Consider the following 1,153,433-nt stretch of genomic DNA (forward strand, 5'->3'; position numbering starts at 1 on the left):
ACTGCCAACGACGAGTGAGGAGAAGCTCCATCCTAACTGAACCACATCCTTATACGGTGCAATAAGCGATCCTCCAATAACAACGGGAGGTATTCACGTAGAAACCTAAGATAGTGCCGTGCCGTGAGGTTTCCTTCGAAGAAATATGGTCCAATTATCTTGTCACTTATTATACCACACCACGGGTTGACGCCCCAAGGAATTTGAAATCGAGCTCCCGTTATCCCGTGAGGATTTACAACTCTTCAGTAATGGAGGTTGTGACGATTAACAGTTCCGTTTTTGTGAAATCTGGATTCCTCACTAAAGGGAATGCCCAGCAAGAAATCCGTATCAGTTTCAACTCTTTGCAATATCCATTGCGAAAATTCTATCCGTTTTTGAAAGTCATCTCCACGAATTTCCTGGTGTAGTTGTTGATGGTAGGGGCGGAGTATGATGGTGGTGCAATACGCGCAGTACAGGCACATGACTGATGTTCAGTTCATTTCCAATGGCCCGTGAGCCTGTAGGCGGGTTGTACGCAATTCCATTTTGAACAGCTTCTTCCTTATTTCCAGACATCACTAGAGCATCCCGAATGGGGGATAATGTATGAAATGAACCCGTTGCACGCAAACGTAATTCAACACTTCGAAATGTATTTGCAGTTGGCAGCCTTCGTCCAGGAAATTGTTCTTGATACAAGCGTCTGGCTTTCCGTAAGTGATAAATAAATAAACTTCAGAAAAGTCAAGTCTTCGTAAAGGATGCCTGGGCGAGTACGAAATGAAAATTCAAGAAAGGCATGACTTATAAAGGGTTTGAAAACTTACTGTTCCAAGTAGCCTCATAAGGTATATCTTCTTCCTCTTCTTCTTCTTAATCTGTTTACCCTCCAGGGTTGGTTTCTCCCTCGGACTTAACGAGGGGTCCCAATTATACCGCCTCAGGGGCAGTGTCCTGGAGCGTGAGACTTTGGGTCGGGGGATACAACTGGGGAGGGTGACCAGAACCTCGCCCAGGCAGCCTCACCTGCTATGCTGAACAGGGGCCTTGTGCGGGGGAAGGGTGTTGAGAAGATCGGAATGGATAGACAAAGAAGAGGGAAGGAAGCGGCCGAAGCCTTAAGTTAGGTACCATCCCGTCATTTGCCTGGAGGAGAAGTGGGAATCCGCGGGAAACCACTTCGAGGATGGCTGTTGTGGGAATCGAACCCCAGTCTACTCAGTTGAAAACCCGAAGCTGAGTGGACCCTGTTCCTGCCCTAGTACCACTCTTTCAAATTTCGTGTAGAGCCGGGAATCGAACGCGGGCCTCCGGGGGTGGCAGCTAATCACACTAACCACTACAGCTAATCTATTCGTACCAATAAGGCCAAAAAGCGTGTAGTTTTACGTTTCAGCTAATCTCGAGATCATAGCCACAGGACCTCCAGTTTTCCGTGGAATCCCAGCCACAAGGACATGACTTCATTTCAAAAATCCCGCATGCATTGGCCGGGGTTCGAACCTCCGCCAACTTGGTGAAAAACCAGTGACTGCGCCACTTCGATATCTTTTTTTTTTTTTTTTTTTTTTTTTTTTTTTGCTAGTTGCTTTACGTCGCACCGACACAGATAGGTCTTATGGCGACGATGGAACAGGAAAGGGCTAGGAGTGGGAAGGAAGCGGCCGTGGCCTTAATTAAGGTACAGCACAGCATTTGCCTGGTGTGAAAATGGGAAACCACGGAAAACCATTTTCAGGGCTGCCGACATTGGGGACTTCGATATCACCTCGCTATCCACATACGTACGTTCGACTGCTGAAGTGCTGACTAGCTATTTCACCAGGAGAGTTGGCCATGCGATTAGGGGCGCGCAGCTGTGTGTACGGTTGCCAGATACCTGAAATCAAAATACGGGACAGATGTGCGATCGAGGAAGTCAACGGGCTCGTATTCTACAAGTTATAAACTTCGTTTTAAAATGATACGATTATTATTATGTCTACATCATAGTGCAGTTTATTAATTCATGCCTTAACATTTGCACACAGACTGCGAGCAAATTAGCCGCACGGTTTGGGTCATGTAGCTATGAGCTTGTATTCGGGAGATGATGGGTTCGAACCCCACTGTCGGCAGCCCTAAAGATGGTTTTCTGTGATTTCCCATTTTACACCAGGCAAATGCTGGGGCTGTAGCCTGTCTTCAGGCCACGTTCGATTCCAATCCTAGCTCTCTTCCATCCCATCGTAAAAGAAATAGGAAAACACTTAGTTTATTTCATTATTCATACCAGTTCTTTCAGTTTCAATATATTTTCATTTCTTTTAAGTGCTGTTAACAATTTTTGCCATTCTTAGCAATTTCATAAAAATCTCTGCAGGACATTGAAAAAAAATTACAGAAATGAACAGCTCAGACCTAATCAAGTCAACAGAACATAATATTTCTCACAGCTGACAATTTCACACGAACATGCTGTGTACTCGGACTACCTCAGATAGCTGTCCGCTATTACGTGTCCTATTCACCATGATGGACAACCCGATAACTTGGAAGCAATAAAAAACAAATTTAAAAATCTACCAAGTCACACTAGATAAAGAAACCAGGGAGTGAAGAAATCTAACCTCTTTGAAAGAAAGAAGAAAAGCTATTGGTACTTATCAGAGGTGGAAACACTGGCATATTTCTCTCGAGGTTCAAACTACGGGACAATTGCCGTCCCAGATAGAAGCTGTCTGGGACGCGGGACATTTAACAAAAATACGGTACTGTCCCGTAAAATCCGGAACGTCTGGCAACCCTGGCTGTGGTGAGCTTGCACGCGGCTGCACTATTAAAGTTAGGGGAATATCTATTATTACGTGTATATACAATAATAGTTTCATTTGGATTGAGGTATAACTATATTTGGGTCGCGAATAGTTAATGGGCTCGAACCCCACTGTCGGCAGCCCTGAAGGTGGTTTTCTGCGATTTCCCGTTGTCACGCCAGGAAAATGCAAAACCTGAATTAACGCCACGGCCGCTTCTTTCGCGCTCCTAGGCCTTTACCATCCCATCGTCGCCATAAGATTTGTGACGTAAAGCAAATTCTAAAAAAAGGAAAGAAGAAAAGAAAAGTGATTTCAAGCTCGTAGTATCAATTAAAAACAAATTGTAATAAATTACGGCTTAATATTCTATGAGATTTCATTAGCAAGTTCTGATCAAATGTACAGTGAAATTGTTAGCGCTAATATACAGTTTCTATTTGATGTTGAGTGGAACGCATATCTTCTGGGTTTTTTTTTGCTAGTTGCTTTACGTCGCACCGACACAGATAGGTCTTATGGCGACGATGGGACAGGGAAGGGCTAGGAGTGGGAAGGAAGCGGCCGTGGCCTTAATTAAGGTACAGCCCCAGCATTTGCCTGGTGTGAAAATGGGAAACCACGGAAAACCATTTTCAGGGCTGCCGACAGTGGGGTTCGAACCTACTATCTCCCGAATACTGGATACTGACCACACTTAAGCGACTGTAGCTATCGAGCTCGGTTATCTTCTGTTTGTATGACGAGTTAAATAGACTCATTGTTCTATTGTTGACGGTAATACCTGTTAATACCTGTACCTTGCACTGCATAGCACTAACATCTAAGTTATGTGACTAATGGCTTGTACCTGTGGGGATAGGGAAGGAAGTTTAGTTGTACGTCATTCAGAACACCATGGGGTCAAGAAAACTGGAACACATTTAGAGATGACAGAGCCATGCAGTCCACAGAAAAAGTGATTCCATTGTGACATACATGTATTCTTCTAGATTTCAGGAACAATAAAACACAATACTTAAAAAATATTAGAGCTAACATATAATTAGGCCATCTTACACTTTCAAATGCACCTATTGTTGTTCAGCTGATGCACGGCAAAGATATTCCCTCTCCTGAGACGTGAGCTGAAAAAATCGTGAACTATATGATCATAACGCAACGTCAGCTGGTCAAAGGGGCTACAATATACTGTATATCAGCCATATCTGGTGCCAGCCAGTTTATTACCATGGCCAGGGAGACAGCAGCTTTCTTGGGACTGACAGGCCTAATAAATTTATTTTACTATTTATTTTAGATGCCTTTGCTGGCAGGACCTAGTGTTTACAGTGCACTATGTCTTCTGGTATAGGCTAGAGCAATTTTGTTACTTTCATTGACCTGTCTCAGTCTTATCCTTGGTTTTGACAATATGAAAGTGACTGAGGTATGAGCGATGCTAGTAATGCCAATCCTTATGCAGCCAGTCCCTGCTATGAATGGTGTGAAAATGTTGCTCATAGGGTCGGTTGGTGTATGCATTTCAGTAGGCTTTGCAGACTGATATGTAATAGCAACTCTGGCTCGGTGAGAAAAGCAACGGGAAACTACCTCACTGCTCATTACCCTAGTACGCCTCTTCAGTGATGCCTAGGCCAACTATGACAGCTGATGGCAGAGGTGTTGAGGATCCCACCAGCGTTAGCGCTGAAGGACTGGACATACAATTTGTTTTACGTCACACATTGACAGACAGTTCTTACGGCGAAGATGGGATAGAAGACGGCTAAAACCGGGAAGCAAGTGACCATAGCCTTAGTTAAGGTACAGCCCCAGCAATTACCTGGTGTGAAAATAGGAAACCATAGAAAACCATCTTCAAGCCTGCCGACATTGGGGTTCGAACCCACTATTTCCCGAATGCAAGCTGACAACTATGTGTCTAAAACTGCGTATCCATTCGCTCGCTCGGTAGTGATAGTATTAACGGCAACTCTGACATAGCCGGGCTGAGTGGCTCAGATGGTAGAGTGTTGGCTTTTTGACCCCAACTTGGCAGGTTCGACCCTGGGTCAGTCCGGTGGTATTTGAAGGCGCTCAAGTACGTCAGCCTCATGTCGGTAGATTTACAGGCACCTAAGGGAACTCCTGCGGAACAAAATTCGGGCTCCGCGGAGTCTCCGAAAACCGTAAAAGTAGTTAGTGTGACGTAAAGCAAATAACATTAAATATTATTATTAAACTCAGAGGCAACAGTCCTGTTATGGATTTCAAACATGGACAGAACAATTAGCAAGACGTACATGCGGACATGCGACAAAGGTCTTGAAATTACTACTATCCCGCCAAAATTCGGACTATATCCCTGGATATATATACCAGTTCGAAGCGACCCCGAATGTATTCCAAAGAGGCTAATACACTGAAAGAAATGCCAATCTTGTGGTGCTGGAATTGTACAAAACAATCTTCAGCGTTTCTAGTGAGACTCACTGGGTTACCCTCCACGCCGCAAGGACACGTTATCGTGCGATTTTGAATTTTAAAATAATCATTGCGTGTTTTCTAGCGAGAAGGAATCCACCCACTTCGAGATCGGGAAAACAGAATGTTGATGTCTAAGTAGGTTGGGCTTCTCGTAAGTCATTGAGAGTTCGTGTCTCAAAGCGACAAGTACCCTAAACGTTATGGAGTGATAGGAAACGAAATATTTTGAAGAAAGACAACTATTCAGAAATTAGTGAAACAGAGCAGCAGCTTATTGTTTTAAGGTCTCAATAGGGCAGGTTGTAAGGGAAGCGAAAGCGAATCAAAGTTCAGGGAGAAGATATCAACCGAGCGAGTTGACTGTGAGGTTAGGGGCGCGCAGGTATGAGCTTGCATTTGGGAGATAGTGGGTACCCCACCGTCGGCAGTCCTGAAGAGAGTTTTTCGTGGTTTCTCATTTTCACATCCCATCGTCACCATAGGACCTATTTGTGTCGGTGCACCGAAAAGCAAATTGTAAAAAAGGAAGAAAGAAGATATCAACTCAGTACGATATGTCGATGACTTTTTCATTTTATTGGAGTCTGTTGAGGATCTGGGGAAATTGTTGAATGGTAATAATAGAAGTTAAATTAAGGGACGCAGTCGTAATGAAGTCGATGCATATTATTAGCCTATATTGGTAGCAAGATAAACAGTGATGTGAAAGCAAAGAGAGCATAAAATACAGACTGTCCCAAGTAGGGAAGGTTTTTCTTAGGAAACTAAATTCGCTCACCTCAAAGGTATACATGCACAGTTACTGAAGACTCCTGTGGAATGTGAAATTGTACGGATGAGACATATAGACAGTAACTGGAGATAACGAAAGAAAGAAAGAAAGAAAGAAAGAAAGAAAGAAAGAAAGAAAGAAAGAAAGAAAGAAGTAAAGAAACAAAGAAGAATAGAAACATTTGAAATGTGGTGTTGAAGAATATGGAAGGTTAGATAGATTAGATCACAAAAGAAGATTTGATCAAGCAAGAAGGATTTGGCAAAAATTATATAGAATTTGCTCTACGTCGCACCAACACAGATAGGTCTTATGACGACAATGTGACAGGAAAGGCCTAGGAATGGTCAGGAAGTGGCCATGGCCTTAATGAAGGTACAACCCCAGCATTTTCTTGGTGTGAAAATTGGAAACCTAGGAAAACCGTATTCAGCGCTACCGACAGTGGGGTTCGACCCCCCCCCCTCAAATACAAGCTCGCAGCTGTGCACCCCTAACCGTTCGGCCGAATCGTTCGGTACACTCAGTACTCGTTCAGTTCGCTTTTAAGGGAAATACAGTGGCTAAGAATGATGGAGGGAGACCAAGACTTAAATATGGCTAACAGATTACAGTAGTTTCGTAGAGGTAAAGCGATTGGCACAGGGTAGGGTAGCATAACTACATTAAACCAATGTATGGACTGATGACCCAAAACAAAAACAACAATACTTACTTCTAGGCTACCTCTACTACTAATAATGTTATTGATTTTACGTCCCACTGCATTTACTGTTTCACAGACGTCGAGGTGCCGGAATTTTGTTCCACCGGAGTTTTCTACAATTCAATATATCTATTGGCGTGAGACGGCTGGACTAAGCCGGAATCGAACCTGCCATCCCGAACTCAGAAGGCCAGTGCTCTATCGTCTGTGCTTCTCAGCCTGGTACTAGCCTACTTCCACTACTACTACTACTACTACTACTACTACGACTACGACTACTACTACTACTACTATTACTGCAAAAAATAGTCACAGCTAATACCGTCTCTGAGGTGAAACTACGAAGCTCGTGAGATTTCCGTGATAGATGGACCACGTACAGATCGCTTGAGGTGGGAGCAGAAAGAACCCCGCCACCCTGATAGAAGTATACTCCGACCCAGAAATATTGACCGAGGACCTTTTGTCTTAAGTTAGCTGGAATCATCAATCAGATCGCCTTCATCCAGGTCTGGATAAAGCATAAGGCACTTGTACAGCCCGCATTCTAAATAAGTACATGGTCCATACTCACCATTTACCCTTCCATTACTGGACCTTGATGACCTGAGTGTTTTAGGTGTTGCACTTCTGTTCACAAGATAATGGATTTGATCCTGGCTGAGTATGTACGAATATGATAACTCCATGCCGTTTCTTGCCACCACTTGTGGAACAAAATTCTGAAACCTTGGTATCCCTCTGTGAAGGGAAATTAAAAACATTCTCCTTATTATTATTATTATTATTATTATTATTATTATTATTATTATTATTATTATTGTGTCCGTGTATTCACCATGTGAGGGTGCAGATGAGGATGAAGTTGACAAGTTTTATGAAGCATTGAGTGACATCGTGGTCAGGGTCAACAGCAAGGATAGAATAGTGCTAATGGGCGATTTCAATGCGAGAGTTGGGAATAGAACTGAAGGATACGAAAGGGTGATTGGTAAATGTGGGGAAGATATGGAAGCTAATGGGAATGGGAAGCGTTTGCTGGACTTCTGTGCTAGTATGGGTTTAGCTGTTACAAATACATTCTTCAAGCATAAGGCTATTCACCGCTACACATGGGAGGCTAGGGGTACCAGATCCATAATAGACTATATCTTAACAGACTTTGAATTCAGGAAATCTTTTAGGAATGTACGAGTTTTTCGGGGATTTTTCGATGATACAGACCATTATCTGATCTGTAGTGAACTAAGTATCTCTAGGCCTAGGGTAGAGAAAGTGAAATCTGTCTGCAAACGAATAAGGGTAGAAAATCTCCAGGATGAGGAAATTAGACAGAAGTACATGGATATGATTAGTGAGAAGTTTCGAACAGTAGACAGTAAGCAGGTTCAGGATATAGAAAGTGAATGGGTGGCATACAGGGATGCTGTAGTAGAAACAGCAAGGGAATGCCTAGGAACAACTGTGTGTAAAGATGGGAAAAGGCGAACATCTTGGTGGAATGAAGAAGTGAGAGCAGCCTGTAAACGTAAAAAGAAGGCTTATCAGAAATGGCTCCAAACAAGGGCCGAGGCAGACAGGGATTTGTACGTAGATGAAAGAAACAGAGCGAAACAAATAGTTGTTGAATCCAAAAAGAAGTCATGGGAAGATTTTGGTAATAACCTGGAAAGGCTAGGTCAAGCAGCAGGGAAACCATTCTGGACAGTAATAAAGAATCTTAGGAAGGGAGGGAAAAAGGAAATGAACAGTGTTTTGAGTAATTCAGGTGAACTCATAACAGATCCCAGGGAATCACTGGAGAGGTGGAGGGAATATTTTGAACATCTTCTCAATGTAAAAGGAAATCATCATGGTGGTGTTGCAAACAGTCAAGGTCATGGGGAGGAGGAAAATGATGTTGGTGAAATTATGCTTGAGGAAGTGGAAAGGATAGTAAATAAACTCCATTGTCATAAGGCAGCAGGAATAGATGAAATTAGACCTGAAATGGTGAAGTATAGTGGGAAGGCAGGGATGAAATGGCTTCATAGAGTAGTCAAATTAGCGTGGAGTGTGGGTAAGGTACCTTCAGATTGGACAAAAGCAGTAATTGCACCTATCTATAAGCAAGGGAACAGGAAGGATTGCAACAACTATCGAGGTATTTCATTGATTAGTATACCAGGCAAAGTATTCACAGGCATCTTGGAAGGGAGGGTGCGATCAGTAGTTGAGAGGAAGTTGGATGAAAACCAGTGTGGTTTCAGACCACAGAGAGGCTGTCAGGATCAGATTTTCAGTATGCGCCAGGTAATTGAAAAATGCTACGAGAGGAATAGGCAGTTGTGTTTATGTTTCGTAGATCTAGAGAAAGCATATGACAGGGTACCGAGGGAAAAGATGTTCGCTATACTGGGGGACTATGGAATTAAAGGTAGATTATTAAAATCAATCAAAGGCATTTATGTTGACAATTGGGCTTCAGTGAGAATTGATGGTAGAATGAGTTCTTGGTTCAGGGTACTCACAGGAGTTAGACAAGGCTGTAATCTTTCACCTTTGCTGTTCGTAGTTTACATGGATCATATGCTGAAAGGTATAAAATGGCAGGGAGGGATTCAGTTAGGTGGAAATGTAGTAAGCAGCCTGGCCTATGCTGACGACTTGGTCTTAATGGCAGACTGTGCCGAAAGCCTGCAGTCTAACATCTTAGAACTTGAAAATAGGTGCAATGAGTATGGTATGAAAATTAGCCTCTCGAAGACTAAATTGATGTCAGTAGGTAAGAAATCCAACAGAATTGAATGTCAGATTGGTGATACAAAGCTAGAACAGGTCGATAATTTCAAGTATTTAGGTTGTGTGTTTTCCCAGGATGGTAATGTAGTAAGTGAGATTGAATCAAGGTGTAGTAAAGCTAATGCAGTGAGCTCGCAGTTGCGATCAGCAGTATTCTGTAAGAAGGAAGTCAGCTCCCAGACGAAACTATCTTTACATCGGTCTGTTTTCAGACCAACTTTGCTTTATGGGAGCGAAAGCTGGGTGGACTCAGGATATCTTATTCATAAGTTAGAAGTAACAGACATGAAAGTAGCAAGAATGATTGCTGGTACAAACAGGTGGGAACAATGGAAGGAGGGAACTCGGAATGAGGAGATAAAGGCTAATTTAGGAATGAACTCGATGGATGAAGCTGTACGCATAAACCGGCTTCGGTGGTGGGGTCATGTGAGGCGAATGGAGGAGGATAGGTTACCTAGGAGAATAATGGACTCTGTTATGGAGGGTAAGAGAAGTAGAGGTAGACCAAGACGACGATGGTTAGACTCGGTTTCTAACGATTTAAAGATAAGAGATATAGAACTAAATGAGGCCACAACACTAGTTGCAAATCGAGGATTGTGGCGACGTTTAGTAAATTCTCAGAGGCTTGCAGACTGAACGCTGAAAGGCATAACAGTCTATAATGATAATGTATGTAATGTATGTATGTATTATTATTCCGCTGCTCTCCCCATGCCGTGATGGGGTCAAGGATGCGATCCGTGTTACACATATGGCTTTGCCCTTCTTGACGTCAACTATGTGTGGATGGATGTATTCAACTGTTGTGTGTTTTTTGTGTTGTGTAAATGAACAGCTGTGTATTAAGATAAACACCCTGTACTCGAGCAATAGAAACTAACCAGACACGGCTAAAATCCCCAGGCCGTTCGTGGATCAAACCCAGGACTCTCTGATCCGAAGGCTACTAATCTGACCTTTCAGCGAATTCGGGTATTATTATTATTATTATTATTATTATTATTATTATTATTATTATTATTATTATTATTATTATTATTCGTTCGTTCGTTCGTTCGTTCGCTCGCTCGCTCGCTCGTTCTGGCTTACTGAGGACTACAGGGCTCATCTTAACTCTTGACAAGGGCCTTCTGCTTCTTCTTGGCCCAGAACACTTTCCTTTTCTGGTTGTGTGCTTGATTTTCCTCCTCTGTCAACTTGGGTCTGGCGGTCCCTGTGCTGTTCTTGTTGACGAGAGACAGTGGGAAAACGCCCTGGTGGATGATTTGTGGTCATTGGGAACAGTCCTATATGGTCTCAAACGAAATCTTCAATTGTTCCAGGCCTGATTTGGCTGAGGAGATCCACTTGTTCTAGGAGGCCTTCCCTCTGCCTGTCGCAATGCGGATCCTGCTGGTAAGTCTGCAGGGGTTCATGGGGGTCAAGTGTTCGTAGAAGTCTAGCGGCCTTTTCTTTATGGATGTGACTATGTCTTCCTGGTGCTCGTAGAGCTGTTATGCCTGATCCTGCATATTCTATCCTCTTCTCCCACCGGTCCCAGTATCCTCCTGAGGATTATCATTTTTCTTGAGTTCCAGTTCATCAAGAGGCATTCAGTGGCGTAGAGTACAGAAGGTTCTATTGCTTGAGCATGAGGTATTTGAAGGTGTAAATGCTCCTGCAGGAGTGGTAGATTAGTGGCCGTACAATGGCTATGGAGCCAAGAATAATTTTCCGTGGTTTCCAATTTTCGTTTACAGGCAAACGCCGGGTTAATTCCTATACATAGGCCACAGGCGATTCCTTCTACATCCTTACCCTATTTCATTCACCATCATTCATTTCATCTTCATTAGCTGAGGTTAGCGTCAGGAAGGGCATCCAACTGTAGAAACATGCCATATAAATTAATCTCGTCTCATCCCCGATCCCGTATCAGAAAACTGTACTAAAGGGTAGACATACATAGGCTACATTAGATTGTGCTTCCGTTTACTTGTTGTTTTTTTAAACAGTCCAGGTATTGCATTTATTCGTGAAGATCTATTTTGTTAAAATTTGCTCTCATAAGAAGCAATAAGTTCACCTCTGCGGGGTAATGGTTAGTGTGACTAGCTGCCACCCCGAAGACCCGGGTTCGATTCCCGGGTCTGCCAAGAAATTTGAAACGTGGTGCGAGGACTAGAACAGGGTCCACTCAGCCTTGGAAGTTCAACTGAGTAGAGGGGTTCTATTCCCACCTCAGCCATACTCGAAGAGGTTTTCCGTGGTTTCCCAATTCTCCTCCAGGCAAATGCCGGAATAGTACCTAACTTAAGGCCACGGCCACTTCCTTCCCTCTTCGTTCTCTATCCTTTCCAATCTTTCCATCCCCTCACAAGGTCCCTGTTCGGCATAGCAGGTGAGGCCCCCTGGGCGAGGTACTGGTTTTCCTCCCCAGTTGTAACCCCGACCCAAACTCTCACGCTTCTGGACACTGCCCTTCAGGCGGTAGAGATGGGATCCCTCGCTGAGTCCGAGGGAAAACCAACCCTGGAGGGTAAACGGGTTAATAAAGAAAGAAAGAAAGAAAGAAAGAAAGAATAAACAAGTAGAAATGAAGATAATCCATGATATGAAAACAAATTTGACTGCCTAAAAATCACACAGACTGATGACAAAACTGTTTTGTGGTAGTTGTCGTTGTTGATCCATATATTTGGTCATTAACGGAGCGTAGGTATTATCTCATCGAACCAAGGCTGAAGATGAGCTAAGCCAGGCTGAGTTGCTCAGATAGTAGAAGCGCTGAGTCCAAGTTTGTAAGTTCAATCTGGGCTCAGTCCAGTTGTATTCGAAGGTGGTTCAGTACGCTAGCCTCGAGTCGGTAGATTTGACGGTACGTAAGACAACTCCTGTGGAAAGTTCCGGCACCTCGGCGTCTCTGAGTACCGTAGAAAGTAGTTAGTGGGACGTAAAACCAATACTACCAATGAGTAGACCATGTGGTCAGAATGTATCGTAGTTAGTTCCTGTTTGGCAATCCCAGCGAACAGAGAAAGTAAGGGCAGCCAAAAGTGAGATGGTCAGAGGGTGTAGAGACGGTCGTGAAACAGACAGAAGTGAAGAACTGGAGAATGGCTGTCCAAAATACACGAATGGAGACGGATTATGAAGAGACTGCACTAAAGAGTGTAAAACGAACGAAGAAGAAGAAGAAGACGAAGTCTTAAGGTGTCGATGTGGGATCAATATTCATGGGTCTCTGATATGTGTATATCTTGCAGGATTTTGAATACGGTACTACCCCGGAATATTTCTGAAATAAATGTGGTAAAATCAAAGGGAAAACTAGACGTAAGATAGCCACCGTCAGCGACGAAATTCAAACCTTGATCCTTCGACGGGTGCAGCTTCCCTGTTACTGTACAGCAGATGTAATCGCTCGGCTACAATGTGGGTGAAAGTGAAGTATGAAAGAGCAGTCGGTCCTGGTGCGCGATATTGCACAACTCCTGTGTTCAGCTGACAGGTCGTGGCAACCAAGCGCTGTTTAAAGAATTGCGATATATCAGAATATTGTGAAACTACACGCATATTATTTTCGAGCTGTAATAGCATGCCGAGGATTTATACCCACTTAAAATTTTAATAGGAATACATTTAGTATTAAATTGCTTGAATTCTGAGGGAATTAACCAAATTCCAGCCAGTTTAACAACATTTCTGTAAAGTGTGATTATAGTACTGACCTTGCTGCTGGCTTTTTTACTCGAACAGCTGAAGTTCGATGTCCATCGTTTGTAGGAGAAGCGGTGGAACTGTCATTGTACTGCAACTTTACGTTTAAATAATCTCCAGAATAATGACGAAGACTACACACACTACTAAATATTCATTGAGTCCCTCAAAGTCAAAGTTCGAATCTACAATTTGCTTTACGTCGCACTGACACAGATATGTCTTATGACGACGATGGGATAAGGAAGGCCTGCCTCTTACCCGGAGGCCCCGGGTTCGATTCCCGGCCAGGTCAAGGATTTTTACCTGCATCTGAGGGCTGGTTCGAGGTTCACTCAGCTTACGTGATTACAGTTGAGGAGCCATCTGGCGGTGAGATAGCGGCCCCAGTCTAGAAAGCCAAGAATAACGGCTGAGGGGATCCGTCGTGCTGACCACACGACACCTCGCAATCTGTAGGCCTTCGGGCTGAGCAGCGGTCGCTTGGTGGGCCATGCCCCTTCGGGGCTGTTGCGCCATGGGGTTTGGTTTTTGTCCTAATCTATATAAGTGTTCCTTGCGGATGGTTAAGGAACACTTCAGGTCGCTGATTGCAACGTCCTTTCTTAGGTTCTTACATTATTTAGGCCAAGCTGTTGGCACAATGGGTAATGGTTCCTCCAGACCCTACCATGAGGCCAGTTAGTGAGGTATCTGACAGATGGTAAATTTTTGTGTAGTAGGGACTGTAGCTTTGTAGATGCTACACTTACTATTGTGGACTGCAGCTAGCTTGTTGTGCGTAGGTCTTCGTTCCTACTGTAGGGTTGATTATCTGAACCCTTGAACTTACCATTCCATCGTTGGTCGGCCACGGCTGCTACAGTAGAACAATTTAGAACTCTTAAATCTTGGGTCGTTGCGGGAATAAATTCGGTCACGATCTTAACCAAACGATGGGGTTCAGAAGAAAGCCTAACTACTTGAAATGAGGAGCAAAAATGTGCTTACTAACTTTTATTAAACTGAAAGAGCACGATAACATCGTTAATTTAATATGCATTCTTGCCACAAAAATATAAAAAAATTTAATTATTGATTTTTGAAAAGTTCCAAACACAGTCACATTACATAACGTCACTTCGTTTCTTCCAATGTCGAAGAGTTGCTTCGGAGAAGCTAATATGTTAGTGGACAGCGAAACTGAAAAAACTGAAAAAGGGAAGACCTGAAAAACGGGCGCCTATTATTCCAAACGAGAACTGAGAGTTAATCCACACGATCCGTGGAAAATCTGACTTTCAACAAGTAGAACGCCTGATTTTCTCTTAATTAAGGTTATCCACCAGTCAAATACCCTTCACGGATACGGAACATCCGCCGAATGGACCCTTAATCGAACCAAACTGACTATCAGTTGCTTTGGATAGGTTGCGAAATATTATAGGAAAGCATGGTGTTCACTACAAGTTAATGGCATCATTCACAATTGAAATAAAATTCCACCATGTATTTGTCAGTCATGACACCCTTAAGTGATAAGGTAGTCCCGATGCTAAACGTGCATCACCCCAAACGGCTGTTCGGAAGGAACCAACAACAACATGATCCGGGAGGATCTTACGTTAAGTCGTTCTAAAGGAACAAAACTGCGAAATGCAGGAAACACTTACTAATCATGCATTTAGAAGAAATGCCAAACACTGAAGTTAATCCAAAAAGTGAAAAGTCACTTGAAAATATTATTATTGAACCGATTTTCAGGTTAGAAATGGGTTTATTATGCTTAATAAATTTACCAGTCCACGCTAAAATTTACTACAATTTTAAGGAATTCTTTCCCTTGAAAAACAATGCTACCAGTACAGATCTCTCTATTTACTGTCTGTCCCAACACACTACTGGTAAAGTGATTACTTACTTACTCTAACTATGAATAAGAATGAAAATACGACAAGGTGAAAATAATATAAATTACTGGCTGACGAATCGAAACCGCATTCGCAACTCAAGTCTCATTCTAAAACACTGAGTGTCAATAATGCACACTATCAACGGAAACGGACGTCAAGACGAGGAAACAATAAAGTCCGTAAAAATAAATCAACATCTCGAAGTCATACAGCTTAACACGCACGAAGAAACACAGTAAAAATATTTAATCTAGATCGGGTCGATGTCCCACACTTGGACAGCCCTCGACTCGTCTGATAGCAGTCCCGTTATCTCGATGAGAGCTTCGCATAGACCCTCTACAATAAATCATATCGCACTGTAATGGCTACCTTCAACCAGGCCACTTCCACAAAAGAACAAACAAAAGGAACATCTTAACCGAGACTTGAGTGTGTACAGCTACCATCCCAGACCTATCGTCGGGCTCACTTGAAATCTGTACAACCTAAACCTAATCATTATGTACATGATGCCTTCCAAATCCTATCGTCGGGCGTGAACTAGGACGTCTCATCATCAGTGACTCCAAGAATAGCATCTGACGTCCTAATCCTATCGTCGGGCGTCAAAGTGGGTCGTACTACGTCTCCCTTAACATATCAGGCGAAATGCAATTCTCAAACAACTCCAACAATATCACTGAATCTGGTCAGACAAAATACGCACGACGGAACCAACGTCTCTATTATCAACTGAATGCAAGTCGAAATACAGCAAGTGTCTACCTCTCGAAAAGTACAGTAAGTGTCTACATCATTATAATATGTGAACTCAAAAAATAAATAGACGTGACGAACGGTTCTCCACCTCGAACGCAATCTCAGCCTGTGCACTGACGTGTTAGGGAAGCAAATGAAAATTCCCAACACACGGGTACCCTTTTAGTGGACGCCTTCAAAATAATAATCATCACCATCGCATTCGGAATTCTCAGATCGCCTATCATCAACTCCAACCATCTTATCCATGACCTCTCCAATGAACAAATTAAATATAACCCAACCGTGTGTCCAAAGTGCTCTGTGATCCTGGAGATCGTTCATTATCTTATCATCCATGCGGGCTTTTCGTAACAAAAATCACTGGATGTTTACTACCCAGACTTAACATTTACCAGAGTCGTTTTCACTTGGAATCTTTCTATAAATTCACACCATAGTCGTCTCAAATTCGGATTGATTGCGGAAAACAATACAGCCTGTTTCACACAGCCTGTTTCTAAATACTTCCTCTACAAAAATACAACTTGTCTCAACACACTTTCTCCTCGCTTTATTTCAGCGGTACTACTTCTCTCTCATCTCCACGTACATATCAATCCATCGCTCTCAATCCCCTTTCCTTCACGACCCTTTTTCATACTTCGATCCCCTGGTGAAAACGACAACCATCATTAAACACATCTCTTACCTTACTATTATTAAGACTTTCGGACCTCAAGAATCCAAGAGCACACATCGACCTTTCGCAATTCAAGTATACACGATGTCTCACAATTTCCTTCCCATTAACGACTGCGACTCTAACAAATTTTATTGACATTATCTAAATATGCTTACGATCCTTGTAAAAATAACTGGTTAAATGTAATTTAACAGAGAGGAATTTCCTTATCCCGTGGTAAACATTATCATTATTATTATTATTATTATTATTATTATTATTATTGACCAACATTTCTGAATGCAACTGACACCTGAAATTACAATATTCGCCACGACAAATTTACACTTATAACGTTCACAAATCCGCACTTTGAATGATATCTCATCTCAACACAAAATTTTAAGCGTCGCATTTTACCGTTCTTGACATGAAATTTACACACTGAAATTTTCACACGCTGACCAAAATTTACAACGCCTTTCGCCTGATAATCACGCATATCACCCGACAATCATCTGGAAATTTTGGTTAGGACAGACAGTAACTAACTAACTAACTACAACATAATATAAATTAGACAGACCTGCACATTGGTGACATTCTCAGCATTCTGATTACATCATCTCCAGCAACCTCGCACTTAGCCACTCATTTTCACAGATAACATTTTCATTTTCAAAATTTCACTCATCCAAACACTACCCTTCACACACACGAGATTAAAATTACCATAAATAATGCACTTTCTTTGTAACTTGCACCACGAACTTCCCTCGTTCTGCAGTCGACTCTAACTGTCTGATGCGCTTCCCAGAGTGGTTTCTCTCCCCGTTGTTTCAATAAGAACAGGTGTTCGGCCGATAAGGGAGTAGAACTATTTTGAATCGCTTCCCCCAGACCTTCTTCACTTACAAGAGTACAGGAAATGATAAAAATAAAATCTGCTGTGTAATTTTCAACCAGCCTACACCTTCCCAGTTCGTCTGCAAACGTTCACAGCTTCTCCAATCACTTTTCTTCTTAACTACATATATGGACTTTAGCCACGAACATGTATTGAATTATTGTCGGTCAATCTGGCGCGAATTTCTAATGACGACGGGCACAAGCTCCCGCGGCTTCAAGTTCCAGATCGACACTGCAAAATCTACGGTGGGGGGTTTCTTTTATAATTTCCGGAAGGACGCTATCCCCTCTATGAGGCTTGGTTGTGAAATCTGCAAAATTTGCTTCTAATAGACCAATTTTGATAAGACTTGTCCCAGAACTCCGGACAGACTTGCACTTATGTTCGATGTTAATTTTATAATTTTCCTACACTCACAACACGAGAAATAAATTGTTTCTGCCCGTGCGTTTCGCGCGTTTTCTTCCTTCCATGACCTTGGCACGTGTAGCTAGTTCGCTGGTCTCACGCTACCATGTACTTGGGCTTAAATGCACTTAAAAATTTCCCTGATGGCCCTGTCTTCACAGAGGGTGTATGAATAATTTTGCTTCTTTATTTCATTATTTACTACATTGTCAAAATCCCTCGTTGTGCAGAATTCCATGGATTTAGAGAATTGTCGGGCACTCGAGCCCCGCCGAGGTGTCCCGGCAATCCACGAGCTCGCCGGGAAGGAAGAACCTCCCCACGCAACATCGGGCTCTTGGGAGCGCAAAATGGCTGCCCTCAAACATACAGTAGTTTCAGAATACCAAATAAATATTTGTGAAAAATAAAAATTTTTCTCACCGTAGAATTATGGGTTCATATCCATATATGCTGTTGTCTCGGAACTGAACTGCAAAACATGTGAAATATTCCAAACACGTACACTACAAACTAGCACAATGCATTTCTTAATTTGCAGGCCGTAGGACAACGTATACCTTAAAACTACAAGTATTAACCTATATTTTCCTTTCCAGGATGGTAACAATTTTACAAGTCGCAAAAGCCTCTATAGGGTACATGTATCTATTTCTTAGGTGATTTTATTATGGTTTGAAGTGATTTCAGGAATCTGAAGATAGTTAGTTGATGGACGAAATATCATTTTGTATTGCATAAAGTTCTTTTTTCATATCTTATATCTAAATTTTCGCATTCTTGCTGTTAAGATTTTGATACTGAAAGGCAAGGCTTCTACCAGTCAGACTGCTGTAGTACTGTTAAGAAACACGTGGTTTATTTTCATATTCTAATGAACAAAATACGGTACGCACCCTTTTCTACTAACCGTACAAAAATTAACTTCAGAATAATATAAAAAAATTAAAATGACGTCGTCGCAGACATGCTTTTTACGAAACTAACAGAGAAGAATTACTCTAACACACTATATAATACGTATAAGGTCATATTAAACTTTCTTACAACTGAATGTTCTTAAGCCCTTCGCTCTTCTCACATTCTCTGTTAATTATACATTTTTTCTGACAGATGGACATGTAGGTGGGGAAGGTCTCTGCTTCCTTCTGCAGACTTAAAGCATTCCGCGCCACATAAAGTATACGCACCTCACTACTGATCCAAGGTTAGCTAGCGGCGCTCCGTTATACAGTAGATTCAAGCTCGGAGGAGACTTGCTCCGAACGAGCAGATCGCTATGGTGCAACTCTGCATTCGGAATGCAGTGGGCTGCTCCTCTCTAAATGATGCCATGCTGTACGGCTTTGCTGTTCAGTAGACTATAGAGATGGTCGATAAATCACAGCCTGCAACTTTGTCACCGATATTTTTCTGTCACCGATATATCAGATACGCCGTGACGGAAGAATCTGTGACAAAATATCGTTTAAGATGTGTACTTGGATCACGTTCACAGGGCTATGTTATCTGCTGTAGCTCAAGGTCTATACCCGTTTTTCGTTTACCAATTACCTACGGCGATATTAAAGGTTCTAAATCATACATTTTATCATAGTGTATTTATGAGTACAGTAGAGAGGATGCCTATGTAGCAACTCTAGTTAGCTCATGTTTCATACGTAACGCAAATCGAACAGATCAATCCTCAGCTGGCAAATGAGACATACTTTTTTTCGAGAAGTACTTGTCCGATTTTCAAAATAATCGCGGTGCTGAATGTGTAATGTTTGTATATTTAAGGCTATGTGTGCAAAATTTGTAGTACCGTTTAAAAAAGCGAAGTTAGTACCATGATCTCAAAAATATCAACGTCATCACACAGTACTTTAAGTCCGATTATTAGCCCTTTGGTACTAATATCTTAAACCGGTCACGTATTATCTGAGGTGGATACCTTTGCTGAATAACCCTGTATATGGGAGGAATCTTTGTATTAAGTTCATAATTTTTTAAAACCTACATTAGGTACCGGTACTGTAAATAATTGGTATCCCGGAGACACGGCACGGGTATTCACATTCCGTTCGTTAATTTATTGCGCATCTTGTTAACAACCTTTTCCCTACGCATTATTAAAACTTCAAATTATGAATGTGAATATTATTTTTCCCACTTCTAACGTCCCGAATATTCCGAAAAATACAACCCGACAGTGTCATCATATCAACTATATTTCCATTTCCAGTATTTCCGTACTGGCCGTCCCGCGACCAAAGGGTGACCGTGACGATAATCATATGCTTATATTTCCTGTGACTGATAAGTCAGATATTTTTGTACCACAGATACGCCGGTCACAGACATTCTGAAATATAGGTTAAGCTCATCTCTAGTAGACTAGGGCGAAATATCCGTTGATTCAAGCCGCAGCAGTGACGGCCGTGAGGTGTCCGAATTCCGGATGACATTTTCTTGTCAACTTCGCGTAGCGTGACGCGTTGGGTTGCGATAACTTGTATCGTTATTACTAGTGCTCGGAATTTGAATACCCATAAATTGCCTAAAATGGACCTCTAAAAGAACCTGAAATATCCAAGAAAAGACCTAAAAACTGGCAAAAAAAGACGTAAAAATGCTATCCAAATTCATTCATAATTTCAGTTTTGATTGCATATTTAATGAAGGAATATAATGTTATAAAACACAAAATTCTGATTGTATGCAACATTCTTCTTATTCTTTATCTGTTTACCCTCCAGGGTCGGTTCTTCCCTCGGACTCAGTGAGGGATCCCGCCTGTACCACCTCAAGGGCAGTGTCCTGGTGCTTCAGACTCTGGGTCGAGGGACACAACTGGGGAGGATGACCAGTACCGAGCCCAGACTGCCTCACCTGCTATGCTGAACAGGGGCCTTGCGGGGGATGGGAAGAATGGAAGGGATAGACAAGGAAGGGGGAAGGAAACGGCCGTAGGTACCATCCCGGCATTTGCCCGGAGGAGAAGTGGGAAACCACGGAAAACCACTTCCAGGATGGCTGAGGTGGGAATCGAACCAACCTCTACTCAGTTGACCTCCCGAGGCTGAGTGGACCCCGTTCCAGCCCTCGTACCACATTTCAAATTTCGTGGCAGAGCCGGAAATCGAACGCGGGTCTCCCGGAGTTGCCGCTAATCACACTAACCACTACACTACAGAGGCGGACGGAATGAAACATACAGTGCAAAGATATACGAGTGAAATACTTCTTCTTTCAGTTGTTATATATTTTTAGATTAACATAACTGAAAAAAGGAATTTCATGTTTGTTAAATGAAGTACTTGCAGAATTTAGAATGAAATATCGTTTCCACCTAGAATGAATTCAGCGAACCCGCAATGGAGATCCTGGAGAAAGAAACAGCTGGAATCATATTTGGGTTAACCACACAAGGGTTACAGAAATCACAATTCGGATACCTCACCTCAGCTGGTTTTGCAGTGTATTACAATGGTCATCTTAAGGTTCATAGGTGTAACGGATCGTCGGTTTTCAGACAGCACGTTGTCAAACATCGAGAAACTTCTCTCTGCATGAACGGATGTTAATTTTTCATACTTGAAGCAAGTGAGATCTTCCTCTTCAAAAACACTCGCATCAGAGTTCCATCCTTGCACATAATTTGATACCCCTGGTTTTTTCAAGCATTAGTTTCCTTTTTCAATTCATTTCATTTTCTCTCTTACTACGAAAAAGATGTTTAAGAGGTGATGGATTAATTAATGATGATTTGAACTGACAATGGGCAGTACAAATGTAATCGAAAGAAGCTGAAGTTGCAACAAAAGCCGTTAAGGGGCTTACAATGACCCAGAATAAATATACATGGTTATTCACCTACGATGTAACACGGAAATAACGTCCAAACCATTAAAGATATCGGTATTCTGTTTCCATATTCGTAAATGATACCCAGGGGCTTGTGAAATAACGTGCTACCCATTCCCATGGGGCGATTAATAGCCGAGATATTAATACTAACTCCCTGCGTCTAAAAGGGGCGACGAAGGGATGATTGTCTTGGAACCATGAAACCACTTGTGATTAGTACCACCATGCGGAGAACACCATGGGTCGCTTTTACTTTTAGTACCACTAGATTAGGTACCAAATAGGTTTGTGATTAGTAGCACACAGGGGCACCGTGCGGTCGGCTTTTGCAGTACTTGTGATTAGTACCACCGTATGAGTAGGACCATGGGATGGTAGCTACCATGGTTCTGCCTTGCCTATGATTAGTACCCACTATACGAGGAACACCACGGGATAGTGCAGGTCCCTGTGGTTAGTACTCTTATGTGATGAACGCCATAGGGTTGCGTTGCCTGTAAATGGCGCCGCAATGTGAGAAAAACCATAGGTCTCTATTATATGTCGAATTTCATTACCTGTGAGTAGTACCATAATGTGTGGAATGCCGCGAGTCTCTGCTACTTTTGATTAGTACCGCAACATGACAAATACCATGGTTCTACTTTCCTAGCGATAAGTACCATTATGAGGGGCCGATAACTTGTATTTTGGAACCTCTTTAGACTGCAAGCATCATCGGTTCAGTGTTATGCTATAGCAGCAGTCCCTTGGTCAGTAATCCTATTGTTTTCCGTCAGTTTCTGTGAATGTAAGGCATGGCGGGTCGCATCCACTGATTGTTTTAAAATTCATATCCATCCATTCATTCTTAGTCCTCACGTTTTGAATTCTGGTCAGTGGAGAATTTTGGACTTTTAATTTGTTATTCCATTTCGTCTCATTTCGTACCATTAGGGGGCCGAGGACCTCGATGTTACGCCCCTTTAAACAACAAGCATCACCATCGTCATTAATACTAACTCCATTTTAAAAGGAAAGGCATAAATACATACAGCTGCTCTAAAAGATCAACTGTGTACAAGTTCAAATATGTAAGTATTTTCAAAATCGGACATTTACTTCTTGATATATCAATAAAAACCATATTTGGGCTTTTGCGTGCCGCATCAGACAGCGTACGTTCGGCCAAGGACGTATTGGCACGTAAGCTGTTTCCTGCCATTGATTCCAGCCACTGAACGCATACCAGGCATGTAGTGAAAACTATCGTACACAAAATGTGATGTACCGTAACATACCCTGGGTGTGCAACGTTATTGTATAACTGATGAAGGCACAACGGGGAAGGAGGATTAAAGTTCTTTTTTTTCTTTTCGTTTTGTTGAAATCCATGTGTAACAGGTTGCGCTCAGTTTGGCGTCTTTCCCCACGGATGGGAATAGGAAGGATTTGGAAAGGACGTCGGCCGTGGCCTATCTCAAAGGTACCAAGTCGAAGTAATTATTTCATTCCTTTTAAAAACATTAACCCTCCCTGTCCTGGCATGAGTGCGCCTGTCATACACACTTTGTAAACCCATCACATGTGTACGATATGCTTACATGCCTGGTATCCAGTCTGTGGCTGGAATCATACCCAGGAAACTACTTCCGTGTCAATGTATCCTTGCCCGACTGCACGCCGTCTAATGCGGCATGCAAAACCGCGCATGTTGTTCTTATTGATACCTCAGAAAGGAACTGTTCGATTTTGAAAATACTTAGATATTTGAACTTGTACGCAGTTGAGCTTTTAGGCCAGCTCACGAATTTGTGTTACTGCATTTAAAAATATGGAATTAGTATTAATATATCGGTTATTAATCACCCTATGAGAATACGTAGCACATTATTTTACAAGTCCCTGGGTATCATTTACGATTATGAAAACAGAATACCGATATCTTTAATGGTTTAGAAGTTATTTCCGTGTAACACCCTAGGTGAATAACCCTGTGTATTACGTTTGGCCCGTCTTCGGACACTCGAGAAAAAGGACTTTTCCACAACTTCTCAGCCATAGTTATTACATATCGACGGACTGAGCTCGATAGCTGCAGTCGCTTAAGTACGGCCAGTATCCAGTATTCGGGAGATAGTAGGTTCGAACCCCACTGTCGGCAGCCCTGAAGATACTTTTCCGTGGTTTCCCATTTTCACACCAGGCAAATGCTGGGACTGTACCTTAAATAAGGCCACGGCCGCTTCCTTCCCACTCCTAGCCCTTTCCTGTCCCATCGTCGTCATAAGACCTATCTTTGTCGGTGCGACTTAAAGCGACTAGCAAAAAAAAAAAATCATATCGACGTTGTGCCTAGAAAAACCGCCTATGTGATAACATTTCAGCCTAGAACTCTGACCAGAAAGGTTCTGTCATCTAAGGTTCAGTATTGCTTGAACTACCGAGCTCGATAGCTGCAGTCGCTTAAGTGCGGTTAGTATCCAGCATTCGGGAGATAGTGGGTCCGAACCCCACTGTCGGCAGCCCTGAAGATGGTTTTTCGTGGTTTTCCATTTCCACACCAAGCAAATGCTGGAGCTGCACCTTAATTAAGGCCACGGACGCTTCCTTCCCACTTCTAGCCCTTTCCTGTCCCATCGTCGTCATAAGACATATATCTGTGTCGGTGCGACGTAAAGCACCTTTCAAAAAAAAATTGCTCGAACTTCTCTGTGTTACGTGCGCTGTGGGTCAGTATTTCTCCCCTCAACGTTGTCACATAACGATATTATTTCGCGGCGCAACGACGATATTTAACTGGCGCAATACAAGTGATATGAGTACTAGGGAACTCACAGCTCACAACATGCACCTCAATTGATCAAACTATAAAATAAAATATGAAGTGAGCAGCAAACTTGAAACAACTCGGTTGGTTCGATCCTGGCTCAGTCCACTGCTATTTGAAGGTGCTCAAATACGCCAGAGTCGTGTCGGTAGATTTACTGGTACGTTAATAAATTCCTGTGGGACAAACTTTCTGCACCTCGGCGTCTCCGAAAACCGGAGAAGTAGTTAGTGGGACTTAAAACCAATAACATTATTATTATATTTCTTCGTCTTCTAGTTGCCTTTACATACCTACATACCTTCATCTTTACATACAACTGCGAAACGTAAGACTTCACTCTAGTTTCTAATACATACAGTATATGCCGGGTGGTAGAGTTGCGCCTATATCTTCGAATATATGCAACCTGCTAGAATTTAAATTTCTCGTAGTCGTATCTTATCGACATGTTACAGCATTTTTATGTACACATAACCCGATATAGAAATCCCCGCACAACGCAAAAACCATACAATAGGCAGTAAGTGAGGCCATCTCACGAACACTGTACACTTTTATGTAGAACGGAGTCCAATTCTCTAATCATTTCTACGAAATGTTATTGTACTGTACAAACAATATCTAGCCCTACACCTACCGTTAGAGAAATGCGCACCTGATTGCTCCAAGAAGCCATTTTCTTTAGATAGAAGAGGGCTGTCGTGGCGTCATAGAAGACGTACTTAAAGTTTAGGACCAATTACATACATGTCAATTCACCGCAGTTTCGTACAGTCTCACCACATCGAAATTGATAGAAACGTGTTTCTCGCATTGTCCTATAATCTATGGCACGTAAATTCGCTACAGCAGATGTGATATTTTACGCCATATAATTACTACCGTTAGAGCGTACAAAAAAAGGCTTAAAGCCGATTCATATTAATGCTAAAACTTGCACTTTTGAAGTAGCTGCGTGGAATTTTACACCATAGAATTTTTTTCTTAAAGGTTTCAACGTCGCACTGACACATCGAAGGTTGTCGGTACCGTAATGATGGGAAAGGGCTAGGATTGGGAAGGTAGCGGCCGTGGCCCTGATAAAGGAAGAGCTTTAGGGCTGCCGACGGTGGGATTGGAACCCACCGTCCCCCGAATACAAGTTTACAGCTACGCGACCCTAACCGCACGGCCAATTCGCTCGGTACATTGGATATGCCTGGCTACTAGGGCAGGCATCCTTTACGAAGGTTAGACTTTCCTGAAGTTCCGGATATAAATAAAGTAGACAGAATAAATATCGCTAAGTAAGCACCGACTACGGACAAACGCTATGTGATTACTACTCCCAACATTATGCTGGACTCATTCAAGCAAATAATAGGTGCATACTCCACACGTAGGAAATGGCTGAAGCTCTCTTGGCTTAAAAGAAACACGATTCTTCATCACACTATGGTGTTTGCAGTAAGGCAAACCTGTCTGCAAATTCCAGTTCAGAATTTGTAACATAGAGTACAATATCAGTTTCAAAGCGTCAACCGAAATCATTCCGTAAGTAAGAATTACGAGATCTGCTCCTTGTCGCTACGAGTGGTTATGTGGTAGTGGTGGGGTCGGATCGAGTAGAACTGTAGAGTAACTTGGTTTTTGAGGTTGCTGACGTCAGAGCGGAGTACCAATTCAACTCGAATACTCCATGCAGCGCTCCGTGCGTTTCAGTTACCTTCCGGGTAGGCTACACGCGCAGCAGCATTGTTTACAGGGCTAAGTTTTGCGGACGGATGCCCTTCCCTCCTCCTTATCGGACCTAGTTTTACGGCTAGATGCCCGTCCCTCCTCACAGACGCCATTTTGCAGGCACATCCAATGAGAATGAGACGACAGTAGTGGAGGAATGTATGTTTTAAAACAATGGAGGCTACGTCAGCATTTTCCCACGAGAACGTTGACCCTAGTAGTCCTTTTTTTTTTTGCTAGGGGCTTTACGTCGCACCGACACAGGTAGGTCTTATGGCGACGATGGGATAGGAAAGGCCTAGGAGTTGGAAGGAAGCGGCTGTGGCCTTAATTAAGGTACAGCCCCAGCATTTGCCTGGTGTGAAAATGGGAAACCACGGAAAACCATTTTCAGGGCTGCCGATAGTGGGATTCGAACCTACTATCTCCCGGATGCAAGCTCACAGCCGCGCGCCTCTACGCGCACGGCCAACTCGCCCGGTCCCTAGTAGTCTACCAAGGGTGTTCTGACCCTAGGTCATTGACCTCTAGCTGAGTAGTAGGGCAATGGGTATTCGCGGATTTTGCGTACGAGAGCAAGCCTAACCTCACAGTCGCCGTCTTGGAGGGGCCTAACATTACAGGGCCTAGTTTTACAGCCAGATACCCTCCCCGGCGCCATCTTGGAGGGGCATAACCTCATAGGGTTTAGTTTTACGGTCAGATGCCCTTCCTTCCTCACAGCCGCCATTTCGGAAGGCCTAACTATACAGTCGCCATCTTGGGCCCAGTTTTATGGTCAGGTACCCTTCCCTCGTAACAGAAGCTATTTTGGATTGAACTAACCATTCAGTCACCAATTTGGGGGCCCAGTTTTACGGTCAGATACCCTTCCCATCGCAATTACGGAGGGGGCTAACTACATAGTCGCCATATTGGGCCCAGTTTTACGGTCAGATGCCCTTCCCTCCTCACAGCCGCCGTTTTGGAAGGGCCTAACTAAACATTCGCTACTTTGGGGCCCAGTTTTATGGTCAGATGCCCTTCCTGTTGCCATTGTGGAGGGGCCTTACTACACAGTCGCCATCTTGGGGCCCAGTTCTACGGTCAGTTTCCCTTCCCTCCACACATGCGCCATTTTGGAGGGGCCTAACCACATAGTCGCCATACTCGGGGTCAAGTTTTACGGTCAGATGCCTTCCCGTCACCATTTTGGAGGGGCCTATCTACGCATTCACCACCTTGGGCCCAGTTTTACGGTAAGATGCCCTTCCCTGCTCACAAGTGCCATTTTCTAGGGGCTAAACACACAGTCAACATCTTGGGGCCCAGTTTTACGGTCAGATGCCCTTTCGCCCTCACTGACGCTATTTTGGAGTGGCCTAAGTACACAGTCGCCATCTTTGGACCTAGTTTTACGGTCAGATGCCCTTCCCGTCGCCATTTTGGATGGGCCTAACCACACAGTCGCCATCTTGTGGCCCAGATTTACGGTCAGATGCCCTTTCCGTTGCAATTTTGGAGGGGCCAAACCACACAGTCGCCATCTTGGGCCCAGTTTTACGGTCAGATGCCCCTTCCCTCCTCACAGACGTCATCTTGATGGGCCCTACCCTTACAAGGCCTAGTTTTACGGACAGATGCCCTTCCCTTATCTGGCCTAGTTTTACGGACAGATACCCTCCTCCTTATCGGACTTAGTTTTACGGCTAGATGTCCCTCCCTCCTCACAGACGCCATTTTGCTCACAGGGGCCTAGTTTTACTGTCAGATGCACTTTCATCCTACTCATCGGATCTAGTTTTACAGCTCGATGCCTTTCCCCCATACAGATACCATTTTGCCCACAGGGCATAGTTTTACGGTTAGATGCCCATCCCTCCGCCTCATCGGACTTAGTTTTATGTCTAGATGCCCCTCCCTCCTCACAGACCCCATTTTTCACACAAGGCCCAGTTTTACGATATCCTAGTTGTGTCTTCCTCCTGATCTAACCCAGTTTTCCCCTTCTCATTTAGCACAAGATGTCCCTTCCTGTCACTTTGGAGGAGCCGAATCAAAAAATAATTTTTATTAATCAAACACAATCATAATTAGCATTACAATCGAAGAGCTATCTGATGGTGTGATCCGACCCCGGTCTAGAAAGCAATGAATAACGGCTGAGAGGTTATGTTATACTGGCCACCTGCCGCCGAAAACCGGAAAACGGATGTTTGAGTCAGCACACTTGCACGTGCAGGCTTACGTACAGTACAGCTAGAAGAGAATTATAATAAAATAATTAACAGACACGATTTACAATGCTGGGCGGCGGTGTAGGGGTTGCGTTCCTGCCTCTTACCTTGAGGCCTTGGGTTCGATTACTAGCAAGGTCAGGGATTTTTACCACTATCCAAGGGCTGTATCACGTAGCTCGGTAACTATTATTGCTACGCACATAGCACAGACTTTTTATATTGTCATTGCCAAGAATCGAACACAGGGAACCCCTCCTTAATGGTGTTATTCAAACCTCATCTCAGTATTAAATGTTATGGGCACAGATCGTCAAACGAAGCCCAGCCAGAGGGGCTGGCTAGCCAGCTATCACAAAGCAAATGCTGGGGCTGCTGTATCACACTGCTCGACAATTATTATTATTGCTAAGCACATACCACAGTCATTTTATATTGCAACTAGCAATTACCCGCGGCTTAGCTAGCGTGGGTTTCGTAATTTGATCAAAGTAATCGTTCCCCGGTATTGTACTAAGACATTATCTGAAAATTCCTAAAGTAGAAAAACTTACCCAAAAATTGAGTTTCATTTACCCCAGAAATTCTTTGTAAACCATGTTTGTGGTATTACCTTTTGGGACGAAGACGACTATGCGACATAGAACTGTATATTTGAGTAACAGTCATCTCTCAAGTCGAAAAAATAAATACATGTTTCTTTATTTTTAAAGGAGATTCAAAATAACTATTCTCACATCTGTAACCTATTCAGTTTTTGAGATATACATAAGTATCCCCATAAAAAGAATTCAACCCCTTGATCAGTCCTTACCCCACCCCCATCTAAGTGTATCTTCCGAAAACTAAAATACATGTTCCTTTATTATCAAAGGATATTCCAAACACCAATCTTCACGTCTGTAACATCTTCAGTTTTTAAGATATAAGTATCCTCATAAAAGGCTATTTTTCACTTCTTTTCACCCCCTGTTAAGTGCTTTCACCGAAAACAAAAACGTACATGATCCAGTATTATTTTTTGCTAGTTGCTTTACGTCACACCGACACAAATAGGTCTTATGGCGACGATGGGAGAGGAAAGGGCTAGGACTGGGAAGGAAGCGGCCGTGGCCTTAATTAAGGTACAGTCCCAGCATTTGCCTGGTGTGAAAATGGGAAACCACGGAAAACCATTTTCAGCGCTGCCGACAGTGGGGTTCGAACCTACTATCTCCAGAATACTGGATACTGGCCGCACTTAAGCAACTGCAGCTATCGAGCTCGGTAGAGTATTTTTAAGAACTTTCCAAATACCATATTTATTGTCTCTAACATGTTAAATTTTTGACACATGATGTAGATATACCGGTACTCATTTTAAAAATTCGCCCGCTTTTCCAATTCTTTTCAGCCCCTTAACTGGATTTTCCGAAAACAGAAAAATATATGTTTCATTATTTTTAAAGGAGATTCCAAATACCAGTTTTCATGTCCGTATGTCTGTAACACCTTCAGCTTTTGAGATAAATATATACTCATAAAAATTATTCAACATCTTCTTCTTCACTTCTTTCCACCCCTGCCCCAACTTAGGTGGACTTTTTGAAAGCAAAATATACGTGTTTCTTTATTTTGAAAGGAAATTCAAAGTACCAACTTTCATGTGTGAAACAGCTTCAGTTTTTAAAATAAAGCATCCTCATAAACATATTTCAACTCCTTTTTTACCTACTTATTTTCAACCCCACGCCCCTCACGTCGATTTTACGAATAAACAAATGGGTGTTTCTTTATTCTTAAATGAGATTCCAAATACTAATTTTCACGTCTGTAACATCTTCAGTTTTTGAGATATAGGTATCCTCATACAAAGAATTCAACTAATTTTCAATTAATTCACCCCCCTTATGTGGATTTTCCAAACACTGCGTGTTTCCTTACTTTAAAAGAAAATTCCAAATGCAAATTTTCATGTCTGTAACATCTTCAGTTTTTGAGATATGAGTATCCTCATGAAAAGAATTCAACTCATTTTTCACTCCAGCCCCGCCCGTTAAGTTGGTTTCCCCCACCCAAAAATGCGTGCTTCTTTATTTTGAAAGGAGATTCCTTATACCAATTTCCATGTCTGTAACTTTCAATTTTGAGATATAAGTTTTTTCCTAAAAAGAATTAAATTTTTCATTTCCTTTCACACTCCCCGCTCAAGGGAATTTTCCAAAAACAAACAGTACCCACTTCTCTAAAAGAGCTTCCAAATACCAGTTATGTCGACTATAACATCTTCAGTTTTTCAGATATATATGTATCCTTGTAAAAGGAATTCAATTCCGTTTTCATCCCTCCTACCAAGTTGATACCCCCGAAATGCGTGTTTCTTTATTTTTAAATGAGATTCCAAATACCAGTTTCCACGTTTATAATATGTTTAAATTTTTTTGGTATATACACATATATATGCTGTATATTCTCATACAACAAATAATTCAACTAAGTTATCAATTCTTTCTCCCCCCCCCCCCCCGGTTAAGTGTTCTATAAGAAAACAAAAGAAAATTTGTTTCCTTATTTTCAAAGGAAATTCCAAATACCAATTTTCACGTCTGCAACATGTTAATTTTTTGAGATATACTATAGATATGCTAATTTTTAATTCACCCACTTTTTCAGTTCCCCTTAGTTGGATTTAGCAACAAAAGATATTTATGTTTCTTTACTTTTACATGATATTCCAAATAACAGTTTTCAAAATCTGTAATATGTTACGTGTCTGAGATAATTTGCCGATATAGCCTTTTTAAAAATTCACCCCGTTTGTCAATTCTGTTCACCCCCTATTCATCGGATTATCAGAAACACAAAAATACGTGTTTCTTTATTTTCAAAAGAGATTCCAAATACCAATTTTCATGTCTGTACATCTTCAGTTTTTGAGATATAAGTCTCCTCATAAAAGGTATTCAACCACTTTTCCCCATTTTTCACCCCCCCCCCTTAATGCGATTTTCCGAAAACAAAAATACATGTTTCTTTATTTTTCAAGGAGATTCTAAGTACTAATTTTTACGTCTGTAAACTTTTAGGTTTTTGAGATATAGATATCCTCATTTTAAAAATTCACCCCTCTTTTCACCCCTTTAGCGAAGGAATATCCAAAAATTCTCCCTTAGTGAGCACCTACACCCTAATATAAATGTATCCCCAGAATTTCATTTGTTTATGTCCAGTAGTTTTGGCTCGGCGATGATGAATCAGTCAGTCAGTGAGGACATGTTATTTTATATATATACTAGCAAGATACCCGTGCTTTGCTACGGTATTATACTGAAATGTATAATTGAAAGCTGAACGTTTTATATATAATCCGCCGAAATTCGCGATCTGACTCGTTTTCTGAGAGTATCCGCCGAAATTCGTGATCTGACTCGTTTTCGGAGAGACAACGCAAAGTTTCTCACATTTTTCAATCTTTCTTTCTAGCAATCGATTTCGTACTTCCCGAGCTAGGTCCAGGTATTCCACCCGGTCAGTTGGGTCCCTAAATCTTGCCATCTTTTCCTATAAGCATACTTAATATGGATCAAATCCCTGAGGAGATCCGGTGTGGTGTCGTCTTGGTTGCCTTGGCGGTACTGAACCTGCGGTCGGATGCATTCGTAGTCATTACCCGGCCAAGACCCGCTTCCAGCGTGGTCTGCACATTTTGACGACGGGCCAGAATATTATTATTATTATTATAATTATTATTATTGTTATTATTCTTATTATTATTATTGTTGATGTTCTGGACCCCACAGCAAGATGAAAAACCGCTACTTGGCGGTAAATTATATCTGCTGCCATTATCATTGCTGACAATGTGACCAGCACCATTGTAGCGCGTAAGCTAGTGCGAGGAATTTCTGCCGATACGAATGATATACTTCCGTGCATTATTGACCTTATTATAGAGGTGAACAATTGCACGGCCAATTTCATTCCTATCGTTTATATTAAATGTCTTTAAATTGTTATTTATATTCCAGGAGAAACTACTGTAATCTAACTTCAAATTCTCCAAAAGAAAATATGGCTCTTCGAAACGAACCCAGCAAAGATTAAAAATGATCGGTTTATGATCAGAATAATTACATTATGAACAGCAAAGTTATTGATCTCAACTCCTTTTTCACCCCAATGCCGTTAAGTTGATTTACCCCCCCCCCCTCCCAAATAGGAAGGCGTATTTCTTTATGTTTAAAGGAGATTCCAAATACCAATGTTCACGTCTGTTACCTTCAGTTTTTAGATATGAGTATCCCCATAAAAATAATTAACTTTTTTCACTTCCCTTCACACTCCCCCTCCTTAAGAGAATTTTCCGGCAAACTCAGACTCCCTGTTATAGTAATTAACTAATAATATTTAAAATCTCCGACCCCGCCGGGAGTCGAACCAGGGACCTTAGACCAAAAGCTAGGCATAGTGCCGGAAATAATAATAATCATCATTTAACGTCGCACTATCACATCGAAGGCTTTCGGAGACGCAAGGATGGGAACGGGCTATAATTAGGAACGTAGCGGCTGTGACCTTAATTAAGATATCGCTCCAATATTTGCCTGGTGGAAAATAAGAAAACACGAAAAAACCGCGTTCAGCGTCACCGACGATGGGATTCGAACTCACATCCCGAATGCAAGCTCACAGCTACGCGCCACTAACCGTATGGTCAATTCACTCGGTACAATAATATATTATCAGTGTCCACCTCTGTAGTGTTGTGGTTAGCGTGATTAGTTGCTACACACCCCGAAGGCTCGGGTTCGATTCCCGGCTCTGCTACGAAATCTGAAAAGTGGTACGGGGTTCACTCAGCTACGGGTGGTCGACTGAGTAGAGGTTGGTACGTTTCCCCCACCTCAGCTATCCTCGAAGTGGTTCTCCGTGGTTACCTACTTCTCCTCCAGTCAAATGCCGAGATAGTACCTGCAGCCACCCTCGATGTTGTTTTCTGTGGTTTCCCAATTCTCCTCCAGGCAAATGCCGGGATTGTACCTATTTTATGGTCACGGTTGCTTCCCCGGTTGCGATTATTCATGTGGGATATTTTCTTGGTGTGTGCAGTCCCTTTTCGATGTGGTACACCCCTGCCTACATTTCCATTGTACAGGGAGCGGGCTTATCAGCGTGGCAGGCAGTAGCCAGTCAGTTTCGTCTGTACTGCCGTGTGTGCGCGCGTGTGCGTTATTTAGCAATTCAATGATTATTTTCTTCTAAAAATTATCATTTACGATGTTCGACAACAGCAGAAAACAAACATAATATCTGTCTAAAACTCCCACATCCGGTGTGCACAACGACGTTTTAAAAATAATGATGACGATAGATTGAACTTTGATCAGTGCGGATATACAGTATATAACAGCATGCGATCGATACTCCCTTCCCTCTATCATCAAGCGGAGCTCGCTCGCTTACATCAAGTTCAGCGTTCCTCAAGGTAAGCACGTGTATGCGAAAGAATATATATATTGATATTAAAAGGAAAATGAAATATAATATTTAATTTTTATGATTTTTCTTTTTCAGAAACTCATTATTATCATCAACATCATCATCATCATCATCATCATCATCATCATCAACAACAACAACAACAACAACAACAGTGAAGTTATCTGACGACCAATCTCATCTGCAAATATTGTGACTTGATTTCTGCATTTATATCAAAAGTAAGATAAACATAAATTGTGTATAACCTGAACACAGGCGTCGGTGCACACATCTTTAATAACATTTAAAGGTATGTAATAATCTTTTTAAAAAGCACATATTGTTGTTATTTCAATTGGTTAATAATAGTAAATGATTTTAGAATGGAGACAATTAACAATCTCGGTCGATTCGCAGGAAAACCGACAAGAAGACTTTCCGAGCTACCTGTCTGTCAACAATTTAGTGTTATTTCATTTCAAGGATTATCTACATGATTTGGTAAGAGAATTTAAAATCGAGCGAATATTTTGAAGTCTTTTAACCAAATATATTTAACACACTTTCCGATTCCGAACTTGAAAAATATAAACCAACGAACAATTTCACTGACATATCATGGTTTAGAAAATAATGCATGTATTGTTAGTTTTAACGATATGCAATTGATTAATATAACGCGTAAACTACATCACACACACATGGCATGATTTGATTATGAATTAATTACAATAGACAAGATACTGTATAGGCTTTTGGGCTTATGCCGTGTCAAGAAAATAAGGCGAAATTCCTTACGTTTCGCAGAGAACTGTGTTCTGCGTCCTCAGAAGAAATCTCGACTGTCCATGATAAGGGCTTCTCAAACAATGACACTTTAAAATTTAGACGTTACAATAGAAATTCATTCGCCACCAGATGGTTCCGAGGACGTGGCAAAACGCTATCGTTTGAAGCGGAAGCTGACCGAACCATTAGAAACAGTTTAAGAGGTTAACGTAACGTGTGTACGTAACATATGACATAGACACGAGCCTGGAATGAAACATCTGGCGACGAGGAACGTACGAATTTGGAAAACACCGAGATGAAATAATAATAGTGTAAGGACAGGGAAGGGAACTACCTACGTAAATTCTTAATGGCTGGCAACCAGGTATTAGTTAATTGATAGCCGGTGTCTCTGTTGAAATTGTTAGGATTTCTACGTATTTCCGCAGCTTCCCGTATAATCCTGGACCTGTAGAGTCTAGTGTGGGTAAGAGCTCGAGCATCTTGGAACATGACATCATGACCCGACGATAGAGCGTGCTCACCTATTGACGATTTGTCTGGTTGGTTGAGACGAATATTATGTTCATTTTCTTTGATATGGGTACCAATGGACCGGCATGTTTGGCCGCTGTATACCTTACGGCAAGTACAGGAAATTTCGTATAACCCAGGATGTTAAAGTGGGGACAATTTGTCCTTGGATTTACCCAGACTGTGAGCAATTTTAGTGGCGGTTTTTATATTGTGTTTGCGGAAGACCTTGGCTATTCGATCTGTGGTGTTGTTAATGTAAGGCAACTAGGCAGTTCCATTCACTTCTTCCTTCTGTGAAATTTGCTTGGTCGTTTCTTTGGGATACAGGGCTCTATGAATCTGTAAATCGCTGTAACCGTTACCCATGAACGAGAATTTGAGCGTGTCCATCTCCACCTGTATATGTGATGGCTCACAAATTCGTCTCGCCCTCTTGGCAAGTGCCGTGAGAATTCCTTGTTTTGTGCTGGATAGTGGTGATAATTTGCATGAAGTTAGCGATTTGTGTGGGTAGGCTTACGATAGACGGTATGTCCTAAGCAGCCGGCTACTGCATATTTTTTATTTTTGTAACTGTTTGTTAAGGAAAATTTTTTAATTTAAAATAGTCGGAATACACAAAGTTATTGTAGTTTTACAATGTTACAAAATCACAAATAGTAATGATAATATATCACCAATTTCTTATATTTGTTTGCAATAAACAAGAAATCACTAATAATGATGACGATGAGAAAATAATTAGAATACAAAAAGTTATTTTAGTTTTACAATGTTACAAAATTACAAATAGTAAAGATAATATTTCACCAGATAATTTTTCTGTATTTGTTGGCAATATGAAAAAATTACTATTGATGATGACGATGATGATGAATAATACAAAAAAGAAAAAGCTCTATTTAATTATTTTAGTAAAATAGTTTAATATTAGACTTCCTTTCCTCTTCCTTTATCCTTCTAATTATATTTTAATATTATACGATAAACAAAGATAATGTTCCTGATATCATTGACGGAAGAAAAGAGATATGTAACAATGCAGAACCAAAAAAAATCGTGCTAAAATATAAAGGGTTGTAGTGAGGTAGAATCAGGGAAACGGGCTGGCCTAGGGAGCGGTGATAATTGTATAGGGAACAGGACGTCAAGTAGGGATAACATAAACATGTTAGTGATCAAATGGAGAAGTAGGAATAAAATTAAGTAATTTAATAGATATATACTTACCAGATATTGATATAGGAGTTGAATCATGGCTGAGAGATGATATAATCGATGCAGAAATATTCTCACGGAATTGGAGTGTGTATCGTAGAGATAGGGTAGGAATGGTAGCAGGGGGAGTATTCATTCTAGCGAAAGAAGAATTTGTAAGCTACGAAAAAGTTAATGATGAAACATGAAATTCTAGGTGAAAGGCTCATCTCAAAAGGTAATAGGCAACATGATTTCATTGGAGTGTACAGACCGGGAAAGAGTAGAGCTGACGCTGATTCAGAATTATTTGATAAGATAAACAGCTATGTGGGAAACGATATCGAAAGGTACGTGATAGTAAATGGTGATCTCAATTTAGCAAATATCAATTGGGAAGGTAATGCGAACGACAGGAAGCATGAGCAACAAATGGCAAATAAGTTAATACGGGAAGGGCAGCTGATTCAGAAAGTGATGGAACCAACTAGACGGAATAATATGGTGGACGTGGTGCTGGTAAATCCAGACGACCTCTATAGAGAAACCGAAGTAATTAATGGCATTAGTGATCAATGATCACGAAGCTGTTTCTGTTGTAGTTAAAAATAAATGTGAAAGAAAGAAAGGTATTAATATTAGGAATATTAGGGAGTACCATATGACTGATAAAAACAGGCATAAGGGAGTTTTATAAAAGTAACTATGATCGGTGGAAAACGGCAAATAAAAATGTAAACAGTCTCGGGGTTGGGTATAAAACAATTGTTGAGGAATGTGAAAATAGATTTGTACCTTAAAAGTGGTAAGGAATGGTAAAGATCCACTACATTATAACAGAGACGTAATGAAGCTAAGAAGGAGATGCAGATTGGAAAGGCATAGTTCGAAATGGCTTTGAAGTAAGGAAAAGTTGAAGGAACTTACTAGGAAATTGAATCTAGCAAGGAAATCAGCTAAGGATAATATGATGGCAAGCACAATGGGCGGTCATACAAATTTTAATGAAATATGGAAGAGTATGTATAGTTACTATAAGGCAGAAACAGGTTCCAAGAAGGAAATTCCAGGAATCATTAATGAACAAGGAGAGTGTGTATGTGAGGATCCTAAAAAAGCAGAAGTACTCAGTCAGTGGTATGTAAAGATTGTAACTTGTAGGAATCCAGGAAGGTATGGCAGATAACCTGGATTCAGGAGGTCAAATGGACTGTTTTCTTTGCTTCTTAGACCGGGGTCCGGTCACACAATCAGATAGCTCTTCAGTGGTAATGTTAAATTTCATTTTGTTTGATTAATAATAATTTCTTTTTGATTCGGCTCCTCCAAAGTGACAGGAAGGGGCATCTGGTGCTAAATGAGAAGGAGGGAAGGGATTGTATTGCGACTGACCTGTCTAAGGCATTTGATAGCTTAGATCATGGGAGACTACTGGCAAAAATGAGTGGTATTGGACTAGACAAAATAATGACTGAGTGGGTGGCTATATTTCTAAAAAAAAATAGAACACAGAGAATTAGAGTAGGCGAAGCTTTATCTGTCCCTGTAATAATTAAGAGGGGAATCCTCAATGCAGTATTATTGGACATTTATATTTTCTTATATATATCAATGACATGCGTAAAGAAGTGGAATCAGAGATAAGGCTTTTTTCAGATGATGTTATTCTTTACAGAGTAATAAATTAGTTGCAAGATAGTGAACAACTGAAAAATGACCTCGATAAGGTTGTTAGATGGACAGTAGGCAATGGTATGATGATAAACGTGGTTAAAAGACAGGTTGTGAGTTTCACAAATAGGAAACGTCCTCTCAGTTTTAATTATTGCGTTGATGGGGTGAAAGTTCCCTTTGGTGATCATTGTAAGTACCTAGGTCTTAATATAAGGAACGATCTTCATTAGGGTAAACACATAAATATTTTTGTAAATATTGGGTACAGATCTCCGCACATGGTTATGGGTGTGTTTAAGGGTTGTAGTAAAGATGTAAAGGAGAGGGCATATAAGTCTTTGGTAAGACCCCAATTAGAGTATGGTTCCAGTGTATGGGACAGTCACCAGGATTACTTGATTCAAGAACTAGAAAAAAATAGAAAGAAAGGCAGCTCGATTTGTTCTGGGTGATTTCCGACAAAAGAGTAGCGTTACAAAAATGTTGCAAAGTTTGGGCTGGGAAGACTTGGGAGAAAGGAGACGAGCTGATCGACTAAATGGTATGTTCCAATCTGTCAGTGGAGGGATGGCGTGGAATCACATCAATAGACGAAACATTTTGAGTGGTGTCTTTAAAAGTAGGGATGATCAAAATATGAAGATAAAGCTAAAATGCAACAGGACAATTCGGGGCATATATTCGTTTATAATAAAGGGATTTAGGGATTGGAATAACTTTCCAAGTGAGATGTTTAATAAATTTCCAATTTCTTTGAAATGATTTAAGAAAAGGCTAGGAAAAACAGATAGGAAATCTGCCATCTGGGCGACTGCCCTACATGCAGATCAGTAGTGATTGATAAAATCCACCTCCTCCTCCTCCTTACCGCGTCCTCCTGATTCATCCTCCACACCCCCTCCCCTCTTCTTTCACCTCGCAAGAGGGTAAAATGAAGAAGGTAAGTAAAAATTTTGAACTCAAGGCTCACGTCTTATCAGAAAACAAAATAATCGTGATACAGATATAAAATCCATCTCCTCCTCATTACCGTACCCTCCTCATTCATCCATCTTCTTTTACCTCGCAAAAGGGTAAAATGAAAAATAAGGTAAGTGAAAATACTTAACTCAAGACACACGTCTTATCAGAAAGTAAAAAAGGACCAAAGGCCTCCTCTAGACCGTGCTCACCAGGTTGATGATATTTCAGTAATAGTCATGAAAAAATACTGCAATTGCTTTTTATGCATGTGTTTAATGATTATTTCTTGTACACATCACCTAATTCTGCTGCTAAACAGGATGGAAGGTGGCAAGGAAGAAGGGTAAACATGTAAAAAAAATCCAAACCAAACCCCATGGCACTACAGCCCTTGAAGGGCCTTGGCCTACCAAGCGACTGCTGCTCAGCCCGAAGACCTGCAGATTACGAGGTGCCGTGTGGTCAACACGACGAATCCTCTCGGCCGTTATTCTTGGCTTTCTAGACCGGGGGCGCTATCTCACCGTCAGATAGCTCCTCAATTCTAATCACGTAGGCTGAGTGGACCTCGAACCAGCCCTCAGGTCCTGAGAAAAATCCCTGACCTGGTCGGGAATCAAACCCGGGGCCTCCGGGTAAGAGGCAGGCACGCTACCCCTACACCACGGGGCCGGCAGGGATAACATGTAATGATAATTAATCAATTATTCAGCCCGAAGGCCTGCAGATTATGTAGTGTCGTGTGGCCAGCATGACAGATCATCTCAGTCGTTATTCTTTCCTTCTTAGACCTGGGTCCGGTCACACCATCAGATAGCTCTTCAATTGTAATGTTAAATATGACTGCGTTTGATTAATAATAATTTCTTTTTGATTCGGCTCCTCCAAAGTGACAGGAAGGGGCATCTTGTGCTAAATGAGAAGGAGGGAAGGGGCATCTGACCGTCAAACTAGTTTTGATCAGGAGAAAGATACAAGTAGGATACCGTAAAACTAGGCCCTGTGTGCAAAATGGCGTCTATGATGAGGGAGGAGCATTTAGACATACAGTAAAATCAGATCCGATGAGGACGAGGCATGGGTATATGCCCTGTAAGCAAAATGGTATATCTAAAGGGGTAGGGCATCAAGCCGTAAAACTAGGTCCGATGAGTAGGAGGGAAGTTCATCTGACCGTTAAACAAGGCCCGGTGAGTAAAATGGCGTCTATGAGGAGGGAGAGACATCTAGCGTAAAACTAGGTCCGATGAGGAGGAGGGAAGGGCATCTGTCCCTAAAACTGAGCCCTATAAAAGAAATGGCGTATGTGAGGGGGAAGGCAATCTAGCCGTAAAACTAGGCCAGATAAGGGAAGGGCATCTGTCCGCAAAACTAGGCGTGTACGGATAAGCCCATTAAGATGGCCTCTGTGAGGTGGGAAGCGACATCTGACAGTGAAATTGGGCCAAAGGTTGCGACTGGGTAGTTGGGCCCCCTCCAAAAAGGCGTCGGGAAGGGCATCTGGTCCTAAAACTTGGCCCGCAAGATGACGACTGTGTGGTTAGGCCCCTCAAAAATGGTGACGTTGAGGGCATATAACCGTAAAACTGGGCCCCAAAATGGCGACTGTATAATTAGGCAAATCCAAAATAGTGCATGTGAGGAGGGAAGAGCATCTGACCGTAAAAGTGGCCCCAAGATTGCGACTGTGTAGTTTAGCCCCTCCAAAGTGGCGCCTGTGAGGAAGGAAGGGCATCTGACAGTAAAACTGGGCCCAAGGTAGCGACTATGTAGTTAGGCCCCTCCAAAATGGTGACGGGAATGGCATCTGACCGTTTAACTGGGCCCCCAATATGGCGACTGTGTGGTTAGGCCCATCAAAAATGGCGAGGGGTAAGGCATATGACCATAAAACTGAGCCCCAAGATGGCGACTGTGTGGTAAGCCCTCCAAAGTAGCGCATGTGAGGAGGGAAGGCATCTGACCGTAAAACTGTGCCCCAAGATGACGACTGTGTAGTTAGACCCCTCCAAACCGGCGATGGCTAGGGCATTTGGCCGTGAAACTGGGCCCAAGATGGCAATTGTATAGTTAGGCCCCTCCAAAATGGCGGCTGTGAGGAGAGAAGGTAATCTTACCGTAAAATTGGACCCAAGATAGCGACTGTGTAGTTTGGCCCTCCAAAATTGTGCCTATGAAGAGGGAAGGGCATCTGACCGTAAAATGGGGCTCACGATGGCGACTGTGTGTAGTTAGGCCCCTCTAGAATAATGCCTGTGAGGAGAGAATGGCATCTGACCTTAAAACTGTGCCCAAGATGGCGACTGTGTAGTTAGGCCCCTCTAAAATGACGCCTGTGAGGAGGAAAGGCATCTAACCGTAAAACTGAGCCCAATATGGCGTCTGTGTAGTTAGGCCCTCCCAAATGGCGATGGGAATGACATCTGACCGTAAACCTTGGCCCCAAGACGGCGACTGTGTAATTAGGCACCTCAAAATGGCGGCGGGAAGGGCTTCTGGCCATAAAACTGGGCCCCACGATGCCGACTGTGTACTTAGGCCCCTCCGAAATGGCCGCTGTGAGGAGGGAATTGCATCTGACTGTAAAAATGGGCCCAACATGGTGACTGTGTAGCTGGGCCGCTCTAAAATGGCGCTTGTGAATAGGGAAACTCATCTGACCGTAAAACTGGGCCCAAAGTTGCGACTGTGTAGTTAGGCACCACCAAAGTGTCGACGGGAAGAGCATATGTCCGTAAAACTACGCCCTTTGAGGTTAGGTCCCTCCAAGATGGCCCCAGGAAGAACATTTGGCCGTAAAACTAGGCCATGTGAGGTTAGGTCCCTCCAAGATGGTGACTGTGAAGTTTGGCTTGCTTCCGTACGCAAAATCCGCGAATCCCCATTGCTCTGTTACTGAACTAGGGGTCAGTGACCTCGGGTCAGAACCCCCTAGGTACACTACTAGGGTTCAGTAACCTCGTGGGAAAATGCTGACGTAGGACCCATTGCTTTAGAACATACATTGCTCCACTACTGACGACTGTCCTATTTACCTTTTTTCTTATATATACCAGGTGGCTCCCGAACGCCGTACATTCTACTTACAAATGTCCCGGATGCACAAATGTTGAATGGGATATTTACCAACTCATTTTCACAGGGGCACTACTGCTAGCGGGTATGTTACGTCAGAATATGAAGAGATAATAACCAGCCTGACGGTCGCGGCATGTTACTCAGCGCTACAGGTCTAATGCACCCCTTGCAATAGTAAACATCGTTTTCCACCGCATATTTCTAGGCTGGTGTATGGTACGGCCGCACTATATTTGCTGTCAGCATATCGGCAATGGATAGTGTGTTCAGCAGCGACAAATACACAAACATTATGTTAATCTGGACCACCTGGTAGGAATGCAGCCGAAGCTCCAAACAGACGTAGGCCTATGCCTTCTAAACACGTATTTCGCCGAACAGTATTAGTTTTTGTTTCATACAAGCAACTCTATTATCGAGTGGAATGTATTACGTGTATAGGTTAATAAATTATTAAATTTACTTTTCTGCATCTTTGTCGTGTTTACAAACAGTAGCGGTGATTAGCAGGTGGGGCGAGGAGGGACAGTCGCACCCTCCCCGCATTTTTTGGAGTGAAATGAAAATGAAAACCTACAACCTGTTTTCCAGTCATTGACCGGGTCAGGGATGGAATGAATGAAGCTGATATAGGCTATTAGTACAATGGGGCCGCCACTCCCAAAGTGATTTATCAATGACTGATAGATGCTATGAAATGAGAATGGAGAGTGTTGCTGGAATGAAAGATGACAGGGAAAACCGGAGTACCCGGAGAAAAACCTGTCCTGCCTCCGCTTTGTCCAGCACAAATCTCACATGGAGTGACCGGGATTTGAACCACGGTATCCAGCGGTGAGAGGCCGACGCACTGCCGCCTGAGCCACGGAGACTTTACTTTTTGGAGTAAGCATTACATTTTTATTCCACTTTAGCCAGACGGAACTAGGAATTATTTAAAAAAAGCTGTTTGTACGAGCCTTGTTGTCTTCTCTGCTAATTCTTTCCTTTATTTTTTTTTTAATTATTAACATAATTATTGGTGGAAATACGCACAAAATGCAGTTCGTCGCGGCTAAAGATTTGTATAGCGCTACGGCAAGTAGTGGAGACTTGTGCTGTGCTGTGCTGTGCATGTGCTGTGAGGAAGGGTAGTAGGGGTACATATTTTTTTTGACAAGGTCGTGGACACTGAGTTATAATTCACCCGCTTGCCGCACGCATCCGTCAGTCTGGCAGTCTCTTTTAGTGCCTATTGGTTTCTTAGTGTGTATTCACATACTAAATGGTTTGTAATTGAATAATCATGCCGTTCTTCTATTTAATTGCACGGGGCGAGCTGGCCGTGAGGTTAGGGGCGCGTAGCTGTGAGCTTGCACCCGGGAGATAGTGGTTTCGAACCCCACTGTCGGCAGCCCTGAAAATGGCTTTCCGTGGTTTCCTATTTTCACACCAGGCAAGTGCTGGGGCTGTACCTTAATTATGGCCACGGCCTCTTCCTTTCCACGCGTAGCCCTTTCCTGTCTTATCGTCGCCACAAGTCGTATCTGTGTCGGTACGACGTAAAGCCACGCCAAAGATGCAGAAAAGGAAATTTAATAACTTATTAATTTATACACGTGTAGACATTCCGCTCGATAGTAAAGTTGCTTGTATGAAACAAAAACTAATACTGTTCTGCGAAATACGTGTGTAGAAGGCATACGTCTGTTTGGAACTTTGGCTGCATTTCGACCAGGTTGTCCAGATTCAAACTATGTCTGTGTATTCGTCGCTGCTGAACGCACTAGCCATTGGCGATATGCTGACAGCAAATATAGTGCGGCCGTACCATACACCAGTCTAGAACTACAGTATGTGATGGAAAACGATGTTTACTATGATCAACCCCGTTATGGTTTACGCATCATACGTCTTGAACAAGTCGATTGGAATGTTAGTTTTATGTTGGCATTTAATTAAGCATTAAAACACTATCTATACAAATGTGGTTGTGTAGTATTTTAACGGCTGTTAAAAAAGAAATACCTAAATGTATAATTCCTAACAATTTCATTGACTCATTTTTGTGTTTTATTGAATAAAATAATTTTGTCTCACTAGATTGCAAAACTAGATCCCATGGGCGCCATTCTTGTGATGCAGGATTTTCACGATCCTGTACAATCATTGATACGGTATCATTAATGGTAATATGGTTGACTCAAAATTATAGAAAGTGTAATAGGACAAGGCAATATTATGAGTAGGTAGGGTTAATATTTTTTACAATTTATTTTACGTCGCACCGACACAGATAGGTTTTATGGCGACGACAGGATAGGAAAAGCCTAGGAGTGGGAGAGAAGCGGCCGTGGCCTTAACTAAGGTACATCCCCAGCATTTGCCTGGTGTGAAAATGGGAACCACGAAAACCTTCTTCAGGGCTGCCGACAGTGGGGCTCGAACCCACTATCTCCCGGATGAAAGCACACGGCTGCGCGATCCTAACCGCACGGCCAACTCGCCCGGTAGGTTAATACTTTTAGGTCAGGCTATAATCTGCGGGTTTGCACAAAACTGGGTGAAGAGGCACAGCTGTATCACCCGGTATTCAGCGCCCAGCTGCGAGAGTTCGATCAAGATCCTAAGCGGTAACTTTTTCTTTTTAATATTTGCTTTACGTCGCATCGACACACATGGGTCTTATGACGACGATTGGATAAGAAATACCTAGGAATGGAAAGAAAGCGGCGGTGGTCTTAATTAAGGTACAGCCCTATCATTTTCTTGGTGTCAAAATAGCAAACCACGGAAAACCACCTTCAGACCTACCGACAGTGGGGTTCGAACCCACTATCCCCGGATGCAAGCTCATACATAATTGCATGACCCTAACCGTACGGCCAACTTGCCCGGTAGAGGTAACTTCAAGTACTTTCTTGTTTGAAGAATTTCGTCTTTGAAGATTGCAGTACCTCGGCTTATTTTTTAAATTCTGCCTGTGCACATTTCGTTGCACATGCCGAGATACAACAATAGTTTTCCAGTGATTTTTCGTTATCTGTATAAAATCTATGATAACCGATCATGCCGATACGGAAAGGGAATATATGTTATAGTACACTGCATTCGAAATACGCAATATACACCCGCGAAAGTTATGCAATGGGACGCGATTGGCAGTGACAACTTTGAACATCTGTTTCATTGAAGCTACTATTTTAACTGGCAGCGGCAAAGAAGAAAATAATGGTCTTCTATCGAGAACCCCTACGCTTCCTTCAGATTTGGCTTTTGTTTTCAAACGAGTCCAGTTCCAAGTAGAGTCTGCTTTGACATGACAATAAACAAAGCACAGGACCATACGCATAGCGTGCCTGGATTTGATCTCGGTGGATCTCATGGACAGCTTTACGTGTCCCCTTCGCGTGTTACATCAGAACGAAATCTTTCTGTGTTCACCGAATGAAATGAATGAAAACCTACAACCTGTTTTCCAGTCATTGACCGGGTCAGGAATGTAATGAATGAAGCATATATATAGGCCATTAGTACGATGGGGTCGCCACTCCCAAAGTGATTTATTAATGACTGATAGATGCCATGAAATGAGAATGGAGAGTGTTGCTGGAATGAAAGATGACAGGGAAAACCGGAGTACCCGGAGAAAAGCCTGTCCCGCCTCCGCTTTGTCCAGCACAAATCTCACTTGGAGTGACCGGGATTTGAACCACTTCTGTGTTCACTACTGGAGGAAAAACGAATAATGTCCTATACAAGGAAATCTTGTAAGTCCTTGAATCCTTAAATTCATAGCTGGTCCGCGCGAAGCCGAGGTGGGTAGCTAGCACATGAATAAATCAAAATGAAACACAGGGATTCGTAAGTAGAAAACACCAAATCCTGAAAACTACTTCCAATTGCAAGATACCTCAGCGTCACCGTAATCGTTCTTCAGCTGATATATAAGTCCACATATTTGTACTCTGCCACGATTCAAAGGGCCTCAATACTGAGCAAGTGGCTGTGCGGTTTGGGTCAAGCAGCTATCAGCTTGCATTCGGGAGATAGTAGGTTCGAACCCCTCTGTTGGCAGCCTTGCACATGGTTTTCCGTGGTTTACCATTTTCACACCAGGCAAATGCTGAGGTTGTATCTTAATTGAGGTCACGGTCGCTTCCTCCCCATTCCTAGCTCTTTCTCATCCCATCGTCGTCATAAGACCTTACTGTGTAGGTGCGACGTAAAACAAATTGTAAAAAAGGAAGAAGAAGCCTCATCATGTCCAGTAACTCATCGCACTGAAAATCGTATTTCAGCCAACAGATTCAGATGGCTACATATTTCTCGCTCTTTGAACAACTTTTTTAAACATCTTTTATGATTTTGCTATTGTTTTCACGTCTCACGAACGGAGATATATAATTTGGCGACGATAGGACAAGAATGGCTGCGAATGTGGCCTTAATGAAGGTTCAGCCTCAGAATTGTGTTGCTGTGAAAATGGGAAACCACGGACAACCACCTTCAGGGCTGCCGACAATGGGGTTCGAACCCACCACCTCCCGAATGCATGTTAACAGCTACATAGCCCGAACCAAGCAGCTCCCTCAGCCTTTTATGTTTAACACATGGTTTTTAAGACTGGTAGTGTATTAACTATGGCTAGACATGTTTTTGATCTCTCTGAACCCATTTTAAATTGTGTCCAAGAGACACCAACATAATGAACTGAAGTAGGCCGACTGACAAAAATATTGATTGTGCAGGGTTCCTATAAATCAGATGCGTACTCTCAGTAAAAGTGACTCAGTGTTATTGGTCGTATAGGTTCTGACAAAGTGGTTCGTCAATATACCGTTGAGTAAGTGTATCTCAAGCATGCACGATAGTGTTAAGATCAGGAGAACTTACTGGTCAGCTTAAATGGGTGATATTCCCTGATACCATGTAGTCACCCACCAGTACAGCCGAGCATGAACAGAGCTGGTTATCTAAAAACAGGAACTGCGTTCCATTTTAAGCCTTAAATGTCTAAACATTTTTTTTTTTTTTTTTGCTACTTGCTTTACGTCGCACAGGCACAGATAGGTCTATTGGCGACGATGGGATAGGAAAGGCCTAGGAGTTGGAAGGAAGCGGCCGTGGCCTTAATTAAGGTACAGCCCCAGCATTTGCCTGGTGCGAAAATAGGAAACCACGGAAAACCATCTTCAGGGCTGCCGACAGTGGGATTCGAACCCACTATCTCCCGAATGCAAGCTCACAGCCACGTGCCCCTGACCGCACGGCCAACTCGCCCGGTTAATGTCTAATCTACTGTTGTAGGGAGCGTGACATACCCAATCAACCACAGCGCCAAGACCAAACACATGGAGGACTACAACTGAGGTGCAGCATGATGCCAGCCCAGACGAAGAAACGTCGGCCGTCACTTCCACGATGCTAGCTGAATTCTACTCCCCAATTGTCATGTGTAAACACTCGTAGAATCACTTTGAAGACTCAACCTGAAGTAATTCACAACCAATACACTTCTCTACTGTTCCCTGATTCAGAGCAACGCTATACGGGCAGTTTTTCTTGGGGTAACGATCAATAAGCTGTACTTCGCAGCTCCCACCTGACGTAGGGCCAGTATACAATAAACCCGATAATATTAACCCATGTTCATTCATATCCTAAAGGCAAGGCCTTGTCGCTGCAACCACATTTGTCTCTCCTCTGCTGAGCGTTTCAGGTCAACATATTTTTTTCAAATTCAGCCAGTCCATCTCGGAATCCAGATACTTCTTCCTCAGTCTTCCTCTTCCCTTCTTACCCAGAACTTTTCCTTCCAGCATAGTCGTGAGGAATGTGTTATGTCGAAGTGTGTGGCCAAGGAATTTGGTTTTCCTCTTTTCTACAGTATTGATCAATTCCCTTGTTTCATCCAGTTCCTTAAGGACCCTATTGTCTGACTTTTTCTCTGTCCAACTAATTTTCAGCATCCTCATCCATATACACATTTCCACTGCTTCCAGGCCTTTTATATCCTGTTTTGCTAAGATCCTTGTTTCGCAACCATACAACAAAACACTCCACACAAACATGTTGCAAAATTCTTTCCTAATTTTAATGTTCCTACTTGTCAGAAGCTGTTTCTTGTTACTGAGGGCTTGTTTAGCTAGATCAATCCTCCTGATTTCTGTGGTGTTCCTGTTGTCGTGAGTGATAATGCTTCCGAAGTAGGAAAATTGACTTACTTGTTGTACAGTTTTTGGTATCTCCTCAGTTGATTTCTTGACAGCTAACACTTTTGTTTTCGAAGTGTTCATTTTCAATTTTGATTCTTGTAATGTTAATGTTAAAACTCGTAGTGTTTTACTTGTTTCCCTCTCTGAATCTGCAATTAATGCAATGTCATCGGCAAACCTTATACAGTGAATTTCTTGCCCGTTAATTTTCATTACTTTGGTTCTATGCTTAAGTTTTGATATGGCCTCCTCAATGAACATGTTGAACAAAAATGGAGATGGCGCACAACTTTGTCACACTCCCCTTCTAATGGATGCTGTCTTAACATTACCATTGATTTCTATTGTTTTGCTTTCATTTTTTTACAGGAGTAACATGAGTAGTGACCCTCCGTGGCTCAGACGGCAGCGCGACGGCCTCTCACCGCTGGATACCGTGGTTCAAATCCCGGTCACTCCATGTGAGATTTGTGCTGGACAAAGCGGAGGCGGGACAGGTTTTTCTCCGGGTACTCCGGTTTTCCCTGTCATCTTTCATTCCAGCAACAATCTCCATTCTCATTTCATAGCATCTATCATTCATTAATAAATCACTTTGGGAGTGGCGACCCATCGTACTAACAGCCTATATCTGCTTCATTCATTACATCCCTGACCCGGTCAATGACTGGAAAATAGGTTGTAGGTTTTCATTTTCAGTAACATGAGTCTTCTGTCCCTCCAGTCCAATCCTACATTCTTCATATTCCGAAAGAGTTGTTTCCGATTTACTTTGTCAAAGGCTTTATCTATATCCACAAATGCAATGTATGTTTTCCTGTTAACGCTCAGTCTTCTTTCTAGAATAGTTCTTAATGCCAGAAGAGCTTCTCTTGTTCCCTTCCCTGTTGCAAAACCAAACTGATCCTGCGATACCTTACCGGGCGAGTTGGCCGTGCGCGTAGAGGCGTGCGGCTGTGAGCTTGCATCCGGGAGATAGTAGGTTCGAGTCCCACTATCGGCAGCCCTGAAGATGGTTTTCCGTGGTTTCCCATTTTCACACCAGGCAAATGCTGGGGCTGTACCTTAATTAAGGCCACGGCCGCTTCCTTCCAACTCCTAGGCCTTTCCTATCCCATCGTCGCCATAAGACCTATCTGTGTTGGTGCGACGTAAAGCCCCTAGCAAAAAAAAAATGATCCTGCGATATATTGTTCAATTTCCCTTTTAATTCTATTTCTAATTATATTAAGCAGTATTTTGGGTGCGTGCGGTAGCAGTGTTAGTGTTCTATAGTTGGGACAGTCAGTAGCATTTCCTTTCTTGGGTAAGGTAACTGTCATACTTTTAGTGAAGTCTCTAGAAATTTCGCCATTGTAATAGCATCTTGCAATGATATTATACAGTTGTTTAATTATTTTTCCTATTTCCTTGAGAAGTTCTGATGGTATGTCGTCCGGTCCAGTTGCTTTCTTGTCCTTTAATTATTTTAGTGCTAGGTCAAATTCTTCCCATGTGATTATTTGGCCTATATTGTCTTCTTCCACCATCTGTTCAGGTTCGAGATAGTCTGGAATTGCCATTACTTCTTCATCCCAGTACAGGCCTTCAAGATATTCCTTCCAGCGTTCTGCGATATCTTCATTTTCAATAAGTAGATGCCCATTCTTATCCTTTATAACTGAACTTCATTTTTTGGGTTTATATTGGAGTGATTTGATCATGCCATATGCTCTATCTGTTCTTCCTACTATTATGTCAGTCTCTATAGACTACGTAATTCCCTTCATCCATACTTCTTTTGCCTCCCTACATTTTGTCACAATGAGATTCCTTGTCTTTCTGTACTTATCTTGGCTTAATGCTGTGTTTATCTTCTTATACTGGTTTCGTATCTGAATGAGGTCTAATCAGTAATCCATGGTTTTCTTGGCTCTAGTTGTTTATTCCCTAAAGTTCTATGTGCTATCTCAGAGATTTCTTGTTTCATCATTTCGCAGTCCATTTCACTAGATTCCAAGAGTGCATTTGTATCCTCTGCACATTTCTGTTTAATTTGTTCGTTTTGCAATCTCTTTAAATCTCATCTGACTTTCTTCCTTCTGATTATCTTTTTTTATCTGAAATTGCACTTTGACATCACAAGAATGTGATCACTGTCCACTTCAGCGCCAGGGTAGCTGTGGCTTGATTTGATTTGATTTGATCCCTCGTATCATAATTCATTGTAACACAAATTCTTCTATGGAATAGTGCAAGTAGACTGGAAACTAAAAGAAAAACGGCATTATGTTTCCCAGTTTCATACCTAATGCCATGTTTATCCTTTTTGGCTATTTTTTTTAAACTTTAGTTCCTTTCTAAGTATTTCTTTTATATTTTGCTGCTTTTCTAAGTGCCCATTTATTTATTTATTTATTTATTTATTTATTTATTTATTTATTTATTTATTTATTTATTTATTTATTTATTTTCGCTTGCATTTTAAATATACTTTTAGTGCCTGTAAGTTCGTGCCGTACTGATGACGCTATTATTCAAATGTACTGTACTCTCAGGCGGTGTACAACATTGCAACATGCCTTGACGAATGATATCTCACGGCGGCGTTGTACAATAGTTCTTTACCTGGTCGCTAAACGTTAGAACCCAACTTTAATTCGTGCTATATTACTCGCAGTAGACTCGTTGGCCTCGAGGTGTGTTCATCGGGTTTCTAATCCCTGCGGCGGGAGGATTGAATAGTCCATGGTAATGCGCTAAGGCACCGGCTGCCATCACCGCACATTAAAAACACTCACCCAATACTCGTAGTTTTCGACACTACCCTTCGAAATTTCCGGTTATTGTATTAGCATTTCGAATTCTCCTCTTTCGACCCAGTGACAAAATCAATTATGTGTAGTGGGTAAAGATGTACAAACTCGAAATGTTAGATGAACATTTTAGTTCCCAAAGTCCAGTATTAGAAACAAACAGAGAGTAAGTGACAGTTTATATCGTGATTATGGTCACGGGAACTTCAGTTTTATGTGGAATCCGAACTACAGGATCAGGACCTTACATTGCATCAATTTGATATTCATGGCCAGGATTCCACCTGCGGCCGGTTTGGTGAGAAGTTACTTTGGATATTTGGGACCTGAGTTCGATCCAAATTCTAGGCAGATAATAAAGAGAAATAATCTTGCTAATCAGATCCCGAAGGAAGAGGGAATATGGACAGGGTACTCAAATTCACAACAAGGCTGCAGCATCCAGTACGCGTATAGGCCTACTGCTATATGGCTACATTTCAGCAAATATTTCTAGTTACAAGATGGGACTCTTCGGTGAAATAAATCGCTTTACCTATCATTATCTACTTCCTCGATTAATTATTCCGATCCCTTACTCATCGTCCTGAAAATGAAAACCTACAACTTGTTTTCCAGTTATTGACCGGGTCAGGAATGAAATGTATGAATCATATATAGGCTATTAGTGCGATGGGACCGCCACTCCCAAAGTGATTTTATTAATGACTGGTAGATGCTATGAAATGAGAATGGAGATTGTTGCTGGAATGAAAGATGACAGGGAAAACCGTATTACCCGGAGAAAAACCTGTCCTGCCTCTGCTTTGTCCAGCACAAATCTCACATGGTGTGACCGGGATTTAAACCACGATATCCAGCGGTGAGAGTCCGACGCGCTGCCGTCTGAGCCACGGAGGCTCACCCATCGTGCTATAAATGAATATTTACCCTAGTTCGGGTTCACTAGCTCATTCCCACATCGAGTACCGCGAAAACCAGGTACGGAACTGGCGAGCCGGATATGCCTTCGGACTCCCGGAACTAAAAGCCATACGGTAAAACAAAGAAAGAAAAGCTAAGAAGTACTTATTTGATTACTGTTTGCATGAAGGAACTATACCAAATGAATGGAGAGTTGCTATAGTAGTCCCTGTATATAAAGGGAAGGGTGATAAACATCAAGCCGATAATTACAGGCCAGGCAGTTTGACACGTGTTATATGTAAACTTTGGGAAAGCATTATTTCTTATTATATTAGACATGTTTGTGAAATTAAATTAATAACTGGTTCGATAGAAGGCAGTTCGGGTTTAGGAAAGGTTATTCCGCTGAAGCTCAACTTGTAGGATTCTAGGTAGGTGTAGCGGATATCCTAGATTCGGGAGGTCAAATGGACTAAGTCCCTATTGACCTATCCAAGGCATTTGAAAGGGTAGATGATGGGAGACTACTGGCAAAAATTAGTACAACTGGACTAGACAAAAGAGTGACTGAATAGGTGGCTATATCAAATACTTTAATCTATATATATGTACAGTATATAAAATAACATGTCCTGACTGACTGACTGACAGATTCTTTATCGCCGAGCCAAAACTACTGGACATAAAGAAATGAAATTTTCGGGATACATTTATATTAGGGTGTAGGTGCACACTAAGGGAGGATTTTTGGATATTTCGTCGCTAAGGGGTGAAAAGGGGGGTGAATTTTTAAAATGAGGATAGCTATATCTCAAAAACTTAAAAGTGTACAGACTTAAAATTGGTATTAGGAATCTCGTTCTAAAAGAAACACGTATTTTTTGTTTTCGGAAAATCCCATTGGGGAGTATGAAAAAAGGGGGGAAAATGGGTTGAACACCTATTATGAGAAGACTTATATCTCAAAAACTGAATATGTTACAGACATGAAATTGGTATTTGGAATCTCCCTTGAAAATAAAGAAACACGTATTTTTGTGTTTTTGGATAATCCGATGAAGATGGGACGAACAGGAGTGACAAACGGGGTGAATTCTTAAAAAGACCATATCTGCAAATTATCTCAGATAGGTAAGATATTACAGATTTCAAAACTCCTATTTGGAATCTCCTTTAAAAATAAACAAACACGTGTTTTTGTTTTCGGAGAATACACTTTGGTGGGGGTGGGGGTGGGGGAAGGACATATCAAAGGGTTGAATTCTTTTTATGGGGATACTTATGCATATCTCGAAAACTGAAGATGTTACAGATGTGGGAATAGGTATTTGGAATCTCCTTTTAAAATAAAAAAAAAGTATTTATTTTTTTCGACTTGAGGGAAGACTGTTTCTCACATGTACAGTTCTATGTCGCATGGTCATCTTAGTCCCAAATGGTAATACCACAAACATGGTTTACAAAGAATTTCTGGGGTAAATGAAACTCAGTTTTTAGGAATTTTCAGATAATGTCTTAGTACAATGCCGAGGAATGATTACTTTGATCAAATTACGAAATCCACGCGTGCGAAGCCGCGGGTAATTGCTAGTATGACAATACATTACAAGTTTCAGTTTTCAGCGAGAAAGTCGATAGTGCTGCTACTTACATGGCTTGGTGTGACCAACTCTTCAATAACACATTGCCACGTGTCCCATGTTTCTTGACGCAGTGGCGTGTTGTTTATAATGCATGAGTGTTTGTCACTAAATAATCTTACATTGCAGTTATATTCCAAGAAAAGTGTTATGCGCTGAACAAATTAATCAGCAAGATAATGGCATGGGAACTGAAAAGGACCGCAAGTATTAAAAAAAGTAATGACCTCGCATCTGTGTTGAAGCTGCATTCTATCCACCTTATATTAAGAAATCAATCAAATACTCCACTGAAACCAATAACATAAACAAATATGGAACTGTAGTACACTCAGACTTGAGGGTCCCATATGGTTAAATAGTACGATAAATTTCACAATTGAAATTGAAAATTGAAAGCCATGAGTTTCGAATCCAGTCAGCATTTTTGTATGAAATAATAATAATAATAATAATAATAATAATAATAATAATAATAATAATAATAATAATAATAATAATAATAATAATAACGTCCCACTAACTACTTTTAAGGTTTTCGGAGACGCCGAAGTGCCGGAATTTAGTCCCGCAGTAATTTATTTACGTGTCACTAAATCCACCTACACGACGCTGACGTACTTGAGCACCTTCAAATATCACCGGACTGAGCCAGGATCGAACCTGCCAAATTCGGATCAGAAGGCCAGCGCATCAACCGTCTGAGCCACTCAGTCCGGCGTAAGAAAATTATTTCATTGTGTTATTGGCATAGGCTTGAGCACCAGTCCAAGTAATTTAATACGTATGTACCGGTATCCATCGAGTTCGTTCCTAATATCTCCTTTATCAGCCCATTGCGAGTATCCTGCCATTGTTCCCGCCTGTTTGTACCAACAGTCATTCTCGCTACTCTCACGTCTCTTGCTCCTAACTTGAGAATCATAATATTAATAATACCACTAATAATAATAATAATAATAATAATAATAATAATAATAATAATAATAATAATAATAATAATAATAATACATCGGATGGCCTCAGATACCTTGTGCAGGTATTTTAATTCGATGCCATCTAGACTGCCTCGGCGTCAATTTAAACTGGATCTCTCTTGGTCATGTCTTGAATTTTAATTTATTTTGTTGGGTAAACACTAAATGTGTCACTAGAAATTTTTACATGCCGCCGTCATGCGATGTGGAGTGTCGAATGGCCTTTCTTCCGGCCGTCAAAAATCCTACTACCGCTGCCAGGTTTGGACCCGAGGTCTTGGGATCCCTTGGCCGACACTATACCACTTAGAAATAAGATATCGTATGGTAATTCTTCATGCATAAATTTGTGGAAGAGACTTTAGGAAATTCTGAACACTTCTTTCCTGTCAGGAACATCGTGGTTCACTCACGTAACCCCAATATGTATGATGATATATTTCTGTCTTCACAGGTAAAACAGTCCGACTCGTTGGTAAGCGTACTTGCCTTAGGTTCAGAGGGTCCCGGGTTCGATTCTCTGCCGGCTCGGGGATTTTAACCTTCATTGGTTAATTCCAATGGCTCGGGGGCTGGGTGTTCGTGCTTTCCCCAACGTCCCTGCAACTCACACACCACACATAATACTATCCTCCACCACAATAATACGCAGTTACCTACTCATGGCAGAGACGCCCACTCTCATCGGAGGGTCTGCCTTACAAGGGCTGCACTCGGCTTGAAATAGCCACATGAATTTATAATTTTTTTACAGGTAAAACAGAAAATTTCAAGTACAGCAAAAACGAGATAGCAGCGTGAGGTGAGTTACCCTGTAGCGTTCAGGAAGATCGGCCGTACAGAAGAAGAGGAAGAAGAAGACGAAGGAGAAGAAGAAGAAGAAGAAGAAGAAGAAGAAGAAGAAGAAGTCAGAATAATGGACCAAACCTCCTGTTCTTTAATTAGAGCTTCATGCTGTTAAGTTATCTGCCCCATCTGGCGGTTCGGCTGAATGGTTAGAGCTTCGTGGCCCTTCTCTTCCTTTTGATGATACCTTCATTCTTTGGAGTGTTGGACCTCTCCATTTCCCTTCTGATTAGTGTCAATAGAGTTTGGTTGGCCAGTTGCACTTCCTCTTCAAACAATAATCACCACCACGGAATGTTCAGCGTACTGGCCTTCGCTTCAGAGGGCCCTGGTATGATTCCCGACTGGGTCGAAGATTTTAATTGCGTCTGTTAATTCCTGTAGATCGAGGGCTACGGGTTTGTGTTCCTATTCATACGCATCTTCAAATATATACAACACATTACACGAAAAACAACCACAGAAACACGCAATGGTGAATATATATCCCTCCACATATGACTGGTGTTAGGAAGGGCATCCGGCCGCAAAACTAGGCTAAATCCATACAAAGTGCTGCGCCAGATAATTGGGAAAAGGCTAGAAAGAAGAGGAGAGAGTAGATGTTAAATATTCCTCCCAGAGGCTGGGTGGATGCTCAAACAGATTCTGCTTTTAATTCTTAAAACATAGGGAAAGGCACGGCTAACATAATGCTCGTTTGGAGGTTTATGAAGGAGGCATTTCATATTTTAAAAATTCATTCTCAATTATTATGATTGTTAAAATATTTTAACAAAAACATTTCCAATGAGCGTAGATGAATTCCTCTCAACTGTATCATAGACAAGTATGCACTTCACACCAACACGCTAGATGTCACAACCGTCGCTATTCGCACTCCACTCAATACTGTTGAGATAGAGCTGTCCGGTATTGGTGGCTATATTTCTAGATAGTTGAACTCAAAGAATTAGAGTAGGTGAAGCATTATTTGATCCTGTAACCAATAAGTGGGGATTTCCTTAAGGAAGTATATATATACGTGATATGAATAAAAAAACAATCAGAGATAAGGTTTCTGCAGATGATGTTATACTGTATAGAGTAATAAATAAGTAACAAGATTGTGAGCAACTGCAAAAGGATATCGACAATGTTTTTTGATGGACAGCAGGCAATGGTATGATGATAAACGGGGTTAAAAGTCGGGTTGTGAGTTTCACAAATAGGAAAAGTCCTCTCAATTTTAATTACCGCGTTCATGGGGTGGAAGTTCCTTATGAGGATCACCTTAAGTGCATAGGTGTTATGCAAGGAAATATCTTCATTCGGGTAATCACATAAATGGTATTGAAATAAAGGATACAGATCTCTGCACATGGTTATGAGAGTATTAAGGGGTTGTAGTAAGGATGTAAAGGAGAGTGCATATAAGTCTCTAGTAAGGCCCCAAATAGAGTATGGTTCCAGTGCATGGGACCCTCACCAGGATTACTTAATTCGAGAACTGGAAAAATCCAAAGTAAAGCAACTCGATTTGTTCTGGGTGATTTCCGAAAAAAAGAGTAGCTTTGTGAAAATGTTGTAAAGTTTGGCCTGGGAAGACTTGGGAGAAAGGAGACGAGCTGCTCGACTAAGGGGTATGTTCCGAGCTGTTAGTGAAGAGATGGCGTGGAATGGCATTAGTAGACGAATAAGTTTAATGCCTGTTGCTCACGGTAAAATTTTCTGTCAAATTGATTGTACAATAATTTAATTTTATAAAATTTCTGTTGCTCACGGTCAAATTCAAGTTTTATAAAACATTTGATAAAACTTTTCATAAAATAGGACATGTTCTATTCCGTAAAATTAATTTTATGAAACGAACCAATCAGCGAAGCTGACATCACGATGATGTTGGCGCTACGTCGTGAGAATATTATGAAGCTCGATTGTAAACAAAATGGCAGGATCCGGGTGGACTAAGGAAGCTGTTAGTGTTTTACTGACGAATGCCAGAAATTTCCTTGTTTGTACGAAGTTAAAACACCACTTTACCACAACAGAAATGCAAGAAGAGAGGCAGAAAACACAATCGCCGAATCCCTATATGAATGCTGGTCTTCTAACCTCAACTAATTGTCGACCAAGGACAGCAATCCTCTACCTTCTTCTCTTCTTTTGATCCAATCCCGAGTCCAGCATTACTGGCATTTCTTTTCTTCCTTTTTACCACTGTACAGCATATAAGTGCAGCTAAAGCAGCAAGTTTTGCTTTGTTTGTTGGAGCCATACTCTCAAACACAGGAAAGCAGGAAAGATCACAATATGAAGATAAAGTTGGAATTCAAGAGTACAAATTGGGGCAAATATTATTTTATAGGAAGAGGAGCTAGGGATTAGAATAAAGTACCAAGGGAGATGTTCGATAAATTTCCAAATTCCTTGCAATTATTTAAGAAAAGACTAGATAAACAACAGATAGGGAATCTGCCACCTGGGCGACTGCCCTAAATACAGATCATTAGTGATTGATTGATTGATTGATTGATTGATTGATTGATTGATTGATTGATTGATTGATTGATTGATTGATTGATTGATTGATTGATTGATTGATTGATTGATTGATTGATTGATTGATTGATTGATTGATTGATTGATTGATTGATTGATTGATTGATTGATTGTACTTGCCAGCCAGATGGAGATAGTAAAATAGAAGTTCTGTTTCCATTCTGTCATTCATGCTTATTTTGACTGATTTTATGTACATGTACATGTCTCTGCCCAGGTTCATATTAGGTACGGTGTAGTGCTACCAGTGCATTTTGCCTTCTGGTATGGGTAAGATCCAGTTTGTTACTTCCTTAGGCCCGTCTCAGTCTCATCCTTGGCTTTCACATTACGGAAGTGACTGAGATTCGAGCAATGTTAGGAACGCCATTCCTTCTGCAGTCGGTCCTTGTGACAAGGGGAGCGAAAGTGTTTCTCATGGGGTCGGTTTGTGTATGCAGTTCGGTGGACAAGGCAGGCTGGTTCAGTGAGGAAGTCTACGGAAAACTACCTTCTTTCTTCTTTCTTTCTTTCTTTCTTTCTTTCTTTCTTTCTTTCTTTCTTTCTTTCTTTCTTTCTTACCCCCTTGGACTCAGCGAGGGATCCCACATCTATCGACTCAAGGATAGTGTTCTGGAGCGTGAGACTTTGGGTTGGAGGGGTACAACTCGGGAGAAGGACCAGTACCTCACCCAGGCGGCCTTGCCTTGCTATGCTGAACCAGGGACAGGCAAGGAAGAGGGAAGGAAGCGGCCGTGTTCTTCAGTTAGGTACCATCCCGGCATTTGCCTGGAGGAGAACTGGAAAACCACGGAAACCATTTCGAGGATGGCTGAGGTGTGAATCGAACCCAATTCTACACGGTTGAACTCCCGAGGCTGAGTGGACCCCGTTCCAGCTCTTGTACCACTTTCCAAATTTCGTGGCAGGAATCGAACCCGGTCCTCCTGGTGTGGCAGCTAATCACACTAACCACTGTTACTACTCTTCACGCTGAAGGTTGATCTATTGAGTATCCAACCAACATTCGGGCTGAGGATCGAACATACCATCTGCTAAGTTTCTGCGTAATGTCGACAGATTAAATGCATTTAGTGTGCTCGTCTGCGGGTATGATCCTTGTACGAGAATGCCTCACTAATCAGGTATACATCAAATTACGTGGCATACGGTATGAGAGAGACAAAGAACGCAATAAAATGCATGTGCCAGAATAGGCGATCACACCATGCACCAACTATGATTGGTATTGAATTATCGCTGCTACAAGTGATGAAAGTTTCCTGTATACAGTATAACAACTCGTGTAATATAGCCTACTTGGAATTCATGAATAAGACTATTACTACTCCCACACATGCATTCTAAAAGGTAAATCCTGCACGGGACCTGGGAAGAGAGTGAGTTAGAGGTAGAAGATTATAAAATAATCCTGACGTGTTGGAAGGGCGGTGTGTCGAGTGGGATGGTTCATTTGAGAAATCACAGCATACAACATACTGTAGTTTCTGATAAACATGTACATAAACGAATAATATGTGTATATTTGAAAGCTACATGAATAGGGCTAAGATCGTATCAGTGTATTCGTGGTGTGAAGGAGGAGAATAGGAAGTTGACAACTTTCTTGATTCTCTTACTGATCTAGCAGTCAGTGGTAAGGAGGGTATACTGGTAATGAGTGATTTTAATTCAAGAATTTGAAATAAACCTGAAGTGTGCTTGGAGGTAATGAGTAAATGAGGAGAAGATGTTGAAGCTAACGGTAATGGGAAACGTTTTACGGACTTCTGTGATAGTGTAGGAATAGAAGTTGCGAAGTCATTCAAGCATTGGGCTATTCAGTGCCATGCATGGGGGCCAGGGGTACCAAATCCATACCAAGGGACTCTAACATAACATACTATACTTTCATTAGAGGAAATCTTTTGAGGAATATCCTTTCGCGCCAACTTCAGACACATATAGCTCAACAAGCTGGGTGGCCTAAAATACCAGGGCCTGCGGAATAGTAGGCTATCAGATCAAACTCCCTAAGTCTGCAATGCCTCTAGTTTATCTGGGACCGAGCTCGATAGCTGCAGTCGCCTAATTGCGGCCTGTATCCAGTATTCGAGAGATCGTGGGTTCGAACCCCACTGTCGGCAGCCCTGAAGATGGTTTTCCGTGGTTTCCCATATTCACATGGGGCAAATTCTGGGGCTGTACCTTAATTAAGGCCACGGCCGCTTTCTTCCCACTCCTAGCCCCTTCCTGTCTCATCGTCGCCATAATACCTGTCTGTGCCGGTGCGACGTAAAGCAAATAACAAAAAAACGAAGTTTATCTGGGCAGTGGAACGGGACGTATATTTATATATTTCTTTTCTTTTTACAATTTGCCTTACATCGCACCGGCACAGATAGGTCTTATAGGGACGATGGGATAGGAAAGGGCTAGGAGTAGGAAGGAAGCGTCCGTGGCTTTAATTAATGGGAAAACACGGACAACCATCTTCAGGGCTGCCGTCAGTGGGGTTCGAAGCCACTATCGCTCGGATGCAAGCTCACGGCTAAGCGGCCCTAACCACAAAATCAACTCGCCCGGTCGTACGTTCATAGGGACGCATTGTGTTATCTTGGGGTGTACAATCCGCGCCTCGATTACTTCCGAGATATTTGGGAACACTCTGAATACATAAGGTAACAACAGATATATACTCGTCCCTCTTGTTCTCTCGCACTTCCCCACAAATCCCGTCACCTTAGTCAGCACTAATTTTTACCTGTGCTCGTATAGGTGTAGAGCAGCTACACAAGCTACACACATTTCACAAACACCAGGCAACCACAGAAAACCTCTTACATTAAGACGCAGCAGCAAATTTAACAACTACAACAACTATTAAGAATCGAAGCCCTCTCTACTCAGTTGACTTCCCGAGGCTGAGTGGACCCCGTTCCAGCCCGAAATCGAACCTGGGCCTCAGGGGGTGGCAGTTAACCATACTAACCACTACACCACAGAGATGGACTAATTTTGACAACACAGTCAGATTTTCTCGCCCTATAACCCTATTTTACTAAAACTTAGGCCTACAATATGTGAATACGTATATATATTGATATATTAGGGTACAGCCCCAGCATTTGACTGATGTGAAAACGGGAAAACCATCTTCAGAGCTGCCGACAGTGGGATTCAAACCACCATCTCCCGAATGCAACCTCACTGCTGCGCGACCCTAACAGCATGGCCAACTCGCTCTTGATTTTATGTTTTAATGGAGGCTAAAATATTATGTAGTATGAAATCTAGGTCGTCTATATACAAATGTGCATGCTGCTAATATAATATTTTTCATTAGCACAAACGAGGAAATTGCTGGTTCCTGTTCAGAATCACTCATTTTTTGATGCTGTAGACACCCTATGTAACAAAGAAAGGCGTGCAGCGATGTTCTGATGCCTTAATTGATTACCGTCTGGCACCATGGCTAAATGGTTATCATGCTGACCTTTAGTCCAAGGGGTCTCGGATTTGATTGCCGATCGGGTCGGATTCTGATGACTCGAGGTATGGGTGTGTGTGTGTGTGTGTCTGTGCCGTCTGCAGCATTAGCATTGATCATAGGTAGGGCACCATCCTCACAGATGCGCAGGTCGCCTAGAAGATGCCAACACGTAAGACCTGCACCAGATCTCTCCGGAGGACACACGCCATTAATTATTGAACTAATCGCCCTGTTAGTTTTATTGCAATCGTTACCTTCGGTACGTCTCGTTCCATTTAAAGTTGCAGCAAAAATCAACATATTTTTAAGTATATAAATACTATTTTATGGCAAAATGACTATCATAATTTATTTTATGACTTTTCTGTTGTTCATCTTGCCAAGTTTCACTGCAATCAAACTGGCCCAACCCTAACTGTTCCCTTGGTATCACTCTAGCGCCGTGCGGCTCGGTGCGGTGCGGAGAACGGCGCACAGTTGGGCCGAGGCGGAAGAAAATATAAACAAACAAAAAAAGAAATATAATGAAAGTGACAATTTGGCCGATTCTCTATACGTTTCAAACAATAAACGAGCCGTAGAATCCGACTATGATAATGGTCTTGCGGCTAAAATTTGTTTGTAATGGATAAAATGCACTTAAAAAGAAAAGAAAAGAAAAGAAATGAAAAGAAAAGATGAATTTCGTGGAGTTTACTGCGATTTATTGTAAGATAAGGTGCCATTTTTCATTGTTCAAAACGTCAGAACCGGGCGAGTGGGCTGTGCGGTTAGGAGCGCGCAGCTGTGAGCTTGCATCCGGGAGATAGTGGGTTTGAATCCCACTGTCGGCAGCCCTGAAGATGGTTTTCCGTGGTTTCCCATTTTCACACCAGGTAAATGCTGGGGCTGTAGCCTAATTAAGGCCACAGCCGCTTCCTTCCAACTCCTAGCCCTTTCCTATCCCATCGTCGCCATAAGACCTACCTGTGTCGGTGCGACGTAAAGCCAATAGCCAAAAAAAAGGCAGACACTAATATGTCTAGTGTGAATACATTAAGCATGCAATAAAATTTTTGTTAGTAATACATTTCTAGGAGGGATAATTTGAGCGAAACAGTGTGAAATTTTCGTGGTCACATTTCTAGGCCTATAAATAAGATCTGCTGAGTAATTAAAACATTTTCGTTAAACTACTTAATTACCTGTAATTATCGCCGTAATATACCAAAAAAATTAGCCACAGTACCGTTTTAAGAAAGCTGGTAAGTCAGTTGGTACATGAGGACGAAATTATACAAGCGTCAGCTCTGCCGATCGGGTTACATTAAGGGGAAGCGCAAAAAAAAAAAAAAAAAAAGTTATTACAGGCTTCACTACACGAAAAAATATTCCCGTACGGCCACGAATGAAGATGTGTTCTTCAACATCCCCGAACTACCAGAAACACACATCACTTTCCTGAGGACATGGCCAAAGAAGAAACACTTCTTCTTCTTTATCTGTTTACCCTCCGGGGTCGGTTTTTCCCTCGGACTCATCGAGGGATCCCACATCTACCGCCTCAAGTGCAGTGTCCTGGAGCTTCAGACTCTGGGTCCGGGATACAACTGCGGAGGATGACCAGTACATCGCCTAGGCGGCCTCACCTGCTATGCTGAACAGGGGCCTTGTGGGGAGGGGGGGGAAGATTGGAAGGGATAGACAAGGAAGAGGGAAGGAAGCGGCCGTGGCCTTAAGTTAGGTGCCATCCCGGCATTTGCCTAGAGGAGAAGTGCGAAACCACGGAAAACCACTTCCAGGATGGCTGAGGTGGGAATCGAACCCTCCTCTACTCAGTTGACCTCCCGGGGCTGAGTTCACCCCATTACAGCCTTCGTACCACTTTTTCAAATTTCGTGGCAGAGCCGGGAATCGAACCCGGGCCTGCGGGGGTGGCAGCTAATCACACTAACCACTACACCACAGAGGCGGACAAGAAGAAACACCTGACTCTAAATAAAGCCTTGAACTATTTAGTTTTAGTTTTCAGAAAAAAGAGAATTTCAGTTCCTAATTAAGGGAGCGTGTCATAAATAGAAGAATAATGTATTTTCAGTTTGTAAATAGAACTTTAGAAAACTTTGTTAATAGAATGGATATTCTTTTTTTCCACTCGAAAATGAAATTTATCAGCTCAATTTATAAATAGAAGAAGAATATATTTATTTTTAAACTTTCTTCATAGAATGAACATTATTTTTCACCCTCTTACGTTTCCCTTCAATAAATGAATCATGTGTGTATGCATATATTATCGCTATTTAGTTTACATTTTAAAACAAAATAACAAAACATTGTGTTTTTCATTCATTTCAGTTTCATTTTATTTTTCTACTTATTCTAATATGCAGAGTCAGATTCTCAAAAATTCTAATTTTGGATCATTCCCGGCTTTCGTTGAATGCATTGTATGTTCACAGTGTTAAATTTAACGATTTGTTTATGTATATACCTCGTAATATCTTGAATGTAGGCCTATTCGTCATGGCGTTCCGGGAATGCTTGCATTTGATTCAGCGTCAAGCAAATACAAAGGAGCGCACTATAGTCTGCTTCTTCTACGCTATTGTAGAGAATTTTTCCGCAGAACGGGTGTTTGGGTCAATTGTGCGGCGTTTCTCTTTCTCACTTCTTCATGCCTTTCGAGGATGTGGCGGAAAATGTGTCTTTAAGGAAAGGATAAATAGCCCAGTGAGCAAGTCGTGTAATAGTGGGGGATTACCTAACAAAAGGTCATGTACTTTTGGATTGTGGATATATTGTTAGTACCTAGGCCCGTATAAAAAATCGAAGTTTTCTAATTTGGCACACCTGTGCTCACGTCAATACGATCACTTTTGTCTCAATGTTTTTCGGTTTGTGCTCGATAACTCTTTACTAGTGCGTTCTACAAAAAAATTACTCTGGTCATTTTTTATAGAGCACAATATTTGCTACAATTTACTCCTATAACATGTTTTTCTAAACCTCATAGTTACCGAAATACAGAGCTTCAAGGCACAGAATGTTTTCAAAAGTTAAGGAAAACTACCATCAAAACAGAGCGTCGATCATCCTAATGACTTATTGATTCAATTCAAAGATAAAATGAGTGACATTTCAAATCAATCAATCAATACTGATCTGCATTTAGGGCAGTCGCCCAGGTGGCAGATTCCCTATCTGTTGTTTTCCTAGCCTTTTCCTAAATGATTTCAAAGAAATTGGAATTTTTTTTTTTTTTGCTATTTTGCTTTACGTCGCACCGACACAGATAGGTCTTGGGCGACGATGGGAGAGGAAAGGCCTAGGAAGTGGAAGGAAGCGGCCGTGACTTTGATTAAGGTACAGCCCCGGCATTTGCCTGGTGTGAAAATGGGAAACCACGGAAAACCATCTTCAGGGCTGCCGACAGCGGGGCGGAAATTTATTGAACGTCTCCATTGATAAGTTGTTCCAATCCCTAACTCCCCTTCCTATAACTGAATATTTGTCCCAGTTTGTCCTCTTGAATTCCAACTTTATCTTTATATTGTGATCATTCCTACTTTTATAAACGCCACTCAAACTTATTCGTCTACTAATGTCATTCCACGCCATCTCTCCGCTGACAGCTCGGAACATACCACTTTAGTCGAGCAGGTCGTCTTCTTTAGTCGAGCAGGTCGTCTTCTTTTTACCAAGTCTTCCCAGCCCAAACTTTGCAACATTTTTGTAACCCTACTCTTTTGTCGGAAATCACCCAGAGCAAATCGAGCTGTTTTTCTTTGGATGTTTTCCAGTTCTTGAATCAGGTAATCCTGGTGAGGGTCCCATGCACTGGAACAATATTCTAGTTGGGGTCTTGCCAAAGACTTATATGCCCTCTCCTTTACATCCTTACTACAACCCCTTAATACTCTCATAACCATGAGCAGAGATCTATACCCTTTATTTACAATCCCATTTATGTGATTTCCCCAATGAAGATCTTTCCTTATATTAACACCCAGATACTTACAATGATCTCCAAAAAGGAACTTTCACTCCATCAACGCAGTAATTAAAACTGAGAGGACTTTTCCTATTTGTGAAACTCACAACCTGACTTTTAACCCCGTTTATCATCATACCATTGCCTGCTGTCCATCTCACAACATTTTCGAGGTCATGTTGCAGTTGCTCACAATCTTGTAACTTATTTATTACTCTATAGAGAATAACATTATCTGCAAAAAGCCTTACCTCCGATTCCACTCCTTTACTCATATCATTTATACATATAAGAAAACATAAAGGTCCGATAATACTGCCTTGAGGAATTCCCCTCTTAATTATTACAGGGTCAGATAAAGCTTCGCCTAATCTGCACTTTGCTAGATATGTGTTCAAAAAGTTACAAATAGCATGGAACAATACTGGAACATGCACTTACAAACTATCAAATAAATTTTGCCGTATTTCCACGCTGCTGGCCACTTCAACTATGAAAGGAGCGCATATCTCTAATATCAAGATATGGTGAATTTAGAAGACGAAATGGATCCCGAAGATTTCATCAAATTTACCACCAAAAGATATTTCACCATCCGATGCTCTGGTATCCGGTCCGGTATGACGATCGAGCAGACCTTAATGAGATCAATGAAGTGTTCAGGAGGGCTGACTCGTGGTCATTGTTTTACAGATAGTGTGCTTTCCCAATGGATCCTGGGGATGCTTCACCTTCTTAACATCTGGGAACAAGTTAAGTTCACTGACCTAACCTCTACAACGTCTGAACAACATGTGGATTCAAGGCCTACTGGAGTAACAAGAGACAATCAGGACATTGAATAGCCACTGCCTTCGTAATGTAGAGGCCGTACTGTAGCGAGCGGTGGAAAGAAATCAGCTGATCGTTAGAATGGAAGTTTAGCACGTGAGTTAGTTGAGTTACATGTGAATTCTTCGCTGCTTTATGAAGAAAACTTAGTGTGAGCGTGTATTCATGTGCGGCTATAGTGCACCCATATCCCGAATTGATATGAAATAGATGATTATTTTAATGAAAATCTGATCGCTAATACAGCCAGCATAGCGAAGTTTCACTCGGGTGGCATGGCATCTCGAAGAAATAATCAATGAAAGTTTTAATGGAAAAAGTGGAGTTTGTGTTGGAAGTAGAAGAGTAGAATGTATAAGATGTGCAGATAATATGCTTGTGATGGGAGAAAGCGAACGTGAAATGACACAAATGTTAGATAAACTCAACATGGCATGTCTAAATGTCCCTGAGATTACAAAAGACGATGACATCGAGGAAGAAGCGGTTTCAATAATTGATCGAATGATCTTCCAAGAAAATGAAGACAATGAATATTTTACATTTGTTAGAGAAGGTGATGAAAGTGTGACACTACAGACAGAACCTAAAGATCAACATATAATTTTTTGCAGGTATGTATGTATGTATGTATGTATGTATGTATGTATGTATGTATGTATGTATGTATGTATGTATGTATGTATGTATGTATGTATGTATGTATGTATGTATGTATGTATGTATGTATTATTATTATTATTATTATTATTATTATTATTATTATTATTATTATTATTATCATCATCATCATCATCATCATCATCATCTGTTTACCCTCCAGGGTCGGCTTTTCCCTCGGACACAGCGAGGGATCCCACCTCTACCGCCTCAAGGGCAGTGTCCTGGAGCTTCAGGCCCTTGGTCGGGGATACAACTGGGGAGAATGACCAGTACCTCGCCCAGGCGGCCTCACCTGCTATGCTGAACAGGGGCCTTGTGGAGGGATGGGAATATTGGAAAGGATAGGCAAGGAAGAGGGAAGGAGGCGGCCGTGGCCTTATGTTAGGTACCATTCCGGCATTCGCCTGGAGGAGAAGTGGGAAACCACGGAAAACCACTTCCAGGATGGCTGAGGTGGGAATCGAACCCTCCTCTACTCAGTTGACCTCCCGAGGCTGAGTGGACCCCGTTCCAGCCCTCGTACCACTTTTCAAATTTTCGTGGCAGAGCCGGGAATCGAAACCGGACCTCCTCCCTCCACAAGGCCCCTGTTCAGCATAGCAGGTGAGGCCGCCTGGGCGAGGTACTGGTCATTCTCCCCAGTTGTATCCCCGACCAAGAGTCTGAAGCTCCAGGACACTGCCCTTGAGGCGGTAGAGGTGGGATCCCTCGCTGTGTCCGAGGGAAAAGCCGACCCTGGAGGGTAAACAGATGATGATGATGATGATGATTATGATGATGATGATGAATAATGAACGAAGTGAACTGTGTAAGTTCTGCACAGGTAGGGCCTGCACTTTTCTGAGAGACAACTGAACCTATTTAGATATATTGTTTGTTGTATCTACAGGGTTTGTACCTACAGGAATATGGGGTATGTATTATATGTCGATATAATTGCATTTTCTTGTTAACAAATGAGAGGATGCAGTAATTGTTCTGAATGACTATACGTTCTTTGTTAAGGGGTACTGTATGATATAAATCAATTTTTGTGTATGTAGGTTACGATTTTTAGGGCGCCTACATTCATGGACTTAAGATTGAAATTACAGCCCACTACGTCCTTACACTCGGAGCTGCTGCTGAGAATAGGAGGCGGCCCTCCGGTTAACTTCCGGAGCTCCGTAACTGGTTTGCCTCCGTCGGTAGTACCGGAGATCACCGGAGGAGCGCTGTAATCGTATTATCCGATTCAATCAACAGGAGATCCGCCTCCTCTTCACAGCGCTATTTGCGAGTGAGAGCGTCACAATATGGGAGTCAACAGGCAGGAGCAACGATCGTATATTAAAATAGCAGTTATCTGCAGCAAAAATGCACGCCAATGACATGCAGAGCTGCGGGAATCATTAGGTGTGCATGCCATGCCCTATAGAACAGTGGCGAGGTGGTGGAGACGTTCAAACAGGGTAGAGTATCAACTGTCGATTTGACTCACTCAGGTCGTCCAGTGCCCATGGACAAAGATGTACGGAGTAGATTATTTTGAAGGTCTGTAAGCAGTGGAGACCTGTCCTTTGTACGTAGTCTTGTGTATTTGCTGTCTATACCATAATAATTAATGTTTACCAATTCTCCTGAAGTTAGAATTTGTCTTCAGGCACTATGCATAAGTACATGCCCTATACTTCCAAATGCATATCTTAGATTTTCCGGGTTGTCTCCTGTTCGCGAGAAAAAAGAAAAGTTGTCATGGCTTATGACTCGACCCTCGTATATATCCCACATGTATTGTGGTGTTATTTATAAATTTTTATGCACATATCTAACACACGGCTACAAAGTGTCACTCATTTTGTCTTTAAATTGAACCAATAAATCATTGGGGTGATAGACACAGCGATTTACTGTAGTGGTAGTTTTCCTTAACTTTTGAAAAAATGTTGTGGTTTGAAGCTCTGTATTTCGATAACTATGACGTTTAGAAAACATGTTATGGGAGTTAATTGTAGTAAATTTTGAGCTATATAATAAATGATAAGGGTAACTTTGTAGGACGCACTAGTAAATAGTTACCGACCGAGATCAGTAGCTGCAGTCGCTTAAATGCGGCCAGTATCCAGTAATCGGGAGATAGTGGGTTCGAGCCCCACTGTCGGCAGCCCTGAAGATGGTTTTCAGTGGTTTCCCATTTTCACACCAGGCAAATGCTGGGGATGTATCTTAATTAAGGCCATAGCCGCTTCCTTCCACTTCCTAGGCCTTTCCTATCCCATCGTCGCCATAAGACATATCTGTGTCGGTGCGATGTAAAGCAAATAGCAAAAAAAAAAAAAAAATTACCGATCTAAAACCGAAAAAAAGTGACACAAAAGTGGTCGTATCGACGCGAGCACAGGTGTGTCAAATTAGAAAAGTTGATTTTAATAAGGGCCTAGGTACTAACAACATAGTAAAAATCCGAAAGTGCAAGACCTTTTGTTAAGAAAAATATGCTTGTTATTCTCTTAATCTGCTTACCCTCCAGGGTTGGTTTTACCCTCGGACTCAACGAGGGATCCCACCTCTACCTCCTCAAGGGCCGTGTCCTGGAGCATGAGACATTGGGTCGGGGATAAAACTGGGGAGGATGACCAGCACCTCGCCCAGGCGGCGTCTCCTGCTATTCTGAATAGGGTGGGGGATGGGAAGATTGGATGGGATAGACAAGGAAGAGGGAAGGAAGCGGCCCTGGCCTTAATTTAGGTACCATCCCGACATTTGCCTGGAGGAGAAGTGGGAAAACACGGAAAACTACTTCAAGGATGGCTGAGGTGGGAATCGGACCCACCTCTACTCAACTGACCTCCCGAGGCTGAGTGGACCCCGTTCCAGCCCTCATACCACTTTTCAAATTTCTTGGCAGAGCCGGGAATCGAACCCGGGCCTCCGGGGGTGACAGCTAATCGCAATAACCATTACACCACAGAGGAGGACCATGTAACTGTTCACTGGGTGGAAATAACAGAACAAGTCAAGTACATGTGTTATATCACCTTAATACACAGATATATTTAAAAGCTGTACAATGAAAACTACAACAGATAATAAAGCATGGCTTTAAGCCGTACGTTTTCAGAGACGTGCAGTCCAAGAGCAGCTTACGGCAATTAATGAGAACTGAAAATACTTTGGCACGGAATATTACTCACAGGCTACGGCAACACACATGGCCGACGCGACGTTGCAAACAGTTGTCAGCTCTGAATTGGGTAGCGCTCAGTAGACATATTCAATGACTAACAGCTTCACATTTGGAAACTAAACTTTTGGGTGTAATAATCGATAGCAAAGGAAAGGTTGTTAAACAATTTATTATTATTATTATTATTATTATTATTATTATTATTATTATTATTATTATTATTATTATTATTATTATTATTATTATTATTATTATTATTATTATTATTATGTCCGACTCGCTGGCTGAACGGTCAGCGTACTGGCCTTCGGTTCAGAGGGTCCCGGGTTCGATTCCCGGTCGGGTCGGGGATTTTAACCTTAATTGGTTAATTCCAATGGCTCGGGGGCTGGGTGTTTGTGCTGTCCCCAACATCCCTGCAACTCACACACCACACATAACACTATCCTCCACCACACTAACACGCAGTTACCTACACATGGCAGATGCCGCCCACCCTCATCGGAGGGTCTGCCTTACAAGGGCTGCACCCGGCTAGAAATAGCCACACGAAATTATTATTATTATTATTATTATTATTATTATTATTATTATTATTACCGAGTTTGTGTGGACCAGAGAGGTGTAAGAAGGTGCGGGCATGAATGGGTGGACGGAGAAAATATCAAATCGTAATTTAAAACTCTAAAATTTGAAATTGTATTTCTTTCCTTGTTTTTTCCTCTTTTTAAATTTTAAACTTTGTTAAACAATAACAAATAACAGTTAGATAGACAGAAGGGGAGTTCTTCAGCTCTTATAACAATAGTTACTTGGAACCTAAGAACGATCAGCTACAATAGACATAATGATTTTTAGGAGATGAGTTAGGTAGCTCAATGTTACACTATTATCAAGGGCACTACTGCTCCAATCAATTACAAGTAAGGAGACTGGGCTCCATAAATGATTTTTGCTAGGGGCTTTACGTCGCACCGACACAGATAGGTCTTACGGCGACGATGGGATAGGAAAGGCCTAGGAGTTGGAAGGAAGCGGCCGTGGCCTTAATTAAGGCATTTGCCTGGTGTGAAAATGGGAAACCACGGAAAACCATCTTCAGGGCTGCCGATAGTGGGATTCGAACCTACTATCTCCCGGATGCAAGCTCACAGCCGCACGCCTCTACGCGCACGGCCAACTCGCCCGGTGGCTCCATAATTAACAGTATTTTAACGAGTGTCTTTGCTCCACACAATTAACTCTCTAGGAGACTGCTCTCCAAAACATACTGCATTCCAATCTAGTCTCTCCAAGGCACAATCACAATTAGCTCAAACACAAAGAGTTTTCACTATCTTACTCGCTCGAAAGTTACATAGAAATAGTTAAATTTTAACAGAGGTAATAAGTGCCCATTCTACATGGCCTTAGTGGTCAAAAGAAAGGTTTCAGTTATCGGCCGTAAAAAAAAAATGAAGTGCTAGGAGGCGAACACTTGCCCTCCTTCGAAATACACTTGAAAATTCCTGAAAACCCTATGTGGAATTATGGCCCGAAGTTACAGAGGCTAAGCCTGTACTACAGAGTTAAGAAGAAGGAGAAAAATATTAAGTCCAAAAGAACAGATTTTTTTTTGCTAGTGCCTTTACGTCGCACCGACACAGATAGGTCTTATGGCGACGATGGGACAGGAAAGGCGTACGAGTTGGAAGGAAGCGGCCGTGGCCTTAATACGGTACAGCCCCAGCATTTGCCTGGTGTGAAAATGGGAACATTTAACAAAGGATAATTTCGTTAAGTGGGCTTGATTTGAGACAGGTGAGCGCGTAACCGGAGTGAGCAAATGTACAATAGTACAAGGGGCCACGGAATCTACGAGCAAACTTACCAGTCGCCACACAATTTTGAACAAACGCCTTGTCTCCAAAAACCAAGTTAGTGGGTCGGTGTCCACGATCGTACCCCTCTTTTACTCTCCTATGAGGAGCCCTGAGATTATTCCTACCGTTTTTTCCACAAATCACGGATATCATCCGGATCTATTGTCTCTGGTAACAGATCGTTATTAGATCACAAGCTGAAAAGTGGTGAGTTAGGAACGAAACCATACATCAGTAACTTTCCGCGATTCGTGCACTACACAGTTAGATGCGAAAGAAAGCCAATGCAAGGATGTGTCCAAGCGGGTATGGTCATCTTGATAAAAAACGATGAGGGCCGATCTGAGATTGCGCTTAACTCGCTCAGCATATGAGGGCTGGAAGTAATAGGTTGTAGTCGTAACTCGGAATATGGAAATATCATACCAAACTTACGAAATGAGTTTGAAATAAAGGCTTTCGCATTATCTGATACAAGGTATTGACAGAGTCGAAGAGAGGAGAAAATGTAGTTGCAGCAAATTATATTAGATTGAACTTTAGTCAGCTTTGTAGTAAATATCTAAGTGAAACGGGTGAACCCGTCCACGCTTACAAGCGCGAACTAATCGCCATTTCCATTTAACCTTGGAATACCCCTGCAGTCGCTGTACAAACGCTGCATAGGGCAGGTGGCTTGATAAGAAATCTAACGTAAGTGTTCATGGGAAGCTTGCTAACCGTACAAGTTTTACAGGCTTTGACCAATTCTCTTATTTCGCCGTCCGTAGAATTTAACATGAAAAGCTCTCAAATCTTTTCCCGGGTCTTGAATAATTCTAGATGACCTCTTATATGAGTCTCATGATAAAACTTAAAAATCATGGGTACCAAGACAGCGCGGATGACCATTTTGAGCTTTCGGTCTTGACGAGACGGACAACAAAGAATTTAAAAAATATATATATGGTGTGTCAGTCTTGCCTGAAGAGAGATCACTTATGATCGGTCCAGACACCAGGTCTTCCCTTTGATGTTTATAAATATCACGATGTAACAGCGAGGCATCAGAAAGGATGGCATTAATGAATGAAGAAACAGAAAATGAAGGATTAGGTTGATCAGAAGTGGCTAGATTACAATTATTAGAAGGATCATCGGAAAACATCTTGATTAAACCATCAGCGAAGACATTCTCTAGCGTGGCTGGTATGCAAGAGAGTGCGCAGTGGTATGGTAACACAGTGAGATAGTTTAAATCCACTATCCTGTCTTATACACTATAGTATTCACAGACATAGCACTCCTATTCGTTGGTGCTAGTCCTGGACTCAAAAAAAAAAAGAAACAAAAGACGGCACGAGCAGCGGAATGAAACATAAGGGAGAAAACAGTATTGCTCTTATGACAACAGGGTTGCCATATCGTACGGTTCTGCTCAACACCATCATGGAAAAACGGCGGCACATAAATGTGTGAAATTCAGTATTTAAATTCAAGATAAAAAGCGGAAGACCGGGCGAGTTGGCCGTACGGTTAGGGCGCGCGGCTGTTAGCTTGCATACGGGAGATAGTGGGTTCGAACCCCACTGTTGGCAGCCCTGAAGATGGTTTTCCGTGGTTTCCCATTTTCACACCAGGCGAATGGTGGGGCTGTACCTTAATGAAGGCCACGGCTGCTTCCTTCCCATTCTTAGGCCTTTCCTATCCCATCGTCGCCATAAGACCTCTCTGTGTCGGTGCGACGTAAAGCAAATAGCAAAAAAAGCGGAAGAAACTAAGCTGCAAATTACTTTTATGAACTAAAGGGGACGGGGTGTTTACAGGGGCTATGTTTGGTTTGTACAGAATATTTTTTTCTAGTGGGGGGAAAACAGAAAAATATTTTTTTATGGGCTCGAGGGATGAGCGATGCATTTAATTAATTTTCCCAGGCAACGAAGGATACTACTGTGCTGTCGTATCGCTCACAAAAACAATAGTAAAAATTAGATGCGGTCGTAAAAAGTGGTAAAATTAAAATGCGCTTAAGAAGAAAGAACAGCTAAATAACAAAACCAAGCACAAATAATACACACGGCAATTCTTTTTATCAATACATGTTATGCCACGATGTATCCCTGCACACCACAACACCAAAATTTTCGTTAACAACTTAATAGAATACACATAAATAATATGCATTATACAACCAACACTCACTCAACACAAGACAAGTACGCACTGATTTAAAGGCTAAAAAGACACACGCAACAAATAAATACTGTAGATGACTTCACTGCTGAAGTGAGCTGCCAGCGATTTACAGAGTGAGCGACTACTCGATGCTTGTACCAGGGCAATACAGAAGAAAGAAATTGAAGGAAGGCAACGAAACGGTGGATGTTCCTGCCATTGTGCGTCGTCCCTATGAATATATTTATGAAAAAGAAAATGTAATGTAGTTATTTTAATAACTCACGAGCAAAAATGCCTCATCCTTTTTATCTGTCTTTCATTGGACATTACAAAGTATAGTATAATATCCCTTAATCACAAGGAAGTGTGGCTGTCTCAGAGGGGGTGTGTTCACTCCTTGTAGGTCCATAAGAGTAATACTGTTTTCTTAACGTGGAATGGGTTATAGGGCTAGTACTGCGTGTAGTACGGTCCGAGGGGTAGTAGCAATCTTAGGGTGACCAGACGTCCTCTTCTATCCCGACATGCCTTCATTTTTAGATCATTGTCCAGGATCCGGGTGGATTATTAAAAAAAACGAAATGTCCTTCACTTTTAATGAATCTGATAATTTTGGGATAATCTGTTTTACTTCTTCGTTATTACAAGTATTCTTAATTACACAACGGTATCATAGATATCGTATCGTTATATTGGACCCGATAGTCTAAAGCGTGGGTCACACTAGGCTGGTTGCCAGCCGCTGGTGATCATTGAGAGAAATAACTTGTAGACATATGGTTATGCACAGGATTATCAGAGTGCAAGTAAACATGACTTTTGTTTAAAAATATGTTGCACACTCTAGTTTGAATGCCTAACAGTAGGTCTGCAAAGAAATTCATAATACTGTTCGTTGAATATCCTTGGGGTTTATTTTAATAATTAATTTCAGATTTGTATTCAGTTATTAATAGATATAAATAACAATAAGTCCCCCTACCCAATTAATGTAATAACATGTGTATGTTAATGACAGTAAAATAAAACTCTAATAATATTAACATGTTGGAATCATAATTTATCTACTTACCATATTAGAAGAAGATTCTCTGCCACTGACAGCTCCATGCCAGAATACCTCTGCTGCGGAAAACCACACAAGCTTTGGCTTGGAAACTTCGATTGCACCAGCACCGCTTTATCTAGATTTATTTATCTTCGCAAGTTCTCTTCTATAGGTGTCCCGTAAACTTTTAATCTTCTTCTTAACTGAGTCAAGAGTAGCAGGCATCCCAGCATCCTTCAGGTTTTGTAACAGCTTATTGTAAGCTTCTTCTTTCATATTCCTATTAAGATATTCCTTTGAGGAAACGTCCCACAAGCACGGATAATTTTGAAATAAATTTTAAAAAATTAATAATCTCCTTCCCTGACCACTTCAAATCAGCCATTTGTACCGTATAAATTGAAACCAGGTGTTCAATCAATCAATACTGATCTGCATTTAGGGCAGTCGCCCAGGTGGCATATTCCCTGTCTGTTGTATTCCTAGCCTTTTCCTAAATGATTTCAAAGAAATTGGAAATTTACTGAACATCTCCCTTGATAAGTTATTCCAATCCCTAACTCCCCTTCCTATAGATGAATATTTGCCCCAATTTGGCCTCTTGAATTCCAACTTTATCTTCATATTGTGATCTTTCCTACTTTTATAAACGCCACTCAAACTTATTCGTCTACTGATGTCATCCCACGCCATCTCTCCGCTGACAGCTCGGAACATACCACTTAGTCGAGTAGCTCTCCTTCTTTCTCTCAATTCTTCCCAGCCCAAACTTTGCAACATATTTATAACGCTACTCTTTTGTCGGAAATCACCCAGAACAAATCGAGCTGCTCTTCTTTGGATTTTTTCCAGTTCTTGAATCAGGTAATCCTGGTGAGGGTCTCATACACTGGAACCATACTCTAGTAGGGGTCTTACCAGAGACTTATATGCCCTCTCATTTACATCCTTACTACAACCGGCTGGTGAGCAACTGGGGTGGTCAGACTGGGCTGCTAGCTGGCGCCAGCGGATGTGAATTGAATCACGTGACCTTCCAGAAGCCGCTACCTGCTACCAAAGTCGAACATGTCCGACTTCGCCAGCCGCTGACAAATACTCGCCAGCTGTGAGTTCTATGGTCACATCACGCTGATAGTAGCAGCTTCCTTAACTCGCGGCTGGCAACCAGCCTAGTGTGACCCACGCTTTAGTGTGTCTTCAGAATTATTAAAATCTGCATAGTTGAAGGGAGATTAAGGTGCTAATGATGTATAGAAAGAATCAGCTTTGTCCTGCGACAACCGATATTCCAACATTTCAGGAAGCAACAGTTATTTGGTGTTTTAAGAAGGCGATAAGCTGGTGAGGAGGTCCCCCAACGCCAGCTGTGCCCAGATGCTAGCATGTCATTTCCTAATACGGAATGTACAAGAGAAGAGAGAGAGAGAGAGAGAGAGAGAGAGAGAGAGAGAGAGAGAGAGAGAGCGAAGATCCCGGGAAAAGAGAAGAGTGCAGTTTGAACATCCCTTAGCCGAGGGTATCACTCGACTTCCACCAATGAGAAATTAACGCTGCGTATTTGTTCTAGGCGGCAAACGGATAATTTAAAGCTATCTCCCAGGATTTCCATCATTTAACTAATATGATTAGTTCAGGTCATGTATTAAAAAGTAACTAAATTTTCAAGCTATGATACTGCAGTAACATTGAGTTGAATAAGTTAGCAGGCAGGATTGAAGCTCGTTATTCCGTCGCATATAGCAGCTCGTTTAAGACGTAATAGAACTGCTTGTCACACGTTCACCCACCAGCAAATAGTTCCCGCACACGCCGAGCTGAAATATCGTATAAGCGAAGACCGGAGTCAAATCAATTCTCTTCTGGTACACTTTTAGAATATTAGGATCATTTGAGTGAGAACAAGTTTGAATTAAGAGAGTAATATTCAAGTAGCTGCGAGAAGATACAGCATGCCATCTGGGAGTCCCCTGAGTGTATATTATCAGACCGCACGTCCCAAGAGAGGGGGTAGAAGGAATACGATATTTCCCGCCCCAATACGCAGCGTCTTATTCTTCAGTTGTTTATCTGATGGTACGTATCGCCTTGTCAGTCGGTCCGTGTCGGGTCGTGTCAAACTTTGAACTTTGGAACAAAGCAAGTGAGTAATTTATTTATGAACATTCAGCCTAGTGTGTAAAGCAACTGAAAGTCAATTTAGGGCGCACATGGTATGTTGAACTGGCACGGGGTTACGCAATTCAGTAAAATTTCGTGTCCGAACATTGTGAATATGAGGGCAAATAACGCTTCTAAATGGGAGTGTATAGCATCCTGTACCTGAAGCCGTATTCAAACTGACATCCCCAGGGATTAATGTAAATTGCAAATTGTATGAAGAAATGAAGTAGTGTCTCCAGAGAGCATATATTAACAGGAGTAAGAGTATTAAGCGTGCTTTGGGGGCCCTACATGTGTGTACTGTGAATTTCTTGGAAATTATTCAGCCTTCAGAAAAGCAGGTTATTGATACGAGCTCTAAACTGAACAGATGGGAACGGTCTTGCAAGCGGTAGGAAGAAGCAAAGACCTCCGTTGTCGCCGAAGTGCACTACTGTCCTAGTAACTGAGTGATATGCAACCGTTAGGGGAGCCAACCAGTCAGCTGTTTTTACTTTCACTTTCACTGAGAAGCTTCACGAGCTACTGCCCAGTGTTATTGTGTGAGAGACGGGAATATGTAAAATTCCAGGTTTTTTCGATCTTGTGTCAGTGTGATATGTAAAATAAGAATCAATATTATTGTAAGTGAAGTGTACGGTGCATTTGGAAAATATCATAGCACCAAAATGGATTAGCTGTGATGCAGTTTTAAACCCAGTAATGGAGGGGGTCTTACGAGCTGTGGAGACGTTAACCAACGTTCCTCAGTGGCACGTGATCTTGTCAAACATGCCTTTACGTAAATAATTAGTGTATGTACGGTCTCAATCTCAGCTGTTAGTGTAAATATTTGCTTACAGTATTTTTATATGTAGGTTGTAGAAGGGGCCAATTTCCCGGCAAGTGGATTCTCCTAAGTCATGGGATTTTTCAAAGTCAGGGGATATTTAGCTTGATTTACGTATGAGTGATAGATCCAATATGGACAACTCAGCTTAAAATTATAATTAATAATATAAACGGCGGACATGTTTGTTCTTAGTAGAAATCGACGCGATTGTTTGATTTCAAAATTTAACATGTTAAGGATTTAATGTTGTTAAATGAGTGACTTGGATATGAAAATACTGGTGATAATGTTTTAGAACAAATACAGACAAAAACAAATGTTGATAATAATAATAATAATAATAATAATAATAATAATAATAATAATAATAATAATAACAACCACTTAAGTTCAGGTGTCCAAAGCTGAGAAATCAGTGTTGTGTTCATTTGAAATAATCCAGTGAGATAATAATGTTCGGATGATTTGACAATAATTAAAATAGGATTAAAAGTTTAAGAACTAATGTTGACTGACGTTAGGAGTAGGCTTAACCAATTGGGTGTCATGAGTTATACACTGACTGACAGAGCAAATGCAACACCAAGAAGGAGTGGTTCGAAAGGGATGAAAGTTGGGGAAAAAACAGAGACGGCACGGACGAATAATTGATGTTTATTTCAAACCGATATGCAGGTTACACAATGCGCACGGCATCGACTCAGTAGGATGTAGGACCACCGCGAGCGGCGATGCACGCAGAAACACGTCGAGGTACAGAGTCAATAAGAGTGCGGATGGTGTCCTGAGGGATGGTTCTCCATTCTCTGTCAACCATTTGCCACAGTTGGTCGTCCGTACGAGGCTGGGGCAGAGTTTGCAAACGGCGTCCAATGAGATCCCACACGTGTTCGATTGGTGAGAGATCCGGAGAGTACGCTGGCCACGGAAGCATCTGTACACCTCGTAGAGCCTGTTGGGAGATGCGAGCAGTGTGTGGGCGGGCATTATCCTGCTGAAACAGAGCATTGGGCAGCCCCTGAAGGTACGGGAGTGCCACCGGCCGCAGCACATGCTGCACGTAGCGGTGGGCATTTAACGTGCCTTGAATACGCACTAGAGGTGACGTGGAATCATACGCAATAGCGCCCCAAACCATGATGCCGCGTTGTCTAGTGGTAGGGCGCTCCACAATTACTGCCGGATTTGACCTTTCTCCACGCCGACGCCACACTCGTCTGCGGTGACTATCACTGACAGAACAGAAGCGTGACTCATCGGAGAACACGACGTTCCGCCATTCCCTCATCCAAGTCGCTCTAGCCCGGCACCATGCCAGGCGTGCACGTCTATGCTGTGGAGTCAATTGTAGTCTTCTGAGCGGACGCCGGGAGTGCAGGCCTCCTTCAACCAATCGACGGGAAATTGTTCTGGTCGATATTGGAACAGCCAGGGTGTCTTGCACATGCTGAAGAATGGCGGTTGACGTGGCGTGCGGGGCTGCCACCGCTTGGCGGCGGATGCGGCGGATGCGGCGGATGCGGCGGATGCGCCGATCCTCGCGTGCTGACGTCACTCGGGCTGCGCCTGGACCCCTCGCACGTGCCACATGTCCCTGCGCCAACCATCTTCGCCAAAGGCGCTGCACCGTGGACACATCCCTATGGGTATCGGCTGCGATTTGACGAAGCGACCAACCTGCCCTTCTCAGCCCGATCACCATACCCCTCGTAAAGTCGTCTGTCTGCTGGAAATGCCTCCGTTGACGGTGGCCTGGCATTCTTAGCTATACACGTGTCCTGTGGCACACGACAACACGTTCTACAATGACTGTCGGCTGAGAAATCACGGTACGAAGTGGGCCATTCGCCAACGCCGTGTCCCATTTATCGTTCGCTACGTGCGCAGCACAGCGGGGCATTTCACATCATGAGCATACCTCAGTGACGTCAGTCTACCCTGCAATTGACATAAAGTTCTGACCACTCCTTCTTGGTGTTGCATTTGCTCTGTCAGTCAGTGTAATTTTGAGGGAGAAAATATAGAATCTAAAGAGATCATTTGAGCAGGAAAAATATGTGTTAACGAGAAAAATTGTGTGCCCCATATGAGATTAGATGGAGATGAAAGATTTTCAGTGTTAGCTCCAGATTTGAGCCTATTTCCGCCATGTGCCCGATGATTATGTTGGCGTAACCACTTGGGTATCGTGAGTTATAATTTTGAGGGAGAAAATACAGAATCTAAAGAGAACATTTGAGCAGGAAAAATATGTGGTAACGAGAAAAACTATGTGTTCCATATGAGATTAGTTGGGGTTAAAAATATTCAGTGTTAGCTCCAGACGTGAACTAATTTCCGCCATGTCTGCGATGATTATACATTTATGCGATGAGTGATTATGCTACGAGTAAGTAATAAAGTACCTCCGATTAGTGAGAGAAATCTGTGCGACGAATATGAAGTACTTCCGATTAGAAAGAGGAAATTTGTGAGAGATAATCTCGTATAAAATGGTGTAAAGGGACGAATGAGAATGAATATATTTCTATTTAAACCCTTGCCACAAATTCGGTATCATGAGTTACCATGACGTCTCTTGATGCGTGGATTCGAATATCCTAAACTCCATAATAATGATGAATAATAACAGTAAATTTCGGCCTATTTTGAGAAAGTAGGATTATTCTTAGAATAACAGTAAATTTCGGCCTATTTTGAGATAGTAGGATGATTCTTAGAAGATAACATTTCACTGCAGTGAATCCATAGTATGAATACTTGAGTGAATCCTGTGTTGAAATAATAATTTTAAAAAGTTGGTTAGATCATTAAACTGGTAAGAGCACGGTAGAAGTAATTTTTAAACGGCTCCATGTAAACGTGAATGACAGATTATTTTTAGCTGATATGTAAATGTAATTGTCACTAGTGTTGCAGTGAGTGCCTATAAGTGAATAGAGTCCACATTAAGGATAAATCGTATAAGTTGTAACGAAAAATGAAAATTTAAATGTGCCTTGTTATGAAATCACGCCTACGTGAAAATAATTCATTTAGTCACCAGGCATTTTTTGAAAGAGAAAAATATGTTAATTAATTAAAACCATCTGACTTTTGACGGAATAATAACGTACACAGTTCAAAAAAATTAGGGGAATATATTTTTGAATGTATGCCAAGCTTCGCAAAACAATACCTCACACCCAGGTATATTACCAACTAAACCTTTACTCTTTACCGTTGAAGTATACAGAAGAACATCGATGGATTCGCGTTCATTTTCACAACACAAACGGAAATGTCCAAATAGGGGCGAAAAAAGTTGTAACAGTCCTCCAGGGTGGATTTTTATCACATTCGGAGCTTCAGTAAAGTGTATGTCCTCCAGGAGCATTTATCAGAGCTTGGCACCTACGTGGCATGCTCCGTATAAGTCGATGGAGGTCACATTGGCGGTATCAGGTCCTACTCTTCATTAAGAGTCTGTTCGAGGTCTTGGAGAGTCCTTGGTGGAACAGGACGCCCACGAACACTTCTGTCAAGCCTATCCCACACATGCGCGATGGGATTAAGGTCGGGACTCACTGATGGCCATTCCATCTCTTGAATGTCCACTTCTCGCAAGACAGCTTTGGTGATGCGCGCTACATGAGCCCTGGCATTGTCGTGCATGAGTACGAATTCAGGGCCAACACCGTATGCAGCAACCAACACATGCTATAGCAGTATCTGCTCGATGTATCCCGCAACGGTAAGATTACCACGGGCGAGATCCGTACGGCCATCAATGCTGATGCCACCCCACACCATCACAGAACTTTGTCCGAATCGGTCACCTTCCTGGACAACATTTGGCATGTACTGCTCACCACGACGTCTCCATACACGTTGAGGTCCATCACACTGTGTCAGGGGAAATCTGGATACGTCTGCGAACAACACAGGTCTCCATTGGCGAAGTTGCCAGTTGACGTGGGTACGGGCAAACAGAAGGGATGTTCTGGTTGACGTACAACGTGCTCAAATGACCGCAGTAGTCTGTGTACCTCACAACGACACACGGGCACACGCTATTCACCTTGCTTTGAGGGGTCACCTGACAGTTTAATGCATGGCTAGGCCTACCGATGGATTATAACTTCGATTTGCCATTCCCTGAGTAGCTGAAGTCTCAAAATATGCTGTACGACCATTGGAACCCCATCTACCAAATTAACGTTCAAATACCAGACGTTACAAAACATAATCCCCTGATGTTTTCGAATTGTGTAGTTAGGAAACAAGGAACTCGGCACCAATGGCCCCCGCTGAAGAGTATTTCTATGTCTTTCTTTTACAGGTTTTTGGAAGTGTTTGGTCATTTAAAATCCACAGTTATTAGGTCTGCGTGTACAGTTTATGTGGTTTTTTATTATTTTATCTTTGGTCAAGGGGAGCATGTACAGATGGCTTAGTGTAGAATTTTTATTAGTGTTAGGATTAACAGCTGAGAAATTGAGGACCTTACTTTTGACAGGAGTGTTTGATTTTTTTAATATGTGACTGTGACAACAGAGATTTGGAAGTCGGCCACTGGATATCCAATGAATAATAAGAATATCGAATACCTAATATCCTAGCTGATTTTGCATTACTAAAAAATGGAACATGTACAGATTGATAATATTTCATCACAAAAGGTCGCTGATGGTAATAAGTTACCGCGTAGGTAACAAAGAGGAAGAGCATTAACTGGCATGTGAATGTTAGATGAGGATAATTGATCAAGCGGCCAGATTCCATTTTTAATAAGTTAAATTACGAGGCGTATTTCGAGCCTCTAGTAGTGTCATGAGAGATTGCTACAGGATTTACTTAAATTTTGGGGATCCTATTTTCCATCTCAAGTGGTGATAAATTTATTCACTGAAATAAGCTTCCTAGAAGGAAACCATGATTTCATCGATTTCAAATGTTAAAAACATTTAATCTCTTTAAGACTTTGGCCTTTTTCAATCTTGAAATAACAAGCGTCTCGCCCCAGTGTAGCAGTAGGCTCATAAGTTGGAATGCTACACTTTTCCAAGACGTTGGCGCTAGTGTGCCGTTGAGACACCACTACAAGCCTCCTATGTAGGACAATGCAGTGACGGTGCACTAAAGGAAGCATGTGCCTCCAATTGCACAAATGCCTGCCTTTGGCCTATATCAAAATAAGCTTCCTAGAAGGAGGCCATAATTTTAAAAATGTATTAATTTTTTCTCTTTGAGGATTTGCTGTATGTTGTAGTTAAATTTGAGGATCCGACTCAAGTACAGGTGATAATTTCAGTCACTGTTTTTTTTTTTGTGAATTGCAAACAGTCTTACATCGTTAAGGCAGGTGGTTGTGTCATGTGGAAGTGTAGACACTGGTTCACAGCCCGTTCACATTCACGAATATGTAATTACTAGCAAAATACACGTGCTTCGCTACGGTATTATACTGAAATTTATAATTGAATGTTTATTGTTTTATATATAATCAGCCGAAATTCGCGATCTGCGGGATTTCTGAGAGAATCCGCCAAATTTCGCGATCTGACTCGTTTTCTAATAGATTACGGCAAGTTTCCTCCCATTTTTCAATCTTTCTTTCCAGGAATCGATTTCGTACTTCCCGGGATAGGTCCAGGTATTCCACCCGGTCAGTTGGGTCCCTAAATCTTTGCCATCTTTTCCTATAAGCATTTTTAATATGGATCAAATCATTGAGGAGATCCGGCGTGGTTTCGTCTTGGGTGCCTTGGCGGTACTGAACCCGCGGCCGGACTGCATTCTTAGTCATTACCCGTCCAGGACCCGTTTCCAGCGCGGTCCGCACATTTGGCGACGGTCCAGAACATTATTATTATTATTATTATTATTATTATTATTATTATTATTATTATTATTATTATTATTATTATTATTATTATTATTATAGATGTTCTGGACCTCATAGCAAGATGCAAGACCGCTACTTGGCGGTAAATTACATCTGCTGCCATTGTCATTGTTGACATTGTGACCAGCACCATTATCGCGCGTAGGCAAGTGTGCGGGATTTCTGGCGATACGAATGACATACTTCTGTGTATTATTGACCTTATTATAGAGGTGAACAATTGGACGGTCAACCTCATTCCTATCGTTTATTTCAAAGGTGTTTAAATTTTTATTTATACGCCAGGAGAATCTACTGTAATCTAAGAACGTTCTCCGAAGGAAAAGATGGCTCTTGAAAACGAACCCAGGAAAGATTTATAATGATCGTTTTATGATCAGAATAAGTACATCGAAAATCTACAGCCTGTTTCCAGTCACTCGACAGGGTCAGGAATGGAATGAATAAAGCCCCCATCTAGCGGCGACAATTGGAATTGTGCCGGCTGCCGAAGCCTGTCGCACTCCTCTGGGGCAATGGATAATGAATGACAAATGAAATGAAATGATATTGGACAGTGTGCTGGAATGAATGATGACAGGAAAAACAGGAGTATCCGGAGAAAATCTGTCTCGCCTCCGTTTTGTACAGCACGAATGTCACGTGGAGTGACCGGGATTTGAACCACGGAACCGAGCTGTGAGAGGCCAGCGCGCTGCCACCTGAGCAACGGAGGCTCCTTATAAGTACATTATGAACAGTAAAATCAACTGGACTCACCTCCTTTTACACCCCACCGCCGTCAAGTTTATTTACCCCCCACCACAAAAAATTAAAAGAAGGCATGTTTCTTTATGTTTAAAGGAGATTCCAAACACCAATGTTCACGTCTATTACCTTCAGCTTTGGGATATAAGTATCCCCATAAAAAATAATTTACTTTCTTTCACTCCTTTTCACACTCCCCCCCCCCACCCACCCCGCAAATGAATTTTCCGGCAAAAAACTTGTTTCTTTAATAGTAAAATTTCTTCTAAATACCAATTATCACGACTCTAACTTCTTCAGTTTTTGATTTCTGTGTCCTCATGAAAGGAATTCAACTCCATTTTACTCCCGCCCCCAAGATGTTTCCCCCCCCCCCAAAACGCGTTTTTTTGTTTTTAAAGGAGATACAAATACCAATTTTCACGTCTGTAACAACTTTAGTTTTTATTAGATGAAAGTATTCTTATACAATTAAGTCAATTAATTTTTCAATTCTTTAACCCCCCCCCCCCCACTTCGTTGGATTTTCCGAGAATACGTGTTTCTTTACTTTTAAAGCAGATTCCAAATACTAAATTTCACGTCTGTAACATCTTCATTCTTGAGATATCAGTAGCCTAATTAAAATAATTCAACACCATTTTCAGACACTTTTAACCCCCCCCCCCTTCCACCCAAGTGGTATTTCGGAAAACTAAAAATACACGTTTCTTGATTTTAATAGAGATAAAAAAATACCATTTTTCACTTCTGTAACATGTTAAGTTTTTTGAGATATACTGTACAAATTCTCATTTTAAAATTTCACCCTCTTTTCAGTTCCCCTTAAGTGGAGTTTCCAAAAACAAATCACCTATGTTTCTTTACATTTACAGGAGATTCCAAATACCACTTCGTCTGTAACTTTTTACGTTTCTCAGGTATTCTGTAGATATAATCTTTCAAAAAATTCACCCCAATTTGTCACTCCTGTTTAACCGCCACAATTGGATTTTCCGAAAACAAAAAACACGTGTTTCTTTATTTTTAAAGATGATCTCATATACAAATTTTCAGTTCTGTAATATATTCAGTTTCTGAGATATATGTATCCTCATTAAAGGCATTCAACCCATTATTCACCCTTTTACACCCCTCCTATTGGGATTTACAGAACACAAAAAAATACGTGTTCCTTTATTTTTAAAGGAGATTCTAAATATCAATTTTTACATGTGCAGACTTTTAAAGTTTTAAGATATAGATACAGACATTTTAAAATTTCACCCCCTTTTCACCCCCATTAATTGGATTTTCCAAAAACAAAAAATACGTATTTCTTTATTTTTAAAGGAGATCCCAAACACCAATTTTCAGGTCTGTAATCTCTTCAGTTTCTGAGATATATGTATCCTCATTAAAGGCATTCAACCCGTTTTTCACCCCTTTTCATCCCTCCTATTGGGATTTTCCGAAAACAAAAGAATACTTTCCTTATTTTGAATGAAGATACTAAATACCAATGTTTACATCTGTAAACTTTGGAAGAATGATCTAAACACACCGATTCCTTGAACACTAATTTGAAACATACCTTAATACATGTATTTATTTGTAAATACGATGATTTATCAGTAATCTATTACTTCTATATTAGAAGAAAACATACTACACTCCCGAATTCTGGGGCCAACTTTGAGTGGTCGCCTAACGAATTAATAAAAACCATATAATGCAAATACATATGGACACGGCACAACAGACAACACAAAATAAACAGATGTTGGGTCCGGCCTACGAACCACATCATGCAGAACAAAGAGAATCATACAAACGGGCAGAACCCTCTTTCGAAGTCTGGCACACACGCACACAAGAATCAAATAACTATTAAAGAACATCGTACAATAAAACATATATATTGTACAGGAAAGAAACGTATTTAGCCGCAGATACTAGCTTGAAGGACATGAAATATTTCTATAGGGGTGATACGGCATTGTAGTTGGTACAGAGAGGGTATTAGTTCAATGAATTTATATTCTTTTGAAAATCTTGTTTTATTGTTCATTTGAAACAAATTCATATCACCTTTTACACAAGTTGAGTTGATGCCTTGTAGCAGGCTGGGACCTCCGGACTCCGGGATGATTACTGGGCTCGGTCTGGATAGGGACCACGGCCGCCCTTCTTGCGAAGTTCTCGACGTTCTAGAATTCCTCGAATTTTCTGGAGGATCTAGAACTCGAATTTCTAGGTGCGTACGTGGCGGGATTCGATCTCGCAAGTGAATACTGAGAGGTGAGGAGTGACGAGCCACAAGTCCCCCGTATGGTATTCAACTCACTTGTATCACTGTCGAATAAATTAAGTTTTGCTTTAAATACGGCATTGATTCATTATAAGTGGAATACGTCAAATGTTAATGAAATTGACACTTGAATCTTTGAGTCAAACACCTCGTTGAATCACAAAGTTTCATAAAATTGACACTTGAAAAGAAAACAATTGAACTGAGTAACTGATCACACGTTACATATCAACCGAACTGATACTTGGGAAAATTATGTACAAATTTACAAGGTCAAGTTCACGACGTAAGTGCGCTGATATTGGCACGACAGTCTGAAATATTCTATTAAATCCCTAACTTGTATTATCACTGTTCCTAAATGACTGACTTCGTCAATTTTACGATTGGGACACGACGATGAACGTAATATTTTAAGTTCGTGCAAGGTCTAGACATATTAGCATGTTTGTTACAAATTAAACAAGTTTAATGGCACTACACTGTCTGTAAATAATTAGTGTACTCAAAGACTGTTCAACACTGTCTATAAATCATTATTAAAGTTTAACTGCACTTGAAGAATGTTTAACACTCTCTGTGAATAATTATTACGAAGTAGAATCTATAAGTTTAAATGTGGCACTGAAAAATTATATGTTCTCTCGGAACTTCACGAGAAGAAGACACAAGTTCAAATATGGCATTACTATTCTACGTTCCCACAATTTGTTACGAAAACACAAGTTGAAATATGACACTTGGAGATATTCTATGTTCCCACAGTTCGTTTCGAAAACACAAGTTCAATATGACACTTAGAAAAATTACAGCACTTGAAGAAATTGTCACACTTGGAAAAAATTCTATGTTCCTTTGGAACGCCACTGTTTGTAAATAAAACATAAGTCCTAATATGGCACTTGAAAAAAAACGACTATGTTCCACTTCCACTGGAACCGAGCACTAGAGAGTCAGAATATCGTCCCACCGAAATACAGAGCCCCGACTGGACATAGGTTCGGTCTGCCGCACTTGTAGAGCTCGCAGAGCTCTATCGCAGAGACGGTGGAATATTACTCCCTCTCTGTGGCCAAGATCGCCTTGCTTTTATACCTGGAGGCGATGAAGCATCTCGAAACGTGGATATTATCCACCTCTATAACTCTATAACTCTATAACTCCTAAAGTACATGCCCTGAAGATGGTTTTCCGTGGTTTCCCATTTTCACACCAGGCAAATGCTGGGGCTGTACCTTAATTAAGGCCACGGCCGCTTCCTTCCAACTCCTAAGCCGTTCCTATCCCACCGTCGCCATAAGACCTATCTGTGTCGGTGCGACGTAAAGCCCCTAGCAAAAAAAAAAAAAAAAAAAAATTGATAGTTCGCAGCTGTTATTATGGCCTCGATGCTGGCAGTGCAAAAATAATTGAATCTTAACTCCAAAGAGACTTTACAGATGGATCGGGACAACACCATATAATATGGTCATGCTCGCTGTGTGAAGCCGGCCCGAGGCGGCCACGTCACTACTGTGTACGTCATCTGAGTTCGGCGGGCTTGCCTATCCTTCACCTCACGCAAAGTTTAACTCTCGTACTTCGATCTTGCTTTCACATAGCGGTGTTTTCAGTACAATATACAACACACAACTCCTCTGGTAACAAAAATAATGTGATTGGCTGTATTTCGTGGGAAAACTGTGTGTGACGAAAATCCTGAGTTTGCTTTGGGACTCGATCTTATGCACTTATGCACTACACCAGGGTTGGGTCACTGAAATCCCTATCTATTCATGTTATAGAAGAAGAAGCAAATATCTTTTAATCTGGCGTTCCAATAAGTCATATTCCCATACCGAATCGAACATAATAGAATTGGGAAAATGCAAATACAAAACTTATTCTGTTAACGACGGGCTTCTTTACTTTCCGAAGTAAGGTTTAACATATCTATTCCTCTCCGAAGGATTTGTCTTAACACGACAAGGGTAAAGAGGTCCCCCTCCTTCATGCATAAATCACCTGTCACTGATCTCCACACATCTTGAAAGGCTAGGCACCCATCTCTTTAAAAACTGTAACACAAAACCCTCTTTAAAAGCGCAGCATACAAAGCCTCTTAAAAACTTCGGAGCAGTCTTTATTTCAAGCACAATTTATACAATTATTCTGGCGTACTCTACACATTCGCCTACTTTATATCAAGTCAAACCTTCCTTCATCCCTACAATCCACAGAATTTAATTGCAAAGGACCCGAGTTCAAAACTTACTGAACACAGAGAAAATAAACACACGGTTTTCTTCTAACCTATACACAATACATCATTAAGATTATTAACGTGGCCATTATTTTCAGTCTATTTAGAGGTTATCCTCTTAAATAAACATTCCCTATCTAAGTTGGGAGGACATGTATTCGAGCCCCAGGCATGTCACACAGTACACATACAGCCAATTATACTTTTCTACGAACATGCAAAATTTCATTAAAATCAGAGCGCATTGCTATCCCATCGATTAACACATCAGTGAAGGCATATAGATGACCCTATCGTCATGCATTGAGGACATGAAATTAATGCCCCAAACATAGAGAAAAGGAAAAAATAAACCGTTTGAAATCCTAACCCTTTCGGCCCTGGCGTACTAAAAAAAGTACATCATATTGTATATTTATTATCTCTGCATGCAAGATTCTGAGATGCTTGAGCCCTGGTGTTCTGAATATAGTATCATTTCCTCTTCACTTTCCGATTTAGTCATCAGCTGCCATCCAGCGCTTATCCTGAAAACTACATTTGAAAACAAGATGGCAGAAGGAACCGATGCTGTTCCTGATAAGCTTACATTATTTATTTTACTTCTCAACAAATGTACATTTAGTGACATTCTTGTTGTGTATAACTTAACTAGAGATAACTTGTAATATAACTGGTGCAATAAGTATTTCAGAAAAGTAGTGTAGATACATATAATATGCGCAACAACTTGATGTACTAAATGTAGTACAACAGGTCTCCGGCGTTATAGTTAGTGCATGTGTACTCTACACTGTATTTGATAAATTAATTTTGTATAGGACTGTATTTGAAGTTAATGTGTATATATATTGATATTTAGCCCGATATTTTAAAGTTAAATATATATACACCATTTTCCACCGATATACCAAAGGAAAATAATGGAAGGCATGTTTTGTTTCCAAGTGGATAGCACCAAAGGGGTTACTGCTCTACCATCATTTCCCAAGTATTATGGGAACTAGTGCTTACACTTTCATATTCCTTATTGTGCCTTCTTTCGTGTAGGCTGTTCGAGAGATCCCGTGGTTGGTAAAAGAAGACGTCCTGACAAAAATACGCCATTATCGGAAGGTGAACTGGAAGACCTACTAGATAGAATGCAGAATGGTGAGATATCTGATCTGGATTGTATATCTGACGGAGAAGAAGAAGATGAAGAAAGACAGTTTTAATCAATAAGATCTGTCATTTGTGAAGGTGTTGGGGCTGATGGTAATACCGTTCATGGAACTACCGCTGATCCTATAGAAAATGCTAGGAGTGACAGTGACAGTTCTGATGACAAATTTTCACAACCGAGTAAACAGACGAAGCGTGTACCTGTTTCTGAGAAGTGGAAAGTAAAGAAATTCGAAAACCCAGACGATAATACGTGGCGTGGAACACCATTCCGAGATGATGGGGAAGATGTACGTACACCGTATGAATACTTTAGACGGTATATCCCAGAAGATCTATATGAAACCATAGCTTTCCACACCCACAACTACTATATTAGAAACACGGGCAGCAGCAACTTTTCCACTGACCCTATAGAGATTCGAAAGCTAATTGTAATGCACATTGTGATAGGTGTTCTGAATTTCCCCAGGCTGAGATTGTTTTGGAACCCATTGACACGTATTCCTTTGATTGCTGATCTGATGTCGCGCAACCGTTTTGAAAAATTACGGAACAATTTACATTTAGCAACTGACAAACCAGACAGTAGTAATGACTAGAGACGGGAATTTTCCTATTTGCCTATTTTATTCCTGTGTTCAGAAACGTAGGTTTTTGAGATATAAATCCGTTTTAGGGTCTTTTTAGCTATATTTCGTTGGTTTTATTGTGCCTATAAATGCCTATTTCAGGGGTTTGTGCCTATTTGGAGTATAATTGCCTATTTGATGCCTTTTGAGTGTATTTTAAAAAAGCCGATTTTCTTCCAGTGCCTTATATTGTACCTAGTGTGCTCGACAGAATTATCTTCTCTTTTCTCAATATCTGTTTACCCCACGAACAAAAATGGGAATTCTCAGAAGTCACCAGAAATAGTTCTAGGGAAATTTCCATCAGGAGAAACAAGGAACAATTACACCTCGAAGCCTTCAACCCCTCCAACCTCCTAAGACATATGCGAGAACCAGTCAACGTCGAACTATGTTGCACAAACCATATGCCCTTTACCATCCTCTCGATGCGAACTGTTGTACGCGTACGGTTTATATTCAGAACGTGTTCTGATTTATTGTGAAATGGAAGAAGAAGAAGAAGAAGAAGAAGAAGAAGTGTTTGCGGCAATACCCAAAGAAAAATCGTTGAAGTTCTACTGGCTGAAGCAGTGGATCACAGGGGATCCCAATATCACTACGGATGGAAGGGTAGTCTGTCAAGCTTGCTTTGATCTTTATTTGTGATTGAGACTTATGATCGTATTTTATTGTAGCATAGGCCTATATAAGACTAATAATTTATGTATCGTGGGAAGTTGTTTTGTTGCAATGCTGTATTAGTCGTGAACTGTCAATAATTTATATTGCTAAAATGTAAATAATCATTAAATCACTGAACGAGGAGTTAGAACGCCGGTGGTCTCTTGTCACAGAATGGATGGGAATTGAATCGGTATTTTGAACTGTGATTCATTTCCTATGAAAATAGAGATTTACAACTGAAATGCAATTTTTAAAACTACTCCCTTTAAAAAATCGTGAATTCTATTACACTCCCGTCAAGCTTTCGCGAAACACACGTTACAGATCCAATGAAGTCCGGCTAGGACGATGCCACAGCTTATTTTACAAGGCTGCCAAGACTATCTCTATAAGACCAGGCCAGCGAAAAGACCTTTGGTCTGGATTGGTGAGGTCCGGTTAGTAAACGTTATGCTTGTTGGAGGGGGGGGGGGGGCAAAGAGAGTCTGAGGGGAGTAAGTTCCCAAGTTAACACTTTTTTTTGTTATTTCCTTTACGTCGCACCGACACAGATAGGCCTCATGGCGACGATGGGACAGGAAAGACCTAGGAATGGGAAGGAAGCGACCATGGCCTTAATTAAGGTACAGCCCACAATTTGCCTGGTGTGAAAATGGGGAACCACGGAAAGCCGTCCTCAGGGCTGCCGACAGTGGGGTTCGAACCCACTATCTCTCGGATGGGAGCTTACAGCCGCGTGCTGCTAACTGCACGGCCAACTCGCCCGGTTCAAGGTTAACAAGCCCCTTAGCCCCTTAGCAACCCAAATTGTGACAAAAATAAGGTTATGCGCGCATGTGAGGACAATTTCAAATTATGCAGTTTTTAATTTTCAACAAGGGTGGTGGCCTTGTGGGCACACATGATGCAGGATCTATTGCAGGCAACATAAAATAGTATTCATGACAGCTGACCCAGCTGACCAAAGCCGGCGAATAGAAACAAATAAAATGTTCACAAATCTGAGATTTATAGTGCCTCCGTTTTCATTCTTCTATATAAGTAAGAATACTATAAGGGCCAGCTTGGTGGGTCGTTGGCAAGCATAAAGGATACATCTTTCCTCTACGCTACTCCTGTATCGTTTCACGCATTTTTATTATATTTTTCATCCGGTGAACTCGACACAATACTGCCAAACTATAACTGAAAATTCTTGAGGACATATTTCCATGTAAATTACTAATTACTAATTCCCTTTAAAGTTTTGTACTTCTGGAAACATCATATCTAATAGTCTTTTGTTTATGAAACAAATGCATGATATATGCTAAGCGTTATTGCCACTTAGCCCAACTGCAGACATTTAAGATATAGGGACAATGTAATTTATGTCAATTTTATAATTTTTCAGATCAAATGTGAGAAAAATACCACAAAAGATCAACTTAAGAATACTGCGATGCATATGATACGAGTACAGAAATCTGTATCAACGCAGCCTTTCTACCAGTCCACTTTGGGCAGCGACCAACAACCATTTTCTTCAGACCTATGCACTGCAATGTTGGGAGCTAACATGTCCCTGCATAAACCGGAGCATCTTCAAATTTCAACAAGCTGCCGGGAGCAATCGCCAAGTTCGAGAAGAGTGGCATGCCCCTGATGGAGTCATTTAGGATTGTGGAAGAAGTCACGGGAAGTTTTGAACGAACCTTTGGGAAGGCAGCCACTGTCAGCGAAATAAAACCTGATGAAGTGATTTCATTGAAGTTTTGTCCAATCACTTCATGTGATGTTGGGATATCTTTTTCTCAGTACAAAAACATTATGCACGAGAGGAGAACAAGATTGTGACTGGAAAACATTGAAACATTGCTTGTAAATTCCTTTTATAGTAATTGAGTGTGTCATTAAATTATAAGTATTTTTCATGCCTATTTTGATGCCTATTTTGCACGTTAGTGCCTATTTAAATTGCCTATTTTGGCTAATTTAAGAGCCTATATGCCTGCCTATTTTAACTGTTTTTAGTGCCTGTAATTCTCGTCTTTAGTAATGACAGACTATGGAAGGTTAGACCGATCATTGACAGTGTAAAATCAAGATGCCATGATCTCCATCTTGAAGAGAATATGTGTATTGATGAGCAATTTCAGAGGCTCTTTGAATATCAAGCAATACGTAAAAGGTAAACCATATCCTTGGGGGGTGAAAGCTTACCTTCTGTGTGGTGAGAGTGGATTGGTTTATGATTACATTGTGTACCAAGGCAAGGTAACACCTCTTAAACCTGAACTTACTGAAGAGTTTGGTATAACTGGAGCAGTAGTGGCGCAGTTGTGTGAACGAATACCACCTAATGAAAACTATAAAGTGTATGTCGATAATTACATTACATCCATCCAAATTATCCGACATCTTCTGGAAAAAGGTATCTTTTACTCCGGGACAATTCGAAAAAATCGAATGAAAAAATGTCCAGTTGCCCCAAAAAATAGTGAACGTGGTATCATACATGAAACTGTAAGTGGCGATGACAAAATAGTCGTTACTCAGTGGAATGACAACAAGACAGTAATTATGGCATCGAGTTTAGTGGGGAAGGGACAGCCAGACAGTGTTCAACGATGGAGCAAAACTGAGAAGGTGTATAAACAAGTGATCCGGCCTCAAGTGATAAGATGCTTCAACTCCTTAATGGGCGGGGTAGATAAAACTGACTTCTTGGTTCAACTCTACAGGATCTTCATTCGGTCATGCAAATGGACTTAGAGAGTTATATTCCACTTTATAAATCTTGCGATCACTAACAGTTGGCTAGAATATAAGCGAGATGCAGAGGTGAAATGTGTTTCCAAAAGGGAACAGAAGGATCTGCTAGAATTTTCCTTTGATATCGCCGAAGCTTTAGCTAAAGCTGGTGTTCCTGCATTGAATCCCAAGAGGGGAAGACCGAGCAATGAGTCTCCTGTCACTGTTTCTTACAAGAAGAAACTGAGGAAGGAGGTAAGACCAGTTGATGACATTAGATATGACAGTGTGAGTCATTGGTCAACAATAGCCGACAATCAAGGAAGATACAAGAAAGAAATGTGTACTCAACGGTCAAAAACGAAGTGTGAGAAATGTGATGTTCACTTATGTTTGACAAAACATAGCAACTGTTTCAAGGCTTTCCACAATCGTTAGTTACCCAACTGATTAATAAAACTAGTTTGCAAGGTAATTAAATTTACAACAAAGAGTTTCTTCTGTGTAAACTGTGATAAAAAGAACAGAAGATACAAGGGAAACTGTGCTTACGTATGTGAATGTATACTATGTTTGAAACCTAATGTACTATTTATAGTACATCCTGTAATTGAAAAACCATGCGTGTAAATTAATTTTTTGTATTTCCCTGATTAAATAAAAGCTTTTAAATTTACAATACCAAGTTTTAAATTTTTTGTGTGAAATAACATTTTTACTCTTATTACCAAAAGCACTCTAAAGCTTTAGGATTTTCTTTATATTTAACGCATGCTCATGCATTACTATCAATTGGAATTACATATACATGAAATTAATATCATGCTCCATAGTTTCTTCTCTCATTTAAATTATTTCTACACAAGAAATACGATGACCGAATCAAACTTGCTCCATAGTTTCGAAAATCCATATTTATCTATTAGAATCCTATCGTACGTTATTTACATATATACAAGAAATTAAATCCCGCATTTACAACACTACATAATACTTCAAATCAGTGTACTTATCGTAATATTAGGATATCCGTAGTTCGAGCCTCAGAGAGGTCCCTGGTGGATGTTAAAGCCTGCATATTACTGACACGGATCACTGGTTCGAAGTTTCCTCTTCCGACCTCCGTCTGCAACTCCATGGTCTTGAGTTGGGATCCGCCGGAACTAGCTAGTACAAACAATGTTCCATTAACCACGTCTTCCTCCGACACTGAACATGTAATATTGAATTTATAGGGGAATCTACTTATTTCTTTTATCCGAAACGGGCACATTTAATTTTGAAGTTATTTCTCCTATGCTGCTTATTACACTCCACTTATTTCTCCGACAGTGTATATAAAATCTAACTTCTCCTCCAGCACTGTTTATAGAGAACTAGCAATCTCGCGTTTTAACATCGCGATGCACAGCGTCCACGGTACTACTGTAATACAATCGTTCTACAATATGACCGCTTGATTTAACACACTGTTTCCACATCACCGGGATTTCCACACTCTTTGTTCGTAAATAATGTGCACACAATATACAGCGTGATTCAGCCACCCCTTCCGATGTAGTTTTATGCAACCCACAATATTAATTCCGTCCTGAAAACATCTGCCCTGCCGGTATGCTCAGACTACACAACGGGATATCTTGGTATTTACCGCCTCACCATGATAGGACGCCGTAATATTATACTCGTATTATACATGGGAAGAAATGCGTGTGCCTTCTACACTCATGCTCATAAATTAAGGATAATTGCCTAGTGTGGTGCCACACAACGTGGCACTACACAAAACTGGCGCTAATAGCATAGGCACATAGTGAACACAAACGAAACATATCTATAAGTCCATGGTATTGGTGATAAGTTGAGAAAACCGTCCCAAAACACATGTGCTAAAAAACGCCACTGTTTTCTGCGCATGTACCCCGACTTCAGTGTGGGATATGATCACCATGCACACGTACACGGGCCGCACAACGGGTTGTCATACTCTGGATCAGGTGGTCGAGCAGCTGCTGGGGTATAGCCTCCCATTCTTGCACCAGTGACTGTCGGAGCTCCTGAAGTGTCCTAGGGGTTTGAAGACGTCCAGCGATACGTCGACCGAGAGCATCCCAGACGTGCTCGATAGGGTTTAGGTCTGGAGAACAGGCAGGCCACTCCATTCGCCGGATATCCTCTGTTTCACGGTACTCCTCCACGATGGCAGCTCGGTGGGGCCGTGCGTTATCATCCATCAGGAGGAAGGTGGGCCCCACTACACCCCTGAAAAGGCGGACAAACTGGTGAAAAATGACGCGCCGATACACCTGACCTGTTACAGTTCCTCTGTCAAAGACATGCAGGGGTGTACGTGCACCAGTCATAATCCCACCCCACACCATCAAACCACTACCTCCATACAGGTCCCTTTCAAGGACATTACGGGGTTGGTATCTGGTTTCTGGTTCACGCCAGATGAGAACCCGGTGAGAATCACTCGTCCGTGAACATAATCTGGGACCACTGTTCCAATGACCATGTACTGTGTTCTTGACACCAGGCTTTACGGGCTCTCCTGTGAACAGGGAATGCACCTTGCAGGTCTCCGGGCGAATAAACCATGTCTGTTCAGTCGGCTGTAGACTGTGTGTCTGGAGACAAGTGTTCCAGTGGCTGTGGCAAGGTCCCGAGCAAGGCTACCTGCAGTACTCCGTGTCCGTCTGCGGACACTGATGGTGAGTTATCGGTCTTCTTATGGTGTTGTACACTGCGGACGCCCCGTACTGTAGCGCCTGGACATGTTTCCTGTCTGCTGGAATCGTTGCCATAATCTTGAGATCACACTTTGTGGAACAAAGAAGGTCCGTGCTACGACCTGCTGTGTTTGACCAGCCTCCAGCCGCCCTATTATTTTACCCCTCATAACGTCATCAGTATGTGTTCGTGAGCCATTTTCACCACACAGTCACCATTAACACGTCTGAACACACCTGCACACTTACTCGCTGCACCGTAATCTGACATGTACCAACAAACCTCTGCGTATTTGGACTGCTGCCAGCGCCACCGTGCGACGACCACAGGTCAAATGCACCACATGGTCATACCCCGAGGTTATTTAAAACCGCAAACCGCCCACCATAGCGTTGTTTCACCATGTATCAGCATTATCCTTAATTTCTGAGCATGAGTGTAGATCATATGAGCTTTATACGCCGACGAGACCCTAAATTGGTATTGTAACCGCCGTAAAGCTAATACTTGCTATAGACTGCCCACGGTGCCGCAAGTAACCGTAGTGTAGTTGGTAAGGGCTTGGCGGAGTGGGCTTGCATGGCAGGTGGGAAGTTCGAGTCCGGGGCGAAGATTAAACATTTTTGAAATATTTATTTAATACGTACCGCACGCAATGTAAGTTCAATACCCACTTTCATGAAAATTGTGTGTGAATGAATGTGTTGTGGCCCTAAGAATTGCTGATTATTTAGCAGGCGGGACACATACAGACCGGAAATAATAGGAGCACAACTGGCCTGAAAATGTTTTATCACAGCAAATGCTCGACGTGATGACCGTTTTCGTTTATGCACATTTGGGCCCGGTCTCCAATAGATCGCCTTGCGCGCTGAAGCATTCCAGGTGTAATTGCTCGGCAGGAGTCCGTGTTGAGTTGCCGGAGCTAGTTAGAGGTTTCGGGCGCTTGAGTGTAAATGGCGTTCTTCAAATGTCCCCACAAGAAAAAGTTTAAGGGCGTTAAATCCGGTGATCTGGCAGGCCAAGAAACAGGGTCTCTTCCTCCTGTCCATTTCCCTGGCAGTTTCTCGTTCAGATGGTTACGATCGGGCAAAGTCGAATGTGGTGGAGCTCCATCCTGTTGCAAGCACGTCGTCAAACGATCGTGCAAGGGCGCATCTCCAGCAGCAGTGGGAGTTCCTGACGCAGAATGTGCAGGTAGCGTGGGCTAGACCAATGGCCCTCAAAGAAATAAGGTTGAATCAGGCGATCCCCGAAGTTTCCACACCAAACATTCACTCCCTAACGTAGTTGATGGAACGCCTGTCGCACCCAGTGAGGGTTGTCTGGGCTCCAATAGTGCATGTTGTGGCGATTGACGTTCCCATTATTGAGGAAGCGCGATTCGTCCGAGAACAAGATATGCGTTACGATGCTGCATCATTGTCCAGCCTGCCTAATAGCCACCGACAGAACACCATTCGAGCTTCGAAATCCTGCCCATGGAGCTCTTGGTGTTAGCTCAAGATGGTATGGGTGAATTTATGTTCATGCAGTATTCGCCAGACCGACGGCGGGCTGGTGTTCACCTGTCGTGCAATCGCCTTTGTACTTATGTGTGAATAATTACGAGCTGCCCCCAGCAGGGCCTTTTCTGTTTCAACCGTTGTAACGGGCCTATCGTGGACTGGTGGCTGGTTGGAAATCACGCCTGTTGTAATTAGGCGTCTTTCAACACGGTGGAATGTCGTAGCAGCCAGGTGTCGCCTGTCGGGATACCGTTCCTGGTACAGACATAGTTCCTCGCACGCCTTGTCTTGCTTACCCATAAATGAGGATCATGTCTGTGGAAAACATGCCGAATGTCAGCAGAGATTACTTACATTCAAGCCTCTTCTGTGATTTCCCTTTCTGAGTCTGGGTCCAGAGTTAGCTTGGCCACTCATCTGACGCTTACCTTATCTTCTGCGGCGCACTTTGAACAATGCTGAATTTTTATAATCCTTTATAATTTTGCCGGAGGTCTAAAATACACACATATGACTTGCCGATCTTTCACATAGTAAGTAATGCAACCATCTTGAATATCCAGTGTCAAACCAAGTTAGCAAGTTGGCACTATCTTATTTCGGTCATTTTTAGTGGGCGGTGAGATTAGAATGTTGTCTTCCCTCTTTGTTCTTTCCTTAGCTATCTTTCTCTCGCCAGGGATTTTTCAAGCCAGAAAGTATTTGAGACAGCGCCACCAAGTCGGGGTTCTTGCGCAATCGGGTGGAACACAACTTCCATACGGACAAAGAAGGCTAGAAAACGCCTTAATTCCCTCAGTCAGTTACCGGTACCATTACATTTATTACCGATAAATGCAAAAAGACTATTTTCATTGATCTCAGCAAAATGGACTGTTAACAGGAACGGTTTCAAAGTAGAATATATATAAAAATCCTCTTAATCATCAATCACTACTGATCTGCATATACGGCAGTCGCCCAGGTGGCAGATTCCATATCTGTTGTTTTCTTAGCCTTTTCTTAAATGATTGTAAAGAAATTGGAAATTTATTGAACATCTTCCTTGGTAAGTTATTCCAATCCCTAACTCCCCTTCCTATAAATGAATATTTGCCCAAATTTGTCTCCTTGAATTCCAACTTTATCTTCATATTGTGATATTTTCTACTTTTAAAGACACCACGCAAACTTATTCGTCTACTGATGTCGTTCCACGCCATCTCTCCACGGACAGCTCGAAACATACCACTTAGTCGAGCAGCTCATCTCCTTTCTCCCAAGTCTTCCCAGCCCAAACTTTGCAAAAAAAATTAACGCTACTCTTTTGTCGGAAATCACCCAGAACAAATCGAGCTGCTTTTCTTTGGATTTTTTTCAGTTCTTGAATCAATTAATCCTGGTGAGGGTCCCTTAGAGTGGACCCATACTCTAGTTGGTGTCTTACCAGAGACTTACATGCCATCTCCTTTACATCCTTACTACAACCCTTAAATACCCTCATAACCATGTGCAGATATCTGTACCCATTATTTACAATCATATTTATGTGATTACCCCAATGAAGATCTTTCCTTATATTAAGACGTACGTTTTCACAATGATCCCCAAAGGGAACTTTCACCCCATCAACGCAGTAATTAAAACTGAGAGGACTTTTCCTATTTGTGAAACTCACAACCTGACTTTTAACCCCGTTTATCATCATACTATTGCCTGTTGTCCATCTCACAATATTATCGAGGTCATTTTGCAGTTGCTTACTATCTTGTAACTTATTTATTACTCTGTACAGAATAACATCATCTGCAAAATGCCTTATCTCTGATTTCACTTCTTTACACATATCATTGATATATATATATAAGAAAATATAAAGGTCCAATAATACTGCCTTGAGGAATTCCCCTCTTAATTATTACAGGGACAGATAAAGCTTCGCCTACTCTAATTCTCTGAGTTCTGTTTTCTAGAAACATAGCAACCCATTCAGTCACTCTTTTGTCAAGTCCACTTGCACTGAGTTTTGCCAGTAGTCTCCCAAGATCTACCCTATCAAATGTCTTAGACAGGTCAATCGCGATACAGTCCATTTCACCTCCAGAATCCAAAATATCTGCTATACCTTGCCGGAATCCCTCAAGTTGAGCTTCAGTGGAATAGCTTTCCTAAAACCGAATTGCCTTTTATCGAACCAGTTATTAATTTCGCAAACATGTCTAATATAATCAGAACGAATGCTTTCCCAAAGCTTACATGCAACGCATGTCAAACTTACTGGCCTGTAATTTTCAGCTTTATGTCTATCACCCTTTCCTTTATACACAGGGGCTACTATAGCAACTCTCTATTCATTTGGTATAGCTCCTTCAACCAAACAATAATCAAATAAGTACTTCAGATATGGTACTATATCCCAACCCATTGTCTTTAGTATATCCCTCGAAACCCTATCAATTCCAGGTGCTTTTCTAGTTTTCAACTTTTGTAGCTTACTGTAAATGTCATTGTTGTCATAGGTAAATGTTAATACTTCTTTAGCATTAGTCACCTCCTCTATCTGGACATTATCCTTGTATACTGCTGACTGAATGCTTCTGCCTTTTGGAGATCCTCGCATACACACTCCCCTTGTTCATTAATTATTCCTGGAATATCCTTCTTGGAACCTGTTTCTGCCTTAAAGTACCTATACATACACTTCCATTTTTCACTAAAATTTGTATGGCCGCCAATTATGCTTGCCATCATGTTATCTTCGACATATTGTGTGTTAGATAACGTCGTGATTGTTGCCCGCCGGCTTCACGATGGCGTCTTGATTTATAACAGTTGAACGGAAGCAAGGGAAGCTGCGTGTGCAAAGCTATGTCATCAACGTGATCAATATAATCAATATAATCTAAAGCAATATACATGTGTATCTTTTTATAAGTAGGCTATAAAACTCCTAAAGGCAACTGAATTCTCAGGAAAGTAACTGCAAAGTGTGTAAAGTAGTTTCATTGTTTAAATTTGGTACCGGTAATAATTTACTGCATAATACGTAAATGGATAAATTTGGTTTTATATGTGAAAATTAGAATATATGTCTAAATTCATGCCCTCAATGGAGGATTTTGTGTCCTCTCTTTTCCGTCATTGTCCTGCGTTGCAAATAGTTTTGTCCTCTTTTACATCTGTTTTCGTCCGGTCATCTTACGCAATCTTTGTCGATAGGAAGGTAGCCAATACGCCAGATACTAGCCTGATGTAAACCAACCTTGGCAAGTCTTAAACTGTTAGGAACCGTTGTCTTGTTGGACTAATCTAACGTTTCAGGCTGAACATAGGTTCTCTATAGTTGGAAGACTTGTTTACGTCCCCATTATCGACTGCGACAAGGTCATGTGTTTCCGACTGTCTGTTGCTCTTCGTTCTCGGGCCAGTCCTCACATGTTTGAAAACAAGTAGTTGGCAGCGGTTCCTGAACGATTACTAAGTTCAAGTCAAGTTATGTATTCCATTACATTGTCCTTGGTCTTGTATGGTATCTTCTTATAAATAAAATTGTAGGTGGTCCGCTGTCATTTATTTCGCCAAATTTTGATATAGGCCTATTTATCCGTTTTAGGTCAACCCTAGACCAATCAGTAGTTTTTAGCTTTCGTGTCTGTTTGTTTGTCTGTTTCTCTGTTTGTTCCACCATCACGGATAAAAGGCTGAATAGATGTCAACCAAACTTCATATTTAGAGTCTATTCATCCAGGGGCAGGTTTCGATATGCACATTATTTAAAAATCACTGAAGAGACTGGAGGTTTCTAGGAAAATTAGAAGATTTTTCAATTTTTTCCTATACTATTGATTATGTATCGACCAAACTTCATATTTAGTGTATAATCATTTAGGAGCATGTTTCAATATGCATATCTTTTAAAAATCACCTAACAGACTGGGGCTTTTTAAGAATTTTCTTTTACACTATTGATTTTATCTCCGGCCCTGCGGTGTAGGGGTAGAGTGCCTGCCTCTTACCGGAGGACCCGGGTTCGATTCCCGGCCAGGTCAGGGATTTTTACCTGGATCTGAGGGCTGGTTCGAGGTACTCTCAGCCCACGTGTTTATAATTGAGGAGCTATCTGATGGTGAGATGGCGGCCTCGGTCTAGAAAGCCTAGAATAACGGTGGAGAGGATTCGTCGTGCTGACCACACGACAGCAGGCCTCCGGGCTGAACAGCGGTCGCTTGGTAGGCGATGGCCCTTCGGGGCTGTTACACCATGGAGTTTGGTTTGGAAAAGTGAACTGAGAAGGAAGCGACACCCCTGCAGGCCTCTTTAGCTTCCAGCTAGTTCTTCTGTCCGGCCTCGTGCATTTAGGACAGTTGGAAAACGTACCCTTAATAAATGCTCCTCATAAAATCATTGTAAAAATACTAACTGCATCTATTTACAACAATAATCACAAACGCTTCCTTTCCATGTGGCTCAGTTGGTTGAGTCGCTGTCATTCTGAGTCCAAGTTTGCAGGTTCAAATCCCGGCTTGGGTCGGTGGCCCTTAAAACGGTGTTGAAATTGCAACAGCTTCATGTCGTTGGTTTCTGGTACGTTAATAAAGATTATAGTTACGAATATTAGCGTCATTAAACTGTAACTTTATACTACGGTGCTTTTGCTTTACGTCGCACCGACGCAGATAAGTCTTATGGCGACTGTGGGATAGGAAAGGCCTAGGAGTGGGAAGGAAGCGGCCGTGGCCTTAATAATTAAGATACAGCCCCAGAATTTGCTTGGTGTGAAAATGGAAAACCACGGGAGACCATTTTCAGGGCTGCCGTCAGTGGGGTTCGAATTCACTATCTCCCGGATGCAAGCTCACAACTGTGTGGCCCTAACCGCGAAGGAAACTAATAGAACAAGGTAAACTCTACCTAGCATATGTTGTGACGTGTATTTTTCTTTACCAACTAACAAAATACGTATCTATATGCATACGCTCCATTCTATATTTATGTATGTATTTATTTGTTTGTTTATTTATTTATTAGTGCCTTCTGTACAGTGGCGAAGTTAGGGCTCCAGACCCCCTCGAACACTTAACCACATACTAATCGGAAAACTAAAATACTGAGATACTTAAAATAGTTAAAACTACATAAATTAATTGAATTGAACGTAAATTTAAATAAATTACCAACTCAATTAATATTAAAACTAATTAATACTAAAAACTCTTAAAATGACTAATCCTCAGGCATGCACACGTTCATACTTCAACCATTCAGTCAGCTGTCCTCAGCAGGTAGTCTCGGCAGGTGACCTTAAATCGTGATTAAAAAGAAGTTACTTTCTCTGATAATCAAGAATAGGGAGAATGAGTGTCTCTATTAGTTTGGCCTGTGGCTCAAATGGAAATACATCCCTTTGCCGTTTAAGAGGGTGAAGAACTCCAAAAATCTTGTTACGTATTTCTTTCGTGTGATCAGACCAATTAACTGTTCCATTCATCATTACGCCGAGATTTGTAACCGTTTTATTGTAGGGAATAATGTTACCATTCAGTAGGATAGGCGGGATTGCGACATTTTTTGAGCAACACAGTAATTTTCGTGATCCAATTAAGATTGCCTGATATTTTGTGCAGTTTAGTATAAAAGAGTTTCGTTGTGCATATACACTAAGTCGTCGGAGGCGATTGCTAATATCTTGTCTTGCAGTGTCGATATATTTGAAGATAGTCAGCATAGGGGTCGTGTGTGTTATTTCGTGTCACAGATGGTGTGTCATACATATAAATACAAAAAAATTAGGGGCCCTGGAATACTACCCTGTGGGGTAACACTAAGTTTCATTTTCCATTTAGAGGCTTTGTCGTTTACTGTTACACGCTGTTGACGGTTACTCAAATAAGAACTAAAAACCTTAAGCGCGGCCAGGTCGAAATTTAGCAGTTCCATTTTCTTTATCATAGTCGAAATAACTATAGTGTCAAAGACGCTACTGAAGTCAAGAAGGATAAGTATAGTGAGCAGTTGTTTCTACATAGCGTTTTTAACATCTAGGGGCTGCCTGGCCGAGACGGTAAAGGCGTGCTCGGCTCGCCCGGAAGGACGTGGGTTCGAATCCCCGTCAGAAAGTCGTAAAATTTAAGAAATGAGACTTCCACTTCTGGAGGTGCATATGGCCCCGAGGTTCACTCAGCCTACACCAAAAATGAGTAACAGGTTAATTCCTGGGGGCAAAGGCGGCCGAGCGTAGAGCTAACCACTCTACCCCATCAAGTGCCGAGGTTACGGACAGTGGAAGCCTTTACCTTCCACCCCTCCAAGGGCCTTCATGGCCTGTACGGAGATGACTTTGCTTTGTTTCTAAATCTTCAGTAACCTTCAAAAGTGCTGTCGCGGTACAGTGACCCTTCTTAAATCCAGATTGCAAAGGGTCCAAAAGAGCATTTTTATATAGGTATTCCAGAACTTGCTCGTATACTAAACGTTCAAAGGCTTTAGAAAGCGCAGGGAGTATGGACATAGGACGATAGTCAGAGGGTGATTGTGGGTCTAAACTCTTAGGTACCGGTATAACATTGGCTGTTTTCCAGACAGGAGGGAAAGTTCCGTTTAGTAAACAGTAGTTCAGTATGTGCGTCAGTATAGGCAGGGCAGCACCCATAATGTTATGAATAAAAGTAGTCTTTGATTCAATCGAGTACAAAGCCTTTTTAACCTGATTTTCTCTGACACTGTGAAATGTGAATGGCGGATTGGCTGGAAGGGAGGGCGGATAGTCGGTGCAGTTAATTGGGGTAGGTAGTGTAATTGTTCAGTTCGTCAAGTAGAATGTCAGGAGTTGTCTGTCTCTGTTGATGTTTTCGTATTCCCAGAGCTCTAAGTTGGTCCCATGCGCGATTAAAATGTAAGTTGTTAGCTAAATTCCGGAGATATATACATTTTTTATTTCTGATTAACTGCTTAGTGCGATTTCTTAAGATGCGGTAAGATTCGAAGTGTCCGCCTCTGTTGTGTAGTGGTTAGCGTGATTAGCTGCCACCCCCGGAGGACCAGGTTCGATTCCCGGCTCTGCCACGAAATTTGAAAAGTGGTACGAGGGCTGGAACGTGGTCCACTCAGCCTCGGGAGGTCAACTGAGTAGAGGTGGGTTCGATTCCCACCTCAGCCATCCTGGAAGTGGTTTTCCGTGGTTTCCCACTTCTCCTCCAGGCGAATGCCGGGGTGGTACCTAACTTAAGGCCACGGCCGCTTCCTTCCCTCTCCCTTGCCTATCCCTTCCAATCTTCCCATCCCTCCACAAGGCCCCTGTTCAGCATAGCAGGTGCGGCCGCCTGGGCGAGGTACTGGTCATACTCCCCAGTTGTATCCCCGACCAAGAGTCTGAAGCTCCAGGACACTGCCCTTGAGGCGGTAGAGGTGGGATCCCTCGCTAAGTCCGAGGGAAAAACCGAACCTGGAGGGTAAACAGATGATGATGATGATGAAGATTCGAAGTCTGTGTCATCTAGGGTTTGTTTATAATGTTGAAATAACGAGTCATGGTGGGCCATCATTCTCTTGGCTTCATCATCTAGCCATGGACAAGAAGGGCGAGAAACCTGTAATCGACGCGCTCGCGTGTGTGTTTTTTTCTTTGCCGTATTATTTGTATAAAATGTCACTTCTTTATTGCTTATCACATGACCATTATTATAATAACATTACCGCATTTATTCTAAGCCAGAATATTGCATGTTTATTCAAACTGTTTTTTCTTGCATTCGTTTCACTTGTACTCGGAATATATGAAATGCTGCTGTTATGTTGGATGGGTGTAACAGTGGTACCCTGGGGGGGGGGGGTGTCGTCCAAGGAGTCCAGACACCCCAGGAGTTTTAACGAATGTACTTTTATTAAGCATTTTATATATAATGTACCGGTATGTTAATATTAGCTTCCGGAGTCCAACTCATTGGCTGAATGATCAGTGTTGAGGCCTTCGGTTCAGAGGGTCCCGGGTTCGATTCCCGGCCGGGTAGGGGATTTTAATCGCGTTTGATTAATTCTTCTGGCTCGGGGACTGGGTGTTTTTCCCAACACTTTCCTCTTCATATTCAGTCAACATACTACTCTACCAACCACCAAAGAAAGACACAACAGTGATTACATCTTTCCATATAGGGTTGGCGTCGGGAAGGACATCCGGCCGTAAAACAGGACCAAATCCACATGTGCGACACAGTTCGTACCCACGACACCACAGGTGTGGGAAAATCGGGGAAGAAGAAGAAGAAGATTACAATTAGCTTCCGGAATCCGCACGAATCCGCCACTCTTACTGGATCCAAGGACACTCATTTCCTTTTTAGTTATTCTACACCACCTAAATTCTGGAAGTTTGGACACCTATCAAAAAAAAAATCTGGATGAATGCCCCCCCCCCCCCCAAACTGAAATCCTGGCTACGCTACTGGCCCTGGAGCTCTGAAATATTTGTTCGAAGATGTAACTGGGGATGACCAGCTCCTCGCCCAGGCGGCCTCACCTGCTATGCTGAACAGGGTAGGGGATGGGAAGATTGGAATGGATAGGCAATGGAGAGGGAAGGAAGCGGCCGTGTGCTTAAGTTAGATCCCATCCCGACATTTGCCAGGAGGAAAAGTGAGAAAACATGGAGGTGGGAATCAAGTTCCCCTCTACTCAGTTGACCCCCCGAGGCTGAGTGGACCCCGTTCCAGTCCTCGTAACACTTTAAAAATGTCGTGGCTCAGCCTGGAACCGAATCCGGGCCTCAGGGGAGTGGTAGCTAATCACACTAACGACTAGATCACGGAGCCGGGCATTCATACAATAATTAGAGAAAATATAAATTTCAGTCATTTATATCGCATACATTTGTACCGTGAGAGCATAAATAATGGGGATAGGAATATGGATTTGTATTGCCAAGTCCATCAACTACGAGCATCGCCGACATGGGAATATAGTTCAGTCGTCATAGCAATGGACCGACTGGTGATGGTAGTGGATGTTGTCGTGATTGTTTTTATAAGCTGAAAACCACGCGATCTTTACTCGTATTCTTCAGGATGATGATGGAAAGGACTACGAACATGAGAAGAAGCAAGTGATCGCCAAGCCAGAAGAAAACATTATCAACCGTAACATCTCTGACTATAATTGTTGATTGTTGAGAGTCTGCTGCCACTCATCTTCGTTAGATAGCAGTAGTGCTGCAATTATAAAACCTAACACGTCAACAAAGGGTGCACAACAGCTAATTCAAAATTTTCAAAAAACTTCTTCAGCTCATCCCAGATATTTCCACGGTCGCTGTGGCCACCTAACTAATTTTGGTTTTTGGCTGGGGATTTAAGACTGGACCCCGGGGATTAGCCAAGAACCGAACCTTGGCCGTCAGGGTCGAAAGCCAGCATCTAAGTCACTGTGTAAATCACACCACCCCCCTCCATGGTTATTCAATTCGTCAATTACAACTTTTATACATTTTTTTGCTTTTCTGTCATTATTATAGATTAGGGCTGAAGGTTTAGATCCTGGAACGTAAAGCACGGAATCATTCTAACATTCGAGTGACGTACGCTCACAGTTTCAGCCGGGTTGAGTCCCAGAATTTTTTCCCTCAGGAGTTCTTTTACGAGCCAATAAATCCAACGACACAAGGCTGACGTATTTGAGCACATTAAATACCATCGGACTGAGCGAGAATGGAACCTGCAAAGTTAGGGTCAGAAGACCAATTCTTCAACCGTCTGAATCACTCAGCCCGGCTATCATTATTAGTAGTAGCAGTAGTAGTTGTAGTAGCAGTAGTAGTAGTAGTGAGAGCTGCGCGGAAGGTACCTATGACATTACCTTATCTCAATCAATCAATCAATCAATCAATCAATCAATCAATCAATCAATCAATCAATCAATCAATCAATCAATCACTACTGATCTGCATTTAGGGCAGTCGCCCAGATGGCAGATTCCCTATCTGTTGTTTTCCTAGCGTTTTCTTAAATGATCGCAAAGAAAGTGGAAAATTATTGAACATTTCCCTTGGTAAGTTATTCCAATCCCTAACTCCCCTTCCTATAAACTAATATTTGCCCCAATTTGTCCTCTTGAATTCCAACTTTATCTTCATATTGTGATCATTCCTACTTTTAAAGACACCACTCAAACTTGTTCGGCTACTGATGTCCTCCCACGCCATCTCTCATCTGACAGCTGGGAACATACCATTTAATCAAGCAGCTCGTCTCCTTTCTCCCAAATCTTCCCAGCCCAAACTTTGCAACATTTTTGTAACGCTACTCTTTTGTCGGAAATCACCCAGAACAAATCAAGCTGCTTTTCTCTGGATTTTTTCCAGTTCTTGAATCAAGTAATCCTAGTGACGGTCCCATACACTGGAACCATACTCTAGTTGGGGTCTTACCAGAGACGTATAAGCCCTCTCCTTTACATCCTTACTACAACCCCTAAACACCCTCATAACCATGTGCAGAGATCTGTATCCTGTATTTACAATCCCATTTATGTGATTACCCCAAAGAAAATCTTTCCTTATATTAACATCCAGATACTTACAATCATCCCCAAAAGAAACTTTCACCCCCTCAATGCAGCAATTAAAACTCAGAGGACTTTTCCTATTTGTGAAACTCACAACCTGACTTTTAACCCAGTATATCAACATATCATTGCTTGCTGTCCATCTCACAACATTTTCGAGGTAATTTTGCAGTTGCTCACAATCCTGTAACTTACTTAGTACTCTATACAGAATAATATAATCCAAAAGACTACCTCTGATTCCACTCCTTTACTCATATCATTTATATATATAAGAAAACATAAAGGTCCAATAATACTGCCCTGAGGAATTCCCCTCTTAATTATTACAGTGTCAGATAAAGCTTCGCCTACTCTAATTCTCTGAGATCTATTTTCTAGAAATAAAGCCACCCATTCAGTCACTCTTTTGTCTAGTCCAATTGCACTTATTTTTGCCAGTAGTCTTCCGTGATCCACCCTATGAAATGCTTTAGACAGGTCAATCGCGTTACAGTCCATTTGACCTCCAGAATCCAAAATATCTGCTATATCATGCTGGAATCCTACAAGTTGAGCTTGAATGGAATAGCCTTTCCTAAAACCGAATTGCCTTCTATCGTACCAGTTATTAATTTCGCAAACATGTCTAATATAATCAGAAAGAATGCCTTCCCAAAGCTTACATGCAATGCATGTCAAACTTACAGGCGTGTAATTTTCAGCTTTATGTCTATCACCCTTTCCTTTATACACAGGGGCTACTATAGCATCTTCATTTGGTATAGCCCCTTCAACCAAACAATAATCAAATAAGTACTTCAGATGTGGTACGATATCCCAATCCATTGTCTTTAGTATATCCACAGAAATCTTATCAATTCCAGCCGCTTTTCTAGTTTTCAACTTTTGTATCTTATTGTAAATATCATTGTTATCATATGTAAATTTTAATACTTCTTCAGCATTAGTCACCTCCTCTATCTGGACATTTTCCTTGCAACCAACAATTTTTACATACTGTTGGTTGAATACTTGTCTTTTGAAGATCCTCATATACACACTCTCCTTGTTAATTAATTATTCCTGGAATGTCCTTCTTGGAACCTGTTTCTGTCTTAAAGTACCTATACATTCCCTTCCATTTTTCACTAAATTTTGTATGACTGCCAATTATGCTTGCCATCATGTTATCCTTAGCCGCCTTCTTTGCTTGATTCAATTTCCTAGTAAGTTCCTTCAATTTCTCCTTGCTTCCACAGCCATTTTTATTTCTTTCCAATCTGCACCTCCTTCTTAGTCTCTTTATTTCACTATTATAATAAGGCGGGTCTTTGTCATTCCTTACCACCTTTAAAGGTACAAACCTGTTTTCACATTCCTCAACAATTTCTTTAAACCCATCCCAGAGTCTGTTTACATTCTTATTTACCGTTTTCCACCGATCATAGTTACTTTTTAAAAAGTGCCTCATGCCTGCTTTATCAGCCATATGGTACTGCCTAATAGTCCTACTTTTAAAACCTTCCTTTCTATCACATTTATTTTTAACTACGACGAAAACAGCTTCGTGATCACTAGTACCATCTATTACCTCGGTTTCTCTATAGAGCTCATCTGGTTTTATCAGCACCACGTCCAGGATATTTTTCCCTCTAGTACCTTAGCTGGTACGGCTATGAACACTGTTGCTTTAATCAGAATCTGCTTTCTTAATTTCTAAGGGAGATCTTCGTTTTACCATTCTTTCATACTGTGTATCGCAACAAATAAGAATAATATTCTTATCTCTGATAAAAATGATAATATAAGAGGATATTTTCATTTTTTAAATATTTGCTAGTGTTGTCGAATGGATTAAAACTCTATTTTAATTTGGGATGCTTTCCTCATTTGAACCGATATGTATATAAATAAATAAATAAATAAATAAATAAATAAATAAATAAATAAATAAATAAATAAATAAATAAATAAATAAATAAATAAATAAATCATGTAAATAAATAAATAAATAAATAAATAAATAATGGTTAGATGGCCATGATATTTTCAACTATAAACAATAAATACATAGAAATGTAACGTCAAGAATATTTTTCGCACTTTAGTCCGGCCTTTCCTTATCTTGCCTTGCTCTCGACATTCACTGTTGGTGACGTTAGAGCACCTACATCCTAAAATAACATGCTTAGGAGCGTCGAAGTTTGGAAAGAAGAATCCATCACTTTTAATAATTAATATTTCCGTCACACATTTCTTCTTCTTTTTCTCTTCTTCTTATCCTTCTTGGCAATTTCTCCAACTGATTAAATTCGCCATTGTGTGGGATTGGGCCCAGTTTTACGGCCAGGTGCCCTTCCTGATGCCCACCCTATGTGGAGGGATATATTCACTATTGCGGCGTGGTTCTGTGGTGGCTGGTAGTGTGTCGTGGTGTGTGTGGATGTAGAGAAGTGTATTATGACGGACCCAAACACCTAGTCCTCGGGCATTTCACCACACATAATGGAGATTTTTCTGAGCTAGTATGACACCTGAGTGGCATAGTCACCTATACTGCCGTGGTTTGAATCCCGGCCAATGGATGTTGATTTCTTGAAATGAGAAGTCATAAACTCCGGTTCGGATTCCACGTAAAACTGGAAGGTGATCACTATATCAACAGTCACGTAAAACTACAAGATAGCTTTTGAGATGTTTCTGGGGTAAAAATCTGATTCATTTGAGATAATCATTCCTTGCTCTCCCAGAGAAAGAGGACGTTATATTAATGAACGCTGCAGTCGTGTCACTTCTTTGGGCACCTCCTCTTTAAGTGTCAGATAAAGCACGTATCGTTTGTCTCTCATCAAAGAGTAATCATCTTGACAATGTGTATACAGCTACAAAATCATGCACGATGGTACCCTCTGCACTTGCTGTCCAGCCCTTCCAATATGAACTTCTTACATACAGTGATAGATGTGAAATCATATTTAAGGAAACTGCGTAGTGTCATGTTTTTGCTCTTAACCAAGTGACGCAGAGGAATGTTTCTTAAACAACAGAGAAAACCCCTCTGGGGGCAGGACCGTTTTAAGATAACGGCCACCGGCGGCCTCGCTTTTTATGGGAACCCCATCTATATATATATATATAAAATAAGAGTTTTGTCTGTATATTGCTCAGAATTTGAAAAGAATTGTATTTCTGTATCAGTCACGTCCACTGTAACCAGGAAATGCACTTTTTACTTTTCCGTAATTTCTGTCCGTCCGTCCGTATGTACACGCATCACGAGATAACGGCTGAAGAGAATTTAATGAAAATCGGTATGTAAAGTCGGGATATGAACCACTAAAATCTAGGCTATAAATCATTTTATTAAATCTGTGCGTAATGGTAGTTTAGGGGAGGGCCTAAAATTTAATTCTCAAATATTTATATTATTAGTGGTCCTATTGATAAATAATACATAACTAAAGTTATATAGAATTAAATTTCCGATCATTTATGTTTTATACCTTTTTATCGTACCGGCTATGATAACATAGATATTCATGAATTTGTATTTTTGTTGCTAAGTCCATATCAACGCCGAACCACGAGAGAATGGGTTAACAGAATTGAATGAAAATCGGTATAGGCCTATAGAGTCGGGGAATAAGAAACTACAGTCTAGGCTATAAACAACTTTATCCATTCTGGATGAAATTGTAGTTTAGGGGAAGGCGCCTAAAATTTATTTTTTAAATACCTATGTTATTGGTCATATCCAAAATTACTACATAACAAATGTTATAGAGAATACACTTTCCGATCATTTGTATTTTATTCTGTTTTACCGTACTGACTATGAAAAGAGTGGTATTTCAGAGTAAGAAGAAAACTAAATATGAAGGCCTACAATATCGAAAGCTCATAAAATTTATCAACAATAATATTACATTGACCATTGTTTGTTGTGATGTTCTTTGTCTCTTATACTTCCACTCATCTCCGATAGATGGGATTATTGCTGTGTGCCAAGTATAACAGCCTGACTGAAAATTGGCAGGAAATGGCTGGGGAGTTAGATAACTTTCTTCTTTAGCATGTCATTCCTCTGGTTCATACATTTTCTTTTTTTACTCCTGGTACGTAACATACTGGTTCATCATAGTATTCCAGCTATTCGATCCCTACTCTGACGCGCTGTTTTGAATGAGCAGTGTGCCCACTTAAGGCAGAGGCTCACTTAGTAGCAATAGTAGTAGTAGTAGTGGTGGTAGTATGACCTGGTCTAGAATTGCAATTTAGACCTATTCCAAATTATAGCACCACAATTCACTAAATAACTCAAAATTCAACCCGGAAAAGATCCGTTTCTTAAGAAAAGCTTCTTCCTCTTCACTTTTATTAAATTCTATATTCATTTTATTCCAAATTAGCAGTGAGGAGGAGAAATTTGCCTCCAATTCAGATAGATTTTTCCGCCGCCATTGTACTGAATTGGAATTGTCTGGCTCATCGGGTACTCCTAGGAAACAGATTAGTAAAAATACATCGTTTTTGCCCTGGGACTCTGCACTATTCGACTCCCCCCGCCGAAAAAAGACGAAGTGTGTTCACGGATCACGGCTGTCTGCGGCTTGGTCATTCCAGCTCTGGAACTTTGGACTGTCGGATCGGCAGCATTCGTTAAAAGTGAGAAAATGTGTGGTTTTTCATTTGATTGACTGTTTCATATGAAAGCATTGCTTTTAATCGCGCCGTTCCTACTGATATCATTGTAATGGACCTATGTTCATTTCAGCTGGGAAAACCACTAAGACAGTCTTTCTGATGATATAAAAAGGCAGATGGAGTATGAGTGTCTGACATTATAATGAAAACTCCCTAGCCTGATTGTGACTGGTGGTAGGCAAGTGGGCCTACATTTACAATGAAAATGCCCTAACCCAGTTTTCATATGAGAAAAGACGTTTGGTGAATTCCCCGTCGCGTTTCTAGGGTAACGGTAAGAGCTATGCAATTTAATACAATCTTGCTCACAACGTGTACACTACCTAACTTAGAATTCTGTACACAAGGTAGAATTCCGTAGCGAAGCACGGGTACATCAGCTAGTTATTTTATATTTTTAAGTAGACACCAAACAAATTGTTAGTGTGCAATAGGGCCGGTTGAAATATTACATAGTCCTAAAGTATTTGTGAACTTGCTACGAGGAAATAACTCAGACTAAGACTAATAATAAATTTGTGTGGCTCTATTGCTAGCCTGGTGCAGTCCTCGTAAGGCAGAACCTCCGACAAGAGTGGACGACATCTGCCTTGTATGACAAACTGCGTGTTTTGTGTGTAGTGTGTAAGTTGCAGGGGTGTTGGGTAGCAGAAATGTCCATTGTCCTAACCAAGGGAATTAACCATTTAAGATTAGTATTCTCGACCGGGCCGAGAATCGAACCTGAGGGCTTATGAACCGAAGATCACTACGCTGACCATTCAGTCAAGAAGCTGGAAAAGTTTTGTCTATTACACTTTTAAAATTCCGGTGAAACTGCTATCAAACTTTGTTTTGTTCGGCGTTAAAATATCAGTTACTCACTATCATGAAATTTATATTAACGTTCCTTGGTTCATCTTTCGTGTATGGTCACGAGTGTCCGAGCAATGCGTTGTTGAAATAATGCTCATGTACAAATGTTTTGTGCGCCGAAGGGGATATAAGATAAATCGAACCTTAGAAAGTATAATGGTATTTCTAAATTTCTACACTCATGTTCATTAAAACATAACACCCTGAAAGACTAGAGAGAGGAAGTTCATATTCACAGGACATATACATTAGTATGTCCTGAAGAAAAGACTAGCATTTGAACCATGTCGGCCCTCAGATTCAAGGTCCACACCGATATCTCGACACAAAAACCACCGACTGGTAAAATGTGCCTGCGGCTCTCGTTGTCGCTGTAAACCGAAAGTAATGGTTCAGTGTGACTTGAGCAGACGTGCAGGTTGCCTCGCAGAGGTATGTGAGAACCGTACTGTCGAATGAGTGAGTTTTAAGGAGGGCGCATTATTGGCATGAGAAAACGTGATGCATCCATCCGGGAAATTGCTGCTCGTGTGGGACGAGGTGTGTCGGCAGTGCAACGGGTGCGTACAGAATGGTACACAGAAGGCCGTAGAACACAACGAGATGGGTTTGGTCGCACCGAGCAGACCACCCCCCGAGAAGATCGAAACCTCACCCGAATGGCATTGCAGGGCAGATCTGCGTCCTCCTCGGCTCTGGCGAAAGAGTGGATCAGTGTAACACATCGTACACTATCAGGAGTGACAGTCCGTTGCCGTTTATTACGGTCTGGGTTACCGGCACGTCGTCCACTTCACTGCCTGCCTTTCACTAATGTGCATGAACATGCTAGACTGCAATGGTGTATGGAACGACGTCACTGGGGACAGGAGTGGCAGCAGATAGTGTTTTCTAACGAATCCAGGTTCTGTTTTTTTGAAAATGATTGCCGTATTTTGGTTCGCCGCAGACAGGAGGAGAGGCATCACATCGATTGCATTCGCACAAGTCATACAGCGCCAAATCAAGGCCTTATGGTGTGGGGTGATATTAGGTTCAACAACAAATCACAGTTGATGCGTGTCCAGGGCACTGTGACTAGTGACTTCCTGCGACCCGCAGCCATACGCTTTCTGCACCACACCCCAGACGCCATATTTCAGCAGAACAACGCGCGATCACATGATGCTGCACGAAAACGTCCATTCTTGTTGTCACAAGATGTCAGACTGTTGCCCTGGCCCGCCCGAACACCGGACTTGTCGCCAATCGAAAATGTGTGGGATATGGTGAAACGACGGGTGCGGCGCTGTAATGCAATGCCAACCACCAAAGATGCTAGTTGCTTTACTTCGCACCGACTCAGATTAGTCTTATGGCGACGATGCGACAGGAAAGGCCTGGGAATGGGAGGGAAGCGGCCGTGGCCTTAATTAAAGTACAGCCCCAGCATTTGCCTGGTGTAAAAATGGAATACAATCTTCAAAGCTGCCGACAGTGGGGTTGGAGCCCACTATCTCCCAAATGCGAGCTCACAGCTGCGCGCTCCTAACCGCAGGGGAACTCGCCCGGTACCACCAAAGATGAACTGTGGAACCAGGTGAATGCAGCATGTATTCCTATATCCCATGGTGCCATTCGCGCCTTATACGTGTCGGTGCCATCACGCATGGAACAAGTTATTAGTGCCCATGGAGGATCCAGTGACTACTAGGCAACAGGACACATGCTGAACCTAGGTGACTGACGTGCTAATCGTTTCTGCATAATATACTAATGAACATGTCCTGTGAATATGAATTTCCTATCTCTAGTCTGTCAAGGTTTTCAATTTTTTTTTATGAGCATGAGTGTGCTTCAAGTACTGTGAATTATTTTACATAAATGAACATACACATTGTAAATTCTCTAGCAACTTGCAATAGCAAATATAAAATATGCCTTACGGTTGGGCGCCATTTGTAATTTAAATAATTATATAAAATCTCTCGTAATGCTGGGCGTCATTTTTAATACAAATAAAATTAAATGTAAATTCTTCTTCTTTATCTGTTTACCCTCCAGAGTTGGTTTTTCCCACGGACTCAGCGAGGGATCCCACCTCTACCGCCTCACGGGCAGTGTCCTCGAGCTTCAGACTCTGGGTCGGGTGATACAACTGGGAGAATGACCAGTACCTCGCCCAGGCTGCCTCATCTGCTATGCTAAACAGGGGCCTTGCGGGGGGATGGGAAGATTGGAAGGGATAGACAAGGAAGAGGAAAGAAAGCGGCCGTGGCCTTAAGTTAGGTACCAACCCGGCATTTGCCTGAAGGAGAAGTAGGAAACCACGGAAAACCACTTCCAGGATGGTTGAGGTGGGAATTGAACCCACCTCCACTCAGTTGACCTCCCGACGCTGAGTAGACCCCGTTCCAGCCCTCGCACCATTTTTCCAATTTCGTGGCAGAGCCGGAAATCGAACCCGGTCCTCCGGGGGTGGCAGCTAATCACACTAACCACTACACCACAGAGGTGGACTTTGTAACATGTACCAAGTTAAACGCACGGTAATTCAAGTTTATTTTATATCATTTCGGGCTGAGCAGCGCTCCCTTGGTAGGCCAAGGCCCTTCGGGTCTGTTGCGCTATGGGATATTTTTAGTGTATGTGAGAAAATATCGAGGCAATTATTGTTATTCTTATTCTTATTCTTATTCTTCTTCTTCTTATTATTACTATTATCATCATCATTATTGTTATTATCATTATTATGCCATCATTAATTTCTAGTATCACAATGTAAATTCCTGGGTTAGAAGGTATTTCCTGTATTTATATGTCAAAACTATGGATATACGCCGTAAGAAACAGTCATTTTCTATGATATTTCAACACAGCCTACTGTGTACAAAAAGAGGGACTGTAAACTTGGGCAAAACCATGGTCAGAAATATCCTGGGAAATACATTCAACTGCGTGTGCACTGAGATGAAAAGTAGTTAGGAAAACGTGAAAACGGTGCTGTGTTGATTGCGGACAGTGTCAATCAATCAATCAATCAATCAATCAATCAATCAATCAATCAATCAATCAATCAATCAATCAATCAATCAATCAATCAATCAATCAATCAATCAATCAATCAATCAATCAATCAATCACTACTGATCTGCATTTAGGGCAGTCGCCCAGGTGGCAGATTCCCTATCTGTTGTTTTCGTAGCCTTTTCTTAAATGATTGTAAAGAAATTGGAAATTTATTGAACATCTCCCTTGGTGAGTTATTCCAATCCCCTTCCTATAAACGAATATTTGCCCCAGTTTGTCCTCTTGAATTCCAACTTTATCTTCATATTGTGATCTTTCCTACTTTTAATGACACCATCCAAACTTATTCGTCTATTGATGTCCTCCCATGCCATCTCTCCACTGACAGCTCGGAACATACCACTTAGTCGAGCAGCTCGTCTCCTTTCTCCCAAGTCTTTCCAGCTCAAACTTCGCAACATTTTTGTAACGCTACTCTTTTGTCGGAAATCGCCCAGAACAAATCGAGCAACTTTTCTTTGGATTTTTTCCAGTTCCTGAATCAAGTAATCCTGGTGAGGGACCCATACACTGGAACCATACTCTAGTTGGGGTCTTACCACAGACAAATATGCTCTCTCCTTTACATCCTTACTATAACCCCTAAATACTCCCATAACCATGTGCAGAGATCTGTACCCTTTATTTACAATCATATGTATGTGATTACCCCAATGAAGATCTTTCCTTATATTGATACCTAGGTACTAACAATGATCCCCAAAAGGAACTTTCACCCCATCAAGGCAATAATTAAAACTGAGAGGACTTTTCCTCTTTGTGAAACTCACAACCTGACTTTTAACCCCGTTTATCACCATACCATGTCCGACTCGTTGGCTGAACAGTCAGCGTACTGGCATGCGGTTCAGAGGGTCCCGGGTTCGATTCCCGGTCGGGTCGGAGATTTTAACCTTAATTGGTTAATTCCAATGGCACAGGGACTGGGTGTATGTGTTGTCTTCATCATCATTTCATCCTCATCGCGACGCGCAGGTCACCTAAGGGTGTCAAATGGAAAGACCTGCACCTGGCGAGCCGAACCCTTCCTGGGATATTCCGGCACTAAAAGCCATACGACATTTCATTTCATCACCATACCATTGCCGGCTGTCAATCTCACAACATTATCGAGGTCATTTTGCAGTTGCTCACAAACTTGTAACTTATTTATTACTCTGTACAGAATAGCAGCATCTGCGAAAAGCCTTATCTCTGATTCCACTTCTTTACACATATCATTGATCTAGATAATAAAACATAAATTCTTAATTTTTACAGGGACAGATAAAGCTTCACCTACTCTAATTCTCTGAGTTCTATTTTCTAGAAACAGAGCCACCCATTCAGTCACTCTTTTGTCAAGTCCAACTGCACTCATTTTTGACAGTAGTCTTCCATGATCTACCCTATCAAATGCCTTAGATAAGTCAATCGCGATACAGTCCAATTGACCTCCTGAATCCAGGATATCTGCTATACCTTGCTGGAATCCTACAAGTTGGGCTTCAGTGGAATAACCTTTCCTAAACCCAAACTGCCTTCTATCGAACCAGTTATTAATTTTGCAAACATGTCTTATATAATCGGAAAGAATGCTTTCCCAAAGCTTACATACAATGCATGTCAAACTGACTGGCCTGTAATTTTCAGCTTTGTCAATTGCGGACACCTCACTAAAAGTCTCGATTGCGGACACAAAATGTTTGGGATGAGTGCCATCTCATTAAAGGGTTTTCCACTTTTTTTTTACGTCGCACTGACACAGGTAGGTCTTGTGGAGACGATGAGATAAAACGGGCTGGGAGTGGGAAGGAAGCGACTGTGGCCTTAATTAAGGTTCAAACCCAGCATTTGCCTGCTGTGAAAATGGGCAAATGTTACCAATCCAGTTCTGCTCTAGTTGTCATACAGCTCTACCACTGTGTTGAGTCTTTAGACCGTTTGCTTGTTTATGTTCATTAATCGTTGTGCTAGTATGGGATTTATTGAGACGGAGAAAGTAAGCCATGTGTCTTACAGCATGACTATAGTTACAGACAGTTTAGAATTAGTAAAAATGGTGTTACCACATGGATTTGTTTGAAGGAGAAAACGAAGAAGTGCAAAGGAAAATTATTTACTAAAGGTGTGTAACGGATCGTCCGGCTCTGTGGTCTAGTGGTTAGTGTGATTAGCTGCCACCCCCGGAGGCCCGGGTTCGATTCCCGGCTCTGCCACGACATTTGAAAAGTGGTACGAGGGCTGGAGCGGGGTCCACTCAGCCTCGGCAGGTCAACTGAATAGGGGTAGGTTCGATTCCCACCTCAGCCATCCTGGAAGTGGTTTTCCGTTGTTTCCCACTTCTCCTCCAGGCAAAAGCCGGGATGGTACCTAACTGAAGGCCACGGCCGCTTCCTTCCCTCTTCTTTGTCTATCCCTTCCAATCTTCCCATCCCCCCGCAAGGTCACTGTTCAGCATAGCAGGTGAAGCTGCATGGGCGAGGTACTGGTCATCCTCCGCAGTTGTATCCACCGACCCAGAATCTGAAGCTCCAGGACACTGCCCTTGAGTCCGGCTCCATGGCTAAACGGTTAGCGTGCTGGCCTTTGGTCACAGGGGTTCCGGGTTCGATTCCTGGCAGGGTCGGGAATTTTAACCATTATTGGTTAATTTCGCTTGCACGACGACTGGCTGTATGTGTCGTCTTCATCATCATTTCATCCTCATCATGACGCGCAGGTCGCCTACGGGGGGTCAAATCAAAAGACCTGCACCTGGCCAGCCGAACATGTCCTCGGACACTCCCGGCACTGAAAGTCATACGACATTTCATTTCACTGCCCTTGAGGCGGTAGAGGTGGGATCCCTCGCTGAGTCCGAGGGAAAAACCAACCCTGGAATGTAAACAGATTAAGAAAGAAATGTAACAGATCTTAACACATTTTAATATGTATACCTCTCTATTTAGTTTCAACTGTTATTCGTTTAAACTTTAGTTGGGAATATATTAAAATACATTATATTTACTATTTGTGATCCAATTTCATTTTTTCAACAAACTTAAAGTCTCTCTGCACGTGTCATGGAGCGTGTAGACATTTTTTAACTTAATTTGGTTGTATTTATTAGAAACCAAAGTAATTGTATTTTCTTTCTTTCTTTCTTTCTTAACCTGTTTACCCTCCAGGGTTGGTTGTTCCCTCGGACTTAGCGAGGGATCCCACCTCTACCGCCTCAAGGGCAGTGTCCTGAAGCGTGAAATTGTATTTTATTATTAAATAATTGTTATTCTTATTTTTATTATGATTTAATTACTAATTGTTATTCATTTGCTTATTTATTTTAGGTAATGAAATCATGATAATTGTTAATCATGATTGCGTATATGATGAGACTCAACTCGATGTAAAACAAACAATATTTCGTGCAAGGAAATGGACTAGAGAGGAGCCTAGTTCTCCTATACCTCAGATTTATTCAGAAGAATTTCAAAATTTGCATAATAAAGGGTTTGATCTTGTAACACACATTCCTCAGTTTATAAATATTAAACATTCAATGTACTATGGGAGGAATAAGGATCATGGAGTGCAGAAAGAACTGAAGTTAGCGTCAGAAATAATCCTCAGTGAAGTATTGTTGAAAATGTTTGACGGAAAGAGCTTTCTCCTTTCAGATGACAGCACAGATGACAGAATGTTAATATTCGCCAGTTCTTTAGCTAACGAAATGTTGCGAGAAGGAACGTTGTTTTTCGTTGACGGTACATTTAAGAGTGTAAACAGCCAGTTCGCCCTACTACACACGATACATGTTGACCTGGGAAGTAGTGAAAGTGAAACTAACGTTACTCCTGTTATATTTGCACCTCTTCCTGACAAGATAAAGGGAACATATATTCGGATGCTCGAAAACATTGTGCAAGCTGTTCCAGAATGGGAACCAGAGAAATTCACAGTAGACTTTGAGACTGGTGCTATTTTTGCTCTAAGAAAAACATTTCCACATTCACAGACTTTCTTTTTTTCGATTTCACGCAGTGTCTGTGGAGGAAAGCTCAGGGGATAGGAATGACGACTCTTTACAAGGAAAACGAAGAAATCAGTCGAAATGTAAGAAAATGCGCTGCACTTGCTTTTCTGAAACCTGAAGATGTAAAGAGTAGATGGATTCTAATTCACAGTCAAGCTGCACCGGATGTGAAATTAACAGAATTCTTCGACTATTTTGTTAAGCAATGGCTGCTGAATGAGTCTGTCCCGCTGGAAATGTGGAACTGTTTTAACGTTAGGCACAGAACAAACAATAACACTGAAGAATGGAATTTCAAAATCAATAGTAAAATTGGAAGGCCTCACCCAAGAATGAGAGATCTCATCACTTGTCTAAAGCTGGAAGCAGAGAATTCAGACCATTCAGTTATGCGGATGGACTTAAATTTGAAAGGAGCTAAAAGAAAAAGGAAGTCCGGTAAACTGGACAACTGCTCGAAGCACGAGGAAGTACAAGGAGGATAACAACTTGGAAAGGTTTTTGGACGTAATGTCATTTGTACTCAGAATGGAGTAAGCGTAAGTGTCGTTCATTCAAGAAACGTAAGTTGTAAGTAAGAGTGTATTATTAAACGTATGTATGTAAAATTATGACGAATCTTTCAGATGAGAAATAATTATAAGAATAAATAAATAAATAAATAAATAAATAAATAAATGGTAGTAAAAACGGCGAACTTAAAAAGTGCAAACAGTTATTCTGACAAAGCAAAAAAAGAGCAGCTAATTATGGGACTAGGTCTTCATTATTTTAAAGGCCGAGTAGGTTAACCATGCGGGTTCATGGCGTCCGTGGGTCTTCCGACCCCCTGCCGTTAACTTCATGTGCGGAGCTACACGGCAGGCCTACCTCGAAAATAAGCGAGGTGCTCTAAAAAAAGGCACGCAGTCCCGGTTAGCGCTAACAATGAACCTTTACGCACTTGCACTAGTAATAAAAATACAATATAGATACTTTACTTCACGAAGGCATATCTGTAGGAAATAGGCACATCGAGACTACTAATGGTGTGTCCGCAATCGAGACTGTCCACAATAAAGACGCAACTGAAAGGGGAAAACCCTGGAACGAGCTGGCACTCTTCCCAAATATTTTGTATCCACAATCGCGACGATACCGTGAAAACTAGAGATGGAAAGTCGGGAGCCCGGGTTAATCTAACCAACTGATTAGTAAAACGTGAATTTACACGAAACGGAACATAATCTATATTGAATGTATGTCAAAAAGACGAAAAACAGAAAATATGCTATGATGAATAGACCTAGGGAGTGTAATTCATTTTGGAAGGATTATTTGCTCATTTTACAGTGGGCCATGACTGTTATCAGTGTCTCATGCTGTCAATCATATATTTGAGAAGTTTGTGTGATTATGTTTCATTGTGCCAGTAGCTACGAACTGTTATGAGACAGTGAGGTTGCTAGTGTTATTTAGAATTTTCTTTACGTTGTACCGACATAGATAGGTCTTGTGGCGACGTTGGGATAGGAAAGGACTAGGACTGGGAAGGAAGCGACCGTGGCCTTACGTGCGATCCCTCGATGAGTCGGAGGGAAAAACCGATCCTGGAGGGTATACAGATAAGGAAGAAGAAGAATAAAAATATTGATTTTCGTACCACAAATGAATATAATTATCACTTGGCGACTTCAAATGAAATACATTTTTAAGTGAAACATTAAATGACGATAATAATAACAATTTATAGTTTGCCCTAAAATGCAAGTAATAATAATAACGATAATAATAACCATTTATAATTTGCCTAAAATGCAAGTAAATGGGCACCAGATGTCACCATAGGATCCTTCAATTTGCCTGGTGTTAAAATTGAAAACCATGGAAAACTATCTTCAGGGATGCCGACAGTGAGGTTCGAGCCCACTCCCGAATGCAAGCTGACAGCTGCGTGATTCAAACCCACGGCCACTTGCTCGGCGAGTGTTATTTATTCAGGGAATAAGTGATGGATGGTCTGTGGACTTTGTTACAATTAGATCACAGTATTAGAAATATCGCACACGGACTACTGTTGGCTGTACTGTTGGCCGTCAAAATTGTAATATACCACCAACCATTGTACCACTGTTGGGTGGCAATTGTATGCTACTTACATACCTTTTCTCACGCTTGGGCATTAACTGTAACATTAAAATAATTATCATCATCATCATCATCATCTGTTTACCCTCCAGGTTCGGCTTTTCCCGCGGACTGAGCGAGGGATCCCACCTCTACCGCCTCAAGGGCAGTGTCCTGGAGCTTCAGACTCTTGGTCGGGGGATACAACTGGGGAGTATGACCAGTACCTCGCCCAGGCGGCCTCACCTGCTATAGTGAACAGGGGCCTAGTAGGGGGATGGGAAGATTGGAAGGGATAGGCAAGGATGAGGGAAGGAAGCGGCCGTGGCCTTAAGATAGGTACCATCCCGGCATTTGCCTGGAGGTGAAGTGGGAAACCACGGAAAACCACTTCGAGGATGGCTGAGGTGGGAATCGAACCCGCCTCTACTCAGTTGACCTCCCGAGGCTGAGTGGACCCCGTTCCAGCCCTCGTACCACTTTTCAAATTTCGTGGCAGAGCCGGGAATCGAACCCGAACCTCCGGGGGTGGCAGCTAATCACGCTAACCACTACACCACAGAGGCGGTAAAATAATTATATTAATAAAAATATGTCCGCCTCTGTGATGTAGTGGTTAGTGTGATTAGCTGCCACCCCCGGAGGCCCTTGTTCGATTCCCGGCTCTGCCACGAAATTTGGAAAGTGGTACGAGGGATGGAACGGGCTCCACTCAGACTCGGGAGGTCAACTGAGTAGAGGGGGGTTCGAATCCCTCCTCATCCATCCTCGAAGTAGTTTTTCCGTGGCTTCCCACTTCTCCTCCAGGCGAATGCCGGGATGGTACCTAACTTAAGGCCACGGCCACTTTCTTTCCTCTTCCTTGTCTATCCCTTCCAATCGTCCCATCCCATGACATGGCCCCTGTCCGACTAGTTGGCTGAACGGTCAGCGTACTGGCCTTCGGTACAGAGGGTCCCGGGTTCGATTCCCGGCCGGGCCGGGGATTTTAACCTTAATTGGTTAATTCCAATGGCACGGGGGCTGGGTGTATGCGTTGTCTTCATCATAATTTCATCCTCATCACGACGCGCAGGTCGCCTACGGGAGTCAAATAGAAAGACCTGCACCTGGCGAGCCGAACCCATCCTGGGATATCCCGGCACTAAAAGCCATACGACATTTCATTACAAGGCCCCTGTTCAGCATTGCAGGTGAGGCCGCCTGGGCGAGGTACTGGCCATCCTCCCCAGTTGTATCATCCGACCCAGAGTCTGAAGCTCCAGGACACTGCCCTTGAGGCAGTGAAGGTGGGATCCCTCGATGAGTCGGAGGGAAAAACCGACCCTGGATGGTAAACAGATAAAGAAGAAGAAGAAGAAGAAGAAGAAGAAAATATATTAATTTTCGCACCACAATGGAATATAATATTCACTTGGCGACTTCCAACGAAATAAAATTTTAAGTAAGTGAAACAATAAAATAATTTATAATTTGCCTAAAATGCAAGTAAATGGGCACCAGATGTCACCATAGGATCCTTCAATTCAGAATATTATGAATGAAAATCCACAGCCTGTTTCCAGTCATTCGACTGGGTCAGGAATGGAATGAATGCAGTCCCCATCTAGCGGCGAGGATAGGAATTGTGCCGGCTGCCGAAGCCTATCGCACTCCTCTGGGGCAATGCTTAATGAATGACAGATGAAATCAAATGATATTGGAGAGTGTTGCTGGAATGAAAAATGACAGGGAAAGCCGGAGTATCCGGAGAAATACCTGTCACGCCTCCGCTTTGTCCAGCACAAGTCTCACATGGAGTGACCGGGATTTGAACCACGGAACTCAGCGGTGAGAGACCGGCGCGCTGCTGCCTGAGCCACGGAGGCTCTTTAGAATACTACTACTACTACTACTACTACTACTACTACTACTACTAATAATAATAATAATAATAATAATAATAATAATAATAATAATAATAATAATAATAATAACGAATGGTAGAGCATAAAATATTCTACTCGGGTCGTGTTCATAGAGATGCAAAACTGGTGCTCTGCTGACTGGGTCTTGCCTACTACCCCCTGCGAACGTTAGAAAATGATAGGAGCATGCTTTTTTTTCAACTCGCTTTACGTCGCACCGACACAGGTAGGTCTTATGGCGATGATGGGAAAGGAAAAGGCTAGGAGTGGGAAGGAAGCGGCCGTTGCCTTAATTAAAATAGGCTACAGCCCCAGCATTTACCTGGTGTTAATATGGGAAACCACGGAAGAACGTCTTCAGGTTCTTCAGGTTCAGGTTCGAACCCACTGTCTCCCGAATACTGGATACTGACCGCACTGAAGCGACTGCAGCTATCGAACTCGGTAGGAGCATGTTTACAAGGCTACCATAAATAAATGCAATTACTATATGAGTAACATATCTATATATTCAAAACAAACTTGATCATGAACAATTTTACAAATTAATATTTACAATGTTTGTCAAATATCAGAACAACCCTATTCGCATATATTATTCTCCAGGCAAATGCTGGGGCTACCAAATTTTCCTCTCTTTATTCATCACATGCACGTGGCTTTTTTTATTTATTCATCACATGCACGTGGTTTTTTTACCTTGATATTCTTGCCCATGGTTTTACTCAAGATAACACACGTAGGCTAAGTGGAAATGTCCCAGAAAAGGCTGTCTGATTCTTCTTTTGCTACCGCTTTTTCCCTACACCTGTGGGGTCACGGGTGCTAACTGTATAGCACATGTGGATTTGGCCCTGTTTTACGGCCGGATGCCCTTCCCAATGCAACCCTATATTAAGGGATGTAATCACTACTGCTTGTTTCTGTGGTGATTGGTGGTGTGATATGTTGGCTGGATATGATGAGGAGAGTGTTGGGACAGACACAGACACATACACATACACCCAATCCCGAGCCAGAAGAATTAATCAGAACCGATTAAAATCTCCGTCCCGGCCAGGAATCGAACCCTGGACCCTCTGAACCGAAGGTCAGTGTGCTGACCATTCAGCCAACGAATCGGACAAAAGGCTGTCTGATTCACACCACTAATATTATATATATAGAGAGAGAGACCTTATTGAAGTGCTCATTTAATTAATCAGTCATTTATTCAAATTTACAGAGAATATTTCATTTTATTAAGTACTAGTAACTGGCAGGAAACATCTACATTCAACAGCACATGTCGCAATTTCTGCAGGGAGCTTGGAACTCGGGTTTGTTTGCTCGCCAGCTAAGTTTGGAAGGTGGAATTTCGACATGACGCACACAAAGCCGAACAAGGGAACAATAGAACTCCAACGGACAACATTTCGGATGCCCGGGCGAGAGGCTAGGGTCGCTTATAAGAGATGTTTGAAGTAAGCGCCAGGAACGCGATGTGTTGAGCCAATGAAACGATAGAGCCACCGTCGACATGGCGAGACATTGGTCTAGGGAAGAGGTGGCCCCAATCGAGGATACGACGGCGTCTTCGAGGACGAGTTAATAAAAACGATGACCGCGTCAGTTAGTTACCCTATTATTCGGTGAGATTCTGTGCAGGTAACATCGTAAGAAGAAGTTTTTATTTGCGCGAGTGATCGTGTGGGGACTCGTAAGATTTTGTTGGAAGACGCTCAGTCTGTATTTGATATACTCAAGTTTTCTAATACTGGGAGAATGGCATTTATCTTACGATTACCAAAGGGAGAGAACAGTCCCATTTAGTCATTTCAAAATGCATAGTAGCCTGCCTGTGTAAATAGTTTTCCGAGGGCATAAACTTTTCAATTTCCAGTCCAGCCGTTTATAAAAGGGGAAATATTTGATCTAGTTACGAGAGTAGAGAAGAGAAGCGGTTCCGCTTCTGAATGGGAACTGGTTTCACGGTCGGTGGAATTTACCCCCGACTGTCGTATTCTAGTAACCGGCCGGTTGATCTTGACCTAGTTTCTATATCGTGAACGAGGGGATGTTTTAGACGACATCCAGAAGCAGAAGCCGCAACGGAAGATACGACATCACCTTTCTACCCCTCGATGGAGACAAAAAGACTGATCCAAGTCTTTTCTGAAGGCAGCATCATCATTGATATGGCTGGCTAAAAACAAAATGGGGTCGGCTGTCTCCTGAAGACGAGCGGGCATAAGTCAACAAAACAGATGAGTGCAGAGTTTTAATGTAATTATGTGAGTGTGAACGTGTTTAATGTTGCAAAAGGGGATAGGTTAGATTGATATTTAATTTCTGTAGATCTAGCATTGTTTGGAAGGATTACGTCCCATTTAAAGTAAATGATAGGAAGCTTGTTAATGTAAATAAAAATTGTAACATAAATGTGGACCTTTTGCATTAGGTCGCAGCTTGTTTTCTTACCTTTTATTCTGATTTATTTAGCTGAGTGGTTAGCGTCATTTCTTTACGAGTCAGTTTCTTATTTTAGCCTGATATTATATTTTGATTTGTTTGCTTTGATGTTTGAGACGCAGTGTACGTCTCGGGGCTTAATTGTAATTGTAAATAAGGATTCAAATTAAAGTAGGGAAGGACTAGATAAATGTATTATTAATGGGAGCTCAAAGTGTACGGAAACATGCCGTCACGTATTCTGGGATTTATTCCATGATGTGTGAATGAGAGTGTGTAAGACGGTGGAGTGTGGATACACGAAGTTGTTAGCGTCATCTTCACGACTATTTGTATATATAGGTGGTAAATTAGTAATTGGTTCACGAGTTTCACGAACGCTGTTTCGTATTTCGAGTTTCGAATATTAGAATAAAATTTCTGTAAAATTTATTTTTATTATTATTATGATTACCGTGGTTTGGTGGATCAGCAGAGGTGAAAGAAGGTGCTGGGATGCATAGGTCTCAATCTACGAAATTAAAGTTAATTTAAAATTTAACAAGGTTATATTTTCTTTTTAAGATCAAGAAATAACAAATATAACAGGTACTTAATAGCCTAGCAACAAATCGAGAATGTACAATTACAGTGGTTACAGGATTTGGGCTCCGAGAGCCAGACACACAATTCTTGAGCTATAAGCCCAACTTTACCCATATACAAGATTCAACAAAGGGGCAGAACACCCCAATCATGCCCAGGAGCTCTTGCTCCCAATTACACAGTAAAGCCTCCTCGAGGTACGCAGAAACAATTTTTTTTTGAAGAGCAACCCGCTCTCAAAGTTCCAGCCTATCAAAGGCCACACCAAATTCCACCTTCAAGCTGTCCTCCAAGGACATAGACACAGGGGTAAAAATACCCAACCTACTGAGGCCTATTCACCAAAGAAACAGGACAATTACATGGCCCCAAAATACAAACTTGAGTGGAGGCGTAACTTGCACTCCGAATATACTTTATTAAAACCTATTTGGCTCTAAGCCGCTTATGCAAGGGCTAATCCCATACTACAGAGGTGACTTATATAAATTTTTTATATTACATTAGGAAGAGAAGAAACGGTTGTGGAAATAATTTCACCTCAAAGCAATAGGAGTGGGAGCTCGAGAGGGTTAAGCACTCTCTATCCCAATATGTAGTTTAAAGAGATAGAATTTTTACCAAGTGTCTTTTACATGTTAGAGGAAAGTTACCTGGTAAAGGCTTCGAACCTGCCCCGAGAGTTAGACTGCTGAGCTAGCAAGAAAAGAAGTTATTAAAAGGCCATTACCTTATTGAAGAACTGCTGCCCGACGAAAGAGGCGCTTCCCGCCCCCTGCTACATAATTTACACAATGATAGATGTTACTGAAGTGGCTCGGAGACCCGAAAACCAGCAGTTTATATACCCTCGTGGAACATTCGAGACCTTTCAAGAATAAGAACACCCGCCCACAAGCTTTTTATTGGACGGCCAAAAGATTACATGTCGAAACTGAAGAAGAAAACCAGGATTGGTGGGAAATTAATTACAGAAATTTGCGATTGGCCTATTTCAAAACTGGCGGAAAGAAAGGGTTAACATTGCCAACTTAAACCATGGCAGAAAGAAATTTAATAAGGAACCAACTTATAAATACTAAATTTCTTCAAAAAAAGGTTCCTACACTTCGCACTAGAGTGCACAATTGTAGTTCTTAAGAGGTGCCATCTAGAAGAGAATGTTCACACTTCTTGCTACAGGGAAAACAAAAATACATCGAAAACGACACAGTTCAGAACACTTCAAAATTTACAAGTAGGGACATCTTCTGAGAAACTTGAGAATCAACACGGTAGTTAAAGTTCAGGCTTCCTCCAGTAGAGGAGTTTCAACTGGCGCAATATTTGAATTAGCGGAGCGGAGGTGTACTGCCTGGTACAGACCTCCCCCCCCCCAAAAGCCCCTCCAAGGGGTAACACAGAAGAACATAAACTTTTGTTTTAGAACAGGGTCCAAGTTATGCTGTTGAAATAGAAATTATTTGCAGAAGGATTTACAAACAAGTTTTCTTAAAATGATTGGATCCAGTTTCAAAATTCTTTGTAGTAACTTTTGAAGGAATGTCTTTATGTTTGTAGAAGTTGAATTCAGAAGGAAAAACTTTTAATACTTGAAAGTGAAGAAAAGTTTTCTAAGTCCACCAAATCTTGCAGTTGAATTCAAAAATGTAGTAATTGTTGATATTAAATGTCCATGTAGCTGATTAGGTACATTCAATGTTGATTAAGTTTGACGGCCAGACCAGCCGCCGCTGCTTGTGTCCAGAGGAGGCCGCTCGGACCCTTCAAGTACCCTGAGATATCGCTCGCCCGCACTATGAGAGGAGTAGTGGAGTTGAAGCACGCCGCGCCCGCGGCGAACATACAGGTCGCGGGCAAGTTGCAGGTTGTGCGCCGCACATCAGCCTTGGCCGGGAGGAGGACTCCGGCTCTCCGTACACTGGTTGGCCTCACTGGAGAGGTGTGGGCCCATACCCCACCTCAGTGGCGGTACGGCGCCGCTCTGCTGCGGGGGCACTGAAACATTGAGATCTCGGCGGCAGAATTTGTTGGAGCATAATGATTTTAGGGTACAGGCTTTGTAGTAGAACTGAGGGCCCAGCGGCGTGGAAATATTTATTTCATTCCAATTAGCCACAGTTTTATGTGAGCAGGAGACGGGAGCATGGTAATGGCCATGGCAAGGACAGGATGGCAGTTTAACTGGTCGGGGAAGGTGTACAATTAATGCTTAAATACAAAGAACCTGACTCCAAGGGCAGAAGGCCTCAAAATGCAACAAAAAATATAACCTTCCGAATTCTTTCAAAAATGTTAAAGCAAATATAAAATCAGCTACGTTAGCGGGGAAGCTACACAGGTTTCACCTGCGACAGGTGAACCCAAAATATCCTCTTGGTTGCTGGATTGCTTAGCAATAAGGTAACGGGTGTAAGGAAATCGAGAATAATACACGGCCCATGAAATCTGGGGGCAAGCTTGCCCGCGGGAACAAAATTTTTGACCATCACCTGGTCACCTACCTTCAAATTGGTGGGTCTCCGTCCACGATCATATCTTTCCCTAACCTTTTCATGAGACACTTTAAGATTGGCTTTAGCCTTCTTCCAAAGATCTTTAATATTATCAGGATCTATTGTCTCGGGTAGAATGTCACTCAGAGACCAAAGGTTAGAGAGCGGCATGTTGGGAACAAACTTGAACATCAAAGAAGCTGGAGTAAACTTATGAGATTCATGAACCGCCGAATTCAAAGCAAAAGCTAACCAATGCAGGGACGTGTCCCACCTGGAATGGTCTTCATGATGATAAACAATAAGAGCCGACCTGAGATTACGATTGACTCTTTCAGCAAGAGATGGTTGGGGATAATAAGCAGAAGTAGTCATATGAGATATGGACAGATCAAAACAGAATTTACGAAAGAGATTGGACGTGAATGCTTTAGCATTGTCGGACACGATATATTGACACGGACCAAAAGAAGCAAAGATTGAATTTAAACAAGTAATGGTGGACTGAGCGGTAGCCAGCTTAGTCGGGAATAACCAAGAAAATCTTGTAAAACCATCTACACATACAAGGATGAACTTGTTGGCATTCCCCTTTGACTGGGGGAAGGGACCTACGTAATCAATATACAGGCGTTCCATTGGGCGCGACGCTTGATGAGAGGACAAAATGCCTATCTTGGTAGACATGGTGGGTTTACTAAGCAAGCAAGATTTACAAGCCTTTACTAGTTCACGAATTTCACCGTCCATACCCTTCCAGATAAACATTTCACGGATCATTTCACGGGTTTTAAAGATGCCTAAATGCCCCCCTAATGGGGTCTCATGATAGTACTTGAAGATCATTGGTACAAGAACAGTTGGAACTACAACTTTCATCATCTTATCATGCCTCGAAGGGCAACATAAAACACCATTCCTCAGTACATAAAGGACAACATGTTCCCCAGAAGAAAGGGTTTTCATGATCGGAGCCAGCGTTGGATCTTCACATTGATATTTCTCAATATCCCTAAAGAGCATGGGAGCATCTGTTAAGATGGCATTAACCTCAGATATTATGGACTCGGGAGGTGACTAACTATCAGCCGATTCATGGGCCGCGACGTCATTGGAAAACATACGGCTGAGTCCGTCTGCGACAACATTTTCAGTACCTCTGATATGCCTAACGTCAAACTGGAAGGCAGAAATTCGGATGGCCCAACGGGCTATACGACCAGTACGACGCGGCCTACCTAAGACCCAGCTTAGGGCTTGATTATCAGTCTCCAAGTCGAATTTGACATGTTCCAAATAGAGACGGAACTTTTCTAAGGCAAATAAAACTGCCAAACCTTCAAGCTCATAGATGGAATACTTGGCTTCTTGAGCCGATAGAGTCCTAGAGGCATAGGCGATGGGTCGCCTCCCTAGTTCAGTCTCTTGAAGAAGGACTGCAGCTACCGCCGACGACGACGCGTCCGTTTGGACGATGAATTTCTTCAAGAAATCTGGCAAAGCAAGGACAGGGGCATTACAAAGAGCTAATTTCAGGTCTTCAAAAGCGGCTTGTTGAGAAGGCCCCCACTCGAATTTGATGCCTTTCCTACGAAGACTAGGGCGCCGCTCTATTAGCGAAGTTAGGAATAAATTTCCTGAAGAAATTCACCATACCAATGAACCTGGCAATACCTTTGATGTCCTTGGGAGGTTTAAAATCACGGATGGCCTGCGTTCTAGAGTGATCGACTGCAACACCATCGGGCGACACAATATGCCCTAGGAATGACATGGAACGCTTAGCGAAAGCTACCTTGGACAACTTCACAGTTAGCCCCGCCTTACGAAGGCGAATGAGAACTTCCTTTAGATGATCTAGATGTTCTTCAAAAGTCTCCGAAAATACGACGACATCATCAAGATAGTGGTACAAGTACTCAAATTTGATGTCGGAGAAGACCCTATCTAGTAGCCTCGTAAGCACAGCTACTCCGGTGGGGAGCCCGAAAGGCACGCGGTTGTATTCATACAAATTCCAATCCGTGGCAAACGCTGTAAGATGTTTGGATTCTTCAGCCAGAGGAATTTGATTATTGGCCTGATTTAGATCCAAGATAGTAAAGAACTTAGCTTTACGAAACCATGAAAAACAAGAATGAAGGTCAGGAAGGGGCACAGATTGTAACACCACCTTTCGATTGAGAGCCCTATAATCAATGACAGGCCTGAAGCCACCTTGGGGTTTCGGGAGTAGAAAAATAGGCGAAGAATACGCCGACTTAGAGGGCCTAATAATACCATCCTTTAACATTTGATCGATGATTTCTTTCAATGCCTTCATTTTAGGTGGAGATAGCCTATAAGGTGGAAAACGGACAGGAATCGAATCCGTGACCTCAATTTTGTATTCAATAAGGTCAGTAACACCAAGAGTATCAGAGAACACCTCTGGAAACGACTGACACAACTTACGAATACTGTCAGCCTGCTCCTCAGGTAGATGTCTAAGGTCTAACAATATCTCATCCTGGGTAGGCGAAATAGATGAACACGATACAGAATTACACTTCAACAACGGGATTTTACAATTAGAAGCAAATTTGAAAGTGCACGACCTACTCTGAAGATCGAGCACAAGACCAGTATGGGACATGAAGTCGGCTCCCAATATAATGGGGCAAGACAAATGCTTAGCCACAAACAATTTAACTTTCCAAGTAAATTTAGAAATACGAATTTTGACATTTAAGGAACCTAAAATTTCTAATGGAGAAGAATTAGCCGAAACATATTGAACAGAAGATGAGCAATAGTCAGGAAGTTTACAAATAGATTTCAATTTCGAATACCATTCAGCCGAAATAATAGAACAAACACTGCCAGAGTCTAATAGAGCTGTTACCGGTTCATTATTCACCTCAATTTTAAGAAAAGGTACAGGTGCGGGGGAATCCGCCGCAATCCTAAGACATTCCTTAGGGCCTTCAAAATATAAATTTGAAGCGAGAGTTTTCCCTGCAATTTTGGTGTGTTTACTTAGGGCTGAGCCTCGGGAAGGTGGGTTCGCCGACTCAGCCGAAGCCACTAGTCACTTATTATTATTGGCATTGGTGGAAGTTGCACCAGAAGTTGAGCAGGAGGGGGTGCTATTCGAATTTGGGCAATTCTTGGCGATATGGGAAAACACGCCGCATTTGAAACAACCTCGAGATGAACTGGCTCCATTGTTTGTCCTACTTGATCTGATCAATGGACATTTGTTGCAAAGATGGTCAGGCGACCCGCAAGCGTAACATTTACGGAGTGTGATGGGTCGGCGAGGTGGAGGCCGAAAACTACTAGAGGTTGGAGGGGGTTCTTTCGCGACACGCAATGTATCGGCGTATCTAACTCCTTCCGCTGAGACGGCCATAGCCTCAAGCTCGGCGAAGGTTTGCGGACGCGACGCAAAACACAAGTATGATCTGTAGGGTGGTGAAATACCTTCTACAATAGCCTGAACAATTTGATCTTCAGGAAAATGAAGAGCAAACACCCTGGTATAAAATTTGATGTCCTGGATGAAGTCGGCAAGACTTTCGTCCAGACGCTGTACCCGATAGTAGTGTTTTTGAATAAGCGATGACCTTACTCGAGCCGGAATGAAGTTTGCGAGAAGGTGTGCATGAAAGTCTTCAATAGATGACTGTTCAGCAATTGCCCTGACTATTTTGTCTGAGAGAACACCAATTGCATAGGGATAAATGATCTGCAAAATCTGACACGGAGAAATAGAAAAAACAAGGGCATGATCCTGAAATTCAACTAAAAACCTTAAGAATGAAATAACTTCACTGGTAGAGTTAACCGAAAACTTAGAAATACCTCTGAGCAACATTGCTAATGGATGAGGCAAGCTGCTGAACCCGGGTGACATATTAGGTAAAGGTTTAAGTGGCAAAGAAGCTAATTCAGAACGTACATTATTCAATGAGGTACGTCGTTCAGATTCATGGTCTAATGGGGCAGAGGTTTGTTGAACTCCTATCGATTTAGTACTTTCTTCCCCGGTGGGAGAACGGTCCTCGCTGGCTACGTTTACCGTAGCGGGTTGGTCGGTTTTGGGAGGAACTTCCCCAGTTAACAATTGGGTAACCTTACTGGACAATTCAACAAGGTTTTCAAGAACCACACTAGCTAGCTTCCTTCCTCTGAATGTCATTCAACTTCAGAGACAACAGATCGTTAACTCTATTAGAAAAATGAAATAGCCTGGCTTGCACACGTTTAATTTGATTAGGAGAAGGGTCATTCTCTTCAAAAAACTAACTACAGATGCTAGCTCAGTAGTATTGTCAGTGATCGTGGAAAGAGAGTCGTCAATTTCTTTCTCTCCCAAAGTGGGGATGGAAATGGGCAAATCAAGGGACTCTCTAAGCTTATTTGCGTCTACCTCAACCGTGCCTCCAGATTGTACATTTCTAATTGTTAATTCATAGATCAACTCCTCCTTGCGCAAATAGTTGAAATGGAGGACATCGCGAGGGCCGGGCATGATGACAAAACAATTTTGAAAAAAAAGGAAAAATCAAAAAATTCCAGCAACTGAGAAAATCGTTAGAGTTCGAAAACAAAGCAATGTTTAGCCGTCAAAAGGGGCTAAATTGAGACCCATTCAACCACGCTCTGCTACCACTTGTTACCGTGGTTTGGTGGATCAGCAGAGGTGAAAGAAGGTGCTGGGATGCATAGGTCTCAATCTACGAAATTAAAGTTAATTTAAAATTTAACAAGGTTATATTTTCTTTTTAAGATCAAGAAATAACAAATATAACAGGTACTTAGTAGCCTAGCAACAAATCGAGAATGTACAATTACGGTGGTTACAGGATTTGGGCTCCGAGAGCCAGACACACAATTCTTGAGCTATAAGGCCAACTTTACCCATATACAAGATTCAACAAAGGGGCAGAACACCCCAATCATGCCCAGGAGCTCTTGCTCCCAATTACACAGTAAAGCCTCCTCGAGGCACGCAGAAACAAATTTTTTGGGAAGAGCAACCCGCTCTCAAAGTTCCAGCCTATCAAAGGCCACACCAAATTCCACCTTCAAGCTGTCCTCCAAGGACATAGACACAGGGGTAAAAATACCCAACCTACTGAGGCCTATTCACCAAAGAAACAGGACAATTACATGGCCCCAAAATACAAACTTGAGTGGAGGCGTAACTTGCACTCCGAATATACTTTATTAAAACCTATTTGGCTCTAAGCCGCTTATGCAAGGGCTAATCCCATACTACAGAGGTGACTTATATAAAAATTTTATATTACATTAGGAAGGGAAGAAACGGTTGTGAAAATAAGTTCACCTCAAAGCAATAGGAGTGGGAGCTCGAGATGGTTAAGCACTCTCTATCCCAATATGTAGTTTAAAGAGATAGAATTTTTACCAAGTGTCTTTTACATGTTAGAGGAAAGTTACCTGGTAAAGGCTTCGAACCTGCCCCGAGAGTTAGACTGCTGAGCTAGCAAGAAAAGAAGTTATTAAAAGGCCATTACCTTATTGAAGAACTGCTGCCCGACGAAAGAGGCGCTTCCCGCCCCCTGCTACATAATTTACACAATGATAGATGTTACTGAAGTGGCTCGGAGACCCGAAAACCAGCAGTTTATATACCCTCGTGGAACATTCGAGACCTTTCAAGAATAAGAACACCCGCCCACAAGCTTTTTATTGGACGGCCAAAAGATTACATGTCGAAACTGAAGAAGAAAACCAGGATTGGTGGGAAATTAATTACAGAAATTTGCGATTGGCCTATTTCAAAACTGGCGGAAAGAAAGGGTTAACATTGCCAACTTAAACCATGGCAGAAAGAAATTTAATAAGGAATCAACTTATAAATACTAAATTTCTTCAAAAAAAGGTTCCTACACTTCGCACTAGAGTGCACAATTGTAGTTGTTAAGAGGTGCCATCTAGAAGAGAATGTTCACACTTCTTGCTACAGGGAAAACAAAAATACATCGAAAACGACACAGTTCAGAACACTTCAAAATTTACAAGTAGGGACATCTTCTGAGAAACTTGAGAATCAACACGGTAGTTAAAGTTCAGGCTTCCTCCAGTAGAGGAGTTTCAACTGGCGCAATGTTTGAATTAGCGGAGCGGAGGTGTACCGCCTGGTACAATTATTATTATTATTATTATGATTATTATTATTATTATTATTATTATTATTATTATTATTATTATTATCAATACGAGTTTCTCGCGATGTAGGATTGAGATACTTCAGTAACTTTCCGATGTTCAGACATGACCGATTGTCAATGTGGCAATTTCTTAGTTTCAGTTTACCATATTTATCACAGAGTTCATGTTTACTTTGTGCGCGAGGGCTTTGATTTTTTATGACCAGCGCGGTTGTGTTTCTTTCATGCGAGCGAATGTTAGACGACGTCTTTAATTTTCTTCAGTTTTACGGAACTTTAGGACATGAGATGTTATTTGTGTAATTTTGAGTAAGAGGACGCGTTCCTCATCTGTAAGGCCTGCATTTTCTTGATTGTGTAACTTGCCTCGGGTAGACTGTTGAGCAGCTTGTATGAAGGGTTGGACCCTGCGGTTTTGATGTTTGCTGCATTATTTTGGGAGACGTTGATCTCCACTTTGAGTCATTCTGCCGTGTGTTGGCGAGGGTGATATGTTTGTCTACCGAGGAGAGTTTTATTTTAGCGGCCTATTACTTCGTGATTTTATTGTTTCTGTCCATGTCTCCACGGTTGTTGTAGTTGACGAGAGTTTTATATCGCGCTGTATGTTCGGATTTTCTTTTATGACATAACCGCGCTGAGGAATATTTGTGTCATGTCATCTCTTCCAGGTTACAATGTTGAAATAGGTGTTGAAAGGTAAAGCCTTCTCTGTCATTTTTTTATTGATTTTGTATCATGTAATGATTTTTCAGGAACCTGTGTTGAATAGGAAGTGTTGCTTAACGTGTAATTATGTTTCCTTTTATTTTCGTTGAGGCTTTGAGTGGATGCGAGTTGCGTGAATGCCGCATGCTTTCCTTGGTGAACCCTGGAAAATATGATATCATGTTTTTGTTCCCTTGAATGTATATATTGCCATTTACATGTTTTTTATTTGTGTGGTTCCGATTCACGTTGTTTGTTGTGCTCATGAGATTGCTCATGACTCGAGATGTATATTTTGTGCGTAGGATGTTTTACCACTCAGCGTGTTATATATTGTACAGTTAGGTTAGTTTTGTCCCCCCCCCCCCCACCATTTGCGCATTAGATCACGTCTTTCTTGAGGTTAGGAACCCCACTGCAATGTGAAGTGTGCAGAAATGGGGAACGTACTCATCTACAGTTAAAAGTGTTAACAAAAAGTAAAGGCAGGAGCGTGGTGCGAGCACGCAAGCCCATGTGTTAAAATTAATGAAGCTTCAAGATTTGATTTGATATGTTAAGTATGTGTGTCGGCATACACTGAAAATTTGTAATATTTTTTGATTCTCAAGATGGGCTTTATCCAGTTGGAAGGAATAAAAACCAATCTGAGTCATGTAATATCTGGATCATTTGATACCTTGCTATTTTTTTAAATATTTATCTTTTTTATTTTTAATAAACAGATTTTCCTCCAAAACTGACGTCATGCTTCGCCTTGCTTTATTTGTAGTTCTAAATTGACCTCACCGTGTCCGTATTTAGTTATATGTTCCCATCAAGATCCAGGGTGTATATATATTTAGGGCATTATTTTTATCATAACTCGGACTGAGCACGCCTGGGATCGGCTGACTAGTCTGGGACAAATCACCTTGACGGTAGAAATGGGGACAATATATACACATATATTTTTAACAAATACATACTTGAAATGCCTAACTTAGTTATTACAACTCAGATATGTACGATACAATATTAGCAATTAATTTTGGCATGATAATAACATGATTGCCTCCATATTTACTTACATAATAAGCTATTGTACATTAATAATACACAACAATCTAGACAGTCGTGCCCGTAACATGGTACATGTTACAGTTAGTAAATACCGGTAATAATAATAATAATAATAATAATAATAATAATAATAATAATAATAATAATAATAATAATAATAATAATAATAATAACGTGGTTTGCTTTGTGTCCCACTAACTACTTTTACGGTTTTTGGAGATGCCGAGGTACCGGAATTTAGTCCTGCAGGAGTTCTTTTACGTGCAGTAAATCTTCTGACACGAGGCTGACGTAGTTTAGCACCTTCAAATACCACCGGACTGAGCCAGGATAGAACCTGCCAAGTTGGGGTCAGAAGGCCAGCGCCTCAACCGTCTGAGCCACTCGGCCCGGCAGTTGTGTTAATAACTTGACAAGGATCATCAAGTGTGTCAGGTTAGACGACATTTACTATCAGGGGCGTAACGCAAGTTTTTTTTACGTCGCACCGACACAGATAGGTCTTATGGCGACGATGGGACAGGAAAGGACTGGGAGTGGGAAGGAAGCGGCCGTGGCCTTAATTGAGGTACAGCCCCAGCATTCGCCTGGTGTGAAAATGGGAAACCACGGAAAACCATCTTCAGGGCTGCCGATAGTGGGGTTCGAACCTAATATCTCCCGAATACTGGATACTGGCCGCACTTAAGCGACTGCAGCTATCGAGCTCGGTGGGGCGTAACGAATGTGATTCGGTCCTACCTGCCAAAATAAAAAATCGAGCCCCCTCGAATAAATTGTAAAAAATACTGTATGAATAACTAATATAAATTTAATTACAACAAGTAAAAATAATGTAGTCCGCCTCTGCGGTGTAGTGGTTAGTGTGATTAGCTGCCACCCCCGGAGATCCCGGTTCTATTCCCGGTTCTGCCATGAAATGTGAAAAGTGGTACGAGGGTTGAAACGGCGTCCACTCAGCCTCGCGAGGTCAACTGAGTAGAGGGGGATTCGATTCCTCTTCTCAGCCATCCTCAAAGTGTCTTTCCGTGATTTCCCACTTCTCCTACAAGCAAATGCCGGGATGGTACCTAACTTAAGGCCACGGCTGCTTCCTTCCCTCTTCCTTGTCTATCCCTTCCAATCTCTCCATCCCCTGGCCAGGCCCCTGTTCAGCATAGAAGGTGAGGTCACCTGGGCGAGGTACTGGTCATAGTCCCCAGTTTCATCCCCCGACCCAGAGTCTGATGCTCCAGAACAATGTCCTTGAGGTGGTGGACGTGGGATCCCTTGCTGAATTCGAGGGAAAAACAAACCCTGGAGGGTAAACAGATAAAGAAGAGGAAGAAGAAAAAGAAGGAGAAATAAATCCTATTTCGATCGATTCTCCAAAACCGCCCTGGCCATTTCCGTGCAGGGACATTATCCTAGCTGGGACTGTACCTTAATTAAGGCCACGGCTGCTTCCTTCCAGCTCCTAGCTCTTTCCTATTCTATCGTCGCTATAAGACCTATCTGTGTCGGTGCGACGTAAACCCAACAGTAAAAAAGGTACATTCGACCCCTTAAAGGCCCGCGTCCACCTGGAATTCAGGCCCTGCAGACCCTTATGTTACGCCTCTGGTTAGGGGAAAGTCGGGAGGTATCGGACAGTTTAACTTTTCTGCCATAATTTGTTTATGGAATAGGAAAAAATTAATGTAATGCATTTTATAAGCATCTATATTCTTGTATCAACGTACTCACTAGAATATATTTAATCACAATTAAAAACACGGAAAATATTAACAAATTAAGGAGGTCATTACACTTTCGTAGGTTTGAAAAATGGAGGGTGGTATCGGACGGTCAATCTTTTTTAACAAAAATTTATTTTTTCACATTCAAAATAAAACAAATTAACGTTTAGCCATTCTGCAAATATCACACTAATTAGCGTTGAAGATTCGTGATGGTTAAACAAATATTTAGTCACAAGATCATTTAATTTATCAAAAATATGTCCACTTGCTCCTTGTTGAAGCCTACTGCTCGCTGCAAGCTGATAGACTCAGCCGTCCTCAAACGGAGGTCTTAATGCCTCTTCATAAAATCATAAAAAGGGTCTTTCCTGCCATCATTTTAGTTTTATTAAACCTATGTTCAGCTCTCGATTCCTCAGCAAATTGATGCACAAGTTTTAAAAATTATGTTTTGATGAGTGGCATGAGCTGGCTGTCGGGGCCTTGATATGCATGTACAGGTCATTCTCTTCTTCATCTGAGAATGTTCTTTGAAAATTCTCACTGTTCGCCGTACACGCTTTTATTGGAATCTCTTTACCAGCTTCAAGAGCTTTAATTCTATCATCTAACGTGCTTTTGTGGAACAGAGGAACATTGACTGGCCTTTCTAATACTCATTCTATTGTCCCTGACACTATTCACGGCTAATATTATATTGCTTTCTTCCCATTATCCTCGTATCTTCCCCATGATTACCTAAAACAAAGGATAGTACTATCAGTAACCCGGACGGAACTGCAACCTATGTGTCCGATACCGCACGCCAGTTTTGTGTCCGATACCGCCCGATTGACTCCCTTAAGAAGCAACTGGAACTGAACGAGAACGTTCGAAAAGAAACTGATTCTAACCCACGATATTACAGAGTAAGGAATACTGCTCCTGCTAATGTACTTAAAGTTCAATGCAACTTATCCGCGTTGCTGCTACTTCTTGGTAAAAATAAATCCGTGCCGGCCGAAAATCACACAAAGGACAAAAATACACCACCACTCATAAACGACCCTGCCTTTCGACTGAATAGGATGTACCCACCCGTCAAACATGCAGGCGGACCTGTGAGTAGCTAAACAGGTTCTGCCACATGCTGCTAACAAAGACATCTGTGAATTGTCCGATACCAGCCGCCGTCCGATACCTCCCGACCTTCCCCTACTATGCTTATCAGGCAGGAAAAGGTGGGAGGTATTAAGTATGAAAGAAAAGAAGAAGAGAAGATATGAAGATGTGTATGACGAATGAAAGTTACTTAACTGAGCTGTATGAAGCTGTATAATAGAACGTAGAAGTACGTCTGATCGTACTGGTGTAAATGATACCGCTGCATGCTGAAGCTCGTCTGTGCTTTTCTACGTATACAAGATAGACATGTAAAAAGAAAATAGAATAAGTAATGACTAACAGGAGCGAGAGCATAGAGGAGTTCTAGGAAAGTCAGTTAGAACAACTAGAGCGTTGTGACCGAGTAAGTTCATGCGCGGTTTGGGTCAAGTAGCTATCAGTTTACATTCAAGAGATAGTGGGTTCGACCCCCACTATTGGCAGCCCTGAAGATGGTTTTCGTGGTTTACCATTTTCACATCAGACAAATGCTGGGGATGTACCTTAATTAAGACCTTGGTCACCTCCTTCCCACTCCTTGCCCTCTTCTATCCCATCGTCACCGTAAGATCTATATGTGTCGGTGCGACGTAAAGCAAAATGAAAAAAAAAAGTTTTGTCACCAGAATGATTCTGAAAATGTGGAAAGTATTAAGAACAAAAGATAGAATATAGGTATAAAAGAAAAGAAGATATGTACGACGAATACATATTATTAGTTCAATGAACAGAATAAAGATTTCTGATGGAACGCTGAAGCATGTGTGATCGTATAGCTGTAAACAAGCTTCATTAATAACAAGAAAGAAAAGAGTTCCCAGTTTTCAAGGTCTACGATCCTTTACATAATATAATAAACTGTATGGAACTGGCAATGCCCTTTTATTCTTCGGGAAAGCCAACAACAACGCACACAAGGACGGGAAGAATCCTCATCTAATCAGAAGCTAAGCTCATACTACAAATATAGGCCAGGAACAAATTAAAAAAATTTAAATCAGAAAGTTTTGGAAGAGAGCGGATGCTGAAAATCATCAAGGGATCTCATGACATAGCAAAAGAATAAAACCTAATGGGGCACAAGAGCCAGTGAAACAGAGGATAACCCCATAGTACCTTGTGACTAGGAGGAAGGAAAATTAACGGCCGAAAAATGAAATATATTATTAAATGTAGAAAAGCCTAGTCAGAATAGGCAAAGTTGAGAAAAGGGGAAACGAGGGTCCACACTCGTGCTTCCTTTTAAGAATCTATGCCCCTTAGGACAGTTACATACGCTGCTTGAAAGCCTTAGAAAATACCTACATGATAGAAAAATAAGCTAAGTTAATAAAACTCCTACAGTAAAACTGAAGTATGGCACGACTTTAAACTTAACATTCTAGGGAAATGTTATCTTCCCTGAGTCCACTAGAACATTCTAGAATCACAAGTTAAGGATGAGAAGCCTAACTCACTTATTGCCCCAGCATGCCAGCTGCCTTCAACGAGGTGAGAACTCCGTCCGTTGACCACACAGTCAAGATAACCTTTAGCAGACAACTGGACCTTCCTTTTATAGTGACAGTCTGGGCTATGCTTGGTTGAATAAAGTTCATTAGGAGGAACCATACGAAGTAAACAAAGGGTAAGAGTTGCGAACCCCTAACAATTATATTTCCTACTAAATGAAAGTAAATGTAAGTTCCAACACAGGTTCCTAGGTGGCACCCTCAAACTGGAGAGAGATATTTATAGTTCGGCTTCAGAACTTCATATTAATATAGAGTTCAGCGTATCTCCACAAGATGTTACAATAGGTCAGTGTTAAAAAGTGATGCCTGGCTAAAAGAAGAGACCCTCTTCATGTTTCAGGGAAACTGTGTGCTATTGTAGTGGAGAATAGTGGTATTTGTGATTTGTGAGTTGCACATTTTGGGGACAGTACGAACACCCAGTCTACGAGCCACGGGAATTAACAATTTCAGATGAAAATCTATAATTTGGCCGGAAATAGAACCCAAGGTCCTCTGAACCGAAGAGCACTAAGCCGACCATTCAACCAAGGAGCCGGATTTTTAATGTGTACATGTCTCATCATTATTTTTTCTGTTATGGCTTCGAAACAGGCCAAGTAAAACTGCGTCCCAATTTTAGATTGAGAGTTCACTAATTTATTGTTTGATAACTTTATCGATTGTCTGGTTTAAAGTGTTTTTTACACTTACTATCGTTCTGGAAGAGCTAATTACTTTCGGTGGGAATTCTGGAGTACAAACTGTATGGTTGCGTTTTCTTTCCATATGACGCACTCTTAAAGGATATACAAAAGACCGTAAATCGTAGCTAGTAATAAATGTAATATATATCTTGATATTTTAAGATGTTATTGATGCATGCAAGGGGCTTCAGACATCTTCGACAACAGCCCCGTGAACTTAATTTAAATATCTCTTCACAGTCTTGTATAGATCACATCTTCCTCGATCAGTACCAATTGAATTAACCAGGAGAGTTAAATGGAATAATTTCACCAGCGCGAGTTGTATTTATAATACTATCCCACGTTTTATACATATACTGAATATATTACACTGGCAGTAACCGCAGCTCCGAACGCATTGAAGTCAAACTTAGAAGTCACATTTGAACACTGCTGGTAACAACAGCCCAATAAAACTTATCTGTGATCACACACACCTCAGGCACTTTTCCTCTCTGTCTTCAGCCTCTTCATTATCAGCGTGTCATTTCCCGTTGCCAAGCGTCATTTACTAGTACTTCTGACAGATTTTGCAATGTATTCATTTTTAAGGATCCTAGATATACATTTCCTCTGCTCTACTCCATATTCCTTTCCTTTATCCCAACCTTCCACCTTCTCTGACAGACAGTAAAAGCATAACGATTGTGGACGTGTGCCAATAAAGGATATCGGTACTGATAATACTAATAACTAGGGTTTGGATGTTCAGGAAATATCACATACCTGTTCCTGTTTCCGTTTGGCTATTTGTCGAAATTAATCGTGAATTGGACGTTTCTCAGTATATTTAGCCTCATTTTGTTAAGACTATATACAGTGGACGCCGTTTACTGTAATCACGGATAATGATATCAACCGTATTATATAATCACTTTTTATGAAGTACGGTACGGATAAATACTAAATCATTGAAAACTTCCGTTTATTGTGATCATGAATTCGGTTTATGTTATCATATTTGTTTTCAAGGATTTCGTTCTCAAGTATGCGAGTATTATCGCGTCTTGCCTGAACACACTTACTTCTTCAAATATAAAAGTGCTGAAGGCTGTAAAACCTCCAAGGAACGAATAAGAGTTTTACGTTGTGCGAGTATGTCTGGTGAAAAGAAAAGACTGTTAGTGATCGGGAAAAGTAAGAACCCACGTTGCTTTAAAGGCATCAATAAGTTTCCAGTGGACTATCATTCCAACACTAATGCATGGATGACTGCCCTGGTGTTCCAAGAATGGCTACTGATGTGGGATAATGACTGGGCCGTAAAATAGTTTTGCTGGTTGACAACTGTACAGCACACATTGTGAATTCTGAGCTTAAGAACATCAATGTGGTTTCCTTACCGGCGAATACGACTTCATTAATTCAACCATGCGATCAAGGAATCAATCGCACCAAGAAAGCGCATTATCGCCATGAAATGCCCACAAGAATCATAGAAAACATAGAGGACTCGCATAAAACTAGTGCCAATGCCCTTGCCAAAACAACCAGCCTTCTCGATGCCCTGCATATTCTAGCCATGTCATGGGATAATGTCTCAGCTCATACAATAAGGAACTGTTTCCGGTATGGGGGATTTTTAAGAGAGTTTTTGTGTATTAGTCATATTGAACCCTTGACTTACTATTCCATCGTTGGTCGGCCACAGCTGCTGCCGTAGAGCAATATTGAACTCTTAAGTCTAGGGGTCGTTGCGGGAATAATTCGGTCACGATCTTAACCAAACGATGGACTTCAGAAGAGAGCCTAACTACTTGAAATGAGGAGCAAATATGTGCTTACTAACTTTAATTGAATCAATTAATTGCACAAAAAATATATAAATCATTCATCAAACAATTTATTAAATGTTTCAAACGCAGTCACATTGCATAGCGTTCTTTTATTAATTATAATATCGAAGAATTTTCTTCGGAGAAAGTAGGAATCTCATAAATTAGTGGACAGCGAAACTGAAAAAGTGAAAAGAAAGCCTGAAAAATCGGGCACCTATTAATCCAAACGATAACTGAAAATTAATCCACACGATCCGTGGAAAATCTGACCTTCAACAAGTAGAACGCCTGATTTCCTCTTAATTAAGGTTATCCACCAGTCAAATACCCTTTCGCATACGGAAACACCCGCCGAATAGACCCTTAGTTGAACCAAATTGACTATCAGTTGCTTTGGATAGGTTGCGAAATATTATTGGAAAGCATGGTGTTCACTACAAGTTAACAGCAGCATTCACAATTGAAAAACAAAATTCCTCCATGTATTGTCATTTCATGACACCCTTAAGTTATAAAATAATCCCAAAGCTAAACGTGCATCACCCAAACAGCTGTTCAGAAGGAACCAACAACAACACGATCCGAGAGGATCTTACGTTACGTCGTTCTGTAGCAACAAAACTGCGAAATGCAGGAAACACTTATTCATCACGCATTTAGAAGAAATGCCAAACACTGAAGTTAAACAAAAAGTGGTAAATCACTTGAAAAATATTATTATAAAACCAACTTTCAGGTTATACATGGTTACGTAACGCTTAATACAATTACAAGTCCACATGGTAAAATAAAATAAAATACAGAATTATTTCCTTTTTAACAATGGCTACCATCACAGATCCATCTACTTATTGTTTGTCCCAACACACTACCTACAAGTTATCAATTGACCACACTCAACTACGTATAAAAATGAAAGCACGAAAAAAAAATTGAATATAAAATATATTACCGGCTGACGAATCGAACCCTCATTCGTAACTCAAGCCTCACACAAATACGCTGAGTGTCAACACGCATCCTGCCAAAGAAAAACGGACGTCAGAACGACAAAACAAATAAGTCCGTAAAATAAAATAAAATACTGAAGTTCATTGAACTCAAACACGCATGGCGAACTGCAGTAAATATTCAATCACCCTTAACTCAGTACCCAATATTGGACAACCCTCATATGCCGTTAGTGGTTCCATAATCTTAGGTAAACACCTTACAGCTGGTAAAGGGCTACGCGCAAACCTTGGCGTCAACTCTAACACTCTTCGCATTATACACACTACTGCAGACACTACCGTCGCTCAAGTCACCTCGCAAAAACATCTAATCTAAGACTTGAGTATGTACAGCTGACATCCCAGACCTATCGTCGGGCTTACCTAATGTCTGCAAACCCTAACACTAACCTCTATGTACACATACACCTTCCTAACGCTATCGTTGAGCGTGAACTAGGACGTCTCATCATCAGTATACTCCTCGGATAACATGTGACGTCCTAAATCTATTGTCGAGCGGAAATTGGGTCGTTTACACTTCCTCTAGCATATCAGGCGAAATCATAACTTCAAACACACTCTTAGAAATTTTAGCTGTAAACCTTATCGAAAATAATAGCACACAATGAAACGAATCTAGCCACAGAATGATCGCAAGTCGGGAAATGCAACTAAGTCTCTATCTTGTTACTAAAACGTGAAATTGAAAATAAATAACCCGTGATGAGCAATCCACAACTCAAAACACGATCTCAGCATGCACAATGAAGTTTGGAAAAATAATAATAACTTCCAACACACGTCTAACTCTATTTGACTATCGCCAAACAATAATCATCACCACCGCAAAAATCCACACTGTAATTTTAGGGTGAAGTCCTCAAATCGCCTACCGTCATTTTCCAAATATTCATATCCATGACTATCCAGTGAAACGAAACCCAATGAATCTACACAGCCAAACATATTGCTTTAAAACGTCCAAAATCTCATCCCACAATGTTTCCGATTTAATGACAAATTATCGTCTCGTTATTTATGAAATTTACTGATTGGAAACTTGTCATTACAGTCAAATAACACCAACCATGTATTCAGAATGCTCTTCTAATCTTGAGGTCATATTACTATAATATTCATTATATTGACATTACGTAACTAGTCACTTGATTTTTACTACTACCAAGAGTTACAATCTTCACCAGAAATCGTTTTTCAATTGGGATCTTAACTTGAAATTTGACTGTGCCTCACACAATAATCATCTCGAACCAATCTTCTCCAGGTCTCAGTTTTCGGATTGTTAGCGGAATATACTACAGCCTGCCACATAAATATCACATTTAATATACAGCCTGTCTCAAAAATTCTTCGCCATCAGCAAATATAGCCTGTCTCAAAAATTCATTCCCTTCGCCTTCTCACGGCGGCATTACATAAAATCCAGGCTCCCTTTGCCTTCAACATCTATACAACTCTTATCTCAACATATATAAATTCTTCGCCCTCAATCCATTTTCTTATATTTCAAGACTTTTCAAACCTCAATCCTCTCGTGACAAACAACTTTTATAAAAATACAAAGTCCTGACGCTCAACGCATACCCACGCAGTGTCCTTTGATCTCAAAACTTGGCCCACCCTGGTAATAATGAGGGTTGTCAGTCTGCCCGCCCTAGTGATAATGAGGGTTGTCAGTCGGTTTCTTTCCCCCTGGACACAAGGGGCGCGTGTCGTTTAAAAGGCAAGTGAGCGCTGTCAAAAGCAAGGTTGTCATATTTTGCGTCGATTATTTAAACATGTTAACAGTTAATTTATTCTAAAGTCAAAATATAAATATAAAAACTTGATTATGAACCACAGCACAAACCGATATCGCAGAATAATTTGTTTCGTGGTTAACACGTGCGGTGGTCGCAGATGTTGAAAGAAAGAAAGAAAGAAAGAAAGAAGGAAAGAAGAGGAAGAAGGAATTGGCAAATAAAATCGACAAAGACTAAACTTAAATTGATACCAAAGTAGGCCTATTGAAATATTCATTTTATGCTGCTAATATCAGTGTCTCGCTTTCAGTAAAGAAAGGAAAAGTATAACAAATATTTACAATTTGTTTTATGTCGCGCCGTCACTGGTAAGTGTTATGGCGACGATGGGCTAGGAAAGGCCTTGGAGTGGGAAGGAAGTGCCCGTAGCCTTAATTAAGGTACTTCCCCAGCATTTGCCTGGTGTAAAAATGGGAAACCACGGAGAAACATCTTCAGAGCTGCCGACGGTGGGGCTTGAACCCATTATCTCCCCGACGCAAGCTCACAGCTGCGCGCCCGTAACCGCACGGCCAACTCGCCCGGCAAAGGAAAAGTAAAATCACGAACTAGGGACTGGGATAATAATAATAGTAATAATAATAATAATAATAATAATAATAATAATAATAATAATAATAATAATAATAATAATAATAATTGTCCGCCTCTATAGTGTAGTGGTTAGTGTGATTAGCTGTCATCCTCGGAGGCCCGCATTCGATTCCCGGCTCTGCCACGAAATTTGAAAAGTGGTACGAGGGCTGGAACGGAGTCCACTCAGCCTCGGGAGGTCAACTGAGTAGAGATGGGTTCGATTCCCACCTCAGCCATCCTGGAAGTAGTTTTCTGTGTTTTCCCTCTTCTCCTCCAGGCAAATGCAGGGATGGTACCTAACTTAGGGCCACGGCCGCTTCCTTCCCGCTTCCCTGCCTATCCGTTCCAATCTTCCAATCCCCCACCAAGGCCCCTGCTCAGCATAGCATGTGAGGCCGCCTGGGCGAGGTACTGGTCATTCTCCCCGGTTGTATAATTTCCAGGTGTGATTCCCATGGTCTCCACATCACTGCATGAAGTGAAATGAAAAGAACACACTTCACAAATATTAATTAACGAAGCAAAGAAATAATCCAAAACTTTCAAACAGCGAACAAAGCAAGTGTGAATTGTCTGAGCTGAAAAAAAGAGACTGAAGTCTTTTTAACAAGAGGTGCATTGGCAACAGAGTTGTGAGGATTTCTGAAGGGGAATGCGAACTTCCGTTTTAAAGCCCTCTGCCGTCATAAATCACCCCCTGCTAGGCAAGTGAGTGGCCAGGGAGATCAAACGTTTGCCGAACTCTTTGAATGCCGCTGGGTACGTGTTGCCCGTCTCAGCTATACCTTTTTATTTTATTTTTTACCACAACTTTCGGACCTCAAGAATACAACACCACACCGTGATTTTCCATATCATCGACATACACGATGTCACAAAATTTTACCTACCATGAATAAATCATAACTTTATCGGATTTCTCTGGAATTTTCTAGACACCCGCAAACCTTGTAGAACATACCTGTTAAATCCACTTTTAACATAGAAAAATTTTATCCCGCGGTAAACATTATTATTATTATTTTTTATTATTATTATTATTATTATTATTATTATTATTATTATTATTATTATTATTATTATTATTATTATTATTTCGACAAAAAATCTGAATTCAAACGATATTCAAAATTAAGACATTCACCACGACTACGTTATCGTTATCACCTTCCTAATTTCACTCAATTTGGACAATATCGCAAAGAATATTAACACAATATTTAAACTTCCCATCTTATAGTTTTTCGACGTGAATTTTACAGCACTGAAGAGTTTCACACGATGATCAGAAATATAATACATCCGCCTGATCATTATTAAATATCAACCCGACATACGCAATGAAAATTGGTTGGGACAAACAATATTCTAACTACAACATTGATACAAAATATTCACAGACCTGTAATCGTAGTCACCATCGTGGATTCTGGCTGCTCTAGCCAGCAGACCTCGCGTCTAGCCTTCCATGGCTACATTTACCATAACCTTCTCATACATAACTTAAATTACGCAATAATTTACACTCAGGGTCGATATTCCCGCGAACAACGCACTTTCAACACGTTTGCCCTGGTGACGAGGTCGCTCCTCAAATGGCGACTGACACAATTTTCTCAAGAGTTTGCTCCCGTTCACCCTACTAAGGGCCAGGTGTTCCAAACAGATAAGAAACCAGACCCCGCGACCAACTCCCAGATTTTTCTATGACAAATATTAGACGCACACACAGAATACAGAGAGAAACTCAATTACTTATTCACCCACATATCTAAACCTTCAAAGTTCCCATTAGCGGCAGCTCAGATAATTTCTATCATTTTCTACTTTAACAGTATATTTGAACCATAGACACGAACATGTAATAAGTTACTTGGAGAACAAATTTCCGCACCTTCCTGCTGACGAGTGACGTGGGCTTCGCCGTTCCAACAACCAGTGAGAGAGTGTGAAATATACGGGGGGAGATTCTTTTTATACTCTATGGGAGGACGCTACCCACACCATGAAACTTGGTTGTGTAATATGCTAATTCCGAATCCAATAGACCAATTTTTCTGAAATTTGTTCCATAACTTCGGACAGACTTACGATTTATTACGGTGTTAATTTCATATTTTCCCATACTCGCAACAAGCGAAATGGGTTATTTCTGCCCGGGCGTTTTGCGGGTTTTTCTTCATCCATCGGCCTTGGCACGTGTCGGTAGTTCGGGAGCCGGACGCAAATTCTTCTCTAGGCTTAACTGCATTTATTTTTACCCTGGGGGTTCTTTCTTCACATAGGGTTTAATAATAATTTAGATTCTTTATTCCATGTCGCCAAATTCTCTCGTTATGAAGAATCTCTTAAATTTGAAAAATTGTTCAATATTCGAAGTCCACCGAAGTGTCCCAGCACTTCACGAGCTTGCGGCTTGCTTGACACGGGGAGCTCGTTCCCACGAAACAGAGAGGCTCTTGAAATACAAACATGGCTGCTGTCAAAAAAGTAGTTTGTAGCTGAAATAAATATTGGGAATAAAAAAATAATTTTCTCATCGTAGAATTATGGGTTCAATATGTCGGTCATTTTAACTGTTTAAGGTCATATTTAGCACGGAGAAACGTATTGTAGGCCTACTTTGAATGTGGTATCGGTTGCTGGCTGATTAAATGGGTTTGTGCCAGTGTGGCGAAAATTGAAGTTCGGACCGCAAAACTGAGTAGTTGACGCTTATTGTGTCTCGTCTGAATTTACATCAATAGTTATTTTTCAGGGGTTCTGCTACCACCACCACCACCACCAGCAGCAACCGGCCCCTGGAAGAGGCATGATCCGGTGAGTGACGTCACAGAGAGGTGCGGGCTCACAGCTACGAGCGCGCTCGTAACTCACATGACCTTACGCCGACTACGTGTCCTTACTGACCTCGGGTTCGACCACAGGACTAAGAGCGTAAACCGTACAACCTTAGTTTGAAACCTTAACCTAAGAGACTCAAAGTTCAACACCAGGCTAAACGTATAAGAGTGCTAGCATAAACAAGCAGATTTCAAGTTCGATACCCGGGCTAACTGCAGGCCTAACGTTACGCTGACCACGCGTTAACCTAACTTAACCTCCCAGGACTTAGAGATGAACTTGGAACAACATGACGGCTGTAGGGATTAATACATATGCTCTTATTTATAGGGGCGTAACATAGAAAGAGAAGGCTGACGCAGGGGCTAATGCGCAAGAGGGCCGCTATAAAAGGGCTCCTATTGGACTAACTAGGAGCAATTGCACCTACACCCCATATCAAGGTATCAGTGGACGCAGGAGGCTCGATTTCATCAGATATATATATATATATCAACACGTTGCCCATATGAATCATAACGGCAAGGCTATCAGCCATCAAAAATATTATTAAGTTCGATGTCCAAGCTATCTGAATAAAAGTGCAGACATAACCTTACGGGCTTGAATTCGAACTCAGGATTATCCTGACTCTCGTACTATGTAAGATGGCAGCTATACATTACTCTTAAAGGGCTAACTCCGGAGATCTACCACAGGGGCTCACAACGTTCAACTTAGGACCTATAGGTCTTATCAGACTAATACTCGGGAGCCTTCGCAAGGGTTTCTAGGCAATATGGCTGCTATACATTAGGTTTATGAAGCTAGATCTGCAGAGCTACCTCAGGGGCTCACAACTTGTAACTTAGGACCTATTGCTGTTATCGAAGTAATTCTGGGGTGCTGAAGCAAGAGCTGTGGTTCAAGGCGGCTGCTATACAGTACTCTTATTTGTCTATCTCTGGGGAGCTACCTCAGGGGCTCACAACTACTACCTTAGGACATACTGGTCTTACCAGACTAACTTTGGGGGAGTTGATAAAAATGGCTGCTATACATTAATCCTATGGAGGACTACCTCAAATCCTCAGAGCTGACGAAGTGCTACAGTTGTCTTTCGGTCACTACGGGACCTCTTTTCGGTGCCACGGGACATTAGGAGCTCATTGCATGCTACGAGGCACCTTCATGACACTACAGTATGTGGCATGTTTTGTTTACATCTATTTGGCGCTATGGAGCCCCTTTCGCTGTTATGGGGCATCTTTTGGGTGCAATGAGGCCCTTTCCGGGTGCTATAATTCCTCCCTTGGGCGCTATATATCTTCGTTTGGGTGCTATAGGACCTCTTTTGGGTTCTGTGGGGTTTCTATTGGACACTACGGGGCTTCGTTCGGGCGCTATAGATCCTCTTATGAGTTCATTTTTTTCTTTGCTATTTGGTTTACGTCGCACCGACACACATAGGTCTTATGGTGATGATGGGAGAGGAAAGGCCTAGGAATGCGAAGGAATTGGCCGTAGCCTTAATTAAGGTAAAGCCCCAGCATTTGTCTGATGTGAAAATGGGAAACCACGGAAAACCATCTTCAGAACTGCCGATAGTGACACTATCTCCCGGATGCGTGCTCACAGCTGCGCGCTCCTAACTGCACGTCCAACTCGCCCTGTATTATAAGTTCTACGAAGCTTCTTTCGAGTGATATTGGGGCTCTTCTGAGCAGTAGGGTTTTTGTTCTGGTCACTGTGTAGCCTCTTTTGAGAACTTTGGGTTGAATTCCAACCGTCAACCTCCCCGAGCCATAGGAATTAAATATATTCTCCGGCCCGACTGAGAATTGAATCCAGTAGAGGCGAAGGCAGAGGTGGAGGTAGAGGTGGAGGTGGTGGAGACATAGAAGGCAGAAGAGGAAGTCATATGTGTTAAAGCTACTAGGTCCATGAGGAGGAGTAGGTGGCGGAGCAGGAAGATAGAGACAATTGTGAGGAGGGTGAGGTCGTACGCTACCATATCTATGATGATGAGGAGGAGGTCATAAGACACTAGGCCTATGAGAAAGAGGTGGAGGAGAAGGTCATAAGACACTAGGTTTATGAGAAAGAGGTGGAGGAGGAGGTCATACGCTATTAGGCCTACGAAGAGGAGATGGAGGGGCACGTCATAACCTTTTCGGTCAATGTGGTGGTGGGGGAGGAGGGAGTCGTACATTACTAGGCCAATGGCGAAGAGGCGGGAGTGGAATTAGAGGGGGTTGGTGGTGGAGGAGGAAGCGGCGGTGGAGGAGACGGGCGCTGATGATGAGACGGAGGTGGAGGTGGAGGCGGGAGTTGTGGCAGAGGTAGAGGAGTTGGCTGTGAAGCGTATGGGGGTGAAGGTGGAGTTGGAAGCGGAAGTGGAGGGGCAAGTCGAGGTGGAGGCTCAGCTGCTGGTATAGATCACCTGAAACTGCGGAAGGAATAGTCATTTATTGTAATCCAAACTGTGTTTTGATACATGCATTCTTAAAGTTAAGCTTACCGGGCGAGATGGCCGTGCGCGTAGAGGCGCGCGGCTGTGAGCTTGCATCCGGTAGATAGTAGGTTCAAATCCCACTATCGGCAGCCCTGAAAATGGTTTTCCGTGGTTTCCCATTTTCACAGCAGGAAAATGCTGGGGCTGTACCTTAATTAAGGCCACGGCCGCTTCCTTCCAACTCCTAGGCCTTTCCTATCCCATCGTCGCCATAAGACCTCTCTGTGTCGGCGCGACGTAAAGCCCCTAGCAAAAAAAAAGTTAAGCTTATTAACTACTTCAATCCCTACTTCAATCCAGTTTCTAAATTGTAGGTTTTGTCTTTAAAGTGTATTTATTTATTTTGTCCTAGATGTTAACTGAGTTATATAGACTAGGACAAACATGTATCTTATCCTCCCTAAGTTATATTAGTGCCTACTTTTGTGTCATCAGTCTTTATAGAGTTATTCAGAATTAAGAAGTACATTTTGAATGAATGAATGAATGAATGAATGAATGAATGAATGAGAGCCCATATGAATTGGTGAGTGAATGATTTCGTGGTTGAATTGTGTTCATACAGTCACAGATAGCCACCAACTGGGGAGAGAGCATTCATGATTGAGTGGAAGAATGAACTGTATAAAAAAATTAAGAAGTCCTGTCTCCCAGTCACGGTAACCACCAACTTGGTGGAGAATTACTTGAATGAATGGATGAAATGAAATGTCGTATGGCTTTCAGTGCCGGGATATCCCAGGACGGGTTCGGCTCGCCAGGTGCAGGTCTTTCTATTTGACTCCTGTAGGCGACCTGCGCGTCGTGAAATGAATGGATGAATTTAATTTAATGAATGAGTGAATGAATGAATTGAATCGAAGAAATGATTTCATGTTTGAATCGTGTTTATGCATAAATGAATTAATAAACCCTCTTCTCATTCAGTCACGAATAACCACCATCTTTGGAGAGAGTTTCATGAATGAACGAATGAATGAATGAATGAATGAATGAATGAATGGATGAATGAATGAATGAATGTTATTCAATTCGCGGGAAAAGAATAACAACACTACAGTACAATAATTAATCTATTCCTACATTTAATATTATATTTAAACCTACTAGTAATTATATTCGTTTCCCCTGTTGTCCCCCATTTTTCTTCGTGCACTAGATGTAATACAGTGTTACATATCCTCGGTTAAATATGTCTCTCATCCTTCCATATTTTCGTTAATGCCTGTTTTACCTTTTATTATTTTCTTTTGCCCCATACCATTCAGAATACAAAAAAACTGCAGTTCTTCCCGTAGCGAACCATTCCTTGCTCAATAATTTAACGATTGTGTAGAATTCTTCCTCTCTTTCTCGTTTTCCTTTATATTATCTTCCTAGATATTTTCCCCTAATTGCCTCCGTCTCCCCACACTCTCAATAGATGCACCTCTTCCATTATTTTCGCACAAAGTAAACAGCTGTTCTCGTCAAGTTTCTCTCTCTGATCCTTATTATTATATAGTTCCATTAGCCACCACACCATAATTTTTACTTTATTGTTCGGAAGCCTTTCTTTCTAAATTGACTTTTTTGATTAATTTCACAGAGTACGGACAACGTCCTTTGCTGGCGAGACCTAGTGTTTATAGTGCGCTATGTCTTCTGGTATGGGCTAGAGTAATTTTGTTGCTTTCATTGATCTTATCCTTGGCTGTGGCAATATGAAAGTGACTGAGTGACTTTGATTTTAGCTCGCCTTATTTGTTGATTCCACATTCCAGTTGATGTTATTATAATACCCATATATTCTATTTTTCCGACGCCTTCTAACCAGTTGGTGGTATAGGTGGAAGAGTTGGCTAAGGTGTATGTGGAGGCGGAGGGGAAGAAGGTGGAGTTGGAGGTGAAGATGGAGGTGGAGGAATAATATTATTATTATTATTATTATTATTATTATTATTATTATTAATTGTACCGGGCGGTACACCTCCACGCCGCTAATTCAAACTTTGCGCCAGTTGAAAATCCTCTGCTGGAGGAAGTCCGAACTTTATCTAATGAATTAATTTTCTAGTTACCCAGAAGATGTCACTACTTGGAAATTTTGAAGTTTCTGAACTGGGTCGTTTTCGACGTATTTTTGTTTTGCTTGTAGTAAGAAGTGTGAACTTTCTCTTCTAGAGGACACTACTGAAGAACTACAATAGTGCACCCTAGTGCAAGGTGAAAGAACTGTTTTTTGGAGAAATTTTTATTTCAAAAGTTTGTTTCTTGTTAAATTTCTTTCTGGTATTGTTTAAGTTGGCTGTATTCCCCTTTCTTTCCCCTTGTTTTGAATTTAGCCAATCCCGAATTTCTTTAATTAATTTACGACCAATAAGGTGTTTCTTCTTCAAATTGGATATGCTGCTTAACCCTAACCAATAAATGATTGTGGGCGGGTGTTTTCTTTCCTGAAACGCCTCGAACTTTCCGCGAGAGTATATAAACTGCTGATTTTAGGGTCTCTGCGCCACTTCAGTACCATCTTTCAGTGTGTAAAGTACATAGCAGGGGGCGGGAAGCGCCTCTTTCTTCGGACAGCAGTTCAACAACCAGGTAATGGCCGTATAATAACTTCTTTTCTTGCTAGCTCAGCAGTTTAACTCTCGGGGCGGGTCCAAAGCTTTTCCACCATGTAACTTTTCCCTAAAATGTAAAGACTCTTAGTATCTATTCTCTTTTAAGCTACATATTGGGATAGAGAGTGCTTAACCCTCTCGAGCTCCCACTCATATTGTTTTGAGGTGAACTTACTTTTTCACAACCTATTCTTCTTTAACGTAATGTAAATTGTTTTTTTTTTCTAAAGTCACCTCTTTAGTATGGGATTAGCCCTTGCATTTGTGGCCTAGAGCCAGATTAGGTTTTAAAACAAAATGTATTAGGAGTGCAGTTCGCCTCCTCTCACATTGGTATTTTAGAGGCCATGTAATTATCCTTTTCTCGCTTAATAGGCCTCAGTAGGTTGGGTATTTTACCCCTGTGTTTACGTCCTTAGAGGACAGCTTGAAGGTCGAGTTAGGTGTGGCCTTTTGATAGGCTTAAAATTTTGAGAGCGGATCGCTCTTTTGAAATTTGTTTCTGCGTGCCTCTAGGAGGTCTTACTGTGTAATTTGGAGCAAGTGCTCCTGGGCGTGATTTTGGGTTTTCTGCCCCTTTGTTAAACCTTATGTGCATGTAAGCTTGGGCTAACTGCTCAAGAATTGTGAGTTCGGGGCTCGAAGCCCAAAGCCTGTAAATACTGTTGTTGCTCTTTTGTTGCCTTGCTACTCTGTACCTTCCATGCTTGTTATTTCTTGATTTTGAAAAGAGAATATAACCTTGTTAAATTTTACATTAACTTTAATTTCGTAGTTTGAGACCCGTTCACCCCCGCACCTTCTTTCACCTCTACCTACCACAAAAATACGGTAACAATAATAATAATAATAATAATAATAATAATAATAATAATAATAATAATAATAATAATAATAATAATGCCGGGTGGTACAACTCTACGCCGCACATTCGAATTTTCCGCCTTAAAGTACTCCTCTACTGGAGAAACTGTTAACTTAAAACCGGACTTACTTAAACTTTTGCTCTGAAGATGTCACTGTGTGAATTTCGACTTGTTTTTGTTCTCTATTTATCAAGAAGTTTGGACATCCTCTCATAGATGTCTCTACTAAAAAAAACTATGATCATGCACCCTGGTGCGAAGTGAGGGAACTTTCTTGAAGAAATTTTGTACTCATAAGTTTTTTCTTACTAAATTTCGTCCTTTCATTTGTGGGTTGGCAATATTAACCTTTTCTTTCCGCCAGTTTTGAAGTTAGCCAATCAATTATTTTTGTAATTAATTTTCAGCAAATCCCGTATGTCTTCTTCGATTTTGTGTGTGACTGTGTACTGTAGCCAATAAAAGCCTGTGGGTGTGTCTTAATTATTCACGAAAGGTCTCGAATCTTCCCCGAGGGTATAAAAACTGCTGATTTTCTTTTCTGTCGGCCACTTCATCAACATCTAACTTAGTGTATGGACGTGTAGCAGGAGGCGGGAAGCGCCTCTTCCATCTGGCAGCAGTTCTTCAGTAAGGTAATGGCCGCTTAACATCTTTATTTCTTGCTAGCTCAGCAGTTTAACCCGCGGGAAAGGTCCGAAATTTTACAATGTAACCTACCTTTCTAAAAATGTAAACGTGTGCCGGCTTATGTAAAAACTGCACATATCTGTAACTGTAAATCGGGGATAGAGAGTGCTTTACCCTCTCGAGCTCCCCTTCATTTTGATTTGGAGTGACTACGTTTTGGTAACTGATTTTCTACTCTTCCTTAATGTGTTCAATTTATTCATTATACGAGTCACCTCCATAGTTTAGGAATAGCCCCTGTTTCATCGGCCTAATGCCTCTTAGGTTTTAAGAAGTTTCATGTAAGAGTGCAAATTCACGCCTCCATTCATTTTTGCATTTTGGGCCATTTACTTAACCTATTCTTTTTCTACTAAGGCCCAGTAGGTTGGGTACAAGATACCCCCGTTTCATTTTGTGTAAGTTGTGCCTTGATGGCAATTTAGTGTAAAGCCTGGTATTGCCTTGGAATACTGAGAGCGGGTCAGCTCTTTTCAGTATTGGATATGTGCCTCTAGGAGGCTTGACATTGCTAGGTGGGATTTCTGCCCTTTGGTAAATATGTGTTTGTGAGCTAAAAGCTCAGAAATTGTAAAACTTGGGGCTTGAAGCCCATATTGTTATATTGTCTCTAAATTTTGGATTTTCTTGTTTTGGTTAAAGCCTTGTCATTTTACCTAACGTTTCATTGTCATAAAATTTGCTAAAGTTGAATTTAAAAAAAAAGGAAATATAACCTTCAGTTTAAGTTTTAAATTTTTCTTCTCTTGGCATTTGTAGTTAGACCCATTCACCCCTGCACCTTCTTTCACCTCTGCTGTTCCACAGATACCTCGGAACAATAATAATAATGGTAATAATAATAATAATAATAATAATAATAATAATAATAATAATAATAATACACGGCAGTAGCGTAGCCAGGATTTCAGTTTGGGGGGCCCATTTATTTTGATAGGTGACCAAACTTCCAGAGTTTAGGTGGTATAGAATACCTAAAAACGAAATGAGTGTCCTTGGATCCAAGTAAGAGTGGTAGATTCGTGCGGATTCCGGAAGCTAATAGTAATCATCATCATCATCATCATCATCATCATCATCATCATTATTATTATCTTCTTCTTCTTCTTCTTCTTCTTCTTCCATTTTTCCTACATCTGTGGGGTCAAGGGCGCGAACTGTGGCGCACATGTTAATTTGGCCCTGTTTTACGGCCAGATGCTCTTCCCGACGCCAACCCTATATGGAGCGATGTAATCACTGTTGTGTGTTTCTTTGGTGCTTGGTAGTGTAGTATGCTGTCTGAATATGAAGAGGAAAATGTTGGGACAAATACCAAGTCCCCAAGCCAGAATATAAATACGGTAATTTTATTATAATAATGGTCATGTGATAAGCTATAAAGAAGTGACATTTTATACGATTAATGCGGCAAAGAAACACACACATACACGTCGAATGAAGATTTCTCGCCCTTCTCCATGGCTAGATGTTGAAACCAAGAGAATGATGGCACACCGTGACTCGTTATTTCGACATTATAAACAAACCTTAGATGACACAGACTTCGAATCTTACCGCATCTTAAGAAATCGCACAAAGCAGTTAATCAGAAATTAAAAATATGCATATTTCCGGAATTTAGCTAACAACATTAATTCCAGTCGGGCATGGGACCAATTTAGAGCTCTGGGAATAGGAAAACATCAACAGAGCCAGACAACTCCTGACATTCTATTTGACGAACTGAACGATTACTCTAGTAGAATAAATATTCAACCTACCCCAATCAACTGCACCGAATCACCGCCCTCCCCTCCAGCCAATCCACCATTCACATTTCACAGTGTCACAGAAAATCAGGTTAAAAAGGCTTTGTACTCGATTAAATCAAAGTCCTAGCGTGTATATGATAATCCTATTACTTTTATACGTAAAATTTTTGGCGCTGTCTTGCCTATACTGACGCACATACGGAACTACTGTTTACTAAACGGAATTTTCCCTACTGTCTGGAAAACAGACAATATTGAATATTATACTGGTACCTAAGAGTTTAGACCCACAATCTCTCTGACATTCGTCATGTGTTCATACTCCCTGCGCTTTCTAAAGCCTTTGAACGTTTAGTATATGAGCAAGTTCTGGAATACCTAAATAAAAATGCTCCTTTGGACCCTTTGCAATCTGGATTTAAGAAGGGTCACAGTACCGCGACAGCACTTTTGAAGGTAAGAAGAAACTCTATAGACAAACGACTGCTCACTAAACTTATCATTCTTGACTTCAGTAGCACCTTTGACACTATAGAAATTCCGACTATGATAAAGTAAATGGAAATGCTAAATTTCGACCTGGCTGCGCTTAAGTTTCTTAGTTATTATTTGAGTAACCATCAACAGCGTGTAACAGTAAACGACAAGGCCTCTAAATGGAAAATGAAACTTAGTGGTGCCCTGGAGGGCAGTATTCTAGGTCCCTTACTTTTCAGTATTTATATCAATGACATACCATCCGTGACAGGAAATAACATATCGACACTGCAAGACAAGATATTAACAATGACCTCTGATGACTCAGTATATATGCACAACGAAATTCTCTTATACTACACTCCACAAAATTTCAGGCAATCATAATTGGACCACGAAAATTACTGAGCTGCTCAAACAATGTCGCAATCCCGCCTATCCTACTGAATGGGAACATTATTCCCCACAGTAAACCGGTTAAAAATCTTGGCTTAATTATGAATGAAACACTTGATTGTTCTGGTCACACGAAAGAAATACGTAAAAAAGACTTTTGGAGTGCTTCACCCTCTTAAACGGCAGAGGGATATATTTCCATTTGAGCTAAAGGCAAAACTAATAAAGACACTCATTCTCCCTATTCTTGATTACTGCTACGTTGTATTAGTTGATATGACGAGAGAAGAAACACTTAAACTTCAACGAGCACTGAATTCCTGCCTGAGATTTATTTACAACATCGGGTACGATGTTCATACCACCCCATACTATCAGGCTGTCTCATGGCTGAAGCGTGATAAACGTCGGCAGCTACACACTTTAACGATGGTCTTTAGGAGTGTTAGCTGAAAGTCAGCCACTGTATATTTCTTCTAAATTCACCTTTTTATCATCATTTCACAACTTAAATACACGTTCTAGATCCTATCATTCTATTCCACTGCACCGCACAAATACAATTAATGGATTATTTGTGGGGATCGGCGTCACATTATGGAATTCCCTGTCAGCTCAAGTCAGAGAAACTAGCTCTTTATTAAGATTTAAGGTCACCTGCCGAGACGTCCGACTCGTTGGCTGAATGGTCAGCGTACTGGCCTTCGGTTCAGAGGGTCCCGGGTTCGGTTCCCGGCCGGGTCGGGGATTTTAACCTTCATTGGTTAATTCCAATGGCCCGGGGGCTGGGTATTTGTGCTGTCCCCAACATCCCTGCAACTCATACACCACACATAACACTATCCTCCACCACAATAACACGCAGTTACCTACACATGGCAGATGCCGCCCACCCTCATCGGAGGGTCTGCCTTACAAGGGCTGCACTCGGCTAGAAATAGACACACGAAATTAAATTAAACCTGCCGAGACTACCTGCTGAGGACATGTGAATGTGTGCGTGCCTGAGGATGTCATTTTTAAGATTTTTTAATATTGAAATGAAATGGCATATGGCTTTTAGTGCCAGGAGTGTCCGAGGACATGTTAGGCTCGCCAGGTGCAGGTATTTTTATTTGACACCTGTAGGTGACCTGCGCGTCGGAATGAGAATGTAATGATGATGAAGACGACACATACACCCAGCCCCCGTGCCAGCGAAATTAACCAATGATGGTTAAAATTCCAGACCCTGCTGGGAATCGAATCCAGAACCCCTGTGACCAAAGGCCAACTCGCTAACCATTTAGCCATGCAGCCGCACTTTTCAATATTAATTAGTTTTAATATTAATTTAGTTAGTAATGTATTTAAATTTATTTTTAAAACTATTAATTTATGTAGTTTTAACTGTTTTACGTATCTCAGTATTTTATTTAAGATTTTGATTAGTATGTGGTTAAGTATACGAGAGGGCCTCGAGCCCTAACTTCGCCACTGTAAAAAAGGCACTAATAAATAAATAAGTAAATATACAATTTAAGGGGTATAGGTATAGATATTTTGTTAGTTGGTAAAGAAAAATATATGTCACAACATATGCTAGGGAGTTTTTACCTTATCCTATTAGTTTCCCTAGCGGTTAGGGCAGCGCAGTTGTGAGCTTGCATCCGGGAGTCAGTGGATTCGAACCCTTCTGTCGGCAGCCCTGAAAATGGTTTCCCGTGGTTTCCCATTTTCACACCAGGCTGTACGTTAATTAAGGCCACGCCCGCTTCATTCCCACTCCTACGCCTTGCCTATCCCACCGTCACCATAAGGCCTATCAGTGTCGTTGCGACGTAAAGCAAATTGTAAATTCGTTTCCCTCGCAAGCCTGGGGTGCGGAATATAGTAGCATTAAGTTACAGTTTTATGACGCTAATATTCGTATGTATAAGTTTTATTAACGTGCCAGAAACCATTGCCATTTCAACACCGTTTTGAGGGCCACCGACCAAAGTCGGGATTTGAACCTGCGAACTCGGACTCAGAAGGACAGCGACTCAACCAACTGAACCACATGAAAAGGAGGCGTTTGTGATTATTGTTATAAATAGATTCAGTTAGTATGTTTACACAGGTTTTATGAAGAGCATTTATTAAGGCGTACGTTTTCCAACTGTCCTAAATGCACGAGACCGGACGGAAGAACTAGCTGGAAGCTAAAGAGCCTTGCAGGGGTGTCGCTTCCTTCTCTGTACACTTTTCCAAACCAAACTCCATGGCGAAACAGCCCTGAAGGGCCATCGCCTACCAAGCGACCGCTGTTCAGCCCGAAATCCTGCAAATTACGAGGTGTCCTGTGGTCAGCACGACGAATCTCCGCCGTTATTCTAGGCTTTCTACACCGGGGCCGTTATCTCACCGTCAGATAGCTCCTCAATTATAAGCTCGTGGGTTGAGTGTACCTCGAACCAGTCCTCAGATCCAGGTAAAAACCCTGACCTGGCCGGGAATCGAACCCGGAGCCTCCGGTAAGAGGCAGGCAAACTACCCCTACACCGCGGGGTCGGCTTGTTACTTTTAGGTCGCCTTATTTTAGAATTATACTTCAGGCATCCTGCATTCGATGCCTGCCACTGACAGAGTTAAGAAAGGCATGGGATCGGGAAGATACAGCCTTGTTTGTGGGTGCAATAGAGTTGGCCATGAGTCTCCCGTGATCGAAATATCTACGACCTGGCAGGTAGTCACCTTCACGGGGCGTAGTACCAAAGTGTTTTTTTAAGAAAAAAGTTAAATGAAGATTCTACTTCCTCACAAACGAAGAACGATATTATCAATTTTACGAACAGTTTCAATAATGCAGCCGGTTTAGAGTACAGAAGCTATGATTTCGATTGTTGGATATAATTACATGGTAACAAACAAAACCATCAATATCTACAGAAGATCCGTCACCGCACTCGGTAGGATCGGCTTTCTTTTCATATCCACCGGGCGAGTTGGCCGTGCGGTTAAGGGCACACAGCTGTGTGCTTGCATCCGCTTCGAACCCCACTGTCGGCAGCCCTAAAGATGGTTTTCGGTGGTTTCCCATTTTCACACCTTAATGACAGCTGATGGCGAAGCTGTTGAGGATCCAACCAGCCTTAGGGCTGAAGACTGAACATACAACATACAATTAAGGCTACGGCCGCTTCCTTCCCACTCCTAACCCTTTACTTTCCCATCGTTGCCATAAGACCTACGGTGCGACGTAAAGCAAATTCTAAATACAAAATAAAACATCTTTTCACAACCCCTTCCATGGAAAAGTTGTATCCACGCTACTGGCCTAGACTTGGCCACTGATATTATTTCGTGGGTACGCCACTGCATCCACTCACCATTTAAGGTACAAGGTAAGCCCGAAGAATGGTTGATACTCAAAGTACACCATCATAAATGATGCGGTTATTACTCAAAAGTACTAAAGAAAGGTAAGGCACGCTACCTAGTGTTTTAAGCAGAATCTGTATCAATAGAACGTGACTTCCCATTTTAAAAATGTTTCATGCATCGACTGCGACTCAAGCCTCGGCCGTCTTGATGAGAAGATAGAACCATTGGAACTGAGTTATCGCGTCCGCTAATTACAAGATAGTTACATGCACTTTTGATGGTGCCATTTGAAGTTTCAATCAGTCCCCGGGCATTTGACAAAATATATGGACCTACCTATAGAACTAAGGTACGCATCTGCGATCTGTCTTGCTATTAGAATTTAAAAAAAACATAACTTACCGAGAATGCAGATTATTTTGCCCTTAGTGACAAATAAAGTTATTATATGGCACAAAATGAGAAACTAACGTGCAGATCACAATCCTGTCAGTCTTCCGAACGCTGCAACTTAAACACAGCACATCTTTCAACCACGGTACAACCCCAGTTTCCTGGAACTGATCTGCAAAAGCTGACACGATGTTGTTCAACTGTTTCTGGCTGTGGACCCCGTTATCTCGGTGGTCACGTTCCGGCCCCCTACTGAGTAATCCCTGGCTAATTGCCCCTTTCCTCATCTTTTGGCATTTGTCAATACATTCCCAATACTGAGGCCTCTACAGTGAAATATCCCCGCGCATCACAATCCTAAGTGACTTCCTTTCATTCAAGCAGTACAAATATGGAGAATTATGAATTGCCGTATTGAGCCCTGTTAGTAGATTCTTTGTCGCTACGTTAATTCGTCATTTCGGCGTAAGTTTTAAGTTGTTCGTATCGTACGTAAAACAACGGCTGATCCTCGCTCTAGTTTCAGGAAACATTTTGGTGGGGGGGGGGCAGGCCCCAGTGGGCCCCCCCCCTTGGCTACGCCAGTGATACACGGTAGTCACGTGTGTTAATTCAACACGACTCTGGGGCCAAGTTCTGCATCCAGGAAAGGCATGGTTTGGAACCCCATTTACTGCCGATAGTCCTGAAGATAGTTTTCACACCAGGCAAATGCTGGAGTTGTACAGATCACAGTTGTTTCCCTCTTCTTTCCTATCCTAATCATCATCCTAAGACCTCGATGCAACGTAAAGGAAATTGAAATCATTATTACTTCTTCTCTGTTATGCCCGACTAAGGGATAAAATTAAGCTCATTTAGCTGATGTCATTGACTTTTTCTTCTCCCAAAATCTCTTCATCTTCTCGCTGTGGCTTTTCTTGCCATCTTCTGACCAGGTTTTCTTGGTAATAGTGCTTGAATGGTCTGCAAGGTGGTGATTCTCGTCTAATTTTATGAACTTAGATCTGTTTAATACAATGTCATCTGTGAGGCCTATTTCCTGAGGATTTTCTCTAACTTCAAGCAGCCAGTTTTTTCCTACCTTCATTGATAGGGTAAGGTTCAGAACACTTATGGTCAATCTCTGATTACTCATTCTGAGAATACGTCCGTGAAATTTCTCTCGTGGAGGGAGCCAAGTTAAGTTTCGCTTGAGAAGTGAAATATTTATTTTGTTTTGGCAAGAACTTGTAATTCTCGTTTGTCAGTTTCAGCTTACACTAAACTTACGTGGAAGAGGAAGACAGATCAAGGATCAAGGATCAAGGATGACTGTACCAGCCTCAAGAATGACATCTTTAATTCCAAGAGGACCACTTCAATCAGCGTGGAATTTATCGCCAACTACAAACATGTTGCGCTAAACAGGTAAGTGCTGCCCGCATCAAAAGGAAGGACATGGAGTAGCAACGAACTTAGCAGACCACAGACGGGGATCGAGTTTCATCATCAAATATGAGTACACTTTTATGAATATTATCTGAGGCATAAAGGGTTCCAAAAATGTATACATTTACCCAGTCTTCTGAATGATAAATTGATTTTGGAATATATCATCGTTGTAATGCCAGAGGAAGATTCAATTAAGTGATAATTCATGTTCAATCGCAAGTCATACGTCAGTTGCTGGAAGTACAAAATTTAATAGGTTATCAGTCGATGCAATCCAAACTTCTTTCCCCCTTAAGATTCAGGACTAAAAAGAAAGCCTACGATTCGAATATAACCTTGTAAATAAATTTCGGGTACCATGAGTGCATGAAATGAATGTGTTTGAAGTTAGACATATTTCTCAGTGTCATTTATTTGGAATGTGGTTCCTAATCTGACTTTCGTGTTCAGCACGGTGTGTCAAATTATTCCGGCGTTGTCAGTGTTTTGTTCTTTTACTTAGGATTGTTTGTTTATTTCTTAAGGCAAAGATTAGTGACAGGATTAATCCATTTATTAAGTGAATTGGTTTGAACTGAATAAGATCGATCAATTTTCTAAAAATGAACAGGTACCAGCAAAGGAAATTACGATAAAGTAAACGCTCATGAACGTTTAGTAAGGCTTATTTAAAGTCATAGTCAACTCAAATATTCATATATTTTAAGGATGTTTATGACTCAAATATTAATTCGAGTTCCTTAATCAAAAACTTGAGTCAGTTGAGCGACTACATTCATTTAAGGAACATTCATTACGATGCTTAGATGATGATGTCAAATATGCCTGGAAAATCGTCGACAAACATAGACGTGTTTTTCTCTGTAATATAGTGTACAAATCAAGTTTATGGATGGCATGGTCATCGACCACTTGTAGAATGTTGGACATGTAATTCTTTTGCGAATTAATGCAGCTGGTATTATGTTTAAAGACGTTGAAATGGCTATTTATGGGATAATTGATTAAGATAGATCAGTTATCCAGGGATAGGAAGGAGGTTCTTCCTATTATTTAATTTTGTGCAGCCATAATATATGGCTATTTATTTTTGCAGAATATTTCTGATACATCATCGTCATCAAAAATCCAGCAATCTGATTATGTAAGAACATACAGTACATATTTTTCTTGAACTTGCAAATTCGCGAGTCATTCACGTAACGTCTAGCAAGAGACGATTTTTGTTAAAATCATGGTTTTAGTGTCGTGCAGATCTTAAAATAAATGTCATGACTGTTATAAATTGTTTTCTTTTGTGTTGTCGACAATTGTCCTCTAAATGACTCTGAAAGTGGGACAGCTAGCAAACGAACGGTCCACACTGGGATCTCTCGCATGCTCGCTGATTTAGACCGGGTAAATAAGGGGCAGTATCATATAATAGAATCCCTCACGGCTGATGCATATACCGAGCTCGATAGATGCAGTCCCTTAAGTGCGGCCAGTATCCAGTATTCGGGAGATAGTGGGTTCGAATCCCATTGTCGGCAGTCCTGGAGATGGTTTTCTGTGGTTTCCCATTTTCACACCGGGCAAATGCAGGGGCTGTACCTTACTTAAGGCCACGGCCGCTTCCTTCCCACTCCTAGCACTTTCCTGTCCCATCGTCGCCTTAAGATCTATCTGTGTCGGTGCGACGTAAAGCAAATTGTAAAAAAAAAATGGTTGATGCACATTATAGCCCTCTGACGATCGAGACAAGTTGTTCTGATATGGATGTAGCCGTTGTTACCTCTTATTCCAGGGAAATTACCCCAAGAAATTAAAATACATCGGTTGCCAAGAATTGTAGTCAGGTCGACAGTTACCGGAATGTCCTGCGTCAGGCTCAAAAACAAGTCCGTTATATTTTCTCTTGAAAAGCGAAATCATACTTAAAACTGTACCTCCCCGAATATTTCAATTGAATTGCTGCGATATCGCAGCAGACGACCTACAGGAGGCCGAAATCATTTTAACGTAGTAATACTGTACACATTATATGATTATGGTACATAACCTCTGATTGGGATTCATTCTTAAAATTTGAGTTAAAACAGCGTTCTCGGCAGTTTTTAAATATGGTCTCTTAAATATCCCTCTTAGACAGCGTATAAGTGATAAATAACCTCTTTAAAATGCGGCAGCGATACTTAGACATTGTTTAACCTTAAACATGCTCTAAATACTGTTTATGTGATCTTCCCCAGTTCCCTTGAAAGTATTTTGTAAGTAATAGGGAAATACCTCTGTAGTTATTTATGCCAGGTTTATCCCCCTTTTTTAATAATGGGTGAGTTATTACGTACACTCAGTATTCAGGATTCGCTTCACTAGTCCAGATATCTGTAAGAATTTTATAGATTTTCTAAGCGAGATTTCTGCAACCCACTTTTCACATTTTGGTAATTATACCAACTTCCCCTGGAGATTTGCTATTCTTGACGCGTGGTATTATTTGTTCAACATCTTATGTTGAGGGAGGTTCTGAATCTGGATTTGTATTTGATGCTTGAAAAGTGGGTGGGTCGGTAGGGTTTCACAGTTCAGAAGGACTTTGAAATGACCCGCCAAACGTTTACAGTTTTCTTGATTATTTGTTTCCATTCCAACCGTTAAAACAGATAGTGGGCGACTTACAACGCATTAGTTCCTTAAACGTCCTGTAAAAATTCCTAGTATTGTTTTTCATGAACTCTTGTTTGATTTCTGCCAGTCTGATCTATTCATGGTGACATGTTTGGAATCCTATGAACTTTGATGTCCCCTTCTGGATTTGAATGAAGGCATGCCACTTCTCTGTGGTTTTCTGCGAATTCCAACCTTGCTTTGCTTCCATGCGGAATTCTAACGTCTTATCACAGGTATCGTCCCACCACTTATGTTTATGTTTCCCCGGTCGCACTTCAGTGCACTTGGCTGCTTTTACAAGTTCGTCTTTAAGTTCTGACCAGGTTCTACCATCTTGCTCGCAGATATTGACGAATAAACTGCCTGAGTGTTGCTTTAGAATCTCTGGGTTTATTCGTGGATTTCGCCGTTATCTGCATTTGGGTCTGTCAGGTAGAAACTTCGCTTTAATTAGAGATAGCTGGTGATCAGAGTCGATGATACACATCTTGACTTTACATTCATGATCTCCTTTCAGTTTCTCTTTGTAATAGCCACATGGCCTACCTGAAATTCCGATAAATTAATATTCGGGGACCTCCAAGTTGTTTTCTTCTGTGGGCATGCTAGAAAATGAGTTGACATTAGTTTCAGATCAAAAGGTTTCACAGAAGTAGATTCACATTTCTCCATTGTTATTGGTTCTGTTATGGGCAGTGTAGAGTCCTACGGTGGCTTTGTATTTCCTTTCTTTGCCTAGTTGGGCATTGAAATCCCCCATCAAAATTTTGACATGATGTTTGGAATTTGGACTGACCTTTTCTTCTACTAAGTCCCAGAATGTTTCTACCTTTTCTGGACCGTTTTGGTGGTAATTATTTGTAGGTGAATGAGCATTGATTAGTGTATAGGATTTGTTTCCTGGTTTGATTGCTACCACTGAATTTTTCACAGAAGGAGACATGTAACTCTGAAGTGAGTTTATGATAATCTTTTCTACTGCAAACCCGGTGCCAAATTGCCATGGTGCATTAAGGACTGGACTTGTTGGTTTGCCTTTGTATATTCTCTACTTTCTTGACTCAAAGTTATTTTCATCTGTATATTTGGTTTCCTGGAGCCTCCGTGGCTCAGGCGGCAGCGCGCAAGCCTCTCACCGCTGGATACTGTGGTTCAAATCCCGGTCACTCTATGTGATATTTGTGCCGGACAAAGCGGGGGCGGGACAGGTTTTTCTCCGGGTACTCCGGTTTTCCATGTCATCTTTCATTCCAGCAACACTCCAGTAACATTTCATTTAATCTGTCATTTATTTTTGCCCCAGAGGAGTGCGAGAGGCTTCGGCAGCCGGCACAATTCCTATCCTCGCCGCTAGATCGGGGCTTCATTCATTCCATTCCTGACACGGTCAAATGACTGGACACAGGCTGTGGATTTTCATTTCATCTGGTTTCCTGAAGAGCTAAAATTTTTATATTTATTCTGTCCAACATGTCCATTAATTACTTTAATTTGCCAGTTTTGAGAAGCGTATTAATTTGATGGTGCCAATGAAATGCTTGCATTTGGGACGAAAGATTTGGCAAGCTCCCATATACTCCCGTATGATGCTACCCAGAATCCGATGACTGAGACAACCTAGTACACTCACTAGGGCCTGGGGCTCGAAACCAGTGCGCTTCTCGAATGCACAGCTTGGCTCCATAACTCTAGCGCGTTCATATATTCGATTATTATTATTATTATTATTATTATTATTATTATTATTATTATTATTATTATTATTATTATTATTATTATTATTATTATTATTATTATTATTATTATTATTATATATATAATTCGCCGGGGCCATCAAGGACCAAGTTAAGTCTTGTTGCATTTGACACTGAACTTGGCGTTCTTTAGAGCCCAAATTTCCCTCATTCTTTGTGAGTGGGCCTGCTTACGCTCCTCTGTCCAAGGGGCACCGTGTCTTCTCTTCGGTTGCTCGTCTCGGTTTAGCCCGTTCGTCAATATTTTCTTGCGGAAGAGATCTCTGTTAAGGGCGTCTTCAGCTGAGATATGTAGCATTTGCAGGTCTTCTTTGGTATTTCTAAACCAGGGAATTGTTGTTTTGGGGTTTGAATCAAAAAAGTGAAAGATTTCTTTAGTTATCTTACTTCCGTCCATTCTTTTCAGATGACCGTAAAATCGTGCCCGTCCTTTTCTGATTGTGTCGGTAATTTTTTCTATTTTGCTGTAGACTTCCTTGTTGGATCTCATTTGATGGATTCCATTTCTGTACTCTGATCCCAAGATTCCTCTCACAATTTTGCGTTTTTTTTTTTCTCCAATTCTTCAAGGAGTCCTTTGTTGGCATTTAGAGACAGGGTTTCGGCTGTATATAGAACTACTGGCTTCAGAACTGTTTCATAGTGACGTATCTTGGTGTTTTGGGAAAGGCATTTTTTGTTGTAGATTGTGCGGGATGTTTGGTAGGCTATTTCCAGTTTGTGTACTCGCTCCTTCAGTGCTTCTTTGTCCAGTCCATTTTTCATGATGATCTCACCCAGGTATTTGAATTTGTGTACTCGGGTGATGTCCCCGTATTTTGTATGGAGTTTTGGTGGAGCCTCTTTGATGTTAGTCATTACTTCTGTTTTCTCAAACGATATCTGCAAACCAGTTTGTTCGGCAATTTCCTTTAAAATTTCAACTTGAGCTCTAGCGGTTTCTATGTCGTTTGAGAGAACAGCAATATCATCGGCAAATGCTAAGCAGTCTGTTGCAATCCCCTTGGATTTGGTTCCTATTCTCAATGGACTGTAGTTGGTTTCCTATAATCTCACCCGCCAGGTTCTGATGATCTTTTCAAGAACACAGTTGAAGAGTATAGGGGATAGCCCATCACCTTTTCGGACTCCTGTTTTGATGTCAAAGGAATGCGAGAGACATCCGTGGAACTTCACCTTGGATATTGTATTGGTCAGGGTGGCTCTAATTAAAGCCAGCAGTTTCAAATCAACTCCAAATTCATTTAAGATGTTTAGCAGGACTTCCCGGTCAATGGAGTTGTACGCTTTCTTAAAGTCCACAATGACAGACACATACTGCTTGGACCTTAGTGTACAATATCTGATGATCGTTTTGAGATTTTGGATCTGTTCGGCTGTTGAGCGACCTTTTCTGAACCCTCCATGGTATTCACCTATTTGATGTTCGACTTGTGCTTCCAAACGCTCCAGGATGGCAAGTGATAGAATTTTGTAAGTCACGGGGAGCAAAGGTATTCCTCTGTAGTTGTTGATGTTCTTCATGCTGCCTTTTTTGTGTAATGGATGGATCAAAGCTATTTTCCAATCTTCGGGTACGGTCTCCTTGTTCAAAATTTCTTCTATTTGCTTTTGCAAGATATCAAGTGATTCCTCTGGGGCATATTTCCATAGTTCTGCTACTACTGAGTCTTCCCCCGGCGCTTTGTTATTTTTGAGACGGGCAATGTGGCGCTTGATTTCATCTCTGTCGGGTGGTCTGGAATCTGGGTACCTGAGTAAGGGTTCCTTGGTCTCAATGGGGCTTTGCGGTTTAGAGAAATTAAGTAAATTCTTGAAGTAGTCTAACAGAATGCTGCAATTTTCTTCATTTGACGTCGCCAGTGTGCCGTCCGTTCGCTCAAAGCATAGAGATGGTGGTTTATACCCAGTGAGTTTGCGTTTGAAGGCTCTGTAGTACTCTCTGCTTTCATTCTTCCTAAAGTTTTGTTCTATGTTTTCAATGAGAGATTTTTCGTATTTACGTTTCTCAGTTCTGAACACCCTAGCTGCTTGGGCACGTTGGGTTTTGTAGGTTTCCCAATCATTTTCTGATTTCGTAGAGTAGTACTGTTTCCACGCATTGAGTCTTTCTTGGAGGACTGATTCGCAGGTACCATTCCACCAGGCATGCTTTTTGCTTCTCTTGATTTCTGCAACGTCTTTGGCGGCCTCAGCAAGGAGACTTTTGGCGTTGTTAAAGTCACAGTCATTTGGTCTAACCTTCTCCTGGAACTCCTCGACCCTTTGCCGAAGTTTATCATTGTCGAAGCGTGTGATCTGTTTAGTTGTCTTCCTTGTGTTTGCGGGAATTGGTTTGAATTTGATAAGAGACATATAATGATCTGAGGCCACATTGATGCCCTTCTTTACCTTGACATTCATAATCTCAGGGCTGTTTCTCCTGGAGATTGCAACATGATCAATTTGGAACTCTCCGAGAGTTTGGACGGGAGAACGCCAAGTCATTTGCTTTCTGGGTAGATGGCGAAAGTGGGTCAACATGACCTGCAGGTTGTGATTTTCGCAAATGGACACCAGTCTTTTGCCATTGGGATTGGTTCTTTTGTGAGCAGGGTAATTTCCAATAACTTTCTTGTACTTCTGTTCACGACCTAGTTGGGCATTGAAGTCACCCAAAAGAAGCTTGACATGGTGTTTGGGGATTTCGTTTAATTTTTCATCCAGTAGGTCCCAGAAATTATCAACTTCGTCTGGATCAGACTTGTTCTTATCGTTTGTAGGAGCATGTGCGTTAACTAGGGCGTAGGTCTTGTTCGCGCATTTAATTGTGAGTATAGACAATCTGTCATTCACAGGTTCGAAATTTGCAACCGATTTAAGGATCTTGGTTCTAACAGCAAAGGCGGTTCCAAGTATCACAGCTCCATTGAGGATTCTTCTTTGCGCTTTGCTCTTGAAAAATCGGTAACCTGGATTCAAAAATCTCTTCATCTGGGTACCTTGCTTCCTGTAGGGCAATTATGGATACCTGATTTTCGTGAAGAGCTTTGATGAGGGTTTTCAGCTTGCCAGTTTGTGTAAGTGAATTTATGTTGAAAGTTGCTAGAAAGGTTTTAGATTTTGGCCTGAGTTTTTGACTCTTCAGGGTACACCGAGACGCTCCGACTCGTCTCTTGCATGATGTCGAGTCTCTCCCAGAATCCGAACGAGACTCGTGCGCCGTGGCGTTCACGACGATGGCTTTATCCGAAGATTTACCCCCTGGGGTATGTTTCTTGAAATGTTGTGCCATCATGCTTTTTGACTTGACTTTGCTTTGGACGGGTACCCATCTTTTTACAACTAGGGTTGTTAGCCCTAGAGCTTGCCACAAGATGTTTTCTGGCTTCTGGTCATTTACCAGTCTTCGCCGTAACCCTGGCAAGGGACCAGTTTTTTTTTCACGGTGGTATTATATTTCCCTACTACCCTCTGACTCTGCTGGCGGCAGAGCCAGCGAGCTTCCCCAATTCCAATGGGACGCCCCCGATGGAGGTAACTGGTAAATCCCCACACGGGTATTATTATTTTTCTTCTTCTTCTCGTTATTATTATTATTATTATTATTATTATTATTATTATTATTATTATTATTATTATTATTATTATTATTATTATTATTATTATTATTATTATTATTATTGTACCGGGCGGTACACCTCCACGCCGCTAATTTAAAATGTGCGCCTGTTGAAACTCCTCTGCTGGAGGAGGGCTGAACTTTATCTACGCTGTTAATTCTTTACCTTCTCAGAAGATGTCACCACGTGGAAAATTTTGAGTTTTTGAACTGTGTCATTTTTGATGTGTTTTTGTTTCGCCTGAAGTAAGAAGTGTAAACTTTCTCTCCTAGAGGACACTACTGAAGATCAACAATAGTGCACCCTAGTGCGGAGTCAAAGAACTATTTTGTTGGAGAAATTTTTATTTCAAATGTTTGTTTCTTGTTAAATTTCTTTCTGTTATTGTTTAAGTTGGCTGTATACCCCTCTTTTTCCCCTTGTTTTAGATTTATCCAATCCCGAATTTCTTTTAGTAATTTCCGACCAATCCGATGTATTTCCCCCCAACTTGGATATGTTTCTGTAACCTAGCCAATAAAATAATTGTGGGCGGGTGTTTTCATTCCCCTAACGCCTAGAACCTTCCACGAGAGGATATAAACTGCTGATTTTTGGGTCTCTGCGCCACTTCTGTTCCATCTTTCAGTGTGTTAAGTACATAGCAGGGGGCGGGAAGCGCCTCTTTCTTCGGCAGCGGTCAACAACAAGGTAATGGCCGATTAATAACTTCTTTCTTTGTTAGCTCAGCAGTTTAACTTTCGGGGCGGGTTCTAAGCGTTCAACCATGTAACCTTTTCCTAAAATGTAACTACTCTTTTCATATATTCTCTTTTAAAACGACATATCGGGATAGAGAGTGCTTAACCCTCTCGAGCTCCCACTCACATCGTCTTGAGGTGAACTTATTTTTCTCAACCTATTCTTCCGTAATGTAATGTAAATTGCTATTAAGTCACCTCTGTAGTATGGGATTAGCCCTTGTATTAACGGCCTAGTGCCAAGTAGGTCTTAAGCAAAGTGTATTAGGAGTGCAAGTTCGCCTCCTCTCAAATTGTATTTTAGAGGTCATGTATTAACCTTCTTGTCATTTAACAGACCTCAGTAGGTTGGGTATTTTACCCCTGTGTATATGTCCTTTGAGGACAGCTTAAAGGTGGAGTTCGGAGTGACCTATGATAGGCTTGTATTTTAGGGGGAAGTTGCCCTTTCTTGAAAATTGTGTTTCTGCCTCAAGGAGGCTTTTGGGTGTAATTGGAAGCAAATGTTTCTGGCATGTTTGGGGGTTTTCGGCCCCTTTGTTGTATGGTGTTCATTGTAAGGTTGGGCTCATTGCTCAAGAATTATGTTTCTGACTTTTGAAGCCCCAAATGGGATACCTATGTAAATGTATTTTTCAATCGTGTTTCGGCTACTAAGTACCTGTTCTATTTGTTGTTACCTAATTTTGAAAAGAAAATATAACCTTGTTAAATTTTAAAATTAATTTCACTTTAGTAGCTTGAGACCTATTCACTACCCAGCACCTTCTTTCATGCATAACTACCTCAAAAACACGGTAACAATTATTATTATTATTATTATTATTATTATATATAATTCGCTGGGGCCATCAAGGACCACGTTAAGTCTTGTTGCATTTGACACTGAACTTGGCGTTCTTTAGAGCCCAAATTTCCCTCATTTTTTGTGAGTGGGCCTGCTTACGCTCCTCTGTCCAAGGGGCACCGTGTCTTCTCTTCGGTTGCTCGTCTCGATTTAGCCCGTTCGTCAATATTTTCTTGCGGAAGAGATCTCTATTGAGGGCGTCTTCAGCTGAGATATGTAGCACCTGAAGGTCTTCTTTGGTATTTCTAAACCAGGGAATTGTGGTTTTGGGGTTTGAATCAAAAAAGTGAAAGATTTATTTAGTTAACTTTCTTCCGTCCATTCTTTTCAGATGACCTTAAAATCGTGCCCGTCTTTTTCTGATTGTGTCGGTAATTTTCTCTATTTTGCTGTAGACTTCCTTGTTGGATCTCTTTTGATGGATTCCATTTCTGTACTTTGATCCCAAGATTCCTCTCACAATTTTGCGTTCTCTTTTCTCCAGTTCTTCAAGGAGTCCTTTGTTGGCATTTAGAGAGAGGGTTTCGACTGCATATAGAACTACTGGCTTCAGAACTGTTTCATAGTGACGTATCTTGGTGTTTCGGGAAAGGCATTTTTGTTGTAGATTGTGCGGGATGTTTGGTAGGCTATTTCCAGTTTGTGTACTCGCTCCTTCAGTGCTTCTTTGTCCAGTCCATTTTTCATGATGATCTCACCCAGGTATTTGAATTTGTGTACTCGGGTGATGTCCCCGTATTTTGTATGGAGTTTTGGTGGAGCCTCTTTGATGTTAGTCATTACTTCTGTTTTCTCAAACGATATCTGCAAACCAGTTTGTTCGGCAATTTCCTTTAAAATTTCAACTTGAGCTCTAGCGGTTTCTATGTCGTTTGAGAGAACAGCAATATCATCGGCAAATGCTAAGCAGTCTGTTGCGATCCCCTTGGATTTGGTTCCTATTCTCAATGGACTGTAGTTGGTTTCCTGTCATCTCACCCGCCAGGTTCTGATGATCTTTTCAAGAACACAGTTGAAGAGTATCGGGGATAGCCCATCACCTTGTCGGACTCCTGTTTTGATGTCAAAGGAATGCGAGAGACATCCGTGGAACTTCACCTTGGATTTTGTATCGGTCAGGGTGGCTCTAATTAACGCCAGCAGTTTGAAATCAACTCCAAATTCATTTAAGATGTTTAGCAGGACTTCCCGGTCAATGGAATTGTACGCTTTCTTAAAGTCCAAAAAGACAGACACATACTGCTTGGACCTTAGTGTACAATATCTGATGATCGTTTTGAGATTTTGAATCTGTTCAGCTGTTGAACGACCTTTTCTGAACCCTCCATGGTATTCACCTATTTGATGTTCGACTTGTGCTTCCAAACGCTCCAGGATGGCAAGTGATAGAATTTTGTAAGTCACGGGTAGCAAAGATATTCCTCTGTAGTTGTTGATGTTTTCATGCTGCCTTTTTTGTGTAATGGATGGATCAAAGCTATTTTCCAATCTTCGGATAGGGTCTCCTTATTCAAAATTTCTTCTATTTGCTTTTGCAAGATATCAAGTGATTCCTCTGGGGCATATTTCCATAGTTCTGCTACTACTGAGTCTTCCCCCGGCGCTTTGTTATTTTTGAGACGGGCAATGTGGCGCTTGATTTCATCTCTGTCGGGTGGTCTGGAATCTGGGTACCTGAGTAAGGGTTCCTTGGTCTCAATGGCGCTTTGCGGTTGAGAGAAATTAAGTAAATTCTTGAAGTAATCTGCCAGAATGCTGCAATTTTCTTCATTTGACGTCGCCAGTGTGCCGTCCTTTCGCTCAAAGCATAGAGATGGTGGTTTATAGCCAGTGAGTTTGCGTTTGAAGGCTCTGTAGTACTCTCTGCTCTCATTCTTTCTAAAGTTTTGTTCCATCTTTTCAATGAGAAATTTTTCGTATTTACGTTTCTCAGTTCTGAACACCCTAGCTGCTTGGGCACGTTGGATTTTGTAGGTTTCCCAATCATTTTCTGATTTCGTAGAGTAGTACTGTTTCCACGCATTGAGTCTTTCTTGGAGGACTGATTCGCAGGTATTATTCCACCAGGCATGCTTTTTGCTTCTCTTGATTTCTGCAACGTCTTTGGCGGCCTCAACAAGGAGACTTTTGGCGTTGTTAAAGTCACAGTCATTTGGTCTAACCTTCTCCTGGAACTCCTCGACCCTTTGCCGAAGTTTGTCTTTGTCGAAGCGTGTGATCTGTTTAGTTGTCTTCCTTGTGTTTGCGGGAATTGGTTTGAATTTGATAAGAGACATATAATGATCTGAGGCCACATTGATGCCTTTCTTTACCTTGACATTCATAATCTCAGGGCTGTTTCTCCTGGAGATTGCAACATGATCAATTTGGAACTCTCCGAGAGCTTGGACGGAAGAACGCCAAGTCATTTGCTTTCTGGGTAGATGGCGATAGTGGGTCGACATGACCTGCAGGTTGTGATTTTCGCAAATGAACACCAGTCTTTTGCCATTGGGATTGGTTCTTTTGTGAGCAGGGTAATTTCCTATAACTTTCTTGTACTTCTGTTCACGACCTAGTTGGGCATTGAAGTCACCCAAAAGAAGCTTGACATGGTGTTTGGGAATTTTGTTTAATTTTTCATCCAGTAGTTCGCAGAAATTATCAACTTCGTCTGGATCAGACTTGTTCTTATCGTTTGTAGGAGCATGTGCGTTAACTAGGGCGTAGGTTTTGTTCGCGCATTTAATTGTGAGTATAGACAATCTGTCATTCACAGGTTCGAAATTTGCAACCGATTTAAGGATCTTGGTTCTAACAGCAAAGGCGGTTCCAAGCATCACAGCTCCATTGAGGATTCTTCTTTGCGCTTTGCTCTTGAAAAATCGGTAGCCTTCGGATTCAAAAATCTCTTCATCTGGGTACCTTGTTTCCTGTAGGGCCATTATGGATATATGATTTTCGTGAAAAGCTTTGATGAGGGTTTTCAGCTTGCCAGTTTGTGTAAGTGAATTTATGTTGAAAGTTGCTAGAAAGGTTTTAGATTTTGGCCTGAATTTTTGACTCTTCGGGGTACACTGAGACGCTCCCACTCGTCTCTTGCATGATGTCGAGTCTCCCCCAGAATCCGAACGAGACTCGTGCGCCGTGGCATTCACGACGAGGGATTTATCCGAAGATTTACCCCCCTGGGGTATGTTTCTTGAAATGTTGTGCCATCATGCTTTTTGACTTGACTTTGCTTTGGACGGGTACCCATCCTTTTACAACTAGGGTTGTTAGCCCTAGAGGTTGCCTCAAGATGTTTTCTGGCTTCTGGTCATTTACCAGTCTTCGCCGTAACCCTGGCAAGGGACCAGTTTTTTTTCACGGTGGTATTTTATATCCCTACTACCCTCTGACTCTGCTGGCGGCAGAGCCAGCGAGCTTCCCCAATTCCAATGGGACGCGCCCGATGGAGGGAACCGGTAAATCTCCACACGGGTATTATTATTATTATTATTATTATTATTATTATTATTATTATTATCATCCCGGACTGCAACAGTGCTGGGGTTAGAACGAAGAGCTTGACTCCATAGCCTTAGTGCGTTCTCACACGTGACTATTCTGTATTATTATTGTTCATCGAAAGGGAGTAGCAGCCTTTCGGAATTTGCAAGGGTGGAAGTCCGTGTGATTGACTAATAAGGCCACATAATTATACTTAACATGGCTTAGTTGTGTTGATACTCTTACACAGCTGAAACCATTATTAAACTACACCCGTAACTAAACTTTCCTACCTGGTGAAATACTCCGGTGGAAAAATATTCCCCCATTCGGATCTCCGGGTGAGGACTACACAGGAGTGGACAAGGAAGATGAAATATGGACATTCTGTAAGTCCGAGCGTGAAATGTTAGGAGTTTGAATCGTTGTGGTAGGTTAGGGAAGCTGAAGAAGGAAATGGATAGACTAAAATTAGATGTAGATGGTATAAATGAAGTGTGTTGGCAAGAAGAGCAGGATTGTTGGGCAGGCAACCTAGAATTATTAATACAAAATCAAACATGGGAAATACAGGAGTCGGTTTAATAAGGAATAAGAAAATAGGGCAGCGAATAAGTTGCTACGACCAGCATAGTGAAAGGATTATTGTTATCCAGGTAGATACCAAGCAAACGTCCATTAAAATAGTGCAGGTCAATATGACCAATAGTTCAGCTGATAAAGAAAAAATCGAAACAATATATGAATATATAGAAGATTTAATACAATATATAAAAAGTGACGTGAATCTAATTGTGATGGGAGAGTGGAATGCAGTGGTAGTCCAACGAAGAGAAGGTAATGCCGTAGGGGAATTCGGACTGGGACGAAGAAATGAAATAGGAAGTTGACTAGTAGAATACTGCACTGATCATGATTTAGTCATTGATAATACTTGGGTTCAAACACTGCAAATGACGCGACGATTGCACACGTGGATAAGACCAGGAGACACGAGATGGTATAAAATAGACTTCATTATGATTAGGCAGATTCAGAAACCGGGTGTTGGATTGCAACACATTCCCAGGAGCAGACGTGGACTATGACCACAACGTGGTGGTCACGAAATGTCATCTAAAGTTGAAGAAATTGAAGAAAGGAAAGAATGGAAGAAGATGGGACCTACATAAGCTGAAAGAACGGAGTGTGAGGGATTGTTTCAGGGAATATGTTGGACAAGGAATAAGTGAAAATGCTGAAGGAAACGCAATAGATGACAAGTGGACAGTGAAGAAGAATGAGAGCAGTAGTGCTGCTAAAGAAAAGTTAGGAAGATCAGATCAAGTAAGAATTAGGGGATAACTCGGGAGATATTAGACCTGAGTGATGAACGGCGAAAATACAAGAATGCAAAAGATGAGGAGGGAAAGAAAGAAAAATCATTCGATAGAACGATGAAATTAAATGGCGTATGGCTTTTAGTGCCGGGAGTGTCCGAGGACAAGTTCGGCTCGCCAGATGCAGGTCCTTTGATTTGACACCCCTAGGTGACCTGCGCGTCGTGATGAGGATGAAATAATGATGAAGACGACACATACACCTACCCCCCGAACCAGCGGAATTAACCAATTATGGTTAGAATTCCCGACCCTGCCGGGAATCGAACTCGGGAACCCTGTGACCAAAGGGCAGCACGCTAACCATTCAGCCATGGAGACGGACGATAGCGCGATTAAAGAATGCAGCAGATCGAAATTGCAGGTCAGCTAAGGAAGAATGGCTGAAAGGGAAGTGCACGAATATTGAAGGTATTAGGAAAGAGAAGATGCTGCATGCAGGAAAATCAAAGAAATATTTGGAGAAAGGAAAACTAGGCGTATGGATATTAAGAGCTGAAATTGAAAAACACTTCTAGGGAAAGAAGACAATGCAGAAAGATGGCAGGAATTACTGACCACCTTAGGAGAAATCAGCGTGGGGAGTTTATACCATTCAGCGTGTAAGATATATAATACAGGAGAAGTGCCATCCGATTTTATATAGAATGCTGTTATACGAATTCCAGAGAAGTCAGATGATAACAAATGTGAAAACTTCGGCGACATTAGTTTAGTATCTCACGTTAGCAAAATTTTAACACGTATTACTTACAGAAAAATGGAAAGACAAGTTGAAGCTGGGTTGGGACAAGATCAGTTTGGCTCTAGAAGAAATGTAGGAACTCGCGAAGCAATCCTAACTTTACGTCTGATCTTAGAGAATCGAATTAAGAAAGACACACGTAAATGGCACTCGTAGACCTAGAAAAGGTATTCGATAATTTTGATTGGACCAAGCTATTTGATATTCTGAAGGTAATAGGTGATAGAACTTTCAACATCTGTAAAAAATAAAATCAGCCTGCAGTGATAGGAATTGAAGGCTACGAAAAAGCATCAGCAATTCTGAACGGAGTGAGGCAAGACTGCAATTTGTAACGTCTCCTTTTCAGTATTTACATAGAACTGACGAGAAAGGAAATCAAAGAGGAATTTGGAAAAGGAATCATAATCCAAGGAGAGCAAATCAATACTATGAGGTTTGCCGATAATATTGTTATTTTTATCTGAGTCTGCAGACGATCTGGAGAAACTGCTGAATGGTACTGTACCAGGAACGCCGATAAGGCAAATATTACTTTAACATTACGAAGTATTTCAGGGTACAGTTATGCAAAGCTCTCCATCACTACTGATCTGTAATGCGTGACGTAAGCTCCGCCACTAGCTGCCAAGGCTAGGCCACGTCACTGCATACCTCCTGATCTCTTTCCGATTTCCAAAAATCCTAACCTAATGAAGATACAGATGAATGAATAGAGCCACCATGTGCGTCGTCTGATGAAGCTCAACATATTCAAATCTCAATGAAACCCCTTCATGGAAACAAAATATTTCACCTTAATGTCAACTGAGATAATCGTGTGACGTAGCACGTCTAGCTTTATATAAAGGAGCCGGAACTCACGCAAGGAACCCAGCAGTGGCAAGACAGCTGATCCCCTATAAAAATGAACATTGCAGGAAAATGGACATGACTTGTGCATGATATAATTTCCTCACTGACATAACCTGCAATCTTCCTGCCAACATCCTTGCATGTGTTAACTACAAAATGTCAGGTTTTACATATAGGCATCTTTCTGTTTTGGTCTATGTGGTTTTGTCCTCACCCTTATTACCCGATTACACTGCTATATCTACCCGGGTAACATGCTGAGCATGAGGACAGGCAAATACTCCTCGAGTATCACTCCCAATACTTCCTGCTATGTCTTTCTTCTTAGAACTAATAGCATATCGGAGGCGATGTAGATTACATTCGATTGGCACGTGGGGAGGCAGCGGGCTTCGCCCCCACCCCTCCCCCGGATAAATCACCCATCAGCTTACTGTGGGTACCCAGGTGTTAATATAAGGAAAGATCGTCAATGGGGTATCACATAAATGGGATTGTAAATAAAGGGAACAGATATCTGTATATGGTTCAATCAAATCAGTCAATACTGATCTGCATTTAGGGCAGTCGCCCACGTGGCTGATTCCCTATCTGCTGTTTTCCTAGCCTTTTCTTAACTGATTGCAAAGAAATTGGCAATTTATTGAACATCTCCCTTGGTAAGTTATGCCAATCATTGACTCCCCTTCCTATAAATGAAAATTGTGATCTTTCCTTCTTTTAAGGACGCCACTCAAACTTATTCGTACACTAATGCCATTGCACGCCATCTCTCCGCTGACAGCTCGGAACATACCACTTAGTCGAGCAGCTCGTCTTCTTTCTCCCAAGTCTTCCCGGCCCAAACTTTGCAATATTTTTGTAACGCTGCTCTTTTGTCGGAAATCACCTAGAACAAATTCATTTGGATTTTCTCCAATTCTTGAATCAGGTAATACTAGTGAGGGTCCCACACTGGAACCATACTCTAGTTGGGGTCTTACCAGAGACTTATATGCACTCTCTTTACATCCTTACTACAACCCCACAACACCCAGATAACCTTGTGCAGAGATCTGTACCCTTTATTTAAAATCCCATTTATGTGATTACCCTATGAAGGTCTTTCCTTATATTAACACCTAGATACTTACAATGATCCCCAAAAGGAACTTTCACCCCATAAAGGCAGTAATTAAAACTGAGAGGACTTATCCTATTGGTGAAAATAACAACCTGACTTTTAACCCCGTTTATCAACATACCATTGCCTGCTGTCCATCTCACAACATTATCGAGGTCATTTTGCAGTTGCTCACAATCCTGTAACTTATTTAGTACTCTATAGATAATAACATCATCCGCAAAAAGCCTTACCTCTGATTCCACTTGTTTACTCATATCATTTATGTATATAAGGAAACATAAAGATACAATAATACTGCCTTGAGGAATTCCCCTCTTAATTATTACAGGGTCAGATAAAGCTTCGCCTACTCTAATTCTCTGAGATCTATTTTCTAGAAATACAGGAAGCCATTCAGTCACTCTTTTGTCTAGTCCAATTGCACTCATTTTTGCCAGTAATCTCCCATGATCCACGCTATCAAATGCCTTAGACAGGTTAATCGCAATACAGTCCATTTGACCTCCTGAATCCAAGATATCTACTATACCTTGATGGAATCCTACAAGTTGAGCTTCAGTGGAATAACCTTTCCTAAAACCGAACTGACTGCTATCGAACCAGTTATTAATTTCGCAAACATGTCTAATATAATCAGAAAGAAAGCATTCTCAAAGCTTACATGCAACGCATGTCAAACTGACTGGCCTGTAATTTTCAGCTTGATTTCTATCACCCTTTCCTTTATACACAGGGGCTACTATAGCAACCTTCAATTCATTTGGTATAGCTCCTTCAACCAAACAATAATGAAATAAGTACTTCAGATATGGTACTATATCCCAACCCATTGTCTTTAGTATATCCCAAGAAATCTTATCAATTCTTGCTGCTTTTCTAGTTTTCAACTTGTGTATCTTATTGTAAATGTCATTGTTATCATATGTAAATTTTAATACTTCTTTAGCATTAGTTTCCTCCTCTATCTGGACATTATCATTGTAAACAACAATATTTACGTACTGTTGTCTGAACACTTCTGCCTTTTGAAGATCCTCACATACACACTCTTCCCTTGTTCATTAATTATTCATGGAATGTCCTTCTTGGAACCCGTTTCTGCCTTAAATACCTATACATACCCTTCCATTTTTCACTAAAATGTGTATGACTGCCAATTATGCTTGTCATCATGTTATCCTTAGCTGCCTTCTTTGCTAGATTCAATTTTCTAGTAAGTTCCTTCAATTTCTCCTTACTTCAACAGCCATTTCTAACTCTATTTCTTTCCAGTCTGCACCTCCTTCTTAGTCTCTTTATTTCTCTATTATAATAAGGTGGGTCTTTACCATTCATTACCACCTTTAAAGGTACAAACCTGTTTTCACATTCCTCAGCAATTGCTTTAAACCCATCCCAGAGTCTGTTTACATTTTTTTTACCGTTTTCCACCGATCATAGTTACTTTTTAGAAACTACCTCATGCCTGCTTTATCAGCCATATGGTACTGCCTAACAGTCCTACTTTTAACACCTTCCTTTCTATCGCATTTATTTTTAACTACCACAAAAACAGCTTCATGATCACTAATACCATCTATTACTTCGGTTTCTCTATAGAGCACATCTGGTTTTACCACCACCACATCCAGGATATTTTTCCCTCTGGTTGGTTCCATCACTTTCTGAAACAGCTGTCCTTACCAAATTAATTTATTTGCCATTTATTGCTCATGCTTCCTGCCGTTAGCATTTCCTTCCCAATGGACATTTTGTAAATTCACATATTCCGCTTCAATCACATTTCTTTCCATGTCGTTTCTCACATCGTTGATTATCTTATCAAATAATTCTGAATCCGTGTCAGTGCTAGCCTTTCCCGGTCTGTACACTGCAAAGGTATCAAGTTGCCTATTATCTTTAAAAATGAGCCTTACACCTAGAATTTCATGTTTTTCGTCTTTAACTTTTTCATAGCTTACAAATTCTTCTTTCACCTGATTGAATACTCCCACTCCCACCATTCCTATCATATCTCTACGATACACACTCCAGTTCCGTGAGAAAATTTCTGCATCCGTTATAACATTTCTCAGCCATGATTCAACTCCCGTTACAATATTTGGTGAATATACATCTATTATATTACTTAATTCCTTTCTTTACAATACTTCTACAGTTGAGCACTAACATTTTTATGTCATCCCTACTTGATTTCTAGTTCCCTCTTCCCTTATCACCGCTCCCTAGGCCATGAGGGTGTTTAGGGGTTGTAGTATGGATATAAAGGAAAGGGCATATAAGTCTCTGGTAAGACCCCAACTAGAGTATGTGTCCAGTGTATGGGACCCTCACCAGGATTACTTTATTCAAGAACTGGAAAATCCAAAGAAAAGTAGATCGATTTGCTCTGTGTTATATCCGACAAAAGAGTAGCGTTACCAAACCAAATATTCATTTATAGGAAGGGGAGTTAAGGATTGGAATAACTTACCAACGGAGAAGTTCAATAAATTTCCAATTCCTTTGAAATCATTTAAGAAATGGCTAAGGAAAACAACTGATAGGGAATCTGTCACCTGGGCGACTGCCCTAAATGCAGATCAGTAGTGATTGAAACCTTTGCAAAGTTTGGGCTGGGAAGATTTGAGAGAAAGAAGACGAGTTGCTCGACTAAGTGGTATGTCCCGAGCTGTCAGTGGAGAAATGGCGTGGAATGACATTAGTAGACGAATAAATTTGAGTGGTGTCTTTAAAAGTAGGAAAGATCACAATATGAAGATAAAGTTGGAATTCAAGAGGAAAAATTAGGGGCAATATTCGTTTGCAAGAAGGGAAGTTAGGGGATAGGAATAACTTACCAAGGGAGGTATTCAATAATTTTCCAATTTTTTTGAAATCATTTAAGAAAAGGCTAGGAAAACAACAGATAGGGAATCTGCCACCTGAGCGATTGCCGTAAATGGAGATCCGGATTGATTGATTGATTGATTGATTGATTGATTGATTGATTGATTGATTGATTGATTGATTGATTGATTGATTGATTGATTGATTGATTGATTGATTGATTGATTGATTGATTGATTACTCGCCATCGACAGCTCTGCCTAGCAGGGTCGCTATTGAACGCTGCGAGAACACTCACTCTTAGGACGAAGTTATACACCGCTACGAATTTAGAATTCCACGGGTGTGTAGTGGGGCTTAAACTCTTCGAGAACTTACAATTTCGGGAGTGTGAAGTGGGCTTTGAACTCTTCGAGAACTTAGAATTTCTCTTGGTAAGTTGAACTTATATTTCTAACATTCGTGTGAACGAACTTCACATATTTCTCACTGAACTGACTTCGACATAGAACTTTGAATATTTCACCTGAGATTAAATTTAACTTCATTCATTTCGTTGATGCCAAGAACTTTGAACATTACTCGTGAGAAAGAACTTGATTTCATTCTTGAAATGCTGAGTTTTAGTACAGTAAAACTCTTTCCATTTAACACGTGAACATTTGCAGTCGTAAGGGAACATTTATAAAGACTCCCACTACAGCGAGTGAAATTGTAGACTGTTAATAATAGAAACAGCGCCACTTATTCATTAGGGCACTCAACCCAAGTGTCCATGTGTATTAAAACTTTGTTGTAGAACATCGTGTGATGTAAGATTTGCATCTTTAGCGTTATCTAGCAGTGTTTGCTCCTAGGAATAAACTCTTTCATTCCACCCATTAAATTAGTTAAATTTGCTTTCTGTGAGGCAAGTAATCACATGTTCGATTTAAGTAAGATTCGAACATAGTTCAATTTCTTTTCTGTGTGGCAAGCAACCACGAGTTCGATTGTGATATATATTCAAACAAATCTTATATTTCTACGTGTCCTACGTTATTAGTAATTACGCGTTCGATTCTAGCTGACATTAGGACCTAACTCAACCTAGTATTCACATTATCATTGAAAGTCAACGACTTCCGTTAAACAAGTGCCGAAGATATACGAGTGATACAGAACACCCTGACTCTGGTGGAATTCGTGGCACTTTTTAATTGTGGACACTCGAGCAAAGTAACCAACGAGTGTAGTGAATACCGCAACGAGACCACGTAGAACTTCCATCGAGAGAACCTGGTTCCATGGTGCCGACAGTAACTGTATTCGCACAAGACATACAGCGCCAACTCAAGGCCTTATGGTGTGGGGTGCTATAGGGTACAACCACAAATCACAGTTGTTGCGTGTCCAGGGCACTGTGGCCAGTGACATCCTGCGACCCGTAGCCATACCCTTTCTGCACGTCACCACAGACGCCATATTTCTGCAGGACAATGCGCGACCACATGTTGCTGCACGAACACGTGACTTCTTGTTGTCACAGGATGTCAGACTGTTGCCCTGGCCCACCCGATCACCGGACGTGTCGCCAATCGGAAGTGTGTGGGATATGGTGAAACGACGGGTGGGGCGCTGTGACCCAGTGCCAACGACCAAAGATGGACTGTTGAACCAGGTGTATGCAGCATGTATGGCTATACCCCAGGGAGCCATTCGCTCCTTATACGCGTCGATGCCATCACGCACGGAACAAGTTATCAGTGCCCATGGAGGACACAGTGCCTACTAGGCAATATAAAACATGCTGAACCAAGGTGACTGAAATGCTAATCATTTCTGCAGAATATGCTAATGAACATGTCCTGTGAACGTGAACTTCCTATTTCTAGTCTTTCAAGGTGTTCTGTTTTTATGAACATGGTTGTAGCATGAAAACCACATTCCTAAATATACAAGGAAATAAGGATGGAAGGAAGGAAGGAAGGAAGGAAGGAAGGAAGGAAGGAAAGAAGGAAGGAAGGAAGGAAGGAAGGAAGGAAGGAAGGAAGGAAGGAAGGAAGGAAGGAAAGGATAAGTGTTTTTTATTGCCAGCCAAAAGCAAGGAGGCTTGGACGGTAACGATATTCATCCGGCTAGGAATAGGCGGAAGATTTGACTCGATTTTTGCATGACGTTTCGAGGAGTGATCTAAGAGAAGTTTTGTGGTGATTCTCCACTTCTTCACATTATGCTGGGGACTGTGATCGAGTCTCCCATTTCTTGTATAAATGAATCATTGAACTATATTCTTCAGTAGTGATACCATTTCCGTATCAACTGATTAGGTAGTGTCTCGCATACAAAAGCCTGACGGACGTCAGAACCATGTACAAATACGTATCGAGGAATTTCATACAAAATCTACGCTATAAGGAGTGAAAAGTCCATATCAGTTTGCCTCTTATGTTTTCGCTTAATATTAAAGGATAAATTACCAGCGGCTAAAGTATAGACAGAAGTACTGTATATCTACGGCCTTTGCATGTTTTTTTCCTCGAAGAGAGTAGCACAATTGCAATTCCCCGCAGCTGTCTTAAAGAAGCAACAGGCAAGAATGATTATGATAATGAATATATCTTGAAACTGTTGAAGGATTTAACTTAAAATATAATCATGACAGCACAATGTGTTCTTGCAACGTAAAGTACCAAACTCTGGGTTAACAGTTAATGAGTTGCAGGTTCCCGTAGACCAGATACTAGTAAAATAATCACTTGGAAATAATCGAGAACAGCAATAAGTATAACATGTCAACACCTTGAAATAATTTTTCCACATTTTAGATCGTGTAATTCACAAACTACAGTGCCGGGAAAAACATGCAAGGACAAGGTCAATTTATTCACATGCGATATGACAGGTAGTTCCTCATCGCAGGAGTATATGATTACAAATTCAGACCAAATGAAACACAAATCTCACACTAAAAGGTGCCGAAACCGTCGCATCAGTACACAGTATGCCTCCCTCTGGCGGCAACGCAAGAGTGTGTTTGTGCATGCAATGCATGCAAACGATAAAATGGTGCCGAATGGCCTCCTGCGATAGACTGTCCCAAGCATCTTGCACATTTTGATGCAATTCGGCAATGGTCTTGTTGGCTCTGGAGAACGTGTAAAATCCCACTTAATCATGTCCCATACGTGTTCAATTGGCGACTGGTACGTTGATCTTGTTGGCCAGGGCAGTTGCTGTATACCACGTAGAACACGTTGCGTCACAGCAGCTGCATGTGGACGTGCATTGTTCTGCTGAAGAAGCGCATAACCTTCATGCCAAATAAATGGCTGTAGCACGGGGATAACAACCTGTGCAATGTAGCGGGCACTGGATACGTTACCCTGCAGAAACACCAACGGTGACTGCAAGTTGTAAATGAAGACCCCCAACACCATGAAGCCCGGGATGGGATCTGAGTGTCATGGGTGAATGCACTGTGGAATATGCCGCTCACCTACTCTGCGCCGTACACTTGTACGTCCATCACTTGCATACAGACAGAATCTACTATTGTCACTGAAGACAATAGAGCGCTTTTCCCTTCTCTGGTAGACTCTTTCATAATACCAGAGTAGCCATGCTTGGGGGTGTCATGGTGTCAGTGGCAGCCTGCAAGCAGACAGGACCAAATGGTTATTGGTGACGCAACAGGTGCAACATATGACCACATTCCGTTCCTGGATGATGTTTAGTCGACCACCGCTTCTCGCACAATGCGCCGATCTTCACGTGCTTCTGTATTACGCGAACGTCCGGATTTGGTCTTTGGGACTGGGAATTTTTCATGGATAACTGCTGAAAGCAGAAACATACCACCGATACACTGTGGCCAACATACGTAGCAGTCCGTAGATACGTCCATCCAGCTTCCAGTAGGCACACAATGCGACCCCATTCAAATAGATGCAGTTGTTCAACAGGACCACGAACTCGTTGTTGGAGCATGGTTGTACCCTAGAATGAATGTTGCAAACACTGTTAACCTCTAACCTCAGCACAATTACTGCCTGTAGGGCCAAAACAGAATGAGCACGGACACGCCTCCTGAGCGCCATCTGATAGCCGTTACAAATGATTCACTAACACAGCAACCCCTCAGTGTGAACATATCACACACTGGTGCCAATGAACACAGCCCTTGAGGATGTTGCATGATTTTTACGGCTGTGTTTGCACGTAGGTGGCGCATGAAAATACCTACAGTGGCAGTAGGGTGCCAAGAATCCAACCAGGGACCTTGTGGTTTCCTTCCTAATGCTGAATTACTGGCGGCGTTCTGCGGATTTAGCTCTCTTCTCTTTTCAAGAAAGCTTTCTCTTAAGGACTGCTGTTACATGTTAGCTGATGGGTGGAACACTTTAACACCACAGAATCTTCGAAATGCATAGAATAAATTAATGAAGATAAGATGAAGAAACCTTTAAGACCACTGACACTGTTGATGAAAATTTGATGAAGTGACAGATGAAGTATTTCCCTAAATTACTCGATTTTCTGACTATGTTACAAAAGACGCACACGCTTGGTCGGAAAGTGACAGTGAACAAGGTTTTAAAATCTTACAGGAAGAAATTGTTTCTCTTGTGCAAGAAGTAAGTGGGGATGACGAAAAGGATAAAAGCAAGACGAGGAAGGTAAAGAAGGACCAAGTCATGTGGAAGCGTTTACTGCATTAGAAACTGCGCTATTGTGGCATGAAAAACAGGAAGAAAGTAGCTCGACTCAGCTTCTTTTATTAAAGAGAACGAGTGATTTAGCTGCTAAGGAAAGACGAGGAAATCTTGTACAAAACAAATTTCAGATTATTTTATCAGTACTTTACAGTAGACCTTTCATGTATTTACAGTACCATAATTTGTTGTTGTACTTATTCATTCAATACATTCAATAAATAAGAATTCAAAATGTACACTACAATAAATTGTCTGGATTGGCGGCAAATGGAAGCACCAGATGAATAAATATCATTGCCTTTAAACCAGAAAACAAGAACGGAATGATCATTGACCCAACGGAACGATCTGAATCGCATTCTGGTCAACCGGAAGAAGTGGATTTAGAGAAGAAGAGCATTTATGACCTTAAACTCTCGTATTATAAAGAAAAATATGGACAACAAAATATATCAGTCACATACTTTATGGTGGGAGCCCGAGGAACAATACCTAATTTCATACAGCAGTTTTGGATTTCATTATGTTTAGAAGAAACATCTGTTGACAAATATAGCGGTAGCTGCCATCCGTGGTTCAATATTAATTTTAAGAACTCAATTATATAGGCAATAGCATCGTGTGCGTATTTTATTGATACTGTACAGTACCTTTTGTACTGTATGTGAACGTCATTTCATATTCCATGCTCATATGATTAATTACATAGTATTTTCTTTTATAACCTACTAGCAAGATACCCGTGCTTCGCTACGGTATTATACTGAAATTTATAATTGAATGCTTATTGTTTTAGATATATAATCCGCCGAAATTCGCGATCTGATTCCTTTTCTGCGAGAATCTGCCAAAATTCGCGATCTGTCTCGTTTTCTAATAGGTTACGGCAAGTTTTCTCCCATTTTTCAATCTTTCCTTCCAGCAATCGATTTCGTACTTCCCGGGCTAGGTCCAGGTATTCCACCCAGTTAGTTGGGTCCCTAAATCTTTGTCATCTTTTCCTATAAGCATTTTTAATATGGATCAAATCCTTCAGGGGATCTGTCGTGGCGTCGTCTTGAGTGCCTTGGCGGTAGCCTAGTGAACCCGCGGCCGGACTGCATTCTCAGTCATTAGCCGTCCAGGACCCGTTTCCAGCGTGGGCGGCACATGTGACGACGGTCCAGATTATTATTATTGTTATTATTATTATTATTATTATTATTATTATTATTATTATTATTATTATTATTATTATTATTATATGTTCTGGACCCCACAGCAATATGCAAGACCGCTACTTGGCGGTAAATTACATCTGCTGCCATTGCCATTTTTGACAATGTGACCAGCACCATTGTCCGCGTAGGCAAGTGTGCGGGATTTCTGGCGATACGAATGACATACCTCCGTGTATTATTGACCTTATTATAGAGGTGAACAAATTTGACGGCCAATGTCATTCCTACCGTTTATTTCAAATGTGTTTAAATTTTTATTTATATGCCAGGAGAATCTACTGTAATCTGAGAACATTCTCCAAAGGAAAAGATGGCTGTTGAAAAAGAATCCAAGAAAGATTAAAAATGATCGGTTTATGATCAGAATAAGTACATCGAAAGTCTACAGCTTGTTTCCTATCATTCGACAGGATCAGAGATGGAATGAATAAAGCCCAATCTAGCGGCGACAATAGGAATTGTGCCGGCTGCCGAAGCTCCCCTCTGGGGCAATGATCGATGAGTGACAAATGAAATGAAATATTGTACAGTGTTGCTGGAATGAATGATGACAGGGAAAGCCGGAGTATCCGGAGAAAAACCTGTCCCGCCTCCATTTTGTCCAACACGAATGTCACATGGAGTGACCGGGATTTGAAACACGGAACCCAGCTGTGAGAGGCTGGCGCGCTGCCGCCTGAGCAACGGAGGCTCCTTATAAGTACATTATGAACAGTGAAATCAATTGGTCTCACCTTCTTTTACACCCCACCGCCGTTAAGTTTATTTACCCCCCCTCCAAAAAAAACTAAAAGAAGGCGTGTTTCTTTATGTTTAATGGAGATTCCAAATACCAATCTTCACGTTTATTACCTTCCGTTTTGAGATATAAGTATCCCCTTAAAAATAATTCACTTTTTTAACTTCCTTTCACACTACCCCCCCCCCCTCACAAAGTGATATTAAGGCAAAAAATACTTGTTCCTTTAATAGGATAGGATCTTCTAAATACCAGTTATCACCACTCTAACCTCTTCAGTTTTTGATTTATGTGTCCTCATGAAAGGAATTCAACTCCTTTTCACTCCCGCCCCCCCCCACGAGTGTTTCCCTCCAAAAGCGCGCTTTTCTTTGTTTTTAAAGAAGATCAAAATACCAATTTTCACGCCTGTAACAACTTTAGTTTTTATTAGATGTATGTATTCTCATACAATTAAGTCAATTAACTTTTTCAATCCTTTAACCCCCCAAACCCCCTTCATTGGATTTTCCGAGAATACGTGTTTGTTTACTTTTAAAGCAGATTCCAGAAATAAAATTTCACGTGTGTAACATCTTCATTTTTGAGATATCAGTAGCCTAATTAAAATAATTCGACACCATTTTCAGCCACTTTTATCCCCCCCCCACTACCCAAGTGGTATTTTCGGAAACTAAAAATACACGTTTCTTTATTTTAATAGAATAAGAAAATTAACATTTTTCACTTGTGTAACATGTTAAGTTTTTTGAGATATACTGTAGAAATTCTCATTTTAAAATTTCACCCCTTTTTAGTTCCCCTTAAGTGGAGTTTCCAAAGACAAATCACCTATGTTTCTTTACACTTACAGGAGATTTCAAATACCCACTTTTTACGTCTGTAACATTTTACGCTTCTCAGATATTCTGTAGATATAGTCTTTCAAAAAATTCACCCCAATTTGCCACTCCTGTTTAACCGCCATTAATTGAATTTTCCAAAAGCAAAAATATACGTGTTTCTTTATTTTTAAAGGAGATCCCATTTACAAATTTTCAGTTCTGTAATATCTTCAGTTTCTGAGATATATGTATCCTCATTAAAGGCATTCAACCCATTATTCACCCTTTTACACCCCTCCTATTGGGATTTAGAGAAAACAAAGAAATACGCGTTCCTTTATTTTTAAGGGAGATTCTAAACACCAATTTTTACATCTGTAAACGTTTAAAGTTTTAAGATGTAGACACACTCATTTTAAAAATTCACCCGCCCCCCATTTTCACCCCCGATTATTTGGATTCTCCAAAAACGAAAAAATACCAGTTTCTTTATTTTTAGATTAGATCCCAAATACCAATTTTCAGGTCTGTAATATCTTCAGGTTCTGAAATATAAGTAGCCTCATTAAAGGCATTCAACCTCTTTTTCACCCTTTTCCACCCTTCCTATTAGGATTTTCTGAAAACAAAAAAATACGTGTTTCTTTATTTTTAAAGGAGATTCTAAATACCAAATTTTACATCTATAAACTTTAAAAGTTTTGAGATATAGATACACTCATTTTTAAAATTTCATCCCCCCTTTTCACCCCCATTATTTGGATTTTCCCAAAACGAAAAATACCTGTTTCTTTACTTTGAAAATAGATCCCAAATACCAATTTTCAGGTCTGTAATATATTCATTTTCTAAGATATAAGTATTCTCTTTAAAGGCATTCGACCCATTTTTCACCACTTTTCACCCCACCTATTGGGATTTTCCGAAAACAAAAAATACGTGTTCCTTTATTTTTAATGAAGATTCTAAATACCAATTTTTACATCTCTGAACTTTAAAACTTTTGAGATATAGATGCACTTAAATTAAAAATTCACCCCCCTTTTCGCCCTCGCATTAATTGGATTTTCCAAAAACAAAAAATATGTGTTTCTTTATTTTTGAAAGCGATCAAAAGCACCAGTTATGAGGTCTGTAATATCTTCGGTTTCTGATATATAAGTATTCTCTTTAAAGGCATTCAACCCATTTTTCACCCCTTTTCATCCCTCCTATTGGGATTTTCCGAAAACAAAAAAATACGTATTTCTTTATTTTTAATGAAGATTCTAAATACCAATTTTTACATCTGTAAACTTTAGAAGTTTTGAGATATAGATGCTCTCATTTTAAAAATTCACCCCTCTTTTCACCCTCCCATTAATTGGATTTTCCAAAAACAAAAAAATACGTTTTTCTTTATTTGTAAAAGAGATCAAAAGTATCGGTTTTCAGGTCTGTAATATCATCAGTTTCTGAGATATGAGTACCGGTATCCTGATTAAATGCATTCAACCACTTTTTCACCCTTTTTTACCCCTCCTATTGTGATTTTATCAAAAGAAAAAAATACGTGTTTCCTTATTTATAAAGAAGATTCTAAATACCAAGTTTTACATCTGTAAACTCTCAAAGTTTCGAGATATAGACAAGTTCATTTTTAAATTTCATCCCCCTTTTCACCCCCTTAGCGACGGAATATCCAAAAATCCTCTCTTAGCGAGCACCTACATCGTAATATGAATCTATGCCCAAAATTTCACTCATTTATGTCCAGCGGTTTTGGCTCGGCGATGGTGAATCAGTCAGTCAGTCAGTCAGTCAGTCAGTCAGTCAGGACAAGTTATTTTATATATATAGATTAAAGAGTGATCGTAGGTTTAGTATAGAAAAAGTGAAGTAAACTTTATCCTAGAGGAATCCTATGATTAGGGAAGTTATCACGTACAATAAATATGTATCACGGTAATATAATGTACTGCTCTGTACACGTTTTTTCCTATGACATATACTCATGTTCAATTATCCGGAGAATTCGTTTTCAGGAACACTTTCGGACCCAATCAGCCCGGATAAACGACATCCTACTGTTATAGTAAAAACTAATTGTAGAGGCTGTTTTATATACCATAGTCTTATATTATGTTACAGTAACATGCGCAATCACATATAGAAGGTTATAGAATTAAGATTCAGTAAGCAACAATATTATCTTTATAGTAATGGCCATGTTGTTAACAAAGAACAAAAGTAGAAATATCTCTCATAAGAGCTCTGTTATATAAATGAAATTAAATAAATGTACAATAGCGACATTCATATTTTATACTCTAAACAGTTCCTTGCTCAAAACAAGAAAATTTGAAAATGTAAAATCAAAATCAATAACTATGCCCTTTAATATAAAATTATTAACTGCTCTTCACATTCTCTGCAGTGGGGAATTTTTATGGTAGAGAGTTTTGCTTGGATTATAATAGAGAAATTGCCTTAAACGTAAGTTAGGTGTTTTCACATTAAAAATAAACTGTTCAAGCAAAACACTGTTGTCCAATATGCCATTTACACATTTGTATAGGAAAACCAACTGCGATATTTCTCTTCGATTCTTTAAGGAAACAAAATTAAAATCACGTACGAGGTTACTATGTGATATTATATCCATATAAAAAGAACGATTAAATCCTTTTTAGTTTCGGGAACTTAAATGTTTGTTTTGTATTCTTTACAGTTTGTCAACATGCGATTTGTAATATGGCATCCAAACTACAGAGGCATATTTCAGATGACTTCTTAACCCTTTGGCATTGAAGCTCTCAGCTGATAGATGTATGAAAACTGTCAGCCATATTTTCCAAACTATGCACGTGGCACATCAATAAAGATATCAACATGAAAGTTTGTAAACTTGTGGAGTATATATTATTATCACTGGAAATGAGTCATGTCTCTAAACTAAAAGGGTTCAATTAAAAAATAACTAATTTGGAAACAAAGTTACAAGTATCAGATGTCCAAACTTTGAAGTAACTCTGGGAAACGATGTTCACTGCACATGTTTGTGACTGGTGTTAGTAGAAATGGTATAGTATTGTTTACTAGCATTGTAAATATAAAAATCATATGTGCATTAGATCCAAGGATAGATTACATTGTGTAAAGTGATTTACCACTGAAAAATGTCAGCCATTCTTGCATAAAATACACATGTTCCTACTTAAGTGCTGGATTATCATCACAGACAGTAACACTTTCTGATTGGGACAAAGAAACATCATCACTAGAATAATGTACAAGATATTCCGTGATATAATCGTGAGCTAAATGACCTCTCTACTGAACGTCTCACGCGATAAATAACTAAGCATAACCTAACTCAACTATTTCCGACTATGTCCATTTAAGGTTTCGGTAATAATATGCACTTAATTATCTAAGAAAACTATTCAAATAATGAACTACCAAGTAAACTAAATATAATGCCTATTATACTGCTTCAGCTCACTAAATAATCATTATAATCAACAAAAACAGAGAGAAATGCTCGCCTGCTTACCGTCAAACAGAACGTAAACAAGACACTGCAGTCCAGTGAGCACACATTTCAAAATCTAATAATAATATTAATAAATACGGTTAGTCGGCAGTTCTCGCGGATTGTAACACGGGTTAAAACTGTGCTCTTCTTGTTCCAGCAAAATGCTGCTGTCTGGCTTGCAAATAACGAAATAATAACAATAAATGCCAGTAACGAGGGATCATTACCATGACAGTTTTCGCAGGATCCTTGGGTACCGATAGATCGTAACCTTGAAAGCATAAATGTTAATAAATAATGAAAGAGTGTTGAAACTCAGTTCGCGTTTTGTGAATCTCTGTTATTTCTTATAATAAATCCTAGCAGTTTAAACGTATCGCTACAAATTTTGTCAATATGCAAATTAAACAACATATTTCATGTTAAAGTTAATACCTAGATCTCTCAAGGCATTTATCCTTTCTAATGTTTCATTATTCAGATTATATATTAAGTAAATCTCATTGCCGATTGTATAAAAGGAAATTATAGAGCATTTTTGATATTAAAAGGAAGTTTTTCTGTACCCCAATTCTTGAGGCGTCTCAAATCTACATGTAACTGAAGTGCATGATTACAGTTATTAATTTGACAAATCATTTATAAATATCAGAAAAAACTGTGGACCCAAAATGGTACCTTGAGCCACACCAGAACTGACATTGAAAACATAGGACATAGTCTGATTAAAAGAAAAAATGTTTTTTGCAAGAAGGATATGAGGTGGACAGTTTTCAGATTTCTGGAGAGAAGCACAATGCTGAAAATTTACAAAGAAGTATACCATGATCCAATTTATGAAACGCCTTGGAAAAGTCCAACTTGCTCATGTCTGTCCATTAAATTAAGAACACTCTGAACAACTTTAATCAGGTTTGTAGGAGTTGGTCGGTGTGGTAAAATCCATGCTGGCATTCTTATATATATATACGAAAATATAAAATTTATTCAAAAAAATGTTCAGGAACTAAAATAATAAAAAATAATCATTTTCAAAAATGTAATATCACCTGATTCAAAAATGGATCAAATTCGGCTCAATTTCAACAAATCTGGAAATATCTGAGTTGTTACTATTCAATTATATACGAGACATAAAGAAAATATAAGCAGATTGGCACAACCTGTCAACATATACGGATGTATTACATCAGGACCAGTTTACTTTCCTGGCTTTAAATTATTTATTGCTCTTTCGTACCCAACTTCATCGATAAAATCAGTTGATAACAGTCGAGATGTTTATAAGATTCTTCCACCACCACTCAATATGAAGGTACATTAGCACTATACCCACTTGTACAATGAGATGCAAAAGAGTCAGCAATACTCTTAGCACTAGTTAAAGGATTACAATTGAACGACATCTGTTGAGCGGATGTTCTATTATTCGTTTCGCTATCAATAATATTCGAAAAATATTTGGTATTGTTAAATGTATTTATTTCAGATTCACGTACGCATAACTTTCCATACATTTTGACTTCCTATGCAGATCGCGATACAAATTCAATCAGAATTCTGAGTGCTTAGCACGTTTTCTATATTACCCCATGAGTTTTAAAATCTCTATTATATATTTGGGGAACTAACATGGATACCGTTTTCTTTTAATACATGTTTTCTTAGGCACGGTTTGATATACGGCAAGTCAATAAGTGTCTGACATCAACTTTTATAATCCATTACAAAAAAGTACACGCTTTTTATTGACATCATGTTTCAACATAATCACCCTGCATTTTCAATGCACATGGTCCACCGTTTCACAGGCTTCCGTACACCCTCTGAAAAAGGGTTTTTGGTTTCGCAACAAGCCACGTATGCACCGCTTCCTTCACCTGATGATAGGGGTTGAATCGGCGGCCTATTAGAGTATTTTTAAGTGGACCAAGCAGAGGGTAATCCGACGGGGCGAGATATGTACTGTACGCAGGATACTCCAACACCTCGAAACGCAGCATCTGAAGAGTTTGAGTGGTGTGGGCGGCGGTATGTGGACAGGCATTGTCATGCAACAGAAGAACTCTTTCCGGCAATCGACCTCTGCGTTTATTGAAAATTGCAGGTTTCCGCTTGTTTACCAGCATATCACTGTAAGTTCACTCTTTACTTTTTCCCCCTTTCCCTGGTAATGTTCCAGGATTGTCCCTTGAGAGTCCCAAGACTCTGTGAGCATCATTTTTTCTGCAGAAGGTTGACTCTTGAACTTCTTTTTGACTGGGGATCCGGGATGATTCCATTCCATGCTCTGGCGTTTTCTCTCTCCAGTGATGATCCCCTTCAGAAACGTTTCACGTTCGTTAAGCATGACGGTCCAGTAAGTGCTGACAGATTTTCACACGATTGCGCTTCTGCACTTCATTGAGTTGTTTTGGAACCCATCTTGAACAGACTTTGTGAAAGTTCAGCCTGTTATACATGATTTCATATTCAGAATCATGGCTAATGTGCATGTTGTTTGCCACGTTATTAAAAGTCACTCTTCTGCTATTCAGGATCATATCACGCACTTGTTCAATATTGACATCTGTTACGGCTGCAGATGGACGCCCGGATCTTTCCTCATCCGTCACACTCGTGCGACGCTTTTTGAACTGTTCAATCCACTGGTAAACACTTCGCTGTGGAAAACATTGTCCCAATATTGTGCTGAAAGTCTTCTATGAATTACCTCTCCTGGTACACCGTGAGGCCACAAAAACGGATAAGGGAACACTGTTCTTCCTTGATGCAAACAGCGAGAGGCGCGGCCACCTTTACGTCGCAACAACGCAAGCTGTACTGAACTGATAACGCTGAAACCTACCAAAGTTGTAGACAACGGTGCCGTCTAGCGGCTGGTTAGCACACAACGCCATAGAGCCAAGCTAAAGACAATTAGAGCAATATTACATATACTTTTTTACATCCCTATGTACACAATATAAAAGAATCAATGGCTTTGTTTCGGTAAGTAATTTCTTTGAAATAATTTCAATTCACATTCTGTAAACGCATATAAAGCTCATAAAAATTTTGCTTTTGCAAAATTATAGACTAATCACGGAGTAGTTTCGTATTGTTTATATTTTACGTTAGATAATAATTCCAAAGCTAATGCTAGGTGATACCGATCTTCTCGTATTTTTTGCTACCCTTAAATTGACATTTTCATTAATTAATAGAAGATCCAATGTTCTCCGAATTCATTTTGAACAGAATTAGAGTACTTAAGTGTAAAATGTACAAAAACATAAAATTTGCATGTGCGCATGTATTAGAGCTAAAATCATATTATCATAATATAGCAATATTACTTTTATTCCTCACCAGGGGTGATGTCGCGGCCAGACAGATTTAGGATAGATTTAGTATATATTAATGTAGTAAAGTAGTTAGTTTAGTTAGGTGGTGTGTTGCATGTGGAGCTGGCGATCCGCCCATGTGCAAGATGCTACAAAGTAGATTTAGAAGTAGTTAAGTAGTAAGTAGTTAGTGCCTAGCTATAAATAGTCTGTGAGTGTTTATTTTGAATTGCATATTGGAACATTGTAACTGGGCGAAAGCCTGTTATGTTCAGTTCAATATTGCTTTTAAATCCACTTTCAAATGCACCATTTTCAATGTAAGATCCAGTAAATTTGTTATTGTAATCCATCTCTTACTTGGTTATAAGCTGCACCTTGACCTGACATATACTCTAATAAGAGTTATAGAAAATTACCCCTCTAAAAATAATCTTACGGCGGCGGTATACAAACTGATAACAAAACCAAGTCGAATATAACGTCTATTATTGATTATAGGGCAGATTCCTCTGAAAAGACTAGTGCCTCCTTGCAGCAGATCATAGCCAGGATCGTTCATTGATAAATTAAAATCTCCAACAATAATTATATTGTTGTCAAGAAGTCCTGCTGAGAAATGAGTAGCATAAAGGCACATAGTGTGATTGTTGAAATCTGAAGTGTTTAGGCTGTACAATGACATACAACTACCACATTATTTAAAAAATCACGTGTATGATTGACATTGTATATAAGATCTCCCGGTCCATCCTCCTTAAACAAATAGATTTAGGTCAAGAAATCCAATTAATAAATTTTATTCTAACTTATATTTTACTCCGGTGATCTGTTAGTATTCGTGTTTAATTCTTCAGTTGCTGCTTTTGGATGTAATGTGGAGTCATGCCTTTATTTTGCTATGTACAGAGGGAAACTCATGTGTTTTCCATCATTCAGCATTATTCTTTTGTATAAAGATAATGTTTGCTTCTTTTAAGTGCCGAGTTTTCCGTATATAAATCAAAATTACTTTATTTGCAAATGAGGTGTCTACGTCGGTGGCAAATGGTACACAAAAATACATTATTATGAAACACTAAGTTTTAAATTAACAAGAGAACACATTTTCCTAGAATACAGTATTATACTATTTAAACTAACTATTCTTCTATTAAGCACACAGCTCATCCTTAATAAATGTTTATTACAAAATTTTACTTATAGTATCTTCTGTACTTACAAATATAGGCAACCGGGGAGGGGGAGAAGATCCGCCCACCGCAACCAGTGCACTCACATGCAACCAGAATTATTAATAACGGTAAATCATACATATTTAACTCCACATGATCGATGGAAACAAGGAACGGATATCCCCCTACCCCAGTCACGGATAACCACCAACATGAGGGGAGAGACTGTCCGATCCTGGCATCCATCGCTATCATACGAAGCTTATTTTTACCACATACGAGCGAACAAAAACCGCGAACAGACCGGCCCCCACCCCAGTCTCGGATAACCCCCAACTGGGGAGAGAAAGAATATCCGCCCACCGCAACCATTGCACTCACCCGCAACCAGAATTATTGTTAACGGGAAATCAAACATATTCAATTACACATGACCGATGAAAGCAAAGGACAGACATCTCCCTCCCTCAGTCACGGATTGCCACTAACATGGGAGAGAGACCGTCCAATCATCGCATCCATCGCCATCACATGCCACTGGTTCTGTTCGATTTCGAAAAGCAACACACTTTGTCATTGATACCTCATTCAATTACAGTTTATACCACAGACATATTCTTTAATAGTTACTTAAGGTATATCTTTGAAATACAACCGTATACTTATGAGGTATTTCCTGAATTTCAACCAAGTTCTACAGTCCAGGATACCTCTTCAATAACTACGTGTAATTATCTCTGCTTTCTTTACGTTTCTTTCCCCAAATACCCCTGATAATATTAAATAATGTTACTATTTTTCCAGGTTTTTCTGTTCTCTGTTTAATAGCTTAGCAAGTGTGCAAAGTTCATGATTATTTAGGATTTTATCCAAACCTTTCCCATCTATATATTTCTTTCCAATATTTTTCGTTTCTTTACAGTTCTTAATAAGATATGTCACTTCCACATGTGAAATACATAACATACATTTATTTTGGTCATTTTTCCTCTTAAAGCTTTATTTATATAAAATCCCATCAATCACCAGACGATTCCTCTCATTTCCCTTTTTGTTAATATTTGTGCCCTTTTAGTCATATTTTCACTTATTTTACAAAATTCGATTAGTGTTCCCTCGCTGTTGCATTCTGACCTTAATATTGTCTTTCAATATATTTCACTCTTTGAACGACCTTCTTATACAATCTCCTGTCATCACTTCATGCATTGCCTTCCCAGTAAGATCCCATTCCTATGAATTCTAGAAGCTACTTCACCCCATCCACCCAGTAGCTTTCATTTAGATGTTTCATTTGGTGCTGATAAGCTATGCCTAAAATGTCACCACCTCCCCCCCCCCCGTTTTCAATCTCAGCCAATACTTGACTATTCGTTTAGTAATATCAGCCCGTATACTCACCCCTTCACACATCATTCTTACTCCAATATTTGCAGTACAGTTTGGCAAAACCATAATTATTTTGGAAAATTTACTAAAGATTTCCTCTAAAGCTCAAATTGCATGATCTATTCCCCAAATTTATGATCCATACAATACCTTAGCTTTCTGAACATCTTTTTACCCAATATTTTTATGCTAGCCAAAGCACTTATTCCCTTCACTTTTGGTCTTTCGATTTGATCTGACCATCTACCATTGTTGCTTATAATCGTCCCTAAGTATTCGATTTTGTAACCACTTCTAACTTTGTCTAACCCACCCACCACTGTTCACTTTTAGAAAGCTTGACACCCCTTTTACAGATCGTTACTCTGGTTTTCTGTAGTTTAACATTTAAATTCCACTGTTTAAAGTAGTTTTCTATCTCATTAATACTATTTTCCACCTTGGTGGGTGTTAATGCGAGTAGAATGATATCGTCCGCAAAGATTAGGCGTGGAATATCTTGATACTCAAGACGCGGAGAAGCTCCATTCTCAAATTCTTTCGACTGGAAAATATCATTAATAAACAATAAAAATAATATAGAAGACAGTTTACACCCTTGTTTAAGACCCAATTTTGAAGTTATCTCCCCCAGTACTACACCATCTTTAATTTTGACAGTACATTTAAATTCCGAATACATGTTATCAATTGCTCTTTTAAAATGTTTCGCTGATACTCCGATCTGCCCCAACTTGTGGACGACAAGTCTTCTAATCACCGAATCGAGCGCTTTCCCTAAATCGATTACAGTAATGTACAACTTGTCTCTTTTCTTCTTAATATATTTATCTATTATTGTTTTAACTACCATTATATTGTAACTTGTTCTCACTCCCTTTCTAAATCCTGCTTGAAATCTCGGCAGGATCGAGCACTCCTCCGCCCAATTCATTAACCTTTTTGCCAATATCCCTGTGTATATATTGCTTAAAGGATCTAACAACGTTATCCCTCTATAATTACCTGGGTTAGATCTTTCTCCACGTTTCTTATATACAGGACCGATGATTCGTTCTTGCCATGATTCAGGGAATCTTGCTCCCTCAAAAATCCTGTTAAATATTTTGGCTATACAAACACTTGCAAGGATAAAGCTGTTTTTGCCTGCTTCCTTCCAGAATTCATTGTTTATACCTGAAATTGCCCCTTATTTCCCGTTCCTCCCTTTCTCTAATAATTCCTTTACTTCATCAGCTCAAATTTCCTTATCTAAATTAGGCAGGGTGCACTCCAATCCCCTCGAGTCTCCCATCTTCTCTACATCCTGTTTCCAACGATCCTCACCACTTAACAATTTACTAAAGTATTCTATGCATTCTCCACGACTTATATTTACCTGTGTTTTATTTTTTGTTTCTACAAATTTGATTTATTCTGTACCATACTTTCTTAACATCGTTATTCTTAGCATCTCTATTTAAGTATTTAAGTTATCAGTTTGTTTCTTCTGCCACAAATCTTTAGTTATTACCAATAATTATATGTGCTCTTTTATTTTGCTACAGAATGCAGTTCTTGATTCATGCCCACCTAATGTTCTGAATGTGCCTAGTGCTTTCATTAATTCGGCCTTTTTCCTTCTGCATTCTTCATTGTACCACACACTATTTCTTTGTATTCTATATTCCTGAGCCCGCATCTTTCTTTTTTTTTGCTAGGGGCTTTACGTCGCGCCGACACAGATAGGTCTTATGGCGACGATGGGATAGGAAAGGCCTAGGATTTGGAAGGAAGCGGCCGTGGCCTTAATTAAGGTACAGCCCCAGCATTTGCCTGGTGTGAAAATGGGAAACCACGGAAAACCATTTTCAGGGCTGCCGATAGTGGGATTCGAACCTACTATCTCCCGGATGCAAGCTCACAGCCGCGCGCCTCTACGCGCACGGCAGCCCGCATCTTATGTCCTGCCATCAGTACTGTGTTTTCTATTACTTTTATTGCCTCATCTATTTTGTTTTCTTCAATCACGATCTTCATTCCTGTCTTAATAATTTCAAAAGACCTCCCTCAAAATATTCCCTGAATTCTGTGTTAAGGTCTTCTCTCCATATAAACGTGGACACTAATTTCTCTTTAATATTCCTTTGATAATACCTCCACTATTCACTTCCGTACTTACCACATTTATAATTATGGGTAAGTGGTGCGATTCTCCCAAAATTTTAACATTTATCCTCTTAATAAGTGGTAATTCCTCCTTAGAACATAATACTAGATCAATAGCACGTCCACCCGTTTCTGTTATAAACGTTAAATTAACACATTCATTTCCTGGCCACCACCCATTTAAAATTACAGTTCTTCCGCTCCACATAGTCCTAATAATTTTTCGCCATAGTTATTATAAACTTTATCTTGACCAGTCATTTTTCCAATTATTATTTCCTCAGCCTCTTTATATTAAACTGGTTTTAAGACTGCAATCCTCCCATTGAAGTCCCCCATTATTACAATACCTATATTCTCATGTATATTCTTTAATCTATTTGTTTCTGATGCTAACTCTGTGAAAAATTCCTTGTTTGCAAAAGTAGAGACCTCGGGAAGATTGTATACAAAACCAAGACATAGATTAATATCCCTCTTCTGTTTTAACCTTGTTTTTACCCAAAGAATTTCTTCTATATCTGATTCTATTATTTCAATTTTCTCCTTTATTTCTTTCCTTATGAAGGTTAGTATACCACCGGGATATCTACCTTTACGAGCATTCCTGCCCCTTGACTTGCTATACATTTCAAAACCTTCAATATGTACTTCATATCCCGGTGCTATCCAACTTTCAACAAAGGTATGCATTTCTGCCATTAATAATTTCATACGTTCATTTCCTAACATGTTCAAAAAACCTTCTATATTGACCGTACCAGTACTCAATTCTAGCTATTTCTTACTCTTACCCTCAGACAAACTACTTGTCTTACTTCTACTCACTCTATTTTTCTCCAGTTCTAAAATACTGCCCTCTGGAGAACTAATAATTTAATTGTGTTTTTTTTGCTAGTTGCTTTACGTCGCACCGACACAGATAGGTCTTATGGCGACGATGGGACAGGGAAGGGCTGGGAGTGAGAAAGAAGCGGCCGTGGCCTTAATTAAGGTACAGCCCCAGCATTTGCCTGGCGTGAAAATGGGAAACCACGGAAAACCATCTTCAGCGCTGCCGACAGTGGGGTTCGAACCCACTGTCTCCCGAATACTGGATACTGGCCGCACTTAAGCGACTGCAGCTATCGAGCTCGGTGAATTTCTTTGTTTATATTGTCTTTGTGCCCTTTGCCTTTCATAGCCCAGAAGCCAATTAAACTCGAGGATTTACCTCTCCATGCCAACGTCTTGCTTCTCTCATCAGATGGTCCGCTGCTCCCTGGATTCTTGTCGACTCGATAGTCAGCTGGTTGTCCATCCCCCTCCACTGTATGTTCGTCACTCTGCTGTCTTCTGTTCTTCTGTAGTGTATGAAGGTCGCTATTGTCATCAGATTGTACGTTGTCAGCCACCGTACAGGCAGCTGACTGGCAAATTCCTTACTCTACAGACAGTTGCACTTCCTGAGGCGATGATCTCAGCTGCATATCCATTTCCCGCGGCTGTGTCCCGTCAGAGGAGGAGGCCATAAGAGTCTGTGTAGAGCTACCATCTCGTGCAGTAGCCCCTGGGCTAGCTTTCTCCATAAGAGCCTATATATAGCCGCCATCTTTCACAGTCACCCTTAGGCCGTCAAGGTCGTAGGCTAGCATAATCTCATTAAAGGGCCCGGTAGCACAAGGAAAATGGATGTATTCGCCATCTTGCGCAGTAGAGTCTAGGCTAGCTTTCTCCATAAGAGCCTGTGTATAGCCGCCGTCTTGCGCAAGCGTCCTTAGGCTGTCACATAAGAGCATATGTATATCCGCCATCTTGCGCAGTAGGCCCCTTGGCCAGTTTTCTCCATAAGAGCCTTAGGCCGTCTCATAAGAGCCTATGTATAGCTGCTATCTTGCACAGTAGGCCCCTGGGCGGACTCATAACAGACTATGTATATCCGCCATCTTGCTTTCTTGCCAGTTGCTTTACGTCGCACCGACACAGATAGGTCTTATGGCGGCGATGGGACAGGAAAGGCCTAGGAATGGGAAGGAAGCGGCCGTGGCCTTAATTAAGGTACAGCCCCAGCATTTGCCTGGTGTGAAAATGGGAAACCACGGAAAACCATCTTCAGGGCTGCCGACATTGGGGTACGAACCCTCTATCTCCCGGATGCGAGCTTACAGCTGCGCGCTTCTAACCGCATGGCCAACTCGCCCGGTCGCCATCTTGCGCAAGCGCCCCTAGGCCACCTCATAAGAGCCTGTGTATAGTCGCTATCTTAAGCAAGCGCCCCTGGACCGTCTCATAAGAGTTTATGTATAGCCGCTCTCTTGCGCCAGCGCCCTTAGGCCGCCTTATAAGAGCCTATGTATAGCCGCCATTTTACGCAAGCGCCTGTGGGTCGTCTTATAAGAGTATGTATAGCCGCGATCTTGCGCAAGCGTCCCTGGGTAGTCTTATAAAAGCCTGTGAATAGCTGCCATCTAGCGCAAACACCCCTAGGCCGTCTCATAAGAGCAGCCGACATCTTGCGCAAGAGCACCTAGGCCGTCTTATAAGAGCCTATGTATAGCCGCCATCTTGTGCAGTTCACATCAGGAAGGGCATCGGGGCGTAAAACTAAGGTTTCGCCCCTACAAGATAGCGACTGTCCACGTCAGGAAGGGCATCTCGCCTTAAAACAAAGGTTAAGCCCTCCAAGGTAGCTGTTTTAAGGTTAGGCTCGCTATCTTAGGCGTCAGGAAGGGCATCTAGCCTTAAAACTGAGGTTAAGCTCCGCTAAGGTAGTGTCTGTGAGGTTAGCGTTGCTCTCTTATGCAAATCCGCAAAATCGGCATTGCACATCTACTATACTAGGGGTCAATGACCTAGGGTCAGAACCCCCATAGCTACACTACTTTTTTGCAAGTTGCTTTACGTCGCACAGACAGAGAGGTCTTATGGCGACTATGGGACAGGAAAGGGTTAGAAATGGAAAGGAAGCGGCCGTGGCCTTACTGAAGGTACAGCCGCAGCATTTGCCTGGTGTCAAAATGGGAAACCACGGAAAACCATCTTCAGGGCTGCCGATAATGGGGCTCGAACCCACTATCTCCCAAATACTGGATACTGGCCGCACTTAAGCGACTGCAGCTATCGAGCTCGGTAGTTACTCTACTAGACCTCGGGTGCTGACACAGCAAAGAAATGCTGACAAAGTGATTTAGAACTGTCTCTACCCTAATACTAAATATATATGACATACTGTACCCGGGTGGCATAGCACATGAATTAATCATTATTTGATATCAGAATGAGGATAGTTACACATATTGAAATGGAAAAATCAGTGAATAAAATTCAGGTCGAAGGAAGTGTAGATGTGTACAAATCGGCTGAGCGACCCAATGGAGCCAGAGGGATTATTCTGTCACAACGGCAAGGCTAGTCGAATACCAGTAGGGGGGCCATTAACGGACCGACAGGAAGATTTGGATAACCCAGTGGACCTCGCACTAGAAGAGAAAGGACAGCAAAAAGACAAAGGCCTAGTTACAACATGAGGGTTGCGGCGATATATTTTTGGCCAGGCAAACTTTCCACTACGTCAGAAATTGTCGAAAGCTGTATGCCGGAGATTCCAGCGCCTCAGGGCAGAAGTGTCGTTAGGTTGCCACGGAGAAAGATTCGAATTAACGGCCTGTCATCGCCCAATCACAAAAATCATACGGCCACCCAGGGATACCAGCTTGACAGAAATGAACTGAAACATCAATTATTTCCGAAATCAATTATTAATTAAATATTGCAATTACCTAAATTAAATCAAGGAATTGTTTACATGTCGTGCATAAAAGAATCAGCTGTAAGTTTAATAAATTGAAGAATAAAATTCTCGGAACTGGGTCATCTCGAACGCTATTGTCCGGGAAAGTACCACGCTATGATGGACGCGGTTTAGCCCGCGAAATGTGCAGGAGCAATGTCCGCTAATATCTCTGAGGTCTACGATCGCTATTAGATCATATTAAACCATATGTATGTTCCATGCGAATGGATTAATTGGTATCAATTACAACCTTCTAATCGGATCGCAAGTACCAATTTAGGAAAATTAACACCTCTCTCCAAGGCGTGACGTCAGTTGACACGTCGGTGGGACCTTCCATCCATAAATACGAATGAAAGGAGCAAACCATACTCTCAATCGTATTCTGATCTCGGGCGAAGTGACGTCTCATTATTATTCGGAAGAAAGTAATCGTGTCCCAGCCACCTCGCGTCCGAGTGAACTTTAAATCCAGCCAGATCTTCTTACGATCTGTGCTGACTGTTATTTAAACTGCGAATTCAGGCAGACGGGTAGCTATCATAGAGTGCTAAACAGCATTTATTTAACTAACGTTGAGTGCAGAAATAGCAAGCAGTGCGATGAACAGTCAGTACAAGCTGTAGTAAACGTTATTAGTCAGTGATTTGAGCCTGTATAGTAGGACTGTGATATGAGGCACAATAAGCGCCGAAACAACGAACGCATCAAGAGCGGAATGAACTACACGGCTTGATATCACTTTGGACGCGCCGTATCGGTATGCGTGATACGCGCCGGGCGATATATTCGACACTGCGTCGTACGTGACCCAGTCTTTTGTGCGGGAAAAGACGAAGAATAACCAGTGTAATTAAAATTTGTATCTTAGGCGCCTCAGTGTAATTATGTGTTAAGAGAGTTTTTCATATATGAGTGTTAAATATTAGACCAGTGTTTATAATGGTTGAACGCCTCAATGTAACGATGTGTTAAGAGAATTTTCCATGTATAGGTGTTAAATATTAGACCAGTGTTTATAATGGCTGAACGTCTCAGTGTAAAGTATATTTGTGACCTGAAACCAGCTATCATGCAAGAGTAGACGGATGAGGGCCGAAATGGGCCTCTCATTCGTAAAATGCCGCCCAGGATCCAACTAAATAGATGAGTACTAATCTGTGGATTATTTGGGAATGTAACCGTGATTAGAAGGGAAACAGTGTCATTTAGATAGAGTCCATTATTAACTTAGGATAGATGGACGGAGTTAAAATTTGTAACGTAAATAATGGGTCAGATTTCAGTAGTATATTTATTTGTTGTAAACAGTCTACATTCGTTTAGGGGTTAGTATTTTAGTTCATGCATATTTTATAGTGTTAATTGATTCGAGCTCTTCTCAATATAGAAGCAGATGTGTAGTTGTTTGTACTAACTCATAGTTTGCTTATTTTCTATCAGTCACTTGATGACAAGTGGGGTGAAATTTGATCATGTTCTATGGGAAATCCAGTCACACGAAATGCCAGTGTTTTTTGTTTCGTTTTATTTATTATTATGTATTTGTTGGGAAGGTCATGATATCATAAGAAATCATGATGCTTGATTTTGCTGGTGATTATAAAGGGATTCATTTGTCGGGATGTAAAATACGATGTTCAAATGTAAACAGTGTTAAACTTTGAATTTTAAATGGATAAAATGCTAGGATGAATGGGAATCGCTAATGACATACTAACATTTCGAACTGGGTTCCAAATGTTGTGTTATTTAAATGCGGGTAGTTATGTGTAAGAATTCTGCCGCCGGTTATAATAAATGCTAAATAGTGGTATAAACGTATTGTTTAAATCGCGGTTCTAATGAATTATATAATGGTCAAAGGTTTATTGTGCAATTATTATTTTGGAACCACGTAGGCCTAATAATTGCATACTCACGATTGTCAAAAATTATGAGAATATAAAGTATGGAGGCTAACCTCAGGAACAGATCCAGTGTGAAGGGGGAAGTTAGGAAGAACATGCAGTTAATGAATAAATAGATCTTACTATGTCGTCGATGGAATATAAATCAGTCATTGACTCTGTGAATAATAATTGAATAATATTACTCTGAAGTATGAGGAAGAAGAAATTCCGCATTAGGGATATTTATAATGAAGCTACGTTGAAATATATGCGATACAACGCTGTTGAGATATATAAAGAAGTTTACAATAAACACAGAGAGTGTTAGTGTCCGGGTACTGGAAAATGGAATTATCAGCCCGTGGGATGTAGGCAGAGTAAGACTGAGTTACGGAGAGTGCAGGGATCGCACCCCGTTATAGTACGTGCGAGATGGATGGGTTGCATACGTAGTTATTTGAAGTACTACAGCCCCAGAGATTAAAGAGGTTAATAGTCCGCATAAATGACCGTAAGGTGTAATGATTAATCATGACAGATTAAACGAATGTAAATGGGGCCAATAATAATAATAATAATAATAATAATAATAATAATAATAATAATAATAATAATAATAATAATAATAATAATAATAATAATAATAATAATAATATCGGACTGAAGCAAATTAATTTACGCGGACATTCACTTGGGTGCTCTAATTTACGGTCAACTGATAATATCCAGAACAGATAATAATACTAATAATAACGATTAAAATTAACAATGATAACCATAGGTTCAAGATCGGTAGCAAATATAATAATCATACATCTAATGGAAGGGGAGATTTAGACTCGTAACGAGACGAATAGTCGTGCCAGGTTTACCGTGAGACCCGTGTTTTGTATTTGCACGAGGGCAGGGAGCGGATGGCAGTAAGGTATTTCCAGCCAAATCCCATGTTATGTAAGTGATGCGTGTGACCTTCCCAAATCAGGTGTTCGAGCCAGACAATATTAAATATATTGAGGTAATCTGTGAAATGACGAGTTCGGTATGGCATAACATGAACTGGACGAATCATAGGGTCCGTCCGTATAGTAATTCCTGCCTAATCATAGTAACATTATCCAAACCAAGGTGCCGGCTTTGGCAATGTACATATTTGCCGGAGGTACTTCGTCGAACGGACCGAGAAGCCGACAGTAAAATTTATTTTACTCTCGGGCTCTCGTATCCGAAAGGGTCGCCCATTGGAACATCCACTCATAGGAACGCTGGTTCGATCCCCAGAGATCAGATGATGAAGCCAACTCCAGCAGTTCACACCAAGTAAGGTGGAACAAACCCCACATGTTTTGTTGTTTTTATTACAGGATTGGTATTGTAAAATTTATCCAAACCACTTGTGGTGGAGCAAGAATCTTGTATTTCATCTCCGGTCAAATCAATGTATTGGTAAACTGTGTGTGACTTAATTGCACCAAATGTTGCAATAAACAGCTCCTTATGGCATTTTTTCAAAGGAAACCATTCCCAAACTCTTTTTATTGTAGTTAGCTATGTTGCCCATGATAATTTTAAAAGTGTCACTTCCCAGTCCTATCGCGGAGTCCTTTAATTTGTGTTTTTGATTGAGCCTTCCCCTACCTTAACCTGCATGCCCCGTTCATCCCTGTGTTTATTTGTGCGCCTATATCTAGTTTAGTATCTATTTATATGTTAAAAATAAACCGGACACCCCTGAGATTAATGCTAGCCAGGGTACTCGGAGGGTGAGCGGATGCAATACCGCAGGAAGGATTGGGTTATCCTCATGAACTAGTGTTAGACAAACGTTCAGCTTTAAGTACGGGGCACGCTGGAAGCACATGATCATACACCACCCCAAGGTTGTAAACAATATGTTGCTTGCGACTGTTTCCTTTAACAATTCATTTCATGTCTTTTTGATCCCTAAAATGTTATGATTATTGTTATAAATTGTTTTGGGGTAAAATGGCGTCAGCGAAGGATGTAACTGAAGATAGCTCCCGGTTCTCTTGCGAAATAATCGGGAATAAGTGTGGTGTAAACAAGAAGCGAGTGAAGAATGGTATCCAGTGTGAAAAGTGTTTAATTTGGTACCATTTTGAGTGTATATGTAGTGCTGATTTTGCTGAAAATGAAGATACTTGGACTTGTGTTAGCTGTGGCGAGAGCAATTTGAATAGCGGTAACAAACCTAGGCCTACAACGGTCAACGAATCGCTGGCGTCTCGTTCCTTGGAGGATGGAGGTAATGATAATGTACTTGTAATTCTCTCTTTATTGCAACAGGATTTACAAGCATTAAAAGCGGAGAATGAGATTTTAAAGGAGAAGGTACGTTTACTGGAATAGAAAGTACCGGTACCAGTAAACACTCAGAACACAGGTGGCTCCGTGAATTCTAGCGCGTGGTGTCAAGTTGCTTCAGATTCTAGGAGGAAAAGTGTACAGTTTAATAAGGACAACTTTGTAATTGACACCAAAAATAGATTTTCATCCCTGACGGAAGTAAGCGATACGCAAGGTATCTGTATAGGAAGCAGTCAAACGTATAGCGCAAAATCCGTTACGAGAAGCGGCAAAGTTAGGCCTAAAATCCCACACACTGCACCGGCGAAAGTGTCGAACATTCTTATATTTGGTGATAGCCAGGCGAGGGGAATTGCGGAGAAAATGGTCAATGAAGATATTGCAGCATCGGCAGTCATCTATCCTGGGGCCCCAATGAAGAAGGTATTGGAAAACACAGAGCAGGCGGCAAGAAATCTCGGAAGTCGTGATGCAGTAGTGATCATCGGCGGGACGAACGACGTAGCTCACAACGACGCTAAGAATGTTATTTCTGAACTTAAATGTACACTAGGTAAGCTGACTCACACTAAAATCTTTGTAGTGAACGTGCCCCACAGGCATGATTTGATGAGAGACTCGTGTGTGAACATTGACGTGGACAAATTTAATACAGATATGGTTAAAATTTGTAAACATTTTCGTAATACACAGGTAATTGATAGCAGCAGTTTCGAGAGACACTGTTACACAAAGCATGGCCTTCATCTAAACAATTCAGGTAAACGAAAGATAGCAAATATTGTTCTAGATGTAATTAATCATCATGAGATATGTACTGTAAAAAAGGCAACTCCCTTGAATTATAAAACTGACCAGGAAAACTAGTAGAAAGAGCCAGCTGTACTTCAAGCTGGCTCAGCCAACTAGAAAATGAAACTCAGGAAAGTAAGGAATTTCAAGTTACCCAATTGCAACAGTCAAGTTTTAGGGAGGAAGGGGGTCTGAGATGGCTCTTGGTAAACTGTCAGAGTGTAGTAAATAAACAAATAAAATTCGGTACATTGATGGAATCTTACGAGACTGATGTGGTGATAGGAGTGGAATCGTGGTTGAGAGAAGGGGTGGGTAATAGAGAAGTATTTCCAGAAGGGTACACAGTCTATCGTAGAGACCGAGGAGATAAAAATGGAGGGGGTGTTTATTCTGGTGAAGGAAACTTATTGTTCACATGAATGGTTTACCGATGAAAGGGATGAAATATAAGGGATAAAATTAGTTTGTCATAATATGAAGGAGGTGGGAATTATAGGAACATACAGGCCTGGAAGAGAGGAAAGAGACATGGAAATATTTGAGAAAATAATAGATTATACTCATAAAAACAATAATAATGATATGGTAATGATTGGGGGAGATCTAAACTTGCATGAAGTTGAATGGAATGGAGCTGCAAGTGAAGCGCATGAACAGAAACTGGCAAATAAGTTAATTTGGAAGGGAGGATTTACACAAGTAGTACAAGAACCGACTCGTCTCAATAACTTACTAGATGTATTCTTGCTTAAACCATGGGAAATTGTTGATAAAACTGAGGTAATTGAAGGAATAGGTGACCATAAGGCTGTAATAATGGATGTAGGACTGGTACCAAAAAGGCTTAATAAGAGGGTCACACAAGACAAGAAATTGTACAGAAAAACTAAAGTTGATGAATTTGGGACTTACCTTAAATCACAATTCAGTTGTTGGATAAATGAAGGGAGTAATGTGGATACACTTTGGGCTAAATTCAAAGGAATCATTTGGGAAGGAGAGAAGAGATTTGTACCTGTTATGAAGAGTAAAATGACCTCAGACCCTGTTTATTATACAAGGGAAATAAGAAAATTAAAAAGAAAATGTAGAATAGTAAACAGGAAAATCAAAGAAGGTAGGGAGAGTAGAGAAAGTAGAAAACAGCTAATGAGGGAACTGAATAGCGTGAAAAAGGAAGCAAAAGAGAATTATATGAATGGCATTCTTCAAGAGCGTAATGACCACAAAGCGAAATGGAAAAAGCTGTATTCATATATCAGGAATCAAAAAGGAAAAGGAATTCAAATTCCTACAATGGTGGGAGAAGGGGGTGAACACTATTTAACAGATACTGAGAAAGCAAACCTCTTTAGTAAGGAATTCAGAGATTCAGTAGATGATTGTCAGGAGTTGGAAACCGAAACAGAAGATACAGAGGGAGAGACACAGAAGGAAACAAGAAGTTTCTCGTTCACAAATGAAGAGCAGCAGGAAGTGATCAAATTACTGGGGAGGTGATAAAGAAAATGGGGTGGTACATAGTGCCTTATTTAAAATTTCTCTTTGACTATGTCATAAATAATAGTGTAATACCAAAGGAATGGAAGGAATCTATAATAATACCAATTTATAAAGGAAAGGGTGATAAAAGGAAACCAGAGAACTACAGACCAATCAGCCTGACCAGTATAGTTTGTAAAATACTGGAGAGTTTAATACCAAAGTACATCAGAGGGATATGTGATGATAAAAATTGGTTCATGAGGAGCCAGTATGGATTTAGAAAGAAATTTTCTTGTGAGGCACAACTGGTGGGATTTCAACAGGACATATCAGATCAATTGGATTCGGGAGGCCAGTTAGATTGCATAGCCATAGATCTTTCCAAAGCCTTTGATAGAGTGGAACATGGAATATTATTAAAGAAATTGGAGGGAATAGGATTGGACGTAAGGGTTACACGTTGGGTAAAAACATTTCTAAATTCAAGGGTTCAGAAAGTCAAAGAAGGAATTAACATATCGCAGGAAGAGAAAGTTTGTAAGGGAATTGCACAGGGTAGTATAATCGGTCCGTTACTTTTCTTAATATACGTAAATGATTTAGGGAACAATATAACATCAAAAATAAGATTGTACGCAGATGACATAATTGTTTATAGGGAAATAAATACCATTGAGGATTGTTCAGAATTACAAAGGGACCTTCAGAGTATCCAACAATGGGTCGAAGAGAATAACATGAAGGTTAATGGAGGCAAATCAACTGTTACAACATTTACAAACAGGAGTTTTAAAACTGAATTTGAATATACTTTGGATGGGGTTGTTATCCCAAAAGGTGGCAAGTGCAAATACTTAGGTGTAAGATTTGAAAGTAATTTGCACTGGAAGGGTCATGTGGATGACATTGTTGGGAAAGCATACAGATCGCTACATGTCATAATGAGGCTACTTAAAGGATGCAACAAAGAATTAAAAGAGAAAAGTTACTTAAGTATGGTTCGTCCATTATTGGAATATGCAAACAGTGTTTGGGATCCTCACCAAGAATACCTAATAAAAGAAATAGATAGTGTGCAGAGGAAAGCAGCAAGATTTGTAACAGGGGATTTCAGGAGAAAGAGTAGTGTATCAGAAATGTTAAAGGAACTAGGGTGGGAAACTTTAAGTAAGAGAAGGGAGAAAACTAGACTTATAGGATTATATAGAGCCTATACAGGAGAAGAAGCATGGGGAGATATCCGTGAGAGGCTTCAGTTGGAAAATAATTTTATCGGCAGGACTGACCACAAATATAAAATTAGAAGGAATTGTAGCAGAAGCGATTGGGGTAAATTTTAATTCATTGGGAAGGGTGTGAAAGAGTGGAACAGTTTACCAGGGGGTAGTGTTTGATCCTTTTCCAGAATCTGTACAGATATTCAAAACGAGAATAAACAACAACAGAGAAAATAAATGAAATGTTAGAGGGCATTCAACCAGTGCAGATTAATGTAAATAAAGAATGTGTGTGAATAAATTAATTCCATCCCCTGGTCTAAGGAGTTTGGACAGCCAAAGTAGGGGACTGCCTGTAGGGGTGAAGTACAGTGGGGACTTCGAGGGTCCTGGGACCCCTACGGTAGCTGTGAAGGCCCTTCAGTAACTCTGAAAAGTGGTGGTAAAAGGGGCTCTGGTTAAGACGCAGCAGATCGTTATGCTACTTAGGTTCCAGAATGGGTAAAGAAAAGAAAAAATAAATGCAATGTAAATTTTAATCTTATACCAGTTGTACAGTATAATTTGAAGTAATTCCCCATACCGTATATGAGATGACTATATTTGTAAGTTGTACAGGAGATATTATAAGTAGAATTTTGTAAACAATGTAAATTTATTAAGGATGAACTGTGTGTTTAATAGAAAAAATTGTTAGCGTAAATGATATAATATTGTATTATAGGAAAATTTTATTCTCTTGTAAATTTAATATTTAGTGCTTGACAATAATGTATTTTAGTGTACCATTTGCCACCGAGGTAGACACCTCATTTGCAAATAAAGAGATTTTGATTTGATTTTGAAATGTGTTTCGCAAATGCAGAATATTTGTTACACTTTATTGCTTTGAAATGTTCTTGACATCTTTGATTTAAGGCTCAGCCAGTCCTTCCTAAGTTGTTACAAGTGAGCCTATATACTCCCGAATTGGTGTAGACATCATTTCCGTTGATACCATGTGCATCGTACATATGTTCTGATATTTTATTTCTGGTTTTAAATGCTGTTTGAGTTGAAATTTCTTGAATATATTAGCGATTTTAAAAACTTGATTTCCAATACGCCTAAATGTTACGAATTGACTACAATCAGAGATTTCCTAACTTCTCGCATGTTTTTCTTTTTTCTCAATTTTCCTATTTACGTATAATTTTTATATAATTTCTGAGTTGTAGCCATTTGCTTTGGCAACAATAATAATAACTGTTTATAAGATGGCTTTGATATTTTACAATGATTATAATTCATCATTCATTGGTCGAGAAACATCCAAAGCCTTTAAATTTAGGAACACAACATAAAAAATATTAACCATCAACGAGTTATTAAGGTTAACTAAGAACGCTTAAAACATAATCTAATTCCTAACTATGTTAATTTGAAAACAACAACATGTCAGTTTCCTGTTAATGTGCCGTAAATAGCATGGACAACATGGCTAAAATGTGAAATCAACAGCCTACATGCAAAAAAGGATCAGTTAAACGAAGAAGCCTTTCCCCTTCAGCTAAAATTTATGAACACATACAATAAAGTGAAATGGACCTGTCTTACAACATACAGTCACGAATAAATAATAATTAGACTTGAGAAAAAACGAAAAAGAATTCAAAAGAAATTACGTAAACTTAAGAAAAAAGACATATGTAATAGCTTTGATGACTTAGTTGAACACAAATTTTGTGAACTTGTTGTCAATATGTCGGACACTTCTTTAACCCAATATGAAACTAACCTATTAAAACAAGGTCACAATCTTAAACGAAACCTTAGTAATGCCACACTATTATTTTATTATTATTATTATTATCATTATTGAATATTCAAAGCAGTTTGGAACCCTATTTTTCATAGTATTCTAGGGTTATAGTTAAAATGCATATTCAATTTTACAATAAAAATGAATTCATGTATCTAATCGGTGGAAAATGAATATGTGTATCAGCATGGCTTATAAACAAGCAAATGATACAGGGGATCTGATAATTCAATGTTGTAATAATTTAAATGAGAGTTCAAGTCATGCCTTCTTCTTTCAATACAGCACATTCAAACAGTAGGTGGTCCACTGTTTGTGAGGAGCTACAGACACACATGTAGCCATCAGGACGATTGATTCCAAATCGATGAAAATAATAACAGAATTTGCCATGAGCAGTCAAAAACTGAGTTATGTCAAAACTTGGCATCAACACGTTACTTTGCAGGCGGTTGAAAACCCCACGAAAGAATATTTCTCTGGTGACTTGGCCTCTAGTGGAAGAAGTACAAATGTTGTTTAATTGATACATTACTTGCTTTTTATGATGTTTTTAGCGTAGCTAGGTGATGTTTTGTCATAAGTAATTTCCAAATTAGATGTAGCCACTGCTTTTGCCAGAAGATCAGCTTTCTCGTTTCCAGATATTCCACAATGACCGCGAAAACGGTCGAAACAGATGTGCGAACTTTGTTGAGCTGTGGTTCTAATAGCTACGCTATTGGATTCATATTATATTTGTTATTTATCGCATTCAACGCAGCTTGCGAGTCACTTAATAACCGAGATACTTTGTTCTTAGATTTCCACCATTCGATCGCAGATTTGATCGCCCACAGTTACGTCTGGAAAATAGAGCAAGTGAAAGAGAGTTTGTACTTGGGTGGAAACAAATCAGAATCGTTTTTATCAACAACGAAGGCGCATCCAGCTTTGTCCTGTCCATCTGTGCTTGGTATGCGAGATCATTCTGTGCAAATAAAGCAGTCATGGGTAATTGAACAATTTTCATAAATGAAGATTTTGAAGAGACTTGGGTTGTCAGACCGTAGAAAATGACAAGGTTGCTCTAGAGTGGTATTCAGAATGGGCATTGGTGATACTTTGTTTTTCTTCAAAAAAGTGAGTTCACCTTTTGCTATCGCCGTAAGAAATAGTGGCTCAATGCCTGCAATAAGAAGAGTTGCGTCATTAGAGGTAGTGCGTTAAGCACGGGAAACACGAAGAGCAAATTCTCTTTGAATTTGCATCAGTTTATGCTGAGTCCGTTTCTTCTCTAGTGTCATTCTGAAAGGAGGAGTATAATACAATATCAGAGGTACAAACGCAGTATCATAAATAATTCTTAACACCTCTGAATTTAGTCCCCATGTATGTCTGCAGGCAATAGCTAAACCTTGCATAAACTTACTGCCTTTCTGTTGTAGTTTGTTGAAATGGGCCCTGAAGGTTAACTTCTTGTCAAAAACAATTTCCAGATAAAGAATGTGATTTTCAATAGTGATATTTTGTCCATTCATTGTAATCTTAGGCGTTCTCAGATTCCTTCTCCTTGTAACAAGCACGGCCTTCGCTTATTATCACAACCCCAAGTAATGTGTCAAGAGTCAAATTTGCTCATACTCTCAGATCCTGCACATTACCTGCTTTAATTAAAAGAAGGGCGCTTTCAGCGTAGGCCACAACTGTACAACCAACATGAAAACGTAAATTTTCAAGGTCATCGTATAGAATGTTCCAGAAACTAGGACTACAACTAGATCCTTGTGGGTAACCCCTATTCAGGAGCTTTGAATAGACTGCTTATCCGAACTGAAGTTTGAATTTCTGATTTTGGAAATAAGATTGTATTACTTTATAAAAAATTTTGGAACAGACATTCTTCTTCAACTGAGTCAGACCTTTTGGCCACCACGCACTATCGAATGCACTGGAGATATCCAGTGATATTAACATAGCTACTTCATGCATGGAGAAAGCAGTCTCAGTGTATTCTACAACACTAAGAACAGTATCTTCTGTCGATTTTTGTAGAGTAAATCCGTACTGGCATTGACTGAAATGATTGTTGCTATATAAGCGGTACATGACCCGATCGATTATTAACTTCTCAAAAATCTTCCCCAGAACTGGAAGAAGGCAATAATGCCTTTAGAGATTATTTTAACAATAACAATTTTCCAAGATCTAGGGAATAAGCTGAACCCCAAGCCCTTATTAAGAGGGTGACAAACAGGGAAGGAAAACACAAGTGGATATTTTTGATAATGGTTTCTGATAGTCCATCTCAATCTGGAGCTTTCATGTCATTATGTGAGAGTATTATTCATTCAACTTCTTGGCGGGTGAAAAGCACATCACCTGCAGTATTAGGAGGTAGAGTGGAAAATAAGCTAATGACCTTTTGCGTTTCTGTGTCATCATCTTCTTCGGAGAAGAAAGAGTTGATAAGAACATTAGCAGTGTCGGAGAAAGATATTGTAAACCAGTGCCTGATTCAATTGAGCAAGCAAATAGTATTATTCATGTTTTCAGGTTAACTTGTTAATTTATAAACAACACCCCAATGAATACATTTTGTACGGAATTAGCAGAATTCTTTCCATTTTTCTGATTTCCTTCTTATTATCAAATTCTTGTACTATTACTTAACTGCCAGATATATTTCTTCGCATCGTTGTCGGAGAAGACGACAACGACTTCGTTTGCAACGTCTGTGACAAGCAATAACGCGTTTCAGCATGACTGTTAGTTCTTCGTTCCACCAACACTTTTATGGAGGTTTATGAGATATTTTTGGTAGGTTTGCTTCAGGAATTTTGATTATGGCATCAGTTACTCCGTCTATAGCTTTTTCTAGAGTTTCCGCAGTATTGCAGAATTCTATTTCTTCTGATATTCTAAGTATACTTCTTTTAGTACCCTGTTGAAAGTGAGCCCAATTGATGTTTTTCGTCCTGTATTTTCTGGTTATATAATGAGAGGCGTTCACTACAGGCGAACTGGCCGTAGACTTAATACTCATTATAATTAGAGAATAGTCGGAGAAAGTTGGCAGGTCGCTTACTTTCCAACCGCATATAGAAGAAAGGAGTGAGGAGTTACACACCCTAATGTCTAAAAAGCTTTGATAATTTCTCCGCATATATGCAGGTATATCACCTGTATTTACCAAAATGAAGTTCCCGGCACAGCAGAAATCATGGAATAGTTTGCCTCGAGCGTCATCGAAAATACTGCACCAGGACCCGTGTTTGGCATTAATATCTCCTATTATAAATAATTGCTTCCCTTTTAGCTCGTCGTGTATTAGTTGGAGAGCATCCATATCCAAAGAAATATCGCGTTTAGAGTCAAAGTAAACATTACATATGTAAAGATCCCGTTGGCCAATGGTTGTACATGCAACCACTCTATCAGCTGAGTAGTACTGTGACAACAACAAGACATTCTGAGATTTGGTAACAATTGCCGCCCGGATTGTTACCGAAGGTGTAGTGTTCCTTGATATATGAATAAGAAAGCCTTGCCCAAATCCCGCAACTTCATTGTACCTGACGTTTGGCTCCTGTATGCATAAGATTGTTCTGTCATTTAGCTCGAAATTGGATATATAAGTTCCTGTGTTGGAACGAAAAACTTGTCCAGATATTGTTGGCATATTATACGTTCAGCCATAATTAATTTTAGATTTTATTATATTAAATACGACACCCTACAGATTTTGCTGGATATTGAATGTTAAGACATTCACACTGACGTCATGTACGGTTTCCCTCGTTTTGAGACTTGCTATTTATGTATCGGGTATTCATTTTTGAACATTCATGGGCATTATGTGCCTCAGAACAGTGCAAAGTTATGTGCGGTTTATCACAATTCGAGAAAAAATGACCAAATTCTAAGCATTTATAGCAACGAATGACGAAGATGTATTCATTAAAGCTACACCTAGTGTATCCTACATACAACTTGCCACAGTTCTGTAAAGGCCGAAAAATGGCGGGACTAACTTATATAACTGCGTACGTTGTGCTTCAGTCTCGAGATATCTTCACGAAGCGCTTTTGTATTTCAATACTCGCACCTGTCAAAGCTAGTTTCACAGCTGGATTCTGCTCTATGATTGATTCTACCAACTCATTCGCTGGAAAACTAACCTCTATTCCAGGAATGCCACACTAAAACACCTAATAAGAGAGACTGAGTCCCTGACAACAAAAAAGAAAATGTGAGACACTTAGTAGCACAGGAATTGAGAATGTGAAAAGAAACCATTAAAAGAAAACAAAGAAAAACTAACCTAAAATCTAAAATCAAAAGTAATAACTTAATTGTAACTAACGCAGACAAGGGAAACGTCACAGTTATCCTAAATAAAGACGACTACGTCCAAAAACTATTGAATTCATAAACAAACAATATAAAGAAATAAAGAAGCACCCCACCAGGAATTTAAACACAAAAATAAAAGAAAACTTAAGTACACAGTCCATAATAAACGAAAATAAAAATAAAAATTAGTCCTGATGAACCCAAGATGCCCAACTTTCATGTCTCTCACAAAAATCCACAAAGAGAATTACCCCGTTAGACCCGTAATAAATGTTCGAAACAGTCCCACATTTCAACTATCTAAATTTTTACTTATACATCTACAAAAACACATCAAATTAGAAAACAATAAATCAATATCGAACACTTTGGAAGCCATTCCCAAAATACAATCAGCGGAAATATGCGAGGAAACCATATTGGTATCATATAATGTGACGAAGATGTATTCCAAAATTCCTATTAAAGATACCACAGATTTAATAGAAGAAAATTTAAAGAACCAAGATAGACTAAAATACATAGAAATACATGAAACGATAAAATTATTCAGTCTAATATTAGACAATAATTACTTCACGTTCAATGTGAAGTACTACCAGCAAAACACAGGTTTACCAATGGGGCCTGCCATCAGGTTCCTTAGCCAACATTTTTAAATAACCTTGAGCGTACCATCCTGGATATGCATCAGAAGGAAATAAAATTATGGGTCCGTTATGTTGACGACACGGTAATATTTTAAAATGGAGACCTCATTACTGCCGAAACACTGGGTTGTTTAAATTTGCTTGACAGCAACATCAAATTCACAATGGAAAATTAAAACGATATAAATTATATTTCTTGGACCTCACATTAACAAAAATCAACAGTAGGATAGATTCCAATATTTTAGAAAACCCACACAGTCTATGACCACCATCAACAAAAACTCCAACCACCCAGGAACTTATAAACAAGCAGTTTACAACAGTTATATTAATGGAGTATTAAAAATTCCCATGAGTAATGAAAACAAACTGAAATAAATTAGAACAATAAAACAAATTGCCAAAGCAAATGGCTACAACCCACAAATGATAGAAAAAATTATACGTAAATAGGAAAATGGAGAAAAACAAAAACCATGAGAAAAGAAAGGAAATCTCCGAACGTAGCCTATTTGTAACATTAACGCATTTTGGAAATCAAATTTTTAAAATCTCTAATGCATTCAAGAAATTTAAACTCAAGACAAAATATCAGAATATATATATATATAATGCACGTAGTATCAACAAAATATATCTTCAATAATTCGGGAGTATATAGGCTCACTTGTAACGACTGCAAAATGTTATACATAGGAAGGAATGGCCGAGCCTTGCATCGAAGAATATTTCCAGGCAATAAAGTACAACAAATATTCGGCTTTTAGGAACATATTACTAACAATAATCATGACCTTTTAGGGATCAGAAAGGACATGAAATTAATTGACAAATCTAATTATGGATTTGAACTAAATACCCACGAAAACATTGAAATATTCCTGGCGCAGATAACGGAACCTGATAAAATTTTAAATGAAACAGTCGCAAGTACATACTGTTTACAACCTTGAGGTGACGTATGATCATTTACTTCCTGCGTGCCCCGTACATAAAGCTGAACGTTTATATAATACTAGTTCACGAGGATAATCCAACCCTTCCTATGGTATGTCATATATAATTGTTACATCATCATTACGTTTTACTTGTGTTATGTGCATACTGTTACACGTTTTCGTTTTCTTATTTTACAGTTACCTCAACAGGGCTCCATTTAAACTCAATGTGACAATACACTAATGTAAAATGAAGTGTATTAATCATATTTCAACAGTGATGATGGAATTTAGGGTCCGAAAACCGGTTCTGAAATAAAATTTAGTGTGTTGATACGACTGTATGCCGTTTTACTAATTAGAATAATAAGTATAACCATCAGCACTGTTAAAAAGATGGCTTTTATAACAGGAAGTTACTACCATTCCTAAATAAACAGTTCTGAACATGATTAGTTCGATTACCTCCACTTCTGGCCGCATGGTGTAAACTCACGAAATTTGTATTTTCCTATAACTTGCAAATTTTTCTCTTCTGGCTACACAAGGATAAAGTGTTAATTGCAATTATTACTTCTACAGAAACTCCAGGGAGTCCAGGTACAGTACACAGAGTGTTCGGAAACAACGTGAAACGGGTATATGTACGTTACAAGTTTGGTCATACAGACAAGTAATTTGAAGAAATAATTCAGTATCTCGCGCCATCGTCAGTTTACCTGCTGCTTCAAGCTTAATTTCAACGGGAATCCATTAATAAAAAGAGAAGGAAAGATTTGAAGTTAAGGCAGGAAAATCTGTGACAAGAAGTGAAGTAGGCTACAGTTATGGATTCATTGACGAATTTTTATTTATTTATTTATTTATTTATTTATTTATTTATTTATTTATTTATTTATATATTTATTTATTTATTTATTTATTTGCGAATGAGGAGGTACACAGGCCTGAGCTCAATTACGTTCCTTCTTGATACACCAAATTAAAACTCTACTTTAAATGCATCAAAAAAACTAATACCGGTAAACTAATTATGATTGTAAGAAGGAGAGAAATCGAAGAATAAGAATAAGAACAGACTTGAAAATTAAATATACTGAAACAGGAACGCCCGTACTTCAGCTTTGCGGAGAGCATGGGTTAACGTCAAGGCGTGTATGGTTCATGCTTTATAGAGTACGAGAGAAGGGTAATGAAATGAGTTCATTTTTGAAGTGGAACTTGCAGTTTATTAAAAAATGCATGGAAATTATATCACCTTTTACAGACGAATAGTTTGAATGTCCTCAAAGATGTAGAGAAGGCGTCATCCTGCGGCGTCGGCGTCGTCCCATGGCGGTTGTTAGCCCTTGATGTTGAAGGAGACTGGAACCTGGGGCGGTCGTCTAATGATAGTTTAGCGTGGAATTGTTCTTGAGTTTTGTATTCCACTAAGTCCCATGAAAGGAGCAGAGAAATGTAAAACATTCGCACAGAATGTCAATAGAATCTGATACGACACTTCTCTACCACACTGCACTGCAAATTATGGCGAGACACTGTTTACTGGCCGAATAAGTTCCACTATAAATGGTGTTGGACGCACATTTTATAAATGAGATGAATTCAAAATCACAGTTCTGTGAGAATGGTTAATATTGTTCGTGCAATAGTCACTGTCGAACTTGAAGTGATAGGCAATGAAAATAATCTGGAACTTTCTGAGATAAGATGGTTTACCACTTCACTTAATCTCAGTGCAAAAGAAAATAAGTTAAGTCCTTCGGACACAGTCTCTGCACTGTTTGTAATGAGTACATGCAATGTTATAGCACACACACACACACACACACACACACACACGTAGAAATAAATTAAAGTTTCTGTGAAGACAAAAAGAAATCGTTTATGACATGGTCTCGCGAAAAAGAACCAAGTTCTCTTATGACTCAGCCTTAACAAAAATCACGTAAATTCTCAGAGGTTAATTTTCCACTGAGGCACAATATTACACGTAAATGTAGACACAATCTTTATGAGGGGAATTAATATAGTCCCTTGAAAAGAAATAAAGGCACCGTACTTCACGAATCAGCACAGTTTTTGAAAAGAAATATCGGCACAGTTTTATGAAAGTAAATGTTAGCACAGTTCTGTGAAATGGATTGACACAGTCTTTTGAAAATGAAGGTTGGCACAGTCTTATGAAAGAAAATTTCGACACTGATTTTTCACGGGGTGAATTGACACAGCCTTTAAAAGGAAGGTTGGCATCGTCCTTTATGAAACAAATTGACATTGTCCATAAAAGGAATTGTACTTTTACTTGGGCACAATTTTACGAAATAGCCTAACATAGTCTCTTGTAGAGGAAACAACTAAAGCACAGTCTTTACGCCCTAAGTCCTTTAAGCACAGTTTCAAAATATCAAGTGATTACTTTACAGTCTCTTCAATTACACAATTCACAAAACGAAATAATGTTACTCTGCTCGACAGACCGATATTATCAGAGAATAAGCTTTCGCTTACACGCGAAGTTAGAGTCCGCAGAGAAGGCTTTCAACACTCATATTACGTACTTTCAAATCCCGGTCCTTAGCCGGACAGAGTAATGAACTGTATCACATCAGCGAGGCGACTGGTTCATGACGCAGTACTGTGACACACACTGTGACACATTAACACACTGAGACAGTCTGATCTTCTCGATTTTTTTTTTTACGGGGGGCCCCCGTAGCCCGCTCCCCCGCCGTGACCATCGACTCAATCTACATGGCCTCCGACATGCTATTAATTTCTAAGTAGAAAAGAGATAGCTGGGTAGAGTGGGAAGTGATACAAGGAGTATCTGCCTGTTTCCATGTCAGACACGTTACCAGGCGAGATTGTGTTAGGTATATGGTGTTGAAGTATGGTATTGAAGGGTCAGGGAAAAACCGCATAGGCAGAAAGAAGAAAGAGCCTACATGTAAAACCTGACATCTTTTGATAGCACATGCAAGGATGTGGGCTGGAAAAAGACCAGAGGTTGTGTTAGTTAGGAATATGTGTCATGCAATCATAACCATTTACCTAGCTTTTGTCAATTATTATGGGGGATCAGTCCTACTTGTCACTGCCTGGTGCGGCTCGGGTCCGCTGGCGTCTGGGCTTTGGGCCACAGGTTAGTCCCTTGGTCCAGCAGCCAGCAGTCCCTGGTGCCAAGTCTCCTTTTAAGGAGAAGGGGATTAGTGCCAAGCCTTACTTGTTGTAAGGGGCATCTTCTTTCCCGCCTGATGACGTCCCTTCTTTGCGGTGTTGGTGTCACACACTTGTCTCTGTAAATATATACACAAATATACACACATCCTATTATATATACATTATTACTTTTCTTCTTTAGAGTGCGGGCCGCATTTCCTCTCTCGTGTCCTGTAGAACAAGTACAAGTACAATTAGTAGATTAATAGTTAATGATATTAGCAGGCGTGGGGTTTTTTTTGTCCACTCCTTTGTCGTTGGTGGGAGCGGGTTGGATTGGATCGTCTCTTTCTTGGCTGTGTTGCCTTCGTCGTGTTGTATTACTTCTCTCAATCCTCGCTCGCTTGGCCAAATCTGTAACATAGTAATAACATAACACAGTCTAGGGAAAGGATGTATGTTGTAAACAAGCATGCACATATATACAGGTGTTGCGGTGTGTGTGCATAGTGTTAAGTGGTGCGGTATTGTGAGTTGGTGTCAGTTTAAGAGCGAGGGCGGTTTTGGGCCCCCGGCCTCCTGGCCCTGTGCCTGAACAGAATGTGTTTCGGTGTGGGGTATTTGGTGTATAGATCGACGTCATAGCGTCCTATTCCACTGACTAGTGGGTTGACCTTACAACCCCATGACTTCTTGTACATTCGGAGTGTTTGTTTTCGTATGTGTTGCCTTATCGAGCTGACTTTCGCAATTGCGCGTAGGTGGCGTATTGGTGTGTCATACGGGAGTCTAGCCGCTGCTCGAATGCATTTGTTTTGTATTAGTTCCAGCTTATCCAGGTTTGTCATAGCAGTGTAGCCCCAGGCGGGAGCTGCGTACGTTATTATCGGCCTAATTAGGGCCTTGTACATGTTTATTGCTACTCGCTTGTTAATACTGGATCTTTTATTCAGTATCGGATAGAGCTGTGCCAGTCGTGCGTTTGTTTTCCGCTGGATGTCTTTAATGTGATATAGCATGGTTAGTTTTCTATCTAGGACTACTCCTAGATATTTGACCTTGTCGTGCCATGCTATATCTCGATTAAATAGTTTGAGCGGTTTTATGTTAGCTGGCATACGTGTGCGTCTGTTCTTCCTAGTGAACATCACAGCTTGGCATTTGTCAACGTTGACCTTGATACGCCATTTGGTTAGCCAGGGCTCGAGAGTTCGCAGTGCTACTTGTAGTCTCTTTCGGGCGCATGCTAGCTGAAAGTGTTGTACTGTGATAGCAGTGTCATCCGCGTAGAGGTGCGTGGTAGTGAGTTCCGCTGTCGGCATGTCATTCGTAAATAGAATGAACAGGATTGGCCCTATAAGTGACCCCTGGGCTACGCCAGCCCTGATTGGTCGCGTGCTTGACAGCGTGTTATGAACATCTACTTGGAACTCTCGGCCTTCCAGGTATGATTTAATTAATCTTATGTACCCTGGGTGGAATTCGAGGTCTATTAATTTCGCTAATAGGCCTTCGTGCCAGACTTTATCGAATGCCTTCTGGATATCAAGGAATACCGTGCCTGTGTCCCTCCGCTTGTTTAGTCCGATGGTCGCTTGTTCTAGGACCCGGGTAAGCAGTTGCGGGGCGGAGTGGCCGTTTCTAAAACCGAATTGTTCGTTTCGAATGATTCCTCTTTCCTTGATATGTGCTATGAGCCTTTTCAGCAGTATTTTCTCAAATACTTTGCTGAGGGCGTCCAGGAGACTGATGGGCCTATAATTATTAGGGTTAGATTTGTCCTTGCCTGGTTTGCCGAATACAAGAATTCTTGCCTTTTTCCACTGTTCCGGATAATACTGCAATTGGAACATTGCATTGTATATTTTAGTGAGTAGTGCGAGGGCTTTCGGTGTTAGCTTTTTGATTATTATATTTTGAATCTCATCTGGGCCGGGTGCCTTCTTCGGGTTAAGGTGATCTATTATCCACTTAATTTCGTGGATATTAGTCTTCTTAACCTCGGGCTTAGGTGCGTTTGCTAGGAATTCCGCTACCTTGGCCTCTGTTTGCCTAATGAAGGCGGGGTCCGACGGTTCGTCATTGGGCTTAAAGGCCTCCTCGAGTGAGTCGGCTATCACCTCTGCTTTGTCTTGATTTTCGTATACTGGTCCGTTGGGTTCCTTAATTGTTGGGATCACGTGTGGTTCTCGCGTGAAATATCTCGCTAAGTTCCACACCGGTCTGGTATTTGTGTCGAATGTACTCAGTTTGTTATTCCAGATCCGTGACCTATACTCCATTATTTCGGTTTCGATTTCGACCCTGAGTTCGTTTTTACGTATCCGGTCTTCATCGCGGTGGTGTCGGGCCCAGTTGCGCTTGTGTCTGTTGCGCTGGCGTATTAGATCTTTAATGTGGGCCGGTATTTCAATGTTAGTGTTTTGTCTAGGTTTGTGTACCGGAATGCTCGCAGTTGTGGCTGCCTGGATCGCATTTACGAGTGTTCTTAGTGATTCATCCGTTTGGGCTGGGTTTACTATTTGTATGTCCTCAGTCCCCTGCAGGAGTGAATCTAATTTTCTTTCGAATTTACCCCAATTGGCTGCTTTATAGTTGAGTCGGCGCTTGGGGTTATTCTCATATTCCTCCGGGTTCGCTTCCAGTGTAAATATTACTGGTTGATGCCTCGACCCTAGGTCGTTAATGACCTTTATGGTGTGTCTTTGAGGAATATTTCGCAGTAGGGCGATGTCCAATATGTCGTCGACCTGTTCGTTTGGTGCTAGGAACGTGGGTTCACTGGGGGCTGTTACCACATAGTCCTGGGATAGCATGTGGTTGTACAGCCTTTCGCCGTCTGCGTTAGGTTTCAGGCACCCCCAGCTGGCGTGTTTCGAATTTAGGTCGCCTCCTAGGATCGTGTTTCGATTTTGCCTTAATACCGATTCTATATCTTGTGTGTTAAGGTGTTTAGGTCTGGAGTATGCCGATATTACATTGACGAGTGTTCCTCGCACTGGCATGGCAATTCCGCACGCTTCCAGCTCGACCAGTTCTGGTAAGTCTATTTCCATATGGTTGATGTCCTTCCTTACCAGAACTGCCACTCCTCCGACTCTATTAGCCTTATCGCTTCTGTGTATTTTGTAGCCTCTTATAGTGAACTTCTTCCCCGGTGGGAGGAAGGTTTCAGTTAGGAGAGCTACGTGTATAGTGTTCGCGGCTAGGAAGGCTTCGAGTTCGTATTTCCTAGACCTGACGCCCTGGCAGTTCCATATTAGAACTCGAAGCTCCTGCGTGTTATTATTGTTATTATTATTATTGTTATTATTATCGTCCTCGTTTGGTTGTTCAGCCATCTAGGGTCAGGAAGTCAGCAATGGCATTAATCAGGTCCTTCAGCCAGGGGAATGGTAGCATGTTGGCCATCATAACCCCAGTGGTTATGGCTGCCGTCAGGTTCAGGTTCGGGAAGAAGGTTTTCAGGATTTCTTCGATCCTTTCCCTGAACGCCTTTACTACCATTTTCCCTTCTGGCTTCTGTGCCTGTTCTTGTGTAGGTGTTGTGACGGGCGTTGGGGGCGGTGGTGCGAATGCCGGTTTACTATTGGCAGGTTCACTGCGGGGGGTGGAGCTGGCCTGGGGGGGGCCCTGTGGCTGCTCGGGATGAGCTTGCGTGGGCTTAGCCTGCCTTTGATTTCTTGCTTGGGTCTGGGCCTTCTTTTTGTCTAGATTGGAGTTCTTGGTTTGAACGGTGGTGGGGGCTGGTTGGGCTGAGGGCCCGGGGTTGTGTTCACCCACCGTCCTTAGGGGTTTAAAATTTAATATTCTTATGCCTGAAGGGCGCTGTGTGCCTGAAGGGCCTTGTTCTTGGCCCTTTGTGTCTGAGGGACCTGCAGGACCTGAAGGGTCCTTTTTGCCTGACTGGCCTGGTTTATTTTTGCGTGATGCGCCTTTGCCTGAAGGGCCTGCTTGGGCTTTAGGGTTGCCACGCTTATTACCCTTTGGCCCTTTGCCTTGATTGACGGCTTCGAGTGTCCTGCGGCTGGGACAGTTTCTGAAATTAGCCGCGTGTTTTTCCCCGTAGTTTGCGCACTTGGAGTACGCAGGGTCGTTGCCATGGGGGCAGTCGCGAGACAAGTGGGAGGCGGCGCATCTGCGGCACCTGGGCTCCAGTCGGCACCCCGCCCCTGGATGGCCATGCCTCTGACACACTCCACATTGGGGGCCAGTGGCTGGGGGGCGGTACGGCTCGACTGACACCAGCATGTTAGCGAGCATCCTCATTTTCCGCATGTTGTCCGCTCCTGGGGTATCCGCCACGGCAACTAGGAAAAGGTTGCCCTTGGCAGGCCTATTTCCTGGTCTCATTCGCACCACGAGGAATGCGGGGATATCCTGCGCCTTCAGGGCAAGTTGGATTTCATCCGCATTACTTCCGTTAATGGGAGTCCTGTAGTGCTGTTGGGCAATATTCTTACAAAGTTAATATTCAGCCGTTTCAGCACCTCGATAGCGATTTCATAGCTCTCAAAGCTAGTCATATGCAGCCGGATTGCTTCGTGCGCATCTACTCTCGGCCTAGAGAAGTAGTAGTTTCTCTGATCATGCGCTAGCTTTTTGAGGAGCTCCTCTTCTAGTGACTTGGTGTTCTTGGTGTACACCGTAAGGGGTGGGTGGGTTGCCACCTTACGGGTGTTTTGTTGCGTTCGTGGTGGTGGTGGTTGAGGTGGGCTCAGCCGAGCCTGCCTCGTGTTGGTGGCGTGTTGAGGCTGGGTTGGGCCGATAGATGTTTCTGTGTTACTATCGGCTTGGGTACTTGGTTTACTTACCCCGCCTTTCTGAGCCTTGCGGCTCAGGGGCTGGGCTACTTTGCCTTTCCCCTTCCCCCTCTTCCTCCCTTTTGCCTCCCTGAAGCCGTCGCCCTGGTTTCCCGGCCGGGTGGCTGGGACCTCGGGTTCGGTCGCCACGCGCTCGCACGGTTCCTCTCCCTCCGAGCCTGCAGAGTCGGCATCCTGGGATGTGCTTGATGCATCTATCACCAGTTGTTCCTCATCTGAGTCGGAGTCCGATTTGCCAGCTTGCTTGTGGTGGGGTTGAACTTTACATTGGGCCTTTCGCCCAGTTCGTTTATTCTTGCCCTCTCTCCTTACCTTGGGCGCCGCCTCATCACACAGGTTGGCGGGACTGGGTCCCGCTTTCCCGGCGTCCGGCTGGCTTGCCGCTGGGTTGGGTTTGGGGGCAAGATTTGTGTTAGGGGGAGAGGTGGCCTCCTGTTTATGTTCAGGTATCTCCCCAGTCACTTTCCCATGTGCGAGTTCCGGCACTTCAGGGTCGAACCCCGGTTCCCGCTGACTCGCACATAGCGTCAGGCCTCCTGGTTCGCTTTCCCCGCGCTGCGCGCTCCTTTCTCGGGGCTCAGCTCGAGTAGAGCCAGCCGGCCGAGTGGGCAGCAGATGCACAGGTATGTGCTTGCCAGTGGCTACTGACGGGGTGGCTATGGGAGTTGTCCTTGTAGTGGTGGTGGTTGTTGTGTTCGTGGTGGTGGTGAGCGCAAAGTACTGCATGGCGCACCCCGTTGCGTGAGTTTCGTGCGTCAGGTTTACTTGCACAGAATCAGGGGTGACTGTTCTGTGCTCCTCTGGCGCATTTCGCTCACTGCTCACGGGGGGCACGCAGTGGTGGGTCGCCACCAGTCCCCGCTCGGCCGGGTCCGTGGCCGTAGCGGGGGCCGTTAGCGCTGAGCTGCGCGCTTGTGGACACCCATCCAAACACTGACCAAGGCCTATGTTGCTTAACTGCGGTGACAGCACCGTAGAGCACAACATGGTAAGGCCGTTGGCGGCCTGGGTAGGGCTACCTGAAGGCAGGAAATGGAGGTAGTCCTTAAAAGTGCCCTTGTGTAGTGATATGGGGCTGGACAGCCCCACCGTACTGTGGGTGGTTGGCGGGGGGTTGCGCTGTGAGAACAGCGCTGTACCCTCCGCTGATGGACTGACGGCCGTAGAGTGGGTAGGGAGCCGTGATAACGGCATCTCCTCACTCTCCGTCAATTCTTGAAGTTCGTCGCATATGTCTGTAGTGGCTCCAGACTCGCTGACAAATTGCTCTTTCCTAAGTGCATGACAAATGCCCTTTTGGAGATTACGAGTCTGTTGCCGTGTGTTTTTGTGTGGGGACATTCTAAAGCGAGCTAGTAGACGCGGGATGATCCGTTGTTAAGCGGGTCCCTGGCCTACAGATTCCCTATCTAACCCTAGGTACCGAGAAGCGGTAACCGATTGGGACAGGTAGTGTAGTCTCTCGTAGTCTTGAAGGTCTCGGTGAGAGGAGAGAGACAGCGGAGCGACAGGCACGTACGACCTCTCGCTACGACAGTCAGCTGCTCCTTTGATCTTCTCGATTTTTTTTTCGGGGGGGCCCCCGAAGCCCGCTCCCCCCGCGTGACCATCGACTCAATCTACATGGCCTCCGACATGCTATTATTTCTAAGAAGAAGAAAGAGATAGCAGGGAGGAGTGGGAGGTGATACAAGGAGTATCTGCCGGTTTCCGAGTCAGACTCGCTACCACGGCAAAGTTTGTATTGGTTGGATAGTGTTAAGGTATGGTATTGAAGGGTCAGGGAAAAACCACATAGGCAGAAAGAAGAAAGAGCCTACATGTAAAACCTGATCTTCTCGAGGCTGGCGACCCCCTTATATTGCTCAAGGTCGGACGGCGAGACTGGAAATATGAGCTTCTAAAGAAATTCATATCTCGGCCATCCTTCCGCCGATTTTAATGAAATTTTGGGTAGTAGCTTTTGTTGGCCAGGCCTACAAGATGACGTTCTCAAAAAGCGATCTGACCTTCCTTTCGTGATTTTATTTATATCGTGTCAGAAGCATACGTAAGTTTAAAATTAAAGATAAGGAAGAACATAAAACATAATATAAATACTCCAATGGCGAAGAGCCACATTAAACTATGTGAGCCCAAAACCTTGCAACATCAAGTGCATTTGGCTTCGCTTTAACCAGGTCTTCTGTTGTGCAGCTGAATGGACATGAACTGCATTGCAGCAAATGGGCTGTGGTCTGCTCTTCTCCACATACACACAAGGTAATGTCCACTTCGAAACCCCATTTCTTCTGGTTTACCCTGCACCGCGTAACACCAGAGCGCAGTCTGTTCAGTGCTCTCCAATTCACCCAATCTGTGACATGGCCAGGAGGGAGTTCCTCTTTTGGGGTCATCCATTGACTGATCCTCGTATGTTGACTCCTGACGCGCCATTCTTGAATTCTTGCTTGCTGCGCTGTTCCTGCAAGTGTTTCGGTTACTCTCAAGAAGCTTTTCCTAGACTTAAGCCGCTGGCGTGGTGGCTCATATCCAAACAAAGGGTGGGCTTCCGATGTCAACACCTTTCTCTTTTCTTTCTTGGCTGCCACTTCACGGCGAATATCGGGAGGTGCTATCCCTGCAAGGCAATACACTTTTTCCAAAGGTGTAGGTCTCAAACATCCAGTAATAATGCGGCAGGTTTCGTTGAGTGCTACATCAACTGCTTTGGTATGGCAAGATTTGTACCACACCGGGCATGCGTATTCAGCTGCGGAATAGCAGAGCGAAAGGGCAGATGTCCTCACTGTGTCTGGTTGTGCTCCCCAAGATGTTCCAGTTAGCTTCCGCACAATATTGTTTCTAGCAGCCACTTTCTGCTTGATGTTCAAACAATGTTTTCTGTAGGTTAAGGCACGATCCAAAGTGACTCCGAGGTACTTTGGGGTAGGATTGTGTTGTAATGCTATGCCTTGCCAATTGACCTTCAGAGTTCGGGAAGCTTCTCTGTTGTTTAGATGAAAAACACAGGTTTGCGTCTTAGTTGGGTTTGGTGTTAGTTGATTCTTCTTGTAATAGCCAGCAAGAGTGTCTAGAGCTGTGGACAACGTTTGTTCAATCGCCTCGAAGTTATCCCCCTGAGATGTGATGACACAATCATCAGCATAGATGAAACTATTCGTCCCGGCAGGAAGAGGCTGATCATTTGTGTAAATATTGAAAAGCATTGGTGCCAACACGCTTCCCTGAGGTAGTCCGTTCTTCTGTATCCTCCACCTGCTTCTTTTTCCCTGGAACTCAACGAAGAAACTTCGATTTTGAAGTAGGTTTCTAATGGCACAAGTCAGATGGAAGTCCTTTGTCATGTTGTATACCTTTCCAAGGAGAATTCGGTGATTAACAGTATCATATGCTGCCGAGAGATCTATAAATGCAGCTCCTGTGATTTTCCGGCTTTCAAAGCCATCTTCTATGTGTTGACTTAATTTCAACACCTGCGATGTGCAGCTTTTCCCTCTCCTGAATCCAGCTTGCTGTGGAATCAGAAGTGGCTCAATTTTATCAGTCAACCTATTGAGGATTAGTCTCTCCAGAATCTTAAAAAGATGGCATAATAAGGAGATTGGCCTGTAGCTCCTAGGGTCATTTTTATCTTTGCCTGGTTTTAAAATGGCTATGACCCTAGCCTTCCTCCATATTTTAGGTATCATGGAAGACTGAATGCAGTTATTCATGAGTTCTACCAACCAGCACTTCGCAGTAGGACCAAAGTTCTTAATTTGTTCCATTCGAAGGTCATCGAGTCCTGCTGACTTCCCAATCTTACACTTACTGAGAGCTAATTCCAGTTCAGTTAGTGTGAAATGCTTAGATAACTCATTGCTCTCGTCTGGTTGTCTGACTATAGGATTCTTCCCTACTTTCATGGAAAGCTTTGGTTTTCCATTAAGCAAAAGTTGGTGTGCTATTTGATCTGCACTCACATTGACATGTGTGTTACCTTGCGTAGGATCATTGCTCAAGTGTTTTAAAAGTCTCCAAGCTTCTTGACTGCTCCTACCCATATCGACTTCAGACATCAACTTCATCCATGTCTCCTTCTTTGCCTGGGAGATAGAGGAAAGAACACTTTGTGCTGCTTGAATCGTTTGCTCACTAAATGGGTCTTCTTCGTGAAGCCTGTAGTAATCATGCAGCAGAGCAGTTGTTTCACGAGTTATACCTCTGGGAATTGATGCCCGTGAACAGAACTTCACGATATCAATGAATTTGTCATAATCTTGGGGTATAGGAGAGACAGTTTTTATCCTCTCATCCAACATACTGGAAAACCTTTTCCAGTCAGCCTTTCGAAAGTTATATCTCCGTCTGAACCGAACTTCGTGTGGTCTTATGGGTGAAGAGAGGTGACATATTAGTGGCCGGTGTTGTGTTCTTGGGATTGGTGAACCCATTTCTTTAGAACATTGCTGCACAAAGCAGTTGCTCACAAAGAGAAGATCTGGGTTATACCCTCGGTGCCATCTTCCACTGTTGAAGGAGGAGGGAAGCTTACTGTCATGAATAAGGGAAAGCTCCTGAGTTTCAGCCCATGCAATGACGATCTCTCCATTCTCATCTTCTTGAGCATATCCCCAGACGTGACTACGGCTGTTAAAGTCACCGATTACTATTGACTTTGTTTGATTACCAAAATTTGCAGGTGGTAAGAAAGAGAACTTTTCATTTGGAGGCTTGTACACAGATGTAATGGTCATGTTGCTTAACTCCACGGTGATTATTTCGATGTCGTTATCTTCAGTATGATGAGTACTGATGATCTGGATGTCTGGCTTTACAAATACAGCACTACCATATTTCGCATGAGGCCTTTCTGCAACTAAAATCATTCCTGAAATCTTTGGACGTTTCTGATGTTCATCCCTATGCGTTTCCTGAATGCACAAGACGTCACATTTCTGATCTTGGCATAGTTTTTTCAAGAGTTCCTCTTTGGCAGCTGACAGGCCTTCAATATTTATGGATATTATTGTCATGGATGGCTCTGAAAAGAGCCGTTTCTTAAAATACATTTTAAGATTGATTAGTTCTGCTTCTGGTGTGAGAGAATCAGCCGTCTAGGAAGAGTCCTAGTCCGTTGCCCAGGAGACACCCGGATGTATAACAATATCACATGCAAATACACCCTACTGGGAGGTTTCTCTCGTGTCCCCCTCCTTTCGTGATGATAAACATAGAATCTCTTATAACGTTCGGTGTGACGTCACTTGGCCTTGGCTGGCACTCTGTAGCAGCACTTGCTTGCATGCTGTCCCCCATGATGACCGCGCGCTCGGCGCTCGTTTTGAATCCATACAGTTGGGTGCTAGTGCGTTCTTCTCAAGAAATACATGAACGCGAATGCTCGCAGGGCATTCCCGTTTCAATATAAACGAAAAATTAATAATATATACTGGCTACAGGTGAGCCACAGAAAATCACCAAACAAATTAGAAAAACAACAAAAACTTTAGGAGTACGCTGTATTTCAGAAAAAATAAATTCAGTAAATAATTATTAAAAGTCCGTTATTTTCTTATTGAATAAGATACTGCTAGGGAATAAATAAACTTGAGCAACAATTGCATTATAAACCGATAATATGTTAATTAATGGTGAATTAGAACGATGCACTCTTCTAGATAATGGGACTGAAATAGTATCTGTTGCCGTGATTTTATTTGTGGTACGTGAAAATGAATGAAGTTAATGAATTCCTTACAGTAAACGTTTCCTTTTATCATTTTCGTCTATATTTTGTAACGAAATTAAGGTTCTTCTGTATTTCAAAGACATGAAATTGATCAAGTTCCTTAAAAACTGGGTTGGAATATCAAATAGACAAACTACAAATAACTTAGAAAATTATTTTGTAGGTACAGACTCAATACGACGAATTTGGTCCCTATAAAATGGTTCTCAGATCACCAAAGAATATTCTAATTTGCTTCGTACTAAAATTATCTTAACATATACGTCCGGTTCAGTAAATAATTTTGAGTTCCTAATAATAAAACCAAGCATCTCGCTAGACAGACTCCTTACTTGTGCGATATGGCAATTAAAGTTAATATGCTGTCGAAAATAATTCCTAAATCATTAATAGGCGGTACAATGTCAGACGTTATTTCACCAATATAATATGTTGATTTATATATTCCTTTTTCCTGTTAAATAGTAGAAGATCACTTTTCCTAACATCTAGAAATAAACAAATTCTCTCACGCCATAATATAATATTACAAATAGCCTGTCTGTTGCAAATCATTATCATCATTGCATTTATAAATGGCCGTATATAACTTTACATATTCAGCCAACAACAAACAATCAGAGTAACGGAGTATATGAGGCAAATCTTTAACCAAAATGAGAATAGGACAGGCCCAAATTTGGACACTTGTGACACACGACAAGAACTACCAAAATGATGCGAAACTTAACTTTTGAAACCAACATATTGCTGTCTGCATTTTAAATAAAAACGTAGTAATTGAAGTAGTGGTTTAGAAACTCCAAACTGATGCAGCTTTGTCAAAATAATTTTGTGGTCAACCTTATCAAAGGCATTATCTGATTCCCTGTATATTACATCGGTTCTACTATTTGTGTCTAATGCGTTTGAAATCTTTTGAGTAAAAGCCTGCAAGTTTGCAATGCTACATTGAGAGAGCTCTGCCTTAATATGGTCGTAAATCCTAGAATACAGAATGTGTCCATATACATTTGCTGCAGAATTAATTATTGAAACAGTGCGATTGTATGCTATCATCTCTGAGTCCACTCCCTTTAGAATTGGAGTAACATTGCCATTTTATACTTTTCCGGGAAGGAGGACGTCTTTAAAGAAAGGCGGAGACTGAAGGATTACTGAGTAACCAGTATGTCAACACAGCCCTTGATTATGTATGGTGGAATGCCATCAGGTCCACTGGCTTTCTGAGGTTTCAATTACTTATTAATAAATGTTCTTACTTCGTACACTGTCATGTGAATGATGTTCAACTTATCGACACTGGGCAGAACGGAAACTTCATTCAAAAAAGATGTTCCACGTTATAAGTAAAATCCGTCTTCGCATACACCAATGATAAATACTCCGTAAAACCGTCTGCAATATTCCCAGTCGTATAACAATTTTCGTTCAGTTGAAATTAATTGTAACATGAATGTGCTTTCACCATACGCCCAAAACTGGCCAATATTATTCTTAACTCCATTTTTAAAATCAGGAATATAAACAGCATAAACCACGTGCAATTTTATTGTCGGTTCCCATCGAAGTTGACTAAATTTCTTAAAGTGAAAATCCACAGCCTGTTTCCAGTCATTTGACCGGGTCAGGAATGGAATGAATGCAGCCCCATCTAGCGGCGAGGGTAGGAATTGTGCCGGCTGCCGAGGCCTTTCGCACTCCTCTGGGGCAATGATTAATGAATGAAAAATGAAATGAAATGATATTAGAGAACGTATCTGGAATGAAATATGACAGGGAAAACCGGAGTACCCGGAGAAAAACCTGTCCAGCCTCCGCTTTGTCCAGTACAAATCTCACATGGATTGACCGGGATTTGAACCACGCCACCCAGCTGTGAGAGGCCGGTGCGCTGCCGCCTGAGCCAAGGAGGCTACTCTTAAAGTAATATTTCGAAAAATTTATAGCACATTTCTTCTGAAGTCTTATGGATTTAATAATATCACGTATAAATCAGACTGGATATCTGGATTTTAGAATTACTTTCTGCTTTATGCATACGTAAAATGTATACATAAGTTTACCGTTCTCTAGAACAGTATCCGGCTCCTTATCTCTAGGCATGGTCAACAGTCCAACCAACTCCTCTTTTCTTTCCTGCTCGACCAAAAGATAACGAAGTATTCCCTTTCTGCTCAATTGTAAGTTATAGAGCCAACAACAATCAGAACACCTTCTTTCAAATCTAACGAGACTGTATTTTCCTCCGTGGGCAGTTATCTGCTGAGAAAGTCAGCCATCACATTATATTTACCTTTAATATGACGTATCATAAAATCATATTCACTTATGGCTAAAATTCAGCGAGTCATACGATTACTAGTTAGTTAGTACGTATTTAAGAACAGCAGAGCCTGATGGTCAGTCTATGTCTTGAATGTATTGCCCAAGACATACATTTTGAACTTACTTAATGAATACATGATTGCAAGAAATTCAATCTCTGTAATTGGGTTTCGCTTTTCTTCCAAACTGAGCCCACGCCTCGCCAAGGAAACGATGCCTAAATAGCCGTTATAACCTCTCTGACATAAATATCCACCAACTCCCTCCTCGAAACCATCATTCATGAGGAAAAATTCACGATCTGTCACAGATAATCTCAACATAACCGCTTTATTAATCCCGTCCTTCAACTTCTGAAGAGCCTCATCATGTTCTTTTTCCACTTCGTTTCGCGCCTCCTTTCAATAGCTATCGAAAAGGCTCTAACAGCTTGTTGGATGCACTTGTAAATGATCGCCTATTGAGAGCGCTCTTGCATTATTTCAATGATAAAATTGTTAAGACATATTGAATTTTTTTAATTTTGTGTGTGTGTGTTTGTTAGTGTGTGTGTGTGTGTGTGTGTGTGTGTGTGTGTGTGTGTGTGTGTGTGTGTGTGTGTGATCCATTTAGTGCTATTTACATATTGCTGCTTAATGCTTGTTGGTAGTAATTGGGATAGAGATATTTATTTGAATTTTATAACAAGTAGGTCAGTTGGTGTTCAGTAGATTACGTTTTCTAGGTTAAGCAGGCTAGCTAGGTGTACCTTGCTCCGATTTTAGGTTTAGGAAATACTTTAGGTAATCATATTAAGTTAAAAATATTTTTAAATACCTGAAGTTCGTTGGTATAACACTTACAAATGCAAATTATCATAAGGAACTGTAACTTCCGCCACTTTCCCGATATTCCGTATAAATATCCGTTCAAACTATCACGAAGGTAATAATGTATACAATTAAATAACACGACACGCATGTAAACTTCGATTTAGAAGGAATTTAAAGAGAATACACGGCACTTCACTGGATAAATACGGCACTCTACCGTCCTTGATTTGTTGACGATTGTTGCTGCATTCCGACGAGATCAGAATGCATGCACATGGTAGCTGTGTAAACAAATACAGTAATCAGTACTCTGCATCATTGTTTATTCATCGAGTAAAAGTTAATGATAAAATTCCTATATCCCATTGCCTTTCAAGCCCCCGGCGTAGTTTTGACAGAAAATATTGTAGACAACCTATTATTTTCAGCATTTAAGGACACTTTTGTTCTCCGTTCCGCGTATAGGGAAAGTAATAGTAATCCACCAGCTATAAAAATCGCATAACCACATTTCAGTTGATAATTGTAGTGTAGATACGGTATATTTAGATAGTACCTTATCTTGCCTGCTATAGGCCCTACTCGTATGTATATTTGTGTGTGTATCTATTAGAGCATAGTAAGAACAAATAGTACTATTAATAATCTGTATAATAATTTAACATTGTGGGTAATTTTTGAGCAGTTCTTGCGAATTTCAAACATGCCATTTTCATTTCTGTTTGTGCTTAATAGTAACATACGGTATTGTAATTAGGATACGTCTGAACGTAGTTTAAAATTATATCACCGTAGTGTACTCTTGTATACGAGTATTATCTACTAGAAATTAGCGGGCTTATTATATCATTGTAAAATATTTATGTAGTAGGCCTAAAGTAGAAGCATCCGTAGAAACTCTCTTATTAGAGTTCTGTTGATGTAATTAGGATAGGCTTAACTGCAGTTTAGGATTGTGAAATTCTTGTGTATGCTTTCGGTATTCAGTAATTAACGGCTGTTTTTATCCTCTTAGGGTGTTGCAGGAAAAACTAGAGTACAATTAAGTAGTAGTTTATTAAACACCTTATAGTCGTGTGATATTTGTGTCTATCCTAGACAATATTTCTTTCCTTTCATTTCTTTGAACATAATCATTATTTTCTGTTTTATTTTCATTTCACTTTTCCGTAAACAATGGCTAAGGAGTGCAAGTGTAGGAACTGTGGGTGTGGCCAGGCATTAAGGAGTATGAGGGAGGAGTTGGAGAGTTTGAGGAAGAAAATTGGGATTCTATCAGAAGACAGGAAGGAAGGTGGGCCTCCATCAAACAATGTAGAGGATGCAGTAGGTGTAAAAGGGGAGGTGGAAGGAAAGAAGGGAATTGTAGAAGACAGGAAGTCTAATGTTCTAAGGGGAAGGATATTGCAGGCTATGGGCTCTATTCCGGATCAGAATTCAGGACAGGTGTCTGTGAGATATCGGTACGAGTCACTAGAGGTGGAAAAACAGAGGGAAGATTAGGAACAGGGAACTGTTGCTGAGAAGTGTGGAAGTAGGGATGACATGCTCCAGGCCGCGACCTACCTCACCGTAATAAGACCTTGCTAATTCACCCCTTTCCCACACATAACCCGCTGAGCCTCCTGCCCTCATTCCCCATTTCTTCTTACTTGCTACCTAGAAACCCAACATCGACAACACAAGATATTTAATCATACAAAACCACTGTTCCAAATTCCTACATACACTGTCCTACCTATTTAATTTCATGTCCAATTGTCTCATTAGCATTCTCAAACGACCACTTATTTTAATTTCTTTACACATATTTTTTTTCATTGCACTTAAGTACCAATTTAAAATACAGACCCTATTCCAATCTTTCATCACCCACCCAACAATTTTCTATTCATTACTCTGTTTTAATAGTTCTTGCTGACTTACACAATATTTTCACTCTCACTTTTTCTGTTTCTTTACATCTTCCTAGCAAATGCAGGTCTTCTTTCACTTCTCCACACAATAAACATAATGAATTACCATTCTTTCTAATCCAACCAAAATCCACCACTGTAAACCCCTTCTCACAACTCTATTCGCGTTACCAATACTTACCCTTGATATTTACTTATCCTATTAAATATACTTACAGACGCTCTCTTCCTACATTCCTCCATCTGTCGTTGCAGTTGGATATCCTTTACCCTCATTAAAGTCATTCTCCTACTTCTACTAACCATTTTATCCCAAATCACATGCCACATGTATCAGATTCCCATCCTTTCCACGTACATTTTGATCTTCGCCAGCCTACTCCCAGCATACATACTTTTCATCTGTTGCTCATAAGCAGGTTGTAGAACTATACCCCTCCCCTCTATTTTATCTCATCCAATAATTAAGTACCCTCTTCACAAGTTCAACTTCTATATACTCCCCACAAACTACTGTCGCCCCCGCATTAGCTGTATTCTGCGGGAGTCGCATCAACGCCTTACTAAATTTACAAGTAATCTGGATTAGCATATCTCTTCCTTCCTCTAAACCCCATAGCTCAGCTCCATAAGTACTCTGTTCGACACTAACGTCTTGAACGCCATCCTTTGTATACTATGATTTATTCCCGGGTACTTGGTCTCCAAAATCTTAACAACTGAGAGAGCCGCCAACTCCTCCATTTCGCTCTCTTAATATGATCTTCCCATCCCCTGTTTTATTTATAAGCACCCCTAAATATTCCAACTTTTATACCTCCTCCATAATCTCACCCTGCACCACCCATTTCCTCTTCTTCTTTCTCGACCTGTTCTTTCGAACTACCAACACCTTCGACTAATTAAAGTTAATTTTCAGGGACCACTTACTTGCATATTCGGAAACTGCTTAAGCTTCTCAGTAAACCCTACCGGGTTAAGGTCCCTATTATCATGTCATCAGCAAAAATGCAACCTGGGGTCTTTATATCGTTTACAGCCTGAGATGCCCAGTTATTCTCTTCGTGACCTTGCAGAATGTCATTTATAAATAATAAAAATAAAATCGGCGATAGTTCACTGCCCTATTTCAATCCCATCTTACATTCAATCCGATCGCTTACTAAATCTTCTTCCAGTTTAATACAACAATAGACTTTATCGTATATAGCCTCAATCGCTCGGATAATCTTTCCTGAAAGCCCCGCCCTTCCTAATTTTTCTACTAACGCGCTTCTACTCACTGCATCGGAAGCTTTTTCAAAATCAATGAGAGCTGGTATACTTTACATCCTTCCTTATTCAGATATTTCTCCAGGATCGTCTTGATTGTCATTATATTATCAGTCGTCCTTCTATCCTTTCTAAAACCACCCTGAAAACTGACAGTATCGACTGCTCTTCCGCCCAGTCTTTCAGTCTATTCGCTATATACCTGTATAAATCTTATTCAAGGAGTCCAGTAAAGTTACTCCTGTATAGTTACTCGGGAGATTTCTCTCACCTTTACTTTGGTAAATTGGGCATATGTTTCCAGTTTGCCACTCTTTTGGAAAGCTACCATCCTCGAAAATCTTATTGAATAATTTTACTATGCCCTCTATCATCTGACTATATTTCCCTATTTCTTTCCAAAATAAGATATTGATAACATATCTTCCTCCAGCCAACTACCTTTCAGTTTTCCTATCATCCCTATTACCTCCTCCTTTGATATTTCTTTATCAAGCTCATATATCTGTATATCCACTCCCCTCTGTACGACCTTCTCCCCCCTGTATCTTTCCACATATCCTTCCCTCCTAATAATTTTCAGATGTAGTCCAGCCATGAATCATAGTCAATATTCAGTTTGTCAACACTCTTCCCCCTTATTAATGTTATTTACTCTGTCCCACACCCTTTCAGTTTGCTTCATCCTACACTCCCTGTTTATTGTCTCTGCTTGTTCTCTCAGCCATAATTTCTTCCTCTCAGCAATTTTTAGCCTGTATTATTTTCTTAATTTACAAAAATCTTCTATTTTTGCACTCCCTTCGTGCTTTCTACATTCTACTTTCCTCCTTTCCTTACACTCTTCATTATACCACCCGTCTTCCCCTCCCATCTTTCTTGTCTTACTTCTTGCTATCTGATCTACACTCTTAATTGTACATTCAATTACTTCCAGCGCTCTGTCAACATAGTCTTCCCTCAACGCTACCTCACACCCACACTTAATTAATTGCAATTCATTTTCTATAAGAGCATCAAAATCCCACTTTAAGTTTTCCGGCCACTTATATTTAATATATCTTCTACCGTTCTCAACACTCCTCTTTTCTCTCCTTCCTCTTCATCTCTCTCACTTCTTTCCAGCTTCACATTAACCCGGGCATGTTGGAATTCAACCCATTCCCATATTTCTATCCTCTTAATTACCTCCAACATGTCTTCCGAACTAATTACTAAATCTATAACACTTCAACCCTGCGATGTAATATACACCAGCTTCCCTTTCCTATCCCCTTCCACCAGCCGTTCATAACATAGAATTTTGCCGAACACATAATTCGAAGTGTTTTAACCCATAACTTCCTTTCTTTATCTTCGCTACGTCTTATTCCCCACATCATCAACTTTTACTCTTTGCTGTCTGTTGGACAAGGGTCACCTATCCTAGCTTTCCACTCACCGAATAACAACAACCCATCGTCTTCATATTTCTCCCCAATGACAATTATCTCCAATAATAAATCCTCAAAAAATTCATTAGCGTACGTGGAGCCGTTTGGCTGACAGTATAGGAAGACCAAGCACACCTTCTCTCCCTTTCTCACTCCCCATATTGAACATGATCCAGACCACCTGTTCCATCTCATACTCAATGTCTTCAAATAATTCACTAATTCATTCCTTTATTAAATCAACTATACCCCTGGCGTCATGTCCGTGGCCTGCCCTTTCCTTTTTTCTACTTGACCACATACTCCCTCCACGATAACACCTTCCCTACTTCTAACCACATCTCTAAAAGCTCCATTATATCGAAGCATTCTACTAATGTTATTACTTCTTCATTACCCATCTTACTTAACAATCCTTGAATATTTACAAATCCTATCTTCCTATCGAGTTATAACATATCCTTCCCTACATCACCACTTCTCCCCTTATTTTTACTCCCCTCTGCCACATTACTTGATTTACTTCTTGTTATTATGGCCCTCCCGCTTTCCGCTTCCATTCCATCTATTTTGGACATTTTGTGACGATCTTTGTCCGCCTTTACCTGCAAACCTTTAGTTTTCTTTCCCCAAGGTCCCTTAAACTAAGATTACTCTCTTTGCCAAAGGATACTCTTCTTTTTGTTTCTTCTCGCGCACCTTCACCTATTCCATACACGTGTACACTGTCGACGGTACTTTCAGATTCTTCAATTTCTCCCTCCACCAACACCTGCTGACATCTCGTTTCCGTTCCTGAGCTGGACTGGACTCTGACATCTACCATACGCCCGTCTCTCGCCTCGACATGTACCTCCGTTCGCTCAACGACCTTTCATTCACCTTGACTCGTCACCATGCACTCTTCCTCTTTAAACTCTCCATCCATTTCCTGAAGCTTAACAACTGACCAAGTCTCACCCATTCACCACGTGCCACAACCAGCTGTTGGCCCCTGATGTATGCTCTCAGTCGCTGGTGCCTTGCTTTCACTAGATGTTTCCTTAAAATATTAAAGCTCTTATTACATTCACTCTCTTCAGTCTCTTTTCACCCATAATTTCTCCCCGTGTAAATTTCCAGCGTTTCTCACCCCATTATCGGCCATCAAGGTAGATTACAACGTGACCTTAACTGGCCTGTAGCCTCTCACTTTGCCTACCTTTTCTACATCGACAATGCCCACTTTACTGAATTTAATCCTCATTTTTTTGATCACCTCCACTACTTTGTATACTATGTCCTCATTATTCTCCTTCGCCCCCTCTTAGACACCATAGATAAATATACATCTCCTCATACGTTCCTGGCTACTGATTGCCTCCCCTTTCTTCAAATTAACCACCTCATCATCCAGATCTTTTACCTTCTTCCTCAATAGCACTATTTCTTCCTCATTACTTCCCACCTTGGACGTTGTCTCACCCATTTTTTTCTTGAATCCTCTCCTCTTCATGACATCAAAGTCTTTCGATTGATCCCGTATCATTTCCTTGATTTAGTCCATTTGACACGCCTCTTTATCGACCTCCTTAAACACCTCCTTCATGGCTTCGATAACATCACAACTGACGTTTGTGGTAGTACATATATCACACCCCCGAATTATATGTAGAAGTTACATATATTATCGTCAGTATTTGATTTATTATTATTATTATTATTATTATTATTATTATTATTATTATTACCAGTATTTCATTTGTATATTTTGCCATTAATCTTTGTAAGCTGGAAGGTATCCTATAGGTAGTATGAGTAATTTGTTTTGCACGAGGGGAATTATTGTATGACCATATGTTTTGTGTTCAGGGAGATTTTGAGAATAGGGGGCATGATGAAAGTAAGAATGTGTCGGATGTCTTACTTTGTGCTAGTGGTTATGGTAATAGCGGTGTTGCGATCGATAATCTTGTGGAAGTTTCTGAAATTGAAAGTGAAGTTTTTGTGAAGTTGATGAAGGTTGTTTTATGAGTGAAAAGTGTTTACGGAGTATACATCATGACGATGTTTTTGTTGATTTAAGTGTATGTGAGGAGAGTAAAGTTAGGTCCATTATGTGTGAAAATGGTGACTTTGAGATTAATGAAACTTCTGATAAGAGAGTCGATAGTAGCAGTGTTGTTGGCATGAAAGTGGTGCAAGTGGGAGCTGATATGGAAGGTGGTGAAGATGGATTAATTGTTGGGTCATTAAGTAGTAATGACAACAATTTCGAAGTGTATTATGGTAAGAATTTCAGTGATAGAGTGAGCGTGTGTGAGAATGGAAGTGTGCGTGAGATGAAAGAAAGTCTATCCAAGCGAGTGTGAAATGTTTTATTTAATTCTGAAACTTGTGTGAACGATTTGAATGACGTGCTGTGTGATATTGATGTGGAATGTGTGAAAAAGTATACGATCTGTTTGCTTGCATTAATTATGGTTTTGTGGGAGAGTAAATGTGGTGAGTTTCCCGCGCATTTCATGAAGAGGGATTTCCTTTTTATGAATGTTCCGAATGAAAGTTTGTATGATTCTTGTGTGACTGGATGGTATGAATGCTTGCGTGTGAGATAGAATGTATTCTAGACGTAGTTAGTTTTTATTACGGTACGCATTCCTCGCTTATCGATGCCAATGTTAAGTTTATGTATAGTTTTTTTCATTTATATCAGGGTCCGTATACTGTGGACAGTAGAATAGGCAAGTGTGCTTATCAGCTTCTAACTTCTGACGACTAGGTCCTTGGGACATTTAATATCTATAGCCTTCGCAGATATAAGAGATAGGATCTGCACCTTGGATGTATATATTATCAATTATGAGTTATGTGTACAGTAGTAAGAAGGGATTGTATTCTATGATATATGAAACAATCAGTGTTGCTTGTACATAGCCATATTATTATTAGTATTATTATTGTTTGGACAAATTGTATTCCGCGTGTGCGAATACAGTGCAGGAGACGCAATGTATACATCATTATTACAGTAATTTGAGTGTTCAGTTATATCATTTATGAAGTTCTGTTTTATGGTGAATCATAATATGTGATATCATCGATTCACCAAGGGGGCATTATGTGATAGTACATATATCACACCCCAGAATTATATGTACAAGTTACAAATATTATCGACAGTATTTGATTTTTATTATTATTATTATTATTATTATTATTATGTCATTTGTATATTTTGTCATTAATCTTTGTAAGCTGGAAGGTATCCTATAGGTAGTATGAGTAATTTGTTTTGCACGAGTCGGAAAACATTGCTTTAATAACTCTGGTAATTTGGATGAGTCATGTGGCTACCCCAGTGTTTGTTGTGATGTATTTGTTGTTGTCTTCGGGAAATTATATGAGTCATGTAAATATCCCAGTCTGATGAGAGGAGCTTGTTGTGGTATTAGGAAAGTTAGTTGACTCACGTAATAAACCCGAGCGTTTGTTATTGTGATTGTGTTAGGAGCAAGAAGAAGTTCAGGGCATGGTATTGACCAGCAGTGCATCACTCGTCATTGGCTGGCAAGGACCAATCAAGACGTATCATCTGAGAGGAGGGGGATGTTGATGTCTATAAAGGTTGATCATACGGCGGCAACCAGGGACATTGTAAAGGAACGAGAAGGAAGACAACTACAACCAGTGACACTGTACAAGAGAACCACTCGGTACGGACAAGTAGGACAACTGACGCACTGTACGAGTAGGAAGTAGTGCTGGATATACGGTATTCAAGTGACACGGCTGCAATGGACTGGACTTCAAACGTTCATGGAACGTAGTCTTGTTATGTTCGTGGAAAGTGGCTGATCAACAAATTGTGGAGGGCGTATGCATTAAGTATTGTAGTACTTGTGGAGGTCTGGCATTATATGTTGGTGAAAGCTATCTCAGACTTCCCATAATTTATGTTGAGGATCGACAGACGTGTGTATATATATTTACAACAAGTGTTAAAATATGTGACCACAGTATTACAAGGTACAGTATCTGTGTGATGTGATAACTGCCGATTATGAGAATCGGTAAGTCGAATTGATGTAGAGACAGCGAAGGGTATTTATCTTCATACATGTACATTGTTCATCGGACTATCTACAAATGGTAGTTTAGTTCTCGCTTTCGTTTTCCCACTTTTTTCATTGTTGTTGTTGTTGTAAATATGGAGTCTTCCAGCAATATTTTATGTGCGTATTATATGTATAATTTTATGTGTTGATGAGGTGCTCATGCACGGATTTTGTTAAGAATATAGTTAGCTATTTTAGAATCAGTGGAGTTATTGATGAACCTAGGTGCAGTTCCTACCTATTTGGTCGTTTTCAGGAGGTTAGGTAAGGCCTGCAGCAGATGTACCAGTACGCAGCATTATGTACACACCCTGTGATATAAAGTTGATCATGCTCTATCAAAATTCGAGGGATCCGTTCTGGTGAACTCTGGCGCCCATACTACGGATATTTCGATACATTATTTTGAGTAATATTAATTTATTTCATGTATTTTATGAAGTTTTTGAATATTTTCATTTATGTTAATTATTTATATTTTATTTTATTATTATTATCTATTTCGTAGTCATCAAAAGGTTACACGTTACCACTTGTATTCGGGCCGGGATTCAATTCCACGCCCCCAATAACTAGTAAAACTGCCACCACAGCTGCCACGAATACCACCTCTCTCAGACTTCCCAAATCACCCTTGCACTTCATTCTCCTTGTTGCTTTTCTCTTCAAGCTCCTCTGCCATCTTCCAATTGCGGCTCGATGTTGCTCCACTGAAATCATGTCTCGGCACTAACCACTCAGCACATTCGCTTTCTCTGCTTGCTTAAGCTAGACTGCGAATTAATATTAATTACATTCACAGAATTACTCTTTAAATTAGTTGAGCTGCAGTCACTGTTGTAAGCGACAAGTTCGGAGAGCATACTTCTTATATTTATTAAACCGGGTCAGAAGCCCAAGTACATGTACTAGATTAGTACCGTAGCACAAGATTTTTATACCTTTTAACAAGTAAACTACGTGACTGCTGCGCTCGGCAGAAATGAATAATACACTCGTTAATGACCAGAGCAAAAAGACATAGTGGATAATATTCGAAGAAAACTCCTCTCTAATTTGTAGCAGGGTAAAAAGTCCAAGAATCGCATCCTACAGAAGTGTTAGTAGCCTTTTACCTCCCCACTCCTTTTCGATATCTCCAACCAAGTGCCTGCCTGCCTGTCTGTCCAGCCATGATGGAGAGATATCCGCGCTATGGTAAAACGTGGCTGTAATCCAGCAACGCTCGCCATAACTGACTTCTGGATATGCATGTGTCAGGCTTGGACACTCCGTGTGACTCACTGAGATTCCTTAGATGTTTTTCCAGGCCTGAATATAGCTGTGTGTTCCACAACTGACTGTACAAAAAAATTACTAATATCTAACATGTAGACATTCTTATTTCAAATATACTTGTATTAATATACCAATGAAATAATAATTTTAATAACAATGGCAATAACAATATCCAATGATAAATCCAGTGTGGGAGTGTGATATGTACTAACACAAAGTTATGTACTTGATTGTGTTGCATCCTGAACGAATAGTATTAAGCGAGTGCAATTTCATGCAATTACCCTTAGTAAAATTTTAGGTCATGGATTACTTACAATGGAGCAAGCAACTATCATACATAGGGGCTTTATAGTACAATAAGTGTAGAAGAAGTTTAAGTGTGAATTGAGGCGCTTGGGGCTAGATAATGTAAGCAACATACTGAGCAATATTGAGATTTGTACGCTTTTCATATCTGCTAGAGGATGGCAATCCATCGGTGGAGTTGTGTTTGAAGAAACCAAGACATGAAAGCAGTGGCGTAACCAAGAAATGACAAACCTCACTGGAAAAATAATAGTTTGTGTCCCCTTCCTCAAATTCTGACATAGCGTGAGAATGATGTTTCCTACATTAATCGATGCATACTTACATACTAGAGATATATTATAATGAACTGAAACTCACCAAAAGTTGCATCCATCATACATTTCCGAAGCGTCATTGTTTCGTTGACTGAAGCTCGCCAAACGCACTTTCCAGATTAATAGTGCTGGTTTCATTATTTTCGATGGAGAGTAAAGCCAATGAATGTAACCTTCCCTGTGACATGGTACCATGCAGGTAAGTTTTTTTATAAGTTTTAATTTGCTGTCCGATCGCTTGGCGGGTACTCTTGTGACTGGTAGAGTGAGATAAGTTTGCAGCACTATACGCAAATACAATATTCTACTAACAATGACTGAGATTTTTACCATGAGAAGTTTGGCCAGTACTTTTACAGTTGAATGGTCACGACATTTTGCTAACACTATACATCGGAAATGTATAATCTGTCTACAAATGGTAGGATTAGAACCAGGTGGATATATTCCCAAAGTTTATTAGCTTTTTCCATTATTTTCCTGTTTTCTAATCTGATAGCGAAAATTTCGCTGATATATCTTTCATGCTTTCGTGTGGTACTGAAAGTTGCTGGTTTATTATTACCAGGCAACCGTTAAACACTAATATTAGGTTTTTTCCATCATGGTGTCATCTGCAAACATAGTTAATTGCAGTCCTTGCTAATTACCACTACCCAAAATTTGGACCACATCATTTGTAACTACCAAAACTAATAACGGTCCTGAAAGCAACCCTTGTGAAACTCCATGATATATAGTTCTGACACAGGACTTGTTTTTCTTCCAGTGCTCGTAAGTTAAACAATATGAGAGACAAATCATCGGTTTCATGTATCTCTACCTTTTTTGACAACCCCTGCCAATTTTTAATTGTACCATTGAACCACGTATTATAAAATGTTGTTGCTCCCTTCGGTAGAAAGCTAAAAATATGACAATATACTCCGTGTAATATTGTTTAGTAAAATAACCAGTATCTACGTATGGTTTGCCTTGCCTTTGTTTTAATGTTATAATGTTCAGTGTTGAATGATTTATTTGTCACTGGGTCTCTCGGAAAAGGATCCTTTGGCTGATGAGGTTAGGAATTAATAATTTATATTTTCAAATCTTTATCTAAATCACCGCTGTACGGCTCACGACCGGTGACAATTATATTTTTCCCACTAACAGTTTCATACTCACTCTGTGCTGAAATATTTTGCATTGTTTTGCTGCATTCTCGCTTAAAGCTTCAACGGATTTATCACAAGAGTAACACTATTGCTACTGGAACCTGCCAAGCAAAACTCACCTACACTTTTAAAGAAACAATCAGTTTTGTGTAAATTTTTAATCAATCCTTCCTTTCACGTTCTCTCTTACGTTTTTGCAAACCGCTTAAATACATGAATTTGCCGGTACTTGAACTCATAATAATGTTTAAACTTGTGCAGACGTCACCAAGTCACCAACTGAAGTTATCACAACCGACTGTGAATCATTAGCCTAATCTGATTCTAAATAGTACCTTTATTATTCTCCCGATCCATACAAGATTCTCCCAATTAGATAATTTAGCTGAAGAAAATATAAAAACAAAACAAGCAAGGTATATGGAGTTAATCTACGTCTTACGGCACGTGTGCCTGCATGGGTGAACTACCCCTCCCTCTCGCCGCGGATAAACAGCAATCTGGGGGTGGAGCCCCTCTTACAAGCCACCAATCTGCTGTCCAACAATCACTCTCGTCTTCCCTCTCACCTCCTCTCTACGGTATCCAGTATCAAAGGAGGCCATCATAAAGAAGTGCTTGCTTAATGTTACCTGTACCTACCGCAACACTTGGTGCTCTTCAGCCTTACGGATATCCACCAAGAGCCAGTTTACGTCCAACCTCACTTCGTCCCCTGGTATCTACAATCCTTCCAAAATCTTTCGGATAGATAACTCAGTTCTCTAGTATCACCCATGCAGACACACCCTCCGACTTCCCCAGCTCAGATAGCCGTTAGCTGGAGGAGCGCACTCCCAAACGTCTTTTCTCTAGCTGAATTAACGCACAAATAACATTTACATTTAACACATTGTCTTTCAGTTAAGGCAGCTAACTGGCACACGCAGTCCTTTCTAACTAAATCTAAAATCTACTTCATGCCATTTAACAAAATCTCTCGACACATCCTCTTAGTAACTGGAGTATTATAATACGATACTGTTCCTTACACACTTGAGCACTTGACTTTTAGGAACTGGAGTTTTCCTAACACGCTATTGACACTCACTCATGATGTTTTCTTTTTTACTTTAACACATAACTTCTAGTAACGGGCTCTTTCCTTACACACTATACACAGATGAAGTTACCTTTCTTCCTATCTACTCACAACTCTTACCTCAACTTTTCCTCTACACTCATAACACAGTTCTTCCTCGCTACATCTAAAATTCTACTTATATTAGTCGTATTTTTTCATTCTTTAACCAACGACCCTATGATTTTATGGTCGTTAACTTCCTGTTTTAAGACAAAGAACTCAATCTCATTCATGAATTTTCTTCTAATAACTAGAGAACCCGTACAAGCCAGTAACAAGAGAAAATCATCTTGTTTTTCACCACACAACATACATATCGTGTTGTCCTTTACCAATGACCACCCTTTACTCATGAATATACCCAACAACCAACATATCAGACCTCTTCTTGCCGTTCTGTTAACGTTCCCTATCTGCATGCTAATCTCTAGGCTTATTCTATTAAACATTCTGATGGACGCTCTACTCCTTTATTCAGCCTCCTGCTCTTGCTTTTGAATGTTTTTCATTCTTCATACAATATTATGCCTATTTGTTCATTTATTCTTTATCCAGCCTCTTTCCCAGTAATGTCCCAAACCCAGATTCTCCAAATTACTTTTCACCTTACCTACCCAATATTCTCCACATCTGCTTCTAATCTGATGCCGGTATGCTATCCGCAGGAGTTGACCTCCATCCCCTCTTTTTAACCTTAACCAGTAACTTATCACTATCTTTAAGATATCTACATTTAAGCGTGCATTGCACATTGACATTGCTTCCGCGCCGGCCACACAGTACGGGAGACCCATTAAAATTATACTAAATCAATCAATCAATCAATCAATCAATCAATCAATCAATCAATCAATCAAACAATCAATCAATCAATCAATCAAACAATCAGTCAATCAGTACTGATCTGCATTTAGGACAGTCCCCACAGTGGCAGATTCCCTACCTGTTGTCTTCCTAAACTTTTCTTAATGATTGCAAAGAAATTGGAAATTTATTGAACATCTTCCTTGGTAAATTATTCCAATCCCTAACTCCCCTTCCTATAAGCGAATATTTGCCCCGATTTCTCCTCCTCAATTCCAGCTGTACCTTCATATTGCGATCTTTATTACTTTTAAAGACACCACTCAAACTTATTCGTCTTTTGATGTCATTCCCACGCCACCTCTCCACTGACAGTTCGGAACATACCACTTAGTCGAGCAGCTCGCCTCCTTTCTCCCAAGTCTTCCCAACCGAAACTATGCAACATTTTTTGTAACGCCACTCTTTTGTCGGAAATCACCCGGAACAAATCGAGCTGCTTTTCTTTGGATTTTTACCAGTTCATGAGTCAAGTAATCCTGGTGAGGGTCCCATACACCGGAACCATACTCCTGTTGGGGTCTTACCAGGGATTTATATGCCCTCTCTTTCACATCCTTACTACAACCCCTAAATACCCTCATAACCATGTGCAGAGATCTGTACCCTTTATTTACAATCATTTATGTGATTAATCCAATGAAGATCTTTCCTTATATTAACACCTAGGTACTTAGAATGACCCCCAAAAGGAACTTTCACCCCAACAAGGCAGTAATTGAAACTGAGATGACTTTTCCTATTTGTGAAACACACAACCTGACTTTTAACCCCGTTTATCATCATACCATTGCCTACTGTCCATCTCACAACATTATGGAGGTCATTTTGAAGTTGCTCACAATCTTGTAACTTATTTATCACTCTATAGAAAATAACATCATACGCAAAAAGCCTTACCTCTGATTCCACCACTTTACTCAAATCATTTATATACCAGGTGGCTCTCAAACGCCGCACTGTCTACTTATAAATGTCCCGCATGCACAAATGATAAAGGGGATGTCTACCAACTGATTTTCACACGGGAACTACTGCCAGCGGGCAGGTTACGTCAGAATATGAAGAGATAAGAAACACAGCATCGCTGGCAGAATGTTACCGGTCTAATGCACCCCTTACATTAGTAAACATCGTTTTCGACCGCATAGTTCACGGCTGGTGTATGGTACAGCCGCTCTATATTTGCTGTCTGCAAATCAGCAATGACTAGTGTGATCATCAGCGACGAATACACAGACATTATTTTAATCCGGATAATCTGGTCGGAATGCAACAGAAGCTCCAAATAGACGTATGCCTTCTAAACACGTACTTCATCGAAAAATATTAGTTTTGTTTAATACAAGCAACTCTTCCATAGAGTGGAATGTCTACACGTGTATAAATTTATAAGTTATTAGATTTCCTTTTCTGCATCTTTGGCGTGTGTACAAACAGTAGCGGCAATTAGGGAGTGGGGCGAGGAAGGACAGTCGCACCCTTTCCCCTCCACTTTGTGGAGTAAACATCACATTTCTATTCCACTTTAGCCAGCTGGAACCAGGAATTATTTTAAAAAAGCTGTTTGTACAAACCTTGTTATCTTATGTGCTAATTCCTTCCTTTATTTTTTTAATTATTAACATAATTATTGACAGAAATAAGCAAAAAATGCTAACCAATTTGTATAGCACTACGGCATATGCTGTGAGGAAGGGTAGTAGGAGTACATATTTTTTTGCCAAGGTCGCGGCCACTGAATTGTAAATCACGCACTTGCCACGCCCATTCATCAGTCTGGCAGCCTCTTTAGTGTCTGTTAGTTTCTTAGTGAGTATTCAAATACTAAATGATTTTAATTGCATAAACATTCCGTACTTGTCTTTAATTGTATCAGACGAGCTGGCCGTGGGGTTACGGGCGTGCAGCTGTGAGCTTGCACTCTGGAGATAGTGGTTTCGAATCCCACTGTCAGCAGCCCTGAAGTTGGTTTTCCGTGGTTTCCCATCTTCAAACCAGGCAAGTACTGGGGCTGTACCTTATTTAAGGCCACGGTTGCTTCCTTTCCACTCTTAGACCTTTCCTGTCTCACCGTCGCAATAAATCCTATCTATGTCGGTGCGACGTAAAGCCAATTGTAAAAAAAGAATGTTCACTTGTAATCGTATTTCAACGGGAGAGAATACCGACGTTCCTTTCACTAGGCTAAATTATTTCTTTGTGTTATGTTGTTTTTTAATTAAATGAAATTAACCTGCCCCGAAGTATATTTGTGAGACCCGGTGAAAATGTTATTATACAGCATTGAATCAAAATCTAAAAAATATTATTACGAATAATCCACGGGGAAGGTTAATTACATTTACATATAAAATATCACAATACAGACTAAGGAATTTAGTCCGGTGAAAGTAAAGTTGGTATTCTCTCGTGATGAAATTACATATACAATTAAATATATCTTTTTTTACAATTGACTTTACGTCACACCGACACAGATAGAACTTATGGGTGGGAAGCGGCCGTGGCCTTAATTAAGGTACAGCCTCAACATTTGCCTGGTATGAAAATGGGAAACCACGGAAAACCATCTTCAGGCCTACCGACAGTGGGATTCAAAACCACTATCTCCCGAGTGCAAGCTCACAGCTGCGCGCCCGTAACCCCACGGCCAGCACGCCCGGTACAATTACATAGATGTACGGCATGATTATGCAATTAAAATCATTTAGTATTTGAATATACACTAAGAAACTATCAGACAATGAAGAGACTGCCAGACTGACGAATGCGCCCGGCAAGCGGGTGAATTATAACTCAGTGACCACGAACTCGCCAAAAAAGTATGTACCCCTACAACCCTTCCTCACAGCACATGCAAAGTCTCCACTACTTGCCGTAGCGCTATACAAATCGGTTAGCCGCGACAAACCGCTTTCGTGCGTATTTTCGCCAATAATTAAGTTAAGTAAAGAAAATAAAGGAAATGTTTAGCATATAAGACAACAAGGCTTGTACAAATAGCTTTTTTAAAATAATTCCTAGTTCCAGCTGGCTAAAGTGGAATAAAATGTAATGTTTACTCTACAAAGTGGGAGTGGGAGCGACTGTCCCTCCTCGCCCCACCCCCTAAACGCCGCTACTGTTTGTAGACACGAAAAAAATGCAGTAAATGAAATCTAATAAATTAATTCATACACGCGTAGACATTCCACTCGATGGAAGAGTTGCTTGTATGAGACAAAAACTAATACTGTTCGGTGAAGTACGAGTGTAGAAGGCATACATCTGTTTGGAGCTTCTGTTGCATTCCGACCAGATTATCGAGATTAAAATAATGTCTGTGTATTCGTCTCTGCTGATCACACTAGCCATTGCCGATATGCAGGCAGCAAATATAGTGCGGCTGTATCATACACCAGCCTAGAACCATGCGGCCGAAAACAATGTTTACTAATGCAAGGGGCGCATTAGACCGGTAACATGCTGCCAGCGACACTCTATTCCTTATCTCTTCATATTCTGACGTAACCTGGCCGCTGGCAGTAGTTCCCGTTTGAAAATCAGTTTGTAGACATCCCATTTATCATTTGTGCATGCGGGGCATTTATAAGTATAAAGTACGGCGTTCGAGCGCCACCTGGTATATAAGAAAATATAAAGGTCCAATAATATTGCCTTGAGGAATTTCCCTCTTATTTTTTGCAGGGTCAGATAAAGCTTCGCCTACTCTAATTCTCTGAGATCTATTTTCTAGAAATATAGCAACCCATTCAGTCACCTAGTACAATTGCACTCATTTTTGCCAGTAGTCTCCCATGATCCACCCATCTCCCATGCTCCCATATCCCAGTTCCGGAACGCTTGGAACTGGGGAGAGAGCATTCCTTTATTTCAATTCATTAAATTCGATACATGACTTACGTTTCCCTCTCACAATTTTTGACTATAACTATATTAAATATAATTTATTTTGTCCTAGACGTTAACAATATATATGGTCTAGGACAACATGTATCTTCCCCTTCCTACCTTATTTAATACAACAATTTCTATATTACTATATTTAATATTAATTAAACCTACTAGTGGTGCTAATCTCTTTTCATCTCCTACTGCCACATTCTACTTTTGATTTATATTCATCACCAAAATATTTAGTTCTCAGTACATCAGTTCCCCTACATACTAATACTAACAGTACTTTAAGTTAGTGCTAATCTCTTTTCATTTCTTTCTGCCACATGCTTCTTAAATTACAAAAAAATTAGGTATTCTTCCTGGGGTGCTCCATTCTTTATTTAACAATTTAGCTACGATATTGTATAAAATTCCTTCTCTCTTTCAACATTTAATTTATATTCTTCCCCCAAAATATTTAGTTCTCAGTGCATTACTTCCCTTACATGTTCTCAATAGATGAGCCTCTTCCACCATTTCTCCACAGAATAAACAATGATTATCATTATGGTTTTCTCTCAATCCCTTATTTTTATATAACTCCATTAGCCACCACACCACAACGCTTAGTTCTCAATTTGGGAGCCTTTCTTTTCCTACTGATATATTTTGAATAATTCCGCAAAATTATTCTAATGTTCTTTTAGTGTCACATTCTGCCCTAATCATCTGTTTCTCTGTGTCCCTCAATCTGATCGTTAATTTTTATGAATCTCTTCTCTTTACTGTTCATCTCTTTGTCCCAGTATTCCCCCATTCCTATTCTGTCTAGCATACTTTTCACTTTCGACACCCAATGATCATCATCTAGATGTTTCATCTGGTGTTGGTATGCTAGGTTCAATATTTCCCTCCCCTCAACCCATCTTAATCTTAACCAATATTTTACCACATTCCTGCTTATATCTGCTTAGATGCTGATATTTTCACATAAACTTCTAGCTCTCCTGTTTGCTGTGCATTCTGGTAGACCCATTATTATTTTACAGAATTTATTGCTTATTACATCTAATTCTTTTTTGTCTACTTCGATACCCGATATTTCTTGATATCACAAGAGCATTAAAAACATTTTTGTGTAGCTTGTATTCCATGTTTGGCATCTTCCTCTCTAAAGACCTTATACTTGATAGGGCGCCCAGTCCTTTCATTTTGGCACGTCTTATTTGTTCCTTCCACATCCCGTTCGATGTTATTATGATTCCTAGATATTCTGATTTATTTACAACTTCTAATTCTACACCTTCTAACCACCAGCACCTTTCGTTTCTCTTTAATTCATTTCCTCTTTACAAACCATTACTTTTGTTTTCTTGATATACATTTTCAAATTCCATGTATTGCAGTATTCGGCCGTTTTGTTGAGACTATTTTGCATACCGACTGTCGTTAGGGAGAGCAGAAGGATGTCGTCTGCGAAGACTATTCCAGGAATTTTTTTGTTGTTTAAGCAAGGGCTTATCCTATATTCCTTCCCCTGACAGCCCATTACATCATTAATAAAAAGTAAAAACAAAATTGGAGATAGTTTGCACCCCTGCTTAAGTCCAATATTCGAGTGTATCCTGCCTACCATTAGATCGTCCTTAACTTTAATCGAGCATATCACTTCTGCATATAATTCTTCTATGGCTTTAATTATTTTATTTGACATCCCTATTCCAACCAGCTTCGCAACGACAGCCCGTCTGCTAACCGAATCAAAAGCTTTTTGCAGGTCTATTTCTGCAATATATAATCTACCTCTTTCCCCCTTATGTATTTATCTATTATTGTTTTAAGTATAAATATATTGTCTGTAATTCTCATTTCTTTCCTAACTCCTGACTGGTACACTGAGAGTATAGAGTAATCTTCCGCCAATTTCATAATTCTTTTTGCTAAAATACCGGTGTAAATCTTACTGAGTGTATCCAACAAGGCAATACCCTTATATTTATTTGTGTTCGATATTTTCCCCTTTCTTTTATATATCGGGCAAATTACTTCTTCTTGCCAACAGCTTGGAATTTTTCTACCATCAAAGATTTTGTTAAATATTTTAGTTATTATTTCCAGCATCTGGCTGTTATTCTCTATCCCTTTCCACAATTCATACGTAATTCCATTGGCAGCACCTGATTTTCATCCCTTCCCTTTTTTCAATGTATCATGTACCTCATCGTCTAGTACAGGCAGAGTAAATTCCAGATGTCTCAGTATACCAGTCTCATTTTTCTTCCTTTCCCATGTGTCTTTACCCCCTAATAACTCCTTAAAATAAGTTATCCACTCCTCATTGCATATGCTTACTTGATAACAGCGTTTTTCATGTTGTACTAATTCTTTTCCATACTTTCTTAGTTTCATTTTCTTTACAGTACTTATGTAATAATTTTGCCTCTTTGGCCTGCCAGTTCCTTTTGTTTTCGCTCATTAAATCTTTGTATTCCTTCCTCTTTTTACAAAAATCTAGTCGTAAATCCTGAGATCCCTCATTTCGGTATATTTTCAATGCTTTCATCACTTGATTTTTCTTTTCTTTACACTCATCAGTATACCATACATTTTGTTTATATTGCCTTCTCTTACAAGTATGAAGGATGTGTTCTCCACCTAATCAATACTTTATTTTACATAGTGTCAAAGATTTACATAAAAACAGTACCGGTTTCGACCAGTAAATAGGTCATCTTCAGCTGTCAGAGATTCACCAGTGATTCCTGATCAACTCCAAGAACTGTATTCGATTCCAGCCTCAATATATATAATATTTGAAAACAACACCCTTAACCCCAAAACTGTACCATATGTATATATGTAAATATTAAGTAATTTTAGAATAGTGGCATCATGTTTATGTAATGGCATTCTTGTTTAGCTTTAATTTTAGTACTGTTTATCCTGTACAGTCGCTATTAAGTAAGTTCTCTAACAGCTGAACATGACATATTTACGGGTCGAAACCGGTACTGTTTTTATGTAAATCATTGACACTATGTAAAATAAAGTATTGATTAGGTGGAGAACTCATCCTTCACACTTGTACTTGAACTATCAATACGAACCATGAAACTAATAGATTATAGTTGCCTTCTCTTACTCACAACCATTTTTTTACCAGCTGCTTCTATTGCTCTTTCAAGCATTCTTATTGCTTCATCTATGTTATTATCCTCTATCATATACTCAATACCTATCTTCAATATTTCAAAAGTTTTACCGTTATAGTAGTCCCTAAATTCGTCTCACTGTTCCTCACTCCACCTGTATTTTACTCATTTTCTCTGTTCATAGTTAAAATATTGTTTTCCTTCTTGCTTACCTTCGTCTCTCGGTAATCGAATATCAACTGGGAAATGATGAGACGCTATCCAATTTCTTATCTGGATGTCCTTAACATAAATTAAAGCCTCCCTAGATGCCATCACCAAGTCTATAACACTCCCTCCTGACTCGACTATGTATGTTAAGTTACCTGATTCGTCCCCCAACCAGCCCCCATTCAAAATGTACAATTCCTCTATCGCACACATTTACAGTAATTTCTCCCCATTTTTGTTACACACTTTGTCTTTGCTTCTTCTTCTTTCTATTAATATTTCCTCAATTTCTTTATTGTATTATGGATTATTTACGCCAACCCTTGCGGTGAAATCGCCCATTACAATTATTTCCGCTCCTTCGCTTCCTAATTTAATCTGGTTTACAACATCAATAAGCTCTTCAAAGAAGTTTTTCTTCTCAAACGGGGACCCGTTCGATGGTTTTAACCAAAACCAATGAAAATTTCTCTCCCACTCTGATTTTCCTTCCTTACCTTTGTAACCGTCCAGGCTTCCCCAGCCCTTCTAATTTAATATAATATCATTTTACGCGATATCATTTGATATCAAGTTTATCCGCCATCGGCAATTATTTGTAATAACATATTTATTCAACGTCAATCATTTATAATCAAGGCTTTTTGGAATCATATTGTATATATAATAACATCGTTTTAGTATTTAAATTAGTATATTATGTAGGATAAGAATTCATTATGTTGTAAATACGGTCAATATGTTGAGACATAGTTGTTTTCATTTCATCTCATGTTTGTGTATACGGAGGGTTATCCTTGAAGCTTGGGATTTTGCGTGCGTCATGGGTTTATCTTATGACCAAGGCTAGTAAACAGCGACCCGCACTCGAGGCTTGCAAGCTGGTCAGCTATATCATCGCCACGCCTTCTGGACTTGTCGAGGAAGAAGAGAAAGGGAGTTGATGCTTCGATCTATCGAATCAGATACTTCGATGTATATGAGTTTTGAGATTGAACTGTTACCAAGAGTGGGGGTGAGCCCGGATATATACTGATTCTCAACACGAGAACGAGACCTAACAACTTTACGACGTGTACTCCATCACTACTACTTCTACTGTGAACATCTACTTTGAACGACGTGATTTGATATTTGAAACAGAGTGTGGTCGCTCCGCGACATAGTTATTTTTGTACAATGTGTTGTCATTTCGATACAGTACTTAGTTTCGGTTATGTTATCGGATCTACGAGAAACGAAACAAGCTTATGGCTTGTGTGATATTCAGTAAATATTGTGGACGTAGAACTATGTTTAGTTCAAGTCTACGTAATTTTGGTACAAGTCTGTACCGTATAAATAGTATAGCTCAGTTGGTTTGAGATTTCTACTAATATGGAAAAATTCATATCTCTGAATTTTCTCCTCTTAAGCAAAGCTGATCAGTTTTTACAAGTATAGGGCCAATGTCTAATTTAAAGACTAGGCATGTAGGGAGTGTTAGTCCAGATAGCCCGTACCATATCAGAGAAGGAAGGAAGGATGTCCATGGAGCAAAGTCTACATCGAGAGAAAGAGAACGAGTAACCACGGAAACCAGATGACGTCAACGAAAGCTGCAATTGGTGAGCTTCAATTAGATAAAGCAAGCAATGGTAAATTCAGTAAATTATAAATTCCTCCACGCTTTAAGGAAACTTTTCCGATTCATCTCATTTTTTTTGTATAATAAATTCATTTGTATTTTATATTGCGTTAATTTTCTTTCTTAAGCGATACTTAATGGTTAATTATTTAAAATCCTACCCCTGTGATTTAAGTATAAGTCTCTATGCCAGTAAATATAAATTTTGGTTTACAGTTTTTTAAAACTGTAACCATGGCGCCCAAACATTACATAGAGAAATGGGGAACCATGGAATGTTAATTGCTTCTGTTTGCGTGGCAATTTGCGGGCAAGCCACAAATAGTTTATTTAATATTCATGTGTCCCAAGATAATAACTTTCATCTCCTCAAGTGTTTTGACGAGGTTGAGCAGTTACATTTGTCGCACCAACGTGGAGCTCGAAAACCATTAAGTATTCGTGGAAAGAAGGCAGTAAAGTAGAGTCTGTGTTTGTGGGGGTTAAGTGAGTGTCCATATAATTTGTATGTGTGATTTTGGGGGAATCATGGCTGCACAAGGTGAAAAAGACATGAAATTACGTAGCGGAAACTTAGTAAAGGGAGGCGAGACGCTGATTTCTATAAATGTTGTAGATGAAAGTATTGAAGTAGATAAATCGGTAGAGAGTGGTGGGAACATGGAAAATAGTACAGAATCTGATGTAGCTAGGATGGAGGGCGAGAAAGAAAGTAATACGAATAGTGATAAGAATATTCAACAACTGTTTGTGATGATGCAGGGGATGTTAGAGCAAACGAACGGGATAGATGAAATTAAGAAAAAATAGAACAGACTAAAACCGAAATTTGCAAAGAATGAGAGAAAACACAGACAGAGATTTAAAAAAATAGAAAGGAGATAGAACAGACGAAAACCGAAATTAGTAGAGAAGTGAATGCTAGGATGGATGCTTTAGATCATAGATTAGATGAAGCACAAGAACAGCAGAAACGTTTTGAGAATCAGTTAGCGGAACAGGAGATGAGACGCAGCCAACATGAGAAAATGGTAGAAAGAAAGTTAACCGAACATAAAACCAAAGTCATAGAGTTGGTAGAGAAAGAAAATAGTAAAGTTAGAGAGAGCACAACAACAATACGATGATCTGTGTGGTAAGGTAGAGATTAATGACAAAATATGTAATGAAAAGTTTAAGAAAGCAGAGGAATATGCTATTGAAATTAAAGCCACCAAGGAAAGACAGGAACACAATGCAAATGACGTAGAAACTAGAGAGAAAAGAATTAATGAACGTATTGAGAGGTCGGAGGCACTAATACGTAAAGAAATCAGAGAAAAGCAAGGTAATATAGGAAGTCAGTGCCATGGTACAAATTTCATATATGAAACTGATATACCTAAATTCAACGGGAGGCAGACAAACCCTTTAGATTTTTAAACACTATTAAGAAACGGTTTGAAAAGCGACTAGAAGAAGGAATCATTGAATGAGAAGAAGCGTTAGAGATAATTGGTAAAGCTTTTATTGGGGAAACGAAATCATGGTTTGCGGTGTATAATAATAATAATAATGCTATTTGCTTTACGTCCCACTAACTACTTTTACGGTCTTCGGAGTGCGGTGTATAAGAGCAGCATGAACAGTATGGTGGAATTCCAGAAATATTTCACGGAAAAATTTTGGAGTGAAGCTATACAAAGCAGGGAAAGAGAACGCATTGTCTTTGGGAAATTTAGGCCACACGAGGGAGTTTCTATGACCGAATATTTTCTGGCCCACTTTATGATTTGTAAAAACGTAGATGGATGTCAGCGGAGAGAGATATTGTTAAGTTATTACTCAGACATTTTCCGAACAAAATCCGCGAAGCTAGCTGTATGCAACAGATAGTCTATTCAGGGAATGGAAAGATTGCTAGCAAGTTTCGATTCGTTAGGAAATAGTAATAGTACACGAGAGCACACAAACTATCAGACACCACCCAGAAGGCAAGAACACAATCACCGTGGTCAGTTTCAACCGAGACAACAACCTGTAGGTAATCAGTCACACCAACAAAATAGGAATGTTCAGAGGGAACGTAATGTAGAGAAAGGTACAAGCCGAAATCAGGATACAAGGAGACACAGTAATTTAAACTGATAGTAGACGGTAATGAGAGATCAGATTATCAGTCTTCAGAACATGTTGCGAGAAATTGTGTAATGTCGCACATGAATTATGATTTCGATGTTAGAGATGAGTTATTAACGGAGATGGAGTCCGACTCGTTGGCTGAACGGTCAGCGTACTGGCCTTCGGTTCAGAGGGTCCTGGGTTCGATTCCCGGCCGGGTTGGGGATTTTAACCTTAATTGGTTAATTCCTACTGCACGGGGGCTGGGTGTATGTGTTGTCTTCGTCATCATTTCATCCTCATCACGATGCGCAGGTCACCTAAGGGTGTCAAATAGAAAGACCTGCATCTGGCGAGCCAAATCCGTCCTGGGATATCCCGGCACTAAAAGCCATACGACATTTCAACGGAGATGGAAATGGATCAAGTCGAAGTTGGTAGTAAAAGTGATAACCCCGTTGTTACGATCGATGTATGGAGGGCGCAGTATCAGGCTTTATTGGATTCAGGCAGTCAAAGATCATGTGTAAGTTTGAAATGGTATGAGGTAGGATGGAGATTGAAGAAATGCCTGTGAAATCCACATATATCGTCACTGCTGTAGGTAAACGATCCAAGCAAATATGTAAACAAGTTGCCATACCTATTTGTATTAACGGGAAGTCGAAAATTCAGATCTGTCTTGTTATTCCGAATCTTATATTTGATGTTATCTTGGGATCTGACTGGCTAAGTTTATACTCAGCTCGGCTAGATTACAATGATGCGATAGTATATTTAAGGTGGGATAATGAGGATGTTAAAGTCACGTGGGATGCCGAAGTTCAGACGAAAGTGGAGGTTTGTAACATGTGGTGTGTTAATGAGGTTTCAAAAGAAGAGAGAGCGGATTTTAAGTTGTGTGAAGTGTGGTTAGAGGAGAACCACGATGATGCATTGAGAGAAGTGGTAGATTGTAGCAATTTGGAAGAAGGTCAGAGGGACCGATTGTTGTATGTGTTGAGAGAACACAAGGAAGTATTTTCATCGAAACCTGGCAAAACACATGTGTTTGAACACTCATTTTCAGTGCTGGATCAAAGTATATTCGCTGGACCGAGATATCCGATACCACATAAGTATGCTAAAGCGATAGACAATCAAATTGAAGCTATGTTAGAGGATGGTATTATTGAAGTTTCGAGTAGTCAGTGTGTCAATCTTTTATCGATCGTGCCTAAAGCGATAGGTCTTAGTTGTAGTAAGATTATTAGTGACAAGTATATTCAGGAATTAGGTACGCCTAGGAGGTTATTATCTGATAGCGGATCTCAATTTACTTCGAAGAAGTGGAAGGCTGTGATGACAGAGTTAGGTATCACACATGTTTTTTCCTCAATTAGGAATCCGCAAGGGAATATGTGTGAACGCATGATGAAGGAATTAGGCAGGATGTTTCGATCTGTAGTTCATGACAAGCACACTCCGTGGGTTGGTTCTTTAGCGTTGATTGAGAAATGGATTAATATGTTTCAGCATGATAGTACGAAATTCACCCAATTAGAGGTTCATTTTGGCAGCAATCCAAGGAATGAGCTGACAAAAGTACTAGGTATTACACAGGAACCTCAGCGGGACTCTATGATATATGTCAGGTTAACGAGAGAGAATTTGATTAAAGCGGTTGAGAAGCGTAGCAGACAGCAGAAACGTCAGGTGTTAGACGAATTTCAGGTAGGAGATTCTGTTCTGTTACGTGTTCCCATGCTCTCGTCCAGTGAAGAGAAAGTGACGAAGAAATTCTTTTTGTTGTATCAGGGTCCATTCCAGATTCATTGTCGGGTTGGTCCTTGTGCATACAGATTGAAAGATGGTAATCGTGTCATGTTGGGCACTTATAATATTCGCTCTCTGAGACGATATATTTCTGCGAATTAAGTGTAACGTCTCCCCGATGTTGTTTTGACAACATTAAATGTACTTGAGTTGGAAAACGTGAATTCATGTATAGGTTGTGAACTTAGACCTGACACCATTGTAGAAGCCATGAGTAACTTGGGATTTTCTTTTGAAACTGCAGAAGGAAATTAAAGCAATAATTTTCTAAGTAATATTTTTTGCAATGAAAACAAGAAATTGCTTGCGGTCATCTAAGAGAAGTAATCCACGTGTGATTACGTGAGTGTGTGGTGTATATATGATTATAACCTGGAACTGCCGAACACTTTGATGGTGAAGTGCAAAGATAGAGTTATTTACCTGTTGTTGTAAATATTATGAGTGTCGCTGACAAACTTTCGCAAGAAAATTGGCAGGAGTTATTACTAAAGTTATCTGGTATCGTTGAAACAGACACTCTACAGTGAGATACAAGATTTGGTTATGTATGTTTTTTATTAAGTGTTTGTAAGATGTGATGATGTGTATATCAGCCATTTTGTGGTAGTGTGTTATTTTCATATATGTTATATCTGTAAATAACAGGAGGGCGTATGTAACCGTCCAGGCTTCCCCAGCCCTACTAATTTAATATAATATCATTTTACGCGATATCATTTGATATCAAGTTTATCCGCCATCGGCAATTATTTGTAATAACATATTTATTCAACGTCAATCATTTGTAATCAAGGCTTTTTGGAATCATATTGTATATATAATAACATCGTTTTAGTATTTAAATTAGTATATTATGTAGGATAAGAATTCATTATGTTGTAAATACGGTCAATATGTTGAGACATAGTTGTTTTCATTTCATCTCATGTGTGTGTATACGGAGGGTTATCCTTGAAGCTTGGGATTTTGCGTGCGTCATGGGTTTATCTTATGACCAAGGCTAGTAAACAGCGACCCGCACTCGAGGCTTGCAAGCTGGTCAGCTATATCATCGCCACGCCTTCTGGACTTGTCGAGGAAGAAGAGAAAGGGAGTTGATGCTTCGATCTATCGAATCAGATACTTCGTTGTATATGAGTTTTGAGATTGAACTGTTACCAAGAGTGGGGGTGAGCCCGGATATATACTGATTCTCAACACGAGAACGAGACCTAACAACCTTACGACCTTACAGCCTAACTACGTGTACTCCATCACTACTACTTCTACTGTGAACATCTAATTTGAACGACGTGATTTGATATTTGAAACAGAGTGTGGTCGCTCCGCGACATAGTTATTTTTGTACAATGTGTTGTGGTTTCGATACAGTACTTAGTTTCGGTTACGTTATCGGATCTACGAGAAACGAAACAAGCTTATGGCTTGTGTGATATTCAGTAAATATTGTGGACGTAGAACTATGTTTAGTTCAAGTCTACGTAATTTTGGTACAAGTCTGTACCGTATAAATAGTATAGCTCAGTTGGTTTGAGATTTCTACTAATATGGAAAAATTCATATCTCTGAATTTTCTCCTCTTAAGCAAAGCTGATCAGTTTTTACAAGTATAGGGCCAATGTCTAATTTAAAGACTAGGCATGTAGGGAGTGTTAGTCCAGATAGCCCGTACCATATCAGAGAAGGAAGGAAGGATGTCCATGGAGCAAAGTCTACATCGAGAAGAAGAGAACGAGTAACCACGGAAACCAGATGACGTCAACGAAAGCTGCAATTGGTGAGCTTCAATTAGATAAAGCAAGCAATGGTAAATTCAGTAAATTATAAATTCCTCCACGCTTTAAGGAAACTTTTCCGATTCATCTCATTTTTTTTGTATAATAAATTCATTTGTATTTTATATTGCGTTAATTTTCTTTCTTAAGCGATACTTAATGGTTAATTATTTAAAATCCTACCCCTGTGATTTAAGTATAAGTCTCTATGCCAGTAAATATAAATTTTGGTTTACAGTTTTTTAAAACTGTAACCATGGCGCCCAAACATTACATAGAGGAATGGGGAACCATGGAATGTTAATTGTTTCTATTTGCGTGGCAATTTGCTGGCAAGCCACAAATAGTTTATTTAATATTCATGTGTCCCAAGATAATAACTTTCATCTCCTCAAGTGTTTTGGCGAGAGGAAACAGTTACACCTTTACACAACTCATTGCTTGCTAAACTAGCGTCATTCGGCTGCGTGGAATGAGCATGAGCATTACGCCTGTTTGTGTCTTGTTGGTGTAATCAGTGTAACCTATCTCACATGCAAAGGTGTACTAAAACTGTGTGTGGTGTAAATAAATCTTATTATCCATGAGGGCTGGTTTATTTATGGACGATGTGGAGCCGCCTACAACCAAGACTCCATAAATGGTGACCCCGAGTATGGAGAACACGCTCATACCATAACCTATCTTGGACCACGTGCTTCACCACCGATCACGGTATGTTACCACACTTTATTTCAGAGAGGCATTAGACTGCTTACTTCATTGGAACTACCACGTCTTCCGAGTATGAAACCAATTTGACAAACGACAAAAACAGTCGCCAGAATCCTAACGGTCGTCGGTGATACTCATCGCTTCAGTTCGCACGCGGCAACTTTACGCCACTTCTCTTTGTTACGCCGCATCTGCTACTCTTCAAGAACGCAACATATCATCTAAAAACTTGTATGTATAGAACCTACGTTTTACTTGTTCCGGAATATTGCAAATTATTCACAACATAAATTCGTTGTGAAGTTGTACGAACATCACAAAGAAATGTATAGGCCTACAATGGACAGTACCTAGTTTTCTAACCATAGTTACAATCTTGGTGTTAAAGTGATGTACGTAATCCAGCAATCTTCTGTGCAATTTTCCTGTTCCCTTTTTGCGAGTTGAGGCCTAAGATACAGACTACTCCATAATAGAGGCCTACTTTATTTGCTGTTCAAACAAGTAAAATTAATTAAAATTAACCTACTTCTCATGCATTACAACGGCTTGAATTGTTGTACTATATATATATAAATCGTAATCGTGCCTTTTAATGGTTTCTAAGTTGTTACATTACAGGTATAACACACAGTTGCATTTTATGGACATTCCTCAAGACTTAAAATGGACATTGGAACGCATGGTTTATGCTTAATATTTTCATATATAACCAAAATTAGTGTGTAACATCTGCAAGATTATTTTGTTAACTTATAGTTTATATGTTTGTGAATCTCTTATAATATGCTAGGCCTACCTGCATAATATTTCGTTTCCAGCTAACCTATAAGATTGTTTCAAACCATTTGTAAATTTGTGCTTGTGTTGCTCATCCTCACATCTTCATTCAATTACACACACAACTACACATCGTACCTCTAACTACTTCTTTGTCATCTTGTCCGGTATTTTCAGAATTCTTTTTCTCCTTGCCCTTGTGTTGTGTACCCATCTTGATTATGGCGGAGGATCGATTAAAAGCTTTGGAGGAACAAAATAACAACTTGCAGAACCAACTCCAACAACTTATTGCTTTGACGAAGCCTTTGCAAGAGCAGAACGAAGCATTACTAGCCCGGCTCCAGGAGCATGAGTCTACTGGTACCGATGCTACATCTAGCAGTGTTGGCCAAGTTGCCAAAATCTCTGCAAAGCTACCACCGTTTTGGTATGACAGACCAACTGTTTGGTTCGCCCAGGTTGAGACTCAATTCAGGCTCGCAGGCATCACGGCCGACCAGACTAAATTTGATAATGTAATTTCACAGCTTGACACCAAGGTCATAGCCGAGGTAGAAGACATTGTCATTAACCCCACTACCACAGGACGTTACGAAAAACTAAAATCTGAACTAGTCCGTCGTCTTTCCGTATCCGAAGAGCAACGAGTTCGCCAACTTCTTGGTGACGAAGAACTCGGTGATAGGAAACCATCACAATTTTTACGTCACTTAAATTCATTAGCCGGTAGCTTACTTCTTGACGAAAGTATATTAAAACAACTTTTCATGCGTCGACTACCCCAGCACTTGCAGGCTATATTAGCGGCCCAGTTAATGCCTCTAGCTGATATAGCAGAGCTTGCAGACAAGATCTTGGAAATTTCACCTACTGTCACACCGCCATATAGCCACTTGACCGTACATGCTACAGCTGTGCCGAACACTTTAGCTGCCCAGATGGAGGAATTGACACGTAAAGTCGATGCCCTGGCCCGTAACCAGCCCCGAGGCAGGAGTCACAGTAAAAGGAGATCTAAAAGCCGTGACCGTTCCCTTACGCCACAGAGCCGGCTTTGTTGGTACCACAAAAAGTTTCAAGATAAAGCTGTAAAATGTACTAGTCCCTGTTCCTGGCAGGCGGAAAACGGAACGAACAGCCAGTGAAGACGGCAACTGTCTGTTCTACATCGGGCCGCCGTCTATTTATTTTTGATCAGAATACCAAAGCAAAATTTCTGATTGACACCGGATCTGACCTTTGCTGTTTCCCGCGTAAGCTTCTGGGAAGCACTTGCAAAGCTTCTAGGTATGAGCTGAGAGCTGCAAACGGTAGTACAATCAGGACATATGGTAGCCTTCCCATGAACCTCAACCTTGGTTTACGTCGTGACTTTCGCTGGCAATTTGTCATTGCTGATGTTAGCACAGCCATCATTGGTTCTGATTTTCTGGCTTACTATAACTTACTCCCTGACTGCCGTAACAGATGCCTCCTCAACGGCACCACCGGCCTACACGTTAAGGCATCTGTAGCCTCTATCGAACAGGCCAGCGTAAAGACTGCTGCAGTATCCACCGACTCACCTTTCAGCATGTTGCTCGCTGAGTTTCAGTGCATTACTCGCCCACCTGGGATCCAACGTGATATTAAACACAATACTGTACATCACATTAGGACAACCGAAGGCCCACCGGTCTCTTGTCGACTTCGTCGTCTAGGCCCCAAAAATTGCAGATAGCGAAGAAAGAATTCGTGGACATGGTAAGGTGTGGTACAGCGAGACCTTCTAATAGTCCCTCGTCCTCACCCTTGCACCTTGCACCTAAGCGGAAAAACTCATGGCGTCCATGTGGCGATTACCGGGCATTGAATGCAAGAACAATACCCGACCGCTACCCGGTACGACACATAGGAGATTTTTGCCATAACATTGCTGGGTCAACCATTTTCAGTACATTTGACCTTATCAAGGCCTACCAACAGATTCCAATTCACCCCAGTGACATTTTCAAAACAGCCATAACAACCCCTTTTGGGCTGTTTGAATTTCCCTATATGTCGTTTGGGCTACGAAATGCTGGACAAACCTTCCAGCGTTTTATGGATGAGGTCATTAGAGATTTAAACTTCTGTTTCCCGTATATCGACGATATCCTGGTGTTCTCACGGGATACTGAAGAGCATATGCACCATCTCCGCATACTTTTCCAGAGATTAGCTGATTACGGTGTAGTCATAAATCCATCCAAGTGCGTATCAGGTGCAAGTGAGGTAACCTTCTTGGGCTATCGGCTCTCAAAGGACGGTACAAAACCCCCACCAGAGAGAATCCAGTCTCTCTTGGAATACCCTCTACCGAAGACTGTCCAGGGCCTCCGCCGGTTCCCGGGCATGGTCAACTTCTACAGACGTTTCCTACCACATGCGGCTGAATTGCAGGCGCCGTTGGTGAACGTCCTAGCCAATTCTAAGCTTAAGGATTCTAAACCTGTCCCCTGGACTCCAGAATTGCAACGTGCTTTCCACGAATGCAAAGAAAGCCTAGCGCAAACCACTCAACTCGCTCACCCATTGCCAGATGCGCCTCTAGGTCTCTTTACCGATGCATCAAATACTCAAGTTGGAGCGTGTTTGCAACAGAAAGTTGGACACCATTGGCAGCCCCTAGCATTTTTCAGTAAGAAGCTTTCAGCGCGTCAAACAACGTGTCCGGCCTATTACAGGGAACTGTTAGCTGTGTACGAGGCTGTCCAGCATTTCCGCTATGTACTGGAAGCACAACACTGCACCATATATACGGACCACAAGCCTCTGCTTTATGCATTTTCTCAACGCAGAGAAAAACTACCCCCAGCCCAACTAAATCAGCTGTCCTTCATATACCAGTTCACAACTGATATTCAGCATATAAAGGGAGCAGATAACGTTGTCGCCGATACAATGTCTCGTGTTGAAGCCATCTCACTAGAAGATGACTACGCTGCGCTGGCTCGATCCCAAGCGGACGATGACGAACTCAAAGCCTTATTGCATGGTGGTACGTCGCTGACATTAGAAAAAGTAACCCTTCCGGGCACCACGACTACCATTGTATGCGATACATCAACAGGAAAACCTCGTCCGTTCATGACACTTCCTTTTCGACGCAAGTTCTTTGACAAGCTCCATAACTTAAGCCACCCAGGTATTCGAGCCACCACTCGTCTAGTCTCAGATAGATTTGTTGGCCATCTATTCAGAAAGACACTCGTGCCTGGACTTGTGCTTGTTTGTCGTGTCAACGCAATAAAGTGACGAGGCATAATATATCTCCTTTGGGGAATTTCGGAGCACCCACAGGCCGTTTCAGCCACATTCACTTGGATATTGTTGGTCCACTGCCTGTCTGTGAAGGCTATAATTATATCCTCACTGCTGTTGACAGATTTACTCGCTGGCCAGAGACATGGCCGATGCGCAGCATCACTGCCGAAGAAACAGCCGATACGCTAATAAGTGGTTGGATCTCCCGATTTGGTCTCCCAACTCGTATAACTACTGACCAAGGAAGACAATTCGAGTCTACACTCTTTCGCAGACTTATGACACAATTTGGTACAACAAAAATCCGTACAACCAGCTACCACCCGTCCGCTAACGGTATGGTGGAGCGTCTTCATAGACAGCTAAAAGCTTCGCTGGTGTGTCATAGTGCAACGTGGATAAAAGCCTTACCCCTAGTGTTACTTGGCATGCGTGCGGTTCTAAAGGAAGATCTGAAAGCTTCCCCCGCCGAACTAGTTTCTGGGGAGCCTCTACGCCTCCCTGGAGAAATGGTTACTTCTTCGCCCAGTTCTCCTACTCCACTTGACCTTTCTGATTTTGTAAATCACCTAAGGAAGGTAATGGCCGAACTGAGACCTGTTCCTGCCTCCCGCCATAGTCAAGAGAAAATATTCGTCTTCAAAGACTTGGCAACTGCCCCCATGTTTTCCTGAGAGTTGATCATGTGAAGCCTCCCTTGCAACCCCCATACTCTGGTCCTTACCCTGTAGTCAGCCGTAATGAGAAGACTTTGACGCTAATGATCGGAAACAAGGAAGTAGTAGTGAGTACAGACCGTGTGAAACCTGCATACATAGAAACAAACCTTGCTGTTCCTACCCGCACCAACACACCTGACACATCTGCTACCACCATTTCATCCAGTCAACCAAGCACTTCTTTTACACCTGACTTACCCGATGCGTCATCACCACTCAGAAAGTACACAACACGATCGGGACGAAGAGTTCGCTTTGCCCGTCCATTCGATTTGTGAACTTTCCTTCTCCGTGGGTGGGTGATGTGGCGGCATCGGGAAGAATGAACTCGCCCCATATACAGAACGCACCCTTTTGCACGATGCAACATTGCATCAGGGTATAGCTTGCTAAACTAGCGTCATTCGGCTGCGTGGAGTGAGCATGAGCATCACGCCTGTTTGTGTCTTGTTGGTGTAATCAGTGTAACCTATCTCACATGCAAAGGTGTACTAAAACTGTGTGTGGTGTAAATAAATCTTATTATCCATGAGGGCTGGTTTATTTATGAACGATGTGGAGCCGCCTACAACCAAGACTCCATATTTTCCTTTCCTTCTGGATGATGATTGCAAGGTAGAGGTAACAGTAGAAAATCTCTTACTAGAATTCTGTTGTTGTAATTAGGATAGGCTTAACGGCAGTTTATAATTGTGTAATTCTCGTGAATTCCTTTCGGTTTTCAGTAATTAACAGCAGTTTTTATGCTCTTATGGTGTTGTAGGATGAAAATAGAGTACGACTAAGTAGTATTGTAGTGTAGTAGTAGATTAATTGCCTTATTGTTGTGTTATTTTTAGTACTATCCTGGACAATATTTCTTTCCGTTCATTTTTATGCACATTAGATATTTTAATTTTCCTTTTTTCATTTTTCCGTTAAGAATAACTAAGGAGTGCAAGTGTAGGTACTGTGAGTATGGCGATGCATTGAGGGGTATGAGAGAGGAGTTGGAGAGTTTGAGGAAGATCATTAGGATTCTCACAGAAGACAGGACGGAAGGTAGGCCTCCCTCAAACAATGTAAAGGTTACAGTAGGTGTAAAAGAGGGATTGGAAAGAAAGGGGGGAATTGTAGAAGACAGGTGGTCCAATGTTCTAAGGGGAAGACTATTTCAGGTTAAGGGCTCTATTCAGGATCAGAATTCAGGACAGGTGTCTGTGAGAAATCGGTACGAGTCACTCCAGGTAGAACAACAGAGGGAAGATGAGGAACAGGGAACTGTTGCTGAGATTTGTGGAAGTAAGAGGAAGGGAAAAGATAGGAAAGGGAAATGTAGAGTAGACGATGGGAAAAGACAGGTAGAACAGGTTCATGGGAGGGAGAAAATGGAGGAGGAAGTAGCTTCTGCAGCTATCAGGAAAGATAGGGCTGTCTAGAAGTGGAGGGGATCAAATGGGGTGGGTAGGTTTGAGGCTCTGGTCTTGGGGGATTCCATAGTTAGACATGTGGGGAAAGTGTGTGGAGGAAAGGGAACCAGGGTAGAGTGTTATCCAGGAATTAGGTTGAGGACGATGTAGAAGAGAAGGAAGAGGGGAAGGAGAAGGTGGTAGTGTTTCACGTTGGTACCAACAACACAAGGCAAGCTGGTATAAGTACCAACATAGTTGAGGATGTGTGGGATCTGGTAAATGCCGCACGGGTAATGCTTAAGGAAGCGGAGATTGTTATCAGTGGAATACTGTGTAGGAGGAATACTGACTTGAGGGTGATTGGGGATTTAAATGAGACTATGGAGTGGGTATGTGGGAAACTGGGAGTGAGATTTCTAGATCCTAATGGTTGGGTAAGAGATAGGGATTTGCACTCAGATGCCCTTCACTTAAGCCGCAGTGGTACGTATAAGTTAGGAAATTTGTTTGGAAGGGTAATAGGGAGATATATTCAGGGAAACGGGGTGGTCTAGGGAGCGGTGATAAGGGTACAGGGATCTGGAAGTCAAGTAGGGATGGCATAAAAATGTTAGTATTGAGCTGTAGAAGTGTTGTAAAGAAAGGAATATAGTTAAGTAATTTAATAGATATATACTTACCAGACATTGTAATTGGAGTTAAATCGTGGCTGAGAAATGATATAATGGAAGCAGACATTTTCTCACGGAACAGGTTTTTGTATCGTAGAGATAGGATAGGAACGGTGGGAGGAGGAGTATTCACTCTGGTGAAAGAAAAATTTGTATGCTACGAAAAAATTAAAGATGACAAACGTGAAATTTTAGGTGTAAGGCTCACTTCTAAAGATAATAGGCAACTTGAAGTCTTTGTAGTGCACAGGCCGGGAAAGGATATCGCTGACACGGATTTAGAATTATTTGATAAAATAATCAGCTATGTGGGAAACGACATGGAAAGGAATGTGATGGTAGCGAGAGATCTGAATTTTCCAAATGTCAATTGGGAAGGAAATGCGAACGACAGGAAGTATGACCAACAAATGACAAATAAGCTAATATAGGAAGGACAGCTGATTCAGAAAATGATGGAACCAACTAGAGGGAAAAATATCCTGGATGTAGTGCTGGTAAAACAAGATGAGCTCTATAGAGAAATCGAAGTAATATATAGTATTAGTGATCATGAAGCTGTTTTTTGTCGTAGTTAAAAATAAATGTGATAGAAAGGAAGGTATTAAAAGCAGGACTACTAGGCAGTACCACATGGCTGATAAAGCAGACATGAGGCAGCTTTTAAAAAGTAAATATGAACGTTAGAAAACGGTAAATAAAAATGTAAACCGACTCTGGACTGGGTTTGAAGCAATTGTTGAGGAATGTGAAAACAGGATTGTACCTTTAAAGGCGGTAAGGAATGGTAAAATCCCATCTTATTATAATAGAGAAATAAAGAGACTAAGAAGGAGGTGCAGATTGGAACGAAATAGAGTTAGAAATGGCCGTGGTTGCAAGGAGATATTGAAGGAAGTAACTAGGAAATCGAATCTAGCAAAGAAGGCAGCCAAGGACAACATGATGGCAAGCATAATTCGCAGTCATACAAATTTTAGTGAAAATGGAACGTTATGTATAGGTACTTTAAGGCAGAAACAGGTTCCAAGAAGGACATGCAGGAATCATTAAAGAACAAGGGGAGTGTGTATGTGAGGATCTTCAAAAGGCAGAAGTATTCAGTCAGCAGTGTGTAAGGATTGTTTGTTACAGCGATAATGTCCAGATAGAGGAGGTGACTAATGCTAAAGTAGTATTAAAATGTACCTATGATAACAATGACATTTCCAATAAGATACAATCGTTGAAATCTAGAAAAGCGGTTGGAATTGATAAGATTTCTGGGGATATTCTAAAGACAATGGTTTGGGATATAATACCATATCTGAAGTACTTATTTGATTATGTTTGGTTGAAGGAGCTATACCAAATGAATGGATAGTTGCTATAGTAGCCCCTCAGTATAAAGGTAAGTGTGATAGACATAGAGCTGAAAATTACAGGCCAGTAAGTTTGACATGCATTGCATGTAAGCTTTGGGAATGCATTCTTTCTTATTATATTAGGCATGTTTGCGAAATGAATAAATGTTTCGATGAAAGGCAGTTCGGATTTAGGAAATGTTATTCCACTGAAGCTCAACTTGTAAGATTTCAGCAAGAAATAGCAGATATCTTGGATTCAGGAGGTCAAATGGACTGTATCGCGATTGACCTGTCTATAGCATTTGACAGGGTGGACCATGGGAGACTACTGGCTAAAATGAGTGCAACTGGACTAGACAAAAGAGTGACTGAAAGGGTTGGTATATTTCTATAAAATAGATCTCAGAAAATTAGAGTAAGGAAAGCTTTATCTCACCCTGTAATAATTAAGAGGGGAATTCGTCAAGGCAGTATTATTGGGCCGGCCCCGTCGTGAAAGGGTAGCGTGCCTGCCTCTCGTCCGCAAGCCCCGGACAGGTGAGGGATTTTTCTCTCGACCTGAGGGCTGGTTCGATGTCTACTCAGCCTACGTTATTAGAACTGAGGAGCTATCTGACGGTAAGATGGCGGCCCCTGTCTAGAAGCCCAGAATTACGGCCGAGAGGATGCGTCGTTCTGACCACACTGCCCCTCGAAATCTGCAGGCCTTTGGACTGAGCAGCGGTCGCTGGGTAGGCCAAAACCCTTTCGGAGCCTTAAGTGCCGTTGGTTTTTGTTTGGTTTGGCAGTATTGTTGGACCTATATGTCTTCTTATTATGTAAATGATACAGTATGAATAAAGATGTGGAATCAGAGGTAAGGCTTTTGCGGATGATGTTATTCTGTATAGAGTAATAAATAAGTTACAAGGTTGTGAGCAACTGCAACATGACCTCGGTAATGTTGTGAGATGGTCAGTACACAATGGTGTCATGATAAACGGGATTAAATGTCAGGTTGTGAGTTTCACAAGTATGAAAAGTCCTCTCAGTTTTAATTACTGCGTTGATGGGGTGAATGTTACTTTTGGTGATCATTGTAAGTATCTAGGTGTTAATATAAGGAAATATCTTCATTGGGATAATCACATAAATGGGACTGTAAATAAAGGATACAGATTTCTGCACATGTTATGAGGGTGTTTAGGGGTTGTAGTAAGGATGTAAAGGAGAGGGCATATATATTTAAGTGTTCGATCAGTTATTCGCAATTCTTGTGTATATTGGTTTAATGTTCAGCCATATAGCTCATTAGTGTGGCATAACAGTGTTGGGTTCTCCATGAAGCCGTTGTGAGCCATTGTTGATGTGAACAGAGTGAACAATCGATAGTGACGGTTACAGCTGGAAATCACGGCTTATTAGATAACAAAAAATTAGAACTGAAGAAGATATTTTGACAGTGATAAGCAGTGTAAACATGCGTTGAGAAGAAGTAGCAAGCCGTACCTTTTTACCTTTCTGCCTGAAAATTTGGAAATTGTGTCATTGGTTGGTTGATTGCGAATGAATATGCAATGTTTTTAGAATTAGGAGTGTGCACGCGACTGTCATGAGTGACGCTGATTTTACCGACGGATTAATGGATAATTTTGTTTGACAAATCAGTTGCATAATTTATCGCATATGGTTGGAACTTTGTTGATAGTCACGTAATTTTTCATCGGAGCTAGTTTTATTTTTTACCAACTCATTGTTGTCTTGACGGGTCTTGGACGGAAGGGTCAATTTGGTCGAATATACTGAGTGATTTACGTGGTTGTTATGTTTTTGCAAGAGTGAAAAAGAGGAAAGTGTAGGTGCAGTTTGTTAAAGGAGAGCATCGACATTTTCGCTAGGTGAATTCAGGAAGGCATAAGGAAGAAAGATCGATATGTATCTCGTTGTTAGCGGAATTTTGAGCGTAAAGTGATAATTGATAATAGCGTGTAGTGCCAACTTTATACTCTACATAACTTCAAATTACACGCCCGGTGAATCGTTACGAGGTGGTCACTTTCATCATGTCAGAGAAGTGTACAGCCTCAGCAGAAACAGATCGGTGCGACATCTGCAAAAATCAAGTCGCCGGTGGAGACGAAGCTGTCGAATGCGAGATTTATATTAGATGGCGGCACTTCGGTTGTACGGAAATGACTTAAGGGGAATTTGATATAATAAAAAGAAGACACTGCATGCTAACTTGACTATGCAGTAAATGCAAATCAAAAATAAAGGCAATAAATATAGAAAAGGAACTCCTAGATAAACTATCGACACGGATTCAAACTATTATAGAGTCCGTGAAGAATAGCTTAGAGCAACAAGTAAGGGAAGAAGTGCACAACGTTGCGGAAGGAATTCGAAACTCGCAGATCTTCAGTAATTAAGTGTAAGGCTCGGATTCCTCCAGAAATACAAGGGGAAGGATCACCTTCGAATATCGGACCACCGAACCCGCATTCAGCAATGATTATAGATACTCTAACCCCACATCAACGAGGAAAGATGGGACGTAAGGCATGTGTGGCAAATGATGGACCCGCAATGGAGCCACAGCACAAAAAACAGGAAATGAGCTCCAAATCTTCGAAAAAAGAGAGGGAAGAAAAGAAGGAAGGAAACTAACTCAGGAAGGGAAGGGAAAGCCAAAGAAGACAGGGATCCCCACGAAACTACATACAAGAGAAAACACCGTATTGAAAACGACCGTGAAAGGGACATAATTGATCTGGAGGAAAACGACAAACCGGAGGAAAGTACTGGTAACGTTTATGAAAAAATAACGAAAAGGAAAGCAGACCAACAAAGAGAAACAATTCGCAGGAACTTAGAAGATACCAGAGGAATAAGAACGCAAGAAACCCTTGAACACAAGAAACACCCACGGAAGGAACCAGTACGAGGTACGAGAGAAGGAGTTACGAAACTGAAAGTTTATACCTAGGAGGACTAGATCCAGACACCACCTAGGCCGATATTGTAGATTACCTAAGAGAAAACGAAGTGAAGGGTAGAATTTACTGTAATATAGTCAGTGAGAAACCCGGTTCAAGAGCATTCAAAATAGTGATTCCAATGATTGATCTTGAGAGAGTCCATAAAAGTTCCTTCTGGCTTTCTAGCGTGTTCTGCCGGCCCTTTCGGCAACCCTGGAAGTTTAGAGGCTTGCAGCAACGCTATTAACATCATGAACTGGAATATTCAAGGATTAAGAGGTGCCCTGAATGTACTGATGAAGAACATATTAGTGAAGTACGATATCTGCGTATTGACAGAAACATTCATCATAGAACAAAATGGCATCACTATATCAGGATTTTACCACTACGAGGTAACAGAAAAAATGCCCGGAGGAAGAGGAAGACCATCAGGAGGAGTATCAGTATTGGTTAAACTCCATCTCACCCCCTGTAAACAGCTAATGGGAGAAGATGGCATGCTCGTCGTACGAACTAAGAATGGTGTAATTTTGGCAGCGTATTTCAACCCCGAATGCTCCGCAATGGATATTGTTGACAATTTTGGCATAGCGTTGAAACAGATAAAAAAAGATGAGATAATTATATTAGCAGGTGATCAAAACTGTGCCATATATAAGCAAAAAGGGAAAACCGAAGAAGTTATGGAGTTCCTTCAATCACAAGGTCTAAAGCTGCTTAACCGACAATCCGACTGGACGTATGTCTGCCCAAACGGAGGGAGTACATTATATCTCATCCTTACTAAGGGATTCAAGATAGTTGCCCCGGCTAAAAGAGTTTGCTCAGAAGAATCCGTGGTGAGAAAACACATCCCGGTCAGCGCAAAGATCATAAGCGAGACTAAAGAAGAAAAGAAAGCCAACACACTTGGCAAGAAAACTGACATTGGGAAAATAAAGGCCGAGGCTACTCTAAAACGATATATCGAGAACTTGATAGAGAAGGAAAATTTAGATGAAGCAGCTCTCTCTCTCTAGAAAGACTCCTTAAGGCAGCGGTATTGCCGCGAACCTAATGGAAAGGAAAACACTGGTTTGACAAAGAGTGTTATTTACAAAGAAAACAAACGATAGAGTCTCTCCATAAGGCTAAGAATATAAACACTACAGAAGAACTCGAGTAATACAGAGCCAAAATAACGGTGTACAAAAAGCTCTTGAAAAAGAAAATAAGTGACAACATCGAAAGAGAAAAACAGAAAATTATAGAGGAAGCTAAGAGTGATCCATATAAAGCACTACGCCCCAACGAAAGAAGATTCCAGCCAAACATACCGATGGAAACTTGGGAGGAGCATCTGCGCAAGGTCATCTGCTCGAAGGAAACCAGGCCTCAGTTCAGACAGCCAGAGGTCTGTCATGAGCCCCAGCCTTTGACAACAGAAGTAAGTAAAGCTAAGCAAAACAGGGCCCCAGGTAGAGATGGTATTTGGAATGAGCATATTCAAAAGACAGCGACAGAAACTACACTGACTGACAGAGCAAATGCAACACCAAGAAGGAGTGGTCAGAACTTTATGCCAATTGCAGGGTAGACTGACGTCACTGAGGTATGCTCATGATGTGAAATGCGCCGCTGTGCTGTGCACGTAGCGAACGATAAATGGGACACGGCGTTGGCGAATGGCCCACTTCGTACCGTGATTTCTCAGCCGACAGTCATTGTAGAACGTGTTGTCGTGTGCCACAGGACACGTGTATAGCTAAGAATGCCAGGCCGCCGTCAACGGAGGCATTTCCAGCAGACAGACGACTTTACGAGGGGTATGATGATCGGGCTGAGAAGGGCAGGTTGGTTGCTTCGTCAAATCGCAGCCGATACCCATAGGGATGTGTCCACGGTGCAGCGCCTGTGGCGAAGATGGTTGGCGCAGGGACATGTGGCACGTGCGAGGGGTCCAGGCGCAGCCCGAGTGACGTCAGCACGCGAGGATCGGCGCATCCGCCGCCAAGCGGTGGCAGCCCCGCACGCCACGCCAACCGCCATTCTTCAGCATGTGCAAGACACCCTGGCTGTTCCAATATCGACCAGAACAATTTCCCGGCGATTGGTTGAAGGAGGCCTGCACTCCCGTCGTCCGCTCAGAAGACTACCATTGACTCCACAGCATAGACGTGCACGCCTGGCATGGTGCCGGGCTAGAGAGACTTGGATGAGGAAATGGCGGAACGTCGTGTTCTCCGATGAGTCACGCTTCTGTTCTGTCAGTGATAGTCACCGCAGACGAGTGTGGCGTCGGCGTGGAGAAAGGTCGAAAGGTCAAATCCGGCAGTAACTGTGGAGCGCCCTACCGCTAGACAACGCGGCATCATGGTTTGGGGCGCTATTGCGTATGATTCCACGTCACCTCTAGTGCGTATTCAAGGCACGTTAAATGCCCACCGCTACGTGCAGCATGTGCTGCGGCCGGTGGCACTCCCGTACCTTCAGGGGCTGCCCAATGCTCTGTTTCAGCAGGATAATGCCCGCCCACACACTGCTCGCATCTCCCAACAGGCTCTACGAGGTGTACAGATGCTTCCGTGGCCAGCGTACTCTCCGGATCTCTCACCAATCGAACACGTGTGGGATCTCATTGGACGCCGTTTGCAAACTCTGCCCCAGCCTCGTACGGACGACCAACTGTGGCAAATGGTTGACAGAGAATGGAGAACCATCCCTCAGGACACCATCCGCACTCTTATTGACTCTGTACCTCGACGTGTTTCTGCGTGCATCGCCGCTCGCGGTGGTCCTACATCCTACTGAGTCGATGCCATGCGCATTGTGTAACCTGCATATCGGTTTGAAATAAACATCAATTATTCGTCCGTGCCGTCTCTGTTTTTTCCCCAACTTTCATCCCTTTCGAACCACTCCTTCTTGGTGTTGCATTTGCTCTGTCAGTCAGTGTATATCTATATGGATTGTTCTGCTTAATAAATGTCTATAACTAGGCAGAATACCAACACAATGGAAGAAATCCACAATAAAGCCTTTATACAAAGGTAAAGAAGACACAGACGATCCTAATTCCTACAGAGGAGTAGCCTTAGAGTCGACAGGCCTAAAATTGCTTTCAAGAGTCCTTACCAAGCGAATAGAGGGAATGATAGATCCATTGCTATCCGAGGAACAGTTCGTGTTTAGAAAAGGAACATCCATGTTCAAGGCTATGGAAAATCTGCTAGGACACATCAAATCTACGTTGGAAACACCAGGAGGAAAATTCTACGTGATATGTGTAGATTACTCGAAGGCTTTCGATTTAGTGAACAGGGAGATCCTAGTCAAGAAGCTGGAGAAATTGACCGGAAGATCTAACGTGACAATGCTTATATCAAATATATTAGCGGAAAATTATGTACAAACGGATGATGGGATAGACGTATCAGAGTGGATACCACAGAAAATAGCGGTCCTCCAAGGAGATCCACTGAGCCCAATCTTGTTTAACGCCTTCACATGCGATGTAGGGGTAAAGATAAAAGATAGTACAAATGCGAAAATGTATATCTACGCGGATGACATGGCGATTGCTTCAGAGAACATCGATGAACTGCAACGAGCTATGGACTTACTCGTGGAATGGGCAGAAGAAAATGAAATCTGCATAAATGAGGACAAAACAGAAATTATGATTTTCATGAAGGGTGGTAAATTAGCGGGGGCTGACAAAATAATGTGTAGAGGATCGCGTCTAAGAAGAGTAAACCATTTCAAATATCTGGGACTAACTCTGCAAACAAGTGGGCATTGCTTCCGAATACACATCAGATCCAGGATGGTTGCTGCGATCAGAGTAATGAACGACATAGGGAATATTACCCTTATTGCAATAGAGACAGCTATGCAGCTATTTAAGGCAAAGGTAATACCAGTGCTGACATATGGTCTTGAACTCATAGGAGAGTACCTTACTTATAAGCAGCTGGAGGATCTGGAGAAAATTAAGGCTCGATACCTCAAAAGTGTCCTGGGAGTATCAAAGACAACCCGATCGCGTTTGGTATATAAGCTAACGAGGGAAACGTACCTGATAGAGGACCTTTGGAATGAGCAGATACTGCCAGTTAATGCGGCATACGAGAAGATTCCACAAGATCTGAAAGCCAAGAAAATGGAAATTTGGGATTTCTTCTACACTACCGAGGCCATGATGGACAGAAGGTGGATGGGTACTGGCGGTCCATGGTTTCCATTTTAAGTTGTGCTCAGAGAAGAAATTCCACGACCCAAATGATCAGTGCGTGTGCAAGCTTTGTGGTCAAATAGTGAATTTGTGAAAGACTGATAGTGATCTCCGCGTTAACTAAGCAGGTGTGGATGTATATATGTCATTGTATTCTTGTTTTATGTGTTATGGCTATTGGCTGCATTAAAACATTATTATTATTATATATATCTCTGGTAAGGCCCATATTAGAGTAGGTTCCAGTGTATGGGACACTCACTAGGATTACTTGTTTCAAGAACTGGAAAAAATCCAAAGAAAAAGCAGCTCGATTTGTTCTGAGTGATTTCCGACAAAATAGTAGCGTTACAAAAATGTTGCAAAGTTTGGGCTGGGAAGAAATGGGAGAAAGAAGACGTGCTGCTCGACTAAGTGGTATGTTCCGAGCTGTCAGCGGAGAGATGGCGTGGAATGACGTTTGTCGACGAATAAGTTTGAGTGGCGTTTTTAAAGGCAGGAAAGATCAAAATATGAAGATAAAGTTGGAAATCAAGAGGACGAATGGCGGCAAATATTCATTTATAAGGAGGGGAGTTAGGGATTGGAATAACTTACCAAGGGAGATGTTCAATAAATTTCCAATTTATTTGCAGTCATTTAATAAAAGACTAGGAAAACCACAGATAGGGGATCTGTCATCTGGGCGACTGCCCTAAACGCAGATCAGTATTGACTGAAATATCATTCCACTGCTGAGATGGCTGCGTTGCTTAATTAAAGTTAGAAAATCATTAAAGGGGATGGTAATATTAATTACGGCTTCCGTACCTGAAGCCGCTTCCTTCGCCAACTGGTCTGCTTTTGTATTGACTAAAATACCGGTATGACCAGGTTTCCAAACTAGGGTAATATAATGATATTTCTCTTCTAACTCTTATAATAATTTTTTGACATTATAAACATACTAATTTATGGGTGTGTTTATAGAAGTTATCGACTCCAGTGCCCTTAGCGAGTGAGTGTAGGTAGTGACCTTTTATGATGGGCATCTTTAATATATAAAAGTGCCAGCCGAATGGAGAAAATTCCTGCCGTAAAAATTAACTATGACGAGGGTAATGGAAACTTATGTGAAATGCTGAGTTTGGGAATGTAGAAGGCCGAAAAACTTAAACTTCATGAATTAACTAGGCATATTCCATTAACAACATAGAGGAACAAATGACGATCGATAAGCGCATACCGTGTACCACTCGTGAGACATCTGTCGGTAGTGTTTCATTACATCCCTACTACGGTACTGTTGTATGCATAGAGTTAGTAAATAATACACCAGAGGTAGCATTGGCGCTGCAGTCGCGTGCGAAGTTGAACGAGCGCGCTGTTTGGCAAAAGCTGGATTGTTTGGCACTGTCACTAGTGGATCTTCCCGATAAACGGAAGTATATAATTCTCTGAAGGAAAATGTCGGTCACCTGTGCAGCTTATGGCTGCATAGATAGGTTCATAAAGGGCAATGGCGTATAATGTCACATGTATTTTCCTTGAAATTAATTTCCTTGCGCATAAAATAATACTTTGCGTGACACTTATTGTCATGTAAATTGGCCTACTTGGGCTGACTTTGCGACTGATTCGCCTGTCGGCGTGAATGAGATTCTTTCGGTCTTACCTTGAAGACTGAAATTAATGTTTTTAGGAAATATAAGGGATGATATGTTCCTTTCACTGAATGACCATGTGCATGATACCCAGCGAGTAGCTGCAGGCTTCAGGTCACGTAGCTGTCAGCTTGCATTCGAGAGAGAGTGGGTTTGAACCCACTGTCGGCAGCCCTGAAGATGGTTTCGAAATTTAACACCAGGAAAAATCTTGGTCTGTACCTTAATTAAGGCCACAGTCGTTTCCTTCCCACTCCGAGCCCTTTCCTGTCCCATCGTCGCAGTAAGATCCATCTATGTCGGTGCGACGTAAAACAAATTGGTACAAGAAAGAAAATACGGTAAGAAAAGGTGTGCATGATAGCCTGGAATTATGTTCCGTTTTTCACTTTTTGGGTGTACTTATAGCATTAACAGCTATTGAATATATTTTTGTATATACAGTTTGTTGCTTTCCCTTCGTACAATACGTGTAGCAGTCCACATTTATACCCCAGCAGATTGGCAATTTAGAGACAATTTAGACACCGTGTGAGCATATGAGTCCTCTACTTTCGTCAATATTATTACTCCTGTAAATGTCATATAGGACTATATACAAGCTTAATACAGTATTGACCAAGCGAGTTGGCCGTGCGGTTAGGGCCACGCAACTGTAAGCTTACTTTCGGGAAATAGTGGGTGTTGGAACACTACTGGGCAGCCGAACGGAACCACACCCCGGCTATCGGCAGGGGAGCGAGATTGTGAAAAGGCACAGCAGAATGCGACCCTCCAGTTTAGTTTTGTTTTCTTCTCTAAGCTGAGGCACTACCTTTTTTGCTGTCTCTGCCTTAAATGAAGGCTACGGGAGACTGCTGGACTTGTCTCGGCAACATGGGTCGAGGGTAGATTCCACTTGAGCTATTATGTTTCACCTGTAACAGTTAGCAATGATCGTGGCGCGCTGTTGTATGTCTGAAGTCTTTGATGTAAATATGGTTAATAAATTATTATTGATTGTCCTTCGTATATGTTTTTCAAAATGAGCTAGGAGAGAGATTTGGTTACACCAGCAAACAAACAGTGGGTTCAAACCACACTGTCGGCAGCCCCGAAGATAGTTTTTCATGGTTCCCCATTTTCACACCAGGCAAATGCTGGGACTGTACGTTAATTAAGCCCACAGGTGCTTTTTCCCACTCCTAGTACTTTCCTATCCCATCATCGCCATAAGGTCTAACTGTGTCGGTGCGATTTAAAGCAAATTGTAAAATATGTAAGTATTTTTTCAATTCTCTTCAATCATAATTTACCACTCTCCCTTTCCATTAACAGAAATCATTTTAAAAGTTAAAATCTTAAAGCAAATCATACATTTCAGGAAAAGCTAAATAAAAACTCCATAATAGGCTGAAACCACAACCGATTGTCATATTTGCACTTGTAATCACGTTTAGAAAACATCCATAATAATAATAATAATAATAATAATAATAATAATAATAATAATAATAATAATAATAATAATAATAATAATAATAATAATAATAATAATAATGGCCTTACGTCCCACTACGTACTTGCACGGTTTTCGGAGACGCTGAGGTGTCGGAATTTTCTTCCCATGGAAATTCGTTCATGTGCCGGTAAATCTATCTACAAGAGGCTGACATATTTGAGACCTTCAAGTACTACCGGACTGTGCCAGGCTCGAACCTGTCAACTTGGGCTCAGAAAGCTATGGTCTAAGCCGGCGATGAAAATATTTTGTCTACTTTACCCCGAAATCTCGCCTACGTGTTTAGGCCTAAAATTTCGCTCAACCGTTTCGTACGAGAGAGGGCATTTTCGGTCGTTGGGCAGAATTATACCAAATTCCTGGACATTCACACAAAAATAGCGAACTATACGTGCCTTCCTTCTAAACGTTTGTTGTTTGAAGACTTAGTATGAACAGTAAACTGATTTTGTGTAACTTGACTGCACCTGAGCACCGTCCTCTTTTATCACGTATTTATGCCCGTATTCGTGCTGTTTGGGCTTTCTGTTTTACTGGAGAGAAGCATCGCAAGTATACTGTAGTATCTGAGAATATTCACATGCAAGAATTTTAAACCTTACCTATATCCACACAGTTTTAAAAGTTCCCTGTTTATATTGATGAGTACAGCGGAGTGACCTTTTTTTCCAAACAGCTACGATTTCAACATGCTCCGCTCGCTACAGTGATCCTCTCGTAGACGGTGACGCCAATGCTACCTCTAGTGCATCATTTACTAACTCTATGGTTGTATGTGCGTTCTGTCCGTCTCTGCTTACTCTCAGTTTCTACTCATTCGACAGTTGCTCACCAAAGGAAAGCGTTCGCTGCTGCGCTCCCGTGACAGAAGAGGTAGCAGTCAGTTTTAACCTGACGTCACTTTAATATGTAAGATGGAAGACCAGGCGATGGATCCAGACGACCCTCGGAGGTTTGCGGGCCAGCCCTGGGAGGTTTGGGCGAAACATCTCGGCCGGTGGGGACCTATACGTAAGTTTACACGTCCTAAATTTCAAGTTTTAAGTTGAATGCCATGTGAAGGTCGTATGCGTTTAAAATATGTGTCGACATACGAATGGTTGTGTGAGTGATGGGTTATGGCTAAGTACTTCTGATGTTTACAGTGATTGACACATTCTGTTTTTTCTTTTTTCAGCCGATCCGCCCGTAGAAAAAAGAGAACGCGGCGTTACTTTGCTTCCGAGGGAAGGTAAATGTGCGATATATATGTATCATGTATTGATGAAGTGGAGGTTGTGTCAAAAGGTGTTGAGTGGTGTTGGTTTTACTCAGGTGGACACAATTGTTGGATGTCATCCGGTGGTTAAGTGTATAGAGTGAAAATATTGCTGAGTATAAGTTACTTCTATAGTTTTGATGGCTCGCAGCACCGTTTTAATGGCTACATTTTGAGATGTGTTTGAACCAACTGTCAAGTTGATGGAATAGTCACTATATTTTTTAAAAAATTAAGGTTTATGTTGTTTATGATCATTCGTATGATCATACCGATTCTGTGACCACACTGTAAACGATTCTATATTGATTGTCAGTGCCCCCCATCCTCTGTATTTTAGAGGATTAATAGCGATGAAAATAAGAATAATAAGGGAATAATAGTGTGTTAGGTTTAAGGATGTGGGCGCCTTAATGAATCTATCATTATTTTCTTGGAAGCTTTCCTTATATTTTGGAAATCTGTGTATCACATGGAAGTGCATCAGTAGGCACAACATGATAGTTGTGTTACATGTATACTGAAGTAAGTGTGTGGCGATTCCATTGCAGTTGTGTACATTTCTATATGGTTTGCCGATGAGCATATTTTCATACAGTGATACTTCCTAGTTTATATTCATTTCTGCTGGTAATTGTGTGGATAACTAGTTACAGGGTTATACTGTAAACTATTTTATTTAGTGAAACTGTGCTACTATATAACCGAAAGTATCTTTAATATCATTGTTGCGCATTATATTACCGCTGTGTGACTGACCCGCAGCACATTTATCTCGGAACGGAAATTCGTTGGTACAGTTCATGTAGTACTAATAGTAATAACTTTATTGCAGCCAAATGGCCATATATAAAGTACATTAAACTATTATATGTAAGCATCACATCCCTAACATTAATTTATGTTTTACAGTAGTTCATAAGGGATTTTCCTTGTTTAGTGCATTTGTTGAAATCGTAGCGTTCGCAATGGCCTTCACACAACTTACAAACGCACTGCTCAGACGGGTTATGATAGCCCTTCCGAGTACATAGCTTATGGTGTAAACCATGTATTGCCAACCTATTTAGAGCACTCCGCATATCATTGTTTGGTCCAGACCAGCTACGGATGAGCATGGCATCGGTCGAGTAAAATTCCAGGTCGATGTCGTCTAGCTGCTTCTGTGTAATTTGAAGCTCTTGTTCCTGTTTTGTAGATGGAAGCTGCATCATGATTCGTAAATCTTCCAGTAAAAATGTCTCGGAGGCTAGTATGTATGCCAATCTTGAGGGTGACATCTTGGAGATCCCCAGTGTTCTTTTCAGAAATCTACTGAACGTTAGATGACAGAACCTTTCTGGTCAGAGTTGTATACTGAAGACGTCCAAGTTGTAGTTATCACATAGCTATTTTTCTAGGCGCAACGACGAAAAATTTTAGCCCTACTGAGTCATTCAAAATTTGCTGTGCCATGATGTATATATTAATGCTTTGATAACAGGAAAATTTGAAGTATTGGTGAGAAGTTGGGTTATGTACTGTCACAAACTTGGGATTGTGTATATACTGTAAGTTTGCTGCAAGAAAATTATGTATGTTGAGAACTTGAGTAGTGCACTTGACTCAAACATTTGTTATACCATTCTACTTACATTCAAATAGTTAGGTCATTAATTAGGTCATCACGGTTTCATGTTTAGAAAATTAGATTCTCTGGTTTTTTAATTAATAATGAAGAACAAACTTACCTTTCTAGAGATAGTAAAGTGAATTGTCATTAAAAATGCGATGTTAGTTTACTTAGTTGCATGACATTGATAATGTTCGTAATTTATAAAATTTCTTCAGGTACAGATTATTCAAAGCAGTATGCAGGCTGACCCAAGCTTTTAGCCATCAAGTTATGACACAGAAAATTTTTATCTGTAATATTTCTTTATTTTAAGGTTATATTTATCTTTATTTGGTTTAAGACTAATACTTGGGCACAAATTTCATTGACAGCGGAGGACCAACTGTGCATTGTCATACGTTTGACTGCATGTTACCGCCATAATTTGCACTGTTCCCCAATGGTGTTTCGTCGCCCTACTACAGTAGGCTCTCGTTAATCGGCCATGTCTTACACCATTAAGTTGTCCGATTACTGGAAGTGTCCGACTATTAATGGACCATTTCTATTTGTATTATTGGAAGTAATCCAAAATATCAGTGTCTGGCATTTAAAAACACACGATTTGATTAGGCTATAGAGTTTATTATAAAGTAGGGTACATTTATTGAAAAACTATACTTTTAAAATTAAGTAAAATAATAATATATATTATTTGTGTGTACTGTTCTCACATGTTTTAATTTTACTGTAAGTGAAAAAATTTATCTATTGTAGATTGTTTCTTCTCTTTTATACATTTTTACAAGTACATCACTCTTCAACTTTCATAATGCAGTAAAAGTGCTGGTTGCGGCGGAGTTTTCTTCTTCCCATTTGCTACGGATTTCGATGACAGAGAGCACGTCTTCAGTTTTTACAGTTGTGTTCTGTAACATCTCGAATGAGTCTTCAGCTTCTTCTCGGTTTGACGAATCTAGCTCTGTTATAATTTCGTCATCAGTTATTGCTTCTTGAAAGTCGACTCCTTGAAGCTCGGTGTCTTGGGCCTGCTTTACTGCTGACTCTATCAGGTCTGCTCATGGCATTAAATCTTCTTCAGCGGAGGCAGTGAAGACCGTAACTTCTTCCACGATTGCTGATTGAGGTACAGGCTGCTGCAACCATGAATACAGCGTCTTTCAAGTTTGATTTCAAAGTCACAGTGATGTCATCATTACGGCTAACAGCCTCAAGCAAAATTTTTGTACCTCTTTTTCCCATTTCAGTTATGTTTTGGTCCATTGGTTGTAACAGGGGAGTGCAGTTTAAAGGCATGAAAAGAGCCTTAATGCATCCATTTTTTTGACATTAACAAGTCATTAAGTCCATGTCCTGGTGCATTATCGAGAACGAGTAGCTCCTTTTCAGGTAAATTTCTTTTTTTGAGAAACGAGCGTACTTGGGGTACAAAATCAGTATGGAACCATTCGTGGAAGATTTCTTTTGTCATCCTTGCCTTATTTTGACCTTTATGAGTGACAAGCAAATTTACATTTTTAAATGATTGCAGATTCTTAGCCTTACCAAGAACCAAAAGTTTCAATTTGTGTGTTCCAGTGGCATTTGAGCAGGGTAAAGTGGTTATTCTGTCTTTTGGCACTTTGAAACCAGGTGCACAAGCTTCATTTTGATGAACATAACTTTTTTGTGGCAATAATTTCCAAAATAATCCACTTTCATCTGCATTGTACACCTGGTCACCTGTAAGACCTAGTTCATCTACATGCTCTAGAAAAAGTTTAATAAACTGCTCTACAGCTGCATCGTCACTAGACAACTTTTCTCCGGTCACAGTCAACAGGTGAATACCATACGGCACTTTAAATTTTGCAAACCAACCCTCACTTGCTTTAAAATAATCTTTTCCATATATTTTGTTATAAAAAATTAAAGATTTTCCTTTTAACAATTCAGCAATAATTGGGGTGTGCTGAGTATGTTCTTTTATAAACCAAGAGTAAAGTACTTCTTCCATCTTAGAAAATTCACCTGCTTTCACAGTTTGCCGTAAAGAACCACCACCTTCAGCATCTTTTACAAACTTTTCAATGTTCTCTCTGCTACTGTTGATTGAGTAGATGGTAGTGCGTGGAATATTATGTGTTCGAGCTATGTTAGCAGCCTTCTCTCCCTTGTCTAACTTTCTTAAAATCAACCAATTTAACACTCGGTGTTAGTCTCATGTTTCCATTTGACCGTTGACATTTCACAAAAATCTACTTTAAGTGTACATTATATTGTATTTTTATTTACATAAACTCCTGTTAATATTAAACACACTGAACTAAACTGTAACACTTACAATCACTTAATAGTTAAGTACACGCGTTAAGGTTATGATGCTACACTTCACTGAGGCTGACTGACACTGCCTAATAATAACCTATCTGTAGTGGCGCCAAGCAACAGGAGTAGTAGGGGTGGAGTGCAATGAACTGGCTTTCGTCCGATTACCGAGCAGTCGCCCATCAAAACCGTCCGACTAGAGAGCTGACAATTCCCACACGAAAACTGTTCGAAACGTCGGATTACTGGAAATGTCGGACTATTGAACGTCCGATTAGCGAGCACCTACTGTATCTGATTTCCTTACAAAGTAAAAAAAAAATTATTTTTTTTTCAAATTTTGCAGTAAATTACATGGATTCATAAATTTTCTGTAAGTTAATTTTACCGTAAATGAAAGAAACAGAGTGAATAAATAATTGTTGAATCCAAGAAGTGGGAAGATTTCAGTAATAACCTAGAAAGGCTAGGTCAAGCAGCAGGGAAACCTTTCGGGACTAATAAGGAATCTGAGGAAGGGAGGGGAAAAAGGAAAGGAATAGTGTTTGGGTGAATCGGGTGAACTTGTAAATCCTAGGGATTCACTGGACAGGTGGAAGGAATATTTTGAAACTATTCTCAACCTAAAAGGAAGTCTTTCTGGTGATGTCATGAACAACCAAGCTCATGGGAATGAGGCCATCGATGATGGTGAAATTATGCTTGTTAGGCCCCTTAAAACAACAAGCATCAATCAGAAATTATGCTTGAGGAAGTAGAAGGGATGGTAAATAAATTCGATTCTCATAAAGCAGCAGGAATAGATGAAGTTAGACCTCAAATTGTGAAATATTGGGAAGACAGGAATGAAATGGCTTCATAGAGTAATAACATTAGTATGGAATGTTATTAAGGTACATTCTGATTGGACAAAAGCAGTAATTGCACAATCTACAAGCAAGGGAACAGGAAGGATTGCAATAACTATCAAGGTATTACATTGATCAGCATACCTGGCAAGGTGTTCACTGACATTTTGGAAGGGAGGGTGTGATCACTGGTTGAGAGTAAGTTGGAGGTTTCAAACAACAGAAGGGCTGTCAGGATCAGATTTTCAGCATGCATCAGGTAATTGAAAAATGCGACGAGAGGAATAAAGAGTTACATTTGTGTGTGTGTATAATAACGTCCTGACTGACTAATTCATCGTCACCGAGCCAAAACTACTGGACATAAAGAAATGAAATTTTGGGAATACATTTATATTACAATGTAGGTGCTCACTAAGGGAGGATTTTTGGATATTCCTTCGCTAAGGGGGTGAATTTTTAAAACGAGTATTATCTATATCTCAAAAACTGAACAGGTTAGATGTGAAAATTGGTATTTGGAAGCTCTTAAAAATATATGCACATATATAATTCTTGGAAAATCCTCTTAAGGGGGTTAAATGAAGTTAAAATTGGGTAAATTTTTAAAATGAGTAGGTTCTCAAAAACTTAACATGTTACTGATGTAAAAATTGGTATTTGAAATCTCCTTTAAAAACATAGGCCTATTCTTTTTTTTCTCTCAGAAAATATACTTAATTGGGCGAAATGCGTATTGGTTCAGTATACTTACAGGTATTAGACAAAGTTGTAATCTTTTGCCTTTGTTGGTCTTAGTTTACATGGATCACCTACTAAAAGGTATAATGTGGCAGGGGGAAATTCATTTAGGTGGAAATGTAGTGAGCAGTTTGGCCTATGCAGGTGACTTGGTCTTAATGGCAGATTTTGCTGAAAGCCTGCAATCTAATATCTTGGAACTTGAAAATAGGTACAATGAGTATCATATGAAAATTAACATTTCCAGGACTAAAGTGATGTCAGTAGGTAAAAAATCTGAAAGAATTGGATGTCAGGTTGGGAATAGAAAGCTGGGGCAGGTAGAATATTGCACATATTTAGCATGTGTGTTCTCCCAGATTGAATCAAGGTGCAGCAAAGTTAAATGCAGTGAGCTCACAAACGGTATTCTGCAAGGAGGAAGTTACAAAACTATCTTTACACTGGTCTGTTTTCAGACCAACTTTACGGAAGTGAAAGGTGGCTGGACTCAGGATATTTTATGAATAATTTGGAAGTAACAGACATGAAAATAATGAAGATGATCGCTGGTACAAACAGATGGGAACAATAGCAAGAGGGTACTTGGAATGAGGAGATAAAAGCCAAGATGGGAATGAACTTGACTGATGAAGTTGAACACATAAATGGGCCTCGGTGGTGGGGTCATGTGAGGCGAATGGAAGAAGCTAGATTACGTAGGAGAATAATGGACTCAGTCATGGAGGTTAAGAGAAGTAGAGGGCGAACAAGTCAATGATGGTTTTTCTTTTTTTCTTCTACTGGCTTTACGTCACACTGACAGATAGGTCTTATGGCAACGATGGGATAGGAAAGGCCTAGGAGTTGGAAGTGGCAATGGCCTTAATTAAGGTACAGCCCCAGCATTTGTCTGGTGTGAAAATGGGGAACCACGGAAAACCGTCTTCAGGGCTGCCGAAAGTGGGATTCGAACCCACTATCTCCCGGATGTAAGCTCACAGCTGCACAGCCAACTTGCCCTGTAGTCAATGATGGTTACACTCAGTTTCTAATGATTTAAAGATGAGAGGTTTAGAATTAAATGAGGCCACAGTGCTAGTTACAAATAGGATTGTGGCTGAGTTAGTAAAGTCACAGAGGCTTGCTGGCTGAATGCTGTAGGGTAGGGCCTATTACAGTCTAGGGTATAATGAAGATGTGTGTTCATTTACAGTTTTGATGTCCTCCATGCAAAAGCATCTCCTTTCTGGCTTATTATAGATTTGTTTTCTATGAACTTTGAGGCTTTATTTCTTTATTTCTCAAAATGTTTGATTACCAAATTGGGGTACGGCATGCATACTGCAAGATGTTAATTGGTATTTAGTGAATACATGGTGTTATGGAAAGTTATACCCAAGTTTACTACATGGTACAGTTGTTTGTCTTGTTATGTTGTGATGGACAAATACGAATGTTTTCAGTTTTGCTTTTTTGTTGCACGTTTGGTGAGTGTAAACACATTTGTATTCACTGCACACAAGTGACAGTCTAACCACCATGGCACTGGTGTCTGTGTCTAATACATACAAAGTGTTTGCTAACATAAGGTTACATACACTGGATGTCGAATTTCTCACAGACATGGACACTTGACGTCGCCCAAGGTATTATAGTAGGTTTTCATCAGTCCGTCACAGACATGTTTCACAGTGACTAATCCATTGTGCCTGAACACGTGCAAACACTTGCAGGTCCGCCTCTATGGCATGTACTATAGCAAAATGGTGGAGCTTATCTTCTGTTCTACTTCACTTGCATATATCAGACTTTTGATGTGGCCCCGTAGGTAAAAATCCAAGGGATTTAAATCAGGAATTGGGCACCTAATTTGTCCATTGCGCCCTATCTTAAAAAAAAAAACCATGGCACTACAGCCCTTGAAGGACCTTGGCCTGCCAAGCGACCGCTGCTCAGCCCGAAGGCCTGCAGATTGCGAGGTGTCATGTGGTCAGCACGACTAATCCTCTCTGCCGTTATTCTTGCCTTTCTAGACTGGGGCCTCTATCTCACCAACAGATAGCTCCTCAATTCTAATCACGTAGGCTGAGTGGACCTCGAACCAGCCCTCAGGTCCAGGTAAAAATCCCAGACCTGGCCGGGAATCGAACCTGGGGCCTCCAGGTAAGAGGCAGGCACGCTACCCCTACCTTGCAGTGTGGAAATGTATGGTTGAGGTATTCCCGTACAATGCGGCTCACATTAGGTGGTACATATTCATACACATTTGCAATGGTATGTGCTCAAGGCACTCTGGTAGCTCATCTCTGAACGTTTGGTTATTTGCACATGTCAGACTTGTGGGTAATACTACTGCTTCTTCCTGGTCTTTATTCCAATTTCTTGGGGCCAGTGCTTGTGTTTATTTGACTTTGTTTTACAGTTAGAACCGGGCAAGTTGGTTGTGCGGTTAGGGATGCGCAGCTGTGAGTTTGCATCTGGGAGGTAGTATGTTCGAATCCCACTTTCGGCAGCCCTGAAGATGGTTTTCCATGGTTTCCAATTTTCACACCAGGCGAATGTGGGGGCTGTCCCTTAGTTAAGACTATGGCCATTTCTTCCCGGTCTTAGGCCTTGACTATCCCATTGTCGCCATAAGATCTATCTGTGTTGGTGCAACGTAAAGCAAATTGAAAAAAAAAAGTTCACAACCAGATGCCGTTCCAGACACCAACTCTTGTGAAAGGATGTAATCACAATTGCAAGTTTCTGTGGTGGTTAGTGGTGTGATATTTTGTATGTAGATAGAGACGTGTATTGAGACAAACACCAACACCCAGTCCCCAAACCAGAGGAATTGACCATAGATAGTTAAAATCTCCAACCTGGCCTGGAATTGAATTCGGAAGCCTTTGAACTGAAGACCACTACACTGCCCATTTTGTCAAGGAGCTGGAAATACTTGGGGTCCAATTAGGTAATCACCAATGATACCGGCCCACACATTCCCTGTAAATCACTACTGAAAATGTCCCTGCTGAAGTGTACTTTGGTTAAGGACAGCTGATGTATGGGTATTATAGAAATTAAACACCCCATTCTTCATGAAACAAGTTTTGTCTGTGCACAGCTGTTGGAAGGGGAACAGTTGCTGTTGTTCCGTTTTGTTTAGAAACCCCATACAGAATTTTTGCCTTTATGGAAAATCCTCATCTTGCAGGTACTGTCAACTTTGCACGTAATAGGGTCTCCTAATGAATTAATTTATTCTTGTAAGTGGAATAATTTATTTCTTCATCCCTTTCAATACTGAACAAGCTTAAGGTGATGAATTGCTTAGAGGATGTTTTAATCATATGTGACCTCTTCCAGCTACAGATGTTTACATAAAACACTAAGGTTATGGGAGTCAAACTGTAATGAGTCAATAAATCATGGTATTGTCATAGAAACACATCGTCGTTCCACCTTGAAATACCGTTATGTGGCAATTTTATCGGAGGAATACTGACCTGTAGTACACGTATCACTTGAAACGAAAATTCGTTGATATTGTTCATGCAGTACTGAACCTTAGATGAAAAAAGAAGTGAAAATCCACAGCCTCTTTCCAGTCATTCCACCGGGTCAGGAATGGAATTAATGAAGCCCCCATCTAGCGGTGAGGATAGGAATTGTGCCGGCTGCCGAAGCCTGTTTCACTCCTCTGTGGCACTGATAAATGAATAACAAATGAAATGATATTGGAGTGTGTTGCTGGAATGAAATATGACGGGGAAAACCAGAGTACCCAGAGAAAAGCCTGTCCTGCCTCCGCTTTGTCCAGCACAAATGTCACGTGGAGTGACCAGGATTTGAATCACAGAACCCAGCGGTGAGAGGCCAGCACGCTGCCGCCCGAGCCACAGAGGTGATTGAACCTTAGATGACAGAACCTTTCTGATCAGAGTTGACCTGGATTATATCACTTAGTGGTTTTTCTAGGTGCAGCAATGATATATACATGTACTAAGAAAACTGTTTGGTAATATTAATAAATTTATACATTCTTTGAATAATGAAAAAAATAGTCTCAACCATTTATAACAATTCCAAAGGGACTGCCATTTAACGGTCATTATAGATGATAGTCGCGGTCCTTTTTTTCCTTCATAAAAATGTCCTGTAAGTTCTAGGCTGCACACTTACATCAATAATTAACAGAATAAAGTTAAAACTTCAAAAAATTTAGGTGAAATAAGTAGTATTTGCAATACAGTACGTGTGGAGTGGGACTGAGATGCATTTTTCTTTTAATGTTTGCATAGTACATACAGCAATAATATGTGATGAAACAAGTAGCAACAGTCTAACTTGACCAATTATGCTGCACACAGTCTTGGCTAATAAGTGAGTGTTCTCTCTATCCCTTCAAATTGTAGAAATCATTGAGTGTGATACATCCACTTTCTTTGTGCTGCTGGCATTTATTTGAATATTTTATATTCACCGAATTATGTGCGACTTTTCTTCAGCATTAAACATTTTCCCTTTCTATTGTGGCATCTTCACAGCAATGCTTGCCTTGACTATTTAATAGGCAGACAGATTTGAAATCTACAATCTACTGCAAACAAGATTTTGAAAATAAGCTTTAGATTGTTTTCAGCTATCCCCAAACACATTTAAAACAAAAATCAACATTAAGCGTTATAGTCGTTATATTTCCCCGAAAATGTGATAAAAATACAGTGTAATACAATATGTTGTAATAAGCGATGTCATACTAGGGGATGTTTTAAATACAGTGTTTATATAGGATCTAGACAGGACCATTAGATTTTACCATTTCATCCAATACATTGTTAGAAGTGATGTCACAATAATCTGTTTCAAGTGTATATGAATACATTAATTCCAAAGAGATGTTCATGTGATATCCCTTGGAAAGGAAATATGCCTTTCGTATGGCCTTTTTGAAGGTTTATGGAACTGAAGGACTGCTAAGCAAGTGTGTTGCTAGATAATGGAGAAGTATTTTATTCTTTGTTTAACAATATGCTTTTTTACAGGTATGTTATAGGGCTGTACTTGTTATATTTAGTGTTTGACAGATTTCAGAACTTGGTTACATTACTGAGTTGACACTGGAAAGTATGGCTTCATTGTTAACAAATCATAACATTTTAACCCTCATAATCTTAGTGTTTTATATAAGCATTTGTAGCTGAAGGTCACGAATGACCAATACATGTCCTGCTTTTTTGAATTCATCACATATTAAACTTGTTAAGTAATGAAAGATGGAAGAATAAATTATTTCATTTATAGGAATAAATTATCATTCAAAATCAGTACAGAACCCACACTCGTTCTCACAGGACCTGATGCGCAGTCCACTAGAACACACCAACATTGCACACAACACTTTGTATGCTTCTCTCCGGATGAGTTCAGAATGTCGGCTTATACTGATAACACTTGCCGTGATCTGTGCTGACCACAGTCTCAGTAGGACGGTAAAACACGACCAGGATTGCGTACTCGCTGGTACGCAGCATTGAATGTTTGTCTGTTGGATGTGAGGAATCAGGAAATTGTTCTCTTTACAGTCTGATGGCAGTTTCTGAATGACAGTGTGCTTCGCTGTAAATAAGATGCATATTCTCCATCTCGTATGTATAAAACTCAATTTTTTTCCAGCAAGAACAGACTGCACTTTTACTATGCTTGTAGTCCACAGAAGGACTACATCTGTTATCTGTTATCAGTCCAGCAATAACCAGTTTGTGTGCTTGTTGTGATTCGCTCTACTAGTCAGACCTTTGTCCGGGTTTGTTGTGTTTGTCACAATATGTTGCTTGCTTGACTTTGTAACTGGATTGACTCGCGGCATACAGAAGCAAACCACTGTACTGCTGTGCGTGTTCTTACCTATTGTATTACCTTGTATAAAATATTGTTTTTTACAATGTCATATCTATACCATCACGGTACCTGCAGTATGTCCGAAAAATAGAAATGGTTTTCACGCATGCCTTTGCAAATATAATTCTCTGCTGTCGCGAATGATTGGAGTACAACATTCCCTTTCTCTCTGTATTTTATCTTTGTGTGTGGTATTGAAGACTACTATATTTAATCAAGAACTTGTTTTTTTCATGATAAGTTTCTCTATTTTACGAAGTAACATTCTGTAAAAATAATAGAGATCAAGTGGTCCAATGGTTTAGATGTTGGCATCCCGTCAAGATCGTCGTGGAGCGACTTCTAATAGAAATCTTAAGACTTCTTCATAAATATGAATCTCATCCTATGAAGTCAGATCTTGCAGAATACTGTGGGTTTTGACAACTTCCTCTCCATTATTTAACTGTTCAGGTAGGTAGTATTTTAATTACCGTAATATGATTGCTATTTTAAGGGGCCTAACTTCAAGTTCATATAACCCAGGTAATATTTTCATTTACAACCAAGGCAAAAGGAAAAGGAGAGGGACTCTGATGCAAGGACACAATAAAAAATTATTAACCTTGTGGAGTATGATGTCCCAGAAATATGTAAATACTCCAGAATTCAGCCTACCATACTAAATATTTAATGTTGAAGCATTGTGCTCTGGAATGCATGCTGTGTCCTTGCTTCAGTAAATCGCTCTTTCTTGCCATTTTCCTCCATGTCAAGTTATTCTTTCTTGAGGAAGGTGATAATTTTGAATGTGTCTCTACTTGGTCAGGGACATTTGTAAAACAAAATCAGTTTAGTGATTTATTAGAATGTTTGAATTATAGCACAGCACAGTTGACTAAATCAAAGAGTTTGGTTCTACAATAAGATAATTCATGTGAAACTAATATACTAGTTCCGGATCAAAAGACTTTGCGATTTTGGTTGGCAGATAAGAGGTTAAGAAATTATTATGTTAATAAAAACCAACTTTCCAATACTCAATGTCCTTTATATTTAGGATAAAACCATTTAATTACAAGTAGGACATGTTTCGCTCAATCATAGTGAGCATCATCAGCTATAGATAACATAAACCATGGTGGGTCAGGGCCCTGATCCTGGTATATATAACGAAAAAATGTCTAATATACATTGATAAAATATGAATTTTAACAATTTAAAAATAATCAATAAGATTATATTATGTCTATTAAAACAAATTGATCATTAAAATTGCTTAAAATGTAAACTGGAATGAATGACTTAAAATGTTATTATAGTACGTAGTGATTAGATGTTCGTATAAATCGTTGACCATTATATCCTTGCTCAATTGCATTAGACTGTTTATGGTAAAAACAGATATTCACATAAGGGTGAGCTCTTGTAATAAACTATGATGTTGTTTTTTAAAAATAAACATGATGAAGAATACTAAAATCGCATATAATGGTTGAAAAACGAACTTCACTGATGATAAAACATCGTCTGGATCGGCGTAAATTAACCTTTATGGGACTTCCTCGCATTGTGTTTCAAACATTATTTTGTGTAGTAATGTGTTAATATTGGTCTCGGGGTGACCATCAAACCTCAGTAAACAACCAAGAGACTAATCTCCTATCAATCGCACACGGGATACACCTGATACACCTTCTCCATTAGGAGACCAATATTAACACATTACTACACAAAATAATGTTTGAAACACAACGCGAGGAAGTCCCATAAAGGTTAATTTACGCCGATCCAGACGACGTTTTATCATGAGTGAAGTTCGTTTTTCAACGATTATATGCGATTTTAGTATTCTTCATCATGTTTATTTTTAAAAAACATCATAGTTTATTACAAGAGCTCATCCTTATGTGAATAACTGTTTTTACCATAAACAGTCTAATGCAATTGAGCAAAGATATAATGGTCAACAATTTATACGAACATCTAATCACAACGTACTATAATAACATTTTAAGTCATTCATTCCAATTTACATTTTAAGCAATTTTAATGATCAATCTGTTTTAATAGACATAATATAATCTTATTGATTATTTTTAAATGGTTGAAATTCATATTTTATCAATGTATATTAGACATTTTTTCGTTATATACACCAGGATCAGGGCCCTGACCCACCATGGTTTGTTATCTATAGCTGATGATGCTCACTATGATTGAGCGAAACATGTCCTACTTGTAATTAAATGGTTTTATCCTAAATATAAAGGACATTGAGTATTGGAAAGTTGGTTTTTATTAACATAATTTCTTATTCTGAAATCCAATACGGTTGTAAAATGAGATTTATAACTTGTAAAGATAAGAGGTTCATGTTAGAAGTAATAATTTTGTACATTTCATGTGTGTCTTAGGGTCATAGTAATAATTAATCTCCCTTTGTGTAACCTCCTTTTTAATTGGAGTGAGGCAATAAGAAGAATTCAATCCTTTATGTATTAGAGAAGCCGTATGCTTTGATGTGCCCATTGTATTAGTTCTGCCTGATACAACATTTCTTTATTATTTTAAAATTAATAATGCAGAGGTGAAATTCACTGCAATACGAGAATATTATGCATTGTAGTAGTAGAAATGTTTGTAGCAAATATGAAGACTAGATGAAGTTGAACAGCTAATTTGTCACCAGTTAATAGAAGAGGATTATAAATTCAAAGCAGATTGTTCATTTAATACATGTAGGAATAAGTTATGTTACCCATTGAAAGTAAAGTAGATGAACCAGAAAATTGAACTAAGGAAGGTGGTGACATTCAGTAAAAGGTCACAGCTCCTGACTTTTTTAATTTGAAACACAATTGCCGGAGGGTTAGAGTTTGGCCTGAAAGAGACAGGAAGTAGTGAAGTTGAAGGAAATGCTCTTATCACTTGGAGAAGCAGAGCCTGCTCTTTTCACCAGGGAAGTGTCACATTTTGCTGAAGGGACCTTTAAGTTTTTCAGTCTGTTAGACATAAGATACAAATTTATAAAACACTAGTATATACGAATGAGCAGTTGAATTAGAGATTGCCTGCATGGTTTTGGAAATGGCTTTTCGCTCGGCCTAGCAAATGCTATACAAGGTGTCATGTAACAGCAAGGACAACAGACCTTGTATGTTCCAGTTGACTGGAGGATTAAGACCTGAGAATTAAGCGCATTTGATCGAAGCCATATCGCTGACGCCAGACATTTGGACCACCCCATCTCTGAAGTAGTGCAGGCAATGGTCTTTCAGAGGGCCACCGTATCAAGAGTGTACCATGAATGCGTTGATGACAGAGGTCCCCCTTGGCTAGTTCATATCGTAAGAATGGATAGGCAGGCCACAGTGTAGCAGATCACTTGTCAGTTGAATGCCACACAACGAGGTGTGAGCAGCCATACCAGCCAGACTCATCTCCTTGCCATGGCGTACAAAATTGAGCAACTCTGCTCAACACCAATTGAAAGGCTCAACTACTGACAAGGTCAAAGGAACACTACCATTGGATGCTTGAAGCAAGGTATGAGGTTGCCTGGACAGACGAGTTGGTACACGCTGATGGTCTGCTACGAGTTATCGTCAACCACATGAGGCAATGGATCCCTCTTGCCAGCGGTGTACAGTTCAATGTGATGGTGGTAACCTCGTATGGGGAGTGTTCGCATCAGATGAAATGGGATCCCTGGTACATCCTTCGCCGGCAAATGTTACAGGAACATCCTGGCGGATAATTTTCACCCCTTTGTTTGCCTCTAGCACCCTGCAGGCAACCACTCCATGCAGCAAAGTGTGCTCCCGAGTTTTGGCCAACTGGTTTGATGAGCACTGCATAGATGTGAAGATGGTTACCTGGCTCCCAACGAACCGCAATCTCAATCTGATTGAACCCATTGGATTGCTGTCGAGAGGGCTGTGTGTGTCCTGGTCACTGCTCCGACCCATCTTTATGGGTGATGAGAGGCTGTGCATGTGCAACGATCATGGGACAGTATGGCTCCCCAACGATTCCAGTGTCTTTCTTGTAGAGTCCATGCTGTGCTGCATTGTTGCCATCATCAAGGCGAAAGGGGGTGCTACTCACTACTAGCCAGGTATCGCTAATTCAGTTACTCATGAGTGTATACCTCGAGAAAATGCAGTTTATTAACAGTAGAATTACGTTTCATTCTGTAAGAACATACTCGGATTCTTTCAAATTACTTATTCGCATGTTTATATATTTACAAGCTTGTTTATGTTGTGTGAACTTGTCACGATGTCTCTCTCTACTGAAAATCATCTAGGAAATCATCGCTTATTTGTTGTTTTCTCTGATTTAAAAAATGCCTGCACCACCACGTTCATATTCAAACATACTCTCTACCTTACAGTACTGAAAATTCCAAGATACCTTCATGTATGTATGTTTGTCTGTTTTTTGAATCCTCAGTGTACAGGCTGGTTGAATACCCAACAGCTCCATCAAGCTGTTTTAGATGGCTTAAGCAACACTGAGATGGTGTACTAAAGAAATGAAAGTGGGGTAATCTCTCGGTGTGTTCTTCACTGAGGCAGATATGACGTCCATCGAAATGCATACAGCATCATCTTCACAAAATTCATATCGGGGACTAGCTGCATAGAGAATGACATTCCTAACTTTGCTCATATTGTTGTTAAAGCCAAGGCTAGGAAAGAGAGAGGGGGGGGGGGTCCATGGAAGTACCGTAAAGTGGGGTAACTTCGGCCACTGACGAATAGCAACACGTATTTTCAGAAAATTAGAGGGAATATTTCACATTTTATTTTTAAAAATATACGAAAAAGTGGCCGAAGTTACCCCGTTTTACGGTAACAAATTTGTTCCAGCACAAATGAGGAAACCTATTGCATTGTAAACATTATATCTCACTAGAAATTGATTTGTCAGATTTCTGGTGTTCAGTAATTCCTTTCGAAGCACAACCAGTGCCTCTTGAGTGTTATGAAAGGTGTTGCTCATAGGATTAGTCGTGCAACGGTAGGACTGTCTGGCCCATTGTGGAAATAAAAACAAACTACCTCACTCTTCATCTTTCCTAGTATGCCTCATTTTGGTTCTGGATTTCCTATAACTGCATAGCCTATGGTCATTTTGGTTTTGGCTGGAGTTTTAAGTCCAGATGTCCTTCCTGATGCCATGTGAATTTTGAGATGAAAACATCGACCAGGTTTCAAACCTGTCTTTTTTTTTTTTTTTTTGCTAGGGGCTTTACGTCGCACCGACACAGATAGGTCTTATGGCGACGATGGGATAGGAAAGGCCTAGGAGTTGGAAGGAAGCGGCCGTGGCCTTAATTAAGGTACAGCCCCAGCATTTGCCTGGTGTGAAAATGGGAAACCACGGAAAACCATCTTCAGGGCTGCCGATAGTGGGATTCGAACCTACTATCTCCCGGATGCAAGCTCACAGCCGCGCGCCTCTACGCGCACGGCCAACTCGCCCGGTAAACCTGTCTTTTAGGTGGGAAGCCAGCAGCTAAACCACTGAGCTAATCACGCCGCCACCCTCCCCCCCCACTCCAGTGACGTATCTACAGACTTCTCGGTCCCTGGTAAATTTTTAAGGTGGGGCCTCCTTTTAATTTCTCTGATGTACATTATTATTATTATTATTATTATTATTATTATTATTAATATTTATTTTCTAACATGGTTCATGGTGTAGGTTACTATAGTCACATCCTAGTTTGCGAACCATGGGCAATGCCAGAGTGGCCTAGTAAGTGGTCCTGAGAATCGGGATACCAGTTGCTATGGAATGGATGTGAGCATGTCGGACATATTCTGTGTCATGGCCCTCCTTGTGCTCAGGTGGCTAGGACTACACAATCCACCGTGGTCCCTAACCCATTAGAGGAGAGATTCTCACTTGGACTATGTGTAAGGAGGGTAGCATCCTGCTTCATGAATTTGAGCTCAGAACATTTTAAGCAAGCCTCGGACTTATGGGAGTAACGGAGTCCCACTCTCATTAGACAGGCGAGGGACTCCTTGGAAACAACTTTGCGAGCAAAATGGAATTCGATGGGGGGGAGATGTCAGTATTAATGGGGCTTATGGAGGAAAGAAAGTAGAACTGGCTGTCAGCAAAGAGAATGCATGTGGATGTACTAGGAGTAAGTGATATTCGGGTAAGGGGAGATAACGAGGAAGAGATTATAAAGTGTACTTGACGGGTGTTAAAAAGGGGAGGGCAGAGTATGGGGTAGAGCTGTTTATCAGGAATACCATTGCATGTAAGATAGTTTCTGTTAGGCACATAAATGAGCGAATGATGTGGGTAGATTTGTCGGTTGGAGGAATTAGGATGAGAATTGTCTCAGTGTATTCACCATGTAAAGGTGCAGATGAGGATGAAGTTGACAAGCTTTATGAAGCATTGAGTGACATTGTAGTCAGTCAACAGCGAGGATAGGATAGTGCTAATGGGCGATTTCAATGCGAGAGTTGGAATTAGAACTGAAGGATACGAAAGGATTATTGGTAAATGTGGGGAAGATATGGAACCTAATAGGAATGGGAAGTGTTTGCTGGACTTCCGTGCTAGTATGGGTTCAGCAGCTACATACATTCTTCAAGCACAAGGCTATTCACTGCTACACATGGGAGGCTAATGGTACAAGATCCATAATAGACTATATCTTAACAGACTTCGAATTCAGGAAGTCTGTTAGGAATGTACAGGTTTATCAGGGATTTTTCGATGATACAGACCACTGTCTGGTAGCGAATTAAGTAGGTCTAGGACAGAGAAAGTGAAATCTGCCTGCAAACAAATACAGGTAGAAAATCTCCAGGACGAGGAAATTAAGACAGAAGTACCTGGATATGATTACTGAGAAGTTTCAAGCAGTGGACACTAAACAGGTTCAGGATATAGAAAGAGAATGGGTGGCATACAGGGATGCTGTAGAAGAAACAGCAAGGGAATGCTTAGGAACGACTGTGTGTAAAGGTGGGAAAAAGTTATCATCTTGGTGGAATGATAAAGTGAGAGCAGCATGTAAACGTAAAAAGAAGGCTCATCAGAAATGGCTCCAAACAAGGGCCGATGCAGAGAGGGAATTGTACGTAGATAAATGAAACAGAGCAAAACAAATAGTTCATGAATCCAAAAAGAAGTAAGATTTTGCTAATAACCTGGAAAGGTTAGGTCGAGCAGCAGAGAAACCTTTCTGGACAGTAATAAAGAATCTTAGGGAGGGAAAAAGGAAATGAACAGTGTTTTGGGTAATTCAGGTGAACTCATAATAGATCCCAGGGAATCACTGGACAGGTGGAGGGAATATTTTGAAAATCTTTTCAACGTAAAAGGAAATCTTCCTGGTGGTGTCGCAAACAATGAAATTCATGGGGAGGAAAAAAGTGATGTTGGTGAAATTACACTTGAGGAAGTGGAAAGGATGGTAAATAAACTCTATTTTCATAAAGCAGCATGAATAGATGAAATGAGACCTGAAATGGTGAAGTATCTTCTTTTCTTCATGGGGTCTCAAAGTATTAGTTCCTAATTAGCATTAACCTCTAAGATCTTTTGCTACCATGTTTTTCCTTCATTCCCGCCTAGATATACCTGCTCCCTTCACAAAGCTGCAGGTTGTTCTTATTGGGTTGTCTTGGATTTTTTCTCTCTTCACCTGGTGGTCCTAGAGTGGAGAGTTTGATTCTACCCAGCGCCTCACATTCAAAAAGTACGTGTTCAGCTGATTCCTCTACTTCATTGCATTTCCTACATATATTGTCTCGTATTACTCCATTTCTATGTAGGTGTTTTTCAGATGGCGGTATCCTGTAAACAGTCCTATACCCATCTTATATTTTCTCTACTCAAGTTCAACAGTTCTTTAGTATGCTTCTTGTTTGGTCCTTTTATCAGTTCCTTTGCAAGCCTGCATTCTGGAGTATTTTTCCAGTTCTCCATTTGTTTCTTTTGTACCCATTTTTTTACGTAGTGTCGGGCTTGTCCATAGGAAATCCCGCATACAGGTTCTGGGTCTACAAAATGTGTTTCTGCCCCTTTCCTGGCCAGTTTATCTGCCTTTTCATTTCCTTATATGCCTGCATGCCCTGGTACCCATATTATTTTGACAATGTTGTACTTTGAGAGCTTCAAGAGAAGTGAATGGCAATACCAGACAATTCTGGATATTATCTGGACTGCTTCTAGTGCCTTAATGGCCACTTGGCTGTCCGTAAAAATGAAAATGTTCTTATTCCTATAGTTCATTTTCAGATTTTCTTCAAGACATGTTGCGATAGCTATCACGTCCGCTTGAAAGACTGTAGTGCATTTGCTCAGGCTCATCTGGATTGATCTCTCAGGTCTTCCCCCGTTGATCCCTTCTCTTGTGCCATCCCCAGTCTTTGAGCCATCAGTCTACCACACTATATCTTCTTTTTCAGTATTCTATTTGTTGATATCCCAGTCTTCTTATTTTGTTATCTGGGTCTCAAACTGTTTTTCAAAGTTGTACTTTGGTATCATATGATCAGAAGGCATGTGTAGAACTTCCTCTGTTATTACTCTGTTAATTTTACAGTGTCCTAGATTGGGTCTTTGTGCATTCCAGCACTCTGATTGTGCCAGTCTATATGAACTCATTCTAGCCTGTCCTTTTATGAAATTGCATAGTGATGGGAGGTCTAGTAAATTATTCTAGGCTTCTGTCGGCATAGTTCTTGTAGCCCCAGTTATGGTTATGCATGCCATTCTCTGTAGGCTATCCAATCTACTGTCTGACTTTTCCTTGACTTACTTTCTGCCACCAAATGGTTACAGCATAGGTCATCAACGGTCTAATGATCATTGTATATATCCACGTTACATTGATGGTTTTAGGCCCCACGTCTTCCCGATGGCTCGTTTACATGCATACAGCAAGTTCTTTGCCCGGTTTATTTTCCTTTCTATATGTGGATTCCAGGTTAGATTTTTATCTAACACTACACCTTGCTGCAGTGCCTGTTCTTCCATATATATATATATCTTGCCCAAAGAGCTTCAATGATCTCTTTCCCTCTAATTTCCTCTTCCTTGTAAAAGGGACCAGAGTTACCTTGTTCGGGTTGACTGATAGGTGTTCTTCCTGACACCAGTTCTCCACAAGGTTAAGTGATCTTTGCATGAGGTCCTGGATAACACTCATCACCTTACCTCGTACCACAATCACTAGGTTATCTGCGTATCCTTGTGTATAAAAACCTTGTTCCTTGAGCACAGCTATGATTTTGTTCACTACAAGGTTCCATAGCAGAAGAGAGAGCTCTTCTCTGAGCACAGCCTCGGGTGGCCCTAACCGTCAGCATTTCTTCAAACAGGGTTGCTTTTATCTTCCTTCCGTCTAACATGGATTTAATCCATTTGATGACGGTTCTGCTCACCTTGCTCTTTTCCGATGCTTTGATCATAGTCATAGGTTGTATTGCTGAAGGCTCCTTTGATATCTAGAAATGCTGCCAGTGCAGTTTCTTTATATTCTAGGCTTTCCTCTAGTTTACAAACCAACTGTTGGAATGGATCTGCCAGGTCTATATGCAAACTGATTTTCATGTAACGTTGAGTTCAGTTGCACCGTTCTTCTGATATGTTTATCCAGAATTTTCTCCATTGCTTTCAGCATGAAGGAGGTTAAACATAATGGTCTGTATGCTTTGGTTTGGGCATAATTTTCTCTTCCAGGCTTAGGTATGAATACTGCTTTAGCTTCAGACCATGATATCGGCACGTACCCTAGAGCTACAGTAGCTCTGAAAAGGTCCGTCAGGGCATTGACAAGTATCTCCTGTCCTTCCTCTAGGAGTATCGGAAGTATCTCATCTGGCATCAGAGCCTTTATAGGATGAAACGTGTCAATTGCCCATTTTACATGGTTATATTTTATTCTGTTGGCACAGTTCCAATCTGCTCTTCGTCCGATTCGTTGGCTGAATGGTCAGCATACTAGCCTTCGGTTCAGAGGGTCCCGGGTTCGATTCCCCGCTGGGTCGGGGATTTTAACCTTCATTGGTTAATTCCAGTAGCCCGGGGGCTGGGTGTTTGTGCTGTCCCCAACATCCCTGCAACTCACACACCACACACAACACTATCCTCCACCACAATAACACGCAGTTCCCTACATATGGCAGATGCCACCCACCCTCATCGGAGGGTCTGCCTTACAGGGGCTGCACTCGACTAGAAATAGCCACACGGAATTATTATAAATCTGCTCTTCAAGCTCTGGTCACTGTTCCAACCGTTTCTTCTTCTGTCAACTTCTCAGCCCCAGAAAAGTGACACGCCGTTAGTATCTCCAGCGTGTCCCTCCCCGTCTGAGTAGATGACCCATCTGGTTTCTCCAGTGTCCCCACTTGATTTATATGGGTTGCTTTCAGAACCTTCTGGAGCCTTGCTGTTTCAGTGTGTGATTCCACTTTCTCACAGAACAGTATCCAAGATTTTCTTTTTGCATTCCGTATCTCGAGGTTATACTCGGTGAGTTTCCTGTGATATACTTCCCATATACCATTTCTAGATGATATTCTATACAACATCCTAACCTCTTTTATCATTTTGGCTAGTTTGTTGTTCCACCACCTTACTTTTTTGGTGTTTTTCTTTTCTTTGAGAGGACAGTTTTCATGGAATGAGTCTATAATGGCCTCTTCTAATAGTTCCACTGCCTCATCCAATTCTTTCTGTCCTCTCGCGTTAGTTGGAATTTTTTGTACAGCCTTCCCTAGAATTTCTTTGTATCTGTCCCAGTTCTTTTTGGGTCTTTGTACATCTCAGTCCCACATAGTCTCGCATCTATTGCAAATTGGATGTGCTGGTGGTCTGCCAATGATGGTTCCTCCACCACCTTCCAACCTTTAATGAAGTTTGCAATATGCGTAGTGCTTAGTGTAATGTCTGTTACCTCCCTACGGTTTTTATTTATAAATGTAGGCTTGTTTCCTAGGTTTATTATCGTCAACTCAGTTCCAATAATAAACTCTACTAAAGACTCACTCTTGGATTGCAGTTCGTGCTGGCCCATGCCGTGTGGTGTGAATTTGCATCTGCTCCAAGGGCTAGGTGTTCACCATTCCTCTTTGCGTTGCAAATTAGGTTCTCAACTTATTCTGATGGCGGCAGATTAGTCATATGGGAGGTATGCAGAGCCTATGGTTATTTCTCTGGGTCCCTCCTAATTTCCAAGTTTAATCTTGGCCATGGTTAAGTCCCGTGAACAGTGTTCCTGCAACATAAGGCATTTTAATTTGCTGTTCACAAGAAGACATGTTCTGGGTATTTCCGATGTATTGTACATCAGCTTACCTCCAGATTCCGCCAGTCCTGCTACTCTGCCCTTGACTACCCATGGCTTTTTAATAATGGCTACGTCAATAGCCTTGGACTTGAACTTCCTGGTGAAATTGGCCACAGCTGCTTTTTAATGCTGAAGATTGGCCTGAAGGACCTTCAGTTCCATCTTTATCAACATTGGGTTTCGTTTTTCCCCTGATGACTTGAAACTTGAACTGTTGAAGTCCCGAGCTTAGCCTTAAAGCTTCTCTTTTGAGCTCTTCAAAGTCTCTTTCACCAAGGGCTAAAATGACTGTCCTTCCTGTCTTATTGATTGAAGTGGCATTCAGCACTCTCCACTCTTGTGTTAGAAGTTTGGTATCGTGCTGATTGATTCTGACAGTAGCCTACTTTACTGGAGCTTCTGTTGCCATTTCTTGTTTTGAGTTGGTGACAGCCTGTCCAATTGGGACTTCTGTCTCCATTTTTTCATCTTGGGCCTGGTCCCGGTTCTGCTCTACTGGAGCTTCCTTGGCTTCCCTTGATGTTGATATTTTTGAAATTAATTCTTTATAAGCATCCATATTTCAGTCAGTCATAGGGTTTTTGCCCCTTATAGGGTCCTGAGCGTCATTCTCATGAACCGTGGTGAGGCATACAGCCAGATATTGTCCTCCCGCAACTCAGGCTCTCCGTAGCAGAGACCACGCCCCTCAGTCCATCCAGAGGTCCGTCCCTGGCCCAAAGCTAGCCAGGTTTATTCCCTCTTCAGTAGGTCTACTCATGTGGTCTTCACTTGGCATTTTCTTGACTGCGTTCACAGCCATGACTTTCCCCTTAGGTTGGGATCGCCCCTTTCCCAACCCACGACTCGTCCAGGCTACGTAGAGCAAAGTGATGTGTTGGTTCCAGCACCCCGCAGTGAGCCTTCACCTCAGTCACCAGCCCCACTTCTACTGAAACACCGTATTACCCATGTGGAGGAACCACCTCTCTAGCATACCCCCCCATGGGTGGGGGATGCAGGCGAAGAATACACTCACGGTATCCCCTGCCTTTTTTAAGGGGCGACAGAGGGATGATCGAATTAGAACCAGAGACTACTTGTAATTAGTACCACCATGCGGGGAACACTATGGGTTGCTCCTACTTGCGCGTAGTACCACTATGTTATGTACAAAATAGGTTTGTGATTAGTAGCAACAGAGTGCGCTTCTGGCTTTTAGAGTACCTGTGATTAGAACCACTATATGAGCGATACTGTGGGTGGACAACACCATGGTTCTGGCTTGCCTATGATTACTGTAGTAACCACTCTGAGAAACACCACGGGATAGTACGAGTCCCTGTGGATTACATTTGTCTCATGTCTTACCATTAGGGGCCGATGACCTAGATGTTAAACCCCTTTAAACACCAAACATCATCACCCCTCTAGAATGTGTGGGCGAGGCCTTCACTTCCGAGCCTTGATTTGGGCTAATAACAAATGGTGAATTATAGTGGGAAGGCAGGGATGAAATGGCTTCATAGAGTAGTAAGTTTAGCATGGAGTGTTGTTAAGGTACCTTCAAATTCGTCAAAAGCAGCAATTACACCTACCTGTAAGCAAGGGAACAGGAAGGATTGCAACAACTATAGAGGTATCTCGTTGATTAGTATACCAGGCAAGTATTACTGGCATCATTAAAGGGAGGATGCGGTCAGTGATTGAGAGGAAGTTGGATGAAAACCAGTGTGGTTTCAGACCACAGAGGGGCTGTCAGGATCAGATTTTCAGTATGTGCCAGGTAATCGAAAAATGCTACGAGGGGAATAGATGGTTGTTTTTTTCATAGATCTAGAGAAGGCAAATGACAGGGTACCAAGGGAATAGATGTTCACCATACTGGGGGACTATGGGATTAAGGGTAGATAATTAAATTCAAAGGCATTTATGTTGACAATTGGGCTGCAGGGTTAGACAAGGCTGATCTTTCACCTTTGTTGTTTGTAGTTTACATGGGTCATCTGCTGAAAGGTATAAAGTGGCAGGGAGGGATTCATTTTGGTGGAAATGTAGTAAGCAGCCTGGCTTATGCTGACGACTTGGTCTTAATGGCAGATTGTGCCAAAACCCTGCAGTCTAATATCTTGAATCTTTAAAATAAGTGCAGTGAGTATGGTATGAAATTTAGCTTTTTGAAGACTAAATTGATGCAGTAGGTATTCAATTCTGCAGAATTTCTTGTCCGATTGGTGATACAAAGCTGGAACAGGTAGATAATTTCATGTATTTAGAATGTGTGTTCTCCCAGGATGGTGATATAGTAGGCTAAGAGATTGAATCAAGGTGCAGTAAAGCTAATGCAGTGAGCTTGCAGTTGCGATCAACAGTATTCTGTGAGAAGGAAGTCAGCTCTCGGACGAAATTATCTTTACATCTGTCAGTTTTCAGACCAACTTTGCTTTATGGCAGCGTAAGTTGGATGGACTCAGGATATCTTATTCATAAGTTAGAAGTAAGACTTGAAAGTAGCGAGAATGATTGCTGGTACAAATAGGCGGAAACAATGGCAGGAGCGTACTCGCAGTGAGGAGATAAAGGCTAAGTTAGGAATGATCTCGATGGATGAAGCTGTACGCATAAACCGGCTTCGGTAGTGGGGTCATGTGAGGCAAATGGAGGAAGACAGGTTACCTAGGAGAATAATGGACTCTGTTATAGAGGGTAAAAGTAGTAGGAGACCAAGACGACGATGGTTAGACTCGGTTTCTAACGATTTAAAGATAAGAGGTATAGAACTAAATGAGGCCACAACTCTATTTGCAAATAGAGGCTTGTGGCGATGGTTAGTAAATTCAGAGGCTTGCAGACTGAACGCTGAAAGGCATAACGGTCTATAATGTTGATGGATGGATGGATGGATGTTTGTATGTATGCATTGTCTAAGACCAGTAATTTAAAAAACTACCCTAAATTAAAAGAATATTGCTAATATTTTAAAAACTGATATAACTGGTACAGCAACAATACATTTACATCTAAACAAAGGAGACTTGAAACTGGCTTGTAAACAGTCAGCTACACATCACTTAAGTCAACAATTATACGGATGAACAAGCAGAGACTATTGAGTTGCGAAGCTTTGACATCACAACACTTGTCCCGGCTACTGTCATCAGGCTGTGCAAGCAGAGACAGGGTTGCAGTACGAAGCTTTGATGCATTCACACCCGCTGCACGATGTATAAAAACTAGTTATTTCGTTGCTACTTTCCTGAAATCGGAAATGCGATCCAGTTTTAAAACCACACTGACACATTATAGAGGTGAATACAGGAACATGATTATTCTATAAAATTTTAAGAACGGCTTTGAACAAAAGAGACAGAGATAATCTCTATATCGAGTGGGCCTCTTTAGGAGGTGGGCTCATGGACTTTTGTCACTGTAGCCACCCTTTAGTTACACCACTCCCCGTTCTACACATGATTTATAGTACATTTCATGGACAGCTCAGTTCATCCAGAGATTCAAAAGTACAGTATAGGGTATGTCAACAGCATTTGAGCACCATATCAGTAATTGTCATCAATCGGTCAATACTGATCTGCATTTTGGGCAGTCTTCCAGGTGGCAGATTCCCTATATGTTGTTTTCCTAGCCTTTTCTTAAATGTTTTCAAAGAAATTTAAAATTTATTGAACATCTCCCTTGGTAAGTTATTCAAATCCCTAACTCCCTCCCCTTCCCGGAAATGAATACTTGCCCCAATTTGTTGTCATTCCAACTTTGTCTTCATATTGTTGTGATCTTTCCTACTTTAAAAGACGCCACTCAAACTTATTTGTCTATTGATGTCATTCCACGCCATCTCTTCTCTGACAGTTCGGAACATACCACTTATTTGCAAGTTACAAAATTCATTGTTTTTTATATCCGTATTGAAAGTAACTTCTTTTGAATATATAAAATTTTATTGTGCATTTTTTTTTTTCACCTATTCAATACAATCTATCATAAGATTAATGTTCTTTCCTCATTAAACTATGAACATGGGACATGTTTTGCCCCTTTTGAAGGGTATCATCAACCTTATCGCCTCAATACCAAAACAGGTAGGCCTACCTGTTTAGCTATGACAAAATCTAAAATTCTTATAATTTAAAACATTAACATGATGTATAGTTGTTATTTAAGGAACTTGCTTAGACATGAGAATCATTACCATGCTAAAGGCTAATGCCTTGGTCAAGAGTAAATTTTTTTTTTTTTTTTTTTTTGCTATGGGCTTTACGTCGCACCGACACAGATAGGTCTTATGGCGACGATGGGATAGGAAAGGCCTAGGAGTTGGAAGGAAGCGGCCGTGGCCTTAATTAAGGTACAGCCCCAGCATTTGCCTGGCGTGAAAATGGGAAACCACGGAAAACCATTTTCAGGGCTGCTGATAGTGGGATTCGAACCTACTATCTCCCGGATGCAAGCTCACAGCCGCGCGCCTCTACGCGCACGGCCAACTCGCCCGGTGGTCAAGAGTAAAAATTGATCAATTAACCTATATGGTACAATAGACATTGGTAAAATTGAAGTAAGTTAAAACATTTTTTAAAAAGATTTAAAAAGGAAATACATTCCAACACATGAAGTTTTGACATATTGCTTAAGTATATGCTCAGATCTAGTGATTAGTTCTCATTCAAAAGTTGATAAAATTCAGTGTTAACCCCTGTGGGTGGAGGACGCAGAGGAATACACCCACGGTAGTGGGTGGAGGTCGCAGAGGAAGAATACACCCACGGTATCCCCTGCCTGTTGTAAGAGGCAACTAAAAGGGGCGACCAAGGGATGATAAAATTAGAACCATGATACTACTTGTAATTAGTACCACCATGCAGGGAACACCGTGGGTCGCTTATACTTGCGTGCAGTACCACTATGTTAGGTACACAATAGGTTTGTGATTAGTAGCAATAGAGTGCGTTGGCGGCTTTTACAGTACCTGTGATTCGTACCCCTATATGAGCAACATCATGGGATTGGCAACACCATGGTTCTGTCTTGCCTATGCTTAGTACCCACTCTGTGGGGAACACCACGGGATAGTGCAGTTCCCTGTGTTTAGTCAACTTATGTGAAGAACACCATAAGTTTGTGTTGCCTATAAGTAGCGCCGCAGTGTGCGAAACACCCTAGGTCTGTGTTTCATGTGCGAATTTCATTACCTATGCATAATACCATACTGTGTGTAATACCGCGAGTCTACGCTACTTTTGATTAGTACCGTAACAGGACGCTTAGCATGGCTCTATTTTCCTAGCAATAAGTACCATCATGAGGGGCCGATGACCTGGATTTTGGACCCCTTTTGACTGCAAGCATCATCGAGTCAGTATTGTGCTTTAGAAGCTGTCCCTTGGTCAGTAATACTATAGTTTAACGCTAAGTTTCTGGGAATGTGGGCCATTGCGAGTCGGATCCACTGATTGTTTTAATTTCATATCCATCCATTCATTCTTCGTCCTCACGTTTTTGAATTCTGGTCAGTGGAGTATTATGGATTTTTAAATTGTCCTACCATTTCGTACCATTAGGGGCCGATGACCTAGATGTTGGGCCCCTTTAAACAACAATCATCATCATCATCAAAATTCAGTGTTTGCAACTTCAAATGTAAAAGTTATTTTATTGTTGTATTCTTAATTGAAGGCTTATTACTGAGTACTGTATTTGGTGGTACATTAAAATTGTAATAGTGTCATTAACATCATCTTTTGTATACACTAATATTGTGGTGTTGGCATACTGCATCTATGTTGTGGCATTCTAATGTTAGCTTGTTGATCAAAAAGAGAACAGACTGTGGGACAGTTGTGATGTCATGCTGTCAGGTGTATGTAAACCTTGTAAAGGGAGAAGTTAGAATTAACCAGATTAAAAATATAAGAAGCATAATGGGAGAGGGTAACCGAAAAAATTATAAGTATTCTGTGTTGACGCTTACCTTGTGCCCACTTGAATGTTACCTTGATGTGTGAGTAGTGGTGGTCGCCGATGTTCTGCTACGTGTATTGTAACCATGTCGTCTTGGTGGAGGGGAGTGGTCTTGCGAAGGCGGGGCTATTGGCTTAAGGGTTGCTCTTGAGGGGGAGCGCTTGCGTCTAGTGGGGAAGATTAACTCATGGAATAGGATTGGTAATTGTTCATAAAGAGTACTTTTAATGTCTATTGGATTGTTGAAGTTTTGATTTAAGTTATATTTCTGATCTAAAAAAATATAAAGTTTCTCAAATTCGGTCCTTTATAGATTTTTTCTTATAATCTTGATATCGCCTTCGATTGTAGTAAAGCTATGGCCTTGATCTCTCATCAATAAGGTGAAATTGAAGTTAGCCGCTAATCTTTCTCTAATAAAAACTAAAAAATCAAAATATGCAACCTACACTTATACCGACCCAACCATGCGTCAAATAACCAATCCCATAAAAAAGCAAGAAATCAAAATTGCTTTCAAGACTTCGAACTCAAATCGAAATTTGTTTTTCAATCATAACACAATCAATTCTGTAAACAACAAATATTCTGGTTCGAGTATGTATAGGCTTAAATGTACTGAGTGCAATTTTTCTTATGTGGGGCAAACTGGGAGAAGTTTTTTAACTAGATACACTGAGCATTTCAACGCTCAAAAACAAATTCTCGGCTATGAGTAATGATATGAGAGTTAAATCTTCAAGATATTTTATGTAAGGTTTTAAAAACAAAAACAATAAACATTCCCATCAGGCTGGTAAACTCAACTCCCCCTCACGCGCAAGCCAATAGCCCCGCCTTCTCAAGACCACGCCCCTCCACCAAGACGAGACACATTAGATTGCGCGTAGCAGAACATCGGCAACCACCAGTACTCGCACATCAAGGTAACAGTCAAGTGGGCACAAGGTAAACGTCAACACAGCAATACTTATAATTTTTTCGGTTGCCCTCTCCCATTATGTTTTACATTTTTAATCTGGCTAATTCCAACTTCTCCTTTTACAGAGCTTATATGCACCCAACAGCGTGATATCACAGTTGTCCCACAGCCTGTTCTCTTTTTGATCAACAAGCTAACATTAGAATGCCACAACATAGATGCAGCACGCCAACACCACAATATTAGTGTATACAAAAGATGATGTTAATGACACTATTACAATTTTATTGCACCACAAAATACAGTACTCAATAATAAGCCTTCAATTAAGAATACAACAATAAAATAACTTCTACCTACGAAGTTGAAAACACCGAATTTTATCAACCTTTGAATGAGAACTAATCACTAGATCTGAGCATATAGTTAAATATGTCAAAATTTTACGTGTTGGAATGTATTTCAAGTCTCTTTTAAAAATGTTTTAACTTACTTCAATTTTACTAATGTCTATTGCACCATATAGGTTAATTAATCACTTTTTACTATTGACCAAGGCATTAGGCCTTTGGCGTATTAATGATTCTAATGTCTAATCAAGTTCCTTAAATAACGACTATAGATCATGTTAATGTTTTAAATTATAAGAATTTTAGATTATGTCATAGCTAAACGGGTACCTGTTTTGGTATTGAGGTGATAAGGTTGATGATGCCCTTCAGAAGGGTCGAAACATGTCCCATGATCATAGTTTAATTAGGATAGAACATTAATCTTATGATAGACTAGCAGGTACACGTGACTTCGCTCGCTTGGATTTCATGATTTGATAAAAGTAATCGTTCCTCGGCACTGTACTAAGACATTATCTGAAAATCCCTAAAGTATAAAAACCCGCCGAAAAATGGAGTTTCATTTACCCCAGAAACTCTTTGTAAACCACGTTTGTGGTATCGTCTTTTGAGGCTAAGACCATGCGACATAGAACTGTACATGTGAGAAACAGTCTTGTTTCAAGTCGAAAAAACCCACATTTATTTATTTTTGGTGGAGATTCCAAATACCAATTTTCACGTCTGTAACCTTCAGTTTTTGAGATATAATTTTCTCCAGGAAATATTTCAATTTTTTTCACTTCCTTTCACCCTCCCTCTTAAGTGAATTTTCCGAAAACAAAAAAATTGGTGCTCCTTTATTTATAAAGGTGTTTCCAAATACCAAATATCATGGCTTTAACATCTTCAGTTTTTGAGATATATCCTGATAAAAATAAGTAAACTCATTTATCACCCTACCCCCACCCCAGTTGGTTTCTCCCCCCAAAATACGTATTTCTTTATTTTTATAGTAGATGCCAAATACCAGATTTCATGTCTGACATCTTTAGTTTTTGAGATATAAGTATCCTCATAAAAAGAATTCAACTCCTTTTTCACCTCACCCCCTGCCCATTAAGTTGATACACTCGCCCTCCAAAAAAAATGCGTGTTTATTTTTTAAGGAGATTCCAAATACCAATTTCCATGTCTGTAACCTTCAGTTTTTGAGATAAGTTTCTCCATAAAAAAGAATTAAACTTATTTCACTTCCTTTCACACTTCCCTCTTAAGTGAATTTTCCAAAAAAAAAAAAAAGATACCTATATATTTATAAAAGAGCTTCCAGATACCAATTTTCATGTCTGTAACAACTTCAGGTTTTGAGATAAATGTATCCTCAAAAATAATTCAACTCCTCCCCCACCACACCCCAAGTTGTTTTTCCCCCAAAAATGTGTGTTTCTTTTTTAAAAGATATTTCAAATGCAAAGTTTCATGTCTGTAACATCTTTGGATTTTTTAGACATAAGTACCCTCATACAAATAATTCCATTAATTTTTCAATTCTTTTGCTCCCTTAAGTGGATTTTCCAAAAACAAAAGAATACACGTTTCTTCATTTTTAAAGGAGATCCAAATACCGAGATATAAGCATCTTCATACGAAGAATTAAACTAATTTTTTAAGTCTTTCACACACACACACCCTGGGGGATATTTCCGAAAACAAAGAAACGTGGATTTCTTTATTTTTAAAGGAGACTCCAAATATAAATTTTCACGTCTGTAACATCTTCAGGTTTGAGATATCACTATCCTAATAAAAATAATTCAACCCCCTTTTCAGTCTTGTCCCCCCCCCCACCTTAAGTGGTTTCTTCCAAAAGCAAAAAATACGTGTTTATTTTCAATAGAGATTAAAAATGCCAATTTTCACATCTGTAACATGTTGAGTTTTTGAGATGTTCAAGTGCTCATTTTAAAAATTCACCCCTTTTTCAGTTTCCCTTAAATGAATTTTCCGAAAACAAATTATCTATGTTCTTTTACTTTTCAGGAGATTCCAAATACCAGTTTTCAAGTCTGTAACATGTTACGTGTCTGAGATGTATTGTAGGCCTACATATATACTTTTTAAAATTCACCCCGTTTGTCACTCCCATTCACCCCAAACACCATTGTTCATGTCTGTAATATCTTCAGTTTTTTAGCTATAAGTATCGTCGTAAAAGGTATTCAACCTCTTTTCCCCCCTTTTTTCATCCCTCTTAATGGGATTTTCCGAAAACAAAGAAATACGTGTTTCTTTATTTTCAAAGGAAATTGCAGATACTATTTTTTTGTCCGTAAACTTCTAAGTTTTTGAGATATAGATACCCTCATTTAAAATTTCACCCCTTCGCGACGGAATATCTGAAAATCCTCCCTTAGTGAGCGCTTACACCCTAATATAAATGTATCCCCAAAATTTCATTTATCTCCAATAGTGATGCAAATTCCAGTGCCTCTGCTGGCGCTGGTGTGCACAGTGCTAGTGCCAAACGCGTCACCGTGCCAAAACACCGGTGCCGCGGTACTGTCACTGCTACAATGACTTCTTATTCATTGGACTCGTATAAGAATGTTTTTGATTCATGTATTGTCAAAAAAAGGGAACTACACATATAAATACTGTAACTTATATTAATATTTACATGCAAATTACTACGAAATAACCCTCAAATAATTTTCCATTCACATTCAAGAACAGTATTTTTTTCACGTGATTAGCAGACAGTCTGTTTCGTCTGCTGGTCAAAATTTGACCAGCTTTCGAGAACACCCGTTCGGCAGGGACAGATGTTGCTATAACACACAACTTCGGGACAGCTAAATAGTAAAGGTTGGGACACGGAAGCTTTCTTCCCACCCATCATTTTAACAGATCTGCCTGCCTAGCTTTTAAGGTTTCTTCCAGGTATCTGTAATAATTAGATAAATATGAACATTATTTCTCTAATCTGAATGTTCAATAACTGAGTTTGTGTGTTAGTAGAATGTCCTCTGAATATTTTAAAGTGATTGAAATAATAGCAGCTATAAAAATATACGTAGTTTGCTTACCTGTTTCATCAGGAACTGTGTCTGTAGCAAGAGGATCTCCAGTTCCCCGCGAACACTCTTCCGGGTGGGATCTTAAAATTAGGTCTGGATGCTGGATTAGTAAGAGGATTCAAGCTGGAAGTTGTTTCTATCAGTGTAAGAAACACGTTTTTTGACAAAGATGTGCCATTGGAAGCAAAGTATGTACAAGATGTATTACGTACCCATAACAACTTACTGAGCAAAAACGTGGACAATGACAAAGAATGATGAGAGTCTAATAGTCAGCTGAGATGAAGTTCTTGAGGAGTATGGTACAGAAGAGTAGAAGAGACAAAATAAGAAATGAGAAAATCCAGGAAGAAATTGGAGTGGAAAAAATGAATGATAGAATAGAGAAGAGCCGACTAAGATGGTTTGAGCACTTAAAGTGAATGAGTAACGAAAGAATGCCAAAAAAATTACGGAAATGCAAGGAAGGAGTTGCCGTGGACGACCACGATTGAGATGGAAGGATACAATCCAATGCAGTATTATAGAAGGAAACCTGGACTGGGACACAGTGTTGGAGGAGGTGTGGTGGATAGACCGAAGAGAGTGGAAAGGAACCATATTTGCCCCAACCCGGCTACAGCTGGATAAAGGGAAATGATGATGATTATTATGAATACTGCCCTGGGACCCCCCCCTCTTAATCATTACAAGATCAGGTAACTCTTCACCTACTCTAATTCTGAGTTCTATTTTCTGGTAACGTAGCTACCCATTCAACCACTCTTTTTTTCTAGTCCAATTGCCCTCATTTTTGTTGGCAGTCTCCCATGATTTACGCTATCAAAAGCCTTGCATAGGCCAATAGCGATACAGTCCATTTGACCTGAATCGAAAATATCTGTTATATCTTGTTGGAATCCTACTCTATAAGTTGAGCTTCAGTGGAATAATCCTTCCTAAACCTGAACTGCCTTCTATCAAACCAGTTCATAATTTCACAAACTTGTCTAGTGTAATCAGAAAGAATGCTTTCGCAGAGTTTACAAACTACAGATGTCAAACTGACTGGCCTGTGATTTTCTGCTATATGTTTGTCACCTTTTCCCTTTTACTCTGGGATTACTACTGCAACTCTCCATTCATTTGGTATAGTTCCTTCATGCAAACAGTAATCAAATAGGTTTTTCAGGTATTTCACTATATCCCAGCCCATAGCCTTTAATATATCCCCAAAAATCTTGTCAACCCCAGCTGCCTTTCTAGATTTCAACTTTTGTATCTTTTGATAAATGTCTTTATCATGGGTAAATTTCAGTATTTCGCCATTATTAGTCGCCTCCTCTATCAGGACATTATCTTTATATCCAACTACCTTTACATATTGCTGACTGAATACTTCTGCAAGTCCTCGCACATACACACCCCTTCTTCATTAATGACCCCAGGAATGTCCTTCTGGGAACCTGTTTCTGCATTAAAATATCTATACAAGTCCTTCCATTGCTCCCTAAAATTCCTGTGGCTCCCAGTTATGTTTGCCATCGTGTTATCCTCAGCTGATTTTTTTCGCTTAACTCCCGCAACCATTCCTAACTCTTCTTTCTAATCCTTTTTAATCTCTTTATTTCCCCGTTATAATATAATGGGCCCTTACTATCTCTTACCACTTTTAAAGGTACATATCTTTACCGAACAATTGCTTTAAACCCATCCCATAGATGGTGTACATTTCTATTTACCATTTTCCTTACATCATAATTGCTTTACAAAATGTCCCCATTCCACTTTTATCAGCCATATGGTATTGCCTAATAGTCTTACTTTTACAACATTCCTTTCTAACACATTTATTTTTAACTCTGACAAAGCTTCATGAACAGTTATACCATCCATCACTTTAGTTTCCCTATAGAGCTTACGTGGTTTTATCAGAACCACATCTAGACAGGACGTCTAGACCTTAGACCAGGTATATTAAAAGAACTCTCTGTATCTCAAAGATTGTCCCAACCGGACTTATATTCCAGCTGGGAGAAACTATATCTTTCATAGAGGACCTGATGACCACTCACAACTTAATGCCTACCCCAACAAGTTAAAAGTCCCTAGAAGAGAGACTACAGAAAAGAGCAGAAGTAGATCCATTGTTTTTCTGCATCCCAGCCATGGTCAACAAGGAATGGAAAACAGCCAACTACGAGTTGAGACCCCTCTACACGCGAGGAGCAATAAATGGTTTTCACCATTGCATCTGTATTAGAAAATTGTCCAGGAAATGATGTGCAGTATCTGCAGACTGTGCAGCTCATTATACCAGCTGTTCAAATACACACTAAGAATCCTGCCAATCTCCCATTATGCTGAAGACAATTAACTGGGAATAGCAGTCTAACAATTTTCAGTCACTCTGTATGCATTTTGTGTAATAAATCTACTATAATAAGAAAGCAGTCCATTTGACCTCTTTAATTTAAATTATCTGCTATAATTTGCTGGAGTTCTAAAAGTTGAGCCTCACTGGAATAACATTTCCTAAACCCGAACTACTTTATATAAAACCAGTTAGTAATATTGCAAATGTGACTAATATAATGAGAAAGAATGCTTTCCCAAGAGGTTTCATTACAACACATGCCAAGCTGAATGGCCTGTAATTATCCCCCTTTATGTTTGTCACCCTTTCCTTTGTATAGTCCAGCTCCATAGCTTAATAGTTAGCATGATAGGTTTCGGTCACAGGGGTCTTGGTTTCGATTCACGACAGGGTTGGGAATTTTAACCATAATTGGTTAATTTCGCTGGCACGAGGGCTGGGTGTATGTGTTGTTTTCATAATTTCATCCTCATCATTATGCACAGGTCGCCTATGGGCATCAAATCAAAAGATCTGCATCTGGCGAGCTGAACTTTTTCTCAGACACTTGCGGCACTAAAAGCCATACGCCATTTCCATTTTTTTCCCTTTGTACACAGGTGGCTACTATAACCACTGTCCTGGGGTGACTCCTTCATGCAAACAGTAATCAGATACCTAATACTGGTGTGGTACTATGTCCCAACTCATTGCCATTAGTATATCCCAAGAAATCTTAACAATCCCAGCTGTATTTCTAGCTTTCAACTTTTTTATCATTTAGTAATGTGTCTATTATCATTGCTAAATTTTAGTAATTAGCCAGTTTTAGTTGTTACTTCTATCTGGACATTATCCTTATATCAAACTACATTTACATACTGCTGACTGAATAAATTTGCCTTCTGTAAGTCCTTGCATATACACTCCTCTGTTCATTAATGATCCCTGGAATATCCTTCCTGAAACCTGTTTCTGCCTTAAAGTATTTATACTGTACCAGTAAAAGAGCCAGACTTTAAGATTTATTTTCAACGCAAGCATGGAATAGTTCTCAGGGCTAAACTGGATTAATAGTAGCTAGGGCTTGGTACAGGAGGCAGGGTCCTATCTACAAGAAAAATTTGAATCTGATTCGATAAGAGTTTATTCATGTAATGCATGTAAAATTGCACATCACCTCATAGTAGATAGGGGTTGTCTTCCACATTGTCCTTTAAATGGCCCGGGTCTCCAGCTCACCAGGTCGCACCGGCTGGAACACATTCCAGAAAATGCCCAAGTACTCCATCAAGATGCGGGCGGACCATCCAGGTCGGCTGCACGGAATACGCCTCAAGTTCACGATGCTCGTGATGACCTCCGCTGGTTCCTGACGATGTTGAGGGTAATCACATTACCCAAGTACAATGAGGTTGGTAGAATCAATGCAAACTCCGTAAATGTGCTCTTCGTCACTCGCAGAATAAATCAAAGTTCATGAAAACCTTGAGTAATGAGTTTTCTCACCACTAGTAAAATCACGAGACAAAGTTCATAAAGACTTTCAAGAATCCACTCTTTAACACTCATAAAAATGACGAGTCTGTGGTCATGAAGACTTTCAATAATGTTATAGTTCATCAATGAAAATAATTACAGGTCTTTAAGTAATCACTGGCAAAGATAGCAAGTCTATGCTCATGGAAACTTCGAATAAATTTAGAGTTCATCACTCGTGAATATTACAAGTCTTTGAATAATCACTGGCAAAAAGTTAAAGTCCAACACTGTTAAATATGACAAGTCTTATTTATAAAGACTTAGAAAAATTCAGAGTTCCTCAACGTTCGTAAATATTGCAAGTCCCATTTATAAAGACTTAGAGAAATTCAGAGTTCCTCAACACTCGGAAACATTGCAAGTCCCATATATAAAGATTAAGAAAATTCAGAGTTCCTCAACACTCGTAAATATTGCAAGTCCCATCTATAAAGACTTAGAAGAATTCAGAGTTCCTCAGTGAGACTATAACCACACGAAGATAGCTTCCGACGATAATGGCAGAGAGTAGGGCCACATTAACTACTCGACTGTCACTGATAGACTGAGATATCAGGCTATATTGAGCCCTCCTTATATTTGGTTTGGGGACATTACGTCACATATGCCGTGAAGCTGGTTATCTCCTGAATCCCTCGCGATGGATTTTCTTGAAATTCAAGCATTGCAACGTTTATGTAATTCCCTTTAAGATGACATGTTGATCAAGTCGCTACCCCCAATTATTATAGGAGTTTTAAATTTTTTTTCCATCGAATGTTCCGGAAGGTGTGACGCTTGAATCTGGAACATACGAGTTCAGGCTAGCTGCACGTGGCATGACAGGCGGGTGATCTAACTAGCCCCTGCGGCTACGTCACGCATACAGCTGTTCTCAGCTTGCTTGCTCGTCCTGCTGAATGTAAACAAACCAGGCTAGCACGGAGTAATACGCGTGGTGATAAAATACGATCAACTCTCAAAAAAAAATGCATGTACAGGCTGTAACCGGTACATATCCCTCCTTCTCAGGGAAAAAGAAAATACTATGAGGATTTTCTTTTGGTCTCTTTTCACTCAAAGTATTTTTTGAGATTGGAAGCATTGTAGATGCCTTCAAGCCTGCCATCTAGTTTTGTGATCTTATAGGCACCGTTGTCCAAAGATTCAGAAACTCTGAAAGGGCCAAAATACAAGGGACAGAATTTTGCGTAGATCCTCAATTCCGGACGAGACATCGCAGGTTTTCGAATCAACACCTTGTCTCCCACTCGTAAGGGTGGTCTAAACTTACGATTCCTATTCCTTCGTTGTCTGATGTCTGCAGCATGCCTCAATTTCCCTAAGGCTTTAGCGATTCTCGCTTCTTGATCGATTGCTGCATCTGGGGAAGCAGGGAGAATAGCATCCCACGGACGATGGGGAATATGCCCATGATGCACCAACATTGGAATATCTCCAGTAGATTCGTGGACAGTGGAGTTGACTATCTTCTGCATAACTGGAAGCACATCAATCCATTTCCAGTGTTCTTCCTGGCAGTACACCCGACAGAATCTGGCGATCTCCCTCATTAATCGCTCAGCAGGGTTGGCTTCTGGATGACTAATGGAATTCATGATGTGGTGAATCTCCAACTCTTCTATAGCCGCCTGGAACTCTGCGGACGTGAACTGGCTTCCATGATCTGTCAGCAGGAATGTAGGCTTCCCCATCTCAGGAAAGACATTCCTGCGAAGTCTCCTTAAAATATTCCCGGTTTTTGCCTTCTGAATAGGCAACAACATGGTGAATTTCGAGAAGTTGTCGACGATGACTAAGACGTGCTTGTTACCTCTGGTTGCCTTTGGAAGTGGGCCATACAGATCAAGCGCCATCACTTCCTGTGGCTTCTCTGGGATGATAGGTCTTGGATATTCCCTCATTAGGTAATTGTTCGGTTTAATCCGTTGGCATATGTCACAGATTCTTATGGTCCTTCTAACATCATTCCAGAAGTACTCCCAGATGAATCTTTCCTTAATTACACTGACCACTTTATCCACTCCAGCATGTCCTGTGATGAAGTGGCAATGCCAGATGATGGCTTCCCGAAATTTAGCCGGGGCATAAATCCGTTTAGTGGTCTTGGTTGCGTCAACGTATTTATAGAGTAGATTGTTGTCCCATGAAAAAGATTGGGCTGCCTGCTTAATCCAGGCGTAGTCTGGATCGTGCTGTGGAATCGCTCCTTCACAGAAACAAATGATTTCTCTTAGCCTAGGATCTCTCCGCTGGGCTTGGGCTAGATACCGAAGTCTTCTCAAAAACTCTTCGTCATCCCGACCAGTAACTGAAGTCGGACAGGCTATGGCTGCATCTGTGGGATTCTGGCTGAGGGCGTCGGCTAGTACATTCTTCTTTCCAGACCGATGCACAATGGAAACATTGAATTGCTGTATAAATAGTGCCCATCTGGTGACCCGTTCATTTGTGAGGTCAGAAGATAGGATGAAAGTTAGTGCCTTGTGGTCTGTATAAATGGTGATTGGAAACCCAAAGAGAACCTTTTTCCAATATAAAAGCAAATATACAATAGCCAGGGCTTCTAGCTCTGTAATGGTGTATGATTTTTCATGTGTCCTTAGCTTCTGACTTACAAACGCAATGAACAGCTTAACATCGGGCTTATCAGGATCGACTTAGTAGAGAACGGCTCCGATCCCTATCTTACTGGCATCACATTCAATATGGAAAAGCCATTCATAATTAGGATAATAGAGCTGCATGTTATTTCTGAGCATCCTTTTAGTGGCAATAAAGGATTGCTCACATTCTGCGGTCCATTTCCATCGATTATTTTTCCTCAATAATTCCTGGAGAGGCGCTACAGTCTGTGTGTACTACTGAGGACAATGTTGCGAAAAGAATTGGCAGAGTCTAAGGAATTGCCGAACTTGCTTAATCCTGCAAGGCCTAGGAAAATCCACAATGCACTGAATTTTGGCAGGATTTGGGCGGATGCCCTCCCCGCTAATGACATGCCCAAGAAAAAGAACTTCTGTCTTGAAAAATTGGCTTTTTTTCAAATTAATTTTAAAGTTCTTTTCTCTCAATTCTTTGAGTACAGTGTCTACATCTTCTAAGTGCTGCTCCCAGGTATCGGATGCTACCAAGATATCGTCGACGTAAATGGTGGCAATGGCCTTTACTTCACCAGATAATTGGCTCTCCAACACACTTATCAAGACGGCTCCCGAGTTCTTGATGCCAAAGGGCAATCGATTGAAGACATATGTGATATTATCAAAGATAAATTCCGCGAAGAGCCGGCTGTGTTCGTCTAGTAAGATATGGAAGTAAGATGATGTCATGTCCATGCCTGAAAAATATTTTTTTCCAAAAAATCGCTTAATGACATCTTTAAGCGGAGGAGGGTGGTCATACTCAAGGACCAGTTGGTCATTCAAGGCACGAGCGTCCAAACATAAACAAAGATTACCATCGGGTTTCCTTACTATGGTGAGTGGATTAATATAGGGCGTAACGCACTTTGAGATAATTACGTCAGCCTCCATCTGACTAATTAGTGTCCTGGTTTCATCCATGTGCTTCTCAGGCACCGGATATGGCTTGCGTTTAGAGGCCGAAGTATCCTTGACGTTGAAGTGGTGTTTAAAATTCTTAATCTCTCCAGGCTTCTCATCGAACAGGTCCGGATAAGTCTGATATGTCTCTTCCTCCGCCGCTGCTATGTTAGGGTGGTAATCTGGGGCTTCAGTTACACTGGAGATGTAGGTGAGAAAATCAGGCCCTTTGTCACTCAAAATTTCATCGATGGGTCCCTCCTCATTGGGATCGAGATCTGCCATTGATACGGGTCCCTCTTCATCTTCGGGATCACCCTCTTCTTTCAGTACCTGGTCGACTGGGGCGGCATCGCCAATCACACCATCGACTTGTGTACGGGGTAAATCAATCCCTTGAAGTCTAAAATCTTGACCGTCAACCAGCTGTAACTCTACAGATCTGATCCTACATAGATGAATAGTGTTGGCAGAATAGTCAGTGGTAGCCTTATATTTAGACAGAAAGTCTGAACCCAAGATAAGGTTAAACTTCATAGGAGAGACTATCAGGACAATATGTTCACACACTTCTTCGTTGATAGCAAACTCAAGGAAGACTTGCTGCTTACATTTGATATTCCTGTCAGGAATAATGCCCTTAATCCTAACTTGTGCTACCGGCAAAATGAGAAGGTTACATCGATCCTTGATCAATGTTATCAACTTGTCAGAGATTAGGGAAACTTGCACTCCCGAGTCCACTAGCGATGATACTTGTAATTCCCCAATGGTAATATTGATGATGGGTAAACTTCGTTGAACATGTTGACAAATGGGTAATTCGTCTTCAAATACTAAGTCGTCGTCAATGTGCCAATAATTTATTATGTCTACATGAAATGACCCGACCTCCTCACTTTCAGGCAATCTTATTTCTGAAAAATTTAAGTTTTTTTTGGCAGCAGCACCTGTGGACTCTGGATTTTGACCAAAGGTGTTGTTTCTTTTATGGTATTCTTGGTATTCAAGAGAAGTCGCTCCAGGTTGATGACCCTCTTGTTTCTTTTGATGGAGGTAGTCCTGCGTTTCCTTCCATCGTTGGTGCAAGTCAGAATTGTTTAAGTCTCTACTCTCTTGTTTTTTCTCTTGTTTTAACCAAGTAGGCTTGGTTTGGTAGGGCGTCTGGCCACGGTATGGGCGTTTTCTAAACCCTCTATACCGCGGAGGTGAAGATTGAGTATCTCTCTCTTCCCTTCTATCCGCTCTTTCGGGACTTTGTCGCGGTTGTTCAGAAGTATTAACCTGAACTGGATGGGCGGCTACGTCCTTACTTTTGCTCGGCTTCAAAGTATCCTGCGCATGAGCAGTATCAAGACGTCGCAATACGGCATGTAATTGATCCAAGTTCTGAATGTTCGCTGCTACTAAGATCTCTTGAACGTGAGAAGGATACTGTAACGTAATGACCTGTATGAGTTCCTTCTCAGGCAAAGGAGGGTCTAAGTACTGCATCTTCTTCAACTGAGATAATAAAAAATCTGCGTATCGAGAGGTGTTAATGGAGGTGTTACAACTTCTCGAATATAGTTGAAGTTTGATAAGGTGTTGAGTTTCTGCGTTCCAAAAACATTCAATTAAAGCTTTCTCAAAGTCAGAGTATGTCTTAAAATTAGATTTGAACACGGAATACCAGGAAAGAGCCTTGCCTTCTAATAATCGGGCAACTGTTCTTAGCTTTCTATCTTCACTAATCTTGTGCTCTTGAAAATATTCCGCTACATTGATCAGAAACTCTTTAGCCGTGTAATCTTCTTTACCGGAGAATTTAGGAGGTTTTTCCTCTTGAATTTTAACGATAGTTGTCTGGTATGTCTCTCAGACTCCTATCGTACTATGAATAGGTCTGGACGTATCTCGAGATTCAAGATTAACGACCTTAGTGGCTAGATGTTCGAGATTACTCTTGACATCCCCCAACTGGAGTTGGACTGCTCTTTCGACTTGTTTGACATCGTTCTTTAATTCAGTTTTAAGTTCACCAACATCTTTACAAATACGACTAATTTGTGTGGTCGTATTATCGGCTTGCTGAGTGAACAGTTTGTTAAACTCGCCCTGCTTAGCTTTTAATAAAGCAACTTCGTTTCAAACTCTGGAAATGTCATTCTTAACCGTGTCCCTAAGAGTATCTTGGACAGAAACAATTTTAGCCTGCATTTGCGAGAGCTGACGATGTGACTCCTGAAATTCGGCCTTAAAATCCTCAATATCCTGCGAAAGCTGTTGGACTGAAGGAAGAACCTTCTTCAAATCCTCCTTAACAATTTCTATGACTTGGTCTTTAACAGTATTTTTCATTTCTTCGACATTACGAGCTAGCTGAGAGTTGATTTTAGTGAATCGATCATCAATTTTCTTATGGGACTCTGTGAATCTTTCTTCTATCCTAACACTTGCTTGATTGAAACGCGATTCTAAGTTCGCATTCATTTCAGTAAAGCGCTTATCTAACCTGGCGTCAGCTTCAGCTAACCGCCTGTCTAGATTCCGCTATGTTGTTTAAACGCTCATCTAAGTTGGCATTAGAGTCATTTGCTTGGGCTAAGTTATTTAAACGTTGGTCTACATTGGCAAGATTAGCATTAGTTTGAACATTAGCCTCAGCTAAGCTAGAAAGATTGGTATTATTTTCACTTTACAATGGCGAAAAATGAAAGTATCCTCCTATTTAATACATCATATATTCCGTCATTAGACGGAGTAAACAAGTTCAGACATGTTTCGGCTCATTTGAGCCATCTTCAGTGGAAAAAATTAGGGGGGTTGGAATAATTTACATAATATGAGTTGAAAAAATGCTAAAAAACATAACGAAAGCGCAAATGAAAAAACAAACAAAAGAGAGCCTAGACGGAAACAAAATTAACACAAATATACAATATTTACATCAATATGCAGAGCAAAAAACAACTTATTGTGACAAAATTCAGTGAAACAGGTGTTAATTTGAAATAATAATTGATACTAAAAACTGCGTTAACCTAAGAAACAAGGGAATGAGAAAACAAATGATGCAGATGGAAATGAATAATAGTAGCACATGGTGAGGTTGTGGACCTCATAGTTTACAAATTATTAGTTTATAAAAACGACGAAACAGTTTGAAATCGCTGTCAAAATCCTAGTGGAAACCCATCACAACAAATTGGTCAGGAGGAGAGCGGGAGCAAACATTTTGAGAGAAACCAAGCCTGAATTAACCTGCAGGCGAAAAGCCTGTGATAAGGAGAAAAAACACCTTAAATTTAAAGTGTTTTTTCTCCTTATCACAGGTTAATTCAGGCTTGGTTTCTCTCAAAATGTTTGCTCCCACTCTCCTCCTGACCAATTTGTTGTGATGGGTTTCCACTAGGATTTTGACAGCGATTTCAAACTGTTTCGTCGTTTTTATAAACTAATAATTTGTAAACTATGAGGTCCACAACCTCACCATGTGCTACTATTATTCATTTCCATCTGCATCATTTGTTTTCTCATTCCCTTGTTTCTTAGGTTAACACAGTTTTTAGTATCAATTATTATTTCAAATTAACACCTGTTTCACTGAATTTTGTCACAATAAGTTGTTTTTTGCTCTGCATATTGATGTAAATATTGTATATTTGTGTTAATTTTGTTTCCGTCTAGGCTCTCTTTTGTTTGTTTTTTCATTTGCGCTTTCATTATGTTTTTTAGCATTTTTTCAACTCATATTATGTAAATTATTCCAACCCCCCTAATTTTTTCCACTGAAGATGGCTCAAACGAGCCGAAACATGTCTGAACTTGTTTACTCCGTCTAATGACGGAATATATGATGTATTGAATAGGAGGATACTTTCATTTTTCGCCATTGTAAAGTGAAAACCGTCAATATGGAATGATTCTAATATCTTGTAATAGCTATTATTTTCAGCGAGGCGTCGCTCTAAGTTAACATTAGCCTCAGCTATGCTAGAAAGATTAGTATCAGTTTCTGTAATACGTCTCTTTAAGCTAGCACATGTCGCAGTAAGCCTAGTCTCTAAATTGGCGTTAACCTCATTCATATTAAGCCTAAGGGCTTCAATTGCTGCGAGTATATTATCCATTTTTATGGCAATTTTAATACCTCAGAATATGACACTTAGAAATTTTCAATCATAAATTGAAATACCTGTGACTTTAAAAGTTAAAAAGCACTCAGTTCAGCATATATCAACACATAGAAAATCAACCATATGACAAGAACACACAAAACACAAATTATTTGCCACGTCCAGGGCATAAGTTTCCCTTTGTAAAAAGAAACACCACGTCCAGGGTGTTGTGATTGTCTATTACTTGATAGCACTGTTAACCTAGCTATCGTGCCCCAACGTGTTGGGTGCCACGTATATTACCCTCCTCTCTGTACCACTAAAAGATTTATTTTCAACGCAAGCATGGAATAGTTCTCAGGGCTAAACTGGATTAATAGTAGCTAGGGCTTGGTACAGGAGGCAGGGTCCTATCTACAAGAAAAATTTGAATCTGATTCGATAAGAGTTTATTCATGTAATGCATGTAAAATTGCACATCACCTCATAGTAGATAGGGGTTGTCTTCCACATTGTCCTTTAAATGGCCCGGGTCTCCAGCTCACCAGGCCACACCGGCTGGAACACATTCCAGAAAATGCCCAAGTACTCCATCAAGATGCAGACGGACCATCCAGGTCGGCTGCACGGAATATGCCTCAAGTTCACGATGCTCGTGATGACCTCCGCTGGTTCCTGACGATGTTGAGGGTAATCACATTACCCAAGTACAATGAGGTTGGTAGAATCAATGCAAACTCCGTAAATGTGCTCTTCTTCACTCGCAGAATAAATCAAAGTTCATGAAAACCTTGAGTAATGAGTTTTCTCACCACTGGTAAAATCACGAGACAAAGTTCATAAAGACTTTCAAGAATCCACTCTTTAACACTCATGAAAATGACGAGTCTGTGGTCATGAAGACTTTCAATAATGTTATAGTTCATCAATGAAAATAATTACAAGTCTTTAAGTAATCACTGGCAAAGATCGCAAGTCTATGCTCATGGAAACTTCGAATAAATTTAGAGTTCATCACTCGTGAATATTACAAGTCTTTGAATAATCACTGGCAAAAAGTTAAAGTCCAACACTGTTAAATATGACAAGTCTTATTTATAAAGACTTAGAAGAATTCAGAGTTCCTCAGTGAGACTATAACCACACGAAGATATCTTCCGAAGATAATGGCAGCGAGTAGGGCCACGTTAACTACTCGACTGTCACTGATAGACTGAGATATCAGGCTATATTGAGCCCTCCTTATATTTGGTTTGGGGACATTACGTCACATATGCCGTGAAGCTGGTTATCTCCTGAATCCCTCGACGGATTTTCTTGAAATTCAAGCATTGCGACGTTTATGTAATTACATGTGATAAATCTCATAATTAGACCGTATTGAAGATAATGTATTAAAGTTAAAAACTTTTATTTTATAACCACCTATTCAATACAAAGATAATGCACTCAATTATTTATAAAATATTCATGAGGTACATTGGTTAATAGGACATGTTTCATTCGTCTTTGCGAACATCATCAGCTATAAATAACAAAGCCTAAGGTCAGGGCCCTGGGTTTATTTCAATGGTTAAAAATGTCGTTATATTAAAAGAATGGTAAAATTGTGATAAACGTAGTTGTATAGTATTAAAATTAGACTGTAACATAGTATAACGATTAGCATCAAGAATTTTTCATAAAGTACAATGAATATTGATAATCTGAAAAGTAAAAACAATCATAAGGGTTATCAAATTAGAAAAGATGTAATAGTAGACATTAAAAAGACTTCGATGTTGAAGCGTGGATTAATTGTAGAGTTGTTGGGTATAAACTTGAAGTTTGAAATCTGAAAAGAAAGAAAAATGGAAGAGTGAAGTAGTGTTTAAAACGAGAATAAAAAGGGGGATGGAAATAGTAAAAGGGGAAAGCTTACCCAATAGACCGGTGAAGATATTTGCTAGCGGTAACAGCGTGAATAGGACAAGGCAGGCCACTTGTTATTGCCTCTAGTGAATTGTGTTGGCTTGAGACAGATAATATTGTAGGCACTAAAATATGTCCATATGTGACGCGTGGATAATGTTGAAAGCATGAACTTTAAATTATTTAAATCTTAAAAGAAGAAAAAAGGAGGAATTGAGGCCATGTTAAGACGAAAATTAAAAGGGGAAGAAAGAGAAAATAAAAAAAGGAAGCTTACCTGCTGTGATAGAAAGGGAGTGTCCGCTGACGTTAGCTGCGTGAGGCAAACTGGCAAGCGGCTTTGTTATTGCTTCTCGTGTTATATGTGTGTATACGTAGAGGCGGGGAGTGAGTCATGTGAGGAGGTGAAGTAGCTGATTCTTTAGACACGCTAGATGTTCGTGGCGGGGGTGTCAGATGGGCCCCCCCCCCCCCATCGTGTGTTATGGGTGTGATGGAGTAGTAACTGTTGTTACTGAGGAAATGCTCTTAGCGGTTGGATAATTAAAAATGTTCATAAAGTTGTTGTTATTTATATTAAAAAAAGATAGTAATTCTGGGATTCTCTCAATTAATGGGCTTTTGATTTCTGAAATTTCGTTTAAGTTTTGATTTCCATTGAAATGTTGGTCCAAGGATATGTAAATGTTCTCGAACTCTGTCATTAGTTTGCTTTTACTGACGTATTTTAGGATTTGAAGGTCTTTTTCAATCGTCGTAAAACTGTGGCCGGTTTCTTCCATGTGAATACTCATGGCGGAATATTTTTTGTGTTTTGAGGCGTTGTAATGTTCAAGATACTTAGTCAATAAACTGCGTCCGGTTTGTCCGATGTATGAAAAATCACAATGAGTACATTTAAGTCTATAGACACCAGAGTTCGAGAATTTAGTGTGATTACTGTTAACTATGTTTGAATTGAGAAAAATATTACGGTTCGTGTATCGTGTGTTATGGGCGATATTGATGTCGTATTTCTTTAGGGGGTTGGTGATTTGAAATAGGCCTGGGTTTGTGTAGGTGAAAGCGGCATATTTCGATTTTTTAGGTTTGTCCGGAATTAACTTAGTCGCAGTTTTTAATTTTACCTTATTGATGATTTTGTTAATCATCAAGGGGTTATAGGCGTTAATTCTGGCCAAATCTTTGATGTAATTTAATTCTTTTTTACGATTTACGGTTGTGAGCGGGATTTTTAATGCTCTATAAACGAGACTGAAAAATGCAGCCTGTTTATGAGATTGCGGGTGTAAAGAATCGTTTCTTATAGTGACGGGGGCCGCAGGAAGGCTTTCTATATATTTGGAAATTAAACTTGTTATTCTCTCTTGAGATGTTTAAGTGCAGGAAGTTTAAGGAACCGTTAATTTCATCCTCTTTAGTGAATTTGACATCGTTGTCAAGTTCATTAAGGGAAGTTAAAATACTATTACTATCATTTTTTTGAGTATCAATAATAGCAAAAGTGTCATCAACATATCTTAGCCATAATTGGAGGCCGTTGATGTTATTAATTATTTTGTTGTTTTCCAAATCATCCATGAAAATATTGGCTAGAATGCCCGAGATCGGATCTCCCATTGCTAAACCCTTTTGGTGATATATTTTATTATTAAAAGTGAAATAATTGTTATTAAGAACAAATTTTGATAGACTAATGACATTTTCTGTTTCACATTTGCTCAAGTTGCTGTGTTTTAAAAGGTTTGTTTCAATAATTTTAACTGTTTTATTTACAGGAATGTTTGAGTACATGTTAGTAATGTCATAGGAAACCATTATGTGGTTGTTCTCAAGGTTGAATTTCGTCAATTTATCACAGAACTCGACAGAATTTTTTTTTATACAGGCCGTGTTGTTGAACTTTATGTAATTCCCTTTAAGATGACATGTTGATCAAGTCGCTACCCCAATTATTATAGGAGTTTTAATTTTTTTTTCCATCGAATGTTCCGGAAGGTGTGACGCTTGAATCTGGAACATACGAGTTCAGGCTAGCTGCACGTGGCATGACAGGCGGGTGATCTAACTAGCCCCTGCGGCTACGTCACGCATACAGCTGTTCACAGCTTGCTTGCTCATCCTGCTGAACGTAAACAAACCAGGCTTGCACGGAGTAATACACGTGGTGATAAAATACGATCAACTTTCAAAAAACTATGCATGTACAGGTTGTAACCAGTACAATACATATCCTTCCATTGCCCCCCCAAAAATTCATATGGCTGCCAGTTATGTTTGCCATGTTATCCTTAGCTGACTTCTTTTGCTAGTGAGTTCCTTCAATCTCTCCTTACTCCTGCAGCCATTCCTAAATCTGTTTCTTTCTAACCTGCACCTCCTTTATATTTTTTATTTCCTTGTTATAATGGGTCCTTATCATTCCTTACCACATTTAAAGGTCCATACCTGTTTTCACACTTCTCAACTTCTTCTTCTACTGCTTGTCCCATATCTGTGAGATTGTGGGTGCGAACACTGTCGCACATATGGATTTGGCCCGGTTTTACGGTCGGATGCCTTTGCTCATGCCAAATCGAGGGACTATTGCATGTTCCTGTGGTGGTTGGTAGTGTAGTGTGTTGTCTGAATATGAAGATGAAAGTGTTGGGACAAACACGAAATGCCAGTTCCCGAGCCAGAAGAATTAGACGTGATTAAAATCCCTGACCCAGCTAGGAATCGAACCTGGGACCCTCTGAACCGAAGACATCAATGCTGACCATCCTGCCAATGAATCAGACTTTCACACTCTTAAGAGGATTGAATTAAGGACAAGGACAGATGTGGAGCGAGTATTGCATTGCATGTTAATATATTTCTTTGGAAGCTAAACTGACCTCCTCTCATCTCGGCCTCAACTTGTCACTCTATTCTTCTGTAAAAAAGTGTCAACATTTTTGTAAGAATGAGATACAAAATTAATGGTGCGGTAATTTTCAGGTTGTCTGCAATTCTGTACTTAATGTTTGCTGAAGAAAAATATTTTTTTCGTCTCTAAATTGGAGCTAAATGTAATACAGGGCATTTCATATCTTGTAAACATTTACAATTGTTGTTATATTGTAACTTCCCTCTGAAAGCTAGTGTAATCTTAAAACTTAATGTAATGATCTCGATGTGTTTGGGAGAATCTGTATTGGTACTGTTACCGTTTATTGTTGACTGTTATGATATTGTTGGTTATTATTAATTAGTTTGCAATCTCTAGTTTTTACAGTCATAATACGAACAAGCAGCACTCTTTTCAGCAGTGGGTTTTTATTGTGAAAATATATTGGAAGACTAATTTCTTGATTGAAACATAATGAGCATTTCAAAGAGAATTCAGTCTGCACAATGTTCCAATCAGGCCAAGAAAGCTGGAGACAAATGGCTCTCTCCTCAGTGAGAGTGGAAAACAAAGACTTGGAATAATTCAATATCTTGTAGATATTCAAGGATGCTTTACGGAACTTTCCAAGTAAATCATAGACCAGTTAAGACAAGCTACTCATTATATTGTGTTGGAGAACTGCAAAGGAATCGGGCTAATTATTATACGGACTGCATGCAGTGCCAGAAATTTAAAGAACGAAAAGTTGTGGAAGACATCTTCGACATTTACTCAGGAATGTCCCACAGTTATGCTGTAATTGAAAACAGATTGTGCATGTTTGCTATTACTGATTCAAAAGTTGTCATTAAAATTGTAAAGATATATATGGATCGTCCTGCATATTACTTGTTCATGTTATGACTGCAAAAACTAGAGATTGCAAACTAATTAATAATAACCAACAATATCATAACAGTCAACAGTGAATGGTAACAGTATCAATACAGATTCTCCCAAACACATAGATATCATTACATTAAATTTTAAGATTACACTAGCTTCCAGAGGAAAGTTGTAATCATTTCATACAATATATATTGATTAGTTCAATTAAGCTCCCTTCAGTTCAACTTCATGTATAATAGAAAGGTTTTTTTTTTTTTCACATCTTCACTGTTCACAAGTCTACCTGTACTAAAAAGCATAGCTGTTACCAAGTTATACCTTATTAATATAATGTAGTATGTGTCTGTAAATTTGTTTTTTGTTAAGATTTCAGAATTGATAATATATATGATGTGGAGATGATATCCATAATTTTTAAAGGTTTTCTGTCATACTGTGTAACTGTTCAACCCTAAGCTTCTCACTAGAGGAGACGAAAGTTATTACCTTAGGACACATGAATATCAAATAAACTATGTGGCTTGCCCGCAAATAGAAACTATTAACATTCCATGGTTCCCCATTTCTCTATGTGATGTTTGGGCGCCAACAATACATTTTTTAAATAAATCTGTAAAGCAAAATTTATATTTACTAGCATAGAGACTTATACCTAAATCACAGGAGTAGGATTTTAAATAATTAACCATTAAGTATCGTTTGAGAAAGACAATTAACGCAATATAAAATACAAATGAATTTATTATACAAAAATAATGAGATGAATCGGAAAAGTTCCTTAAAGCGTGGAGAGATTTAGAATTTACGTTACTCAAATTACTATTGCTTGCTTTATCTAATTGAAGCTCACCAATTGCAGTTTCCGTTGAAGTCATCTGGTTTCCGTGCTTACTCGTTCTCTTCTTCTCGATGTAGAATTGGCTCCATGGACATCCTTCCTTCTCTGATGTGGTACGAGCTATCTGGACTAGCACTCCCTAATTGCCTAGTCTTTAAATTAGACATTGGCCCTATAAAAACTGATCAGCGTTGATCGTATGAGGAGAAAATTCAGAGATATGAATTTTTCCATGTTAGTAGAAATCTCAATCCAACTGAGCTACACTATTTATACGGTACAGACTTGTACCAAATTCCATGGACTTGAACTAAACATAGTTCTTCGTCCAATATTTACTGAATATCACACAAGCCATAAGCTTGTTTCGTCTCATGCAGATCCGATAACATGACCGCAGCTAAGTACTGTATCGAAGCGACAACACACTGTACAAAAATAACTATGTCTCGGAGAAACCACACACTGTCTCAAAACCAATAACGTCGTTCAAAGTAGATGTTCACAGTAGAAGTTCTAATAGTAGTTATGTTCTCAGCAGAAGTAGCGATATGAGTGAGTAACATCACTCCGTAAGTCTGTACCTCCGTATTGTATTGCAAGTAATGAAAATCATTTTATTTTCCGTATTGAAAGAATCTCAATAATAATAATAATAATATAAAAGAATTTATTGGACTCCAACCTATTCAATACATTACTGGATGTTAACATTTTTAGTTAAACATCGTTAAAATGGAGACATGTTTCGCCCTCCATGTGGGGCATCATCAGTCATATCAAAGCACCTCAAAATTAAACCAGACGTCTGGTTGGAAATTATGAACAAAATATGTAAGAAAGAATACATTAAAAACACGTACAAAGTCCTATCCTATCCTATCCATTTATTTCGTTTAGGATAGGACTTTGTACGTGTTTTTAATGTATTCTTTCTTACATATTTTGTTCATAATTTCCAACCAGACGTCTGGTTTAATTTTGAGGTGCTTTGATATGACTGATGATGCCCCACATGGAGGGCGAAACATGTCTCCATTTTAACGATGTTTAACTAAAAATGTTAACATCCAGTAATGTATTGAATAGGTTGGAGTCCAATAAATTCTTTTATATTATTATTATTATCCGTATTGTATCTCGAGGGTTGCTCCGCACTACATAATATATCACCGGGCTCTCCCCACTCTTGATAATAGCTCAATATCAATTCTCTATATAAGGAAGCATCTGATTCGTAGATCGCATTACCATCTCCCTCTCTTCTTTCTTGTCGAGTCCAGTAGGCGTGGCGATGATGTAGTCTGCTGGTATGCAAGCCTCGCGCGCGGGTCGCTGTTTACTGCCTTGGCTCATGAGTTTAACCCAATGACTCGTGTAATTTTCCCCCGCTATAAGAATAACCTTTTCCGTATACACAACTATGAGATGAAATGACAACTATGTCTCAACATATTGACCATATTTACAGTACATAAGAATTCCTATCCTACCTAATATAATAATTTAATTAATAAATGATGTTATAACTATATAATATGATTCCTTGTTTACAAATGATTGACGTAGCATAAATATGTTATTACGAATAATTGCCGATGGCGGATAAACTTGATATCAAATTATATCGCGTAAAATGATAGTATATTAAATTAGTCTGGCTGGAGAAGCCTAGACGGTTACATACGCCCTCCTGTTATTTACAAATATAACATATATGAAAATAACACACTACACCAATACGGCTGTTATATACATCATTACATCTTACAAACACTTACTAAAAAACATACTTAATCAAAACTTGTATCTCACTGTAGAGTGTCTGTTTCAATGATACCATATTACATAATTCCTGCCGATTTTCTTCCGAAAGTTTGTCAGCAACACTCATAATATTTACAACATAACAACAGGTAAATAACTCTATCTTTGCACTTCACCATCAAAGTGTTCGGCAGTTTCAGGTTATCATAATATATACACCACACACACACTTAATCACACGTGGCTTACCCCTCTTAGATGGCCGCAAGCAATTTCTTGTTTTCATTGCAAAAAATATTACTACTTAGAAAATTATTGCATTAATTTCCTTCTGCAGTTTCAAAAAAAAAAATCCCAAGTTACTCATGGCTTCTACAATAGTGTCAGGTTTAGGTTCACAACCTATACATGAATTCACGTTTTCTAACTCAAGTACATCTAATGTTATCAAAACAAAACAACACCTGGGAGACATTACACTTAATTCGCAGAAATATATCGTCTCAGAGAACGAATATTATAAGTGCCCAACATGACACGATTACCATCTTTCAATCTGTATGCACAAGGACCAACCCGACAATGAATCTGGAATGGACCCTGATGCAACAGAAAGAATTTCTTCGTCACCTTCTCTTCACTGGACGAGAGCATGGGAACACGTAACAGAACAGAATCTCCTACCTGAAATTCGTCTAACACCTGACGTTTCTGCTGTTTGCTATGCTTCTCAGCCGCTTTAATCACATTCTCTCTCGCTAATCTGATGTATATCTGAGAGTCCCGCTGAGGTTCCTGTGTAATAACCAGAACTTTTGTCAGCTCATTCCTAGGATTGCTGCCAAAATGAACCTCTAATGGAGTGAATTTTGTACTATCATGCTGAACCATGTTAATCCATTTCTTAATCAACGCTAAAGAACCAACCCACGCAGTGTGCTTGTCATGAACTAAAGATCTAAACATCCTACCTAATTCCTTCATCGTGCGTTCACACATATTCCCTTGCAGATTCCTAATTGAGGAAAAAACATGTGTGATACCTAACTCTGTCATCACAGCCTTCCACTTCTTCGAGGTAAATTGAGATCCGCTATCCGATAATAACCTCCTAGGCGTACCTAATTCCAGAACATACTTGTCACTAATAATCTTACTACAACTAAGACCCGTCGCTTTAGGCACGATCAATAAAAGATTGACACACTGACTACTCGAAACTTCAATAATGCCATCCTCTAACATGACTTCTATTTGATTGTCTACTGCTTTAGCATACTTATATGGTATCGGATATCTCAGTCCAGCAAATATACTTTGATACAGCACTGAAAATGAGTGTTCATACACATGTGTTTTACCAGGTTTCAATGAAAATACTTCCTTGTGTTTTCTCAACACATATAACAATTGGTCCCTCTGACCTCCTTCCAAATTGCTACTATCTACCGCTTCTCTCAAAGCCTCATCTTGGTTCTCCTCTAACCACACTTCACACAACTTAAAATCCGCTCTCTCTTCTTTTGAAACCTCATTAACACACTACATGTTACAAACCTCCACTTTCGTCTGAACTTCGGCATCCCACGTGACTGTAACATCCTCATTATCCCACCTTAAATATACTATCACCTCATTGTAATCTAACCGAGCTGAGTATAAACTTAGCCAGTCAGATCCCAAGATAACATCAAATATAAGATTCGGAATAACAAGGCATATCTGAATTTTCGACTTCCCGTTAATACAAATAGGTATGGCAACTTGTTTACATATTTGCTTGGATCGTTTACCTACAGCAGTGACGATATATGTGGATTTCACAGGCATTTCTTCAATCTCCATCCTACCTCATACTACTTCAAACTTACACATGAACTTTGACTGCCTGAATCCAATAAAGCCTGATACTGCGCCCTCCATATAACGATCGTAACAATGGGGTTATCACTTTTACTAGCAACTACGACTTGATCCATTTCCACCTCCCTTAATAACTCATCTCTGACATCGAGATCATAATTCATGTGCGTCATTACACAATTTCTCGCAACATGTACTGAAGACTGTTAATCTGATATCTCATTACCGTCTACTATCAGTTTAAATTACTTTGTCTCCTTGTATCCTGATTTCGGCTAGTGGCTTCTTCAACATTACGTTCTCTCTGAACATTCCTATTTTGCTGGTGTGACTGATTACCTATAGGTTGTTGTCTCGGTTGAAACTGACCACGGTGATTGTGTTCTTGTCTTCTGGGTGGTGTTTGATAGTTTGTGTGCTCTCGTGTACTATTACTATTTCCTAACGCATCGAAACTTGCTAGGAATCTTTCCATTCCCTGAATAGACTTTATCTGTTGCATACAGCTGGCTTCACGGATTTTGTTGGGAAAATGTCTGAGTAATAACTTCACAATATCTCTCTCCGCTGACATCCCATCTACGTTTTTACAAATCATAACGTGGGCCAAAAAATATTCAGTCATAGAAACTCCTTCGTGTGGCCTAAATTTCCCAAAGATAATGCGTTCTCTTTCCCTGCTTTGTATAGCTTCACTCCAAAATTTCTCCGTGAAATATTTCTGGAATTCCACCATACTGGTCATGCTGCTCTTATACACCGCAAACCATGATTTTGTTTCCCAATAAAAGCTTTACCAATTATTTCTAACGCTTCTTCCCTTTCAATGATTCCTTCTTCTATTCGCTTTTCAAACCGTTTCTTAACAGTGTTTAAAAAATCTAAAGGGTTTGTCTGCCTCCCATTGAATTTAGGTAGTTCTGTTTCACGTATGAAAAATGTACCATGGGACTGACTTCCTATATTACCTTGCTTTTCTCTGATTTCTTTACGTATTTGTGCCTCCGACCTATCAATACATTAATTTATCCTTTTCACTTTAGTTTCTACGTCATTCGCAAACTTTTCATTACATATTTTGGCATTAATCTCTACCTCACCACGCAGATCATTGTATTGTTGTTGTACTTGTTCTCTAACTTTACTAACTTCTCCTACTTGTTCCTGAATTTTACAATTAATTCCTGTGATCTGCTGGTCTACTTTGCTCCTAACTTGACAATTTTCTTTCTCTGTCAGTTCCAAGACTTCGCTTCTATGTTCAGTTAACTTTCTTTCTACCACTTTCTCATGTTGGCTACGTCTCATCTGTTCCGCTAACTGATTCTCAAAAAGTTTCTGCTGCTCTAGTGCTTCATCTAATCTATGATTTAAAGCATCCATCCTAGTATTAACTTCTCTGCTAATTTTGGTTTTCGTGTGTTCTATTTCTCTGCTAATTTCGGTTTTCGTTCTCTGTACCTCCTTCCTAATTTCATCTATCCCTTTCATTTCCTTCCTAATTTCATCTATCCCTTTCGTTTGCTAAAATATCTCTTGCATCATCACAAAAAGTTGTTGAATATTCATTTCACTGTTCGTATTACTTTCTTTCTTGCCCTCCATCCTAGCTACATCAGATTCTGTGCAATTTTCCATGCTCCCACCACTCTCTACAGTTTTATCTACTTCAATGCTTTCATCTACAACATTCCTAGAATTCAGCGTCTCGCCTCCCTTTACTAAGTTTCCGCTATGTAATTTTATGTCCTTTTCACCTTGTGCAGCCATGATTCCCCCAAAATCACACATAAATTATACGGACACTCACTTAACCCGCACAAACACAGACTCTACTTTACTGCTTTCTTTCCACGAATACTTAATGGTTTTCGAGCTCCACGTTGGTGTGACAAATGTAACTGTTCGACCCTAAGCTTCTCACTAGAGGAGACGAAAGTTATTACCTTGGGACACATGAATATCCAATAAACTATATGTGGCTTGCCTGCAAATTGCCACGCAAATAGAAACTATTAACATTCCATGATTCCCCATTTCTCTATGTGATGTTTGGGCACCAGCGATACAGTTTTAAATAAAACTGTAAAGCAAAATTTATATTTACTAGCACAGAGACTTATACTTAAATCACAGGAGTAGGATTTTAAATAATTAACCATTAAGTATCGTTTGAGAAAGAAAATTAACGCAATATAAAATACAAATGAATTTATTATACAAAAATAATGAGATGAATCGGAAAAGTTCCTTAAAGCGTGGAGGGATTTAGAATTTACGTTACTCAAATTACTATTGCTTGCTTTATCTAATTGAAGCTCACCAATTGCAATTACAGACTTGTACCAAATTCCATGGACTTGAACTAAACATAGTTCGTCCAGAAGATTTACTGAATATAACACAAGCCATAAGCTTGTTTCGTCTCACGCAGATCCGATAACATGACCGCAGCTAAGTACTGTATCGAAGTGACAACACACTGTACAAAAATAACTATGTCTCGGAGAGACCACACACTGTCTCAAAATCAATAACGTCGTTCAAAGTAGATGTTCACAGTAGAAGTTCTAATAGTAGTTATGTTCTCAGCAGAAGTAGCGATGTGATTGAGTATCGTCACTTCGTAAATCCGTAACTCCGTATTGTATCTCGAGGGTTGCTCCGCACTACATAATATATCACCGGGCTGTCCCCACTCTTGATAATAGCTCAATATCAATTCTCTATATAAGGAAGCATCTGATTCGTAGATCGCATTATCATCTCCCTCTCTTCTTTCTTGACGAGTCCAGTAGGCGTTGCGATGATGTAATCTGCTGGTATGCAAGCCTCGCGCGCTGGTCGCTGTTTACTGCCTTGGCTCAGGAGTTTAACCCAATGACTCTTGTAATTTTCCCCCGCTATAAGAATAACCTTTTCCGTATACACAAGTATGAGATGAAATGACAACAACTATGTCTCAACATATTGACCATATTTACAGTACATAATGAATTCCTATCCTACCTAATGTAATAATTTAAATAATAAATGATGTTATAATTATATAATATGATTCCTTGTTTATAAATGATTGACGTAGAATAAATATGTTATTACGAATAATTGCCGATGGCGGATAAACTTGATATCAAATTATATCGCGTAAAATGATAGTATATTAAATTAGTCTGGTTGGAGAAGCCTGGATGGTTACTACTGTTCAAATAAACTTAAAACCTGCTAATCCATTTTTTCATTGAACTTGCGAATTTTAAAATACAGACATTCAGAATATTGCTACACTTGGTTTTATCTCATTCTCTTGAGTGGAAGCTGAGAAATAACATTCTTAACCTCGAGAATACACCTCTCAACCAGAGAAAAGTGAACAACTACCCGCATGGGTCACTGGTACCACGCCTAGGTCCAATGTTCGTTTCTTGCTAACAATAGCATTTGTGTTTGGTACGTAGCCTTCTACTAGCTGCATAGAATATAAAGCCATTTAAACTAAATTCTATAATGTCCTTCACGTTTGCAGTGGCTGCAAGATTTTGTCATCTTTGATCATTGCTTCACTAATATCATTGTATTTAATATCTTTACACTTGTAAGTTACCTTCAATAACTCTAGACCCTCGCATGTTTTTGTTGAGATGTGAGTTGTAGTGTTGTACTTGTCGGATGTGCCAGTACTACTGTTACTTGCCAATCGTGTGTTATATTCAGACTTTCCTCGGGTTGATTTTGTTTCATGTAAATACGAAATCACAGTGATAGTTTTGTTTACAATTTAACTTATGTATGTTCACCCCGTAGTCCCATTTCTTGATGCTGGGTCAGGGTTGAGGCAGAATTAATTATATGGCATATTTTTATAGCTGGATGCCCTTGCTGATCCCAACCTCATTTGAGGAGCTAATGAGGATGAAGTGAATGAAATTTGGCAAAGTGGTGGAAGGAATCTGCTGTGGCCTATAAATAAGAACTGTCCTGGCATTTGCCTGGAAGTGAAAGTGAGAAACCGCCAAAAAAAACATCTTTAGAACAGCCGATAGTGCTGTTCAAACCCACGCATCTCCCAAATGCAGAGCTTGGATCCATAGCCGCAGTGCGTTGGCATGGCGGCTACTTCGCTCGTTGCATTTCAACTTCTAACCAATGAAAAATTTAAGTTTACACTGATATGACAGATCCTGATATATGTACTCTCGGTTCTCTCATTTGATTTTATTTGGTTTTTTTTACGTAGTTCGTATCAATTAATAGGCAGTCTCAAGCATTTCCAGTCATTAATCTACAGAAAATTTATGTTACAAGCAATTTGCTTGAATGTATTGGTATATACCTTCTGTTAGCATTTTTCTTTGATTTGGTTTGTTTGTATTGGTCTTTCCAGTATTCATCAGTTCTATAAATGACCACAAAACCCATTTCCACACGTGCAAAGCCATGGTTGAAAGCTAGTTAGAGATATAGATATAACTTTTTGAGTTACGTTAGCCATTGTGATCAGTTTTGCTGGTTCTCCCTTTCTTCCTTCCATTTCACCTGCATTTCTTTCATTCTTAATTTTTCCCTCTTCATTTGCCATTCCAAATGGCACTGCCCTTCTTCTTGGGTGATATTGAATTCTCCAATGCCCTTTTCAGTTTCCATTTTCCAAGGTAGTTGTAAAATCTTTCAGTATTCTGTTGAGATTCATTCTTCAAAAGGTATTCTTAAAAAGCAATTCTTCTTTTCCTAATTGTGCATGTAATTTTTTTCAGTATACATATTCCTTTTTGTGACATTTGTATTGTTCTCCATTTTTAGTCGTCAATATTTTCCTTAATACCTACTGGTACCCTTCTTTCAAGGACTTCCAGTTCTTTCATTATCATATTCTTGTTTTTCAGATATTCCAGTCTATGAAGTGCTTTTAAGTTGATTGTTATTGAGTTATGCTCAAGTTTAGCATTAAGAGAGATTGATTTCATGTTGTAGATGTTCCTGTTTAATGGTAGGCTATTCTCATCTTGTTAAGTTTTCATTGAATGTTTTTTTTTTTTGGAGATGTTTTATTCAATTACTTCTCCTAGAGCTCAGCAACTCTACTGAAGCCATGCAAATAATGTGAAATTTGGAAAAATCCCTCCTGCTCTTCTGGCCCTAGTCACACAATGCTGTTGCCATTCAGATATGGCACCATTCACCAAACATTTTAGACATACCATGTTTAGACATATACATACATACATACATACATAAATACATTTTAACACGTTCATCCCGATGTACGCCACCGGTAGTACACGATTAGGAAATTTTACCTCTCAAAAATTTTCGTATTTAGCATTACCTTTTTTAAGAGGATATTGGATTTTTATACAATGAATGTTTTTCACATGAAACCCCTTGATCAATGGTCAGTTTGCATGTTATAACACTTTTAGAGACATTTTACATACTTCATTTCGTGTGCCCCCGACGGCATTTGGTAATCACACTGCAGTCTCATGCCATCGTGTGCCACCGATGGTACATGCATTTTCATGGTCATTGAAGTAGATTTTGGAGATTTTTAATCCGGTACTGAAAGTGATAGTGACCTCATAAGTGTGCTAGAAGAAAGTAAGGAAGAAAGGAGTGACAGTGATCCAGTACTAACGGTAGTAAGTGCTATTCATAATGATCACGTAAACAATGTTTTGGAGTGGACTGACTTGAAAGCCTCATGTGGAGATTTTCTTTTTCTGGTCAGCCAGTGCTGCAGTATAATATAGATGTAACAGAACATAGTATATAACCCATTTTAGATGATAAAATCTTAGATGTTATTGTTTTAGAAGCCGACAGATATTGCACAGCAATACGCTGCCTCTAGAAGGGTAAAAAGACTCCCACCAATAGCTAAATGGAAGGAATACACAAAAGAAGAAATGATTAAGTTTTCTTCAGTTCTTATGATCATGGGCATTTGTCGTCTTCCCCAAAGGAAAATGTACTGGTCTAACAATCCTATGTATGGGAATGAGGTTATAAAGAAAACTATGGCACCAATCTGCCACCCTGCTGAAATGCTTGTATTTCCATGGTGAGGAACCAAACATTGTTGAACCAGGCCTAGAAAAAATCAAAACCTGTGTTCTTACACTATGAAGGCCAGCTTGCATTGGAATAACTGAATTTTTTAATGTTACAACTTGTTTAAATAGATAAAATGCTACGTTTTTTAATTAAAGGAGGTTACTGAATAACAATTATGTACAACCTTTTTGTGCACCAGTTATGCCATGTACCACCAGTGGTACACAATGTATACAATCCTAATAAAGCAGATGCATTACTCTATTTCCTTGCACAAAACACAGACTGCAGTATAAAGCAACATGTATCACGAACCACTTTGTGCGCCACCAGTGGCACGCATCTGAATTTTGGGAACTCAATGGTCGTTCACTGTCGGGCACAAGCTTCTGTGACCTCGTTTAGTTTCACACCTCTTATCATTCATTAAAATCAGGTCAGAACCTAGTCACCTTCATCTCCTACTTTTCTTACCCTCCCTTATTCTCCTTAAACTATCCTCCTTTGTTTGCTTCACATGACCCCACACCAAAACTGATTTATCAATCCAGTTCATTTCCAGTTTAACCTTTTTCTCATTTCGAGCTTCCTCCTGCCATTGTTCATACCAGTTTGTACCTGCAATCATTGTTGCTATTTTGAGTCCGCCCAGCTCACTACAGTGCAATAAATGCAGTCTGAAAACAAATCTATGGAAAGTTTTTTTATTTTATTTAACATGCGGCTTTTAGTGCAGGGGGGGGGGGGCTGTTGCAAGGACATTATTGGCTCACCTCCTGCAGCTTTCTATTTGACGCCCATGTGCGACCTGCGTGTCTGTGTGTTAGAAGATGATGGTAATGTTACTTTTGTCCGGTAGTTCTTTCTTACAAAATACTGTTGATCATAACTACTGTACAAGCTCACTGCATCAGCTTTGCTGCACCTTCATTTTCGCTGAATATACTAACATCTTGGGAGAATACACACATTAAATTCACTGATCAGCAACTGAATTAGAGATAGCTGCCTTTTTGGCAAAATGGTAGTGTCTTTGGCCCGATGAATAAAATTGTACGATATGGCACATGACTGCAACGTCTTCAGGCATTGTATTGGGCATATGAATAACAGTTGAGCGCAAGATGGGCAAGACATGAGATCTCGGCTTATTTGATCGTGGCCAGATCGTTGGTGTCAGAGTATGGACCCTTTTTCGATGAAGTTGCTGGGCCTTCCACAGGCCAGTGTTGTTGATGGCATGGGTCGTCATCGACTAGCTTGGATGGTAAGAGTATAGATGTGCAGCTGTTCACACTCCAATTTAATGCTGGAGAACAACCGTACAGAACCCTCCCTTGACAATGGGGTAGAGAAGCATCTATCCCACTGGGGTAACTCTGCTCAACATGTCAGAAGGCACAAAGTGTAACACATGTAAAGGAACTGCCATCGGACTCTCAAAGCATGGCAGAAAGTTAACTTGTTGGACAAGTCCAGTTACTGATTGGTACAAATGGATGACAGGGTACAAATGCACCAAGCATGTGCGGTAATGAATCCCTCTTACCAGCAGGGTACAGCTCAGACCAGTGGTGATGGTTTCCTTACATGGGTGCTAACCATGTGGGATGAAATGGGACCCTGGCAAATCTGCCAAGGTTTCTCACCGGAGAACAATACAGGAGCCTGGTGTTGTACTGTGTCCACCCATCAGTTAGCCTCCAGCACCCTGCAGGAGACCTGCACCTCAGCAAGACAATGCACCAGCCCATAGCTACTGAATTGTGATAGACTACAGTATTTCGATGGACACTCCATGGACGTGATCCTTGCCAGGCTGCCAAGGTCACCCTACCTTAGTCCTATTGAACATATCTGGGATGCTGTTGAAGAAGATGTGCATGCCCCCTGCTCCGACCAATCTTCATGCATTACGCAAGGTTGCACAGTGGTTATAAATCAGTATAATCAGCATAAATCAGTATGGCTCCCAATCACTTCCAGTGTCTTGTGAAGTCTTATACGTTATAGTCACAGACATCAGGATGAATGAGTATGCTGCACACTACTAGCCAGTTCTCTCTAATTCAGTTGCTCATCAGTGTACTTTCAATGCTTCACCTGTTCCAGTTTCATATTTCTTACCTTGCATTCAGTCTTCTTAAGTTTCTTCCCTACTGACATCACTTTTGTCTTGAAAATATTAATTTTCCTATGCGACTTACTGCACCTCCTTTAGATAATGAAGACATTACATTGCAGTCTTTCAAGCCAGTCTGCCATTAAGATCAACTTATTGGGATAGGCCAGACTGCTTACTTCATTTCCACTCAGCACAGTCCCTCCCTGTTATCTTATACTATGACCTCACATTGGGCAGCGGAAATGTTTGACCATTCATGGATAGTTCGAATAATATAATGGGTATGCCACAGCTGGTGTCAATGGAGATCCATGAAAATCCACTCGCGGGTGTGTAAGTTTGTTGAATGCCGGTCACATGTTACAACGTTTACTATCAGGCTCTTATCGCCATCACAAGAATACGTATCTTATAACTTATAACTATTTGAGACTATCCTAATTCTTAATATATAAATAAGAATATCTAGAATTTATTTGGTTTGGAAGGATATTCTGATTTAATTAAACCATCTTCTAATGAAACATAATTAACTATAATTATTGAAAGTAACAACATGATTGGATAATAAAGAAAATTGAATATGACAATCAATGCAGTTGAATAAATGTCTGTTTGCTTTCGTTGGTTATGTTCTTCGCACATAAGGCATTATAATAACGTACAAATAAACATGTTGTTGATCAATTTAACGTTAAATTAATATCTCAAACAATTCATCAAATCCAACTTGACACTCTGCTGAAGGCTTAGAATATCTGATTATTAATTTAATTATTTACATCATTCATTTCAGTCTGCTGACAAGAATAAGATAGGAAAACATAACTGTAATTTGTTGGCCAAAATCTTGACCTCCAGTATTCTATTAATATATCGTAAAAATCATCACGCAAATGAGCGTAAACCTAATTAACAACTTGAGTGTTCGTCAATAACCTGCATTCAATGTCGTGAAACCTAATAACGACATGATCATGGACATCAAAATGAAACTCGTAGCTCATCCCCAATAAATAATAACACAAATTGCAGAACAGGAACAGCATACTCAAAGAATCCTAGAAATTGCTGTATGTAAATAAATCAAATATCTAGCTACATATCATCAAAGATTATCATGATTAGGAGTTATCATGGTCCCACAGCATCTGGAATAGTCCGTAAATTTTCCTGTAAAGATTTGAAGTTCTAATACTGACAACAAGACATGCGTACTACATCAACTACTACTCAATGGGAAGTACTAAGTTATGTATTACATCATACGACACTATTATTATTTCCAGTTATACAATATTTCGCATTTCTCATTGGTATTACTTGGTGTTAAGATCTTCCAACCGCAGTTATCTACACAAATGCATGAAATTGGTTTAATTACTGTATCACGGGTTAATATTCTGATGATCATTAACACGTTCAGTATGCTAGTATCCTTCAGGAAATATTATTTTGAAAATACAACCATCAACCTTTAAATGCTTGTCCATTTATCAATATCAGTCAATATATTTGCATGATGAACACCTATTTCATTTCCCTCAACATTAACCTCATTGGGATTCTCGAAGACTACGTTACATTGCTTGTAATGCTTGTTTCCCAATGAACTATTATACCATAATCATCGCTCATATTATCATTTCATTATATTGACTATCCTATCATTCAGTACTTCCTATCATTTTGCATATACATCATGCTTACTCTTAGGCCTTCATTCAAAACACACAAGCACATTATCACCGAAGAAGACTATCTTATTCCCAAATACGTGTGAAACTCACCATTATGTCATCGCGGTCCAATTCAAATATTTCTCTTACGAAGACTTCCATGCATAACATAAACATTACTTTATAGGAAGATTTCCAATCTCAACACATACCAGTTGCTTTATGATTGCTCCAATAAGGATTAACTATGCAATAACTGGCATGTTAAAAAAATCCATTATGAAGATGGTACCTCACGAGTTGATGAATCCTTAGTTAAATCCCTATATAAAACTTTATAGTGGGCCGATGACCTTCGATGTTAGGCCCCTTTAAACAACAAGCATCATCAAACTTTATAGTTGCATGCTCGAAATCAGCTGAATAGTGCATGGAAAACTATGACTCCAATTACGCCATTGTTTAGAAGATCAGCGACACTCCACAGATGTCATGAAGTGCCTAGCGACGATCATATCATATCACTCGAGTTGTATCCTATGAACACGTCACATTCTAATAACGTGAAAGAAAATCTACACCACTGTAATGCATCTACGTAATAGAATAAAGGAAAGGACAATCTTTTGGGTACTTATCGCGTTGACGGATTCTTGCAGACACAGCTCCATTTTGGCTGTTGTAGCATCATGGTTTTAATTGTCTCAACATATTTAAAGACCTGCCAGGATTCAATCCTGGCTTAGGCCTGCATGTTCATGCTGGTTGATGGCTCACAATAACAATCCTTCATATAGGTAGACATCATGATACCTGAAACTTGTACAACAGGATTAGTATGATATTACACACCAAAAATAAATATATTAGCATTTCTTTGGGACACTCTCCTTATTATCCTTATATTAAATGCTATACCTTGTAATTTTATAATTTACTTCTTGTATTATTATACGAGAGCCACCGTGGCTCAGGCGGCAGCTTGCCGGCCTCTCGCCACTGGGTTCCGTGGTTCTAATCCTGGTCATTCCATGTGAAATTTATGCTGGACGAAGCAGAGGCGGGACAGATTTTTCCCAGTCATGTTTCATTGCAGCAACGTATTCCAATATCATTTCATTTCATCTGTCATTCATTTAATCATTGCCCCAGAGGAGTGCGACAGGCTTCGACAGCCAGCACAATTCTTATCCTCGCCACTAAATAGGGCTTCATTCATTCCATTCCTGACCCAAGCGATTGACTAGAAAGAGGCTCTGGATTTCATAATTGGGAGTTCAGATAAAGGAAAACGCTTAACAATCCGTGTCGTCTTCTTCAACTATGTACTAATCGATTGCTTCATAACCAACTTGTTGCTTACTCGAAAATATCCGTAACGGCTATATAATGCATAACCAGTGCAGATGAAATCGAACTTGACATGTATCATTCAATTCATTCCATGGCCTCCGTCGTATATATCGTTACTGGAACTAAATGTCACGCATCGAGAATTATTTTATTCTTCCGTCGAAATAAAACATTTTCATTTAACAGTATTTGCTTGTACTTAAATATTATATTCCTAGACACAAATTATTTGAATACCATGGGGTTCTGAGCTTATGAATTTGTATATACATCCAATTTCCATTAAACTTATTATTCAGCTGAGCGAGTTCTCTCGAATTATTAATGTGTCTGGATGTAAAACGACTGGTCACGTACCTTCACATGATTTCTGTTACGGTACTTTCTTTATTATCATAAACTTCAATAGTTCCTTTTATCTTCGATCTGGAATCCATTGGAAGGTTATAATACCTTTAAGTAAATGATCTATGAATACTACGAGCATCAAAGGTAAAAGGCTTTGTCTAACCGCTGTAACTACTTTTGAACCAAGAAGTCATCCTACTGTCAATTCTCACTGCAGCCCAATTGTCAACAAAAAATGTCTTTGATTGCCTGTAATAACCTGCCCGTAATACCCCAGTGTGGCTAACGTTTATTACCTTGGTGCATTGCATATGCTTTCTCTAGATACAGTTACAGGTTTCCACCTGTTCAATATAATAAAATAGTGAAATTATTAGAATATCACATATTTATGATCTGTCATTTTGGGACCGGTTTCAGCACCTTCCTGTGCCATCATCAGCCTAGGAAATCGTTGCAAGGCTTTTTTAAATAGCTACATAAAATACTTGTACCAATATAAGAACATGAACAGAGCCTTCTATGCCAGGTTGTAAATTTTACAGTTACGTATGTGACTTAAAATGTATGTAATTAAAATACAGAGACTATATTAATCCTTGTGGGATAATAGACACGTCATAAAACATTTATATACATTTTTAAAGCTCTTTGCATTATCGGTTTGCTGTAACTATTATAAAACTAATTGTAACACCCAGTTTTGATAAAATCTTTCTTGTAGAGCAAAACTCATACAGCTGTAAAGTATGTACGACTAGCCTTAAAGAGCAATAAGAGCATTCTTTAAAAAAAAAAGTCATTAGGCACTTTCTAAAATGCTAAATTAACAGCTGATTTCTAGAATAGTTCCTCACTAACTCTACGCTTGTCAACTTGGTGCTCGAGTTCAAAAACACGTCTCTACTTTTAGGTCTGTGTTGGTTCGAGGTCGTTCTAAACTCATTCAAATCCACCTGAAAATTGAAATTTTCAAGATATCTCGTCAATCAACGCACGGCTTCAGCCCCACATTAATCTTGGATCAACATTGAAATACAGAGCTAATACTTATAGCACTTCATCAAATTAAGCTGTTTTAGAGCAACTGTACAATGACTGTGACATTAGATCTTCCATTCTAACAGAAGAGACACTGTATTATAGATGGTTCATAGATTACATATTATGAGGAACTGTTTCATATTAAAAAATGGACTATAAGAAGTTATTTTACCCACATCAAGAGAACACTATTCCTGGTTCTTTGTGACACATTGTAGTATATTTACCATCATTTCCACTTGATAATTTCACTGCCATTATTGTTCTCCTCCATATGAACTTCATTGTTTGCTACTCCAATGCAATGATTTCCTTTTATGTTGAGAAGATTTTCAAAGTATTCCTTCCATCTGTCCAGTGATTCTCAGATTCCAGGAAGGTTTCCTTGCTGCTTGGCCAAGCCTTTCCAGATTATTACCAAGAGCTGACTATGAATTCCTCTTGGTACTCTACAGTGATTTGTTTCACTCAGTTTCTTTCATCTACGTTACATTTACTTGCTGCCTTAATTTCATAATTCCACCAAGATGTTCACTTTTTCCCATCTTTACACACAGTTGTTCTTAGGCATTCCTTTGCTGATTTTACTACAGCATCCCTGTATGCCACCCATTCTCATTCTAAATCCTGATTCTACTGACTGTCTCCTCTTTGGAACATTTCACTAATCATATCCAGGTATGGTTACTTCTATCTAATTTCCTCAATCTTAAAAATTTCGACTGCTGGCGTTGTGACTTAGGGGCACTGTGCATGCCTCTCAGCTGGAGGCCCCGGGTTTTATTAGTGGTTGGGTGAGGATGTTTTACCTGCATCTGAAGGCTGGTTCGTGGTCCACTAGGCGTATGTGAGTACAGTTGAGGGGGTAACTTCTTGGTGATCCTGGTCTAGAAAGCTAAGAATGACAGCAGAAAGGATTTGTCGCTCTGGCCATACATCCTCATAATCTGCAGGCCTTCAGGCTGAGCAGCAGTCGCTTGGTAGGCCAGGGTCCATCAGAGGTGTAGGACCATGGGGTTTGTTGTTTGAAGATTTTCAACCCTCATCCATCTGAAAGACTGACTTCACTTTCTTTGTCTTTGTCCTAGTGAGATTTAATTCTCTTCAGATCTGATAGTGGTATGTATCATTGAAAAATCCTGTAAATGCTTTTACATTTCTAATGCCTGTTGTACACCAACAAATTTTTTCTTTCAATTTGATACTTCACAAGAAATGTTGTCAAAGATTGCAAACAGCAATTGTGGTTTTTGGACTAGCAGTGGGATGCATTCTTAAAAAGAAGGGAAACACACAATAAACCCTCATTTACATGGGGAAAATATTAATGAGATTATCTTCACCACAGTTTTTGCAGTGTGTTTACTGCCATTCATTTGCAGACGTTATATTGCATTTACTCACATTAATAGTACAGTACCATTCTCGTGTTGCATAAGATAGTCTGTGTGTATGCAGTGACCAGGAGGATTACGAGCTCAGAGTTTCGTATTTCAAAGCTGATCTGTGTTCAGTTAGGAAGGTTAATAAATACAGTAGGACCGCGATAATCCAGCACTCGATATTCTAGTAGACCCGATAGTCCGGCACGCATCAGAAATTTATTTTTTCCCTTATTTTGAGGTATTTAGTGCTTGGCACGGTTTGCAGTACAGTCAGACTTGTTCAGGAGATATCGGAACCTTTCAGTATTTCATCAGTCACTATTGTCTGCCTTACAGTGCAAATATACTCTCGCTGGGATCGGCCAGCTGCCATCTTGGCTTCGTGCTAGTATCACTACGAGTGTTTATTCACGTAGATCTATACTTACATCAGTGCGGTGCGTCTTTCTTATACACTGAAAAAAATTAATTGTACTGTATCAATGATTAGCTATGTGTACGACTGTCAAATAGACTACAGCACAGTGAAAAGTTCATACATATAGTGAATAACTTTTCTAAACCAAATACGTCATGGTCTGAGGCTTTGCAAGCCTTAAACACCTTTGTGAAATTCGCAGAGAGGATCCAGCAATACAACGTTGCTGAAGTTATGAATCTCCATGTTATACAAATTTTCTGTCAAGTAGGAGCTCAATCCAAGAAACAATATTTCAGAGGGCTTATTCAAGCTATCCCATCAGTGGTGGATACCAGTCCGACACCTTCCATCCTCTCGACATCATCAGAGAGCAGACAGTGAATTAGATTGAACTGTTCCAAATGTTTCTGGTATTTAACAATTTTTATTTGATTACAATTTTGTTGTTCTCGCTTTTTATTTTCAAGGCCATGGGGCTTCTTTGTCATAATAATCCTATAAAAATTATTTATATTGAACTTTGTTATGTTAAAACTTCTAGCCTTAAACTGAGTTAACTGTGCAGTAGAGTATTTGATTTTTAATTCAATTGTGTTTTTATATTACATTACTACATACCTACTTCTATTTTTTGTACTGTAATATCTTCTGTTGTATTTAATAAATTACAATTATTTGGTTTTTTTAATGTTAAAACTGTAGTTTTTATTTATTTCCCTTTGTTTAAACAAGATTTTAAAATGACTTTGATAATCTGGCATTGGCAAATCCCCGAGCATACCGGATTATCACTGTCCTACTGTCCAGCTCCATAGCTAAATCGTTAACGTGCTGGTCTTTGGTCCAGAGGGTCCCGGGTTCGATTCCCGTCCGGGTCTGGGATTTTAACCATAATTGTTTAATTCCAGTGGCTCGGGGGTTGGGTGTGTGTGACGTATTCAGCATTAGAAATCATCCTAGGTAGGGCCCTCATCTTCAGACATGCAGGTCGCCTAATAAGCCATCTACGAGAAAAAGACCCACACCAGGCCTCTCCGGTGGCCATACGCCTTTATTACTGTCCTACTGTTGTTATTGGTTTTACATCTCACTAACTACTTTTACGGTTTTTGGAAATGCTGAGGTGCTGGAAATTCATCCCTCAAGAGTTCTTAGCGTGCCAGTAAATCTACCGACACTGGGCTGACGTATTTCACAACATTCAAATACCACTGGGCTGAGCCATGAACAAACCACTGCTCTTGAGCTCAGAAGGCCATCGCTCTTATTCTGAGCTACTGAGCCTGGCAGCTAGGAAAGAAGCCTTGTACATAATTCAGTTGGTTAGTATCATTGCGGCATGTGCTGCAATACCGAGGGAAACTTTTTGGCCTGTGACAGCTCTCGACAAAGGACTTCAAATGTGCATTGTCGTTGATGGTCAACATTTTGAGCACGTAATAAAAATAAAATGTTAGTTTAATGATCACTAATTGAGGAGTTCCTTTTCAAACATGTTGTAATACATTTGTATCCATTATTTTTGTCATAATTCTTCCTGTGGTCAACCAGTCATTGACCGGAAGCAGAGAATCAGCGTACTGGTATAAAGAAAGAAAGAAAGAAAGAACTTGTTGCCTAGAACGACTCCGAATGCAAAACTCCTGTTAGTGTCACAACAGTTAAACAGACGATAACTGTATTATATTCCCGTGCTCAATCCACTTCCATCATTACCAGTGAAGTATAGCTTGGGCATTATTCATTTGATTTTCGAAAGGGAGCTGTTCCGTTTTGCTGTCATTTTCATTTTTCAGTTCATACGTACTTTTTTAGGTGAATATACAGTAGAGTCTCGTTAATCCGAACTAATTGGGACCGGAGTCTGTTTGGAGTACGAAATTTTCGGATTAACCGGAGAAAAATTTTCTAATAATGTTATTGTTTTTACGTCCCGCTAACTACTTTTACGGTTTCCGGAGACGCCTACGTGCCAGGATTTTCTCCCACGGGAGTTAGTTCTTTTACATGCCAGTAAATCTGCTTACACGATGGAACCTGCCAAGTTGGGGCCAGAACGCCAGCGCCTCAACCGTCTGAGCAAAAGTTTCTACAACACAGTAAAGTACATACCGTAGTTTGAAATGTCCATTCTTTAGGAGTTACATTAATTAAATACAGTATAAAATAACAGTATGTTAGTTAAGAAAGAGGAGAAAATAACTAAAACTAGATTAAAACTTGTCTCCTAAAACTGCTGCAATAGGTACGGGTTACACTTTTACATTGTGCCCGGGATGCGAAGAGCTACTTGTGATGTTTATTTAATAGTTCTGTCGCTCTCTCAGTGGTAGCGCTGAAGAACGTGAGGGTGTCAGTGAGCAGTTCATGAGGAATACGTGGTAGAAAAATTGTGGCAGTCTCGCATTCATCGAGAGTCCACCGGAAGTGTCTGCAAAATAATGTCAATCTCCTTGAAATCGTTCAAAAACTTCCTGGGTGTGAGGAAGCCATTGGAAATGACATTAGCGAGTGGATGGAAGCTGACTGTCAGCAATTACAAACAGACCAAGAAATTATTGCTATGGTGGAGAAAGAATCTGGAGTTGACTGCTACGCCCCCTGATGTGATGATTATGAGACGCTGGTTTAACACTGCATCTTCGAGTAGGTTTCAATCACTGCGGCAAAAGAAACTAACAGACTTTGTAAAGATAAACGACCAGTGATTGATGGTTTATGATGTGTAATTATGTTTACATTAAGTTATTTTAGTAAAATATGACTAATAAAATGCAAGTAAATCTTCATTAATAAAATATGTTCTTTCATTTAAATAAGGAGAATTAAAAAAAAAAAATGAATATTTCAGGTTGGATTAACGGGGTTCGGATTAGCGGGACTCTAGTGTATTTAAACAAATACAGTATTTAACTGTTATTTTCATTGATTCACATTGAATACAACTTGTGTTCACAATTCTGATTTTTAATTATCACTGCGTTTAAAAAATGAATAAATTGATGTCTGCTTCTTTTTAACGCTCTTTAACAATTTTGTTTTCCAGACCCTTAATGTGAATTGAAAATTATATTGATACGTTCAGTATTTCCATATTCTTTCAGTGACATCTATTTTTTAATATATTTTATATAACTGATAAACATTATTGCCCCAGAGGAGTGAGACAGGCTTTAGCAGCTGGCACAGTTCCTATCTTTGCCGCTAGATGGCGGCTTCATTCATCCCATTCCTGATCTGGTCGAATGACTGGAAACAGGCTATGGATTTTCATTCATTCATTCATAAACATTATTAATAACGGGAGTTATTGGCAAGAATGATGGTCATCTAGTACTTCCATATCTTCCCTGCACTTACTCTTATCCTTTAGTTCTATTTTTAGTTCTTATTTTGATACTGCTTCCTTTTGATCCTAACTTTTACATAATTTTGTTGCATTCCAACACCATTATTTTATTTATTATAAATAAATAAACCTGTCTGTCATAAACATGTTGTAAACACAAGGGGTACATTACATTGTATACAGATGGAAGCAAAAGTGAGGCTGGAGTTGGATCTGGAATAATTCTGCACAGTTACCATGAACCTCCTCAACATTATCAATTCATATTACACAATACCTGTTCCAGTAATCAAGCATATCAATACTCAATATTGAAGGCACTGGAGAAATGACAAGACATCAACCACGTAAATAGGAAAGCGAGAGCAGCAATTATTTAGATAGATAGATAAAGCCTTTATTTACTGAGGCGAAGTTAGGGGTCTTGGCCCTTTCTTACACTTAACCACACACATATTGTTATTATTCCATAATCATATTAAACCAATATTTAATTTATTGTGCAATAATATATCATTTTCACACACAATCACTCGTTCCACTCATACAGGTACTGTACCTTGCTGGAAGCACTTAACGAGGAACTGCTGGTAGGAGGTTTTAAATATACTTTTTGATACAGCATCCTTGATGTCTTTGGGAAGAGCATTCCACCATCCCGAAGCGGTGATAGTAAATGATCGATGGTATGTGGTTGTTCGGTGGATAGGTATTTCTGGGAGGGACACTGAGCGAGTATCATGAGGATGTAAAGAACCAAGGTGACGAAAATTGCTGAGAGATAAGCAGGGATGTCTTCCAAAAGTACCTGGTACACAAGAGTATTTGCATGTAGTTTACGCCTGTCATCTAGTCGTAACCAAGATAATTGTTTATAGTAGGGAGAAACTCGAGCGTCATACCGTAAATCCATAGCATATCTAAGACAAGCATTTTGAGTGCGTTGTAGTTTCAAGCTTAATTCTTTTGTTATATCCATAAGAATTATATCACAGTAGTCATAAATGGGAAATAATAATGACCGAACAAGTTGAATTTTCAGTGATCGAGGGAATACATTTCTGAAACGTTTTAAGGGGTGCAAGCCACAATAAACCTTTTTGCAGATATTCTTAACTTGTGCTGTCCAGTTTAGAGTTTCCGTTATAATAACACCAAGGTTAGAAACTGATTCACAATAAGGTATAACAGTATTATTTAAAGTTACGGGAGGAATGCAATTTTGTTTTAAAATGTGAAGATTCTTTGATGTACCGATGATAATGGCTTGCGTTTTATGGGGGTTTAATTTAAGGTTGTTTTTAATTGCATAGCTATTAATTTGTTCAAGGTCAGCGTTTACATATTGCTTGTTGTATATTATTAGTTCTAGTGTGGTAATAAATTTGCAGATAATCAGCATAAAGATGGTACTTGCAGTGCTTAATTGATCTGGTGATATCATTTATATATAAAGTGAATAGGAGAGGGCCTAGGACTGACCCTTGTGGAACACCAATATTTTTTGTTCGCCACGTTGATTTATTATTATTTGCAACCACACACTGCCGGCGGTTTATGAGGTAAGAATAGAAAAATTCCAGCACTTTCTGGCTAAAGTTTAAGGACTGTAATTTGGAAAGAAGCAACCTAGGATCGACAGTATCAAATGCGCTACTGAAATCTAAAAGAGTAAGTATTGTCACTTGTTTGTTGTCCATTGCATATCTAATGTCATCTGTCACTTTCAGCAGAGCTGTCATGGTACTATGTTTTTTCTTAAAGCCTGATTGGTAAGAGTCGAGTAAAGCATATTTATGTACCTAAGTACGTTAGGATTTGTTCATGTACCAGGCGTTCCAGCACTTTGGACAAGGGTGGTAGGATAGAAACTGGTCGGTAATCTGAAGGAATACTGGGTCCATCCTTTTTTGGGATTGGGATGACGAGGGCATCCTTCCATGCCGTAGGGAAAATTCCTTGGGTTAAACAGTAGTTAATGTGTGTTACGATCGGCAGAATGGCGGCAATGATGTATTTATAGAAAGACAGAGGTATGCCATCATGTCCAGCAGCATTTGATCTAAGAGAATACATAACTCGTTTTACGTCATTTATACCAACCTCTTTAAACACAAATGTATCTTGAATTGGCATAAAATGAATATTATTATTATTATTATTATTATTATTATTATTATTATTATTATTATTATTACTGTTATAAAAATTATTATTATTACTTGTACAGTTACGAAAATTATTATTATTATTATTATTATTATTATTATTATTATTATTATTATTATTATTATTATTATTATTATTATTATTATTTGCTCTTACAGTGGATTCAGCCGACGTGAAGTGTAAATTTAAGTCCTCAAGGGATACATTCGGCGCCTGCCTTAGTAACTTTCGACCTATTCCCATCGTTCGTAATTGTTTCCATATTTCTGTCGAGTTCTGGCACTGCAAGCTGTCAGTGATTTAAAACTTTCTGAGTATTGTTAGTTATGATCAAGTCAATCAAAGTATGAGTCGTCCGGTTTACTGTATGTAGATGGTTGGTAGCATTTAGAGGTAGGATGTTCAGGTCTAAGCTAAAGAACATATTTTGTAAATGCAATGAGTCGTTTGTCGCAGTCAGCAGATTTGTATTAAAATCTCCAAGTATAATTATATTTTCGTACAGTGGAATTAACTTGGCTAAGCAAATTTCAAGGTCCGATATATGTCTTACGTCTGGGGGTTTATAAACCACTCCGATCAGTACTTTTTGATTGTTAGCCAAAACTTCTATAAACATACTCAGGTCGACTGGGAATTGTCTGGTCTGAAGTAGCCGCTATTTTACTTTTGAGGTCTTTACGACAGTATATAGCACACCCTCCCCCTATATGTTTTCTTCGGTCTAGACGGTGTAAAGTCATGTTATTTAATTCAACTAGGCCTGAGTTTAGTGAGGGTTGTAACCAAGTCTCAGTTACACATATGCAGTGCAAGGTATTACTATCATGAAAGAGGGATTGTATTTCTTCAATGTGAGCCATTAACGATTGCGCGTTAATATGACAACACTGTAGGGCTCGCCGATATCTTGAAAGACTTTCCCTGAGAATGTTTCCCACTGACGCTGTTGAAGGGTAGGGTGAAGGGGGCGACTGGGGAGGGGGTGGGAGCGGGTCACTGACATCAAGGTCACTACAATCGGTAGAAATAGCACTTGTATTGTGACTAGCCATTATCTCGAAAAGACTTCTGCTTACTCACCTTGTTTTCACCGCAAGTACTTCCAGGGGCACAATCACATTCACTCACACACATACACGCACATTTACTTAAAACTACAACATTGTCCATTAATGCCATCTCGGTAATGAGTCCGTATCAATGCTCACTCGTGTTTTACATTAAACTAACAAGTTGTACCATTGTAGTAATTAACACCTTTCGTCCATTGTCACATAGCACAACAATGTGACCGTCCTGGCTCCAGACACGATTTAAGCCAAAGTGATCTCGTGCACGATTTAAAATGTTTTTCCTGGTACCCGTGAGCGATTCCGTCAGGAGAAGGTGCGTGCCTTTTAGCCGACGTTTAGCTCTCCAAATGCGGTCACAATCCTGGTACCGCAGGAACTTAATAATCAGTGGGCGTTTACCCGTGGCAACCACATCAGCCGTTGTTCACTTCGGAACACCTAGGCGATGGCAGCGGTCAATGTCTGACATATTAAGCTCGATATCCAGTTTTTCTTTAATAGTTGATAATACTTTAGCGTACACGTTTTCACCTGGTGTTTCCGGGACGCCATGCAAAATTAGACAGTTTCGGCGGCTGTATTGTTCCGCTTCGTCCATCCGTTCTCTTTGCTCGTCCAGCTTTTCCTCTATTTTTAAAATATTGTTTTTTATGTCTTTCAGTTCACCAGACACTTTCTCTTGAAACGCACAGAACTCCTCCTCCAGCCGCTGTAGTTTCTCCTCCCGGTTGGCGCTGCTGGTCGCCTCCTTGAGTTGGGCGCGAAAATGCTGCATCGCATCTTCAATTGCCGATACCTTTTGAACTACATCCCGTAGCGTCATGATTTTTGTCAGTATTGGACGGTGATTATTAAAACTATGGAGATTAGGTCGCGAATGGCACTTAGTTGCTGTTTATCTTGCAGATTTACGAGTTAGCCTTGACACACACTTTACACTATGACTGAGCTCTCCGCCATCTTACACTGATAGTAAAAAAAAAAAACCTGGACCTACTAAGAAACAATGGAAAAAGCAACAATCTCGTAGAAGAGATCAGAAGGAAGATGAGAGGCTTGCAACTACAAAACTGGGAAATACACTTCTCATGGGTTAAGGCTCATGTCGGCACAGAGAGCAACAAAACTGCTGATCAACTGGCGAAACAAGCAGCCTGCAGGACAGACCTAGATGTGACTTTCGATCAAATTCCTGATGGTGCAGTAAAAAAGGTATTGCATGAGAGAAGTTTACATTTGTGGGAAGAAGAGTGCAGAGAAACTTCCAATGGATCAATAACAAAACCTTTTTTTCTGAGTGGTAAAGCAAGCCTTGACTTTAATATTCTCTTACGCCACAATATGACTGTCATGATGTCAGGGCATGGAAAAATAGGGACCTATCTGCATAGATTTAAAATCCAAGAGCATGTGACGTGTCAGTGTGGTGAAGAAACGCAAAGTGTGGACCACATCCTCTGAGTGTGAATTAGTAAAACACGAAAGGATAAACCTGAAGACAAATGTAATCAACTCAGGAGGCTGCTGGCCTACAGGCAAGAATGAACTTTAAGTATTTATCTATAAGTTCTTTAAACTATTTTGAAGTGCATCAATTTTGATAATCTGATGTAGGGCATAGTTATGTCAAGAAAGAACATTATCACTGAAAAAACTGTAACATGATGTATCTAGGCTAGACATACTAAAATCAAACACGTAGGTATAGGTAACATAACGAAAAGAAAAATGTAATCACAACTACAAAAAGAACACTAATACATGTAGTATTACTTAAATTGTAATGGAGCATGCAATTTATCATGCTTGTACGTGCTGTAGAATACCAGTTGTATGGTTGAGTTCATAACTAGGAAACAGCTTGTGCCTGTGAATGCTGTTTGATGTGGCAAGACAAATGTCCACTCTAAGGAACTAGAACCACAAGGTGAAGGATTATTGATGTTTCTAAAAGCAATTGACTGATGTATGCATTAATTACTTGTTTAAAGTTGTAATACTGCAAACTTTTCTGCTTGTGTCAGAAATTACTATAGTTCCATTCCTGACCCAGCCGAATGACTGGAAACAGGCTGTGGATTTTCATTTTCATCATTGTGTATGTTCAGTCTTCAGCACTAAGGCTGGCTGGATCCTCAACAGCTCAGCCATCAGCTGTCATAGATGGCCTAGGCATCACTGAAGAGGTGTGCAAGGGAAATGGGGAGTGAGGTAGTTTCCCGTTGCTTTCCTCATCAAAATCTTCTCAGAAATGCACATAACATTATAAAATATTTGGGTTAAGGTGAAATTTGGCAGTTAGGGATTGAAATCACTTATTCAATAAGCGTCAATTCAAAAAACAGCTGTAAAGGGTGAGACAAGAATTGCACAAGCGTGAGTTTAGGCTCGATAAATGCAAAAAACACATGAAACACACTCGAAAATGTAGGTTCGTGATGGATTTGGCACAAAAGGTCTGCGTTCAATCATTCATTGAATGGCACCGGTGCGAGTGTAGTTCAAATGTGGGTTAGGATTTAACAGCCTCTTAGAATTGCACGTGACATCTGAACTTATGTTGCGAGATGAACTTGGCAGTTATGTGCTTTTTTTAGAAGATTGTGTTTATTGAAATATAACGTACGTTTTGTACTACACTCGCGGCAGGCAACATTCAATGGAAGAGTGTCTGAAATAATTTGAATCTCCAATGCCAATCATCTCGTACTTCCACATGGTTTTGTTACAGTTTATATGTTTATATGTTTTATTGTTTAAGTGATTATGTTATCTCATGTTTATACAATTTTGACTCACCCTTCATGACCACTTTGAAACTGACATTGTACTTCGCGTCTTCATGTTCTCTCATTTAATCACACTAATGTAACACCTTGTAATATAAATGTCTACATGCTAGCCTATTTCCCACATTTTGGCTGAAGATGACACCAAACAGCGTCAAAACTAGTTCCAAGTGTAAATATATGTTGTAAATAAACTATAACATTTATTTGTATTGAAAAGGTGGACCCTTTTAAGTTTCCTATCTTCCATTCTCAGTTCAATACGGACAAAAATGAAATTCTTAGATTTAAAACAAGCGCTTCATGCGGCGCTAACGGGTACTACTTTCCGGATGGCCCTCATAAATGAATGGTCACGTCCCTGTGGTTTGGGGTCTGCATAACACTGGGGAACCCATGCCATGATCACTATATCAAATCACATAAAATTAAAAAGTTGCTTTGTACGTTATGGTGTTAAATTATTAACATCTGTCTTGTCAGAAATTCATCACTATCACCATCATTTCCCAACTCCAGTTTCCCAGGTGTGGTGTACAAGCGCTCGCCATCTCCTTCTGTTCCAGTACATCTTCCCATCTGTGTCCTCTCTTCTCCACATCTGATCTTACAGTCTCTATCCAGTATTTCCTTGGTCTTCCTTGTGGTCTTCTTTCTATGAGATTAAGGTCAAAATATTTTCCGACAGGTCTTTCCCTGTTCATTCTCAATATGTGCCTGTACCACTGAAGCCTGCATTTCTTTATGACACTGGTAATAGGAACCTCGATACCAGCTACTTTCCTATTCACTTCATTTCTGATCTTGTCCTTTCGGGTAGTTTGGTTCATGGTTCTAATGAACCTCATTTCAGTTGCTTGGATTCTACTGAAGTCTTGGTTTAATAGGGTACATGCCTCTAAACCGTACGTGAGGATGGGTACAAAGTAAGTGTGGTACATGATTGTTTTTGCTTTTTGTGGTATTTTGTAGTCCCAGAGAAGATTCCTGACTTGACTGTAGAAGTTTGATGCTTTATGTGTTCTGCTGAGTATTTCCTACCTAAATCACCACTGCCTTTTTTTTTTTTTTTTTTTTTTTTTTTTTTTTTTTTTTTTTTTTTTTTTTTTTTTTTTTTAGCTTCATTGTTGACAGTCTCGAGTATGAATTTGTCATATCGTTGGAGTATTACATATTTTGACTTCCGCAGCAAACCATGTGACCTTCCCGTGGTGTGGGTCTTATGTGCCCCAATTAAGCAGATAGCCGAGCCGCCGGTGCAACCATATGGGATGGTTATTTGTCAAGACACCAGACTAACGAATGATTCATCAAAAGGGGGGGCAGCAGCCTTTCAGAATTTGCAAGGGCAGCAGTATATGTGATTGACTGATACGGCCTTGTAATAATACTCAACATGGCTTACCTGTTTTGATACCGCTACATGGCTGAAAGCAACGGAAACTACAGCCGTAACTAACTCCTGAGGACATGCAGCTCTCTCCGCATGAATGATGTACTGATGATGGCTTCCTCCTGGGTAAAATATTCCAGATGTTAAATAGTCCCCCATTCGGATCTCCCGGTTGGAAATACGAAAGAGGAGGCAATTGTCAGGAAGATGATACTGACATTCTGCAAGTTGGAGTGTGGAATGTTAGAAGTTTGTATCGTTGTGGTAGGTTAGAGAATCTGAGAAGGGAGATGGATAGACTAAAGTTAGAGGTAGTTGGTGTAAGTGAAGTACGTTGGCAGGAAGAGCAGGATTTTTGGTCAGGTGGCTACAGAATTATCAACACAAAATCAAACATGGGAAATGCAGGAGTTGGTTTAATAACGAATAAGAAAATAGAGCAGCGGATAAGCTGCTATGAACAGCAGAGTGAAAGGATTATTGTCAAGGTAGACACCAAACCAATGCCCACCACAATAGTGCAGGTCTATATGCCTCCTAGTTCAGCAGATGATGAAGAAATTGAAAGAACATGTGAAGAGATAGAAGATTTAATACAGTATGTAAAAGGTGATTAGAACTTAATTGTGATGGGAGACTGGAATGCAGTGGTAGGCCAAGGAAGAGAAGATAATACAGTAAGAGAATTTGGATTGGTACAAAGGAATGAAAGAGGAAGTCATCTGGTTGAATTCTGCACCGATCATGATTTAGTCCGTGCAATCCTTGGTTCAAACACCACAAGCAACGGCTGTATACGTGGATGAGACCTGGAGACTCTGGAAAGTATTAAATAGACTTCATTATAATTAGGCAGAGATTCAGAAACCAAATGTTGGATTGCAAAACTTTCCCAGGAGCAGACGTGGACTCTGACTGCAACTTGTTGGGTCATGAAATGCCATTTGAAGTTGAAGAAATTGAAGAAAGGAAGGAATGCAAGGAGATGGAATTAGACTTGGTGAAAGAAGAGTGTGAGGGATTGTTTCAAGGAACATGTTGCACATGGACTAAGTGAAAAGGCTGAAGGAAACACAATAGAGGAATAATGGACAGTTGTGATGAATGAGGTCTCTAGGGCACCTGAAGAAATGCTAGGAAGAAAGGAAAGATCAACTAAGAATCAATGGATAACTCAGGAGATACTGGACCTGATTGATGAACGATGAAAGTACAAGAATGCAAAAAATGAAGAGGGCAGAAAGGAATACAAATGATTAAAGAATGAAGTAGATACAAAGTGCAGGACAGTTAATGAAGAATGGCTGAAAAAATGTAAGGGTGCTGAAAGTTGTAAGGTTGTAGGAAAGGCAGATGCTGCATACAGGAAAATCAAGGAAACCTTTGGAGAAAGAAAAACTAGGTGTATGAATATTAAGAGCTCAGATGGAAAATAACTTCCAGAGAAAGAAGACATGGCAGGAACATATCCAATAGTTGTATCAAGGTAAAGAAGTAGATGATAACATTCTGGAACAAGAAGACACATGAAGCAATCCTGACTTTACATCTCATCTTAGAGCATTTGAATAAAGGAGGACAAGCCCACATGCATGGCATTTGTAGATCTAGAAAAGGCATTCGATAATGTTGATTGGTCCAAGCTGTTTGAGATTCTGAAGTTAATCGGGATCAGATACCGAGAACAAAGTATTATCTACAATGTGTATAAAAATCAGTCAGCAGTGATGAGAATTGAGGGCTTTAAAGAGGAAGGAGTGAGGCAGGGTTGCAGATTGTACCTCCTTCTTTTCAATTCAGTGTTTAGATGAAGGAAATCAAAGAGGAATTTAGGAAGGGAATCACAATCCAAGGAGAGGAAATCAAAATCCTGAGATTTGCTGATGTTATTTTATGTGAGACTGCAGAAGATCTGGAGAAATTGCTGAATGGTATGGACAGGACCTTGGGTAAGGAGTACAAGATGAAATTAAGTAAGTCCAAAACTAAAGTAATGTAGTGCAGTCGAACAAAATCGGGTGATGCAGGAAATATTAGATTAGGAATTGAAGTTTTAAAGTAGATGAATATTGTTACCTAGGTAGTAAAATAACTAGCGATGACAGAAGTAAGGTGGACACAAAATGCAGACTAGCACAAGCAATGAAGGGGTTTCTTAAGAAAAGAAATTTGCTCACTTGGAACATTGATATAAGGATTAGAAAGATATTTTTGAAGAACTTCTTCTGGAGTGTGGCATTGTATGGATGTGAAAAATGGATGATAACTAGCTCAGAAAGAAAGAGAAGAGAAGCTTTTGAAATGCGGTGTTACAGGAGAATGCTGAAGATGAGATGGATAGATTGAATCACAAATGAAGAGATACTGAATTGAATTGGTGAGAGATCAAGTTGGCTAAATTTGACCAGAAGAAGAAATAGAATGATAGGACACATCTTAAGACACCCAGGACTTGTACAGTTGATTTTTTTTTTTTTTTTTGATACTTGCTTTACGTCGCACTGACACAGATATGTCTTACGGCGACGATGGGATAGGAAAGACCTAGGAATTGGAAGGAAGCGGCCGAGGCCTTAAGGTACAGCCCCAGCATTTGCCTGGTGTGAAAATGGGAAACCACGGAAAACCGTCTTCAGGGCTGCCGACAGTGGGGCTCGAACCCACTATATCCCGATTACTGGATACTGGCCGCACTTAAACGACTACAGCTATCGAGCTCGGTGCAGTTGAATTTTGAGGGAAGTGTAGGCAGTAAGAATGGTAGGGGTAGATCAAGGTATGAATATGACAAGCAGATTAGAGCAGATGTGGGATGCAGCAGTTATGTAGAAATGAAAAGTTTAGCACAGGATAGACTTGCATGGAGAGCTGCATCAAACCGTTATATGGACTGATGACGCACACACATTTTTTATTTCATTGTATCTTTCAGGCGAAGTACTACTCATTCATTAACTTAGTATGTCACAGATATACACTGTCTAAATTTTAACAGTAATTAAGATATGAGAAAATATTTTATTAATGAAGTCCCAAAGTGTCGAAACATAATTGTTGAAACTTGAATGGAGTATGGTATACAATAGATTAGAATATAAAAAATTAACAGTTGATTCTTTGTGAAGACTTGTATGCGAGAAATAGCAAAATTTGAAGATCACTTCCTAAGCAGAAAAAAGTTAATACGGGATGTGGTTATCCTTAACAACCATGTGCACCTCACAGTGATGTGCATGCACACCTCACATTGAAGTGACTTGCTCTATGCAACATGATTTGAGATCTATATGCAGCTAGTTCCATTCCTCACAAAGAACAGTGCAGAACTCTGGCAGTATTATTAGAGGCTGATAAGCTGCAACTTATCTCCTTAATGAGTCCCAGGCATGCTCTGTAGCATTCATGTCTGGAGGACTGATTGACCAGTCAATGTGGTGGATATCTTCACCTTCAAGAAATTTGCCCTTCAGGTTGGTTTAATTCTAACATGAAGTCTGGGCCGATTGCACCTCTTGTTGGATTAACAGGACCTCCAGCGAAGATGAGCAGTTCTGTTTGTTCATTCACTGTGATGCCTTTCCACGCCATTATTCCACCTCCAAACCGATCTCATTCCCTGAGGTTCCTGCTATTAAATAATGTTCCAGGTTTTTTCCTGACAAATGGGAAACGGGAATTATTTGGACTCATTTGTGAATAGCACATTTCTCCATCTATTGAGGGTCCAATGTTGGTCTTTACTAACTCCATTGTCAACTGGCCCTTCTGAAACAGGTTCCGATGGGACATCTATTACTGGATGTGTGGCACAGAGACCAGCTGTCCTGAGTCACAGATACACAGTTTGCTTTGAAATTCGAACTCCTGAGGTGGTTCCAAGCTCTTGAGGTCAGTCACTTTGCAGGCATTGTCTGGTTTTGTCATACAGGTAAGACTGTAATGGAGTTTTCTCCGGAAGGACCTTGTACCAACTATGATGAAAATCTCGTGTGTCTCAGAATGAATGACATTGGCACATTCAGGGCTGCTTTGATTTTGGTTTGTGTCCGACCTCTCTCCAGGTGTCCACGGCTAGCTGATGCCTTTTCGCTGTGTTCTTACCGTACACTGAGCATATTACCATGAGATTGCCCTCAGATTACCATGAGAAAGTGATACTGAATGAGACAGTGTTGGTTTGATAAACATTGTTTTCTTTACCTTTTGATCGCAAGCCTGTTTGGTGCTGTCAGTACTGTTGCTTTTGCTGGTAAAATGACTTGCTCTCCTCAGTAAATATTAACAATGATCGTGCAACTTTCTCCCCCTATTGTTTTACTACTTTTCTTATATTACTTAACTTTTTGACTCTGGTGTATCTCACCCTTTATTTCTTTTAATATGATACTTTTATTCCTAGACTAGCATGAAAAAAGTACGGATATTCCTTCAAGTTTTGAATGCAGAAGTTTTACATTTGAGTGCGTTAGGTCATCTGAATAGATTTACATGTAGATGCAGTGCGTTGATGGGTTACAGTTCGTGTAATTCAGTCATAATCATTGTAAAAAATAAAAGCTATTGTAGACAGTGCTGATAGCTTGACACACTTCTTAAAGACAGTCTATATCAGCACCAATTACAAATGGCATATGGCTTTTAGTGCCGGGAGATCCCAGGACGGGTTCGGCTCGCCAAGTGCAGGTCTTTTGACTTGACACCCGTAGGCGACCTGCGCGTCGTGATGAGGATGAAATGAGGATGGAGACAACACACACACCCAGCCCCCATGCCAGGGAAATTAACCAATGATGGTTAAAATTCCCGACCCTGCCGGGAATCGAACCCGGGACCCCTGTGACCAAAGGCCAGCACGCTAACCGTTTAGCCATGGAGGAGATATTTTAATTCAAAACCGGTTTTTGGAAGCTTAGTTCCATCGTCAGTATGGAATGGCGTATGGCTTTTACTGCCGGGAGTGTCCGAGGACAAATTCGGCTCGCCAGATGCAGGTCTTTTGATTTGACCACCGTAGGCGACCTGCGCGTCGTGATACGGATGATATGATGATGAAGACGACACATACACCCAGCCCCCGTGCCAGCGAAATGAACCAATTATGGTTAAAATTCCCGACCCTCCCGGGAATCGACCCCGGAGCCCCTGTGACCAAAGGCCTGCACACTAACAATTTAGCCATGGATCTGTACTCCATCATCAGTGAATATTGAGAATGAAAATATTAAAATCCACATAATTGCAAAGTCTTGATTTTAAAACTGAGAGAACATTTGTGATTGTCGGCATTATCGGTCATTCCTATCATTCCTTTAATTGAATTCAATACTGTGCGGCGGATAAACATTGGTGTCATTTTCAAGTTTTTTACTACGGACTTATTTTAATGTGTTCTCTTCCCTTTTCGATGTTTTTGTTTGTTTGTGTATTTCATTGTTTTATTGTGCCAATTTTTAAAGACCTATCTGTAGCCGATGTTGGCCCAAGTTGATAGAAACTAGTACTAGAATATTAATTTTGTAATGATATAACTTGGACTAGTACGAAAATAGTCATATTCATCACTTGTCTTTGTATTGAATAGGTAGACCCATTTCACCATATCAAGTATATGCCTATGCACTGTTCAGATATAATTAAATTTTCAGAGATATTTGGATGTTTGTGAAAGGTTTGCCATGCTGGTGGTTGTGGTGAATGGAGAAAATAAATCTGGTGTGCGCATTTTTGTTTTTCAGTCTGCCTTCAATCAGCCTACTCTTAATGCAGGATATTTCTGAGATTTATAACTCTTAATTTTTAATTTGCCTTTTGTACGCTTTGTCCTTTTATTGGCAGCCCGCACATAAGGGAAGTTGATGGTTTTAATAAATCATATTTCTCTCTACAACACGACCATATTTTCAGAACATGTATGAACCGAATGGCATGCTACCATCTGTCGGAGATGAGTGGCATCATAAGAGACAAAGCATATGACAACGAACAGTAATCGGTGTAATGTTATTGTTGATCAGTTTCCTTAGCTTTCAATATTGTAGGCCTTCACATTGTTCTCTTCAGATTCTGTGATATCAGGACACCCATTGTAAATAAAGTGCCTCTTTTTCCTGTCATGACTCCCTCCTGTCTTATTCTCAAGCGATCGTTACTTCACGATTGTTTCTCATTTTCATGGTGACTCATTTTTTCTTGTCTACATGGGCCGATGACCATGTGGTTTTTCACCTTACGGCAATCGCCACAAACCCCACCATCGTTAGTTAACACTACTGAACAATATTTCCATGTCACCGATGCTTGATATTGATGCGGACTAAGCAACAAAAGACTAAATTCATGAATATCTCTGATATAATAGCCAGTACGGTAAAACTGTTATAAACCGGGCGAGTTGGCCATGCGCGTAGAGGCGCGCGGCTGTAAGCTTGCATCCGGGAGATAGTAGGTTCGAATCCCACTATCGTAGGCGATTACAGCTTTTACTTTTCACTTAAAACTAATCATCATCTTAAACGATTTGATACCGGAAGAGAATCTATCTAAAGACTGCTGCAGGTAATTTATTCCAATTTATTCCAATCCCTTATGGTCCTGTTCACGAAGGAAAACTTGCCCACATCAGTATGCTGGTTATTATTACACTAGGTACTGAAAGTGACCGCTGCCACCGGGATATTTCCCATTTGCGATATATTTGTTAATTATAATAATAACAATAATAGTACTAATTAGGTACTTCGGTATAAGATAGTGCAATGTGTAATTGTGTCTAGTTGTACGGGACAACTTGAAGACGATGTCCGAAATGCAACGTAAGTCGTGGATGTCAGTTATTTTGAAGAGATGCCACATAGCACAGTCCGCTGTGTTGTTTATTCAAAATAAGTAAAATACGTCGGCAGAAATACTTCTGGGATGATCCGACACTTACAAGCACATCATATAAAGGAAGAGGAATAGTCACAGAACACCTCCGGCCCGGTCTGAATCACAAGAGGCTACCCTGCCGACAACGATTGTGAGGCATCCAGGTAGGTTTACATCATAATTATTAACAAATCGACGGACACTGAATTTGTGATTTTATGCTGGATTTAGAATGTTAAAGTAGTAGTATTTCTTATAATATTTTCGTAGGCCTCCAGGTAGTCGGAGCTGAATGTTATTTGTGCCGAGTATAGTGTTGCCAGATGTACGGTTTTGCCCGGAACAATACGGTTTTCCCTCATTTTGTTCCACGTACGGTGTACCCTTTAAACCGTACGCCCAATGTTCCGTTTTTTAAATATCGCGGTTTAAACAATAGTATAGTATCGAAAAAGTGCGCGGTTATGATCAAAATATTCTGTATTCTGACCAATGATCAGTCATCACAGTTGAGAACAGCGTCTTTGTCAGTGTGCTAGCGGTACTAGTGGGCATATACCGAAAGGTTATTTTGGGTGTTTTCAGTAATGACAATAAAATGGAGAGATGACAGAAACAGATGCTCAGTAAAGTTAATAAAAATGAAATTCTTGTGTACTTCAACTATGATGAGAATTGTGCGGAATTTCCCAAGAATTTTTTGTTGAATAAAAAACTGTTACAAACTGCATCTTCAGATGACTCGTACTTGTGAAATGTTCATTTCAATGTAAAGACTAACGCATTATTAGTTTGTAATACATTAAGTACCTACATATTTCACGCTGACGCTGTTATATTATTACCGGTACCGGCATTTATTTGTTAATATAACCCTGGTCTCTTCTCTTAATCATGGTTATGGTGCCTTCATTTAACGCTATATGGCAAGGAAATGGAAGTGTTCCTTATTTGCCATCTGGAATCGAGCGAGTGTTCCTTATTTGTCATCCGGAAATCTGGCAACCCTAGCCGAGTATGCGAATAGCCAACCACAGCCTTCTGCATTTCGTAAATACATGTCAACAAGCAACTAGGGCATTCATTTCTAGAGAGGTCTATTTTGACGCAGTATAACAATTATAAAGGATACGCATTCTGGCGTTGTATGCACTGGCCAGTGCCTGCGCTAGTCTCGAGAAATCTCGAGAAATCTCGAGACCTAGTCTAAGACTACCCATCACTAGCAGAAACATCTTAACGAGGTTTCACTGAATGAACTAACCTCTGAAATCGGTCATCCACTCTGCGCTGTATTTTTTTTTTTTTTTTTGCTAGGGGCTTTACGTCGCACCGACACAGATAGGTCTTATGGCGACGATGGGATAGGAAAGGCCTAGGAGTTGGAAGGAAGCGGCCGTGGCCTTAATTAAGGTACAGCCCCAGCATTTGCCTGGTGTGAAAATGGGAAACCACGGAAAACCATCTTCAGGGCTGCCGATAGTGGGATTCGAACCTACTATCTCCCGGATGCAAGCTCAAAGCCGCGCGCCTCTACGCGCACGGCCAACTCGCCCGGTACGTTGTATTTTGAGGTGTATCCATATCCTTACTTAATTTCAGTACATAGCATTAAAATTAAGCTATCGTTTACTTCAACCTATATTTTTGACTAGTTAACTACGGCTATCGGTCACGTTATTTACGCATGTATTACGGAAACACTTTCTCTTACATTTCGAGTTGAGACGACGGGTATTACTAATAGACGAAGCGGTGTGGACAGGACGGCTGTGATCGCCGCCAATCTTGCGGTTAACATTTGTCTTCAGCTATGTAATTGGTGAAAGGGGCGTGTCTTTGAACAGATGTTTTCTAGCCGTGCGCTTATAAAACTCACCGTGGTAAAGGCGTGTCATCGCATATTTCCTTGCTTTATACAACAAAATGGGTCTAACATATGCACGTTAATCAAAATTCATAAAAATCGTGTTCTGAACACTTGATTGTGCAAAATATATTGTTTATACCTTCTTTTAAATTCGGGCACGTATTTTGTGTGAGTGGAGGAGATTAGGATAAATGGGATACAACTGATATTACTTTCTTTGTGCCAACAGAGTGGTTAATAATATTAATTGAAATCGGCATATTGTACAGAAAAACGTCAGTATAGGCTATATGTAAAGTATCAGTATTTAATAACATTCATTAAAATAAGAACGCTGTACAGAAGCACGTCCATGTAGGCTAGATGTACAGTATTTCTATTTAATAATACCATTCATTGAAATAAATAAATGGCGTGTGGCCTCGGGTAAGCCTAGTGCAGGTCTTGCGATTTGACGCCTGACCTGCGCGTCTGTGAGAATGGAGCCTTACCTATCCTGAATTCTAATGCTCAAGATGGCACCGACACGTGGACCTCAAACCATCGGAATTAACTAATGACAGTTAAAACCCTCAAGCCGACCGGGAATCGAACCCGGGACCCCTTACAAAGGGCAGCATGCTAACCATTTAACCATGCAGCCGAACATTCAGTGAAATCAGCACACTGCACAGAAACACGTCAATTTAAGCTAGCTGTACAGTGTTTAGCCTAATGACACTCATTGAAATAATTACACTGCAGAAAAATACCCCCCTGTGGCTAGGGTGGTATAATAACATCCACGCTATCTCCTGCCCGTCGGATGAGGCCACAAAAATGGGCGCCAGTGGCTCTTAGCTTGGGAGTCTGGGTTTGCGACCACGGGCCCCTAAACCGAATCCTGCCATTGCTTCCACCCACTTGTGCCAAGGTCCTTACTTTGATCTATCGTATATTCTTTTTTTAATTTTTTTATTTTTTTATTTTTTACAAGTTGCTTTACGTCGCACCGACGCAGATATGTCTTACGGCGACGATGAGATAGGAACGGGCTAGGAGTGGGAAGGAAGCGGCCGTGGCCTTAACGTATAGCCTCAACATTTGCCTGGTGTGAAAATGGGAAACCACAGTAAACCATCTTCAGGCTGCCGACAGCAGGATTCGATCCTACTATTTCCCGAATACTGGATATTAGCCGCACTAAAGCGACTGCAGCTGCCGAGCTCGGACTCTGTCGTATCTAACCTCCCTTAGTCAACTCTTGTTCTTTTCCAACCCTGACTGTATTATTTTCGCGAAGCCTAGGCACGCCCTTCGCGACCCTTGTCTTTCTTTGACCGATACCTTCATTTTAAAGTGTCGGATCCCTTCCATGTTTTCCCTCTGATTAGTGTTGATAGAGGGTTGTTGCCTAGTTGTACTTCCTCTTAAAACAATAATCGCAACCACCACCTGTGCAGAGAAATGCCAATGTAGGCTATATGAACAGTATTGAATAACATTTATTGAAATCAATACATTCATTGAAATCACCACACTGTACAAGAAATTGTCAGTGTAGTCTATCACAAGAGGAAGCAGTAAAGAATTTGGCTAAGGGCCCGTGGTCGCAAACCCAGACTCCCAAGTTAAGAGCCACTAGCGCCCCTTTTAGTGGCCTCTTACGACAGGCGGGTTATACCGTGGGTGTCATTCTACCGCCCTACCCACGTGGGGTATTTTTCTGCACAGTGTGATTATTTCAATGAATGTTAAACATTCTGATTTCATTGAATGTCTGGCTCCATAGCCAAATGTTTAGCGTGCTGGTCTTTGGTCCAAGGGGTCCCGGGTTCGATTCCCGGTCGGTTTGAGGATTTTAACCTTCATTGGTTCATTCTGATGGTTTGGGATCCAGGTGTGTGTATGCCGTCCTGAGCATTAAAATTCAGGATAGGTAAGGCTCCATTCTCACAGACGCACCGGTCGCTTATCAGGCATTAAATCGAAAAACCTGCCCCTGTCCTCTCCGGAGGCCACACGCTATTTATTTATTTATTTATTTATTTATTTATTTATTTATTTATTTATTTATTTATTTATTTATTTATTTCAATGAATATTATTATTAAATACTGTAAATCTAGCTTACATGGGCATGTTTCTGTGCAATGTTCTTACTTTAATGAATGTTATTAAATACCGGTACTCTACAAATAGCCTATATTGACGTTTTTCTGTACAATATACTGATTACAATTGTGTTATTAAATACACTATTGGTACAAAGAAAGTAATATTAGTTGTATCCCATTTATCCTAATCCTCTCCCCTCACACATAATACGTGCACTCATTAAAAAGAAGATACAAACAATATATATTCGTACTATTAAATTTTCCGAACACGATTTTTATAAAATTTGTTTAACGCACATAATTTGGACCAATTCTGTTGTATAATATAAGGAAATATGTCTTGACACGTCTTTATCACGGTGCGTTTTATAAGTACACTGTTAGAGAACAGCTGTTCAAAGACATGCCGTTTCCGCCATTACGCACCAGAAGCCAAAAAAAGTTCACCGCAAGATGTCAGGGTGATTGCAGCCATCCTGTCCACTCCGCTTCGTTACTAATAGACTCGGACATCGTCTTCGAGTAAGATTGTCGACGAGAGAGCACGCTAGTGCACATAGCGAGAAAACTATATGGAAGATGATTGATCGCATTCAATATCATATCTGGAGTGCACAAATATCGATAACGGAAATATAACGCACGCGAATCGCTCTTAATAACGGATGCATCAGTGATTCGGTTCTTGGAATAACCGAAGGATAGTACACAGTTTAATATAGAAATTTTCAATTGACAGAAAAGAATGGTTGTTACAACGGAGTTCTTGCTATATGCCGTACTCGCTATAGCGGATTTGTACTGTGTATATTGATAGGACAACTAGTAACATAGATATTTGAGAATTACGTTTAAGGTATTCCCCTAAATGATCATTTCATCCAGCGTGATTAAAATTATGTATGCCCTAGATTGAAGCATCTTATTCCCTGACAACGTACCAATTTTTTACATTAAATTCTGTTGAGCGAATTTCTTAAGCACGTACATACATACAAATTATCAAAAATTAAAAATTGCATTTCCTTCTTACCGTGGACATGAATTATACAGAAATACCATTCTTCTTTAATTCTGAGCAATGTACAGACAAAACTCTTATTTTATATATGTAGATGTTGATGTTGAGATTAAAAATAACATAGGTCTTCAAGTATATATACTTTTCACTACTAATCAAGCCAGTCAGATGTCCTCCATTTGTGATGTCTGTCCTTCCCAAATTTGAGAGTCTAGCAGGACGCTCAAATGTCCTCCTTTGCAGATTGTAAGCTTCAAATGTCTCTCTTTATCGTGACATGGCAAAAGAGTGGAACCCATATATATATATATATATATCCCTCCCCCCCTCCCAGTCTCTACATATGCTTTTGGAGAAATCATGTTATGTATGTAATCTTTGGTCGTAAGAACTATGCATTTTCAAAAACTCAGATTGGCAACACTTCAGTACGTTTTGAATTGCTTGTTTTTGTTTCTGACTTTCGTTAAGGTTAGTCTGATCAGCTACCTACCATAGCATCCTCAGTAAATGCTATCTGTGTTTATCAGCAGTAGTAATGTGTTTTTTATGCTAAACAAGAAACACTGCCTATGTGGAAAATTACTTGTAACTGTGACTTGCAGGGAAAACATTAATTTATCAAAAAAGACTAATTTGGCCAGTGATATCTTGTGTGAAACATGTAGGGGTTCTTTCATTTTCGCATATTGTGGTGCTTGCAGAATTTAAACAATCATTAGCGTCCGTACGCTGTAAGTCTGCTGAAATAAGTGCAAGTGAGGACCCAGTTCTTAAAAAAAATACTGCACCAACATTCACAGAGCTTGAAATCGCTGCATGTGAAGAAGTTTGGGCCTATCGTACGATTAAATAAAGTCAGTGTTTCTGTGTAAATGACTGCTTCTCGAAACTAATTGAAGCATGTTTTAGGTCAAAATTTTCATATGCCCACATTGAATGTGAGGCCATTGTTGTTTGATTATTGACCATGCAGTGCTTTGGAAATTAAACTGTTGGATCTGGAATTACAGCCAGGGGAAACTCACACATTGTGGTTAAAAGTGCTGGTTGAAAATTTTCTCGTAAGTAAGGTTATTGCTTTCTGTGGTGACACAACAATTTTGGTGGATGTGAAAGAAAAGAGAAAAACAACATATTCAGAAAACTAAGCACATTTCTGGGAGGGAATTGCTAGGCAGCAGTACTTACAAGCTTTTGTCTTTGCGAACAGTGTAGTAATCTGGGCTGAAAACAAAAAGGATGCTGAGGAATGGCTACAGAGATGGAGTTGAGAGTTTGATTTGATTTGTTTATTTATTATATCAACAGAGTTATTAATTCTCCAATTACAGATGATATAACACATTAAAACAACAATATCAACAGCACTTCTACTACTACTACTACTACTACTACTACTACTACTACTACTACTGCTACTACTACCCCCCATGGCACTACAGCCCTTGAAGGGCCTGGGCCTACCAAGCAACCGCTGCTCAGCCTTGAAGGCCTGCAGATTACGAGGTGTCGTGTGGTCAGCTCGACGAGTCCTTATGGCCGTTATTCTTGGCTTTCTAGACCAGGTCCGCTAACTCACTGTCAGATAGCTCCTCAATTCTAATCGCATAGGCTGAGTGGACCTCGAACCAGCCCTAAGGTCCAGGTAAAAATCCCTGACCTGGCCGAGAATCGAACCCGGGGCCTCCGGGTAAGAGGCAGGCACGCTACCCCTACACCACGGGGCCAGCTGCTGCTGCTGCTGCTGCTACTACTACTACTACTACTACTACTACTACTAATTATAACTAAGCAATATATAATATATACATATTTATAAAACACATAAGGAAGAAATGAAAACAGAAAAGTGTTTATACATTTGAAATATCGAAGGAATGAAGTATAACTTTCAGTTGCCAAATGCACAGAACAAGAGACAAGGAACACACTGTCTATGAAGCGTCCATAAGATGTCTGCCAATTTCACTAGCTGACGAGTGAAATATATCCACCATCCCGCTAATTTTGTTCAGGGATCTTAGGGCCTGCATAAACGAAGAGTTCCTGTGTGATTCCGTTCTGCACCTGGGTAAGTGAAAGGTGACAGCCTGTCAGGTGTTGGGGGAAGGAACGTGAATTGGTAGCAAGTGGAGTAAATTGGGACAGTCAAGGAAATTGCCGATACATTTGTGTATGAAACGTGCGTTGACATACCTGCGCCTAGTTGTAATAGACTTGATACACATGTTTGTACAAAACAAATGATAATCTATCGGTAACAACTTGATACCCAAACACTTTTTACTGATCCATTTTGAGAATATGATCTGTACTCGCTCTAAGGCAGAGACATGATTTAGAGATCAGCAAGGCTAAGACTGTGGTAATAAAGATACAGAGGGGAGATGTTGAACTGTATATCTAAATGACACCAAACTGGACATTGTTCCTAAGGTTATGTAATTAGGTAGTATATTATCAAGGTAACTGTATAAAATATGAGGTGAGCAAGTGAATTAGCAAGACAACACAATTTTACCTCCAAGTAAGACAACTGATGTGGGGTAAATAAGTACTGCTGAAAGCTAAGATGGCACTATATAAATCCTACTATACACCTATCCTCATGTTTAGTTTGGAAACTATGTTTACATACAATTTACAAAATATTCGTTTAATGTTAACCTAGTCACTACTTACAGTACCACATTTTGTGGTTAAGTAATTATAAAAAATAGAAAGATCGTGAACATGTTTCGTCCTTCTTAATGGGCATCATCAGCACAATGCATAACCTTAAAACAAATAATTACAATTAACTGTTTACAATTATTGGTCATATAAAATTGGAATGAGATGTTGTGATTTTAAGTTATTTTCAATATCATGGTTAAAAAGTTTGACGTGAATGTTACAAACACAAGTTAAAACTATTGTAGTACAATTTTACAATATTGTCTAAAAAATATATATTTATATTGGTGAGAGGTTTTTTAAGCGGCATTCGTCTGGAATTGAAATGGATCCTCTTCTTTTAACTTTTTGGTGAAAGTCAATATTATTGTCATGTTAACCACCAAGTAGATTTGAAGAATAAAATATGTATAAAACATATGTTCCTATTTTAGAAAATTAGATCAGGAATGAACATTTGGTGGTTCTTCTTGAGTTAAATTGGTTAAAACACATTCAGGTGAGAATACGTTAAAATGGAATATACGTTGAAAATTTTTCCGATGTACTAGTTGGAATATTTATCACTACAACAGTAGTCTTCCCATTTGTTGTGTAAATCTCAATAGTTAACTATCATGTTAACGAGGCAAGAAAACTTAAAACTCCTAGCTGCAGAAATGAAGTTCCTATGCACCATGATCCAGAAGACCCAGAAAGACAAGATCAGGAACAAAAATCCTGAGAGGTGGTGGGAACCAGAGACACACTACTACAAAAGATCCAGAAGGCAAGACTGATGTGCTAAGAAGGGTGAGTGGCAGCAAGACTGCAAGAAGGGAATATGAAAGAGAAGTAAATGGAGAAATGACCAGTGGGCAGACCCATAGAAAAATGTACCGATCTAGTGAAGAAAGATGTCGTGGAGAGAGAACAAGATTGGAAGAATGTCACGAGAGAAGAGTGGTTCATGGACAAAGATGGAGGAGGCTCGTATACCACACCCAGGTCACTGGAATTGGTCGATGATTGTTATGATGAATTGCTAGACATAGGATGAGGTGCACATATTCTTAGCAATGTAATATATTCAGCCAGTCATTGCTTGCCCATTGAAATGGGGATTGTGATAAAATTTACTTGTTCTTTCATGTATATACACAACTACATATCGAGGGTGAAAGTACTAAAAATAATTGTTTGCCATTGTGGGTGTTAAACATAACCAAGTCCTAGAGTACAGTAGAACAAGATGATTGTCTCTCTTGTCTGCAGTAAACAGAATCATGGATGTATATCCCAGCCTAAAATCCAATTTTCTCAGTCAAAAAGAAAACAATAGCCTTCATAACTGAGAACATTTTTTAAAGATCCTGTCTCTGAATTGTGGCTACACTTCATTTATACACAAGATGTCACATTGCGTAATGCTGTATTGAAGGGGTAGGGTGGCAGAATATCAGCAATTGAATTGATGTATGTAGTGAGTGGCTTAAGGAGAAATATTCTTGAAAGAAAATCACATCTGTTTATTCCTAGTCAAGTGAGAGTACTCTGAACTTCACTGGAAGAAGAAGGTTTGGTTAGAAAACAAAGTGTAGAGGAAAATGTTATGGTCAAAACTGTTGCTGTTTGGGTTATCAGTCTATAGACTGGTTTGATGCAGCTCACCATGCCACCCTCTCCTGTGTTAACTTTTTCATTTCCACGCAGCTGTTACATCCTACATTTACTGTAATCTGTTTGTTATATTCATATCTTGGTGTGTCTCTCCAGTTTTTATTGCCTACACTTCCCTCAAAATCTAACTAAATAATTCCTGGATGTTAGTAACAAATTAATGTAAATGTTTGTCAATGCGGATCATGAGGAAGCTTATAACATATGAAGTCCTGGATATCTTAAGATGTGTCCTGTCATTCTATCTCTTCTGGTCAGATTTTGCCAAATCATTCTCTTACCAAATTAGTTCAATATGTCTTCATTCGTGGTTCCATCTACCCATTCCCTTCAACGTTCTTCTATAACACCACATTTCAAAAGAATCTATTCTCTTTCTTTCCAAGTTAGTTATCTGTGTTTTACTTCAGTACAATGCCACACACCAGGCAAAAGTCTTCAAAAACATCTCTCTAATTCCTCTATCACTGTTTGAAGTGAACAGATTTCTTTTCTTAAGAAAGGCCTTCCTTGCTTGTGCTAGTCTGCATTTTATGTCCTTACTTCTGCCATCAATAATTATCCTACTATGCAAGTAACTATATTCATGTACTTCAAGATTTCATTTCCTAATCTAATATTTCCTGCATCACCAGACTTCATTTGATTCCACTCCAATAATTTTGTTTTGGATTGATTTGTACTTCTCCGCCAATACTATGACCATGTCATTCAGTAATTTCTACAGATCTTCTGCAGACTCAGATAAAATATCATCAGCAAATCTCAGTTTTAATTTCCTCTCTTGGATAGTGATTCCTTTTCCAAATTCCTCTTCGATTTCTTCATAAACATTGAAAATAAACGAGACAAATTGCAGTCTTACCTCGTTCCGTTTTGGATTGCAGCTTCTTTTTCATATCCTTTGATTCGTATCACTGTAGACTGATTTTTGTACAGATTGTAGATAATTCTCTTTTCCTGGCATCTGATCCCGATCACCTTCAGAATCTCAAATAGCTTGGTCCAATCAACATCATTGAATGCCTTTTCTAGATCTACGAATGCAATGTACGTGGGCTTGTGTTCCTTAATTTGATCCTCTTAAGATCTGACGTAAAGTCAGGATTGCTTTGTGTATTCCTAAATTTCATCTGAAGCCAAACTGATCATCTCCCAACTCAGCTTCAACCTGTCTTTCCATTGTTCAGTAAATAATACACGTAAATATTTTGCAAGTGTGCAATACTAAACTAATGGCGCCGTTGTTTTCACAATTGTCAGCACTTGATCTCTTACGAATAGGTATAACGATATTATCTAAAATTGGATGGCACTTCTCTTTTATCATATATCTTACACACCAAATGGAATAACCTCACCATGCTGGTATCTCCTAAGGTGGATAGTAATTCTGAAAGTATTTTATCAATTCCAGGTGCCTTGTTTGTATTTAGGTCTCTTAAAGCTCTGTCTAATTCTGACCTCAAAATTGGGTCTCCCATTTCATCAGCATCAACAGCCTCTTCTTGTCCCTGAACCTTATAATCTACTTCTTTCCCTTGAACAATTGTTTAATATGTTGCTGCCATTTTTCTGGCTTGTCTTTCCTTACAAGTGGTTTTCAATTTGAGCTCTCAAAGGTCTCCTGCATGCAGAATCTACATTTCCTATAAGCATACAACCTTCAACATCCTTGCACTTCTCTTTCAACCATTCTTCCTTAGCTGACCTGCACTTTCTATCTACTTCATTCCTTAATCGCCTGTATCCTTTATTTTCTTTCCTGATCTTTTGCATTAGTGTATTTTTGCCATCCATCAATCAGGTCTAATATTCTCAAGTTATCCACTGATCTTACCTTTCTTTCTCACCTTTCTTCGGCAGCCCTACTCATCTCATTCTTCACATCTGTCCATCCTTCATCTCTTGTTTCCTTCAGCCTTTTCATTTAGTCCTTGTGACCTTGTGCAACATGTACCTTGAAACAATCCCTCCCACACTTTCCCTTCTACTCATCTGTATCCCATTTTCTTGCATTCCTTCTTTTTTTCAATTTGTTTAACTAGAAATGACATTTCATTTGTTCCTGAACCTTATAATCTACTTCTTTCCCTTGCATCCGGGAGATAGTGGGTTTGAGCCCCACTGTTGGCAGCCCTGAAGATGGTTTTCCGTGGTTTCCCATTTTCACACCAGGCAAATGCTTGGGCTGTACCTTAATGCCACGGCTGCTTCCTTCCCACTCCTAAGCCTATCCTATCGTCGCCATAAGACCTATCTGTGTCGGTGCAACATAAAACAAATTGTAAAGACATTTCATTGTCACCAGGTTGTGGTCAGAGTCAGTGTCTGCTCTTGAGAATGTCTTGCAATCCAATACCTGGTTTCTGAATCTGCCTAATCATAATGAAGTCTATTTGAGACCTTCCTGTGTCTCCAGGTCTCACCCACGCATACAGCCATCATTTGTGGTGTTTGAACCAAGTATTAGCAAGGACTTAATTATGATCCGTGAGGAATTAAACTAGCTGATTTCCTCTTTCATTCCTTCTTCCCAGTCCGAATACTCTTATGGCATTACTTTCTCTTCCTTGGCCTACCACTGCATTCCAGTCTCCCATCACAAACTATGTTGAAATATTTACATCTGCTTCAAGGACTTAGAAATTTTCCAGTGGGCTGCATTGAAGCATGTTCCTATGTGGTCTGAGGTTGAAAAGAGTAGAAATCATAGCTGGGCAAGGGATTTTTTGGTATGGATAAGGATACTGAATTATTCAATGATTTTTCATGCGTAACATGGTATGTAACACTGGAAAGAAAAATCTGCAGAATAGCTTAGAAGATTATGTAGATGTAGATAAACGGCTGACAGAGATTATTGTTCACCTTAAGGACGATAATATCAGGAACCGTCATCTTTCATCAATCAGTTAGTACATCCTTTTCCTTCCAGGTAAAAATGCATATGCGCAAAGGCTGTTTTCCAAGTAAAGAGAATTCGGGCAACAGAAAAATCTTGTTTAAAAGCAAGAGCTCTAAAGGCTGTTATGACGACCAAGTATAATTTCCAGCAAACTTGTAATGAGTTCTTGAATTTAAAAAAATATGATTTCCTCCCCTATTAAGGGAAATAGCAGATTCTGAAAAATATAATAAATTGTTACATATTTTTGTCCTGTTTTAACTCATTGGGCCCGAGCCATGGAACTGTTCCATGCTTCGTCTTGGTGGACCAAATGCTGGACCACAGAACTGTTCCGTCGTCTCACTCTACTACGTAATTCAACTTTTCCTCAAGAGATGGTAGAGTGAGTTGCATTTGTGATTTATGTAGAGACTCTTTCTTTGCAGTGTTATGTGCTCTTCGCTAATATATATCGATAGTGTGCTCGGTAATATTAGTTTGAAGTGGGCTATCTCTAGACTTTGAGATTCACTTGTAAACAAGATGGGCTGCCAGTAAAGAACTGAAATTTACCAACCAATATATAACCCCTTTTAGAAAGTTATGGTGATCAGGAATGTAATTTTTTTCAGTGAAATTAGTAGTAATATTAGTAATAGTGTGGGCAATGCTCCTGGAGAATAGATGCGGAAATCGAAGAGGAAGTGCAAGGAGAATACTGTATTACAGTTAAGCAGGCGGACTTAGTACGGACCCGTAATGCTAAAAAATAAAATCTTTTTAATGTATTCCTTGTTCTGCAGTTTGTGGTATGAAAGCTGTTTATTTTCATGTATATTTAAATCTTTAATAGTCTCGTAAGAAAGAAATTTCTCATGATATAAAGCGACACTATATTTCCTCCAAAATAATACCAGCTCCAATGCAGTTTCAATCCAACAAATATACAGGGCTCAATGGGTTAAGAGTGTGAATAACTTATCGACAGTGTCACTGCAATACCTCATGTCTATAAAATCCTCATTTTACAGGAGAAGCAAATAACTATTCTGTTCCTTATTGTTTGGTTTGTATACCAGTATCTTTCATATTCTGTTCAGAGACATTAAAATGCAGGTTCCAATTTACACCTCTGGTAAAATGGCAAATTTCTTAAATTAAAATCAGTGTAGATACAAGGTGTTGCCTCATTTCATTTTTGCAGATACGAGATATTTGCTTATGATACAGATGTCCATTCCCATAGGGAACCTGAAATATTGATCCCAAATGAGTAAATTTATAATACAAATATAAATTGTCCGTTGTTGGACTCAACTTAGCACACTGGGGTGAAACACTGTGACGTACCCACTCTGCTCACAGATGTTTGACAAAATTGTGACGTGTCGGGTCACCTTAATGTTAATATAAATAAGTAATTTATCATTGTTTCTCCATAAACAATATCCCATGGGTGCCAGCCTTCAAGTTTATGGCTTGAAAACGATAGTTGGTAATTAATAATAATAATAATAATAATAATAATAATAATAATACGTAATGAGACTCAAAAAACTCCCAGGGGTGGGGTGACGGCACACAAACCATTAAGTACACTAACTTGGAATATAAGGATCATTAATAATAATTTCAGAAAATATAAATTAAAACAGCTATTTATTAGGATGAAAAACGTGACGTAACGGCGTTTAAACGAAATCTGAACTTACAAAAAGAAAAGAAAAATTGAATGAAATAAACTGTAAGAAAATCAACTGTTGCGCGAAGACTTGTAGGAATTTATGCCATTAGCTCACCATTTGTAGTCTCTGTTATGTAGAAGCTGATGATTGATGGATCTCTCGTACAGGCGGCATCATCTCTTGTGGATTCCAGTCCTACTTCTGCTTTGTGCATAGCTGTATTATGCCTCTCCTGCCTTTAACACTTCCTACTGTACTCCTTACATAAATTCATAATGAGTCCTAATTTTAAAAGCAAAACCACCATGGGTTATGTTCATGGAGAGAATACACTTGTATTCTTCCGTATTATGGAACAGTAGCGTAACTAAATTCATAACAAAAGCTCTCCTGCCCTATACTAGTCAAAACCGGTCTCCCATTGACTTTACCTCTTGTCACTGAGATAACAGGTCCCAATGAGAGTAACTTTTGAGTAGTATACTACTCAGATGCGAAGTGAACTAAGTTATGATCTTCTTCGATGTGCAGACGTAGAATTGTCGTAAGAGTCTTCCAAGAGTACGAGTGTGAGTGAGAATGTGAATGTGAGTCTCCTCTCCAGCTCTTGTCGTCGAGTATATAGCCTTCAAAATCTCCCACCATCAACCATATCACATGGTCCAGTAAGATTTGGGGTCTTATCCCTTCTCCTATTTATTGCTGTGAATCCATCATGTTGCTTCATTACGTCCATTCACATAGGTTGAACTCTCCCGCGGAAACGAAGCGTCAGGTACCGAACTTTGAAAAGTAGGCGTTAATAATGTTGTAACTGTCTCCTCAGATTATGGAAGGGGTACAGTCTCTCATAAGCTTGATGATGTACATTTCCTGGTAATAGGCTGAAATTAGCCTGCTGTCTCCGGTCACCTCACTATGGCTATTGGAAAATTTACTGCAAGCTATTAATACGAATGATGTTGAAATACTTTACACAATAATTTGTTCGTTCAAAATACGTTATAGCCGCGATACAAAGAAATGAAATGCGAAATATATGATTAAAACCCTATATATATACATAATAATTTAAAAATGACCTACCTGTGATAAAATGTATACATCATATCAATTAATTATACAGTTCAATAATTTAATCCATGTTGTGATGTTCCAAACATCATAACACTGGCAACCGGGAATGAGTTAGCTGGAAAATTTATAATTTCCAATAACGGACCATTTGTATTGGTGTTACTGTATATATTTGCATATGTAATAACAAGGGTCTAATGAAGAAACTTTTATATTTCATTGAAGGAAAGACATTTACAAGTGTACAGAAAGGGAAATATTGTTTAGCTATTAAAACATGAATTGTAAAAAACACGAAAGAGAAACTCCATTCCTTATGAAGTGAATCTTACGAAAGGAATGTTTCCGCAGAACTGTCAGCTTGCACTGGGAAGTACTTGCTTCATGTGCTGGAGATGATTATAATTTTTCTTTCTAATCTTTAATCTCTCTCTCTATGCAATTCATGTTCTACATCACCCAGGGTTCCTTTTGGTCTTGTGGGAAGATTCTGCAATTCCGAATCAAAGTCTGTGGCATATTTGATAGTACCATCAGAATCATAATACAAAACTCACAGATCTGTTACTATTGAATCACTTATATGATTTCTAGGAAGAATACAGGTATAATACATTTGTCTGGCTTCAGAGTAATTCTTGGAGGAGGTGTTTCTTACATCCTTGACGTCATAAGCAAATGGCTGTTTGAGTCTCCTCTGTGGCTTTACAACATATCAGAAGGTAGATAAGTCTTCCCATTACTCTATGTTTGTGTGGGACCATCAGTCTCATTTAGATGGCATTTGAAGTAGTCTACAATGAAACTAGCGAAGGTTGAAGCTGACAGGTCCCCTTGAGTTTCACCAAAGCAATGACATGCAACCTATTTAGTGACTAGATTGTAAACAGTGAAATTATGCATGGCGAGTCTTATTTCGTAAAACGGTGCGCTAGCATTCAAACAGCTTGGAGGTCCATAGTAAGAAGATATTTACCCTCAAAGGCAAGGTCTTCGTCTAGATTTTGCATGTCTTGCTCAGGCCTTTCTTCCACAGTACTTTCTCCATATTAACTCCCCAATATTTCCAGCTTCATATGAACAGCACGTTTCATATGCATCCTTCTGAGGGTGAAATGACACTACATTCTTTGAATTGAATGCAGAAATTAAAATGTTCCTTGACAACGGTGGTTTATTTTCGTCTGTACACTTCTGAAGGTAGGTGTTGTACAGATCAGACAGAAGAAAGAAAGAAAGAAAGAAAGAAAATTGTTATTCCAGGTATTCTTTCTTTGTTTCCTTCCGGCAATAGTGCATTCACAGTTTATTGAGAGATTCCAGAAAATGTTTCAAAAAGAGAATAATATTTCTTATGAGGTGCTGACTTCTTGCAGGTTTTATTTTCCTCAATTGACACTCGTGCATTCCTTGTGCAGATGTTGCAAACCAGTTTGCTAGAGATCTTTCTCGTAGTGCAAGAGTATTCAAGAAAAATTTCTAACAAACTGGTACACAGTTCCTTTCAGAATGATTTAGGTGGTAGTGAAAGCTGTTCTGATATTTCGTGGGGAAAGGTAAAACTTTAGTTTTTCTGTGTGTCAGATAAACTAAATTGGCAACATTAGATTTCTTTGATTCTATGTCATGTCTTACCCTCCATAACAGAGTCCATTGTTCTCCTAGGTAACCTATCCTCCTCCATTCATTTCACGTGATCCCACTACCGAAGCTGGTTTATGCATACAGCTTCATCCATCAAGTTCATTCCTAACTTAGCCTTTATCTCCTCATTCCGAGTACCCTTCTGTCATTGTTCCCACCTGTTTGTACCAGCAATCATTCTCGCTACTTCCATGTCTGTTACTTCTAAGTTACAAGATATCATGAGTCCAGCCAGCTTTCGCTCCCGTAAAGCAAAGTTGGTCTGAAAACAGACCGATGTAAAGATACACAGTTCAAAAAATTAGGGGAACTTCATTGTGAACGAATGCCATGCTCCACAAAACAATACCTTACACCTAGGTATAGTACCAACTAAACCTTTATTCCTTACCGTTGAAGTATACAAAAGAACACTGATGGATTCGCGTTCATCTTAAGAACACAAACGGAAATGTTCAAATAGGGGCAAAAACAAACTGATAACAGTCCTCCAGGGTGGATTTTTATCACAGTTGGAGAGCTTCATTATGGTGTATGTCCTCTACGAGCATTTATCATAGCTTGGCACCTACGTGACGTGCTCCGTATAAGTCGACAGAGGTCACGTTGCGGTATCAGGTCCCATTCTTCAATGTGAGCCTGTTCGAGGTCCTGGAGAGTCAGTGGTGGAACAGAACACTTCTGCCAAACCTATCCCATACATGCTCGATGGGATTAAGGTCGGGACTCACTGCTGGCCATTCCATCTCTTCAATGTCCAGTTATCGCAAGGCAGCTCTGGTGATGCGTGCTACATAAGCCCTGGCATTGTTGTGCAAGAGTACGAATTCAGGGCTAACACCGTATGCAGCAACCAACACATGCTGTAGCAGTATCTTCGATGTTCTCCGCAGCGGTAAGAATACCACGGACAACGACAAGATCCGCGTGGCCATCAATACTGAGCCCACCCCACACATCACAGAACCTTGTCCGAATCGGTCGCCTTCCTGGACATTTGGCATGTACTGCTCACTACGGCATCTCCATTCACATTGATGTCCATCACGCTGTGTCAGGGGGAAATCTGGACTCTTCTGTGAACAACACAGGTCTCCATTGGCGAAGTTTGCCTGTTGATGTGGCTACTGAGCCCTTATTGAAGTGCTCATTTAATTATTCAGTCATTTATTCGAATTCAACAGTGCAAACCAACACTGCTTATTCACGAGTAACATAGCCGGTTGGTATACATTTGGTTAGCATTTACTGATAGATGAAAATAATCCCTACTCATTTGAAAGGGAATTGCATGAGCTTTTATTCATCTATATCCAATTCCGCTGCTTACACAGAGTTATGATATAACTACAGCACCTCTGATAATGCAAAATGTGTCATTCAATTTGTTCTTTTCAAATGTATAAAAATGCAAATTTTGGTAATAAAATGGTGCCCTTCTAGCTTCTAGAACGTGTTTTAATGATAAGGTAAATAAAATTACCCTTAGTACTGCTTGTCACTTTCCTAACATAAATAGAAAAATTGTTGTTTTTGTTCTTTGGTTCATCAGATCAGAGACAAGTGTCATGCAGCACTCCATACCACCCTTTCTTGAGCTAACCTTTTGATTTCTACATACAGTAACTACTACATCCAACATCATTTTTGATCTATTAGTCATGTTAATGCCCAGGTCTCACCCCCTCCATTCTTACACCCTACACTTCGCTCAGAAACTAGCCAAACTAGTCCTGTGTGTCTCTGACTCTCAGGATGCGTCAGATCCGATTTCACCAAATCTTTCTCCTCTCACCAGCTCAATTCACTATGATTCCATCTGTAATCCAGTCTCTCCATCTCACTTTCCTTATTTTTCTGTAAAACTACATTTCAAAGGCTTGTATTCACTTTCTTTCAGAGCTAGTTATTGTCCATATTTCACTTCCATATAATTTCATGTTCCAGATTAGTCTTCAAAAACATACTTCTAATTTGTATATCAATGCCTGAAGTGAGCAAACTTATTTTCTTAAGTAAGGCCTTCTTTACCTGTACTAGTCTGTATTTTATGACCTGATTACTTCTGCCATCATTAGATTTTCTACTAAAGTAACAATATCCATCTACGTCCTTTAAGACTTAATTTCCTAATCTAATATTTCCTGTATTACCTGAGTTTGACTGCATTTCATTATTTTTGTTTAAGGTTAATTTATATTTACCATGTACTTCTTCACTAAGACAGTGTCCATGCTGTTCATCATTTCCTCTAGATCTTTTGCAGACACAGATAATAAGAATATCATCAACAAATTTCAGAGTTTTGATTTGCTCTCCCTGAATTGTTTGCGATTCTTTTTCCAAATTCCTCTTTGATTTCCTTGATTGCCTGTTCTGTAAAAACATTGAAAAGGAGGTAGGACAAAGTGAAGCCTTGTCTCACTCCTATTTATGTAGTACTGTATAAATGTCTCCCTCTCTGGAGAGACCACGTCTCGAAAAGACCTCTTTATCATCATTTTCTTGTTGTACCACCAGTGATTGTCTAACGTATATTTCACTGTAATTACAACTGGTTTAGTGATTTGATTTCATAGGTGATAGTATCCTGTACCCATGTTTGAGGGACTGAATCCATACAGTCCAGTGGGAAAGGGTGCTTAAATGTGAGAGGCTAAGTAGTAGATTTATTTGCACATTAAAAAACCATTCTATAGGACAAATTCTTGCATCCCACTGCCTCTCAGATTGAAAGTAGTCTACAAGACAAGAACTGCATCCAAGCTTAAAAAAGTCAATTTTTCCTTGTAGAATTTAAGCATCCTTACTTTGGAAATCATCTTAGATAAGATATGCAAGTATTCATTAGATATCAGATGCATAAATTATTCCAATCCCTAGTACCAAGAGTAACTTGAGAATTCAGGCAAGCATGGGGATGAGATTTGGAAGATATTCCAGCTACGGAAATGACAGTGATAGCTGTATATACTCGTAGATGCCATCTGCTCCTTAAAACTGGGTTTAGACGATGATGCATTGCACAGTTAGAAACTATTGGTACAGCACTAATTATCACTAATTTCTTGTGGATGTGTGGGACATATCGTAGCCGAGTAGCATTGCCACAGGCTTTTGATTGAGGTTCAAATCTAGCCAGTGCTTGTGCGATTTCTGGAATGAAAAGTTGTTTTTCTGATGTTTGAATTCCATGTGAAACTGAAGCTTTTCTTTTCACCAATTTTCATTGATTTTAACATTTTAAAGTTTTTAGTTTAATTTAACACATGGCTTTTAGTGCTTGGACATGGCCTACTCCTGTCTGGTAACACCAAGGGGGTATGTTCATGACTTAATGACCTGATGCGATGCATGAATCACCATCAAATGTGTCATATGCCCTCACTTCATATGAGCCCTTCGCAGAAGTTTGAAATTAAGTTAGTTCTGTACATTGCTGTTAGTGTAAATTCTTTTTGATAAGAATATTTGTCTTTCGAACTATTATATATAGAAGAAAGAACTCTCTCCTCAAAAATAAAATTTTAAAAATGTATAGTTGAAAACTGATTATAGCTCATCAAAACAATAAATTCATTAATGCATGTCTCAGTGCTGCAAATATCAAAAAAGAAGGGGATGTATGTAAAGTTTGTCTGTCTCTAAACCTCTCTGGTTTTTAAGGGTGCGACCAAGTTTCGGTAATAAATTAAACACATGCGAACTTCTGTTGTTTGGGAACATTCTCTTCATCTCGATTACATTTAGAAACTCTATAGTTCTAAGATTTTGCATCAGTCTGTTCATACAGTTTAATGCATAGCCTACAGCAGTTGTGAACACATGAAGTAGAATTTAAATATTGCAGAATTTTGTAATTTGTGGCAATTTGAGTGTGTTAACATCAGGATGAATGTAAATGGTGTCTCGGTATCCTGATGGATCCCTTCAGTGCTATGAGGATGACAGCATTGACTTACATGACTTATTTCCTTTAATTCCAGGTGGAACATAGGGCCTTGACAAAATTTCTCCAGCTTGTTCCATAAAATCCGGCCGGCATAAATTTCGTCTGGTTTCTGTAATGAGTTTAATTCAGGTGTGAGAGTTATTAGCCCTCAGCACCCTAAGTCCAGTGGAAGGGCTGCTTCCTGTCTGTGCTAGACCGCAGGATTTTTCTGTAGGGGTTATCTCCCTTGGCCTTAAAAGATCCCTCTTTACCACAAGAGAGTGCTTTCTTCTTTGTTTATCCCCGAGGAGGAGGACTGCCTCCTCCGCCAGCTTTGCCGCACCAAAGGACTCCTCCTCTGCCGTTGCTGCCGTTGAGGTCTTCACCAGAGCCCCTTTAGCCGTCACTTTTCAGGGTTCCTGTAGGGCCTTCACAGCTACCGTAGCGGTCATGGAGCACACACAGTCCCCACTGTACATCACCCCTACAGGCAATTCCCTACTTCATGCCGTTGCCCACCTCCCACGACGTGGATGAGGGGTTGGCCTTGTGGGAGGCGGATAACAGCATGGGTGACACCTTTGCCGATTCTGAGTCTGTTCCGGAAATAGACAAAGGAAGATGTAGTTCTGTCTCTGGTTCAGACTGTAAGTCTCACAATTTCAAGGTTCATGAGGTGATATGTAATAAGATAGTGGGGCATACACAGGTGATATCTACTCTTTTTTTTCTCTTCGTCAACTTCTACTAACTGTGCCACATCAGTATCAAATCTGATTGTTGTATCAATGATATATCTGCTTTTTGCTTCTTCGTCGAAGGCGATGATATCTATTCAACAAAAGCTTCCAGCATTGGAGATGCCATGACTCTTTTTCCTGATCAACGATGCCTGAATCTTTCAAGTTCTTGACCAGGATGGAACAAATGCAGTGATGTCTGGTATAAGAGTTTCATTGTGCATTTGCTCAAAAGGGGAATGAGTGTTTGGGGTATTGTATAAGTTCCTCGCAGGCACACTTTTCTCAGGAACTTCTGAACCTACAGATATGTATGTTCTGGGTACCAACAGGGTTTGTATCAACATGGGAGGAGAATTATATTTTAATAATTAAAACCTCTCATTCTTGTTTTGAGTAACTATACATGCAGTGACTTACGTTGAACACTTGCTCTTTATACTCAATTTTCATTGACATACAATAGTTGTACTCCCATGTTTTGAGTACCTCCCTAGCAGTATTGTCTGGCCCTCTTGACTTATTGCGATGTAACTTTTAAATTTGTTAGTGGCTTACTTTGAAGGGGATAATAAGTGCTATTGTTGAAAGGTATTATAAAGATGTTATCCGATCTCCCTATCTTAATTTCCTGTTATAGGGGTATCATTAAGTCTTAACTAATTCAGTCACATCCTAGTTGCTGACTTACAAAATTCTATTCTCTCCTGCCATAAATATGAATGATGTGCTGCAAGCTTTTGCCAAGTTGATACCAATAAGTCCCTGGTCTATCAAATGGATACAATCCACTGTCAAGGGCCCAAGGCATTTTAGCATTCTTCATTGAAAGTCTTTGTATTAAAGTTTCTTCTTACACCACATGGTCCTAGTTACCGGAACAGGCCAGGGATCGTCAGCGGATTGGGTAATCCTAACCATCTGAATACAAAGATGGCTATGATATATTTGAGATGGTTACCATTCTTTTACAGCAACTGAAATCCTTTGTCTCGTGACCTGCCCTTCCGTAATGTTCAGGACCTTGCCTGTTGTTGTTTGAGTCATCAGTCTATAGACTGGTTTGATGCAGCCCTCCATGCCACCCTATCCTGTGCTAACCTTTTCATTTCTACATAACTATTGCATCCTACAACTGCTCTAATCTGCTTGTCATATATCTTGGTCTACCCCTACCGTTCTTACCACCCACACTTCCTTCAAAAACCAACTGAACAAGTCCTGGGTGTCTTAAGATGTGTCCTATAATTCTATCTCTTCTTCTCGTCAAATTTAGCCAAATCGATCTCCTCTCACCAATTCGATTCAGTATCTCTTCATTCCTGATTCAATCTATCCATCTCACCTTCAGCATTCTTCTGTAACACCACATTTCAAAAGCTTCTATTCTCTTTCTTTCTGAGCTAGTTATCGTCCATGTTTCACATCCATACAATGCCACGCTCCACACAAAAGTCTTCAAAAACATTTTTACCAAGCTCGATAGCTGCAGTCGCTTAAGTGCGGCCAGTATTCAGTATTCGGTAGATAGTGGGTTCGAACCCTACTGTCGGCAGCCCTGAAAATGGTTTTCCGTGGTTTCCCATTTTCACACCAGGCAAATGCTGGGGCTGTACCTTAATTAAGGCCATGGCCACTTCCTTTCCACTCCTAGCCCCCTCCTGTCCCATCGTCGCCATAAGACCTATCTGTGTTGGTGCGACGTAAAGCAACTTGTAAAGAAGAAAAGAAAAAAAAAAACATATTTCTAATTCCTATATCAATGTTTGAAGTGAGCAAATTTCTTTTCTTAAGAAAGCGCTTCCTTGCTTGTGGTAGTCTGCATCTTATGTCCTTACTTCTGCCATTGTTAGTTATTTTACTATCCAAGTAACAATATTCATCTAGTTCCTTTAAGACTTCATTTCCTAATCTAATATTTCCTGCATCACCTGCCTTTGTTCGACTGCACTCCATTACTTTTGTTTTGGACTTATTTATTTTCATCTTGTACTCCTTACCCAAGACTTCGTCCATACCATTCAGCAGCTTCTCGAGATCTTCTGCAGTCTCAGATAAAATAACATCATCGGTAAATCTCAAGGTTTTGATTTCCTCTCGTTGGATTGTGATTCCCTTTCCAAATTCCTCTTTCCTTTACTGCCTGTTCTATGTAAACATTGAAAAGGAGGGGGGACAATCTGCAGCCTTGCCTCACTCCTTTCTAGATTGCTGCTTCTTTTTCAAAGCCGTCGATTCTTCACTGCAGACTGATTTTTATACAGATTGTAGATAATTCTTCGTTCTCGGTATCTGATCCCAATCGCCTTCAGAATCTTAAATAGCTTGGTCCAATGAACATTATCGAATGCTTTTTCTAGATCTACGAATGCCATGTACATGGGCTTGTCCTTCTTGTTTCGATCCTCTAAGATCAGACATAAAGTCAGGATTGCTTCACTTGTTCCCACATTTCTTCTGAAGCCAAATTGATCTTCTCCCAACTCAGCTTCAACTTGTTTTTCCATTCTTCTGTAAATAATACGTGTTAATATTTTGCAAGCATGAGATACTAAACTAATGGTGCGGTAGTTTTCACACCTGTCAGCACCGGCTTTCTTGGGAATAGGTATAACAACATTCTGCCGAAAATCGGATGGGACTTCTCCTGTCTCGTACATCTTGCACACTAAATGGAATAACCTTGCCATGCTGCTTTCTCCTAAGGCAGTCAGTAATTCAGAGGGAATGTCATCAATTCCAGGTGCCTTGTTCCTATTTAGGTCACTCACGGCTCTGTCAAACTCTGGACTCAAAATTGGGTCTCCCATTTCATCAGCATCAACAGCCTCTTCCTGTTCCAGAACCAAATTATCTACAACTTTACCTTGATACAACTGTTGGGCATGTTCCTGCCATCTTTCTGATTTGTCTTCTTTCCCTAGAAGTGGCTTTCCATCTGAGCTCTTAATATTCATACACCTAGATTTCCTTTCTCCAAAGGTTTCCTTGATTTTACTGTATGCAGCATCTACCCCTCCCTGGACCATACAACCTTCGACATCCTTGCACTTCTCCTTCAGCCATTCTTCCTTAGCTACCTTGCACTTTCTATCCACTTGATTCTTTAATCGCCTGTATTCCTTTCTGCCCTCTTCATTTCTTGCATTCTTGTATTTTCGTCGTTCATCAATCAGGTCTAGTATCTCCTGAGTTTTCCACTGATTCTTAGTTGATCTTTCTTCCTTCCTAACATTTCTTCAGCAGCCCTACTTCATTTTTTATTACTATCCACTCTTCCTCTTTTGTGTTTCCTTCAGCCTTTTCATTTAGTCCTTGTGCAACATGTTCCTTGAAACGATCCATCACACTCTTTTCTTTCAACCTGTCTAGATCCCATCTTTTTGCATTCTTTCCTTTCTTCAATTTCTTCAGCTTCAGATGGCATTTCATGACCAACAAGTTGTGGTCCGAGTCCACGTCTGCTCCTGGGAAGGGTTTGCAATCTAACACCTGTTTTCTGAATGTCTGCCTAATCATAATGAAGTCTATTTGGTACCTTCCAGTGTCTCCAGGTCTCGTCCACGTATACAGCCATCGTTTTTGGTGTTTGAACCAAATATTGGCAAGGACTAAATTATGATCAGTGCAGAATTCAACCAGCCGACTTCCTCTTTCGTTCCTTTGTCCCAATCTAAATTATCCTACTGTATTACCTTCTCTTTCTTGGCCTACCACTGCATTCCAGTTTCCCATCACAATTAGATACTCGTCACCTTTTACATGTTGTATTAAATCTTCTATCTCTTCATATATTCTTTCGATTTCCTCATCATCCGCTGTACTAGTAGGCATATAGACCTGCACTATTGTGGTAGGCATTGGTTTGGTGTCTATCTTGACGACAATAATTCTTTCACTATGCTGGTCGTAGTAGCTTACCTGCTGTCCTATTTTCTTATTCATTATTAAACCAACTCCTGCATTACCCCTGTTTGATTTTGTGTTGATAATTCGGTAGTCGCCTGACCAAAAATCCTGTTCTTCCTGCCAACGTACTTCACTTATACCAACTACATCTAACTTTAGTCTATCCATCTCTCTTTTAAGATTCTCTAACCTACCACAACGATTCAAACTTCTAACATTCCACGCTCTGACTCACAGAATGTCAGTATGGACCTTCCTACAGACGAAGATCATTGCATAAAATAAGACCGTTAGCAGTTAAGGGGAAAATAATTCATATCCCCTCTTCCTCCATGTCCATTTGCATTTCCACTGCCTCGATTCAGACATCATTATCTATACATAGGGTATTAGGTTGTTGAGATTTCTACAAATTAGCTGTTTTTGTTCATCTTTCTGAAGATTATCCAAATAGTTGTGCATTTCATGATCAGCTTTGATGTAGCCAATAACTGTTACAAAATCCATGTTATCCTATGTATGACCATGTAAATTCATGTACTTGGAAGGTGATGTGTAAATGTTTACCTATTAGATGTCTTTTATAAGTTGCTGTATTACTTGATTATAATTCAACCTTTCTTCAGTTTTTCCATGATTGTTCTTATCCATGTGAACAAGTTGTTATTTTCCCTTTATATGAATGTCTTTCTTTTCAGATATGGGGCTGTATGGGTTTTGTCCGGAGTGGGACCCGTTTTACACTGTTGTGTGCGAACAGTGCCAGAAAGTTGTAAAGCCCCAGGGCTTATCACGACACTATGGTGAGTTTATGATTTGTCTGCTTTTCCTTTTCTAAATGTAATGAGTTAAGTTTGTTTACACAAATGCAGTGTTACATTGAATGGTGTGAAAAAGTATAATCTGTATGTATGTATTTCTTTTTGATTCATGAAAATTTGATCTATAACTGAAATAGAAAACAAACTATCTCAAGCACAAAATGTTGAACTTCATAGATACGAACAAAGGAAAATGTTTGGCACATTGAAAAGGCAAACATGTCTGCATTGAAAAGGTACTGATCTAATCGGAGTAAATTTATAATTGATAGTGAGTACCTGTCAAGTTGGCCGTGCGGTTAGAGGTTTGCAGCAGTGAGCATGCTTTCAGGAGATGCTACGTTAACACTTTTAATTCTTTCGTTTGTGTGATTTCCATTTTATTGTAAGAACATATTTAAGAACATTGTAAGTAAAAATGAGCCAAACCGTTGTTTATAAAGAAAGTACATATCTCGGGAAGATGCGAACATGTACGAGGTGTGTTTTTTAAGTAAGGGCCGTTTGAAAATAACTATACAACGAAAGGCTATTTTCAAACACCACATTTATTTGCAGATTCTACATACTTCACTCTACTTTTCAACATAACCACCAAGTTTGTTTAAACACTTATCATACCTTACAACTAAGTTTCGAATATCCTCTTCATAGAAACTTGCCGCTTGCTCCGATGACCAAGAGTTCATGGCCATTTTCACTTTGTCTTCATCGTTGCAGTGGTTGCCGCTGAGGTGATGTTGGAGGTGGCGGAACAGATGGTAATCACTCTGCGCAAGGTCAGGGCTGTAGGGTGGGTGGTCTAAAACTCCCCAGCCAAAAGTGCCAAATAAACCTCGGGTCTGAGCTGCAGTGTGAGGACTTGCATTGTCATGGAGAAGGACAATTCCCTTTGTCAGTTTGCCGTATCTTTTATTTTGGATCTCTCTGCGTAGCTTTCTTAACGTTTGGGAGTAGGCTTCCACATTGATAGTGGTTCCTCATTGCATGAAGTCGACCAACAAAATACCATGCCTGTCCCAAAACACGGGCGCCATGATCATGTGCTGGGACAGTCTGTTTGGCCTTAACTTTTACAGGCTCCATTCCATACTCTGTTCCTTCAATTCGGGTGTGAGAACCCGTGTTTCGCATCCCGTTACAATCTGACTCAAGCACGTTGTCACCTTCTTCAGCATAACTAGACAAAAACATCAAACACTCAAATCTTTTGTTTTTGTGGTTCTCCATTAGGAGTTTAGGGACCCAACAGGAGCACAGTTTCCTAAAGTTTAGGTTTTCAGAAACAATTTTGTAAAGCACTGACCTAGACACATCAGGAAAGGTGTTTGAGAGGGCTGTTATTGTGAAGTGTCTGTCATCACAAATCTTTGCTACAACTAAGGCACCAAATAGTCTGTGATCAGAGATGGGCGACCGGAGCAGGTCTCATCATGGACGTTGTCACGGCCATCTTTGAAGTTTCGCACCCACTTACCCACTTTGCCTTCACTCATAGCATTAGTACTGTACACTTCGCAAATCTGTCGGTGAATGTCTGCAGCAGACAGGTTCCTTGCCGACAAAAACTGTATCACTGACCGAACCTCGCACAGGGCGAGCAAGTCGATAATCTCGAGCAAGCATAGAACAGAACCGTACAGGTTAGCAACAGAGCTGCAACTGAGCACCATTGTTCCTGAGGCATGCCGGTACACGACGCACATGCACATTGCGACGCGTGCACGAACTACTAGTGTCTACAACAAAACGGCTCTTCCTTAAAAAACATCCCTTGTATTTATACAGTTGTTCCTAATTTCCACCTCTAACATTTAGATATTTCTACTTTGCGACAAGTCTACTAATTCCATTTTCATGAAAGTCCCTTGATAGCTGAATGAGAATTTTTCTGACAGCGTCTTGTACATCCACATCTAAAACAAGTCTGTGACCATTCATCCACTTCTTTCATGTACCAAGCACATGAAAATCACACAACAAAATGCCTAGGCTATTACAAGGGTGCCGCAGTGTTAATCACCTGACCTTCACTGGATTCTCCACTCACGTTAGCTTTATGAAGCCTAGCATTTTTCTGCAACAGAATTACCCCCTGTGAGAATGCACTGTAGCTTGTTCATGATTGTGTGCTGCAAACATTGCAGCATTCCATAAGTGATCTGCATTGATAGCTTGTCTGACTTTTCATTTCTTCGTTCAGGTGTTTTTGAATGATCGTGTGCACTGAGCAATGACTAATGTTCACTCATATGGACACACCATATGTATTAGAACATTGATCTTATATCACTTCATTAACCTATGGAATTTTCTGTAATCAGTGTTGCCAATCATAAGGCAGTTGCAGAATACGGCAAACATTTAAGCAACAATAATTTCATTGCAACTGCAGCTGCATCATGCTCGTGCACTCTCTTCTCTTTGTTTTCATAGTAGATGCTTCACCTAGCACCTCCCAAACCTATACTTACCACAGTACACACACAAAATATTAAAAAATATAAAATAAATGTGATGTGTGGAAGTCTTAAGTCAAGAAATTACAAGAGACCATTACTAATAAGAAAAGTTTATGAAAATAAAAGTGGAAGTGTGGTGTTCGATGCAGTTAACAATTACAAGGAAGGACTGAACATAGCTTAGCTAAAAATTAAGTTAACATAATTTGTGGTCCAGTGCCTCTCAGAACAAATTACATATTACACAAAGGTTACATCATTAAAGTAAAAAAGAAAAAAAGAAGGAAGATTTCTCTAGAGCAACAGTCAAGAGACCACTTAAAGGTGAAGAATTTTTCCAAGACTCACCAAAAAGGAACAGTCTCTCCCACCATTGTCTGGCATGCTTCACTGCCGGTACCAAAATACCAAGTGTACAATTCCCCAGCAAGACTCACGTGCCCAAGCGTGGGAGGGGAATCGCCTTGCTAATCTGAAATCAAGTTTGCTCTAATGAAATAGGTTAAATGTCTGCAACAACAATGAATGTTAGAGAACCCGCTAATGCGTTGTCATAGGAGAAGGAATTTCTGCTGAGCTCGTGAAATATTAGACAATCCATAACTTGACTTCTTCCCTGAAGTGGTTCGCGTGTAAAAACCCATGCAGTTACAGGGATCCCTGCAATTGATGCACACAGGCACACATGTGAAATTTATAATTTAACAAACAGCACAATATAAGCAACAACAAGTTCACTGCAACTGTTGCATCTTGCTCGTGCACTATACTCTCTTTATTTTCATAGAGCATGCTTGACATCACCCTCTCCAAACCTGTACTAACAATAATCCATGTGCACGACTAGAGTTCTCTATCTCGTGTTAACCCACGAGTCAGTGTTGCCGCAATAAAATGCCCCTTTAATATTTATTTTTCCAAGTGCGATAGAATTTTGATTCCAAACAAACTGAATTATTTTGGCTGAAGTTGTTCAATTTACATAAAAATATAGTTTATTGTAAAATTACATACATAACCATGAGATTTCATGAATGACGTACAATGTTTCAAATTTGTAACGGTTGTCAGCTTAGTTTATTTGTGCAATTGATTGAGTGCATCTGTTTTACATAATGAGAGATTATTTCTTTTCCTCTTGAGTTTGTATAGTGTTAACAGTAATTATGATATGGCTTCTGCACCAAAGAAAAGAAGGCAAATATTTAGAGCAGAGGTGCTCAGATGGGCACCCATTGAGGCTAGCCCAGTGTGGCTGGGCTGGCATGATGTAAATGCGGGCAGCTTACGTAACAAGCATATGTCACAGTAAAGCGAGAGAGCGAACACACTTTGCAGGAAAGCGAGGGACCATTGACGTTCGATTTTGATTACGAAGCTCTCCTCCACTACTCACCGAAGTGCTGACTGGGATACATTTAAAATGAAATGAAAATGAAAATCCACAGCCTGTTTCCAGTCATTCAACCGAGTCAGGAATGGAATGAATGAAGCCCCCATCTAGCGGCGAGGATAGGAATTGTGCCTTCTGCCAAAGCCTGTCTCACTCCTCTGGGGCAATGATTAATGAATGGCAGATGAAATGAAATGATATTGGAGATTCTTGCTGGAATGAAATATGACAGGGAAAACTGGAGTACCAGGAGAAAAACCTGTCCCGCCTCTGCTTTGTCCAGCACAAATCTCGCATGGAGTGACCGGGATTTGAACCACGGAACCCAGTGGTGAGAGGCCGGCGTGCTGCTGCCTGAGCCATTATTTAAAATAAAACACTATAATCACAACGAAAATACCCTGACCTTTTAAAGATATTCCGGTTTGATTTATACTGCGCTCGATATAAACAGTCAGTTTTATTTTCTTATATAAACTGACACATTATAAGGTTTGTGTTACCATCTACAAAGGTACAGGGTTTAAGCGCGTACAAGCTATGATTTAGAATTCCTTGGATGGGAATGAGTTTCCATTTTTTAAAAAAATGTAAAACTCCTGTTATTCATTAAGCAAAAATTAATATAATTACATAATGCAACAATTATTTTGCACAGTGTTCTAGTGTTGTGTGACTTTCCCTGTTCACTGGATTTCTGAAAATATTATTTAAAATTTAACAGGTGTCCTCTAAATGGCGAGAGGGATTTTCATCACGAGTGAGGACATGGATATTTACTATCCAAGATTAAAGTACAACAACGTAAATATATCTACAAGGTAGATGCCCTCAAATAACCTCATTGATGTTTATTCTTGGTAAGCATGATTGGATTGTTGGTGAGTTTATCAGACGATTTAAACCCAAACAACCACAAGCAACAGCTTATCCACCTAATTCTGTATTATATTAAAACTGTTCGTGAAGCACCTCTTAGAATGTAATAGTGAAAATTGTAACTCGTTACGTACATTATAGAAATATTTGAGGCTGTACGCCTAACTCTTTATTGTATCCAGTCAGAATACATAAACTGCAATGAAAATGAATATCTTTTTTCTTTTAATGTAAATTGAAAAAGATGTGGATTTCTGCCCTCTTTCTTTCATTATTTTCTGCCTTCATTTCAAACTCGGGTATAGCAGCAGTGATAGAGAGTGAGTGACTGGGAGAATTTCGCCCATCCTTCACGGCCTGTGACGTAGCCACATCACTGTGGTTGGATAGCATACGCTGCGCTCATCGCCTGCCAGCCCACCTACAGTGCTGGGCGCCTGCGGGACGGAATGTCCAGCGTGAGCACCTCTGATGTGGAGAATTAGACAAGTGTGGAAATGAAAAACAATCCCGTAAACAAATGAAGGGATGCGTGGCTTCAAGAAAAGGAGTTTGAAGGCTGGTTAGTGTCTGTAACTAGTGATCCCTATTGTTTACATTGCAAAATGTGCGATGCCAATTTATTTGCAGGAAGAAGTGAGCGTCTAAATCACACGAATCGAAAACGCCACAGAAGTCGAGCACATCAGCTTATGAAACAATCATCACTCCGTCATGTGTTAGGGAACCTTAACAAAACACCAGCTGGAATACGAAAATGATCGAAATCGGATTAATAACTGTTGGCAGAACATTCTCTTTTGATAACAATAGATCATTTAGGACAAGTGATGAAACAGGTATTTAAAGATTCGGATATGGCAAAACATGTGACAGTACACTGTACAAAGTGTAATAGCTTGATTAAAAATGTTGTTGGCAAAGTTGAAACAGCCTTAGTAGTATTTTTCAAAATTATATATTTTCTGTGTTTGTTGATGAAAGCAAGAAGTTATAATGTTTGATGCATTGAGCTGTACTGAAGACATTTTTGCAACTGTAGTTTTAGATTGTTTACAGGTTAAAATATTGTGGCATGTAACATAATTACAGCAGGAACTCCAGCAGTCCAGTGGTTATAAAGACTCCTTAACACAGGATGACAGGAAAACACTATCCCAGAAGACTGGAAGAAGCGTATAATCATATCTCTTTTCAAGAAGGAGAGTAGACGGAAATGCATCAACTACCGTGGAAATACTCTCCACTCTCATAGTCTAAAACTTCTGGAAAAAATCATAGAGAGTAGATTAAGAGAAATTGTAGAACCTTTATTCGAAGAGGAACAATATGGTTTTAGGCCTGGAAGAACAACTACAGACCTTATCTTAGCTGTCAGGATGTTAATGGAAAAGCACTGGGGAAAAGGGGAAACCACTTTTTCTATTACTCCTAGACATCGAAAGGGCTTATGATTGTATACCAAGGAAGCATATTTGGAAATGCCTAAAAGAGCTGGGAGTGCATGACAGTCTTATTGCAAAAGTGAAAATGCTGTATGATAAAACCAGAAGTTGTGTGCAAGTGGGTTGTGGGTTGTCTAAATGGTTTGAAACGAAGAGAGGAGTGCAGCAAGACAGTGCTTTGTCACTCCTCTTATTGATCACTGTTATGGATGCCATAATAAAGGCTCTAAAAAGGAATGATCAGCAAAACTTGCAAGTTTTCATCTTTGCAGATGACGTGGTGATCTGGAGTGAAACCGAAAATGATGTGGAGATACAGCTGCAGAAATGGAGTTAAGAGTTTGAGGTATGAAAAGTTACATATGGGCGATGACAAACCACAGATCAGAATAAATGACACCAAACTATTGGCTTTACGTTGCACTGACACAGATAGGTCTTATGGCGACGATGGGATAGGAAAGGGTTAGGACTGGGAAGGAAGCGGCCGTGGTCTTAATTAAGGTACAGCCCCAGCATTTGCCTGGTGTGAAAATGGGAAACCACGGAAAACCATCTTCAGGGCTGCCAACAGTGGGATTCGAACCCACTATCTCCCGAATACTGGATACTGGCCACACTTAAGCGACTGCAGCTATCGAGCTCGGTGTTCTAACATTTAAGTACTTGGGTAGTATAGTATCAAAAGACAACCTTGCAAAGTATGAGATGGACAGTTGAATTAGCAAGGCAACTCAATTTTATCACCAAGTAAGACAACTGCTGTGGGATAAACAAGTACTGTCGGCAGCCCTGAAGATGGTAAGACATATCTGTGTCGGTGCGACGTAAAGCAAATAGCAAAAAAAAAAAAAAAAAGCAAAGATCACAGTGTATAAATCATATAGGGCAGAAACACATTTTGTAGGCCCAGAACCTGTATGTGGGATTTCCTATGGACAAGCCCGACACTACATAGGAAACTGGGTACAAAAGAAACAAATGGAAAACTGGAAAAATACTCCAGGATGCAGGCTTGCAAAGGAACTGATAAAAGGACCAAACAAGAAGCATACTAAAGAACTGTTGAAACTCAGCAGAAAAATGTAAGATGGGTAGTAGGACTGTTAACAGGACACTGCCATCTGAAAAAACACCTACATAGAATTGGAGTAATGAGACAACATATGTAGGAAATGCAATGAAGCAGAGGAATCAGCTGAACACATACTTTTCGAATGTTAGGCACTGGGTAGAATCAGACTCTCCACTCTAGACTACCAGGTGAAGAGAGAGAGAGAGAGAGAGAGAGAGAGAGAGAGAGAGAGAATCCAAGAAGACCCAATAACAACAACCTGCAGCTTTGTGAAGGGAGCAGGTACTGTATATCCAGGAGGGAATGAAGGAAAAACATGGTAGCAAAAGATCATAGAGGTTGACGCTAATTAGGAACTAATATTTAAAGCCCATGAAGAAGAAGAATAAGAAGAAGAAGATATAAATCATATTATACATCCATCCTCGCATATAGCTTTGAAACTACCACATTAACAAGACAAGACCACTCAAAAGTCCAAGCTGCAGAAATGAAGTTCCTATGCATCACGATACAGAAGACCTGGAAGGACAAATTCAGCAATGAAAAAGTCTGAGAGGAGGTGGGAATAGGAGACTCCCTACTACAGAGGATTCAGAAAGCAAGACTGAAGTGGTTTGGCCATGTAAGAAGGATGAGTGCAAGCAGGACTGCAAGAAGAGAATGTGAAAGAGAAGTGAAAGGAAAAAGACCAGTGGGCAGACCCAGAGGTAAATGGACAGATCTGGTGAAGAAAGATGTCGAGGAGAGAAGACAGGATTGGGAGGAGATTATGAGCGAACAGTGGTTCATGGACAGACAAAGATGGAGGGGGCTTGTACACCACACCCGGTTAACTGGAGATGGTCAGCGATGATGATGATGATGATGATGATGATGTAACATAATTACCATGACATCTGACATCTCTGTAATGGTAGGAGAAATATGTTCTCTAATGACAAAGCTAAAAGATGGTACTCGCAGATCGTTTGTTGTTATTACGTACATGTGTCATTCACCACATGTTGCAGTGAGCAAACGTGCAATGTTCATGACATCGTAAGAAATATAGCATCATACTTCAGTCACACCAAGCGGAGTGACTGCACATATTAATATGCTATGGCTGTGGAGCCAATCTCTGCTTTCAGGAGACAAGTGGGTTCGAACTAGACTGTCAGCTGTCCTGAGAATGGTTTTCTGTGGTTTCCAATTTTCACTTGCAGGCAAATGCTGGAACAATTGATGTTCATAAGGTGTTAGGGAATAAAACACGACACACCTTCAATACGTTTGTTTCTCCTCTCCACTCGATACAGAAATGTCGGAATCGATACAGATATATTGATACATGAATAGTACTTAAACTCCCCGGTAGATGGCGGGGCACTGTCTATTTACAATCCTCAACATCCTCCCCACCCTGGTCAATCTCGAGAGGTATGACCAGTTGTATGGGCCTGCAGATAGTGGTCCCGTCAACTGTCCGTAAGATGAGTGTCTGCACCTTCCCGTCTCGTCCGGGTCTTCTCTCTGTGATGCAAGCTCTCTGCCACATATGCCTTAGTCTCATGTCGTCTTGAAGAAGGACGTCTCCTACTCTGCACTCAGTCAATCTTCCTTTCTGGCTCTGGACTTCATGGTAGTTACTGAGTTCGAGAAGATATTCCTTCTTCCATCTCTTCAGAAAGTCCTCATGCAGCTTTTGTCTGAGTCTCACTTCTCTTCTGAGGTCTTTGAGGATACTGGGCTCTGGACCAGTGGGCAACGTCTTCAATTTTTCACTATTTAAAAAATGGCTTGGTGTCAGTGTCTTGGCGCCATCTTGAATAATAGGTCGAGAGTTTAGGGCGGCTTCTATTTCCACCAATAAGGTTGTAAGGTCTCTTCGTAAACCTGTGACCGTCCCAACACTTTTCGCAGGCACAGTTTGGTCGTTCCGACCATCCTTTCCCACCAGCCTCCCCACCAAGCCGCCCGCAGAGCAATGAACTTCCAAGAGACCTGAAGGTGAGCGAAGTGCTGGCTCGTGAGTGGACTGGTGAACAGTTGGGTGAGAATGTCCAGTTCCTTATTAGCTGCCCGGAACGTCTTCGCATTGTCAGAGAAGATAGTATGTGGTACTCCTCTTATACCACAGAACTGTCTAAACACCATTAGAAAATTCTCTGTGTTCATATCCGATGCTAGTTCAAGGTGCAGAGCTCTTGTTATAGCGCACGTGAAGAGGACGATGTAAGATTTCTGTGGCCGGCTCCCCACCTTGATGTAAAGTGGGCCGGCGAAATCGACACCCGTGACGGCGATTGGTTGCGCGAGTTGCACACGAGCAGCTGGCAAAGGAGCTTCAATTTCACATCCTCGGACGTTCTTGGTAGTATTGCATGGTAAACATCTGTGAATGACCTTCTTGATCGACTGTCTTGCCTTGAGAATCCAAAGTTCCTTGCGTAGCTCCGATAACACAATCCTAACTCCCAAATGACGTAGGCGTATATGGGTCTGTTTTATCAGCAGTTTCACAAATAGATGGAAACCATTGACAAGAAGAGGGTGTTTTTCCTGTTGAGTCAATTCTGCATATTGGAGGCGTTCTCCTAGTCATTTGAGGCCATCCAATAGGAAGGGATTGAAGCGTCCAATTTTGGATCTTCCTGGGAGTTCTCTTTTGTTATTCAAGGCGTTGTACTCGGCGGTAAAGCTCTGTTGCTGGGACATTCCGATCCAACACAGTCTTGCAGCTTCCAATTCGCGTGCGATCAGATGGCCGGTGAGTTTCTCAGAGTGCCTTGCATTATGGATGAAACGTAGAATCCACGCCATCATGTGTAACATCTTCCAGTAAGAACTGTATTTTGAGGCGTTGATGGGAGGTTCCCAGGTACTCATCGTTAGCACCTGATGGTGCGTCTTTAGGATTTCTGGAAGTGAATCCTCTGGGAGTACATTGGGAGGCCAAGGAGCCATGGTGGTCCCTGCCACCACATCAGGGAAGACTGTTTCTTGCGGTGACATTTTACGTGACACAAGATCTGCTGGATTACTATCCGTGGGACAATGTCGCCATTGAGCTGGAGTCGGATGTTGTGGAATTTCCGTGACACGGTTACACACAAACGTCTTCCACCGATAGGGGTCATTGCGTATCCAACCCAGTGCTACCATAGAGTCGCTCCACATCGTTGCATTCATGATGTCATATCCAGTTGACTTACAGAAATATTTTAATAAGTGTGAGCCCATCAAGGCAGCCAGTAACTCCAGTCTTGGCAGCGTCACTTTCTTTACTGGTGTTTTTGCTGCATGCCAGACGAACCGTAATATTGTCGTCGAGTTGTGTTCTCACGTACAACATAGCTCCGTAAGCCCTCTCGGATGCGTCGCAGAAAACATGAACCTGGAAAGCCTCTTGTGTTCGACTAGACATCCCTTGCCAACGAGGGACCGTTATGACTGACAAGTGGAATAGACTTGAAATCCAAATTTGCCATCTTGCTGCGAAGTCTGAGGAAAGAATATTGTCCCATTTTATGCCCCTACACCACGTGTCTTGGAAAAGTATTTTCCCTCACGATGGATACTGGAGACGGGATGCCAAGAGGGTCGTAAAATCTGGATATAATGTGAAGCACCTGTCTCTTGGTAGCGGGTTCGTCCTGCAGCCTGTCAGTGACATCGCGATGGTCGAAGAGCAGCGAGTCAGATAATGGTGTACCAGCTGACGCCCAGAACTGTAGTTTCCTGTTTGATTTCCTACCCTTCTGCCTTCCATATATCTTTGAGTGGCGCAGAGTTCATAGCCCACTTTGCCATTGGTAGGCGTATTTGCCGCAACAGTGCTATCATCTCGTAGTACAAGGTTATAGCCCCGTTGTCTTCGGAACTGGCGGCGAAGTCGTCCATGAACGTACTCTTGTCAAGCAGTTTCGCAGCTGTGGGGAGTTGATCTGAACATGGTAGCCAGTTCACGCAGGGTAGCAGAGAGGAGGAAGGGACTTCACGGGGACCCGAATGGTAAACGAGTGAATTTGTACGTGATTACGTCATCTGTCGTACACAGAGTTCCCTTTTCGTCCCTCTCGGCGCAAAACCAGAAGAACCTGGTTAAGTTCCTGTCACACTTGTCCAAAGACAATTGCAAAAAATGCTTGAGTTCCGTCCCCGATGATCGCTCGCTGAAACATTCGGAAACGGATCAATGTCGACAGTATTTCTGGCAGGAGATATTAGGTCCTGCCTCCAGACAATCATTGAGGGATGGTGAATCCTTGCCGTGGAATGAAGCATTGAAGACAATCCTCCATTTGGTTGTTCTGTGGGTCTCTTTGTTCACTGCATGATGAGGAAGGTAGATGATGTCGTCCGTGGTGTTCTGAGTGTCGATCATCTCGACGTGTCCTCTCTTAGAGACTGGTACATTTCGCGGAACTCGGAATTGCCATTAAGTTTTCTTTGAAATGTTTGGAAACACTTTTCTGCGTTGCAGCAGTTTGAAGACGGGCATGCGTCTTCCTTTCTAATCAAAGAAACCACTCTCCGTCCGTCTTCTGGTAGGTGTCGTGAAAATCTTGTAGAATGGCAGCGTCTTTCGTCGTTAGTGGTTGCTCCCGCTGTTCCTTAATTCCCAAGGTCTCCAGATCCCAGAAGCGATGAATTTCGTGGTCCAATGCCGTAGGTTCGTCGTTGAAGTGCACGTGATTCACAGCGTAATGGTTTACAGTGATACCGGATTTCTTGCCACTTAAAACTCAACCAAATATCGATGGAAGGAGCACTGCGGAATTTGAAAGGCGAATCAGTTCATCATCTTTCATCACCTTCCAATACTGATCTCCACCTATTACGATTTCAATAGGATGGTCATGTCCGTCATCATTGGGATCCGCAAGCTGCAGCTTTCTAATTCGTGGTAAGGCTTGAATGTCGTGTAGGACAGCTGGATGTGGGTGAGTACGTGTTTTCGCTTTCAAACGCTGAGAGGTTTACTATAGCGTTTGTCCAAACTGTTTGTCCAAACTCCGGTAATGCTGAACTGGATGAGACGACGATTTCTGGATGTAGAGTGAGGTGATTCGAAACCTGTTACGGTTATAGCCTTGTGTCCCACAACGCGTAGCTTCAATTGATGTACCAGTTCCATGCTGATGAAGCTGGATTGGCTTCCTGCGTCGAATAGGCAACGTGTACGTTTCCGTAACCCAGTCGGGCCCGTGATCCAAATACTGGCAGTCTGGAGAGGCGTGAAGTGGGGCAATTCTACGTCGATCTTTCCTACTGAAACTTCCTGTTCTTTGTTGCAGAATGTCACATGATGAGATTTCTTGAATTTTGAACAAGCTACCTAGCTTCGTTTGCTGCAGTCTTTTGTATTGTGTCCTCGCTTGAGACACACGAAGCATCGATGAGCAGCTCGTAGCTTATCAGTTTGTTCCTTAATGTTGGACACCTTGGAACAGTCTTGTGCGCAGTGGTCTCGTGACTCGCAGAATACGCAGAATGCCGATGGTCCCTTCTTCGTTCTTCTGTCCACCGTTTTCAATTTCGCATTCACGTGAAGCATAGCAGCTTTGGGTGTAAACGTGTCTGAAAAGGTACAGTTTCCTCTAATTTTGTGCGAGGTCATGGCACCTTCCACCTTGTCATTCAAGAATTCCATAAGTTTCGTTATGACTTTCTGTGATCTTTTCTCTCTTAGAATGTATGATCCACCGGCGGACTGTATCCTCCGGAAACGCGCGTAGCATCTTGGGAGCTAGCATCCGTCCATAGTCGTCAACCCTTTCCCCTAATGCTCGTAATGCCTGTATGCATCTGATACATTCAATGTAAGTGCTATTTAAGGCATCGGGAGAAGCGTGTGATATGGGTTTCAGAGCTTCGAGATAATCGAGATGAGCTTGGATTATACGATTCTTGTCTCCATATCGTGAAACTAGGATCCGTTTTGTTTCCTCGTATGCGTCGCTGGTTATTGGTATTCCATCAACCATATCCTTAGGTTCGTCCTCTAGGTACCCGCGGAGGAAGACATGTATTTCGATATTAGAGATTGAAGGGTTGCTGTCTACTGATGACTGAAACTGCTCCCAGAAGCGGGACCACTTCTCTACGTCTCCGGAGAACGGTTCGAGCCTGATCGTTGGTAATTTCACTCCTTGAATATCCGTGGGATGAATGTCCGAACAGGGTGTAGAAGACACGCTAGTTTGTTCTTTCTTTTTCCAAGAAGGCTATTAGCCTTCTGAATAGCGCGCTTCGAGGTATCTATGTGTTCTTCACAAGTGCATGCGTTTGCTTCATAATCTTCATCTTGTAACAGGTCATGTATAGAGTCATCTAAGGCTATTAACTGTTGCAATGTATCTTGAAGATGATCATGGATGTGTTGAATCTCAGTGAGGTCTGTAGAGTCATTACAGCCTTTTAAAAACGTGGAGAAGCATATAGCATTATTACGCTGAGTGTTCGCTTCCTTTTAAGCTTCTTAAGCTGCTGTTCATTGTCAGTCATTGTGGGTGGAAAGTGCCGGTCAGTTAGAAGTGAGGTAATTTATTGCTCTTCAAGGTAGGTATGTGACTGAGGGGTGAGTCAGTTCTAAGGCGATGTAATATGGCGAAGTTGTAAAGATAGCACATTATACACTGTTCTGACTCCATTAGGTGCTGACAGATGGCAGCACTAGTCACGTACTTAATCATGGAGACGCCTAGAAGGTGGCAGATGGCGTTCCTATAGCTATTCAAAATGGCTACCCATGCACAATGAGACAATCATGCGTGCATGCCCCAGTAATTTCGACTCAGTCCATGCAGTAGTTGCGAATTCCTTTGCTAGCATGCTCTTGTTAAACAAACAATTCTTAATATATTTCACAGAATGAATAAATTTGTACTCATCAAGTTTGTGTCCGATATTACTGGCTGGCATCTCATGTCGTGAAGTCTCGTGTCTTATTTAATGTAATCTAAACTTCACTTCACTTCACTTTCCACTTCGTATCTTCGTCCAAGAATGTTCAAAGAACGTCGTCTCGTGATACAGTGATACGTAATTTGAACCGTGAGCGAATTTTTGGCACCAGTATGTTAGGGAATAAAACGTGACACACCTTCAATACATTTATTTGTTATTCTCTCCACTCAATACAGAAATGTTGGAATCGATACAGATAAGTCGATACATGAATAGTACCTAAACTCCCCGGTAAATGGCAGGGCACTGCTATTTACAATCCTGAACATAAGGCACAGCTGATTCCTTCCTTCCTTCCTTCCTTCCTTCCTTCCTTCCTTCCTTCCTTCCTTCCTTCCTTCCTTCCTTCCTTCCTTCCTTCCTCACACAATTTCATTGACCATCATACATTTCATATTCATTCGCTCTTCAGCTGAGGTTGGTGTCAGAAACGGCATCCAGCTGTAGAAAAAAAAAAAAGAAAGGCCATAAAAATTCATCCCACTTCATCCCCAAGCCCCTATCAGGAAATGGGATTAAGGAGCAGACAGATATACTTAAGTCACAGCGGCAAGAGGCAGGCAATATTATCAGAACTACAAGACTTCCTCAGTACCGAAAAAACACTGAATATTGAGGCCTGTTGACACGTTTGGCATTACATTTTATTTTGAGAATGTTGGAACAATGGGAAACTCTGAAATTATTTTTCTACAAGCCCAAGTGGAAGACAGGGTTATCACAGCTGAAATTATATGTCATGAATAGACATCTGATTTGTATGCAAATGGATATTTGGTTTGCCAATATGTAGACCTTCAGAAGTGACAAGGAAGTGTTTGAAGGTGAAATTGGGCAAATTATTAAGTTTAATAGTGCATATATTGCACCCGTCATGCCGGGCTCAGCTCGGCCGGTGAGCGAAGATCTGCAGGGTGTAGACCGTTCGCTTATCGGCTGTGCGAAAATTTTAAAGTGCAGGGATAGATGATGAACTAGTGGCAAATGAGAGAAAACTAAATAGGTTTTAGACATTTATTACAACTACTGCTCTTCATAAATTATACAATAATTAACAAAATCTAGGTATTTTGTTTATATGATTGTCTTCTTTTATGTCGTAGTCACATAGATACTTCATCGGTAAACGAAACAAGAAATGCCTGTATCTGCAAATATAATATTCATATTTTTAGTGAAAAATTAATTAAATAATTAATAATAATTAATTTGAGATGATCTCTCTCTTTGATAACTTAATAATTTGAAAATAAACTTCCTTCCTTCATGGATTTGATTTTAAACAAATTTGAAAATGATCATTTTCATTTCTCTTTGAAAATTAAATAAAATTTTTCTCTTATAAAATTATAGTTAAATCGTCTTCCTTGACCTTTAAATTAATTAATAAACTCAACTTTATAATTATTTAGTAGTTGCTTCACACATAATAGCTCGGAACTTGACCTCATGTCAATTTACATTTATCCGTTACTCGAAACAATTAATTAAATTATTCCTACAATTTTCGACTTTGTGAGTTCAATCCACTGACATGGCCTATACTTATTCATGTGTATTCGTTAAATAAGATCCTATTCCTCCTTAAAAACGAATAAAATTTACTAAAGGTTTGAATTCATTCAAATGGTGAACCACTAAAGTTGGCGTAAATTAGGCCGAAAATTCCACAAAATAATGAAGAGCATCATCACAAATATGGATTATAAACTTACATTAAGCAAAACACAGTCAAATCATACATACTACACTCACACAAGGATACACGGAAATATTATATACATATTTACACGAACGCTAGCCCTTGATTATTAATTTTTATGTTTAGACAAAGTTAGGAAAATTATTCTCACGATGACACTATCGTGGTGACCCCCTCTCATCAACTGGGAAATGTGACAGAGCAAGGATTATCACTTAATTATAGAACACAGTTATACGACAACGTTTAGAGAAAATTTACGAACGCAAAATCATCCAAAAAATCATCGATAAACCGCTTAAACATAGGCCAGAACAAACATTCCGCGCACGCGGTTCATGAGCTACGACATTTATTTTTACTTCTCCACTATAATTGTGATTCTCGATTAATCTGCACTCATAACGAAGACATTACATCAAGTAACATATTTATTCCGTCATTGACTCATTAATGGATGCACAGCTCGACTGCTGAATTCAATAATATCCATCAATCAATCAACTAATCATCACAGCACAGCAAATATATAACAAATTGTATCGGTCAGATACTGCCATTTCCCAGGCCTAAATTACAATAATGAGCGCACATCAACCATTTTCAATAATAACTAATATTATGCTCATGACCTTAGGTGTTCTTTTACGCGGTAATTTAGTTGAATTATTTTTAATATTATTATTATTATTACTGGCCGCGCAAGATCATACGTGCGGAAGCTACTACACAATAATATTTCAGATGACTCTATTGCACACAAAACTCAACCATATGTCGCATAATTGAAGAATGAACTCTGACATGATAGAATCCACGGAATTTCTGTCCCATTTGATCTCATTAAAAGTCAAAAATATTCAAATAGTCCAAGTTTAACGTTGGGGTCAATCTACACTTATTTCTCCTACCACAACGAACTCGGGACAGTTGAAACACTTCTCGAAGACATCCACTCAAAACAAACTAATAGGTTCAAATACTCACTCATCCTCAATCTACCATCACCAAGAAAGAAGAGATGGAAAAATTCTAACTAATAGAAAATGTCTAAACAAATAAGTAGAGGCTATGTCATTACAATTACTTTACAAAAGGAAAGAAAGAATAACAAAGTTTAAATATTACTTGGTGGTGACTGTCGGTTGTAGAACTCGGGCTGATGACCTAGTGCATTATCACCTTACGCACCATCGATCCTCGTCACGCCCGTCTGGACTGCCTTACATTTTACTCGTGCATTGGAGACATGCTGGCGCGCTGGAAATCACACCGTTCACGAAGAAAGAGGACTGACATCCTGACTCGGACTCGAACCGGTGACCTCTTCAGTGGAAATCTTGTGAAGCTGAAACTAAAAATCACGTCTAAGACAAGGTCCAAAACTCACACCGATGTCTGATAAGATGACAAGGAAACTTAACTTTTAAAATCTGCTGAATTATAGGTGGAATCCGCAAACATCTGAACTGCAGTTGTAACCAGTTGTAGGCTCTGAATGACGAAGTTCCCTGGCAAGCGAAGTGCGTCTTCTTCTGCCCGTAGTCGAAGCTAGAGTAATTCTTCTCAGTAAGCGAAATACGTCTTCTTCCGTCCGTTGTTGAAGCTAGAGTAATCCTCCACAAGACGTGTTCAGAGGTAGAAATTTCTGTGTAAATTTTCCCTAGGAAAATCCATTATTCACTGTCTTAAGACAGGGGTGCGTCTTTTCCTCATAAGCGATTGGTTAATTTATTAACTTAGCACCAAATTAATCGCTTGATTGGCTGCCATAGTCAGACGTCATGCACCTTCACAATTATCGATCGAGCACTTGACACACATTCAGCCTGGTCACGTGTCATTCACGGCTGATTCCAAGGTTCTTTGGCTAGCTGTCTCTGCGTTCTCCCCTCGCCTGGCCTTGAGTGGAATTCCCAGCCACCTGGCGTATCTCGCTCAGTCAACTCGACGTGATAAAACTCCCTTCCTGGTTCATAAAATAATATTTTAACACACAGTAGAAATAAATGCTTTCCAATAAATGATTTTGCCAATTTTGAAGGGGACAATATATATGCTTATTTGAAATAAGTGCATACATTTCAAATTTTGGATTTATTGTGGATATTTTTTGACATTTATTATGCATATTTTAACATATTTTACAGTCTTCAACAAAATGTTAAGTAATTAATATCATGAACACTTTCGGCAATGAAACGGTTCAGTGGGAACTGGCACTTATCAAGACACACTTCCAAATAATACCAGAATAAACCAAGAAGCTGCAAAACAGTGGATTGTGTCTTGGTGATTCTTTGGACAGTATGGAGAACGTGAAGCGGAAGGTATCCCAGGAAATCTCGGACTATGTCTGCAAACGAAACATTGTGATATTCTTAAACAAGATCCGGGCTACATTATGATAGCTATAAACAAATACTCTATTTGGCTGGTACTGATAATATGGATCTACCAAATTGTTTAACACCTACACTCGTTCCCGAATTCAAGTACTGTCCTACCATATCCACAAATGTAGAGAGATCATTCTCCACATTGAAGCTAATTTTAACAGACAAATGCCACAGATTTAAACCAGAAAACTTGGAGAAGGCTGTTGTAGTGTACTGCAGAGCAAATTACGGACAGCAAAAGAATGGTATGCAGTGTAAAATTAAAGAGGAATGTGTTTTTAAGTGTTTCTTTACATTTGTGTTTTTTACACGGTTTTAGTAAAAACCTTACTCATTGATTTATGATGTATATTAACAGACCATGTCTTATCTAGGAGAAGTATGCATATTGGTTTAACAGTGACAGCCCTGAACACGTTGTTTGCAAGACATACTTTTGTGTGCTTGTGTTAACGCCTTTATTTTGTTGGCAATATACGCAATATCACATGGGGTGAAATAACAGCCAATTTTAATTTGAACCCATTTTATTAGAACCACATAATTTTATAAGGAGTTTTAGTCTCGGACTCATTAATTTTAGAATTACCATAGACAATGCTTCAATAAGATGTTTTTTATTAATGTATCAATGTATTATTCACATTAAGTGTACCAATTTTTAGTAATTAGTCTAAAAGGCTAATATTTTAGCTTCTCTCTTAATATTATGTATAACTTTTTAAGGTTGCATTTTAGGCTGAAGATGCCCTAAATTAAGGGCGAAACATATCCCGAAAATATTAAGTATTAATATATTTATGTAACCACTTATAAGTGGATGTAAAGTATTGAGCAGGTGGTTTAATAAATATCTTCATTGTTTTTGAACTACATACCACTTAGTCGAGCAACTCGTCTTCTTTCTCCCAGTTCTTCCCAGCCCAAAATTTTCAACATTTTGTAACGATACTCTTTTGTCGGAAATCGCCCAGAACAAATCAAGCTGCTTTTCCTTGGATTTTTTCCAGTTCTTGAATCAAGTAATCCTGGTAAATAAATGGCGTATGGCTTTTAGTGCCGGGATGTATCCGAGGACTTCAGCTCGCCAGGTGCAGGTCTTTTGATTTGACGCCCGTAGGCGACCTGCATGTCGTGATGTGGATGAAATGATAATGAAGATGACACTGCCAGGAGAAGTAACCAATTATGGTTAAAATTCCCGACCCTGCCGGGAATCGAACCCGGGACCCCTGTGACCAAAGGCCAGCACGCTAACCATTTAGCCATAGAGCAGTAATCCTGGTGAGGGTCCCACATACTGGAACAATACTCTAGTTGGGGTCTTACCAGAGACTTACATGCCCTCTCCTTTACATCCTTTCTACAACCCCTAAATACCCTCATAACCATATGCAGAGATCAGTACCCTTTATTTACAATCCCATTTATGTGATTACCCCAATGAAGATCTTTCCTTATATTAACACCTAGATACTTACAATGATTCCCAAAAGGAACTTTCACTCCATGAATGCAGTAATTAAAACTGAGAGGACTTTTCCTATTTGTGAAACTCACAACCTAGACTTTTAACCCCGTTTACCATCATACATTGCCTGCTGTCCATCTCACAACATTATCGAGCTCATGTTGCAGTTGCTGACAATCTTGTAACTTATTTATTACTCTGTTGTTGAATACAACTCCAAGGTCATTTACCTGCTCAGCATGCCATAGCTCATGTAATCCTATCTAGTAAGGGTAATGAACATTATGTTTGTGGTGAATGATATGTTACACTTCAGTATATTAAATTTGAGGCAATTTTTGTAACTCCAATACTGTATGTGTATTCTAATTTTTTTTTGTACAAGAGTAGCAATCTTGAACTGTAAAAATTTGCCTATACATGTTAAAGTGTGTTTTACGTAATTCAGCGAGAGATCATTGATATGAATGAGGAACATACGGGGTCCTAGGTTTGAGCCCTGTGGAATTCCAAATTTGACAGTGTGGTCTCTGGAGGACATTTTATTGCACTGAACAAATTACTTTCTTTCACTTAAAGAGCTGATAATTTTTTTTGTAAGAAGGGCAGAAAATCCAGCTAAATGACATTTTTTTAAGAAGTTCACTACTTTTGTTATGTTACACCACCAAGCATAGAACATGTTGATGTTCTGATGTGTTCATTTTTTTGCAAGTTGGTCTACGTCGCACCGACAGAGATAAGTCTTATGGCGACGATAGGAGAAAAAAGGGCTAGGAGTGGGAAGGAAGCGTCCATGGCCTTAATTAAGGTACAGCCCCAGCATTTGCTTGGTGTGAAAATGGGAAACCATGGAAAAACATCTTCAGGTCTGCCGACAGTGGGGTTCAAACCCACTATCTCCCGAATACTGGGTACTGGCCACACTTAAGCAACTGCAGCTATCGAGCTCGGTTATGTTCATTTTAACGTGCATGTATGCTCTGTTATAAAGGATACACTTGAAATTGTCAATTTTGGTCCTACTGTTCAGAAAAATGCAATTTGTGATGCCATCCGTGGCTCTAAGTTATGAAAGCAGAAGCTTGATCTTCCAGTGTCAAAATTTTACCATTTACTTCCAAATTCTAAAGCATTGCAACACAGGAGATCTCTGCCAAGCTGTTGTGATTAACCCTCAAAAAGTCGCATCGGGTGTTGGCGTACATTTGTTAAGCTGTATCTTGGGATTGAGTTCATTTAGCCTGCTGTGATCTGTTATACCTCCCAAAGTGACCTTGACCTTGAAGTGTAAAACAAGTGCTTATAATTAGAATTGCTGTGACAGCCATAAGTGCTCTTTATTCACACGTGGGGTGTCGTTATAACCCCGCACGACCACTATTGGAATGTTTCCGGCTCAGTGCTTATTTCTTGATTGAGAGGTAAATGTCTCATTTTATATGAAAGTGTATAGCTATGAAAGACAGGGATGAGTTAACAGGTTCTAGTCTCGTTTTATTGCTCTTTTTAGTTCTGGCGTCACTTGCTTAGAAAAAATTTGCTGCTTCTGCATTTGAATGAGGAAGAATAAGAACCAGTTTTGCAAGCATGGAGAGATTTTCAAAGCCAAGATTAAACTAAATTTTTTGTTTTTAATAATTTACCACAATGCATGAGGAGCAAATTTTCTAAGTATTTCTTTTTCTTTTTAACCCTCCCAAAGTTACTCACTCACTCACTCACTCACTCATTTGTAATGTTAGTAGTTGCGCAGGGTGTTGACAGCATCCCAACACTCATTTCACAGTAATACCTACATGAAGATTAACTTTTCCCAAAAAATTATTGCATTGTGTGTAATATAAATTTACAAAGGAGATTAGCATATCAGAATCATGAAATGTGTAATATAGATCTACAAAAGAACCAAGCATAATAAAATAATTAAATCATTTCTCAGTTTCTGCGTTTCGGTACAAAATGAATCAATTTTTGAACTTTTGAATTTCACCAATGTTTCTGTTATAAAATTGAAGTAAAGTGTAACAATGCACTCAATATTACATAATGTCGGAAACTTAGGCTGTGTCACTTTGTAGTACACTTGAAATTTGATAATGTTTTTCACACACATGTCTCATTTGTTTGAGACACATCACTCAACAAGAGCGATCACAGTATGATTTAGTCTTTATAGAAACAAGTTTTTCACAGTGTTTTATAATCTATGGCACGCAAATACTGTACAGCAGATGTGATAGCTTACGCCATGTAATTACTACCGTTAGAGCGTTCAATAAATTCATAAAACTGGACCATAAGGCTGTAACACATCAGTGACTTTACGAAGTGAGAACTTTCGCTCTCCTCGTGAATACCGAGTTATAAGAGCTAGACGTTCATGCACGAAGTAGCTGCGCGAAATTAGGCATGCTAGTTGTACGTGGATAAGCTACATGGAGTAGTGAGGGTTTGATAACTTACTGAGTCATGCCCTTTTTAAATTCATTTTGTACTCATCTAGGCATCCTTTACGAAGACTTGACTTTTCTGAAGTCTCAGATGTTCTTCTAAGGAAGTTACAATGAACAGGCATAATAATTACCGCCACGTAAGCATGGACTGCGGACAAATTCATTGTGAATACCACGCGAAACATAAAACTGATCTCATGTAGCCAAGCAATGGGTACATACTCTACTTGTAGGGAATGGTTGCAACTATCTGGGCTTGAGAGAGACATTAGTCCACCTCTGTGGTGTAGTGATTACTGTTTGCCTGGTTTTGATTCCCGGCTCTGCCACGAAATTTGAAAAGTGGTACGAGGGCTGTAACGTGGTCTACTCGGCCTCGGAAGATCAACTGAGTAGAGGTGGGTTTGATTCCCACCTCAGCCATTGTGGAAATGGTTTTCCGTGGTTTCCCACTTCTCCTCCAGGCCAATACCGGGATGGTACCTAACTTAAGGCCACGCTTCCTTCCCTTTTCCTTGTCTATCCCTTCCACTTCCCCTCCCCTACAAGGCCCCTGTTCAGCATAGCAGGCGAGGCCGCCTGGGCAAGGTTCTGGTCCCCCTCCCCAGTTATATCCCTGACCCAATGTCTTACGCTTCAGGACACTGCCCTTGAGGCAGTAGAGGTGGAATCCCTTCCTGAGTCAGAGGGGGAAAAACAAACCCTGGAGGGTAAACAGATTAACCCTTTCAGACCTGAAAGAAAACTGGAGGTGTGAATTTTTGTTTGTATGTCAAAAACTTACTAAAATGCTCCTCAATACACATATTGATAGTTTATTTTACAAAATAAAAACTAACATTCGAAAAGCAGGACCCACACAGTTGTGCGTATCAAAATTCAAAACCTCATATCACATACGATGATGTATCTGCAAAATTTACGTTCACTAACCAATGTACACACTTCATTGAATATATTCCGGTATTCAGTAAAGCTTCTAGATTAATATACATGCAATAAATAAATACTTAATTTTGGCACTACTGCTTCCCGTCATCTCGCCGATCAACTGTGCTTTTTAAACTCTTCTTCCTTCACCCTGGCGGTCAAGCGCATACTAAAAGCAATTGAAATACACGCCACGAGTCCCGCACAATCACTGCAGTCCGGTCTAGCGCCGAAAAAACATCAACTACGGCCAGGGATAACTAAAATACGAACCCGCACAATTGTGCGTACTCGGTCTGAAAGGGTTAAGAAAGGAAGAAGAAAGGAAGAAAGAGACATGATTCTTTAGCATACTGTGATCAATCAATACTGATCTGCATTTAGGGCAGTCGCCCAGGTGGCAGATTCCCTATCTGTTGCTTTCCTAGCCTTTTCCGAAATGATTTCAAAGAAATTGGAAATTTATTGAACATCACCCTTGGTAAGTTATTCCAATCCCTAACTCCCCTTCCTATAAATGAATATTTGCCCCAGTTTGTCCTCTTGAATTCCAACTTTATCTTCATATTGTGATCTTTCCTACTTTTATAAACGCCATTCGAACTTTTTCGTCTACTAATGTCATTCCACGCCATCTCTCCGCTGACAGCTCGGAACATACCACTTAGTCGAGCAGCTCTCCTTCTTTCTCTCAATTCTTCCCAACCCAGACATTGCAACATTTTTGTAACGCTACTCTTTTGTTGGAAATCATTCAGAACAAATCGAGCTGCTTTTCTTTGGATTTTTTCCAGTTCTTGAATCAGGTAATCCTGGTGAGGGTCCCATACACTGGAACCATACTCTAGTTGGGGTCTTACCAGAGACTTATATGCCCTCTCCTTTACATCCTTACTACAACCCCTAAAAACCCTCATAACCATGTGCAGAGATCGGTACCCTTTATTTACAATCCCATTTATGTGATTACCCCAATGAAGATCTTTCCTTATATTAACACCTAGATACTTACAATGATCCCCAAAAGGAACTTTCACCCCATCAATGCAGTAATTAAAACTGAGAGGACTTTTCCTATTTGTGAAACTCACAACCTGACTTTTAACCCCGTTTATCAACATACTATTGCCTGCTGTCCATCTCACAACATTTTCGAGGTCATGTTGCAGTTGCTCACAATCTTGTAACTTATTTATCACTCTATAGAGAATAACATCATCCGCAAAAAGCCTTACCTCAGATTCCACTCCTTTACTCATATTCTTATATATATAAGAAAACATAAAGGTCCGATAACACTGCCCTGAGGAACTCCCCTCTCAACTATTACAGGGTCAGACAAAACTTCACCTACTCTAACTCTCTGAGATCTATTTTCTAGAAATATAGCAACCCATTCAGTCACTCTTTTGTCTAGTCCAATTGCACTCATTTTTGCCAGTAGTCTCCCATGATCCACCCTACCAAATGCTTTAGACAGGTCAATCGCGATACAGTCCATTTGACCTCCAGAATCAAAGATATCTGCTATATCTTGCTGGAATCCTACAAGTTGAGCTTCAGTGGAATAATCTTTCCTAAAACCGAATTGCCTTCTATCGAACCAGTTATTAATTTCACAAACATGTCTAATATAATCAGAAAGAATGCTTTCCCAAAGCTTACATACAATGCATGTCAAACTTACTGGCCTGTAATTTTCAGCTTTATGTCTATCACCCTTTCCTTTATACACTGGGGCTACTATAGCAACTCTCCATTCATCTGGTATAGCTCCTCCGACCAAACAATAATCAAATAAGTACTTCAGATATGGTACTATATCCCAACCCATTGTCTTTAGTATATCCCCAGAAATCTGATCAATTCCAGCCGCTTTTCTAGTTTTCAACTTTTGTATCTTATTGTAAATGTCATTGTTATCATATGTAAATTTTATTACTTCTTTGGCCTTAGTCTCCTCCTCTATCTCGACATTATCCTTGAAACCAACAATCTTTACATACTGCTGACTGAATACTTCTGCCTTTTGAAGATCTTCACATACACACTCCCTTGTTCATTAATTATTCCTGGAATGTCCTTCTTGGAACCTGTTTCTGCCTTAAAATACCTATACATACCCTTCCATTTTTCACTAAAATTTGTATGACTGCCAATTATGCTTGCCATCATGTTATCCTTAGCTGCCTTCTTTGCTAGATTCAATTTTCTAGTAAGTTCCTTCAATTTCTCCTTACTTCCACAGACATTTCTAACTCTATTTCTTTCCAGTCTGCACCTCCTTCTTAGTCTCTTTATTTCTCTATTATAATAAGGTGGGTCTTTACCATTCCTTACCACCCTTAAAGGTACAAACCTGTTTTTGCATTCCTCAACAATTTCTTTAAACCCATCCCAGAGTCTGTTTACATTTTTATTTACCGTTTTCCACCGATCATAGTTACTTTTTAGAAACTTCCTCATGCCTGCTTTATCAGCCATATGGTACTGGCTAACAGTCCTACTTTTAAGACCTTCCTTTCTATCACATTTATTTTTAACTACCACAAAAACAGCTTCATGATCACTAATACCATCTATTACTTCAGTTTCCCTATAGAGCTCATCTGGTTTTATCAGCACCACATCCAGGATATTTTTCCCTCTGGTTGGTTCCATCACTTTCTGAATCAGCTGTCATTCCCATATTAACTTATTTGCCATTTGTTGGTCATGCTTCCTGTCGTTCGCATTTCCTTCCCAATTTACATCTGGCAAATTCAGATCTCCCGCTACAATCACATTTCTTTTCATGTCGTTTCCCACATAGCTGACTATCCTATCAAATAATTCCGAATCCGCGTCAGTGCTACCCTTTTCCGATCTGTACACTCCAAATATATCAAGTTGCCTATTATATTTAGATATGAGCCTTACACCTTGAATTTCATGTGTTTCATCTTTAACTTTTTCGTAGCTTACAAATTCTTCTTTCACCAGAATGAACACTCCCCCTCCCACCATTCCTATCCTATCTCTACGATACACACTCCAGTGCCGTGAGAAAATTTCTGCATCCATTATATCATTTCTCAGCCATGATTCAACTCCTATTACAATATCTGGTAAATATATATCTATTAAATTACTTAATTCTATTCCTTTCTTTACAATACTTTGCAGCAAGGTAAACATGTCTGCACATTCAAGTTCAGAACATGTAACATACAAGATCAGTTTCAAAGCGGTAGCATAGATTATTCCATTAGTACAGAGATGCGAGACCTAGTCTTTGTCACCTAGAGTGGCTACATGGTACTAATTGCAGCCAGCATGTGATTTTGTGACAGAGATTTCAAATCTAGATACAAGCTTTTTATTTTTAAGGTTTAACTTTTGAAGGTTTAACTTCCTTAAGTCTCAAGTCACTTTTCACCTTTTTAAAGAAAGCATACGTCAGAAAGGAATAACAACATGCGTCTTTTACGTGACAGACGGCTACAACGAATGAAGCGCACTGCACTTATTGTCAGCATTGTGACACGCGTTCAACTAAGCAACTGCGCACATTCAACTCGAACGACTGGACTTCATACGTAGGGCATATGAAACAGCACATAGTAATATTTACAGCAAAGTGCAGGCAGGTTCCACCACATACGTTGCAGCAAGCAAAAATGACTCACCTCTACCGTACTCAGATATGCATTAACGAAGGAGATGGTCATTATGAACATTTCCTTCATTAATTGAATGGCCATGCACAAGCCTATTGCACCTCTGTCAGAAATAGTTTATTTGCTGCAAACAGCTCTTTTAAGAGCTACTTTGAAATAAACATAACAGAGTACCTGCAACATGAGAACTGATCATGATTTCGATTTGTCTTCAACAACGCAACTCACGCGAACATTCAACAACGAAATAAAAATTGTCCTACATCAGACTCGAACCTCCAACTAACCAGCACTGCTTTCCTCCTCTAACTTTAAGCACGCTCAGCTATCACGAGCTGTTCTTTTGTCAGCGTTATATCAGTGCTACTTTTAGTCTTTCAGCCATCATATTCTCTGTACATGAAGTTTCTGTGATACAGAATGTTCACGATTCTTACAATCATTTGGTAATTTATCGTTAATGCTGATTTCGTTGACACGAATAACCGAATTATAGAAAGCATAGTAAGACCAGACATCGCTGTGAGTAGTCAAAGTGAATGTTAGTAGGTTAGGCTATAATATGTGGGTTGCATAAAACTGAGTGAATAGGGGCAGCTGTACAACTCGGTATATCTACCAAATTACTTCATAGTATTCCTTTCTTTACTATACTTGTACAGTTTAATACCAACAACTTTATTGCGACCGCCCCTTCCGCGGCATTGCCCCATAGATTAGCATTGGGAGCACTCTACACCCAGGGTCTTGACGGGTTCTTCTTATTGTTGTGGGGCTATTTCATAGGGTCGCAGGACTTTGTATGTGCCTCAGCTAGCCAATATGTTCCGGCGAATAAAAATCACATCTATGGTGGAAAATTGGATTCGGAATCCTATCGAGCGGCTTATTATCAAATTTCTATATTAAGGTTTTTAAGTCAATCGCTGTTATGTTTGCATCACCTATTTTCATAATTTATGACATGCTTGTAACAATCGAGACCTTGTCTTGAATTAAAATTGATTATACCAAATATGATCGTGAAATTTGAATTAATTTCATAAGTAAGGCCATGTATATCTATTTTATAATGAAAAGATGGAGATATTCTTGATTGTATTATATTTATTAATTTAAATGATCCTACTAGTTAAGACGAAACCAAAGTATAACCCAGATTTTAAATATTATTGAAAAACAAATTGGTAATGACATAAAACGGCTGTCGCAATTTAATTAATTTATACCCATTTCAACATAATGCAGTGATATCAAATTGATCAATCCTCATTTTATAAGAGCTATTTGAAATTCCGAACCTACGTCTATATTTATTCATTAACGTACCTAAACCTGCAAAATTACCATTATGACCGTACTCTTTCTTTTATTCCACTAGTTTTGGGTACTCTTATTCCTTCAGTTTTGATTTGATATCTGATTTACAATAGGAGAATCTCGTTCATGTCAAATTCAGCTGATAATAATGTCTTTTTATATGTGATACCTAACCTAATTGAAATAAATAGTCATCACCACATTAACTAACTCATACGTCCTGATGAGGTTCGCCTTAACGCGACAATAATTACACGTCCATCCTCGCACATACCTTCGAGGATCATGTTACTTTAATGCTACTGCATAAAATAAATAATCAAAAATAATATACATAAGGACAAGAATATATACACTCAAATATTAATAAAACCACATATGATATCTCTACTACATCTACTAAACTACCATGTCCATGAAGTAAACATCTAACTTATTAATATCATGTCATATATCCTCGAAGCTGTACGCGTGGTAAGCCTTATGCACGCCTCAAACATGTCGCCGTCATACCGGTTAAAAACCCTAATGATTGACATAAATTTTGAATATGACATCCGAAACGTAACGATAATCGATAGGACAATTGTGGCCGACATCTCATCGCAATTAATAATTATCTGCCTTACCATCTTAGCCTACACTTACATATCAACATTACGATCTCAGCATTCAATCATGTAAGAGTATTATAACCTTAACATCATCTTATACTTGGGCATTACAATTTCAGCATTAGCTTATATACGAGTATTATACCTCCATTTGCTTTATCTAACTTCACACTAGCATAACGCAATTAAATAATACGTTCTATGTAGCGACATCAAGATAAATTTTCATTGTCACCTCCCATCTTATTAAATAATCCTCACAGCACAGTACTTTTCATTATTTCAACCACTAAATTTTATGTAAGCTAACCCACACATCACTGGCATGTCACGATATCATCCCCATGTTTTATTATTCATCATCACAATAACTATTACCATCACAAGCACTTAATACACTTGAATTATTCATCAACACAATGACCACCATCATCGCAGGTACTTAATATATTTGACACTCACACCATCATCATCATTATTATTATTATCTCTCGTTGATTCACACTAGTATCATTACTCATAACATTTCTACATTTGTATCACTTACCTGCATTATCAATGTTAGCTTCACGATAAATATGCTGATTCTATATTAATGTATGTTACATATATATACGTAGGCTCGTGTCTTCCAGTAATTACGGCACTACAACATAATATAAGCGATGTCGAAGTCATCCACTAACATAACCATTCATTCACTCGCATGGTATCGTAGCATTTCGAATGCCGAGTCGCCAAACGCATATATGAATTCCTATATACCAAATAACATAATGTCACGCCGCTCGATGTGTAATTACTATTACGTCTTGGCGAACTACTTCAGGACATGCACTACATATACATTACTACCTACATTAAAGAAACTAGTAACTAAAATAAAATACAGATATATGTTGCATCAAATAAAATGCACACAATAAAAAGACATCATTATAATGGAAAGCAGTTACTGACTTGAATGGCCAGGGTTATGGGAATCACTAGCCTAAGTTATCCATTCCGGTAACCACTCCATCATCTCAGCTGGACATGCTCGTACATGATTTAGCACTCCATATTCTCCTGTGAATTAGTACTTCTAGAATACATTTCTGACAACATCATTTTAGACTCATGCAGATCACACCTGAAAAAGGTTAATATTAGTTCATTGACAACACACAGAGCCACTAGTAAATCAATTATGCATACACCTCTGATTATATGAAGTTATTTACGATACGGACAATCTCTATTATATATCGTGCTGCTCCTTCTATAATGGCTTGGCTTTTATACAATCATAAGCATATCACCGTTATTTCAGGCTATTTGCATTCGCTTAACTGCATATACATATCCCTTAATAACTTCCTTTTGCATACAATTTCTAATTTTTACGTATCATTTCCATACTACCATCACATTGACATTAACAATGAACAAGATGATTTTTTTTAAAAAATAATATTTTAACGTTTTACACAAGACATAGAATAACAAAATTAGGTACTAGATGTGGAAATCTATCTTAGGTATTTACTTACATCTACTAACACCTAGATGTCACTACCATTCTTATTAACAAATATTGATATTTTATACTCCGTAACATTACCCTATGTGTTCAATCTTTGGTTTCGTCTTGTTTTCATACATTCTACATTCTACATTTGATTTAATTCTAACAATATTTACACATATATACACATTTTCTCCGCTTAGAGATGAAAGTAAAGTCCTTTCTTCACAATCACTTCATTGCGTATCCAACATTTATAAACCAGTCCTCGCCTAAACTGCTCCGGGGCCATGTTTCCGGACCTCGTGCTAGTTGGTTTTGTTCGCTCTGTAGCATATGTCACATATGAAAACGGCACATTATGTCACCCTTACATGACCTCCTGCTTCCTATCAATACTGTCAACATCACTCCTTACTCCACCCCATTTCCCTGAATGTACCTCCCTATAACTCTTGTAAAGAAACCCTCTAACTTATATGTACTGTTGCATTTCAAGTGAAGGTCATCTGAATGTAGTTTCCTATCTCCTACCCACTCATTATTATCTGCACATCTCACTCTCAATTTCCCACATACTTATCCCATTGTCTCATTTAAATCCCCAATCACCCTCCAGTCAGTTTCCCTACTACACAGTATCCCACTGTTAGGATCTCTGCTTCCTTAAACTTTTCCTTTCGAACCCCACTGTCGGCAGCCCTGAAGATGGTTTTCTGTGGTTTCCCATTTTCATAGTAGGCAATTGCTTGGGCTGTACATTAATTAGGGCCACGTCCACTTCCTTCCCACTCCTACCACTTTCCTATCCCATCGTCGCCATAAGAGCTATCTGTATCGGTGCAACGTAAAGAAAGTTAAAAAAAAAAAAAACACCTTCCATGCTGCTGTAACCAGATTCCACACTTACCCAAGTATGTTAGTACCTATTTCTGCTTGCCTTATGTTATTGGTACCAACGTGGAAAATTACCACCTTCTTACCCACCTCCCTTCCTTCTATTTTCCTCAAAATCTGTGGTATCCTAATTCCTGGATAACACTCTACCCTGGTTCCTTTTCTTTCACACACATTCTCCATATGCCTAACAGTTGAATCACCCACGACCAGAGCCTCGACCACACCCTCGTCATTTGATCCCTCCCTCTCCTGGTCTCCCTTAACTTCCCTGATTCCTGCAGAACCTACTTCCTCCTCTCTTCTCCCCCTCTCACTACCCTGTTCCATCTCCCTCTTCCTATCCTGTACTCAGTTTCCCTTTCCTACCATTCCCTTTCCTCTGGCCTGCCCATCCTCTGTACAGTTGTTCATGTCTAAATACAAGGGTGTTATTCAGAAAAGATCATGGTTTATATTTCTTAGATTTGAGGAGCTGCCCTCATGCAGTCCAGTAAGAAAACCATGTTATAAATAAAATTCTAGGGGCTTCATTGTCAGTAATGTCATTTATTTCGCCAAAATTTTATATACTTATCCGTTTTAGGTCAATTCAAGATCATATCAGTAGTTTTTAGCTTTCGTGTCTGTTCCACCATCACAGGTTAACGGCTTAACAGATCTCGATCAGACTTCATATTTAGTCTATATTCATCCAGCAGCAGGTTTTGACATGCATATCATTTGAAAATCACAGATTAGATAGGAAGACCAGAAGAGTTTTTTTCAATTTTGTCTTAAAGAATTGATTACATGTAAAATCTGTAGACTATATGTGAAACGTCCCTTCATCTTATAAATAAACTTCTAGGGGATCCGTTGTCTGTAATGTAATTTATTTATCCAAAATTTGGTATATTTATCCGTTTTGGGTCAACTGAAGATTGTATCAGTGGTTCTTAGCTTTCGTGTAAACGAATAAATAGATCTCAACGAAACTTCATATTTAGAATCGACTCATCCGGAAGCTGGTTTCGATATGCATATCATATAAAAATCACTCAATAGAACAGAAGAGATTTGTTTCCATTTTCTTACACTATTGATTATATCTCCACTAGACTTCATATTTAAAGTCTACTCATTCAGGAACAGGTTTCAATATGCATATCATTTTAAAATCACTAAATAGACTGGGGGTTTACAGGAAGACCAGAAGAGTTACACTATTGGTTATATCTCGGCCAAACTTCATACCTATAGTCTACTCATGAAAGAGCAGGTTTCGATATGCGTATCATTTAAAAATCTCTGAACCGACTGGAAGTTCATAGAAAGACCAGAAATTTTTTTTCAGTTGTCTGTAACACTATTGATTAGACGTATAATCTGTAGACTATATGTGAAACCCCCCTTCATTTCAAATATTTTTGTTATGTACATAATTTTGCTTGCTCTTCAAATGACGGAGAAAATTACTATTTTCTACGGGCATCATGCTCTGCAGCCAGTGGCAAATACCCTCGCAGACCTACAGTTATTTGAAGTATCCATAACAGGAAAAAAATCAGAGGATTCATCATATTTCTCTCAGCTTTAAAATTACCCCCAACCTAATGTATCTGAACACCAAGGTAACATGAGGTAGAATTTTCCCTTTGGTGTCAGTGTGTCTATCTGTCTGTCTGGTTATCTATCTATTTGTATATTCCTAAAAGTGGAAAACTGCTTATTTCAACCAAACTACATGTGGGGTTCTACTCACTCAGGACTGTGCTATGAGATGCAAATGATATCATGGTAATCACACTGAGTTGGTATTTATAGGAAGATAATTCTCAGATATTTTCGTTAAAATTAGCTCTATTATACAACAAATGTTCAAGAATATATCATTTCAGTTTTTTATGCCATGTACGTATTTATTGTACGACGGATAATAACGCACATGATTACGAAAATTTGGATTTTTAATCCAACTCCCGTGGGACATGTCATGCATGTCACTTCAAGGTGGGCAACGGTTAAAACTAAAGAGTCATTTTACTCTTTTCGATAGGATAGATATTAAGGGAGGTATCATCAATGTCAAAGCGCCACTACAGTGGCCAGAGATACAATATACCGCGAGGACCCTGGGGAATTTCGCACAACTTCAGTGGGTAGGGTCTGACACATCCCACTCTGAAGAGTCTAGTGTCAGACCTAAGACGAAACGCTGGTTAATAGAGCAAACGCCGGAAAAGCCATCCATCTAATTTTTGATCTGACTTCGAACTAGGAAGTACCGTACAATAAATTTGGAAATCATCGTCATTCTCTCTCTAAGCATTGTTCAGCTTCATGAAATTTTACGTTACTGCCACGCGCTTTCGTACAAAAATGTAATTTTAACATGTTGCATTAAATGAGTGAATACAGCCATGTTACTTTGCATAAATTCCTGAAGGAAACATGTAATCCACTGCAAATTCCCGTGGACGGGTACAAATGCTAGTCCTAAATACAATCCACTCAGAGGCCAAAACAGGTCCAACCTTCTTTTTCAGTTGCTTTAATATCTTCTCCAGTTCATCCTCCACTGTTCAAAATTCCATGAACATATTCTGGTTCCTTTTTTTAGTAAACTTATTTTTTTTTAAATGCTATTTATTCGGGGTGCCAACCTAAGATCTTTTGCCCCTAATTTTCACCATATGTTGTGAATCTGCGTGTATTTGGGAATGGCGGAAGTGTAAAGTGTGGAATGCGAGGAAAGGAACATTAAGGACGACACAAACACCCAGTCCCCAGGCCAGGGATATTAATCATTTACAATTAAAAACCCCTGACCCGGCCGGGAATTGAACCCGGGGCTACCGGGTGATAGGCGGACGTGTCGCCTCCTACACCGCGGGGCCGGACTAGTCCATTTACAGTTTTGCTGTGTTTCCCCACCATTTCATCCCTCAGAATTCTCTTTGCCAGTAGTTTCCTACCCCTCTATTCTTGTTCAAGGTTTGCTCATTGTTTCAACATACTTTGCTTTTCAATAGCCTTGTTTTTCTTTGCTACATTTTTTATCTTTAATAGCCTCATTTCCTGTTTCATTTCATCGGCTAGTTTTCTTCTCCTTTTGTATTCCATTTTACCACAAATTTCTACTACACAGTTAACTAAGTTTGTTCAAAAGAGTGCCATGGCGCATTAGCACTTTCTTTCATTTCTGGGTAATTTCTGTCTTCTTTATGAAATAATACAAACTGTTACCAGTCACAGTTTACTAAATGATATTTTTCACAATACATTTCTTTTTTTTTTTTAACAGGTTGCTTTCCGTTGCAATGACACTGATAGGTCTTAGGCGATGATGGGATATGAAAGGGCTAGGAGTGGGAAAGAAGTGGCTGTGGCCTTAATTAAGGTACTGCCCCAGCAATTGTGTGGTGTGAAACCATGGAAGACCATCCAGGGCTGCCGACAATGAGGTTTGAACCCTCTATCTCCCAAATGCAAGCTCACACACATTTCTGAGACAGCTCTATCATCAGGTGGTAAAAATGGTGACATACAGTAGTAGTAGTAATAGTAGTTACGTATACCAAGCGAGTTGGCCGTGCGGTTAGGGATGCATAGGTGTGAGCTTGCATTCAGGAGATGGTGAGTTCGAATCCCACCATCAGCAGCCCTGGAGATCGTTTTCTGTGGTTTCCCAATTTCTCACCAGGCAAAATATGGGGCTGTACCTTAATTATGGCCTTGGCGTCTACCATCCCCATCCTAACACTTCCGCATCCTTGTATCGCCGAAAACTTTTGATGTGTTAGTGCGTCGTTAAACCACTATCAAAAAAAGTAAATAAAATAAATTGTAATGTATTACTTTTGTATTACCAGGTTTTGAAAAGCCGCCTTCTTTTAGTTTCCACTCCTTTGTTTTAGATATTTTCTTTGTATTTGATTTACATGCTGCCTAGTAATTCAGGTCAATTACTAGGAGGCTGTGGTCACTGTCTAGACACTAGCTTGTGATAACCTTCCCCCCCCCCCCCCCCCTCTCTCTCTCTCTCTCTCCCTCCATCAGTAACTGTTTTAAATCTTCCATTCAAGTTGTATCTTATTATCTTAGCTAGATCTATCTGTTCTAACCTGAGCATTCATATCCCCAGTTAATATGTGATATCTTCCTTCTTGTTGTCATTGCATCCTTGCTGTGGGGTGTATACTTCATTTATTGTGAAACTTACTTTTCTGAGATTTACTTTAGCTATGATGATCCTTTCATTTACAAAGAAGCCATCTGTGATCACCTCGGCAACTTTATGCTCCACTCCATAAATTGCCTCCTTGCAGTTACCATTTATGAGTAATTTTTAACTTCTTTTCAACTTCTTTGAGTTTGCCCCCTTTCATTTTTTTGGTCCATCGTATCGCTCGTGTTTGTCAGCACAATCACATATACGGTTCCCACCTTCCTTCTGTTTTTATAGTTACGTGCATTCTGAGTGCTCTGTCTTCCATAGGTAAATCTTGCTTTCCCAAGATCATCAGTTTCTGAAAAATCACCTTTATTCCGGGACACAAGAAGTGGGATCCACGTTTGGTTTAGTGTTCATTTAAGGCTGGTTCTTACTTTGAAAAGAATGAAACATTTCTCCTAACTAAAGGAGGAACCTTGGAAGATGCCTCTTTTTCACAAGGCTGTGGTTTCTTAATTTTCTCCAACAGACAGGTTGCATCATTCACTAATTGTCGTGCTGGAGGTCTCCTCCTCCAGAGCTGCAGGTAAGGTCTGTGCCGTAATTCTGGCAAGGGTCCCTCACGAGGTACTACCAGCTGGGCCAAGGTTTCTTTAAAAAGGTGTTACTCCTCAGTCATTAACCCTTTGTGCTGGTTTGTGACGAAGTTTGGCCTTTCAGCATTAGATCCAGGTTGGTAGGGTTATACATGCATATATACAAAGTGCATAATTTATGTACCAACATTTTTTTCAAAAAGCACAATATGATTTTTTAAATTTTCTTTTCTTTTGGTTATACACACCTTACACTACTACTCCACCTAGTCATCACAATTGAGGTAATTGTCAGAACTGAGCACACTTTCTGTATGTCATATTGGGGCACCAATTTTTTTTATACCTTCGTCATAGAATGACACCGTTTGTGATTAAAACCATGTTTCTACTCTTTCATTGAGATTATCATCAGCACCAAATGCTTGCCACCAAGGAAATTCGTCTGGTGAAGGAAAAGATTAAAATTGCTTGACGCCAAATCAGGACTGCATTTGGGCAATTTCGGCTGCCATGGTTCCTAACCAAATGACATGAGGTTCTGGATTTGATTGGTTATGTGTGGTCTGGCATTGCCATGAAGCAAGATGATTGCATGAGAAAGTATTCCATGTCTTTTGTTCTGAGTTGCATCTTGCAGTTTTTGTAGTGTTGCACAGCAGCCATTTTTGATGATTGTTGCATTCCGAGGTCAAATTTTGACGAGCATTATGCCTTGTGTTGTACCAGAAAACTGGGCACATAATCTTTCAGAATTATCTGTCTGAATTTTTCCTTCACTGGTGATGTTGAATGCCTTCACTCTAAGGATTGCTGCTTTGATTCAGGAGTGATGTGGGATAGCCATGCCTCATCTCCTGTAACCATGTGGTTTAGCGCATCACCACCATTGTCAACATATCCTATGAGAAAGGCCAATGCACTACCTGTTTTTTAAAATCTTGTGTTCTTCAGTGAAGTCGTTTGGAACCCATCTTGCACATAATTTCTTAAATCCTATGTGATCTGTCACAATGTAGTAGAGAACAGATCTTGAACGTTATGAGAAAAGCAGAGTGAGTACTGTCTGTCCTCACAAACTTCTGTTTCAACCCCATACACCAAATAGTCTGTGATGACAGACAGTCAGCCGCTCATTGGGATGTCATGCAAGTGTTGAAAACCTTTACTGAAGTAGTCACAACACTGAAGAATCAGAGGTGATATTATGTTTCCACCTTGCCATTGCTAATAAAGAAACTACTTAGTACGTATCGATTAATCTGTCGTCGTACATGTTTCGATAAGACTATTACATTCTCTTCATCAGCGACTAAAGGTTCACAAAGTATTCTGCAGACCTGATCAAACTACATATTACCCGTATTCTATCATATACGTTACAAATAAAAATACAAGAATAGTCAGTTGAAAATAAAATCTTTAACATACATACATACATACATACATACATACATACATACAATATCATTATAGACTGTTATGCCTTTCAGCATTCAGTCTGCAAGCCTCTGAGAATTTACTATACGTCGCCACAATCCTCGATTTGCAACTAGTGTGTGGCCTCATTTAGTTCTATACCTCTCATCTTTAAATTGTTAGAAACCAAGTCTAACCATCGTCATCTTGGTCTCCCTCTACTTCTCTTACCCTCCGTAGCAGAGTCCATTATTTTCCTAGGTAACCTATCCTCCTCCATTCGTCTCACATGACCCCACCACCGAAGCCGGTTTATGCGTACAGCTTCATCCATCGAGTTCATTCCTAAATTAGTCTTTATCTCCTCATTCCGAGTACCCTCCAGCCATTGTTCCCACCTGTGTGTACCAACAATCATTCTTGCTACTTTTATGTCTGTTACTTCTAACTTATAAATAAGATATCCCGAGTCCAATCAGCTTTCGCTCCCGTAAAGCAAAGTTGGTCTGAAAACAGACCAATGTAAAGATAGTTTCGTATGGGAGCTGACTTCCTTCTTACAGAATACTGCTGATCGCAACTGCGAGCTCACTGCATTAGCTTTACTACGCCTTGATTCAATCTCACTTACTATATTACCATCCTGGAACACACAACCTAAATACTTGAAATTATCGACCTGTTCTAGCTTTGTATCACCAATCTGACATTCAATTCTGTGGAATTTCTTACCTACTGATATCAATTTAGTCTTTGAGAGGCTAATTTTCATACCATACTCATTGCACCTATTTTCAAGTTCCAAGATATTAGACTGCAGGCTTTCGGCACAGTCTGCTATTAAGACCAAGTAGTCAGCATAGGCCAAACTGCTTACTACATTTCCACCTAACTGAATCCCTCCCTGCCATTTTATACTTTTCATCAGATGATCCATGTAAACTACGAACAGCAAAGGTGAAAGATTACAGCCTTGTCTAACCCCTGTAAGTACCCTGAACCAAGAACTCATTCTACCATCAATTCTCACTGAAGCCCAATTGCCAACTTTAAAATTATATAAATTATATAAAAACATTTCTCCTTAAATTATTCTGGATATTGTATAAAATGTCTTAAAAAACATGTGTGTCAAAAATTTAAGAATTACATTTCTAATAAATAGTTTTTTTTTTAAATTAGTATTGTCCAGGCAGTCACAAGAAGCAGCCATTTCTCTTCCCTTCCTGCCCCTCTTCTGTTTTCTACTAGTATACTAGCTGCCAATCAACATACAACAGGTCTGCCAGCAGGCTTTGCCTTACATTTCAAGTGTCAAATTGATTTGAGGCAGTTATAAAACACATACTACAGTAATGAACAATAACACACAAACCATAAATGCTGTATTGTACATTTAAAGTTGTACAAAATTTGAGTTGCAGAATGTTGGTTTTTTTTTTGCTTCTAGGGAGGAAACATTTGCTTTGCGAAAATGATAAATTTGTGTAACCATATTTCAGGTAATAGATAGATAAATACATATGAATAATAGAACACATGGCTGGAAAATTGAAGTTACTTTGAGGTTTTGAAAATTCAGCTAATGGACCAACGGACGTTTGACACTACTGTCGGATTTTTTATTATGGACACTCGAGTTTAGGCTTTAATTACAAACCAACCAATAGTCCTAATGCAATGCGAGTTATACCAATATTTTCCTTGTTTAATTCTGCGTTAGCGTATATAAGACACATTGTTTTCGACATTCATGAAATATTTTTTATTTGTGGTTGTAATAAATATTGCCCGGGTTTTTGGCTTCTTCTCTAGGAAGCGCTCACTTAGGAATATATACAAGGAAAACTACTTGTCTGATGGTAATGCAATTTTTATATTTTATAACCACATGTATTTGTAGTGTAATACTCAAGTAACAATTTTTTTCAACCATCCCGAAAAAAGTTCTTATCATTTTTCTAAAGCAACTCTTTCTCAGCCCAGGATAAACGTACAACAGCAAACTTGGGCTTGTTTTGAAGCACTCAGTCATGGTTATCAGAAACTACAACAACTGTAACCGTACAGTATGGTGCCGAATTTATGAAGAGTAACATTGAAAGGAGGTTTAGTGTACGCCGGACCGTGCGATTAACAGCAGGCCGAGTGGTGAAAACGGGCGCAGTGTTGCCGCGTTCAGTAGTAATCACGGCGCACCGAACACAGTACACTCGCCCCGGGCAGTTGTGCAACGGAATGCCCATGACCTTCGTTTATCCGCAAGCTACTTTCAGTTGTCCTATGTTCTTCATGTTGGCCACGTCACTTCAAGATGCCTCCGAGACCGCCGTTATCAGAGGGTGAACTTGCAATGATTTTGAGTGCTATTTGTTTCTTTCAATGTGAGGGGAAGAAAGTAGGGGACAAGAGGTTCCCTATGTACAAGAAGGTGGCAGATTGTCTTCGATTATCGCTGTCGTTAGTGAAGAGAGTAGGAGCCACTTCAAAGGAGAATGATGGAAATACGTCGTCCAGGATAAGAAAGAAGCAGTGTGTGAGACCGGGGCGTCCGAAAATCCATATCGATGATTTTACTTTGGGCACAATTCGAAGAAATATGCACGATTTTTATATGAATAAGATATTTCCCACAATTAAAAGCCTCTGCATGAAACTGTTAGAAAATATGCCGGATTTTCCTGATATGTCAATTTCTACGCTTTTGAAAGTAGTTCGAAGCTTGGGATTCCGATTCAAAAAACTAAACAGGAAACCAGTGCTAATGGAATCTGTGACAGTTGCTGCATCCCGACATACCTACCTTAGATGAATTAGAGACTAAAGAGCACTGGGCTACAAGATCTTCTTTACAGACGAGACCTGGTGCGGACAGAACCATACTGTGAAATATGGGTGGCAGGAAAACGTGGTTGAAGCTTTAGAAAACAACTTTGACAACTATAATCTGTACAGAGGGTACATTCAGCAAATTTATGGATGGCGTGGAGGGTTCAAAATACCGCCTGGAGCTGGGAAACGCATCATAACTTTACACATCGGAAGTGAAGAAGGATTTCTTGACGGTGCAGAACTTTGTTTTATTGGCAAGAAAGGCAGTGGTGATTACCACAATGAGATGAACTCGACTCATTATGAAGAATGGTTCACGAAAGTCCTGAGTTTATTGCCTCAAAGGTCGGCTGTCGTTATAGATCAAGCTCCATATCATACGATGGTCGACCCTTCATCTAAAGACCCGAACATGTCATTGCTGAAACCTGAAATTATATCCTGGATAACATCAAAGAATATTTCACTACCACCTGGAGTTGACGATTATAACAAATTAACGAAATCAGAGCTGATTGTCCTTGCCAGGCCTTATTTTCAAACACCGGTAAAGAAGCTGGAACAACTGACTAAACGACTTTCACCAGATGTACAGCTTGTTTGGTTACCAGTGGCCCATTGCGAGCTTAATCCAATCGAGCCCATTTGGGCTTACGTAAAAGGGAAAATAGCAAAAACAAATATGGCTAACACATTAGAAAATGGTAGAAGTATGGAAGCAATTAACGCTTTATGCCAAGAAGCCTTACGTACCGTCACCCCTGAACTCTGGAAACAATGCATTAAACACGCTAAGAAAATTGAAGACTACTACTGGGAAAATAATTAACTGTCTGAAAACGTCCCTCATTTCGAGCTAGTCATAATCAACATGAATGACAGCAAAACCGATTCATCGGAACACAGTGATTTTTCAGACGAAGAAAATTGATAGCATTAAATATTGTAAATATATGTAAATAATAATGCAAATAACTCTTGTAAAAATTGTACAGTGTGATATTTCTAAATCAGGAAGTCAACTATTTTTAAACCTGCCTTTAAGGGCCCAAAGCCCTTATGAGAAAAGGTGATGGAAAGTGGAATTCATAAGAGGTAATAAAATTGAAGGTTGAAAGTAAACGAAAAGCTGTGTTCGTTGCGCGCGTGATTACTACTGAACGCGGCAACACTGCGCCCGTTTTCATCACCCGGGCTGCTGTTAATCGCATGGTCCGGCGTACACTAAACCTCCTTTCAATATTACTCTTCATAAATTCGGTACCATACTGTACGGTTACAGTTGTTGTAGTTTCTGATAACCATGACTGAGTGCTTCGAAACAAGCCCAAGTTTGCTGTTGTACGTTTATCCTGGGCTGAGAAAGAGTTGCTTTAGAAAAATAAGAACTTTTTTCGGGGTAGTTGAAAATAATTGCAACTTGAGTATTACACTACAAATACATGTGGTTATAACATATCAAAATTGCATTACCATCAGACAAGTAGTTTTCCTTGTATATATTCCTAAGTGAGCGCTTCCTAGAGAAGAAGCCAAAAACCCGGGCAATATTTATTATAACCACAAATAAAAATTATTTAATGAATGTCGAAAACAATGTGTCTTATATACGCTAATGTAGAATTAAACAAGGAAAATATTGGTATAACTCGCATTGCAATAGGCCTATTGGTTCGTTTGTAATTAAAGCCTAAACTCGAGTGTCCATAATAAAATATCCGACAGTAGACATACATGTCATGATCACAGGTACTAAAAAGCCTAGTTCCAAAACCTGAAAAGCATGGATTCTATTTAAAAAAAGTTATATCGAAGATATACAGTAATGGGAACTGGTAAAAGGACTTAGATTGATGTGCGTTCAGTGTACAATGGCCAAGAAAAGCCTGTTTAACTGTAATACATTCTTGAACAGAAAGAGCAGGGGGTAGAAGTGTTCATGTAGGTGGAGATCTAATTATTTGTTATTTCTTAAACCAGAAGCAACATACAAGAGAGGTAGGGTACCAGCAACACCTTAAAACATGTTGCATTCATCAATCTCAAGGCAGCTTTTGTTACTGTATGGAGTGAGGTACTCAGGGTGATTTTTTTGCATGACTGTAGCGTGCCTCATTAATAACAGGTTGAGGAAGGCTCTTGGTAGAGTAGATAACGGGAGATTACCGACGAAAATGAGGGCTATTGGACTAGACAAAAGTGTGGTTGAATGGCTGGCTACATTTCTAGAAAGTGGAACTCAGAGAACTAGAGTAGTGGGCGTTACCTGATCCTGTATTAAGAGGAGAAAGTTGGGGTGGGGGGGGTCCCGCAGGGCAGTATTATTGGACCTTTATGCTTTATATATAAATGATTCGATCACAGCTAAGGCTATTAGCACATGATGTTATACTGTACAGAGTAGTAAATGAGATACAGGATTGTGAGAGACTTCAGGGGGACTTAAACAATGTTGTGGGATGGACACAGGCAATAATATGAATGTAAATGGGATAAAATATCAAGTTTCATAAAGAGGAGAAGTCCTTTCACTTTCAGTTATTGTGTTGATATGATGATACTATTTCATGGGGAATGCTGTAATGTAAGTACCTAGATGGTAATATAAGGAATGATCATCATTGTGCAGTCACATTAACGATGTTAAGGAAGGTTACAAATCTCTTCATATGGTTATGAGAGTATTTAGGGGTTGTACTAAGGATGTAAAGGAGAGGGCGTATCAGTCTCTGGTAACTCGACGTTAGCCCCTGACGGGACGTACTCGGGCTCCACCTGGATACCACGGCCGAACCCTTACGGAACACGCCGAAGATTTCCGAACGGCGCACTGGCTTTGAGTTGACAATGCAAAAGAACGAACTGTAGGAGATCTGCTGAACGAACGAACGAACTATTGTAGTGTTTATGAGGTAGCCTACACTACGAATACATACGAAGAGAACCGGGCAGTGACGATTGACAGCAGGAAAGTGTATTTATTGTACGAGTGGTTTGAGAAGAAAATTAAGTGTGTATATTTTCGAATATCTACTTGTGCATAGTGTTCGTTACTGTACCCGTGGGATTAATGTATTTCGTTTGGTGTGTCCAGCTATAGTGTGTATTTAGTTACGGTACGTGTCGCGTGTTTATTTAGTTTTTCTTCAGTTTAGGTAGGCCTACTTACCGTACATAGCGTTATAATGAGCAACGTTAAGCAATACTCGTGTTCTGAATGTGATGTTTCTTAGGAAACATGTTTTTAAGGCCCATCCAGAGAAACTAGATGAAATTGCGCCTTGTTTAAAGGGCGAGACATCTCTTCCGCACCAGTGTAAATTTTGTGATAAACAGTTCACGCACAGTTATAATTTAAAACGGCATGAGCGCCAGTGCCACACAAACTTAATTGGAGAACCTGAGACAGAGGATAAAAAAATACCTTCTTTCTGAAGCTTCCTATGTGGAAACAGCACATTGAAAGCGAAATGTATTCACAGTATGTAAAGAAAAGGGGTTCTTACACTGCAACAGATAACACGAAGAGACATTACTGTGTGTGTCATCGATCAGGCTTTTTTGTGTCTGAAAGTAAAGGCATCAGGCACTTGAAGCTTCAGGGAAGCAACAAAGTTGATGAGATCTGTCCAGCAAGTATTCGACTAATTGAACATGAAAATGGAATGTGTGAAGTAAAATATGTTCCCACTCACAGAGGTCATCAAAATGATCTAAGCCATCTTGCCCTCACAGATGTAGAGAGGAAAACATTAGCAACAGATATTGCCAACCAGATTCCCTTTCAAGCTATTCTGGACAAAATTTGCGAATCTGTGACAGACTCAAAGCTTGAAAGAATTCATTTAATCACAAGACAGGATTTGTATAATATTGAGCGTAGTTTTAAGTTGAGCTCTAAATCTGTCAGACATCAGGAGGATGGTACAAGTGTTGAGGCCTGGGTCAATGAAGTAAATTCAGGTGACAGTCCCTGTGTATTATTCTATAAACCTCAGGGGACCACCAGTGAAAAGCATCCAAACCTCAGAAGTGATGACTTTATTTTAATTATTATGAACAGTACTCAGAGTGAAATATTAAAGAAATATGGTAGTGACTGTATATGCACTGATGGAACACATGGGCTTAATAGCTACGGGTTTGAGTTAATAACGCTTTTAGTTCTGGATGACTTGAGACAGGGCTTTCCTTGTGCATTTCTGATTTCCAATAGAAGTGACCAGGAAATATTGTCTGTATTTTTCACCTACATTAAGAATGAGGTTGGTTGTGTATCCCCAAAGGTCTTCATGTCCGATTTGGCAGAAGCCTTCTACAATGCTTGGAATGCAGTCATGGGACCTGCAACCATGAGATTATAATGCTCATGGCATGTTGACAGAGCATGGAGGAAAAATATTCAGACCAAAGTAAATGGGAAGGAAAAACAAGGAAATGTTTATAAAATTCTGAGAACATTAATGCAACAATATTTAGATTTTTGTGAATTAAATAGGGGTGGTCTTGCACACCTAGTAGCTATGTCAGTGAGTGTATAGCATCATGCAACATTTGATTTAAAGTGACTATGAACATTATGCTTTGAGTGTTTCAGATCAAAAGCAGTTGTTATTTCAGTTAGTAATGAGTAGTTTGGAATGTTGTGATATGATGATGATGATGATGCTTGTTTTAAGGGCCTTAACATCTAGGTCATCGGCCCCAAATGTTGTGATATCAGTGTTAGATGAGATATGTGTTTGTGGCCTATTGTAAAGAAAAGGGTTTAGAATGTTTTGAAATATATAGTCAGTATGTAGGTAAATAATACACAGAATTAAGCAATCACTGTTTTCAGGATTTTAATGCAAAAAGTAGGAAGTTCTGAGCATCACTGTAAAACTCTTGTTTGTAACATTGATAATTAATCCTATATGGACTACACACACACAAAAAGAAAAGAAAGGAAAAAAAAAGGAACATGTGATACAGATTTGAGGTCCTTTATTTAATCATGAATAAACACATTTAGGCATATACAAACTACTATTTATTTCTTCCTGAATTGAAATCCTCAGAAGTACTGTTCATGGTGGGTATAATTATTTTTAACTTACTTGCTTTATGGTTGACCTTTCATAGGGCAGAAGGTTGAGAGTTGAAAACGAGGTAAAGCTTTTTGTGAGATCTACTTAAGAGAGGGCATACATAAGATATTACATTTGAAAATTTAATGTGATTGGACCTTTTACAATAGACTCGTGGGCTGTACAACTGTCTGTTTAGAGCAAGAGATTATCTTCAGGGTGCTGTAGTACAGTACTGTACCACCTTCCGCTACCAAAGTCTTTCTCATAGAAATCAGCTGCAATATATCCTATTATGAATACCGGTACCTAAGTAATTTAGAATAGGTATGCTAGTTAAGAAAAATATAAGTGATGTTTACATTTGTTGAAAGAATCATACAAGGAACAGTATCAAAGTCATGATGGAGGAAATTCAGGAGACAGAACACTTAATAAACAACAGCAGTCATACTTGGCAGAGGAAGGAAAAACTTATCAGCAGCTCACTGTCGGACCCGTGTCTGGGAGTGGGTGAATAATCTGTACAAAACTCAAGGCTGCCACTCAGTATTGATATACTAATTTTTTTCTAAAATAAAACAAAAAGAAACACATTGCATATCTTCTTCACAAAACAATCTTCACATCACCTCTTACAGCAATCTTTCATTTGCCCTTAATTTCTAATTTTTATCAGAATACTACCATAATACAATAAAAAAGAAGTACTTTAATATGAATATTAGATCAATAACTAAAAAGGTTTACTATGAACCATTAAATTGCTATTTTTTCTGGAAAATGTTTGTTATAAAATTAGACATCCATCTAAGTTCTTCTGCATGCATTCTACTTCTTTATATACAAGCTTTCTCTTGTTTTAAAGTTATTATTCCATGAAACTCATTCCCTGAGTAACCTTTATATTGCCAAGACCATTTATTACACAGCTTTCTTTAACTTCAATTTTACTTCTTCAAAAAGCTTGTCACTAGTTGCCATTTCTTCACTTTTATTTCTTAAGTTTCTTGAAATCTTCAAATTCTTCAGTATTTAAGTTGCATTTCTTATTTACTTCTCCAATTTTGATGCACTTTTCTTCCTCTCCATCAAGTTCATTTGGTGCTCATTCTGTCCTTTCTGGATGAGCAGTGTAGCAAGAGTGAGCAGATCTTGTCATTGTCGGTTGCTTCGTTGTGACCAGATCAATTATGGTTTGTTTTACTGCAGTAATTTTTAAAAGCATCCTGAATATTTATTCTTGTATTTAATATTCCTGGTGACATGGGCGATGCTTTGTCATTGGTCAAATCTTGGCTCATCTGAGAGAAAGCTCTCTACATCTGCACTCCTACAGGATAGAGTGAAACATATCTTAATTGCATCTGCTACTTCCGGATATTTCCCTTTCCCACATGGAAGTTTTAGATTGATATGAGGTTTCTGGTTCTTTTAACTTACAGATTTTTAATTTGCCTTAACTTTCTCAAACTTAAATATCTTCCATTCATCTTGAAGCATAATACTATCCATGGAGGAAGACTGTAGGATTGACTTAATTGGAGACGGCGAACAAATTCGTTATCTTGGAACTACCTTCAGGGATACTCTAGTGTTCAACGAGACTGCTGTAATGAAAAACCTTTACAGTAAGCTCCAACTTCTAACATCGTCGCCACTGCTTAAGGAAAACCAAAAACTCATAGTACTGAATTCCTCAATCTGTCCCACCCTGATGTGACATGCAGGTCCAAGTAAATCGCACTGAAATTCTTATCCGATAGCGATAAAATGATTAAAAGTGCAACAAAGGAGATATTGCAGTTATCGACGGATACTCCAGATGGCATGCTGTACACCGAAAAGAAATACAAAGGACTCGCTCTTTTTAAAACCTCGTGGGAAGTTTACCTTCAATGTATTAATGCCTGTAACATCTTGCTTTAGACTAAACACCCACTCTGCGTCGCTTCAAGGGATTCTCATGCGGCGAGTCGGGAATGCGTAGAACGCCTAAAACTAACAAACGCTGATATCCAGAAAATAAGCGCCCAGAGCAGCTTGTACGATACTAAGAAGATCCGGCAAGAGCTACGAGGATGTGAATTCACCTCCTGGTGTTCACTGCCGCAAAAAGGACTGAGTACAACTGTACAACGAGTACACACCAGCAAATTCTTGGTGCGAGACCATACCAGACTGTCTTGTAACGAGTGGAGAGAGGCTATAAAGATGACTGCTAATGTTTCTGCGGTGCGCTCGGTGCCAGGTAGATCCTTGGACAACAATCTCTGTCGGCATTGCCACGGAGAGAAAGAAACTCTTGGTTATGTCCTGGGATTCTGCACACGCGGGGAACTCCTAAGAAACACGCTGCACCACCAGATCAGATCCCTCATTGCCGAAGAACTAAGAAAGAAGGGATTCAATGTACATGAGGAGATACACGGACTGGCCATAAACAGTAGTTCGCAGAGAATTGGTATCATAGCCTTTAAAGACAGCAGCTCTCAAGGATTCATATTAGATCCAACTGTCAGATTCGAGCACCATAGCGGTCAGCCAGAGGAGGTTAATCTTGAAAAGATTAACAAATACAAATCCACTATCCCTTACTACAAATCTAAATACCACCTTCAGGAAATAGATATAATGGTCGAGTTCGCAGTACCGTACCTCGTCATTTCATCACCACATGGAAGCGCTTCCAACTTCCAATGAAGCTCATCCCTGAAATTGCGACCCTCATCCTCAGAGGCTCCATCAAAATCCTGAGACACCACCTCTACAGCTACGGCTCTGGAATGCCACACTAATTATACTGTTCCTTTATAATTTAGAGTTTTCTTCAATTAATAGATCTGTACAGAAATTTGATATGTTTTACCTTGTCCTTAGTGGCAGCCTGTAAATACAGGACGTTGTTCCTAAATAAATGGAAATGGAAATATTATTATTGTGAAGAATATAAGTCGAAATATCAATGGGAAGAACCTTTGCAACCTTTACCATATCTACACAGCAGTGATGTGAATTTTTCTCCTTAGGTTGTAAAAAATAGGTATGTATTAGAAAATATGCAGAAGTAGATTCTCCTCCACAAGATGTTTGCAACTGGTGATATAGTGTTCCTGTACACTTTTCAGAAGAAAAAAGGGCTTCTTTTTCTGGCAAGTCTTTCACAAAGTAGTAACCAATACTACTTAGCATTAAAGAAGGTTGCATAACTGAAATATCTCCTCCTTAATCCATGTTGTATTCAGCCTTCATAATACATCAGTCTTGCAAACCTACAAATGATATAGTAGCCAAGATTATTCAGCTCATACAGAAACTTGAATAAACATTCTCTCTTTTTTGGAAAGTCTCAGAGAGTAATCTAAACACCAAGCTTGATACCTGCAGTCGCTTAAGTGCGGCCAGTATTCAGGAGATATTGGGTTCGAACCCCCACTGTCGGCAGCCCTGAAGATGGTTTTCCGTGGTTTCCCATTTTCATACCAGGCAAATACTGGGGCTGTACCGTAATTAAGGCCACAGCCACTTCATTCCCATTCCTAATCCTTTCCCGTCCCATCATCGCTGTAAGACCTATCTGTGTCGGTGCAGCGTAAAGCAACTTGTAAAAAAAAAAAAAAAAAAACTAAACAAAGCTGCACTGGGCATAAAACTCAATTCACCCTTGTATGTTACATTTTTAAAAAAGAAAGTATCGATTAATTTGTAGTTTTCCAGTTGATGTTATGGATCTACAAACTGTACTGGTATGTTTGTGGTAAAACTCACAAAATATTTCTGAAGAGCGAGACTTAGTTCTGTCTGTTAGAACATGGTAGAAATTATTCAGTTCTCATGATGCTGTATGCATTTTTTATAATTTTTGAGTCGGTAGTTATCAAAGTTCAAAAGCAAAATAATTTTCAGAGAATTTCAGCACTTCCCATTGTATGTGGCTGTTGACAATCCCAGCAAAAACTTACCTTATTTAAAGTCCACCTTTAATGGTACCACATTCAAGTGAAAAATATGTGGCTTAATTAATGGGAGGTTTGTGTATGTACAGGAGAGTACAGTCTACACTGGAGGTCTGCTAAATGGGTTTGCTTAAATTATCAGCAGCAGCAAAAACTGTTGTTTCATCTTTAGTGCCTCTTTATTTATTTCACTTTTTTTTGGTATCTGTCTCTTGGCACAGGCCAGTGCAAAGTGTAGCTTCTAACGAAGTCCCAATCTCATCCATGGCTGTGACAGTATGGAAGCTGCTGGGGTATGGGTCGTGCTGAGTAATGACATTTGGAGCACAACTAGTGTTTGAGTGTTATGAAAGGTGTTGCTCATAGGATCAGTCATGCTACAGTAGCACCTTCTGGTCCAGTGAGGAAAGCAATGGCAAACTACCTCACTCCTCATCTTGCCTAGTATGCCTCATTTGGGCTCTGCCATTATTTTTTACAGTTTCCATATAACTGCATAGCCTTTGGTGGTCCTAATTGAGGATCCAATCAGCCTCTGGGCTGATGACCTAACAGACAGAAGCAAACTTTATCCCTTACTCCTGTAAATATCACAGGTAAGGACCAACATCCTACGCAAGTGAAGCCTGTTGTAACATGAGGGCTTAGAATTTGTGTGATAATAGCAGACAATAACAGAGTGAACCATGTAATGTTTAAGGACTTGTCAATATCTGCAAGTTATGAGTGTCATCTCTCAAACAATTTCAAAACTTTCATTTTTGACAATGTGTATATTTTAAAAATTATCATAATCAGCTGAGCTTAACCAAACACACTGCAAAAAGCTTTAATATTTCCATCATTTTATTACCATGAAAAATTAACAGCTGCCAAGTTCTCAGATATCAGAAGCGTGTACCAAAAGAAAGTGGTTGTTAGCTGAGAATGGCTCCCAAACCAAACTTCAGAATAGTTTTTCCACATAGGTACTCTTGAACAACAACTCTTGTGCAGTTAATTGTATGAAACTACATTTCCTGTGATCAAACAAGAGTGTAGAACGGAGTAATTAATTGCACATTTTCTGCAAACTGTGTCTCGGTAATGGAAAATAATGAATATTTAAAAAAGTTATTGCATTTCCCTCTGGGAAAATCAAATGGGCATAAATGCCTTTCAATAAAATGTGTGATGCTATGTTGCCTAGCAACCATGCAGGCTGTGATCTGAAGTATTGATGGAGAATGGACCATGACATTAAGATCCATGGTTTGTGCAGCTATCAAGGTAATGTCGCCAGCTAACATAATGTCACACATTTTGTTACATAACAGTATTACATTACACAAATGTTTGAATAACCCTCAACTGTTAAGTCCAAATGTGTGGTTTATGGTGAGTGTTACTGTAGATATATCCTAGTGTGTGAACCATGGGCAACGGCTGAGTGGCAAAGTTAATTGTCCTCAGAGTTGGGATACCCATTGCTATGGAATTAGGGTGGACATTTTTGACATGTTCCAAGCCAGGACCCTCCTGTTGTTCTGGCAGCTAGAACTATACAATCAACCAGTGGTCCCTGCCTCCTATAGGAGAGATTCTCACTGTGACTATGTGTAAGTAAGGCAGCATCCTGCTTCTCAGAATGTACCAAGCTCAGAATATTTTAAACACGCCTTGAACCTATGAGAGTAACTCAGTCCCACTTTTATTTGACAGGAGAGGGACTCCTTTTAAACTTACGTACTTAGTTATGTCCTTTTACTCTTTTGGAGAGCATGGGGCTTTGACAATGGAGCACCAAAGTATCCTATTTTGAGCTAGGGTCTTCAGTTCTCCAAAGGTCTTCCCTTCTTGTTTTGCCTCCTCCATCAGACTGTCTCTCCATGACTTTCTGGGTCTACCTCTCTTCCGTTATCCTTGGGGGTTCCAAAACAGAGCCTCTCTCTCCACTGCATCCTGCTGCTTCTGCAGTGTGTGGCCGAACCATTTCAATTTCCTCCGCTTTATTTGTATGCCAATGGGCTCTTCTTCTGTTTGTTTCCAGAGATCTTCCTTTGAAATTACTTTTGGCCAAAAATGCATTTAATTCTCCTTTAGCATCTATTTATAAATGCCTGTAGTTAATGAGTGATCTCTGAGGTAACTTTCCCGGTTTCACAACCACGTAACAGTATTGTTTTTACATTTGTTTGAAAAATGCGAAGTTTGGTTTTCATTGAGATTTCTCTGGCCCTCCATATCAGATAGAGTTGTATGAATGCCACATTTGCTTTGTGGATTCTCATTTTGACATCAGCAGCTGCTCCTCCATCCTGCGTAACCATACTGCCAAGATATGGAAACTCTTCGACTTCTTGAATGTCTTCATCACTGACAATAAATTTCTGTTTGCTCTTCACGTTGATATTCATTGCTTTTGTTTTCTGGGCATTTACCTTGGAAACTACTTGGCAAATAAAATGGAATCCAATGCGGATCCATCAATATCAATGAGGCTTATGCAAGAAAGAAAGTAGAACTGGCAGATCAGCAAAGAGTGTGCATCCGGGTGTGCTAGGAGTTGAAGATATTCAGGTAAGAGGAGATAATGAGGAAGAGATAGATCAGAAAGTGTTCTTAACAGGTGTTAAAATGGGAAGGACTGTTAATCAGGAGTTCTATTGCACACAACATAATTTTGGTTAGGCTCGTAAATGAGATGACTTGGGTAGATTTAGCCGTTGGAGAAATTAGGATGAGAACTGTCTGCGTGAACCGTGGCAGCTAATCACACTAACCACTACACCACAGAGGTGGTCGATTCAATACTATACCATACAATAAAACTTTCACCAAAGGAACAATATTACGCATTTAGTACAATTAAATAAAGTACCGTGTGATTGTACAATTAAAATCATTTAGTATTTGACTACACACTAAGAAACTAACAGATACTAAAGAGACTGCCAGACTGAAGAATGCACGCAGCAAGCGGGTGAACCATACCTCAGTGCCCATGACCTTGGCATAAAATATACCCTTCCTCATAGCACATGCAGTGTCCACTACTTGCTGTGGTGTTATACAAATGTGTTATCCGGGACAAACAACATTCTGTGCATATTTTTTCTAATAATTTTGTTAATAATTAAATAAGATGAGGGAAAAATTAGCTGATAAGTCAACAGGGCTTGTACAAATTGCTTTGTTTAAAAATAATTTCTATAATTCCTAGTTTCAGCTGGCTAAAATGGAATAAAAAAGTAATCTTTTATCCACAAAGTGAGGGGCCAACTGTCCTCCCCCCACAATCGCCGCTACTGCCCTGTATAAAAAGGAAGACGGGGACAAATGCAGAAATTATAGGGGCATCACTCAACTTTCTCAATCAAACTTTTGGAGAAGATCATTTGAAAATGAATTAGGAATATAGTTGAACCGTTATTGGAGGAGGAACGCGGGTTCAGGAACAACTGAAGCACTACAAACCTGATATTTGCCATCAGAATGATAACGGGGAAGCACTGGGAATAGGCTATGTTAAGAACTTAGTGATGGTTTTTATGGACATCGAAAAGGCCTACGATAGTGTGCCTAGAGAGATAATCCGGGAATACCTAGAAGGTATAGGTCTGCCAGACATCCTGATTAATAAAGTAAAGATGCTCTATCAAAAGTGCTTAACCTGTGTCCAAATATTGGATGGAAGATCAGATTGGTTTGAGACCAAAAGAGAAGTCCAGAAGGGAAGTGCCTTGTCACCACTCCTGTTCATCATTGACATGGATTGGATCATAAAATCATAAAATAGTAAAATCCATTCAACAGATATGAAATTCACCAGAACAATGAACCAAAAGACCAGGAAAGACAAGATTTGAAATGAAGCAAATAGAAAGGAGGCTGGCATTAAAATGCCTGTTACCGAGTTTTTAGAAAGAGGCAGGCTACAATGGTTTGGACATGTTATGACAATGGACAGAACGAGAAGAGCAAGGAATCATTTTGACAGAGAAGTGAAAGGGAGAGGCCAAGGAATTTATGGATAGAGGCAGTGAAATCGGAGGTCAGCAAGAGGAATGCCAAGTGGGAAGATATAGAGATGTAGAGGAACAGAAGTAGCAAGCGCTTGTACTCCACACCTGGGAAACTGGAGCTTGAAGATGATGATGTATGGTTGTAAGAAATTTGTAAAATTTACTTTGCACAGGAATCCTCTGGATGCAAATTTCAGTTATGCAAATGACACCTCACTTTTCTTTCAAATTTCTGATCATGGCTTAACAGTTGCAGAATTCTTAATTTGAGCCACTAATGACTGAGTCTTTCAGCAGTACTACCATGTACCAACAGGGAAGCTGCAAATCAACAATCTTGAGAGCAGATTTAGCTGTTACCTGCAGCTTTCAGGAAGGTAATTATATATCAGTCACACAGTTCACGGAGTGTGATAAAAAAAAAATCATACCATAGTACATCATGCTTGAAAATTTCATGTGATTTGACCTTTTTCTACAATAGAAACAGGAGTGTACCACAGACCCTTTAGGATGAGATTATCTTTAGTGCTGTCGCCCAGGTGGCGGATTATACTTTCACTAGAAATACTGTTATAAGTCTCAATTAATACAGTATATGGTATTGATAACATTAACCAAAAGATTAATTAATTATAATACAAGGCAGTGGAGCTGAGGCTGTACTTGTATTTTGGTATTGTTGGTCTTGAAGGATAGCCTATATCCATTACGGTAGTGGTTGGCAAATTTGCTTGAATCTTATTATCTCATGCTTGGCAGAAAAAAAAGAATACCCTTCAATATCAGCTCACTGTCAGTTCTGCCTATGGAATTACATAACCTCTTCTATAACCTAGAGGTACTGAGTTGATGGGATTATATTCAACCTTCTCATTGTCACTTCCTTCTGACTTTCTGGTATAGATTCAAGCAAATTCACCAACCACTGATGGATATACCCATCAAGATCAGCAATACTGGAATAAAAGTACAGCCTTAGTTTCACTACCTTGTACTATAATTAATTATCTTTTGGCTAATTTTATCAATCCCGTAGGTCTATACTGTATTAGTTGAGACTTAAAGTGAAAGTACAATCTGCCACCTGGGCAACAGCACCTAATGCAGATCACTGATTATTAGTGCAATTCTTATTGATTAATCAAATTGTATATCGGTATCTGAGGTAAAGTAGGTAAAATAGGGCATTCATTCCAATATATGAGGTTATAATACTCGATGCAATATTGAACTGAAATATACAATATAAACGTCAAATATAATATTAAAAATACACAAAAAAAATTTCACACATTTATTTAAATAAAGCCTGTACATTTTAAAAGACTGGGCTTGCTTTAAACGGGTTGTAGATCACATGTACCACTCGGAGATATAACAACAGTGACAATCATTGAGCTCCAGAGACCGAAAGCACTATCCAATATCTTCTCACAAGCAACGGGCAGTAGATTACATGTACCACTCGGAGATATAACAACAAACAGTAAAAATCATTGAGCTCCAGAGACGGAAAGCACTATCCAATATCTTCTCACAAGACATTCTCAACACATGAGTCACGTTTATATACACATATGCTAATACTCTGAGCATAAAATAATAGAAATAGTGCTGACCATGTGAAGCTACAGTAGGTGAAAATAAACATACAGCAATGTTCTTCAGAATAGTTCAGTTCAGATCAGTTAGTTATCTGAACTACTCGATTCATGATGGCGGCGTACGCCATTCGGAAAGCTTCGGCTTGCTCCGTAAGGTTTCGGTAAAGCTTCAGAGTGGAGCCGTAGTACGTCCCGTCAGGGGCTAACGTCGAGTTCTCTGGTATGACTGCAGTTATAGTATGGTTCCAGTTTATGGGACCCTCACCAGACTACTTGATACAAGAACTGGGAAAAATTTGAAGGAAAGTAAGACTATTTGTTGTGGATGGTTTTCGACAAAGGAGTACTGTGATCTTTTTTTTTACTGTGATCTACTAGCAGTAACAAAACTTATAGTCCATCTTATCAATACTTATTACAGTATTTTACTAGCTAAACTTCCTTGGGACTATGATCTTAACTGTGTGTGGTTACATCTAGTAACACACACACATCATCTGTGGATCCTTCCAGCAGCAAGCAAACAAAGACCTAGACGCAGTGTAAGATACACTTTTAAATAGCAACTGTGAGAGCCACAGGGATCAAAATACAAGGTTTACGTTCAACTGGCTTGTATGATTCCAAGAGTTACCATCAGAATTCAAGGTCAAATAGAGATATACATAGGAGACAATGGCATACTAAAGTCAATAAAGTTTGTAAAAGTCCTCAAAGCGATGGACTAGAGGAATGTTCAAAAGGAGGAGTTGCAGATACTAACATTGTTACTTTATTCGGACTGAATATTGGAATACTAGGCTATATAATAATGTCCAATAATGTACCAACTATATTGGTATTCATATAATAACTTCCAATAATTTTTAAGTTGATATATAATAATTTTATTTCTTAGACTTAGTTTATGATATTTTATTTAGAATGACAAATAATTTGTAATTTATTTATAAGGCTGTAACAAGTCCTGGGAACATTTGGTAGATTACAGTGCCCTGCAATGGTTTCATTGCTGCCATCCTGTATAGTTTTTTAGGATGGCTTTTGCATTCTGAAACAGGATCTGGTGTTATGTTTCCCACATCACATAACATTTCTTTCAAAATCCTATATTATTCCTTTAAAAATTCAATATTCTTTTTTTATGAACATACACCTATGCATATGTTACTTAGGAGAAATGTTGCTATGAATAAGTTTACTGAATTTATTTATTTATTTATTCAAACTCTGCAGCCGTCAGGCAATCCGACATAATTACACTCGCAGCTTAGAGTTTATAACACTGTACAGCACAGCAGGTTTTGCTGATTAGCGCCATTCTGTTGCAGTGCTTTCTGCGCTTGTCTGGATTGTACTTCACTTGCTAATGAGAATACATAGTGTACCGTATGTGAGTGACATACTGTGTTAATCTTTGTATTGAACTTGTATTAACATGTTATGTCATGGCTGCATGGACAGTCCAGATATATCCTGTTATGTGTGTGGAAATTTAATTCCGATAAAACAGTGGTGCATTACAACAGAGTTCGTCGGAAAGTCTTACTGTGCGTACTTGGGCATCAAACTGGGGGACCAAGACAAGCTGTGGGCACCTCATAAAGTTTGTAGGACCTGTGTAGAGCAGTTATGACAGTGGGTGAACGGTGACCGAACAACGCTGCCGTTTGGAATACCAGTGGTATGGCAACAGCCTACAAACCACAGTTCTCATTGCTACTTCTGTTCGGTGAATATGAAGGGTTTTAACAGCAGGAACTAAAGTAAGATTGTGTATTCAAGCAGTATTTCATCCACAATTCTGCCCGTTCTTCCTGGCCCTGAATTACCAGTACCACAGTGTCCAGAATAATAGATTGCTCCCCTTCTGATGATCAATCATTCACTGCTGATCTGGATTTAGGGCAGTCGCCCAGGTGGCAGATTCCCTATCTCAAACTGAGGCAGAAATGGTCAGTGCTGCCTTTAACTGCGATTTTTCACCAGAAGCTGCTGGGAAAGAACCCAAACATTTTGAGCAAAGTGCGTTAAATGACTTGGTTCGAGATCTGGGTCTAAACTGCGTGAAAGGAACATGTTTAGAATTGATTATTTTCACAGGTAGCAGCGAGCCTAACAAGGTCATTGACAGCAGAGAGCAGAACACGTTTGTTTATTCAAACTAGTACAAGAATACTTCGGTCAAGGTTAAATTTTGGCAACCAGTCGAGCTGAAGAGTTTGACGGTTAAAAAGCGACCAGCATGGTCATCGCGTGACCAGTAGCAGAGTAGCAGATTGACAACAAGGAAGGAGGAGGACGTATTGTTTGGGTTCAGACCAATATCACATCATTTTAATTTTTGGGTAAATTAGATGGAATGAAGAATTGGACGAGATTAAGAGAAGATATTCTGATATGAGAGGTCTAGAAAATTATAGCAGACTTTAAGAAGAAAGAAGAGGGCAGAAACATTTTAAAGGATAACTAATTTTATAGATGTTATTTATTTATTTTATGAATTGATATTCATTATTTATGATTTACGATTTTAGGATAAAGACTATTTATAGATGTTATCTATTATTTTACAAATTGATTTATTTAAGGATTTCCACTAAATGACAAGTAAATGTTAAATTTAGAAAAGAAGAAATAATTATTCTTTCAGATGTAAATAAGGACATAAATTAACATATAGAGATTAATTTAATAGATTACATTAGTTAGGAAATTTCCAGTAAAATCTGCAACAAATGACATAGTAAATAGGAAAGGTGAAACTAAGAGAAATTGTTGTAACAATTTTCAAAATTCATAGATACTTGTTATATTATACCATGGTACCATAGTCCAAGGATCAGTTAATGTTGGCACCGCTGAAGAAGAGAGCGGTGGCTCTCGAAACATGTACATGTACGGTAATTAAATAAAATTAAATAAAATGTATAAGTATTGACAAGGCAGTGAAAATATTTTACAGAAAAAAGGAACATGTTGGCGCCAGGGACAATGTACTATTGGCACAGACAACACGAAGAAGAATTTCTGCCCTGCATTTCTGACGAGGGAACTAAGGTTTACTGCAACAACTTTTCGGAGGTTATGCTGAAACTAGCAGTACCATATGCCCCCTTTATGCCGGGCTCAGCTCGCCGGAGAGCGAGGGTCTCAGTGGTGGACCGTTCGCTATCGGCTGCGCAGAAAATTTTAAAGGCAGGGATAGATGAAGGACTAGCGACAAATGAAAGGAGACTAAATTAGGTTTACACATTTATTAAACTATCACTCTTTTAAAGAAAACAATTAAATTAACAAAATCTGGGTTGGATTCTTGAAAAACATCTTCTCCTCGTGCTTTCATTCGTGAGGGATCTCGCTCAAATAAATTTTCAATGAGTGTTCTTTTCTGCAATAATAAATATAGAAACCATTAACTTACTGAAAATTGATTGGAAAACAAAATAATATCTAATATCCTTCTCTTATGATGATAATCCAATTATTAAAATTAAAATCTTTCCTCCTGGGTTTCAATTATTTTCCAAGAAAATGACTATTTTCTCCTCCTTATTTAAATTATTGAGAATTATTTAATTCATTAATTTATGATTAGCAAGTCTTCCCTAGACTTTCCTTTCAACAATTACTTCGTTTATATAATTATTGATTGAATAAACTTCTTCTAATAACTTTTACTTGAACTTATATCACCTTAACTTTTGCTCAATTTTATGCAGAAAGTGACTGTACAACATCTAACAATTAAATCTCGTGACATCAGTCCACGGACGTTGCCTTCTCTTATTCATTTTGAGTTAGTAAATTAGGCCCTAATCAACCTTAAATTACGATAAAATCTTCTAAAGGTTCAAAATCGATCCAATTACGGACACGCGAAATAATACAAGTCGGTCAAAACTTTGACGCACATAATGAAAATTACCTTCACAAAATCGTACATGAAATATTCCAAAAACACAGAATAGGATCAAATCTCACATCACACATTCACACAGGGGTACACGGCATTATTATAACATTATTTACACGAACACTAACCCATTATTATTAATTTTAGGATTTTACTGCGAATTAGGGAAATCATTCTCCAGATGACACTATCACACACACCCCAGGTATCAATTCAGAGTGTGATAGAATTAAGGTTATCACTTATACAAAGAAATTAACTATACAACGATGTTCAAGGAGTATTTTAAACAGAAATCATCCTAATTTAGCGAATAGAATAATTGTAACACAGGTCAAAATAATAGAATACGCGCTAACGGTACATGAGTTGCGGCATTTATTTTTATTCATCATAATGTCGTGGCTCTCAATTATTCTGCACTGAAGCTCGAAGAAATCATGTCCAGTGACACATCTCTTCCCAAAATTGACTCTAATGGGTGCATAAATTATTACTCAAAATATAATGCCCATCTGCAAGTCATACTCAAATTCATAGCGCAAAAATATACCTATAATTCGTCGATACTCCGTCCGGAGAATTTGCCATGTTCCAGGCTTACTTTACATAAAGTGAGCACACGATAATACTTTCCAAAAATAACTAACATTAAACTCATGACCTTATTAAATCATTTTAGCCCGTAATTAGCTTTAATTATTTTTACTCTTTATTATTATTATTATTATTATTATTATATTCCTGACCGTGCATAATCTCATTCGTAAAGTTGTCGTGTGAAGTTATTCGGATGACTTTAAATAAATTCGAACCCATAAACATGTCGTACAATCATAGAATGAAATTCTACACGAAGAAAAACACTAGAACACTGTCCTAATTTGTTTTAAATAACTTTCAAATTATTTCAAAACTAAGCAAGATTAACGCGGGGTTCATTTAATTTTTATCTCACCTGTCTTCTAAATTCTTAGGACAGTTAAGGTCTCTCTCGATGACTCACATTCATTTCTAACTAATAGAGCAAACACACACTCATTCCAAGGGTTCTAACTACCTCTCACCAAAGAAAGAAGAATGAAAAATCAAACTACTGCAAAACTAATAGAAATCCAAAGGAATAAGTAAGGCTACGTTTACAGATATTTACAAAGATAGAAAGCAATTGAATTCTTAAAGAATACTCATGTGACTGGTGTGAACTGGATTGCGGCTGATGACCTAGCACGTGGTCACATCACCTTCCATCGAACGAAGTCTCGCCCATGTCCGATGCCTTACATGTTTAGTGACTCATGGAGGCGTTGACGATGTACAGGAACTTGCAGTATTCTTCGTGGAGCTGGATAACCATCTTGCCGTAAACTCGAACTCAGGACCTTTCTTCTTCCAAGTTCTTGTAGAAAGCTGAAACTAACAAAAGGTCTTAGAAATAGCCCAGGATTCACTCTCGATGCTTTATAATCTGGCTGAAGACACTTATCTTAGAACAACCCTAAATTAATCGTAGTGAAATTTTTCGAGTGTCTGAATTGCTGTTTATATAGTCCTCGATGCCTTCTCCAATGTAAAGTCTTCCGATGAAGCAAACGACGTCCAGTCTCTTCGGTTGCTGCAGTCAGAGTAATGCTCAAATTTAGCGTTCAGAAGTATAAAACCCTCTACCAAATTTTCCTCTGGAATTACCATTAATTTCCTGTCGTAAGACATAGGTGTGTCTCTTAATTACATCTAATTGGTGGATTTGTTGAATTCCAGTGAAGGTTGTCACTTTTATTGGCTGCTCCAGTTTTACGTCACTTGACTTTCCATTTATTGATCGATTGAGATCTGCCTGCTCGCCGTGTCACGTGGTACGCACACATGTGTCTGAAGGCCACATAACAGGAATTCCAGCCTGCTCCCTCGTGCTCTCTGTAGGTCGGGAAAACCGGTTCGCGAAGTGACTAGCTCGTACTGGCACGAAATACGGAATCTCACCCTCTTGCCGATTAAAATAATGTCCCAACACACTGATGAAATAAATCATTTTCTTTCTAATAAAATATTACCACTTTTGAAGGGGACACATATTACGAGTATGACTCCACTACTGGAGACGTTTTCTTGATGCCTCGAAGCATAGTAGGAAATGTGTTCTTCACAATGAAAACGAACTTGCATCGGTTCCCTTTCCTCATTCAGTTAATGTGCGAGTAACATAAAAAAATCTTTAAAGGTTGTGTAAAATACAGTATCAGGAATACAAGTGGCAAGTGTGTGGTGACTTTAAATTGATAGGTGTTCTGACAGGACTACGAACAGGTTCCACAAAACAACCCTGTTTTCTGTGTGAGTGGGACAGTCGAGTAAGTCCACAGTACTTAATTCAAAAGGAATGGCTGCCATGTAGACAGTGGTTTGTTGATTTGAAAAACATAAAACAAGAAAGTCTTGTTTACAGGTCCAACGTACTGTTACCTCCGCTTCATATTAAACTAGGACTTACGAAGCAATTTAAGACCATAAACAACAAAGGTAGGTGCTTCCACTATCTGTGTCATCGATTCCCAGGCATCAGTAATGCCAAAATCAAAGACTGTGTCTTCCACAGGTCCATATATCAGAAAGTTTGTTTCTGATACTGATATTGAAGACTTTGTGTGTAGCAAAACATTCGGCTTGAAAACCTTTCTGGAATATAGCCAAAAACTTTTGCGGCAATACAAAGGATCTGGACTACAAACTATGGGTGGACAGATTGTTTCTTGCCAAGATTTAGGCTGTAATATGAGCTTAAAGGTGCATATGTTACATTCATATCTGGACTATTTCCCTGAGAACCTAGGAGTGCTGAGCGAAGAGCAAGGAGAAAGATTCCACTAGGATCTAAAGAAAATTGAATTCAGATATCAAGGGGAATGGAACCAAAATATGCTGGCAGATTATTGCAAAGAGAGAAACTATATCTCACAAAAGAAAAGCAGTAAAACAAAGTTTGTTAAAATAAGTCAAGATATACAATTGAACCTGTGGACTTGCAATTCTACAACATGTTACCAGGCTTTACTGTTTAGATATATGACGTTTACTAATGTTGCACATTGTTACACTGCAACGAACTGCATATCCAGAAAGAGAATGTCATACATAAGATATGGTCCAGCTGAATATACATCACGTTCTGAAGAACCTATATGACAGTATGAAGCATTGCATATTAAGACATTCATGAATAAGCCGTATTATACTCGTAGTATGGAGAATCCTCTACCATCACAAACATCACATGTACCATGCTACAGAGTTGCACTTAGAATTGAGGTTAATGAACTTTAGAGCTCTGTATCACCAGTCAATGGCTGTTGGACAATGTAAATGAAAATTCTGATTTACCAAAATACAGGCTCTTTTCAGATGAGGTGAAATTTTAAAATGACGGGAATGTGAACAACAGAAATCTTCACTAGTGGAATGTCTACAATTCACATCAGGTTAGGGCAGTCACATTTCAGGTGGCAGGGGGTGTTAATGGGTGGGGCGACATCCTTGGGGATTACATGTGATCTTGGGGATATCGCAAAAAAAAAATGTTCATATTTCTGTAAAAAGGAAGTGAAAGGAGCTTGATCCCCAGGTCTCCTCTGAAACTAGCAACCGCAGTTCCTGGTAGATATTCCATTATTTGAACAGAACAAATATGGCTACTGTTTTACAACGCACCACCTCACGAGAAGAAAGAACTAAGCGAATAGATGAACAGCAAAGTGTTGTAACACTGTATCCCCATGCTGTTCCACACAGTACATGAATGATATTATGTGACCTGAGCTTTGCAGCTATCTTCATCAGGTGTTATTTGAAAGACTGGGTTCTATTCAAGGTGACACCCAAATGTTTGGGAGGTCAACTGTCCATCAATCAATCAATCAATCAATCAATCAATCAATCAATCAATCAATCAATCAATCAATCAATGATCTGCATTTGGGGCGTTTCCCCATGTGGCAGATTCCCTATCAATCGTTTACGTAACTTTTTTAAAAACATTTTCAAAGAACTTAGAAATGTATCGAACATTTCAATTGATAATTTATTCCAATCTCTTACTCCTCGCCCTATGAATGAATATTTGCCCCAATTTGTCCTCTTGAATTCCAATTTTATATTCATATTATGATCTTTCCTACTTTTAAGAGCTCCGCTCAGGCTTATTCGTCTACTTATGTCATGCCACGCCAACTCTCCACTGACAGCTTAAACATACCATATGGTCTAGCATCTCGTCTCCTTACTCCCAAGTCTTCCCAGTCCAAAGTTTGCAACATTTTTGTAACACTATTCCTTTATTATTTTAAAGATAACGGTTTGATTTATTTTGATCCTTATTGACTCCAAACTGATCTATCAGCGATAACTTAAAAGTTGTAATCCACCTAGTCAATACTTACTACAATCTCTTATTAGCTAAATGCCGGACATGTTTCGAGAACTTATATGTTCTCTTCAGTGGCTTATAACACTAGCTTGCAATTTTAAACTTTCTGATCATTGCATAATGTTCAAATACCTGTAGTGATCTTTCATACTTCAGGCATGCTGAATCTGGAACTGAAGTCAATCTTCCTATCACATCAGGTTTCTTTGCAAAATCAAAATGAAAATACAAGAGACTCGTGCATGACAATTGTATACATAGCACCAAATGGTCCAGAATTATGAATGATGAATTCAATCTATCAACATTGATCTGTATTTAGGGCAGTCGCCCAGGTGGCAGACTCCCCATCTGCCGCTTCCCCAGCCTTTTCTTAAATGATTGCAAAGAATTTGGAAAGGATGCTACAGTATTCCTATATTTAAAAAAATATGGTCTAATACAGTAAAATTATTGGCAGATATTGATACTAGACCCCTGTGATAATCAAATAAAAAAAGCTACTCACCATTAATGTCTTCATGTGACTACAATGAACAAGGTCTAATGACTACAATGAGAAAGGTCTACTTATTAACCAGTAACACTATTCATGCTTATTCATTGCTCCCCAAAGAACTCACTATGTGCGCTCAACTTGTAATAACAAACTAAATTAGTGAGAAGTGCTGTGAAGAAAGAATCTGTTTCTTCTTTTCCTACCTGGTGAGTTGGCCGTGCAGTTATTCTGTTATCCCAAGACAGGCTCCAGCCATGCTTAATTAGACTTGGCATAGTTTATTGAAATCTGAGAACTGCAGAGTTTCTGTTGAAATAGAGATTTAGTGAATAGACGTGCTTTGCAGGATGCGTTAATTTTACATGCATGTTTGAAGGAGAGGTTGGACTATTTTTATAATGGTTATTAATGTCTTACAATATGGTGTAGTGCCATGGCACGGCATTATTGCTGCTGAAGCAGCAACTGTTCAAACTGATAACTCTTAAGGTTTTTGAGAGTTTAAAACGTGCTCCTCAAAGACCTGCTTGGGGATTTGTAACGTCTTCTCCATTGAAAAATACGTTCTTCCACTTCTTTGATAAATTTATGGACAAGGAGAACATTGTTCAGTTTTATTAGAAACTAGAAAACAGCTCAATTGGCGATGCAGTATGAAACGCTTTAGCGGGATAGCATGGCTCATGCCTTGATCTTGTTCGGACATTTCATTTGTTCCATATCCCAATTTTTTTTTCCCTTCTAAATCACAGTCTTCCGTGTATATTTGCAGGTCTATAAGGTGTAAATTGCGGGAAATTCAAACTTTCATTAACATAATAACATGGGCTGGATTGCATTGTGATCATATCTAAACTGATGAGAACGAGATAATATGTTGTAAATTGTGGGAAGACGTAAATTCTGGGAATGTAAAAGTGGGGTTGTACTGTAAGATGATTTTCTGTATCCTGCATCACAAACTATCCTCCAGCACTCTGTAACACAACTAGATTACTCAACACATAGGCTATAGAAAACAATAAACTACAGTATTTGAAACACACTGGAAACTGTTCAGAAAGAATTGTAATATTAACAATGCAATCCTTCCTCATCCATCTTACACGGTGTTATTTATGATAATTATGACCATTCCCTGCAGTGTGTAAAGTATAATTCTTTATTAATCAGCAGGGACTGCTGAAATCTATAACACAATGTTGGTGTTCATTTTTATCAATATAACTAAACATAGTAGAGATAAATCTTGTGAGAGCATTGAAGTGTTCACACCATGAAATAAATTGTATATAGCTATAAAACAAGTTTGTCACTATTCATTTGGCTTGCCTTTTTATTTTCCCTAGTACTTTATCTTCTTATTTTCATGATATTGATTTCTACCATTTGCTGTATGTTGTACTATGAAGATATGTATGAAGTCTGTTTTGTTTCCCCTTGTCTCCAGATCTATGGCATCCAGACTTTAAGATCAGAAAAGAAGTAACTCTGCATGTACCATCAGCTGAAGAACCTACTAATCCACCTGAAAATAAGTCTGAAGTGGTAGTTGAACCCACAATAATGATAGTGGAAAATAAGGTTGAAAAATGGTCTCCGCTGCCATCAACTTCATCATCATCTTCGGCTTGCCATGCAAACGAGACCTCCTATGTTATTCCTGAACAACAAAGTGACTCTCAGGAAACTAATCATGCATCAGAAGGTGTTGATGAAGAGGATGATTGTATTATATTGGACTCACCGAAAACCTCTCCAGTGACATCTCCTAAGGAGTTGAGTGTAATGGAACCATTTGTAGTAATGACAAGACTACCCTCCCCCTCCAAATTGCCGAATTATGTTGCAAAATTTGCAGCTCAATCAAAATCTACTCATCGTGCGAGTGCTCAGTCATCTAAGAAACGGTTTAAAACCGAAAAAAGAAGTTTACCTGTGAAAGAGAGGCAATATGATCCGGACAGGCATTGTGGCGTCTGGATTGAGGAGCATAAGAGAGCCTGCACTCGTTCCCTGACCTGCAAATCGCATGCTCTCTCTCTGCGACGTGCTGTAATAGGCCGGAGCATGAGCTTCGATAAGCTGCTAGCCAAGCATAGAGCTGCAAAGGAGAGCAAGTTATCAAAGCAACCTCAGCAGGTACTGGTGTTAAGCTTTACTTTTTCTTTTCATTGCTGGTTCAATCATTGTGAGAGGGCTTGGAATGTGGAAAGGAGGACACTATAAAATTCAGCTTGGTTGTGAACTTGCAGCAGTTTTCTTTCTTTCTTTCTTTCTTTCTTTCTTTCTTTCTTTCTTTCTTTCTTTTAATATTATCTTTGTGTTAAAACCTTGCTTTCCACATCGTAAATCCCTTACAATGTTTCATGCAACATTATACATTTTCTTTGATAAATTACTGCATGCCTCTTAATAAGTTGTGTTGCTGTGTGTGGACATTGTGCACGTTTGTGAGAAGTACAGTAGGAGGGTACTGTATCTACTGGAATATAATATGCACACCAGATTTTTACTGTAAAATGTGGAGAAAAGGAATGGTGAATATAAAACATTATAATAATAATAATAATAATAATAATAATAATAATAATAATAATAATAATAATAATAATAATAATAATAGACATGATAATATGCTTTTGGGTTTTTGCCATGTTGAAAAACAAGGTGAAATTCTTAACGTTTTGCAGAGAACATTGCTGCGTGTCATCAGAAGAAAATCTTGTCTGTTCACAAGCAAGACTTATAGCTAAGATGGTGTCTTCACCTCCCACACAGAAGGCTAACACACAGTGAGCCATCTAGTGACAAATGACAGTACTACTTAAGTTGCTGTAGACCAACAGTAAAGGATTTGCAAATTTAAACCTTCATTATTAGAGAATTATGAAGTGAGAGCAGCTTGTAAACATAAAAAGGAGGCATATCAGAAATGGTCCCAAACAAGGACTGATGCAGAGTGGGAATTGTACACAGGTGAAAGAAACAGAGCAAAACAAATAGTTGTTGAATCCAAAATGAAGTCTTGCGAATATTTTGGTGATAACCTGGAAAGGCTAGGTCAAGCAGCTGGGAAACCTTTCTGGATACTAATAAAGAATCTTAGGATGAAGGGGGGGAAAAGGAAATGAATATGGACAGGAGGACAATGATATTGGTGAAATTATGCTTGATGAAGTGGAAAGGATGTTAAATAAACTCTGTTGTCATAAAGCAGCACGAATAGATGAAATTAGACCTGAAATGGTAAAATACAGTGGGAAGGCAGGCAGGAAATGGCTTCATAGAGTAATACAGTTGGAATGGAATGTTAGTAAGATTCCTTCTGATCAGACAGAAGCAGTAAACGCACCTATCTATGAGCAAGGGAAAAGGAATGGTTGCAACAACTATCGAGGTATCTCATTGATCAGTATACCAAGCAAAGTGTTCAATGGAATCTTGGAATGGAGGGTGTGATCAATGGTTGAGAGGAAGTTGGATGAAAACCAATGTGGTTTCAGACCTGAGAGGGGCTGTCAGGATCAGATTTTCTGTATGCACAAGGTAATTGAAGAACGTTTTGTAGATCTAGAGAAGACATGAGAGAGTACCGAGGGAAAATATGTTTGCCGTGCTGGGGGACTATGGGATTAAGGATAGATTATTAAAATCAGTCAGAGGTGTTTATATTGACAACTGAGCTGCAGTGAAAATTGATGGTAGAATGAGTAATTGTTTCAAGGTACTTACAAGGGTTAGGCAAGGCCATAATCTTTCACCTTTGTTGTTCATAGTTTATATGGATCATCTGCTGAATGGTATAAAGTGACAGGGAGGGATTCAGTTGAGTAGAAAAGTAGTAAGCAGTCCGGTCTTTGCTGATGACTTGGTCTTCATGGCAGATTATGCCGAAAGCTTATAGTCTAATATCTTGGAAGATGAAAATGGGTGCAATGAGTATAGTACAAAAATTAGCCTTTCCAATACTAAATTGATGTCAGTCAGTAAAAAATCCAAGAGAATTGAATGTCAGATTGGTGATACGTAGGTGGAACAGGCTGATAATTTCAAGTATTTAGGATGAGTGTTCTTCCAGGATGGTATGATAGTGAGATTGAATCAAGGTGCAGTAAAGCTAATGCAGTAAGCTTGCAATTGCGATCAGCAGTATTCTATGAGAAGGAAGTTAGCTCCTGGACAAAACTATCTTTACATCAGTCTGTTTTCAGACCAACTTTGCTCTACGGGGATGAAAGCTGGGTGGACTCGTGTCTTATTCATAAGCTAGAAGTAACAAGCATGAAAGTAGCAATAATGTTTGCTGGTACAAACAGGTGGGAGCAATGGTAGGAGGTACTAGGAATGAGGATGATAAAGCCTAAGTTATGTATGAACCCGATGAATGGAACTGTACATATAAACTGGCTTTGGTTGTGGGTTCATAGGAGTTGAATGGTGTAGGATAGGTCACTTAAGAGAATAATGGACTCTGTTATGGAAGGTAAGAGACGTAGAGGGAAATGGAGTCGACTATGGTCAGACTCTGTTTCTATTGAACTAAAGTTAAGAGGTATAGAACTAAATGAGGCCATAGAAGGAGTATTGTGGCTGCATTTTGTAAATTCACAGGTGCTTGCAGACTGAACACTGAAAGGCATAGCAGTCCATAATGAAGATGTAATAATAATAATAATAATAATAATAATAATAATAATAATAATAATAATAATAATAACAACAGAATTGATACTAGGCTAATGTTAAAGTTTTTAATATGTATAAAACTTTAATACTAAAAACAATAATAATAACAACAACAACAATGGTGATAGTTTTTAAAATACCTTCAGGATAAATCCAACGTTGAACTTGATGCAAGCGTAATGGACTGGTATAACTTTGAAACAATTCTCTAACCCATGGGTAAATAATGGAAATATCGAGCTTGATTATTATTATTATGACTTGAGGTGTGGCTTTGAAGTTGCTTACATCTATCAGTACCATTATTGTTATTTACGTAGCTATCTACAGACTTTATTTGGTATAAGTCATGATCATATTATTTGTGAGGTTTTGTCATGAAACATCTGCTATATATATATATTAATAAGAGTTTATTTAATGTAAGAATACATTATAAATATATAATTTATTATTATCTGTATATATGATGTATAAATCCAGTGCAATATTTTGCAACACACGGCAACAGTCCAGAACGACGTATCTTTGGAACTAGAGAGTTACAGAAAATTCCATTCATTGTAAATAGGTTATTGGAGACTCTCAAAATTACGAGAAAACATGTTGTCATATTCTTGTAGAAGCCTGACCAGGCAGTGTATATAAAGAGGCAGTCTTGGGACTTGAGTTGTTTAACGAGATTTGTGAGTGCGAGTCATTAATTGAGTATGTGAAATTTGTTGTGTTGGTAGTTGGTTGACATGCAAGTGTTACAGTCTCCTCCTCCTTCTTCTTCTTCTTCTTCTTCTTCTTCTTCGTAGCAGTCAAGTGTTTAAAATGGTGGTTTATGGGTGTGTGTGTGTGTAATGTGTATATAATTTGTAAATAAAATTGCACACAATTGACAGCATTTAGTGTCTGCGTCTTTGTGGTAACAACATTGGCGACCGTGACAAAGACATGAAAATAATATTCGGCAGTGAATACAAGTGTAAGTGTATCAGAACAAAATGCAAGTGATACTGGAAAATATGTCCGTACAACAACTTAACGACAAACTCGCAAAGAGAAATCTTCTGACGGACGGTAATAGGAAATCATTGAAGACATGGTTACGAGAAGATCTCGTAAAAAAACGGTGAAGATCCCCAAAAGTTTTTTATCGAGATTGACGAACATCTGGCCTAGTCATCAGAAAAGGAGGTAAATATGACTACAGTGTGTTCCAACTTAATGAGCATGATACACTAACAGAACAAATTTCGAAAGTAAATGACAAACTTTCAAACAAAATTTCATATGTCAGTTGCGGCCTAACAGAACAGATTGCAGAACAAATTTTGAAAGTAGATAACAAGATTTCTGAAGCTGAAATAGTTTTGACTAGACAAATATCACGAGTGTACACGCAGCTTTACAAAGTAGAACAGTGCGTAGAATTGGAAATTTCAACCGTAGATGAAAAAATTTCATCCCAAATTAGCGACTTCACCAATCAGTTAACACAGCAGATATCGGACATCAGGTCAAAACTGGGACAGGTTAAGCAGATCAATAGTAGGATAAGCCAGCTGGAAGGAGACATCTCGAAACTCAGGGAGGAAGTGGAAATCCAGGTTTCCAGGGGGGAGGGGAGAATTTCTACCATCGAGGGAAATTTCCGGAGCCATATTTCTGTTGTTTAAGGAAGGTTAGAAAACCGGATCTCGACCGTCAAGGTAGATATGCTGAATATGAGAGCAAGCATCTTTCATGCGGTAGAAGATAGATTAACTCAAACAGGACCTATCACCACACCTTCAACCACCTCAAACCTAACCGGCAACACAGGACACCTAGACCCAAAGGTGATTATAGAGTGCCTTCCGAAATTCCACGGCATCTGGAAGAGAACCCGACCAGCTTCATCAAGGGATCAGTCAGTCTACTAGGAAGGACTAATCTACTGGAGGACATCTTCGTTCAACTCATAACACCGCGGTTAAAGGGGCAAGCCGCTATTTAGTGGAATAACTTGTTTAAACTGGACTGATTTCAAGAGGGAATTCCTTGCTAGGTTTAATTCCGAAGGGGTGATGAGCTCTGTGAACGGGAAGCTACCAACTGATGCAAAACCCAACGGCATGAGAGCTAGCGAATTCGTTCTCAAGAAGTACCTCCTCTTCAAACGGCTGCATCCACAAGGTAGCGAGAACGAGATCTTACCAGACTTCGTAGAGCTACTCCACGATAAGATTAGACTCCTAGTGAAGGTAAAACAACAGAGATCCTTTGATGATCTGCATAAAATCATCACCCAGTTGGAAGAAGAACACAAGAGCAAAGCCATGGAAGAGACCAGCTCGGTTAGGAAATGCTACCAGTGTGGAAGAACGGGACACCTGAAGAACAAATGCCCAACCTTGTCGTTGGAAAACTGGGTCTGGCCCATTCTGGATTGAGGGAGGGGGGGTGAGACTGGGAACAAGATTACGCCTCAAGACCCGACCGACAAGCAACCCTGGTCAATGAGGAGAGGGACTGGTCAGATTGTGAGCAGAACAGGCCAACCTCGCCCAGCTATCATCTTGAGGATAGGCAACAAAAAATTTTCAGCCATACTCGACAGCCAAGCAACCCATTAATTTGCGAATGAGACTGTTGCCAGATTGAAGTTTCACCATCTCGGAAGGGTAGTGGGAGCAGCGGACGGGGTAACCTATTCCATCCAAGGACAGACTAACCTAACTGCTAAATGCATAGACCTGCCTATTGTAATTTATGTTACAGTAATTCAGAACCTAACACCTGACATCATATTAGGTCATGACTTTCTGGTAGAATACAAGCTGATCCTAGATTATGCAGCTCATGAAGTCTTTTTGGGAAAAGACATACGTCTGAGGGTTGCCTGGCACGATGGAAATCTTCGGACTTGCAAGGATGCGGAAGTCGACATAGACCTGGAAGATTTCCAGTTAACTCATCTTCAACCAAGTGAAGAAGAGTAGCTGAGACATGCCTTAAAGAACTTTCCAGAAGTCATCACCAGTAAAATAGTACCGACTACCACTGTAATGGACACCATTGAATGCAGCACTTCCTCACCCATCAAGCAACGCCCATATCCAATCAACCCGGATAAGCGCAACTTCATCATTCAGAAGATTCAAGAAATGGAAGTGCAAGGTCTCATCGAACCCTCTACAATTTCAATCCCTAATTGCCAAATTTCACCTCAACCCAAATATTTTATAATGTTATGTGCATTTCTGAGAAGATTGTGTTTATTGAAATATAACCTATGTTTTGTACTACACTCGCGGCAGGCAACATTCAATGGAAGAGTGTCTGAACTAATTTGAATCTCCAATGCCAATCATCTTGTACTTCCACATGGTTTTGTTACAATTTATATGTTTATATGTTTTATTGTTCAAGTGATTATGTTATCTCATGTTTATACAAGTTCGACTCACCCTTCAGGACCACTTTGAAACTAACATTGTACTTCGCGTCTTCATGTTCTCTCATTTAATCACACTAATGTAACACCTTGTAATATAAATGTCTACATGCTAGCCTATTTCCCACATTTTGGCTGAAGATGACGCCAAACAGCGTCGAAACTAGTTCCAAGTGTAAATATATGTTGTAAATAAACTATAACATTTATTTGTATTGAAAAGGTGGACCCTTTTAAGTTTCCTATCTTCCCTCTACATCCTGTTAAGAATGGGGAATATGAACTGTGTGTGGATTTCCGCAAGTTGAACAAGAAGACTGTTAGTGACGCTTACCCCTGCCTGACCTGAAAGACTCGGCTAAAACACCTAAGTGGGTCTAGGATTTTCAGCACACTGGATCTCAACTCCGAATATTGGCAAGTGGAGGTGGAGGAAAGTTCTAGACCACTGACCGCCTTCATGACACGGGGAGGATTGTAACCAGTTTACAGTAATGCCTTTTAGACTGAAGAATGCTCGTGCAACCTTCATGCATCTGATGAATAAGATATTGTCAGGATATGTTGGAGATTTCTGCCAAGTGTGTCTCGACGACATTTTAATCCACAGCAAGAATTTTCAAGAACACATTGTACACCTCTGGAAAGTGCTGGAATGACTGAAGATTCATGGACTGACTTGCCACTGGAGAAGTGCCACTTCGCTCAGTCCTGCGTAGAATATCTTGGCCATGTCCAAGCATCTGAGGGCTTAGAAAGGCAACCGGAGAAGAATCGAACTATAGAGGAAGCTGAACGCCCGTGGACCAAGCTACAAGTACGTCAGTTCCTCGGCTTGTGTGGATGGTATAGCAGCTTCGTGCCACACTCTGAAGAGAAGGTAATACCACTCGCCGATCTACTCCATAACAACTGCACGTTCTGATGGACTAGCAAGGAAGAGGCAGCATTCCAAGGCATTAAGGCTGCGATATGCAACGCTCCCGGTTTACCCCATCCCGACCCTCAATGCAGGATGTGCCTGCAGACAGATGCCAGCGGTGCCGGCCTATGAGCAGTGTTATTCCAGGAGAGGAGTGACGGCGGAAGGGACATCGAGTATGCCAGCACAAAGCTATCTCCCACCGAACAACGCTACTGCACTGCCAAGAAGGAAGCCTTAGCCTTGGTGTGGGCCATGGGCAAATTCAGAGGCTACTTGGAGGGAAGGAAGTTCCACCTCTACACCAATAACTCAGATCTCAAATGGTTGAACTGTCTCTGGCTCAAAATCTAAACTGATGCGATGGACTCTGTTAATCACAGAATTTGACTTTGATGTGCTCACGTCCCAGGACCGACGAACATAGGAGCAGACAGTTTATCTAGGCACCCAGCGATGGAACCTGAAGTTAGGAGCACCATTGTCGAGAGGGAGTCTCCACAAAATCACCAGGGCGAACCCAATGAGCCTGTCCTTATGATCATCAAGAAGGAATTTGATCTAGGAGTAATCAAGCAATGGCAAGAACAAGACAAGCCCTGTAGGCAAGCAATGGCAAGAACAAGACAAGCCCTGTAGGACCACGATGCAGTGGATTAGGAGACAGAACACTGATAGTCAACTCGTCACTGACACGGCCCCTCTTTCACAACTGATATTAAAATGGTATCCGGCTAGTGACACCCTGGGGTAAGCGTATCATGACAAGGAAGCAAAAAATCGAAATGTACCCAAAACACCAAAATAAAATTAAAATAAATGTGGAAGAGTGAATATTTAGCACAAGGGACCCATTTCCCAAGGAACAAAGGGCGGGATCAACGAGGGGAACCAGAACAAGCATCTACAAGAAATTTTGTACACCCATTTCAAAAACATACTATAATTAATTCAAACATTACTACAACCTAATACATGTTTAGTAGAAAATAACTGGATGAAAAGAAATAATTTTGTTTAGTTAAAAAAATATCTTAAGTTTCAAGTGAATGAAAATAAATACATAGGGCTAAGTCATATCTACAATTCTTTTTCTTTTAAATAATTTTGGTAAATTTTTGCTTTGTAAATAAGAAAAATATAATTTTTCTATACTAAGGTGAGGTTCTTAACAATAAATATATTATCTCTGAATATGAATAAATACGGAAATAAATAATTTAAGTAAATAGTACCAAATCTATGAAAACATGAAATATACTAGAATGAAATACTAACCCAAGCGACCTAACAGATAAAGGAGCTCCTTAAATAAACCTAAAATATATCATTTTACCTGATATCTACATTAAAAATAAATTAATTTTCTGAGGACCATTATTAGTGGAAGGTTCACAACACCGAACGCATAGTAGATAATGCAAAATGCGTCGCCCGAATCAATCGCAAGGACATCCCTGACGAAAAATCTCAGTCACATAGCATATCCCAGAAATAGAACAAAATAACATAGTAAAATTTAGCATCACCAATATAAAACCACAAACCGAAGAAAACGAAAGTCATCGTTCATATGCCGTACACTTCAAGAGAGAACCGGTCAGGTAATACAAATATTAGTAATCACATACTCAAATACATTTTCCACAGTCATTTTACAAATACCACACACTCGTGAGAGAGCAATAACAATAGGTCCAAACACAACGGCATTCAGAAGCAGACTCTCATGGCGATAAGATAGTAATAATAATAATAATAATAACAATAATACAACGGTTACGCAACGACCAGACAAAGATGAGTACAGATAACCAACAATGACAACAGACACGGATTGAGGAGATAAGGCGACACAACAAAGCAAGAATGATGAACAAATAAAACCTTCCATTAACAATGTCCTTACATACTGTAGCAACTCTACTCGTAAAATGAATAATAAGGAAATTGGTGTCACCAAAAGCCCAAAATATACTCATCTACCTTAACTTACACTATAATAATAATAATAATAATAATAATCATAATAATAATAATTAGGGAAAATTAGTGGCAATAGCGCTTGCTCGGTACACAATTCAAAATATTCCCTTACAGAGGAGAAACGAACCCGTAATAACACAATGAAAATAAATAGAACAAGAAGTCACAATAAAACATAACGTCGCATACCGGCCGAATATACAAGCACAGGCAGCACTAATGCGAATGAAAACACTAGCATGAAGGGAACGTCACTAAAATTACACAAAAGTAGGCAAAAATAAAATAAATATGAAAAATAAAATGGAAAAGACCAAAACACACCCAGGGTTTAACGGACGTCACAAGGTACATACGACGGCTCCAAAATACAAGTGCACAAGACGAAAATGAATGGATCAAAATTACGCCTCGGAAAAATAAGTACGACCAACTACGAGGCGCCTACCAAACTTAGCAAAACATATCCACAAAATAAAGAGAGGAGGTACTTGCATAAATGAAGAAACATACATACCAAATAATCCATAATGAATTGAGCAACCGAACAAACACTATCAACCACCAGACAGCACTACACTTTAAAACGAATACCTCACCATATTCATCTTATACACTAATTCTATATACATTATTTACAATTTCCCCATACCTGAAAGGGATACAGAATGTTTTTCACCCAATGCCCGAACTAGTCATGTTCAATACACCAACGGGCCTGATAGACCCAGCTCTTCGCGTCATGCTCTTGCGAGTTCGAAATGCAGACAGACGTTTCCAAGCGCCCAGCACACACCACCGTTTAGCGAGTCACGCGCTATCTGTCTAACAGCGTTCAAACTCATCACAAGTTCTACTGTACACTTCAGGCAGTTGAATGCACTATGTTACCAAACTAGGAATGTCAAATGTGCCGTGCCAGTGGTCCAACAACACATACGAACAGTCCAAATATATTATACAGGAATACGAAGACGTACACCGACAGATTTCAAGTTTATTTATTAATTGTAACGCCACATCGCGAGGGAATTCAAGATGTGCTACAAGAAATTGCGGGTTGACAGAGGACCATAGATGTACAGATCTCGCCTCTCCGACACACCTGCAATAGTGCTGATCCCTAGACAGCACACGACTGACATCCTCAAAGTTCCACAACAGCACTGAACCTGGACATCCAACAGGTGAGGGAGACATATCAGTCTATCGAACGAAGATTCGTCTTTGTCAACATGCGGAAAGACATCCTGGACTATGTGAAGGGGTGCTACATCTGCACCTGCACTAAGGCAAGTAATAGGAAGACAGATTCCAGTCAGCGAGGAAGATGGCCACAATGCCCTTGGGAGGTCATAGTTCTGGACTTGATGGGTCCTTACCCTAGAACACCAAGGGGTAAAACATGATTCCTAGTAAACACCGACCTCTTTACAAGATTGAAGCCTTTCCGATACCAGAAGCCACGACGGGACGTATCTCCAGTCTTCTACAGGATGAGGTATTCACCTGCTACGGTTATCCATGGTGCGTTCTGTCATACAATGGGAGTCAGTTCAAGTCAAGGAAGTGGCAGCAAATGATGACTGAATGGGGTGTGGAGCACTGGACCACCCCTGTCTACATGACTGAATGGGGTGTGGAGCACTGGACCACCCCTGTCTACGAGCTAAAAAGGATGCCTCGGGTCCACCTAATAGAAAAGGAACATTGACTGTGGGACTGTCATATTCCACAGTCACTCTTTGCCCTGCAACGACGCACCAACTGTGTCACGGGCTATTCCCCAGCGGAGCTGTTCCTTGATCGACAGCTATACGGCACTGTGGATTGGGAGATTCATCCACCACCCACTTCTGGTCAAGATGATGCAGCTGCTACCCTAGCAGAGTGGCAGCATAAGCAGCAGCAGGACATCAAGGAAAAGCAAGCTTTGGCCAAGAAGAGATCCCTTACCCAAGCCAAGGCTCAAGATGTCGAAGAGACCCAGATCTTCCTTCCAGGCCAACAAGTACTGTGACGTAACCACCCAGTCAGTAATAAGCTCAGAGTTTTTCACGCAGGTCTGGCACCGAAGTGGGTTGGCCCTTTCGAGGTCGATAAGCAGCTGGGCCATGGTGTTAACTTACTAAAGACCAACCCTTCTGTCAAGGTCCACACATCTGAATTGGGGCAAGTCACCCAACCTCTGCGTATACAGAGTAAGCCTGGTACTGCCACGGGTCCACCTGAAGGAGAGGCTACTAATGACACCGCACAGTCTGGTCATGAGGAGGAGAACGCATCGACTACCACCAAGGAGGAGGCTGGCAGCAATGTGACACTGACCCCCGACATTGCATGATCCGGTCGAGGAGGTGAGCACATCCAGCGACATTGAGGAAGAGAGAAGATATAATCTACGACCAAGGCAAAGTCGATGAGTGTGATAGAATGTTGAAATTGTTTCAAGTTATAAGGGGGATATTGATACAAGTGTAATGGACTAGTATAATTTGGAAATAATTCTCTAATCCAGAGTAAATAAAGGAAATATCGAGCTCGATTATTATTACGATTATTATGACTTATGAGGTGTGGCTATGAAGTTGTTTACATCTATTATTATTATTATTATTATTATTATTATTATTATTATTATTATTATTATTATTATTTAAGTAGTTATGTATAGACTTTATTTGGTATAAATTGTGATCATATTATTTGTGTTTTTATGTCATAAAACATCTGCTGTATGTATATTAATATGAGTTTATTTAATGTAAGAACACATGATTAACAGTATATAATTTATTAATACCTGCATATATGATGTATAAATCCAATGCAAAGTTTTGCAACATACGGTAATAGTCCAGAACAAAGTATCTTTCGAACTAGAGAGTTAGAGAATTATATTCATTGTAAATAGGTTATTGGAGAATCTCAAAATTACAAGAAAGCCTGTTGTGTCATATTCTTCTAGAAGCCTGGCCAGGCAATGTATATAGAGGCAGTCTTGGGAGTTGAGTTGATTTGTTTGAGAGTTGTAAGCGCAAGTCGTTAACACTTCTGTCAAGCCTATCCCACACACGCTCGATGGGATTAAGGTCAAGACTCACTGCTGGCCATTCCATCTCGTGAATGTCCAGTTCTCGCAAGACAGCTCTGGTGATGCGCCCTACATGAGCCCTGGCATTGTCGTGCATGAGTACAAATTCAGGGCAACACCGTATGCAGCAACCAGCACATGCTGTAGCAGTATCTGTTCGATGTACCCTGCAGCAGTAAGATTACCACGGACAACGACAAGATCCATATGGCCATCAATACTGATTCCACCCCACACCATCACAGAGCCTTTTCCGAATCGGTCGACTTCCTGGACAACATTTGGCATGTTGTACTGCTCACCACGGCATCTCCGAACACTTTGACGTCCATCATGCTGTGTCAGCTGTGTCAGGGGAAATCTGGACTCGTCTGTGAACAACACAGATCTCCATTGACAAAGTTATCAGTTGACGTGGGTATGGGCAAACAGAAGGCGAGCTGCGTTATGTTGCTGCGTTAAACGGGGCACTCGGAACAGGACGTTTGGGTCGTAAGGACACTTCTCTTAACCTGTTCCTTACTGTCTGGTCAGACACGATGACTCCAGTGACCCTCCTGAGGTCTTGTTGCAGTTTTCTGGCAGTTGCTGAACGACACTGCAACGCACAGATGGTCAGATGTTGGGCATCCTGTGGGGTTGTCATGCGCCCACGACCATGTCCAACCCTCCTTATGAACTGGCCTGTCTCATTGTAGCGATTCAACAAGCGGTGAATAACTGATGGAGAGACATTGAGATTGTTTTGAGGGGTCACCTCACAGTTTAATGCATGGCTACACCTACAGATGGAATGCAACTTCGATTTGACAAACCCTGAGTAGCTAAGGTCTCAAGGTATGCTGTGCAACCATTGCAACCCCATCTAAAAAATTAAACGTTCACATAGCAGACGTTAAAAAACATGTTCCCCTAATTTGTTTGAACTGTGTACTTCAAGCTCATAACTATGATACTTTTCCTCTTGTGGTGGTGTTTTTATGCTCTTGTAATATAAGGATATAATTGACAGTCCCCAGGTGATCTCTGCATCAGCACAGCTCTATATCCACACTCACTTGCATCAGTATGAAGAATTAGAGATGTGTAAAACAGGACTTCTTGATATAGCTTCCTTCAACTTTTCAAAGGAAATCCTCTGTTCTGTAGAAAATTGAAATTCATTGTCTTTCTTCAGCAGTTTTCTTAATGGTCATGCAATAGCAGAGTATTCTGACATGGACTTCCCATAGTATCCAGTTAAACCAAGGGAAGACTGCACTTTCACTTTTCATGGTTCTGGAAATTTCATTACAGCATTAGTTTTCTCTGGCGACTGATAGTCGTCCATCTTCCTCTACATTTCCCAAGAACTCATCCTTCCTCTTCATTTGGTGGCATTTCCCTTTGTTCAGTTCAGTGCCATAGTCCTTAGCTACATCCAGCACAATCTTTAAGCAGTGTAATGTTTGTTTCATCTTTAGCTCGAATTATGAAACACATCCATCTAAATGAGTACTATGCCCTGATGCCCCAAACTACTAATGGTCGGAAGATGCAGTTAATGAATCGTTGGAATACTATCGGTGAGTTGCACAGAACAACTGGCGCTGTTTGGAACTGAAACTGACATGAATTAGTGACGAAAGCAGTGTATTTTCTACTTTGAGACTCCACTAGCACATGAATCCATTTTTTAAGTCAAGTGTACTGAATACTCTCACTCTTTGCAATTTATCCAAGATATCTTTTATGAGCGGCAACAGGTGTCAATCCTTTAGGATGATCTTGTTTATCTTACGATAGTCGAAACACAAGCAAGGAGAGCCATCGTTCTTCCACACTACCGCATAAGGGCTGGCATATTCAGAAGAGCTTGGCTTGATGATGCCTACCTGTAGCCATTTCTTCACCTGCTCATCAACAGCTTCCTTTCTTGCGGGTGCAAGATGCCGTGGTCTGCTGAATACCAGTTGTTCGGCCTTCAGCGTAATGGTCAGTTTCACTTCTGAACTTTTCGTTTTGGCAGGTTCATAGGAGGAAGTCAGTTCTTCACTCTTGTAGTCATCATTTGTAGGCTCACCTACATCCAGTTGCTGCTCTTCGTCAACGTTAATCTGCATGAGAAATATGTCTGGTTTTGGCTTGGATATTCAAACATCATTCTGATTTATCACTACTTCTCCTTGCTGTAGAATATCACTCCCAGTTTTTGCAGGCTTCTTCTTTGTATCGCTAGTCAGAACAGAAACATCAGCCTGAAATGCTTCATCATCAATGGAGACCTTAGTATGGAAGTAGCCTTTAGGTACGACATGCCTCTTTCCAAAAACTTGTCAGGATAAGATCAGTTCTGCTCAAAGGAGGAGCTCCTAAATCTGCATAAATGTCTTCATGGATCAAAGTAATACTGCTTCCTGTATCTAGTAAGGCATTCATTATGGTACTAGCAAATTTGTATTCAGTGGTAAGAAAGCGAGCTACAGTTTATGTGAAAGAGTTAACTGTGTTGCCACTATCTGCCGTACTATCCGTTGTCTTGCACTCCACCAGTTTGTGACCAAATTCATTACATCTGAAACATTTCAGACCCTCGTCTTTGTGATGACAACTCGAGGATTTATGGCCTACTTCGCCACAGTTAAAGCATCTCTGCGTTCTATGTTTTTCTCTTGAAGTAGATTTCTGTGTTCCATCCTTCTTCAAATCTTTTGAGTTCCTTCTCTCAACAATGCATTCATATCACGTAGCTTTTCTGTAAACTTTTTAAAGTTCCTGGTCCCGTAAAAAAAATCAATTTGCTGCTGGACTCATCTTCTATACCATCAGTAATATACTGTATCAGGGAATCATCATTAATCTCACCTCGATGTGCAATCTCCTACATTACAATCGGGTACTCTTCGAACGTTTCCTCTTTCCTCTTCTTCCGTCTACTAAGCGGTCTGTGGATTTCTGCACTACTCATCTTGACATCAAACTCTTCTGTCAAAGCTTTCTTTAATTTCTTCCATGTTGATAAACCAGTTTCACTTTAGATAAATAGTTTTGCCAAGCCAGACAGTGATTTCTTAGCAAATGCTTATTTTCTGCATGTTGTCCCATCCCATCAGAACAGCTGTTTCTTCAAATTTTGTAATCCACTTTCTGACTGGATAATCTCCTTTACAATCAAAGGTGCATATTGAATCTTTGACATCTCAAAAAGTCATTGCGAATCTGCGACCTGAATTTTGCCGTTTTCTTGATGAGCTATGGTCTAGAAGCAAGTCATCTTCACTTTCTTCTGTAGATGCTTCTGATTTGTAGGTTACTTTCTTCTTAATTTGACCGTGTTCTCTTTAATTTCTTGTTAGCCTTAAAGCGCGCCCTGCATTGTACAGCGTATTCATCCTTTTCTTTGTCACTGTCTTTGTCTTCAATGTCGTCCTCAAGTTTTCACAGCAATTCTAAATTTATGAAGTGTCATAAAATGCGCCTCTTTAACTCATCTTTATCTCCCTCAAATCCCAAGCACAACAGATTGCATACTGTAATCAAGTCACGTTCAATGAAATTGTCAATGACTTTCTTATCGTCATACTCGGCGGAACCTTCTGAAAACTGAAATCTTGTAGACTCTCATAATCTCTTATGGTTCTGTCTGTCATCTTCTTTACTATATATAAATTTATGCAGGGTTTTAATAGCATATACAGATGCAGTAGAAATATTCCACCGGGCGAGTTGGCTGTGCGGTTAGAGGCAGGCAGCTGTGAGCTTGCATGCGGGAGATAGTGGGTTCGAATCCCACTGTCGGCAGCCCTGAAAATGGTTTTCCGTGGGTTCCCATTTTCACACCAGGTAAATGCTGGGGCTGTACCTTAATTAAGGCCACAATTGCTTCCTTCCAACTCCTAGGCCTTTCCTATCCCATCGCCGCCATAAGACCTATCTGAGTCAATGGGACGTAAAGCCACTGACAAAAAAAAAAATCCTGTTTATTCTCTGAATGCCTCCTAGCATTTTTGTTCTGGATTACTACTGGTGTATTTACTCGAATATCGCGTTGTTAACGTGCATGTAACAGTCAATTTCCATTCTAGTTCAGTAATGTCATCGATTTGAACACTGTACATCTTCATTTTTCTTTAATGTCATTTCACTTTGATTATAATTCACCAAAAGCAATAATTTCAAGTCTACTTGCATTGGCTTGCGTCCGCTGGTTTTATTACGCCTTATAGTCATATCATTATTTTGAAAAGTTCTTGATCCTTCCTCATCCCGGACGAGCCCCCAGAGATTTGAGAGAGATTTATTACACAACTAATATTACTTGAACATAGAAACTCAATGATTAACAAACAAGCAGGAGATGAACGCAACACACACGTCTTAGCTGAACTGTGAGAATATCAACACATGCCAGTTGACTGTCTGTCCCTTTTTCCCAGAGTTCCCTTTACACATACCAACTGTCCTCTTTGACACTGCCCATATGATTCACTCTCCCACAGTATTATATGTTGGTCACACATATAATCCATCAACATAATTTTAATTGATTTTAATTATTGTCATGTTTAATAATGTTTTCTACTGAAGATGGCCCAGATTAGGGCTGAAACATGTATAGATTTTAAATCTTCAGTGTCAAAGACACTTCTACTGTATTGAATAGGAGAAAAACTGTATAATGAATTGTTAAACAACTAAGCATTATTTCTTCCAGTATAAGTTGATGCCAGTGAAATTACGCTAAGTGGAAAAGAAGATAAATAATCTACATTGTCATAAAGCAGCATGAATAAAGGAAATTAAACCTGAAATGTTGAAATATAGCCTAACACTGGGATGAAATGGTTTCAGAGAGTAATAGAATTAATGTGGAATGTGAGACAAGTATCTTCTAATTAGACAAAGGCAATATTGCACCTATCTACATATGTTGAATTTTCTAATGGTGGCAACAATTCTGTAACACCATCGTGAAACGGAACCAGGCAATGTCGTTTATACCACATACTCTGGCTTTGCGACACCCTTCACCCTCCATGCATATGCGTTGTGATAACAGGAACAGAACAGTTGTGAATGAGCAGTCACAAGATCCAGTTGCAATGGTTTTGAAGCAACAGCAGATGAGATCGATAAAAATTGATTGTGCGTGAGGCTGCACACTGGTGGCTACATCGAAGGCCTGTAAGACCAAGAACCTTGTATGCATGCTATGTTTCTAGAAAATAAATCGTTTGATTTTGTTTCAGTACTAGCAACTATATGCCAGGGAACTGGAAGGATTTCAACAAATATTGAATTATTTCATTGATCCATATACAAGGCAAAGTGCTCTCAGGCATTTTGGAAAGGAGGGTTTGATCAGTGGTGGAGAGTAAGTCGGGTAGAAATCAGTGTGGTTTCAAACTGCAGAGGCGCTGTGAGTACCAAATTTTCCGTATATCTCAAATATTTGGAAAATGCAACGAGAGGAGTACAAAGTATATTACTTTTGTAGATCTACAGAAACATATGACAGAGTACCAAAAACAAGGTACAAGATGTTTAGGCATACTGAGGGATTATGGGAAAGTTATTACTGGCAACCAAAGACATTTATGTTGACAATCGGGCTGCAGTGAGAATTCATGGTAGATAGAGTTCTTGGTTCAAAATATTTATAGGAGTTAGACAAAGGTCTAGTCTTTCACCTTTGTTGTTCATTGTATGCATGGTTTACGTACTGATAGGTATAAATTGGCAGGGAGGGATTCAGCTGGGTGGAATTGCAGTAAACAGTTTGATGTATATTGAAGATGTGTTAGGAGTTAAGGATGTTCGGGTAAGGGTAGGTAGCGAGTAAGATGTTCTTAACTGGCGTGACTGTACTCCAGAAATACCATAGCATGCAACATAGGTTTCGTTAGGCACATAAATGAGCAAATGGTATGGATGTATTTAGTAGTTAGAGGAATTAGGATGAGAATTGTCGTAGTGTATTCACTATTTGAGGGAGCAGATGAGTTAGTAGAAAATTTTGTGTAGCACTGAGCGACATCGTAGACGTGATCAGTGGCAATAATAGGATACTTCTAATAGGTGATTTCAGTGCGAGACTTGCAAATAGGACTGAAGGATATGAGATGGGTAAATGTGAGGAAGATATGGAAGCTAATAAGAATGGGAAGAGTTTACTGACTTAAGTGCTAGTATGGGATTAGCAGTTGCAAATTCATTCTTCAAGGATAAGGTTGATCACTGCTACACATCGGAGGTTAGGGGCACCATATCCATAATGGACTATATCATAATCAACTTTGAATTCAGGAGATCTGTTAGGAATGTATGGAAATTTCAGGGATTTCTCGATGATACAGTCCACTACCCTACCTAGTCTAAGTATCACTAGGCGTAGGATAGAGAAAGTTAAGTCGGTCCGCAGATGGATAATGGCAGAAAATCTGACCAAGGAAATTAGACAGAAGTACATTGATATGATTAGTGAAAAGGTCCAAAGAATAAACAGTTTGCAGGTTCAGTATATGGGAAGTGAATGGGTAGCGTACGGGTATGCTGTAATATAAATGGCAAGGGAACGCTTAGGAATAATTTCGTAAAGATGGGGCTAAAAGAGTATCTTCGTAGAAAATCTTGTAAACGCAAAAAGGAGGCTTACCAAAAATGCTGCAAACAAGAATTGTGTAGATAGAGTTGTACGTAGATGAAAGAAATGGAGCGAAACAAATCGTTCTAGAATCCAAGAACAAATCATAGACCGAGCGAGTTGGCCATTCAGTTAGCGCACTCAGTTGTAAGCTTGCATTCGGGAGATAGTGGGTTTGAACCCCAAGTTGGCAATCCTGAGGACAGTTTTCCGTGTTTTCCCACTTTCACACCAGTCAAATGCTGGGGCTGTACCTTAAGGCAACAGCCGCTTCCGTTCCACTCCTAGCCCTTTCCTATCTCATCGTTGCCATAAGACCTATCTGTCGGTGCAGTGTAAAGCCAATTTTATAGAAAGACTCTGTGGTGAACAGTACATGCCAAATGTTTTCTAGGAAGGCAACTGATTCGGACAAGGTTCTTTGATGGTGTGGGGTTGCATCAGAATTGATGGCTGTATGGATCTTGTCGTCGTCCATGGTAATCTTATCGCTGGGGGTACATCGAGCAGATACTGCTACAGCATGTTTTGGTTGCTGCATACGGTGTTGGCCCTGAATCCGTACTTGTGCACGACATTGCCAGGGCTCATGTAGAGCGCATCACCAGAGCTGTCTTGCGAGAACTGGACATTCAAGAGATGGAATGGCCAGCAGTAAGTCCCGACCTTAGTCTCATCAAGCATGTGTGGGATAGGCTTGACAGAAGTGTTCGTGGGCGTCCTGTTCCACCACAGACTCTCCAAGACCTCGAACAGGCTCTTATTGAAGAATGGGACCTGATACCGCGTGATCTCCGTCAACTTATACAGAGCATGCCACGTAGGTGCCAAGCTGTGATAAATGCTCATGGAGGACATACACCATATTGAAGCTCTCCAGCTGTTATAAAAATCCACCCTGGAGGACTGTTATCACTTTGTTTTCGCCCCTATTTGGACATTTCTGTTTGTGTTGTGAAAATGAACACGAGTCCATTGATGTTCCCCTTAGTTTTTTGAACTGTGTGGTAATTGTACCTGTCCATGAGCAAGAGATAAGAAAGCCTGTTGAGGTATTTCATTAATCAATATACCAGAAATATAAATGTATTTAAAGTAAATTACAATTAGTACCAATGTCCCTTTGGCTGGAACTAACTGAAACTGTAACTTAAATGCATCACTTAATATACAAATTCTAATAAGAATACATAAGAGCGTAAGATACATGTTCATACTGAGGATAGATAAAGATTAAAAACTAAACATCTAGGAGATTATAATATTACTTTTACTATTTCAGAAACATTCATATTGCTAACAAGGAATGGACCGGGCGAGTTGGCCGTGCGCGTAGAGGCGCGCGGCTGTGAGCTTGCATCCGGGAGATAGTAGGTTCGAATCCCACTATCGGCAGCCCTGAAGATGGTTTTCCGTGGTTTCCCATTTTCACACCAGGCAAATGCTGGGGCTGTAACTTAATTAAGGCCACGGCCGCTTCCTTCCAACTCCTAGGTCTTTCCTATCCCATCGTCGCCATAAGACCTATCTGTGTCGGCGCGACGTAAAGCCCCTAACAAAAAAAAAAAAAAAAAAAAAAAAAAAACAAGGAATGGAACACATAAGAGAAACCTAAGATTCCTTTTAATGCCGCAGATGAGTTAAGAATAAAGCTAAAACATCAAAAAGTAAGGGTGTACCAGGAGGAATGGTCTATATTCAGGTATATGATAGGAATGATCATTTGAAGCAAAAAACTTCATATGGACATGCCTTATTCCGAATGGTTTCAGTGATAGAATTCATTTCATGTACATTTGTTTTTGGCCTAGTGGCGCGCACGTATGTATCTTACCCACCCAACCTCAGTGACGTTTTATTCTAGCCCAACCTACTTTCTGGCTTGGGATATCCTGTCATTAAATTAACCCATTGAAGGTGCAGTTGTCCATCATGTGTTGTAAGTGAAGTATGCAAGGGATTGAGAGCGTATCGGAAAGATCGGTTAACTGTGTTTGCACTACACACGCTGGCTAAAACGCCTCACTTCTACTCTTGCGAATAATATGCAGATATGGTGTATGTTTACAGTTTTTGTGATGGTAGTGTTCCTGCTGCTGTCAAGGAATACCGTCGGTGCTTTCTGAGATGTCGAATTCCTGATTGTGGAGTGTTTACCAGAGTTTTCAGTACATTGCGTGAAACGGGTATTCTTCCAAGTTCGCATTTTTCTTTTGAACGTGTAGTTCAACAACCTGCGCAGGAAGAGCAACACATTGTTGAAATAGTGCAGCGTAGTCCTACTACCAGCACACGGTGACTTTCTTCATGTATAAGTGTCCCACAAACACATGTATGGCAAACATTACATGCAGAAAACTTGTACCCATTTCAAAACGTCAAAGAGGTTGGGTGCGTAAAAGACATACATTGCACGCCACCAGCTCCAAAACAAATGTACATTAAATTTCTATCTCAAAAACCATTCGGAATAGGGCATATGTCCATATGAAGTTTTTTGCTTTAAATGATCGTTCCTGTCATATCCCTGAATATTGACCATTCTCCCTGGGACACTCTGTATATCTAAGAGATTACATTTCCTAATATTAATTTGGTGAAAATACACTTACATGGCTTAATAAGCATTTAAGACATTTTTTCTGAGTTTTGACACTACTTCGCTGTATTTCATATAGTTTAAGGTCATTGTATAATTGAGAGGAAGTGACAATAAATGACTTACTGCACTCTACCGTATGATACTGCGGAAGCTGAAGGCTGTTTGTTAGCTCTAAACCTATTGTGTCGATCGTGCACTTGTCTTATCTGAACAGTGGACTTGACCAAATATGAGAGAGCATTGAATTTTTAAATTCTTAGCACTAAAGCATGCAACTGAGTATGATAGTCTATCCCTGAGTTTCAATACACTGCAGTTTTGTAGTAAAATGTTACATGACAATCGTTACAAATATTGAAGACTAAACGCACACAGGCATTCTGAACAGCGCTGTAATCTAAAATAGGAAATACCATAGTTTGGATCAACATCTTTCTCACCGTAGAAGGAAGATACGGCAAGTTATACCAGACACTTTCTTGAGCAAATAATTAGAATAATTTTGTGTGGCTATTTCTAGCCGGGTGCAGCCCTTGTAACGCAGACCCTCCGATGAGGGTGGGTGGCATCTGCCATGTGTAGGTAACTGCGTGTTATTGTGGTGGAGGATAGTGTTACGTGTGGTGGGTGAGTTGCAGGGATGTTGGGGACAGCACAAACACCCAGCCCCCGAGCCATTGGAATTAACCAATGAAGGTTAAAATCCCCGACCCGGCCGGGAATCGAACCCGGGACCCTCTGAACTGAAGGCCAGTACGCTGACCATTCAGCCAACAAGTCGGACTCTTGAGCAAATGTTTGGCATGGAAGGACCAGGAGAGAGAGTATTATGCATAAGAATACCTAGATTCTTAACACATTCCCGAGGGACGCCAGAATGTACACTTAGAACATTTAGAGAAATTTTGTTTGTCAAATACTACACACTGAGACCTCCCTTTCAAGAACGCTTCAAACCAAGGTGGAGCTGGAAGAGATATGCCCATTGTGTGTAATTTAGTCAGAAAAAGTTTGTGATAGACTCCTATCAAACGCCTTGCTTAAATCAAATAGTACCAGGAGTTTTAGTTCCTTTCTATCCATTGCAAATATGATATCATTGGTGACTTTGAAAAATACCATCATAGTGCTATGGGCTGTTTGAAAACCATACTGAAATGTTTTAAGAATAAAATGATTATTTAAATACGAAACGAGTTGTTGGTAAATAAACTTTTCCCCATACATTGGCATATGGCCTCTGATCAACCCTTATTGGTGATCCCATAGACCATGGCAATAGGCAAAAAATTAGTGTAAAATAATAATAACAATAATAATAATAATAATAATAATAATAATAATAATAATAATAATAATAATAGAATGGCATAGTCGGCACTTTGAGGTTTACAGGCCTCTACATTCCCTTCCGGCTGAATCCGCGTAACTGGCACATTCCATGACTTCTATTTTCCATTCTCATTGACCTAGTCCAGTACGCTGATTCAGCCATAACATAACACCGCGGTCCCGTTTGTGTGTCATTTCCTCACTCCACACACATTATCTTAATTACATAATCAAACAGCAAGCCTCATCCTTTCGTCACACCGTATTTACAATTGCTCTCTTGCCATGATCCACTCATCATATAGTAATTAAATCTACTTATGATATTCATATGCTCACAATATACCCTCACCTTTTACCATCAACCGTCTACCACATAATCACTACATCACATATCCTTCAGACTTATAAACTCAGATCCCTCTATGATCAACCCTCGTACCACGCCAATCATCCTCTTATAAATACAACACATTTGTTCCAAAACAATTGATCCAACAATGACTTAGCCACCATCACCCCCATCACATCGTCTTCATATGACACTACCTCTCTTTTCATCTATCTCTCTTTCCTTCCAACCTTCACTTGTTAACTCTTAGCCATCATTATCTCTTTTATCAGCGCTAATATCCTTCATATCATACGTTTAAACAATCAAGACACCACTCCACCCACTTCATGGCACTACCTCACTTGTCATCTACCCCTCTATCCTTCCATCCTTCACTTGCTTACTCTTAGCCATCATATCTCACTTATCCTCGCTCATACCTTTCATATCACAAGTTTAACAACCAAGATACTGCTCCACCATTCACGTACATTTCACTAATAATTACCCACACTTCATTCTCTATCAATACAGCTCTCTTACCATCATAACACACTTTACCAATATATTCAATACACTAATTCCACCTCAATACATTTTCCTAATAATTACCCACACTTCAGTATCTATCAATACAACTCTCTTGCCATAAATACAGCTGCAGAACACCTTCAACCAATAATTTCATCATACCAACATGCTATCAATAAAAAAAAAGCAACATCATTGGTTTATATCTGCCTCAAAGAACACTTACCGTCATAACACACTTAAACCACACATTTTTACACAACTAATAACACTTCTAACTCATCATCTACAGATTTTACAATACATCTTGACCATGATTACATCAATTCCACCTCCTCAATGATACATTTACTATTAATATCATTACACCACTCACTATACATTTCAATATAACAAGTGTGATAGCTAGAGACATTGCATTTCATAAATCACATACTTATACATACATACATACATACATACATACATACATACATACATACATACATACATTATCATTATAGACTGTTATGCATTTCAGCGTTCAGTCTGCAAGCCTCTGAGAATTTACTAAACGTCGCCACAATCCTCGATTTGCAACTAGTGTTGTGGCCTCGTTTAGTTCTATACCTCTTGTATTTAAATCGTTAGAAACCGAGTCTAACCGTCGTCGTCTTGGTCTCCCTCTACTTCTCTTACCCTCCATACCAGAGTCCATTATTCTCCTAGGTAACCTATCCTCCTCCATTCGCCTCACATGGCCCCACCACCGAAGCCGGTTTATGCGTACAGCTTCATCCATCGAGTTCATTCCTAAATTAGCCTTTATCTCCTCATTCCGAGTATCCTCCTGCCATTGTTCCCACCTGTTTGTACCAGCAATCATTCTTGCTACTGTCATGTCTGTTACTTCTAACTTATGAATAAGATATCCTGAGTCCACCCAGCTTTCGCTCCCGTAAAGCAAAGTTGGTCTGAAAACAGACCGATGCAAAGATAGTTTCATATGGGAGCTGACTTCCTTCTTACAGAATACTGCTGATCGCAACTGCGAGCTCACTGCATTAGCTTTACTACACCTTGATTCAATCTCACTTACTATATTACCATCCTGGGAGAACACACCTAAATACTTGAAATTATCGACCTGTTCTAGCTTTGTATCACCAATCTGACATTCATTTCGGTTGAATTTCTTACCTACTGACATTAATTTAGTCTTTGAGAGGCTAATTTTCATACCATACTCATTGCACCTATTTTCAAGTTCCAAGATATTAGACTACAGGCTTTCAGCACAATCTGCCATTAAGACCAATTCGTCGGCATAGGCCAGACTACATTTCCACCTAATTGAATCCCTTCCTGCTATTTTATACCTTTCAGCAGATGATCCATGTAAACTACGAACAGCAAAGGTGAAAGATTACAGCCTTGTCTAACCCCTGTAAGTACCCTGAACCAAGAACTCATTCTACCATCAATTCTCACTGAAGCCCAATTGTCAACATAAATGTCTTTGATTGATTTTAATAATCTACCTTTAATTCCATAGTCCCCCAGTATAGTGAACATCTTTTCCCTCGATACCCTGTCGTATGCTTTCTCTAGATCTAACATAAACACAACTGCCTATTCTTCTCGTAGCATTTTTCAGTTACCTGGCGCGTACTGAAAATCTGATCCTGACAGCCTCTCTGTGGTCTGAAACCACACTGGTTTTCATCCAACTTCCTCTCAACGACTGATCGCACCCTCCCTTCCAAGATGCCAGTGAATACTTTACCTGGTATACTAATCAATGAGATACCTCGATAGTTGTTGCAATCCTTCCTGTTCCCTTGCTTATAGATAGCTGCAATTACTGCTTTTGTCCAATCTGAAGGTACCTTACCAACATTCCACGCTAATTTTACTACTCTATGAAGCCATTTCATCCCTGCCTTCCCACTATACTTCACCATTTCAGGTCTAATTTCATCTATTCCTGCTGCCTTATGACAATGGAGTTTATTTACCATCCTTTCCACTTCCTCAAGCATAATTTCACCATCATTTTCCTCCTCCCCATGAGCTTGGCTGTTTGCAACACCACCAGGATGATTTCCTTTTACATTGAGATGTTCAAAATATTCCCTCCACCTCTCCAGTGATTCCCTGGGATCTATTATGAGTTCACCTGAATTACTCAAAACACTGTTCATTTCCTTTTCCCTCCCTTCCTAAGATTCTTTATTACTGTCCAGAAAGGTTTCCCTGCTCCTTGACCTAGCCTTTCCAGGTCATTACCAAAATCTTCCCATGACTTCTTTTTGGATTCAACAACTATTTGTTTTGCTCTGTTTCTTTCATTTACGTACAAATCCCTGTCTGCCTCGGCCCTTGATTGTAGCCATTTCTGATAAGCCTTCTTTTTACATTTACAGGCTGCTCTCACTTCATCATTCCACCAAGATGTTCGCCTTTTCCCATCTTTACACACAGTTGTTCCTAGGCATTCCCTTGCTGTTTTTACTACAGCATCCCTGTATGCTACCCATTCACTTTCTATATCCTGAACCTGCTTACTCTCTATTGTTCGAAACCTCTCACTAATCATATCCATGTACTTCTGTCTAATTTCCTCGCCCTGGAGATTTTCTACCCTTATTGGTTTGCAGACAGATTTCACTTTCTCTACCCTAGGCGTAGAAATACTTAGTTCATTACAGATCAGATAGTGGTCTGTATCGTCGAAAAATCCGGGAAAAACTCTTACATTCCTAACAGATTTCCTGAATTCAAAGTCTGCTAAGATATAGTTTGTTATGGATCTCGTACCCCTAGCCTCCCATGTGTAGCGGTGAATAGCCTCATGCTTTAAGAATGTATTCGTAACAGCTAAACCCATACTAGCACAGAAGTCCAGCAAACGCTTCCCATTCACATTAGCTTCCATATCTTCCCCACATTTACCAATCACCCTTTTGTATCCTACAGTTCTATTCCCAGCTCTCGCATTGAAATCGCCCATTAGCACTATTCTATCCTTGCTGTTGACCCTGGCCACGATGTCACTCAATGCTTCATAAAACTTGTCAAGTTCATCCTCATCTGCACCCTCACATGGTGAATACACGGACACAATTCTTGTCCTAATTCCTCCAGCTGACAAATCCACCCACATCATTCGCTCATTTACGTGCCTAACAGAAACTATGTTACGTGCAATGGTATTCCTGACAAAGAGCCCTACCCCAGACTCTGCCCTTCCCTTTCTAACACCCGTCAGGTACACTTTATAATCTCCTATCTCTTCCTCATTATCTCCCCTTACCCGAATATCACTTACTCCTAGCACATCCAGATGCATCCTCTTTGCTGACTCAGCCAGTTCTACCTTCTTTCTTCCATAAGCCCCATTAATATTGATAGCTCCCCATCGAATTCCATTTCGTTCGCCAAGTTGTTTCCAATTGAGTCCCTCGCCTGTCAAATGGGAGTGGGACTCCATTACTCCCATAGGTCCGAGGCTTGCTTAAAATTTTCTGAGCTCAGTAAATTCATGAAGCAGGATGATACCCTACTTGAACATAGTCCAAGTGATGATCTCTCCTCTAACGGGTTATGGACCACTGGTGAATTGTATAGTCCTAGCCGCCTGAGTACAAGGAAGGCCACGACTCAGAATATGTCAGAGATGCCCACTCCCATTCCATAGCAACTGGTATCCCGACTCTCAGGACCACTTACTAGGCCACTCAGCTGTTGCCCATGGTTCACGAACTAGGACGCGACTACAGTAACCCACAAACATGAACAATGTAACTAACTTAAAAGCACCTCTCTCACTTTAAGCTTCCACCCTGTTTTCACACTATTCCCTTATTTATCACTAGTTTTTTAAACGTGTTTACTTCGTGTTACGGTACCCTCGTCCTTGCCTATCATTCCCCACATATCTCTTAAACTCTTGCTCCTCCCTCTGGACATATTCTGCTCTAGCGTCTTACGGGCCGTGTCTTCCAGTTCTCTTTTACTCTGTGTATCCATTTCTTCCCTATATTCACTTCTCTGGCTTTCCTCTTCTCTGACTATCTCAATAGCTGCACCTCTGGTCCTTCTTAATCTCGCCCCCTTATCCACTACTCCTTCCTTATCACTGTTTATGATCCCACTTTCACTTTGCACCTCTCCCTGCCTTTCCCCATTCATCGTACCATTTCCCTTTGATTTTTCCTTATCACCTTCTCAGTCTTCTGTAACAATGCTGTCTTCAACTTGTCTTACTTCCAAGCTATTGACCATACTCCTCTCCGATACTTCCTCTTGTTTCAACTTCTCTTCTAGATCCAATAATTTATACACAGTCCAAATTCTACTCCAGAAGCTGTTTGTCACTACTAGCTCCTGTCCCCTTATGAATGCTCTCAATCCTTGCAGTCTGGCTCATATCATATGTTTTTTTAGGATTTTTTCTTTCCTTATCCCTTCACTTCCCCTATCTCTCTTGATCCATATTTTCACCCTCTGAATGTTACCCACATTTCCAACCACAATATCGGTCATCAGCGTGAAAAACAGTTGAACCTTAATAGGCCTGTTGCCTTTAACTTTCCCTATTCTCTCCACATCGTCTATGTCAACTTCGCTGAAATTAATTTTCATTTTCCCTTGAATTAAGTCCACCACTTTGTAAATTGTAAGCACTTTGTCCTCTCTCTTCTCCTCAGGCACACCATATATAAACAGACATTTCCTTCTCCTATATTGTGTACTGGCTTCCAATTCTGCTGTAAGTTTCAGCATTTCCTCTTCTAATCGCCCTATCTTTATTTTCAGTTGTGCAACTTCTTCAGCATTGTTCCTCACTTGGGATGTTGTGTCTTCAGCCTTTTCTCGAAACCATTTCTTCATTCTGTCAAACTCCCTCGTTTGCTCCTGTATCATATTCTTGAGTTGCTCGAATGGGCAGACTTCTTCAGCCACCTCTCTAACTACCCTCTTGATCACTTCAATGTCTTCCCAACTCATGTTTCCACTGCCAGTTGGACCGGGGTTCAGTTCAGCTCCCCCTATCCATAGCATTACAGTAATCACCGTCGCTGCCAGCATCATCTCTCCCTTCTTTCCCATTTCGGTTTTACATCCTCCTAATTTGACTAATTCTTGCTTCCTTCTTCCCTGCCATCTTCCTGTTATGGCCCTGTATCGCTCCGCTCCAATCATCTTCTAAACACACTTCACTACTTCCCTGCACTCCACTCCTGCGCTCCCCTCTCCTTCTACCGGGACCGTCCACTCAACACGACTGCTCTAGTCGGACGCTTAGGTTATACTGAAATAAAATTTTCCAATCCTTTACCTAAGACAGACAGTACCAGTGTACTGATTGGTCTGAAATCATCAAATTTTTGATGAGAAGGGACTTACGAAGAGATCGAATATTGGTCATTTTCCAGACGGCTGGAAAGACTTCTGAATGTAAACAGAAATTATAGAGGTGAGTTATGACCGGAGTGATTATTTTCAAACAGTTCATTATAAAGGAATATGAGATACCATCTGGTCCAACAGCCTTAGTATTCATGCCCTTAAATACTTTGATTACCTCCTCAGAGTAAATTTATGAAAAGTTAGAGAGAGATCACTTTGAAGTTTGTTTGTGTTCATGTAACTATAAATATTTTCAGATAATTTGTGATAATTGTTCACTGGTGAAATTTTTAGGAAATATTCATTTTGCATTTTTGCAAATACGAAAGAGGAGGCAAGTTGAAAACTATTTTGGCAATACCTAGGGATTTTATTGTTCCTAATAAAGCAAACCGAGTTGATCTCTTACTGAACAAAGAGAGCGTATGTTTAACTGTGGCATTTTGTATTGCAAGTTTGGTTTTATTATCCAAGATGTGATATGTTTCAAAGTCTTTGGGTTTCCTGGTTTGATTTGTCTTCTCTTTGCCTTGTCCATACAGAGATTAATTACTTAATTACAGACGTTTTCCACGGGTTAGGTGGGTATTTGGCTCGCATTACTTTTGATGAGGCATGCTTATCGTTGAACACATAAAATAAATTATTAAATTTGATGACTTTATAATTGACTAGCTGATGTACCCGTGCTTTGCTACGGGATTCTCAGAAAGATGCTTGTTGTTTAAAGGGGCCTAACAATGAAGGTCATCGGCCCGATTCTCAGAAAGACTGACTTTCTGGTTTTCCTAACTGAAGTAAACAAAGGCCATTACAAAAACATCAATAGGTACTGTAAGTAGCGATTAAAAGCAATGTTATCATATAAAATACTCGATCAAATAAAAACCCGAACATATTCTCACTTTTAACGAACAGTATTACGGTTAAAAGGAGAACAATAACTCTTTGATTTCCACCTATTCAATGCGGAAAAAATGAAGATAGTCTGTTGCAGTACTATGGTGCCGATCTAAAAGTCCAAAGTTCCAGAGCTGGAATGACAAGACCGCAGACAGCCGTGAACACTCCTTTGCCATAATTCACTTAAATATGCACACTGATCATTCCAATCAGTGCCTCAGAGTAGGGATTGAATAGCTCGAATGCTATGATATACCAGTGTGTTACGTACCAGTAGTATGAGAAAATTTATGAACCAGAGGAATGGCATGCTAAAGAAGAAAGTTATCTAAATCCCCAACTACTTCCCGCCAATATTCAAGCAGGCTGTTACACTCGCCACAACCGGGCGAGTTGGCCATGTGGTTAGGGGCGCGCAGCTGTGAGCTTGCATCCGGTGGATTCAAACCCCACTGTCGGCAGACCTGAAAATGATATTCTGTGGTTTTCCATTTTCACATCAGGCAAATTCTGGGACTGCAATTAAGGCCAAGCCTTTTCCTATCCCATCGTCGCCATAAGACCTATCTGTGTCGGTGCGACGTAAGGTAAATTTTTAAAAAAAGTACTCGGTACACAGCAGTAATCCCATATATCGTAGGTGAGTGGCGACAGAAGACACAAGTCCACCACAACAAACAGTGGTCAATGTAATGTTATTGTTGATTAGTTTTATGAGCTGTATTGTAGGCCTTAACCTTTAGTTTTGTTTCAACTCTGTGATATTAGGGTGACTCATAAAATTATTTATAGCGTAGACTGTAGTTCCTTATTCTCAGACTTCACATACTGATTATCATTAAATTCTGTTTACCCATGTTCTCTTGACTTGGCGCTGATATGGACTTAGTAACAAAAACCCAAATTCATGAATATCTCTATGATCATAGCCGGTACGCTAACAATGCATAAGATACAAATTATCGGATATATAAAACGGTATAACTTTAGTTATGTAGGCCTAGTATTTATCGATACGACCACCAATAACATAAATATTTGAGAATTACATTTTAGGCCTTCCCCTAAGCTACCATTTCAGTCAGCGTGAATGAAATTATTTATGGTCTAGATTGTAGCGACATATTATCCGACTTCGTATACCGATTTTCATTAAATTCTCTTCAGCCGTTTTCTCGTGATGTGTGTACATACATACAGACAGACAGATAGACAGACAGAAATTACGGAAAAGTAAAACGTGCATTTCCTTGTTACTCTGGACACGACTGATCCAGAAATACCATTCTTTTTAAATTCTGAGCAATGTACAGACAAAACTCTTATTTTATATATATAGATTACACTTCAGGCCTTCCCCTAAACTACCATTTCACTCAGTGCGAATAACATTATTGATAGCCTAGATTATAGCGACCTATTCCCCGACTTATCATACCAATTTTCGTGAAGATACGACCACTAATAACAGAAATATTTGAGAATTAAATTTCAGGCCTTCCCCTAAACTACCATTTCACTCAGCGTGATTAAAATAATTTGTAGCCTAGATTGTAGCGGTTCATCACCCGACTTTAGATTCCCATTTTCATTAAATTCTCTTCAGCCGTTTTCTCGTGATGCATGTACATACATACATACAGACACAGACAGACAGACAGACAGACAGAAATAACGGAAAAGTAAAAAATGCATTTTCTTGTTACTGTGGACATGACCGATACAGAAATACAATTATTTTCAAATTCTGAGCAATGTACAGACAAAACTCTTATTTTATATATATAGATGTTGCACTGAGAGGGTACTTCATACCAAGGAGATGAAATTGTCTTTTCAACAAGTATCAGAATTAAAACTGTGGACATCTCTAAATGTTACCCATTTCTTTTCATATCTTGGTGTTGATATCGAGAAGACAGCATATAGCATATCATTTCCAAAGAATCCACTCTATTGAGGTATGTCCACATTTCAGTAGGGTATCATTACAATTTGAAGCTATGGTATTGAGATAAGAATGACAATATGCAGTGTTGTCATTAAACGATATTCCTGTCAGATTTCACGAGTCAAATGCATCATCAGTGTCTACAGTTTCCGAGGACCCTGATCCAAAATGTTCATTTGTATCGCCCGCAAGTATAACCTATTTATATTTTCAGTATGTACCACGTAATTGAAAAATTCTATGGGAGGAATGGACCCTTTTGTTTGTTTCATAGATCTAGAGAAGACATATGACAGAGTACCAAGGGAAAATATATTAGCCATGCTGTGGGTTATGGAAATAGGGGTGGCATATTACAGGCAAACAAAGCCATTTGTGTTGAAAGTCAGGTTGCATTGAGAATGGATGGTAGAATGGGTTTTGCATTCTGCATAATGGGTTCAAATCACCCTGTTGGCAGCCGTGAAGTTGGTTTTCCGTGGTTTCCCATTTTCACACCAGGTAAATGTTGGACTGTACCTTAATTAAGGCCATGGCCACTTCCTCCTTTCGCATCCTTGCATCACTGGAAACCTTTGATGTGTTAGTGTGACACTAAACCATTAGCAAAAAAAAAAAAAAAAGTTCAAAGTAATTACAGGGGTTAGACAAGGCTGTAATTTTTCATATTTGCTGTTCATAGGAGACATGAATCATGTAGTGAAAGGTATAAAATGGCATGGTAGGTTTCATCTGGAATGGAAATGTAGTACTGTAAGCATTTTGACCTATACGTTTGACTTGGTCTTAATGGCAGACTGTGCTGAAAGCCTGCAACCTAATACCTTGGAGCCTGAAAAGAGGTGCAGCGAAAACTGTGAAGAGAAATCTAAGAGGACTGAATGTTAGGTAGAGAATATGAAACTAGGTTAGGTGGATCATTTCCAAGTATTTACAATGTGTACGCATTCTCCCAGGATGGCAATATACTAAGTAAAATTAAATCAAAATGTTACAAAGCTAATACGAGCTCACAGTTTTGTCAGTGGTATTATGTAAGAAAGGAATAAACTCCAGGGTATAATAATTTCGTGTGGCTATTTCTAGCCAGGTGCAGCCCTTGTAAGGCAGACCCTCCGATGATGGTGGATGGTGTTATTGTGGTGGAGGATAGTGTTATGTATGGTGTGTGAGTTGCAGGGATGTTGGGGACAGCACAAACACCCAGCTCCCGAACCACTGGAATTAACCAATGAAGGTTAAAATCCCCTACCCAGCCGGGAATCGAACCCGGGACCCTCTGAATCGAAGGCCAGTACGCTGTCCATTCAGCCAACGAGTCGGACAACTCAACTATGGGAGGTGAATGGAGGAGGATAGGTTTTCTAGAAAAATAATGAACTCTTTGTGGAGAGTAAGAGAAATAGAGGGAGGCCAAGAATATGATGGTTAGACTCTGTTTTCATTAGTTTCATGATTAGAGGTGTGGATCTAAATGAGGCACAGAGCTAGGTGTTGCTTATTGAGGATAGTGGAAATTCTTAGTTAATTTACAGTAAGTAAACTCGTGTCCTCATCCCGAGGTAGTGCAGCTCTTTTCAGGCACACCCCCATTGGAGGTGAGCTGCATGTACCATTTCAATCACATACCAGCCCTCCTGCCATTCTTAAATTTCTGGCTGTACCGGGAATCGAACCCGGGCCCCCGAGGACGGCAGCTAATCACACTAACCGTTACGCTACAGAGGCGGACACTGTCTGTAATGAAAAAGTATGTGTTTATATGCAGGACTCGATGTGTAGTTGCTCAAAAATTAGTATGTCCTCATGTTATTTTATGTTCCTTGCATTTAATATTTTATCAGACTGTATTTTAATTTCTATCAAAACATAGTTCACCTGCCATGTAGATACCAACCCTGTGGGCACCCACAACAAACAAATCTGTAGGTTGTTTCTGAGAAGTATACTTCGTTCAATACCATGTGCTTTTTTTAAAAAAGGACTGTACCTATGAAGGCTTAAGAAAAGTGTATAAAGCGTATAGCATACATATTGGGTTGGGCGTGGGCAATTGGCCCATTTGCTTTGAAACCAGACCTCCTGAAGTAATGCAGGTACAATGACAAATGAAAGTAACTTTACTGACTTTCATAGGATGCCATTCGTTATGTTATCCTCAAGTTCCTCAATAGTATGGGGCTTCTCCTTGTACAGGTTTCCCTTCAGATAGATGTGACATGTTGCCCAATCCTTCAGCAAGAAGCAGTAATTGTGCTGCTCTCTTCTGTTAGTTGAGGGGTAAAATTCATCCAGGGAGGCCAAGTAGACACTTGTGTTGACTGTGGATTTAAACATTGGATTAACATTGGTTTCACAGTCGTAGCACACCATATGATATTTTTGTTGTGTAGGGGTTGTTCATGCTCTGGATTAGGATTTTCTATCATTCAATACCTCCTATTTTGGGATTTCATTGCACATATTCTGATAGACGAAACCAAGCCTTGTCAGTCATGACAAGCATTAACAGGTTCAAATGACCATGTGTAACCACATTCAGCAATCTGAAGGGGGGGGGGGGAAAGCCCCGTATTTATCCTTCCAGGCACCTTCAGTTGCACAACTGTCACTCAGTATGGTTTGAATTTCAAAGCATTCAGCACTCATGTGCAATTTCTCCTACTTATGTGATGTGGTTTTGTTGAGCCAGTCTCATAGTGGATATCTGAGGAATCTTGTCATTATTTCGTTAACCTGTGCCGTAAGTACAGGTGTCCAGACAGAAGGTGCTCTGTTCCATTGTTTATTTGCTAGTAGTCAAGTTGTACGTCATTTTGTCTCCAAATCTTGAATGCTGCATTTTGTGCATGTTGGGCAAAGCAGAAATTTATTCCTGAGCAATTCCAATGTTTCCTTGATAGAGTTGGTACATATATGTGCTTCTACTATGAATACTCACTCTGGTATTGAATGTCTTTCTTTTTCACAACACAACTGTTATCATAACATTACAAACAAACAGTTTACTATTAAAAGCAAGAGAACAAAAGTTTCGGAAGGAATTCTAGCAGGATGAGAAGGGGAGGGCTATTTATTTATCTGCAGCCCTGTATGATGAGATGTGCTACTATGACCAGGCCAATGACTAAGAAAACACTGACGTACAGCCCACGTTGGGCCTTGAGAAGCCAAGAAGTTTTTTGCCTAACAAGATGGCATGCAGATATTGGAGTGCCTGGTGATAAGTGTGACGACTTTCTCAGTCGTATTGTTTGGCATTCATAACAGGTCCGATGGTTATCTCATCAGACTGGTCCTCAGAGTATCTTGTGAAGCTGAGTGAACATCATTCCAACCATCAGTCTAGAACTAGAATTCCTGGTTTGGCTGAGAATTAAACCTAGGTCTGAGGGTTAGAGGTAGGCATTTTACCATAAATGTCAGATTTGTGTTGTTGAAATGATATTTCTGAGAGATGTTGGAGAAGAGAGAGATTGAGTGGAGGTGACTGAAGATGTATGGGATTAAAGGATTAAGTTATAAAGCTGTTATTTTCTGCCCTTAATGTTACTAAATGTTGGAGTAAACTGAATGTTTTCTTCATTCTGTGGACATGGGATGCAGCTTAACAGTATTGTATCATCGCTGGTTTAACATCTTAGGAATCCTAACCAATTCACATGGGATTTAAAAAATGATATGTCACATCTCTGTGGTTTGCATTCCATGTAAAACTGAAGGTTTTGTGATGGTAATCACGATGATCAACTGTCATGTAAAACTGCTAGCTTTCATACTGCTTTTGGCATTGACTTCTACTTCTTATATCAGTTTTCAGTACTGACACTGATTTTCCTTTGCATGCTCCATATTTCTAATAGTACTTCTGTAAACGTTTTTCTTTCCTTAAAGTGTGAGAAAGTATTAATGCATGACAAGGAAGAAGCCGTCATAGCACTAGAAGGTACTCGTCAAAATACGGTATTATGTTACTGAATGGAGGTATAAGAAAAGTGTTGCTGTACACCAGAAATAGAATAGGGAATTTTTAGAACAGTGGTCTTTACACTGCCTTACTTGCCTCCTTGGCATAAGCACTGCAAACCTTTCTGCCTATTAAGGTATGGTTGGTGGATTTGAATTATTCAGGTACCACGTGGGTGGGAGATGTAGACAGAGAATACATCCACGGTATCCCCTGCCTATCGTAACAGGCGACTAAAAGGGGCGACCAAGGGATGATTGAGTTAAAGCCATGAAACTACTTGTGTTTAGTACCATCACACGGGGAACACCATGGGTTGCTTTTACTTGCAAGTAGTACCACTGTCTTAGGTACGCAATTTAGGTTTGTGATAAGTAGCAGCATAAAGTGATTCACTGTGGGTTTACAGCACCTGTGATTAGTACCACTGTATGTGGAACACTATGGGCTTACGTTGCCCGTGATTAGTACCATTGTGTGAGAAACGCACAGGTCTGGGCATTGGTTCTGTTTAGTACCCCTATGAGTGACATTGTGGGTCTACGTTGCCTGTGATTAGTACCCACTATGTGAGGAACACAACGGGAATACTGGCGCCCATGATTAGTGCACCTATGTGAGGAAAACCATGGGTTTGCATTGCCTATGAGTGGCGCCATTATGTGTGAAACACCATAGGTCTGCGTTACCTGTGCAACGTACAATACTTGAGAGTAGTACCATAATGTGTGGAACACAGTGAGTCTACGCTACTTTTCATTAGTACCGCAACATGAGAAATACCATGGTTCTACTTTACTAGCAGTAAGTACCATTATGAGGGGCCCGTTGATCTGGATTTTGGATCCCTTTAGACAACAAGCATCATTGATTCAGGATTATGTTTTGGAAGCAATTCCTTGCTCAGTAATACTACTGTTTTAAGATAGTTTCTGGAAAGGTGGGGCATTGCGGGTCAGATCTACTGATTGTTTTAAATTCATAATCATTGTTCGTCGTCTTTTTGAATTCTAATTGGAATTATTTTTAACTTTCAGTATTGCGAGTAGAATTTGCTGATTATTTTCAATTTGTATTCATCCATTCATTCTTCTTCATTACGTTTTCCATGAACCTACTACGCTGGCGTAGCAGAGGGAGAGGTGATACTCCCACGTGGCGTGTCCCAGGTGGCAGATAGGGGGGTCCTAACCGGCTTGCTGGCGGATTTGAGGGAAATAAAATACCTCTTGTGGACCAAACACACAACCCCCTGTGGGTGGGGGACACAGACGAAGAATACACCCATGGTATATCCTGCCTGTCGTAAGAGGCAACTAAAAGGGGCAACTAAGGGACAATTGTATTAGAACCATGAAACTACTTGTGATCAGTACCACCACACGGGGAACACCATGGGTCACTTTTACTTGCGCATAGTACCACTGTTTGGTGCAAAATAGGTTTGTGATTAGTAGTGATAGTGTGTGGCTCAGAATGCGTTTTCCAGTACCTGTGATTCGTACCCCTATATGAGCGACACCATGGGATGAGTGCCACCATGGCTCTGCCTTGCCTATGCTTAGTACCCACTATGTGAGGAACACCACGGGATAGTGCGGGTCACTGTGGTTAGTCCACTTATGTGAGGAAAGCCATAGGTTTGCGTTGCCTGTAAATAGCACCGCAATGTGCGAAACACCATAGGTCCATGTTACATGTGAGCATTACATTACCTGTGAATAGTACCATAATGCGTGAAGTCTACGCTACTTTTGATTAGTACCACAACATGACAAATACCATGGTTCTACTTTCCTAGCAATAAGTACCATTATCAGGGGACGATGACCTGGATTTTGGACCCATTTCGACTACAAATATCATCGATTCAGTATTGTGCTTTAGAAGCAGTTCCTTGGTCAGTAATACTATTGTTTAATGCTAGTTTCTGGGAACGTGGAGCATTGTGGGTCGGTTCCACTGATTATTTTAACTTCATATCCATCCTTTCATTCTTCCTCATGTTTTCAAATTCTGGTCAGTGGAGGATTATGAATTTTTAAATTGTCATAACCTTTAGTCTCAATTCGTACCATTAGGAGCTGATGACCTAGATGTTAGGCCCTTTTAAACAAGCATCATCATCATAATCATGTTTTGAATTCTGGTCAGTGGATGAATATTGGACTTTTAAATTGTCATTATGTTTCGTTTTATTTCGTACCATTGGGGGCCGATGACCTAGATGTTAGGCCCCTTTAAACAACAAACAGCATCATCATCATCAATTATTCAGGTCTGATTATTTTATAAATCAACTGATTGTCATTTTGCATGTTCATGGTGAATATAATTTTTCACAATTTAATGTACAATGAAGTGAATCAACTACTCAACAAAAGAAACTTGCAATATAAATCCGATAAGGCTAAACTGTGACAGATCTTTTCACTATGAAAGTACAAACTTGTTTCTCACTTGAGTTAATTTATTTTTGTGTTGACTAGTATGCTATTGATACACATATATACATTTATTGTATTCACAGATGCATGCCCAGTATTTTATGACTTGGATGCAAACAGATTCTTAATGATTTTTATATAAATTTCTTGTTAATTATGATTAGCACTAATATTAGTGGTTTAGCTTAAGACTTGCTTTGTATAATGAAATGTTATAATTTTTGGAAGGTCCCTTATTTGTTCTTTGTTTTCTTCTAGGCACGTGCTGCTGAGGTGGGAACTAATTCTTTGGGTAGGACATCCCAAGTCCAAATGAAGGCTGTTAGTGATGAGACATCAGGTGTCGACAATGGAGCAATGCGGTTAACCAGTTTCTCACCTTGCGATCCATCGCCAGTTTTACAAACCACAGCTGCAAAATCTGCAGTTCGGCGACCAGTACCTTCGTTGCCAGATCTTACAATAGATACATTTGACAAGCCTATTCCATCTGGACATTCGTTGCTGACAACAGTAGTTGCTAGGTTCACACCCGAACAGAATCACTCTCCTCGACCTCCTGAAGAAAATATCCTGCGTGTTAGTGCGAAATTGGATGATCTCACTTTCCAGAAAATTCACCCAAAACCTCAGGTTGTAAGTTCCTTGTATTGTCTTTCTAAATTTACTGAAATATTTTATATTTTATGATGTGAGTTTGCTTGCTTTATTGCTATGTCATGAATGGCTTTCAGCATATTTAACTATTTTTGGGTTGAAATACCTTCACTAGATACTTCGCATTTATATGCATGGCATGTCAATTGCACCTCTGCTAAAATTGCACATAATTGGGTTGCATATCTTTTATATTTGGATAATTGGTCTCTTATCATTACACTTGGTGTGATTTGATGAAATAGCATATGTGAATTGCGTAGCACTCCTTCCTTCCTTCAGTCTTTTCTTTTCTTTTCTTTTCTTTTCTTTTCTTTTCTGTTATCTAATGGTCAGTATATAGAATGCTTGAAAAATGAAACAAGACCAATATCTTATGAATTTCTTCGCTGTATCTGTTAGTGTGCTAAGCGATTGTCTTTTATGTTACCTTCTTAATCCATTTCATTTGCAGAGTGTTTTGTGATGAGTTTTGAATGGATTAATCAATTACAAAAGTAAACAACAAAAGCACAGTCACATTTAGCCCTGCATTTACTACCTCACAACATTCCAGCCCTTAGTTACAGTTTGTGGATATGCTGGGTAATGAATGCAAGGCCTCTAGGTAAGAGGCAGAGATGCTATCTCTACACCCACATGAGATGGAAATGTTACTTGCGTGCACTTACAAATTCATATTCAATTGTCCACATGGTTCAGGTTATTAGTTGTGAGCTTGCATTAAAGTTGCAGCTGCTTCCTTCCCAATCCTAGCCCTTTCCTATCCTTGCATTGCCGAAAACTGTTAATTTGTTCGTTCGACAATAAACCACTAGCTGAAAAAATTATATTCAAATGTATAAAGTTTAGGAATTTCACTAGTCTGTTTCAGTTCTCTGTGTACTCTTATCCAGCAGCAATGAAGACTGTAGCTGTTGTATAGTAGATGTGACTAATTCATCCTGGGGAATGAAGTTCCTAGCACATTCAGCCTGATGTTGCAGTATTATTATACTACAGTCAAAAACATACAAATGTACAGTTAACATACAAGTCATTTTGAAGTACACAAAACATAACATGTGAGATCATATTACACATGCCCAGTATTTTGCAGTGTCCAGTGTACTCTGAGTGACTTATAGGGGATCATCCTTTATGCAAGATGTTGGGCACATAGGGCACTGAAGTATGTGGTTTGTGGTTTGTTCTTATCCACATTCACATCGTGTATCACATGTGCTGAACCCCCATTTCTTCAAGTTATCCCTGGATCTTCCCACTCCTGATCACAGCTTGTTCAGGGACTTTAACACCAGCCTGCTCAGCAGCTGGCATCCATCCACGAAGGTGAAGGGTCCTCTTCTTCCACGGCTCCAGCCTTGCCTTCTCTGGTGATACACTAAGCACCTCAGATGATCTCAGGAAGGTCTTCCGGGATCTTAGCCGTTACAAGTAACAACTCTCATTATTGTTCCGTATTGAAGATGACGTTAGGCATAGATATAAAGGATAATTTAATAAAAAACCACCTATTCAATACTTTCCACGTTTAATGTGGTTATTATCTACATGATTTTATGTAGACTTATTTGGTCAGGTGCATGTTTCACCCATTATTTTGGGCATCTTCAGCCTGTAAACAACCTTTAGGTCAAGGTTTGGGATCTTTTTAACCAATATAAACATACCAAAATATACAGTATATACATTATATACAATATATACAAACATAAGTTAATACAGTTAAGTTTTTTGGTCCTAATCTATCTAATATGAAAAATGTCCAAAACTAAAATGGATCTTCTTTTCGGTAAAGAGAATTGCATATCAGGGTTTATGTGATCCCTATATCATATTAAGTTCTTGATGTACCGTGTCTGGTGACAGGATGTGTCGTCAACAATAAGTGGAGATTTGAACTGATTGTTGCTTGTAGGTTGGTCAAGATTGAAAATATAAATTTAAATTAAATGTGTTTTAACTTGGCAGTTCTATTCTGGTTAACTTAAAATGTTCAAAAATAAAAATAAAATGAAACGGATCTTCTTTTTTAAAATCATAAGTCTTGAGAAAGGGTGATATTAAAACTGGGGCTTATTTGACCCACGATTTTCATTTTGATGTTCTTGACGTAACTAATATTTAAATGTGTTGTCATGCACAAGTGGAGATTTAAAAGCCGATTGTTGTAGGTAGACTGGTCAAGAACGTTGTGAATGAAACTGTTAGTGTCTTGACTTTGGGTCTCATGTAACGTCAAGGAATAGACAAGAGTACAATATTAAGCTGTTTCATAGTTTTAGGCTGCTGCTTAATTGAGAAGAAACTCCTAGACACTTGATACAGTCTTGTGTGAAAATTGTTCCCAAAGACCAAGCAACACATCAACGGGAACAATTTTCACACAAGACTGTATCAAGTGTCTAGGAGTTTCTTCTCAATTAAGCAGCAGCCTAAAACTATGAAACAGCTTAATATTGCACTCTTATAAATTCCTGGACGTTACATGAGACCCAAAGTCAAGACACTAACAGTTTCATTCACAACGTTCTTGACCAGTCTACCTACAACAATCGGCTTTTAAATCTCCACTTGTGCATGACGACACATTTAAATATTAGTTACGTCAAGAACATGAAAATCGTGGGTCAAATAAGCCCCAGTTTTAATATCACCCTTTCTCAAGACTTATGATTTTAAAAAAGATGATCTGTTTCATTTTATTTTTAATTTTTGAACATTTTAAGTTAACCAGAATAGAACTGCCAAGTTAAAACACATTTAATTTAAATTTATATTTTCAGTCTTGACCAACCTACAAGCAACAGTCAGTTCAAATCTCCACTTATTGTTGACGACACATCCTGTCACCAGACACGGTACGTCAAGAACTTAATATGATATAGGGATCACATAAACCCTGATATGCAATCCTCTTTACCGAAAAGAAGATCCATTTTAGTTTTGGACATTTTTCATATTAGATAGATTAGGACCAAAAAACTTAACTGTATTAACTTACGTTTGTATATATTGTATATAATGTATATATTGTATATATTGGTTAAAAAGGTCCCAAACCTTGACCTAAAGGTTGTTTACAGGCTGAAGATGCCCAAAATAATGGGTGAAACATGTACCTGACCAAATAAGTCTACATAAAATCATGTAGATAATAACCACATTAAATGTGGAAAGTATTGAATAGATGGTTTTTTATTAAATTATCCTTGATATCTATGCCTATCTTAGCCGTTGCCGAGGAGGACTATGTCCGTGCAGCGGGTGAGTGCTGTTCTGTTTCACTTTAAGCCTCTCCCTGTTGCCAGCTACTTCTCTAAGTACACAGGGTGGCGCTATTCCAGGCAAGTAATAGAGTTTATCTGTCGGAGTAGGCTTTAAGTAACCTGTAATCAACCTACAGGTTTTATTGAGAGCCGTATCTACCTGTCTGGCATGAGAGGAACAGTACCAGACTGGGAAAGCATATTCAGCAGCAGAAAAATGCAGTACCACTGCTGAAGTTTGGGTTGTTTGAGGATGAGAATCCTATTGTGACCCTGCTAATTTGCAAATAAAATTGTTTCGTGTTGAGATTTTCATCTTATTACTCTTACAATGGGTTTCGAATGCAAGAGCTCTATCAGGGGTCACTCCTGGTTATTTTGGAGTGTGACAGTGCTGCAGTTGGATACCTGACCATTCTAGATGTAACTCGCGATGAGCTTCCCTATTTCTTAAATGAAAGGCACATACTTGTGTCGGTTCGTAAAAGGATTTTTTCGGTGTTGGTTCTGATTGTAGTACCCTGACAGATTACTAAGGGCAGTTGGCAGATTTCTCTCCATGGATTGAAATCTTGAGCCTTGTTGTGCACTAAAGGATAGATCTGCATATAAGAAGCTCCTTGTGTTTGGGGTAAACGACTGGTCTTTGATATAGATGTTGAAGAAAACTGGAGTCAAGACGCTCCCCTGAGGTAGGCCATTTTTCTGTGCTCCCCAAGGACTGCGCTGACCATGGAAGTAAACAAAAAACCTGCGATTTTGAAGGAGAGTGCTGATAAGTCTAGTTATATTGAAGTCCTTGATTAAGTTGAACAACTTTACATGGAGTAACCGATGATTGACAGTGTCATACACTGCTGTTAGAACCACCAAAACCACCCTTATCACATGGTGAGTTTCAGACCCATCCTCTATGAACTGAGTGAGATTCAAGAGTTGGCCTGTGCAGCTTTTCTTAGGCTGAAATCCTGCTTGCTTGGTTATGAGTAGATGATCAATTATAGGCATTACTGTATTCAGAATCATACGGTCTAACAGTTTATAGAGGTGACTAAAAAGACTAATGGGCCTGTAGTTCTTGGGATGGTTTGCTTCCTTGCAAGGTTTCAGAAGAGCTATCACTCTACTCTTTTGCCAGATCTTCGGTATTTGGCACTTGCTTGTGCAGATATTGAAAAGCTGCATATCTATTCTTTTGTTGATGGACCAAAATTCTTAATTTGCTCCATTCTTATGTTTTCCAAACTGGCTGCTTTCCCAGTTTCGCTCTCTTTGATAGTCTTGTTAGTTCTGTTAACTTGAGTGGGTTAGTAAGTTCACTCCTCTTGGCTTGGAACTCATGATGAATTTTGGGTACTTCAACTTTGTGACTAACTTCCCATTCATGAGCAGCTCGTGAGCTATCTGGTCTGCAGTGATGTTGGAATATGATGTGGTTGTGTCGCTATCGAGATGCCTCAGTAGTCTCCACGCTTTGTGGCTGTTTCTAGTTAGATCAAGTTCTTCTATAGTTTTAACCCAGCAATCCCTTTTTGATGCTCTTAGCGATGTCTTTCCAGTTGCCAGTGTTGCCTCACCCAGTGGATCTTCTTCAAATAGCAATCTTATACTCTGTAAATTTAGTAGCAAGCTCTGAAGTAAGACCAAGGATGTATGATGTATGACAACCACGAGGTATGGTCCTTCTGGAACATTTCTTCACTACCTTAACAAAAGCATCATACGATTGAGGTGTGGGTTCTATGGTGGAAACTGCAGCATCCAGCCTGGCCGTAAACCTTGGCTAGTCGGCTTTCCTGAAATTGAAACATCTTCGAAACAGAACTCTCTGTGGCCTAACTGCTGCATATATTTCACACATGATAGGTCTGTGTTCCATATTTGGAATGGGGTTACAGACTGCTTTTATGCACTGTTGAGAGATATTTTCACTGCTGAGTATCAAATCTGGGTTGTAGCTGTGTTTCCATCTGCCACTTATTAACGATGCAGATTGCTTAGGGTCATCAATAAGGCTCAGATGATTGCCTTCTGCCCATTCATGCAATGCTGTTCCATTCTCATCATCATGGTCATATCCCCACATGGTGCTGTGGCAGTTAGTCACCGATTACTATTTGTGTGTGTTGATTGTAAAAGCTAGTAGGTACCTTGGCTTTGAATTCAGTATCCTGTGGCTTGCATATGGATGTGATTGTACAGACTTTGATTTCCAGAGTTAAAACTTCAAGATCATTTTCATCAGTGAAGGCTGTTGATATAACCTGTATATACAATTGGAGAAGTATTGTATTTGTGATGGGGTCTTTCAATAGCCAGTCGCATTCCATTTATTCTCGGTCTGTGCATTTCATAGCTTCTGTGAGTCTCCTGTATGCACAGTACATCCAAGTGGTTTTCTTGCACAGATATTGGGCCAGATGACATCCAGTCCAGTCCCACTCATGCTCAATGCAGAACAGGTCTGGTGATTGTAGTGGCGAGGGTATCGGACCAACACTCTGAACAGTATGTTGGATTCCACGAGTGCTGTGTGACGGGGCTGTGTCCTGTTCGAATTTATCTCCATTTTGTTGCACAATTGATAGCAGAAAGGGTTGCCTGGTGATCTGAATGTACTTCGCACCATTGAATGTTCCCTGTACATTTGCCAAAGGTGAACTGACATTGTAACCTATGATTCCTCACACCACCATCCAAGCATAGATCTTGTGTGTCGATGCCATATACACTGCAGAATGTGTCACTTTCTTGGTTGATCCTGCACATACAAATGAACATATTTAAGACCAAGAAATTGTCTGCTTTTGTCACTGAGCTTGTATTTGCGTGATGGTTGGTTCGAATTCCACAGTCAGCATCCCTGAAGATGATTTTCCATGGTTTCTCATTTTCACACCAGGCAAATGCTGGGGCTGTACGTATTTTAATTAAGGCCATGGCCACTACTTGCCCATTCCTAGCCCTTTCCCATACTTGCGTCGCTGGAAACTTTTGATGTGTTAGTGCGACTTTAAACCGCTAGCTTTTGTCACTGATTGCAATGCTTCACCCTTCTTCCTTACAGGAGCTTGATTCTTAATACAACTGAAGACAGGCTGCATGATTATGGAGCATGAAAGGAAGTCTGCCTAGTGACACCTGTGATTTTGAACCAGCTTCAAGGAAAAAATTACTGATGGTCATAGCTGATCCTTCTAGTGTGATTCTATCCCAGTCTCTTTTATAGGAGCTGTGTCTCCTGGCTTGGCCAGTTGTACAATACAACAGTCTTGCAGAGAATTGCATGATAAAAAACACAAGTACTCTTCATACAGCACACAACGAATATGCACATTGTTTTTCGGTTTTCCTTACTTGTTTAAAGGCAATATTTCGCAGGCATGTTGAACTCGTGAAGTCCCTCCATTGTGCAGTTGGTTGTGAACCACAAATATTCAGTCATGCCCTTGTCTTTGGAGAATAGGAAGAAGGTTTCTTAGGGGATTGGGGATACATTCATATTGCAATGTAAGTGCTCATTAAGGAAGGATTTTTGGATATTCCATCACTAACGGGGTGAAAATCGCTCTGTAGCTGCTCCCACAAATTTCTTTGTGTCTTTATCTTTTTCTTCTTCTTCTTGCCGATACTTACAGGATACAGATTTCGTGATTCTTGTACTGTTGAATCTGTACTATTTCTCGAAGCAACTTGACCAACCAATAAATACGCTGAAATTGCGCTGTCCCTTTGAAAAGACCCACAGTCGCAGGTCTTCATAAAAATAAAAATATTCCACTTCATCCTGCAAAGCAAGAATTTTTTTTAATACGTAAGTTTCCTGTTTTCAAGGAGACTTGCTGACATAGGTTCTAATTGGTTCTTCCAAATGTACAGTTGTCGTAGTGATGCCACCATCTTCATCATCTTCATTTCCCGTTTCCAGCTTCCCGGGTCGGGTTGTGAATCAAGGACCTCAATCGCTGCCTGTCTCTCCACCATTCTTCTCCTTTTTTATGTACATCTTCTGGTTTTCCTCCCCTCTTCTCTATGCACTCCCACACTGAATCTGTCCACCTCTTTCAGGGTCTTCCTCGTGGTCTCATTCCTGTTAACTTCTCTGAAAACGCTTTTTTGGCACTCTCTCTTCTCCCATTCTCATCATATGTCCATACCACTTTAGCTTTGTCTTCTCAGTGTCATCACTATGTCTTTTCCAAATTCCCATCTTTTCTCCATCATATGTCTTAATGTAAAGATCAGGTCAAGCGTTGATCTGTCTTTCCTAAAACCATACTGTTCTTCCTCCATTTCTCCTTCTAGCTTCCTCCTCAGTCTTCCTTCCAATACTCTCTCAAATATCTTAGCTACATGGGCAATAAGGGTGGTCCCTCTGTAGTACTGCATTCCTTTTTTTAAATATCGGAATAATTAAACCCTTTCTCCACTCCTCTGGGATCTCTTTCTTCCTCCAGATTATTCTAAATAATCTATACAGCCACTGTAGCCCTATTGGTCCTGCTGCTTTTATCATTTCCGTATTTACCTCATCCACTCCTGCTGCTTTACCGCTCTTCATCTTTTGTATGGCTTCCTCTATTTCTAACATTGATATCTCCTTTTCTTGTTCTTCTTCTTTCCCCATTGTTTCTTCTTGTTCCTTCTCTCTCACCTACCAGTTCACTATATTTAATGTTTGGCAATTCTGAGAAATATTATTCCCATCTTTTTAGTATGTCACCTCTTTGCATCAATATCTGCCCTGTTTTTTTTTTTTTTTTTTTTTTTTTTTTTCTCCCCTTCAAATTTTGTATCTTCCCTATTTCGTAAAGTATTCTTCACCAAACCATACAAAACCTTTTTACATCCCTTCATATCCTCCTGTAAAGTTTCTGTCAAACTTTCCCGGTGCCGGGCCAAGTCGCTCAGACGGTTGAGGCGCTGGCCTTCTGACCTCAACTTGGCAGGTTCGATCCTGGCTCAGTCCGGCGGTATTTGAAGGTGCTCAGATACATCAGCCTCGTGTTGGTAGATTTACTGGCATGTTAAAGAACTCCTGCAGGACTAAATTCCGGCACCTCGGTGTCTCCGAAAACCGTAAAAGTAGTTAGGGGGACGTAAAGCAAAATATTATTGTTAACTTTCCCAGCTCTTCCATTTCTCTTCTTGTAGTATTTTCTTACATACCTTTTTGGCTTCTTTATATTTCTGCCAATTCTCTGTACTATTGCTGCCTATCCACTTCCTTCAAGCCATTGGTTTCTCTTTAACTGCCTCCTTTACCCTGCTGTTCCACCTAGGAGTCTCCTTTTCCTTTTTTCCTCCCTGATAATCTTCCACAGGTGTTTACTGCACACTTCACAAATCCATTTTTGGAACATGCCCATTCCTCTTCCACACTGTTCAAGTCATCTATGGGATGTCACCATATGACAATTTAAACCCTATTTAACCATCAGTGTACAACTTTCCTCTTGTATGCAAGATCTACACCATATTTCACTTTCTTCTGTGGGCTGGAAGCGAAGTGTGAACTGGTAGATTTGTCAGATGACTGTGATGTTTCTTCACTTAATTGACGGAAATCAGACTCGGGGCTCAAACTCCGATCCGTAAAATCTCTCGTACTGGGCTTTGGTGTGCTGCCGTCTCTTACAGGTAATGCAGATGAGGTGTTGCTGCTTCCACTATCACATTTGCTACCACTATTTCTCCCCAGACAAAACTCCCAGACAAGACTCCCAGACAATATTGGCACACATGGGAGGATTTTCAACTAGTTTGATCACATGTCAGCCCATTTCCCTTTCCTCCGAAGTTACTTCATGTGAAGAAGGGAAACCTTTTTCATGGAAATAACTGAATGATAGAACATTAGCCAGTTTCATAACTGTTCTCTCAAAGAAACTTGTTGAAATTGAAATAGCGTATGGCTTTTTGTGCCGGGAGTGTCCGAGGACAAGTTCGGCTCGCCGGATGCAGGTCTTTTCATTTGACATCCATAGGGGATCTGCGCGTTGTGATGAGGGTGAAATGATGATGAAGACGACACATACACCCAGCCCCCGTGCCAGAGGAATTAACCAATTATGGTTAAAATTCCTGACCCTGCCAGGAATCGAACCCGAAACCCCTGTGACCAAAGGCCAGCACGCTAACCATTTAGCCATGGAGCCGGACAAGAAACATGTTAACTGCCTCACACAGAAAGCTCAAGGAAATGCGCTTGCTTAAGCTGGTCACCAAGGCTGTCCACGTCTAGTAATATGCTCACATGGGCAATCTTACTGTACATTTTCATATCGATTTCATTACCTAACAGCTCGAAATGGCAACTAAATTCTTGTAAATTGCTTCCTTAAGGTCCCCTCTTTCTCTGCGAAATTTCATTGTCAGCTTTGATATGACCATATCGAAAGTTCCTTTGTGAGAAGCTATCTTTTTATTTATTTTAAGTAACTTTATCTACGTATCTGTCTATATGTCTATCTACGTACTCTTTAATCATTTTTCTTAACTTGTTCTAATTTAAGCCAGGGTCTCCTTATGACGTCTACATATACTGCTGGAAAAAGAAAAACATGCAACATCCTAAGGACAAGGTCATTTTGTTCACAAGCAGTGTGACAGCTAGTTCATCAATGCAGGAGTTCATCATTGCAGGATTACAAATTCAGACCAAATGAAACACATGTCACAGAAAAGGGGTGCCCGAACATTCACATCAGTACACAGTGTACCCTCTACAGCGGCAATGCAAGCGTGTATTTGCGTATGAGTACGATCATAATAAGTTGCCGAATGGCATCCTGCAATAGATTGTCCCATGTATCTTGCATCTTTTGATGCAATTCGACAATAGTTCTTGCAGGCTCTGGAGAACCCAAGTTCGCGCTTCAGCATGTCATATATGTGTACAGTTGGCGAGAGATCCAGTGGTGACCTTGCTGGCGAGGGCATTTGTATACAATGTAGAGCACGTTGCGTCACAGCTGTATGTAGACGTGTATTGTCCTGCTGAAGAAGAACATCACCTTCATGTCAGAGTTAACTGGTTGAGACCGATGATCTTTCAAGAGGAAGAAAAGAAGAAGAAGAATGATGATTCAGTTACCTTCTAATCAAGCTGTAGTGTTCGATACTTCAACTTAATATACATTCCAAGATTGGAGCTCAGCAAGAGATATCCTTGCAAACTTTTGCAACGGGATGGTGACATCAGAAAATCAAAATAAACTGAAGTTGTTAATAAGGTCAGGCTTAATCAAATACGCTATCTCTGGCTACGTAGTTTAAACTCTCACATTTTCAACCGGCAGTCTCTTGCCTGCATACAGCACATTACCATCGTGAATGCTGAGCAGAAGGCAGAGAACTGACTCTTGTTAATACAAAGGATCATGAATGATAATATGGAAGTAACAATGATTTTATATGTATTGTGTGTGTGTGTGTGTGTGTGTGTGTGTGTGTGTGTGTGTGTGTGTGTGTGCGTGCGTGCGTGCGTGCGTGCGTGCGTGCGTGCGCGATTTTTGTGTAGGTGCACAAAAAACTATCGGAAGTTAAATATAGAAAGTTATTTTTAACAGTTGAATCTTAAGATTTATTTAAATAGAATATTAACCCTTGTCTAGTTGTGCAAAAATTATTACGTTACTAGTCGCGCACAGAGGTAACCTCCGGAGTTAAATATGAGCGTCATTTTCGTCCTTTCAGCTGCTGTTTTGGCATGTTCATTTGCAGTATTCTTCGGTATAATTAAAAGAAACCCTTTTAAGTACTTGTAGGTTATTTTTACACAGTGTGTTTGATCTAAAAGCAGAATACTGTAGACCTTAACTATGTCGAATGAACTTATAATATTAAATTCGTGAGACTCGCCATTACCTACGACGATCACATTGTATGGAATATGAAATATTTTTCTAAAATAAGTTTAGAAGATCAGAACAACAAGGTCATCAACCTCCAAAATAAAAATTATGCACTAAAATATAACGTAATTTACTTAATCGCACACGGAGGAAACTTTCAGTCAATGTCACTCGTCACAACAATGATCCCACACTCGCACACAGGGTGCACGATCGCCCCGAAATGCTGACATGACGAGTCCAAATGAACAAGGAGAAAGGTATAGGGGTGGGGAGACCCACAGTTCAACTGGAAAGTTCAGTACCGTGCAAAATGTAATCGGCCCGGAGGAAATCTCTGTGAGCGACTAATTAAAGGTTAACGATGTTAGTTTAAAAAATATTTCATAGCAGTTCATCGCAGTTTTTTTAATCTTTTTAATTGTTTCTTCTTAACTCTACAAGTAAACTTCAGATTTGTTTATTATCTAAGGGAGGAAACATTCAGAAATGTGGGAATGAGAAGACAGAGTTCTTTTTATATAGGTTTCAGCTCTAAAGAATATTAATATCCAAAAATAGAAAAGGTAATGAAAATCTTTACTCCCGACTCTGTCTGGTGGTTTTGAAGGTTCTCAAATATGCCAATATTGTGGCACTTAGGCATCTATAAAAATTGCAAAATTAGTTGCTGGGACTTGGCCTGAACTGTCTTTTCATGCCTGAAATGAACTGAGAGGAGACAAAGCTTTTAACTATTTTCACTTGCCAGTTGAAAATTTTCCTAGGTTATCTTCTTAATTACACAATTTTTAAAATGAACTTTTCTACGACATTATGGTTTTTCCTCCATTTTGTTTTTGAAATGAAAGGTGCAGTACTGTACTTGTGGTAAAGTATACATTGGCGAAACATGCCAGTCCATTGGTACTCATATCAAGGAACATGAACAAAATATTTGTCTCAACCAGCCAGACAAATGAGCAATAGCTGAGCACGCTCTATCGTCGGGTCATGATGTCATGTTCCAAGATGCTCACGCTCTTATCCACACTAGACACTACGGGTCCAGGATTATACGAGAAGGATTTACGTAGGTAGTTCCCTTCCCTGTCCCTTCACTATTGTTATTTCGTTTCGGTGTTTTCTAAATTCATACGTTCCTCATCGCCAGATGTTTCATTCCAGGCTTGTGTCAGTGTCATACTTTCATATGTGTGCACACCTGTTACATTATGTGACCCCCTCAGACTGATCCTGATGGTTCCGTCAGCTTCCGCTTCGAATGCTAGCGCTTTACTGCATCCAGTGAGTCATCTGGTGATGAATGAATGTACCACTTCCACTTCTATTGTAACGTTTAAATTCAAACCTCATTGTTTGAGAAGCCTTTGTTGTGAAATGTCAATATTTTCTTCTGAAGACGCAGAGCAAAGTTCTCTGCAAAACATAAAGTATTTCACTCTATTTTCTTGACACAGCATAAGCCCAAAAGCCTATATCATGTCTATAAGTATAGGCCGTGAAAGCATCAATGGCAACAGTGAAGTAACTTTTCTAATATGGTGTTAATTATACGTGAGCAAGATTCAAAGGATTCTGAATGACAGGAGAGAACAACAATACTCTGGGAAAAAATGTGCATTTCCCATATAATGTGCCTAAGATATCCTCCCTGAATAAGCAATCTATCTGCCAAATATTTTCTCAGTTGAGTTACTGGATCACTACAGACTTTTCTTTTAAGCCATATAATCTTCAGTTTTGTCTGCAAATGCAAATGATGGTTGGAAAAATTACAAAAAGAATAGAGAAAATTTCCTTGTTTAAGTTTTAAATAATATTGTAGGGCAGGGTAGTGAAGATAGGTAGCATTATGTAATCTTTCTTGCACCAAGTAAAATCAAATGCACAGCTCTCTATGAAATACATGTTGCATATCCATTGTAGAAACTAGTAATACCCACATGGTGAATGGTGCATGGTTTATTTGGGTGTTTTGCTTTAGTTTTCTAATCACATTATTAATTGTAAGAAGCTATATTTTCATCATAGGGTTGGTACTGAGTTGGGATGGAGTTTTAATCTGTTAGTTTATATAATTTTTTATTCCTATTTTCCAGGTTGTCTTACATTTTTGTGAAATTCCATTTGTCTGGTTGTGGAGTGGCCTTTGTTATTTTCAGGTTTATTTTACATAAAATCTTTGGTTTTGGTTTGATCCAGCTCTTCCTTTGTCTGTCCATTTCTTTCTTTTTTTGTTCTTTGCTAATGATGGGTTTCTTCCGCTTCACTTTTATCTTCTGGCCATAGTTTTTGCTGTTTGAACTAACTTTGATATTTTTGCACTCCTTTTTATTGCTGACCACAAAAATGTCATCTCACAAGCTTACCTGGCACGGCTTTTCCCTTACAATTAATTCTGCATGTTTGGTTATTCTGCAACACTGAGGCTGTAAGAAGTAGCCTGATGATTGTATTTATATTTGTTATAGATATATGCTTCCTACTTCATTTGAAACATGTCACTGACTATAATTAATAAATATTTAAAAAATCTTATTCTGGATTGCTGCAGTATGCTGTCATTCTTTTTGTGGTACTTGCTGTGTTTTCATTGGTGTTAACCTCTTATATAATCCTATTTTTGTTTTTTGTTTTTTGTCAGTTGTTTCTGTTCTAATTTCTGTTTTGTCATGTGGTCCTTTCATCTTCAAAATTTTACCCATATTTCCTTTTTGTGGCAATTTATATTAGATATATTAGGGGATTGGTTGCCACAGAAGGGAAATGTTGAAAATAATTTTTCATCCGAACTACATATTGTTTCTTTTTTTATGTTCATTGTGCTAGTCATCAATTTAATTAAACTGGTTTTTTGATCTGGATAACTTTCCTTCAATTGCCCAGATGGCTTTAGCTTCTGAGAGGCCAATGACTTAATGTGAGCCCGCTTAAAACAATAATCATCATCCTGTACTTCCTGAAATCTCTACCTACATTAAGCACTTGCTTTACATCCTGCACACACCTTTTTGTCGGTGGGTTGTTTATTCACTCATTCATATTTCTTTTAGGTTCCTGGACTGATTGCACGGAAATGTGGGGGAATTTCATGGAGTGGTCGGAGAATTGGGCTTTTTCGCCATGGACTTCAAACTGCTTTAACTCAAGGATATATACGGATTCCATTGTCAAATGACTATTATGGGGTTCCATTGCAGTATCCTACAAATCATGCCACCTCTACTATGAAGACTGTTCTTACTAATATTAGCACAAAGGGAAATATGTTAAGTGTATCAAACAAACTTCTTGGTCCCAATTGTACTTCAAAATCTTTACAAGTTACAACAAACTCCTCCCGTAAATTGAATCAAATTCACTCTCCCCTCTCGGCGACAATAATGAACTCTGGCAGTCTTAAGACTGTACTTCCAAAACCATCGGTACTGGCTACAAAATCTGTAAATAATTCTACCAATACAACTGAACTCTCTGTTAAAAATGGCCAATTTCATGTACCAAATATACTAAGTGCAAGCCTGAAGAGGCCTTTAGAAACAGTTAAATCTAATGCTGGTGTCTGTGTTAAACGTAACAAGAGAAAGAACTGTGTTAATCCAAATGAAGTTCTTAGTAGCTTATTGGCTAGGAAAAATCATATTAGTAGTCCTTCTAATAACGTTCCACTAGTTACAATGGCCTTGTCTAATGGGGTTACAGTTGGAAATTCAGGTTCGAGTCAAGTTGAGGGAAGTGAAACAAAAACTATTTTTACTTCTCAAAGTGTTGTTGTTCCTGAAGGTTTACTTTCTGAACTACCAAAAGCCATAACTTCTAACAGTGTGGCAACCCTGCCAGAATCTGCATCTGGCAACACGGCTGTGAAAGGTGAGTTTGATGTGCATGGCTCTTCAGATAAAAAAATATGTGGTAAGACATCGCCAGTTATATTTGCACTGGCTCTAGTCCTCATGTGAAAATTATTTTTAAAAAGCGCTGTTGCTTTTGGCTGTTAGAAGTTAGGATGAGGTATATGCTAGACTTGTGCAAAAGCAATATACATAAATGTCCGTTACGTTGTTAATTGAAATTTGTAAAGTCCTATACAGTTGATGTTCATACTCTAGCTATCTGCCAAATGGTTATGTATAGTGCTGGTTAAAGGGTTTTCAGGTTAATGGATTCTGTTGTATAACCTGGAAATATAGCTTTGCTATTAATTGAGCACACTCGCTCCTCACCATTCCTTACGAGCAGTGTACAGGGGACTTGAACCAGTGCAGTGTTGGTAGTTCTCAATACTTATTGTCCCATTCTGTATGACATGTTGATACAAATGTCTGAATATGTTTGTCAGAATCTTTCTTTTACATATTTTCATTGATCAGCTGGAATATGTGCTCCTTGTATTATCAGGAAGCACAGACTACCCTTTATTAGCCACCTAACTTACAGGCTTGGTTGCAGCAGAAGCAAGATCAGTTTAGGCCAAGTGATTGACAGAATGAGTTATAAGACTGTTGCTCAGGAATACAAAGTCTGTTTTTCTTGAAGCACACTTCGTTCACTTAATCAAATTATTTGAGTTCAATGTACAAGTTTTCTAGCCTTATAGGTTGTGGTCCAGAAGGTATGTGGTTTCTTGACACTACACTGAAAAGGGCCTGCTCTCTCTGAAGGTCAGCAGTGAACCGCCAATGCAGTCTTTGGTAAAACATCAAGAGACCACATCCTTTCTGGACCATGGCCTATAAGCCTGGAAAACTTATATGTAGAATTGAATGCTAGCTGTGAAAGTAATTTTCCGTGTTTACGTGTTTCTGTGTGTCACTTGTGCAGTTGGTTGCACAAATCCTTGTGCCACTGACTCTTGGCATACCTATATATCTATATCTGCAACTTCAAGAGAAGTTTTAGGGAAACCATTGACCTTTTCCTATTCCAGTGTAGGCTTGTGCTGTGTCTCAATTTGAGTAATTTACAGCCTTGAGAAATTTACAAGTAGGTCAGAGTTATATATTATTATGTATAATTCTACAACTAAGAGAACAGTTCAACATAACTGTTCTTGTCTTTTTGTTGCATTATATAAGAAAATTTTATTTCAAGAAGGAAACAAATACCTTTGTTCATTTTTCATTTTAATAATGTTTCTAGCTATTAGTACTCACAGCTTAATTAAAATATATCCCGTGGCTATTTCCCCTGATGATGAATAACTCAGCTTGGCTATGATGGTAAGTTTGCCTAGCTAGCTATTTGTGTTTGTGTAGGTTTTGTATAGTATCTGAACTATTATATTACTTAGGACACTTACAGCAAGCTCAAATGACACCATACGAGTGCACCATTAAAGTTCAAGCAAGTTAATGCAAAAACAGCAGGTTCAGTGAGTAGAGACAAAGCATGGGGGTGGTTGTTGTAAGAACATTGATGTCACGTCATCTTCCCTCTCATTTTCTTCCTACACCACTTTCCTCTGCACAACGCAGATGGACAATGGTTTTATATGGCTGCCAGTATAACAAATGCATAGTGCACTAATTGGGGTGTGGCAAACATTACTGTTAGTCATAGTGTCTTCAGGGGGGCATAGGAACCCCAATAATAATAATAATAATAATAATAATAATAATAATAATAATAATAATATTTACAAATTTGCACATTTTGTGGTACACATTTTGTTATTATAGGAGTTTTTCAGCAAATACACAATTTAAAAAAAAAGTGCAGCCAGTATCCAGTAATCGGGAGATAGTGGAGTATCCAGTAATCGGGAGATAGTGGGTTCTAGCCCCACTGTCGGCAGCCCTGAAGATGGTTTTCCGTTGTTTCCCATTTTCACACCAGGCAAATGCCGGGGCTGTTCCTTAATTAAGGCCACGGCCTACTTCCTTCCACTTCCTAGGCTTTTCCTGACCCATCATCGCTATAAGACCTATCTGTGTCGGTGCGACGTATAGCAAATAGCAAAAAAAAAAAAAAAAAACTTCAGTTATTGCACATAAAAAATTTCATATCATTTGTTCATTACATTAAAACAAATGATCACTAGAAAATTATCTTGGACTATATAATCCGAATAAATTATTTAGTTGAATGAAACTAAAACAGTGTACATTAATTAGTGTCCACTAAAAACTGTTGAGATTCATTGGATGGACATTACCTTATTATTCTCTTGTATTAAAGGCTAATCAGAAACTTCTCAAATCTTTGGTTTAAATTTAAAATGTAGATACTTTATGCCAACACGGACAAATGTGAACATTATATAGGTAAAACTGTGCTCATAAAAGAAATACAAAAGAAGCAAAAACTGTAGGTCAGTTGCTCCATGTTATTATGTGGATCTGTGTACTATTAACCTGATCATTTTTACAATGTAATAGAGCTGCAAGACTACCAAAACATATAATTTGCCTGTATTGGACTGTGGAGGGAGGGACAGAAGCAGGAAACTGTATGAGATGTGATGTAATTTGTTTCTTAAAAGTTTCATATAACATCTCAGAGTATATTGGTTTGCTCCGATATTTCATTGAAATTGAAATTAAGGTTATGCCTTTGTTCCAAGTGAATAAATGTATTTTCATAAATACTGAGCAAATTGCCGTTCTCCACTCTATACATTCTATGCAAGATTACTGAATCCTTGTCAATAGATGTAAACCGGGAGAGTTGGCCGTTTGGTTAGAGCCGTGCACCTATGCGTTTGCATCAGAGAGATAATGGGTTTGAACCCCACTGTTGGCAGCCCTGAAAATGGTTTTCCATGGTTTCCCTTTTTTTTTTTTTGCTAGTTGTTTTACGTCGCACTGACACAGATAGGTCTTATGGCGACGATGGGACAGGAAAGGGCTAGGAGTGGGAAGGAAGCGGCCGTGGCCTTAATTAAGGTACAGCCCCAGCATTTGCCTGGTGTGAAAATGGGAAACCACGGAAAACCATCTTCAGAGCTGCCGACAGTGGGGTTCGAATCTACTATCTCCCGAATACTGGATACTGGCCGCACTTAAGCGACTGCAGCTATCGAGCTCGGTTTTCCCATTTTCACACCAGGCAAATGCTGGGGCTGTACCTTAAGGCCACAACCGCTTTCTTCCCACTCATAGGCCTTTCCTGTCCTATCGTCGCCATAAGATCTATCTTCTGTGTCGGTGCAATGTAAACAAAAAAGTAAACATGATGCTTAAAATCTATCATGAGCTCGCACATAGCTGAAAACCTGTTACACTTTTTTGCATTGACATGCTCTTGATATTTAAAAATGCCTGCCTGTTTTACCATTCTAACTTGAATAACAATTATTCCACTGCAGCTTATAAACACTTGAATTGGAGAGTTTAATAGTATGTGCATTATAAAAAAATCTTAGAATTTGTGTTGTTAGTTCTAAATAGTATGTTGACATTTTGAAAATAATACTATTGTACGTGAAATTGAGATATTTCTTTCTTGTTTTTGAATTTCTGATGAGAGTTGTACGGGGTTTCTTTTTCAATTTATTCATTATTTTATCAACAAAATTCTCAGCTGACAAAAAATTAATCACCCCTGGAGAAATCATTATAAGTATTATTTAATATCATTTAACTCCAGTTCTGGACTTGATAACCACCCGGATTCAGTTAGGAAGCGAGTCCACAAGGCTGTGCAGGTACATCACATCCAAGTTAAGCCACTTGCTGAGGATTTGATCGTGGAATTCCACCAAATTGCAGGGATGCTGATGGCGGTGTTTTACCCGTTGTTCCAACATGTCACACAGATTTTCAATGGGGTTCAAATCAGGTGATTTTGCAGGCCAATCAAGATGTAATAGGGTGGGGGAGTGGTCATATAATGAGCATCCGGCCCGATGAACTTTGCTGTTGTCTTGAAAAATCGGGGTATCAATAGCGTAGGTCTACTCAGCATGCCGATGTTGACTGAAAGGCAACACCTGATCATCCAGAATGTTTAAATGAATACGCTGGTTAATTTTAGTGGTCACCTCAGTGAACGGACCCAATCCATAATACAAAAAACACCCCCAAAACATCACCGACCCACCTCCGGCTTGATCCTGACCTTGCACATTTCCAGGATGAAATGCTTCATTTGGCCTTCGATACATTCAACAACGTGTGTCATTGGAATACAGGCAAAAACATGTTTCGTCAGACCACATTACATTCCACCTGTCAGTTACTGTCCACGCTCGATGATTTCTAGCCCATTGAAGGCGCACAACTTTATGTGCATGTGTGAGCAATGGCCTCTTGAGAGGTGAGAGACTCCAAATGTTCATTTGCATGCAGTTCCCGTCACAATGTTCTCTTGCTAACAGGTTGTGATGGACCTTCATTAATTGACTGCAGCAATTCCTGTTGGATTAGGAAGCAATTTTGATTCACAAGCCGTAAAACGCGTCTCTGGCCTCTCGCAGTTGGGATCATTTTTCAGAACCCAATTCTGACGTCATGTTTCATGGCAACATGTAGTACACTACTGCTTGTAGACACGTTGAGCAGTCGCTGCGAAACACCAGCAAATCCAGTAACTTCACACACGATATGGCCATGGGCATAGCCAAACACAATTGCCCATATTTGCCACTCTGTCACATCCTTATGTGGGAGAGTAAATCATTTGGGCAGTGTTAAAGAGGACAGTTGGTGTGGCAAGGAAACTTTGAAAAAATTACAGGTAGTTAATTGTCATGTTGACATTCTTATAGCTCACCTAAGACTTGTGTGTTGTTTTCATCTCCTCCTTGTCTTCAATTCAATTGAGCATTTGAATGTTCAAGGAATATTAGTTTTGTAATAAATCTCCCTTAAATCCTACAACTTTAGGGGCTCATCTGGGATTAGGAAAGATCGAGAACTTGCTGAAATAATGATACAACTGTAAGATGCAATAAGAACAGTGGATGCCGGCTAATGTAAGTAGACTTTAAATTATTGCCTTTGGTGCATAAATTGAAGTGAAGTGACATTATAGAAGAATGAAGACATGCAGTGTTGAAATCAATGACTATATTGAATTACAATAAAATTTAACTGTTACGTGTAAGTTAATGATGCAAGATTTGAGTAAATACACCAGCAGCAATCCAGAACGAAAATACTAGGGAGACATTCAGAGAATAAACAAGAATATTTCTACTGCATCTCTGTCTGCTATTAAAACCCTGCATAAAATTATATATAGTTCGTAAGGAAGGTGATCGACGGAATCATAAGAGCTTATGAGAGTTTACAGGATTTCAGTTTTCGGAAGATTCCACCGAGTATGATGATAAGGTTAAGTTCATCATTGACAATTTTGCTGAACGTAACTTGATTCCGGTATGCAATGTGTTGTGCTTGGAATTTTAGGGAGATAAAGACAAGCTAACAAGGCACATTTTACGGCACCTCATCAATTTAGAATTGTTGTCAAAACTTGAGGATGACGGTGAAGACAAAGACCATGATGAATATGCTCTATCAGTCGCCAGAGGAAACTAAATATGTAACGAAATTTTTAGGACCAAGCAATGTGAAACGCATGCTGTCTTCCTTTGGTTTAACCTGATACTTTAGAAAGTTCATGCCAGAATACTCTGTTGTTGCAAGACCGTTATGCGACGTGCTAAAGAAGGACAATGAATTTCAATTTTCTAATGAACAGAGGATTTACTTTGAAGTATTGAAGTAAGCTTTAACAAGAAATCCTGTTTTACACATCTATAATTCTTCATGCGAGACTGAACTTCATACTGATGCAAGTACGTTTCGATATGGAGCTGTGCTGATACAGAGATCACCTAAGGACAGCTGTGTGTATTATATGAGCAAAAAGACGACACCATAAAAGGAAAAGTATCACAGTTATGAGCTTGAAGTATTAACCATCATTGTTGCATTGAAGTTTTGAGTATATTTGCTGGGAATAGACTTCAGAATTATCACAGATTTTGCTGCCTTTCAAAAGACAATGTGCAAGAAAGATCTGACACCAAAGGTTAGAAGATGGGCCCTGATGTTGGGAGAGTACCGATATACCATCGAACACATAAGTGGAATGAGGATGAGTCATGTCGATGTTCTAAGTCGCCATCCCTGTATTGTATGCAATTCCTGACTCTCAGGTTGCCCGAGTGAGGGAAGCACAACAAGAAGATGGTCATAGCACCATCAAGAAATTATGCCAGGAGCAGTCGTACAAGGACTTTGATTTGTGATGACATACTCTTCAAATTGTGAGAAGGTCAGGAAGTTATAGTTGTACCAAAAGTCATGCAATTTGAAATTATCAAAAGTGTTCATGAGAGAGGTAATTTCTCTGTCAAGAGAACTGAACAACTCGTCAAACGGTAATATTATATTCATGTAAAAGTTTCAAACAAATTTATTTAAAAACCACCATTCCAATATTTTACAATCTTTAAGTTTAAGATACAAATCTATATATATAAAATAGCTTGTCCTGACTGACTGACTGACTGACTGACTGACTGACTGACTGACTGACTGACTGACTGACTGACTGATTCATCATCGCCGAGCCAAAACTACTGGACATAAAGAAATGAAATTTTGGGGATATATTCACATTATGATGTAGGTGCTCGCTAAGAGAGGATTTTTGGATATTCCTTCGGTAAGGGGTGAAAAGAGGGGGGTGAAATTTTAAAATGAGTGTATCTATATCTCAAAACTTTAAACGTTTATAGATGTGAAAATTGGTATTTAGAAACTTCTTTAAAAATAAGGAAACACGTATTTTTTTGTTTTCAGAAAATCCCAATAGGAGGGGTGAAAAAGGGTGAAAATGGGGGAAAATGTGTTGAATGCCTTTAATCAGGATACCGGTACTTATATATCAGAAACTGAAGATATTACAGACCTCAAAATTGGTACTTTTGATCTCTTTTAAAAATAAAGAAACACGTATTTTTTTGTTTTTGGAAAATCCAATTAATGGGAGGGTGAAAAGAGGGTGAATTTTTAAAATGAGTGAATCTATATCTCGAAACTTTAAAAGTTTGCTGATGTAAAAATTGGTATTTAGAATCTTCATTAAAAATAAAGAAACACGTATTTTTTTGTTTTCAAAAAATCGCAATAGGAGGAGTGAAAAGGGGTGAAAATGGGTTGAATGCCTTTAATGAGACTACTTATAATCTCAGAAACTGAAGATATTACAGACCTGAAAATTGGTGTTTGGGATCTCCTTTAAAAATAAAGGAGCACTTATTTTTTTGTTTCTGGAAAACCCAATTAAGGGGGGGGTGAAAAAGGGGGTAATATTTTAAGATGAGTGTATCTGTATCTCAAAACTTTTAAAGGTTATAGATGTAAAAATTGGTATTTAGAATCTCCTTTAAAAATAAAGAAACACGTATTCTTTTGTTTTCGGAAAATCCGAATAGGAAGGGTGTAAAAGGGTGAAAAATGGGTTGAATGCCTTTAATGAGGCTACTTATATTTCAGAACCTGAAGATATTACAGACCTGAAAATTGGTATTTTGGATCTACTTTAAAAGTAAAGAAACACGTATTTTTTCGTTTTTGGAAAATCCAAACATTGGGGGTGAAAAAGGGGGGTGAATTTTTTAAATGAGTGCGTCTACATCTTAAAACTTTAAAATTTACAGATGTAAAAATTGGTAGTTAGAATCTCCTCTAAAAATAAAGGAACACGTATTTTTTTGTTTCCTGTAAATCCTAATAGGAGGGGTGTAAAAGGGGTGAAAAATCGGTTGAATGCCTTTAATGGGGATACATATATCTCAGAAACGAAAGATTTTTCAGAACTGAAAATGTGTATATGGGATCTCCTTTAAAAATAAAGAAACACGTAATTCTTAGTTTTTGGGAAATCCAATTAATGGCGGTTAAACAGGAGTGACAAATTGGGGTGAATTTTTTGAAAGACTATGTCTACAGAATATCTTGGAAACGTAAAATGTTACAGACGAAAAAAGTGGGTGTTTGGAATCTCCTGTAAATAAACATATGTGATTTGTTTTTGGAAACTCCACTTAAGGGGAACTCAAAAGGGGTGAAATTTTAAAATGAGAATTTTTACAGTATATCTAAAAAAAACTTAACATGTTACAGAAGTGAAGATATTTTTTATTTCTATTAAACATAAAGAAACGTGTGTTTTTAGTTTTCGGAAATACCACTTGGGTGGAGGGGGGTGGTAAATGCGACTGAAAATGGTGTTGAATTCTTTTAATTAGGCTACTGATATCACAAAAATGAAGACGTTACAGACGTGAAATTTGATATTTGCAATCTGCTTTAAAAGTAAAGAAACGCGTATTCTCGGAAAATCCAATGAAGCGTGGGGGGAGGGGAAGAATTGAAAAATTAATTGGCTTAATTGTATGAGAATACATACATCTAATAAAAACTAAAGTTGTTACAGACGTGAAAATTCGTATTTGGATCTCCTTTAAAAACAAAGAAAAGCGCGTTTTGGTGGGGAAACCATCTTGGAGGGCGGGAGTGTAAAGGAGTTGAATTCCTTTCATGAGGACACATAAATCAAAAACTGAAGAAGTTAGAATCGTGATCATTGGTATTTAAGAAGATCCTTTACTATTAAAGAAACAAGTATTTTTTGCGGCAAAATTCACTTGAGGGGGGGGAGGGGAGTATTGTCATATGAAGTGCAGAAAGTAAATTGTTTTTATTGGGATACTTATATCTCAAAACTGAAGGTAATAGACGTGAACATTGGTGTTTGGAATCTCCCTTAAACATGAAGAAACAAGCATTCTTTTAATTTTTTTTGGGGGGGGGGGGCGGTAAATAAACTTAACGGCGGTGCGGTGTAGAAGTAGGTGAAACCAATTGATTTTAGCTGTTCTTAATGTACTTATAAGGATCCTCCGTTGCTCAGACAGCAGCGCGCCGGCCTCTCACAGCTGGGTTCCGTGTTTCAAATCCCGGTCACTCCATGTGACATTCGTGCTGGACAAAACGGTGGCGGGACAGGTTTTTCTCCGGATACTCCGGTTTTCCCTGTTATCAGCCATTCCAGCAACACATAATAGTAATAATAATAATAATAATAATAATAATAATAATAATAATAATATTCCGGACCGTCGTCAAATGTGCGGACCGCGCTGGAAACGGCTCCTGGACGGGTAATGACTAAGAATGCAGTCCGGCCGCGGGTTCAGTGCCGCCTAGGCACCCAATATGACACCACGCCGGATCTCCTGAAGGATTTTATCCATATTAAAAATGATTATAGGAAAAGATGGAAAAGATTTACGGACCCATCTGACCGGGAGGAATACCTGAGCCTAGCCCGGGAAGTACGAAATCGATTGCTGGAAAGGAAGATTGAAAAATGGGAGGAAACGTGCGTAATCTAATAGAAAACCAGTCAGATCGGGAATTTTGGTGGATTCTCGCAGAAAACGAGTCAGATCGCGAATTTCGTCGGATTATATATCTAAAACAATAAGCATTCAATTATAAATTTCAGTATAATACCGTAGCGAAGCACGGGTATCTTGCTAGTATTACATATATGTTAAAATGGGACATGTTTCGCTTAGGCTTTGTAAGCATCTTCAGCCATACTTAATCTAAAGCTAAGTCAGGGTCCTGAACTGGGTTTCTCATTAAAGTATAATACATGCTTTAATACAAGATAAAACCGTCATAAAATCTAGTTTGTGGGAAAAGCGATGCTTAAATGCAAATAAAATTCAATAATGAACTTGTCATAGTATTGTATGTACATGGAATGAATACTAGTGTTCGTCTAAAAAAAGTACACGTTAGTTATTTGTAGAACGAGAGATAGTCATAATGATCTGACATACATTTGGATTGTACAGATTGTTCGATATTAATGAAGCGTGGATTAATTGACATATCAAAAAATAAATCTTCGAGTGTTGTTGATTGAGAATCAGATACGTAGAATTACAGTTGAGTTGACTCCATGTGGTTGCGCGATAAGGCCAAAAGGCGCTTGGAGCATCAGTATAAAAGTGTTGTCTCCTTCTAGAATAATCTTTGTAATAGATTGTAGTCGTGAGCTGTCTAGCGTAGATTCAACAAATAAGATGTTCAATAAAGCCTTTGATATGGGAGAATTCGCAATGTAGAGCGTGTTGAAAACCCTAGTGTTGACAGAGAGGTGACTAGCCTTGTCGGTTGTTTGAGAAAATAGTCTTTCAAACGACATCGCTGCTTTGCTAGATAGAATCAGCTGGGAGACCTCGTTGCAATAAAGTGTACCCGGACAGGACCAGGGCTCAAAATTAGGAAGGGTTACTGAAGTGAAACCCCAGGATACTTCCGACATGTTATAATTATACAATGGGGATAATTTCACCTAACAAATGCGTGTTACAAGTACAATATATTACATACATACATACATTACATACATTATCATTATAGACTGTTTTGCCTTTCAGCGTTCATTCTGCAAGCCTCTGCGAGTACAATATATTTACATTAAAAAATACACCATCTGCAGAACTGGTTTTGATCTACAATTGAGCATTCTCAGCTGCTTGAGAACTTATGAAAAATAACATATACAAATCATTGAACAACAGTTAATCTAAGAATGTAGTTAAGAAACATAGTAAACAACATTGATAACAGGTTAAAATCAGTAAAATTTTATTGTCATGTCCATTGATCGCTTGTAAGGTTCATTACACTTTTGTGTTAGAGTTCTATATCTTCTTCATGATCAAACTGTTTTTGAAATGTCCTGGTATGTTACTAATGGAACACTTCTTACCTTGTGTAATGCTTATGCCGGTGAAATACAAACGTGTCGAATATGGTAATGAGGTACGTTACATTTAGTGCTAGCAGGGCTGTCCTGAAGCCAAAATTGATTAAATTGGTGTTGTTTACCATTCTAAATTGGCACCCATTTGTTTGTGGAGATTGGTTGTCGTGTTTTATTAATGTAAGTTTTCTTGCTGTTTATTATGCAGTTGAAATAGGTGGAATCATCCTGTGGAATAATTTAATAGTCTTCATTTACAGGTCTTAGGTAGTTATGGAATTCGGTTGGTGAGGCTGGATGCTTGTTGGCCTGCTGGAAGCACGTTGTGCATTGCTTCTCCTCATGTTCTCATGCAGCTGAGGTTGGTTGATTGTAGATCGAAATCGGTCTTGCAGATGGTGTATTTCTAAATGTAAATACATTGTACTTATAAAAAGTAGTATTGCTTAAGAGGAATTATCCCCATTATATAATTGTGAGATTCATCAATACGACATGAAAAAAATAAACTATAATAAAACTTTCTGACGTGTGTGGTGAAGATGAATACGAGGGTCCCAGACAAACTACAAGCTGTGCTGAGTATACGAAGCCATGGCTGATGGTTATTTGTTATCCGGGACAAATGACCAGTAGGATCGCTGAATGTGGAGAGTGACCGGGCAAGTTGGCCATGCGGTTAATTACTCATACACGTTAATAACATAATTCGTGTACACGTTAAATAAGACTTATAATTTTATTATCGTCACTAGCTCTTGTGACCTAAATCACGGCAATTGAACTTCAGTTTAACAAAAACTTCACAAAGAAATGTCTTGTTGGCTCACGAATTACGACAGGCCAGACTTGGCGTGAGTATGAGATAAAGACGGCCCTTTCTTTTTCACCGCAGATTTTATAGCCTCTAGAGGACGCTAGCTTTGAGGGTAACTTTCGGAAAGCATTCCCTTCTCCTTTGTAAGAGCTAGCCAGATGTTAACGGCCACTCCCATAAATACGCATATATCTCAGTTTAGCACAAGTAAATAATATTATCAGCTTCTGTTACTCGATAATTCTAATCTTAATTATGTGTGGTGTCAGATCTATGGAATTTGGCATAGTGGCAGATTAATTGATTGAAATTCAGATGAAAGGGCCTGGTAAAGGGAAGTTTGTCAACCTGTGACAATTGTTCGGTACATCCCCTCGTTTAAATCTCACCCCTTCCAAGTTTGCTGCACTTGGGGATGCCAATATATAGGATACGGGGTTCTCACAGCCTATGGCACGGCCATTCAGGGTTCCTTCCTTCACTCCCCACAACTATATTGAGCACTTAAATAATATGCCACAGTGTTATAATAAATAAATTGAAGCATATTACGATATGGTTCATCCTCCTATCAACCAGGAAAGAAAAAAATATGAACATGTTTTGTTCTTTTTTATCTATGGAGAACTTGAACTTCTCAACACTGGGGCTCATTTCGCTTGTTTTCTCTTCTATCGATCCTCAGTCACTGCACATCTTCCAATAGGCATTCATTATTTTTCCTTGCTTGGTAATATATATTTAGCAATGCCTGGAACTTCCTCTGGTTGCCTTCACATTCAGAGCATGTGTCTTCACTAGGCTTGACTGGATCTTCAGCATCTACCATGTTCACGTCTTCTGAAGCTTCCTCCTCTTCTTCTTCCTCTGGGATCACAGGCTCCTGTTCTGGGTCTTCCTCATTCTCTATGTCATCTTCTTCTGCACCATCCTCATTTCCGTCATCCATCTCTTTTCCATCTTGTAATCATAGATTATAATCTGACTTGGTGGGCAATAAGGCTTTAGGTTTGCTGCATTGAAAGTTTTCTCTGTTGAACCTTCCATGCTCCTAATTTTGTATGGATTATTGTCATAAACATGAAGCATTCAATATGGACTAATGTATAACTGCAAATTTGTGGTAAAAACGAGCAGGGGCATCTGATGTAGTAGGTCTCTTTACCAACACTAGTTCATTGATCCGTAACGGGTGATGGAAACGCTTGTTTCTCGTCCTGTGTAACCGTTGTGGCACTTGTAGTTCTAATCGTACTGCCATGTTTCTAATACACATTTATGGAGACGGTCTAGGGTCACTCGGACAAGGTATCACTCCACGCCATGACCCTGTCTGATATTTGTTGCATTGTACCACCAAGGGTATCTGTCCGGTTGATTCGTGACAAGTAGAATTAATGCTTTCAGTGATTATTGGGATGACGTCTAACCACTTCCAGTGTTCCCTGGGGATGAAAATCCGGCAATACTTAGCCACTTCTTGCATTATGCGTTAACTAGGGTTTGATTCTGGGTGACGGACAGAACTCGAAACATGTTTTATTTCTAACTTCACAAGCTCGGCGCTTGAATGTAGGTGAGGTGAATTGTGGTCCATGGTCGTTCAGCGTACTTCCTGATTTACACATCCTAGGAATGATTTTGCTTTTAATTTGATTCAGCGCCAATCTGCTGTTAGCTTTCTCTACTGGACATAGGGTTACGAATTTGGAGAAGACATTCATACAGACAGGAATGAATTTTACCCCACGGCGGCTGGCGGGAAGTCCACCATAGTAGTCTATTGCAAATAGCTCTCTAGGCTTGCTAGGCAATAATGCATTGGGTGCTTCCTTAAGTAGAATGGTATTTGGTTTAATACGCTAGTATTGCACATCCTAATTACTTGTACAATTCTTCTCGTACGAGGCCAAATGAACGTTTCCTGCAATGCGGCAGTCACTTTGTCAATGCCAGCCTGACCAGTCGTGTGGTGTCCTAACCATATTAAATCAATCTGGAGCACCGGTGGGACAACAATTTGAAATTTAGTGTGATCTTCATCAATGAACTTACAAGGTGTACAACTTTGCTTCCGCCGTTTTGTCCCCAACATTGGAGGCTTTAATTAAACAGATTACTTACACATGTATCATTCAAAGTAGTGTCTATCGCTGGCCACGACTTTCTCCCATCTTTCGGGCAGTGTTCGAATCCCGTGTCGAAAAAATTGTTCATATTTTGAAGCGATCCACGAATCAATCCAATTTGTGACTTCTTCATGAGATCGGAAGTGTCAGTCAGCCAGGCCATGCGCCAGTGCCGACAGGGAGCAATGTCTGGAGAATACAGCAGGTGGGGTAGGACGTCCCATTTTAACATTCCCAGGTATGTTTTGACCTCTTTTGCAACGTGGGGTTAAGCGTTGTCGTGTTGCAAAATCACTTTATCGTGCCTCTCGCTGTACTGCAGCCGTTCGTCTTTCAGTGCTCTGCTCAAATGCATCAGTTGCGTTCGATAACAAGCATCTGTGATTCTTTCGCCGAGTTGTAACACCTCATAGTACACGACGCCGAGCTGGTCCCACCAAATGCAGAGCATGGTCTTGAAGCCATGAATATTCGGTTTTGCCGTTGACGTTGAAGCATGGCCGGGATATCCCTATGATGTTTCGCGTTTAGGGTTATCGTAATGAACCCATTTTTCGTCCCCGTTCAATGTCTCTTGGTTTCAACTCATACGGGACCGAAGTTCCTTCTTTCTGAATCATGCCCATGGTCTTGAGACATTTTTGAAATGGCTTGCTGTGTCACTCCCACTGATCGTGCCAATTCTTCTTGAGTTTGAAGCGAGTCTTCACTCAGCAATGTCTCCAGTTCTGCATCTTCGAAACCTTTCTCTCTTTCACCACTATGCCGGTCTTCGACGTTAAAATCACCTTTCCTGAAGCGTTGAAACCACTCACGACACGTTCTTCCACTAATAGCGTCCTCACCATACGTACGTGAGAGCATTCGATGAGGCTCAGCCGCTGATTTCTTCATATTGAAACAAAACAGTAACACCTCCCGCAAATGCCGTGAATTTGGCTCGTACACTGCCATGCTCAATCAAGAACAACTTTATGATGCAGGCACACATCGATTAAGTTTGAATGGGGTTATGTTGACTGAGGTCCAAGCTAACTGCCTGACGTCTGCGATCTGTTTCGTTCGACCGCTACGTACCGTTGTCGCCATCCATCGGCAAACGTCGGAAGCAAAGTTGTACACCTTGTATGTAGTAGGTTATTGAAGTAATGAAACAATGTGGCCTCCTTCTGTGCCGCAGTGAATCTTAGAGTTCCTGGTTCGAGTTCCTTCTTGAAGTAATCTATCAGGAGACAAGTAGATGGGTAGTTAGCCTGTTCTTGACTAATATCTTGTAGTCTCTTAATGATGTTTTGGTCTTCATCACGTTGTAGCACTAGGTTAATAGTAGCTTCTTCTGGGTTAGGGTTTCTTCTAAGAGCATCTGCTACAATGTTTAACTTTCCAGGACAGTGCTCTAGAGTTAGATCGAACTGCTGTACAAATAGTGACCAGCAGCAAATATAATCGCTCCCTAGATTGGATTTCTGTATGAAGAACAGTGCCTTATGGTCCGTCCTTATGGTAATAGTAAAGCCATAAATATAATACCTTCCTTGACTTAATGCCACTACAGTACATAGCATTTCCAGCTCCGTGGTTGTCAATTTCAGCTCATGAGACCTCAATTTTCTACTCAGGAAAGCCACATATGTAATCTTATTTTCACACTCGGGTGTTTCTTGGAAAAAACGGCCCCAATTCCAACAGTAGAGGCATCCGTTTGGATGATAAATCTCCTGTCGTAAGACGGGTATCCCAGTTTAACTGAATTTGCCAACATCTCCTTGTCTTCTTAATTGCCTCCTCATGAACATCGGTCAATCGCAATCTATTATTTGCTTTCAAGAGCTCTTGTAAATGGGGCTAAAGTCTCTGTATAAGCAATGCAATGATCTGCTTGGATGAGCGCATAGCTAGAGTTCATCTAACTGAACAAAAGTATTTGAGAAACGTAGGTCTGGTTATCGAACATGAACCCTGTGAGCAGACTTGACTCTGCATATAATGGTATATGATGAAATGATGAGGAAAAGTCCACAGTTCCAATGAATTCCATGCATCCAAATTTCTTTAATATGTCCTTAATGGCAGGCACTTGGTCATACTCTGGTACTAGTTGTTTATTAATGGCTCTTGCATCTAGGCATACGCTGATAGATCCATTTGGTTTATGCACAGCTAAAATAGGATTTACGAGTGGTGTAGGTGACTTGACAATTTTGTTCAGCTCCAACTCCTCAGTAATTTATTTGACCTAGGGAAATAGTTTTTCAGGTATCCCGCATGGATTCTGTTTGAAAGGTTCCCAATTGTTCACCACAAGTTTGTACTCGTAGTTGGGATCTTTCCTGGTTTTGGTCCAAAGACTGACTGATGTTTCTCTAAAATTTTCCTTAATTTTTTTACGAGTTTCATAGTTCACTGGGGCTTCAGCAATCTTTTCGGGCAGTAATCTTCTAAATTTCTCCTCTTCATTCTCTTCATCTAGATTTGCTATCACGGTCTCAAAAATCTTCACAAAATTCAGTGCAGTTTTCTGTCCAGCCGGTCGGAAAATCGATAGAATCCTTTTCCCCTTCCTCTGCTGTAGCTGTCCAAATCGTTTCTTCACCGAGCTCATCATCTGCCTGATCTAATTTCATCTCCTCTCGGGTATTTTCAGCCCGAAATATCACGCTGTTAGTTCCCATGTTAATCAGTGCCCCAGAAAATCTGCCCCTAATATCAAAATTATATTCCATGTTCTGTAAAATTACGCATGGATGTGACATAACTGAGCTTCCGATTTTGATGTCAAACAAGGCTTGTTCCTTACATACAGCTGTTCTGTCAGGAATTATTCCTCTCACTTTTCAGTCTAGCGATGGTGGGAATAATTGGAATATGAATTTGAGACTTTAGTTCATTTATTAATATCTTTGAAAACTTGCTAATTGTTGCACCTGTGTCAGTCAAAGTACAAATTGGAAGGTTCTCAATTTTTAAGTAGATAATGGGCAATCGTTTAACTGAATTGGGATTTAATTGAATATTTTCATCAATCAAGTCTTCTGGTTGTGTAATCCAGCTATCCACCGATACCATGATCCGTCTTCTATCTCGTCCCCTGCCAAATTAACTCTTATCTCCTTTTCGGAACTTTTTTGTATGCGCCCCTTCTGGCGTCCAAATATGGAACATTTGGGTTCAATCCCTGTCCTTGGTGTAACTGCCGATAACTTTGGTACTGGTTGCTCTCTGCACTGTGACATTTATCATCTGTCTGACCCTGAATAGAGTCTTTCCACCTAGCCTCTTCTTGGTGTTTATCTCGCAGTTCATTTTCATATCTGTGCGAATCTCTATCTCTCTATTCAAAATCAGGATGGTAGTTGCTTCTATTATAGCCATTTCTATTTTCTCTTTCATTCCACTGGTAATACGGCCTTCTCCGTCCTGCGATGTTGCCATATTGATATCGGTACGTCCTTCCGGTATGTCCAGTCGGGTAATTTCTCCCTCTTGGATCTCCTCTGTTCCAGCTGTAGACATTACCTCTCCTGTCATCCATCCAATCATTTGGTCTCCAGGTTCCATTCTGTTGTTCTCTCTCTTCACTTCAAACTTCTCGAGGTACGGTCCGAGTCCCTGAATTTTGCCTCTGTGTGTTTTTCCGGACCTTCGGTGGTGGGCTACGGTCTCCAGTCAAATTTACCGTGTGAATCGCCTCAGTGTGACAGATCCTAGGATGACTTTGGCTAGACGTTTGATCCAGCTGTCGGAGTGTCATTTCAGCTTCCACTACGGTTTTGACGTTTGGCATAATTAATGTTCTTTGGACTTCGATTGGTAGTTGCCTAGATATTGCAGCTATGATCTCGCTCTCTGACTGTGGAACATCTAAATCACGGAATTTGATGATTTGTGATATGAATAACTGTGAGTATTTAGTAGGTAAAGTGGCAGGATATTTTCGCGAATATAACTCCCATTCTCAACCCTTGCTGAACAGTGACTTCCCAAAATTTCTTCAGAAACACAGTCTTGAATTTCTCATACGTGCTGAAGGTATATCTGAATGCCATCATCCATACCAGTACAGATTACCCTAGGAATTTTTCTGTAGTCCTAAGTCTCCTCTCTGTCAGTATCCTACAATCTTGAATGTAATCATCCATCTCCCTCAAAAACGCTCATGGCGTACTGCCATCCATACCGGTGAATTTTCGTGGTTTATCCTTGGCTCTACAAACAATGTTGTACACCGGGATCCCTCATATATTGGGAGTTGAAGTACGCTCCTCTGGTCGCGGCAAGTTCAACGGTTCACTCAGTATGGTGGGCTCGCTATTCTGGCTATTTTCCACGTTCAGTATGAGGTCTCCTTCTCCTATACTTTGGTGTTGGATAGAGCATTTAATTTTGCTAAATTCCTTATTTGTTCACAAGTCCAAGAGTTCCATTTTATCTCTCGTGTGCTCTAATTCCTTCTCAAATACTGTTAATTTCGTCTTATTCTTCTCACTCGCTTCCACCCATACCTGTATACTCTTCTTCATTTCCTGGTTGTTAGCCTTAGCAGTTTCAATATCTGACAATAATTTTCTGGATTTCTCGTCCCATCTGCTATTTCTTCTGCTACTTCCTGCCTTATCTGTCCTTTCATTTCCTTCATCTTTTCCTGTGTTTCCTGTTGTATTTCCCTCATCTCGCTCTCTATTTTCTCTTCCGTCTTTTGCTGAGTGCTGGCTATGCGGTTGCTTACCTCGATTGACGTGGCATTAAATCACCATTCTGTATCCTGGCTGAGTTTATCAATCTCATTATGATTCTTCCCAATTTCAGTTTGTACATCGTCGAGATTGAAGTTTATTTCACCTAATTGCCTATCTGTGCTTCCTGCACTTACCGCCACCTGGCTTTTCAATTCCTCAACAGATCCTAGGAGCGTTTCTATTTGTATGTGTGCCCTATTTTCTACTTCTTCTAACTGCTTCTCTAGCTGACCCATTCCTTACAACACTGTTGTACGGTATCAATTTTTAGTGCTAAGTCCCTGAGCTTATCCTTTGTGAACTTAGATAATTCCTCACGGTTTTCCTCTGTGGCCTAATTCACGCATTCACTCGACTTTTCAGTTTTCTCTGCAGACGGCTTGAATTGTGCATTCATCCCACTTATTAGTTCATTCATACATTCCTGCTCCCGTCGTGCAGCTTCTTCCACAGTTCTGTCTATCCTCGCTAACAACCTCCAAAGTTATAGACATACTACTTCGTAAAAATGTGACGGCGCGGCTGCTCATCACCACCAATGCATTAATTTGATGTAAATTCCATGTCTCTTACAATTTACGTTAATTTCCCAGTTCGTATCATTCTACATTAACCAGATCAAACAAATTTGGCTCAAAAAACTTGCCATTTAGAAGCTGCCTAACAATTTCATTCAGTTCTTTTATGTAATCATGATAATATTATAACCGCTCTTATCCGTTAATTTGGAAAATTTTTAAGTATTTTAGCCCCAAATATGTTATCAAAATGGCTAGGATTCCTGATTTTGGGTTCAATGCTGTGTGTTAGATATAAACACTTAACCATATATACATCTATATCTCTGACTTGAGGTTAATATATTCCAAACAATGGTTTATAAGCCCCTAACCTTCAATATCGACGCAATTATCGCTACATAATTTCACTTGAGACTGAGGTAATCTCGTGCACCTAATTTACTATAAACAGTCAATAATCTGAACTAACTGGCTATGCAGACTTGATGTGCAAAACAAATCCTAGGCTGTGTCTGTGTCGATTTATATCTGATGGATATAACATCGTATACTTTTACCTCATACGTGAGAAGTAATTTTATTGTTCTCAAACTCAAATTGATTTGCTCCATTTTAATATGACACGCCTGATTATTCGGCTCAGTGGTTCTCATTCACTTCCTATCTTACACTATGTGTTGTGTAACTTATTTTCCGATTTACACCCAACGTGACTGCATGTATTTAAGATTTACTTATCTCTTCTAAACACTTTATTTTAATAGAAACCTTGTCCTTTTATATTCGCATACCAAACACACGTGGTATCGAACTCAGGACTACCAGACATACAATTTTGTCTAACACGTTAGGTTGCCAGATTTTATGACTCTGTCTGGGCATTGAACATGAGACCAGACTTCACCATTTCTAATGCGCCAGGTTCGAAGTTACCTATCCTGCTTCAAAAATGCGTGACATATTACCAACAAACAACTGCAGATGCCAGACACACTGGGTACCACCTATGGTCACTCCCAGGCTTTGAACCAATAATACTAAACGGTGGGTGTCAATTTTATATAGTCCAACATGGATATAAAATTTGCCCACAAATAACAATAATGCCACGCAATATTGGGCGCCATGTTTATATCCACCGACGTAGGTATAATGTTGCCCACAAATAACAATACAGCCCTATGTATCGGTGCCAAGTTTATACGTACCGTAGCCTGTCTTAATTTCGGCCTAGCTCAGGGTAGAAGCGCGTGGTGCATCTGGATTTGGGCAATAAAATCTCTAATTAATAAAATACACCTAAGCAGAAAGACAGGAAATACGTACATATAAATCTAGTGAATGAGAACGCAGGTAATTGGGTAGATTAAATTTACTAAACTACAAACATAAATTAAAATTATACTAAAAAAAATAGAACGAAACGAATAGCCGACCATTGGTTAATCAAAGAAAAGTGACACGCACATATTGGCACATATAAATAAAAATGTGTAATGAACCAGATAAATTAGAAAGATATAGTTTCCATGGAATATGTCTGAATTACATTTTATTTCATTATGTTGCCTGCCTAATTAATTAAGTCCCTAGTCCTTCGCCCAAAGGCTCGATATTTAACCCTTCATGAGACGAGATAGTAATATCCGATACACTAGTAATTGGTCTAATTTACATATATACATTCCGATCTCTTGGACACAAATATGAAAAACACTTGTTCAGGACTGCTTCTAAATTATCCATCCAAAATAAATACAGATTCTAATCGTAAGGGTCCGTACCCATAAGCACGGATTAGGTCAGAACCTTTCTTCCCAAAATTAGCCGTCGGGCTAAGTCTGCCCGTTAATCAACAAAGACAACATCACAACACAGAAATAAATACACTGGACACAACAGTACATTTCATATCACAAAAATAAATCAATCACACCTGTAAACAATACACAGAGAAATATTTACACTGAAGTTGATAGACATGTCGGGCCTCGAACCCAACACATCCAGGCAGCGGGCATTGCATATCTCACACATGGACACTAGATATCAGCATTATTTGACACGACAGGGAAGATCATCTCATTAGCAACGTAACATCAAAATAACTGGGCTTTGTTGTCCAGCATTTCACGCAGGTAACTGGATCGTGCGTAAATTAATTTCACTTTGGTCTCTGCCCTCAGCCTACAGCTGACTCAAGGGCTTTCTACCTGGGTGAGAACAATATCACTTTGAGGCCTGGCCGACATTCTAAGTGTTTCAGAATGGCGCACAATTCTCACTGGCAAAACATGGCTCACAGCCTTACATATTCTTGCATATAACAGGCTGGCTTACCAACTCTCATATATAATAGCTCCAGATATAACAACATAGCATTCATTGCCTAACTCTCATCATCTCAGCCTTGTAAATATCTCTCGGCAATTCTCTAGCCACAACACAAATATTCCTTGGTTCGATGACTGCTGCATTAATGAATTTGCCTGCCACCACACTCGGAGACACTATTCTACTCTGTGTTGAAAGATCTCCAGTTTCATCTCCAAACAGCTGAAAATCATGCGTCATGCAAAGAAACATCGTAACATATGCTGTCTCTAGTCTAATCCTCTTTAATATTGCGATGCTGATTGCATACAGCCCATTAGGCATTTATGAATAATCTGCCCATACAACTCTATCTAAAATCAACTCATACAGGAGTAAAATGCTAATAACTATAATGCACACCTATATCTAACCTGTTCTATCCCTTATTCCCATCTAAATTGTAATCAACACTTAGCTTGGGAACTTGGCATGCATACAGCCCTCATCGTATTTAACTTAACTTAAAATGAGCAGAACAAATTTCACTCTGGCTTATATTTAAAGATTGATTTACTTGTTCAAGTATATCCTAACTAGTGCAACTAGATATCACTTCACATGCGTATAGAACGAAAGGACTTAACTTGGCTGCAACTTCTCCATCAGCGACGAATCACATGACCGCTATGTTATGCGTGCTTAGCCCATGACGAAAATACACAGCACTGGGATGAAGGTGCTATTCTCGACTCCTGGATACTTCATGGTTGCTGCCTCCTTAATGTTGGTCGTATCTGGAACTGTTGAGTTACGTTATGAACATCTACTTCACCGCTTAGCATGTTCAAACACACGACTACAACCTTAGTATTGGTTACTATTTATTACAGCCACCGCGCAGGTATGAGTTCAATCTGGGCGGCACTAAATTAAGGTAACTGGCCCAGTTGCAATCAGTCCGTAACAGCGGTTATATTTTAAATGATTAACACACTTTAATAACACAATTTGCGTACATGTTAAATAAGACTTACAATTTTATATCGTCACTAGCTCTTGTGAGCTAAATCACGGCGATTGAACTTTAGTTTAACAAGAACATCGCAAAGAAATACATCTTGTTGGCTCACGAATTACAACACGTTGTTCTTGGCATGAGTGAGTATGGGACAAAGAGGGCCCTTCCTTTCTCACCGCAGTTTTTATAGCCTCTAGAGGACGCTAGCTTCGAGTTTAACTCCCGGCAAACGTTCCTTTCTCCTTTGTAAGAGCAAGCCAGGTGTTAACAGCCGCTCCTGTAAATACGCATATACCTCAGTTTATCACAAGTAAAGAATATTATCGGCTCCTGTTACTTGATAATTTTAATCTTAATTATGTGTGGAATTTAGCATAGTGGCTGATTAATTGATTGTAATTCAGATGATTCCAGCCCTGGAAAAGGGATGTTTGTCAACCTGTGACAATTGTTCGATAAATACCCTTGTTTAAATATCACCCCCTCCTAGTTTGCTGCGCTTGGGAATGCCGATATATGGGGGTCTCCATGATTCAAATCGCGGCTTGCTGCTCTAGTCCAACTAGAGAAAATCGTTCCTACTGGAATGATAAGGGTTCTCACAGCATATGGCACGGCCATCCAGGGTTCCTTCCTTCACTCCCCACGACTATATTGAGCGCTTAAATTAAATTATGCCACAGTGTTATAATAAATAAATTGAAGCATGTTGAGATATGGTTCAGTGTGGTACAAATTATATCAATACAGTGTAATAAGCGAGAAACATGCCTTCACAAGATAAAAATGTACAATACTCAACACGGAAAGGGTCACAGTGACAGATTTCCATATTTTATATAATTATTGCATTTTTATGTAGCCAGGAAGAACTTGACTGGATTCCTTGAGAAGGCTGTTAGTGAACAATCTTGGATAATGTGGTGAACAGTTTTTAAGAACAAAGGATTTTCACAAGGAAATTCTGTTCAAATAAATATCCAGCTGTTCAATACTGTACAACTATTTAGTGTTAAAAATAGTCAATTTAATCTTAAATTAGGGAATTTAATCAAAAATAAAACACACAGATATATTTAAAAACATCCCATAAAATTGCTATTTTGCATCTGAAAGGAATAAAAAAACAACCAATTCCTTTGGTGTTCTTTGAAAAGAGGACAGTCGTTATCCGGCTCCATGGCTAAATGGTTAGCGTTCTGGCCTTTGGTCACAGGGTTCCCGGGTTCGACTCCCGGCAAGGTCGGGAATTTTAACCATCATTGGCTAAGTTCGCTGGCACGGGGGCTGGGTGTATTTGTCGTCTTCATCATTTCATCCTCATCGTTACGTGCGGTCGCCTACGGACATCAAACCAAAGACTTGCACCTGGCGAGCCGAACATGTCCTCGGACACTTCCGGCACTAAAATCCATACGCCATTCCATTCCAGGACAGCTGTCATCACCATCATCATCGATTTTCCGCTCCAGCAAGCCAGGTGCGGGTGTTCACGAGCCTCTTAGAGTTCGTCCTGTCCATCCACAGCTATGTTCTACCTTTTGCTGCCAATTTACATCACGTTTGGCTAGGTCTTTGAAAGTTTGCTTTTCCCAACTATGATAAATACATTGATTCCCATAGGGAGCCTGAATATTTGTTCCGAATGAGTAAATTTATAATACCAATATAGTTGGCCCATTATTGGACATTATAAATTTTCCAAGCTAACTCAGTCCTGGTTGCCAGTGTTTTGCCCCAGTGTGCTAAGTTGGGCTCATTAGTTGGTAAATAACACACCTACCAAGACGCATATCCATGGAGGCCACTGCATGAGCTACTTGGAGCCACTGGCAGTGCCAGTGCACTATGGGAGACTTTCCCATTTTCAAAAATTGATGCCTGCCTGGCCATCACATGATAAAAATGTGTAATCCCATAGGGAACCTGAAATATTTTTTACGAATGAGTAAATTTATAATACCAGTATAGTTGGTCCGTTATTAGACGTTATAAATTTTCCAGCTAGCTCAACTCTCGTTGCCAGCGTTTCGCCCCAGTGTGCTAAGTTGGGCTCACGGTATGCACTAGCCATGCATCTAGGTGTACTATTTACCAACTGATGAGCCCAACTTAGCACACTGGGGCGTAACGCTGGAACCAATATTGAGTTAGCTGGAAAATTAATAATGTCCAATAACGGACCAACTATATTGATATTTCCCAACTATCACGAGGCCTCAATCTGAACCTCTTACAACATCATTCCTTTCATAGTATGCTCTTGGGGTCCTATTTGGAGCCAGCCTTCTCATATGTCCATACCGGCATAATCTGCTTAATTCTAAGGTTTCTAACAGGCTCCTGTCCAATCCAAGTTGTTGCCGAATACTTTCATTCCTTATTTTCTCTCTCTCCTTGTCTTTTGCAGACATGACCGAAGGAACTTCATTTCAGTGGCCTGTAGGCGACTTTGTACAGATCTAGTAAATATTGCTGCTTCCAATACAAGATTTGTTTTGTACAGCGTGAGCTTGCGAGCTTGGAGAATTAAGTCACCCCAAAGTAATTGACAAACGGAGTGGTAGAATTTTGATACAGCTTATATTCTATTGCCTATTTCTTAGTATGTGGTATTGTCAGAAGAAAAGAAGCTCCCTAAGTATTTGAAGTTATTGATAATGTCTACTTCTTCATTTTGCACTCGCAGGTGGACTGCTTCAGGATTTTGACTCATCACCAAACCGACAGTTTTAGTTCGGTTTATGATCATTCCCATTCTTTCAAATTCTTCTTACCAAAGGTCTACTTTAGCTTGAACTTCTGCTTCTATCGCACCCCATAATATAACATCGTCAGCAAATACAAGTGCATTTGTTGTCTGATCCTTCATTTTTACTGCTTTTACAACCTCATTCATTATAGTAATGAAGAGAAGTGGTGATAGACAACTTCCTTGTTGGACTCCGCTCTTGGTTTCAAAACAGTTTGACTTGCCTCCCTGAATTTGTACACAGCTTTGTCTCTCGATATAGTTGTTTTACTCGAACTATAATCTCAACTAGCACTTCTTTATGTCCGAGACATTCCCATATGTGCTTACGTGGTACATGATCATATGCCTTCTCTATATCCAAGAATACAACTATAACTGTTCTATTCATATCCCAGTATTTTTCATAGAGCATTCTTGTCGAAAAAATTAGGTCTAGCGTCGATCTGTTCGCTCTAAATCCATATTGTTTTTCCTCAAGTTCAGGTTCAACAAATTCTCTGATTTTTCTTTCCAGGATGGTAGAGATTGAAGGGTTACATTTCTATAGTTGTTACACTTCTTTCGGTCACCTTTCTTAAATAGTGGAATAATCACTCCTTGCCTCCAGTCACTGGGGATTTCATTTTCTTCCCAAATTTTATTTAGTACTCTGTACAACCATTGTACTGTATTCCAGGTTCTCCAAGTGCTTTGATCATGTCTGGACTGAACTCATCCAATCCTGCAGACTTGTTGGTTTTTATTTTACATATTGCTATCTCCACTTCCAGCCAGGTCAAACATTCTACATTATAATTTGTAGGGTTTAGAGGGTCATCTTGTGTGTTGTCAGTTGTATTACAGTTCAATAAATGATCGAAATATCTACTGAACTCCTGTAATATTTCATTTTCATTTCTATTTACCTTTCCATTTGGAAGCTCTACTGTGTTGATAGTACTATTATCATTTCTTTTGTTTTTAACAATGCTATACAGGAGCTTCTTGTGTTTGTCGTGCACTATTGTATTGGAATGATCTTCTTTCCATGTCTGTTTCTCAATGTCAACTATTCTTTTGACCTGTAATCTTTCTTCTCTGTAAAATGATACTTTATCCTCGATTTCACTTGGATTTCCTTGCGCTCTGATATGGTACGAAGCTCTTCTTGCACCATTTCTAGCTTTGATAGCAGCTTTTACATCCTCATTCCACCATGCTGTTTCTTTGGATTTTCTTATTTTCTCTGCCATTTAGATGATGTTCGCCCTCTGTCGTCCTATTCCCCATTCCATGAGGACCCAGGGAGGATTCATAGCCCAGTCTGTCTGATCCAGCCTGAGCATTAAAATCTCCCATTACTTCCAAATTTTCACAATCCATATGTTCTTCCAAGTTGGCCAGGAAGGCTTCTTTTTCTTAATTTGAACATCGTGATTGTGGAGCATAGACCTGGGTTCTATGATATTTGTCTCCATTTCAATTTACTGGCACTTGTAATTATTCTATCACTGACAAATTGAATCTGGCTACAAACATCAATATCTTCATGAAGTATAAAGTCCACTCCATTACTTGGCTCCAGGTTATTTCCAGACCAGTATAGTTTATAGTCTAGGCCAGGGCCTCTCAGAGTGCATGCGCCTGGTGCATGCACTGTGCACGGTGCAAAAGACGACTTCGCTTGGTTGAGCAGAGTGCAGACCCCCACTCCTCGATTTGGAGCAATAGCGCTTACTCTCTCTTTCCTCACACCTATCTCACTCGCTCCCCCTGTCTCCCTCTTCCACACTTGCTACGTAGCGCTCCAAATCCGAGCTGAGTTGCGCCGAGTAGAGGCGAGCTTAGCCGAGTAGCCTAGAGACGAAGCGTTGGTCCAAGTCGAGCCGAGAGGAAACGATGCACAGTGGGAGCTCTTGCGCCTCGATTTGCACGCGTGAGATTTTGGGCGTTTGAGAGGCCCTGGTCTAGGCAGAGGTGTCCTATTCCTGTTGCCTTCATTTGGTTTCACTCATCCCCATGATAAGAATTTTCCTCCTGTCCATCATATCAATTATTTCTTCAGTTTTATTTGTTAGCATTAGAATATTCAAGGTTCCAATCCAGCAACTGGGTCTTGATTTGGGTTTCGTAGCTGGTGAAGCTTCAGGCTGTAAGCCGTCATACGCTCCTAGCTATTGTAGTTGTCTTGAGTTCTTCAATCCGAGGCTCGCATTTTTCTTGAAAGCGACAGTAAAATTAAAAATTAAACACATGGACATATGTTCCAAACCTGTCCATGTGTTTAATTTTTAATTGTCTTTGTATTTTGTTTATTATACTTTTCAAAGAAAACCAAAGGAATTAGTTGTTTTTTTGTCCTTTTAAGATGTTGAAACAGCAATTATTTTATGAGATGTTTTCAAATTTATCTGTCAGTTTTATTTTTTTATTGTACTCTTTTAATTTTATCTTGTATTGTTGATGTTAGCTGAAGATGGTCTATACTAGGACTGGAACGTCCTAATTTGAGATGAAATTGGCTATTATGATAAGTAAATAGTTGTATAGTATTGAACAGGTGGGTATTTATTAAAACAAAATTTCCTTATGAAAATTCTTCGTTCTTAAAATTATAATTCAATACAGAATAAGAACAAAATCAATTTGCTGTAAGGTGAACAGTTTGTCATTCAGCATCGCAGTTGCATCCAGGAGAAGAAACTTTCTTCCATTTGTAAAGGTAATCTGCACATCGGCAACATTTCATTCTGATTCTGTTTAAAGTAGATGAGGTCTTTCTGGGGAGCTCAAAACCTGGCGACTTAGTTGTAATACATGGTATAGTTTGCTGTTCTGGTGTAGCAAAGATCGTCCACAATTGCTTCCAGCTATTAGTCATGTTGAGTTCGCTTTCAAGTAGCCTCCTTGCATTATTCAGGGGAGGATGACTAGAGCGAAGTGTGTTCTTGTTAATATCAGAGAGATCATGATGCAGAGGGAGAGAACAATTATTGCATACAGTACGGTACACTATAATAAGTCTGTTTTCTCGCCTCACAGATGGAGGTGCTATAAGGCTTAATGCTGGCATCCAGAATGTTTGAGTGCATCTGATTGTCCCTGAAATGAAACACATGGTTTGGTTGAGTTGAGTATCAATGAGCATGGCACAATATTCAGCCACTGGGTAGACCAGTCGAAGGGCAGAAATCCTAAGTGTAGAAGCTGATGAACCCCACGTTGTACCACAGTTTCTGCAGGATATTGTTCTGGTTCTAATCTTAGCAGCTGCCTTAGTAAGGTGTTCTTTGAAACATAGGGTCCTATCTAAAGTAACTTTCAGATATTTGGGGTATTTATTATATGAAAGTAGTCTACTGTATTTTCAAATTTACATGACCATTTTGTTGTTAAGATGGAAAGAGGATACTTCTGTCTTGCCAGCACTAAGCTGTAACCTCCAGTTATGAAAATATTTGCTCATAGTTGATAGGTCCTTGGTTAGTGTGTACGCTGTAGCTTGTAAAACTCTACAACTGACAGTAAGGGCTCAGTCTTCCGAATATCCAAACGTTCTGGTTATGTCTTCCGGCATATCTGCTATATGTAGATTAAACAAGATGGGACCCAGAACAGAACCTTGTGGAAGTCGGTTATTAAGCTTCCTCTGTGAGCTCATCTGGTTACTCATTAGAACGTGGAAGCTTCTATTTCCGACCATATTATGTATAAAATTCCCAGTTCTTAAGCAAGGAGTAATCCGGAGCAGTTTGAGCATCAATCCTTGTCTCCGTAAATGTTAAATCGATGATGGCTATTGAAGTTTTTCGATGTTTCTGTAAATTAGCCTAAGTGAATATTGTCAGAGAATGGACCTGATCTGTACAGTTACGGTGTGGACGAAAACCTGCTTGTTTAGCAGATAAGTTATCAAATATTGTATGGCTAATTTGGTTGTAAATCAGTCTTTCCAGAAGCTTGTACATCATACTAAGCAAACAGTATGTCTATAGCTTCGAAGTTTGTTGTGCTTGGTTTTCCTTTTTTTAAGGATTTCAATAATGTTTGTTCTTTTTTAACTCGTGGTATATTACCTGATTTGAGAATGTCTGTATAAATCTCAGCCAGCCATTTTTAAAATGTATTTTCCATAGTTGAGAAGGAATTTGGGATATATACCATCAAAACCTGGCGCCAATCCAGAACAAGAAATTGATACATGATTAAGAAAATTTTTTAACTTGTTTAAGATTGTCACCCCTAGTGGGGTGACGGACGCTCATACAAAATATCGTATGTCACCCCTCACAGTACAGTGTCCAGGTCTCTTAACTTCCATACATTGATTAGAAAGGGATATTATCTCGAGGAAGCTCGGTGGTTGTAAGCTGCCCCATGGAACAACTGAAGCTGACACACCCAATCAAATAGCATCCAATATACTTTCTATTTCAAGAGCCCCACTAAATAAACAACATATAATCATTTCCCTCTTCCTTTCACAGATCATATTCTTCTTCATCTTCACCTTTGAAAACATTTTTTACAAAAAAGTTGTTTTGATGGTTTGGTATTTTAAAAGAACTTGATGGTTAAAATGGCTTGCATGGTCGTATGAGATTGAGAGGAGAAATTTCCATTTATATGAAAGGTATTAGAACATTAGCACTGGGCGAATTGGCCGTGCGGCTAGGGACGCGCAGCTTTGAGCTTGCATCCGAGATGTAGTGGGTTTGAACCCCGCTGTCGGCAGCCCTGAAGATGGTTTTCTGTGGTTTCCCATTTTCAGACCAGGCAAATGCTGAGCCTGTACCTTTATTAAGGCCATGGACAATTCCCTTTCCACTCCTAGGACTTTCCTATCCCATTGCCACCATAAGACCTATCTGTGTCAGTGCGACGTAAAACAAATTGGAAAAAAAATTAGTAATTCAGTTGACAATTTTTGGAATAAAGTACACAAATAAGATAGTTAAACTACAGGTTAAGACATTTAAATATAATGTTTTACATTTTTGTGTGTAAATAATGATTTAAGAAATAAGTTTTCAAGAACAGAGCAGACAGTCTTTCAAATTTTAATATATAGTGACTAATTTAATAGGTTTTTATTCATTTTGTGATTTGAAATTTTTAAAAAGTTTTTACTAAGTGAACATGTTTTAACGATTTCAAGATTTTATTTATCAGTAGAGTCTCGTTAATCCAAACTAATTGGGACCAGAGTCTGTTCGGGTTAGGAAATTTTTGGATTAACTGGAAACTACTTTTACGATTTCTGGAGACGTCTAGGTGCCGGTATTTTCTCCCGTAGGAGTTCTTTTATGTGCCAGTAAATCTACTTACACGAGGCTGACGTATTTGAGCACCTGTGGATGGAAGCTGAATGTCATTCACTACACACAAACCAAGAAATTGTAGCTATGGTGGAGAAAGAATCAGGAGTTGATGTGGAACAGTGACGACAGAAACGACCACAATGAAGAACTAGTGTCACATTCAGATGCCGCGGCCACCTTAGAACTTGCCGTACACTACGTTGAGCAACACTCCGCTGCTACGCCCACTGATGTGATGTTTATGAGACGCTGGTTTAACATTGCATCTTCGAGTAGATTCCAATCACTACGACAAAAGAAACTAACGGACTTTGTAAAGATAAACGACCAGTGATTGATGGTTTATTTTGTGTAATTATGTTTACATTAACTTATTCTAGTAAAATATGACTAATAAAATGCAAGTTAATCTTCATTCTATAATATGTTCCTTCATTTCAATAAGGAGATTTTTAAAAATTGAATATTTCAGTTCGGAATAACCAGACTTCCGGATTAACGGGATTCAGATTAACGGGACTCTAGTGTAATTTGTTTTATTGATAACTGTATTGTACAAGTGTGTCAAGTCCAAGGATTTTTGTCCGTTTTGCACTGCTGAGGAAGGGAGGAGTTGTGCTCTCGAAACATGTATGGGAGGTAATATAATAAAATATGAAGTATTGGCGAGGCGGAAAAGAGTTTTCATAGATTGATTGTGTTGTATTGCGAGTCTGTATATTGAATATTAGTTCTTTCAGTTTAGATGGAAGATGTTCAGCAGTTAGTGTTAGATTTAGGTGCTGATGTTTAATGTTGTTGAAAGCTTTTGATATGTCTAAAAAGATCGCGGTAACATCGTGCTTTTGTGTCTTCGCTGTGTTGAGGAGTCCTCTGAGAATGGAAGTATTTATAAGGCATCCTGGCTGGACGTTAAAGCCTCTTTGGTGTTCGTTGAAAGTTTTGAACGCAAATGCTGATCTGATACCCTTTCAGTAATACGTCTAATTACACTGTCCTGCAATGGTTTCATTGCTGCCATCCTGTATTGCTTTTTAGGATGACTTCTGCATCCTGAATCAGGATCTGATGTTAACATGGTACTATGGCAAATGTATTATTTACGTTGCATACTTCATTTTCTGTATTATCAATTTACAACTATGTTTTGCAATATACATAACATCATAATCTATTAGCTTCATGTCCCATATTGATAATTCCAATGATCACAAGTATAAGGATTGGACTTTCCACCTAATCAGTACTATATATTATAAGGTACTTAAAACATTTTACAGTACCTTATAATAAATAGCCAACGGCCGTAGCCGTGTTGAAACACCGGATCCCGTGAGATCTCCAAAGTTAAGCAACATTGGGCGTGGTCAGTAGTTGGATGGGTTGCCACGCGCTGTTGGTGGGGGGTAAGGGAATGGAGGAGCAGAAAGGAACTGGCCACCCTACCGCACGTGAACTCCAGCTCAGGAACACCTCTGCGGAGGTTCGGACCTGCCTTCGGGCAGAATAACCCTTACCTATCTATAATAAATAATAGTATTGATTAGGTGGAAAGTCCAGTTTTTATACTTCTGATTATATACATACCACGGCATCCTCCTTGATATTTAGTACACACAGTTCCAATCTTTTCCTAACTCCTTCTGTCTTTACTGCATGGCAAACATGATTTTTTTTTTTTCCTGGGAGTTTAGCAAGTTCTATAAAGCCTCAAAAATCATCATTTCAAGGCCTAACAGATGCTGATTGTTTTCTTCTCCTGGAACCATTCCTCAGACACATCAGTAATACAGACAAGAAACTGGTACCTTGGCATGACTCTGAAACCATGTTTAGTACAGTTTTCTTTATATAAGATGTACGCATTCAATGTCATTCCAGAAAATATATTGAATGCCACTTTCTTACAATATTTTATTGTACACTGTGCATTGAGATAACTATACAGCATCATATCATTCGTCTCAGTCCCTCCCATAAACGTATTACAGTCACAGATCATTCTTGGTTTCACTGTCACAGTTTCTTGCTCATGCTTGATCGTTTATTTCCACATTTGTAGACAGTAAAATTGCAGGTAATTTCTGGGATTTCTTCTCCCTGTAAGCCAGACTGACAATGTTACCTTTCCTCATGAATATCTTCTATCCTACATCTAGGTATTTTTGTCAGTTCTCCTGGAATACCTTTCCTATTATGCCTCAGAATGCTGATAAAAAATGTACCCTCACTTTAAAGATACACAGCAAGAGGAACACTTGAAAAAAAAAAAAAAAAATGTCCACGAATACGTGGTAACCCTTGTTTAGAAGGCTGCACAAATTTAACAACTTCACTACCACAGTGTAACCTAAGCCTTTTTCTTTAACTTCTCGATTTTGCTCCTTTATAACAATGGAAATTCATACAGTAGTTTGAAACTGAATCGCAGAGGACCCAAAGTTTGCACCCACTTGCGGTGGTGTTTATTTGGAATATAATGCAACTGTCGAGTATGACTTATGCTACCTGTCAAGCTTTCGTCAACTGATATTTGCTGGTGAGGTGTGTGAAGGTATTGGAAAAGATTGTTCACATGATTTACTAAAGGTAAATGGATTATAATTCCGTTCATTGTTCTTGGCTGACTTACTATTTTCACCTAAATGGAAGAAGCTAAATATCGATTCAAATCTAGTGCTAGTGAAAATTTGCTGAAACCAGGGAGAACTTTGTGAAGAATTGGCACACTAGTATGACTTGATTGACGGTTTCCTGTTCAAGCCCATATTCAACAGAACGATAACAAAGGCCCTCATCTCTTGTCATTGTCACAGGTATCCAGGAGTGAAGTCTGCTTGATGGAGAAAGATTGTTTTTTTGGGATGCAGTATAGTCCTTTGCATACATATTTGCTTCTGTAACCATAAGTCGAAAGAGGGTAGCTGGAAAAAGTAAATTAAAATAATCCACTGGTTTGGAATCTGGTGAAGGGCAGTGTTTAGGTCCTGGGGATTCCATGAAGGAAAAACTGTGAGAGAACTGTGGTTTATTATCTTCAGATATCTTCGTCCAGTTAGCATGGTCATCACTTTCATCTGAACTTGAACTGTCTGAGTCACTCAGCACACGTCTGTTAGCGTTATTAGTCATGCAAGATCTACCTTCAGCACTACTATCACTGTCTTGGTACTCACAGCGAGCAACATTCTTTTGATGTAATACGGATGTGGAAGGCTGATTTGGATTGAAACACATGTCTAAATCACTGCCATCATCAGAGAAATCTGATAAATCTAACAAGTCATCAGAGTTCTTGTCAAGTTCTGCCTCCAATTCGCTACTTGTCATACGTTTACGAGAAACACTCATTGTCAACAAAGGCGATGGCTGTATCACTCGAAATGGAGATCAACACTCAAAATTATTAACCACTCTGAAAGGAAATAACGTAAATAAGCGAACAAACAAAGGAACGATAAAACTGAAGAGTGCACTAGGTTTCTTGCCACCACACGTGGTATGTTGGAACAGCAACAGCAGACTGCACAGCTTGGTGGTAAGTTTAACACGGGCTGGCACTCTGCATTAGATGTTCTGCCCTTTGCTTGTTGGTGTTTATTTCGTGCTTTGACTCTCATACTCAATCAAACTTTAATCTAACAGTCCAAAAAGATTCTAAAGACACTTAATATAGCAGCATATTAGTCATGTGTTAAAATATTTCACCTACAGATATCCTTTTATTCTATTGACAAAATATCACCAGTTGGTCTTTTTAGCCAGTGTGACCATTGACAATGTATCGCCAGTTGGTCTTTCTTGCAAGGATTGTCACTGATGACATATTGTCAGCTGGTCCTGTAAAGGTTAAACCAGGGTGACCACACGTGGTGTAATTTTGGCTGAAGCAGCTTCTGTAGCATGGAGTGCAAACAATGTGCGATCGGTCTGGGCTTATAAGAGAGACCGTGTAGTATGGATGGTCTGCTTTGGGTATGACAGCTTTTCAGGTACAGTGGGGCATGAACGTATGGTGTGGCATCGTGCTTGATCTTCTCATTGGTAGCTGCCTCTGTGGATCAGTGGTAGAGTCTGTATAATAGACCTGTATATTTGTATAGTAGGAATGTAGATATCATAGGGTTTTTTTATATCTGTAAGTAAGGTTGATACTTCTGACGCGAATAAAGAAAAAAGAGTGGTAGAGTGTCGACCCCCGAATCCCAAGATAGCGGGTTCAAACCCTACATAGGTAGTCGGATTTTTGAAGGGCGGAAAAAAGTTCATTTGACACTCCATGCCGTATGATGTCTGCATGTAAAAGATCTCTGGTAACACATTTGGTGTTTACCCGACAAAATTAATTAAATCTCAGCCATAGACGCCCAAGAGAGTTTCGGTTTACTCGGTCTGCCATTTAGTAGGCCTAGAGAAAAACAGAACGTTGAAATTGACGAGCAGACGGCCAAATGGTATAACACTGAAATGTCTGCCCATGGTAGCTTAGGCCATATGATGATGATGCTGATGATGATTTAGTATTAGTATATCATTGGTCCCCATTTCTTTAGGGGATCTCTGACGGGAGAACACTACCTGCGGTTTCTCTGAGATGACCTACCACCATTCTCGAAACATGTGCCACTCTTTGACTGCTGCAGGATGTGGTTTGAACATCACAGAGCTCCACTGCACGCGGCGGTGGTTGTCCGGAACCATCTGTATGCGGCGTATCCTGATAAAAGTATAGGAACAGAAGGACCTGTCCCTTGGCCAGTCAGATCCCCCGGGCGCCGCAGTGTGCGAAACACCATAGATCTATATTACATGTGCGAATTTCATTACCTGAGAGTAGTACCATAATGTGTGGAATACCATGAGTCTATGCTGCTTTTGATTAGTACTGCACCATGACAAATACCATGGTTCTACTTTTCAAACGATAAGTACCATTATGAGGGGCCAATGACTTGGATTTCGGACCCCTTTAGTCTGCAATCATCAATGATTCAGTATTGTGCTTTAGAAGCAATCCCTTGATCAGTAATACTATTGTTTTATGTCAGTATCTGTAAATGCGAGGCACTGCGGGTAGGATCCACTGATTGTTTTAAATTCATATCCATCCATTCATTCTTCGTCCTGACGTTTTGAATTCTGGTCAGCACAGGATTTTGGTCTTTTAAGTTGTCATTACATTTCGTCTCATTTCGTACCATTAGGGGCCGAAGACGTAGATGTTAGGCCCCTTTAAACAACAAGCATCATCATCAACCATAGGAGCCGAGTTGGCCTGGTCACCTTACACAGCTCATCGCCGAGGCATGCCAATGTGTTTCGCCGGAGATGTTACGACATGGTCCCTACAACATCGTGCACACCTCTGTATCAACCATGGAGGTTGTCAGTTCGAGCAGGTGCTTTGTTAAAAGGTGTAGGTTACTGAAATCCTGTTGCATGTTTCCTAGCCTCGTCCAACCCAGCTCCATACCATATGCCACCATACCAGTGGCCCTTTTCAGGACCAAAAAAGTAAATCAGTCTGTGGAAGCTATTAAGTATGCAACCTTGCCACATCCCAGTCAACTGGCTGTAAAAATAAAAAAATAAAAAGAATAAACTTGTGTGAGATTCGAACCTTTGAGCACCGTCCACTATCACAATTCCCACTGCGCCCTTGTCAATTGAGCTGATTCGGTGCTTGACATGCAATGCACAGTTTCCAGCCTATACAATACCAGTTCCTGGTCCTGTTGTAAGGTACATATTCTTCATATCCCTTTCAGACCTGAAAGAAAACTGGAGGTGTGAATTTTTGTTTGTATGTCAAAAACTTACTAAAATGCTCCTCAATACACATATTGATAGTTTATATTACAAAATAAAATCTAACATCCGAAAAGCAGGACCCACACAATTGTGCGTATCAAAATTCAAAACCTCATTGTATCACATACGATGATGTATCTGCAAAATTTACGTTCACTAACCAATGTACACACTTCATTGAATATATTCCGGTATTCAGTAAAGCTTCTAGATTAATATACATGCAATAAATAAATACTTAATTTTGGCACTACTGCTTCCAGTCATCTTGCCGATCAACTGTGCTTTTTAAACTCTTCTTCCTTCGCCCTGGCGGTCAAGCGCATACTAAAAGCAATTGAAATACACGCCACGAGTCCCGCACAATCACTGCAGTCCGGTCTAGCGCCGAAAAAACATCAAATACGGCCAGGGATAACTAAAATACGAACCCGCACAATTGTGCGTACTCGGTCTGAAAGGGATATATGTGCTCATTTTGAGTTCATTCGGGGTACTCGCCAATGAATTAATAGTGGTGCTCAAGATTCCTGCTGGTTTTTAGCCCGTAACCAAACATCTCATATTACCACGGTTTAGGAAGAGGGACTGCTGTAATTCAGAATTGTAAATGCTGCAGGATGCATAAAACTAAATCGCAAGGGGCTGGTGAACCACCCAGTATGATATTAGTATCAATACAAAACAGCGAAAATGAGATCAATCAACTGCACAGGAATATTATGTTGTTACCTCCCTATATAATTACAGATTATTATTATTTTTATTATTATTTTTATTATTATTTTTATTATTATTATTATTATTATTATTATTATTATTATTATTATTATTATTATTATTATTATTATTATTATTGAGCCTCCGTGGCTCAGGCGGCAGCACGCCGGCCTCTCACCTCTGGGTTCCATGGTTCAAATCCCGGTCACTCCATGTGAGATTTGTGGTGGACAAAGCGGATATGGGACAGGTTTTTCTCCGGGTACTCCGGTTTTCTGTCGTCTTTCATTCCAGCAACACTCTCCAATATGATTTCGTTTCATTTGTCAGTCTTGTCTTGTATTGAGGAAGTGTTCAAAAACTGTTCATGTTATGGCACAAAAGGCAGATTGGCCTTCTATTTGAGCAGTCTTATATGTCTTCCTTTCCTTTCTAAATTGAAATCATGTTACTGGTCTGCCAGCCAGTCTTCTTCAGTGGTCCTGTTGAAGTTAGTTGGCCATGCTACATGTTGCTTTTCAAGAAGCTTACATGCATTGGCTGGGTTGTCATCTTGATCAGTTTCTTTTCAACATTTATTTAGTTGTTGCAGTGGATATTTGCTTCGATAGTGATAGAGGATACTGGGCTATGACTGGGATCATCACGTACGGTGGTGGAGGAGGAAAATCCTTATTGCAGGCGTCCTCAAAATACGCCTTTGAACAGCAGGGTATGTCCTTTGGCTTTTGCAGCAGCAGTCCATTTTAGTCTTTGTTCTTCATTACATGCCCTAAATCTTGTTTGGCACAATAGCAGGTGTGGATAGGTTTGTGGATTTTATTTGTGTCATTACGCATATCTAGCTAGTCATAGATGCTCTGATAATGTGTATTGCTGCAGCAGCTGCTACAGCTCATTTTTAAGTGGGCCTAGAGATCCCAGAATTTTTATAAATCCTCTGGGCTGCATGTTTACTGTCTTGTCCTGCACGTAGCCTTCTTTGCCGTAATTGCCTTCTATAAAATTCATTTCGCCGCCACATCTCGTCAGCAAGTTGCCAGTTCAATTTGGTGACAGCATGGTTATAGCATATGCCTTGATGGATTTAGACAGTGTGCTTCAGGTAACTTATGGTGACATAGAGCTGAATATCAATGATCCAAATACTGCTTAAGGCTGTCTCAATGTTCTGCTAATCGTCACCATTTAATAGCTACAGTTTTTGTGTTCACTCACATCCAGGCATAGTCTAAATAGACTGCAGAATGCTGTCACATGGGATCACCTTCATATCGGTTCCATTACAAGATCTCTTCTTCCCACCAAATTGGGGACATTAAGCCTCCCTCCACTACAATAGGTTATCGGGTGTGAAATTCACTTTTTCTTTAAGGTGTTGGTAACAGCCAGATCCATGGTATCAGCGTGGTCTAGGATCTTAGTGCCGTCATTATTATTTTAGCTACCATGGACATGACGTCCATGTTTTCACTGAAAGCCATTGTTTTTTTTTTGTTTTTTTGTTTTGTTTTGCTTTTTATCCCCTAGTGGTTTAATATCGCACTAATACATAGGTGTTCGGGGGATGCAAGGATGGCAAGATAGTGGCCATGGCCTTAATTAAGGTACAGCTGCAGAATTTGCCTGGTGTGAAAATGGGGAAACCACAGAAAACCATCTTCAGGGCTGTTGACGCTGGGATTAGAATTCAGCACCTACCGAATGCAAGCTTACAGCTACATGGCCCTAACTGCATGGCCATTTTCTTGGTAAAGTCATCTTCTGCATGAACATGTCCATTGATATCTCTGGCAGTGAAAATAATTTTGTTGTTACCAATAGCATGAAAGTGTGATTTAAGGTCATTCAAAAAAATGTCATCATTTGTGTACTAGGAATGAAGTTTCAATTTATAAACAGCTGTCAAAACACAATCGGTATCTGAATGCAAAATATGATTATTCAGACATACTTTAAGATCGTGAGAACTATAATTTCATAAAATTTTAAAAAAGTCAGTCAGAAGAATCATAGTCATAATCCATCTGAACTGTCTTGCCCAAACAAACGTTATACTGAATTATTTGTTGACTGTTGCTCTTGCAAATGTTGTTGAAATCATTGCACCTGATACCTGTTTTGGCATTTTTGTGGGATCTCCAAGGTAACAAATATCTGGGCTTGTTTTGATTGGTTCTTTCTCTTCATTCCCTCGATAGCTTGCTAAAAAGCAAAAAGTTTCTTTGGACAAATTCTTTAGTTGTACTCAAGCTTGAAAGTGGTCAACTGTAGAGCCAGATTCATAAGAAATTCCCCCTTCTTCCAGGTTTTTTCCTTTTTCTGACGAAAAACACAACATTTTGAACAATTATATCTGACAAGTGAGACATAAAGTTCCTGTCTTACTATTCTGGCAGTTGAAAAAGTAAAACACATTCAATCAACAGAATCCACTCCTCCCATTGTTCCATTATAATCAAGATCAATGTCCGATTTTCATGTATCAGGATCTATTTTGTCATTTTGTGCATCATTGACAGTAGTTTCTCCTTCCTTTACTTAGCTACCAAAGACAACATTGCAAAATTTTCTTTGTAATCAAACAGACATCCCTGACTTGAACTGGATCTTCCATATAAATATTCAGGACAAATGTGTCTTTTGTTTGCTTTCATTGTCCTTTGCAATGCCAGACCCTTCGATGGAAAGTATTCAGACAACTTGTAACTTGTATAATAATTATTAGCAGTTATTTCCTCTTTGACTTCTGTATTGATTCCATTAACCAATTTGCGATGTCCATTGGCTTGTTGGAAATTTTGGGACGGCCCTCTTTCTGGAATGAATCTCCACATTTAAAGTGTGCAATGATTCATTGTCATATCATGTACACTTTTACCCTGTACTTTGTGGGCTTGCTGGACATAAACTATACAGGCTTGCAGCAACTGTGACACAATCAGCATATCACAGATTGTGATGAATTCCCCCAGACTATACTTCTTTTTGCAGTTGCTGATGAAACTTCAATGGAATTCACGGATTGCATTGTGTTTATAATGTTTTTGCTGTTTCAGTGTTTCTGTGTCATCAAAATGAATTAAGCCTAGTAAGAAGAGAAATCTGTTGCAACTCATCTGTAACTGCTTACGGGGTAATACGGCTACAAGTAATAATAATAATAATATCTGCTACCAACTGTGCAATCACATTGTTACACACCAACTCAAATTAATGCAAAGAGATATGATAATAACAACATGCATGAAATTAAAAACCATACGCACATTAAGCACAGAAAACAATAACGAGCAGGTTAACCAACATGACGGCTAAGGAAGGATTACTGGGGAGCGGCTAGGAACCATATCCAGGTGGTGAAAGGTATTGGCAATGCTGAAGAAGTGAAATCAAAGGTGATTCCAATTCAGTAAGTTTACTTAACAATTTTGATGCAAATTAGAGCGCAAATAATCAACGAAATACACCTTTAAAATTGAAAATGATTTCTAAAAATAATTACAATTTACCCCGAGGGTAGAATTTCAGTAATTCAACCTTAGGCCGGAACATTTCACACAATGTTACACTGTTCATGGTGAAACATTTAAATCACATAATACTGACGGAAAGAAAAAGGAAGGTAACATTATACATTCATAAGGACATATATGTAAGAAAGGAGAACAACATTTAAAATATTTATCCTAGTGCAGGGCACCTTTAGGAGGCAGCCCCCTCAAAAACACTTCTGAGAAAGGTTGCCCGTGCTAAATGTGAATACTCCAAGATGAAGCAGGATAAATGAGACAGCCCCAAGTGGAAATTTACACTTTACGATTACATCGAGAGGCGTTGAATATCTAATTTACAAAATCAAAGAAATGGGAACTGTCTCTTAACACAAATCTGATGTGACTTTCCGGAAGGCTAAGTCATTTTAAGAAAAATTTGGCGACTGAAGGAAAAAACGGGTAAGCTCCGGCAAAAGAAATTAAGTGGAACAGTACGTTTGAAGATAACTACCTGAAAGATGAAAAACAACTGAGTGCTTGCCTGTTCGAGGGGCCAAGAAGACCCGTCACCTGGAAAAGGCAACCTTTCCTTTCACGGTCAAAACAGAAAGACGGCTCAGCAGAGCTTGGCATTACCCACGAGCTCCTCTCCGGAAATTAGGAAATTGTAAAACAACCAATGAGCGTCTGTATTTTCCTTCGTCTGCCAATCACAACTAATTTTATAGTGACCAATAGGGGCCCAGGAATAAAATCTGATAATGAACATTGAGTAGCATCCAGAAACTTCGAAAGTGATGCAATATGATGGAACCGGAAACTCCAGGAAGCATCCCATCCTGATCTAGCGCGTGTACTATAGTGTGTTTAATAATCATTACATCTACTTCAATTTTTTACGACAACCAAACAAACTTGAAGCCATGTGAAAAAAAAATCAAATAATTCCCAAAATTCATACACAGAAAATATAAACCATAAATACACGATATAAAATTCTCCAGTCTTTTAATTTCAAATAATCACTCCATCATCAGTGCTCGAAGTAGAATTCTACGTGTGCCATCAGTAGCCTACAATTCGCTGACATTGGCATGTCAAGAGATTCTCTCGTGGAAATCGGGAGAAGGCATCCTACCAATGCTAAAGTTTCATCCCTGCAATAAACTTATAATCCCATGGTACACTGTACACCTCAGCATAGGTTTTCTTTATCTCAGTGACTTGTTAGTTTAATCAACAATCTTTTATCAGTAACATCAAGTGAAATGAATTTGGGGGAAGTATCTTTTTCAATCAGTAAATCAAGGTGTTGTAAAGCTAATGCAGTGAGCTCGCAGTTGCGATCGACAGTATTCTGTAAGAAGGAAGTCAGCCCCCAGGTGAAACTATCTTTAGATTGGTCTGTTTTCAGACCAACTTTGCTTTACAGGAGCGAAAGCTGGGTGGACTCAGGATATCGTATAAGTTAGAAGTAACAGACATGAAAGTAGCAAGAATGATTGTTGGTACAAACAGGTGGGAACTATGGCAGGATGGTACTCGGAATGAGGAAATAAAGGCTAATTTAGGAATGAACTCTATGGATGAAGCTGTACGCATAAACCGGCTTCGGTGGTGCGGTCATGTGAGGCGAATGGAGGAGGATAGGTTACCTAGGAGAATAATGGATTATGTTATGGAGGGTAAGAGAAGTAGAGGTAGACCAAGACAACGGTGGTTAGACTCGGTTTCTAATGATTTAAAGATAAGAGGTATAGAACTAAATGAGGCCACAACACTAGTTGCAAATCGAGGATTGTGGCGACGTATAGTAAATTCACAGAGGCAGACTTAACGCTGGAAGGCATAACAGTCTATAATGATTATGTATGTATATGTATGTTTTCAAATTTTAAGGAATGCTTCTATGTTTTTTTTATCGGCATCTCTGTAAACAGTCATAAAGTAGTTAGATGTGAAGACAATAACAATAATTATTTTTGTTTTTAATGACTGAGTTAGTGGATTATTATTAATCCATATTGTTTCATGCTCCTTACTGATGAACATGGTGACTTCAGTGGCATCCTGAAGAGCTGAACATTCTCCTTCGATGAGGGATTGTTGATAATCACTATCAATTATTTTCCTCCTTCACTTTCTCTACACCAGTGATTCTCAAAGTGTGATCCTTGAACCCCCAGAGGTCCCGAAGCTCTTTCTGGGGGTCCGCAGATTAATATTCTAGATAGGGAAGTTCTTTTTTTTTTTCCTTCAGAAGGATATTTATGTGGCAATAATATGGGCCACTGTAGTACTAATAAATTTGCTTGATTGTTGTTGGTACAACTTATCTATTTTTAACAGTCCTTGTTAATTATCAGAGTAAGACTGTCCGGCTCCATGGCAAAATGGTTAGCCTGCCGGTCTCTTGTCCAATGGGCCCTGGTTTCAATCCCCAGCCAGGTTGATGATTTTAACTTTTACTGGTTAATTTCTCTTGTTCGGGGGTTGCGTGTTTGTGCAGTCTTCAACATTTGAATAATCAATCTTAGGTAGGGTTCCTTCCTCTCTGATACACAGGTCGCCTATAGGGCGTCAACTTGAAAAACCTGCACCATGCATCTCTGGAGGTCTTACGTCATTATTATATAGAGTAAGACGCTATATTTTGAATCTGTAATCACAAATATTGTATAAGTTTTGTTTTAATAATGGTTGGCTGAAATTTCATTGTACAGATGAGATGTGTGTTTTGTGTTTGAGTCATCAGTCCATAGGCTGGTTTGATGCAGCCCTCCATGCCACCCTATCCTGTGCTAACCTTTTAATTTCTACATAACTATTGCAACCTACATCTGCTCTAATCTGCTTGTCATATTCATACCTTGGTCTACCCCTACTGTTCTTACCACCTACACTTCCTTCAAAAACCAACTGAACAAGTCCTGGGTGTCTCAAGATGTGTCCTATCATTCTATCTCTTCTTCTCGTCAAATTTAGCCAAATCGATCTCCTCTCACCAATTCGATTCAGTATCTCTTCATTTGTGATTCGATCTATCCATCTCACCTTCAGCATTCTTCTGTAACGCCACATTTCAAAAGCTTCTATTCTCTTTCTTTCTGAGCTAGTTATCGTCCATGTTTCACTTCCATACAATGCCACGCTCCACACAAAAGTCTTCAAAAACACCTTTCTAATTCCTATATCAATGTTTGAAGTGAGTAAATTTCTTTTCTTAAGAAAGCTCTTCCTTGCTTGTGCTAGTCTGCATTTTATGTCCTCCTTACTTCTGCCATCGTTAGTTATTTTACTACCCGAGTAACAATATTCATCTACTTCCTTTAAGACTTCATTTCCTAATCTAATATTTCCTACATCACCTGCCTTCGTTTGACTGCACTCCATTACTTTTGTTTTGGACTTATTTATTTTCATCTTGTACTCTTTACCTAAGACTTCATCCATACCATTCAGCAACTTCTCGAGATCTTCTGCAGTCTCAGATGAAATAACAATATCATCGGCAAATCTCAAGGTTTTGATTTCCTCTCCCTGGACTGTGATTCCCTTTCCAAATTTCTCTTTGATTTCCTGTACTGCCTGTTTTATGTAAACTTTGAAAAGGAGAGGTGACAAACTGCAACCTTGCCTCACTCCTTTCTGGATTGCTGCTTCTTTTTCAAAGCCCTCAATTCTTATCACTGCAGACTGATTTTTATACAGATTGTAGATGATTCTTCGTTTTCGGTATCTGATCCCTATCATCTTCAGAATCATAAATAGCTTGGTCCAATCAACATTATCGAATGCCTTTTCTAGATCTACGAATGCCATGTACGTGGGCTTGTCCTTCTTGATTCGATCCTCTAAGATCAGTATGCCAATATTAATAATCTGGTGGGATGTGCACCTTCTAATTCAGTTGCTTCTCTAGGTGTACCAGTAATATAGAAATCAAAGAAATACTTTGATTAATAAGCTCACCAGACAAAAAATTTGTCGCCCTAGTGCGTACGCACAGATGGATCGTTCATGCCTGTACAGAGTGCGCAGCGAATGAGTCCCGTGCTCAGCTGTATGCATACTGCCTCTGTGTGAGCATAAGACAGTAGCGATCAGTGAGACATTGATGTTTCAAGCAGACAGTGTACGTCACATGGGTAGATGTTAGGATGTGACAGAATGGCAAGAAGGGGCAATCGTCTTTCTTCGTGCCCATGGCCATTATGCTGCGTAAAGTTGATGGATTTGTTGGTGTTTTCGCAGCGGACTGTTCAATGCTTCTACAAGCAGTGGTGTACTCCACGTGGCCATGAAACACGTCAGAATTGTGGTCGGGGAAAAGATCCTGACTGAGAGAGACCAGAGACGCGTTTCTGAGCTTGTGAATAAAAATCGCTTCCAAACCCGACAGATTGCTGCAGTCAGTGAATGAAGGCCCATCCCAACCTGTTAGCGAGACAGCATTGCAGCGGGAACTGCGTACAATGAACATTTGGAGTCGGTCACCTCGCAAGAAGCCATTGCTCACACAGGCACATAAATCCGCACATCTTCATTGGGCTAGAAATCATCAAACTTAGACAGTAGGTGACTGGTGGAACGTAATGTGGTCTGACAAATCAAATTTTTTGCATATATTCCAATGACGCATGTAATCGAGGGCACGGAAGGCCAAATGAAGCATTTCTTCCTGGATGTGTGAAAGGTCAGGTTCAAGCTGGAGATGGGTATGTAATGTTTTGGGGGTATTGTTCATATCGTGGATTGGGCCTGCTCCTCTGAGGTGACCACTAACATGAACCAGCATGTTTATTTATATTTAAACATTCTGGATGATCAGGTGTTTCCTTTCAGTCAACATCTGCGTGATGAGTATGCTATTGATACCCCAATTTTTGAAGGTGCCAACAGCAAAGTTCATCAGGTTGGATGCATATGTGACTGGTTTTATGAACACTGCCCCGCCCTGTTACATCTTGATTGGCCTGTAAAATCACCAGACTTGAACCCCATTGAAAATCCGTGGGACATATTAGAATAGCAGGTAAAATGCCAACATCAGCATCCCTGCAATTTGTTAGAATTCCACAATCAAATCCTCAGCGATTGGCTTAACCTGGATATGACGTACGTGCACAACGTTACGGACTTGCCTCCTAACCGAATCCAGGCGATTGTCAAGTCCAGAGGCTGAGTTAGACAGTATTAAATTATGCTTGTAATGATTTCTCCAAGGGTGGCTAATTTTTTTGTCTGGTGAGCTTACTTACAGTATAGATTTGTCTCCTCGACAACCAACAACAGCAACTTCAGTGAATTTAATTATGTTCTAATGTTCTCCCGAGCGAATGTACAAAACCCGCTGAACTTGGTAAGACATCTTGATAGATGCATTCAGATCATTCTTGTTTCGTTAAGGGACTAATTCACCTAACCAGTATTAACCACAAAGATAGGAAATACTATTTATTGCACAACGACACTAACGTACATACACATGGCTACTGCCATTACACATCACTCTTTTGTCTCCACTGTCCCATCAGGCATCACACACCACACAGTCCAAGTAAAACATTGATATCCTGCCAGTGTCCACCATTTTTGAGGCCAAGAGCAAATAAACTTAACCCAATTTTCATAACATCCTCCCACCTTTTAATCATATGATTAAAACCACTCAACTCACAACCAAAACAAAACAAAAGCAAAGAAAAAATCTACAAATTGAGACAAGAGGGAATTCGTATCTTCCTCCCACATCTTGTAGTAACCACTCGTGGAGCAGTTCTGCCAGAGACAGGCACAGCAGGGCTCTTCTCCTGGACCTCTTCTTCATTCCGCCACTCAGTAATGGGAGTTGCTTCCAGTGGATAGATGTTCTCCACAAGCCGGTCCAACTCGCCACCAGCAGTCTTCACCTTGACCACCCTGACGACATTGTCTTTCCCAGGATATAAACAAACCACTCTTCCTAAAGGCCAGTCCATTCTACGTGCTCCGTCACTTCCAAGGATCACTACTTCCCCCAACCTTTAACTCTCGATGAGAATTTGCCTGACCTTTCCCTGATTTAAGTCGTCCTAAGTACTCAATCCTGAATCTTTTGTGTAATTCTGTCCTCAAATGCTGCATATATCTGAATCTCTTTCCGTGGCTTATCTGATCAATGTGATCAATATCGGGCACTCCCACCATAGGAATATCCTGAAGAAACATTGCTGGAGTCAATGCTAGTAAATCATCAATGTCTTCAGATAAGTAAGTCAACGGTCGGGAATTAATAACTGCTTCTGTGTCCATTAGTACTGTCAACAGTTCCTTGTAATCCAAAGAGGCACGACCTAAGATTTGTCGCAACAACATCTTTAACATCTGAACAATACATTCCCAAAAGTCTCCCCACCATGCAGCAGTGGGAGGATTGAATTTCCAAGCAATTCTCAAATAACCAGCCTCTACACTCACCTTTGTCCAGTCAAGATCACAGAATGCATTTTCAGCTCCCACAAAATTCCTTCCATTATCACTGTAAATAACATTTGGTCTCCCCTCCGAGCAATGAATCTTCGTAGCGCCTGAAGGAACCCTGGAGCAGACAGTCCTGATGAGCTCAAAGTGTACAGCTCTGAAAACAGCACATGCGAATATCACTAGCCACGCTTTTTCACCCCCTCGGAGATGTAATAGGCCAGCCAAATCCACCCCTACAATCTCAAAAACAGAAGCGTCTCGAATTCGATTCTCTGGCAAAGATGCGACCTCTGTAGTAATTCCTTTCCCTTGGTATCTTCTACACTTCACACAACCAGAAATCACCTTTCTTATTGTTCTTTTACCATTGACGATCCAAAACCGCTCTCGCAAAGTAGAGAACAGAACTTGTACTCCAGCATGAGACAATTCCAGATGTTTCTTCATGATCATCATGTGAACTAGCTTATGATTCACAGGTATCAGAATGGGAGTTAGGAATAATTCTTTATCCTTTCTCCTTATTAACCTCATCTTAACTCAAAGTAACCCACTTTCATCTTCAAACTCATTGAGAGATTTGAGGGACGACTGCTCCTTTTCTCCAGGCATCTTTTGCGTCACAATCTTCCATAGCCTCCTTTCAGCCATTTGCAATTCTTCCACTTCAAGTTCCTTTGAAGTGTGTCGTGCTCTCCTTCCTGCCATGTTGTGGATGAATTGCAAAATCCAAGCTGACATCCTGACAACTTTCGTATACTTTGAAAAATATTGAAGATACCATTTTTCTTCTGGTTTTGCAAAAACTAAAACAGTAGAAAGTCCTTTCTTTATCTCTTCATTGACCTTTTCTTCATCATGCATGACATCGTCAACAGGCCACTCAGAACTAGGGCATCTCAGCCACTGAGGGCCCTCCCACCATTTTGACATCAGGAGTTTGGTAGCGGAGCAGCCTCTGGAGGGTAGGTCAGCCGGATTATTCACTCCATGCACGATTCCAACTATCAGGGCCTCGACAACTGTTTAATTTCCTTCACCCGATTGGCCATGAAAGTTCCCCAGCCTTCTTTCCTCTTAATCCAGCAGAGCGCTGTTGTCGAATCCGTCTAATAGTAAGTTGAAAGATCTCCAATTCCTAAACTTGCCTTTATGGAGGAAGCAAGGCGGGCTCCAGTTGAACAAGCTAAGAGTTCCAACCGAGAAATAGTAGTTTCCTTCAGAGGTGCTACACGAGATTTCACCTGTATAATTGTTATATTTGAGTTTTGACCATCGTGTGATCGAAGAAATACAACTGCGGCATATGCTACGCCGTTCGCATCGCAAAATGCGTGGAGGCTCCAAGATCGTGTGTTTTACAAGGTGCTATTTGTCTAAGAATTTTAATATCAGACAATACGTTCAGTTCTTGAAGCCAATTTTCAAACTTTTTCCTCATTTCTTCCTCCATTTCTTCATATCAGCTCATTTTCTTCTGCCAACTTTCCTGTAGCAGCAACTTGGGTACTAGAGAGACAGGACAGGTGAAACCTATAGGGTCAAAGATGCTCTGGGCAGCAGCCAGTACATTTCTTCTAGTGATCTTCTCACCAATCTTTGATATATCAATTTGTTCACAAGAAAGAACATCTTTTGCTTTATTCCATCGAAGACCTAACATCAAAGTTACCTCAGAAGCAGATGAATCTTTCAGAAGAATTTAGCCATGTGTACTCCCAGTTACTAAGATCGAACCATGCTCTGCCCAGCAGTGCAGTAGATTCTTCCATAAACATACATAATTCTTCCTCATTGTCCACAGAAGTGATACCTTTATCAACATAAAAGGAGTTTCTCAACTTTTCAGGCGTCTCTTGGAAGTCTGTACTGTGTTTCAAGTGTAGATCTAATACAGCTTCTAGCAGAAATGGGCTGCAGTTCAGTCCAAATACTATTCAGCAGTGACGAAATGCCTTTAATTTTTTTCTCTCTAAATCCTTCCACCATAAGAAGCGTAACCAATCACGGTCAGTTTTTTGGACAGATATCTGAAGAAAAGCCTTTCTACTAACCGAGATCACACCTATCCTATTCTTCCGAAACATCAAAAGAAGCCTGAGGTTTTGTAGTAGTAAATTAGGTCCTTTCTCGAGGTGCTCGTTCAATGAAGGCTTAATGAATGACTTAAAGGAACCATCAAAAACTGGTCTCACCTTAGTGGTAGAGTTGTCTTTAAATATTCCTCGGTGTGGTAAATAACAACACTGATCTTTGTTTTTTACCTCTGGAACCTTTTCATTGATGTCCTCATTTATCCACTCTTGAAACACCTTTCCGTATTCCTAAAACTTTCCTTCCTTGCTCAGCCTATTCGAAACAGAGATCAATCTCTTTTCCGCTATCTCCTTGTTGTTACGTAGATACTGACAGCTCTCCAGCCAAGGTAACACAACTTATATCGGCCATCGCCATTAACTTTTACTGTATTTTGAAAGTATTTATAGGCGGCTTCTTCCATTTCTTCTCTTGATTTGTTCTCCGCTGGATCAGATATGCCTATGGTATCCAAGTTCCAAAGTCGGCTATCGAGGCAGATTGAATGAACAGTGAGGTTGTATATAGAGCTAGAGTGTCATTCTCCCCTTCCTTCAGTCTGCCTGTCACAGTCCAACCAAGGGCAGTCTTAACGTCTACCAATCCTGATACAAGCTTACGCATTTCATTCATAAAAATACTTCTAGCAACATCAGCTTCTAGAAGAACTTCCACGTCAGCTGGATCGGTTCCCACATCTGAGAGCCATATCTTGCTCTCCCTTCTCTCTTTCATCCAGGGCCCTAACTTCAACTTTGGAATTTCCCACAAATTACGTTCTGGTCAATTAACTGCAACATTGTACTATATGAACCATCACAGCTGCTCACCTCTACATTGTACACATGGTGGTCTTCTTCACAGGTCTCTGCGCCTCCAAACAACTTATGAATCGTCATCTCTGTTTTCAAATGTTTGTATCCCATTTCCTCAGCCGTCTTTTGCAAGATGTAGGATCTCTTGGATTCACTGTCTGTCAATGCTCGGACCTTCTTCTGCTTCCCCTTATGCATCAGCTTGATACATAATGTTTGAAGAAACGCCTCTTTTGTGGCACTCTGAATGTTCATGGAGATATTGCTCTGGTTTTCCCTGCCATCCCGAGTTCTAGGTTCAGGTTTCTCTTCAGCCCTTTACACATTTAGTTTATGGCACATAACATGAGGGTTAGTGCACAAGGGGCATTGAATGTGTGCCTTGAAATTCTTGGCTCTGTGCCCTAACTTCACACATGCAAAACAACAGTTTTCTTTGGCTAGCTTGTTACGCTTTTCTTCCAAGCTCACTTGTTAAGCGAGGTGACATTCCTTTCTCATGTGGTTTGCTGCAAAACACACACATTCGCTTCTTGCCATCAAATTTCGCAGAGAACAATGAACTCTCAGTTGGTAGCGATGTGTCTTCAGAAATTTTCCCCCTTCCCTTCTCTTGATTTTTCCTATTGGCTAAACAGAAACCTGCCTGCGCAAAGGTAATCCTTTCTTCTCCCTCCACTTCACGTTTGAGGAAATTACGAAGAGTCTCCAGTTTATCTTTATGTGGACTGATAAAATCTTCATTCGCTGATGATTGATTTCTGAGCCATACCCTTAAAACATCTTCAGGTAAGCACAATTCTACGAGGGGGAGCAACATTGACCCATATTTATCCCTGGTTACACGTATGGATTCTAATGAACTTGCTCTCTAGTGTATCGTACAAGGCGGCTATCCCTGATTTATCTTCCTTATGGGAAACATTCTGGATGACTAACCCAATAAGCTCCCTAATGTAATACTCGGTCAAAAGATCTTCATGTCCAAACCGTTCCGTCATACACTCTATAACCTTTGGATAGTTTTTGGCAGTGCAGGGAAGCTATTTACCAGTTCTCTGGCTCGACTGTCATGTTTGGTGCACTGAATCAGATACTGAAATTTATCTTCAGATTCTATATCACAATCGTCATAGATTCTTTCAAACATGCTCCAGAATCCAAGCCAATCCTTCATTTCCCCCCCAAACTTGGCTAGTTCCAACTTCGGTAGTTTTAAATTCTTTTTAGCTGTAGATAAAATATCCGAGCTGTGATCTCTAACTATGCCTACATTTTTGGTACATAAATTCATCATCTTTAACTTAACTTTGTCCAAATTGTCTATATATGTTGCAATTGCCTCATACTCACGGTTATGAACATCGTCCTCTTGTTCCAATGTTAGTTCTAATATTGTTTTATCTAGGCCTAGTGGGGAAAGGTCAGCACTTAACCTCTCCAATTTCATCAGCATCTTCTGTGCCGATTCCAGCTCAACTGCTTCACTAGTTAAACTTCGCATTAGTTTGTTATACACCTTTTTTTCCTCTCTCTCCAAAGGGCCCGTCAGCTAAGCTCCGGATGTACTGTAGCCTTGAGGCATATTGTACTGCCCTATGTAATTAACACCAGTCCATAATCCCTGTGCCTTTGATTATATAATACAGTCCCATAATGGATTCTGTATGAATTTCTTTTGGTTCAATTGTCAGTCTCCCTAAAAGATTAAATCTTCTGCGATCTAAAGCTTTGCAAGAGCAGATTATATGATGGGCTGTCTCTGTTTCCTTCCCGAATAATCTGCAGTCTAGGTTTCCTTCGATTATACCCACTTTATTTTGGTGCTTTTTCACGAGAGCATGGCCCATGAGAAAAGCCACTATGTATCTTGCCTGAATTTTGTTACACTTAAGTAACTTTTCAGCTGTTTCCTTACATATGGTTTGTTGATAAAAATGTTCCCATGTTTAATACTAGGGTTGGTCTTCCATCTTTTCCTGTGTTCCATTTTGATCCAGTCTTTAATAGCTTCTTGGATACTCCTAAAGCCGGCTCTGGTCCAGGAAAGTTTGATGCCGATCCCTTGCGAGCAAGTTCATCAGCTTTTTGGTTTCCTTCAATGCCCTTGTGTCCTGGGACCCATATCAGTTTAACTTTGTGATGTTTTCCCAGTTTAGTTAGGGCATTGAGACATTCTTCCACCAGTCTTGAGTTTACTTTAGAGCTTATTAGAGCCTTCAGTGCTGCCTGGTTGTCTGAATATATAAGAATCTTCTTATTGGTATAGGATCTTCTTATGTTTTCATATATGCATTGTAATATTGCATGAACTTCTGCCTGGAATACCGTAGGATATCTTCCCAGCGGAAAGCTGATCTCTTTCCTGGTCTCATTGTACACTGACTGACAGAGCAAATGCAACACCAAGAAGGAGTGGTTCGAAAGGGATGAAAGTTGGGGAAAAAACAGAGGCGGCACGGACGAATAATTGATGTTTATTTCAAATCGATATGCAGGTTACACAATGCGCATGGCATTGACTCAGTAGGATGTAGGACCACCGCGAGCGGCGATGCACGCAGAAACACGTCAAGGTACAGAGTCAATAAGAGTGCGGATGGTGTCCTGAGGGATGGTTCTCCATTCTCTGTCAACCATTTGCCACAGTTGGTCGTCCGCACGAGGCTGGGGCAGAGTTTGCAAACGGCGTCCAATGAGATCCCACACGTGTTCGATTGGTGAGAGATCCGGAGAGTACGCTGGCCACGGAAGCATCTGTACACCTCGTAGAGCCTGTTGGGAGATGCGAGCAGTGTGTGGGCGGGCATTATCCTGCTGAAACAGAGAATTGGGCAGCCCCTGAAGGTACGGGAGTGCCACCGGCCGCAGCACATGCTGCACGTAGCGGTGGGCATTTAACGTGCCTTGAATACGCACTAGAGGTGACGTGGAATCATACGCAATAGCGCCCCAAACCATGATGCCGCGTTGTCTAGCGGTAGGGCGCTCCACAGTTACTGCCGGATTTGACCTTTCTCCACGCCGACGCCACACTCGTCTGCGGTGACTATCACTGACAGAACAGAAGCGTGACTCATCGGAGAACACGACGTTCCGCCATTCCCTCATCCAAGTCGCTCTAGCCCGGCACCATGCCAGGCGTGCACGTCTATGCTGTGGAGTCAATGGTAGTCTTCTGAGCGGACGCCGGGAGTGCAGGCCTCCTTCAACCAATCGACGGGAAATTTTTCTGGTCGATATTGGAACAGCCAGGGTGTCTTGCACATGCTGAAGAATGGCGGTTGACGTGGCGTGCGGGGCTGCCACCGCTTGGCGGCGGATGTGCCGATCCTCGCGTGCTGACGTCACTCGGGCTGCGCCTGGACCCCTCGCACGTGCCACATGTGCCTGCGCCAACCATCTTCACCACAGGCGCCGCACCGTGGACACATCCCTATGGGTATCGGCTGCAATTTGACGAAGTGACCAACCTGCCCTTCTCAGCCCGATCACCATACCCCTCGTAAAGTCGTCTGTCTGCTGGAAATGCCTCCGTTGACAGCGGCCTGGCATTCTTAGCTATACACGTGTCCTGTGGCACACGACAACACGTTCTACAATGACTGTCGGCTGAGAAATCACGGTACGAAGTGGGCCATTCGCCAACGCCGTGTCCCATTTATCGTTCTCTACGTGCGCAGCACAGAGGTGCATTTCACATCATGAGCATACCTCAGTGACGTCAGTCTACTCTGCAATTGGCATAAAGTTCTGACCACTCCTTCTTGGTGTTGCATTTGCTCTGTCAGTCAGTGTATATACCCTTGAGCCTATCTCTGAGTCACCTTTTGATCCATCTGTAAACCAGATCAGAGCGTCCTCAGGATGCTCAGGTTATTTCTTCCAGGAGTCTGTTTCAATTATTACCTTGAATGTTTTAATGAAGTTATGCTTTGTGGAAGTGTAGTCTGACCGCATATCAAGTATAGAGTCTTCTACAGTTTTTATTGATGATATTCCTGATTGTGAGTCTGGAATATTTCCAATTTTACCTTGTTTTAGCCTATGGAACGCCATCCTCGCTTCACCCCTTGATTAAAATGTCGAGCACCGAGCAAGTGGCCGTGCGGTGAGTGTCGCGCAGCTGTGAGCTTGCATTCAGGAGATAGTGGGTTCAAACCCCACTGTCGGCAGCCCTGAAGATGGTTTTCCGTGGTTTCCCATTTTCACACCAGGCAAATGCTGGGCCTGTACCTTAATGAAGGCTACGGCCGCTACCTTCCCAATCTCCCACCCTTCCATTGCCGAAAACTTTTGAAGTGTTAGTGCGACGTTAAACAAATAGCCAAAAAAAAGGTCAAGCAGCACCAGGTCTAATAAGGCCTCCGTAGCCACTGTAGGGGTTGTTTTGAATGCTCCAGTAATTGCTAGGCAGGCTAATCTTTGAATTCCACCTAGTTGTACCAGAGATGTTTTATTCTGCACTTTAGTCCACCATACCAGTGCACCATATATTGTTGAGGGTCTGTGTACCTTAGTATACAGCCAGTGTATCATACTAAGTCTTAGTCCCCATGTATTTCCATACATCCTCCTTACAATCATGAAGGAGATTACAAATTTGTTATATATTTTGCTCAAATGCTGGTTCTAGGGTAACTAGGAGTCAAGGATTACTCCCAAGTATTTAACCTCTCCCTGCAGTTTAATTTCTTCACCTCTCAGTAGCAGGGGGATTAGTCCCTTTAAATCTCTTCTTCTGGTGAATGGAACAATGGCTGTTATGAGGACTTATTTCAAGTCCCTCATTTTCTGCCCAGTTGTATACAACGTTAAGTGCCATTTACATTCGTTCCTTAACGGTGTTCACAAATTTTCCTTGGACTATAATGACAATATCGTCAGCATAGCCAACGATATTAAAGTCCAAATTGCGTATTACGTTAAGCAGTCCATCCACCACGAGTTTCCACAGCAGAGGGGATAAAACCCCTCCCTGCAGACATCCCCCCATGACCCTTGCAGACAGGCTGCTTTCCATACATGTTGTATGTATCACTCTGCTTTTGAGCATGGTTTCAATCCACCTACAAGAGGTTCCATCTAGTCCTCTCTCTCGGACAGCTGTGATCATTGATTTAAAGGAGGTATTGTTGAACGCTCCCTCAATATCCAGAAAGGCTCCCAGCGCTACCTCCTTTTGTTCCAGAGGTTTTTTTTCCAGTCTTTGTACTACCATGAAAAGGGCTGTCCCTTTTGCCATTCCGGCTCGATAGGTGTACTGGTTCTGGTGCACAGAGGCCATAAGACCTATCTGTGTCGGTGTGATGTAAAGCAACTAGCAAGAAAGTTATTGCTTCCCCATGCCAGGTTGTGCGAGTTGGCGTCACATCCTAAAATTAGGTGTTCTCTGTCCTTGTAACACCTTGCAACCAAGTCCATTACTTCCTTGGTAGGTGGTAACTGCTCATCATCATAAGGAAGGTATGCAGATCCAAGGATAATTCTCCTTGACCCTGCCTGTGATGATGTCTGGATTGCCACTGTCGTGAGGTCTCTGGAACAGAAATCCATCAGCGGCAGTAACTTTATTCCTTTTTTGGCAAGTATACAGGTTCTGGGAGTCTGGTTGGTCCGACTGTATATCAGTTCGCCTCCAACCCCTCCCAATTCTTGTATTTTGCCTTTTGCAACCCAAGGTTCTTGAATGAGAGCCAGGTCACAGTCTCTCATCACCATACACATTGTTGCTGAGGCAGCCATACTGTGTTCTGGATTTATCTGGACTGTCATTCACACTCTTGGGTCTGGGTTTACCCTTTAGTGGTTTAAAGATTGCTTGATTTAGGCCACAGAAGATATTAAATTGTTTTGCTTCTAGCTTCTTATAAGAGTCAGGGTCCACCGAGAATGCCAGAGTTTGGCCTTTCTCGGTCACCTTCTGGCTCATAAGTTGCCAGTCACTTACCTGAAGTCCTTGGTTCTGTGCCTTCAGTCTTTTTTTGATGGTTTCCTCATCGTTTGTAGCTGGGACCCAGATTAGGACCCTTGGCCTCCTTGGGAGAACTTTGGAGTCTACAACTTGCAACTCCGTTCCTTCCCAAGGGCTGCCAAGTCTGTCTATAGCTCTGGATAACCAGTGTTTAGTTTCTTCATTCTCACAGATCATCCAGAGGATACTCTGTGAGAATTTATTATCCAGAAATTGTGGTGACACCTGTTGAGGGTTATCATCCAGCAATTCTAGAATTTTCCCTTTCACCAGGTCTGCTTGTTCCTGGTTAAGTTTTTGGTTTTTACCCATTATGGCTACCTTGATGCCTTTTACAGCATCCCTGTAGTTCGAAGGTTGCATTGATTCGCTTCTTCAATGCTTTGGTACTCGCTGTTTAGGAGTGCTTGATTCTGAGCGAGGTCTTTTGGAAGTTGTGCTCTTTCCACTCCTAGGCGGTTTGTTTTCCATCCAGATCCCTTCCCTCATCTTCCTCTCCCTCTTTAGTTTTTTCCTTTGTGCTCCAGAGAATTATTTAGGTTTGATCCCAGTTTCTGATGTTTCTGGTTCTGTAACCTTTCCTGGAGTTATTTCAGTCACCTCCATTTTAGAGTCTTCTTATAAGTCTGTGGATAAATCCACTCCTTATATAGTTGAGTTTGTGCTTTCACTTAAGGTTTGTTCTAGGGTCTCCGTTTTAGTCCTACGAGCACTGGAGAAATAAATGGTCCACTCAGACAGAGCTCCGTTTATCTGAGTAAGGTCACTTACTCAGGGAGGTCACCCAGTTTCCCTGAGGCTCCGTTAGTGACACATTAAGGCTGCACCTTTCCAAGACGCTGGCGCCAGTATGCCGTTGAGGCACTGCTGCAAGCCTCCTATGTAGGACAATGCAGTGACGGTGCACTAGGGGAAGCATGTGCCTCCACTTGTATAAATGCCTGCCTTTGGCCTATATCAAATAATAAGATTCCAAGAAGGAAACCATAATTTAATTTCATCGATTGCAAAAGTTAAAACATTCAAGCTCTAAGTCTTTAGGCATTCATGTTTGTTAACAATAGTCATGGAAAAGTAGGAGAAAAAAAAGTTATGCGGTGGCGGATGGGGCTATCCTGCTTTCAGTATGACATTATATACAGGCCTGTGAAGTCCAACATTGCTGCCAATGCCTTTTTAAGAATTTGTGCTACTGTCTATAATCCTATTGAAAAGCTTGCTGAAGTATACGTCTCACTCTGTCATCCTAGAGTAAAGCATCTATATCACTGGGTTTGCAGCAAGAATCTCCCATACATTATGGAAGAAATAAGTCGTGTGACTGCGTCATGCAGTGTTTGTGCCGCAGTCAAACCCAGATTAGTCCGGCCCCGCGGTGTAGGGCCCAACGCGTCTGCCTGTCACCCGGCAGCCCTGGGTTCGATTCCCGGCTGGGTCAGGGGTTTTAAATTGTAAGTGATTAATATCCCTGGCCTGGGGACTAGGTGTTTGTGTCGTCCTTAACGCTCCTTTCCTCACATTCAACACTTTACACTTCCGCCATTTAAAAGATACACGCAGGTTCCTCATATATGGTGCAAGCAGGGGCAAAAGATCTTTCTAGGTCGACACCTCGAACAAATAGCATCCTCTCCATTCGGATAACTTAATGCAGACTTTAAAGGTCTCCTACCTTCTATAACATGGAACCAATACTTCCTAGTTATCATCAATGAGTACTCAAAATTTCCTTTTGCTTTTCTTTCCCAGGGTATGTCTACTGTTATATCAAAGTTGAAACAACTCTTAGCACTATTTGGAACTCTGGCATATGTTCACTCAGATAGAGGAGCCTGCTTTATGTCGCAGGAATTGAAGGAATTTCTCAATTCTCTAGATATGGCTTGCAGTAGAACCACTGCCTACAATCCTGCCAGAAAAGGGCAGGTGTTGTGGTATAATAGCATATCATGGAAGACAATTGAGTTAGCTTTGAAATCTCTCATATTGGAAATCACTTACTGGGCATCTGTCTTCTCCATTCAGTGTAGTCTCCGTTATGTAGAGCAACAAGCTCGACTCCTCACCAACGCATGTTTTCTCATCCTCGCAGGTCAGGAAATGGACTTGCAGATTCTTTCTGGCTTTTTATTTGTCGACCTCTTTTCATGAAAAGGCATGTTAGAGCTTCTAAATATCAACCTTTAGTAGAACAGATTACTCTTTTTTTCATGGGAATGCTGAATATGTGCATGTTCGTCTGCCTGATGGAAGGGAGACAACTGTTTCCCCACGTCACTTAGCTTTGGCCAAAGTGCCCCTCTTGAGAGAAGTAATATTTTGGACCTGATGCCAGCCTTCAGAGAGCTCCGGAAGAAATATCTCCTACTGAGGGAGATGATAAAACTCCTCATTTTTCCTTCCATAATTGACAAAAAGGAGGAAGGACTAAAATTCCTGACACCTCCGAGTCCTACAAGAAACAAACTAGCCCGTAATCATCTTGAGGATTACGTCCCCAATAAATGATGGAGGGAAGAATGTGGTGGTATACTACCAATTCACACTGCATGATTTTGGATTTTCGATAATCAATTATTTTTTCATTAGTCTCATTGTCTTCTCTGTGAACAGTAGGCTACTTCTTTAGAGGAACAAGAACATCAGTAGGTATCCTGAAGTTTCATTTATCAATATACATATTCCATCTAAAAAGCATCAAATTAACAAACTGTCTGTCCCATAATTTCGTGACTAAGGAAATCCCATTCAACAACAGTGTGCCAGTGGTTTCCCGATTATATCATAATTCAGGCATTCCCTTTCATTGATTCCTACCTCCATGTAGTTCACTACCAGTCATTCACAATTTGAATTAGCAATGAGACGGATCATAGTGTTCTTGTACATATCACTGTGTCTACAAGTACAGTGTGCTCGGTTGTATATTGATGTTCATTGAAGACACAATATGCGTAAAGTAGCACAGTCAACCAGTTTAAAGTTAAAAAGTTACACATCAGAATTTAAAGATAATGGTTTGTCAACTGACAGTAAGATATTATTTTGTAATTTTGTAATGTGTGCCATTGTACAGTGACATCTACTCAAAGGTTCCTAGTGCAATAACACATTTCAACCAGTAAACATCAGAGTTCAACACCGATCTCTGCCATGCTCTTATATCTACTGACACCCCCCTCTTCAAACTGAATAATCAATGTTTCAGGGAATACCTCGAGAAATATACTAAACAAACTATCTCGGATGAGTCAACGTTCAGAAAAAACCTAGAGTATCCAGTAATCGGGAGATCGTGGGTTCAAGCCCCACTGTCGGCAGCTCTGAAGATGGTTTTCCGTGGTTTCCCATTTTCACACCAGGCAAATGCCGGGGCTGTACCTTAATTAAGGCCACGGCTGCTTCCTTCCACTTCCTAGGCCTTTCCTATTCCATCGTCGCCATAAGACATATCTGTGTCGGCGCGACGTAAAACAAATAGCAAAAAAAAATCTATTGTTCAGCTATATACAATGAAACTGTTCAGAATATAAGACAAGAAATTAAAGATGGTCCAATTTGGTTTCCCAGTGATGAGTCCGCAGACAAAGAAGTCCGGCTACATAGCAACCTAATCATTGGTTTGTTAACCCCTTCAATGGTGGGTTCTGGCAGACCTCCTGTGCCAGAAAGGTGAGGTTTTTTGGAGGAAATGATTTATTTTTAGGAAGCAAGGAATGAGTAACAATTATTAAGAGAACACATTCATATATTATTCAAGGTTTATAAAAGCTTACTTTACACTCAATTTACACTTTTTTTTTTTTTTCAGTAGGCCTGTCTACACCTTTTGTTTGGTATGGTAGACATGAAGGCAACCTTTAGGGTGCAAAGGGATACTGCCACAACTCTTGCATTTCCACCTTATTTCTTTCCTACCAGGACAAATTCTACACACTCTAGTTGGGTATTTCCTCTTTTCGTTTGGGAGACCGAGCTCGATAGCTGCAGTCGCTTAAGTGCGGCCAGTATCCAGTATTCGGGAGATAGTAGATTCGAACCCCACTGTCGGCAGCCCTGAAAATGGTTTTCTGTGGTTTCCCATTTTCACACCAGGCAAATGCTGGGGCTGTACCTTAATTAAGACCACGGCCGCTTCCTTCCCACTCCTAGCCCTTTCCAGTCCTATCATCGCCATAAGACCTATCTGCGTCGGTGCAGCGTAAAGCAACTAGCAAAAAAAAAAAAAAAAAAATCAGTTGGGAGAATATGTGTCAGAAAGTGCCTTTCTACTAGGCGACTTGGGGACTTAGTTTTTGAAGGCTGTCCTTCTCACAAGATCATTCTCTCTGCTGCATACTTCTACTTTCCAGCATTGAAGTAATCACTTCATGTCTGAATTGAAGCAATGTTTTAGAGTCATTATTCTTCTGGAACAGAATAAACGCATTGAGCACCATAATGCCACGCAAGTGAAAGAAAAGCTTATTATACCACCTAATGCTTTTCCGCAAACACTCGTATGGCTTTATTTGTTGGTCCAACTTATCAACGCCCCCCATACTTTTGTTGTAGTCTATGACAGAGCTAGGTTTCATCACCGCTTGGTCCCGTATTCCTGTGTACCTACCTGTTACAACCTGGGAATTATCATTTACCTTTGTAAGCATGTAAATATCCTGTCCATTATTAACTTCACCCTTAAATCTCTACACACCATTGTAGCAACCTTCCCCATTTCTTCATATCCAGGGCTCTTTGAAAGTACAGTGTTCATCTTCAGTTTTGCTACATTTGCAACTTTACCTCTATGATGATCCAGTTGTTCTGCAGTATTAATCACAAATTTGAGACTTTCAGAAAGTGAGAGATGCAAGTTTTGAAACCTTTTGAGTGCTGTTGTGATGCACGAAAAATTACGCTGAATGCAACTTAAGTCATTCCTCGCACTTGTGGCACAGAGAACTGTTTTCGCAGCTTCAGTTGAGGCTGGGTCCATAGGATGCAGAACATTTTAAATAACATCTATATATTCAGAATAATATTCAACCGCTTGCAGCCACATACCCCACCTAGAGTTAGAATTGGTTAAGGTGGCAACAGAATTTCTGGTCACATTCCTTTTAAAATATGAAGTCGTCTGTGGGCTGTGAGAAAAACTTTTTGGGGTAACTACCTCTTACCACTTCTGCCAGACGACGAAAGGCATGTGCTACACAAGTTAAATGAATCATCTTAGGATATATAACAGATAATGCTTCTCCAGCTTTTATCATACAAGGTGCGGCATTGCTAATAGAAAGTAACACTTCATTATTCTTAACACCCAGTGGCCCCAAGATGCTCACAGCTTCATTGAACAGTTTTGCAATAGTTTTGTTATTACACTTTTCTAGAATATCACACCATATAGAAGAATCCATTTACAATAACCTTCATTTAACCTCTTCAGTGGCACGCCCAAGAAATTCCCGGTTGGCGCACGTTTGCCGATAACGTCATCACCCAAGAAATTATTGTTTAGCTGCAGTGTTCATTTTGCGATCACCCAGTAATTTGTCAGGTACTGTAATCTCTTTGGAAAATGTTTTCCACCATTCTCAACAGATGGCGGGAGAGTTTCCAGCTGTATTCATGAAGTCTCTGGCCTAAAATATGCCTTATCTTCTCTACTTTACATATACATATACGAGCTGCTCGATTCCACTCTGATGAGTCTAGTGTCAGACCTAAGACGAAATGCTGGTTAATAGAGCAAACGCCTGACCACTCTGATGAGTCTAGTGTCAGACCTAAGACAAAACGCTGGTTAATAGAGCAAACGTTTGAAAAGCCTTACATCTGATATGTTTTTGACATTTTTGACATGCTCTATTGGTGAAAAATATGTAATTCCCTCCATGGGGATTTTAGAATTTTCCATTAAGTGGTATATTCCGAGGTGTCAGCGGAGAGATGGCGTGGAATGATATTAGTAGACAATAAGTTTGAGTGGCGTCTTTAAAAGTAGGAAGAATAAGTTGGAATTCAAGAGGACAAATTGGAGCAAATACTCATTTATAGGAAGCGGAGTGAGGGATTTTAATAACTTACCAAGGGAGATGTTCCAGTTTCTTTGAACTCATTTAAGGAAAGGCTGGGAAAACAACAGATAGGGAATTGCCACCTGGGCGACTGCCCTAAATGCAGATCAGTATTGATTGATATTGATATACAATCTCTGGTCAGCTGACGAGTTAAACAGAAATGGCGAGCGCGTAATGGAAGAGATGTTCGAAGACAAAATATGCAACTACATCGAAGATGACATTCAATCAATCAATCAATCAATCAATCAATCAATCAATCAATACATCAATCAGTCAATGTCACTACTGATCTGCATTTAGGGCAGTTGCCCAGGTGGCAGATTCCCTATCTGTTGTTTTCCTAGCCTTTTCTTAAATTATTGCAAAAAAAATGGAAATTTATTGAACATCTACCTTGGTAAGTTATTGCAATCCCTAACTCCCCTTCATATAAACGAATATTCGCACCAATTTGTCCTCTTGCAATATCACTAAGAATAAGTAAAAATATCTTACATGAAACACAAATATAACCATACATGTGTATCTTCCACAATGTGTAGTTATTTGATTCGTCTTCCAGGTTGAACCATGTTATTGTGTGTGATAGTACATATATCACACCCTCGCTCTGTATTCACAAGTAAGATATGTTGTTGTTATTATTATTATTATTATTATTATTATTATTATTATTATTATTATTATTTCATTTTTATATTTATTCTTAATGTTTTAAGCTCTAAGGACTCCATATGTGATATGAGTAATTTGTTTTGTACAAACACATGGGAAAACAGTGCTATTTACAACTCGGAAAGTTACAGTGAGTCATGTGGAACATCCCAGAGTCCAATGACGTGGCCTTGTTGTTCTTGTCTTGGGACCCGGAAGAGATTCGGGGCATGGTATTGGAGTGGCAAGAGGATCTTCCACTCGTGATTGGATGACAATAAAGACCAATCTACACATACCATGAGAGAGTAGGAGGAAGCTGAGGTCTATATAGGCATGTTAGAAAACAGCAGAAGACTTGACTTAAAACTTTTGTGAAACGTGGTTGACTGGAAATTTTTGGTGGAATTTGAAGTGTGGTACTGGCCTACAAACTGTGAAGTGCTTAGGCACTTCGTATTATATCACTTGTGGCAGCTTGGTGTCTTACATGTTCGTGAAAGCTATGGGGTACTGTATCTCAGACTTTCCATAATTTATGATCTGGAACACCAAGTGTATGTTGCTCAAGTGAGCCTAGTGTTAGAATTAGTGAACACAGAATTATAAAGGTATAGTATCAATGTGACAAAACAAGTGCCAATAATGAGAATCTGCTAGTTGTGTTGATTCACAGACACAGTGAACGGTATGTATCCATATACTGTATGTTTTGTAATTAGTGCTCATCGGGCGAATTACAAATGGTAGCTTGGTCCTCGCTTTTGGTTTATCACTGTTTTTTGTTGTTGTTATTGTTAGATAGTTGTGTAAATGTGGAGTCTTACAGCAGTATTTTGTGAGCGTATTCTTTGTATATTTTGGTGTGTTGATGAGGTGCGCATGCAGATATATTTTTCAGAATATAGATAAATTATTTAGAATCACTGGAGTTCTTGATGAACCTGGGTGCAGTTCCTACCTGTTGAATCATTTTCAGAAGGTTGGGTAAGGCCTGAAGCAGATGTACAAGTACGTGGCTTTATGTACACTCCCTGGGAGAGGGAATTATCATGTTCTATTAAAATTCGAAGGATCCATTTAGGTGAACTATGGTGCCCATATTACGGACATTTCAATTAATTATTTTATTAAGTTACTTGAGTTATTTTATTTATTCAGATGCCTTGTGTATATTATAAATGACGCCCAACGTGAGGCGATTATGTATATTATTTTATTCATATTTTATTATACACATACATAATCATTATAGACTCTTATGCCTTTCAGCGTTCAGTCTGCAAGCCTCTGAGAATTTACTAAACGACGCCACAATCCTCGATTTGCAACTAGTGTTGTGGCCTCATTTAGTTCTATACCTCTTATCTTTAAATCGTTAGAAACCGAGTGTAACCATCGTCGTCTTGGTCTCCCTCTACTTCTCTTACCCTCCATAAGAGTCCATTATTCTCCTAGGTAACCTATCCTCCTCCATTTGCCTCACATGACCGCACCACCGAAGTCGGTTTATGCGTACAGCTTCATCCATCGAGTTCATTCCTAAATTAGCCTTTATCTCCTCATTCCGGGTACCCTCCTGCCATTGTTCCCACCTGTTTGTACCAACAATCATTCTTGCTACTTTCATGTCTGTTACTTCTAACTTATGAATAAGAAATCCTGAGTCCACCCAGCTTTCGCTCCCGTAAAGCAAAGTTGGTCTGAAAACAGACCGATGTAAAGATAGTTTCGTCTGGGAGCTGACTTCCTTCTTACAGAATACTGCTGATCGCAACTGCGAGCTCACTGCATTAGCTTTACTACACCTTGATTCAATCTCACTTACTATATTACCATCCTTGGAGAACACACAACCTAAATACTTGAAATTATCGATCTGTTCTAGCTTTGTATCACCAATCTGACATTCAATTCTGTGCAATTTCTTACCTACTGACGTCAATTTAGTCTTTGAGAGGCTAATTTTCATACCATACTCATTGCACCTATTTTCAAGTTCCTAGATATTAGACTGCAGGCTTTCGGCACAATCTGCCATTAAGACCAAGTCGTCAGCATAGGCCAAACTGCTTACTACATTTCCACCTAACTGAATCCCTCCCTGCCATTTTATACCTTTCTGCAGATGATCCATATAAACTACGAACATCAAAGGTGAAAGATTACAGCCTTGTCTAACTCCTGTAAGTACCCTGAACCAAGAACTCATTCTACCATCAATTCTTACTGAAGTCCAATTGTCAACATAAATGCCTTTGATTGATTTTAATAATCTACCTTTAATTCCATAGTCCCCCAGTATGGCAAACATCTTTTCCCTCGGTACCCTGTCATATGCTTTCTCTAGATCTATGAAACATAAACACAACTGCCTATTCCTCTCGTAGCATTTTTCAATTACCTGGCGCATACTGAAAATCTGATCCTGACAGCCTATCTGTGGTCTGAAACCACACTGGTTTTCATCCAACTTCCTCTCCACGTCTGATCGCACCCTCCCTTCCAAGATGCCAGTGAATACTTTGCCTGGTATACTAATCAATGAGATACCTCGATAGTTGTTGTAATCCTTCGTGTTCCCTTGCTTATAGATAGGTGCAATTACTGCTTTTGTCCAATCTGAAGGTACCTTACCAACACTCCACACTAATTTTACTACTCTATGAAGCCATTTCATCCCTGCCTTCCCACTATACTTCACCATTTCAGGTCTAATTTCATTTATTCCTGCTGCCTTATGACAATGGAATTTATTTACTATCCTTTCCACTTCCTCAAGCATAATTTCACCAACATTCTTTTCCTCCTCCCCCTGAGCTTGGTTGTTTGCAACACCACCATGATGATTTCCTTTTACATTGAGAAGATGTTCAAAATATTCCCTCCACCTCTCCAGTGATTCCCTGGGATCTATTATGAGTTCACCTGAATTACTCAAAACACTGTTCATTTCCTTTTTCCCTCCCTTCCTTAAGATTCTTTATTACTGTCCAGAAAGGTTTCCCTGCTGCTTGACCTAGCCTTTCCAGGTTATTACCAAAATCTTCCCATGACTTCTTTTTGGATTCAACAACTATTTGTTTCGCTCTGTTTCTTTCATATGAATAGTAACACAGTAAGGTTTCCACCTATTCAGTACTAATATGTATTTACAATGTTATAAATAACATGGAACTAGTTTCGACCCGCCTAGGGGTCATCATCAGCCATATTAAAGCATACATAAGTATTTTGTCGAATCCTAAAAACATGTTATTTTTAACTGTAATAATCATATGGATTTTATAATTTATAAAGTGAAGTTTGGTAATGAGATGAGAAATGTTAGTATGGTACAGGTGAGTAGTAAATAATAATATATGTACAAACAAGTTTGGAACAAAGTACTAGTGGGGTGCTTAGAGTTGTAAAATATAACCTCGTGGATGTCAGTAGTCCTCGTACTAAAGAAACAATGTAAAATGACACATATAAACATATATACAAGTATGTACAAAGTCTGGAGAGTAAAGAGTGATACTCTTTTAATGTTGAGTTGGCTTGACACTGATCACTTAAGCGGAGAAATTAGGTATTTGGTGTATTAAAGCTGTGTTGGTCAGTTGCGTTGTTGGTTGTTGGACGTGAAGTTGTTTTTGAATTTCTGGTTGAGAAAAAGGTGGAAACTGCGCGTGGATATATTGATTCTCAGTTCTTAGCGGAAACCAAATTGGACCTGTTTAAATGGAGAAAGTCAGTAAAAACAAAAATGGAGATAGGAAAAGGTTAACATAAAGTGAAAGGACGCTTACCTCGCGCTGCGGTGTGTGTAGTATAGCTGATGGTGTGCGATTGGTGGCGGGGAGAGAAGTGTGGGCAGAGAGGAGGGCAGGCGCGTGCGGGTTAGGAGGGGGTTAGGAAGAGTGGGGGTGGCTTGGGGTGAGGTGGGGGTGGGGAGCTTTTAAGGCGGGGCTGAAGGGTGCGGGAAAAAGGGTAATTGTCTTGGAAAAGTACCTTTGATTAGACTTAGGATTGAGTTTTGGTTGGCTGCATTATTGTTTCTGAGGAAAGTGATGAATAGATCGAAGAGTATGTTGGGTTTCTCTGAAATTTCATTGAGATTGTGACTGGCGTTGAAGTATTGGTCTAGGTGTATGTAGTAATTTTCCATTATGTTGAGTAAAGGGCCCTTGTTTGCTAATTCGAGGATGTCCATGTCCTGTTCGATATTGGTGAAATTATGGTTATAATCATGCATGTGTTGGCCGATGGCTGAAAACCTGTTGTATTTTATTGCATTAGTGTGTTCGTGGTATCTGGTATTGAAGTTTCTACCGGTTTGTCCGATGTAGGATTTTTCACAGGTGTTGCATTTGATCCTGTAAACTCCTGATTTTACAAAACTGCTGGTCTTGTTGATGTGTGAAGTATTGTGTAAGACGTTCGTGTTCTTATTGTTGGTTTTGAAGGCTATTTTAACGCCTTGTTTCTTGAAGGTATTGGTTAACTTGTAGATATCATTGTTGAACGTGAAGGTGGAGAATGTTAGAGGTTTAGTCGCTTCTTTTTTGAGGGTAGTTTTAGGGCGATGTTTTTGTTTATTGATTATCCTTTCTATAAAATGATTGCTGAAGCCGTTGTATTTTGCAATTCCGCGAATTGTGTTAAGTTCGTTCTTTAGATCTTTCTTGGACATAGGTATGCTGAAGGCTCGGTGAACTAGGTTGTTGTATGTGGCTCGTTTGTGGGACTGGGGGTGCACTGAATCTTGGCGAATGGTGGAGGCTGTTTGAGTAGGTTTTCTGAATATTTTTCTGAGTTTCTAGTGATAGTTAAATCTAGGAAGTTGATTTTTTGATTTGATTCGGATTCTAGTGTGAATTTGATATGAGAATCAATAGTGTTGAGTTTTAAGAGGGTGGTGGAGGCATTAATTGATTGCTCATTCATGATTACGAAGACATCGTCAACATATCTGGCCCAAAAGAGAATGTTTTCAAATTCATTGTCAATTTTGGTGTGTTCGAGGAAGTCCAGGTATATTTCTGCTAAGATGCCTGAGGCCGGTGATCCCATTGCCAAACCATCTTGTTGATATATAACATTGTCGAAAGTGAAGAAGTTGTTGTTGATGATTAGTTTTAATACTGTGATAAAGTCTTGTGTCTCTAGTTTGCTTAAGTGGCTGTTTTTGTTTAAATTGTTTTTAATTATTGGAATTAATTTTGATACTTGTATGCTTGGGTACATGTTTACAATATCGAAAGAGTGGATGGAGTAATCCGGTTGCAAATTGAAATGGTTAAGTTTTTCTACTAGCTCTGATGTGTTTTTAATGGACTTTTTGGATAAAAATTGATAATTTTTTCTTAGGAAACGTTGGATGAATTGTGATAATTTGTATAAGGGGCTTGGTCTATAGTTGATAATTGGGCGGATGGGAACTCCAGCTTTGTGTATCTTGGGGAGAGCTTTAGCGGTGGGGAGTCCTGGGTTCATATGTATGAGTTTGGATTTTTCCTGTTCAGTGAATAAAAATGAAGTGTTTTTTAGAGTTTGTTTAAGTAGTCTTTGAATTTTTTGGGTGGGGTCCTTTTTGATTATAGAAAATGAGCTGTCTGTGAAAAAGTTTTTTGTTTTTTCAATATATGCTTTTTTATCCATGATAACTGTTGCATTGCCTTTGTCAGCTTTGGTTACGATGAGTTCGTTGTCTTTGATTTTCTTTTTGAGGGCGTATATGCGTTTTTGTTCAGCTATTTTGTCTCTATTATTGAGCTTATTTGCGGGGTTTTTTAGGTTGGAGAGGATATTGTTCAGTTTCCTTTTAACATCGGTTCTAACCTCATTTTGCGTATCTTCCGGCATTTTGCTAATGGCTAGCTCCGATTCTGTGATCATAGTAGCGGCTATGTTGAGGCTGTTCAAATTGGGCCAGTTGTGTTTCGGTCCTTTGGATAAAGTTGAGTGTTCAATATCACTTAAGGGCGTGTTTGATAGATCATCATCTACGCACCAATCCCTGTCTGCCTCGGCCCTTGTTTGGAGCCATTTCTGATAAGCCTTCTTTTTACGTTTACAGGCTGCTCTCACTTCATCATTCCACCAAGATGTTCACCTTTTCCCATCTTTACACACAGTTGTTCCTAGGCATTCCCTTGCTGTTTCTACTACAGCATCCCTGTATGCCACCCATTCACTTTCTATATCCTGAACCTGCTTACTGTCTACTGTTCGAAACTTTTCACTAATCATATCCATGTACTCCTGTCTAATTTCCTCGACCTGGAGATTTTCTACCCTTATTCGTTTGCAGACAGATTTCACTTTCTCTACCCTATGCCTAGAGATACTTAGTTCACTACAGATCAGATAGTGGTCTGTATCATCGAAAAATCCCCGAAAAACTCGTACATTCCTAAAAGATTTCCTGAATTCAAAGTCTGTTAAGATATAGTCTATTATGGATCTGGTACCCCTAGCCTCCCATGTGTAGCGGTGAATAGCCTTATGCTTGAAGAATGTATTCGTAACAGTTAAACCCATACTAGCACAAAAGTCCAGCAAACGCTTCCCATTCCCATTAGCTTCCATATCTTCCCCACATTTACCAATCACCCTTTCGTATCCTTCAGTTCTATTCCTAGCTCTCGCATTGAAATCGCCCATTAGCACTATTCTATCCTTGCTGTTGACCCTGACCACGATGTCACTCAATGCTTCATAAAACTTGTCAACTTCATCCTCATCTGCACCCTCACATGGTGAATACACGGACACAATTCTTGTCCTAATTCCTCCCACTGACAAATCTACCCACATCATTCGCTCATTTACGTACCTAACCAAAAGTATGTTGCGTGCAATGGTATTCCTGATAAAGAGCCCTACCCCAGACTCTGCCCTTCCCTTTCTAACACCCGTCAAGTACACTTTATAATCTCCTATCTCTTCCTCATTATCTCCCCTTACCCGAATATCACTTACTCCTAGCACATCCAGATGCATCCTCTTTGCTGATTCAGCCAGTTCTACCTTCTTTTTTCCATAAGCCCCATTAATATTGATAGCTCCCCATTGAACTCCATTTCGTTCGGCGAGTTGTTTCCAAGGAGTCCCTCGCTTGTCAATTGGGAGTGGGACTCCATTACTCCCATAGGTCCGAGGCTTGCTTACAGTGTTCTGAGCTCGGTAAATTCATGAAGCAGGACGCTGCCCTACTTGCACATAGTCCAAGTGAGGATCTCTCCTCTAATGGGTTATGGACCACCAGTGAATTGTATAGTCCTAGCCCCCTGAGCACAAGGAGGGCCACGACTCAGAATATGTCCGAGATGCCCACTCCCATTCCATAGCAACAGGTATCCCGACTCTCAGGACCACTTACTAGGCCACTCAGCCGTTGCCCATGGTTCACGAACTAGGACGTGACTACAGTAACCCACAAACATATACATGAAATTGCTATAGAAAATGAAAAGACTGAAAATGCTACCTGGATGCAAAGGGTAAGATTCGGGTTATGTATCTTATCAATCTTATGAAATACCGGTAATTCCTACAACGCTATATAATTTTTTTGTGTAATACTAATTATGTGGATGCGTATAACTGCGAAGGTAAAGTTTATGTTCGTAACCAATGTCACCGTATGCAGTGGAGGGTCATTAATTGTATTATTATAAATATTATCAAATTTATTATTGCTAACTTAATAAGTAGTTACTTTATTTTTCCAAGACAATGGTAGAATAGTAACTGACAAGCATTTACCTCACTTTAGTGTAAATAATTCTTAGCAAGTTTATATGAAGTCAAAGAAATATTACCTCCTCAATGTCATTCATCGGATCAGTCACCATGAACATTGTTTTATACCCTTACTCCGCACGAGCACGGAGAGATATGAAATAAAACCCAAACTTTTGGCACTACTCTAGTGATTAGGAAAGGTGTACTCTCACCTCTAGTACCCTGCCGACTAACATTTAGAAGTTAAAGCAATGATGACATAACTACTATGGCTACGTAGAAGGCTTGTAGTTGTAGTGGTTGCGTACAAGTCATATAGAGTGGCAATAACTTGCTAGCTTTGGGAAGTCTTAAAAATTCTGTGACCAGGCGAGTTGGCTGTGCGGTTAGAGACGCGTGGCTGTGAGCTTGCATCCGGGAGGTAGTGGGTTCCATTCCCACTGTTGGCAGCCTGAAGATGGTTTTTCGTGGATTCCCATTTTCACACCAGGCAAATGCTGGGGCTGTACCTTAATTAAGGCCACGGCTGCTTCCTTCCAACTCCTAGGCCTTTCCTATCCCATCGTCGCCGTAAGACCTATCTGTGTCGGTATGACGTAAAGCCACTAGCAAAAATGAAAAATTCTCTGATAGCTGGACAGAAAGCATGGTATATTTCGTAAATACATACATAGATTGCATTATAAGAACTTATTTTTCGTATAGCATCATGCAGATGTAGATTCATCAAGATGTGCAGCCATCTTGATTCTTACACCAGCATCCCCGATAGGAGCAAAGTCCCAGATAAGGGTGTTAACTGCCCCTTGAACTTCAGCATAGCTAAACTAGAGAATATTATCCCAGATTGCACATAAAAAAAAGTCGTAGTACATGTTTTCAACTGAATTTCCAGTTAAATGTGCAAACTGCCACATAAAATTAAAACGTACTTTTATCTGGCTGTCGTAGTACTGGCCCTTAATATTTTCTGTCGTGTAACAGAAGTTGCACTTGTGGTATGTTGAAGACTCCCTTCTTTACAGTTACTGCAATGTGGCATAGGTAGACTCCGGACTATCTCTCAGCAGTGCCGTCAAGTTCTTTACAAGACCCAGTTTAACGTGCCATGGCAGCAGCATTATCTTATTAGGACCTACAAGAAATAGTGTTTAAAACACTTAGTTATAAATGAAAGATGTAGAAGCCAGGTTTTTTTTTTACAATTGACTTTGTTATTCGTAGTGTACATGGATCATCTGCTGAGAGGTGTAAAGTGGCAGGAACGGATTCTAGTAAGCAGTCTTGCCTATGCTGACGACTTGGTCTTAATGGCAGATTGTGCCGAAAGCCTGCAGTCTAATATCTTGGAACTTTAAAATAGGTGCATTGACTATGGTATGAAAATTAGTCTATTAAAGACTAAATTGATGTAGTTGGTAAGAAATTCAACAGAATTGAATGTCAGATTGGTGATGCAAAGCTGGGACAGGTAGATAATTTCAAGTATTTAGGATGTGTGTTTTCCCAGGATGATAATATAGTAAGTTGGATTGAATCAAGGTGCAGCAAAACGAATGCAGTGAGCTCACAGTTGCAATCAAGAGTATTCTGTAAGAAGGAAGTCAGCTCCCGGACGAAACTATCTTTACATCGGTCTGTTTTCAGATCAACTTTGCTTTATAGGAGTGAAAGCTGGGTGGACTCAGGATATCTTATTCATAAGTTAGAAGTAACAGTAACAGTAGCAAGAATGATTGTTGGTACAAACAGGTGGGAACAATGACAGGAGGGTACTCAGAATGAGAAGATAAAGGCTAAGTTAGGAATGAACTTGATGGATGAAGCTGTACGCATAAACTGGCTTCAGTTGGGGGGTCATGTGAGGTGAATGGAGGAGGATAGGTTACTTAGGAGAATAATGGAATCCATTATAGAGGGTAAGAGAAGTAGAGGGAAACCAAGATGACGATGGTTAGACTCAGTTTCTAACGATTTAAAGATAAGAGGTATAAAACCAAATGAGGCCACAGCATTAGTTGCAAATAGAGGGTTGTGGGGACGCTTAGTAAATTCACAGAGGCTTGCAAACTGAACGCTGAAAGGCATAATGGTCTATAATAATAATAATAATAATAATAATAATGTTTGTATGTATGTTGACTTTGTCACACCGACACAGGTAGATCTTATGGTGGCGATGCGATATGAAAGGGCTAGGAGTGGGAAGGAAGCATCTGTGGCCTTAATTCAGGTACACAAAAAGCTTGTTAGCTGCAGTCGCTACGGCCATTTTCCAATATTCGGGGGATAGTGGGTTTGAACCTCACTGTCAGCAGCCCTGAAGATGGTTTTTCGTGGTTTCCCATTTTCACATTACGAAAATGCTGAGGCCATAAGACCTGTGCGCGTGCGCGACGTATAGCAATGTACACTGAGTAGCCATAAGTCATGGGAAGACACTGAATGTGATGTTAACGAGTTGCTCCTCCAAGAGCCCTCAAAATGCCAGCAATACAGTGAGGCCTCGACTCTACAAGGTGCTGGAATCGTTATGGAGGGATCTGGACCCACACTTCTAGCACTGCTACCCACAATTGGTCTTGTGTAGTTGGTGTGGGCTTTATGCATTGTACACCGGCATCAACAGCATCCCATAAATGCTCAATTGGATTAAGATCAGGAGATCTGGAGGGCCAATCCATGATTGTAACTTCACTGGAGTGCTCCTCCAACTATCTGCATGCCACCATAGAGCAGTGACATGGTGCATTGTCCTGTTGAAACATGGCATCTCCATCAGGGAATTCTAAGGCCAGAAAGGAATGCAGATGGTCTGAAAGAATGTCCACATAACGTGCACCTGTCAGCGCTCCCTGCAACTAGATAACGGCACCTAATTGGGACCATGAAAACACCGCCCAGACCAGAACTGAGCCACCTCCCACCTGAACATAACCTTGTTGACACGCAGGATCCATAGCTTCATGGAGCATACACCACACTCTCATGCGCCCGTCAGATCGATACAACTGGAACTGTGATTCATTGGACCATACCACATGCCGCCACTGTTCCATCATCCATTGCCGATGTTCACAGGCCTATGCACATCACTGAGCTCTGCGTGGAGGTGTCAGCAAATGGACAAGAGTTGGTCGTCGGCAGGTGATGCCTATGCAGTGCAGTTGTGTCTTTACAGTCCTAGTAGAAATGGATTCCTAACTCCCAACATTAAACTGGGTGGTGATCTGACTCAGAGTAGCCCATCGGGCGCCCAGTATGGTACTGCGGAGGTGACAAGATGTTCGTTCGTTAAACACCTGTAGGTGGTAACATTCTCTCGGCGATATTGAAGTTCCACCCTCGACACACTCTACCTCGGAAATCTAAATTCGCGTGTAATCTCCGCAATGCTTTGACCGTGCACCATGCGCCGATGATCATCCCACGTTCAGAGTAGGTTAACTCGTGACGTGTGGCCATCTTCACAACTGGTGTCTGTGGCAGACTGCTCAGCTACGCCGCAGCTAGCTGCAACGCTCAAGGGTCATACACAGCCCATTGTACACCCCTTCCCGTGACTTTTGACCACTTATTTGAAGCACACGTATATCATTTATTCTTCACAGTTGTGTTTTCCCTCAGTTTAATTTATCAGGGAGCTTTTCTCACTGAAAATCCTTTCGCATTACATTTTTCCTTGTCTCCAGATCCAAACACGCTCTTCCCTCCTACTCGTATTTACTGGGCGATTGAAATGCTATGGTATTTTTGCCTCAACAATCAGCACATGAAAGTCTCATCCTTGTCAAGTTTAACTGAACTACCTCACCTCGACCTTACCAGCGACAATCTGAGTTATCAATAGAATGATCCAAGATATGCTTGAAAATCCCTTGGTACCTAGTGAGTAAACAGTCACTGGTAGCATTGCCAGGGAGCTAGTAATCTCAGCATGTACACCAATTAGAACACAAGAAGACCCTAACAAAAGGTTTGGAAAGAGCGCTATAGAGAACAATTAGCTTCACGGCTTCTTCAGTATTTATTTATTTATTTATTTATTTATTTATTTATTTATTTATTTATTTATTTATTTATTTATTTATTTATTTATTTATTTATTTAATCAATCAATCAATTAAACCGCTGGTGCGAGGAAATTCACATTAGTTATTTAAGGGAATCATGAGGGTGCTCACAATGCTGAAAGGATGAACAATATAAAGTACCTAATATGATAGGAGTGATTATCCTGAATTGGGAGCCAGCCGACCTGGTATTACGATATACCACTGTCGCTTGGCTCTGATAGAACATGACCTTGTGCTGAGTGTGCAGACCTTTTTTTCTGCTGAAGCTGGTCTGTCTTCTTAACCATTTAAATTCCGATCTGTTTGGTCACTTACATCATCACTATTTACAACTATGCAATATTCCGAATTCACTTTCTTTTCACAGATTCCTCACGGCACTTAAATATTAATTATTTTTGCTGCTCCACTATTTAACTATCCAAGCAATAACTCTTGGATTATCCTTTTGCCTACACAACACTATATGTTTCTCACTTAAAAACTTCTTTCTCAAGTTCTCAGTTTTCTCACATTCCCCAGTCACATATAGATTGTCCATCTTCTTTTCACATAAAATACATACTGAAGTATCTTCTCTCTTAATCCATCCCTTATTCTTGTGCAGCCCCATTATCCACCAAATCAATTCCCCTTCCTCTTTATAGGATATTCAGTTAGGTCCAACGCTCTATCTGTATTATTCTCATCTAATGCTACTTCCCACCCACATTTTATTAACTGCATCTCTTGCTTCAAAAAGTCCTCTATTTCTCTATGTGCCGTCTCGGTCCATGTATACTTAAAATATCTTTCGCCCCTCTCTTCCACACTAATTTTAAGTCCTGACTTTTCTTCCCCTATATTCCTTTCTATCCACACCCGCAGTAGCGGCGATTGGGAATTAGAAGTGGAGGGGCAAAAAATACACAGACAACAGAAAGTAGCCGGGTTGAGGGATATGAACAAAAAAGCTACAAAATTGTAAGATTTTGATGCTCTTTGAGCGAATTTCGACAGAGAAGTAAAGGTTGACAGTTTGCTAACTTAAGTGCGGCATTAATAGTTCTTTGAGATTTTGATTCAATACTATACAATAAAACTTTCACCAAAGAAATCATATTGCACACATATTACAATTAAATAGAAGTACGGCGTGATCATGAAATTTAAAAAAATCATTTAGTATTTGACTACACTCTAAGAAACTAACAGACAATATTAGAGATTGCTAGACTGACGAATGCACGCGGCAAGCAGGTGAATCATACCTCAGTGTCCACGACCTTGGCAAAAAATATACCACTGTTACCCTTTCTCATAGCATTTGCAAAGTCTCCACTGCTTGCTGTGGCGCTATACAAATCGGTTAGCCGCGACAAATGACATTTTGTGCACATTTTCAATAATAATTTTGTTAATAATTTAAAATGTGCACATTTTTTAAAAATAATTCCTAGTTTCAGCCGGCTAAAATGGAATAAAAATGTAATGTTTTCTCTACAAAGTGGGGGGTGGGCAACTGCCCCCCTTCGCCTCCCCTAGTCGCCGCTACTGCACACCCCTATTGGTGCATGGTGTGTGTCTATCCAATCTGAAATTTCTATCCTAATTTTCCTTATATCTCCTGAACACAACACTAAGTCAATCACACTTCCCTCTTTAGCTGCTGTATATGTCAATTTCCCTTCTTTGTCCCCCTCCCAGAAGCCATTTAAAACATAGAATTTCCCTGCCTCACAGAACTCCAACAGCAACCCTCCATGACTGTTTCTTTCCTTGTCTTTGCTTCTTCTTTCTACCTCTAAGCCTAATTCATTTTCTTTGCAAAACATTGGATATAGTTCCCCTATCCTGGTGTTCCAGTCCCCAAGTAGTAATACTCAATCTTCTTCGAACTTCCCCCTGATCATAATGGTTTCCGAGAGTAGCTCCTCCAAGAGCGTACAGGGCTTCTTCAGTATTCCTATGTACATTTCTTTCTGTTTTCCTTGCACACAAAATAGTACAAACATTGAAAAGGAATTCTTGGATGTTTTCAGAATAATTTTGGGAGAAAGAATAATACAGCCCTATGTATAGAAACTGTCCTGGAATGTGTAAATTGTCCGGGTGACAAGTGGATGATACCTAATGGCGATGTCTGCTGTCCGGAATTCGAGGTGTCTGCTTAAATGAGGCTTATTTAACAAGTGTCTTCTGTAAAATAAAATTGGTTCCATGAAAAATGTCTGCATAGGGAAATGTCCGCTGAATAAATAAAGGTGTCTATTAGGTCAGGTTCAACTGTATCAGGACCAAACGAATAAGGATGTCTTGTCATAGGTACGACATCCTAACAGATGTAAAACCTTCAATTATTAAGTTTATATTAGAATTATATTTTATTACCGGGCGAGTTGGTCGTACGATCAGGGGCACGCGGCTGTGAGCTTGCATCCGGGAGATAGCGAGTTCGAATCCCACTGTTGGCAGCTCTCAAGATGGTTTTCCTTGGTTTCCCATTTTCACACCAGGCAAATGTTGGGTGTACCTTAATTAAGGCCACGGCCGCTTCCTTCCGACTCCTAGGCCTTTCCTATTCCATTGTCACCATAAGACCTATCTGTGTTGGTGTGATGTAAAGCTACTAGCAAAAAAAATTATATTTTATTAAGAGCTAAATTATCTTTTATTAAATGTTAAATATGACTAATACATGGTTTCCCTGTAAATATGTATTATAAATTTGTATAACCTCAAATACGTATCGTGTATAAGTTTAACCTCAAAATCTATATAGTCAGAAGCTGTAGAAAACTCTCTAATATTTGTATATAGGTATATTCTGCTATAATGTGGTACATACGAAGGGTTCTGGAAACTTACTCTAAGGTTTATTATCCTGATACATGTAGAGACATTACGAATGTTGGAGAGAATTCCAAGTGTATTGGTAAACAATAATTGAAAGTTTGAGCTGAATCCATTATGGAGTACTCCATTTGACTAGCTGGTCGATCGATGTTTCGAGTGTGTTCCATTTAGTGTGTTGTAAGAACCCTTCCAGGAATCGATAATTCTCAACGGTTGATCGAACAATATAATTATATTTATTGTATTGATTAGGTGGACAAATTAATAAATTAACTTATTGTTATTATTTCAAACAATATATATATATTGAGCTGTCAGTTCAAGAGTGTGTGTGTTACAGTGAGCGAGTCAGTGTTGTTGATATCTGTACTTGTTAGAATCGTCTTCAGGATACTCTGCTATTAAGTGTTATGGTGTCACTTGCTATGGTGTTTGTGTGTTGTGACTTTCAGTGACAATATAGTAGTTCACACAAGGAAGTGAATGTGTTCTCGTGTGATATTTATTTACATCAAATAAAATCACATTTGAGAGCAAAAATCTGGCAGAAGGTACATCTAGGTGCACCACTATACCCTCTTTCTTTGTAACACAGTATATCTTTTCAGGATAGGTAGAACCAAACAGAAATAGTTGGTGTCGTCGTGGTCAGTAGGTTCCTAGGAACCATTGGTACTCTTCATTTTTGGTGCCCTTTTGACTAAGGGGTGATAAACGTGTGGTGTAGTTTACACACAAGGCCTTAACTTTGATCGTGGTCTCCTGATTTGCTTTTGAAAGTTTGCTTCTGGCAACAGGTTTTCTTGACTTGAACGTTACCTTCACGCATATGAAATAAAATTAATGTAATTCTTTCTAAACTCTGCTATGTAACAAAGCATGATTTTCAGCTTTCCTTTCATTTTAAATTTGGCACTTAGACCCTTTTTTATAGTATTCAGTATGTACAAACAGGAAGCCTATGAGCTTCGACTTCATATTATTTTTCCTGTTGACGACAAGTGATTACATTTTTGTGCGACAGTGTTGGATAACAAAATATGAACTTGAGTTACGCAGGAGCTTATGAAGATGTACATTTTAAATCTATTAAATTTCTTTAAATTATTAAGGAAGCATTCTAAAAGGTTTTGGTTGTTTGTGACAGGACACACAACACATTATGAACACACAGAACTGTGTCTGTTAGGACAGTATCAGTTCCAGAGTTGACATCAGGAAAATAATTAAAATCTACTAAACCTCCAATTTATGCAGCTGATCTGATGTAGAATAGTTGTTTGATCCAAATTACTGCTTCTGCTGCAACTTTTCCTCCGGACATTTTCAGTTATCATGTATACATGTATATTGGTTTTGTTTTCCCAACCCCATGACTTACTACAGAAAAAATAGGTATGGTATAATATTTAGCACTGAATTGAAATGAGACTTCTTCATAATGGTCAGTAATATAAGGGTTATTTGTCTATTATAATGGGGATGATGGGCTGAACATTTTCTTAATTGAAGTGAATAGCAGTTAAACACACAGAAGAGTGAAATTAATATAATTAACCAATATTAAAACTACAAAGTTGCAGATAAGAAGAAGGAACTTACAGCAAGTGTCCTGTTGGTATGAATTGTTGGAAATTTAATTTTTGAGGATGCTTTTAACTTGCTTTTCCTTGCTTTTATTTGTTATATAAGTAGTAAGAAATCTTTTTATTTTAAAACATCTAGATATGGTCCTAACCATGACTGGCAATCAAGAAATGAGCAAATACCAGTCTGTTAAACATCCATATGTCAACCCTACATGCATACAATAACAACAAAAAATGATACGTTTCTCTTTATTGAGGTGAGTCTTGGTGATGTGTTGTGTGGGTTTCACTTACATGTGTTTTATCTAATACCAATCTAGTGAAAGTTCACTTATGAGTGACTGGATAAGGAGTGCTGGAAATTGAGAAACATTGATTTGTACTAATGGTCATTTGTGTAGATTTTTCAATTTCTGTCTCATTTCTAATGCATGGCCATCAAAGTTTGTCATGGAGGTAACTCTGTGTGTTGTATCATACCTTTAGTCTTGTAAGATAGAAATTAATACAGATGGAAAAATGTATCCATATTTTATTAGGAAAGACTGCTTCAAGTAAATATCGTACTTCAAATAATTTCTGGATCTGATGATTTCGGTATCAGGATAAGGTGTAAAAGACCTTACAGTGAAACAATCGCAAACCTTCGCTTGATAACCACAATGTAGGTGGTGTAATGCTTTCTTTGTGATTTGAGTATTGCGTCTTGCGTTAGATTTTATGATTCTGCAAGGAAAAATATAGTTTAGATAAAGAAATTTGGTACCTTCTTTCTTGTCATACTATTTTGTTAACCTGAAGGAAGAGAAAATTTATTGTGATTTATCTTACTTCACTTATGGGAAATGCAGTTCCATCTGTATTTTTTCTCAGGTGTACCTCTCAAAATTTGTGTTCTATGTTTAGCAAACTATAGAATGAAATCTATACTTCATCAAAACATAGAGCAGATTATTTGACTCGGTATGGGTGATAGTGTGGTTGCTTCTTATACTGTAAATGTGACTCATAAAAAAATTTACTTTTTCATACCCTTCCTAGAAATACCTTTCAGCAAATGAGTTGAAGTAATATTTGGAAGTCACACTTTAGTGCTTGCTGTGTGAAATCAGTAATGTTCTTTTTCTATGTCATGGGTGCTGTAGATTTCTTCATATTCCTGGACAAAGAAGCTTACAGTACTGCTGTACTCTTTTTAGTGTAGGAGCTCTTTCAGCTGTACTATCATGCCAAGGTGTTTATTTTTTATGATTTTCTGTGACTGTAATGTTGTCACATGAAAAACATTTTGTATTTCTTTAGGATTGGAGGATAATTAGTTCTGCATTGCTATGGTGAAAATGGTGGGCGGATTTCTGGAATCTTGTATTAACCCTAGACTGGGCGCACTGGTTGTTTTTGTCAACCAGTGCCCTATTTTATGCCATAATTCCTAGAACAAGTTTGCTGCTTGATTTTGCACGATGTTCTTGTGTTGTTTGAATTTCCCTGTTCACTGAATTTGAAAATAATGTTTAAAACTTATCAGGCTCCCAATGATAACAGCTAGCGAGGTAGTTTCATATCGAGTAATATGTAATTATATGAAGACGTATAATTATAAATGTGGTCGGGTCTTTCACCACCTCGCAACTAATACCTTTGCTCTCACTCTTGACATTCAGTTCAGTCGAGTTTCGACAACAGTGGAAGCGATACGCGTGTAATTATTTCGAGCGAACTCTTGGAACCCTAAGCTGGTTGACAAAGTCAACCACGTGCCTGGCCATGTAAGTAAAATTTATTTCTTTAAAATTTCCTTTCCTCTGTACTTTTCGGTTAATTAGGCAAAGTCAGGTGTAATTACATGTAGTATATTTCTAATTTAGGTCTCGTTTTGTCAATGATGAAGACATACCTGACATTTTGAGCCAACTGTCCGATGAAATAGAGGACTCTGCCTCGGATTTTTCGGATGGGGAGGAGGAAATTATAAACGTATCGGATCAGGATCATAACAGTGATACAGAGCAGGAGGCCGTTTCAGACAGTGAGATCTATGAAGACGATAACGAAAGGGAATTTATCTTCGAGAGAGATGGAGGAGCAATGTGGTCCACAACGGACTTTTCAAAACTTACTTCGAGGGTAAAAGCAAGGAATATTGTAAAAATACTGCCAGGACCAGAAGGGGAGTTAAGGAAGGTAGCAACAGAAATTGACTGTTTCATGCAGTTGATAAACGATGAACTATTATACTGGATTAATTTGTTTTCTAGGAAGCGGGAGGAAGTGAATTACAGCCATGAGCGCGATGCTAAATTTGTGAACCGCAGTGAAATTATGGCATTGCTCGGGGGATAAGGTGTAAAAGATTTCTTGGACATGGCAACAAAGTTTATTTTTCATCCAATCATTCTTTTGCTATTATATCTGATAATTTCATTGTATAATTGTGCAAATATAAAAATATGACCATTATTTTAATTTAATTATGTATCTACTGCTTAACTCATTTTAAATAGGCGCATTATTCATATCCCTATCAGAATTAGTTCACATGTTCATGATTATCCATTTTAAGTACATTCATATTAATCACGAATGCAAGTTTTTAATTTTATTTGGAGAATAACATTGAAACAAAAGATAAAACACCATTCAATAAAATGTTTATGAGATTGGAAGCCTGTAAACGATTGAAAACGTAACTGCTTGAAAAAGTCAACCGTGCGCCCGGTAGTATGACAGAGATTGGCGCGCCCGGTCTGGGACGCAAAATACACTTGATAGTCATTATCATGCCAAATACACAATTTGTAAAATGTGACTAGCTTTAGGTATGTGAATATGTGTTTGAATTGTATACACTGCCAGAAAAAAAAAAAAAAAAAAAAATCATCATTCTCAAGGACTGTGTTCAGTGGCACCAGGGTATAATATGTGCATACTGAGGGGTTATTGTGTTAGTGTTTCATTTGTAACTGACATCGGCGATCAGTTGGCGCTCAGGAGGCCTGTCCATGCGCACTCTGTTTTGACCGCACTTGCAGCATATTTCTTTAAGGCGGTGACAGGTTTATTTTTCACCTTGATTATTTTAATCACGTAGTTTTTGTTATAGCTGTTTTTAAAGCTATTTTATGGATAGTATTAATTTGTTTCTTATAATAATACTTAGAAAGCTTAATAGACGTATGCGTGTACGGCGTAGACCTGGTGAGCGGCCTATTCCAGAGTGCATTCGCCCATAACACCCAGGTCCCACCCCAGGCTTCATGGTGTGGGGGGCCATCAGTTATAACTCATGGTCACAGTAGGTGTTTCTGCAGGGTAACATAACCAGTGCCTGCTACATCGCACAGTTGAAAAAACTAGTATACTAGTTCCACCTAGTCAATACATAAAAGTTTATTTACAATTCAGAATTGTATAAACATCATATTAAAACAACAGTACATGTTTCAGCCTAATTAGACTAGTTTCGGCTGCCTAAAAGTAAGTTTACCTTAAAATTAATGTATTGGAAATTGCAAAACACGAGTAAAATTTACATCCATACAAAATAGGTGTATGCTAAAACATCATCAGATGAAAGGTCTCTCTTGATGTAGTATGATAAAGTCAGAGGGAGTCTGAGATTAAACAGTTTTACTATATGTAATAAATGACGATGATAATGTAATTCAGTGTTTCTTCTGTTCCCTAAAATTTGTTTCACATAAAAATATTGACACCTAATTCATTAAAATTGTTGTTCCACTTCATATAAAAACTTCTAGAACGTTAGTTTACAAATGTAGATTAAATTAATTTTAATGCCAGTCAGAGAGTTAAGTGAACATGAACTGCCATCAGGTCATATTGCGAGATATGAAATCTAGAAGGAAATGAAAAAATACTAAGAGGAATATAAAAATGAGGGAAGCAAGGAGTAGGGAAAGAAGAACCATATTGACTAAAATATAGAAAAACAGGCATAAACTCACTTTCAACAGCTCTGTGTTTGTGTCATATCATGTCTTTGCACTGGCAGCATCTTTCTTTAAGGCAGTGACAGGTTTATTTTTCACCTTGATTATTTTTTCATGTAGTTTTTATTATAGCTGTTTTTAAAACATATTATTAATTTCTTTCTTATAATTATACTTAGAAAGCGGAATATTCAATGCTCTATGTATCAAACTGCAAAAGGAAGTTTTATTATGAGAATTAGGGTGAAAAATGTCCTGTTTTATTATATTAATTATCTGCGTATGAAAGATACTGCTGATATTAAAGGAAGTACATTACATTCACATACAACAGTAACGAAATTTTTTCAACTTGCTAATCATTTTAAGAAACATAATCGTGAAGTTTCTTTTATGACCGGTAATACCAAAATGCTATATATTATTCTACAATACAAATCTCATTATTAATAATAATAATACATTTCTAAATTTGGGTGTCTACGGAATGAAATGCAATCGATGCCAGGTGAGTTGTATCAAATCAAATCAAAATCTCTTTATTTGCAAATGAGGTGTCTACAATATACAATACAATACAATACAATATTATAGAATTTACACTAACAATGTTTTCTATCAAAACACACAGCTCATCCTTAATAAATTTATATTGTTTACAAAATTCTACTTATAATATCTCCTGTACTACTTACAAATATAGTCAACTGATATACAGTATGTGGAATTACTTCAAATGATACTATACAACTGGTATAAGATTAATATTTACATTGCATTTATTTACTTATTTACTTTTTTTTTTTTTAATCTGTTCTGGAACCTAAGTAGCATAACGACCTGCTGCGTCTTAACCAGAGCCCCTTTTGCCACCACATTTCAGAGTTCCTGAAGGGCCTTCACAGCTACCGTAGCGGTCCCAGGGCCCTCGAAGTCCCCACTGTACTTCACCCCTACAGGCAGTCCCCTACTTTGGCTGTCCAAAGTCCTTAGACCAGGGGACGGAATTAATTTATTATTTATTTATTTTTTAGACAGCATTGATAGAATATACGTTTTGTTTTTTACGTCCCACTAACTACTTTTATTGTTTTTGGATACACCGAGGTGCTGGAAGTTAATCCCGCAGGAGTTCTTTTACGTGCCAGTAAATGTACTGGCAATAGGCTAACGTATTTGAGCTTTTTCAAATACCACTTACTGAACCAGGATTGAACCTGCCAAGTTGGGGTTAGAAGGCCAGCACCTCAACCGCCTGAGCCATTCAGCCCACCAGCATTCAGAGAGATGTGATGGTTTTATTTTTAGAGCCTGCTTGCCTCGCAGCCTATTTCCAATCATGTTGGAGCTACTACCACCAGGGATGTAGGCCCGTCCTAACATGAAGCACAGACACGTCTTGGTAGCCACTTCACACACTGAGTAAACTGTTAATATTTTCACCATAACACTAACCTTGGACCCTCCATACAGTATTATCCTGCTTTTACATTACCGCATTTTAAGTTTTCCCATTGTTCACAACATTTTTTGTTGGTCCCCTCAGATTCCCTATGCTTACAACGTATTAAAATCCTCAAATTTACGTCTGCAAATATATATATATATTTTTTTTTTCTTCCCGCTATTTACGCCAAGTGGGGTTGTTCGAGATGGGGGAAAATCTAAGCAAAATGGCGTTTCAACTAACCTGTAATGCAGAGGTGCTCATCTGGGCGCCCGTTGAGGCTAGCCCAGTACAGCCGGCTTGGCGCGACATTAATGCGGGCAGCTTACATAGCAAGCATACGTCACAGTGAAGCGAGGGAGTGAACACACTTGAGAGGGAAGTAGAGCGGTGATGTTCGATTGTGGCTACAAGGCTCTCCTCCACTACTTAGCGAAATGTTGATTGCAGTACTTTTTTAAAAAGCAAAGATGACACTCCAATGGCAAGAAACCAACCTTTTCAAGGTATTCCAGTTTGATTTATACTGCGCTTGATATAAAAAGTCAGTTTTATTTTCTTATATTTATACATTCAAAGAAAACTGATACGTTACAATTTTTGGGTTACAGTTTACATAGATATAAGCATATAAACTACGGTTTACAATTCCTTGGATGGGAATAACTGTGTTTCCATTACGAAAAGTAAAATTCCTGTTATTTATTCAGCAAAACATTATATATTTACATAATTCAACAATTTTAATACTCGATTTTACACAGTTGCAGTGTTATGTGACTTTCCCTGTTCACTGAATTTCTGAAAATATAGTAGTAATTAAAACTTACTTAAAACTTCTATATGGTGAGTGAGTTCATGATGAGTGAGGACACAAATATTTACTACCAAGGATTAGTACAACAGTGTAAATGCATCTACCAAATAGACACACAGTATGACTTAAAATAAATAACCTACCTGATTCTGTTCCCGGTAAGTATGATTGGATTGTTAATGAGTTTATCAGAATTTCAACCTAAACAAACGCAAGGCACAGCTTATCACCGTAACTCGGTATTATATTAGAAGTGTTTCTAAAGCACGCCTTACTGGGCGAGTTGGCCGTGCGGATAGAGGCACGCGGCTGTGAGCTTACATCTGGGAGATAGTAGGTTTGAATCCCACTGTCGGCAGCCCTGAAGAGGGTTTTTCATGGTTTCCCATTTTCACACCAGTCAAATGCTGGGGCTGTACCTTAATTAAGGCCACGGCCACTTCCAACTCCTAGGCCTTTCTTATCCCATCGTCGCCATAAGACCTATCTGTGTCGATGCGTCGTAAAGCCGCTAGGAAAAAAAAAAAACACATCTTAAAATATAAAACTGAAAATTGTAATCCATTCTGTACAGTACAAAAATATTTGAAGTTGTAACACTTCATTGTATCTGGTCAAAATACACAAACTGCAATAAAATTGAAAATGTGGATTTTTGTCCACTGGATATAAAATAAAATCAGCACTTCGAACATTAATACTTGAATGAACATTTACTGTCCTTCAATTCTGCATGCCTGTCACCCCCCGTTTCTCTTAATGTAGTTTCCAAATTTCCCCTCCCGATTCAAAATGAAATGTATCTATTGTTTCTTTAAATCTTCAACCTTTTTAATTTGCTCATCCCATTCAACAGTCTCATGCCAATGAGCATGTTTCATTTTGTAGTGGCGTTCTGCATTATACCCTTTTGATATAACAGACTGCCCACACAGTAGGCATTTTGCATGGTCTCGTGCTTGCAAAAAAAGGAAAAGGATAAAGTTCTTCCCACTGGCTCTCTGCCGTAAGGTTCAGCGAGGCTTGCTTTCATTATTTTCTGCCTCCATTTCAAACTCTTGTGGTATAGCCACAGTGATCGAGAGTGACTGGCAGAACTTCTCCCATAACGTAACTGCAACGTTACTGTGGCTGAATAATAGCATATGCCGTCTGCCCGCCTGCCTGCTTACAGTGCTGTGCGCCTGCATGACGAAATGCCCAGCGTGAGCACCTCTGCTATAACGCTTCGAGTAACCACAGCATGGTGATCAAACTTTACAACACACGGGCAAAATTAGCCGATTATGAATATCAGGGAAAGCTACACAAACTGCACGATTACTCTGACGAGCGGGTGGCCTACTCGACAAATTGATGCATGACAATTCTGACCAGTGGTTTGCCTTCCTTTCAAATTTATTTTTTAATATATTATTAACAGAGGAAGAAAATATATGGCATGTTAGATAATACTATAGCCATTCTAAGAAAGATAACCAGAAAAGAATACTATACTGTATTACACAATATTTTAAGTACTTACTGGTACCCTTCTTGTGGTCAGTGCATGGGCAGAGTTATAAAGGCAGTGTAGTGTCAACAGTTAATTTACAGTGGACCTTTATTTGAGGTAAGTACTGTAATAAGATTGAGATTAAATACTCGTTACCGGGTGAGTTGTCCATGCGGTTAGAGGAGCACAGCTGTGAGCTTCCATCCAGGAGATAGTAGATTCGAACCCCACAGTTAGCAGCCCTGAAGATGGTTTTCCATGGTTTCCCTTTTTCACACCAAGCAAATGCAGGGACTCTACCTTAATTAAGGCCATGGCCGCTTCCTTCCCATTCCTAGGCCCTTCCCATCCCATCGTCGCCATAAGACCTATATGTGTCGGTGCGACATAAAGCAAATAGCAAAAAAATAAAAACTCGATAAATTAATAATATGCATTTGTACAATGTTTGCATCCTTTTCCAGTGTGTTTTTTCATATATGTTGTTTCTTGTGTTTTACACTATCCCCCGTTTACACCAGTATTCCTTGAGTCCCTTGAAAAGGGTAAAAGAAGGATAATACTGTATTTACGGTACTAGGAGAAAGGGAGTCCCAGCATTATCCCCACCCATGAGTTTGTCTGCACAGCACTGTAACACTGGTGTTTAGAAAACAGAAATATAACAGACTTACTGACCCTTGCAGTACTGCAACTCAGTCTATCTGCCACATCTTTGAACAATAATGTAGTATTGCAAGAACTGTATCATTTATATCTCTCTTAAATAATAGCAATGAACTAGTAGCCCATCAACAGTCCACCAGTAGTAATCGGGAGATAGTGGGTTCAAGCCCCACTGTCAGCAGCCCTGAAGATGGTTTTCCGTGGTTTCCCATTTTCACACCAGGCAAATGCTGGGGCTGTACCTTAATTAAGGCCATGGCTGCTTCCTTCCACTTCCTAGGCCTTTCCTATCCCATCGTCGCCATAAGACATATCTGTGTCGGTGCGACGTAAAACAAATAGGAAAAAAAAAGAAAAGAAAAAAAAAACAGTCCACCAGTTAGACTACACTTAAAATGATAGCAGTAAAGTATTAACACACCAGCTGTCCATCAGTTACCATTAAATAACAACAGTAAACAAGTAGCACATCAACTATCCATTAGTTGCACTACACTTGTGAACAGTAACAATGTAATAGCATGTAATATGATGAGCAAAATATATTTGCAAGAAATGACAATGAAGATTGGAAATACAGAAATATAACTTCCATTGTAGCAAATATAATATAATTTTGTGTGGCTATTTCTAGCCGAGTGCAGCCCTTGTAAGGCAGACCCTCCAATGAGGGTGGGCGGCATCTGCCATGTGTAGGTAACTGCGTGTTATTGTGGTGGAGGATAGTGTTATGTGTGGTGTGTGAGTTGCAGGGATGTTGGGGACAGCACAAACACCCAGCCCCCGGGCCATTGGAATTAACCAATGAAGGTTAAAATCCCCGACCCGGCCGGGAATCGAACCCGGGACCCTCTGAACCGAAGGCCAGTACGCTGACCATTCGGCCAACGAGTCGGACATTGTAGCAAATGAGAAAGGTTAAATTTCAAATATGCATGGGGTGAGTCACCTCAAATAACCCACAAACTGTTAAAGATATTGAAAATGTATTTTCACTTTTAGTAGTTTTACTAAAGGGTGATAATCAAACTTGCAGTACTTTTTCCACTGTAATTACCTGACTGTACTAAGCTTACTGTTTTCTACATCCAGATTTAGAGTTGTGGACATTGTAAATTCAGAGGTATGATTATTTTCAAAATCCAACAAGTAATTCTCTAGAAAATACAATATCTCCAGACGTGCTTTGTTTGCCAGCCGCGGATCTCCCTATTCGAATTAATCACCGATAGGCAATCGAGGCACATGCTACGTATGAATCCTGAGTCTGCTGATATACAGTGATCCTTCACCTTCTTCTGACAGGTAGGTATTCACTGTAATGTGCACGTAAATACACAACGGTAACATTGTATGATTCAAAACCTTCAGTATTGTCATAGGTAACAGGTAAAAGAAACATGGATGTGCGGCAGCGTCTAGAGGATAGCATTAGTTTCCTGACATGTAATGTTAAATGTTGCCCCCGTGTTATGTACCTTTAGCCTTTTTCAGTTTATGCTTGTTATTGTATTAGCAATTAAATTAAACCTTGCTTTTCAAAATTTCAGTGACAGTAGTGAAATGTCACGTTTTATGTCATACAGTGTTATCATTAGGGCCTGGATGTTTATGACATGTCGTATTTTATTTCTTTTATTATTTCCATGCAAAATACAAGTTAAGCATGGTTTTTATATATGGTGACTGAAATGATGCAATTTTCACAGGTCATATTCAAAGTCATATTTTGGCTCTTCAGTGTTTTTTTGTCGTGTTCCGGCAATTTTTCATATTATGCTCATATAACCGTGAATTTTTGTGTTTTTGTCATTTTTAATCTTTTTATTCCATCTTCACATATTTACTTGCAGTCTCCCAAAGATGGATTTTTCACATCTCCTTATTGTTGTCCATAATTTCTTACAATTATCTTTCTAAGAAGTATATATTTGTCAATTAGGAGGGTAAGCTGTATAGAAAGAGACAAATGCGTATGAAGCTACAGGATAGTGAGCCTCAATTGAAATCTATAGTGATATGACTTATTTCAAATATAGCCTGATAACATCATGTGCCTCCTCTGCGAACCATGTGACCTTGCCGCGGTGGGGAGGCTTGCGTGTCCCAATGATGCAGATAGCCGAGCCGCAGGTGCAACCATATTGGATGGGTATCTGTTGAGAGACCAGACTAACGAATGGTTCATCGAAAGGGGGGTAGCAGCCTTTCGGTAGTTGCAAGGGCGGCAGTCTAGATGATTGACTGATACGGCCTTGTAATAATACTCAACATGGCTTAGCTGTGTTGATACTGCTACACGGCTGAAAGCAACGGGAAACTACAGCCGTAACCACCTCCCGAGGACATGCAGCTCTCTCTGTATGAAAGATGTACTGATGATGGCTTCCTCCCGGGTAAAATATTCTGGAGGTAAACTAGTCCCCCATTCGGATCTCCGGGTGGGGACTACACGAGAGGGGGCGATCATCAGGAAGATGGATACTGACATTCTGCGAGTCGGAGCGTGGAATGTTAGAAGTTTGAATCGTTGTGGTAGGTTAGAGAATCTGAAAAGGGAGATGGATAGGCTAAAGTTAGATGTAGTTGGTATAAGTGAAGTACGTTGGCAGGAAGAACAAGATTTTTGGTCAGGCGACTACCAAATTATCAACACAAAATCAAACCGGGGAAATGCAGGAGTTGGTTTAATAATGAATAAGAAAATAGGGCAGCGGGTAAGCTACTATGACCAGCATAGTGAAAGAATTATTGTCGTCAAGATAGACACCAAACCAATGCCCACCACAATAGTGCAGGTCTATATGCCTGCTAGTTCAGCGGATGATGAAGAAATTGAAAGAATATATGAGGAGATAGAAGATTTAATACAATATGTCAAAGGTGACGAGAATCTAATTGTGATGGGAGACTGGAACGCAGTGGTAGGCCAAGGAAGAGAAGGTAGCACAGTAGGAGAATTTGGATTGGGACAAAGGAACGAAAGAGGAAGTCGGCTGGTTGAATTCTGCACTGACCATAATTTAGTCCTCGCCAATACTTGGTTCAAACACCACAAACGACGGCTGTATACGTGGACGAGACCTGGAGACACTGGAAGGTATCAAATAGACTTCATTATGATTAGGCAGAGATTCAGAAACCAGGTGTTGGATTGCAAAACTTTCCCAGGAGCAGACGTGGACTCTGACCACAACTTGTTGGTCATGAAATGCCATCTGAAGTTGAAGAAATTGAAGAAAGGAAAGAATGCAAAAAGATGGGATCTAGACAAGTTGAAAGAAAAGAGTGTGATGGATCGTTTCAAGGAACATGTTGCACAAGGACTAAATGAAAAGGCCGAAGGAAACACAGTAGAGGAAGAGTGGAGAGTAATGAAAAATGAAGTCAGTAGGGCTGCTGAAGAAATGTTAGGAAGGAAGAAAAGATCAACTAAGAATCAGTGGATAACTCAGGAGATACTAGACCTGATTGATGAATGATGAAAATACAAGAATGCTAGAAATGAAGAGGGCAGAAAAGAATACAGGCGATTAAAGAATGAAGTGGATAGAAAGTGCAAGGTAGCTAAGGAAGAATGGCTGAAGGAGAAGTGCAAGGATGTCAAAGGCTGTATGGTCCTGGGAAAGGTAGATGCTGCATACAGGAAAATCAAGGAAACCTTTGGAGAAAGGAAATCTAGGTGCATGAATATTAAGAGCTCAGATGGAAAGCCACTTCTAGGGAAAGAAGACAAAGCAGAAAAATGGCAGGAGCATATCCAACAGTTGTATCAAGGTAACAATGTAGATAATTTCGTTCTGGAACATGAAGAGGCTGTTGATGCTGATGAGATGGGAGACCCAATTTTGAGGTCAGAGTTTGACAGAGCTGTGAGTGACCTAAATAGGAACAAGGCACCTGGAATTGATGATATTCCCTCTGAATTACTGACTGCCTTAGGAGAAACCAGCATGGTAAGGTTATTTCATTTAGTGTGCAAGAGGTATGAGACAGGAGAAGTCCCATCCGATTTTCGGCAGAATGTTGTTATACCTATTCCCAAGAAAGCCGGTGCTGACAGGTGTGAAAACTACCGCATTATTAGTTTAGTATCTCATGCCTGCAAAATTTTAACACGTATTATTTACAGAAGAATGGAAAAACAAGTTGAAGCTGAGTTGGGGGAAGATCAATTTGGCTTCAGAAGAAATGTAGGAACACGTGAAGCAATCCTGACTTTACGTCTGATCTTAGAGGATCGAATCAAGAAGGACAAGCCCACGTACATGGCATTCGTAGATCTAGAAAAGGCATTCGATAATGTCGATTGGACCAGGCTATTTATGATTCTGAAGATGATAGGGATCAGATACCGAGAACGAAGAATTATCTACAACCTGTATAAAAATCAGTTTGCAGTGATAAGAATCGAGGGCTTTGAAAAAGAAGCAGCAATCCAGAAAGGAGTTTGGCAAGGCTGCAGTTTGTCCCCTCTCCTTTTCAATGTTTACATAGAACAGGCAGTAAAGGAAATCAAAGAGAAATTTGGAAAGGGAATCACTGTCCAAGGAGAGGAAATCAAAACCTTGAGATTTGCCGATGATATTGTTATTTTATCTGAGACTGCAGAAGATCTCGAAGTTGCTGAATGGTATGGATGAAATCTTAGGTAAGGAGTACAAGATGAAAATAAATAAGTCCAAAACAAAAGTAATGGAGTGCAGTCGAACGAAGGCAGGTGATGAAGGAAATATTAGATTAGGAAACGAAGTCTTAAAGGAAGTAGATGAATATTGTTACTTGGGTAGTAAAATAACCAACGATGGCAGAAGTAAGGAGGACATAAAATGCAGACTAGCACAAGCAAGGAAGAGCTTTCTTAAGAAAAGAAATTTGCTCACTTCAAACATTGATATCGGAATTAGAAAGATGTTTTTGAAGACTTTTGTGTGGAGCGTGGCATTGTATGGAAGTGAAACATGGACGATAACTAGCTCAGAAAGAAAGAGAATAGAAGCTTTTGAAATGTGGTGGTACAGAAGAATGCTGAAGGTGAGATGGATAGATCGAATCACGAATGAAGAGATACTGAATCGAATTGGTGAGAGGAGATCGATTTGGCTAAATTTGACGAGAAGAAGAGATAGAATGATAGGACACATCTTAAGACACCCAGGACTTGTTCAGTTGGTTTTTGAAGGAAGTGTAGGTGGCAAGAACGGTAGGGGTAGACCAAGGTATGAATATGACAAACAGATTAGAGCAGATGTAGGATGCAATAGTTACGTAGAAATGAAAAGGTTAGCACAGGATAGGGTGGCATGGAGAGCTTCATCAAACCAGTCTATGGACTGATGACTCAAACAACAACAACATCATGTGAAGTTGAGCGGTCTTCTTCCCGTTACAAGTCAGTGTTGTGTGAAAATAGATGATCGTTCCTATTTGAAAACTTTAAAATATATGTAATTTGCTATTGCAATTTTTTCTGATCACCCATCAGAATGTGACATCTATTTCATTCTGTATAGAGTCGAGAATTACCTTTGGAATAAGTAATTAAATAAATTCAAGATATAATAATAAAATTAATGTTATTACTCATTATTATTGAACGTTATAGATTTTCAAAGTATATTTTCAAAATAATGTTAATTTAAGCAGCGACAAGATTTTGAAGATTACAAAAACGTGACCAGAAAACTTTTAAGTCATATTTTAATACATTTTTAGCTCATAAATGCTTACATATTTCTAACATTTTTAGGCCATAAACATCCAGGCCCTAGTTATAGTATATTTTTGTTCACATTAGAATGCATACGTACATATCGAGAGGGTGGAAGGTTCACTGTATGTCAGCAGGCTCAGGATTCATATGAAGTCCATGCTTTGGCTGCCTGGTTAGTGATTCATTCAAATCTGGCAACCCATGGCTGGCAAATACAGCATTTTTGAAGGCATTCCATTGTCTCGAACTGCTTGTCTGATTTTGAAAATAGTCATACTCTTGAATTTACTATGTTCAAGACTCTAATGCTTAATGAAGAAAACAATGTAGTTTCATTTAAGAAACAAAGTTTTTATTGTTGGCAGATATTGACAATCTGGAAAAGTACTGTAAGATTAGTTTTGAGTCCAATGGTAACATTACCGAATGTGAAAATAGATTTTCGATACCTTGAATGGTTCAGGAGTTCTTTAAGGATAACAACTTAGCTGACTCGCTCTGTGTGTGTGCCTATATACACCGGGTGGTTCACCCGCCCTGTGCAATCTAGTTTTATGCAACCTGCCACATTTACTACAATTATGAAATACTTTGGTCCCTCTCCCTAAAGCAGGGTAGTATGAGATGTGCGCTTACGGGCAGGCTAGAAAAGAGCAGGAATCATGAGTACCATCATTAATTCATTACAAGTACCCCAGATGAACTCATAAAACTAGGACAGATACAAAGAATGTGTACCTTACAATAGGAAGTGCATACACAGACCAGAAACAGGTATTGCATAGGCTGGAAACTGCCCGCTGCATGTCAAGCCTCTCAATAGCTCGCTTGGCAGGGGCGCTATCAGAGATCTGAAAGTGAACTGTGCTTGAGGGTTAGGAGGTTCCAATACCATGCAAGTATTCTTTTCTTTTCTGTTTACACTCAATTGCCTGGGATGTGGCAAGGTTGCAGTTAAGTTTTCACAGAGTGATTTGTTTATTCAATCCTAAAAAGGACTGTTGTTGCACACAATCAATCAATCAATCAATCAATCAATACTGATCTGCATTTAGGGCAGTCGCCCAGGTGGCAGATTGCCTATCTGTTGCTTTCCTAGCCTTTTCCGAAATGATTTCAAAGAAATTGGAAATTTATTGAACGTCCCCTTGGTAAGTTATTCCAATCCCTAACTCCCCTTCCTATAAATGAATATTTGCCCCAGTTTGTCCTCTTGAATTCCAACTTTATCTTCATATCGTGATCTTTCCTACTTTTATAAACGCCATTCAAACCTATTCGTCTACTAATGTCATTCCACGCCATCTCTCCGCTAACAGCTCGGAACATACCACTTAGTCTAGCAGCTCTTCTTCTTTCTCTCAATTCTTCCCAACCCAAACATTGCAACATTTTTGTAACGCTACTCTTTTGTCGGAAATCACTCAGAACAAATCGAGCTGCTTTTCTTTGGATTTTTTTCAGTTCTTGAATCAGGTAATCCTGGTGAGGGTCCCATACACTGGAACCATACTCTAGTTGGGGTCTTACCAGAGACTTATATGCACTCTCCTTTACATCCTTACTACAACCCCTAAACACCCTCATAACCATGTGTAGAGATCGGTACCCTTTATTTACAATCCCATTTATGTGATTACCCCAGTGAAGATCTTTCCTTATATTAACACCTAGATACTTACAATGATCCCCAAAAGGAACTTTCACCCCATCAACGCAGTAATTAAAACTGAGAGGACTTTTCCTATTTGTGAAACTCACAACCTGACTTTTAGCCCCGTTTATCAACATACCATTGCCTGCTGTCCATCTCACAACATTTTCGAGGTCACGTTGCAGTTGCTCACAATCTTGTAACTTATTTATCACTCTATAGAGAATAACATCATCCGCAAAAAGCCTTACCTCCGATTCCACTCCTTTACTCATATCATTTATATATATATAAGAAAACATAAAGGTCCGATAACACTGCCCTGAGGAACTCCCCTCTCAACTATTACAGGGTCAGACAAAGCTTCACCTACTCTAACTCTCTGAGACCTATTTTCTAGAAATATAGCAACCCATTCAGTCACTCTTTTGTCTAGTCCAATTGCACTCATTTTTGCCAGTAGTCTCCCATGATCCACCCTATCAAATGCTTTAGACATGTCAATCGCGATACAGTCCATTTGACCTCCAGAATCCAAGATATCTGCTATATCTTGCTGGAATCCTACAAGTTGAGCTTCAGTGGAATAACCTTTCCTAAAACCGAATTGCCTTCTATCGAACCAGTTATTAATTTCACAAACATGTCTAATATAATCAGAAAGAATGCCTTCCCAAAGCTTACATACAATGCATGTCAAACTTACTGGCCTGTAATTTTCAGCTTTATGTCTATCACCCTTTCCTTTATACACAGGGGCTACTATAGCAACTCTCCATTCATCTGGTATAGCTCCTTCGACCAAACAATAATCAAATAAGTACTTCAGATATGGTACTACATTCCAACCCATTGTCTTTAGTATATCCCCAGAAATCTGATCAATTCCAGCCGCTTTTGTAGTTTTCAACTTTTGTATCTTATTGTAAATGTCATTGTTATCATATGGTATGGTGGCATATGGTATAGAGCTGGGTGTGAAGAGGCTACGAAACATGTGACAGGATTTGTTACCTACGTCATTTAACACAGCACCTGCTTGAACTGATGACCTTGGTGTTCGATACAGAGCTGTATGCGATGTTGTAAGGACCATCTGGCACATTGCAACACGTCCAGCGAAATGGATCAGCATGTCTCGGTGTCTAAGCGGACCAGGATTGCCCAGCCCATGTGCATACACCAGTTGTTTCACGTGGCCCCACAGAAAAACATCCAGGGTCGTAAGTTGAGGCAATCTGACAGGCCAGGTACAGGTCCTCTGCTTCCTATCCATTTATCAGGATACGTTGTATGGAGATGGTTCTGGACAACCATCGCTGCGCACAGTGGAGCTCCATTATATTGAACATAGTTGGGGATGTGTGGGATCTGGTAAATGCAGCAAGGGTGAAGTTTTAAGGAAGCAGAGATAATCAGTTGAATACTGTGTAGGAGGGACAATGACTGGAAGGTGATTGGAGGTTTAAATGAGATTATGGAGTGGCTATGTGGGAAAACTGGGAGTGAAATTTCTAGATCCTAATGGGTGGGTAGGGGATTGGGATCTGCGCTCAGATGGTCTTCACTTAAACTGCAGTGGTAAGCATAAGTTAGGAAATTTGCTTAGAAGGGTTATAATGAGGTACATATAGGGAAACGGGGTGGTCTAGGGAAGAGTGATAAGGGTATAGGGATCTGGAAGCCATGTGGGGATGACATAAAAATCTTAGTTTGGAACTGGACAAGTATTGTGAAGAAAGGAATAGAATTAAGTAATTTAATAGATGTATAATTTTCTAAATGAATTTTTATTTTTCGAGTCCACCTCTACAATACAACATGTTTTTTATTAATTTACATATATATATTTTTACATTATTATGTCATAAGCAGGACATGTTTCACCTACTTTTAGGCATCTTTAGCCACTGTTCCTACTACCTAAGATCAAAATAGCCAGGATCCTGGATTTTGCTTAATAATAAAGTACTTAAAATTGTTAGGCTGAAATGAATTGTTGTAACTAAAACTATATTTGTGTGTATTATGTGTTCTGTAGAAACATCCGGTTGATGTGGATAGTTATGACTAGTGAATTGTGTTAATATGTACCATATATAAAAACATTTTGCTTGTATACAATTGGTCTGTCTAAAAAGGATGAGTTAATAATTATTATACATTTGATAAAAACATAATGATATGCTTTAAAAAACTTGTGATGACATTGGTTGGTTTAGGTTATTTAGTCTGTAATATCCAATGTGCGTGCTCTCACTGGAATCTTCATGGACATGAGTGTCACCTTGGGAATAAAATTTGGTAGCATTTCCATAACATATTGCGTGATCCGTTACCTGAATGTTGCTTTATGGTGATTAAATTATGTAAAATCCTGATGCCTGTCGCTGTGTGGGTTTGAAGAGGGGACTTCTCAAGGTGGTTGTGTCATTTGTTGTGGTCTTGTTGCATCTTTTAAAGGTTGATATTGGTGGATTGAGAGTCTGTAACGGAAAAAAATGTCATAGTTGTGAAGTTTGTGTGAACTGAAGTATAAAATGAGAGGTACTCACTCCCTAAAAAGTCTAAATTTGCCACATTTACTTATAATCCCAATATATATCAATTTTCTAACCCCTTAAAATGTTGTTTAAAACACAAAATACTAACCAAAGCATATTCCTAAATCAGAATCGCGTCAACTCCAACGAAGACCAACACTTAGGATCCAGGATTTATAAACTCACCTGTACCCAATGTTTTGTTTTATGTATAGGACAAACAGGACAAAGTTTCTCAACGAGATATTTAGAACACAATAATGTACACAAAGATCATAAATTCTTGGCAATGAGCATACATATAAAAGAAACTGGACATGCCTACACAACTGTAGAACAAGTATACTAAAGAGAATTAAAAAAAGGCAAATTGATGAACGAATACGAAAATATCTATATTTTAATAGACCCGTTCTTTAACAAAATCCAGGATTTAAATTACATTATAGAGACTAAATACCCTTTATACGATCAAATCCCACAATTATTAAAAATGTTGAAAATAAAATATGTTCCAAAACATCAATAAATTTCCGCACATAAAAGCTCCGCCCACAGAAAAACCCTCCTCTGAGAACAGCCAATATCTCAACCGCCCACCCCTCCCCAACCCATATCTCTCCGCGTAACATACATACAACAGGAGGCGCACGGAATTAGCCATCGCCAGTTGAACAGCAGGTGTCACAAGAGCAAGCCAGCCGCAAGATAGGCGAGGAGGTGTGTAAGAGTCCGCTTAACGTCCCCAATTTATATCAGTTCACACAAACTTCACAACTATGACATATTTTTTTTCCGTTACAGACTCTCAATCCTCCAATATCAACCTTTAAAAGATGCAACAAAACCACAACAAATGACACAACCACCTTGAGAAGTCTGCTCTTCAAACCCACACAGTGACAGGCAGCAGGATTTTACATAATTTAATCACCATAAAGCAACATTCAGACAATGGATCATATAATATGTTAAGGAAACGCTACCCGATTTTATTCCCAAGGTGACACACACTCATGTCCACAAAGATTCCAGTGAGAGCACGCACATTGGATATTACGGGCTAACTAACCTAAACCAACCAAGCACATCAGTATGTTTTTATCAAATGTATAATAATTGTAAACTCACCCTTTTTAGACAGAGCAATTGTATACAAGCTAAATGTTTTAATATAAGGTACATGTTAACATAATTCACTAGTCATAACTAGAGCCCGGATTTCCATGCACTATCAAATCTCAAAATATGCATGCATTCATGCACTATCATATAGCAAAACATGCACGATAAACTGGAAATATGCAGAATCAAAATTCACTTCCTTTTGAAAAAAATTTGTACAACTAATTTCTCCAAATTGCCTTGATTTAAGCTCGTCCGTTTATCTGTCAGCACATCCTTAAGCACAGAAGTTCTACGTCACAAGAATTGACAGTGCATAGTTAATTGAAGACATTTGGGACAAAGTGAGGTGAAATTGTACGTCTTTTGCATTTTCACTACAATACCTCTTATATAAGCTTCACAAATCAAAATCAGGATTTGAACGGACCACTTTTTTCAACTTATATCTAGCTGCCGCAGCTATACTTCTCCGTGCGCTGATGGCAGACACATTTGAATCTCCTCAATTGCCTGCTGCGATAACAAAGTGACGAGTGAGAGTTCCCGGTAGGAAAATCCAGGATAACAGCGGAAGAGGGTTCAGTGCAAAACCAGCTGCTAGCTCAGTAACGCGGCGTCACAGAAATGCAGTACAAGTTTTATTTTGTTCGTCTAACATAGACGAAAAAATGAGCTGTCATTGAGTAATGCACAATTTATGGTTCGATTTATAACAATGTATAACTGGGACAATTTAATCCCAAGAATTACACAGATCAGCGTGGGGCCTTCCGGCTTAGGTCAATGTTTACTCAAGCAGCAGATAAGTGTTTGGTTAATTGGATTATGTACTCATTTTGGTTGTCATGTAGGATGCCAGGAATACATTCTCTCAGTTTCTCAGTAATAGACATTCTGTATAATGTGGAAAAAAGGCCTCAAATTTTGCAAACCAACATTCCTAAAAGGCACTATCATGCAAGTTAGCATTATATATGCGCCAAAGTCTCAAGAAAAGTCATTTTATGCAATATTAAATGTCCAAATATTCGCTATTAAATCCAAAATCTTCAAAATATGCATTATGCATGAATTTTGTCCTTAAAAGGCCAAAACATGCAAACATGCACGGAAAAAGAACGGTTATTTGGAATCGTTAAGCCATAAAACGAATATTTGCAAAGTTTAAGAATTGTAACCAGCTTATTTAAAAACATGCATTTGCATGGAAATCCGGGCTCTAGTCATAACTATCCACATCAACCGGATGTTTCTACAGAACACATAATACACACAAAAATAGTTTTAGTTACAACAATTCATTTCAGCCTAACAATTTTAAGTACTTTATTACTAAGCAAAATCCAGGATCCTGGCTATTTTGATATTGGGTAGTAGGAATAGCGGCTGAAGATGCCTGAAAAATAGGCGAAACATTTCCTGCCTATGACATTACAATGTAAAAATATTTATGTAAAACAATAAAAAACATATTGTATTGAAAAGGTGGACTTAAAAAGTATAAACTCTCTTTGAAAGGTATACGCTGCTCAACACAGGCCGAACAAAGAGATTTATAACTTGTAAGATATATACTTACCGGATATTGTAATATGAGTTGAGTCATGGCTGAGAAATGGTATAATGGATGCAGAAATTTTCTCACAGAACTGGAGTGTTTATCATAGGATAGGAATGCTAGGAGGGGGAGTACTCATTCTGGTGAAAGAAGAATATGTAAGCTGCAAAAAAGTTAAAGATGACAAACATGAAATTCTAGGTGTAAGGCTCATATCTAAAGATAAGTCTTTGGAGTGTACAGATCGGGAAAGGGTAGCGCTGACGCTGATTCAGAATTATTTGATAAGATGTGGGAAACGATACGGAATGTGATCGTAGCGGGTAACCTCAATTTACCAAATATCAATTGGGAAAGTAATGCGAATGACAGGAAGCATACCAGCAAATCGCAAATTAGTTAATATGGGAACGACAGCTGATTCAGAAAGTGATGGAACCAACTAGAGGGGAGGATATTCTGGACATGGTGCTACTGAAACCAGATGAACTCTATAGAGAAACCAAAGTAATAGATGATATTAATGATCTCAAAGCTCTTTCTGTTGTACTTAAAAATAAATGTGATAGGGAGGAAGGACTTAAAAAGTAGGGCTATTAGGCAGTACCATATAGCTGATAAAACAGGCATGGGGGAGTTTAAGAAAAAATAACTATGATCGGTGGAAAACGGTAAATAAAAATGTAAACAGACTCTGGGATGGGTTTAAAGCAGTTGTTGGGGAATGTCAAATAGGTTTGTACCTTTAAAGGTGGTAAGGAATGGCCAAGACCCACTGAATAATAACAGAGAATTAAAGAGATTAAGAATGAGGTGCAGGTTGGAAAGAAAGAGAGTTAGAAATGGCTGTGAAATTAAGGAGAAATTGAAGAAACTTACTAGGAAATTGAATCTATCAAAGAAGTCAGTGAAGAATAAAATGACGGCAAGCATAATTAGCAGTCATACAAATTTTAGTAAAAAATGGAAGAGTATGTATAGATACTTCAAGGCAGAAGCAGGTTCCAAAATGGGCATTCCAGGAATCATTGATGAACAAAGGGAGTGAATATGTGAGGATCTTCAAAAGGCAGAAGTATTCAGGCTTCAGCAGTATTTAAAGATTGTTGGTTACAACGAAAATGTCCAGATAGTGGAAGTGACTAATACTAAAGAAGTACTAAAATTTACCTATGATCACGCATTTACAATAGGATACAAGAGTTGGAAACTAGAAAAGCAGCTGGAATTAATAAAATTTCAGGGGATATGCTAATGACAATGGGTTTTGATATAGTATCGTATCTGAAGTACGTATTTGATTGTCAATCATTCACTACTGATCTGCATTTAGGGCAGTCGCCCAGGTGGCAGATTCCCTATCTGTTGTTTTCCTAGCCTTTTCTTAAATGATTGCAAAGAAATTGGAAATTTATTGAACATCTCCCTTGGTTAGTTATTCCAATCCCTGACTCCCCTTCTTATAAACAAATATTTGCCCCAATTTGTCCTCTTGAAATCCAGCTTTATCTTCATATTGTGATCTTTGCTCATTTTAAAGACACCACTCAAACATATTCGTCTACTGATGTCATTCCACGCCATCTCTTTACTGACAGCTCAAAGCCCAACTAAGCACACTGGGGCGAAACGCTGGCAAGCAGGAATGAGTTAGCTGGAAAATTTATAATGTCCAATAACATGCCACTTAGTTGAGCAGCTTGTCTCCTTTCTCCCATGTCTTCCCAGCCCAGATTATGCAACATTTTTGCAACACTGCTCTTTTGTCGGAAATCACGCAGAACAAATAGAGTTGCTTTTCTTTGGATTTTTTCCCCGTTCTTGAATCAAGTAATCCTGGTGAGGGTCCTATGTACTGGAATAATACTCTAGTTGGGGTCTTACCAGAGACTTATATGCCCTCCCCTTTAAATCCTTATTACAACCCCTAAATACCCTCATAACCATGTGCAGAGATCTGTACCCTTTATTTACAATCCAGAGGTGCCAACTATTACGGATTGTCCGTAATTATTACAGATTTCACCTCATGATTATGGAATTACTGTCAAAAGGGAAATTATTACGGAAAAGCTGACATTATCACAATAAGTTAATTTTTTACGGAAAAAATAAAAGAAGGAAAAATGATCAATCCTTTCGTGCCTTTCTCCTAAATTGTCCTAGTTTCAATGCTTGTGAGTTGGCAACGATACTTATTCGATCATGACTTCCTTTTGCTACCCATAAGCATTCTGAAATTCATTGTGAATGAAGGAGCTCAGGTGCTGCTCTTCTCCACTATAAATCCTTCAGTAATGTTGTATGTGCTGTGTTAAGTGTGCCTGACAGTTGTCAGAAGATTGAAAAAGAATTGGGGCCTACATTAAGTACATCTGCACAGGATTCGCTTATGGTTCAGAAGACTCGCAGCGGGAAGGATGCTTCAAGAAAAACTACACTGAAAAGCAGCTGCTGCGTGAGAAACAAGCTACAAGGAATGTTTTATCACAGAACTAACAGGTTGGGTGCAAATGTTATTCTGTAATATGATATGCTTTCGTAGAGTTCATGACATTTTACTCTGGCATGGCTGCCATCTCTTTCCCCTCCCCATTCGGTCCAGTTTTCGCTGACCAACACCACAATACTTTTAGATTAATAATAATAATAATAATAATAATAATAATAATAATCCGATGACACTGGTTGAATAGAAATCTGCTTGCACTACAACATTAACTAACTAACTACACTACACTACAATGGCATTTATGCACACACATTGACAGGCTAACAGCTAATGCAATCCCCACTATTATGGCACTGCACAGAGTCCTGCAGCCAGACCCACCGCGCAGCACTTCAAACCCACGGGCTCCGGCAGCCCAGCCCGTTCAGTGCTGTTCTCTTCTGACGCGGCAGCGTACTGGCCCACAGCACTGGGCTCATACAGCCCACCGCACTGGGCGGGCTCAGTAGAATAACCTTGAGCACTTCTCCACAATAACTTGTGCGCCGTGCACAACGAAATGTTCACGTCACACTACTATTCGGATCGTGCACTCTACAAATTCCCGTACGCTAATAACATATTTTAAAGTAGGCTAATCACATTTGGAAATTAAACGGTAGAGATTTCTCCTGCACTGTAATAATAATAATAATAATAATAATAATAATAATAATAATAATTGAAAACAAACAGAAACTTTATTATAAAATAATATTCATTTGCAATTGACACCAAGTTAACTGAAAATTAATCTAAATAACACGAAGCATATTCATAGGACTTCATTCGAGTTTACCTCAAAATAAAATACAAACGGAAATGACGTGCAATATGCTAACAACAAAAACAAACCTGAACATAGCTTTTACTTAGTGTGCATAGATTATTAGTCATTGTTAATGGTGGTGGAATGGAATTACTGTGAATGAAAACAAGAGCATCAGCAATAATTGTCTGGTTGTAGAAGACAATGACGCCCGCTGAACTGAAATTTCTCTCTGAAGCTGAACTTGATGCTTGCATACATATTACTTTCTTAGCGATCTGGTGAAATTTTGAATAGTTTTGTCCATTTGTTCTCCAATAGGACGCTATATCCATCTTCTTCCATTCCACAATTTTGCTTTAAATATCTTTCCAGCTCATCTGTTGGAATAGGAGCATCATGAACGTCAGTCCACGAAGAAAACTTCATTAGTTTGGCAGGTTGTGGCATAGTCGTGGAGTCTGATGACATGGAAACATTAGAATGCTCGTCATTCAAGCACACCTCGTTTATCGTAAGTTTTTTATCTAATCATAAAAAGACAAAATCAGTCGGACTCCTTTAATCTATACTAATATAATAAAGAGAGAGCACAAATTTTGTTAGTTTGTGTATATCTGGAGAGTAATCTCAGAAACTACAGGACCGATTGTAAAATCCTTTTACTTATGTAAATATACATTATCCCTGAGGGACATGGGCTGTATTTTATTTTCAAAACAATTTGAGGTGGGAGATATAAAATAATAGGCTAATGTAGGCGAAATATCAAATTTGTCATACAAGGACGAGACTAAGCTCATTTTAAGCCCCTTGACCCAATGAACAAATCTTGGTAAGCCCTATGGGCCCGAAAACCATATTTTAAGGCCCTAAAACTGACCGTTATGGAGATATTGGTGCCACACTACCCCTGCTCTTGGAATCGGATAAGGAAATGAACTGCCGTAACCATGGCCAACACCAGCTCCAGAATTCTACAGCAGCGAGATTATGTGTGTACGTTTGGGCATAGCTGCTAACCAAAATTTGTACACATAATCCCTGAGCATATATACAATATATCTCAGACTTAACATGTTACAGACGTGAAGTGGTATTTGTAATCTCTTTTAAAAATAAAGAAATATGTATTATTTTGTTTTTGGAAAAGACACTTGGTGGGGGGGGAAGGGACTAAAATGTGGGCTGGCGTGAATTGTTAAGATGAGCATATCTACAGAATATCTCAAACACTTAACATGTTACAGATGTGAAAATTGATAGTTTTAATATTTTAAAAATTAAAAAACAGGTATTATTTTGTTTTTTGAAAAACCACTTAACGTGGGAGGGGGTGTAAAAGGGACTGAAAAGGGGGTTGAATTAATTTTATTAGGGTACTAATATCTCAAAAACTGAAGTTGTTACAGACGTGAAAATTGGTATTTAGAGTGTCCTTTAAGAAAGAAATACGTATTCTTTTGGTTTTGGAAAATCCACTTAACGGGGGATGAAAGGACTGAAATATTAGTTGAGTTATTTGTATGAGGATACTTATATCTAAAAAACCTAAAGATGTTGCGGACGTGAAAATGGGTATTCGAAATACCTTTAAAAATAAAAAAACACTCATTTTTGGGGGTAAAATTAACTTCAGAGGGGGGGCATTGAAATAGGTGCTCAATTCTTTTCATGAGGATACAAATATCTCTAGAACTGAAGATGTTACAGTCGTGATGATTGGTATTTGGCAGCTCTTTTATCAATAAACACGTATTTTTTTTGTTTTTGGAAAAACCCCTTAAGTTACTGAAAAGAATTGAAAAGGTAGGTGAATTTTTAAAATGAGTACCGGTATATCTACAGTGTATGTCAAAAACTTTACACATTACAGACATGGAACTGGGTACTTGGAATGTCCTTTAAAAATAAATAGCCTAAACATTTGTTTTCAGAAAATCCACTTAGGTGGGGGTGGAGGAAGGGCTGATAAAGGGGTTGAATTCTTTTTATGCGGATACTTATATCTCAAAACCTGAAGATGTTACAGATGTGGAAATATGTATTTGTAATCTCCTTTAAAAATAAACTTTTTTTTTTAAACTTGAGAGAAGACGTTCTCACGTGTACAGTTCTATGTTGCATGGTCATCTCAGCCCCAAAAGGCAATACCACACAGTTGGTTTACAAAGAGTTTGTGGGGTAAATTAAACTCAATTTTTCAGTGATCTTTTATACTTCAGGGATTTTCAGATAATGTCTTAGTACAGTACCAAGGAACGATTACTGTTATCAAATTACGAAATCCACGCGAGAAGCCGCGGGTAACTGCTAGTGTGTACATAAAGTTCACTGCAGATCGTACAGCACACAAAATTAACTTCTTGCCCATCACCGTCAACTGCAGGCTTGAATACCAACCAAATACAACTTAAGTTTAGGATCCGGGTCAGAAGTCTTGTATTGTGCGGTTTTTAGTTTGTTTGTTCCTTCTTTCTTATTTCACGATTTTTTGCCATGGTTTCCTTTCCTTTGGAACTACAGTCCACGTTCGTTTCCGATAACAGGATAGAGGAAGAAGTCAAACTGAAAACCACAGCAAGTTTGATCGTCTCCACTCGACCGTAATGCAACGCACTCCGCTGATACCCAGTACACTGTACACATTGAAGCAGTCATCCCATAGAACTGCCACAGCGCTGTCCTTGGCTCACCGCGTACGAATGACAGAGCGCTGCCCAGACCGACCCGTGCGATGACGTCTTATGTTCGAGCCTTTTAAAGCCCATTGCAGCCTACTGCCGAAGCAGCTCATGGGCTGGGCCTTTCTGCAGGACTCTGGCACTGCACTGTTTCACCGATCGCAATTACAATTGATAATAATCACATTTGTGAAAACAAATGAACAGTCAACTCCCGAATTTCTATCTCCTTGCTCAGATTTCAAAGCATGACAACCTACTTTACGATTTGACCACCCTACAAATAGTGCCGTCACGTTACGGTTACATTTTGAATCTTTATTTTAGCTTCATTATAGAACTGAATTGTTTACATAGTCAGTATAATGGAATTCATTGTTTTGTAAAATGTTTTGGAATTAATCTGTAACAACAATTGATATACAACATGGGGGGAAAATCCTACGTACGTTTTAAATTGGTTGGCAATGTTGCTAAGGGCTCCGCCGTTCAGCACACGTCTGCACTGTTCTTACCCCTCACAAGCCCATATCATTCTTCTGGGCTCCTCCCGCACCCCTCACACTTGCAAGATCTTGGGACCTACTGACGGCTCTGCCGGATAGATCATACCAGCCTGCACTCTTCCTTCTCCTGACAAGCCCACATTGTCCTTCCAGACTCCTCCCGCACCACGCACACTAGCAAAGTCTGGGGACGTACTCAGGGCTCTGCTGCCGCAGCCCAAGCTCCTCATGACTAAAGAGAAAACATCGCGCTTGCTGGACAGCAGTCGCGGTCTCGAAGCCTTTGCCGTTTTCTTGAAAATAGAAAAGCAAAATGTTTACAGCTGAAATAATAAAGATAACATTGTAAACTGAATATCACACCACATGTTCATATTCACTACATTTGTATATCTCTTTATGTAATCATTTACAGAGCGAAATAACGTTAAATGCTTTTGAAAAGGCGGCAGGGTAGCGACCAAAAGCCCTTCATTCACGAACCACCATTGATTGCTAGAGGGAAGGGAAAAAGGGGTGTCATGATCGAGAAGGAAGGAGCGTTCATTGGACTCGACTCGAAATTTTTCTCGGCAGCAGAGGGCAGTTACTCATAATCCACTTCAAACATTGGCACCTCTGACAGTCATATTTTTGTGATTTTCCCAACGAAGATCTTTCCTTATATTAACACGTAGGTACTTAAAATGATCCCCAAAAGGAACTTTCACCCCATCATCGCAGTAATTAAAACTGAGAGGACTTTTCCCTCTTGTGAAACTCAACCTGACTTTTAACCCCGTTTATCAACGTACCATTGCCTACTGTCCATCTCACAACATTGAGGTCATTTTGCAGTTGCTCACAATCTTTTAACTTATATATTACTCTGTACAGAATAACATCATCTGCAAAAAGCCTTATCTCTGATTCCACTTAATTACACATATCATTGATCTGTATATAAGAAAACATAAGGGTCCAATAATACTGCCTTAATTATTACAAGGATAGATAAAGCTTCACTTACTCTAATCCTCTGAGTTCTATTTTCTAGAAATATAGCCACCCATTCAGTCACTCTTTTGTCTAGTCCAATTGCACTAATTTTTGCCAGTAGTCTCCCATGATCTACCCTATCAAATGCCTTAGATAGGTCAATCGCGATACAGTCAATTTGACCTCCTGAATCCAGGATATCTGCTATATCTTGCTGGAATCCTGCAAGTTGAGCTTCAGTAGAATAACCTTACCTAAACCCAAACTGCCTTCTATTGAACAAGTTATTAATTTTGCAAACATCTATCTATATATATAAAATAACTTGTCCTGTCTGACTGACTGACTGACTGGCTGACTGATTCATCATCACCGAGCCAAAACTACTGGACATAAAGAAATTAAATTTTGGGAATACATTTATATTAGATTGTAGGTGCTCACTAAGGGAGGATTTTTTAATAATCCAAAGCTAAGGGGGTGAAAAGGGCGGTGAATTTTTAAAATGAGGATATCTATATCTCTAAAACTGAAAAGTTTACAGACATAAAAATTGGTATTTGGTATCTCCTTTGAAAATAAAAAAAACAATTTTTGTGTTTTTGCATAATCCGATGAATAGGGGGTGAACAGGAGTGACAAACAGGGTGAATTTTTAAAAAGATTATATCTGAATATTATCTCAGAAATATTACAGATTTGAAAACTGGTATGTGGAATTTGCTGTAAAAGTAAAAAAAAACATAAGTATTCTTAAAATCCACTTAAGGGGAACCGAAAAAGGGGCTGAATTTTAAAATTAGAATATCTATAGTATATCTCAAAAACTTAACATGATGCAGACGTGAAAATAAGGAAACGCGTATTCTTTGGTTTGCAGGGGAAAAAACTTGTAAAAGTTTCAAACAAATTTATTTAAGAACCACCATTCCAATACTTGAAAATCTCCAAGTCTAAGATACAAATACTACATACATGTTAAAATGGGACATTTTTCGCTTAGGCTTTGTAAGCATCTTCAGCCATACTTAATCTAAAGCTAAGTCAGGACCCTGAACTGCGTTTCTCATTAAAGTATAATAATACAAGATAAAACAGTCATAAAATCTAGTTATGGAAAAAGCAATACTTAAATGCAAATAAAATTCAATAATGAACTTGTCATAGTATTATATGTACATGGAATGAATACTAGTGTTCATCTAAAAAAGTACACATTAGTATTTGTAGAACGAGACAGTCATAATGATCCGACATACATTTGGATTGTACAGATTGCTTGACATTAATGAAGCGTGGATTAATTAAAAATGTCGAAAAATAAAACTTTGAGCGTTGTTGACAGAGAATCAGGTACGTAGAATACAGTAGAGTTGTTGACTCCAAGTGGTTGCGTAATAAGGTCAAAAGGCACTTGAAGCATCAGTATAGAAGTGTTGTCTCCTTCTAGAATAATATTTGTAATAGATTGTAGTCGCGAGCTGTCTAGCGTAGATTCAATAAATAGGGTGTTCAATAAAGCCTTAGATGTGGGAGAATTCGCAAAGTAGCGCGTGTTGAAAACTGAAATATGTAAGAAAATAAATGTAAGTTTTGAAGCATAGAGAACATTCTATTAATGAGTGGAAGTTTAATAACGCTTACCCCTAGTGTTGACAGAGAGGTGACTAGTCTTGTTGGTTGTCTGAGACGATCTGGCAGTTGTTATTCTTCTGTTACGTGTATTGTAGGGGTGTGTCTGTGAAGGCGGAGAATGAGTCAGGAGAGGGGAGGTAGGCGGAGCATTGAGGACATTAGGAGTAGGTGGAGGGGGTGTGGCGTGAATCGGTAACTTGGGAGTGGCTACTATTGCGTTATGGAAATTGCTGATGTGTTTATAATGTTTTCATGAAGTTTTTTTGTATTTATGTTGAAGACTGCGAGTAATTTAGGGATTTGTTCAATTAATGGGCTATTTGTGTCAAGAACATCGTTTAGATTACTATTAATGTTATAATGCTGATCTAGAAAAATGTAAGAGTTTTCAAACTCGGCCATCAGTTTACTCTTGTTGACTTGTTTTATAATATGAAGGTCCTGTTCAATCATGGTAAAGTTATGGCGGAATATTTTCTATGTTTTGAAGCATTGTAATGTTCCAAATATCTAGTTTTGAAACTGCATCCGGTTTGCCCTATGTACGTAAAGTTACATTGGGCGCATTTGAGTGTATAAATTCCGGAATTCGAAAATTTATTGTGAATTGAATTTATGGTATTGGAGTTAAAAAATATATTACGATTCGTGTTATGAGTTTTATACGCCATTTTGACGTCTTATTTCTTTAGCAGATTGGTTATACGGTATATAGCCGGGTCAGTAAAGGTAAAAGCAGTAAATTCGTTGTTTTGGGTTTTTCGGGAGTTAATTTTGAAGCGTCTTTTAGTTTGATTTTACCTATAATTTTATTGACCATATCTGGTTTGTAGCCGTTGAGTTCAGCTAGATCTTTAATGTAACCAAATTCTTTCTTTCTGTTAGCGTTAGACAGTGGGATTTTTAGAGCCCTGTGAATTAAACTGTAAAAAGTCGCCTGCTTATGAGAATGTGGATGCAAAGAATCATTCTTTATAGTCAACTCAGCAGACAAAGGTTTCCTGTAAATTTGGAACATAAATTTATCCTTAGCCCTTGTTAATCCAAGAAATTCAGAGAATTATAGGATTCGTCTTTCTTACTGAATTTGATATTATTGTCAAGGTCATTGAGGTACTTTAATATATTATCACTGTTATTTTGAATGTTTGTCAATGATAGCGAATGTGTCGTCTACAAATCTCAGCCACAATTGAAGACCATTGATTCTGTTAATTATTTTATTCTTTTCTAGGTTGTCCATGAAAATATTGGCAAGAATACCCGAAATTGGGTCGCCCATTGCGAGGCCCTTTTGATGGTAGATTTTGTCGTTAAATGTGAAAAAGTTATTGTTTAGAGATTGGGCCAGCTAGGAAGACATCCGGTGAGGGGAAGTGTGCGAGTGAGAAAGCAGAGCCGTGGGAGCAAGAACGCTGACTTCCCCTCCTCGCTCAGTGCTGTGGCGACGTACAGTTGACCCGAAGTATTTGTTACAACTGACATGTAACACTCCGCAGATTTTCAGTTAGTGGAATTACCTTCTACCTGTAAATTACAGACATACCTAGCCAAAATGAATATATTTAGAAGTGTAACAGGTGATAGATAGATTTAAGGAGTTAGATCATAATTTAATTTCTTATTATAGTAGCTGTCAATATCGTTTTCGTGTATCAATTTGCGTAGTCCTTATTTTAAGTTATAATTTGATGTAAAATTAACTTTACGACGCTGTAGATGTACAGTGTAGAATATGGATTGCTATAACACCAGGCTTTATAACCTGAGCCGTCATGTAAAATAATACTAATAATAATAATATAATATACATCAAGGATGAGACACACTACAAGAAAATTGAAAACTCTCAGATACGATGCGAAGGAGGAGGATAATATTTTACGGTCATTCATGTCATCGTGGTAGTCGCCACTCTTGCTGCTAGACTTCCAGATTAGCAGACAGTTCTCGATGAAACCCACTTACCCGCCAGCATTTACAACTATAAGTCTTTTTCCTTTTGACATGGGCGCTGATATACCGGATATTGAATTATCAGACCAGCCTTTGCTTGTATTGGGACGTATGCATAGCGGTTTCATCCGTGTACACTATAGGCCTATCCTCCGCCGATACTGGGCTTTTTCTTAAATAAACAAACGTTGTATTTTATGTCATGTTTTTCCATTAGGATGGGCTTGTTAGTGTAAGTTATTTTCCAATGACATCCTATTGATCGAAGGATTAGCTTGACGCTAGTATTGGATCGTTTGAACTTTACGTCTTTATCTAACTTTGCACGAATTTTTGAAACTGTAGATAAACATTTTTCATCTAAATAAATTTGTTAACAATACGACGTAATGCACCTTCGTCAAAGTCGTCCAGTCCAGCAATAATCTTTGTACGCATTCTGTTTTTGTTTAGTGTTTCAAACACACTATCCATAGGTGTTCCTAATTCTATCGCTTTTCGTTTTTCGCTCTTAATTCGTGCCGCAGAACTTCCTGACACTCCAACAGCTGCTGCTACTCTTTCCTGAATTTTCTTACAATCTATCACGAACTTTTCTTCCATTGCCTCCCTTTCCATAAAGTTCAAGATTGCTGCACGAGTCTGGCTCTTTAGCACTTACGGTGCAGGCTACTTTTAACGCCTTCCATACTGTCACAGATAGGCCTAACGTACATCACCACTAACCACAATTACTACACAACGAGAAATTAGAAAGCAGCGCTGGACAGCTGAGTGTAAACTTACGCACTGAACTGTCCTTGTAGCAGGAGCTCTGTTAGGAGGGGATGCACTACGCGGGAAAGTGCAAAGTACGCATGCGCTCCCAGACGTCTTCCTAGCTGGCCCGATCTCTAGAACATATTTCAGTAGATTGATGAATTCTTCTATTTCAAATTTACTTAAGTTACTCTGTTTTGAAAGATTAGTTTTAATGATGTTGATAGTTTCGTTTATAGGTATATTCGAATACATATTGACAATGTCATATGAAACCATTATATGATTGTGTTGTAATTTAAATTTAGAGAGTTTTTCGCAAAAATCGATGGAATTTTTGACGTAGGCGAGGTTATTAAATTTGAAGTGTTTACTTAAGAAACTGTGTAAGGATTTAGAGACATTGTAGGTGGGGCTGTTTCTGCAGTTTATGATAGGGCGTACGGGTACTTCGTTTTTATGAATTTTTGGTAAGGCTTTGGGCGTTGGTAGTTTGGGATTCATTAAAATAAGCTTGTGACATTCGTGTTCTTGTAAAAGAAAGGACGAATTTTTCAATAAATTCTTTAAATCTCGTTGGGTCTTAGGGATTGGGTCTTTATTTATTATGGTATATGTGTTAGCAGAAAAGAAGTCTTCAGTTTTTTTGATGTAGTCATCTTTATTAAGCAACACGGTTGTGGAACCTTTGTCTGCTTTCGTAACGATTATATCCTTCTTCTTAATTTTACTCTTTATCTCGCGTATCTGTTTCTCGAGAATGGGATCGGACTTGGATCTTAGTTCATTTCGTATTTGATGTCATTTTGTTTATAAACGGGAAGTTTTGAAATATTGGACTCAATTTCGGCAATTGTAGTGATTAAATCGTCCATATTATTAGGATTAGGCCAATTGAATTTCAACCCTTTATTTAGGAGAGCCATTTCACTGTCCGAAATACCAGTGTTAGAACTCATTAATAGAATGTTCTCTATGTTTCAAAACTTACATTTATTTTCTCACACATTTCAGTTTTCAACACGCGCTACATTGCGAATTCTCCCACATCTAAGGCTTTATTGAACACCCTATTTGTTGAATCTACGCTAGACAGCTCGCGACTACAATCTATTACAAAGATTATTCTAGAAGGAGAGACAACACTTCTATACTGATACTTCAAGCGCCTTTCGACCTTATTACGCAACCACTTGGAGTCAACAACTCTACTGTATTCTACGTGCCTGATTTTCTGTCAACAACGCTCCAAGTTTTATTTTTCGACATTTTTAATTAATCCACGCTTCTCGGTTGTAATACTGCAGTTATTTGGCGCTTCAAGGTCATTTGTATTTGTTTTCCCTGTTTTTTTCTGTTGGATAAACTGTAAACAGTGCTAATGTATTGCATTATGCTATGTTTAATATATAACAAAGGTTGGTATAGTTCGTATGAGACCGGGCGAGTTGGCCGTGCGCGTAGTGGCGCGCGGCTGTGAGCTTGCATCCGGGAGATAGTAAGTTCGAATCCCACTATCGGCAGCCCTGAAAATGGTTTTCCGTGGTTTCCCATTTTCACACCAGGCAAATGCTGGGGCTGTACCATAATTAAGGCCACGGCCGCTTCCTTCCAACTCCTAGGCCTCTCCTATCCCATCGTCGCCATAAGACCTATCTGTGTCGGTGCGACGTAAAGCCCCTAGCAAAAAAAAAAAAAGTTCGTATGAGAGATTTATTCCCAACCCCCAAATTTTTTTCGGTGTTATTGGAGAAAGGAACTAAGTCAAAAAAGTTCAAATGGTCATAACATTTATAAATTTTTCTTGAACATTTTCCTGTTACCTCTGTTACATATCTATCACTGATCTAAATATTATATAAAATAATGGGAACTACTCATTGAAGCATGTTGAAGAAAATCAGTTTATTTGCTCTCCTGAAAAGTAGCAAAATCGGACTTAGTTCCTTACTCGACTGCACGATTCAATTCAACTAAACTTTCAATTCTTTCACCCCCTCGCCCCCGTTAAGTTTTTTGGCCTGGAGAACCATCAGAGAAAACGTGTAACTGATCAACATTTTCTGACACAAATTCGTCTATATAATCTTCCAGGAAAGAAGCAACTTCATTTGCACCCTTCTTTTCTTTGCCTTCATGATACGTATACACAACACACTTGTCCGTTGCAAGATCATGAATACAAAACACATTCACCCACAACTGTCTCGTGTAAAACACTTCTTGCACTGGTATGTGTGGGAGGGGCAGATTTTGCATCAAGTCAGAGGCAAGGCCTGTCACTTTGTCATTTGTTCTGCATAGTGTTGCAAACTCTTTCAAAGACCTGTAGAATTTCCTGCTTCTTCTTTTATGAACATCATATTCAGCCTGAGCAGCACGCTTTGCTGGTTCACAAATATGTGGACTCCCTAAGTTTAGCTGTGAACTCCTCACACTTGCTGCAGACATCAATCTGTGGTCATCCGAATCGGTAGTTATAATTCTCAACAAAATAAGTTCTGTAGAAGCTGTACTTGACTTCACACTCCGGGTATTTTGTGACAAACATGTTGTGCATTTCTTTAATAGTTAAGCGGGCATCTAAGTAATGCACTTCTTTCCCTCCGTAAAGAGTCCGTTTCAGAGGGAATGATTGAATATGATCGGATATCAGTTTAGTGACATCTTCTGGGATCTTTCTGGTATTTGGATTGGTTCCTCTCTTGTCCCTGGGAATTTCTCCATGAAGAAGAAGCATTGTGATACGGAATACTCTTTTCTGAGTGACAGCATGCATACTCATAAAAGCTGAATGACATACCTTCTTTCTATTGTTGCCATCCACAACAAAGTAAGTGAAACTTGCTGTTCGCTGCATTGAATTTTCATTCCTTGGTCTTCTGGTCTTAATTTCATTCCTCTCGATGAGGCGCTGCAAGTGTAAATCTTGTGCATCCTTACTGGGAAGTTGAACAAACTTGGAAAGAATGGACTTGCGAGCCTCTTCGTTGATAATCTCAAAGCACTTCTTTCTGCATCTAGAAGAATAACAGATTATTAATACTAAGTATAAATCTGTACCATAGGTATTGTTATCTAAAACAAGATTAGAAAGTTTGATTGTATGTTAGAATATTATTTACTAAACAATCCCTAGTAATACTTCTCAAGCTCCTTACTTACCTGCAGTCAGAACCGGTTTCTTTTCCTTCCACAACTCTCCCACCTTTATTCACATATGCCAGTCCTCTGAATCTTGTGTGTTTCAAAACACTATGTTTATGGCCCTCAGGCTGTGCCTTCCTTTTTGGAGTCATATTCTCAAACGTAATACAAAGATAACTGTCATCCACCGAGATACAAACTTAAATACTGTACACTACAACCCACCATGTACCGTACAATTTCTGTTTCCCTCCAGTATGTTGTCCATTATGTTGTACCAACGCTGTAATTTGAAATATTCCCTGTTACACCTACATCGCATGCAACATGCGGCCAAGAATGGAACTAAGTCATGAATTGCAAGTGGTGAGGAAACGCACTAAGTCATCGACTGTTTCTCCCACAAGGAGAAGGCTGACTTATTTCTTTCCTTTACCAAACGATAGGGCTTGGTTATGTGAGGTAAATGAGGCAATGAAATGAAAATGGCCAATTTTGACTTTGTTCCTTACTCGACTGCATGATTCAATTATTTGTATGGTAATGTATGTATATATACCAAAATAATCTAAAGATGTTACAAACGTAAAAACTTGTATTTGGAATCTCCATAAAGAAACGCGCATTGGGGGAATCAACTTGGTAGGGGGGATGAAAACGGAGATGAATTCCTTTTACAAGGATACATATATCTCAAAAACTGAAGATGTTACGGTCATGATAATTGGTATTTGGAAGCTTTTTAAAGAAATGGGTAATGTTTGTTTTCAGAAAATTCACTTGAGTGCGGAGTGTCAAAGGAAGTAAAAAATTGAATTCATTTTCTGGAGAAACTTATATCTCAAACCTGAAGGTTATAGATGTGGAAATTGATATTTGGAATCTCCTTAAAAAATTAAGGAACAGGCATTTTTTGGTGGGGGGAAACCAACTTAACGGGCGGAGGTGGAGTGAAAAATGAGTTGAATTCTTCTCATGAGGATACATATATCTCAAAAACTGAAGATGTTACAGACATGAAAATTTGTATTTGGAATTTTCCTTCAAAGTAAAGAAAAACGTAATAATATGTGTTTGAAAAATTGACTTTAAAGGAGTGAATTAATTGAAAAATTTATTGAATTCCTTGTATGAGGAGACTTATATCTCAAAAACTGAAGGTGTTACAGACGTACAGACATGAAAACTGGTATTTGGAATCTCCTTTAAAAATAATGAAACACTTTTTTTTCTCTTTAAATCCAGTTATGGGGCTGAAAAGAATTGGAAAAGTAGGTGAATTTTTAAAATGTGTACTGGTATATCAACATTATGTGTCAGAAACTTAACATGTTAGACAAACCTGCTATTTGAAAAGTCCATTAAAAATACAGGAACCTGTACCTTTCTGTTTTCAAGAAAGTACTTAACGGGGGGTGAAAAGTAGTTGAATTATTTTTTATGAGGATACTTATATCTTAAGAATGAAAGATGTTACAGACATGAAAATTGGTATTTGGAATCTTCTTTAAAAATAAAAATACATGTATTTATTTTTTCAACTTCAGAGATGACTGTTTCTCACATGTACAGTTCTATGTAACATGGTGGTCATAGCCCCAAAAGTAATAGTTACCACAAACATGGTTTACAAAGAATTTCTGGGGTAAATGAAACTCAATTTTTGGGTGAGTTTTTATACTTTAGGAATTTTCAGATAATGTCTTAGTACAATGCCGAGGAAAGATTACTTTGATCAAATTACAAAATCCACGCAAGCAAAGCCGCGGGTAATTGCTAGTGTCTAATATAATCAGAAAGAATGCTTTCCCTAAGCTTACATGCAATGCATGTCAAACTGACTGGCCTGTCATACAAACAATAATCAAATAAGTACTTCAGATATGGTACCATATCTCAACCTATTCTCTTTAGTATATCCCCACAAATCTTAGCAATTCCAGCTTCTTTTCTAGTTTTCAACATTTGTATCTTACTGTAAATGCCATTGTTATTATAGGTAAATTTTAATACTTCTTTAGTATTAGTCACATCTTCTATCTGGATATTATCCTTCTAACCAACAATCTTTAAAAACTGCTAACTGAATACTTCTGCCTTTTCAAGATCCTTGTATACACACTCCCCTTGTGCATTAATGATTCCTGGAATATCCTTCTTGGAACCTGTTTCTGCCTTAAAGTAACTATTCATACTCTTCCATTTTTCACTAAAATTTTTATGACTGCCAATTACGCTTGCCATCTTGTTATCCTTAGCTGCCTTCTTTGCTAGATTCAATTTCCTAGTAAGTTCCTTCAATTTATCCTTACCTCCACAGCCATTTCTAACTCTATTTCTTTCCAGCCTGCACATCCTTCTTAGTCTCTTTACCTCTCTGTTATAATATATTGGATCTTTACAATTCCTGACCACCTTTAAAGGTACAAACCTATTTTGACATTCCTCAACAATTGCTTTAAACCCATCCCAGAGTCTGTTTACATTTTTATTTACCGTTTTACACCGATCATTGTTAATTTTTAAAAACTCTCTCACACCTGTTTTATCAGCAATATGGTACTGCCTAATAGTCCTACTTTTTAAGTCCTTCCTTCCTATCACATTTATTTTTAACGACAACAAAAACAGCTTCGTGCTCACTAATACCATCTATTACTTCGGTTTCCCTGTAGAGCTCATCTATTTTTACCAGCACCACATCCAGAATATTCTTCCCTCTAGTTGGTCCCATCACTTTCTGAATCAGCTGCCCTTCCCACATTAACTTACTTGCCATTTGTTGGTCATTCTTCTTGTCGTTCACATTACCTTCTCAATTGACATTTGGTAAATTGAGATCACCCGCTACTATCATGTTCCTTTCCATATCCTTTCCCACATAGCTGATTATCTTATCAAATAATTCTGAATCGGCGTCAGGGCAACTCTTTCCTGGTCTGTACACTCCAAAGACATCAATTTGTCTATTATGTTTAGAGATAAGCCTTACACCTAGAATTTCATGTTTGTCATCTTTAACTTTCTCGTAGCTCACAAATTCCTCTTTCACCAGAATGAATACTTGCCATCCTACCATTCCTGTCCTATCTCTACGATACACACTCCAGTTCCATGAGAATATTTCTGCATCAATTTTATCATTTCTCAGCCATGATTCAACTCCTATTACAATATCTGGTACCTAAGTATGTATCTATTAAATTACTTAATTCTATTCCTTTCTTTACAATACTTCTACAATTGAGCACTAACATTTTTATGTCATTCCTACTTGTCTTCCAGTTACCTGTAGCTTGAAGGAGCTATACCTAGTGAATGCAGCATTGCTATAGTAGCCCCTGTGTATAAAGGAAAGGGTGATAGCCATAAAGCTGAAAATTATAGGCCAGTCAGTTTGACATGCAATGCATGTAAGCTTTGGGAAAGCATTCTTTCTAATTATTTTAGACATGTTTGTGAAATTAATAACTGGTTCGATAGAAAACAGTTTGGGTTTAGGAAAGGTTATTCCACTGAAGCTCAACTTGTAGGATTCCAGCTAGGCATTGCAGATATCTTGGATTCAGGAAATGAAATGGACTCTATCACAATTGACCTATCTTAGGCATTTGATAGGTTAGATCTTGGGAGACTACTGGCAAAAATAAGTGCAATTGGACTAGGCAAAAGAGTGGGATTGCACATGTTTAGGAGGGTATTTATGGGTTGTAGTAAGGATGTAAAGGTGAGGCATATAAATCTCTGATAAGACCCAACTCAGAGCATGGTTCCAGTGTACGGGTCCCTCAATCAGATTACTAGATTCAAGAACTAGAAATAATCCGAAGAAAAGTAGGTCAGTTTGTTCTGGGATATTTTCGACAAAAGAGTAGCATTACAAATATGTTGCAAAGTTTGGGCTGAAAAGACTTGGGAGAAGGGAGACGAGCTGCTCGACTAAGTTGTATGTTACTAGTAAATATTCTAGGTGCTGTATTGAATAGGTGAACTTACAGATAAACACTTGTATGTTAACATTTATAAGTTGTATGTTCCGAGCTGTCAGTAGTGAGGAGATGTAGAATGACACTAGTAGACGAATAAGTTTGAGTGGTGCTTTTGAAAGTAGGAAAGATCACAATATGAAGATAAATTTTGAATTCAAGAGGAAAAATTGGGGAAAATATTTATTTGTAGGAAGGGGGATTGTGCATTGGAATAACCTACCAAGGGAGATGTTCAATAAATTTCCAATTTCTTTGCAATCATTAAAGAAATGACTAGGATACCAACAGATAGTCAGTCTGCTACCTGGATGACTGCCCTAAATGCAGATCAGTAGTGATTGCTTGATTGATTGATTGATTGATTGATTGATTGATTGATTGATTGATTGATTGATTGATTGATTGATTGAAACCACATCCTTCAGCTGTCAAGAAGTGGCACGTTCCAAAAATGGTGATATTTCATCTTTGAGGAACCGCAGACAGCGTTCTCCCGTTCGCCCTTATAAGAGGCACAGTCTGATAACTGTATACGGGAGATAAATCTCCACAATGGAATTATTGCCCGGCTTCTGATAAGTTCACTTGCATACACCCCAGCATCAGTGGGTAGGGTCTGACACATCCCACTCTGATTAGTCTAGTGTCAGACCTAAGACGAAACGCTGGTTAATAGAGCAAACGCCTGAGAAGCCTTACATCTTATCTGTACCAGTATGTTAGGTACACAATAGGTTTGTGGTTAGTAGCGACGCTGTGAATCAGGGTCGGTTTTACAGTATTGTGGTTAGTACCACTATATAAGCGACACCATGGGTGACCTTGCCTATGATTAGTACCCACTATGTTAGGAACACTGCGGGATAGTATGATTTCCTGTGATAAGTACACCTATGTGAGGTACACCATAGATTTGCGTTGCCTCTAAATGGTGCCGCAATGTGAGAAACATCATAGTTCTGTGTTTCGTGTGCACATAACATTACCTGTGAGTAGTACCATAATGTGTGGAATACCGCAGGTCTGCGCTACTTTTGATTAGTACCGCTACATGACAAATACCATGGGTCTACTTTCCTAGCTATAAGTACCATTATGAGGGGCTGATGACCTGGATTTTGGACCCCTTTAGACTACAAGCATCATCGATTCAATATTGTGCTTTTTTTGCTAGTTGCTTTACTTCACACCGACACAGATAGGTCTTATGGCGACTATGGGACAGGAAAGGCATAGGAATGGGAAGGAAGCGGCCGTGGCCTTAATTAAGGTACAGCCCCAGCATTTGCCTGGTGTGAAAATGGGAAACCACGGAAAACCATTTTCAGGGCTGCCGACAGTGGGGTTCGAACCCACTATCTCCCGGATGCGAGCTCACAGCTGTGCTCTCCTAACCGCACGGCCAACTCGCCTGGTATATTGTGCTTTTGAAGCAGTCCCTTGGTCAGTACTACTATTGTTTGATGCTAGTTTCTTGGAATGTGGGGTATGCATGTCAGATCCTCTGATTGTCTTAAATTCATATCCATCCATTCATTCTTCGTCATCACGTTCTGAATTCTGGTCAGTGGATGATTTTGTACTTTTAAATTGTCATTACATTTAGTCTCATTTCGTACCATTAGGGGCAATGACCTAGATGTTAGGCCCCTTTAAACAACAAGCCATCCCCTGTGGGTGGGGGACGCAGATGAAGAATATACCCACGGTATCCCCTGCCTGCCGTAAGGGGCGACCAAGGGATGCTTGAATTAGAACCATGAAACTGCGTGTGATTAGTACCATCACACAAGGAAAGCCATGGGTCGCCTTTACTTGCGAGTAGTACCACTATGTTATGTACACAATAGGTTTATGATTAGTAGCAGCAGAGAGTGGTTCACTGTGGGTTTCCATTACCTGTGATTAGTACCACTATATGTGGAACATAACGGGCTTACATTGCCTGTGATTTGTACCATTAAGTGAGAAACACCACAGGTTTGGGCGTTGCCTGTGATTAGTACCACTATATGAGCGACACTGTTGGTCTTCATTGCCTGTGATTTGTACCCACTATGTGTGGAACACCATGGGATAGTAAGAGTCCCTGTGATTAGTGCACCTATGTGAGGTGCACCATGGGTTTGCATTGCCTGCGAGTGGTGCTATTATGGGAGAAATACCATAGGTCTGAGTTACCTGTACGATGTATTTTGTAAGTACCATATTGTTTGGAACCCCGTGAGTTTATGCTACCTTTGATTAGTACCGCAACTTGAGAAATACCATGATTCTACTTCACTAGCGATAAGTGCCATTATGAGGGATTGTTGACCTGGATTTTGGACCCCTTTAGACTACAAATATCATTGATTCAGTATTGTACTATAGAAGCTGTCCCTTTGTCAGTCATATAGTTTCTGGGAAGGTGAGGCATTGTGGGTCGGATCCACTGTTTGTTTTAAATTCATATTCATCCATTAATTCTCCATCATCACGTTTTTTGAATTTTGGTCAGCAGACGAATTTTGTACTTTTAAATTGTCATTGCATTTTGTCTCATTTCGTGTCATTAAGAGCCGATGACCTATATGTTGGGCCCCCTTAAACAACAAGCATCATCATCAACATTGTGGAAAATCGTTTTATCCATCTGGAACAGTTTTTCAACACTAACTTCAATCTAAATGAAATTACTGAGAAATCAAATACTTTATTTGACCTTTTAATTCCTATCTTTATTAATCATGTCTCATATAAAAATAATTCTTTCTTTCATAAACCCTTTAAATTCCCCTCTCAGCAGCAGTCTTTTTTCTGCATCCTTCAGCTCCACCCCTTCTTTCCTTCTCACTTGCCTCCCCCTCCCTTCCCACCCTCCCACCTTCCATTCCCTTCTTTACCCCCTTCCCTCCTCTCCCTATCTACTCCTTTGTTTACATTGATGGCTTCCTACAAGAAGTCAGGGCTTGTTCCCTACCCACACCTTTGTTTACATGGCCTGCCTATTACGTCCAGCATGTCATTGCTTGTTCCATATCCAACATTACATTACATTTCACCAGTAGCTGACCCTCTCTCACGACCAACTGTCCCCGAGCTGCCTCCTACCCCAGCTTTTATAAGTTCAGGGTAGATCGCGTGTAAAGAAGACAGCACGGGTGTTAGCTGCGAGAGAGGCAGCAAAGGGGGACCTGATCGGTTCCCCCCTCAGTGCTGTTTATTTAAAAAATTTATAAATATACATACAAGTAATGCATTAGTCAGGGTAAACCTGTTACAGCCTTATTTAAAACACAAGATACTTTTGAACAAGAACTGTATAGACAACCCATAATTCTTTGCAAGCAAAGATACATACATGAATTAAACAAACAAAGTTACATGTCATCAGGGAGTCCTGTAACTGACGTACTCAACACTGGAAGTGTAGTCTGGCGCAGAAGCCGGCGGGGAGAGGTCCGCCGTTGCCCTGCAGCCAGTCGCAGCCTCACATTTTGGATGCTGTTGCTTTGTTCCCCGCCCCGCGACGTCTGCGTCCTCTTCCTGGCCGACTGGAGCTGGCCCCACGGGTGGCCGCAGGCTGGCGGAGAGTCGGAGTGTAGGAAAATCCCTCCGGAAGAACGGTGACTTGATTTCCTGTTGCCCGGTCTACTTGAAATGCCACGTCCCACCTCTGGCTAGGGCAAGGTATAACAGGTTTGCCCTGTTGAAGAAATACTTCTGCTGCGCTTGGTCCAGGCGAGGCCAAGCTGACAGTGCCCAGAGGGTGGTTGCTGCGTCGTGGTGATCGCTTGTGTAGCACGAGTCTGATGAGTAACTGGAGTAACGTTCGTTGATTTTTATTGCATTTTAGCTGACTGAAACTAGGAATTATTTTTTAAAAGCAATTTTTACAACCCCTATTATCTTACCAATTAATTATTTCCTTTAAGTATTAACAGAATTATTAGTGGAAACATGCACAAAATATCGTTCATCTGGACTAACAAATTTGTATAGCTCCACGGCATGTAGTAGCATGTCATGTGCTGTGAGAAAGGGTGGCAGGGGTATATATTTTTGCCAAGGTCAGACACTGAGGTATGATTGGCCCACTTGCCATGCACATTCGTCAGTCTAGCATTCTCTTTAGTGTCTGTTAGTTTCTTAATGCATAGTCAAACACTAAATGGTTTTTAATTGTATAATCACGCTGTACTTCTATTTAATTGCAACACATGTGTAATATTGTTCCTTTGGTGAAAGTTTTATTGTTACAAGATATTAGAATCATTCCGTATTGACAGTTTTCACTTTACAAAGGTAAATCTTTCTGTTGAAATCTCAAGCAACTGAGTTCATCGAGAGGAGAACAATGATGGCCGTGAAATTATGCTCACGAAAGTCAAAAGCATGTTAAATACAGTAAATTGTCATGGAGCAGTGGGAATGTATGAAATTTGACCTGAATAGGTGAAATACTGTGGGAAGGCAGGAATGAAATGGATTTGTAGAGTAATAGGATTAGCATGGAATGTTATTAAGGTACCTTGTGATTGGACCAAAGTTACAGTTGCACCAATCTGTAAGCAGGGGAACAGGAAGGATTGCAACAGCTATCAAGGTATTTCATTGATCATTATACGAGGCCAGGAGTTCACTGCATTTTGGAAAGGAGGGTGTGATCATTGGTTGAGAGTAGGGTGGATGAAAACCAGAGTGGTTTCAGACCACAGAGGAGTCAGTTAGGACCAGTTTTTCAGTAATTGGAACATGCTACGAGAGGAACAGACAGTTATGTTTTAGTTTCTTAAATCTGGAGAAGTTGTATGACAGAGGACTAAGGGAAAAAAATGTTCGGTGTACTGGGGGATTATGAGATTAATGGTAGGTTATTAAATGCAGTCAAGGGAATGTAAGTTAGCAGTTGGGCTACAGTGAGAATTGGTAGTAGAATGAGTTTCTAGTTCAAGGTAATTACAAGGCTACAAGTAGAAAAGACTATAATCTTTCACCTTTCTTGTTCTTAGTTAACAAAGATCAATGACTGGAGGCTATAATAAAATGACATGGAGGGATTGTTAGATGAAAATGTAGTAACCAGTTTAGCCTATGCTGATGAAATGGTCTTAATGACAGACTGTGCTGAAACCATGCAATCTAATGTCTTGGAACCTGGAAATAGGTCTAGTGAGTATAATATCAAAATGAGTATTTCCAAAACTAAAGGGATGTCAGTAGGGAAGAAACCTAAGAGAATTGATTGTCAGGTTGGGATTAAGTTACTAAATTGGAACAGGCAGATTTTTTCAAGTATTTGGAATATACAGTATATTCTCCCAGTGTGCTAATACCCTATAGCAGGGTATCCAAACTTTTTTTGTCTGGGGCCCTCTTAGCATATTGCATGCATGTCCAAGGACCCCCTGGCCACAGAACATAATAGTGAATTCAGTAAACAAAAAAAACAGAATTTTGTAGTGTTGCCATGTTTGTTTTCATAATTTAAGACTAAGATTTCTTTCCTTTTTAAAGTTTAATTTAACATCGTTTACGTACAGATACAGCTGGGCTGAGCGGCTCAGGCAGTTGAGGCTCTAGCCTTCTGACCGCAGCTTGGCAGATTCGATCCTGGCTCAGTCTGGTTTTATTTGAATGTACTCAAATACATCAGCCTCATATCGGTAGATTTTCTGACACGTGAAAGAACTCCTGCGGAACCAAATTCTGGCACATTGGCGTCTCCAAGAACTGAAAAAGTAGTTAGTGGGTTGTAAAGCCAGTATCATCATCATCATCATCATCATCATCATCATCATCATCATCATCATCATAAAGATACATAGAAATTATAAAACACTGTGACACTTGACTAATAATTACAACAGTCTGGATCTGGAAACTCACTTGAGAAAATTCACTTGGTGCACTTGTTGGATCAGTGGGATGGAACTGTTTTCCTAAGACCAAGTGTTTTACAAGCATAGTTGCTCGAACTGAAGATCAACTTCTACACGAGTTCTGTTTCAACTTCATTTTCATTTTCATTACTCAGGGTATGTTGTCATGAAAGGCATTAAATGCACAATTTACTTTCTAGAAATCTTAAGGTATAGGCGATGTCATGTATCCAAAAGTCTACCAGAGACACGGAGTTATGACATGGTCTTCAAAGGAGATTCACAAGATTATTTGGCTAGTTGATCTTCCTCAAGGGAGGGCAATTCATGTTCAGTTTCCAAAAAAGGGGTTTCAGATACATGAGTTCTTCTCAACGAGAGACGGAAAATATTGTCTGAGTGTGGTTGCTAGCAATTTCAAGTGTCTCGCCATTACATCACTTACACTGCCTTATAGTATTTCTTCATTTTCAGACAGGAGATCATAAAGTGCTGAGAAAGAATCATATTCGGCTCTGCTGATTTGGCATGCCCATATACTCATTTTCTTTATTGTTCTATCTATTTTGTTTTGGACTGTGAAGATTCTGACTTGTGTTCCTCAATTAAATTAAATTAAATTCATTTAAGTGACTGAATATATCTGCTAAATAAACAAGTCTCGCAAACCATGAGAAATCATTGAAGAATTCTTTGAAATTGCATATCCCCTCGAGAAGAAATACCCTAAATCCATGACTCAATTCAGACAAGTGGGTCAAAATTTTGCATCTTGACAACTACCTAACCTCTGTATGCTATAGCAAATGTTCATTGCCACACTCTGTATCCTTTCATAGTTCAAAAATAACATACAATTTAGAGGCCTGGCTCTGATGAAATTAACAAATTTCAGAGCTTCTCTCAGCACATCGTCCAGTTCTGTGGGCATGTTGAGACTCATGTATGCAATTATATTTTCCTATCGAACTGAAGTTAATAATTTTGCAGTGTTAGAAATATCGGTACTTCAGTCAACTCCAGCATGTAGCAGTTACCAGTTTTCACTTGTTCCAACAATGTATCTCGCATGTTTGTTGCCATTTCTTCTATTCTTCGTTTGATAGTGTTATCAGAAAATGATATAGCACCAAATTGTTTTGAGAACTTTTCACAAACTAAAATATTTACCATCTGTATTGTTGCAGGTAGTACTAACTCCAATGGTATGTGGTTGGCTGTGTTTTGCCATTAATAAGGAAACTTGATATATGCAAAAACATCATTTTCCTTTCCTCCTGTAACTGTCCATGAGTACTTTTTTTTTTTTTTTCTTTCATGAAGTTCAAGAGTTTATTGTGAGGGTGGTCAATTTGGCTTATCAGCTGCACAGCCATGCATGGTTTGGAGGTGTCATTTGAATTTCGATGGTTTCATGCACTTCTTAGATAAAATGTCACCACACAGTAAACACTGGGGCTTCTGATCATATCCAACATTCAGCACAGTAAATCTCAGCAGAGGTATTTATAGTCATATTTACGTATTTGCACTTGTTGAACAGTTTTTTACTGGCGGATCAGACTTTCAAAAACATTTTGTTAACCTTTCTTCAACCAGCAGTCCATATTATCATCTGCAAGTACTGTTACACTTCATTACATGGAAGAGCAAAGATGGAGTCTTTGTATCAGTATAAAATGATGGCATCAGGGGCACACTTGACAGTGCTGGCGCAACTGGCTGTGTACCAAATCAAACTAACAATGAATTACTCCATGACATCTTTAGACCACTTTTAGATTTACTAACAGTCCATTGTTAATTTGTACTATCTATCGGTCAAGTTAAGAGTAACATATGCTATATATAAGTTATACAACATTGAAGGCAAAGTTCCTAAATTTAGATCAACAACTGGGCGATTTGGCCATGCGATTAGGGGCGCGCAGCTGTGAGCTCGCATCCAGGTGATAGTGGTTTGGAACCCCACTGTCTGCAACCCTCAAGATGGCTTTTCGTGGTTTCCCATTTTCACACCAGGCAAATGTTGGGGCTGTACCTTAATTAAGGCCACGGCCGCTTCCGTCCCATTCCTAGGCCTTTCCTGTCCCATCATCGCCATAAGACCTATCTGTGTTGGTGCAACGTAAAGCAAATAGCAAAAAAAAAAAAAAATGAATAACGATCCCTAAATTGTATGTGTAGATAAAAATTTTGCTCTTTAAATACTTACAACTTACTTTATTATTATTGTGGACCCCTTGGATTATTGTCGCGGCCCCGCCAATGCTCCACAGCCCACAGTTTGGAAATGCCTGCCCTATAGTAAGTGAAATTTAATCAAGATGTAATGAAGCTATTCCAGTGAGCTTGCAGATGCTATCAGTGGTATCCTGTAAGAGAGAGATCAGCTCCCAGACAAAGCTATCTTTACACCGGTCTGTTTTCAAACCGACCTATCTGTATGGGAGTGAAAGATGGGTTGACTTAGGATATCTTATCCATAAGTTAGAAGTAAAGGTCGATTTACACGTCTGTTCTCACACTTCAGTCCCGTGCAGTTATAAGTCGGCAATGAATATTCCATGATGAGTTTTTTTAGTGATGATGAACTGTTAATGATGGCTATAGTCTTGGATGAAGAGGAGAAAGAGAGGAAGAAACAGTGGGTTGATCCTATATGCAAACGCAGGGGTAAGGAAGGAGAGTTTTCCACTGTATATAAGTGCTTGAAGGATGACGAAGTAAAATGTCATGGATATTTCAGAATGAGCGGATTGATATCATAATACTAGCAATTTCTGTGCTACACAGTTTCATTAGAACGTATGACGACACGCTTATACATGAAACAAGTGATTCCACAAACCAAGAGTTTGTCAATCCACAGCTCCAAAATTTGTCCCCTCGTGGTGGGAATTCGACCAGAGAGGCTTTCTGCATAAGGGATAAGTTAAAAGATTATTTCTGCTCAGAAGCTGGTTCAGTACCATGGCCAGAACACACATGAAAGATGTCGATAACGTCACTTAGTGATTGGCTGAAGACCTTCCTTATATGCTATTATATCAAGTTCTACGAATGTCAATTTTTAGTAACATAATTAGCATGTTATGACTATTATATTATTTTATACAGGCCTACTGTATATGATTATACTCATATAATTGTTATAACAATTGTTTATAACTTCATTAAATTTGGATTGATATTCACATTGTCGCAGGTACATAGGTTAAACATTTGGGGGGGGGGGGAGTTGTGCAATAAAGTGAGATATTAGTAAATGATTTACTACAACTACTACAGAAGAAGGTATTAATGATATTAGTACACTACATTTGCTTTTAAATACTTGAAAAATTAAAATGAAATTGTTGAATAATTTTTAATGCCCCTGACTTTGTAGGTTGGGGGCAGAAAGTTGGTGCCTATGTACAGACAGATTGATTTTCTTAATCTTAAAAGCTTCCATTTTCTCCCCAATTTTGTTCCATACACGCTTCTTCAAACCACTATCCATATATTTCGAATCAGCTAAATGATATAGAAAAGAATGTGCCTTCACTAATTCAATCAGCAGTTCGTCCTTCATTTTGGGAGGTAAAGAACAGTTCAGACGTACACAGATAACCTCAGTACTTGAAGAAAGCAGAGAAGCAGGAAGGTGGGAAGAAAGAAATCACGTCCGTGAAAACAAGAAAATATCATTGGCGAGCTAATATGTATTGCCAGCACGGATCACGGAGAAGCACTGAAAGTCATGGCGAATGACGTCAACGGAAGTGTTGGAACTCATCCCTTCGTTTACATGGTGACGATATTTTATTTTCACGGAAGATGCCGTCACGTCACGGAAAGCGCCGTCACGTCACGGAGATGTGTGAATCGACCTTAACAGACATGAAAGTAGTGAGGGTAATTGTACTGAGCAGTGGGAACAATGGTAGGATGTCACTTGGAATGAGGAGAGAGAGGCTAAGTTAGGAATGAACTTGATGGATGAAGCTGTACGCATAAGCCAGCTTTGTGTGGGATCATGTGAGACGAATGGAGTTGGACAGTTTACTTCAGAAAATAACGGTCTCGCTCATGGTGAATAAGAGAAGCAGAGGGAGACCCAAGGTGACTATGGTTAGACTTTGTTTCTGATGATAAAAGATCAGAAGTATGGAACTAAACGAAGCCACAGACCTAATTGCAAATAGAATTGTGGAGACATTTAGTTAATTTTGTGTGGCTCTCAGAATGAACGCTGAATGTCTGATGAAGAGAGGGGTGTGTGCGTGTCATGAAGTTCGTTATTTTTTTGTTTGTAGTCTTCTCCCAATGATATCTTCCATATTTTGTTCTGCATTTGTGATGTCTTGCTCATTTTCCCCTAAAAAATTGTATCATCGCCACACCAGAGCACATCTATTTTCTCCTCATGAAGAAAGACTCCAGTGTCAATTTTCTGTCGCACATCTCCTCTGTGTAGGCATTAAAAAGAACTGGAAACGGAGCACATTCTTGCCCAACACCTTGCTTTATTTGGTCTCCTGATATTCTCCACTCACGGTTTCATTAACGTTTAGTTTCCATATTGTTCATTGATCTTTATACTTGATCCCTGTTTTTAAGGACTTTGAAAAGGGTATTCTATTTAACATTGTTGAATGCTTTCTCTACATCCACAATGCCAGGTAGGTTTTCAGGACCTTTGTCATTCGTCATTCATGGGTCAGAGAGAGAGTGTGTGTGTGTGTCCAATAATGTTACAGTGTTCTTTATTGTTATTTTAGTAAAATCACTACTTCTTTTATGGTAAGTATTGTATTTAAAACAAAATTGAGTGTTGTATATAATATAGAGATTTATTTTGCTATATTGTAAGATGGCAAAAATGAAAGATTAAAATGAAGAAAATGTTGTTCATGGTAAGTTTCAGCCAAAAATGTATTGGAAAAGGAAGGGGTGTCTGCTATGGGTACATGTAATAGTATAAGAAATACAGTACCAGCTCTTGTTTATTCTTTATTACAATCAATCAATCAATCAATCAATACTGATCTGCATTTAGGGCAGTCGCCCAGGTGGCAGATTCCCTACGTGTTGCTTTCCTAGCCTTTTCCTAAATGATTTCAAAGAAATTGGAAATTTATTGAACGTCTCCCTTGGTAAGTTATTCCAATCCCTAACTCCCCTTCCTATAAATGAATATTTGCCCCAGTTTATCCTCTTGAATTCCAACTTGATCTTCATATTGTGATCTTTCCTACTTTTATAAACGCCATTCAAGCTTATTCGTATACTAATGTCATTCCACGCCAACTCTCCGCTGACAGCTCGGAACATACCACTTAGTCGAGCAGCTCTTCTTCTTTCTCTCAATTCTTCCCAACCCAAACATTGCAATATTTTTGTAACGCTACTCTTTTGTCGGAAATCACCCAGAACAAATCGAGCTGCTTTTCTTTGGATTTTTTCCAGTTCTTGAATCAGGTAATCCTGGTGAGGGTCCCATACACTGGAACCATACTCTAGTTGGGGTCTTACCAGAGACTTATATGCCCTCTCCTTTACATCCTTACTACAACCCCTAAACACCCTCATAACCATGTGCAGAGATCTGTACCCTTTATTTACAATCCCATTTATGTGATTACCCCAATGAAGATCTAAGAAATAATAATGCTTCATGGTGTGGGTTACTGTAGTCATGTCCTAGTTCATGAACCATGGGCAACGGCTGAGTGACCTAGTAAGTGGTCCCGAGAGTCGGGATGCCAGTTGTTTTGGAGTGGGAGTGGGCATCTTGGATATATTCTGAGTCATGGCCCTCCTTGTGCTCAGGCGGCTAGGACTATACAATCCACCAGTGGTCCCCAACCTGTTAAGCAGGGAGCACACTGCTTCCGTTCCGTTCAGTTCAGTTGACCTTGGATATTTGGTTCACGTGCAATCAAATGTCCAGCCGCCTACTGCTTCAGTTCCGCACGCTCAGCATTTCTCCCCCACCATCCGTTCAGTCGAGCTTGCCCTCACAAGCAAAGTTGATGGAAGGTAGACCCCACCTTGCGAGCCTCTGGCGAAGTGTTTTATTTGAGTTCAATGAGTGTGATCAATGAAGAACTGCTGACTGAAGTTGTAAAAGACATCCTGATATCATGATATGCAAGGAGAAGATAAAGTCAATCGGCAAGAAGTGATAATGATGCAGCAACTCTGTCCTCTGTGGCCAAGGAGTTGGACAATTTTTTAAATGACAAATATGCAAAAGTGGATAGAAAGCCCGCGGATTGGCGACAAAAAGTTCTATGAAACCATGCAATAAACAGCTATTTTAGTCCTCTGCTACAAATTGAATTTAAATCTAAAATAACTACTCTAGTGACGGAATATGACAGACTGTACACTGACTTGTAGTATTACACAATTCTAATTACTTTGACCAAGTAGTATTGTTAAATAAAATATGAAAGGGAATCAATAGTTACTTCATTGTTACTGCTAGTCACTCAAAAGGTGAAAATGGTTTTCTGAAATTTGATGTTTTTAAAGGTAGAACGCTTAGCAACTTAAAAACTTGAGAGAGTAATATTCTGAAATATTTAAAGAAGTTGTGCTCATCAAGTAGCAAGTCCGGAAAGTGAAGGTAATATTTCATTTATACAAAATCTTCTCTTTTCTCTCTTCTTCTTCTTCTCCTTCGTCGTCTTCTTCTTCTTCTTCTTCTTCGCCGTCTATAATTTCTCTCGGACAAAGAGCTCGACATTACTACAGGTGCTATTCCAAGCCAGGTTCACTGACAGATTCCGAAAGAGACGGAAGGCATGTGCGGCAGACAAACTGATGCGAACTGATATGCGGGAAACTGAACTGAACTGAACCGAGCGGGACGGATGCTATGTGCTCCCTGCTTAAGGGGAGAGATCGTCACTTGGACTATGTCTAAGTAGGGAGCTCAGAACATTTTAAGCAAACCTCGGACGTATGGGAGTAACGGAGTCCCACTCCCATTTGACACGCAAGGGACTCCTTGGAAACAGCTTGGTGAACGAAATGGAATTCGATGGGGGGAGATGTCAATATTAATGGGGCTTATGGGCGAAAGAAAGTAGAACTGGCTCAGTCAACAAAGGAGATGCATATGGATATGCTAGGATTAAGGGATATTCGGGTAAGGGGAGATAACGAGGAAGAGATAGGAGATTATAAAGTGTACATGACAGGTGTTAAAAAGGGAAAGGGTAGGACTATTCATCAGAGATACTATTGCACGCAGCATAGTTTTTGTTAGGCATGTAAATGAGTGATTGATGTGTGGGTAGATTTGGCAGTTGGAGGAATTAAGACGAGAATTGTCTCAGTGTATTCACCATGTGAGGGTGCAGAGGGGAATGAAGTTGACAAGTTTTATGAATCATTGAGTGACATCATAGTCAGGGTGAACAGCAAGGAAAAGATAGGAGAGTGCTAATGGGCGATTTCAATGCCAGAGTTGGAAATAGAACTGAAGGATACAAAAGGGTGATTGGTAAATGTGGGGAAGATATGGAATGTAACAGGATGATGATACAGAAGTTCATTCCCATAGTGAACTTGAAATATTTGTCCTGAATGAGTAAATTTATAATACCAATATAGTTGGTCTGTTATTGGACATTATAAATTTTCCAGCTAACTCATTCCTGGTTGCCAGCGTTTCACTCCAGTGTGCTAAGATGGGTCTCATTGGTTGGTAAATAGCACACCTACCAAGATGCATACTAGCCATGGTGGAAGTTGGGGCGAAACGCTGACAATCAGGAATGAGTTAGCTGGAAAATATATAATGTCCAATAACGGGCCAACTATATTGGTATTAGGTAATAGGAATGCGAAGTATTTGCTAGACTCCTGTGCTAGTATGGGTTTAGCAGTTATAAATATTTTCTTAACCCGTTAACGCCGGAATTTTTTTTTTAAATTTTTATTTGCCTGTTATACATGTTGCTTCTGATTGTGTCTAGAGTATGTATACGAAGTTTTACGCATTTCCGCCCAGTAGTTTCCCCGCGAGGGATCGTGTCCATATGATCACACTAGGCGGGAGTGGGAGCATTTCATTTTATCATTAATATCTTTGTAAATGTATTACTATTTTAATAGGCGACAAGTACTTTCTCCAAATTCAACATATAATGTACAAAAACACTTGTGTAAAATATATGGGTACAACAAACCATGAAATGAAAAAAGTGAGAGAGCTATAAGAAAAAGCATTTGTTCATCACTCTATCACCGTTTACCGATTTGGTTGTCTTTTCTTAGCGTTATTCAACTGTATGGTAAGGAACAAAGCAAGGAATGCAGAGTCCAACGTTGCATTTCAAGTACTGGGTATGTACAGTGCTGAAACAGTTAATTCCAGCACATCTGCGACAATTATCAGATGCTACTAGATGATTTCTGCCATCTAAGCGAATATCATTGGGGGTGCGACCTTGATGAACCGTTCCAATGGGATGTCCTGCCCCAGATGGTGGATTCCTGTATGCCTTGAGATATGTCTGTACGATGTGGCGGTGAAAGTCAAGCTGAGGGATGTCAGCAGCTGATCTTCTCATAAGCTTCCAGGCATTATGTGCTGTAACATCGAGCATCCACGTAAATAGGGACCACCACCACTTCTTCCCCCGTATGCCTATGCGGTAGTAGGAGACATTCTCATCCATTTTGTCCGTACCTCCCATGTGCTTATTGTATGCCCCGAAAACAGCGGGATGTCTCACACGTACTCTCTTCTTCTCTGTTTGAGAGTAACATGAAACAGAAGATGCAGGATCTGCGCCGTAGCACGTGGATGCAATGGTTACGACGGAATTGTCAACCCATCTTACAATTCCAATCCCATCTTCCACATGCATGGCGACCTCAAATGTTCCACGGGGCTTCTTCTTCATTTCCGTTACTGTGGGAGGAGGACATTCTTTGGGAACACGATTCTCTCTGATAGTCCCAGTCCCTCCGTAGCCACGGCGCTTCAGCTCTTGAAGAAGTGTCATGTTTGTGAACAGGTTATCAAAGTAAAGGCGGAACGGCAGTACTTTGATGTCCTCTGGCAGTTCATCAGCATCATGGGAGCTGCACATTTACCGTAGGCCTTTTCGTATTCAGAGTTTTCTTTTGGATTCCTTCCTTGATAAATATCAAAATTGATAAGGTATCCAGAGGATGTATTAAAAAACACCAGACTTTGTAACCGAAACGTATCGGTTTCCCCCTTATGAATTGCTTGCAGCCATGCCCGCCAAAGTATTTTACCATGCACTCGTCGAAATCGAGATTGTGCTCAGGCCTGAACATGGAAACGAATCGCTTTTTCAGAAGATCCATAAGGGGGCGTAATTTCCACATCTTGTCATTGGGAACTGGCTGGGTGCTATCTGCACAATGAATAAATTTACACATATCTAAGAACCTGTCTCTGCGCATAGCATTGACAACTAGTTCATTGCGCAAGTCCTCACTTGCTTCCCAGTACGAACGTTTACTGGGAACAGGGTTGTAACCAGACAGCAACAGAATAGCAATAAATACTTTCATTTCCTCTGGCGAGAAATTAGGATCAGGGGAATTTTTAAAAAGTGCGTACTTCCTTGATTCTTGCAACAGCAGTTCAATAACTTCACCATCAAAGAATGTTTCAAAACACTGCACAGGGGATTTATTACGAAACAACGTGTAGTCGGGTTCTGGTAAAACACTTTCTTGATTTAGTATGTTACACTTATTCCACGAGTAAATGTTTGTTTTCTTCTTCTTGGCAGAAGTGTCTGCTTGTTCAGTATCATCTGTTGCACATCATCCCAAACGTACATTATTTGTATACACAATTTCCGCCTTGCTGGATAGTTGACGGCCAGTGAGATTGTCAACTAAACCACCACCATCTTCGTCACCTGAATCTTCATCAGATGGTACGTTCACTTCAGGCGGTTTGATGAATATTCCCTTCACCGTTTCCTCTTCACTGTCATCAGCCTCCAAAATATCGAGGACTTCCTTTAGAGTTATGTTCCTGCAAAAAATCAGGACATGTGTAAAGAAAGCAGGCTATTTACAGTCTAAACGTACTTTTACCTATATTATGGACTAATAGAAATGTCTGATACATTCGCAACTACCGTAGGTATGTTTTCGAGCACCGTTATTGAGATGTAGAAGCGAAGGTTAGGGCACAGATATGCCGTAAAACAACATATAATAGCAGTGGGAGTAGGAGAAATAACTTTTAAAATGTTAAAACAGAGACCCCTGATAATATTCTCCTAAAATCCTAGCTCATTACATGTGTGATATTTTATGAAATCGAAAGCCACCACTAGAGCCTAGCGTGTTCGTACGGTCACGCTAAAAATTCATGGCATATAATATAGTAGTAAGAACATTTTTCCTCTTGGAAATTATCCAGCATTCAATATGATTTATATAAAATATATCGGTGCAGTTTTCATGGGCTAATATGTGTGAACAGGACTAGAAAACAATTACTTACTTGAAGCACGCATCCATTGTTGATCCTCACAGAGGCACACTCCAACTCACAATGCAATAATGCCACCAATTGAGAACTATAACATAATATATCGATCAGGCCGAGTTGCCAGATGTATGTCAAAGAGAATAAAACAATAATTAGTAGATTAAACCCGAAGGATTTGAAAATATACAGTATTATTTAAGGCATTGCGATGCGTGATCATGCACACACGGCGTTAATGGGTTAAAGCATAAGGCTATTCACTGCTACACATGGGAGGATAGGGGTACCAGATCCATAATAGACTATATATATCTTAACAGACTTTGAATTCAGGAAATCTGTTAGGAATGTAGGTGTTTTTCGGGGATTTTTCGATGATACAGACCATTATCTGATCTGTACCAAATGAAGTATCTGTAGGCCTAGGATAGAGAAGAAAGTGCAATCTGTCTGCAAACGAATAAGGGTAGAAAATCTCCAGGATGAGGAAATTAGACAGAAGTACATGGATATGATTAGTGAGAAGTTTCGAAGAGTAGACAGTAAGCAGGTTCAGGATATAGAAAGTGAATGGGTGGCATACAGGGATGCTGTAGTAGAAACAGCAAGGGAATGCCTAGGAACAACTGTGTGTAAAGATGGGAAAAGGCGAACATCTTGGTGGAATGATGAAGTGAGAGCAGCCTGTAAATGTAAAAAGAAGGCTTATCAGAAATGGCTCCAAACAAGGGCTGAGGCAGACAGGGATTGGTACGTAGATGAAAGAAACAGAGCAAAACAAATAGTTGTTGAATCCAAAAAGAAGTCATGGGAAGATTTTGGTAATAACCTGGAAAGGCTAGGTCAAGCAGCAGGGAAACCTTTCTGGACAGTAATAAAGAATCTTAGGAAGGGAGGGAAAAAGGAAATGAACAATGTTTTGAGTAATTCAGGTGAACTCATAATAGATCCCAGGGAATCACTGGAGAGGTGGAGGGAATATTTTGAACATCTTCTCAATGTAAAAGGAAATCATCCTGGTGGTGTTGCGAACAGCCAAGCTCATGGGGAGGAGGAAAATGATGTTGGTGAAATTATGCTTGAGGAAGTGGAAAGGATGGTAAATAAACTCCATTGTCATAAAGCAGCAGGAATAGATGAAATTAGACCTGAAATAGTGAAGTATAGTGGGAAGGCAGGGATGAAATGGCTTCATAGAGTAGTAAAATTAGCATGGAGTGTTGGTAAGGTACCTTCAGATTGGACAAAAGCAGTAATTGCACCTATCTATAAGCAAGGGACCAGGAAGGATTGCAACAACTATCGAGGTATCTCATTGATTAGTATACCAGGCAAAGTATTCACTGGCATCTTGGAAAGGAGGGTGCGATCAGTCGTTGAGAGGAAGTTGGATGAAAACCAGTGTGGTTTCAGACCACAGAGAGGCTATCAGGATCAGATTTTCAGAATGCGCCAGGTAATTGAAAAATGCTACGAGAGGAATAGGCAGTTGTGTTTATGTTTCGTAGATATAGAGAAAGCATATGACAGGGTACCGAGGGAAAAAATATTCGCCATACTGGGGGACTATGGAATTAAAGGTAGATTATTAAAATCAATCAAAGGCATTTATGTTGACAATTGGGCTTCAGTGAGAATTGATGGTAGAATGAGTTCTTGGTTCAGGGTACTTACAGGGTTTAGACAAGGCTGTAATCTTTCACCTTTGCTGTTCGTAGTTTACATGGATCATCTGCTGAAAGGTATAAAATGGCAGGAAGGGATTCAATTAGGTGGAAATATAGTCTGGCCTATGCTGACGAATTGGTCTTAATGGCAGAATGTGCTGAAAGCGTGCAGTCTAGTATCTTGGAACTATAAAATAGGTGGAATAAATATAGTATGAAAATTAGCCTTTTTTATGACTAAACTAATGTCAGTAGATAAGAAACTCAACAGAATTGAATGTCAGATTGGTGATGCAAAACTGGAACAGGTAGATAATTTCAAGTATTTAGGATGTGTGTTCTCCCAGGATGGTAATATAGTAAGTGAGATTGAATCAAGGTGCAATGAAGCTAATGCAGTGAGCTCGCAGTTGTGTTAAACAGTATCCTGTAAGAAGGAAGTCAGCTCCCAAACAGAACTATCTTTACATCGGTCTGTTTTCAGACCAACTTCACTTTACGGGAGCGAAAGCTGGGTGGACTCAGGGTATCTCATTCATAAGTTGGAAGTAACAGACATGAAAGTAGCGAGAATGATTGCTGGTAAAAACAGGAGGGAACAACGGCAGGAGGGTACTCATAATGAGGAGATAAAGACTAAGTTAGGAATGAACTCGATGGATGAAGCTGTACGCATAAACTGCCTTTGGTTGTGTGGTTATGTGAGGCAAATGGAGGAAGATAGGTTACTTAGAAGAATAATGGACTCTGTTATGGAGGGTAGGAGAAGTAGAGGGAGACCAAGACGACAATGGTTGGACTCGGTTTCTAGCGATTTAAAAATAAGAGGTATAGAACTAAATGAGGCCACAGCACCAGTTGCAAAGAGAGGATTGTGGCAACATTCGATAAATTCACAGAGGCTTGCAGACTTAACGCTGAAAGCCATAACTGTCTATAATGATGTATGTATGTATGTACAAGAAATAATGACTGCTTGAATTCCAGTTGCATTATATTATGTGCCTACGTAATGTAATAAATATATAATGTAATAATAGTAAATCAAAACCCTTCTTATTAACTTACCATCTCAGTCATCAGTAAAAGTGTAAAAGTTTATGCCTTAAATACAAATTCTAATTCCCTCCAATGTATAAAATATAAATAAAAATAAAAATAAAAATTTCTAATTCCAGATATAGACTATAGTTAGAACTGACCAATGCTTTTCTGTAATTTAATTTGCTGTATACTGTATAATTATTTTTTGTATTCCATGTGTCCAATTAGGTCAAACGGCGTCCCAGACGACGCAAGTGCCCAATCTGCGTATTGCTGCCGGCAGAGGCACACTGCAACTGGCATCCCCGCAATTCACCTACCTAACAACAGGACCAGTTACCTTCCAACAAATTCCGGTTCTAAGTTCCCAGGTGAGTTATAATTACGGTTTGTGAATATGATTATTTTTTCCTGTATGAATGTTTCTAATTTTTAGCATTTACTATTCTAAATAGGAAATTAGTATTGTTGTTCCTTTCTAACAAACAAAAACTATCTCCAAAAATAATTTAATCTCTTAATAAAATGGACTGAACAAAACAAGCAGGGTATCAACCAAGGGGGGAAAAAATCCAGGCAGGGAAAGACAGAGGAAGACACAATCCACTTGGGAACACCCCTGAAAATGGTCAGCGCTTTTTAGCATCTGGGGATAGTGCTTCAACTAACAACAAAATTATATAGATACATATTAAAGAAGGTGCCACCGCTGGAACCAAGGACATACTCGACAATCAGAATCATGAGCCAGAGTTTTGTACCAATCACCCAGCCACGTAATAACAGGACTAAACATTGCATGGTTACCATCACAAAATATTCTGACAGAGGTGTTTCATGGACCCAAATGAGAAGGTGTGTGTAAACTGTGCAATGATACTGTTACAGATATTGTGTAGGTAGTTGTGCAAAAAGAATGGACTCTGTTGGCCACTTTGTGGCACACTTCAATAGTCCAAGTGAAGTTTTTACAATAATGGCCACCTGAGTCTGTACTATCATTATAGTCATTTTCTAGTCTCAAACCATCTTCCATTCTGATAGAACCTGACCGATAATTTATAATATTGTTTAAAATATGATTTACAGGTTTGTAATTGTTATAATATTTAACAAGGGAACATAGCTTGTTTGTTGAGGAATAGTTATTCTCTTTTTATGCCATTTAATATAGATCTCTATGACTAATTATCTGACCAATGTGAGTTTGGAAATAAGGTGATTATCCACCATCTGTTGAGCAAAGTATGAGTTGACTGCTGAAGACAGCACTTAGATGTAAATTTGGATATATTACAACTTTTTCCTTGACATAACACACCAGCACAATCCCAAACAAATCATTCCAATGATGAATGGCCGGTACTTCACTCAGTAAAATACAATCGTCTGTTACAGCATTCAAGACATGGTGCATCTCTCACTTAGTCACATCCACCAAGGGAATTATTTGAGATTTCAAAATCTGTCCTTCTTCTTCTTCTTCTTCTTCTTCTCCTCCCCCTCCTTCTTATTCTTCTTCTTCTTCTTCTCCTCCTTCTTATTCTTCGTCTTCTTCTCCTTCTTCTTCTTCTTCTTCCACAAAGAAATCTCTTGTCTACAAAGATTTGACCGCCAGCGACCCATTGTGTTAAAAGGCGCTGGGTGGATGCATGTCAGCGGAGAAGTATCTTTAAACAAGAATGCTGCTTCTGTAGGCACAAAATAGGTGTTCAAGGAAGGTCTCTAGAACTTTTAGCATAAGTAATAACATGGACATTAGCTTGCAAGTAAAAATCAAATTTATTTTGAACCGATTGCTAGGTGTAAAAATGAGAAGCCATGGAACCATTTTGTGGGCTTCTGACAGTGAAGTTCAAACCCACAATCTCCCAAATGCAAGCTAACAGCCTCATGGGCCAAACCATGCAGCAGCTTGCTCAGTTTAACCATACCGTGTTTTAAAAGCATACTCAAAGGAATATTATATGCTTGACATATAGTTAAGACCCCCTTTAGATTATAGTGGGTAAATACTAAAGGGTTATGCAACTTTATTTGTATAAAATGGATTGTGTATTGTCAATCAGTCACTACTGATCTGTATTTAGGACAGTTGCCCAGGTGGCAGATTCCCTATCTTTTGTTTTCCTAGCCTTTTCTTAAATGATTTCAAAGAAATTGGAAATTTATTGAACACCTCCTTTGGTAAGTTATTCCAATCCCTACCTCCCCTTCCTATTAACAAATATTTATTCATCCCAATTTGTTAACCACTAACTGTTACTGAGATGAGTTACTTGTATTTTGCTCATTTTTAAATAACATCCACATATAGTCAAAAATGGAGGCTGTATAAGTGGTCAAATGCTTCCATATAATGTAGATTACGTGGTGGCACTCATGGGCATGTATGAATGCTCTTCTCTCCCAGTCATGTATGACCACCAACTGAGGGGAGAGTATTCGTTTATTGTAATCAAAACTATTACATCAGTTTTTGATAGTACTACAAAATACCAAAGATATCCCAGTTAGCAAAATGTTACATAAATGTTTGAATTATATGATACATACCCAATAAATATTATTTATACTTAAAAGTTATATGACCTTAGCCTTCTAGCCTAGACTTTAACCATGTTACAGAGTCTAGGATACCTCCTCCTGTATATTTTTTAATTTTTTATTATTTATTTATTGTTAGTAGTGGCCAAGTTAGGACTCATGCTCTTCTCTTACACTTAACCACTTGATTGTACAGAAAAATTGTGGAGAATATTTAATTTTTAAAAGAAACTAATGTGTAATATAACTTCAAAATAAATGCAACATAATAATTATACCAATATGTACATATCATTTGTCAAATTACTAAATGAAATTTAATTTAATGAAAATTAACTAACTTACACGCGCGCGCACGCGCACACACACACACACACACACACACACACACACACACACTCATCATCATTATTATCATCATTCACTCATTAAGTTTCATACCGTTGGTTTATACATCTAAGAGGTACTTTCTGTAGGAAGACTTGAAAGACTCTAATGAGTTACTGCTGTGGGTGTTATTTGGAGCCGTGTTCCATAATCAAGTTCCCGTCGCAATAAATGAGCGATTATAGGCAGCTGACCTGCTAAAGAGAATGGCAAGTATAGTAACAGAGCATGTATTATGCTGTGGAAAAGAGGAAAGGTATGTAAAGTTTGATGACAGGTACTGGGGAGTTCCCTCAGTGATCTGAACACCAACACGGCTACATGAAGATTTCTGAGTTCTACAAATTTCAGAAGGGAAAGTTGCCTGTAATAAGGTGTGACATGTGAGTCATAGTGTAAGGAAAATATAAATATGATGCAGGAATTCATGGTCTTTAGTATATTTCTGATTTGCTTTTTCATTGCATGTATGAATACAGTATCACAGTAATGGAAATATAGGGAGAACTAATGTTTTTATAAGTCTTATTTTTGTATTTAATGGTAAAATGCTTTGGTAGTATTTCAGAGGATGGAATGTGGCATATGCTCTTTTACAGATACGAGTGATATGTTCATTCCAGTTTAGGTTTTCATTTATAACACCTAGATTATTTACTGAACTTTCACACAGAATTTTGGTAGCAGATAGAGTGAGCGAAGGGATGTCTAAATTCTTTGTCATGTTTATTAATTTTGATTGTCCAACTATAATGGCTTTTGTCTTGGAGGGATTTATTAATATAGAGTTTTCACAAGCATTTGATGATATATTTTGTAAGTCAGCATTCATTCTATCAGTTGCTATACAAATATCTCCAACTATAATGGCTTTTGTCTTGGAGGGATTTATTAATATAGAGTTTTCACAAGCATTTGATGATATATTTTGTAAGTCAGCATTCATTCTATCAGTTGCTATACAAATATCTCTCGGTATTGTGTGATTAATTTAATTGGAGGTCATCAGCATATATATGATAATTGCAATATTTCAGTCAAGGTGTACAAAATAAAAAGCAATGGTTCAAGTACAAAACGTTGGGATACTCTGACACAAGTGTGATAACAGATATAACTTGAAAACAATATTCTTTCACCCATGGGTAACTAATGCAGATATCGAGCTTGAATTATTATTATTATTATTATTATTATTATTATTATTATTATTATTATTATTACTTGTATGTATGACTATGAAGTGATGTACATTCATTTAGTATTATTATTGTTATTATTTATGTAGTTGAATGATCATATTGTGTGCGAGATGTCATTAAAGTATTAGTATTATTATTTACATAGTCGAATGATTGTATTGTGTGTGAGGTTATGTCATGAAACGTGTTGTACATAGACATTGATATCAGTTCTGTTAACGTAAATACCTTTAAATTAATATTATAATTTATTCTTACCTGTATATATAACTTGTAATCCATAATTGTGAAACACACTGTAACTTCCAGAATGATATAGGCATGAGAACGATTGAAAATATTCCATCCATTGTAAACTGTGTATTACACTCTAGAATTTTCACGAAGGCATTTCTTGTAACGTATCTTTCTGGAAGCCTGGCCAGGATATATATAAAGAGACGATCTCGACGGTGACAAGTCAGTTACTGCTGAGTTATTGATTGGAAGTTATTCTCGTGTTGACATGCCATAGTTGCAGTTTCCATATTGAAGTAACATGCTTATATGCAGTAATCTGTTTTCAACTGTGTTCCAAAGTTTTAATCTCCATGTGCAGAGATTGGTAGTTGTTTTTAATAATGGTGATTTTGTTGATATCCTCGAACTGAAGTGTTTTGATACTGTGAATAAGATTGTGTATGTTAATTTGGGAATATATGTAAATATAATTAATTGTACAAACTGACAGCATCTCGTGTGCGTCTGTGCGGATATGTTAACTCCTGTCTGTTTCATTGCCCATTGAGGAGTAGTATTCTTTATAATGACTCGCTGTCTGTGGTTTGTGAGCTAAGAGCTAAAGAGGTGTAAAGCAGTTTGATTAGATAAAGGTATTTTAATTTGGCCAGCAATATGTCCATGTTTACAGTGTCAAATGCACTACTAAAATAAGAAGAGTAAATAATGTGACCTTCTGTTCACCCATTGCATATCTAATGTATTCTGTAACCTTCAATACAGCAGTGGTGTCCCTTTTTAAAGTCTCACGGTGAAAGGGTCAAACAAGGAATATTTGTTAAGATTCTTGGTTAGTTGCCGATGGATTATCCATTCAAAGGGTTTGGAGAGAGATGAAAGTATACACGATAGTCTGATAGGGAGATAGCTGGAGACTTTTGGTACCGGATTAATGATTGCATCTTTCCATATCCTTGGATATGTTCCAGAACTGAGGCAGAAAGTATATATGTGAGCAATTACTGGGCAAATAATATCTAGAATACGTTTAATGATTATGATTGGGAGATCATCAGCTCCAGTTGCATTTGACTTGACCGAAAGCAGTTCACGCTTCATCTCGGTTTCATTAACAGTATGGAATATGAATCTGTGAATCTGTGTTTGGTGCTTAATTTTAATGTCTGAGAAGTGTTTTTTGAAGTCGCCATGTGGTATATCTGGGTTATAATGTTTCGGTTCAAGTTTCCCTATTCTCATGGAGCGAATCTCTTGCCATGTGTTTCATGGAGTCAAATTATTGGCTAGCTGTTGGTAGTGAAAGAATTTCTTCTTATGGATCGCTGCTTTAATTTTGTTGTGCAGAGACCAATACAGTTCAAGTACAGTAGGAGAGCTGGTTCGTCTATATAGCCGATTTAACGAATCTCGATGGGACATCGTGAGTTTAACGACATCACTTAGTCATGGGGAGGGAGGTCTAGATACCTTAATTCTACATTCTGGGGCATGCTTGTCGAGGAGACCAAGTAAGAGGGAATTGAACGTTTGTAGTTTCATATAAATGTCATCTATGTTAATTATGTCCTTCCAAGGAGAATTAGAAGTATCCAGTCTAAAGTCATGCATATTTATATGTTTAATGTCCCTGAAAGTGATATATATCATTTTATATTTTGGTACTTTGAGAGAATATGACAGGTATATCAAGATATGCTTAGAAATGCATGGAAAATTTTATGACGATTTTTCATAACCATTAAATCAAGAAGGGTATGAGAGGGTGAGTTGGTTCCAATAGTGCGGTTAGTCGGTTGTAGTGGTAATGCTGTCATGTTACCTGACTGAAATATGTTTAGCAGTTGCTTCGTTTCACTTTTCTGCTGTAATATGTCAGTATTTAAATTCCCGAATATTAATACGTGTTCATATTTCTTACTACATATGAACGGACAAAGACAGTGAACAGAATCCCCCACCTCCAGTCACAGATGAAAACTATAAGAAAGAGCATCTTCCATCGCAATCACATACAGCTGATTTTATTAGCTAAAGAAAATGTCAAACATATTCCTACTGCATATGAATACTCAAAGACAATTAACAAAACTCCCTCCTCCATTCACGGATGACCACCAACTGGGGGAGACAACCGCCCATGGCAGTCCTTGCAATCACATGCAAATACTTTTGCTAGTATTAGAAAATATCAAACTTACTTCAACTAACAAACTGTCACAACACATGATTAAACTATAATTTACTGTTATAGTATCAGAAGGTCTTTGATAGAGTGCAACATCACAAGATGATTGAAATATTAAGAAGTATTGGTCTAGATGATAATGATCTAAGAATCATTGTCAACTTACACTGGAATCAGACTGTTTCTGTTAGACCGAGAGAGGAAAATATGGAAGACTTACATATCCAATGGGGTGTACGGCAAGGTTGTATAATATCTCCATTGCTATTTAATAATATTCAGAATGTATCTTCAGGGAAGCCCTGAATGATACACAAATGGGAGTGCTATTAAATGGACAATGGATAAACAACATTCAATATGCAGATGACAATGTAATTTTTTGCAGATATCTCATTGAAAGAGTAGCATTCACTAGTCATGAATACGGTATTGACATTAATATAAAGAAAACCAAAGTTATGGTTATAAGTAAAAACTTTATCCCTGCATGTCATCTAGTAATTGACCATAAACCTGTTGAACGAGTCCGGAAATACGCTTATCTCCGCACCATCGTTAATGATCAATGGGATAATTCGGTTGAAGTGAAGTTCCGCATTGGAAAAGCTAGGACTGGGTTAAACAAAATGGGAAAACTGTTTAAAAGTTGTGACTTAACATTAGTCGCAAAAATGAGACTCCTTCGCTGCTATGTATTTTCTGTTCTGTATTACGGTGTTGAAACATGGATTTTAACGAAGTCGCTCAGTCAAATATTAGAGGCCTTCGAGATGTGGCTATACCAAAGGATGCTAAGTGTGTCATGGAAGATCATGTCACAAAGGCAAAGATCCTTCGAAAAATGAGAAAAGATAAGGAAGTACTGACCACTGTAAAAACGTGGAAACTACAGTACCTCTATCACATCATGAGAACAATTTATGAACTTCATCGTATAGATCCGTATTGATACAGTTGATACATGAGAAACGGAAGCAGGAACCATCTACTGCAAAAAATCCTGCAAGGAAAGATACCTGGAAAGAGAGGTGTTGGCAGATGAACCTCCTAGCTAAAAAACCTCAGATACTGGACTCTAAGACATCGGCAGAGTTACTGCAGGCAGCTCACAAGAGAGAAGACACAGCCAAGATGGTTGCCGACATCTGGAACGGATAGGGACAACAACAACAACAACAACAAGTACGTGTTCTATGAATGCTACTTAGACATATCCTTGGATGTTAGACAACCTTAGCCTTCTGAGTTATTTTCTGGATCTAGTTCAGGCTCTCTCTTCCTTAAATACATGTAATTTTCTCTGTTGTCTCCTTCGTTAGATTTATTTTCCCACATTCCTCTGAAAAAATATTTTTCTGCACTTTATATATTCTGTGTTAGACGACATTTCATCCTGTATTTTAATACTAGCCAAGGCACTTACTCCATTTTTGCTCTTTTTATCTGATCTGACCATCTACCATTGCTGCTTATAATTATCCCTAAGTATTCAATTTGTTCGACCACTTCTAGCTTTGTGTTACCCATCCATCACCGTTCACTCTTTGACTCTTTGACTCTGATTTTCTGTGGATTAACACTTAGATTCCACTCTTTACAAAAACAAATTATCTCATTAATACTATTTTTCATCTTGGCAATAATTGTTAATGTGAGTAGAAGGATGTAGTCAGCGAAGATATGGCCTGGAATATCTTGATTCTTGAAACATGGAGAAGCTCCTTTCTCAAAGCATTTTGATTGAAAGATATCATAACTTTTATATTTTTTATATAAATTTATATTTTGTGGTATAACATTTATAAACCATAAAAATAATATACGTGACACTGTACACCACTATTTAAGACCCAAATTTGAAATTCTCTCTCCCAATACTACACCATTGTTTTACTTTGATAGAACCTTAGTTAAGACCATGGCCACTTCCTTCCCACTCCTAGCCCTTTCCTATCCCATAGTTACCATAAGAACTATTTACATCGGTGCGACGTTAAGAAACTAGTAAAAAAAAAAAGTGAAGTCCAGGTATAACGGCATCTTGGATGATGTTCAAAGACTGTGTTGCAGATAACCATATCAAATTATCATAGTTATAGCAGAGCTTAAATATATTGTAATTACATTCAGTATTTTATTTTTCCCATGTTGTAATTGCCAACACAGAACTCCTGTAGATTTACTTTAGAGCTCGTTAAATTATCTTAGTTATAGGAGAGTTTGCATATATTGTAAATATATTCATTATTTAATTTTTCTGGTAAATACCTTCCGAAAAATCAGTGTTGAATGGCATATGAAGCCATCTTATATTGCAGTCAATACTGTCATTTATAATATTTGGGATAAACTGATGCATGAAGAAGAATGGTTTTCTGTTGATGAAATCTAATCAAAATTGAATCTAGCGAAGAAGTCAGCTAAGAATAACATGACGACAAGCATAATTGGCAGTCATACAAATTTTAGTGAAAAATGGAATGGTATGTATAGGTACATTAATGCAGAAACAGGTTCCAAGGAGGACATTCCAGGAATCTGATGTATCCACAATGATACACACAAAATGCTGTCAACTTGTGTACACGGATTTACTTACAATTATTTACAAATTGAATGCATATAACCTTAATCACTGTATCGCAAACAAAACACTTCACGCCGAGAACATCAAAAAAGCTGCCATTTTAACAACTACTTATCACTTCAACATAGAGACTGCAACCACTGCATGTCAACTACCGAATTTACCGAGGCAATTCACATACTTCAAACACTCGTTAGCACGACGTACGTCTGGTCAGAACAATTGCTTTTAAACAATGACTTACTAAACAATAACTCATCTCTACCATCAAGATTGCCTCCTTATACAGGTGCCTGGCCAGGCTTCTAGAAAGATACATTTTCTTGTGAATTCTAGAGTGTTTAAGGCACAGATACAATTTATAGAATATTCTCCATAATTCTCGTCTACCCAGTGCCTTTCTGGATGTTACAGTGTGTTTCAAAATACCATAGTGGATTACAAATTATATATACAGGTAAGAATAAATTAATTACAGGTTCTTACATATAAACGTCTATATACAGTACGAGTTTCATGAAATAACCTCACACACAATGTGGTCATTCGACTATGTAAATAATAATGATAATACTAATACTAAATGGATGTAAACACTTCCTAGCCATTCATTACAAGTAATAATAATAATATTAATAATCATAATTGTAAAATAATAATAATAATTCTAGCTCGATACTTGCATTATTTGCCCATGGGTGAGAGAATATTGTTTTCATGTTATATCCCTTTATCACACTTGCGTCAAAATCACCCATATAACTTGAAACAATTTCCGTAGTCTGTCACACTCTTCATAGTCAACCGGTGTTGATGCATGGGACAGGCTTGCATGTCTCGGGCTTGGCTCTGTTGAGTCTCCTCTTTTTCCGGGGTGCTGATCTCGATGTTCTTACTGGTACATTGCTTCGTCCCGAGACGAGTGTCCTGGTCGGGTGGCACCATTGGTTGTTGGTTCCGACCCCATTGGTTCTCAGTCTCCTAGAAGGGATCCCACTGACTGTGTCACTGCCATCGCTGCCTCCATCTCCTGGGACATCGCCTGAGCCTCCCCATAGTTCTGTTTCATGCTGAACATCCTCCCTGGACAGTTCACGGTGCCGTGGAGCTTACTGCGGCTGTCGAGCGCCTCACTCTTGGTGTCATACTGGTACGGCCCATTCACTGTCACGTCGTCTGTTTGTTTGGTCTCGGCGCCGAATACCCGCGGCGTTCTATCGGTGCACCGAGTCCTCTCCTGCAGCTGGACTCGGTAGTTCGCTCTTGGTTGGTGGACACTGCCACGCCCGCTGAATTCTCCTACAACTTCCTCGCAGGTCGAACATGGCTGTGGGCTATGTTATACTTCCATCTCCTGCCCACGAAGTCCAGCGATTGGGTATTCGGCTCCCTCTTCTGACGTCAATCCGGTCTTGAACTGGGCCTCTATTTTCCCCTTGAGTTTTCCAAACTCGGCCTCGATGTTTTTAGACTGGGCGTGAATCAAGGAAATTAACTGTTCAAACATCACCACGGTCCGCTAGTTCTTCAGTTTCGAGTCCAATAGATTGTAGGAGTCCTGTCATGGTCGCCAATGATGTATCCACACCAAACACTTTAGCACGACGCACATCTGGTCAGAACAACTCTTTTTAAACCATGACTCTTACTAAACAATAATTCGTCTCTACCGTCAAGATCACCTCCTTTAAAAAGGTGTGTGACCAGGCTTCTAGAAAGATACATTTTCTTGTAAATTCTAGAGTGTTTAAGGCTCAGATATAATGTATAGAATATTCTCTATAATTCTCGTCTACCAAGTGCCTTTCTGGATGTTACAGTGTGTTTCAAAATACTGTAGTGGATTACAAATTATATATACAGGTAAGAATAAATTTATTGTAGGTTCTTACATATAAACGTCTATGTACAATAGACGTTTCATGAAATAACCTCACGCATAACGTCACGTAAATAATATCATACTAATACTAAATGGATGGAAATACTTCCTAGCCATACATAAGTAATAATAATAATAATAATAATCATAATCATAATCTTAAAATAATAATAATAATAATAAAAAAATAATAATTTGAGCTCAATACTTGCATTATTTACCCGTGGGTGAGGTAATATTTTTTTCAAGTTATATCCGTTTATCACACTTGCGTCAATATCCCCCCCTGTAAATTGAAATAATTTCCACACTTTTTTTTTGTGGGTTACTGTAGTCACGTCCTAGTTCGTGAACCATGGGCAACGGCTGAGTGACCTAGTAAGTGGTCCTGAAAGTCGGGATACCAGTTGCTATGGAATGGGAGTGGACATCTCAGACATATTCTGAGTCGTGGCCATCCTTGTGCTCAGGCGGCTAGGACTATATAATTCACCGGTGGTCCATAACCCGTTAGAGGAGAGATCCTCACTTGGACTATGTGCAAGTAGGGCAGCATCCTGCTTCATGAATTTACCGAGCTCAGAACACTTTAAGCAAGCCTCGGACCTATGGGAGTAATGGAGTCCCACTCCCATTTGACAGGCGAGGGACTCCTTGGAAACAACTTGGCGAACGAAATGGTATTCGATGGGGAGCTATCAATATTAATGGGGCTTATGGAAGAAAGAAAGAAAAAAAGTAGAACTGGCTGAATCAGCAAAGAGGATGCATCTGGATGTGCTAGGAGTAAGTGATATTCGGGTAAGGGGAGATAACAAGGAAGAGATAGGAGATTATAAAGTGTACTTGACATGTGTAAGAAAGGGAGGGGCAGAGTCTGGGGTAGGGCAGTTTATCAGGAATACCATTGCACGCAACATAGTTTCTGTTAGGCACATAAATGAGCGAATGATGTGGGTAGATTTGTCAGTGGGAGGAATTAGGACAAGAATTGTGTCCGTGTATTCACCATGTGAGGGTGCAGATGAGGATGAAGTTGACAAGTTTTATGAAGCCTTGAGTGACATCGTGGTCAGGGTCAACAGCAAGGATAGAATAGTGCTAATGGGCGATTTCAATGCGAGAGTTGGGAATAGAACTGAAGGATACGAAAGGGTGATTGGTAAATGTGGGGAAGATATGGAAGCTAATGGGAATGGGAAGCGTTTGCTGGACTTCTGTGCTAGTATGGGTTTAGCTGTTACAAATACATTCTTCAAGCATAACGCTATTCACCGTTACACATGGGAGGCTAGGGGTACCAGATCCATAATAGACTATATCTTAACAGACTTTGAATTCAGGAAATCTGTTGGGAATGTACGAGTTTTTCGCGTTTTTTTTTTTTTTTTTTTTTTCAATGATACAGACCACTATCTGATCTGTACCAAATGAAGTATCTGTAGGCCTAGGATAGAGAAAGTGCAATCTGTCTGCAAACGAATAAGGGTAGAAAGTCTCCAGGACGAGGAAATTAGACAGAAGTACATGGATATGATTAGTGAGAAGTTTTGAACAGTAGACAGTAAGCAGCTTCAGGATATAGAAAGTGAATGGGTGGCATACAGGGATGCTGTAGTAGAAACAGCAAGGGAATGCCTAGGAACAACTGTGTGTAAAGATGGGAAAAGGCAAACATCTTGGTGGAATGAGGAAGTGAGAGCAGCTTGTAAACGTAAAAAGAAGGCTTATCAGAAATGGCTCCAAACAAGGGCCAAGGCAGACAGGGATTGGTACGTAGATGAAAGAAACAGAGCGAAACAAATAGTTGTTGAATCCAAAAAGAAGTCATGGGAAGATTTTGGTCATAACCTGGAAAGGCTAGGTCAAGCAGCAGGGAAACCTTTCTGGACAGTAATAAAGAATCTTAAGAAGGGAGGGAAAAAGGAAATGAACAGTGTTTTGAGTAATTCAGGTGAACTCATAGATCCCAGGGAATCACTGGAGAGGTGGAGGGAATATTTTGAACATCTTCTCAATGTAAAAGGAAATCATCATGGTGGTGTTGCAAACAGCCAAGCTCATGGGGAGGAGGAAAAGAATGTTGGTGAAATTATGCTTGAGGAAGTGGAAAGGATAGTAAATAAACTCCATTGTCATAAGGCAGCAGGAATAGATGAAATTAGACCTGAAATGGTGAAGTACAGTGGGAAGGCAGGGATGAAATGGCTGCATAGAGTAGTAAAATTAGCGTGGAGTGTTGGTAAGGTACCTTCAGATTGGACAAAAGCAGTAATTGCACCTATCTATAAGCAAGGGAACAGGAAGGATTGCAACAACTATCGAGGTATCTCATTGATTAGTATACCAGGCAAAGTATTCACTGGCATCCTGGAAGGGAGAGTGCGATCAGTCGTTGAGAGGAAGTTGGATGTAAACCAGTGTGGTTTCAGACCACAGAGAGGCTGTCAGGATCAGATTTTCAGTATGCGCCAGGTAATTAAAAAATGCTACGAGAGGAATAGGCAGTTGTGTTTATGTTTCGTAGATCTAGAGAAAGCATATGACAGGGTACCGAGGGAAAAGATGTTCGCCATACTGGGGGACTATGGAATTAAAGGTAGATTATTAAAATCAATCAAAGGCATTTATGTTGACAATTGGGCTTCAGTGAGAATTGATGGTAGAATGAGTTCTTGGTTCAGGGTACTTACAGGAGTTAGACGAGGCTGTAATCTTTCACCTTTGCTGTTTGTAGTTTACATGGATCATATGCTGAAAGGTATAAAATGGCAGGGAGGGATTCAGTTAGATGGAAATGTAGTAAGCAGTTTGGCCTATGCTGACGACTTGGTCTTAATGGCAGACAGTGCCGAAAGCCGGCAGTCTAATATCTTAGAACTTGAAAATAGGTGCAATGAGTATGGTATGAAAATTAGCCTCTCGAAGACTAAATTGATGTCAGTAGGTAAGAAATTCATCAGAATCGAATGTCAGATTGGTGATACAAAGCTAGAACAGGTCGATAATTTCAAGTATTTAGGTTGTGTGTTCTCCCAGGATGGTAATATAGTAAGTGAGATTGAATCAAGGTGTAGTAAAGCTAATGCAGTGAGCTCGCAGTTGCGATCAGCATTATTCTGTAAGAAGGAAGTCAGCTCCCAGATGAAACTATATTTACATCGGTCTGTTTTCAGAACAACTTTGCTTTACGGGAGCGAAAGCTGGGTGGACTCAGGATATCTTATTCATAAGTTAGAAGTAACAGACATGAAAGTAGCGAGAATGATTGCTGGTACAAACAGGTGGGAACAATGGCAGTAGGGTACTCGGAATGAGGAGATAAAGGCTAATTTAGGAATGAACTCGATGGATGAAGCTGTACGCATAAACCGGCTTCGGTGGTGGGGTCATGTGAGGCGAATGGAGGAGGATAGGTTACCTAGGAGAATAATGGACTCTGTTATGGAGGGTAAGAGAAGTAGAGGGAGACCAAGACGACGGTGGTTAGACTCTCTTTCTAACGATTTAAAGATAAGAGGTATAGAACTAAATGAGGCCACAACACTAGTTGCAAATCGAGGATTGTGGCGACGTTTAGTAAATTCTCAGAGGCTTGCAGGCTGAACGCTGAAAGGCATAACAGTCTATAATGATAATGTATGTATGTAATGTATGTATGTCTACTTAGCCTTGTGGAAATTCTAAGTTCCCATGGACGGAATTAGATATTTTTCCACCAATAGAGCATATCAAAAATCATCACCTGCATACACCCCAGCGTCGGTGGGAAGGGTCTGACACATCCCACTCTGATGACTCTAGTGTCAGACCTAAGACGAAACGCTGGTTAATAGAGCAAACGCCTGAAAAGCCATACATCTAATTTTTGATCTGATTACTTAGCCTTGGTCGTAGATTCAACCTACAACCCAACACCATCATGTGTTCTTTTGACATTACAAACATGTATTGAAATGTTCAAACCAGTGAAACTATCAATATTATTAAGAGTAATCTTTCTAGATACAGCAACCTTGGTAAATTTGAATTAGAAGATTTCATTAAATTATTATGTTTTGTATTAAATAACAATTATTTTACCTTCAACAGTAAGATTTACCATCAGAAAGGTTTAGCTATGGGCGATCCCATTTCAGGAATTTTAGCAGATATATACATAGACAGTTTAGAAAATAATAAAATAGTGGGAAAAAAATAAGAGGGCTCTATTTATGGCTCTGGTATGTAGATTACACTTTTGTAATAATAGAGAAACAACACAGCAATAGTGATAAAATTCTTGACTCTAAATAATCTGGATCACAACATAAAATTCACAAAAGAAGATGAAAATAATTACTCTATCAATTTTCTAAATATTAACATAACATGCATCAATAATAAATTTGAGTTTCAAATATTCGGAAAACCAACCTATGCCCCAATAACGATAAAAAATAACTATCTCAATCCAAATTCCCATAAACAGGCGGCCTTTTACAGCCTAGTATACAGAACATTTAAAATCCCCCTCTCACCCAATAACCTGATAAAAGAACTTAATTATATAAAAGATCTAGCCATATTCAATGGTTACAAAATAGATATGATGTGCTGAGTTATCAATAAAGTTAAAATTAAATTATCAGCAAATCTCATCCCAAATAAACCTAACAAGTCTAAATTTGCCATCTTTGCATATACTAATCCAGCTATTTACGAAGTCTTAAACTAAAAAACAAAGACGTCGAAATCGCCTTTAAGACTCGAAATACTAATCAAAACATATTTTTTAACCATAACACCATTAACCCAACTAACAACTGTTATTCTGGATCTGGAATATATAGACTTACTTGTTCACAATGTAATTTTTCATGTATTGGACAAACAGGATGCAGTTTTCAGACCAGATATTAGGAACATTTCAACGCGTTAAAACACAATAAATTCTCCACAATGAGTTCCCATATGAAGGAAACTGGACATCATTTTACAACAATAGAGCAAGATTCAGAAATTATCAAAAAAGTAGATAAAGATAAATTAATGATGGAGTTCAAGAACATCTACATCTATCTAGACCAATACTTCAATAAAAATCAGAATTTGAATGACATAATAGTAATCAAAGTCCCTTATACAAACTAATTCCAAAATTATTACCTACATTAAATTGGAAAGAAAGTTTTTTTAAGTCTTCTAATTCCACGTCCTTAAAAACTCCCACTAAACCAACAAATATAACTCCCTCCTTATCCAACTTTATCAATTCCCCTCTGCGCACAACACGCAACCACAACATTCCGCCCACCGCTCCTTCCCCAACATACCCCCGCCCCCCCAAACTTCCACATGTTTACAATACGAAAAGCAGGAGCGCAGCAGCTGTCAGTCGTTCTGGCGCAGTCAGCACTGCTAGTCAATCTTACAGTAGTCAAGGGGGTAAGTGATAAACATTCAACGTGACCTTTTAAATTAAATTAACACTACTTGCAGTTCGACTTACATGACTTCCACTTCCAGCTTTAACCAAGTGTGCTAACTATTCCCTCAGATATATTCTGCTTACATACGACGACTATGAGAGTGGAGTTCAATGCCAGTTACGACATTCCAAATCTCCAAATACAAATAATGATACATCAACAATTTTGTTTTTAAGCCAATCTGATACAGGATTACACTCTTAATAATGGATAGCTACATAAGACACCTGTATTAATATATTGTTTTTCCATGACATAAAAATTTTAAAGGATATTTATGTTGTTCTCAGTTACAATTATAACATGACGATTTTAACCAGATTTTCTAGGTACAAATTATAGTAAGTGCTATGTTTCAAATAATCTTCATCAAATAATCTCGAACTGGAATGAATTTCTAGATATTTCAGACATTCAAGGTTAGAAGAATCCAACACAATTGTCACCAAATTGTAAAATAATTTTTATTCAGTGTACTTCGATTTAGTTAAGTCACTATCACAGCCAAGCTTTTGTTTTATATGCTTTATAACCATAGCTGTTTTCAAACAAAATTAGAATTTTTAAATTAAATTTTTTGACTGTAATTATAAAATCCAATAGTATATTTTTGAACATAATCAGGATCCTGATTTGATTTTGAGGTGCAATTATGGCTGATGATCCCTGACAAACAGGCAAAACATGCCCAAGTTAGACAATTGGAACAAGGATTAAGTCCTAACTATAAGTAATTACATGTATTGAATAGGGGGTTTGTTCAAATAAACATTTGTATTTTAAAAATTATATTGAATTTCAATACGGACCCACAATGAAAATGATAACTTGTAACATACCACTTATAATAATGTAGAGTTTGAGGGATGTTCCACCATTCAACACATTGCAAAAATATATTAAATTATAAGAAGACCGGTTTTGACTCCCTTGGAGTCTTCATCAGTTCTTGGTGAAAATTAAATTAAGGGGAATCTGATAACAATCATCATAACAAAAAACCATGTACCTATAGGTGATTGTATGGAAACACATCATTGAGTTGATAGACATTACCTTGAAATGCAACATACACTTGGCAAGGAGAACTTGGAGCTTAGAAAGTTCCCAGTTCTGCCTCTAACAGGCTTGTGTTCATAGAACACGGAACACTGGAATTACATGTACTGGTTGAAAATATATACAAAGCACAATAAGGACACTTATAATGGTGTGGAAACTTGGCTCTAAGAGCATTCTTGGATTTGACAGTCCTGTTTCTGTCTGAAAAATATTGGATGAAATACACACAATGAAGGAAAATGTATAAAGACATAGTTCTAGCCTAAACTGTCGCACATTCATGTACACGCAACACTGGGAACACATGTATTATTTGAAAACATACGCGTTCAAATGAAAACACTTATAACCATATGAAATATTGGCGTTACAAGAACGTTTATGGGTTTGACTGTCCTGCTTCCCCTGACTAAACTAGTGAAATATATATACATTGAATGTACAAAGATAAACTACTAGGTATTTAAAAGTTCTGGTTTTTGGTTTCAAAAATTGTCATGTGTTCATGGAACACAGAATAGAACTGCTGGTCCTGCTTCTATCTACTGGAAACTAATGCATTAACGCAGTTGAAATTAATTGATTGAAAGTTTATACACCAATGCGAAACACTTGGCACTTTAATGTTCTTGTATCTGAGTAAAATGCTGTTGTATGTTTATACAACTTGGCATAGACTTGTTGAGCGGTCTTGTCACAATCAACTGGAATATGTGAACCTTTTAAAAAAAAAAAAAAACACAAACAAAAAAACAAAGACTTGTTGACTATTACAACCACACATCACATGAAACGTTTGGTAAACAACTCGGATATTTTGGTCATATTGCCAGAAGACAGGAGGCAATAGAAATACTTATCATAGAGGAAAAGGTCGACGGTCGGAAGACCTAGAGAAGTGCACCGTTACGATAGATGGACCAGATCAAGAGCTTGACCAGGATGAGCTTACAGCAAGCACACCAAGCAGAGACTCCTGGAGGAAGATCACCAAAACGATTATCGCATGATGCCACTACACCCTCACGAAGGGTTGGATTTAAGGTTATGTTAAATGGCCGATGATGACCCAACTGTCTGGTCGAAACTAGGCCCATGTGTACAAATACCAGGTGTATGCACAAGTTTTTGCCAGTTTTTGTGCTAAAGAAAACACGTAATTTTCAAGGGAAATTCATTTTTTTCTTTATTCAACGTATTGGCCATTGGCTTCTACACACTTCGCCCATCTTTCAGGTAAGTTATGAATACCATGCCAGAAAAACTGCTTGTCTTTTGCGGCAAACCATTCGTCGAGCCATTTTCCAACTTCCTCAAAATTGCTGAAGTGCTGCTCTGTGAGCGCGTGCCCCATTGATGCGAAGAGGTGATAGTCAGATGGCGCCAGGTCGGGGCAGTACGGCGGGTGCGGAAGGATGTCCCATCCAAGTGATTTCAAGGTGTATTTCACTGGTTTTTCTGTGTGAGACGGCGCATTGTCGTGTAACAAAATCACTTTGTCATGTGTTCTGGCCCATTCCAGACGTTTTTTGATCAATGCATGATTTAAATGAATCATTTGTTGGTGATAGCGTTGTGCGTTAACAGTTTCGCCGGTCTTCAAGAGTTCATAATATACAATACCGCTCCGTCCCACCAGACATAAAGCATGGTCTTCTGGCCGAAGCGATTTGGCCGTGATGTTGAAGGACCAGCTTCGCCACATGACAGCCACGATTTTCTCTGCTTCGGATTTTCATGTTGAATCTATTTTTCATCACCTGTCACAGTTCGGTAACAGAAATGATATTCTTTTGTGGCGTTGAAGCAGCATTTCACAAGTGAATTTGCGATTTTCCATTTGCCATTCATTCAAATCACGTGGGACCCATTTACCGGGTTTATTGATCTTCCTCATTGCTCGTAAACGTCTGCTGATTGTTTCTCTTGACACATTTAATGCTTGTGCCAATTGCTGTTGAGTTTGAGTCCAGGGCGTGCAGTCTTTCACATTGAAATTGTGACATTTAAATTGTTAAATTGTCTCACATGTTCTAATCGATGGAGTGTGTTCACCATATGTTTCTATATGCAAACGATGACTTTCAACAGCCTTTTTCTTTTGATTAAATACGTAAAGCAATGCATGTTGCAAATGTTCCTTTTCAGGCACAAACATCGACATGATCAATGAACAATACAACACAGACGCTAGTGATTGGCGGACTCAACTTGTGTATGTTTGTAGGATAATGTCAGATGAACAAACTGACATATGTGTCAAATTCATATGCTGCAAAGTGTTCGCTGGTGCCATCTGTTAGTGAAACCGGAAAAAACTTGCTGTGTGTGTGTGTGTGTGTGTGTGTGTGTGTGTGTGTGTGTGTGTGTGTGTGTGTGTGTGTGTGTGTGTGTGTGTGTGTGTGTGTGTGTGTGTGTGTGTGTGTGTGTGTGTGTGTGTGTGTGTGTGTGTGTGTGTGTGTGTGTGTGTGTGTGTGTGTGTGTGTGTGTGTGTGTGTGTGTGTGTGTGTGTGTGTGTGTGTGCGCGCGTGCGCGCGCGCTTACATATTATGCAGTTTGTAAAATAAATTAGTATTGATTAGGTGAAGCCAAAACCTTTGCTATAGTATGCAAATCTACTTACGGGAGTGGTGAGGGCCCCCCCCCCTCTCTTGTCGTAACACTTCCCCTCACTGGACACCATCCTACGTTGAGGCCTCAATACACGGCTTCTCCTTGTACTTCACAGTGATTACTCAACATCTGATACTGTTCAGGCCCCTTATATACCCTACCAGGCCTGGTAAATACACTAAACATGAACAACACTAATGCACTGTGGTGGCTGTTTTACCTGTCACAGAGAATTGCAACTCTCAACTAATCATTTACATACCTGCTGATGGTGCGTGCATGTACAAAGTTACTTTGACGTCCCACCCTTTCTTCTGGGTGCTTCAATTTTTTTGTGAGGCATACGTTACATACATTATAATTATGGACCGTTATGCCTTTCAGTGTTCAGTCTGCAAGCCTCTGTGAATTTACTAAATATCACCACAATCCTCTATGTGCTACTAGTGCTATGCCCTCATTTAGTTCTATACATCTTATCTTTAAACCGTTGGAAACTGAGTCTGACCATCGTCAACTTGGTCTCCCTCTACGTCTCTTACCCTCCATAAGAGAGTCCATTATTCTCCTAGGTAACCTATCCTCCTCCATTTGCCTCACATGACCCCACCACTGAATATAGTTTATGTGTACAGCTTCATCCATCGAGTTCTCTCCTAACTTAGCCTTTATCTCCTCATTCCGAATACCCTCCCGCCGTTGTTCCCACCTGTGTACCAGCAATCAATCTCGCTACTTTCATGTCTGTTACTTGTAAGTTATGAATAAGATATCCTTAGTCCACGCAGCTTTCACTCCCATAAAGTGAAGTTGGTCTGAAAACGGACCGATGTAAAGATAGATTTGTCCGGGAGCTGACTTCCTTCTTACAGAATACTGCTGATCGCAACTGCGAGCTCACTGCATTAGCTTTACTACACCTTGATTCAATCTCACTTACTATATTACCATCCTGGGAGAACACACAACCTACATACTTGAAATTATCTACATGTTCCAGCTTTGCATCACCAATCCGATATTCAAGTATGTTGAATTTCTTACCTACTGACATCAATTTAGTCTTTGAAAGGCTAATTTTCATACCATACTCATTGCACCTATTTTCAAGTTCCGAGATATCAGACTACAGGCTTTCGGCACAATCTGCCATTAAGACCAAGTCGTCAGCATAGGCCAGACTGCTTACTACATTTCCACCTAACTGAATCCTCCCTGCCACTTTATACCTTTCAGCAGATAATCCAGCCATGCGGTTAGGAGCGCGCAGCTGTGAGCTCGCATCCGGGAGATAGTGGGTTCGAATCCCACTGTCGGCAGCCCTGAAGATGGTTTCCGTGGTTTCCCATTTTCACACCAGGCAATTGCTGGGGCTGTACCTTAATTAAGGCCACGGCCGCTTCCTTCCTATTCCTAGGCCTCTCCTGTCCTATTGTCGCCATAAGACCTATCTGTGTCGGTGCAACGTAAAGGAAATAGCAGATGATCCATGTAAACTATGAACAGCAAAGATGAAAGATTACAGCCTTGTCTAACCCCTGCAAGTACCGTGAACCGAGAAGTCATTCTACCATCAATTCTCATTGAAGCCCAATTGTCAGCATAAATGCCTTTGATTGATTTTAATAATCTACCTCTAATTCCATAGTCCCCCAGTATGGCGAACACCTTTTCCGTCGGTACCCTGTCATATGCTTTATCTAGTTCTATGAAACATAAACTTAGCTGCCTATTCCTCTCGTTGCATTTTTCAATTACCTGGCGCATACTGAAAATCTGATCCTCACAGCCCCTCTGTGGTCTGAAACCACACTGGTTTTCTTCCAACTTCTTGTCAACCACTGATCGCACCCTCCCTTCCAAGATGCCAGTGAATACTTCCTGGTATACTAATCAGTGAGATACCTCAATAGTTGTTGCAATCATTCCTGTTCCCTGGCTTATGGATAGGTCCAATAACTGCTTTTGTCCAGTCTGAAGGTACCTTACCAACACTCCATGCTAACCTTACTACTCTAGGAAGCCATTTCATCCCTGCTCATTTCCTTTTTCCCTCCCTTCTTAAGATTCTTTATTACTGTCCAGAAAGGTTTCCCAGGATGTTCACTTTTTCCCCATCTTTACACACAGTTGTTCCTAGGCATTCCCTTGCTGTTTCTACTACAGCATCCCTGTATGCCACCCATTGGCTTTCTATATCCTAAACCTGCTTACTGTCTACTGTTCAAAATTTCTCACTAATCATATCCATGTACTTCTGTCTAATTTCCTCGTACTAGAGATTTTCTACCCTCATTCGTTTGCAGACAGATTTTACTCTCCCTATCCTAGGCCTAGAGATACTGTTGTATCCACAAAGACAAACAGAAAATGCTGTCAACTTGCGTATATGGATTTATTCACAATTATTTACATATTAAATACACACAACCTTAATCATTGCCGTCGCAAACAAAACACTTCACTCTGAAAACATCAACAAACCACCATTTTTAACAGCTGTTTATCACTAAGTACATGAGACTGCAACCTTGAATCAGTTGACTGCTGATTGCTGCTTTAGAGCATGTCGGCCTTCTACACAACATGATGTCACAAGTACAACTCCTGTTAAACCATAACTCCAACTAAACAGTAACTTGTCTCTACCATCAAACCACCTCCTTATATATGTGCCTGGCCAGGCTTCTAGAAAGATATGTTACATCATACATTCTCATAAATTTTAGAGTGCTTAATACATAGATCAATGTACAGAATATTCTATCATCATCTAGTGTCAAAGATACATCATTCTGGATGTTAGTGTGTTTCACAATACTGTAGTGGATTACACATCATGTATACCGGTAATAATAAATTATATACAGTTTGTTAGTTTAACTGAACTCGTATGAATGTCTATATACAGTACATGTTTCATGATGTAACCTCACAAACAAAGAGATCATCTGACTACATAAATATTATTATTATTATTATTATTATTATTATTATTATTATTATTATTATTAATAATCGAAAATTATAATAATTCGAGCTTGATACTTGCATTATTTACCCATGGGTTGAAGGATATTGTTTTCAAGTTATATCAGTCTATTATACTTGTGTCAATATCCCCCCCTATAAGTTGAAACATTTTGCACCGTCTGTCACAATCGTCGACTTTGCCTTGGTCTTTGACTGTATCGTGCCGTGTCGGGGGTCAGGGTTGCCTCGCCGCCAGCTTCTGCCTTGATAATAGTTGATGCATTCTCCTCATGAACAGACTGAGCTGTGGGTGACTCGCCGCAACTCCGATGCATGGACCTTGACAGGAGGGTTGGTCTTTAGTGTGTAGACCCCATGGCCCAGCTGCTTATCCACCTCAACGGCACCAACCCACCTGGTTGGAAGATCTGGATCTCTTCGACATCTTGAGCCTTGGCCTGGGTAAGAAATTTCTTCTCGGCCAAAATTTGCTTCTCCTTGATGTCCTGCTGCTGCTCCTGCCACTCTGCCAAGGAAAGAGCTGCATCATCTTGACCCAAAGTGGGTGGTGGACGAATCTCCCAATCCCCGGTGCCGTATAGCTGTCGACCAAGGAACAGCTCTGCTGGGGAATAGCCGGTGTAACACGGTTGATGCGTCATCGCAGGACAAAGAGTTGACTGCGGTATCTGATGGTCCCACAGTCGATGTTCTTTGTCTATTAGGTGGACCTATAGCATCCTTTTCAGTTCCTGGTTCCATCGTTCTGTTGGATTGGCTCTTGGGTTGTAGATACGGGTGGTCCAGTGCTCCACACCCCATTCAGTCATAATTTGCTGCCAGTTCCTCGACTTGAACTGACTCCCGTTGTCTGACAGAATGCACCGCGGGTAACCGTAGCGACTGAATACCTCGTCTTGTAGAAGGCTGATGATGCATCCCGTCGTGGCTTCTGGTGTTGGAGAGGCCTCAGTCCATCTTGTGAAGAGGTCGGTGATTACTAGGAGTCCTGTTTTACCCCGTGGTGTTCTAGGGTAAGGATCCATCAAGTCCAGGGCTATGACCTCCCAAGGAAGTTGTGGCCGTCTTCCTCGCTGACTGAAATCTGCCTTCCTGTTGCTCGCCTTGGTGCAGGCACAGATGCAGCACCCCTTCACATAGTCCAGGATGTCTTTCCTCATGTTGACTCAGAAGAATCTTCGTTGGATAGACTGGTATGTCTCTTCGCCTCCTGGATGTCCGGCTTCAGTGCTGTCGTGGATCTCCTCGAAGATGTCCGTCGTGTGCTGTCTGGGGATCAGCACTACTGCAGGCGTGTCAGAGAGGTGGGATCTGTACATCAAGAGTCCTCCATCAACTCGGAAGTTCTTGTAGCACATCGTGAATTCCCTCAGGACGAGGCGACTGTCGGTGTTCTGTCTCCTAATCCACTGCGTCACCTCCTGTGGGTGGGGGACGCAGATGAAGAATACACCCACGGTATCCCCTGCCTGTCGCAAGAGGCGACTAAAAGGGGCCCCAGGGGCTCTCGACTTGGGAGCGTGGTTTGGCGACCACGGGGCCCTTAGCTGAGTCCTGGCATTGCTTCCACTTACTTTGCCAGGCTCCCACCTTTCATCTATCCTGTCCGACCTCCCTTGGTCAACTCTTGTTCTTTTCCGACCCCGACGCTATTAGTTTTCCGTGGGTTATGGAGTCTTTTATTTTCACACCCTTTGTGATCCTTGCCTTTCTTCATCCGTTACTTCATTTTTTGAAATGATGGATCCCTTCTTTTTCTTCTTTTTTCTCTCTGTTTACCCCTGTGAGTGGGGGTCGCGCAAGAAGAATACACCCACGGTATACCTTGCGTGTCATAAGAGGTGACTAAAAAGGGCGACCAAAGGATGATCGAATTAGAACCATGAGACTACTTGTAATTAGTACCACCACGCCGGGAACACCATGGGTAACTCTTACTTTCGCGTAGTACCACTATGTTAGGTACCAAATAGGTTTGTGATTTGTAGCAATAGAGTGCACTGACGGGTTCTACAGTACCTGTGATTAGTACCACTATATAAGCGACACCATGGTTCTGGCTTGCCTATGATTAGTACCCACTATATGTACCCACTATATGAGGAACACCACGGGATGGTACGAGTCCCTGTGGTTAGTACACTTATGTGATGAACGCCATAGGTTTGCATTGCCTGTAAATGGTGCTGCAATGTGCGAAACACCATAGGTCTGTATTACATGTGCGAATTTCGTTACCTGTGAGTAGTACCATAATGTGTGGAATACCGCGAGTCAACGCGCGACAGTACTGCAACGTGACCAATACCATGGTTCTACTTTACTAGCAATAAGTACCATTATGAGGGGCTGATGACTTGGAATTTAGACCCCTTTAGACTACAAGCATCATCGATTCAGTATTGTGCTATAGAAGCAGTCCCTTGGTCAGTAATACTATTGTTTTACGCCAGTTTCTGTGAATGTGAGGCATTGCGGGTCAGATCCACTGATTATTTTAAATACATATCAATCCGTTCATTCTTCATCCTCACGTTTTGAATTCTGGTCAGGGGAGGAATTTGTACTTTTAATTTGTCATTACATTTTGTCTCTTTTCATACCATTAAGGGCCGATGACCTAGATGTTAGGGCCCCTTTAAACAACAAGCATCATAGTCTTCAATCCACTGCGTCATGGTCCTACAGGGATTGTCTTATTACTGCCACCGTTTGATTGCTCCCAGATCAAGCTCCTTCCTGATGGTCATAAGGACAGGTTCCTTAGGCTCTCTCTGGTGTTTTTGTGGGAACTCCCTCTCGACAATGGTGTTTCTAGCTTCAGGTTCCATCGCCAAGTGCCTGGATAAATTGTCTGCTCCTATGTTCTTCGGTCCTGGGACGTGACACACCTTGAAGTAAATTCTGCGATTAACAGAGCCCATCGCATCAATTTAGATTTTGAGCCAGAGACAGAGTTCAACCGTTTGAGAGCGGCATTATCAGTATAGAGCTGGAACTTCCTTCCCTCCAAGTAGCCTCTGAATTTGCCCATGGTCCACACCACGGCTAAGGCTTCCGTCTCGGCAATGCAGTAGCGCTGTTCAGTGGGAGATAGCTTTCTGCTGGCATACTCGATGATGTCCCTTCTGCTGTCCCTCCTCTCCTGGAATAACACTGCTCCTAAGCCGGAGTGGCTGGCATCCGTCTGCAGGCACATCTTCCGTTGAGGGTCGGGATGGGCTAGACCGGGAGCGTTGCATATTGCAGCCTTAATGTCTTGGAATGCTGCCTCTTCCTTGGTGGTTCATAGGAACGGGCAGTTGTTATGGAGTAGATCGGTGAGTGGTATTGCTTTCTCTTCGAAGTGTTGCATGAAGCTGCTATACCATCCACACAAGCCAAGGAACTGACGTACTTATCGCTTGGTCCGCAGGTGTTCAGCTTCTTCAGTAGCTCGATTCTTCTCTTGTTCCCTTTCTAAGCCTTCAGAAGTTAGGACATGGCCAAGATATTCTACGCGGGACTAGGCGAAGTGGCACTTCTTCAGTTGCAAGTCAGTCCATGAATCTTCAGTCGTTCGAGCACTTTCCTCAGATGTACAAGGTGTTCCCAAAAATTCCTGCTGTGAATTAAAATGTCTTCGAGATACACTTGGCAAAAATCTCCAGCATATCCTGATAATAACTTATCCGTCAGTCGCATGAAGGTGGCATGAGCATTCTTCAATCCAAAAGGCATTACCTTGTAAACTGGTACAATCCTCTTGGTGTCATGAAGGCGGTCAGTGGTCTGGAACTTTCTTCAACCTCCACTTGCCAGTATCCGGGGTTGAGATCCAGCGTGCTGAAAACCTTAGACCCACTTAACATGTTTCAGCGAGTCTTTCAGGTTAGGCATGGGGTAAGCATCACTAACAGTTTGATCACTTCAACCTGCAGAAGTCCGCACACAGTCAATACTACTTCTTCTTCTTTTTCTTCTTCTTAGGTAGGACGATAGGTGAAACCCAACAGGATGTAGAGGGTTCGATGAGACCTTGCCCTTCCATCTCTTGAATCTTCCGGACAATGAAGTTGCGCTTATCTGGGTTGATTGGACATGGACTTCGCTTGGTGGGTTAGGAGGTGCTGCATTCAATGGTGTGTGTTACTGTGGAAGTCCATCCTATTTTATTGGTGATGACTTCTGGAAAGTCCTTTAAGGTGTGTCTCAGCTCCTCTTCTTCACTCGGATGAAGATGCGTTAACTGGATATCACCCAGGTCTACATCGACTTCCGTATCCTTGTGAGTCTGGAGATTTGCATCGTGCCAGGCGACCCTCAGACGTCTGTCTTTCCCAAAAAGACTTCATGAGTTGCATAGTCTAGGATTACCTCATATTCCACCAGAAAGTCATGACCTAACATGGTATCAGGTTCTGAATCACTGCAACGTCAACTACTTTAGGCATGCTTATGCGTTTAGCGGTTAGGTTAGTCTGTCCTTTGATGGAATAGGATACCCCGTCCGCTGCTCCCACTACCCTTCCGAGATGGTGAGACTTCATAGGCGGTAGTACTCTAGCAGTTCGAACCCCACTGTCGCCAGCCCTGAAAATGGTTTTCCGTGGTTTCACATTTTCACACCAGGCAAATGCTGGGGCTGTACCTTAATTAAGGCCATGGCCGCTTCTTTCCCACTCCTAGCCCTTCCCTGTCCCATTGTCGCCATAAGACCTATCTGTGTCGGTGCGACGTAAAGCAACTAGCATAAAAAAAAAATTAAAAAAAAGAAAAGTAATCTGGCAACAGCCCCGTTGACAAATGAATGGCTTGCTTGGCTGTCAAATATAGCTGAAAAATGCTCGTTGCCATTCCTCAAGATGACAGCTGGGTGGGATTGGTCTGTTCTACTCACAATCTGACCCATCCCTCTCCTACTTGACCAGGGTTGCTCGTCTGTCAATTCTTGAGGAGCATTCCTGTTCCTGGTTCCATCCACATTCAATCCAGGATGGGCCGGACCTGGTTTTTCCTACGTCAAGGTTGGACACTTGTTCTTCAGGTGTCCCATTCTTCCACACTGGTAGCAGTTCCTAACTGTGCTGGTCTCTTCCGTAGCTTTGCTCTTGTGTTCCTCCAACTGGGCGATGATTACGTATATCATCAAAGGATCTCGGTTGTGATACTTTCACTAGGGGTCAATTCTTATTGTGGAGCAGCTCTGTGATATCTGGTAAGATCTCATTCTCGCTTCCTTCCGGGTGCCAACGCTTGAAGAGCTGGTACTTCTTTAGGATAAAGGCACTAGCTCTGATGCCAGTTGGTTGTGCCTCAGTCAGTAGCTTCTTTTTCACAGAGTTCTTTGCCCCTTCGGAATTAAACCTAGCGAGGAACTCCCCCTTGAAGTCCGTCCAGTTCAAATTTAAACCTATTCCACCAAGTAGGGGCTTGCCCCTTCAATCATGGTGTGATGAGTTGCACGAAGATGTCCTCTGGTAGATTAGTCCTTCCTAATAGACTGACCGATCCCTCAATGTAGCTAGTTGGGTTCTTTTCCAGTCACCCGTGGAGTTCCGGAAGGCTCTCTATAGTCACCTTCGGTTCTAGGTGTCCTGTATTCCTGGTTAGGTTTGGGGGGGCTTAGAAGTGTGGCGATACATCCTGTTTCAGTTAATCTATCTTCTACTGCGTGAAGGATGCTTTCCCTTATATTTTGCACATCTTCCTTTTTGGTCGAATTCCGGTTTCCTAACCTTCCTTCAACAGCAGAAATACGGCTCCCAAACTTTCCCTCGACGGCAGAGATACATCTTTCAAAACTTCCCTCACTTGTAGAAATTCTCCCCTCAACCTGTTGCTTTATAAGCAAAATTACCACAAAACTAATTTATTTTATCACCACCAATGACATGTCCCTGAGAAGTTTCTATAGTAGTAGCAATTACCCGTGGCTTTGCTTGCGTGGATTTGGTAATTTGATCAAAGTAATCGTTCCTCGGCATTATACTAAGACGTTATCTGAAAATTCCTAAAGTATAAAATCTCGCCCAAAAATTGAGTTTAATTTACCCCAGAAATTCTTTGTAAACCATGCTTGTGGTATTACCTTTCGGGGCTATGACGACCGTGCAACATAGAACTGTACATGTGAGAAACAGTCTTTTCTCAAGTCGAAAAAATGAATACATGTTCCTTTATTTTTAAAGGAGATTCCAAATACCTATTCCCACATCTGTAACATCGTCAGTTTTTGAGATATGCATAAGTATCCCCATAAAAAGAATTCAACCCCTTGATCAGTCCTACCTCCCCCTCCCATTTAAGTGTATTTTCCAAAAACAAAAATACATGTTTCTTCATTTTTTTTTGCTAGGGGCTTTACGTCGCACCGACACAGATAGGTCTTATGGCGACGATGGGATAGGAAAGGCCAAGGAGTTGGAAGGAAGCGGCCGTGGCCTTAATTAAGGTACAGCCCCAGCATTTGCCTGGTGTGAAAATGGGAAACCACGGAAAACCATCTTCAGGGCTGCCGATAGTGGGATTCGAACCGACTATCTCCCGGATGCAAGCTCACAGCCGCGCGCCTCTACGTGCACGGCCAACTCGCCCGGTCTCTTTATTTTTAAAGGATATTCCAAATACCAGTTTTGACATCTGTAACATCTTCAGTTTTTAAGATATAAGTATCCTCATAAAAAGTAATTAAACTATTTTTGACTTCTTTTCACCCCCCCCTCCCCTTTAAGTGCCTTCTCCGAAAACAAAAAGGTACATCTTCCTGTGTTTTGAAAGGATTTTCCAAATACCAAGTTCCTTGTCTCTAACATGTTAAGTTTTTGACATATAATGTAGATATACTGGTACTCATTTTAAAAATTCACCTGTTTTTCCAATTCTTTTTAGCCCCCTAAATGGATTTTCCAAAAGAAAAAAAAAGTGTGTTTCTTTATTTTCAAAGGAGATTCCAAATATCAGTTTTCATGTCTGTACATCTGTAACACCTTCAGTTTTTGAGATAAATATATACTCATAAGAAAAATTTGACTTCTTCACTTCTTTCCACCACTCTCCCGCCTTATGTGGACTTTCCAAAAACAAAAAAATACGTTTTTCTTTATTTTGAAAGGAAATTCTAAATACCAACTTTCACGTCTGTAACAGCTTCAGTTTTTAAGATAAAGTATCCTCAATTTTAACTCCTTGTTTACTTATTTTCAGCCCACACCCCTTACGTCGATTTTCCCAAAAAAAAACAAATGCGTGTTTCGTTATTTTTAAACGAGATTCCAAATACTAATTTTCACGTCTGTAACATCTTCATTTTTTGAGATATAAGGGTCCTCATCAAAGTAATTCAACTCCTTTTTCACCACCACACCCCCACCCCCACCCTCAAGTTGATTCTCCTCTCTGCCAAAGTGCGTGTTTATTGTGTGCTAGGGTGGGCTCATCAGTTGGTACCTAGCACACTTACCAATACGCTGGCTAGTGCATACTGTGGAGGTCACTGCATAGGCTACTTCGAGCCACCGGCAGTACTATTGCACTAAGAGACTTTGTCTCATTACCAAAAATTGATGCCTGCTTGGCCATCAGTTGATACAGATGTTGATTCCCATAGGAAATTCCCATATATATATATATATATATATATAATTCAACTAAATTTTCAATTTTTCACCCCTCCCCCGTTTAGGGTTTTTCCAAAAACAAAAGAATACGTGTGTCCTTTTTTCAAAGGAGATTCCAAATACCAATTTTCACGTTTGCAAAGTGTTAAGTTTTTGAAATATACTGTAGAAATGCTAATTTTAAAAATTCACCCCCTTCCCCTTAAGTGGATTTTCCTAAAAATATATTTGTTCCTTTACTTTTACAGGAAATTCCAAATACCAGGTTTCAAATCTGTAATATGTTACCAGTCTGAGATAATTAAAAGATATAGTCTTTTTTAAAATTCACCCTGTTTGTCACTCCTGTTCACCCCCTATTCATCGGATTATCCAAGAAACACAAAAATATGTGTTTCTTTATTTTCAAAGGAGATTCCAAATACCAGTTTTCATGTCTGTAACATCTTCAGTTTTAGAGTTGTAAGTCTCCTCATAGAAGGTGTTTACCCCCTTTTCCCCCATTTTTCAACCCTGTTAATGGGATTTTCCAAAAAGGAAAAAAAAATGTTTTTCTTTGTTTTAAAACATTCCAAATACTAATTTTTACGCCTGTAAACTTTTACGTTTTTGAGATATAGATGTTCTCATTTTAAAAATTCAATCCCCTTTTCACCCCTTTAGCGCCAGAATATCCAAAAATCCTCCCTTAGTGAGCACCTACAGCCTAACATAAATATATCCCCAAAATTTCATTTATATCCAGTAGTTTTGGCTCGGCGATGATGAATCAGTCAGTCAGTTAGGACATGTTATTTTATATATATAAATGATGTAGATTTCAACAACGTAGCACATGGTATGTATTGAATAGGTCATGATAATAAAATAAATTATTTTTGTGATAATTTTGCTTATATTCTGTTTCAGTATGGATGAATCATGAGAGTTGCCTCTTACAAACTGTTGCTTTATGCCAGAAACCTGGATTCCCACCACCTCCTTGAGGTTCGAGATTACCCCCTCCTGCTGGCGTACCCTACTATCGATCTGTTCAACCTGTCCCAGTTTTGACGTGATGCCTGATATCTGCTGCGTTAATTGGTTGGTGACGTCACTAATTTGAAATGAAATTTTGTGATTTACGGTTGAAATTTTCGATTCTAGGCCCTGTTCTACATTGTAAACCTGTACGTACACTTGTGCTATTTGTCCGGTTAAAACCGTATTAACTTGGGAAATTTTGTCTAAAAGTTTGTCATTTACTTTCCAAATTTGGTCTGAAAGTTTGTCATTTTGTTCCGTTAAGGTGGAATTAACTCGTGAATCAACGTCTTAGATTTTTTAATTGAGAGCTTGTATCATGATCATTAGGTTAGAATACATTTCGGTTATATTTACCTCTTCTTCTGTTCCAAATCTTCATCGAATTTGATGAAAAACTTTTCGGGATCTTCTCCTTTTTCGACGAGATCTTCCCTTAACCGCGTCTGCAGTGATTTCTTCTTCCCGTTCGTCGGGAGATTTCTCTTGGTGAGTTTGTCTTTGAGTTGTTTCACTGACGTATATTCTAGTATCACTTGCATTTTGATCTATTTCGCACTACACTCATATTTACTGGTAAATTCTTACATCCTCATCACGGTTGCCAGTTGAAGTGTATCCACAAAGACGCACAGAAAATGCTGTCAACTTGCGTACACAGATTTATTCACAATTATTTACAAATTAAATGCACATAAACTTAATCACTGCCATCGCAAACAAAACACTTCACTCTGAAAACAACAAACCACCATTTTTAACAGCTGCCTATCTCTAAGCACATGAGACTGCAACCTTGAAACAGTTGACTGCTGACTGCTATATTAGAGCATGTCAGCCTTAAACACAACACAACTAAACAGTAACTAGTCTCTACCATCAAGACCACCTCCTTATATATGTGCCTGCCAGGCTTCTCGAAGGATACGTTACAGAATACATTCTCGTGTATTCTAGTGTGCTTAATACATAGATATAATGTACGGAATATTCTGCCATCATCTATTGTCAAAGATACATCATTCTGAATATTACAGTGTGTTTTACAATACTGTTGTGGATTACACATCATATATACAGGTGGGTTGGCAGCCTTTCAGAAGTTGCAAGGGCAGCAGTCTAGATGATTGACTGATATGGCCTTGTAATAATACTCAACATGGCTTAGCTGTGAGGGCTTCCTCCCAGGTAAAATATTCCAGAGTTAAACTAGTCCCAGATCTCCAGGTGGGGATTACACGAGAGGGGGTGATCATCGGGAAGATGGATACTGACATTCTGCAAGTCGGAGCATGGAGTGTTAGAAGTTTGAATCATTGTAGTTGGTTAGAGAATCTGAAAAGGGAGATGGATAGACTGAAGTTAGATGTAGTTGTTATAAGTGAAGTACGTTGGCAGGAAGAACAGGATTTTTGGTCAGGCGACTACCGAATTATCAACACAAAATCAAACAGGGGAAATGCGGGAGTTGTTTTAATAATTAATAAGAAAATAGGGCAGCGGGTAAGATGCTATGACCAGCATTGTGAAAGAATTATTGTCATCAAGATAGACACCAAACCAGTGCCTACCACAATAGTGAGGATTATATGCCTAATAGTTCCGCAGATGATCAGGAAATCGAAACAATATATGAAGAGATAGAAGATTTAATACAATATGTAAAAGGTGACGAGAATCTAATTGTAATGGGAGACTGGAATTAAGTGGTATGCCAAGGAAGAGAATGCAATACAGTAGGAGAATTAGGATTGGGACGAAGGAACGAAAGAGGAAGTAGGCTGGTTGAATTCTGCACTGATCATAATTTAGTCCTTGCCAATACTTGGTTCAAACACCACAAACGATGGCTGTATACGTGGACGAGACCTGGAGACACTGGAAGGTATCAAATAGACTTCATTATTATTAGGCAGAGATTCAGAAACCAGGTGTTGGATTGCAAAACTTTCCCAGGCGCAGACGTGGACTCTGGCCACAACTTGTTGGTCATGAAATGCCATCTGAAGTTGAAGAAATTGAGGAAAGGAAGGAATGCAAGGAGATGGGATGTAGACAGTTTGAAAGAAAAGAGTGTGAGGAATTGTTTCAAGGAACATGTTGCACAGGGACTACATGAAAAGGCTGAAGGAAACACAATAGAGGAAGAGTGGATAGTCACCAAAAATGAAGTCAGTAGGGCTGCTGAAGAAATGTTAGGAAGAAAGGAAAGATCAAATCAATGGATAACTCAGGAGATACTAGACCTGACTGATGGACGAATGTACAAGAATGCTAGAAATGAAGAGGGCAGAAAAGAATACAGGTGATTAAACTATGAAGTGGATAGAAAGTGCAAGGTAGCTAAGGAAGAATGGCTGAAGGAGAAGTGCAAGGATGTCGAAGGTTGTATGGTCCTGGGAAAGGTAGATGCTGCGTACAGGAAAATCAAGGAAACCTTTGGAGAAAGGAAATCTAGGTGTATGAATATTAAGAGCTCAGATGGAAAGCCACTTCTAGGGAAAGAAGACAAAGCAGAAAGATGGCAGGAACATATCTAACAGTTGTATCAAGGTAAAGATGTAGATAATTTGGTTCTGGAACAAGAAGAGGCTGTTGATGCTGATGAAATGGGAGACCCAATTTTGAGGTCAGAGTTTGACAGAGCCGTGAGTGACCTAAATAGGATCAAGGCACCTGGAATTGATCACATTCCCTCTGAATTACTGACTGCCTTAGGAGAAAGCAGCATGGCAAGGTTATTCCATTTAGTGTGTAAGATGTACGAGAAAGGAGAAGTCCCATCCGATTTTCAGCAGAATGTTGTTATACCTATTCCCAAAAAAAAAAAGGTGCTGACAGGTGTAAAAACTACCGCACCATTAGTTTAGTATCTCACGCTTGCAAAATTTTAACACACATTATTTACAGAAGAATGGAAAGACAAGTTGAAGCTGAGTTAGAAGAAGATCAGTTTGGCTTCAGAAGAAATGTAGGAACACGTGAAGCAATCCTGACTTTACGTCTGATCCTAGAGGATTGAATTAAGAAGGACAAGCCCTCATACGTGTCATTCGTAAATCTAGAAAATGCATTCAAGAATGTTGATTGGACCAAGCTATTTAAGATTCTGAAGGTGATTGGGATCAGATACCGAGAACGAACAATTATCTACAATCTGCATAAAAATCACTCTGCAGTGATAAGAATCGAGGGCTTTGAAAAAGAAGCAGCAATCCAGAAAGGAGTGAGGCAAGGCTGCATTTTGTCCCCCCTCCTTTTCAATGTTACATAAAACAGGCAGTAAAGGAAATCAAAAAGGAATTTGGAAATGGAATCACAATCCAAGGAGAGGAAATCAAGACCTTGAGATTTGCCGATGATATTATTTTATCTGAGACTGCAGAAGATCTCGAAGCTGCTGAATGGTATGGACGAAATCTTGGGTAAGGAGTACAAGATGAAAATAAATAAGTCCAAAACAAAAGTAATGGAGTGCAGTCGAACGAAGGCAGGTGATGCAGGAAATACTAGATTAGGAAATGAAGTCTTAAAGGAAGTAGATGAATATTGTTACTTGGGTAGTAAAATAACTAACGATGGCAGAAGTAAGGAGGACATAAAATGCAGACTATCACAAGCAAGGAAGACCTTTCTTAAGAAAAGAAATTTGCTCACTTCAAACATTGATATAGGAATTAGAAAGATGTTTCTGAAGACTTTCATCTGGTGCGTGGCATTGTATGGAAGTGAAACATGGACGATAACTAGCTCGGAAAGAAAGAGAATAGAAGCTTTTTAAATGTGGTGTTACAGAAGAATGCTGAAGGTGAGATGGATAGATCGAATCACGAATGAAGAAATACTGAATCGAATTGGTGAGAGGAGATTGATTTGGCTAAATTGGACTAGCAGAAGAGATAGAATGATAGGACACATCTTAGGACACCCAGGACTTCTTCTGTTGGTTTTTGAAGGAAGTGTAGGCATTAAGAATGGTAGGGGTAGACCAAGGTGTGATGTGGCATGCAAATTAGAGCAGGTGTAGGACGCAATAGTTACATCGAAATGAAATGTTTAGCACAGGGTAGGGTGGCATGGAGTGCTGCATCAAACCAGTCTATGGACTAATGATTCAAACATATACAGGTTGTTACATTAACTGAACTCATATAAATGTCTATATACAGTACATGTTTCATGACATAACCTCACAAACATTGCGATCACCCGACTACATGAATAATAATAACACTAAATGGATGTAAACACTTCTTAGCCATTCATTACAAGTCATAATATCATAATTGTAAAATAATAATAATTGGAGCTTGATACTTGCATTATTTACCCGTGGGTTAAAGGATATTGTTTTCAAGTTATATCAGTCTGTTACACTCGCGTCAATACTTAGTTCGCTACAGATCACATAGTGGTCTGTATCATCGAATAATCCCTGGAAAACTCGCACATTCCTAACGAGACTTCCTGAATTCAAAGTTGGTTAAGATATAGCCTATTGTGGATCTGGTACCCCTAGCTTCCCATGTGTAGCAGTGAATAACCTTATGCTTGAAGAATATGTTCGTTGCTGCTAAACGCATACTAGCACAGAAGTCGAGCAAATGCTTCCCATTCCCATTAGCTTCCATATGTTCCCCACATTTACCAATCACCCTTTCGTATCCTTCAGTTCTATTTCCAACTCTCGCATTGAAATTGCCCATTAGCACTATCCTATCCTTGCTGTTGACCCTGACTACGATGTCACTCGATGCTTCATAAAACTTGTCAACTTCATCCTCATCTGCACCCTCATATGGTGAATACATTGAGACAGTTCTCGTTCTAATTCCTCCAACTGCCAACTCTACCCACATCATTCGCTAATTTACATGCCTAACAGGAGCTATGTTGCATGCGGTGGTATTCCTGATAAACAGCCCCAACCCACACTCTGCCCTTCCCTTTCTAACACCCGTCAAGTACACTTTATAATCTATCTCTTCCTTGTTATCTCCCCTTACCCGAATATCACTTACTCCTAGCACATCCAGATGCATCCTCTTCGCTGACTCAGATAGTTCTACTTTCTTTCTTCCATAAGCTCCATTAATATTGATAGATCGCCATCAAATTCCATTTCGTTCGCCAAGTTGTTTCCAAGGAGTCCCTCGCCTATCTAATGGGAGTGGGACTCCGTTACTCCCATAGGTCCGAGGGTTGTTTAAAATGTTCTGAGCTTGGTAAATTCATGATGCAGGTTACTACCCTACTTGCATATAGTCCAAGTGAGGATCTCTCCTCTAACGGGTAGGGACCACGGTGGTTTGTATAGTCCTAGCCATCTGAGCACAAAGAGGACCATGACTCAGAGTATGTCTGAGATGCCCACTCCCATTCCATAGCAACTGGTATCCCGACTCTCAGGACCACTTAGTAGGCCACTCAGCCGTTGCCCATGGTTCACAAACTAGGATGTGACTACAGTAACCCACACCATGGACCATTTTGTGAGGCAATGTATATTAATTACATGATAGACACATTCTGAAGGCATGGAGAGCAAGGTGGAAGAGTAAGTACACATCAAACATATGAACACTTCCCTTTTGCTCTGAAGGTGAACTGCTGTATGATCATTACTGATCTAGCAGAGATCATCCATTTTAAAATGACAAAACTACAAGAATTTATGTAGTGATTTTTGAATGGTAGTAAGTGTTCTGTAATGAAATATACGTACTTGTGCATTATGAGATTTGCCCTTCTAGCACTGTCTCTGTCTTTCTACTTAAAGTTCATCAATTTACTTTTACTCCTTCAGAGTTTGACAATGTTTACATTCTATCATGTGATGCATTCACCTGCCCCCCTAACTTGTAGAGCTATTATAATGAATACAATCATAGAACAGTGTCGAGTAGGACATTTAAAAGCAGATTGAACAAAAATGTATGGTCATTAATTTTTAATTTTTTTAATTTTAAAGTTATTTCTGGGTATTTATTGAAGGCAGGTGTGTGAATATGAATTTTTTACCTCTGCCTTTTTATTGTTGACTGTTCCGGTGCATTAAATTGTGATGTTATTTATCATCTATGCCACCTCCACCCAATACTTCTAATACGTGCAGGTGCTTGCATGTGAAGCTTTAAGGTCTCCTTGCCCCTATGTAAGTGTTAATGTGGCCATTTTTTTCACAGCCATTATGAAGTTTCGTTTGTTATTAATTTATATCTACTACACTTTGAATTTATTTACATTCATTATTATTATTATTATTATAATACAGGGCACTAGGAAAGTTTTGCAATACGCTAAAACGGTTAGCTGGACACCCCTGTTATGGTGAGGGATGAAAAGAGGGGTGAAAACTGGTCTAGAAGACAGCAAGGCACGACCTTCACACCAGTTGTTACCAAGCAGTGGGATTGAAAGCAAGTTATCAGTGTGGTCTAAAGGTGAATATCACGCAATTATCCGCTACAATTTTGCTCATGGATTAACTGTTGACCAGTGCCTGGAGGAAATGACTCCTGTGCTGGGGAAAGACTGTCCACATCGGACAACAATTTTCCACTGGTACAAAGAGTTCCAGAAGGGAAGTTTTGGGGTTGAAGACTATCGTCGTTCTGGGCGACCGTCTGAATCAGTGACTGAGGAAAACATTGAAGCTCTGAGGAAAATGTTGCAACAAGTGAGGCGGTTGACATATCAGCAGGTAGAAGAGACTCTCCACATCCCTGCACCAGCTATTCATTCAATTCTACACGACCATCTCCATGCTAGAAAGGTTTGTTTCCTTTGGGTGTCCCATTCACTTTCAGAGGAACAAAGGGCACATCGAGTGAAATGGTGCCGAAAAATGCTTAAACAGTTTGAAAATGGTACTTTGCGTAACGTCAATAGCATCGCTACAGGTGGCAAAACTTAGCTTTATTATTATGATGTCCCAACAAAATCCCAGAACAAGGTGTGACTGTTTGAAGATGCGGGTACTCCTGTGACTGTGCAAAAGTCAAGGTCAGTGAAGAAAAGGATGATTGCAGTATTCTTCACTAAACAGGGCATCCTGACTCGGGTTGTGCTAGAAACACAAAGGACAGTTACTGTGAAGTAGTACAGTGAGACTTGTCTGCCTCAGGCTCTCAAGCAGCTCCGTCCAAGGTCACGGCTCAACGCTTGGCTCTTGCATCACGACAATGCTCCAGCACATCATGCTAATGTAACAATTGATTTTCTTGCCAGATCAGGGTTGACTGTGCTCGATCACCCTCCATACAGTCCTGATCTTGCCCCATGTGACTTCGCACTCTTCCCAGAAGTGAAGATGAAGCTGAAAGGGTGGCGTTGTGCATCCGATGAGGAGCTTCTGGCAGCATGGGATCAAGAGTGTGAAAATGTAACCGAAGAAAAGTGGCAGAGTTGGTTCAGTGACTGGTTTCGACGTATGGAGAAGTGTGTTGAGTGTGGTGGAAATTATTTTGAAAAAGTCTAAAGCGTTTACTCACATTGCAAAACTTTCGTAGTGCCCTTTGTATTATTATTATTATTATTATTATTATTATTATTATTATTATTATTATTATTATATAAGTATTCAAGCAGGATAGGTACATATCTTCCCTTATGCACTGTCACTGCATGTGCTTCAAAGGAAGCCTGGTGTTATCTCACTGGTGCACTAGCCCCCAGCAGCTTGGAGAGATGTAGCATTCCAGTTGTTGAGTCTGATGCCAAACTGGGCTGAAATGCCAGTAATTTTATGATTTACAAAGTCTAATGAGCTTGAATTCTTATATAACATTCAGTCAGTGAAATTAAATTATGAACCCCTTCTGGAAAGTTAATTTTTCATCATTATTATTTCCTGTAAATCTTCTCTCAGGTTATCAGTCAGATTCAGCTGCAGTCCAAAAATAACAGCAGCCCTTCAAGTATTCCATTGAAGATACTGAGTCAGAGCAGTGGAATCGAATTTTCTTCACCTCATTCAGTCGTCGTACATTCGGATTTGGAACAGGCTTCTACGGAGACTTGAATCCAACAGACTCCAGCTGTTGGTGAAACCTGTTGTTAAATGTTATGGTTGTGGCGATGAGCAATCTGCTCATATTTTCGCTCGAGACGGTCAAAGGAATATTTGACCTGCTGAGTTCAGGGCAGGACTTTAGGTCAGTGGAAAACTAAACTGAGAGGAGGAATCTGAAACTGCACCGTCTGAATGTCTTGCTCGTGTTCTATAGCGAGCCAATGTTAAGAGATTTAATTCCTTCCTTAAATGTCATAGTAGTAACTTATTGTTTTGAATCCTGTTAGATTTATTTCACATTTCTAACAATATGGTATACAAGTGATAATGTGGTATTGGCTTGTGTTCTGTGAGAAAACGGAGCAAATTAGAATAGAATAATACCATAGTCCTACTGAAAGTGTGAAATATATTGATTGTTAAGCTTACATCAGAAAAGCCTTTGAAGTTGATTTGATTTCAGAATAGATTTCAGGGTTGTACTTATTCTTACCTCAGACCAGCTGCCCTGCAGTAAAATCATAACTTTATCTTCATCTGCAGTAATTGAATTTTAGCAACTCAATGAATGTTTTCCTAATGTAAGCTTTTACAATATATAACATGCATTCCATATTGGTGATTAATACAATCTATCAGCACAAATATACATGTGTTCAGTCACAGATAAGACATGGTTATACGTTTAAAAGTGCACTTCAACAATCTAAATTAAGATTTTTCATCATAATGTGGTAAAACCTCCTCCATCTACTGATAAGTGAGGTAAAAAGTGTATAGTAGTGTCTTCGTCCCGAGGTTGAGCAGCTCCTTTCCTGCACTCCCATGATGGAGGTGAATTGCATGTATCTTTTTAACCACATACCAACCCTCCTCCTCCTCCTCCCTCCTCCTCTATATTTAGCTCTTCTCTGATTTTAATATTTTGGATTCTAGCTCTTCTTGTCCTTTTAACCGATGTTCTTAAAAATTTCATTTCTACTGCTTGGATCTTACTATCTTGTCTCTTATTAGTTACCAGTGTTCCTAGTCCGTATGTTACAATTGGTATGAAATACTGTTTATATAATGTTTATTTTGTTGTCTTGGGTACTTTGTCATCACATTAAAGCTCTCTGACTTCATGATAAAATGTTGCACCTTTACTTAGTCTGTTATTAATTTCGGGGTTGATTCCATTACTTCCATTAATAATGCAACCCACATTCTCTAACTGTTCTGTCTATGTTCACTTGGCTTCTCTTTTTCACAGTGCATAACTACAGTTTTCTTTTTACTTAATTACCATTCCAAACTCCTTCAGATTTTCAATCCAAATGTCCAGTCTCCTTTATACTTCCTTTTCTCCCTTTCCCCAAATCACCTCATCATCTGCAGATACCAAAGCATTCACTTCATCACTACTGATACTCCGTTTTACACATTTTATGATTTCATCCATCAATAAACAATAATGGTGACAGTGCACTTCCTTGCTTGAGACTTTTTCAGAGTCACCCTTCCTCACTTGTACACTGGTTTTACTCCCATGATACAACATTTTTATCTTGTTAATTAATGATTTTGGTACATTCCTTTTCCGTAGGCATTCACATACACGTTTTGTCTTACCTGTATCGTAAGCTTTTTCCAAATCCAAAAATACGAAGATGATTTCCTTGCTCTTTTCCATATGTTTTTCCATTATCGTTCGCACTGTAAATATAAAGTCTGTTGTTGATCAATTCGGTCTAAAGCCATATTGTTCTTCCTCTAACTGTGTTTCTGTTATATCCCTCAGTCTTTTGTCTACTACTTTCTCCATTATTTTTAGCCCATGTGATAATAGGGTTATACCTCTATAATTTTCACATTTCTTCCTATTTCCTTTTTTGAGCAATGGTACAATGCTTCCTTGTTGCCAGTCTTCAGGTATTCTTTCATCCTTCCATATGGCATTGAGGGCTCGGTATAGCCACTGTAGTCCACTGCTTCCTGCTGCCTTAATCATATCAGCATTGAATTTGTCTTTTCCACTTGCTGCCCTCCTGCCAGTCTTAAATTTCTAGTAGCCCTGGAAATCAAATCAATGCCTCTGACAGTTAATAATGCTAACCGTTGCACTGCAGAGGAGGTATAAGTGTAGTAATAACATAACTTTGCGGTACACTTGCATGCAGTAGTTATTTAATTTCATGATAATACCTTTTTTGATTTTCATTAAAGCTTTTGTAATTTAATAACAAGTTACCTCAAAAGCAGTTGAAGTATACTGCCTGAATGTCAAACATTTATACAGGTCTCTTATTTGTATGTATCTTGTGCTGGTATGTTGTATACAGTGATATTAATGAACAATATTGAATCTTTCAAGAGCCAATCAAGAAAACCTTAAGATATGTTAAAATTTAGTAAATATTTACCTGTTACGTAAAATAATTGATACCAGATGTCTTATAGTGTACTTGCATAAGAGAAGTGTGAAATAAATCGTGAGGATTATACAGCCCTTGTCTCTAATATCAAGGTTGATAAACAGCTAATGGGAGGAGTAAAATACTATAAGTGGCCCAAACTCAGGAAATTTAAATTAATAGTCTGGTAGTTTTACTCTTCTCATTGTCTTGAAGTGTCCTGTAGCTACATAGAGTTGTTGCTCAAATATGACAGTTTATAATCTAGTCATATTACCAGTTCTGTAAACTGGTGTGTATATATATATATATATATATATATATATATAATATTATTATTATTATTATTATTATTATTATTATTATTATTATTATTACTGCTTTGAATTTTTAATGTTCAATTTCCATTAGCAGAAAGTTTGATAAGTAATTCCTTTCTAAGTTAAGTTCTATTCTACAATTGAAAATTGTCTTTAGTTAATATTTTGTAAACTTTTGTATTCTGTGAACATGCTTTTTATTTTTAAAATGTTGAAAGTTCAAATATCATTGGATACTTGAATGGAAATGTAATTTCTAGAAGTTGTTGATGGTGAACTGTAAAAGTACAGTTCTAAACAAAGAATTAGATTTAATATTTATTACAAATTTTTCAGTATTTACATTTGTGTAGATTGTTGCACTAGCCAGTGGCTGAGTACTTCTTAATTCAACTCCAACAATGGCATTTATTTGTGAATTTTTGTGGCATTATTTTGTGATCTTTTCCAAGTCGTCACAGTATACAAGCTGATCAACTTTCGTTGCTTTTTTTTTTCTTTATTTATTTAACTCTGAACGCCCTTCATATTACAAAAGGTCATAATTGCCCTAAAAGTGAGGGAGACAAGTGGTAGAATGCCATATAACAAAATGATTTATATTTTGTTTAATCTGTGAGTTCTTGTGATGGCTCTGAGTTATGTAAAAAAGGAACAAGTGCCAGAACTAGACTGTGGCCTATAGCTCTTCTAAAATAGTGGATAGAAGGGCATTAAAATGAATTGTTTATATCATGAAAAACAGGAGAAATATGAAATAGGACTTACTAGAGAACTTGAACGTTGAAGCAAGAACTATTTCTGAAAAATTGAAGGTTTTAATTTTCATCAGGTAGACCTTTAGGAGAATTTCCAGATTGAGGTATATAAATACTTGCTGACTAAGGAAGAATATCTGTAATTATGGAAAAAAGTTGTAAGTAGATTTTTCCTGTTTGCTATTTTATAGTCCTGTACATGTAAAAATATAGTTGCCTCCTTCAGCTTACCCACCCTTCTTACTCGCTTTCACAACAAGAAACCTCATCCTTTGCCACTTGTCAAAGACGCAAAGTTTACAAGTTTTATTATATTATTTTATAACTTCCCTAATTATAGGGTTGCCACTGAGACAAAGTATATTTCATTTTTTCAATACAAAACCTACCCTCACTCTTTAACAGGTTATGAAAAAATATTGTGTAATAAATCATATGAGCATGGAATATGAAATGTTTTTCATGTACAGTACAAAAAGGAATTGAAAAGCAAAAAGTATACACACAATGCTGTTGACTCTATAAATGGTTTCTTAAAATTAATATTGAACCGCGGATGGCAGCTACCGCTTTGTTGGTCAACAGATGTTTCTCTAAACCTAATGAAGTCCAAAACTGTGATAAGAATTTAGGAGTTGTTCCCCGGGCTCCCACCATCAAGCCTATGACTGATATTTTGCTGTCTATATTCTTCTTTATAATACGAGATTGTAGGGTCATAAATACTCTTCTTCTCTAAATCCACTTCTTCCGGTTGACCAGAATGCGATTCAGATCACACCATTTGGTCAGTGATCATTCCGTTCTTGTTTTCTGGTTTAAAGTCAACGATATCTATTCATCTGATGCTTCCATTAGCCGCCAATCCAGACGCTTCCTCATAGACCATATAGCCTCATTCTTTGGGGCGCCAGCCATCATGTGTCGAATCTTGGGGTGTTACTGTTTGTGGTGTTGACCATTCCTTAAAACATCTCCGAGTGGACAAGCACCCAGGACATGGGCAAGTGCTCTCTGTGGCAACACCGACAGAGGGTGTTGTCCTGGGACCTGCCCGGTAAGGAGCGAACTGCAACGTTAGCTGTCGTCTTGATTGCTTTGCGCCATTCTGAACATGACAGACAACGGTGATCAGATATCCACGTATTAGTTGGTGTGTATTCCTTAAGTAATGTTACACCCTTACCCGTATGGGGCACTTCACTCCAGTGCAAAAATTAACTTTCTCGCAGTTCGGTACGAACCTTCCTGGTATCAGCAAATTGACTGTGACTGTTGATGATTAGGTCTGTCGCTTCAATTTGCTTTACATCTCCCCAACACAGATAGGTCTTATGTGTGCAAAGGGATTGGGATAGGAAAGGGCTGGAAGTGGAAAGGGAGCGGCTGTGGCTTTAATTAAGGCACAGCCCCAGCATTTGCCAGGTGTGAAAATTAGAAATAATGGAAAACCATGCCGACAGTGGGGTTTGAACCCACCATCTTCCGAATACAAGCTAACAGCTGCACGACCCTAACCACATGGCAACTTGCAATTGCTATACTGTATTAGTATATTTCAAAATTACACAACCGTGCAACACACTGCACCACCTACCTCTTAGACTAGTTAACAGTGTAAAAGGCATGTCCCCAAAGCAGAGAAACAATAACGTAGAGCAGAAGTCAATTTACATGAATTAGGTTTGCTAGCATAAACTTGGAGAGAAAAGGTTTGAATATAGACATAAAACAAATAAATGGGGAATACAGGGAGTAAAATACATTCATGGTTTGTAAAGATATTCCATTCACAACCAAATCGCTAGACTTGTCAATCTGATAAGGTATTATCAACTGTGATACAATTATTTTTATTTATTACCAGACAGTGGCAATTAAAACACGATCCAAAGTATTTCTTTCTTAAGGACCATTTGCAATCATGATGTTAAAGTAACAGCTTTCACACAAAATTATCATGGCTCCCCAGACAAAGTCAAGGTCTCCTCATTTTTTTTGTAAATACAAAAAAAAAAAAAAACATGGCTCCCAACAATCTCCATCGAGACTGCATCCCCAGAAATCAAAGACGCCAGTGAACCAAGGCTGGCAGAAAAGTAAAAATAAATATGGAACACAAGGAAGGTAAGGAAGCAATTGCCATAGTTACGGAAACAAATACGAGTCAATAAAGTAAGTAAAATGAGAGCAAAATCCCGAAATGAACATATTAATCGGCCAAGGAAGCCGGAAAAAATAGTGAGATAAAATAAGAATAATGACAAAGCAAATATCTATAAGATACTGAAAAATAACACAGGTCCAATAACCATTCCACACCCACACACACTCAGAGACCAAACATGCAAAGCGGAGTGAATAAACAAAATATCCAGGCACGTTACGACAAGAATCATAACAGCATGACGTGAATCAACGACTCATGAGCTTGATCTGAGAGCACAGATCAGATACCTGGGTCACCACAAAGAGGCCCAGCTCACCCAGTCAAAATACATAGCATAAATAACTTGCATGCCACATGACATGTATTCATATCGCACACCAAGGCGAATATGAATCGTACAGTATCAGCGTTAAACCATAATGCAGAACATAAGCTTGAGCCAAACGTCAAAGACATAGAGAAACAAAAGGTCTCCAATCAAAAACCACAAACTAACTCATCCCACATATGAATAATCGGATCTGTGCTACCTTTTGCTCTGTGTAGGAACGATTACATAACAAGCTGACATGAAGAGAAAAGGAGAACAGTAAAATAAGTCTGCAGCAAGATTATAAAAGAAGAATACAAACATCTCCATCTTTTCTTTAAAAGCCATTATTGTCCGAAGACCAGAGATAACACAAATCCAAGGTAGGCTAGAAAGAAATGCTTTGGCAATCCTCCTTTACATGAGGTGCCATCTGTCTAATCGGGACGAACTACATGTCAAGTCAGGCATAGAGAACACTAAGCTGCCATAATAGACTGATCTATGATATCATAAAGAAGGCGATATCTGTAAAGTAGAAAAGTAAGATATGAACGTAATGAGGTGCAGCTCAACACACAGTATTTAAAAATTGTCGTAACTTAATATTTTGTAAGTTTTTTTGATCACATAATACAGCATCTAAATTCTAAACTCTGAAATTTTATTGACAACTTGGTCTTTGTTCACTGTCATCGTATGTCATGTTGGGTAGGAGGGGGTGGACTTCTTGGAGGCGATGGGTGGCGAGGTCCTTTATGACTTATTGGAATCAACTGGTCCTCACACTGAACTCCTTTTTGTTATATGTATAAATAGAACAAAAGTAGATGCAGTTGTCTAAAAGGATAATGGGTGAAATTTTTGAATAGTCGCACAGGTTTGGACATGATTAGGCTTCGATGAAGCAGAAGTATTGCACTGTATAGAACTGAAATTTCAGAATGGCATCTTCTACTTACCAAGTCAGTTGAGCTAGTAACCAATCCTACAAGTCTAGAATGAATAGAGCGAGCACTGGTAATTTAACTCCAGCCATGAAAAGAAAATTAACTCACATTTGAAATACTCATATTTTGATAATGGATTTCTCAGTAAAAGTGTTTGCTGTTTTGGTTATCTTGCATTCTGTGTTGACTTGAATTACATGTTGTAAACTTTCTATTTGTCCTAAGTTTACAATAATTTAATGTGAAAGAAGTTAAGAGTCTTTCCGATACTGATAGACTTTGTTTCTTGTACTCCTGAATTATTTTTTATCACATTTTCTTGGATCTTTCCAGTGTTACTGTTAGTATCCTGCTGCTTTAATTTGGACCCTATGTTTTTTGTAATATGTGAAGGAACTGAATAAGGTATACTTGGTATCTTGCTAAATTGACTGATATCTTATTCTAAGTTCCACGTACGGCATAGTTTTGCCTACTTTTTCATTGGTTATGTCAATGTAAGAAGCATAACTGTGCGTGCACTAGTGATATGTGCAGTATGGTATGTACTACGTGTGACTTTTTTAAAACATAAAATTCATTACTTTGTGAATTAATTGTATTTGTTGGACATTTAAGTAAATTCTTTTGTCTTCCTGCAAATTTTCTTGTACCTGTTTACTTTGGTACTTCTCTGCCACCTGATTTTTCAGCATTGTAATAATTATATGTTGAACATATCAGATTCACTCATCAGGCAGCTTCGTTGTTGAGGATTAACATTTTCAAATAAACTGGTTTCATTTTAAAAGTGAGCACTTCATTGTTTGTTTAAGTGAAATCCTCATCCTGTATATTGATGATTAATTTTACCCATTGTATTTAGCTTGTACTTGTCTCGGATCAAGAAGCTGGTCATTTGTGTATATCCTAGAAGATACCTTTACAGCCTGGTAAGAGAGTACAGGAGAATATCATTGAGCACAATTCTCCCTATCTATCAAGATATTGCTGTTGGATTCAGGTGCGTAAAATCAGACATACCACGAGTTCAGATGACACAGATGCTTATCAGCAGAAACTACAGCGAAACATCAGAATGTCAATGGAAATGGAGTTGCACTGCTCCAAGCTCACTCCTGCTAGTTTTGATCTCTTGTAGAGAACGTTGGTTGCCTGATCAGAATCTGAACCAATAATGAATGATGTGGTTTGCTGCTTTATAAATGGAGTATGCAAACTTCTCCCAAAACTGTGACTTCAGGGCAGCAAATGAAACTCGCTACCACATCAAAGCAGAATGTGCAATGTGAATGACTGGAGGTCTTTGTAGGAATGGTTACACAGGCCATACAGTGGATGGAAAATCTGGATATATACCTATAATATCCCTTGCAAGTTAATCATAAATTAAAGGAGTGTTAAATGATACAAATAAAAGTATTGTGAACATAGGAACCATAGGTCTGTGGTGATTAGATTAAGCGCTGTGCATGATTAAAGATCTAAGTTTGGCTGCCAACCTTACAAATGTTCAAACGTAAACATTAAATACTGCTTGCTTTTGGTTTACATTTTATCTGCACACAGTGAACATGCCAAATGTACAGTACCTCAGAACAGATGTTTGAAATGTCTCCCTCCATTTTGGCAGCACAATTCACATTGAAGCCACGATGATTTGCATATTCTTTGGAAAATTCCTGGCGATTCTCTGACACGGATGTGCAGGAGTGGCAGCAGACAGCCAGAAGGACGCAAGGATGACAGAAGGAAGGCCATGCAGACAGCACCTTAGCAAAAGTATGGGATATGTGGTTATAACTACTAATCTATTAAAATGACAAGCTTATGTATGAAATGTAGCCAGTCTACATGTAGTCATCGCTGCATGCAAGGATACCAAGTAGGTCTATTAAATGTGTTATTTGTTATTTGTTATGTGTTATTTTACGTGAAAGTGAGCAAACATCTCCATGAAGGTTAACTCAGTATTAAATGTGATTATTAACAAATTGATAACTGCCAACACTAATTTTCAGAAGACAACAACAAGAGAGTCTGAGTAATAGCATGGTAAAACATTTTTTTGCATGAATAAAGGATGTGCCAATGTCAGCTGACTGCATGCATGATTGTAAGGGCTGCCAAACATGAGGGCTGTTTCTTTACAAGTGGAAACTATTAATTACAACTGATACAAAAGATACACCTTTATGAATATCTGCAGTCCCTCAGTATAGTCCCCAGCATTGTGTATAACCTGTTACGAGTGCAATCGAAGCTGTAGTGTCCCTATGGCAGCGTCTGTTGTCTGAATGGTGCAGTCTCTCATCTGCAGAACTTGGGGTATAGGTCAGAAGTGGATGCCATGAAGCAGTTCCTTCATCTTTGGTATTAAATCATAGTCACAGAGGCTTAAGTTTGCAGAGTATGGGGGTTGATAAAACATTTCCCAGTCCCATTGAGCATATAAATCAGCCACCAAAATGTGTGACATGCACCCAAGTATTGTCCTAATGCAACACTATTTGCAGGTGATGTTCCAAAAAAGAATGGTAATACTGCACATTCACAGTCTGTTCTTATGGTTCGGTATGCATTAAGAGAACTTAATCACCGTCATCCACCACAGTCACAATCTCATTGCTGTTGGGGACCCATATATACAACATTAGTTCAATTGGCCTTTTAGTTTGGGCTCATTTGATCGAGCCCATCGAGCTGCACTGTTCTTGTTTCAAGAACATCTTGGATACTAACCGCCCTGCATTTGTCTAGTGTTAAAGGGAAACCACGGAAAACCATCCTAAGTGCTGCCGACGGTGGGATTCTAAACCACTAACTCCTGAATGCAAGCTCACAGCTCGCACCCCTAACCGCACAGCTAACTCACTCAGTTCCAACTAGTCTCTCACCAATGACTCTATTCTTCACAACACAGTGCATGTGCAGAGCATTGGATTAATGAGTCCAACTCCTGTTAAGTAGTTCTTGTACCACCCTGACATGTAAAACCGAGAAGCACTGGTTCACTTTCTTGGTGTACATACAACAGTGTTGCCACTAATAAGAAACAGCCTTTGTACATTGTACTTTAGTAGCAGCGTGACTGAGGAAGCCTGTTTCCTGCATGATCTCGGTTCATTTCTAGAACAATTTTAAGCAAGAGGGAGGATTAAGCCAAAAGTATGGGTGGGCTTCCTGAAAGCATACATAGGGGAAGAGAGCTTCTTGCAACAAAATCCAACCCACCTGAAAATTATAATGCCTTACATTACAGTAGTTTCTGTTATACAGAAATATTTTTTTAAAGCAATGTAGTAAAACAATCTGTTTCCTGTGGTAGCCGTTCTTCTGGAAAACTTGAAAGAGTTAGGAAATTCTTTGACTTTTAATATAGGTAAGGTTTGTAATAAATTACTGGCTAATTCTGAGCACCGTCTATGGTTGTATGGGGTTCAGTGTTAAATTTTCTCAAAGTTTCTGATGTGAGTGGAGTCTAAATTGCTGCATGAAGTATAAGAGCATTAACCTCTGAGAGTGCTATTCTTAAGATAGAGACATATATTTCCAGTTCTCTTAAGGTATGTGCTTGAAATGCCTTTAGCAAAGTAAGGAGCATTCATTACACTCCCAAGGATTGTGATTACAAAAAAGAAAAAAAATATAGACATGCAATAGACCATACTTTGTATTTATTTACCCTTTCCACTTAGTTTCTGTGTATGACTTTTTCTTTTCAAACACTTTGTCTTCACTGTACAAAACAGGGATCTGTGTGTATCTGAGCTAGTAAGTTTGAAATGTTCAAACTGTTGTCATTTATTTTAGTTAATTCAGGGAAGCAGCACTTTCAGTTATACATTACACACATCAGACCATAGCACAGCATTGAACTCACCACTATAAAACACATACCGGTACATCAGACGACAGAATAACACAATCTCATGTTTGTAAACATAGACATAGATAACACATTAGTCATATTCACATCTCAAAGAATAACTTGTATATTAAACCTGATTCCTCTGAATCATATTAACATCTTAACATAGCAATTATTTACAAAATTGTGATTCTTTTTTACTTTTTTATTGTTAAAATGGATTCTATTGAAAAACAGTGACAGTGGTAACAATGAAAGTAAATTTTGCAGACTTAACAATGGAATATAAGCTGCTGAAAAGTTCCTGTTTCAAAATCCCGAGTATAGCCTACTCATGATATTTCTAGGGTTCTTCTTTTAACTTACATGTAAACTAAATAATACAGCACTAAACTGATAGCAATTAAGATAACATGACACTCAATACTGTACAAGAAAGACATTGCTCATATGTTTGTGGCTGTGTGAAATGCCCTAAAACAAGGATCAATACACAATGCCACATCACACTCCTTACACATGTACCTGGATTCCCTTCTTGCCTTCTTCCCTCAATATGTAATATCCCTAGTATACTCGGGCTTTTATGCTAAGAGGTTAAAATTCCATTAAACAAATAATCAACAAGTTTAAACACACAACTGCACAATGAGACAGTTCCTGAAATGAGTACGCCCTGCTTTACCTGTATGAAATGTCCAACCCACACTACACAGACAGAACATGCCAATGTACCCAGTCGTCAACTACACTCACTCCTCTGCCCTCAAACTATGGATAAGAAAAAAAGATTGCATGTCTTGAGAAGTCCGTGAATTGTTTGATATCTTGCAGAGGAGATACATCTTACGAGCGTCTTTAAATGAATAAGACATTTCTTAAGTCACATGGTACTGTGGGATCTACAACATCCTATGAAGTACCAGTCAACTGGACGACTCGGGAGGCAGTTTATTTTTCTGTTCACAGCAAATACTATAGATATGTGCAATCTGAAGAAAGTTGTTGGATCTGATTTACCCTAGTCAACCCATTTCTCATTTCACTCAAGCCTCAGTCTTTGATTTATGGTGTATGATAGGGATGTGTCCTTCTGCTCTTAAAGTATTTCATGTACAATTTTTTTTATTTTTTTTATTCTTTTACTGTTCAATTATGGCTACTACGAGAACACCACAGGCCTGGGAATGTTCCACACAAGTCTCAGAAAATAAATTCAATGTGATAATGTGTGCAATTCTCAAAAGCAAAAATACATCGGACATGATTCACCATTGCAAGAGCCATGGATATTTCAAGGACGTCAATCATCGGCTAATAGTTCTTCTGCGTTGCAGACTGCATTTGTATCTAAGTTCTGTTCAATTTTTGTTTGTTTTGGTTAAATAATTACAATTTTACAATTAAATACAAACATTTTGCAAAATAATTAATGATACAGGTGCAACGATGTAATTAAATAATAATACCACTCCTATCATTGACTACACTTGTATATTTCCTCTTAACATAAATACAGTATGATAATACATATGATTCACGATTTATCCGCAAAGCAGTATCAGTATGGTACGACTTACCTGCGCTACCTCTCTACATTAACAACTGTCTGGATTTATAACTCGTTCATTGAACTGATAATGTATAGTAGTTTACGAATTACCCACTCTTATGGTGTCAATATAATAGCAGCAACACACTATCAATACATTACTCAGCTACTCCTGTCATACAGTAAACCGCAATTGATCTGCCATGGTAGTACCAACACAACTCCCTAACTCTCCTAAACTCTCTCAACACTCTTCATATATATGCTGGCTATGATTCTACATAATTTTGCTTTTTTACCATATAGTATTATTACAAGATAACTGGAAAATTCAATAACATCAAAAATCATTGGTAAGTTCCTGTTTAAGAACAGTTGTATAACAAGATTGTCACTATGGCCCATAACCGTCAGTCACTACTGATCTGCATTTAGGGCCATTGCCCAGGTGGCAGATTCCCTATCTTTTGTTTTCCTAGCCTTTTCTTAAATGATTGCAAAGAAATAGGAAATTTATTGAGCATGTCCTTTGTTAAGTTATCCCAATCCCTAACTCACCTTCCTATAAACAATTATTTGCCCCTTTGTCCTCTTGAATTCCAGCTTTGTCTTCATATTGTGATCTTTCCTACTTTTAAAGACACCACTCAAACTTATTAGTCTACTGATGTCATTCCCCGTCATCTCTCCACTGACAGCTTGGAACATACCACTTCTAATATAGATGCCCTTAGGGAACCTGAAATATTTGTCCCGAATGAGTAAATTTATAATACCAATATTGGACATTATAAATTTACCAGCTAACTCATTTCTGGTTGCCAGCATTTCGCCCCAATGTGTTAAGTTGGGCTCATCAGTTGGTAAATAGCACGCCTACCAAGATGCATGGCTAGTACACACTGTGGAGGCCACTTAGTAGGCTACTTGGAGCCACCAGCAGTACCAATGCACTATGAGAGACTTTGTCTCATTTCCAAAAAATTGATGCCTGCCTGGTGTACCGAACCTTATGTTCGTTATGTTCAACTACTCATATGACCTTACCTTTCTATTTCTCTGAGGCTATACCATGTTAATCTAATATTGTTTCTCTGACTCAACTGTAACTTACTCCCTAACTTAACAGATGGTGACTCTGTGCCATTTCACTTTCCTAGACTGGTTCATCTCAACCATTTTTGTCTTTATAACCTCTTTGGGAGAGAAAAATACTAATTATAACAAGAGGAAGATGGTGAGGTGTATCTGTGATATGTGTATTGTGCGGTACAGAAAACTGTTATTTATGATGAGATCTTTAATTTTCTCTATCGGCACATTTGACCTTGTGCGCTGGATTACATAACAGGTACTTTATTATTCCTTTCTTACGTTGCCAAGGCTAATGTAACTTAGCATTTCTGTGATCTCTTTTAGGTTGTTTCTTAATTTTATCAATCAATCAATCAATCAATCAATACTGATCTGCATTTAGGGCAGTCGCCCAGGTGGCAGATTCCCTATCTGTTGCTTTCCTAGCCTTTTCCTAAATGATTTCAAAGAAATTGGAAATTAATTGAACATCTCCCTTGGTAAGTTATTCCAATCCCTAACTCCCCTTCTTATAAATGAATATTTGCCCCAGTTTGTCCTCTTGAATTCCAACTTTATCTTCATATTGTGATCTTTCCTACTTTTATAAACGCCATTCAAACTTATTCGTCTACTAATGTCATTCCACGCCATCTCTCCGCTGACAGCTCAGAACATACCACTTAGTCGAGCAGCTCTTCTTCTTTCTCTCAATTCTTCCCAACCCAAACAATTGCAATATTTTTGTAACGCTACTCTTTTGTCGGAAATCACCCAGAACAAATCGAGCTGCTTTTCTTTGGATTTTTTTCCAGTTCTTGAATCAGGTAATCCTGGTGAGGGTCCCATACACTGGAACCATACTCTAGTTGGGGTCTTACCAGAGACTTATATGCCCTCTCCTTTACATCCTTACTACAACCACTAAACACCCTCATAACCATGTGCAGAGATCTGTACCCTTTATTTACAATCCCATTTATGTGATTACCCCAATGAAGATATTTCCTTATATTAACACCTAGATACTTACAATCATCCCCAAAAGGAACTTTCACCCCATCAACGCAGTAATTAAAACAGAGGGGACTTTTCCTATTTGTGAAACTCACAACCTGACTTTTAACCCCGTTTATCATCATACCATTGCCTGCTGTCCATCTCACAACATTTTCGAGGTCACGCTGCAGTTGCTCACAATCTTATAACTTATTTATCACTCTATAGAGAATAACATCATCCGCAAAAAGCCTTACCTCCGATTCCACGCCTTTACTCATATCATTTATATATATATAAGAAAACATAAAGGTCCGATAATACTGCCTTGAGGAATACCCCTCTTAATTATTACAGGGTCAGATAAAGCTTCACCTACCCTAATTCTCTGAGATCTATTTTCTAGAAATATAGCAACCCATTCAGTCACTCTTTTCATAGCCATGTGATCTTCTTTTAAATTATTCTATTTCTGATAAGCCTTCTTTTTATGTTTACAAGCTGTTCTCACTTCATCATTCCACCAAGATGTTTGCCTTTTCCCATCTTTACACACAGTTGTTCCTAGGCATTCGCTTGCTGTTTCTACTACAGCATCCCTGTATGCCACACATTCACTTTCTATATCCTGAACCTGCTTACTGTCTACTGTTCAAAACTTCTCACTAATCATATCCATGTACTTCTGTCTAATTTCCTCATCCTGGAGATTTTCTACCCTGTTTCGTTTGCAGACAGATTTCACTTTCTCTACCCTAGGCCTAGAGATACTTAGTTCACTACAAATCAGATAGTGGTCTGTATCATCGAAAAATCCCCGAAAAACTTGTACATTCCTAACAGATTTCCTGAATTCGCAGTCAGTTAAGGTATAGTCTATTGTAGATCTGGTACCCCTAGCCTCCCATGTGTAGCGGTGAATAGCCTTATGCTTGAAGAATTTATTCGTAAGTGCTAAACCCAAAGCAGCACAGAAGTCCAGCAAACGCTTCCCATTCCTATTAGCTTCCAAATCTTCTCCACATTTACCAATCACCCTTTCGTATCCTTCAGTTCTATTCCCAACTCTCGCATTGAAATCGCCCATTAGCACTATTCTATCCTTGCTGTTGACCCTGACTATGATGTCACTCAATGCTTCATAAAACTTGTCAACTTCATCCTCATCTGCACCCTCACATGGTGTATACACGGAGACAATTCTTGTCCTAATTCCTCCAACTGACAAATCTACCCACATCATTCACTCATTTATGTGCCTAACAGAAACTATGTTGCATGCAATGGTATTCCTGATAATGAGCCCTACCCCAGCCTCTGCCCTTCCCTTTCTAACTCCTGTCAAGTACACTTTATAATCTCCTATCTCTTCCTTGTTATCTCCCCTTACCCGAATATCACTTACTCCTAGCACATCCAGATGCATCCTCTTTGCTGACTCAGCCAGTTCTACTTTCTTTCTTCCATAAGCCCCATTAATACTGATAGCTCCCCATCGAATTCCATTTTGTTCACCAAGTTGTTTCCAAGGAGTCCCTCGCCTATCTAATGGGAGTGGGAATCCGTTACTCCCATATGTCCAAGGCTTGCTTGAAATATTCTGAGCTCGGTAAATTCACGAAGCAGGGTGCTACCCTACTTACACATAATCCAAGCAATGATCTCTCCTCTAACGTCTTATGGACCACCGGTGAATTGTATAGTCCTAGCCGCCTGACCACAAGTAGGGCCATGACTCAGAACATGTCCGAGATGCCCACTCCCATTCCATAGCAACTGATACCCCAACTCTCAGGACCACTTACTAGGCCACTCAGCCGTTGCCCATGGTTCACGAACTAGAGCGTGACTACAGTAACCCACACCATGAACCATATTCTATTATTCTACTTATTTTATTCATGCTGAGTAAGGATGAATAGATATTGCAAACCTGTTTCTTGAGCATGTATGTGTGACTTGATTTTGTTGGATATGTCATTATGTCTGGACCTGTCGATATATGTTCTCCTCCTGCATATTATCTTTGGTCTGAGTGATATTGTTTATGCTATAGCCCTGTCTTAGGTTCTCTTTGTTTTTGCATACCTTGCTAATACGAATGTATCCTACAGTGTATATGATTTGAGATTCCGTTGAATTGGGCGACACTTCGCTTGTACTTGAGGGGCTCTGTTATTTTATTCTTGTTAACCTGATTCAGCACATGCCTGCATGTATGATAAGTTGTGCTGCTGCAAATCTACCGCAGTGTGTCTCACTTTTATATTTTGATACGATACCTTGGACTGTCGGTCTAGCGATGCTCATTGTGTGAATGGACTGTGTAAATGCTGGCTTTGTACTATCTATTGTGTCTTTTCCTTACTGACATTGTTTATTTGTTATTTGCGTGGGCATTTTATTGCGTTTTGTTCCCGCGTTGTATTATATGCTGTGGGTCCATTTTATAATTTGGGGATCTTTCTCTGTTACTCTTGTTTGGTTCTTAGAGATCATGTTTAATTATGTGTCGCCATGGCAACATCTTATTACCTTTCCCTACAATCTCCTTGTTTTCCCTGATTTACAATCTTTTGGATATGTGCTCCTTCCTCGATGCATATTCATGGAGTCTCTCAGGAAAAATAAAAACTTCTTTTTCCTTGGCGATTATCAAGAGAGTAATGTCTTTAATATTCGAGACTGATATGTAACCTTTTCCACCTCCCTCATATAAAAGTGTGATTAATTGTTTTAAGGGCTGTTTGAAAGAGAAATAATAAGGAAAACATATTATTCTAGTTTCTGTATTCGATAAGTTGATAACAATTCTCCTGCCCATGTACTACAGTCTTATGACAATGTCTGCAGCATTACAAAAAGTGGTTTCAAATGAAAGAGATGTCCATAAAAACCAAATATCCTTAAAAATATTCATGCTGACTCATGAGAGTTCTATTTCATGCATTTATTGCTTCCTGTAATTTATGTGTTCTCTTTGTTTCTTTTTGTGTTTTGCCTTAACCCAAAGATAATTTTAATAAACTCCTCTTCAAATTAATGTTTTTTCTATCTTGGGTTTTGCCTTTCTTAATCATACTTAATTTTAAGATAGGCCCAGAACTAGTTCCCAACTAGTAAATTGTCGGTTTTGACCGATCCCACGGCAAATTTCTGGGTATGCTAAGGTGTTGGTTTGTGTAGTGGGTGGTGGACTGGCCATCAGATTATATAGATGTTGATTCCCATAGGGAACCTGAAATATTTGTCCCGAATGAGTAAATTTATAATACCAATAGAGTTGGTCCGTTATTGGATATTATAAATTTTCCAGCTAACTCATTCCTTGCTGCTAGCGTTTCGAATCCCACTGCTGGCAACCCTGAAGATGGTTTTCCATGGTTTCCCATTTTCACACCAGGCAAATGCTGGGGCTGTATCTTAATTAAGGCTGCACAAAAAAAAGGAGACAAAACCGACCCTAATAACTACAGGAGAATCTCACTCCTAGATATAACATACAAAATATTTTCAATAATCATCCTTAATAAGATAAGTTTACAACTTGAGAAAGAACTAAGAAAATATCAAGGAAGTTTCAGACCCTGGAGCAGCTGTCCTGATCAGATCATGAGTCTTAAGTTGATAATGGATTATAAAAGGCGAAGAAACAGAGAGATGGTGATAAGATTTGTAGATTTCAAGAAAGCTTATGATTGCATCCATAGAGAATCTCTGTTTAAGATTTTAAGACACCTTGGAGTACACCCCAAATTAATAAACATGATTAAATTGACTCTCACTAACACCAAATCAAAAGTGAAGTTTAGGGGTGAAACATCAGAGTCATTTGAAATTAAAACTGGACTACAGCAGGGAGATGGGCTCTCACCACTATTATTTAATTGTTCTCTAGAAATGGTAACGAGGGAATGGTTTAGGAAATGTCCCTCAAAAATAAAGATTGGATGAAAAATTAAAACAAACTGCCTGGGTTTCGCCGACGATTTAGCATTACTAGCCGTGGACATAAAAGAAGCAAAAACCCAGATATCAGAACTTCAATACATTGCAAATAAAATTGGCCTCAAAATATCGTTTGAAAAAAACAAACAAAAAAACAGAAATTATGCCCCCAAAACCAACACAAGTAAAAGAAGTTACCATAAATGGTAATAAAGTCAAAATAGTAACTGAATTTAAATATCTTGGAGAAGTAAGAACATATAACCTAAATGAAAAAATCTCAGTCCAAACAAGAACAAACAGATTAGTTAAAGCACAAAAATTAACATCGGATATCTAAAAAAAGAAATGTTTATCAATAAATACAAAAATGAAGCACTACAGCACAGTTATAAAACCGGAAGCTACATATACAGCAGAAACACTTTTTCACCTGAATAAACAATCAAAATTGAAAGGAGGATTGGAAGAACCTGCATCAACAAAAAATACCAAAAAGACAGACAGTGGCAGATAATACCTAACAAAGTCATGTACAAAGAGCTAGAACCCATTACAGATACTGTGCGTAAGAGGAGACTGGGATTCTTTAGACATATGAGGATGCAGGATTCGAGACTTCTGAAACAACTAGTACAACACAATCTCGTCTCAAAAAATACCACTACAGGATGTAAATGGATCAGAGAAGTAAGAGACGATCTGAGCGAAATAGGCCTTACAACAGAAGGCACCACAAATAAGATAAAATTGAATACAAAACTCAAGAATACAAACCTCCACTTTACCCTTACATGAAACAAACCAACAACACGCATATTTTCAACCAAGGAAAGGGCATGAAGATCTGAGCATCTGAAGAAGTACTGGAAGGACCGCAAAGCCCGAACAATCCCTTCAAAGAAACCTGAACGATGGACTGACTAAAGTGATCCTATGCGGTCATAAAAGAAGAGGAAGAAGACGAAATAACATAGTAAGTAAGTAAAAGTTGAAACACAAAGAAATATTTTAACAGTTTCAAGATTTATATATAATTTTAACCAAGTGTTAGAATCAGTGATAACAGAATTATAAGGTGCAGTATATGTGTGATATAACAAGTGCCAATAATGAGAATATGCAAGTTTGTGTTGATACACAGACACAGTGAATAATAGTGGTAAGAGCCCATCTCCCTGCTGTAGTCCAGTTTTAATTTCAAATGGCTCTGATGCTTCACCCCTAAACTTCACTTTTAATTTGGTGTTAGTGAGAGTCAATTTTATCATGTTTATTAATTTGGGATGTGGTCCAAGGTGTCTTAAAATTTTAAACAGAGATTCTCTATGGATGCAATCATAAGCTTTCTTGAAATCTACAAATCTTATCACCATCTCTCTCTTTCTTCTCCTATTATAGACGTTTATCAACTTAAGACTCATGATCTGATCAGGGCAGCTGCTCCAGGGTCTGAAACTTCCTTGATATTCTCTTAGTTCTTTCTCTAAGTTGTAAACTTATCCTATTAAGGATGATTATTGAAAATATTTTGTATGTTATATCTAGGAGTGAGATTCCCCTGTAGTTATTAGGGTCGGTTTTGTCTCCTTTTTTGTGCAGTGGTTGAATGAGGGCTGTTGTCCAGTGTTCTGGCAGTTTTTCTTTAATCCAGATAGAGACAATTTGTTGATGTAGGGCAACTGTTGCTGATCTTCCTGCATATTTCCAGATTTCTGCAAAGGTCTGATCTTCTCCTGGTGCTTTGTAGTTTTAATTTATTCAGTCCTTGGTGGACTTCCTTTATTGTGGGGGGATTGATGTTCTTTGGTGGTGTTTTCATTGGGGTGTTGGTGTCCAAATGAAAGATTTCTGTAGGTTCCTCACAATTTAGAACCTTGTTGAAATATTTAGCTAGAATTTCTGCATTGTCTTTATTGTTATGAGCCACCTTACCATTTTCATCCTTCATCAATAGAGTCAGTGGTTCATATTTTTGGAGCTGTTTTCTGAAGGTTTTGTAGTAGTCCCTTGATTGAGTGTTATTGAATTCTTCTTCAATTACTTGTAGTGTGTCCTTATGATGCTGTCGTTTTATTCTTCGTAGACTTGGGTAGTTTCCTTTCTCTGTTTTACTAGCTTTTGATAGGATATTTTTGATTTTTGGGACTGTTGTAATAGCCATGCCTGATGTCTTTTCTCCACTGTTTCATCAGATTCACTGTTCCACCACTGGTGTTTTTTATATGGTTTAATTGGAGCCAGGTCTTCTGAAATTTGTTTAAGGTTGTGAACTAAGTCTTCAAGTTTATCTGTGATTTTTATTTTTTCAGTTGCTTTTTGGTAATTTTCATTGTTGATTAGCTGGGTAGGATCTATTTTTCTTCTAGTTTTAGGTGCTTGCTTTTTTTGTTGTCTCCTCTGGGGAGTGAGTTTAATTTTTAACTACGTAGTGATCTGAACCTGTGTCTGTTCCTTGGAGGACTTTGACATTATAGATCCCTTTGTGGTGGTATTTGTCCATGCAGATGTGATCCAGTTGCCATTCTCCTTTAGTGCAGTCAGGGTGTTTCCAAGTTTTGAGTTTTTGAGGTTTACTCTTAAAACATGTAGATTTTGAGATTAAGTTATAGTTTCTACACAGGTCAACTAGTCTCTCTCCATTTTTATTTGTTTTCTTGTGTGCTGGCCATTTTCCGATGTCACGGTATTTTCTTTCTCTGCCTAGTTGAGCGTTGAAGTCGCCTATTAATAATTTTACTTGGTGTTTGGGGATGTTATCTATGGTCTGGTCCAATAGGTCCCAAAATTCTTCTGTTTCCTCATGGTCTTTTGAGGAGTTGTTTTTATCATTAGTGGGAGCATGGGCATTTATTATAATATAGATTTTATTAGATGCCTTTAAGGTGAACGTTGAGAGTCGTGGAGACTGTGATTTGAATTCTTGAACTGAGTTTATTATTTTAAGACTGATCAAAAATCCTGTTCCAAATTGTGGGACATTCTTCATCACTGTCTTCCTGGGTATACCTTTATAAAGTCTGTACCTTTGAGATTCCAAGGCATCCTGGTCAGTGTTTCTAATTTTCTGTAATCCCATGATAGGAATTTTGTGTTGGTCCATTATGTTGCTGATCACTTTTAGTTTACCGGTTTGCATGACTTGAGTTTATATTGTGTGTAGAAAAGTAGGTTATCTGCTTTGGTTTGATTCTTGACTTTCTCTTTCGTGTATGTGGTACTGGGGTATTTCCGTGCCTCCGACTTCACGGTATCTTGTAAGTGGCAGCCCATCTTATCCGAATGCTGCCTTCTCTGAACTCTTGGTTCAGCCGGTGGAGTATTTCTTAAAAGACCTTCCATGGTTGACTGTCAAGGTGTCACCTGTGTGGGACTAGGTCCCGAATTACAACTCTGGATGTGATCCAGTGAGGCGATAATGAGGCCGCTCCTCTGGAGTACAAACGCCTTGTGCAGCTGCCCCTAACCTGGAGAACAGACGCTGCATAATGCATTCCAGTGGCATTTCCTCCACTGTGGGGACCATCACCCCTCCTAAAGGGGCTCATGTGCTCAAAGCCATTGGCCCCCTTAGGGAGTCAGGTTGTTTCCCGCCATCCAACACTCCGCATTGGCAGTTTTACAGCTGGGTGCCAGACCAGCAAACCCTCCTCTTTTCTTATTCCGGACTTGGGACTGGACACTGGCAGAGTTTTACTATGTCATTTATTACAAACTTTAAAATAGAAGATTTCAAATCATAAAATGAATAAAACCTATTAAATTGACAGCATGCAAAGAGCAAGAACAAGTTTGTTTGATTCAGACTAGTGTAATGTTATTTTAATTTGTGTGTAAATTTGGTAACCAGTGGAAACTGAAGAATTTGATGGTTAAAATGCCTAGCATGGTCGGACGAGAGTAAGAGGAGAAATTTCTGATTTATGTGAAAGGTCTTAGAAATATAGTAGACTTAAGAAAAAGAGAAATTTCAAGAAGAGAGCAGAAAATATTTTAAAATCGACATATAGTGTCTAACTTAATAGGTGTTAATTATTTTAGGAATTGAAAATTATTCTATTTTAAAGTGTTTTACTAAATGACAAAGTAAATGTAAATTTAGACACAAAGAATCATTTTTTCTTTTTTAGATGTAAATAAGGATGCAAGTTCCAAGAGCAGAGCAGATTTTAAATTTTAGCATATAGTGACTAATTTAATAGGTTTTATTCATTTTATGATTTGAAATTTTCTGTTTTAAAGTTCGTAATAAATGACATAGTAAGTAAGTAAAAGCTGACACACAAAGAAATATTTTAACAATTTCAAGATTAAAAAATAATTGTTCTGTTGATAACTATATTTGTACAAATCTATCAAGGTTTGATGTTTTGGCATCGCTGAAGAAGAGAGTAGTTAGCTCTCGAAACATGTAAGGTAATTAAGTATAATACAATATGTAAAGTATTGACAATGCTGTATTCAACTACAACATTTATATAATTATACAGTACTAGTTTCGACACATAATAGTGTCATCCTCAGCTGTAATTGAAAAATAGGCATACATACAATTCATAATAAGACTTAAAGTAAAGGGTGTGGGAAAAACTATTTAAAACTGTTTTGAAAATATTAACACATAACAAGTGAAAAACTTGCAAGTCAGTTATATGTTAAAAGAGTTCATTAAGGTCTCTTTATAGACAGCCGGTTGCGATGTTCTTGAATTTGTGCTCTTGATAAAATGCTGTGTTTCATTCATGTGTATAATGCAGCAATATCTTAAAAGTTGTGAAGGCTTGCAATTTTTAGTTTATGTCCTAGGCTTCACAACTTTTAAGATATTGCTGCATTATACACATGAATGAAACACAGCATTTTATCAAGAGCACAAATTCAAGAACATCGCAACCGGCTGTCTATAAAGAGACCTTAATGAACTGTTTTAACATATAACTGACTTACAAGTTTTCCACTTGTTATAAATGTTTTTAATGTGTTAATATTTTCAAAACACTTTTAAATAGTTTTTCCCACACCCTTTACTTTAAGTCTTATTATGAATTGTATGTATGCCTATTTTTCAATTACAGCTGAGGATGACACTATTATGTGTCGAAACTAGTACTGTATAATTATATAAATGTTGTAGTTGAATACAGCATTAAATTTTCTATTGAATAGGTGGAAATACCAAAACTTTTTTTATTTGTAATTCTTAGTTCAATGCGGAATAATGAAAAAATTTCTTACGTTAAAAAAAAAAAAAAAAGTATTGACAAGGCGGGAAAGTGTTCTATAGAAACTGAGTACTCAGATGTGTCGCATATTAATTCGATTCCACTTCCAGTTATAAGATGCTTCAACCTTGCCTACTTTTAACGTTGCTAATAGCCGTCATTTTCGTTCTAGGAATATTCAACCACGACACTATTTTTCTCCATGTGTGCACTTACAGTCAATTATTCTGCCTGCCTCATAACCTAGCCGAGAATTATCAACAACACATCATCAGGCCAACAAGAAGAGCTCGACCATCGAATTCTAATGGAACCATTATGGGTGTTAAACAATTTTATCTTCATTTTTTAACAGAACTAAAAAGCAATTGTGCTCCAGCATTTTTAGAACATTCTTTGAATTTTATTATACATTTTATCTTGACGTATTTGGTAACCCGAATCGTATTTTAATATGTATTTTTCTTTGCCTATTTTACTTATATTACAAGTAATTCGGCTGATGATGTCCACCAAGAAGGATGAAACATGTCCCGACATTTGTTAATTGCTAATTAAACAAAAAATTGTTGGTATTGTAAAGGTGGAACCTTTGACTGTACCTTTAAAAAAGTATCTCAAACATAATCATATTTGAATGTAGGCCTGTCCATTACTGTGAATTCATGAATATTGTTTCCAGTCACAATTTTTATTAAGTTTTATTCCACAGCATGTTTCAGAGTTTATACTCTATCATCAGGAGGTACAATGGTGTATTCAATTGTTGTTCTATTTGATACATAATTGTTTTCAAAAGTGTGCGGTGTCTCAAATATGCAGTTGCTGATAAGGTGTTTTTTTTTTTTTTTTTTTTTTTTTTTTTAATTATCCATTTTCAATGTTATCTTGTGGGTATATGTTGAGGATCTGTTAAGTCTTGTCTGTAAAATTCTAGAGTTTCTAAAATGTTCAGTTTTATCCCTTTTGAATGTGTGTTTACACAGTGAGAAAATGTTGTGTATGTGGTACTTCATTACCTGTGACATGTAGATGTGCAGCTACTGCTGATTTTCATGCTTACGTCCCTGAAGTACTGCCAGGTGTTCTTGAAATCTGTCAAATCCTCTTTCAGTTTGTCAAATGTAAAAACATTCACAGTTTTCACAGGTGGTTTTATATACACCAGTCTATTCGAATTTATCTGGTGTATTTATTGATTACCCAATAGCGTGCCTGGTGGCCATGATTGTTAAAGCATTATGTCTGTACAGTCTGACACCGTGGTTAGCCGGTTCGGGTCCTGTTGGTAGAAAAATTTTCACCATCAAAATTTTGGCTGGCATGGTGAAATGTGAAATGTCGTATGGCTTTTAGTGCCGGGATATCCCAGGACGGGTTCGGCTCGCCAGGTGCAGGTCTTTCTATTTGACACCCGTAGGCGACCTGCGTGTCGTGATGAGGATGAAATGATGATGCAGACGACACATACACCCAGCCCCCGTGCCATTGGAATTAACCAATTAAGGTTAAAATCCCCGACCCGGCCGGGAATCGAACCCGGGACCCTCTGAACCGAAGGCCAGTACGCTGACCGTTCAGCCAACGAGTCGGACGCTGGCATGGTAAGAGAACTGGTTGTTTACAATTTCTAATCACTAGATTGTGTGCCAAAAGCCTCGATTAAATCCAAACCTCTCCACATTGTTAACCCACCAGCTACTGAATAATCCAGAATAGCTGCATGTGTAGCATAGACAGCATCTAGATGGCCTGCAAGTGACCAATAAGGTCCTGCTAGGGTTGTCGCAGATCTCTGGAGCCATGCTGCCTTCAGTGAATCCCATAGCTGCTGGAGGGTATGTGCGAAAATAATGATCGAGATGATCCCACTGATGCTCAGTTAGGCTCAAATCCAGTATATTAGGAGGCTTGGGAAGTACTTGGAAGTCTTCCACCACTGTCAGACATTTCTAGTCTTGTAATATGAAATATTGTCTTGGTGCAAGATCCCTTCTAATCCCAGGGAAGACAATCGGCGTGTAAGAGTGTACATGATGTGCAAGGTTAGATTCCTAACCAAATTAATTGAGAGTGCCTGGCACATGTATGAATGATCCCATATTCCCTACTGTATATAATACTGCCACCACTACTTTGTGTTCCTCCAGCAGTGGTTGTGTGATGTTTCTTCATGGCTGTTTCTCGCCTTACATTCCATTGTACATCCATTTGAGGAAGCAGAAAGTGAGGCTGTTTGGAAAAAGCAACCTTTAGCTAAACAGCGTTGGTTCAATTTAAGTGCTGCGGTTCTAATTGAACCCTTTTCTAGCCATGCACTTAGGCAGCATAGGTGCACATGTATTTGCTTTTCAGTCCCATATGCAGATGGCTCCACTGAACTATTGTTTTAGACACCCGTCTAGTAACCCCAGGCTCATTTTTATGACAAACTTCTCCACTGTAGCATGTCTTTTGGCCCTAGTGTGCCTTCATTGCCAACGTTCACCACTCGCCAATAGAACGCGATGCTCCTCATTTTCCACATGGGTTATATGCAGTGGTGCCATTTGTGCATTTTTGATTCATTTTCACCTCGGCAGCATGTGAACAGTTCACAAACTGTGTTGTTTCAGAAATATTATCACCATTAACTCCAAGGGGATTCCTTTTCGCAATAAATCATCTTTTTACCACAATGGCAACAAGTGAAATGTGAGCAGGCAGCCTATCGCACAACTTTTATACAAACAGTGCCTGCCTCACAACATAGAAGACCGAGCTCGATAGCTGCAGTCGCTTAAGTGCGGCCAGTATCCAGTATTCAGGAGATAGTAGGTTCGAACCCCACTGTTGGCAGCCCAGAAAATGGTTTTCCGTGGTTTCCCATTTTCACACCAGGCAAATGCTGGGGCTGTACCTTATTTAAGGCCACGGCCGCTTCCTTCCCACTCCTAGCCCTTCCCTGTCCCATCGTCGCCATAAGACCTATCTGTGTCGGTGCGACGTAAAGCATCTAGCAAAAAAAAAAAAAAACCAACATAGAAGTACTTCTTCGGCTATGCTCTGTAGGCGTCTAATGTAGGAGGTTGTCATAATGTGATTAGACTGTGTATATTCACGTGCTATATCTCAAAGCATCATCTTTCATTCTGTTATGTACTTTCTTCTTGCTTATTATTTAGATTATTATGTGCTAATTGATTAGTCTAAGTTTTAAGGGACAAAGGAACTCTGGTCCCATTTATAATCACAATTTCATTCATTCTCTTGTCACCAAAGGCAGTTCTATCCCATGCACTGTACAGCTGCTTCTCACAAAACTGTCAATTGAACCACATTGTTGGTAATGGAGACATAATGTGTTTCAGTCCTAGGAGTAAGTTCATAAAGATAGCCCCACACAGCAACAATAAGAAGCACTCAAGCACAGTGGCCTTAAGTTTGGAGGTGTCCAGATATGAATCCTGGTTGGGCTGAGGATTTTATCCACATCTGGTTAATTCTTCTGGCTTGATGTTAGTGTTCATCTTAATATACACATCATCACAAATAACACATACTACCAACCAGCTTATAAACACGCAATAGTGAAACAACGCTCCACATAGAATTAACACTGGGAAAGGCATCTGGACATAAAACTGGGCTTAATCTGTATGTTGTCCTCAAAAGGATGTGGTGACTCCATGAGTCAGTGTTTCCTAAGTGTGTGTCTGGTTAGCCACATGGATCGTTGCTTGGAAACTTAATCCAGTATGATTTACGACCTTCATAATCGAGTGCATCAGAAGGCAAACCCTTGTGTGCGAGGCTCCAAAGTGCCTGCTATAACCTGCTTTACTAAAGAGTTGGCACTTGCTACATGGCCGAAGAATCGTGGTGCTTGTTGCTGGATTCTTATAAATAATGTTATTGTTTTTACTTCCTACTAACTATTTTTTGGAAACCCTGAGGTGCTGGAATTTTGTCCCACAGGCGATATTTTACATGCCGGTAAATCTACCGACATGAGGCTGACGTATTTCAGCACCTTAAAATATCACCAGACTGAACCAGGATCGAACCTACCAAGTTGGGGACAGAAGGCCAGCGCCTCAACCGTCTGAACCACTCAGCCTGACTGCTGGATTCTAGTGGACAGTCTGTCTGAAATTCAGGGTTATTAGACTATAGAGTCATTAGTGCAATGTGCTGTCTATGAAATGCTTAGCATCCTTCTGTAGCACCACACTAGTCTCAGTTTTAATGACCTGATCTTTCCATCTTTCCATCTTTCCAGATGTCTGTTGGTTTTACTAAGAATTCTTTGGATTTCAATCTCACATTTTGCAGAGTTTGTTACAGTGGAGTCCAGGTAAGCTAAAGTTTCACACATTTCATAACTACCAGTATTTTTCAAGTGACAGAAATTGTGTGAGCAGTCTGTTATCATTATTTTGGTTGTGTTAGTATTAACCTCAAGCCCAAAATCTGCATTTATTTTGCTCAGTCTGTTCATAATGGTCTTGACTTGAATTTCATTAGATGCTTGGATCGCTGTATTGAACCATATCATCATATGCTTCATTGGCATATTTTAATCATGATAGAACACTGTGGACTTATTGCGCAACTTGGCTTCGTGTGGGAGTCTGTTTGGAAGACGGTTAGATACCTGACCACGCTAGCATTAAGGGGAGTGGCCCGTGGATGGCTTCAGACAACGAATTTTGTTTAAATTTGAACGTGGTTGCTGGAAACCACCGCAGTACTCTTTGTCAAGCCAGTTTAGAAATCCGCCAATCACGAGCTAGTAGGAGGACTCTGCGAACTGCCGAACCTTGATGGCAGGATAACCAACCTTCTAACTGCATCTTTGTAACAGTTCAATTTATGACAATAATCTGTCATTGCACCGATATTCCACAGGTCTGATGTGTCCAGATAGACAAGTGTAATTTTTCTGATGCCTGAGAAGATATTTGGTGCCTACTTAAGGCATAGATGTTCTTTCGCATTTATCAACGGCTTCTCATTTAAACTAAACCGCCGTTCGACAGACTTTCTATTCTTCAGAAGGGAGTTCCGTTCTTTGAAAAACTCGAAGAGTCTTTATAACTGCTAGTAACAAGGGAGCGTCACCTCATTCTCTGTCTGAATTTCGTGCCGGAAGGTCGCTCGCACGCCGAGACTATATTTACCGGAGGGCGCTTTGTTCTGATGTTTGAGAACTGAGCCAGTGATACGTGTTCGAGATAATACAATTAATAACTGTGATCAACTGTGGCACAATGTACAGTATGTGCAGTATATTAATTCGATCCGGGAGTGATCGGTATATATGTAATAACATTTCGTGGGCGCGATCTGGGATCTCTCGTAATCGTGTGTTGCGTTGCCGCGCCAAGGACTCTTCACGTCCGGGCCGAGTTGCCCTTAAATTAATGGTGAGCGGGACGAACTAAATTTTCGCTTGCAGGCCGTAGTCAATTAACGGCCAAGCATTAAGGGCGTGATCTCACACACGTGTGTGTGACTAGCGGCGAAGAATACGGTGCCTAATTCAACTGTTACAGGAGCAACATCAATCAGCGCTATGGAGCCCGCGCCAAGCATCGATGGACTGACTTCCCACATCCTGAAGACTGAGATGACCATGGCCTAAGTTCGTGATGACACCAGTGGCCATGTAAGCATCGTGGGTGATCAAGCTGGTGCAATATAAGCTCTTTGTCATTTTTTAGCATGCCTGGGTAATAGTTGCACACTAGTTTAGATCAGATGTGTATAAATAATTTAAAGTTAATTGTCAGCCAGAGTGCACAGTGGTTTTTCAATTCAATTTACAGTAATTTTATCCTGGGCTGATGCATGCCTTTGTTTTCCTTTTTATTTTATTTTTTGCTAGTTTAGATGGGTTTGAGGGTATGCCAGTGTAGTTATAGGAGTGTTGTTTTGTGTTTTTCAGTGTATTCCATTATGTGGTCAGTATGCAAACTCTGATCGTCATTTACAGAGGCTATACGCCGGTGATGATGTATGGGAGATCAGATTACAGTTGTAGTTTTATCATATGTCTTTTTTTATTCATGCATGGGAATTTCAGATGTGGTCAGGAAGCAGAATCGCAGAAATTCAACGTTGTTAGATAGAGTCATTACTACACCAGGGAAGGATGATTAACGGTTTTTATCGAACAACTGACCGGCCATGTAAGACGCCGGAAGTGCACGTTATAGATGATTGTTAACCTGGGGCAGGTTATGTGAGCCGTGTGAAATCACGAGTATATTGATGAATAATTCAGGAGTTGATGGATTGAGGCATGTGAAGGAGGCTGGAATTGCCATTGTCATGACATAAGGAGGGCGAGAACCTGTGCACTGCAAAATGAAAGGCCCGGGTATGGTCTCAGGATTTACAGTATGTGATGTGTGTATTCATATGAGAGAGGCTGACGCCCGTATTGATGTACCTTTATTTTAAATCTGCGAATTGAGATCGCAGGTGATTATAAGTAAGAAGCAGTAATAGTGCTGCTAAGTTGTGAATTTATCCTTGTCTCCGAACGAGAGTTAGCAGGTAGAGACCAACCCTTTCTTGAGAAGTCAAGTGTACCGCCCCAAGGCCGTGTTTTCGTAGAGGGCTAGGTGGACCATTATTCAAATTCTCTCCCGACAAGTCAGGAATTTACAGGTACCAGCTGTTTGCATTAGTGAAAGTGTTTTCAGAATGAATGGCCCTTACATCTGACTCCTGGGCGTAAGCCATGTGTCTGCCTGCTGAGGAAAAATCCCGATGACCACATGTGTAGCATTTATGCATGTTTCTTGTTTTTATTTTACAGGTCCCATACGCCCACTTTATTTACATATGTTGTTATGCTTATCTGGTTTGATCCATGATTTGTATGAGATGGTGACGACTGATTTGTTTTCTTTGTGTTTGTTTTATATCCTTTGTATTATTTGTCGGCGTGACCAGCGTTGCATTAGATTATTTGTGTGTTTTATTAGCTCATTTGCTAAATAGATGGTCGCTGGCATTCATGCCATCCAATTTCTATGTGGACGGCCACATATTTTGAATCTGTGTAATCATAAGTTGCAGCTCAGGGCTAGTGTTGAATTGAATTTATTTTGTTATTGATATGTAAATATGTATAGTTTGGATCGGTTACTAGTGTGTTTAACTATCTACCGCGGTCATGTATAGACACTTTCCGAAGCGCATCCCATAAGGGAATCATGACATTGAAGTGAATCTCGTCGACTTAAATTAAAATGTATTCATCCTAAGTCAGTTCCAAGTCGTGTGTCTTTAGTAGGGCTGAGTCCCTAGTGTTATAAATTTGTGTTTAACATGGACATGTGCTGGGCACATATTTTATTTTGTTTTTTTTTTTTTTTGAGGCCAACAGGCTTAATGTTGTTATATTTCATGTCGTTAGTGAATGAGTTAATGTCTTTAATAAATCCATTGTACCCCCATTTCTCTGTCTTATTCACGTAGTCTATGTACCCGAATTCCTGTCGTGTACCTTTGGTACATTGCTCATGACGAGTTTTGAATTTAGTTTGCCCATATCATTTTTTTCGAACAGTAACCACGTCTCTGCCGCGACTAGCCCGGGATATTATGAAGACGGGTACGGTACAGTATTATCAGCATATCTCAGGTTGTTGATAAGCTTTACACCAGTTAACAAGCTTGCAATAGATATTATATAATATTGGAAAGAGGATACATCTTTGTGTGACACCCACTGAGTAGTTTAATTCTCTTAAGTGTCTTTTGTCTAAATGGACTTTCACAGTATTTCCTTTATGTCTGTCTGTCTGTTAGGTCATCAGCCCAGAGGCTGGTTGGATCCTCAAATAGCACCACCAAAGGTTATGCGGTTATAAGGAAACCCCAAAAACCAATGGCAGCACCAAAATGAGGCATACTAGGCAAGATGAGGAGTGAGGTAGTTTGCCATTGCTTTCCTCACTGGGTCAGAAAGTACTATTGCAGCATGACTGACCCTATGAGCAGCACCTTTCATAACACTCGCATGCACTAGTCATGCTCTGAATGTCATTACTCAGCACTACCCATACCCCAGCAACTTCCATATTGTTACAGCCATGGATGTTGACTGGGACTTCAGTGGAAGCTACACTTTACTCTGGCCTGTGCCAAGAGATGGATGCAAAAGCTGTATCCATCAAGAAGTGACAGCAGGCAGAATTTCCTTCATAAAGCTGCTTTATCAACCAGATCAGATACTGTACTATACTTCTAAGGATCATCCGCAGATTGTCCCGTTTGACTTTATTAAAGGACTTTTTGTAGCCTATAAAGCACATGAATATAGTTACATTGAATTCCCTGTCCTAGATCAGTTGTCGGATGTTCAATGTCTGATTTCATGTGCCCATCCCAGCCATCAACCACGTTCGTTCTTCTGCAATTTGTGAATGAAGGAAAGCTTTCAAACTGTTGTTGATGGTGTTAAATAGGATTTTGTATGCATGGGAAATTAGGCAGCAGTGATTTTGTAATTCTCACAGCCCATTGGGTTGCCTTTTTAGTGGCTGTTTTCCAGATTTCCATTTTAATTGAAAATAGATGTATCACCTGTATTTCAGCAGAGCGCATGACTTTTACACTGCCCTCCAAAAAAAGCGCAACACTTGATAGTTTGGTAGAGAGCTCGGTTAAATTCTACTTTGAATAAGATTACCATACTTTTTCCAATATTTATAGATTGGCTAGTGTTTTATGAATATTACTGGAGGAGAGGAAACACTGAATAACATCTGAAGGCTATATTGCAACCCATTCAAACAATGGTGAGTACTCTCGCACATTCCTTATTCATTTCATGCCAATTATGAAAAGTGTAATGCCAGCATTCTAGTCGCTCTTGTACCTTTGATACTGATCGGCCAGTATTTGAGGATTACCTGTGGAGCGAGCCATAAACAACTCATCAACATGCCTCCAAGTTCCATAGTCTCTGTGAAAACAGTAGCATTGGTGAGTAATGGCCATAGCTACCACCGTGTACCAGAGGTTTTGAATAACTCTTCTACAAGCATTCATTGGGCTGTGAAACATTTTCTTAATCATCAAACTTACCACAGAAAGCCTGGTTCAAGCCATTGTAGGTGCACTTCTGCCTTGCAAGGTCGCTTCTTGAGGCTGCATGTGTAGAGGAACAGACATCTTACAGCGGCTGAGGCTCGCAGTAGTCTGATGCAGGTACACGACGTAACTAGGACTGAAAACACAGACAGGAGGAGGCTTCATGATGCAAATTTAGCCTCTTGAAAACCAGCCAGGGGACCAGCACTTCTGCAACAACACTGGAGAGACAGTCTTCATTTTGCGCAAGTGCATGAACATTGGATTGAGCATCAGTGCGGACACACACTCTTCAGTGGCTAGTCCAGATTCACCCTGAGGTCAACTAATATCAGAGATAGTGTGTGTAGAAGGGCAGGAGAGCATTTTGCCCCCAGTACCTTTTGGAAAGTCTAAGTTCACGTTGAAGGACTTAGATTTTTTTTTTTTTTTTTTTTCCACCAATAGGGCATTTCAAAAGTTAGATGTAAGGCTTTTCAGGTGTTTGCTCTATAAACCAGCATTTTGTCTTAGGCCTGACACTAGACTCATCAGAGTGGGATGTGTTGGGCCCTACCCACTGATGCTGGGATGTATGTAGGTAAATTTATCACAAGCCCATTTGTTGAGGCACAATCTGATAACTGCATATGAGAAATAAATCTCCACAATGGAATAATTGCCTGTGTAGTCCCTCATTGGGAACTTAGACTTTCCATTAGGAATTCCTGGGCAGGCAATAATTCCATTGTGGAGATTTGTCTCCCGTATAAAATAGAGTTTGAGCTGAGCTGTCAAAGTGAACGGACGTGTTTTCCCTGCACTCTGAAGTTGAAGTTTTTACCATGGGCTGCACGTTGGAAATTTACCGGGTGAAGGTAGGTATGTGGCATGTGACAGGGCGGTCTTTCTGGACCTTGCAACTTGTGGTTCCTGGCAGTTTTTATTGTGGCCTTAGTGTTTATGGGGGGGTGTTCAGGTGAACCCAGGACCTGCAGTGGAGTGTGATGTTCAGGCCCCACAGAAGCAATGGGAATTAAGTTTTCAATGTGTAGCAAGAACTCAATGGAATCAGTTGTGTGATGTGTGTAAAGTGGTTCCACTTCAGCTGTGCTAAGGTAAAGAAAGAAGATTGTTCGAACAACTTCTGGTTTTGTACATTTTGTGACACTGGAAAATATGAGGAAAGCAATCAAGGCTGTAGACCTGAAATTAGAGAATCTAGAGCGGAAGCTTGCAGAATTTGAAGAAACAGTGAAAGCACAGGTAGGAAATAAGAAACAAGGCTGCAGAACCTGATTGTATTCCTACAGTTAACTCAGGCGAGGTAAGTGATTCGATCGTAAAAAGTTCACATGACGTACTCGTCATGGGTGACTTGATGATACATTGGAGTGGAGATATTTCAAGGAGGACTAGTAACAAGGAACAGTGTTATCTGGGAATAAAAAGTAAACAGCTGTCTCAACTGTTTGAAAGAGTGGAAGATAGCGAGGATGTGCAAGTGTTAGTGCTTCATGTAGGGACTAATGATCTTATAAGACTATTTAACAGGAGAGGTGTGTGAACTGGTGAGTGCAGCCAAGAAAAAATTTAAGAATGCGAAGATTATACTTAATGGCGTAGTGCGAAGGATGGACGAACCTCTACGGTGAATGAAGGCTTCGAACAACCTGATGGACTGGGTGTGTCATCAGCTGGACTTCATGTATGTGGAGACGGATTGATGGATAGGAGACCGGGAGTTCATGTGTGATGGACTGCATCTGAACAGGCAGGGTTCCTACGAGTTAGGAAATCTGCACGAGAGGGCCATTGAGTCGTGCTGGCAAAGATGAGGAAGACTTGAGTCGGAGGAGGTCTGCCAACTGGAGCTGACGACAGGCAACGAGCAGCCACGGATTATAGACTATGGAGGTAAGACCCTAAGACTACTGCAGGTGAATTGTCGAAGCATGCAAAATAAAATAATTGAATTGTGGAATATTACTGCATCATACCAAGTGGATATTGTCATTTGTACAGAGTCATGACTGAATGGAAATGTAAACAGTAGTGAAGTAGGGTGATTTCATTATATATAGAAGGGACAGAGAATCTAGTGGTGGTGGAATATTTATCTGTGTGCAAAAGAACATAAGTAGTATTTTAAAATGGGTTGATGAGGATCACAAAATACTCTGTGTGCAAGTCATAGATCAAGGGAATGCCAGCCCCATTCACATAATAGGAATATACAGGGTACCTGGTAACAATTTTTCGGTACTCGATAGGCTATACGATGTTATGTGTACAGGCAACAGTATGCAGAAGTTTTATATTTGCAGGTGACCTAAATCTTCCGGACTTAAACTGGTCTGGTGAAGCTACGGGAAGGGGCTACAGTCAGGTTGTGGTAAACAACTAATTAGGGATGGTGGATTTATCCAAGTAGTGGACTTTCCCAGTAGAAGAAACAACATGTTAGATGTTTGTCTTGTAAGACCCGGTGACTTACACATCAGCTGTATAGCAATACCAGGAATTAGCGACCACTCTGTTGCAGGATTAAACATTAGGTATCCTGTAAGTACTAAACTAGAAAATGAGGAGGAAAAAAGCTGACGTCTTTAAATTCCAAGAGTTTCTGTGGCAAAAATTTCCTGGCTGGGCAACAAAAGGCTAATTTTGTTAATATTATTCATAGGGCTATTGAGCATTTTGTGCCCCTTAAATTAATAAAACGAGACCCAGATGCGGAAGACTACAATAGGAAAATTAGGAGCCTTAAAAGGAAAATACGGAGAGCGTACAACAAAAGACAATTTAGTTCGGAGCATATGAATAGATTTCACAAACTCTCCAAAGAACTCGCTTCTGAAAAGAAGGCTGTTCATGACAAATATATGAAAGGTATACTTTCTTCCAGGGAAAATGGGTGGAAAAATCTCTATAAGTAAGCTAGGAAAAGGAGTCAGCTATGATGTATCAGTGATAATATCCCGAGAAGGTGAGGTAATTACTAACAATCTACTAACAGTTAATGAATTAAATCATTGGTATGGAAACGTGTTTAATGAGAAGAATAGCCTGGCGATAGATATTATCAATAACACTGATTGTTCTCTCTTCCAAATTAGCCATAGAAAAATTCAGGAAAGAATTAAGAACTTCAGGAAAACTAAGTCAACAGGACCTGATGATATTGCTGGGGAGGTTCTGAAACTGGGAGGTAGAGCTATTGTACACTATTAGGAAATACTATTTATTGTGTCTCTCAACAATATGCAAGTTCCAGATGACTGGAAGAAAGCAACTGTAGTCCCAATTTTTAAAGGGGGCAACAGTCTGCTATTGGACAACTATAGACCCATTAACCTTGTGTCCATTATATGCAAACAAATGGAACACCTCATTTCAGAATATCTAGGGGAAAATCGGGAAAATGGTTCATGGATCAATGGCCGGCAGCATGGTTTTAGAAAAGGTTTCTCCTGCGAGAGCCAGATGCTGTCACTCTTTCAAGATATTAGAGAGTCATTAGACAAAGGTGTGGAAGTTGATGCTATTGTAATTAATTTTGCTAAAGCATTTGATGTAGTACCACATGACATCCTGATCTGAAAATAAGTGGAAACAAACATTGATAAAAGGTAGTTCTGTGGATCCAGGAATTTTTGACAGACCGCACGCAGAGAGTAAATGTGGGAAGTAAATACTCTGAAGTTTCTATAATGTCGGGAGTAGTACAGGGTAGTGTTACAGGGCCACTACTATTTACGACATTTATCAACGATTTGCCAGACAAAATTTGAAGTAACTGCAGGTTGTTTGCGGATGACTGTATAATATACAGAAAAGTACAGAATTCTGGTGATAATACGTTATTACAAGCTGATCTAAATATACTCCAGAAGTGGGCACTCGATAACAAAATGAAAATAAATTCTCGAAAATGCATTCTCACAAGAATTGGAAGAAAATATAGGGAAGCGGACTTTCAATACTGTATTGGATCAGATGCTCTGGTTGAGAGTGACTCATGCAAGTACCTAGGAATCCATGTAAGGAGAGATCTAAAGTGGAACACCCATGTAGGAAGTGTAATTACCAAAGCATACAAGTCCTTACACTTTGTGATGAGGGTGTTAAAGGGCAGCAGTTCCCAGACGAAGGCACAGGGCTATATATCACTCATTAGGCCAGCCCTGAAATATGGAGCAGCCGTATGGGATCCAAGGACTCATTAATGAACTTGAGATGGTACAGCGAAAGGCTGCAAGATTTGTGCTTAACAATTTTAATCCTAGAAATAGTGTGACAAGTATGATAGAGAAACTCAGGTGGAAGATTCCGGGGGCTAGAAGGAAACAAACATGGTTATGTGCCATCTTTTTTTTTTTTTTTTTTACAATTGGCTTTACGTCGCACCGACACAGATAGGTCTTATGGCGACGATGGGATAGGAAAGGGCTAGGAGTGGGGAGAAAGTGGCCATGGCCTTAATTAAGGTACAGCCCCAGCATTTGGCTGCTGACACTGGGGTTCGAACTCACTATCTCCTGGATGCAAGCTCACAGCTGTGCAGCCCTAACCGCACGGCCAACTCGCCCGGTATGTGCCATGTATAATGCCTACTTGAATAAGCCAGCTTGAGGAGAGTTGAACAGTTGAGTAGAAAAGTCCTTTTAAAGAGTAAGTCAGATCACCCGTATAAAGTAAAAGGTAAATCGCAGAAAACTATGGTAGATATTTGTTTGTAAATCAGGGAATTGATGATTGGAACGCATTACCTGTAGCTGTCTCAGAGCCTTTTCCCAAAATTGGAAGATGCTTCAAGAATAGACTCAGCATTCTGTAAATTGTGTGTAAATTTCTGTGTGTTGGTGTCATATTTTAATGTAATGCTCAATCCACTATAAATTTGATTGTGGTATTATGGCATCTGGATTATTTAAGTTATATGTGAATTTGTATATCAAAAGTGTTGTATTTAGAATGCTAAGATAATAGTAATTGGACTGCTCAATCTACAATAACTCATAGTGTAAAATTTTGAAATACTTTAGGTACGTTCTAATTTGTATATGATGGTGTTGTAATGTAAAGCTAGTAGTAAGTCATGGTACTGCTCAACCTACAGTATTGTAAGTCATATTGTTAAGCACTGGAAATACTTGAGTCGTGTGTGAACTTGTATATGGTGATGCTGGATGTAGAATATTAAACTACTAGTATTTTTGTATTATTTTCTTTCCATGGAATTCCTTGTTGTACTTTTGTTGTTGTTGTTTAATTATATTTAAACTTTACTTCATTATCACACTAATGTAAGTGATCATTGCCACCGGGATATTTCCCAGTTTTGATGTATTTGTTAATGATGATGATGATGATGATGAAAATAATAATAATAATAATAATAATAATAATAATAATAATAATAATCATGCGCGGCTGTGAGCTTGCATCCGGGAGATAGTAGGTTCGAATCCCACTATCGGCAGCCCTGAAAATGGTTTTCCGTGGTTTCCCATTTTCACACCAGGCAAATGCTGGGGCTGTACCTTAATTAAGGCCACTTCCTTCCAACTCCTAGGCCTTTCCTATCCCATCGTCGCCATAAGACCTATCTGTGTCGGCACGACGTAAAGCCCCTACCAAAAAAAAAGTAATCATCATCATCGTAATCATCATTAGGTGATGCATCTACTAATGGTCTTCTGTTAAATTAACCTGCTGCCATGGCGAGGCATCCTTCAGTCCAGCAGCAATTCGACACTAAAGTTAGTGACAAGAGGTATTCCTCTTTGGAAACATTAACTGCGTAGTGGAACCATATGTTGTGAATGCTGTCATCCTTATAATCAACACAGCACCAGGAGATTTCTAGCTCAGGAATGCCATCACACAATAGAAGAGGAATAAGAAGAAGAAGAACTGCATGGAGGTTATAACTTAGATTCAGTTGGCCCCTAGTCGTTATTGAAACAGAAAAGCTCAGGTTTGGTGACTCCTTGACACACCAGGGTTCACCTGAAGAGTTTATAAGGCCTGCTGTCAGAGACAGCGAGTTTTTCCATACACCAGGAATTCTATTACTACAAACTGCACCACTACTACCATCACCACCATAAAAGCTGCCAGTTCCAACATTGACAGTGCTACCAACACTGCTAGCACACTGCTCATCGCTCCATCTCATGCTCTTCTAAAGACCAACCACTTACTCGACACCTCCTAGTTCCACCAGCCCCAACACGAGACTCTGCTCAAGTACAACACAAAAATAATCATCCTCATCACGTTCTGAAATCTGAACCTCCACTCAGAAAACTGGCGGTCACCACTACACCTACTCCAGGCTTGAACCAAGGCTTATCACAGTTCATAGACAATCTACTGCCAGAGACTACCTTCCAGCACTGAAAATTCCACTGACCTCATCCAGGAACAGCACCCAGTGGAGACAGCACCGATTCTCCCCGCAACACCTGCTCATACTCCACCATAGCCGGTCCCAAGCTGGTGTTAAGGAGGGTTCTGGATACATCTGAAGGTGCCATAGAATAGTGCACTGTCTCAGGAAGTAACTGTGAACTACAACGAAGCAGCAAACTATCCAGATGGCAGGTCTGGAGGCCATGACTTAAGAAGCAGCAGGCCAGTTTCCTGCCATTCCGAAACTCCATTACTAAAAGCACACAAATAGAGACAACCGGACTGCTAAAGAAGATGAAGAACTGGCGAGGATTATGGACCATGATCATAGGAATTTGGAATGTAAGAGGTATAAATGGTAAGGAAATAGAACTTATGAAGGAGATACAGAAGTGCCCAGTCCATTATGTAGCTGTGACAGAAACAAAAAAGAGAGGACAAGGTTGTGATCAGTTAAAGGATGGATTTATTTTCTTTGCTAGTGGTGTATGTAGACAAGAACAAGCCAGAACGTGAGATTTTGTTGGTTTTTTTGCTTTACGTCGCACCGACACAGATAGGTCTTATGGCGACGATGGGACATCAACGGCCTAGGAATGTGAAGGAAGCCCCAGCATTTGCCTGGTGTGAAAATGGGAAACCATGAAAAACCATCTTCAGGGATGCCTACGGTGGGATTCGAGCCCACTATCTCCCGGATGCGAGCTCACGGCTGCGCGCCCCTAACCGCATGGCCAACTCGCCCGGTCAGAGCGGGAGTAGGCTTGCTGGTTGACAAGAATAAAACTCAAAATATTAAGCACTGGAAGTATGTCAATGAGAGAATCATGACTGTGGATACAGAAGAAGAAGAGAAACCCATCGCTCTGGTAATCACATATGCACCAAATGAGGATGAAAGGGATGAAAAGAAAGATGAATATTGGGAACTGCTCCGGAGAAATTTAGATCAAGCTATGCACGTGGATATTATTATCTTTGGAGATCTGAATGGAAGGGTAGGCAATGATTCAAGATGATGGCCAGATATAATAGGGAGAGAAGGAGAAGATAATATCAATAGCAATGGTCACAGGTTGTTGAACTTCTCTATGGATAACGGATTAACCATATCAAACACCAAATTCCAACATAAAGACATACGTAAGTATACAAGGGTCGAACCTGGGAGAGATGAAAAATCAGTTATTGACAATATAATTGTAAAGAACACCTCATGAGATTCATTAGGAACACCAGAGTTAAAGAGGTCCAGAGATAGGAAGTGATCACAGGTTCTTGAAACAGGGAGGATACAGAGGCACAGAACAATAAGAACGACCCCAAAGAAAGATAATCCCAGGATAAAGTCATATAAATTAAGGGAAACAGCCATACAGGAAAAATGTAAAATTACTGTCAATGAACAAATACAAGAACTGAGACTAGAAGATGAAACTAATCTTCAAACAACTTGGTTAGCATTCAAGACACTTATCGTAGAAAGTGCCTCCCAAATATGTGGATTTACACAAGGGCATACCACAAACAGAAGGAAAACATCATGGTGGAATCAGCAAGTAAAAGAGGCAGTGAGGGAGAAGAAAATGCTATGGAAAAAATACCTTCCCACCAAATGCCTGAGGATTATCAAAAGTATAAGAACCAAAGAGCTATAGTGAAGGAGGTTGTAAAAGTTGCAAAAACCCAGAGCTGGGGAGAGTTTGGAGAATTGATCCAAAAAGCCTCTACAGAGAATCAAAACCTCATCTACAAAATCCTGAAGAGTTTAAGGACAGAGAAGGAATGTCCCCTGAAATTTATCAAAGAAGAGAATGGTGAACTCTTGACAACTGAAGAAGGCATTGTGATAAGATGGAAACAGTATTTTGAAAAACTTCCTGAACATACAGAAAACCATCTAGAAGAAGAAACAGAATAAGAAATAGAACTACTAGAACCTACGAAAGAAGTACAATGTGAGGGATCTGAGATCTCAGTGGAAAAATTGAGAGCAGCAATCAAAAAGATGAAACTCGGAAAAGCTGCAGGACACAATCAGGTAACACTTAATGATCAAATTTATGGGTAATGAAAGAGAGCAGTTACTGATAAGGTTGGCCTGGGAAAATAAAGAAATCCCTCAAGATTGGGAACTTCTGATATTCAAAAAGTGAGACAATAGGCTGTATGAAAATCGAGGCATATCACTGCTTAGTATCCCACGAAAAATATATTCAAGAATCCTGGAAAACAGACTGAGAAGTCAAGTGGAGGAACACTTAGAGGAAGAGCACCCAGGATTTGATCTTCACTATCCGACAAGTATGTGAAAAGAACTTGGAGCACAATCGTGACACTTATATCTGCTTGCTAGATTTGGTTAAAGCATTTGATAAGGTAGAGCCTCCGTGGCTCAGGCGGCAGCACGCCGGCCTCTCACCGCTGGGTTCCGTGGTTCAAATCCTGGTCACTCCATGTGAGATTTGTGCTGTACAAAGCGGTGGCGGGACAGGTTTTTCTCCGGGTACTCCGGTTTTCCCTGTCGTATTTCATTCCAGCAACACACTCTACTATCATTTCATTTCATCTTTCATTCATTAATCATTGCCCCAGAGGAGTGTGACAGGTTTCGACAGCTGGCACAATTCCTATCCTCGCCGCTAGATGGGGCTTCATTCATTCCATTCCTGACCCGGTTGAATGACTGGAAACAGGCTGTGGATTTTCATTCATTTGATAAGGTACCATGGAAGGTATTGTGGGAAATTTTGAGGAAACAAAAAGTGGATCCTTCCCTGCTGCAAGCAATTAAAAGTTTCTACCGAAAATGCTGAAACCATGTACGGACATCCAACTGTACATCTGAAGAGTTCATCACAACAGCCGGAATGTGACTTGTTCATAATCCTTCTGGATGATATCATCAAAAGCTGTAAAGAACAGGTTAAGAAATTTAAAGTGGGAAACTACAAATTGAAACCTGTATACATAACACAGCTGGCACTCGCAGTTGATATTGCGATTTTAGCAAAATCCCCCAGGGATCTTCAATGCAATGTAGATATTTGGAATTGAGAAATCAAAAAGAGGGCCATGGCTATAAACCCAGGCAAGACAAAAGTGATAGCTGTCACAAGAAAGAAAAGAGAGAAAAATCAAGGTCGATGACACAGAATTGGAACAGGTAAGAATGTTCAAGTACCTGGGGGGCCATCGTGAGTGAATATGGGAGGATTGATGATGAATTGTATTGCCTCTGCTGGACACCCCCCCCCTTCTCTCTCTCTCTCCATTGGTTCGGACATATGATGAGGATCTCGGAAACACGACTGCCACGCGGAGTGAAGGACCTAGAGGGAGAGGATGACCCCACATTAAGTTGGAAGATAATATCAAGTCCAGCCTGGTGGTCTCTCTGCCAAACCTCGACACTGCAAGGTACAAAACGAACGACTAAGTGAGTAACACCTCTTCAACCTCAGACTTTCCTCCTCCTCCCAAGCCCTCCGCCCAATCTCAAATGCTAGATCCTTCCAACACCACTCACAGGGTACTACGATAACAGTTTTCTCCTAAAAAGCCCAGCTCTCCAGTTCCGCTGTTCCCAAGCTATATTCCACAGCTTAAATTGATACCATATGAAAGGAGAAGAGATAGCTGACAGCAGACCTACCTCCAACGGATACATTATCAAAGTCAATGGTGAGGAGACTGCCACTAAGCTAGTAAATATTATAGAAGCTTCACAACTAGGCTCATTCTCCCCTTTCCAGCACCTCTCCCAACCCTGCATCAAGACTCCTCCCCCATGCTACAAACACAGTCTTTTTAGCTGTGTAATCAGGAGAATTGACCCAGAACTCACTGACTCTATGAACTCAATACAGAGAACGTCCCAGCATGGAAAGTCTTCCGAATTAGGAAGGAGCCCGGGCCGACTTTCCTGGTTCACGTCCTCTTCCCTACCACGGCTGACTTGGATAGGTAGTTAAATACAAGAGCCTCAATCTTTCAACAACATTATCGAGTGGAACTATCCAAGCCCCCTACTTCACCCCATACGATGTGAATGCTGTCTTCATTACAGTCGACACAGCACTGCACAATGCTGAGCCAACAACTGGTCTGTGGGCACAGCACCCAACATCACCCCACCAACCAATGTCCAAACACCCTGGCTTCACCTATGTGTAAAACCTGTGGTCAACCTCATCCCACCTACTCATGTCAATGCAAAAGCTCACCCTCCCCTTCCTGAAAACCGTTCCAAACTTGTTACTCCCTTCAGAACCATCAACCCCCACCCTTCTGGCCAACTCCCAGTGTGTTCCCCTGTCCATAGAAGATATTGTCCACTTGTTTACACTATCTCTCCTCAACACCTTAACCTGTCACCACCTCCTTGTCCTCACCCACCTTCAGGCTGCTGCCAACCAAGCCTTAAACCTCCATTTTCAAACAACCCACTCTGGTTTAAACCGCAATTTTCAATTCTCCCTCCTCAAAACTGCTGTCTGATGGCTATTACAACCCAAAGTAGAAAACCCTTCCATTTCTATTGTTTTCCTCAACATTAAACATTCACCTCCAAGCACCCCTACACCAAAACCTGGCCCATACCATATTACTCAGTGAAGCCATGTTCCATCATTCCCAGCCTACTCACTTACCTGGCTTCACCCTCCACAGAGCAGACCACCCAGATTAAATAAATCGTGGGGGTACTGCCATCGCCATCAGCTCCTCTCTCCCAACACACATCCACATCCACCTCCCTCCGCACCCCAGTTCTTTCCCCGGATCCCTTACCGCAACCATTTATTTCAGATCCAGAGTCCTTCATCTAGCCACATTATACAACCACTTCTGCACCCCTCACCTATCCCCACAACTCATTCCGACACTTCATCATCTTTGCCAATCTGAACCTACATGGCAGAACAGCCACTGAACTTCGTATACAGCATAGGTTCATCATTCCTTCCCCTCACAGGACCACCGCTCCCTTCTTCATAAACCACCCATGATGCCGTTATCACTCATAATTCCCTTACAGACCTACAAGTCTCTTTCCTCCCCAGTATAGGCAGTGACCACCTCCCTATCCTACTCCAAAATCCCAATCCATGGCCCCTCCACCAATGCCTCTCTCTGTCGCATCACCACAAATTTTTCCCAAGCTAACTGACCAGGATACCGTTCCCACATTAGCCGATCACTCACCCAACCACCTCCTCCTCCTCCTCCCAGTGATGCCCAATCTGTAAGAACCGTAGCACAGTTCATCCATGCTACATTAACCTCGGCCTCTGATGCATTTATTTTCACCTCCCCCTTTAAATACCCCGTAAACCTGTCTAAATTCCACCACCTCCAGAAACTATCCCAATACTACCTCTCCAAATTCTCCAGAACCCATGATCCTTAATTTCTCCACCTCCATCATCAAACCAGCTGTACAATTACCAACTATCTCCATGCTCACCATCGCCTGTCTTCGTCTGACACCTGAACTTCCCTAAATGCCTAACATGCCTCCCCTCCCAACTCCTGGCGTAAGCTCTGTTCCCTTCTTGGCCAACACCGCACCTCAACCTACCCCATCCTTCATAATGGCTGATCTCCAAAAAACATCAAGAAAAACTGGAGATCATCCCCTCTCACTTTCACAAACGCTTTACCCGCCACAGTCCATCATTCCCTAAGCAACACTACCTTTTACCAAAACCGTCTATCCTCGCCCTGCCTACAACCATCCTCAAACCACTCCCTCATACCCCACGTCCTAAACACTCCAATAACAGTCACCGACATCACAGATGCCCTATCCCAAACCTGAGACACCACTCCAGGCCCCGGTTGCATCCACTATAGACAAATCTGCTAAATCCCACCTGAATTCCTTTCACTACTAGCCACCTTATATACATTCATCCTCATCTCTGGTTTTTATCCCCCTGGTTAGAAATGATCCACCATGCTCCTTTTTGCCAAACCTGGAAAAGGTGTGTCTGATCCAGACTCATTCAGCCCTATTTGTCTTATATAAACATCCTCACCAAAATACTGGACATGATCCTGTAACTCACCATATTCATCTCTAACTTAAGTCTCGCTACCTCCTACCACCCTCCCAATGTGGTTTATGTCCCAAACTTTTCACTTGACACCAGCTCATCGGTGTGATGCAGTTTCAGCCAATAATTTGAACTTCGCCTAACCCAGTCTTCTCATTACCTTCAATTTTTATGAAACTTTTGACTCTGTTTGGCATCCAGCCCTAATTAACAAGCTTCATCTCTTCACCCTCCCACTCTCCTTTATCTGATTCTTTGCCTCTTACCTACACAGCAGAATCACCTACATATCCATCCAAGGCCAGCTCTCTCAACCCTTCCCAGTGCCTCGAGTTCCTCAAGCCTCCCTGCTTTGCCCATTGCTCTTCATTCTCTTTGTAGCTGATATCCTCCAACCATCCTCTTCACTACTTTTCCTCCATTTTGCCGATGATACTGCAGTCTTTTGACCCCCTCCCATCACTCCAAGCCATGAAGCGAATCCTTCAACCCTACTTGAACTTCTTTACTTCTTGGTGCAAGCATTTGCATCTACATATGAACCCTCCAAAACCCAATCCATCTTACTCCGACCCTGTCGTGGGCACCTCTCTGCCATCTGAAATCCCGATCACCTCCACCTCAAAATCCATGAGACCCCCTATCATCCCCAGCCTACTTTGAAATACCTAGGCATTGCCTTGGACCAACATCTGTCCATTCGTCCTCTCTTCCTTAATGTCATATCCAAATTTCTTAGTTCGTCTCTCTTGCAGAACATATTTTCTCTTTTTGTTTTCTATCCATAAAACAATATGTATGTATCTTTATATGTGAGTATTCTAGATATTTTCTGTTCCGTTGCCATAAAAAAACCCAGCCAGTGCACACAAGAAGCTTGAACCCGATGAGTGCTACGCCCGTCTATACACGGTACGCGAGAATTTTAATTTTTTTGAGTTTCCCGATTCACTTTCGAGTGCGAATTTGATATCTGACATGTTCTGCCATCTGTTGGGCATTATGTAGAACTAACTGATCAGAGATTATAGCTTCGGGAAGTAACTTACAGAGCTTTTTGTAGACATCTTGGAGTTCATCTGTGATGTAAACAAACATGGCGGAACAACAGTTTAGTTGCTCTTGCTGCGATGTTATTTCGGATCACAGAATCTTTCAGTTATTAACCACAGCGGAAAGTGATGATGGAGATTGTTACGGGGGTACCCGTGGAGCAGAAAGAGGTGAAAGAAGGTGCTGGGGTGTATGGGTCTAACTACAATATCAAAGTTAATTTAAAACTTTAAGAAAGGTTATATTTCTTTAGAATTTCAAAAATCAACAAATAACAATATAACAGGTACAATTAGCATTTTGGAACAAGTCAAGGAAAATACAATATTAGTGAATTCGACAGGTCCTAGGCTTCGAGCCTCTCGCTTTACAATGCTTGAGCTCCCAGCTCGAATTTACAATTTAAAGGAGGACAACTTTAGTAAGGGGCAGAAATCCCCTAATTCAAAGAGCACTTGCTCTTAAATTTGCAATATCTAGCCTCCCGGAGGCACTTTCACAACACTAGAAAAAGAGCTAACAGGCTCTCGGTTTCTTCTAGCCTATAATACAGATGTTAATTCCCATAGGGAATTTAAAGTATTTGTCCTGAATGAGTAAATTTATAATACCAATATAATGGTCCGTTATTGGACATTATAAATTCTCCAGCTAACTCATTCTTGGTTGCCTGCGTTTCACCCTCGTGTGCTAAGTTAGGCTCATCAGTTGGGACTTAGCACACCACCCAAGACGCAAGGCTAGTGCATACCGTGGAGGCCACTGCATAGGCTACTTGAAGCCACCAGCAGTGTCAATGCACTATGAGAGCTATGTCTCATTTCCAAAAATTGATGCCTGCCTGGCCATCAGATAATACAGATGTTAATTCCCATAGGGAATTTAAAATATTTGTCCTGAATGAGTAAATTTATAATACCAATATAATGGTCCGTTATTGGACATTATAAATTCTCCAGCTAACTCATTCTTGGTTGCCTGCGTTTCAAGTAGCCTATGCAGTGGCCTCCACGGTATGCACTAGCCTTGCGTCTTGGGTGGTGTGCTAAGTCCCAACTGATGAGCCTAACTTAGCACACGAGGGCGAAACGCAGGCAACCAAGAATGAGTTAGCTGGAGAATTTATAATGTCCAGTAACGGACCATTATATTGGTATTATATAGTGGTATTCTTCTAGCCTATTCAAGGCAATATCAGAAAATTACAATCACTCACCATCAAGGCACAACTTACAAATTTGAAACAGGGGTATCTTGTACCCAACCTATTGAGCCTTTGCGGAAAAGAACAGGTTAGGTAAATGGCCCGAAATACAAATTGAATGGAGGCGTGTACTTGCACTCCTAGATATGAACTCTTGAAACCTAAAGGGCACTAGGCCGATGAAACAGGAGGTATTCCCAAACTACTGACGTGACTCGCATAGAAATAACTTGAATACATTGCAGAAACGAAAGATTACAAAAACATGGCGCCTCAAACCAAAATGAAGGGGAGCTCGAGGGTACTTCACTCTCTATCCCCGATTTACAGTTAAAGATTTTATAAGGTTTTTACATTAGCCAGCAGAAGTTACATTTTTAGAAAAGAAGGTTATATGGTTAATGATTTTGGACCTTTCCCTCGGGTTAAACTGCGGAGCTAACAAGAAAGAAAGATGTTATGTGGCCATTACCTTGTAGAAGTTCTAGCAGCTGACGAAGAGGCCTCCTGCCTCCTGCTTGACACACACACACACACACGCAGTAAGATGATGATCAATTGGCCAAGAGACGTGAAAATCCGCAGTTTATAAACCCTTGGGGAAAGTTCGAGACCATTCAAGATTAAACTAGCCACACCCTCTCATTTTTATTGGGTAATGTAAAAGTTACACGCAAAATAGAAGAAGAAGAAGAAGAAGAAGAAGAAGAAGAAGAAGAAGAAGAAGAAGAAGAAGAAGAAGAAGAAGAAGAAGAAGAAGAAGAAGGCTGTAATGGTTGAAAATTAATTACAAAAATTTAGGATTGGCTAGATTTAAAACTGGTGGAAAGAAAAGATAAATATTGCCAACCCAAAAATGAATGAACATCAGTTAGTAAAAAAAACTTATGCATACAAAACTTATTTAAATCAAAAGTTCTTTCACTTCGCACCAGGGTGCATGATCATAGTTTTTTAGTAGTGACATCTATGGAAGAATATCCAAACTTCTTGATGAATAGCAAACAAAACAAGTGGAAATACAGTTAGTTCAGGAAACTTCACAACAACAAAATTATATCATATTTTAGTGGTGACATCTTCTGAGTAAATTTATAAGTTGGTCTAGTTTCAATTTCACTGTTTCACCAGTAGAGGAGTTGTTTTAGGCGCTAGATTAAATGCGCGGCATAGGGGTGTACCTCCCAGTACAGAGATAATCATTTTAAGGAATTGTTAAGCGATTTTGAAAGTGAGAGTGATAGAGAGAGTGCCGAAAATATTGTAAGTGAGAGAGAAACAGAGCCTCCTTCTAAACTAAAGAAGAAAAACACGGTGAGTACAAAAGCTATTTTATCGCAAATTTAGTGGCGGATGGATTACTTTTCTTCACCAGAGTTTCAGGTAACTGTGACAGGTTCTGAGGGCCAAGTAGTGTTTGATGACAACCTGAAAATCATTGATTTTTAGAAACTTCTGTGCCAGTGGAGTTGGTGCAGATAGTTGAACAATTCAGCATCACAAACAACCAGTAGAAAATATTTAACCATCGCCACATTCTAGGTTTGGAAAGTATTATAAAATATCAACTTACATACTTCTAAGAAGTTACATGTATTAGTTGCCTACAGATTTTAGGAAATAATATTATTTTGGGCTCTGTACTTTGTATAAAAATAATGCACGCATGGACACATAAGTGTAATTTTGTTTTATCTCAAAATAATAATGGACATAAGTGTAGGATTTTCCATTTGCATTGATTCATAAACAACCAACATTTATAAACAATTTAAGCTAATCACCCCACTGATAAGTTAAAAAATTGAGGCTTCTACAAATAGTTTTACATACGAATAAAAAAACTCAGCACTGAGGTACCAAACAGTCAACTGGTAACTCAGCACTTAAAAGGTTAAACTCACCACTCATTACTCTCAATGTCAATATAAATGCCTGAAAATACCAATTTAGTTATATTATACAACTGTAACTGATAGCGAAATCCATGTGGTTTATTAACTCGGAGGAAGTAGATGCAAGTTTTACCTCAGTTTTGTTTATCATGCTATCAAGAACATGTTCATTTATTGTATATATATTATTTATTGTACACAAGAAGTGTACATCAGAGATTCAAAATAAACATTTCGCCAAGAGGCCCAATCCCACCACTTCCGTTTACCCTCTCCCACTCTCTTAACTTCCACTACACTCTTGACCAGAGAGTTGGTGTTCCCTACTAGGTGGCACGCTTCTCCCTTTAGGGGATGAATGAGAGCTTGAAAAAAACTTCACCTGCATACACCCTAGCATCAGTGGGTGGAGCCTGACACATCCCACTCTGACAAGTCTAGTGTCAGGCCTAAGATGAAACGCTGGTTTATAGAGCAAATGCCTGAAAAACCATACATCTCATTTTCCCTAGTACCATTGCTGAGATCACACCACTTTGAGTAGGTTCCATGATGGTATTGGGTGGCGTAACTTCAGATGACTATACCGATCTTGTAATAATTGAGAATGGCTTTCTTAAGGCACAGAGGTACGTTGAGGAGATCCTCATTACTCATGAAATATCATTTGCATTCGCTTTTGATGAAAAATTCGTGCTTATGCACGATAATGCCAGACTCTGGGGCTCAGTATGTCGCGGAGTTTCTTCGTTGGTAAACGTTCCCACTCAGGACAGCCCAGACAGGAGTCCAGACCTCGACCGTATTGAAAATTTGAGCATGTGTGGTAAATGATTGGTTGTCACCTTCGGTAATGAATTTTCAAAAATCGGCTGAACTAAAGGAAGTGGTGCAAGAATAATGGAAGAACTTACCACAAGAGGACATCAGGGGCTTGATCAGGAGAATGCCCAGAAGAATCTGTCAGATTCTGCTTCTTTTAATTTAAAAAAAAAAGTCTGATCTTCTTAAATCAGTATGTTTTGAGCATTTTTACCTTTGAAATAGGTATAGATGGATTAATCAATCAATCAATAAATCAATACTGATCTGCATTTAGGGCAGTTGCCCAGGTGGCAGATTCCCTATCTGTTGTTTTCCTAGCCTTTTCTTAAATGATTGCATAGAAATTGGAAATAAATAGAAATTGGAAATTTATTGAAAATCTCCTCTGGTAAGTTATTCCAATCCCTAACTCCCCTTCCTACAAATGAATATTTGCCTCAATTTGTCCTCTTGAATTCCAACTTTATCTTCATATTGTGATCTTTCTTACTTTTAAAGACACCACTTAAACTTACTCGTCGACTAATGTCATTCCTCGCCATCTCTCCAGTGACACCTAGTCAAGCGGGCCATCTCCTTTCTTTCAGGTCTTCCCAGACCAAAATTTGCAACACTTTTGTAACGCTACTCTTGTGTCGGAAATCACCCATCAGAACAAATTAAGCTGCTCCTCTTTGGATTTTTTCCAGTTCATGAATCAAATAATCTTGGTGAGGGTCCCATATGCTGCAACCATACTCTAGTTGGGGTCTTACCAGAGATTTATATGTCCTCTCCTTTACATCCTTACTACAACCCCTAAATACACTTCTAACCCTTTATTTACAATCATACTTATGTGATTACCTCAATGAAGATCTTCCCTTATATTAACACCTAGGTACTTAAAATGACCCCCAAAAGGAACTTTCACCCCAACAATGCAATAATTAAAACTTAGAGGACTTTTCCTATTTGTAAAAAACTCACAACCTGACTTTTAACCCTGTTTATCGTCACACCATTGCCTACTGTCCATCTCACAACATTATTGAGGTCATTTTGCAGTTTCTCACAGCCTTGAAACTTATTTATCCCTCTATACAGAATAGCATCATCCGCAAAAAGTCTTAACTCTGATTCCACTTCTTTATTCATATCATTTATATATAAGAAAATGTAAAGGTCCAATAATACTGCCTTGAGGAATTCCCTTTTTAATTATTACAGGATGAGATAAATCTTCATCTACTCTAATTATCTGAGATCTATTTTCTAGAAATATAGCCATCTATTCAGTCACCCTTTTGTCTAGTCCAATTGCACTCATTCTTGCCCGTAGTCTCCCATGATCTGACCTGTCAAATGCCTTCGATATGCCAGCTGCTATACAGTCCACTCGACCTACTGAATCCAAGATATCTGCTATACCTTGCTGCAATCCTACAAGTTGAGCTTCAGTGGAATAACCTTTCCTCAACCCGAATTGCCTTCTACCGAACCAGTTATTAATTTTGCAAACATGTCTAATATAATCAGAAAGAATGCTTTCCCACAGCTTACATGCAATGCATGTCCAACTGACTGGCCTGTAATTTTCAGCTTTATGTCTTACCACCGTTTCCTTTATACACGGGGGTTACTATAGCAACTCTCCATTCATTTGGCATAGCTCCTTCATGCAAACAATTATCAAATAAGTACTTTAGATATGGTACTATATCCCAACCCATTGTCTTTAGTATATCCTCCAAAATCTTATCACCGGGCGAGTTGGCCATGCGTGTAGAGGCGCGCGGCTGTGAGCTTGCATTCGGGAGATAGTAGGTTCGAATCCCACTATCGGCAACCCTGAAGATGGTTTTCCGTGGTTTCCCATTTTTACACCAGGCAAATGCTGGGGCTGTACCTTAATTAAGGCCACGGCCACTTCCTTCCAACTCCTAGGCCTTTCCTATCCCATCGTCGCCATAAGACCTATCTGTGTCGGTGCGACGTAAAGCCCCTAGGAAAAAAAAAATCTTATCAATCCCAACTGTATTTCTACTTTTGTATATTATTGTAAATTTCGTTATCATAGTCAAATTTTAATACTTCTTTAGAATTAGCAACCGCTCCCATCTGGACCAACAATCTTTACCTACTGCTGACTGAATACTTCTGCCTTTTGAAGATCCTTGCATACACACTCCCCGTGTTCATTACTGATTCCTGGAATGTCCTTCTCGGAACCAGTTTCTGTCTTAAAGTACCTATACAAACTCTTCCATTTTTCACTAAAATTTATATGAATGCCAGTTATACTTGCCATCATGTTATCCTTAACCGACTTCTTTGTTAGATTAAATTTTCTAGTGAGTACCTTTAATTTCTCCTTACTTCCACAGCAATTTCTAACTCTATTTCTTTCCAACCTGCACCTCCTTCTTAGTCACTTTACTTCTCTGTTGTAATATAGTGGGTCTTTGCATTCGTTACCACCTTTAAAAGTACAAACCTGTTTTCACATTCCTCAACAATTGCTTTAAACCCATCCCAGAGTCTGTTTACATTTTTATTTACTATTTTCCATCGAGTATGGTTACTTTTTAAAAACTCCCACATGCCTTTTTTATCATCCATATGGTACTGCCTAATCGTCCTACTTTTAAGACATTCCTTCCTGTCACATTTATATTTAACTACAACAAAAACAGCTTTTGAGATCACTAATATCATCTATTACTTCCGTTTCTGTATTGAGCTTATCTGGTTTCAGTAGACCAAGCTCGATAGTTGCAGTCGCTTAAGTGCCGCCAGTATCCAGTATTCGGAAGATATTGGGTTCGAACCCCACTGTTGGCAACCCTGAAGATTGTTTTCCGTAGGTTCCCATTTTCACACCAGGCAAGTGCTGGTGAGTTGTGCCTTAATTAAGGCCATGGCTGCTTCCTTTCCACTCCTAGCCCTTTCCTGTCCCGTCATCGCCATGAGTCCTATCTGTGTCAGAGTGACGTAAAGCAACTTGGAGGTTTCAGTAGCACCACGTCCAGAATATCTTCCCTCTAGTTGGTTCTGTTACTTTCTGAATCAGCTGTCCTTCCCATATTAAGTTATTTGCCATTTGTTGGTCATACTTCCTGTCGTTCGCATTACCTTCTCAATTGACAATTGGTAAAATGATATCGCCCACTTCAGTCACGTTCCTTTCCATATCGTTTCCTTCATAGCTGATTATCTCAACAAATAATTCCGAATCTGCATGAGTGCTACCTTTGCCAGTCTGTACACTCCAAAGACATCAAGTTGCCTATTATCTTTAAAGACGAGCCTAACACCTAGGATTTATGTTTGTCATCTTTAAACTTTTTGTAGCATACAAATTTTTCTTTTAGTAGATTGAATACTGCCTCTCCTACCATTCCTATCATATCTCTACAATACACACTACAGTTCTGTGAGAAAATTACTGCATCCATTATATCAGGCATTGTCAATCGAGAGCGAAATGCCTTCGGAGCCAGTTTGCTCCCCGCTCTCGAGTAACGATAACAGCTTAGCGAGCAAGTAGGGGAAGTGCATGACGTAGTATGTACTAAGGGCCAGTGACGCAAGTACAGTGCGGCCATGGTATGCAACCTGCCTGACTGCTGCTCTCTTGTCACGGACAAACACCCGTCTCAAGCGGCGCAAGTAACACCGGCTTCCTAGAGCATCTACGTGATGACGTCTGCATTATATCATTTCTCAGCCATGACTCAGCTTCTATTACAGTATCTGGTAAGTATATATCTATTAAAATACTTACTTCTATTCCTTTCAATACTTCTACAGTAAACACCAAAATATTTATGTATCCCCTACTTGACTTCCAGGTCCCTGTATCATTATCACTGCTCCCTAGACCACCCCATTTCCTTGAATGTACCTCCCTATAACCCTTCTAAACAAATTCCCTAACTTATACATACAACTGCGGCTTAAGTGAAGGCCATCTGAGCACAGATCCCTATCACCTACACAACCATTAGGATCTAGAAAACCGAGCTCGATAGCTGCAGTCGCTTAAGTGCGGCCAGTATCCAGTATTCGGGAGATAGTAGGTTCGAACCCCACTGTCGGCAGCCCTGAAGATGGTTTTCCGTGGTTTCCCATTTTCACACCAGGCAAATGCTGGGGCTGTACCTTAATTAAGGCCACGGCCGCTTCCTTCCCACTCCTAGCCCTTCCCTGTCCCATCGTCGCCGTAAGACCTATCTGTGTCTGTGCGATGTAAAGCAATTAGCAAGGATCTAGAAATTGTAACTTGATTAAAATAACAATAAAATTAAATCATTCATAACCATAGCAATATGATTAAATTAATCAATTATGAATAAAATAAAATACTTAATCACCTCACGCTTGGGCGTAAAGTGTAATCTGATTCAAAATATATGAATAAGTAACTGAATAAATTACAAACATAATTAAAATAATCAATCAATCAGTACTGATCTGTATTTAGGTCAGTTGCACCAGTGGCAGATTTCCTATCTATTGTTTTCCTAGCCTTTTCTTAAATGATTGCAAAGAAATTGGAAATTTATTGAACATCTCTCTTGGTAAGTTATTCCATCCCTAAATCCACTTCCTATAAATGAATATTTGCCCCAATTTTCCCTAATAAATTCCAGCTTTATCATATTGTGATCTTTCCTACTTTTAAAGACACCACTCAAACTCACTCGTCTGCTGATGTCATTCCATGCCATCTCTCCACTGACAATTCGGAACATACCACTTTTTGCATAAAACCAATTTCATGTTTTTTCCCGTATTGAACTTACTACTAGTATTTACAATTCTTGTTTTTATTATCCACTCTATTCAATACATAAAAAGTTTGTCTCTAAAGGGACATTACACTACAGATGTTAATTGGGACATGTTTCGCTTGCTGTACCAAGCATTTCAGCCATCTTATTATATGATTTTCTCAAGGTTGAGTCATACATTAAACCTTATTTATAATATATTTGTTCATTGAAAATGTTTTACACAATAAATTTTTTTCACTACTAAAAAAGTAATCAAGTAAAATTGACAAACTGTATCATTAATGGAATAGACATTAATTACAAATATTGATATAATGTCATCACTACTTAAAAGCAAACAAAAGTTTTTGACAATTAAAATATATCATTAATGGACCCGGCCCACAATCCCCCTCCCCTACGCCACCTACTTGCCTTCTTGATGTTACGCCAATGCCCAATGATCTGCCCATAGCCCCTCCTCCTTCTCCACCTACTTGCCCTCCACCACACCCGCCTCATTCATATAACACAAGAAGTAAAAAGACGACGACAAATAGCCTCAGTACTGCAACAAACACAACTAAACAAAAAAGCGTGAAACAATGGGTTAAGTGATATTCCAGCTTCAACATACTCGTAACAACTTTTACGAACAATTACAATCATATTAATCTTTTGTTACAGACACAATCATCCATAGCATTGCAGTATACAACACATCACATCTATATAACATTGGTGTCTCTTTTAACCTATGCTTATCAACAATGTGACAAGTAAAAGAGGCAGACTAAAAAAATCAGTTGAAGATTGTGAAGATTACAAGTTTAATGCACACAACAGAGTATAAATCTCCAATGGTCCATCCCTTAATACTGATGTAATCTTCAAAACACAGTGGGAAAAAAATACTGCAAGTTTAATCCTTTAACTTCCACTAACTTCATTTGAAACTCTGATAAATACACTAACAGTATTTGAAAAATTAAGAAGCAAATGTGAAATGGCCAAATCTATCAAAATTTAATTGGCATATATAATATGACTTGGACACCAATATTATGTCATTAACATCTAATCCATCAATGATATATTTTAACACGTTCAGTACCTGCTTCTGAGCGGGACACTTGAATGCCTGGACCAGCCATCTTGACATGCATCACTTAATACAATTTACAATTACTCCTAAACTATAAATGTTAGAAAAATTATACGTTGTGCTTACCTCTAGTAAATATTTAGGGTGTGATATCTGGTGTCAGAGGTTTCAAAATACGTCTAATTTTATACAGCCTATCTGTATTTTCAGCATAATGATTACTGTCACCGAAGTGAAGAAATTGTGAAGGAAGCGTATTCGGAACATTGTATCAGAAAATATCGGAGTATGAAAAATAGGGTCTTCTGTCCAGTACATTTTTATATCCGGATTTTGGACTAATCAGATTCCATGATTGCATGATCGAATTCTTTGTGAAAGGCCGGGGCACCCCACTTATCACCTGACTCGCGTATAGATTGGTCTGCTCACACACATACTGATAAAATTCGTCATTCATGAAAATACTCGCGTAACTCAAAATATCCTGCTTATTTTCTATTTGAACGTTTATACCTGAATTCTCTGTAAATGGTGGAACGGGTGGACAATAACTAGGATGATATGTGTCAGGCACTTCACTTTTCTCTATAGGCCTACCGGATTCGGGAATAGGAATTTCCTCGTCACTCTCACTTTCACTATCTGAGTCTATTTCAGGAATAAGTTCATCACCAGGATAATCATTGTGGACAATATCTAATAATTAATCTTCCATAAGAAACTTTGTTTTATAAGCCATTATACTACACTCGGTAAGAACGACATGCACTGCGTTGGAATCTCAAGTATTGTCTTGACGCGCAAGGAAGTGCTGAGATATTCCCGCTAAAACAGCCCACTCAACGCGAGGGTTATCTCAAAAAGGTCAACCAACTTTTTGCTACAACCAGTAACGCTGACTAAGGTGTATGAATGCATAGATGACGAATATAAACAGCATTGCTTCGCGCGGAACATTAAATGTCTTACGCCGTCCACGGCCCGCAGCATAGGAGCAAGCTTAAACGTCTTATGCCGTCCACTGTCTTCAATGAGTTAATTGTCAAAAACTTTTGTTTACATTTTAAGTAGTGATGACATTTTATCAATATTTGTAATTAATGTCTATTCCATTAATGATACAATTTAATTGTCAATTTTACTTGATTACTTTTTAAGTAATGACGAAAATTTATTGTGTAAAACATTTTCAGTGACCAAAATTATTATAAATAAGGTTTAATGTATGACTCAACCTTGAGAAAATCATGTAATAGGATGGCTGAAGATGCTCTATACAGTGAGCAAAACATGTCCCAATTAACATCTGTATTGTAATGTCCCTTTAGAGACAACAAACATTTTATGTATTGAATTGAGTGCATAATAAAAACAAGAATTGTAAATACTAGTAGTAAGTTCAATACGGAAAAAACATGAAATTGGTTTTATGCAATATGTTATGCAACCAGGCAAAAGGTAAAATAAATAAATCTATGAATCTCAAAGTCAAAGTCAGTAAAACTACAAAAGATCTATGGTTTCTAAGAGAATGTCAGAAATACAGTCTAATACCTAAGTTTTTGAGGTCAGCTCAAAGAAGTAACTTACCAAGTCCAAGGTAATATGACACCCAAAACAAAATCAATAAGATATGGCTAAAAAATGAAATAAAAGAATTATATAGGAAAAAATCCTTATTAAACTTGCAGCTGTATAAGGTACACTTAAATGTCGCTCATGTAACAACCTCATTAGAGTGGAATTCCATCCAACAGCACACTAATGAGAAACTTGTCAACATCTTAGGAAAAAAAGAAAAATATGCCAGTAAATAAGCTAGAACAACTAACAGAAACAAATAATAGGTCTTATAAACACATAATCAAAAAAAGAAAAAACTATTTTGACCAATATTCAACAATCCCAACACAATTAATTTATGAAACACTAAATTTTCTGATCAAGAAATGAATATATTGAACAAAGGAGTGAAGTTTAATTGTTCCAACCCATACAAAATAGAAGACCTAACAAATACAATAGCAGAAACAGAATTTTATATAGGGAAACTGCTGATAGAAACACAGAGCGAAGTAAAATTTGAAATAAGAAAGAAACTCCCAAATTTAATAAAAGAAATGAAAACGGATTCTAATCAGACTCTATCAAAGCAAATAAAGGATTTAAAAACCAAAATAAAAGTTAATAACGTAATTGTCACTAAGGCAGATAAAAGCAAAACAATAGTTCTTGTAAATAAAAACGACTTATATTAAGAAAACCGAAGAAATTTTCTTGGACAACTTCTAAATCCCTTGTGAACAAAAACCGAATCCCTAAAATTCAAAGAAATTAAAAATCTATCCTTAAAAATTCTACCTTTTTATTCAAAGAACAAGAACCACAGAAACTGATAAACATGAACCCGAAAATACCAAAGGCAAAAGCTCTACCTAAAATACACAAGAATAACATACCCATTTGACCAATCATAAATAGCATGGATAGCCCCACATATAACACATCAAAATTTATACACCAGTTTCTGTCGATAGAATTCTGTGAAAAATTTAAAAAGTTCAACCTACAACCCCATCATAAACTTATCTCCTTTGATATCACTAACGTGTGCTCTGACATACCTACTAACGAAACAGTCAGGAGTCCAATTCATCCAAACAAAAGCAATGTAAGTAAATTAGAACTAGACAAATTTATTAAACTACTTAAGTTTGTATTGAACAACAACTATTTCTCCTTCAATAGCAAGATCTATCACCAATAATCTTGGCTATGAGGGACCCCAGCTCAGGGATATTAGCTGATATCTATATGGATAACTTGGAAGAATCTAAACTTAAACCTTTGGTTGAGGTATGTAGAAGACATGTTCATGATAATAAACCACCAAAAAATGAGTAAAATTCACCAAAGAGGATGAAAACAATGGTTCATTCAATTTCCTGGATATAAACGTAACACGTGCAGATTTCGGATTTGAATATCAGATATACACAAAACCGACACACACCCCGATTACAATAAAAAATTATTCCCTTCATCTGAAATCACATAAACAAGCTTCTTTTTTTCAGCCTAGCACACAGAGCTTTTAATATACCTTTATCACCAGTTAACTTAAAGAAAGAACTTAGATTTATAAAAGAACTAGCACTAATTAATGGTTGCAAAATAGAGACAATTAACCGTATCATTAACAAAGTAAAATTTAAACTGGCCACTAAACTTACTCCAGAGAAGACTAAAGAATATGCTACTTTCACCTACACTAATTCTGCGATCCACCAAATTACAAATTCCTTGAAAAAATGTGATCTACAAATATCATTTAGGAAAAAGTAACACCTATAGAAACACCTTTTTAAAATCATAATACAGTTAATGTAAATAAAGATGAATATCAGGGATCCGGAATATATGGATTAACATGCACACAGTGCAATTTTGCATATGTTGGCCAGACTGGGCTCAGTTTTATTACAAGATATATGGAACACTATAACTCATTAAAACATAAGTACTCCACAATGGCTAACCATATGAAAGAAACCAGCCATATATTTAGCACAATAGATAAGGACCTTACAGTAATAAATAAAAATTGAGAAAGGGAAGTTAATGACTGAATACGAAAACATTTATATTGGGGTAAGGGGAGATAACGAGGAAGAGATAGGAGATTATAAAGTGTATTTGACGGGTGTTAGAAAGGGAAGGGCAGAGTATGGGGTAGGGTTTTATCAGGGATACCAGTGCCTGCAACATAGTTTCTGTTAGGCACGTAAATGAGCGAATGATGTGGATAGATTTGTCAGTTGGAGGAATTAGGACGAGACTTGTCTCAGTGTATTCACCATGTGAGGGTGCAGATGAGGATGAAGTTGACAAGTTTTATGAAGCATGGAGTGACATCGTGGCCAGAGTCAACAGCAAGGACAGAGTAGTACTAATGGGCGATTTCAATGCAAGAGTTGGAAATAGAACTGAAGGATACAAAAGGGTGATTGGCAAATGTGGGGAAGATATGGAAGCTAATGGGAATGGGAAGCGTTTGCTGGACTTCTGTGCTAGTATGTGTTTAGCACTTACGAATACATTCTTCAAGCATAAGGCTATTCACCGCTACTCATGGGAAGCTAGGGGTACCAGATCCATAATAGACTATATCTTTACCGACCTTGAATTCAGAAAATCTGTTAGGAATGTACAAGTTTTTCGGGGATTTTTTGATGATACGGACCACTGTCTGATCTGTAGTGAACTAGTATCTGTAGGACTAGGGTAGAGAAAGTGAAATCTGTCTGCAAACGAATAAGGGTAGAAAATCTCCAGGATGAGGAAATAGGACAGAAATACATGAATATGATTAGTGAGAAGTTTTGAACAGTAGACAATAAGCAGGTTCAGGATATAGAAAGTGAATGGGTGGCATACAGGGATGCTGTAGTAGAAACAGCAAGGGAATGCCTAGGAACAACTGTGTGTAAAGATGGGGAAAAGGCAAACATCTTGGTGGAATGATGAAGTGAGAGCAGCTTGTAAACGTAAAAAGAAGGCTTCTCAGAAATGGTTCCAAACAAGGGATGAGGCAGACAGGGAATTGTACATAGGTGAAAAAAACAGAGCGAAACAAGTAGTTGTTGAATCCAAAAAGAGGTTGTGGGAAGATTTTGGTAATAACCTGGAAAGGCTACGTCAAGCAGCAGGGAAAACTTTCTGGACAGTAACAAAGAATCTTATGAAGGGAGGGAAAAGGAAATGATCCAGTGTTTAGAGTAATTCAGGTGAACTCATAATAGATCCCAGGGAATCACTGGGGAGGTGGAGAGAATATTTTGAACATCATCTCAACTAAAAGGAAATCTTCCTGGTGGTGTTGTGAACAGCCAAGCTCATGGGGAGGAGGAAAATAATGTTGGTGAAATTATGCTTGAGGAAGTGGAAAGGCTGGTAAATAAACTCCATTGTCATAAGGCAGCAGGAATAGATGAAATTAGGCCTGATATGGTGAAGTATAGTGGGAAGGCAGGGACGAAATGGCTTCATAGATTTGTAAGATTAGCATGGAGTGTTGGTAAGGTACCTACAGATTGGACAAAAACAGTAATTGCATCTATCTCTGAGCAAGGGAACACGTAGGATTGCAACAACTATCGAGGTATTTCATTGATTAGTATACCAGGCAAATTATTCACGGGCATCTTGGAAGGGAGGGTGCGATCAATAGTTGAGAGGAAGTTGGATGAAAACTAGTGTGGTTTCAGACCACAGAGGGGCTCTCAGGATCAGATTTTCAGTATGCACTAGGTAATTGAAAAATGCTATGAGAGGAAGAGACAGTTGTGTTTATGTTTCATAGATCTAGAGAGAGCATATGACAGGTACCGAGGGAAAAGATGTTCGCCATACTGGGTGACTATGGAATTAAAGGTAGATTATTAAAATCAATCAAAGGCATTTATGTTGACAATTGGGCTTTAGTGAGAATTGATGGTGGAATGAGTTTGGGGTTGAGGGTACTTACAGGGGCTAGACAAGGCTGTAATCTTTCACCTTTGCTGTTCGTAGTTTACATGGATCTTCTGCTGAAAGGTATAAAATGGCAGGGAGGAATTAAGTTAGGTGTAAATGTAGTAAGTAGTCTGGCCTATGCTGACGACTTGGTCTTAATGGCAGATTGTGGAGAAAGCCTGCAGTCTATTATCTTGGAACATGAAAATAGGTGCAATGAGTATGGTATCAAAATTAGCCTCTCAAAGACTAAATTGATGTCAGTAGGTAAGAAATTCAACCAAATTGAATGTCAGATTGGTGATACAAAGCTAGAACAGGTCGATAATTTCAAGTATTTAGGTTGTGTGTTCTCCCAGGATGGTAATATAGTAAGTTAGATTGAATCAAGGTGTAGTAAGGCTAATGCAGTGAGCTCGCAGTTGCGATCAACAGTAGGCCGTATTCTGTAAGAAGGAAGTCATCTCCCAGACAAAATTATCTTTATATCGGTCTGTTTTCAGACCAACTTTGCTTTAAGGGAGTGAAGGCTGGGTGGACTCAGGATATATTATTCCTAAGTTAGAAGTAACAGACATGAAAATAGGGAGAGTGATTGCTGGTACAAACAGGTGGGAACAATGGCATTAAGGTACTCGGAATGAGGAGCTAAAGGCTAATTCAGGAATGAACTCAATGGATGAAGCAGTACGCATAAACCAGCTTTGATGATGGGGGCTTGTGAGGCAAATGGAGGAGCATAGGTTACCTAGGAGAATAATGGACTGTTATGGAGGATAAGAGAAGAAGAGGTAGACCAAGACGACGATGGTTAGACACCGTTTCTAATGATTTAAAGATAAGAGGTATAGAACTAAATAAGGCCACAGCACTAGTTGCAAATAGAAGAGTGTGGCGATGTTTAGTGAAATCACAGAGGCTTGAAGACTGAACACTGAAAGGCATAAAACAGAGTTCGATAGCTGCAGTCGCTTCAGTGCGGCCAGTATCCAGTAATCGGGAGATAGTGGGTTCGAGCCCCACTGTCGGAAGCCCTGAAGATGGTTTTCCGTAGTTTCCCATTTTCACACCAGGCAAATGCCGGGGCTGTACCTTAATTAAAGCAACGGCCGCTTCCTTCCAATTCCTAGGCCTTTCCTATCCCATCATCACCATAAGACCTATCTGTGTCGATGCGTCGTAAAGCAAATAGCAAAAATTGAAAGGCATAAGTCTATAATGATAATATATGTATGCATATTAACATTTCAATAGGGATAAAAACCTAAATGATGTAATTAAAATAATAAGCCCATTAATAGCACAATTGCCAAAATTCCTACAATCTTTGAAATCAAATAACTGTAAAATATCAAAAATTTTCAACTGTCAACCGTCCAGTGCATCAACAAATACAACTCCCACCACAATTCTTTCACCTATGCCCTCTACCTGCCCTCTTCACGTCACGCCAGTGCCCAACACTCCGCCCATACCCCTTTCTCTTTCCCCTCCAAAAGCTAAGCTAATAACCAACACCCGGCCCACAATCCCCTCCCCTACGCCACCTACTTGCCTTCCTCATGTTACGCCATTGCCCAGTGGTCCGCCCATAGCCCCTTCTCCTTCTCCACCTACTCGCCTTCCACCACACCCGCCTCATTCATATAACACAAGAAGTAAAAAGACGACAAATAGCCTCAGTACTGCAACAAACACAACTAAACAAAAAAGCGTGAAACAATGGGTTAAGTGATATTCCAGCTTCAACATACTCGTAACAACTTTTACAAACAATTACAATCATATTAATCTTTTGTTACAGACACAATCATCCATAGCATTGCAGTATACAACACATCACATCTATATAACATTGGTGTCTCTTTTAACCTATGCTTATCAACAATGTGACAAGTAAAAGAGGCAGACTAAAAAAATCAGTTGAAGATTGTGAAGATTACAAGTTTAATGCACACAACAGAGTATAAATCTCCAATGGTCCATCCCTTAATACTGATGTAATCTTCAAAACACAGTGGGAAAAAAATACTGCAAGTTTAATCCTTTAACTTCCACTAACTTCATTTGAAACTCTGATAAATACACTAACAGTATTTGAAAAATCAAGAAGCAAATGTGAAATGGCCAAATCTATCAAAATTTAATTGGCATATTTAATATGACTTGGACATCAATATTATGTCATTAATGTCTAGTCCATTAATGATATATTTTAATTGTCAAAAACTTTTTAAGTAGTGATGACATTTTATCAATATTTGTAATTAACGCCTATTCATTAATGATACAGTTTAGTTGTCAATTTTACTTGATTCCTTTTTAAGTAGTGATGAAAATTTATTGTGTAAAACATTTTCAGTGAACAAAATTATTATAAATAAGGTTCAATGTATGACTCAACCATGAGAAAATTGTATAATAAGATGGCTAAAGATGTTTGAAACAGCGTGCGAAACATGTCCCAATGAACATCTCTATTGTAATGTCCCTTTAGAGACAATAAACGTTTTATGTATTGAATTGTGTAGATAATAAAAAAAAGCAAGAATAGTAAATACATACCACTTAGTCTAGTTCCTCGTCTCCTTTCTCCCAAGTCTTCCCAGCTTTGCAACAGTTTTGTAACGCTACTCTTTTGTCGAAAATCACCTATCAGAAAAATCAAGCTGCTTTTCTTTGTGTTTTTCCCAGTTATTGAATCAAGTAATCCTGGTGAGGGTCCCATATGCTGGAACCATACTCTATGTGGGGTCTTACTAGAGACTTATATGCCCTATCCTTTACATCCCTACTACAACCACTAAATATCCTCCTAATCATGTGCAGAGATCTGTACCCTTTATTTACAATTATATTTATGTGATTACCCCAATGAAGATCTTTCCTTATATTAACACGTAGGTACTTACATTGATCCTTACCCCATCAATGCTGTAATTAAAACTAAGAGGACTTTTCCTATTTATGAAACTCACAGCCTGACTTTTAACTCTGTTTATCATCAAAGAAATAGGAAGTTTATTGAACATCTCCCTTGGTAAGTTATTGCAGTCCCTAAATCCCCTTCCTATAAATGACCTACTGTCCATTTCGCAACATTATCAAGGTCATTTGGCAGTTGTTCACAATCTTGTAACTTATTTATTACTTGGTACAGAATAACATAATCTGCAAAATGCCTTCCACTTCTTTACACATATCATTGATATATATATATATATATATATATATATATATATATATATATATATATATGAAAACATAAATGTACAATAATTCTGCCTTGAGGAATTCCCCCTTTTAATTATTACAGTGTCAGAAAAAGCTTCACCTACTCCAATTCTCTGAGTTCTATTTTCTAGAAATATAGCCACCCTTTCAGTCGCTCTTTTGTCTAGTCCAATTGCACTCATTTTTGCCAGTAGTCTCCCACGATCTACCCTCGCAAATGCCTTAGATAGGTCAATCACAGTATAGTCCATTTGACCTCCTGAATCCAGGATATCTGCTATTTCTTGCTGGAATCCTACAAGTTGAGCTTCAGTGGAATAACCTTTCCTAAATCCAAACTGCCTTCTATCAAACCAGTTATTAATTTTGCAATCATGTCTAATATAAGCAGAAAGAATGCTTTCTCAAAGCCAACATGCAATGCATGTCAAACTGACTGGCCTGTAAGTTTCAGCTTTATGTCTACCACCCTTTCCTTTATACACAGGTGCTACTATAGCAACTCTCCATTCATGAGGTATAGCTCTCTCATGCAAACAATAATCAAATAAGTATTTCAGATATGGTACTATATCCCAACCCATTGTCTTTAGTATATCCCCAGAAATCTTATCAACTCCAGCTGCTTTTCTGGTTTTCAACTTTTGTATCTTACTATAAATGCCATTGTTATCATAAGTAAATCTTTATACTCCTTTAGTATTAGTCACGTCCTTTATGTGGACATTACACTTGTAACTAACAATCTTTATATACTGATGTCTGAATACTTCTGCCTTTTGAAGATCCTCTAATACATACTGCCCTTGTTCATTAATGATTGCTGGAATGTCCTTCTTGGAACCTGTTTATGCCTTAAAGTACCTATACCTACTCTTCCATTTTTTCACTAAAATTTTTATATCTGCCCATTATGCTTGCCATCATGTTATCCTCATCTGACTTCTTTGCTAGATTCAATTTTCTGGTAAGTACCTTCAATTTCTCCCTAATTCCACAGCCATTCCTAACTCTGTTTCTTTCCAACCTGCACCTCCTTCTTAGTCTCTTTACTTCTGTTATTATGTAGTGTATCTTTACCATTCTTTACCACCTTTAAATGTACATTTTCACATTCGCCGACAATTGCTTTAAACGCATCCCAGGGTTTGTTTACATTTTTATTTACCGTTCTCCACCGATCATAGTTACTTTTTTAAAACTCCCTCATGCCTGTTTTATCAGCCGTATGGTACTGCCTAATAGTCCTATTTTTAATACCTTCCTTTCTTCACATTTTTTTAAAAATACGACACAAACAGCTTCGTGCTCACTAATACCATCTATTACTTTTGTTACTACCAGCACCGCATCCAGATTATTCTTCCCTCTAGTTGGTTCCATCACTTTGTGAATCAGCTGCCCTTCCCGTATTAACTTATTTGCCATTGTTCGTCATGCTTCCTGTCGTTTGCACTACCTTCCCAATTGACATTTGGTAAATTGAGATCACCCGCTACTATCACGTTCCTTTCCATATCGTTTCCTACATAGCTGATTATCTTACCAATAATTCTGAATCAACGTCAGCGCTACCCTTTCCCAGTCTGTACACTCCAAAGACATCAAGTTGCCTATTATCTTTAGAGATGAGCCTTACACCTAGAATTTCATGTGTGTCATCTTTAACTTTTTGGTAGCTGACGATTCTTTCACCAGAATGAATACTCCCCCTCCTACCATTCCTATCCTATCTATACGATACACACTCCAGTTCCCTGAGAATTTAATAAATTAATAAAAATAATTAATTGGAATGTCTGTAGTATGAGCACCAGAATGGATCCCCCAAATTTTGATAGAGCATGATAATTCTTTCTCTCCCAGGGCGTGTACATAAAGCTGTGTACTGGTACAGCTGCATCAGGCCTTAACCTAACCTTCTGAAAATGATTAAATAGATAGGAACTGCATCTAGGTTTATCAATAACTCCACTAATTCCAAAAATAAATAACTATTTTTTTAATAACATCCATGCATGAGCACCTCATCAGCACACCAAAAAATACATAAAAAACAGTCATAAAATATGACTAGCGAGGACCAAGCCACCATTTGCAGTCAGTCTGTTGAACAAAGCACATACATGTAGATAAGTACCCTTCACTGTCTCTGTGTATTAATACAACTTGCATATTCTCATTATTGGCACTTGATATATCACACCTATACTGTACCTTATAATACTGTGTTCACTGACTCTGACACTTGTTTTAAAGATACATTCACTTGAGCAACACACACTTGTTGTTCTAAAACATGAATTCTGGAAAGTCTGAGATAGAGCACCCCACAGCTTTCACCAACATATAATACCAAGCCGCCACAAGGGATACAGTACCAAGTGCCTAAGCACTTCACAGTTGTAGGTTATTACCACACTTCACAAACATATAAGACCACATTCCACAAATGTTACTTCTCCTCTCCTCCACTGTTCGAAGTCAAGTCCTCTCCACCAAAGTTTGATGTATAGTTCAGTCCTTTTTGCTGTTTGATCACATTCCTATATAGACTTCAGATTCCCCCTTCCTCTCACATGATACGTATAGATTGATCCTGGCCATCCAATCACAAGTAGAGGATCCACTGGTTAAGATCCCACACAATAACAACCAGGCCACGTCATCGGACCCTGTGTCGTTCCGCATGACTCGTGCAAAGTTTCCAAGTTAAAATAGCACTGTTTTCCAATCCGTTTGTACAAAACAAATTACTCATATCACCTATGGAGACCTTCCAGCTTAATATTTTAAGAGCCGGGCTGAGTGGCTCAGACGGTTAAGGTGCTGGCCTTCTAACCCCAACTTGGCAGGTTCGATCCTGGCTCAGTCTGGTGGTATTTGAAGGTGCTCAAATATGACAGCCAGGTGTCGGTAGATTTACTGGCACGTAAAAGAACTCCTGTGGGACTAAATTCCAGCACTTCGGCATCTCCGAAGACCTTAAAAAAGTAGTTAGTGGGACGTAAAACAAATAACATTATTATTATTATTATTATTATTATTATTATTATTATTATTATTAATATTTTAAGAATAAATGTACAAAGGATTAATAATAGGAATAATAATAGTATCTCTTACTTCTGAATACAGTGCGAGGGTGTGATATATGTACTGAGCTCGATAGCTGCAGTCGCTTAAGTGCGGTCAGTATCCAGTATTCGGGAGATAGTAGGTTCAAACCCCACTGTCGGCAGCCCTGAAAATGGTTTTCCATAGTTTCCCATTTTCACACCAGGCAAATGCTGGGGCTGTACCTTAATTTAGGCCACGGCTGCTTCCTTCCCATTCCTAGCCCTTTCCTATCCCATCATCGCCATAAGACCTATCTGTGTCGGTGCGACGTAAAGCAACTAGCAAAAAAAAATATATTAGTCTCACTCCTAGTTTCCCACATACCCACTCCATAGTCTCATTTAAATCGCCAATCTCCACTGATAACAATCTCTTCTTCCTTAAACTTCACCCTTTCTGCACTTACCAGATTCCACACATCCCCAACTATGTTGGTACTTATACCTGCTTGCCTTATGTTGTTGGTACCAACGTGATACACTATCACCTTATCCTTTCCCTCCTCCTCCTCCTCTTCTACTTTCCTCAACATATGCCTTAACATAATTTCTGGATAACCACTCTACCCTGCTTCCCTTTCCTCCACACACTTTCCCCACATGTCTAACAGTGGAATCCTGCATGACCAGAGCCTCAATCCTACCCACCTCATTTGATCCCCTCCCCTCCTGGCTAGCCCTATCTTTCCTGACAGCTGCAGAAGCTACTTCTCCTCCCTTTTCTCCCTCCCATGACCCTGTTCGACCTGTCTTTTCCTATCCTCTACTCTACATTTCCCTTTACTACGTTTTCCTTTCCTCCTACTTCCATACTTCTCAGCAGCAGTTCCCTGTGACTCGTACCAGTTTCTCACAGACACTTAGCCTGCAATCTCCTTCCCATCCGCCTTTTACACCTACTGTATCCTGTACATTGTTTGAGGAAGGCCTACTCTCCTTTCTGTCCTCTGAGAGAATCCTAATTATCTCTCTCCAACTTCTCCCTCATACTCCTTAAGACCTGGCCACACCCACAGTTCCTACACTTGCACTTCTTAGCCATTCTTTATGGAATAATGAAAAGAAAATGAAAGAAAAAGAAAAGGTTAGTACACGAAGATCACACAACAGTAAGGTAATTAATATACTCTTTTTTTTTTTTTTTTTGCTATATGCATTACGTCGCACTGACACAGATAGTTCTTATGGCAACGCTAGGAGAGGAAAGGCTTAGGAATGGGAAGGAAGTGGCCGTGGCCTTAATTAAGATACAGCCCCAGCATTTGCCTGGTGTGAAAATGGGAAACCATGGAAAACCATCTTCAAGGCTGCCAACAGAGGGGTTCGAATCCACTATCTCCTGGATGCAAGCTCACAGCTGCGCGCCCCTAACCGCACGGCCAACTCGCCTGGTAATTAACATACTACAGTACTACTTAGTCGTACTAGATTTTTATTGTACAAGAACCTAACAGGATGAAAAATGTTGTTAATTACAGAGAATAAGCATGCTAATTTCTAATAAGATACCACAATACACTACAATAATTTTTAAACTACATTATCCTAATTACAATAAGAGAATAAGCATGCTAATTTCTAATAAGATGCAGAACATGGTGATCGGCAGTAGTATACACATGTTGGTGTATCTCCAAAGTTACACTCACGTTCATAAAAATCAGAACACTTTGAAAGGCTAGTGATAGGAAGTTCATTAATCACAGGACATCTGCATTAGTATGTTCTGAAGAAATGATTAGCATTTGAACCATGTTTCCCCTAAGGTTCAAGGTCCATGTCGATATCTCTGCACACCACCACCGATTGGTAAAATGTGCTTGCGGCTCTTGTTTTCACTATAAACCGAAGGTAATGGATCAGTGAGACTTGAGCAGATGTGCAGGATGCCTCGCAGATGTATGCAAAAACCGTACATTCAAATGAGTGAGTTTCAAAGAGGGTGTGTTATAGGCATGAGAGAACGTGATGCAACCATCTGGGAAATTGCTGCTCGTGTGAGACAAAGTGTGTCGGCAGTGCAACGGGTGTATCCAGAATGGTTCACAGAAGTCCGTAAAACATGAAGAGATGGGTCAGGTCGCACCCCCCAAGAAGATCGACACCTCATCTGAATGGCATTGCAGGTCAGGTCTGCATCCTTCTCGGCTGTGGCACAATAGTAGAACAGTGTAACGCATCGTACACTATCAGGGGTGAAGGTCTGTCGCCGATTATTATGGTTTGGGTTACCGGCGCATTGTTCACTTCTCTGCCTACCTCTGACTAATGTGCATAAACATGCTAGACTGCAGTGGTGTAAGGAACGACGTCACTGGGGACAGGAATGGCAGCAGATGGTATTTTCAGATGAATCCATGTTGTGTTTGTTTGAAAATGATGGCCGCACTTTGGTTCGCCGCAGACAAGGGGAGAGGCATCGCATTGACTGCATTCGCACAAGACACACAGTGCCAACTCAAGGATTTATGCTGTGTGGTGCGATGCTATTGGGTATACCCACAAATCACAGTTGGTGCATGTCCAGGGCACTGTGACCAGTTTGATCTACGCAAATGACATACTGCGACCCGTTGCCATATCCTTTCTGCTCGACACTCCAGATGCCATATTTCAGCAGGACAATGCGTGACAATATGTTGCTGCATGTCACAGGATGTCAGACTGTTGCTCTGGCCCGCCCGATCACCAGACTTGTCGCCAATCGAAAATGTGTGGCAAATGGTGAAACGACTGGTGTGGCGCTATGACCCAATGCCAACCACCGAAGATGACCTGTGTAACCAGGTGAATGCAGCATGGATGGCTATACCCCAGGATACCATTCGCGCCTTACAAGCGCCGATGGCATTACGCGTGGAACAGGTAGTTTTTTTTGTTTGAGTCGTCAGTCGATAGACTGGTTTGCTGCAAATCTCCATTCCACCCTATCCTGTGCTAACCTTTTCATTTCTACATAACTGTTGCATCCTATATCTAGTCTGCTTGTCATATTCATACCTTGGTCTACCCCTACTGTTTTTACCCCCCCCCCCCCCCCTACACTTCCCTCAAAAACCAACTGCACAAGTCCTGGGTGTCTTAAGACGTGTCCTATCATTCTGTCTCTTATTCTCGTCAAATTTAGCCACAACAATCTCCTCTCACCAATCCGATTCAGTATCTCTTCATTCATGATTCAATCTATCCATCTCACCTTCAGCATTCTTCTGTAACACCACATTTCAAAAGCTTCTATTCTCTTTCTTTCTGAGTGAGTTATCATCCATGTTTCACTTCCATACAATGCCATGCTCCAAACAAAAGTCTTCGAAAACATTTTTCTAATTCCTATATCAATGTTTGAAGTGAGCAAATTTCTTTTCATAAGAAAGGCCTTCCTTGCTTGTGCTAGCCTGGATTTTATGTCCTCCTTACTTTCGTTAGTTATTTCACTACCCAAGTAACAATATTCATGCACTTCCTTTAAGACATCATTTCCTAATCTAATATTTCCTGCATCACCTGACTTTGTACGACTGCACTCCATTACTTTTGTTTTGCACTTATTATTTTCATCTTGTACTCCCCACCCAAGACTCCGTCCATACCATTCAGCAACTTCCCCAGATCTCCAGCAATCGGTTACGTGAATGATGTTGATCCATGAAATATCACTGTAATATTTGTCACAAATGGAAGATAATCATTGATTTACTCAAATAAAGTCTCAAATCGGAGGTTGGTTAAGAAATAATACGAAATATTTTATTTTAGAGAATACATACTGTACTACCTTACAACTACTATTTCTGCTATGTCACAGCGCTTCCGTAAGCGTTTTGTTTGTCTAACACTGTCGTGTGTGTTGTCTTTGCTCACTGAAGATCTTTGGTGTCGTTTTGTTGATTTTTCTCATTCGCTCTAATTTGAAGAGCTGTCACTTCATCTGCCCTAAGTGATTCATTAAACGATTTATTGGTCTAGGCATCATGCTATTTTCCTTTTAAATATATAGGTATTGGTCCAGGGATCATACTATTTTTCTTTCAACAAAATACCCACGCTGGACATATGGAAAAAAAAAAAGAAAGAGAATTCACGGACATAGCACTTCCATTCATCGGTGCCAGCCCTGGACCTCAAGAAACAAACAAAGGACGGCACGAGCAGTGGAATGCAACTGAATGGAGTCCCTTTTAGAGCCCGTAAATACGTATACATATTTCTCGCTAGTAACGACTGTATTTCTTAATCAACCTCCGATTTGAGACTTTATTTGAGTAAATCAATGATTACCTTTAATTTGTGACAAATATTACAGTGATATTTCATGGATCATCACTGGATCAACATCATTCACGTAACCTCAGCAGTCTGATAAAATAACAATATCATCGGCAAATCTCAGTGTTTTTATTTCTTCTCCTTGGATTGTGATTCCCTTTCCAAATTCTTCTTTGATTTCCTTTACTGCCTGTTCTATATAAACATTGAAAAGAAGGGGGACAAACTGCAGCCTTGCCTCACCCCTTTCTGGATTGCTGCTGCTTTTTCATAGCCCTCGATTCCTACCACTCCGGACTGATTTTTATATAGATTATAGATAATTCTTCTTTCTCGGTACCTGTTCCCGATCACCTTCAGAATCTCAAATAGCTTGATCCATTCAACTTAATCAAATGCTTTTTCTATATCTATGAATATGTGGGCTTGCCCTTCTTAATTCGATGATCTAAGATCAGGCGTAAAGTCAGGATTGCTTCACATGTTCCTACATTTCTTCTGAAGCCAAATTGATCTTCTCCCAACTCAGTTTCAACTTGTCTTTCCATTCTTCTGTAAATAATGTGTGTTAAAATTTTGCAGGTGTGAGATACTAAACTAATGATGCAGTAGTTTTCACACTTGTCAGCACCCACTTTCTTGGAATAGGTATAACAACATTCTGCTGAAAATCGGATGGCACTTATCTTGTCTCATATATCTTGCACACTAAATGGAATAACCTCACTATGTTGGTTTCTCCTAAAGCAGTCAGTAATTCAGAGGGAATGTCATCAATTCCAGGTGTTTCGTTCCTATTTAGATCTCTCAAAGCTCTGTCAAATTTTGACCTCAAAATTGGGTCACCCATTTCATCAGCATCAACAGCCTCTTCTTGTTCCAGAACCATATAATCTATGTCCTTACCTTTATATAACTGTTGGATATGTTCCTGCCATTTCTGCCTTGCCTTCTTTCCCTAGAAGTCGTTTTCCATCTGATCTCTTAATATTCATACACCTACTTTTCCTTTCTCCAAAGGTTTGTTTGATTTTCCTGTATGCAGAATCAACCGTTCCTAGAGCCATACAACTTTCAACATCCTTGCACTTCTCCTTCAGCCATTCTTCCTTAGCTGCTCTGCACTTCCTATCCACTTTATTCTTTAATCGCCTGTATTCTTTTCTGCCCTCTTCATTTTCTGCATTCTTGTATTTTCGTCATTCATCAATCAGGTCTACATTCTCTTGAGTTATCCATTGATTCTTTGTTGATATTTCCTTTCTTCCTAACATCTCTTCAGCAGCCCTACTGACCTCCTTTCTCATGTCTGTCCATTCTTCTTCCCCAGTGTTTCCTTGAGCCTTTCCATTTAGTCCTTGTGCAACATGTTCCTTGAAATAATCCTTCACTCTCTTTTCTTTCAACTTGTCTAGATACCATCCTATTGGATTCCTTCCCTTCTTCAATTTCTTCAACTTTAGATGGCATTTCATGCGTTCGGAATCCACGTCTGCTCCTGAGAAAGTTTTACAATCCAACACTTCTTTTCTGAATCTCTGCCTAGTAATAATGAAGTCTATTTGATACCTTCCAGTGTCTCCAGGTCTTGTCAACATATACAGCCATCGTTTGTGGTGTTTGAACCAAGTATTGGCAAGGACTAAATTATGATCAGTGCAGAATTCAACCAGCGGACTTCCCCTTTCGTTCCTGTGTCCCAATCCAAATTCTTGTACTGTATTACCTTCTCTTCCTGCTCACTGCTACGTACATAACCTACAAGTTCTGTACTGTTCTGACTCACAGCCTCACACACATTATTTGTTCTGAAGCTAGACAGTTTCTCTTCCTCATGGTGCTCAGCCAGAATCTCTTTCTGGCACAACCACATACATGTTGTTAGCACAGCAGTCTGTTAGAATCTCCTCGATCTCTGAAGTATCATTCCCTATATCTTGCATTCGATGTTTCTCAAATCTTTTCCCTCTCTATTCCCGTAGAATAGGACATTTTTAAGTCCGATTGGTTCATGAGTTTCTTCCACTAACTAAAGTGGTGTGTCATAGAATTCACTCGAACAATTTTGCTTATAGCTGCGTTAACAGAAAATCTAAGAAAGGAAGGCATCCGTCTGACTCCATCTCCATAGTGAATTTAATTAAAGGATGTTGCTGATTTAGGTGGTTTAGAAATAGATGAAGTTTCTCGGGACCTTCAGTCCAGACCACAAATGTATTGTCAACAAACCTGCACGATATCATAGGACAGGCGCCGAAGCAATAGCCTCTTCCTAAAAATGCTCTATAAAGAAATTAGCCACTACGGGCGAAAGTGGAATTCCCATAGCCACTCCGTCCGTCTGTTCGTAAAAATTCCCACCCCGCAAGAATTAGCTGGAAGTCATGCAGTGGTAAAATAGCTTAGTAATATCCTCAGGGAACAGGTGTTCAATGAGAGACATGACCGAGTCAATCATCGCTTTAGTGAATAAGGACTCCACATCGAAACTCACCAAAAGTGCATTAGGTTGAATGGTTATGGTTGGCACCTTGTTGACGAAATACCGAGACTCCCTGACATATGATTCAGTATGTCCTATGTGTGGCTGAAGCAATTTGCTTAGGTATTTAGCCAGAGCTTATGTAGGAGAACATATCGCACTAACAATAGGTCTGAGGGGAACATCTTTTTTTATGGATCTTAGGAAGTCCGTATAATCTAGGTGGCACAGCGTGCCCCGGGGACAGATGTTTAGCCTCCTCTTTTGGAATTGAAGATTGCCTTAAGAGCTTCACGGTGGCATTGGACACATGAGTGGTAGGGTCACGTGAGCTCAGTCTGTAAACAGGCTCTGACAATATAGCCGATATTTTATTCTTATACTCATCAGTGTCTGTAACCACTGTCGCATTGCCCTTATCAGCTGAGAAATGGTCAGTTCAGAATCATCTGTAAGTTCCTTCAGAGCTCTCCTCTCATTAAATTGGGTGCGGGTACAACGGCGGACCGTATGAGTCTCACACATTTCTGTCTTAACTCCTCAGCCTCATCCGTAGGTAGTTTGTGGATGGCTACCTCAACGGAAGTAATTAACTCCTCAGTGGGAATTTTAGAGGCAGCAACAGCAAAATTAAGACCCCCAGCTAGAACTGCCGTTTAGTTCTCATCCAAGGATTTCTTGGAAAGATTGACGACAGGTTTACTAGCATCCAGGTTCGTGTGAGAGACCGCATGTTTCTGAGCTAGTCGGAGAAACATAGTTTTCAGTCTGAATGACACCTGGTTGAATTTTCATTCAGCCTGTATAACAGTAATCTGATCGAAAGACAACCACAATTCCTGCAAGAGAGTGTTGCTTAACCCCTTAAGTGGGTTTGACGCCTAAATGCGTCAACAGCTGTCGCACGGGTATTGGGTTTGACGCCTTTAAGCGTTCTTGTACTTCTAAATGTGTTCTTACGTAGGGTTAGCTTCCTATAGGTGTCTGACTATTCTTAATCACTTCTGCCATCTACTATCGCAATCTATATAAATAAAATTGTAGGGGGTCCGCTGTCTTTAATTTCTTTTGTTTTGCCAATTTTTCAGATATTTATCCGTTTTAGGTCAACTCAAGACCGAATCGGTGGTTTTTATGTTTCGTGTCTGTTTGTTTGTCTGTTTGTCTGTCTGTTTGTCTGTTCCACCATCACGTCGAAACGGCTGGATAGATCTCAACCAAACTTCATATTTAGGGTATACTCATCCCGGGAAAGGTTTCGATATGCATATCATTTTAAAATCTTTGAATACACGGGGGGTTTATAGGAAAACCAGAATGGTTTTTCCACCATCACGTCGAAACGCCTGGATAGATCTCAACCAAACTTCATATTTAGAGTATACTCATCCCGGGGAAGGTTTCGATATGCATATCATTTTAAAATCTTTCAATAGACGGGGTGTTTACAGGCATTTTCACTTATACTATTGATTTTCTGTAAACTTCGTTTACCGTGCGTGAAACGTCTCTTCATTATAAACAGCTTTCATTATGTTCATAATTTACCTTACTCTTCACATGACGGAGAAATTTACAATTTTCTGCTGGTATCATGCTCTGCATTTAGTGACCGACAGACCGACAACGAACCGACAGGTTACCATGGCAACGTCTCTGACTGCATGCCAGTAGGGAAGTAACGTATTGCCATTTTCCTCATCATGCTTTTAAATTCGTGGTTGTTCCTTGGGTAGATGGCAAGAGAGGCGTCAATCGGCCCATCTGCGGGATATTGGCGGAATATCGTTGGAGGTTATAACCGCCCTCGAATAGATTAAGTAATAACACCATTAGTCATCTTCTTATTATTTGTTTACCTAAGAATCACTGGACCTAAATTTCTCCTCTGTTACCACTTTATTATATCCATAACTCACACTAGCATAATTTATTGAGGGGCATTTGATTTTCCAATACATTCACTTGGCATTTACATATTTGTCGTTACCGGCTGTCCTCAGTTATAATCCATTTTCTATTAGTTTCAACTTTCTTAACTGTATTATTTTCTTTCTTAATTACGCCGTATGTATGCGAGTGCTAGAAAGTACTGGATGTATTTCCACCAAGATTCATATTTAGAATACACCTGTCCTTGATAGGTTTTAGGGCAAATATTGTTTCTAAATCCCTGAACTGACTGGGGGTTTATACGAAACCGAAACAGTGATTTTGCACTTCCACAAAATATACACAACCAAACTTAATGGAAATCTACCTACCTTGGTAGAAATTAATTTCTAAACCTTTTTTCTCATGTGCATCATTTTGATACGAGGATTAATAAGGGAGATATCATTAACGAACCGTTTTTCTCTACAAGTCCCATCGGACTTAACTCACGAGCGGGTGCGTGTAAAGCGTATTCCTTACAACTTGAAAACTACTGAAGACATTCGAACCAAAATTTATATTTAGCGTCCACCTGTCCAAAGGTAGGTTTTAAACGTAAATAACATTTCATGTTCCGGAATGGACTGGCGGTTTATAAGGAACCGAAATGGTGATTTTACTCTTCCACAATATATACAGAACAAGACCAACCTGACTGGAAATCAAACAAACGTGATGGAATTCCACCTCTAAACCTTTTTTTCATGTGCATTTTTTCGTCAGGAGGATTAATAAGGGAGATATCATGAATTGTCAGTTTTGCAGGTTAAGTCCAGCGGACATAGCCCAAAAGGTGTTTTACATGGAGCAGATTCCTTATCTATATAAATCAAATCGTAACGACTGTGTGCCTCTACACTGACTATTTTGGCGAAATTTTCGTACAGCTTTCCGTTTAAGTGATAATAATGACCATCTGCATAATTTTTTGGTTTAGTTTCCTGAAAGTCCTAATTTTTACCCGCCTTGCCCAAAATCCAGATTGCGGCATAATCTGCCAGAAGAAAAAGAAGATAATTGAAATTTGACAAAATTATACGTTTTAGCCTGTAATGAACGGAAAACTACCAAGATCATTAAATTTTTCACTTTTTATCCCCGAAGAATATCGAAATATGCAGGCAATTTTAATGATTGTGCACACCTTCGGAAATTCCTATCACATAACGGATTGCACAATCTCCGTTCAATTTGGAATGATCTACAACCTTGGTCTTATGACTTTTTGCCGTATCTGTATCCCTTTTACGTTTGATTTTTCTCTATTAATCGATGTTAAGTCAATTTGGAATTTTCACATGCATAATTCATATTTTTGATTACTTATATGAAATACAGAATCATCAAACTCTTCACGAAAATTGGCCCACCCAGTAGCCATATGTGAGCCAAATGCTATGTACGTAGCTGTCACATAATTATCCGAAAAGTAATGTAATGTGAGTTAATCTTACAAAAACTTTACCCTGTTGCACGTTTCTAACTCAATCTGACCCAAGAATAGACGACATATCATAGGACCAGCCATTTAGGCCACTAAATCTGGCGTGTCTTATGGTATAATCCTTTGTCGATATGACGTGCGTTTAGTAGCAGTTAATCTGTAAATGAAGGTCTTCAATATTGTGAACACGCGTATACTTTCGTATGTCGATCTATATATATTCACTGATGTCGATTTGTAGCGATCGAGAAAGGGTGGGTCTGCTATTGTAATCAGTACACCCCACACCGACTTTGACTGGCAGTAGGAAAGGGTTCCTTCTCCAACTCCTGTGTAACTGTCATTAGTAAGGAAGGCCTAAAATTGTAATGAATAGTTCACTTCTCGATTTGACTTGCAGCAGGCAAGTGAGCACGCAGTTTTGTTTAAAACTCCCCTACCCGATTGTGTTTGGCAGTAGGCAAGGGTGCCCGCCATTATAAAGAAATGTCCTCATCTAAAATGTGACTGGCATTAGGCATAGTGGCCTGCTATTTTGATGGACACTCACCAACTTGGTGTGACTGGCAGTAGGAAAATGGGCCTGGCATTATAATGATAACTACACAACCCAATTTCGAGTGATAGTACGGTAATTGCCTGCCATTATAATAAAAACTCCTCAACTGTAATCTGTCTGGAAGTAGGAAAGGGGGCTGCCATTTTAACGAAAACTCCCCAAATCGATTCTGTCCGCGTAGTAGGCAATGGGGCCTGCAATTATAATGTAAACTTCCCAACTCGATTGTGAATGGCAGTAGGCAAGTGAGCCTGCCGTTATATCACAAATCCGTAACAAACAGTTTACATTGGAAACAACGTATTTTGCTTTTGCTTCTGCTTTCTCGGATAACTCTAAGAGACATGCAATTTTAAAACAATCTTTTTTACTGCATGTTCACTATTTACTTCGATATTCGAATACAATGTAGAATACCGTAGCCAAGCACGGGTACATTCGCTAGTTTAAAACTAATTCCATTCATATTAGATGTGATTATTGCTGTCCTATTCATTTTTATCCAGTCTCACGCCTAGTTCGCGCCTAGGTGGCAGTCCAACAATTGTCTCCTGTTGCCTCGTACGCACCACGCCAAATTCTTCGTAAAGAATTTATTTGTGTATATGTACATTGAAATTAGTAAATTTGCGAGTTGTTGTTGTTGTTGTTGTTGTTACGATACAGTTGTTTGTTCTGCGAACTCCATTGTCCGTGTTCTGATAACTTTTCGTAAATTGGTCTGTATATGGTAGTAAACTGTTCTGTGTGACGTGAACATGGCTTGGTTAGGAAAGACGTTGAATTATCTGAGAATCCGCCAACTGGAGGTAGAAATCACTCAAGTAAACGTTGTGTTGTGTGCCTGTCAAACCAGAGGCGACGGGAAAATATGTACTGCTGTGAGGAATGTGATGAGGCACTTTGTGCTTGCCCGTGCTTCCGTATTTATCACACTGTGCGCAATTTCTGAATGACCTATGAACCAGAAACTATGTAGAACCTATTGATGCATATCTGAAAACTTGAAAAATGTCATCATAATAATGAAAGGAACACTTTTTATATTCACTTTTCTATGAACACACTGTGTATATATGTATATATTTACAGGTTTACAAGAAAACCGGTAATAACATAATGCTATTGAATTTCTACTATATCACTAATCATTTAAATAAATAAAGTAAAGTATATTTTTCTGTTGAGTATTTACATCTGCCGCACGCTACTGTACCCATTCCCAAAGTGCGCGTTGCGCTGATTAATTACCCACTGGCTGGTTGATGTTATGAAACTATTCCCCAGTTAAGGGGTTAATAGCAGGTGTAAAAGAAATAACTCTCGGGAGACTGAGACCAGTTCCTTACAAGTGTAATGCACTCTCTCGATCACGAGCGTTGCTAGCATGTTGATATATTCTCCTGGCCTTCGGAGTATTTAACGTTTGCTTCAGCTTCACACAGTTGGGAATGATGGTTTGGTCCCTGCATCTCAGCAGAAAGCTTAAAGAAGAAAGAAGAATAGACTTCTTCCTGCTTAATTTGCTGACTTTTGAAGCCTTCTTACAAGTATCCTCCCCATAGAGGTTTTTAATGTTGCCATTGATGCTTTCACGGCCCGTACTTATAGACATGATATAGGCTTTTGGGCTTATGCCGTGTCAAGAAAAAAAGGTGAAATACTTTACATTTTGCAGAGAACTATGCTCTGCGTCATCAGAAGAAAATCTTGACTGTCCTCGAGAAAGGCTTCTAAAACAATGAACGAGTTTTGAATTTAGACATTACCCAATAGAAGTGGAAATGGTACGTTCATTCATCACCAGATGGCTCCTCGGATGCTGTACATCGCTAGCGTTCAAAGCGGAGGCTGACGGAACCATCAGAATCATTCTGAGAGGGTCACATAACATAACAGGCGTGCGCACATATGAAGGTATGATATCGACACAAATCTGGAATGAAACATCTGGCGATGAGGAATGTACGAATTTGGAAAACACCGAAATGAAATAATAATAGTCAAGGGACAGGGAAGGGAACTACCTACGTAAATCCTTAATGGCTGGCAACCAGGTATTACTTAATTGATAGCCAGTGTCCCTGTTGAAATTTTTAGGATTTCTGCGTATTTCCACAGCTTCCCATATAATCCTGGACCTGTAGTGTCTTGTGTGAGTAAGAGCTCGAGCATCTTGGAGCATGACATCATGACCCAACGATAGAGTGTGCTCAGCTATTATTGCTGATTTGTCTGGCTGGTTGAGACAAATATTATGTTCATGTTCCTTGATGCGAGTACCAATGAACCGGCATGTTTGGCCAATGTATACCTTGCTGCAATTACAGGGAATTTCGTATACCCCATGATGTAAAAGTGGGGACCAATTTGTCCTTGGTTTTACCCAGACTGTGAGCAATTTTAGTGATGGTGCCAAACACTGTTTTTATATTGTGTTTGCGGAGGACCTTGGCAATTCAATCTGTGGTGTTATGAATGTAAAGCAGGTAGGCAGTTCCCTTCACTTCTTCCTTCTGTAAGCTTTGTTTGGTCATTTCTCTGGGATGCAGGGCTCTACGAATCTGCAAATCGCTGTAACCATTACCCTTGAACTTGGCTTTGAGTGTGTCCATCTCCACCTGGATATTTGATGGCTCACAAATTCGTCCCACCCTCATGTTGAGTGTCGTAAGAATGCCTTGCGTTTTTGCTGGATGCTGGTGATAATCTGCATGAAGATAGCAATTCAAGACAGGGATGAGGCCGTTCGCAGCAGATAAGGGTGGTGGGGTTCCCTCTCTGGCAGTTCCTCATTTATGTTTCACATTCATTCTGTAACAATTAAGTGACCTTGGCAGCCTGCCAATTCTCTCTCTCTTTCCCTCAAGCCCTGTCTCCTGCAACTCCACTCCGCTGTGCACCACACGAGCCAGCAAGAAGCAAGGGTTGTCCAGTAAGCTGCGTTGTCACGCGGATTTTGTATCAAGATTTTGAAACCTCCCAGTTCGAAATGGCAGCTAAATTTTTGTACATCGCTATTTTATGGGTCTTCTCATGGTCTCTGCAAAATTTCATTGTCTATTTCGATACGACAAAATGGACAGGTCCCTTGTTAGTTGACGTCTTCACTCGATTCTAGTCCTAGTAAGTTACTTCAATTTGTTCCTACTTCCACAACCATTTCTAATTCTATTCCTTTCCAAACTGCACCTCCTTCTTAGTCTCTTCACTTCTCTGTTATAATATTTTGAGTATAGCGGATCCTTACCATTCCTTACCACTTTCAAAGATACATACCTTTTTCACATTCTTCAACAATTGCTTTAAACCCATTCCAGTCCGCTTACATTTTTATATACTATTTTCTACTGATCATAATAATTACTTTTTAAAAACTCCCTCATGCCTGTCTTATCAGCCATATGGTACTGCAAAATAGTCCTACTTTTAGGACCTTCCTTACTATTACATTTATTTTTAAGTACGACCAAAGCAGCTTTGTGGTCACTAATACCATCTATTATTTCATTTTCTCTATACAGCAGATCTGGTTTTACCAGCACCACATCCAGAATATTCTTCCCTCTAGTTGGTTCCATCACTTTCTGATTCACCTGTCCTTTCTGGATTAACCTATTTGCCATCTGTTGGTCATGATTCATGTTGTTCGTATTACTTTCCTAGTTGACATTTCGTAAACTGAGATCACCTGCTACAATTATGCTCATTTCCCTACCGTTTCCCACATAGCTGATTATCTTGTCAAAAAATTCTGAATCAGCGTCTTCATCAATCAATCAATCAATCAATATCAATAAATCAATACTGATCTGCATTTAGGGCAGTCGCCCATGTGACAGATTCCCTATCTGTTGTTTTCCTAGCCTTTTCCTAAATGATTTCAAAGAAATTGGAAATTTATTGAACATCTCCCTTGGTAAGTTATTCCAATCCCTAACTCCCCTTCCTATAAATGAATATTTGCCCCAGTTATCCTCTTGAATTCCAACTTTATCTTCATATTGTGATCTTTCCTACTTTTATAAACGCCACTCAAACTTATTCGTCTACTAATGTCATTCCACGTCATCTCTCCGCTGACAGCTCGGAACATACCACTTAATTACAGGTGATAAATATCATTCTTGATCCGTATTGTTGATATTTGATTGGAATAATAACAATAAGTTAATTTATTGATTTCACCACCTAATCAATACAATTTACAATCCTATTTTGTATTGATTAGGTGGTGAAATCAATAAATTAACTTATTGTTATTATTCCAATCACATACCACTTAGTCGAGCAGCTCTCCTTCTTTCTATTCTTTCTACCCTTCCTTGTTACTACCTTTGGAACAGTGGTGTCAATTTTTTAGTTGACCTCACCTTGCACTGTTACTGTTCAATGCAAATCATCTTGAAATAAATTGTTTACAGTGACTGAACTTGAAATGCCAGTTTCCAGGAGTTTATACAATCACTTCCTTTTTCCTTATTTCTTTTTTATTTACTAAAAATACGTGGTCAGGTGTGAGAAATGAATGCCCATTGACTGGAAATATAAGTTCAAGTTTGTTAATATGTAAAGGAGCTTCTTTGAATAGCCATTTAGAGAGCATTCCAATGATAGTTGTATTTTTATTTTGTGCTGCACATCCATCCATACCATTACAATCACAAGTTTTGAGCTTGTGATGTAGGTAACTTGCCATAACATTGGAATTTTTACCATATTCCCTCTCATTCCACTTATAACAGTGTAAATTGCCTGTGTGTAGTTTTGGAAGCATGACATTTTTTTGACAATCAAAAGTTATCATCAGATTTTGTTGTTTGTCTTCCTTGAGGAAGCCATAAAACACATCAAGTTTCATCCTATGTACTCGTTTGTTTCCAATGCTGCACATTTTTCTTCATTTGTTTCCTTTTTCATACCTTCTTCAAGTTGAATACAGTAGGAACAGGCATCTGTTTTAGGGGTCGTAAATCCAGTATTGTAATTCCTTACTAGTATACTTCTGAAGAAAGATTGTTTTACTTGTAAATCACTTGGCATAGACTAATTGTACATAACCCACATCTTCTTAATACTAAGATCTGGGGGGGAGATATTTTCGGCATATGGATTTACCTCTAGCATAATGGGATTCGGTTGCCTTGACGGATTGTATAGACCCATGAATAGATTTTCTACTGTCACAATTCTTGAAGCTTTTCCTATCACCACCTCTTGTTTCCTTGGCTGGTTGTCCACCACTCATGTAATGTCTATTCAGTACACTATTGAGCCTGTCTTTCTTAATACCTAAAACGGTCATGAAACCCTCATGGCTATGAAAACCTTTACACCATTCCTGTTACGAAAAAAGTATTGAAAAGTTACATTCTTCGGCGACCTGGCGTGATCTCTAACTCCACGGCATTGGACTGGTTTAGCTACAGAATGTGCAATAATAAAATTGTCATGTTGCTGTTTATCTGATGAAGCATAAAAACAGAGTGGAACTTCTTTATGTTCAGCAAACTCAAAATCTTGTATTTCTATTTACTACCATCAGGACAATGACAAGCTGGTATACCAGGAGGGCCACAGAAGGAATACCTATAAAAACATGTACTTATTTTAGAATTGCTAGGATTAGGTCATCATCATAATCTGTTTGCCCTTCCAGCGAGCCGGGTAGGGTGTTTGAAAACGAGCGTCTACCAATGTTGCCTATTCAAAAAGATTTTGTTGTCTGTGACAGATTCCCAGTTCCATCCTCTTCTCTCCACGTCTTCCCTCAGTTGGTCCATCCATCTTCTTCTTGGTCTTCCAGCTGGTCTTCTACCTGTTATTCTCTTTTCCAAATAAGCACATGGTAACCTTGTGCTATTCATTCATTTAACATGCCCAAACCATTTAAGTCTAGGTAACCTAAGTCTTTCCTACATCGATTCATTTAGAAATGATCACATCTCATCATTTTTTACGTGATCAAGTCGTGTCTTTTGGAGGGCAGTTCTAAGAAATTTCATTTCACAGGCTTCAATCCTACTGCAATCCTTTGATGTTAGTGTGCAGGTTTCCAGAGAATACATAAGGATGGGAATGAAATATGACTTATACAGGGTCATTTTTGTTCTTTGTGGGACCTTCTCATCCCATAGTAGGTGTCTAAAGATACTGTAAAAGTTAGTCTTTGGTTACTCTGTTATATCTATCTCAGCTCTATTATTACTAGCCATTATGCTTCCTAAATATCTGAATGGGTTTACTACTTCAACTTGGTGGTCCTGTATTTTTATGTTGCATTCTGTATTATGCCTGCTGATTTTCAATGCTACTGTTTTTTATGGGTTCAGTTTCATTCCATAATCATCAAACTTCTTACACTATGCATTCAGATTACTTTGCACCCCCTCCTCTGTTTCATCCCATATTGCCACATCGTCTGCAAACACCAGAGCCTGAAGATCTTTATTACCTTTCCCTTTTAGTTCCTTTAAAATGGTATCCATAACTGCTATGAATAGAAGAGGTGATAAAGGCTCTTCCCTGTTGTATTCCTTTGGTTGTATTGAACCATTCAGAGTGAGCATCTCCAATACTGACACAGCTTTTGCAATTAGTATATAGCATTTGGATCTTCCTAATAAGGTACTCTGATACACCAAGTTTTCTAAGACGTTTGCAAATAGTTGATCTAGGAACATTATCATACGCCTTTTCAAGGTCCATACACACAATAAGTAGGTCATTGCCTCCTTCCTAGTGTTTCTGTGCCAACATCTTCAAAGCAAATATCATGTCTGTTGTGCTTCTTCCAGCCCTAAAGCCATGTTGTTTCTCTTCTAACTTAGGCTCTAGTATATCCCTTACTCTGGCTTCAATGATCTTCTTTATAATTTTAAGGCCATGTGATAAGAGGGTAATGCCTCTGTAATTTTCACTTTTCCTTCTACTCCCTTTCTTAAAGATAGGAACTATCACAGCTTTTGTCCAATCTTCAGGTATTTTGTTATCCTTTCATATTGTTCTGAGAACTCTATACAGCCACTGTATTCTTGGCATACCAGCAGCTTTAATCATGTCAGCTGTAATTTCATCAGCTCCTGATGACTTACCACTTCTCATCCTATGGAGAGCTTGCTCTACTTCTGTCCATGTAATTGGGATATCTTCCTCTATTGTTTTCTGTCCTATATCCTCAACAGAGATCTCATTAGGGCCATTTAGGAGCTTGTTAAAATACTGTCCCATTGTATCCGTGATATCTTTCATATTGCGAACTACACTTAAGAAAATGGAAATTGCAACACCATTTAGGCATTGGTCGTTTGTGTTGATTTTCAAGATATGGAACGATGCCATGTAGGTATGTAAACGATCAAAGTTTCAGACCCATAGGATTTTTGCTACAGGTCTCCCCACGTGATTTGTCGCGGAGGAGTCAACTCCAGTATACGGACTCTGGTGTAGCGTAGATGACTTGCAGTCTGTGCAGTGAAGTGTTCCTCGTCAAACATGCCTCGACGACAGAAAAGAGCACGCTATCAACAGCTGTCACCGTTTGAGAGGGCTCGGATAGTTGGGCTGCGTTGGGCTGGATTATCGCTAAGGACTGTCACTGCACGTGTTGGCCGACAGGCATCTACGGTACAACGTGTATGGCAGCAGTGGTCAAATGAAGGTACCCACACTCGTAGACCTGGCACAGGCCCAGCGCAACAGACAACTGTGAGAGAGGATCGCCGCATCATTCGGATGGCCCGGAAGGAACCCCATGCAACAGCAGCGCAAATTCGAGCAGCTGTTGCACCCCACGTTACACAACAAACAGTTGGTAATCGCCTGCGTGCAGCTGGCTTACAAGCCCGTGTCCCTGCAGAAGGTGTTCCATTGACCCCACAACAGCGATGTGTAAGGCTGGCCTGGTGTCGAGAAAGATCGACGTAGGTCGATGAATGGCATAGGGTCGTCTTTAGTGATGAATCGCGCTTCTGTCTTGCCCGCAGTGATCGCCGGAATTGTGTGCGCCGATGTACCGGGGAGAGGGGCCGCCCAGATCTTATTGTCGAGAGGCACACAGGGCCATTAACAAGCATTATGGTCATGGGAGCTATTGGCTTTAATGTGAAATCACAATTAGTGCTTGTTGAGGGCACTATGACTGCTCGACAGTACGTGGATAGGGTACTCAACCCAGTGGTTTTCCCTATGATGGCGAACATTGCTAATGGGATGTTTCAGCAGGACAATGCCGGGGTTCACGCTGCATGCATCTCCAGAGAAGCTCTCCACGACATCACAACCTTAGAATGGCCCGCCAGATCCCTGGACCTCAGTCCTATTGAGCATGTGTGGGACATGATGGGTCGATAACTGGCCAACCTTCCTCAGCCACCCACAACTCTGGAACAATTGACCTGTGCAGTGCAGCAAGCATGGGCCACAATTCCTCAGGAAGCGATCCAGGGCCTTCTTGACTCCGTGCCTCGACAAATTCATCAATGTAATGCAGCTCGTGGTGGGCACATCCTGTATTGATTGTTGTCCAAACTTGCGATCAGAGGGACCTGAAAGTGTAATCATCGAAGCACAACTGAACACTCGTCCTGCATGTTCAATTGCAGCAATGTAGCACCACTCCTTCTGGGTGTTGCAATTTCCATTTTCTTCAGTGTATATTCCCATCTGCTGTCTCCAGAGCTGTAATTGCTTCTTTATCTGATCTTTTACTTTTTACTATTGCATGTATCATTTTCATATTCCCTTTATTTTCTTCTTGCAGTTTAGTTGTAAATTCTTTCCAACTTTTCTCTTTTTATTCGTGTACAATTGTCTTGACTTCTTTATTCGTGTACAATTGTCTTGACTTACAACTTCTTGTATCTGTATTCTTTTGACATCTCTTCCAATTTATTGTTGTCTATTAGGTAGCTGTTGATTCTTCTGTCAGACTTAGCCACATCAAGAACTTTTTTGGCTTTATTCCTTTTCATTATGACTTCTTTCACATTATCATTCCACCAAGATGTTCTTTTCTCTCTAACTCTTCTGCTTGTTCTTCCACATATTTTATCTGCACTACCAACCAGACTTGCCTTAAAATCATTCCATGCTTCATTACCTTTCTGTGGGTCTGTTGTTATTTTGACTCGGATTTCGTCTTGAAACTGCTGTTTGACTTCCAGATCATTCAATTTCCAGTCTTTAGTTTGTGGTTTGTTCTTCTTGCTTACTTTATAAAATAGGTTTGGTGACTCTTAGGTCTGCAGTGAGGAGTCTATGGTCACTATCAAGGCTCTCACTGGGTATCACTTTTACATCATGCACCTTTTCTCCACTTGACCTATCTGTGATGATAAGGTCTATCACTGATCTATACTGACCTCCCAGCTGTATCTCGTTAGCTTATGGCTATCCCGTTTCTGAAACCACGAGTTCCTTACTAGAAGTTGGTTTCGTGTCCATCGATCAAGCAGAAGTTCACCCTTCTCATTTCTATTACCAAATCCGTATGGGCCAATAATTCCTTCATAACCTGACCTATCAGTTCCTACCTGGGCATTAAAATCCCCAATTATCATTATGTTCTCTTCATCAGTTATGTCCTCTAGTTTTTCTAGGAAGCTTGCTTTCCACGAACCTACTACGCTGGCGTAGCAGGGGGAGAGGTGATACTCCCACATGGTGCGTGTGATACTCCCAAGTGGCGCGTCCCAGGTGATGGAGAGGGGGTCCTAACCAGCTTGCTGGCGGACTTCAGGGAAAAAAAATACCTCTCGCGGACCAAACGCACAACCCCCTGTGGGTTGTGGACGCAGGCGAAGAATACACCTACGGTATCTCCTGCCTGTCGTAAGGGGTGACCAATGGATGATTGATTTAGAACCATGAAAGTACTTGTAATTAGTACCACCACGCGGGGAACGCCGTGGGTCGCTTTTACTTGCGCGTAATACCCCTATGTTAGGAACCAAATAGGTTTGTGATTAGTAGCAAAGGAGTACGGTGCCGGCTTTTACAGTACCTGTGATTAGTAGCACTATATGAGCGACACCATAGGATGAGTGACACCATGGTTCTGGCTTGCCTATGATTAGTACCCACTATATGAGGAACACCACGGGATAGCGCGAGTCCCTGTGGTTAGTACACTTATGTGATGAACACCGTAGGCTTTTGTTGCCTGTAAATGGCACCGCAATGTATGAAACACCATAGGTCTGTATTACATGTGCAAATTTCATTACCTGTGAGTAATACCATACTGTGTGGAATACCGAGAGTCTACGCTACTTTTGATTAGTACCGCACCATGACAAATATCATGGTTCTACTTTCCTAGTGATAAGTACCATTATGAGGGGCCGATGACTTGGATTTTGGACCCCTTTAGACTAAAAAGATTATCTTAGATATATGAACATTTATTGAACATTGAACATAGCAGGCTTTCGCCCAAATACATGTTCACCATACCCATAAAAACCAAGTATACTATTCCTCCTACCACCTCCTACCTACTAAATGTGATTACTAATTTACGTCTAACCCAGTACATATAAAACTAATAAAATAGAGAAATGTTTCGTTCCTATTCGGAGACCTTGGCAGAATGGCAACACTGAATAAAGAAAGAAAAATAAACAAATAATGCCTTTCGGCGAGAAAAAACAGTAAAATAAATAAAACACATCGGCACTCTGAGGGGGTACATAACCTGCCCCCATCCATAGTGTCAGCAACACACGTCTATTCACTTCCTCCTCACACGCAGACATCTTAGAAAGCAGGCACTGTCCTTGAACCCTGTTCAATATGGTTGAACCTGTCTGCTTGATCTTAGTCATCCTCTATTGTTCCATTTTGCTGTACACACATAACTTCTTTAGTCCACTGAGTTATACACTAACTACTTCCAACTCGAAATCTCCTAAACCCTGACTCATTATATAAGAGCAGCATTTAAATCATACTCACCAAGTCTTCTTTTAACATTTTTTTTTTTTTAAAGATGTATGACCAATTCCTTCTTCTATTTTGTCCACACATAATTTTTTAACGGCACATAAAAATTTATTTAAGTTACCAGTCCTGGTTCATTCATTCACTACCCATTTAATAATTTTCCGTTCATTCCCCTGCTTGAGTAGGGCTTGATCCTCTGGATTCGATAATTTACTTCTCACTTTTTTTTACAGCAACACATTCTTTCAACAAGTGCAGGTCATTGGACACTTTCTTGCATAATAAACACCGTGACTGGTCCATCCCTTATTCTTATCCAGCCCCATTAACCACCATAACATACCTCTTCTCTCTACTCTGTTTACATTGATAATGCTTAATCTTGCAACTTAAGCGACTTCATTGTACAGGCTAAGGGAACACTTCTCCCTACCTTCCTCTATCAGGTGCAGCCTTTGAATGTCTTTAACTCTCCCTACTATCTCTCTCAGTCTACTGTTCTCCTTCATGTACCACACTATCTTCCAAATATACCCCATACCGATCCTATCCAAATACGCTTTAACTTTCGTAAGCCAACACCCCTTATACATATAAGTTACTTCGACTGTTGAAGATATGCTGCTTGCAAAACAACACCCCCTGCTCCTGTTTTAAGTCTCATCCAGTATTTTAATACTCTTTTAACACAATCAGCTTCGATACACTCCCCACACATTAGTAATGCACCGGCATTAGCCGTGCATTGTGGTAATTGCATTATTATTTTGCTGAATCTGGATATAATCTGTTTCAACATGTCTTTTGTGTCATCTAAACCCCATACAGTACAGTACTCTGCCCAGCACCAACCTTTTTAAAACCAGTCTCTGCAAGCTGTAATTTATGCCAGGGAATTTTGATTCTAGGATGTTGACCACCGAAAGTGCTGCGGCCCTCTTCCATTTGGCAGTCTTAATTTGGTCATCCCAGCCACCTCTCCTGTTTATAATTACTCCCAAGTATTGTAGTTTGCTTACCTCTTCAATCTTCACTCCCTGTACCACCCATATCCTTTCATTCTTCCTTCTCCTAATTTTACTTACTACCATCACCTTCGACTTACTTCCATTCATTTTCAGGGACCATTTCCTTGTAAACTCCTCAACCAAGTTGAGGCTTTTCTGTAAACTTCCCCCTGTCAGGGCTAGAAGGATCACATCATTGGCAAATATTAAGCCTGGTACCTCCAATCCATTTACTGCTGGCACTGCCCAGTTAATTCCACCGTGGTCCTGGAGGATGTCATTAATGAACAAGAGAAATAATATGGGCGATAAGTTACAGTCCTGCTTCAGACCTACTTTACATTCTATTTGGCTGCTCAACAGATTTTCCTCCAATCTAACCCTACAATATACCTTCCTATATAACACTTCATTCGCTTTCATCATTTTACTAGATACCCCCATTTTCCATAATTTTTCTAATAGTGCTCTTCTACTAACCATGTCAAATGCTTTCTCAAAGTCTATTGCAGCTAAGTACACTTTACCCCCTTTCCTATCCAGATATTTTTCTATGATCATCTTGACGGTCATTATACTATCTGTTGTTCTGCGTCCTCTTCTAAACCCCCCTTGAAAGATTGACAATATCGACTGTCTCTCAGCCCAATCACTTAACCTGTTCGCCAATACCCCTGTGTAGACCTTACTCAGTGAGTCTAGCAGTGTTATTCCTCTGTAGTTCTTTGGTAGATTTCTGCAACCTTTCTTTTTATAAATAGGGCATATTACACCAACTTCCCCTTCTTTTGGGTAATTCCCTCCGAAAATCCTGTTAAAAAGTTTTAACTATACCTTCTACTATCTCATCGTGTTTGCCTATTTCCTTCCAAAAAACGTTGCTTATACCATTACATCCTCCCGCTGACTTACTCTTAAGATTACTCAGCACCCTCATCACTTCATCCCTTGAGATCTCTTTATCCTGTTCCTGAATTTGGACCTCTAGATATCTCCCTCCTATGTCATTTCCATTTCTACCTTGTACCATTTGTCTTCACTCCCTAACGGCTCCCTGAAATAATCAAACCATTGGACGTCTGTTATATTCGGTTTGCCAACCCTTTTCCCTCCCTTGTTAATTTTATTAATTCTGTCCCATACCCTATCCACTTGTTTCATTTTGCACTCCTTGTTTATTAACTCCATTTGCTCTCTCTCTTCCATATTCTCTTTCTCTCTGCGATTTTTAATTTGTATTCTTTTCTTAGGTTACGGAACACTATTCTTTCTTGGCACCCTCCGTTCTTCCTAAACTCTTTTAGCGCCACCATCACTAATTTTCTTTTTTCTTTACATTCATTGTTGTACCAGCCCTCTTCATTCTTCTTCGACCTCCTAGGGACTCTGTTCGCCTGTGCCACCCTTTTTATTGGGTATTCGATTAACTTTAGTGCTCTATCAGTATTACCTTCTCTTAAGGCCTCTTCCCATCCACACCTAATTACATCCAGCTCCTTCTCTAAAAGGGGATTTAGCTCCTGTGCTATCTTTTCCATCCACCTGTATTTAGTATAACTAGTGCCCTTCCCCATGTATCCCTTTACCTCCTCCCCCTCTATTTTCCCTCGCTTCTTTCTATCATTACCCATACTGGAGCATGATGGGACTTAGCCCAGTCTCCAACCTGCATCTCTTTGATACTCTAGCATGTCATGTGTGCACAATATTAAATCAATCACATCCCCCCCCCCGTTCCGTAATGAATGTCAGCTTATCCCCCCTATCTCCTTCCCACCATCCATTCAAAATATAAAATTGGCCTGTGGCACATAGCTCCAACAGTTTTGATCCATACCCATTTCTTTCTTTATCTGCACTTCGCCTTCTTACCCTCATTGTCATTTCGTCTTCTTTACTGTAAACAGGGCACAATTCTCTTATTCTGGCATTCCAGTCCCTTTCCCTCCCTTGTCCCTTCCCCCTACTGAGCCTGGCCCAAATTACTTCTTCCATCTAGTTTTTAATAACTTCAACTAGCTCACTAATCTCTTCTTTTATTAGTAGCACTATTCCTCCTGGAACTCTCCCTTTTCCACTCTTTTTTCTCCTGGATTTATACTTTACCTCATACCCTTTCCATCTTATCTCTTTCCCAGATTCAAGCCAGATCTCTAGTAGCGCCACAATGTCAAAGCTTTCTATCGTTTTAAAAACTGCCTCGTTGCCTAGCTTATTTAGTAACCCTTCAATATTTATAAACCCTATCTTCCAGTCTAGCTATGACTTCCCCTCTTGCCCCTCTCCGTTATCTCCCTTATTTTTGCTTCTTGTTATTATGGCTCTATCCTCTTCTATTCCCATTCAATCTTTCTTTTGCCCTTTGGAGTGCAGCCTGTCATCCTTTTCTTCCACAAGTCTACTTTTCTTACCCCATAAGTCTTTAAAGCTTAAACTTCTCCCTCTATTCAGGGCATCTTGACCTTTTATTTCCTCGCGTGCTCCTTGCTCTTTATTGGACACTTGCCTACTTACGTTTAAACTTCCTGGATCTTATGAGTCAACTTCTGGTGGCACTTGCTGCTGACTCCCCATTTCAGCTTCCGCACTGCTCACTGGACTGCTCGGTACGCTGACCCCTGACGTGCGTTCCTTACTTGCTTCGTAGTCCCGCGCTGCTTCCTCTTCTGTCTTCATGTCAGCTATCCTGTTTTCTTCTCGTTTTAGGTTTTCGTCAATTATTTGCAAATTCTCCACCGTCCAACGCCTTACCCACTTTCCGTTTGAAACTATCAGCTGCTGTCCCCTGATATGCGCTCTGAGCCCTTGACTTCTTGCTCTAAATAGATGAGCTCTTAAAGTATTTAAGCACTTACTACCTTCACTTCCCATATCTCTCCTCACCCATAATTTCTCGCCTTGAAGGTTGTTCGCATTTCTTACGATAATTTCCACCATCAGAGTTGATATCAATTTCACTCTGATAGGCCTGCTGCCCCTCACTTTTCCAATCCTTTCCACATCGTCGATATCCACTTTGCTAAAGTTGATCTAAATTACATCGACCACCTTGTATATGAGTTCAACTTTAGCTTCTTACCTCTTCCTTCACTCCATATATAAAAATACATTTCTTCACACGTTCGTGACCACTGTCGGCCTCTACTTTCTTCAGTTTCGTTACCACTTTCAGATTTTTGACTTTTTCTTTCAGTTTCCTGATTTCTTCTTCATTATTTCCCGTCTTTGCTGCTACGTCTTCAGTTTTGTCCTTTATCCATCTCTCCAGCTGTCCGAATTTCTTTGACTGGTCCTGGAACATCTGCTTTAGTTGTTCTGTTGTACAAACATCCTTCACCTCCTCTCTGACTATTCCTTCAGTAGCCTCCATGTCGTCCCAACTCATATTGCCATTAGAATTCGGGCCGGGATTAAGTTCCACGCCCCCAATAACTAACAGCATCCTAACCACCACAGCCACCAGCACCATCTCTCCTATCTTCCATAAGTCACTCTTGTCAGTTTTTTCCCCATTTCATTCTCCATAACCACCTTCCTATCGCTGCTCAGTATTGCTCCACACCAACCATTGTTCTGCGCACTCCACTCAGCACAACCGAATCCTTTGGTAGCTTGAGTTAGACTGCTAAAAGCATTATCGATTCACTATTATGCTATAGACGCAGTCCCTTGGTCAGTAATACTATTATTTCATGTCAGTTTCTGTGAATGCAAGATATTGCGGGTCGGATCCACTGATTGTTGTTTTAAATTCATATACATCCATTCATTCTTCGTCCTCGCGTTTTGAATTCTAGTCAGTGGAGGATTTTGGACTTTTAATTTGTCATTCCATTTCATATCATTTCGTACCATTAGGGGCCGATGACCTAGATGTTAGGCCCCTTTAAACAACAAGCATCATCATCATCATCATAAAGCTTGCTTTTTGGTCATCACTACAACCCTGCTGGGGAACATAAACTTCGATCACAGTTTGAGTTTCTCCATTTAAGCATATTTTAGCTTTAATCATCTCTCATTGATGAATGAGACATCTGTTACACTATCAATGTCTTTATGGAGTATAAAACCAACTCCATTCCTCGCTACTGCAGGATTACCACTCCAGTATAATTTATATCCGTTATACCTCTAACATTCTTGTGTTGCAACCTTTCCATTTGGTTTCACTTAGCCCTAGGATGTGAATATGTCTACTGTTCATTAAATCTATGATTTTGTTGCATTTTCCTGTTAAAGTCATAACATTTAAGGTTCCAATCCGAAGGTTGTTTCTATGATCGGTTCTTCTCGTGCATCTTGAATGAACATCGGACATGATGTCATTAGTTCCAAGAGTACTTGACCTATTGTCAACATTCAGAATATGTTTCTTTCCGAGGCTCGTTTTTGTTTTGAAAGCAACTGCATTATACTCCTGTACTGACTTGCTAGGCCTAACATATTACAGGATTTTCTTTCAGGGTGGTCTCCCTTAGCCTTTGGCAGTCCCCTGCCTCACTGCAAGACAGCAGCTGATGAATTTGTGTGTTATTTCCCACACAAAGGTCTCATCTTATCCAACCTTCTAAGTGAAAACTACTCTACTCGCAGCTATTGCTTGTCCCTTAGTTTGCCTGGTTTTGTATCTGCTGCCAGACCCTCGGCCAGACAGTCACAGGTAGTACCGTCTACTGTCGCATACGGTAGCAGAATATATTCTGACCTGAGAGAAAGGATTAGGTATAATTATCACATCAGTGTAGTACTGTACATAATATATTCTATTTCATTAAAATATAACCTCAACCACATATAGGCTACCTTTCTTTTCATTCCATTTCTCTTTTCCATTTCTCCTTATTTGCTTTTTCCACACAAGATTTGCTTGGAGAACACTTACATAAATCACTGCTCATTGCATACATCATTCCACTGAATATTATGCAAGTAAAAATTAAACGTAGTAATGTTTAACAAACACTTAACCACACATTACCAAACACAACACAGCTGATGGCATTATGAAGGAATCCTGGGTAATGCAATTAAGTGCTGATCGGCTGAAAGCAACTTGGTGGGTTTTGAAACTAACAATAGCGGATGTTCAATTGGGTGTAGCGGATTTTAAAAATTAACCCTAATTTTTGTCCACCATTTTCGTAGGGAAATAGTGCCTTTTGAAGGAAAATCATGGTACCATTGAATTGCCCGCATGCAAGTTCTTATAAAAGTAACTTCATCTCATTTTTAATTTTCGATGGACTAGGCGAGTTTTGATTCTAGGCACCTCATATCATTTTTCAGCCATGATTCAGCTCCTACTACATTATTGGGTATGTATATACCTATTAAATTACTTCATTCTATTCCTTTCTTTACAGTACGTCTACAACTTATAAATCTCATTTTTGTCCGTATTGGCATCAACTCAACTAAGGTTAGGTTGAATGGAGAATCCCACATTCCAATACTTTTTTTTTTTTTTTTTTGTTATTCTATATTCTAACCGTCCGGTAGTCGATTCAGTTAGGTGTTCAAAGATAATGTGAATACGCCTCGGCTGGAGTCAGCGGAGATACACGAGTCCCCGGTCATGGCATGGACATTCGACGAGCACCTGTTAGATCTCGTTTTGTACTTAATGTCAGGCTCTTATTGTTACAGCAAGGAATTGTTCAAATAATTATGTAAGGCTAAGATAACTCCTAATTTAATAAATGAAGATATCGAGAATGTTAGTTTCTTGGAAGGATTTTTCCAATTTAGTTAATTAAAGTAAGTAGAATTAAATAATAATCTTACATCACAACATGACTGGAAAATATGAAAATAAAATTGAAATTGAATGCTTTGTTGGTTGATACTATCACATAATCAATCACATGTTGGTAAAATTAATTTAAATTCAAAATTAACTTGTAATAAAATCAAACATGGAACTTGGCTGAAGGCTTAGTATCACAATCCATAAAATTATTCTGTTATCATTAATTGTCCGCCAATCATAGAATTAAAATAAGAAAAAGTTCAATTGTTTCACGCTCTTTACCACTCACTGATCCAAGATTTCATCCTTCTATATTCCATCATTATTATCGTTTCTCACATAAATTGCCTATCAATTTGAGTTTCCTAATAACCTATGTCTAACGTTGCAGTTTCTTAAACAAGTGATCATATATCATTCAAAGACAAGCAACTAGATTTAATAATAAATTCAGTCAAAAAGGAACAGCCTCTCCTGGAAACTCATATCCGCCACACCTAAAATGTACAATATCTAGCTGATACAATCATAAATAAATAAGATGATCTGGAAATGATTCAACAGCATCTAGCTTCGCCGGAATTATCCTCCTGAAAATTGTGAAGATCTACTATTACTTACGAAAAATCCATGCTATAGAGCAACTACCCAAATGAATACTGCTCCAGGTGACAACAACTTTGCTCAAGTATTATGTCTCACTACATCTATACCAACGTTATTCATTGTCGAAGATCTCCTATCAGCGATTATCCGTTCAAATGTTTAATATTCGCATCGTGTCATGCCATAAATTAATATTTTGATGACTGCATACATGCCTCAATACTTATATTCTTCCGGAAACATTACGTGAAAACATGAACAAAAGCAAAGCAAAGTCATCTCCATACAGGCCATGAAGGCCCTTGGAGGGGTGGAAGGTAAAGGCTTCCACTATCCGTAACCTCGGCACTTATTGGGGTAGAGTGGTTAGCTCTACGCCCAGCCGCCTTTGCCCTCAGGAATTAACTTGGTACTCATTTTTGATGTAGGCTAAGTGAACCTCAGGGCCATGTGCACCTTCCGAAGTGGAAATCTCGTTTCTTAAATTTTACGACTTCCTGACGGGGATTTGAACCCACGTCCTTCCAGGCAAGCCGAGCACGCATTTACTGCCTCAGCCAGGCAGCCACTGAAAACATGAACATCAAACCTTATTGCTTGTCTACCCCTAGGGTCACTTAACTTTGCATGATGAACACTTTAATCAATCATTCTCAACCTTAAATTCTCTGAAACCAAGCTCGATAGCTGCAGTCACTTAAGTGCGGCCAGTATCCAGTATTCGGGAGATAGTAGGTTCGAACCCCACTGTCGGCAAGCCGTGAAAATGGTTTTCCGTGGTTTCCCGTTTTCACACCAGGCAAATGCTGGGGCTGTACCTTAATTAAGGCCATGGCCGCTTCCTTTCCACTCCTAGCCCTTTCCTGTCCCATCGTCGCCGAAAGACCTATCTGTGTCGGTGCGACGTGAAACAACTAGCAAAAAAAAAAATTCACTGAAAATCTCAAAGACTATATTACACTCTTATAATACCTATTTTCAACAAATCATATATAGCAGCAACCTCATTTTACCATATAAACACTTTATCGATGATCCTATCATTTATAATTCACAATACCTTCATGCGCACCATGCCTATTCATAATTATCCATTCCAAGAAATACACAAGCATCTTTATCCAAAGAACCATTTCATCATCACAAAACATGTCATAATCATCATGGTATTAATCTGACAAAATACTCGCATCTGCACAAGGCACGCATATACAAAAAATTATCATAAAAGAAGACCTTAAAATCAACATTAAAATCACATCACCTCACAAGATCATCTACGCACTACTAGTATATCATTTTAATTGTGAAGAGAACATTTCCTATATTCATGTCTGCAACAAAGAAATCCCGGGATAATTTACGATGAAATGTGTGTTCTACAAGTTGAACACTGCATGGGACAAATAACTCCAATATCTCCTTATCAAACTTAACCACAATTACGGATATCGCTGAATGTTTGCGACGATCACATTAGGTTACTCAAGTTGTCTTAATTATGTCACCTCATGACAAATAAAGGAGAAATCTACTCTACTGCTATGTGTTTTACATTATAGAATAAAGAAATGGGTACTTATCATTGATGGCTTCATGACGTTGTTCTCTGTCCCTCCATTTCGTTGGTCTCAATTTTGGTATTCATTTTATCATCGACCCGGGCCTGTCAGGACACTAATCCCACTCAAGCCCACATATTAAATCTGATCATGACATTACAGAGACAATCTTCAACCATCGTGAGCATTTGGACCTGAAACTTGTATAGGCGGAATTAGTACAATGATATATTTGTCATACAATATCTCAATATTAACCTAAACACTCGCCTTGTTTCTGATAATCAATATACCGAGCTCGATAGCTGAAGTCGCTTAAACCGGGCGAGTTGGCCGCGCGCGTAGAGGTGCGCGGCTGTGAGCTCGCATCCGGGAGATAGTAGGTTCGAATCCCACTATCGACAGCCCTGAAGATGGTTTTCCGTGGTTTCCCATTTTTACACCAGGCAAATGCTGGGGCTGTACCTTAATTAAGGCCACGGCCGCTTCCTTCCAACTCCTAGGCCTTTCCTATCCCATCGTCGCCATAAGACCTATCTGTGTCGGTGCGACGTAAAGCCCCTAGCAAAAAAAAAAGAAGTCGCTTAAGTGCGGCCAGTATCCAGTATTCGGGAGATAGTGGGTTCAAACCCCACTGTTGGCAGCCCTGAAGATGGTTTTCCATGGTTTCCCATTTTCACACTAGGCAAATGCTGGGGCTGTACCTTAATTAAGGCCATGGCCGCTTCCTTCCCACTCCTAGTCCTTTCCTGTCCCATTGTCGCAATAAGACCTATCCGTGTCGGTGCAACGTTAAGCAACTTGCAAAAAAAAAAAAAAAAAAAAAAGATAATGAATATTGGATCTTATTATTCTTATTACTACTATATCCTCCCAATATTTCTCTTCAATATGACTTCAAAATCCACACTTCCAACTAGCTCTTTCTTAGTACGTGTTAACCAGTTCTTTTTCAACCTTCAATCTCAATTTTTACAATACATTGTTCATGAAACAAAATCCCATTCAAACTATTACATTAACAATATTGGTTCGCATTTCATAATTTCTGACAAGATCATTAGTTTATAATTTCCTTTCCATATGTTTTTGACATTTGAGGAATGTACTCTATGATAATGTCACTCTTCTAATTAGGAAGTTATGCAAAGGAACACTTCACCATTCACTCATATCTTCATGATGTATACAATCGATTGTCTCATCAGCGCCTTCTTGATCGTTGAACTTGCATCGTTGAAACCATGGCCTCTGCCGCTTATGTCATTGCTGGACCTGAACGTCACATGAGACTTGCTTTATCCTGCTGCTGGAATGTAAATTTCACTTTCACATTAAATGATATTTTCTGAACAAAATTATCCAAAGACCACGGGGTTCTGAGCTTATGAATCTCCATCCTCATTCTGTATCCATCCAATTTCTTATCCAAATGAGTGCGTTATCTCGGCTAACAGACAAAACTGGACGTGTAACTGCTGGACGTATATTTCCATGTAATTTTTGTTGACCTCTTCTTTAACATAACCTTCAATGGCTCTATAACTGATCTGAATGCCATTGGGTGGTTATAATATATACAGTATGTATGACATAATGTAGCTTAAGATCTAAGTACAGTATTAAAAAGTACATGTTTCATTCCTAATATGGAACATCTTCAGCTATAAAGATACAAAAATTGGCACATACAAATAAAAACACGTATGATGATGTTAATGATAATAATAAGATAAAATGCACCTTACCGAGCTCGAGAGCTGCAGTCGCTTAAGTGCGGTCAGTATCCAGTATTCGGGAGATAGTGGGTTCGAACCCCACTGTCGGCAGTCCTGAAAATTGTTTTCCGTGGTTTCTCATTTTCACATCAGGCAAATGCTGGAGCTGTACCGTATTTAAGGCCACAGCCGCTTCCTTCCCAGTCCTAGCCCTTTCCTGTCCCATCATCGCCATAAGACCTATCTGTGTCAGTGCGACGTATAAAGCCAATAGCAAAAAAAAAAAGCTCCTCTATTTCCGTTGAAATCTCAACAAGTCAATGTTCAAGTCTGTGATAAAATCTGACGTAAGGGATCTTCTTATAAAAAGTTGGAGAAGTATGTACTTTAGTATCTTGAAGATAGGCTTAAAGTTTCTTTTTAAAATACGGTGATCAGGGGAGACTCTTAAAATAACCGAAGTTGAGGTTGATTGTTAAAAGTTTTTCGATGTTGAAGGGAGTCTGTAATGAGGTTGGGTGGCTGGGAGGTAAAGCATTTGCATAGTTCCTTATACTTCACCACTACATACTCACAAGGTTTTTTTCTTTATTCTCTTTTTAAAACAAATGTTTCATTTCTTTCATTACAGAGTCCCTTCATCATCATAAATCTTTTAAAAATCAACCTCACCTTCAGTTATTCCCAATCACCGTATTTTAAAAAGAAACTTTAAGCCTATCATCAAAATCCTAAAGTACATACTTCAACTTTTTATAAGAAAATCCCTTACGTCAGATTTTATCACAGACTTGAACATTGACTTGTTGAGTTTTCAACCCAACATGAAGGAGCATTTTATCTTATTATTATTATTATCATCATTAACATCATCATCATCATCATCATCATCTTCATAAGTGTTTTTATTTGTTTGTGCCAATTTTTTTATCTTTATGCTGAAGATGTTCCATAATAGGAACAAAACATTTACTTTTTAATATTGTAATTAGATTTTAAGCTAGATTGTGTTATACATATTGTATATATAGACTAGCAATAAAAAACAAATAAGTATTGGAAGGTGGGATTCTCCATTCAACCTAACCCTAGTACTTCTACAGTTCACCACTAATATTTTTATGTCATCCCTACTTGACGTCCAGATCCCTGTAGCCTTATCACTGCTCCCTAGTCTTATTATTAAATATTGCCTGGGAAGTGAGCAGGTTAGGATTAAATTGCCGGTTTGAGGATTCTTCTCTTTCTATATAATTGTAGTATAGTTGAATAAAGTGTAAAGTATAGATTTTTTTAAAATATTTTTTTCTCGTAATGGTATGTGGCCTACGTATCATACGTGATACCACCTGTTACGACCATTACATCAGATATTACTTTCATAATTTTCCTTTAATTTGTAGTGACCTATTATAGGTTACTACATTTGGGGAGACCTACGCATGACTATGCACTGCGACCAATTAGGTATATTGTGCTTTCCCCACTTACGTCTCCATGTAAAACTTCATATTTAGTGACAAATGCTGTGAGATTGTCAAGGGAGACATTAGAAAGTTTACTTAAATCAATAAAGTGACCTCAGGAGTGTTAGTTCTTAGCATGGCTTATGTTTCACAGTTATGAAGGAGTTGTTCAACAGTTCCATCTACTTTATGGCAGAGAACACAGGGAATTCACAGCAATTCCAATCTTGTATAGATGTCCATTTAGTCTCTGCTCTGAACCAGTGAGCAGATCAGTTGTCCATTTCAGATTTCTTGTTCTCACATGTAGTTTTTTAGCCCTACTTGCTTTTGGCTCTTTTATATAAGCTTTTATTTTTTTCATCCTTCAGCTGATTTCAAGTACTTTATGTGACTGCTCATCATCCATTCTTAAACTTGGCCTTAGTTTTCCTTAGAAAACAAGTACAGGCTTGGATCCTATGAATAAGCTCTTGAGAGTATTCCCTGGCCAGCCTGTGAGCCTTTTCATTGTTCTGAATCCCTTCTTGTCCCAGCACCCTCATCATCTCAACTTAATTGTGTTTCACCTGTTTCAAGAGGTATCTGGGCCATCAAGTACCAGTTTAGACTGAACCTTCAATGTCTCCAGAGGTTTAACAGCTGCTTGACTGCAAGAGAGTATTAAAATGTTCCTTTTATGATGGCTGTTCCTGATGTTCTCCCACATGCAGTATGCAGCGAAACAAGCAGTAGTCAAATTACAAATATGCTCTGAACATGAAAAGTACTGCATGTCACCAGAAACCTGCCGCTGGCAACAATAATGGATGTAGCAAAATGGAGCGCTACAGCCCACTCTGCAAGTAGGTCATTTGCCCTTCTGCAACAACACTTTGGAGATCACTTAATTTCTCATGGAACAGAATTCCCGTACCCTTCTCACCCCTGAACCTTCTCCAGATGCCTACATATGGGGCACGCTGAAAGAATCCATTTTACAGTCAGATGACCCACCAAGATTATGTTCCTCAATTACGAGTGTGTCCTTGCTGCAATCTGTGTTCATCAGCATTTTTTAACACATCTTGTACCAATGCTCTTAAGATACGTGTTGCCATAGTCTCCTTGCATCTGATAATAACAGTATCTTGATGTTAAGAACTTGTTATAATTTCAGTACTGTTTGTTTTGCTGGATACTGTACTTGTCAGTATGGCAAAGATCCCAGTTTGAAAAATGGTGGTATACTGACCAATATCATACATATGTTAGTCGAAGCAAAATTCAGAATTAGTTTCAAGACATTGACAAAAGTTTAACTCAATTGGTGTCTAGAGAAACTGAAAGAGCAAGCTGTAAGTGATAAATTTAAGGATAAAACAAATGAAACTGATCTTAAATTAGGGTGGAAAGAAATAAGAGAAGGCACAGAAGAAGCAGGAAGTGAGGTTCTTGGTAGAAGAAAAGTGAAATGCTGGAAGCTGTGAATGACTCAAGAAATCCTTGATCTCATTCAAATGAGGAACAAGATGATAAAAGATGGGAAATTGGAGGAGTACAGAAAAAATAAGTATCTTATCACACTTGACTGTCATCGAGGAAAAGATAAATGGATAGAAGAAGTAAGTACGGACATTGAGAATGGTATCAATAATGGGAAAACGGATGAAGTATATGGTAAAATAAGATCATTGCAGGACAAGCCATAAACTGAGAGCAACATGAGGAAAAAAGTTTTAAAATAGGGTAATTATTTCTTGATAGTCAAGAGGTCAGCAAACATTGGAAAGAATACCTTGAGGAATTATAAAGTGGAGAGGATATAGACAACATGGAAGACTACTTGGAAGCAAAAGGTCAGGTTCACAAGGACAGGAAAAGCCCACTAATATTTTGGGATGAGATTTATGTTACACTCTTAAACCTCCATAATTAAAGCAACTGATATGGACATTATTCCTGCAGAACTCTTGAAACATATGGGATAGGAATGAAGAAGCAACTTTTCAAAATAGTACATTATGAAAGAGGACTTCATTCAGAGCAAGAGAGTCATCCTATCAAAAATAGAAAATGCTATGGATTGTCCTAGCTATAAAACAGTATCCCTCTGTCCCATGCTTCAAAAATACTGCTGAACATCTTAAAGACTATATTAAAAAGAAGGGTTGAGCAGTATTTAGATGATGATCAGTTTAGCTTCTTAGTTGGCAAGGGCATCAGGGAGGCAATTTTATCGCTATGTTTGATTTTTTAAAGGAGAATCAAATTTAATAAGAAAACTTATATCACATTTTTCAACTTAGAAAATGCTTTTGACACAGCAAATTGGAAATATGCATTTCAAACTATGAAAAATAATATAATAATATTTGATTGGATGTATTATACTAAATTTGTAAAACAGAATAGCATCAAAATTCAAGTAATGGGTTGTAAAACCCAAACCCCATGGCACTACAGCACTTGAAGGGCCTTGGCCTACCAAGTGACTGCTGCTCAGCCCAAAGGCCTGCAGATTGCGAGGTGTCATGTGGTCAGCACGACGAATCCTCTCGTCGTTATTCTTGGCTTTCTAAACCAGGGCTGCTATCTCACCGTCAGATAGCTCCTCAATTCTAATCATTTAGGCTGAGTGGACCTCAAATCAGCCCTCAGGTCCAGGTAAAAATCCCTGACCTGGCCGGGAATCGAACCCGGGGCCTACGGGTAAGAGGCAGGCATGCTACCCATACACGACGGGGCCGGCTAACAGGTTGTAAGAACTTACTAAAAATAAGGAGAGGTGTAAGACAGGGGTGGCCTACCTGATCGGTCTATACATTAAATAAGCCATTGCTGCTCTGAAGGACAACATGGAAGGAATTAATGTAAAAGGAAAATTTAGACTGTAAGATTTGCAGATGGCATAGCTATTGTATCTATTTCAAAATAATAATACATTTTTAATCAATAAAAATTCCTCATGAGACCAGGAGAAAGTTTGTTATATCTTGCATGAGTTGTACTAACCTATTGGAGCAAAAACAAGAAAGGGGCAGGCTAGAAGCAGCTGAGGTGTGGTTTTGGAGACAATTAAACAGAACAAGCTGGCCTGAAAGATAAGTAATACTGTAATGCTGACAGAAGTAGATGAAAAGAGAAGTCTCATCAGAGAAATAGAAGGTTTAATAAACACCTAATGAGAGACAACAGTTTCATTCACAACATTATGGAAGGGAAGTTCTTGGAAGAAACAGAAGAGCATGAATAAGACTTTCATACATCAAGAACCTCATGATGAAAATGAACTGCAGCACCTATGAGGAAATGAAGGAATGGTTGGTTGTGACAACTAGGCATAGCCTTTAGTAAATGATGATGATGGACCAAGAAAACAATATAATCTTGCTCCACATCAGTATACCAGACTGATCACAAACTCTCTCTCAAACATATACTCTGGTATCATTTTGTCAGTTTTCATGTTAAACATATGCTCTTACTCTTTGTCCTGAGCAAATTTCAGATGTTTCTGAGTCCCTAAAATTAGATCATCAGCTCGACATGGAGTCAGTAGTGGGCAACTCTAGCTTCCACCTGTAGTGAGATGTTAAGATATAGAAGGCCCAGCAACTCCTCCAGTGCTGCCGTAGGAGTAATATGAAAAGCTCCTGTTATACCAATACAGGACTATCTTTATAGCTTGTTCAGATCCATCTTGTGTGTATTGACCACCAGACCGAAGCAACATAAGGTATTATGGGTTTAACATCAAAACAGGTTTTAGTCCCAAAGTCCCATCAAGTGTAGTGCAACAGGTCCACAGGGCTCTAAGTGTGTTGCTTATACATTATTCTGCATGAATTTTCAAAGTCAAGTCTAAAATTAGCCCAAGGTATAAGACTTCATTAGAAAATGCAATGTGTTCACCAGGCAGAAGCAGTTTCTTCGGAGTCCCTAATTTACATTGTCTGGTAAAACTTACTATGGTTTTTTAAGTTCATTTTTGTTATGCCAGCTTTCTGTCCCTTTCAGCACAAATTGGAGCACTTTCGAGATTGTTAAGGGAAATTTTCACTTAATGATAATTGCAATCATTAGCTGTAAATCATATTGAGTTATATCCAAACTCATTCAGCTCCCATAGCAGATCATCCGCCACCAAGCTCCACAAGAAAGGAGATAAATCCTCCCTCTCTTGTTAGCCCCAAGCTGTAGACACTTGCGGTTGCTCCAAAATGGCCAGATACAGTTCTCCTACTGTTCGAAATTGAGTTGATCAAGTTGATAATAAATTTTAGAACTCCTCTCTTACTGAGTGCTAAAGAAATTACATTACTTCATATGAGGTTGTATTAGAAGCTCACTCAGTATCCAAGAACATTCCCAAAGCAATCTTTTTGTCCTCTAGCACCTTATCTATGTAAATATAGAGTACAGTGCTCTCTGTTCAGATTTTTCTGCTTATTAAGCAAATTGGTATCTGTGTAGAGGAAAACTTTTAAGAATGGAGTTCCTTATATATCAATCAATCAATCAATCAATCATTCAGTCAATCTCTCAAGTCTTTCGAGTAAGGAGATGATAGACTTATTGCCCAATAATCATTAGCTTGGGCATTAGGCTGCACAGTAAAGCTCGCTCTGGCTTGCCCTGTTGCCAGAGGTATATGGCTGAAGGCTAGGGAGGGTCTGAAAAGTTTACAGATCATTAATGAAATTTCATCGTTTCTTTATTCGATATGGGCCTGCCATGTTATATGTTTCAAATGCTTTGATTGCTTATCATATTTTAGTTTGGTTTGCAATCCCTCTTGCAAGTCACCAGTCCTCCTTGTGTTTTCAATTCTTACAACACAGGTATGGTAGCTCCTGTTTTGTCAAAGTTATCAAATACTACTGAGTCTGGAAAATGAACTGTTAACAATTCATTTAGAGTTGCTCTGCCAGACGAAGAAAAGCTTGCATCAGGTAGCTTTAATTTGCTAAATTTATTGATAGCACCATTAGCCATTAGTGTGTTTTCTTTTTCCTGGCAGTACTTCCTCCATGAATCTCATTTGGCCTTCTTCATGAGGAACTAGTAACAGCACTCCACCTAACAAGTTGGCTGTGCATTGAGGGGTGCACAGCTGTGAACTTGCATTCTGGAGATAGTGGATTCGAACTCCACCATCAGCAGCCCTGCAGATGGTTTTCCACACCATTTTAACCTTAATTAAGGCCACAACCACTTCCTTCCCACTCCTAGCTCTTTCTTGTCCCATTGTTGCCATAAGACCTATCTGTGTCAGTGAGACATACAGCCAATTGCAAAAAGAAAGAAAGTTACAGCACTCCTGTACATGTCCAAATCACCAGCTCTTTTAGCTTTTTATTTCAAAAGCCTACTAGTTTTCACTTTTTCGGTAACTCCTTAGACCTCCAAGGAAGCCTCCTTGGCAAGCGAGCTATCTTAAACTTACACTTTTGGTGATAGGATAATAAGAGAAAGTCTTATTCCTGGTCATCAACAGACAACTCTGTCCAACTCGTTGGCTGAATGGTCAGCGTTATCACCTTCGGTTCAGAGCGTCCCGGGTTCGATTCTCGGCTGGGTCGGGGATTTTAACCTTCATTGGTTAATTCCAGTGGTCCGGGGGCTGGTGTTTGTGTTGTCCCCAACATCCCTGCAACTGACACACCACACACAACACTATCCTCCACCACAATAACATGCAGTTACCTACACATGGCAGATGCTGCCCACCCTCATCAGAGGATCTGCCTTACAAGGGCTGCACTCGGCTAGAAATAGCCACACAAAATTATAATTATTATAACAGACAATTCTTAACAAGGAATGCTTTCAGTCCTTCCAACAGCAATCGTCACAAATTCTTTTGCAGTAAACAAGCAAGAGATCAAAAGTAAATGTTGTCAAATGCAGCAGTTCACAATCGTCCACAATCCCTAAAACAAGGGTGTGCGATTGAAATGTTTGCAGTTCTGGTTCCAGTACTTTAAGGCTGTGTCACAAGAGGGCAGTTTACTAGCTGCTAGAGCTTGTGGTTAGCACTAGTGGCTAGTAAATCTGTCACACAAAGCCGGTACTGGTAGATAATTACTCGCTGCTTGTAACCCAGTTGTTGAAGAAACTCTCCAACTGTGACATCACAAAACAATGTATTCTGTGGGTATTAGCTGTGAAGTACTGAGAAGCTTGTTGCATAGGTGTGAGACAGTTATGTGAGGAATTCCTAGAGCAACTAAGGAAAAGGAGAAAACGGAAGTGGGTTTTAGACTGAATTAGGAGAAGGAATCAATTGGGAGCCTCTGCACATCTGATAAGAGGACTGACAGTGGGAGACCCCAAACGATACAGGAATATTTCAAGGGTGACAGGGCCTAAATTTGAAGGATAACTCGAGATGGTGTCACCTCTGGTAAGAAAGAAAAATACTATTGTGAGAGAAGCAGTACGTTGCCAAACCAAATTAGAAATTGCTCTCAGGTATCTTTCCCCTGGTGTTTCCTTGAAATCTGTACAATATTTATTCAGAGTGCTACATAATACTATTTCCACCTTCTTAACTGGAGTTTTGGGAGTCATTTTTGAAGTTCTTTAACCATATATCAAAGTAAGATCACCGTTACTATTGTTATTACCATAATATTATTATTACACATGGTAGTATCCATTATGTTATCAAGAGAATTAGTTGAATGTTCACTTAAAGACCTTTAGCACTTACTTTCAATAGAAGAAAGAAAATGCAGTAGCAACATTCAATTTAAAATACAGTGAAACCTCGGAATGCGAGTAACTTGGTCTGCGAGTGTTTTGCAAGATGAGCAAACATTTTAAATAAATTGTAACTTGATAAACGAGTGAGGTTCCGCAATACGAGCATCACGTGTGCCAACGTTTTCCCCTCCCCTGTTCGTTTGTTGAATGGATGAACGAGATCTTTGGTCCTGTAATGAAGAAATACCCTTGAGGCCTTGAGGACGACTTACTGGACGAATTCAAGTTTTTAAGGTTAAGTTCCTTCCTCCCAACTCTACTCCACTACTCCAGCCTATGGATCAGCAAGTCATTTTGAACTTCAAGAATGCAGTCGCTTAAGTGCGGCCAGTATCCAGTATTCGGGAGATAGTAGGTTCGAGCCCCACTGTTGGCAGCCCTGAAGATGGTTTTCCATGGTTTCCCATTTTCACACCAGGCAAATGCCGGGGCTGTACCTTAATTAAGGCCACGGCCGCTTCCTTCCCAGTCCTAGCCCTTTCCTGTCCCATCGTCGCCATAAGACCTATCCGTGTTGATGCAACGTAAAGCCAATAGCAAAAAAAAGAACTTCAAGAAGCTATACACCAAAGGACTATTTCAGCGATGCTTCGAAGTGACCGAAGGTACAAACTTTACCCTCCGAAAGTTTGGGAGAGATCATTTCCTGATCTGATCATTGCCTGAAGATCATCGATAAAGCCTGGGATGGAGTCACCAAGAGAACTCTTACTCCCGCTTGGGGAAAGCTGTGGCTGACTGTGTTCGTGGACGTGACTTCAGGAGATTGTTGGTGACAATGAGCCGCCGATTGTTGATGAAATTGTGTTCTTAGGGAAGACTATGGGACTGGAGGTGAATGACGTGGACATTCAAGAGCTGGTGGAAGAGCTGATGGACCTGCATCGCGAACAATAGGAGGAGGTTATGGAGATCTCATCCGGGGAAGAGGAGGAGGAAAAATCAATGGAATCTCTCACTTCAATTGAGATTCGGGAGAAGTGCAAAATGTGGAAAACGGTGCAAAATTTTGTAGAAAACACCACACGAATAAGGCTGTAGCAGTGTGAGCGAGGAATCAGTTCAGTGACAATGCAATGTCACATTTTCATGAAATCTTCAAAATGAGGCAGAAGCAACAGTCATTGGACAGGTTCCTCATTAATGTTACACGAAAAGAAAACAATTCCAGTGAGCCAACAGATAACAGTGATACCGTTAGTGAAATTTGTGCTATACAGTAACTCTTCTCATGTCATCTCTCGTCTCCCTCACACCAACAATGGTTCTGTTGTAAGGAAAAGTGCACTTTAAATTCTTTTACGTTATATTTTGTTTTAGAAATGGTATGCGAATAAATATTTTTGTGTTGTGGACGAATCATCCACGTTTCAATTGTTTCTTATGGGAAAACTTGCTTTGGTATAAGAGCGCTTTGGATTACAAGCATGTAGCCGGAACGAATTATGCTCGCAATCCAAGGTTCCACTGTATATATATTAAGGTATTAATCGGACAATAGTAGAGTCTTATTAAATGTTACAACTACATCAAATAACCAGTGGTCAATAAGAAGTTAATGTAGTGTGAAAAATGGTAAATAATGTGGAATAGAATTGTTAACCATGTTCTTTACTGCAATTCACTCTCAGTACTATCCAAGTCACAGATGTTTTACAAGGCATGTTGTAAGATATCAAGACCATGTTGATTTGACGAGATGAGACATATTGACTAACCACTTGTTTTTACTGGTAGTAGTGTATTTGAATAACTTAGCTGCTTGTCTTGGTTTGAAGTAGTGGAAGATAAGGAGAGGTCAAAATGACTTTCCTTGATGGTTTCTTTCATGGAGTTTATGCTATCTTGCATTTGCATGTCTGAAGCCTCTGCTACAGATATGTCTCAAAAAGCAATGAAATAATGACAAATATTTGGCAAAAAAAAACTCATTAATTTTGTTTGGTTTCAGGTTCCTACATCTACAGATGAATGGAAGGCTTTTCAAATCACTTTTGAATACAGGTGGAATGTCCCAAACTATTGTTTGTGCCCTTGATGGAAAACACATCCAGATTGTGTGCCCTAACAATTCTACAAAGGAACTTACAGTATTGTTTTGTTTGCGCTGCTAGACACAGATTACTGTTTGCAATATACTGATGCTGGAAGTGATAGAAGATCTAGTTATAGTATGATAATCCACAATTCTAATTTGAATATAGCGAGAAGTCTGATGGCTCCTCATTTGTGGTCATGTGGGCTTGAGTGAACCTTCAACCAGCCCTCATATCCGGGTGGCAGTCCCTGTTCTGGCCGGGAATTGAACCCAGGTATTCTGGGTAAGAGGCAGGCACACTGCTCCTACACCACATAGAGAGCTATAAGTAACTTTGTTTTGATGTGAAAGACTCCCAAGATGTTCATGATGCAATACAAAGATTCCTTTCTTATAAGAGTATTACACATCTTCGTAGCATCATAGAAACTATGTTCATGGCATTTTAACATAATATTCTGAGAATTGAGGATAGTGACAAAGCAAATGTACTGTTTTTGTTTGTTTGTTTTTTTGATACTTAGAATGTCTATGTTTTGATTTGATCCATTATAATAATTGTTTGTTGTTCCATTTACAACATGTTCCTTTTTTCTATTTTTTCATTTTTAATGAGCATGGTTTTTATCTAGAACTTTATGGATATTTGGGACTCTACAAGAATTCCAATTTTTTTTATACACTCATTTATATTTTGTTCTGTAGTAATAATTCTTTTTTTTTGTAAATGGCAGTTTTCTGTTGAAAGACTTCCAAGATGTTCATGATGCAATGCAAAGATTCCTTTGTTATAAGAGTATTTCACATCTTCGTAGCATCAGAGAAACTATGTTCATGGTATTTTAACATAATATTCTGAGAATTGAGGATAGTGACAAAGCAAATGTAACTAACATTAATCTGTGTTTGATACTTAGAATGTCTTTTGTATTGATTTGATTCCATGATAATATTGCATTTACAACATGTTCCTTTTTTTCTTTTTATCCTTTTTAATGAGTGTGGTTTTTTTATGTAGAACTTTATAGATATTGGCATTTAATTGGACTCCATGGGAATTCCACTTTTTTCTTATTCTCTCATTTATATTTTGTTCTGTAGTAATAATTCTTTTTGTAAATGACATTTCCTAGAAATTGTTATAAATACTTTAAAATTAAAACTTGAGTCATTTACCTTATTTTCCTTCACCGTGCTTTCTTTCTTCTACTTGTGTTTTTGGAAGTTGATTCTCACCGTACTTATGGTTTAATATAATTTTTGACTGAGGTTTTTTTGTTCTTGAACTGCACTTTTCTGATTGGATCATACATGCAGTTGTGTCAATTGCTGTAGCAATATCTGTAAAAGAATAGAATCCATCCTTTTTCCTGCGATCTGCATTCCAGTCGTGGTAAGTAAATGAGAGACTGGATGTACAGTCCTTCCTTTTACTTTATTGAACGCTTGGAAACAGTGTTGTGATGGCTTATGCAATACAGCAGCTCAAACTTAGACCATGCACAATTGATAAAACAGTACGTACATTCTTATAAATAAACATGCAATCTAAACTATAGGTAGCATTAACTTAGCGTAGCTTCTTGGACTAGCTTTAAGAGAGATTTTAGGCAATCAACCAGTCATGTGTAGACTTGCCCCTCACTTACCTGCCTAATTATCAAGATAACTAGCAGCTGGGATTCCTTGAGTGTGCTCAACCGTCATCACTAAGTTCACGTTTTGATTTAAAACGGTCAAAATGACTCTCAAGGCCATCGAGAAGAGGTTGTCAGAGTACGAGAACTGTATGGCTGAATTTCAAGCTCGCAACACTGTTTCCAGCTGTATCAACCCCCATGAGCTGCTTCCCAGCCTAAGCTCCGACTTTAAGAACTTCCATGACTTCATGGGTGCTGAGATAGCTGACATGAAGCAGGTCATTGCGGAGGTCCATCAAAGGATGGATAAACAAGAGAAGATGGCTGATGAAGCAGCCCAGTATAGTAGGCAAAATTTCCTACTGATACATGGGGTTAAGGAATTACCTGAGGAGGACACTTATGGGGCTGTCATAGACGTCATTAAAAACAGACTTAAGTTAGATATTGGCATGGACAGTATCGATAGATGTCGTAGACTAGGGGGCAAGCGTAGGACGACTGCCAATGTAGTGGCCACTGGGAAAAGGCCAATAATTGTGAAGTTCCTGCTTTACCATCAGCGAGACCAAGTCTGGTGGGCAAAGCGACTACTGAAGGGCACTAATATCATGGTCACAGAATCCTTCATGGCAACAAGAAAAGGGATTTTGAATAAGGCACGCGACGCATTTGGACTGCGGAATGTGTATACACAGGACGGGCGTGTGACTGTAACTACACCAGACGGCAAGAAAACCACTCTGATCACTCCGAGGGACCTAATAGTTCTCATCAGGCAGCGTAGCAGAGCACAGAATCTGTGTCAATGAGTGAATGTGTTATAATAGGGCTAAAGTATGTAATAGGACTCTTGTTCACCACGAGTTTCAAATTTGACTCAAATAGTGTTAGTTATGTGCATATTTTCTTTAAATGTGAGTGTGAATGTGCAACAGTCAGCAGTCTCTTTCAGCATGAAGCAGCAGTGAGTACCCATTGTTTCTGTCAATCAAAGTTAAACATAATCCCCTTGTACTGTTAGCTCAACACCCACTACCTGAGTCTGGCTCCGGTCCGCAACCCCCTGTTGCAACAGGTCTCCTGTTGAGACAGTCTCTCTTCTCCGTGCCACAGGGTTTGCAATGTTGCCATGTGAAAGCGCTCTCTCTCCCTGCTCACATAGATGAAATACGTACAATTGTTAACGACAGTGACATACATGTTTTTTGTATTGCAGAAACTTGGCTAAGGCCTACCATCCCTTCCGCCATGGTAAATATTAATAATTACAAACTCGTTCGCTGGGACAGAACGGATGGTAGGAAAGGCGGCGGTGTAGCCCTTTATTTCAGAAATGACTTGAGAGGTAGAGTAATATGCACATCACAAAATGCCACTCAGCCGGGACCAGAGTTCATGTTCGTGGAGATCACCGTTAAAGGGATGAAAGTCCTCTTCGTTGTAGTTTATAAACCTCCAGATATAGTGAACATATTGTACTATTAGGAGACTTAAATATAAACTTACTGAAAGAATCAGCTCAAAAGAACAAACTACTTGATATACTATTTTCCTGTAACCTTGCGATTCTCCCCCACCAACCATATATATAGCAATAATCACACTTCACACTCACTAATTGATCTAATCATAACTAACAATCCACCGAAAGTTTTAAATCACGGCCAAATTCCTTTTCCATCAATCTCAATACACGACCTAGTCTATTTATCCTATTCTCTTCGCATACCCAAATACAAACCTAAGTTCACCACTTGTAGGAATATGAGAGATATTAATCTAGTTCACCTGAAGTATGATGCCTACAACCTACCCTGGAATGATATTCTACTACTAGCTGATATTGACGCAAAAATAGACAAACTAAAATTCCATCATTATTAGCCTATATGACAAACACGCTCCCAAACGACAAGTGAAAGTGAGTCCCCCCTCCTGCCCATGGTTAAATGACAAAATTAAGAATTTGATGGCTCGCTGTGATTCATGGTTCCGACGGTATAAACGCACCCATAATGAATCTGATTTTGAAAACTATCGGGTACTCAGGAACAGAATTAAGCAAGAAATCAGAAATCAGAAATTTAAGTACTTAAACTGTCTTTCAGACAAACTGTATGCAAGGAATTCCTGGAAAGAACTACGCTCTCTTGGTATTGTAAAAGGTCAACAACAGCAACGAGAACCAACTGTTCCTCTAGATGAGCTTATTACATATTTCTCTGAAGAATGAATCGCGTTTAAACCAATCAATCAGGCAGAATTAAGTACGAATCAATCAGCCATCCCTCCACTTAACCGTCCTTAATTTTCTTTCCAAGAGGTCACTAGCAACCAAATTAAAAATGTACTATACTCTATTAAATCTAAAGCAATAGGAGTAGATGACATCCCTATGCATTTCATAACATAATATAACAGACGCTATCCTCCCGATTATCACACATATATTCAATTTCTGTCTCAGAAATGGAACTTTCCCTGCACTCTGGAAACAAGCTAATGTCATCCCATTGCCCAAGATAAATGATTCTAAACTGACCTCTGACTATCGCCCAGTTTCTATTCTTCCAGCGCTTTCTAAGGCTTTGGAAAGACTGGTCTATGATCAAGTACTGAAATATTCAAATAACTATTCTCTCCTTGACCCATTACAATCGGGCTTTAAGAAAGGGTACAGCACTGCTACAGCTCTCCTTAAAGTGACAGAAGACATCAGACTAGCTATGGAACAACGACAAGTTACAGTACTAACGCTACTGGATTTCAGTGGTGCATTTGATACAATAGACTTACAGCTACTAATTAAAAAAATGGAATCTTACTTGTTTGACCCTTTAGTACTGAAGTTTTTTACATCATATTTGAAAGATTGGAGGCAGCGGGTGATAACTCGCGAAAGAAATTCAGAATGGTGTACAAGGAAAGTGGGCACGCCACAAGGTAGTATTTTAGGACCGTTGCTTTTTACATTGTATATCAATGACATTTCATCTTCTCTAAAAACGTGTAATTATCACCTGTATGCCGATGATCTCCAAATATATTACCATTGCAGTTTAAGCGAATTACCAAACACAGTAAAATGCATAAATGATGACATGAAACAACTCAGTGAATATGCTCTCGCAAACAGACTTCTCATAAAACCATCAAAATCGCAAGCTATCATTGTTGGTTCCCAGAAGCTCCTACATTAGATCAATGATTTGATCATTCCTCCTCTACAAATAAATAATAGAACAATCCCTTACAGTAAAACAATGAGAAATCTTGGGGCGACTATGACTGAAACTCTAAATTGGACAGAACATATCAAAAACGTAGGTCAGAAGGTGTTTGCTACTCTACACCCACTGAAATTAAATAAAGACATTAAATATGCAGCAAAGACTAACACAACACTAATTCTTCCTATCCTTGACTACTGTGATGTAATCTTGGTAGACACTACTAAAGAACAAACTAGGAAACTGCAGCGTATTAAGAATTGTTGCCTTAGATTCATTTTTAATCTAAGGTATGATGTGCATATTTCTCCTTACTATTAAGCACTGAACTGGTTAAAACCTGATAAGAGATGTGAATATCATATACTTGTCTTAATACACAAACTTCTGCATAGTAACCCCCCGCCCAGTATATTTTATCTAAACTTCACTTCCTCGGGCTCCACTCTAGCTATTCCTTTTCACCACTCTTCTCTGTATAATAATTCTTTTATTGTAACTAGTTCCAGGCTTTGGAATTCCCTGCCAGTAAGTGTCTTGACTCTTTCCTCAAATTTAAAATAACTTGCCGAGACTGTGCCTTTTCTGACAGGACCTAGTGTTTACAGTACACTACATCGCCTGGTATAGGCTAGAGCAATTTTGTTACTTTCATTGATCTGTCTCTGTCTTATACTTGGCTTGGACACTATGAAAGTGACTGAGGTATGAGCGATGCTAGTAATGCCATTCCTTTTTCAGCCAGTCCCTGCTATGAATGGTGTGAAACTGTTGCTCATAGGGTCAGTTTGTGCATGCATTCCAGTGGGCTTGGTAGACTGATATATAGTAGCAACCCTTGGCTCAGTGGGGAAAACAACGGGAAACTACCTCACTCCTCATTTCCCTAGTACGCCTCTTCAGTGATGCCTAGGCCATCTATGACAGCTGATGGGTGAGCTGTTGAGGATCCAACCAGCCTTCGGGCTGATGACTAAACATATATACATGCCGAGACTTCCTGTTCTGTGTTATCGATTGTGTGGGTAAATGTGCGTGTGATTGGCAATTGAAAAATTAGAAATGGTTCTGTTAATTTTATATAATGTAAACGTAAGGGTAGTTGATAAGTGTGTAAATTGTAAGTATGTGTACAAGTGTCTGTGTGAGAGAGCAAAGAGGACTGAATTAACGAGCTAATAAGCTAATAAGCTGCATATTGTGTGGGTGTGTAACTTAAGCTTAATTAGGAAATATTATAATTAGTATAATTAGTATAATTAGTAATAGGCAGCCTCAATATAATTTGTTGTATTGTGGTTGAGTGTAAGAAAGGGCTGGGTGCCCTAACTTCGCCACATGAAAGAAGCCATAGTAAATAAATAAAAATAATAAATAATCAAAAACCAATATCGTCAAGCTATTTCTCTGTTAAAATGTGATGTATTTAATTTATTTTCTTGTGCAGTACTGATCCTGTAGTTTTGAATTTGATGACTGTTCTACTAAGGTTTATTTCACAAAGCCTATGCACTGGCTGGAATTCAGACTGCTGCCACCTTCATGAAAAATCAATATCACCACTTGGGTATTCGCTCTCCCCTTGACAAAACATCTACATGCAGTGTATTTATGTGGTAATTGTGATGGTTCTATAAGCTTGTAAAGGTGCTCAAAGAGCACTTCCCTTGTTGGAATATTGCCATAGGACATGGCAAATGAATCTAATATGGCATGCATAACAACAGAAGAGTCTGGCAATGGAAAGGGTTATTATATATGAGTGCATTTAGAGTGGAAGTGAGTTAAAAGAAAGTGCAAATTTCAACATTCCCTAGACAGAGGAGCAATTAAATGCCAGTTGTCGAAACTGGAGCAGAAATATAATAATAATAATAATAATAATAATAATAATAATAATAATAATAATAATAATAATAATAATAATAATAATAATAATAATAACAACAACAACTTACCAAGGGAAATGTTCAATAAATTTCAAATTTCTTTGCAATTATTATTATTATTATTATTATTATTATTATTATTATTATTATTATTATTATTATTATTATTATTATTATTATTATTATTATTATTATTATTGAGGTGGAAGGTGACTGAAAAGTAGAAAGTGATGATGAAAATGTCTGGAAAAGTGTATGGGGGAGAGAATGAGACAATGCAGAATTTATAAAGAGATGTTGGACTATGCAAAAATGAGTGAAATTTGACTGGACAAAAGAGTGACTGAATGGGTGGCTATATTTCTAGAAAATAGAACTCAAAGAATTAGAGTACTGGTGAAGCTTTATCTGACCCTGCAATAATTAAGAAGGGAATTCCTCAAGGCAGTATTATTGGACCTTTATGGTTTCTTATATATGAATGATATGAGTAAAGAAGTGGAACGAGAGATAAAGCTTTTTGCAGATGATGTTATTCTATATGGAGTAATAAATAAGTTTTAAGATTGTGAGAATCTGCAAAATGACCTCGATAATGCTGTGAGATGGACAGTACTCAATGGTATGATGATAAACAGGGTTAAAAGTCAGGTTGTCAGTTTCATGAATAGGAGAAATCCTTGCAGTTTTAATTACTGTGTTGATGGGGTGAAAGTTCCTTTTGGGGATCATTGTAAGTACCTAGTTGTTAATATAAGGAAAAGATCTCCATTGGGGTAATCACATAAATGGGATTGTAAATAAAGGGTAGAGATCTCTGCACATGGTTATGAGGGTATTTAGGGATTGTAGTAAGGATGTAAAGGAGAGGGCATATAAGTCTCTGGTAAGACCCCAAATAGAGTATGGTTCTAGTGTATGGGACCCTCATCAGGATTACTTAATTCAAGAACTGGAAAAAATCCAAAGAAAAGCAGCTTGATTTGTTCTGTGTGATTTCCGACAAAAGAGTAGCGTTACAAAAATGTTGCAAAGTTTGGGCTGGGAAGACTTGGGAGAAAGACGAGCTATTCAACTAAGTAGTATGTTACAGGTTATTATCCTCATTATTTTTTCCATATTGAAAGTTATTCATATAAGAAATAACAAAGATACTTTTACTCTTCCACCTAATCAATACAACCCATGTGGGTTGTGGTATGTTTTGAGCTGTCAGTGGAGAGATGGCATGGGATGACATTAGTAGACGAATAAGTTTGACTGGTGTCTTTAAAAGAGGAAAGATCACAATATGAAGATAAAGTTGGAATTCAAGAGGATAACTGGGGCAAATATTTGCTTATAGTAAGGGGAGTTAGGGAGTAGAATAACTTACCAAGGGAAATATTCAATAAATTTCAAATTTCTTTGCAATCCTTTAAGAAAAGGCTATAAAAACAACAGATAGGGAATCTGCCACCTGGGCAATTGCCCTAAATGCAGATCAGTAATTGTTGGTTGAACAAAACTGTCTCAGCTGCACTACTGGAGGACTATTTGTGGGGAATGGCGCTTTTTTTATTTGGCCTAATTTTTTGAATCTATACTTTCGCAGGTTGCTGTCCGATGAAGATAGAATTTTTAAGTATAGGTTATAAAGAGCACATTGTGTTGTAGAAAATGCTTTTGGGATGTTAGCTCCAAGATTTCATATATTCTGCAAACCAATCAATGCCTCGGTTAATACAATAGAACTCATAAAAGCTGCATGTGCTCTACACAGTTGGCTTAGAATGATTTTTTCTATGGCATACCTTCCTCAAGGATCTGTAGACATGGAAGATCCATCTTCTGGCAAAACTGTTACTGGTGCTTGGCAACAAGAACCTAATGCAATACTTCCAGTATATGGTTTCATCATCATCATCATCATCATCATCATTTCCCCTTTTCTAGCTGACACCAGGTATGAGCAAATATGGTTTCTGTCCACTTTGTCCTCTCTCTCTCTCTCTCTCTCTCTCTCTCTCTCTCTCCACCATTCCTCACCCAACACTGTGTTCCAGTCCAGGTTCTGTTGTCCAGTGCTGTTCTTCACAGACCCCATCCACCATAATCTGGGTCTTCCTCGTTCTCTCTTCCCTGTCATTTGTCTTTCCAGTTCTTCTTTTTCTTTCATCTGCTTGACATGTCCAGGCCACCTCAATCTGTTCTGTTCCAGTTTTTCATTTAGGTTTTGCACATTTAGCTCCTTTCCTATGTCTTCATTTCTCACTCTGTCCCTCCTTGTCTTCTGTACCACACTCCTCCAGAACTTCATTTCAGCTGCCTGTACTCTACTCTCATCTCTCTGAGTCATTGTCCAGGTTTCAGCTGCATATGTCATTATAGTTAAGTAATATCCTTTGTACGTTACTTCTCTAGCCTTCGTTGGTACATCTTTATTCCATATTAATCTCCGTACCTTGTGGTAAAGGGCACTCCCCAGTTGTATTCTACTAATTTCCATACCCAGACTTCCATTTTCTGTCAGTTCACTTCCCAAGTATTCAAAGTGTTCTATTATTTCCAGTTCCTTGTCTCCAATTCTGATAGATCCTTTTTCTTCTTTAGCTTCTCTACTCATTACCATTGTCTTGCTATTCTCCACATTGATCCTCACTCCTCATTGTTCAATCCTTCTACTCAGTACATTCACCTGTTGTACCTCCTTCTCATCTTCTCCCCAAATCACATCATCTTCTGCAAACATCATTACATTCATTCTTTACACTCTATAATCTTCCCCTGCTGCCTTTACAATGTCATCCATCACCATTATAAACAGTGAAGGTGATTACACACTCTCTTCTTTTAGCCCATTGTCAAATCTAAATCATTCAATTCCACCCACTGTTGTCATTACACAGCTGTAACAGTTATATATTGCTTTTATCATTGTTATTAGTTCCTTGCCAGTGCCCCTGCATGATAGGTTTTCCCAAAAGTTTGTTCTGGGGATGCTGCCGTATGGCTTTTCTAAGTCTATAAATGTCATTACTATATCCTTTCCATATACCCAGCTCTTTTTCATACTCTGTATTAGAATGAAAATGGGTTCTAATGGTGACCTTCCAGTATACATCAAATTAAATAGCCCATTTGAAACATTTCAGTTCAGTAATTGAGAAACATTATTGATCATGTTGCCATTGATGCTTTCTCCACCTGTACTTATAGACATCATACTGTATAGACTTTTAGGCTTATGCCATGTCAAGAAAGTTAGATGAAATTCTTCACGTTTCACAGAGAACTGTGCTCTGCGTCATCAGAAGAAAATCTCGACTGTCCACAAGAAAGGCCTCTAAAACAATGACTCTTTAAAGTTAGACGTTATAATAGAAGTGGAAATAGTACATTCATTCACCACCAGATGGCTCCCCAGATGAGGCACCATCACAACAGTGCACCAACATGAATTTGGTAACTGAGCAAGTTGGCCATGCAGTTAGGGGCGCACAGTTGTGAGCTTGCATTCTGAAGATAGTAGTTTGAACCCTACTGTCGGCAGTTCTGAAGATGGTTTTCCGTGGTTTCCCATTTTCACACCTAGCAAATGCTGGGGCTATACTTTAATTAAGACCATAGCCTCTGCCTTCCCACTCCTAGCCTTTTCCTGTCCCATTGTCACCATAAGACCTATTTGTGTCAGTGCGACGTAAAGCAAATTGTAAGGAAAAAATAAAATTAATTTGGAAATGCCGAAACTTGGAGTTCTGCACTGTTGTACGTAGTCCATATGTCTACTTGTTTGCAACACATTTCCATTGATTTGGTAATGGATATTGCCATCTCTAGCTGCAGATACTGCTGTAATTCGATCAGGCATGCTTAGGATGCAATCTGAAATGTACTCTTGTGGTATAAGCTCCCATGGTGCCTGGAGTGCAGCCTGAATTTTAGCCCCTGTGTCAGAGGAATGACTCCTAGTATGTCTTGCAACCTTATCCCAGACATACTCTGTCGGGTTTAGGTCAGGACTACAAGCAGTCCACACCGCACGCTCAATTAAGATTTTATCCATGTACCCATGTACACAGACATCAACGTGTGGGCTAGCATTGCCATCATCAGTATAAAAGTTTTACAGACGATAGGTGCAAAAGGCACTACTTGATCCACTGAAACCTCCTCAATGAATTGGTGGGCTCTCAGACTCCCATTCTCGATGAACACAAGTCATGTGCATGCATCAGCGGTAATTCCAGCCCAGACCATGACAAAGACTCCATTGAACAATGTCCTTGCAGGGTGAATGACATTCTCTGGGTCATTTCCAAACTCTCTCCCTTCCATCCATTGCCCTCAAATAGAATCTGGATTCATCCATAAACAGCACTGAGCTCCACTGTTCCACACAGTCCACTTTTGATGGTGTTGGTGAATTGCTTCCGGGAATCATTGTGCCCATATATAAGCAGAGGTCATGTGGCGGGCTCTTGGCCTGTAAATTTGCTTCATACAACCTCCTTCCTGTCCTTTTGCTGCAAACTATTTCTGGCTTCCAAAGCTGTTGTGTGTCAGTCACAAAGTACTTGTATAACCTGAAAGCAATCATTGGGCTCAGTGCTTCTCCTATGACAAAACACCAGGCCTCCTGGAATAGATAATGGGTGATATGAATAAACCGGAGACATATCTCTTGTCTCATAAATATTAAGACATGTCTCAAATGTGTATGAATAAAAAAAGCGACGTCTCAGCATTGACCTTTGCTTCTTGAGACACAGCTCGTTAGCGGATTCTCTTGGAGACATATCTCCAAATGTATTTATGAATAAATTGGAGCTTAGTCTCTCTGAATGGAGACTGATCTCACAGATTCTTGAGACTGCCCAGTAGGTGACTCAAGGCAATAGAATCAGGCTGAAAATGTGATGGCGGAGTTTATGATGGTTTTACAATGGGGAAGAAAAATTTATAAAGCACTAAGATCAAACGTGATTATAAAGATCCCTACCGTTTCCGGAATGGAATGTTTAGCACGACATTTTCTGGAGCCAATACACGAGACGAGGTGGAGCTCTTACAAATGAGGAGAAAATGAAAATTTTTTTGCGTTACCTAGGTGACCCCGGGTTTCAAAGTGGTGTGGCTGAAGATATTGGTGTCAACCAGAGTACAGTTTCCTTGACGTTCTGGCAGGTAGTTAGAACAATTAGGTCACATGCAGAAGCCTGGATAAAATTTTGCATGACTATTCAAGCATTAGAAAATGCAAAGATTCAGTGGCGAGAAAGATATGCAGTTCCTAATGCCATAGAAGCAGTTGACTGCACCCATGTGCTAATCAAGAAACCACACATACATATTAACAGAAAGGGGCTTCCTAGTATAAATGTGCAAGCTACATGCAATGCCAGAGAAGAATTCACAAGTGTAGATGCCGCCTGGCCAGGATCTGTCCACGATGTAAGAATATGGAGGAATTTCACTGCATGTGCAATAATGACTGGCAATCGAGCAAATGCACTAATAATAATAATGGCGTATGGACTCCGGAGAGGCCTGGTGCAGGTCTTTTTCTAGTAGACAGCCTATTAGGTGACCTGCATGTCTGTGAAGATGAGAGTCCTACCTAGGATGATTGCTAATGTTGAATACGCCACACACAGCCAGCCCCCGAGCCATTGGAATTAACCAATTAAGGTTAAAATCCCCGTCGCGGCCGGGAATCGAACCCAGGACCCTCTGAACTGAAAGCCAGTACGCTGACCATTCAGCCAACGAGTCAGACAGCAAATGCACTTATTCTGGGTGATGAAGGATATGGGATAACACCATGGCTAATGACACCTTTTCAGAATGCTAACAGTCTGGAACAGAGGGCATATAATACTTGCATTACAAAGGAACGTGTTATAATAACAACATAACAACAATCACTTCTGATCTGCATTTAGGGCAGTCGCCCAGGTGGCAGATTCCCTATCTGTTGTTTTCCTACGCTTTTCTTAAATGATCGCAAAGAAATTGGAAAATTATTGAACATTTCCTTTGGTAAGTTATTCCAATCCGTAACTCCTCTTCCTATAAATGAATATTTGCCCCAATTTGTCCTGTTGAATTCCAACTTCATCTTCCTACTTTTAAAGACACCACTCAAACTTATTCGCCTACTGATGTCCTCCCACGCCATCTCTCCACTGACAGCTCGGAACATACCACTTAATTGAACAGCTCGTCTCCTTTCTCCCAAGTCTTCCCAGCCCAAACTTTGCAACATTTTTGTAACAATACTCTTTTGTCGGAAATCACCCAGAACAAATCGAGCTACTTTTCTTTCGATTTTTTCCAGTTCCTGAATCAAGTAATCCTGGTGAGGGTCCCATACACTGGAACCATACACTTGTTGGGGTTTTACCAGTGATAATGATGATGCTTCTTGTTTTAAGGGGCCTAACATCTAGGCCATCGGCCCTGGGGTTTTACCAGAGACTTATATGCCCTCTCCTTTACATCCTTACTACAACCCCTAAATACCCTCATAACCATGTGCAGAGATCTGTACCCTTTATTAACAGTCATATTGATGTGATTACCCCAATGAAGGTCTTTTTCTTATATTAACACCTAGGTATTACAATGATCCACAAAAGGAACTTTCACCCCATCAATGCAGTAATTAAAACTGAGAGGACTTTTCCTATTTGTGAAACTCACAACCTGACTTTTAACCCCATTTATCATCATACCATTGCCCACCGTCCATCTCACAACACTATCGAGGTCACCCTGCAGCCGCTCACAATCTTGTAACTTATTTATTACTCTGTACAGAATAACATCATCTGCAAACAGCCTTATCTCTGATTCCACTTCTTTACACATATCATTGATATATATAAGAAAACATAAAGGTCCAATAATACTGCCTTGAGGAATTCCCCTCTTAATTATTACAGGGTCAGATAAAGCTTTGACTACTCTAATTCTCTGAGTTTTATTTTCTAGAATTATAGCCACCCATTCAGTCACTCTTTTTTTTTTCTAGTCCAATAGCACTCCTCTCATGATCTACCCTATCAAATGCCTTAGATAGGTCAATTGCAATACAGTCCATTTGGCCTTCTGAATCCAGGATATCTGCTATATCTTGCTGAAATCCTACAAGCTGAGTTTCTTAAACCCAAACTGCCTTCTGTCAAACCTTTATACACAGGGGCTACTATAGCAACTCTCCATTCATTTGGTAGAGTGCTTCAACCAAACAATAATAAAATAAGTACCGTAACATGGGGCTACTTGGGACTTTGGGGTAACTTGGGACATTACAGCATCTCGTGTTTTAGTTCTCCTTATTGGCAACACTGTTTTATGAATATTGAATGAATATTGAATTTTCACGACCGCATTGTAATCGAAACAGACTTTCAACGTATTAGGTCGTGTTACGTATATGTAGTACGTGTTGAAGAGATGTTAAGTACAGGGAGGTTGTGGGTTCGGATCCCACTGGTGTCCGGCTGGCCATTTTTGTTCTGTACTTAACATCTCTTTAACACGTACTACATGTACGTAACACGACCTAATACGTTGAAAGTCTGTTTCGATTACAATGCGGTCGCGAAAATTCAATATTCATTGACATGCCCAACAACGGGCGACTTAAACGCACTCTACAGTGTGCTAGCAGTAGTGCCAGACCTGTAGCTCAGATCCTTTCAAACAGAACAAAGATGGCCTAGGCCACCATAGCTTAATTGGTAGAGCAACCGACGCGAAATCGGGAGGTTGTGGGTTCGGATCCCACTGGTGTCCGGCTGGCCATTTTTGTTCTGTACTTAACATCTCTTCAACACGTACTACATGGATGTAACAAGACCTAATACGTTGAAAGTCTGTTTCGATAACACTGTTTTAGTTCGCCTTCTTGTAAGTACACGGGTGTGTGTACCATCATTGCCTATGAGATATACAAGGCCGGGACATAGCTACTAATTTGTCGCTGAAAAAGCGGCCTGACTGTGTTCACGGTTTGGCCACTAGATGTCAGGTTTCCGTTCTGTTCTTGGCAGACTTTAACATTGTGATATGCGGAGTAATTGTGATGCTGTGTTGATTTTGTGCAATTTATTGTGAATATTGTTTCTGTCGGTGAGTGTCTGTGAGGTTGAGAAGAAGGTGCACTGTTGTGTACCTCTCTGTATTTCGGATGACACTAAAAAAGCATGAAAATTGATGTTCCATAGTTTCCCTTCCGAGTGCGGTTTAAGGGAGAAATGGAAGCAAACTATTTCTAGGCAAGGTGATATAGTAGGATCTCTTTAGGTACCTAGCAGTTCTCATAAAACAGATGTCAGTGTAAGCACATCAATCAAACTTCCTTCTGTTTTCATTGTGTATCCTGTTCACAAACAGGAAAATGTCAAACGCAGGAAGCGTCCAGCTCCCAAAAATGATGTATTGCCATCAACTTTTTTTTTTGCTAGTGGCTTTACGTCGCACCGACACAGATAGGTCTTATGGCGACGATGGGATAGGAAAAGCCTAGGAGTGGGAAGGAAGCGGTCGTGGCCTTAATTAAGGTACAGCCCCAGCATTTGCCTGGTGTGAAAATGGGAAACCACGGAAAACCATCTTTAGGGCTGCCAACAGTGGGATTTAAACCCACTATCTCCCGGATGCAAGCTCACATCCCTGCGCCCCTAACCGCACGGCCAACTCGCCCGGTCCTTCAAAATTGAGTAAAAGTTCCGATTCAGATAACGATGAACATATATATTCATACATCAGCCACAAACGAAAAAGGAGTACAAGTCTCGTTTCTATATCAAAGAAAGTCTATGAGTATCTCTGTTAAAAAAAATAATTTAAAAAAAAATGGATGAGAAAATTAAATACCAGATTACAGAAAAGCAATCTGCTGTAAATTGAGAAGTAGGATACGAGTAATGAAATCGGAAAAACTAAAATCGGTCATTTAGGAGCTTTATTCCTGTTAGAACGAATTTAATTTTCTTCTTCTTTCTTCATCCGTTTACCCTCCAGGGTCGGTTTTTCCGTCGGACTCAGCGAGAGATCCCACCTCTACCACCTCAAGGGTAGGGTCCTGGAGCACCAGACTTCGAGTCAGGGGATACAGCTGGGGAGGATGACCAGTAGCTCGCCCAGGCAGCCTCACCTGTTATGCTGAACAGGGGCCTTGTGGAGGGATGGGAAGATTGGAAATGACAGGCAGGGAAGAGGGAAGGAAGCGACCGTGGCCTTAAGTTAGGAACTATCCCGGCATTTGCCTGGAGGAGAAGTGGGAAACCACGGAAAAAATACTTCCAGGATGGCTAAACCGGGAATCAAACCCACCTCTACTCAGTTGACCTCCCGAGGCTGAGTGGACCCGTACCAGCCCTCGTACCACTTTTCAAATTTCGTGGCAGGGCCGGGAATCGAACCCGTACCTCCGGGAGTGACAGCTAATCACACTAACCACTACACCACAGAGGCGAACACAAATTTAATTTAACGGGAAGGAAAAAGAAAAGACGGCGAAACGCCGCTAAATATTTGCGTAACGGGCATAACATCGCTCACCAAACAGCGGCTTCAATACGATTGTCAAAATATCAGATGTGCCGAGGAAAAGATTGGATCGCTGATAATTGGTGAAAGGGCCATTAACCCAAAGTTATTTATGACTGCAATCTCGATCCGCTTATCGGATACTCTGAGGCACAATTAAAGGAATTGGTAATAAGTGACAAACTCGCTATCAGATTTCTCTGCTTCTTTCGTGAATTACTTATTTCGTTTGAGCATATTGTCAGAAATACGTTGTAGAAAATAAGTCAAACAATTGCTCTTGGTCTATCTTTGATCTCATATCTGTTTGCTGCCTTCTGAAATTAAGTTACTAGTTTTAATGAATTTTTATAGTTTTTCATATATGAACGTGTTGCTTTGAGCGGGCGAGCTAGTAAAGAGAACTCTAGCGGCGCTTGTCGGAAGTATCTCGAGGACAAGTTTAGTGCACCGAGCACAGAATAACATAGAGATGGCAATGTGTCGTCTGAGTTGAAGTCAGTGGACACAAGCGGTCGCCATGTTGTTTGTACCAAAACACTGGAGACCAGTTAGTGTGAGTAAGTGAACAGTGCGCCACGTGTGAAGAAAGTAAAGGAAGTTGTGTTATTATTTTAAAATGCCGACTTGTGTAGCGTATGGATGTGCAAACAGAGCTTCAAAGAAAATACCAGGAATAACTTTTCACAGGTAAGCAATATGTTTTTGCGAATATTCAGTGCCGAATTGTTTTCCACTTGCACATGCAGTATAGGTTAAGAAGCCCCTTTATCATTTACAGTGTTACTAAAGATAATGAACGACGGAAGAAATGGATAAGAGTTATACGAAGGGAAAATTGGTACCCCGCACCTTTCAGCACCATATGTTCAGCTCACTTTACTGAACGTGATTTTGATCGTACTTCATTGTGTGTCGTAAGGCTGAGGGAATGGGCTGTGCTGAAAGGCATAAGTCTATAATGATAATGTATGTAGTGTATGTATGTATGTATGTATACATTACAAAATAATCCTTGAGATGAATTAATTTCATCAAGTGTACTAATGTAAAAATATTTCTCTATTTTTTTATATGATTTACTTGGCTCAACAATTCTATAATAATCAGGCCTATTTACCTCATACTTACTGGTCTTCCACGATATCTGACCGTGTGTTATTTTATTTATAAGCCTAAAGACTGTGTATATTTTTATTGTATATGAAATTTTGAGTGGATTTGTACTGTATATGGTATCTATATAAATATTCATGGTCCATAACCTGTCTTATTCTTTCTCTAAAATAGGTCTTTATGAAAATTTTCCATTATTCTGAGCTGCACCTTGCAAATCGGCAATTCGTTTGAGCTAAATATAATCTGATATAATAACAGGCAATTTGAGCTCGTATTTCCGACTTTTAAACTACCGGTACTGCGATTAAAACAGTGTTCTGGGCTGTCCCGTGCTTATCATTACGACTAAGGTACTTTTCTACTGCGTTAGATACGTTAACCAATGAAATAATGTTACAGAAATCTTTTAAAATGACAGACTCGGATAGGAATTCATTCGTTTGAGCTAAATATAATTTGATATAATAACAGGCTATTTGAGCTCGTATTTCCGACTTTTAAACTACCGGTACTGCGATTAAAACAGTGTTCTGGGCTGTTCCGTGCTTATCATTACGACTAAGGTACTTTTCTACTGCGTTAGATACGTTAACCAATGAAAAAAATGTTACAGAAATCTTTTAACATGACAGACTCGGATAGGAATTAACTAGCACGGCTGGTAATGCCAACATGGCGATGCGCGCAAAACTCGGCTTCAGCGAGCCAATGCATTGCGGTAGGCATTGCCATCTCTATGTTATTCTGTGCTCGTTGGTTTAGTGTGCTGTATTCACCGCCGTCTCGATCCTCCTATACTGCCTGCTCTGTGCGAGCCTTTTTGCGACTACGCTGTGACAAAATTTCTCCGCTAGATGGCAGACATAGACGCACAATATTCTAAACTTGTTCTAATGACGACAGCCTACAAAACACTATGCAGTATGGTCATATGTTCACTGAAGCTCGTAAATTACATCAGTAATATCAAATATCAGCAATATTACCTGAATGAAGTCGCACTTGGCCTCTTCGTGCACAATTTAAAGATTTTCCTGGACGAAGGCTTGGAGTGGTACCGTACTTTTTGTGTTCTTGCCAACGCAATATCAAGTAATAGAGGTCTTAAAAACTTGGTTAGGACAATATCACTAACAGTTTGCTGATGTTCTTTGACCTCACACTGTAACAAAACACATTCTGAAATTTTTGTTTTTGCTATTTGTGTTACGTCGCACCGACACAGATAGGTCTTATGGCGATGATGGGATAGGAAAGGCCTAGAATGGGAAGGAAGCGGCCGTGGCCTTAATTAAGGTAAAGCCCCAGCATTTTCCTGGTGTGAAAGTGGGAAACCACGGAAAACCATCTTCAGGGCTACCGACAGTGGGGTTCGAACCCACTATCTCCCGGATGCAAGCTCACAGCTACGCGCTCCTAACCGCACTGCCAACTCGTCCGGTATTCTGAAAGGGAAGACGTCGGAAGTCCTCGTATTACGCTCGTACGTTTGAAGGACTTCGACAATAGGGCACAGCAGCTTAAACGAACTCCTGCAGATGCTTCACCAGAGCAACAAAACAAGATTTTGGGTGTCGAACTCCTCCTCCGTCCTAATGCATAATTAGTTCCATTTAGCGGTGTCGAAGCTTTAGGCAGTGAGATGTTGCTGACACAAATGTCACACTCCATCCTCTCTTCAACAACACGAACCTAGTACCGGTACCTGCAAATTAGGATTTGATTTCCTGTTTCTAGTTTGATTGTAATATTATCGTCTGGATATCTGAGGTAGTCCAAAATGTCTAAACATGAAGACGTTTCGTTTTGTGATTGTCCGTCACAATTCTTATCACAAGGAATCCACTATCCTCCACGGCTTTAATCACCTTCTGGAAAAAAATCCGCAGCCTGTTTCCTGTCATTCGACCGGGTCAGGAATGGAAAGAATGAAGCCCCCATATAGCAGCGAGGATAGGAATTGTGCCGGCTGCCGAAGCCTGTCGCACTCCTCCGGGGCAATGATTAATGAATGATAGATGAAATGAAATTATATTGGAGATTGTTAGTGGAATGAGAGATAGCAGGAGAAAACCGGAGTACCCGGAGAAAAACCTAGCCCGCCACCGCTTTGGCCAGCACAAATCTCATATGGAGTGACCGGGATTTGAACTACAGAACCCAGCGGTGAGCGGCCGGAGTGCTGCCGCCTGAGCCGCGGAGGCTCCATCATCTTCTGAAATAATGTGTAAAGGCACAGATGCGAGGATATCCTAGATAAAGCCGACTGCCGCTTTTCTTTTAATTCCCTTCTAGAAGGTATTTCATTGAGTCATATCTTTTCTGGCTGCGAACCACCTTGCCGAGATTGGCAAAATGTTACACAACAGTTGAATATTTCGGGGAAAGAATCTGAAGTTTCAGTTCTACGAAAAATATACCTTGCACGAACGGAAAGACACAAGTACCAACACTTTAAAATCACTTTTGAAATATCTATAAGCATAGCATGATTAATTCATTTCACAGTTCTTTGCAAAATATCTCTTGTACGAACGGAAATGACCAGACACGTTTACTCCTTTTGCGAAATAACTTAGGTTTTCACACACATTCATGCACCAATAACACAGTGCTACACCCACACTGATAGCGAAGAGTGTGCGTCTACTGCTGCACTCTTACGGCGACTTGGAGAAATATTGGTAGTCGCGCCTTCCTGTGTTAAACTAGTGGCATAGAGCAGGCAGTATAAGAGGATCGAGACGGTGGTGGCTATATTTCCCCAGGTGGGGCTCATTCCTGACTCCCGCGCTTTGTTTAAAGCGTAGCATCGCCTCATGCTGACGTCACGTGGAGGTCTCCTGTCAGCAGCTGTTGCGGTAAACGATAAGGAATTCGCTTTCAGTATAGGTCTATTTTGCGGTATGGTACGCAGTCTTGTAACATTTTCCGTATTCTGTTAATTGTTGTGTTAAAGATCAGTAAGGTTTCTAAATATAAAGTTAATTGTGCTATGGCACAATGTACTAATTGGAGATCGAAAACAACTGGTGTCTTGTACCAGATTTCCAAAACGTAAGGAGATCAGGCGAGTGTTGGTGTTGCGCTGTAAGCGAAGTGAGATATTTAATCCTGACAATGCCAGGGTATGTTCCATACATTTTCGTCAAGAGGGTTATGAACGAGATTTGAGAAATGAACTACTGGGATTACCGCAGAAAAAAATCTTGCGGGCAGATGCTGTTCCGTCTTTGTCCATTGCAAATTGGCATGGCGATAAAGCTTCGTGTTCAACCACTAGCACCGTTCCCAGCCAAACAGCAGAGCAGGTAGGCCTATCTGTCTACTACTTTCCATACAATATTTAATAATTAATAAATACAATATTTAATAAATCGTAATAAATTTGACCAGCTACGTGGAAGTATGAATAAACCGATTCTGTCGTACTACGGTATTGTATGCTGGCTAGGGTAGCTGACTTTCATTTAGAAGGCTTAGGTTCGATTCCTGGTACTGGAACAATTTTTCGAATCTTTTTACTTTGTTCTGTTGTTTGCCACCAAAACGTTTTATGTGATAACACCGAGTTACGACAGTATATTAACTTACAACTCTTCATATACTTCGAACGTTAAGTAGTTAATCTTATTTTATTTAACGAACGTAGTTTCGATTTTATATATGTTTAAAACGTGATCACTCATAAAGGTTTATCTTCATTTTACAGATTTCTAGTGATAGAGATTTGCGTCATGAAGTTAGGAGCGTGAAGAAGCGGACGCGGTCAACATTAGAGACTTTGTCACCAAAGAAAAGGAAAGTTGACCAGGCGACTAGCACTGAATTGCTTCAAAATGAGGAGATCTTAAAACTCCGTAAGCGGGTGGAGATTTTGGAAAAGGAAAACGCTATTCAAGACGAAGGGAGGCTGCTCTAAAGAAGCTCAAGGGACCTAGGTATCTAGTCTAAAAAAGACGACAACAACCGTCTCCGCCGAAAGTAAAGAAGAGTGCACACAGAGAGGAAGTAGTTAAGATTCTGTCCAAATATTTTACGCCAGGGCAGATTTGATGTCTCTTGAGAGGCAATAAACGAGTGAAATGGTCTTCGGAGGACATAGCAAATGCTTTGTCATTGAGATCGCTTTCCAGAAAAGCATATGATTATTTGAGGAACCGGAACATTCCTTTAACATGTCGGTCAAACTTACAAAAATGGATTCGGCGCTTTAAATGTAGGCCCGGAATTTTAACAGAGGTGCTATATCTGTTGAAAGCCAGCGCAGTAAATTACAAGGAGTCTGAAAAGATCGCGGTTTTGACATTTGATGAAATGAATATAGACGGACACATTTCATACGATTCATCTCATGACCGCATACTAGGGCCTCACAGCAACGTCCAGGTAGCAATGGCTCTTTGCTGCATGGAAGCAGCCCATTTTTTTTATTTCGACGTGACAATGGCGTCAGAGTTGTTAAGAAACATAATTTGTAAACTTGAGGCTTGTGACATTCATATTGTCGCAGTAACTTGTGACATGGGGGGGCAAAAATGCCAAAGTGTGGAAGAATTAAACATACACAAGAACAAGAGCTTTTTTGCCAATCCAGTGGACGATAAAAGGAAGGTGTGAGTGTTCTGTGATGTACCCCACCTCTTGAAATTATTGAGAAACCACTTTTTAGATGAAGGTTTGACGTTATCTGATGGTTCAGAATTTCAGAAGAAGACAATAGAACACCTATTACAAACTCAAACAGGGGATCTATCAACTACACATCATATTAATGAGGCTCATCTGAGTGTAACAGGCAGATATCGTCAAAATGTGAGAATGGCTGCGCAGTTATTTTCCAGGCGCACAGCTCTGGCAGTGCGGTATACTTTAAACAAGGACGCTGAAATCAACTTCATCGAGCTAGTCAATGACACCTTCGACGTGTTGAACTCCAGAGCGCCTAAAGGTGAAAAGACTCCCCATAGGAGTAGATACGGCTTAAACTTAAGGAGTCAGGAAAATACTCTGAAGCGTTTTCTGGAGGTGATTACACAAGTGAGATTTGGTAAACGGAAAACTTTACTTCCGTTTCAGAAGGGGTTCATAATATCTATAAATTCTCTCTTAGGGCTTTTTGAAGACATGAAACATGCAAATATGTCTCATATTTTAACTGCCAGATTAAACCAAGACTTCTTGGAGAATTTGTTTTCACGTGTTCGTGGCCTAGGAGTTCTTTTTATTGCAATCCGTCCCCTTTTGAAGTTCGTAACAGAATTCGACTTCTATTACTCACAGGGAGTAATGAAATCCCCCTCTCCTGTAGTTGGTCAGAGGAAGCTGAAAATAATTCATCGCCGAGTGATACGGGTATTTTTCATCGTGATGCTGATAATGAGGAAGATTTCTTGAGCTTCATAAGCAATGAACTACGTATAGATGTTTTTCAGGGGCCGTTAACAACTGTACCCGTAGATGAACATGAAGAAACGTTGGAGTTGTTAAGGATGGAATACTTGAGCCAGGACTTCGAAACTGAAGACGTAAACCAGGATGCAATTAAATACCTTGCAGGCTACTTGGCATTCAAATGTCGCTCTGTTGATGACAGCTTGGGTGATAAAGGTGAAATGTTTGCCTTGCCACAGGAAGTGGTTATCAATCATTTCAAAAGGAGGCCTTACTCGTCCAACCGAAGAATGGTGTCAAAAAGTTATGCTGTTTGAGGTACGGTACTGTTTGACAGTCTTCACGGGATTTATATTTCTAAATGTGAAAGAGTAGTGCAGACTTTGATTTCTATAATTAAATCAAAATTTCCAGAACTTGACGAGAATATTATATCACTGTACGTCAGAACTAGGACTTTTATTATAATACGTCACCTCAACAAAAAACATCATATAGATGCTATGAAGAAGTATTCAGCCAAGAAGAGTCGACTGTGGGCAGCTTCAGCTTCTTGAACAACTTCCTAAGTCATCAAAACGTGAGTTTTAAATACAATTACACCAATAACTATTCCAGTGTTTCTATGTATGTATTGTTCTTACAGCCGGCTTTTAAGATGTAATTACTCACAGTTTCTTCTATTTTTCTATGAACAGTATTATATCACTCATTGCAGTAGGTATATAAAGTACCACTTTATTACAATAATGCCAACCTTTTGATTATTTATAAGAAATTGAACTTATTTTACCTAATTATCGAGGTTTATGCTGCATGCAGGCAATACAGGCGCGCGCTTCTAGCCGTCCCGGCTACGTCACGCGCGATCAACCAATGAGAGCGCGGTGAGCGGGAATGGCCTACCTAATATACTCTATCAACGAGCTAGAATAACATAGAGAGGCGAAAGCGCTGCCTGGGTGAACCTAATAGAACGAAAGTCCGCCATGTTTCCTGTGGTCACACAAGCAAGGGGGCATGGCCTTTAAATGACGAAAAGTGTAGAAAATGCGCATTTTAGAATCGCTGGGGGAGAATTAAAGTCCGTTGCCGAAAGCTTGAAGCATTAAAGCGAATACCGCCACTTCATCATATTGCGGCACGAGGCCAACATCACAATCAGTTGATTGTAGGGTAGTTCGAAATCATCGCACAGTGACATACGAATAGGCCTCGAAATCGGAACAAGAGCGTTACCCTGCTTGGCTGTAGTGATTAAGCGTAAATTAGAATAAAAACGATGGACATAAATATTTATGACAGGAAACCTTAAAATCATAGGGACCTATAATAGGTTACAACCTCATTCTGTTAATATTTTTAAAATTATTGCATCCTCATGAGTACTGTGTTGCTTTCTTAATCTGTTTACCCTCCCGGGTTGGTTTTTCCCACGGACTCAGCGACGGATCCCACCTCTACCACCTCAAGGACAGTGTTCTGGAGCGTGAGAGATTGGGTCGGGGGATACAACTGTGAGGGAGGGCTGCACCTGCTATGCTGAACAGGGGCCTTGTGGGGGAGAGAAGGAAGCGGCCGTGGCCTTAAGTTAGGTACCATCCCGGCATTTGCCTGGAGGAGAAGTGGGAAACCACGGAAAATCACTTCGAGGATGGCTGAGGTGGGAGTCGAACCCACTTCTACTCAGTTGACCTCCCCAGGCTGATAGAATCCCGTTACAGCCCTCGTGCCCCTTTTCAAATTTCGTGGCGGAGCTGGGAATCGAACCCGGGCTTCCAGGGGTGGCAGCTGCTCACGCTAACAAGTGCAACACAGAGGCGGCCCATGAATACTTTACCACAATAATCGTTTAGTGTAATTATTTATTATAATATAGGGGGATATCATGTTTCTCCCATTACCATATCATACTGGGATTAGTAGCTTGAAAGTTGTCCATTATGAAGTGTGGCATAGTTTTAAAAACCAAGGCAACAGACATCTACAATAAAGGCTGTATACATTTCAAAAATAGCAGTAAAATGCTGTATTTATCATACTTGGTGTACGTTTGAACGAAATAAGTGATTTTTTGTGGTTACGTTTTCTTGGTGGTGGGCGCTCCATTTCCTTTATTTGTAAATGTGAATGAAAATTAAATAGGGCTGGAAATGTACAGAGCATAAGCAACTGAATTAAGTGGGATACCATTTATCTCTTTTCGCCCTCACAACGCATTGTTCAGTTAATTCCTTTTAAACGAAATCTGAAACAAAATTCGACAAATAATTACCGTGGCTATCCGTACTTTCGCCAAGTAAACAATAAAATTGATTTAATTACAAACAGAAATTACAAAAAGGAATCTCGGCTATAATGCAGTAATACTTATTTAAAGTACGATATATCCTTGGTTTTATTACTCCGATTAGTACAACCATACGCTGAGCTTACGGCTGGCATTCTTGAAAGCGAGAATCTATCTTTTCACTTCTTAATACTTAGGGAATTAAATTGGCATGCACGATCTCCCAGTCACCTCAACATATGCTCTCGCGCCAATTCGCTTTGCTTTGACAACCGTTAACATGGCTGCCCCTTATCAACTTGCTTCAAGCAGGGAGCGCTGATGTCAGGTATACAGCCCCTCTATGTTATTCTAGCTCGTTGTATTCTATAGAGGCGACAAACCATCGATAGTAATCACCATCGATATTTTCCGATATTATGAGCTCTACTATCGATAGTAATCGATAGTTTTCAAGAAGTGGAACGAATCATATCATTATGCCCGAAAATAGAACATTTATCGAACACAATTCACAAAAATCAGTAGAAAGCACAACTATTTCATGCTATGTAATTTCTGAAATTCAAATCGGAATCACTCATAAATCTCTTCAGTGGCACGTCCGAGACATTCTCGGGCTGCACGCGCTTGCCCATAACGTGACCGCCCGAGAAATACTTGTTCAGCTGCAGTGTTCATTTTGCGATCGCCCGACATTTTCTCGGGTACTGTAATATCTTTGGAAAAATGTTTTACAGCATTCTCAACAGACGACAGGAGAATTTTCAGTTGCTTTCATGAAGTCTTTGACCTACAATGTGCCTTATCTTCTCTCGTCTACATACAGTCTCTGACAAAGTATAAACCTCATTGTTTGTCCCGTATTGGCATCAACTGAACTAAGGTTAGGTTGAATGGAGAAGCCCACCTTCCAAAATGCTAAATAGTCTTTCGGCTGGCACTGAAGTCACAGGTACGCAGAAATATTTAAATGCACACCTATGAATCGAAACAAACCCCTCACCATTTAACTGCAAACAGCTGTACAATTTCTGTTAGCGTAAACAATAAGTCAATGAGGGAATAAATGCTATCGTTGATTATCGATAATGGGCAACTGACTATCGATGTAATGACAATAGTGGTCACTATCAATAACTACCGATAGCACAATCGATAACTAAGGATAGCACTATCGATAGTTTTCCGCCTCTAATACTCTATCAAGACCAACTAGAATATCTTAGACCTTAACCGACCTATCGAAACTGTCCATAATGGCGGCAGCTGGAGTGTTGGCATGCGTTTGTTTTGATTTGTGTAAGCCGTGTTGTTACCAAATATTTACGGAAATTTGAATATTATTAATCGTACATTATATTTATTTATAGTCTTAAGAAGGTTACAGATAATCTTTCAGTGCCGTAAGAAGATATTTGTTCTCAAAGAGCTTATTTATTCCAACATAATCGGTGGTGATAAGGTTAATGTTGATTCTCGTGTTCTTCTCTGAAAGTTTTTTCTTCATTTTTAGTTACCGGTACCTATGCAATATATTTATAGTTTAATGTGCTGTGTGCCTGGATGAGTAAGAGCTTCAGTGTTCCCATTTCCAAAAGATCTAGTATTAAGACAAAATTGGGTTAAGAGCATTCATAAGGAAAACTTCGAACCGAATCATAGGACTAATAATGTTGTGTGGATTAATCATTTTATCATTTTTGAAATCAAATGTATTGTCAGGGAAGACATTATATACCCATAGAAGTGGTGATCTAATTCGAGTGCAGAGCAAACTTCCGAAGTTTAAACTAATGATGTCTATCCTAGCATTTGCCTTATCAGCCAACATACCTTACTACAAAGAACATTAAATCAGACCCAGAAATCATGACTAAAATTTATGATTTAGAGACTAAATTATTCTTAAACGGTGGTGCAAGAATGATGTAATTAATTTCCAACGTTATACAATGAACATGCGTAAAGTAAACCTAACCACATTTCCCGTGGAATGAACATGAGGATTATGTTATATACACTGACTGACAGAGCAAATCAACACCAAGAAGGAGTGGTCAGAACTTTATGCTAATTGCAGGGTAGACTGACGTCACTGAGGTATGCTCATGATGTGAAATGCGCCGCTGTGCTGCGCACGTAGCGAACGATAAATGGGACACGGCGTTGGCGAATGGCCCACTTCGTACCGTGATTTCTCAGCCGACAGTCATTGTAGAACGTGTTGTCGTGTGCCACAGGACACGAGTATAGCTAAGAATGCCAGGCCGCCGTCAACGGAGGCATTTCCAGCAGACAGACGACTTTACGAGGGGTATGGTGATCGGGCTGAGAAGGGCAGGTTGGTCGCTTCGTCAAATCGCAGCCGATACCCATAGGGATGTGTCCACGGTGCAGCGCCTGTGGCGAAGATGGTTGGCGCAGGGACATGTGGCACGTGCGAGGGGTCCAGGCGCAGCCCGAGTGACGTCAGCACGCGAGGATCGGCGCATCCGCCGCCAAGCGGTGGCAGCCCCGCACGCCACGTCAACCGCCATTCTTCAGCATGTGCAAGACACCCTGGCTGTTCCAATATCGACCAGAACAACAATTTCCCGTCGATTGGTTGAAGGAGGCCTGCACTCCCGGCGTCCGCTCAGAAGACTACCATTGACTCCACAACATAGACGTGCACGCCTGGCATGGTGCCGGGCTAGAGCGACTTGGATGAGGGAATGGCGGAACGTCGTGTTCTCCGATGAGTCACGCTTCTGTTCTGTCAGTGATAGTCACCGCAGACGAGTGTGGCGTCGGCGTGGAGAAAGGTCAAATCCGGCAGTAACTGTGGAGCGCCCTACCGCTAGACAACGCGGCATCATGGTTTGGGGCGCTATTGCGTATGATTCCACGTCACCTCTAGTGCGTATTCAAGGCACGTTAAATGCCCACCGCTACGTGCAGCATGTGCTGCGGCCGGTGGCACTCCCGTACCTTCAAGGGCTGCCCAGTGCTCTGTTTCAGCAGGATAATGCCCGCCCACACACTGCTCGCATCTCCCAACAGGCTCTACGAGGTGTACAGATGCTTCCGTGGCCAGCGTACTCTCCGGATCTCTCACCAATCGAACACGTGTGGGATCTCATTGGACGCCGTTTGCAAACTCTGCCCCAGCCTCGTACGGACGACCAACTGTGGCAAATGGTTGACAGAGAATGGAGAACCATCCCTCAGGACACCATCCGCACTCTTATTGACTCTGTACCTCGACGTGTTTCTGCGTGCATCGCCGCTCGCGGTGGTCCTACATTTTACTGAGTCGATGCCGTGCGCATTGTGTAACCTGCATATCGGTTTGAAATAAACATCAATTATTCGTCCGTGCCGTCTCTGTTTTTTCCCCAACTTTCATCCCTTTCGAACCACTCCTCCTTGGTGTTGCATTGTCACTGTCAGTCAGTGTATAATACAATTATACCATCAATTCTGGTGAGTTTTAAGCTGACGAGTGCTTTAGATGATCAAGTGTATCATACAAATATCGCTTGTACCTACTCAACAATACAGGTGGATTTTCGAGGGTTGAAATTTTGTTGGAGAAATTTGTTTGCGTGTTTTACATAATGGGCTGTGGTTAATGGTGGTGTTACATAGTATTTCATGTAAGGTTAATAATGTTCTTTGTTGACATCTATATATCGTATTTGCTGACTGGAGATTCATATGTGAAATAATTTTATACTCTGTGTCTGTTTCAACCTGACGTTGATACAATAATTCTCCCTTCGTTATTTTCCCCTCTGAAATTTCATTTAGACTTACAATACGCTACAACGCTACTTTTGGTCTTTAATTATTCATATTTTGAGTTAGTGAGTTGCATTTCATAACGTTCGACTTGTGATATTGTCTTTAGGTGACTCAAAATAAGCATGCATAACCTTTCCCTCAACCACTCATATCGCATACCGATGTCCGCCATGTTTATTCAGGATTACGGTCTGATGTAATTGTAGTTGGTCTTGACTCTATCTACCTTGGTATTTCCCGGCCTTGTGTATCTCGTAGGCAACGGTACCATAAGTGACTGTTACTGTGAGAAAATTCATATCTTCTGCGATTTGAAGGTAAGGTTGCAATACACGTTTTAATTTTTTACATATTTATCTAAAAATATCTGTATGAAATAACACACAAGAATCTATTAAGGCTGAATAAGTTTTCGCGCCTTCATGCATAACCTCATACTGTTCTAAACAACCTGTAACAACAGTGACAAGATCATATCGCCAACTGTGATTTAGTAGAGAACGAAATTTCCCAACAGTGAAGTTGGGTTAACTTGGGACAGCAGCATACTATCTAAACTGCGCATTATCTAAGCTCCACATTACGTGTCAGATTGTTTAATTTTGTTTCTTCTTCTTTCAGCTTCAAATATGGTACGTGATTATAAACGAGTGTGTGGCGCACGTGCATATAAGGACTATTCTGCAAACCAGCTAGAAAAAGCAGTTGACGCTGGGAAGAAAGGGACATCTCTCCGTAAAGCAGCTGAAGAATTTGGGGTATCAAAGTCTACCTTGAATAGGAAACTTAATGGGAAAAGTTGGGAGGCCATACGTACTTTCATTGGAAGACCAAGAAGAGCTGTTGCAATGTTTGATCTTGGCCGGTGACTGGGTATTTCCACTAACAGTGTATGATATTCGACTTATTGTCAAATCATACCTTGATAGGTTGGGTAAAAGTGAGAAAAGATTTAAAGACAATTTACCTGGTGTGGATTTTGTGCGGTCTTCCCTAGCTCACAACGACGCTAAGAATGTTATTTCTGAACTTAAATGTACACTAGGTAAGCTGACTCACACTAACATCTTTGTAGTGAACGTGCCCCAGAGGCATGATTTGATTAGAGACTCGTGTGTGAACATTGAAGTGGACAAAGTTAATACAGATATGGTTAAAATTTGTAAACATTTTCGTAATACACAGGTAATTGATAGCAGCAGTTTCGAGAAACACTGTTACACAAAGCATGGCCTTCATCTAAACAATTCAGGTAAACGAAAGATAGCAAATATTGTTCTAGATTTTATTAATCATAAGATATGTACTGTAAAAAAGGCAAACCCCTTGAGTTATAATACTGACCAGGAAAACTAGTAGAAAGAGCCAGCTGTTCTTCAAGCTGGCTCAGCCAACTAGAAAATGAAACTCAGGAAATTAAGGAATTTCAATTTACCCAATTGCAACAGTCAATTTTTAGGGAGGAACGGGGGTCTGAGATTGCTCTTGGTAAACTGTCAGAGTGTAGTAAATAAACAATTAAAATTCGGTACATTGATGGAATCTTATGAGACTGAAGTGGTGATCGGAGAGGAATCGTGGTTGAGAGAAGGGGTGGGTAATAGAGAAGTAGTTCCAGGAGGGTACGCAGTCTATCGTAGAGACCGAGGAGATAAAAAAGGGTGGAGGGGTGTTTATTCTGGTGAAGGAAACATATTGTTCACATGAATGATTTACCGATGAAAGGGATGAAATATTGGGGATAAAATTAATTTGTGATAATATGAAGGAGGTGGGAATTATAGGAACATACAGGCCTGGAAGAGAGGAAAGCGACTTGGAAATATTTGAGAAAATAATAGATTATACTCATAAAAACAATAATAATGATGTGGTAATAATTGGGGGAGATCTAAACTTGCCTGAAGTTGAATGGAATGGAGCTGCAAGTGAAGCCCATGAACAGAAACTGGCAAATAAGTTAATTTGGGAGGGAGTATTTACACAAGTAGTACAAGAACCGACTCGTCTCAATAACTTACTAGATGTATTCTTGGTTAAACCATGGGAAATTGTTGATAAAACTGAGGTAATTGAAGGAATAGGAGACCATAAGGCTGTAATAATGGATGTAGGACTCGTACCTAAAAGGCTTAATAAGAGGGTTACACAAGACAAGAAATTGTACAGAAAAACTAAAGATGATGAATTTGGGACTTACCTTAAATCACAATTCAGTTGTTGGATAAGTGAAGGGAGTAATGTGGATACACTTTGGGCTAAATTCAAAGGAATCGTTTGGGAAGGTGAGAAGAGATTTGTACCTGTTAAGAAGGGTAAAATGATCTCAGACCCTGTTTATTATACAAGGGAAATAAGAAAATTAAAAAGAAAATGTAGAATAGTAAACAGGAAAATCAAAGAAGGTAGGGAGAGTAGAGAAAATAGAAAACAGCTAATGAAGGAACTGAATAGAGTGAAAAAGGAAGCAAAAGAGAATTATATGAATGGCATTCTTCAAGAGCATAATGACCACAAAGGGAAATGGAAAAAGCTGTATTCATATATCAGGAATCAAAGAGGAAAAGGAATCCAAATTCCTACAATGGTGGGAGAAGGGGGTGAACACTATTTAACAGATACTGAGAAAGCAAACCTCTTTAGTAGGGAATTTAGAGATTCAGTAGATGATTGTCAGGAGTTGGAAACCGAAACAGAAGGTACAGAGGGACAGATACAGAGGGAAACAAGAAGCTTCTCGTTCACAAATGAAGATATTTTCAGAGAAATCCAACTGCTTGAGCAAGGAAAAGCAGCAGGAAGTGATCAAATTACTGGGGAGGTGATAAAGACGATGGGGTGGTACATAGTGCCTTATTTAAGATTTCTCTTTGACTATGTCATAAATAATAGTGTAATACCAAAGGAATGGAAGGAATCTATAATAATACCAATTTATAAAGGAAAGGGTGATAAAAGGAAACCAGTGAACTACAGACCAATCAGCCTGACCAGTATAGTTTGTAAAATACTGGAGAGTTTAATATCAAAGTACATCAGAAGGGTATGTGATGAAAAAAATTGGTTCATGAGGAGCCAGTATGGATTTAGAAAGAAATTTTCTTGTGAGGCACAACTGGTGGGATTTCAGCAGGACATATCAGATCAATTGGATTCAGGAGGCCAGTTAGATTGCATAGCCATAGATCTTTCCAAAGCCTTTGATAGAGTGGAACACGGAATATTTTTAAAGAAATAGGAGGGAGTAGGATTGGACGTAAGGGTTACACGTGGGGTAAAATCATTTCTAAATTCAAGGGTTCAGAAAGTCAAAGTAGGAATTAACGTATCGCAGGAAGAGAAAGTTTGGAAGGGAATTGCACAGGGTAGTATAATCGGTCCGTTACTTTTCTTAATATACGTAAATGATTTAGGGAACAATATAACATCAAAAATAAGATTGTATGCAGATGACATAATTGTTTATAGGGAAATAAATACCATTGAGGATTGTTCAGAATTACAAAGGGACCTTGAGAGTATCCAACAATGGGTTGAAGAGAATAACATGAAGGTTAATGGAGGCAAATCAACTGTTACAACATTTACAAACAGGAGTTTTAAAACTGAATTTGAATATACTTTGGACGGGGTAGTTATCCCAAAAGATGGCAAGTGCAAATACTTAGGTGTAAGATTTGAAAGTAATTTACGCTGGAAGGGTCATGTGGATGACATTGTTGGGAAAGCATACAGATCGTTACATGTCGTAATGAGGCTACTTAAAGGATGCAACAAAGAATTAAAAGAGAAAAGTTACTTAAGTATGGTTCGTCCATTATTGGAATATGCAAACAGTGTTTGGGATCCTCACCAAGAATACCTAATGAAAGAAATAGATAGTGTGCAGAGAAAAGCAGCGAGATTTGTAACAGGGGATTTCAGGAGAAAGAGTAGTGTGTCAGAAATGTTAAAGAAACTAGGGTGGGAAACTTTAAGTAACAGAAGGGAGAAAACTAGACTTATAGGTTTATATAGAGCCTATACAGGAGAAGCAGCATGGGGAGATATCCGTGAGAGGCTTCAGTTGGAAAATAATTATATCGGCAGGACTGACCACAAATATAAAATTAGAAGGAATTTTAGCAGAAGCGATTGGGGTAAATTTTCATTCATTGGGATGGGTGTGAAGGAGTGGAACAGTTTACCAGGGGTAGTGTTTGATCCTTTTCCAAAATCTGTACAGATATTCAAGAAGAGAATAAACAGCAACAGAAAAAAAATGAAATGTTAGAGGGCATTCGACCAGTGCAGGTTAATGTAAATAAAGAATGTGTGTGAATAAATTAATTCCATCCCCTGGTCTAAGGAGTTTGGATAGCCAAAGTAGGGGAATGCCTGTAGGGGTGAAGTACAGTGCGGACTTCGAGGGCCCTGGGACCGCTACTGTAGCTGTGAAGGCCCTTCAGGAACTCTGAAAAGTGGTGGTAAAAGGGGCTCTGGTTAAGACGCAGCAGGTCGTTATGCTACTTAGGTTCCAGAATAGGTAAAGAAAAGGAAAAGTAAATAAATGCAATGTAAATTTTAATCTTATACCAGTTGTACAGTATCATTTGAAGTAATTCCACATACTGTATATCAGATGACTATGTTTGTAAGTAGTACAGGAGATATTATAAGTAGAATTTTGTAAACAATGTAAATGTATTAAGGATGAGCTGTGTGTTTAATAGAAAAAATTGTTAGCGTAAATTATACAATATTGTATTATAGGAAAATTTTCTTCTCTTGTTAATTTTTATATTTAGTGCTTGACAATAATGTATTTTAGTGTACCATTTGCCACCGAGGTAAACACCTCATTTGCAAATAAAGAGATTTTGATTTGTTTTGATATAAAAAGGAACTCCCAAACAAAATGTGCCAAAATATAAAGAGGAGTCGAGCCAGTGTAGATGATATTATTAATCAGTACCGTACTTTGATGAATTGAGTGTGACGTTAGATGGTGTACCGCCCAAACAAATAATCAAGTATGATGAAACTAACATGACAGACGACCCTGGAAAACACAGAATTGTTGTTAGAAGAGGTAGCCGTCATCTTGAGAGAATTATTGATTCAACCAAATCAAGTACCTTCGTCGTGTTTACTGCTGCCTCTGATGGCACTTTACTGCCTCCCTATATTACGTATAAGGCTGAGCACCTGTACAACACATGGACAGAGGGAGGTCTTAAGGGAACAGTGTACAATCGATCAAAAAGTGGATGGATTACTATCGAAATATTTGAAGATTGGTTCAGAACAATTGCCTTGCCATATTTTCGAAGATTTGACAAAAATGATGTCAAAGTGATGATTGGTGATAACCTGGCAAGTCACATATCACCTTGGATTATAAACGAGTGTAAGAGCAACAACATTAAGTTTGTTATTCTGCCCCCCAACAGCACTGGACACACTCAACCTTTGGATGTCGCTTTTTTTCCGACCACTAAAATCAAATGGCGTCAAGTGCTAACACAGTGGAAAAACCAGAACCGAGGAACTCTTCCCAAAGACCAATTTATACGTCTCCTGAAGCAAACGATAGAGGAAATTGGAACTGACGCAATATCCAAAGACATCCAGAGTGGATTTAAAGCATCAGGAATTGCCCCTGTTGACAGAGAACAAGTGCTGGAAAGGCTTCCCCACAAAAGGACACGATCTATTGATCAAGGACCATCAACATCTACATCTGCTGATAATTCCAGCAGTGAATGGGCCCTTATATTTGAAACGCATTTGGGAGAATCCAGGAAAAGATAAACTGAATCTTTGAAGAAGTTGAAAAGGAAAAAGTTACATGTTCCACCAGGAAGAGGAATACTGGTAGAATATCTTTCAGTGAGCCCTAATGCTCCAGAAATACCAGAAGATGGTACATCAATGCTGCAACAAAGAAAAAGAAGTAGGCGTAAAAGGAAATTTGATGAGACCTCTAGTGATGATACAGACTCTTATTCTGTCCACAACTCAGCCTCCGATCTTGACCTAAGTGACTATGATGAGGAAACATCCGAACCGGTACCAGAAAACTTAGGAGTGAACATAAATAAACTTTCTGTTGGTGAATTTGTGCTTGTGAACTTGATTTTTAACGAGAACACAAAGAAAGAAGTGATGAAACAATATTACGGACAGATCACACAATTAGATGTTGATAACGATGAAGTAACAGTGAAGTTTCTAAAAAAGTTCGAAATCTTTCGGAAATGTGTATATTTTTCCAATTGCTGATGATATTATGGAAATTGATGTAAATATAATTTTAACTAGTGTGCAGCAAGTCAATGTGAGGAGAGACATATTTACATTCCCCTTTGAAATTAAAAACTAAATTTATGGTAGGGTCTGTGTCTAGTATGAAATATGTTCAGTTATGGTAAAATATATCATTATAAATAAATGATGTTATTAATTTTTCACTTATATGACCTCTTTATATATTCGAAGTGTCCCTAGTTATCCTACAATAGGCTAACTTGAGAATATCAGGTGTTTTAAATCAGTGTCCCAAAAAAACCCAACTTGGGGTATAACTTGGGACACCCATTAAATTCAAATTTCTGTATCACTGTAGGAATTGTACTAGCTCACGTTTAGGAAGTATAACTGTAAACCCAAGTTTTCAAAAAGTTACTTTATCACAAATAACATTTTTATGAAAATGGCAAGTGTTTAAATAAAAAAAAAGTGTCCCAAGTAGCCCCATGTTTTTTCTCAAAATGGCGCCCGGTAATGATGACGTAGTGTTTTATCCTCCGAGTAAATTAACCGTGACCTGTGACGAAAACTGCGGAAAATGTCGAAGAATGGTGAAAAATGAATGTTGTGTGATTCATGTGATCGATGGTGGCATTATAAGTGCGGAAATTGCCCTAGAGACGTAAAAACTAATGACAATGTTGACTGGATCTGTGAGCAGTGTGTTCGGAATGTTGTAGTTGGTGACGGCATTGACGATGAAGCACCGAAAATAATCGATGAGGAATATAAAAGTGCATTAGAAATTATAAACGTTCTACAAAAGGACAATGAGGCTCTTAAAGTTGAAAATCAAAAATTGAAAGGAAGACTGCGATTGCTAGAATATGGGACTGACCATTCTTCTAGTGATATACCGGTACTGGTAACAAACTCGAGGACGTGGTGTCAAGTAGTTCATGGATAGCCGGCTAAGAAGAAATCTACAACTGAATTTCCGGAAATAAACATCAGAAATAGGCTTTCTGCCCTAAATAATTTAATTCTGGAAGAAAGTGATCGCGCGCGTGAAACAAAATCATCGCGATCTGCTGCCGTTGCCGTGCCGAGGTTAAAATTTAGGCCTAGATTTCAGATTCAAGACCCAGTTAGGGCTAATTCAGCAAAGGTAGCTGTGTTTGGTGATAGCCAAGGAAGGGGAATTGCGGAAGTGATAAACGACGAGAATATAGCAGCAACCGGAGAAATATATCCAGGAGCTTCTCTCAGCAGTGTTCTGGAAAACGTAGAAGAAGCAACTAGGAACTTCGGGAGCGGCGATGCAGTGCTTGTCTTCGGTGGGACGAACGACGTAGCTCACGACGACGCCAAGAATCTAAGATCATAACTTAAACATACACTAGGTGTTGAGAAAAGTGCTTATAATGTAACGTTAACACAATTTAACACAAATGCTCCAATTTATTTACATAAAACAAGTTTACAATTCACTGCACTGACCATGAGATACATTGTACGCCATGATCTACACCACAACCAAAGATTACACAAACAAGATAAACAGTGTTGTGTCACTTGTAATGTTCATAGATATGCCAGTAAGATATGACATGGCAGTCCATGGAATAAATGTGGTTCCGTAATTTCCGTTATTTTCAATTGCAAAATACTCCGTACCACAACTGAAACACAAACACATAACACAATAAATAAATGAACACAAAAGCAAGGTCACATAAAGAGTATTCACAAATCAAGTCTTGATGGCACTTTAATTCTCCGCCCCCCTTTTGATAATTTGAATTCTTCATGTGGAGGCTTTGTCTCAGGCGAAGTGATAGTCACAGTTTCAGGCTGGTTCCAATCCTCTGGAGTTGTGTGCACCTCCAATGGATAGAGACGCGGGAGTGGTCTGATCAGCTCTCCCTCAGATGTCTTCAGTTTGGCTACTCTTGCTACTTCATCCTTCCCTGGATACACTTCCACGACGACCGCGAGTGGCCAGTTGATGCGTTTTGTGGAATCTGCTCCTATCAATACCACATCTCCCACCTTGATGCTGTTGGTCTTCCTCTGGCCGTGGTGAACTAGGAGCGCCAAATATTCATTCCTGAATCTTTGTCGTAGGTCCTCACGTAGTTTCTGGAGGTACCTACATCGTTTAACATAGTCAACCTTGTCAACTGCATCCAAATCTGGAGTCTCATTTGTAGCAATACCCTGCAGAAATATTGCTGGTGTCAAAGGCTTTAGTTCAGACGAATGGTCCGTAATGTATGTAAGTGGTCTAGAGTTGATCGTCGCCTCGCAATCACACAACACAGTATATAACTCTTCATAGTACACAGAGGCTCGTCCCAAGATTCGACGCAGTAGTTCTTTCACTGTTCTGATTAGTCTCTCCCACCATCCTCCCCACCAGGCTGCTGTAGGTGGGATAAATTTCCAAGTAATCTTTCTCACAGCCGAGTGGGTGACAATCTCATCCCAATCCAACGCTTTCAGGGCATTATTAAGTCCTATGAAATTGGTCCCGTTGTCTGAGTACAGCACAGAAATTCTTCCACGCCGGGCAATGAATCTTCTTAACGCCAGAATGAAAGCATCAGTTGTCAAAGACTGCACCAGCTCCAGATGTATCGCACGATACACCGCACAAGTAAATAATACAACCCACGCCTTTTCTCCAGACTTTAGGTACAGCGGTCCAGCATAATCCACTCCCGAGACCTCGAAAGCTGCTGTTGAGCCCACTCTATCCTTGGGCAAAGGAGCAAAAGCTGGTGCTGTAGGACTAGCCTTGTACCTTTTACATTTGACACATCTTGCAATAACTCTTTTTGCCACTTTCCTAACTCCAAGAATCCAGAATCTTTCCCTGAGTCTAGCTAACAGCGTCAGTAGCCCTGCATGCTGTGACCGATGATGTTCGTCCCAAACAAATCTGGTCACGATGGCATGGTTTGACGGCAACAAGATGGGTTTCGTGAATGCTTCACTTTCTTCCCCAAAGGTAAGTTTTGTTTCAACCTTCAGAACTCCCATTTCGTCCTTGAATACCCTGACTTTCTTCTCAAGTTCCTGCTCGTGATCTCGAAAGCATTCCTGCTGCACAACTCTCAACAAGGTGTTCTCGGCTTGTTGCATTTCTTCACCAGTGAGTTCACCTCTTCTTGCTTGTTTTGCCTTAGTAAGGTTGCGGAAAAATCTGATGATCCAACCAATCATTCTGATTATCTTGACATAACTTGAGAAATACAAGAGACGCGAGCAAAAGTCAGGTGAACTACACGCCACACTCGATATAACTGTCTTCCGTTTCTCAATATTGACTTCGTCTTCAGGTGCGGCAATTTCATAAAAAGGCCACTGCTCTGGATTATCCTTTAGCCACCGTGGTCCTTCCCACCATTTGCTCTCAAAGAGTGCCTTTGGACTGCATCCCCTTGATGGAAGATCTGCTGCGTTCAGAGTCCCCGGTAGGTGGCGCCAATCATCAGTATTGGTGTACTGTCGTATTTCATGACAACGGTTACCCACGAATGTACTCCAGTTGTCCGCCCGCTTTATCCAAGTCAAGGCTACTGACGAGTCGCTCCAAAAGAATGTTCTGCACCGTTGTAGTCCCAACGCCTCTTTCACTTGGGTAGAAATTCTGGTACCAATGACTGCTGCCAACAGTTCCAAACGTGGTATAGTGACATGTTTGACAGGAGCAATCCTCGCCTTAGCCTGGGCCAACTGGACCGATACCTCTGCGCCTCTCCTTGCCCTTAAGAATACACAAGCTGCATAAGCAAGTTTGCTCGCATCACAAAATACATGAAGACTTATATCTTCCGCTCCCCAGTCCACTTGTACCATTCCCCTTGGAAGGCGACATCTAGCTAACCATTGCATCTGCTCCACCCAGTTCTTGAATTTACTTGTAATGCTATCCGGAAGCTCTTCATCCCATCGAAATTTGTGTTTCCATGTTTCTTGCAGCATCAGCTTTGTTAGTAAGGTAGTCGGACATGTGAAGCCAATTGGGTCGAAAACACGCTGAGCCACAGACAACAGATTCCTCTTGGTTACTCGACAAGTGGTCATCGCAATGGTTTTGACATCACAGAGAAGCTCATCTGTAGTGACATCCCATAAAAGACCCAGGACTGGAACAACTCCATCTTGCATCGCAGCTCTGTCTTCTTGATGAACGGGGCTGCTGATCCATCCGCGAAGATCAAATTGTGCTGTGGACATCAGTGCAGTAGCTTCCCGCACAAATTTCTGCAGTTGTTCTTCATTGGCTACACTGGTAACACAGTTGTCCACGTAGAAATAGTCTCCGAGTCGCTCTGCAGTACTATGCAGTTCCTCAGGCGCATGTCTCAAGTGATGTGATATAGTCGCACCCAGTAGAAATGGACTAGACGACACTCCAAAGACAACTCTGCAGTGCCTGAGGATTGCCACCTTTTTGTTACGACAGTCCTTCCACCAAAGAAATCTTAAAAAATCCTTGTCACCTTGGGCTAGCTTGATTTGTAAAAATGCCTTTCTGATATCAGCTGTCACTCCAATAGCATGTTTTCTGAATTGTATCAACAGCTTGGGTATTAATTCCACCAAATTGGGCCCTTTTTCCAGACAGCTGTTAAGTGAGTTGCCTCTTTTATCTTGGGCTGAAGCATCGAACACAGGCCTAATTTTGGTGGTCATACTAGATTCCTTTATTACTGGCTGGTGAGGGAGGTAGTGACCATCATTCTTGCTGGCAGAGGGTATCATTTCCACTCTGCCCTCCCGCAGCCATTCACGAAAGATTTCATCATACTCTTTCAACTTGCCAATGGTTTCTAGTCTTTTGCTTACATTCAACAATCTCTTCTCCGCTAAATCGTAGTTGCCCCTCTTTCCAGGGAAGGCAAACTTCGTATCTTCCTTCTTGGTCAACTTTCACTGTCTTCTCGAAGAATTCAAGTGTCTCTGCTTCTAGAACTTCTTTGGTTTTGACATCTGCCGGGTCGCTAATGCCTATGGCTTCCAGACGCCACAAATCAGCTACATTAAAACCTGCCATACAAAAGAGGTCAGTTACTGTATTGCAGTTGCTGAATATTCTACGCTGCCCCATCACCGTCCAGCCCAGCTTAGTTTCGAGAGCAACCATCGTGTCATCTAAAACTAATCTGCAGCCTGTTAGCAGTTGCACCATTACGTCTGCCCCAAGTAATATCTTTACCTCAGGAACATTATAGCCTACATCTGATAAGATTATGGTGTGGTTTCGAAGCACTGGGTAATACCGCTGTGTCTCAAGCCGGGGTACAAAATCACAAATTTTCTGTTGGTCCAACATAGGAATTGTGCACTCAAATTTTTCATCTAAACTTCTAAGAGTAACTTCATAAATACCATGCACTTCTCGCACTGTCTCTACTCCACCAAACAGATTATGTATTAACGTCTCTTCCCCTATCTTCTTCAGCTCAAGCTTGTGAACACTGTCCTTCGTGATGTATGGTCTTTGAGATCCAGAGTCTAGCAACACTCTTGCCAACTTAACAGCCTTGTCCACCGACACTTTAACTACCAAAGTTTGCAACAATGTCTGACCCTTATGATGAGACAGTAAGTTCTCTGTTCTACCTGGTTCGTTTCCTTTCTCAACTGAACTTTTCTTGCTGCTATCGACTGGAATTATATCCTTTAAACCCTTGCACATAATAGTGTGATGCCCCTTGCAACAAATCAAGCACTTGAGTACAACTTTGCACTTTTTTGCACTATGGCCCACCTTGAGGCAATGAAAACATGCTCCTTTCTTTTTCAAAACTTCTTGTTTTTCTCTGTAGTGAGACCTCTAACTTTAAAACAGTCCTGAGACATGTGGTTCCCTTTATCGCACCAAATACATGCCCTATCACCCCTTTTCTGTTCACTCGAGAAAATTACTGCTGCTGTCGGTAGCTTTTCTTTGTTGTTTTGCGATGCACTCCCATAGCCACCTAGGAAATTAGAACGAGCCAGAAGGAGACGTTATTCACTTTCTACCTCTTGTCTCAAAAATCTCAAAAGTGTCTCGAGATAATTAGATTGGTCACCCTTCTTACATGCCTGCGACATACGAGACCGCTCCCATGCTTTCAAAATGTCATCTGGTAGTGCTGATTCTACAAGCGGGTAGAGCATTGCCGCATATTTATCGCTAGTAACCCCTAGTGACTCTAGTGCCCTTAACTGGGTCTCCAGTTTATCAAAAAGACTCCGTAGACTTATATCATTTAGCATGCTACTCTTTTGAAGTACTAATTGCAAGAGTTCACGAACGTAAATCTCAATAAGAAGTTCATCTCTTGCAAACCTCGATTTTAATTGCTCTATAGCTTTCTGATAATTTGAAGCTGAGGGTGGGAAACTTTCCACGAGTTCTCTAGCTGACGTCCCGGGTACAGTAGCCTGGCAAAGGTATTGGAATTTATCCTCTTCCTCGATTTCGTCATCCTCATGTATCTTTCTGAACTGCCCCCAGAAGGCTATCCAGTTGCGCACATCTCCATCGAACTGTTTAAGTTCTAATTTAGGCAATCTTAAATTTCTTTTACTCCTGGATTTACTAGAACTAGTACTAGCAATCCTATTTGCCCCATTGTCACTGAGTGTGTCATCATGCAAAAAATTCTCATACCTGGTCTTTAAGGTTAACCACCTTTCGCGGTATCCCTCCATGATTTCGTATTCGGCAGCGATCTCTTCTTCTTCTTCTTCTTCTTCTTCTTCTTCTTCTTCTTCTTCTTCTTCTTCTTCTTCTTCGTGCTCTCCGGCGTACCAAACATCACGAATTTTTTCATCGAGCACGAATAATCGTTCAGCTTTGACCTCGAAGATCTTGAATCCTGCGGAGACCTCTTCTCTTGTGGGTTGTTCTGCATTTAACTTCTGTTCAAAGTCATTGCCAGCACGTGTAAACAATCGGCGCAATTGTGTTCGTTCACTTTTCAATTTCGTAATTTCTGCCATATTTACGCGGAAACTAGTCCTGTCACGGTCGCCAGATGTTGAGAAAAGTGCTTATAATGTAACGTTAACACAATTTAACACAAATGCTCCAATTTATTTACATAAAACAAGTTTACAATTCACTGCACTGAGCAAGAGATACATTGTACGCCATGATCTACACCACAACCAAAGATTACACAAACAAGATAAACAGTGTTGTGTCACTTGTAATGTTCATAGATATGCCAGTAAGATATGACATGGCAGTCCATGGAATAAATGTGGTTCCGTAACACTAGGGAAGCTGACCCACACTAACGTCTTTGTAGTGAACGTGCCCCACAGGCATGATTTGAGTAGAGACTCGTGTGTGAGCATTGAAGTAGACAAGGTCAATACAGATATTGTTAAAATTTGTAAACATTTTCGCAACACTCAGGTAGTGAATGCAGCAGTTTTGAGAGATACTGTTATACAAAACATGGCCTCCATCTAAATAATTCAGGTAAACGAAAGATAGCAAATATTGTTCTAGATTTTATTAATCTTAAGATATGTACTGTAAAACAGGCAACTCCCTTGAGTTATAATACTGACCAGGAAAACTAATAGAAAGAGCCAGCTGTGCTTCAAGCTGGCTCAGTCAACTAGAAAATAAAACTCAGGAAAGTAAGGAATTTCAAGTTACCCAATTGCAACAGTCAAGTTTTAGGGAGGAAGGGGTTCTGAGATTGCTCTTGGTAAACTGTCAAAGTGTAGTAAATAAACAATTAAATTCGGTACATTGATGGAATCTTATGAGACTGATGTGGTGATAGGAGTGAAATCGTGGTTGAGAGAAGGGGTGGGTAATAGAGAAGTAGTTCCAGAACGGTACACAGTCTATCGTAGAGACCGAGGGGATAAAAAGGGAGGTGGGTGTTTATTCTGGTGAAGGAAACTTATTATTCACATGAATGGTTTACCGATGAAAGGGATGAAATATTAGGGATAAAATTAGTTTGTGATAATATGAAGGAGGTGGGAATTATAGGAACATACAGGCCTGGAAGAGAGGAAAGAGACATGGAAATATTTGAGAAAATAATAGATTATACTCATAAAAACAATAATAATGACATGGTAATAATTGGGGGAGATCTAAATTTGCCTGAAGTTGAATGGAATGGAGCTGGTAGTGAAGCCCATGAACAGCAACTGGCAAATAAGTTAATTTGGGAGGAAGGATTTACACGAGTAGTACAAGAACCGACTTGTCTCAATAACTTGCTAGATGTATTCTTGGTTAAACCATGGGAAATTGTTAATAAAACTGAGGTAATTGAAGGAATAGGAGACCATAAGGCTGTAATAATGGATGTAGGACTCGTACCAAAAAGGCTTAATAAGAGGGTTACACAAGACAAGAAATTGTACAGAAAAACTAAAGTTGATGAATTTGGGACTTACCTGAAGTCACAATTCAGTTGTTGGATAAGTGAAGGGAGTAATGTGGATACACTTTGGGCTACATTTGAAGGAATCATTTGGGAAGGGGAGAAGAGATTTGTACCTGTTAAGAAGGGTAAAATGACCTCAGACCCTGTTTATTATACAAGGGAAATAAGAAAATTAAAAAGAAAATGCAGAATAGTAAACAGGAAAATCAAAGCGGGTAGGGAGAGTAGGCAAACTACAAAACAGCTAATGAGGGAACTGAATAGAATGAAAAAGGAAGCACCGGGCGAGCTGGCCGTGCGCGTAGAGGCGCGCGGCTGTGAGCTTGCATCCGGGAGACAGTAGGTTCGAATCCCACTATCGGCAGCCCTGAAAATGGTTTTCCGTGGTTTCCCATTTTCACACCAGGCAAATGCTGGGGCTGTACCTTAATGAAGGCCACGGCCGCTTTCTTCGAACTCCTAGGCCTTTACTATCCCATCGTCGCCAAAAGACCTATCTCTGTCGGTGCGACGTAAAGCCCATAGCAAAAAAAAGGAAGCAAAAGAGAATTATATGAATGGCATACTTCAAGAGGGTAATGACCACAAAGAGAAATGGAAAAAACTGTATTCATATATCAGGAATCAAAAAAGGAAAAGGAATCCAAATTCCTACAATGGTGGGAGAAGGGGGTGAACACTATTTAACAGATACTGAAAAAGCAAACCTATTTAGTAGGGAATTACGAGATTCAGTAGATGATTGTCAGGAGTTGGAAGCCAAAAGAGAAGATAGAGAGGGAGAGACACAGAGGGAAACAAGAAGCTTCTCATTCACAAATGAAGATATTTTCAGAGAAATCCAACTGCTTCAGCAAGGAAAAGCTGCAGGAAGTGATCAAATTACTGGGGAGGTATTAAAGACAATGGGGTGGTACATAGTGCCTTATTTAAAATTTCTCTTTGACTATGTCATAAATAATAGTGTAATACGAAAGGAATGGAAGGAATGCATAATAATACCAATTTATAAAGGAAAGGGTGATAAAAGGAAACCAGAGAACTACATACCAATCAGCCTGACCAGTATAGTTTGTAAAATAGTGGTGAGTTTAATAGCAAAGTACATCAGAGGGATATGTGATGATAAAAATTGGTTCATGAGGAGCCAGTATGGATTTAGAAAGAAATTTTCTTGTGAAGCACAACTGGTGGGATTTCAGCAGGAAATATCAGATCAATTGGATTCATTAGGCCAGATAGATTGCATAGCCATAGATCTTTCCAAAGCCTTTGATAGAGTGGAACATGGAATATTATTAAATAAATTGGAGGGAATAAGATTGGACGTAAGGGTTATACGTTGGATAAAAACATTTTTGATTTCAAGGGTTCAGAAAGTCAAAGTAGGAAATAATGTATCACAGGAAGAGAAAGTTTGGAAGGGAAATTGCACAGGGTAGTATAATCGGTTCGTTACTTTTCTTAATGTATGCAAATGATTTAGGGAACAATATAACATCAAAAATAAGATTGTATGCAGATGACATAATTGTTTATAGGGAAATAAATAACATTGAGGATTGTTCAGAATTACAAAGGGACCTTGAAAGTATCCAACAATGGGTTGAAGAAAATAATGTGAAGATTAATGGAGGCAAATCAACTGTTACAACTTTTACAAACAGGAGCTTTAAAACTGAATTTGAATATACTTTGGATGAGGTAGTTATCCCAAAAGATGGCAAGTGCAAATACTTAGGTGTGAAATTTGAAAGTAATTTGCACTGGAAGGGTCATGTTGATGACATTGTTGGGAAAGCATACAGATCGTTACATGTCATAATAAGGCTACTTAAAGGATGGAATAAGGAATTAAAAGATAAAAGTTACTTAAGTATGGTTCGTCCATTATTGGAATATGCAAACAGTGTTTGGGATCCTCACTAAGAATACCTAATAAAAGAAATAGATAGTGTGCAGAGGAAAGCAGCAAGATTTGTAACGGGGTATTTCAGGGGAAAGAGTAGTGTATCAGAAATTTTAAAGGAACTTGTGTGCGAAACTTTAAGTAAGAGAAGGGAGAAAACTAAAATTATAGGATTATATAGGGCCTATACAAGAGAAGAAGCATGGGGAGATATCCGTGAGAGGCTTCAGTTGGGAAATAATTATATCGGCAGGACAGACCACAAATATAAAATTAGAAGGAATTTTAGCAGAAGCGATTGGGGTAAATTTTCATTCATTGGGAAGGGTGTGAAGGAGTGGAACAGTTTACCAGGGGTTGTGTTTGATCCTTTTCCAAAATCTGTGCAGATATTCAAGAAGAGAATAAACAGCAAGAGAGAAAATAAATGAAGTGTTAGAGGGCATTCGACTAATGCAGGTTAATGTAAATAAAGAATGTGTGTGAATAAATTAATTCCATCCCCTGGTCTAAGGAGTTGGACAGCCAAAGCAGAGGACTGCCTGTAGGGTTGAAGTACAGTGGGGACTTCGAGGGCCCTGGGACCACTACGGTAGCTGTGAAGGCCCTTCAGGAACTCTGAAAAGTGGTGGAAAAGGGACTCTGGTTAAGACGCAGTAGGTCGTTATGCTACTTAGGTTCCAGAATAGGTAAAAAAATGCATGTAAAGTTTAACCTTATACCAGTTGTATAGTATCATTTGAAGTAATTTTTCTTAGTCTCTTTACTTCTCTGTTATAATATAGTGGATCTTTACCATTCCTTACCACCTTTAAAGGTACAAACCTATTTTCACATTCCTCAACAATTGTTGTAAACCCATCCCAGAGAAAGGTGCTTCGGGCAGCCGATGCAACGTTTTCCAATACTTCAAAATAAAATAAGTCTACCAGTAGCAAAAGTGCCTTCAGTTGTCATCTGCTGTATTATACTACATAGCGTGGCGAAACATCTTCAAGATGAGGATTTTGAAGTACCTGATGACGAAGTGCAGAAGGAGGAGGGAGAATCAGCCGCAACTGGGGTGGTTCGGGACGTACAGGAAAGAAGAAATGGCATTGCACGGGTAATTCATGGTTTGTAGGTGAGTGCAAATTTTATTTTATTCATGTAGCAATAATGATAAACATGATGACGAAGATAGCCATTAGCGATAGGATTTACATGCGTCTTGAAGTCTAAAATGTTCAAAATCAAACCAGAAATATGCAAAACCGTGCAACATACAATTCTGAAAATTTTCTAAGTAATTAATTATTAGTCCGCCTCTGAGGTGTAGTGGTTAGTGTGATTAGTTGCCACCCCCGGAGACCCGCGTTCGATTCCCGGCTCTGCCGCGAAATTTGAAACGTGGTACGGGGGCTGGAACTGGGTCCACCGCCTCGGGAGGCCTACTGAGTAGAGGGGGGTTCGATTCCCTCCTTAGCCAACCTGGAAGTGGTTTTCGTGGTTTCCCACTTCTCCCCCAAGTAAATGCCGGGATGGTACCTAACTTAAGGCCACGGTCGCTTCCTTCCCTCTTCCTTGTCTATCCCCTCCCATTGTCCCATCTCCTGACAAGGCCCCTGTTCAGCACAGCAGGTGAGACGCCTGGACGAGGTACTAGCCATTCTCCCCAGTTTTATCTCCCGACCCAAAGTCTCACGCTCCAGGACACTGCCCTTGAGGCGGTAGAGGTGGGATCCCTCGCCGAGTCCTAGGGAAAAACCAACCCTGGAGGGTAAACTGATTTTTAAAAAAATTAATTATTAAATTAAATTAATAATTCTTAATTTATTCCGCATTCGTGATTTTTCTGTACGTTGGCATTTTTTCTGTTCACAAAATACAACTAACACTTTATAAATAATTTAATTCACAATCACGGAAAACGCCTAAACAAAACATGGTTATGTTTAAGATATGACTAACAATTCTTCAGGTTTTTCATTATTCATTTTTGTCCTGCTGCTTAGTTGAATGGTCAGTGTAGTACTCTTCGGTTCAGGGTTCGATTCGCGGACGGGTCAGTTATTTTAACTTTAAATCCCCAACATTCCTACAACTCACTTTAATAGAGCACTGGATCAATTACCAACTGAGGGAAAAGCCTATTTAAATGTACATTTTTATTGAACTGTACAGTTACAATATACAGTCCGGCATTTTCCTTCAGGACATCATAGATCGTATTTTGGTTTTTTCTAGTGTCTTCAAATCTAGCTGCCATATTATATGTTCTGCAGAGTCTGAGTGCTTATGTGAAGAACGTGTTATGTTCAAAAGGTCTGAAAATCCTTCTTTATTCCAAACATTATTTTTATTGATAAAAGGCAAGCAGGCCCAACAAAACAACTTCTGTAAAGCTGGAGAGGAGCACAACCATGGAAATTCCTTAAACCACGATCGTTTTAAACTAAGATTGTAAGGTTTACCGGAATGTTTCACTTCTTTTGTAGCACAAATCTGCAGTGATCCAGTAGGGCGATCAAAACGTAGAACTTCATTGTGATTTTCGTTTCTCCAACGTGAAAATGGTGTTTATAATAAAATACACAGTATGTCATAAATAGAATACATGTTTAAATAAAACAACACAAGACTACGAATGAAGCATGAATCGTAAGTACTCGTACTTCACACAGGATGACGCAGGGAAGACGAAACATTCCGATCCTCCGACAACTTCACTTGCACATTCTTCTATGTGGAAAGTACGCGGGTGACGTCACGGTTGTCATGGCAACCGCCAAGGCAAAACGCTAGGAGGAAGCACTTGGGAGGTAGAGGCAGCTGCGGAATCTCTCGTCTTCACTCAGTCTCACGCGCCGTACTGTGGCCGACAGCCGGCGCTTTCGTGAGTTCCCGTGGTTCTCATCAAGTGATGCGATCTCTTGGTGCTTCAAACTCCGTACAATAAAACATTTTATTTCCGTAAAACCAACAAATGTCACAAGAAAAATAAATTTAAGTAATTTATTATGGTAAAAATAAGTGGTGAAGTGGCACTTCACCTACTTCACCTGAAAAGCCGCCCCTGCAATAAATACTAGTACGAAAATGTTATTTCACGGCAGAACGGCTATCAGCATTGAGTTCTGGATGTCTTAGCTCAACTTAGGCCTACTAAGTCTCATTGCAATTGGTCCGGTCCAAATCAAACAGCTCCCTTGTTGGTTCATATTCGTTTATGAATATGGATAGCATTTTGTATTATTTCTATGTTTTGAAAGTTTGCAGTTTAGACAGTTTATGCAACAGTATATAGGTAATGGTAGTATATTATATACCGGGTGAGTTGGCCGTGCGGTTAGGGGCGCGCGGCTGTGAGCTTGCAGCCGGGAGGTAGTGGGTTCAAGCCCCACTGTCGGCAGTCCTCAATATCGTTTTTCGTGGTTTCCCATTTTCACACCAGGAAAATGCTGGGACTGTACCTTAATTAAGGCAACGGCCGCTTCTATCCCACTTCTAAGCCTATACCATCGTCGCCATAAGACCTATCTGTGTCGGTGCGACGTAAAACAAATTGTAGAAAAAAAGTACATTATATGCAGAAACACCCTTAGCTATACACAGGTATGGTCAATAATCTCTTCATATTCATTAGGAATGAAGTACGAAGCGTGTGTTAAAAAGTGACTTTGAATGGCCGCAGAAAATTATGCATTTGAGTGTGGATCCTAAATATGATGATAAATACAATGTAACTTCTTACACTTCTTACACAATATCTCGAAGGAAACTTACAATAAAAGAAACTTTGATGCTTGTTGATGATGCTTGTTGTTTTAAGGGGCCTAACATCGAAGGTCATCGGCCCAAAAGAAAACTTTAAATCAGTCGTTCCCAAGCTGTGGTGCAAGTATACCGAGGGTACGAGCCACTACATTTATGTAAGCCTAGAAGGAACTGAAATAATTACGGTAGTGATTATTGAATATTGATTAGTACGAAAGGTATAGTTTGCAGAAAAGGCTCCCAAGTGAACCATAATTGAAGAATAAAAGGCTGTCAAGAACTATTCTAAATGAAACAATATCGGTGGGTGTTCCATTTCGATTGTACTTGTTTGTTCTGCTCTTTTGTCCCTTTCGTGTAAAAGGTTTTCCATTAGCAATTGCAAAACCTGTATTTGAACTTAAATGAGTTCTTCTGTTTTTCAAGAATACACTGTCACTTTTCAATCTGTTTCGCTTGTATATCTAACACTTTCATCTGTTTCAACAAAACCACTCTTTGTAGCTCTCCGATTGTTAAGTCACACGTCAAATCAGTTTCGAAATCTTCTAGTTTCCACTTTTTAGGTCTAGATAGTCCTCCACGTGTGACATCAGCTGAATTATGCGGCGACGGAAGATCCTCAGGGGGAACGTCCTCCAAAGGAAGGTCGGGAGACATAACATCACTCTTCGATGCGCTGTATCCAGCAGCATCCGCTCTTGAAATATAACAAGAATGATATCATTTTGAAATAAATGTAATTTAACTATTAACTCGATGGATGAAGCTGTACGCATAAACCGGCTGCGGTGGTGGGGTCATGTGAGACGAATGGAGGAGGATAGGTTACCTAGGAGAATAATGGACTCTGTTATGGAGGGTAAGAGAAGTAGAAGGAGACCAAGACGACGATGGTTAGACTCGGTTTCTAACGATTTAAGGATAAGAGGTATAGAACTAAATGAGGTCACAACACTAGTTGCAAATCGAGGATTGTGGCGACGTTTAGTAAATTCTCAGAGGCATGCAGACTGAACGCTAATAATGATAATGTATGTATGTATGTATGTATGTATGTATGTATGTATGTATGTATGTATGTATGTATGTATGTATGTATGTATGTATGTATGTATGTATGTATGTATGTATGTATGTATGTATGTAACTTTTAATCAATGTGCATTCTTACCTGGTATTTTGGCAATAGTAATGTTTCTATCCGCCTGCAGCATGTTTAGGAGCTTTTTCTTCTAATCCCTGAGCACAATATGTTTACTTCCCATTCTTTTCAGATCCGTTTTTGTTTTCAATCTACTTTTCATGTTTCTTACAGTTTTTGAAATTTGATACTCCGCCAAGTCGATATTTAAGAAATCACGGCATCGGTCTTGTATGCGACCCATTGCGGTGGATTTCCTTCTGCGCATTTCGGGAAGTTGTGATTTTGCCAAGATCCCTTCGCCATACTCTTGTACAGTATTGATACAACGAGCCTGAAACTCCGCCCTTTCTTCCTCCATCGCTATTGTTTTGAAGTAAACTAAGTCAGAAGAAATTTAAAGGGCGTAGGCAGAGCACGGGACACTTAAAATTACTCTTTTATTAGGTTGTATTTGTTTATACAGCTACGGTGTCAGCTGACAGAAACCAGAGCCAGTGTGCGAGACTCATCTCAAGCGGAAGGAGACAAGTCTCGTTAGCGAGAAGCAAACTTTATTCACATACATGACGAATTTTGTCTCGCAAGTGACTTCCGTCTCAATCCTCCTTCGAGACTCGTCTCCGAGATACATCTCATTTTTATTCATATCACCCAATGTTTACACTCAGATATCTTATGAAAAATGGTGGTATACCGTACTTATTTGTTCAAATAATTTTCACCGCTGCTGTAACTGCAAGTATCTAATACTGACAGTGAAAGTAACTGCATGGTGCAGTCATAAAAATAAAGCATATAGAAGGAACAGGAATGAAAATAAATGTTTAATATGCTCTGAAGAGATGGGATGGGCACACCTTATAAAAGATTGCCCTATGACAAAGGAAATACGAGAAAAATTCATAGACGATGAGGATGTAAAGAAAATTGAGAACGAAAATCAGTTGTATACAATTGTAAAGTTATTGAACAGAGAATGGATGCATCCGGATAGAATTGAAAAATTATTTAACATTATTAGGGGAAGGTGGAGCAGGAAACTGAAGGAAGGAAAGGATGTGATACATGTCAGCCAGGAACCGAATTGTGCCTAAGGTAACCTAGACAATATAACTCCGTTGAAGTCTAGAGCCATTAGGTACATAGGTTTAAGGGATAGCATGGAACTACCTCGTTATAGTAGTTCTACTAGTTTCATGTATTGTCAAGTAATAATTTCCGTTTTCTCTCTTTTTTAACAGCCTGCAAAGGCAATATTATCTTTGATAATCTGAAAAGATATCACTATAAATAGATGTTTTGGTTTTTTCTGCCATAATGCTATATATGAATCGAACTCCAACATTCAGTTTATATTATTCTTTCTCTGTTCAATCTCTAAGCACCTGCTTTATATGAACATTCATCGCATGTACCAATTATTAACACAATTCACAATAGTTATTTAAGTTACTCCTTCTAATTTTGTATACGGCATTATCACAAATTATGAAATCATGAAATTATGAAACGATTGCAATAAATAATACCCTCTCCCTAATCTATGATTTTCGAGATTAAGGGAGACGGGTATCTTGAATCTTGAATCTTGAAATCCTGGGTGTCTTAAGATGTGTCCTATCATCCTATCTCTTCTTCTAGTCAAATTTAGCCAAATCGATCTCCTCTCACCAATTCGATTCAGTATCTCTTCATTCGTGATTCGATCTATCCATCTCACCTTCAGCATTCTTCTGTAACACCACATTTCAAAAGCTTCTATTCTCTTTCTTTCTGAGCTAGTTATTGTCCATGTTTCACTTCCATACAATGCCACTATCTACACGAAAGTTTTCAAAAACATCTTTCTAATTCCCATATCAATGGTTGAAGTGAGCAAATTTCTTTTCTTAAGAAAGCTCTTCCTTGCTTGTGCTAGTCTGCATTTTATGTCCTCCTTACTTCTGCCATCGTTTGTTATTTTACTACCCAAGTAACAATATTCATCTACTTCCTTTAAGACTTCATTTCCTAATCTAATATTTCCTGCATCACTTGCCTCCGTTCGACTGCACTCCATTACTTTTGTTTTGGACTTATTTATTTTCATCTTATGAAAAGAAATAAGTCCAGAACAAACAAACTAGCTCTTAATCAAGATTTAACGTCACCTGTCGAGACTACCTGCTGAGGACAGCTGACAGAATGGTTGAAGTATGAATGTGTGCACGCCTGAGGATTAGTCATTTTCAAGAGATTTTAATATTAATTAGTTTTAATAACTTCTTTAAATTTATTTTCCATTCTATTAATTGATGTAGTTTTAACAATTTTAAGTATCTCCGTATTGTATTTAAGGTTTTTATTATTATGTGGTTAAGTGTACGAGAGGGCCTCGAGCCCTAACTTCGCCACTGTAAAAAAGGCACTGGTAAAAATAAATAAAGAATATAAAATTCAAGTGATATGGGTATAGATATTTTGCTAGTTAAAAAAGTACACGTCACAACAAATGTTAGGTAAGGTTTACCTTGTCCTATTAGTTTCCCTCGCGGTTAGGGCCGCACAGCTGTGAGCATGCATCCGGGAGACAGTGGATTCGAACCCCACTGTCGGCAGCCCTGAAAATGGTTTCCCGTGGTTTCCCATTTTCATACCAAGCAAGTACTGGGGCTGTACCTTAATTAAGGCCACGGACACTTCCTTCCTACCCCTGGGCTTTTCCTATCTGACCGTCGCCATAATTCTTATCTGTGTCGGTGCGACGTAATGTCGGTGCGACGTAAAGCATATTGTTAATTAGTTTCCCTCGTAAGCCTGGGATACAGAATAGAGTAGTATAAGGTCACAGTTTTTTTACGCTAATATTCGTATGTATAATTTTTATTAACGTGCCAGAAACCAACGACATGGAGCTGTTGCCATTTCAACACCGTTTTAATGGGCCACCGACCCAAGCCGGGATTTGAACCTCGAACTCGGACTCAGAAGAACAGCGACTCAACCAATTGAGCCACATGAAAAGGAGTCGTTTGTGATTATTGTTATAAATAGATGCAGTTAGTATTTTTAGGAAGGTTTTATGAGGAGCACTTATATAGGCGTACGTTTTCCAACTGTCCTAAATGCACGAGACTGGACGGAAGAATTAGCAGGAAGTTGAAGAGCCTTGCAGGGGTACCACGAGCCAGCCCTCAGATCCAGGAAAAATCCCTGATCTTGTGGGAATCGATCCTGAGGCCTGTGGTAAGAGGCAGGCACAGCTACCCCTTCACCGCGGGGCCGGTTGGTTACTTTTAGGTCTTCTTATTTCAGAATTTGTCTTAAGGCATCCTCCATTCGATTGCTGGCACTGACAGAGTTACAAAAACATGGGTGTGGAAGATACAGCCCTTTTTGTGGGTGCAGTAGAGTTGGCCTTGAGTCTCCCGTAATCGAAATATCTACGACCTGGAAAGTAGTCAGCTTCAGTACCAAAGTGGTTCCTTTTTTAAGAAGACAAATTACATGAAGATCCTACTTCCTCACAAATGAAGAACGATATTATCAATTTTACGAACAGTTTCAATAATTCAGCCGGTTTATGTTAAGAGTGCAGAAGCTATGATTTTTCATGGTAATAATCAAAACTATCAATGTCGGCAGCCCTAAAGATGGTTATCCGTGGTTTCCCATTTTTACAGCAGGTGAATGCTGGGGTTGTACCTTAATTAAGGCCACGGCCGCTTCCTTCCCACTCCTAGCTCTTTCCTTTCCCATCGTCGCCGTTAGACCTACGGAGCAACGTAAAGCAGATTCTAAATAAAAAATAAAGAATCTTTTCACAACTCCGTCCAAGGAAAAGTGCATCCACGCTACTGGCCTGGACTTATACCCCACCAACTGAAAATATTTTGTGGGTACGCCATTGCATCCACTCACCATTCAAGATACAAGGTAAGCCCGAAGAATGGTTGGATACTCAAAATACATCACCATAGATGATGCGGTTGTGGCTCAAATGTACTAAAGAAAGGGACGGGATCTAGTGTTTTAAGTAGAATCCGAATCAATAGAAAGTGACTTCCCATTCTAAAAATGTTTCGTGTATCTACTGCGATTCAAGCCTCGGCCGTCTTGATGAGAATATAGAACCATTGGAACTGAGTTATCACGCCCGCTAATAACAAAATAGTTACCCGCATGTCTGATGGTGCCATTTGAGGTTCCAATCAGTCCGTGGGCATTTGACAAGATATATAGTTCTACCTTATAGAACTTAAGCACGCACTGTTAGAATTAAAAGAACGGTTTCATAACTTACCGAAGATGCACATAGCTCTGGCTTCTTAGTGACAAAACGGTCCATCTTCAAAAAAGGTACATATATGGCACAAAATGAAGAACTAACGTGAAGCTCACAATCCTGTCACAGTCTTCCCAACGCTGCAAATTAAACACAGCACATCTCTCGACCATGGCACAACCCCACGATCCCTAGGGTATTGTTGTTTCGTGGAACCGTTTTGCAAAAGCTGACACGATGTTGTAAGCTTGCAACTGTTTCTGGCCGTGGCCCGCGTTGTCTCGGTGGTCACGTTCCGGTCCCCTACTGAGTAATCCCTTGCTAATTGCCCTTTTCCTCATCGCTTAACCTTTGTCAACACACATTACATTCCCAATACTGAGGCCTCTACAGGTAAATATCCCTGCGCATCACAATCCTAAGTGTTTTCCTTTCATTCAAGCAGTGCAAATATGGAGAATTATGTATGGCCCCTATTGAGCCGTGCTAGTAGATCCTTTGTCGGTACGTTAATGTAACACTTCGGCGTAATTTTTTTAAGTTGTTCGTACCGAACGTAAAACAACGGCTGATCCTCGTTCTAGTTTCAGGAAACATTTTAGGCTGGGGCGGACCCCTGGCTCCCACCCCCTTGGCTACGCCAGTGGTTTGCACTAATAGTTGTTCACCATTCCACATGCCCTTATTCATGTTAATATTGACCCCAATAATTACCCAGGATTATACAGTGAAGTGCGTCACCATTGTTACGTGCTAGCCCCTTTCAGTACTTCCTGGAAGGGGCTAGTGAGTGAGATGACCGGGAATCTCGCAGCTGGCCTGGAGGGCTGGGCCGGACTTTCTGTGTATTTTTCACGTTGGTTGGTTTCTCAGTAATTTTTTGTCAGATACAATAAGAATGTATTGTCACTAGCCACATCGCGAGCTATAGAAAGGAGGCTAGCCACGAACAATCAGTGAATGTTGAAGTCCATGATGGAATCAGTGTGGGACTCAGTGGAGGGCGCCGTGATGGAGTCAGTGTTGGACTCGGTGGTGTTCGGTGGCTGAGCTGAAGGTGACAAGAGGGGTTGTCTGCCGCTGGTGACCCACCAGGGTCTGAGAGAGGAGTTATGGTTGTAATGTTAGTGTGTTGTGTGAGCAGCAGGACTGACGACGGCTGTGGGCTGTTGTCATTGTCCCATTGGTGTCAGGATATTGTCAGGTACGGGACAGAGTACTGTGTGTGTGAGCTTCTGTGGACTGATGACCGTTGTAATCAGCGGCTGGAGCAGCTACTGTGGGTGTAATAGGAACAGTGTTAATGGTCGTATTGTCCTGCTGTTTAGCAGTGTTGAATATAATCCAAGGACCAGTCATCGTGTTTTGTGTGGTCTGCAGCCCTGTGTTCAAACCTAGCCGTCGGCACACAGCTGCTGTATGAGGAGACTGACTTTTGAGTGCAGGTAAAAGGTCTGCCAATAAGGATTAGAGAGCATCCTTCAGGTAAGGACTGTCCAGTTGGTGTCCTGCTGTGAGAGGCTTGTAAATAGTCAGCGATTAGTAAGTGTGGTCATTCATAGTTGAATATAAATTGTGTATGTGTATGTATTTGTGTGTGCATTTAGTGGGTCATCCTCAAATAAATTAGAGTAATAAAACAGACGGGGTTTTATTCGTAACACTATTAACCAGGTGAGCGGTTTGTGAAACTAACAATTGTTAAACTTCTGTTCTCTTGGGTGAATTTAACCTAATATGTGATGTATTGCTACAACCCTTTCTGAATGAACAAGTGCCTTAGGCATCCTAGTCATCAGTGGTGTGGCCAGTTGCTTTCTGCCCCTTCTCTAGCCAACAGCACACAATCTACCCATACAGCAGTGGCCAGTTTCTGCTTGTTTTCCAGCCTGACCGCACTGTACCAAATGCCATCAGTTCAATATATTAATCTTCTTTTGAGGCCTAATCATATATTTGATTAATTTGTATACCATATTTTAACTTTGTTAACCATATCATATGCACGGAATGACATTAGTGCCGGCCCTGTGGTGTAGGGGTAGTGTGCCTGCCTCTTACCCGGAGGCCCCGGGTTGGATGCCAGGCCAGGTCAGGGATTTTAACCTGGACCTGAGGGCTGATTCGAGGTCCACTCAGCCTACGTGATTATAATTGAGGAGCTATCTGACGGTGGGATGGAGACCCCGGCCTAGAAAGCCAAGAAAAACGCCCGAGAGGATTCGTCGTGCTGACCATACGACACCTCGTAATCTGCAGGCCTTCCGGGTGAGCAGCGGTCGCTTGGTAGGCCAAGGCCCTTCAAGGGCTGTACTTATATGGGGTTGGGGGAATGATATTGGTAACTCGCTATGGTAACGGTATAGACCACATTGCCAGCAACTCTACGCCGAGTGTCGGGTAGTGGAAAAATAACCTGACTACCTGACATAGAATGGTAAAAATCCTTTCCATGGAGGAAACGCCACTCCGTTTGATTACGAGGCATTTATGCTCTTCGTTTTAGGACCACCTTATGAAACAAAGAAAACAAATGCAAGCCTAATCTAGTGATGGGCAATGCTCTCGCTTGAGACTCTTACGACTGACGTCAGAGATCTCGTGACTCTCACGAAATAATCGAGATAGATTCCCTGTGCTGCAATCTGTACGACGTTCCGGTGACTACGTGTGTTAGCTTGATAGTATATCAGCAGTTATTGCGTAAATTAATTCTCTCACATGGAAATATGTGCGTCGATAAATTTTGTCAAAAGCCTGGAAAAATACTGCATGTTCAACTAAGAACACCTTAACACCATTAACGATAGTGACAACCGAAAGTTTGTATAATAAACTGTTCACGGCTTCTTTGAGATGGACATCTAAGCTAAATAACCCTGCATAATTTGTGAATAACTGTAGATAGGGTGTACACCTACCTGTATACTAGATGCGTGCAACACGACAAGATGCGCGTTGCTGCATATGGAACCACCATTACGCATGAGGGGAACGTGTAAACTAAAATGCCTGAGTTCGCTCCAATTCTTTCAACAGGGTAGTAAAAGTTATGTTACCCGCAGCCGCCGCTCCTTTATCTACGACCAATGTAAATTCTGTGATGTAGTTCTAAACACCTGCTCTTTATTTTCTAAGATGGCTTCAGACTTCGGGATTGGTGGAAGTGGTATTTCGTTTTTATGGTGACTTGGACCGATTGCTGAGGACGCTTCTTCTGGATAAAATACTCTACGAACGAAGGCCTAGTTTTTATTTGTGATAAAATTCAGTGAATGTGTGAGTGTAAGTAGTTTAACAGCTCGTATTTTGAGGTAAAATTTGTACCAACGAGTGTTTTTATTTTGTTGAAGTAACGTTTCACAGCACTTCCCGTGTTCTGAGCGTTACTCGTTTAATCAATTTTTGTCTTTGGCGGTAACATTCTGAGAATGAAATGCTTACACGTGTTAGCTGCCAATTGTGTAATTCAACGTCAGTGATGCTCCCTTGTGTTGCAGGTGCTCTCATGTGTTCTGACCTTCGAACATCGCTCTTTTTTGTGTTTAATCCATAGTTAGTGGGAGCAGAATTGAATGTTTTCGCCCAGTTCATCTGTTTAAATTGCTTTACGAAGGCCTAGTTTTTATTTGTGATAACATTCAATGAATGTGTGGTTTCGAGTAAGTACTTTTACACCACACGTTCTGATCATCCATGTTTTTATTTTGTGACAGTAGCGTTTCACCGCTCTCAAAGTGTTCTGAGCCATGGCTGTTTTAACAAATTTTTGTATTCCGCGGTAAAATTCAGAGAATGAAATGCCTCCTGGTGTTAGCAGCCAATTATGTAATATAACGTAAAATGATGCTTTCTTTTGTTGCAGAAACTCCAGGTGTTCTGCCCTTCGAACATTGCTGTCTTTTTCTCTCTATTTTGTGGGAAAATGAAGTGAAAGTAAGAATTTTTTGGGTTCCGTATAGTGAGATTGGGTTGGTAAGTAGCGTGTCTTAAAGCACTGCATGGTGTATGTGCTTGGCTGTTTTCATTTTTATATTTAGAGGTAAAACTCCGTGAACGAAATGCCTCCTCTCGTTAGCTTCCGAATTTGTGACAGATTCCTTTCCCAGAATTTAAATTTAAAATGACACATTTATGAAATTCATCTTGGAATGTAATATAATCCATGACAAACTATAATATATCCGCCAGTAAATAATCCACTTAGCTGTCAATTTTGTGACCAGTCTTCCCTACAAGCTTCAGTTTAAAACGATATATTTCTAATATTCAACGTGGAAGTGAATATAATCCACTAGAAACTATCATGCCTGTTTGAGTTTGCAATTTGCCAGCAAGATCGTCATGACCTTGTCAGTTACAAGGATCATGTGTGTGAGGCCCATGGTATTACAATCAAGACTAAAACTAGCGAATTGCTGTCAGAATAGGAATTTTGTAAGTAGAAACTTACAGTTGAGCACAAGGACAATGCATACTTTGTGGTACAGATACAGGGCAAGGCTCTATGCAATAATCCTTTCGTTGTAACTCTATGTTTCCATTAATCGATGTTCTATAGGACAAATGTTTTGCTAGAAAGACAAAGAGAATTAAAAACACATGGAACTTCGAAAACAGGTGCGGGACAGATTTCCAGCATCTCTGGAAATTTTGAGAGCCGTTAATGGGACTGCGGGCCGACCATAAATATGTGCTAATTACCTGTTCCCTGAAAACATTATACACTGCAATCGTCAGGTTGTAGCCTCATCCTGCTGAAAGTGACTATCCATGTGTACTTTCCCATTTGGTCAGTTGCGGAAAAACTATTTTGAGGATCAAATCAGTATAATGGTTAGAGTTCATGGTCCCTTGAAAGCAAACGCCCCTATTAATGACACACCGAACGCCAATATTGGTGAAGTGGAGAGTCATGAACCAGGACCAATAATAGTTATATTGTGCATTTAACCACTCGATCAAATGAAGCCATGCCGCATGCGGAAATATTTATTTATTTACTGGTTACAGAATGTCCCAGTGAGCTAGTGGCTCAAGGAAGGACTGCCCTTTACAATCACAGCTTGGCTGCTTTCAGTTTCAGTTAAGAGATAAGGTATACATATAAGAAGGATTGTTTTACAAATATTCATTTACATCTTAATATCATTACATCATAATATCATTATTTTACATGGAAAAAAGGAGATATTCTAAATAAACTAAACGTAGGTGGAAAAATACACTGTGGTTATCGATTTATTCTCCAACATATTGTTCAAGGAAGTACCTGCGTACTTCTTCTTTAAATCTGTACAACATTTTGATTTGTTTCAATTTTGGAGGTATATTGTTAAAGACTGTGCTTACTGAATAAGAAATGCTTTTAACACCTATTTGGTTGTTTTTGTGGAATCGTTGTAAAATTGATTTGCTGATCTTGTGTTATGGGTGTGAATATATTTGCTGTATCGTAGTTCTGTATTAACAGAATTCATATTATTTTTATACCTGAACATAAATAAAGCTTGAGAGTATTTAATCTGGCATTGTACTGGTAATATGCTTGTTTCCTGAAAAACTTCCACAGATGGTTTTAGTAAATCATATCCATGCATAATTTATAAAGTCTCTTTTGGAGTATTTCTAGTTCCCTTACAGCTTCCTGCGTACAATTTCCCCATATTATATTCATGTACATAAGGTGTGAATGTATGAGGGAGGTATATATGTTTCTTAAGTGTTGGTTGTTTATTCCATAGTCCTTCAATCTTTTTAGTACTTTTTAGTACTCCAATTACACTAATAATTTTTTATTTACATTTGAGATATGCTCATTCCAAATTAATTTATTGTCTAAAGGCAGGCCTAAATATGAAAACTGCTTTACTCTTTCGATGGGCTCATTGCCAATTTTTACTATATTACAGGTATTGATAATTTGTGTTCGTGTATGGAATATCATGTATTTTGTTTTCGAGGTGCTTATTACTAGATTTTTTTTGTTCAGCCACGATGTTAGTATGTCCAGATCTTTTTGCATATACTCCATAATCTTTTGTTCGCAACTGCTGTCATAAAATATAAATGAATCATATGCAAACAGGAATATCTTACCAGTAAACTCTAGATAACCTATATCATTAATAAATATTAGAAACAGTAATGGTCCCAGCACTGACACTTGTGGGACACCATATTTATCATTGTAGATGGGCCCTTTAGTTTCACTGATATTAACATATTGTTTCCTATGCGTTAAGTAATTTTTAAACCACTCAAAGGCTATTCCTCTAATTCCTGCAGTTGCTAGTTTATTAAGTAGTAGCATATGGTTAACTGAGTCAAATGCCTTTGCAAGATCTATGAAAAGTCCAGCTGCTATTTTATTGTTATCTAATGCATTCTGTATAAGGGAAAATATGTCAAAATCAAATGAAAGTGTACTGTGTTTGGGTAGGAAGCCATAATGAAATTTGAAGAGAAATGTGTTTTTGTTAGGAAATTCAGGACTTGTTTTTTTATTGCTACTACCTTAAGTACTTTTGCTAGTGAAGATACTATACATAGTGGCCTGTAATTACTGGGATCAGGCTGTGTTGCTTTCTAATGTTAATCGTGGTGGTGGTCATTATTGTTTTAAGAGAAATGTAACGTTCAATTCTGTATTTCGTAGATCGACTTTAAACAGTGTGTGTTCTAAACATCTGTTTTAAGTGTCGATAACGTCCTACTATGTGGCAGAGGGTTCGATTCCTAGTAGCGTATAGCTTGTGCACGCTAATCAAATCAGTAGTTGTAGTGATTAATTTAATGAGGAAGTACATCTATCCTCTATTTCTATCGTTCCGCTGACTTGGAGTTGCCGTTCTGTAAATGATTACAGCGTTATCTCTGCACAAGTAAGTAATTACTTGTTCGATTCCCGGCATTACAAGAAGATAGTTAATGTAGGCTGTTGTGAAATTCTTAAATTTTAATATGAATATCGACCTGAAGATATAGTTGCAGAAAATCGTATTGTCTTGCGTTATTTTATCTGCATAGCAGTAGTGATTATTGATTTAAGTGGTAGTACATCAATTCCTCTCCCCCCTGGGATGTAAGTTCGAATCTTATAAATTTTTCTTTCTATATGGTGTTTGCGATAAGAGAACAGGGTTTGAATCCATGTTTTTTCTATTGTAACAAATCAGAGTTCGAAATCTATACATATATTTTCTTTTGCATGTGTTCGAATCCCGCAAAACTCCTTCTCCTTGGGAAAGAGCTTTTTCATAGTATCCCCTGATAAGTAGTAAAATCATTTTTTCTGCAGTGATTAAGAAGAAGTACGTCGGATAGAGATATACTACATTTGGAATTCTATGTGTGCGCGCTGATTGCATAGAAGGGCGTTTGTATCAACAGAGAGTTTAATCTTATAATGCACATTCCAAATCTCAAAATGTTTTTGGTACCGGTATTACGTTTTATCTGTTCTAAACACTAATTGTAAACATGTTTCGTCTTGTTCTACAATCAGTTGTAGTGTGTGTTAACTGTAATTTGTCTTGTCGAAAAGAAAGGTACAGCTCAGTATTGTTAAATTTTTTCTGTTCTCAACACTACTTGTCAACATGTTTTGTTATTTTGGGTGAAGACATACAACATCAGCTTGTTCTTCAATCATTGTAACAGGATTAAACTTGTCTTGTCGAATAGACGCATATAGCACAGTAACTATTTTGTTTGCATTATAAGTTTTTCTGTTTAATATTCAAACTGTTTTCTCTTGCTGGATGAAGACATACAGCATTAGCTTGTTCTGCAATCAATTCTAGTGTGTGCTAATTGTAACAGGATTGAACTTGTCTTGGCGAATAGAAACGTACAGCACCGTAAGTATTGTGTTTGCGTTATACGTTTTTCTGTTCGAAATATTTAGAGTCAACATGTTTTCTCTTGTTCTACAATCAATTCTAGTGTGTGCTATTTGAAACAGGATTCAACTTGTCTTGTCGAATAAAAACATATAGCACAGGAACTATTGTGTTATAATTTTTTCTGTTCAATAGTCAGCATGTTTCCTCTTGCCCTCTTACATCCCGTTGGATGAGGAGGAGGAGGAAGCTATAAAAGCCTATGTATAGCCAACAGAAGGAGCCCTTTTACCCCTTTGTCTTTTGCCAAACGGTTGCAGAGAAGGAGGAGGAAGCTATAAGAGACTATGTATAGCCAAGAGGAGGAGCACTTCTGGCCTTTTGCCTATTGCTATTCGGATGAGGAGGAGGAGGGTGGTTGTGTCCCGTGCCCTTTCACCCTTTTGCTATACGAATAAAGAGGAGGAGGAGGAGGAGGAGTGTGGCTGTGGTTTAAATGTAAGCAATGTATTTCTTATATTGCTACGCGAACGGTTTATTTCAGCTCCTGCATGAGCTACATGCTTATAACCCATGCGAACAGATTTAAATAGTATATATCCGAACCGAAATTTCAAGTTACATGTTTACCCGATAATTCATTCGACTGCTAGGGGCTTATATGTAATTAATGCATTTCTCATGGCGCTATGTGAACTGTTTAATTTCGCTCATGCATTAGCTACATTCTTATAACTAGAGCCCGGATATCCATGCAAATGCATGTTTTTAAATAAGCTGGTTACAATTCTCAAACTTTGCAAATATTCGTTTCATGGCTTAACGATTCCAAATAACCGTTCTTTTCCGTGCATGTTTGCATGTTTTGGCATTTTTAGGACAAAATTCATGCATAATGCATATTTTGAAGGTTTTGGAATTAATAGCGAATATTTGGACGTTTAATATTGCATAATATGACTTTTCTTGTGACTTTGGCGCATATATAATGCTAACTTGCATGATAGTGCCTTTTAGGAATGTTGGCTTGCAGAATTTGGGGCCTTTTTTCCACGTTATACAGAATGTCTATTACTGAGAAACTGAGAGAATGTATTCCTGGCATCCAACATGACAACCAAAATTAGTACATAATCCAATTAAACAAACGCGTTCTTATCTGCTGCTTGAGTAAACATTGACGTAAGCGGAAGGCCCCACATCGATCTGTGTAATTCTTGGGACTAAATTGTCCCAGTTATATATTGTTATAAATCGAACCATAAATTGTGCATCACTCATTGACGGCTCATTCTTTCGTCTGTGTTAGACGAACAAAATAAAACTTGTATCGCATTTCTGTGACGCCGCGTTGCTGAGCTAGCAGCTGGTTTTGCGCAGAACACTCTTCCGTTCTTATCCTGGATTTTCCTACCGGGAACTGTCACTCGTCACTTTGTTATCGCAGCAGGCAATCAATGCCACTTATTGAGGAGATACAAATGTGTCTGCCATCATTCCACGGAGAAGTATATCTCCGGCAGCTAGATATAAGTTGAAAAAAGTGATCCGTTCAAATCCTGATTTTGATTCGTCCTGCTTATATAAGAAGTATTGTAGTGAAAATGTAAAAGACGTACAATTTGACCTCACTTTTTGTGACGCAGAACTTGTGTGCTTAAGGATGTTCTGACAGATAAACGGACGAGCTTAAATCAAGGCAATTTGGAGAAATTAGTTGTACAAATGTTTCAAAAGGAAGTGAATTTTGATTGTGCATATTTCCAGTTTATCGTGCATGTTTTGCTATATGATAGTGCATGAATGCATGCATATTTTGAGATTTGATAGTGCATGGAAACCCGGGCTCTACTTATAACCTATGCCAACAGATTGAAATAATATGTTTCCGAACCGATATTTCACGTTACATGTTTATGCGATAATTTGTTCGACTGCTAGGGGCTTAAATGTAAGCAATGTATTTCTTATAGCACTAGGCGTTCTGTTTAATTTCACTTTCAGCATGACGTACATGCTTGTGACCCATGTCAGCAGATTCAAATAGTGTATTTCCGAAACGAAATTTCAAGTTACATGTTTATCCGATAACTTGTTCCATTGCTAGGGGCTTAAATGTAAGCAATGTATTTCTTATAGCACTAGGCGTTCTGTTTAATTTCACATTCCGTATGAGCTACATGCTTATAACCCATGTCAACATATTCAAGTAGTATGTTTCCAAACCGAAATTTCAAGTTACATGTTTATCCGATAATTTATTCCAATGATAGGGACTTAAATGTAACCAATGTATTTCTTATAGCACTAGGCGTTCTCATAAGAGCCCATCCATAGCCGACATCTCGTGCAAGCATACATAGTCGTCATCTTTCTCTGTAAGAGACTGTGTATAGCCGCCATCTTGCGCAATCACCCATAGCCGGCATCTTTCTCTATAAGAGCCCATGTAAAGCTGCCATCTTGCCCAAGCGTCCCTAGGCTACCTCATAAGAGCAGCCGCTTTCTTACGCCAGCGCCCCTAACCAACCTCATAAGAGCCTATGTATAGCCACCATCTTGCGCAAGCGCCCATAGCTGTCATCTTTCTCCATAAGAGCCCATGTATAGCCACCATCTTGTACAATCACCGATAGCCGCCATCATTCTCCATAAGAAGCCGCGTATAGCCACCATCTTGCGCAAGCGCCCATGGCCGTCATCTTTCTCCATAAGAGCCCATGTATAGCCGCCATATTGTACAATCCCACATGGCCGGCATGTTTCTCTATAAGAAGCCGTGTATAGCTGCCATCTTGCGCAAGCAGCCCTTAATCCGTCTCATAAGAGGCTATGCATAGCCGCCATCCTGCGCAAGCGCCCTTAAGCCGTCTCATAAGAGCAGTCGCCGCCTTGAACAAGCGCCCCTAGGCCGTCTCATAAGGATATGTTTAAAGCCGTCATCATGTGCAATTAGCGTCGGGAAGGGCATCTTGACGTAAAACTAAGGATAGTCCTTCAAGATGGCGGATGTGAGGTTAGGCTCGCTCTCTTAGGCGTCGGAAAGGGCAACTAACCGTTAAAGTAAGGTTACGAAACCGCCTCATAAAGATCTGTGTATAGTCGCCATCTTGTGCAATTGGCGTCGGGAAGGGCATCTTGCCGTGAAACTACGTCCTGTAAGGTTAAGTCTTCCAAGATAGCAAATGTCCACGTCGAGAACGGCATCTAGCCGTAAAACTAAGCTTAGGCCCCCATAATGTTAGGCTTGCTCTCTTAAGCGTCGGGAAAGGCAAGTCGCCCTTAAAGTGAGGTTAGGCCACTCAAGATAGCGACTGTGAGGTTAGGCTCGTTCTCTTATTCAAAATCCGCAATTCGTCATTGCCCTACTACTACAGTACACTAGGGGTCAATGACCTTGGGTAAATGACCGAGGATTCGGAAACGTCCTAGGCGCGCAACTAGGGGTTCAATGATTTCACGTGAAATTCAAATTTCCCGCGCGCAGTCACGTGACCCGCTTCGCGGACCCTGATTTACCCGGGGGTAGAACCGGCCTTGCTCCTCTACTGTTACTCAATTGAACAGAACTACTGGGAGATTAAAATGGCTTTCCAACACATATGTAATAATGATTGGGAAGTGAGCACTAGCATATCTATCTGATAAAGTACGCGACATGGTAATGGGAGCCATGGAGTAGAGGCATAAAGTTAGGTCGACGGCACTGGGAGGGGATCCGAGTGAAGATAATCTCGTGGGGGATTCGTCTTTAAGAATAATTAAAGAAGGTGAAAAACTTTATGGGTATCATTAATGCTTCCCCATGTCCTGTGATGGCATTTAACATCACCAAAGGAGATAATATTCGACAAGGGACGAAACTGATTGCAAAAATGGGCTCATTGTGTTTCCGGAATAAAAATATCAGGGTACAACAAAAATGAATAAGGTGTAAATTGTTATATGTAATTCCGACTACAAAGGTGTTTGGAATTTGATAGGGAATGGGTAATATTTGATAAGGTAAGGTATTGTGTATTAGTATCGCGACCCCGCTGCAGCTTGGGCAATTATGGCATTCAATATTATATCCTGGGAGAAAAAAATGAGTTTGAGCTGTAGACCATGTTTTCTGTATCGCAAGAATATGCGAAAACATTTCGTTAGTAATTAGTTGAATTTCATATTTTTATTAATTACGCTCCTAGCATTCCATTATGTGATACTTATCATAAAAATCAAAGATATTAGATAGACGGTCGCGTAATTCATATACAACATGGGGATTTGTGAGTTATCTCCTAAGGTTTGTAATAGAAGGAACATAATTTGCTGTATTTCCTTTTGAAGGTGAATTTTTGACGTTGTACTGGGTGTTCCTTCTGTGATATCGAAGCGTTGTTGCTTACATCGCTTGTAGCGGATGTAGGGGGTTGTGGCTGTGGGGAGTTGGTGCAGTAGCGGGTAGAAACTCGGGTTGCGCTGGAGGTATAGTCTGATCACAGTAAAGGCTCTAGGAGATTGCGTGGGTGTATTTGCGTTTTCGGGGATTTTCGGTAAGTGGGGAGTGAGTTTCTCGGGGAAGTGAGGGGAAGTGAGGGGAAGTATTGTGGACGTTGATCAGGGTAGTAAATAGGGGGTGCAACTTTGGATTTAACTTTCGGAAAGGTAATGTTTTCAGTACTCATAATTTTTCACCCGTTGCTAATGTTTAAGTTCTGGTCACGCGAAGTGTTCAGTCGAACGCTTCCCTTTGCAGTGAGCGCATTTATGGGTTCTTTCAGTACACTGGTTCGTTGCATGTTGCAGGGAATAATGTCCGCATCCATAGACTTGAGCTTTGCAATGTCGCTCCCTGTGTCCATATCTCAGACATTTCTTACAAATGATGGCGTAAAGTAGAAGCTTCGAATTCTACTGTAAATAAACGCTATATAAGGAGACCTTCCGAGGTAAGTTTTGTACACGAAACACCACCTTGACAGATCCTGTTGGTGTTGAACGCTTGGTGGTCCATAAAGGATACCTACCTTCCTTACCTATCAGCAATTAGCATGAGATCTGTCACTTGGGTCCTTACGGGCTCTTCGTCACTTGCTGAGGTAAGGGCGGGATTCATTTTATCTACTGTAGCTACTTGAATGAAAGATCTACTCAAGAAATATTTTGTGTTTATTAAAGAAATAACGAGGAAAATTTTAGAAATCATCATATAATTTGGACACATCTTGTCCAATCAACGCAACAATTATTACAACGCAGAGGAGAGTATGTCTGGAATCCTTAAATTCGGCTTCCATCTGAGACTACATTCACCATCATAATGATTCGTGATGGTCCAGCCTTCGTAACACGAACTCTGGACTCTGGGTATAATTAAGGCAGTCCAATTAGTGTGTGCCACACAGTGGTTGTACGGCATGGATCCTTAATTGAATCGATGTGACCTGCGACTATGCCATGGACCGACATCTAAATTTCTAATTTACTTTAAAGTCATTGTGGATGATGACCGCAAGGAAAATGAAGTTATAGTGGCATATGGCCTTGTTCTAAGTCACTGAGTTTGATGAACCCATGACCCTCCAAATTTCTAAGTTGAAGTTTAAACACAATTAAGTTACATCGGTTGATGACCAAGGTGTCTACCAATCCCAACACACTTAATGCTGAATCAATCAAAGTCAACTAATACAACGACAACAACGCTCACAATACTTTGTGGCCGTACAATTAATTACCTTCGGACATGTTCCCTTAAGCGTTACGGTAATAATTGAACTTTCCCAGCAAATAAACTAAGTTTTCCAGAATACACCTTCAAGTTAGTTACTTGACTTTAAGTTATTTCACAAATACGGTTTCCACTGAGTTTAATCATTTAATCAATTTAAATGATTTTATTATTCTTAATTAACAACAAATTCTATCTCCGCGGACGAATTGTTTCTTTAACAAGTCCCTATACAAATTCTGACACAATTATATACGATTCCTTTATAATGTTTATCGTCGTTTGTTATCGTGCTGCTGGAAGAAAATTTACATCCTTTATTTCTAGTATTATATCTTTTTTCATGATATCACACTATAAGTTTAATCTAACACTAGCAATTATTAACACTTGGATACCCTGATAATTAAGTACTAAAATCTGCATAAGTAATTCGCCGTAAATGCAAGCCAAAGTACTATGTCATATCTCATCATGACATTTTCATAAAGCTTTGTGCACCCTTCAAAAATAAATCAATAACTACTACCACACTCTATTTTTGGACACCCTGGAATTGGCTGACTTCGCTGATTATAGTCTAACTTCGTGGTTTCAAATATACATTCAGATCTCGGTTAAACAAATTAATATTATCTAATAACCTACACGTTTGTCCCGGATGAGAATTTCAACTGGTTCTTGCAAAGTTACGATCCCCATTCTAAAGAATGCAATCTAATTTTTAACACGTAACAGGCCGCACAAATACCGTTATCTCGAGCGGGAACCCTCGATCAGCTGGCGGTATCGGACACAAGCGACCCTCCGCTGCCATAGCTGTGAATGAAAACACTTGCCCACGTTCACGCTTAACTGGTCTTGAAAGAATGAAATCTTCTATTTCGCAAATAAAATTATAAATACGATATTCCTGGCCCAAACAGATATGCACACAGATTTACTTTTAAGATGTCATCCAATAATTATACACGTCACGAATTTATACTCACGTGGATTCTCTCACGATTTTCATTTCAAACATTATACAAATATCTTCCTCGGGTCAGAATCTCCCGGCATCATTACAGGCTTCCAATCACTTCACAAATCCTACCTCAACTCATACGACAAATGTAACCTCTTTCCTCAAGCTCGACAAATCTCAATGACAAACAGAATCGAATAATGATCCTTAGAATCCACGACGCATAATTACGCACAATACTTTAATAATGAACAACTTCGTATAACATGACCTCGTATTTTAAAACTGGATTTTCACAAAAATGAGTGATAAACTTTACGGTTATTTATTGTCAATCAGACACAGTATAAACGGACAAAGAAATAGCAGTACCCTTCGTGACAAGTATTCACCGATCTGCATTGCTCAACACGACAGCGCCTACACTCGATTGAAACCGGGTAACCATGGATACCTTGCACCACCTCCATCATAATACAAACAGAGAAATTTACGTCAGATGATAACACCTTAACTTGACACCGCAAAATACAGGCATTAAATTCACGGAAATAACGATCTACTTTGGACGTTATATCGCTTCGTAACCCTCATTATTTGACTATTTACAACTCATTGCACGGCACTCCTAATATTTTACATAATTTATACAAGCAGAAAAAGAAAACAAATGACCTTTCGTCATATTTCTGACATTCACGAAACAAATGGGTGACCAAACTGCGTCATAAATACCCATTACAAATACATATAAGTGTGACATCATAATACAGATACAAAAGGCGGTGAGATTGGCATTCCACTTACCTTGGCTGCACGTCAGCTTCCTAATTGGCTCACCAGCAACCCTCCGATACTCATGTAGCTATTTTAACAATTCTGGCTTTACATTTGATTTTATTCATGTTCCTTTCCTGAAAAGTAAAGCACAAGAAAAAAATGCCCTTCACTCGGTGTTTTCGCAGATCGAACTCGACTGTTTGGGACTGTCACCCGCACACGAAATACTTTCTTTTACGACACAATATTATTCGAATTTCACTACTACCACTTCGGTGACTTGACAACCGTCTATACATCTGATGAATACTGCGATGAACGACTATCTCCGCTTGGAGACAACCCCCAGCCACATCGGCCAAAAATCTAAGTTTCACTGGACTTCGTCTATTTCTCGCCGATCAATTGACTCAACAGTATAACCTTCTCTCGCGAGCTTCATTGATACAATGTAGGGTGATTTCAAGATGGCGTCCCCCTTTATTTATGATTTCTATCCCCTCTCTTGGACAATTTTTTCTTGCAGCCAAGAAAATTTGCATACATTTTCCGACTTTGTGGAAATGTATGTAAAACTGTTTTTGCTGTAACCAAGTAGTTGCTAAATTGCTAGTGACATTGTCCATGAACATTTAAAATTATCTCGTACCAAATTAACTGGTTAAATTACCTCATTTAATTGGCACTATATTTTGACGACGTGGCGCGGGTTAAATAGACACGCGCGTCGTTCATGAAATATTCACGGAAATGACTTAGCAATCTCAAATCCGTCTTACTAAAGACTAATCATCACACAGATAAATACAGGACGCTCATTATACTACGTTCACTGCTAATTCATTTTATTAAATATACTTATTTAACCAACACTTTCTTCTGTATCCACCCATCTTCGACACGTGCAGGTGACGTCACATCTCATAGCGTGGGAAAGAAAGTAGAAACCTTCCTGCCTCGTGCCGCCTCTGCGATATAAGTATATATTCGAGCTTCTCATTACGATGAACATGGGGCCTCATGTGAAAACTTTAAGACTAAACATTCTTGGGACACAATGGTCATGGGTTCAGTACGTATTCAGTATTATCATTGTGAACGAAATTTCGGTTTGAACTTTGAAAATATTTAACTGTTTCAGTCCATTGTAGGTGTTTGAATATTTCCGCATCCTTCAAATGCTTGTCAACTCCACGTATGATACCGACACGTAATATATTGGAGCTTGGGATGTATGCTTTAGCTTTAATGGTTTCGAGTATAGGATTTCGTAGAAAATCATTTGCCTGAGCTGCAGAGTTAAATACTAGCTGCAGACGATTCCGGCCCTTTCGTGAGATTGATTTAACATAAATATTTTTATCACTAAAAATTCGGCCTGACGCCATTGGATGCAGTTGACCGATATTTTTACCACTTAAGGATTCCACAAACACGATATATGGGCAATAGTTGTCCCGTGTATAATACTCCTGATCCGCGTTTGAGCAAGGTTATCACTTTGGTTGACTGGTGTTTGCAATTGATTTGTTTGTTCAGAAGGAGAGTTCTATAATGGCTTATCTTCCATATGCACTATTTCCTCTCGACCCAGTAGCAACTGAAAATTATCAGACAGCTCATCCCCTCCACTCACTTAACACTGCCTGCACACGAGACTACCTGCTTGGCTCGCTGCGCAGTAGGAAGTCCAATATTGAGCAAATACGTTGAAATTTCAGATCAAGATATTCAGAATGCGTCACATCACTCAAATATAATATGGAATCTCCATATACCAACCATTCAGTAGACATAGGACAGGAATACACAGGCACCAATACAACAATGACATCTCAAACAAAACCGCGTTTTAATATAGGTCTGTCCGTTGTTTTGAATTAATTCATTATGAAATAATTAATACTGTTTCCAGTCACAATTTTAATTTTGATTCCACAACGTTTTTCAGAGTTTATACACGACCGTCAGACGGTGAAATGCTCACATTAAATTGTTGCTCTATTTGATACATAATTGTTTTCAAAAGTGTGCATTGTCTCAAAAATACACAGTTGCCGCTAAGGCTTAAGTTTCTTAAATTATTGTTAATTTTTGTCTTAAATTTCTAGAATTTCTACAATGTTCAATTTTATCCCTTATGAACGTGTGTTTAAAGGGTGAGAAAATGTTGTATATGTGGTACTTCATTACCTGTGTCATGTAGACGTGCAGCAACTGCTGATTTTCATGCTTATGTAGCTGAAGTGCTGTCAGGTGTTCTTGAAATCTGATGTCAAATCTTCTTTCAGTTTGTCCAATGTAGAAACATTCACAGTTTTAACAGGTGGTTTTATACCTATACACCAGTCTGTTTGAATTTACCTGGTGTATTTATTGATTGCCCAATAGCCTGCCTGGTGGCCACGATTGTTTAAGCATCAAGTCTATACGGTCTGACACCGTGGTTAGCGGGTTCGGGTCCTGTTGGTCAAAACATTCACCATCAAAACTTTGGCCGGCAAAGTAAGCGAACTGGTGGTTTTCAATTCCTAATCACTAGATTGTGTGCCAAAAGCCACGATCCAAGTCCAAAACTCTCCACATTGTTCATATGGAATGAGGGCATATGGCGCTGTTTATGGCGACTCGTTTGTTGGCTGGAGATGTTAAGTCTTCAGCAGACCCTTTGGCGCTATTCAAGAGGAGTAAGCTATGTGTTGACACTGGTTCAACCCTCTCCCTTCCTACTATCACATATAATTCATTTCATCCCATTAACTCATCTGATGAGGTTAACGTCAGGAAGTGAACTCAGTCATAAAAACCCGCTCTGAAGACTTATCTTGCTTCATACCAGACCCCATACAGCAACAGGGCAAGGGTTGGACGTACATACATTTATTGACTGCCCAATACATAGAGTATAAGCTCTGAAATGCATTGCGGGATACAACTTAAGAAAAATTGTTACTGGTATTAATTATTTCATAACGACCCAGGAAATTCTCTAGATCAGTCCAGAAGCACACACACTTAATACTCTACAGCAGTACAAAATACAGGGTCGAGCCATATTATTATAACCACCAGATATTATCCAGAATAGCTGCCATGTGTAGCATAGACAGCATCTAGATGGGCTGCGAGAGAACAATAAGATGCTGCTAGGTTGCTGCAGCTATCTGGAGCCATACTGCCTACTGTGAATCCCACAGCTGCTGGAGGGTATGTGGTGGAGGATCTACAGAGAGAAAATAATGATTGAGACGGTCCCACAGATGCTCAGGTAGGGTCAAGTCCAGTATATTAGGAGGCTTGGGAAGTACTTGGAAGTATTTCAACCACTGTCAGACATTTCTAGTCTTGTAATATGAAATATAGTTTTGGTGCAAGATCCCTTCTAACGCCAGGGATGACTATCAGCATGTTAAAGTGTACAGGTTGTGCAAGGATAGATTCCTAACCCAATCAGTTGAGAGTGCCCGGCGAATGGATGAATGGTCCCAGAGAATGTCACAGAAATATTCCCTACTCTATTACGCTGCCACCACTATTTTGTGTTCCTCCAGCCGTGGTTGTATGATGTTTCTTCGTGGCTGTTTTTCACATTACATTCCAGTGTACATCCATTTGAGGAAGTAGAAATTGAGACTGTTTGGAGAAGGCGACCTTTCGCTAAACAGCGGGGGTTCAATTTCCATGCTGCGGTTCAAATTGAAGCCTCTTGTATCCATGCACTTATGTTAGCATAGGTGGATAGGTATTTGCTTTGGAGTCCCACAGGCAGATGAGCCCGCTGAGATATTGTTTTAGACACCCGTCTGGTAACCCCAGGCTGATTTTTATAGTAAAATTCACCATTGAATCATACCTTTTGGTCTTTGTGTGCCTTCATAGCACACGTTCGCCACTCACCAATGGGATGTAATGTTCCTCAATTTCCACATGTGTTATATGCAGTGGTGCCATTTGTCCACTTTTGATTCATTTTCACCTCAGCAGCACGTGAACAGTTCACAAACCATGTTGTTTCAGGGATATTGCCGCCTTTTGGATTCAGGAATATCCTGGATTCAGGAAGCCAAATGGACTGTCTTGCGATTGACCTATCTAAGGCATTTGATAGGGTAGATCATGGACGACTACTGGCAAAAATGAGTGCTATTGGACTAGAAAAAAATAGTGACTGAATACTGTATGTGGCTATATTCCTAGAAAATAGAACTCAGAGAATTAGAGTAGGCGAAGCTTTATCTGACCCTGTAATAATTAAGAGGGTAATTCCTCAGGGCAGTATTATTGGACCTCTATATTTTCTTATATATATAAGTAGAAATATATCATATATCAATGATATGTGTAAAGAAGTGGAATCTCAGATAAGGCAGTTTACAGATGATGTTATACTGTACAGAGTAATAAATAAGTTACAAGATTGTGAGTGGCTGCAAATAATTCTGAATCCATATCAGCACCACCCCCTCTCGGCCTGTACACTCCAAAGACATCAAGTGGCCTATTATCTTTAGAAATGAGCCTTACACCTAGAATTTCATGTTTGTCATCTTTAACGTTTTCGTAGCTTACAAATTTTCTTTCACCAGAATGAAAACTCCCCCTGCTACCATTCCTGTCCTATCTCCACGTTACACACTCTAGTTCCGTGATAATATTTCTGCGCCCATTGTATAATTTCTCAGCCATGATTCAACTCCTATTACAATGTCTGGTAAGTATTTATCTATCAATTTTCTTAATTCTATACCTTTTTTACAGTACTTCTACAGTTCAACACTTACCTTTGTATGCCACCCTACTTGACATACAGATCTATGTGCCGTTACCACCACTACCTAGACCCCCGTTTCCCTGAATGTACCTCCCCATTACCCTTCCAAACAAATTTCCTAACTTATACGTACCAGTGCGGTTTAGGTGAAGACAATCTGAGTGCAGATCCCTGTCTCCTGCCCACCCATTAGGATCTAGAAATCTCACTCCCAATTTCCCACACACCCACTCCATAGTCTCATTTAAGTCCCCAATCACCCTCCAGTCATAATCCCTCCTACACAGTAGTCCACTGATAACAATCTCCGCTTCCTTAAACTTAACCCGTGCTGCATTTACCAGATCCCACACACCCCCCACTTTTGGTACTTATACCAGCTTGCGTTACGTTGTTGGTACCAACTTGAAACATTGCCACCTTCTCGTTTCCCTCTTCCTTCTCTTCTACTTTCCTCAACATCTGCCTCAACCTAATTCCTGGATAACACTCTACCCTGCTTCGCTTTCCTCCACAGACTTTCCCCACATGTCTAGCGATGGAATCCACCATGACCAGATCCTCAACCCTACCCATCTCATTTGATCCCCTCCCCTCCTGGTTAGCCCTATCTTTCTTGACAGCTGCAGAAGGTACTTCCTCCTCCCTGATCTGTCACACTGAAGTAACATAGTGGAAGAAGATGATGAAGACTTAGTATAGACTAGCTGATGTACCAGTGCTTCGCTGCGGGATTCTCAGAAAGACTGAATTCGTGGTTTTCCTAACTGAAGTTAACATAGGTCATTACAAAAACGTCAGTAGGAATGTAGCGATTAAAAGCAAAATTATCATATAAAATACTAGATCAAATGAAAAACTGCACATTTTCTCACTTTTATCGAGCAGTACTACGGTGCCGATCTCACAGTCCATCCAGTGCTGGAATGACCAGGCCGCAGATAGCTGTGAAAATCCTTCTGCCATTATTCCGTAAAACTGCTCATTCCAATCAGTGCCTCAGTGTAGGGATTGAAAGCTCGAATGCTATGATGAACCAGTGTGTTACGTACCAGTAGTATTAGAAAATTTATGAACCAGAGGAATGGCAGAAAAAGAAGATATTTAACTAACTCCCAGCTACTTCCCGCCAATATTCAAGCAGGCTGTTACACTGGTACGGCTGGGCGAGTTTGCCGTGTGGTTAGGGTTGCACAGCTGTGAGCTTACATCTAGGAGATAGTGGATTCGAACCTCACTGTCGGCAGCCTTGAAGATGGTATTCTGTGGTTTCCCATTTTCGTACCAGGCAAATGATGGGGCTGTACCTTAATTAAGGCCAAGGCCGCTTCCTTCACACTCTTAGCCATCTCCTCTCCCATCTTCGCCATAAGACCTATCTGTGTCGGTGCGACTTAAAGCAAATTTTAAAAACTCGGTACGCAGCAGTAATCGTATCTATTGGAGAGGAGTGCCAACAGAAGACACAAAGCAAATTAGAACAAACAACGGTCAATGTAATGTTATTGTTGATCCAGTCGAGCTTGAGCAAGTGGCGAGAGAGATCGTGTTGCGTAGTGCGTGCCGTGATGTATGGGGGAGTCGAACAGTACCGCTATCGGGAGGTGGCAATGGAAGCACGGGAAGGATTCAAAGAATGGTCTGAGAAAAAAGAGCTGGGAAAGATGGTGAAGCGGTACTGGTGGCAGCAGTGATAGCTGTGCTTCTGGTCATTAGGGGGTGGGGTTGGAAAAATCCCGGTCCAAATACCAGCGGTAATTTCAGCAGGGAAGACTTGGCAGCAATTAAGGAGATAGTGAGGGAAGTTTTACAAGAAACCTGCCTTTGGGACCAGATGAAGGAAATGATGAAAGAGCAATCAAAGGGGATAGGGAATATGAAGAAATGCCTGGAAGCTAAAACAGAAGAATCGATGAACAAAACGTGTAGCAACGACAAAGAAGTAGAGATGTTAAGATGGAAATTAAAAAATCTAGAAGAGGAGGTGCTGAAGTTGAAGAAAGAAGCAGAAGTATGCAACCAGGAGAGGATGAAGAAAGCCATATTTGTTTATGGTGTCTAGGAAGATGAGAAGGAAGGCAAGGTGGACGTAATTTGTGAAGTGATGGAGGTTATCCAGAATAAGATGAAAATACATTTTAGTGAAGTGGATATACACTATGTGGAAAGAGTGGGTAAAGCTAGAGGTTGCAGACCAATTAGAGTAAAGTAACTATCTTCTTTAATGGCATCAATGGAGGGCGAAACACCAAGGGCTGAAGGCACACTTAAGGGGGCAGCGGCTGGTGGTGTTAAATAAAATATTGTTTCGAGAGTGGTTCGGTGTCAAAACTGAAAGCGATGAATTATGACAGAACGCAGGAGGAAGTGACGGCGAGGCAAGATGGAAAGAAGGACGCAGAGCGCGTTATGGAACGTGTGGGGGTAAGTGAAGAGAGCGACCCAAGTGGAAGTGGGCAGCGCATAGCGGATGTAGAAAAAGAGAGTCAGGAAGTGGTGAGCGAGGGAGAGACTCAAGAATCGTTACTAGCAGAGTGCATTGGACAAGTTAATCATAAAGGTGGTGATATGCGTGACGAACAGAAAGGAAAAGGAGCTATGAACAAAGGAAGAAGTATGAGTCTAAAAGAATTGTGGGGTAGAAAGTGTAAAGGTTTGGAGGATAAAGAGGGAAGAGAGCGACAAAAAATGTTAGGGAAGGGAGAAATGGAGGCAGAAAGTGAGAGGACTATGGTAACAAGAATCAAGAATAGGGGAGGAAACCTGGAAGGGGGAGGGTAAGTCAGAGCAAAATTGGAAAATAGGGCTCTTGAATATTGAGGTGCTGGTAGGCAAATTAGGTAATAGAAAGGTTAAAGAAGTAGTGAAAAGTTACATTCTGGCAAACTTGGAGACATGGATTGAAAGAGGGAAGGAGGCAACATGGGATGGGTTTGTGGTTATGTATAAATACAAAAGAAAGGAGCGGAATAAGGGAAGAAAACCAGGAGGAATGATGGTTCTAATAAAGGAAGAAATTAGTGGATTAGTAGAGGATATTGAGACAGAGATTCAAGAAGTGATCTGCGTTAGTTTTAATATGGGGAGAGAAGAAGGGTGGGTTAAGAAGGTAAGTTTAACATTTGCATATTGTCACCCTAGGAGTTCGTTATACACAAATAAAAAATATCGAGGAATTATTGCTGGAAATGAGTGTGAGAAGAGGGAAGTTTGAAAAAATGATAAGTTGTTATTTGGGGACTGGAATGCGAGAATACGGGAGCAGAACCCAGTGTAGGGTAAAGAAGACGGAAGGGATATGAGGGAAGTAGAAGAAGTGAAGATACAATCATAAACAGTTTTGGAAAACTTTTAGAAATGTGTGCACCGGAAAATTTATATATTCTAAATGGTTGGATAGAGGGCGACAGAAAGGGGAAGTTGACTTAAGTTACATAACAGTGAGAAAGCGTGACTGACATGGTAATAAGCTCAGAGAATATGTTAGAAGAATTCATAAGGATGGATGTAGGAAATCGGGTTGAATCACATCATTTTCCAGTATGGGCGTCGATAAAAAGGAGGGTGGGTAGGGACAAGAAGAGAGAGAGTTAAAGAACAGTGATGTACTGGGGAGAGGGTATATATATATATATACGTAAAATAACATGTCCTGGCTGACTGACTGATTCATCATCGCCGAGCCAAACCTACTGGACATAAAGAAATGACATTTTGGGTTACATTTATGTTAGGATCTAGGTGGTCACTAAGGGAGGATTTTTGGATATCCCGTCTCAAAAACGTAACATGTTGCAGACGTGAAAATATATCCATTAAAAATAAGGAAACACGTATTCTTTCTTTTTCGGAAAAAGCCCTTCACGGAGGGGGGAGGTGAAAGAACTGAAAAATAGTTGTATTATTTGTATGATAATCTAAAACTGCTTGGTATAATTAATTCAAAGAAGGTCAAAATAAGCTGGTTAGAGGAAATAAAGTAGGACTTATAAGAAATGAGCATCACAGAAGTTTCCATCAGGGATCGCAAAGCTTTTGGAACTCTCGTTGCAAACCACACGTTCGCGGAAAAGTCTAAAAGAACCACAGCGAAGCAATGGACGGAAGAAGGCAAGAAACAGCTTATCAAGTTCATGAAGAGATTTTCGGAGGAGAAGAATAAAAGAAAACCATCATCAAGCTAACAAGTTCCAACACGCTTTGTGAACGGGCATAACGAAGAAAGAAGAATAATATAACATAATATAATATAATATAATATAATATAATATAATATAATATAATATAATATAATATAATATAATATAATATAATATAATATAATATAATATAATATAATATAATATAATATAATATGCTTCCCTACTCGTTTCCCGTCTTGAGAATGTCCACTGCTCTGTTTAATTAGCTACTGAAATGTGAAGATTACTTTCTGTTGAAATGCAGGCCATCTCTTCCTATCTCCCTCTTCACTATCCATGAATTGCCATCAATTAATAGCACGTCCATCTCACAAATCCAGTCAAGGCACGAATTAATTGCATTAATGTATATCTGTAGTCAACATCACGCCTGTATATCACTCAACATATGTACACTTTCGCGCCTAAGAATTAATCCTTCACTTTCCCTACAAGCAATTTCGTGTCTTCCACTATGTGTGATGGTGATGGATAGCTGTTAATATTATGTGCACTGACAGGAATCACTACACTATCGTGTTCCTCTTTTACATCACCAACTTCCCGAGTAGGATGACTAACCTGGATCCATTTGAAACAGTACACAAAAAAATTATCTATATTCCTTCTCACAGTCCTGATAATAGAGTCCCCGAGCACAAGATGTTTCTGCTTAAATTTCTCCGGTTTACTATCTTTATCAGGAATCTCTCCCTTACATTGCACAGCAATATTTTCTTCTAATTCTTCTTCTCCTTCCGAATTAGCAAGAAATTCAAAACGATTTGTGTTGTAATGGGCGATCCGTAACTTAAGTAGCATGTTTTCATTGGATCTGCACTCATTTCAGATACTTGCCGAAATGTCCTGTATTATTCTTCCTTTCCTTCTGAGACGATTGCTTGATCACAAAGACAACGGATTACTTCCTATACTTTTTCTAAGTCTCTTCGTATTACACTAATAAGTTCGTTCTTAGCAACGAGCTCCGACTTGATTTGGCGAACTATAGTAGACACATCATCGAAGGTCATATGTCAATCATGATTTTGCTTCTTCGACCATGTAATAATCACGTTCTAATTGTGTATCTTGAGACTGCATGCATAACACATGTCTAAATCACTAACGTAAAGTACAGTAAAAGTAACCGGAACTATTTATCATCCGAACTAAACTGTAAGAAGTCGCTCAAATATTGTAATGACTCTGCACCAAGGAACTTGAAAGTTTCATGTACGATGTTCCATGCCATATTCTTAAGAGATTACAATATGATATTCAAAAGAGCTGCCTCGGAAATATTTAGAACGCGCTTATTGTGGAAGGATAGGATAAAAAACGAGGCAAATCCAGTCACTTAACAGAGTTTAATGTTAGAAAATGGAATTCACACGTTAAGGTTTAAGGCTTTTTCATGAACTGCCTTGTCAAGACGTCCATAGCAGCATATCGTACTGTTTTGATCTGCATAAAATGCAACCTAACCAAAGATGCATAATGCTCAAGGCAAATAAGGTTGAACAATCTACGTATCGTAAAAGTGACTGGAAGGGTCCAATGTTTTTCACAACATGATTGGAAACATAATCGGGGAGAGGAACTTTACAAGTTTGGTCAGAAATTGTGAAATATTATTTCAAGTTGAAAATACATGCTATTATCCATAACCTACGGCTATTCTAAGGATGTGGAGTACGGAATACGGATAGCCACGTCATTCGCATTCTACTATTTTGGCTTCAAAATCAGGCACCTGTCCAACTGCGATTAGTATGTTCGTTCTCCCGCCCCCAGGGACACAGTTTCTCCCCATCTCACGTGGTGTTTGTGATGCGGGGAAAGGACATTAAACTACAGACATTAAAACAACAAAAGAACAGTATTACTCTATTCAAGAAACTTGGCAATGTTTAGATTCTTGGATCAGACTGGGTCCGCTATAATATTAAAAATTTAGAGGTCTATTGCATAAAAGTGCAAGGTATTAAATAGGTGTAACGAATTATCATTAAAAAGGATTGAGGAAATGGCTGTAATATAGTAACACATGAACATTATAGGTTTGAAACTGTTGCAAAGGAATGTATTCTACTACTTAAGGGAGGCAAACGCACCCGGCAAACATCAATCGGTTACCCCTTCGTTCTCAAGAACTGCATGAAGACAAAGGGAGAAATGTCTAAAGGGAGTTTGAAAAGCAATTTGAGGAAAAGTGGTCTGAATTCCCGGAGCTGGACTTCTATAAATGTGTTATCTTATCTGATGTGATAAAAATACTCCATGATACTGAGGTACATGTATGTGAAGGAAATGAATATTGTGATTGCGTAGTACATAATATACTTATAGGTTACATACAACTGCGATAATCTCCTGGTTCTATCGGTTTTACACTCTTGATATTTTGTGGTAAGCAAATTTCTTACGCTATTGGACCGTATGTAACTGAATTTTATGCAATGATCATACGCAGACATTGTGGTGATACGGACTGTGATTTTATTGCAATAAGAGGTGGGTGAAATTGTGGAGGAACGGAATGTAACTTCATCCAACGTGATTTATGTGATATTTTTTCAAATCAAAATCATTTATTTGGAAATGAGGTGTCTACCTCGATGGCAAAGGTACACAAAAATACATTATTATCTAGCTCTAAATATTAAATTAACAAGAGTATAAGACATTTTCCTAAAATACAGTATTATACAATTTATGCTAACAATTTTTCTATTAAACACACAGCTCATCCTTAATAATTTTATATTATTTACAAAATTCTACTCATAATATTTTTTATTATTTTAAACATTTTTATTCAAGATCAATACCTTACATATACATACAGGGGTAGTAAAAGATACATTATGAATCCCACATAAGATAAATTTGTGTGTGGGCTTCAACAATACAATCGCTAGATTATGTACATCATGGCATCTAGTGAATATCATTTACTCCATTATCATTTTGGTGATATTGTACTACAGTTATTTTATGGACTGTTTTTCTGCATTTGGTGTAATAAAGAGGAAGCTGGAAATGAGAGACATGGGTTAAGGAGAATGTTGGTTTCTTAGTGGAGAGGAATAGTGTGCTAGTTGATTTAAATATTATAATGAAAATTTATAAGTTGCACTACTATGTAATAATTGTTAATGTGCTATGTGAATAACCTCTTCTTCAGGGTATTCTGGTTGCCACTGATCACGTCCGCAGGTAATGCATTGTATATCCGTGGCCCCAAAGATAATGAGTAAGAGATGACTCTCAACGTTATTTTTCACTTCTGTACGCAACGGCTGCGCAAAGATCGCCAGGAATTGCACAATAGCGCCTCTAGTGAGCACAGGGCTGAACTAAAATTACCGGGCGGGCGATTTAAAATATTTAGCGCGCGGAGGGTGCCCAGGTTCTCGCACCCCCACTCTTAAATATTATATTAAATATTTTTTTTTCTTTTTTCCTCATATTTTTTCTTTCATTTCCTTTTCTTTCTTTCCTTCTTTGTTACCTTTTTCTGAAATACTGCATTCTGAACAACAATACACCTGGAGGTTGGTCTGTGCTTTATTATTATTGTTATTATTATTATTATTATTATTATTATTATTATTATTATTATTATTAATAATAATAATAATAATAATATTTTACTGGAGAAAAGGATCTTACCAGCTTGTGCTGCTTATTATAATTATTTGATTTATGGAGTTATATTTTACTTTTACTAATTCACAAAGCCATGAAGGATGGGAGTGACTGGCCTTGCCTGTGCTGCTTTTGTTTGTTTTCGCTGAGAAAAATGGAAGCTAACTCACAAAGGGAGGAAGGAAGTGACCAGAAGGTGAGTGGGATTGGCAATCCTTATCTCAGATTACGACCTATGACAGAAATATACACTAACATCCCCTCGTACATCAGTCCTCTTTAACACTACTTAAGCCAACCGTAACAGTCAATAGTATCAAGATATGCAGGAAATAAAATATAAATACAATGTAAGAAAGAAAACCATACACAGGAACCACAATGATGAAAGGAAACTCATATGATAAGGAGGGAGTTTGTAGGATTCAAAGATAAATTGAAATGAAACATGATCTTTTGGTTTATGGAGCTATATTCTATCTACTATCCACAGTGTTACAGGTATAAAATTGTGTAGACATTTGCACAAAAGTTTTAGTGATCATAGTATATCATAATCTCATGACATTACATTCAGCAGTGTTAATCATCAATTAATATTCATCAGCCAGAAAACTATGCAATACAACACAAATACAAAATCATTCATTTAGGAAAAAAAGACTGGAACTGACAAGTTACAACATAATACTTTTCTCTCTTATTGCAGTCTAACGTTGCACTGACATTGCAAAAGTTTTCAGCAACATCATTTGTATTTTCCCACGGAACTTACTATATGATACATCTTTCAGTCTGTCAAAAGAGGCACCTAGGGCCACACACTGAGAAATATTGAGATTTGTACTTCTTTTGCATCTACTAGAGGATGGCAAATCTCTGGCAGAGTAGTGTTTGAAGAAACCAAGACATGATAGCACATACTCTGTTCCTACATACTGCACCAAAACACAACATATCATTCAATCAGTCATCTGCATTTAGATGATAAACAATGTCAAGCTACAAAATTGTAGAATGCATCCCGTGTATTCATTGATCTGCACTATTTACAATACTTAAAAATGTTCTATTTTATGTGACAGTAGGATATATCTAAATTTTTCTGCTACATGGAAAAAGATGGAATCATGAATATGTTTGTGGGTTTAAAAGACAAGAGAGCGCTTACAGATTCTGTAATTGTTCCCTCTTACAACATGCAGGAGGTACAAATAATGCTTCCTTTCAGTACATCCGCAGGAGAGGAGTTCCAATAAATGGACAGAAATATGTAGCATCAGGATCTACGTACAATAATATGGCGGCTGATCCAGCACAAAACATTACCATGCCAAGTCACAACATAGCTCCACCTATTAAGAGCTATGTCCAAGGAATTGTATGCTAATTTAGTACAGTATTATGAACAATATGCTGGTACTTCCACAACATTATGGTGTGCAAGGGCCTTTGCTGTGATCTAGACGAAATGCCTGTTGAAGACAGTGGAAACTCACTTTAGACAGTGCCATTTGTACCTACTGTATATCGAAGGCAGAAATCTATGTTGGTGGTTGCAGAGTAGGCTGATCTGTGGTCTGACAGCATGCACTCCACCCGGCCAACCAAGTGGGGAGCCTGGCACAAGTAAGCGGAAACATGCCAAAATTCAATTAAGGGCTGCGTGGTTGCCCACCCCCTACCCACAGGGGGACAATTATGATAAGGCTAGTTTCTTTACGTTGCACTGACACAGATAGGTCTTATGGCGACGATGTGACCGGAAAGGCCTAGGAATGGGAAGGAAGCAGCTGTGGCCTTAATTAAGGTACAGCCCCAGCATTTGCCTGGTGTGAAAACTGGAAACCACAGAAATCCATTTTCAGGACTGCCGACAGTGGGGTTCGAACCCACTATCTCCTGGATGCGAGCTCACAGCTGTGCGCTCCTAACCGCACGGCCAACTTGCCCAGTACTATGATAAGGAAAGTTTGTAGAACTGTTACCATCACATCAAGTGAATGGGTTACCAACATCACAAAATTCACAAATATTAATTTAGTTACTTGGACATTGCATACATACCAGTACCATACTTTTGTATAGGAGGATGTGCATACAAACTGCAAATAAGAGAGGAGAGAGCATAATATATTTCCTGTGTTCTGATGAGAAATGTTCTCCAAAATACAAGATTTTCAGTGAAACCTCCTTTGGTAGAAATGGATGAAAGCTTTCTCCACAGCATTTGAACAGCACGAATATCATTCACCCAACCTTGCCTAACTTTGTTAGTTGAAGTTCCAAAGTCCCATCTTGATATCTTTTTAATCATTCCCCCCAAAAATTTTCAATGAACCGAATTCTTAGCAAGGCAGCATCGCAACATTTTGCCATCTTCGGGGAATTCTGTGTTGCCATTAAAGCTGTCAAAGAGCTGGTCCATGACACCACAAAACTCCCCGAGATATTTGGCATCTTCTTCAAGAACAGTGTGATGTTCACCATACTTTCCACTGTTTCTGACTTGGCCAGCCAACAATGCAATAGCAGCTGCCACTGCACGACTGAATACTTGGGCTGCCAATTTCACTCGCATTGCCCTATAACCTTTTGGCTCAATGTGGTCTTTTGTGAGCCTGTGACAAAGGCGGAACGTCCTCTGGGAGTCATATTCAAACAAAGTGACTAGATGTTTCCATTCCGCTTTCTTCCCAGGCTCATAAAACACTCCATGGCGACACATGTTATTTCTAGTTGTCTTCAAAAGGTGGGGTGGATCAAAGATTGTAACAATCTCCTTCCTTCCCACCTTGAAGAACGGACCGGGACGGTCAGTGCGAGTCTCACTGAACAGCTCATGTATTGCCTTGCTGTTTGTGGGACCCTGGTCGCACACAGTTGCCACAATTTCCAAGCCAGCTTTCTGCAAAGCAAGGATGACATCCTTTATCAAAACTTTGAGTTTCTCAGTGGGTACAGTGCCTCTGCAGAAAAAGTAAGCAACAGGTTGCTTCCATTTTCTGAGGAGACCTCTCACCATGAACACCAAGGCATGATCAGCAAATTTGTTGGTACGGCCTAGGTGTCCATAGTCTTCGTACCCATCAATTTGATCCAACGTCGCATTGTAATGAAGTCCAGCGGACAAAGAAACTTCATCAAACATGAGGGAACAAACTTTCTGATCACTACTCATAGTTCTGACTCGAGATGCCAACTGTTTGAAGAAAGCCTTGCCAATGCCTGTAGGAAAAGGAAAGGAATTAAGCATTCTGGTAAGGGTTCGACGGGAAGGCATTTGGATCAACTTCTGCAAAAGACGATAACAAGCAGGACTTCGCTTAAACAAGCCAAGTGCAACTGCCTTCACCTTGAAGCTCCAGCGCCTACCTCGACCTAACTTGGAAACATTCTTCACCAAGTCAGCAAGTAATGCTGCAAAGTTACGATGCTTCGAGAAAATGTTCTCCAGGGAAGTCACCAAAGATCCCACCTGATCTTTGTTATTTCCCTTCGAACTATTCCTCAGCATCTTGCACTTTGTGCGTAACTGTTGCAGCATTTTTTCTGAATGCTAATTTTCTTGCACAGTGTACGCTTCCTAGGAGATATCTCCCTGTAATGACGTGCATTTATGAGAGATAGAGCTCCTCTCTGTTTGGGAGGTGTACACGGTGATAGAGGATTCCAAGTTACTTCGCAAGTAGGTGTTGAAAGTCCAGGTAAGGGCTCTGCTGCTGAAGATATCTGCATCTGAAATGCAGGAATCTCAACTGCCTGTGGAGTGCTACTGGGACTAACAATATCAGAAGAAGAAGGAAAACATGAAGAAGCAACAACAGTGGTTGTAGAGGTAGTGGTAGTAGAAAACGTAGTAGTAGTAGTAGTAGTAGTAGTAGTAGACAAAGTAGTAGTAGTAGTAGTAGTAGTAGCAGGAACAGCAGCATTACCAGTAGTAATAGTAGTAGTAGTGGTAGTAGCAGCACCAATGATATTATACATGGTACAAGCAGTAGCAGCAGGAGTGGAGGGCGTGGCAGCAGCACTACTGGGTTTATTCGTAGTAGCAGCAGCAGGCGTGGAGATGGTGGTGGCAGCAACAGCACCGGTGATAGTAGTAGTAGTAGCAGAGGCAGTAGGAGTGCAGGTGGTGGGAGCAGCAGTCATAGCAGCTGAAGGCCTTGGCCGAGGACCAGACTCGTGTTCAGGCACGCCTACATGCATAAAAAAAACAATAAGAATGGTACCATTTTGTCCTCCTCTACTACAGCGAATGCAGGGTATTGATTTTCAAATCTCATAATGTCATTCATTCATAAACATGTATTATGGTCCTTATGGTCCCTCTATGGTTCTTACAGTAGGCAAAACAGCAACAAAATTACATTGAGCATATGATATTGTCCACCTAAATATTAAGCACTTGAATACATTAACAGTAACTGTATTGAGAGATGTCATACAACTGTTTTTGCTCCATTCATGTTCAGTTGAACTTAAGGAAGAAAACCTAATTGTACTTGCACATTTTATATTCACTGAGTCCAGAAAAGATCCCCTACATGCTGAGAGGATGTTGGAAATAAATTCAAAATGGTATATTCAAATGTTAGAAATTCCCCATCCCCTCCCCCCATGGGCCTGGTTCACCTCTGCTTAGCCAACCCGGTCACTCCAAGCACCCCCAGGTTCACCTGTGCAGACACCAAGTCAACGTAGATCACTGACCAGAACTCCTGACCTCAAACCATCCTCTAAATGAAGAGTGGACACTGCAGTTCAGCACAAAATGAAAGCCATCAAAATAGTGAAAAATAAAGAGCCTGTAGTTCTGGGAGGTGACCTAAGTTGTAGAGTAAATAAACCATATCAAAAGACAATGATTATACTATAATAAATGATGAAGGATACAAAGTAATCAACAACTCAATGGAAAAGAGATATATAGCCCTAAACAGTACAGTACCACTGACTTAGTTTTTGTGAAAGGCGCCATTGTATGGATTCTAGTGCAACAGATTATGTACACAGATCCGGGAAACATGATGGTAACAAGCAGGTAAATACTAAACAATGTCTTGTCACAAAATAAAGTAGGAATTAATGATGGCAAAACAACTTCAGATACTATTAAACAGTGGGGTGGAGTATTACAGGGTGATCTATCAGTCCGCTTCTATTCAATATCACCACAGCAGACGTTACAGAAATAATTCTTAACGCAACCAAATTGTACTTATACGCTAGTGACCTAGATATAGGTTCTAACAACAAAGATTATCTTCAAGCAACTATGGTCAGCCTTGAAAAATATTCTGAAGACAACAAACTTAAAATTAACCTGGACAAAACGGTACAAATGGTTTTCGGATAAAGAGGCAGTTAGGATAGTGAGCTCATTTAAATACCTCGCCTTCACATTACAGGCAACGTAAAGCCATTGATGTATTATAACAAGGAATAACATTTGCACATGTGTGCACTATTTTGTTAATAATAAATGTTAGGTATTTCAGCTACACTCTGCCTCAAAGAAATGTACACATTTCAACTTACAGGTAAGGCAAGCTCAGGTATGACAGGCATTATAGTAAATTTCATTATGAGAAGCGAGGTTCCCCCTCATCTGGCACTGATGAATTTATAATCATTACCTCTGGAGAGCAATTTGAAATGAATCACAGAAAAATGTGATAGGTCACAGTACCGGTACTGTGAACAATAATAATAACAACTACTTACTTCTTTCCGGGACAGCATCTTTGATAGGGGTCCTGGATAGCTGGAGTGATTAAAGTGCCTCGAACACACAGTGCGGTTCCTCAGCTGCTTCGGGGGAAGCTGCCGCAACCGTTCGACCCCCACAACGTCCAACCACTCTCTGCAAATGTTAGGTCTAGCAACAGGGAAATGATGAAATAAGATTCCCTGTTGCCGGCCTTCATCGCTATCTGTGTACATTCCACAGATCTGACACTTTTCGTGCATGGTCTGAGACATGAAAAGAAATAGAAGAAAATAATTAAGGACACTGTAATCAGCTTATATTTTTACTGCTAATATCAATACTATCGAAACGATAGTGGCTTATCAGACATAATATAACATTACATCAACTGAATTTTAAGGTGTCTGTTTCAAGTAGGCTTATGTAACTATCATATCAACCACCATGCAAAAAGGTAATAAAAAGGTGACAGTCAAAAATAATAAAAATACATTTTTGGGAACAGAAGCAACTATCAATCATCAACTTATTAACTTACTTAAGGATGCTTACCTCAAATATCTTGTACTTTTTCTTCAAACACGCAAACGAAGATAATAGATATACGCATCCAAATCAAAGTGAAGCAAAATGTCACAAACGTCAAAAACGTGGTCGTCCCACGTGGTCCAAGGTGTCAAACTCAAATCGACCAATAGCAATCGGAAGATGTTTCTACCAATAGGAGCTGCCGTATTCGTCACGTGGACTATGGGTGAGTGACGTGATGTACAACAGCGCGCTCACAAGAGTGGAGGGCGAAAGTATTCAGTCTGAGCCGGGCCCTCGGTAGGGTAGGACCTATGCCGCTGTCAAACCCTTGCGTGGCCCTAGACAACTTAAATTTCTTTGTCCAAGTAAAGTGTTCCGGCCTGGTATATTTATTCCAGTTCTGTCTTGCAGCCTAGTGCAAATTATTGACTTGTATTCTTTGCAGAAGGGCTTTCAATTTTTATGCATGTATAGGGTCACTGACTGCACAAATAGTTTTGCTGGAACAGTTCATATGTTGCAAATATCAGTGGCTTTTTGTACATGACTTTCAGTATGTAGTTCTGGCATGTATTTACCTGAGCCAAGTGTGAATCAAGTATTCCACCCCAACTGTTAGTTCCATATTGTAGTTGCGATTGAACTAAGGCAAAGTATACAGACTTCAAGGCTTTTATTCAAATAACATTTCTAATTCTGTAAAATATATAAATACGTTTCTGAAGTTTAATGATCAAATTTGACGCATGCAAAATTCCAATTCAGATAACTATCTATAATCATCGCTAGGTATGAAACATTTATTGATTTCTGTAAAGAATAACAGTTGCAGCATTCAGTGTTTTTGCAAATTGGTGTATGGAGTCTTAGTGTTAGTTTGTCTGAGGGTTTCATTGTTTTATTATGCAAGAAGCACAGGAATTTTGTTTTATTATTATAAATTTAAAATAAGTAGGTGGTTGTTTAGCCATTTCTGAATTATGACTAGGGTCTCTTGAGCTCTGATGAAGGTGTCCTCCCAAGTTTCACCCGTGACTGTGACTACCGTGTGATATGAGTTAATTTTTGCATTACAGTTTAGCTCACACAGATCACTGATATATAACAGAAAAAGAATTGGTCCTAACACTATTACCGTACTTAGCGTACTCCGATTTTTTACTTGAGCACTTTTACTTAGGGTATCCTTGATTATTACCGTTTGCATTCTGTTAGAAAGAACGCTTTTAATTAGATTTTGAGGAATTCCACGGATGCCTACATTTTCAAGTTTTCTAAGGAGTATATGTGGTATGTATTATAAAAAAGCTTTGTTAAATTCAAAAATATAGAAATAGTCCTTTTGGAGCTATCAATGCTTTTATACAAATAATCAGTTAAGGAGATTATTGCATCTTAAAACCAAACTGATTTGGAGACAATATGTTATACTTATTCAGGTAATTAAGTAATCTGGTTTTAATGCATTTCTCTAGTAATTTTGAAAGGTGGGTTGTGAGAGAAATTGGGCGATACTAGTTTAACTCTCTCTTATGGCCTATCGGGAATGTTAATAGCAATTTTGAATGTGTCTGGATATTGTCCTTTTATAAGTGATAGATTAAACATATCATGCAGAGGCTGTAGAATATGTGAACAAATTGTTTTAAGCGTTTTACTTGAGATATTTTCATAGCCATTGGCTGAGTTATCTTCTGGTGAAGCTATGTGATTCATTATTTCTGTTTCTGTAATGGGAAAAAATGATTGATTGTGGTTGACGTGCTTCATGAATATCATATGTACATGTGTAATTAGGTTCCTTGCTAGTATTCATTATTTTGTCAGCAAGTTCTAAACCTACACCACTGAGATAATCTACAAATTTGTCTGCAATTATAGTTCGTTGTGTTGTTTCTTGTGAGTTTGCAAGATGTATGCTGTCTATATCTGAATTTCTTTTCTCCATCCTACATGTTATATCATTTATGCTTTTCCATAGAATTTTAGATTCGCTTGACATCACTTTATTTGAATAGTACTTCTCTTTTGCTACTTTAATGAGCCTGTTTATCCAGTTTCGTAATGTTTTATGTTTTTAATAGTGTTTGTGATCTCGTCGTTATTTGAGGACCTCATCTTTTGTTTTAAAATTGTGTGGTGTAATTTGTCCCTTATTCTAATGGAAGTTAGGATTCCTGTTGTGATCCATGGTGTTAACTTTCTGAATTTTGATCTTACATGTCTAGTGTTAGTAGAGTGTTCAGAGATGTGTTGAGTTAATAGGCCAATAAAACTACCGGTGGCTTTGTGGACATCACGTTCATTCAGGTCAGATTCCCAATTTTTCTTTTTTAAAGATTTATTTAAAGCTTCATAATTTATTCTGGTGTTGCTCAGTATTTTTCCTTCCAATTGTGGTATATGATATTTCAGGGATTGATTTTATATGAGAAAAATAGGACTGTGATCTGTGATACTAGTATGTAGAACATATGACTCAAAATTGTTATTTCTATGCGATTTACCACGTATGCCATCTATACATTTTCTAGATTTTGTGTGTATCCTTGTTGCAGAGTTGATGCATGAAATGAAACCATTTGCACTTAAGGTGTTTATGTACTCATTTTTAATTTTTTGAGCGTACTGACCAGTTGGGTTTAAAATGTCTATGTTAATATCTCGTATTATTATATAATGTGTGGCTGCAGGTAGCTGCTGAAGTGTATTTCCTAGTTCTTCTATGAATATCTTTGGGGTTGTGGAAGGTGATCTGTACACAGCAAGTATCAAGTAACTTTCTTTATTATATTTTAAGTTGAGTAGGCTTCAATTTGCTGCTTTTAGGGATTTCGCAGTATATATTGCAACATTTTGTATGAGGTTACATGTGTGTGTATCTTTAAACTGTCATATGTAGAATTTTGTGGGGGTATGTAGTACCCTAATGAGATGGGTTTGAAATAGTGTTATAATGTCTTCAAAAATCGATGAAATTAAATGATGGTTTCATTCTAGGAAACTTATTTTTTGATACAGGAGGAAGTCAGGCATTCATACAAGTGGAGGCACATGCATCACCTAGTGCACCGTCACTCCATTGTCCTACATAGGAGGCTTGTGGTTGTTGTCTCAACGGCGCAATAGCGCCAGCGTCTTGGAAAAGTGCAGCATTCCAACTGATGAGGCCGCTGCTGCACTGAGGTGAAACGCAGGTAATTTCAAGATTGAAAAGCCTAAAGACTTAAGAGCTTGAATGTTTTAACACTTGTAATCGATGAAATTAAATTATGGTTTCCTTCTGAGAAACTTACTTTTTGATACAGGCCAAAGGCAGGCATTTATACAAGTGGAGGCACATGCTTCTCCTAGTGCACCGCCGCTCCATTGTTCTACATAGAAGGCTTGCAGTGGTGTATCAACGGCGCAATAGCGCCAACGTTTTGGAAAGGTGCATCATTCCAACTGATGAGCCCGCTGCTGCACTGGGGCGAAACGCTGGTAATTTCACCATTGAAAAAGCCTAAAAACGTAATAGTTTGAATGTTTTAATTATAATGTCTTGTTTATGGTCCAGTTGATTTAACATAACTAGCATGCTTTCCAAATTTCTTATCATGCCACTTATATTCAGGTGCATAATTCTCATTCCTGCAGCATTGTTGATTAATTTGTTCAAGTCTTGAGGGGTATTTGCAATGCCTGTGGTGATATAATCTTATAAGGTAAGCCCTAACTCATGATCTGGTTTCATATCCATAGCCTATTGTGTAGTATTACTATTTTTTAATTGTTTGGTGCTCACTTCGACAGAGAAATACAATTTAAGTATATTTGCGAATCACTTGGCTCGGGTATACATACCGTAACTTGAATCCTCAGTCTCTATGCTTCGTAGGAGGTGCTGGTAGGTCAGCTGCAGTCTTGATTTGCAGTATCAGGCTGTCCTAATTTTCCTAAATAAGATCTTCCCGTTCTTAGTCCAGGTGAATTTGTAGTTCGTGGAGCGTTTCGTACTGCTGACTAGCCAATATAGATTTTGGTTCTGTTTTGTTAGATGTTCATTTAATTACACAGTTGTGTCCCCACTGACTTTAATATCTGCACAGAGAAGTACCGGTATCTCATACTTTCTTTTTTTCCATGATCATGTTTTTTGCTTTACGCGAATAGAATTTCGCGCTTTTGAGAGGAATCTTCTTCCTTCCGTCCTTATCTGTAGCCGCAGGGAGTCGGTGGCAATATTCAATGTCCCTGCCTATTTTAATTACCACTCCAACAGCACCTGCAACTTGGGTTACTATGTCATACACATTCTCATCCTTAGAGATTGGTATGCCGGCGATTTCTAAATTATAATTCTTAGAATATTGTTCAAGATCATTGATTTGATCCTTCAACTCATATACAGTACGTAGAATACACCTGCTATAGGATTAACATTTACATTGCATTTATTTATTTGTTTATTTATTTTTCCCATTTTGGAACCTAACAAGCATAACGACCTGCTGCGTCTTAACCAGAGACCCTTTCGCCGCCGTTTCTCAGAGTTCTTTAAGGGCCTCCACAGCTATCGCAGTGGTCCCAGGGACCTCAAAGGCCCGACTGTATTTCACACCTACAGGCAGTTCCCTATTTCGGCTGTCCAATCCCCATAGACCAGGGGATGGAATTAATTTATTCACAAAAACCTTTATTTACAATAACCTGCACAGGTCGAATGCCCACGAGCATTTCTTTTCTCTATTGCTGTTTATTCTTTTCTTGAATATCTGCACAGATTTTGGAAAAGCATCGAACACTACACCTGGTAAACTGTTCCACTCCTTCACGCCCTTCCCAATGAATGAAAATTTACCCCAATCGCTTCTGCTAAAACCTCTTTTAATTTTGTACTTGAGGTCAGCCCTGCCGAAGTAATTATTTTCCAACTGAAGCCTCTCACGGATTTACCCCAATGATTCCTCTCCTGTATAGCTTCTATATAATCCTATAAGTCTAGGTTTCTCCCTTCTTTGAATTAAAGTTTCTCAGCCAAGTTTCTCTAATATTTCGGATACACTACCTTTTCTCTTGAAATCCCCTGCTACAAATCGTGCTGCTTTCCTCTGCACACCATCTGTTTCTATTATTAGATACTCCTGGCGAGATTCGCAAACATTGTTTAAATATTCCGTTAATGGACGAACCATTCTTCAGTAACATTTCTATTTTAATTCTTTTTTGCATTCTTTTAGTAACCTGATTATGACATGTAATGATCTATATGCTTTCCCAATAATGTCATCAACATGACCTTTCCAGTACAAATTACTGTCAAATCTCACACCTAAGTATTTGCACTTGTCATCTTTTGGGACAATTACCCCATCCAAAGTATATTTAAATTCAGTTTTTAGTAATCCATTAACCTTCATATTATTCCTTACAACGCATTGTTGGATACTGTCAAGGTCCCTTTGTAATTCTGAGCAATCCTCAATGTCATTTGTTTCCTGATAAACAATGATCTCTTCTGCATACACACTTTTTTGCGTTATATTGTTCCTGAAACGTTTTTGTGTATATTAAGAAAAGTAATCGACCGATTATACTACCCTGTGCAATTCCCTTCCAAGCTTTCTCTTCTTCTGATACGTAATTTCCTACTTTGACATTCTGAACCCTTGAATTTAGAAATGTTCTTATCCAACGTATAACCCATATGTCCAATCCTATTCCCTACAGTTTCCTTAATAATATTCCATGTTACACTCTGTCAAATCCTTTGGAAAGTTCTCATGCTATGAAATTCAACTGACCTCCAACTGATCTATATGGCCAGCTGAAATCGTACCAGTTGTGCCTCGCAAGAAAATTTCTTTCTAAATCCATACTGCCTCCTCGTGAACCAATTTATATCTACACAGACCCCTCTGATGTACTTTGCTATTAAACTCTCCAGTATTTTACAAACTACACTGGTCGGGCTGACTGGTCTGTAGTTCTCAAGTTCCTTTTATCACCCTTTCCTTTATAAATTAGTATCGAAATAGATTTCTTCCATTCCTTTTGTATTACACTATTATTTATGGCATGGTAAAAGATAATTTTTATATAAGGCACTATGTACCACTCCATTGTCTTTAATAACTGCCCAGTAATTTGATCACTCCCCGCTGCTTTACTTTGCTGTAGCAGTTGTATTTATCCGAAAATATCCTCATTTGTGAATGAGAAGCTTCTTATTTCTTTATGCGTTTCGCCCTCACTATCTTCTGTTTAGGTTTCCAAATTCCTGACAATCTTCTACTGAATCTCTGAATTCCCTGCTAAATAGATTTGCTTTCTCAATAGCACGTATAGGAACTTTTGAAAAGACTCTCCTCAAATAGCAATATGTTTGAGATATCGGTACCATCTATAATGCAGCATTGTCAGTACCTAACTTATTATGATCCTCAATGTAGTATGTTTTTCTTAGCACCAAAAGTGTTCACATTCGAAGATTATGTTCTCATGTTCATAAGTGTACAACTTATTTCAAATGTTTATAAAATCATGTAAGTCTATGATATACTTGCTGCTGTTTTATTGCGTGCTATTTCCTCATTCCCAATCAAAAGGGATTATTTCCTTTGTGTCTGAACAATAAGGTCTATTTGTGTGGTACCCGAACAAAAAGGACTATTTCCATTGTTAAATATTAATATTGACTTTAAAATTTACGATAGAATATCCATGGGGTACAGTTGGTGTCACACCATGGTTCTTAATATTTGTACTATACCTGAACATGGGTACGATCCATTTGCCTCTTATTATACGTTTCTTGCGTTTTCCCACAACATTATTTTGATGGAAATAGGAACATTTGAAAATACTCTCCTCAAATATCAATGTGTTTGAGATACCACCTGTAATGCAGCATTGTCAGTACCTTTTCATGATCCTCAATGTAATAAGTTATGATTAAGTGCGGATCTAACATTTTATGGTAAAAAGAAATGCCATTTTTCAGTTTATTTTAAAAATGTATTTCAGACAGTGCAATGATTTTTTTATATCTGTAATACTTTCGTAGTTATGTCCTACAATATTCAGAACCCTCAGAGAATTACCTCGTTGTTTTCGGGTCGAAATTCAGAACCTGAGGTATATTAATTATATAAGCCAAGTGATTCAACGCACAGCTGAAACCATATTGACCTAAAGTATGCATAAGGAAAAATAGAACATGTTAGGCACACTCAGAAAAGCATGGGCTCCCATCTAAGGAATTTGAAACAGGAAATGGAGGGTAAAAATATTAACGATGGAAAAATCTTTCCTGCGACAGGAATAGAGTTTCAGATGGTTTGATAAATACGTAAACATTGTACATGGTAAGGTAATGAGAGAGAACTGTATGTCATTTGGTGACATGATGCAAGCCAAGTGGGCAGTATGTTCCCATAGGCATCACATGACGAAAAACTCATGCATTTCTTTTGCCGTAAAAGTTCAGAGACTTGGTGTCCCATTCGAGAATCTGTACTCAGTAATACCGTGAATGCATTTTGGAACCACCACAAAAGAAATCTTCCACCTGCAGCAATTGGAGCAAATAATCTGTTTTTGACACTTTCGATGCCATATCCGACATAAGTCAAATCGTGATTTTCACTTGTGTGAGACAGTATCCATCCTAAGTCGGATAAACTTTCACGAGGTCTAACGAAATTTAAACTGACCCCCAATTGAGTGTATCGTCGTAGTTATACTTCTAACCAAAAGGTGGCAAATAAACGTAATATACTTCACTGAGAGTGTACATTTCACCCTGCTTATGTGCAGACCATATGCCTCCCGTTAGTTAATTCAACAAAGGTCGAGGTTGAGCATTCAAGACGATTAATTTTATATATAAGCGCGTATAGTTGGTGTTGGCGAGTGTGTTGTGAAATATACAAGAAGCTACAGTCTACAAGATAAGTATGGAAATGGATGAATTACCGAAGGTGTTCTTCATTGACGACTCGGGTGGCGAATTTACCGAACTCGCATTGATGTTGAAAGTGACGGTGAAAATTAATTTGAAGAACTACATACGGACTGCACCCTGGAAGCCGTTTTATTACCTGACACAAGTCTGCTATATAGACCGACTTCGTTACCATTCACAGCTAATTAAGGGTCCAATGTTTTCCTGTAAATTGATGCTCATGTTATATCTCGTTTAAATTAGTTTATTTAGAATTTTTTATTATTTGCAAATAAACGATCAAACTATCAAATATGGCAGTGAGATGAGTAGCGCATCGCCTCGCCACTTCACCTAACACTGATAAGCTCACAGCACACAAAATTAGTCACCCTAGTGCGCACGCATAGATGGATGTTTAAGCCTGTACAGATGGCGCAGCGAACGAGTTCCGTGTTCAACCTCACGCGCACTGCCTCTACGTGAGCCTAAGGCTGTAGTGATCAATGAGACATTAAAGTTTCAAGCGGGCTGTGTACGTCAACAAGAGTAGATGTAAGGATGTGACAGTGTGGCAAAAAGGTGCAATAGGGTTTGGCCTTGCCCATGGCCATATGGTGCATGAAGTAGCTGGGTTTGTTGGTGTTCCTCAATGAACTGCTCAATGTGTCTACGAGGAGTGCTGTACTACACGTGGCCACGAAATTCGACTTCAGAATTGTGGTCGGAAAAGGATCCTGTCTAGAGGTACCTGACGCGTTTCACGACTGGGAAACCAACATTGCTTCCAAACCCGACACGAATTGCTGCACTCAGTGAATAAAGATCCATCCCAACCTGATAGCGGTAAAACATTGCGACGTGAACTGCATACAATGAAAACTTGGAGTCGGTCACATCGCAAGTGGCCATTGCACACAGAGGCATATAAACCTGCGCATCTTCAATGGGCTACAAATCATCGAACGTGGACAGTACCTGACTGGCGGATCATAATATGGTCCGAAGAATCACTTTTATGCTCCAAAGGCCAAGTGAAGCATTTCATCCTGGATGTGTGCAAGGCCAGGATCAAGCCGGAGGTGGGTCTGAGATATTTTGGGGGTGTTTTTCGTATAATGGAATGGGCCCGCTCACTGACGTGACCACTAACATGAACCAGCATTTTATACAAACGTTGTGGATGATCAGGTTTTGTCTTACAGTCTGCATAATGAGTATGATATTGATACCCCGATTTTTCAAGTTGACAACAGCAAAGTTCATCGGGCTGGACGCGTACGTAACTGGTTTTATAAACACACCCTCATCCTATTATATCTCGATTGGCCTGCAAAAATCACAATGAATTGAACCCCATTGAAAATCTGAAGGGCATATTGGAACAGCTCGCACAACGCTGAAAGCAGCATCCCCACAATTTTTGTGGAATTGCGCGATCAAATCCTGAGCGAGTGTCTTAACCTGGATTCGACGTACCTGTATAACCTTGTGGACACACTTCCTAATCGAATCGAAACGATTATCAAGTCCGGAGGCGTAGTTATACGATATTAAATGTAGTGTTGGCTACTGAATGCATGATTCGAAGCAGTGTATCGATTCATTCAAGTGTCCGAGTGAATCGATTCACAGGAAAGGCGAGCTCACGGCACACGATTCAGCTTACTCCCAGCGGACAGTGCTCAGTGGCGCACTCACTGGACGTTGACGGGGAGCCGAGCTTCCGCTGCAGCGAGACAGTGTATCATGGCACATAAAAAGAATCGTGAACGAGCGCGGCTCAGTGAGACACATGATACACACGGCTCCTTATCGGCTCACTGGACACGCGGAGAGCCGAGCTTCCGCTGCAGCGAGGCATACAGTGAATCATGGCACATCGAAAGAATCGTGAACGAGCGCGGCTCAGTGAGACACATGATACACACGGCTCCTTATCGGCTCACTGGACACGCGGAGAGCCGAGCTTCCGCTGCAGCGAGACATACAGTGAGCCATACTAGACTGAAAGAATCGTATGCTATAATGGACTCTCGAGCTCAGCTCATTTGAAAATAATACCCATTTGCATTCACTGTCCTCTTCTTACAGGGAGGTTTAAATAATAGATGGATTTATTTGCAGTGTTAAAAAGGTAGTCACAACATAATTCTGAAGTAGCTAGTAAGTAGGTAGGCTATTAGGTTATACTATTTATTAGTTTAATGAATCTTAGTATTATAACTTAGTTGACATTTGACAGTTAAACTCGACTCTAGCCTGCCCTATGACTATGAGTCATGCTCATGTGTCATGACCACTCAAAAGTACCTGTTTTATATTGGGAAGAACGGCTCAATATTCTCTCAGTTCATATGTCACATCGTTGCACAAGACTTCAATCATATGTGGACAGACGCAATAACAGTATGTTGAATCAGAAAACCAGCGGGCTACTGTACACCTCGGGTAGCCTATACAAAATATGACGATTTAAAGAAAAATCCTCAGCTGATAGAAAACTACTTTTAAAAAAAGACTGAGCGAGTTGTCGTGCGGTTAATATCGCGTGGCTATGCGCTGGCATTCGGGGGGTGGTGGGTTCGAATCCCACCGTCGGCAGCCGTTAAGATGGTTTTTCCGTAGTTTCCCCATTTTCACACCAGGAAATGCTGGGACTGTACCTTAATTCAGGCCATGGCTGCTACCTTCCTAACCTTTCCCACCCTGCGTCACCGGAAACTTTCGATGTATTAGAGTAACTAGCATTTTTTCTAAGAAAGGAGTTCATAGTATGAAGACCAGATGGCAGCTGCGAGCACTGAATGCTGTTGCTGCTGTCTTACCAGCACATACTACACAGATGCAGTAGGAGCGGTGACCAATGAGCCGTGAATCGGATCACTGTATCGATTCAGTAACGTGAACGGAATCAAATGAATCGATTCAGTAAAATGAATCGAATGTCCCATCACTAATTAAATGATCCTTGTAATGATTTTTCCAGAGGTGACAAACTTTTTGTCCGGTAAGCATACTAAGTAATGTGCATCAAGAGTTTGAATACGCACGGCATTTAGATGGCCGGGATGGTCACTTAAATCATCCGTACAGAAGCTCGAAATGAACGCGTTAAGGAACTCGTAAAAGTAGAGCTTCAGAAAAATTATTTTTGCCATACCGGAAACGACGAGTTTTTCATCTAACATATATAGAGAAACAGTGGTCTAGAAATCCAAGAATAACGACCGAGATTATTCGTCTTGCTGACCATACGACACCATATAAACTGCAGGCATTCGGCTGAGCAGTGCTCGCTTAGTAGGCCATTGCCTTTCGGGGCTCTTGCGCCATGGGGTTTGTTCTATTTATATTGACAATGTGTCCAAAAACAGGCTCTCTAGGAAAAGAGACTATCTATATGGCAATGCTGTAGTGACATTTAATGATATCATAGGGGCAAGAAGCATATAGGAGACCCAGGAGTTTAGACCGGGAAGTTTTATCAAGATTCTGGAACAGGACTGGCTAAGTGTGTTCTGCAAAATAAGAGCTGTGGAGCCAAAGGTTTTCAGATATAGCGAAAGTTGAGGCGGATATAAAATACGTAGAAGAAAACTGTAGAGAGCCCAGTGTATGTGTCAGGAGAATTTAACTGTTTTCCAACACATCAGTAAATTCTTTGTTCATTTTCTGATGTACTATTTTTGAAATATTTGGGGTTTGTTTTAATTATATAGACAATGTCTCCAAACAGGATTTCTAGGAAAAGAATCTGTCTATATGGCAGTGCTAATAAACATAACTACGAGTACGGTATTAAAGCGAAATTTTCTACAAAATATTACTTTCTTCTTATTAATATTAACTTAACAAATACATTATTTATGAGAAACGGAACAAAAATATTTCTCAAATACTCTGCCCAGAATTTTTACTTTGTAGATTTGAATTATTCTAGAACAACTTGTAACCACATACTAGTGAGTACAGTGATGAGTTAATAATTGAATAATAGTAGCATGGGCTAGGCTGGTTCAAAACCATGGCGTCAGCATTTTTCTCCAGCGTTAGCACCCGAGGTCACTGACCCCGGCCTAGGCCACTGACAATATGACCACGTGACCGTGACGTCACATCGTTTACAAACAATGCTACGTGCTTGGCCACGTGCTTTGGATAGCTGTCAACATGACAGCTGTCATCCTGACGGAACCTAACCTCACTTTCTAGACGAGAGAACGTCGCTAACCTCACTGCTGCCATCACGATAGCGCCTAACCCCACTGCTGCCATCTTAACTACGTAGGAGGAGCGGAATTTTATATCCACGTGCTTTTGACAGACGTCAAGGTGACAGCTGCCATTTTGACAGGTCCTAACGATGTGGACGCGGAGTATTGAAAAAGTGAACGTCGCTAACCACACTGCTACCATCTTAGCAAGGCCTAACCCCACTGCTGCCATCATTACGACGTGGGGGCACTGAATTTAAAATCCACGCGCTGTTGACAGCTGCCATCTTGACAGGTCCTAACCACGTGGGCGCTGATTTTGAACAAGAGAACGTGGGTAACCTCACTGCTACCACGTTAACAGGGCCTAACTTCACTGTTGCCATCGTAACAACGTAGAGGTCGCGGAATTTGAAATCAACGTGCTTTTGACAGCTGTCACGGTGACAGCTGCCGTCATGACTGGTTCTAACCACGTGAGGGCGGAATTTTGAAAATTTGAACGTCGCCAACCCCACTGCTGCCATCTTAACAGGGCCTAATTTCACTGCTGCCATCTTAACAACATGAAGAAGGCGGAATTCAAAATCTACCTGCTTTCAACAGCTTTCATCTGACGGGTTCTATCTACATAGGCGCGGAATTTTGAACAATTTAACGCCGCTAACCTCACTGCTACCATCTTAACAGGGCCATCTTAACTACGTAGAGGGCGCAGAATTTAAAATTCACGTACTTTTGACAGCTGCCATCCTGACAAGTCCTAACCTCGTGGGCGCGGATTTTGATCAAGTGAACGTGGATAAATTCACTGCTGCCCGCTTGACAGGGCCTAACCTCACTGCTGCCATCTTAATCACGTAAGCCGCGGAATTTAAACAACTGATAAAATAACAGCTGCTATCTGGATAGGTCCTAACCACGTGCACTTGTTTGACGCGGATTTGAGCTACCCTAACCTCACTGCTGTTATTTTGAAGGGACTTAGCCATATGCTTTTTTGTGTAGCGCGGAATTTTCGAGAAAGGGAACGATCTGTTATTTTGACCGGACACATCAACGTGCAGGTACCTAGGTACACATAACCTAACGGCTAGATGCCCTTCCCGACACTACGTTAGAGGGGCATAGTTTTCAGGCTAGTTCCCTTTTCGACGTACCCCTTCCCCGTCAACATCTCTTACCGCTATTACCCTGCCGGTTTATAGCCAGGGCGCCTAACTGCAGAGGAATATAATTTTAAGTCTAGTTTCCCTCTCGACATGGGCTTTTCCACGAAACAGGGACCTAAGTATTCTAAAGTTAAGGCTAGCTGCCCTTCTCGATAGCGTAACGTTACGGAGGTCAGCTCAATCCCTCCTCATTCTCCTCCTTACCGTTACAGAAGTCAGGTCAATCCCTCCTCCTCCTCTTAACAGTTACAGATGTCAACACAATCCCTCCTCCTCTTCTCTACAGCGCAACGTTACGGAGGTCAGCACAATCCCTCCTCCTCCTCCTCCTCCTCACGGTTAAAGAGATCAGCTTAATTCCTCATTCTCCTCCTTTTACTGACAGATGCCATTCTCCTTGGAGGGAGCCTAACTATACACCGTTGCTAAGGCTTTACACAGGATAAAACATGATGTTAATTGGAGGAAGCCTAAAACTACCCCGTCGCTAAGGCTTTATGTCTCTATCCGGCGTAGATTAAAAAAGAAAATCTCTAGAAAATATTATGGATTCGATCCCCCGTTCTCTCTGTTATGGAATCGAACCCTGACCACTCTGATTAATATTAGAATAAAAATACCAACACATAACTACTATTAAACCTTTTTCTATTACTGTAATGAATTCGAACACTAGTCACTCTCTTGAATGTCAGATTAGTATAAGAAAATCTCTAGAAAAATATCATGGATTCGAACCCCCGTTCTCTCTGTTTATCGATAGGTTCTTTATGTTATACACACTAACACTCTCTATCCTAAAACTGAACTCACCCAAAAATCCGGACAAGCAAATGCTGGGAGGTAGCCCTTACACACATAATGTTATCACTACGTGCAAACAGGCACTCTATTTAGCAATTGAAGACATGGATGGAAGAAGGGCGTAACTCAAAAAACACACCTTTGAGATAAATGAGTTTAAAGAATTATAACATCAAACACTTTCCTCAGAGATACCGAATTTTGGAATATTATACTAAACTACATTCTTGATTATTTCGTAATATGTACATCAAAATTATTTATAAATTTTGTGGTTTATTGTCAATTTTTATTTTGGAGTTACGCCCTTATTCCATTTTCAAGAAACATTTTCATTGAAAAGTAATATGATTTACATTGTTGGAAGCATGTAGACAAGTTTTACGGGTTAGAACATTTGACAGGTCACAACATGTCACTAGGGGAGTCACTGTATCGAGAATTTCCTACTCCCACAGATTCAACTTCCCGGAAAATATTTTCAAACCATCTACGTGCATCTGTGCATAGAAATCTTACTAGTCTTTAATATCTTTTAATTTCCCTGGTTTAATAACTACACGAGGGACTGGGATACTACCCAAAGTAACTACAGACCTTATATCCTTCAATAACTGAAACTTGTCATGAAACGTAATATTATAACTCTGGCTCCCTGACACAGTTCCTTCAGGAGAGTAACATAATATGGCATAGGTACTCGTGAATTGAAAACTTAAGTCCTTTTGTTTGTGGTGTTGTAAATGACACCGGGCTGAGAACTGCAGACCATTCGGATAGTAAGGATTTGGTATCCGAATCATATGAGGTTTCACTTGGTATATATTCATTGTCATCTGCTGAAATATCATATATTTCTCCTCGCAAGACTACTCCTGTGTTAGCCATTTCGCTTCTGATGTGTGATGAGTGCTGGTTTGCCGCAAGTCAGCATTGAAGTGTATTTTAAGTCAGGCACGAGCAATATTTGGAACAACGGCGCAACTCAATGTAGCACATCGCACGCCATCTATCGACACTACCGAGAAGCCATTTAGGTAGTATCTAGAAGAGCCTCCAAGGAACGTATATATGCAATTTACCAAATAACGACACAACCTGACTTAAGACCTTCTTCCATCCATGTCTTCAATTACATTTTGATTATCTGAGATACTTACATGTGGAAAAGGAAGGAAAATGATAGTAACACATACCCTTTTCTCTATTGAATAGCATTGTGAGGTTAGCATATTGCTTTACGTCCCATCCGACAAATAAATAACTACGAACAGCGTCCTCCCGCTGCGGAGAGGATTTTTACACACAGAATGGTATATACCTACTCTGTTGCACTGAATGGCTTGGACAGCGCTGTCCTTGTCGCAAAAAGACTGGTTGAATCCTATTTTCAGCTGTGTAGTTCAAGGGAGGAGGAGAGGGACTGGAAATATACTTATATATATTCTGTTGTTAACTTGCCTTGTTTATAAAATGATTTTAGTCACTACTTACGCCAGGCAGGGGGATACCGCAAAAAATAAAATTAACCGCGTAGCCAATTCGCTCGGTATAAATGTGTTGCAATGATATTATCACATAATGCTAATATATGTTCACAGTATGAAATATGATTATTAGTACACTAAATGCAAAGCTTACAGCCGCACATCCCTAAACGCGTGGTCAATTCGCTTGGTATAGGCGTGTTAGAAAGGCGTTAACACATAATGCTACTAGAAATTTCATGGAAGGGGTTTGTGATTAAATGTAAATATGGAAGAATGCAGAGGACTAACTGGCGCGCACCAGCAGGGATAATAGTACTAATTAAGGAAGAAATCAGTGAACTGGTTGAGGATATAGAGACAGATATGAAAGAAGCCATATGGTTGAGATTGAATATGGGAGGGGTAGAGGGAAGGGAGAAGAAAATAATTCTAGAGTTCGTATATTGCCATCCTAGTAGTTCACCATATGCAAATAAGTATCTTTTTGAAGATTTATTGGTGGACATTAGTATGATAAGAAAGAAGTTTGCAGGAGAAGAGGATATGTTGTTATTCGGAGACTGGAACGCTAGAATAGGGGAACAGAGCCCAGTATATAGTAGGGAGGATGGAAGGTGTTTGTCGAAAAGTAGGAGTAGTGAGGATAAAATTATTAACAGCTATGGGGAAAAACTCCTAGAGATGTGCGCTGCGGGAAATTTGTATATTCTGAATGGATGGATGGAGGGTGACAGCAAGGGGAAATTGACCTATGTTTCAGAGCAGGGGGGTAGTGTGATAGATATAGTTTTAAGCTCGGAGGGAGTGTTAGAGGATATTATAAGGATGGAAGTAGGAAACTGGATTGAATCACACCATTTTCCAGTATGGGTTCTGTTAAAAAAGGGGAGGAGAAGAATATAAGAAAAGAAGTTAAGATGAAGGACGAACTAGAGAGAGGGTATGACTTACTTGACTTAATTCCTGTTGTTCCTTGTGGAACATAGGGCATCAACAAAGCATCTCCATCTGATCCTGTTGTCAGCCAACCTCTTCACCTCTCTCCAGGTCTTGCCTTCTTCCATTGCCTCCATGTGTACAGATCTTCGCCACGTTTGTTTGGGCCTTCCTCTCCTCCTTTTACCCTGCGGGTTCCAATCCAGTGCCTCTCTCTCGATGGCTTCATTTCCTTTCCTCAACGTATGCCCTATCCATTTCCATTTCCGCCGCTTTATCTGTATGGCCATCTCGGTTTCACCCGTCCTTCTCCATAGTTCGTGATTGGAGATTACTTCCGGCCAGTAGATGTTTAAAATCTTCCTTAAACAGCGGTTGACAAAGGTCTGCAACTTGGAGGTAATCACTTTAGTCACCTTCCAGGTCTCGGACCCATACAGTAGAACAGCCTTGACATTACTTCGGAAAATGCGAAGTTTGGTCCTGATAGATATTTTGTTGTTCTTCCATACCGGATAGAGCCGAACAAAGGCACCGTTCGCTTTTTGTATACGTTGAGAAACATCCTGTACTGCTCCTCCATCTTTGGAAACTACACTGCCCAAGTAGGTGAAACTATCCACATCCTCTATCGGTTCATCGCTGAAGACAAATGGGTCTAGTTTGTTGGTGTTCATCCTTAGGGCCTTGGTCTTCTTTGAGTTAATCGTTAGTCCCACCTTTTTTCCTTCTTTTACCAAGTCTTCAATCTTTGATTGCATTTCACCATGTGCCTCAGACAGGAGACACACATCGTCAGCGAAGTCTAGGTCTTCTAACCTATTTGCCAATCCCCACTGGATACCACGTTTCACATTTCGCGTTACATTTCGCATTACCGCATCAATCACCACCAGGAACAAGGTTGGCGAGAGGATACAACCTTGACGTACTCCTGAACGTACAGATATAGGTTCAGATACACGGCCCTCATGTATGACTCTGCATGTATAATCACGGTATGTTTCCTGAATGAGGTTGGTAATTTGTGATGGCACACCATACCGCTTCACTTCCTTCCACATAGCTTCTCTGTTGATCGAATCAAAAGCTTTTTCGAAATCGATGAACACTGCATAGAGGCGAGATGACCATTCAGCACACTGCTCCAGAATTATCCTCAAGGTGTTTATTTGGTCTACACACGAGCGGTTTGATCGAAAGCCTGCCTGTTCCCGTCGGAGCCTCAAGTTGATATACTCCTTAATTCTGTTTAACAAAACCCTGGTGAAGACTTTGCCAGGGATTGAAAGAAGCGTAATGCCCCTCCAGTTGTTACAATTTGACGTATCGCCCTTCTTTGGCAACTTCACCAGCAACCCACATTTCCAATCTGTCGGCATTTCTCCATTAAGCCATATCTTCTCAAATAGCGGCTGCAACATATTGGCAGTGGTATCCATATCAACCTTCATGACTTCTGCTGGAATATTGTCAACACCTGCTGCCTTACCAATATGTAACTCTCTCAATGCCCGCTTGATTTCCTCCACTGTTGGAATGCAGACTTTAATCCTTGGGTCAGGCTGGGTTTCTTCCTCTTCTTCGCCTTCTCCTGCATCTACTTGCTCCTCCAAGGAGTGGTTTAACACTGCAGAGAAATGTTCCTGCCATCGCTTCAGTTGATCCTCGGAGTTTGTTAGGAGGACACCATCTTTGTTTCTGACTGGACGGTTTTTCTGCATCTGCTTCCTTGCCAGAACTCTGGTGATGGTATAGAGTTCTCTAAGATTTCCCTTTCTGGCTGCCTCCTCTGCTTGTTGAGATAGGTCATCTATCCATTTCCTTTGATCTCTCCTCACACTTCTCTTTACTTCCTTATCCTTCGCAGCATATTTGGATTGCAGTTCTGCCTTCCTTGCTCGTGTCTTACATGCATTCATTACTTCCTTTATCTCTTTCCTTTGTCTGATAATTTCCCATGTCTGGTCAGTCATCCAGTCTTTTTTCCTCCTGTCCTTAAAACCCAGGATATTTTCACTTACTTCAGTAAATACAGATCTAGTCTTTACACATTTTTCCTCAATAGTTTCATCCTCCACCTCAGTGAGTGCTTGGAATCGATTCTTTAGTTCTATCCTGAAGGCTTCTTTCACATTTCTGTCATCCCTTAGCTTTCCAACATCATATCGCTTCCTTATTTGCTCTATCCTTCTCTTTTGTGCCTGTATTTTCATTCTAAAGGTAGCCACAACAAGATGGTGATCACTACCAATGTCTGCACCTCTCTTATTCCTCACATCCAACAATGAACTCCTCCACTTTCGTTCAATAGCCACATGATCTATCTGGTTTTCTGTCCTATGATCCGGTGATACCCATGTCACCTTATGGCAGTCTTTATGTGGAAATATAGTACCACCAATAACCAAATCGTGGCTTGCACAGAAGTCCACAAATAGCTGTCCATTCTCATTTCGTTCCCCTAAACCATGCCTTCCCATAATATGTTCAAGTCCTTCGTTGTCCTGTCCCACTTTTGCATTCAAATCTCCTCCAACTAGGATGATATCCTTCCTTTTCTGTTTCTTAACCGTTCTATTAAGATGTCCATAGAACGTCTGTTTGTCTTCCTCCTCCGCTGACTCCGTAGGTGCATAGCATATTATCAACACAATGTTTCTAATATTGGTCTTAAAACGTGCCACTATTATCCTTTCCGTCACTGGGTACCACTCCATAAGGCTCCTCTTGGCCTCCTTATCCATTAATATACCCACACCTCCATAACTCGCTCCGTCGCCCTCGGGTCTTCCAGAGTATATAAATGTAGCTCCATCATGGGTTGCCAGTTCCCCAAACTCACTCCATCTTACCTCACTCAAACCTAGGATGTTCAGGCCTTAACTCCTCATACATGCCACTGCCTGTCGTAGCCTTCCACTTTCCCGCAGAGTCCTCACACTCCATAGCCCAATTTTCGTTAGCCTTTTCAAGCCAAAGGTCGTCATCTTCGGATCCGTCCGGTTTCTCATTGTTGATGTTTCTGTAATAAGGTAATTTAAGGTTGTGCGAGTTATTGGCCCACAGCACCCGAGCTTGGTGGTGGGGCTGCCACCTACGCCTCCAAGCCTGCTGTTTTCTGTTGGGGTAGTCTCCCTTAGCCTTTGAAGATCCCTCTTCACCACAAGGCAGTGGTTTTCCTCTTTATTTTACCCCAAGAGGAAGGGTTACCTCCTCCGCCAACTTTGCCGTACCAAAGGTCTCCTTCTCCGCCTCAGTTGCCGTTAAGGACTTCACCAGAGCCCCGTTAGCCGTTACTTTTCAGGGTTCCTGTAAGGCCTTCACAGCTACCGTAGCGGTCCTGGGGCACACAAGGTCCCCGCTGTACTTCACCCTTACAGGCTATCCCCTACTTCGTACCGTTGCCCGTCCCCCACGACGTGGACGAGGGGTTGGACTTATGGGGGACAGAGAGAGGGTATAATAAGTACAAATGGACAGAGAAAGTGAAAAGGGACTGGGACAGGGTAGCGAAGAAGTACACGTACTGAAATATGGATGGGAAAGAGCGTTAGAGCAGAATAATATCGATAAAGCCTTGGAATTGCTGCTACATCCAATAAAGATGATAGCTCAGATAGATAATGGTGGAAGTAGAAAAAAGAAAGGGGGAGAAGAATGGTTCAATATAGAGTGTGAAAGTATGCGAATGGGGGTGCTGGGAGCGTTAGGGGAGTATAGGAAAAAAGGAGGGAGCTTAGAAAGAAAGGTTTTTGTGAGTTAAGGAAAGATTACAAAAAGAAAATTTGAGGTAAAAATGGCGTGGTTAGAGGAACAGACGGAAGCTATTAAAAGAATGTAAGTTGAACAACACTGAGAAAGTTTGGGGAAGGTTGAATAGAATAATTAAGGGTGGTATTAGTTTTGAGAAATCGAGTATTGAGGAAATACAGTGGGTTAGCTACTTTAGGGAATTACTCGGGGGGAGGGGAGAGTTATGGTTGAGTGAGACGAGGGACGAAGCAATTTGGAGGAATAGAAGGGTGGCAATTTACGAACTAGACAAGGAAATCACAAGAGAAGAAACTTTGGGAGTCATAAGGAGAATTAGAGGCAGGACGGTGGGGGGTTGCAATGGTATCAATAATAAGTTTTGGAAATAAATTTGCAAAAAGGGGACAATGATAGAGGGCATAGTTTAACTATTCAATAAGGTTTTTTGATGGGGGGAAGTATCATAGGGAGTGGGAGACGGGAATTTTATGCCCAATATATAAGGGAAAGGGTAGTAAAGACAGTATGAATAGTTATAGGGGAATTTCTCTGTTAGATTCGCTAAGTAAAATTTATACAGGGTATTAGCGAACAGGATGAGTGAATGGGCTGAAAGGAACGAAATTTTGTCAGATTTCCAATGGGGATTTAGAAAAGAACAGTGGACAATGTATGGATAGTGAAGATGGTATTGGAGAAGTATATGAGCTCGTCAAGAGGTAAGGTGTATGTAGCGGCAATCGACTTTGAAAGGGCGTTCGATAAAGTCAATAGAGGGGCTTTATTAGAGACATTGGGTAGATTGGGGGTGTCAGAAGAGATGCTAAGGGCAGTGGAGGCGATATATAAAGTGGTTAGGTGTTGTGTAAAATTGGGTGATGATAAGTTGAGTAGACCACTGGAGTCCAGGGTGGGTTTAAAGCAAGGGTGTAAATTATCGCCAATATTGTTTATTTTATTTATTACCGATATCTTGGATGGACATGGGGGCGACAATTGGGCCGTACCGGTGATTAATGGGATGGAGATACCGGGTTTGATTTTTGCTGATGATGTGATATTGATGACGCTAACTTCAACAGGGATGCAGAGGTGCTTAAATTCAGTGTCGGATTTCGCAAAGAAATGGGCCTTGAAAATTAACGGGAATAAATCGAAAGTGCTAGTAGCTCAGGTGCACAAAGGAAGGAAGGAGGACGGGAAATGGGTCGTGCAGGGAGAAAGGTTGGAACAAGTAAGTAAGATGGAATATATAGGAATCATTATTAACAGGAAAGGAAATTGGGATGATCAGATAAGGCGTGTGAGAAACAAAGTGATGGCCGCCCTTGCCTCAGTCAATAACTTGCTGGCTAAATTTCCGGGTATCAGTTATAAAACTTTGAGGTTAGTTTTACGATCGGTGGTTTTTGGTAGGGTAATGTATGGGGCTGAAATTTGGGGGGTAGAATTAAGACGAATTATTAGGAATTTCGGTAAGTCGGTGTTGCGGCTCCCGCAGTGCACAGCTAATGCTGGGGTGGAATTACTATGTGGGGAATACTTGGATTTTGAGTGTGTGAAATATTGAAATATTGGATGATTTTGGAGAGACAAGATGGCGGGAGGGTGCTACAAGCTGCGTACGAGCAACAACTGAAGAGTATGTATAAGGGATGCTGGCTAGTCAAAATTAAAAGATATTTGGAGATGATAGGATTAGGGCATGTGTGGGGGCGGTTTGGACGAAGCCAGAAGCCAGAGGGATGAAGGTGCTTGAGAGCAGGATTAGAGACATTCATAGGCAGAAATTATTGGGGGAAAGTAGACTGAGAAATTCGCTGAATGTTTTTATTAAAATAGAGAAAGTAACGGGGATAAATATTAGATACGTTGACAGGTTAAATAGGTGTGTGTTGGTGTGGTGGATTCTGGGATTGCATAAGAATAACGGTTGGTTACAAGGGAGGGACAAGGCAGTGTGTATACTATGTGGGGCAGTGAATGTCGATTTTCACTTATTAGGTGACTGTGCAGAAACAAGTAAGATAAGAATTAGATTACTGAGTGCCGAGCATCGGAAACTATTGGGAAGGGGGAATGAGCAGTCTATTTTAAGATGGATTATCAAGCAGTGGGAAAACGGGGGAGAGTTGAACAGGTATCTATGTGCGGTAGAAAAGGCCTTTGAGAGCAAAATGAAAGAGGAAGAGTAAGAGGGTGGACACGGGGGTATGTGTTTGGAATAGTGATGTATGTCTATGGGAAGCTTGTTTAATAATTTGCTGATATGCACTGGATGGAGATTGTGTGATAACATTAATGGTGAGGGGAGTACTGGTATTGGGTACATAGTTGAGTGGGTGGAGTTAGGTAAATTATGTGTTATTTTGCAATGGTAGTGGAGTTTTTGTTTGTGATATAGCAGGATGGAATGTAATTGCTGACTGTCGTTGTATTGGTATTGATCGGGAGTAGGTCTGGGAACAATGAATGTGACGAAAGTTGCTGAGTTCATAAGGACACATGGTGAGTGTACTGAAAAGAGGAGTTGGTGACTTGTACAGCTAAAATGATCTTGTACCGGATATTTTTAGTTTGTTAGGGTAGTTAATGTGTATTTCGTTCAGGTAGCCAGTTAGTATATAGAGCTTCAGTTTAGTGTTATTAGTAGATTATTATTATTATTATTATTATTATTATTATTATTATTATTATTATTATTATTATTATTATTATTATTATTATTATTATTATTATTATTATTATAGATGTGGATAACTGCAGTTTTCTCACGATTTATGTACAGGAAGTGATGGCAAGGAGTAGTTGGTAAGAGAGAGCAGGACATCCCCGGAAGAGCAGGGGTAGGAACCGAGCGTACCCATTACAAATAAAAGATATATATATATATATATGCGGAACAAAGAGGAGCGATACGGGGTACAGTAGGAGAGCGGTTACCGCCTAACAAGGTCTGCCGCTATTGGAATGGTGAGGAAGCTGCACTGTCATCTGGTTGAGATGGTTGGGGGCGTCTTACGGGCCCCACAGATAGGGCCGGTCGTGTCATCACGGGAGGGCGGTCTTTTTCTCACCAGGGATGATGACATGGCCGGACAAACAGTCGTTTATTTTTTATTATTTTTTTAATCCAGCAGGGTCGATGGGCGTGGCATGTAGGGACTGAGGATGACTACTGTGGTGATCCTCGCTAGGGAGTGTCATGTTTCCGGAGTATCTGATGGACCTCATGGCATGCCCTGAGAGTCTCGTGTTGTTTTTGTTTTTTCCTTGTTCCCTTTTCCTGTTTTGTAAGTTTTTAAAGCTTTTATTATTATTATCTTTTTATTGTGAACATGTATTTGGGGCTGAACGCCTGTTATGTTCAAGAATAAATACAATACTAGAAATTTACGGTGTAAAAATATGATTATTATTACTGTACAACTATGCATCCCTAACCGCGTGGTCATTTCACTCTGTATAGGTGTTTTGGAATGGCATTAACACATAATGCTACTAGAAATTCACAGTATAAAAATATGATTGTTATTACTCTAGAGATATGCATCCCTAACCGCATAGCCAATACGCTCGGTATAGGTGTGTTGGAATGCCATTAACACGTAATGCTACTAAAACTTTACAGTATAGGAATAGGATTATTATTACTCTAATTGCAAAGCTTAGAGCTACGCATCCCTAACCGTGTAGCCAATTCGCTCGATATAGGAGTGTTGGAATGCCATTAAAACATAATGCTACTAGAATATTACAGTATAAAATATGTTTATTATTACTCTACCGCTACACATCTCTAACAGCGAAGCCAATTCGCTCGGTATAGCTGTGTTGCAATGGCATTGACACTAGAACTTTACAGTATATAAACATGTTTATTATTACTGTACAGCTACACATCCCTAACCGCGTAGCCAATTTGCTCGGACTAGGCCCTAGCACGTTACACCATAATTTGTCAGGAGAAGAAGACTACACAGATAAAATCCTAACGACTAGGAAGTTGCATATGGTCGCCATTTTGCACAATCGCCCCTAGGCCGTCACGCAAGAGACTATGTATAGCCTCTATCTAGGCCCCTAGCACTAGGAAGTTGCACCAGCTAACCACAACAGAGCATTTGCCTTGAGAGGTAGACTACTCAGAAAAATTCATAACCTGACTGGGGAAACAAACTCCCGACTACGAACAATCCTTAGATGCAATTTTAAAAAGAATCCAGCGTGGCCGGTAATCGACCCCCGAGCGTTCTAGGTAGTAATCTCATCCCCTATACTACATTTCCTCTGCATCATTTTTTAATCATATCTAATCAGTTTTATAATTTACTTCAACACTATCAAAGTGAATGTTATATGGTTAAAAAGTTGCACCACTTAACGCATGTAGCAGAGATAATTCAAGGACATTGTACATGTATACATATAATCGCTGATTCGACATCCTGTCCCCGCTGCAGAAAGCAAATTTCGCAGCGAGTCTCGGCCCAGTTCTGATGAACAACGTGCTAAGAGCAGAACTCTCCCCATCATACAGTGAATGCAAATCATTAAACATGATTAATCCCTTAATTTTTTATATGTAAGTATTGATAATCTCAGGTAAGCTAATAAATGTAATAATGTGTATGCGTGTGTGTGATTACAATATCTATGTTTTTAGTGTGTAGTGTGTAGTGTGTAGTGTGATAAAAATGTACGTGTGCGAGAAAGGGCAACTTACATGTGGTATAAAGATTGATGTTATATAGATCAGTGTATACGTGTACATAGTTTTCCACTGTGTAGCTTACGTACGAGATAGTAGGTTCGAATCCCACTGTCGCTAGCCCTGAAGGTAGTTTACAGAATTTTCTCATTTTTTAATATTATTATCTGAGGTGTCGGAATGTTGTCGCTCAGGAGTACACTACACAGCTATAGATTTATCCCCGGTCATCATCACGACACGCTACACGTGTATAACCGCACGGGCATCTAGCTTGCCGATTGACTATTAATTTCGTAGTACCGGGCGAGTTGGCCGTGCGGGGAACAATGTTGTTGGGATGATGTGTCATACAGTCCTAGCATTTGTTTGGTATTTATACCGTTGTCTTCATCGCGGGGGCCGGGTTCGATTCCTAGCCACAGCCCACGAACCAAATCATTTGACATACAGTTTATTTCCCCAAGGTTGAATAACACGTTTGTTTAAATAATCATCAGGATGATGGTGGTGATTACTCTTTTTAAGGATGTAAAACTGCAGAAAGCCATTGTGTGTGCTGTAGATAGATCATTCCTAGCTTCTATTTGCGTAGAATTAAACATGTAAAACCATGGAAGACTTTATCTACCAAGCGACTTACAAAATATAAAGCGATGTTTGTTTATTCTATTCTTAATCAGTTAGAAAAGGGTTCGATTCCATGTATTTTTTTTCTGATGATGAACTAAGAGAACAGATTCGACCGCTGCTATGTGCTAGTTCGTGGAGTCTGCGTTCGATTCCTAGCCACAATCCCTCTAACCATGGTATTTGACTTACAGTTTATTTCCGCGACGTCGATATTTTGAATAGTAGTGGTGGTGATTGTTGTTTTAAAGAATGTAAAGCCACAGAAAGCCATTGTGTGTGTTGCGGATAGATCATTCGTACCTTATATTTGCGTAGAGTGATAATGTAAATCCATGGAGGAATTTGCCCATCAAGCGACTGCTGCTCAGCCCCGAAGGCCTGCAGATTACGAGGTAATGTGTGGTCAGCATAATAAATCCTTATGACTGTTATTCACTAAACCGAGGTTGGTAAATTACCGTTCTTTAAACGTAAATATGTAGGCTGTGTAGTGCTGAGTGGATAGTGGGTTCGAATCCCACTGTCACTAGCTCTGAAGCGACCGCTGCTCATAGGGTACATGCTCAGACACGAAGGCCTGCAGATTACTAGGTAATGTGTAGTCAGCATGATAAAACCTTACAACTCTTATTTACTAGGCCGGCCGGGTGCGATTGCTAGCCAGGTTATCAGACAATTGTACTTCTCCATTTCTTTATTCTTACAATATAACATGTCCATAACACTGATAATCATTGCACTGAGAAGACAGTATCAGTGTTGTAGGGGGTGTCTCATATAGTCCTAGAATTAGCTTTGTATTTTGGCACCTCGACATCTATTACTAAAAGTCTGCATGCTAACCTATATTTATTGCACACGAGTGTGGTTGTTGTAAATAGGTGGCGGTTGCAAGCTGTGTAAGTAAAATGATTTTATTGTGTAGGCAACAGGAGAGGCATACGAAGAAAAGCCAGTAAGGTAGTTTAGAGGTTTTTTCCTTCAAGGTTCTGTGAATGAGATATTTATTCAAGCTTAGTGGCTATGTGATTGTGTAACCGTACAACAGAGTTACAGATTCCATTCAGTATTTATTATTATTATTATTATTATTATTATTATTATTATTATTAACCCGATTCATTAGATTTTATATTCTGTTTCTCATCATTTAGACTGGAATAATTAGGTATCACGCATATTATTGTATTTATCATAGGTTAAGTGAATATGTTTGTAATTATGCTGTATATTAGTAAGTGAGGTTTGTTTGTTTGATATAGTCATTCTGTGGCTTGTAACTCTAGCCAGATGTGTTGGCAGAGTATTTTGCAATCGAGGCTATGTTTAACTGAGAATGTTATGTGCAAGTAGGTTTTCCGATTACTCATGCAGCATAGTCAACTGTAATCCGCTTGGGTACGCTTATACGACACATGGCAGATGACATCAGTGCGTGGGCACGTGATTGCGACCACGTTTCAGTATTCGCCAGCTACTGTATGTTGAGGTGGAAGGGATGAACAGAGAGTAGGGAGATGAGTCGTCATCGCGAGGTTATAAAAGTCGATGCAACGGTGGTGAGAGGTATCAGATCATATGTATCAGTCAGATGTATCAAATGGAAGAAGTGGTCTTAAAGTGATGGTCAGAGCCAAGAGTTGTGTTTGAAGAAGTCTTGTAATAATCGAGGTCTACAAGTGGTGGTTGTATCCGAGCAGAGACGGGTTCTATGCTGATAAAGAAACATCATCTTCTTGTGAGGATGGACTTCACAAGATGTTTCAATAATATTCTCCAATTTCTTATAATATATTGAGTGGACGTAATTACATTGGAGCTCCCTACACGCGTACATGGTATGTAGGCCAACTCCTTGTTATATAAGAAGATAACAGCAGACGGCTTCCGACTTCAGCTCATAGGTTTTCCCAGGAATTTCAAGTTCAACAGCGGTGTATGCAGACATCAGGTAATTAAAGCATCAGTCATGTTATGCATTCATAACATGAAGAAGAATGTAATCAGCGGCGATATCACATCTCACTTCAAGTTCATGCCAATAGCTTTTTTGTTTAGATTAAATTTTCTTTTTAATATTACCGCAAATCTCACTATATATTTTTTTGTTAAATTAAAAGACGTCCATGCTTGTACATTGTGACGTAAATTATAGTCATAAACTCAGTTTTATTTTATTTTATTTTATTTTATTTTATTTTATTTTATTTTAATTATAATAAGTGATTCCAGTTCCATGTACAATCCTCAATTGTGGAAATGCAACAGTAATTTTTAATACTGTCCTGATCCATAACCCTGTATATTGCCAGATGTGTGAGTTTATCACGTCACGCCTTGAGATAATTGATATAAGAGGTATGCTCTATCGATTTTTTAAAGCAACTGGCGCTCAAACAAATGTTATGTATATTGTGTGAAGGAGATGAAGGTATTAGAGTAGTGGTTGGAGAAGCCACAATTGTGTAGTCGAAAGATATAGATCCCACATCTTATGCTCACAACTAGGCGACCCTATCTCTTTACATAGTGTTCGATTCTACTGTTGTAAACATTACAGTAGACAATTAAATATCTCTAGTGTTCAAATCTATAAGCTTGAAATGTTGCAATCAAACCTTCAGTGTTCTAAACACTAAATACCTGTTGTAAGTGTAGACTGAAAGGCATCCATGAGGGGCTCTGAACTTTAGTCCGTCGGGGGTTAGCGATAATAGGTATTCACATTAACTACTACGCTGCAGTGACGAAAATAATAATCGATACAGACCTATCATTTGCTTGCGATTTACTATTAGCTAGTTCGTGAGGCTGGGTTCGATTCCTATCCAGGTTACCGGAAGTCACTCCTTCGAGCTTACATCTACCTACTATTAATGATAGTAGTAATTATTGTTTTCTTCAAAGGTAAGTGTATGTATATTTTCTTCAAAATAATGTGCGATTAAAATGTGTTCTGTGATCGTAGTAATTTTTTATGCATTTGTTAAAATTCTAGTCATTGTCGGGAATCGAACCCGGGACTTCAATGACTAAAGGTCAGCATGCTAACCCATTTTTAATGCACACGACTGTGGTTGTTGTAAATAGCTCCCGGTTGCAAGATGTGTAATTAAAATGCTTTTTTATTGTGTAAGCAACACAGAAGGGGCATAACAAGAAAGTTTCCCGTCGTTTTTCTTCAAGGTTCTGTGATTGAGAATTATTTTATTCAATCTCATTCGCTTTGTAATTTTCTAGTCGAAAGAGATGCTGTGTGCCTTTCGATTTATAGCCAGGTCAGAGATATTTTTACGGTATCCCCCCGTGCGAATCTGCCACACTGTTAGAGATGTGTAGTAGTAAGCTTTGCATTCAGTGTAATAAACATATCCTTATACTGTAAGCCAAGAAAAACGGCTGAGGGGATTCGTCGTTCTGACTACATGACACCTCGTAATCTGCAGGCCTTCGGGCTGAGCAGCGGTCGCTTTGTAGGCCAAGGCCCTTCAAGGGCTGTAGTGCCATGGGGTTTCTTTTGGTTATACTGTAAAAGTTCTAGTCACATTATGTGATAATGTCATTGCAACGCACCTATACCGAGCGAATTGGCTACGCGGTTAGGGATGTGTAGCTGTAGAGTATAATTAAGCATATTTTTATACTGTAAAGTTCTAGTAGCATTATATGTTAATGCCATTGCAACACGACTATACCGAGCGAATAGGCTATGCGCTTAGGGATGTGTAGCTGTAGAGTAATAATAAACGTACTTTTATACTGTAAGTTCTAGTAGCATTATGTGTTAATGTCACTCCAGCACACCTATAATGAGTGAATTGACTACGAGGCTAGGGATGCATAGCTGAATAATAATAATAATAATATATTTATACTGTAAATTTCTAGTAGCATTATGTGTTGATGCCATTCCAACACACCTATACCGAGAGAATTGACCACGCGCTTAGGGATGCATAGCTATAGAGTAATAACCATATTTTAATACTGTTAAGTTCTAATAGCATTATGTATTAATGCCATTCCAACACAGCTGTACTGAGCGAATTGACCACAAGATTAGGGATGTGCAGCTGTAGCTTTGAATTTAGTGTACTAATAATCATACTTTTATACTGTAAACTTCTAGTAGCATTAAGTGATAATGCCGTTGCAACAAACCTATACTGAACAAATTGGCTACGCGGTTTATTTTATTTTTTGCGGTATCTCCCTGTCTGACGTAAGCCAGTTATTAACACAGGCGGCGGAGAAAACTGAGGAGCAACTCAAGGTGGCGACCAATGAGTTACAGGGGAAAATTGACTTCGTTCGTACATGCTGCTTAGAAGGCATGGGAAAATTAGAGAAACAGCTAGAGACAGTAGAACTTAAAACACAGACGCAAATTGAAAAGATTAGAGATTCTGTTGAGGAAATCGCCGATCGGGTGACAGAACACATGACTAGCACAGATAAGCGGCTGGGAGACTTATCGCATACATTAGAAGAAGCTACAGCAGAGATTACACTCCAGCGAGACGCGATTGATAAGTTACGGATTGACACGGAGACGAGGTTGGAAGAGTTCACCGTGGACATCAGTAAACAAGTTACTGAAGCTCAGCAGAAAACGGAAGACAAAATTGATTTGAAACTTAAGATGAAGCAAAAGGAGACTGAGGAAAGAATGAAGGAAATAGAAACTCAGATTCGATTGGAAATGAAGGAGGATATCACGAAGACAGGCAAAGAAGTCAAAGATATGATAATGGCTGACAGGGAAAGGAACAAGGAAGATCTACAGGTACTTGGTTCGAGTCTGGAGACGTGGACAGAAGTTTCACATAAAAATCAAGTGAAGATAGAGGTTGTTGAGAAGGAAATCGCCTGCATGAAGGATAAATTAGAATTGTTGGATTTACGAACGGACAAAGAACTTAGTAAATTGAAATGTACAGTTCAACAAACCATTATAGAGAAGGCACCAAGTCAAGTTAGCGATAACGTTGCGTTGAGCGATCTTTTACAGTTACCGCGTCAGGAGGTCCATTGTTCAACTCCGAATGAAACACATAATGTTCCTATTTACAATATCCTGCGGAGCAATGAAGAAAGACCACGGAAGTTTACAGGAAATGATGAGAGAATACCTAAAGCTTTCTTGCGTGAAATTGATGACTTCTTGGCAGATTACAAGGTACCACCAGAGCGTAAATTAAGGACAGTAGAAAGATTTCTAGGCGACTCAGTGGCTGAATGGGCGAATGCCTTTCGTTATACATTTACTACATATGAGGAGTTTAAGGAGGCATTTCTTAAAAAGTTCTGGGACGTATCTACGCAGCAATCACTGAGGATGGAATTGTATTCACGTAGATATCCGGCCACGACGCCAACAAAGTATTCTCCTTTTTTCATTTCTCAGATGCTCAAATTTCGGGACTTAGACATGCCCCCGAGCGAGAGCGAAATTATAGCAGCAATCTCTCGGCACCTACCTCTTGAAGTGCAGAGGACATTAATTGCAGCTAATGCCAAAACTGCAGCAGAGGCGGAATTGACTTTAAGACAGTTAGACTTAACATCTAGTCAAAACCAGCCAAGGTTGAGGCATGTTGAGGCTATCCACACGGTAGGGGTGGAAGAACGAAGTAATCCACCGAAAGTAAGGAAGAGAAATGATTATCAAAGCTTAGGGACTCAAACAGCGGCACATGAGCAAACCAACAGGAGTGCTGTATATCAGGATGGTAATTGGCAGCGGAGAGACAGAAGAGATCAGTTTCGAAGAAATAATTATCAAGGTAATAGCCTAAATCAGCGAGGATACAGCTATCCAAGCGGAAATAACGGGAGGACCTATAGATACAAGTATCGAAATTATGGTGGATCCAGACTACCATATTATCGTTGGGACGAGAAAGAGCGAAACCCCAGAGGAGGAAGAGGCAATTACCAGGAGAACCATGACCAAAGAAGAGAAGAGTCAAGACAGTACGTTGAAGAGTTGAGAGGAAAAAGGCAGGAGGAAGACCGGTGGAGAGGAGCCATACAAGCCAGTGGTAATGAAGAATGTCATGGGGCTGAAAGTGTTGCGTACAGGGAATACCGTGTAAGGCAACAGGAAAACACGTTGAATCCCAATGCTCCTAATTATGAGGGCCGAGGGACGGACAACAAAAAAAGCACAATAGATGATGAGGAAGATAGCCTGGATCTGACAAATGGGAACAATAATTGTTGGACCGTAGTATCCGTAGACAGTTGGATTGTAAGACCCGAGGATTTATTGGAAGAGGAAGTATCACAAAATTATAATTCTGTAAAGCGCTTACCCGTAATATATACTAGAGCTGGTCATTTACGAGTGAAAACTTTGGTGGACACTGGAGCGTCGTTTAGTGTGGTATCTCAGGCATTAATTAACGAATTGAAATCACGAATGAAGGTACTCACTATTCCTATATCAAAATTGAAAGTCAGGGGAATTGTACCGGATAAGACAGCTGTGTGTAAGGAGCAGGCTCTTTTGGATATTCAAATTGGAAATTTAACTATGTCACATCCCTGCGTAATTCTACCAAAGATGGAATTTAATTTAATTCTTGGTGCAGATTTTCTTGGAGAATACAATGCCTTGATAGACATGGGAAACAATAACATTATTTTCCGAACACAAAATTCTAGTGAAGAGTTGAGATTAGACCAGGTTGAAGAGAATGTTGGAGATGAAAGAATTTGGACAGCAACTGTAACCGAGGGAAAAGAAGAACCTTTTGAGTTTCCAGTAAATTTTGTAGAAAATTGTAATGAGCTCGCAGAATATTTTGAGGCCATGACGTTAAACTTAGAAGCCGAGGAGGATGAAAAATTTTCAAAATTGTTGCCAGAGAAGTTAGCGGAAGCACCAGTGAACGAAGAAGCCCGTGGGAAAATGAAAGAAATTTTAGTACAACATAAGAATGTATTCGGATCAAAACCAGGAAAAATACCTAACTACAAGTACAAAATTATCGTGAATAACTGGGAGCCATTTAAACAGAGACCATATCCCATTCCCGAGAAGATATTCCCTCAGGTGAAGGAATTGGTAGATGATATGGAGAAGAATGGAGTCATTACCAAATCGCCCACACCATTTTTGAGTCCGATCTTGGCTGTTCCAAAAGCAAATGGTTCTGTTAGGGTATGTTTGGACGCACGTGAGGTTAACAAGCGCTTAGTCCCCGAGTACACGCAGGCTCCAGCAATTAAGGACATTTTAAAGAGGTTCGGAGGCATGGAATACTTCGGCACCGTTGATTTAACTTCATCATTTCATCACATTGAATTACATCCAGAATCTAGTATGCTAACTGGTTTCATGTTCAACAACCAGACCTATCACTTTAACGTTTTCCCTTTGGTTTGAAGAACTCAAGTTCCGCTCTTATCCGTGCATTGGAAGACAATTTAAGTCCAGACATAAAATCATTTACTATCATCTACATCGATGACATAATTTTCTGTTCGAAAACAATCGAGGAACATTTGGACAAAATTGACCGACTCTTGGCAGATCTTAATCGCTGCAATTTCAAGGTAAATCTGGAGAAATCTCATTTTTGTAGTACGAGTACCTTATTTTTGGGCCATGTCATCGATGGAAAAGGAATCAAGCCTAATCCGGCGAAGATATCAGCAATACAAAATTTTCCGAAACCTACCAAAATTAAGCAAATCAGGCAGTTTTTAGGAATTTGTCAATTCTTTTCAGACCACTGTAAGTCATATACAGACACCGGAGCACCATTACAGGAGCTTTTGAAGGTGAATAACAGATGGAAATTGGGAGAGGATCAAGATGTGGCTTTTAGAAAGACCAAAGAAATGCTTGCGAAGGCAGTGAAGCTAGGCTATCCTGCATATGACCGACCTTTTATAATTCAAACAGACGCTTCAAATGTGGGCATATGAGCGGTTCTGTATCAGGAAAATCCAGAGAACGAACCCAGGATCACTTATTTGCCATTTACAAGCAGGAAGTTACGCAACCATGAGTTAAAGTGGACTACAACGGAACTAGAAATGCTGTCTATAGTAGTTGCCCTAGGTCAGTGGAAGAAGTATATTTATGGATTTCCGATCATCATTAGAACGGACCATAAGGCATTAACTTTCATCCTAAAATCCAATGTAGGTAGCGACAGGGTGTACAGTTGGTCATTATTTGTGCAACAGTTCGATCTGACACTAGAACACTGCCCAGGAAAATTGAATACCGTGGCAGACGCACTCAGTCGAAACCCGGATGAAGTTGAGGCTACTGTAAATTTGGCAATGTTGGGCGAAGAGGACCAAAACATTTTAGACAAATTATCAAGTTTAGGCCAAGAGCAGAAAAATTACGGATCGACCAAATTACTGATTGATTACTTTAATAAGGAACTCGAACCCGGCACCCCAGGTTTCATCGAGGCACAAAAGAAGGCATCCCAATATCACTACTTCAATAACCTTTTGCATAAATTTATTGATGAAGAACACACTAAATTTCGTATTGTTGTTCCACCAGTGTTCCAGATGGACTTGATATGGTTAGGGCATCATACCACTGGACACGCGGGTATTGAGAAAGTTACAGCCACTTTACAGGAAACTTTTATTTGGCCAAGGATGAGGAGCATGATTCAACAAGTCTTGCGAACCTGTGACACATGTCAGCGTATCAAACCTAACACTTTCCTATTAAAACAGCAACCAAGAGCTGTATTGCCCACAATGCCCAGGAAACTGTTCGCAATTGACTATTTTGGAGCGTTACCTGCAGGACGTCGTGGTGTGAAATATATTCTAGTATGCATGGATGTATTTTCTAAGTATGTAACTTTGTGTCCCGTACAAAAGGCCAACACGAAATCCGCACTACACCAGATTAAAAATAAGATCATTCCGAGAATGGGTAAGCCAGAAAGCATATTAAGTGATCACGGTCCACAGTTCACCTCGCCTGCTTTCAAGAGGGAGCTCGATAGGATGGAGATAAGACATGTGTTGAGTTCAGTGAGACATCCGGAATCTAACCCGAGCGAACGTGTTATGAGAGAGATAGCAAAGTACTGTCGGATCTTCATACCAAGAGAGCACTGGAAATGGCCAGATGTGGTTCCTATTATTATGGAAAGCATTAATTCTACCAAGCATGAAAGTACCGGACAGATTCCCAGTATTATTCATCTCAACGAATACCCACAGCGTGCATGGCACGAGAAAATTCAATGTCCAAATGACCCAAGGCCGTCTGCATAATTATGCATACGAGAGACTGCAGAAAAATTAAAGGCTCAGGCAGACAAGAGGCTACGCAGAAGCAGAAACAAGCGGTTTCATCGACAACTGCGGGTTGATGAGCTTGTGCTGGTAAAACGTCCTCAGAGCTCAGATGTGTCAGCGCGTTTCTGTCAAAAGTTTACTGAATTGTATATAGGTCCACATAAAGTAACTCAGGTATATGGAAATAATTCCTACAAAGTTTGTAGCTTAGACGGATCTACGGAGAAAGTTTTCAATGCCTCAAACCTCAAGCTTTATTATCCCAGAGGTCAAATTAGTATAGATGACATTACAGAAGGAGAAGAAAAAGAAGGAGAGATGGCAGAAGATGAGAGTGAAGATGATGGAGAAGAAGAGGAAAACCCGAATGATGAACCCGTGCTGGTGGAAGCAGATGACCCGGAAGGAGACACGGAGAATGTCAAATTCGCGCAGATGGAAAGAGACAATTATTCAGAGGAAGAAGATTGTGAAGAGTGTGGTGGAGTGCAGCGACGTTTTCACGCGTTACTTGATATCTACTACAACATCCGCCAAGATAATGATAGACTGTGGGAAGAGAATACAAATTTGCGAGATGGCAAATAGTACTAAAGGAAAAAGAGTGCATATATCCTGATGATAATATAGTCAAATAATACATTAAGAAAAAAATAAATACTCCATATTCATTTTTTTCCCTGGGTAAGAGAGGGATGAGCCGTATCCTGCCGGCCCATAATAATAATTGGAATATTATTTGACCGATATATAAAATTTATTCATAAAATTACAGTCTAACATGTGAAAGCATCGTATCTCAAGATAGTTGATACCGGATGTTGAGCAAGACAGTAAGTCGCTGGATATTGCTTCATATTTCCGTATGACCGTGAGAAAGGATAGCGTACCCAAGAGCTGGCAAGGATCGACACGTGTATTAGATGCTGACCAAGCAAGATATTTCAGCCAATGGGAACTTAGGGATTAGGCAAACCTGGAGGCTACACCGCGCCAAATCTTAATTCCAGGATGACCAACGTGCTCTGTGGATAAAGTCAGTTTCTGTAGGTAATCGGTTTTCCACAGTTTCTGAAGTCAGACATATTTGGAAATGTATTAAAAAATTGGTGGAAGAGATTTGCTAGTGTTTGAGTTGTGTTTTGTAAATATATCACAATAAGTATTGTGTCATCATATATGACGAACTCTCTGATTGGTGGTTGGTTCAGACACCCGGGAACCCCAGCATTATTGGCGTCACCGAAGCCTCCTCAGTAACCCTTAGCTCTGGAGAGCGTCATTCCTTGGTAAAGATTTGAACAGTGCGGATGCACTAACTCTGTCACTCTGTGGTAAAGATTTGAACAGTGCGGATGCATTAACTCTGTGACTGGTGATCGTGATTAACGTGGTGTTATTCCAGTAATAGTAACTGGTTCTCATTGATACTTTAAATTGTGCAGTCGCAATATTTTACTGTACTTGAGTAAATGAAATAGTATAATTTTGGCAGAGTTTACTTTCAATTGATAAAGACGGTGTTCAGTGACCGCTGAGTAACAAGTGTAGTGGAAACGTGCTATTGTTTCACTATTTCGCGACGGGCGCGTATTCGCATGGAATTTCCGTACCGAACCGTGTGCTGCTTTTCAAACTGTATTTTTACCCTTTAAGTGAAGTGTGTAATATATATGTGAATCAGTGTGTTTAGCTGATCTGGTAAAAAAGAAAGGGTATTTCGGCTCACAGCATTAAGCAGCGAAGAGATTATCAACTATAGACTTCTGTATTCCAGTGGATTATTTTCCAGCAAGATGATGGATACGCCTGCAGAGGAAGGAAGTGCATTCCCACATGTTAATGCTGTGATTAACATGGAGTAGATCCCTAAATTAGTGGGGATGTAAGCTGATATCCTGGTTTCCCGAGAGTCACGTAAATACAGTAAGGCGCATGTGATATTTATGGCATGATATGTAAGTTATGTTAAGGTACTAGGGCAGTGTAGATAGAATTTTTAATTTCATGTAAAGTAAGCCTGACGGCATGTGTTTGTTTAATTTTGTTACTATGATAGATTCGGATACGAGAATAATGCATGTTTATTTTATTTTCATTTTGCTTTATGAGTAGATGTTTGGGAAAATAAGGGATTGATAGGATCAGTTGTTGTTCATTTGTGTATGTTATTTAGCGTAGGATATTCCGAGTTTTCTTTATATATATGCTAGAAGGGCTAGATCGACAGGTTCATTTTTATATTACGTCAAACACGTATTAATTCATTTTATTTCGATTATTCAGAGAGACAGGTATAGCTATTTTGCATGATGCATGGTTTTACAGAAGCTACCAGAAGGAGCTGCAGAACGTCGTTGTTAAATTAAGATCTTTGAAGTTAAGTTGGATTCTGTTTGCCTGATGGTCTGCCAAGGACTCGAACTGCGTCTCATTATGTGGAAAGGCCAGTGGGATTCATGAGGAATAATGAGATAATAATTGCATGCTGAATTATAGTGTACTGGTGCAGGCTGATTGTATGCCTGAAAAGATAAAGAGTATTGTGCAGATGTGTGTGCCTGCCTAGTGTCTTCTGAGTGTATATTGTGATCAGAATGGACAGTGTTAATTCCAGACTATTGAGTCTGATGTTGTTAAATGGCCCAAGCATGCAAAGAAGGAATGAATATACGTGAGTTTCCGTGTAGTTGATGAAAGGAGTTATCTCATGGCAAGCTGATTCCTGGCCTGTGTTTATCTGTATGTGCGAAGGAGACAGTATTTCCTTGTGGCGGCCTCGGGAGACAAAATCCAATCTTTAGCATAGTGGAGTTCAACATTTCTTTACAGCTCGTAATCTACCCGGAAGTACATGACGGATGACCGTGCTGTTGAGCGCTCAAACGCAGCAGAAGGAGGCAATGTTGCCCATTGCTTTCTTCATGATATCAAGGATTATATATTTGTTTTTCCCTTACAGGATGTTTTTTACATTGTTATTTGTGATTATATACCTTGTCCCATTGTTTTTTAAAGGAAACAGCTCGAGGGCTGAAGTATTGTTGGTTTATCTAGTTCTGTCTAGATCTTTTGTAGTGAACCGGGATTCACATTAGAATCAGTGTAGCATTTAAGATTTTACTCGATATCCTATGTATATATATGTTTAGTTTGATTATTTGAATTGTTGTAAATACAGTGTAGGATTTGCCCCTAGTATTTTGCATAAATTACATAGCGTCCATTGCGTCTTAATTATTTTTCTTTCCGTCGTAATTTTTCTTTATTATGTAACTTTTATTTTACGGAAATAGTTTGACGTCTCTCGGGAGTAAATTTTGAAACCGTATTGTTGGGATGCGATAGTGTGAAACTCCATACGGAAATACCACATGGCAGTGTTTGCGTACACTTGTTGCCATACAACATAAACATTGGACTATAAGAAGAAATTCAGTCTTGATTTATATAAATATTCTTTGTTGAACTTGTTTTTTAAATGTCAAATTTGTATAATCATTCAATTAACGTTTCTAATTTCGACTTATTTCAATACTTTGAGTTCATTTTTTACAAATTTTTATTTTTTCTTGATTCAATTATTTTCGTGTGATTTGATCGGGGATATTTGTTAATAAATCCATCTTACCCCCTATGATTGTTTCTCATTCGTGTTATACCTCCATTTCCTGTCATTGATTGCTATTTTAGTGTAGAACTTTGACTTTTTATCCTGACCCAATCGACAACCAACCCACACTCTGCCCAACCCTGAGTTAGTCGGATGTTCATACAGGAATGGAGGCATCGTCCTAGAGGGTATTTACCCCTGGGTACGGTACAATACAGGCAGGCTGTTACAGTCGGCACGACCAGGTGAGTTGGCCGTGTGGTTAGGGGCGCGCAGCTGTGAGCTTGCATCCGGGAGATAGTGGATTCCAACCCCACTGCCGGCAACCGTGAAGATGGTATTCGGGAGATAGTGGGTTCGATCCCTACTGTCGGTAGCCCTGACGATGGTTTTCCGTGGTTCCCATTTTCACACCAGGCAAATGCCGGGACTGTACCTTAATTAAGGCCACGGCCGCTTCCTTCCATTTCCTAGATCTTTCCTATCCCATCGTCGCCATAAGACATCTGTGTCGGTGCGACGTTAAGCAAAAAAAAGAAGGTATTCCGTGGTTTTCTATTTTCACACCAGTCACACCAGGCTGTACCTTAAAGCTAAGGCCACTTCCTTCACACCCCTATTCATTTCCTATCCCATCGTCGCCATAAGTCCTACCTGTGTCGGTGCGATGTCAAGCAAATTTTAAAAAACCTCGGTACGCTGCAGTAATCCTATCTATCGGGGATGAGAGGAAACAGAGGACAAAAAGCACATCACAACAAACAATGGTCAATGTAATGTTATTGTTGATAAAGTTTATGAGCTTTCTATATTGCAGGCCTTCACGTTAGTTTTCTTTCGACTCTGTGATATTAGGGGGTCTTACAAAATTATTTATATCGTAGACTGTAGTTCCTTATTCTCAGACTTTACATACCGATTTTCACTAAATTCTGTTTACCCATTTTCTCGTGACTCGGCCCTGATATGGACTTAGTAACAAAAATCCAAATTCATGAACATCTCCGATTATATGCGGTACGGTAACAATGTATAAGACATAAGTGATCGGAAATTTAATAACTTCTTACATAACTACTATACTACTAAATTACGACATAACAAAAATTATGGTAGTTATGTAGTATTTATCGATACCTTCCTACCAGGTATCCCTTGAGAACCTTATTTGAGAAATAAATAAATAACTTATTTGAGAATTACATATCAGGCCTTCCCCTAAACTACCATTTCACTCAGCGTGAATAAAATAATTTATAGCATAGATTGTAGTGGTTCATCGCCCGACTTTACATACAGATTTTCACTAAATTCTCTTCAGCCGTTTTCTCGTGATGCGTGTGCATACACACAGACGGACAGACAGACCGAAATTACGGAAAAGTAAAAATGCATTTCATTGTTACTGTGGACATGACAGATACAGAAATACCATTATTTTCAATTTCTGAGCAATGTACAGACAAAACTCTTATTTTATATATAGATTACATTTCAGGCCTTCCCCTAAACTACCATTTCAATCAGAATGAATAAAATTATTGATGGCCTAGATTATAGCGACTTATTCCCCGACTTTGCATACCAATTTTCGTGAAGATACGACCACTAATATAATAAATATTTGAGAATGAAATTTTTTTTTTGCTAGGGGTTTTACGTCGCACCGACACAGATAGGTCTTATGGCGACGATGGGATAGGGAAGGCTTCTGAGTTTGAAGGAAGCGGCCGTGGCCTTAATTAAGGTACGGAAAACCATTTTCAGGGCTGCCGATAGTGGGATTCGAACCTACTATCTCCCGGATGCAAGCTCACAGCCGCGCGCCTCTACGCGCACGGCCAACTCGCCCGGTAGAATGAAATTTTAGGCCTTCCCCTAAACTACCAATTTTCTAAGCGTGAATACAATTATTCATGGCCTAGATTATATCGAATTATTACCCCGATCTTGCATACCGATTTTCATGAAGACACGGCCACTAATAACATATACATTTGAGAATTAAATTTCAGGCCTTCCCCTAAACTACCATTTCACTCTGTGTGAATAAAATAATTTATAGGCTAGATTGTAGCGGTTCATCACCCGACTTTACATTCCGATTTTCATTAAATTCTCTTCAGCCGTTTTCTCGTGATGCGTGTACAGACAGACAGACAGACAGACAGACAGACAGACAGACAGACAGACAGACAGACAGACAGACAGACAGACAGACAGACAGACAGACAGACAGACAGACAGACAGACATACAGACATTACGGAAAAGAAAAAATGCATTTCCTTGTTACTGTGGACATGACCGATACAGAAATACCATTCTTTTCAAATTCTGAGCAATGTACAGACAAAACTCTTATTTTATATATATAGATTTCATTTCAGGTCTTCCCCTAAACTACCATTTCAATCAGAGTGAATAAAATTATTGATGGCCTAGATTATAGCGACTTATTCCCCGACTTTGCATACCAATTTTCGTGAAGATACGACCACTAATATAATAAATATTTGAGAATTAAATTTTAGGCCTTCCCCTAAACTACCAGTTTTCTCAGCGTGAATACAAATATTCATGGCCTAGATTATATCGACTTATTACCCCGATCTTGCATACCGATTTTCATTAAGACACGGCCACTAATAACATATACATTTGAGAATTAATTTCAGGCCTTCCCCTTAACTACCATTTCACTCGGTGTGAATAAAATAATTTATAGGCTAGATTGTAGCGGTTCATCACCCGACTTTACATTCCGATTTTCATTAAATTCTCTTCAGCCGTTTTCTCGTGATGCGTGTACATACATACAGACAGACAGACAAACAGACAGACAGAAATTATGGAAAAGGAAAAAATGCATTTCCTTGTTACTGTGGACATGACCGATACAGAAATACCATTCTTTTCAAATTCTGAGCAATGTACCGACAAAACTCTTCTTTTATATATATAGATTACATTTCAGGCCTTCCCCTAAACTACCATTTCAATCAGAGTGAATAAAATTATTGATGGCCTAGATTATAGCGACTTATTTCCCGACTTTGCATACCAATTTTCGTGAAGATACGACCACTAATATAATAAATATTTGAGAATTACATTCTTTTTTTTTGCTAGGGGCTTTACGTCGCACCGACACAGATAGGTCTTATGGCGACGATGGGATAGGGAAGGCTTCTGAGTTGGAAGGAAGCGGCCGTGGCCTTAATTAAGGTACAGCCCCAGCATTTGCCTGGTGTGAAAATGGGAAACCACGGAAAACCATTTTCAGGGCTGCCGATAGTGGGATTCGAACCTACTGTCTCCCGGATGCAAGCTCACAGCCGCGCGCCTCTATGCGCACGGCCAACTCGCCCGGTGAATTAAATTTTAGGCCTTCCCCTAAACTACCAGTTTTCTCAGCGTGAATACAATTATTCATGGCCTAGATTATATCGACTTATTACGCCGATCTTGCATACCGATTTTCATTAAGACACGGCCACTAATAACATATACATTTGAGAATTAAATTTCAGGCCTTCCCTAAACTACCATTTCACTCGGTGTGAATAAAATAATTTATAGCCTAGATTGTAGCGGTTCATCACCCGACTTTACATTCCGATTTTCATTAAATTCTCTTCAGCCGTTTTCTCGTGATACGTGTACATACATACATACATACATACATACATACATACTTACATACATACATACAGACAGACAGACAGACAGACAGACAGACAGACAGGCAGACAGACAGACAGACAGACAGACAGACAAACATTTAGAGGTAGGCCTATACTCACAGCACTTTGTTGTTATGAAATCTGTAAAAAGACTTGCTATCACTTTGTCTTCTGTAATAAAAACACCCATACATAGCGCAAATAACTCCTCTTCGTGCCATTTCCAAAATCGTGATACAGAACAAGCACAAAACTATCTGAAGTACAAATAAGACACTTCTGGCATACACAGCTGACAGCAGTAGCAAGAGTAGTTAGCCTCTCGAACCGCTAGATGGCACAAAGGAGCGATGTCGCCAGTTTCTCGCAGGAGTTTCCACTATTATCATATTAAGCTATTTACTTATATTCAAATTTCTATAAAATACTTTCCCGCCTTGTCAATACTTTACACATTTTATTATAACGAATTCCCGTACATGTTTCGAGAGCCAATTACTCTCTTCCTCAGCCGTGCCAAAACATCAATATTCTTTGGACTTGGTTGATTGTAACATTAATACTTATCAACACAACAGTTATATATAAAAATCTTGAAATTGTTAAAATATTTCTTTGTGTTTCAACTTACTTACTATGTCAATTTACTTCAGACTTTAAATATAAATTTTCAAATCATAAACGGATATCTCTAAATTAGTCAACTATATGCTAAAATTTTAATCCTTTAAAGTCTGTAATAAATTGACATAGTAAGTAAGTAAGTAAGTAAGTTCAAACACAAAGAAATATTTTAACAATTTCAAGATTTTTATATATAACTGTTGTGTTGATAAGCATATCTATTACAATGTTCTAAGTCCAAAGATTAATCAATAATCTTTGGACTTTGGCACCGCTGAGGAGGAGAGTGATTGGCTCTCGAAACATGTGTGGGAATTAGGTATAATAAACTATGTAAAGTATTGAAAAGGTGGGAATATATTTTATAGAAATTTGAATATTTTTCTATTGTGACTTTTAGCGGACGGGGGCTCACTTACAGTGTTCGATTCGGCGATATCTCGATATAAACAGATATGTTTAGGACACATGCATACATTATACGTTATTCTTTACAGTCTTATTTGCATTATAAGTAGCGTTCATTTTGGTATTTCAACTGGACAATTTTTATTTGAATGCACATTTAACCACGTGTTATCCTTGCGACATCTATCGAGTGTATTTTGTACTACATCTGTATGGTTTGCATTTAGTTCCAATGTTCAAGTTCGTGATGGTTCCCGGTGGCGAGTGGACGTGTGGCTATCGGTGCTAGCGTATTACTCAGTGTAGTGTGCGAGTAGGTTCGGATTTGGTAGCGTGTTTCACCTTTCTTAGCTTCATTGGGAGTGGTGAGTGAGTTTGTGAGTATTATATGTGTTAATTTCCCAACTCACTCCGAACCTCATGGCGGAGTCGAGTGGGGGACAGAGTATGGAGGAGGAGTCTATTGAAGTTGATAGTCGTGAGTTCTTTATGGAGAACACACTTGTGTTAAATGACTCAACACCACCTGAAAGTAACCGTGCTCCCTCTACTAATGTTGATGTGTGTTCTCTCAAAGCTGAAACACAGATATATGATGATAGGCATACGGGCCCCTACCTAGTATTTGTGGAGGCCATTGATGAAAGTAAGAAATTGGGCAGCATACATCCCATGGCTTTGGGAAAAATTTGTTATGACCGTAAATTTGAGGGTGTTACTCAAATTGCTAGACGAGGTCGCCATAGGATTCAAATTGAGTTTCAGACAAGAACAAAAGCTAATCAATTTCTCACCAACCCTATCTTAAAGGAAAAACATCTTAAAGCGTTTATTCCTTCCGCGTCTCTATATAAGATAAGCGTTATCAGAGGGGTTGATAAAGATTTGTCGGTAGATGGAATTTGTAAGGTTGCTGATTCGACCGTCCCTCTAGTCGGGGCTCGGAGAATGAAACGACGCTCCGTTCAGGATGGACGGGTCAGTTATAGTCCAGCTGGTACCATTAAACTCACGTTTCGCAGCCTGACTCTCCCTGCCTTCATTTCCATTTATCGGGTACCCAGGTCGAACCATTTGTCTTCCAACCGACGATATCAACGATATGGCCATACTAGAAAAAACTGTAGGGCTTAAAACCATCGATGCGCCAATTGCGCACATGATCATGAAACTACAGAGTGTAAGAATTCTACCAGACTTTTTCTCAATTGTTCAGGGGAACATTCAGTAGGATCCCTTCAATGCCCAGAACATAAGCGACAACAGGAAATGAAAATAAAAGCAGGCTTTGGAAGTTTCTCCTTTCTCCTCAGAGTCTTTTTTTACTCCGGTAGCCAATAGATTCAAACCCCTTTTGACCCTACAACAATTTCCTCCTCTTCCGAGCACTTCTCCGTGTCATCAGCCTCCGCCGCCGAGAAAACGTAAATTCACGGCGGTTGTTTCATCGCCTCCACCTAGTCCGGATCGTTCGCCAGGTTACGATGCCCAGGGATATTGTGGACTTCTAAAACTGCCTCCCTCTGTCAAAACTGCAATACCTCCTTTACCTTCTGTATCTGGGAAGAACATACCGGTCACTTCCAGGCAGGTAGATTCGACTGTGTACTCGAACCCGGTATCGGCTACCATTACAGCTATTTCAGACAAACTCTCTGCTTATGCCAGGGCTGCTGAAAACGATGCTAAATGGTAAAAAATGCTCCTCACTATGCAGGAGGAAGTTCTGGCACTCCTCAACTCATTAACATCATTAGTTTCTTTAAATGATAATTCTTCAGTGGAATGCACGGAGTGTAGTTCACAAGAGACATGAGCTATTTTTACTAATTGATTCTTATAAACCTCATATAATTTTAATCAGTAAGACTTGGTTGGCTCCGGCCAAACGTTTTCACATACCCAATTATACCTGTATTCGTCATGGCAATTTTGGTTTTGACGGGGCTTGTATTTTGGTAGATAACAGCCTACAATACTCGTCGGCATCTTTGACTTATAGAATACCTGGTACACAGGCGGTCGCTATAGTGGTCGCTAACATGCATTTTATTTCCATCTATTGCCCCCCCACGAATCCAAGGCACATATGCTAATTGGGCGAACTTTTTCTCGCAACTTCCGCACCCCTTTCTCCTCGGGCGATCTAAACGGGCACCATCAGAGTTGGGGATGCGAGGTTTCGTGCCCTAAAGGCAACAAAATAGCTAAAATAGCGGCATTACATTATTTACGAATTCTGAATGATGGTTCACATACTCGAGTTACGCCCCCTTTTTCAAATAAGAATGCAGTCGATTTAACCATGTGTTCGAGCAATGTGGCGCACCGCATGGAATGGGAGGTCGTCAAGACACTCATTCCAGTGATCATTTCCCTATCTTTATTGGGTTGGCTGACAGTCTGCCAGCCACTCTGCCCCCGGTTAAAGCGAGCAGACAGATGCGCTCCTTCAATACTTCACAGTTTCAACAGTTTTTGGTCCAAAAATGTTCTGCCTTAGACGGTCAACCGGTGTCCTATAATTCCTTCACAGCTATTATCACTGAATATTTAGATCTATACCATCCGATACAACCACAATTACGACCCGAATCTATTCATTATGCACGCTGGTGGGACGCGGAATGCGCAGCCTTAATATCATGCCGGAAAGCAGCCCTGCGCTCCTTTCGACGTTTGGGTACGTTACAATCTTTCTTACATTATAAAGTCATGGTAGCTCAATCAAAAAAGTTTTTTAATGACAAACGCCGACTAGCTTGGAAAACCTTCATTGCCTCTCTGAATAGACAGACGCCGTCCAAACCTATATGGCGAGCAATAGCCGGCCTATCCAACCGCCTGATTAGTTCCCCATCTACAATACATTTCAATATGGAGGCTTTGATAAACTTTTTTCATCAACTAACGCCGGATTCGGTAGACCCACATTATAGCTTCGTTATCCCCTTAGCTCTAATAAATTTTCGTCGCTCATGAGCCCAATTGATATTCAAGAATTAAATCTGGTCATCAACACATCTCATAATTCGACACCTGGACGGGATGCGATCTCGTATTCCGTATTAAAGCAGCTCCCCCTTTTAGCTAGGCAGCACTTACTACAGATTTTCAATCTTTGCCTTGAGACGGCTCGAACCTCTTCCACCTGGAACGCATTTTATCTAGTCCCCCTGTTGAAACCAGGCAAAAATCCTGTCCTTCCCGATAACTGAAAACGTTTCCAAAACATTATTCTGGATCGCCTCAAATGGTCTCTCGATTTTTATAACTTATTACCCAAATTTCAATTTGGCTTCCTACCGGGTCGTTCTGCCTCTGATGCCATTAACCTTTTGGTTACCGCTATCAGTTTAGCACGATGTCGGAAGGAACCCTTGTTGGCACTGTTTTTTGACTTACGGGGATCCTATGATCATGTTGACCTCAAAAGTTTACTCCAAAAATTGCTCAATTACAATTTTCCGCCTCTCTTTATTAATCTTCTATTGAACATGCTGATGCACAGATCACTTCAACTAAAACACTTCCCACGGATCCCAGCACGTATGACTTCTACGGGGCTCCCTCAGGGGGACATCCTAAGTCATATTTTATTCTGAATCTATTTTATGTCCCTAGAGAAAATTATTACACGCAGGGCACGTATGATCCAATTTGCCGACGATCTCGTGATATATCTAAGTCTCCCATCACTTGAAGAGGTTTACAAGTCATTACATATGACGCTTCTGGATTTTGTTAATTGGCTCAATGATCATAACTTCGAAGTATCCTTCGACAAATGTCGTGCGATTGTCTTCTCTTGGGCTCAGCGTACAGATCACCCGCCTTTACGCTTCCAAGGTTTTTCGATCCCGATCTTCCAGTCTACTAAATATCTAGGTATTTACCTTGACAGGAAATTACTATGGCACACCCATGTTAAATACCTGGTGGGTTAGTCCCTTCCCAATAAAACAATCTTTTTTGCCCTACGACAGCGATCTTGGGGATCAGATCCTAGTACGATGCTCTTGTTATATCGTAACATTATTCGTTGGTCCTTGGATTGTGGCTCGGGGTTTATCGACACGGCGGCCAATCAAAAACTTACTCAATTGGATTCACTTCAAGTACAGTTTGTTAAACTTTGTATTGGGGCTCTACAATCTTCCCCCAACAATGCAACACTGGTTGAGGCTGCGGAATTCCCATTAAAACTGCGGCGAAAATTGCTAGCCACCAAGTTTCTTCTAAGGACTCTATCTCTTAACTCACACCCTCTCCTCCCTAAATTATCATTGCTAGTTCGTTACTATCAATATATGGGTACACCTCTGCACCGATTCCCAGCGCTGGCATGGACTTATTGGAACTTTAGTTCCCTTCGTACTTCTATTCTGCGTAACTCGTCCACAGCTAATTACATTTTTCCCTTTCAGGCAAACTATTATGTTCCTGACATGATGCTGCCAACATCAGGAGGTGTTCAACCATTTTGCCCGGCCTGGACACAAAGTGCTAGGAAATATGTACATTGGATTTTGTCCCAGGATGTTCACGCATTAGCATCAGTATTCTATGCTGATGGGTCCAAAACTTGCCTCCCCCCAGATGTGGGGGCGGCCTCTTTCTCCCCGGATCTCATTATTTCCAAACAATTCTCTCTCCCATCGGAGACTTCTATTTTTACGGCTGAAGCTTTCGCAATCCGCCAAGCACTACTATACGTTAAGTATTCACCCCTCGATACTTCTAATTCCTTGAGTGTGCTTCATGCTTTAAAAAATCCCAGTTGCCGATCACATTGGTATGTTCAAAATCTTCGTAAAATCTGTTTCGATCTTCCCCAACGAGGTAAAAAGATTACCTTAATCCGGGTTCCGGGTCATTCACATATCACTGGTAATGAACAGGCGGATCTCTTAGCGCAGGCAGCTGCGCAAGGTCAGGGTGTGGCGTTTCATTTGCAGATTTGGCAGACTGAGTGGAGTAACTCCGCGTGTCGTAAAGGACGGCACTTGTTCACAATCGTTCCGAATGTCCCACGTTCTCCGTGGTTTACAAAACATCCTTATTCTCGACGTCATATTACTAACCTTATCCGTATGCGGCTTAACCATATGTGCACGCCGGATCAATTATTTCGTATAAAGCTGGTCGAGTATAACCTCTGTAAGTGTCGTACGTCGATTGCTACCATTAATCATACTATTCTTTCAGTGTCCGTTGCTCGAAATTAGCAGGCGTAAATGGTTACAACTTTTTTTCGGAAACAATTCGCGTTACCCACTCAATTGACGTGTTGGATACTAGATCCCACGCCGACTACGGTAGTTGCCTTATCGAATTTCCTTAATGACACCATCATTTTACTGTAGGTTATGTCCCTTTATCTCTTCCTTATGTGTAGACCCGATCATGTGTATTATTGGTAGGTGTGTCGCCAAGTATGGATCGCTCTGGCGTGAAGTTTAGCAGCTCGTGTCCTTGTGTTTTTCCTGTGTGGTAGATTTGTATTTGAATTCATAAACCCCCCTTTACATTTTTATTTTGTGTTTCCGCCTCCTCCATACTTTGAGTATGATTATAAGATGCGTGGCTGGGTATACCGATTCCAAGCGAAGCCCTTTAAATTATCAAATCAGGTCAAGACAAGACAAGTTCCAATGTTGGTATTAGTCGTGTTCGTTTGTTCATTGACGGCGGGAATTATACAAATATCTGTGGAGAATCAGTGCGGAATTGTCGACTTCGTGTGTTGTGAGGTTTGTTAGTGCGGCGTAGCTCGATAGTAGAATTATGAGTTCAGCAGGCGATATTTTATTTTCAGACGTGCTGAAACTGTACGTTAAATCGCCAGATGAACGTGAAAGAGTTGTACGGATAAATGTAGAGCTACTATCAGGTTCAAGTCCTGTGGAGGAAAAAGTTTGTAGCCTGTTTATTTTATTCTTACTACTGCATTAAATTGCACTGTTGTTTATTATGAATCTGTCGATTTTTATTTGTAGTTTTACCTTTTATCTGTTGTTTGTATTATGCTAATGGGTATAATATCGTTTTGTTTAATCTAGTCTGTGTGTGTAAAAGTGACGGATGAGGAAGATCCGTCCTTTTTTTATGGCATAACGGTGAACCATGATGAATTCCAGTCCCTCAAATCCCATCAGAATTTACTTATAGAATTCAACAAGTTTCCTGAGCAGCTTGTTCATTTACTGAAGCAGTGTTGCACTAAAGCTGATAGTCCAAAGTAAGTACAGTGATTAATAGGAACAAATTAGTAATATTTTATTAGTGTTAAGAAACACACTCTAATAGCTATTGGTTGTGTGATGTAGACACTATCAAGATGTGCACAAAGAAGAAATAATTAAATTACTTTTAAACTAGTTTAGGCTGTTGGGAGTATAAGTTCAGGATCTGCCGGTATATGTTTCATGCCTGTGGACCATGCAACTGAGTGACATCGTGGGTGAATATATTAAGGGGTTGATATTTGCATTAATGGCGGGTAATTTGAAGGGAGGTATAGCGACTGCTAGGTGAAGAAACTGAAGGGATGATATCTTTGGCTGTTTTATATTGTGCATTACGGTACCAATATAGTACAGATCAGGCTTGGCAAACCAAGGGCCCCCCCCAGACCACCTTTCCTGAACCGAATTCCAATTGCTTTGCCGCTATCCTGCATACTTAACACTTTCACTAGGAGCTGTATGGGCAGCATGCCACTGCTGGGGCTAAGCCATTTATAAAAGAGCCACCTACTTGACTGCCAAGTTCTACATTAGTGCATGTTAAGGAAATCATTATTGAAAAAGATATTTACAACAGACGTAATTTTTTAGTAATAAGAATGGTTCCAAAAAGAAAAAAAAATTGTGGTAGGCCTATTTTGGACAACAACGATTAGTAAATGGTCACATTTCACAGATTGACATAGTCTTAATTTCGTTAGTTAAAAGAATTATAAGTAAGAATGCTTCTAGGCATGGGTTGGTGGGAAAGATATCTCCTTTCTTCTAATTAAGTACCATTTCAAATAATTTAATTGCATGATTTTTTCATTCATAAATATCCACTCCTGCTTGTTAAATCCTACCATTCTCTCTTAACTGAAATATAATTGAAATAATGTGCACAAGTTATTCATTTATTAAGCCCACTGTATTTATTGACATATCTAATCCTTTCACTTGTTCAGTTAAAGGAGAAACATTGTAAAGTTTGAAGTAGGAATTAAGATACATAAAAAGAAAAGATTGACTGTCAGACAATTTACTATGGTGTGGGTAATAAACCCGAATATTGCAATTTTTTTATAGGCATTCCTAAATGATATTAGTTATATTTGTTAAGGTGTAAGGGAAGAGTTAAGTAATGAAAATACTGCATGCTTGCAATTTTACGAGAGATATACAACATTCAATAGTGCACCAAATGGGACATTGATTTGTGAAATTTGCCAGGAATAAATGTTAGATTGATTGAATTTAGAATATTAAGAGATATGAATTCAGGTGAATTAGAAAAATATTTATAAAAAACAATAGATTGCAGAAATTACTTCTGGTATATTGTTTAGATACTCCTAACTACTTTCGTCTCGTCGCCATAAGACCTATCTGTGTCGGTGCGGCGTAAAGCAACTAGAAAAAAAAACTGCTTTCGTCCATAATTTTGTAGTCACATTTTGGCTCATGTGAGGGTTTTCATGATATCTTCTTGACGCTTCTTTTTATACATGACTTGGTGATCACTGCCCATTCACGGAGAATCCACGTGTGCAGAAATTCAAGTGCCATTTTCACATTCTTGCCAGACATTAAGTTGTGGTATTCAGAGGCCATCCAGTCTTTCAAAGTGGCCAAGATGGTCCTTGAATGACTTGTGTATGGAAATACCCCCAGGCTGTAATTTGGTCTGTCCGATAGGCATTGTGAGGTGAATTGTTCTTTTGATCTTATATTTGTCATACAAGTGTCTGATTAGCTGACCTTGAAAATTACTGAGAACCAACTTCCCTCTGTGAGAGAGTTCTGAGGCGCTGATTCCACACTACTTGAATCCAGTCTTCGTTTAGTGAGTTGATGTATACATACCAACATGTGATTAAATTTCCTGATCTTTGTTCAATACTTAGTTTGTGGTGTGACAGTTTGAATGGTTCATACTCCACTGGTTTTCATGGGTCAGTATCTGGAAAGTCTCCAAAGATTGGGAAGGAAGTGCTTAGTACAGAATGTGAAATGTATAACGGTTCAGTTGCAGGTCATGAAATTGTATAAGAGAAGGTAAAGAAACTCATTGTTTCGAGTAAAGGCTTCACAGCCAGCAGGGGATGGACTACTCAACCTACAAAGAGAATAACTTCACTGGAGCAGTTTGCGAAAGGCTATGCAAGTAAAGAACTGGATTTCCAAAGGTTCGAAATACATAAACAGCAAGGCCATCAATTTAAACCACACAGATCAGAAAACTTAATCAAATGCTGGTTACTTTCAGTGTGGACATGTCAACTTGTTAAATGAAGACTGAGTTCAAGAGGCATCAGATCAGTACCTCGGAGCTCTTTCACGCAGGCAAGTCGTGCATGTTCAATATTTTTTTCTTTTGATTTTACTAGTACTGAATTCAGTGGCAAAACTACTTGGAGTCATTTCAGGCAATGCCTACTCTAAGAAATATGATTAAACATAAATATCGTAACAAATTTATCTGCTGTTGTTGTGTTAAATCAACAATCATCTCCATGATGCTACATGATGACAGCGGATGATTTGCTTCGCTGATCGCCTGCTCTGGCGACAGCAAACCAGTTTTTCTGACAGGGAGGCAGGACGTAACTTGACTCACCTGGGCTTTTCGTTTTGTTTGCATTCCGTCAGCTTGTGAATTGGGAATGGGATGGCGGGGGGAATTTAGTTTACCGTCCACGCTCCACTATTCGCAAGGGGAAACTACAGAAAACCATCTTAACGGCTGCCGACGGTGGAATTCGAACCCACCATCCCCCAAATGCAAGCGCATAGCTATGCGATACACTCGCTATTTGAGTGTGCAGAAACTCCCAGCATGAAGGTGACAATTAAGTACCGTATTGTTGATTATGTGTTATTCTTTTGAATTAGTAGGCAGTCAGTACATTATTGACATGTTTATGACAGTTCAGACATGGAAAATTTCCATGTTTCCCAAGAGAAGACACACAATGTCAAGAAGCCTATTTTGTTTCACGATTTTGTTACGTTGAACGGCTCGAATTCTCGCACCTTCAGATAAAGAATGTTCTATCCTCCCGCGTCCAAGTAAACGGAATCTCTCTTCATTCTGAATGTGTTCATTTGAATTTTGATGCTTTTCTATAAGATTTTTTTTTGTAGGAATTACTCCATTTAAAGCCCATCCCTTTTCATCACCAAGCAAAACACACGTATAACAAAAAAATTCTCGCTTTTGGAACAGGCTGTTAATCACGAATATCGTGTATACAAAAAAAAAAATTGAAATGTTTTCGCTGCTTCACTGTCAAAATACTTAATATCTAAATTAGGCATACATCTTTTTTTAAAAATATATATATATATTTTTGCAAGTTGCTTTACGTCGCACTAACACAGATAGGTCTTATGGCGACGCATCTTTTATTTTTGGCTCCACACTTCTCTTCGTAAGTCCAAGATGAGATTGATTTACATTTTAAGGAATTCAAAAGAATCATTAAGGGGCCTCCTTCACTCATTATTTATATATATAATTTAATAGCACACAATTTGTGTATATAAAGCGATTACATGTCATTTAAACATAAGTCAATTATAGGCCTATTTCTCTTAGAGCATTCCACGACATGGTAACGAGAACAAGTCAAATTACACAGTGTACACACACAACTCTCGTCCGGTTCATGAAAGATCCTGGTTTTGCAGAGTTTGTAGTGGTATCCATGAATTGCCATAGAATTGATAAAATGTCAGAGGTCCTGGTTTGTATTGGTCCATGTTCTGTTCGTCATTGCTTCAGTCGTATAGAATTCGGGAGAAATATCATTCCTCAACGCGAGTTTCAACCAGATGATGTCAGTCTTGTTTTACACAACTAACAGAAACTCAGAATTTTAATTGGTTATTAAATAACCAACGAAACCATGTCGTAAAATAAATAGTGAGATAAATGTAGGTGACATTACATTCAAAAAGCTCAAAATTTTAACATAAGAAGTTCTGGACATCTTAATTATGCGAATGGAAATATGGTTTGGGGATTTTGAAAGAATCTAGCTTCTTGAGTTATTGGATCCAATTCACTTCAGGTTTACAAAGATAACTTCCTTGCTATTAAACTGAACAGTCTTATGAATACTTACCTGTTTTTTAATTGAGAAAGATTGCAAAATGAATTGATTAACATTTATTCCGATATAGAAAAACATTTGTCCTCTGAAAAACCTTTACATTATTTTGTCCTCAATGACCTCAAACCAGTGTATGTGGAAATGTCAAAAGTGATTCGTTTAATATTCACTTTTCCTGCGACCGTGGCTTTCTCTGAAAGGAGTATGAACACTCTGAAGGGGATAAAAACATACGTGCATAATGCGATAAAAATGCAAGACTCGGCAGTCTTAGTACCATTTCTATAGAAAAAAAAAACTTCCGAAGGAATTGACGAATAATCAACTATTGAAGGACCGTGTCAATGACCATTCTGTAACCAAGAAAACTCGACGTTTGAAACCATTCTACAGAGAACTTTTACGGTGAGATTTCCTGCCTACCCGTTCATTAACTAATAGCTTCGCCACTGACTGAATTAATTCAGACTATACTTGTTGAACTGCAAACACACAAGATTTGGCAAAACTTACACAGTTTGCACCTCAGCATAAATTACATTATCAGGTAAATCTTATCTTGTGTTAGTTGTAGGAGAGTGATGGGTTCATTGTAAAATTTTCGGACCCCTCCATCCTGCTCCTAGAAATATTAGGGCTAGTTGGAAAATAATTTTCTCTGCTCTGCTGTCTGCAGGTAGCTCTATTGACAGGATGTGAAATGATTTGGGCATTGTTGTTTGAGTCATTAGTCTATGCAGCACTCCATGCCCCTCTATCCTGTGCTAACCTTTTCATTTGTACATAACTGCTGCATCCTACATCTGCTTGAATCTGCATTAATCACCTATTTTTCTAAATTGATGAATGTCCATATGGATGCTTCAGCATCGCCGTTGGTGCTGGGATGGCACACTTCTAATGTCTTCTTCAATGTAAAGAAGAAGTGATTGGGCCCCAGGTCGAGACTGCATTGGGGAAGATCCATGCGTTCCCATCTGAATGCGGCAGTATCGCTAACCATTGCTTCTGCCATGTGGGATCTCACATTGTCATGCAGAAGGATGACCCATTTTGTGAGATGGCCGGGTCTTCTCTTGAATGTCATTTTTTGGTCTTGCCAGTATCTAACAGTAGCCTTTGGGGCATTGTTGGATCTTGTCGTTCCCTGTCGTCCTCTGTCCAAGAAATCTGTCAAAGGAACTCCTTCAGCATACCAAAACACAGTCAAAAGCACCTTGCTTACCGAGGGGATTGTCTTGAACTACTTTCAGACAGGGCATGTTGTATGCTTACATGGCCTAGAGTCAGCCTAGGACTCGAAGATGAAATGAAGGACCCAGCTCTCATCTTGAGTCACAGATTGGAAGAAAAACAAATTTCCTTCTGTCTTGTAGTGCAGGAGATGGTGTAGCTATTCGCATTGCTTGCAATGTGTGGTTGGATTTTTGAACTGGTGAGGCACCTACCTTGATGACAGTTTACTCTTCTGCAGGATGTCATGGATGATTTTGTGGGCTGATGCATGACCCATACCGTCTTCATTGGTGTTGTGTCTCATTGAATCAAGTCATCAGCTAGTCCGGTAATGGTTTCATCTCCATTTGCTGTTGCTAGATACCCTGGTCTTGCATCATCCAACACCCATCTTGTAGCGATGGGACATTCGATGTATTTTACTGAATCGATTCATTTGATTCCGTTCACGTTACTGAATCGATACAGTGATCCGATTCACGGCACATTAGTCACCGCTCCTACTGCATCTCCACGAACCTACTACGCTGGCATAGCAGGGGGAGAGGTGATACTCCCACGTGGCGCGTCCCAGGTGGTGGATAGGGGGTCCTAACCGGTTTGCCGGCGGACTTGAGGGAAATAAAATACCTCTCGCGGACCAAACACACACACCCTGTGGGTGGGGGGTGCATACGATGAATACACCTACAGTATCTCCTGCCTGTCGTAAGAGGCGACTAAAAGGGGCGACCAAGGGATGATTGTCTAGGAACCATGAAACTACTTGTGATTAGTACCACCACGCAGAGAACATCATGGGTCACTTTTACTTGCGCGTAGTACCACTATATTAGGTACCAAATACGTTTGTGATTAGTAGCATACAGGAGCACCGTGCGGTCGGATTTTGCAGTACCTGTGATTAGTACCACCATATGAGCTGGACTATGGGATGATAGCTACCATGGTTCTGCCTTGCCTATGATTAGTACCACTATATGAGGAACACCATGGGATAGTGCAGGTCCCTGTGGTTAGTACTCTTATGTGATGAAAACCATAGGTTTGCGTTGCCTGTAAATGGCGCCACAAAGTGAGAAAAACCATAGGTCTCTATTATATGTCGAATTTCATAACCTGTGAGTAGTACCATAATGTGTGGAATACCGCGAGTCTCTGCTACTTTTGATTAGTACCGCAACATGACAAGTACCATGGTTTTACTTTCCTAGCGATAAGTACCATTATGAGGGACCGATAACTTGGATTTTGGACCCCCTTTAGACTACAAGCATCATCGATTCAGTGTTATGTTATAGCAGGAGTCCCTTGGTCAGTAACCCTATTGTTTTACGTCGGTTTGTGTGAATGTAAGGCATTGCGGGTCGCATCCACTGATTATTTTAAATTCATGTCCATCCATTCATTCTTCATCCTCACGTTTTGAATTCTGGTCAGTGGAGACTTTTGGACTTTTAATTTGTCATTCCATTTCGTCTCGTTTCGTATCATTAGGGGCCGATGACCTCGATGTTAGGCCCCTTTAAACAACAAGCATCATCATCATCATCTACTGCATCTGTCTAGTTTGTGCTGGTAAGACAGCAGCAACAGCATTCAGTGCTCACAGCTGCCATCTGGTCTTCATACTATGAACTCCTTTGTTAGAAAAAAAAAATGCTAGTCACTCTAATACATCAAAGGTTTCCGGCGACGCAGGGTGGGAAAGGTTAGGATTATTAAGGTAGCAGCCATGGCCTGAATTAAGGTACAGTCCCAGCATTTCCTGGTGTGAAAATGGGTAAACTACAGAAAACCATCTTAACGGCTGCCGACGGTGGGATTCAAACCCACCATCCCCCGAATGCAAGCACATAGCTACGCGATACTAACCGCACGACAACTTGCTCAGTCATTTTTGAAAATATGTAATTTCTTTAAGCTGAGGATTTTTTAAATCGTCATGTTTTGTATAGGCTACCCGAGATGTACAGTAGCCCGCTGGTTTTCTGATTCAACACACTGTTGGTTAAGTTATTGCGTCAGTCGGCTCACTTACTGTCCACATATGATTGAAGTCTTGTGCAGCGATGTGACATATGAACTGAGAGAATACTTAGCCGTTCTTCCCAATATAAAACGGGTACTTTTGAGTGGTCATGAGCATGACTCATAGTCATAGGGCAGGCTAGAGTTTAATTGTCAAATGTCAACTAAGTTATAATATTAAGATTCATTAAACTAATAAATAGTATAACCTAATAGCCTACCTACTTACTAGCTACTTTAAAATTATGTTTTGACTACCTTTTTAGCACTGCAAATAAATCCATCTATTATTTAAACCTCCCTGTAAAAAGAGGACAGTGAATGCAAATGGGTATTATTTTCAAATGAGCTGAGCTTGAGAGTCCATTATAGCATATGATTCTTTCAGTGTACCATGGTTCACTCTATGTCTTGCTGCAGCGGAAGCTCGGCTCTCTGCCATTGTCCAGTGAGCCGATAAGGAGCCGTGTGTATCTTGTGTCTCACTGAGCCGTGCTCGTTCACGATTCTTTCGGTGTGCCATGGCTCACTGTATGTCTCGCTGCAGCGGAAGCTCGGCTCTCCGCCAGTGTCCAGTGAGTGCGCCACTCAGCACTGTCCGCTGGGAGTAAGCTGAATCGTGTGCCGTGAGCTCGCCGTTCCTGTGAATCGATTCATTCGGACACTTGAATGAATTGATACACTGCTTCGAATCGTGCATTCAGTAGTCAACACTACCATCTTTCAACTGCTGGCATCACCACTACACTGTTTGCATTGACATTACTCCTGGATCATACAGTTGCCCCCACGCAGGTTGCACATGAGCATCAACTGGAGGGGCTAGCACCAGACCTCTCTGAAGACCACACATTATGTCACTTGCACTAGCCGGCTGTGGATTTTGGTACCAGGTGTCCCACAAACACATTCATATCAAACAGCAGCCTGCACTTACTCTTCTTTACACGATTGTTATGTCTGTTCACCCTGCTTGCTGAGCATGCACTATCCATTGGCTTTCCTTTAACACAGCACTGTGCCTGTGCTGTAAAGTTCATGTGTTCCATAACAAATGAAAAAAAGATGCTATGTAAACACAATATATTGACAACCCAGCATTTCTACATATTTTCTGGAAATAAAATGGTGAAAATTATTTTCAGACTATCCTGTGTAGCCTATATTTAATTTTATGAGAGAATATCATAAACAGTGCAACATTTTCCATACCACCCATGTCAGCAGCTATGGCCATTGGCTGAAATTAATAAAATTGTTGTCACTCCCATAATAGAACACAGCTCCATGGCACCTGTTCAAATGATGTAGTGCAAGCCGGTGTGACACTTTATTATGCACCCCTGTTGCTAAGACACATCCTGTCAATAGCTAGTACCATGACTGGTAATTGTGTAAGCGACTAAAGCCACTAGCAAACCAAAAAACAAGTTGCAAGAGTCTGTAGCATACTGTAGCTGTCCTACCTAGGTGTGTATTATACAGGATTATTCACCTAGGATGTTACATGGAAATAATGTCTAAACCATTACAGATATTGGTATTCTTTTTTCATATTCGTAAATGATACCCAGGGCCTTGTAAAATAATGTGCTATGTATTCTTATGGGGTTATTAATAACTGAGATATTGATACTAACTCCATATTTTTAAATAGAACGGCACAAATTCATACAGCTGGCCTAAAAGTTCAACTGCGTACAAGTTTAAATATACCGGGCGAGTTGGCCGTGCGTGTAGAGGCGCGCGGCTGTGAGCTTGCATCCGGGAGATAGTAGGTTCGAATCCCACTATCGGTAGCCCTGAAGATGGTTTTCCGTGGTTTCCCATTTTCACACCAGGCAAATGCTGGGGCTGTACCTTAATTAAGGCCACGGCCGCTTCCAACTCCTAGGCCTTTCCCATCCCATCGTCGCCATAAGACCTATCTGTGTCGGTGCGACGTAAAGCCCCTAGCAAAAAAAAAAAAAGAAAAGTTTAAATATGTAAGTATTTTCAAAATCGGACATTTCTTTTTGAGATATCAATAAGAACAGCACACACAGTTTTGCATGCCGCATCAGACAGTGTGGAGTCAGACAAGGATATATTGACGTACAAGCAGTTTCTTGGGTGTGATTCCAGCCACAGAATGGATACCAGGCATGTAAGCATATCGTACACTCGTGATGGGTTTGCAAAGTGTGTACGACAGGCGACCTCATGACAGGACAGGGACGGTTGATGTTTTTAAAAGGAATAAAATAATTACCTTGACTTCAATGGAACATAATGAATGCTATAATTGTCACTGGTTTGAGTGTACAGTTACATACTACTGTATGAATTGAGAAATAAACATAACACAGGACACCTGCAGAGCTCCTTCTAGAAAAGCAAATTAATAGCGTCCACGGCTGACGTCCTTCCCAAATCCTTTTCATTTCCATCCGTGAGGAAAGACGCCAAACTGAACGCAAACTGTTACACATGGATTTCAAAACAAAACAAGAAAAACCTTAATCTCCCTTCCCCATTGTGTGTTCGCCGGTCATATAATAACGTTGCACACCCAGGGTATGTTACGGTACATCACATTACCTGTATGGTAGTTTACAGTACAAGCCTGGTATCCCGTTCTGTAGCTGGAATCAATGCCAGGAAACAGCTTGCGTGCCAATACGTCCTTGGCCGATCGCATGCTGTCTGATGTGGCACGCTAAAGCCCAAATGTACTTTTTATTGATGTCTCAAAAAGTAACTGTCCAATTTTGAAAATACATACATATTTGTACTTGTACACAGTTGAACTTTTAGGCCAGCTGTATGTATTCGTGCCGTTCCATTTAAAAGTATGGAGTTAGTATCAATATCTCGGTTATTAATCACCCCATGAGAGTAAATAAGAGTGGGTATCATTTACGAATATTAAAACAGAATACCGATATCTTTTATGGTTTAGATGTTATATCCGTGTAACATGTTAAGTCTGTATAGTTCTACTTTCTTTTTTTTTTTCTGAATTAATCATTGTAAGTTCAAAACCTGCCGTGCGAGTAGAATTTCTTTGGTGCTAAGGAGTATGTCAAAGAAACATGTTTCATGATAAAGGGCAGAAAGGGTTGAGGTATTGCTGTAGACCTGGAAATAATGTTGTAATTATTATTTCTGTCATATTGAAATATACTGAAGTGATAGCCATCATTACATGCCTTGAGGAAAACCTGAAAATGAACTACAGAGATAAGAACATTTTCATATTTACAGATAGACAAGCAGCCATTAAGGCACTTGAAGCTGTCTGGGTTACATCCAGAATTGTTTGATATTGTCATACACTTCTCCTGAAGCTCTGAGTACAGTGTTGTTAAAATAATATGGGTACCTGGGCATGCAGGCATAGAAGGTAATGAAAAACCAGATAAACTGGCAAGAAAAGGGTCAGAAACACCTTTTATGGGCCCAGAACCAATATTTGCGATCTCTTGTAGACAAGCCCGCCTCTACATAGGTAAATGAGTACAAAAAAAAACAAATGGGAAAACTGGAAAAATGCTCCAGGATGCAGGCTTGCGTAAGAACTAATAACAAGCCCAAACAAGAAGCGTACTAAGGAACTGCTGGAACTCAGCAGAGAAAATATAAGATGGGTAGTAGGACTAGTGACTGGACACTGCCATCTTAAAAAGCACCCATATAGAATTGGAGTAATAAGAAACAATGTATGTAGGAAATGTAACGATGCAGAAGAATCTGCTGAACACATACTCTTTGAATGTGAAGCTGGAAAGAATTAGAATCTCCACACTGGGATTACCTGGTGAAGAGAGAAGAAACATCCAAGAAGACCCAATAAGGAGGACCTGCAGCTTTTTGAAGTCATGCTCGCGATTGGCGCGGTCGAGCGTAAGGGGGGGTGGGGCGATGGGTGACGAGCTCGGCCAGTAGCAACTTGGCATGGCGGACACTATAACCATTACAATATGCATACTCTGGCGCTGTGTAGATTCATGCTCTCAGTTGGAGGTTAGCTATCATTGTGAATACATCGTTGTCAGTTGTATAGGATAACAAATTTAATAGTGGAAAAGAAAGATTGACGTCACACGCACACACTGTTGACTTGCGCTCTCAGTTACTGTCGTGAATAAAATTTATTAAGCACATAATATTTGCCTTTTATTTCTGATAAGTAAGTCTACGAAACCCTCAAAACCCTGTGGCTGTTAGAGTAGTGACAGCCTGCAGCTATTTGATCATTTGTGGGTTGTCTAACGAGGGTTGTTGAGGTTTTATTTTTCAATTTATGAAATATTTTATCAACAAAAAGTCTGTTATAGCCATTGACATGAGCAATATAATAGATGTTATCAATTTCCTTTTTGAAATTAGTAGTAGAAAGAGGGATGCTTAGAGCTCTGTAAATTAAACTGTAAAAAGCAGCTTTGTTCTGATTGCGCACTTATTGAGAATCTTGTCTTATTATGTTACAAGTTTGTGTAGGTTTCGTATATATTGAAACGGGAAAGCCCTGTCAGCCTTCGCCGTCCATGTATTTCTAGTGGAAAACGTGCTAACACCCGTCTGTGAAGATTGGAAATGAGCGCCGAGCGTACAGGCATCATGTGTACTAGTCAAATGGTACTTGATCAACAGTAGCAGCTGAATATAGTTATGCAATCTCGAAGACATGACAACATAATAAAATCAGCAGTAATTAAATTATGTAAACTTTATATCTTCTATGAAGACGTAATGGAGAGTTCAACTAGGCCTCAGGTGTGACATTTGAAAGCAATTTGACGCGTGTTGAAGTCTGAAATAAGAGGGAAAATGTGTAATTATTGTGTCAAACAATAAAACAAGTGAAGAGAAAAATAAATCAAGCTTACCCCTTGAACTAGTAGAAAGAGTCAACTACCGTTGGCTGCGTGAGGCGATCTGGTGAGTCGCTCTGCTATTGTTTCTTGTATTGTAGCGATGTGTTCGTAGAGGCGGAGAGTGAGTCGGGTGGAGAGGGGTAGGCGGTACCTTGAGCATGCCGGTCGTAAGTGGGTGGGATGTAACATGGGTGGTTATTGTAGCAGAGGATGTGCTGTTGGTGGTTTTGTAATTAATGATACTCATAAAATGATTATTATTTATATTAAGAGAAGAGAGTAGTTGTGGAATTTTTTCAATTATCGGAATTTTTGTTTCTAGTGTATCGTTTGAATTTTGATTGCCATTAAAATGTTGATCCAAAAATATATAAGCATTCTCAAACTCTTTCATAAGTTTACTTATGTTAACATGTTTTAGGATTTGAAGATCTTTTTCAGTGTTGGTGAAACTATGTCCAGTCTCTTTCATATGATCACTCATTGCGGAATGTTTATTATGTTTAGAAGTGTTGTAATGTTCAAGGTATGTGGTTTGAAAACTACGTCCAGTTTGCCCGATGTACGAACTCTCGCATTGGGCGCATTTAAGTCTATAGATTCCAGAGATTGGAAATTTATTGTAATATGAATTTACGGTGTTGGAGTTGAAAAATACATTTCGATTTGTGTTCCGAGTTCTATAAGCAATATTGATATCATATTTCTTCGAGTTCGTGACTTAATATAAGACTGTGTTTATATAAGTAAATGCAGCAAATTTTGTTTTCTTAGATTTATCCGAAGTTAAGTTAGTTGCAGTTCTTAGTTTATTCTTATTAATGATTTCATTAATCAAAATTGGTTTATAACCATTAAGTTTGGCCAGATCTTTAATGTAATTTAACTCCTTTTTGCGATTCTCAATTGTCAGCGGAATCTTTAATGCTCTGTAGACAGGACTAAAAAATGTTGCCTGTTTGTGGGATTGTGGGTGCAAGGATTCATTTCTTATAGTAATAGGAGCGGAAGAAGGTTTCCTGTAGATTTCGAATATGAATTTATCACTTCCTCTATAAATATTCCAATCCAAAAATTCAAGGACCATTGACTTCATCTTCCTTCGTAAACTTGACATTTCTCTCAAGCTTATTGAGGAATGTTAACACACTATCACTGTCGTTTTTATGTTTATCTGTGATAGCAAACATGTCGTCAACATCTCAACCATAGTAGGAGACCGTTGATATTATTTATTATTCTATTATTTTCCAAATAATGAAGATATTAGCCAGAATGACAAAAATCGGATCGCCCATTACTAAGCCCTTTTGGTGATATATTCTATTGAAAATGAATGAATGAAAACCTACAAACTGTTTTCCAGTCTTTGACCAGGTCAGAGTTGCGATGAATGAACCATATATAGGCATATAGTACATTGGGGTCGCCACTCCCAAAGTGATTTATGAATGACTGATAAATGCTATGAAATGATAATGGAGAGTGTTGCTGGAATGAGAGATGACAGGGAAAACTGGAGTACCCGGAGAAAAACGTGTCCCACCTGTGCTTTGTCCGGCACAAATCTCACATGGAGTCACCGGGATTTGAACCACGGTATCCAGCGGTGAGAGGCTGCCGTCTGAGCCACGGAGGCTATATATTCTTTTATTAATTGTAAAATAGTTGTTGTTGAGGACAAATTCTAATAAATTGATAAATTAATCTATTCCACATTTGCTCAAATTGCTGTATCGAAAGGTTAGTTCTTACAGTATTAATAGTTCTGTTAACAGGAATATTCAAATACATAATTATAAGTAATGTCATAAGAGACCATTATGTGATTATGTTCGAGTTTGAATTTAGATAATTTTTCACAGAAATCAATGTAATTTCTTATGTAGGCTACATTATTAAACTTGAAATGTTTGCTAAGAAAGCAGTGTAGAAAAATAGAACTTTGTAAGTAGGACTGTTCATACTGTTTATAATAGAGCGTATGGGTACGTCTTTTTTGTAAATTTTTGGCAGAGCCTTGGCAGTTGGAAGTTTTGGATTCATTATTATGAATTCCTGAAATTCATGTTCCTGTAATACACTTGAAGAAAATGGAATTTGCACCACCATGAAGGCATTGGTTGTTCGTGTTGATTTTCAAGATATGGAACGATGCCATGTAGGTATGTAAACGATCAAAGTTTCAGACCCATTGGATTGTTGCTACAGGTCTCCCCATGTGATTGGTCGCGGAGGAATCAACTCCAGTATACGGACTCTGGTATAGCGTAGTTGACTTGTTGTCTGTGCAGTGAAGTGTTCCCCGTCAAACATGCCTCGACGACAGAGAAGAGCACGCTATCAACAACTGTCGCCGTTTTAGAGGGCTCGGATAATTGGGCTGTGTGAGGCTGGATTATCGCTAAGGACTGTCGCTGCACTTGTTGGCCGACTGGCATCTACGGTACAACGTGTATGGCAGCAGTGGTCAAATGAAGATACCCACACTCATTGACCTGGCACAGGCTCAGCGTGACAGAAAACTGTGAGAGAGGATCGCCGCATCATTCGGATGGCCCGGATGGAACCCCATGCAACAGCAGCGCAAATTCGAGCAGCTGTGGCACCCCACGTTACACAACAAACAGTTGGTAATCGCCTGCGTGCAGCTGGCTTACAAGCCCGTGTCCCTGCAGAAGGTGTTCCATTGACCCCACAACAGCGACGTGTAAGGCTGGCCTGGTGTCGAGAAAGATCGACGTGGGTCGACGAATGGCATAGGATCGTCTTTAGTGATGAATCGAGCTTCAGTCTTGCCCACAGTGATCGCCGGAATCGTGTGCGCCGACGTACCGGGGAGAGGGGCCGCCCAGATCTCATTGTCGAGAGGCACACGGGGCCAACACCAAGCTTCATGGTCTGGGGAGCTATTGGCTGTAATGTGAAATCACAATTAGTGCTTGTTGAGGGCACTACGACTGCTCGACAGTACGTGGATAGGGTACTCAATCCAGTGGTTGTCCCTATGATGGCGAACATTGCTAATGGGATGTTTCAGCAGGACAATGCCTGGGTTCACACTGCACACATCTCCAGAGAAGCTCTCCACGACATCATAACCTTAGAATGGCCCGCCAGATCCCCGGACCTCAGTCCTATTGAGCATGTGTGGGACATGATGGGTTGTCAACTGGCCAACCGTCCTCAGCCATCCACAACTCTGGAACAACTGACTCGTGCAGTGCAGCAAGCATGGGCTACAATTCCTCAGGAAGTGATCCAGGGCCTTGTTGACTCCATGCCTCGACGAATTCATCAATGTTTTGCAGCTCGTGGTGGGCACATCCTGTATTTCTTGTTGCCCAAACTTGCGGTCAGAGGGACCTGAAAGTGTAATCATCGAATCACAACTGAACACTCATCCTGCATGTTCAATTGCAGCAATTTAGCACCACTCCTTCTGGGTGTTGCGATTTCCATTTTTTTCAGTGTAGGAAAGGCGAGTTTTTCAATGAGTTCTTTAAGCTTTGTTGGATTTTAGGAATGGGGTATTTGTTACTAGCAAAGAAGTTTTCAGTTTTCTTAATATAATCATCCTTGTGCATTAAAACTGTAGTGGGACCATTATCAGCTTTAGTGACAATAACATCATTATTTATAATTTTGTTTTTTACATCAAGTATTTGTTTTTTTAAGGTTCAGATTTGAAGTAGTTTTTAACCCAATCACCAGGGAGGGAAGCTTCTTTTTTATCTTATATTTAACAACAATACGAACTTCTGTAGGGAGTTTTAGAATTTTGGATTCAATTTCAGCAACTGTAGTAATCGGATCGTCTGTTTTATTGGAGTGAGGCCAGTTGAATTTCATACCTTTATTGAGAAGGGACAATTCATTGTCTGAAAAATTAGTGTTAGACAAATTTACTGTTGCAGGAAAGTTATTTAAGGTAGTAATGGATGCGTTTGTTATTTCATTAAAATTATTCTGTCCATGCTCAATGTTCTTAAGGTGTGTCAGCTTAGTATCTAGCGTTGCTTGTTTCTTATTTACTACATTGTATAATTTTTCATTTACAAATTTAAAGTATGACCCCCATTCCAAAGGGGACATACTTATTTCGAGGTGAGTCTTATAAAGCTGTAAATTAGAAAAACGATTTCTTTTTATAAAGTGCTTTTATCTCTTTTTTCAGCCAGAACTCGTTAACTTTCTTTCGGGTTCTGTGCAAATCAGGAGAAGGAATATGTTTTCTTTGTAAATCTTTTAGAAATTTAGGAATTAATCCATGCTTCAAACATTCTTTCAAAAAGCAGATATCTCTTGATATTTTACTGACCTTTACTTTGAGATTAAGAAACCTGTTTGGTTTTTTAGCCTGGTTGGCTGCTAAATTACACATGATTCATTTCATGATGCAACCTTATTGAAGTTAGTGTAATAATAAAAGTTATATACAATTTTATTTGTAACCACTTATTCAGTACAGTATACTCTTTGCAATTAGGGTATGATCATTACACCATATTAATTATGGGATATGTTTCGCTCGACATAGTGAGCATCATCAGCTATTAATACTCAAATATTAGGTCAGGGTCCAGAGCTAGAATTGAACCTAAGACAGTCTCTTCATATCTAAAGGTAGCCATGTTACAATAAAAGAATGATCATTCATTACAATAAGTTGTAAAATAAAACACAAATATTATTTTCTGAGTAATGTGTTTCCTTTTACATTTTGTATACAATATTCAGCTTTCCTGTTTCCCCACAGTTGATGATACATTTGCTATCATAGATAAACATAAAAACGACAGTGATAGTGTGTTAACATTCCTCAGGGAAGCTTGATAGTAATGTTAAGTTCACAAAGGAAGATGAAGTCAATGGTTCCTTGAATTTTTTGGATTGAAATATTTCAAGAGGAAGTGATAAATTTATATTCCAGATGAACAGGAAACCTTCTTCCGCTCCTATTACTATAAGAAATGAATCCCTGCACCCACAATCCCACAAACAGGCAACATTTTTTTAGTCTTGTCTACAGAGCATTAAAGATTCTGCTGAGAATTGAGAATCGCATGAAGGAGTTAAATTACGTTAAAGATTTGACCAAACTTAATGGTTATAATCCAATTTTGATTAATAAAATCATTAATAAGATTAAACTAAGAACTACCGGGCGAGTTGGCCGTGCGCGTAGAGGCGCGCGGCTGTGAGCTTGCATCCGGGAGATAGTAGGTTCGAATCCCACTATCGGCAGCCCTGAAGATGGTTTTCCGTGGTTTCCCATTTTCACACCAGGCAAATGCTGGGGCTGTACCTTAATTAAGGCCACGGCCGCTTCCTTCCAACTCCTAGGCCTTTCCTATCCCATCGTCGCCATAAGACCTATCTGTGTCGGTGCGACGTAAAGCCCTTAGCAAAAAAAAAAAAAAAACTAAGAACTAACTGCAACTAAGTTAACTCCGGATAAATCTAAGAGAACAAAATTTGCTGCCTTTACTTATATAAACCCAGTCACGAACTCGATGAAGAAATATATCAATATTGCTTATAGAACTCGGAACACAAATCAAAATATATTTTTCAACTCCAACACTGTAAATTCATATTACAATAAATTTTCAAACTACGGAATCTGTCTCTCTGTTAGGTCATCAGCCCAGAGGCTGGTTGGATCCTCAAATAGCACCACCAAAGGCTATGCAGTTATAGGGAAACCGCAAAAACCAATGGCAGAGCCCAAATGAGGCGTACTAGGCAAGATGAGGAGTGAGGTAGTTTGCCATTGCTTTCCTCACTGGGCCAGAATGTGCCACTGCAGCACGACTGACCCTATGAGCAACACCTTTCATAACACTCAGACACTATTTGTGCTCCGAGTGTCATTACTCAGCACCACCCTTACCCCAGCAGCTTCCATATTGTCACAGCCATGGATGAGACTGGGACTTCAGTGGAAGCTATACTTTGCTCTGGCCTGTGCCAAGAGACGGATACAAAAGTACTGCATCCATCAAGGAATGGCAATATAGACTTTAATGCGCCCAATGCGAGTTTTCGTACATCGGGCAAACTGGACGCAGTTTTCAAACCAGATACCTTGAACATTACAACGCTTCTAAACATAATACTTATTCCGCAATGAGTAATCATATGAGAGAGACTGGACAAAGTTCACGAACATTGAAAAAGATCTTCAAATCATGAAACACGTTAACAAAAGTAAACTAATGACTGAGTTTGAGAATGGTTATATATTTTTAGATCAACATTTTAAAGCCAATCAAAATTTAAACGATACACTAGAAACAAAAAGTCTGGTAATTAAAAAAATCTGCAACTATTCTCTTCTCTTAATATAAATAATAATCAATTTATGAGTATTTTTAATTTCAAAACCACCATCAGCACATTCTCTGCTACAATAACCATCTCTCGGCCACCTCCCCATGTTACTTCCCTCCCCCCCCACTTGCGACCGGCATGCTCAGGGTACCACCCACCCCTCTCCACCCGACTCACTCCTTGCCTCTACGAACACATCCCTACAATACTAGAAACTGTGGTAGAGCGACTTGCCAGATCGTCTCACGCAGCAAACGATAATTGACTCTTTCTACTAGTTAAAGGGGTAAGCCTGATTTATTTTTCTCCACACTTGTTTTCTTGTTTGACACAACACTTACACGTTTCTCTTCTTATTTCAGACTTCAACACGTGTCAAAGTGCTTTCCATGTCACACCTTACTCCTAGTTGAACTCCCCATTATATCTTCATAGAAGATATCTAGTTTACATAATACAATTACTGCTGATTTTATTATCTTGTCGTGTCTTCGAGATTGCATAACTATTTTCAGCTGCTACTGTTCATCAAGTGTAATTTGATTAGTACAACATGGATGTGGATGTGTTTTCTGACACTTGATTTATTATTCCATGATAAATAATTTTTAACAATTATAAGTTAAATTAACCCACACTTAATATGCAGTGTTCTCCGCAGAAATTTTCGGCAGACGGGTGGCAAGAATAAGTAACTGGGTGAGGAATACTATGTAAGAAGTAAATATGATAAAATTTCAATTTACTCCCCTCAGGGCATTGACAGTAATATCAGACAGGTGAACATTAACTGCAAAATGGAACTGTTTTAGTGTTATCAACTGATCACAACCAAGACATGAGTATTTTGAACTTCCAGTGTTCTACTGCTCCTTCATAATCGTGTAACACCGGGACTTACCACTCGTTTGCTGTGGAAAGCCATACGGGTTCGTGACGTCATGCGGAATCGAGTACTCGCATGCGATTCCACACTAATCGAGACACCGCTCACGCATGATATTGTATACATGATAGTCAAGATAAACATTTATACTCCGATGTCATTAATGCAATTTTGCTGACAATAATGAAGATTCATCACTTAAATAAAAAGTGTTACAGTATTTAAATTTAGAATACCCAATGACTCAATTATGTATTAATATTATGCGACTTGCACATATCTAGGTTATGTTCGCAGAGCGGTCTGTAAAAACACTAAAATGGTCCTAGGGAGAACACTGATATGCTTGTATATTTTATAACGTTATAACCATTGTAATACATTGGTACTCTTTATGACTGGCTTCTCAACCATGGAATCACTTCTTTGTAATTTATGACGCTGTAAGCTAAACATTTTTAAAACCTCTTACACATATTGTAACATTCTTAATATACCTTTGTGTTTTATTTTACAACTTATTGTACATTTTTTTTTTTTTGCTATTTGCTTTACGTCGTACCGACACAGATAGGTCTTTGGCGATGATGGGATAGGAAAGGCCTAGGAAGTGGAAGGAAGCGGCCGTGGCCTTAATTAAGGTACAGCCCCGGCATTTGCCTGGTGTGAAAATGGGAAACCACGGAAAACCATCTTCAGGGCTGCCGACAGTGGGGCTCGAACCCACTATCTCCCGATTACTGGATACCGAATTTAAGATATTACCAAAATTTATTGGGTTCAACCTATTCAATACAATAGAATTTACAAAGTTAGGACTTACATCCTATTAAACTAAAATTTAAAGGGACATGTTTCGCCCTTTAAAAGGGCATCATCAGCCTTTTTACACTCTTGCTCAAATATAAAAATCAGGATCCTGATTGTCATGGTAAAAAATATAAAATGAGAATATAAGATTAGAGTGAAATTATACAATATGAGAAATTGTTATGAGTTCTTTAATAGTAATTTACATTTAAAACTTCATTTAAAATGTTTGCGAAGAAAAAGTTGAAGTTGGTATGATATTACACTAGTAATTTTAAATGATTTTATAAATTAGACAAACTAGGCCTTAACCACATAATAACAAGAAAGTCTATGGCTAAAGTTACTGTATCAAAGTTCGAGTGAAGTTCGGCTGGAAGCAACTTGATTTACATGTTGAAGAGAAGGTTAATGGAACATAGTAGCCGCTTGAGATGACATTGAAACTTTCTTGTTGAAAAGTCGTAATATTTAACTGTAGTATGGCGCTATGTAGATTATAAAGTTGTATCCAACTAATCCATTAATCTCGTTATTTACGCAGTGGGTTCGCAGTCTCCGTAATTTTGTTGAAGGAGTTATAAAGAGTTCATAATTGAATGTTGCCGTATAGATCTTTGTTAACTCGTATACTGATAGTTAAATGGGAACATTCTTACTTGTTGTTGGCTGTAGTTTTGAATATAGATTAACTATTGAAGGATATATGGTGAAGAATCTGTAATGAAAAGAGAATAAAAGATATGAAGTTTAGAGGAAAAAACGGTTAATTTGGCAAAATGATATATATAATTACTTACATTCTCGATTTTTGCAGTATGAACTGGTTGTCTGTGTGGTCTTGGAACGAGTAAGATTTGAATGTCGTGTGTTGTATCTGTGTGGAACTGAGGGAGGAGGGTGTGATGGAGGAAAGGAAATGGGCGGAGCGTTGCGCTTGTGCGCTATTGGCTGTTGAAGATGTGGAATTGAGAAAGAGGGGTGTAATGGAGAAGAGGAGGTGGACGGAGGGTTGAGCTTACGGGCTATTGGCTGTGGAAGATTAGCAGGGGCGGGGACGGAGGGAGTTACCTTTAAGGGGAAGTTGGGATCTTTATTGGAAGTTAGTTTAAGATTTTTAAGGATTTTATTTAAATTTGGATTTAAAGATTGTAATAAATTGGGTGAAGTCTCGTATAAGGGATTTTTTATTTCGATGGGATCATTGAGATTTAGGTCTTTGTTGTAATGTTGATCCAGATATATGTAAATGTTTTCTAATTCGTTCATTAATTTTCCTTTGCCTACTATTTTGATAATTGTTAGGTCCTGTTCGATAGTTGTGTAATGATGACCTGTATTTTTCATATGAGAGCTCATGGCTGAAAATTTGTTATGTCTATTGGCATTATAGTGCTCCTGATATCTAGTAAGGAAGCTCCGGCCTGTTTGCCCAATGTATGATTTTTCACATATATGCCTGAGTTTGAGTAAATACTATTGTTTATGTTGAGTGTATTGTAATTAAAAAAATGGCTGCGGTTGGTGTTTGTCGTCTTAAAGGCAATGTTAATGTTTTGTTTTTTCAGAGAGTTTGTTGCGTGGTAGATGCCTGGATTATTGTATGTAAAAGTGGCAAATTTAGATTTTTTAGGTTTGTCAGGGACGAGGTTTGTTGCTAATTTATATTTGATTTTATTAATTATTCAGTTGATTATTTCTATTTTAAAACCGTTGAATTTTGCTAAGCTTTTAATATAATGAATTTCTATTTTTAGACTCTTACGTGATAGTGGGATTTTTAAAGCTCTGTAAATTAAACTGTAAAAAGTAGCTTGTTTATGGGAGTTGGGGTGTATAGATGAATTTTTGATTGTTATTGGAGTGTGGGTGGGTTTTCTGTAAATTTGGAAATCAAATGTGTTCTTGTCGCGTGTTATAGTTAAGTCTAAAAAGTTGATGGATCTGTTGACCTCGTCCTCCTTGGTGAACTTGATATTTTGATCAAGGGTGTTTAAAAAATCTAAAATATCGTTGCTATTGTTGAGATTACTGTTGATTATTGCAAATGTGTCGTCTACGTATCTGAGCCACAGGCTGAGTCCTTTTATTTTTGAAGTTATTTTATGGTGTTCTGATGCCTGATAAGGGATCTCCCATTGCCAGGTAAATTGGTGGTAAATTTTGCCATTGAAAGTGAAATAGTTGTTCTTTAGTACAAAGTTTAGAATGTTGATGAATTTGTCTATTTCAGGGGTGCTAAGATTGCTATGTTTGGATAGGTTGTCCTTGATAATGTTTACTGTTTGTTTTGTTGGTACTTTAGAATACATGTTCGTGATATCGTAGGAGCACATGTTGTGGTTAGGTAGTAAGTTATATTTCTTTAAAAAATCGCAAAAATCAACGGAGTTCTTTAGAGGGGATTTGTTGTTAAAAGTGTAGTGTCTTTTAAGGAAATGGTGGATGTATTTTGAGGTCTTGTAAGTTGGGCTTTTTTTGCAATTAATTATGGGACGTATGGGTGTATCTTTTTTGTGTAGTTTGGTTAAAGCTCTGGCCATGGGAATATTAGGATTCATGGTGAATAATTTTTGTTGCTCTTGTTCATTGAGTAAAAAAGTTGAATCCTTTATCAGTGTTTTTAAATTTCGCTGGATTCTGATGGTAGGATCTTTATTAACTATTGAAAAAGTCCCATCTGCAAAAAAGTTTTCTGTTTTTGTAATGTATTCGTTCTTACCTAATAATACGGTAGTCCCTCCTTTGTCCGCTTTAGTTACTATGATATTGTTGTCGTTGATCTTAGCTTTTAAACTTTTTATTACGTTTGTTTGATTGAAGTCGGAAGTTTTAATTAATTCTTTGGTGAGTGTTCTTAGTTTCTTTTTTATTTCATATCTAGTATTGTTCTGCAAATCTGAAGGGAGTTTGGTAATGTTGGATTCAATCTCTGCTACAGTGTTAATCATGTCATTTTCTTTTCGTGTGCTTGGCCAATTATGTTTTAGACCTTTGCTTAGTAGGTCGATTTCCTGTTCTGAAAAGTTTGTCTTCGTCGTGTTAACTATGACTGGTGAGTTGTTGAAAGGTGAATTGCTTTGTATTATTTCTACTTTCCTATTGGAATATTTTAATTGAGTTTCCTTTAAGTATGCAAGCTTTTTGTCCAAAGTTTTTTGTTTTCTACTTAGGATATTGTTTAATTTATAATCTACATGTAGCTGAAATGAGCTCCATTCTATTGGGGATACGTACTGAGATATTGCCAAATGTGTTCTGTATAACTTTAGATTTAAAAGCATTTTCTTTCTGTAGGATGTTTTGATTTCGTGCTTGAGCCAAATTTCATTAGTTCTATTTTGAGTTTTGGTTAAACTAGATGTGGTTACGTCTTTTCTCTGAATATGTCTCAAAAATCTTGGAACCAACTTTAGTCTTAGACATTCTTTTAAATAAACTATGTCTTTACTTATTTTACAGATTTTTACCTTTAGGTTGAGGTATTTGTCAAGTTATATAAGCCTGGTTGAAATTTGTAACCTGTATTACTGGATACTGCCCGCACTTAAGCGACTGAAGCTATCGAGCTCGGACAACTTATTGTAATGAATGATCATTCTCTTATGGCTAAATTTAGATATGCAAGGACTGTCATAGGTTCAATACTAGCTCAGGGCCCTGACCTAATATTTGAGTATTATTGGCTGATGATACTCACTGTGTCGAGCGAGACATGTCCCATAATTAACATGGTGTAATGATCATACCGTAATTGTAAAGAGTATGTTGTATTGAATGGGTGGTTACAAATAAAATGGTATATAACTTTAATTATACCAACTTCAATACGGTCACATCATGAGATTAATCACGTGTAACTTTCTCTGTCCGTCGGGCCCATCCTTTCCTGGCTGTTCTGTCTTCTTCCGGTCATCCTCGATCTTCTCCTGGATGTCTTCCGTCATCCCCTGGTTGTATTCTGGCCATCCTCCATGTTATTACTCCTCTTCCGTCTTCCTTTGGCCGTCTTCCTACATTTTCTGACTGTTTTCCACCTCCTGGACATTTTTTGTCCTTTTTCTGGTCGTCTTCCATCTTCTTCTGGCCATCTTTCGTTTTCACCTGGTGATCTTCCAATTTCTTCTGGCTGTCCTCCATCTTCTGTCTTCTCTTGGTCGTCGTCGTCCAACTTCTTCTGGCCATCTTTTATTTCCTTTATCATCCTCTTCTGACTTTCAACTATCCTCTCTTGGCTTTCTTCCATCTTCTTATAGCCTTCTTCCAACTTCTCCATCGTCATTTTCTGGCCTTCTTCTATCTTCTTTTGCCCGTCTTTAATCTCCCTTTGTTAGTCTTCTATCTTCTCCATCATCTTTTGATTTTCTTCCATCATCTTTTGATTTTCTTTCATCTTCTCTTCCATCTTCTTCATTATCATTATCATATCGAAGAGCACAATTAACTGTGCCTCCATTTCCATGTAGCCTCTAGTCTCAACTGGCATGCAGTAATTAACACAAGATGAGAAAATTATTTATATGATTGTGCATTCACTATACACCGATGTTCTGGAATGTTCCTGATGGCGGTCGAAACCTGCAGTATCTGGTCTGCTGATTCACGCTGATTACAATGATGTATCACATATGGCGTCTATCCCACTTTTTACACCACTTTGTTACGAATAAAGCTCCATCTGTTTCATTACTCTAATTTATTTGAGGAAGACCTAATAAACACACACAATTCTAACCAGTTATGAATGGCCATACTAATTACTGTCTATTTACAAATTGTTCTTCCTTATGGTGCAGCAGGCAGTCCAGCCTGTTTCTCTACCTGGGGACACTTAATCCTTACTTTCACTTTCCCCAAGTCCAGTCACCTCATACAGCAGTTGTGTGTAGACCGCTGGCTCTGAATGCAGGGCTACGGGCCATTCGAAACACGGCGACTGTTTGTTAGTTCGACTCCACAGACAGTCCAGTAATTAACACAGTCACATGCAGCAAACAACTGAACAGCTTAACAGTTTTCAACAGCAGAACGATCCTCACAACAGCGAACATTAACACAGCTTCATTTATCCTCGCACTCACGACAATGTGTTTCCTCGCTGACTCACGGCGATCCTCAGTCCACAGAAATACACAAGCACACAGTACTCTCAAGTAGTACAACAGCTCCTGATTCAGACCTTGGTGGGACACTATCGACAGCCAATACCTCTGTCGCCCTCAGTCCAGCCACCGACCCTACCACACTGAGTTTCTCACTGACTTCGCCACGGAGTCCAACACTGACCCCGAGTCGTGCACTGACTTCCCCTCGGAGCCCAACTGTGACTGACTGTCCACAGCTAGTCCCCCTTTTTATAGCTCGGGTGCTTTGAGTCAGAATTTTTGTGAGGTGACTAGAGGCTGAACACTGCCGTTGAATCTCCAAGAAACTCGCTGGTAAGCTGGCCATTGAGAACAATACACTGAAAGGCTGGTCCCACTGTACAAGCCGGCTGCGAGATCCCAGGTCGTGTCTGTTACTAGCCCATTCCTGGAGTTACTTATAGGGGCTACCACAGGGCTGGCACGTAACAATATAAAATTAAACCGATAACAAAATTATGAGAAAGCAAATGCTCACATCACACCTGTGTTAACAATTTACATTTTTTATTTGCTGTGGAACTAGTCAAATAATCTGTTTACATTTTGGAGTAATTGAGAAGAATATTTGATGCAGCGAAATAATCATTCTCACAGTGGCTGTATTACAGTGACCACAGATACAAGTATCTTCAACAGTGTGGTTTATAGCAGTGTCAGAGAATACTATCTGCTCACTAAGTATGCACAAAGCATCCTTCTGTTTGTAACTTATTGACAAAAACACATTTTCATACTTCTCAGATATTAGTGACTGCATAATCCATTATAGAAAGCTATGCCAGTATCCACTTTAGGTTACTTATAGACCAAACCTGGTGTATGAAACTAGTTCATAATTTGTTTGGCTCACATATTTTTCTTTTCACTCCCTACAAAACCCATGCATTTTATGCAAAACCAAGTATGGTAAGGTGTTTTTGGTACACCTTGTATTGTATAATTTGTAATAGGATATTGACTTTTTGTGATGTATAAAATCATTAAAGACAACATTGTAGCACTACAGTCCCGACCGCTAAAGGCCTGCAGATTACAAGGTGACGCATGTTAATGCGACAATTTCTCTTTGCCATTATTCTTGGCTTTCTGCACTGAAGCCACTGTCTGTCTCAGATAGCTCCTGAATTGATCTCGAACCTGCCCTCAGTTCCAGGTAAAACTTCATGATCTGGCTGGGAATTGAACACGGGTCCTCTGGGTGAGAGGCTGGTATGCTACCCCTAGACTGTGAGGAGACAGGAAAGCTGAATATTGTATACAAAATGTAAAAAGAGACACATTACTCAGAAAATAAAATTTGTGTTGGATAAAAATAATGTGTATCAGACAGCATGCCATATAGCCAGTATTTTGCCAGTAGAAGTCATCAGAATTGGCAAGTTTGAATGCGATTTAACAGTTAAAGCCATACATTCACACGTACATCTTCATTATGGTTAGTTATGCTTTCCAGTGTTTAGTCTGCAAGCCTCTGTGAAATTAGTTAGTGTCTGTTACTAGCTCTGTAGTGTCATTTAATTCCATATCTCTTATCTTGAAATCATTAGGACCCAAGTCCAACAGTAGTCACCTTGGTTTCCTATACTTCTCTTACCCTCCATTATTCTCGTAGGTAACCTATCCTCCTCCATTCCCCTCACATGACCCCACTATTGAAGGCAGTTCATGCATACAGCTTCATCCATTGAGTTAATTCCTAACTTAGCCTGTATTTCCTCATTCCAAGTACCCTCCTGCCTTTGTTCCCACAGATTTGTACCAGCGATCTTTCTCGCTACTTTCATGTGTGTTACTTCTAACATATGAATAAGATATCCTGAGTCTACCCAGCTTTCACTCCTTTATAGCAAAGTTGGTGTGGAGATAATGACATAATAGTTTTAAATCAAATATTCTCTCACTACATCTGTGGAAGTAGAGAGAAGTTTCTCCAAGTATAAAACAGTGTTAGCGGACAGCTGCCTATCCCTCACTTTTGATAACTTGTGCATACTTAAGGATTTTTCTAAAACTTGTATTTCATTCATAAGTTTGTAAAACTTAATATTCATTGTTACTTTCGACACTGTACTTCAATAAATTTTACATTTTAGCATAACAACATCAAATAAAAAAAGAGCTCGATTTTTAAAATGTGTTAGTGGATTGGGAAAAGCAGGTTATAATACCAATATTCAAGAAAGGAGATAACAGGATGTGCAGTAACTACTGAGGAGTCACTATCCTCTCCCATGTTCCCAATGATATAAATGATATTGGAAAGAAGAATTGGAGAAAAGGTGGAAAGTCAGTTAGAAGAGGAACAACTTGAATTCAGGAGTGGAAGGTCAACAGCAGAACCCATTTTCATCTGAGACCATGTAAATGAGCTGGGAATATGGGAAGGATATACATACATATCTTTATTTCCCAACCATAGTACATACCATCGGTTTTTTTTTTTTTTTTTTTGTAATAAAGAGAATAAGCCACTACTACCCTCCTAAAACTAATTTACTATCTACTACATCTACTCAGTAGCATCCCACACATGCGCAGATAGCCAGCACCACATTGAAGATACTACTGCAACTACAAACTACACTAATCACTTAAGGGACAGTGGGACTGAAATATTGGCAAAATATATGAAAAATATTGATTTTCGTTTTTTTCCATACTAATACATCCCTAACCTCTGCGGATCAGATAGCAGTTTTTTATCCGAATTCTGACATTTTTAAAGCTCTAGCATAGCTTTTAAATGCCTGGCGTGCACTCCTTTAAACGCCCACTTTCGTTCGACTCACGATCAGCACACATTAGTGGTGTATTCAAGCAGATTTCTTGATTTCGTTTCATAAGAATAATTCAAAAAGGCCTTCTACATCTGTCAGTCTGCATTCTGCTGCTTTCTAGTGGAGGAAGTAGGCACTTTTACTACGTAAGCTATATAAGAGCTACAAATGTTTGAAAAAACTGAATGAAAATTACAGGTGGTGTTGTGACCTTGCATAATACATTGAGTATAATTTTTAATACCTATTTTTATAACTACTTATTATAGAAATATTTATTAGTTTCAGCATTGTGTTGTTTGAGTCATCAGTCCATAGACTGGTTTGATGCAGCTCTCCATGCCACCCTATCCTGTGCTAACCTTTTCATTTCTACGTAACTATTGCATCCTACATCTGCTCTAATCTGTTTGTCATATTCATACCTTGGTCTACCCCTACCGTTCTTGCCACCTACACTTCCTTCAAAAACCAACTGAACAAGTCCTGGGTGTCTTAAGATGTGTCCTATCATTCTATCTCTTCTTCTCGTCAAATTTAGCCAAATCGATCTCCTCTCACCAATTCGATTCAGTATCTCTTCATTCGTGATTCGATCTATCCATCTCACCTTCAGCATTCTTCTATAACACCACATTTCAAAAGCTTCTATTCTCTTTCTTTCTGAGCTAGTTATCGTCCATGTTTCACTTCCATACAATGCCACGCTCCACACAAAAGTCTTCAAAAACATCTTTCTAATTCCGATATCAGTGTTTGAAGTGAGCAAATTTCTTTTCTTAAGAAAGCTCTTCCTTGCTTGTGCTAGTCTGCATTTTATGTCCTCCTTACTTCTGCCATCGTTGGTTATTTTACTACCCAAGTAACAATATTCATCTACTTCCTATAAGACTTCGTTTCCTAATCTAATATTTCCTATATCACCTGCCTTCGTTCGACTGCACTCCATTACTTTTGTTTTGGACTTATTTATTTTCATCTTGTACTCCTTACCTAAGACTTCATCCATACCATTCAGCAACTTCTCGAGATCTTGTGCAGTCTCAGATAAAATAACAATATCATCGGCAAATCTCAAGGTTTTGATTTCCTCTCCTTGGACTGTGAATCTCTTTCCAAATTTCTCTTTGATTTCCTTTACTGCCTGTTCCATGTAGTGATGGGACATTCGATTCATTTTACTGAATCGATTCATTTGATTCCGTTCACGTTACTGAATTGATACAGTGATCCGATTCACGGCTCATTGGTCACCGCTCCTACTGCATCTGTGTAGTATGTGCTGGTAAGACAGCAGCAACAGCATTCAGTGCTCGCAGCTGCCATCTGGTCTTCATACTATGAACTCCTTTCTTAGAAAAAATGCTAGTTACTCTAATACATCGAAAGTTTCTGGCGACGCAGGGTGGGAAAGGTTAGGATGGTAGCAGCCATGGCCTGAATTAAGGTACAGTCCCAGCATTTCCTGGTGTGAAAATGGGGAAACTACGGAAAACAATCTTAACGGCTGCCGACGGTGGGATTCGAACCCACCATCGCCCGAATGCAAGCGCATAGCCACGCGATACTAACCGCACGACAACTCGCTCAGTCATTTTTGAAAATAGGTATTTTTCTATCAGCTGAATATTTTTTTAATCGTCATTTTTTGTATAGGCTACCCGAGATGTACAGTAGCCCGCTGGTTTTCTGATTCAACATACTGTTATTGCGTCTGTCCATATATGATTGAAGTCTTGTGCAACGATGTGACATATGAACTGAGAGAATACTGAGTCGTTCTTTCCAATATAAAACAGCTACTTTTGAGTGGTCATGAGCATGATTCACAGTCATAGGGCAGGCTAGAGTCGAGTTTAATTGTCAAATGTCAACTAAGTTATAATACTAAGATTCATTAAACTAATAAATAGTATAACCTAATAGCCTACCTACTTACTAGCTACTTCAGAATTATGTTGTGACTAACTTTTTAACACTGCAAATATATCCATCTATTATTTAAACCTCCCTGTAAGAAGAGGACAGTGAATGCAAATGGGTATTATTTTCAAATGAGCTGAGCTCGAGAGTCCATTATAGCATACGATTCGTTCAGTGTAGCATGGCTCACTGTATGTCTCGCTGCAGCGGAAGCTCGGCTCTCCGCGTGTCCAGTGAGCCGATAAGGAGCCGTGTGTATCATGTGTCTCACTGAGCCGCGCTCGTTCACGATTCTTTCGATGTGTCATGATTCACTGTTTTGCTGCAGCGGAAGCTCGGCTTCCCGTCAACGTACAGTCAGTGCGCCACTCAGCACTGTCCACTGGGAGTAAGCTGAATCGTGTGCCGTGAGCTCGCCGTTCCTGTGAATCGATTCACTCGGACACTTCAATGAATCGATACACTGCTTCGAATCATGCATTCAGTAGCCAACACTAGTTCCATGTAAACATTGAAAAGGAGAGGGGACAAACTGCAGCCTTGCCTCACTCCTTTCTGGATTGCTGCTTCTTTTTCAAAGCCCTCGATTCTTATCACTGCAGACTGATTTTTATACAGGTTGTAGATAATTCTTCGTTCTCGGTATCTGATCCCTATCATCTTCAGAATCATAAATAGCCTGGTCCAATCAACATTATCGAATGCCTTTTCTAGATCTACGAATGCCATGTACGTGGGCTTGTCCTTCTTGATTCGATCCTCTAAGATCAGACGTAAAGTCAGGATTGCTTCACGTGTTCCTACATTTCTTCTGAAGCCAAATTGATCTTCCCCCAACTCAGCTTCAACTTGTTTTTCCATTCTTCTGTAAATAATACGTGTTAAAATTTTGCAGGCATGAGATACTAAACTAATAGTGCGGTAGTTTTCACACCTGTCAGCACCGGCTTTCTTGGGAATAGGTATAACAACATTCTGCCGAAAATCGGATGGGACTTCTCCTGTCTCATACATCTTGCACACTAAATGAAATAACCTTACCATGCTGGTTTCTCCTAAGGCAGTCAGTAATTCAGAGGGAATATCATCAATTCCAGGTGCCTTGTTCCTATTTAGGTCACTCACAGCTCTGTCAAACTCTGACCTCAAAATTGGGTCTCCCATTTCATCAGCATCAACAGCCTCTTCATGTTCCAGAACGAAATTATCTACATCGTTACCTTGATACAACTGTTGGATATGCTCCTGCCATCTTTCTGCTTTGTCTTCTTTCCCTAGAAGTGGCTTTCCATCTGAGCTCTTAATATTCATGCACCTAGATTTCCTTTCTCCAAAGGTTTCCTTGATTTTCCTGTATGCAGCATCTACCTTTCCCAGGACCATACAGCCTTTGACATCCTTGCACTTCTCCTTCAGCCATTCTTTCTTAGCTACCTTGCACTTTCTATCCACTTGATCCTTTAATCGCCTGTATTCTTTTCTGCCCTCTTCATTTCTAGCATTCTTGTATTTTCGTCGTTCATCAATCAGGTCTAGTATCTCCTGAGTTATCCACTGATTCTTAGTTGATCTTTTCTTCCTTCCTAACATTTCTTCAGCAGCCCTACTGACTTCATTTTTCATGACTCTCCACTCTTCCTCTACTGTGTTTCTTTCGGCCTTTTCATTTAGTCCTTGTGCAACATGTTCCTTGAAACGATCCATCACACTCTTTTCTTTCAACTTGTCTAGATCCCATCTTTTTGCATTCTTTCCTTTCTTCAATTTCTTCAACTTCAGATGGCATTTCATGACCAACAAGTTGTGGTCAGAGTCCACGTCTGCTCCTGGGAAAGTTTTGCAATCCAACACCTGGTTTCTGAATCTCTGCCTAATCATAATGAAGTCTATTTGATACCTTCCAGTGTCTCCATGTCTCGTCCACGTATACAGCCGTCGTTTGTGGTGTTTGAACCAAGTATTGGCGAGGACTAAATTATGGTCAGTGCAGAATTCAACCAGCCGACTTCCTCTTTCGTTCCTTTGTCCCAATCCAAATTCTCCTACTGTGCTACCTTCTCTTCCTTGGCCTACCACTGCGTTCCAGTCTCCCATCACAATTAGATTCTCGTCACCTTTGACATATTGTATTAAATCTTCTATCTCCTCATATATTCTTTCAATTTCTTCATCATCCGCTGAACTAGTAGGCATATAGACCTGCACTATTGTGGTGGGCATTGGTTTGGTGTCTATCTTGGCGACAATAATTCTTTCACTATGCTGGTCGTAGTAGCTTATCCGCTGCCCTATTTTCTTATTCATTATTAAACCAACTCCTGCATTACCCCTGTTTGATTTCGTGTTGATAATTCGGTAGTTGCCTGACCAAAAATCCTGTTCTTCCTGCCAACGTACTTCACTTATACCAACTACATCTAACTTTAGCCTATCCATCTCCCTTTTCAGATTCTCTAACCTACCACAACGATTCAAACTCCTAACATTCCACGCTCCGACTCGCAGAATGTCAGTATCCATCTTCCTGATGATCGCCCCCTCTCGTGTAGTCCCCACCCGGAGATCCGAATGGGGGACTAGTTTACCTCCGGAATATTTTACCCGGGAGGAAGCCATCATCAGTACATCTTTCATACAGAGAGAGCTGCATGTCCTCGGGAGGTGGTTACGGCTGTAGTTTCCCGTTGCTTTCAGCCGTGTAGCAGTATCAACACAGCTAAGCCATGTTGAGTATTATTACAAGGCCGTATCAGTCAATCATCTAGACTGCCGCCCTTGCAACAACCGAAAGGCTGCTACCCCCCTTTCAGCATTATGTATGACTATTTCGGTACTTGCCATGTGCAAATCCTGTTTGTTTACCAACAAGTTGTTTTCCAGTTTGATTGTATTGAGGTATTACAAACTATCCACTCCATAGCCGTATCTGTGATATAATCTAATGGTTTCGTAAGAAAATATTTTCCACCTAATCGATACCTTTCTTTATTTTGCCTTTGACAATTTATAATACCATTAAAAATAACAGGACATGTTTCGATCGCTTTGCGATCATCATCAGCTGCATACACAAAAGCTTAGATAAAAAACATAAGGCAAGCACATAGTTAAATCTTTGTTGACTTTAAAACTAATGTTAGTAAAGGACGTATGGGTTGGAGGGGGAGGGTAGTGTGCGATGGGAGGGACGGTTGTTACAAGGAAGTTAAATTTAAAATAAATTTATATCTACTGTCTTATGAGCTGAAATGTGTTTGGTATCATTTTAAGTCCCGAAGGCTTAATAAAATCGCTTATTGTTTTAATGCTAGAAATTGGTGATGTGATCTTGAATAAATGTTTTTTACTGAAATGTGCTTCTTCTTTACTTAATTTTTAGTTTTCTTCCTAGTCGCTTTGTACTGTACTAAAAAGGTTGATCCTCTTGTTTGTCCTTTTCTAAGTTGTAAAAGGTGTATTCGCTGTTAATTGAATTAAGAATGGCATTCATATACATGTCAGGTTGGATAGCTTGTTGTTCATTCTCTAACCGGCAGGGGAAAAAAAAAGTCAGTTAGTTAAAATTGCCTGTGGAAGTGTTGTCTAAGGAATTGTCTTGTATTAAAATAATGGCAAATTGAGAAATTTTGAACTTACCCCTGTCCAATTCACTTTCTTTACTTCCCGTGATTACGGGTGTGGGTCTGTTTCTACTGTCCTCGACTTTGTGTAATAGCGATGTGATGTGGTCTGTTTGCTAGTGTGATTCAGAGGGGAGAGAGGAAGCGAGGACATGTCGTTATTTGTTGTTTCTCACGAGGAGGTGGCTTCTGGCTATGACGTAGAGCCCTCATGCCTGCTTGTTACACTTGCTGGGTGTGTACGTAATAAATCCATGTATCTCGGTATATGTTCATCTAAGTGATTTCTTTGTTCATTCATCTCGTTTAAGTTCTTGGCATATTTATTAGCTTATCAAGAAACATAAGAGAAATATGAATATTTTCTAAACTATTCATCAGTCTTCCTTTATTTATTCTAGTAATAATTACAAGGTCTTGTTTGATGTCTGTAAATTTATGACCCATCCCTTTCATGTATACTCCCTTTGCGGAAAACCATCTATATTTTTCCGCATTGACATGTTCTTGATACCTTATTGCAAAGTTCCATCCGGATTGCTCTACATACGTGGCCTTGCATTGGTTGCAAATCAACTTATAAATTCCTGAATCTTAGAAACATTCTTCTTTGTTCTTATTACTATGTTGTCGTACAGCAACAGAGAGAAGATGAGGAACAGGGAACTGTTGCTGAGATGTGTGGAAGTAGGAGGAAGGGAAAAGGTAGGAAAGGGAAATGTAGAGTAGAGGATATGAAAAGACAGGTGGAACAGGGTCATGGGGAGGAGAAAATGGAGGAGGAAGTAGCTTCTGCAGCTATCAGGCTGTCCGGGAGGGGAGGGGATCAATTGAGGTGGGTAGGGTTGAGGCTCTGGCCATGGGGGATTCCATCGTTAGACATGTGGGGAAAGTGTATGGAGGAAAGGGAACCACGGTAGAATGTTATCCAGGAATTAGGTTGAGGCAGATGTTGAGGAAAGTAGAAGAGAGGGAGAAGGGGAAGGAGAAGGTGGTAGTGTTTCATGTTGGTACCAACAACGTAAGGCAAGCTGATATAAGTACCAACATAGTTGGGGATGTGTGGGATCTGGTAAATGCAGCACGGATGAAATTTAAGAAAGCGGAGATTGTTATAAGTGGAATTCTGTGTGGAGGGATACTGACTGGAGGGTGATTGGGGATTTAAATGAGACTATGGAGTGGGTATGTGGGAAACTGGGAGTGAAATTTCTAGATCCTAATTGGTGGGTAGGAGATAGGGATCTGCACTCAGATGGCCTTCACTTAAACCGCACTGATACGTATAAGTTAGGAAATTTGTTTGGAAGGGTAATAGGGAGGTACATTCAGGGAAACGGGGTTGTCTAGGGAGCGGTGATAAGGGTACAGAGATCTGGATGACATAAAAATGTTAAGTGTTGAACTGTAGAAGTATTGTAAAGAAAGGAATAGAATGAAGTAATTTAATAGATACATATTTACCAGATATTGTAATAGTTGAATCATGACTGAGAAAGGGGGAGAGGTAATACTCCCAGGTGGCGGATAGGGGGGTCCTAACCGGCTTGCCGGCGGACTTGAGGGAAATAAAATACCTCTCGTGGACCAAACACACTACCCCTTGCGGGTGGGGGACGCACATGTAGAATACACCCACGGTATCCCCTGCCTGTCGTAAGAGGCGACTAAAAGGGGCGACCAAGGGATGCTGGTATTAGAACCATGAAACTACTATTGATTAGTACCATCACGCGGGGAACACCACGGGTTGCCTTTACTTACAAGTAGTACCACTATATTTGGTACACAATAGGTTTGTGATTAGTAGCAGCAGAGAGTGGTTCCCCTGTCGGTTTCCAGTACCCGTGATTAGTACCATTGTGAGAAACACCACGAGTCTGGGCGTTGTCTGTGAGTTGTACCACTATATGAGCAACACCGTGGGTCTGCATTGCCTGTGATTAGTACCCACTATGTGAGGAACACCACAGGGCCCGTGGGATTGGCACCCGTGCCTAGTACACCTAGGTGAGGAAACTCTTCGGTTTGCGTTGGCTATGAGTGGCGCCATTGTGTGAGAAACACCATAGGTCTGCATTACCTGTACGAAGTACAATACTTGTGATTGGTACCATCTTATGTGGAGCACTATGAGTCTTCGCTACTTTTGATTAGTACCCCAACATGACAAATAGCATGGTTCTACTTTACTTGCGACATGTACCATTCTGTGGGGCCTTAGACGTGGATTTTGCACCCCTTTAGACATCAAGCATCCTCAATTCAGGATTCTGCTCAATGAGTGGTCCCTTGTTCAGTAATAAATTATATATTACCCTTTTTTTGAGTTGAATCCACGAATTTTTTTGTTTGCTCGTTTTTTTTTTTTTTTGCTTCATGTCCATCCATTCCTTCTTCATGACGATTTTTTTTTTCTTTTGGTCAGTGGAGGGGGAGTATTCATTCTGGTGAAAGAAGAATTTGTAAGTTACGAAAAAGTTAAAGATGAGAAACATGAAATTCTAGGTGTAAGGCTCATTTCTAAAGATAATAGGCAGCTTGATGTTTTTGGAGTGTACAGACCGGGAAAGGGTAGCGCTGAAACAGACTCAGAATTATTTGATAAGATAATGAGCTATGTGGGAAACGACATGGAAAGGAATGTGATTGTAGCGGGAGATCTGAATTTACCAAATGTCAGTTGGGAAGGAAATACGAACGACAGGAAGCATGACCAACAAATGGCAAATAAGCTGATTCAGAAAGTGATGGAACCAACTAGAGGGAAAAATATCCTAGACATGGTGCTGTAACCGAAGTAATAGTTGGCATTAGTGATCATGAAGCTGTTTTTGTCGTACTTAAAAATAAATGTGTTACAAAGGAAGGTCTTAAAAGTAGGACTGTTAGGCAGTACCATATGGCTGATAAAGCAGGCATGAGGCAGTTTTTAAAAAGTAACTATGATCGGTGGAAAACGGTAAATAAAAATGTAAACAGACTCTGGGATGGGTTTAAAGCAATTGTTGAGGAATGTGAAAACAGGTTTGTACCTTTAAAGGTGCTAAGAAATGGTAAAGACCCACCTTATTATAATAGAGAAATAAATAGACTAAGAAGGAGGTGCAGATTGGAAAGAAATAGTCAGAAATGGCTGTGGAAGTAAGGAGAAATTGAAGGAACTTACTAGGAAATTGAATCTAGCAAAGAAGGCAGCTAAGAATAACATGATGGCAAGCATAATTGGCAGTTATACAAATTTTAATGATAAATGGAAGGGTATGTATAGGTAAATTTAGGCAGAAACAGGTTCCAAGAAGGACATTCTGGGAATTATTAATGAACAAGGGGGGCGGGGTTGTACGTGAGGATCTTCAAAAGGCAGAAGTATTCAGTCAGCAGTATGCAAAGATTGTTGGTTACAAGGATAATGTCCTGAAAGAGGAGGAGACTAATGCTAATGAAGTGTTAAAATTTACATATGATAACAATGACATTTACAATAAGATAGAAAAGTTGAAAACTAGAAAAGAGGCTGGAATTGGTAAGATTTGTGGGGATATAGTAAAGACAATGGGTTGGGATATAGTACCATATCTGAAGTACTTATTTGATTACCGTTTGCTTGAAGGAGCTATACCAGATGAATGGCGAGTTGCTATAGTAGCCCCTGTGTATAAAGGAAAGGGTGATAGACATAAGACTGAAAATTACAGGCCAGTAAGTTTGACATGCGTTGCATGTAAGCTTTGGCAAGGCATTCTTTCTGATTATATTATACACGTTTGTGAAATTAATAACTGGTTCAGTAGAAGGCAGTTCGGTTTTAGGAAAGGTTATCCCACTGAAGCTCAACTTGTAGGATTCCAGCAAGATATAGCAGATACCTTGGATTCTGGAGGTCAAATGGACTGTATTGCGGTTGACCTGTCTAAAGCATTTGATAGGGTGGGTCATGGGAGACTACTGGCAAAAATGAGTGCAATTGGACTAGACAAAAGAGTGACTGAACGGGTTTCTATATTTCTAGAAAATAGATCTCAGAGAATTAGAGTAGGTGAAGCTTTATCTGACCCTATAATAATTAAGAGGGGAATTCCTCAGGGTAGTATTATTGGACCTTTATGTTTTCTTATATATATAAATGATATGAGTAAAGAAGTGGAATCGGAGGTAAGGCTTTTTGCGGTTGATGTTATTCTCTACAGAGTGATAAATAAGTTACAAGATTGTGAGCAACTACTATGTGACCTCGATAATGTTGTGAGATGGACAGCAGGCAACGGTATGTTGATAAACAGGGTTAAAAGCCAGGTTGTGAGTTTCACAAATAGGAAAAATCCTCAGTTTTAATTACTGCGTTGATGGGGTGAAAGTTCCTTTTGGGGATCACTGTAAGTATCTAGGTGTTAATATAAGGAAAGATCTTCATTGGGGTAATCACATAAATGGGATTGTAAATAAAGGGTACAGATCTCTGCAAATGGTTATGAGGGTGATTGGGGTTTGTAGTAAGGATGTAAAGGAGAGGGAATATAAGTCTCTTTTAAGACCCGAACTAGAGTATGATTCCATTGTATGGGACCCTCACCAGGATTACCTGATTCAAGAACTGGAAAAAATCCAAGAAAAGCAGCTCGATTTGTTCTGTGTGATTTCCGACAAAAGAGTAGCGTTACAAAAAATGTTGCAAAATTTGGGCTGGGAAGAATTGGGAGAAAGAAGACGAGCTGCTCGACTAAGTGGTATGTGGAAATTCTAAGTTCCCAAGGAGGGAATTAGATATGTTTCCACCAATAGAGCATGTCAAAAAACAGATCAGATGTAAGGCCCTCAGGCGTCCGCTCTATCAACCAGCGCCCCGTCTTAGGTCTGACACTAGACTCATCAGAGTGGGATGTGTCAGACCCCACCTGCTGATGCTGGGGTGTATGCAGGTGAACTTAATCAGCTGTGTACACTCCTCCGTCAGTGGGTGGGGTCTGACACATCCCACTCTGATGAGTCTAGTGTCGGACCTAAGACGAGGTGCTGGTTGTTAGAGCGGGAGCCTGAGGGGCCTTACATCTGATCTGTTAAGTGGTATGTTCAGAGCTGTCAGCGGAGAGATGGCGTTGAATGACATTAGTAGACGAATAACTTTCAGTGGCGTCTTTAAAAGTAGGAAAGATCACAATATGAAGATAAAGTTGGAATTCAAGAGGACAAATTGGGGCAAATATTCATTTATAGGAAGGGGAGTTAGGGATTGGAATAACTTACCAAGGGGGATGTTCAATAAATTTCCAATTTCTTTGAAATCATTTAAGAAAAGGCTAAGGAAAACAACAGATAGGGAATCTGCCACCTGGGCGACTGCGCTAAATGCAGATTAGTATTGATGTTTGATTGGTTGAAAAACCTGTGCCTAGTATTATTGTTTGTTGAAAACGCTACCTTGATGTCTTATTTCTTAAATAAATTTGTAATTGCGTAAATGTTAGGATTGTTGTAGATGAACTTCACATACTTATTGTTCACTCTGACTGTTCTATTAAATTTGTTTGTTGTTTACGTTTACTTTTAGTGATTAACCCATTAATGACTTTAAGACTAACGCCATTAATCGAGGGCCTGTTGTCGGATAAAATCAAGTTCTTTATTTCTATGTCTGTTGGTTAAAGGAACTTCGAAGACCCTGTTAATAAAGCTATAATACACAGATTTTTTCTGGGAGTCGTGATATAAAGAGTTATTATTAGAGCCCGGATTTCCATGCACTATCAAATCTCAAAATATGCATGCATTCATGCACTAGAATATGGCAAAACATGCACAATAAACCGGAAAATATGCACTGTCAAAATTCAGTTTCTTTTGAAACTTTGTACAACAGCTACTGCAATTTCTGCCAATATTCTTAATTTAAGCTCATCCTTTTATCTGTCAGCATATTCTTAAACATAGAAAATGATCTTTCTACGTCAGCAGAAGTGACAGGTGCACACTTAAATGAAGACATTTGGGACAAATTGTGGTGAAATTGTGCGTCTTTTGCATTTTAGCCACAATCCGTCTTATATAAGCTTGACGAATTCAAAGTCAGGATTTGTACTGATCACTTTGTTCGACCTACAGTACCTCTAGCTGCCGCAGCTACTTATCCATGCGATGATTCCTGACACTTTTGAATGTCCTCAATAACTGGTAACGATTGCCTGCTGCGATAACAAAGACGAGTGAGGAGTAAGAGTTCCGTGTAGGATATTCCATGATAACAAGAGAAGAGGGTTCAGTGCAAAATCAAGGTTTGTGAGCTGCCCTCTCAGTAACGGGGAGTCATATGTGTGATACACGAGATAAAACAAATGAGCCGTCAATAAGTAATGCACAATTTAAGGTTCATTGTATAGCAGTGCATAACTGGGACACCTTTATTCCTAAGAATTACAGAGATCGACGTGGGGACTTCCGGCTTACGTCAATGTTTACTCAAGCAGAAGATAAGAAAGTGCTTTGTTAATTGGATTATAGGACCTCTGCTGTATGTACTGACTTTGATTGTCAGATAGGATGCCAGGAATACATTCCCTGTCTCTCAGTAATAGACATACTGTATAACGTAGGAAAATGATCCCAAATTCTGCAAACCAACATTCATGAAAGGCATTATAATACAAGTTAACATTATATATGCGCCAAAGTCAGAAGAAATGTCATACTATGCAATGAAATGTCCAAATATTTGCTACTATATCCAAAATCTTCAAAATATGCATTATGCATGAATTTTCTTATAAAAAGGCCAAAACATGCAAACATGCACAAAAAAGAACAGTTATTTGGAATCGTTAAGCCATAAAATGAATATTTGAAAAGTTTGAGATGTGTAAATAGCTTATTTAAAAATATGCATTTGCATGGAAATCCGGGCTCTAGTTATTATGAATTGTGGTTGGAGTAAATGTAAACTTCGTATGTATTCCAAAGTAAAATTGGTTTCTTTTCCTAGTTGTTGTAACGTCTAAAAAGTTGATCGAACCATTTTTCTCTTTCTCAATAGTAAACTGTATATTAGGATCTAATGTGTTCAAGACATTCAAAATATTAAGGCTATCTTTTTTAATTATAGCATATGTGTCATGTACATATTGTACCCACAAATCAAGCCCTTTAATCTGTCCTACAATGCGAGAGTATTCTAAGTGGTCCAAATATATATTAGCTAGTATGCCTGAGGCTGGGGCTCCCATGGGGAGGCCATTCTGTTGGTATATTTTGTTGTTAAATAAAAAGTAGTTATGGTTAAGTATGTATTTAAGGATTGTCTTGAACTCTTCTATTTCGGGTATGCTAATCTGTTTGTGTTCTAATAAACTAGTTTTTATGATCGTAATAGTCTTCTCTATGGGGATATTCGTGTGCATGTCTTTTATATCAAATGAACAAGTAACATGAGAAGGATTGAGTTTTAAAGTCCTTAATCGTCCTACAGAAGTCACTAGAATTTTTAACAGCGGTGTTAGAATGAAAAACATAGGTTTGTGTTAAAAACATATGAATATATTGTGATGTTTTGTCTGTGGGACTTTTACAGAAATTAATTACTGGTCTAATAGGTATCTCTTTTTTGTCCAACTTGGGCATGGCTCATGCCATAGGGAGTCCTGGGTTCTTATTTACCAGCTTCTGTGATTCCTGCTCACTTAGAAGGAAAGTACCGTATAATCTCGAATACCACCCACACTGTTTTTTCGAAAATATTGCTTCCAAAATTGGGTGCACGTCTTATTTAAAATGTTGGGAAATTTATCTTTCTGAATGCACGTAAATCGGGCATCACCGCTAGCGCGGCTTGGCAACAATGCCCTCTCTGCTCTCAGTATACGCTACTTTGGCACTTGGTGTCAGTCTCACGCACGTTCTCAGAGTATCAACATGAATTCCCCAAAGTGTTTGCGATCTTTTGCTGCGGGTGAGAAACTGAAACTAGTTTGGGAAGCTGAAATTATTGGAAATCGTGCCACCGATAGGAAATACGATATTGACATGTCGTGTATTCGCGATTGGATTTTGAGGACATGGGATCGTATTCCTGGAGACCTCATACGAAAGATCTTCAGAAAATGTAGCATTTCTAATGCTATGGATGGCAGCGATGACGATATTTTTTGGGAAGGTGATGGTGATGAAAGTTCCGAAGTTGGTACAGATGGCATACCTGCCAAGTATTCTGGTTTTTCCGTAAAATGTACGGATGTTGAGTGTGTTTTTCGGTTGTATGGATGAACCACGTTATTGTATGGCTTTTGAATATCCGCGCTTGGTTTCGCTTTCTGCGGTCAAATCGGGTTTGACTTTCGATAGTAGCTGGTAATACGAGATGCAGTGTTTGAAATTCAACCAGTAAATGTATCGATAATCACATTATCGATTATCACCGTGCTTTTGTCACCTGTTCGACCTCAACTGCTGTGTCATTCACTGATATGTTCCCAAACAAATAGCAGGCTGTGATTTTGAAGAAAAGAGGTATCAGTGAAAAGTAGCAGGTGTGAATTTATATATAACAACTTTAGTAACTGTGTCGTGCTTTGTAGCAGCTGTGAAAGGCTTTGTCTGTGTGTGGGTGTGAGTAACATTGGGGATAGTCCTGAAACTCGTGGAATTGTGTGATGAATTTGTAAGCGATTTTGTATTTTTAGTGGTGTTCTTAATGAGTTCAACTAAGAAACCATATTATCAGTCTTTTAGGAAGGTATCATCATCATCATCATCATTTCCCTTTATCCAGCTGTAGCCGGGTAGGGGCAAATATGGTTCCTCTCCACTTTCTTCGGTCTTTCCACCACTCCTCCTCCAACACTGTGTCCCAGTCCAGGTTTCTTTCTATAATGCTGCGTTGGATGGTATCCTTCCATCTCAATCGAGGTCGTCCACGGCCTCTCCTTCCTTGGATTTGCATTTCCATCACCTTTTTTGGCATTCTTTCGTCGCTCATTCGCTTTATGTGCCCAAACCATCTTAGTCGGCTCTTCTCTATTCTATCATTCATTTTTTCCACTCCAATTTCTTCCCGGATTTTCTCATTCCTTATTTTGTCTCGTCTACTCTTCTGTATCATACTCCTCAAGAATTTCATTTCGGCTGCCTGTATTCGACTCTCATCCTTCTTTGTCATAGTCCAAGTTTCTGCTCCGTAAGTTGTTATGGGTACGTAATACATCTTGTACATAGTATCCTTTGCTTCCATTGGCACATCTTTGTCCCATAACATATTTCTTACACTATGATAGAAACAACTTCCAGCTTGAATCCTTTTACTAATCTCAGCATCCAGTCGAGCATTCTCCATTAATTCACTCCCCAGGTATTTAAACGTTTCCACTACTTCCAGGGGCTTGTCTGCAAGTCTAATCTGACCTTTCCCTTCTTTCTCCCCTCTCGTCATAACAAGAGTTTTACTCTTTTCTACACTTATTTTCAATCCACATTCTTCAATCTTCCCATTCATCACATTCAACTGTTCTTGAACCTTCCTGTCGTCTTCTCCCCAAATCACAATATCATCTGCAAATAACATCATGTTCATTTCTCTTCCTCCATATGCTGCTTTTGCTGTTCTCATGATGTCATCCATTACTATTGTAAACAGGATTGGTGATAGAACACTTCCCTGTCTCAGCCCACTAGTTATTTTGAACCAACTTGTCCTGCCAACTTGTGTTTGAACGCAACTACAACATTCCTTATACAATGCCAGGATCATTTTTATTAATCCCTGTCCAATTCCTTTTTGCACCAGACTGTCCCAAACTTTCGTCCTAGGGACACTGTCATATGCCTTTTCAATATCAATGAATGTCATCACCATATCCTTCCCGTACTCCCAATGCTTTTCCATTAGTTGTCTCATAATGAAAATGGGCTCTATTGTTGATCTTCCACTTCTGAAACCAAACTGATTTTCCTGTATCTGCTTCTCAAGCCTCAACCTTATTCTACTTTCCAGTATTCTTTCCATTATCTTAGCAACATGGGATATTAGAGTAATTCCCCTGTAGTTCTTCAAAACTTTCTTATCACCTTTCTTGAAAATTGGGATGATTATTCCTTTTTGCCAATCCTCAGGGACCTCCTTATTCTCCCAGACATTCCTGAGAACCCGATATGTCCACTGCAGGCCTACAGCTCCAGCTGCCTTTATCATCTCCACTGAAATTTCATCTATTCCAGCAGTTTTTCCATTCTTCATCTTTCTTACTGCCATTTCAATTTCATTCATTGTAATTTCTTTATCCATTTCTTCGTCAACTAATTGTCTTTCCTGGTCGTCCATTGAATGACTGTCATCCGTTCTTATGTTCAGCAGCTTCTGAAAATACTCTCTCCATCTATTTCTTATTTCTTCTGGCTTTGTTAAAATTATGCCACCTTCATCCTTCACAAATCTGGTGTTTACTTGATCTCTCTTTTTGTTTCTTAAGATACCATACAGTAATTTCTTGCTGCCCTGCGTATCATCTCTCAATTTCTGTGTGAATAAGGCCCAGCTTTTCCTCTTTTCTTCCTCCACTACTTTCTTGGCCAAATTCTTTGCCTCCACATATTTTCTTCTACTTTCTTCAGTCTTAGATGTTTTCCATGCCTTCCATGCCATTTTCTTTTCCTTCACTTTAATCTTTACCCTATCATTCCACCAGTGTGTTTCTTTGTCTTTCACATTTCCTGATGTTCTACCACACACCTTTTCTGCACATCCAACTAGTGCTTCCTTAAATCTTTTCCATTCCTCTTCAACATTCCCCACCTCTGTCCTGGGTACCAAGGGTATTATTTCCCTTTGAAATTCTTCTTGTACGCTTTTCTCCTTCAACTTCCATACTTTAATTCTTTTCTCTCTTCTTAATTGGGGTTTTTCAATCTTTCCAACTTTCAATTTTCCTATCACAACTCTATGATCTCCACCAAAGGCTTCTTCAGGCATGGCTGTTACATCTACAAGGTTCTTCCGGTGTTCTTTCTCTACGATTATATAATCAATCATGGTCTTTGTTCGTCTGTCTCCCCAGCCATACCTTGTAATCTTCTGACTGTTCTTCTTCCTAAACCAGGTGTTTCCAACAATCATTTGATTCCTCATGCAAAAATCCACCAACAACTCGCCTTCTGGATTTACATTTCCATATCCAAAGGGCCCTACAACATCTTCCTTTCCTTGTCTTTCCATTCCAACTTGTGCATTTAGATCTCCCATCAATAGTACTTCCTTATCTTCTATCTGTCTCTCCACTTCCTCTAAGAAGTCCTCTAGATGTTCATCTATGCAACCCGTTTGTGGGGCATACAACTGAAATAGATCTTTCACGCCATTTTCAAACTGGAGTCTCATCATCATCATCCTATCGCTGACGTACTTTGTATATTCCAGATATTCTTGGATTTCTCTTCTAAGTATGATGGCCACTCCATTTTTTGCTTCAGGTCCTCCGCTGTAATACAGCCTGTATCCTTCTCTCAGAGGGATCTCCCCTGTACCTCTCTTCTTGGTCTCGCACAGTCCAAGTATGGCTATATCTTTTTCTATCATGAAGTCCACCAGTTCTTCTGTCTTTCCCGTCAGTGTCAGTACGTTAACTGTTGCAATTTTGATGTAGTTTGGTGCTGGTTGCCCATTTTTCACAGTTCCCCCAGCACCTGAAGAGCTGCGCGTCGCTTTTAGCAGGGGACGCCCTAACCTTTTCCGAGGCACCATATTTGCTTTGTCCATATAGGCTATTGTTACGATGGGCTCGCCACACCCAAAGGCATTTTATACCTACTGCCAGGTTCAAAATTAGGCCGCCCCTAACATGGAGACAGACGCCTTTCGTAGCCGCTCCTCTGGAGTACAGACGCTACGGGTATGCCCCTTCCGCCATCTCCGCCGTACCGAAGTCCACCTTCTCCGCCGTAGATGCCGTTGAGGTCTTCACTCGTAACCCTGAGCTGGGACCCATACCAGATGTTACACACCGGGTCAGTGTGCTCTGGGACTCACATAGGCAGGGGCGCCACTCCCTGGGTAGGGCTGCCTCCGAAGAGGGTCCCTACCTGCTACCTAGGAAGGTATATTCTCCTTAATATCCTTGTGTTATACGATCATGGAAAGTGTTCCCAGTGTTAAGTCGAAACAGGCGAGCACTCATGATTAGGTTTTTTGTAGAATAAAACTTGGATATTTAAAAAAAATGTGTTTCTTCACACTCATTAATACAATTCAAGAACGAATCTGTAGGTTTTAGTGCAATAGAATACTACCTAAAACTTACACTATCTTGATTGGTTTAATGCGGCAGATGTCTGTGATTATGCTCTATTTCTTAGTCAATAATTAACTTAGCAAATGAATGATTATTCGTAATAAAATGTAGGAATACAATGAAACAGAATCTGAGAATGAAGGGAATCAGCCAAAGAATTTGAATGAAGAAAATTGTAAAAGAATTTGAGAAATTGTAAACGAATTTGAAGAAATAATTTTCAAACAATTTTGAGAGAAGCATATCCAAGAATTTGAACACAATTTATTTGTTAAAGGAAATATGTGAATTATAATTAATTCATAAAAAATAAAATAGAGAAAGGCAAACCTAATCTATATAAATCTTGAATAATTTGCATATGAAAATGTACAAAATAATTAATATCTCAAGAACTAATCAGCTTACAGTGCTCAAATTTCCCACAGTGATTTATATTATGACTATTCTTAAGCATATACAATTCCAAAGCTGTACCTCAATTTATATAGAATTTGGAAATTTCAGTGAGAGGGAACTTGTTAATAATATCCGATTTGACTGCAGAAAGCGAAAAGGAGCGCAGATATTCAGAATCCTTACAATAACGTTCAGCTGTACAACCGTAAAACACACTCAAAATCTGTACATTTTATGGAAGAACTGGAATACTTGGCAGGTATGAGTCAGGAAGACACTTTCATGTTATGTCATACATTGCATGGAATTTGAAATATGTATAAAATAGTATTTTGCTATTTTGATATTTAGAGATGTCGTGTAAGAATGGAGTGCTGTCTTGATGTACTGATATTTCCTAGAATCAACTGAACAACCACATTCTAGGATTTGCAAGCAGTTTCCCCTCAAAAATTCCCTAAGTAAAGTACTAAACGTTAAGAAGTGTAATTTTTTAGTCTGAATTTGTGTGTTTTATATTTCTTAAGCCATATTTTACATGTTATAAGATTGTTGATTCCTCATTTCAGGTACTTACTTCTTTTGGAAGAAGATAGCTCTGAGTCAGTGTTAGCGAGTCATCAGTTGTATTTGAAATTTGTTGAAAAGGACGATTTTAAGCAGGTTTGCCACCTTGCCTTGAAAGTTGGTGATCCTTCTAATGCTGAACTCAAAGAAAATATGGCATCCAAGATTGAGAGCTTGAAGGTGAGAAATTTAATTATTTATGTATTGATGTTACCACTATATTTCCCTGCACTATACTTTCTGTCCTGATATGTGGACTGCAAAATGAATATCATTAATTGATTGATAGTAATGATGTGAAATGCTTTGGTGAGATTATAATTTTAAACTTTCATTAATTGTTAAATTGGTAAAACTTGAACAGTGAGCAATTCTGTAGCTTGATGTTGCAACATGCGCTGGACTGTCTGTTCTCGTCCACTGAAAGTGCATCATACTCACAGTTCTGAACTAAGCCTAACCTTCTATATCTCGATTTGTTCAACATATTGTCCCCTTTTCCAGGGTCACTCAGTTGGCGGAGCGAGAGTCCCATTGGGTGGAACATTCGCAGGGCCGCCTTCACTATATCTGGACATACCTTTTAAAATTTATAGTTTGCAGGGCTGTAGGTTTGGATAGGTGACATAGCATAATGAAAATCATAACCAAAATAACAACAAACAGTCCGGACAAAAAAAAAAAAAAAAAACCAACAGATATTAATGCACCTAGACTCGTTGAATAGAAACTTATTTACACTGTGTGCTTTTGCTTTCCTTTAAATTGTCAATCAAAGTATTTCTTGAATTCCTTATTCACAAGTATTTCCTCCAGTCGCAACGTTGATTTAACATGACTGTAACATTGAACAAATCAAAATAACATTAGTGAAAATATCATTATAATTGAATATCACTGTATTCAAATACATCCATTTACATTTTAAAATGTATCGCATTATTTCTTAATTCCTTTACAATTAGGTTTGCCTTTCTCTATTTTATTTTTTATGAATTAATAATTAATTATAATTCAAATATTTCCTTTAACAAATAAATTCTGTTCAAATTCTTGGATATGCTTCTCTCAAATTCTTTGACAATTATTTCTTCAAATTTGTTTACAATTTCTCATTCTTTTTCAATTTTTTTCATTCAAATTCTTTGGCTGATTCCCTTCATTCTCAGATTCTGTTTGATTGTATTCCTACATTTTATTACGAATAATCATTCATTTACAAGTCCGACACATTGGCTGAATGGTCAGCGTACTGGCCTTTGGTTCAGAGGGTCCCGGGTTCGATTCCCGGCCGGGTTGGGGATTTTTAACCTTAATTGGTTAATTCCAATGGTTCTGGGGCTGGGTGTGTGTGGCGTATTGAACATAAGAAATCATCGTAGGTAGGGCCCTCATCTTCGCAGATATGCAGGTCCCCTAATAGGCCGTCTACTAGAAAAAGGCCTGCACTAGGCCTCTCCAGAAGCCATACGCCAAAAAAAAAAAATTCATTTACGAAGTTAATTATTGACTAAGAAATAGAGCATAATCACAGACAAATATTCTAATCGAACTGTATCTAAAATTCTCGTAATATGTGTACGTGAAAAATTCACCAAAAGAAATCCAAAAATCGGAAGTACACTAATGCAAAATATGTAGCCATATGATCTCCTCAATAATTTATTCAAACAGCTTTATCACCATATAAATGTTTTTTTATTATTATTATTATTATTATTATTATTATTAGACAAAGACACCTCCGTACAGGCCATGAAGGCCCTTGGAGGAGTGGAAGGTAAAGGCTTCCACCATTGTTAACCGCGGCACGTGATGGGGTAGAGTGGTTAGCTCTACGCCCGGCCGCCTTTGCCCCCAGGAATCAACCTGGTACTCATTTTTGGTGTAGGCTGAGTGAACCTCAGGGCAATATGCACCTCCGGAAGTGGAAATCTTGTTTCTTAAATTTTACGACTTCCTGACGGGGATTCGAACCCACGTCCTTCCGGGCGAACCGAGCACGCCTTTAACGCCTCGGCCAGGTAGCCCCTGTTATTATGATGATGATGATTATTATTATTATTATTATTATTATCATCTTGACCCTTTGGATTATATTGAAGACCCTATAGTAATAACGTCCATAGCTCATAGCAATGAATAACACTATAATATGAAAACAAATGACGTCAATAAGATCAATAAAAATCATCACCACCACTTACTATGAATGCTTCGAAAAATACATTTACTTCACTTCATGGAAAAATTTCTAAATCTCTGCATTACATAACACTAGTTGTTGAGTTTCAACTTATTTTTATTCCCTAAATATAATGACTATATCATTATAATCACAAATATCATCAAGACTCTTGTGTACCCTAGCGGTCACTACGTTGTCAGTTTACACTTTGTCTTAACCATTATTATTATTATTATTATTATTATTATTATTATTATTATTATTATTATTATTATTATTATTTCCATGACTATTACTTTCGAAAGCACTATCTTGAAAAAATGCCCAGCGGCTGACAACTATCTAAGATCCATTTAAAGTCACATTTATATTTAAGATATTTCAGTCTCTATGAATCCTTTAGTTAGATCATTGCTTTAAGATCGATTGATGAATTTTTATTATTATCATCTTGATTTTTAATAAGGGGTAGTTGGCCGTGCGGTTATGAGCGTGCAGCTGTGAGCTTGCATCTGGGAGATAGTGGGTTTGAATCCCACTGTCGGCAGCCCTGAGGCCACGGCTGCTTCCTTCCCAATCCTAGGCCTTTCCTATCCCATCGTCGTCATAAAACCTATCTGTGTCGGTGCGACGTAAAACAAAATAGCAAAAAAAATATTCTTAATGAGGGCTTTCATTATTATTATTATTATTATTATTATTATTATTATTATTATTATTGCCTCCATATACCAGTAATCCATCTTCAAAGATCTTGACTAACTCACATACCATCAATGAAGTCATAAATCAGTGAATCAATGAATAAATAAATCAAGAAATTAGTGCTCTCCTCTGCCAGCACCAAAAATTTGAATTAACTACTCCTCTAAATAATATCAAAATTTACTTTACACAAGAATACAATCCAACTAGTAATCTAGAGAAGGAAAGGATAATGTTTAAAAAATACTCATGGTTTCGATGTAGATCCCTGCATCAGGAACATAGATGTAGCTGCAGGTTCTCCGTGAATTATGATGGATTGTAGATAAACAGGCTCATTGTGCTGGCTCCCACACCTTCGGCTTAATGAGTCATGATTCCGGTGTAGCCAGCTAATATGGATTCACAGTGACGATCTCTTGAATTTCTGGAATTTCTGCTTGGTCACTCCATGGTGAAAATTGGCTCTTGTAATTAGCTGAAACTAAAATTTTATATTAGAATGCGTACTTCACCCGTTGTATTCCACTAATTTGTGCACTAAAATACTTAACTGGTGCGGCAATGTACAATGTGGCTCAACACTTCGTTACAGACTTGAATCGTTACCATATTATAATATCTATAGCACTTCCTCAAATGTCCACAGTTTCGAATATCAAATATGAGCTTGTTAAACACCTTCTCGAACAAAGTTCACCAGCGAAGTAGAAAACACTCAAAGTTTCCAGATCAATGATTACGTTGCCTCTTGACGCTTACTAGAACATTCTAGAATCCGCTGCAGTTTAAATCTCCAAAAATACTGTGTTCTCACGAAATAATACTGTTCTATCGCCTTGCTGTCTTCCTAAAGATGAATATCGTGTATTTCTTATAATGCAATATAATATCATAGCCTTTGCATAACTCAATTTATACTGTTCTGGAATGTAATTCGGACTGTTCCGTAACTCGTAAGATAATGTAATGTCATACTGTGACGGCCCGTGGTTTGTACTATTACACCCGGTAGAATCTAACACCATGTAATGTCGTACTCTACTGTTCCATGTTCTATATGGTAACGTAGTATAATAATACTGAATGCGATGTTCTATATGGTAACGTAGTATAATAATACTGAATGCGATGTGGTGTCGTACTGTACTGTTCCATAGTTGATAAGGTACTATAATACAATGTAGTATCATTCACACACTGTCAGTTTCTCTACCTCAACATACAAGTGAAAATGTGACGTAACCGTCGGTTTCTTATTGGCTGACAGCATTTCTTGTAACATGGTTTGTCCCTCCATATTAGGTGAAGATGATTCTAGAATTCTCTCACCCCCTCTTCTCCAGCTCTTACTGCATGATGTGTTCTCCGCTGTGACGTAGTCTAGGTCTTTGACCGTCTGACCCAGTTCTGCTCGCTCACAATGGAACGGCCTGTCAACCAGCTGATGCCCCTCCGTGCGTATTCATGTACTGATATCTCAAAAACTGAAGTTGTTACAGACGTGAAAATTGGTATTTAGAGTGTCCTTTAAGAAGAAAGAAATACGTATTATTTTGGTTTTGGAAAATCCTCTTAAGGGGGGATGAAAGGACTGAAATATTAGTTGAGTTATTTGTATGAGGATACTTATATCTAAAAAACCTAAAGATGTTGCGGATGTGAAAATGGGTATTTGAAATACCTTTAAAAATTAAAAAACACTCATTTTTGGGGGTAAAATTAACTTCAGAGGGGCGTTGAAACAGGTGCTCAATTCTTTTCATGAGGATACAAATATCTCAAGAACTGAAGATGTTACAGTCATGATGATTGGTATTTGGCAGCTCCTTTATCAATAAACACGTATTTTTTTGTTTTTGGAAAAAACCCTAAAGTTACTGAAAAGAATTGAAAAGGTAGGTGAGTTTTTAAAATGAGTCCCAGTATATCTACAGTGTATGTCAAAAACTTTACATATTATAGACATGGAACTTGGTACTTGGAATGTCCTTTAAAAATAAATAGCCTAAACATATCACTCTTTTTTGTTTTCAGAAAATCCACTTAGGTGGGGGTGGAGGAAGGGCTGATAAAGGGGTTGAATTCTTTTTATGTGGATACTTATATCTCAAAACCTGAAGATGTTACAGATGTGGAAATATGTATTTGTAATCTCCTTTAAAAATAAACTTTTTTTTTTTTTAAACTTGAGAGAAGACATTCTCACGTGTACAGTTTTATGTTGCATGGTCATCTCAGCCCCAAAAGGCAATACTACACAGTTGGTTTACAAAGAGTTTGTGGGGTAAATGAAACTCAATTTTTCAGTGAGCTTTTATACTTCAGGGATTTTCAGATAATGTCTTAGTACAGTACCGAGGAACGATTACTTTTATCAAATTACGAAATCCACGCGAGAAGCCGCGGGTAACTGCTAGTGTGTACATAAAGTTCACTGCAGATCGTACAGCACACAAAATTAACTTCTTTCCCATCACCGTCAACTGCAGGCTTGAATACCAACCAAATACAACTTAAGTTTAGGATCTGGGTCTGAAGCCTTGTATTGTGCAGTTTTTAGTTTGTTTGTTCCTTCTTTCTTCTTATTTCACGATTTTTTTGCCATGGTTTCCTTTCTTTTGGAACTACAGTCCACATTCGTTTCCGATAACAGGATAGAGGAAGAAGTCAAACTGAAAACCACAGCAAGTTTGATCGTCTCCACTCGACCGTAATGCAACGCACTCCGCTGACACCCAGTACACTGTACACGTTGAAGCAGTCAGCCCATAGAACTACCACAGCGCTGTCCTTGGCTCACCGCGTACGAATGACAGAGCGCTGCCCAGACCGACCCGTGCGATGACGTCTTATGTTCGAGCCTTTTAAAGCCCATTGCAGCCTATTGCCGAAGCAGCTCATGGGCTGGGCCTTTCTGCAGGACTCTGGCACTGCACTGTTTCACCGATCGCAATTACAATTGATAATAATCACATTCGTGAAAACAAATGAACAGTCAACTCCCGAATTTCTATCTCCTTGCTCAAATTTCAAAGCATGCCAACCTACTTTACGATTTGACCACCCTATAAATAGTGCAGTCACGTTACGGTTACATTTTGAATCTTTATTTTAGCTTCATTATAGAACTGAATTGTTTACATAGTCAGTATAATGGAATTCAATGTTTTGTAAAATGTTTTGGAATTAATCTGTAACAACAATTGATATACAACATGGGGGGGGGAATCCTAGGTACGTTGTAAATTGGTTGGCAATGTTGCTAAGGGCTCCACAATTCAGCACACATGTCTGCACTGTTCTTACCCCTGACAAGCCCATATCGTTCTTCTGGGCTCCTCCCGCACCCCTCACACTTGCAAGTTCTTGGGACCTACTGAGGGCTCTGCCAGATAGATCATACCAGCCTGCACTCTTCCTTCCCCTGACAAGCCCACATTGTCCTTCCAGACTCCTCCCGCACCACGCACACTAGCAAAGTCTGGGGACGTACTCAGGGCTCTGCTGCCGCAGTCCGAGCTCCTCATGACTAAAGAGAAAACATCGCGCTTGCTGGACAGCAGTCGCTGTCTGGAAGCCTTTGCCGTTTTCTTGAAAATAGAAAAGCAAAATGTTTACAGCTGAAATAATAAAGATAACATTGTAAACTGAATATCACACCACATGTTCATATTCACTACATTTGTCCATCTCTTTATGTAATCATTTACAGAGCGAAATAACGTTAAATGCTTTTGAAAAGGCGGCAGGGTAGCGACCAAAAGCCCTTCATTCACGAACCACCATTGATTGCTAGAGGGAAGGGAAAAAGGGGTGTCATGATCGAGAAGGAAGGAGCGTTCATTGGACTCGACTCGAAATTTTTCTCGGCAGCAGAGGGCAATTACTCATAATCCACTTCAAACATTGGCACCTCTGACAGTCATATTTTTGTGATTTTCCCAACGAAGATCTTTCCTTATATTAACACGTAGGTACTTAAAATGATCCCCAAAAGGAACTTTCACCCCATCATCGCAGTAATTAAAACTGAGAGGACTTTTCCTACTTGTGAAACTCAACCTGACTTTTAACCCCGTTTATCAACGTACCATTGCCTACTGTCCATCTCACAACATTGAGGTCATTTTGCAGTTGCTCACAATCTTTTAACTTATATATTACTCTGTACAGAATAACATCATCTGCAAAAAGCCTTATCTCTGATTCCACTTAATTACACATATCATTGATATGTATATAAGAAAACATAAGGGTCCAATAATACTGCCTTGAGGAATTCCCCTCTTAATTATTACAAGGATAGATAAAGCTTCACTTACTCTAATCCTCTGAGTTCTATTTTCTAGAAATATAGCCACCCATTCAGTCACTCTTTTGTCTAGTCCAATTGCACTAATTTTTGCCAGTAGTCTCCCATGATCTACCCTATCAAATGCCTTAGATAGGTCAGTCGCGATACAGTCAATTTGACCTCCTGAATCCAGGATATCTGCTATATCTTGCTGGAATCCTGCAAGTTGAGCTTCAGTAGATGGCTGAAGATGCTTACAAAGCCTAAGCGAAACATGTCCCATTTTAACATGTATGTAGTATTTGTATCTTAGACTTAGAAATTTTCAAGTATTGGAATGGTGGTTTTTAAATAAATTTGTTTGAAACTTTTACAAGTTTTTTTCCCCTGAAAACCAAAGAATACGTGTTTCCTTATTTTTTACGTCTGCATCATGTTAAGTTTTTGAGATATACTATAGATATTCTAATTATAAAAATTCAGCCCCTTTCTTGGTTCCCCTTAAGAGGATTTTAAGAATACTTATGTTTTTTTTACTTTTACAGCAAATTCCACGTACCAGTTTTCAAATCTATAATATTTCTGAGATAATATTCAGATATAATCTTTTTAAAAATTCACCCCGTTTGTCACTCCTGTTCACCCCCTATTCATCGGATTATGCAAAAACATAAAAAAAAATATTTTATTTTCAAAGGAGATTCCAAATACCAATTTAATGTCTCTTAACATCTTCAGTTTTTGAGATGTAAGTCTCCTCATAATACGTGTTCAACCCCTTTTCCCGTATTTTTCATCTCCCCAATGGGATTTTTTGAAAACAAAAGAAAAAATATGTGTTTCTTTATTTTTAAGGAGATTCCAAATACCAATTTTTACGTCTGTAAACTTTTAAGTTTTTGAGATATAGATATCCTCATTTTAAAAATTCACCGCCCTTTTCACCCCCTTAGCTTCGAATTATTAAAAAATCCTCCCTTAGTGAGCACCTACAATCTAATATAAATGTATTCCCAAAATTTAATTTCTTTATGTCCAGTAGTTTTGGCTCGGTGATGATGAATCAGTCAGTCAGTCAGTCAGACAGGACAAGTTATTTTATATATATAGATAGAGAGATGTTTGCAAAATTAATAACTTGTTCAATAGAAGGCAGTTTGGGTTTAGGTAAGGTTAGCTAAGTCAGGGCCCTGAACTGGGTTTCTCATTAAAGTATAATAATACAAGATAAAACAGTCATAAAATCTAGTTTGTGGAAAAAGCAATAATTAAATGCAAATAAAATTCAATAATGAACTTGTCATACATGGAATGAATACTAGTGTTCATCTAAAAAAGTACACATTAGTTATTTGTAGAACGAGACAGTCATAATGATCCGACATACATTTGGATTGTACAGATTGCTTAACATTAATGAAGCGTGGATTAATTAAAAATGTTGAAAAATAAAACTTTGAGCGTTGTTGACAGAGAATCAGGTATGTAGAATACAGTAGAGTTGTTGACTCCAAGTGGTTGCGTAATAAGGTCAAAAGGCACTTGAAGCATCAGTATAGAAGTGTTGTGTCTCCTCCTAGAATAATCTTTGTAATAGACTGTAGTCGCGAGCTGTCTAGCGTAGATTCAGTAAATAGGGTGTTCAATAAAGCCTTAGATGTGGGAGAATTCGCAAAGTAGCGTGTGTTGAAAACTGAAATGTGTAAGAAAATAAATGTAAGTTTTGAAGCATAGAGAACATTCTATTAATGAGTGGAAGTTTAATAACGCTTACCCCTAGTGTTGACAGAGAGGTGACTAGTCTTGTTGGTTGTCTGAGACGATCTGGCAGTTGTTATTCTTCTGTTACGTGTATTGTAGGGGTGTGTCTATCTATGAAGGCGGAGAATGAGTCAGGAGAGGGGAGGTAGGCGGAGCATTGAGGACATTAGGAGTAGGTGGAGGGGGTGTGGCGTGAATCGGTAACTTGGGAGTGGCTACTATTGCGTTATGGAAATTGCTGATGTGTTTATAATGTTTTCATGAAGTTATTTGTATTTATGTTGAAGACTGTGAGTAATTTAGAGATTTGTTCAATTAATGGGCTATTTGTGTCAAGAACATCGTTTAGATTACAGTACTATTAATGTTATAATGCTGATATAGAAAAATATAAGAGTTTTCAAACTCGGCCATCAGTTATAGTACATATATCACACCCCCGAATTATATGTAGAAGGTAGAGATATTATTGTCAGTATTCGATTTATTATTATTATTATTATTATTATTATTATTATTATTATTATTATTATGATCAGTATTTCATTTTTATGTTTTGTCATTTATATTTATAAGCTGGAAGATATCCACATATGTAGGTATGAGTAATTTGTTTTGCATGAGTGGGAAAACATTGCTTTAGTAACTCTGGTAATTTGAATGAGTCATATGGCTGCCCCAGTGTTCGTTGTGATGTACTTGTGTCGGGAAATTCATGGGTCATGTATATATCCCAGCCTGATGAGATGAGCTTGTTGTTGTATTAGGAAAGTTTGGTGATTCATGGAATATACCCCAGAGTTTGTTATTGTCTTGGGAGGAAGAAGTAGTTCAGGGCTTGGTCTTGACAAGAGGTTCACTCATGATTGGTGGGCAAGCACCAATCCAGACATCTCATCTGAGAGGAGGGGGATGTTGATGTCTATAAAGGTTGATCATACGGCGGCAACCAAGGAGATTGTAAAAAAAACATTGTCAGAAAGATTGTAGAGGTGATTGTAAAGGAACGAGAAGGAAGATAACTACAACTACAACTGACGCACTGTACGGGAAGGAAGTAGTGCTGATACACGGTACTGGAGTGACACGGCTGCAATGGACTGGACTTCAAAACGTTCGTGGAGCGTAGTCTTGTTATGTTCGTGGAAAGTAGCTGATTGTGGAGAGTGCTTGCGCATTAAGTATTGTAGCACTTGTGGCGGCCTAGCATTATATGTTGGTGAAAGCTATCTCAGACTTTCCATAAATTATGTTGAGGATCGACAGATGTGTGTATATATCTTTACAACAAGTGTTAAAATATGTGAACACAGTAGTACAAGGTACAGTATCTGTGTGATGTGATAACTGCCGATTATGAGAATCGGTAAGTCGAATTGATATAGAGACAGTGAAGGGTATTTATCTTCATACATGTACATTGTTCATCGGACTATCTACAAATAGTAGCTTAGTTCTCGCTTTCGTTTTCCCACGATTTTCATTATTGTTGTTGTTGTTGTTGTAAATATGGAGTCTTCCAGCAATATTTTATGTGTGTATTATATGTATAATGTTGTATGTTGATGAGGTGCTCATGCACGGAATTTGTTAAGAATATAGTTAGCTATTTTAGAATCAGTGTTATTGATGAACCTAGGTGCAGTTCCTACCTATTTAGTCGTTTTCAGGAGGTTAGGTAAGGCCTGCAGCAGATGTACCAGTACGCAGCATTATGTACACTCCCTGGGATATAAAGTTTATCATGCTCTTATCTAAATTCGAGGGATCCATTCTGGTGAACTCTGGCGCCCATACTACGGATATTTCGGTTAATTATGCTTATTAATTTTATTAAGTTTTTGAGTAATTTTATTTATATATTTTTATTCATGATTTTATTTATTTATTATTATCATCAAAAAAGTTACAATTGGCTTCCCAACGTGTGGCTGAATGATTGGTACATCTGTTAGGCTTATAAGCGTAGGTGCACTTGTCAGGTGTGGTTGGAATTCTGCAAACTATGTCAGTGAAGTGTTTTATATGTACGTGATATGTATGCTGGAGTATGAAGAAATGTTGTAGCGAGTCCAGTATTATAAAATTGAGAAATAGAGAGGTTGTTAAAGTTGTGGGTACTATGAATCAGGATAAGGGAAATCAAAAGAATTCCACCACATCGAGTTTATCTAATTTAAGTGAGAATAGCGAAATGGCTGATAGTAGGAAAGATCAATCGGTAACGATAGGTGAGGAACCGAGTAACCCGTCTCAAACTCAGAATGTAGGGGATTTAGAGGAGGCCTCCATTCGTAGTTTGCTACAGTTGATTCTTATCCAAAATAAAGAGTTCAAGGATGAATTAAATGTTGTTAACAATAAGATTGATAGTCAGAGAGTGGAATTATCCAGTAAAATCGATAATCAAAGTGTTGAATTAAATAGTAAGAGTGATGAAGTGTCCACTAAGATTGATAGTCAAAGTAAGGAGTTAAATTCAGTGAGTGTTGAATTGTCCAGTAAGATTGATAGTCAGAGTAAAGAGTTGAAGAGTGAATTGAGTTTTTTAAGCAATGAAATAAACAGTATTAATAGTGAATTAAATTCAGTTAGTACGGAACTATCCAGTAAGATTGATAGTCAAAGTAAGGAGTTAAATTCAGTGAGTGCTGAATTGTCTAGTAAAATTGATAGTTTAAGCAGTGCTGTGAATGGTAGAATAGATAAATTAAACCAGAAGCTTGACAATCAAAGCAGGGAAATTCAGGAAGTCAATAATAAGGTTGAAGCTCAATGCTTGGAATTGACTGAGAAAATTGAATGCCGCTTTAATGTAGTTAGGAAGGAATTTGTGGAAAACAGCAGGGAATGTGATAAGAGAATAAAAATAGTGGAAGATAAAGTCGAAGAAATAGATAAAATTAAATCCAATCAGAACGTTTTAGCAAAGCGTATAGATGAGAAGAATGAGAAATTGGAGAAAGACCTTAAGTCGGTAAAAGATGACCTCAAGTCAGTAGAAGGAAATGCCAGAATGGTAGTGGAAGAAGGAATTAAATCATGTCATGTGAAATTAAGGCAGGAGATCAGTAAAATCCAAGTAGGTAGCAGTATATGTAATAGGTACGTATCTTGTACGAAGGACTCTGAATTACCCAAGTTTAATGGTCGGCAGTTTAATCCGATGGAATTCTTGAAAACGGTGGAGAAATGGTTTTCCAAGAATCTTGACGATGGTTTGATCGAGTGGAGTATGGTTGATGAGATGTTGGATATTGCATTTGTTGGAGAAGCGAGATCCTGGTTTCAAGTTTATAGACAGGGTATTTCGAGTTTGGAGGAATTTAGGGAGAAATTTAGTTCTAAATTTTGGAGTGAAGCTATTCAGGGAAGGGAAAGAGATCGCGTGCTATTTGGCAAATATAGACCTCAGGAAGGTGTGTCTATGACGGAATATTTCTTGGCGCATGTTCTGATCAGCCAGAATATTGAAGGTCTAGCATTGGAGAGAGATAAAGTCCGCCAGATGTTGAGGCATTTTCCTGAGAAGTTCGGATTAGCTGCATGTATGCAGAATATTGTTACGATTAAAGAATTAGAGCAGCTGTTAGAGAGGTTTGATGCTTTGGAAGGGCAGGGGAGGACTAGGCAAAGTGAAGGTAGGAATTACGGGGATAATGGGAGACAAGGTAATCAGCTAGGGGGAGATAGGAATAATCAGAATTTCAGTCATTCTAGGCAAGGGAATCAGGGTGGTAATTCCGGAAGGGGAAACAGACACTCTAATCAAGGAGGTAATCACCAGGAATATTATAGCAGAAGACCTAATCAAGGGGAATCAGAAAGTAGGGGGCGTACGGATCAAAGACCTCCAGATCAAGTACCGGGACATGATAATAGTGAACAGTCCACGTCAAGTAATTTAAACTGGAATCGGACTTCCTAGTTGGGTCAGATAGGCAGTCCGATACCGAAATTCCTATTCACGCGATGAAACAGGTAAGTTACGAGGTAGACGTGAAAGAGGAATTATTGTATGACCATGTGTTTTGTGTTCAGGGAGATTTTGAGAATAGGGGGCGTGATGAAGGTAAGAAAGCTGTGTCGGATGACTTACTTTGTGCTAGTGGTGATGGTAATAGCGGTGTTGCGATCGATAATCTTGTGGAAGTTTCTGAAATTGAAAGTGAAGTTTTTTGTGAAGTTGATGAAGGTTGTTTTGTGAGTGAAGAGTTTTTACAGAGTATATATCATGAGGATGTTTTTGTTGACTTAAGTGTACGTGAGGAGAGTAAAGTTAGGTCCATTATGTGTGAAAATGGTGACTTTGAGATTAATGAAACTTCTGATAAGAGAGTCGAAAGTAGCAGTGTTGTTGGCATGAAAGTGGTGCAAGTGGGAGCTGATATGGGATGTGGTGAAGATGGATTAATTGTTGGGTCATTAAGTAGTAATGACAGCAATTTCAAAGTGTATTATGGTAAGAATTTCTGTGATAGAGTGAGCGTGTGTGAGAATGGAAGTGTGCGTGAGATGAAAGAAAGTCTATCCAAGCGAGTGCGTAATGTTTTATTTAATTCTGAGAGTTGTGTGAATGATGTGAACGACGTGCTGTATGATATCGATGTGGAATGTGTGAAAAAGTATGTGATTTGTTTGCTTGCATTAATTATGGGTGTATTGAAGAGTAAACATTGTGAGATTCCCGCGTATTTCAGAAAGAGGAATTTCCTTTTTATGAATGTCCTGAATGAAAGTTTGTATAATTCTTGTGTGACTGCATGGGATGAATGTTTGTGTGTAAGATAGAATGTACTCTAGAGTAGTTAGATTTTATTGCGGTACGCATTCCTCACTTATCGATGCCAATGTTAAGTTTATGTATAGTTTTTCATTATATTAGGGTCCATATACTGTGGACAGTAGAATAGGCAAGTGTGCTTATAGGCTCCTAACCACTGACAACAAGGTTCTTGGAACATTTAATATCTATAGCCTTCGCAGATATAAGAGATAGGATCTGCACCTTGGATGTATATATTATCAGTTATGAGTTATGTGTACAGTAGTAAGAAGGGATTGTATTCAATGGTATATGAAACAATCGGAGTTGTGTGTATATAGCCATACTATGATTATTATTATTATTGGTTGGACAAATTGTATTTCGTGTGTGCGAATACAATGCAGTAGACGCAATGTATATATCGTTATTACAGTAAATTATGTGTTCAGTTATGCCATTATAAGGTTATGTATGAAGTTCTGTTTTATGGTGAATCATAATATGTGATATCATCAATTCACCAAGGGGGCGTTATGTGATAGTACATATATCACACCCCCGAATTATATGTAGAAGGTAGAGATATTGTCAGTATTCGATTTATTATTATTATTATTATTATTATTATTATTATTATTATTATTATTATTATTATTATTATTATTATTATGATCGGTATTTCATTTGTATGTTTTGTCATTTATATTTATAAGCTGGAAGATATCCACATATGTAGGTATGAGTAATTTGTTTTGCATGAGTGGGAAAACATTGCTTTAGTAACTCTGGTAATTTGAATGAGTCATATGGCTGCCCCAGTGTTTGTTGTGATGTACTTGTGTCGGGAAATTCATGAGTCATGTATATATCCCAGCCTGATGAGATGAGCTTGTTGTTGTATTAGGAAAGTTTGGTGATTCATGGAATATACCCCAGAGTTTGTTATTGTCTTGGGAGGAAGAAGTAGTTCAGGGCTTGGTCTTGACAAGAGGTTCACTCATGATTGGTGGGCAAGCACCAATCCAGACATCTCATCTGATAGGAGGGGGATGTTGATGTCTATAAAGGTTGATCATACGGCGGCAACCAAGGAGATTGTAAAAAAACATTGTAAGAAAGATTGTAAGGGTGATTGTAGAGGTGATTGTAAAGGAACGAGAAGGAAGATAACTACAACTACAACTGACGCACTGTACGGGAAGGAAGTAGTGCTGATACACGGTACTGGAGTGACACGGCAGCAATGGACTGGACTTCAAAACGTTCGTGGAGCGTAGTCTTGTTATGTTCGTGGAAAGTAGCTGATTGTGGAGAGTGCTTGCGCATTAAGTATTGTAGCACTTGTGGCGGCCTAGCATTATATGTTGGTGAAAGCTATCTCAGACTTTCCATAAATTATGTTGAGGATCGACAGACGTGTGTATATATCTTTACAACAAGTGTTAAAATATGTGAACACAGTAGTACAAGGTACAGTATCTGTGTGATGTGATAACTGCCGATTATGAGAATCGGTAAGTCGAATTGATATAGAGACAGTGAAGGGTATTTATCTTCATACATGTACATTGTTCATCGGACTATCTACAAATAGTAGCTTAGTTCTCGCTTTCGTTTTCCCACGATTTTCATTATTATTGTTGTTGTTGTTGTTGTAAATATGGAGTCTTCCAGCAATATTTTATGTGTGTATTATATGTATAATGTTGTATGTTGATGAGGTGCTCATGCACGGAATTTGTTAAGAATATAGTTAGCTATTTTAGAATCAGTGTTATTGATGAACCTAGGTGCAGTTCCTACCTATTTAGTCGTTTTCAGGAGGTTAGGTAAGGCCTGCAGCAGATGTACCAGTACGCAGCATTATGTACACGCCCTGGGATATAAAGTTTATCATGCTCTTATCTAAATTCGAGGGATCCATTCTGGTGAACTCTGGCACCCATACTACGGACATTTCGGTTAATTATGCTTATTAATTTTATTAAGTTTTTGAGTAATTTTATTTATATATTTTTATTCATGATTTTATTTATTTATTATTATCATCAAAAAAGTTACAATATTGACAATGTCATATGAAACCATTATATGATTGTGTTGTAATTTAAATTTAGAGAGTTTTTCGCAAAAATCGATGGAATTTTTGACGTAGGCGAGGTTATTAAATTTAAAGTGTTTACTTAAGAAACTGTGTAAGAATTTAGAGACATTGTAGGTGGGGCTGTTTCTGCAGTTTATGATAGGGCGTACGGGTACTTCGTTTTTATGAATTTTTGGTAAGGCTTTGGCCGTTGGTAGTTTGGGATTCATTAAAATAAGCTTGTGACATTCGTGTTCTTGTAAAAGAAAGGACGAATTTTTCAATAAATTCTTTAAATCTCGTTGGATCTTAGGGATTGGGTCTTTATTTATTATGGTATATGTATTAGCAGAAAAGAAGTCTTCAGTTTTTTTGATGTAGTCATCTTTGTTAAGCAACACGGTTGTGGAACCTTTGTCTGCTTTCGTAATGATTATATCCTTCTTCTTAATTTTACTCTTTATCTCGCGTATCTGTTTCTCGAGAATGGGATCGGACTTGGATCTTAGTTCATTTGCTAAAGAAGGGAGTTTCTTTTTTATTTCGTATTTGATGTCATTTTGTTTATCAACGGGAAGTTTTGAAATATTGGACTCAATTTCGGCAATTGTAGTGATTAAATCGTCCGTATTATTAGGATTAGACCAATTGAATTTCAACCCTTTATTTAGGAGAGCCATTTCACTGTCCGAAAAACCAGTGTTAGAACTCATTAATAGAATGTTCTCTATGCTTCAAAACTTACATTTATTTTCTTACACATTTCAGTTTTCAACACGCGCTACATTGCGAATTCTCCCACATCTAAGGCTTTATTGAACACCCTATTTGTTGAATCTACGCTAGACAGCTCGCGACTACAATCTATTACAAAGATTATTCTAGAAGGAGACACAACACTTCTATACTGATGCTTCAAGCGCCTTTCGACCTTATTACACAACCACTTGGAGTCAACAACTCTACTGTATTCTACGTACCTGATTCTCTGTCAACAACGCTCGAAGTTTTATTTTTCGACATTTTTAATTAATCCACGCTTCTCGGTTGTAATACTGCAGTTATTTGGCGCTTCAAGGTCATTTGTATTTGTTTTCCCTGTTTTTTTCTGTTGGATAAACTGAAAACAGTGCTTATGTATTGCATTATGCTATGTTTAATATATAACAAAGGTTGGTATAGTTCGTATGAGAGATTTATTCCCAACCCCCAAATTTTTTTCGGTGTTATTGGAGAAAGGAACTAAGTCAAAATAGTTCAAACGGTCATAAAATTTATAAATTTTTCTTGAACATTTTTCTGTTATCTCTGTTACATATCTATCACTGATCTAAATATTATATAAAATAATGGGAACTACTCATTGAAGCATGTTGAAGAAAATCATATTTTTTGCTCTCCTGAAAAGTAGAAAAATCGGACTTAGTTCCTTACTTGACTGCACGATTCAATTCAACTAAACTTTCAATTCTTTCACCCCCTCGCCCCCGTTAAGTTTTTTGGCCTGGAAAACCATCAGAGAAAACGTGTAACTGATCAACATTTTCTGACACAAATTCGTCTATATAATCTTCCAGGAAAGAAGCAACTTCATTTGCACCCTTCTTTCCTTTGCCTTCATGATACGTATACACAACACACTTGTCCGTTGCAAGATCATGAATACAAAACACATTCACCCACAACTGTCTCGTGTAAAACGCTTCTTGCACTGGTATGTGTGGGAGGGGCAGATTTTGCATAAAGTCAGAGGCAAGGCCTGTCACTTTGTCATTTGTTCAACATAGTTTTGCAAACTCTTTCAAAGACCTGTAGAATTTCCTGCTTCTTCTTTTATGAACATCATATTCAGCCTGAGCAGCACGCTTTGCTGGTTCACAAATATGTGGACTCCCTAAGTTTAGCTGTGAACTCCTCACACTTGCTGCAGACATCAATCTGTGGTCATCCGAATCGGTAGTTATAATTCTCAACAAAATAAGTTCTGTAGAAGCTGTACTTGACTTCACACTCCGGGTATTTTGTGACAAACATGTTGTGCATTTCTTTAATAGTTAAGCGGGCATCTAAGTAATGCACTTCTTTCCCTCCGTAAAGAGTCCGTTTCAGAGGGAATGATTGAATATGATCGGATATCAGTTTAGTGACATCTTCCGGGATCTTTCTGGTATTTGGATTGGTTCCTCTCTTGTCCCTGGGAATTTCTCCACGAAGAAGAAGCATTGTGATACGGAATACTCTTTTCTGAGTGCTCATAAAAGCTGAACGAGATACCTTCTTTCTATTGTTGCCATCCACAACAAAGTAAGTGAAACTTGCTGTTCGCTGCTTTGAATTTTCATTCCTCGGTCTTCTGGTCTTAATTTTATTCCTCTCGATGAGGCGCTGCAAGTGTAAATCTTGTGCATCCTTACTGGGAAGTTGAACAAACTTGGAAAGAATGGACTTGCGAGCCTCTTCGTTGATAATCTCAAAGCACTTCTTTCTGCATCTGGAAGAATAACAGAGTATTAATACTAAGTATAAATTTGTACCATACGTATTGTTATCTAAAACAAGAGTAGAAAGTTTGATTGTATGTTAGAATATTATTTACTAAACAATCCCTAGTAATACTTCTCAAGCTCCTTACTTACCTGCAGTCAGAACTGGTTTCTTTGCCTTCCACAACTCTCCCACCTTTATTCACATATGCCAGTCCCCTGAATCTTGTGTGTTTCAAAACACTATGTTTATGGCCCTCAGGCTGTGCCTTCCTTTTTGGAGTCATATTCTCAAACGTAATACAAAGATCACTGTCATCCACCGAGATACAAACTGAAATACTGTACACTACAACCCACCATGTACCGTACAATTTCTGTTTCCCTCCAGTATGTTGTCCTTTGTGTTGTACCAACGCTGTAATTTGAAATATTCCCTGTTACACCTACATCGCATGCAACGTGCGGCCAAGAATGGAACTAAGTCGTGAATTGCAAGTGGTGAAGAAACGCACTAAGTCATCGACTGTTTCTCCCACAAGGAGAAGGCTGACTTATTTCTTTCCTTTACCAAACGATAGGGCTTGGTTATGTGAGGTAAATGAGGCAATGAAATGTAAATGGCCAATTTTGACTTTGTTCCTTACTCGACTGCACGATTCAGTTATTTGTATGGTAATGTATGTATATATACCAAAATAATCTAAAGATGTTACAAACGTAAAAACTGGTATTTGGAATCTCCATAAAGAAACGCGCATTGGGGGAATCAACTTGGTAGGGGGGATGAAAACGGAGATGAATTCCTTTTACGAGGATACATATATCTCAAAAACTGAAGATGTTACGGTCGTGATAATTGGTATTTGGAAGCTTTTTAAAGAAATGGGTAATGTTTGTTTTCAGAAAATTCACTTGAGTGCGGAGTGTCAAAGGAAGTAAAAAATTGAATTCATTTTCTGGAGAAACTTATATCTCAAACCTGAAGGTTATAGATGTGGAAATTGATATTTGGAATCTCCTTAAAAAATTAAGGAACAGGCATTTTTTTGGTCGGGGGGGAAACCAACTTAACGGGCAGAGGTGGAGTGAAAAATGAGTTGAATTCTTCTCATGAGGATACATATATCTCAAAAACTGAAGATGTTACAGACATGAAAATTTGTATTTAAAATTTTCCTTCAAAGTAAAGAAAAACGTTAATAATATGTGTTTGGAAAATTGACTTTAAAGGAGTGAATTAATTGAAAAATTTGTTGAATTCTTTGTATGAGGAGACTTATATCTCAAAAACTGAAGGTGTTACAGACGTACAGACATGAAAACTGGTATTTGGAATCTCCTTTAAAAATAATGAAACACTTTTTTTTTTTTTTTTTTTAAATCCAGTTAAGGGGCTGAAAAGAATTGGAAAAGTGGGTGAATTTTTAAAATGTGTACTGGTATATCAACATTATGTGTCAGAAACTTAACATGTTAGACGAACTTGCTATTTGAAAAGTCCATTAAAAATACAGGAACCTGTACCTTTCTGTTTTCAAGAAAGTACTTAACGGGGGGTGAAAAGAAGTGAAAAGTAGTTGAATTATTTTTTATGAGGATACTTATATCTTACGAATGAAAGATGTTACAGACATGAAAATTGGTATTTGGAATCTTCTTTAAAAATAAAAATACATGTATTTATTTTTTCAACTTGAGAGATGACTGTTTCTCACATGTACAATTCTATGTAACATGGTGGTCTTAGCCCCAAAAGTAATAGTTACCACAAACATGGTTTACAAAGAATTTCTGGGGTAAATGAAACTCAATTTTTGGGTGAGTTTTTATACTTTAGGAATTTTCAGATAATGTCTTAGTACAATGCCAAGGAAAGATTACTTTGATCAAATTACAAAATCCACGCGAGCAGAGCCGCGGGTAATTGCTAGTGTTTAATATAATCAGAAAGAATGCTTTCCCTAAGCTTACATGCAATGCATGTCAAACTGACTGGCCTGTCATGCAAACAATAATCAAATAAGTACTTCAGATATGGTACCATATCTCAACCTATTCTCTTTAGTATATCCCCACAAATCTTAGCAATTCGAGCTGCTTTTCTAGTTTTCAACTTTTGTATCTTACTGTAAATGCCATTGTTATTATAGGTAAATTTTAATACTTCTTTAGTATTAGTCACATCTTCTATCTGGATATTATCCTTGTAACCAACAATCTTTAAAAACTGCTAACTGAATACTTCTGCCTTTTCAAGATCCTTGTATACACACTCCCCTTGTGCATTAATGATTCCTGGAATATCCTTCTTGGAACCTGTTTCTGCCTTAAAGTAACTATACATACTCTTCCATTTTTCACTAAAATTTGTATGACTGCCAATTACGCTTGCCATCTTGTTATCCTTAGCTGCCTTCTTTGCTAGATTAAATTTCCTAGTAAGTTCCTTCAATTTATCCTTACCTCCACAGCCATTTCTAACTCTATTTCTTTCCAACCTGCACATCCTTCTTAGTCTCTTTACCTCTCTGTTATAATATATTGGATCTTTACAATTCCTGACCACCTTTAAAGGTACAAACCTATTTTGACATTCCTCAACAATTGTTTTAAACCCATCCCAGAGTCTGTTTACATTTTTATTTACCGTTTTACACCGATCATTGTTAATTTTTAAAAACTCTCTCATACCTGTTTTATCAGCAATATGGTACTGCCTAATAGTCCTACTTTTTAAGTCCTTCCTTCCTATCCCATTTATTTTTAACGACAACAAAAACAGCTTCGTGCTCACTAATACCATCTATTACTTCGGTTTCCCTATAGACCTCATCTATTTTTAGCAGCACCACATCCAGAATATTCTTCCCTCTACTTGGTTCCATCACTTTCTGAATCAGCTGTCCTTCCCACATTAACTTACTTGCCATTTGTTGGTCATTCTTCTTGTCGTTTGCATTACCTTCCCAATTGACATTTGGTAAATTGAGATCACCCGCTACTATCATGTTCCTTTCCATATCCTTTCCCACATAGCTGATTATCTTTTCAAATAATTCTGAATCGGCGTCAGGGCAACTCTCTCCTGGTCTGTACACTCCAAAGACATCAATTTGTCTATTATGTTTAGAGATAAGCCTTACACCTAGAATTTCATGTTTGTCATCTTTAACTTTCTCGTAGCTCACAAATTCCTCCTTCACCAGAATGAATACTCGCCATCCTACCATTCCTGTCCTATCTCTACGATACACACTCCAGTTCCATGAGAATATTTCTGCATCCATTTTATCATTTCTCAGCCATGATTCAACTCCTATTACAATATCTGGTACCTAAGTATGTATCTATTAAATTACTTAATTCTATTCCTTTCTTTACAATACTTCTACAATTGAGCACTAACATTTTTATGTCATTCCTACTTGTCTTCCAGTTACCTGTAGCTTGAAGGAGCTATACCTAATGAATGCAGCATTGCTATAGTAGCCCCTATGTATAAAGGAAAGGGTGATATCCAAAGCTGAAAATTACAGGCCAGTCAGTTTGACATGCAATGCATGTAAGCTTTGGGAAAGCATTCTTTCTGATTATATTAGACATGTTTGTGAAATTAATAACTGGTTCGATAGAAAACAGTTTAGGTTTAGGAAAGGTTATTCCACTGAAGCTCAACTTGTAGGATTCCAGCTAGGCATTGCAGATATCTTGGATTCAGGAAATGAAATGGACTCTATCACAATTGACCTATCTTAGGCATTTGATAGGTTAGATCTTGGGAGACTACTGGCAAAAATGAGTGCAATTGGACTAGGCAAAAGAGTGGCAATAATTGGCTATATTTCTAGAAAATAGATCTCGGAGAATTAGAGTAGGCGAAGCTTTCTCACTCTGTAATAATTAAGATGGGAATTTCTCAAGGCAGTATTATTGGACTTTTATGTTTTCTTATATATATTAATGATATGAGTAAAGAACTGGAATCGGTGATAAGGCTCTTTGCGGTGGATGTTATTCTGTATAGAGTAATAAGTAAGTTACAAGATTATGAGAAACTTCAAAATGACCTCAATAATGTTGTGAGGTAGACAGTAGGAAAAACCAGAATAAAAGTCAGGTTGTGATTTTGACAAATAGCAGATGTTTTCTCAGTTTTATTTACTGCGTTGATGGGGTGAAAGTTCCTTTTGCGGATCATTGTAAGTACCTACATGTTAATATAAGGAAAGATCTTCATTGGGTTAATCACATAAATGGGATTGCACATGTTTAGGAGGGTATTTAAGGGTTGTAGTAAGGATGTAAAGGTGAGGCATATAAATCTCTGATAAGACCCAACTCAGAGCATGGTTCCAGTGTACGGGTCCCTCAATCGGATTACTAGATTCAAGAACTGGAAATAATCCGAAGAAAAGTAGGTCAATTTGTTCTGGGATATTTCCGACAAAAGAGTAGTGTTACAAATATGTTGCGAAGTTTGGGCTGAAAAGACTTGGGAGAAGGGAGACGAGCTGTTCGACTAAGTTGTATGTTACTAGTAAATATTTTAGGTACTGTATTGAATAGGTGAACTTACAGATAAACACTTGTATTTTAACATTTATAAGTTGTATGTTCCGAGCTGTCAGTAGAGAGGAGATGTAGAATGACACTAGTAGACGAATTAGTTTGAGTGGTGCTTTTAAAAGTAGGAAAGATCACAATATGAAGATAAATTTTGAATTCAAGAGGAAAAATTGGGGCAAATATTTATTTGTAGGAAGGGGGGTTATGCATTGGAATAACCTACCAAGGGAGTTGTTCAATAAATTTCCAATTTCTTTGCAATCATTAAAGAAATGACTAGGATACCAACAGATAGTCAGTCTGCTACCTGGATGACTGCCCTAAATGGAGATCAGTATTGATTGATTGATTGATTGATTGATTGATTGAAACCACATCCTTCAGCTGTCAAGAAGTGGCACATGTTCCAAAAATGGTGGTATTTCATCTTTGAGGAACCGCAGACAGCGTTCTCCCGTTCGCCCTTATAAGAGGCACATTCTGATAACTGCATACGGGAGATAAATCTCCACAACGGAATTATTGCCCGGCTTCTGATAAGTTCACTTGCATACACCCCAGCATCAGTGGGTAGGGTCTGACACATCCCACTCTAATTAGTCTAGTGTCAGACCTAAGACGAAACACTGGTTAATAGAGCAAACGCCTGAAAAGCCTTACATCTTATCTGTACCACTATGTTAGGTACACAATAGGTTTGTGGTTAGTAGCGGCGCTGTGAATCAGGGTCGGTTTTACAGTATTGTGGTTAGTACCACTATATAAGCGACACCATGGGTGACCTTGCCTATGATTAGTACCCACTATGTTAGGAACACTGCGGGATAGTATGATTCCCTGTGAGTAGTACACCTATGTGAGGTACACCATAGATTTGCGTTGCCTCTAAATGGTGCCGCAATGTGAGAAACATCATAGTTCTGTGTTTCGTGTGCACATAACATTACCTGTGAGTAGTACCATAATGTGTGGAATACCGCAGGTCTGCGCTACTTTTGATTAGTACCGCTACATGACAAATACCATGGTTCTACTTTCCTAGCTATAAGTACCATTATGAGGGGCCGATGACCTGGATTTTGGACCCCTTTAGACTACAAGCATTATCGATTCAATATTGTGCTTTTTTTGCTAGTTGCTTTACTTCGCACCGACACAGATAGGTCTTATGGCGACTATGGGACAGGAAAGGCATAGGAATGGGAAGGAAGCGGCCGTGGCCTTAATTAAGGTACAGCCCCAGCATTTGCCTGGTGTGAAAATGGGAAACCACGGAAAACCATTTTCAGGGCTGCCGACAGTGGGGTTCGAACCCACTATCTCCCGGATGCGAGCTCACAGTTGCGCGCTCCTAACCGCACGGCATATCCATCCATTCATTCTTCGTCATCACGTTCTGAATTCTGGTCAGTGGATGATTTTGTACTTTTAAATTGTCATTACATTTAGTCTCATTTCGTACCATTAGGGGCAATGACCTAGATGTTAGGCCCCTTTAAACAACAAGCCATCACCTGTGGGTGGGGGACGCAGATGAAGAATATACCCACGTATCCCCTGTCTGCTGTAAGGGGCAACCAAGGGATGCTTGAATTAGAACCATGAAACTGCGTGTGATTAGTACCATCACACAAGGAAAGCCGTGGGTCGCCTTTACTTGCGAGTAGTACCACTGTGTTATGTACACAATAGGTTTATGATTAGTAGCAGCAGAGAGTGGTTCACTGTGGGTTTCCATTACCTGTGATTACTTACTTATCCGGCGCTACAGCCCAGTGTGAGCCTTGGCCTCTTCTACGATATTCCGCCATCTACTTCGATCCTGAGCGGCTGGTCTCCATGGGCGGATGTTCATTGCCCTCAAGTCAGCTTCAACTTCATCACTCCATCTATTACGGGGCCTTCCTTGTCGCCGTCTTTTGTCTACTCGGGATTTAACTACTTTTCTTGGCATTCGATCTTCCTCCATTCTTTCCACATGGCCAAGCCATCGCAGCTCTGTGCCTTAATAAATCTAACTATATCCTCCTGGTCTAGTATGTTTTGTATTTCAGCATTCGTCCTTATCCTCCAACCATTCTGGTCTTGAATTGGGCCATATATTCGTCTAATAATCTTTCTTTCAAATATCTTTAACTTATTTGCGTCATCAGATAAAAGGTTCCAGGCTTCTGAGCCATATGTCACTACAGGTCTAATAAGGGTCTTATATATTTTGAATTTTGTAGGTTTAGACAATAGACGAGATTTAAATAATGTAAGATTAGCATAATAGGCCCTGTTTCCAGCTATTATTCTACGATGTATCTCCTCACTTATTCTATTATTATTTGTCAACATGGTTCCCAAATACTCAAAACTTCGTACATTCTCAAAATTATGACCGTTTATTGTCAGATTATCTTGACTTCTTCTGCCCTCTATAACAGTTACATGCATATACTTAGATTTACTGTCATTCACCTCTAATCCCATCCGTTTTCCTGCTTCCTCCATTTCAAGAAACATTTCCTTCAAATATCTATCATTCCTGGCCATTAACACTACATCATCTGCATATGCACAAATTTGTTTAGATTTATATACAATATTTCCTGTATCCATTATTTTTTCAAGGACTTGGTTAATTGCCAGATTAAACAAAGTAGCTGAGAGTGCATCACCTTGTCTGACTCCTGTATTAAGAGCAAACTCATTTCCAATTCTTCCATCCACCATCACCTTTGCCCTTACTTCTCCTAAAGTGATTCTGAACATCCTAATCAGTTTCTGTGGTATTCCTATTGTCTCCATGTATTCATATAGCTTATCCTTGTATATACTGTCAAATGCTTGTCTAAAATCTACAAACAACATATGTAGATCTATATTATGCTCATAGCATTTTTCCATCGTTTGACATACCACGAATATTTGATCTACTGTGCTCCTATTTCGCCTGAAGCCACACTGTACTTCATCCAATCTTTCTTCAGCATATGGAGTCAGATATTGTAATAGGATATTTGAAAATACTTTATAGATGATATTCAGTAGTGTGATTCCCCTATAATTAGTGCATTCATATTTATTTCCCTTCTTATATATTGGGAAAATTATTCCTGTATTCCACTCATCAGGTATCCGTTCTTCCTCCCAAATCTTAATAATCAGTTCATGTATCTCTCCTAGCATTTCTTTGCTACTATTTTTAATCAGTTCACTTGTTATTCCGTCTTCTCCTGCTGCTTTGTGGTTATTTAATTTTGCAATAGCATTTTCCACATCTTTCAATGTGGGGGCATTTATTCATTGTTCTGGTCCATTCTGCTTCATATGCCGTTCACTTTCTTCCACATCTTCTCTTTCCTTGTTAAGGAGCTCTCGGAAATATTCGGTCCATCTTTCACTTATTTCCTCTTCATTCTGTAATAGCTTACCTTCTTTATTCTTACAGCCATTCAATCTTGGCTTATACCCTTTCCTGAAATAATTAATTTCATTATAGAATTCCTTTGTCCTCTTCTGTAACCTTTGTGTCTCTATACTCTCTAGTTTCTTCTTAATCATCTCTCTTTTCTTCTTCTTACAGATGTTATTAGCTTCACGTCTGCATTTCTCATAATTTTCCCTATTTGACCTTGTATCTCTCTGTAACATTTTTGCTCTTGCTGCATTCTTCTTTCCAATCGCTTCCTCACACTCCATATCGAACCAAATATTTCTTTTCTTTTTGGCTATACCCAGTGTTTCTTGTGCCGCTTTTTGTATGCACTTTTGAACTTTTGCCCACCTTTCCTCTATTCCAGAAACTTGTCCAATCGTCTGTAAAGTATTATTCATTTTTGACTGGAATTCTTGTTTTCCTTCTGGTTGTTGTAGTTTTTCCAAATTCCATTTCTTTCTTTCCGTAGGTTGTCTCCTCTGTCCTATTGCCAATTTTTGCCTCACTATTGCTTTTACTAAATAATGATCAGAATCACAGTTTGGCCCTCTGCATGTCCTTACGTCAATAATCGATGCTGCATGCCTCGTTGTTACTAGTACATGATCTATTTGATTTACCACATTGCTTCCTGGCATCTTCCACGTCCCTTTATGTATTTTCTTATGATCAAAGCAGGTGCTTTTAATTATAAGACCACTCGTAGTTGCAAACTGTCCCAAGTAAAAACCATTCTCATTTGATTCTTCATGTAGTGTATATTTCCCGGCTATTGGTCTCATACACTCTTCCTTTCCCACTTTGGCATTAAAATCTCCTAAAATAATAGTCATGTCATATCTTGGTCCCTCTTCAACCGTTTGTACTAACTCATCATAAAATTGTTCCTTCCTTTCCTCATCCGCATCTTCAATTGGTGCATGTGCTGATATAACAGTTATGTTCCTAAACTTCCCCTTAATCCGAAGCTTACATATTCTATCTGAGATCGGTTCAAATCCTATTACACTCTTCTTCAATTTCCCATGTACTATAAATCCCGTACAGAACTGTCCTGTTCTTTCTTCCGGCCCACTGTAATAGAGGTTATAATCTTTCTTTTCAATACATCCTTGCCCTTTCCATCTTATTTCCTGAATCGCTACTAAGTCGTATCCAAATCTTTTTGTTTCATTTACAATTTCTTGCATTTTTCCCGGTTTCAACATTGTTCTTACATTCCATGTCGCCATGTTTATATCCGCTTTCCTTACTCGTGTCCTTTTCCTAAGCTTTTGTCGTCTTCGATTTCCATCCGGTTTTCTCGTAGAAGTCTTCTGAACAATGCTTTTTTTACAAGGTGAGGCCGTTAACCCCACGCTCAACCCTATCCACTGGCTGGGGACATTGATTTTGGAGCATCCTACTCCTAGACAGGTTGTCTTCACCACGACTAAGGAGTCCCGTCTACCCCGTCTTACGTCCTCAACTAATTAACCCCAGTGAGGATGGGTTGCCTCATCCGCCTTTTCCACCATTCCGAAGGTCTCCTTCTCTGCTGGATCCGTCGTTAAGGTCTTCACCCGTAACCCTGGGCAAGGGTTCCACGTTATACCCCGTGGGACTGGGTCCCCACCTGAACTTAGCCATCCTTTTACACCGGCCTACTGGAGTAGAGGATGCCCACCCCCGCAACGTGGATGCGCCAAGCAGGAGTTACTCAAGTGGGGAATAGGGAAGGTGGCCCTATCTCCCTTGAGTCGGGTTAATGGTTGTGTATGGTACCACAACCAAAGGCATTACCTGTGATTAGTACCACTATATGTGGAACATAACGGGCTTACATTGCCTGTGATTTGCACCATTAAGTGAGAAACACCACGGGTTTGAGCGTTGCCTGTGATTAGTACCACTATATGAGCGACACTGTTGGTCTTCATTGCCTGTGATTTGTACCCACTATGTGTGGAACACCACGGGATAGTAAGAGTCCCTGTGATTAATGCACCTATGTGAGGTGCACCATGGGTTTGCATTGCCTGCGAGTGGTGCTATTATGTGAGAAATACCATAGGTCTGAGTTACCTGTACGATGTATTTTGTAAGTACCATATTGTTTGGAACCCCGTGAGTTTACGCTACCTTTGATTAGTACCGCAACTTGAGAAATACCATGATTCTACTTCACTAGCGATAAGTGCCATTGTGAGGGATTGTTGACCTGGATTTTGGACCCCTTTAGACTACAAATATCATTGATTCAGTATTGTACTATAGAAGCAGTCCCTTGGTCAGTCATATAGTTTCTGGGAAGGTGAGGCATTGTGGGTCGGATCCACTGATTGTTTTAAATTCATATTCATCCATTAATTCTCCATCATCACGTTTTTTGAATTCTGGTCAGCAGATGAATTTTGTACTTTTAAATTGTCATTGCATTTTGTCTCATTTTGTGCCATTAAGAGCCGATGACTATATGTTGGGCCCCCCCCTTAAACAACAATCATCATCATCAGTATTGTGGAAAATCATTTTATCCATCTGGAACAGTTTTTCAACACTAACTTCAATCTAAATGAAATTACTGAGAAATCAAATACTTTATTTGACCTTTTAATTCCTATCTTTATTAATCATGTCTCATATAAAAATAATTCTTTCTTTCATAAACCCTTTAAATTCCCCTCTCAGCAGCAGTCTTTTTTCTGCATTCTTCAGCTCTACCCCTTCTTTCCTTCTCACTTCCCTCCCCCTCCCTTCCCACCCTCCCACCTTCAATTCCCTTCTTTACCCCCTTCACTCCTCTCCCTATCTACTCCTTTGTTTACATTGATGGCTTCCTACAAGAAGTCAGGGCTTGTTCACTACCCACACCTTTGTTTACATGGCCTGCCTATTACGTCCAGCATGTCATTGCTTGTTCCATATCCAACATTACATTACATTTCACCAGTAGCTGACCCTCTCTCACGACCAACTGTCCCCGAGCTGCCTCCTACCCCAGCTTTTATAAGTTCAGGGTAGATCGCGTGTAAAGAGAGACAGCACAGGCGTTAGCCGCGAGAGAGGCAGCAAAGGGGGACCCGATGGGTTCCCCCCTCAGTGCTGTTTATTTTTAAAAAATTTAAATATACATACAAGTAATGCATGAGTCAGGGTAAACCTGTTACAGCCTTATTTAAAAACACAAGATACTTTTGAACAAGAACTGTATAGACAACCCATAATTCTTTGCAAGCAAAGATACATACAAGAATTAAACAAACAAAGTTACATGTCATCAGGGAGTCCTGTAACTGACGTACTCAACACTGGAAGTGTAGTCTGGCGCAGAAGCCGGCAGGGAGAGGTCCGTCGTTGCCCTGCAGCCAGTCGCAGCCTCACATTTTTGGATGCTGTTGCTTTGTTCCCCGCCCCGCGACGTCTGCGTCCTCTTCCTGGCCGACTGGAGCTGGCCCCACGGGTGACCGCAGGCTGGCGGAGAGTCGGAGTGTAGGAAAATCCCTCCGGAAGAACGGTGACTTGATCTCCTGTTGCCCGGTCTACTTGAAATGCCACGTCCCACCTCTGGCTAGGACAAGGTATAACAGGTTTGCCCTGTTGAAGAAATACTTCTACTGCGCTTGGTCCAGGAGAGGCCAAGCTGACAGTGCCCAGAGGGTGGTTGCTGCGTCGTGGTGATCGCTTATGTAGCACGAGTCTGATGAGTAACTGGAGTAACGTTCGTTGATTTTTATTCCATTTTAGCTGACTGAAACTAGGAATTATTTTTTAAAAGCAATTTTTACAACCCCTATTATCTTATCAATTAATTATTTCCTTTAAGTATTAACAAAATTATTAGTGGAAACATGCACAAAATATCGTTCATGTGGACTAACAAATTTGTATAGCTCCACAGCATGTAGTAGAGACTTGTCATGTGCTGTGAGTCCGACTCGTTGGCTGAACGGTCAGCGTACTGGCCTTCGGTTCAGAGGGTCCCGGGTTCGATTCCCGGCAGGGTCGGGGATTTTAACCTTAACTGGTTAATTCCATTGGCACGGGGGCTGGGTGTATGTGTTGTCTTCATCATCATTTCATCATCACGACACGCAGGTCGCCTACGGGCGTCAAATAGAAAGACCTGCACCTGGCAAGCCGAACCCGTCCTGGGATATCCCGGCACTAAAAGCCATACGACAGTTCATGTGCTGTGAGAAAGGGTGGCAGGGGTATATATTTTTGCCAAGGTCAGACACTGAGGTATGATTGGCCCACTTGCCATGCACATTCGTCAGTCTAGCATTCTCTTTAGTGTCTGTTAGTTTCTTAATATATAGTCAAACACTAAATGGTTTTTAATTGTATAATCACGCCGTACTTCTATTTAATTGCAACACATGTGTAATATTGTTCCTTTGGTGAAAGTTTTATTGTTACAAGATATTAGAATCATTCCGTATTGACAGTTTTCAGTTTACAAAGATAAATCTTTCTGTTGAAATCTCAAGCAACTGAATTCATCGAGAGGAGAACAATGATGGCAGTGAAATTATGCTCACGAAAGTCAAAAGCATGTTAAATACAGTAAATTGTCATGGAGCAGTGGGAATGTATGAAATTTGACCTGAATAGGTGAAATACTGTGGGAAGGCAGGAATGAAATGGATTTGTAGAGTAATAGGATTAGCATGGAATGTTAGTAAGGTACCTTGTGATTGGACCAAAGTTACAGTTGCACCAATCTGTAAGCAGGGGAACAGGAAGGATTGCAACAGCTATCAAGGTATTTCATTGATCATTATACGAAGCCAAGAGTTCACGGCATTTTGGAAAGGAGGGTGTGATCATTGGTTGAGAGTAAGGTGGATGAAAACCAGAGTGGTTTCAGACCACAGAGGGGTCAGTTAGGACCAGTTTTTCAGTAATTGGAACATGCTACGCGAGGAACAGACAGTTATGTTTTTGTTTCTTAAATCTGGAGAAGTTGTATGACAGAGGACTAAGGGAAAAAATGTTCGGTGTACTGGGGGATTATGAGATTAATGGTAGGTTATTAAATGCAGTCAAGGGAATGTAAGTTGGCAATTGGGCTGCAGTGAGAATTGGTAGTAGAATGAGTTTCTAGTTCAAGGTAATTACAAGGCTACAAGTAGACAAGACTATAATCTTTCACCTTTCTTGTTCATAGTTAACAAAGATCAATGACTGGAGGCTATAATAAAATGACATGGAGGGATTGTTAGATGAAAATGTAGTAACCAGTTTAGCCTATGCTGATGAAATGGTCTTAATGACAGACTGTGCTGAAACCATGCAATCTAATGTCTTGGAACCTGGAAATAGGTCTAGTGAGTATAATATCAAAATGAGTATTTCCAAAACTAAAGGGATGTCAGTAGGGAAGAAACCTAAGAGAATTGATTGTCAGGTTGGGATTACTAAATTGGAACAGGCAGATTTTTTCAAGTATTTGGAATATACAGTATATTCTCCCAGTGTGCTAATACCCTATAGCAGGGTATCCAAACTTTTTTTGTCTGGGGCCCTCTTAGCATATTGCATGCATGTCCAAGGACCCCCTGGCTACAGAACATAATAGTGAATTCAGTAAAAAAAAAAAAACAACAGATTTTTGTAGTGTTGCCATGTTTGTTTTCATAATTTAAGACTAAGATTTCTTTCCTTTTTAAAGTTTAATTTAACATCATTTACATACAGATACAGCTGGGCTGAGTGGCTCAGGCAGTTGAGGCTCTAGCCTTCTGACCGCAGCTTGGCAGATTCGATCCTGGCTCAGTCTGGTTTTATTTGAATGTGCTCAAATACATCAGCCTCATGTCGGTAGATTTTCTGACACGTAAAAGAACTCCTGCGGAACCAAATTCTGGCACATTGGCGTCTCCAAGAACTGAAAAAGTAGTTAGTGGGATGTAAAGCCAGTATCATCATCATCATCATCATCTTAAAGATACATAGAAATTATAAAACACTGTGACACTTGACTAATAATTACAACAGTCTGGATCTGGAAACTCACTTGAGAAAATTCACTTGGTGCACGTGTTGGATCAGTGGGATGGAACTGTTTTCCTAAGACCAAGTGTTTTACAAGCATAGTTGCTCGAACTGAAGATCAACTTCTACATGAGTTCTGTTTCAACTTCATTTTCATTACTCAGGGTATGTTGTCATGAAAGGCATTAAATGCACAATTTACTTTCTAGAAATCTTAAGGTATAGGCGATGTCATGTATCCAAAAGTCTATCAGAGACACAGAGTTATGACATGGTCAAAGGAGATTCACAAGATAATTTGGCTAGTTGATCTTCCTCAAGGGAGGGCAATTCATGTTTAGTTTCCAAAAAGGGGTTTCTGATACATGAGATCTTCTCAACGAGAGACGGAAAATATTGTCTGAGTGTGATTGCTAGCCATTTCAAGTGTCTAGCCATTACATCACTTACACTGCCTTATAGTATTTCTTCATTTTCAGACAGGAGATCATAAAGTCCTGAGAAAGAATCATATTCGGCTCTGCTGATTTAGCATGCCCATATACTCATTTTCTTTATTGTTCTATCTATTTTGTTTTGGACTGTGAAGATTCTGACTTGTGTTCCTCAATTAAATTAAATTAAATTCATTTAAGTGACTGAATATATCTGCTAAATAAACAAGTCTCGCAAACCATGAGAAATCATTGAAGAATTCTTTGAAATTGCATATCCCCTCGAGAAGAAATACCCTAAATCCATGACTCAATTCAGACAAGTGGGTCAAAATTTTGCATCTTGACAACTACCTAACCTCTGTATGCTATAGCAAATGTTCATTGCCACACTCTGTATCCTTTCATAGTTCAAAAATAACATAGAATTTAGAGGCCTGGCTTTGATGAAATTAACAAATTTCAGAGCTTCTCTCAGCACATCGTCCAGTTCTGTGGGCATGTTGAGACTCATGTATGCAATTATATTTTCGTATCAAACTGAAGTTAATAATTTTGCAGTGTTAGAAATATCAGTACTTCAGTCAAATCCAGCATGTAGCAGTCACCAGTTTTCACTTGTTCCAACAATGTATCTCGCATGTTTGCTGCCATTTCTTCTATTCTTCGTTTGATAGTGTTATCAGAAAATGATATAGCACCAAATTCTTTTGAGAACTTTTCACAAACTAAAATATTTACCATCTGTATTGTTACAGGTAGTACTAACTCCAATGGTATGTGGTTGGCTGTGTTTTGCCATTAATAAGGAAACTTGATATATGCAAAAACTACATTTTCCTTTCCTCCTGTAACTGTCCATGAGTACTTTTTTCTTCTTTTTTTTTTTTTTTCTTTTTCATGAAGTTCAAGAGTTTATTGTGAGGGTGGTCAATTTGGCTTATCAGCTGCACAGCCATGCATGGTTTGGAGGTGTCATTTGAATTTCGATGGTTTCATGCACTTCTTAGATAAAATGTCACCACACAGTAAACACTGGGGCTTCTGATCATATCCAACTTTCAGCACAGTAAATCTCAGCAGAGGTATTTATAGTCATATTTACATATTTGCACTTGTTGAACAGTTTTTTACTGGCGGATCAGACTTTCAAAAACATTTTCTTAACCTTTCTTCAACCAGCAGTCCATATTATCATCTGCAAGTACTGTTACACTTCATTACATGGAAGAGCGAAGATGGAGTCTTTGTATCAGTATAAAATGATGGCATCAGGGGGCACACTTGACAGTGCTGGCGCAACTGGCTGTGTACCAAATCAAACTAACAATGAATTACTCCATGACATCTTTAGACCACTTTTAGATTTACTAACAGTCCATTGTTAATTTGTACTATCTATCGGTCAAGTTAAGAGTTACATATGCTATATGTAAGTTATACAACATTGAAGGCAAAGTTCTTAAATTTAGATTAACAACCGGGCGATTTGGCTATGCGATTAGGGGCACGCAGCTGTGAGCTCGCATCCAGGAGATAGTGGTTTCGAACCCCACTGTCTGCAACCCTCAAGATGGCTTTTCGTGGTTTCCCATTTTCACACCAGGCAAATGCTGGGGCTGTACCTTAATTAAGGCCACGGCCGCTTCCGTCCCATTCCTAGGCCTTTCCTGTCCCATCGTCGCCATAAGACCTATCTGTGTTGGTGCGACGTTAAGCAAATAGCAAAAAAAAAAAAAAAAAAGAATAACGATCTCTAAATTGTATGTGTAGATAAAAATGTTGCTCTTTAAATACTTACAACTTACTTTATTATTATTGTGGACCCCTTGGATTATTGTCGCGGCCCCGCCAATGGTCCACGGACCACAGTTTGGAAATGGCTGCCCTATAGTAAGTGAAATTTAATCAAGATGTAATGAAGCTATTCCAGTGAGCTTGCAGATGCTATCAGTCGTATCCTGTAAGAGAGAGATCGGCTCCCAGACGAAGCTATCTTTACACCGGTCTGTTTTCAAACCGACCTATCTGTATGGGAGTGAAAGATGGGTTGACTTAGGATATCTTATCCATAAGTTAGAAGTAAAGGTCGATTCACACATCTCCGGGACGTGACGGCGCTCTCTGTTTCCGTATCCGTCCTTTCCGACATGAATATTACACGTCTGTTCTCACACTTCAGTTCCGTGCAGTTATAAGTCGGCAATGAATATTCCATGAGTTTTTATAGTGATGATGAACTGTTAATGATGGCTATGGTCTTGGATGAAGAGGAGAAAGAGAGGAAGAAACAATGGGTTGATCCTATATGCAAACGCAGGGGTAAGGAAGGAGAGTTTTCTACTCTATATAAGTGCTTGAAGGATGACGAAGTAAAATGTCATGGATATTTCAGAATGAGCGGATTGATATCATAATACTAGCAATTTCTGTGCTACACAGTTTCATTAGGACGTATGACGACACGCTTATACATGAAACAAGTGATTCCACAAACCAAGAGTTTGTCAATCCACAGCTCCAAAATTTGTCCCCTCGTGGTGGGAATTCGACCAGAGAGGCTTTCTGCATAAGGGATAAGTTAAAAGATTATTTCTGCTCAGAAGCTGGTTCAGTACCATGGCCAGAACACACATGAAAGATGTCGATAACGTCACTTAGTGATTGGCTGAAGACCTTCCTTATATGCTATTATATCAAGTTCTAAGGATGTCAATTTTTAGTAACATAATTAGTATGTTATGACAATTATATTATTTTATACAGGCCTACTGTATATGATTATACTCATATAATTGTTATAACAATTGTTTATAACTTCATTAAATTTGGATTGATATTCACATTGTCGCAGGTACATAGGTTAAACATTGGGGGGGGGGGGGAGTTGTGCAATAAAGTGAGATATTAGTAAATGATTTACTACAACTACTACAGATGAAAGGTATTAATGATATTAGTACACTACATTTGCTTTTAATTACTTGAAAAATTAAAATGAAATTGTTGAATAATTTTTAATGCCCCTGACTTTGTAGGTTGGGGGCAGAAAGTCGGTGCCTATGTACAGACAGACTGATTTTCTTAATCTTAAAAGCTTCCATTTTCTCCCCAATTTTGTCCCATACACGCTTCTTCAAACCACTATCCATATATTTCGAATCAGCTAAATGATATAGAAAAGAATGTGCCTTCACTAATTCAATCAGCAGTTCGTCCTTCATTTTGGGAGGTAAAGAACAGTTCAGACGTACACAGATAACCTCAGTACTTGAAGAAAGCAGAGAAGCAGGAAGGTGGGAAGAAAGAAATCACGTCCGTGAAAACAAGAAAATATCATTGGCGAGCTAATATGTATTGCCAGCACGGATCACGGAGAAGCACTGAAAGTCATGGCGAATGACGTCAACGGAAGTGTTGGAACTCATCCCTTCGTTTACATGGTGACGATATTTTATTTTCACGGAAGATGCCGTCACGTCACGGAAAGCGCCGTCACGTCACGGAGATGTGTGAATCGACCTTAACAGACATGAAAGTAGTGAGGGTAATTGTACTGAGCAGTGGGAACAATGGTAGGATGTCACTTGGAATGAGGAGAGAGAGGCTAAGTTAGGAATGAACTTGATGGATGAAGCTGTACGCATAAGCCAGCTTTGTGTGGGATCATGTGAGACGAATGGAGTTGGACAGTTTACTTCAGAAAATAACGGTCTCGCTCATGGTGAATAAGAGAAGCAGAGGGAGATCCAAGGTGACTATGGTTAGACTTCGTTTCTGATGATAAAAGATCAGAAGTATGGAACTAAACGAAGCCACAGACCTAATTGCAAATAGAATTGTGGAGACATTTAGTTAATTTTGTGTGGCTCTCAGAATGAACGCTGAATGTCTGATGAAGAGAGGGGTGTGTGCGTGTGTGTGTGTGTGTGTCATGAAGTTCGTTATTTTTTTGTTTGTAGTCTTCTGCCAATGATATCTTCCATATTTTGTTCTGCATTTGTGATGTCTTGCTCATTTTCCCCTAAAAAATTGTATCATCGCCACACCAGAGCACATCTATTTTCTCCTCATGAAGAAAGACTCCAGTGTCAATTTTCTGTCGCACAAAGAGCTCGATATTACTACGGGTGTTATTCCAAGCCAGGTTCACTGACAGAATCCGAAAGAGACGGAAGGTATGTGCGGCAGACGAACTGATGCGAACTGATATGCGGGAAACTGAACTGAACTGAACCGAGCGGGACGGATGCTATGTGCTCCCTGCTTAAGAGGAGAGATCCTCACTTGGACTATGTCTAAGTAGGGAGCTCAGAACATTTTAACCAAACCTCGGACGTATGGGAGTAACAGAGTCCCACTCCCATTTGACAGGCAAGGGACTCCTTGGAAACAACTTGGTGAACGAAATGGATTTTGATGGGGAGCTATCAATATTAATGGGGCTTATGGGTGAAAGAAAGTAGAACTGGCTCAGTCAACAAAGGAGATGCATATGGATATGCTAGGATTAAGGGATATTCGGGTAAGGGGAGATAACGAGGAAGAGATAGGAGATTATAAAGTGTACATGACGGGTGTTAAAAAGGGAAAGGGTAGGACTGTTCATCAGAGATACTATTGCACGCAGCATAGTTTTTGTTAGGCATGTAAATGAGTGATTGATGTGTGGGTAGATTTGGCAGTTGGAGGAATTAAGACGAGAATTGTCTCGGTGTATTCACCATGTGAGGGTGCAGAGGGGAATGAAGTTGACAAGTTTTATGAAGCATTGAGTGACATCATAGTCAGGGTGAACAGCAAGGAAAGGATAGGAGAGTGCTAATGTGCGATTTCAATGCCAGAGTTGGAAATAGAACTGAAGGATACGAAAGGGTGATTGGTAAATGTGGGGTAGATATGGAATGTAACAGGATGATGATACAGAAGTTCATTCCCATAGTGAACTTGAAATATTTGTCCTGAATGAGTAAATTTATAATACCAATATAGTTGGTCTGTTATTGGACATAATAATTTTCCAGCTAACTCATTCCTGGTTGCCAGCGTTTCACTCCAGTGTGCTAAGTTGGGTCTCATTGGTTGGTAAATAGCACACCTACCAAGATGCATACTAGCCATGGTGGAAGTTGGGGCGAAACGCTGACAACCAGGAATGAGTTAGCTGGAAAATATATAATGTCCAATAACGTGCCAACTATATTGGTATTAGGTAATAGGAATGCGAAGTATTTGTTAGACTCCTGTGCTAGTATGGGTTTAGCAGTTATAAATATTTTCTTAACCCGTTAACGCTGGAATTATTATTATTTTTTTTTTTTAGAATTTTTATTTGCCTGTTATACATGTTGCTTCTGATTGTGTCTAGAGTATGTATATGAAGTTTTACGCATTTCCGCCCAGTAGTTTCCCCGCGAGGGACCGTGTCGATATGATCACGCTAGGCGGGAGTGGGAGAGTTTCATTTTATCATTAATATCTTTGTAAATGTATTATTATTTTAATAGGCGACAAGTACTTTCTCCAAATTCAACATATAATGTACAAAAACACTTGTGTAAAATATATAGGTACAACAAACCATGAAATGAAAAACGTGAGAGGGCCATAAGAAAAAGCATTTGTTCATCACTCTATCACCGTTTACCAATTTGGTTGTCTTTTCTTAGCTTTATTCAACTGTATGGTAAGGAACAAAGCAAGGAATGCAGAGTCCAACGTTGCATTTCAAGTACTGGGTACGTACAGTGCTGAAACAGTTAATTCCAGCACATCTGCGACGATTATCAGATGCTACTAGATGATTTCTGCCATCTAAGTGAATATCATTGGGGGTGCGAACTTGATGAACCGTTCCAATGGGACGTCCTGCCCCAGATGGTGGATTCCTGTACGCCTTGAGATATGTCTGTACGATGTGGTGGTGAAAGTCAAGCTGAGGGATGTCAGCACCTGATCTTCTCATAAGCTTCCAGGCATTATGTGCTGTAACATCGAGCATCCACGTAAATAGGGACCACCACCACTTCTTCCCCCGTATGCCTATGCAGTAGTAGGAGACGTTCTCATCCATTTTGTCCGTTCCTCCCATGTGCTTATTGTATGCCCCGAAAACAGCGGGATGTCTCACGTACTCTCTTCTTCTCTGTTTGAGAGTAACATGAAACGGAAGATGCAGGATCTGCGCCGTAGCGCGTGGATGCAATGGTTACGACGGAATTGTCAACCCATCTTACAATTCCAATCCCATCTTCCACACGCATGGCGACCTCAAATGTTCCACGGGGCTTCTTCTTCATTTCCGTTACTGTGGCAGGAGGACATTCTTTGGGAACACGATTCTCTCTGATAGTCCCAGTCCCTCCGTAGCCACGGCGCTTCAGCTCTTGAAGAAGTGTCATGTTTGTGAACAGGTTATCAAAGTAAAGGCGGAACGGCAGTACTTTGATGTCCTCTGGCAGTTCATCAGCATCATGGGAGCTGCACATTTACCGTAGGCCTTTTCGTATTCAGAGTTTTCTTTTGGATTCTTTCCTTGATAAATATCAAAATTGATAAGGTATCCAGAGGATGTATTAAAAAACACCAGACTTAGTAACCGAAACGTATCGGTTTCCCCCTTATGAATTGCTTGCAGCCATGCCTGCCAAAGTATTTTACTATGCACTCGTCGAAATCGAGTTTGTGCTCAGGCCTGAACATGGAAACTAATCGCTTTTTCAGAAGATCCATAAGGGGGCATAATTTCCACATCTTGTCATTGGGAACTGGCTGGGTGCTATCTGCACAATGAATAAATTTACACATATCTAAGAACCTGTCTCTGCACATAGCATTGACAACTAGTTCATTGCGCAAGTCCTCACTTGCTTCCCAGTACGAATGTTTACTGGGAACAGCGTTGTAACCAGACAGCAACAGAATAGCAATAAATACTTTCATTTCCTCTGGTGAGAAATTAGGATCAGGGGAATCTTTAAAAAGTGCGTACTTCCTTGATTCTTGCAACAGCAGTTCAATAACTTCACCATCAAAGGAAGTTTCAAAACACTGCACAGGGGATTTATTACGAAACAACGTGTAGTCGGGTTCTGGTAAAACACTTTCTTGATTTAGTACGTTACACTTATTCCACGAGTAAATGTTTGTTTTCTTCTTCTTGGCAGAAGTGTCTGCTTGTTCAGTATCATCTGTTACACATCATCCCAAACGTACATTATTTGTATACACAATTTCCGCCTTGCTGGATAGTTGACGGCCAGTGAGATTGTCAACTAAACCACCACCATCTTCGTCACCTGAATCTTCATCAGATGGTACATTCACTTCAGGCGGTTTGATGAATATTCCCTTCACCGTTTCCTCTTCACTGTCATCAGCCTCCAAAATATCGAGGACTTCCTTTAGAGTTATGTTCCTGCAAAAAATCAGGACATGTGTAAAGAAAGCAGGCTATTTACAGTCTAAACGTACTTTTACCTATATTATGGACTAATAGAAATGTCTGATACATTCGCAACTACCGTAGGTATGTTTTCGAGCACAGTTATTGAGATGTAGAAGCGAAGGTTAGGGCACAGATATGCCGTAAAACAACATATAATAGCAGTGGGAGTAGGAGAAATAACTTTTAAAATGTTAAAACAGAGACTCCTGATAATATTCTCCTAAAATCCTAGCTCATTACATGTGTGATATTTTATGAAATCGAAAGCCACCACTAGAGCCTAGCGTTTTCGTACGATCACGCTAAAAATTCTTGGCATATAATATAGTAGTAAGAACATTTTTCCTCTTGGAAATTATCCAGCATTCAATATAATTTATATAAAATATATCGGTGCAGTTTTCATGGGCTAATATGTGTGAACAGGACTAGAAAACAATTACTTACTTGAAGCACGCATCCATTGTTGATCCTCACAGAGGCACACTCCAACTCACAATGCAATAATGCCACCAATTGAGAACTATAACATAATATATCGATCAGGCTGAGTTGCCAGATGTATGTCAAAGAGAATAAAACAATAATTAGTAGATTAAACCCGAAGGATTTGAAAATATATAGTATTATTTGAGGCATTGCGATGCGTGATCATATGATCACGCACGGCGTTAATGGGTTAAAGCATAAGGCTATTCACTGCTACACATGGGAGAATAGGGGTACCAGATCCATAATAGACTATATCTTAACAGACTTTGAATTCAGGAAATCTGTTAGGAATGTAGGTGTTTTTCGGGGATTTTTCGATGATACAGACCATTATCGGATCTGTACCGAATGAAGTATCTGTAGGCCTAGGATAGAGAATGTGAAATCTGTCTGCAAACGAATAAGGGTAGAAAATCTCCAGGACGAGGAAATTAGACAGAAGTACATGGATATGATTAGTGAGAAGTTTCGAAGAGTAGACAGTAAGCAGGTTCAGGATATAGAAAGTGAATGGGTGGCATACAGGGGTGCTGTAGTAGAAACAGCAAGGGAATGCCTAGGAACAACTGTGTGTAAAGATGGGAAAAGGCGAACATCTTGGTGGAATGATGAAGTGAGAGCAGCTTGTAAACGTAAAAAGAAGGCTTATCAGAAATGGCTCCAAACAAGGGCTGAGGCAGACAGGGATTGGTACGTAGATGAAAGAAACAGAGCAAAACAAATAGTTGTTGAATCCAAAAAGAAGTCATGGGAAGATTTTGGTAATAACCTGGAAAGGCTAGGTCAGGCAGCAGGGAAACCTTTCTGGAGAGTAATAAAGAATCTTAGGAAGGGCAGGAAAAAGGAAATGAACAATGTTTTGGGTAAGTCAGGTGAACTCATAATAGATCCCAGGGAATCACTGGAGAGGTGGAGGGAATATTTTGAACATCTTCTCAATGTAAAAGGAAATCATCCTGGTGGTGTTGCGAACAGCCAAGCTCATGGGGAGGAGGAAAATGATGGTGAAATTAAGCTTGAGGAAGTGGAAAGGATGGTAAATAAACTCCATTGTCATAAAGCAGCAGGAATAGATTAAATTAGACCTGAAATAGTGAAGTATAGTGGGAAGGCAGGGATGAAATGGCTTCATAGAGTAGTAAAATTAGCATGGAGTGTTGGTAAGGTACCTTCAGATTGGACAAAAGCAGTAATTGCACCTATCTATAAGCAAGGGAACAGGAAGGATTGCAACAACTATGGAGGTATCTCATTGATTAGTATACCAGGCAAAGTATTCACTGGCATCTTGGAAAGGAGGGTGCGATCAGTCGTTGAGAGGAAGTTGGATGAAAACCAGTGTGGTTTCAGACCACAGAGAGGCTGTCAGGATCAGATTTTCAGAATGCGCCAGGTAATTGAAAAATGCTACGAGAGGAATAGGCAGCTGTGTTTATGTTTCGTAGATCTAGAGAAAGCATATGACAGGGTACCGAGGGAAAAGATATTCGCCATACTGGGGGACTATGGAATTAAAGGTAGATTATTAAAATCAATCAAAGGCATTTATGTTGACAATTGGGCTTCAGTGAGAATTGATGGTAGAATGAGTTCTTGGTTCAGGGTACTTACAGGGTTTAGACAAGGCTGTAATCTTTCACCTTTGCTGTTCGTAGTTTACATGGATCATCTGCTGAAAGGTATAAAATGGCACGAAGGGATTCAATTAGGTGGAAATGTAGTCTGGCCTATGCTGACGAATTGGTCTTAATGGCAGAATGTGCTGAAAGCCTGCAGTCTAGTATCTTGGAACTTTAAAATAGGTGGAATGAATATAGTATGAAAATTAGCCTTTTTTAAGACTAAACTAATGTCAGTAGATAAGAAACTCAACAGAATTGAATGTCAGATTGGTGATGCAAAACTGGAACAGGTAGATAATTTCAAGTATTTAGGATGTGTGTTCTCCCAGGATGGTAATATAGTAAGTGAGATTGAATCAAGGTGCAATAAAGCTAATGCAGTGAGCTCGCAGTTGTGATAAACAGTATTCTGTAAGAAGGAAGTCAGCTCCCAAACAGAACTAGCTTTACATCGGTCTGTTTTCAGACCAACTTCACTTTACGGGAGCGAAAGCTGGGTGGACTCAGGGTATCTCATTCATAAGTTGGAAGTAACAGACATGAAAGTAGCGAGAATGATTGCTGGTAAAAACAGGAGGGAACAACGGCAGGAGGGTACTCATAATGAGGAGATAAAGACTAAGTTAGGAATGAACTCGATGGCTGAAGCTGTACGCCTAAACTGGCTTTGGTTGTGTGGTTATGTGAGCAACCGGAAGAAGATAGGTTACTTAGAAGAATAATGGACTGTGTTATGGAGGGTAGGAGAAGTAGAGGGAGACCAAGACGATGATGGTTGGACTCAGTTTCTAGCGATTTAAAAATAAGAGGTATAGAACTAAATGAGGCCACAGCACCAGTTGCAAAGAGAGGATTGTGGCAACATTCGATAAATTCACAGAGGCTTGCAGACTTAACGCTGAAAGCCATAACTGTCTATAATGATGTATGTATGTATGTACAAGAAATAATGACTGCTTGATTTCCAGTTGCATTATATTATGTGCCTACGTAATGTAATAAATATATAATGTAATAATAGTAAATCAAAACCCTTCTTATTAACTTACCATCTCAGTCATCAGTAAAAGTGTAAAAGTTTATGCCTCAAATACAAATTCTAATTCCCTCCAATGTATAAAATATGTGAATTACTTAATTACTAATTCCAGATATAGACTATAGTTAGAACTGATGACCAATGCTTTTCTGTAATTTAATTTGCTGTATACTGTATAATTATTTTTTGTATTCCATGTGTCCAATTAGGTCAAACGGCGTCCCAGACGACGCAAGTGCCCAATCTGCGTATTGCTGCCTCCAGAGGCACACTGCAACTGGCATCCCCTCAATTCACCTACCTAACAACAGGACCAGTTACCTTCCAACAAATTCCAGTTTTGAGTCCCAGGTGAGTTATAATTACGGTTTGTGAATATGATTATTTTTTCCTGTATGAATGTTTCTAATTTTTAGCATTTACTATTCTAAATAGGAAGTTAGTATTGTTGTTCCTTTCTAACAAACAAAAACTATCTCCAAAAATAATTTAATCTCTTAATAAAATGGACTGAACAAAACAAGCAGGGTATCAACCAAGGGGGAAAAAAATCCAGGCAGGGAAAGACAGAGGAAGACACAATCCACTTGGGAACACCCCTGAAAATGGTCAACGCTTTTTAGCATCTGGGGATAATGCTTCAACTAACAACAAAATTATATAGATACATATTAAAGAAGGTGCCACCGCTGGAACCAAGGACATACTCGACAATCAGAATCATGAGCCAGAGTTTTGTACCAATCACTCAGCCACGTAATAACAGGACTAAACATTGCATGGTTACCATCACAAAATATTCTGGCAGAGGTGTTTCATGGACCCAAATGAGAGGGCGTGTGTAAACTGTGCAGTGATACTGTTACAGATATTGTGTAGTTAGTTGTGCAAAAAGAATGGACTCTGTTGGCCACTTTGTGGCACACTTCAATAGTCCAAGTGAAGTTTTTACAATAATGGCCACCTGAGTCTGTACTATCATTATAGTCATTTTCTAGTCTCAAACCATCTTCCATTCTGATAGAACCTGACCGATAATTTATAATATTGTTTAAAATATGATTTACAGGTTTGTAATTGTTATAATATTTAACAAGGGAACATAGCTTGTTTGTTGAGGAATAGTTATTCTCTTTTTATGCCATTTAATATAGATCTCTATTACTAATTATCTGACCAATGTGAGTTTGGAAATAGGTGATTATCCACCATCTGTTGAGCAAAGTATGAGTTGACTGCTGAAGACAGCACTTAGATGTAAATTTGGATATATTACAACTTTTTTCTTGACATAACACACCAGCACAATCCCAAACAAATCATTCCAATGATGAACGGCCGGTACTTCACTCAGTAAAATACAATCGTCTGTTACAGCATTCAAGACATGGTGCATCTCTCACTTAGTCACATCCACCAAGGGAATTATTTGAGATTTCAAAATCTGTCCTCCTCCTTCTTCTTCTTCTTCTTCTCCTTCCACAAAGAAATCTCTTGTCTACAAAGATTTGACCGCCAGCGACCCATTGTGTTAAAAGGCGCTGGGTGGATGCTTGTCAGCGGAGAAGTATTTTTAAACAAGAATGCTGCTTCTGTAGGCACAAAATAGGTGTTCAAGGAAGGTCTCTAGAACTTTTAGCATAAGTAATAACATGGACATTAGCTTGCAAGTAAAAATGAAATTAATTTTGAACCGATTGCTAGGTGTAAAAATGAGAAGCCATGGAACCAGTTTGTGGGCTTCTGACAGTGAAGTTCAAACCTACAATCTCCCAAATGCAAGCTAACAGCCTCATTGGCCAAACCATGCAGCAGCTTGCTCAGTTTAACCATACCGTATTTTAAAAGCATACTCAAAGGAATATATATGCTTGACATATAGTTAAGACCCCCTTTAGATTATAGTGGGTAAATACTACAGTGTTATGAAACTTTATTTGTATAAAATGGATTGTGTATTGTCAATCAATCAGTCACTACTGATGTGTATTTAGGACAGTTGCCCAGGTGGCAGATTCCCTATCTTTTGTTTTCCTAGCCTTTTCTTAAATGATTTCAAAGAAATTGTAAATTTATTGAACACCTCCTTTGGTAAGTTATTCCAATCCCTACCTCCCCTTCCTATTAACAAATATTCATCCCAATTTGTTTACCACTAACTGTTACTGAGATGAGTTACTTGTATTTTGCTCATTTTTAAATAACATCCACATATAGTCAAAAATGGAGGCTGTATAAGTGGTCAAATGCTTCCATATAATGTAGATTATGTGGTGGCACTCATGGGCATGTATGAATGCTCTTCTCTCCCAGTCATGTATGGCCACCAACTGAGGGGAGAGTATTCGTTTATTGTAATCAAAACTATTACATCAGTTTTTGATAGTACTACAAAATACCAAAGATATCCCAGTTAGCAAAATGTTACATGAATGTTTGAACTATATGATACATACCCAATAAATATTATTTATACTTAAAAGTTATATGACCTTAGCCTTCTAGCCTAGACTTTAACCATGTTACAGAGTCTAGGATACCTCCTCCTGTATATGTTTTTAATTTTGTATTATTTATTGAAGATTGAAGAATGTGGATTGAAAATAAGTGTAGAAAAGAGTAAAACTCTTGTTATGACGAGAGGGGAGAAAGAAGGGAAAGGTCAGATTAGACTTGCAGACAAGCCCCTGGAAGTAGTGGAAACGTTTAAATACCTGGGGAGTGAATTAATGGAGAATGCTCGACTGGATGCTGAGATTAGTAAAAGGATTCAAGCTGGAAGTTGTTTCTATCATAGTGTAAGAAATATGTTATGGGACAAAGATGTGCCAATGGAAGCAAAGGATACTATGTACAAGATGTATTACGTACCCATAACAACTTACGGAGCAGAAACTTGGACAATGACAAAGAAGGATGAGAGTCGAATACAGGCAGCCGAAATGAAATTCTTGAGGAGTATGATACAGAAGAGTAGACGAGACAAAATAAGGAATGAGAAAATCCGGGAAGAAATTGGAGTGGAAAAAATGAATGATAGAATAGAGAAGAGCCGACTAAGATGGTTTGGGCACATAAAGCGAATGAGCGACGAACGAATGCCAAAAAAGGTGATGGAAATGCAAATCCAAGGAAGGAGAGGCCGTGGACGACCTCGATTGAGATGGAAGGATACCATCCAACGCAGCATTATAGAAAGAAACCTGGACTGGGACACAGTGTTGGAGGAGGAGTGGTGGAAAGACCGAAGAAAGTGGAGAGGAACCGTATTTGCCCCTACCCGGCTACAGCTGGATAAAGGGAAATGATGATGATGATGATGATGATATTTATTTTTAGTAGTGGCCAAGTTAGGACTCATGCTCTTCTCTTACACTTAACCACTTGATTGTACAGAAAAATTGTGGAGAGTATTTAATTATTAAAGAAACTAGTGTGTAATATAACTTCAAAATAAATGCAACATAATAATTATACCAATATGTACATATCATTTGTCAAATTACTAAATGAAATTTAATTTAAAATTAAATTTTAATTAATTTAATGAAAATTAACTAACACACACACACATCATCATCATCATCATCATTCACTCATTAAGATTCATACCGTTGGTTTATACATCTAAGAGGTACTTTCTGTAGGAAGACTTGAAAGACTCTAATGAGTTACTGCTGTGGATGTTATTTGGAGCCGTGTTCCATAATCTAGTTCCCGTCGCAATAAATGAGCGATTATAGGCAGCTGACCTGCTAAAGAGAATGGCAAGTATAGTAACAGAGCATGTATTATGCTGTGGAAAAGAGGAAAGGTATGTAAAGTTTGATGACAGGTACTGGGGAGTTCTCTCAGTGATCTGAACACCAACACGGCTACATGAAGATTTCTGAGTTCTACAAATTTCAGAAGGGAAAGTTGCCTGTAATAAGGTGTTTCATGTGGGTCATAGTGTAAGGAAAATATAAATCTGATGCAGGAATTCATGGTCTTTAGTATATTTCTGATTTGCTTTTTCATTGCATGTATGAATACAGTATCACAGTAATGGAAATATAGGGAGAACTAATGTTTTTATAAGTCTTATTTTTGTATTTAATGGTAAAATGCTTTGGTAGTATTTCAGAGGATGGAATGTGGCATATGCTCTTTTACAGATACGAGTGATATGTTCATTCCAGTTTAGGTTTTCATTTATAACACCTAGATTATTTACTGAACTTTCACACAGAATTTTGGTAGCAGATAGATTGAGCGAAGGGATGTCTAAATTCTTTGTCATGCTTATTAATTTTGATTGTCCAACTATAATGGCTTTTGTCTTGGAGGGATTTATTAATATAGAGTTTTCACAAGCATTTGATGATATATTTTGTAAATCAGTATTCATTCTATCAGTTGCTATACAAATATCTCTCAGTATTGTGTGATTAATATAATTGGAGGTCATCAGCATATATATGATAATTGCAATATTTCAGTCGAGATGTACAAAATAAAAAGCAATGGTTCAAGTACAAAACCTTGGGATACTCTGACACAAGTGTGATAACAGATATAACTTGAAAACAATATTCTTTTACCCATGGGTAACTAATGCAGATATCGAGCTTGAATTATTATTATTATTATTATTATTATTATTATTATTATTATTATTATTATAACATGTATGTATGACTATGAAGTGATGTACATTCATTTAGTATTATTATTGTTATTATTTATGTAGTTGAATGATCGTATTGTGTGCGAGATGTCATGAAAGTATTAGTATTATTATTTACATAGTCGAATGATTGTATTGTGTGTGAGGTTATGTCATGAAACGTGTTGTACATAGACATTGATATCAGTTCCGTTAATGTAAATACCTGTAAATTAATATTATATTTTATTCTTACCTGTATATATAACTTGTAATCCATAATTGTGAAACACACTGTAACTTCCAGAATGATATAGGCACGAGAACGATTGAAAATATTCCATCCATTGTAAACTGTGTATTACACTCTAGAATTTTCATGAAGGCATTTCTTGTAACGTATCTTTCTGGAAGCCTGGCCAGGATATATATAAAGAGACGATCTCGACGGTGACAAGTTAGTTACTGCTGAGTTATTGATTGGAAGTGTTGACATGCCATAGTTGCAGTCTCCATATTGAAGTAACATGCTTATATGCAGTCATCTGTTTTCAACTGTGTTCCAAAGTTTTAATCTCCATGTGCAGAGATTGGTAGTTGTTTTTAATAATGGTGATTTTGTTGATGTCCTCGAACTGAAGTGTTTTGATACTGTGAATAAGATTATGTGTATGTTAATTTGGGAATATATGTAAATAAAATTAATTGTACAAACTGACAGCATCTCGTGTGCGTCTGTGCGGATACGTTAACTCCTGTCTGTTTCATTGCCCATTGAGGAGTAGTATTCTTTATAATGACTCGCTGTCTGTGGTTTGTGAGCTAAGAGCTAAAGAGGTGTAAAGCAGTTTGATTAGATAAAGGTATTTTAATTTGGCCAGCAATATGTCCATGTTTACAGTGTCAAATGCACTACTAAAATAAGAAGAGTAAATAATGTGACCTTCTGTTCACTCATTGCATATCTAATGTATTCTGTAACCTTCAATACACCAGTGGTGTCCCTTTTTAAAGTCTCATGGTGAAAGGGTCAAACAAGGAATATTTGTTAAGATTCTTGGTTAGTTACCGATGGATTATCCATTCAAAGGGTTTGGAGAGAGATGAAAGTATACACGCCAGTCGATAGTCTGATAGGGAGATAGCTGGAGACTTTTGGTACCGGATTAATGATTGCATCTTTCCATATCCTTGGATATGTTCCAGAACTGAGGCAGAAAGTATATATGTGAGTAATTACTGGGCAAATAATATCTAGAATACGTTTAATGATGATGATTGGGAGATCATCAGCTCCAGTTGCATTTGACTTGACCGAAAGCAGTTCACGCTTCATCTCAGTTTCATTAACAGTATGGAATATGAATCTGTGAATCTGTGCTTGGTGCTTAATTTTAATGTCTGAGAAGTGTTTATTGAAGTCGCCACGTGGTATATCTGGGTTATAATGTTTCAGTTCAAGTTTCCCTATTCTCATGGAGCGAATCTCTTGCCATGTGTTTCATGGAGTCAAATTATTGGCTAGCTGTTGGTAGTGAAAGAATTTCTTCTTATGGATCGCTGCTTTAATTTTGTTGTGCAGAGACCAATACAGTTCAAGTACAGTAGGAGAGCTGGTTCGTCTATATAGCCGATTTAACGAATCTCGATGGGACATCGTGAGTTTAACGACATCACTTAGTCATGGGGAGGGAGGTCTAGATACCTTAACTCTACATTTTGGGGCATGCTTGTCGAGGAGACCAAGTAAGAGGGAATTGAACTTTTGTAGTTTCATATAAATGTCATCTATGTTAATTATGTCCTTCCAAGGAGAATTAGAAGTATCCAGTCTAAAGTCATGCATATTTATATGTTTAATGTCCCTGAAAGTGATATATATCATTTTATATTTTGGTACTTTAAGAGAATATGGCAGGTATATCAAGATATGCTTAGAAATGCATGGAAAATTTTGTGAGGATTTTTCGTAACCATTAAATCAAGAAGGGTATGAGTTGGTTCCAATAGTGCGGTTAGTCGGTTGTAGTGGTAATACTGTCATGTTACCTGACTGAAATATGTTTAGCAGTTGCTTCGTTTCACTTTTCTGCTGTAATATGTCAGTATTGAAATCCCCGAATATTAATACGTGTTCATATTTCTTACTACATATGAACGGACAAAGACAGTGAACAGAATCCCCCACCTCCAGTCACAGATGAAAACTATAGGAAAGAGCATCTTCCATCGCAATCACATACAGCTGATTTTATTAGCTAAAGAAAATGTCATATTCCTACTGCATATGAATGCTCAAAGACAATTAACAAAACTCCCTCCTCCATTCACGGATGACCACCAACTGGGGGAGACAACTGCCCATGGCAGTCCTTGCAATCACATGCAAATACTTTTGCTAGTATTAGAAAATATCAAACTTACTTCAACTAACAAACTGTCACAACACATGATTAAACTATAATTTACTGTTATAGTATCAGAAGGTCTTTGATAGAGTGCAACATCACAATATGATTGAAATATTAAGAAGTATTGGTCTAGATGATAACGATCTAAGATCTGGAACGGATAGGGACAACAACAACAACAAGAAGTGCGTGTTCTATGAATGCTACTTAGACATATCCTTGGATGTTAGACAACCTTAGCCTTCTGAGTTATTTTCTGGATCTAGTTCAGGCTCTCTCTTCCTTAAATACATGTAATTTTCTCTGTTGTCTCCTTCGTTAGATTTATTTTCCCACATTCCTCTGAAAATATATTTTTCTGCACTTTATATATTCTGTGTTAGACGACATTTCATCTTGTATTTTAATACTAGCCAAGGCACTTACTCCATTTTTGCTCTTTTTATCTGATCTGACCATCTACCGTTGCTGCTTATAATTATCCCTAAGTATTCAATTTGTTCGACCACTTCTAGCTTTGTGTTACCCATCCATCACCGTTCACTCTTTGACTCTTTGACTCTGATTTTCTGTGGATTAACACTTAGATTCCACTCTTTACAAAAACAAATTATCTCATTAATACTATTTTTCATCTTGGCAATAATTGTTAATGTGAGTAGAAGGATGTAGTCAGCGAAGATATGGCCTGGAATATCTTGATTCTTGAAACATGGAGAAGCTCCTTTCTCAAAGCATTTTGATTGAAAGATATCATAACTTTTATATTTTTTATATAAATTTATATTTTGTGGTATAACATTTATAAACCATAAAAATAATATACGTGACACTGTACACCACTATTTAAGACCCAAATTTGAAATTCTCTCTCCCAATACTACACCATTGTTTTACTTTGATAGAACCTTAGTTAAGACCATGGCCACTTCCTTCCCACTCCTAGCCCTTTCCTATCCCATAGTTACCATAAGAACTATTTACATTGGTGCGACATTAAGAAACCAGTAAAAAAAAACGTGAAGTCCAGGTATAACGGTATCTTGGATGATGTTCAAAGACAGTGTTGCAGATAACCATATCAAATTATCATAGTTATAGCAGAGCTTAAATATATTGTAATTACATTCAGTATTTCATTTTTCCCATGTCATTGCCAACACAGAACTCCTGTAGATTTACTTTAGAGCTCGTTAAATTATCTTAGTTATAGGAGAGTTTGCATATATTGTAAATATATTCATTATTTAATTTTTCTGGTAAATACCTTCCGAAAAATCAGTGTCGAATGGCATATGAAGCCATCTTATATTGCAGTCAATACTGTCAATTATAATGTTTGGGATAAACTGATGCATGAAGAAGAATGGTTTTCTGTTGATGAAATCTAATCAAAATTGAATCTAGCGAAGAAGTCAGCTAAGGATAACATGATGACAAGCATAATTGGCAGTCGTACAAATTTTAGTGAAAAATGGAATGGTATGTATAGGTACATTAATGCAGAAACAGGTTCCAAGAAGGACATTCCAGGAATCTGATGTATCCACAATGATACACACAAAATGCTGTCAACTTGTGTACACGGATTTACTTACAATTATTTACAAATTGAATGCATATAACCTTAATCACTGTATCGCAAACAAAACACTTCACGCCGAGAACATCAAAAAAGCTGCCATTTTAACAACTACCTATCACTTCAACATAGAGACTGCAACCACTGCATGTCAACTACCAAATTTACCGAGGCAATTCACATACTTCAAACACTCGTTAGCACGACGTACGTCTGGTCAGAACAATTGCTTTTAAACAATGACTTACTAAACAATAACTCGTCTCTACCATCAAGATTGCCTCCTTATACAGGTGCCTGGCCAGTCTTCTAGAAAGATACATTTTCTTGTGAATTCTAGAGTGTTTAAGGCACAGATACAATTTATAGAATATTCTCCATAATTCTCGTCTACCCAGTGCCTTTCTGGATGTTACAGTGTGTTTCAAAATACCGTAGTGGATTACAAATTATATATACAGGTAAGAATAAATTAATTACAGGTTCTTACATATAAACGTCTATATACAGTACGAGTTTCATGAAATAACCTCACACACAATGTGGTCATTTGACTATGTAAATAATAACGATAATACTAATACTAAATGGATGTAAACACTTCCTAGCCATTCATTACAAGTAATAATAATAATAATAATAATAATAATAATAATAATTGTAAAATAATAATAATAATTCAAGCTCGATACTTGCATTATTTACCCATGGGTGAGAGAATATTGTTTTCATGTTATATCCCTTTATCACACTTGCGTCAAAATCACCCATATAACTTGAAACAATTTCCGTAGTCTGTCACACTCTTCATAGTCCACCGGTGTGATGCATGGGACAGGCTTGCATGTCTCGGGCTTGGCTCTGTTGAGTCTCCTCTTTTTCCGGGGTGCTGATCTCGATGTTCTTACTGGTACATTGCTTCGTCCCGAGACGAGTGTCCTGGTCGGGTGGCACCATTGGTTGTTGGTTCCGACCCAATTGGTTCTCAGCCTCCTAGAAGGAATCCCACTGACTGTGTCATTGCCATCGCTGCCTCCATCTCCTGGGACATCGCCTGAGCCTCCCCATAGTTCTGTTTCATGCTGAACATCCTCCCTGGACAGTTCACGGTACCGTGGAGCTTACTGCGGCTGTCGAGCACCTCACTCTTGGTGTCATACTGGTACGGCCCATTCACTGTCACGTCGTCTGTTTGGTCTCGGCGCCGAATACCCGCGGCGTTCTATCGGTGCACGGAGTCCTCTCCTGCAGCTGGACTCGGTAGTTGGCTCTTGGCTGGTGGACACTGCCACGCCCGCTGAATTCTCCTACAACTTCCTCGCAGGTCGAACATAGCTGTGGGCTATGTCATACTTCCATCTCCTGCCCACGAAGTCCAGCGATTGGGTATTCGGCTCCCTCTTCTGACGTCAATCCGGTCTTGAACTGGGCCTCTATTTTCCCCTTGAGTTTTCCAAACTCGGCCTCGATGTTTTTAGACTGGGCCTGAATCAAGGAAATTAACTGTTCAGACATCACCACGGTCCTCTAGTTCTTCATTTTCGAGTCCAATAGATTGTAGGAGTCCTGTCATAGTCGCCAATGATGTATCCACAATGACGCACACCAAACACTTTAGCACGACGCACATCTGGTCAGAACAACTCTTTTTAAACCATGACTCTTACTAAACAATAATTCGTCTCTACCATCAAGATCACCTCCTTTAAAAAGGTGTGTGACCAGGCTTCTAGAAAGATACATTTTCTTGTAAATTCTAGAGTGTTTAAGGCTCAGATATAATGTATAGAATATTCTCTATAATTCTCGTCTACCAAGTGCCTTTCTGGATGTTACAGTGTGTTTCAAAATACTGTAGTGGATTACAAATTATATATACAGGTAAGAATAAATTTATTATAGGTTCTTACATATAAATGTCTATGTACAATAGACGTTTCATGAAATAACCTCACGCATAACGTCACGTAAATAATAATATCATACTAATACTAAATGGATGGAAACACTTCCTAGCCATGCATAAGTAGTAATAATAATAATAATAATAATAATAATAATAATAATAATTTGAGCTCGATACTTGCATTATTTACTCGTGGGTGAGGTAATATTGTTTTCAAGTTATATCCGTTTATCACACAAACGCCTGAAAAGCCATACGTCTAATTTTTGATCTGATTACTTAGCCTTGGTCGTAGATTCAACCTACAACCCAACACCATCATGTGTTCTTTTGATATTACAAACATGTATTCAAATGTTCCAACCAGTGAAACTATCAATATTATTAAGAGTAATCTTTCTAGATACAGCAACCTTGGTAAATTTGAATTAGAAGATTTCATTAAATTATTATGTTTTGTATTAAATAACAATTATTTTACCTTCAACAGTAAGATTTACCATCAGAAAGGTTTAGCTATGGGCGATCCCATTTCAGGAATTTTAGCAGATATATACATGGACAGTTTAGAAAATAATAAAATACTGGAAAAGAAATAAGAGGGCTCTATTTATGGCTCTGATATCTAGATTACACTTTTGTAATAATAGACAAACAACACAGCAATAGTGATAAAATTCTTGACTCTAAATAATCTGGATCACAACATAAAATTCACAAAAGATGATGAAAATAATTACTCTATCAATTTTCTAAATATTAACATAACATGCATCAATAATAAATTTGAGTTTCAAATATTCAAAAAAACCAACCTATGCCCCAATAACGATAAAAAATAACTATCTCAATCCAAATTCCCATAAACAGGTGGCCTTTTACAGCCTAGTATACAGAACATTTAAAATCCCCCTCTCACCCAATAACCTGATAAAAGAACTTAATTATATAAAAGATCTAGCCATATTCAATGGTTACAAAATAGATATGATGCGCTGAGTTATCAATAAAGTTAAAATTAAATTATCAACAAATCTCATCCCAAATAAACCTAACAAGTCTAAATTTGCCATCTTTGCATATACTAATCCAGCTATTTACGAAGTCTTAAACTAAAAAACAAAGACGTCAAAATCGCCTTTAAGACTTGAAATACTAATCAAAAGATATTTTTTAACCATAACACCATTAACCCAACTAACAACTGTTATTCTGGATCTGGAATATATAGACTTACTTGTTCACAATGTAATTTTTCATGTATTGGACAAACAGGATGCAGTTTTCAGACCAGATATTTGGAACATTTCAACGCGTTAAAACACAATAATTTCTCCACAATGAGTTCCCATATGAAGGAAACTGGACATCATTTTACAACAATAGAGCAAGATTCAGAAATAATCAAAAAAGTAGATAAAGATAAATTAATGATGGAGTTCAAGAACATCTACATCTATCTAGACCAATACTTCAATAAAAATCAGAATTTGAATGACATAATAGTAATCAAAGTCCCTTATACAAACAAATTCCAAAATTATTACAAACATTAAATTGGAAAGAAAGTTGTTTTAAGTCTTCTAATTCCGCGTCCTTAAAAACTCCCACTAAACCAACAAATATAACTCCCTCCTTATCCAACTTTATCAATTCCCCTCTGCGCACAACACACAACCACAACATTCCGCCCACCCCTCCTTCCCCAACATAACCCCCCCCCCTCAAACTTCCACATGTTTACAATACGAGAAGCAGGAGCGCAGCAGCTGTCAGTCGTTCTGGCGCAGTCAGCACTGCTAGTCAGTCTTACAGTAGTCAAGGGGGTAAGTGATAAACATTCAACGTGACCTTTTAAATTAAATTAACACTACTTGCAGTTCGACTTACATGACTTCCACTTCCAGGTTTAACCAAGTGTGCTAACTAGTCCCTCAGATATATTCTGCTTACATACGACGACTATGGGAGTGGAGTTCAATGCCGGTTACGACATTCCAAATCGCCAAATACAAATAATGATACATCAACAGTTTTGTTTTTAAGCCAATCTGATACAGGATTACACTCTTAATAATGGATAGCTACATAAGACACCTGTATGTGTCTTGTTTTTCCATGACATAAAAATTTTAAAGGATATTTATGTTGTTCTCAGTTACAATTATAACATGACGATTTTAACCAGATTTTCTAGGTACAAATTATAGTAAGTGCTATGTTTCAAATAATCTTCATCAAATAATCTCGAACTGGAATGAATTTCTAGATATTTTAGACATTCAAGGTTAGAAGAATCCAACACAATTGTCACTAAATTGTAAAATAATTTTTATTCAGTGTACTTAGATTTAGTTTAGTCACTATCACAGCCAAGCTTTTGTTTTATATGCTTTATAACCATAGCTGTTTTCAAACAAAATTAGAATTTTTAAATTAAATTTTTTGACTGTAATTATAGAATCCAATAGTATATTTTTGAACATAATCAGGATCCTGATTTGATTTTGAGGTGCAATTATGGCTGATGATGCCTGACAAACAGGCAAAACATGTCCAAGTTAGACAATTGTAACAAGGATTAAGGGGGTTTGTTCAAATAAACATTTGTATTTTAAAAATTATATTGAATTTCAATACGGACCCACAATGAAAATGATAACTTGTAACATACCACTTATAATAATGTAGAGTTAGAGGGATGTTCCACCATTCAACACATTGCAAAAATATATTAAATTATAAGAAGACCAGTTTTGACTCCCTTGGAGTCATCATCAGTTCTTGGTGAAAATTAAATTAAGGGGAATCTGATAACAATCATCATAACAAAAACCATGTACCTATAGGTGATTGTATGGAAACAAATCATTGAGTTGATAGACATTACCTTGAAAAGCAACATACACTTGGCAAGGAGAACTTGGAGCTTAGAAAGTTCCCAGTTCTGGCTCTAACAGGCTTGTGTTCATAGAACACGGAACACTGGAATTACATGTACTGGTTGAAAATATATACAAAACACAATAAGGACACTTATAATGGTGTGGAAACTTGGCTCTAAGAGCATTCTTGGATTTGATAGTCCTGTTTCTGTCCGAAAAAGATTGGATGAAATACATACAATGAAGGAAAATGTATAAAGACATAGTTCTAGCCTAAACTGTCGCACATTCATGTACACGCAACACTGGGAACACATGTATTGTTTGAAAACATACGCATTCAAATGAAAACACTTATAACCATATGAAATATTGGCGTTACAAGAACGTTTATGGGTTTGACTGTCCTGCTTCCCCTGACTAAACTAGTGAAATATATATACATTGAATGTACAAAGATAAACTACTTGGTATTTAAAAGTTCTGGTTTTTGGTTTCAAAAATTGTCATGTGTTCGTGGAACACAGAATAGAACTGCTGGTCCTGCTCCTATCTACTGGAAACTAATGCATTAACGCAGTTGAAATTAATTGATTGAAAGTTTATACACCAATGCGAAACACTTGGCACTTTAATGTTCTTGGATCTGAGTAAAATGCTGTTGTATGTTTACACAACTTGGCATAGACTTGTTGAGCGGTCTTGTCACAATCAACTGGAATATGTGAACCTTTTTTTGAAAAAAAAGAACAGAAACAAAAAAAAACAAAGACTTGTTGACTATTACAACCACACATCACATGAAACGTTTGGTAAACAACTCGGATATTTTTGTCATATTGCCAGAAGACAGGAGGCAATAGAAATACTTATCATAGAGGAAAAAGTCGACGGTCGGAAGACCTAGAGGAGTGCACCGTTACGATAGATGGACCAGATGAAGAGCTTGACCGGGATGAGCTTACAGCAAGCACACCAAGCAGAGACTCCTGGAGGAAGACACCAAAATGATTGTCGCGTGATGCCACTACACCCTCACGAAGGGTTGGACTAAGATATATATTGGATTTAAGGTTACGTTAAATGGCCGATGATGACCCAACTGTCTGGTCGAAACTAGGCCCATGTGTACAAATACCAGGTGTATGCACAAGTTTTTGCCAGTTTTTGTGGTAAAGAAAACACGTAATTTTCAAGGGAAATTAATTTTTTGTTTATTCAACTTATTGGCCATTAGCTTCTACACACTTCGCCCATCTTTCAGGTAAGTTATGAATACCATGCCAGAAAAACTGCCTGTCTTTTGTGCCAAACCATTCGTCGAGCCATTTTCCAACTTCCTCAAAATTGTTGAAGTGCTGCTCTGTGAGCGCGTGTCCCATTGACGCGAAGAGGTGATAGATGGCGCCAGGTCGGGGCAGTACAGCGGGTGCGGAAGGATGTCCCATCCAAGTGATTTCAAGGTGTATTTCACTGGTTTTTCTGTGTGAGACGGCGCATTGTCGTGTAACAAAATCACTTTGTCATGTGTTCTGGCCCATTCCAGACGTCTTTTGATCAATGCGTGATTTAAATGAACCATTTGTTGGTGATAGCGTTCTGCGTTAACAGTTTCGCCGGTCTTCAAGAGTTCATAATATACAATACTGCTCCGTCCCACCAGACATAAAGCATGGTCTTCTGGCCGAAACGATTTGGCCGTGATGTTGAAGGACCAGCCTCGCCACATTGCAGCCACGATTTTCTCCGCTTCGGATTTTCATGTTGAATCTATTGTTCGTCACCTGTCACAGTTTGGTAACAGAAATGATTTTCTTTTGTGGCGTTGAAGCAGCATTTCACAAGTGAATTTGCGATTTTCCATTTACCATTCATTCAAATCGCGTGGGACCCATTTACAGAGTTTATTGATCTTCCTCATTGCTCGTAAACGTCTGCTGATTGTTTCTCTTGACACATTTAATGCTTGTGCCAATTGCTGTTGAGTTTGAGTCCAGGGCGTGCAGTCTTTCACATTGAAATCGTGACATTTAAATTGTCAAATTGTCTCGCATGTTCTAATCGATGGAGTGTGTTCACCATATGTTTCTACATGCAAACGATGACTTTCAACAGCCTTTTTCTTTTGATTAAATACGTAAAGCAATGCATGTTGCAAATGTTCCTTTTCAGGCACAAACATCGACATGATCAATGAACAATACAACACAGACGCTAGTGATTGGCAGACTCAACTTGTGTATGTTTGTAGGATAATGTCAGATGAACAAACTGACGTATGTGTCAAATTCATATGCTGCAAAGTGTTCGCTGGTGCCATCTCTTAGTGAAACCGGAAAAAACTTGCGTGCGCTTGCATATAATGCAGTTTGTAAAATAAATTAGTATTGATTAGGTGGAGCCAAAACCTTTGCTATAGAATGCAAATCTACTTACGGCAGTGGTGAGGGGGCCCCCCTCTCTTGTCGTAACACTTCCCCTCACTGGACACCACCCTACGTTGAGGCCTCAATACACGGCTTCTCCTTGTCCTTCACAGTGATTACTCAACATCTGATACTGTTCAGGCCCCTTATATACCCTACCAGGCCTGGTAAATACACTAAACATGAACAACACTAATGCACTGTGGTGGCTGTTTTACCTGTCACAGAGAATTGCTACTCTCAACTAATCATTTACATACGTGCCGATGGTGCGTGCATGTACAAAGTTACTTTGACGTCCCACCATTTCTTCTGGGTGCTTCAATTTTTTTGTGAGGCATACATTACATACATTATAATTATTCAATGTTCAGTCTGCAAGCCTCTGTGAATTTACTAAATATCACCACAATCCTCTATGTGCTACTAGTGCTATGCCCTCATTTAGTTCTATACATCTTATCTTCAAACCGTTGGAAACTGAGTCTGACCATCGTCATCTTGGTCTCCCTCTACGTCTCTTACCCTCCATAAGAGAGTCCATTATTCTCCTAGGTAAACTATCCTCCTCCATTCGCCTCACATGACCCCACCACTGAATCCAGTTTATGTGTTCAGCTTCATCCATCGATTTCTCTCCTAACTTAGCCTTTATCTCCTCATTCCGAGTACCCTCCCGCCGTTGTTCTCACCTGTGTAGCAGCAATCATTCTCGCTACTTTCATGTCTGTTACTTGTAAGTTATGAATAAGATATCCTTAGTCCACGCAGCTTTCACTCCCGTAAAGTGAAGTTGGTCTGAAAACGGACCGATGTAAAGATAGATTTGTCCGGGAGCTGACTTCCTTCGTACAGAATACTGATCATTGCAACTGCGAGCTCACTGCATTAACTTTACTACACCTTGATTCAATCTCATTTACTATATTACCATTCTGGGAGAACACACAACCTATATACTTGAAATTATCTACCTGTTCCAGCTTTGCATCACCAATCTGATATTCAAATATGTTGAATTTCTTACCTACTGACATCAGTTTAGTCTTTGAAGGCTAATTTTCATACTATACTCATTGCACCTATTTTCAAGTTCCAAGATATCAGACTACAGGCTTTCGGCACAATCTGCCATTAAGACCAAGTCGTCAGCATAGGCCAGACTGCTCACTACGTTTCCACCTAACTGAATCCTCCCTGCCACTTTATACCTTTCAGCAGATAATCCAGCCATGCGGTTAGGAGCGCGCAGCTGTGAGCTCGCATCCGGGAGATAGTGGGTTCGAATCCCACTGTCGGCAGTCCTGAAGATGGTTTCCGCGGTTTCCCATTTTCACACCAGGCAATTGCTGGGGCTGTACCTTAATTAAGGCCACGGCCACTTCCTTCCTATTCCTAAGCCTCTCCTGTCCTATTGTCACCATAAGACCTATCTGTGTCGGTGCAACGTAAAGGAAATAGCAGGTGATCCATGTAAACTATGAACAGCAAAGATGAAAGATTACAGCCTTGTCTAACCCCTGCAAGTACCCTGAACCGAGAACTCATTCTACCATCAATTCTCATTGAAGCCCAATTGTCAGCATAAATGCCTTTGATTGATTTTAATAATCTACCTCTAATTCCATAGCCCCCAGTATGGCGAACATCTTTTCCGTCGGTACCCTGTCGTATGCTTTATCTAGTTCTATGAAACATAAACTTAGCTGCCTATTCCTCTCGTAGCATTTTTCAATTACCTGGCGCATACTGAAAATCTGATCCTCACAGCCCCTCTGTGGTCTGAAACCACACTGGTTTTCTTCCAACTTCTTGTCAACCACTGATCGCACCCTCCCTTCCAAGATGCCAGTGAATACTTCCTGGTATACTAATCAGCGAGATACCTCGATAGTTGTTGCAATCATTCCTGTTCCCTGGCTTATGGATAGGTCCAATTACTGCTTTTGTCCAGTCTGAAGGTACCTTACCAACACTCCATGCTAACCTTACTACCCTAGGAAGCCATTTCATCCCTGCTCATTTCCTTTTTCCCTCCCTTCTTAAGATTCTTTATTACTGTCCAGAAAGGTTTCCCTGGATGTTCACTTTTTCCCCATCTTTACACTTAGTTGTTCCTAGGGATTCCCTTGCTGTTTCTACTACAGCATCCCTGTATGCCACCCATTGGCTTTCTATATCCCAAACCTGCTTACCGTCTACTGTTCAAAACTTCTCACTAATCATATCCATGTACTTCTGTCTAATTTCCTCGTACTAGAGATTTTCTACCCTCATTCGTTTGCAGACAGATTTTACTCTCCCTATCCTAGGCCTAGAGATACTGTTGTATCCACAAAGACACACAGAAAATGCTGTTAACTTGCGTATATAGATTTATTCACAATTATTTACATATTAAATACTATACATTTGTATTTATTCATGAACATAACAGGCGTTCAGCCCCAAATACATGTTCACAATAAAATAATCCAACCTAAGCCACCACAAACAAAAGAAAAGAATAATAATAATAATAATAATAACTTAAAAACCAACTGGCCTATGGTTGATTTCCTCGAGGAACCGTTAGCCTTATCACATAAAAATATAAAATAACACTTTTCTTGACCCAATTCCTCATTGCTGGTCTCATACTACCCTACATAGAAAGGGAAAAGAAAAATCATACAATCAAATCTCAACACTGGTCTCCCTCCACACTTACCTTAAATACCACTTTTCTTTCAACCCATTAATACCGCTCGTATTGCAACTTATCCTTATTTACTCATGCTTGATCTCATTTAAAACCCAAGCCACGCTCAGCATTAAATTTGCTATCGCAACCATCACTCATTACGTGTCCTTGTGCATTCAGCACATACGTCATCTTCATTGTTCTCTAGCTTACTCTCTGTCCAAACCATAACAACCAACATTCCGCAGTTGCATTCCAATCCACCATACACAACATTTACCAACCCGCATTTACTCTTACAAAATCCACCTACTGTACCGAAAAGGTATAGAAAAATAACACACACCACCAAACCAAAATTTACAAAATGACACCACTTAATACAATCACCTCTCCAACTCCAAAAATTTCAGCACTCATACCAAACACAAAGTCAATAATAACACCTCCCAACTCCAAAAATTTCAGCAATAAATAAAACCATCTCAATAACCAAACCATCTTCGCCTACAAAAAAACCAAACACTCATATACCAACACTTCTCCCACACCACATTTCATTTCAATAGATAATAAAATCACCTCTACAACTCCAAACATTCATCAATACAACTACCATTTAATACCAACACATTCCCGCATATACCACCTCTCAATCTCCCTAATTCAGTAATCAATGATCCGATTACATCAACTTACTTACCAAACACAAATACAATAATACCACTTCCCAACTCTAAAATAATTCAGCAATAAATAAACCATCTACATACAAACTCCCAGATTCAGATACCACCTCTTACCCACAATTTCCATTTTAGATCCACCTCATATACCTTCCACAATGCACCACCAAATCAAAATTTACAAAATCTAAAATTTACAAAATAACACCACTTCTCACCACATTTCAACAATAGTCCTCAGTAACTTCAACCATTTTATACCACCACTTCTCCAACACCTCATTTCAGCAATATGACACATCATAACTTAATCATAACACTTAATCATAAATACCAAGCCCTCAATAACCCTACATATCAGTTCTCCATCACCACATTTCAACCATCTTATACCACCACTTCTCCAATACCACATTTCAGCAATAGTCCTCAATAACTTATCCATCTCCGCCCTTTCCAAGGCCACATTTCAGCAATATAGCACCTTCCCACCTCATATACCACCTCTCTATCAAAAAAATTCAGGACTAAATAATCAGATTAAATACCAAACCGTCTTCACTTACAACTTACTCATGAGTACACCACCACTTCTCCATACTTCTCCAACACCACATTTCAACAATATAACACCTCCTAACTTAATCATAACACATAATCATAAATACCAAGCCCTCAGTAACTTCCAACACCACATTTCAGCAATATAACACCAACTCCACCTCATATACCACCTCTACTTCTTCGACCATTACACTCACCTTCTGCCATGCACCATCTTATACCACCACTTCTCCAACACCACATTTCAGTCCTATAACACATCATAACTTACATACCACTTCTCCATCACCACATTTCAGCCTTCACAAATAAATACCATCATAACTTCCAACTCCACAAGCACCACCTCCATCTCTTACTTCTTCGACAATCATGCCCTTAATTACTTACTTACTTACTCACTTTATTATTGTTTTTGCTTCTTGTTACAATACCCTCATTACTTTTCATAACTCCCCACATGACCGTTAAGTCTCTATTTCTCCTTCTGCTCCGACTCTGATCGTAATTCTGCCAGTAACTCTCCGGGGTTACCTCTGACCTTACTTGTTTACCCTGATCTTGCCTTACTCCACTGTTTTCACTTCCCAGCCTTTGCGTTTCCCTTACTTCACTGCTTTCACTTCCTTGCCTGTCCTCTTCACTGCTTATGGTCACATTTTCATTTGGCACCTCTTCCTGCCTCTCTTCACACCGTACACTGATACTTTTGGTATTCACATTACTGCCTAGCCCCTCTTCCCCCATATCACTGCCTTTCACTTGCCTATCTTTCCCACTGATCGCTGCACTTCTCTCTGCTTCTTCGTCTTGTTTTATCTTCATTTCTAGGTCCATCAGTTGTTTCACAGACCAGATCCTCCTCCAGCTGTTGCTTGACACCACCAGCTCTTGTCCTCTGATAATCGCTCTCAGCCCTTGCAGTTTCGCTCGTATCATGTGTTTTCTAAGAATTCGCTTGTTCCTGATCGCTTCCATTCCCACGTCCCTCTTGATCCATATTTTTTCCCCCTGCTTATTACCCACATTGCCTACCACTATATCCGCCATCAACGTAGAAAACAGTTGTACTTTGATCGGTCTGTTACCTCTCCTTCTTCCCACTCTCTGCACGTCGTCTATATCCACTTGACTAAAATTAATTTTCATTTTCCCCTGTATTAGGTCCACCACCTTATAAATTGTAAGCACTTTGTCCTCTTTTTCCTCCTCAGGCACCCCATATATAAACAAACATTTCTTCCTACGATTTAGAGTGTTGGCTTCCACTTCTGCTTTCAGTTTCAGCGTCTCCTCTTCTAATCGTCCTATTTTCTCCCTTAATGCTACAACTTCTTCGGCATTTTTCCTCACTTGCGATGTTGTATCCTATGCCCTTTCTCGGAACAATATCTTCATTTTCTCAAACTCCCTTGTTTGCTCTTGTATCATATTTTTGATTTGCTCAAAGGGCCAGACTTCTACAATCACCTCTTTTACCACTCTTCTGAATTCTTCGAAGTCTTCCCTGCTCTCATTTCCACTGTGGGTCGGACCCGGGTTCAGTTCGACCCCCACAATCCATAATAATATATAATAATATTATAATCACCGCCGCTGATAGAATTAATTCACCTTTCTTTTCTGTTTCTATTATGCGCCCTCCTAGCTTCACTTCTTCTTTCTTCTTTCTTCCCTGCCATCTTCCTATGGTCGCTCTGTACTGCTCTACACCAATCATGGCCTGTAAGCTCCTCGCTACCTTCCTGCACTCAGCACTTCCACTCCCTACTCCCACTCCCGGGACCCTCCACTCAATACGTCTGCACTCGCCCGTGGCTTAAGCTGAACTGTGACATATTAAATACACATAACCTTAATCATTGCCGTCGCAAACAAAATACTTCACTCTGAAAACATCAACAAACCACCATTTTTAACAGCTGTCTATCACTAAGTACATGAGACTGCAACCTTGAATCAGTTGACTGCTGACTGCTACATTAGAGCATGTCGGCCTTCAACACAACAAGATGTCACAAGTACAACTCCTGTTAAACAATAACTCCAACTAAACAGTAACTTGTCTCTACCATCAAACCACCTCCTTATATATGTGCCTGGCCAGGCTTCTAGAAAGATATGTTACATCATACGTTCTCATAAATTCTAGAGTGCTTAATACATAGATCAATGTACAGAATATTCTATCATCATCTAGTGTCAAAGATACATCATTCTGGATGTTAGTGTGTTTCACAATACTGTAGTGGATTACACATCATATATACCGATAATAATGATAATAATAATAATAATAATAATAATAATAATAATAATTGAAAATTATAATAATTCGAGCTTGATACTTGCATTATTTACCCATGGGTTGAAGGATATTGTTTTCAAGTTATATCAGTCTATTATACTTGTGTCAATATCCCCCCTATAAGTTGATACATTTTGCACCGTCTGTCACAATCGTCGACTTTGCCTTGGTCTTAGACTGTATCTTCTCTCTTTCTCGACGTCGCTGGATGTGACCTCCTCCTCTTGACTGTATCGTGCCGTGTCGGGGGTCAGGGTTGCCTCGCTGCCAGCCTCTGCCTTGATAATAGTTGATGCATTCTCCTCATGAACAGACTGAGCTGTGGGTGACTCGTCGCAACTCCGATGCATGGACCTTGACAGGAGGGTTGGTGTTTAGTGTGTAGACCCCATGGCCCAGCTGCTTATCCACCTCAACGGCACCAACCCACCTGGTAGGAAGATCTGGATCTCTTCGACATCTTGAGCCTTGGCCTGGGTAAGAAATTTCTTCTCGGCCAAAATTTGCTTCTCCTCGATGTCCTGCTGCTGCTCCTGCCACTCTGCCAAGGAAACAGCTGCATCATCTTGACCCAAAGTGGGTGGTGGACGAATCTCCCAATCCCCGGTGCCGTATAGCTGTCGACCAAGGAACAGCTCTGCTGGGGAATAGCCGGTGTAACACGGTTGATGCGTCATCGCAGGACAAAGAGTTGACTGCGGTATCTGATGGTCCCACAGTCGATGTTCTTTGTCTATTAGGTGGACCTATAGCATCCTTTTCAGTTCCTGGTTCCATCGTTCTGTTGGATTGGCTCTTGGGTTGTAGATACGGGTGGTCCAGTGCTCCACACCCCATTCAGTCATCATTTGCTGCCAGTTCCTGGACTTGAACTGACTCCCGTTGTCTGACAGAATGCACCGCGGATAACCGTAGCGGCTGAATACCTCATCTTGTAGAAGGCTGATGGTGCGTCCCGTCGTGGCTTCTGGTGTTGGAGAGGCCTCAGTCCATCTTGTGAAGAGGTCGGTGATTACTAGGAGTCCTGTTTTACCCCGTGGTGTTCTAGGGTAAGGATCCATCAAGTCCAGGTCTATGACCTCCCAAGGAAGTTGTGACCGTCTTCCTCGCTGACTGAAATCTGCCTTCCTGTTGCTCGCCTTGGTGCAGGCACAGATGCAGCACCCCTTCACATAGTCCAGGATGTCTTTCCTCGTGTTGACTTAGAAGAATCTTCGTCAGATAGACTGGTATGTCTCTTCGCCTACTGGATGTCCGGCTTCAGTGCTGTCGTGGATCTCCTCGAAGATGTCCGTCGTATGCTGTCTGGGGATCAGCACTACTGCAGGCGTGTCAGAGAGGTGGGATCTGTACATCAAGTGTCCTCCGTCAACTCCGAAGTTCTTGTAGCACATCTTGAATTCCCTCAGGACGAGGCGACTGTCGGTGTTCTGTCTCCTAATCCACTGCGTCACCTCCTGTGGGTGGGGAACGCAGATGAAGAATACACCCATGGTATCCCCTGCCTGTCGCAAGAGGCGACTAAAAGGGGCCCCTGGGGCTCTCGACTTGGGAGCGTGGTTTGGCGACCACGGGGCCCTTAGCTGAGTCCTGGCATTGCTTCCACTTACTTGTGCCAGGCTCCCACCTTTCATCTATCCTGTCCGACCTCCCTTGGTCAACTCTTGTTCTTTTCCGACCCCGACGCTGTTAGTTTTCCGTGGGTTATGGAGTCTTTTATTTTCACACCCTTTGTGATCCTTGCCTTTCTTCATCCGTTACTTCATTTTTTGAAATAACGGATCCCTTCTTTTTCTTCTTTTGCTCTCTGTTTACCCCTGTGAGTGGGGGTCGCGCAAGAAGAATACACCCACGGTATACCCTGCGTGTCATAAGAGGTGACTAAAAAGGGCGACCAAAGGATGATCGAATTAGAACCATGAGACTACTTGTAATTAGTACCACCACGCCGGGAACACCATGGATAGCTCTTACTTTCGCGTAGTACCACTATGTTAGGTACCAAATAGGTTTGTGATTTGTAGCAATAGAGTGCACTGTCGGGTTCTGCAGTACCTGTGATTAGTACCACTATATAAGCGACACCATGGTTCTGGCTTGCCTATGATTAGTACCCACTATATGAGGAACACCATGGGATGGTACAAGTCCCTGTGGTTAGTACACTTATGTGATGAACGCCATACGTTTGCGTTGCCTGTAAATGGTGCTGCAATGTGCGAAACACCATAGGTCTGTATTACATGTGCGAATTTCGTTACCTGTGAGTAGTACCATAATGTGTGGAATACCTCGAGTCAACGCGCGACAGTACTGCAACGTGACCAATACCATGGTTCTACTTTACTAGCAATAACTACCATTATGAGGGGCTGATGACTTGGATTTTAGACCCCTTTAGACTACAAGCATCATCAATTCAGTATTGTGCTATAGAAGCAGTCCCTTGGTCAGTAATACTATTGTTTTACGCCAGTTTCTGTGAATGTGAGGCATTGCGGGTCAGATCCAGTGATTATTTTAAATACATATCAATCCATTCATTCTTCATCCTCACGTTTTGAATTCTGGTCAGGGGAGGAATTTGTACTTTTAATTTGTCTCTTTTTGTACCATTAAGGGCCGATGACCTAGATGTTAGGGCCCCTTTAAACAACAAGCATCATAGTCTTCAATCCACTGCGTTATGGTCCTACAGGGATTGTCTTATTACTGCCACTGTTTGATTGCTCCCAGATCAAGCTCCTTCCTGATGGTCATAAGGACAGGTTCCTTAGGCTCTCTCTGGTGTTTTTGTGGGAACTCCCTCTCGACAGTGGTGTTCCTAGCTTCAGGTTCCATCGCCAAGTGCCTGGATAAACTGTCTGCTCCTGTTCTTCGGTCCTGGGACGTGACACACCTTGAAGTAAATTCTGCGATTAACAGAGCCCATCGCATCAATTTAGATTTTGAGCCAGAGACAGATTTCAACCGTTTGAGAGCGGCGTTATCAGTGTAGAGCTGGAACTTCCTTCCCTCCAAGTAGCCTCTGAATTTGCCCATGGCCCACACCACGGCTAAAGCTTCCGTCTCGGCAATGCAGTAGCGCTGTTCAGTGGGAGATAGCTTTCTGCTGGCATACTCGATGATGTCCCTTCTGCTGTCCCTCCTCTCCTGGAATAACACTGCTCCTAAGCCGGAGTGGCTGGCATCCGTCTGCAGCCACATCTTCCGTTGAGGGTCGGGATGGGCTAGACCGGGAGCGTTGCATATTGCAGCCTTAATGTCTTGGAATGCTGCCTCTTCCTTGGTGGTTCATAGGAACGGGCAGTTGTTATGGAGTAGATCGGTGAGTGGTATTGCTTTCTCTTCGAAGTGTTGCATGAAGCTGCTATACCATCCACACAAGCCAAGGAACTGACGTACTTATCGCTTGGTCCGCAGGTGTTCAGCTTCTTCAATAGCTCGATTCTTCTCTTGTTCCCTTTCTAAGCCTTCAGAAGTTAAGACATGGCCAAGATATTCTACGCGGGACTAGGCAAAGTGGCACTTCTTCAGTTGCAAGTCAGTCCATGAATCTTCAGTCGTTCGAGCACTTTCCTCAGATGTACAAGGTGTTCCCGAAAATTCCTGCTGTGAATTAAAATGTCTTCGAGATACACTTGGCAAAAATCTCCAGCATATCCTGATAATAACTTATCCGTTAGTCGCATGAAGGTGGCATGAGCATTCTTCAATCCAAAAGGCATTACCTTGTAAACTGGTACAATCCTCTTGGTGTCATGAAGGCGGTCAGTGGTCTGGAACTTTCTTCAACCTCCACTTGCCAGTATCCGGAGTTGAGATCCAGCGTGCTGAAAACCCTAGACCAACTTACATGTTTCAGCGAGTCTTTCAGGTTAGGCTTGGGGTAAGCATCACTAACAGTTTGATCACTTCAACCTGCAGAAGTCCACACACAGTCAATACTTCTTCTTCTTCTTCTTCTTCTTCTTCTTCGGTAGGATGATAGGTGAAACCCAACAGGATATAGAGGGTTCGATGAGACCTTGCCTTTCCATCTCTTGAATCTTCCGGACAATGAAGTTGCGCTTATCTGGGTTGATTGGACATGGACTTTGCTTGGTGTGTTAGGAGGTGCTGCATTCAGTGGTGTGTGCTACTGTGGTAGTCCATTCTATTTTATTGGTGATGACTTCTGGAAAGTCCTTTAAGGTGTGTCTCAGCTCCTCTTCTTCACTCGGATGAAGATGCATTAACTGGATATCACCGAGGTCTACATCGACTTCCGTATCCTTGCGAGTCTGGAGATTTGCATCGTGCCAGGCGACCCTCAGACATCTGTCTTTCCCAAAAAGACTTCATGAGTTGCATAGTCTAGGATTACCTCGTATTCCACCAGAAAGTCATGACCTAATATGGTATCAGATTCTGAATCACTGCAACGTCAACTTCTATAGGCATGCTTATGCGTTTAGCAGTTAGGTTAGTCTGTCCTTTGATGGAATAGGATACCCCATCCGCTGCTCCCACTACCCTTCCGAGATGGCGAGACTTCATAGGCGGTAGTAATCTGGCGGTTCGAACCCCACTGTCGGCAGCCCTGAAAATGGTTTTCCGTGGTTTCACATTTTCACACCAGGCAAATGCTGGGGCTGTACCTTAATTAAGGCCACGGCCGCTTCTTTCCCACTCCTAGCCCTTCCCTGTCCCATTGTCGCCATAAGACCTATCTGTGTCGGTGCGACGTAAAGCAACTAGCAAAAAAAAAAAGAAAAGAAAAGTAATCTGGCAACAGCCCCGTTGACAAACGAATGGCTTGCTTGGCTGTCAAGTATGGCTGAAAAATGCTCGTTGCCATTCCTTAAGATGACAGCTGGGTGGGATTGGCCTGTTCTACTCACAATCTGACCCATCCCTCTCCTACTTGACCAAGGTTGCTCGTCTGTCAATTCTTGAGGAGCATTCCTGTTCCTGGTCCCATCCCCATTCAATCCAGGATGGGCCGGACCTGGTTTTTCCTACATCAAGGTTGGACACTTGTTCTTCAGGTGTCCCATTCTTCCACACTGGTAGCAGTTCCTAACTGCGCTGGTCTCTTCCGTAGCTTTGCTCTTGTGTTCCTCAAACTGTGCGATGATAACGTATATCATCAAAGGATCTCGGTTGTGGTACTTTCACTAGGGGTCGATTCTTATTGTGGAGCAGCTCTGTGATATATGGTAAGATCTCATTCTCGCTTCCTTCCCTGTGCCAACGCTTCAAAAGCTGGTACTTCTTTAGGATAAAGGCGCTAGCTCTGATGCCAGTTGGTTGTGCCTCAGTCAGTAGCTTCTTTTTCACAGAGTTCTTTGCCCCTTCGGAATTAAACCTAGCGAGGAACTCCCCCTTGAAGTCCGTCCAGTTTAAATTTAAACCTATTACACTAAGTAGCGGCTTGCCCCTTCAATCATGGTGTGATGAGTTGCACAAAGATGTCCTCTGGTAGATTAGTCCTTCCTAATAGACTGACCGATCCCTCAATGTAGCTAGTTGGGTTCTTTTCCAGTCACCCGTGGAGTTCCGGAAGGCTCTCTATAGTCGCCTTCGGTTCTAGGTGTCCTGTATTCCTGGTTAGGTTTGGGAGGCTTAGAAGTGTGGCGATACATCCTGTTTCAGTTAATCTATCTTCTACTGCGTGAAGGATGCTTTCCCTTATATTTTGCACATCTTCCTTTTTGGTCGAATTCCGGTTTCCTAACCTTCCTTCAACAGCCGAAATACGGCTCCCAAACTTTCCCTCGATGGCAGAGATACATCTTTCAAAACTTCCCTCAATTATAGAAATTCTCCCCTCAACCTGTTGCTTTATAAGCAAAATTACCACAAAACTAATTTATTTTATCACCACCAATGACATGTCCCTGAGAAGTTTCTATAGTACTAGCAATTACCCGTGGCTTTGCTTGCGTGGATTTGGTAATTTGATCAAAGTAATCGTTCCTCGACATTATACTAAGACGTTATCTGAAAATTCCTAAAGTATAAAATCTCGCCCAAAAATTGAGTTTAATTTACCCCAGAAATTCTTTGTAAACCATGCTTGTGGTATTACCTTTTGGGGCTATGACGACCATGCAACATAGAACTGTACATGTGAGAAACAGTCTTCTCTCAAGTCGAAAAAATGAAAACATGTTCCTTTATTTTTAAAGAAGATTCCAAATACCTATTCCCACATCTGTAACATCGTCAGTTTTTGAGATATGCATAAGTATCCCCATAAAAAGAATTCAACCCCTTGATCAGTCATACCTCCCCCCCCCCCCTCCCATTTAAGTGTATTTTCCAAAAACAAAAGTACATGTTTCTTTATTCTTAAAGGATATTCCAAATACCAATTTTGACATCTGTAATATCTTCAGTTTTTAAGATATAAGTATCCTCATAAAAAGTAATTAAACTATTTTTGACTTCTTTTCACCCCCCTTCCCCCACTCCCCGTTAAGTGCCTTCTCCGAAAACAAACAGGTACATCTTCCTGTGTTTTTAAAGGATTTTCCAAATACCAAGTTCCTTGTCTCTAACATGTTAAGTTTTTGACATATAATGTAGATATACTGGTACTCATTTTAAAAATTCACCCGTTTTTCCAATTCTTTTCAGCCCCCTAAATGGATTTTCCGAAGAAAAAAAAAGTGTGTTTCTTTATTTTCAAAGGAGATTCCAAATATCAGTTTTCATGTCTGTACATCTGTAACACCTTCAGTTTTTGAGATAAATGTATACTCATAAGAAAAATTTGACTTCTTCACTTCTTTCCACCACTCTCCCGCCTTATGTGGACTTTCCAAAAACAAAAAGATACGTGTTTCTTTATTTTGAAAGGAAATTCTAAATACCAACTTTCACATCTGTAACAGTTTCAGTTTTTAAGATAAAGTATCCTCAATTTCAACTCCTTGTTTACATATTTTCAGCCCCACACCCCTTACGTCGATTTTCCGAAAAAACAAATGCGTGTTTCGTTATTTTTAAACAAAATTCCAAATACTAATTTTCACGTCTGTAACATCTTCATTTTTTGAGATGTAAGGGTCCTCATAAAAGTAATTCAACTCTTTTTTCACACCACACTCGCCCGTTAAGTTGGTTTCACTCCACCCAAAAAATGAGTGTTTCTTTATTTTTCAAGGAGATTCCAAATACCAATTTCCACTTCTGTAACCTTCAGTTTTGAGATATCAGTTTCTCCAGAAAAAGAATTCAGTTTTTCTCCACTTCCTTTCACACTCCCCACTTAAGTGAATTTTGCCAAAAATAAACAGTACCCGTTTCTTTAAAAGAGCTTCCAAACATGAACTGTAACATCTTCCAAACTGTAACATCTTCAGTTTTTGAGATATATGTATCTTTCAATATAAATGGTCCGTTATTGTACATTATAAATTTTCCAGCTAACTCATTTGTGATTGCCAGCGTTTCGCCCTTGTGTGCTAGGGTGTGCTCATCAGTTGGTACCTAGCACACCTACCAATATGCTGGCTAGTGCATACTGTGGAGGTCACTGCATAGGCTACTTCAAGCCACCGGCAGTACCAATGAGTAGCCTAGTTACAAACATGGCCAACTCCATTTTTTTTTAAATCGGGGTTTTTGCCGATTCATACAGTAAAGAATAGGGGGAATCTAATTACGAGATTAGTTTGTATCAAAATCGGCCATAACAGTGTTAATTTAGCATTATAAAATCAACCTAAGTTACATAAACCTCCAACTCCTTAAGGCATTGGTAACAAATTCGACCAATTCCACGTCGACCAATCATAAGTTTCAATTTAATCACGTGACTGGCACAGATGTTTGTGGGAACTGGGAGTAAACAGCGGTTGTTGATATTGTGTAATATGAATGAATGCTGTACTAGAAATTTTTAGCTGTTAATAGTTTTATTGTACCGTAAAAGGCAGAGAGACAATAACGTAGAGCAGAGGTCAATTTACATGAATTAGGTTTGCTAACATAAACTTGGAGAGAAAAGGTTTGAATATAGACATAAAACAAATAAATGAAGAATACAGGGAGTAAAATACATTCATGGTTTGTAAAGATATTCCATTCACAACCAAATCGCTAGACTTATCAATCTGAATCTTATAGAACCTTACACCGTCGCAACAGAGGTATTATGAACCGTGATACAATTATTTTTATTTATTACCAGACAGTGGCAATTAAAACACGATCCAAAGTATTTCTTTCTTAAGGACCATTTGCAATCATGATGTTAAAGTAACAGCTTTCACACAAAATTATCACGACTCCCCAGACAAAGTCAAGGTTGTTTTTTTTTTTTTTTTTGTAAAAGAAAAAAAGAAACATGGCTCCCAACAATCTCCATCGAGACTGCATCCCCAGAAATCAAAGACGCCAGTGAACCAGGGCTGGCAGAAAAGTAAAAATAAATATGGAACACAAGGAAGGTAAGGAAGCAATTGCCATAGTTACGGAAACAAATACGAGTCAATAAAGTAAATAAAATGAGAGCAAAATCCCGAAATGAACATATTAATCGGCCGAGGAAGCCGGAAAAAATAGTGAGATAAAATAAGAATAATGACAAAGCAAATATCTATAAGATACTGAAAAATAACACAGGTCCAATAACCATTCCACACCCACACACACTCAGAGACCAAACATGCAAAGCGGAGTGAATAAACAAAATATCCAGGCACGTTACGACAAGAATCATAACAGCATGACGTGAATCAATCAACGACTCATGAGCTTGATCTGAGAGCACAGATCAGATACCTGGGTCACCACAAAGAGGCCCAGCTCACCCAGTCAAAATACATAGCATAAATAACTTGCATGCCACATGACACGTATTCATATCGCACACCAAGGCGAATATGAATCGTACAGTATCAGCGTTAAACCATAATGCAGAACATAAGCTTGAGCCAAACGTCAAAGACATAGAGAAACAAATGGTCTCCAATCAAAAACCACAAACAAACTCATCCCACATATGAATAATAGGATCTGTGCTACCTTTTGCTCTATGTAGGAACGATTACATAACAAGCTGACATGAAGAGAAAAGGAGAACAGTAAAATAAGTCTGCAGCAAGATTATAAAAGAATAATACCAATGTCTCCATCTTTTCCTTAAAAGCCATTATTGTCCGAAGACCAGAGATAACACAAATCAAAGATAGGCTAGAAAGAAATGCTTTGGCAATCCTCCGTTACATGAGGTGCCATCTGTCTAATCGGGACGAACTACACGTCAAGTCAGGCATAGAGAACACTAAGCTGCCATAACAGACTGATCTATGATATCATAAAGAAGGCGATATCTGTAAAGTAGAAAAGTAAGATATGAAGGTAATGAGGTGCAGCTCAACACACAGTATTTAAAAATTGTCATAACTTAATATTTTGTAAGTTTTTTTGATCACATAATACAGCATCTAAATTCTAAACTCTGAAATTTTATTGACAACTTTATACCGCAACTGGTCTTTGTTCACTGTCATCGTATGTCAAGTTGGGTAGGAGGGGGTGGACTTCTTGGAAGCGATGGGTGGCGAGGTCCTTTATGACTTCTTGGAATCAACTGGTCCTCACACTGAACTCCTTTTTGTTATATGGATAAATAGAACAAAAGTAGATTCAGTTGTCTAAAAGGATAATAGGTGAAATTTTTGAATAGTCGCACAGGTTTGGACATGATTAGGCTTCGATGAAGCAGAAGTATTGCACTGTATAGAACTGAAATTTCAGAATGGCATCTTCTACTTACCAAGTCAGTTGAGCTAGTAACCAATCCAACAAGTCTAGAATGAATAGAGCGAGCACTGGTAATTTAACTCCAGCCATGAAAAGAAAATTAACTCACATTTGAAATACTCATATTTTGATAATGGATTTCTCAGTAAAAGTGTTTGCTGTTTTGGTTATCTTGCATTCTGTGTTGACTTGAATTACATGTTGTAAAACATTAGACAAACGGTCTTCTACAATTCCCCCTTTTCCTTCCCATCCGCCTTTTACACCTACTGTATCCTGTACATTGTTTGAGGAAGGCCTACTCTCCTTCCTGTCCTCTGAGAGAATCCTAATTATCTCTCTCCAACTTCTCCCTCATACTCCTTAAGACCTGGCCACACCCACAGTTCCTACACTTGCACTCCTTAGCCATTCTTTACGAAATAATGAAAATAAAATGAAAGAAAAAGAAAAGGTTAGTACACAAAGATCACACAACAGTAAGGTAATTAATATACTCTCTTTTTGCTATATGCATTACGTCGCACTGACACAGATAGTTCTTATGGCGACGCTAGGAGAGGAAAGGCTTAGGAATGGGAAGGAAGTGGCCATGGCCTTAATTAAGGTACAGCCCCAGCATTTGCCTGGTGTGAAAATGGGAAACCGTGGAAAACCATCTTCAAGGCTGCCAACAGAGGGGTTCGAATCCACTATCTCCTGGATGCAAGCTCACAGCTGCGCGCCCCTAACCGCACGGCCAACTCGCCTGGTAATTAACATACTACAATACTACTTAGTCGTACTAGATTTTTATTGTACAACAACCTAACAGGATGAAAAATGTTGTTAATTACAGAGAATAAGCATGCTAATTTCTAATAAGATACCACAATACACTACAATAATTTTTAAACTACATTCAGATGTATCCTAATTACAATAAGAGAATAAGCATGCTAATTATTAATAAGATGCAGAACATGGTGATCGGCAGTAGTATACACATGTTGGTGTATCTCCAAAGTTACACTCACGTTCATAAAAATCAGAACACTTTGAAAGGCTAGTGATAGGAAGTTCATTAATCACAGGACATCTGCATTAGTATCTTCTGAAGAAATGATTAGCATTTGAACCATGTTTGCCCTCAGGTTCAAGGTCCATGTCGATATCTCTGTGCACCACCACCGATTGGTAAAATGTGCTTGCGGCTCTTGTTTTCGCTATAAACCGAAGGTAATGGATCAGTGAGACTTGAGCAGATGTGCAGGATGCCTCGCAGATGTATGCAAACACCGTACATTCGAATGAGTGAGTTTGAAAGAGGGTGCGTTATAGGCATGAGAGAACGTGATACACCCATCTGGGAAATTGCTGCTCGTGTGAGACAAAGTGTATCGGCAGTGCAACGGGTGTATCCAGAATGGTTCACAGAAGTCCGTAAAACATGAAGAGATGGGTCAGGTCGCACCCCCCAAGAAGATCGACACCTCATCTGAATGGCATTGCAGGTCAGATGTGCATCCTTCTCGGCTGTGGCACAATAGTGGAACAGTGTAACGCATCGTACACTATCAGGGGTGAAGGTCTGTCGCCGATTATTATGGTTTGGGTTACCGGCGCATTGTTCACTTCTCTGCCTACCTCTGACTAATGTGTATAAACATGCTAGACTGCAGTGGTGTAAGGAACGACGTCACTGGGGACAGGAATGGCAGCAGATGGTATTTTCAGATGAATCCATGTTGTGTTTGTTTGAAAATGATGGCCGCATTTTGGTTCGCCGCAGACAAGGGGAGAGGCATCGCATTGACTGCATTCGCACAAGACATACAGTGCCAACTCAAGGATTTATGCTGTGTGGTGCGATGCTATTGGGTATACCCACAAATCACAGTTGGTGCATGTCCAGGGCACTGTGACCAGTTTGATCTACGCAAATGACATACTGCGACCCGTTGCTATATCCTTTCTGCACGACACTCCAGATGCCATATTTCAGCAGGACAATGCGTGACAATATGTTGCTGCATGTCACAGGATGTCAGACTGTTGCTCTGGCCTGCCCGATCACCAGACTTGTCGCCAGTCGAAAATGTGTGGCATATGGTGAAACGACTGGAGCGGCGCTATGACCCAATGCCAACCACCAAAGATGACCTGTGTAACCAGGTGAATGCAGCATGGATGGCTATACCCCAGGATACCATTCGCGCCTTACAAGCGCCGATGGCATTACGCGTGGAACAGGTAGTTTTTTTTGTTTGAGTCGTCAGTCGATAGACTGGTTTGCTGCAAATCTCCATTCCACCCTATCCTGTGCTAACCTTTTCATTTCTACATAACTGTTGCATCCTATATCTAGTCTGCTTGTCATATTCATACCTTGGTCTACCCCTACTGTTTTTACCCCCCCTACACTTCCCTCAAAAACCAACTGCACAAGTCCTGGGTGTCTTAAGACGTGTCCTATCATTCTGTCTCTTATTCTTGTCAAATTTAGCCACAACAATCTCCTCTCGCCAATCCGATTCAGTATCTCTTCATTCATGATTCAATCTATCCATCTCACCTTCAGCATTCTTCTGTAACACCACATTTCAAAAGCTTCTATTCTCTTTCTTTCTGAGTGAGTTATCGTCCATGTTTCACTTCCATACAATGCCATGCTCCAAACGAAAGTCTTCGAAAACATTTTTCTAATTCCTATATCAATGTTCGAAGTGAGCAAATTTCTTTTCATAAGAAAGGCCTTCCTTGCTTGTGCTAGCCTGCATTTTATGTCCTCCTTACTTTCGTTAGTTATTTTACTACCCAAGTAACAATATTCATGCACTTCCTTTAAGACATCATTTCCTAATCTAATATTTCCTGCATCACCTGACTTTGTACGACTGCACTCCATTAATTTTGTTTTGCACTTATTTATTTTCATCTTGTACTCCCCACCCAAGACTCCGTCCATACCATTCAGCAACTTCCCCAGATCTTCAGCAATCGGTTACGTGAATGATGTTGATCCATGAAATAACACTGTAATATTTGTCACAAATGGAAGATAATCATTGATTTACTCAAATAAAGTCTCAAATCGGAGGTTGGTTAAGAAATAATACGAAATATTTTATTTTAGAGAATACATACTGTACTACCTTACAACTACTATTTCTGCTATGTCACAGCGCTTCCGTAAGCGTTTTGTTTGTCTAACACTGTCGTGTGTGTTGTCTTTGCTCACTGAAGATCTTTGGTGTCGTTTTGTTGATTTTTCTCATTCGCTCTAATTTGAAGAGCTGTCACTTCATGTGCCCTAAGTGATTCATTAAACGATTTATTGGTGTAGGCATCATGCTATTTTCCTTTTAAATATATATGTATTGGTCCAGGGATCATACTGTTTTTCTTTCAACAAAATACCCACGCTGGACATATGGAAAAAAAAAAAAAGAAAGAGAATTCATTGACATAGCACTCCCATTCATCGGTGCCAGCCCTGGACCTCAAGAAACAAACAAAAGACGGCACGAGCAGCGGAATGCAACTTAATGGAGTCCCTTTTAGAGCCCGTAAATACGTATACATATTTCTCGCTAGTAACGACTGTATTTCTTAATCAACCTCCGATTTGAGACTTTATTTGAGTAAATCAATGATTACTTTTAATTTGTGACAAATATTACAGTGATATTTCATGGATCATCACTGGATCAACATCATTCACGTAACCTCAGCAGTCTGATAAAATAACAATATCATCGGCAAATCTCAGGGTTTTTATTTCCTTTCGTTGGATTGTGATTCCCTTTCCAAATTCTTCTTTGATTTCCTTTACTGCCTGTTCTATATAAACATTGAAAAGAAGGGGGACAAACTGCAGCCTTGCCTCACCCCTTTCTGGATTGCTGCTTCTTTTTCATAGCCCTCGATTCCTACCACTCCGGACTGATTTTTATATAGATTGTAGATAATTCTTCTTTCTCGGTACCTGTTCCCGATCACCTTCAGAATCTCAGATAGCTTGATCCATTCAACTTAATCAAATGCTTTTTCTATATCTATGAATATGTGATCTTGCCCTTCTTAATTCGATCCTCTAAGATCAGGCGTAAAGTCAGGATTGCTTCACATGTTCCTACATTTCTTCTGAAGCCAAATTGATCTTCTCCCAACTCAGTTTCAACTTGTCTTTCCATTCTTCTGTAAATAATATGTGTTAAAATTTTGCAGGTGTGAGATACTAAACTAATGATGCAGTAGTTTTCACACTTGTCAGCACCCACTTTCTTGGAATAGGTATAACAACATTCTGCTGAAAATCGGATGGCACTTCTCTTGTCTCATATATCTTGCACACTAAATGGAATAACCTCACCATGTTGGTTTCTCCTAAAGCAGTCAGTAATTCAGAGGGAATGTCATCAATTCCAGGTGTTTCGTTCCTATTTAGATCTCTCAAAGCTCTGTCAAATTTTGACCTCAAAATTGGGTCACCCATTTCATCAGCATCAACAGCCTCTTCTTGTTCCAGAACCATATAATCTATGTCCTTACCTTTATATAACTGTTGGATATGTTCCTGCCATTTCTGCCTTGTCTTCTTTCCCTAGAAGTCGTTATCCATCTGATCTCTTAATATTCATACACTTACTTTTCCTTTCTCCAAAGGTTTGTTTGATTTTCCTGTATGCAGAATCAACCTTTCCTAGAGCCATACAACTTTCAACATCCTTGCACTTCTCCTTCAGCCATTCTTCCTTAGCTGCTCTGCACTTCCTATCCACTTTATTCTTTAATCGCCTGTATTCTTTTCTGCCCTCTTCATTTTCTGCATTCTTGTATTTTCGTCATTCATCAATCAGGTCTACTTTCTCTTGAGTTATCCATTGATTCTTTGTTGATATTTCCTTTCTTCCTAACATCTCTTCAGCAGCCCTACTGACCTCCTTTCTCATGTCTGTCCATTCTTCATCCCCAGTGTTTCCTTGAGCCTTTCCATTTAGTCCTTGTGCAACATGTTCCTTGAAATAATCCTTCACTCTCTTTTCTTTCAACTTGTCTAGATCCCATCCTATTGGATTCCTTCCCTTCTTCAATTTCTTCAACTTTAGATGGCATTTCATGCGTTCGGAATCCACGTCTGCTCCTGAGAAAGTTTTACAATCCAACACTTCATTCTGAATCTCTGCCTAGTAATAATGAAGTCTATTTGATACCTTCCGGTGTCTCCAGGTCTTGTCAACGTATACAGCCATCGTTTGTGGTGTTTGAACCAAGTATTGGCAAGGACTAAATTATGATCAGTGCAGAATTCAACCAGCGGACTTCCCCTTTCGTTCCTGTGTCCCAATCCAAATTCTCGTACTGTATTACCTTCTCTTCCTGCTCATTGCTACGTACATAACCTACAAGTTCTGTACTGTTCTGACTCACAGCCTCACACACATTATTTGTTCTGAAGCTAGACAGTTTCTCTTCCTCATGGTGCTCAGTCACAAACACACGTTGCTATCACTGTGGTCAGCCAGAATCTCTTTCTGTGATGCACAACCACATACATGTTGTTAGCACAGCCGTCTGTCAGAATCTCCTCGATCTCTGAAGTATAATTCCCTATATCTTACATTCGATGTTTCTCAAATCTTTTCCCTCTCTATTCCCGTAGAATAGGACATTTTTAAGTCCGATTGGTTCACGAGTTTCTCCCACTAACTAAAGTGGTGTGTCATAGAATTCACTCGAACAATTTTGCTTATAGCTGCATCAACAGAACATCTAAGAAAGGAAGGCATCCGTCTGACTCCATCTCCATAGTGAATTTAATTAAAGGATGTTGCTGATTTAGGTGGTTTAGAAATAGATGAAGTTTCTCAGGACCTTCAGTCCAGACCACAAATGTATTGTCAACAAACCTGCACGATATCATAGGACAGGCGCCGAAGCAATAGCCTCCTCTTAAAAATCCTCTATAAAGAAATTAGCCACTACGGGCGAAAGTGGAATTCCCATAGCCACTCCGTCCGTCTGTTCGTAAAAATTCCCACCCCGCAAGAATTAGCTGGAAGTCATGCAGTGGTAAAATAGCTTAGTAATATCCTCAGGGAACAGGTGTTCAATGAGAGACATGACCGAGTCAATCATCGCTTTAGTGAATAAGGACTCCACATCGAAACTCACCAAAAGTGCATTAGGTTGAATGGTTATGGTTGGCACCTTGTTGACGAAATACCAAGACTCCCTGACATATGATTCAGTATGTCCTATGTGTGGTTGAAGCAATTTGCTTAGGTATTTAGCCAGAGCTTACGTAGGAGAACATATCGCACTAACAATAGGTCTGAGGGGAACACCTTTTTTTATGGATCTTAGGAAGTCCGTATAATCTAGGTGGCACAGCGTGCCCCGGGGACAGATGTTTATCCTCCTCTTTTGGAATTGAAGATTGCCTTAAGAGCTTCATGGTGGCATTGGACACATGAGTGGTAGGGTCACGTGAGCTCAGTCTGTAAACAGGCTCTGACAATATAGCCGATATTTTATTCTTATACTCATCAGTGTCCGTAACCACTGTCGCATTGCCCTTATCAGCTGAGAAATGGTCAGTTCAGAATCATCTGTAAGTTCCTTCAGAGCTCTCCTCTCATTAAATTGGGTGCGGGTACAACAGCGGACCGTATGAGTCTCACACATTTCTGTCTTAACTCCTCAGCCTCATCCGTAGGTAGTTTGTGGATGGCTGCCTCAACGGAAAAAATTAACTCCTCAATGGGAATTTTAGAGGCAGCAACAGCAAAATTAAGACCCCCAGCTTGAACTGCCATTTAGTTCTCATCCAAGGATTTCTTGGAAAGATTGACGACAGGTTTACTAGCATCCAGGTTCGTGTGAGAGACCGCATGTTTCTGAGCTAATATATAAGTAATAATAATAACAACGTAAACGTTTCCACCTTTTCAATACTACAATATATTCACAAAATTACAAATTACACGGTACTAGTTTCGACCCATCTAGGGGTCATCATCAGCCGTATTGGAGCAAAGATCATTTGTGGCGAAATCCTAAGACAATGTTACTTTAAAGAATAAACAAGTGAAATGAGATGTTATGGTAATAGTTAATAATACAAGGAATATACATACTAAGAGGTTTTTAACAAAGAATAAAGTATAAATGGGGTGTTGTAAAAATTATAATCATGGAAATCAGTAAGTTCTTGTATTGAAATGAAATATGGCTTAGGAAGAGGGCTTAAGGTGGGGCTGAAGGGTGCGGGAGAAAGTGTAATTGTCTTGGAAAAGTACCTTTGATTAAATTTAGGATTGAGTTTAGGTTGGCTGCATTATTGTTTCTGAGGAAAGTAATAAATAGATCGAAGAGTATGTTGGGTTTCTCTGAGATTTCATTGAGATTGTGACTGGCATTAAAGTATTGGTCTAGGTGTATGTAGTAATTTTCCATTATGTTGAGTAAAGGGCCCTTGTTTGCTAATACGAGGATCTCGTTAGCTTGTGGCTATCCCGTTTCTGAAACCACGAGTTCCTTACTAGAAGTTGGTTTCATGTCCATCGATCAAGCAGAAGTTCACCCTTCTCATTTCTATTACCAAATCCATATGGGCCAATAATTCCTTCATAACCTGACCTATCAGTTCCTACCTGGGCATTAAAATCCCCAATTATCATTATGTTCTCTTCATCAGTTATGTCCTCTAGTTTTTCTAGGAAGCTTGCTTTCCACAAACCTACTACGCTGGCGTAGCAGGGGGAGAGGTGATACTCCCACATGGTGCGTGTGATACTCCCAAGTGGCGCGTCCCAGGTGATGGAGAGGGGGTCCTAACCAGCTTGCTGGCGGACTTCAGGGAAAAAAAACACCTCTCGCGAACCAAACGCACAAACCCCTGTGGGTTGTGGACGCAGACGAAGAATACACCTACGGTATCCCCTGCCTGTCGTAAGGGGTGACCAATGAATGATTGATTTAGAACTATGAAAATACTTGTAATTAGTACCACCACGCGGGGAACACCATGGGTCGCTTTTACTTGCGCATAGTACCCCTATGTTAGGAACCAAATAGGTTTGTGATTAGTAGCAAAGGAGTACTGTGCCGGCTTTTACAGTACCTGTGATTAGTAGCACTATATGAGCGACACCATAGGATGAGTGACACCATGGTTCTGGCTTGCCTATGATTAGTACCCACTATATGAGGAACACCACGGGATAGTGCGAGTCCCTGTGGTTAGTACACTTATGTGATGAACACCATAGGCTTTTGTTGTCTGTAAATGGCACCGCAATGTATGAAACACCATAGGTCTGTATTACATGTGCAAATTTCTTTACCTGTGAGTAGTACCATACTGTGTGGAATACCGAGAGTCTACGCTACTTTTGATTAGTACCGCACCATGACAAATATCATGGGACTCCTGTAGACTAAAAAGATTATCTTAGATATATGAACATTCATTGAACATTGAACATAGCAGGCTTTCGCCCAAATACATGTTCACCATACCCATAAAAACCAAGTATACTATTCCTCCTACCACCTCCTACCTACTAAATGTGATTATTAATTTACGTCTAACCCAATACATATAAAACTAATAAAATAGAGAAATGTTTCGTTCCTATTCGGAGACCTTGGCAGAACGGCAACACTGAATAAAGAAAGAAAAAATAAACAAATAATGCCTTTCGGCGAGAAAAAACAGTAAAATAAATAAAACACATCGGCACTCTGAGGGGGTACATGACCTGCCCCCATCCTTAGTGTCAGCAACACACGTCTATTCACTTCCTCCTCACACGCAGACATCTTAGAAAGCAGGCACTGTCCTTGAACCCTGTTCAATATGGTTGGACCTGTCTGCTTGCTCTTAGTCATCCTCTATTGTTCCATTTTGCTGTACACACATAACTTCTTTAGTCCACTGAGTTATACACTAACTACTTCCAACTCGAAATCTCCTTAACCCTGACTCATTATTTAAGAGCAGCATTTAAATCGTACTCACCAAGTCTTCTTTTAACTTTTTTTTTTTTTTTTTTTTTTTAAAGATGTATGACCAATTCCTTCTTCTATTTTGTCCACACATAATTTTTTAACGGCACATAAAAATTTATTTAAGTTACCAGTCCTGGTTCATTCATTCACTACCCATTTAATAATTTTCCGTTCATTCCCCTGCTTGAGTAGGGCTTGATCCTCTGGATTCGATAATTTACTTCTCACTTTTTTTTACAGCAACACATTATTTCAACAAGTGCAGGTCATTGGACACTTTCTTGCATAATAAACACCGTGACTGGTCCATCCCTTATTCTTATCCAGCCCCATTAACCACCATAACATACCTCTTCTCTCTACTCTGTTTACATTGATAATGCTTAATCTTGCAACTTAAGCGACTTCATTGTACAGGCTAAGGGAACACTTCTCCCTACCTTCCTCTATCAGGTGCAGCCTTTGAATGTCTTTAACTCTCCCTACTATCTCTCTCAGTCTACTGTTCTCCTTCATGTACCACACTATCTTCCAAATATACCCCATACCGATCCTATCCAAATACGCTTTAACTTTCGTAAGCCAACACCCCTTATACATATAAGTTACTTCGACTGTTGAAGATATGCTGCTTGCAAAACAACACCCCCTGCTCCTGTTTTAAGTCTCATCCAGTATTTTAGTACTCTTTTAACACAATCAGCTTCGATACACTCCCCACACATTAGTAATGCACCGGCATTAGCCGTGCATTGTGGTAATTGCATTATTATTTTGCTGAATCTGGATATAATCTGTTTCAACATGTCTTTTGTGTCATCTAAACCCCATACAGTACAGTACTCTGTCCAGCACCAACCTTTTTAAAACCAGTCTCTGCAAGCTGTAATTTATGCCAGGGAATTTTGATTCTAGGATGTTGACCACCAAAAGTGCTGCGGCCCTCTTCCATTTGGCAGTCTTAATTTGGTCATCCCAGCCTCCTCTCCTGTTTATAATTACTCCCAAATATTGTAGTTTGCTTACCTCTTCAATCTTCACTCCCTGTACCACCCATATCCTTTCATTCTTCCTTCTCCTAATTTTACTTACTACCATCACCTTCGACTTACTTCCATTCATTTTCAGGGACCATTTCCTTGCAAACTGCTCAACCAAGTTGAGGCTTTTCTGTAAACTTCCCCCTGTCAGGGTTAGAAGGATCACATCATTGGCAAATATTAAGCCTGGTACCTCCAATCCATTTACTGCTGGCACTGCCCAGTTATTTCCACCGTTGTCCTGGAGGATGTCATTAATGAACAAGAGAAATAATATGGGCGATAAGTTACAGTCCTGCTTCAGACCTACTTTACATTCTATTTGGCTGCTCAACAGATTTTCCTCCAATCTAACCCTACAATATACCTTCCTATATAACACTTCATTCGCTTTCATCATTTTACTAGATACCCCCACTTTCCATAATTTTTCTAATAGTGCTCTTCTACTAACCATGTCAAATGCTTTCTCAAAGTCTATTGCAGCTAAGTACACTTTACCCCCTTTCCTATCCAGATATTTTTCTATGATCATCTTGACGGTCATTATACTATCTGTTGTTCTGCGTCCTCTTCTAAACCCCCCTTGAAAGATTGACAATATCGACTGTCTCTGAGCCCAATCACGTAACCTGTTCGCCAATACCCCTGTGTAGACCTTACTCAGTGAGTCTAGCAGTGTTATTCCTCTGTAGTTCTGTGGTAGATTTCTGCAACCTTTCTTTTTATAAATAGGGCATATTACACCAACTTCCCCTTCTTTTGGGTAATTCCCTCCGAAAATCGTGTTAAAAAGTTTTAACTATACCTTCTACTATCTCATCGTGTTTGCCTATTTCCTTCCAAAAAACGTTGCTTATACCATTACATCCTCCCGCTGACTTACTCTTAAGATTACTCAGCACCCTCATCACTTCATCCCTTGAGATCTCTTTATCCTGTTCCTGAATTTGGACCTCTAGATATCTCCCTCCTATGTCATTTCCATTTCTACCTTGTACCATTTGTCTTCACTCCCTAACAGCTCCCTGAAATAATCAAACCATTGGACGTCTGTTATATTCGGTTTGCCAACCCTTTTCCCTCCCTTGTTAATTTTATTAATTCTGTCCCATACCCTATCCACTTGTTTCATTTTGCACTCCTTGTTTATTAACTCCATTTGCTCTCCCATATTCTCTTTCTCTCTGCGATTTTTAATTTGTATTCTTTTCTTAGGTTACGGAACACTATTCTTTCTTGGCACCCTCCGTTCTTCCTAAACTCTTTTAGCGCCACCATCACTAATTTTCTTTTTTCTTTACATTCATTGTTGTACCAGCCCTCTTCATTCTTCTTCGACCTCCTAGGGACTCTGTTCGTCTGTGCCACCCTTTTTATTGGGTATTCGATTAACTTTAGTGCTCTATCAGTATTACCTTCTCTTAAGGCCTCTTCCCATCCACACCTAATTACATCCAGCTCCTTCTCTAAAAGGGGATTTAGCTCCTGTGCTATCTTTTCCATCCACCTGTATTTAGTATAACTAGTGCCCTTCCCCATGTATCCCTTTACCTCCTCCCCCTCTATTTTCCCTCGCTTCTTTCTATCATTACCCATACTGGAGCATGATGGGACTTAGCCCAGTCTCCAACCTGCATCTCTTTGATACTCTAGCATGTCATGTGTGCACAATATTAAATCAATCACATCCCCCCCCCCCCCCGTTCCGTAATGAATGTCAGCTTATCCCCCCTATCTCCTTCCCACCATCCATTCAAAATATAAAATTGGCCTGTGGCACATAGCTCCAACAGTTTTGATCCATACCCATTTCTTTCTTTATCTGCACTTCGCCTTCTTACCCTCATTGTCATTTCGTCTTCTTTACTGTAAACAGGGCACAATTCTCTTATTCTGGCATTCCAGTCCCTTTCCCTCCCTTGTCCCTTCCCCCTACTGAGCCTGGCCCAAATTACTTCTTCCATCTAGTTTTTAATAACTTCAACTAGCTCACTAATCTCTTCTTTTATTAGTAGCACTATTCCTCCTGGAACTCTCCCTTTTCCACTCTTTTTTCTCCTGGATTTATACTTTACCTCATACCCTTTCCATCTTATCTCTTTCCCAGATTCAAGCCAGATCTCTAGTAGCGCCACAATGTCAAAGCTTTCTATCGTTTTAAAAACTGCCTCGTTGCCTAGCTTATTTAGTAACCCTTCAATATTTATAAACCCTATCTTCCAGTCTAGCTATGACTTCCCCTCCTGTCCCTCTCCGTTATCTCCCTTATTTTTGCTTCTTGTTGTTATGGCTCTATCCTCTTCTATTACCATTCAATCTTTCTTTTGCCCTTTGGAGTGCAGCCTGTCATCCTTTTCTTCCGCAAGTCTACTTTTCTTACCCCATAAGTCTTTAAAGCTTAAACTTCTCCCTCTATTCAGGGCATCTCGACCTTTTATTTCCTTGCGTGCTCCTTGCTCTTTATTGGACACTTGCCTACTTACGTTTAAACTTCCTGGATCTTTTAAGTCAACTTCTGTCGGCACTTGCTGCTGACTCCCCATTTCAGCTTCCGCACTGCTCACTGGACTGCTCGGTACGCTGACCCCTGACGTGCGTTCCTTACTTGCTTCGTAGTCCCGCGCTGCTTCCTCTTCTGTCTTCATGTCAGCTATCCTGTTTTCTTCTCGTTTTAGGTTTTCGTCAATTATTTGCAAATTCTCCACCGTCCAACGCCTTACCCACTTTCCGTTTGAAACTATCAACTGCTGTCCCCTGATATGCGCTCTGAGCCCTTGACTTCTTGCTCTAAATAGATGAGCTCTTAAAGTATTTAAGCACTTACTACCTTCACTTCCCATATCTCTCCTCACCCATAATTTCTCGCCTTGAAGGTTGTTCGCATTTCTTACGATAATTTCCACCATCAGAGTTGATATCAATTTCACTCTGATAGGCCTGCTCCCCCTCACTTTTCCAATCCTTTCCACATCGTCGATATCCACTTTGCTAAAGTTGATCTAAATTACATCGACCACCTTGTATATGAGTTCAACTTTAGCTTCTTTTACCTCTTCCTTCACTCCATATATAAAAATACATTTCTTCACACGTTCGTGACCACTGTCGGCCTCTACTTTCTTCAGTTTCGTTACCACTTTCAGATTTTTGACTTTTTCTTTCAGTTTCCTGATTTCTTCTTCATTATTTCCCGTCTTTGCTGCTACGTCTTCAGTTTTGTCCTTTATCCATCTCTCCAGCTGTCCGAATTTCTTTGACTGGTCCTGGAACATCTGCTTTAGTTGTTCTGTTGTACAAACATCCTTCACCTCCTCTCTGACTATTCCTTCAGTAGCCTCCATGTCGTCCCAACTCATATTGCCGTTAGAATTCGGGCCGGGATTAAGTTCCACGCCCCCAATAACTAACAGCATCCTAACCACCACAGCCACCAGCACCATCTCTCCTATCTTCCATAAGTCACTCTTGTCAGTTTTTTCCCCATTTCATTCTCCATAACCACCTTCATATCGCTGCTCAGTATTGCTCCACACCAACCATTGTTCTGCGCACTCCACTCAGCACAACCGAATCCTTTGGTAGCTTGAGTTAGACTGCTAAAAGCATTATCGATTCAGTATTATGCTATAGACGCAGTCCCTTGGTCAGTAATACTATTATTTCATGTCAGTTTCTGTGAATGCAAGATATTGCGGGTCGGATCCACTGATTGTTGTTTTAAATTCATATACATCCATTCATTCTTCGTCCTCACGTTTTGAATTCTAGTCAGTGGAGGATTTTGGACTTTTAATTTGTCATTCCATTTCATATCATTTCGTACCATTAGGGGCCGATGACCTAGATGTTAGGCCCCTTTAAACAACAAGCATCATCATCATCATCATAAAACTTGCTTTTTGGTCATCACTACAACCCTGCTGGGGAACATAAACTTCGATCACAGTTTGAGTTTCTCCATTTAAGCATATTTTAGCTTTAATCATCTCTCATTGATGAATGAGACATCTATTACACTATCAATGTCTTTATGGAGTATAAAACCAACTCCATTTCTCGCTACTGCAGGATTACCACTCCAGTATAATTTATTCCGTTATACCTCTAACATTCTTGTGTTGCAACCTTTCCATTTGGTTTCACTTAGCCCTAGGATGTGAATATGTCTACTGTTCATTAAATCTATGATTTTGTTGCATTTTCCTGTTAAAGTCATAACGTTTAAGGTTCCAATCCGAAGGTTGTTTCTATGATCGGTTCTTCTCGTGCATCTTGAATGAACATCGGACATGATGTCATTAGTTCCAAGAGTACTTGACCTATTGTCAACATTCAGAATATGTTTCTTTCCGAGGCTCGTTTTTGTTTTGAAAGCAACTGCATTATACTCCTGTACTGACTTGCTAGGCCTAACATATTAGAGGATTTTCTTTCAGGGTGGTCTCCCTTAGCCTTTGGCAGTCCCCTGCCTCACTGCAAGACAGCAGCTGATGAATTTGTGTGTTATTTCCCACACAAAGGTCTCATCTTATCCAACTTTCTAAGTGAAAACTACTCTACTCGCAGCTATTGCTTGTCCCTTAGTTTGCCTGGTTTTGTATCGGCTGCCAGACCCTCGGCCAGACAGTCACAGGTAGTACCGTCTACTGTCGCATACGGTAGCAGAATATATTCTGACCTGAGAGAAAGGATTAGGTATAATTATCACATCAGTGTAGTACTGTACATAATATATTCTATTTCATTAAAATATAACCTCAACCACACATAGGCTACCTTTCTTTTCATTCCATTTCTCTTTTCCATTTCTCCTTATTTGCTTTTTCCACACAAGATTTGCTTGGAGAACACTTACATAAATCACTGCTCATTGCATACATCATTCCACTGAATATTATGCAAGTAAAAATTAAACGTAGTAATGTTTAACAAACACTTAACCACACATTACCAAACACAACACAGCTGATGGCATTATGAAGGAATCCTGGGTAATGCAATTAAGTGCTGATCGGCTGAAAGCAACTTGGTGGGTTTTGAAACTAACAATAGCGGATGTTCAATTGGATGTAGCGGATTTTAAAAATTAACCCTAATTTTTGTCCACCATTTTCATAGGGAAATAGTGCCTTTTGAAGGAAAATCATGGTACCATTGAATTGCCCGCATGCAAGTTCTTATAAAAGTAACTTCATCTCATTTTTAATTTTCGATGAACTAGGCGAGTTTTGATTCTAGGCACCTCATATCATTTTTCAGCCATGATTCAGCTCCTATTACATTATTGGGTATGTATATATCTATTAAATTACTTCATTCTATTCCTTTCTTTACAGTACGTCTACAACTTATAAATCTCATTTTTGTCCGTATTGGCATCAACTCAACTAAGGTTAGGTTGAATGGAGAATCCCACATTCCAATACTTTTTTTTTTTTTTTTTTTTTTGTTATTCTATATTCTAACCGTCCGGTAGTCGATTCAGTTAGGTGTTCAAAGATAATGTGAATACGCCTCGGCTGGAGTCAGCGGAGATACACGAGTCCCCGCTCATGGCATGGACATTCGACGAGCACCTGTTAGATCTCATTTTGTACTTAATGTCAGGCTCTTATTGTTATAGCAAGTAATTGTTCAAATAATTATGTAAGGCTAAGATAACTCCTAATTTAATAAATGAAGATATCGAGAATGTTAGTTTCTTGGAAGGATTTTTCCAATTTAGTTAATCAAAGTAAGTAGAATTGAATAATAATCTTACATCACAACATGACTGGAAAATATGAAAATAAAATTGAAATTGAATGCTTTGTTGGTTGATACTATCACATAATCAATCACATGTTGGTAAAATTAATTTAAATTCAAAATTAACTTGTAATAAAATCAAACATGGAACTTGGCTGAAGGCTTAGTATCACAATCCATAAAATTATTCTGTTATCATTAATTGTCCGCCAATCATAGAATTAAAATAAGAAAAAGTTCAATTGTTTCACGCTCTTTACCACTCACTGATCCAAGATTTCATCCTTCTATATTCCATCATTATTATCGTTTCTCACATAAATTGCCTATCAATTTGAGTTTCCTAATAACCTATGTCCAACGTTGCAGTTTCTTAAACAAGTGATCATATATCATTCAAAGACAAGCAACTAGATTTAATAATAAATTCAGTCAAAAAGGAACAGCCTCTCCTGGAAACTCATATCCGCCACACCTAAAATGTACAATATCTAGCTGATACAATCATAAATAAATAAGATGATCTGGAAATGATTCAACAGCATCTAGCTTCGCCGGAATTATCCTCCTGAAAATTGTGAAGATCTACTATAACTTACGAAAAATCCATGCTATAGAGCAACTACCCAAATGAATACTGCTCCAGGTGACAACAACTTTGCTCAAGTATGATGTCTCACTACATCTATACCAACGTTATTCATTGTCGAAGATCTCCTATCAGTGATTATCCGTTCAAATGTTTAATATTCGCATCGTGTCATGCCATAAATTAATATTTTGATGACTGCATACATGCCTCAATACTTATATTCTTCCGGAAACATTACGTGAAAACATGAACAAAAGCAAAGCAAAGTCATCTCCATACAGGCCATGAAGGCCCTTGGAGGGGTGGAAGGTAAAGGCTTCCACTATCCGTAACCTCGGCACTTATTGGGGTAGAGTGGTTAGCTCTACGCCCAGCCGCCTTTGCCCTCAGGAATTAACTTGGTACTCATTTTTGATGTAGGCTAAGTGAACCTCAGGGCCATGTGCACCTTCGGAAGTGGAAATCTCGTTTCTTAAATTTTACGACTTCCTGACGGGGATTTGAACTCACGTCCTTCCAGGCAAGCCGAGCACGCATTTACTGCCTCAGCCAGGCAGCCACTGAAAACATGAACATCAAACCTTATTGCTTGTCTACCCCTAGGGTCACTTAACTTTGCATGATGAACACTTTAATCAATCGTTCTCAACCTTAAATTCTCTGAAACCAAGCTCGATAGCTGCAGTCGCTTAAGTGCGGCCAGTATCCAGTATTTGGGAGATAGTAGGTTTGAACCCCACTGTCGGCAGCCCTAAAAATGGTTTTCCGTGGTTTCCCGTTTTCACACCAGACAAATGCTGGGGCTGTACCTTAATTAAGGCCATGGCCGCTTCCTTCCCACTCCTAGCCCTTTCCTGTCCCATCGTCGCCGTAAGACCTATCTGTGTCGGTGCGACGTGAAACAACTAGCAAAAAAAAAATTCACTGAAAATCTCAAAGACTATATTACACTCTTATAATACCTATTTTCAACAAATCATATATCACAGCAACCTCATTTTACCATATAAACACTTTATCGATGATCCTATCATTTATAATTCACAATACCTTCATGCGCACCATGCCTATTCATAATTATCCATTCCAAGAAATACACAAGCATCTTTATCCAAAGAACCATTTCATCATTACAAAACATGTCATAATCATCATGGTATTAATCTGACAAAATACTCGCATCTGCACAAGGCACGCATATACAAAAAATTATCATAAAAGAAGACCTTAAAATCAACATTAAAATCACATCACCTCACAAGATCATCTACGCACTACTAGTATATCATTTTAATTATGAAAAGAACATTTCCTATATTCATGTCTGCAACAAAGAAACCCCGGGATAATTTACGATGAAATGTGTGTTCTACAAGTTGAACACTGCATGGGACAAATAACTCCAATATCTCCTTATCAAACTTAACCACAATTACGGATATCGCTGAATGTTTGCGACGATCACATTAGGTTACTCAAGTTGTCTTAATTATGTCACCTCATGATAAATAAAAGAGAAATCTACTCTACTGCTATGTGTTTTACATTATAGAATAAAGAAATGGGTACTTATCATTGATGGCTTCATGACGTTGTTCTCTGTCCCTCCATTTCGTTGGTCTCAATTTTGGTATTCATTTTATCATCGACCCGGGCCTGTCAGGACACTAATCCCACTCAAGCCCACATATTAAATCTGATCATGACATTACAGAGACAATCTTCAACCATCGTGAGCATTTGGACCTGAAACTTGTATAGGCGGAATTAGTACAATGATATATTTGTCATACAATATCTCAATATTAACCTAAACACTCGCCTTGTTTCTGATAATCAATATACCGAGCTCGATAGCTGAAGTCGCTTAAACCGGGCGAGTTGGCCGCGCGCGTAGAGGTGCGCGGCTGTGAGCTCGCATCCGGGAGATAGTAGGTTCGAATCCCACTATCGACAGCCCTGAAGATGGTTTTCCGTGGTTTCCCATTTTCATTATTTAAAGTTAAGAACTTCATATTTGGGTTCCGTATTGAAGCAGAATTCACATCAAAGAAAAGTACAAAGTTCCACCTTTTCAATACATTATATTATGTGACAGTTTGACATTACAGTTAAACCTTCACATTTTTGTACACTCGGGACCGGTTTCGACAGTGTCCCTGTCATCATCAGCCAAGAACAATTAATCGAGGACATTAAACCTTACAATATTTCAGGTATGATATAACAGTAAATATAAAATTATACATTATCTATCTACAAAAAGGTGTGACCATGTCCAGGTAAAAAATCACGATTAAGAAAAATCATGTCCTGTAGGGTGTGCATTTATAAAAATTTCTAATTAAAATAACGTGTTAAAAATCTGCTATTATATATAGCTATAGCAGAATATGTTTATAGGTGTAAATCTATGAAATTTTGGCACTCAAGACATATAGCTATGTTTGACAAGTTAAAGGTGTTCAAACATTTAGTTAAATGGTGTTCCACTTAAAATATGTGATGCAGTCCAGCTGAGGTTGTAGTAAATATGCTTGTAGGCTTGATTTTGGTATTTTTAACACTCGAGACATATAGCCATGTGTGACAAGTTAAAAGTTGATAAAACATTTAGTTAATGAGGTTCCACTTAAAATATATGGTAAAGTTCAGCTGAGGCTACAACTTGGACTTGAGGAGCAGATGATTATATAAAATATCAATATAAGTAGAATGAACAATTTAAATGGGTCACTGCTTGTTGATGTAGATGATCAGCAAGTCCTATTAAACAAATATGCATGTCGACATGTGGTTGTATATCATCTTGTTGAGAAGTAACAAAAGTCCTGGCTGAAATGGTGCTTGTAGATCTTATATTGTAGGTTGTGATCATATAAATTGATTAGAAGGGATCCTGATCCAAGTCGGAACCTATAAGAAATAAAACGCGATATAAAGTTACCGTATTTAAGAAACGAAAGGGAGTTAAATTCCGCGAAGTATTGGTGAATGAGAAACTCACCTCAGGTGCCAAGTTGATGGTAGACGGAACGTAGTGGAACTGACAGGCTGAAGAGAGACGATGCCTAGAAGGGAGCAGAGAGGGGCGGAGTTACTGAGTTAGGGGAAGGAGGCAACGCGGTAGAGGCGGGACTGTGATCAGGTGGGCGAGTGCGATGGTAGGGGAAATATGTAAGCATGTTGTGTATTGTTTTGAAGATGGATCGGTTTTTTGGTATTTTAAGAGTGTTCATTATTTTGATAAAAGTGTCAAAAAGTATTGTAGGTATTATTTATGTATTTATTATTATGGACCAACGCACTACAGACGCAGCTACCACCTTAACGCACCTTAACACTATTGATACAGACATAAAATTTACACTGGAATCCGAAGCTAATAATACTATTAATTTTCTTGATCTCACCATCACCAGACTTCTATCTTCCTTTAAATATAATGTCTACAGAAAACCTACACATACTGCCACTACAATACAAGAAGACTCTATTCACCCCCTAAGCCATAAACGGGCCACTTATAATAGTTTAGTACATCGAGCATTTAATGTCCCAATGTCGAAATCAGACCTTAACAAAGAATTAAATACCATACGCAATATCGCAGCTCATAATGGATACAACAAGAATTTTATAGAAAATATAATCAGCAAATTCAGACATCGCCCAAAATCGAACCTAATTAAAGAAGCTACTAAATCGAAATCTTTTTCAACCTTTACCTACAACCGTAATATTTACAAAATTACAAATATATTTAAGAAACAGAAGACTAACATCTCCTTCAAAACTAATAACAGAAATCTAGATATCCTATACAATTCTAACTCAATCAATACCTCTAACCCTTCTGACAAATCAGGCGTCTACAGATTCCACTGTAACGACTGTCTCAGCACCTACCTTGGACAGACCGGTAGATCGTTCAAAATTAGATATACTGAACACGTAAATGCGATAAAATACAGAAAATTTTCCGCAATAGGCCAACATATACATGATTATAAACATAAATTTTATGGTATGAATAACGACATAGACATCATTGAAATAATAAATAAAGGCCCCATACTCGATTTCACCGAACAATTCTACATCTCACTCGATCAATACAATAACCCAAATTTTAACCTTAACGATCTCTCCGAAAAACCTACAATACTTTTTGACACTTTTATCAAAATAATGAACACTCTTAAAATACCAAAAAACCGATCCATCTTCAAAACAATACACAACATGCTTACATATTTCCCCTACCATCGCACTCGCCCACCTGATCACAGTCCCGCCTCTACCGCGTTGCCTCCTTCCCCTAACTCAGTAACTCCGCCCCTCTCTGCTCCCTTCTAGGCATCGTCTCTCTTCAGCCTGTCAGTTCCACTACGTTCCGTCTACCATCAACTTGGCACCTGAGGTGAGTTTCTCATTCACCAATACTTCGCGGAATTTAACTCCCTTTCGTTTCTTAAATACGGTAACTTTATATCGCGTTTTATTTCTTATAGGTTCCGACTTGGATCAGGATCCCTTCTAATCAATTTATATGATCACAACCTACAATATAAGATCTACAAGCACCATTTCAGCCAGGACTTTTGTTACTTCTCAACAAGATGATATACAACCACATGTCGACATGCATATTTGTTTAATAGGACTTGCTGATCATCTACATCAACAAGCAGTGACCCATTTAAATTGTTCATTCTACTTATATTGATATTTTATATAATCATCTGCTCCTCAAGTCCAAGTTGTAGCCTCAGCTGAACTTTACCATATATTTTAAGTGGAACCTCATTAACTAAATGTTTTATCAACTTTTAACTTGTCACACATGGCTATATGTCTCGAGTGTTAAAAATACCAAAATCAAGCCTACAAGCATATTTACTACAACCTCAGCTGGACTGCATCACATATTTTAAGTGGAACACCATTTAACTAAATGTTTGAACACCTTTAACTTGTCAAACATAGCTATATGTCTTGAGTGCCAAAATTTCATAGATTTACACCTATAAACATATTCTGCTATAGCTATATATAATAGCAGATTTTTAACACGTTATTTTAATTAGAAATTTTTATAAATGCACACCCTACAGGACATGATTTTTCTTAATCGTGATTTTTTACCTGGACATGGTCACACCTTTTTGTAGATAGATAATGTATAATTTTATATTTACTGTTATATCATACCTGAAATATTGTAAGGTTTAATGTCCTCGATTAATTGTTCTTGGCTGATGATGACAGGGACACTGTCGAAACCGGTCCCGAGTGTATAAAAATGTGAAGGTTTAACTGTAATGTCAAACTGTCACATAATATAATGTATTGAAAAGGTGGAACTTTGTACTTTTCTTTGATGTGTTCCCATTTTCACACCAGGCAAATGCTGGGGCTGTACCTTAATTAAGGCCACGGCCGCTTCCTTCCAACTCCTAGGCCTTTCCTATCCCATCGTCGCCATAAGACCTATCTGTGTCGGTGCGACGTAAAGCCCCTAGCAAAAAAAAAGAAGTCGCTTAAGTGCGGCCAGTATCCAGTATTCGGGAGATAGTGGGTTCAAACCCCACTGTTGGCAGCCCTGAAGATGGTTTTCCATGGTTTCCCATTTTCACACTAGGCAAATGCTGGGGCTGTACCTTAATTAAGGCCATGGCCGCTTCCTTCCCACTCCTAGTCCTTTCCTGTCCCATTGTCGCAATAAGACCTATCCGTGTCGGTGCGACGTTAAGCAACTTGCAAAAAAAAAAAAAAAAAAGATAATGAATATTGGATCTTATTATTCTTATTACTACTATATCCTCCCAATATTTCTCTTCAATATGACTTCAAAATCCACACTTCCAACTAGCTCTTTCTTAGTACGTGTTAACCAGTTCTTTTTCAACCTTCAATCTCAATTTTTACAATACATTGTTCATGAAACAAAATCCCATTCAAACTATTACATTAACAATATTGGTTCGCATTTCATAATTTCTGACAAGATCATTAGTTTATAATTTCCTTTCCATATGTTTTTGACATTTGAGGAATGTACTCTATGATAATGTCACTCTTCTAATTAGGAAGTTATGCAAAGGAACACTTCACCATTCACTCATATCTTCATGATGTATACAATCGATTGTCTCATCAGCGCCTTCTTGATCGTTGAACTTGCATCGTTGAAACCATGGCCTCTGCCGCTTATGTCATTGCTGGACCTGAACGTCACATGAGACTTGCTTTATCCTGCTGCTGGAATGTAAATTTCACTTTCACATTAAATGATATTTTCTGAACAAAATTATCCAAAGACCACGAGGTTCTGAGCTTATGAATCTCCATCCTCATTCTGTATCCATCCAATTTCTTATCCAAATGAGTGCGTTATCTCGGCTAACAGACAAAACTGGACGTGTAACTGCTGGACGTATATTTCCGTGTAATTTTTGTTGACCTCTTCTTTAACATAACCTTCAATGGCTCTATAACTGATCTGAATGCCATTGGGTGGTTATAATATATACAGTATGTATGACATAATGTAGCTTAAGATCTAAGTACAGTATTAAAAAGTACATGTTTCATTCCTAATATGGAACATCTTCAGCTATAAAGATACAAAAATTGGCACATACAAATAAAAACACGTATGATGATGTTAATGATAATAATAAGATAAAATGCACCTTACCGAGCTCGAGAGCTGCAGTCGCTTAAGTGCGGTCAGTATCCAGTATTCGGGAGATAGTGGGTTCGAACCCCACTGTCGGCAGTCCTGAAAATTGTTTTCCGTGGTTTCTCATTTTCACATCAGGCAAATGCTGGAGCTGTACCGTATTTAAGGCCACAGCCGCTTCCTTCCCAGTCCTAGCCCTTTCCTGTCCCATCATCGCCATAAGACCTATCTGTGTCAGTGCGACGTATAAAGCCAATAGCAAAAAAAAAAAGCTCCTCTATTTCCGTTGAAATCTCAACAAGTCAATGTTCAAGTCTGTGATAAAATCTGACGTAAGGGATCTTCTTATAAAAAGTTGGAGAAGTATGTACTTTAGTATCTTGAAGATAGGCTTAAAGTTTCTTTTTAAAATACGGTGATCAGGGGAGACTTAAAATAACCGAAGTTGAGGTTGATTTTTAAAAGTTTTTCGATGTTGAAGGGAGTCTGTAATGAGGTTGGGTGGCTGGGAGGTAAAGCATTTGCATAGTTCCTTATACTTCACCACTACATACTCACAAGGTTTTTTTCTTTATTCTCTTTTTAAAACAAATGTTTCATTTCTTTCATTACAGAGTCCCTTCATCATCATAAATCTTTTAAAAATCAACCTCACCTTCAGTTATTCCCAATCACCGTATTTTAAAAAGAAACTTTAAGCCTATCGTCAAAATCCTAAAGTACATACTTCAACTTTTTATAAGAAAATCCCTTACGTCAGATTTTATCACAGACTTGAACATTGACTTGTTGAGTTTTCAACCCAACATGAAGGAGCATTTTATCTTATTATTATTATTATCATCATTAACATCATCATCATCATCATCTTCATAAGTGTTTTTATTTGTTTGTGCCAATTTTTTTATCTTTATGCTGAAGATGTTCCATAATAGGAACAAAACATTTACTTTTTAATATTGTAATTAGATTTTAAGCTAGATTGTGTTATACATATTGTATATATAGACTAGCAATAAAAAACAAATAAGTATTGGAAGGTGGGATTCTCCATTCAACCTAACCCTAGTACTTCTACAGTTCACCACTAATATTTTTATGTCATCCCTACTTGACGTCCAGATCCCTGTAGCCTTATCACTGCTCCCTAGTCTTATTATTAAATATTGCCTGGGAAGTGAGCAGGTTAGGATTAAATTGCCGGTTTGAGGATTCTTCTCTTTCTATATAATTGTAGTATAGTTGAATAAAGTGTAAAGTATAGATTTTTTTAAAATATTTTTTTCTCGTAATGGTATGTGGCCTACGTATCATACGTGATACCACCTGTTACGACCATTACATCAGATATTACTTTCATAATTTTCCTTTAATTTGTAGTGACCTATTATAGGTTACTACATTTGGGGAGGCCTACGCATGACTATGCACTGCGACCAATTAGGTATATTGTGCTTTCCCCACTTACGTCTCCATGTAAAACTTCATATTTAGTGACAAATGCTGTGAGATTGTCAAGGGAGACATTAGAAAGTTTACTTAAATCAATAAAGTGACCTCAGGAGTGTTAGTTCTTAGCATGGCTTATGTTTCACAGTTATGAAGGAGTTGTTCAACAGTTCCATCTACTTTATGGCAGAGAACACAGGGAATTCACAGCAATTCCAATCTTGTATAGATGTCCATTTAGTCTCTGCTCTGAACCAGTGAGCAGATCAGTTGTCCATTTCAGATTTCTTGTTCTCACATGTAGTTTTTTAGCCCTACTTGCTTTTGGCTCTTTTATATAAGCTTTTATTTTTTTCATCCTTCAGCTGATTTCAAGTACTTTATGTGACTGCTCATCATCCATTCTTAAACTTGGCCTTAGTTTTCCTTAGAAAACAAGTACAGGCTTGGATCCTATGAATAAGCTCTTGAGAGTATTCCCTGGCCAGCCTGTGAGCCTTTTCATTGTTCTGAATCCCTTCTTGTCCCAGCACCCTCATCATCTCAACTTAATTGTGTTTCACCTGTTTCAAGAGGTATCTGGGCCATCAAGTACCAGTTTAGACTGAACCTTCAATGTCTCCAGAGGTTTAACAGCTGCTTGACTGCAAGAGAGTATTAAAATGTTCCTTTTATGATGGCTGTTCCTGATGTTCTCCCACATGCAGTATGCAGCGAAACAAGCAGTAGTCAAATTACAAATATGCTCTGAACATGAAAAGTACTGCATGTCACCAGAAACCTGCCGCTGGCAACAATAATGGATGTAGCAAAATGGAGCGCTACAGCCCACTCTGCAAGTAGGTCATTTGCCCTTCTGCAACAACACTTTGGAGATCACTTAATTTCTCATGGAACAGAATTCCTGTACCCTTCTCACCCCTGAACCTTCTCCAGATGCCTACATATGGGGCACGCTGAAAGAATCCATTTTACAGTCAGATGACCCACCAAGATTATGTTCCTCAATTACGAGTGTGTCCTTGCTGCAATCTGTGTTCATCAGCATTTTTTAACACATCTTGTACCAATGCTCTTAAGATACGTGTTGCCATAGTCTCCTTGCATCTGATAATAACAGTATCTTGATGTTAAGAACTTGTTATAATTTCAGTACTGTTTGTTTTGCTGGATACTGTACTTGTCAGTATGGCAAAGATCCCAGTTTGAAAAATGGTGGTATACTGACCAATATCATACATATGTTAGTCGAAGCAAAATTCAGAATTAGTTTCAAGACATTGACAAAAGTTTAACTCAATTGGTGTCTAGAGAAACTGAAAGAGCAAGCTGTAAGTGATAAATTTAAGGATAAAACAAATGAAACTGATCTTAAATTAGGGTGGAAAGAAATAAGAGAAGGCACAGAAGAAGCAGGAAGTGAGGTTCTTGGTAGAAGAAAAGTGAAATGCTGGAAGCTGTGAATGACTCAAGAAATCCTTGATCTCATTCAAATGAGGAACAAGATGATAAAAGATGGGAAATTGGAGGAGTACAGAAAAAATAAGTATCTTATCACACTTGACTGTCATCGAGGAAAAGATAAATGGATAGAAGAAGTAAGTACGGACATTGAGAATGGTATCAATAATGGGAAAACGGATAAAGTATATGGTAAAATAAGATCATTGCAGGACAAGCCATAAACTGAGAGCAACATGAGGAAAAAAGTTTTAAAATAGGGTAATTATTTCTTGATAGTCAAGAGGTCAGCAAACATTGGAAAGAATACCTTGAGGAATTATAAAGTGGAGAGGATATAGACAACATGGAAGACTACTTGGAAGCAAAAGGTCAGGTTCACAAGGACAGGAAAAGCCCACTAATATTTTGGGATGAGATTTATGTTACACTCTTAAACCTCCATAATTAAAGCAACTGATATGGACATTATTCCTGCAGAACTCTTGAAACATATGGGATAGGAATGAAGAAGCAACTTTTCAAAATAGTACATTATGAAAGAGGACTTCATTCAGAGCAAGAGAGTCATCCTATCAAAAATAGAAAATGCTATGGATTGTCCTAGCTATAAAACAGTATCCCTCTGTCCCATGCTTCAAAAATACTGCTGAACATCTTAAAGACTATATTAAAAAGAAGGGTTGAGCAGTATTTAGATGATGATCAGTTTAGCTTCTTAGTTGGCAAGGGCATCAGGGAGGCAATTTTATCGCTATGTTTGATTTTTTAAAGGAGAATCAAATTTAATAAGAAAACTTATATCACATTTTTCAACTTAGAAAATGCTTTTGACACAGCAAATTGGAAATATGCATTTCAAACTATGAAAAATAATATAATAATATTTGATTGGATGTATTATACTAAATTTGTAAAACAGAATAGCATCAAAATTCAAGTAATGGGTTGTAAAACCCAAACCCCATGGCACTACAGCACTTGAAGGGCCTTGGCCTACCAAGTGACTGCTGCTCAGCCCAAAGGCCTGCAGATTGCGAGGTGTCATGTGGTCAGCACGACGAATCCTCTCGTCGTTATTCTTGGCTTTCTAAACCAGGGCTGCTATCTCACCGTCAGATAGCTCCTCAATTCTAATCATTTAGGCTGAGTGGACCTCAAATCAGCCCTCAGGTCCAGGTAAAAATCCCTGACCTGGCCGGGAATCGAACCCGGGGCCTACGGGTAAGAGGCAGGCATGCTACCCATACACGACGGGGCCGGCTAACAGGTTGTAAGAACTTACTAAAAATAAGGAGAGGTGTAAGACAGGGGTGGCCTACCTGATCGGTCTATACATTAAATAAGCCATTGCTGCTCTGAAGGACAACATGGAAGGAATTAATGTAAAAGGAAAATTTAGACTGTAAGATTTGCAGATGGCATAGCTATTGTATCTATTTCAAAATAATAATACATTTTTAATCAATAAAAATTCCTCATGAGACCAGGAGAAAGTTTGTTATATCTTGCATGAGTTGTACTAACCTATTGGAGCAAAAACAAGAAAGGGGCAGGCTAGAAGCAGCTGAGGTGTGGTTTTGGAGACAATTAAACAGAACAAGCTGGCCTGAAAGATAAGTAATACTGTAATGCTGACAGAAGTAGATGAAAAGAGAAGTCTCATCAGAGAAATAGAAGGTTTAATAAACACCTAATGAGAGACAACAGTTTCATTCACAACATTATGGAAGGGAAGTTCTTGGAAGAAACAGAAGAGCATGAATAAGACTTTCATACATCAAGAACCTCATGATGAAAATGAACTGCAGCACCTATGAGGAAATGAAGGAATGGTTGGTTGTGACAACTAGGCATAGCCTTTAGTAAATGATGATGATGGACCAAGAAAACAATATAATCTTGCTCCACATCAGTATACCAGACTGATCACAAACTCTCTCTCAAACATATACTCTGGTATCATTTTGTCAGTTTTCATGTTAAACATATGCTCTTACTCTTTGTCCTGAGCAAATTTCAGATGTTTCTGAGTCCCTAAAATTAGATCATCAGCTCGACATGGAGTCAGTAGTGGGCAACTCTAGCTTCCACCTGTAGTGAGATGTTAAGATATAGAAGGCCCAGCAACTCCTCCAGTGCTGCCGTAGGAGTAATATGAAAAGCTCCTGTTATACCAATACAGGACTATCTTTATAGCTTGTTCAGATCCATCTTGTGTGTATTGACCACCAGACCGAAGCAACATAAGGTATTATGGGTTTAACATCAAAACAGGTTTTAGTCCCAAAGTCCCATCAAGTGTAGTGCAACAGGTCCACAGGGCTCTAAGTGTGTTGCTTATACATTATTCTGCATGAATTTTCAAAGTCAAGTCTAAAATTAGCCCAAGGTATAAGACTTCATTAGAAAATGCAATGTGTTCACCAGGCAGAAGCAGTTTCTTCGGAGTCCCTAATTTACATTGTCTGGTAAAACTTACTATGGTTTTTTAAGTTCATTTTTGTTATGCCAGCTTTCTGTCCCTTTCAGCACAAATTGGAGCACTTTCGAGATTGTTAAGGGAAATTTTCACTTAATGATAATTGCAATCATTAGCTGTAAATCATATTGAGTTATATCCAAACTCATTCAGCTCCCATAGCAGATCATCCGCCACCAAGCTCCACAAGAAAGGAGATAAATCCTCCCTCTCTTGTTAGCCCCAAGCTGTAGACACTTGCGGTTGCTCCAAAATGGCCAGATACAGTTCTCCTACTGTTCGAAATTGAGTTGATCAAGTTGATAATAAATTTTAGAACTCCTCTCTTACTGAGTGCTAAAGAAATTACATTACTTCATATGAGGTTGTATTAGAAGCTCACTCAGTATCCAAGAACATTCCCAAAGCAATCTTTTTGTCCTCTAGCACCTTATCTATGTAAATATAGAGTACAGTGCTCTCTGTTCAGATTTTTCTGCTTATTAAGCAAATTGGTATCTGTGTAGAGGAAAACTTTTAAGAATGGAGTTCCTTATATATCAATCAATCAATCAATCAATCATTCAGTCAATCTCTCAAGTCTTTCGAGTAAGGAGATGATAGACTTATTGCCCAATAATCATTAGCTTGGGCATTAGGCTGCACAGTAAAGCTCGCTCTGGCTTGCCCTGTTGCCAGAGGTATATGGCTGAAGGCTAGGGAGGGTCTGAAAAGTTTACAGATCATTAATGAAATTTCATCGTTTCTTTATTCGATATGGGCCTGCCATGTTATATGTTTCAAATGCTTTGATTGCTTATCATATTTTAGTTTGGTTTGCAATCCCTCTTGCAAGTCACCAGTCCTCCTTGTGTTTTCAATTCTTACAACACAGGTATGGTAGCTCCTGTTTTGTCAAAGTTATCAAATACTACTGAGTCTGGAAAATGAACTGTTAACAATTCATTTAGAGTTGCTCTGCCAGACGAAGAAAAGCTTGCATCAGGTAGCTTTAATTTGCTAAATTTATTGATAGCACCATTAGCCATTAGTGTGTTTTCTTTTTCCTGGCAGTACTTCCTCCATGAATCTCATTTGGCCTTCTTCATGAGGAACTAGTAACAGCACTCCACCTAACAAGTTGGCTGTGCATTGAGGGGTGCACAGCTGTGAACTTGCATTCTGGAGATAGTGGATTCGAACTCCACCATCAGCAGCCCTGCAGATGGTTTTCCACACCATTTTAACCTTAATTAAGGCCACAACCACTTCCTTCCCACTCCTAGCTCTTTCTTGTCCCATTGTTGCCATAAGACCTATCTGTGTCAGTGAGACATACAGCCAATTGCAAAAAGAAAGAAAGTTACAGCACTCCTGTACATGTCCAAATCACCAGCTCTTTTAGCTTTTTATTTCAAAAGCCTACTAGTTTTCACTTTTTCGGTAACTCCTTAGACCTCCAAGGAAGCCTCCTTGGCAAGCGAGCTATCTTAAACTTACACTTTTGGTGATAGGATAATAAGAGAAAGTCTTATTCCTGGTCATCAACAGACAACTCTGTCCAACTCGTTGGCTGAATGGTCAGCGTTATCACCTTCGGTTCAGAGCGTCCCGGGTTCGATTCTCGGCTGGGTCGGGGATTTTAACCTTCATTGGTTAATTCCAGTGGTCCGGGGGCTGGTGTTTGTGTTGTCCCCAACATCCCTGCAACTGACACACCACACACAACACTATCCTCCACCACAATAACATGCAGTTACCTACACATGGCAGATGCTGCCCACCCTCATCAGAGGATCTGCCTTACAAGGGCTGCACTCGGCTAGAAATAGCCACACAAAATTATAATTATTATAACAGACAATTCTTAACAAGGAATGCTTTCAGTCCTTCCAACAGCAATCGTCACAAATTCTTTTGCAGTAAACAAGCAAGAGATCAAAAGTAAATGTTGTCAAATGCAGCAGTTCACAATCGTCCACAATCCCTAAAACAAGGGTGTGCTATTGAAATGTTTGCAGTTCTGGTTCCAGTACTTTAAGGCTGTGTCACAAGAGGGCAGTTTACTAGCTGCTAGAGCTTGTGGTTAGCACTAGTGGCTAGTAAATCTGTCACACAAAGCCGGTACTGGTAGATAATTACTCGCTGCTTGTAACCCAGTTGTTGAAGAAACTCTCCAACTGTGACATCACAAAACAATGTCTTCTGTGGGTATTAGCTGTGAAGTACTGAGAAGCTTGTTGCATAGGTGTGAGACAGTTATATGAGGAATTCCTAGAGCAACTAAGGAAAAGGAGAAAACGGAAGTGGGTTTTAGACTGAATTAGGAGAAGGAATCAATTGGGAGCCTCTGCACATCTGATAAGAGGACTGACAGTGGGAGACCCCAAACGATACAGGAATATTTCAAGGGTGACAGGGCCTAAATTTGAAGGATAACTCGAGATGGTGTCACCTCTGGTAAGAAAGAAAAATACTATTGTGAGAGAAGCAGTACGTTGCCAAACCAAATTAGAAATTGCTCTCAGGTATCTTTCCCCTGGTGTTTCCTTGAAATCTGTACAATATTTATTCAGAGTGCTACATAATACTATTTCCACCTTCTTAACTGGAGTTTTGGGAGCCATTTTTGAAGTTCTTTAACCATATATCAAAGTAAGATCACCGTTACTATTGTTATTACCATAATATTATTATTACACATGGTAGTATCCATTATGTTATCAAGAGAATTAGTTGAATGTTCACTTAAAGACCTTTAGCACTTACTTTCAATAGAAGAAAGAAAATGCAGTAGCAACATTCAATTTAAAATACAGTGAAACCTCGGAATGCGAGTAACTTGGTCTGCGAGTGTTTTGCAAGATGAGCAAACATTTTAAATAAATTGTAACTTGATAAACGAGTGAGGTTCCGCAATACGAGCATCACGTGTGCCAACGTTTTCCCCTCCCCTGTTCGTTTGTTGAATGGATGAACGAGATCTTTGGTCCTGTAATGAAGAAATACCCTTGAGGCCTTGAGGACGACTTACTGGACGAATTCAAGTTTTTAAGGTTAAGTTCCTTCCTCCCAACTCCACTACTCCAGCCTATGGATCAGCAAGTCATTTTGAACTTCAAGAATGCAGTCGCTTAAGTGCGGCCAGTATCCAGTATTCGGGAGATAGTAGGTTCGAGCCCCACTGTTGGCAGCCCTGAAGATGTTTTTCCATGGTTTCCCATTTTCACACCAGGCAAATGCCGGGGCTGTACCTTAATTAAGGCCACGGCCGCTTCCTTCCCAGTCCTAGCCCTTTCCTGTCCCATCGTCGCCATAAGACCTATCCGTGTTGATGCAACGTAAAGCCAATAGCAAAAAAAAGAACTTCAAGAAGCTATACACCAAAGGACTATTTCAGCGATGCTTCGAAGTGACCGAAGGTACAAACTTTACCCTCCGAAAGTTTGGGAGAGATCATTTCCTGATCTGATCATTGCCTGAAGATCATCGATAAAGCCTGGGATGGAGTCACCAAGAGAACTCTTACTCCTGCTTGGGGAAAGCTGTGGCTGACTGTGTTCGTGGACGTGACTTCAGGAGATTGTTGGTGACAATGAGCCGCCGATTGTTGATGAAATTGTGTTCTTAGGGAAGACTATGGGACTGGAGGTGAATGACGTGGACATTCAAGAGCTGGTGGAAGAGCTGATGGACCTGCATCGCGAACAATAGGAGGAGGTTATGGAGATCTCATCCGGGGAAGAGGAGGAGGAAAAATCAATGGAATCTCTCACTTCAATTGAGATTCGGGAGAAGTGCAAAATGTGGAAAACGGTGCAAAATTTTGTAGAAAACACCACACGAATAAGGCTGTAGCAGTGTGAGCGAGGAATCAGTTCAGTGACAATGCAATGTCACATTTTCATGAAATCTTCAAAATGAGGCAGAAGCAACAGTCATTGGACAGGTTCCTCGTTAATGTTACACGAAAAGAAAACAATTCCAGTGAGCCAACAGATAACAGTGATACCGTTAGTGAAATTTGTGCTATACAGTAACTCTTCTCATGTCATCTCTCGTCTCCCTCACACCAACAATGGTTCTGTTGTAAGGAAAAGTGCACTTTAAATTCTTTTACGTTATATTTTGTTTTAGAAATGGTATGCGAATAAATATTTTTGTGTTGTGGACGAATCATCCACGTTTCAATTGTTTCTTATGGGAAAACTTGCTTTGGTATAAGAGCGCTTTGGATTACAAGCATGTAGCCGGAACGAATTATGCTCGCAATCCAAGGTTCCACTGTATATATATTAAGGTATTAATCGGACAATAGTAGAGTCTTATTAAATGTTACAACTACATCAAATAACCAGTGGTCAATAAGAAGTTAATGTAGTGTGAAAAATGGTAAATAATGTGGAATAGAATTGTTAACCATGCTCTTTACTGCAATTCACTCTCAGTACTATCCAAGTCACAGATGTTTTACAAGGCATGTTGTAAGATATCAAGACCATGTTGATTTGACGAGATGAGACATATTGACTAACCACTTGTTTTTACTGGTAGTAGTGTATTTGAATAACTTAGCTGCTTGTCTTGGTTTGAAGTAGTGGAAGATAAGGAGAGGTCAAAATGACTTTCCTTGATGGTTTCTTTCATGGAGTTTATGCTATCTTGCATTTGCATGTCTGAAGCCTCTGCTACAGATATGTCTCAAAAAGCAATGAAATAATGACAAATATTTGGCAAAAAAAAACTCATTAATTTTGTTTGGTTTCAGGTTCCTACATCTACAGATGAATGGAAGGCTTTTCAAATCACTTTTGAATACAAGTGGAATGTCCCAAACTGCTGTTTGTGCCCTTGATGGAAAACACATCCAGATTGTGTGCCCTAACAATTCTACAAAGGAACTTACAGTATTGTTTTGTTTGCGCTGCTAGACACAGATTACTGTTTGCAATATACTGATGCTGGAAGTGATAGAAGATCTAGTTATAGTATGATAATCCACAATTCTAATTTGAATATAGCGAGAAGTCTGATGGCTCCTCATTTGTGGTCATGTGGGCTTGAGTGAACCTTCAACCAGCCCTCATATCCGGGTGGCAGTCCCTGTTCTGGCCGGGAATTGAACCCAGGTATTCTGGGTAAGAGGCAGGCACACTGCTCCTACACCACATAGAGAGCTATAAGTAACTTTGTTTTGATGTGAAAGACTCCCAAGATGTTCATGATGCAATACAAAGATTCCTTTCTTATAAGAGTATTACACATCTTCGTAGCATCATAGAAACTATGTTCATGGCATTTTAACATAATATTCTGAGAATTGAGGATAGTGACAAAGCAAATGTACTGTTTTTTTTTGTTTGTTTTTTTGATACTTAGAATGTCTATGTTTTGATTTGATCCATGATAATAATTGTTTGTTGTTCCATTTACAACATGTTCCTTTTTTCTATTTTTCATTTTTAATGAGCATGGTTTTTATCTAGAACTTTATGGATATTTGGGACTCTACAAGAATTCCAATTTTTTTTTATACACTCATTTATATTTTGTTCTGTAGTAATAATTCTTTTTTTTGTAAATGGCAGTTTTCTGTTGAAAGACTTCCAAGATGTTCATGATGCAATGCAATTCCTTTGTTATAAGAGTATTTCACATCTTCGTAGCATCAGAGAAACTATGTTCATGGTATTTTAACATAATATTCTGAGAATTGAGGATAGTGACAAAGCAAATGTAACTAACATTAATCTGTGTTTGATACTTAGAATGTCTTTTGTATTGATTTGATTCCATGATAATATTGCATTTACAACATGTTCCTTTTTTTCTTTTTATCCTTTTTAATGAGTGTGGTTTTTTTATGTAGAACTTTATAGATATTGGCATTTAATTGGACTCCATGGGAATTCCACTTTTTTCTTATTCTCTCATTTATATTTTGTTCTGTAGTAATAATTCTTTTTGTAAATGACATTTCCTAGAAATTGTTATAAATACTTTAAAATTAAAACTTGAGTCATTTACCTTATTTTCCTTCACCGTGCTTTCTTTCTTCTACTTGTGTTTTTGGAAGTTGATTCTCACCGTACTTATGGTTTAATATAATTTTTGACTGAGTTTTTTTTGTTCTTGAACTGCACTTTTCTGATTGGATCATACATGCAGTTGTGTCAATTGCTGTAGCAATATCTGTAAAAGAATAGAATCCATCCTTTTTCCTGCGATCTGCATTCCAGTCGTGGTAAGTAAATGAGAGACTGGATGTACAGTCCTTCCTTTTACTTTATTGAACGCTTGGAAACAGTGTTGTGATGGCTTATGCAATACAGCAGCTCAAACTTAGACCATGCACAATTGATAAAACAGTACGTACATTCTTATAAATAAACATGCAATCTAAACTATAGGTAGCATTAACTTGCGTAGCTTCTTGGACTAGCTTTAAGAGAGATTTTAGGCAATCAACCAGTCATGTGTAGACTTGCCCCTCACTTACCTGCCTAATTATCAAGATAACTAGCAGCTGGGATTCCTTGAGTGTGCTCAACCGTCATCACTAAGTTCACGTTTTGATTTAAAACGGTCAAAATGACTCTCAAGGCCATCGAGAAGAGGTTGTCAGAGTACGAGAACTGTATGGCTGAATTTCAAGCTCGCAACACTGTTTCCAGCTGTATCAACCCCCATGAGCTGCTTCCCAGCCTAAGCTCCGACTTTAAGAACTTCCATGACTTCATGGGTGCTGAGATAGCTGACATGAAGCAGGTCATTGCGGAGGTCCATCAAAGGATGGATAAACAAGAGAAGATGGCTGATGAAGCAGCCCAGTATAGTAGGCAAAATTTCCTACTGATACATGGGGTTAAGGAATTACCTGAGGAGGACACTTATGGGGCTGTCATAGACGTCATTAAAAACAGACTTAAGTTAGATATTGGCATGGACAGTATCGATAGATGTCGTAGACTAGGGGGCAAGCGTAGGACGACTGCCAACGTAGTGGCCACTGGGAAAAGGCCAATAATTGTGAAGTTCCTGCTTTACCATCAGCGAGACCAAGTCTGGTGGGCAAAGCGACTACTGAAGGGCACTAATATCATGGTCACAGAATCCTTCATGGCAACAAGAAAAGGGATTTTGAATAAGGCACGCGACGCATTTGGACTGCGGAATGTGTATACACAGGACGGGCGTGTGACTGTAACTACACCAGACGGCAAGAAAACCACTCTGATCACTCCGAGGGACCTAATAGTTCTCATCAGGCAGCGTAGCAGAGCACAGAATCTGTGTCAATGAGTGAATGTGTTATAATAGGGCTAAAGTATGTAATAGGACTCTTGTTCACCACGAGTTTCAAATTTGACTCAAATAGTGTTAGTTATGTGCATATTTTCTTTAAATGTGAGTGTGAATGTGCAACAGTCAGCAGTCTCTTTCAGCATGAAGCAGCAGTGAGTACCCATTGTTTCTGTCAATCAAAGTTAAACATAATCCCCTTGTACTGTTAGCTCAACACCCGCTACCTGAGTCTGGCTCCGGTCCGCAACCCCCTGTTGCAACAGGTCTCCTGTTGAGACAGTCTCTCTTCTCCGTGCCACAGGGTTTGCAATGTTGCCATGTGAAAGCGCTCTCTCTCCCTGCTCACATAGATGAAATACGTACAATTGTTAACGACAGTGACATACATGTTTTTTGTATTGCAGAAACTTGGCTAAGGCCTACCATCCCTTCCGCCATGGTAAATATTAATAATTACAAACTCGTTCGCTGGGACAGAACGGATGGTAGGAAAGGCGGCGGTGTAGCCCTTTATTTCAGAAATGACTTGAGAGGTAGAGTAATATGCACATCACAAAATGCCACTCAGCCGGGACCAGAGTTCATGTTCGTGGAGATCACCGTTAAAGGGATGAAAGTCCTCTTCGTTGTAGTTTATAAACCTCCAGATATAGTGAACATATTGTACTATTAGGAGACTTAAATATAAACTTACTGAAAGAATCAGCTCAAAAGAACAAACTACTTGATATACTATTTTCCTGTAACCTTGCGATTCTCCCCCACCAACCATATATATAGCAATAATCACACTTCACACTCACTAATTGATCTAATCATAACTAACAATCCACCGAAAGTTTTAAATCACGGCCAAATTCCTTTTCCATCAATCTCAATACACGACCTAGTCTATTTATCCTATTCTCTTCGCATACCCAAATACAAACCTAAGTTCACCACTTGTAGGAATATGAGAGATATTAATCTAGTTCACCTGAAGTATGATGCCTACAACCTACCCTGGAATGATATTCTACTACTAGCTGATATTGACGCAAAAATAGACAAACTAAAATTCCATCATTATTAGCCTATATGACAAACACGCTCCCAAACGACAAGTGAAAGTGAGTCCCCCCTCCTGCCCATGGTTAAATGACAAAATTAAGAATTTGATGGCTCGCTGTGATTCATGGTTCCGACGGTATAAACGCACCCATAATGAATCTGATTTTGAAAACTATCGGGTACTCAGGAACAGAATTAAGCAAGAAATCAGAAATCAGAAATTTAAGTACTTAAACTGTCTTTCAGGCAAACTGTATGCAAGGAATTCCTGGAAAGAACTACGCTCTCTTGGTATTGTAAAAGGTCAACAACAGCAACGAGAACCAACTGTTCCTCTAGATGAGCTTATTACATATTTCTCTGAAGAATGAATCGCGTTTAAACCAATCAATCAGGCAGAATTAAGTACGAATCAATCAGCCATCCCTCCACTTAACCGTCCTTAATTTTCTTTCCAAGAGGTCACTAGCAACCAAATTAAAAATGTACTATACTCTATTAAATCTAAAGCAATAGGAGTAGATGACATCCCTATGCATTTCATAACATAATATAACAGACGCTATCCTCCCGATTATCACACATATATTCAATTTCTGTCTCAGAAATGGAACTTTCCCTGCACTCTGGAAACAAGCTAATGTCATCCCATTGCCCAAGATAAATGATTCTAAACTGACCTCTGACTATCGCCCAGTTTCTATTCTTCCAGCGCTTTCTAAGGCTTTGGAAAGACTGGTCTATGATCAAGTACTGAAATATTCAAATAACTATTCTCTCCTTGACCCATTACAATCGGGCTTTAAGAAAGGGTACAGCACTGCTACAGCTCTCCTTAAAGTGACAGAAGACATCAGACTAGCTATGGAACAACGACAAGTTACAGTACTAACGCTACTGGATTTCAGTGGTGCATTTGATACAATAGACTTACAGCTACTAATTAAAAAAATGGAATCTTACTTGTTTGACCCTTTAGTACTGAAGTTTTTTACATCATATTTGAAAGATTGGAGGCAGCGGGTGATAACTCGCGAAAGAAATTCAGAATGGTGTACAAGGAAAGTGGGCACGCCACAAGGTAGTATTTTAGGACCGTTGCTTTTTACATTGTATATCAATGACATTTCATCTTCTCTAAAAACGTGTAATTATCACCTGTATGCCGATGATCTCCAAATATATTACCATTGCAGTTTAAGCGAATTACCAAACACAGTAAAATGCATAAATGATGACATGAAACAACTCAGTGAATATGCTCTCGCAAACAGACTTCTCATAAAACCATCAAAATCGCAAGCTATCATTGTTGGTTCCCAGAAGCTCCTACATTAGATCAATGATTTGATCATTCCTCCTCTACAAATAAATAATAGAACAATCCCTTACAGTAAAACAATGAGAAATCTTGGGGCGACTATGACTGAAACTCTAAATTGGACAGAACATATCAAAAACGTAGGTCAGAAGGTGTTTGCTACTCTACACCCACTGAAATTAAATAAAGACATTAAATATGCAGCAAAGACTAACACAACACTAATTCTTCCTATCCTTGACTACTGTGATGTAATCTTGGTAGACACTACTAAAGAACAAACTAGGAAACTGCAGCGTATTAAGAATTGTTGCCTTAGATTCATTTTTAATCTAAGGTATGATGTGCATATTTCTCCTTACTATTAAGCACTGAACTGGTTAAAACCTGATAAGAGATGTGAATATCATATACTTGTCTTAATACACAAACTTCTGCATAGTAACCCCCCGCCCAGTATATTTTATCTAAACTTCACTTCCTCGGGCTCCACTCTAGCTATTCCTTTTCACCACTCTTCTCTGTATAATAATTCTTTTATTGTAACTAGTTCCAGGCTTTGGAATTCCCTGCCAGTAAGTGTCTTGACTCTTTCCTCAAATTTAAAATAACTTGCCGAGACTGTGCCTTTTCTGACAGGACCTAGTGTTTACAGTGCACTACATCGCCTGGTATAGGCTAGAGCAATTTTGTTACTTTCATTGATCTGTCTCTGTCTTATACTTGGCTTGGACACTATGAAAGTGACTGAGGTATGAGCGATGCTAGTAATGCCATTCCTTTTTCAGCCAGTCCCTGCTATAAATGGTGTGAAACTGTTGCTCATAGGGTCAGTTTGTGCATGCATTCCAGTGGGCTTGGTAGACTGATATATAGTAGCAACCCTTGGCTCAGTGGGGAAAACAACGGGAAACTACCTCACTCCTCATTTCCCTAGTACGCCTCTTCAGTGATGCCTAGGCCATCTATGACAGCTGATGGGTGAGCTGTTGAGGATCCAACCAGCCTTCGGGCTGATGACTAAACATATATACATGCCGAGACTTCCTGTTCTGTGTTATCGATTGTGTGGGTAAATGTGCGTGTGATTGGCAATTGAAAAATTAGAAATGGTTCTGTTAATTTTATATAATGTAAACGTAAGGGTAGTTGATAAGTGTGTAAATTGTAAGTATGTGTACAAGTGTCTGTGTGAGAGAGCAAAGAGGACTGAATTAACGAGCTAATAAGCTAATAAGCTGCATATTGTGTGGGTGTGTAACTTAAGCTTAATTAGGAAATATTATAATTAGTATAATTAGTATAATTAGTAATAGGCAGCCTCAATATAATTTGTTGTATTGTGGTTGAGTGTAAGAAAGGGCTGGGTGCCCTAACTTCGCCACATGAAAGAAGCCATAGTAAATAAATAAAAATAATAAATAATCAAAAACCAATATCGTCAAGCTATTTCTCTGTTAAAATGTGATGTATTTAATTTATTTTCTTGTGCAGTACTGATCCTGTAGTTTTGAATTTGATGACTGTTCTACTAAGGTTTATTTCACAAAGCCTATGCACTGGCTGGAATTCAGACTGCTGCCACCTTCATGAAAAATCAATATCACCACTTGGGTATTCGCTCTCCCCTTGACAAAACATCTACATGCAGTGTATTTATGTGGTAATTGTGATGGTTCCATAAGCTTGTAAAGGTGCTCAAAGAGCACTTCCCTTGTTGGAATATTGCCATAGGACATGGCAAATGAATCTAATATGGCATGCATAACAACAGAAGAGTCTGGCAATGGAAAGGGTTATTATATATGAGTGCATTTAGAGTGGAAGTGAGTTAAAAGAAAGTGCAAATTTCAACATTCCCTAGACAGAGGAGCAATTAAATGCCAGTTGTCGAAACTGGAGCAGAAATATAATAATAATAATAATAATAATAATAATAATAATAATAATAATAATAATAATAATAATAATAATAATAATAATAATAATAATAACAACAACAACAACTTACCAAGGGAAATGTTCAATAAATTTCAAATTTCTTTGCAATTATTATTATTATTATTATTATTATTATTATTATTATTATTATTATTATTATTATTGAGGTGGAAGGTGACTGAAAAGTAGAAAGTGATGATGAAAATGTCTGGAAAAGTGTATGGGGGAGAGAATGAGACAATGCAGAATTTATAAAGAGATGTTGGACTATGCAAAAATGAGTGAAATTTGACTGGACAAAAGAGTGACTGAATGGGTGGCTATATTTCTAGAAAATAGAACTCAAAGAATTAGAGTACTGGTGAAGCTTTATCTGACCCTGCAATAATTAAGAAGGGAATTCCTCAAGGCAGTATTATTGGACCTTTATGGTTTCTTATATATGAATGATATGAGTAAAGAAGTGGAACGAGAGATAAAGCTTTTTGCAGATGATGTTATTCTATATGGAGTAATAAATAAGTTTTAAGATTGTGAGAATCTGCAAAATGACCTTGATAATGCTGTGAGATGGACAGTACTCAATGGTATGATGATAAACAGGGTTAAAAGTCAGGTTGTCAGTTTCATGAATAGGAGAAATCCTTGCAGTTTTAATTACTGTGTTGATGGGGTGAAAGTTCCTTTTGGGGATCATTGTAAGTACCTAGTTGTTAATATAAGGAAAAGATCTCCATTGGGGTAATCACATAAATGGGATTGTAAATAAAGGGTAGAGATCTCTGCACATGGTTATGAGGGTATTTAGGGATTGTAGTAAGGATGTAAAGGAGAGGGCATATAAGTCTCTGGTAAGACCCCAAATAGAGTATGGTTCTAGTGTATGGGACCCTCATCAGGATTACTTAATTCAAGAACTGGAAAAAATCCAAAGAAAAGCAGCTTGATTTGTTCTGTGTGATTTCCGACAAAAGAGTAGCGTTACAAAAATGTTGCAAAGTTTGGGCTGGGAAGACTTGGGAGAAAGACGAGCTATTCAACTAAGTAGTATGTTACAGGTTATTATCCTCATTATTTTTTCCATATTGAAAGTTATTCATATAAGAAATAACAAAGATACTTTTACTCTTCCACCTAATCAATACAACCCATGTGGGTTGTGGTATGTTTTGAGCTGTCAGTGGAGAGATGGCATGGGATGACATTAGTAGACGAATAAGTTTGACTGGTGTCTTTAAAAGAGGAAAGATCACAATATGAAGATAAAGTTGGAATTCAAGAGGATAACTGGGGCAAATATTTGCTTATAGTAAGGGGAGTTAGGGAGTAGAATAACTTACCAAGGGAAATATTCAATAAATTTCAAATTTCTTTGCAATCCTTTAAGAAAAGGCTATAAAAACAACAGATAGGGAATCTGCCACCTGGGCAATTGCCCTAAATGCAGATCAGTAATTGTTGGTTGAACAAAACTGTCTCAGCTGCACTACTGGAGGACTATTTGTGGGGAATGGCGCTTTTTTTATTTGGCCTAATTTTTTGAATCTATACTTTCGCAGGTTGCTGTCCGATGAAGATAGAATTTTTAAGTATAGGTTATAAAGAGCACATTGTGTTGTAGAAAATGCTTTTGGGATGTTAGCTCCAAGATTTCATATATTCTGCAAACCAATCAATGCCTCGGTTAATACAATAGAACTCATAAAAGCTGCATGTGCTCTACACAGTTGGCTTAGAATGATTTTTTCTATGGCATACCTTCCTCAAGGATCTGTAGACATGGAAGATCCATCTTCTGGCAAAACTGTTACTGGTGCTTGGCAACAAGAACCTAATGCAATACTTCCAGTATATGGTTTCATCATCATCATCATCATCATCATCATCATTTCCCCTTTTCTAGCTGACACCAGGTATGAGCAAATATGGTTTCTGTCCACTTTGTCCTCTCTCTCTCTCTCTCTCTCTCTCTCTCTCTCCACCATTCCTCACCCAACACTGTGTTCCAGTCCAGGTTCTGTTGTCCAGTGCTGTTCTTCACAGACCCCATCCACCATAATCTGGGTCTTCCTCGTTCTCTCTTCCCTGTCATTTGTCTTTCCAGTTCTTCTTTTTCTTTCATCTGCTTGACATGTCCAGGCCACCTCAATCTGTTCTGTTCCAGTTTTTCATTTAGGTTTTGCACATTTAGCTCCTTTCCTATGTCTTCATTTCTCACTCTGTCCCTCCTTGTCTTCTGTACCACACTCCTCCAGAACTTCATTTCAGCTGCCTGTACTCTACTCTCATCTCTCTGAGTCATTGTCCAGGTTTCAGCTGCATATGTCATTATAGTTAAGTAATATCCTTTGTACGTTACTTCTCTAGCCTTCGTTGGTACATCTTTATTCCATATTAATCTCCGTACCTTGTGGTAAAGGGCACTCCCCAGTTGTATTCTACTAATTTCCATACCCAGACTTCCATTTTCTGTCAGTTCACTTCCCAAGTATTCAAAGTGTTCTATTATTTCCAGTTCCTTGTCTCCAATTCTGATAGATCCTTTTTCTTCTTTAGCTTCTCTACTCATTACCATTGTCTTGCTATTCTCCACATTGATCCTCACTCCTCATTGTTCAATCCTTCTACTCAGTACATTCACCTGTTGTACCTCCTTCTCATCTTCTCCCCAAATCACATCATCTTCTGCAAACATCATTACATTCATTCTTTACACTCTATAATCTTCCCCTGCTGCCTTTACAATGTCATCCATCACCATTATAAACAGTGAAGGTGATTACACACTCTCTTCTTTTAGCCCATTGTCAAATCTAAATCATTCAATTCCACCCACTGTTGTCATTACACAGCTGTAACAGTTATATATTGCTTTTATCATTGTTATTAGTTCCTTGCCAGTGCCCCTGCATGATAGGTTTTCCCAAAAGTTTGTTCTGGGGATGCTGCCGTATGGCTTTTCTAAGTCTATAAATGTCATTACTATATCCTTTCCATATACCCAGCTCTTTTTCATACTCTGTATTAGAATGAAAATGGGTTCTAATGGTGACCTTCCAGTATACATCAAATTAAATAGCCCATTTGAAACGTTTCAGTTCAGTAATTGAGAAACATTATTGATCATGTTGCCATTGATGCTTTCTCCACCTGTACTTACAGACATCATACTGTATAGACTTTTAGGCTTATGCCATGTCAAGAAAGTTAGATGAAATTCTTCACGTTTCACAGAGAACTGTGCTCTGCGTCATCAGAAGAAAATCTCGACTGTCCACAAGAAAGGCCTCTAAAACAATGACTCTTTAAAGTTAGACGTTATAATAGAAGTGGAAATAGTACATTCATTCACCACCAGATGGCTCCCCAGATGAGGCACCATCACAACAGTGCACCAACATGAATTTGGTAACTGAGCAAGTTGGCCATGCGGTTAGGGGCGCACAGTTGTGAGCTTGCATTCTGAAGATAGTAGTTTGAACCCTACTGTCGGCAGTTCTGAAGATGGTTTTCCGTGGTTTCCCATTTTCACACCTAGCAAATGCTGGGGCTATACTTTAATTAAGACCATAGCCTCTGCCTTCCCACTCCTAGCCTTTTCCTGTCCCATTGTCACCATAAGACCTATTTGTGTCAGTGCGACGTAAAGCAAATTGTAAGGAAAAAATAAAATTAATTTGGAAATGCCGAAACTTGGAGTTCTGCACTGTTGTACGTAGTCCATATGTCTACTTGTTTGCAACACATTTCCATTGATTTGGTAATGGATATTGCCATCTCTAGCTGCAGATACTGCTGTAATTCGATCAGGCATGCTTAGGATGCAATCTGAAATGTACTCTTGTGGTATAAGCTCCCATGGTGCCTGGAGTGCAGCCTGAATTTTAGCCCCTGTGTCAGAGGAATGACTCCTAGTATGTCTTGCAACCTTATCCCAGACATACTCTGTCGGGTTTAGGTCAGGACTACAAGCAGTCCACACCGCACGCTCAATTAAGATTTTATCCATGTACCCATGTACACAGACATCAACGTGTGGGCTAGCATTGCCATCATCAGTATAAAAGTTTTACAGACGATAGGTGCAAAAGGCACTACTTGATCCACTGAAACCTCCTCAATGAATTGGTGGGCTCTCAGACTCCCATTCTCGATGAACACAAGTCATGTGCATGCATCAGCGGTAATTCCAGCCCAGACCATGACAAAGACTCCATTGAACAATGTCCTTGCAGGGTGAATGACATTCTCTGGGTCATTTCCAAACTCTCTCCCTTCCATCCATTGCCCTCAAATAGAATCTGGATTCATCCATAAACAGCACTGAGCTCCACTGTTCCACACAGTCCACTTTTGATGGTGTTGGTGAATTGCTTCCGGGAATCATTGTGCCCATATATAAGCAGAGGTCATGTGGCGGGCTCTTGGCCTGTAAATTTGCTTCATACAACCTCCTTCCTGTCCTTTTGCTGCAAACTATTTCTGGCTTCCAAAGCTGTTGTGTGTCAGTCACAAAGTACTTGTATAACCTGAAAGCAATCATTGGGCTCTGCTTCTCCTATGACAAAACACCAGGCCTCCTGGAATAGATAATGGGTGATATGAATAAACCGGAGACATATCTCTTGTCTCATAAATATTAAGACATGTCTCAAATGTGTATGAATAAAAAAAGCGACGTCTCAGCATTGACCTTTGCTTCTTGAGACACAGCTCGTTAGCGGATTCTCTTGGAGACATATCTCCAAATGTATTTATGAATAAATTGGAGCTTAGTCTCTCTGAATGGAGACTGATCTCACAGATTCTTGAGACTGCCCAGTAGGTGACTCAAGGCAATAGAATCAGGCTGAAAATGTGATGGCGGAGTTTATGATGGTTTTACAATGGGGAAGAAAAATTTATAAAGCACTAAGATCAAACGTGATTATAAAGATCCCTACCGTTTCCGGAATGGAATGTTTAGCACGACATTTTCTGGAGCCAATACACGAGACGAGGTGGAGCTCTTACAAATGAGGAGAAAATGAAAATTTTTTTGCGTTACCTAGGTGACCCCGGGTTTCAAAGTGGTGTGGCTGAAGATATTGGTGTCAACCAGAGTACAGTTTCCTTGACGTTCTGGCAGGTAGTTAGAACAATTAGGTCACATGCAGAAGCCTGGATAAAATTTTGCATGACTATTCAAGCATTAGAAAATGCAAAGATTCAGTGGCGAGAAAGATATGCAGTTCCTAATGCCATAGAAGCAGTTGACTGCACCCATGTGCTAATCAAGAAACCACACATACATATTAACAGAAAGGAGCTTCCTAGTATAAATGTGCAAGCTACATGCAATGCCAGAGAAGAATTCACAAGTGTAGATGCCGCCTGGCCAGGATCTGTCCACGATGTAAGAATATGGAGGAATTTCACTGCATGTGCAATAATGACTGGCAATCGAGCAAATGCACTAATAATAATAATGGCGTATGGACTCCGGAGAGGCCTGGTGCAGGTCTTTTTCTAGTAGACAGCCTATTAGGTGACCTGCATGTCTGTGAAGATGAGAGTCCTACCTAGGATGATTGCTAATGTTGAATACGCCACACACAGCCAGCCCCCGAGCCATTGGAATTAACCAATTAAGGTTAAAATCCCCGTCGCGGCCGGGAATCGAACCCAGGACCCTCTGAACTGAAAGCCAGTACGCTGACCATTCAGCCAACGAGTCAGACAGCAAATGCACTTATTCTGGGTGATGAAGGATATGGGATAACACCATGGCTAATGACACCTTTTCAGAATGCTAACAGTCTGGAACAGAGGGCATATAATACTTGCATTACAAAGGAACGTGTTATAATAACAACATAACAACAATCACTTCTGATCTGCATTTAGGGCAGTCGCCCAGGTGGCAGATTCCCTATCTGTTGTTTTCCTACGCTTTTCTTAAATGATCGCAAAGAAATTGGAAAATTATTGAACATTTCCTTTGGTAAGTTATTCCAATCCGTAACTCCCCTTCCTATAAATGAATATTTGCCCCAATTTGTCCTGTTGAATTCCAACTTCATCTTCCTACTTTTAAAGACACCACTCAAACTTATTCGCCTACTGATGTCCTCCCACGCCATCTCTCCACTGACAGCTCGGAACATACCACTTAATTGAACAGCTCGTCTCCTTTCTCCCAAGTCTTCCCAGCCCAAACTTTGCAACATTTTTGTAACAATACTATTTTGTCGGAAATCACCCAGAACAAATCGAGCTACTTTTCTTTCGATTTTTTCCAGTTCCTGAATCAAGTAATCCTGGTGAGGGTCCCATACACTGGAACCATACACTTGTTGGGGTTTTACCAGTGATAATGATGATGCTTCTTGTTTTAAGGGGCCTAACATCTAGGCCATCGGCCCTGGGGTTTTACCAGAGACTTATATGCCCTCTCCTTTACATCCTTACTACAACCCCTAAATACCCTCATAACCATGTGCAGAGATCTGTACCCTTTATTAACAGTCATATTGATGTGATTACCCCAATGAAGGTCTTTTTCTTATATTAACACCTAGGTATTACAATGATCCACAAAAGGAACTTTCACCCCATCAATGCAGTAATTAAAACTGAGAGGACTTTTCCTATTTGTGAAACTCACAACCTGACTTTTAACCCCATTTATCATCATACCATTGCCCACCGTCCATCTCACAACACTATCGAGGTCACCCTGCAGCCGCTCACAATCTTGTAACTTATTTATTACTCTGTACAGAATAACATCATCTGCAAACAGCCTTATCTCTGATTCCACTTCTTTACACATATCATTGATATATATAAGAAAACATAAAGGTCCAATAATACTGCCTTGAGGAATTCCCCTCTTAATTATTACAGGGTCAGATAAAGCTTTGACTACTCTAATTCTCTGAGTTTTATTTTCTAGAATTATAGCCACCCATTCAGTCACTCTTTTTTTTTTCTAGTCCAGTAGCACTCCTCTCATGATCTACCCTATCAAATGCCTTAGATAGGTCAATTGCAATACAGTCCATTTGGCCTTCTGAATCCAGGATATCTGCTATATCTTGCTGAAATCCTACAAGCTGAGCTTCCTAAACCCAAACTGCCTTCTGTCAAACCTTTATACACAGGGGCTACTATAGCAACTCTCCATTCATTTGGTAGAGTGCTTCAACCAAACAATAATAAAATAAGTACCGTAACATGGGGCTACTTGGGACTTTGGGGTAACTTGGGACATTACAGCATCTCGTGTTTTGGTTCTCCTTATTGGCAACACTGTTTTATGAATATTGAATGAATATTGAATTTTCACGACCGCATTGTAATCGAAACAGACTTTCAACGTATTAGGTCGTGTTACTTATATGTAGTACGTGTTGAAGAGATGTTAAGTACAGGGAGGTTGTGGGTTCGGATCCCACTGGTGTCCGGCTGGCCATTTTTGTTCTGTACTTAACATCTCTTTAACACGTACTACATGTACGTAACACGACCTAATACGTTGAAAGTCTGTTTCGATTACAATGCGGTCGCGAAAATTCAATATTCATTGACATGCCCAACAACGGGCGACTTAAACGCACTCTACAGTGTGCTAGCAGTAGTGCCAGACCTGTAGCTCAGATCCTTTCAAACAGAACAAAGATGGCCTAGGCCACCATAGCTTAATTGGTAGAGCAACCGACGCGAAATCGGGAGGTTGTGGGTTCGGATCCCACTGGTGTCCGGCTGGCCATTTTTGTTCTGTACTTAACATCTCTTCAACACGTACTACATGGATGTAACAAGACCTAATACGTTGAAAGTCTGTTTCGATAACACTGTTTTAGTTCGCCTTCTTGTAAGTACACGGGTGTGTGTACCATCATTGCCTATGAGATATACAAGGCCGGGACATAGCTACTAATTTGTCGCTGAAAAAGCGGCCTGACTGTGTTCACGGTTTGGCCACTAGATGTCAGGTTTCCGTTCTGTTCTTGGCAGACTTTAACATTGTGATATGCGGAGTAATTGTGATGCTGTGTTGATTTTGTGCAATTTATTGTGAATATTGTTTCTGTCGGTGAGTGTCTGTGAGGTTGAGAAGAAGGTGCACTGTTGTGTACCTCTCTGTATTTCGGATGACACTAAAAAAGCATGAAAATTGATGTTCCATAGTTTCCCTTCCGAGTGCGGTTTAAGGGAGAAATGGAAGCAAACTATTTCTAGGCAAGGTGATATAGTAGGATCTCTTTAGGTACCTAGCAGTTCTCATAAAACAGATGTCAGTGTAAGCACATCAATCAAACTTCCTTCTGTTTTCATTGTGTATCCTGTTCACAAACAGGAAAATGTCAAACGCAGGAAGCGTCCAGCTCCCAAAAATGATGTATTGCCATCAACTTTTTTTTTTTGCTAGTGGCTTTACGTCGCACCGACACAGATAGGTCTTATGGCGACGATGGGATAGGAAAAGCCTAGGAGTGGGAAGGAAGCGGTCGTGGCCTTAATTAAGGTACAGCCCCAGCATTTGCCTGGTGTGAAAATGGGAAACCACGGAAAACCATCTTTAGGGCTGCCAACAGTGGGATTTAAACCCACTATCTCCCGGATGCAAGCTCACATCCCTGCGCCCCTAACCGCACGGCCAACTCGCCCGGTCCTTCAAAATTGAGTAAAAGTTCCGATTCAGATAACGATGAACATATATATTCATACATCAGCCACAAACGAAAAAGGAGTACAAGTCTCGTTTCTATATCAAAGAAAGTCTATGAGTATCTCTGTTAAAAAAAATAATTTAAAAAAAAATGGATGAGAAAATTAAATACCAGATTACAGAAAAGCAATCTGCTGTAAATTGAGAAGTAGGATACGAGTAATGAAATCGGAAAAACTAAAATCGGTCATTTAGGAGCTTTATTCCTGTTAGAACGAATTTAATTTTCTTCTTCTTTCTTCATCCGTTTACCCTCCAGGGTCGGTTTTTCCGTCGGACTCAGCGAGAGATCCCACCTCTACCACCTCAAGGGTAGGGTCCTGGAGCACCAGACTTCGAGTCAGGGGATACAGCTGGGGAGGATGACCAGTAGCTCGCCCAGGCAGCCTAACCTGTTATGCTGAACAGGGGCCTTGTGGAGGGATGGGAAGATTGGAAATGACAGGCAGGGAAGAGGGAAGGAAGCGACCGTGGCCTTAAGTTAGGAACTATCCCGGCATTTGCCTGGAGGAGAAGTGGGAAACCACGGAAAAAATACTTCCAGGATGGCTAAACCGGGAATCAAACCCACCTCTACTCAGTTGACCTCCCGAGGCTGAGTGGACCCGTACCAGCCCTCGTACCACTTTTCAAATTTCGTGGCAGGGCCGGGAATCGAACCCGTACCTCCGGGAGTGACAGCTAATCACACTAACCACTAGACCACAGAGGCGAACACAAATTTAATTTTACGGGAAGAAAAAAGAAAAGATGGCGAAACGCCGCTAAATATTTGCGTAACGGGCATAACATCGCTCACCAAACAGCGGCTTCAATACGATTGTCAAAATATCAGATGTGCCGAGGAAAAGATTGGATCGCTGATAATTGGTGAAAGGGCCATTAACCCAAAGTTATTTATGACTGCAATCTCGATCCGCTTATCGGATACTCTGAGGCACAATTAAAGGAATTGGTAATAAGTGACAAACTCGCTATCAGATTTCTCTGCTTCTTTCGTGAATTACTTATTTCGTTTGAGCATATTGTCAGAAATACGTTGTAGAAAATAAGTCAAACAATTGCTCTTGGTCTATCTTTGATCTCATATCTGTTTGCTGCCTTCTGAAATTAAGTTACTAGTTTTAATGAATTTTTATAGTTTTTCATATATGAACGTGTTGCTTTGAGCGGGCGAGCTAGTAAAGAGAACTCTAGCGGCGCTTGTCGGAAGTATCTCGAGGACAAGTTTAGTGCACCGAGCACAGAATAACATAGAGATGGCAATGTGTCGTCTGAGTTGAAGTCAGTGGACACAAGCGGTCGCCATGTTGTTTGTACCAAAACACTGGAGACCAGTTAGTGTGAGTAAGTGAACAGTGCGCCACGTGTGAAGAAAATAAAGGAAGTTGTGTTATTATTTTAAAATGCCGACTTGTGTAGCGTATGGATGTGCAAACAGAGCTTCAAAGAAAATACCAGGAATAACTTTTCACAGGTAAGCAATATGTTTTTGCGAATATTCAGTGCCGAATTGTTTTCCACTTGCACATGCAGTATAGGTTAAGAAGCCCCTTTATCATTTACAGTGTTACTAAAGATAATGAACGACGGAAGAAATGGATAAGAGTTATACGAAGGGAAAATTGGTACCCCGCACCTTTCAGCACCATATGTTCAGCTCACTTTACTGAACGTGATTTTGATCGTACTTCATTGTGTGTCGTAAGGCTGAGGGAATGGGCTGTGCTGAAAGGCATAAGTCTATAATGATAATGTATGTAGTGTATGTATGTATGTATGTATACATTACAAAATAATTCTTGAGATGAATTAATTTCATCAAGTGTACTAATGTAAAAATATTTCTCTATTTTTTTATATGATTTACTTGGCTCAACAATTCTATAATAATTAGGCCTATTTACCTCATACTTACTGGTCTTCCAGGATATCTGACCGTGTGTTATTTTATTTATAAGCCTAAAGACTGTGTATATTTTTATTGTATATGAAATTTTGAGTGGATTTGTACTGTATATGGTATCTATATAAATATTCATGGTCCATAACCTGTCTTATTCTTTCTCTAAAATAGGTCTTTATGAAAATTTTCCATTATTCTGAGCTGCACCTTGCAAATCGGCAATTCGTTTGAGCTAAATATAATCTGATATAATAACAGGCAATTTGAGCTCGTATTTCCGACTTTTAAACTACCGGTACTGCGATTAAAACAGTGTTCTGGGCTGTCCCGTGCTTATCATTACGACTAAGGTACTTTTCTACTGCGTTAGATACGTTAACCAATGAAATAATGTTACAGAAATCTTTTAAAATGACAGACTCGGATAGGAATTCATTCGTTTGAGCTAAATATAATTTGATATAATAACAGGCTATTTGAGCTCGTATTTCCGACCTTTAAACTACCGGTACTGCGATTAAAACAGTGTTCTGGGCTGTTCCGTGCTTATCATTACGACTAAGGTACTTTTCTACTGCGTTAGATACGTTAACCAATGAAAAAATGTTACAGAAATCTTTTAACATGACAGACTCGGATAGGAATTAACTAGCACGGCTGGTAATGCCAACATGGCGATGCGCTCAAAACTCGGCTTCAGCGAGCCAATGCATTGCGGTAGGCATTGCCATCTCTATGTTATTCTGTGCTCGTTGGTTTAGTGTGCTGTATTCACCGCCGTCTCGATCCTCCTATACTGCCTGCTCTATGCGAGCCTTTTTGCGACTACGCTGTGACAAAATTTCTCCGCTAGATGGCAGACATAGACGCACAATATTCTAAACTTGTTCTAATGACGACAGCCTACAAAACACTATGCAGTATGGTCATATGTTCACTGAAGCTCGTAAATTACATCAGTAATATCAAATATCAGCAATATTACCTGTATGAAGTCGCACTTGGCCTCTTCGTGCACAATTTAAAGATTTTCCTGGACGAAGGCTTGGAGTGGTACCGTACTTTTTGTGTTCTTGCCAACGCAATATCAAGTAATAGAGGTCTTAAAAACTTGGTTAGGACAATATCACTAACAGTTTGCTGATGTTCTTTGACCTCACACTGTAACAAAACACATTCTGAAATTTTTGTTTTTGCTATTTGTGTTACGTCGCACCGACACAGATAGGTCTTATGGCGATGATGGGATAGGAAAGGCCTAGAATGGGAAGGAAGCGGCCGTGGCCTTAATTAAGGTAAAGCCCCAGCATTTTCCTGGTGTGAAAGTGGGAAACCACGGAAAACCATCTTCAGGGCTACCGACAGTGGGGTTCGAACCCACTATCTCCCGGATGCAAGCTCACAGCTACGCGCTCCTAACCGCACTGCCAACTCGTCCGGTATTCTGAAAGGGAAGACGTCGGAAGTCCTCGTATTACGCTCGTACGTTTGAAGGACTTCGACAATAGGGCACAGCAGCTTAAACGAACTCCTGCAGATGCTTCACCAGAGCAACAAAACAAGATTTTGGGTGTCGAACTCCTCCTCCGTCCTAATGCATAATTAGTTCCATTTAGCGGTGTCGAAGCTTTAGGCAGTGAGATGTTGCTGACACAAATGTCACACTCCATCCTCTCTTCAACAACACGAACCTAGTACCGGTACCTGCAAATTAGGATTTGATTTCCTGTTTCTAGTTTGATTGGAATATTATCGTCTGGATATCTGAGGTAGTCCAAAATGTCTAAACATGAAGACGTTTCGTTTTGTGATTGTCTGTCACAATTCTTATCACAAGGAATCCACTATCCTCCACGGCTTTAATCACCTTCTGGAAAAAAATCCGCAGCCTGTTTCCTGTCATTCGACCGGGTCAGGAATGGAAAGAATGAAGCCCCCATATAGCAGCGAGGATAGGAATTGTGCCGGCTGCCGAAGCCTGTCGCACTCCTCCGGGGCAATGATTAATGAATGACAGATGAAATGAAATTATATTGGAGATTGTTAGTGGAATGAGAGATAGCAGGAGAAAACCGGAGTACCCGGAGAAAAACCTAGCCCGCTACCGCTTTGGCCAACACAAATCTCATATGGAGTGACCGGGATTTGAACTACAGAACCCAGCGGTGAGCGGCCGGAGTGCTGCCGCCTGAGCCGCGGAGGCTCCATCATCTTCTGAAATAATGTGTAAAGGCACAGATGCGAGGATATCCTAGATAAAGCCGACTGCCGCTTTTCTTTTAATTCCCTTCTAGAAGGTATTTCATTGAGTCATATCTTTTCTGGCTGCGAACCACCTTGCCGAGATTGGCAAAATGTTACACAACAGTTGAATATTTCGGGGAAAGAATCTGAAGTTTCAGTTCTACGAAAAATATACCTTGCACGAACGGAAAGACACAAGTACCAACACTTTAAAATCACTTTTGAAATATCTATAAGCATAGCATGATTAATTCATTTCACAGTTCTTTGCAAAATATCTCTTGTACGAACGGAAATGACCAGACACGTTTACTCCTTGTGCGAAATAACTTAGGTTTTCACACACATTCATGCACCAATAACACAGAGCTACACCCACACTGATAGCGAAGAGTGTGCGTCTACTGCTGAACTCTTACGGCGACTTGGAGAAATATTGGTAGTCGCGCCTTTCTGTGTTAAACTAGTGGCATAGAGCAGGCAGTATAAGAGGATCGAGACGGTGGTGGCTGTATTTCCCCAGGTGGGGCTCATTCCTGACTCCCGCGCTTTGTTTAAAGCGTAGCATCGCCTCATGCTGACGTCACGTGGAGGTCTCCTGTCAGCAGCTGTTGCGGTAAACGATAAGAAATTCGCTTTCAGTATAGGTCTATTTTGCGGTATGGTACGCAGTCTTGTAACATTTTCCGTATTCTGTTAATTGTTGTGTTAAAGATCAGTAAGGTTTCTAAATATAAAGTTAATTGTGCTATGGCACAATGTACTAATTGGAGATCGAAAACAACTGGTGTCTTGTACAAGATTTCCAAAACGTAAGGAGATCAGGCGAGTGTTGGTGTTGCGCTGTAAGCGAAGTGAGATATTTAATCCTGACAATGCCAGGGTATGTTCCATACATTTTCGTCAAGAGGGTTATGAACGAGATTTGAGAAATGAACTACTGGGATTACCGCAGAAAAAAATCTTGCGGGCAGATGCTATTCCGTCTCTGTCCATTGCAAATTGGCATGGCGATAAAGCTTCGTGTTCAACCACTAGCACCGTTCCCAGCCAAACAGCAGAGCAGGTAGGCCTATCTGTCTACTACTTTCCATACAATATTTAATAATTAATAAATACAATATTTAATAAATCGTAATAAATTTGACCAGCTACGTGGAAGTATGAATAAACCGATCCTGTCGTACTATGGTATTGTATGCTGGCTAGGGTAGCTGACTTTCATTTAGAAGACTTAGGTTCGATTCCTGGTACTGGAACAATTTTTCGAATCTTTTTACTTTGTTCTGTTGTTTGCCACCAAAACGTTTTATGTGATAACACCGAGTTACGACAGTATATTAACTTACAACTCTTCATATACTTCGAACGTTAAGTAGTTAGGCTTATTTTATTTAACGAACGTAGTTTCGATTTTATATATGTTTAAAACGTGATCACTCATAAAGGTTTATCTTCATTTTACAGATTTCTAGTGATAGAGATTTGCGTCATGAAGTTAGGAGCGTGAAGAAGCGGACGCGGTCAACATTAGAGACTTTGTCACCAAAGAAAAGGAAAGTTGACCAGGCGACTAGCACTGAATTGCTTCAAAATGAGGAGATCTTAAAACTCCGTAAGCGGGTGGAGATTTTGGAAAAGGAAAACGCGATTTAAGACGAAGGGGGGATATCATGTTTCTCCCATTACCATATCATACTGGGATTAGTAGCTTGAAAGTTGTCCATTATGAAGTGTGGCATAGTTTTAAAAACCAAGGCAACAGACATCTACAATAAAGGCTGTATACATTTCAAAAATAGCAGTAAAATGCTGTATTTATCATACTTGGTGTACGTTTGAACGAAATAAGTGATTTTTTGTGGTTACGTTTTCTTGGTGGTGGGCGCTCCATTTCCTTTATTTGTAAATGTGAATGAAAATTAAATAGGGCTGGAAATGTACAGAGCATAAGCAACTGAATTAAGTGGGATACCATTTATCTCTTTTCGCCCTCACAACGCATTGTTCAGTTAATTCCTTTTAAACGAAATCTGAAACAAAATTCGACAAATAATTACCGTGGCTATCCGTACTTTCGCCAAGTAAACAATAAAATTGATTTAATTACAAACAGAAATTACAAAAAGGAATCTCGGCTATAATGCAGTAATACTTATTTAAAGTACGATATATCCTTGGTTTTATTACTCCGATTAGTACAACCATACGCTGAGCTTACGGCTGGCATTCTTGAAAGCGAGAATCTATCTTTTCACTTCTTAATACTTAGGGAATTAAATTGGCATGCACGATCTCCCAGTCACCTCAACATATGCTCTCGCGCCAATTCGCTTTGCTTTGACAACCGTTAACATGGCTGCCCCTTATCAACTTGCTTCAAGCAGGGAGCGCTGATGTCAGATATACAGCCCCTCTATGTTATTCTAGCTCGTTGTATTCTATAGAGGCGACAAACCATCGATAGTAATCACCATCGATATTTTCCGATATTATGAGCTCTACTATCGATAGTAATCGATAGTTTTCAAGAAGTGGAACGAATCATATCATTATGCCCGAAAATAGAACATTTATCGAACACAATTCACAAAAATCAGTAGAAAGCACAACTATTTCATGCTATGTAATTTCTGAAATTCAAATCGGAATCACTCATAAATCTCTTCAGTGGCACGTCCGAGACATTCTCGGGCTGCACGCGCTTGCCCATAACGTGACCGCCCGAGAAATACTTGTTCAGCTGCAGTGTTCATTTTGCGATCGCCCGACATTTTCTCGGGTACTGTAATATCTTTGGAAAAATGTTTTACAGCATTCTCAACAGACGACAGGAGAATTTTCAGTTGCTTTCATGAAGTCTTTGACCTACAATGTGCCTTATCTTCTCTCGTCTACATACAGTCTCTGACAAAGTATAAACCTCATTGTTTGTCCCGTATTGGCATCTACTGAACTAAGGTTAGGTTGAATGGAGAAGCCCACCTTCGAAAATGCTAAATAGTCTTTCGGCTGGCACAGAAGTCACAGGTACGCAGAAATATTTAAATGCACACCTATGAATCGAAACAAACCCCTCACCATTTAACTGCAAACAGCTGTACAATTTCTGTTAGCGTAAACAATAAGTCAATGAGGGAATAAATGCTATCGTTGATTATCGATAATGGGCAACTGACTATCGATGTAATGACGATAGTGGTCACTATTAATAACTACCGATAGCACTATCGATAACTAAGGATAGCCCAATCGATAGTTTTCCGCCTCTAATACTCTATCAAGACCAACTAGAATATCTTAGACCTTAACCGACCTATCGAAACTGTCCATAATGGCGGCAGCTGGAGTGTTGGCATGCGTTTGTTTTGATTTGTGTAAGCCGTGTTGTTACCAAATATTTACGGAAATTTGAATATTATTAATCGTACATTATATTTATTTATAGTCTTAAGAAGGTTACAGATAATCTTTCAGTGCCGTAAGAAGATATTTGTTCTCAAAGAGCTTATTTATTCCAACATAATCGGTGGTGATAAGGTTAATGTTGATTCTCGTGTTCTTCTCTGAAAGTTTTTTCTTCATTTTTAGTTACCGGTACCTATGCAATATATTTATAGTTTAATGTGCTGTGTGCCTGGATGAGTAAGAGCTTCAGTGTTCCCATTTCCAAAAGATCTAGTATTAAGACAAAATTGGGTTAAGAGCATTCATAAGGAAAACTTCGAACCGAACCATAGGACTAATAATGTTGTGTGGATTAATCATTTTATCATTTTTGAAATCAAATGTATTGTCAGGGAAGACATTATATACCCATAGAAGTGGTGATCTAATTCGAGTGCAGAGCAAACTTCCGAAGTTTAAACTAATGATGTCTATCCTAGCATTTGCCTTATCAGCCAACATACCTTACTACAAAGAACATTAAATCAGACCCAGAAATCATGACTAAAATTTATGATTTAGAGACTAAATTATTCTTAAACGGTGGTGCAAGAATGATGTAATTAATTTCCAACGTTATACAATGAACATGCGTAAAGTAAACCTAACCACATTTCCCGTGGAATGAACATGAGGATTATGTTATATACACTGACTGACAGAGCAAATCAACACCAAGAAGGAGTGGTCAGAACTTTATGCTAATTGCAGGGTAGACTGACGTCACTGAGGTATGCTCATGATGTGAAATGCGCCGCTGTGCTGCGCACGTAGCGAACGATAAATGGGACACGGCGTTGGCGAATGGCCCACTTCGTACCGTGATTTCTCAGCCGACAGTCATTGTAGAACGTGTTGTCGTGTGCCACAGGACACGAGTATAGCTAAGAATGCCAGGCCGCCGTCAACGGAGGCATTTCCAGCAGACAGACGACTTTACGAGGGGTATGGTGATCGGGCTGAGAAGGGCAGGTTGGTCGCTTCGTCAAATCGCAGCCGATACCCATAGGGATGTGTCCACGGTGCAGCGCCTGTGGCGAAGATGGTTGGCGCAGGGACATGTGGCACGTGCGAGGGGTCCAGGCGCAGCCCGAGTGACGTCAGCACGCGAGGATCGGCGCATCCGCCGCCAAGCGGTGGCAGCCCCGCACGCCACGTCAACCGCCATTCTTCAGCATGTGCAAGACACCCTGGCTGTTCCAATATCGACCAGAACAACAATTTCCCGTCGATTGGTTGAAGGAGGCCTGCACTCCCGGCGTCCGCTCAGAAGACTACCATTGACTCCACAACATAGACGTGCACGCCTGGCATGGTGCCGGGCTAGAGCGACTTGGATGAGGGAATGGCGGAACGTCGTGTTCTCCGATGAGTCACGCTTCTGTTCTGTCAGTGATAGTCACCGCAGACGAGTGTGGCGTCGGCGTGGAGAAAGGTCAAATCCGGCAGTAACTGTGGAGCGCCCTACCGCTAGACAACGCGGCATCATGGTTTGGGGCGCTATTGCGTATGATTCCACGTCACCTCTAGTGCGTATTCAAAGCACGTTAAATGCCCACCGCTACGTGCAGCATGTGCTGCGGCCGGTGGCACTCCCGTACCTTCAAGGGCTGCCCAATGCTCTGTTTCAGCAGGATAATGCCCGCCCACACACTGCTCGCATCTCCCAACAGGCTCTACGAGGTGTACAGATGCTTCCGTGGCCAGCGTACTCTCCGGATCTCTCACCAATCGAACACGTGTGGGATCTCATTGGACGCCGTTTGCAAACTCTGCCCCAGCCTCGTACGGACGACCAACTGTGGCAAATGGTTGACAGAGAATGGAGAACCATCCCTCAGGACACCATCCGCACTCTTATTGACTCTGTACCTCGACGTGTTTCTGCGTGCATCGCCGCTCGCGGTGGTCCTACATTTTACTGAGTCGATGCCGTGCGCATTGTGTAACCTGCATATCGGTTTGAAATAAACATCAATTATTCGTCCGTGCCGTCTCTGTTTTTTCCCCAACTTTCATCCCTTTCGAACCACTCCTCCTTGGTGTTGCATTGTCACTGTCAGTCAGTGTATAATACAATTATACCATCAATTCTGGTGAGTTTTAAGCTGACGAGTGCTTTAGATGATCAAGTGTATCATACAAATATCGCTTGTACCTACTCAACAATACAGGTGGATTTTCGAGGGTTGAAATTTTGTTGGAGAAATTTGTTTGCGTGTTTTACATAATGGGCTGTGGTTAGTGGTGGTGTTACATAGTATTTCATGTAAGGTTAATAATGTTCTTTGTTGACATCTATATATCGTATTTGCTGACCGGAGATTCATATGTGAAATAATTTTATACTCTGTGTCTGTTTCAACCTGACGTTGATACAATAATTCTCCCTTCGTTATTTTCCCCTCTGAAATTTCATTTAGACTTACAATACGCTATAACGCTACTTTTGGTCTTTAATTATTCATATTTTGAGTTAGTGAGTTGCATTTCATAACGTTCGACTTGTGATATTGTCTTTAGGTGACTCAAAATAAGCATGCATAACCTTTCCCTCAACCACTCATATCGCATACCGATGTCCGCCATGTTTATTCAGGATTACGGTCTGATGTAATTGTAGTTGGTCTTGACTCTATCTACCTTGGTATTTCCCGGCCTTGTGTATCTCGTAGGCAACGGTACCATAAGTGACTGTTACTGTGAGAAAATTCATATCTTCTGCGATTTGAAGGTAAGGTTGCAATACACGTTTTAATTTTTTACATATTTATCTAAAAATATCTGTATGAAATAACACACAAGAATCTATTAAGGCTGAATAAGTTTTCGCGCCTTCATGCATAACCTCATACTGTTCTAAACAACCTGTAACAACAGTGACAAGATCATATCGCCAACTGTGATTTAGTAGAGAACGAAATTTCCCAACAGTGAAGTTGGGTTAACTTGGGACAGCAGCATACTATCTAAACTGCGCATTATCTAAGCTCCACATTACGTGTCAGATTGTTTAATTTTGTTTCTTCTTCTTTCAGCTTCAAATATGGTACGTGATTATAAACGAGTGTGTGGCGCACGTGCATATAAGGACTATTCTGCAAACCAGCTAGAAAAAGCAGTTGACGCTGTGAAGAAAGGGACATCTCTCCGTAAAGCAGCTGAAGAATTTGGGGTATCAAAGTCTACCTTGAATAGGAAACTTAATGGGAAAATTTGGGAGGCCATACGTACTTTCATTGGAAGACCAAGAAGAGCTGTTGCAATGTTTGATCTTGGCCGGTGACTGGGTATTTCCACTAACAGTGTATGATATTCGACTTATTGTCAAATCATACCTTGATAGGTTGGGTAAAAGTGAGAAAAGGTTTAAAGACAATTTACCTGGTGTGGATTTTGTGCGGTCTTCCCTAGCTCACAACGACGCTAAGAATGTTATTTCTGAACTTAAATGTACACTAGGTAAGCTGACTCACAATAACATCTTTGTAGTGAACGTGCCCCACAGGCATGATTTGATTAGAGACTCGTGTGTGAACATTGAAGTGGACAAAGTTAATACAGATATGGTTAAAATTTGTAAACATTTTCGTAATACACAGGTAATTGATAGCAGCAGTTTCGAGAGACACTGTTACACAAAGCATGGCCTTCATCTAAACAATTCAGGTAAACGAAAGATAGCAAATATTGTTCTAGATTTTATTAATCATAAGATATGTACTGTAAAAAAGGCAACCCCATTGAGTTATAATACTGACCAGGAAAACTAGTAGAAAGAGCCAGCTGTACTTCAAGCTGGCTCAGCCAACTAGAAAATGAAACTCAGGAAATTAAGGAATTTCAATTTACCCAATTGCAACAGTCAATTTTTAGGGAGGAACGGGGGTCTGAGATTGCTCTTGGTAAACTGTCAGAGTGTAGTAAATAAACAAATAAAATTCGGTACATTGATGGAATCTTATGAGACTGAAGTGGTGATCGGAGAGGAATCGTGGTTGAGAGAAGGGGTGGGTAATAGAGAAGTAGTTCCAGGAGGGTACACAGTCTATCGTAGAGACCGAGGAGATAAAAAAGGGAGGAGGGGTGTTTATTCTGGTGAAGGAAACATATTGTTCACATGAATGATTTACCGATGAAAGGGATGAAATATTGGGGATAAAATTAATTTGTGATAATATGAAGGAGGTGGGAATTATAGGAACATACAGGCCTGGAAGAGAGGAAAGAGACTTGGAAATATTTGAGAAAATAATAGATTATACTCATAAAAACAATAATAATGATGTGGTAATAATTGGGGGAGATCTAAACTTGCCTGAAGTTGAATGGAATGGAGCTGCAAGTGAAGCCCATGAACAGAAACTGGCAAATAAGTTAATTTGGGAGGGAGGATTTACACAAGTAGTACAAGAACCGACTCGTCTCAATAACTTACTAGATGTATTCTTGGTTAAACCATGGGAAATTGTTGATAAAACTGAGGTAATTGAAGGAATAGGTGACCATAAGGCTGTAATAATGGATGTAGGACTCGTACCTAAAAGGCTTAATAAGAGGGTTACACAAGACAAGAAATTGTACAGAAAAACTAAAGTTGATGAATTTGGGACTTACCTTAAATCACAATTCAGTTGTTGGATAAGTGAAGGGAGTAATGTGGATACACTTTGGGCTAAATTCAAAGGAATCGTTTGGGAAGGAGAGAAGAGATTTGTACCTGTTAAGAAGGGTAAAATGATCTCAGACCCTGTTTATTATACAAGGGAAATAAGAAAATTAAAAAGAAAATGTAGAATAGTAAACAGGAAAATCAAAGAAGGTAGGGAGAGTAGAGAAAGTAGAAAACAGCTAATGAGGGAACTGAATAGAGTGAAAAAGGAAGCAAAAGAGAATTATATGAATGGCATTCTTCAAGAGCATAATGACCACAAAGGGAAATGGAAAAAGCTGTATTCATATATCAGGAATCAAAGAGGAAAAGGAATCCAAATTCCTACAATGGTGGGAGAAGGGGCTGAACACTATTTAACAGATACTGAGAAAGCAAACCTCTTTAGTAGGGAATTTAGAGATTCAGTAGATGATTGTCAGGAGTTGGAAACCGAAACAGAAGGTACAGAGGGACAGACACAGAGGGAAACAAGAAGCTTCTCGTTCACAAATGAAGATATTTTCAGAGAAATCCAACTGCTTGAGCAAGGAAATGCAGCAGGAAGTGATCAAATTACTGGGGAGGTGATCAAGACAATGGGGTGGTACATAGTGCCTTATTTAAGATTTCTCTTTGACTATGTCATAAATAATAGTGTAATACCAAAGGAATGGAAGGAATCTATAATAATACCAATTTATAAAGGAAAGGGTGATAAAAGGAAACCAGAGAACTACAGACCAATCAGCCTGACCAGTATAGTTTGTAAAATACTGGAGAGTTTAATATCAAAGTACATCAGAAGGGTATGTGATGATAAAAATTGGTTCATGAGGAGCCAGTATGGATTTAGAAAGAAATTTTCTTGTGAGGCACAACTGGTGGGATTTCAGCAGGACATATCAGATCAATTGGATTCAGGAGGCCAGTTAGATTGCATAGCCATAGATCTTTCCAAAGCCTTTGATAGAGTGGAACACGGAATATTATTAAAGAAATTGGAGGGAGTAGGATTGGACGTAAAGGCCGGTCTCCACTGATTAACATTTAACAACAACATGTTAAATGTTAAAAGTGTTAAATGTTAACTGGTGACACCATCAACATGTTAAATGTAAAATGTTGAACGCTGTTTCATTTAACATTGTGTCCACATTTAATGAACATGTTAAACTTGACCTTGTTTGTTTGTATATAGGTAGTTCATCATATCAAATTTCCGGTAATACATTTAGGTGGTGTCTAGTATTTTCAAACAAAGGCAATGGACTCAGATGAAGAGGATTTGGCCTTTGTTATTGCCACTGTTGCTTCTTGTTATGATTTACAAATGCAGTTTTATTAGACACATTTCATCCCCTCATCCTGCTCACTGCTTCAAAAGCAAACCACTTTGAAGAATAAACTTCGTCCGCTCCCGCCCCCCCCCACCCTGCCTTCCGATTTTTCTGTTTTGTTTTCTTTTGCAATACTCGACTGTACTGGGAGCGGAGGGACGCTAGTTTCTTTTTCTTTTTTTTCGATGCACTCGCAGGAATAATTCTAGATAATTTAGAGTTCCTGGAAATTGTCGGCTTTCTTCGCTTTATCTCTGTATTCCTTTGATGAGACATACCACAAACAAGGCCTTTCTATTATGTCATTAATTAAGTCTAAAATATTTTTTCTCCACTCCATTTCTGACTATAAATTTTAGTATAGTGCAGAGAGAACGATACGCGTGTGCGTACCGGTACCGGTACTGTATTTGTAGCTTATAACAAAGAGAATGAGTGTTGCGGAGTGTTGTAACTATAATCCTACTTCACGAGAAGCACTTCGTTTGCGTCGTTTGGTTATCTGTTGACATGGAAATGGCAAGGAAGTTGCCGAAGCTGTGCCAACATCTCACGAACAAGTAATTGACTTGACATGTTTTCCACTTGGAGCGGAAAACACGCCAACATGTTAAAAGTGTTAACCTCAACATTCTGAGTTAACATGCAAAGTCAATTGGAAGACACAATCACAATATACATGTCAATTGTAACATGTTAAATTTAACATGTTGGTGTTAAATGTTAATCAGTGGAGACCGGCCTTAAGGGTTACACGTGGGGTAAAATCAATTCTAAATTCAAGGGTTCAGAAAGTCAAAGTAGGAATTAACGTATCGCAGGAAGAGGAAGTTTGGAAGGGAATTGCACAGGGTAGTATAATCGGTCCGTTACTTTTCTTAATATACGTAAATGATTTAGGGAACAATATAACATCAAAAATAAGATTGTATGCAGATGACATAATTGTTTATAGGGAAATAAATACCATTGAGGATTGTTCAGAATTACAAAGGGACCTTGAGAGTATCCAACAATGGGTTGAAGAGAATAACATGAAGGTTAATGGAGGCAAATCAACTGTTACAACATTTACAAACAGGAGTTTTAAAACTGAATTTGAATATACTTTGGACGGGGTAGTTATCCCAAAAGATGGCAAGTGCAAATACTTAGGTGTAAGATTTGAAAGTAATTTACGCTGGAAGGGTCATGTGGATGACATTGTTGGGAAAGCATACAGATCGTTACATGTCGTAATGAGGCTACATAAAGGATGCAACAAAGAATTAAAAGAGAAAAGTTACTTAAGTATGGTTCGTCCATTATTGGAATATGCAAACAGTGTTTGGGATCCTCGCCAAGAATACCTAATAAAAGAAATAGATAGTGTGCAGAGGAAAGCAGCGAGATTTGTAACAGGGGATTTCAGGAGAAAGAGTAGTGTGTCAGAAATGTTAAAGAAACTAGGGTGGGAAACTTTAAGTAAGAGAAGGGAGAAAACTAGACTTATAGGTTTATATAGAGCCTATACAGGAGAAGCAGCATGGGGAGATATCCGTGAGAGGCTTCAGTTGGAAAATAATTATATCGGCAGGACTGACCACAAATATAAAATTAGAAGGAATTTTAGCAGAAGCGATTGGGGTAAATTTTCATTCATTGGGAAGGGTGTGAAGGAGTGGAACAGTTTACCAGGGGTAGTGTTTGATCCTTTTCCAAAATCTGTACAGATATTCAAGAAGAGAATAAACAGCAACAGAAAAAAATGAAATGTTAGAGGGCATTCGACCAGTGCAGGTTAATGTAAATAAAGAATGTGTGTGAATAAATTAATTCCATCCCCTGGTCTAAGGAGTTTGGATAGCCAAAGTAGTGGAATGCCTGTAGGGGTGAAGTACAGTGCGGACTTCGAGGGCCCTGGGACCGCTACTGTAGCTGTGAAGGCCCTTCAGGAACTCTGAAAAGTGGTGGTAAAAGGGGCTCTGGTTAAGACGCAGCAGGTCGTTATGCTACTTAGGTTCCAGAATGGGTAAAGAAAAGAAAAAGTAAATAAATGCAATGTAAATTTTAATCTTATACCAGTTGTACAGTATCTTTTGAAGTAATTCCACATACTGTATATCAGATGACTATGTTTGTAAGTAGTACAGGAGATATTATAACTAGAATTTTGTAAACAATGTAAATTTATTAAGGATGAGCTGTGTGTTTAATAGAAAAAATTGTTAGCGTAAATTATACAATATTGTATTATAGGAAAATTTTCTTCTCTTGTTAATTTTTATATTTAGTGCTTGACAATAATGTATTTTAGTGTACCATTTGCCACCGAGGTAAACACCTCATTTGCAAATAAGGAGATTTTGATTTGTTTTGATATAAAAAGGAACTCCCAAACAAAATGTGCCAAAATATAAAGAGGAGTCGAGCCAGTGTAGATGATATTATTAATCAGTACCGTACTTTGATGAATTGAGTGTGACGTTAGATGGTGTACCGCCCAAACAAATAATCAAGTATGATGAAACTAACATGACAGACGACCCTGGAAAACACAGAATTGTTGTTAGAAGAGGTAGCCGTCATCTTGAGAGAATTATTGATTCAACCAAATCAAGTACCTTCGTCGTGTTTACTGCTGCCGCTGATGGCACTTTACTGCCTCCCTATATTACGTATAAGGCTGAGCACCTGTACAACACATGGACAGAGGGAGGTCTTAAGGGAACAGTGTACAATCGATCAAAAAGTGGATGGATTACTATCGAAATATTTGAAGATTGGTTCAGAACAATTGCCTTGCCATATTTTCGAAGATTTGACAAAAATGATGTCAAAGTGATGATTGGTGATAACCTGGCAAGTCACATATCACCTTGGATTATAAACGAGTGTAAGAGCAACAACATTAAGTTTGTTATTCTGCCCCCCAACAGCACTGGACACACTCAACCTTTGGATGTCGCTTTTTTCCGACCACTAAAATCAAATGGCGTCAAGTGCTAACACAGTGGAAAAACCAGAACCGAGGAACTCTTCCCAAAGACCAATTTATACGTCTCCTGAAGCAAACGATAGAGGAAATTGGAACTGACGCAATATCCAAAGACATCCAGAGTGGATTTAAAGCATCAGGAATTGCCCCTGTTGACAGAGACCAAGTGCTGGAAAGGCTTCCCCACAAAAGGACACGATCTATTGATCAAGGACCATCAACATCTACATCTGCTGATAATTCCAGCAGTGAATGGGCCCTTATATTTGAAACGCATTTGGGAGAATCCAGGAAAAGATAAACTGAATCTTTGAAGAAGTTGAAAAGGAAAAAGTTACATGTTCCACCAGGAAGAGGAATACTGGTAGAATATCTTTCAGTGAGCCCTAATGCTCCAGAAATACCAGAAGATGGTACATCAATGCTGCAACAAAGAAAAAGAAGTAGGCGTAAAAGGAAATTTGATGAGACCTCTAGTGATGATACAGACTCTTATTCTGTCCACAACTCAGCCTCCGATCTTGACCTAAGTGACTATGATGAGGAAACATCCGAACCGGTACCAGAAAACTTAGGAGTGAACATAAATAAACTTTCTGTTGGTGAATTTGTGCTTGTGAACTTGATTTTTAACGAGAACACAAAGAAAGAAGTGATGAAACAATATTACGGACAGATCACACAATTAGATGTTGATAACGATGAAGTAACAGTGAAGTATCTAAAAAAAGTTCGAAATCTTTCGGAAATGTGTAGGATATTTTTCCAATTGCTGATGATATTATGGAAATTGATGTAAATGTAATTTTAACTAGTGTGCAGCAAGTCAATGTGAGGAGAGACATATTTACATTCCCCTTTGAAATTAAAAACTAAATTTATGGTAGGGTCTGTGTCTAGTATGAAATATGTTCAGTTATGGTAAAATATATCATTATAAATAAATGATGTTATTAATTTTTCACTTATATGACCTCTTTATATATTCGAAGTGTCCCTAGTTATCCTACAATAGGCTAACTTGAGAATATCAGGTGTTTTAAATCAGTGTCCCAAAAAAAACCCAACTTGGGGTATAACTTGGGACACCCATTAAATTCAAATTTCTGTATGACTGTAGGAATTGTACTAGCTCACGTAGGAAGTATAACTGTAAACCCAAGTTTTCAAAAAGTTACTTTATCACAAATAACATTTTTATGAAAATGGCAAGTGTTTAAATAAAAAAAAGTGTCCCAAGTAGCCCCATGTTTTTTCTCAAAATGGCGCCCGGTAATGATGACGTAGTGTTTTATCCTCCGAGTAAATTAACCGTGAAATGTGACGAAAACTGCGGAAAATGTCGAAGAATGGTGAAAAATGAATGTTGTGTGATTCATGTGATCGATGGTGGCATTATAAGTGCGGAAATTGCCCTAGAGACGTAAAAACTAATGACAATGTTGACTGGATCTGTGAGCAGTGTGTTCGGAATGTTGTAGTTGGTGACGGCATTGACGATGAAGCACCGAAAATAATCGATGAGGAATATAAAAGTGCATTAGAAATTATAAACGTTCTACAAAAGGACAATGAGGCTCTTAAAGTTGAAAATCAAAAATTGAAAGGAAGACTGCGATTGCTAGAATATGGGACTGACCATTCTTCTAGTGATATACCGGTACCGGTAACAAACTCGAGCACGTGGTGTCAAGTAGTTCATGGATAGCCGGCTAAGAAGAAATCTACAACTGAATTTCCGGAAATAAACATCAGAAATAGGCTTTCTGCCCTAAATAATTTAATTCTGGAAGAAAGTGATCGCGCGCGTGAAACTAAATCATCGCGATCTGCTGCCGTTGCCGTGCCGAGGTTAAAATTTAGGCCTAGATTTCAGATTCAAGACCCAGTTAGGGCTAATTCAGCAAAGGTAGCTGTGTTTGGTGATAGCCAAGGAAGGGGAATTGAGGAAGTGATAAACGACGAGAATATAGCAGCAACCGGAGAAATATATCCAGGAGCAGTGTTCTGGAAAACGTAGAAGAAGCAACTAGGAACTTCGGGAGCGGCGATGCAGTGCTTGTCTTCGGTGGGACGAACGACGTAGCTCACGACGACGCCAAGAATCTAAGATCATAACTTAAACATACACTAGGTGTTGAGAAAAGTGCTTATAATGTAACGTTAACACAATTTAACACAAATGCTCCAATTTATTTACATAAAACAAGTTTACAATTCACTGCACTGACCATGAGATACATTGTACGCCATGATCTACACCACAACCAAAGATTACACAAACAAGATAAACAGTGTTGTGTCACTTGTAATGTTCATAGATATGCCAGTAAGATATGACATGGCAGTCCATGGAATAAATGTGGTTCCGTAATTTCCGTTATTTTCAATTGCAAAATACTCCGTACCACAACTGAAACACAAACACATAACACAATAAATAAATGAACACAAAAGCAAGGTCACATAAAGAGTATTCACAAATCAAGTCTTGATGGCACTTTAATTCTCCGCCCCCCTTTTGATAATTTGAATTCTTCATGTGGAGGCTTTGTCTCAGGCGAAGTGATAGTCACAGTTTCAGGCTGGTTCCAATCCTCTGGAGTTGTGTGCACCTCCAATGGATAGAGACGCGGGAGTGGTCTGATCAGCTCTCCCTCAGATGTCTTCAGTTTGGCTACTCTTGCTACTTCATCCTTCCCTGGATACACTTCCACGACGACCGCGAGTGGCCAGTTGATGCGTTTTGTGGAATCTGCTCCTATCAATACCACATCTCCCACCTTGATGCTGTTGGTCTTCCTCTGGCCGTGGTGAACTAGGAGCGCCAAATATTCATTCCTGAATCTTTGTCGTAGGTCCTCACGTAGTTTCTGGAGGTACCTACATCGTTTAACATAGTCAACCTTGTCAACTGCATCCAAATCTGGAGTCTCATTTGTAGCAATACCCTGCAGAAATGTTGCTGGTGTCAAAGGCTTTAGTTCAGACGAATGGTCCGCAATGTATGTAAGTGGTCTAGAGTTGATCGTCGCCTCGCAATCACACAACACAGTATATAACTCTTCATAGTACACAGAGGCTCGTCCCAAGATTCGACGCAGTAGTTCTTTCACTGTTCTGATTAGTCTCTCCCACTATCCTCCCCACCAGGCTGCTGTAGGTGGGATAAATTTCCAAGTAATCTTTCTCACAGCCGAGTGGGTGACAATCTCATCCCAATCCAACGCTTTCAGGGCATTATTAAGCCCTATGAAATTGGTCCCGTTGTCTGAGTACAGCACAGAAATTCTTCCACGCCGGGCAATGAATCTTCTTAACGCCAGAATGAAAGCATCAGTTGTCAAAGACTGCACCAGCTCCAGATGTATCGCACGATACACCGCACAAGTAAATAATACAACCCACGCCTTTTCTCCAGACTTTAGGTACAGCGGTCCAGCATAATCCACTCCCGAGACCTCGAAAGCTGCTGTTGAGCCCACTCTATCCTTGGGCAAAGGAGCAAAAGCTGGTGCTGTAGGACTAGCCTTGTACCTTTTACATTTGACACATCTTGCAATAACTCTTTTTGCCACTTTCCTAACTCCAAGAATCCAGAATCTTTCCCTGAGTCTAGCTAACAGCGTCAGTAGCCCTGCATGCTGTGACCGATGATGTTCGTCCCAAACAAATCTGGTCACGATGGCATGGTTTGACGGCAACAAGATGGGTTTCGTGAATGCTTCACTTTCTTCCCCAAAGGTAAGTTTTGTTTCAACCTTCAGAACTCCCATTTCGTCCTTGAATACCCTGACTTTCTTCTCAAGTTCCTGCTCGTGATCTCGAAAGCATTCCTGCTGCACAACTCTCAACAAGGTGTTCTCGGCTTGTTGCATTTCTTCACCAGTGAGTTCACCTCTTCTTGCTTGTTTTGCCTTAGTAAGGTTGCGGAAAAATCTGATGATCCAACCAATCATTCTGACTATCTTGACATAACTTGAGAAATACAAGAGACGCGAGCAAAAGTCAGGTGAACTACACGCCACACTCGATATAACTGTCTTCCGTTTCTCATTATTGACTTCGTCTTCAGGTGCGGCAATTTCATAAAAAGGCCACTGCTCTGGATTATCCTTTAGCCACCGTGGTCCTTCCCACCATTTGCTCTCAAAGAGTGCCTTTGGACTGCATCCCCTTGATGGAAGATCTGCTGCGTTCAGAGTCCCCGGTAGGTGGCGCCAATCATCAGTATTGGTGTACTGTCGTATTTCATGACAACGGTTACCCACGAATGTACTCCAGTTGTCCGCCCGCTTTATCCAAGTCAAGGCTACTGACGAGTCGCTCCAAAAGAATGTTCTGCACCGTTGTAGTCCCAACGCCTCTTTCACTTGGGTAGAAATTCTGGTACCAATGACTGCTGCCAACAGTTCCAAACGTGGTATAGTGACATGTTTGACAGGAGCAATCCTCGCCTTAGCCTGGGCCAACTGGACCGATACCTCTGCGCCTCTCCTTGCCCTTAAGAATACACAAGCTGCATAAGCAAGTTTGCTCGCATCACAAAATACATGAAGACTTATATCTTCCGCTCCCCAGTCCACTTGTACCATTCCCCTTGGAAGGCGACATCTAGCTAACCATTGCATCTGCTCCACCCAGTTCTTGAATTTACTTGTAATGCTATCCGGAAGCTCTTCATCCCATCGAAATTTGTGTTTCCATGTTTCTTGCAGCATCAGCTTTGTTAGTAAGGTAGTCGGACATGTGAAGCCAATTGGGTCGAAAACACGCTGAGCCACAGACAACAGATTCCTCTTGGTTACTCGACAAGTGGTCATCGCAATGGTTTTGACATCACAGAGAAGCTCATCTGTAGTGACATCCCATAAAAGACCCAGGACTGGAACAACTCCATCTTGCATCGCAGCTCTGTCTTCTTGATGAACGGGGCTGCTGATCCATCCGCGAAGATCAAATTGTGCTGTGGACATCAGTGCAGTAGCTTCCCGCACAAATTTCTGCAGTTCTTCTTCATTGGCTACACTGGTAACACAGTTGTCCACGTAGAAAGAGTCTCTGAGTCGCTCTGCAGTACTATGCAGTTCCTCAGGCGCATGTCTCAAGTGATGTGATATAGTCGCACCCAGTAGAAATGGACTAGACGACACTCCAAAGACAACTCTGCAGTGCCTGAGGATTGCCACCTTTTTGTTACGACAGTCCTTCCACCAAAGAAATCTTAAAAAATCCTTGTCACCTTGGGCTAGCTTGATTTGTAAAAATGCCTTTCTGATATCAGCTGTCACTCCAATAGCATGTTTTCTGAATTGTATCAACAGCTTGGGTATTAATTCCACCAAATTGGGCCCTTTTTCCAGACAGCTGTTAAGTGAGTTGCCTCTTTTATCTTGGGCTGAAGCATCGAACACAGGCCTAATTTTGGTGGTCATACTAGATTCCTTTATTACTGGCTGGTGAGGGAGGTAGTGACCATCATTCTTGCTGGCAGAGGGTATCATTTCCACTCTGCCCTCCCGCAGCCATTCACGAAAGATTTCATCATACTCTTTCAACTTGCCAATGGTTTCTAGTCTTTTGCTTACATTCAACAATCTCTTCTCCGCTAAATCGTAGTTGCCCCTCTTTCCAGGGAAGGCAAACTTCGTATCTTCCTTCTTGGTCAACTTTCACTGTCTTCTCGAAGAATTCAAGTGTCTCTGCTTCTAGAACTTCTTTGGTTTTGACATCTGCCGGGTCGCTAATGCCTATGGCTTCCAGACGCCACAAATCAGCTACATTAAAACCTGCCATACAAAAGAGGTCAGTTACTGTATTGCAGTTGCTGAATATTCTACGCTGCCCCATCACCGTCCAGCCCAGCTTAGTTTCGAGAGCAACCATCGTGTCATCTAAAACTAATCTGCAGCCTGTTAGCAGTTGCACCATTACGTCTGCCCCAAGTAATATCTTTACCTCAGGAACATTATAGCCTACATCTGATAAGATTATGGTGTGGTTTCGAAGCACTGGGTAATACCGCTGTGTCTCAAGCCGGGGTACAAAATCACAAATTTTCTGTTGGTCCAACATAGGAATGGTGCACTCAAATTTTTCATCTAAACTTCTAAGAGTAACTTCATAAATACCATGCACTTCTCGCACTGTCTCTACTCCACCAAACAGATTATGTATTAACGTCTCTTCCCCTATCTTCTTCAGCTCAAGCTTGTGAACACTGTCCTTCGTGATGTATGATCTTTGAGATCCCGAGTCTAGCAACACTCTTGCCAACTTAACAGCCTTGTCCACCGACACTTTAACTACCAAAGTTTGCAACAATGTCTGACCCTTATGATGAGACAGTAAGTTCTCTGTTCTACCTGGTTCGTTTCCTTTCTCAACTGAACTTTTCTTGCTGCTATCGACTGGAATTATATCCTTTAAACCCTTGCACATAATAGTGTGATGCCCCTTGCAACAAATCAAGCACTTGAGTACAACTTTGCACTTTTTTGCACTATGGCCCACCTTGAGGCAATGAAAACATGCTCCTTTCTTTTTCAAAACTTCTTGTTTTTCTCTGTAGTGAGACCTCTAACTTTAAAACAGTCCTGAGACACGTGGTTCCCTTTATCGCACCAAATACATGCCCTATCACCCCTTTTCTGTTCACTCGAGAAAATTACTGCTGCTGTCGGTAGCTTTTCTTTGTTGTTTTGCGATGCACTCCCATAGCCACCTAGGAAATTAGAACGAGCCAGAAGGAGACGTTATTCACTTTCTACCTCTTGTCTCAAAAATCTCAAAAGTGTCTCGAGATAATTAGATTGGTCACCCTTCTTACATGCCTGCGACATACGAGACCGCTTCCATGCTTTCAAAATGTCACCTGGTAGTGCTGATTCTACAAGCGGGTAGAGCATTGCCGCATATTTATCGCTAGTAACCCCTAGTGACTCTAGTGCCCTTAACTGGGTCTCCAGTTTATCAAAAAGACTCCGTAGACTTATATCATTTAGCATGCTACTCTTTTGAAGTACTAATTGCAAGAGTTCACGAACGTAAATCTCAATCAGAAGTTCATCTCTTGCAAACCTCGATTTTAATTGCTCTATAGCTTTCTGATAATTTGAAGCTGAGGGTGGGAAACTTTCCACGAGTTCTCTAGCTGACGTCCCGGGTACAGTAGCCTGGCAAAGGTATTGGAATTTATCCTCTTCCTCGATTTCGTCATCCTCATGTATCTTTCTGAACTGCCCCCAGAAGGCTATCCAGTTGCGCACATCTCTATCGAACTGTTTAAGTTCTAATTTAGGCAATCTTAAATTTCTTTTACTCCTGGATTTACTAGAACTAGTACTAGCAATACTATTTGCCCCATTTTCACTGAGTGTGTCATCATGCAAAAAATTCTCATACCTGGTCTTTAAGGTTAACCACCTTTCGCGGTATCCCTCCATGATTTCGTATTCGGCAGCGATCTCTTCTTCTTCTTCTTCTTCGTGCTCTCCGGCGTACCAAACATCACGAATTTTTTCATCGAGCACGAATAATCGTTCAGCTTTGTCCTCGAAGATCTTGAATCCTGCGGAGACCTCTTCTCTTGTGGGTTGTTCTGCATTTAACTTCTGTTCAAAGTCATTGCCAGCACGTGTAAACAATCGGCGCAATTGTGTTCGTTCACTTTTCAATTTCGTAATTTCTGCCATATTTACGCGGAAACTAGTCCTGTCACGGTCGCCAGATGTTGAGAAAAGTGCTTATAATGTAACGTTAACACAATTTAACACAAATGCTCCAATTTATTTACATAAAACAAGTTTACAATTCACTGCACTGAGCAAGAGATACATTGTACGCCATGATCTACACCACAACCAAAGATTACACAAACAAGATAAACAGTGTTGTGTCACTTGTAATGTTCATAGATATGCCAGTAAGATATGACATGGCAGTCCATGGAATAAATGTGGTTCCGTAACACTAGGGAAGCTGACCCACACTAACGTCTTTGTAGTGAACGTGCCCCACAGGCATGATTTGAGTAGAGACTCGTGTGTGAGCATTGAAGTAGACAAGGTCAATACAGATATTGTTAAAATTTGTAAACATTTTCGCAACACTCAGGTAGTGAATGCAGCAGTTTTGAGAGATACTGTTATACAAAACATGGCCTCCATCTAAATAATTCAGGTAAACGAAAGATAGCAAATATTGTTCTAGATTTTATTAATCTTAAGATATGTACTGTAAAACAGGCAACTCCCTTGAGTTATAATACTGACCAGGAAAGCTAATAGGAAGAGCCAGCTGTGCTTCAAGCTGGCTCAGTCAACTAGAAAATAAAACTCAGGAAAGTAAGGAATTTCAAGTTACCCAATTGCAACAGTCAAGTTTTAGGGAGGAAGGGGTTCTGAGATTGCTCTTGGTAAACTGTCAAAGTGTAGTAAAAAAAAAATTAAATTCGGTACATTGATTGAATCTTATGAGACTGATGTGGTGATAGGAGTGGAATCGTGGTTGAGAGAAGGGGTGGGTAATAGAGAAGTAGTTCCAGAACGGTACACAGTCTATCGTAGAGACCGAGGAGATAAAAAGGGAGGTGGGTGTTTATTCTGGTGAAGGAAACTTATTATTCACATGAATGGTTTACCGATGAAAGGGATGAAATATTAGGGATAAAATTAGTTTGTGATAATATGAAGGAGGTGGGAATTATAGGAACATACAGGCCTGGAAGAGAGGAAAGAGACATGGAAATATTTGAGAAAATAATAGATTATACTCATAAAAACAATAATAATGATGTGGTAATAATTGGGGGAGATCTAAATTTGCCTGAAGTTGAATGGAATGGAGCTGGTAGTGAAACCCATGAACAGCAACTGGCAAATAAGTTAATTGGGGAGGGATGATTTACACGAGTAGTACAAGAACCGACTTGTCTCAATAACTTGCTAGATGTATTCTTGGTTAAACCATGGGAAATTGTTAATAAAACTGAGGTAATTGAAGGAATAGGAGACCATAAGGCTGTAATAATGGATGTAGGACTCGTACCAAAAAGGCTTAATAAGAGGGTTACACAAGACAAGAAATTGTACAGAAAAACTAAAGTTGATGAATTTGGGACTTACCTGAAGTCACAATTCAGTTGTTGGATAAGTGAAGGGAGTAATGTGGATACACTTTGGGCTACATTTGAAGGAATCATTTGGGAAGGGGAGAAGAGATTTGTACCTGTTAAGAAGGGTAAAATGACCTCAGACCCTGTTTATTATACAAGGGAAATAAGAAAATTAAAAAGAAAATGCAGAATAGTAAACAGGAAAATCAAAGCGGGTAGGGAGAGTAGGCAAACTACAAAACAGCTAATGAGGGAACTGAATAGAATGAAAAAGGAAGCACCGGGCGAGCTGGCCGTGCGCGTAGAGGCGCGCGGCTGTGAGCTTGCATCCGGGAGACAGTAGGTTCGAATCCCACTATCGGCAGCCCTGAAAATGGTTTTCCGTGGTTTCCCATTTTCACACCAGGCAAATGCTGGGGATGTACCTTAATGAAGGCCACGGCCGCTTTCTTCGAACTCCTAGGCCTTTACTATCCCATCGTCGCCAAAAGACCTATCTCTGTCGGTGCGACGTAAAGCCCATAGCAAAAAAAAAGGGAGCAAAAGAGAATTATATGAATGGCATACTTCAAGAGGGTAATGACCACAAAGAGAAATGGAAAAAACTGTATTCATATATCAGGAATCAAAAAAGGAAAAGGAATCCAAATTCCTACAATGGTGGGAGAAGGGGGTGAACACTATTTAACAGATACTGAAAAAGCAAACCTATTTAGTAGGGAATTAAGAGATTCAGTAGATGATTGTCAGGAGTTGGAAACCAAAAGAGAAGATAGAGAGGGAGAGACACAGAGGGAAACAAGAAGCTTCTCATTCACAAATGAAGATGTTTTCAGAGAAATCCAACTGCATCAGCAAGGAAAAGCTGCAGGAAGTGATCAAATTACTGGGGAGGTATTAAAGACAATGGGGTGGTACATAGTGCCTTATTTAAAATTTCTCTTTGACTATGTCATAAATAATAGTGTAATACGAAAGGAATGGAAGGAATGCATAATAATACCAATTTATAAAGGAAAGGGTGATAAAAGGAAACCAGAGAACTACATACCAATCAGCCTGACCAGTATAGTTTGTAAAATACTGGTGAGTTTAATAGCAAAGTACATCAGAGGGATATGTGATGATAAAAATTGGTTCATGAGGAGCCAGTATGGATTTAGAAAGAAATTTTCTTGTGAGGCACAACTGGTGGGATTTCAGCAGGAAATATCAGATCAATTGGATTCATTAGGCCAGATAGATTGCATAGCCATAGATCTTTCCAAAGCCTTTGATAGAGTGGAACATGGAATATTATTAAAGAAATTGGAGGGAATAAGATTGGACGTAAGGGTTATACGTTGGATAAAAACATTTCTGAATTCAAGGGTTCAGAAAGTCAAAGTAGGAAATAATGTATCACAGGAAGAGAAAGTTTGGAAGGGAAATTGCACAGGGTAGTATAATCGGTTCGTTACTTTTCTTAATGTATGCAAATGATTTAGGGAACAATATAACATCAAAAATAAGATTGTATGCAGATGACATAATTGTTTATAGGGAAATAAATAACATTGAGGATTGTTAAGAATTACAAAGGGACCTTGAAAGTATCCAACAATGGGTTGAAGAAAATAATATGAAGGTTAATGGAGGCAAATCAACTGTTACAACTTTTACAAACAGGAGCTTTAAAACTGAATTTGAATATACTTTGGATGAGGTAGTTATCCCAAAAGATGGCAAGTGCAAATACTTAGGTGTGAAATTTGAAAGTAATTTGCACTGGAAGGGTCATGTTGATGACATTGTTGGGAAAGCATACAGATCGTTACATGTCATAATAAGGCTACTTAAAGGATGGAATAAGGAATTAAAAGATAAAAGTTACTTAAGTATGGTTCGTCCATTATTGGAATATGCAAACAGTGTTTGGGATCCTCACTAAGAATACCTAATAAAAGAAATAGATAGTGTGCAGAGGAAAGCAGCAAGATTTGTAACGGGGTATTTCAGGGGAAAGAGTAGTGTATCAGAAATTTTAAAGGAACTTTGTGTGCGAAACTTTAAGTAAGAGAAGGGAGAAAACTAGAATTATAGGATTATATAGGGCCTATACAAGAGAAGAAGCATGGGGAGATATCCGTGAGAGGCTTCAGTTGGGAAATAATTATATCGGCAGGACAGACCACAAATATAAAATTAGAAGGAATTTTAGCAGAAGCGATTGGGGTAAATTTTCATTCATTGGGAAGGGTGTGAAGGAGTGGAACAGTTTACCAGGGGTAGTGTTTGATCCTTTTCCAAAATCTGTGCAGATATTCAAGAAGAGAATAAACAGCAAGAGAGAAAATAAATGAAGTGTTAGAGGGCATTCGACTAATGCAGGTTAATGTAAATAAAGAATGTGTGTGAATAAATTAATTCCATCCCCTGGTCTAAGGAGTTGGACAGCCAAAGCAGAGGACTGCCTGTAGGGTTGAAGTACAGTGGGGACTTCGAGGGCCCTGGGACACCTACGGTAGCTGTGAAGGCCCTTCAGGAACTCTGAAAAGTGGTGGAAAAGGGGCTCTGGTTAAGACGCAGCAGGTCTTTATGCTACTTAGGTTCCAGAATTGGTAAAAAAAATGCATGTAAAGTTTAACCTTATACCAGTTGTATAGTATCATTTGAAGTAATTTTTCTTAGTCTCTTTACTTCTCTGTTATAATATAGTGGATATTTACCATTCCTTACCACCTTTAAAGGTACAAACCTATTTTCACATTCCTCAACAATTGTTGTAAACCCATCCCAGAGAAAGGTGCTTCGGGCAGCTGATGCAACGTTTTCCAATACTTCAAAATAAAATAAGACTACCAGTAGCAAAAGTGCCTTCAGTTGTCATCTGCTGTATTATACTACATAGCGTGGCGAAACATCTTCAAGATGAGGATTTTGAAGTACCTGATGACGAAGTGCAGAAGGAGGAGGGAGAATCAGCCGCAACTGGGGTGGTTCGGGACGTACAGGAAAGAAGAAATGGCATTGCACGGGTAATTCATGGTTTGTAGGTGAGTGCAAATTTTATTTTATTCATGTAGCAATAATGATAAACATGATGACGAAGATAGCCATTAGCGATAGGATTTACATGCGTCTTGAAGTCTAAAATGTTCAAAATCAAACCAGAAATATGCAAAACCGTGCAACATACAATTCTGAAAATTTTCTAAGTAATTAATTATTAGTCCGCCTCTGAGGTGTAGTGGTTAGTGTGATTAGTTGCCACCCCCGGAGACCCGCGTTCGATTCCCGGCGCTGCCGCGAAATTTGAAACGTGGTGCGGGGGCTGGAACTGGGTCCACCGCCTCGGGAGGCCAACTGAGTAGAGGGGGGTTCGATTCCCTCCTCAGCCAACCTGGAAGTGGTTTTCGTGGTTTCCCACTTCTCCCCCAAGTAAATGCCGGGATGGTACCTAACTTAAGGCCACGGTCGCTTCCTTCCCTCTTCCTTGTCTATCCCCTCCCATTGTCCCATCTCCTGACAAGGCCCCTGTTCAGCACAGCAGGTGGGACGCCCTGGACGAGGTACTAGCCATTCTCCCCAGTTTTATCCCCCGACCCAAAGTCTCACGCTCCAGGACACTGCCCTTGAGGCGGTAGAGGTGGGATCCCTCGCCGAGTCCTAGGGAAAAACCAACCATGGAGGGTAAACAGATTTAAAAAAAAATTAATTATTAAATTAAATTAATAATTCTTAATTTATTCCGCATTCGTGATTTTTCTGTACGTTGGCATTTTTTCTGTTCACAAAATACAACTAACGCTTTATAAATAATTTAATTCACAATCACGGAAAACGCCTAAACAAAACATGGTTATGTTTAAGATATGACTAACAATTCTTCAGGTTTTTCATTATTCATTTTTGTCCTGCTGCTTAGTTGAATGGTCAGTGTAGTACTCTTCGGTTCAGGGTTCGATTCGCGGACGGGTCAGTTATTTTAACTTTAAATCCCCAACATTCCTACAACTCACTTTAATAGAGCACTGGATCAATTACCAACTGAAGGAAAAGCCTATTTAAATGTACATTTTTATTGAACTGTACAGTTACAATATACAGTCTGGCATTTTCCTTCAGGACATCATAGATCCTATTTTGGTTTTTTCTAGTGTCTTCAAATCTAGCTGCCATATTATATGTTCTGCAGAGTCTGAGTGCTTATGTGAAGAACGTGTTATGTTCAAAAGGTCTGAAAATCCTTTTTTATTCCAAACATTATTTTTATTGATAAAAGGCAAGCAGGCCCAACAAAACAACTTCTGTAAAGCTGGAGAGGAGCACAACCATGGACATTCCTTAAACCACGATCGTTTTAAACTAAGATTGTAAGGTTTACCGGAATGTTTCACTTCTTTTGTAGCACAAATCTGCAGTGATCCAGTAGGGCGATCAAAACGTAGAACTTCATTGTGATTTTCGTTTCTCCAACGTGAAAATGGTGTTTATAATAAAATACACAGTATGTCATAAATAGAATACATGTTTAAATAAAACAACACAAGACTACGAATGAAGCATGAATCGTAAGTACTCGTACTTCACACAGGATGACGCAGGGAAGACGAAACATTCCGATCCTCCGACAACTTCACTTGCACATTCTTCTATGTGGAAAGTACGCGGGTGACGTCACGGTTGTCATGGCAACCGCCAAGGCAAAACGCTAGGAGGAAGCACTTGGGAGGTAGAGGCAGCTGCGGAATCTCTCGTCTTCACTCAGTCTCACGCGCCGTACTGTGGCCGACAGCCGGCGCTTTCGTGAGTTCCCGTGGTTCTCATCAAGTGATGCGATCTCTTGGTGCTTCAAACTCCGTACAATAAAACATTTTATTTCCGTAAAACCAACAAATGTCACAAGAAAAATAAATTTAAGTAATTTATTATGGTAAAAATAAGTGGTGAAGTGGCACTTCACCTACTTCACCTGAAAAGCCGCCCCTGCAATAAATACTAGTACGAAAATGTTATTTCACGGCAGAACGGCTATCAGCATTGAGTTCTGGATGTCTTAGCTCAACTTAGGCCTACTAAGTTTCATTGCAATTGGTCCGGTCCAAATCAAACAGCTCCCTTGTTGGTTCATATTCGTTTATGAATATGGATAGCATTTTGTATTATTTCTATGTTTTGAAAGTTTGCAGTTTAGACAGTTTATGCAACAGTATATAGGTAATGGTAGTATATTATATACCGGGTGAGTTGGCCGTGCGGTTAGGGGCGCGCGGCTGTGAGCTTGCAGCCGGGAGGTAGTGGGTTCAAGCCCCACTGTCGGCAGTCCTCAATATCGTTTTTCGTGGTTTCCCATTTTCACACCAGGAAAATGCTGGGACTGTACCTTAATTAAGGCAACGGCCGCTTCTATCCCACTTCTAAGCCTATACCATCGTCGCCATAAGACCTATCTGTGTCGGTGCGACGTAAAACAAATTGTAGAAAAAAAGTACATTATATGCAGAAACACCCTTAGCTATACACAGGTATGGTCAATAATCTCTTCATATTCATTAGGAATGAAGTACGAAGCGTGTGTTAAAAAGTGACTTTGAATGGCCGCAGAAAATTATGCATTTGAGTGTGGATCCTAAATATGATGATAAATGCAATGTAACTTCTTACACTTCTTACACAATATCTCGAAGGAAACTTACAATAAAAGAAACTTTGATGCTTGTTGATGATGCTTGTTGTTTTAAGGGGCCTAACATCGAAGGTCATCGGCCCAAAAGAAAACTTTAAATCAGTCGTTCCCAAGCTGTGGTGCAAGTATACCGAGGGTACGAGCCACTACATTTATGTAAGACTAGAAGGAACTGAAATAATTACGGTAGTGATTATTGAATATTGATTAGTACGAAAGGTATAGTTTGCAGAAAAGGCTCCCAAGTGAACCATAATTGAAGAATAAAAGGCTGTCAAGAACTATTCTAAATGAAACAATATCGGTGGGTGTTCCATTTCGATCGTACTTGTTTGTCCTGCTCTTTTGTCCCTTTCGTGTAAAAGGTTTTCCATTAGCAATTGCAAAACCTGTATTTGAACTTAAATGAGTTCTTCTGTTTTTCAAGAATACACTGTCACTTTTCAATCTGTTTCGCTTGTATATCTAACACTTTCATCTGTTTCAACAAAACCACTCTTTGTAGCTCTCCGATTGTTAAGTCACACGTCAAATCAGTTTCGAAATCTTCTAGTTTCCACTTTTTAGGTCTAGATAGTCCTCCACGTGTGACATCAGCTGAATTATGCGGCGACGGAAGATCCTCAGGGGGAACGTCCTCCAAAGGAAGGTCGGGAGACATAACATCACTCGTCGATGCGCTGTATCCAGCAGCATCCGCTCTTGAAATATAACAAGAATGATATCATTTTGAAATAAATGTAATTTAACTATTAACTCGATGGATGAAGCTGTACGCATAAACCGGCTGCGGTGGTGGGGTCATGTGAGACGAATGGAGGAGGATAGGTTACCTAGGAGAATAATGGACTCTGTTATGGAGGGTAAGAGAAGTAGAGGGAGACCAAGACGACGATGGTTAGACTCGGTTTCTAACGATTTAAGGATAAGAGGTATAGAACTAAATGAGGTCACAACACTAGTTGCAAATCGAGGATTGTGGCGACGTTTAGTAAATTCTCAGAGGCTTGCAGACTGAACGCTAAAAGGCATAACAGTCTATAATGATAATGTATGTATGTATGTATGTATGTATGTATGTATGTATGTATGTATGTATGTATGTATGTATGTATGTATGTATGTATGTATGTATGTAACTTTTAATCAATGTGCATTCTTACCTGGTATTTTGGCAATAGTAATGTTTCTATCCGCCTGCAGCATGTTTAGGAGCTTTTTCTTCTAATCCCTGAGCACAATATGTTTACTTCCCGTTCTTTTCAGATCCGTTTTTGTTTTCAATCTACTTTTCATGTTTATTACAGTTTTTGAAATTTGAGACTCCGCCAAGTCGATATTTAAGAAATCACGGCATCGGTCTTGTATACGACCCATTGCGGTGGATTTCCTTCTGCGCATTTCGGGAAGTTGTGATTTTGCCAAGATCCCTTCGCCATACTCTTGTACAGTATTGATACAACGAGCCTGAAACTCCGCCCTTTCTTCCTCCATCGCTATTGTTTTGAAGTAAACTAAGTCAGAAGAAATTTAAAGGGCGTAGGCAGAGCACGGGTCACTTAAAATTACTCTTTTATTAGGTTGTATTTGTTTATACAGCTACGGTGTCAGCTGACAGAAACCAGAGCCAGTGTGCGAGACTCATCTCAAGCGGAAGGAGACAAGTCTCGTTAGCGAGAAGCAAACTTTATTCACATACATGACGAATTTTGTCTCGCAAGTGACTTCCGTCTCAATCCTCCTTCGAGACTCGTCTCCGAGATACATCTCATTTTTATTCATATCACCCAATGTTTACACTCAGATATCTTATGAAAAATGGTGGTATACCGTACTTATTTGTTCAAATAATTTTCACCGCTGCT

The 1,153,433-nt window shown here is 39.7% G+C and overlaps 1 protein-coding gene and 1 pseudogene across 4 annotated transcripts; both read left to right on the forward strand.

Moving 5' to 3' along the window:
• Positions 1 to 290,589: 290,589 nt before the first annotated feature.
• LOC136864070 (ataxin-7-like protein 1) lies at positions 290,590 to 812,171 on the forward strand. Of its 4 annotated transcripts, none has more exons than XM_067140614.2 (9): positions 290,590 to 290,680; positions 290,847 to 290,900; positions 403,531 to 403,635; positions 468,741 to 469,432; positions 507,750 to 508,127; positions 522,333 to 523,149; positions 661,111 to 661,253; positions 728,519 to 728,593; positions 810,960 to 812,171. In XM_067140614.2, the coding sequence occupies exons 1-9, from the start codon at positions 290,599 to 290,601 to the stop codon at positions 811,044 to 811,046; spliced, it is 2,433 nt and encodes an 810-aa protein (XP_066996715.2). In that variant the 5' UTR covers positions 290,590 to 290,598; the 3' UTR covers positions 811,047 to 812,171. The 4 variants fall into 4 exon arrangements, with proteins under 4 accessions (XP_066996715.2, XP_066996717.2, XP_066996716.2 ...); XM_067140617.2 differs by lacking the exon at positions 290,590 to 290,680 and adding an exon at positions 302,548 to 302,759 and having other exon boundaries at positions 290,873 to 290,900; XM_067140616.2 differs by lacking the exon at positions 728,519 to 728,593.
• A 289,914-nt stretch (positions 812,172 to 1,102,085) lies between these two features.
• Positions 1,102,086 to 1,131,103, forward strand: LOC136863517 (uncharacterized; annotated as a pseudogene).
• Positions 1,131,104 to 1,153,433: the final 22,330 nt, after the last annotated feature.

Source organism: Anabrus simplex, chromosome 2 (genome assembly GCF_040414725.1).
Source record: "Anabrus simplex isolate iqAnaSimp1 chromosome 2, ASM4041472v1, whole genome shotgun sequence".
Taxonomy (NCBI): Eukaryota; Metazoa; Arthropoda; class Insecta; order Orthoptera; family Tettigoniidae; genus Anabrus; species Anabrus simplex.

Coding starts and splice junctions, on each gene's coding strand:
- LOC136864070 (XM_067140614.2), top strand. CDS start 290,599: ATGGATCCAGACGACCCTCGGAGGTTTGCGGGCCAGCCCTGGGAGGTT. Junction 661,254..728,518: donor TTCCGGTTCTAAGTTCCCAG/GTGAGTTATAAT, acceptor CCATCTTTCCAG/ATGTCTGTTGGTTTTACTAA. Junction 728,594..810,959: donor TTTGTTACAGTGGAGTCCAG/GTAAGCTAAAGT, acceptor GTTTGGTTTCAG/GTTCCTACATCTACAGATGA.